The sequence below is a fragment of the Ambystoma mexicanum genome, chromosome 3p (assembly GCF_040938575.1).
Source record: "Ambystoma mexicanum isolate Mex_15411 chromosome 3p, UKY_AmexF1_1, whole genome shotgun sequence".
Taxonomy (NCBI): Eukaryota; Metazoa; Chordata; class Amphibia; order Caudata; family Ambystomatidae; genus Ambystoma; species Ambystoma mexicanum.
Genome location: NC_090925.1, coordinates 502,820,819 through 503,974,251, shown reverse-complemented (window position 1 = coordinate 503,974,251; position 1,153,433 = coordinate 502,820,819). Strand labels below are relative to the sequence as shown.

Here is a 1,153,433-nt window from a genome sequence, read left to right as displayed (position 1 = left end):
TCAAGGCCTAGCTTCTCAGGAGGTGATGCAGGCTGTTTCTTAAGTACAGTGTAGTCCCCAAGCCCCCACAAAGGAATGTCCACACACTGTATTGGTTAGAACACAGTCTTTATATAATCAATATTCAAGGTTATGTACACTTATCATAATAACTCACTTTGTACTTAGGAAAATCAACAATGGCAAATATATACAATTCTAAAGTGGTACCACCCTTTGTATGAGATCTCATTAAAGTGCATCAACAATACTGTAACAATGTCACACAGATCAATAGAGTGAAACCAGCAATAGAGAGAGGAGAGAAAATAAGATGGTTGAGCAATAGGCAGAATACTGGCCCCTACCACTAGACACAGTTCTGTGTGGAGATCCCCCCACCTGGGCAACCTGTAAAATAAAGATATAGCACAAGCCCAGTCCATATATTGTTCTGCAAGTCTTATTCCCTCCTATAATGTTTTTACCCCCCCAATGTTCCTGGTGGAGTCGAGTTCTTCGAAGAGGCGTCGACAGATCCTTCTTGAGCGACCCCCTTTCAAGCGGGAGTCACGGATCGTCGAGAGGCGTCGAGAAGCGTCGAGGAACTCGGCGTTCGGCGGCGGGGAATCGACGGCCCTTCTTGAATGCCCTCCCTTTCAAGCGGGAGACACGGGGCGTCGAACGTCCGTCGACAAACAGGGTAGAACGGCGTTGATGAGGCAGCAGCTTCGTCCGAGCGGTGCTCGTCGGCGTCGGAGCGTCGGCGTCCTGCAAGGCAGAGGCGTGCGGGGCACCTCGGTGACAATAGTTCTGGACCGCAAAGATTGTGGAGACGGAGGCCCAGCAAGGGCGTCGAGTCGTTCGAGTCTTTGTGGTCTTCGGGTGGCGGGAAACCCACCGGCAGGTTTCTCCGCTGCGCGTTGGTCGTCCTCGATTTTCTCCGGCAGGATAAAGCGGTCGACGGTGCGGACGAGGGAGTCCTTCGATTCAAATGTTCTTAGGCAAAGGAGCGGGCGGCTCCGGTCGTCAGCGGCACGGCGTCAAGTGGTTCCCACGGCTGGGCAACACAACTTCGACGGGCCTCCAGCGGTTACACAAACCTGCGAACCCTGGTCGACGGCAATGGACTTCAACGGCGGCGATGTCCGGGTGCTTCACTTCGATCTCCTCGGCGGTCCTGTCTCGGGTCGGCAGCCTTTCGAGGGTCTGTCTTCCAGGGCGCTTCATCGAAGATGGAGCGGTGCTCGATGGTCCCTCGGAGCACGGGAAGAGGGCGCCTTACCAGGTCCTCTCTCGGGTCAGTCTTCGACGATTTCGGCAGCCTTCGGATCGGTCGAAGCAAATGCAACAGCAAGTCTTCTTCTTCCAGCTGGACGTCGAGGATCAGCAGTTCCTGTTACTCTTAGAGGGGAGACTCAACTCCAGAATGCTTCTGAGCAACTACCAGTGATGAGAGGTCCCCAGATATACTATTTTGTCTCTCATCCACACTGCTGGCACACACTCAGCAGCCAATCATACCGAAGGGTATTCATGCAGTCAGTCAGCCAATCAGGCACACAGTGCATTCAGGCCACACTCCTCCCTTTCAGACACTCACAACAAGGAATGTGGATTGGGACAAGTACCCAGCCATTCAACACTACACACTGCATTCAGGCCAGTTTCGGGCAGGGCTGTCTCAGTCTTTGTCTCTCATGCCAGAAACCAGACAACCACAACAAGGAGTGTATATTGGTCACACACTCCATTCACCCAGGTCCCACCCACAGGAGGTACCCACAACATACAGTCACTGGGAAGGCTCCAGTCAGTCTAGCTGGGCCTTCACAACAACACCATATATGGAACTTCCACCCAACAGCCAGTCAGGGGGAAGGGACAGAGTCAGGGCTTCTCAGGACTTTGGGAAAACAAGGTAACAGGCAATAGAAGGCAAGAGGCCACAGGGGCCATCTTGTTTCCTATCAGGAATCAACTGATCCCAATGGCAGGGCCTGGGTATCCCAAAATGGAGGACACCCAGAGCACCTGTCAAATTCAGCATGGAGCTGCCACCAGCCCATACCCTGCTCTGTGGGCCACCCACAGGTGCCCAAAAACATACACTAGGGGCACAGGGTTGTACCCCTACCCATGGGTGCCATAAGGGTATCCCATGGGGCTGTTCACCAAACCAAAAGAGAGAGCTGCACTGCCAGGAGTCCCACATGGACAACTGGGCAGAAAACATGATAGAACACACAATAAAAAAGCAGTAAAGGACAAGGATTCAGAGGCCCTGTCCCTCTGATGCATTTCCAGCATCACATCCATAACAAAGGGGCGTTCAGGATCTGTTCACTTATCAACCACCTGAAAAGTGACCCTCCCATGCACAAAGATACCAACCCCACACCACACCCACGCTTGTGAGGACACCAACATATATGGGAAACCTCTACCTCCCAATTGAAAAGACACTGCATCTTTTCTGTGGATGTTAGAATCCAGGACAGATAGGTGCTGCATCAGCGACATCACCTTTGGGAAGTTTAGACTTTGAAAATTGAAGCAAAACTATATACCGTCCTGCGACCCACAAGGCTTGGGATCATGTCATATACTCTCCTGGGAACTTGCCACCTAACAACTGGAAAAACCCTGATGCCTGATCTCCCACACAAGCCCATCTGTCCATCTCCAGACCATTCTTACTGTGAAGTTCCATGAATAAATTCATTATAGCAATTTTCAACCATATCCCTCCCATACCCCCCAAGAATTTGTTCAATGACCCCTCGCCCTACCATTATATTTTGGTGATCAAGGTTGAGAGAAAAGAAAAGAAAATTGGGGCCCGTTCCCAGGCACCCCACACAGGGACCAAATCTCCTGCACACTGCACTCTGAAAACAAAACAAGAATGTAAATCCATCAAAGCAAACAACAGTAATTCTTTCCAGGGAATCACGCACAATAACAACTTCAATAACAATGAATCTGAGAACTGATGCTACAAAAACATAGTATGGCCCAGACCAATAACAGGAAAGTGAGGAATCAATAATCAACTAAATCACAAGCACAGTTCAGTGGCATGTGCCACAATGTATGGCAATGTATGGCAGGGCAAAATAGTTGGCCACACAGGGTTGACTCTACACAACCCAGTCCAACCTTGCAATCCTCTTATACATTCTTTGCAGAATAGTCAGCATGATGTTTCCTCAGGAATGTTTTCCATCCTCTGAATGAAGTGGTGGACCGGGCAGGCTTCCTGCACTTATAATCTGGCCACCCAGCTGCCCTCTATATGGCCTGATAACCATCCACTCCCAGTATTTCTAGGACACCTACGCTGTAGAAACTGCCTTAGGAGCCCCTCTAGATCCAACAGGAGCCTTCTGGGGAAACACCAGCTGTATTGTATGTGCTTTCAATGAAGTCACTGCTTGTCCAACGTTCTTCCACTTCTTTAGAGTAGATCTGGAAGGATCCTAAAAAATGTGAAGGAGACTTCTTTCTGTGCCCCGAGCTTTAGCAGGATTTTCTCCTTGGGTTTAAGAAAGTGAATCCTGGTCAGGACATCGAGAGCAGGCCAACCTCACATGGAATTGAGAGTAGGTGTTACGCTCACCTGGTCTCTGCGGGGTCGTTGGGGCACGGTTGCAGCCCTCCTGGAACTTGAATCCCCCCTTAAGGCCTCTCCCTCAGTAGAAAAGCTGTGAGCGGTGGTATGTAGTGATACTGCTCCTGCATAGAGATAAGAGCGTGTGAGTGCGTCAATCTGTGATTGTTGTACCTCTCGAACCCTTCACCCCAAAGGACGGTTTCTGTGAGCATACGCCGGCCCATAAAGCTCACCTGTGAATTATGGAATATAAGCTCTCCGTCCTGCTACTTCTGGCAGGGGCGCGTCGAATGGGATCTAGTTCCTTCACTGATCCCTGATAAGGATTAGTCCAGTCCAGCTGCGACTATGCTTCTCCTTATGATTGGTAAGTCTTTCTTGAGCTCTTGTGATGCTGTTTGTTCTGTTTAATGTCTTTATATGTTGCTCCTATTTATGCCCGCAATAATGTCTCTCTTCTGTTTTCTTCCCTTAGATGGAAATGCGGCCTCAATGCAGCTGTGAGACGCGAGCCGCGGCCGGATGCAAGATGGATGCTACCGCAATGTTCGCAGCAGGTAACTGATGGTTTAAGGAAAGCGCAAAGTATGGCGAAGCGCAACCTTAAACTGACTGTTTTTCCCATGTCTAACTTTGTCTTCTGTTTTTCCTTGCAGGTGCTGCTGTCGATGATGGAGCGTGTCGTGCTGTGGTGTCAAGATGAAGATTTCGGCATTCCAGGAAGTGTAAAGATGAATACTTGGTTGGGCGAAGAAATGTACAGGTAAGAACAGCTTCCTCCAGTTGGTAAGTATGTTGGCAGGAAGCAGGATGTCCAGGAACCGGGATCTTCAAAGGTAACAGGTGACAGAGAGCGTTATACTGCCTGCAAGTGCAGAATAACGCGAAGCGTCTGTCTTGAGGATTGGGCAGCTTGTATAGCTGAGATCGTGGGCACGCCCATTAGGGCCGGCTTACCAGCCACACCCTGCCACTCCTAGAGAGTGAGCACGTGCAAAGGCAATCCATTAGCAGCCACACCCAAGAATACACTTGGGGCTGCTTAATGGATGGAATATTCAAGGTTAATGCATCCTGCTTAATGGATGGAATGTTCAAGGTTAATGCATCTGAAGTGCTATGTCCATAATAAAAGCTTTTTGGTGTTAAATGGATGTTATTGTTTACTTTTGTTCATGAGCCTGGTGCCAAAGGCGCCAGGACAGTGTCCACCCAGGTCTCCTGTGCATGCGACCCCTGCATACCTGTGCCCCTGACTTCATGACCATGACAGTGGGCCACATGAGTACTGTTCAGTGTCTGGCCTGAATCGGTGCTTAAGTGAACTATATCTTAAAACAGGTCTTGCATGTATAGCTGAAAGTCCTTGTTGTAAACTTAATCTTGGAGCCCACTGGCATGTATCTCATTTTGTCCTGTATCATATTTGGCCTGTACATGTTTGGCCAGACTGAACTGGGATTGAGTTTTATAGATAGCCGTCCCTGTTCACCAGTTCTCATTGTTCATATACATGTTTGTATTGCACCATCTCCAGGTCCTCTACCTATTTTTCAGTGGCTAAAATATTCTTGTTGAGCTTGGCAATGGACTTTCTAACTTCATCCTTGGAAAAGGCAATGTATGCTGTAGCCGGAGATCAGAGTTAGTAGTATGCTGTGCTTCAGGCAATTGGGTTACCTGCCATGACTTAGTGTGTAATCAGTCATTGCCTGGCGCTTTAAGGATTCCTGTGCCTGGAGCATATCTTTTATGTTGCCATGCTTCACTTTTCTGGCTTAGTGGAAGCCATCACCTCTGCTTTACAGCCAAGGATCACCACATAATGATCTAGCAGGACCAAGAATGTGTAGAAACTGGCACTCCACTTTGCAACTCTGGCCTTGCGAATGAATGATGAGGTCAATGAAGTGCAAATAGTGTAATTTCATGCAGTGCTATTCTGGGAACTGTGAGAAACAAAAGGGTGTCTCACCAGCTAGTCCCTGGGGATCTCTCTCTCAGGTGGCCAGGGCACGGCCATCGCCTTTGGATCCAAACCCTGGGGGTGGGGGCCAGTGCGGGAGGATCATCTCAGTGAGGGGCCCTCGGGGGGTGGCGCGATCGAATGTGAGATGTGGTATTCCCTCCTTTCCCATACACATGACCCATCCGATTTGATGTGATTCGTCAATGTCCCAACTCCTCCCCCCCCTTTTCACACAAACACTGGGCTGAGGAAGAGGGTGACTGAGAGTAAAGAGGCTGACCCTTACATATCTCATTCGACATGTCCTGCTAATCGGGTCAGGCAAAGTCAGGGACTTGACTTTAAGTGCATATATCTGATACCAATTAGCTCTCCCCACACGGATAAAAGGTGGAACATCTCTATGTTGTGGAGCACTAGTAAGAGCAGATCTTCTGGGGTGAAAGCGAACCTAATGGAGCAAAGCGACAGACAGAGGGACGAGAGCAAAGGGTCGAGGACCCCAGAAGTTCCCTGCAGGAGGTTGTTGCCTCCAAAAGGCTGTGAAAGGCACCTGCAGAAGGCTGTATCCCAGGCAAGAAGACTGCATTGTGTTTCAAGGACGCCAGCGACCCTGCCGGGTGAAAGGCAGAGTTGGTGTCACGCTCACCTGGTCTCCACGGGGGCGTGCTCGTGTGCGTAGGGTGTTGTCTGTCCTGATGATGCTCTGCTTGGCTGGTGATGCTAGCTTACGTCTCTCCTTAGTCCTTGCTTCAGGAGATGTTAGCCTGCAAGTCGAAATAAGATATTAGCTACCGAAGGGAGCTGGTCAGTGGTTTCACCTCCTTCCGGTCTATCCTTCACTTCTTCTGGCTCACCTCTGTTTTTTAATGGGCGAGTTCTCCCTCCTGCACACTCTGGCAGGGTCGCGGTTCACAGTCTTTCCTGGATCGAGTTACGTCACTGATCCGAAGGAAGTTGCTGAAGTAGAAGGCCCGGGAGTAAGCAGGTAAGTCTCTATTCCAATAACTGCTTGGAATGACTGCCTTTAAGTCTTTCTGTTCAAGATAACTAATGTCCGTTATTGTCTTACAGGTGCGGTGTTAAGCGACCTTCGGATGATGGATGACCCTCCTGACAATGATGCTCAGGATTCCTGCCGGTAAGTATATCGCTGTGCTGGGCGCGTGAATGTTTGCCTCTGTAGCTTTCCTTTGCTACGTGCGACTAACCTGTTTGTCCTTTTCTGTTCAGCAGGTACGGCGCGAGTCCAGGAAAAAGAATAGAAGATCTGTGTGGCGGTGTCGAGCTACGGCGCGCTGCTGAGTGAAGAACTGTCCGATGAAGTTCCTGGAGCGGGCCGATCAGGTGAGTAGGTACCCGAGAGGGTGCTTTTCGTTCTGTTCTGCAGATGCGGCGGTCCGTGGGAAAGCAGGAGATGAGATCTGGATGTACTGCAGGTAAGGCCTTCGATGCTTAAATAACTCCTGTTATTCTCTGTTCGCAGGTGCCAATGGATGGAAGACTCTGGACGGGCGTGGCAGAAGGAAGCAAGAACTGATCTGACACAGTGAGCGTTACGCTACAGGAGTGCAGAATAACGCAGATTGTTGGGTGCGGTTTAAATAGCCTTGCAAGTAGTTCCAAGAAAATAGCCCTCTTCTCCGTATCCCTTCTTTCAGGTAAAGTAGTTCCAGGCCACACCCTGAACTGAATGGCTCAGCCTCTCAGAGCCAAGTTAATGGACCATGTAACTAACACCTCCATGAGTCCAGGGGAGCCTGGCTGGGGCCTGATAAGCCCCCCAAGGGGGCCAAAGTCCAGGATGTCCCCACCAGTTTCAGGGTTTTGAGTGCCTGCACCATGACAGCTGGGGAGGTGAGGCCAAGCCTGTGGTATTAACTTTGACTCGTGAATTTGAACTAGAAAGACAAGAAAGGAATGCACACAGCAGGTGAGTTGGCGAGCGACATGAAAGGCAGGTGTGTATTAAGCAAAGATTGAAGTTGCAACAGTGTATCGCACAATTGAAGGATGCACGCATGTGGATGAGACGCGAAGGAAAGCAGACCTGCAGTGAACTATGAATTACCAATAGCTGTGAAACCAGCGATACTGAGTAGTGGAGTGGTCCAGCAAAAGGAGTAGCCCATTCGAAAGTCTGTCTGAAAAGTGAAATGTTTCTCTTATGAAGAGGTAAAGGTCCGAGCCCGACTGAGGGAGAAAGGCATGAACTTTTTATTAAACTGTGCTTTGAAAGCTGGAAAGAGGAACTTTAACGTGGAAGGCCAAGCCACGTTTTTTTTAATTACCTTTGTTTGAGAACCTGAGCCAGAGTGTGCCATCCTGCCTACAGGGACCGCCTTACTCCATGTTATCTAACGTGGGGAGGAGAGCTGATTCAGTCACATTTATTCTTTATATTCTAACACTGATTTTCCTTTGCATACATACCTTCATTTAAACACTTTTTTGTACAAGAGATAGGGCAGGCGTTACGTTTTGTTAGTGTAGGCCATTGTGATTTGACAGACTCAACTAGGACTGTGTTATTTATTATTTGATGGCTGAGACTACTTCCATCCTAGCTATAGGGCAAAATAGGAGTCTTTCCAAACTCAGAAAATTTAGTAAATTTGTGTCAGTGTCATACTTGTGATGCCTTGCCTCCCTTACAGAACCGTGGGGCGATGATGTTTCTGGGCTGCAATAGTCAGTGCTGTGAGTCAGGACCCACATACCTAAATAGTTGCCATAGCACTACTTTTTGTATCATAGGTGCTGTACGACAAACATGAAAACCGATTTGTATTTATTTATTTATTTTATTTGTAAAGCGCCTAAGCCCGTGGTTATCAGGTCGCTGTTGCGAAACCACTTACACACAAAGATGAAACTTACGATAATGCATTACAGTGTTAATTAAAGTACAAGCATGCGCTCTACCACTGGCGGCATGAGAGGGCTGGGGTGTAGTAAGATCGACAAATAACATTTTAGGCGAAAAGCCAAGTGTATCAGGACTTTCGGAAGGATCAGTATGATTCCTCTGCTCTTAGATCAGGCGGGAGGGAGTTCCACAGGTTTTCGGCCACAGTTGGGAAGCTAGAGCCTCCTCCTCTGGCTCTTCTGAATTTCAGTGGTGCTAGGCAGAGCGTGTGGACGGATCTTACCGGTCTGCTGCCATTGGTTCTCACAATTTTTTGCAATAGATATTCTGGGGCTGTGTTACAGAGACATTTGTAGGTGGTATAGAGCTTTTTTTAAAAAATTCTTTTTATTAGATTTTTTAACAGCAAACAATGCAATTCCAACCCCCCCCCTCTCTATATACTCCTCCCCTCGGTGCCCCCTTAGGTGTTTCCTCATTAATTTTTGGTTTGCCTTGAGTCCAAGAGTTCAACATAGATCCAAAAGTTTAAGGCGGTGCGGCCGCCAACCAATCCTGAAGTCGTCCCTTAGAAAGGTCAAAACCTCCCCCCACTCCCTCGCAAAGTTCTGCAGAGCATTGTTCATATTGTACAAGGCCCATTCCAGCGCGATTCATTCCCAGACTTTGCGCAGCCAGTCTTGGGACGTTGGAATATTCGTGCTTTTCCATCTTTGGACGATACGTATCATACCTGCTATAGTTAGCAGAACTTGGGCTTTTTCTCTTGCTCTTAGGTCCCCTCGCTCACACCTGCCCCTGATACCCAATAATATTCATTCCAGGGACCTGCTTCCCCCCTTTTCAAAATGCCTGTTCCTGCGCCAGTCGGATTTCTTTCCAAAAGGGTTCTATTTTTGGGCACCTCCAGCATATGTGCTCCGCACTGCCCTCCTTCCCACAACCCTTCCAACATGCTTTAAACATGAGCCTTTTGAAAACTGGAAGCCAGTGGACCCCTCTTCTTGCTGCTGAAATCTAGACTTGTTTCAAAATGTTGAGTGCTGAGCGTACTGCATTGTTTTGGATTACCTGCAATTTGCTAATGTTCTGTTTAGGAGTCCCAGCAAAAAGGGCATTGCAGTAATCGAGTCTTGCAACGGTGACTGTTCGGGCGATGGTAAAGCAGCTGGTGGGTGTGAGGAATTGTCTGGCTAAATGAATACGTTTGGCAGTGTAGGTGGCTGAGGCGGCGATCCCGTTCACTTGTTTGGTCAGAGAGATGGATGCATCCAGATGGACGTCAAGCGTTTTCATTGTGGCTAAAACAGGAATCTGAATCTCATCAATTGTGAACAAAGTAAATTGGGTGTTCAGCTTCTTCAGTGTCGCTGATGATCCCAACAACAGGATCCCTGTCATATTGTTATTGATGCAAAGGTGGGTCATAGCCATCCTGGCCTGGATAGTCAAGTACATTTTATTAATGTTAAGGGAGTCATCATCATAGATACATGATAGGGGGAGGATGATTTGGGTTTCATCAGCATAGTTGGTGTAGGATATGCCGATGTCGTCCAGGAGTCTGAAGAGGGGTTTTGTAAATATGGAGGAGGAGACAGAAGAACCTTGTGGGAAGCCGCAGGGGATGGGGATTGGTGGGGCGCTAGAGGTGTTGGAGAAGACTCTCATGGACCTTCCTTCTGGGAAAGATGCCACCCATGTCACAGCTTCCTGGGAGAAGTTGGCAGCAGCTGCGAGGTGGTGGCATACTGTTTTATGGTCCACAAGGTCAACAGCAGCTGATAGGCAGAGTTTAGAGCAGAGTTATTGCAGTCTGTGCAGTCTGACAGTCTGCTTTCCCTTTCCTTCGCAATAAGGAGGAGCCAGAAGTAAAAAACCCATTCAGACCGCAGAACAGAGTTTGGAGCAGAGGTTTTGCAGTCTTTGCAGTCTGACAGTCTGCTTTCCCTTTCATTGGTGCATTCAGGATGAGCCAGAAGTGAAAAACCCATCCAGACCGCGGGGCGGAGTTAGGAGCAGAGTTTTTGCAGTCTGTGCAGTCCGTGCTGTGTTGCTGTGACAGTGACTGTGGCTACTCTATGCTGCCTCGACCCGTGAAACAAACCAAGGCTCCTCCCACAATCCAGTTGACAAAGTGGAGCTGCCTGACAAAGGGGGTAAGCTCTCCATTAACTGTGCTCAAGTTGCTTGCAGATGGAAAAGTGGACACAGGCGTGTGGGTCAGTCACGTAATAATAGCTTTGCATTCCCATAGCCTGCCCCGGCTGCCGAGAACTGTTTTGGGCACAAGTGCCTTGTCATCATGAAATTAACTAGTGTAGGAGGAAAATGCTTCTTTGCTCTACTTGTGCAAATACTAATAAAAAATAAAAAAAAAAGGGGAAGGATCTCTCCCCCGCATCCGTGTCTTGGAAACTTGTTTGCTGGCAAACCTGCTGCTGAAGTACAGCACCCACAAAAAACACCCTTTAAGGAGATCACTCCACCAAGAGATGGCATATAATGCACTCTGGACGAGCACACGCAGCAGGGTGAAGTTTTTGCCAAATTCAGCCTCGAAATTGCTACTGGTTCTCCCATTTACCAGGAATTATGTGCTCTCCCCAAACTTGCCTAATTCGGGCCTAAGGTCCTTATTTCGAATGAACAGGACTTGGTATCTGATGTATCCATTCTAGCTCCTGCCATATCTCATGACCGGGGGAAACGAGTAAGACTCTCGCTTGATTTTAAATCAAGCCAACAGATTTTCCCTGGCCCTATTGATGAGGAGGCCGAAATGACAGAGGTCATGTTGCACTACCCAGGACTGTTCAGTGTCCAACTCAATGAGAACACTGGGATTTAGCCAGGCAGCAAGACCAATTTGGATTTGTCACCTGAGGGAAGGGGGTCTTTGTGAAAAAAAGACCACAAAATTTACATAGTCCCTCTCCGAAAGCCCCCAATCCCAAATCTAACTTATGGCTTGCTGCCCCCCCGTACCTGGGGCTATCCCTGTAATTGGCAGTATCCCTAAAAATCTGTGTATCCCAGCAATCCGCGGTGATAAAATACTGCAAATACCACACTGTCCTTCCCCGAAAGCCCACAACTCAGACTCTAATATATAGCATGCTGCTCCCCTAGCTGGAGATATCTCTGTAGTTGAGCCTCAGTCCCCTAATAGGAAAACAGGTTTTGTGGAATCAACCCCTGACATGGAGACTTGTCTTACTGTTTCCATTCTGGACCACAACTCCCTGGACTCACGGGGGCAAGAATGCGGCCCTCGCAATAATAGTGAGTCCGTTGAAACCCCATAGATTATCCCCCATAAGGCATCTTGTAGGGGTAAAAATAAGCACAACAATCAAAACAAACATCCTAAAACCAAACATTGCAAACACCAGGTGAAACTTTCTAATAACGGTTCAGGGCAATGTTTTGTATTTTAAGGTTGAAGGTGGATGATCTCACTGCAGCTGCGGGGAAGGAATCAAAAGGGATACAGAGTGGCAAGGCGGGGGGCATAAAGGGGGTGGAAGGAAAAGGAAATGAGCCCTGACCAACTAAGGCTTTGTCGATAAACGCCCAGGGCCCCATTACTTGATACATGGTCCCGGTAGCTACAAATAGTGAATCCTTCAACTTAAGTGAGATCTCGATGTACTCTGATAGCGAAGGTTTGGAACAAGACGGGGTCCAAGTACATTCAACCTCTCCTAGGGGGCTGAAGAAAGTTGTATAAAAACTGGGACTGGAAAATGTCACCATCCGACAGAATCGGCATTGAGGGACCGGAGGGAAGATTTTAACCAAACTTCACTGATATCTTAGGGAGTGAACAAAGAATCCCTTCATCTAAAGAAGGAGGTTTTCCCAATTTGTAAGACTTTGGAAAAAAAAAGAAAGGAAATGCTGACAAGATAACCGAAGGCTTAATGCAAACCTCAAGAAGTACCAGGTCCCTGAGGTTTGCCCCAAAAATGGGGACTGATCCTGGTACAGAAGCAAAAGAGTCTAGGTTATAGGACCAATACTAGAAATCAGAAGGTGAAAGTCCCAAGTCTAAGGTTCAGTAATTCTAAATATATGAAACAGGTGGACTTTGTCTATGAAGATAGTTTAAATATTGTCAAAATGTGCCTTGGATCAAACATAGTCAAGAATGTAATTCTTGCAGGGGGGGATAGCCCTACTCTCAATGGGGTACGAGATCTTTGAGAATTTAGTGGACCCATTATCTGTCTCTGGCAGGGCTACGAGGGGTGATAATTGGACTGTACGAGATCACACTGAACGTTTAACAATGAATCTCTGTAACAAGCAACCACAGGGGTTACAGAACCTACATTGCAATAAGGGGGACAGTGAAAGAGTAGCTAAATACGATTGGGTTAGGATTGTGAATTCATTGCATCGGAACTAACAGGACCAGATTCTGAGGCGTTATTGCCTCTAACAGCAATGATGTCTTGGAACTTCAGGGGCTTCTCCAACATAGTTAGAAATAAAGCTGAACTGAGGGCTTTTCCTGTGGTGTGTCTTCAGGAAACCCTTATGTGCGAATCACCGATAATGGATGGTTATGAGGTATTTTCAAACAAGGCGGCAGAAAGGGGTGAAAAAGGCTGCCCATATGGTGGGCTGCTGACAACCCTCAAACATAACCAAGGTATTAAGGGTACCCTAATCAATTTGTCAAGAAAGGACATCCTAATTACATTACTGTCCCAGAAACCGATGGAACCCAATAGGTTCTCAAAGTGCTTTATAGTTAACGTTTACTTTAACCCAGAACGTGAAAATTTTGAGGACTTCTTATCGTATTTGTCATATTCTAGGCTGATTTGTCAGGAAATGCAGACATTAGACTTGGTCCCTCTGAACGGAGTGCTGCAGCCTGATATTCCCCCCAAATGTACGTGGCATAACCCTCCTTGGCGTTCTACTATAGACTATGTCACATTATTTGTTCTAGATTGGTATGATCGAGAGCCAAGGGGCCATATTTTGTGGGGGTGGGCTTAAACTATGATTGCTTGAATGGTCAGGGCTGTATCAATCTGGGGCCTAATGTACGGCCAGATGTGGGATACTTCGCTCTCGAGCCTGGAATTGACAGTTGTGAATGGTACAATTAGGGGTCCATCCTCCCATGTGTCATCTGGACCAAAGGAGTGACTAGGTCAATCTTAGACTATGTATATGTAAACAAGGGGCTGCATGTTCTCTGTAGTGAGTTCACAATGAAACTAACCACCCTGAATTATCACGCTCTAATATCAGCACACTTTGACACAGAGAGTTGGTTCACTGTGCCAGTGGTAGGCAGCACTGCAAGAAAGTCCCTAGTACTGAATCCTCAGGGCAGTTGCATAGCGTGAACCACCAATCTCGCAAGGTTGGTGAGCAATTTCTGCGTAGATCTCTTGGTGGATAACCCACTGGCTCGTAGATTGGACCTATTAGCCTCTGACAATTTTGATTGTTTTCTAAAAGATGCTATTATCGTTGCTTTCCCCAGTGTAGACAACTTGAACTTAATGCCCAAGATTTACAGACATGCGTACAATCTCCAGCTCATTGTCCGGAGGAAAAGCCTGAGAACCCTAGTTAGCAGCATAAAGGGTGACCCTAATACCTCGCTATCCAAGGAGACTATCTTGGAAAAAAAAGCTCAGCTAAAAATTCTAGGGCATTAGGGCTTTAATCAATGGGCAGACGGATGCTCAATCAGGGAGAATGCTTAATGCAGTGGGAGAAGCGGACTAGGTGTCTCACATGGAAATATTTTATGCCGGGGCTCCTTCCACTTGGTCAGGTCCTAGTATTGATAAAAGTCCCTCCAAGGAGGAAGGGGCAATAGAATTTAGTTGTGAAATTATCGAAAAAGTTATTTTTAGCTTCAGTGCCTCCTGGGCTCCTGAGCCCAACAAATTGTTGAACTTCCTTTTTAGATCTAATCCAAGGCTTTGGTCAGAGGTACTCAGAGCCCGGTTTCAGGACATAACCTCGACAGAAAGATTTCCAGTAACTTGGAGTCAGGCCCATGTCATTCCTATAGATAAAAAAGGCGCCAGATCGTCTCCTAGCAATAACCGCGCAATAATGTTGATGGACACAGATTCTAAAGTATTTGCATCCGTACTGTTAGGGCACTTGGAGCAGTGGGCTACATCTACAGGGATCCTCAGCAAGTGGCAAACAGGATTTCGTCCAGGGATTGTAACTTCCCTTAAAGGGCAAGTTCGCTCAAAACTTTCCTTGTCCCGATCGTTCAGGCATGTATTTTTAAGCATACTGGAATCGATCTTAAACAAATTTCCTATGCATCTTACCTTAGTTTTCCTCACTTTTACACATGCGAAAACAACGGGTTGGGCAGAGCCATCTTGTGCTAATCTTATCCATTGATGCATCGCCCTAAGTTCAAGTGCCCTTGCGGCAAGAATACAGATCGCTCACCCATCAAACTGACATCACTAAACGCTTATGCCTTTTTTCACAATGCCAATGGACGTCTCGTGTCAACATTCTCTGTGCACAAGTGTAACGCTTACCTGGATTCCTCTGGAGCGTAATACCTTCCCCACCTATGGACCTGATACCTTGGAGCCTTTAGGATTATTTTTCTGTTTGAACAAACAAATGACAACAATAGAAATGCTATAACATCTATTAACTGAGATAATAATATATGTGTTGTCTATACCCCTTAAATCACTCCCTTCTACCTCTAGGGCTGAATTCCCTTCTCACCTGTGTTTTATTATTGTGGAGCTCTCCATCCTGCTTTTCTACAGGGGCGCGTTGAGATGGAGAAACAATGGTAACTTAGGTTGCTGATAAACTCTATAACTTCTTGCCTTGAAATGTCTATTATTTTAAGAATGAGTCTTTGGGTAAGTAAGCAGATGAAAATACTGTAATCTTTAAGGGCTTGAATTGATTCATACGTTGAAGAGATCTCTGTTTCTAATTACTTTTGTCTTTTTTCTCTTTTTCGCAGGCTCTAGGAATTTGGGAAAAGAATTATGGCTGCGGATGGCTGCAGAGTTACTCAGGATGAGAAAACGTTTTTAACGTAAGTTCGCCAATACAGAGTAGCTTTAGCCTTGAAGATGGAGCGTGGTAACAACTGTGAGGTGAAAACTTGAAGAACCTTCAGGTACGTAAATGCTTATAAAACGTATTCTCTGGTAAACTGTTAAGTTCATTTTTTAATTAAATACCTCTTGTGTTGTCTGCAGGTTTTCGGAAAGGTGAGGAAAAAAACTTCGTAAAATGCGGTGGCTGCAGATGAAACTTCTGACTGAAGAAGCTGCAATTATGAACAAACACTTCTGACTGAAGATGCTGCGTCTGTGAGTGAAATTTCTGACTGAAGATGCTGCGGCTGTGAGTGAAACTTCTGACTGAAGATGCTGCGAGTGAATATATGTTCTTAACTGAATATAACAGCATCAGAGATAACTTCTTTCGGGTAAGTCTCTTTTGCGAACTATGGTACTCTGTAGCTTTTCGTAAAACTAATGTCTCTATTATTTCCTTTTTCTCAGGTTCTGTGAGGAGAAATGCTGGATGCGTTACCCGCTGTCAGCGAAGCAGACGCGAAGCGTGTGTTCCAGCAGAGGCGGGGCTTAAGTGGCTCCTTCTGCAAATAAGAATAGAACCGTGCTGCTACTTGTAAATGGGTTTTGCGGCAGCCATCCTAAGTGTATGAAATTACTGTTGAACAACGCAGGAGTCTATGTTACACTCACCTGGTCTCTGCGGAGGCGTTGGGGCATGGTTGCAGCCCTGCCGGGGGAGAGGTCCTCGAGTCCGACTTCGCCCTCTGCGCTTATGTGGTGACTGGTGGTAATAGGTGATGCTGCTCGGGACTGCTCCTGTGTGGAGAATAGGGGGTGTGAGTATGCCAGCTTGTGTTCCAGACCCCTTCTCCCAAACTGTGGTAACCGTGGGATGCGCTGCCCCTGGAAAGCTCACCTGTTGATTCGTTTTGGGGAGCACTCCGTCCTGCTGCTTCTGGCAGGGGTGCTTATATGATCTGCACTGAGTTCCTTCGCTGGTCCCTTGCACGTGGTAGTCCAATCCTGCCGCGACTAAACCACTATACTTCAGGTAAGTGTTCCTGTTTGCCTTTGTCTATCCTTGTCTGGTTTTGTTTTATTGTAAAGTTAGTTTTCTTGTATTGCTGTCCGTTCCAATTTTGATGTTTGCTCTTTTGCTTTCTTCCCTTGCAGGTGATGTTGCCGGCCCGGCAGAAGCTGCAGAGCTCGAGGTGGCAGCCGGAGGGAATGAGGAATGAAGCTGCAGTGGTACAGTAGCTGGTAAGTTGTTAACTAGGGGGCGCGTGGGGTTCAATGCGGTGCGGCCCTAGGACGGATGTTCTAACCTTGTCTTTCTTCTTCCTCAAAGGGTCCGAGTTTGTGGATGCAGAGTGCAGTGCTGCGGCGTCGGGTTCAAGATCACTGGATGTCAGGAGATGAGTCTGCAGATGAAGCAATGAAGCACCGGTTTCCTGGAGGTGAGTATGCAGGAGAACACCTGGTTTCAAAGGTAAGCATAGAGGTCCAAGCGGTGGTGAGCATCACGTTGCACGCAAGTGCTCAGTAACGCGAAGCATCGGCCTTAAGGATGGAGCAGCTTATATAGTTGAGCTTCTGAAGCCACAGCCACCAGGTTCAGCCTGCCTGCCACACCCTGCCACACCCGATGAGTCAGAACATGAAGACCAGGCCTAGGGAGCCACACCTGATGAGTCAGCACATGAGGATGTTCTCTGGAATAAAGGCTTTCAGCTCCTGTAAAGTCCTTGTAAAATAAAAGCACTCCTGCACTGAAATAAAGTGTTCCTGCTCACATCTCTATATGAGCCTGATGCCAAAGGCACCAGGACTGAGTCCAGCCAGGGCCCCTGTGTTTATGGCTCCCAAAGGGACATAAATGAGTCAAGTGACCCATTGCCCACATCACTAGATGGTGTGGTTTTTGTATTCTGGGGCCTGTGGCCATGACAGCACTCCCCCTCAAGGCCGCTCTCATGGGTGGTTCCCCCCCTGGCCCTGGTTTAGTGGGGTTATTGCTGTGGAACTGTCTGATTAATTGTGGAGCGTGGACCTGCTCACTGGGTTCCCAGGTCTGATCTTGGGGTCCATAACCTTTCCAGTCTATAAGGTAGTATAACTTGGACCAGACCATCTTAGAGTCTAGGATCCTTTTAACTTCGTATTCTGGTTCTCCTTCAACTATTTTGGGATCCGGTGGAGTATCAATCTGCATACCTGGTCTCAATGGTTTTGGGAGGGAGACATGAAACACTGGATGGATCCGCATGTGGGACGGTAATTCTAATTTCATGGCCGCGGGGTTCATCATCATAGTGTAGAGTCCCAGATATCTGTGACGGAATGCCCATGGTCCTTTCAGGGGGATGTTTTTGGATGCTAACCAAACCTTGTCTCCGACTTGGAAGTTCGGAGCTTCCCTTCGGTATCGATCCGCAAAATGTTTCTGTTTCTCTTTGGCTCTGGCAAGATGCTCTGCTGCTTCCTTAAAAACCTGAGTGATGGTTTTGTGTAAGGTCGTTACAGCGGGCATTTGTAATGATTCGAGTGGGTCGAAAACGGATGTCCGTGGATGTTGACCGTACACCATGTAGAATGGGCTTTGTCTCGTACTGGTGTGAATGGAGTTGTGATATATGTATTCTGCTAACCAAAGTATGTCCTTCCAGGTATGTTCGGTTTGTTGCAGCATACACCTTATGTATTGCTCGAGGGTCTGGTTAGTCCGCTCGGTCTGGCTGTCGGTTTGAGGGTGATGGCTTGTAGATAATCGCAGGTCAATTTTGGCAATTTTACAACACCTTTTCTAGAATGCAGAGACAAACTGAGGCCCTCGGTCTGATATCAATATTGATGCGAACCAGTGTAGCCATACAATCTGTTCCAAAAACACAGTAGCCAGAGTAGAAGCAGTTGGGAGACCTTTCAGGGGAAAAAAGTGGGCCATTTTGGAAAGCAGATCTATGACGACTAAGATGGTATTGTATCCATTACAGGAGGGAAGATCTGTAATAAAATCCATTGATAGCGTATGCCAACATGCTGGGGGTACTTCTAAAGGATGTAGCAGACATGCGGGACTTTGTTTTTGTGAGTTGTGTTGTGCACAGGTCCACAGGTTGCGATGAACTGGACAATGTCCTTTCGCCAAGTTGGGCACCATTAATTTTTCATTATTTTAGCTTGCGTTTTGGCTATTCCCAGATGCTCTTCTACAAATGAATCGTGATAGTTTGCGATGGTTTGATTCTGTAATTTCTTATCCGGTATGTACAATCGTCCTTGCGAGTATGGTAGGCTGTCCACGATCATATACCGGTCTCCCTTCCCTAGCCATTCCTGTTGCGCTGGTGGACTCAACTGTTGCAGGTCAGATTTTAAATTGTCTAGTGTGGTGGTTGCGGCAATCATGCCTTAGATTCGTCCTTCAGGGATGATGGCAATGGGGTCTGGTGTAGTGAATGCATCTTCTCTCTCACTCATGTGAGACACAGGGTGTCCGCTTTTCCATTGCGTACTCTGGGTCCATAGGTGATGACAAAGTCGTATTCCGCAAAGAAGAGAGCCCAGTGGAGTTGGCGTGATGATTGCACTTTAGCGGTCTTCAGATATTGTAGATTGCAATGATCCATGATGACGGTGACTGTATGTCTAGCTCCAAGAAGATAATGTCTCCAGGCTTTGAACGCTGCCTTAATTGCTAGCAGTTCTTTATCAGTGATTGCATAATTCAATTCAGGGGCTGGAAACTTGTGAGACCAGAATGCCATGGGATGCAACTGACCTGTTTCAGGGTCTCGTTGTGACAGGACTGCTCCCATTGCTATGTTGGAAGCATCAGTTTCGACCACGTATGGTAGTTCTGGTCGAGGATGCTGTAGAATTGGTGCTGTGGTGAATGCTTGTTTTAGCTCCTGGAAGGCTTTCTCTGCCTCGGCGGACCAATTCAATTGTTTATTTTTCCGTAGTAAAGAGGTGATTGGGTGGACGATCTGGGAGAACCCGGCAATGAACCGGCGATAAAAGTTGGCGAACCCGAGTACCCTCTGTACTCTGTTTATGGATGTCAGTGAGGGCCAGTTAAGGATAGCGTCTACCTTGCGCCTGTCCATGTGTACGCCCCGTGGTGTGAGAATAAAGCCAAGGAATTCTGCCTCTGTCCCATGAAAGAAGCATCTCTCCAATTTGGTGTATAGCCAGTGTTGTCGCAGTTTCTCCAAAACTCCTTGGTGGTCGAATAGATAAGAATGTCATCAATATAGAGAAGAGCCCAGACGTCCAACAGTTCGCGGAGCATGTCATTCATGAAAAATTGGAACGCCGCCGGGGCATTACATAGTCCAAAGGGCATAACCTGATATTCATAAAGGCCATATTTCGTGCAAAAGTGTTACGCTCACCTGGTATCCACAGGCACGCCACCCAGTCATAGGGACTCTGGTATCCTTCTCTGCGGTTCCCAGGTGTGACCAGTGGGGAAGTTCTGCCTGGAATACAGGTGGGCAATGTTCAAGACTGGGCAACTGGGGTAAGCAACCCCCCACCATCCCGTATGCCCGCAGCCCCTCTGGACCTCTCCTCACCTTGTTGTTAATTCAGGTGTTGTGCTCTCCATCCTGCCTTCTTGGCAGGGGCGCATTGTCCTTTGTGGGCGAATGCGATCTAGTTACTTCACTGATGCCGGCCCGTTTTGAGTCTTTCAGGTAGGTCTTATTGCTGTTGTATATTGTTGTTATTCTTGCATGCCTTTCTTGGTTTAAATAATGTCTTTTTCTCTTCTTCAGGTGCGCGGAAGTCCAATGTGATGCATTGGCTGAATTGGGTCTCACCGGTAAATGATGGCGTATTAAGAGCGCCTTAATGCGCTAAGATACCTTGCCTTTGCTAACCTGTTGTCTTTTGTTTCCCATAGATTGCGGTGCTCACCCGGTGTATGAAATCCCGAGGCGATGCCGGTCAAGGGGCGACTTGCGAGGTAAGCTTTTCGACACAATTCGTTATGTTGTAAAAGTGTCTAATGTCTTGTTTCTTCCTTATTTGCAGATCCGCCGGTCCGGGTGACGCGCTGATCCTAGGATGCTGTTCACAGGAGCTGTGGGCAGCTAACGATGAAATTACAGGTAAGCTGCTGCTGTTAACAATGTCCTTTTGTCTCTTTACAGATGCTGTTCTTCCGAGGTTCGCGGGTACAGCTGAACATGATGAGCGTCACGTTGCAGGATTGCAAAGTAACGTGAAGCGTGTTATCTAAGTCAGGTGTGGTTTAAATAGCTTCAAGAAAGTAGTCCAGGTAAAGTAGTTCCTAGGCTACCACACCCAAAACACTATACCGCATAGCTTGGTTCCAAGGAGCCAAGCTATGTGGATGCCTCCATGTTGGCTGGCACTTGAAATAAAGTAGTTCCCTAAACACAAGTCTTTGTTAAGTATGAGCCTGGCGCCAAAGGCGCAGGACTGGCCCCAAGAGGGCCTAGGCAAAGGATGCCTAAGTTTGTTGGAGACCCGAGTCTAGACCCCTCCTGGCCCATGGGCTTGCCAGGGGGGTTTCTTGATGTGGGTCGTGACAGAAAGGCCGTCTTCCACTCGTCTCCTTTTTTGACTCTTACTAGATGGTAGGCCCCTCGTAAGTCTAGTTTTGTACATATTTGAGCGTTTTTGACTTGATCCAAGAGCTTGGAGATAAGCGGTAATGGGTACTGTTTTTTTATGACGATCTGGTTAAGTACTCTGTAGTCAGTGCAAGTTCTCAGGTCTCCCTCCTTTTTAGGCACACAAAAGAGGGGGGAGGATGCAGGGGACTTGGACGGATGAATGAAGCCATTTGCCAGATATTGATCCAGGTAGGTTTTCAGATGCTGGTTTTCCTCTTCTGTTAGGGCGTAAATCCGGCTGCAGGGTACCTGAGCTCCAGGTACCAGATCAATTTGTCAGTCATAAGGTCTGTGTGGAGGTAGGGTGTTTGCATGCTCTTTTTGAAAGACATCTTGGTAATCCAGGTATTCAGGTGGTAGTGAACTTGTGAGGCCCAGTATGGTTTCTTTCTTCAATTAACCTGGGTTGGTAAGACCTTTTAATGAGAATCCCTTGCCATAACAGGTGTCGACACAGTCTTGGGGAAAGGTCAGAACTCGTTTACGCCAGTCAATCCTGGGATTGTGGTTCTCCAGCCAGAGCATTCCCAATATCATCTGGAACTGAGGAGCGCTGATGAGATCAAAGGTGATGTCCTCTTGGTGACCGTCTTGACACAGAAGCGTGACCTTCTCGGTGTAATGCGTCACTGGGCCGGATGATAACTGAGATCCATCAACTGCTGTGATGTTTTCCAAAACCTGCTTATGTCGGAGAGGAAGGCCTATCCGGGTAGCCAGATCTTGGTCCATGTAATTTCCCACAGCCCCACTGTCAATGTATGCCTCCAAGGCATGTATTTTCGATGGTTGCTTGTGCTTTACCAGGAGAACAGGGATGACTAGATTTGAGGTCTGTATAGGTTCCTTTTCACTGCTCGACAAGTGGACCCCTACGCTTGCCGGGCGTTGGAGTTTCCTGAGTCCTGTTCTTCTTCACCCTTGTCAGTTGCTCCAACTGCTTTCCTGGGTGGTTTCACCGGGCATTCTCGGAGATAGTGACCTGCCTTACTACAGTACAAACAAACCTGCTGCTGTCTCCTTTTCTCCCTTTCTGCCTTGGTGAGTGGGCTCCGCAAGCCTCCGATTTGCATTAGCTCAGACTGATCATGTGATTTGGTTTAATTCTCAAGGGGTCGCACGTAGACCGACCGCCCCTCAGCCTTGGCCCGAGCCATCTTCCGATCCTGCAATCTGTGTTCGAGCTGCACTGTCAGGGCGAGGTATTCAGCACATATTTCCGGGGGATTTACTACTTGGGCTAATACGTCCTTAAGTTCCCCTCGCAAGCCTCGGTAAAAGAGCGTAGTTATTTTCTCCTCTGGTCATTTAGTTTGTGCTATCAGACGATTGACGGAAGTGATATATTTTAATAAGTCTTGATTACCCTGCCGTAGTGATAACAGTTCATTGTCTAGATTCCGCCCTTGAGTATGCCGTGCAAATAGTTTCTCCATTTCACGCTGGAAACCTCCAAAGTCTCGAAGCAAAGGATCATCCTGGTTTACCAAGGGTATTGACCAGTTTGCTGCACTACCTCCCAAATATGAGAGTACAAATGCCACTCTCGCTTGATCGTTGGGGAATTCCCTAGGTCTGCACAAGAAATGTAGGTGACATTGATTCATAAAGATGGCATACTTATTCAGATCGCCTGTGAAGCATTTTGGTGGGGCCATGGGAACCCCCCCTGGAAGAACCACCTGTACTGGCGTGGGCTGTGGAGGCGCGGCAGGATGGGCATACCCGGCAGTGGGACCTGGCCTGCCTGTGCCTGGAGCATTTGCCTTGCTAGTTCATCTGTCCGCTCCCGGTTCACAATTAGATCCCGCCTTAGGGCATTGGTTTCCTGTCTTGAGGCATGAACTTCAGCTTGTAACACTCCCAGTAATCGGGCCAACTGGTCCGTTTCAGAAGTTTCCATAATGCCCAGGCAGAGATTCGAAGAGGCTTTGCGTTCTGTTATGCTCACCTGTTCTCTGCGGAGGCATTGGGGCACGGTTGCAGCCCTCCCGGGGTTGAGGTCGCTTGGGTATGACTTCGCCCTCTGCGCTTATGGGGTGACTGGTGGTAATAGGTGATGCTGCTCGGGACTGCTCCTGCGTGGGGAATAGGGGGAGTGAGTATGCCTAATCCCCTTCCAGATCCCTATTCCCAAACCTGGTACCCATGGGATGGGCTGCCCTTGGAAAGTTCACCTGTTGATTCGTTTTGGCGAGCACTCCATCCTGCTGCTTCTGGCAGGGGCGCTTGTATGATCTGGACCGAGTTCCTTCACTGGTTCCTTGCACGTGGTAGTCGAGTCCTGCTGTGACTAAGCCACTATACTTCAGGTAAGTGTTCCTGTTTGCCTTTGTCTTTCCTCGTCTGTTTTTGTTGTATTGTAAAGTTTGTTTTCTTGTATTGCTGTCTGTTCCACTTTTGATGTTTGCTCTTTTGCTTTCTTCCCTTGCAGGGGATGTTGCCGGCCCGGCAGAAGCTGCGGAGCTCGAGGCGGCAGCCAGAGGGAATGAAGAACGAAGCTGCAGCGGTACAGTAGCTGGTAAATTGTTAACTAGGAGGCACGCGGGGTTCAAAAGCGGCGCAGCACTAGGACGGGTGTTCTAACCTTGTCTTTCTTCTTCACGTCCGAGTTCGTGGATGCCAAGTGCGGTGGTGCGGCATCGGGATCAAGAGCACTGGCTGTCAAGAGATGAGTCTACAGATTAAGCGATGAAGCACCGGTTTCCTGGAGGTGAGTATGCAGGAGAACGCCTGGTTTCAAAGGTAAGTAAACTGGCCCAAGCAGCGGTGAGCGTCACGTTGCACGTGAGTGCACAGTAACGTGAAGCACTGGCCTTAACGATGGAGCAGCTTATATAGCTGAGCTTTTGAAGCCACACCCACCAGGTTCAGCCTGCATGCCACACCCTGCCACACCCGATGAGTCAGCACATGAAGACCAGGCCTAGGGAGCCACACCCGATGAGTCAGCACATGAGGATGTTCTCTGGAATAAAGGCTGTCAGCTCCTGGAAAGTTCTTCTAAAATAAAAGCACTCCTGAACTGAAATAAAGTAAAAGCGCTCCTGCACTGAAATAAAGTGTTCCTGCTCACATCTCTATATGAGCCTGGCACCAAAGCCGCTAGGACTGAGTCCAGCCAGGGCCCCTGTGTTTATGGGTCACAAAGGGACATAAGTGAGTCAAGTGACCCATTGCCTCATCACTAGATGGTGTGGTTTTTGTGTTCCAGGGCCTGTGGACATGACAGTCTATGGAAGTAGATGCTGTGAAGGGTGTAAATGCCATATGTGCCAGGCCAACACCCACCTTTGACCTGCTGATTGATATAATATGCTTTGCCTATCCTGAATGCCTGAATGAGGACTATGCTCACTGACTGGGATCACGACAGTTTTTCCACCCAAGACCACTCCCAAGGATGGAGCCTCCAACCCTGGCTTAGTGGGGTGATTCTGATGAAACCTCTGAAGTAATTTGGGAGCATGAATATTGAAACTAGGTTCCCAAGTTCTGTCCTGTGGCCCAAACCCTTTCCAATCCACTAAGTAGAACAATTTCTTTTTGACAATCTTGGAATCTAAGACTTCTTTCACTAAGAATTCTGGTTCACCTTCTATAATCATGGGTTTGGGTGATGGTTGTAGTCTGGTCCCCGGATTCATTGGTTTTAACAAGGAAACATGGAATACAGGATGAATTTGCATGCAAGATGGTAGGTTTCACCTTACCGCTACAGGGTTGACAATAGCTTCCACAGAGAATGGGCCCAGAAGCCTAGGCTGGCATTTATGTGGGCCCTTAAGTGCAACGCGTTTAGAAGACAATCATAGTTTGTCTCCCACTTTATAATCAGGAGGTTTTCTTCAAAGTTTATCTGCAAATTTCTTTTGACTTTCCTTGGCTATCGTTAAATGTCTCAGGACCTCTTTCTGTACCTGGGTAATGCGCTCATGAAGATTCTGTACTGCTGGCAACTCTATGGAACCTGTTGGATCGAAGGAAGAGGTCCGAGGATGTGAACCGTTAAGGATGTAAAAAGGGGTATAACTTGTGGAGGTGTGTTCAGAGTTATTGTAAGCATACTGTGCTACCCAGAGGACATCCACCCAAGAACAATCTATTTGGTAGAGAAGACATCAAAGGTATGGTTCTAAGGTTTGATTGGTTCTCTCAGTTTGTCCATCAGTTTGTGGGTGGTGGCTGGTAGATAAACGTACTTCAACTTTGACCTACTCACACCATTTGGGAGACAAATTGACTCCCTCTATCAGAGATCATTGCTGATGGAAATCCATGAAGACGTACAATTTGTTCTAGAAACACCTTTGCCAAAACTGATGACTTGGGAAGTCCCTTAAGGGCAATGAAATGAGCCAATTTGGAGAACAAGTCCACCACTATAAGGATTGTATTATAACCCGAACAAGGGGGTAACATAAAGTGCATAGAAATGGTATGCCATGGAGCTGGTGGAACAGGTAACGGTTGAAGAAGTCCTGCTGGTCTCTGCTTTAAGATTTTGTTTTAAGCACAAATATCACAAGTTTGGATGAACTCTATGATATCCTTGCACCAGGTTAGCACCAGAAACGTCTTGTGATTTTGGCCGTTGTCTTGGTGATTCCAGGATGGCCTTCTAGTGTTGCTCCATGGTAATCTGCCATGACCTTCCTTTGTAGCTCCTGATTTGGTAGGTATAGATCACTCTGGAAATAAGGTAAACCTTCTTGAACGCAACACTTTGGTCCTTTTGACTTCCAGGTCTCTGACTCTGAAGTGGTCATGCTGAGTAGAATCTGTGACGTTAAGTCTTCTTCTGAAAATCCAGTGACTCCCTGCACACTTTTCCTTCTGGAATTATGCTTACTAGATCCGAAGTACCTTGGACCGCTTCTTTCTCTCCAATACGCGACAAGGCATCCGCTTCACCATTACGTACCCCTGGGCGGTAAGTTATAAAAAAATCGTATTCCACAAAAAACAATGCCCAGCGGAGTTGTCAAGATGATTGAGCTTTTGCATTGCGTAAATATTGCAGGTTTTGGTGGTCTGTGAGAATGGTGACGGTATGCCGGGCCCCCAATAAAAGGTTTCCCAATTCCTTGAAAGCGTGTTTTATTACTAGTCATTCCTTACCTATGATACTGTAATTAAATCCTGCTGTTGAAAACTTCTTTGACAAGAAGGCCACTGGGTGCAGTTGTCCAGTTTCTGTTTCTTTTTGAGATAAAACAGCTCCCATTGCGGCACTGGACGTGTCAGCTTCTATTACAAACAGTAGCTCAGGTTGTGGGTGCCTCAAAATGGGGGCAGTGGTAAAATGTTTTTTCAAGGTCTGGAAACCCTCTTCTACTTCCTTGGTCCAGGAGAATGCCTTGTCCTTTCTCAATAACGAAGTTATTGGATGGACTAGTTGGGAAAATCCTGCAACAAAGCGTCCATACAAATTGGCATATCCCGAAAAACTTTGGACTCCTTTCACTGACATAGGGGAATGCCACTTCAAAACTGCTTCAACTTTTCGATTATCCATTTGAATTCCCAATGGTGACAGGATGAATCCCAAAATTTCCACTGAGGTCACATGAAATGAGAATTTCTCCAGCTTGACAAATAACTTGTGTTGCCGTAGTTTCATAAGTACTGCCCTCACATGAGTTATGTGCTCTTGGGCCGAGCTTGAATAAATTAGAATGTCATTGAGGTACACTACGGCACAGACATCTAGCAATTCACGCAAAACATCATTCATAAAGTTCTGAAAAGCCGCTGGAGCATTGCATAAGCCGAAAGGCATAACTTGATACTCAGATAAACTGTATTTTGTGCAGAAGGCAGTTTTCCATTCATCCCCTTCTTTGATTCTCACTAAGTGGTAAGGTCCTCGAAGGTCCAGTTTGGTAAAAACGTTGGCATCGTTAGCTTGGTCCATTAACACTGGAATGAGTGGAAGGGGGTACCTGTCCTTAACTGTGATCTGGTTTAAGGCATGATAGTCTATGCAAGTACGAAGGTCCCCTTTCTTCTTGGGCACGAAGAATGGAAGAGAAGCCATAGGGGACTTAGAAGGCTGAATGAAACCATTGGCTAGGTAGTTATCCAAATATGCCTTCAAATTAATATTTGATTGTTCGTTTAAAGCATAAATTCTATTACATGGGGTTTTGGAACCAGGGATTAAATCGATTTGACAATCATATGGCTGGTGTAGAGGCAACACGTTGGCCTGTTCTTCTTCAAAAACTTCTTGAAAATCTTGATACTCTGGTGGAAGGGTTCCAATTAATCCTAAGGTGGGTTCTTCTCTTGAAATCGCTTGAACTTCTTTTCCAAAGGTTACGCCTTGAACATAGCAGAGTGTTTGCATTCCTCGGTAAATACTAAGGTTCTGGCACACCAATCAATCTGTGGATTATGTTTCTCTAACCATGGAATACATAAGATTACTTTAAACTGTGGAGCACTGATTAGGTCAAACGAGATCTATTCTCGATGTCCCTCCTGGCAAAGCAAGGTACAAACTTCAGTACACTTCATCACTGGTCCGGATATCAGTTGAGTACCATCCACTACGGTGACATTTTCCACCACAGCCTTTGGGTGTATACCAATACCCATCTTGTCTGCTGGTTTGTAATCCATGTAGTTTCCAATCGCACCACTGTCCGCATATGCTTCAAGAGCATATATCTTGGAAAGTTGAAGGTCACTACTTAAGGTAGCAGGAACAACAAAATGAGAAATCTGAATTTCCTTCTTCTGGCTCGACAAGTCGACCTCTACACTTGTCGGGTGTTGGAGTTTTATGTAAGTACATTTTTTATTATATTGCTGTCCGCCTTGTCTACGGCTCCCACTGGTTTCCATGGCGGTTTGAGTGGACTATTACGAAGGTGATGACCGGTTGAACCACAATACAGGCATACATTCTGTTGTCTTCTTTTGTCTCTTCTTTAGAAATTGGTCCCCGAACACATCCTAACTGCATTGGCTCAGAGTGACTTTCAGTCGCTTGACGAGTTCCACTGTCTTTTGAATGACCATAGAGTGATCTAGTCTCTGATCTGGCCCAATCAGTGCGCCGGTCCTGCAACCAGTGATCCAATTGTATAGTTAGGTCTATGAATTTGGCAAAACCTGTAGGAGGGTTCACTACTTGTGCCAATGTGTCCTTGATTTCTGCTTGTAATCCTCGATAAAAGAGTGTTGTTCTCTTCTCCTCAGGCCAATTAGTCTCTGCTACTAGTCGATTAAAGGAAGCTATGTATGCTAACAATTCTTGGTTACCTTGGCGTAAAGAGAGCTGCTCATTATCTAAGGCCTGTCCCTGAGAATGATAGGCAAAGAGTTTCTCTAACTCCTGCCGAAAAACAATGAAGTTTCTTAATAATGGGTCATCTCGATTGGCAAAGGGAATGGACCAGTCAGCAGCATGTCCACCCAAATATGATGACACAAACGCCACCCTAGACTGATCTGAAGGAAAGACCCCGGGTCTACACAGGAAGTGTAAACTACATTGGTTCATGAAGACTGCAAAACACTTCGGATCCCCCATAAACCTTTCTGGGGCTGCTTGTAGAATGTTCCCTGGTAAAACCACCTGTAGAGGAGGACTCGAGCAGGAAATTGACCCTGTGGGATACCACCTGGAAGTGGTGATTGTCCTGCTTGGGACTGTAATAATTGGTGATCCATTTCATTGTGAATTGTCTGTTAACCAACAACTCCCTCCTGAGAGAATTGGTTTCTGAGCTAGCTGCATGGACTTCTGCCGTTAACTCCCCAAAATCTGGAATAAATTGTCTATTTCTGTGTTTTCCATTACCCTCAGGTGGAGTATTTTATGTACGACTTTGCGTTCTGTAACGCTTCCCTGGACTCCTCAGGAGCTTAATACCTTCCCGGCCTGTGGACCTGATAGCTTGGAGCCTTTAGGATTCTTTTTCTGTTTGAACAAACAAATGACAACAACAGAAATGCTATAACTTCTATTAACTGAGATAATACTATCTGTGGTGTGTGTATACCCCTTAAATCACTCCCTTCTAACTCTACAGCTGAATTTCCTTCTCACCTGTGTTTTATTATTGTTGAGCTCTCCATCCTGCTTTTCTACAGGAGCACGTTCAGATGGAGAAACAATGGTAACTTGGGTTTCTGATGAACTCTATAGCTTCTATCCTTGAAATGTCTATTCTTTTAAGAATGAGTCTTTGGGTAAGTAAGCAGATGAAAATACTGTAATCTTTAAGGGCTTGAATTGATTCCTACGTTGGAGAGATCTCTCTAATTACCTTTGTCTTATTTCTCTTTTTCACAGGTTCTAGGAATTTGGGAAAAGAATTATGGCTGCAGAGTTACTCAGGATGAGAAAACGTTTTTAACGTAAGTTCGCCAATGCAGAGTAACTGCAGCCTTCTAGATGGAGCGCGATAACAACTGTGAGGTAAAAAGCTGAAGAACCTTCAGGTATGTAAATGCTTATAAAACGTCTTTTCTGATTAACTGTTAAGTTTGTTTTTTAATTAAATACCTCTTGTGTTCTCTGCAGGTTTTCGGAAAGCTGAGGAAAAAACCTTCGGCAGCTGCAGTGGCTGCGGATGAAACATCTGACTGAAGATGCTGCGGCTACGAGCGAAAACTTCTGACTGAAGATGCTGCGGCTGTGAGTGAAGTGTATGAAGTTACTGTTGAACAACACTGGAGTCTATGGAAGTAGATGCTGTGAATGGTGTAAATGCTATGTGCCAGGCTAACACCCACCTTTGACGTGCTGATTGATATGATGTGCTCTGCTTATCTGAATGCCTGACTGAGGACACTGTTCACTGACTGGATCATGACTGCAAGCTATTGACGTGTCTCCATGGAAATGCCACGACGCCTATTTCCTTGACAAGTATAAAAAGACCCTTTCTGAGCAGACAACATTGCAGTTGCTTTTTCAATGATCTCACTGTATTTAGTTTCGATCGCCCGTGACTCATTTCTGCTCTGTTCAACTATCTTCCTAGTACAACGCCCCGCGAACAGGTACTTAGACTAGCAGAACTGATTTAACCCGGTACTTGTATTTTATTTAAATATTTGTCATATTATGTACCAATGTCTTCACCAAACCTTATTTAATTTTGAAATATCATAGTTTGTGCTGATTGTACATTTATTTGTTCTATGGGTATCTTTAACATTACAATGTATTTTCTTCTTCTTTACCAGTAGTTGCTATATACAAACAAAAAGTTATAATTTTTTTGACTGTGGATTTTGTACTTATTCAATTTTTAGGAACTATGGCAACAATACAGAGCTACCAGTAGAATCCTGAATATTCTGAAGAGGAACTAATTGAAAGAGAAAGAAGCGGAAACAATAGTAGGGAAGATGAATCACCGGAGCCTGAGCATAGTCGCACGGAAGACGTTTCAAACTGGTGTACCTGCAATCCTACAAGGTGGAGAACTGCTGCTGCTAAGAAAACTTTGGATGCTTGGCCTACATAGCCAAAGAAGCCACACCACCGCTACGCATCACTGAGCTGGATGACTTCAGGGCAGCCTGCCTCACAAGGTCCGTGTTGCGGATTATGATGGTGCTTATGCACGAACTTCGTGCAACAGTTCACCCTCGGAATCCAAGTAACCAGTAAGTATACTCCAGATGTGATGTCATTTTGACCACTGAAACGATTAACATTTATTTTTGTTCTCCTACATTTGTCGTAACTTCGATCAATCACTGACAAATGAATTTAGTCTGTAAATTGAATACATTTCTCGCACTTATTGCAAATCAGAGTGTTGATCGCTTACGTGTCTTTCACTTTCAACTAAAAAACAATATTTCGGTATGGCCTGAACCATTCTGGCTTGAATGGGTGTTCACTTTTGTAATGTGTTGATACTTCAAAGCTCAAGTACTTTTTTTTCAGAAAGCTACTTTTCTAAGGGCAACTATGCTAACGAATTTAGGATGCATTTTCAAGTAAATTGGTACTCTTATCTGGTTCATTCAATTAAAATATTTATGTTTCTCTTTCACAGGTGGTACAGGCTGGTGGCCTACTGTTTGTTTACATGGTGGCTTCATGAGAGGCTTGGATTCTGCGTTCGATCAGTAATACCCGCCTGTGTCATTCAAGCCATGCAGGCCAAATTCCCCAGTGACAGCGGACAGTACAGGGGATTTATAAACACTGTGCCGCAACCTCATGTGTACAATTTGTAGTTTGTTTGTGCTATCAACATCACAAACTTAAATAAAATACAAATGAGCACTTACAAATAGTTGTTTGAATTTTTCAGTGAGTCAAGAACATGCCCAATTGTCTATGAGGGTCATGAAAGAATGGTTTGCGCCCTTTTGCACTCGCCTCGTCCCCATCCATCCCCCCTCCAGTATCAGTGGCAGTTCACACCTATGTGCGCTACAGAGGGGGCTCGGTGGGTGGGAACGATCAAGGTGCCAAACACCATGTACACTTCAAAGGGATCTTCCGCACAGTGACCATTGTCCACATGCCTCCCCAGACCCAAAGTCTCCAGACTCCCCTCTTCAAGCCCCCATCCCTGCAAGCAGTGTTCCGGGCCTTTTGCGGTTGCCTCATGCCCATCCATTCCCCGCTCTAGTATCAATGGCAGTTTGCACCTATGATCGTGCGCTACCGAGGGGGCTGGGTGCAAGGGAACGCTCAAGGTGCCAAACACCATGTACAACTCAAAGGGATCTTCTGCACCGTGACCATTGTTCACATGGCCCCCCCAGACCTGGTGTCTCCACACTCCCCTTTCAAGACCTGCCCTAGCAATCAACATAGGTTTGTGTCCCTTTAACATTGTTCCCAGCCTTTTGCGCTCGTCTCATTCCCATCCATCCCCCTCCAGTATCAATGGCAGTTCACACCTATGACCGTGTGCTACCAAGGGGGCTCAGTGGGAGGGAATGCTGAAGTTGCCAAACACCATGTACACTTCAAAGGGATCTTCCGCATGGTGACCATTGTCCACATGGGCTCCCCAGAACCAGTGTCTCCCGACTCCCCTCTTCAAGACACCATCCCTGCAACATAAGTGTGTGTCCCTTGAACATTGTTCCGGGCCTTTTGCGCTCCCCTCATCCACATCCATCCCACTACGTACTATCAATGGCAGTTGGCACCTATGAACAGTGTCGTATTGGGGCATAAGATTGTAGTGGGGAACCAAAGAAAACATGGCCCACATTTGGACATCACTATTCATCCCTTGTCGGACACTGTTTGAATAGTGCCTGAGGGCAGAATTTTGAATAAACAGTGATGCAAATTGTGCATTAAAAAAATAGATTTATTCAGCAACAGTGTTTACTGATACTAGCCGCATATTGAAGTAGCTCATCAAACTAGCCCACATTGCCCAAAAAAGTGGGGCACTTTTAAAAAAAGAAAATGGCGCATAAAAGCATTTTGTGTTTGTGGTTCAGCCGTAGCCCTATTGCCCTATAGGCAGTATGAGCAAACCTATGCCTGTGCGCTTGCAAAGGGGGCTAGGTGGGTGGGTATGGCAGATGTGAAACATTGGCATTGAGGCTGAGTGGGTGCACATACACACCCACTTTTCAAAGCCTTTTTAAACACCTTGGGGGTCATTCCGAGTCTGGAGGTAAGGTACAAACCATGCCGGTATTGATTTACCGGCATGGTTTTCCGCTCCATGCCATTCCGACCCCTCAGACCGTAAATTACGGCACCGTAAACTACAATGCCGTAATTTACGGTCTTGGGTCGCGCGCGCGCACCACCATGGCGAAATTAACGCCATGGCGTAAACCGGAGCTGATTCCAAGTAAGGACCACACGTAAATTACATCCTCCTCAAGGCCGTAAAGTACCTTACCGGCATGGAGTACATACAGGCATCTCAGAGAAGGAGTAAAGAACCCTGAGCAGCGGGACCCAGAGCCACAGGTGCACACATGCAACACAGACAGAGACCAGGAGTCTGGCATAGTAGAAAAGGAACACACCCACACACCACCACCCTCCCACACCAAGATGACACCAATTGAACAATCAAGTCCACAACCACACAAACCCCTGCAACAACACCAGGCCCCCCCACTGAGGAGACACAGGGGTAGAAGGAGGGGGGAGACAGGCCCTGCATGCAGCACCAGTGCATCCTCCGTTACCACCCCTGCAGCCCCCATGCACACGTAGCATGACTTGACGCTCTAGGAGAAGGCCTACCAGATAGACACCCCTGACCACCTAGACTGTGACACCGTCACCACCATATTGCGGCACAGACACAAGACAAGCGAGCACCATACAAATGTACAGTGCCAACCCGGCACAAGTGATGGTGTTGCCTGTGCCCCACACCCATGCCAAAGGCACCCACCAGCACACAGTGGCATGTCACAATCGTCCATTATGCGGCCACATATCCAAGTGCCCTTACACCACCCCAAACACATCCCCAAACACACAAGGGTCCACCGATCCCCAACATGGACCACCCATAAGACACACAACAGTAAAGCTTGACCAAAAGCAAATGGAGGCATGCCAAATGACAATGGTGCCCCTGACAGCACCCACAGGTCGTATGTGGACCAGCTTGGCATGCACGTTGCGGACATCAACTGCAAACAATACCACTCCCCCTACGTGCAGATGGAATGCAACACTACCAAGAACCGCACACATGGGTGGGCCCGACACCAAACAACTACACATGACTCAAAGGGCCTGCTGATATGACATGATATGATATGATATGGCATTTGGAACGCGCCTATACACAAGTGTTCCAAGGCGCGACGAGGCAGGGAGGGGGGAACAAGGGGAAGACAGACAACGATCCTACCAGGCCAGGTATCACACAGACTGCGCAAGTGCAGGGGTAGTGAGAAGGGAAAAAGTGCAAGTGCAAGGGGAGGGGGGAAGTGCAGTACAAAGTAAGTCGAATATCCAAAAATAAATTAATAGGGCCAGCTGGTGGCAAGTGCAAGGTAAGTGCAGACAAGTGCTGGGAAGGGGGGGCTGTAGGGATACAGAGACAGTCCCGCAGTGCAGGGGTTGCCAGGGAGGCAGTGCAAGTGGAGAGTGGCTGGGCCCAGGACCGAGGTCGGCGAGAGTGGGCCAGATGCAGATCCTGTGCAGTTTCAGTGAAGAATTCAGCAGGGGAGAGGGAGAGAGAAAGCAGAAGCAAAGAGGAAGGTCATGAGGTGCTTCCGGAACCAGAGATGGTTCTCCTCAAATATCAGGGATGCTGGAAGGCTGTTCCAGAGGGAGGCCCCTGCCGCGGAGAGAGATCTACCCCCAGCTCGTTGCTCCGAGAAGCGGCTGACCCTGAGTGAGTCGGAGACGGATGAGCAAAGGTCTTGGGAAGGAAGACATTCAGGAAGAGAGAGTAGAAGGTATTCATGCCCCTGGCCCTAGAAGGCCTTGTGGACAATGCATAGTGTTTTGAACTTAAGGGAAGGAGGGAGTGGGTGTGCCGATGAGGAGAATCTCAGTCTTACTAGCATTAAGGCAGTGTTCATTGGCTGCACACCATTCCTGGATATCAGACAGACAGTCAGAGATGAGGGAAGGAGAGGAGGATGCCGAGGGTAGCCTGAAAATTCGCCGGGTATCGTCCGCATAGCGCTGAAAGTTTGGGCAGAGGGTGGCGATGCGGTGGCCAAGGAGTGCCAAATACTGGTTGAACAGCCAGGGAGGGAGATTAGATCCCTGGGGAACACCACAGGTGGAGGAAAAGATGTCAGAGAGGAGGGCCCCAAGTTGGACCTGGGAGGGTCGATTGAAAAGGAAAGAGGTCAGCACGCTACCACGCCATATGGCCCAACATGCAGGATGACCTGTCTGGCTGGCTGTTGAGTCGTCTGACTGTGTCATGCAAGTGCACTGGTGCCACAGGGTGGGTGCCTGCATGAACCAACTGCGTAGAAACGATGGAGCCATTGTACGTTGTTCACCCTTACAACAAACCTGCCAAAGAACCAGGGCAACGGCACATATGAACATATTTTCACTTTGCCAGAATAAGGCACCCACATCACACTACATCTACACCAACTGACAAGGGATATGCACACTACACCAGCACCACTCATTGGCGGACACCACAACCGCAAGTGCATATCCGAGGGCACACTGCACATTCACACTGTGGCATCCCCCAGCCTGGCACCACATTGGAGACCCACCCCTGGAAGTGGAATTCACGGAGGACAGCAGGGGTACGATATCATGTCACCGGCATGGCACCCCCATAGGAGTGTTGGGAATCACCATAGAATGGATCAGAGCTGGATGATGGACATGATCCACAGCCAAATGAGAATGTACACAGTACACAGCACCAGAATGATCTGACATCAGAACAGCAGCATGCGACAAAGGAACATGTACCCCAAGATGTCCACACCACCGTTCACGGACTATCATGTAGACACGACACCCCAGAGCATTACATTGCATCGGACACATATTTGTGTCCCTGATCGTGCCGAATATATCTATGTACATGTACATATGGCCATCATCGAAAGCCTGCCATGACAGCCAAGTACTGTTCACCACCATGACAGTCCACACACCCACCTCATTTTGCGACACATGCAGCTGTTAGTGGATGTCCCCTAACAGCAAGCCACATGACCCCTGTCATGAACCCTCTGAACAGACCCATGGGGCAACCAGACTATGGCCATACCCGTGCATGCGTGTAGATGCAGCAGTCACCAGGTTTGCGTGATGCACATATGTGCCGGCGAACCAGGACTGGTGGCTGACCCCTCCACTGATATCTGGTGTCGAATGGGCCCATGCCATATGTGCAGATGGACAAAAAGTGCAATGAAGAATGTCCACAACGGTTCAACTTTGCAACACCAATTGTGTATTGAGATAACACAAAATGAAAAAACAGTGCTTACATCAGCAAATGCCCATGCCCCCTCCCCCCTCCCCCCAACTCCAGAACACAACATCACCCCCCTCCCCCAACTCCAGAACACAACATCACCCCCCTCCCCCCAACTCCAGAACACAACATCACCCCCCTCCCCCCAACTCCAGGACACAACATCACCCCCCTCCACCCTCCCTCCAACTCCCGAGCAGTCATCCCATGTAGGATCTGGGGACCACATGTGGCAGGAATGGCTAATGTCCCTTGGAGCCCTTGTCTGGGGGAGGCAAATCCCGTTTGCGCAAGGAACGCCGGAGGCGTCTCTCCGGGCTGCCTTGCGTGGCCTCACTTGTCGCGGACGTGTCCTCCTGCTGTGGCTCCGTATTTTGACTCCCTGCCTCAAGGGCATTTGCTATGCGGTTGAGGACATGGCATAGCCGGGTTGTATTGTCCATCAGGGAGTCGCACAATCTGGTGGTGCAGTCGTTGAGGGACTGGCGCATTTGATCGAGTTCCTCATGCAGTCCAGCCCTGGTCTGGTGATTATCCTCAATATAGTTCTCTATGAGATCGCTCAATTGCTGAACTCTGAACTGGTCAGGTGAAGGGAGGCCATCGGATGATCTACTTGCACGAGCATGCTGTGCAGGGGGTTGTATGGGTGGACTGGGGGGAACGACGTCACACCCCAGCGGGTCAAGTTCAAGGCTGTGCACTGGTGATGGTGCATCCCCGGAGTCACTGCATGACGCCAGTGTCACGAGGCATGGTTCCAGCATTTGCATGCTCTCCTGGTCGTCCTCCGACATGGGCCCCTGGATGGGTGGCGGGCTGGGCTCCCACTCATCTGGTGCGGTAGCGGCAGCCTCCCCTGAGATGCTCGTTTGTGCTGAGGTAGGGGTTTGCTCAGCTGCTGCCGCGGATGTTGTGTGGTTTGCTGGTCTGCCAGCTTCAAGTGGCCTTTCCGTAGGCTGAGGGATGGTTTTTTTGGCTGCTGGCTTCGGCCTGGCCCTGCCAGTACCCGCGGAGGTGCTTGGCCGGCTGTGCTATGTCCTATTTGCATACATGGTTGCATGGACATTTCAGTCATTCACGGGTTGTTCAGTTTGGGGGGTAGCTATGGCAGTGGTACATGTGCATGGTGATGACATATAGACATGTTTGGGAGAGATTCGTTGTGCCCTGTTCATCCATAGCTACCCCCCAAACTGAACAACCCGTGAATGACTGAAATGTCCATGCAACCATGTATGCAAATAGGACATAGCACATACACTAATGTTGTCCCTCTCTCCTACCCCCACAGGCACAGACCATGACAGCACAGAGCCCCAAGGAAGCCGGCCAAGCACCTCTGCGGGTACTGGCAGGCCCAGGCCGAAGCCAGCAGCCAAAAAAACCACCCCTCAGCCTACGGAAAGGCCACTTGAAGCTGGCAGACCAGCAAACCACACAACATCCGCGGCAGCAGCTGAGCAAACCCCTACCTCAGCACAATCGAGCATCTCAGGGGAGGCTGCCGCTACCGCACCAGATGAGTGGGAGCCCAGCCCGCCACCCATCCAGGGGCCCATGTCGGAGGACGACCAGGAGAGCATGCAAATGCTGGAACCATGCCTCGTGACACTGGCGTCATGCAGTGACTCCGGGGATGCACCATCACCAGTGCACAGCCTTGAACTTGACCCGCTGGGGTGTGACGTTGTTCCCCCCAGTCCACCCATACAACCCCCTGCACAGCATGCTGGTGCAAGTAGATCATCCGATGGCCTCCCTTCACCTGACCAGTTCAGAGTTCAGCAATTGAGCGATCTCATAGAGAACTATATTGAGGATAATCGCCAGACCAGGGCTGGACTGCATGAGGAACTCGATCAAATGCGCCAGTCCCTCAACGACTGCACCACCAGATTGTGCGACTCCCTGACGGAGAATACAACCCGGCTATGCCATGTCCTCAACCGCATAGCAAATGCCCTTGAGGCAGGGAGTCAAAATACGGAGCCACAGCAGGAGGACACGTCCGCGACAAGTGAGGCCACGCAAGGCAGCCCGGAGAGACGCCTCCGGCGTTCCTTGCGCAAACAGGATTTGCCTCCCCCAGACAAGGGCTCCAAGGGACATTAGCCATTCCTGCCACATGTGGTCCCCAGATCCTACATGGGACGACTGCTCGGGAGTTGGGGAGAGGAGAGGGGGGTGATGTTGTGTCCTGGAGTTGGGGGGAGGGGGGTGATGTTGTGTTCTGGAGTTGGGGGGAGGGGGGTGATGTTGTGTTCTGGAGTTGGGGGGAGGGGGGTGATGTTGTGTTCTGGAGTTGGGGGGAGGGGGCATGGGCATTTGCTGATGTAAGCACTGTTTTTTCATTTCTTGTTATCTCAATACACAATTGGTGTTGCAAAGTTGAACCGTTGTGGACATTCTTCATTGCGCTTTTTGTCCATCTGCACATATGGCATGGGCCCATTCGACACCAGATATCAGTGCAGGGGTCAGCCACCAGTCCTGGTTCGCCGGCACATATGTGCATCACGCAAACCTGGTGACTGCTGCATCTACACGCATGCACGGGTATGGCCATAGTCTGGTTGCCCCATGGGTCTGTTCAGGGGGTTCATGACAGGGGTCATGTGGCTTGCTGTTAGGGGACATCCACCAACAGCTGCATGTGTCGCAAAATGAGGTCGGTGTGTGGACTGTCATGGTGGTGAACAGTACTTGGCTGTCATGGCAGGCTTTCGATGATGGCCATATGTACATGTACATAGATATATTCGGCACGATCAGGGACACAAATATGTGTCCGATGCAATGTAATGCTCTGGGGTGTCGTGTCTACATGATGGTCCGTGAACGGTGGTGTGGACATCTTGGGGTACATGTTCCTTTGTCGCATGCTGCTGTTCTGATGTCGGATCATTCTGGTGCTGTGTACTGCGTACATTCTCATTTGGCTGTGGATCATGTCCATCATCCAGCTCTGATCCATTCTATGGTGATTCCGAACACTCCTATGGGGGTGCCATGCCGGTGAAGTGATATTGTACCCCTGCTGTCCTCCGTGAATTCCACTTCCAGGGGTGGGTCTCCGATGTGGTGCCAGGCTGGGGGATGCCACAGTGTGAATGTGCAGTGTGCTCTCGGATATGCACTTGCGGTTGTGGTGTCCGCCAATGAGTGGTGCTGGTGTAGTGTGCCTATCCCTTGTCAGTTGGTGTAGATGTAGTGTGATGTGGGTGCCTTATTCTGGCAAAGTGAAAATATGTTCATATGTGCCGTTGCCCTGGTTCTTTGGCAGGTTTGTTGTCAGGTGAACAACGTACCATGGCTCCATCGTTTCTACGCAGTTGGTTCATGCAGGCACCCACCCTGTGGCACCAGTGCACTTGCATGACACAGTCAGACGGCTCAACAGCCAGCCAGACAGGTCATCCTGCATGTTGGGCCATGTGGCGCGGTAGCGTGCTGACCTCTTTCCTTTTCAATCGACCCTCCCAGGTCCAACTTGGGGCCCTCCTCTCTGACATCTTTTCCTCTACATGTGGTGTTCCCCAGGGATCTAATCTCCCTCCCTGGCTGTTCAACCAGTATTTGGCACTCCTTGGCCACCGCATCGCCACCCTCTGCCCAAACTTTCAGCGCTATGCGGACGATACCCGGCGAATTTTCAGGCTACCCTCGGCATCCTCCTCTCCTTCCCTCATCTCTGACTGTCTGTGTGATATCCAGGAATGGTGTGCAGCCAATGAACACTGCCTTAATGCTAGTAAGACTGAGATTCTCCTCATCGGCACACCCACTCCCTCCTTCCCTTAAGTTCAAAACACTATGCATTGTCCACAAGGCCTTCTGGGGCCTGGGGCATGAATACCTCTACTCTCTCTTCCTGAATGTCTTCCTTCCCAAGACCTTTGCTCATCCGTCTCCGACTCACTCAGGGTCAGCCGCTTCTCGGAGCAACGAACTGGGGGTAGATCTCTCTCCGCGGCAGGGGCCTCCCTCTGGAACAGCCTTCCTGCATCCCTGATATTTGAGGAGAACCATCTCTGGTTCCGGAAGCACCTCATGACCTTCCTCTTTGCTTCTGCTTTCTCTCTCCCTCTCTCCTGCTGAATTCTTCACTGAAACTGCACAGGACCTGCATCTGGCCCACTCTCGCCGACCTCGGTCCTAGGCCCAGCCACTCTCCACTTGCACTGCCTCCCTGGCTACCCCTGCACTGTGAGACTGTTTCTGTATCCCTACAGCCCCCCCTTCCCAGCACTTGTCTGCACTTACCTTGCACTTGCCACCAGCTGGCCCTATTAATTTATTTTTGGATATTCGACTTACTTTGTACTGCACTTCCCCCCTCCCCTTGCACTTGCACTTTTTCCCTTCTCACTACCCCTGCACTTGCGCAGTCTGTGTGACACCTGGCCTGGTAGGATCGTTGTCTGTCTTCCCCTTGTTCCCCCCTCCCTGCCTCGTCGCGCCTTGGAACACTTGTGTATAGGCGCGTTCCAAATGCCATATCATATCATATCATGTCATATCAGCAGGCCCTTTGAGTCATGTGTAGTTGTTTGGTGTCGGGCCCACCCATGTGTGCGGTTCTTGGTAGTGTTGCATTCCATCTGCACGTAGGGGGAGTGGTATTGTTTGCAGTTGATGTCCGCAACGTGCATGCCAAGCTGGTCCACATACGACCTGTGGGTGCTGTCAGGGGCACCATTGTCATTTGGCATGCCTCCATTTGCTTTTGGTCAAGCTTTACTGTTGTGTGTCTCATGGGTGGTCCATGTTGGGGATCGGTGGACCCTTGTGTTTTTGGGGATGTGTTTGGGGGGGTGTAAGGGCACTTGGATATGTGGCCGCATAATGGACGATTGTGACATGCCACTGTGGGCTGGTGGGTGCCTTTGGCATGGGTGTGGGGCACAGTCAACACCATCACTTGTGCCGGGTTGGCACTGTACATTTGTATGGTGCTCGCTTGTCTTGTGTCTGTGCCGCAATATGGTGGTGACGGTGTCACAGTCTAGGTGGTCAGGGGTGTCTATCTGGTAGGCCTTCTCCTAGAGCGTCAAGTCATGCTACGTGTGCATGGGGGCTGCAGGGGTGGTAACGGAGGATGCACTGGTGCTGCATGCAGGGCCTGTCTCCCCCCTCCTTCTGCCCCTGTGTCTCCTCAGTGGGGGGGCCTGGTGTTGTTGCAGGGGTTTGTGTGGTTGTGGACTTGATTGTTCAATTGGTGTCATCTTGGTGTGGGAGGGTGGTGGTGTGTGGGTGTGTTCCTTTTCTACTATGCCAGACTCCTGGCCTCTGTCTGTGTTGCATGTGTGCACCTGTGGCTCTGGGTCCCACTGCTCAGGGTTCTTTACTCCTTCTCTGAGATGCCTGTATGTACTCCATGCCGGTAAGGTACTTTACGGCCTTGAGGAGGACGTAATTTACGTGTGGTCCTTACTTGGAATCAGCTCCGGTTTACGCCATGGCGTTAATTTCGCCATGGTGGTGCGCGCGCGCGACCCAAGACCGTAAATTACGGCATTGTAGTTTACGGTGCCGTAATTTACGGTCTGAGGGGTCGGAATGGCATGGAGCGGAAAACCATGCCGGTAAATCAATACCAGCATGGTTTGTACCTTACCTCCAGACTCGGAATGACCACCATTGTCATCGAGCTACCTGTTCCCCGGCTACCTGTTACACGGCTACTTGTTCCCCGGCTTGCTGAATCGGCTAATTTTTTCTTCTAAGTAATGATGGGTCACCTATTTGGTTATGTATGTTCATCGATCGCTGCTCTGAAAATTTCAATCGATTTCCACCTAATGGTCACAGTATTCTAATTTGCATTTATCTCAAAGACCTCACCATTATCGATTGTCTGGTGTATTTTGTTATTGGAAAATAGCATATTACATCACTGTGCATTGTAACAGAATGGAATGTTTCCTGGTCCATGTTTGAAAGCATGTTTTCTTTTGGTGCTTGAAAGTTTCTTCAATGGACCAGTAATACGTTACAATTTGCGTTATAACAATCAGTTCTGGCAAAAGTGATTGCGGTGTTAATTAGACTAGGTTGCACAGGTTTCCTTTATTTATTTAAAACAAACTTTACAGACTAAGCTGTGTAACAGTTGCTTTATTCACATTCATAAATCATTATTTGTAATAATTACATTTTTTCTACAGATCTTACAGACTTTTCAAGAATGCCTTCATGTAGCATTTTCGGTTGCACTTCTGTGAGCCATGTCAAAACTCCAGGCTGTCTTGGCAAACGTGAGGGCCATTCGAATCTGCGTCTGTAGCTCGCACTTTACCGACAATATGTATGAACAATCAAAGTACAGAAAAAAGCGCTGAGCCAGAATTCTTCGTAAAATGCTTCCAAATGCAATTCCGACTCATTTTCAGCACACGCTGGCTCATGTGAGCAATGGGCGATACATTTGTTATGTTTGTTCGTATGTAGGACAGTGGTCTGTATAAATATGTCTTCTCAGTGCTATATCAATTAATTTAAAATAGTTTATTGAAAAGGTAACTTCATGAACAGTTTAGAGTTTTTCGCTGTTTATTTCCATCAATGTTGTATTACTCAAGTTTCCCTAATTACCAGAATTATCCAACTTTTAAAATGTTTCACTTCAGAATACTTTCTCTATCCCTGCTTCCGGGACACTCTAACAAATCAGTGAAATGTGACCCTTAGTAAACGTCCATAGTGCCCTTTAAAAGTCTCCTAAGGTTTTCGAAATGTGTTGGTTGACATGTCCTTCTTTACACAGCGCTCACTGATGGAAGCACAGATCCTCACCAGTGACGAAAACACTAACAAGTCTAGTATTCGAATGGTGAGCCCAACCGACATGTACAAAGTGGTATCTTAGAGCATTGGATGTTGCCACATTTTTAATATTAATGTACCTTTTCCATTGTACTCTTTTATGACAATGGGCCTCATTACGGGTCCAGTGGTAACCCTGCCGGTAAAACTGGTGGGTTGCCGCCGGACCTGAAACAAATTACCGCCACCTGACTTCCCGGTGCCACCAGACTATTCTGAGTCCGGTAACCAGAAAGTCAGGGGCCAGTAATTTTGTACGTCCCCATTCCCATGGAGTCCAATGGGACTCCATGGGAATGGGGACAATGGAGCACCGGCACTATTAACAACGGTGCCGATGCTTCTGTGAGAACTCTGCGAGCGGGTAACGTCCCGCTCGGCAGGTCTGACCCTGGCGGGCGGGATGGCACCCCCCCACAGAGTTGCAGTGTGCCGGTCTGGAAACAACAGTGCCGGTAGTCTTACCGGCACCGTTGTTTCCGGACTGGCACTATTGCAATGAGGCCCAATGTACTGAAAATGAAGGAGCAAGATTCTTCATCAATTACTTTTCCGGAGTGAACTTCAACCTCACTCGCCTATCAAGTAATTAGATTATACTAGTCCTTTATATGCGAATGAACAATACATGCATGTGGTACGCTTGGAACTTAAAAATATTGAAAATGATTATGTATAGTAGTGGTTATTTACGGAAAGTGGCATGTATGGGTGTCTCTCAGTATGTACCATCATCTGCATCTCCTGTTTTCAGTTTAATTTTGCTTTTACATATTAAAACAAGTACTATGTTATAGAGGGATGCTGGAACTTTGACTAAAATCACTTCCTTGTTTGCAACATGTCCAGACTATGAGGTATGCGTACTTACAGTTTCCTTGCTACAATGAAAATAAATCCTACAAAATAAATACTTTGAGACTGATTCAAACTTTTCTGATTTTGGTTCTAATATTACACTTCCTCCCTAATGCAGAATAGATTCGAAAGGAAACATTACAAAGCAAAGTACTTTTGAAGGAAACATTATAATCACTATGTTTTGAGGCTGATCTCACATGAAGTCCATATGTCATCTCGGAAGGTTATCAGGTGAAATCTGAAATGTATATTATGACCAAATCACGTACACAGTTTTCAACGGTATGTTCATGTAAATGTTCTATTTGTGTTGCAACAACAAACCTTATAGTTTAAGGTTCACAATCATTTTAAACTACCTTATGAGGAATGCTCTGTGCTCTGTGCGATGAAAGATTTTGCATTTATGTATGATTGGCATTTAACCTTTTACAAGGAATGTACTGAAGATGTCGAATTTGAAGAGGCACGTGGACCAGAGGTATACATAACTTAATATTAAATACAATTGAGCATCACATTGGATTGGGGTTACATTTTTATAATGGTGTAATGTTTTAAAGTCCGTCAAGTTGGTTATGTTTTTATATGTACATATGTCTGTTTGAGTAAAAAAAAAGTGCTTAATTTAAACCATATAAAAATGCTCTTTTTTTCAGCTTGATGCTGCGGTCCACGGGTTCGAAGCAAATTAAGAAAACAAGGGTAAAGAACAAAACAGTTTGTTTTGAAGAGGTTTTTAAGCAGATGTTTTAGTCATATTGTGTTTTTAGTTGGAAAATCGTAAATTCTGTATGTGTGCTATGTACATTGAGCATGTTTTTCTATAAATCTGCTAGAGGCCCAGAAGGAAGAGGAGTATAAAGACTCACACAACAACTGAAACCAAAGATGTTGCTTGCAAATCGGATTTCACAAAGGAGTAATAACCATTTGAGGCTGAGCATGGTCCAGCTAATATTCAGATTTGTGATGCATATGTCCAGTGGCCGGAAAAAGAATGGGATCTCACCTGAGAACCATACAAAGTTACCATGAACCATTGCTACTTTGTGTAAAATCGCCCAGATGAAACTGAAGACAATGAAGATGCATTGCAATTGCGCAGACCCTTTGACACAATCTACACCCTCTAAACATGTTCCACCCACCAAACATTCAATGTTACCTGCTTCTCCAATTAATGCAGAAGTATCACAGCCTGAACTAACAGAGGCTGAAGCATCAATGCAATTGACTGACAAATTTGATCAAGATCTCGACTTCAGTATGCCTAGTTTGGGGGAATTATCCACCACTGTTGAGTCCCAAACCACAGTACTGCAGGACGATTGGCTATAAAAGGAGCAAAAATACATTCCAACTGCTGCCTGCTAGAGATTGTAAAAATTATTAAATGTGATCATAAATTAAGAGGGAGCATATTGGTGAATTTCTCTCATGTATTACAAGGAACCAGCCTGAAAGTCCATGTCAGCTGTGTCCATCTCCATAACACATTTTCATGGTCTGCTCAATCGATGCTTGGCAAAGTGCCTGCTGGAAGTGTACTTTTTTCAGCAACTTTACTGTTCACTGGATCAACTTCCAGTAAGATTTCCAGTTTCTGTCAATTTGTGGGACTTGAGATCCTTGCTAAAACCCAGTACTACACATATCAGAGGTAATTCTTATTCCCTGCTATTAGTCATGGCTGGAAACTCAAACAAATGTCAATGGACAATACATTCTCTGGCAAAAGTGTCAGTCTAGCTGGCGACGGACAGTGTGACAGTCCAGGATTTTCCACTTACTACTGCACTTAACGCTTTCAAGACATAGAAAGTAAAAAAAATGGTGAGTTCAGTCATCATGCAGGTGTCTGAATCTACATTGTCTGCGGCCATGGAGAAACATTGTTTCATTAAATCCATGGAACATCTGGAATCCAGGGGAATGCAAATAGACCTGATAGCCACTGACAGGCACTATGGAATTGCATAGGACATGCAAGAGCATTTTCCGCACCTTCAGCATCAATTTGATATATGGCACATTGCCAAATCAATCAATAAAAGAAGTACAGCTGCTGGTAAAAAAAAATAGTTCAGAAAACCTTTAAGGTGGTCTAAGTCTCTCAGCAACCATCTTTGGTGGAGCTCCAAAACTTGTGATGGATCTGTAGAAATTCTACTTGAAAAATGGGGTTCATTGATGCACCATTGTTCCAGCATACACTCATGGAGATAAAACGAAAATTTCTCCTAATGTACACATGGACCTTTATCGAAGGGGCAGGAACACAACAAGAAGTGGGAGTTGCCATGTCCACCTCACACACAGCATTTGAGAAGATTATGTACAATTAAACGCTTTCAAGAGACCTGAAGGGACTCACCGATTTCTGCCATGCTGGAGATTTGGAGGTGTTCCATAATATATGCCTAAAGTGCAGGCTCAAAAGGTTGTATTTTGGCATAGACAGTATGGCGACCAGAACAAGACTAGCTGTACTTGCACACAATGGCCCTCATTACAACACCGGCGCTAAAACATGGCGCTATTAGCACCATGGTTGGTGCCGGTGTTGTAACGGGTCCGCCATGGTTCAATGGGGAATTACCACCCCATTCCGAAGTTGGTGGGGCGGTAATTCCCCATTGAACCATGGCCCTTCCCCATTCCCATTTTCGCCCCATAGGGCTCTATGGGAATGGGGAAGGCACTAAGTACGGTACTGCAAATTGCAGTACCGTACTTAGCACCAAGGTCCCTTTGCGGGTCCCTACTTTAACGGCTGGTGTAGACCAGGGAAAGGGACCTCGTAGTAAGGCGCTAAGTGTTTAACGCCAGGGTCGTAATGAGGCCCAATGAGACCATTGGGAGGGAGCAAGCGAAAACTGCAGGAACTTTCCGAATGCTCCTTTACCTCATGGCCTTTACAAAACAAAGCAAACAATGGGTGGCCAAGCCAAAATACCAGAAAATGGATTTTGAATTTATGAAGGATCTGACATTGACTGTGTTGGCCATGCATGCTTATGAAATGGCCCCTGATTTTGTTCCCAGGACACATACAATGCCACAGAACATTGCAAATGAGCCTTGTCCTTCAAACTTGTTGAAAGGTTGACTTCCAGATTTAATTGAGTTGTATCTGTCTTCAAAATCTGCTCACAAACACATTTCAATATGTGTCCCAATGTTAGGACATTGTACAGAAACAATCTAATGGTATTACACTAGCAATTTAAATGCTAGATAATGTATTAAAAAGAATTTATTTATGCTGATATATTTGGGATTATGATGCATTAATGTATTTCTTTTACCTTTCCTTCATTTATATTGCTTATCCTTTGTCTAGAAGACACGTGTCTGGGGTTACTGTTGGTACTCTTGTTCAGAAGAGAATTACCCTAGCATTTTGGTGCTGGACTTCCCATGTGGGTGGGAGAAAGGCTAATATGCAAATGGCTATTTCCCATCTGTGACAGGTACACTGAGGCGTGGTGTCTGTCAAACCCTCTGCTAGACCCAAACCCCAGGCACACATGCAATTCATGGCACTTGCGCTGATGGCCTCCCCCTTGCAGACGCAATAGGTTGTTCCAATAAGGGATATGTTTTTTATATGGATGAAGTGGAGGTGCGTCCCGTCAACACCATAAGTTTGCTGAAAGGGCAATGGAAAGGGGTAAAAAGGCTGTCATCTCAGACATCGAATCTATCCTATGACTCCAGTTGGATACAAGGATCAAATTCAAGCCCCTCAGCAACAGTCACAAACCGTTCTGGGTCCTGAGACCACACAATCTCCTACTTTCCTTCCCTAACTAGTACCCTCATACAGCCATACACTCCTCTAATTCCAACTACATGACAGTAAAATACTTCTCTAATCTGAGAGTGGGTGGCAGGTCTCTCTCTCCTGCAGGTTTCTGCCTTCCCAACAGGATCCATGTCCCTGTCAGATTTCTGGAACACCCTCTACAGTTCCACAAACTGGTAAAAATGGTACCCTTCTACACCGCTTTCCATTCACCGGGAATTACCCAACTGCCACAGTTACCACTGGTCTGATCCTCATGATTCCCACAGGTACCCTGGTCCATCCTCCAAGTCAATACTCCTCAGACCTACTAGTGACCTCGACTAAGCTGGCAAAGTTTGGTCCGGACTGTGCTGAGGGTCAGTGAGTACTTGCATTACTTGCCAGTTTCCCCCTGGCACAATCAATCCCTCATACGTACAAATATCCCCTAAAGGTATTCGATCTTGGCTGGGTTGGCCTGTGCTCCCTAGCTATTCTCACCTTTTGAAAACTGTTCTGCCACCAAGGGCAGACCCTACTCGAATAGTGGCAACCAATTCTTCGTCGCCTCAAGTCCCTTCCTGACTTGCTACAGCCTTCCCAAGAAGACCCGCTTTTTTGCTTCACCTGCTAAATCGTGCGGTTTTCCAGGGCTCAGCTCTACTTACATAGCAAGCTTCTGTTTAAGGTTCAGAAAAATCCCAGCTGCATCTCAGAACACTCTGGAAAGATAGGGCAAGGGTCTAGGCACTCCACTCTCAAAGATAACCTCCCGCTCTCCACCATAGGACCCAGTCAGCTTTGAGAGCTTCCTAGGGATAGACAGCTCCACCCAGATGCACTCTCAGCAATCTTCTCGGGTGTCTCCTTACAGTTGTCATCTGCTACATTTCAACAGCCATCCTGATGGTCGGTCTCTTCTCTGTCTTCCTGTCTTTCCCCTTTTTCTGTCTCTGTCCTCTCCTAGTGCAGTCCCCCTTACATAGCAGCGATGACACCACCAATTTTACAATCTTGGGGAAGTGCCCTGCATTAATCCCTGCCACTAGGATTGGACAGTTACCCTTCTCTCTCCTCGCAAACCCAGCCTCCAAGTCAATATTGGTTTAGGGGTCGGGAGCAACATCTGGCAATTCCCATTTGTCATCATCCTTTGTTCTCCTTTCAACTTTTTGGCAAAACCTAGTTCTGTATGACAACTTGATAATTTTACTAGCAACTGCGAGACTAAACATATGTTCTGTTTCCTCTAATCATGGGGAATTAGATTAGCTGACCACCAAATCTGTATCATGTAGCACGGCCATGTGGCACCTTTCTGCTGTTTCCATAAAAAAGCACAACAGTTATAAATATGTACGTTATTAAGGATATGCCTAATTTCAATTTCCACCTGTTCACCGACTCTCACATTTGGAACATGTTCAGATCAGCAATAATGTCATGATCCCTGCCCCTAGCCCCCCCTAGACAACACATTGGAGCCAGACCACCATCTCCCACATGGACCTTGAGGGCCTCCCCGTCTCCTCAGAGACTCACTTGGAGCTAGACTTGGAGCCTGTGGCGCCAGGCTCATACATAAAGCAGAAAACTGATGAGGAACTGGATTTGGCATTGTACTTGGGGCAATATGGATTCCCCCACATAACTCAGTTCCATGAACCAAGTTATGCGGTCTATCCTTTTGGGTGTGGTCCAACCTAGGGATGCCTGGGATACCTGGAGGCTATAAAATTCATGCCCGGCAGAGAAACACACCTTGCATTACTCTGCGCCTGCATCGTTCGGAATCGGTCTCCTGTAGGCCTTCGCCTTTCCTCTGCATCCCGCGCACCTGCAAGAACAAGGACAGCATTAATATTATACCTACCATACCGAGAAGAACCTGCTTCCATCCAACCGTCTACCAATCCAGCGGACAGCATTATGATGGCGTCACATTCATTCTGGAACACCGCAGCCTGCAAAGAAAAGGAACGAGAGAGAAAGAACATTAGTAAGCATTCTCGTATTCGTATTCCTTAAAAACAGCAAGAATAGTCAAACGCTTACCTAAACCTGAGCACTCTTGGTAACTTCAGCTGCGGAGCATGCCATCGACCTACAAGGGAAAACACAACTCAGGTTAGCACATAAAGGACAATAAGGCGCCTGTCATGAGCGCTACTCCCGAGGAGCCAAGACTGGCCCAGCGTCCCCGGAAGCAGGCTCAACATCCACACCCCGGTTCCAGCAGACCCCTACAGGGGCCCTTTGGACCATGTCCTGGCGCCTCTGGCACCAGGCTCATAAGGAACAACAGTCCAGGCGCCATGGGCGCCGGGCTCATATTCTTAAAGTGTGCAGTAGTGATTTGGTGGACTTACCTGTGGCGGACCATGCTGCATACTCACCTAGAACAATCCAAGCTGGGTGAAGTCCCAGCCACTGGCTGGGAGGGACCAATCCTCTGTTACAGGAACTCTTTTCTTACCTGGGTGGGGCTGATGCTAATCCTCTGACACTGGAACTCTTTTCTTACCTGGGTGAGGCTGGAGGAAGAATACGCACCAAAGCACTTCTCCACTATTTAAACCACGCCCGATAGAATTCACGTGCTTCGCGTTATTCTGCAACAGCAGCAGGACGCTCACCGAGTCGGCTCCTGCATTCCAGGTCCAGACACACCCTCAGCTTCTCGAGTAGCAACCTGTGGATGAAGAAAAGGCACAGGAACATCTACTCACCAGAATTCAGCCACAAGAGTCCAGTCTCCGACAACCTGCAAATAAAGACATAAGGTAAGAAAACGGGCAACACGCTCGCAGCTGCGCTCGCTTACCTTATCCATCCGTGATCACACTGGAGTTCACCGCGGCCTTTGCCTCGGCAGCATCCCAGCACCTGGAAGACAAAATACATTGTTAGTGGTGTCCGAGCCGAAGGGTTCGCAACTCAGTTATACTTGCGCGCTTCTTCACGCGCAGCAGCGGCAGCATCGCCCTCAGCATTTCGGCACCTGAAAGGAAGGAAAAGACATTATCAGAGGCGCCCATTTGGAAACGGCCACAATTCAGTTATACTTACGTGCCACCGCACGTGCAACAGCGTCGGCATCGCCCACAGCATCTCGGCACCTGAAAGACAGAAAAGGACATTATAAAAGGGTGCTCCTTCAGAAGCGGCCTCAGATCTTCTATACTCACGAGCCTCTTCTTGCACAGCAGTGGTGGTGTCGCCAACAGCTCCTCGGCACCTGAAGGACTATTACAAGCCACAAAAGGACACTGAGCCTAAACACTGAAATCATCCAGTGACGTAACTGGATTCCACGCGCCCCTGCACCAGAAGCAGGATGGAAAGCTCGGCTTTACTAAACCAAAGGTGAGAGTTCGTGGAGACCAGTCGAGAACCAAGAAGTGGGAAAAGCAGAAGATTGGTGGGAGAACTTATCCAACCAGCTTGTAATTATCCCGTTTTCTTCCACCTGCAGAAAACTCACCTTACAAGCCAGACAGTCAATATTCGGAGGTCCTGCCCAGAGCGTCTTCCGAGTTCTACGCCTCATCATAGTCATAGAAGCAACTGTAGCAGTCCAGTTTGGGTCAGCGCCTCCGTGGGAATCAGGTGAGCGTTACAGAACGCGAAGCCTACCCATAATTTCCTACCCAGGCGCTATGGAAACTTCCGACGCAGACCAATTGGCCCAGTTGTTGGGGGAATTATGAGCTGAAGTCCATGCTGCTCGCCAGGAAACGAACGCCCTTAAGAGGGAATTGATCATGTCAAAAGAACGAACTGACGATCTCGCCAGACAGTTATTACAGAGTCAAGCGGGGCAAACTCCTCTACCTAACTCAGGGGGGAATTATACCCCAGTTACTTCAACCAATCCCGTTCAAATCAACCTACCTGGAAATGTGCCATTGGCACCACCTGAACGCTTTTCTGGTGACCCTAAAAGATTTGCAGTGTTTCTAAATCAATGCCGACTGCACTTTCTTTGTAGACCCGCAGCCTTTCCAACTGACCAGACCAAGGTAGCCTTTGTACTTTCGTATCTTAGCGGCAGCGCCGCTGATTGGTCGATCCCTCTGGTTACACAGGATGACCCAATTCTTTGGAACTTCTCAGCCTTCCAGGCGAGTATGGAGAGACTTTTTGCAAGACATTCCCAAGGGCAGGCCCTGGACAACGAACTCCTCTCCCTGCGACAGGGCAACCAGGACCTCTTAGCCTACATTACATTTTTTAATAGGTTAATCGTGGAAACTAGATGGCCCGAGGATAAAAGGATCACGCTATTTCACAGAGGTCTGCGTGGTGAACTTAAAGACGTCCTTGCCCAGGTCGTGAATCCTCCTCAGGACTGTTCGGAATATATTGATTTGGTGGTCCAATTGGTTCATAGGCTCCAAAACAGAAAGGCGGACCGATCCAGGTTTGAAACCCGAGTATTCACGAAAACACAAAGCAATGCCAAAGCGATCGACACCGTTGAACCTATGCAGATTGGGGCCGTAAAGGGTCCCTGAACCCAGAAAGAGCGTGACAGAAGACGACAAATGCAATTGTGCCTCTATTGTGGAAACTCTGGACATTTTCTTCGAGATTGCCCGGTAAAACCACCTAAGAAGACAGTAGGAGCTTCTGACAAGAACTCTGAAAAGCCTGAGCAGGGAAACGACCTCGCCCGACAAGTGTAGAGGTCCACTTGCCGAACTTAAAAACCAGTTCTTTGACCTTGCACTTCATAATGCCTATGGTCCTCGTAAACCCAAAGCAACCAGAATGTTTGCATGCTATTAAGGCATACATTGATAGTGGAGCAATAGGGAATTACGTGGACCGCGAATTGGCTTCCAGGATGAACCTACCTCTTTGTCCAAAGGCGGTTAAAGACGTTACTACCACGGTGGATGGGACTGAAATCGCCTCCGGACCGGTAACCCATACCACTGCTGAAGTGACGTTACTAGGCCAAGACGGGCATCGGGAGGTAATTGTGTTCGACGTGATCAAGGCTCCTCAATTTCAAGTAATCCTAGGAATCCCTTGGTTGGAGAAACACAACCCTCAGATTGATTGGCGAGCAAAGACGATAATGTTCCCTGAGTGTGCACCAACCTGCTATCCAAGACCCAGCATTGGCCTAGCGTCAGCAACGACTGACGGTCCACAATTACCTCAAGAGTATCGAGAGTTCCAAGATGTTTTTCAAAAGGAACAGGCTAACACCTTGCCACCTCACAGATCATACGATTGTCAGATAGACCTGCTACCCGGTGCAATTCCCCCTTGCAGTAGGATTTACGCCCTCACCGAGCCTGAGAACCTTCATCTGCGACAGTATTTAGACCAGTATCTGGCCAATGGCTTTATCCGTCCGTCAAAGTCTCCTGCATCCTCGGCTCTGTTCTTCGTACCAAAAAAAGAAGGTGACCTCAGAACCTGTATTGATTACCGTGCTCTGAATCAGAAAACAGTAAAAAACAGATACCCCTTACCTCTGATCCTGGAACTCCTCGACCAGGTGAAAAACGCCTGTATTTATACCAAGCTTGATCTCCGGGGAGCTTATCATTTGGTACGGATCAAGGAAGGTGATGAATGGAAGACGGCATTTCGCACTAAGTATGGGCTATTTGAATACCAAGTGATGCCCTTCGGACTATGCAATGCGCCGGCCGCCTTCCAATATTTCATGAATGACGTCCTCAGAGAGCTCATTGATGTCTGTGTTGTCGTCTACATAGACGACATTCTTTTGTACTCATCTTCGGAAGCTGATCATCGAAATCATGTTAGGGCGGTCCTTGAAAACTTCGCCAACATAAACTCTTTGCCAAGCTCGAGAAATGTGCCTTTCATGTCACCGAGGTCGAATTTCTGGGATTTATTCTGACACCCAAAGGAGTCCACATGGACTCAAGAAAAGTTGACGCAATCCTCAAATGGCCATCTCCTACTTCCGTGAAAGGCGTTCAAAGCATGCTAGGCTTTGCCAATTTTTACCGCAGATTTATTCCAGAGTTTTCACAAGTGGTACAACCCATCACATCCCTCTTAAGAAAAAATAAGCGCTTTGAATGGTCTGCAGAAGCTGAACAAGCCTTCCAAGAGCTAAAGGCCAAGTTCACCTCGGCGCCAATACTGAAACACCCACGCCCGGATCTCCCTTACATCGTTGAAACCGACGCTTCCAGCTTAGCAATGGGAGCAGTTCTATCACAAAGGGATCCAGAGACTAACCAACTGCACCCTGTGGCGTTTTGGTCTCGAAAGTTCTCGGCGCCTGAGATTAATTACACCACCACGGACAAAGAGCTTTTAGCTATTAAATCCGCCTTTAAGCCCTGGCGGCATTATCTCCTCGGGGCCAAACACACCGTTACGGTGATCACCGATCATCGAAATCTACAGTATCTGAAAACCGCCAAAACTCAATCCTCCAGACAGCTTCGCTGGGCTCTATTCTTTGCTGAATTTGACTTTGTGATCACTTACCGCCCGGGCAACAAGAACGGCAAAGCGGATGCTCTTTCCCGAATTGGAATGGGAGATAACGTTGCCAATCCCGAACCCGTACCAATAATTCCTGAACAAAGGATATTGGGTCTGATTTCTTCGCAATCCATCGAGGATATTGAGGCAAAAACTAAACAACTTGTGACCCCATCAGACTTACAGAGCTGGTTACAAAGAGGAGAGAACTTCACCGTAAACAATGACTTGCCTTATTTCCAAGGACGATTATTCCTACCACACGCCGATTTACAAAAACAGGTAATCTCCTGTTATCATGATTCATTAATGGAGGGTCACCCTGGCATCGCCAAAACCACAGAAAAAGTGAAGAGACACTTCTGGTGGCCTTCATGGAGAAAAGACATAAAAGAATTTGTCATGTCCTGTGGTGTGTGCACTCAAAACAAGGGTCAAAAGAAAAGGCCGGCTGGTCTTCTGCAACCATTAGACATTCCACTGTGTCCCTGGCATACCCTTTCCATGGACTTCATCACAGACTTACCCTCTTGTTCCGGGTACAACACTATTCTCGTTATTGTGGATTTGTTTTCTAAAATGGCCCACTTCATTCCGCTAAAAGGCTTACCTTCAGCTTCAGTACTAGCCAGAGAATTCCTTGAAAACATTGTGCGGTTACACGGCTTTCTGTCGGTACTAATCTCTGATAGAGAAAGCCAGTTTATTTCTCACTTTTGGCGTAGTTGTTGTCGGTCAGCTCAAATCGATGTAAGACTTTCAACCAGCCATCACCCCCAGACCGACAGGCAAACCGAGAGAACAAACCAGACTCTCGAACAATATTTACGATGCATGCTACAACCGTCTGAAAGCAACTGGAAGGACATCCTTTGGATAGCTGAGTATGCATACAACAATTCGGTTCATTCGGGAACCGGGAAGAGTCCCTTCTACATCTTGTATGGAATTCATCCTCGAACCTCCAACCTCGACCCACCTCAAGATCTTGGAACACCCGCCGTAGATCAGTTGCACTCTGTTATTACCCAAGCTTTCAAGGAAGCGACTGCACATCTACAACAAGCTAAAGAAAGGTACAAAAAAGGAGCAGATCAACACCGAAGCAATGCCCCTCAATACCAGGTTGGGGATCAAGTCTGGTTGTCCACCAAACATTTATCGCTAAAAGGACCTCGCACCTTCAACCCCAAATACCTGGGACCATATTAAATTACGGCCATAATTAATCCAGTGGCCGTTAAATTAGATTTGCCAACCCATATGAGAATACATCCTGTGTTTCACGTATCTCTTTTGAAACCCATGCAACCTGGAACCAGACTGACCAGACCTCCAGAACCCATTCAGGTGAATGGAGAGCCCGAATTTGAAGTTAAAAACATTTTGGACTCCAAGATCATCAAATCAAAACTATTCTACCTAATCGACTGGAAAGGCTACGGACCCCAGGAAAGATCCTGGGAACCCTATGACTACGTCCATGCTCCTCGCCTAGTCAGGAAATTCCACCGAACCTTTCCCGATAAACCAAAACCCCCGGGGAGGACAAGTTTGGGAGGGGCCTTGAGGGGGGGTGCTGTCATGAGCGCTACTCCCGAGGAGCCAAGACTGGCCCAGCGTCCCCGGAAGCAGGCTCATCATCCACACCCCCGGTTCCAGCAGACCCCTACAGGGGCCCTTTGGACCATGTCCTGGCGCCTTTGGCGCCAGGCTCATAAGGAACCACAGTCCTGGCGCCATGGGCGCCGGGCTCATATTCTTAAAGTGTGCAGTAGTGATTGGGTGGACTTACCTGTGGCAGACCATGCTGCATACTCACCTAGAACAATCCAAGCTGGGTGAAGTACCAGGGAGGGACCAATCCTCTGTTACAGGAACTCTTTTCTTACCTGGGTGGGGCTGATGCTAATCCTCTGACATTGGAACTCTTTTCTTACCTGGGTGAGGCTGAAGGAAGAATACGCACCAAAGCACTTCTCCACTATTTAAACCACGCCCGATAGAATTCACGTGCTTCGCGTTATTCTGCAACAGCAGCAGGGCGCTCACCGAGTCGGCTCCTGCATTCCAGGTCCAGACACACCCTCAGCTTCTCGAGCAGCAACCTGTGGATGAAGAAAAGGCACAGGAACATCTACTCACCAGAATTCAGCCACAAGAGTCCAGTCTCCGACAACCTGCAAATAAAGAAATAAGGTTAGAAAACGGGCAACACGCTCGCAGCTGCGCTCGCTTACCTTATCCATCCGTGATCACACCGGAGTTCACCGCGGCCTTCGCTTTGGCAGCATCCCAGCACCTGGAAGACAAAAGACATTGTTAGTGGTGTCCGAGCCGAAGGGTTCGCAACTCAGTTATACTTACGCGCTTCTTCACGCGCAGCAGCGGCAGCATCGCCCTCAGCATTTCGGCACCTGAAAGGAAGGAAAAGACATTAACAGAGGCGCCCATTTGGAAACGGCCACAATTCAGTTATACTTACGTGCCACCGCACGTGCAACAGCGGCGGCATCGCCCACAGCATCTCGGCACCTGAAAGACAGAAAAGGACATTATAAAAGGGTGCTCCTTCAGAAGCGGCCTCAGATCTTCTATACTCACGAGCCTCTTCTTGCACAGCAGTGGTGGTGTCGCCAACAGCTCCTCGGCACCTGAAGGACTATTACAAGCCACAAAAGGACAATGAGCCTAAACACTGAAATCATCCAGTGACGTAACTGGATTCCACGCGCCCCTGCACCAGAAGCAGGATGGAGAGCTCGGCTTTACTAAACCAAAGGGTAGAGTTCGTGGAGACCAGTCGAGAACCAAGAAGTGGGAAAAGCAGAAGATTGGTGGGAGAACTTATCCAACCAGCTTGTAATTATCCCTTTTTCTTCCACCTGCAGAAAACTCACCTTACAAGCCAGACAGTCAATATTCGGAGGTCCTGCCCAGAGTGTCTTCCGAGTTCTACGCCTCATCATAGTCATAGAAGCAACTGTAGCAGTCCAGTTTGGGTCAGCGCCTCCGTGGGAATCAGGTGAGCGTTACAGCGCCGCACTTCGCGCTTTACTTACCGCAACTTATTCTCTCACAGGCAGCCATGTTGGGACATTGCAGCAGCCTGTTGGGCACAAGAGAGACATAGGTCAGCATAAAGACAAGCGAACAGCACCGCACATCGTGTATTCACTCACCATTCAGCGCTCAACTTCCTTAGCACAACACCATCCCGATCCCCTTACCAACACCTAGGGAAGAAGGGGAGACATCATTAAGGAGAGCAAGAGACTAGAAAAGGACAATTCCACAAGAACCAACAACCTACCTTATCGGGCTGGAGTTACAGCAAGCCCAAACTCATTGGAGGGACCGCACCAGTGGAGCAACTAGGTCGCACAGCGCCCACCTCAACCAACGCACCCCTGCGCCGAAGAGCAGGATGGAGAGCACCCTATACAAGAATACAAGGTGAGGAGAGGACTTAGGGGAAGGTTTGATCCTCAAGGGGAGTGGGAGTCAAACGACTTGAGACTATTAAGTTAAATCTAGATATCCTGTATTCCAGAACCAGGCCCCCAGTTGAACGGATTCCAGGGAAGGGTTTGAGATTGTGGTTGGTCCGAGCAGGCTGAGTGGCGTCCCCGTGGATACCAGGTGAGCGTTACAGAGCGCAAAGCCTTATACCACAATCCACCTGGACGTTATGGAAATGTCAGAAACCGACCAGTTAGCCCAAATGATGGGACAATTACGTGCTGAAGTACATGCGGCTAGGCAGGAAGCCAATACCCTGAGGAGAGAGTTGATAGTCGCTAAAGAACGCACTGATGACTTAGGCCGGCAACTTCTCCAGTCACAGGCAGGACATGCACCGTTACCCGGTAACGTGTCAGCAACGCCAGTACCATCAGCCAACCCTGTCCAGATAACTCTTCCTGGTGCAGTCCCTTTGGCCCCACCTGAGCGATTCATGGGAGACCCCAAGAAGTATGCAACATTTATGAACCAATGCCGTCTACACTTCCTCTCTAGGACTGGGGCCTTTCCAAATGACCAGTAACGGTCGCTTCCGTGCTATCATATCTGAGCGGCAGTGCTGCAGATTGGTCTATACCCTTTGTCAGTCAGGATGACCCTTTGCTACATGACTTCAGGGGATTTCAACAGGAGATGGAGAAACTCTTCGCTCGTCGTACCCATGGACAGGCATTAGACAACAAACTTTTGTCTCTTCGTCAAGGAAACCAAGACCTATTAACATATATAGCAACCTTCAATAGGCTCGTGGTCGAGGCCGGATGGCCGGAGGAGAAAAGAACCACGTTATTTTATCGGGGCCTGCGAGGGGAGCTAAAAGATGTTCTTGCACAAGTGGTGGATCCCCGGAAAGACTGTGCAGGGTTCATTAACCTGGTGGTTCAAGTAGATCATAGGTTGCAAGACCGAAGAGCCGATCAAATCAGACTGGACACTCGCCCTATGTATGTGCGAACAAAGGACAATGCTCTACGAACAACAGAAAGTCCAGGGGAACCAATGCAGATCGGAGGGGTCAGGGCCCCCTTGACTAAGGCTCAAAGGGACAAGAGAAGGCAGCAGCAGTTATGTTTGTACTGTGGAAAGTCATGCCATTTCCTTAAAGAGTGCCCAGTGAAACCACCAAGGAGAACCGTAGGGGCCACGGACAAAGAAGATACCAACAAAGAGTCGGAAAACTACCAAGCCCAGCAAGCGTAGGGGTGCACTTGTCGAGCGAAGAAAGTGATTTACAGACATCCCATTTTGCATTGTCTGTGATCTTGATCAACCACCAACAACCATTGTGGATGCATGCCGTAAAAGCGTACAATGACAGTGGAGCAGTTGGGAACTACATAGACCAAGATCTCATAGCAAAGATGGGGCTTGCTCTATGCCCTAAGTCAACCACTGACACTGCCACCACTGTTGATGGTACGGAAATAGCTTCTGGTCCAGTATCCCAACGCACCGCAGTGTTAACTCTTCTGTGCCAGGATGGACACCGGGAATCTATTGCTTTCGACCTCATCAAGGCACACCAGTTCCAGTTGATTTTAGGAATGCTGTGGTTGGTAACTCACAATCCTCAAATAGATTGGCGTGCAAAAGAGTTGGCCTTTTCTGAAAGTTGTGCTCAAACTTGTTACCAAGGGAAGAACCCAACTGATACTAGAACCCCTGCTCATAGAACAGCGGCAACAACTCTGGGGGTAACCGGTACCCTACCAAGTGAATACCAGGACTTTCAAGATGTGTTTCAGAAAGAACAAGCCAATACCTTACCACCACACAGACCACACGATTGCCAGATCGACCTGATACCCGGCCCACAGATCCCTTGTGGGCGAATCTACGCACTCACAGGACCAGAAAACCAGCATTTAAAGTCCTGTTTAGACCAATACCTAGCAAACGGATTAATTCCCCCCTCAAAGTCACCAGCAGCCTCTCCTCTATTCTTCGTGCCGAAGAAAGAAGGGGACCTGAGGACGTGCATCGACTACCGTGCATTAAACCAAATCACTGTAAAAAAACGCTACCCACTACTACTTATTCCAGAACTACTAGATCAGGTTAAAGACGCCCAAATCTACATAAGGTTGGACCTTAGAGGAGCGTACCTGTAACGCTCACCTGATTCCCACGGAGGCGCTGATCCCGGCTGGGCTGCTATCGTTTCTTCAATTGAGAAGCGTAGAGCTCGGACGACTCTCAGGACTGGGCTTCCTCTTATCGAATGTCTGACTTGCAGGGTAAGTTTTCTGCAGGTGGAAGAAAAAGGGTTAATCACCGTTTGATGGGATTCCTTCTCCCACCAATCGCCAGTTTCTCCCACAGCCTAGCTTTCTACTTGTCTCGGCGAGCTCTCACCTTAGGCGTATAAATTCTGAGCTCTCCATCCTGCGTCTGGTGCAGGGGTGCGTGGATTCCAGTTACGTCACTGGATGAGTTCAGTGTTGAGGCTCAAGTCTTTTGCGGCCTTAGTTGTGGCACTGGTGCTGGGATGCCGAAGAGCGATGCCGCCGTTACTGCACGAGCGGATGCCTGTAAGTATACTGTAGTCTTTAGGCCTTAAAAGATGGGCACCTCAATAATGTCCCTTTTCCTTTGTTTCAGGCCTCGGGATGCTGTGGGCGTAGTTTTCCGTTGCCGCTGCACGTGCCGATGCACGTAAGTATAATGTTCGTTGGCCGCTTTTAATTGCACCTCTAATAATGTCCTTTTTCTAGTTTTCAGGTGCCGGGATGCTGCGGGCTTTATATTGTTGCCACTGCACGTGCCGATGCACGTAAGTATAATGATCGTTGGCCGCTTTTAATGGCACCTCTAATAATGTCCTTTTTCTAGTTTTCAGGTGCCGGGATGCTGCGGTTGATGCGGCCGCTTCTGCGCGTGCAAAAACTGGTAAGTTAAGATGAATGCGACTGCCTTCACCCAAACCCCTTTTTTAATTATGTCCTTTGCCTTTCAGGTGCAGAGAAGCTGCCGAAGAGAAGGCCGCGGTTAGCTCGGTTGCAATCACGGATGGATCAGGTAAGCGGGCGCAGCTGCGAGCGAGTTGCACTTTTCTAACCTTATGTTTATTCTTTGCAGGTTTTGCCGGTGCCTGGATTCCGGGATCTGGTAAGTATTGTTCTGTGTCTTTCTTCATCCACAGGTTGCTGCGCGGAAGCTGAAGATGACTCTGGACCTGGAATGCAGGAGCTGACTCGGTGAGCGTCCTGCTGCTGCTGCAGAATAACGCGAAGCACGTGTTTTCCATCGGGCGTGGTTTAAATAGCAGAGAAGTGCTTCCAGTGTGTGTTCTTCCACCGGTTCCACCCAGGTAAGAAAAGAGTTCCTGAATGGAGGGAATAGTTCCTCCCAGCCCTGATGGCTGGGGACTTCAACCAGACTGGATTGTTCTGGGTAAATATGCAGCATGGTCTGCCTCAGGTAAGTCCACCCAAGCATTATTACACTGTTTATCAATATGAGCCCGGCGCCTATGGCGCCGGGACTGAAACCCTTCATAAGCCTGGCGCCAAAGGCGCCAGGACACGGTCCAAAGGGCCCCTGTAGGGGTCTGCTGGGTTCGGAGTAGTGGAAGACGGGTCTGCTTCCGAGGGTGCTGGGCCAGTCCTGGCCCCTCGTGAGTAGCGCCCATGACAGCACCCCCCCTCAAGGCCCCTCCCAAACTTGTCCTCCCCGGGGGTTTTGGTTTATCGGGAAAGGTTCGGTGAAATTTCTGGACTAGACGAGGAGCATGGACGTGGTCATAGGGTTCCCATGACCTTTCCTGAGGTCTGTAGCCTTTCCAGTCGATTAGGTAGAATAGCTTCGATCTGATGATTTTAGAGTCCAAAATGTCTTTTACTTCAAATTCGGGCTCCCCATTCACTTGAATGGGCTCTGGAGGATTGGTCAATCTGGTTCCAGGTTGCATGGGTTTCAAAAGAGATACGTGAAATACAGGATGTATTCTCATATGGGTTGGCAATTCTAATTTAACGGCCACTGGATTAATTATGGCCGTAATTGGATATGGTCCCAGGTATTTGGGGTTGAAGGTGCGAGGCCCTTTAAGCGATAAATGTTTGGTGGACAGCCAGACTTGATCCCCAACCTGGTATTGAGGGGCATTGCTTTGGTGTTGATCTGCTCCTTTTTTGTACCTCTCTTTAGCTTGTTGTAGATGTGCAGTCGCTTCCTTAAAAGCTTGGGTAATAACGGTGTGCAATTGATCAACGGCGGGTGTTCCAAGATCTTGAGGTGGATCAAGGTTGGAGGTTCGAGGATGAATCCCATACAAGATGTAGAAGGGACTCTTCCCGGTACCCGAATGAACTGAATTGTTGTAAGCATATTCAGCTATACAAAGGATGTCCTTCCAGTTACTCTCCGACTGTTGTAGCATGCATCGTAAATATTGCTCGAGAGTCTGGTTTGTTCTCTTGGTTTGCCCGTCGGTCTGGGGATGATGGCTGGTCGAAAGTCTTACATCGATTTGAGCTAATCGACAACAGCTATGCCAAAAGTGGGAAATAAACTGGCTCCCCCTATCTGAGATTAGTACTGACGGGAAGCCGTGTAGCCGGACGATGTTTTCAAGAAATACTTTGGCTAGGACTGATGCTGAAGGTAAGCCTTTTATCGGAATGAAGTGGGCCATTTTAGAAAACAGGTCCACAATAACAAGAATGGTGTTGTACCCGGAACAGGAGGGTAGGTCTGTGATGAAGTCCATGGAAAGGGTATGCCAGGGACACGGTGGGATGTCTAATGGTTGCAGAAGACCAGCCGGCCTCTTCTTCTGACCCTTGTTTTGAGTGCACACACCGCAGGACATCACAAATTCCTTTATGACTTTTCTCCACGAAGGCCACCAGAAGTGTCTCTTCACCTTTTCTGTGGTTTTGGCAATGCCAGGGTGACCCTCAATTAATGAATCATGATAGCAGGAGATTACCTGTTTTTGTAAATCGGCGTGTGGTAGGAACAATCGTCCTTGGAAATAAGGCAAGTCATTGCTTACGGTGAAATCTTTTCCTTTTTGTAACCAGTTCAGTAAGTCTGGTGAGGTTACAAGTTGTTTCGTTTTTTCTTCAATATCCTCAATGGATTGTGAAGAAATCAGACCCACGATCCTTTGTTCAGGAATTATTGGTACAGGTTCTGGATTGGCAATGTTATCTCCCATTCCAATTCGGGAAAGAGCATCCGCTTTGCCGTTCTTGTTGCCGGGGCGATAAGTGATCACAAAGTCAAATTCAGCAAAGAATAGAGCCCAGCGAAGCTGTCTGGAGGATTGAGCCTTCGACGTTTTCAGATACTGCAGATTTCGATGATCGGTGATCACTGTGACGGTGTGTCTGGCCCAGAGGAGATAATGCTGCCATGCCTTAAAGGCTGATTTAATCGCTAGAAGCTCTTTGTCTGTGATGGTGTAGTTGATCTCAGGTGCCGAGAACTTCCGAGACCAGAATGCCACAGGATGCAGTTGGTTAGTCTCTGGATCTCTTTGTGATAGGACTGCTCCCATTGCTAAGCTGGAGGCGTCGGTTTCAACGATGTAAGGGAGGTCCGGGCGTGGGTGTTTCAGTATTGGCGCCGAGGTGAATTTAGCCTTTAGCTCTTGGAAGGCTTGTTCTGCTTCTGCGGACCATTCAAAGAGTTTATTTTTTCTTAAGAGGGCGGTGATGGGTTTTACCACTTGTGAAAACTCTGGAATAAATCTACGGTAAAAATTGGCAAAGCCTAGCATGCTTTGAACGCCTTTCACGGAAGTAGGAGACGGCCATTTGAGGATAGCATCTACTTTTCTCGAGTCCATGTGGACTCCTTTGGGTGTCAGAATAAATCCCAAAAATTCGACCTCAGTGACATGAAAAACACATTTTTTTCGAGCTTGGCAAAAAGTTTATGTTGGCAAAGCTTTTCAAGGACCGCCATATCATGATTTCGATGGTCAGCTTCTGAAGATGAGTACACAAGAATGTCATCTATGTAGACGACAACGCAGACATCAATGAGCTCTCTGAGGACATCATTCATAAAATATTGGAAGGCGGCCGGTGCATTGCATAGTCCAAAGGGCATCACTTGGTATTCAAATAGCCCATACTTAGTGCGAAAGGCCGTCTTCCATTCATCTCCTTCCTTGACCCGTACCAAGTGATAAGCTCCCCGCAGATCAAGCTTAATATAAATACAGGCATTTTTTACCTGATCAAGGAGTTCCGGGATCAGAGGTAAGGGGTACCGGTTTTTTACTGTTATCTGGTTCAGAGCACGATAATCTATACAGGTTCTGAGGTCACCTTCTTTTTTTGGTACGAAGAACAGAGCTGAGGATGCAGGGGACTTCGACGGACGGATAAAGCCATTGGCCAGGTACTGGTCTAAATACTGTCGCAGATGAAGGTTCTCAGGCTCGGTAAGGGCGTAAATCCTACTGCAAGGGGGAGTTGCACCGGGTAGCAAATCTATCTGACAATCGTATGATCTGTGGGGTGGCAAGGTGTTAGCCTGTTCCTTTTGAAAAACATCTTGGAACTCTCGATACTCTAGAGGTAATTGTGGACCGTCAGCCGTTACTGACGCTAGGCCAATGTTGGGTCGTGGATAACAAGTTGGTGTGCACTCTGGGAACTTTATCGTCTTTGCTCGCCAATCAATCTGAGGATTGTGTTTCTCCAACCAAGGAATCCCTAGAATTACTTGGAAATGAGGAGCCTTGATCACGTCTAACACAATTACCTCCTGATGCCCGTCTTGGCCTAGTATCGTCACTTCAGTAGTGGTATAGGTCACTGGTCCGGAGGCGATTTCCGTCTCACCCACCATGGTAATGACGTCTTTAACCACCTTTGGACAAAGAGGTAAGTTCATCCTGGAAGCCAATTCGCGGTCCACATAATTTCCAACTGCTCTGCTATCAATGTATGCCTTAATTGCATGCAAACGATCCGGTTGCTCTGGGTTTACGAGGACCATTGGCATTATGAAGTGCGAGGTCAAAGAACTGGTTTTTACGCTCGGCAAGCGGACCTCTACACTTGTCGGGCGAGGTCGTTTCCCGGCTCAGGCTTTTCAGACCTCTTATCAGAAGCTCCCACTGTCTTCTTAGGTGGTTTCACCGGGCAATCTCGAAGAAAATGTTCTGAATTTCCACAATAGAGACATAGTTGCATTTGTCGTCTCCTGTCGCGTTCTTTCTGGGTTAGGGGACCCTTTACAACCCCAATTTGCATAGGTTCGACGGCTTCAACTCCTTTGGTGTGACTTTGAGGCTTAGGGAACACTCGTGTTTCAAAGCTGGATCGATCCGCCTTTCTGTTATGTAGTCTGTGATCCAATTGGACCACCAAATCAATGTACTCTGAACAATCCTGAGGAGGATTCACTACCTGGCCAAGGACGTCTTTGAGTTCGCCACGCAAACCCCTGTGAAAAAGCGTGATTCTTTTGTCCTCAGGCCATCTGGTTTCCACGATTAGCCTGTTGAATGATGCAATGTAGGCCAAAAGATCTTGATTGCCCTGTCGTAGGGAAAGGAGTTTGTTGTCCAGGGCCTGCCCCTGGGAATGCCTTGCAAAAAGTCTTTCCATATTTGCCTGGAAGGTCGGGAAATCACAAAGGATCGGGTTATCCTGTGTAACCAGAGGGATCGACCAATCAGCGGCACTACCGCTAAGATACGAAAGCACAAAGGCTACCTTAGTCTGGTCAGTTGGAAAGGCTGCAGGTCTACAAAGAAAGTGCAATCGGCATTGATTTATAAACACCGCAAATCTTTTAGGGTCACCAGAGAAGCGTTCAGGCGGTGCCAATGGCACATTTCCGGGTAGGTTGATTTGAACAGGATTGGCTGAAGCCGCTGGGATATAGCTCCCTCCTGAATTAGGTAGCAGGGTTTGCCCCGCTTGTGTCTGTAATAACTGTCTGGCGAGATCATCAGTTTGTTCTTTTGATATTATCAATTCCCTCCTAAGGGCATTCGTTTCCTGGCGGGCAGCATCAACTTCAGCTCTTAATTCCCCGAATAACTGGGCCAGTTGGTCTGTGTCGGAAGTTTCCATAGCGCCTGAGTAGGAGGTTATTGGTGGGCTTCGCGTTCTGTAACGCTCACCTGATTCCCACAGAGGCGCTGATCCCGGCTGGGCTGCTATCGTTTCTTCAATTGAGAAGCGTAGAGCTCGGACGACTCTCAGGACTGGGCTTCCTCTTATCGAATGTCTGACTTGCAGGGTAAGTTTTCTGCAGGTGGAAGAAAAAGGGTTAATCACTGTTTGATGGGATTCCTTCTCCCACCAATCGCCAGTTTCTCCCACAGCCTAGCTTTCTACTTGTCTCGGTAAGCTCTCCATCCTGCGTCTGGTGCAGGGGTGCGTGGATTCCAGTTACGTCACTGGATGAGTTCAGTGTTGAGGCTCAAGTCTTTTGCGGCCTTAGTTGTGGCACTGGTGCTGGGATGCCGAAGAGCGATGCCGCCGTTACTGCACGAGCGGATGCCTGTAAGTATACTGTAGTCTTTAGGCTTTAAAAGATGGGCACCTCAATAATGTCCCTTTTCCTTTGTTTTAGGCCTCGGGATGCTGTGGGCGTATTTTTCCGTTGCCGCTGCACGTGCCGATGCACGTAAGTATAATGTTCGTTGGCCGCTTTTAATGGCACCTCTAATAATGTCCTTTTTCTAGTTTTCAGGTGCCGGGATGCTGCGGGCTTTATATCCGTTGCCACTGCACGTGCCGATGCACGTAAGTATAATGATCGTTGGCCGCTTTTAATGGCACCTCTAATAATGTCCTTTTTCTAGTTTTCAGGTGCCGGGATGCTGCGGTTGATGCGGCCGCTTCTGCGCGTGCAAAAACTGGTAAGTTAAGATGAATGCAACTGCCTTCACCCGAACCCCTTTTTAATTATGTCCTTTGCCTTTCAGGTGCAGAGAAGCTGCCGAAGAGAAGGCCGCGGTTAGCTCTGTTGCAATCACGGATGGATCAGGTAAGGGGGCGCGGCTGCAAGCGAGTTGCACTTTTCTAACCTTATGTTTATTATTTGCACGTTTTGCCGGTAACTGGATTCCGGGATCTGGTAAGTATTGTTCTGTGTCTTTCTTCATCCACAGGTTGCTGCGCGGAAGCTGAAGATGACTCTGGACCTGGAATGCAGGAGCCGACTCAGTGAGCGTCCTGCTGCTGCTGCAGAATAACGCGAAGCACGTGTTTTCCATCGGGCGTGGTTTAAATAGCAGAGAAGTTCTTCCAGTGTGTGTTCTTCCACCGGTTCCACCCAGGTAAGAAAAGAGTTCCTGAATGGAGGGAATAGTTCCTCCCTGCCCTGATGGCTGGGGACTTCAACCAGACTGGATGGTTCTGGGTAAATATGCAGCATGGTCTGCCTCAGGTAAGTCCACCCAAGCATTATTACACTGTTTATCAATATGAGCCCGGCGCCTATGGCGCCGGGACTGAAACCCTTCACGAGTCCTGGTCCCTCGAGAGTAGCGCCCATGACAGCACCATCTTGTTTGAGTGAAAAAGGGTGACGAATGGAAAACCGCCTTTTGTACCAAGTATGGCCTGTACGAATATTAGGTCATGTCCTTTGGCCTTTTCAACGCTCCCGCTGCATTTCAATACTTCATGAACAATGTCTTAAGGGAGTTAATGAACGTCTCTGCTCTGGTCTATACAGACGATATCCTGGTATACTTCGCCTCAAAACAAGACCACGTCAGACATGCTCAATCCGTCCTGGCAAAACTCCTCCAACATCAACTCTATGCCAAGCTCGAAAAATTCTCATTTTATGTCTCTGAAGTGGAGTTTCTTGGTTTCGTCCTCATACCAAAAGGAATTCGCATGGATGTACAGAAGGTTGATGCTATCCTAAACTGGCTATCGCCAAGTTCGCCCAAAGGAGTCCAGAGAATGTTAGGTTTCGCAAACTTTTATCGTCGACTAATCCTGGGATTTTCACAGATAGTGCATCCAATCACATCATTGCTAAGGAAATGTAACAAGAAATTCCAGTGGACAGAAGAAGCAGAAAAGGCCTTCTGGGAACTCAAGGTGAGATTCACTTCTGCCCCGATCCTGCACCATCCTCGCCCAGACCTCCCATATGTGGTGGAAATGGACACCTCAAGTATGGCAATGGGAGCAGTTCTCTCGCGGAAAGACCCAGAAACAGGTCAATTACACCCTGCCGCCTTCTGTTCATGTAAATTCACACTGCCCGAGGGCAACTACGCTATCACGGACAAAGAACTCCTACCCATCAAGTCAGCCTTTAAGGCCTGACAACACTATCTCCTTGGCGCCAGACACACAATCACCGTACTAACTGACCACCGAACTTTACAGTACCTAAGAACAGCAAAGGCTCAATCTTCACGGCAACTACGCTGGATTCTCTTCTTCGCTGAATATGATTACGTGATCACGTTTCGACCAGGAGTCAAAAACAGAAAGGCCGATGCTCTTTCCCTCATGGGTATTGATGAGCAGGTATACAACAATCTCGATCCGATAGCCATCATTCCAAACGACAAACTCCTGGGAATTACAACAGTCATGACTCAAGATGAGCTACATGAAGGAGTTCGAAGCGTGATGGGTCCTGAGCAATTACAAGAGTGGAGTACACAAGTGGGAGATCACGCAATAAAAACCCAACTACCCTATTTCAAGGATCGATTATTCCTGCCGAATTTAGAACTACAAGAACAACTCATGTCCGGTTATCACGATTCCTTAATCGAGGGCCATCCGGGAATTGCGAAGTCTCTAGCCAAGGTAAAACGAAGTTACTGGTGGCCCACGTGATGATTGGACATGATCCAATTCGTCCTGTCCTGTGGTGTGTGTGCACAAAATAAATCATCTAAGCAAAAGCCAGTGGGACTCCTTCACCCATTTGAAATTCCCCCAGCGCCCTGGCATGCAATATCCCTCGACTTTATTACCGATTTACCACCCAATCAAGGATTTAATACCATTCTAGTGGTTGTGGATCTGTTCTCAAATTGGCACACTTCATTCCTCTTAAGGGTCTCCCAAACGCATCCACCTTGGCAAAAGTGTTTCTTGAACGCATTGTATGCCTCCATGGGTTTCCTTCGGTGCTGGTCTCAGATCAAGGCACTCAATTTGTGTCCAACCTCTGGAGGAAGTGTTTTCTATATCCCAAATTGACATCCGAATGTCCACCAGTCACCACCCTCAAACGGATGGTCAAACGGAGAGGACGAACCAAACGCTCAAGCAGTACCTACTCTGTATGCTACACCAAATAGAAGGAAGTTGGACAGATCTGTTATGGATAGCTGAATATGCCTATAATAATTCTGTACATAACAGTACTGGACAGACTCCTTTTTATACCATCTATGGCAGGCATCCACGGACTTCCGAACTAGATGCCCCTACTGCTCTGGAAATGCCAGCAATTAAAACCTTGCACGCAAACATCTCTCAAAACTTAAAAAGGACTGTCGAAACATTTACTCGAAGCAAAAGACCGTCAAAAGAAATTTGCTGACCAGCATCGAGTAAAGGCCCCCAATTATCAGGTGGGAGACAAAATCTGGTTGGCATCGAAACATGTGCCCATAAAAGGAACCCGGACATTCCACCCACGTTACCTAGGTCCTTTCACCATCACCTCTGTGATAAATACAGTGGCTGTCAAATTAGCCTTACCTCCTAACATGCAAATTCATCCTGTGTTCCACGTATCTCTCTTGAAACCTGTTCAGCCTGGAACCCTTGTTACAACTCCACCCAAACCAGTAATGGTCAAAGGCGAGCCAAAATTTGAGGTCAAAGATATTCTGGACTCCAAGCATGTCAGATCCAAACTATACTATCTAGTGTATTGGAAAGGGTATGGCCCGCAAGACAGAAGATGGGAACCTTGCGAATATATTCATGCACCTCGTTTGCTCAAAAGATTCCATTAAAACCACCCAACCAAACCGGGGCCAGACAGGAGAGCCCCCATGAGAGGGGCCTTAGGGGCAGTGCTGTCATGATCCCTGTCTCTAGCCCCCCTAGACAATGCACTGGAACCAGACCACCATCCCCCACATGGTTCTTGAGGGCCTCCCCGTCTCCTCAGAGACTCACTTGGAGCCAGACCTGGCCAGGCTCATACATAAAGCAGAAGACTGATGAGGAACTGGACTTGGCATTGTACTTGGGGCAATATGGATGCCCCCACATAACTCTGTTCCATGAACCGAGTTATGCGGTCTAGCCTTTTGGGTGTGGTCCAACCTAGGGATGCCTGGGATACCTGGAGGCTATAAAAACCATGCCCGGGCAGAGAAACATGCTTTGCTTTACTCCGCACCTGCAGCGTGACACTCACCGTGTTCGGATCGGTCTCCTGTAGGCCTTCGCCTTTCCTCCGCACCTGCAAGAACAAGGACAGCATTAATATTATACTCACCGTACCGAGAAGAACCTGCTTCCATCCAACGTTCTTCCGATCAAGCGGACAGCATTTCAGTGGCGTCACCTTCATTCCTGAACGCTGCAGCCTGCAACGAAAAAGAACGAGAGAGAACGAACATTAGTAAGCATTCTCGTATTTGGATTCCTTAAAAACAGCAAGAATAGTCAAACGCTTACCTGAACCTGAGTCGCTCTTGGTAACTTCAGCTCCAGAGCATGCCATCGACCTACAAGGGAAAACACAACTCAGGTTAACACATAAAGGACAATAAGGCTCCACACTTCACGCTTTACTTACCGCAACTTATTCTCTCACCGGCAGCCGTGTTGGGACATTGCAGCAGCCTGTTGGGCACAAGAGAGACATAGGTCAGCATAAAGACAAGCGAACAGCACCGCACATTGCGTATTCACTCACCATTCAGTGCTCAACATCCTTAAGCAGCACGACACCATCCCGATCCCCTAACCAACACTTAAGGAAGAAGGGGAGACATCATTAAGGAGCGCAAGAGACTAGAAAAGGACAATTTCACAAGAACAAACAACCTACCTTATCGGGCTGGAGTTACAGCAAGCCCAAACTCATTGGAAGGGCCTCACCAGTGGAGCAACTAGGTCGCACAGCGCTCACCTCAACCAACGCACCCCTGAGCTGAAGAGCAGGACAGAGAGCACCCTATACAAGAAAACAAGATGAGGAGAGGACTTAGGGGAAGGTTTGATCCTCAAGGGGAGTGGGAGTCAAATGACTTGAGACTATTAAGCTAAATCCAGATATACTGTATTCCAGACCCAGGCCCCCAGTTGAACGGATTCCAGGGAAGGGTTTGAGATCGTGGTTGGTCCAAGCAGGCTGAGTGGCATCCCCGTGGATACCAGATTAACTTTACACATAGACCTAGTTTAACTGGCCCTTACAGATCCCAGAGTCACAGGAAGATGAATTTCATATCCCCAAAATCACCTGGAAATGATATAAAAGATGGTACATAGATGAAATCCATCTGCCTTATGATGGCTGTGAAAAATGCCTAAATTATAATAGTCCTTTTAAATAAATTGTGAATCTTCATGTGGGACAAATGGGCCTGCTCCTGCTACCAGCCATTTGTTTTCACTGGGTCAGCCTGTGCCTTTATCAGTTTCCATTGTGCTGGAAGTTTGCACTTTGAAGTGGGGGCCCCCATTTTCACACATATTAGTCGTGATCCAGCCAAGCATGACGTTTCTTGAATTCCATGATTTCAGAGCCAGAAGGTCTGGAGAACACTGAATTTCAATGCCTTTAGCAGGACATTTTTATTGCAGTTGGTCATTACATGGGAGATGAGGCATACAAGCTGGAAGTGGGAGATGTCTTTGTGAAGGTTTGCTCACAGCCAGCAAAAGGGTCTGCATTGGGCTGACATATTTTTCATGAAAACAAAGTGGCTCTTCAAACGTCAATGGATTTCTTTGGGTGAAACATAATATACATTGCTCTTTGTCAACCCACACATCATGTTCTGTTTTCCTAACATTGTTCTGTGAGCAGTGATATTTTTTTCAAGTTTACTTTTTCAAACCATTTTTATTTGCACACACATGTGCAGACCATTTTTGCTTTCAATGTTTAAAAATCTTGTTTTCCATGTGACAGGGATCTTTGATTCATCCTTCTTTTGTAAATTAAAATGCTGCTTGTCCATTGGTAATGACAGGTGGTTCTTTAACTTGAAAAACAAAACCAAATGCCATTTTTGTTTCAGTGTTTAAAAGCTTGCTACTCATGTGAAAGGGACTTCTGTTTGGAGCCTTTAAATGTACCCAACATGCCCCCTGGTTCTTTCATGACTCTTTGTTAGCAGGGCAAAGTGCGGTTTCATTAGGCGTAATTTCCTTCATCACGGAGTGGACAATCCAGTCTCCCCTTCCATCTCTGGTTTGTCGGGTATGTCATGGCACCCCCTTTTCTTCCTTCTTTTGGGAGGGGGCACTCCAGCCTCCCCTTCTATCTTTGGGTTGGAGGGCACCCTACAGAGAAGATGCTGTGGTAACACCATTGTTCATCCGGTCATGAGCTCAAATCGAGACATCTTTGTTGTAGAAAATGGTGTAGACCTAATAGCCATCAGGACAAGCGGCAATCGGATGTCCCAACTGGGTCCAGAGTCTGCCACAAACTTCTTTAAGATGCTCACAATTGTTTTGTTGCATCTCTCTACCACGACCCCCACTTCAGGCCAGGTGGTAGGCAATGTGGAGTTTTTTTCTTTTTACCCCTAGAATCTCCCACATCTTTGCCATCACCTAACTGGTAAAATGGCTTCCTCGGTCTGAATCAATCCTTTGCAGGAGGCCGAAATGAGAGAAGATATGGTTGATCATTAGTGCAGCAGCTGTCTCTGCCTTACAGTTCGGGACTGGAAGACATTCTACCCACTTCATGAATAAGCATGTCACAGTCAACATGTACTAGTTTCCTCTAGCGGAGCAAATCACTGGTCCAATGAACTCAACTTGCAAATCAAAGGCAGTGTCATTCCCCTTTTTTGTAGGGGAGCTCTGTGTGTGAGTGAACTGGGTTGGAATTAAGCACACACAAGATACTCCTTTATGTAAGTGTCAAGGTCCTAGCCCATGTGTGGCCAGTAGGCAACCTCACGCAAGATTTCCAATGTCATATGAAACCCCCCCGACCGCCAGTGGCCGTGTCATGGGCGTGGTTCAACCTCAGGCTTTGGAAAGAGATAGGTATCACCCACTGGTCACAGATAGGACTCTCCTTACCAACAAACCATCTTGGATCCGGAACATCTTGGAAAACTTCATCAACACCCGGAGATCCTCTTCGCCGACATAATCAGATTCTATTAGAGAAAAGCTTCCGGCGTCTTCAATGTGTTGATAACATTTTCCAATGATCAGGTCCTCTTTCTGTGCAGTAATTAAATCTGCATATGGGGTATCTTTACTCCACTGGGCTGTTGAGAGTTCGCTGTTAGCCCGGGTTTGTGACCTGGTGACAGCTGCCATTTGGATTTCACCCAGCAAGGATTCTGTTCTTTGAAATTCCTCTGCAGAGCTCTGGTTTTAGCCAGCTGGTCAGCCAGGTCATTCCCATTCTTATCTGGCCCCCTCTATCTTTGAATGACCTCTTATCTTCTTCCAATAGATGTTCATCTCATTGGAGGTCACCAGATCGTCAATTGACTGTTTCAGTTTGGCATGCTTTAGGGGTTTGTGGTTGGCATACAGCATGCCTCAATTCTTCCAGTTGTTCAGGTGCTCCACAAATCCATTCCTGACATAATCAAAGTCAGTGATTATGACCAGTTCATTGAGTTGGTGGTGCACTGCTGTGAGGATGGCTTGATAAACGGCCATCAACTCTGCAACCTGACTACTTCGGGGTCCTATTTTATAACAAGCAGAAGGTTCTGGGGTATCATTCACCCATGCATTCCCACTGCCAGCCACCAGGTCTTTTTCCCCGTTGTTATAAACATGGTAGGAGCACCCATCCACATAAACTGTGGGTATACTCTGACACGTGCCTTCTTCATAGACCTTGTGTGGGGAAGTTAAATATGCCTCCATGTTGTTGTTGGTCATTAGACTTTCATCCTCGAGACAGTTTTCTTGAGCACAATCATGCAAGTCTGCCAACACTTGTGCTGGTGGAATCTTCTTGTTTTGGCCATATCTGACCTCAACAGGAAAGCCTTGCATGGGCAGAATCCAGGAAGTAATTCTGGAATTACTAATGTTCCCAGCCCGGATACTGTCACTTTGTAGGTACTGCAAGGGTTGGCGAAGAGTCTCGACAATATTGTGCTCCCCCTGAATGAACGGGCAGTCATTTCTCAGTGCCCATACCGTTGCCATGTGTGCCCTCTCGCAATCATTACATTTTTCATCCACAGAGGACAAAGTCTTGCTTGCGTATGAGATGACTTTGTTGACCTTGTCATGCTCTTGGTACAATACCTCTGTTAGGCAAGTATCTGAGAACCCTGTCCCCAAGAAGAACTCTGTGTTCTTTATGGGGTAAGCCAAGCAAGGAGCCTGGGAAAGTCTTCTTTTCAGTTGTTTAACTGCCTTGGATTGCTCTGGACCCCACTCCCACTTGACTCCGGCCTTTAATAAATGGACCACGGTTGAGTGACCTCTGCGTAGTCTTCAATGAACTTTGGACTATAATTAGTAAGTCCATGAAGGCTTCTTAATTCTTGCAGAGTGGTAGGGTCTTTTAATTTCAATAAGGCTTCCACCTTCTTCGCCTGGGGATTAAGACCCTCAGGTGTGATCTTGTGCCCTAAGAAGTTCACTCTGTTCTTACACCACTGTGCCTTCTGAAAGGATAGTTTTGCGCCGGCCTTCTAGAACTTGGTAAGAACATAGCAGATTTCTGCTATATGTTCCTCCACAGTTGAGCTCTTTATCAAAACATCATCCACATAGGCCAGGGTTCCCCTTTTGGCTCAAATCGGGCATTGCCTTACATAGGAAGATGTTAAACTCATTGCCGCAGTTTATGTATCCAAAGGGGGTCCGGGTCCACGTATACTGCTGCCCCCCAAAGGTAAAGGCAAGTTTGTACTGGTCTTCCCTACTCACGGGTACTGTCCAGTAACCATTGGTCAGGTCAATGGCGATGTACACCTTTGACCCTTAGATCTGGGCCATTCCCTGATCGATGCAGAGAAGGGGCCATCTTGACATGTGGACCCATTTGTTCAACTCCCTCAGGTCTGCACATAGTCTCCATTGGCCGTTTGGTTTGAGGATCCCGACTACCGGGTTGTTGAAGGTACTGTGGTGTCATGATCACTTCCAGGATTTCTGGTTTGGGTTCAGGAGTCCGGGCCAGGAGGAATTCTTTGTACAGATCTGTAGTCTGGCAAACATGGCATGCTCACATTCCCAAGCATCAAGGTGACAATGGGCTCCCATAGACATTGGGCATAGAGGACTATAAAAGCCCTGCCTCTGCAGTAACACGCGCTTCGCATTAGTTCCGCTGGCAGCGGTGTAACGCTACCGGCGCTCACCTCACAGACCTGCAGAATAAAAGAAAAAAGTCATGTTAAGAACTTGAATCGCTCACAGAAAATTCAGAGACCATAGACCTAAAATTACCTGAGCAAAGTTTCCATACCCTCAGTCCACCGATAGGTGATTTCTATCTCCATAGTCCGCAGTTCAGTCAACAGTCTTCATCCATGGTCGCAGCTGCATTCTGAGATCTTCCGACCTCCGAAAACCTGCAAAGATAAAGGTACCATAGTTAATTAACGAACATTACAGACTAAGAGTGAAAGAAAATAACTATACGCCTATACGTACCTGAAGCTGTGACAAGCTTTTTCCTCACATTCCAACACCACACTTCACAGAAGAAAGCCATAGCTTCATAACGAAGACAGGCTGTGCCGCGCGCCTTACCCTAATTACGCGCGCATACTTACCTCAAGAGAAAACCCATAGCTGGGTACCGAAGGCACTCCGTTCTGCATGCTTTTACTAATGTAAGCGCGCATACATACCTCAAGAGAATGCAAACAAAGGGGGGTCTGGGAATCTCTCTACCAGCACGAACACAGCCCAATGACCTGTTCTTGGGTGAGTAACCCCTGGGAGAGACTCTACCAAGTCTTTAGCTCACTGTCCTTTTCACAGAGAAGAAATTTCCTCGCACATCAGCCTTTGTCCTGCCCAGGGGCAGTCCAGCGCCGAAATGCTAGGCAATTCTCCTCTGAACAAGAGTACCATCAGTAACCCCATACACGTGTTTCAGCCTTGTTGGGCATCATCAGTGAGGTGAAACTGTTGCCTCTCTAAGAACAGTGAACAAGGGGTCCACGTCTGGATTGCCCTGTTAACTTAGGGTGAAACCCAAAGTTAATGTATGCAAACAAAGGGGGGTCTGGGAATCTCTCTACCAGCACAAACACAGCCCAATGACCTGTTCTTGGGTGAGTAACCCCTGGGAGAGACTCTACCAAGTCTTTAGCACACTGTCCTTTTCACAGAGAAGAAATTTCCCCGCACATCAGCCTTTGTCCTGCCCAGGGGCAGTCCAGCGCCGAAATGCTAGGCAATTCTCTTCTGAACAAGAGTACCATCAGTAACCCCATACACGTGTTTCAGCTTTGTTGGGCATCATCAGTGAGGTGAAACTGTTGCCTCTCTAAGAACAGTGAACAAGGGGTCCACTTCTGGATTGCCCTGTTAACTTAGGGTGAAACCCAAAGTTAATGTATGCAAACAAAGGGGGGTCTGGAAAACTCTCTACCAGCACGAACACAGCCCAATGACCTGTTCTTGGGTGAGTAACCCCTGGGAGAGACTCTACCAAGTCTTTAGCTCACTGTCCTTTTCACAGAGAAGAAATTTCCCCGCACATCAGCCTTTGTCCTGCCCAGGGGCAGTCCAGCGCCGAAATGCTAGGCAATTCTCCTCTGAACAAGAGTACCATCAGTAACCCCATACACGTGTTTCAGCCTTGTTGGGCATCATCAGTGAGGTGAAACTGTTGCCTCTCTAAGAACAGTGAACAAGGGGTCCACATCTGGATTGCCCTGTTAACTTAGGGTGAAACCCAAAGTTAATGTATGCAAACAAAGGGGGGTCTGGGAATCTCTCTACCAGCACGAACACAGCCCAATGACCTGTTCTTGGGTGAGTAACCCCTGGGAGAGACTCTACCAAGTCTTTAGCTCACTGTCCTTTTCACAGAGAAGACATTTCCCCGCACATCAGCCTTTGTCCTGCCCAGAGGCAGTCCAGCTCCGAAATGCTAGGCAATTCTCCTCTGAACAAGAGTACCATCAGTAACCCCATACACGTGTTTCAGCCTTGTTGGGCATCATCAGAGAATACTTAATGTTTTTTCTTTCGACAACACCCAAGCTCCTCGGTGAAAGTTCTTTCTTCTGAAAACCTGCAAAAGAAAAAGAGAATTATCAAAGTCAACAAGAGAGATCTCGTCATCCCGAGAACGTTTTTTCTCTCAGACACATCAGTGCCTTTTTCTGACTAAAGACTTCTTTCAACTATAAAAACACTTACCTTCAGAGGCTTTTTCTTGTTCAACAGAATCATTGTCTTCTGAGCCTCAGCACCTATGCCCCCCTGGGTGAAAGCAGGATGGTGAGTTCCCTACAAACAAAACACAGGGGAAAATCCTAAAATAACCAATATAGCAGATCAACAAGGGTTTTGCATAATTTTACGCTTGTGCGGAGACAAGGTATGCGTTACATGTGGATCGCACAAATTATCCAACGAGATTCTAAATTCATAATAATCTCCAAGAGTGACTCCATGGATGCGAGAGGTAAACGGTATTGTTTCACAAATACTGGAGCTATCTCAGAGTACGTGGAAATGGTGGTTGAATGAATGGATGTGCGTCCACAGTCACATGAGTCCACTGAAAAGACATCTTGGAATTCCAAGAAGACCTGTTTTAACTTTTGTCTTTGCTCCTCAGTCTCACAGGCATCCAGAAGATTGATCCTTTCCTCAACCACCTGCTTGAAACCTGGAAAGACTTCAGCCTTGGCAATTTCAGTGGTATCCTCAAGTAGGGTGGAGAGATCTCTTTTGATGGGGTTGACCTGGACAGGGGAGTCGAGGTAGTGGTCCTTGATTCTGAACACTACCTCCCCCCTCCTAATGTCAGAAGTCACCTCTTCCACACCATAGGGGCAGGAAAAGTACACCAGGAAATTTCCCCCATGCCTAGTAAAAATCTTTTCTGGAAGAATACCATTCTTGATCTTGAAATAGTCGTTTGGGATTGGTGCCATGATTTCATTACCTAAATCAACAGAATAATGTTGAGCATCAACCGCCATTCCAATAAAGGTGTCTGTGCCCAAAGTGATACTTTGAGGGTCGCTGTTATCCACCAATATTCAAATGGTTTTGTGTTCTAGGTCTAGTAGAGGTGTCGGATTTAAATACAAACCTTGTTGTTGGAGATGGGAATTTAGATTTATATATGCGCCTTGATGTTTGAGGGTCTGTCCTCGCTTAATTATGAGGGGAAGAGTAAATTGTCAGACCTATCCGCATAAGGCATCAATTGAGCTGACCGGAATGATTTTTCAATGTTGTCAAAGGCCATGTGGTTACTCCTCAGTCTGGGCCAGGCTTTATTATTAACTAGGTCCAAATTGTTGTCAATGGACATTTTTTGCATACACCTGCTAGGCAGGAGATGTTTGGAATTTGGGGTTTCCAGACCTACTTCCATTTTGTCAATCAATTTAAATTTCTTTGCTGATCAAGCTCCTTGCATTATTCAGGCATACTCCAGCGAGCACTGGTTCATCCCCCACATTCAACTGAATGGGGAAAAACAACTGCTCGCCCTTTTTCTGATTGTCCATCAGACTTTGAGCAGATTCTTCCTTGTCTGGTTTCACAGGAATCCAGGTTTCTTCTGATCTTGGACTGGTGTAACATTTTAGGGTGTTCCCTTCCAGTGTGGATTGTCACTTAAAACTGGGAGGAAGGTTGATTTTCAAGAATTGAGAAGGGTTCCCATCACCAGTTTGTTCTCCTACAGAGATGACAGTGATGTCTGGGACTTGGTTATTTTTAAAATGGAACTCTACATTCCCAGAGCGTTGATCAATTACGAGACAGGTACCATTCAGGCTTACATAATTGGTACTAATTTTTAATTTGATAAGCGTTCATAGTGACTTGTTTGAGGGGTGGGCTAGTAGTCCCACCTGATGTTAAGGAGCCTATCACTTTCTTAGACTAGTATGGAACGTAAAGTTAGATGTTCCCCTTAAGCCTATCACATTTGCCACTAGGTTTTTGTAGTTGGCCACGCAGGATGACGTCAGCAAATATGTAGTTTAACGTCATCAATGATGAGTTTTTATTATAAAAAGAATGTTTTTTATTAAATGCATTGAGAGACCATGCTATGAGCCGTCCGTTGATGTCCGTTGTACTCCCTGTTTTAGATCATTTATATTAAATCAGTCAACATTGCCAACTTCCTGAGTCGTTTTTGATTATTGATGTTTGAGTACCTTCTGCGTCCCCATTCATCTCAAGGTATTGCTACCTCATCTTAAAGGGGTGGGTCGGCTGTCCCGGTTCACGTGGTAGCAGAGATGATGGCTAAAGAACCGTTGACCTAGTAAGCTTTGGGGTCCCGCAATATTGGATGTCCTCTGCCATACGGCTGAAAGGACGTGGAGCTCCCTGTAGATAGCGGGTATTAGTTTAAAATAAGGCTTGCAAGCATAGGTGAGATGGGTCCCTTGTTTTCAGGCAAAATCCCTCTCCCGATTTCTACAGGAAGCTGAGCGGAATGAAGGTTGAAGAGACTGATTGAAGAGGCATCGATCTCGAGAGTCGAAAGTTGAAAAAGCGAATGGTGAGTAAAACTGAGTGAGGTGGCAAAGTTGTGACTGGGCAGTGAGTGGAGAAAGTGAAAAGGGGAAACGAGTAACGAAGGGAGGTTGGGGTAAACAACTTGATGAGCATTGAGTTATTAAGTATTTGACTTGAGGAGAGGAGCCAAGCAATTAAGAAACTGTGAGGAACGTCACACTAGAGTAAGTCCAGTGTCCTGCGTCATAGCACGTAACAGAAGGAGTTGTATCTAGAGTACCATTAGCGGACGACGTAGGCTATGGACTCATTTAAAGACGGTCCAAAGAGAACGATTCACATCCCAATTGGGGTATTTTTTAGGCACAAGGATAAGTCTCGAGGGTCGCAGACTGAGATATGTGTGGCTGGTCAATTATGTCAGTTTGTTTGTTTTATGTATTGTATATATGTGGTGAAGAAATAATAGATGAATTAAGAGACGTGAAAAGGACAACAAAAGATTTAAGAGTTAATTATTTATTTGTTGAAATTGAATTGATGGTGTTTAGTGGATAAGTAGATTGGAGTAAAAAATGTGATACAAAGGGTTTGGAGCTGCGACGATTGGTGCACGCTCATATTGTATTGTTTTTCTGGAAATATATTTTTGAAACAGTGCAAAGTGTAAAGGTGAGTATTGACAGTCAAGTGTGATGAGTCAAAATGGAGGATTTTACTCTGCTTATACATTTATGCAAGCAGTTACCAAAGCACACACCAAAGCTTAAACAGTACAGTGCGGAATGGGTTAAGGGCACGGCAGACAAGATGTTCATGCCATGGCCACAAGGGGAATCACTTTCAAAAGCAGTTTTGCAACACATGACGACATATTTGCAGGCAACATATTTGCAGGCAGCATACACGGGAAAAAAGTTAAGTAAAAGGCTAGCGAGCTTAGAGCTCTGGAAATTGTACCAGGAGGAAAGAGATGAGCTGCCTCCCGAAGACTGGATACTTAACATATGCAAAGAGTGGGGTGAGGAGCCTTCTGCTCCCCCGCTGTGCCTGAAGTAAACAGCGATAGTAAGAAAGATGAAGGAGTGTAACCATTAAGAGAACTTAAGGCAGCAGTAGGGTACAGCAATCCAGCATGTGAGTCACCTGCGCATAGCAGCAACAAAGATACTGAGAAGATTCCTGAAAGAGAGGTGATCTCTAAAGTGCAGAGGGACAAGGAGAGACGGGACAAGGAGAGAAGTGACCGATCAAGTACATCCTTAGATATAGGGAGGGAAATAAAGAGATGGAAGGAAGAAAAAGATAAGGCTGATGAGGTAGCTCTCATACAGAACGAATGGATGGGTGGTCAGATTTTTCTCAAACTTGATGGGAAGAGCATTGAGGAAGTAAGGCAAAAGAAAGATCGAGACAAACAAGATAAAAAGATATAGAAAGAGAGGAGTGATTGAAAGAAGATGGGGCAAAAAGGAAGGATAGACAAAAACGGGAACAATTGTATCAAGATGAACAACTGAAAAAAAAAATATGGCAACAGACAGAGTAATTGAAGAAAGAGAAACACTAGAAAGAAAAAGAGAGGAAGAGGAAGAACAGAAATGAAGGGAAAAAAGAATCCAAAGATGTCGAGATGAAGAAATACTTAGGGCAAATGAGAGAAGATAAATGAAAAAAAGGAAGAAGAAAGGGTAAGAGAAGAAGCAAGAAAGCGAAGAGAGCTTGATGATGAAATAGAATGTAAGAGAAGGTAGAGAGCACGCAACGTTGATCTCATAGAAAAATAATTAATGGAGCCTAATCCAGTAGTAGCATGGGAGGATATAGAAGAATTCTTCCCAACACATGAACTGATGCCAGGTCCATCTAGTGCAAATCTAGAGGATGAGTTTGACTCTAGAAGCATTGGGGGCACAATCGATAAAGTCTATCATGATATGAGGACTAGGAAAGAACTGAAAGGAAAGGGTAAAAACCATTGATTTGAGAGTACACAGTTGTATGACAGAGATGGAGGCTCATGTAGTTTCGAGCCTAAAGAGTTGGGAAGCCACACAAGTTGTGGACAGGAAATGTCAGACGAAGACAGAGAAACCTTCCGTGGGGCGGAGGTATATAATGAATGTGGTCCTGAAGGTTATTCTCCGATGAACAAAGAAGTGAGATGGTCAGATCTAGATCTACCCAAATTGCGGGCGTCAAAGTCTCTGGCGTGACTAGATCAACCAAGAGGGAGATCCCATAGTGAGAGGAGGGACTCGCCACCTTATGTGAGCAGGTTAAGATCGCTACCAGGAAGAAGGCGGTGCGGAACCATTGTCTTCCTATGGACAGACAGACAATGGGGGACGAATGTGAGTTTGGAAACTCACAGTTTCCCTTGTTAAAGAAAGGAGGAGCCAGACCGCAGTATATACCATGGCCACAAATGGATAAGGATAATTTAAGGTGCAAACTTCTGAGTTTAACTTCCGGTGCTGGGAAATGGATACATGAGTTAGAGAAAATGACAGGAGGAAATGCATTAGCTATATGAGACATTAAGTGCATTCGAGCTGCTATTCTTGGGGACAGAGCAGACGACATTTGGTGGAGAACGGGATACTCGAATGTCACTATGCAGAATACTACTCATGATGTGAGTGGTAGGTCTGGAAAGCACTGCGAGTGTAGTACCCAGACACGTCAGATGTGGGAGCTATAATGGCAAGAAAGATGCAGGAAGGGGAGGATCATCTTGTTTTCATTCAAAATTTCCAAGAGCAGTGGTCTTTGGAAACTTGTGAGCTGTGGGGAAAATCTATACCTGTATTTTATCAGATACTATGCCAAGGGCTGCTGGACCCAGTACAGAAGCAGCTCAGGAAACTAGTGGGTATGGAATCAAAACTATGGTCGGAGATACAGCTGACCATTGCACACCATTGCAGATTATTGCAGGAGAATAATCGAAAGAAAGATGATGCTAGGAAAGGTGAGGAAGAAAAATTAGTGCAGAACATTCTTTCAAAGTACGTCATAGAAGGGGCGATGTTGACTAGCAGAGAAGGGTCAGGATTGCAGCAAGCAACAGGCATGCCACAGGTGAATAACCAAAGGCAGTTTGATCAAGATAACAATGGATTCATACCAAGAGGTAGGGGAGGCTTCCGAGGAAGGGGCTTCCAGAATAATCAAGAACATTTTCAGAATAATCATAGTGGGCTTCAAAACATGAAGAACGATAATCAAGGCATGCAGGGAGTACAAATTAGGAGACCTCCTGTATGTTGGCCATGTGGAATGACAGCACACATTGCACGCATGTGTGGAAGTCGAGGGTTCATGCAAAAAGGGCAATTCTCAAGAGGGGGACCACATACCCACCTGCATACACTCAACAAAGTGGAGAGGGGTTGGCCCAAAATTAGACAGTGCAGCAAACAAAAGCGCAGAGAATGCAGCAAGGTTTACAGACACAGCAGACAACAATGAATCAGCAGCAAGGGCAGTCACAGCATTCACCCATGCAGATACAGCAGGGCACAAGCACAGGACAGTTGATGACTCCTAGGATAGGGGGTGTCACTGTCCAGGGAGGCAATCCTTTCACAGGTACAGGGATGAGCATGTACCCACAATAGGACAGCTCACTGGAAGATTTGATGTGTTCAGTTCTATCAGTGACTCCCAATCCTCAAGAGGAAATGAGGGTTGATGTCACTATAGGGGGCAACTCTTTTTCTTTTTTAATAGACACAAGGGCAACACGCTCATGTATATGAGAGGGGAAATTTACATTATCTGGAAATGCCATGAATGCTCAAGGTTTCACAGGAGCTACAAGTAGAGTTCCTTTTATGGCACAAACATGTCACATTCTCTATGGGAGAATGTGACATGTCTGTGCCATTATTATATTCAAGACAAACACCTGTTAATATATTAGGTCGAGATTTAATGACGAAATTAAACATGACGATTTCGTTCACTGATGAAGGCATAGTGTGTTCGATTCCAGGAATGCATTATTTAAACGTAAGTGAATTTATTATGGCATTTACAGGACAAATGGCCATAGGAGGAGTACCATTAAAACAGAGGTCTTCCACTATGTGGTACGTATTTTGTTAACATGGCTACCAGGTTTAGTGGGTACAACTATGAGAATACCTGATGAGTTTTTATTCAGGAAAAAGGATACCTATGGATGAAGGGGGAGGACAAGTTTTTCCCTTCAAATTACAAGCAGCTATAGTACGAGGGGAGTTAGCTATGCTTGATGGAGTTGATTATTAAGGCAGACAATGGAGCACAGTGATTGCCATTGGGGAGGGTTACAGATTTACTGACATAACTGATGAGGATCTGTTTAGAGACCATCCGTCAGATGATGAAGTAATATTTGAAATTATTATTACTTATTAAGTAACATCAATAAGACCTGAGGTTCATCAGAAGATGATGTTAGCACTGAAGCATCCCGAGTTTTTTGATGAAAACATGGCAAAAGTGCCAGTTTCATTATGGACAAAAGGCCCCTATGACATAGGCCTACTGAAGGGGGCTGGAGAAGTTAAGATTAAACTGAAACCAGAAGCAATTTTACCTCGCGCATGACAGTATTGCATGTCTCGAGAGGCAGACAAAGGTATTTTTAAGATGATATCCGCCATGATGGAACAAGGTATCTAGGTGACGTCAGAGTCACCGTGTAATACATCAGTGTATTCTATCAAGAAATCTAAGGTGGGGTCATGGCGTTTAATTTAGGATTTATGCATGATTAATCAGATTGTAGAGGCCGAGTTCCTTTTAGTACCTAATCCAGCAACATTCTTATGTAGTATCACTGTTGAGGCGTGATATTTTACGGTGATTGATTTAAAGAATACCTTTTTCTCAATCCCATTGCATAACGATTCTCAAGATCTGACGTCATTTACGTTCAGACAGACTAAGTTAAAAAGCACAAGATTACTGCAGCGGTGCTGTGAGTCTCCTTCGATTTTCAATAGAGTTCTGCAGATGGATTTAAGCATTATTGATTTGCAGAGTGTTGTGTTGCAATAAGTAGATGAGATATTGGTCTGTAGCACCACAGAGGAATAGTGCAGATGTGATTCAGTTCAGTTAATGATTATTCTTACAAGAAAAGGATATAAAGTGGACAAGAAGAAATTTAAATATTGTCAAAAGGAGGTGTTGTACATAGGACAGTTAGTTTTGCATGAAGGTAAGAAAGTTACTCCTAAAAACAACAAAGCCACACACGATAAAGCACATGCAAAAAATGTTGGGACTATGCAATATGTTAGAGCATGCATCTTCGATTATAATTCTTATATAAGGCCCATGTTGCAGGCTCAGAAAAAAGCACATGCAACTCAAGAAAAAATTGTCTGGACTGAGGACATGGTGGAAGGGTTTGATTGGTTGAAAGGGGCAATTTGCACAGCTCCAGTCCTAGGGATTTCCAATTATGCTGAGGAATTCGTCTTATTTTTGCATACGAAAGGCACAGTTATGACAGCCGTACTCACACAGAGAACTACGTTGGGGTACAAGCCTCTAGCATATTACAGTGGGATTCTGAACCCAGTAATGAGGGGTCACTTTCCCTGTGAAAAATCTTTGCAGCCACTGCGTTCGCTATTGAGAAGACAGCCAGCATAGTAATGGGGTGCTCTATGAAGTTATTTGTTGAACATGCTTTGTTTGCCATTTTAGAAAAACCTAAGCGGCACGTTGACTTCTCAAAGGGCTTCTGCCTACAAGGTTGTCATATCGAATCCCGCGATTAAAATAGTCTGTTACAGAATAGTAAACCCTGCCATGTTTATAGCAGAACCACTGGACTGGCAGAAGACGAGCATGCACATGATTGCTCGAACTATGAGGAATGCTATGATGAGATCCCGAGGGTGAAAGAAAATGATTTGGCAGCTGGGGAGATGCTTTTTATTGATGGTTTATCTAGAATCGATCAAAATGATGGACAGAGATATAGAAGTGCCGCTCTGATAAAGCACAGAGCCAATGGACAATTAGAAATATTGATAAGTGCACGACTACCATCTCACTTTTCAGCACAGGCTGAAAAATTAGTGGCGTTGATTGTCACGTACGAGAAAAATGCAGACCAGGGAGTAACCGTGTACAGTGATTCCGCCTATGTGACTATGTGACGTTGATGGTACACGCAGGGCTAGCACATTACAAAAGGAGGGGCTACGACCGAGCAGACGGCACTCCCGTGCAACACGCCGCTTTATTCGACAGACTCATTTGAGCACCACAACTCCCAGTAGCCATCGCAGTCGTTAAATGCGCAGCACACACAAAGAGAGCAGACTTTATCGCATACAGAAATCAAGCCGCAGACGAGGAAGAGAAACAGATTGCGTGTTCAGAAATCATTGTGGAATTTGATACGCTTGATGTGAATGAAAGTATGGTGGTGATGATGACTGTGTATGAAAGCTTTAATGACTTGTCCAATACTCAGTTGATGGAAATTCAAGGGGAAGCACCACAGGATGAGAAAGACCTCTGGACATGGATGGGGTGTTCTTTATCCCCTTCCGAAGTATTGTGGTGACAGGGAAGCACTGGAAAACCAGTGATGCCTGTAGCCTTATTAAGGGTGGCGTTGGAATAGCTGCACTACCCTGCGCATGTCACTAGAGAAAGCCTTGCAGCAACTATTGCGGAGGACTGGTTCATTCCGAACTTACTATAACAGGTTACATTTTATGTAGTAAACTGCGTCATATGTCAAAGGTTTAATGATGCGTACAGTTAGAGGAGTTATCCTGCAATAATGGTCCTTTTCAGCATTTACACATCGACTGTGTCGATATGCTGCAAGTCTGTAATGGTTACAGATATATGATTGTAGTGGTATGTCCCTTTTCAAGGTGGATTGAAGCTGGTCCGTGTACACACCCAAATTCCACCTGCGCAGCAAAATTCTTAGTATGAGAAGTGTTTCCTAGATGAGGAATATATGAAGTATTAAGATCTGATAATGCCCCTCATTTTGTTAATGAAGTATTTGAACAGATTGGCTTGTTGCTCAGTATAAAGCACGTTTTCATCGGCTTATCACCTGCAAGTGAACAGAATATCTGAGAAACACAATGGCTTCCTTAAAGAAAGGATAGCCAAATTGAAGCTTACGTTGAAAAAAAGGATGTTTGCATTGCCTACCACTAGCATTGTATGCATTGAGAAATCAACCAGGTTCCAATCACCATCTTACGCCCCATGAAATAGTGACAGGTAGGCAGATGAGGACACCCCTCACACCTCCATCTAGAACTAGAAGTGATTCACAGACGACAGCAGAATTGTTAGGAAAGGATTTATAGGCTTATTTAACATGCATGACTACATGTATCTCTGTAATTTCAGATCAGCACAAGCGGAAGGGGTGCGAGGCTCAGAACACAGATGAAGACCATGCAACATATTTTTTTCAATTAAACATTATATTAGAATATTCTGAAACAAATACACATTGACAACAGCATATAATTTTGCAACAATACGATCACTATTACTTGGCCAGAGGCAGAAGTTCATGATATAAGTCACTGTCCCTCCTTCCTCCCCTCAACCTTCAATGTAGCTCAACCTTATAGCCAAGGGGTTGATGGAGGTCTTCTTGTGAGGCCTGGGAATTGTTCTGAATAGTCCATAAAGGGTGCCCAGGTATTCAGGAAGTAGTTCAGGGTTCCTGTGCGAATGGCTGTTACTTTTTCAGCCACCACGATTTCCCAATATTTAGATCACCACGGAGGGGCCGTCAGCGTGTTTCCAAAGCTGAGCCATTGCTACTTTTGCCACTAATAGTCAATGTGTGCGGAGCCAAGAAGCCTGCCCGTTAGTGTGAATTTCCCTTCCCCTGTTACCCCCAAGAGCATAATTCCGGGATCCCACGGGAATGCAAGTCCGGTGATTGCCTTTATGTGGTTTGTCACCTCCCTCCAGTATATCTCTGCTTTGGGACAGGACCACACCAAATGGAATAGAGTGCCCTTGGATGAACACCCTCTCCAGCAATTTGGGGGAATTTCAGGGTTGGATTTATTCAGTTGGGCTGGGGTGACATAGTACCTGTAACAGAGATTACATCTTCCTTCCCTGTTTGTGATACATTGCGTGCTCTTATGTAGACTCTCCCAAATCTTTCCCCAATCCTCCACCTCAATCTCCTGGCCCAGGTCCCTCTCCCAGTCAAGAATGTACTTTTCTTTTTTCCACGGGTTCATTCTGTCCAGGAGGCGATAGAGAGTCAAGATCCTGCCCCAAGGTGTTGCTGATGTTAAGGATATTTCCAGTGCAGTTAGGCCTCTAACCTCGCTCTCCCTAACCATTTTATGGGAGACCCAGTGTCGGAGCTGGACGTAATGGAACTGCTCTGTCTCCCCCAACCCGAATCTCTCCTTGCATCTTTCAAATGTTATGGGTGAACCCCCTTCTAAAAAGTCTGACAGCTTTTCCAGACCACCCTCATTCCATGGCATGAAGCTGTGTGGGGTATTCCCTGGGGTAAATTCTAAATTATACCAAATAGGAGTAAGTGGACCCCTAGAACCTCTACAGCCCCATTTGCGCGCTGCAGTCTTCCAGCAGCTAACAGTAACTGTTGTGGCCGTGAGGGGGCCCTGGTTTGTCTGGGTTCGGATAGATGGCAGGTGGGCTAGCCCTGATGGGGGGGCACCAGGCTTCTTCCAGCTGCTTCCATAGTGGCTAGTTGGTGGATTGAGTCCAAGTATAGGCATGGGATGATCAAGCGTGTATCTAGTCACATCTGGGACCCCCAGCCCTCCCGTGACCCCCCCTCGAAGCATAATCTTCCTTGATATTCCGGGTTTCTCCCCCACCAAACAAATGTTAGTATATTTCTCTGTAGGATGCACAGTTCGTTCACTGGGATGTTTACCGGGAGTGCCATTCATTGGTATAGCAATCTAGGGAGCAGGTGCATTTTTACAGCGGCAATTCGCCCAAACCAGGAGATCTCTTGGGTCTCCCAATGCTTTAGATCTCTCCAGAATTCGTCCCATAGCTAAGGGAAGTTGCATCTGTGCAGAAGGGAGATGTCATTAGCAATCTGCACCCCGCGATATTCGATCTCAGACTCTGCCCAGGGGACTGGTAAACAGGGGCCAAGCTCTGTCTTTTGCATTTTGGTGAGATTAATTGCCAGCGCCGATGATTTGCCCAGATTAATCTGAAACCCAGAGACCCGCCCGTAGGGGACCCAGGGATGAATTTGGTGCAGTCAAGGTTAATAATACATCTTAAATTCGTGCTTCCCCACTGTGAGCCCCTTTATCTTCGGGTTGCGATGGATCCTATTCGCAAAGGGCTCCATTGATAAGGCAAAAACCATTGGTAATAGGGGGCAGCCCTGCCTCGTTCCCCTGGTTATTCTGATTGTCTCGGATCTGACGCCATTAACCCGTAGTTGTGTAGTGGGGTACTGGTAGTTAGCTATTGTCCACTTAGTAAAGTTTGGCCTAAACCCAAAATGTGAAAGCACTGCACCGGTATAACCCCAAACCAGATCAAAAGCCTTGTGTGCATCCAAAGACAGACCCACCATGACTCTCCCCCATCCTATGGGCACTCTCTATAATATCTATGGTCCGTCTGATATTGTCTTGTGTCCCGCTCCCTTGGATGAAACACGTCTGATCGCAGGCTATAATGTCCAGGAGATACGCTTTCAGTCTGGTCGCAAGGACTTTTGAAAATATTTTCCCATCGTTGTTAATGAGGGTAATTGGTCTGTAGGAGGAAGCCTGCTCGGGATCTTTCCCTGGTTTGTGGACAAGAATCATTAACGATTCCGACATTGACTTGGTGATTGAGCCTGTCGATAGGAAGAATTAAACAGGATAGAAAGTTCTGGGGCCAAGTTTTGCGCATAGGTTTTATAGAATTCTGCGGGGAGCCCGTCAAGCCCCGGTGCAGTACTCTTTAGGGACTTAATAGCCTCGACTATTTCCTCTTCTGTGATTGGATTTTCCAGGGGTGACAGATGGGATACAGTTCGGGGGCCGCAGGAGAGTAAGTATGAGGGCAATTTCTTAGGGGCTGTGGGCGGTCCGGCCATTACAGCTTTGTGGTGATCCACCAGCTCTGCAAGCTTGTCTGCCTCTGTATATAGGGCTCTACCATCAGCACCTATGAGGTGCAATATGTTATTCCTGCTATGTACTTTTTAAGCTTATATACAAGCATTCAGTTCGCTTTGTTGCCTTTATTATAGTAAAATTGATTTGTGAAAGCTAGTGATTTGCCAGAGCAATCAGCCCAGTGCATTTCGAGTGCAGTTTTGGCTTTCACTAAGTCCCTCTCTATTTTCGTTGTCCTACGGGATTGTAACTCCTTTTCCAAGACTGTCACTTCTTCCTCTAATTTTGCAGCCTCCATTCTCGACATCCGGCTCTGTTCCACTCCTGCACTGATGAGTGCACCTCTCACTACCGCCTTCAAGGCGTCCCAGAGGTGTTTTCAGCAAAATAGTGACCGCCTCACGGATTTCTCTTCTGACGCTATCATCCAATAAGATGGGGTCATATAAGGGTTGCAGATACTGGGGCATGGTCTGAAATAGTTCGGGTGACAATCTCCACATTGTCCAGGCATGGGTAGATATTGCATGAGGCAAGTAGAAGGTCTATATGTGAGAAACCCCAGATTTAAAGAACTACGTCTTCCCAAAATGTTCCCCGGTGATCAGATCTTGATCAGGAATTTCACAAGGAAGTGGCATGAGCTGAGATTCAACGGCCCGTGTGTTGTGAAGGACGTAACGCCATCAGCAGTGAAATTGTTAGGCAGACGTGCGTGGATATTTCTTGGAGACATTAAGATCTATGCTGGAGAACCCCCTTGGCACCCACTCCAGTCGGAAGCAATCATCAGGGAAGAACCTCAGCAAATGCAGGCTAGGTCCATGACGAGGAAGAAGGATGCAGAGGCTGTTCAATAAGACAGACAGAGTACATTGGACTATGGTTCTTTGTGGGACACTCTTTTAATTGCTAAAAAAGGAGTGAAAGAAGGTTATTTGTTCTTGAGCCACAGGAGCTTTTAATCATTGGACTGAGACACCTTTATGTCTTGATCAAGAAGGGAAAGATGCCGGATCCGGAGTTCCTTTTTTACGAATGGAGGAGGGAACAGTTCCCCAATTCCTTTCTCACTGAGTTTCTTTTTGGAGGCACCCATGGTGGTGCTTGATGGCCATGCTCACAGGATCGTTTTTACAGTTTTCCTCTTCATTCTTCGTGCATATGCTGCATTTGTGGAGAGAGCTACTAGCACTCATCTGTTCCTGCAAGATCCTAAGAATGGTCCAATCGTGAGGAGATTGCTTGCAGTTATAACAGAGCAAATTCTCCAGCATCCTGAGTACAGTGGGGAAAACACAAATGCCCCTATCTGATGACAACGCTCGAGTCTGGTTGGAATGGTCTTCTACTATTTGACTGAGGAATGCCCACATCTTATTGAGACACAAACTGACGTTTGCACTTTCTTGAGAGATCCGAGCAATACAGTGGCTCTTAATGAATTGCTACGTGACATAATCGAACAGGTCAATCTATATTCTGAGAAAACACTTAGAACGTCCTGAACAAGACTTTTGGAGGAAGAGATCCAGAGGCTACGGTCTATAGTCTTCTGCTTCTTGCTGGAGACACACCCAGATTTTGTTTGGCGAAAGGATGACTCCTTTCTATACAGCAGGAACCCTGTTAATCGTCCTGCAATCAGCCAGATGTTTGAAGAACTTGTTGAGAAGATCAAGTTTTTGCCAGAGTATTGCATGATATTACCCGAATCAATTTTGATTTTTTCTTCCTTAAAAAAGAATGGGTAATATAGACAGCAACAATAAGGTTGCTAACAATGAGAGGCCACCACAACGAGCCAGAAACTACTGCTGCAACTATATGTTATCTATATATGCATCTTGTTTATTGTGATCCTTCTCTCACACACAGTATGTGCAGCTTACTATTTTGATCCAAATAAAGCAAGGTTCCCTGTGTATCTTCCTATGCAGAAGGAGGGTAAGGATGTGGCAACTACAAGGCAGCCGAGACCTTATGTAATTGTCCCCACTCCAGTAGACAGTGTAAAAGTTCTTGGTTCTGTGACAAATGTCACTAGACATATTTCCTTAGAAAAAGGTGTTGTAGAGATTTTTCTTGAGCATCAGAAACAGGCTCATAAGGAAAGGCAAAGGAAAAGATCTTTTAGGAGCAAACTTACACAAATAGTGCATTTAAAAGCACCAAGTTTACTGACAAGTGTTCCTATGATTGGTCCAATAAGAATGAATTATGCTGACATACTTCATGAGATGATTATAGAAGCTCACAAGAAAAGAATGAGACCTAAAAGAAGTGCTAGGGAGGATGATCATGAGTTGAATGATTACCTGGGCAGTACAGCACACGTGGGGAATAGCATATGGTATCAGCATATGAAAGAATTGGGAAGGGGGACCTCGAAGGAGGAATGCTTTGTATGTGTACTCCTGCCTTATGGCATAGGGAAGTCCATGCTCATGACTTGGAACAAGGATGAGCATGTGAAATTGGCTGGATGCCTGAAAGGAGTCATAAAGCTATGGGTCCCAAAGAAGCATTTTTTCAGAAAAGGATGTCTAGATGTGAAGAATGATAGGAGAGATGTTGATGAATCACCCAGATGGGGGAGTGTAGAGAAAGAGCTAAGTACCTCCACCTCAAGCATCTCGCCCATATTGCCTATATGTTGGTAGCCAGAGTGTGTAAAACGTGCCGTACCAGTGAAAATACCAATACCGAGGAGAATCCTAGAGACAAGGTTCCCATTAAGAAAGCCATACCTGCATACATGACAGTATGATGGCCATTTGAATGAAATCCCAGAAGAAACAGGACAAATGAACGAAAGGGCAGATTGATAACATCACACAAAGTAAAACTGATGCACCTAGAAGAGATGCAGAAACAAAGAGAATGTAGATATTCTAGAAGGCATCAAGAAGGTATCAAAGATAAGCAACATTTCAGGCTCGAAATGAAGAGGCTTATACTACAGAAACGATGAAGATATCAAGTTATTTTACACATGTACAGATGCAAAGAAACGCAAGCAGACGAAGTATTCTTGAGGCTAGCTATGTAGTGAATAGATTGCGGCATGCGCCAACATATACATATATAGGAGTAAGTAGAGAATGAATGATTCCACAACGTATTAGAGCAGACCTGGACCAAGGAAGGAAGGCCTTTTCCAGTGTGTCACAGTTGAAAAGCAATTGAATTACAGAACTGAATCTCCGAAGGGCGAGGCTGGACCAGCCACAAGAAGCCAAGGTCTTATCGGACTGCGATGAGCAGACATTAGTTACAATCGTGTGAAAGAATGAAACATCTTTTCAGAAGACATGGACGAAAACAAGAAAGACGTCAGAGGTTCATTAAATAATAGTATTTTAAAATGCACCAGAGTTCAAATTTGTGGTTTTTAGTCACGTGGAGGGATGAAGTTGGACAAACATGATGAACCACACCTACGCAGAGAGGCAGAGCGGGCCTCTACTCCTCTGAATTCTCTGGGGCAAGGAACATTTCCAAGGCCAGTTTCAAAACCTTAATTGACGTTCAGACCACTGAGATGATGATAGATGATATACTAATTGGTGGGAAGCCATGGTTATGAGCAGCTCACCAGCACCAGGAAGTCCAGCCTGCGTGCTGCTAAAGTGGGTGGAAAAGTACTGACGGATGTAAGAGTGCCAACCAATTGCAGGGGGCTGCATAATTAAGGGCCCTATAGTTTGTGTAACCAATGGGACGTTGTGTATTTAATGACATTCATAGTGACCTGTTTGAAGGGTGGGTTTAGTAGTACCACCTGATGTTAAAGAGCCTATCACTTTCTTAGACTAGTATGGAACGTATACTTAGATGTTCCCCTTAAGCCTGTCACATTTGCCACTAGGTTTTTTTTAGTTTGCCACGTAGGATGACTTTGGCAACCACGTAGGTTAACGTCAGCCATAACGAGTTTTTACTATAAAGATTATGTTTTTATAACTTGTTTTGAGATCATGCTGTGAGACGTCCGTTGATGTCCGTTGTACTCCCTGTTTTACATAATTGACATTAAAACAGTCAACTTTGCCAACTTCCTGAGTCGTTTTGATTATTGATGTGTGAGTATCTTCTGCAACCCCATTCATCTCAAAGTATTGCTACCTCGTCTTAAAGGGCTGGGTCGGCTGTCCCGGTTCACTTCCCTACCCATTCAAGTGGTTATTTGACAAACTGTTTTACAGATTCTTTTTTAGCCCTATCTCAAACACATATCATGCCCCTTGTATCTCTCTCCCCTGAGCTAACAATGAGCCAAGAACCAGGCCGGTGTACAGGAAATATATTGATATTTATTTAAATTAACAGTAATAGAAGTTATCATATTAAAAACACCACTTTATCCATGGCACAACACAATCAACTTCTCTCAGCATAAATAAATCACAAAAGTGAGTTAAAAAGAACACAGATCCAATTCTTCCCTTTCTGTAAATTGCACTTCACTAACTAATTATAAGATCAGTTATATAATATAATTTCGCCCAAAACACCATTTCAGACCCCCCCCCCTTGCTTTGGTCTATGTTGGGAAGTCAGACAACAAAATTGGAATGCTTTGGGGAATTTTGGATGTCAGACCCCCATTACTGAAAGGCCTGAAAGGCCTGTGTTGGGGAACCTGGATAAAAAGGTTGGACTGATTTAAGAACAAAGACACCCCTCTTCCTTTAAGAAGTCGGGGTCAGCTGGACACTAAGGATTACCCAATGAAATGATAGGCTATAGTTTTCAGTGCACACTGGGAAGTGAGCTTTGTTAATTTCGAATTTTAACAAAATTCACCCTGTAGTGTTCTGACAAATGGGGAATTAATGAAATTAATATTTTTGGTTACATAAACTAAGGATCTACACACTTGTGCCCCCCCACCCACTATAAATGGAAAGGATTCAAGGCAAGCAGACTCCCCGCCCTTTTGGTTTTCCAGGCTTAGTTCTACTTACATAGCAAGCCTCTATTTAAGGTTCAGGAAAGCCAACTGCATCTCATGACACTCTGGAAAGATAGGGCAGGGGTTTGGTTACTCCACTCTCAAAGATGGCCTCCCACTCTCCACCACAGAACCCAGTCAGCTTTGATGCCTTCCTAGAAATAGACAGTTCCACCCAGATGTACTCTCAGCAATCAGCTCTGGTGTCTCCTTACAGCTGTCAGGCGGTACGTTCAGAAGCCTTCCTGATGGTCTGTCTCTTCTCTCTGTCCTCCTGTCTCTCTCCCTTTTCTGTCTCCTCGGTTTTTGTGTCCCCCTTGTATAGCAGAAATAACATCACCAATTTTACAATCTTGGGGAAGTACCTACAATAATCCCTGCCACTAGGATTGGACAGTTGCCCCTCTCTTTCCTCCCAACCACGCCTCCAAGTCAGGATTGGTTTAGGGGACTGGAGCAACATATGGCAATTCCAATTTGTAATCGCCCCTTTGTTCTCCTTTCAACTTTGTGTCAAAAACTAGCTATGTATCTGTCACATATCGCCCATGGAAGGTATGGAGCAGATGGGCGATATGGAAAAAGGACTAGACTCAGAGTCATTGCAAGGTGCAGTCTAGTCTTTCTGCTGCAGTACCTACAATTACCTGGGAGTGGAGAGCACCTGTGCGTTGCAACTTTCTAGATGCTTACGTGAGTTCCCAATGCTCGTTTCTGCCTCCCGTTACTCCCCTGTGTTTTGTTTCTTTCCTTCCTTGTTTGTCGGCCCGTGTCTTTCCATTACCGCTGTTCGCAGTTTCCGTTCTCCCGCTCTGTGTACTATTCCGCCTGTGACAGCCTCCCGCTGTTGTGCAGCACCTCGCGCTGCTTTCTTGTACATGTTCCATCCACGACATCTTCCCTGCCATCAGACGCTCTGTGCTGGGCGTGTACTTTGCTTGTGTGCATCGTGGACATCATTACCGGCTCAGTCTGGTAAGAGTGGAGTAAGGAACTGTTTGTTTCATTGTGCGGCTTCGCACTGGATTGTTATTCTTCACTCTGCTACGCATACTTACCAGTGCATGCTGGTTATTGTAGTCCGTAACTCTTAGAACCTGAGTACGCCTGAACCAGACATTGCGGCCCTACTTACCAGTGCATGCTGGGTATTGTAGTCCATATACCAGGACATTCTTACCACCAACAGCAACAACCACTCTGGATAACACCCCTCACTACGACCTCCTACAGCAACAAGATCTACCAAGGTTTTTCAGCAAAGCTTTTCCCTGGTTTGGAGCGGGCTCCCAGCAGTCCCCGCTGCCAGGCTAATAGCTTTATAGGCAAAGTGGCCTCTGGGGGAGCTAGCCCCAATCTCTTCAAACAGAAGAACAAGACCATCAGGACACAGACAAGGACAGCCTGGAGGGAAAAGAAGGTGGAAAGCTCATCCGACGAATCCGTGGAGACACACACAGAATCATCAGGTGAGGAGTGGGCTAGTGGTAAGGAAAGTGTGAGTGATAAACCTGCTGAATCTGAGAGATTGCAACGCCTAGAAAGAATGGCTAGTCTCGAGCAATACCAGGAGATGGTTAACGCCATACACGCCCTTAGGGTTGAAGTACAAACCCTAAAGACGGATAATACCGCATTGAGACAAGTACAACAGAGAGACGATTCCAGAGGAGAACTGCCTCCTATATGCCTACCTTGTGGTAAATTTGATGGAAACCCCAGGAAAGTAAAATAGTTTCTCGATGCCTGCATGATATACTATACTTTCCGCCCCAAGACATATGAGTTGGATCGAACAAAGGTGGGCTTTCTAATCTCCAACTTAGCCGGTAACGCCCTGGCTTGGGCCACCCCATTGGTAAACAACTTAGAACCGACTCTGAATGACTATGGTTCTTTTGTAGCACGTTTCAGAGAGAGATTCGAGAGACCAGAAGTCTTCTACTCCACCTTTGAGAACCTACTAGACATACGTCTAGTTTTCAGAAGGTAGCAACTGAAGCAGGTTGGTCTGAGACAGCACAGCAGGCTATTTTCCGTCAGGGTCTGCATAAAGACATAAAGGATGAACTGGCCAGGGTAGCCTGACCTGCTTCTTTTCAGGAGCTTGTGTGTTTGATATTACAGATAGAATTCCGCATGTCGGAGAGGAAAGCTTAGAAGAAGAAGCCTCTGTCCTTCGTACCTTTCACTAGCCTACCCTCAATCCCTGAAAAGTTTCAACACAAAGAACCAATGCAGATAGGAACTGCTAGAGGACCACTTACAGCCAATGAACGGAAGAGACGCAAAGATCATGGACTTTGCATGTATTGTGGGTCCAACACACATTTGTTGCACGACTGTCCAGAAGTCCCACCCAGGAGACATGGAAACGAAAGACCCCGACCTTGAAAAGGGAAAAGGAAGGGGAGACATATATGCATCCCTGTGCTAATGCTCAACCAGCTTTGATCAGCAATAACACTCTGATGGTAGTTAAGATTACGTTACACTGGAACACTACCAAATTCATTGAATGTCTGGCTATGTTGGACTGTGGGGCAGCCGGCAACTTTGTTGACGATAGATGGGCCGAAGAACACTACCTACCCCGACGCCCCAAGATCAGACCGATTCCTGTAGAAGGCGTCGATGGCGCACCTTTGACATCCGGACCCATCTGTCAGGAAACCCAGGAACTACGGGTCAGAGTGTCAAATCATTCTGAGTACTTCTCTTTTGATCTTATACGGGCTGCTCATTTTCCGGTCATATTGGGCATACCATGGCTCAGAAAACATAACCCAGCAATCGACTGGCAACTTAACACAGTAGAATTCAAATCCATATATTGCTCTCAACGTTGTTTGACAACCGAACCCGCCTTATCTTGTGTCCTTCCAACAATACAAAATACAGTCCTCAGTGTCAATACAATTCCTATCCAGTACCAGGACTACGTGGACGTGTTCCTAGACACCCAACTGAGGAATCTCCCACCTCATTGGAAGGAAGACTGCAGAATCAAACTGATTCCAGATGCCGAAGTACCCTTTGGAAAGATCTTCCCTTTATCACTACCTGAAAAGGAGTCACTAAGGGAATACTTGTCAACTAACTTACAAAATGGTCTCATACAGGAATCCTCATCATCAGCAGGGGCACCTCTTTTCTTTATCTCCAAAAAAGGGACAACTGAACTAAGACCATGCATAGATTACCAAGGTCTTAACAGTTTGACAATACAAAACAGGTACCCTATGCCCTTAATGAAGGACATTATTGAGGCAGTCCAAGGAGCACATCTCTTTACCAAACTAGACCTTCGAGGGGCCTACCACTTGCTTCGAATTCGTGAAGGGGACGAGTGGAAGATGGCTTTCAGGACCCCCCTGAGACACTACGAATACAGGGTTATGCCCTTTCGTTTGGTAAATGCACCGTCCCAATTTCAACGATTCATGGACAAGATATTTGCAGATATGTTGTATTCCTCAGTGGTAGTTTATTTGGACGACATTCTCATATTCTCAACCACCATGACTGAACACTGTCAACACGTCAAAGAAGTCCTCCACAGGTTAAGACTCAATAGTCTGTTGGCCAAACCTGAAAAGTATGTTTTAGAGGCTACTATGGTGCCCTACTTAGGATATATCCTCTCTGCAGATCGGGAACAAATGGATCCAGCCAAGACACAGGCTATAACTCAGTGGCCCGTACCCAATTCAGTAAAGGACATACAAAGGTTCTTGGGACTTGCAAACTTTTACCGTAAGTTTATACCAAACTTTTCAGACATCATTCTACCAATTACAAACCTCCTTAAAAAAGGAGTCAAGTTTATCTGGGACCAGAAGACGGAGCAAGCCTTTCAAAGGCTTAAGGAAGCATTTGTGACAGCTCCCATCCTGAGACAACCAGATCAATCCTTACCATTTATCGTGGAGACCGATGCCTCAGGAGGTGCGTTCGGAGCAGCTTTGTTGCAAAAAAAGAGGACGGATTGGAACACCCTATAGCCTACTATTCCAGAACACTTAGTCCAAGAGAACAAAATTACTCAGTGTTGGAAAGAGAACTCCTGGACATAAGACAGGCTTGTGAGGAGTGGAGACATTTATTACAAGGTGTGGTTTGTCCTTTCCAGGTCCGTACAGATCACCAAAATTTAAAGGTGCTACAGAAAATGGAGTGCCGAAATTCCAGACATGCCAGATGGGCCTATTTTTTTCCTCAATTTGATTTCATATTCACCTACTTACCAGGAAAGGATAACCCACTAGCAGATGCTTTTTCCCGCAGTCAAGGGGGTGATGGTGGAGGATATCAAGGCCAAGAAATTCTTCTAGCAGGGAAGAAATTCATCAATATGGTTAGTTACTTCATTTCTTCAACAAGTACAAGACGCCCAAAAGAATAACAAAAAACAGTCGACAATGGTATGACCAAAATAGGAGACCTGATGTTTATGAAAGAGGCTTTGTTCCTACCCACTCAAGAATTACAAGAACAGGCCATGGCCTGGTGCCATGATGTACCTTCAGCTGGACACAAGGGTCAACTTGCCACCATGAAACTGGTGTCTAGTCAGTTTTGGTGGCCTACTATGAAAAAAGATGTCAAAGAATATGTGGCTTCATGTCCCATATGTGCTCAGAACAAATATGCTTATTGCAAACCATTAGGCTTACTACAACAGGACACTCTACCAAATGGGCCATGGCAACACATTTCTACTGATTTTATTGTGGATTTACCTATTTCCAATGGACATACCGCCATAATGGTCACTGTTGACTCGTTCAGTAAATTAGCGCATTTCTCACCATTGAAATGTCTTCCAACAGCAAGTATCACTGCAGAGGTGTTTTTGAAAGATGTGGTTAGGTTACATGGACTTCCGCAAACCATAGTCTCGGACAGGGGCTCACAGTTCACCTCTAAGTTCTGGATGGCTTTGTGCAAGGCTTTGGGTATAAAAAGATCACTGTGCTCAGGGTTACACCCTGAGAGCAATGGGCAAATCGAACACCTTAATGCAACCTTGGAACAATATGTTAGGTGCTTCTGTAACCGGGAGCAAAATGATTGGTATCACCTGCTTTCTATGGCAGAGTTTTCATATAATAATACAAGACATTCCTCGACTGGCATGAGTCCCTTTTCATGCACCTACGGGTTTCATCCCAGAAACATCCCTCTGTTTGGTCCGGTGTCTACTAACATTCCCTCTGTCGACCAACTTTTGGACACCCTTCAAACCCTTCATAAAAGAACAAGAACAAATCTTGAAACCTCCCGTCTAGAGACCAAGAGGTGGGCTGATCTCAAGCGAAGACCCAATCTGTTATGGGACATTGGTACCAAGGTATGGTTATCCACCAAGTTCTTGCCCAGATGGATACACCAAGGAAAGTTCTCTGCCCTTCCTACAAGGTTACAAAGGATTCATCCGGTGTTTCACACCTCCTTGCTAAAAGAATACGTGGAAGATCCACGCAACAGAAGGAAGAGAGGAACCGGTAACCGGCCCATTGAAACATCAGAGGAATATGAAGTATCCAGATTACTTGACTCAAGGTATAAGAGAGGTACTTTGCAGTATCTTGTGTTATGGAAGGGATTACCAATGTCTGAAAGCTCAGGGGAACCAGTCAGTCACATCTCTGCTACCCAACTCATCCAGAGATTTCATCGCCTACACCCGGTTAAGCCGGGAGGAGGACTGCTGAGAAGGGGTCATTCTGTCATACATCACCCATGGAAGGTATGGAGCAGATGGGCGATATGGAAAAAGGACTAGTCTCAGAGTCATTGCAAGGTGTGGTCTAGTCTTTCTGCTGCAGTACCTACAATGACCTGGGAGTGGAGAGCACCTGTGTGTTGCAACTTTCTAGCTGCTTACGTGAGTTCTCAATGCTCGTTTCTGCCTCCCGTTACTCCCCTGTGTTTCATTTCTTTCCTTCCTTGTTCATCTGCCCGTGTCTTTCCGTTACCGCTGTTCCCGGTTTCCCTTCTCCCGCTCTGTGTGCTATTCCGCCTGTTACAGCCTTCCGCTGTTGTGCAGCACCTCACGCTGCTTTCTTGTGCGGATTCCATCCACGATGTCTTCCCTGCCATCAGACGCTCTGTGCTGGGCGTGTACTTTGCTTGTGTGCATCATGGTCATCATTACCGGTTCAGTCTGGTAAGAGTGGAGTACGGAACTGTTGCTTCATTGTGCGGCTTCGCACTGGATTGTTATTCTTCACTCTGCTATGCATACTTACCAGTGCATGCTGGTTATTGTAGTCTGTAACTCTAAGAACCTGAGTAGGCCTGAACCGGACATTGCGGCCCTACTTACCAGTGCACGCTGGGTATTGTAGTCCATATACCAGGGCATGCTTACCACCAACAGCAACAACCACTCTGGATAATACCCCTCACTACGACCTCCTACAGCAACAAGATCTACCAGGGTTTCTCTGCAAGCTTTTATCTGGTTTGGAGCGGGCTCCCCAGCAATTTATATACTCTTCAATTTTTTGTGTGTTTCCATATTCATCCTTGAAGATACATGCATTATCCAATGCATATTGGCACATTGTGCATGTGCCACACTTATGAAAGCCTTTAGGAAACGTGGGTAGCCATGTTCCTGTGTTGTCCATTCTAACCTCTGGAAGGAGTGATGGGCTCAAAAAGTTTTTAATCGTTCTGGCTCGTTTGTATACAGTATATAAATTGCAAGACAAAATTTGTAATATACGCCATTATCTGCAAATGTGGAAAAATATATATTGGTAGTACCATTCGAGAACTCAGGATCAGAATAAGAGAACACTTATCGACTATGGGGAGTCAAGAATCAAACCTACCACTGGCCCAACACTGGCAGAAGAAACACCAGATGGATGACAAAAGGGCACTGAGATTTGTGGGACTCAAGAAAGTGACCCTTGACCCCAGAGGCGGGGACCAAGAATTAAAACTGAGACAAGAAGAAGCAAAACTTATATGCAAATTTCGAGCTGTGGAAAAAGGCCTCAACACTGATAACGAGATGGCCTCTTTCCTATAAATAATGTAGAATACCTATACTGGACACATTAACTGCTTTATGTGAATAAGGAATAGTGATTTGTGGAAACTTAGCTGGTGTGCACACCAATGATTGGTTGATTAACTAATGCATAATATACAAGATTGGTTAATATATCACAGCAAATAACATTGGCCTAAAACATTGACTGACATTAATTAATTAGGAGATAGAACGTGGTAAAATATATATGACAAAACACGAGCAGAAAACAGGAATGGTGGAAACTAAAAAGAGACTTCAATCCACGCGTTAAGGCTTCACAATCACATATATAATTGCATTTGTGTCCTACTGGAACTTCTAATTTCAAGTTCCATTTATAACTTACAGAGAGAGGATGCCTGAATACCTTGACATTCAAATTGATATTTTTCTAATAACCTTATTCACCTTGGATTCACATACATTACAGCAAAATGGATTAGCGATCCACCAATCCAATATGGCCGCCGGCAACAACATCGAAGTTGACCGAGGTTGCTTGGCAACCTTTGAATAGTACAACAATGGCTAGGAGGGGACGCGACACACACTAGGACGGATTAGTACGGGACGAGCAGCTTTCCAGGTAAGCACGCACGGGGGGCTCCAGACGGACAGGGTTTATCCCTTCGAGCCCACGTGATGACGCGCGAAGCATTTTAACAGGACTCTTTTGATTGTAATACACGAAAAATATTAGAACGGTAACATGCACTTCGCACATTGTTGCCGTAGTAACCAACAGGCACAGAATAATTATTTTTTTCACAGGACTATTTTGATTAAAATACATGCAAAGCATTAGAACGGTAACATACAATATGCACCGAGAGAGTCGATTAAACGGACACCAGGGAACATAGGAACTAAGAGTCGGAGCGTTTTACGAATTTCATAATTATTAACAAAGTAAAGGTAGCCTGGGAGAAACGTAATAATGACAAATACATACATTAGGCGCGAATACATGCATGTTTTTCAAGTGCCATTCTTGATAGACATTAGGTTAATTTATATAAGCAGAACTATATAATATACTACATGATTTGTGCTGATTAATTTACTAACGCATTTTCACTTTCTCTTTGTTGATTTCTCTTTCTCTCTAACCCTCAACACTCCTACCCTTTGCCCTCCCTTCAAAATGGCCGACTTTTTAACTGTTTATCTGCTTATGACAACTGTTTTTGCCTTTTACATGTTCAAATGTGAATGTTTATCCATCAATTCTCATATGGTGTTAATATGGGGAAATATATTGATGTGCTACAGTACAATTAGCCCTGATTTGAGAAAGATGAGATAGTCATCGAAACACGTGTAATCACATAGGGCATATGAGAAGAAAATAAGAATTCCTTTGTAATAAACCACAACAAGTGGAGTCCTTTTTTGAACACTGAAAAGATGGGTCATTTGTCATCCTTTTTCAGTATGTTGTGAGCGCATGGGACTATGTTTATGTAGCAATTCAACAAGTACTATTGGATATGCATACAGTGCTCAAGCACATATTGGTATAACAATTGTGATAAGCCAGTATTTCTTTTGGCGTTGAACCTTTTAAAAGCAAGAACAAATCAGATAAATATATATTCGGGGGGCAAAACAATGAGGGTAGAGGGTAAGACCTTGCGATTGTTTCATCATATGGGAATGCATCTTAAGTAGGAAGTAAGTCAGTGGCCTGAAAAACACTTAGTTGTGAAGAAGATATGGTGCAGAGAGGTCATGGGAAGTTGGTTTTAGTCATGGGACGAGTGGTTGGAGAGGACAATGAAGCTGATTGGGTGGTTAACCTAACTGAATAGTGGTATGTATGCAGGAGTGAATTGAAATGAATGAATGTTTCCAATGGGGCCTATACAATGTTGATTTGTGAGGTAGGACCCATGTTGGCAAAGATCTTTTGTCACCTCATGCCATAACAAATGTCCATCGACAATTCGGGCACAGTTTGGTTGGAGGACATTTTTCTAGTGTGAGGTGCCTGCTTTGATTGCTTAAGACATCAGAAAATCTAGTTATTTCTAATTTCTTTGATCTACAACACCAGGGAGGCATGCAGAGCTGAAGATGACAATAGAATTGGTAAGGTGGTATGAGATGCCCACAATCTGTTGGATGAGGGTTCATACCTTGATCAACAACGCAGTGATGGAGGAGCATTGATAGATTAGGAGTACACAGGTGCCTGTGTGTGCAGAGCAGTGCAAAGTAAAGAAACTTGTTTGTGCGAGAGATGCCAAGACAAAGGTCTTGGTAGCATTAGTCCAGATCTTTTGCCACTAAACGTCAGAGAATGTTTAACCAGTTATACATGCCAATCCTCTTGATTTAGAAAGAGACTTCTGATTTTGCTATTACAAATGCTAATATTCTTTTATTTTCTCCCTCCTAAAATAATCCAAAACCCAATGCAATTCACTGGGAAAATTCAGTTCTCCCACATTCTGTGACAAAATCGCCCTCCCAAGTGCTTCAAAATGTTTGCATTTGTGAACCAGTGTCACCCTCTTGGTGTGACTATGGTAAGACTTCATTTTCTTACACCAATTTTATATTTGTCAAGCTGGTGTGGAGATATGGGGAGGGTATGCTGGAAAGTTAAAATACCTATGGCAGACAAAGTTACAAGGTGTACACAGATTAAATCCATCAAGGATTTCAAACAAGTTATTTCGGAAGTGTTCAGTCCCCGGGGAATAAAGATTACCCACCTTAGAATAGCACAGGGTGTCTTGATTCTATCAATCACACAGAAACAAGCGTTATGCCTCAGCTTCCTTTACTTGCTCTCACAGCAGCAAAGCAAACAAAATATTTTGAGAACTACAAAGAACAAGAAAACTTCAAGCAACTGAGGTTCTCCAGTTATTCATTGAAAATGTCCTTGTAAGACCACTGTAGACCTGCTCTTCCAATCCTCATATTCCCCTGCCCCTACGGAGTGCTTCCTCTTTCTTTGTTGATCAATGCCAACTTCCTTTCTTTAAGCCGACCACAGCCTCTTCTTTGTCCATGACACCTCCTTAACCCTGTGGCGCCTTTGGAGCCGTTGGTCTTTCCGCCATTGAATTGGTCAACACGTTTATCGGTCAATATGGTTTGGCGGTCTAGTGGTTCCCAACATGGCTGCTGCCAGCCGCTACTTCTCCTCTGCATAGGAACAATATGGTTCATTGCAGCTCATTTCTGCTAGGGGTGATACGCTGTCACTAGGCTCTTCGCTGTGTGTTTTTGGTTCTAGTTTTTTTCCCCGCTCTTCTGTCCCTCGTGACTCAAAGTGTGTTTCCGCTCTGTGTTTCTCTCTTGCTCTCCCGGCTTTGGGCTCTCTCTGGTTCCCTGGCTTCCCGTTCTCCTGCTTGCTTTGGTCTCTCCCTGGACTCATGGTATCTTTTTAATTTCCTGTTTTCCGTTCCCTACCTTTCTTCCTGGGAGGTGCATGCCTCGCTGGGTTACCTGACTATTGGTATCCTTTTCAGTTTCCTCCCAGCGCTCTACCCCATTGGGGCCGTTTAGACTGCTTCTCTGTCAGAGATTCAGTCATCCTCTTTTCTCCGCTTCTTGAAGGCAAGTCCTGGGACACACGTGCACTTCGGAAGGGATCTTATTACCTTGCTGTCCATGGTCCACTTAGTCTGCTATCCCACCTACCACTACTTATGGCTGTTGCCTTTTGGCAAGGATTTTGTGGCTTGGTCTCTGCTTCAAGTGATACCTGTCATCCTCAGGTTTTTTTTTGCCTGTCCACCTTTTCCCCTGTTTGCCATTTTCGGGAAGGAGGCCACTAGTCCATCCATTGGGTAGGCAGACATAGTGGATTCCCCTCGAGCCGCCCTACCTCTTTAAAGAACAGAGGACAACTCGAAAGAAGAAGAAATGAAAGGGAAGTTGGACTTCTGAAGCCCTTAGTACCAGTCCAGAAGAGTCAGGTGCGGAAGTGAGACTCTCTCCGATTTTGGAAGTGTTGACAAGTTTGACAGTCCAACCATGGAACTAACTTGAAATGGCTAACCGTGCCGAACTCTGCGCCCCACAAAAATTCCTCTTCGCTATGCAACTTCATGTGTTCTGCTTCTTCTCCACACCTGCTATCAATTGAACAGGTCATTAAATCGGGTTAGGGTGGGAAAGCAAATTACAAAGACAACATCTTCAACTTTGACTAATTTGCTCATACTGAAGGGATAATGCTTGCCTTTGTGTCTTTAATAGAATCAATACTCCCTGTGCTATTCTAGGTGGTCCATTTTTATTCTATGGCAAAAACAGAGGCACACATTATGCTAGTCTAAAGCTTATTTAGCACTGCAGTCGCTACTCCCTTGATTTGTTGAAAATAAAACATCTTAAAAGTCACATCGCTAGACCAATCTGCTGTTCTGAGTATCTCCTCCAGGCTTACCCCCATTGAAAAAGCCTTTGATGCTATCACCCCCCCTGACCTAATGTGTTCCAAAGCTTGCGATATCCTTGCCAGCGTCCGCCATAATCCCCTTAACCCACCTTGCTACAGTGGCTGTGGAGGCTGGCTAAAATGGGGCTTGCTGTGTTATTAGCAACTGCATGTCATTCGATGGCCTAATGGCTGGGGTCTCTCACACTCCCTCAAACAACTCTCAACTCACAGCTTGGTTTTTTCTGGGAAAGAAGGGTAAGAGATGGTCCTGCAGTTCGTCTTTGTGTGCCTGGTCACTGTGAAGGTGATACCTTCCTCGCTATGCCTAATGCTCTCACATCTGATACCCTTTTGCATGTTACTAGGCAAAGAAGGATGGCTGGCTTAGCTGACATACATTTCAGGTCTAATTCTTCATTGTCCAGCCATTCCTACAGTTTTGTGAACATTAAATTCACATTCCACATAAACAAATATTTAGGCTCTGGTGGTCTGTTTAGTTTTGCTCCCTTCTGTAATCTGCAAACTGTTGGGTGCTCCCCAACTGGGCTACCACCACACAAGTTATGCCCTGCGGAGATTGCCGATCTGTAGACTCCTGGGGTCCAGAATGCTTTGCTTTCCTGAAACAGTCTGGCTAGAAAATTCTGGATTTCTACAATAGGTGCTGAAACGGAACAAAGGTCCCGCCCCACGAACCATCTACTCCATATGTTCCATGCCGCTCTATAACTCTTTGATAACCTAGGTGCCCACAATTCCTCGATGAGCTCTGAAGCCTTCTGCAAAAGTCCTCAGAGTCTCCATCTCAATCTGAAATCTTGCATGCCATTAGTCTTAGGGTCCCCCCTGCCACCAGTGGGTGCATCTCGCTGTTCAGTGCTTATAGTAACCCTGGAACCAAAGGTAATATCAAGGGTATGTTGACCAAGAACTCCATCAGTACCGCCAATCAGGCTTGGGAACTCCAACACAGTGTTACTAACATTGGCAAAATGTTCTCCTTCTGAGCTTTGGCTAGGATTCTAGCCACCATCGCGAATCAAGAGAACACTGTCATGGTCACTAGGCAAGAGCCTAGTCCTCCACTACATACAAGGTCCCAATGGACCCAGTCTTGGCGCCTATGGCACCAAGCTCATTTCAAAGTGTGCTCTGCACACAGAATATCAGGGGCACGTGCAGCAAGGCCGGGCGGGGCCTGGCTATCACTGAGAAGGCACGTGCCGAAGGCAGAAGGAGGAGCTAGGTGGGGCCCACAAGGTGTAGCCTACAGGCAGTGGCTGGGGCCAGGCAATATAAGCCGGCCCCACCCGAACACTGGCGCTTCGCGTTAGTTTGCTTTCAGCAACGTAACGCTCACCACGGACCAGAAGAATCTTACCTGATCCAGCACGTGCGCTCCCAGTCTCTGGAACCCTTCGCCACCTACCTGACTCAACGCGCGCACTTCCAGCCACCTCGACCATTTTACCTGGAAAGCATCATCGTCGGAGGCCTTGTCACTCACTTCCTCTCTACAATCGCTTCGCACGCCTTACCTGAGATCGCACCATCGTCGGAAGCACAGCCATCTGCCTTCACTCAGCAGTCGCAGCGCAAGCCTTACCTGTGATCGCCTCATCGCTGGAAGCCTCGCTATCAGCTCCCGACTCAGCCGCAGTCATACTCACCTTCCCGGAGTCCTCGACAGGTACAACCCAACAACCTTACCTCTTCCGCATTCCATCGATTTAGGACCTTCTTTGGGTGCTGCCTCCATCCGAATCTACGTCTCCAAACACCATTAGGAGCCAGATACCGGCCTCCAGCCATCGCCAACCTGCCGCACATGCAAAGAGAGTAAAAGACACAAGATGAGCCATAGCACAGATTTTAACCTGTTAAAGTGGCATAATTTGCAAACTTGGTGCAGTCTCAGAAATTATTATCTTACCTACCAGTGGTGGAAACTCCCGGAGCTGCTTTCTTTTGCCATCACGCACTCCTGGGTCATCTTCATTGCTACAGGGAGAAGAAAGAACAACATACCCTTACGAACAATAAGTGTCATTACAAGGACACGGAAAGTATGAAAGTCATAAGAACACATACGGAACGGTTGCAGCCAGTCTGGACCTCCGCAATCAGGACCAGTGTCGTAAGTAGGTCCATCCACAGCACCTCTGCTGAAGGAAAGCAGGACAGATAGCTCGCCCTTACATACTATCAGGTGAGCCTGCATGGGTAAACTTCTGCGCACCACATTCTGGCACGAAAGGGCGGAAGGGACCCACGACTCCACCACGCTAGCCTCATTGTCTCTCACCCTCTCGCTGGAACAGGTCCAGCCTTCCAGGCCCACGAAGAAGCAGCTGTTGGGGGAGAGAAGCGGTCTGAGGGAGTCAACTCCAGGGAGGGCTCCAACCGTGCCCCAACGCCCCCGTAGAGACCAGGTGAGCATAACAAATGCTTATGCTCCTGTCTCTTCCAAAGTCTGCAAGAAAGCGACTGTTGCTTCCGCTCCTGGATCCAGCTTCCAACTGAAGTACTGTGAAAGTTGATTGTTCACCCTGGACGCAAACAGATCCAGCCAAAGTAGCCCCCACTTCTTCTCGATCGCCATGAAAATCCCTGTATCCAGCTTCCAGTTGCTGTAATCTGTCAGGAACTAGGCGTTCCAGTTTGCCACCTCATTGTCCGTACCCGGAACAGAAACAGCTTTGACCCTCCCTGAGAGTGTTTGGTCTATTTTAGAGGGTATATTTTGGCGGTCAGTCTTGCAACTTCCATCTTCTCTCCCAATTCAAGCAATAAGGAGAGAGCTTGCATTGACCTCCCTAAAAGCCGTAGTGAATTGGAAGATCATCTCACTATATGGAAAATGTTACAATGTACGATTGACAGGAGGGTTCCAATCGCTTAACAAGGCCCTGAGTGACACCCATGAACATCAGCTTCAAAAATGGAAAACGTTGTGTGAAGTGATTCTAGAAGACCTGAATGAGACAAAGGAGGATTTTGTATTTTGTATTTGTATTTGTTTTATTTGTAACACGCACCTTCTGGCCCGGAGGCATCAGGGCGCAAAATTTAGACAAGGTTACATAAGCAGACAGTTACATATATTCAAAACAATAAACATTAGACAGTGCACAGTATTCAGGGCATACAACAATATACATATTTACAGAATGGGGCAGGCTCCTAGGAATATAAGAGGTCCAAAACGCAAGGCTGGTTGAAGAGCCAGGATTTGGTTTTGGATTTGAAGTCACTAAAGCATTCTTCAGATCTGATGGTGAGGGGGAGGGCGTTCCAAAGCTTGGATGCTAGGACAGGGAAGCTAGATCCACCCGCTTTTTGTAGTTTGAACCTAGGAATGGTTAGACAGTGGGTTTGGGCCGTTCTCTGCGGGCAGGTGGGTGCGTGGCGAGATAACCGGCTGCAGAGGTACGGTGGGGCTTGGTTGGCTAGGCATTTGTGGGTAAGGCCTAAAACTTTCAGTGAAATTCTCTGTTTGACTGGTAGCCAGTGTAGGTTGGATCTAGATTCCGAGATGTGGTGGTTTCGCGGGATGTTTAGGGCTGCTCTAATGGCGTTATTCTGGGTGATTTGCAGTTTGTTTAGATTCTCTTGGCTAGTTCCAAGGTAGAGGGCGCTCCCATAGTACATTTTGGCCATGATGAGAGTTCTGGCCAGTGTGACTGTGTTAGGGGTGGTCAGAAATGGTCTGCAAGCTTCAATAAGTTTACAGGTGTATGCTGAGGAGGATCTGACTGCATTTGTTTGTCGAGATAGGGATAGGGTGGCGTCAAGATAGACGCCTAGAGTTTTGGTGTCTTTTGAAACTTGGATGGTGTTGCCATCGATGATAAACGATTGGTAGGATGGCTCAAGTTTACTGAGGCGTTGCGTAGTGCCCAAGATGAGGAGCTCAGTCTTGTCATCGTTAAGGCATAACTGGTGTTGTGCCATCCAAGCTTGGATGACCAGGTAGACATCGTTCAGGGCCTTAGTGTCAGACAGGTAGTCACTGGTGATGGGAATGATTATTTGGATGTTGTCAGCGTAATTTGTATAGGAGACACCTAGGTAGTCAAGTACATCAAAGAGTGGCTTTGTAAAAACATTATAGAGGGTTGGCGACACACAAGAGCCCTCGAGGACGCCGCAGTGAATAGGGGAAGGATCTGCAGCTGCAGATTGAGAGAAAACCTGCATAGATCTATTGCTCAAGAATGATTTGATCCAGGCCGTAGCTGATGGTGAGAAATGGGCGGCCGAGTGAAAATGCTTGCATAAGATTTGGTGATTGACCAAATCGAAGGCCGCAGAAAGGTTGAGTAGTAGTAGCAAGGCAAGTTTGCCGTTGTCCTTTAGCACTTCAATTTGGGTTTTTAAGTCTAGTAGAGCTGTCTCTGTTCCGTGTCTAGGGCGGAAACCAGATTGTCTAAGACCTAGAAGATTATTAGTTTCCAAGTGTTCTTGGATTTGCGGGTATGCTGCATGGTCTAGGATTTTTAACAGGAACGGGACAGTAGTAATGGGTCGGTAGTTAGTAGGTATGCTAGGGTCGAGGGAGGGTTTTTTCAGCAAGGGGATCACCCATGCATCCTTAAGGTTGTCGGGGACGGATCCTGTTTTAAAGGAGGCGTTAATGAAGGATGTGATAAATGGGGCCAGATCGTGTGCAGATTCCTTAATAATTAGGGCAGGGCAGGGATCACCCTGGCAGTTGGATGGTTTGATCCTCAGAATAATGTTTTCTACCTCCGCAGTAGTGAGCTGTGAAAAGGCAAATCGTTTGCAGTTGGGCAAGTCAGGGGAGAGGGCCCCTACCAAGGTAGGGTGGCGATTGTCCAGTTTTAGGCTATCTTGTTTGGCTGTGATTTTAGATTGAAGCATGGAGATTTTATTCAGTAACGCTGCCTGAATGTTAGCACACCATTTGCTATCTTTAATGCAGGTGTCAGGAGGAGTAACGGGGGTTTCAAGCTCTTTTAAGATCTTAAATAGTTCCTTAGAGTTGGAGTCAGCATGTAGGATGCGATTATTAAGGGAATCTTTTTTCGCCTCTATAATGGCTGCTTTATAGGTGAGCGAAGCCAGGAAAAAGCCATCTTTATGCGCGTCAGAAGGGTGGCTTTTCCAACGGTTTTCGGCACAGCGTTTGGTTTTGCGGAGTACTCTTAGCTGTGGGGTGAACCAAGAGTTCAAGTGTGTTCGTGGCTAGCCTTCCTCAATTTGATGGGGGCTATAGAATCTATGGCTGTCAGCATGCTGCAGTTATAGATGTCAGCTAAGGCGGTAGGGTCGTTACAAGAGTTAGTGGCCGCTTTAAGTGTAGGGAGTAGTAAAGGGAGGAGTTTCTCTTTGGTTATGTCCTTTTTGTTTCTGGTCGGGAGAGCGGGCGCTATCACGGTTGGGATACGGGGGGCGGCTTCAATATTAAAGGTGATAATGTGGTGGTCAGACCAGAGGCAGGGGGTAATGGCCAGGACATTGATATTGCAATTAGAGCTGGCCAGCCAGTCCAGGGTCCTGCCTTTAGAATGGGTGGGCTCTTGGATGTGCAAGGTCAAGCCAGAGTTAGAAATGGCGTTTTCCAGATCGAGTGCAATAGGATCTTTAGGGTCGCCGAGTCCCAAGTTGAGGTCTCCAAGGATGCACTTACCTTGCACTTGCCACCAATTGGCCCTATTTATTTATTACTTTACGCCACTTACCTTTACTGCACTTCCCCCCCCTCCCCTTCCCCTTGCACTTTTCCCCCTCCCCCACCCTTGCACTTGCGCGATCTGAATGACACCTGGCCTAGTAGGATCGTTGTCTGTTTCCCCTTGTTTCCTCCCCTCCCTGCCTCGTCGCGCCTTGAAACACCTGTGTATAGGCGCGTTACAAATGCCACATCATATCATATCATATCATGATGATTTGTGAGTTTGTTTTGGCGTTGTCAAATAGGAGGGTGGATATGTCACCAACAAAGGAGGGTGCAGGTCCTGGGGGTCGGTAAATTAGGTGGAGGGTGGCTGTTTAGTTAGGTGTTAGTGTGAGTTTGACTGATAATAGGTCAGCTGACTCAAGTTTGGTGTTGGTTATTACTCTTATGTCCAGAGTGATTTTATGGATGATGGCTAGGCCGCCACCTCTAGAGTGGGAAGCAGAGGTGCAGTCACATCTCAATATGCTAAAGCCAGGTGGTATGGCAAGGGACAGTGAAGGGCCGGATGCGTCGTGTAGCCAGGTTTCGGCTATGGCAATGAAATCAAGATCTGACGATGTTATAAGGTCAGCTATGTCTAAGGCGTGCGCTGGGAGGGATCTAGCGTTGATAAGGGCGCCTTTGATGACAGGCAGTATCACCTCTGTAGAGGGGGGTTTGCTGTTGTTAAGTGCAGTGGGTGGGCGAGGGGGTGAGTGTCGTGTTTGCTAAGGAAGGTTATTGCGGGAAGGGCGTATGCGGAATCTGGTGCCTAATCTTTTATTTCTAAGAGATAAGGGGCACAGTTGGTTCGGAGTAGGTTTGCTAGCGAAGTGTTCCAAACAGAGGGCTGGGTGTTAAGGTAGGGGTTGATGTCGGTATTGAGGTGTTGGAGGCCTATGGTGGGTGTCATAGGGTCCATTGTGGAGGTCGCCATATGCAAAGTTTGTGGGAACGGACTAGGGATTGACAAGGTGTCAGATGGCTGAGAGTGAGTCGGCCGTATCCGATGCGTGCGTGGCTGAATGAAGATTGTTGCTTCAGAGGGCAGAGAATGGAGCAGTATAAGGAAGATCGCCCTACGGAGCATGGTGGATGGACACCTACGGGATATGCTTCGTAGCTATGGGCAGGTTCAAATTTTAGCTAGGGCAATGCAAAATCGACAATAGGCAGGTTCGATTTTAGCTACGGCAATGCAAAATCAACAATTGGCAGGTTCGATTTTAGCTAGGGCAATCCAAAATCAACAATAGGCAGGTTCGATTTTAGCTAGGGCAATGCACAATCAACAGTAGGGTATATGTGGACTAAGGTGTGTGGATTTGGTGCAGGTGGCAGTAAGCAGTGGCAGATGGCGAACAGTGAGAGAGTTTAATCCGTATTAAGAGTCTAAAACTTATTACGTCCTATGGCATGGATTACAGATAGACATGCGGGTAGCAGTGTGGTCATAACATTATAAACTCGATATGTGACCAAATAATAAGATCGTTAAGCGAGGTAAATAGGCATAGTAGCGAATAATCACCAGGTGAGCAACAGTAAGGCAATGCAGTTGGCTAGTCAAATACAGTTACGAAGTCAGAATAGGACTATAGGGTGAGCATTTAGTGGGGTATGATAGCGCAGGCGACACAGGGGGATTTGATGCTGGCTAAAAGTAAAGTCAAGCGATTATAGTGATGGCGCTAAGGGGAGTTGCGAGTCTTACTTGCAATGCGCATCAGTCCAGGATCTTCTTAACAACCCTTCAAAAACCAAGAAAAAACTTTACACAAATTATTGGATGCAGACTCAAGATGACTTGGTGAAATACAAAAGCTATAATGAATTTTGGGCAGTTCCGAGAAAACTAAACAGGATTCCAGTCTACTTGAGGATCTTTCCAAACTGGTATGAGAGATCAGAACTCATGCTTTTCCGATGAAACATTTTGCCTACAAACAAAATTAATTACAAAAGAACAAAGACAGTTGGAACAAACAAGTGTAGATTATGTTCAAACCAAGACCCAATTGAATCACTGAAACACTTGATACTTGAGTGTAATGGTCTAACTGAAGAACGGAATCATTGCTTGGAAAGAGTCGCAAAAACATTACGACCAGAGAAATATATGTTAAAAATGTTTATGATTCTGTTTCTCACCAGGCATAGTTCTTATCAATTTTATTTATATGAATGTGATTTTTAAGAAATGGCTTAAGATTTTCGTTATTGTAAAACCATATGATGCCTAATAAAAAAATTAAAAAAATAATAATGATATCAACAGATCATTGACATGTCTTTGAGCTCCACCAAAAATGGCTGCTTACAGACTGTGACCAATTTAGAATTGTTCTGCTGTTGTTTTTTTCCAGCAGCTGTCATTTTTTGAGAAATGTATTTTGCGACGTACCATAGATCATATTGATGCTTTATGTCTGGGAACTGTTCTTGCATGGCCTAGGCAAGTGAAACATGACTGTCAGTGCCTATCAGGTCTATGTGCATTCCTCTCAATTGCAGAAGTTGAATGGATTTGCTGAAACCATATTTTTCCATGGCAACAGAAGATGTACACTCAGTTACTTGCACAACCACCAAACTCACAATTTTTCTGGTTTCCATGTCTTGGAAGTGGTAAGTGGAGTATTTAGCAGAAAAACCAGGACTGTTGCACTGTCCATCACCAACCAGCCAGAGCCTTTTGCCAGCGAGAGCATTGTCCATTGACAACTGTTCGAGTGTCCATGCCTGACTAAGAGGGGGGAACAAGAAATCCTTCTGATATTTGTAGTATTGGGTTTTCTAAAGAACTGGAGTCCCACAAAGTTGGAAAAACATGAAAGTTTACTGAACGTTGATCTGCTAAAAAACAATGCAGATGAACAAAGTACATTTCCAGCAGGCACCTTTCCAAGTATAGGTTGAGCAGACCATGAAAATGAGTTATGGTGGTGTACACATCTACGCTTGATCTGCATGTTGGTGCCTTTAAATACATGAGTAGACTCCATCAATGGCTCCCTACAAATCCTCCCATGCAATTTCTGGTTACATTTACCATTTTCATAATCTCAGTCAGGCAGCTGTTGGATACAAAGGGCCTCATTCCGAGTATGGAGGTAGCCATGCCGCTTTTAGCGGCATGGCTATCCCCATACCGGGTACCGGGTCCGGGTTCCGGGAATGGGGAAATACTGGGCCATTCCGATCTTGGAGGGCCCGGTATTTCCCCATTCCAGGAACCTAGACCCGGTATATCCCCATTCCCATTTGAGCTTCCATAGGGATCAGTGGGAATAGGGAGGATGCTAACAACGGGCCCGTTAATGATGGGCCTGTTGTTAGCATCCTAGTCTGATAGCGGGTCCCACTAAGAACGCCTGGTTTTACCAGACATCCTTAGCGGGACCCGCAAGCAGACCTTGTAATGAGGTGGTAGAGGGTTAACGGGGCCGGCAGTTCTACCGGCACCCTTAAACCTCTACCGCCAGGGTCGTAATGACCCCCAATGTATTTTGGTTCCTTTGGTAGCCAATCGTCCAGAGGTACAGTGGATTGCGATTCTATTGAGGTGGGTAAGTCCTCAAGACTAGGAAGAGTGAATTCCTCATCACGAGCAAAATCATCAATTAGTGGCAAAGATGCTTCAGATATTTTTGTGTGTGATACTTCCGATATGTACACATGTATTGGGGAAATGAACACTAGAAAGAATTTGTTTATAGGGTGTTGATTGTGTGGATGGTTCTGCAAGCAATTCAGAAACATCTGCTGTGTTGTCTGTCTCTTTTGGGTGACGTTGGGTGGTGTAACAATGATCCATGCATGCTTTCCATGGGTCACTGCTGACATTTATTTCAAATTCTGGCCACTGGGCCGCTGCATTATGACACTGAATCTTGTGAGAACCATGGTCAGCCTCAACATGTAGCTGCTCCCAAGTCCAAAGAACATTGAATACATTTTAAAAAAATGTAATGTTAAAAGATTTTGATCGCACAAAGCACATCTTGAGAAAGTGGTTTTAACGATTGGCAACCTTGCAATATGAGCTAAACTATATAGAAAATGAAATTTCATCCCCGATTAACATGTTTAAATTCTTAATAACTTTGGCCCTGATTCATGGATTATTTGCGCTGGAAAAAAAGGGATTTGTGCACCATTCTGCCCGCAAATCCCTGTTTAACAAATGGGGATTTTCGGGCAGAATGGAGCACAAATCCCGTTTTTTTCGGTGCAAATAATCCATTAATCGGGGCCATAGAGTCGAACAATGTGTCTATGTGTAACATTTTAAAAAGACATATATGAAAACTGTACCTCATAATCTTCAGAGATGTTGCAGGGAGTTGGTTCCACTTCACCCTGGAAAACATATTGATTGAATTGTATCCCCTTTAATGCGTTGTAATATTATTTTCTTTCACCTATTCCATTTTTCGCTAAGCAGCTATGTTTATGAACTAAAACAAACACAATTAATATGGTGAAAGGGTCATTGTTATTCAGTGACAAAGTAAATGATTCTGAAGGTTTACTTTCATCGTTGCACGTGTTTCTGCGATAAATACACCAAGGTTGTTGATGTAATACTTTGCAATTTGCTGACAGTATTGCACATCACCCCAAAAAATGGCAAATGAAATGTACAAAACATGTACAAAACATGTTGTTATCTATAACCATTAGTATAAATTAGTTTCATTTTTGGTAAAACATGCCACAAAATGGTCAATATTATCAATGTATTGAAAAACAACAAAATATTTCAAGTAAACCAAATATGGCAATATTTATTTCAATTTTAACGGTATCAATGCGCCTGTTCCCACTACATTTATATTTTCTTTCAAAGTTGACCTAAGGGGCGGTCCACACAGGCACGGATTTCCCGATACGTCAATAGGGATCTGTCCCCAGCTCTCTGCTTGGAGAAACATTTGCCCAGCAGAGATTTAGAGCGAGAGAATCGAAGGTATTGTGAAGGAAAATAGTGTGTGAGAGAGAGCTGCAGTTAGTGTGTTCACATGCCCCAGAGAGCCTTGTGGATGATGAAAAGGGTCTTGAATTAGATCCTTGAAGCAACTACAAAGGCATCAGAGTTTGTCCGGCATAATGGCTGGTGCCTGAAGGGATAATAGTGAGGGAGTGCGAGGTACAGGGATCACAGAACAGTGTAGAGGCATGAACAGTGGAGTAGAGACTTACTAGCTTCTGTGTACATCTGTCAGAATCGTCTTGGTTGTCACTCAGCTCAGATAAAACCCCCTCCTCCTCACCTGATTCTTCTGAACTGCTCTGGGTTTTCCTGCCTTTCTTCTTGCTGGTATTCCTTCTTTTTTTGTAGACATACGGCCTCCCTCGCGTCGAAGCCACTATGCCGTCTTGGTACACAAATCTGGCAAGAGGCCCCTTCCCGAGGAAGCCAAGCAGAGGAAAAAGCCAGTCGGCTGAAAAAACCTCTGTATAGTGGTAGTCCTTAGATTGTACAATCTGATGAAAAAGGCACTGGGAAGAGTGATGGTAATGCCCAGGAAGAATAATGAAGGACTGCGAAATGGATAAAGCAGAGCGTATCTTGTCAGGAAGCGGGATGCAGTAGATAGGTAGGACTGGAAAAGTTGATGAGTCCAATACCCTTCCTAACCAGGAGAAAGGATCTTTGAGGAGACACAAAGCAGCAGCTGAGGCGTCTGGAGAGAAACAGTATCAGCTGCATCAGAGAGTGAGGAAGCCAAGGGGAGAGCTATGCAAAAAGAAGAGCGCTGAGAAGTGGAGAAGCAGGAATAACCAAAAGGAGAGAAAGGTAAGGATGGCTCGGAAGGCCCAGAGCAGGACGAGCCAAAAACAAGAAAGGTGGAATCTAGAGAGAAACGCGAGCACCCAAATGAAGGCAGCATGCGAACGCTGCTAAAAAGGGTGAGAACAACAGAGCGGGAGCGAGATCCGGAGGGACAAAAGTAGGAAAAGGCACGAGACATCAGAAACAAACAAACAAGCTAAAAAGGCAGGAAATCAAGGGCGAGAAAGAATGCTAACAAGGGGAGCACGGACAAAAAAAACTATCGTTAGACCCGAAGTAGCCATAACACAGGCTGGGTTGTAACGCAAGGATTGGGCTAAAGTGAAACTGTTATATTGCATTGGGAGGTGGCCATGACAGAAGAAACACTAGACCACTAAGGCAGCATAGCCCAGAGCGTGATGTGCTCATTCAGTGGTGGTGAAAATGTAGTGGAGTCCACAAGTGCCATGTTGGCAGGCACGTGACAACATCTATTCCCGCAATCATATTTATTTCTGCATTGATGCAGGCGCACCTTGTTGTCTTCCACATATGGGCGTCCACAGTAAGATGTAAATGTGCAAAGGCCACAAGTGCATGTTCATAATGCACATTGGCAATACATATTCTTTCACCCATTATTTCAATGATAGCTAACAATGTAGTGCATAAACCTTTGGTCTTTTGCAATCTGCAGCCACTTATAATGGTTCCTAATTTCCAGTGTGTTCAGACTTAATTTACTTTATTGATTTATTTATTGGTTATTTGTGAAGCACCTACACCAAAAAATTGTATTTCAAGTCACCAAAAGACCAAAAAAGGGTGGGGGGCCAGGGAAGAAAACAACAAAGATATGATATGATAAGTCATTTATGATGCGCTTGTACACAAGTGTTACGAGGCGTGACAAGACAAGGAAGGAGAACACAAAGGGGAACAGAACAATCTTACTAGGCCTCGTGTCATTCATATTGTGCAAGTGAAGGGGAAGGGAGAGGAGAAGTGCCAGGCAGTGGAATGACAGACAAAATAAGCAAGCACGAGTAAGTGCTGCCAGGGTGGCTGGCTCTAAGTAAGTGCAAGTAGGCAGGGGACTGTAGGGTTGCAGATACAGTCCATAGTGCGTGGTAGGCCCGGAGACAGTGCATGGGGATACTGGTCATGAGGGAGCTTGGTCCCCATGAGGTTCAGAGGGTGGCCAGGTAACCAGTTAGCACAGATGAATGAGAACATCAGCAGGGGAGAGAGAGAGAGAGAAAGCAGAAGCTTAAATGAAGGTCTTCAGATGCGTCCGGAACCTGAGGTGTTTCTGCTCAAGTCTGAGAGAAGCAGGGAGGCTGTTCCAGAGGAAGGCACCAGATGAAGAGAGAGATCTACTCCTTCACCCCCACTCTCTGCCTGGAGAAGTGTCTGACCCTCAGAGAGTTGGAGATGGATAAGGGGAGGGCGTGAGAAGGAAGCTGCCTAGGCAGAGAGAGTTGGATGTAGTGTGGTCCCCAGCCCCAGAAAGTATTGTAGACAATACACAGGTTCTTGAACTTGATCTTTGCAGCTACCGGGAGCCAGTTGAGAGATTTCAGGGCTGAAGAGATACCATCCCTTGGCTTGAGGCCAAGGACATGTCTTGCAGTCTTCTTCTGTATAAGTTGCAGAGAGCGAAGAGTAGGGTCAGGAAGATTTAGAAAGGGGCTGTTGCAATAGTCCAGCCTAGAGAAAATTAGGGCACATGAGACAGTGAGCTTCTAGGACAAAGTGAGAAAAGAGAGAATACCTCTGAGGAGGTGCAGCTGGTAGTGGGACTTCTTAGAGACGTCCGTTATGTGAGGAGATAAGGAGAGGGTGGAGTCCAAGGTAACACCAAGGTTTTTTGCTTCGCCAGAATGCGCAGGTAGAGGGCCCAAGGAGGGTGGCTGGAGTGAAAGAGCATGTGTCCCAATAAGAAGGATCTCGGTCCTACGGGCATTACGACAGATATCGTTGGAGGCACACCATTCCTGAATGGCAGAAAGCCAGTCAGGAATAAGTGAGAGAGGAGAGGAGGCCGCACAGAGCTTGAAGGTCAGCTGAGTGTCATCCGCATAACACTAAAGGTTAGGAGACAATGTAGAGATGAGGTGGGCCAGAGGTGCCAAGTAAAGGTTGAAGAGTCTTGGTGAGATATGCAGTCCCTAGTCTTGAGGCCAAGGATAAGTCTTTCAGCCCTATTTCGGGTTAGCTGGAGGGGGCCAAGAGAGGAAGTGGGTAGATTAAGGAAGAGGCTGTTGCTATAGTACAGTTTAGAGAGTACCAGAGGTCTAGAAACATTGAGCTTCTGGGTAAAAGTGAGGAAAGGGAGGATTATGTCATGATCTCTGCTTCCAAAAGGTCAGGGTTTTCCCAACTCCCTTGGAAGCAGATTCATAACCCAGGTTCCGAGTGCCAACCAGTCCCAATTGGAACTTTTGGACCCAGTCCTGGTGCCAGTGGCACCAGGCTCATAAATATGCCCAGTCCCAGCGCTGGAAGCGCCGGGCTCATAATGCTTGGGTGGACTTACCTGCAGCAGACCATGCTGCTTACTTGCCTGCCAGTTGAGCCTCTGATCCTCTTCTGTTTGGAACTACTTTTCCTGTTGGGTGGGGCAGGAGCCACTCCCTAGGTTCAGAACACTGGAACTCTTCTGGAAAGCAGGAACTCTTTTCTTACCTAGGCGTGGCTGTGGAAGGAGACACCTAAGCACTACAGGAGGCTATTTAAACCACACCCGATGGATGAATCTTGCTTTGCGTTATTCTGCATCCTCTGCAGCAGAACGCTCATCGTGTCTTCTGCATCTGATCCTGGGCCTAAGGAAAAAGGCTTACCATCCTGAATCCAGTCTTCAGCAACACCTATAAAGACAAGAAAGAACAGGTTAGCATTACGGTCTTCAGTGACAGCTCTTCACTTACCTGGGCCATCGGCTGTCACCAACGCCTCGCGCTGCATTCTGAAAGACAAAGGCTTACCTACTCTTCGTTCGCTCTGGAGGTCTTCACACTGCATTCCGGCATCTGAAAGACAAAAGCTTACCAACTCTTCGCACGCTCCGGAGGCCTTCGGCGCTGCATCCCGCATCTGAAAGACAAAACAAGGTGCGTTTAAAGACATTGGGGAACTTTAATACTCACGTGCCATTACTCCTTTCCACATCTAACCCAGTGGGTATTCCGGCACCCTGCAGCCGCTCCGAACCTGTACCTGCAAAATAAAAAGACAGTTAGAGCGCATCGTGAAGCAGGCAACAAGCGCTTACTTACGTGCTTCCAGGCGCTTCTATTCATCACACGGGCTCCATCTTCAACTCACTTCAGCCCGTCATCCACCATCGCCGGAACCCTGCAAAACAAGAGACATCATTACTAAAGACTTTAAAGACATTAGAATTACTCGAAACTTACCGTTCGTGCAGTAAACGACGGACAGCAGTCCTCTGAAGTCAAGAGGCCTGCTCCCCTTATCCAGTGAAGAAACTGGTTACAGCACCCTGCCCCGAGGCAGATGGAGAGCACGGCGTTCACTTACCTAAGGTGAGAGCGTTAACCTTCGGGGTTCTACAGGAGAAGAGAAAGGGAAGAAGAGAGAGACATTCAATAACCCAGTTCATTAATCCCATATTTTCTATCTGCAGACATCTTACCCTTCGAGTCAAACATACAGTGCACAGAGGTCCAGCCCAAAGAGCCAGCCGTGTGTTACACATCACCTTTGAAGATACGGTATACGCCCAGTCAAGACCGGCGCCTCTACGGGAATCAGGTGAGCGTTACAGAACGCAAAGCCTACCACAAAACTCCCGTCCAGGCGCTATGGAAACCTCGGATACCGACCAACTAGCCCAGTTACTTGGGAAACTAAGGGCAGAAGTGCATGCAGCCCGTCAGGAAACGAACGCTCTAAGAAGGGAACTGATTATTTCCAAGAAGCGAACAGATGATCTCGCTAGACAATTGCTACAGTCACAAGCCGGACAGACCCCGTTACCCGCATCTGGGGGAAATCTTCCTTCTACATCCTCTATGAATCCAGTTCAGATCAACCTACCTGGGAATGTACCTCTGGCTCCGCCCGAACGATTTTCTGGTGACCCAAAGAGGTTTGCAGTATTAATCAATCAGTGCCGGTTGCATTTCTTATGCCGGCCAGCAGCCTTTCCAACTGATCAAGCTAAAGTAGCTTTCGTGCTTTCGTACCTTAGTGGCAATGCGGCAGACTGGTCGATCCCTCTAGTAAATCAAGATGATCCGGTCCTCCATGATTTTCAAGCTTTTCAGCTCAGTATGAAAAAACTGTTGGCAAGACATTCACAGGGGCAGGCCTTGGACAATGAGCTTCTTTCGTTGCGACAAGGTAATCAAGACCTTTTGGCTTATATTGCGTCTTTCAACAGACTGATAGTGGAAACTCAATGGCCTGAGGACAAAAGGATTACGCTGTTTTATAGAGGTCTACATGGAGAGCTCAAAGATGTGTTAGCCCAAGTAGTGAATCCCCCACAAGATTGTTCGGGCTATATAGACTTAGTTGTTCAAATAGATCACAGACTGCAGAACAGGAAGGCCGATCGTTCCAAGTTTGATGCTCGAGTATTTTCCAAACCGCCAACTCCTTCCAAAGGAGTAGACTCCGGGGAACCCATGCAAATAGGGGGTCTGAAAGGTCCTCTAACACAAAAGGAGCGGGAAAGGAGAAAACAGTTGCAATTATGCCTCTATTGCGGAAACTCAGGGCACTTTCTTCGAGACTGTCCGGTGAAACCTGCTAAGAAGGCAGTAGGAGCTGCAGTTACCAAAGTTACAAACTCTGAGCAGGGAAACAACCTCGCCCGACAAGAATAGAGGTCCTCTTGCCGAGCGTGAAAACCAGTTCCGTGACCTCGCATTTCGTGATACCTATGGTCCTCATTAGCCCTGATAATCCGGATCGATTACATGCAATTGAAGCTTACGTCGACAGCGGTGCCATCGGCAATTATGTGGATCATGAAATGGTTTTGAGGATGAATCTAACTTTTTGTCCCAAGGCTGTAAAGGACGTCATTACTACGGTGGATGGTACGGAGATAGCCTCCGGGCCAGTAACGCATACCACTCAAGAAGTGACGCTAATAAGTCAAGATGGACACCAGGAGAAGATCGTGTTCGATGTGATCAAGGCCCCTCAGTTTCAGATTATTGTAGGAATACCTTGGTTAGAGAAACACAATCCTCTGATCGATTGGCGAGCAAGAACGGTCCAGTTTCCAGAATGTGTCTCTACTTGTCACCCTCCACCTGGTGTTGCACTGGCAGCAATTTCTTCAGAGACTCCCCAGTTACCTCCCGAATACCTAGAATACCAAGATGTTTTCCGGAAGGATCAGGCTAACTCTCTACCTCCTCATAGGTCTTATGACTGCCAGATAGACCTGATACCTGGATCTACTCCTCCTTGTAGTAGAATTTATGCCCTCACCGAGCCTGAGAACCTTCACCTTCGACAATACCTGGATCAATACCTGGCAAATGGGTTTATTCGTCCTTCCAAGTCCCCTGCTTCTTCAGCTTTGTTCTTCGTTCCAAAAAAGGAAGGAGACCTTAGAACTTGTATAGATTATCGCTCCCTGAACCAGATCACCGTTAAGAATAGATATCCGTTACCTTTGATCCCTGAACTCCTGGACCAAGTCAGAAAAGCATGCATATATACAAAGCTGGATCTTAGAGGAGCTTACCACTTGGTACGAGTAAAAGAGGGCGATGAATGGAAGACGGCCTTCCGCACCAAGTATGGGCTATTTGAATATCAGGTCATGCCCTTCGGACTTTGCAATGCCCCGGCCGCCTTTCAATATTTTATAAACGATGTCCTCAGAGAGCTCATAGATGTGTGTGTTGTTGTTTACATTGACGACATCCTCGTGTATTCTTCATCCGAATCTGAACATCGGAAACACGTGAAAATGGTCCTCGAAAGATTGCGTCAACACAAACTTTTCGCTAAGTTGGAAAAATGTGTTTTCAACGTGACTGAAGTTGAATTCTTGGGATTCATATTATCACCTGGCGGAGTGCGTATGGATTCAAAGAAGGTCGATGCAGTTCTCAAATGGCCATCACCATCCTCCGTAAAAGGTGTGCAAAGCATGTTAGGCTTCACTAACTTTTACCGCAGGTTTATCCCCGAATTCTCTCGAATAGTCCAGCCCATCACTGCCTTGTTAAAGAAAAACAAACGTTTTGAATGGTCTACCGAGGCGGAACAAGCTTTTCAGGATTTGAAGACTAAATTTATCTCTGCACCAATCTTAAAACACCCTCGCCCCGAAATCCCCTACATCGTGGAAACTGATGCTTCAAGCCTTGCCATGGGGGCAGTTCTATCACAAAAGGACCCGGTAACCAATCAGTTGCATCCCGTGGCATTTTGGTCCCGCAAATTCTCGCCTCCTGAAATCAATTACACAATTACTGACAAGGAACTTCTGGCTATCAAGTCTGCCTTTAAGGCTTGGCGGCATTATCTGCTGGGGGCCCGACACACTGTTACTGTGATTACGGATCACCGAAACCTGCAATATTTGAAAACCGCAAAAGCCCAATCCTCTAGACAACTCCGTTGGGCATTATTCTTTGCCGAGTTTGACTTCATAATTACCTATCGACCTGGTACAAAAAACGGTAAAGCTGATGCCCTTTCTCGGATGGGAGTGGAAGAACACTTGATCAACCCTAAACCTGTACCAATCATTCCCGAACAAAGAATTCTGGGTGTAATCGCCACACAATCCATAGAGGAAGTTAAGGATAAAGTCAGGCAACTTGTAACTCCAGCAGACATACAGAATTGGCATCTGCAAGGAAAGGACTTTGCAGTAAAGGACAACTTATTGTATTTCCAAGAACGATTATACCTACCCAGCACAGATTTACAGAAAGAAATAATCTCTTGTTATCACGATTCTTTAATGGAAGGACATCCCGGTATAGCCAAGACCTCAAAAAAGATCAAGCGCTACTTCTGGTGGCCGTCTTGGAAAAAAGATATCAGAGACTTTATAATGTCCTGTGGAGTATGCGCCCAAAACAAGAGTCAAAAGGAAAGACCAGCAGGCCTCTTACGCCCTATTGACATCCCACCTCGCCCTTGGCATACGCTTTCTATGGACTTCATCACCGATCTACCTCCATGCTCCGGATACAATATGATTCTAGTAATCGTGGACTTATTCTCCAAGATGGCGCATTTCATTCCGCTCAAAGGCTTGCCAACAGCAGCAACTCTGGCCCGAGAATTTCTCGAAAACATCGTCCGACTGCACGGTTTTCCTTCGGTTCTAATTTCGGATCGAGGTAGTCAATTTATTTCTCATTTTTGGCGAAGTTGCTGTCGGTCGGCTCAAATTGATGTGAGACTATCGACCAGTCACCACCCTCAGACCGACGGACAAACCGAGAGGACCAATCAAACTCTGGAACAGTATTTACTCTGCATGCTGCAACAAACTGAAAAAACTTGGAAAGATATCCTTTGGATAGCCGAGTATGCCTACAATAACTCTGTCCATTCGGGAACTGGGAAAACCCCGTTTTTTCTTTTGTACGACAGTCACCCTCGAACCTCAGAGTTGGATCCCCTCCAAGATCTTGAAACACCAGCAGTAGACTACCTGCATTCTACAATCACCCAAGCCTTTAAGGAAGCTGTTTCTCACCTTCAAAGGGGTAAAGAACAATACAAGAAAGGAGCAGATCAACATCGGAAGGAAGCCCCTCAATATCGAGTAGGGGATCAAGTCTGGTTATCCACCAAATATCTACCTCTAAAAGGGCCACGCACATTCAACCCAAGATACCTTGGTCCCTATTCCATGTAACGCTCACCTGATTCTCGCAGAGGCGCCGGTCTTGACTGGGCGACTACCGTATCTTCAAAGGTGATGTGTAGCACCCGGTTGGCTCTTTGGGCTGGACCTCTGTGCACTGTATGCCTGACGTGTAGAGTAAGATGTCTGCAGATAGAAAATATGGGGTTAATGAACTGGGGTTATTGGGGTGTCCCTATCTCTTTCCTCTTCTCCTCTCCTGTAGACCCCCAAAGGTTAACGCTCTCACCTTAGGTAAGTGAATGCCGAGCTCTCCATCTGCCTCGGGGCAGGGTGCTGTAGCCAGTTTCTTCACTGGATAGGTAGCGCAGGCCTCTTGACTTCAGAGGACTGCTGTCCGTCGTTTACTGCACGAACGGTAAGTTTCGAGTCATTCAAATGTCTTTTTAAAGTCTTTAGTAATGGTGTCTCTTGTTTTGCAGGGTTCCGGCGATGGCGGATGACGGGCTGAAGTGAGTTGAAGATGGAGCCCGTGTGATGAATAGAAGCGCCTGGAAGCACGTGAGTAAGCGCTTGTTGCCTGCTTCACGATGCGCTCTAACTGTCTTTTTATTTTGCAGGTACGAGTTCGGAGCGGCTGCAGGGTGCCGGAATACCCACTGGATTAGATGTGGAAAGGAGTAATGGCACGTGAGTATTAAAGTTCCCCAATGTCTTTAAACGCACCTTGTTTTGTCTTTCAGATGCGGATGCAGCGCCGAAGACCTCCGGAGCGTGCGAAGAGTTGGTAAGCTTTTGTCTTTCAGATGCCGGAATGCAGTATGAAGACCTCCGGAGCGCACAAAGAGTAGGTAAGCCTTTGCCTTTCAGATGCCGGAATGCAGTGTGAAGACCTCCGGAGCGCACGAAGAGTAGGTAAGCCTTTGCCTTTCAGATGCCGGAATGCTAACCTGTTCTTTCTTGTCTTTATAGGTGTTGCTGAAGACTGGATTCAGGATGGTAAGCCTTTTTCCTTAGGCCTAGGACTGGATGCAGAAGACACGATGAGCGTCCTGCTGCAGAGGGTGCAGAATAACGCAAAGCAAGATTCATCCACCGGGTGTGGTTTAAATAGCCTCCTATAGTGCTTAGGTGTCTCCTTCCACAGCCACGCCTAAGTAAGAAAAGAGTTCCTGGTAAGAAATGAGTTCCTGCCTTCCAGAAGAGTTCCAGTGTTCTAAATCTAGGGAGTGGCTCCAGCCCCACCCAACAGGAAAAGTAGTTCCAAACAGAAGAGGATCAGAGGCTCAACTGGCAGGCAAGTAAGCAGCATGGTCTGCTGCAGGTAAGTCCACCCAAGCATTATGAGCCCGGCGCTTCCAGCGCTGGGACTGGGCATATTTATGAGCCTGGTGCCACTGGCGCCAGAACTGGGTCCAAAAGGTCCCAATTGGGACTGGTTGGCACTCGGAACCTGGGTTATGGATCTGCTTCCAAGGGAGTTGGGAAAACCCTGACCTTTTGGAAGCAGAGATCATGACAGTACCCCCCCTCAAGGCCCCTCCCAAACCGGGCTTCTCCGGGGGTTTTGGCTTGTCAGGAAATGTTCGGTGAAATCTTTTGATTAGACGAGGAGCGTGGACATATTCAGCAGGTTCCCAGGATCTCTCTTGGGGGCCGTAGCCTTTCCAGTCAATTAGGTAGAATAGTTTAGATTTGGAGATCTTGGAGTCCAGAATGCTTTTGACTTCAAACTCGAGTTCTCCATCCACTAGGATAGGTTTTGGAGATTTGGTTAGTCGGGTTTGAGGTTGCACGGGTTTTAATAGAGAGACGTGGAAGACCGGATGTATCTTCATGTGCGGGGGCAAGTCCAACTTGACCGCTACTGGGTTTACTATGGTAGTGATGGAATAGGGACCAAGGTATCTTGGGTTGAATGTGCGTGGCCCTTTTAGAGATAGATATTTGGTGGATAACCAGACTTGATCCCCTACTTGATAGTGAGGGGCTTCCTTCCGATGTTGATCTGCTCCTTTCTTGTTTTGTTCTTTAGCCCTTTGAAGGTGAGAAACAGCTTCCTTAAAGGCTTGGGTGATTGTAGAATGCAGGTAGTCTACTGCTGGTGTTTCAAGATCTTGGAGGGGATCCAACTCCGAGGTTCGAGGGTGACTGCCGTACAAAAGAAAAAACGGGGTTTTCCCAGTTCCCGAATGGACAGAGTTATTGTAGGCATACTCTGCTATCCAAAGGATATCTTTCCAAGTTTTTTCAGTTTGTTGCAGCATGCAGAGTAAATACTGTTCCAGAGTTTGATTGGTCCTCTCGGTTTGTCCGTCGGTCTGAGGGTGGTGACTGGTCGATAGTCTCACATCAATTTGAGCCGACCGACAGCAACTTCGCCAAAAATTAGAAATAAATTGACTACCTCGATCCGAAATTAGAACCGAAGGAAAACCGTGCAGTCGGACGATGTTTTCGAGAAATTCTCGGGCCAGAGTTGCTGCTGTTGGCAAGCCTTTGAGTGGAATGAAATGCGCCATCTTGGAGAATAAGTCCACGATTACTAGAATCGTATTGTATCCGGAGCATGGAGGTAGATCGGTGATGAAGTCCATAGAAAGCGTATGCCAAGGGCGAGGTGGGATGTCAATAGGGCGTAAGAGGCCTGCTGGTCTTTCCTTTTGACTCTTATTTTGGGCGCATACTCCACAGGACATTATAAAGTCTCTGATATCTTTTTTCCAAGACGGCCACCAGAAGTAGCTTGATCTTTTCTGAGGTCTTGGCTATACCGGGATGACCTTCCATTAAAGAGTCGTGATAACAAGAGATTACTTTTTTCTGTAAATCTGTGCTGGGTAGGTATAATCGTTCTTGGAAATACAATAAGTTGTCCTTTACTGCAAAGTCCTTTCCCTGCAGATGCCAATTCTGTATATCTGCTGGAGTTACAAGTTGCCTGGCTTTATCCTTAACTTCCTCTATGGATTCTGTGGCGATTACACCCAGAATTCTTTGTTCGGGAATGATTGGTACAGGTTTAGGGTTGATCAAGTGTTCTTCCACTCCCATCCGAGAAAGGGCATCGGCTTTACCGTTCTTTGTACCAGGTTGATAGGTAATTATGAAGTCAAACTCGGCAAAGAATAATGCCCAACGGAGTTGTCTAGAGGATTGGGCTTTTGCGGTTTTCAAATATTGCAGGTTTCGGTGATCCGTAATCACAGTAACGGTGTGTCGGGCCCCCAGCAGATAATGCCGCCAAGCGTTAAAGGCAGACTTGATAGCCAGAAGTTCCTTGTCAGTAATCGTGTAATTGACTTCAGGAGGCGAGAATTTGCGGGACCAAAATGCCACGGGATGCAACTGATTGGTTACCGGGTCCTTTTGTGACAGAACTGCCCCCATGGCAAGGCTTGAAGCATCAGTTTCCACGATGTAGGGGAGTTCGGGGCGAGGGTGTTTTAAGATTGGTGCAGAGATAAATTTAGTCTTCAAATCCTGGAAAGCTTGTTCCGCCTCGGTAGACCATTCAAAACGTTTGTTTTTCTTTAACAAGGCAGTGATGGGCTGGACTATTCGAGAGAACTCGGGGATAAACCTGCGGTAAAAGTTAGCGAAGCCTAACATGCTTTGCACACCTTTTACGGAGGATGGTGATGGCCATTTGAGAACTGCATCGACCTTCTTTGAATCCATACGCACTCCGCCAGGTGGTAATATGAATCCCAAGAATTCGACTTCAGTCACGTTGAAAACACATTTTTCCAACTTAGCGAAAAGTTTGTGTTGACGCAATCTTTCGAGGACCATTTTCACGTGTTTCCGATGTTCAGATTCCGATGAAGAATAAACGAGGATGTCGTCAATGTAAACAACAACACATACATCTATGAGCTCTCTGAGGACATCGTTCATAAAATATTGAAAGGCGGCCGGGGCATTGCAAAGTCCGAAGGGCATGACCTGATATTCAAATAGCCCATACTTGGTGCGGAAGGCCGTCTTCCATTCATCGCCCTCTTTTACTCCTACCAAGTGGTAAGCTCCTCTAAGATCCAGCTTTGTATATATGCATGCTTTTCTGACTTGGTCCAGGAGTTCAGGGATCAAAGGTAACGGATATCTATTCTTAACGGTGATCTGGTTCAGGGAGCGATAATCGATACAAGTTCTAAGGTCTCCTTCCTTTTTTGGAACGAAGAACAAAGCTGAAGAAGCAGGGGACTTGGAAGGACGAATAAACCCATTTGCCAGGTATTGATCCAGGTATTGTCGAAGGTGAAGGTTCTCAGGCTCGGTGAGGGCATAAATTCTACTACAAGGAGGAGTAGATCCAGGTATCAGGTCTATCTGGCAGTCATAAGACCTATGAGGAGGTAGAGAGTTAGCCTGATCCTTCCGGAAAACATCTTGGTATTCTAGGTATTCGGGAGGTAACTGGGGAGTCTCTGAAGAAATTGCGGCCAGTGCAACACCAGGTGGAGGGTGACAAGTAGAGACACATTCTGGAAACTGGACCGTTCTTGCTCGCCAATCGATCAGAGGATTGTGTTTCTCTAACCAAGGTATTCCTAGAATAATCTGAAACTGAGGGGCCTTGATCACATCGAACACGGTCTTCTCATGGTGTCCATCTTGACTTACTAGCGTCACTTCTTGAGTGGTATGCGTTACTGGCCCGGAGGCTATCTTCGTACCATCCACCGTAGTAATGACGTCCTTTACAGCCTTGGGACAAAGAGTTAGATTCATCCTCAAAACCATTTCATGATCCACATAATTGCCGATGGCACCGCTGTCGACGTAAGCTTCAATTGCATGTAATCGATCCGGATTATCAGGGCTAATGAGGACCATAGGTATCACGAAATGCGAGGTCACGGAACTGGTTTTTACGCCCGGCAAGAGGACCTCTATTCTTGTCGGGCGAGGTCGTTTCCCTGCTCAGAGTTTGTAACTTTGGTAACTGCAGCTCCTACTGCCTTCTTGGCAGGTTTCACCGGACAGTCTCGAAGAAAGTGCCCTGAGTTTCCGCAATATAGGCATAATTGCAACTGTTTCCTCCTTTCCCGCTCCCGTTGTGTTAGAGGACCTTTCAGACCCCCTATTTGCATGGGTTCCCCGGAGTCTACTCCTTTGGAAGGAGTTGGCGGTTTGGAAAATACTCGAGCATCAAACTTGGAACGATCGGCCTTCCTGTTCTGCAGCCTGTGATCTATTTGAACGACCAAGTCTATGTAATCCGAACAGTCTTGTGGGGGATTCACTACTTGGGCTAAAACGTCTTTGAGCTCTCCACGTAGACCTCTATAAAACAGCGTAATCCTTTTGTCCTCAGGCCATTGAGTTTCCACTATTAGTTTGTTTAGAACGCAAAGCCTACCGCAAAACTCTCGCCCAGGCGCTATGGAAACCTCGGATACTGACCCCCTAGCCCGGTTACTTGGGGAACTAAGGGCAGAAGTGCATGCAACTCGTCAGGAAACGAATGCTCTAAGAAGGGAACTAATTATTTCCAAGGAGAGAACAGACAATCTTGCTAGACAAGTGCTACAGTCACAAGCCGGACAGACCCCGTTACCCGCATCAGGGGCAAATCTTCCTTCAACATCCTCTATGAATCCAGTGCAGATCAACCTACCTGGGAATGTACCTCTGGCTCCGCCCGAGCGATTTTCTGGTGACCCAAAGAGGTTTGCAGTATTTATCAATCAGTGCCGGTTGCACTTCTTATGCCGGCCAGCAGCCTTTCCAACTGATCAAGCTAAAGTAGCTTTTGTACTTTCGTACCTTAGTGGCAATGCGGCAGACTGGTCGATCCCTCTGGTTCATCAAGATGATCCGGTTCTCCATGATTTTCAAGCCTTTCAGCTTAGTATGGAAAAACTGTTCGCAAGACATTCACAGGGGCAGGCCTTGGACAATGAGCGTATTTTGTTGCGACAGGGTAATCAAGACTTTTGGCTTATATTTTCTTACCTAGGCGTGGCTGTGGAAGGAGACACCTAAGCACTACAGGAGGCTATTTAAACCACACCCGATGGATGAATCTTGCTTTGCGTTATTCTGCATCCTCTGCAGCAGAACGCTCATCGTGTCTTCTGCATCTGATCCTGGGCCTAAGGAAAAAGGCTTACCATCCTGAATCCAGTCTTCAGCAACACCTATAAAGACAAGAAAGAACAGGTTAGCATTACGGTCTTCAGTGACAGCTCTTCACTTACCTGGGCCATCGGCTGTCACCAACGCCTCGCGCTGCATTCTGAAAGACAAAGGCTTACCTACTCTTCGTGCGCTCCGGAGGTCTTCACACTGCATTCCGGCATCTGAAAGACAAAAGCTTACCAACTCTTCGCACGCTCCGGAGGCCTTCGGCGCTGCATCCCGCATCTGAAAGACAAAACAAGGTGCGTTTAAAGACATTGGGGAACTTTAATACTCACGTGCCATTACTCCTTTCCACATCTAACCCAGTGGGTATTCCGGCACCCTGCAGCCGCTCCGAACTTGTACCTGCAAAATAAAAAGACAGTTAGAGCGCATCGTGAAGCAGGCAACAAGCACTTACTTACGTGCTTCCAGGCGCTTCTATTCATCACACGGGCTCCATCTTCAACTCACTTCAGCCCGTCATCCACCATTGCCGGAACCCTGCAAAACAAGAGACATCATTACTAAAGACTTTAAAGACATTAGAATTACTCGAAATTTACAGTTCGTGCAGTAAACGACGGACAGCAGTCCTCTGAAGTCAAGAGGCCTGCTCCCCTTATCCAGTGAAGAAACTGGTTACAGCACCCTGCCCCGAGGCAGATGGAGAGCACGGCGTTCACTTACCTAAGGTGAGAGCGTTAACCTTCGGGGTTCTACAGGAGAAGAGAAAGGGAAGAAGAGAGAGACATTCAATAACCCAGTTCATTAATCCCATATTTTCTATCTGCAGACATCTTACCCTTCGAGTCAAACATACAGTGCACAGAGGTCCAGCCCAAAGAGCCAGCCGTGTGTTACACATCACCTTTGAAGATACGGTATACGCCCAGTCAAGACCGGCGCCTCTACAGGAATCAGGTGAGCGTTACAGGTTACCTCTAATGAGGTGAAGTTGGAAAATGGCCTTCCTGGCAAGGTCCAGGATGTGATGAAGGAAAGAGAGAGAGAAGAGCCGAAGATGACTCCAAGGTTTCTGGCTTGAGAGGTAGGGGAGGGGGGAGAGCACAGGGAGGGTGGCCAGAGTGAATTGAAAAAAGAACGAACAGCAGTCCTAATAGAAAGGATCTCACTCTTCCTGGCATTGAGACAGCGATGATTCGAGTGAAATACTTGAAGTATTCAGACTGGCATTTATTGTTGAAAAATAAATCATTTATTTTGATGGTTAAAAATAGAAAAATGAACGAAAAGTAGAAATTTTTATGTCAAGGGCCATTACTTCACAAACAGTAATTCATTACAAAGCACATTTTATATCAATTACATCTCAAGTCACATATTATTTCATTTGTTGTACAGTGAAAACAGCTTGCAGGCACTGTGCGAAAGCTTGAAACAGCCGTTGTTAAACATTGCAAAGAAAGCCACACATCATTTAAATCTCGAAGGCAACCTTTCCACAAGTTCAGGTTTTGGAGGGAAAACCTCTTTTGCAATGTTATGCAGCACAGTCTGGGCCCTATAAACTAAATCTGTATCAATTCCATGCGTTTGCATGGCCAGCACATTCAATGTCAGATCTTTCACGAATTCAAAATCCATCTGCTGGCAGATTGGCTTTGCCACCCAATGTTTGCTTCTTTTAGTAAACTCCCTGTTGTAAAGAGGCATCCCAAACCTTCCTGCAGTTCTTGCTTGTTCCCTTCCAATGTTCTCATTGTGTACAAGCACACCCAGTCTTGTTCTCGCCCTCATACCGTCCAAGTGAAAATGTAACCTTTTAGGCCTGTGCTTTAGGCACATATTTTGGAACATCTCCAAATCTCCGGTGTGGCAGAATTTGGTGAGTCCCAGCATGTCTCTTGAAAGCGTTTTGTTGAAAACAATCTTCTCAAGTGCTGTGTGAGCAGGGGAGCCATTAAACAACCACCTTTTCTTATGCTCCTGCTCCTTGCTCAATGGTCCATGTGCACATTCATGGAAATCTTCGTTTTCCGTTTACTTGCCACACAGTGTACATTAGAACAATGGTGCATCACTGAAAGCTATTTTTCAAGCATAATATCAACAGAGCAAATGTGGTAAAATTACTACACCGCATCCCAGCACTGAGACTAATAACCTCCAAAGATATAGCGATAGTTGAATTCCTTGAAGATGAGCGGACTGACAAAGTATTATTACATACAGTTTCAAGGTTGGTAAAACAGCTACTTCCTTCTGGAAGAAGCCCATCAATTAAGTCCTATGGGTTTTGATCTATGTGAATACAAGCAGGTACAGGTATTTAAACAGGTGGAAAGTAGAGAAAATGAACAGCGAAACCCTAATAAAAAGGGCACACTTAAGACTACAACTGGCCCGTCAAGTAGAAAAAGGAATAATAAAACTTCGGGCCATCTGCAAACGACAGACAGCACAAACAAAGAGCCTGAAGGGGAAAGTGCAAAATTGAAGTGGTTGGCAAACCTGGCAGTAGAACAAATGCAAAACCAATAATGTCTGAATAAATCTGCAGAGGACCAATGGACGTTGGTGAGTTGGAATACAAGAGGATTTGACCATATATTTAGAAAAGGTGACCTTCAGGAAATGAAGATAAATATTTTGTGCCTCCAGGAAACATGGCTACAAGAAACCCCTATCCTGGAGAGATATAAAGTTTTACGCAATAGGAGGAAAGGGAAGACCAAAATCGGGTCTGTTGATGGCGATAAAAACGACCTCAGATGGTCTGTGGTACAGACCCAATATCCAACTCCATATATCCAGTTGGTAACATTAAAACTGGACCAACTGCCAGAAACGGTTCAACAAGTTCTGATAATTCTAAATGTCTATTGGAACCCAATAATATCAGTAAATACAACACTACCAGAAGACATGGGGCTCATTAGGACTCCGGCGCCAAACCATGGTGCTATTAGCACCATGGTCCATGCCGGAGTCCGCCAATGGCGGAATGGGGAATTACCACCCCATTCCGAGGTTGGTGGGGCGGTAATTCCCCATGCCGCCATGGCCCTTCCCCATTTTTGCCCCATAGGGCTCAATGGGAATGGGGAAGGTGCTAATTACGGTACCGCAAATTGCGGTAACGTAATTAGCACCAAGGTCCCTTTGCGGGTCCCTACTTTAAATGCTGGTAAAACCAGCCATTAAGGTCGGGTCCCGCAAAGGGACCTCGTAATTAGGCGCTAGGTGTTTAACGGCGCCACAGCCTTTTACGGCGCCGTTAAACACTAAGCGCCTGGGTCATAATGAGGCCCATAATAGCTCTGATAGACAAATACAGGGAAAAATGGCTTGACCCGATGTTCATAACAGCAGGAGATTTACACTGCTCCTGTTTCAACTCGACAAACCAGCCCGCAGATCAAGATCTGGTAGATATAACAAAAACATCAAAACGAGGAACTTGTTGGAGGAACGCAATCCAATCAAGAGACTGTATAATTCTGAATGGAATTATACAGGGGGACATTCTGGCCAGATCTTCATGGAAAGGGCCCTACTCTACAGACATTTTGGACTATGGGCCTCATTACGAGTTTGGGGGTAGCCATGGTGCTATTAGCACCATAGTCGCCTCCAAACCGGGCTCCAATATCGGGTTCCTGCAATGGGGACTTACTGGGTCATTCCGACATAGGAGGACCTGGTAATTCCTCCTTGCAGGAACCATTCCCCATTCCTATTTGAGCCCCCACAGGGCTCAATGGGAATGGGGAGGGAGGTAATAACGGGCACATTACAAGTGGCCCATTATTTCCTCCATCTTCCCCTCGCGGGACCCGGAAAAGACGTCTGGTTTTACCAGACGTCTGATCTGGGTCCCCCAAAGGGAACCTCGTAATCGCCGCTCCCGTAATGAAGAGGGCCAGTCCTGTACCAGCTCCCTTCATTACGGGAGCGCCAGGGTTATAATGAGGCCCTATATATTTATTTCATCTAATATGTCACACATAGTAGAGAGGTTTGAGGTGATTGAAACAACGGCAAGTGATCATAACATCCTAAAAATGACTTGTAAAAGTATCAGCAACAACAAAAAAAAGTGTTCATGGAGATCTGATATCGCTGGCAGTAAATGCAGGTAGAATAACCTTAAGAATAAAATCGGAATGTCTTCCCAGGTTGAATGTTAAACTAGAAAACTTGATCACGCAGACGCAAAAGCAAACAAATTTTGACATGTTAATGTTAATGTTAAAAGACATTTGTATCGCGCACTATCACCACCGAAGTGGTCCCCTGGTGCTCTGGCGGCTCTGAAAAGGGAAAGGAGGGGGGTGTTAGTGGGAAGGAGCTGGAAAAGTGCAAGAGAGCAGTGATGTGCTGTTGGCATCCTCAGCCCGGTGGTCCATTGGCTGGGCCTGGGGTGTTTTGCGGCCGGGAGTCTTTGTGTACTGTTGTGCGAGTCTATGGGCCTCATTACAACCCTGGGTTAACAGCGCCGTAAAAGGCTGCAGCGCCGTTAAACCCTTAACGCCAGATTCACACTTTAACGCCTGCTTTTTGCAGGCGTTAAAGTCCAAGGCGCTAAGCGACATTGGTGCTAATTACGGCACCGTAGTTTACGGTGCCATAATTAGCGCCTTCCCCATCCTCATTGAGCCCTATGGCGCAAAAATGGGAATGGGGAAGGGGCAATGGTGAATGGGGATTTAATGCCCCGCCAACCTTGGAATGGGGCGGTAAATCTGCCATCCACCATGGCGGAATCCGGCATGGACCATGGTGCTAATATCACCATGGTCCTACGCCAGGGTTGTAATGAGGCCCTATGTGTGTTTTTTGTTTTGTTGTTGCCATGTAGTGAAGTTTGTGCGGTTTGTTGTGCTGTAGGTTTGTGGTTGTGTTTGGTTTGGAGTTTGAGAGATGTATGCAGAGGGGGAAATTGTTAGTGCAGTTGATTAGTTGGCATCTCTATCCTGACTTGAGGCAGTGGGTTTCTGTATTCTCCCCAGATGGGTTTCGGTACACCCCTATGCCTCTGTCATGATCTGGGTCCATCCAGCCTTCAAGTTCCCTTTCACATCTAACCCCCTCCCCCCCAGCCTGCCTTGCAGCGCTACCTATCTTCCCTTCCCACTCATATAGCTAGTGCACCTGCCTACGTCCACAGTTCAGTTAGTGTGGTGATTGCCAATATCCCGACAATTCCAAAACACTGTGGTACCTGGTGGTAACTAAGGGGCGAGTGCGTATGTTGGGTGGGATTAGGGTATGGTTGTTGATTCCGTCTCCATGGGTGTCATCGGTGTTGCTCTCTACCCAGTGAGACTCGTCCAGGTGCCATGGGAGTTTCCCAGTGGCTTCTGGGAGCTGTCCGTGTATAGTTTAGTCTAGTCATCCCTTTTCCTTGCTGTTTCCGTTTTCCGTTTTCAGTCTGTGGTGTTGAATAGCCAGGTTTTTAGTAATTTCCTAAATTTTAGGTGATCTTTGGTGTAAAACTAAATATCTGTTATCTGCCAAAAGTGCTAAAATACCTCTATGGGGGTGAAATTGTACTCAGCATACACCTGTTATATGCCATGCCTGTTTACCCTCTCACTAACCTTCAATGCATCCAGAACACCTCAGCAAGTCTATGGGCCTCATTACACGGCAGGAGGTAACCATGCCGCTGTTAGAGGCATGGCTACTCCCTTACCGCATACCGGGTCCGGGTAGGCGGTATGGGGACTTACAAGGTCATTCTGACCCTGGAGGACCCGGTAAGTCCCCATGTCAAATATCATTCCCATTCGAGCCCCCATAGGGCTCAATAGGAATGGGGAAGGAGCTAATAACGGTACCGCAATCTGCGGTACCGTTATTAGCTCTAAAGTCCCTTAGCAGGTCCCGACCTTAACACCTGGTCAGACCAGGCGTTAAGGACGGGACCCGCTAAGGGACCTCATACTAGGGCGCTAAGGGATTACCGGCACCGATGCCCTTACCGGGAATCCCTTAGCACCTGCCATTTAATGTGGCCCTATGACTCAGATTTGACAGGTGGGAATCTATAACACCAACACTATCGGTCAGAAAAAGGTCCAAAGCCCTCTGCATCTCCCATTGTGCCCACGCGTGCAGTCGAGCCAAATTCATCCAAAATAACCATGTGTATCACTAGATTGATTTGTGAAAATTAACAGTGCGATACATTAGATAGAGATACATTAGATAGCTATGTGAAGATTAGCCATCTAGAATAACTTTGGGAGTATCCAATGTAGTAACCACCCAGCTCCTGCTGCCCTCTAGCACACTTCCCAAGTACTATACACGCCCTATTGGACTAGCCAAACTACACCCAAATGCATACCCCAACATAAGTAATACTCACATACTTCAAACAATCCCAGGCACTGGACCTTACCCCTATGGAAACAAAAAGCCAATGTGCACAACCACAACCTTAAATACCAGCCAATCTACAGACAGACACAAACCCAACATAACAAACATGCACATACCACAAAACAATCCCAGGCACTGGACCTCACACCTACGGATACAACAAGCCAATGCACACAACCACAACCTTAAATACCAGACAATCTACACACAGACACAAACCCAACATAACAATCATGCACATTCCACAAAACAATCCCATGCATTGGGCCTCACACTTACGGATGCAACACGCCAGTGCCTGCAATCAACCCATCTGCAACCCAACACACACAGACACCAGTTTCTCCTGGTTCTGAACCTATCCTATCACTCTTCCCTCACTAACCAACCCCGTCCTCTTTCTTGCAGAACTACGTGAGCGCCTGGAAACCACCGCTGGGTGGTAGAGGTGCGCAGTAAAAGTCAACATAACACTACAAAGAGGTACACCACGAATTATGGTATCGCGTTTCTGAAATCCAAGGCCAAATCAACAAAGCCGGCTGACCCAGTGAAAGAAAACATAATATTGTTAACCACTGCACTTGGGATTTCAGACTAAACACCAAACAATCTACGCAACATTGGCATAAGGATCTCCCATTCCAACCATTACCCCACTCTAAAGCTCTTCACATTCCTGCAAACATAGCTATCAACACCCACAAAGCTAACAACACCCACACATGACTATCACAACACCAACCTTAAAATCATACAGTGAAATGCACACCTCCTCCAAGCACTCACACAATCACAACATGCTCAGCTCAAACCCCATGCAACAGGCACACATAATAACCAATACAGACTCACACACCCGAAGGCCCAACAACCCATACCACCTAGAAGCAGACCCAATACACAGTGACTGTTTTTTTCCGAACTGAAACTACCAACAGCACAGCAAAAGCTCTCTTACACGCTCCCTCTCCTCCCACTAGCAAACCCGACCCTCCTCTTTCTTTTCAGATCAGCCAGAGCCTCTGCAGACTGTGCAAATGATGTCATTGATTACTTGCCTTTATTGAAAGATTTTAAAACAGTTCAGAAAATAGGTAGTAATAAGCCAAGCAGCTCAAAGGACATGTCTACGACAAACAGTTAGTAGACAGAAGAAGAGATCACAACAAAAACATCAGGAGATTAAACAAGAACATGAACCCAGAAAACCGGACTGAAATACATAAATTAAAACAAAAATACCACAATTGGCTTCTTAGACATAAAAAAGATATGGTAAATCAAGACTCAATAAATATGCTGAGAAAATTCAAAAACAAGAACACAGCGGAAATGTGGGCAATTATCAATGAAATATATGCTCCCCAGGAAGCTCTGATGGCCAATCCTATCCCAGCAGATACAATGATTGAATTGTACACCCAATTACAATCTGGAAGGCCCTCCAAGACTTCTCCAAATGTAGATACTGAGGCAGTGGATGTTTAATCTGGGTCCCAACGTCTTTACAAACATTATACTGAAAGAAAATCCACAAGAATGGGCAATATTCCTATACCATTTAATCAATCATATAACAGCAGTAGGAAAGGTACCTATTTCTTGGAGAGACGCAATAATCGTGCCCATTTTCAAGAAGGGGCTGAGGGCTCATCCTAACAACTATCAGCCTATAGCCCATCTTGATGTGTTGGGCAAGATATACGCGACTATTCTTCTGAAAGCTTTGTCCACATGGAGTGCAGCAGTAGGAAGAAGGGATCCCTGCCAGTCGGGGTTTATGAAGAGGAGAGGGACTTCTCTCAACATATTCTTGATCAACCTGCTAAAGGCAAGAACCAGAAGTTCTAAAGATAAGAAAGTAGTTGTCGCTGTTGTAGACTTATCAAAGGCATTTGATACGTTGAGTTGAGGAAGACCCTGGGATAAGTTGTTTCAATGGCAATGTCCGAGAACGATTCTAGAGGGAATTAAAGATCTACACACCAACACGACCCTTCAAGTTAGACTGGATAAAACAGGCTTAACATCTAATCAGATTCTGACTAGTATGGGTCTGAAACAGGGGTGTCCTCTAGATCCAGAACTACATAACATGTATGTCTCTGACATTGACGAGGCATTCAAACTAACTTGTGCATTTCCGCCTAAATTAGCTGGTTCATATATTGGAAGGTTTTTATATGCGGACGACATTGTCCTTAAGGACCAGATCGAAAACAAAGTAAGTTCCTAGTAGAGGAACTCCCGTCCCCTGCACACTTTCACTAGCTCAAATAGAGCCCAATTATTAATATGACTTATGTGTGTACATACTTTGCAATACTTATTATTTAGTTTAAAGCACAAAAAACATTTTAGTATTCAATGAAGAACCTCCACACATAAATTGTAGGTATTTCCAGTTTCTTTAATTTTCAATAATTCATAGTTGGCCCAACGCGTTTCGAGAAGTTAATCTCTTCTTCGGGGGCATATTGAACAAAATGTATCACATCTAAAGGGAAATTTCAACAAAACATGTAATTATCTATATGATAATATATATTCAAAGTCAATCATAATTCAATATATTGTATTCACATGCATTCTCATCAGGAAAGAACCCAATGTACTGCTGGCTTAGGTAAATATCATTAAAGTAAACATATTCACTCAGTTATTCAACTATAAAGTTGTTCGGTCTATTCTATCCTAGACAATCAGGTGTGTCCAACAATCAATATACCAAATTCAAAGTTTCAAGTGGTAGATATTATATATATATTTTTTAAAAAGGCATTCAAGGGTCTGACCGCCAAATGGTGGTGTAATAGAGGCATTCAAGTAGGAGATATCATTGTCATTGTCGGTAGTTGAAAAGAGAAAGAGTGGTTCATTCATAAATGGAGGGCTATTAATCAATGATTATTCATGTTGAGAGATATGAGGCGGGCTGTATCTTTACAAAAGAATATTAGTCTCAAAAGGTTTTTGTGCTTACCCTTATGGTAAGGAAAGTAGTCACCGTGAAGGTAGAATGGCAACAATCTCAACCCGGAGGATTCGACAGAACACGAGATGCTGTGACTTCTCAGTCGTCTGGGTCGTACTCTAATGTTTAAAATGTGTACAAAAAGGCGTTAGAGCCCGATCGTGTAGTTTAAGGAAGCAAGGTAGTGCAGAGGAGGATCTGCTTACCTTCTCAGTCCGGCAAGAAAGGAAAAATGGCGTGTCCGTTCCCGTGCTCGTAGTAAGAGTACCGGGCAGCACACTGAAGTAATGGCGGTTGACTATGACGTCACCGCGCAGTGGCGTCAGGTGACGTCACTATTGTAAACAAAAAATCGGGAAGAGTAGTGTACGTTAGTGGCGAGTGCAACAAAACATACGAAGGTAGAAAATGTATTAAGAATGTATGGAAGTGATCAAGGTCTGAAAGGTAGGTAAGACGTCAGGGCAGACGGACGTCTTGGGATAGAAAGATCCCTTAGACACATAAGAGCAGAGTTGGAATAGTTCTCGAGTGGTAATAGTGTTCATGGGTGTTCCTAAGAGTAGGTCTCAAATGGCATTACAGTAAGGTAGATGTCAAACAACAGTAAAAAAACATACTAGTGGTTCTGGGAAATGTGGTTGTGTAGGTACAAATGTTTCACCTGTACAAAAGTTTAGAAAAAACATACTTGTAGTACTTTGCGACGGTACTGCTTAAAGCAGGTGTATTCCTTTAAAAGTCCATTCGGGCTCACACTTTCTGATTCAACTCGCCTGTTGTTTTGAGGCTTACAGTCTACATCACCCTGATATTTCATGGAAACCTTTGTATGTATGTACAATATGCATGGGTACATATATCATTACATACAATGTTCTACATTGAAAGTCTCTCTCAATGATGGGAGACTTACACTCTAATGAGTAACCAGTTCACCTTTGTTACATTGGAAACTTTGTATCATTTGTTTTTTTTTAAGTAACTTACATAAGTGTATATTGGACTAAATTTGGTTAGTACATTGGGTATTTCACAAGAATGGACCTAAGTAAAAGTCTTCGTTTAAGCCTAATGGAGTCATGGCATCCAATTTATGGATCCGGAATAATTCTCTTTGTGCCAATGGTTTGGCTAAGTCTCCCCCTCTTGGGGCTGTTCGAAGCACCTCTAGTACAACCAGTCTCAATTGAGATATATTATGTCCATTTTCTTTGAAGTGTCTGGCAACTGGGGATTTAATGTTGCCCGTTCGTATATTGGATTTATGTTCCGTCCATCTCTCACGTGCTTTGCGGGTGGTCTTGCCCACGTAATATTTTCCACATGGACACTTTAATCCGTAGATTACATTTTTACTTTCACAAGTGGCAAAGTCCTTTAGCATTATTTTTTTACCGCTATTAGGGTGTCTTATGTGGTCCCCCTTGATGAGGTTGGAGCAGTGTTGGCAGTTGAGGCAGGCATGTGTTCCCATCTTCTGTTTTCTGAATGTGGTTTGGGTTGGTTTCTTCATTCTTTCTGCCCTAATTAGACTATCTTTAAAGTTTTTGCCCCTCTTATAGGCTAACATGGGTGGGTCGGGGAATAATCTGATCAGATTTGGATCTGATTTTATCAGATCCCAGTTTTTGTTGATTATTCTCTTGATTTGGAAACTTTGGCTGGAGTATTTTAAGGTGTGAATGAGTCTCGTTGTGTTTATCTTGGGTTTGTCCTGAAGTAAATCTTCTCTGGTTATAGTGTTAGTTCGTACTAATGCTTTGTCAATTATTTCCGTTGGAAATCCTCTTTTCTTGAATCTGTCTTTCATGATTTTTTGTTCTGTTAGTAATTCTGTAGGATCTGATGTGATTTTTTTCAACCAAAGAAATTGAGAAAAGTGTAGATTGTCTTTCAGATGGAGTGGGTGAAAGCTACCAAAGTGTAGGACACTATTGACGTCTGTTGGTTTTCTGTAAATTCTTGTGTAAAATTCTGTGTCTCTTCTTTCAACTTGTACGTCTAGAAAGTGTACTCCAGCTGTTCCAATGTCTAATGTAAAGTTGATGTTCTCATGGCTGTTGTTTATGTAAGAGAGGAACTCTTTTAATTCATCGGCGGTCCCTTGCCAGATGCCGAAGATGTTGTCTATGAAACGTTTCCAGAATTTGATTTTGCTTTTCCAAAGTTCTTTGTTCAAAATGTGATGGTGTTCAAAATGAAACATGAAGATATTTGCATAGGATGGGGCTACCGAAGAACCCATTGATGTACCGGATATTTGAAGATAATATTTGCTGTCAAATCTGAAGTAATTGTTATACAGGATGATCCTAATCAGTTCTATTGCAAAGACCTTGTTGATGAGTGTAGTATTATGCCTGAGGAGAAACCATTCCAGGGCCTCTATTCCTGCTTGGTGGGGTATTGATGTATATAAGCTATTCACATCCAGTGTGAATAGTATTAGATCTGTTTCATCACTTCTTATTTCCCTTAGTAACCGTAAGAAATGTGCAGTATCTTTTAAGTAGGTAGTGGTTTTTTGTACCAATGGTTGAAGAGCCTTATCTAAATAGATGGCAAGTGGATGAAAAATACTTTCGGTACCAGCTACTATTGGTCGAAAGGGCGGCTGTCTGAGATTTTTATGCACCTTAGGAAGTGCGTAGAAAACCGGCGTAATAGGAAATCTTTTAATGAGAAAATCTCTTGTGGACTCAGTAATCCAATCTGCGTTGTGAGCTTTGTCTATTGTTTCTTTAATCATGGTGCTGATAGACATGATGGGGTCATTATCCAGGACGATGTAGGTATGCTGATCTTGTAGAAGTCTGAGGCAGCCATCTTTGTAAAAGTTTGTGTCCATCAGGACTAAAGCTCCACCTTTGTCCGCTGGTTTAAGTGTGACCGTGATATCCTCTGATAATTCCTTAATGAGTGCAGGGGACGGGAGTTCCTCTATTAGGAACTTACTTTGTTTTTGTATATTTTACAACCCACATGCCAGGGTTGACTGTTATCTCCCCTGCACCTTAAATTGTCCTAAAAGCGCTATTGTGCTATTTAACATTTATCCAAATACACAAACATCATCAATAGGAGTGCATGGTGAACACAATTGTGGTTTTCATATACTTACCCTTCGGTGGGGTGGCGTATAGATTTCACAAGCACCGATTTATCCTTTAGATAAGGCTCTTCAACCATTGGTACAAAAACCCACTACCTACTGCACATTTCTTACGGTTACTAAGGGAAATAAGAACTGATGAAACGGATCTAATACTATTCACACTGGAACTGAATAGCTTATATACATCAATACCCCACCAAGCAGGAATAGAGGCCCTGGAATGGTTTCTCCTCAGGCATAATACTACACTCATCAACCAGGTCTTTGCAATAGAACTGATTAGGATCATCCTGTATAACAATTACTTCAGATTTGACAGCAAATATTATCTTCAAATATCCGGTACATCAATGGGTTCTTCGGTAGCCCCATCCTATGCAAATATCTTCATGTTTCATTTTGAACACCATCACATTTTGAACAAAGAACCTTGGAAAAGCAAAATCAAATTCTGGAAACGTTTCATAGACGACATCTTCGGCATCTGGCAAGGGACCGCCGATGAATTAAAAGAGTTCCTCTCTTACATAAACAACTGCCATGAGAACATCACCTTTACATTAGAAATTGGAACACCTGGAGTACATTTTCTAGACGTACAAGTTGAAAGAAGAGACACAGAATTTTACACGAGAATTTACAGAAAACCAACAGACGTCAATAGTGTCCTACACTTTGATAGCTTTCACCCACTCCATCTGAAAGACAATCTACACTTTTCTCAATTTCTTTGGTTGAAAAAAATCACATCAGATCCTACAGAATTACTAACAGAACAAAAAATCATGAAAGACAGATTAAAGAAAAGAGGATTTCCAACGGAAATAATTGACAAAGCATTAGTACGAACTAACACTATAACCAGAGAAGATTTACTTCAGGACAAACCCAAGAAAAACACAACGAGACTCATTCACACCTTAAAATACTCCAGCCAAAGTTTTCAAATCAAGAGAATAATCAACAAAAACTGGGATCTGATAAAATCAGATCCAAATCTGAACAGATTATTCCCCCATCTGCCCATGTTAGCCTATAAGAGGGGCAAAAACTTTAAAGATAGTCTAATTAGGGCAGAAAGAATGAAGAAACCAACGCAAACCACATTCAGAAAACAGAAGATGGGAACACATGCCTGCCTCAACTGCCAACACTGCTCCAACCTCATCAAGGGAGACCACATAAGACACCCTAATAGCGGTAATAAAATAATGCTAAAGGACTTTGCCACTTGTGAAAATAAAAATGTGATCTACTGATTAAAGTGTCCATGTGGAAAATATTACGTGGGAAAGACCACCCGCAAAGCACGTGAGAGATGGACGGAACATAAATCCAATATACGAACGGGCAACATTAAATTCCCTGTTGCCAGACACTTCAAAGTAAATGGACATAATATATCTCAATTGTGAATGGTTGTACTAGAGGTGCTTCGAACAGCCCCAAGAGGGGGAGACTTAGCCAAACGATTGGCACAAAGAGAATTATTCCGGATCCATAAATTGGATGCCATGACTCCATTAGGCTTAAACGAAGACTTTTACTTAGGTCCATTCTTGTGAAATACCCAATGTACTAACCAAATTTAGTCCAATATACACTTATGTAAGTTACTTCAAAAAAAACAAATGATACAAAGTTTCCAATGTAACAAACGTGAACTGGTTACTCATTAGAGTGTAAGTCTCCCATCATTGAGACAGACGTTCAATGTAGAACATTGTATGTAATGATATATGTACCCATGCATATTGTACATATATACAAAGGTTTCCATGAAATATCAGGGTGATGTAACCTGTAAGCCTCAAAACAACAGGCGAGTTGAATCAGAAAGTGTGAGCCCGAATGGACTTTTAAAGGAATACACCTGCTTTAAGCAGTACCGTCGCAAAGGACTACAAGTATGTTTTTTCTAAACTTTTGTACAGGTGAAACATTTGTACCTAAAGAACCACATTTCCCAGAACCACTAGTATGTTTTTTTACTGTTGTTTGACATCTACCTTACTGTAATGCCATTTGAGACCTACTCTTAGGAACATCCATGAACACTATTACCACTCGAGAACTATTCCAACTCTGCTCTTATGTGTCTAAGGGATCTTTCTATCCCAAGACGTCCGTCCGCTCTGGCGTCTTACCTACCTTTCAGAACTTGATCACTTCCATACATTCTTAATACATTTTCTACCTTCGTATGTTTTGTTGCACTCGCCACTAACGTACACTACTCTTCCCGATTTTTTGTTTACAATAGTGACGTCACCTGATGCCACTGCGCGGTGACGTCATAGTCAAGCACCATTACTTCAGTGTGCCGCCCGGTACTCTTACTACGAGCACGGGAACAGACACGGCATTTTTCCTTTCTTGCCGGACTGAGAAGGTAAGCAGATCCTCCTCTGCACTACCTTGCTTCCTTAAACTACATGATTGGGCTCTAACGCCTTTTTCTACACATTTTAAACATTAGAGGACGACCCAGACGACTGAGAAGTCACAGCATCTCGTGTTCTGCCGGATCCTTCGGGTTGAGATTGTTGCCATTCTACCTTCACGGTGACTACTTTCCTTACCATAAGGGTAAGCACAAAAACCTTTTGAGACTAATATTCTTTTGTAAAGATACAGCCCGCCTCATATCTCTCAACATGAATAATCATTGATTAATAGCCCTCCATTTATGAATGAACCACACTTTCTCTTGTCAACTACCGACAATGACAATGATATCTCCTACTTGCATGCCTCTATTACACCGCCATTTGGCGGTCAGACCCTTGAATGCCTTTTTAAAAAAAATATATAGAATATCTACTACTTGAAAATTTGAATTTGGTATATTGATTGTTGGACACACCTGATTGTCTAGGATAGAATAGACCGAACAACTTTATAGTTGAATAACTCAGTGAATATGTTTACCTTAGTGATATTTACCTAAGCCAGCCCTACATTGGGTTCTTTCCTGATGAGAGTGCATGTGAATACAATATATTGAATTATGATTGACTTTGAATATATATTATCAAATAGATAATTACATGTTTTGTTGAAATTTCCCTTTAGATGTGATACATTTTGATCAATATGCCCCTGAAGAAGAGATGAACTTCTCGAAACGCGTTGGGCCAACTATGAATTATTTAAAATTAAAGAAACTGGAAATACCTACAATTTATGTGTGGAGGTCCTTCATTGAATACTAAAATGTTTTTTTGTGCTTTAAACTAAATAATAAGTATTGCAAAGTATGTACACACATATTTGGTGTATCTAAGTCATATTAATGATTGGGCTCTATTTGAGCTAGTGAAAGTGTGCAGGGGATGGGAGTTCCTCTATTAGGAACTTACTTTGTTTTCGTATATTTTACAACCCATATGCCAGGGTTGACTGTTATCTCCCCTGCACCTTAAATTGTCCTAAAAGCACTATTGTGCTATTTAACATTTATCCAAGTACACAAACATCATCAATAGGAGTGCATGGTGAACACAATTGTGGTTTTCCTTATGGACCAGATGCAAGTAGGATTGCAACGTCAGTTGGAAGCCTTGCAGGTATACGTTGACGCAAACGACCTTTCAATAAATCCGGATAAGTCGCGTATACTTTGTTTATCAAAATCCCAAAATAACAAAAAGAAAAAGTTCAACTGGAGCTGGAAAGGCAAAAAAATCCTGGAAGTTAAATCTATTATTTACCTAGGAGTTTGCATTAACAATAGAAACAATGAGACCCCCAGAGTAGACCTAATGAAAACGAAAACACTGAACCTGGCAGCACAGGGAAAGATTCTACTATGAAGATACTGTAGATTCTCGTTACTGCCTTTAATATCTTTCTACAGAACTAAAGTAATACCAATATGGGCCTACGGAGCAGAAACAGCTTTTACCCTCCCTGAGAGTATTTGGTCTATTTTAGAGGGTATATTTTGGCGGTCCGTCTTGCAACTTCCATCTTCTCTCCCAATTCAAGCAATAAGGAGAGAGCTTGCATTGACCTCCCTAAAAGCCAAAGTGAATTGGAAGATCCTCTCACTATACAGAAAATGTTACAATGTACCATTGACAGGAGGGTTTGAAGTGCTTAACAAGGCCCTGAGTGACACTCATGAACATCAGCTTCAAAAATGGAAAACGTTGTGTGCAGTGATTCTAGAAGACCTGAATGGGACAAAGGAGGATCTTCTTAACAACCCTTCACAAACCAAGAAAAAACTTTACACAAAAGATTGTATCCAGACTCAAGATGACTTTGTGAAATACAAAAGCTAAAATGAATTTTGGGCAGTTCAGAGAAAACTAAAGAAGATTCCAGTCTACTTGAGGATCTTTCCAAACTGGTATGAGAGATCACAATTTATGCGGTTCCGATGGTACATTTTGCCTACAAACTAGATTAATTACAGAAGAACACAGACAGTTGGAACAAACAAGTGTGGATTATGTTCAAACCAAGACCCAATTGAATCACTGAAACACTTGATACTTGAGTGTAATGGTCTAACTGATGAACGGAATCATTGCTTGGAAAGAGTCGCAAAAAACATTACGACCAGAGAAATTGCAGTGTGGTGGAACATCTTCATCGAAGGAGATAAAACAAACATTAACTTGGCATTGGTAAGATTGGTAACAATGATTTTCAAGAAAATTGAACTGTTGAAACAAGGAAAAAAAATTGTAAAAGGAAGGATACCAGAACTAAGCGATTAGACCGTGAGGGTGAAAACTGAAAGCAATAATAATATGTTTAAAAATGTTTATGATTCTGTTTCTTACCAGGCATAGTTCTTATCAATTTTTATTTATATGAATGTGATTTTTAGGAAATGGCTTAAGGTTTTCGTTGTTGTAAAACCATATGATGCCTAATAAAAAATAAAAAAAATAAAAATAATAATATCAACAGATCCTTGACAAGTCTAAATGGTTGCTTACAGACTGTGACCAATTTAGAATTGTTCTGCCGCCTTTTTTTCCAGCAGCTGTCATTTTTTTAGAAATGGATTTTGCGACGTACCATAGATCATATTGATGCTTTATGTCTGGGAACTGCTCTCGCATAGCCGTGGCAAGTGAAAAATGACTGTCAGTGCCTAACAGGTCTATGTGCATTCCTCTCAATTGCAGAAGTTGAATGGATTTGATGAAGCCATATTTTTCCATGGCAACAGAAGATGTACATTCAGTTACTTGCACAACCACCAAACTCACAATTTTTATGGTTTCCATGTCTTGGAAGTGGTAAGTGCAGTATTTAGCAGAAAAACCAGGACTGTTGCACTGTCCATCACCAACAAGCCAGAGCCTTTTGCCAGCTAGAGCATTGTCCATTGACAACTGTTCGAGTTTCCATGCCTGGCTAATAGCGGGGAAAGCATTTGGTTTTCTAAAGAAATGGAGTCCCACAAAGTTGGAAAAACATGAAAGTTTCCTGAACGTTGATCTGCTAAAAAACAATGCAGATGAACAAAGTACATTTCCAGCAGGCACTTTTCCAAGCATAGGTTGAGCAGACCATGAAAATGAGTTATGGTGGTGTACACATCTATTCTTGATCTGCACGTTGGTGCCTTTAACTACATGATTAGACTCCACCAATGGCTCCCCAAAAATCCTCCCATGCAATTTCTGGTTACATTTACCATTTCCATAATCTCGATCAGGCAGCAGTTGAATACAATGGCCTGATTCCGAGTATGGAGGTAGCCATTTCGCTTTTAGCAGCATGGCTACCCTCATACCGGGTACTGGGTCCGGGTTCCAGGAATGGGGAAATTTCGGGCCATTCCGACGTTGGAGGGCCCGATATATCCCCATTCCAGGAACCCGGACCCAGTACATCCGCATTCCCATTTGAGCCTCCATAGGGCTCGATGGGAATGGGGAGGATGCTAACAATGGGCCCGTTAATGATGTTCCCGTTGTTAGCATCCTGGTCTGCTAGTGGGACCCGCTAAGGACGCCTGGTTTTACCAGACGTCCTTAGCGGGACCCGAGAGCAGGCCTCGTAATGAGGTGGTAGAGGGTTAATGGGGCCGACAGCTCTACCGGCGCCGTTAAACCTCTATCGCCAGGGTCGTAATGACCCCCAATGTATTTTGGTTCCTTTGGTAGCCAATCGTCCAGAGGTACAGTGGATTGCGATTCCATTGAGGTGGATAAGTCCTCAAGACTAGGGAGAGTGAAGTCATCATCACGAGCAAAATCGTCAATTAGTGGCAAAGATGCTTCAGATATTTCTATGTGTGATACTTCCGATATGTCCACAAGTACTGGGGAAATTAACATTTTCAGGTTCCTAGAAAGAATGTGTTTATAGGGTGTTGATTGTGTGGGTGGTTCTGCAAGCAATTCAGAAACATCTGCTGTGTTATCTGTCTCTTCTGGGTAATGTTTTGTGGTGTAACAATGATCCATGCATACTTTACACGGGTCACTGCTGACATTTATTTCAAATTCTGGCCACTGGACTGCTGCATCACGACACTGAATATTGTGAGAACTATGCTCAGCCTCAACATGTACCTGCTCCCAAGTCACGTCTGTTTGACAACCGACATCATTGGTTAGTGTACTTGTCTGAGTCTTTTTGCTCCTCTTCGTTCTAGGCCTCTAATTTTAGAGAAAAAGAGCATGCTTGATTTTAGAACAAACACAGAATAGATCAATTACAACTTGAAAATGTAATATCAAAGGAGTAAGTCCTAAATGAATTATTTTTTGTAAAAACCTTTATGTTATGTGCCCTTGTTTTGCGGATTTTCCGTGAAACTGTCAAATTGGATTTACCGACCACCAGACCAAGCTGAAAAACAACATTTTTAAATTGTATAAACCTTGAAATGTGCTCTTCCATGTAAAGAATCATATATCCCTCTACCCAAATATAACAAAATGTCACTACTGAAGCAACTAAAACATATTAAATATTACATTACTGTTAAAATTGATCATAATTGATATTTTTCAATATGTTACATATTATTACATGTTACTAGAAGACATAGGCATAACAGACACAGCACTACTCTGGACCAAATCATTCCTAACAGACAGAACAGAAACCGTATAGATAAAACCTTTCAAATCCACTCCACGAGTTAAAGACTCTGGAGTGCCACAAGGATCCTCACTATCTCCACTATATTTCAACATCTACCAGACTCCGGTCATCAGAATCTTCAAAAAATACAACATTACATGTTACAACTACGCAGATGACACTCAGATCATCTACAAAATCAAAGACACCGATGCCGACCAATCAGCCCTAACCGACTGTCTAAAGCAAGTCTTCAAGTGGATGGATGCCAACAACCTGAAAATCAACCCAGGAAAGACCGAAATCCTGATCGTATTCAAAGACCAGGAGAACGAAACCACCATCCCATGGCCTACGGAAATGGGAAAAGCACCAACGCCATCGAAGGTAGTAAAAAATCTGGGAGTCCTAATGGACAACACCCTAACCCTGGAACCACAAATAAATGCAACAGTGAAGAAATGCTTTTTCCTCCTCCGCACAGCAAGAAGAATTCTACCTTTCCTCTCCTTCACACACAAAACACTCACTATCGTCGCCCTAACCATGTCAAAAATTGACTACGCAAACAGCCTCTACCTCGGAATACCAGAATAGCTCCTGAAGAAACTGCAACTGATCCAAAATGCAGCAGCAAGACTACTCCTCAAACTATCCAGAAGAGACCACATCACTCCAGCTCTAAAAACACTACACTGGCTCCCAGTAAAACACTGTATCACCTTCAAAACAATGTGCATAACGCACAGAGCAATCAGTGGACAAGGATCAGAATTCCTACAAAAGAAAATAACAGTCTACAAACCAACGAGACCCCTCCGATCAAGCAACGAAATCCACCTGGAACTCAAACCATACCTTAAGAAAAAACTTGGAGGCACCTCCTTCTACCACTTAGCCGCAAAAACCTGGAACAACATCCCAAAAGAAATAAGAAACACTGAAGATCACCTAAAATTCAGGAAATCACTCAAAACCTGGCTCTTCGACACCGCAGACTAAATCTGGAAACCAAAACTGAAAAAAGGATGACTAAACCAGAAAGGACACGGACATCCCCGACCCGAGAGGGTAACTCCCACGGCACCTAGACGGGTGACACCGGATAGACTGGAACACAGGCGGCATGCACGGAAACTGAGTCAACTACCACAGTAAATCCCACCATCACTTCGCCCGCCCCTTAGTTACCGCCAGGCACCACAGTGATGTGGAATTGTCGAGATATTGGCAATCACCACATGACCTTAGAGGTTGACATTGGCAATTGTACTGGCCACAGCAGTATGAAGGGAGGATAAGGGAAGCTATTAGAGAGCATGTTAGAGGTGGGGGCCAGAGGAGTAAGGAACGTTATATACCAGTCGGACCCAGATCAGGACAAAGCCGCATCAGGGGAAGCCGTGCAAGCCGAGCGCCTCAATTCAGGATAGAGACGCAAATTAACCAACCCTACTAACAACTTCCCTCTCTGCATACACCTCTCAAACTCCAACCCAAACACAACCAAAACCTACAGCACAACAAACCGCACAAACTTCACTACATCGCAACAACAAAACAAAAACACACATAGTCTTGCACAACAGTACACAACGACTACTGGCCGCAAACACCCCAGGCCCAGCCAACAGACCCTCCGGGCTGAGGCCGCCAACATCACTGCTCCCTTGCACTTTTCCTGCTTCCTCCCACTAACTCAACCTCCCCTCCTCTTTCAGAGTCGCCAGAGCGCCAGGCGACCACTCCGGTGGTGATAGCGCGTGGTACAAATGTCCTTTAACATTAACATTAACATTAACATGTCTCTTGGCTGTGTCTCTTCAATTTCGGCCACTTCAGTAGCGCAGTCCTTATACATAATAAATTCAAAGAACATTGAATACATTTTTAAACAATGTAATGTTAAAAGATTTCGATCTCACAAAGCACATCTTGAGAAAGTGGTTTTAATGATTGTCGACCTTGCAATATGAGCTAAACTATATACAAAATTAAATTTCATCCTCCGATTAAAATGTTTAAATTCATAATAACATAGAGTCGAACAATGTGTCTATGTGTAACATTTTAAAAAGACATATATGAAAACTGTACCTCATAATCTTCAGAGATGTCGCAGGGAGTTGGTTCGAATTCACCCTGGAAAATATATTGATTGAATTGTATCCCCTTTAATGTGTTGTAATGTTATTTTGTTTCACCTATTCCATTTTTCGCTAAGCAGCTAAAGTTTATGAACTAAAACAAACACAATTAATATGGTGAAGGGGTCATTGTTATTCAGTGACAAAGTAAATGATTCTGAATGTTTACTTTCATTGTTGCATGTGTTTCTGCGAATAATGCACCAAGGTTGTTGATGTAATATTTTACAATTTGCTGACTGTATTGCACATCACCCCATAAAATGGCAAATTAAATGTACAAAACATGTTGTTATCTATAACCATTAGTATAAATTAATAAATTTTCACTTCTCTTACCACATCCTCCGAACCGGTTGGAGTAGATGAATAGTATGTTGTTGAAGTTTCAGGCTCTGCCTATTTAATGGTAATTGAAATAAGAAAGTTGTAAAGCAAAAATCAAACAAAATGACATTAAAAAAGGTTGGTATTGACAAAGAAGCCTAAAAGGTAAGATTATACATAACAATAATCAATATGCTTTAGGTGGAAATTGAACAAATACATATTTGAAGGATTATTCTAAAAAATGTACTTGAAGGGTGAGTGAGGTCGTTGATGACTCCGGAATAGTGGTCGATGGAGCATCCTGGCCCATTAATCCATGTAAATAGTCAGACCATTGTTCGTTAGTGTAAAGACTGGAGGGGGGTGTCTGTAGTTCTGCTCTCTATATGGCAGAGGAGAAGCACAAAGGACCCCAGCCAAGATTCTGTATTGTTGGTAGCAATAGACGAGCAATCAAGGCCTAGCTCCTCAGGAGGTGATGCAGGCTGGTTCTTAAGTACAATGTAGTTCCCAAGCACCCACAAAGGATTATCTGCACACTGTATTAGTTAAAAAACAGTATTTATATAATTAAGGTTCAAGGTTATATACACAATCACAATAACTCACTTTGTGCTCAGTTAATCTACAATGGAAAATATATACAGTTCTAAGTGGTACCACAATTATTATCAGATTTCATTAAAGTGCATCAACTGTACTCTTGTCAAATGTCACACAAATCAATTAATAAAGGTAACCAACAATAGACATAGGAGGAAAGCATTTGGTTAGAACAATTGGCAGAATACTGGCCCTGTTACCTAGACAAAGCTCTGTGTCGAGATACCCCCACCTGGGTAACCTGTAAAATAAAGTTACACTACAAGCCCAGTCCATATATTGTTCAATGAGTCTTATTTCCTTCTACAATGTTTCTACCACCCCAATGTACCTGGAATAGCAGAGTTTGACAACGGGTTGTCGATCGTTCCTTCTTGAGCGGCTCCCTTTAAAGCAGGAGCCACAGATCGTCGAGATCCCTTGAAGAAAGTGAACTCGGCATCGAGGCGGCAGCTTCGGTCCCAGCGGTGCTCGTCGACAACGAGTCGAAGACGTCCTGCAAGGAAGAGGTGTACGGGGCACCTTGATGTTGATAGCTCAGGACCGCAAGGAGTTTGTGAAGAATTGTGGCCCAGCAAAGGCGTCGAGTCATCCGGCATCTCTACGGTCTTTGGGTGGCTGGAAACTCACTGACGGATGCTCCTCTGCACGTCAGCGGCCTGGCCTTCTCCGGCTGGATAAGGTGGTCGGCGGTGCAGACGAGAGCGTCCGGTAAACAAAAATGTCTTAATCAATGGAGCGTTGCAGTGCCGGTCGCCGATGGCACGTCAAGCGGTCCCCGCTTCTGGGCAACACGGCTTCGACAGGCCTCCAGCGGTTATAGCAAACCTGCAAACCCTGGTCAACGACGGTGGATGGAATGTCTGGTGCTTATCTTCGTTCTCCTCGGCGGTCCCCATCTCCGGTCGGCAGCCTGTCGAGGGTCTGACTTCCAGGGAGCTTCGGCGAAGGTTAGCGGTGGTCGATGGTCCCTCGGAGATCAGGAAAAGGGCGCCTAACCAGGTCCTCTCTTGGATCAGTCTCGACGTCACAGCAGTTTTCAGATTGCGGTGAAGGTAACAACAGTCAACCTTCTTCGTGATCGGCTTCGAGGTCAACCATCAGTTTCGACTTCAGCTTCTGAACAGCGTCAGTTTCGATCTCAGTTTCTACTTCAGCTTCTGAATGCTTTCTAACAGTGAGAGGCCCCCAGATATACTGTTGATCTCCCATTCATTCTGCTGGGTCACACTCAGACAACCAATCACTCAGAAGGGCATTCAGCAGTCAGTCAGCCAATCAGGCATACAGTGCATTCAGGCCATTCTCCTCCCTCTCAGGCACTCACAACAAGGAATGTGTATTGGGACAAATACCCAGCCATTCAGCACTACACACTGCATTCATTACATTACATTACTTTACATTACAGGATATTTATATAGCGCACTATAGACCCACAGGCATGAAAGCGCGGACAACAAAAATGAGAGGGTAGGCGAAACAGGCCAAATGGTATGAGCGTCCTAGACCAAAGAAAAAGAGACTACGCAGAAATAGCTAAGTCCTAAAACCTCAGAAACAGCGAGAAGAAGAAATAGAGGAGCATAGCTTGTACTCTCAATCAAAAAGGAAGGTTTTAAGAGCCCTCTTAAATTTTACGAGGCAACCGAGGTTGCGCAGATAATCTGGCAGATTATTCCACAAACTTGGCGTCTTAAATGCGAAGGCCCCATTTTCTGCCTTAGATGTCCTTGCTCTAGGTTGCTCCAAGAGATTTTTAGAGTCCGACCTTAAGGGTCTCCTAAATACTTTGTCGGTGATGTAACATTGAAGATACGGAGGCATCATCAACATTCTGCATTTAAAGGTTATCACCAATGTTCTAAATTTAATTCTAGATTCCACGGGCAACCAGTGGAGTCCTCGCCTGGCCTGTGTGAGGTGCTCACACCTTGAGACGCCAACTACCACTCTCACAGCCCAATTCTGGACCACTTGTAGTCTCTGAATGACCCCCTTACTGGATCTCAGCAAAATACTCCAACAATAGTCCATCTTGGCCCCTATTATTTCCCTAGCGATGGTTTCTGCACTTTTTTAGGAAATAAGAGGCCTCAAGTGTGACAACAGTTTAACAGTTGAAGATACGACGGAAGACACAGATCCAAAGTGACTCCCATTATTTTGGTTTTAGGGAGAGGATTAATGATGTTGTCCCCTAACTTAAAGGCACTGTACGAGGATTTTAATGCCTTCAGAGCATGTGGGCTCCCTACCATCCTTAGTTCAGTTTTACTCCTACTGAGTGTGAGGTAGTTGTCTAACATCCACTTTTCGATTAGGCTGAACACTCTGTTTACTTCTAGCTCATCCTGTCTGTGATTGCCTGTCAATGGAACTATGCATTGTGTGTCGTCGGCATAGTTTGAAAAGACAAGACCCTCCTGCTCAAGCATGAATAAAAAGGGAGCCATGAAAAGACTGTAAATACATGGCAAAGTACTGCCCCCCTGTGGGACTCCATAGAGGACCGCGATAGGATCTGCTTCCACCATGTCCGAACACACCCTACTCAGGCGGTATTCAAGGAAAGAGGCGATCCAGGACACTGCTCGCTCCGAGAAGTTGGCTACTTCCATTAGCCTTGTATTTAATATCATATGATCAATTAAATCAAAGGCAGCTGATTGGTCCAATGATATGATCAGAGAAAGCTTACTTTTTGTCCATTTGTGATAATAGCCTAGACTTAAGCTCTAGGAGCGAGGTCTCAGTACCATCAGGTTTTCTGAAGCTCGACTGGTAAGAGTGTAGGATGGTATGCTGATTAAGGTGTTCTGAAATTTGTTGATAAGCTACCATATCCAATATTTTCAGGAGAACGGGGGTGTTTGAGATGGGTTGGAAATTCAAAGGATTGTCCCTTGATAGACCTAGCTTCTTAATAATTGGGGTAAACATGGTATGTTTCAATTTGTTAGGTAACAAACCCTCTGATAATGAGGCATTAACAAAGGAACAGACTGCTCCAATGATGGAGGGGAAACAAGTCTTTATTATCATAGATGCACATGCATCTCCTCTGCAGTGCAATAATTTAATCTGTTCAATGACCTCTTTTAATTCCGGTTCACGTACTGGATGAAAATTAAAGGTAGGAATATCTGAATATCTGAACTCCTAATAAAAAACCTTAGGGTTACCAGAGTCCAGGCATGCCTGATTCTGTGCCTTTTTTCAAGCATTACAGATCAGATATTGAGTAGCTTGTTTTGGAGCCCATCTTGAATACGTTGACACCAATCCTTATCATTTAGTTCCACTAAGCCTGACGGAGCCAGGGTATTTTCCTGTTCCTTAAGAATTGTAAACAATTTTTTAGTATCGGATTCGGCATTGCTTATACATTTGTTGTGATAATTTATTTTCGCCAGAAAAATGGCATTTTTATACTCTCCTACGGATTTCTTATATTTTTCTAATGAGCCTGGAGTAGGCTCCCGTTTCTATATCTGAAAAGTCTTAGAGGAGACGGATTTTAGTCTTCTCAGATCTTCAGAGAACTAGCTCCTTTTATTACTAGCTTCTATGTGTGACTTTCTTGACTTTAGTGGTGCTAGTTTATCAGATATAGTGATTAAACTTTTTGTGAGTGCTGTGGCCATATTTTGCGCTGATAGTCCTTTATAAGAGGAGAAATCAAGAGAGTTTCCAATCAACGGCTCTATATTGGCTTCTGTTAGTTGCTTTGGATTCCTAAACAATCTTCCTAACAGTTTACGATTCTTGCTCCTTGCGAATGGCACCATTATAGAGAAGTTAATAAAGAAGTGGTCAGACCAGGGACATATACTAGTATGCACCTCACTGCAACAGGTATTAAGTGCACAAAGCCAGTCCAAGGTGTGGCCCTCACCAGGTTCCATGTCATTTCATCACGGGATGTTTTTTCGCTGGCTTTTTTACCGTCGATTTTTTAATGAAAAAAAATCATCACATTTTTTTTTTGGGGGGTACCCTCAACCCCCATCCCATTTATTTTTTATATATATCCCCGAACACCCACACCCAATATATATATTTTTCCAACCCCCGCCCAAAAAAAATTCAATGAGTTTTGTTTGACAAAAAAATCGCGAAAAAACATCCTGCGATGAAAGGACGTCATACCCCTGAACATGTGTGGGTGACATCATATGTTGGACAAAACCTAGGTTACTCAGTGACTGCTGTAAAGCAGCGGCCCCCTGATCTGAAACTTATCCTAACCAGTGATTAAAATCACCCAGAATTATATATTTTGAGGTGATTTTCAGCTGAGGTAGTAAATAATTGCTAATTGCCTCTGATAGATCTGTTTTTGAAGTAGAAGGACGAAATATCAGAACGAAGTTAGTAGTGGCTTCCGAGTTCATGCCTATTTTAATGTGTAAGGATTCAACCCCATCAATAACTAGACCTGTCGATTCCCAGACTGTTAAGGCACCTTTAACAAGAAACGCTACCCCGCCTCCTCTACCTTCCAAACTATCTTTCCTAATCATATTATATCCATCCGTGATAGCTAGGTTCAAGGATGGAGCTGCAGCTTTGGATCCCCAGGTTTCCGTTAATGCACAAAGATCCAAGTTTTGTTCCTCAAGTAACTTTTCTATTTTAATAGCATGTTTCACTAGGGATCTTGTGTTTAAAAGTAAGCAGCGTAGTTTTGAAACCGGATTGATTACCTTAGTATGCGGTGTATCACTTCCCTCAGTTGCCAATACCGTGTATTCATACTAGTTTCGGGCAAGGCTGTCTCAGTCATTGTGTATCATACTAGAAACCAGACATCCACAACAAGAAGTGCATATTGGTCAAACACTCCATTCACCCAGGTCCCACCCACAAGGTGTACCCACAACATACAGTCACTGGGAAGGCTCCAGCGAGTCTAGCCTGGACCTCACCACAATATATGGAACTTCCCCCCTACAGCCAGTCGATATTGACAGAGAGGCCTAAAAGTTAACATTATACATAACAATAATCAATATGCTGACAGAGTCAAGGCTTCCCAGGACTTTGTGAAAACAAGGTAACAGGCAATAGAAAGCAAGAGGCCAAAAGGGGCCATCTTGTTTCCTATCAGGAATCCACTGATTCCAATGCCATGACCTGGGTATCCCAGAATGGAGGATACTCAGAGCACCTGTCAAATTCAGCATGGAGCTGCCACCAGCCCATACCCTGCTCTGTGAGCCACACACAGGTGCCCAGAAACATACACTATAGGCACAGGGTTGTACCCCCACCCATGGGTGCCATAAGGGTATCCCATGGGTCTGTACACCAAACCAGAAATAGGAAGAGCTGCACTGCCAGGAGTCCCACATAGACTCCTGGGCAGAAAACAATACAGAACACAAATGAAAAAGGACTGCAGGACAAGGACAGGGACGCTCTGTCCCTCCAATGCAGTTCCAGCATCATAGTCGCCCCCGCCAGACTGAGGTTAAGGTGCCTAATCTCCCACGAGATAGACACCCTCATCCAGACGGTCAACATACTTTCTGGAAAGGCCATCTGCATTATCGTGAATCTTCCCTGGTCTATGCTCTATGGTGAAGTCTAGCCCTTGCAGGTTAATGAACCACCTGAGCAGTTTCAGGTCCTCGCCCTTCATCTGCATTAGCCACGTCAGGGGCTTATGATCTGTTTGGACCTTGAAGGTAGACCCTGTAAGGTAGTGCCTAAAATGCCTCAGTCTCCAAACTATGCTAAAACATTCCTTTTCAACAGTAGCCCACCTAAGTTCCCTACCCTTGAGTTGTCTACTGATGAATATGATCAGAGGTTCCCTCCCTTTGTCATCAAACTGGGACAAGACAACTCCAATTCTGGTGTTGCAGGTATCCGTCTGGACGATAAAGGGTTTACTGTAGTCAGGTGCACACAACACAGGTGCCCTACACAGACTTTCTTTCAAGCCATCAAAGGCCCTCTGAAAGTCTTCAGTCGAATTAACCTTCCTAGGTTGTTTGGGTGAAGTCAGAGCTGTCAGCGGTGCAGCTATGGTCCCATAGTCCGCCAGGAAATTGCGATAATACCCAGTAAGGCCCAAAAAGGCTGTCACCTGGGTTTGAGTAAGGGGAGACTCCCAGTCATGTACATCCTGTACTTTACTGGGGAGAGGTTGGATTTGACTCCCTCCTACCTCATGACCAAGATACGTGGCTTTCCCCTGAGGTATCTGGCACTTGGTGTCTTGATAGAGCGGTTAGCCCTTTTCAAGGATTGCAACCCCTTATCCAGATGTGTCAAATGCTCTTCCCAGATGGAACTGTAAATGACAATGTCATCTAAGTAAGCCACACAGAAGGCCTCTAGCCAACTGAACGCATGATTGACCAATCTCTGGAAGGTGGCAGGGGCATTCTTCAACCCAAAAGGCATGACCCTAACTGTGTAGAGTCCCTCAGGTGTTGAGAACGCTGTCTTTTCCTTGGCATGGTCCGTCAGAGCTATTTGCCAATAGCCAGAGGTAAGGTCAAAGGTGCTCACAAATTTGGCAGCACTTGTGGTGTCCACGAGCTCATCAGCCCTGGGCAATGGGTGCGTGTTAGTTTTGGTGATGGCATTGACTCCTCGGTAGTCCACACAGAATCTCCAATCCTTGGTACCTGTCTAGGAACTTGCCTTGGGGACAAAGTCCACGGGACTGGACCAACGACTGGTTGAGGATTCAATAACACCCAGATCCAACATCTTGGTGACCTCAGCCTGCATGTGGTTCTTAACGGTATCTGATATACGGATACGGTAGCACCTGCTTTTGACAGGCACATTGTCACCAGTGTCAATTTCGTGCCTATACCACGGTGTCACGCCAGGTGTCAGTGAAAAAAGAGAGGCATACTGCCGGAGCAAAGCCCTGAAGGCCCTCTGCTGCTCTGTCATCAGATCTGGAGAGAGATGTACTCCCTCCACTGAGCCATCCTGAGGGTTGCTATGCAGCAAATCAGGAAGGCGCTCATTCTCATACTCTTCTTGCTCTGAAGCTATCAAGAGACATGAGACCTCCGCTCACTTATGGAAAGTCTTGAGCCTGTTGACGTGGAATATTTGAGGGGCTACCCCAAAGACTCCCATGTCAACCAGATAATTGACTTTGCCAATCTTGGAGATTATCCTGAAGGGTCCAGTCCATTTGTCTGCCAAAGTTCAAGGCTTGGTAGGCTCCATCACAAGGATCTCCTGTCCTGGAGTCCAATCCACTTGCGAGGCTTTAAGGTCATGTCAATACTTATTCAATTGCTGGCTGGCCTTGAGATTCGCTGTCGCATGACCCATCATCTGTGTCATCCTCCGTCTGAGGCCTAACACATAGTCCGCCACTTGCCTGGCAGGACCTGGAGGAGTGGTTCCAAACTTTCTCTGATCAAGGCGAGGGGCCCCCTCATGGGATGTCCAAAGAGAACTCAAAGGGGCTGAAACCAACACCCTCTTGAGGTACCTCTCTGTAAGCGAACAGCAGGCATGGCAGGAGGAGATCCTATTTCCAAAGCAACTAGCATGCCCATGAGAGTTTTATTAAATCTCTCAACCAGACCATTGGTCTGAGGATGGTAAGAGGTGGAGAACTTGTTGGTTACCCCGCACTATTTCCACATGGTTTTCATGTAACTGGACATGAAGTTGGATCCTCTGTCAGAGACAAACTACTTAGGGAATCCAACATGGGTGAAAATGCCCAGGAGAGCCTGGTCAACCACCTTGGCAGTAACAGTCCGAAAGGGTATAGCTTCAGGGTACCTGGTGGCATGATCAACCAAGACCAGGATGAACCGATGTCCACCCTAAGTGGGAGGGTCAAGGGGACTGAGAATGTCGATGCCCACCCTCTGAAATGGTGTGCCAACCACTGGCAATGGCTGCAGTGGGGCAATGACACTGCCTCTAGTCTTGCCAGACAATTGACAAGTTGGGCAGGTCCTGCAGTGGGACTCCACTTCTACTCCCATCCGGGGCTAGTCCAAATGGGCAGAGAGCCTCTGCTTAGCCTTCTTGGTCCCAAGATGACCAGCTAAGGGCACCTCATGCGCCAACTGCAGCAGGAAGGGCCTGTAAACCTCGGTTACCACCAACCTCTTGAGGGCACCAGGTTCTGGCTTAGTGGGCTCACTAACAAAGAGCTCACCCTCCCAATAGATCCGGAATGTGCTAGGCACTTCTCCTTGTGCCTTTGACAGGGCCTGTTTCCTCAGACCCTCAAAAGAGTGACACTCTCTCTGTCCCTTACAGATGTCCACCCGGGAGGGTCCCCCTTCAGCCAACAGGCATTGAAGGTCGGGGTGGTCCTCTGGGTTGGGCACCTCTCCCGCAGGAGGGTCTTATGCATCTTCTCCCTCAGGAGTTGAGTTTGGGGTTTCCACTGGACCCAGCCCGTCCGGAGCATGGATACCAAGGGGTGCTGTAGGAACAGCAGGAAGAGAAGGAGCCCCCTTCACAAAGACGGCCTTCTTGTTCTTCCGTCTTCTTGCCTTAGACCTCGCCTTTGGCTTGGGTACCTGTCTCACAGTCAGACCCTGTGTCACCTGTGACGTAGTGACTGCAGCAGCAGTCATGGGTAGATCATCCGAGATCAACCCCAACTCTACTAGATCATTTCCTAAGACAATGTTGGCAGGGACATTGTCCTGAACCAGGACAGGAAGCTTTGCTGTCTTGTCTCCAATCATGAGTGTGACTTAGGCTACAGGCGATAATTTGGGATGCCCACCAGCTAACCTGGTGGTTCTCAGAAAGGGCATCTACATAGTCCTCTGGCTTGAGCAAGGTCCTGTTCACCACTGTCATGCCTGCCCCAGTGTCTCTCAAACCAGTAGAAGGCTGGCCATTCAAGAGGACACTTCTCAAAAACCTAGGGATGTTCTGTGGGATTGTCACCAGTACTTCTGCGTACTGGTCCCAGGCCCCAAGGGACACTAGGGAAATCTCTACTGGAGCACCGAATGTGATCCCTGTAGAGGAGGGGAGGGCAGTGGCCTCCACCTCAGACATGGGGTAAGGGTAGGTCAGGATGACAGCCTGGACTCCAAGTGCCTTACCTTTATACTTGGGGTCACCCTTCTTGTAATCCAGAGCCCCGCAGCCCCAACAATTGCAGGAATGCAGGGTACGGTACTGGAACCACTGGGAGCCTGCTTTGCAGCAGGTGGACCACTACTCTTATTCCCACCCACAGATGACTTATCCCCACTAGATTTTTCATTCTTAGGAGAGGAAGATTTTGGTTTACCCGACTGCAATTGCATTTGGGTCTCCACAGCTTTCTGAGAGGTCCCCTTTTCTTTGTCCTTGTCCTTCCCAGTGGAGTCCTTAGGGGACACCCGGTGGGAGACCCACAGGTCAGCCAGCATGGCCAGCTTAAAGGGATCCAAAATGTTCTGGTCAGCAAAATACTGACGCAGCTCTAGTGAACAGGCTTCAATAAAATGCTAAAAAAACAACAGGTGGGACAATTCAACAAAGGTTTTCACCTTGTATCCATCAATCCACCACATCATGTTCATATGTGCAGCACTCACCCAGTCAACCCAAGACACATTCTCTCTTTTCTTAAAATCCCTGAACCTCTTAAGGTATTGGGTAGGTGTCTTGCCACACTAGGCAATCAAAGCAGAGTTTGTGCACTCCTACTGACCCCATTCTTCCCCACTCAGTTTCAGAATACAGTTATATCCAGTCTGAGGCACTCTGCTTAACAAACAGTTAGACAAATCTCTCTTATCAACATTATGAATTGCACATGCCCTTTCAAACGCTTCAATCCACTGGAGGATATCAGAACCCTCCACATACACACAACCAAATCTTTCATAAACTTGGTGGCTGGGGACCTGACACTCTTGACTGGTTTAGCTGAAGTCTCCGCTCTAGCTTTCTCTAGCTGGATTTTCTGACAGTGAGGGCCTCATTACGAGGTATGCCGGTAGCCATGCCGCTATTTGCAGCATGGCTGCCGGCAAAACCGTATCCGTGTCCGTGTCCTCGGAATGAGGACTTACCAGACCATTCCGAGGTCGGATGGCCCGGTAATTCCTCACTCGAGGACACGGACACGGTTCATCCCCATTCCCATTTCAGCCCCCATAAGGCTGAATGGGAATGGGAGAGGGAGCAAACAACGGGCCATAACGAGATGGCCTGTTGTTTGCTCCCTCTTCCCCTCGCGGGACCCGGTATGCACACCTGGTTTTCCCAGGCATGCTTAACGTGTCCCGCGAGGGGACCTCGTAATGTGGCGGAACGGGTTGAACGGCGCCGCAGCCGTTTACGGCGCCGTTTAACCCGTTCCGCCAGGGTCGTAATGAGGCCCTGAGTGTCCTTGTTCTTGAGTTCAAGGTCCTTATCTTTTAGTTCAAGATCCCTATTCTTGAGATCCACTTGCTGTGCCAACTCCTCTTTCTTAAGCTCAGATTCTATTTCCAACTTGCGGTATTCAAAGGCCAATTTCATCCTTAATAACTCAAGTTCCACAGAATTGCTGGGTGTTGGAACAGAGGCAGCAGGAATGGTGGAATTCCCAAAAACAGATTCAGCAATAGCCCCAGGGGCAGAGTCCTCATTGGTTACATCCCCCCCTTCAAGAGCTTCATAATCAATCTGGTAGTCCACCAGGGCAGCTATCAGCCCAGCCCTAGACTTATCCACAAAGTCTAACTCCCTGGCTTCACAAGCACTCTGGAGAGCCTCTAAGCTCATCCTAGTCAATTTACCATTTGCAACAGATTCCATTGCTTGTAATGCAGTTATCTAGCACACAACTAAACCTCAATTTAACTAAGTGCAGATATTTTGTAAGTGGCACGGGTATACAAGGATTCTTAAAACCATAAGCATCCCACCGCTGCCACCAGTGTAAAGACTGGAGGGGGTTGTCTGTACTCCTGCTCTCTATATGGCAGAGGAGAGGCACAGAGGACCCCAGCCAAGATTCTCTATTGTTGGTAGCAATAGACGAGCAATCAAGGCCTAGCTTCTCAGGAGGTGATGCAGGCTGGTTCTTAAGTACAATGTAGTCCCCAAGCACCCACAAAGGAATGTCCGCACACTGTATTAGTTAAAACACAGTCTTTATATAATTAAGGTTCAAGGTTATATACACAATCACAATAACTCACTTTGTGCTCAGTTAATCTACAATGGCAAAAATATACAGTTCTAAGTGGTACCACAATTATTATCAGATTTCATTAAAGTGCATCAACTGTGCTCTGGTAAAATGTCACACAAATCAATTAATAAAGGTAACCAACAATAGACATAGGAGGAACGCAGTTGGTTAGAACAATTGGCAGAATACTGGCCCTGTTACCTAGACACAGCTGTGTGTGGAGAACCCCCACCTGGGCAGCCTGTAAAATAAAGTTACACTACAAGCCCAGCCCATATATTGTTCAATGAGTTTTATTTCCTTCCACCATGTTTCTACCACCCCAATGTACCTGGAATAGCAGAGTTCGACGACGGGTCATCGCCGGATCCTTCTTGAGCGGCTCCATTCAAAGCAGGAGCCACAGATCGCCGAGATCTCTCAACTAAAGTGAACTTGGCATCGAGGCGGCAGCTTCAGTCCCAGCGGTGCTCGTCGATGACGAGCGAAGACGTCCTGCAAGGGCACATTGATGTCGATAGTTCAGGACCGCAAAGAGTTTGTGAAGAACTGTGTCCCAGCAAGGGCGTTGAGTCGTCCGGTGTCTCTACGGTCTTTGGGTGGTGGGAAACACACCAGCGGATGCTCCTCGGTGCGTCAGTGGCCTGGTCGGCGGTGCGGACCAGTGCGTCCGGGAATCAAAAATGTCTTAATCAATGAAGCGTTGAGGCTCCGGTCATCGATTGCACGGTGTCAAGCGGTCCCCGCTTCTGGGCAACACAGCTTCGACGGGCCTCCAGCGGTTATAGCAAACCTGCGAACCCTGGTCAACGACGGTGGATGGAATGTCCGGTGCTTATCTTCGTTCTCCTCGGAGGTTCCTGTCTCTGGTCGGCAGCCTGTCGAGTGTCTGACTTCCAGGGAGCTTCGGCGAAAGTTAGCGGTACTCGATGGTCCCTCGGAGCTCAGGAAGAGGGTGCCTAACCAGGTCCTCTCTTGGATCAGTCTCGATGTCACAGTGGCTTTCAGTTTGCAGTGAAGGTAACAGCAGTCAACCTTCTTCATGAGGCTCGGCTTCGAGGTCAAGCATCAGTCTCGACTTCAGTTTATGAACGGTGTCAGTTTCGATGTCAGTTTCTACTTCAGCTTCTGAATGATTTCTAACAGTGAGACACCCCCAGATACACTGTTGATCTCCCATTTATTCTGCTGGGTCATGCTCAGGCAACCAATCACTCAGAGGGGCGTTCAGTCGTCAGTCAGCCAGTCAGGCATACAGTGCATTCAGGCCATTCTCCTCCCTCTCAAACACTCACAACAAGGAATGTATATTCGGACAAGTACCCAGCCATTCAACACTACACATTGCCTTCATACCAGTTTCAGACAGGGCTGTCTCAGTCATTGGGTCTCATTACGACCCTGGCGATAGGGGGTTAATGGGCCGGTAGAGCTGCCGGCCCCATTAACCCCCTACTGCCTCATTACGAGGTTTGCTTGCGGGACCCGGTAAGGATGCCTGGTAAAACCAGCCGTCCTTAGCGGATCCCGCGAGCAGAACAGGATGCAAACAACGGGCCCGTTGTTTGCATCGTCCCCATTCCCACTGAGCCCTATGGGAGCTCGAATGGGAATGGGGATGTACCAGGTCAGGGTTCCCTGAATGGGGAAATACCGGGCCCTCCGAGGTCGGAATGGCCCGGTATTTCCCCATTCAAGGAACCCAGACCCGGTACCCGGAATGGGGGTAGCCATGCCGCAAATAGCAGCATGGCTACCTCCAATGTCGGAATGAGGCCCATTATGTTCCAGACATCCACAACAAGAAGTGCATATTGGTCACACACTCCATTCACCCAGGTCCCACCCACAGGCTGTACCCACAACATACAGTCACTGGGAAGGCTCCAGCCAGTCTGGCCCTGACCTCACCACAATACTATATATGGAACTTCCCCCAACAGCCTTTCAGGGTGAAGGGGCAGAGTCAGGGCTTCCCAGGGCTTTGGGATAACAAGGTAACAGGCAATAGAAAGCAAAGGCAATTTTTCCAGTCCCTGTTGCCACAGTTAGATACACACCAACTCCTGCTAGATTGCACTCACAGACTAGGCCCCCATAAGGGAGTGGACTCGGACGCTCCCCCGGATGTTATAACACACGTCCACTTCTTTACCTCGAAGGAAGCTATCTCTGCAATTGGACGATCTTGGGATGAGCTTACTTTCCAGGGCTCCCCCTCCAAATATTTCAGGACCTTTCCCTCCACACCTTGCAGAGGAGAAGAGCCCTCCGCCCACTGACCCTCTTCTTGCAGGACCACCAGATCCGCTACAGATGGCTCTTCCTCACAGCATTGCAATTTTCTTATAAAGGCACTACCCAGAGAATTAGCCACCTTGAAGATGCAGAAAAGATCTTGCGCCTGGGCTCCCCTGAAGACTCCCCGAGTCCGACTCCCAGGGGCGCGGAGGGAGAAACAGTTTCCATACTACCAAAGCCAAGACAGGCCGCTTGGGCTAAGGTACATAAGGACAAGAGGGGGAGATGATCCATAGAGTCACATCCAGTAAACCTACACCATGGCAATCAAGACCGCAGTGAAGCCGACACATGAAACATGAAAGGCTGCATCAGGCCTCCACTTCCAGGATACACTCCATCATGAAGCCCTTGTAAAGATATACAGCCACCCGGCCCGTTGGCGGTGGGTGGACGTTTGGCCCTGTTGGCCAGGGGGTCTGCCGACACCAAAATATCAGCTTCCCGAACAGTTACAGTTTTGGTCACCTGTTGATGGCCGAAGAAAAAAAAACTCCCACATGCAAGGTGCCTTCCAGCTAGCTTTCCCCCGAACAGATGCTTGATCTACCCGCAACTCAACACCCCCCAATCCACGCTCCTCGGGGGCCTCGGATCCCACTGTACGCACCCTGAAGTTCTCCTCTCACAACACCAATGGCTGAACTCCCCCGCCAAGCGCAAATCTATACTACAAAGGCTATTGGACAATGATATCGATGTGGCATTCCTAAAGGAGACACACCTCCTACCGGCAGACTTTGGGCGGCTGCGCAACAAACACTTCCCACACCAATTCTTAATATCCAACAGCACCAAAAAAGGGGGAACCGCAATCTTCTTTGTGAAAGCTCTGCACCACCAAATCTTGGAAAAGAGACTATGCCCAGAGGGCCGTTATGTGGCACTTAAGTACCTTTTACTGGGTCAGCTATATTAATTAGTTTTGGTGTACGCGCCGAACGAAGGGCAGGCTGAATTCTATGAGACCCTGGCCGAAGTGTTGGCCGCTTTTGTCGAGGGTCAGGTTTTAATTGGCGGGGACTTTAATGGAGTTCCGGAACCCTCCAGGGACAGATCACATCCACCCTCTTCCAGGGACTTCAAACAGGCCCTCAGCCTCCTTCACCTCTTCAGGGCCCTAGATGCGGTGTCCGCATGGCGCGTGCTTCACCCCACTGAGAAGGACTGTTCCTTCTACTCCTATGTCCACCGAACTTTTTCACGGATTGATCTCCTTCTGACATCGCCGCAAGTACTGTCCTACGTTGATGAGGTTGCCATGGGCTCTAGGACACTGTCCGACAATGCCCCAGTCTCCATGACACTCAGAGCGCATGATGCCATTGCGAACCCCCGACGTAGCTGGTCATTATACGATCCCATGCTCAATGACATGGCAGTTCAAAGCATGGATCGAAGCCCGCCTGGCCTTTCACGTTAAGGTCAGTTACTTCAGCTTTCCCAAAGGTTATTTCACAGTTCAACAAAATGTTCATGTAGGTGTCCACCCGTTGGGCTCGGACCTCTCAAAGCTTTAACAGTTCACACAGGTCTCCCTCAGCCGAGCAATGACCTCTCAAACAATAAAGGTTCAAAGCAAAAAGTTCACGCAGGTCTCCCTAGGTCGTGCTCGGACCTTTCAACCAAAAAGTACCTGATTCAATGTAGATCTCCCTCAGTCGGGCTCTGACCTCGCAATCACAGCTCTTGCAGTGGTTCCCTTCCCCTAATTTATCACACTTCAGGTCTGCCTCAGTCTGGCTCAGACCTTTTCTGGATGTTGAAGATTTTTGAATGTGCGAATCTTTTACTATAGACCTCTGCAGGACCACTTTAACTTTCCCTTCAGCTCACACTCTTGTGTTATTTGACCCAGTGCCTCTTGGTGTGGGTAATTCAGTATCATAAGCACAACATTTCAACATCCACCTTTCACTTCCCCTTTTGCCGGGGTTAATCTTGAGAATTACACATTTTAAAGTTCATTCACTTGGTCGCTTTATAACAAAAACATATCACCTTTCACAGAGACTTTCGAATGGGCTACTTCTTTTCGCCGGACCAATCCGCTACTCTGTATCACTGGCGTCACAGTTATCAGTAATTTGAAGTTCACCACAGGTCTGTCTACCTTCGCATCTCATCCACACATGTGCAGCCTTCAATTGTGAGATATATTGTTGCAACTTCAATCTCTCCTTAGCGCAAACCAGCCCTTCATGTCGCTCGCGAACTCAGCTGCTGTGTGCATGCCTTTCTTGTCTTTACGGTTTTAATTCAAGAGTCAATGGGCCTCATTACGACCCAGGCGGTAAGTTACCGCCTGGGCCGTGACTTTACCACCATGGCGTAAACTACATTTACACCATGGTGGTTGGCGGACTTACCGCCCCATTCCGACCTTGGCGGGGCGGTAAGTCCCCAATCCCCATTTACCCTTCCCCATTCCCATTTTTGCCCCATAGGGCATAATGGGAGTGGAGAAGGCGTTAATTACGCCACCGTAAATTACGGTGGCGTAATTAACTCCATGGTCCCTTAGCGCCATGGATTTTAACACCCGCTAAAAGCAGGTGTTAAAAGCACCATGGCGCTAGGGGACCTCGTAATTGGCGGTAAGGGGTCGGCGCAGCTAACGCTGGCGTTAACCCCTTACCGCCAGGGTCGTAATGAGGCCCAATGTTAATACCACAGGCTTGGCCTTACAAAGACTGGAGGGGGTATCTCTACTCCTGCTCTCTATATGGCACAGAAGACCCCAGCCAAGATTCGCTATGCGGTAGCGAAGGACGAGTAATCAAGGCTTAAACTCCCAGGAGGTGATGCAGGCTGGTTCTTAAGTACAGTGTAGTCCCCAAGCACCCACAAAGGAATGTCCACACACTACGGGCCTCATTACACGGAATGCGGTAAACCATGGTGCTATTAGCACCATGGTTGCCGCCGGTACCATATCGGTACCACCATGGAGAAAAGGAGAATTACCACCCCATTCCAAGGTTGGCGGGGCGGTAATTCCCCCTTTCTCCATGGCCCTTCCCCATTCCCATTTTTGCCCCATGGGAATGGGGAAGGAGCTAATTACGGTACCGCAAATTGCGGTACCGTAATTAGCACCAAGGTCCCTTTGCGGATCCCAACTTTAACGGCTGGTCTACACCAGCCATTAAGGTCGGGTCCCGCAAAGGGACCTCGTAGTCAGGCGGTAAGGGTTTACCGGTACCAGTGCCCTTACCGGTACCCGTAAACCCTTACCGCCTACCGTGTAATGAGGCCCTATGTTAGTGAAAACACAGTTCTTTATATAAATAGGCTCAAGTTATGTACACAATCACAATAACACACTTTGTGCTTAAGTTAATCTAAAATGGCAAATATATGCAGTTTCTATGTGGTACCATAATTACTCTTTATATTCCATTAAAATGCATTAACTGTACTCAGTTCAAAAGTCATACAAATCAGTTAATAATGTGACCAACAATAGACATAGGAGGAAAGCAGGCTGGTTAAAACAATAGGCAGAATACTGGCCCCTACAAATAGACACAACTCTGTGTGAGGATCATCCCACCTGGGCAACCTGTAAATAAAGATATAATACAAGCACAGTCCATATATTGTTCATCTGAGTCTTATTTCCTTCTAAAATAGTTCTACCACCCCAATGTGCCTGGAATAGCAGAGTTTGACGTCCGGTTGTCGACGGATCCTTCTTGAGAGGCTCCCTTAAGGCTGGAGCCACAGATCGACGATATCCCTCGAAGAAATGGTGAACAACGGCGTTGAGGCATCAGCTTCGGTCCTGGCAGTACTTGTTGATGATCGGTCATGGACGTCCTGCGAAGATGAGGCGTGCAGTGCACCTCGACGACGATAGTTCATTGCCACAAAGAGTCTATGAAGAACTTTGGTCCAGCAAATGCGTTGAGTCGTCAGATGTCTCTGCGGTCTTGGTGTGGCGGGAAACCCACCAGCGGATGCTCCTCTGTGCATTGGCAGCCTTGACTTTCTCTGGCGGGACAAAGCGGTCGGCAGTGCTGGTGAGAGCTTCCTTGAATTCAAAGTGTCTTAATCGAGGGAGAGCGTTGTGGCTCCGATCATCGGCGGCTCAGCTTCAAGTGGTTCCCTCTTCTGGGCAACCCAGCTTCAACATGGCCTCCAGCGTTTATAGCAAACCTTCAAACCCTGGTCGAAGACAGTGGATGGGTGTCCGGTGCTTCTGTTTGTTCTCCTTGGCAGTCCCCGTCTCCGGTTGACAGTCTTTTGATGGCTGACTTCCAGGGCGCTTTGGCAAAGGTTAGCGGTGCGCGATTGTCCCTCGTAGAAGAGGTCTCTTAGCCAGATCATTTTTTGGATCAGTTCTTGAAGGGACAGCAGCTTTCAGATTGCGTCGAAGGGAACGGTGGTTCACCTACTTCTTCGGGCTCGGCTTCGAGATTAAGCATCCGTTTCGACTTCAGCTTCTGAACAATTTCTATCAGTGAGAGGTCCCCAAATATACTGTTTGGTCTCTCATTAACTCTAGGCAACCAATCATTCAGAAGGGCATTCATGCAGGCAGGCAGCCGATCAGGCTCACAGTGCATTCAGGCCATTCTCCTCCCTCAAGACACTCACAACAAGGAATGTGTATTGGGACAAGTACTCAGCCATTTAGCGCTCCACACTGCATTCATACCAGTTTCGGGCCGGGCTGTCTTGGTCTTTGTGTCACATACCAGAACCCAGACACCAATAACAAGATGTGCATATTGGTCACACACTCCATTCACCGAGGTCCCACTCCAAGGGCGTACCCACAACATACAGTCACTGGGAAGGCTCCAGCCAGTCTGGCCTGTACTTCCCCACAATACCATATATGGAACTTCCACCCAACAGCCAGTCAGGGGAAGGGACAGAGGTGGGGCTTCCCAGGACTTTGGGATAACAAGGTAACAGGCAATAGAAGGCAAGCGGGCACAGGAGCCATCTTGTCTCCTATCAGAAATCCACTGATTCCAATGGCAGGGCCTGGGTATCCCAAAATGGAGGATACTCAGAGCACCTGTCAAATTCAGCATGGAGCTGCCACCAGCGCACACCCTGCTCTGTGGGCCACATACAGGTGTCCAAAAACATACAATAGGGGTACAGGGTTGTACCCCCACCCATGGGTGCCATATGGTTATCCCAAGGGTCTGTACACCAAACCAAAAAGAGGAATAGCTGGACTGCCAGAAGTCCCACAGACTTCTGGGCCGAAAACAATACAGAGCACACATGAAAAAGGACTACAGGAGGACAGGGAGTCCCTGTCCCTCCAATCCATTTCCAGCATCACAGGCCTTACCTCCCCAACTCTGTCGTGCACCCAGGAGGGTCGCTGGCATCCTTGAAACACAATGCAGTCTTTTTCTTGTGTGTGATTTGGCTTTCTCTGTGTCTTCTTCACGGCTTGCCCGGAGGCAACGACCTCCTGCAGGGAACCTCAGGTTTTCTTTACCCTTTGCTCTAGTCCCTCGAATGGTCGCTCAACTCCAGTATGTTCACCTTCGCCCATGAAGTTCTTCTCCTTCTTGTGTTCCACCTTGCTCAGAGTGTGTATCTTTGTTCCGCCTTTCATCCCTGTGGGGAGAGCTAATGGGTATCAGATGCATGTGATTAAATTCAGGTACCTGACTTTGCCTGAACCGATTAGCGGGACATGTCCAAGGAGATGAAACATTCTCACGTTAGTGATCCGTCAAACTTATATTGATGTAGGGGAAAACCATATTATGTGACCCATCAAGATTGAAAAGTCAAATCTTGCTGGTTTTGCTTTGTTCTAAAAAGTCAAATCTTGCTGTTTTTGCTGTGTTCTAAAAAGTCAAATCTTGCTGTTTTTGCCTTGTTCTAAAAAGTCAAATCTTGCTGTTTTTGCTTTGTGCTAAAAAGTCAAATCTTGCTGCCCATTGCGAAATTCTCTGTATTTTGCTTGTATACTGTTTCTTCTCTGTAACTTGCCAGCCCAGTGACCCCACCACTCTCTTTTGTCCCACACCTACCTGCCTTAGCCCCCGCAGTATCTCCATCCTCTCCTTGCCTCCACCCCAATGGCGCTTTCTGTTTCTCTAATCTTTTCCAACTGCTTCTCCATTGACTATCCTTCCCTTCTCACTAAGTCTTGTAGGAAGAAGTTAAAAAAGGATATCTTGGCCTCTAACCCTGACCTTCCTATTGCCGACACCTACCCCAATACTTCCACCAGACAGACCCTCACCGACATCCTCTTTGTCGTTCCTTCGCCAGATCTATGTACTCCTCATATGGTCTCTGTGCTCTGCCCTATCTCCTTCTCTCCCATTAATGGTGGCACTCACTGGGAAGTTCTCATGGCTTCCTTCGACTCCTCTAAAGTCATCATTAATGTCTACCTAAATGGCAATGTCATGGTCCAAGGCCCTCAGGCCAATCTCCCCCTCTTTGATAGGCGCTTCCCTCGCCTCATCAATTTCCTCTCATCTCCTGCTGTCCCCTCCTCTCCCCTCTTGGCTACCTTGCCCTCTCTCTCCTCCTCTGCCCCTACTAGGGCCCTTTCTCCTACGCAGGGCGTACCCCTCCCCGGAAGGTCTTTAAGGCTGGCAACCTTCTTCATATTGCCACTCTCAACTCTCACTCTGCTCTCCAACACTCCTCTGACATCTGCCACCTCCTTGAAGAGCTAGACCTTGATGTCCTTGGTCTTACTGAGACATGGTTTACGGCCAGCTCTGTCACGAGCTTTGACACTCTCCTCCCTGATGGCAATAAGATCCTCTCAGCACCCAGATCCTCCCGGTCCGGTGGGGGGGTAGCCCTGATCTTTCCTCAGTGGATTGCTGCCTCTATCATTCCCAATCAGAGCTACACCTCTTTTGAATGCCTTATCTGTAGGCTTTCTCTGTCGCCTACCCATTCTCTTACTGTGGTTACCATCTACCGGCCTCCGGGTCAAATCACCTCATTTCTCTCTTAGTGGGCGGACCTCTCCTCCTCTCTCCTGGCCTCTACCACTCAACTCCTCCTCCTCAGTGACCTCAATATACATTTAGACACTCCTTGCTCCTCCTCCGTACTCTTCCGTGACCTCTACGACTCCCTCTCCCTGTCCATCCTCCCCTCTTGCCCGACTCACTCTGCAAGGCACAGGCTTGATGTCTTGATCTCCTCCTGGAGCAATCACCCCCTCCTCTCCTCTCATCTCTCCCTCTCTTCCCCCCAAGCCAAGCTTACCCCAACACTGCCACCTACCTTCCCGGACAACCGGCCCATGAATTGTGTGCCAGTTGAGGCTTTTGCTGCCACTTTCTCCCCCCCCCCACACCTTTTGCTGTCTCACATCCTGACACAGCCCTGTCTCTGCTCTACTCTTCAATTTCTGATACGCTTGGTGCTCTTGCCCCTGTCATGAGGATCCGTTTGAAGTCCAAAGCCAAGTACAATTCCTGGTATTACTCTGACCTAGCTACACTTAAACATAAGTGTAGGGCGGCTGAGAGGACATGGAGGACTTCCTGTTCATCTTCTGACAAACTGGCATGTCGCCTGCTACAAAGGCAATACCAACTCTCTGTCCTCACCAAGAAGAGAGTGCACATTCAAGCTCATGTCTCTGCGGCATCTAACAACTCAGCCAAACTCTTTAAAATCTGCAAGGAGCTGGCCAACCCTGCTGCAGTCTCTACACCTCCTGTTGCCTCCCATGCTCTTTGCAATGCCCTTGCCTCTCACTTCATTTAAAAAACCCAGGATATCCTGCCCACCCTCTCTGCCCACAGCCCTCCTCTCCCCTCTCCATCTGTGCTTGCTGACCCTCCTTTAGCCATCCCCCCACCATCCTTCTCGTGCTTTCCTCTTTTCTCCCCTGACGAGGTCGCTAGACAAGTCCGATCTATGAAAGCCTCCTCAAAACAGGTTCATCCCTGATCCTCTAAAACCATCAAGGACCACATTGACACCCTTGCTCTGGCCTTTGCTGATTTTTGAAACCCCTCCTTTGCCTCAGGATCCTTCCCCTCTCCTCTGAAGCACTCCTTTGTGCATCCTCTTCTCAAGAAACCCACAGCTGATCCTTCTTGTCCAGCTAACTATCACCCAATTTCCATTAGTCCCTTTCTGGGCAAACTCCTGGAAAGGTTGACCATCTCTCAGCTTAACCTTCATTCCAATTCTGTTGGCTGTCTCCATGACCGGTTTATAGTGATAAATTCGAATAACATGTCGAAATTCATAATGTTGAAAAATAAAGTTGAAAATAAAAAGTCGAATGTCTATTTTTAATTGTTTTTTGTTCGAAATGGGAGGGTTCCCCCCCCAATGACCCCCCCCTTTTTTTGTTTTACCCCTTTTTTTTACTCGCGGAACCCAAAACAAACATGTAAATAAAAAAATAAAACATTCACATTTTTTTTCCGCATTTAATTTTCGACATTATGTCTTTCAACATAATGTTTTTCGACTTTTTCACTGCCTACCTCCATGACCACCAGTCTGGCTTCAGAGCTGCCAGAAGCATGGAAACTGCTCTCCTGAACATCTGTGAAGATCTGCTCTCCAACCTTGACTCTAACATTCCCTCTGTCCTCATCCTCCTTGATCTCTCTTCTGCCTTTGACACGGTCAACCATACCATCCTGCTCAACGATCTGATGAAAACCTGGGTATCCCTGATCAGGCTCTGGCCTGGCTGACCTCTTTCCTCTCAGATCGACCCTCCCAGTTCCAACTTGGGTCCTTTCCTTTCATCTATCTTCCTCTCTACCTGTGGTGTTCACCAGGGGTCTAACCTCTCGCCCTGGTTTTTCAACCAATACCTGGCAACTCTCGCCCACTGCATTGCCACTTTCTGCTCAAATTTCCAGTGCTATGCTGATGACACTCAACTCATTTTCAGGCTGCCCTCTGCCACCTCTTCTCCCTCTCTCATCTCTGATTGCCTAACTGCCATTCAAGATTTGTGTGCCGCCAATGATCTTTGTCTGAATGCCAGCAAGACGGAGATCCTCCTCATCGGCACAACTTCACCGTCCTTTCCCCTCACTCTCTGGTCGGCCTCCTTTGGCCCTCCTCCTACCCCCACCTGCGAGGCTAAGAACCTCTGGGTCATTGTTGACTCCACCCTTTCCTTCTCCGCCCACATCTCTGAGGTCTCTAAAAGGTCACATTTCCTACTGCACCTCCTCAGAGGTACTCTGCCTTTCCTATCCTTCCCCCAGAAGCTCATGCTATCCCAAGCTCTGGTTCTCTCTAGGTTGGACTATTGTAACAGCCTCTTTCTAAATCTACCTGAATCTACTCTCCACCCTCTGCAACTAATCCAGAACAGGACTGTGAGACTTGTCCTTGGCCTCGAGCGCGGGGATCGTATCTCTCCAGCCCTGAAATCTCTCCATTGGCTCCCAGTGGATGCAAGGATTAAATTCAAAACCCTCTGCATTGTCCACAAGGCTTTCTGGGGCCTGGGTCCAAAATACCTTCAGCTATCCCTCCGCAAATACCTCCCCTCTTGAGCTCTTCGCTCCTCTACCTCAGGGTCAGTCTTTTTTCAAAGAAACAAGCTGGGGGTAGATCTCTGTCTTCGGCTGGGGCCTCCCTCTGGAACAGCCTCCCTGCCACTCTAAAACTTGAGGGGAACCATCTACGGTTCCGGAAGCACCTCAAGACCTTCCTCTTTTCTTCTGCCTTCGCTCCCCCTCTCCCCTGCTGATCTGTTCTCTCTTGGCACCGTGCACCTGGCCACCCTCTGTCCTCCAGGCCCAGGAACCTGCTCACCCTGCCACCCTCCCGCACTGCCTCCAGGCCACCCCTTGCACTGGGGTCTGTATTTGCACCCATACAGGCCCCCCCTTTTCCTTCCTGCACTTATCAGACCTACCCTGTCTGCTGCCTTAAACCTAGCACTTGCAAAATGCTGGCTGCACTACCACTGTTTGTTGCCTTTATTATTAATTTATTGTTATTTATCTGTGTCTCCTCTGCTTTGCACTTTCCACTTATGCCCCTTCCATGCACTTTTCCCCTCCCCCTCTCCCATGCACTTGCACGTTCTCAATGTCACTGGGCCTAGTAAGATCGCTGTTTTGTTCTCCCCTGTTCCCCTCCCTTGCCTTGTCGTGCTCTGAAACACTTGTGTACGAGCGCCATAGTAATAAAATATCAATATCAATATCTATGGGCCTCATTACACGGATGGCAGTAAGGGAATAACGGTAACGGTAAGCGATTACCAGTACCGCTAAATTCCCTATTTAATTACGACCCAGACTTGCCGCTATTAGCGCAACCGGTAAGTACGGTGCCACTAATAGCGGCAAGTCCGTGGGCGCGCGACCCCCAGGTCGGAAATAGCGGCATGGCGCTAATAGCATCCCATCACAAGCTAGGCGGACATGGCAATAGCGGCATGGGAAAGACCCAAAAACCCCTTACCGGCATGGCGCAAATACCAGCATCGCGAACCACCCGTTAAGAGACCTGAGCAGTATTTCCACCTGCCACAGGTGGACACATCCAGCACATGTGGAGGCGATGGAGACTGTGGCAGCACAAAAGAGCACACCACACCCCTTCCCACACCCCTTCCCACACAAAAATGCTTCCAATACTGCCAGCATTACATGGGCTGGAGGACATGATTGCAGTGCGGCAGCACCAAAGCACCAACAACAGGCAGCACAGAGGAGACGCAGGAGGAGGAGGAGGAGTAGGGCACGACAGGCGCAGCAAGCACCACCAGGGCACCCAGAAATACCACAGAGCCAGCCACCAATCTCCAGGATCCAAGCCAGTCCATTGAACCAGACACCTGAGCACATACAAACCCTGTACCGTCTGCACTGGGATACCATCACCATCATCGTGGATAAGATACATGACGACAGCGTGAGACTCATAGACATCAGAACCCCAATCCCCCCTCTAGTGCAGGTGTTGACTGCGCTCCACTCCCTGGCCACAGGCTCACAGCAGCATAATGTGTGGCAGATGCATGGCATCTCACAACCAGTATTCCCATGCACGCCGAACCAGGTACACAATGCCCTCCTGAAGCTTGGACATGAACACATATTCCTGCCACGGACTGCCTAGGAGATTGCAAACACCAAATTATGCATCTATTCACTTGCAACCATCCCAAGTAGCATCGGGGCCAGCAACTGTACCCATGTGGAATTGGTGGTCCCACATCACAATGAAGTAGTCCACAGAAACAGAAAATATTTTCCCTCAATCATTTTCCAAATGGCATGTGATGCAAACAAGACAATCACACATTGTTGCGCCAGACATCCCGGATCAACGCATGATTCAATGGTCCTGCAGAACTCAACCATACCAAGCAACATGGAGCGACAAGCTGGCCAACGATCGTGGAAACTTGGTGAGTAGCAGGCCATGCACAGGGCGGTGCGATTGGGGGGGAGAGAACGATACACCAATTGTGAATTGTCTGGCGTGCGTGGGACAAATGGTCATACAGATGTACTTCAATGTCCATTGGGGGACTTCACAATGTACTTGATAAGACCCCACATGAAATGCGAAGATGCACAACATTGCATACATTCCAACATTTCAAAGATGACACATCCATCCACAACCACATTTCACATCATGCCACACCACATAATACATAAATCATCATCTTGCCCTCAGGACAGTCATACAGAATTTGGGCAGCACAACATCATTACCGCAATGTGCCCTAGAATGCATGCAAAGGAATCACCCCTAGCCATGGCACATGACCACAAACCCATAGCACCACTGAAGTGATGCCCCGCAGCACAGCAACATGGATGTAGGGATGGCTGCACACTGGCATAGCGGTACAAAATTTGCCTGGGCCCAAGGACACCTGAGGCCTGGCCTCAGCCAGGGCATTTCCATTACTTGCGGAGGCATGTTTCAGGCATGTCGACTTGCATGGTTGAGCCCAGCTTTGTACATTGCAGTCACGCAGATTGTCTGCATGCATGCTGTCAGTTGTGACTTCCAATCACAATGCAAAGAAGACATGTGTGACATGTACAGTCCACAGCAGGGTGGCCGGTAACAGGTACCCATTCTTTACCCCATACAGACAAAGCCGGCTATCCCCTGAAGAGGTAGCACCTAACCCCTATATGGAACCCACAGAACCAGCAGGAAGAGGACAACAATATTGCACATACCCGTACCTGCGTCGTGATGGAGCAGGCATTCAGCCTCTCCAACACACAGCTCCGGTGCCTAAGCGTGCCGGGTGAGGCTCTCCTGTACCGCCATGACAAAGTGCCGAAGATAACCATGGCATGTGTGATGCCGGACTAAATTTTCATCAGACGGAATGTGCCTATGCCACCTGACATGCAAGCGCCAGATGAGGAGGATGTGGATGGTGATGAGGATGGGTCAAAAGGCCCGCAAGGACATGCAAGTGGCAATGTCCAGGAGGGACACGATGTGCGTCAGCATCTGATGTATCAGATTCCATGACATCCAAGGTATAACTATTATGGGTGCAGATGGGTATTACTGCCTTGATGCATGTGGTCAGTCCCACAAAGAACCATCTCCCCAATACAGTACACACACACAATGATGAATACCAAGTCTGTGTTTCAACTTTTCAACAGTGTATTGTGAACAAAAGACAATAATTAAGTGCATGGCCCCAACTGTGCAAACGACTTTACCCCCCTCCCCCCACAACACTCCCAAGAACACCCTTTCCCCCCTCCCCCCACAACACTTCCAAGAACACCCTTACCCCCCTCCCCCCACAACACCCCCATGTGAGCCTCATGGTGTGAACGTGTCCTTCTCCACATGTGCCACCTAGTCCTTGCTGGCCCTAATTGTCAGTGCCTCCTCCGCCATTTGGTGGTTGGGATGTGGTGCGCCTCAGGTTGCGCAGAGACCGGTGTAGGGGGCTAGTTTGCCGGGAACTCCCAGAGGAGGTGGTGCCTGGTTCATCCTGTGTTGTGAGTGGGCATCGGCGCTCAATCGCGTCTGCTATACGGATCATGACCTGCCTGAGTTGGGCCATTTCATTGCAGATCCTGTTGGTGCATGTCTCCATGCCCTCCCTTGTCTGCCGTGCATACATACTGAGGTCCTCCCTCAGACAGCCTGCCTCAGCCACATGCTGCCCTACTAGCCCAGTGATCTCTGCCTGCCTCTGGATGAAGGATGAGAGGTCATGTTGCATGCTAGGTGCTGGTGGGATGACTGCTGCGCCTTGATCCATGGCACTGGCATCAGGTGAGAATACCTGGGGGCTCCATGCCCCTTCCAGGGTGGGGGTGGGGGATCCTCCATGGCTACCCGGACCTGATGACAACCTTGGGCTTGCCAGAATGGAGCGTGTTGGTCTGGGGGTCTGGCTTTGATCCACAATGCCACGTGCTTCCTCCTCGTCCGAAAGTGGGGCAGTGGCTGCTGCCTCACCAGTTGAACTGGTGGCAGGAGAGTGCGTGCCCTCCATGCTGGTTTCACTTGCAAGTAGACACACCACCGTGGGTGCTACGATGGCAGCACGCATGGCCTCAGGCTGCGTGGAACTGGTGCTCCTGCTGCCTTTGTCCCTCTGGTCATGGTCACTCCTCCCGGTTCCCCTTGAGGCTGTGGCGGTGTCCCCTGTGGCATCTCTCCTGGGTTTTTTGGTGGATGGGGGAGCAGGTGTCGCAGTGCGTGGCTCCTCAGTTTCTGTGTGTGGTCCTGTAGGGGTGAGAAATGGGGATATTCATCATTTATGGTTCAACCTGCCTTATGCTGAATGATTATGTCATGCCGCTCTATGCATTTGGGCCTCTTTATTGTGGATTCAGGTAATGGGGATGTTGGGTGGGTCATGCATGAATGGGTCTGTGTTGCACATGTATGTGGTGATGCATGCATGTATGTTTGTGGCTGGATCCACGGCATTAATATGGACACATAATTGGGGGGCCCCTCACACTTCACTGTGCATTTTTTGATACATACACTCACCTCCATCGGACGAAGTGGTCACGCCATGCTCCATTTCTCCAACACCCTCTATGGATTCCACTCCAATTGTGGATGCACAGGTCTCCTCCCACTCACGGAGTTTAATAGCCGATTCGCTGCCTCCTCCTGTGCCCATAGCCAGGTTGCGGTTCGCTGCCAGTATGTTCCTGACACGGAGCCGGAGGTCGTCCCACCTCTTACGACAGTCTTTAACTGTGCGGGTGGTGGTGCCCACCGCGCTGACCTTGTTGGCAACCTCTGCCCAGATGGCCTTCTTCTTAAGGATGGTCTCCCGCTGCATGTCGTTGCTGAAGACCACATGTGCATTTGCCGCTAGTGTCTCGGTCAGCATTATGAGCTCCTCATTGCAGAATTTTTCCTCACGTTGCCGCTCTGTAGATTTTTTTACGGCCTTGGGCATCTTTAGGCTGTCCTGGAAGGATTTTTGTCCGAGTTTCCTGGAAAGGTGTCCTGGATGCGGAGGAAGGCAATGGATTGTGTTTTTAAAGATGGCCGCCGTGCTCTTTCCCGTTCCTGTGCGATGACGCTATTTCCGCTTCCGCATTTTTACGGTGACCGCTAATAGCGGTGACCGCAATTTGCATGCAGTAAGAAGGCAGAGGTGCTATTAGCACTTTGGTCGAATCCGTTAATGGACTTTTTGGGGGCTTTTACGACATGGCGGTAGGAGGATTACCGGCGGTAGGAGGATTACCGGCATGGCGCTATGCTCGTGTCCGCGTACTCGCAATAGTCCGCAATTTGCGGGCTCTTGCGAGGGCGGAGACGCAAATAACGCCATGCCGGTAAATGCCTGTTTCTACCGCACAACGTGTAATGAGGCCCAATGTCTCTATTGTCAAACAAGTAACATACATAGAGGGAACTTACTTGTTACTTGGATTACGAGGGCGAACTGTAGATCGATGTTCGTGCATAAGGACCATCATCATTCGCAGCTCGGATCTTGTAAGGCAGGCGGCCCTATCGTCATGCGGCTCGGTAATGCATAGCGGCAGTGTGTCTCCTTCAGGATTGTAGGGCAAGCAGCCAGAGTTTTCTCCGCAACAGCAGTTCTCCACCAGAGTAGGCAAAAGCTCACAATGATGGCAGGTACACCAGGCAGAAACGTCTTATCTTCCATGCGATGGGGTTCAGGCTCTGGCGATTGACCCTCATGACTTTCATCTGATCACATGTAGGGCTGAATTGTTGCCATAGTTCATGAATAGAGAAGAAGCACAGAATCAACAGAGAGGCAAATAAAACCCTTTTTGTTTGTGTAAAGCAATGAAAAGAGGTTTCTCATTAACATTGAATGTTAAAGAAATGCAAGCAAAGAAACAGCCCATGTCACAAAGGCACATTGTAAAAAGGCAAGATTATTAGTCTCAAACTGTAAAAATCGCCATGGACACATGTTTAAATATGGTTTGGTAAAGACCTCTGTACATAATATAAGAAATTAAAAGTGACTACTGGGTTAATTGATTTTAGGAAGTATAAGTACCTGTTCTCAGTGTGTCATACTTGGCAGAGAGCTGAACAGAGCAGAAACAAGTCAGGGAAACTGGAAATGAAATACACTGACACAAAAGAGAAACTCCAACATTGTGTGCTCAGAAAGGGCTTGTTTACACTTTAAGAAATGAGGCGTCCTGCCATTTCCATGGAGATACGTCAAAAGATTGCGCACAGACGACGTTCACATGAATCGTGCATTGGTGTTGTGAAATGGGGAGTGAGCGTCTAGTGATATTAGCGTTAGGGGTGGGCGAACCTAATCAGTGCCGCAGGGGCCTTTGAACTTAGGGCGATAGATTGACGGATAAGAATAGCACAAGATGGCGGTGCCAAAGCTGTCATTTTCACATGTGTTACAGTGAGAAAAACTCAGGTAAGTTGCATTGGAAATGTATTTAAGAACGATCGATGTATGCTCTGAAATACATGCCAATCCATTGGGCCAATAACATTTCTGATCAAACTACCCCTTTAACTCCTTTATGATTCCTCTACTTTCATTGCTGGCAGCTCGAGCATGCTTTTCTGAATGTCCACTATGAAACCCAGGAACTCTAATCTCTGTAACGGAACAAGGTGGGATTTCTCCCAGTTGACCTGGAATCCTATTCTCTCTATCAGCCATTTAACCATCTCTGTCTGTTCCCACAGTCTCCCTTTGTCTTGGCACATGGGAATCATGTTGTCTAGATATACGATTAGTCTTAGGTCCTCCTCTCGCAGGGCTGTCACTACTGGCTTTATTAATTTGGTGATAGCCCAAAAAGGCAGACAGGTGAACTCCCATACTTCTCTGTCCCAGATGAAATGTAGATACTCCCTGTATTTCTGCTCTATGCGAACCGTCAAGTACGAGTCCTTTAGATCTAGCCTTGTGAGCGAGTCCCCTTCTCAGAGAATGTCCCTCAACAGATGTATTCTCTCCATCTTCAAATGCCAGTTCACGACCCACTTGCTCAGTTCTCATAGGCTGATGACCGGCCCCACTTTTCCTTTCCTGTGTACTCGAAAAAGGTTGCTTATGAAACCACCTTGTTCCCCTCCTTCTGGTGATTATCGCACCCTTCCTGTGGAGGTCTCTGACTTCTGCTGTCAGTAATTGCCTGTCCAATTTTGATACGATTATAGGAATTGGTTTCTTTCACTGTACGGGCTCTGCCCAGAATTCTAGTTGGGAACCCTGCACTGTCTGTAGTACCCATGCATCTCCTGACAATGTTTGCCAGTTCTCTAGAAACAAAGCTGTTCTTCCCCCAACAGGGTATGCCTTTGAGGCCCTTACCTGAGTTGATAGCCGGTTGTCGGCTGCTGGGTATGCGCCTTCTCCTTCTGTCCTTCTGCCACATCTTCCCCTGGTAGGGAAGAGAGAATCTGTCCTGCCAGACTCACAGTATTGGGCAGCGCCTCATCCTTGAGGGCTTCTGTTGTAGAAGCAACCGGTCAAGTGACCTAAACTTTGACCGGCCTCTCCGAAAACCTTAGTGGGGAAAATATTTCAGTTCAATGTCTGCCCTTTGTTCTGAGAAAGTGCTAACAAAGCAACTTAACTCTTTGGAAGAATCTCCAAACAACAGTCCTTGAGAGGCCTGCCCTGCCCAGGAGGCACGATCACCCAGTTTTTGGCCAATTGTAATCAACAGACCCTCCTTCTTTCTAACGCTATTGCGCAAATGGCATTTCCAAGCAGGCACACAGCCCGTTTTGCACAGTTTGTCAGGGCTGTAGGATCCACAGGCTCTCCCGTATCCTTATCCCATTATCTTGGCCAGGGGCCCGTCATATCCAGCAATTTATCTTGGCATGTGCAACATGCCTGGTCGATCCCTTTCTTGGATCTTTGTGGTTCTTAGCCACAAAGGCTAGAAGCTTTGGGTCCAACTCAGGAGTCTTTACCACCTTGCCTGTAAGCATTGATCTTGGGCATTCTGCCTGCAGCTTCTGCCTAACTTCTCTATCCAATGGCTTGAGCATGTGACCACTCATGTAAGCTGATACCTTAGAAGAACATGTCCACACTGTCCATCTCAGTTGTGTGATAAATTCAGGGTCAAACACATCATCTGGCTTGGGTGTCTCTACCCGTGCCTTTCTCTCCTTCCTACGGCACTTAGGACGCTTATCCTCCTCTTCCGAGGAAGTGGAGCTCCCTGTTGATGAGGTGTCCAGGTCCACCATGCCCATAGATGGTGCTGGGTAGCCCTCTGTTCCCATATTTTTCTCCCCTGGGTTGGGGGTCATGAGGCTGGGAACCTCACGTATTGCCAAAGCAGTTCTCAGTTGTGCAAGCACGTTTTCTTCCTCCAGATCTTATGGTATTGGTGATCTGCAGGAGTCTGAGAGGTGCACCTCTCATGGATCTTTGTCTTTCCCTTGGCCCCCCCACCGCCGCAAGCAGAGGGTTCCTTGTTAGATGATCCTGCCTCCAGGTCTTGATGGTCTCCTTCAGTGCCTCTTCCACTCTTTAAATCAATTCCTACCGACTCCAGATAATCCAACCTTCTCTGGATTGGGTGGAATACTTATTTTATGGTGTCCCTCAGAGTTTGAGTCATTGCACTCTGTAATTTTAGGGAAGATGGTACGGCCTGGCAACTAAAATATTCTATCTGGTCCTCCCCTTTCCACTCCTGCTCTCACCATTCAGAGCTCATGCTTGCTCCTTTTTTTTTTAACTACTGTAATGATGCCCTGGAATACTCTCTGTAGAGGGCCTAGGGTGCAGGGGATCTGGGTTGTTCGAACATTATAGTCAGAACCTTTACAGCCTTTCTGCTCACTGTTGCTCTGGCATATCACGACTTCTGCATGAACTGTAATCTGTGTACTGATCTCTAAATTTAGGACGTCCTTTCAGTTGAATTCGAAATCTGCTCTTGCTGCCGCAACGGGACCGTTTCCTGGCTAGATTGGAAATGGTGGTCCCGTCGGGTGTGGCTGATGTCAATTGTACTACGGATCCGGTCCTAGCCCGTCCGCCAACCGTCCAATGTGCGCAGAGACCTCCGCGATGTAGGCACAGGGCGCCCTGCGTTCGACTCTGCTGCGCAATCGCTGCCTAATCCGGAGCGCACCAGGCTTTCCTTGTTTCCTGGCTAGACTCATTTAATACCGTCAACAGTGTGCCTCACCGGAGAGGGCTTCGTGCACTACGTCGCCACATGACCCAGCGCAACTAAAATGCCTCACTGTGTGCCACCAAGAGAATACATGCAAACCCAACAATACAAAACACTATATAACAGAATCATTTCACAATCCTGATAAATTAACGTCCATGCATTTCAAGTAATACTTATCTCTGCGAGAGTAGCAAATCAAGAAAAATGACTCGGTAGGGACGGGACTTATAAGGCTTGGAGGAGCAGGTCTCTGGTGGCCTCAGAACGCCATTTTCAATTAATAACTACAGAACCTCAGTTGTTTGAAGCTTTTCTGTTTGTTGTAGCTCACAATATATTGTGTCTGCTTTGCTGCTTTGAGAGCAAGTAAGGAAATTGAAGCATAATGCTCACCTCCATTCTTGCCACAGAATTTAGGTCTGAGTATCCAATGGGGCTATCACCTGTGAATAGGTCAGATACTTAATTGATATTGTTACGTGGGAACTGTAAGCTAGACATGCCCTTTAAGGGGACGTCATGTCAGGACAAAGAGGAGGAGCCCAGAGACAGGAATAGTTAGTTGAATAAAGTATTTGAAACCATGAACACGTCGTTGTGTCTCCTTCATGTTTCACATATACAAGTCCTCCAACAACTGCCAACGAGAGGGTAACGAGCAGGTTCCCATGAGCAGCACTGTCTGCTACATCCTCCAGAAAGCTCTTCGGAGCGCTGTCCATCTATGCGTCCTGTCAGCACCTCTCGTCTGTTGACGCGTCCTCCACACCGAATGGAGCGCCATCTCTGCTGCAGCCAGAATATTGCGTCCTGCTTCCATTTGCAGTGAACACGGCTGGGGTCCCTGTTGGGATCCAGCCCTAACCTCAGGCAGAGCGGCTCAACATCGGCTTGCCCCTCCTTCATGTTGGCGCTGCTGGCACGTTCCAAACGCTCTGTGAGCGCATGCCAAAAGGCCTGGAGGCCTCGCTTCTACTGTTGGAGCCCGTAATATGGTCTGGAGGCCCCCACCCCCAAGCACGGCGGCCCTGAGCAGTGGTCCCACGCTGCTCATGTTCACATTGTAGTGCCTGTAGTCCACGGATTACAACCTGATGTGGACAACTGGTGAAGGAGCTGAAAACGAGCAGGGAAAAAACATGTTCCTTCAAGGAAGAATTAAAGTGACACTAAACCACGACAGGGGCAGGGGCAGATCAACACCTGACACCAGCATAGCCATCAGGACACTAAAGGAGGGTGACTGTGGATCCCTGTCTTTTGCACTACTGACCCTTGGTGAATGGCAATGGAAATCTGACTACAGCATACCACGGGTGCTCAGATGCACAGAAGTGTGGCTGATCACACCAGCACATGTGTACGGGGGTGGCAGGAGGTGAAAAGTGCTGCCCACTGAGTTGCGGACCAATTTACCCTGCGAGAGAGAGTGGAGTGTAGGCTCCAGGCATGCAGAGTGATCGGCAAGTTGCTATTATAGTAGACCAGGCAGAGGACACAGGCCTGGTGCTGCAAGGCACGCCAAAGGTGGCTTTTCTCAGAAAACTGTGCCTGTTCGCCACCCTACCACAACATGACAAGGGGCCATGGTGGACCGAATGCATTGAGGACTTTCATGACTTCATTAGAGCCGCGGGGATAAATTGCCATTCCTGAAAGACATCTTCATGAACCTTGCTAGTAAGGAGATAAAGAGCATCATCAAGGCGATCCTAGCTGAGGAAAGGACCACCTATACCGAACTTGTAGCGGCGCTGAACAAGAAGCTGCTGATACAGCCCAATAGGGACTATGAGAGATACATATTCAATCAATGTCAACAGTTCTCCCACAAGACTGTGGAGGAGTTCATCATCCGTCTTCGGCAGAAGTTGATCCACTGCAAATTTTCAGAGTTCTCCGATGATGAGGCGATCCGACTTTGCCTCATAGAGGGCGGTGTGTCATCTGCCCTGTGGAAGCAACTCCTGCAGAAGCTGCTAACTATTGATGAAGTCATAGAGATGGTGAGGATCCAGGAAAGAGTTGAAATCCAGGTGACCGCCATGCAAATGCCAAAGAAGTGAAATGAAAAGGAGGAGACAGTGTCAGTGTTCTCGATATTGAGGGACGTGGAAAAAAGGTCTTGCGTCAGCACATCAATGTTCAGAGGCCCACAGAGAGATGGTTAGATGCAGGGGCGGACAGGGCCTCGCCCACAGGGACTATGTTATTGATGTGGCCAGTCGTTCCCACACTCAGGGATGTGCCCGGCCGTCAGCCAACGGTTCTCGAATTGAAGCCAGGAAGGCAGACCATTCCCACCGGGACGGCAGCTGCAAGCGATGCCCACTGCGTGGCACCTGCCAGCCAGATCAAACCCACAACAGTGGAGACCAAACCATTTTATCCATAGCTGCCAAGGAGGATTATTAGGGCGATAGACGAGAGTCAAGATTACGGAGAAGCCCCGAGCAAAGATTAGCTGCCGCAAGCAGGATTTGGCCCTGATCAGTATGAGTTCCCAGGAGACTGCTACAGTGAATATGACGAATATGCGCAGGGCCCATACCCCGAATACACTGACTAGTTTGTCAATCTGATGCAGGGTGAGCAAGAGGGACCAGTATCCCCGAAAGTAATGGTCAAGATGGGGGAAACAACACACTGCTTCTTGATAGACACAGGTGCCACTGTCAACATCATGGGGGAGCAGGAGTTCCTACAAACAGGGGACAGGAGAGATCTAACATAGTCCAAAGTATGCGTTTTTCAGTGGGGGGCCAACCCGCCGCTACCATCACTTGGCCAGTTTCAAAAAACGCTATCACCCAATGACAACATGACCAACGCCAACATTCATTTTCTGAGACGCCCAGTGAGCAGGAAGTGTTTGATCAGCTACCAGACAGCGAAGGAGCTTGGTCTGATAGATATTCACTTCCAAGACAATGATATTGCAGATGCAATGCAGAGCCAGTGTGTAATCAGAACATAGCTAAAATGTCTGGGGTGCTGATGGGGAAAGAGGCGATCAAACAAACGTTCCCGTAGCTGTTTTGAGGACTTGGAAAGCTGAAAGCAGCACCCCAGAGGAGTAGGTTTCCAGCTATAAGAGGCAGTGTCCAGAGAATTGCAACAGCTGATGGACAATGATATTATTGAGAGAGCAACCGGCCCCACACCATGGATCTCACCCCTGGTCATAGTGCCAAAGGAATGAAATAAACTAAGACTGTGGGCCTCATTACACAGATGGCGGTAAGGATTTACCGGTACTGGTAAAATACCGGTACCGGTAAATCCTTACCGCCTTACTACGAGGTCCCTTTGCAGGTTGGGGGATTTAATGCCTGCTTTTTGCAGGCGTTAAAAACCAACCCGCAAAGGAACCCAGGGAGCTAATTACGTACCGCAATTTGCGGTACCGTAATTAGCGCCTTCCCCATTCCCATTGAGCCCTATGGGCCAAAAATGGGAATGGGGAAGGGCAATGGTGGAAGGGGGAATTACCGCCCCGCCAACCTTGGAATGGGGCGGTAATTCCCCTTTCCGCCAAGGCGGTGCCGGTATTTTACCGGCATGAACCATGGCGCTAACAGCGCCATGGTTCTCCGCCATCCGTGTAATGAGGCCCTGTGTATTGACATGAGAGTAGCCAACACCGCAATAGAGAGGGAGAGACATCCAGGCATAAAAATAGAGTACATGATTGTCCAGCTGAACTGTGCTACGAAATTATCCAAACTGGACCTCAAACAGGGGTATCACCAGTTGGAATTGTATCTGGAATCCAGGGTGATCACCACACTCACTATCCATGATGGGTGGTTTCGCTATGAATGCCTACATTTTGTAATATCATCAGTGGTAGAAATGTTCCAGGAGGCCATCAGGCAGCTGTTGATCCCTGTGATGTTGGCTTTTAACTACTACAATGAACTTTTGTACACAGGAGGGCCCAAGAAGAGCATGATAAAGCCCTGATAGCAGTGTGTGACATCCTGAGTAAGGCTGGGCTTACATTGAACTATGAAAAATGCAACATCAGCAAGGACAGGCTATGATTTTACAGCCACATATTTGCCAGCCATAGTATGCAACTGGACCCGGAGAAGGCATGCACCATTAGAGACCTCTGGGCACCTGCAGAAGTGGTGGATGTGAGGTCATTTTTAGGGATGACAGGGTAATGTGCCCAGTATGTTTCGAGATATTCCATAACCACTGAACCTTTACGGAGGTTGCTGCGGAAATATGAGATGTTCCACTGGTGAAAGGAATGTCTGAGGGTGTTTGAGACCGTCAAGACAGAGCTGTCAAGTGCAACACATCCAGCCTACTTCAACCCGGCATTGGAACACCGAGGTTGAGGTTGACTATGCCAGCCCCGTTGGGCTGGGGGCCATACTCGCCCAACGTAAACAGCCCAAGCCACTGGTGAGCTGTGCAGTGGCCTACAGCAGCCGTGCTTTATCACAAACGGAAAGTGCATACTCGCAGGCAGAGAAAGAAGGTTTAGCTGCGGTTTGGGCATGCAAGTAGTTTCACCATTTTGTGATTGGAAAGAGGGTCACGCTTGTAACTGACTGTTAGGAAAGATTTCCATTTATGGGTAATTTTCCGTCCAGTTGTGAAACCCCCAACTTTTTGCTTTTGTCTGACCATCCTAGCCTGACTTTTACCAGTGAAGTCCAGCCTTCTGCTGTACTCCGCTGGGCTTTTGCTCATCTTGTTATGGGGAAACTGAAATGCCCTTCAGACTGTCAGTACTGGGAGACTTTGTTTCCCTTAGTCTTTCACTTTGTTGCCATTTGTTGGTAACATTTTATCAGAGCACAATGTACCTTCTAGTACAGTGCGCTGGGGTCTCTTTTTCATTTTTTAGGCCCTTGAGACCCTCTAGGATTTTTGGTGAATGTACAAGTGTGCCCAGGATAGAGCTGTTGGCAGCAGTTACTTTTAAAGCATTTTTGACTCGTTTCTATGGTCCAAACTGCATTTATCGTGTTTGGCTCAGGACAGTGGCCAGTGCCTAAAATGGCCATGCCATGAGGTCCTTTGTTCTGTCTTTTGGCCATTTTGTCCCTTTGCTTCCCCAGGTCGAGCAGACCCAGGAAATTCCTTATTTGGTCATGCAGACCCCCACGCATACCAAAGCTTTTGCAGGCTTCTGTATGCCTTGTGTGTGTGCGCCCAGGATGTGGGATGGTGCTGTCTAGAACCAATATACATCCTGGGTTCCAGGATGTCTGGTGTGCTGGGATGACTGGGACCACTATGGTCCGTGATTGGTCCACGTATGGAATGGTTGAATGTGAGCAGATCTCTTATCGGTTTATCTTCGTTTTAGTGCGAAGGAGATTCTGGATAAGAGAAGGCACTATAAACCTATTGAAGGTCAATCTTCTGAGTCTACACCGAACTTAGTAAAGGAGCCAAGTATCCTGAACCGAAGAAGCAGATCTGTGGGTTTGGCTCCCTGACCCTGCTGTTGTCACGTCGGAGCCCCTGTTTCTCATTGATCATAAAAGGCCTGCAAGGGCGCTTCAACCCATTGGGGTAGTGGGACTAACTACTCTCTGAACCTTCTGCTTAACCTGCGAACGAGCCTTTTCGCAAGTGTTCCTGGACCGCCCAGTGTACTGACCAGCTTTTTCTGGACCTTTGCCTTGGAACCACCACCATCTCGAGTTTCGACTTGAGACTTTGGGAACCGTAAGATCTTGGTAGAAGGCACTCTCCTGCGAGTTTCGTACACCTAGCATTCCTAGGTCTGGAATTAGGAGAGTCTGCCTGAACCCGAGCATATGCAGTACCCGTGTCGCCCCGCTGTGGTGATGAGCTTCATGGGTGCCTTGCTGCTGTGCCCCCTGTGCCCTAAGACGAGCTGCAGTGGAACTGGCCCGATCCCTTCACCAGAAGCAGAGAAATTGACACTGCCCCGCCACGGAATGAGGTCAGAACGCAACCCCTGAAAGCCGGAGAGACTCGCAACTGCTAGACTCGAACCTGCAAGCAAACTGGACTTGAGTGGCGAAGTTTGGTCCAAAGTGCGTAGAGGGTTGGTGAGTAGTTGCATCACTTACCGGTGGCCCCTGGCACATCCATAGATGTATACGCACGAGTGTCCCCCAAGGGCCACTCTCCTTTGTCAGGGCAGGCTGTGCTACCATCCTATTCCCGATTCCTGGAAATAGCTTTGCGCCCTTGTGGAGACCCTGCTTGAATATAATGCGCAATTGGGTGCTGCCACTGCCTATTACTTAGGGTGGAGACTCTTGAAAAATTGCCTAAATTGCCTAAAGTATATTTGCACTTTCTGACCCTCTTTTGTTACAGTTTGTGGATCTTTCCCTGTTGAATATTCATTAATGCAAATTGTTACTGTTTATATGTTTCCTAGTATAGTGTTCAGTTAGTATTGTTAATATTGCTGTGGTTTCACCTTGTGTTTGATTTAAAAGGCCTTTAATAAATGTATATGTATTTTTGATATATACACCTGACTGGTGTTGTTTACTGTGTGTGCTCATTGTGGACTTTGGATCACCCTCACCCCTCCGAAGACCTAGGGCCTCATTAGGAGTGTGACGGTACCGGTACACTCCGAGTCTGCTGGCGGCAGCCGTCCCGCCTGCCAGGTCTTACCTGGCGGACGGGACAGCAGCCACCTGCAGCCCTTTCACAGAAGCACAAGCACTGTTGTTAACGGTGCCGGTGCTTCCATCATCCCCATTCATATCGAGTCTTATAGGACTCGATGGGAATGGGGAATAAGGATTTTCCGGCGCCTGACTTTCAGGAACACCAGGGTCATAATCCACCAGTGTTTCCGTGAAGCCAGACACCGGTCGGTTTGGCCGGCACGGCTACTGCCGGACTTGTAATGAGGCCCCTAGTCTTTACCACCGACAGTGCCACCTTGATTGGTCTGGCTTCTCCAGAGGTTTACCCTGTTCCAAGAAACTAGGCTGGCCTTCTGAACCTCTGTCCACCAGGTCAGAGTTCAGAAATTCATCTTAACACTAACCACCAAGCCCTCCTGTCGTTGTTTGGCAACCCGAGGATTAGGATGCCACCGAGGATAGAGAGGAGGGGCATGCTCCTCCAAGAATAGGATTATGTCATTGTCCACAGGCCAGGAGGGGACAACAACCCAGCCAACTACATCTCGCGGAACCCGAACACCAGGCCACAGCCACCAAGGGAAGGGGACGCAGACTATCTCTGCTACATTACAGACTACGCCATGCTGCTGGCACCGACCATAGAAGAACTGACCCAAGTGTTGCAGGCGGACCCATCTATCAGTATGACCAGAGAACTGACGAGTATTAACAAGTGGAGGGACGTCAAGCGACTGCTTCCATAGCACAGAGGTGCCAACAGGCAGGAAATAGAATTGATGGCAAAAGTATGTACAGAGCTAGCCGTATCTGAACAGGGGATACTACTGAGAGGGTGTCACCTTGTGATTTCATCCTCCCTCAGACAAGGCCTGGTGATGCTGGCGCATGAAGGACCCCAGTGGGTCGAGGCGACCAAGAAGATGCTCAGACAGACTGGGTGGTTCCTATTCATGCATGCCATGCCAGAGGAGGCGGTCAGGTGCTTCCCATGCCAGTGTGCGGCCAAGAATGATCCGCTGCTCCCGCTACAAGTGACAGCAATCCCTGACAAGGTTTTTACAAGACTTTTACAGACTGTTAGAGATTACCTATTGGTGATGAGGGATGCGTTTTTAAGGTTTCCATTCATGAAAAGGACCGCTTTCACAGCGTTCAAACAGGTGGTGGGGGTAATCAACAAGGTGTTCAGTGAGTGGGGCAGTCCCCACACTGTGAAAATTGACTATGTTTGTTTGTTTATTTTACTTGTATAGTGTACCTGACCCAGGAGTATCTGGGTGCTCATGAGTAAGAAGACGGTTACAGATTACAGTGAAAAACACTCAAATTACAAGCAAGTTTTCAGTCATAATCAAGGAGCAGAGACATGCAAGCATTGAAGGATAACACATTTGCAGAATAGTAATTGCATACATAATTGAGAAACTGATTATTTCTTGTTAAGTAGCCAAGAGATAACACTACTCCTGAAGTTGCAAATACTTGGATGGATTTAATGTCTGATGGGAGTGTGTTCCAGAGTTGGGAGGCCAAGACCAAAAAGCTGGAGCCACCTGCTCTTTTTAAGTTGTATCTATGTACTACTAGGCAAGAGGTGTTGGAGGATCTTGTGGAGGAACTTAGTGTGAATTTGTGAGATATGGAGGGGCTAGTGCTTTATATGTGAGGCAAAGAGTTTTTAGTTCGATCTTTTCTTGTATGGATAGCCATTTGCAGAGTTTTCTGGTCACTGAGATGTGCTCTCTTCTAGGTATGTTTGGGGCCGCTCTGAGCGCGTTGTTCTGCATTATATGGAGTTTGTTGTGTATGGTCTTGTTGGCACCTAGGTAGAGACCATTGCAGTAGTCCAATTTGGACTGTATAAGTGCTCTGGCTAGTATGAGGAAGCTGTCAGATGACAGCAGAGCAGAGTACAGACCCTAATCAGCTTGCCTGTGTAGGCGGTGGCTGAAACAGTCTTGTTCACCTGTTTAGTTAGGTTGGAGGTGGCGTCGAGGTAAAAACCTAACTTATTTACGTCTTTGGCGATGCTGTTCCCATCTATGTTGATGCTGCTGTACTTTGACCTTAATTTATTTAAGTTAGTAGACGAACCAACCAGGAGGATTTCTGTCTTATCATCATTCAGACAAAGGCCATGGAGGGCCAGTCATGCCTGAATGATGGTGTAGATTTACTTTATCCGTGATATATCCGTGCAATAGGTGCCCGTGGTGGGAAGGAGTATCTGGGTGTCATCTGTGTAGTCGGTGTAGGTGACAGCCAGATGGTCCAGTTTATCAAATAGTGGCTTAGTAAAAATATTATACAAAGTGGGCGAAACACATGAGTCTTGGGGCACGTCACAAGTGATGGGTGTGGGGTCAGCCGCTGCTGAAGGTGAAAAGACCTGCATGGTTCTGTTGTTGAGGAATGACTGAATCCAGGTGATGGCGGTACTCGAGAAGTGAGCTGCCGTGGCAAGGTGAGCGCACAGTACCTTGTGGTCGACTAGATCGAATGCCGCTAACAGGTCAAGGAGGAGTAGGATGGCCATGCTTCCTTTGTCTTTTAGTTTGTCAATCTGGCTTTTGAGGTCAACAAGAACGGTTTCTGTCCCATGTTGAGGTCTAAAGCCAGATTTTCGAGTTCCCAATAATTTGTTTGCCTCTAGGTAGTCTTGGATTTGCAAATATGCAACCTTATCTAGGATATTTAATAGGAAGGGGACCGTGGTAATCGGTCTGTAATTCGTAGGTTTTGAAGGGTCTAGTGTTTGTTTCTTGGGTAGGGGGAGTACCCACGATTCCTTCAGGTTGCTGGGTACAGAACTGCTAGAGAAAGATGAGTTAATTAACTTAGTGATGAATGTGGCCAGTTCTCTGGATGCATCTTTTATGATCTGTGCTGGGCAGCTGTCACCCTGGCAATTACAAGGTTTCATGGAGGCTATCATTGTATGAACATCTGTAACTGATATATTAGTACATTTAAAGCCTGAGAGTTGATGGGGAGAGATAGTGTGTGGCGGTGTAGTAGGGTGAGAGCATTTAGTTGATGCCCTTTGTCAGATATTTTGGACGGAAGGCAGGGAATTTTGTTTGTGAGAGCGTTTTGGATGATGGTGCACCAAGGTTTGTCTTTTAGGCAGGTGTCCGAGGGTGGGTTGGGATTTTCCAACTCTCTCAGTATGTTGAACAATTCTTTAGTACTGGAGCCTGCTTGGTTTATTTTGTTGTTGTAGGTCTCCCTCTTAGTACGGACAGAGGCGTAGCCAGGATTGTCTAACAAGTGGGGCCTGAAGCAAATGTAGTTGGGCCCACTGCAGCGACATCAGCATCTGAGCATCTGCAAATTCCCACACAACACTGCTGAGTGGGCATTGATAGATTTTGGGTGGGCCCTGCTTGCTCAGGCCCTACCCTGTCTACGCCTCTGAGTATGGATGATCTCGCTTTTGTATTTAGCAGTGATATTTGCTAGGTTAGATTTGTTCTCTAAGGATGGGGTGCTTTTCCAGAGTGTTTCAAGTTTCCTCTTTTCAATTTGTAGTGATTTTAGTTCAGTGGTGAACCAAGTGTTCAGGTGTGCTCTTGGCTTCTCTCTACGCATTTTAAGCAGAGCGACTGTATCTATGGCTTTGGCCATTGATTTGTTATATACGTCTAGTGGTGTCATTTGTGAAGGTATTGCAGGTATTACCAGAGGTATAATGCCTTCGGCAGTAATGTTACGTTTGTTTCTGGTGAGACACGGTGGTGCTACCGGGCATGTTTTCTTCTCTAGGTTATTAATGCTAAGCTCAAAGGAGAGAAAGTAATGGTCGGTCCAGTATTGGGGTGAAGTCTCGTTCATTGTGATGTTACAATTAAGGTCTGCTACTCAGTCGAGAATCCTTCCTTTCTCGTGGGTAGGTTGAGTGATTTTTTTAGTGAATCCATGTTCAGACAGGGCATTGGCTAAGGTTAAGGCTGGTAGATCATTGGGGTTGTTGTAGCCCAAGTTGAAGTCACCTAAGATTACATTTTGCGACGTGGGTTTGGTGTTGTCGACAAGTAGTGTCATGACATCTTCCTCAAAAGATCCTATGGGAACCGGAGGCCTGTATATTAGATGGATGGTGATGGTACTTTTAAGCAAGGTTTGGAATTTAACTTATAAAAGCTTGCATGATGTGAAAGGAGTTGAGGGAGCTATTCTTATGTCTAGTGTAGATCTAAAGATAATGGTGGTGCCTCCTCCTCTAGCATTGGGTCTGTCAGCTCTGAGGATAGAATAATTATCAAGGACAGCCAGTGCTAAAGATGGGCCTGCTGCCGCATGCAGCCAGGATTCTGTCACTGCGAGGAAATCAAGGTTATTGGACAGAATGATGGCTGCAATCTCAGTAGCGTGGGCCACAAGGGACCTGGCGTTCATTAGCGCTCCTTTGATGGGCTACTTTTTATTGCTGACGGGGGTGATGTTAGCTATGGTTAGATTCTGATAAAGTTTAGGTCTTTTTTTGACACAGATTAAGGTCAGTATGTCCCTTAGGGGTTTATTATTTCAATTGGTTGGGTTATATTTGACCATCTGGCTATGGCATGTAGGAAACCTGGAACGAAGTCTGAAGTTTCTAATCTTGGAATTCGGGCAGGTGGTTGGTATACCTGTGGTAAGGTGAGTTATATTTTTGGTGGCCGATGGAAGAGCGGGGTTGCCTTTCCTATTCCAAGAAGAGATAGGGCATAGATTGGGTAGAAATAAGGTCGGTTTAGGTGTGGTCTCCAGACTGAGAGTGTTCAGTGCAGGTAGGAAGGGGGTAGCTTTGATCCATGGGCTTAGGGCCATGGCAGCGTTCACGTTAGGGTGCCAATGTTGCTCCATCTGATCAAGGTTAGGATGTTGCCTAGTTTCATACGTGGCAATAGAGAGTATCAGGGGGATAGCACAGAATGTACTAAGCATGGTGTGGTTGCTTACTGGCGGATACATTGTGGGAGTGGGCATAGTGAGAGCATTGCATGGGCGTGCCAGCGAGTGCAGGGATGAATAGCCCTGTATTGGCAGTACATATGCTTGAGTACACAATATAGGCAATAGTCTGATTACGTGTACAGTATAATGTATCAGGTTTGGTGGTATCAATTCATATAGTATAATGATTTAATCCGCTGCTTTGCAGTAAGAGTGTTTGAATACACAATATAGGCAATAGGCTGATTGACTGTGCAGTATAAGGTAAAAGGTAAGGTGGAATCAATACATATGGTACAGAGCCGTAATTCGCTGCTTAGCAGTACAGTAAAAGTAGCAGTACAGACGTTTGAATATGCATTAAAGGCAATAGGCTGATTCAATGTACAATAGTGCACAATTACAGAGCCGTAATCCGCTGCTAGAAGTATGGTACAAGTAGCAGTACAGATGTTTGAATGTGCAGTACAGGCAATAGGCTGATTCAATGTAGAATAATGCACAATTCCAATGGTTCAAGAATACGTGGTGTGATATATTGCCGCGTAACTGATGTACTGTTGCGAGGGCGGGGCGGACTCTAGCAATGCACAGTGTTAGATCGGGGAATTAAGCTTCGACATGCACTGGTATCTGGAGCTAACAATTGCACATAGAAGACTATTCGGCATGCGACGTGCAGTGTGAGGTTATCCCATGCACAGTGGCATGAGGCCGATGTATAAAATTGTAAAATGCAATGGTAGTTTGGATCACAGAGTAAATAAAGTGAGGTTGTTTATCTAACGACATCTTGGGGAATATGGTAGATACACAAGAATGAGCAATGTTACAGATGCAGAGAAAGGGAATTGAACCGGTCCATTGAAAGATCTTGGTGGAGGACTATGGTTGGAGCTTTACGGCACGGGTGGACAGTGTCGAAAGATCTTTGGAAATTCGTGCACAGTGGAGGGCTGGAGTTGGCGCAGTAGATATGCATAGGCAATGGGAAGGTCAAAAGAGACAGTGTCTCACTGTGTGATTCTCGTAGGCACGTCAGGAAGATCTGCGAGGGGCGATAGCAGTCAGCAGTATGGGAGAGTAGAGTGGCACGTAAAGGACAGGCTTCGGGACCTGGAGCAGCCTGCAGCGTGGCACGCTCGGTCAGCTCTGTCAGGGGTGCCTTATTTCTGTGCCTTGCTTCTGGGCCGGCGCTCGCCAGCTGGCGACAAATGATAGGTTTTGCAGCCAATCGGGAAGCGGCATCAGTGGATGAACAATGGACCGCCGTTCAATGGCCAGGAGTTTCACAAGTTCGCAAAACACCTAGGGTTTGCACACCAGAGGGTACACCCACTGTGGCCTCAGGCCAACAGAATGGCTGAACGATTCATGTCAACCATAAAGAGGACAATCCAGAAGGCTACAATCGAAAGAATGCCAGTACAGCAGGCTCTGTGCAGAACGTTGTGTCAATACAGGAACAGGCTACACACCATGACGGGTGTCCTGCCTGCCGACCTGATGAGGGCCAACACAGCAAGAACACGACTACCCCGAGCTGAAGGCATGAATCGGGCCCAGTCAGGAGAGGTGGAGTTCACAGAAAGTGGCATACGAGAGAAAGATGGCCATGAGAAGGAATTGGCCAATGAACAAACCGACTGGGCTAGGAAGGCGATGAGGGCCAGGTGAAGCAAAGGGTACAGATGAAAACGGACTGCAGATACTGTTTGCACACCAGAAGATACCCCCACTGTGGTCTCAGGCCAACGGCATGGCAGAACGATTCATGTCATCCATAAAGAGGACAATCCAGATGGGTACAATCGAAGGAATTCCAGTACAGCAGGCTCTGTGTGTGTCAGGATTCCGGGGTCCTGCTCCGGTTTTCGGTTCTCTTGTCCCAATGTGAATGTGCCCACTCCCAGGCGCATGCAACGCCTTGCTGCCCCCTTCTACTGATGCTGGCGTTTGCCTTGGAGACGGGCAGTGGCAGCTCTCCTCTCCGCAAAGCGGAGTTCGAGGAAAACACACTACACGTCTCTGGGCGATCATGTCAACTGACCGGTGTGGTAGGCCCCGCCTACTACGTTTGCTTAAGAGGCTTTCTAACACAGCACTCGCTGCTTCTGATTGATGTTAGCACTCTCCGGTTGGCTCTTATTTCCTGGATTCATTGCTTTCAGGCTCTTGACTCACACCTGCTTTTCACGGACTGCCTTTGCCTGCCGCTTTGATCCTTGGTTTGCCTCGCTGTTATTAATCCATGCCTGCATACACGGACTGCCTTTTGCCTGCTGCTTTGATCCTTGGTAGCCTCGCTGTTATTGACCCACGCCTGCCTATACAGGCTGCATTGCCTGCCGCCTTGACACTTGGTTGCTTTGCTGATGCTCACCCGCGCTCACGGTAAGGACCTTCTTTTTTTCCTCTGCTCAAAAAAACATCACTGCCGGACTCCAACCACTTTCTGTGGGGAACGTCTAGAGACTGGTGACTCTGCCTCCAGAATCCAGAATCCTTAGTGAACTTCTCCCGGACACTCTGCAGCTTACACGGGTGCACCACCTCAGAACTAGTGCATCCCTTGTGCCGCCCGGGAACTAAGTTCCCACCTGACCTTCCCTTTATTTATTTTGTACTCTCCTCATTTACTTCAAGTGGAATCCGTTTCTAGCAACAACTGCAACACCCTTTCGTTGTGCACAGGTAGGACAACCTCTCTATTAGTGTCCATAAAGCTACCTTGTAGTATACCCTACACCTACAGTAATTCCCTCTTTATTGCCACTAGGTACTTGGGTCCTGGAAGAGGGTTATCTCCCTGTTTGTCCTTGAACATCCAAGTTACACAAACAGGTTAATTACCTGTGCTACAGGGATACTTAGTTACCTTTCTCACTGACCACCATTAACTTGTTTTTCTCTTACAGCTTGGTACAGCGGCAGTGTGGTCTCCTTGCTCTTTTATTTGATCTGCTCCTCTGTCTGGCCTCATTTGAACACAGCAGAGGGGTACATCAAGGGAAAAAGTTCCTACGAGTGAGGAGGCCTGGATTAAGGACTAACCCATTGTCAAACTCCACCTGATCATCACTTAATTCAGATAACTTCCCCTCCTCTTCACCTGATTCATCTGAGATGTTTGGAAGATACTTGCCTGCTTTCTTTCTCTGGGCGTTCCGTTTTTTCTTGAAGAGATAAGGTCCCCCTCGAAGAGAAGCCACTATGCCTGCCTTCTGAAAAGAGGCTGGCTAGAGACCCCTTCCTGAGGAAGCCAGTAAGAGGAAAAAGCCTTTCGGCAGAAAAGTCCTCTTTAATTGGTGAATCCAGTAGCCTTTTGCAATGTTGGAGACGCAAAGTGTAGATACAAGGCACAAGAAGGATGAATGACACTCCAGTGTCAGAAGCGGAAACCCAATAACAAGGAACAATTCAATCCGATGAAAGTAGTGGAAAGGTCTGTTGGATGGCCATTCAGAAACAGCCTGGTCAGGACTTGTGATCTCCTGAGAGGCAAGAAACACAGAGAGGGATCACCCTGATCGAAAACAGGTAGGACTGCTACAGTTGTGAGGAAGGCTCACAAGCGGTTGTTCCAGAGTAAAATCTTAGCCACTAGGAAAGGCTAAAGAAAGCAGACAAAGTATCTGTCGCAGGAATGGGAAGAGAAAAAAAGACAGGAAGCGGACAAGCCGTGATGGAGACAAAAGGAAGGAGAGCTGGCGCCCCACAACGGCAGACCGGGAGCCAAGCGAAGCAGAGCTCAGAGAGGCAGCTGAAAAATAAGGAAATAAGAGCGGGCACGGAGGAGCGGCCCTAAAGAAAGAGAGAGCGCAGCGAGCCGTGGGAAGGAAAAAATCAGAGGAGACACGAGCAAAGGGAAAGAAAAGAGTGGAAAGCTGGCCGAGCTCTGAGACAGCACAGGAAAACAGCATCGGTACCCAAAAGAGTAGGAGCACTAGGTAGGGTTGCAACGCACCAGGCTCTGGTTGTGAAGAGGCTAAGAGCTGGCAGGCAGTGGCCATGACAGCTGAAGACTAGAAGGATGAGGCACATTGATACAGAATGTGGTGTGCAGTTTCAATAGCGCCTGAACCACCAGGTTTTCCACAAGCGCCAGGATGGCAGGCGCGTGACACCCATGCTCTTCAATCAAATAGAACAGTCAGGGTCGGACTGGGACAAGAAATAGGCCCGGACAACAAAAAAAAAGTGGCCCACCCCTCGCCTCAAAAAAGTAGCCCACCCCTCGCCTCACAAATGTGGCCCACCCCTCGCTTCAAAAAAAGTGGCCCACCCCTCGTCTAAAAAAAAGTGGCCCTCAAACCATCATCCGTGAATCGCGTCAATTCATGACTTTTACAGAAAATGAAACATATGGAGGGTTCTTGTGTCTGTTACATTACAACACAACTCATAAAATAACATTACTTTGTATACAGTTCTGTGACAGGGTCCGTCCACAGCTCCGAGGCGCAGGAGTGGCATGAACCAACCACCCCCACTGCGGTTTTGGGATCTGCTGCAAGTCAATGCTTATACAGGGCTCCGCAACCCCAGCAGGGAAGGAGGGTTAGGGTGACGATGGTTGGATAGGAGGGGAGGGGGGTAGGGAAACCGGAATGAGGTTTAGGGAGAGGTTATGGATAGGTTGGGGATGTTAGGGTAAGGCTTTGATCACTTCGCAATGCAAGCATTTGGAGGTCGCTGGATATTCTGTCACTCGAGGCCCCACTTTCAACCTGCTTTTTAAAATTGTCCAACAGCCCCCAACCCTAAAACTTCTGAGGCCGGCTACGCCCCTGCTCCTGCGTGATTCGTGTACCCTGCCACTGGCAACTTCAGAGCTGTAGGAAATGGGTGCAGGGGGGCGCCTGCAGCAGGGGAGCTATGGGAAATGGGTGCACTTGGTACCCCTCATAGATCCCGGATACATGCTGATGTCCTGATCCACAAAGTAGCTTACGTACATGGTGTGCTGGGGCTGCCTTCAGAGTCTACACCTCCTCCTAGGACATACTGGGGGTGGAGGGGATGCCGCATCCTCTGTTGGAAATGGGAGTGGCTCCTTCTAGGACATACTGGGGGGCAGGGATGCCGCTTCCTCTGTTGGAAATGGGAGCTTCTGGGCGATACAGTATCATCTACAGGCCAGCTGGTTTGCCAATGGTAATGGTTTACCAAGTTCTTGTCTGATGTCAGCTTAATTGCCTGCCCAAAATGACATTTGCATTCAAAAGAACTACCGATCTTCTAGGTAGCCGCACCTTGCACATCTATTTCTCTTAAGAAAAAAGCCTGTTCTAGTTACTTTAACAACCATTGTGTTGGCAGCTCTCTAATGTAGATGTGCTGAAAAGATGAAATTAATTTAAACAAGCATACAAGCATACACGTGAATTATTTGTAAACATATTCATGGAAAACAATGCAAAAGCCATTTGCCTTCTCGGGCCTTTGAAGTTTGAAAACAAAAGAGAGGTTTCAAAGAATGCTCATATATACCGTTTAAAAAGACACACGTATTAAGAAATATGAGCTTAACTAATATACTTTTTAAAAGTCTGCGTTTATAACAATACAACAGTGTCTAGTATTTTCTAGGGTATTGAAATCATGTACTTTTTCGAAATGAATCATGCCCTATTATTTTGGTTTAGAAATTGTCATCTATTTTTCAATCATGTAATATTATCAAGCCCCCGCCCACCCGGCTCTTTCTTGCATGCAATTTAGTTTGGTTTCTGACTCATGTCAAAAATGTGTGCGTGTTCTATATGTTTCAACATAAAAAAAAACAATAGGTTTGCCTTTCCTTTGGAAAAAAACTGTGACGCGTACTATGCACAACACGCAAACGGTCACGTTTAGTGAAAGTGAAAGTGACAGTTCAAGAAAAAGAAAATGCCCCAGTGGGTATGGGCCATTTTGAAGCCACACACACTGTTCGTGGGGGGAACACCCAGTGCTTGCCTTGGCATGCCGCTGAGCAGCATGATTTAAGCAGTGGGCAATTTGTAGAGGGATGTGCCTGCAAAAGAGGTGCGAATTGTAATGAGAGCGTTTATGAGGTGTGCTCGCTCATTCCAGGCACCGTGCACTTTGGCACCGTCTCTGTCACACGTTCCCTCTACTTCCAGGCAATCAACACACTTGGTTGTTTACTCTGGGAATAGGTCATGGGGGCAAACTGAACAAAGAGCACAAGCGACCCAACCCCAATTACGCGGGAAGCCTTGGAGAAAAATAGTGCCAGTTCGTTTGAAGGCGAAGGTTTCCAGTTCACTCTTAACTGCAAAAAACGATGTATAATAAATAAGATCCGAACTCAAAAGGGCAACACTGTGTGTAGTAAAGAGCTCGATTGTTGGAACGCCCTATTGTGTGTGCTTCGTTTCTTTCGAGAATCTGGCCTTAAGAGTTGTCATTCTAGACATCACTACTCAGACTCTGCAAGTTTAAAACGACGAGGTTCCAGCATGGGTGGGCTGGGAAACACAAGTAGCCCTGGAAATGTTTTTCAAAATGGCAATATTACATTGTGTGATGTCATTACAGTAAAGCATAGGCCAGCATAAGTGAGTGTAGGAGAGAACAACCACTGGCCCTGCATCTAGTTACATATTTCTCACAGGTCTCACCCATTCAACTTCTAGAACCTCCCTGTTGATGACAACCTGAGCTCCATTACAATTTGGCGACTACCGACTAGGTAAACTTGTGCTACTGTGTGTGGAAGCCAAACTGGCAGACACCACCCCAGAAGACCACCCAAACACCCTGTTGTTCAATTAAAATGTTGCCAAGTAAAATGTGGTCTCTGAGAAAATTGGGATGAAAATACCTTTGCTGTGAAAATGTTGCCAACAAAAAGGGTAGTAAAAAAATGCAGACGAAAAATAGCTAAAATGCAGTGCTGTTAGGGTATGCGACTGCGTGAGGGTTAAGGAGGATGTGGGGGCATTGTGATTGCCTGGTATAGTGTCAGGATGGGGACACTGGTAAGCCACTGCGAGGGCAGGGCACCTGGCAGGACACTGTACTCCAGGGGCACCGCTGGTCATCAGTGCAGGGCATTATGGTTGGATGGGGGCATGTTCTTAGGTCTGTAATGGGCTTTTAACCAGGTGAACCATGCATTTCCCGTTAGAATTCCCTGCGCTGCAAACCACGGGCGTGCACGGTGCACCATGTGCACTGCCATGTTGGAACGCCCATATTCGGGAAATGTGCAAGGGGGAGGTTATAGCCGAGAACAGGATACTGGACACAATGATCACGTCTTTCGCGTCCTGGAATCCTAATTCAATAAGGGCAGAAGCAGCCTTTGTCCTCTTGGATTCCCACAAGAGCAAGGCTATCCCAGAAGATAGAATAATTCGATTACTCCAGCTGTCATCCCAGGGTCCCTTTTATGTCACCATTCAGAAATGCTCTTATCCAAGATTGGACTTCCAAAGATGAAAGGAGGAAAGAGTAATGAGCTTTGTCTAGAAATGCATGGAATGGGATTCTAATGTATTCAATTAAAAACAAGCCATGGTAAAATATGGACTCAAATATTGACGAGGAGCCGGCCTGGTGGCATCATTAACCTCCAGAGTAAAGGTTTCAAGCAGTTTCAAATGTCAGAGCTCTGCTGTGACATTCCATTTCACATATTTTATTTTACATAAGTGGTGAGTAGAAATACCATGTTTCTGACACCTCTGACATACTGCAGTGATTGCCGTCAGCTCGGAAAGAAGTTCCTGGACGCTTGAGGCTAAGTCCCAAAATATATATTTCTGTTTAAAAGGGCCTCTGAGTTTAAATGGCAAGAGGGAAAAAAATGTACACATCAAAAGGAAAATCCGTTAACAAATCAACAAAGTAACACAACTATGTGCTTCTCATCTGTGCTGGACATGTTACTTGAATTACCACACACATTCTCTGAGGCATCAAACAAAGGACCGTTAGCCCAAAAATGTATGTTGCTTAAAAAGACATGAGTTTTTCCAAATGTCAACGAAACAATCAAAAAGTAATAGATGGAAAGTTTTAAATCAACTGAAAGCAGTCAAATGGCCTTAAGGGGTGGGCAGGTCCATGCATGTGAAACAAAAGTCATGACTATCCCGTTTAAACAGTTTGACTTCTTCTAATACAGGCCACTCTGTCACACATGGGAGATCCCGGCGATTTGTTGACATGTACATGTGCAAAACATCCACAGAGGACAGGTCATAGACGCTCCATGCACGCAAGGGAGCGCATGCATGTACACACGGGATACGGGCTAAGTAGAGCAAGGGTTTTGGTTAAAAAGAGATAGGGAGGTTGGGATAAACTTAGGGGTTACGGAAGGGGACGCCTGCAGCAGGGGAGCTATAGGAAAAGGGTACAGGGTGCGCCTGCATTTGAACCCACTATACGAGTATACTAGTCTGAGTCCTTACCTGATTGATGGCTGCTGTGGCCTGGGTGGGCAGGCACTGTCTGTCTGGCGGCCGCTCTGCCTCCGTCCGACTCGTCGCCGGCCTCGCCTGCTGCCTGGCTGGGTGGTGGTCCACTGGTCCTCCTCAGTCAGTGTGGCTGTGTGTTGGCAGTGCCAGTGCACTGCCACTGGGCCCTGGGATGGCACCTGGCGGCCTCCAAGTTGTGGTGAGGACGGTCCACTGGTGTGCTTGCACTCTGTGGTGGGGCTCAGCTGGTGCCTGGTGGCTCTCTGTCTCTCTGCCCCACTGCGATGTCACATCATGTGCTGCCTGCTGCTCTGTGTGGTGTGAGCGGCCGGCGTGCCCATAAATCATGCACAGGGTCAGGGTGGGTCAGAGGCCCAAGGCAATTAGCATGGCGGCACAGAGTCTATTGGGCGGGCGGGCAGGTGCAGCCTGCCCTCCTCCTGCAGCCGAATTTACATTGGCTTGTTCCGTGGCGGTCCCCCCAGGAGGCACAAGTTAACTTCAATTTTGCAAAGAAGTGCCAACAACTGTTGTTACTTCCTGCAAACTAATTGAAGCAACTGTGTGAAATGTTGCTGCCGGGACCCAGCTCAGCCCTGCAGGCACGCTGCCCCCAGGGTCAGGACTCGGAGGGAGGCAGGTGTTCACTTGCTTTAGTGTTTGCAATTGCTTCATCCTGCCTCCCTCCACAGATCAAAGTAACTTTACTCAGGCCGCCGCCGCCCGAGCAGAACGTGAGCCGAGCACACCACACGGCACCGGCCCCCTGCAGTGGCGGCACGGCCGCCGGTGACCCACCGCCGTGATGATGCACGTCCATCTGCATCTGCATGCATCATAAATTATGATGCATGCCTGATGCAGATGCAATCTACAAAGCAAGGTAACAACATCTAGTGTTACCTTGCTATGATGAATTGTGTGCAGTCTGCAGACAGGGCCGCTGGCGCGCGCCTCTCTCCTGGCTCCTGCCCTGCCCAGCCCAGCGCAGCGGCCGAGCCCCCCCCCCCCCATTTTACTTCCCGGCCGCGGGCGGCCTGCTGATGAGTGACTGTGAGTGTGAGCCTAGCGAGCTGGAGCTGCTCGTGCGGGCCGCGGCGCCGCACACACACAGACAGTGACACTGTTACTGTGGTGGGCAGGCCGGGCCTGCCAATAAAAAAAAAAATGACATTGTAATTTTTTTTTAAAAAACGTGACTTTTTTTTTTTTTTTTAAAAACGGCCCAGAGGTGGCTGCCGAAAAACCGGCCCCCTGGGACCTCAAAGTTGTTCGGCCACGGGCCGAAAGACCGAAAGGGCCAGTCCGACCCTGAGAACAGTCCTGAACTCCAGTACTCGCCTGTCCTTGTCTCGCATACTATCCTTGCTGGTGAGTAACAGTGCAGAATGCTGAGTCACTACAGGAACACACAGCACAACGTGATGGGGGTACTGCCTGCCGACCAGATGAGGGCCTGCACAGCAAGAACATGACTACGCCAAGTAGAAGGAATATATCAGGACCAGTGAGGAGAGGTCGTGTCCACAGAAACCAGCATACGAGAGTGAGAGATGCCTGTGAGAAGGAAGTGGCCAAGGAACTAACCGACTTGGCGAGGTAGGTGAAAATTAAGTTCTTTGATGAAGGAGATGAGGTCCTGGTGAAGCAAAGGGTAAAGAGGAAGACAGACTTGCGATACAAGTGAATGCCATTGCGGGTGACAGGAGTGGAAGGGACAATGGTCACTGCCGCCAATGAGAAGAAGGAAGTGACCTGGAAAGAGTCATTCTTTAAGCACTTCATAACTGAGTGTGAGAGCACATCAGGCCAAGAACGGACAGAGATGCAGACTACACAAGAAACGACAAGGGATGAAGGTGGAACCATACAGTAGGAAGGTACAGTGTCCCCGGAAGTTGTAACCGAGAGGGACGACCAGCCGAGACAAATTATCAAAAGGCCCAGCAGACTCATTGAAGATATATGAGATGGACGTAAGGAGATAAGCGAAGGGGAGGTGTTAGGAGGGAACTGTAAGCTATACGTGCCATTTAAGGCGACATCATGTCAGAAGGAAGATGAGGAGCCCGGCAACGGGAAGAGTAAGTTGAATAAAGTATTTGAAACTATGAACACGTCTCTGTGTCTCCTTCATGTATGGCGTATACAAGTCCTTTAACAGATAACTTCTTAAGAAAAGGAGAGAGACCTGCACTGCATTTGAACAGTCACAATCATTATAAACTTCCCCTCAGACAAATGTGCCGGCCATCGTTAAAATGGTAGTACTTTCAAAATGTGTTTGGAAATTCGTAAGAAAACTAGGAACTTTTGGTTGCTGTGCCTTACTCCTTATTTAATATTGGGATACATTGTACCTGCAGCCGATTGCAGGTACCAAAGGGCCTGTGCTCTGGTGCCCCAAGTTTGGGTTAGGTAGGTTTGTGTTGGGTTTCTACATGGATGGCACCAGCTCAAATCCTTCTAAGCGTTTACTATGCTCACTGTAAGTCATGGTAGGTATGGAACACGCGTTCAGTTGTGATATCAAAGTGGGTTTTTATTTATCATCAAGAGTGCTAACATGTGTTTCGACCATCGAAAGATCTTTATCAAGGCTAGAAAAATTTGGTGTCTCATACGTAATGATTCTCAGAGAGCAAGTGGCCCATGGTCAGTATTGTGACCTGCTTCAGTGTATTTCAATAAGAAGGTGCTTGTTAACATGTGAAAAAGTCTGCCAGAAGATCGGTCCTTATCTACCTGCAGACTTTTTCGCGTGTTAACAAGCACCTTCTTATTGCATGCATGCCAACATTCTGCAGCAGCTGGGAGGGAGATTCTCTCCAAGCAATCGGGAGAACTGAATTTTCCCATTAGAATGCATTCGGGTTAGAATTATTTTAGGAAGGAGGCAGTAAAAAACAGCAACATTTTTGCTAATAAAATTGGGAGTCTCCTGCCTAAATCGGGAGGGTTGGCATGTATGTTATTGAGATGCACCGAAGCAGGTCACAATACTGACCCAGGGCCACTTGCCCTCTGAGAATCATTACACGAGACACCCATTTTTACTAGCCTTGATTAAGACCTTTTGATGGTTGAAACACTTGTCTGCACTCTTGATTGATTAATAAAAGACCACTTTGATATCACAGCTGAACACTTGTTCCATACCTACCATGACTTACAGTGAGCATAGTAAACGCTTATAAGGATTTGTACTGGCACCATCCATGTAGGAACCCAACACAAACCTACCTAACTTTCAAAATGTATTTGGGGGCAACATGTTTCTGATTTCTTTCTTATGTACCCAGCATCTGTTTTAAGAAAGTGTGTTTACAAGTGAGAACTTACATGCTTAAGAGAAAGCAGAAGAAATATTTTCAATGTTTTGAATGATGAAAAAAAACAAAAAAACAATGATTGCATAGCGATAAGAAAATATAGAGAACGTGTTATAAGACCTTTTAAGAGCCTTTGTAACTAGCTCAAGGACTAACGTTTCGCATCTATACCAAAGCAGCCGCCTTCTTCTGACAGTTCTCCCTGCCAGTTCAATCCGAGCAAGCCATCTTAGTCCGTTTCCCATGTCCACGTCCACTCAGAAGCAGAGCCTCCACACCGGCCGGATGTCCCGCCGCCGGCTGTCAGTCATGCTGCGTGTTTCCGGTTGGCAGATGACATGTCGAGCGGAGCAGTGTAGCTGTGGCTGCAGTAGCAGCAGCAGTAGCAGTAATCGGAGCAGGAGGGCGAGCGAGAGGAGACAAACTATACCACACGGGAGCTCCGCGCGCAGCCGGCGCTATGGACATGGAGAAGGACTTCCTCGAGATCGACAGGGCCGGGAAATGGTCGGCGGTGTACCAGGTGAGGATGAGCTCAGAGCAGAGTATTGCACGGCAGTCGGGTACAAGGGAGGAAGTGCAGGCCCCGGAGCGATGGGTGAAGAAGGTGCTTACTCCGATATTGACCGCACACGCTTTAGTGACCATTACCCAATGAGCAGCGGGAACATTGAAGTTACTGACAGCCCTTCTAACCTCTGTTGACCTGCGAGAGAGGGAGGCTCTGGACCTCAAATACTACTGACCGGCTAGCGTGCGACTATAGTTTTGCCTCCGGGGATGAAGTGCACATCCCTGGCTTCATACCCCCGCAGCCAGATGTGCTGCTGAACCCAAGTCGGCACCTTAGCACTGACGACCCTGATACCCCGCCCCCCCTTGACGCCCCCATTTCTGACCAGCGAGGAATGGCTATACTGACCCGCTCCAGCAGAGCCACTCGTTTTTTTTTGTGTTTTTACCAGTGTGGAGAGCAGGGGACTTTATTGCATTGGGGACGGAGAAGCCCAAGTTGAGGTTCCTGCCATTCTTCTCGTCATTGACTTACAAGTGATGGCCCCCAATCATTTTAATTTCTCCCCGCCTGTGGATGTTCTGCGCCCCCCCCAACTGTATTATCCTATCCACAGGGTAGAATGTAATTCCCAGAGCCCCCCCCTTTTGAAATCCTCAATAAACACAACTGACTTAGACAAGACTTTGAGGTTCCATGTAATAATATCCCTGCAAAATTGTCTCCTGACAAAAGTCGCAGTTTTTTGCAGAGACATTACATTGAACATGCGGGGGACACCCCCACAACCACAGAATTTTTTTTTTTTTTACAAGGGGAGCAGGCGACATCCTTGCAGCCTGTCCCCATTCATAAGGTCACCATATAAAATGTGCCATTGTTTTTTTCTGGGGACATTACTACCTGATATTGACTTTGATACCTTGTTCCCAAAAACAATGCATTCATTACACTTCTCTAAGACAAGGCTTTGTGTGTGTGTCTCTCTCTCCCCCCCCCCATTGCACTATCACTTCTGCTTCTCCCCCACCCCATCCTTCAGAAATTCCAAACTTTGACAGGATTTTGAATCTCTCTAAAAAAAAAAAACACCACTTCAAATTTAACACTGTGAACAACGCTGGCTATGAGCCTCAGCTCTGTCAACTGCCACACTGCTGCTTGTAGTACAGTGAATTAAGGATATTCGTCCGATTCCTGAAGCACAGTGGAATTGCATTAGTGTGGCGCTTATATTTTAGCCACTCCCTGCCCCCAAATACACACTACTAGCAGCTGCAAATCTACAAAAGAGATGTTTGTGCCCTCTCCTTTATGCTATTGGTCAACTCTGCCCTTCGTCACTTAACCTCCTCCCAGGCATCCAAACACATAGTGCTGGCAAGAGAACTCTGCCTACGAAATTACTTAATGGGATGGCGAGGGTGAGGAGACCAGGCTGGGCAGAATGGAAGGCTCATAAAAATACACTCATGTAGGAGAGTGGGAAGATGTGGCCAGTAGGAGAAGGGAAATTGATCACCCGTGAATTGAGTGCTTAAGATACAACAATACATTTAGTGATTGGAAAACTTGTTACAACAGGTGCAATATCCCCATCCTCCTGAGCTTCCACCTCCAAACACAGACCTGCAACATCAGCTCGCTGGGTGATTAGAAACAACTTGAAATTGAATATAAAAACATCCCTTGTTAACCTCAGACTAAAATCCTCGAGAAAGAAGGAACTGATGGTGTGATACTCGCCACTGGGAGTCCATTGGAATTTACGTTTTTTTTGACGATTGTGTTAAGGCGCTGACCTTTTCATAAAAACGTTTGATTTGGGATCACAGTATTCTTACTGTAGTAAAAATGAAGGCACACGTTTACATATCCAATTAAAAATAAATATTGTGTTTCTTCCCGTAATTCCAATATATTTTCGTACATTTTGTTCCGAGGCCATGTTCGTTTTCGGATTGTGTTGCTTTTTGTTTAAGGCTCGAACAATGTTGTTCATAGTCTGTGGATAGCTACATAGTCTCGGGCAAGGTTTTTCTCAACATAATGCACAAGCAGTTCTTGCAGGTTCTGAGTTGTCTACTGCTGGAAATCAAAGCGTTCAGAAGTAGCTTGCCCTGTTTAGGTTTTTGAATGTTTTTAAGTATTGACTCTTTTATTGTTTTTGTAAATAAGATTCTTGGCAGCACCTCGATGTAGGTTCAGTGTATTATTTTTAGATCCAGTTTTAGGTTAAAAGCACTTGGAAAGTTCTCCCGTGCATGTTGTTTAATGCTGTGATCCATGACCCTGGGAATCGTATCTTCCCTCTGTGTAGTCGAAGGGTTCAGTGTCACAGCAAATATGATGGCTAAGTGCAGTACCCCTATGGAAGCACGGTTTTGTAATTTCAGTAACAATATTATATTGCATCAAAGTACTATAAAATCGCTCTTTGTCTATTCTTAAATTATTCACTTATCTGTATTGCTGTCCAAGTACAAATAGGTGTTGGCATTCTGCCCTTGGCATACCTTGAACTAATTTTGACATGTACTTATGTGTGTTCGTGCACCTAAAGTGCTTGATAATGGTTTTCTGTGTGTGTTTGTGTGTACATATGTATGAAAGGTAGACTGGAAACCCAGTCTGAAATGTAGCGGGACTTCAGCAAATGCATTAAGAGTGTAGATGGAAAGAATATAATCCAAAACCCCAGCCACAATTGCTGTGCAAAAAAAAGTCCTTTATTATTCCATGGTCGTGGACAAACAAGAAAGGCAGCAGCAAAACTCACAAGAACGTGTTTCACCCTACACAGGCTTCGTCTGGTTTAAAAGTAAAAGAGAGAGGACTGTGTACTTATGGATGCCACTTGACTTAATATGTCCATCATCTGTTCTTGAAACAAACACGCTAGCATGCTGTTTGAGAGGGTTCTTGATGTTTGCGAATGCTACCATTTTGAAAAGGGCAGACTAATGTTACATTAAAAGCGCAATGGTATATTACATATTTCCATTGTTGCTAATCTCCACTTTTATGAGTAAATCTTGTGCAAATAATTTTTGACCATCAATCTCAGCAACATTATTGCATGACATTTAGCACTAGATACACTCATATCGGTGTCTTGTGATTTACAATTTTTCACTTTGCACTTTATCTGCTTTGTTGTTATCATAGTGCTAATGTTAATTAAAATATATAAAATGCTTGACATATACATTACACAGAAAATAGGCACTATTTACCCCTTGCGGGCGCCATAAATCAAATGCATTCATATTTGTAAATAAATTACCATTAAAATGCATAGTGCCATTATGGTCTATCTGATTGTCTAGGAATCGTCCCATATGGGTGATTGATGACTAAAGTGCAGTGCAGTGTGCAAATACAGGGTTATACTGACCATTTATATATTGTACTCTGATTTTATGACGGTCAATGGTCAACATGTGGGCTATTGAATACATTTGGAATTTAAAATGCATAGGGCCAAGACGGCCTCATTGACTATTTAGAAATCAACCCAAGTGGGTGATTCATAAGTGCTGTGCAATGTGCAAAAATAGAGGTCATGGTGACCAATAATAGGCAATTAAATACCCTTGCGGGCGCCTATGTTTTTTCTATCTATAGTAGACATACTGGCATTGAAACCTTGCGGGCGCCAGAGTCTAAAGTTTAGTACATACTTAAAAATCGACCTCTATAGGTGATTTAAAAATAAGGTGCAATACATTTCTATTGTTCAAGATATATATATATATATATATATATATATATATATATATATATATATATATATATATATATATATATATATATATATATATATATATATATATATATATATATATATATATATTTAGAAATTCATCATGCTCTATAAACTATTCAGACCTTGGATATTAGATTTTCGTTATGCATTAATGCGCAATCTATTTCTTCAATAAGTCTAATGCCTACTGAGTGCCAGTTATCTATTAAGGTGCAATATTATTTTTTGTTAAATTCATAATTTGGCTGGTCAATGTTGACATGTCTCAGTCCAGTATGTGTGACAAATCTGGCCATCCATTATACTAAATCCTCTAATATTGTAAAAAGGGTTATTGTGCATGTGATGAATTCTAAATATTATTGACAAGTGCAAAAACAAAAAATGTCTTAAAATCAATTCTGAGGTTACTAATAAAATTGAAATCTAAACCGGAAATTCATGAAACAAGATTAAAAGTTAAGAAAGTTTTATACTAATAATCCCAAAACCACATAAATTGTCAAAACTGGGCTTTAGTCCTGAGGTTTTTCATGAGAAGCTTTGCAGGCTTTGAAACTCCCTTCAGTCACATTAGTCCCCCACAAACTCCCTTCAGTCACATTAGTCCCCCACAAACTCCCTTCAGTCACATTATTCCCCCACAAATACATAAAGTTCTGCTTCTTGGTTATGACCTCCAGGAAACTTTGTATTGAAATCTACTATATATCTACATTCTGTTTGTCTAAGTTTCCGAAGTCTGTCACCTCCTCTAGGATGTGCTGGCACAGTGTCAATTACTAAGTATTTCAATGAGCTGATGTTACCTTGATGTAGATCTTCAAAATGTTTAGCAAGTTGATAGGACATATCCCGATTTTAATTGCCCGTAAGTGTTGTAAAATGCGTAGCCTGGCTTCCAATTTTCTGCTACACACATCCCACAGGTCACAGGCACATGTGAAGACATAAATTGCATACTGAGTGGAACACTTAAGATCCTTTTTGACTACCACTTCAGTTTTTGTCCTGGGATGGATGTATTTCCGAGTATTAATGCCAAATCGGCATGCCTTATATTTGGCGCATGTGGAAAACCTGGGTGCACATTTCGTCAACCAATGTGTTGTTTATTTGTAGATAAAAACATGCTAGGTGACAATCTTTGTATCAAAGAAGGCTTTCTGTAGGTAACTGTGGCATTTATCTGTAAATTATGACTAATGTCCTTGTGCCTTTTGAGCAAGTGCCAATGTTTATTTAAAATTTGCTTTGTTTCTTTTGCTCCTGAGTTATGCTTTGTAATGAATCGAATGACATCATCTTCTTTCAATTGTGTAAGTTTCTCTGGTGCATTTCCTTTTGACCAGTATCATTTCCCTGGTTTTTGTACTGCTACAGTCATATGCTTTGCTTATAATATCCTTTCGATATCCTCTTGCTAAGAATCTTGTTGCTGATCTTTTGGCATTCATTTCTCAAACTGTCTTCTCGCTGCAGTTTCTTTTAATTTGCAGGAACTCCCCATAGGGGATACTGTTTTTCAGGCAAGCAGGATGCGCACTGGTTGCATGTAAGAGAATGTTAGTGCTGGTATCTTTTTGGTGTAATTCTGTAGTTATAGCACCTTTTTATTATTTTCACTTTGATGTCCAAATAAACTACCTCCTGAACGATGATGGCATTCAGTGATTTTGAGATGAACATGTACTCTATTCAGACTGTCAAAGAAACCCATCCCGTCAGTTTCCGTTCCTAGCCCTATATATCACCAAGAAAGCTATGGTGTGGTGGGTTTGAAAAACAACTTTCACCTGAAATATGAAAGTAGGAAAGTCCATTTGAGCCAAGTCGCACATTCCACAACGCCATCAAGTAGCCATCACTGGAAGTTCACCTCCAGTTCTGAGCCATTAACCACTAAGCAGGAGCTACCTGTGGGGAACGTAAGATGCAAACCTCACTTCTTGTCCATTATTAATGACCCCTTATGCGTTATGACCTATAGATGTTTCCTAATGCTTATTTATTTATTGAATGTCACGTAGGTATGTTTGTTCAGCATCAGTTGGCCTGAGGAGCTAAACATAACTGTTAATCAGGCTAAAAGTAGTAGCTAAATAGCTCCCAGGTCCCCTCAATTTCGAACCCTGAATTGTATGCAGTGGGGAGATATAGCAAAGCTAGCCAGTTTTGAGCACTGAGGAAATTAAGGGAATAATCCTTTGGCTTTTGAACGTTATCTTTCCCACAAATGTATGTACAGACTTCAAGATTAGGAACAACCTCACCCCTCACCAGATGTTTTCTGTTCTAGAAAGATAATGAGGTATCCTTTGAGAACATTCTGACTATCTTCCTGAAGCTCAGTTCTCTTCCCCAAATCGTCCCATTTCCCAGAGGCTTCTCGCTGAACTCTTATCTTGTAATCCAGTCCTTCATTACAGTTTTCAGCACCAATTGGTCCTACACACATTTCCCAAAAATGATAGAACCTCTTCTTCAGCTTGCCTCCCACTGGTTGACTCGTTGGTATTATCTGCACCAATGTGTTTTTTTTTTTTTAAAAGGTGACTGTCTGCCTTCCAAAGCCTTCCGAGCACTGATCTCCTCTTCACCAGCATTGGCTGTGTATGTATTCTTTGATGTTGTTGGGCTCTTGATTGCACTTTCTCTTTTAACTGGTCCCCGAATTGGGGCAGAAAGGGGAGGTGTAAGGCCTCTGATTTTTGTGAATAATCTGGTAGCTTATACCTTGTCAAAAGCCACGTCTGACAAACTCTTTTTGCTGCATTCCTCTGATGTACTTTTTAGCCTACCGGTCTGTGCAGGAAAATCTCATGCTGCAGATTAGTACATTTTATGACAAACTTCATAAATCCATCATTGTCGTAAGGTGTTCCATCTGATTTGAAACTCTCCACAGTATCTCCTCTTCTGGAGAAAAAAAACATAACCTTGACTTCAGTGACCTTCTAACCTATCGTCCAGTTGCAGGCACAGAAACCATGGGTCCAACCGAGCAATAAACCAATACTCTTTAGAGGAATTGTGCATCTCACGACTGCAAGAGTACCCATTAATGTTAATCAGTATGCCTGTGCGGGCTGTAGTGAAAACACTATGGGCATAAGGTAAATGTTTGGAAACAAATAAATGGCATTGTTTTCTTGTCTGGAAACAATGTAACTATTTGTTTTCGCACATCAGCATCGGCTAAAGCGGACATGCACACTGTGCTGATAGCTGTGCTTAATATGGATCAAGTCAAAATTGCAGTTTTCTCTTCCATAACTTACAGGGTAATTCATAGAATTCAGCGCACAAGTGGTGCACGCGGCTGGCGCACAGTGTGCGTGTGCAACTTTCTGCACAAGCCGCGTGCGCTAAATTCCATTTCCGCGCACAGCGTATTCATGGATTTTAGCCTCCAAAACCAGCTGTGGCGCAGCGACCCTGCAGCAGCGCCAGTTACGCCCCCAACCCCTACCCGTGCGCAATGCACAGCGTACAAATCCTGTACATGGCGCTCAGGCCCCGAACCACGAAAACGCCAGTAAAACTTCCCGCGCACCCCTCCGAATACATGTACACCCCGGCGCGGGGAGTTTCCCAAGCGATTGGCCCTGTGCGAGCGGGGTACGTGTTACTGGGGTGCGTGGGAACTTTCACACGCAAATTTGCTGTCAGAGCGGATTACGTGTATCCAGTGTGGTGCGCGGGGAGTCCTACACATGAATTGGCAGTGTGGGTCCTCCCAGATGTCCCCTCTACCCCCTCCACGGCCCCTGCAGGCAGCCCACACTACAGGGGACTACCCTGCACCCCTGGACATGTCCCGCAGGCAGCCCGTCCACCATGGCCATGCCCCCCAGCCAGGCCATGCGTCACGTTGCACTAGGGATCACCAACTCATGTCCCCCAGCACCTCCACCCCCCAGCAGTGAGGGGCACCTGCCAGCAGGCCCCCACTCATGTCCCCCAGCACCCCAACCCACAGCAGTGAGAGGCACCTGCCAGCAGGCCCCCACTCACCCCCCGCCCCCCAACATGTCAACATGACCCACAATCATGGCCCTCATGGCCACCAAAATCCCACGGAACGCCACCCCTGCCCAAATAACCAACCAAGCATAACATATACCCCACATTGAAATGCCCATTACATGAAACAACCCAAATGGCATGTATGTACATCAACACATGTCCGTCACACACACACACACACACAATGGGTGCCAGTGAATTTGAAAACCCACATCGTGACATGCATGAAACTAATGAGAGAATACCACACATTGAAGTACGGGAACAAATGTATTGAACAAAAAATGTGGTGAAAGAAAATCAAATACGAAACAATGGACATAAAGAAAACAATGCAGAATGTCACATAATGATAAAAAAGGAAATCATAATCCAAAATGTATGAAATCAAAAATGTCTCGAGTCTCCTTCCAACAAAGCAAATCCAAACAGAAGGGGGAAAAAGGAAAATTCATTGCTCCATGGAAAAATCAAAAAAGAAAATGCTGACAAATCCACACTATTTACAAGGCTGAAATCCTGGGTCCATGAGCCCAACTGTCCAAATAAAACCTACAAATATACACTAACTAATGAAGAACTATATACAAAAATGTGGGGTATTGTCCAAGCGCCCCAAAAAAAAGAAAACCAAAATGAAACCTAACACTAACTAACTATTTACAATGGCAGCGGGCTAGTCCGACGGCTCACTTTGGGATGTCCCGGGCTGGCTCACTTTTGGATGTCCCGGGCCAGGGCATCATCGAACTCCCGCTCAATGTCCTGGAGGCGGTCCTCTTCCATGGCCCGACGGTTCGCAGGGAATATGACATGTTGGCCTCCAACTCCCTGCGAATTGCCTCGAGGCACTTGGCCCGCCTCAGTGCCCTCCGCATGGAGTTCTCCGCCCTGACCATTGTGAGCCGTGCCTCTTCTGCCCGCTCCGCATCTATGGCGTGGCCCAACCGCTGCCATACGGAAGACACTTCCAATCCTGGGTCCTTCTGCCCTCTGGCCGATGCCTGCCCCTCCGATGTTGAAGGCCCCGAGCCATCATTGCTCCCACGATGTTGCTGCTGCTGTGCCTGTGCCTGCGCCCTGGCTCTTGCTGCCTGCACATCCTCCTCCAGCTGGGGTGCAGTTTTTGTGGTGGCCACCCCTGCTGGATGTCCGACTCCCGACTCTGGCAGGGATGTGTCCTCCACCAGCCTGGCCGCTGGGTCAGAGGCGGCTCCACAGGGTACCCAGGTGATGCATGGGTGGGAAGATGGCATGGAGGACGACTGGTGCGTAGGGGGTTCAGGTGAGGAGGGGGTCGCAAGAAGGTCCAGCACATGGAGGAATCCAGCACTGGTGACCCGTCCCAGTAGGTCAACACGGTCAAAGTGTCATCCGAGATGACGTGCAGTGTCTTCACGAAAACTCTGCAGGTCAACTCGCATGCCCCGTTGACGCAACACTATCCCAGCCAGGACAGGCTCAACACGGTCCTGGATAGCCATGTCAACAGGGAGAGAAAGGCCAGTTGTTGTGCGCCCATCCCCTCCCTGAAAACGGGTCTGGACGTAGGCATCCCTGCTGGTGCCGGATGATGCAGTCACAGGATTACACACAGGCACCTCTGCGGCAGCCTGTGCTGCCTCCTGTCCCTGGCCCTGCACTGCACCACTGGCACCAGTGGAATCTCCACCTCCAGACCCTGTGTGTGTCCCTTCCACGGCCTCCTCCTAACCCCCCACCAACCTGGATGACTCCATGCCATCTTCCTCCGTCGGACCCTGTGGGGTCTTAGCTGCCCCTTCTGCTGCCGAGGAGTCCATCTCCAACCTCTGCCTTTTGGACCTACCCTAGGCAGCTGCGGCCTGGGACGCGGCACCAGACTCCTCACTGCCCGAAGAGATGACAATCTGGGAGGGGAGCCGGGCCTTGCGTCTCCGGCTGATGGTGCGATCCCTGCCGCTTTGCTCCACAGCACCCTCTCCGCCCTCTTCATCAGTTGACGCTGCAGACGGGGAGAGATAGAACGCAGGTATCAGGGCACTGTACAATGGACTGATAAACACATGACAGTTGTACATGAGTGGCAGTGTTAAACTTCAGACATGGCATCACCCTCCCTGACACATGTCATTTCTACTCACACACATGAGCTATTCCACAGCAATATTGCACCAGGCAGCACCATCCATACACAACAACTGCATCAGCATCCGAAGGTGAGCCTGACGTCACATGAAACACGGGGAGTACGCAACAAATGCACACACACCAACACACTCAAATGCATGTGTGCATGTCCACCAACTGTCGAGTGATGAGATCGCCATATGTCACATCTGGCATTCAGCCTTCTACATGTGAGTGCCACATGCATCCATGTTGCATCACAGTTGCATACTTGTCAAATACACACACATGCAGATGTACACAGTGCAGATACATGCAGCTGGAACAAACATCCATGTGTGACACCACAACCATGCCAACGTACATGCACAGTAATTCAAATGTGTGCTCCCACATCTGCATTTGGCCTGCATGCTTACCCACACATACACCATCCATGTGTTTCTCACATGACAGGGCTCGCATGTGTCAGCCTCACGCCCCTGTACATACACATCCATACATGGCCCTACAAAAACACATGTGCAACCTGCACACTACTGGCACACCACGACATGCACAGCGTCCAATCAGTATGCATGTACACTTACGGCTCGACTCCAGATGGGTCTGCCTCTCAAGAACCTGGATGTGGAGCGCTGGGCATATGCGTTCCAGGACCCTCATTTGGTGGTCGGACAGGTGGCCCCGGCGCCCCTTGGCATCCACTGCCTTCAAGAGGCGCCGGGCCTTGTCGAGGGTCCTGGACCTGAAGTCCTCCCAGCGCTTCTTGACATGTTTGAAGTCTTGGACTGCCACCCCCTCCTCGTGGATGGCAGTCACAATGTCCATCCAGATCCTGGTCCGTCCTTCATAGTCGGCGCGAGAACTTCCAAAGAGGGCATCATACTACCCCAGGACTTGTTCCACCAGGACACCAACTTCCCTGGCACTGAAGCTGGTGGCCCTCTGCCTCTCTGGCTGGGGGTTGCCAGTGGTGCCAGATGGTGGTGTGCCCGACATGGCAACCCCAGAGGCAGGTGTGGGTGGGCAACTGGGTCCTGGGGCTGGGCTGTGGAGCAATGGTATCCCAGTCGGGAGTCTTCAGTTCCAGCAGGGGTGGTCACAACAACTGCACCCCTGAATATGGAGGATGTGCAGGCAACAAATAGCATTGCACGTAGGCAGCAGGAGATGGCAGGTGGGAGCGTGCTCGGGGCTCTGGGGGGGGCAGTAATTTGGCGATCTGGGCAGGAGCGTGGTCTTCCGTTTGTTGTTGCGTGGCCAGCTTAATATGGAGTGATTTGGCACGTGAAAATTCGAGGAAAGGCCCTTAGCACGTAAACACTCGTACACGGTTTCATTGGACCAAAGGCCCTTAGCGCGTAAGCACTTCTGTGACATGACGTGGGCATAGTGGTTCAGCGCGCGTGAAAAAAAATGCATGTCTGCGTGTGAATGCGTGTAATCCGAGGAAAGGGCCTACGCGCGGAAGTGGAGTGATGCGCACGGGCGTTTCCATCAACACGGGTGCATGTTCATCGTACACGTCCAAAAACTGCACGTCCGAGTGTCAGCTCGTGTAATTGGAGGAAAGGGCCTTGGCGCGTACACGCATAAGTGGCGCTGTACGTGTGGGCCGCTTTAAAAGGTACGTGTAGGACCCCATTCCCTTGTACATGCTTTTCGTGGAGAGCGAGTGAGTGAATTCTGTACTTCTTGTCGGTTCACACATGATTACTTCACAGCGTTTGAAGTTCGTACTCCCTGTTACCTCTGACAGCGCTCTTTTTTAAAAAAAATGTTTTGTATTTTTTTTTTTTTTTTTTTTTTTGGGGCCTGTTTCCTCAAACAGCATTCACTTCTTCTTTTGTACTGTCTCCTCAGACGGCGTACAAATCTTCTTTTGGCGGGGGTGTTGCCTACGTGCACATGTGTGTTTTTTATTTCACGTTATTTTTCCAGGCAGCCGGTGAGTCGCGCACGCATTTACCAACTGTGCTTGCCCCGTGTGTCGCGTACCCCTTCAGAGGTCATTGTAGGCTGCGTGTAACACGCTTACGCTTATTTTTGTGTTTCTGGGTGCCACAGCGTAGTGCGGTTTCATTTTTCCACGCACGTGGTCTACGAGGGGATGCGTGCACATTACATTTTGTTTTCAGGGTGCCTGTGCATTGCGTGACCCGTCATCTTCCCCCAGGGGTCACAGGCAGCCTTGCTAGATCACTAGGGTACGAATTCCATCTAGTACCCTACCCCTTTCACCCCCAATTGCCCAGGATAATTGTTTACTGCAACTCCCATACGCACAGCATCATCAGTGCCATGGTTGGGAGGGACCATCCCAGCTCAGCCCTTGTTGGACCAGCCCATTGTGGCACCTGACCCGGCACAGGATGACTCCCAGGCTGACTTCCAGGTCAGCAAGTCTAAGCCACGTGTGCCGGTGCAAGTTGGTGTTACCAGGCCACATGGATCTGGGACAGCAATGTCATCTGCTGCCCCAAGTGGGCAGGGTGGGGAGGCTGCAGGGGCAGCTGCCGCTCTAGCCACCCCAGCTCTGAGTCTCCCAGCCGGGACAGTGTCGGTCCTGGTCCATCAAACTGACGTTGCCCCTGCCAACATCACACTTCAGACAATGCATGCACCAAGACCTATGGTCATTGTGCATTCGCACACTCCTAGTACCCAGTCCACCGGTGCTTCTGCCCCTACTGACCAGAGCGGCGCAAGCCACTCAGGCTCTGCTCCACCTTTGAAGAAGAGGAAGAAGGGTGCTCTGCCACTACAGGCTGAGACTCCAGACACGGCTACACAGTCCGGCACGTCAAGGAAGCCTAGCTTTAATGACCCCGAACTTGATGCACTTGTGACTTATGTGTCAGCACATAGCCGCAAAATGGTGGTGACTGCAGGGTGCAAGACCACACCTGGTCAACGTAGGCCACACTGGCAGACCATTGCGGACTGCATAAGTGCCCTTGGATTTGTGAGGCGCACAGCTGATGATTGCTACAAGCGGTGGAATGACCTGAAACGCAGAGCAAAGAACAAGCTGGCCTCAAATCATGCCGCTACTCTGGTGACTGGCGGTGGGTCTCCTCCAGAGGACAACAAACTCGTTGAACATGAGTCTGTTGCTGGGACCTTCTTCACAGAGGAACAGATCCAAGGCGTGGGAGAGCTACCTGATTACGAGGCATTGTCCGGTGAGTGCCCATGCATGTGTGTGTAATCCATGTGTATGTTGTTTGGGTGACAGGTTTTGATTGAGTGCCAGGTGAGGGTGTGTACTCCTGAGTGTTATGGGTCACCCATGTGCTTCCTCCAATACATTCACGTGCCTTTGATTTGGGTATGACAGTATCCCTGCTGCCCACAGTAGCCAATTAGCCCCCACATTACTGCTGTTGCACTTGAACTATCATCTTGCAACAACATTGTTCTGTTTTTTTCTGTGTTCATTCAGGCTGATTGTTTAGATTATCCAATTTTTCATATGCTTTTTGCATCCCTAATGCCACATATGCGACATGCTTCTGTCATTGTTTACACCCCACATTGTGCCTCTTTAGTCAACTGGTTATGTGAATGATTAAACCATTCAGGGCGAGGGAGTATTGGCCTGCTGAAATTTATTTTTAGGGCCTGTTTGCATGTGGAACATGATGGTTGTTTCCTGTCATATTGAAATGACCAACCATTGATGTGTACATCTGCCTAAACTCACTGTCTAATTGTACACTGGATGTGTTGCAGTGTGCGGCACATGCATATTTTGCAACACTATTCTGCATTAATCTTCTCATCATGTCCATGTGACATGGATGTGTGACAGTACTCATTCACTGACATATCGCTGTAGTTGTCTAATTTACCATGGCTATGCTACATGACATCTGTGTGCTGGCATGTGTCATGTATGTGTATTGGACATGCCACTCACAGGCCTATGTGTGATGCCAGTGTTACACGACATGCTGCAAATGTGTTGCTTTTCCATCTTGGTGTCCTCATTGTCTGCCTTTTTGACTCCCCTTCAAAATCATTGACAGTGGCTGCATGCCAGGGTTATAGTCATGTGGGACATGTGTAAACCATGTGCAGGATCTCTGTCTTGTCAGGCCTATGTGTGTGCTATGGTGCTCATGCCTGTTTCCATTTCTTGTGTTTCATGTTTTTGCAGGCGACGACGCACTTGATGCTGGTGAGGTTCAGGAGATGGTGCAGACCCAGGAGGATTCTCAGCCACGACCAGGCATCAGTGGGGGACGTGGTGTGGTGGTGGGTGAAAACACTTTGGTACTGCAGACCATACTGTCGAGGGGTCTCTCTGGGTGCAGCTCCCCAGACCTCTATTCAGGTGTTGAGTCGGATGATGAGACTTATGTGCTGTCGCAGGTCAGTGCTTCTGGCAGGGATTCTGTTCTGTCCAACCCACCTGCACCAGGGTTAGAACCCTCTATGGGGATGTCAGTGTTGGTAGGTCCGCCTTTGGCGGTTACGGATGCAGGGTCACACTCCACAGCATCTGATCCTGTTCCTGGGCCAGCAGATCAGAGGGGGAATGCAGTCCTGCAGCCTCAGGCAGTGCCAGCACAGCAAGGTGCAGATCGCCTTGCCCCGAACCGGTGTGGTGCCCGCCGCCACGGTGGCAGTGCGCCACCAGGCAATACTGTATGGGAAAATTCAATGTACGGTATGGCAACCCAACAGGCAGCATCAGTAGAAATGATGGCTCAGGCAATGGAGAGGGTGGCCACTTCCATTATCCCCCCTGAAAGGCAGATGGAGCAAAAACAGCAGGCAACAGACTCCATTTGCCAATCACACAGGGAAGACATGTTGGCGTCCAACAGGGACCGACGGGCGGCACTGGAAACTCTGCGCGAATCCATATCAATAGTCACAGGGCCACAGGGAAGCCCTGAGGGTGGAACTCCATAACCTCAGGCAGAGTCTGCTTGAACATGAGGCTTCCCGAAATGTTGGGGCAGAACAGCAGCTGGAGCAGCTCACACGTTCGCTCTCAGCTGAGCTGCAGGCAACACGTGAGGAGATCCGGGCATCCCGCGAGGCCATGCGTGCAGAAGTGCAGGCAACCTGTGACGTGCTGCATGGGGATCTCCACACTTTAATCCTCCAGAATCAGACCTTCTAGACCCGCATGCTTGCTGCCATGGAGGACCATACCAGGGCTTTGCGTGGGCTGCCTCCCAAAGTGCCACCACCTCCTGATGCAGCAGCAGAGGTTGAAGAGAGCGACAGCACTTCTCCCACAATGGCATAGCCGTGCAGGCCATGAGCCCATGGAGGTATATTTTTTTTTTCCCGCAACATCCACGCAGGTGGGTGTTGGTGTGCACCCTGCCCTGGAAACTCCTGGGTGCCCCCCCCCGGCCCCCCCATGGCCATTTTTGATTTTTTTTTTTGTGTGTGTTGCCTTGTGTGGCTCCCGTGGGCATCCACTGTATTCCGGCTGGGCAGATGCATGCTTGTCCTGAGTTTGGGTTAGATGCTTGGGTTCGACACACACACACACACACACACACACACACACACACACACACACACACACACACACACACACACACACACACACACACACACACACACACACACACACACACACACACACACACACACACCCCCCCCCCCCCCACCCCCCCCCCCCCCCTCCTGCTTCCCGTTTCCATGGGCTTGCAGAGGGTGTGACCAAGTGACAGTGACTTACACAGTCACATTGGGCTCCCATGAGATGTGTGGGCAGTCTGTAGTAAATACTGTGTGTACATCCCTAGTGGGTATTGTTGTTGTATTGTACAATGCATGGTGTTTTGATATGAGCTTGTGCATCCATGTCTTCCTCCTAATTTGCAGGTTCCTTCCTCATGTCTTCACAAGGCCGTCTCCTTTGCAGATGGAATTCATGTTGTATGCAGTACACTGACACATTTGCGTGGCAGCAACACTCTACAGTTGGAAGGGGTCGATGTGCTGCCTTGCATTCAGGTTGTAAGACTACCACTACTTTCACTTAGTACTGTCATGTTTTTGCAATGTTTCATGGTGTGTTGCTGTATTGTTTTGGTGGTAAGTATTTGTTCATGTGTGCTGTTTGTTATTGATTACTGGGAGCATATTGTCTGTTGGTAGTTTGCATTTGTGACAGTGCACTTTGTGACACATGTGTCAGGTCTTGTGCATTGCTTTGTTTGCTTTCACATTGCATGACATGCCATGGTGTGTTGGGTGGCGGAGCTGGGGAGGGGTTAGGTGACATGGCGCTATTTTCATGTTGTATTTTCCAAGGAGGTAGTCATTCATGCAGCATAAATGTGTTTTTTTTTTGTGACACAGCATTGGTTGTCTTTCGGCAGGTAGGGATGCACACAATGTAACAATTCCAGGTGACCAATCTCAGGCTGGTATGGTTGGGACAGTTGACTGTCCCTTATGTCATCATCATTGATTGTCAGCTTGTATGTGCCAGGGCTGTGTGCACTCCACAGGGGTGTGATTTTAGGTGAAGTAATTAGCCACCAGCTGCATACGGGCTGCCTCACCACATGCCCTTTCCCCTCCCATGCGCAGCGGCCGTGCTTGTGGTTGGGGATGTGGGGGCACCACCGTGTCCACGGGCAGGCCCCGGCGTGTTGCAACGTTGTGCAGGACACATGCTGCCACTATGATCCTGCACAGTACTGAGGGTGCGTATGGCAGCTGCCCACCAGAGTGGTCAAGGGAGCGAATGCGTGACTTGAGCACTCTGAATGTGCGCTCCACTATGCCCCGGGTTGCAATATGGGCTGTGTTGTATCTTACCTCGGGTGGTGTGGTGGGGTTCCGAATTGGCGTCATCATGTGGGTGCTCGGTGGGTAGGCACTGTCCACTGGGGAGGTGATGATGGGTATCATTAGTGGAGTTGTGACATTACTCAGAATCTGACATGCATGCATGTGCAGGGGCTTTTATACTCCCCAAGCAGCCATGTATCGCCATGCCGCCCAGCTTCTAGGTCCCGGTTTAGGGTTGACCTTCTATAAATGAAACTGTCATGGTTGGACCCTGGATAGTTGGCATAAACTGAGGTGATGATTCCCATGGCATCACATACTACCGGCACGTTGATGGAATGCCAGTGCTTGCGGTTTCTGTAGATGTGCTCAGTTGCCCTGGGAGTACGTAGAGCCACATGGGTGCAGTCAATGGCACCTAGCACTTTGGGGAAGTGCGCCACCCCATAAAAATCCTGGACGACAGCCTGCCTTTCTGCAGGTGTTCTGGGCAGGTATATGTGCCTGCGGACTGATGGGCATGCAGTCATGATGGCCAACACCTGGTGCAGGCAGCGTGACTGCGTGGCCTGTGATTACCCCCCCCCCCTCCCCACTATGGCAGTAGTCTGCTGAAATTAACCAGTGGCCAAGAAGTGCAGTATATTGAGCACCTTTACCAAGGGGCTCAGTGCTTGGGAGCACAGGGTGGGTGATGTGAGGTCATCCTCCCACTCACTCACCAGGTCGAGTATTATGTGAGGTTGAAACCTGTACCTCCCATACACCTGGTCATCGGGCATCCCAAAAAGGCTGGTTCTGGGTGTAAAGATTCTGGGCCTGACTATCCTCCTCCTGCGGTATCCCACGACCACTGCTGCGAGGAACGGTATATTCATCTTGGCGTCTGAGCTTGTTTGTTGTTTGCACGCTCTTTTATGCTGCGCGGGTCCACATACGCCTGCTTCCTGCTGGCGTACGTGTTTCCAGATTAGCGCGTCTATTTTGGCGCACGTGTTAGCCCTGTTCGATTCCATGAATACGTGTTGTAGGCGCGCGCGTGTGGGCGTTCTGCGCATTTGCCTCCTGTACTACCCCCCCGTGACGACCACATTTTCACGTGTTGTTCCCCATTCCACGTGTTACGCCCCGTGTTACGCCTACTTTTGTTGTGTGCGCTTCGCTATGTGCGCTTTCGCTGTGCGCGTAGTGCACGCTGTTTGAAGACGTGTGCGCCAGCGTGCGCGATGTGCGCAGGATTTTAGCGCACATCTATGGATTTACACGCGCAGGGACTTCCATGAATCGCTGTGCGCAGGTTTCACTGCGATTTTCGCACTTGCGCTGCAATTCGCACGTTTGCGCGGGAATTTTCAGTGCACATTAATTCCATGAATCGGCCTATTATTCTTCCAAATATAAACGCTACGTAAACAATGCTTTTTATAGTTGAATGCGCACGTTTTCTGTAACTCTCCCAAACACTTAATAAACATTATTAGTTCTCGCACAAGTCTGCCAATCTGTGTGTCTGAAACATTCTGAAGTATTTGGCCATACTCCTTTGTACACGAGTACTACAATAGTTTGGGCTGTCATTTTGCCACCAAATGCTTTATGGCACTAATTTCCTAGGGTAGTTCAGATGACTACATTATTGTATTGTGCTCCGAATATGATTTTTTAAATTTTTTTTTTAAGCAAAATGTTTACACCAATACTCTACTTACTATTTTCACACACACTCCAGCAGATGACTTTATTTTATGGTTCCTGGAACTCTGGATATTTCTTGAGCAAATTTGTGGGTAGCTGCTGCTGTGGTGAAACAGGAGTTAGAACCCTTGCCTTGGAAATGCCCCAGGATCTTTCTGCGTTCCTTGATCAAGGTGACATTCTATTTTGTACAACTGAGCACTGCCTGAGAAGTTGAAAAGCAGCTCACACGCCTGCTCACTAGTTTCAGAGTTGAGTAATCAATCCTTACACTATCAATGGTGTGGTTATGAAGCATAGATAAGTCAAAGTTTTTTAGTGTCATTTACTGTGTCTGCCACATTTTTGATGAATGGTTGTAGGGCACTGGAAGTTGAACATCTGGCATGGCTATTTTGCGAGAAAATGAACTGGCGTAGTGATACTTTTTGAGTCCTCACTTTATTAATTATCAGCAGATTATTGCATGATATGATTTTTTTTTTTTGTTCATTCTGTGGGGATCCTTGCGAGAAAACCCAAAAGGTGTGTATGATCGAAATGAAAAATACTGGGATTTAACTAGTCGGGTGCACGTTTAAAAAAAAAAAAAAAAAAAAAAAAAATCCTGTGTATAGCGATTTGATACTCTTAAAATGCCCGACACACACTCAGGCAGGGTGTCAGTAATCAAGGGAAACTGCTGGTGAACTGGGCACTAGTCATACCGTTTGCAAATTCATGATTTCAAAGTCATGCACCCCACCCACCACTTACAACCAAGGGACTTTTGCTTTGATTTTGAGCAACTCCGCCTCTGTTCCCAATATTTAAATTATTTTTTGTTTGAGACATGTTTCAACTGGCACCTTTTACAGTAAATCCACCATACTCTTATTTGCCTTTATCCTTTCGACCTGCTCGCCAGAGCTCCCCCACTCCTCTGCAGTAGCCATCAAGAGTACCTACAGCTTGCATATCCTCTCAAATGTTACGCTATGGCTGTCCTGGAAGGTCTTAATCCATGCTATATAAGGCAATTCCCCAACTTCCGCCAAACACCATGCAATAGCAAACTGCCACTGGATGGGCCTCCTATGCAAATCACTGTAAGACAGTGCTTTCAGTTAATTTGCTACTCCCATAGCTCTCCTCACATCCTCTGTTCCTTAGTTAAGATGGTAAATGACAGAAATCCTCGAAATGCTAAATAAGGAGATGTTTGCTTCTGACACTCTTACGTTGCAGGATTGGAGAAGGAAAACATGCACCCTGTTGGAAGAGACTGGATGCTCATTAATGGGTCTAATTCACAGAAGCAATTTATAATAAACTCCATTGGAAAACGCTCTGTGAATCCGGGCCTAGAGGTTCTCCTTACTGACCACATGCTGATCAAGCTGTGTGAGTTAGACTAGATCCACACCTTAGACTCTGCAGCAAGATACACATGGACGGCTCATATTCCTCCAGAATCAAGGAAACTTGATGTAGTGTGCGAATACTTAAAACAGTCACCGGATTACAAATTGCGAGACCAATTTCTCTGTAGTCGTCTCATTTTACTTGCTACAAATGAGATTCTAGCAATTCGGGGGCATCTGACTCAAACAAATGTCGGTTTTGTAAAGAGGCGTTAGTTGTGGAATCAATCAAGCATCTTGTTACCGCCTGCCCAGCTTTAGTGTAGACACGTACCAATCATTTCAGACATTTACTTTCAGAGCTCGAGAGTGAAGATCGGAGATTTGGTGGTCAAATTGACAGCAGGAAATAAACCGTGTTATAAGATTGCCCTAACTATCATCAATGTGAAGGACTGTAAACACGTGTTTTATTTCTGATAATTGGGAAAGGATTTTTCCTCCTTTATTTTGTCATATTGATCATTGATGTAATACAGAGCTTTGGCTCTGTTCTGTTTTTGGTGCCATTTCTCCTGTTATTGCTATGCATTTGTGTTTTTTTTTTTTTACTTTTATTGTAGACTATTGATGGAGTATAATAGTTCCTATTTAAAAACGAAGAGCACCAACTGAAAGCCTGAGAACTTTGAACCCAGCTCACAGGGCTGCTGCTTTTTTCAAAGCAGAGTGTTTGATCTTGAATATTAAACATGCTTTCATTATGAAACGTGTACAAGCATATGCACGCTTAAGCCTACTACTGAACGTCACTATGGCAGCGCTCCTGTAGATGGATCCTGTTACAATCTCTTTTGATTGTTTCCTTAATAGTTGGTGGGGCAGAAGGTAGCATCTTGACATGCAGCTGCAAGGGGGCGCTGGGGAGTACCCAAAACCTGGCATGCCTAATCAGGTAGGGCTCAGTTTTCCTAGAAGAACTAGTTCAGACCAGAGAAAGTCATCATTAGATTGAATTCAAAGAGGTGTACTCATTTCATCTACCCAATACTCTTGTAACCCCTGTTCATGCTGTGGTAGAGATCGGCTGACTGTATTATTATACAGTTGTCAGTTTAATCTGTATTTAAAAAAAAAAATAGGACCCTATTATTTTATAGAAGGTCATTGGTGAAAAACACCTGAAAACGCCCATAGCATACCATTGCCTCAAAGAAATTACATGATTGAAATGTCATCTTCTTTAGTTCAGACATTTTATGATGTCTAGAGATTTCATTGCCTTTAATGCCCCCATCACCCATATAAACTGTATGTATTCTGTAATGTCCTTAAAACAGACTGCCTGATGTAAACAGATGCATAGACTTGGAGTTCTGGGTGAGACTTAACTTGAACACTTGCCCGGTAACCATGTTGTAGCCTTTTTGTAGGATACAGTGTCTTTGGAGAACTGGCAAACTCTGAGCCTAGTCACGTATTATGTCAGTCAGGTTTTCATAGTTATTCTCCATTACATGACCTATGCTCTCTTCCTTTTATTTCTGTGCAACTCTCTCTCTACTGGTTAAAAATCCTATGTGTATGGAGCATTATTTCATTTAGATTAGATGGGACTCTGTCCAGTCACTCCAACAATCTTTTGGTTTACTTTGCCTTTTTCCTGACCACCAGCAGTAGGCTTCAAGTGTACGTTGCACTTGCTTGGTATCCCAAATAAAAAGTAATTGTTGCTTGCTTGCCGTTGTTGATCCACAACTCAAAGGTCATCCAGCCACTCAGCCCCCCCACCACCTCATAGCAAGCCACTGCTGGACAGGGCATCTTGCACACTTGCACCTTAACACCACTTAAAGTGAAGATTTGCAATTTGCAGCCCACTTGGAACTCCCCTCTCCACCTCCCTTATACCTTCTTTCTTCTCAATTCAAGATGAGTTTAACCCAGCTCCCAATGGGTGGGTAAGGGGTACAGTGATAATTTGTACAGCTGTTCATGTTCTTAGTTTTGGCTTTTAGGTTGTGCTGAAAGCGCTACCTTTAAGCCAAAGCTATTGTAATTAAAATAAGAGCTTTAACATAAGAGCTTTGAATGAGGGTCTGTTGTGCTTTTTTCAATGAAGATGACATTTGAGAAGGGATACACAGTTGTTAGGTTACTCAATTCCTCCCATTCCCTGTCCCTTGCCATGCTAATACCGATGGCAAATCGCACCCATTCCTACCCATCTCAGAACATTTTGAGCTCTGTGCTCTTCCATGGAGGCAGCCATCTTGGATGACTGTCTCTAAGGAAGCCTTCTGGAAACAAACTGGCTACCTTTGAATGGTAAATATACCATGCATCTTCTAAATAAAAATGATATATTTACAGGCGATTACTGCATTTTATATATTCTATTTCTCCAGCATGGGGTCTGGCATGGATTCACATGCTCATCAATATTCCCCGTCGTCAGGCTGGGAATCCTCGGTAAAGAAAAAATCAGTATCAGTTTCGTTTCAGATCTGTCTTTCTTAGTAACCAATCACTGATCTCTGGGTCATACTGCCCCCAGCCAATGACTGCCCTCTCCCTAAGCCCCGCCTCTGGCAACCATCCTCAGATTTTTACCGCACTCTCAGGTGTTGGGAGTCCTCGTGTTTAGCTCTTGAGTTTTTTTTTTTTTACTGCGTTTTCACGTTTTTTCAGGAGAATTTCTCATTTTTTCGGTTTAATCGAGACTCCAGCTCCACCGTTTCTACTTCCGATAACGGGGACCCGTTTCGGAATTCTTCTACGCCCCTCAAGGGAGAAGTTTTCATCGAGTTTACACTTCTCGGAGGATTGCGGAAGATCTGCGGCCTACCTCAAGGACATGGCCCAGGACAAAGGGAGCTTGATGCCCGGATCCAAGCTGTTCAGGAACTGCCCTGGATGCGGATTATATAACGTTTTCAAGGAGGACCAGCATTCGCGATGTCTCTACTGCCTCCATGGGGACAAGACGCACGTGGAGAAGGACTGTGCGTTCTGCAAGAACCTTTCTGAACGGACCAAACAAGATCGCCGTTTCCGCCTCGCCACCTGGCTGGAGAAGGGCACAGCAAGTGAGAAGGCGAAGAAGAAGTCTGAGCGGGCTTCTAAGTCCTTTGAGGGCGCTCCGGCGACGGGGGCCCAACAGAAGGCCAAGCACCGCGAGTCCGCGAGCACCGAAAGGTCGGGCTCTTCGGTTACCAAGCAGGGCTCTATTTCCCCGGCACGTTCGACCACGAGCCAGCACTCTGGATCGGGGAAGAGGAAGTCCGAGAACCCAGGTAGGCCGCTGGAGCGGACCCGATCGATCTCAAAGGGGGAGCGAGGCGTTGACCCTCCTCCCAAGGTGAAGGCCCAGGACGCACCTAAGGTGGTGAGGGCCTTGATCCACCCGGCTAAGGCCTCTACCGAAGTGGTCTCTGCGACCCTGCCGGAGCCGGCTGTGACTACGCCAATGGAAACGGCCTCTGGGCCCAGAGTATCGCTGCCGCTGCGGAGGTAATCCTCTTTGCAGCCCATCGCTAAGACCCCCATGAAGCCCCTGGCCGAAAAAGAGGGGGGTGGTGGTGGCCGTTACAGACTCTGAATCAGCCTCTGAGGAGGAACTGATGGAGACTGAGAGGGGCCTCAACGAAAGGTCCATAGGCCTCAACGAAAGGTCCATAGGCCTCAACGAAAGGTCCATAGGCCTCAACGAAAGGTCCATAGGCCTCAACGAGAGGTTCGAGAAGGTTCGATCCCAGGGGCCGGTCCCTGCTGACATGATCTAGGATAGCGACAAGGACGACGAACAGGGCCCACTGGAGCGGCCATCCCGTCCGTCGCAGCCATTGCCTAAGCCCCAGGATAGCTCGGTGGCCATTTTGTTGGCAATCCAATCCTCATGTACCGAGATAAGGACGAGATTACCACGCACCCCGAGGGAGGAGCCAGAACCAGGCCCGTCGGGAAGCCCTCCGAACAAGCGGAGGAGAGTCCACCCCGCTCTGCCCTTCGTGCCTGCGAGACCGGTGGACCCCCATCATCCCCCTCGCCGGGAGAGGATACGGCGGCGGATACGGGGATAGACGATGATGGCGGCGATGACACAGTAGACATCCCGTCGTCGCCCCCCCCCCCCTCGGGCGTCCCCAGCCGACGAGGTTGGCTCTTTCCACGCCATGATAACCGGGGCATCTGAGCTCTTCCAGCTCTGCCCTGAAGAACAGAAAAAGGAGCGGTTTCTGTACCAACGAGAGGCTAAGAGGAAGACGGATCTCGCGGTGCCTTTACTCGATGACATCTGGGACGAGGGGCTTGCTGTCCTCAAGAACCCTGCCACGACACCCGCCAAGAGGGACAGGTACGAGAAGAAGTACCGAGTCCCCGATGCCGCCCCCTTGTGCCTCAGGGCCCAGCCCACGCCAGACTCGGTCGTCTCGGCAGCGGCTAAGAAGGCGGCAGCGGGCGCGGCTGCCTCAACTTCCACTTCCCCACCGGACAGCGAGGGTAAGAAGTTAGACTCTATGGGACGATGAGTCATCTCGGCGGCGACGACTATTAAGGCGGCCAATGCCTTAGCGATCGTGGCCCGCTACGACAGGGAGCTCTGGTTTAGGATACCTCCCCTGCTAGATTTCCTGCCTGATGACAAACGGGCAGAAGCCCTAGAAATTCTGCAGGAAGGCGAGGTGGCGTCAGATCACGCCCTTATGGTGGCAACGGACATTGCCGATACCGGATTTCGCCAACTGGGCAACAGTTTGCCTCCAACGACGAGGATGGCTCAAGGCGACAGACTTTAGCCAGGACGTCCAGACCAGGGTGTTTGACATGCCGTTCGACGGCAGCAACCTCTTTGGTAAGGCGGTGGATGAGTCTCTACAGGCCATCAAGACCGACTCGGAGACGGCCTGGGCCCTTGGGGTGCTTCAGCAGCGACAGCCCTTTCGGAGCTATGGAGGCAGACAGGGTGCCTCCAAAGGATCCAGCGGTGGCTCCTCCACCTATTGCCAGGCGGCCCGCTCCTCTTCCCAGGAGGCCTACAGAGGTCGCGGCAATCAAGGGGGTTCCCGCCGTCGTCGCCAAGGAGGCCAAAGCGGCAAGGCTGCTTCCAAGCAAGACTGACCCGGCCGGGGGGTCGGGCCCCCACCGAAGCACCCCAGTGCGAGGCCGACTGACGAAGTTCGTCAAGGTCCGGGAGTCCATCTCCACGGATCGTTGGGTGTTGGACACCCTGGCCAACGGGCACTCGCTGGAGTTCCTAAAGAAGTGCCCTTGCATTCCTCCCGTGGCCAGGAAGGAGAATCCTGTCCCTCAACTGCTGTTGGAGGTAAAGGCGATGCTCAAGAAAGGTGCCATCGAGCTCGTCCCCAGGAGGCTCCGGGGCTCCGGAGTATACTCGTACTTCCTCGTCAGGAAGAAGACAGGCGGTTGGCGCCCCATCCTAGACCTGCGTTGGTTAAACAAATACATCAAGGCGCAGAAATTCAGGATGGTCACCCTCCAGCATGTACTGGGACAGCTGGAGGAAGGCGACTTCCTATCGTCGCTGGACCTGGAGGATGCTTACTTCCACATCCCCATTCTAAAAAGGCACAGGAAGTTCCTCAGGTTCGTGGTTCAAGGACGCCACTACCAATTCAGAGCCCTACCATTCGGATTAAAGTCGGCACCCAGGGTTTTCACCAAGTGCCTGGCACCAGTGGCGGCGCGGCTGTTCCTACAGGGGATCCACGTCTACCTCTACCTGGACGACTGGCTAATCCGGGCAAGGTCAAAGGAACTCGCCATCTATCATACGGCGAGGACCGTCCGGTTGCTCACGGAGCTGGGGTTCTCCATCAACTACCCCAAATCCCAATTGGTTCCTTCGTAAGTAGAACTGTTGTTTGTGGGGGCGAAGCTCGATACAGTGGATCAATTGGACTCCCCTTCAGAAGAGAGGACCAAAACCATCCTGGGCAAGGTACGGCAGCTGTTAGCCACGGACGTGGCCAGGGTGAAGTCCATCAAGTCCCTTCTCGGGATGATGTCCTCATGCATCTACCTTGTGCCCCTTTGCAGACTTCAGATGCGTCCGCCACAGGAGTTCCTCGACGCCCGTTGGTTTCAGGCGGGGGGCGGCTTCGAGGACAGGACCCCCTCGACGAGGAGTTCCGTCGGGCGATCCTATGGTGGGGCATCCGGGCTCACCTCACGACGGGCACGGACTTTCAAACCCCGGCGTTTCAGGAGACGGTGACTACGGACGCCTCTCTGGAGGGTTGGGGGGGCCCACACCGGAGATCTCCACGCAAGAGGCCTTTGGCTCCCGGAGGAGAGGTTGGCTCCCGGAGGAGAGGTCTCTTTACATCAACATCTTGGAGCTCCGTGCAGTGTTCTGGTGCTCAAGTCGTTCCTCCCGTCCCTCAAAGACAAAGTGGTGAGGATCTTCACCGACAACACCACCACGATGTTCTACATACGGAAGCAGGGGGGCACCAGATCCCCAGCCCTATCCAAGGAGGCCCAGGATCTGTGGCACTGGGCCGTCGCCCAGAGGATGTTTCTGGTTCCCTTCCACCTGGCAGGAATAAAAAACACCATTGCCGACTCACTCAGCAGGGAGCTAAGCTCGTGCCACGAGTGGGAACTGCGCCAGGACCAAGTGGATTGACTCTTCCAACGATGGGGCAAACCCCAGATCGACCTGTTCGCGATGGCGACAAACTCCCAAGTGCCAGAGGTTCGCCAGCAGGTTCCCACAGCCGAGGAGCAAGTCCGATGTTTTCTCGTTCCCTTGGGATGGCCTGTTTCTATACGCCTTCCCTCCATTGCCGTTGCTGCTCCGCCTCATCAGCCAGCTCAAGAAGTCCAGGTGCAGGATGATCCTAGTCGCACCGGCGTGACCGAGGCAGGTCTGGTTCCCGGACCTTCTGGACTTGTCAACGTCCCCGCCAGTCAGGCTGCCGGCGGACGCAGATCTTCTCTCCAGAGAAGGAGGCGCCATTCTACACCACGACCCACAGTCGCTGAACTTGCAGGCCTGGCTCCTGCAGCACTAGAGTTTGCAGGGTACGATATCCCGGCTGATTGCGGAGAGGTTCTTGCAAAAGCCAGAGCGTCCTCAACTCTCGTGTTACGGTCATAAATGGAAGAGGTTCTCTGTCTGGTGCCGTGCACAGAAGATTAACTCTCTGTGGATTACGGCCCCTCAAGTGCTGCCGTACTTACTGTCGCTGGCCAAAGCTGGACTGGCTCACGCCTCCAAAAAAATATATCTGGCTGCCATCTCCCGACATACCAGGACTACGGGACGGGCGTCCTTGTGGTCTCATCGCCTGGTAAAGGAATTTATGAAGGGACTATTACGATCATTCCCGCCGGTGAAGGCCCCTGCCCCGGCGTGGGAACTTAATGTGGTGCTGACCAGGCTCATGGGAACCATTCGAGCCTATGCTTTCGGCGCCTTTGAAGTTCCTGTCATGGAAGACAGCGTTCCTCGTGGCCATCACCTCTGCACGACGAGTGGGAGAGATTCAGGCCCTATCTTGCAAGCCTCCATACTTGACTTTTCATGACACAAGGGTAGTGCTTAAGACGCACCCCTCCTTCAGGCCCAAGGTGCCGTCGGACTTCCGCCTCAACGAGCCCTTGGTGCTACCAGTTTTCTTCCCGTCGCCTTCGACGCCAGCAGAGAGGACTTTGCACTCGCTGGATGTAGCTAGAGCGCTGAAGTTCTACATGGCCCGCAATAAAGAGTTTTCGGAAGACGTCACAGCTATTAGTGAACTTTGGGTCTGTTAATCAAGGGAAGGCTCTCTCGAAGACTTCATTTCCAGATGGCTCTCTGGCTGCATCATGCATTGTCACCGGTTGGCAAACGACCGCTGCCCGGCTGTCCGAGAGCCCATTCGACCAAAGCGATCGCTGCTACCACAGCGTTCCCGTCTGGTGTGCCCCCTGCTGGACATCCGCAGGGCTGCTACGTGGAGGTTGACGCACACCTTCACAAGATTCTACTGCGTCGATCGGGACTCCAGGGAGGAGTCCAGGGTCGGCCAAGCAGTGCTGCGCAACCTGTTCGCTTAAGGTGAGCCTGGAGAGGAGGTAAGAGATGCTTAATGTTGAGTTGTTGTATTGCTTAATGTTGAGCTTGTTGCCACCTCCCGTGGTTGTGCATGTGTATACTGCTATGTATTTTATTCATGAGCATGTGAATCCATGCCAGACCCCATGCTGGAGAAGGAACAAGTTACTTACCTGTAACTGTTGTTCTCCAGCATGGGTCTGGCATGGATTCACATGCGAACCCTCCCACCTACCCCTCTGCGGCTCTTCACTTGGTCATACTGCCACTTGGCGTGCTACCAAATCTGAGGATGGCTGCCAGAGGCGAGGCTTAGGGAGAGGGCAGTCATTGGCTGGGGGCAGTATGACCCAGAGATCAGTGATTGGTTACTACTAAGAAAGACAGATCAGAAACGAAACTGATACTGATTTTTTTCTTTACTGAGGATTCCCAGCCTGACGGGGAATATTCATGAGCATGTGAATCCATGCCAGACCCATGCTGGAGAACAACAGTTACAGGTAAGTATCTTGTTCCTTATGTGTAGAGCGCATTTCAAATATATCTTAAGATATGATTCCACAAAAACACTAATGTACAATTTCAAATATATGTAAGATACAATATCACAAGAACACAAATGTTCAAAAATGGATTAACCCTCTTTTTAACTTATAAATATATTTCTTGCTTTTTCTTCTTTCTACATGCATACTTCCTGATTTTAAAACTGCACATTTATTTTCAACTGGCAAGTCATGGAGGAGCAGGGGGAGGCTTTTAGTGCTGCTTGATGTCCATGGAAGGAGCCTACAGCCCTTCCGCAGGGCTCGCAGCAGGATCCCTTCCTGTTTTCAGTCCCTCCACTCCCGGGTTTCTACCATGTGAGGGCAGTGCACTATAGAGTGAAGAATGTGGGAGGACCTTATGCTTTCAAAAAGTCACCTTGGAATTAAACTGTTTGGATTTGCTGCGATGGTAGCATATCCTCTTTGGTCTCACTAAGGGTGATATTGCAAGTCATCTGCAGAGGTTGGCGGTGGTTGGGTTGACAATCTCACAAAATTTGAATCGAGACGGTGCCCTCTCCTTGCTCCCACCACGACCCACTTTTTCTTTTTTACTTCCCGCTCTAGTGCATGCTGTGGCATTCGAACCCGCAGGAAACTGAATAAACAATACAGTTTCACGATTGACAACATTCCAATCCGTATCGCAAGCTGTTAAGATCTACCTGGGCCCCGACCTCTCTATGATCAGGCAGGTCAATGCCATTGCATCTACCTCAGCCTTCCATTTTAAATTGTTCAGCGCAGCTAGACCCTTACTGTCAGAACAGAACTGTCTCACTAGTGCCAAAGCAATAGCATTCGGCTGGATTATTGCAGTACCCTCTTTGTAGGTACGTCTGCAAAAAAACATCACCAAACTGACCAGAATAATGCCCCCAGGGCTGCCACCAGCATTTCCAAGAGGGAACATATGTCTGAAACCAGGGAGCAAGTTCACTGGCTCCCCATTAAAAAGCGGATAGTCTTTAAAACTCTCACCTTGATTTGGCACCGCTTTACCTTTCTCAAAGAATAGTCCAGCCTATATCAGCCAGACCCACAAGAATCTCCATTCCTAAAACCCAGAGAATTTGCGCAGGAGGTTCCAGTTTCCCAGTCATGGCAGCGACCCATTGGAACACAATACCCCCTCCACCCCCCTACATTAGAAGTATTGAGTCGCATTTAGCTTTCAAGAAAGCAACAACATCTATGCTGTTTAAGTATCTCTGGTGCCATTGTCCCATGTAGACTGCACATTCCATTCTATCCTTTCATTGTAACTGTATATGATATGTTATATCATTTGTACCGCGCTCGTACACAAGCGTTTCAGAGCGCGACTAGGCAAGGGAGGGGAACAGGGGACAACCAAACACCACAACGATCTTACTAGGCCCAGTGACATTGAAAACATGCATGGAAAAGGGGAAAGGGAGGGGGGTGAAGGGAAGGGAAGGGGAGAGTGGAAAGTGCAGAGGAGAGCAGATAAATAATGAATATAAATAGAAAATGGAGACCATAAACAGTGTTATAAACAGTGTAATGCAGCCAGCAAGTGCTGTGTTTAAGGCAGCAGACTGGGTAAGACTGATAAGTGCAAAAAAAGAAGAAAATGGGGGTGCTGTATGGGTACAGATAAGTCCCCAGTGCAAGGGGTGGCCACGAGGCAGTGCAGGAGGGTGGCAGTGTGAGCAGGTACCAGGGCCCAGGGGACAGGGGGTGGACAGGTGCACAGTGCCAAGAGAGCAGATCAGCACGGGATAGGGGGAGCAAAGGCAGAAGCAAAGAGGAAGGTCTTGAGGTGCTTCCGGAACCGGAGATGGTTCTCCTCATGACAACTAAAACTGTAACCACCTATGTATGTTCCCTGATGTAGTATCATTGTTAGGTTACACGCTCACTGTAACCATGAGCTAAGTAATCCTCCTCTAACTAAGACAATTTTATGCAGCAGCGCCTCGATGCCCTTGGGCTGCTAGTGTGCTTTTACAAATGCAAATAAATAAAATAAATGAGGCAGTGTTACATCCACTGTGCTATGTGATCGCTGCTGGATTTCATTTGTTTCGTTCAATAGACGGCTTGACACACAATACTATGTTAAACAGTCTATTGAATAAAAGAAAAGAAATCCACCTACGAAATAGCTTGCTAATAAATGCCTTTTTAAAAAATATAATTACTTTTTATACCCGAACTATGCATGAAGATGATAAAAGGCAAGACACCTTTCTAATTAATACGGGGGAAATGATCTGTGCTTGTATCATCACAACTGCCACTTGAGTGAGTTTGTGATGCCAATGGTTCGAATTGCGTACTTGATACAGTGACCGGTCAGAATGGGTAGAAGGAGCAGTATTCAGTGCAGGAAGTTTGATGGCAGCAGTAACGTCGAAGATAATCTGTTGCATTTCATTACCCTACTTTCGTTTTTGAAATGATGTGCATACAGGACAGTGCCTGTTGTTGGATAAGTTTGTATATATCCTCAGGCTGATTCACGATGTAGTTACCATGAACAATTACTTCCGACTTACCCCTATGTCGTTATAAATCAGAGTAACTGCTTTGTGAATAACTTTGAAGCCAGCAGATACTGTGTGTAATAGATTTAGAACGTTTGTTAGGAAGGAGGCTGGCTAGAAACGCACTTGTTATTTCAAAAGAAGCATTCTGGTAAGGGTTGTCGCGTGTTTTCCTCCCACTAATTTTCTGCGAACTGTAATATAGTCACTATCTAAGAACGTTCAGGACGTAATGACCCAGCTGTTCAATGAAAAGTTTTAATGCATTATGTGTTGAAAGTCTACTGAGCTAAATGAGAAGCGTGGCGCAGTGTCACTGAAAGAGCAGCGCATCTCTTTTGTAACTTGAAGCTGCCATTTGCACACTGGGTAATGTCCTTCGATTTACAAAAGTTATTTTCCAGCCTATTTTTAATAGCTCTACTTTATGTTGATTTTATTTAGTTTATTTCTTAAGCGCTGGAGACATAGGCCCTAAGGCATAAGAGCGATGGACAAGACACACAACAGAGAAAACATGGAAAAGCCAGAAGTGGACCGAGCAGGCCAGGGTTAGTAAAGGGCAGTTTTCAGGTTTCGTTTAAGGAGGGGGAGGCTGGGCAGAGTCTGCGGTCCGGTGGAAAAGCATTCCACAGATGAGGAATAGAAAAAGGGAAACTGCCTCTCTTCACCAGCACCAATTTCGCCTTTGGTGCCCAGAGCAGCCCTGAGTTGTTAGACCTCGGGCAGCACCTGTCGGGGAGCCATACCAGCTGTGTGGCCATATAGCATGGACTGTTGCCATAGAGGCACGAGAGCGCGATGCAGAGGGTTCGTCATTGGACTCTCATTGCGATGGGAAACCAATGCAGTGTTTGCCGAGCGGAAGATACATGATCTGTTTTGCGTAGTCCCATTACAGCCCTTACTGTGTTATTCTGTACTACTTTCAGACGGAATTGTACAAAAATGTCGACCTGGAAATTGCAACGGCTGAAAATGTTTTTTTATCCCCCCCCCCTTACTCCACATATATATATGTGAAGGGTTTAGAGTATAATATTAATATGGAGGGGCTGCGGGGGGTCTCCCCCGCATATATCTGTAGTATAAAGGGTTAAAAAAAGGCGGCATTTTCGGCCGTCGCAAATAATCACATAGATCCCTTGCAGACGGCTGAGTTCACCTTTGCCCACACCTAGCAGACTGCTGGCGCAGTAATCCAGTCGGCTACCAATGATAGCCCTGGCTATCGTAGCACAACTCTGCAAATCCAGGTAAGGCCTGATTTGTGTCAAGAGTTTGATGTAATAGGAGGCATTAGATACCAGACAACCAATGTGGTGCTTCATTGAGAGCGCTTGGTCGATGGTAACCCCTAATGTTTTTACTTTTTTCAGGGTGGGAAAGAGACAGCCTGACATTTGGACATGTGCGTAAGCCTAGTCTAAAAAGTGCAGTTTGGGGCCTGTGTCCAGAATTATATTTTCGGTTTTGGAGTTCTTCACGGCTAGTCCATTTAATGCCATCCAGTGAAGGATTAGGCTGTAGGTGGCGTTGATGACTATTGTGTCCCTCTTATAGTCGTTTCTGCACTCTAGCTGAGGCGCATATGGATTCTTGCATGTCCCTATCACAATGCCTATTGTCCTCTTGGAGCTATGAGCACTATTGTGCAAGTGGATTAGATCTTGTCCTGGCCCTGTCCAGATCTTTGCTCATATATATTGCATGTATCCTTCAGTGCCTGATCATTTGAACTGCTCAACTCTGTGAAGGGTGTATATACAGCTCATTGCCTTCATCTGCACTGTTGAAGTGATTTTATAAATAACCACAAAAAGCACAAATAATTCAGCAGCCGCAATGTACTGCAATTATAGCTTTCATCACAATTTGCTAATGTCAAGGTACCTCCACCAGGTGCAGATACATACACATAGGACATTTTCTCCCTCGATAATACAACCTGAGAAGGTTTGTACCCCATGTGAATATACTATTAGCCAACGCTCATAACACCTCACTAGAATAATGCTAATAGCATGTTGTTGGATAGTACTCAATTTATTGGCCTCAGCAGAGTGAAAAGCTTATTTAACTTCCTGAATCCTGTGTCTTTCAAGATAAACCTATATTTAGTTTGGCCTGTTAGGTGTTGCTTACAATACCTATAATAGCCCAAACTATTGGATTCAAGTGTGTACATATGGAGAATGACTTCTAATAAGGGACACAACATGATTGACATTTGAGGAGAGACAGTTAAGTATTAAGTGTTTGGTAACAAACAGCCCCGTTCCCTGCAACCAGCCATACTAATCCCTAGGGCTAATTCCTCTGCTTCCTGCCTATCTCTGCCCAAAAGGAACTCTCGAAAGCTCCTGTGGTGGCTGCAATGTTATGAGCAGCGTGCTGACGTAAGGTGCAGGCAGACGCGGGTTACATAGAAGGCCCACGACAGGGGGACGCTGCAGAAATGTGCATTGCAATGACTCCTAGAGTCTGAGGCAAAAGCGATAGTAAGGACTGCTTCCTGCAGTGTTTTCAGTAAGGGTGTAGTGATAACCAATAGCCACTGGAAACTGTGTGAAGATTGCACTGTAAACTCCAGCAACCCTGTTTTTCTCCGAACACATTGCCTGCTGCATAGACTCCCGCGTAGTCTTCTCCAGAAGCACTGGGCTGGCAGTTATTCTGACCCCTGGTGCTGGTAGAACTCGGCTACTACTGGGAGCCCCTCCACCCCCGACAGGTCACAGAGGTATAGCTGAAACCTTAGCAGAGTCATGGGAGGGATGGCAGCATCTCCAGCCCAGAGGCTGAGCCGCAGCCGCTCTGCATGGTGATGGGTGGGGTACGGTGCCCGCTGCTATCTCCACCCCTCCCGCTGGATGATGCTGATTAAAGTGTACGGCCGAGGTTCTCCATGCAACCCTTCAATTATTCACACTGCTCCGAGTTGCTCTCCCCTTAAGTACGCCATGCATAAACCATACAAATATGCTATCTGCAGGGTCAATGTAACATGTGCCTGTGAATTCTAGTAATATGGAATATAGATAAGGCCTCCATGGGCAGACTTCTATATCTATTATCTTAAGTAAGATTGATTTTCTTTTTGTCTAAACACTACTAGACCATGACCTATGAGTATGTACTAATATTTTGTTGTTTACCTTTTTGCTTTCTGTTTTCTTACCATGAACCTCCTGCCCCTTCACCCCCCTCCCTTTCTCTCTGACTATTTTGAATGTAATTTAATTTAATCTTTTGTTTTTACGGTTTACTTCTACATGTGTTTGATTATGCATTATGATCTCTGATATATGTTTTTCACTGCGAATTCGGCTACACATTTACTAGTTTTTTATCACCAGCCCTGATTTGAAAAAGACATTCGAAACACGTGTTATCCAAAAGGGCATTATAATCAATAAATTTCAGTTTCCACAAATATACACTGTGGCGCAGTTCTTCGAGTGTGGAGCATTTTTTCGTCAACTTTTTCCACTTTCTTCAACTTTTTCCTCAAGGGGTAGGGGTCAAAAGCCCCTTTGTTGCCCCACATCAACTGCAACACATTTTTTAAAATTGTAATACTTAACCAGGAGCATGGAAACGTTTTCGTAGTTGGTACAAAATAAAACCCCACCAGGGTGGCATAGCATACATCATGGGCGTGGCCTCGAGGGCCCCCAGTCCTTGACAATAAAAAAGAAAGGTTGTTTGAATCCCCAGCGCGAGACAAAAGTAACCAATCGAGTCCTGCTGGTGTCGCCTGTGTGTAATTGCACTGTGCTGTTTCATTGGTGCTCAGTTCAACTTTGTGTCATTCAATAGACTGTCAAGCAGTCAATTGAACTTTATTCTGCTCCTGTTTAACTACAAACTACTTACCGATATAAAGTTATGAAAAAGGGTAGCTTTATCAGTGTTGCAACTTGTTAGTAGTTTGCTGGTCAGCAAGACCTGGCTTTTGCGCTCTCCTCACTTGTTCACTATGGTACTTGTAGTCAAACATTTATTGCAATTGGAATCCAAAATGTCCTTCTCTGCAGTTACTTTCCATGTAGTCTGTGGCTGCAGGGCAAATGTTTTATGGCCATAGAGTTATCTAACCCCAGGTGCCCGGTACATGGTCATATCCTATACAGGCTGGTGCAACTTGAAATCTGGAACCACACACGTCATCAAAGTAAAGTAGAAACATGCTCCCTTGAATAAAGGAGGTTGGTGAATCTGCAGCTTGAGAGAGGTGTGGAGCCGTAGGTGTTTTGGTAAAGGACTGCCTTTTTGTATCATATGCTAAATGTGGCTACGTCACTGCAAATAGTGATGACCATGGAGAACTCTGCACCACAGCGTACAGGAATCATTGCCTCTGAGAAAAGCCACACATACATGGTTAACACATTACACTTCAACGGCAGGCTCGCCCAGGATCGTCACCAGAATGACTGGTGCCTTTTGATGTGTACACAGCCAAGTGCAGGACTGGTGGTGCTCGGTTCTGTTTTCATATATTAACGATCAGACTCGGCAGGTAAACCTACCCCAAAGCGAAGTCCGCAGATTGGCGATACGCAGTGCTTTGAGGAATCTTGAAAGGGGGGTGGTGGGGAGTCATGCCACCTGCTAACATTATTAATGTATACTAACATTTACAGAAGTGTTTACTGCGTGCAGCATGCGCTATGGCACGTGGGAGGGAGTGCGTTGGAGGAACATGGACGAAAGGAAGCAAAGTTGCTGGAGTGCATTCCTGCATACAGAGTCTGTGGTTTGATGGGTAATGTAGTTAAAGCAAAATATAAGCCACAGAAATGCTTCCAATTATAGAATTAAATGCCTCAGTATAAGTGGCTGAGACGCATGTTGTGGAATTGGTTAGTTGGTTACAGAGCATACCACGCAGGACTAGGGTGATGCAACAAAGGAACATTATGATGATTATCGTGAAGACATGTTCTTTCTGCACAAATGAGGATGCATTGTGACCTTCAATTGGACAGCACATAGTGCTGTGAAGTCATCAGTTGAGAGATGGAGCCAACACAAAACAAACATTCTTCACGCTAGCATGTTATGTTTTACCTATCCTGGGTTGATGATGGTTTCCCAAGTATGTGTGAGCCTGTGTCTGGAATGTTTGGATTAGTGTTCCAACCAGAATGTTGTGGTGTGAGTGCCAAGGTTCTCTGTCAGTTGGAAACTAAACTGGGCACAGGGGGACGGTGGATTTTTCTCTCCCTCTTGTACTTGTCCTATTTGTAACCTTATTTACCTGTTGTATATTCCGAACCCACTAAACTCAAGTAACACACAACAAAGGCTCTTGTGTCATCATTCCAAGACTACAAACTTGCATTTTTACACTGGCAACGAGGGTGTTGGTTACCCAGGAACTAAGAACAGGAAAAGTGAAAGGAGCACACAGGACAACAAAGGACGTGACCTGAAGACAAGGGTGGCAAAGCTGTTGCACACCAAGAAGAAGCAGGGACACCAAAGCATCCACCGGCCCCCAAGGTAAGCGCGCCCTGTGCCGGCATTGATGGTGGCAGGCTCAACCTTGAGTTCAGATGGGACAGAGCGGCGCACATTAATGAAGCTGCCATAGTGCCGTGACTAACGCTCTTCGCAATAGTGCTCTTTTAAGGATTTATAGTGGAGAGAGTGTTATAAAAGCGTTCGACAGCTGGCTCAGTTACTAATAGACAGTGAGCGCAGGGGCCGGGGAACATTAGAGAAGTGTGGTTTGGACATTCATATTTAAAAGCAGAGCACAATCAAGGTGTGCATTACTACGGGGAATAGAATTTCATTTCACCGGACTGCTGGAGGGTTCACAGTGTGTCTTTTTTGTTGTCCCGTGCGAGTGCTTGGCTGTGACAGTGTCGCCTCAGCAGGTGACGGTTGGCCCGCAGAGCACTTCACTCCATGGTCGCTCTGTGGATAATGGTGATGTCATCGTCCTGAAAGGGATATTGGCGATCGTTCGCTGTCTAGAACGTTAGATTAACGTTCCTGTAGTAATCAGTGGACAGCATCATGTCATGTGATCTGCGTTTATTAGATTAAAGGACCTCCACGACGTGTCTCAACATGCTGTACACGTCCTTTAGAATGTGGACGTTTTGCAAAAAGCACCCTCCAACGTACCAGTAGCGCAATCAACAACCGGATCTAAGGGATAGATGCAACAGCGTTTATGAGGAATCCCATGTCTTAAAAGGTTGGACGGAAAGTGTTTGTCTGTCAAGACGTGTACTTCTAGACTTTTCAAGAAGCGGATCATTGGAGCAGCAGATCAATTAGTGTTTGTTCCGCCTTCTAATTAGAAGGGAAATTACATGAAGCGCATCAACGGAGCAGGCTGACAATGTGGACATGTTGTTTTCCAGTGCGGCTAATGCCGTTTTGGAGACGTGAGGTACTCAACGTTTATCTTTCAGGAGCTGGAACTGATTTTGCGGTGGGATGGCCACTACATCCTAATTAACTTTTAATATATTGTGGCATTGGGCCTCATTACGACCCAGGCGGTAAGTTACCGCCTGGGCCGTGACTTTACCACCATGGCGTAAACTACGTTTACGCCATGGTGGTTGGCGGACTTACTGCCCCATTCCGACCTGGGCGGTAAGTCCCCAATCCCCATTTACCCTTCCCCATTTTTGCCCCATAGGGCATAATGGGAGTGGGGAAGGCGTTAATTACGCCACCGTAAATTACGGTGGCGTAATTAACTCCATGGTCCCTTAGCGCCATGGATTTTAACACCTGCTAAAAGCAGGTGTTAAAAGCACCATGGCGCTAGGGGACCTCGTAATCAGGCGGTAAGGGGCGGCGCTGTTAACGCTGCCGTTAACCCCTTACCGCCTGAGTCGTAATGAGGCCCATTGTGATATTGTGTTGTTACACGTTGGCGTAGCGGGCAACCGGCTGAGCACAGACCAACGGAATAGTAATTATTTTAAGTGTGACAAGCATTATTTACAATTTAACATGCATAAAGTTATGTTTGGAATTTTCAAAGTAGTAGCTAGGGACATGCTGCTTGTGGGATGGTGTTTCACGTTATGATAGGATGCGCGTCTCCCTTCCATTTGGACGTGGTACAGATGACCGGAGCTAACAGCGAACTCTGGGTCCCGCTCGAGTAGCGGGGATGCACTCCGTGGGATGCTCTCTGCAGATTGGAGCCCATTTCTAGCCATCTGCCTTGCAGGATCGTCTATCAGAACATTGCCAATTCGTATGACAGTGATTCTGTTTCGCACAAAATTCACTGAATGGATTGACTCCTATCACAGTTGACAAGACAACTACCCTTAATCTCCTGATGAAGACGTATTAAACCATCTTTTACACGTCGAAACCGGTCGAGAAAAACCTAGGATAAGGCCGCTTATGAAGATTCTGTTTGGCCTATCCTGATTGCTGACCACTGCTTTCAAAATCTACTATGGTCATGCATTAAGTGTTGTTGCTGCTGACCACTTAAAAATGTATTGTGGCCTTGCACTATGCGTTGTTTTGCACAAAAGTTGATTGTATAATTATGAAATTGTGGATGAATTGTTATATTTGCTATATGTTTTTACCTTGTATTTGTTGATGAGGTGTATGAGCTTTTGGATGGATGCTGTATGAATGCGGGTAAATGTTTGTATGATTTAATAGGATGAATTTTATCAAACTGATGTTTTTTTTTAAATATTCCTGCTATGTAAAATAAAAATCGCTACAGTGCAGATTAATTTGTGACTAAACTCAAAGAAAAAATGTATTGGGTATAATATCCTTAATACGCCTTTTTTGAGAATTGTTTCCTCTGGATTTTCTTTCCGAGATGAATTATTACGGTAATACCCTAATCTAGAGTGTGGGGTCTCCTGTGCCTTTCAGTGACAGATCACGTTATGATAGAGCCAATTAAGTTGGCGTGGTTTCAAACATTTGCATATTGTTGTTTGTGGGTGCAACCACATGTTGGGTGGTATTTTGCCAATATGTTTTTGGCAAGTGGTATTTGCAGTGGACCTAAAGTTATGGTGCAAATGTGGTTTTGGCAAGTTTTTATTGGAAATGGTATGGTCCAGTGTTATGGTGCCAATGTGTTGGTGTTTGGCAAGTTCTTTTTTGTTAGGAATTTGTATGGAATTTTATGCAACCAAAAGAAATGCCAGTTAATGTAATGCACAGTGTTTTTGCACTAACCCAAACTTGTATCCACAGGCATCTCAACAATGACTCAGCAGGCATAAATATTGAGGACTTTCATTGTGGCGCACCTAAATTTCAGATTAACAAAATATTGTGCTGACTTCGTTTTGTTTTTGCGTGGATATTGTGTTTGTTTGTGAAACCTACTGCATTTCTTTGATATGTTCACTTGTGCAATGTTTTTCATCAACCTAACAATTTTCCACAGGTACATTTCAAAACTGAACTCTGCCAGCTTGACTTCTGGGACTCTCTCCATTGGTGTTACTTTAAAATGTTTTATTCTCAAAATTCAAACTGAATTTGTTCAATAGTTTTGCTTAAGGGAAACTGTGTGGGTTGTTAACCACAATCACACAGCTGAATTAATTATGTGAACGTCTGGTTGCAAGTGTGAGATACATACCGTATACAAAGAAACCGGGTCAACAAGACACTGACCAACAGCAGTCCTTCAGCATCAAAGTTACTCACAAAAACATATACATTTTATTCAATATTCATAAAACATGATAAAATCACACAGTTAAAAAAAGCAAAATGCTAGTGACAAAAGTATAGTAGACCAACAATAGTCGCAATTTTCTGAGTCTGTTCAATGGATCAGTTTAGAATACCCCTAAGCTTATTAAATACAGCAAATAGAAGTAAACTCTTTTTTTATTTTTATTTTTTTATTTTTTTTTAACAGATATTATTTCATAAGCAAACCAAGTCTTTAAACAATCCTGGCCTTTTGCCTCGACATGTTTCAGTTCCTTCACATTAGTTTAGAACTTTCTTCAGGAGGATTTCGAGATACGTCACTTCAAATTGCAACACAACATCGTGCCTCACGGCATATAAGTCTGTGTGGATTATACAGGAAAACTGTTGGTAGATAAACACATAAAACCACAAATAAGAAACTTCAATGCTTATTTGGAGACAGTATAGTCTGTGCAAACATGGGTAAATGCTTATGTCATTACCTCAGTTTGTAGTAGTGGGCGTCCGAACAACAGAGGTGGGGAGCGGTATCACTAAATTCAACCACTCTTAGATAGTTCCAATTCGAACATGGTCTTGTCTAGAAGAGATGCATATCGAAAAATCAGACAATTGTCAAGGGGCCAAGGCTCTGTAGGTCCAATTCACATAACAGTAGAAATAAAAAGCCAATAATTGTGGCAACTGGGTGGGCGAATACATTCACTACCACCACTTCATAATGGAATTACTTTTAATAAAAAAAGACATCTCAAAAGAGCAGACATTTTTCTGGAGGCACGATGTTGTGTTGCAATTTGAAGTGACATATCTCGAAATCCTCCTGAAGAAAGTTCTAAACTAACGTGAAGGAACTGAAACATGTCGAGGCAAAAGGACAGGATTGTTTAAAGACTTGGTTTTCTTATGAAATAATATCTGTTAAAAAAAATAAAACTGAATTTACCTTTATTTGCTGTATTTAATAAGCTTAGGGGTATTCTAAACTGATCCATTGATCGGCACTCAGAAAATTGTGACTATTGTTGGTCTACTATGCGTTTTTTGTCACTAGCATTTTGCTTTTTTTAACTGTGATTTTTATCATGTTTTATGAATATTGAATAAAATATGTTTTTTGTGAGTACGTTTGATGCTGAAGGACTGCTGTTGGTCGGTGTCTTGTTGACCCGGTTTCTTTGTATACGGTATGTATCTTACCCCCAACTGACAGGGTGTTTTGAACACTCCTCCTGTGTTTTGGTGAGAGTGTTCACTTGGAGTTTCCCTCATTTAGAGTGATGCTAGTGTAAGAGTATGGTTTGCTCCGTGGCTAATATTGAGTTAGGTATTGAACCTTCAAGGGTGCTAATGTTGATGTGCTCAGTTGTGGCGAGCAATTTAGTTGTTCAGGTAGTGAACCTTCAGTGGTTCCAATGTTAATGTGCTCAGTGGTAAGCATTGGTTTTTCCAAGGTTAGTGGCTAGGTTACAGACCTGGTATTATGTTGGCACACTACGTGTGTCAATGTTTTGGTAAGTTAATATTGGTCATTTGGTTGGGTATCCACATTGGAGCTATATGTCACCGATATTGTGGTTGGTGCTCTGTAGGGTGTTATGTGGAGGCCCATTGTGTCTGAATGTGTATATGCATTAGGCAGATAGAGGGAATTGACCCTGTGGTTTCTTTCAGGAAGCCTTGATGTTGGTGGATGTTGTTACAGGGTTAATGGTGTGATGTAGGTGGTTAGGATTGTTGACGAGTTTGTGGGTTGGTCCCCTGTAGCGGAGTTCCATGATTGCCCATTATGGTTCTGTTGTAAGTTTTTTGTAGTGGATTAGCTATTTTTAGTTATTTTATAGAATTGGTAGGGAATAGCATTTTGCTTCTAGTTATGCCGGATGGGTTATGGAAGGATAGTTCTTTAGATGTATATTGTCCATAAATGACTTTTCCTTCTGTTTCCTTCATTGTATTGTTATGTAAGGGGGAGATGTATTATGTTTTCCCTATCCTGGGTTGATAGCTGTTTCCTAAGTATGTGTGAGCCTGTGTCTGGAATATTTGGATTAGTGTTCCACCCAGAATGTTAAGGCGTGAGTGCCAAGGTTCTCTGTGTCAGTTGGAAACTAAACTTGGCACACGGGGGCCGGTGGATGTTTCTCTCCCTCATTTACTTGTCCTATTTGTAACCTTTTTTACCTGTTGTTTAGGCTCTTGTGTCATCATTCCAAGACTACAAACCTGCATTTTAACATTGCATCATTGAGTTAAGTAATAGAGGCATTGACATTTGTCCTACCCCAATGAGCTGTAAAAGTGATAGATACACCATTTAAAGAAAAAGTGAATGTGCTAACCAGCATAGGTTGGGTTCTGACAAGAGATGCCCATTGACAACATAATGTAATATCTCCACCGAGGAGACCACTGACCTTAAGTGTCGGCGCATCTCGCTTCTCCGGCTTGCATTGTCTAATTGCTGCCAGCAGTATGGCATTCAACGTTGTGCCGGGCCCAGAGGCAGTGTTGGCTTTCAAAGCCTCTCTGAGTGTGTCTGGCGGTCTTGGCTGGCATGGCCGTTGCATCAAGGGGAGTTCTGCTCTTGATGGTGGTCTTTCTCTTTGATGAAGTCAGCAAAAGGAAAAAGGGGTATGGCGATAACAGTCCAGGGAAAGCGGTGGCATTTGGAACGTTGCGAGGCTGCCTGTTAGCATTCACGGGACACATCTGACTAAATCACCCTTTGTAATGCTTCTACGTTGCCATTGTACATAGACCCGATTGTCTGGTATTCCGTTGCAACTCGGAGGGTCTGAGGAAAGAGACATGCTCTGCGTGGGCGTCTTTTCGTTTAGTTTCAAAGTAATGCTGAGTGTCAGGAAGATTCACAGCTCCGGACGCATCTTCAGACGTGAGAAAACTAGGTTTAATCAGTATGCAGCTATGGAAAAAAAAATAAGACATCTATAATTAATCACTAAATGAAACATTACGGCTTTATTCAAGAGGCGGGTGAAATGACGAATAATCACTAAGAGAAGAAAGGCACAGTTGAAGGTGTCAACCATGTCGCATGTTGGAATATTAAGGATGAATTTCGTTTTGATGCAGTTTGCTCGCAATATTTGAATGTGTGTTGGTTCTGATCACGCCAGCATATTTAATTGAATAACGTTTTACGTTGCCGGACCATTTAAATTAAGACACGAACATATGATTTAAGCATGGAAATTAATGTTTACCTAAGGAAGTTATTACGAATTACTAATATTCATATATGCAAGATATTGTAGGAAATAATTTTATGTGAAGTTGTTTGGATTGAATCATATCCCACCATTTAAATGAAGAGACATGAAGTATAAAAAGTGGAAAGGTTTTAATACAGGTTAACAAATATATGTTGATTTATTGTGGTGATGTTTTATTTTAAAATGCTCGGAGATCATTCAAGGCGGATGATGTGAGATTAAAAAGTTTTTTTCTGTTTATGTGAATCAAAAAATTGGATGCGGTGAGTTCAATTGATACTCTGTTATTGACAGGTTGACTTTGGGCTGTTCATGTGACGTGTTGCTTGAGTGTTGTGGCCCCAAATGATTAGTCATAATGTGTCCTTGCCGACCATACCCCCTGGTTTTGATGGTGTTTGGCCTATGTACTAGGGAATATCAAAACGATAAATATGCTAGACCAATGTGTTTTAGAAGGGAGTTCTACTTGTAGTGTGCATACTGTTTTACAGTGTATGTTGCATTTAGGTAAAAAAAAGTTTTACCTGATTGCCAGATGGAGTTGTGCAATCAGTGGTGCAAAATGGTAAGTTGGAAACAATTAAAGGTTTCTATGGTTTCTTAGGATGATGGTTGTGCACAGGCAAAAGTTTTTATTGGGAAATTGTACATGGATTTGGCACATATTGCCAAGATAAAAGGTATTTGGAGAAATGCACTAAGAAGAGTTGAAAAATGTTTAAATGTGAAAGTTAAATATGCATGTACCAAAAAAGTTGTAATGCGTCAAATGTGAAAGTTTAAAAATAATCTCTGGATTTGAGGAGTAAAGCGTCCATGAGGGTAAAATGAAATGTTGGAGTGTACCCAGCTGAGTATATAGTTAATGATTTTGCGCAAGTATAGAAATATCTAATTGGAGTGTAAAAATGATGGCCAAGTTTTTCTCTTACAGTTTCTTATTGGTGTTTAAAGAAAAAATGGAGATAGTTGCAAGTGGTTACTAGTGCTGCCAGGAGCACCTTATTTGTTGAATTTGTTATGTTGTATGAGGGTGTATGCAGTTTGTATGGTGTACGTATACAAGTGTGTTTACTTGGATGTACATGGCGTGGGTGAGTACGGATGAGGAACATGTGAGAACATGGTTTGCTTCCAGGGGTCGTGTTGGATGTGGCATGACACCACATATTGCGAGAGGTGTGCATTCATGTGTTGCTTGCTGCCTCGTTCCACCATCCCTCTGGTATGATTGAGTGTGAGTGCATGCATTGCTTTTGAGGTGTTAGTGTCTGGGTTGTGGTGATATGGTGAACTTTCGATTGGAAGTTTGACTAGTACAATTTCGGCTGATCTTCTGGTGGGATGTTTGAAACTTGGCGATAAGTGGGAGCGGATTGAAGGTTTTAGTGTTGTGAATGTGGAAGTTGGTGGACGATGTGCCTCTCCTGTGTGTGGTGTTCCTGGCGTGGACACCACTCTCCCGGTTTGTTTGTGGACTCATGCGACTATGCTTCGTTTGGCTCTGTATCAATGTTTCGTCATGCATCTGGGTTCGGTCCGGTGTGGGGTGTGGATGTTTGTGCCGCAGTGTGGCACACTGTATTTTGGGTGTGGCAGAACCGGAAGCAAGGTTGCAGGTTGTGGCCAAGATTGGGGGTGGGGGGTGGTTTTGTATGGAAGGAAGATGCTGTAATGTAAGTCAGTCTTGTAATGCATCACTGGCCAGGAGTGCATGCTGATGGAATGTTGATCAATGCATAATGGACAGCTCAGGAGAATGTTGAGTAAATGTTATGTGGGAGTGTTCTATGGATGTCAGTTGGGGGCCTGAGCTGGGAGTGAAAGGATGGCTGGTGGGTCTGTTCCTGTCTCTCTCTACCTGTAATTTCCATTTGTGACTCCCTGAACTGGGATTGTACATACCGAGAGTAACTGGATCTTATACCTATGTATTTATGTACAATAAAGCCTTCCTGGACTAAACTAAGTGGCTCCGCAGCAGGTCTGTCACATGTTTGGTTTTTTTTTGCTGTACTTTTTGCTTCCCAGAATCTACTCATGTGGGGGCAAGAAGCGACAAGTGGTGCTACCAGACCACTACAACTTAATTGAATGAACATTTTGGAAATTAATAAAATGTGATGTTTTAGAGCGAGCATTTCTCTGCTTGAAAACAAGACCATCTATACGAAATGTATATAGTGGCACTTCGAGGATTGATTGATACATGCAATGTCACTGGAACAGATGAGTGTTTGATGCACCAACTACTGGTGTGCTCGGCAGAGCACAACATCCAATAAAAACAGACGATGAAAACTACCTACCCTGAGAGAAGCCATTGATGTCACCAGATCCATTGAAATGGGATCTGGTACGTGAATAGGCCTCAAAATTGTCACTCGTTAGTAGCCCTTGGTGAAAGATAATTCAGTTACAGCGAGTAAGAAATTGTGAGCTTTGTGTACGTAAAGAATTCTGGTTGTGCGTCCATTTTTATGTATAGGTAGTAGCTTGCAACTTAAAATGTTTACCTGTGGTGTAAGAATTGGTCTCAAGAAAATTGGACAACAGTGTTGTTTTAAGTGCTAACAGACTATCTTGAATTGGTCTTGTCCACTGGGTCAAAAGAACAAGTAGTGGCACGGATACTGAGAATCAGATTTGGGTGATTAGAAAATTGACACGAGGGAGTGTCCATTTGGGACCAACTAGAAACGCAAGAAAGGAAGACTAGGAGTAAACTCATGTATGGGTCCTGTGCAGTCACTTGCTAATGAGGCTTGAGAGTGCCCCGTGCTTAAAACTGTCTCAAATGCAGATTGAAAGGTAATTTTGCTTACATGTGCTTTAGAGGTTAATGACTGAAGGTCATAGTATATAGGAGCATAGCAGCACAGACTATAATTTTGTACTGACAGTGCTGGATTCCAATAGAAGTTGCACATATGATCAAGTAGTGTTTGATGGCAAACAGGTTAGTGAGATTGTTGCTAGACTCTGGGTTGTTTTGTTCCTTAATTGACTGGGAACAGTTTTGAGAGACTTTGACAGGCACGCGTTTAGACTTGAGGAAACTCCTATCAAATCAGCTGTATAGGGAATGGGATTAATCTATCAAATAGTTTTATTTCGGATCACTGAGCTGTAAAAAGCACATTGATTGATATTTTAAAACTGGAACACTGCATACATAAGTGTATATGCAACACAGACAGAACAAGTTTAGAACTTGTGGGAATTACCTGTAGTTTAAATAAATAAAATTATACTTGACACAGTAGCGTAGATCAGCAACTGCAATGAAATATCACAAGGAAGAACAGAGCGATTATGCATTTTTCCCTTTTATACAGCAATCCCTTATTTAGGTGATGATGGCAATACATGTCTTTGCCCATCTCGAATAACTAGCAAAGACAAAAACAACCTTCACGTTCAAACACACCAATACAAATGTAAAAGCTTGTTTATAGTGTCTTAAAACACTTTCTCTCAAGATCGCCAGTAATGACACTTTCCTGATGCCGTCATACAGAGGGCAAAAGATAACCAAATGCACCAATGTCTCCCTTTCCACATATAGGCAAGTGAAGGTGTCAGTCTCCATCTGTACATCCTCTCCTTCAACAGTAATACATTGATCCTTGCCTTGGTAAGGAGAATCCTATGCTTTGAAGTTAAATTTGAATGGTAGCACACATTATAGTATTACTTGAGGACACACCTAATCACCTGAAGTAGTTTCCCTGAGGTGTCCCAAGACAGTATTACAATGATTCAAGCACAGGATAGTTTCCTTGTAGGAGTCTGGGTGGAATAGGAGCTGGAGTTTTATAACCGTGAAAGGATTTAACCGATTGAGTCATCGGAATGGCTTTCTCCCATATTCCTGGTTCGTAAACCCAGTAACCTGATAAGAATGTGTATGAACTTTACAGGGTTTGACACTTTCATATGGGTGCACAGACACTCCTTGACAAATATCAGTGAGAGGCTTCCCACCACGGAACCTGCAGCATTTTCAACACTCAAGCTGTCACCCTCCCATCACCCCATTGAGCTCTGAGGATTTTGTGCACCTCACATTTTTCGCCACTCCATTAGGAGCTGATACCATGCCATTTGGGTTAGCGTCCCCTGCTGAAGTATTGCAACAACTCCTGCAATAATTGTTTGCGGCATCAACTGAGTTTTCTTCTTTCAGGATATCTTCATCATTGGAAGGGACATGAAGAAACATGGTGTGGGGCAGCTAGGAGTCCTGAGCATGACATGAGAAAGGGACACCTTTTTTGAGGTTTGAAAAATATAATTTCTGGGTGAATGATGTTCACCTATTTGTGGTCATTATTAAGTTCATGTCAAACTGGGAGATTATGCACAACCTGGGTACAGCGTTTGAAATTGTTGGGAGCTATTTAGTTCTGCTTCTAGCTTAGGAGAGCCTGGTTGGCATGAAACCGACTGTTACCAGAAGCTACATTTGGCTCCCCAGCCCAACTGGTATCTTACATAAATGTGATTAACATTTGAGTATTTGAGAATGTCAACAAAGAAGAATTAGGACAGCTCATAGGAAACATGTTAACACCATAGATCTTACATAATGTGCAAAAGGTTAAAGTTGGCCTTGCCTGTAGAAGTTAGATTTGCAGTGTACTCGCTCCTTGTTCCCTAGCAGTAGCTCCTTGCCCAACAACTAGGAGTTGTTTTTAGCTCCTGCTCATTGAATCTTGCATTTTGAACACTGCAGGTATGTGGCTAAGAAGTTCTCCAAATGTTGCCCCCTGCAACTTATTGCCCATAAAGGGAGCAGGAGCATGCTGTTGCTAGAAAACGAAGAGCAGTGATATCAACTGTAACTTAGAAGGTTGACGCCAGCCCTACAGATAGGGTGTATTGGCCATTTGTAATCCCTAAAATTGGCAAATACTCCTTAAAAATAGGGAGTAAAATTACTCCCAACAAAAAATAGGAAAAATACATGTAGAATCTGGCTCCCCTGCATTCACCCTCACTGCTACATGGATATGTGTGGATCAGTAGTGCAGGTAGTCCACAGGACAAAACTACGATTTGAACTGCCTGATTGGAAGAAGTAAACCTGTATCTTTTAATCTGCATGAATAACTAAGTGCAAAGAAATAAATATAACAAACATGTCCGTTCATTTTTACTCGCTTATGAAATACTCTCATTGGGAGTTGGACTTACCTTTTTGCTCTAATTTCTACTCTCTAAAAAATCAACTTTAAAAAATAGGGAGTAAAATACTCCCTTCCAAATCTTAAATTAAGCACTGGATGATGCTGTCCATACACAGACAGCGAGTGGTCTGAGGTGAAGCATCTGGCAGAGGAAGATTGATTTGCTATGCTAAAAACATTTCCTCCTCTCCCCAGTCTTTACCACACCAGCCTTTCCCAGTCATATTGCTCCCCCCCCATCCACCTACCCCTTCCTTTTCTATTCCTTTGTTCGTTTTTAGGCAAGCTGGTGGAACCTACAATCTAGAGTATATTGGAGCGGCTACAATAAGCATCTCTTGTATAAGGGCTGTTAGTGAATCGGCAGCTTGTGTGCAGCACTCTGGTCTCGGGACTGTTGGGTGTTTTGGTAATAAAACTGACTGCACGTCCTCTGTCACTTACTATGGTGCTCTGCATTACATAGGCTAATTGAACCCCGATTATTGTTTGAGCACTCTTATGAAAAGTTGTTCTTATACTGCACCAATCACTATAGTGGTCTTGCAGTATAGAGACTTGTCCCGAGAGTGGTGTAACGTAACCCCACCAGTGGTATGAGACTTTGGGTGGTGCATGAATTGAAAAGTGCAACAGAGGAGGGTAAAAGGGTGAGTAAGAAGGGTCTAAACCATGGGTGAACAACTTCTGGGCAAGTTGCGGCCCGCCATGCTGTTTTGTCCGGCCCGCCAGCAACAAAGACTTTCCTAATGGAGGGCGGCCCGCAAGCGGCATCGGCGTCCCTCCATTAGGAAAAGACTTTGTTGTCTTCCAGGCCGGACAAAACACTAACCTCATTGACTCAGGGCACACGCACCAATTAGCTCTTACGAGCCACGTAGTGCGTGTGTGTTGCACCAATGGAGTGCCAGCACTACGGCTGGCGTGGTCAAAAGGCTTGATGTATGTTGAGATGCGGGTGTGGGGTGTGTGTCGGGCCTGCCAGAATGTGTTTGTGTGCAAGTGTAGTGTATGTTGAGATGCAGGGGTGGGTGTGTCTGATCTGCCTGAATGTTTGTTTTTGTGTGCAAGTGCAGTGTATGTTGAGATGTGGGGTGTGTGTGGGGTCTGCCTGAATGTGTTTGTGTGCAAGTGGCAGTGTATGTTGAGATGCGGTGGTGGGCTGTCTGGGTCTGTATGGGTGCATGCTTGTGAGCGTGAGTTGGGGAGTGGGGGGGGTTCGGGTCTGTATGGGTGCATGGTGTATGCTAGTGAGTTTGTATGGTGAGTTGGGGGTCTGTATGGGTGCATAGTCTATGCTTGTGAGTTTGTGTGCTGAGTTGGGGGTGGTGGTTCGGGTCTGTATGGGGTATTGCTGTATGCTTGTAAGTTTGTGTGCTGAGTTGGGGGTGAGGGAGGTTTGGGTCTGTATGGTTACATGGTGTATGCTTGTTAGTCTGTATCCAGGGGTGGGGGTCTGTATGAGTATGTATGCATGGTGCATGCTTGGTGGCATGGGGCATAGTGTTTGGTTGGGTGGTGGGTGTCATGGGGCATAGTGTTTGCTTGAAAGGTGGGTGTCATGGGGCATAGTGTTTGGATGGGGTGGGTGTCATGGGGCATATTTCTGGTTTGGAGTGGGGGCAATGGGGCAGAGTGTTTGGTTGAGCGGTTTGGATGGGGTGGGTGTCATGGGGCATAGTGTTTCACTCCAAGAGTGAAACCAATAATAAAGCTAAACAGGCGCAGTTAGTTAGGAGATGTACATCCTTTGCTTTTTATGGAAACCTGACTCAACGAAGGCCATACTCCTCTTGGCCAACCCAAACGCCAAGGTATAGCAGTCCACAATAACGGAATGTCCAATCAAGGATCAATAAAATATATATAATTTAAACGGGTGATATGCAATAACTAAATAGAAATAAATGATAACAATAGAACATGTGTAGTGTAAAATGTAAGTTTGAAATACAAATATAAAAATCGTTACACCTCAAAAACGTATTCTTTTTCCACGTGTTTAATAAAATTGGGGGTTGAAAAAGCCTCCTGCCACGCCCCACCGTGCCTACCGCCCCACCCACATTTACTTTTTGGCCCACTATAGCCATCATGTAAGGTACTTGCGGCCCTCTGTCAAAATCAGTTGTGCACCCCTGGTCTTAACTTATATGCAATATGAGTTTGTGATTGCTTGCATACCTGTCACTGCAGAATGATCAAACCATAGTATACAGGCAGAAAAAGGCCAAATGCCTAATGCTCCTGTCAACAAGCATGCACCTGTCAAATGGGAGGCCAAGAGAAGTACTGTAAATAGTTACTTGTTGCTTGATGACCTCAAGCCTACCCTTGAAAAATGGAGCTTGTTTGTCTGTTCAGGTTTACCATAACCTAGTAGTCCCCATGTAGGGCCTAAAACTGTGTGCGTGGCTAATGTGATACACAGGGAAAGGGAAATCGGGTGTGTTGGCCGCTTATTATTATTATTAGGGTTATGTAGAATGTCAGTGAGCGTGACTAGTACTCTACTGTGGCATATGCTGCTGAAAGATAAAGGAGAACTAGAAGGCAAGGTTGGCCATCGTCGAGAGTGAAGGGCATCGTTTTCCTTGATGGTAGCAGTTTTCGTGCTGTATCTGGGTCTGAAGCCAGATTGGTCAGGCTGTAAGAGGTTGCTGGCATTTGTGTTGGAGTTGTGTGACTACTGCTTTCCGAAGGATCCTGCCTATGAAAGAAACAGAGGTGATGGATCGGTAGTTGTTACGGTCGACGGGGGAGCAGTGCTGGCTTCTTCAGAAGCAGGAGGACTTGTCTTGTCTTGAGCATCAAGGGAAAGGTGCCTTCAGTTGGGGAGCTGTTGATGATTGCCGGTAAGGGCAGAGTGCTTCGTTAGGAAGGAAGATGTCATCTGCGCACAATATAGTCTTGAGGGATGCTAGAATGGCAGTGAGGGCTTCCAGGTTAAGTGTTTTGAGATTTGTTCAGGTATTGGTGGTTTTGCGATGTGGGATGTGTGGTATGCTGTAAGTTGTGGTTGTGGTGTTGGTGTCTGTGTGCTGGTGGAGCATGCTGATCTTGTTAAGAGTTGATGGCTGCGGTTTTTGTTTGATGGAGGGCAGTACCGATGGGTTAAGCAGAGGGTTGTTTCAGTGCTTGATGGCTTTGAAGAGGGTTATGCTTCCAGTGTTGGCCTTGGCTATTGTGTTCTGGTAATATTTGTATTTTATGAGATTTCTACAGCGTGTTACACCAAAGTGCTGCACAAGCAAACAATGGTACAATAAATGCATGTCAGTCTAGAAAGGCTAATCTGGATCCAAGATGCTCCTTGAGACGAGATTTAAAGTGAGGAAGGGTAGGAATGGAACAGGTAGGAGGAGAGCATTACAAAATGTTGGCACTAGCAAAGGAAACGGAATCTGGAGGGTGCACATGGGTGGCGCAGGACTGACGGAATAAACTAATACTGAGATCTAAGTGTAGGAGTATAGTTAGAAATTAATGAAGAAAGCTAAGGAGGCGCAAGATCATTGAGTCATTCAAAAACTCAAAAGAAATGGCACCGTAGAGTAGAGCCAGTGGAAAGGAAGCAAGGTGGGACACACGAAATCCCACTGAGAAAGAGAAGAGAAGGCAGATAGAATTATAGATGTAGCGAAGGGAGCAAGTCTTGGTGCAGGAAGGTCAAAGAAAATAGACTAACAATAAAAAGGCGAGAAACGACCAGAGAAGAAAGCAAGATCTTAGTTACATGGGTTGTGAGAAAAGGGCAAGACCTGCATATTTTGTGTATCTAATAGAGAGAGATACAGCAGGATTGTGCAGAGAAACTGATCAGGAATAGTAAAAAATGGCACTCAAATTCTGGGTAGAAGGAGAAAGCTATAGCAGGGGGGAGGAGCGGGAAAACATGGAGGGAGCAGACAGTGGAGGGGTTTGGTAGTAGAGGCAAAAAAGAATATAACCTCGGTTTTAGAAGGATTTAGATGAAGATGATTGGATGAAAAGACCACCAGCTGAAAGATCAGACTGCAGTTCTGAGGAAAAAATTATTTGAGAATCGTCCAAATTGAGGGGATGGGAGACCCCATAGGAGGAAATAACAGAAGCAAGAGGATTTGTATATAGGTAAAAAAAGTGAAGGAACCCATGGTAACTCTATATGCAAGTAGAAAGGCAGACGAAAATGGATTGAAAGAATAAACAGAGAAGATACTTGCAAAAAGATAAGAAGCAAGCCATTTTTTAGACAGAACCGCAAAAGCCAAGATTGTGCAGAGAGGAAAGAAGAATGGAGTGATCGCAAAGGACGAGAAGAGAATTTGGAGTATCGAGCAGTGAGGAGAGACAGACAACAAGGAGAGCTGTTTCCATGGACTGAAGCGGGTGGAAACCTGATTTGGGGGGGGGGGGTAGAAGTGCCTTGGAAATTACATGAGGAGAGATATGGGAATTAACTAAATGTTCTAGGAGTTTGGCAAGAAAAGACAGAAGAAAAACTAAGACTAAGTTAGCTGGAGAACAAGTATCCAGGGAGGGTTTTTTGGGGATAGGTAGGATAGATGCATTTTTAAAGAAGGAATTGAAAAGAGCTGTGATAAAACTGAATGAGAAGGGGTATATACTGAAGGGAGAGGATCACAGAGGCAAAGGTAGGATTGGTCCTAACAAGGAGGGAGAAGGGAAGAAACCATGACCTTAATGAAGGAGGTGGAGGGAAGAAGCGGTGAGTAGTTGGTCTTTTAAGTGGTGATCAAACATCTGCATGTAGCACAGACTTTCTTGAGCAGGGCAGGGTTTGATGTACAACAGAATTGTCGCTAAGTCTTTTCTTATTTTCTAATCGTTCTTTTAAGTTGAGTGTGCCAAGGTGTGTAAGATTTTTTTTTTTCATGAGGGTGTTTTTTTAACCAGGGCATACGTGCATTTTGGCTGTGAGCTTGTTGCTAAATTCTTAGAGAAGCGAGCCAGTCCTGGTCCATCTGAGGTAGATAAGCTGATGCGACGTGGAGGTTGGCAAGCTCTTAAAGTGCTTCCATTGGGGAAATTCTTGAATGATCTGAAGTCTTGTTTGCTGTTTTGCCGACTGGTGCGTTTGAATGTCTGACTGTCAAAGGTGTTTGCCAGATGGTCCAATCAGTCGAGTGGAATTGGAGAGCAGTGATGGGGGTGGGCTGGGTGGCGATTATGGGGTCAATGATATTACCTTTCCTGTGTGCTGTATTTTTCTTGTGCTGTGTGAGCTTCTGTCGTGAGATGGCAGTGGAGATCTTCCTTCATAGACTTGGTTACTGGGTTGCCAGGGATGTTAAAGGGGGTTGAGGAAGATGGTCATGTGTGATGGGGACATAGTGGTGACCAAATCTGGGAAGTCTCTGATGAAGGTGACTGTGTCCGTTGGAGAGAGCAGCGAGTGGCAGGATAGATTTTTGAAAGAGGCGATGGTGGTGACATTTACTTGGGTGCATGGCATGATGTCTTGTGAGTGATGGTGAGACCTCCGCCCGTCTTGTTTGGACTGTCACTTTGTAAAATGCTGTAGAGGTTGTGAATGAGGCCATCTAGGGATGGGGGTGGATGTCATCCAGATCTTGGTAATCAAGATGGCATCCTAGTTGTACCTAGTAATGTCTGCTGCATGGTTGATTGGGCGGATGATGTTGGCGAGCATCAGCTTTCGTGTAGTGGTGGATGCTGGAGTGCTGATGGATTCTATGGTGATGCGGGAGAGGTTTCTGTTATGGTTTGAAATTAAGATCTGTAGAGCAGGAGCTAAAACCATCTCCTAGGTGTCAGACATCACCCAGAGAACCAGGAGCGAGTATCCAGCGCACCGCAAATCTAACTTCCATATGATATGAACACTTCTACTTTTTTCCATTTGTGAATGATTTAATTGCGTTAAAATGTGTACTAGATGTGTCCCGATTCATTAGCATTTTCAAATACTCAAAGGAACTGTCATGTGTACATGTTTGTAAGGCACCAATTGCTTGGGGAGCCAAATACAATTCCTGGTTTCAAGCTAACCAGGCTCTCCTAGTCTGGAAGCAAGAGCTAAATCGCTTCCAACTCTTGTCAATTTCTAACCCTGTGTGATGGGTGTCCATGATGTTGCTGGTGAGTGGTGTGGTAGGTGATGGTGGATATGTGCTGTTGAGAAACTGGGGTGAAGCACATATTAGCGGCAGTTTACCTGGTGCCTCAGGAGCAGAGGTTCTGGTCCTGGGTCCTTTTGGTCCAAACAGGAATTGCCTATTAATCTTCTTCCCTTTAGAAGCCTAGGTGAGAGAAACCCTGTGATCTAACAGTTCGGAAAGGACAGGGCTGGCAAGGTGGGTGTGTATTGGGTCACGTGACTTGGATGCACTTGCTTCAACTTACCAACTGCAAAAGATGAAGCTGGAAGGCTTCTTAAGTAAGCAAAAAGAGCAGCAAAACAATAAGGCACCAAAACATTAGCAGTGATTGACTGGTGGGTGGTGCTTGGGTCAAGTGACCTAGGCCCACTTGCATCAGCTCACCCATTCTATGCAAGTGTGACAGACGTCAGTCTCTTCTGCACGTCAGACTTGTATGGCCGTTTACTGACGGACAGATGCAGTGGGAGCGAATCATGTAATATGTGAGTGCATTTCGTGTACTTCTCGAGGGTCCTTTACAAGGGGGTGCGTGTGTCACCTGTCGCCACATAGTTTGACATACTTTATGCTCTTACAGAGCTTTATACCACAGAAGGGCCACTGCAGAGTACTCTTGAATGAGCATCAGGGTAGTGTTGTGAGACTAAATTGTAAGCACCAGTGCGCCCAAAGGTCTGTACTGAAGGGCTACCTCGGTCCCGAACGTCCATTTGAATAACTGCAAACATGCCCAGGAAATGTTTTTGTACAATACTTTTTTCAGGAGCAAAATACAGCACGGATGACAAAATGCCCGATATTTTCATACGTTACAAGACCGACTCGTTCTAAGTTCTTCGCTGAGCTTCTGGAGATGATTTTCCTTTAGAAATATTTATCACGTGTAGATTTCTGAATGGTTTACCAACAGTATCCAACGCTTGGTGACTTTTTTTTGCGTGGTCAAAGTAATGTCATGGTTCATTTATAAGGCTAAAAGCAAGTTTACTAATTGCAGGGCTACAGCTATGGTTCTGACATGGGATGTTTTAAGTAATCAACTTTCTAACGGTTTGGAAAATCTAGCGTAGTTTACTCCATCTACGTTACGTTTTTAATATTTGCTTTTTAAGAAGACCCAGGTTGATGAATGTCATCTGAGGTCACGGAGTTATACGTGTTCTAGTTGAGCGAGATCAAAAGGATTTAACAGCAGCCATTTTATGCCTTGTGGTTTGTCACTTACGCGAAACGTGCATAGCGAAAAACCTTCTTTTTTTTTTCTCTCGTGAGCTAAATTTCTGTGGAAGTACAACATCGGGGGCGGCTGTACTTCTAGCAGCTAACGGGGAATGCAGCTCTTATGCATTTCTCCATTTCAACAGCAGATCAAGTGTTGACTGTATATATCATTTTAGCCATTTTACGGGATCCGATGGGAACCTCTATTAAGAGACTGGTAAAGAAAACATTCGAGTTAGCAAGGAGAGCAGCGTGTCAGTGTTCTGTCCGAGAGACGACGCTCAAATTCGTTCTGTTGCTGGTCCATTTGCTTTGCCCTTTGCTCAGCAGATTACAAGTACACGCTTTCCTGGTATTCAAGGGAGCCAAAGGACACGCGCTGCCGCCAAAAATAGGCAGAATAACAGAGTGCATCCTTGTGGTGGGAATTGAAGAGATGCCTGGTCACTTCACTGGTATTCCGGATAGGAATAATCTCTGGGCTACTCGCTGATGTGGAAGACGAGATTGTACTGCTTTACTGACCCCCCCCTCCCCAACTCCACTGCTTAATGTGTTCACCAAACAACTGACCTCACACTCGAGAGATAAGATGCTACATTCATAAGACTGTCTACTGCATCATGTATGCTTGCCGTCTTTCTGTTGAAGTGCCGCATCATAAATGCAGTGATTATTGTCGAAATGAAAAACTCATGGCAGTTTAAATGGACTATCTGCCATTCCAGAACTCCCCCATTACAGAGGGGTATTCATTAAACTTTCTTCAGAGATGAACACAAATGTGATTTTAATGTTTTTTTAAATGGATTTATTTTGCTTATTCCTCAAAAAATGAAATTACCCAAACGAATGCATTGGAGTACAGCCAGGGCGAGATGGTTTGCAAGGAGGTGCGCAGTGCTTATATGCGTTTGGTTACTTACCTAGCCATTGACTGCCCATGGCCATTCCACTTCATGCCCAAACCGCACCCGCCTTGGATCTCTTTGAGCTAAATTTATCAAGCCTTAAACTCAAACTTTGCGTTTAAGTGCCTGCTAGTTTTTTTTTCCAAAGCAGTCTTCTGAGGGCTGTTTTAATACGTGTTGTAAACGTGCTACTGGTGTAAATAAAAACATCTTAACAAGTTCTGCCTTTATCCACTTAATTTATAAGTAGTATGTGTGTCCTTCTCTGAACTGCTGTTAAAAACCAGCATTAGCAGAACCAACAGTTTTGGCTTTTGTTTAGGTTTTAGATAGACATTTGCCAGGTACTGCCATCAGATGCCCAGGCACATGCACCATTTTGAAGCTGCTCCCGTTAATGACCAGTTAGTACCATTACTGTAATGCCTGGCAAATACCTTGCCTGTTGCCAATATTTCAATATGCCTTGTGAACGCAAAATAAATGTAAATGAGTGTAATTTTCGATCATGAACCATGGTCCATAATACTTTCATTGCCATTTTGCAAACATTTTTGATACATAATTTCGTTGCGATTGTTTCACCCACTGATTTGCAGATAGTGAAGTACTGCCAATAGTTAGAATGCATACACTGAAAAACCGACCAAATTGTGTTCTTTTGGTAACGCCCTATTTCTGCAAAACAATTCTAACACACTGTACATCTGTCTAGCATGTTTACTTGATATGTAAGACCAGTCAACTGCCTTATGTATCGTCTCTGTAACTACTGTTTTTCTTGTTCAAGAGAAAAGCACCCACATACCTAGGGGTTCGGTGCGCTCCACAAGTAATAAAGTAAACACTCTTGTTTGTGGGCACAATGGCATAACTTCTGTGCTACTGGCCAGAGATGATGCGCCAATCGCTTTTATTTACTTTTACTTGAAATTTGAGCATTAGGTGAAACTTCCATTGGTATGGCCTCTAAATTAGCTCCCATAATGTAAGTTGTCATTTATATAGCACCTTTCCCCATTGGTATGGCCTCAAAGCGCTGTAGGTGAACACCCGCTGGGGACTTAAGTCCAAGGTATGGGAGATTCGTCAGATCTATTTAGATTGTGTGTGCATGCATGTTAGCCAATACGAAGGTAGGTAGGCCTGGTCAAGTCCCTGCTAGCGACCCATGTCGAGCTAGCTTGGGGTGCGTGCTGCGATGATGTTGGGCGAGTATGCGAGTGCAGGAGACCGATTACAGCTGCACCACATTTCTGTCATGGGCCTTAGCTGCATTTTAATGGCAGAGGTGTTGTGCAGTGTGCCATTCAAGTAGTGTATGATGGATGGCAGATGCGGGTGGGTGACCGTGCCTGCTGCAATCTTCCATCAACATGGAGTGCAATACGTACCTGTTTGTCCTAGCTGGTTTCTTGCTTTCGTAAACGTGGTGTGGATTCTGTACTGCGACTGATGGGAGTTTCTCTCCGTAGCTCAGTATGTTCTATGAAGTTGGCCTATCTGTGTCTTCAATGGCCTGAGTTGCGGAATGGGTATGTACTGATTTTGACAGAGGGCCGAAAGTACCTTACATGATGGCTATAGTGGGCCGAAAAGTAAATGTGAGCGGGGCGGTAGGCGCAGCAGGCGTGGCGTGCCAGGAGGCTTTTTCAACCCCCAATTTTTATTAAACACATGGAAAAAGACGTTTTTGAGGTATAACGATTTTTTGTGTTTCAAACTTACATTTTTGTACTACACATTTTCCATTATCGTGTATTTCTATTTAGCTGTTGCATATTGTCTGTTTAATTTAATTATATATATTTTATTGACCCTTGTTTGGACATTCCGTTATTTTGGTCTGCTATACTTTGCTGTTTGGGATGCCCAAGAGGAGTATGGCCTTTGTTGAGTCAGGTTTCCACAAAGAGAGCCGGTTTTAGCTTTATTATTGGGTTCACTCTTGGAGTGCGACACTATGCCCCAGGGCCCCCACCCCCAACCAAACACTAGGCCCCATGGCCCGCACCCCTCAACCAAACACTATGCCCCATGGTCCGCACCCCTCAAACACTATGCCCCATGGCCCCCACACCTCAACCAAACACTATGCCCCATGGCGCATTACACCCACCCACCAACCAAACACTATGCCCCATGGCGCCCACCCCTCAAACACTATGCCCCATGGCGCCCACCCCTCAAACACACACTATGCCCCATGGCCCCCTCACTCCCAACCAAACACTATACCCCATGGCCCCCACCCCAACCAAACACTATGCCCCATGGCCCACACCCCTCAACCAAACACTATGCCCCATGCCCCTGTCATCCCCAACCAAACACTATGCCCCATGGCCCTCATAACCCCCAACCAAACACTATGCCCCATGGCCCTCATAACCCCCAACCAAACACTATGCCCCATGGCCCCCATAACCCCCAACCAAACACTATGCCCCATGGCGCCCACCCCTCAACCAAACACTATGCCCCATGGCGCCCACCCCTCAACCAAACACTATGCCCATGGCTCCCACCCCTCAACCAAACACCATGGCCCCCAACCAAACACCATGGCCCCCACCCCCCAACCAAACCAAATGCCCCATGCCACCAAGCATGCACACATGCTCATACATACCTGAACCCCCACCTCAACTCAACACACACGCCACCGGTGCAACACACACACACACACACACACACCCGCACGCACGCACGCACGCACGCACGCACGCTCGTAGGAGGTGCGTGTGCCCTGAGCCAATGAGGGCCAGTGTTTTGTCCGGCCCAGAAGACAACAAAGACTTTTCCTAATGGAGGGCGGCCGATGCTGCTTGCAGGCCGCCCTCCATTAGGAACGTCTTTGTTGCTGGTGGGCCGGTCAAAACGCCATGGCGGGCCGCAACTGGCCCGTGGGCCCTATGTTGTGCATCCATGCTCTAAGCGGAAGATGCTGATGGTAATTTTGTTCCATATTTTGAGATCTTGGATGGCGAAGGATGATCTCAATATTCTTGTTTATTTGAAGGGGTGGAAGTGCAGTGCCTGATAGCAGGTTTATATTGGGTTAGTAAGGGGTGAGCTTGTGTTGAAGGTATTATGGGCCTCTCTTGTGCAGGGCACAGTAAGTGATACACATGGCTTTGAAAGGTGCCAGTCGCCCGACAGGGAGCCAGTGGAGGACACCAATGGCGGTTTGATGCGCATTCTGGGGCCAAGGGCTAGGAGGACCATAGTTGCAGTGTTTTGGACCTGTTGCAGCTTTCCAAGTTGACCTGCAGGGGCGCCCAGGTAAAGAGAGTTGGCATAGTCTAGGTGGGAAAGGACGATGGTCGTGATTGCTGTGACTCTTTGAGGGTAGGAGAGGTAATGGAAGACGTGCCTGAGAACGTGGAGGTAACGACACACAGCGGATGGTGGTGTGAAGTGCCTAATAGGTGTCCATGGTAAATCCCAGGTTCTTTACTGAGTTGAATGTGGTGGGAGGACAGCCAGGGGGCGGGTTTGGGTAAGAGTGCAGTCTTCCCGCAGGTCATGATTTCATTTTTTTCTCCAATTGAGGAGCTGGTTAGCCATCATCAAGTGGTCGATTTCTATGAGGGGAGGTTGGGATGGGGGAATGGAAGAGGTCTTAAAGTTAATCTGGGTGTCATCTGCAAAATTGTAGCGGGTTGGATCATGTGAGCGAATAAGGGAAGGGAGGGGGCTTGGGTAGCAGTTGAAGAGCAGGGGAGATATGGAGGGGCCCTGTGGTAACCTGTTGGTGACCTGGTGGGGGGGTCGAGAAGAAAGGAGGAACAAGGGCGATTTGGGATCAGTTGGAGACGAAGGAGGAAATCCACCTTAATGCTGTGTTCTTCATGCACAGCGAGTGTCGTCTGTCCATGAGGATGCAGTGATTGATTTGATAGTGTGAAAGGCCACAGAGAGGCCGTAGCTCATAAATTCTGCACAACCTTCTGAGTCTGCAGTTAGATGGAGACTAGGGATGATTCAGTTCCGGGTCGAGGAGGAGGTTGGATTTGGTGAAGGAACTAAGCTGGGAGTAGGCTGTTCAGTAAAAACAAGTTTGGCTATGAAGCAGTTGTTAGAGATTGGTCTGTAGGTGGCCCGAACAAGGGGGAATCACGGGAGGCTTTTTGCGAAGGGGTTGTTGTGCAATATCTTGAAAGCTGCTGGGAACATGCCTGAGGTGAGAGTAGAGTTAATGTTGGATCTCGCGATGCTGCTTGCACAGGTTGAGGCAAGTATATATTTAAGCAGGACTGGAGGGCATGGATCTCCCGGGGATCCAGACGGGTGACTGCTGACTAGTAGCTTCAGGAATTTGGTTCACCAGATGAGGGGAAAATGGGGTGGGGGGTGGGTGGAGGAGGTGGAGAAGATAGAGCAGGCGGTAGGAGGGTTTGTGAGGTCGGATGGGGGTGCAGGTGATCAGGGCGTCAGTGTTGCTAGTTTAGTGCTGATTCTTTCCACAGGACTGTCGAAGTGGTCCGAGAGGGCATCACAGAGTGCTTGGGAGTTGAGAGAATGGGGGTGGGGGAGTGCAGTGAGGGCCTTGCATTCTGAGATGATATTGGGGAGTTCCCAGCTGGTGTTACAGGTGTTAAGAGATCCTTTCTAGTAGGTTTTTTTTTTTTTTTTTTTTTTTTTTTGGCTGGTGGGTTTCTGCCTTGTAGGCTTTGATCTGCCTGGCGTAGGCAGATCTCTTCTGGGGAGAAGGCACGCCATCTGTGTTCCAGGTCTTGGTTAAGCGTTTTGATAGAAGGGGTGAACCATCTAGGGGAAGTCCCTTTTCTGTGGGCGGGGGGATCTGGTGGGGGTGAGTGGTCCAAGGGCATTGGAGACCCATAGGCCGAAATGGCTGATGGAGGGCAGACCTCCCTGGAGAGGGAGATTGAGGAGGCAGGGAGTCGGCCAAGTCCAGAGTTACTATGACCTTGTTCCACAGCGGGAAGCGGGTGAACAGTCCGGTGTTAGCCGAGTGTGGTGGAGGGATTGCAGTTGATGGCGAGAAGGAGATGGCTGCAAGGTCCTGCCAGATAAATGTTCCGGTCGGGTGGGGGTGGGGGTGGGGGAGGGTTTTGAAGCATGGAGATCAGATTGTTGGATCCGAATATTGCATCTAGCGTAGGTCCTGCAGTGTGCATGGCACCCGCTATCTGAGTCATGTTGAGGGCTTCTAGGTTGTCCAGGAGTGGTCTTGTCATGGGGTTATCGAGCCCTATCTTTAGATCTCCCATTAGGGAGTCACTTGGAGCATCAGCAAAGTTTCTGTTGTAGCAGAAGGTCTGTACATGAGTAAGAAGCTGTGGGTGAAAGGGATTGATGAGAATTAACAGTAGGAGGGATTGGCAATCTGCGTTGCCAATTAATATTGAAAGAGACAGTGGTAAGGTGCGTAAAATAAAAAATGGTGGCGCACACGCTTTAAGAAATGAGCACATTCAGGGCTGTATGGGATGGCACACGTTTTAAAAGAAATAATATTCCATCAGGTTGTCTATATTTCTTCCAATGAACTGATGATTAAATGTTATTATGGTCCAAAAGTGTTTTACTAATTACCCTGTGTTTTTGAAAGTCCTTTTGAGTCTCATCTACAGGTGATTGCGTTAAGAAATGTGTTTTAAACTCCTGCATATAGACTACAGAATGTAAATTATGTATTTTTAAAACATTTGTACAAATCTGAAACCATGAACAGTTCATTTTTTTTTTGGTAAGATTATTTTGATATGTCAAGCTGCGGGAGGGGATAGTTCTACTTTCGACTGGGCGATCTGTTAGCAGGCAAGGCCGCTATAAATAAATGTGCGGACACCAGCGTGGAACGTTGTCAACCTTTATTGGTACAACGTAGTAACTGCCGAAAACCCCCGCGGCACTTCCCTTCCCAGAACGTCACTTCCTTCAGTGACGTTTCGTGTTGGAGAGGCAGCCTTAAAGGGCCAGCCTACCGTAACGCCCCCGGACAAATGTCCTTACAACATCTTTAACTTAACTGTCTGATGTGCTGCCAACATTCCTCCACTAATCTTGGCGGTCTCTTGATGCTCCTCTGGGGTCGTCCTTGCGGCTCTTGGTGTCAGCCGCCATCAGCGTCTTCATCAAGGCTTGGCTGACGTTGAACCTGTGGTCCGAGGGGGACCCAGGCTTCATCGTGAATGTCAACATAGTCTGGGTCTGGATCACCAGTTGGCGTCCTCTCTTCTCCTTTCGAGATATATTTGAACCGAGAGCTATTCCGAGTTACTTCCCTTTCTCCGTTTGCGGCCGTTATCATGGTTCCTTTCACAGCAACAACCTGTATTGGCTCAGGTAAGAACTGGGAGTCTGTTTTTTTTTTGTTACGACCTGTTGTAAACACACTTCATCTCCTATCTGGAACTCCTTTGTTTGCGCCCTCCTTTTGTCTGTCTGTCCCCGTGCTTTCTCTTTTAATTCTTCATCTCTTCTGATGACTTCCTGGTCTGCTTCAGGTCGTGATGTCGGGTTGTTGACCAGTCTGGTTCTGACTTGGTATTTCACCATGAGTTCAGCTGGAGTTTTGTTGGTGGCCTCATGAGGCATATTTCAATAGTCTCTCAGCATTCTGCAGAGTGCTTGATGTTGGTCAGCACCTTCTATGCGTGCCCTTTGTATGGTCTTGTTGATGGATGCCATAAATCTTTCTGCCATACCCTTGGCCTGAGGCCACCTTGGTGTGACTCTTTGGTGTCATAATCCCAGATGTTTTGCAATTACCCCAAACTCATGTCCACTGAAGGGTGCACCATTGTCTGATTTTTATTGTCCAGTATTCCCCACTCGCTGAAAACTTCATCGAACGTGGCAGTTATGTGGGCAAACGCTGTGGACTTGACACGTTTTACAATGGGGAACCTGGAATTTTCGTCAATGAATAGTAGTAGTCTCCTTCCTCAAGTGGGCCATAGAAGTCAACCGCGACTCTTTCCCATGGGTGGTCTGGAATTGTGGTGACTCTGAGCGGCACTGGGGGTTCTGGTTTCGCAGTGCGTTGGCATGCTGTGCAGTTATTGACGCATCGGTCGACCATGTCGTCCATGAAGGGGAACCAGACATTGCACCTTAATTGTCTTTTTTCGTGTTTTCCGCCCCCATTTGGCCTTCGTGGGCAGTTTCGATGATATTTGATCGCAGTGTAGTGGGAATGACTATCTTGCAACCCCTTAGCAGAACGGACATGTCCTGGACCGCTAGTTCGGTATGTACCCTGGCCAGTCTCTCTCTCTCATCTCTGCAGGCCACCGGGTGCCATTGGACTTCTCCGTGGAAGTCTTTGCATTTGGTGTTTTCCGTCAGGCTAATTGCTAGAGCCATGGAGGGGTCTGCTGCTGAAGCTGCCGCAATGGCTTTGATGGAGATGGCAGGTGGTAGCGCGTTGACAGTGACGTAGCTGATATATTCTGAGTCACCTGGCCTTGGAGTTGGACTCCCAAACTGGTGTCTTGAGAGGTAATCTGCAGGATTTTTCTCGCCCCCGGTCTGTAGATGTCAAAATCGTGTTCTTGCAAGCGGATTCCCCACCGTTCAATCCTGGGGGGCATCTTTGTTCGTGGGTTGCTGAAAAGAGATAGAAAAGCTTGATGATCTGTGATCAAGGTGAATTTTTTCCAATAATGAAATTATGAAAGTGTTCACACGCCCAGACGGCCACCAGACTTTATCTGCGTGGGAATATGCTGATTCTGGGGGAGCTAAGGCTCTGCTGGCATAGGCAAACAGGTGCCTTGGATGAGTGTCTTGTCCACTGGTCTGGGCAAGGATGGCACCCAGACCCACCGGGCTGGCATATACAACTATTTCGGTGTGCCACACAGGGTCAAAATATGCAAGTTTCCTGGCTTCAGCGAGGGATTGCTTGATGGTGTCGAAAGCAGATTGGCACTCTCTGGTCCAGTTGAATGCGACGTCTTGCTGTAGCGGGTGTCTGAGGGGTTCAGTTATGGTTGCAAAATGTGGTATGTATCGGGCGCAGTATCCGGCCATTCCTAGGAATGACCTTACATCAGCCACTCGAGTAGGTTTTCCCAGATGAGATTGTTGAGACTTTGTCAAGGTCAGGGGTCATCCCGTCTGCCGACAAGATGTGGCCAAAGAACTTGAGTTTTGCTTTACTGAAGCAACACTTCTCGATGTTAAGGTTTAGTCCTGCTTCCTGCACCGCCTTGCACGCGGCTTGGAGGGCCGCATCATGTTCACTGCGTGACTTTCCGAACACAAGAATGTCATCCCTGTAATTTAGGGTCCCTTTGTTTGGGTCGTATTATCTGCCGAATGGTTTCGTGAAAGATTCGGCAGCTGAGGAGATCCCCGAAGTTTAACCGCTTGTAGCGGAATAGCCCATCATGTAATGCAGAAGTGGTAATGGGTCGTGACTCGGGGTGGAGTACGAGCTGGTGGTACCCTTGGTTTAGACCTAGCTTGGAAAAGAGTATGGCTTTGTTTAGTTGGACGATCATGTCCTCAATTTTCAGTCCTGGGTGACGCTCTCGTTGTATGGTAGTGTTAGCTATTCTCATGTCTACGCACAACCGTAGACGGCCACCCTCTTTTGGGACGATTACGAGAGGGGAGACCCATGGCGTTGGACCAGTGGCTGGTTCAATTATGTAATCGCGTAGAAGTTGGTTGAGTTCTTTGGAGACCGCTTTTTGTAGGTGGAACCCAACTCTACGCGGGTGTTGTGGGACTGGGTGGATCGCTGGGTCAATGTGCAATTTGATTGGTGGGCCTTTCATTCTGCCTAGGCCTTGACACAGTTGTAGAAATTCTTTCAAATGTCTTCCTTTGTAATGATAGCGGTGATAGGAGATTCCAGATCCATGTTGCAGACGTGTCCATGTTTCCTGGTTTGGGGAGCTGACGAATTGATGTCACCGTCCTGGACGGGTATGTTGATTAGCCCTAGACAGGCAGTTCTGTAGCTCAGCAGACATCGCCCTTTGGTGGGGCTCCTGATGATATGAATTACGGTGGTGACGGACTTGTCACCGAACATGAGCCGTCTTGTGAATGACCCCACACTGTCTAAGGGAGTATCTGCACCCCTTTGATATATCTTAGAGGTTGTTGGGATTAGTATGGGTTTGTTTTGAAGTAATTGGAATTCTTTCTCACCCATTATGTTCACTGTCGCTCCAGAGTCGATCAGAAAACAAAATTGTTTGTTGCAGATGTCCATACGTATTCGGGGTGCCTCCTGTGCCGCCTCCTCGTCCATAATGAGGTTCACAAACTCATCTTGGACATGCAAGTCATAGTGGTCCCCTTCATAGCCCGGGTTTCCTTGTGCTCCGTCCTTGTCGCAGCGGCGGTATGCCGTCATACTCGTCACATAGTTGCGTGATCTGTTCCTGTGTCTCACATTCTTGTCTGTCATTCTCAGGATATATCTCTTCTCCAGCATGGTGTCTGGCATGGATTCACATGCTCATGAATACTCCCCGTCTTCAGGCTGGGAATCCTCGATAAAGAAAAAATCAGTATGTTTCGTTTCTGAACTGTCCTTCTTAGTAGTAACCAATCACTGGTCTCTGGGTCATACTGCCCCCAGCCAATGACTGCCCTCTCCCTAAGCCCCTCCCCTAGCAGCCATCCTCAGATTTCTACCGCACGTTCAAGTGTTGGGAGTCCTCGTGCTATAGCTCTCGAGCTTTTACAGTGTTTTCGCGCTTTTTTTCAAAGATTTTCTCATTTTTCGGTTAAATCGAGTCTAAGCTCCACCGTTCTTCCGATCAACGGGGACCCGTTTAGGAATTTTCTACGCTCCTCAAGGGTGACGTTTTCGTCGAGTTACGCTTCTTGGAGGATTCCAGAAGATCTGAGGCCTACCATGGACATGGCCCAGGACAAGGGAAGCTTGACGCCCGGATCCAAGATGTTCAGGAACTGCCCTGGATGCGGGTTACAGAATGTTTTCAAGGAGGACGAGCATTCGAGATGTCTCTACTGCCTTCATGAGGACAAGACTCACGTGGAGAAGGACTGTGCGTTCTGAACGGACCATGAGGGATCGTCGTACCTGCCTCGCCAGCTGGCTCGAGAAGGGCCCAGTAGGTGAGAAGAAGAAAAGGTCCGAGCGGTCTTCTAAATCCTGTGAGGGCGCCCCGGCGACGGGGGTCCAACAGAAGGCTAAGCACTGTGGGCACGGGGAGCGCCGAACGGTCAGTCTCTTCGGCTGCCAGGCAGGGTGCGCCTTCAACCACGAGCCAACGCTCTGGTTCGGGGAAGAGGAAATCCGAGAATCCAGGTAAGCTTCTGGAGAGGCCCCGGTCGATCTCGAAGGATTCAGCTGAGGGGGAGCGAGGCGGTGACCCCCCCCCCCCAAAGATGAAGGCCTCAAGCGCGCCCAAGGTGGTGAAGGCCTTGATTCTCCCGGCTAAGGCCTCTATCGAGGCAGTCGCTGCGACCCTGGCAAAGCCTGTGGAGGCTACACCAGTGGAGGCGACCTCAGGGCCCAGAGTTTCCCTGCCACCGCGGAGGGAATCCTCTTTCCAGCCCATCGACGAGACCCCCGTGAAGACCCCGGTGGAAAAAGAGGAGGGGTGGGCGGGCAGTGGTCATTACGGACACGGATTCAGTCTCTGAGGAGGAGCTGGTGGAAACCGTGAAGAACCTCAACGAGAGGTTTGAGAAGGTACAATCCCATGGGAGGGATCCCAAAGAGGTGGTTGAAGAAAGTGACGGTGGTGCCGACGAGGCCCCAGTGGAGGAGCAGCCTTCCCTCTCGTCGCAGTCATTGCCCGAGCCTCAGGACAACTCGGTGGCCATTTTGATGGCAATCAAAACCTTATGCACAGAGATAAGGATGAGATTACCACGAACCCCGGCGGACGATCCAGAACCGGGCCCGTCGAGCAGCCCTCCAAACAAGCGGAGGAGAGTTCATCCCTCCCCGCCCTTCATGCCCCCACGACCGGTGGAGCCCTCATCCCACTCACTGGACCCCAGGGATGACAAGGCGACGGATACGACGACGGGGACGGATGATGACGACGGTGGTGACGACGAGACGGACCTTCCATCACCACTCCCTCGGGCTTTTCCGCCCGACGAAATTGGCTCCTTTCACGCCATGATAGCCAGGGCATCCGAGCTCTTCCAGCTCTGCCCCGTGGAACAGAAGGAGGGTTTCCTCTATCAACGGCGAGCGGCCAAGAGAAAGACGGTCCTCGCGGTACCGTTACTCGACAATATCTGGGACGAGGGACTTGCGATCCTGAAGAACCCGTCCACAACGCCTGCCAAGAGGGACAGGTACGAGAAGAAGTACCGGGTCCCCGACGCCGCCCATTTGTGCCTCAGGGCTCGATTCAGGTCATCTCAGCGGCAGCCAAGTAGAAGGCGGCGGGGGCGACAGCCCCAACCTCTACTTCCCCACCTGACGGCGAATGTAAGAAATTGGACGTCATGGGGCCGCGGGTCCTCTCGTCAGCGACGACAATAAAGGCGGCCAACGCCTTAGCGATTGTGGCCCGTTACGACAGGGAGCTGTGGTACAAGATAGCTCCCCTACTGGACTTCCTACCAGAGGACAAGAGGGCAGAGGCCCTGGAGATTCTGCAGGAAGGTGAGGTGGCATCGGACCACGCCATAACGGTGGCAACGGACATTGCCGATACCGGTTTTCGCCAGTTAGGCAACGGTGTTTGCCTTCGACGTGGCTGGCTCAAGGTGACAGACTTCCGTCAGGACGCGCAGACCAGGGTTTTGGACATGCCGTTCGACGGCAACAACCTGTTTGGGAAAATGGTGGATGAGTCGCTGTGGCCATCAAGGCCGACAGACGGCCTGAGCCCTGGGAGTCCTTCAGCAACGACGGCCCTTTCGGAGCGCCGGAGGCAGACAGGGGGCCTCCAAGGGATCAGGCGGTGGCTCCTTTACGGATCGCCAGGTGGCCCGCTCCTCGTCCCAGGAGGCTTACAGGGGTCGCAGCAAGCAAGGAGGATCTCGGCGTCGTCGCCAAGAAGGCCAAGGCGGCAAGGCCACCTCCAAGCAAGATTGAACCGGCCGTAGCGTTGGGCCCCCACCAAAGCACCCAGGTGGGAGGCTTGGGGGAAGTTAGTCAGCGTGTGGGAGTCAATATCCACTGACCGTTGGGTGCTGGATGCCCTGGCCCACAGGCACACTCTTGAATTCCAAAAGAAGTGTCCCTGCATTACTCCCGTGGCCAGGAAGGAAAATCACGTCCCTCAACTGCTGTTGGAGGTAAAGGCGATGCTCAAGAATGGTGCCATCGAGCTCGTCCCCAAGAGGCTCCGGGGCTCCGGAGTATACTCAAGATACTTCCTCGTCAGAAAGACCCATCCTGGACCTACGTCAGTTGAACAAATAAATCAAGGCACAGAAGTTCAGGATGGTCACCCTCCAGCACGTGCTCGGACAGCTGGAGGAGGGTGACTTCCTATCGTCGTTGGACTTGGAGGATGCTTACTTCCACATCCCCATCCTAAAAGGACACCAAAAGTTCCTCAGATTCATAGTCCAAGGACGCCACTACCAATTCAGAGCTCTGCCATTCGGATTGAAGTCGGCACCCAGGGTGTTCAAGTTCCTAGCGCCAGTGGCGGCGCGGCTGCGCCTGCAGGGGATCCATGTCTACCCCTACCTGGACGACTGGCTCATCCGTGCAAGGACAAGAGAACTCGCCGTCGAGCACATATCGGGGACCGTCCGCTTACTCACAGAGCTGGGGTTCTCCATCAACTACCCGAAATCCCATTTGGATCCGTCGCAGGTGGCACTGTTTCTGGGAGCGGAGCTCGATACAGTGGAATGATTGGCGTCTCTGTCGGAGGAAAGGACGAAGGCCATTTTAGGCAAGGTGCAGCACCTGCTAGTGACGGACGTGGCCAGGGTGAGATCCATCAAGTCCCTCCTTGGTATGATGTCCTCATGCATCTATCTAGTGCGCCTGTGCAGGCTACGGATGCGTCCTCTACAGGAGTTCCTCTACGCCCGCTGGATGCAAGCCCCGGGCAGCTTCGAAGACGAGATCCCGCTCAGCAAGGTTTTCTGTCGGGCGATCCAGTGGTGGGGCACACCTCACGGCGGGCACGGACTTCCAGACCCCGGCACATGAGGACACGGTGACGACGGACGCCTCCCTGGAGGGATGGGGTGCACACACCGGAGATCTCCACGCAAGAGGCCTTTGGCTCATGGAGAAGAGGTCTCTCCACATCAACATCTTGGAGCTCTGCGCCGTGTTCTGGGTGCTCAAGTCGTTCCTCCCGTCCCACAAGGACAAGGTTGTGAGGATCTTCACCGACAACACCGCCACGATGTTCTACATCCAGAAGCAGGGAGGCACCAGATCCTCAGCCCTATCCAAGGAGGCCCAGGATCTGTGGCACTGGGCTGTCGCCCAGGGGATGTTTCTGGTTCCCTTCCATCTGGCAGGAATAAAAAACACCATCGCCGACTCACTCAGCAGCGAACTCTGCTTGTGCCACGAGTGGGGAACTATACCAGGATCAAGTGGATCGGCTGTCAACGATGGGGCGAACCCCAAATAGACCTGTTCGCAACGGCGACAAACTCCCAAGTGCCAGAGGTTCGCCAGCAGGTTCCCTCAGCCAACGAGCATGGGCGATGCCTTCTCGTTCCCCAGGGACGGCCTGTTTCTGTATGCGTTGCCACCGCTGCTGCTTTGACTCATCAGCCAGCTCAAGAGGTCCCAGTGCAGGATGATCCTCGTTGCACGGCGTGGCCGAGACAGATCTGGTTCCCGGACCTTCTGGACCTCTCAGCGTCCCCTCCAGTCAAGCTGTCGACGGACGCAGATCTTCTCTCCATTCTTCATCATGCCCCGGAGTCGCTGAACTTGCAGGCCTGACTCCTGCAGCACTAGAGTTTGGAGGGTACGATATCCCGGCTGACTGCAGAGAGGTTCTTGCAAAGGCCAGGACGTTCTCAACTATCAAGTGCTACGGACATAAGTGGAAGAGGTTCTCTGTCTGGTGTCGTGCACAGAAGATCAACCCTCTACGGATAACGGTACCTCAAGTGTTGCCATACCTACTGTCGCTGGCCAAAGCTAGACTAGCTCACGCTTCCATCAAGATACATCTGGCAGCGATCTCCCGATACACCAGAACTGCAGGACGGCTGTCCTTGTGGTCTCATCGACTGGTGAAGGAATTTTATGAAGGGACTGTTCCGATCGTTCCCGTCGGTGAAGGCTCCAGCCCCGGCGTGGGCGCTCAACGTGGTGCTGACCAGGCTCATGGGACCACCATTCGAGCCTTTGCATTTGTCTCCGTTGAAGTTCCCGTCGCGGAAGACAGCGTTCCTTGTAGCCATCACATCCGCACGACGCGTGGGAGAGATTCAGGGCCTATCCTGAAAGCCTCCATACTTGACTTTTCACAATACGAGGGTGGTGCTGAGGATGCACCCCTCTTTCATGCCCAAGGTGCCGTCGGACTTCCATCTTAACGAGCCCTTGGTGTTGCCAGTTTTCTTTCCGTCTCCTTCGTCGCCGGCCGAGAGGACTTTGCACTCGCTGGATGTAGCTAGAGCGCTTAAGTTCTACCTGGACCGAACAAAGAGTTTTCGGAAGACGTCACAGCTGTTTGTGAACTTTGGACCTGTGAACCAAGGGAAGGTGCTCTCAAAGGCTTCCATTTCCAGATGGCTCTCCGGCTGCATCATGCACTGTCATCGGTTGGCCAACCGACCCTTGCCCGGCCGTCCGAGAGCCCATTCAACCAGAGCGATCGCTGCTACTACAGCGTTCTTGTCTAGTGTGCCCCTGCTGGACATCTGCAGGGCTGCTTATGTGGAGGTTGACTCACACCTTCACGAGATTCTACTGCGTCGACCGGGATTCCAGGGAGGAGTCCAGAGTCAGCCAAGCAGTGGTGCGCAACCTGTCCGCCTGAAGGTGGGCCTGGTGAGGAGGTAAGAGTTGCTTAATGTTGAGCCTTTTGCCACCTCCCATGGTTGTGCATGTGTGTACTGCTATGTAGTCTTATATTCATGAGCATGTGAATCCATGCCAGACCCCATGCTGGAGAAGGAACAAGTTACTTACCTGTAACTGTTGTTCTCCAGCATGGGTCTGGCATGGATTCACATGCAAACCCTCCCTCCTTCCCCTCTGCGGCTCTTCACTTGGTCATACTGCCACTTTACGTGCTACCAAATCTGAGGATGGCTGCCAGGGGAGGGGCTTAGGGAGAGGGCAGTCATTGGCTGGGGGCAGTATGACCCAGAGACCAGTGTTTGGTTACTACTAAGAAAGACAGTTCAGAAACAAAACTGATACTTATTTTTCTTCTTTACCGAGGATTCCCAGCCTGACGGGGAATATTCATGAGCATGTGAATTAATGCCAGACCCATGCTGGAGAACAACACTTATAGGTAAGTATCTTGTTCCTTCCACCACTCACACATCTCATTGGCCCCTGCTGGTATGGGCATGACTGGTGAGATTGATTTGGAAATAGCCTTTGGAATGTCCTATATTGCGGAACTGCACCCATGCCTGGTGTGGGAAACGGTTTCCCTTCTCTGCATACAGACTGAAAGTGTCCTTCTCTGCCGCAATTACTACATTTTTGGGAGAGCGCGGGGAATGATCCGGCATGTGAGAATGACATCCCGCACCTGTAGCATTGTCTTTGCATGCGTGGGGTCGATGTGCTGCTCGGGCTGCTACTTTCGTTTCCCTTGGTGTTGGTTGCTTGGAGTGCTGCTATGTCACTTCTGTCTTGCTTGTTGACTGCATTGCTTGTCATGTGTGTGGCTTGTTTCTCCACCCTCTCTAGTATTCGTGCTATCTCACTCACCTCTTCAATGGTGACAGGTTTTTTGAGAAGTTGTTTCTGTAATGCTGGCGAAACACACCCTTCAATTACTCTCAAGCGAATTGCTTCAAGTGAAAATGCGTCGCATTGACAATGTGCGCCTTTGACTCAGAGCCTTGTTATGAATTCATCCACTGTTTCTTCGCTGCGCTGCGTGCACTGGTTGAAGATATATCTTTCATAATCCCTGTCGGAGGCGATGACAAGAAGTTTGTTTAAAGCTGTTATCAGGCTTGCAAAGTCAGTGAGTTCTGCTGGTGGAATAGTTTTGATAAGTGTCTTAATTTTGGCGCCCACCGTGTTTATGAAAATGCTGCGCAGCCTGTGGGGTCATGGAGAAAGGAGGAGGCATACGTCATGCTGTCGCTGTGGATCTCGTGACCGTTGGAGTTGGTTGTGAGCTCGAGCTCACTTGGTCAGCTGATGTGCTAATTGCTTTTAGGCTGGTGCCTGGCGAGGCGCTGCGTTGTTGTGCATCTGGATAGCACTTTTCCCCACAATGTCACTGTGGTAGATTGGGCCCAGCCCTCTTTTGTTTGTAGTTGCTGGCGACCATTTATATGGGTAGGTGGTACCTGGATCTTGAGGCCCCTTCACCTGCTTCGGGTCAGGCACTCCTGGCCACGTGGACTGGATTTTCCCTTGCTGTCCACTGCTGGTCCGGGCCTGGGTATGTGGAGCCACTGTCTGGTGAGTGCTGGTGGCGGGATCACCCCAGTTAATCTTTGTGGAGAATATGGAACAAACAGATGAAGTGAAAAAAAAAATCTTTTTTTTTTTCTCTAACGTTGCAGGCGGGCCCGGTGGGATTGTGTGTGTGGGCTCCTGGAGATGAGCGCTGTTGACTGCAGCAGCAGCAGCCATGACATGGAGGGATCGCATGTGTCTCTGGAGTGGAGGAGTACTGGATATGCCTCAGGCGCTCTGATGGCTGGAAGGAGGACTACAGGCTAGTGGGATCACTGGCACATGCAGGCAGACGCGTGGTGGGATCACTGGCGTGTGCAAGGACCACCGCTGGTGGGGACATACCTCGTTGCCAAATGTTAGCGGGCAAGGCCTCTATAAAAAAAATGCGCGAACATCAGCGTGGAATGTTGTCCACCTTCTTTATTGGTACAACGTAGTAACTGCCGAAAACCCCTGCGGCACTTCACTTCCCAGAACGTCACTTCCTTCAGTGACGTTTCGCATTGCAGAGGCAGCCTTAAAGGGCGAGCCTATCGTAACACGATCTATCGAGTTTTGGAGTTATATCGATATATGTTCAAAAGTGATACAGCATTAGACAATATCGTTAACATCGAGATATATGTTTACATATATATCAGTCACCCATTTAAATTAAGATGGCGACAAATCAATGACATTGCCACTTAAGGCCTACTTCAGTGCATATAGAAATGTGTATCCTACTTGCCTTTTTTGTTAGTATGGACATTGTTGAGATGTTAATTTGAATTTTAGGGTGAGGTTAACTGATGTTAGTTTTGCATGTACTGATCAGTATTACTACTCCTTGCATCTCGGATGTAGTTGTCTTACAACTGAGCATTTAAACCACATACAATATCGAGATATGACTTCTTCCTGTGGTGGTACTTGCACTGCTGGTCCAAAACATATTCATGGAGCTATGTGAGTGAAAGCGGGGCACTTGGTCATGTGTGCCTGATTCCCATTTTGCCTCCCTATTTTTATTTGTTTGGGAGTATTTGCCAATTTTTAGGGATTGAAAGTGGCTGATGCACCCCTTATCTGTAGGGCTGTTGGGGAAAGGGGCGATAAACTGTACTGGCAAGGCAGATGCAGTACTTGTTTTCTGGCCCTAACCCAGGCAAAGGAGTGCTCATTCCTTGGCCAGGCTTAGTCCCCATGATAACCACCAGCCCCAGGCCAGCTGGATAGGGAGGAAGCCTACACCTGAAAAGAAAATTGCTGTTAACAGTAGGTGAGTTCTTATCTTTTTAAATGGAAAGACACCATGATTGATGATATAGGTGTCCTAATGGAGATCCCTCTATATTTATAAAAGGCGTAGACTTTAACCCCTTCCTAAAATTCCCTAGACATGAGTTTCCTCTAAATGGGGATCTATTCCGTCAGCCTGCCCTTCCTTGGAGGGGTCTCGGGGACCCTGAGGGTGAGTCCAATGCAACAGACCCTTGCCCTAACTTCAAGTACCACCTACATAGTGTGAGGCCATAGGATGGCCTCAGATAGGCCGCGCCAAGTCCTTTTGCTAGGTCACATCCAGGAACCATATATATATGAGGCTTGTGAGATCTGCATAGATCACATGTTGTGCATAGGCCGACATCTAGTGGAAGCTGCGAGTATTGCAGCTCGAGTTTTTTGACACTTGAAAATGGGCGTCGACCTAGGGCGTGCCAGTAATATTATCCCAAGTGTGACATCCACTGAACCCATGATCCCTCACGCATGTAGGACCCTCAGATTGTTTTTTTCTGTCTGCTTTCGGTACTGTATATGACATGATGTAGCTTACGTATATTTTCGGTGATGGATCTACCAGGCACGTACCCAGTTTGGTCGTTGTGGTTTAGGAGTGGGATGGCTTTCCGCAGACTCATTGCCAATAGTGCCGTCAGAATCTTGTTATCCACATTTAGCAAGGATAAGGGTCTGTATGAGCCGCACTCCATGCTATCTTTATTGGGTTTTAACAATGGCACGATGACGGCTTCCCTCATGGTATCTGGGAGGTGACCTAATTCATATGCCTCATTAACCACTTGGGACAGTAGTGGAGCAAGTATGTCCTCGTAGGTCTTATAGAACTCTCCCGGGAGTCCATCTGGTCCTGGTGCTTTCCCGGAGGTAGTGATCTGATGACGGCCATGACCTCCTCGGGGGTGACAGGACCTTCTAGGGACTCTATTTGTTCCTCTAGGTGTGGTAGCCTGATGATGTCTAGCACGTCATCAATCTCTGTGTCGGTTGGTGGTGAGGGATCGGTGTAAAGGGCCTGATGGTTCTCTGTGAATGCTAGGTTTATTCCTGCTTGCGAATGTGCGTCTGGGCCGTCTGCACCCCGGATTAGGCTGATGGTTTTTCTGGTGGTTTCTCATTTGTAAAGCCACGCTAGTAGCTTCCCGGGTTTTATCACCTAGGGCATGACGACATTCAGTGTATTTCGCGTAGCTAAGTTTCCCTAGTGACTCCCAATGTGTCAGGCAAGCCTGCTTTAGTTCTACTGTTCTGCGTATGTGGCTTGGGTCTGAAGAGGCTATGGTTTCCAATTCTTTCAGCTCTTCAGTGCGCGCTAACAATGACATGATTGATTTCTGGGCTCCCCCATTGGCAGCAATCATTTCCCCTCTGATAACCACTTTATATTCCTCCCATGCCGTGCTGATGTATTGGCCACTGTCTATATTTGTCTGCCAATAGTCGGTTGTGCCTTGCCTGATTTGCTTGCAAAATGCTTTGTCCAACAGCGCCTCACTTCTGAGCCTCCATGTGGGTATAGGGGGTCTGGGCGCCATTATTGTCCATGTGGATGTCAGGAGGGAGTGGTCCGACAGCACTCTGGCCAGATATTGTGTGTCTTCAAACGCTTCTAAGTGTTCCTCGCTCACAAATATACTATCATTTCTAGAGTGTACTGCGTGTGGGGGTGAGTAAAAGGAGTACGTTCTTTTTTCTGGGTGCTGAGTACGCCAGAGATCTTTCAGGGCGTATTGTTGTGTGAGGGCGTTTAATATTTTAGCGTGAGGGGAAGGACGGACGTGTTTGCTGTCCGATCTGTCCAAACGTGGATCTAGGGTGCAGTTGTGGTCACCCCCCCCCACCCCCATATTAATATGCCGTTTCTGCATGGACTCAGCCGGGTGTACAACGACCAGAAGACGACTGTGGCGTTGTGGTTAGGGGCGTAAGTGTTCACCAGGCAAAGTTCCCTGCTTTCGATGGTGCCTTGAATCAAGACCATACTACCTTCATTATCTGTTTTGGTGTGGATCAGATTGATGGGGATGGATGGGGCAATCCATATTAGCACACCTCGGGCATAATTGGAGTACGTGGTGCCTATTAGGGTTCCCCTCCAGACTTTGGCCATCGCCGATAGCTTTTCTGCATTTAGGTGGGTCTCTTGCAGTAGGGCGATTCCTACTTTATGGTGTTTAATGAAGGTGTGGACTTGGTGTTGCTTGACATAGCTGTTCAAACCTTTAACGTTCCATGACAAGATTTTAATTTTATTAGCCATGGGCATGGTGTGGGTATGGATTCGTGGGTGGCCTACGTGGTGGCTCAATCTTCTGGTCTAGTAGTTTACGGTGCAGTGGGTGGTCTTGGTATCCCCTTCCTACTAAATGGGATCCTAACATGTGGGTTTCCTTCCCCCATAAACTTTAAACTCACCAAAACCAGTCTAGTGGGGTTGCCCCCAATCTGACTATCCCGTTTCCACTCCATTCGACCTAGGTCTCTTGGTGCCCTACGGGTGGGTGATTTACCCAAACTAATTTGGGGGTATGAGAAAGGCTGCGCCAGTAGGTGACGTTATCAGAGCAGGTCGTATTCAGTTTGGCTCCTGTTAACTCAATGTTGCCGCATTTTGTACATGGTGCGGTTTCACTCTGGTACTCTGGTTGGGGGCGTTGTGGGTTGCCCGCTAGGATGCTGCCTGCCGCGGACCGCGTTCTCGCCTCAACGTCGGGGATCTGTTCCCTGTCCATCCACTCAGACTTCAGTAGGTGTGTCAAATAAGTGTGCTTTGTTGCTGCGAAGGACTTTCACCCTAGCTGGGTATAGAAGCATGTACCGCAGGCCCGCATTTTTCAATCTGACTTTGGTGTGGGTGAATTGGGCTCTACTCCTTTGAACCTGGAGGGTATAGTCTGGGTAGATGGCAATTCTCGCAGTGTCTCTTTGTATGCGGCCGCCCGATCTTGAAAAGGCTAGGATCGTTTCTCTGTCTCTGTAATTAAGCACCTTGGTTATTATCGGTCTGGGCGGGTTACCCGGGAGCGGTCGCTTGGTGAGGGATCAGTGGGCCCTTTCGATAGTGAAGCCTTGCTATAGTTTAGCGGCTCCGATTTCTTTGAGTAGGAGGTCTTCAACGTAGTTGGTGGGGTAATTTCCCTCGATTCCTTCTGGTAAGCCTATGATTCTGATGTTTCGGCACGCACGCCCTTCTGCCTAATCTGCCCTGTCCTCGAGGTTTTTTACCTTCTGTCCTAGGATGTGCACTTCCTTCAGGAGTTGCGTTTTTGCTTCCGAGTTTTCCTTCACTTGGGTCTCCAGCGCTTCTGTCCTGCTTGCTATGGATCGGATGTCTTGTCGGAGCAAATTTAAATCGATAGCGACAATCTTGCTTTCCATTGTCTTTTGTAGTGTCATGGTGGCCTCTAGAAGCTGTGAGTTGGCTGGTTCGGGAGGCCCGGCACTCGAAGTACCCGTGGAAGCAGAGGCACTCTTTGACGTAGTGGCGCTTGTGGCCGTGTAGGTCTCCATGGTCGTTTGCTTGTTTATTTCTGGTCCCCTTTGCGGATATCACTTCACTTGCTGGCGGGCTTGCAGGGTCCTCGCGCTGGCTGCCCATGTAGTGGTTGTGGCGGCAAGCTTAGAGGTGGTGTTGGTTCTACTCTTCTTTCTTCTGCTCCTCAGCTCCGGCGTTTCTACCCCACTTATTCAAAGGAGCGCGGTGTGTGACACCTGGGCAGCGATGGCACTACCACTTCTGATCACTGATCCGGCTCAGGGCGTGTGGGGGAACCTGGGGGGGGGTACTGCTGGGTCCTCCAGGTAGCGCACCTAAGTTTGTGTGCTGCAGTGCGCATTCTGGGCCCAGTGAGCCTGCTGTTTTGTGGCGTACTTGTACTGGGGTTTAATCTGCAGGAAGTGCCGGGCTGTGGGCGTTGCGGCCGCCCTTCAGAGTCCGGGTCGCGATGGCCAGCAAGGGAGTGTTGCACTATTCGTATGCTGTGCAAGGGAGTCAAGGGTGGCGGGCAGGGGGAGACGCCTGAACGCCAAGCCGGAGTGTTGTGGCAACCCGGTCGTTCCTCCACGCGCCCAGGCCAGCTACGCCGGTCCGCGTGGGGCTAATATGTGCAGCTGCAGGCAGAGCCCTGCGTATGGCCTCGGAGCCGGGGATCACCGTCCGATCACCGCCCGAAGATTGTTGGGGGAGCGGGGGGGGGGGCGCTGGCGCAGCATTATAATATCCAAGGCGCCCTGGTCCCTAAGCCCCCCGCACCTTACCTCTCTTCCCAGGTTCTCGCAGCCGATATCCTGGTGTGTTGCTGTCGGCTTGTGGCAGCGCTCCTGTCTTCGGTGTGCCTGTTCTGGTGCTTCGAGTGCATCTCGGACGCAGATCCACTCTTGCCGCTGGTCTCTGAGGCTGGGGTCACTGCTTCTCTGCCTCTGCTGGGTCTGCGGCACTCGGCCCCTTCCCTTGCTTCTCGTCTACAAATCCTCGCCCGTGGAGAGTTCCGGGGCACAGGTCCGGGTGCCACTCCGCAGGTCTTCAGGTCCTTCTCCTCCCTGTTAGTAATGCACCGCCTTAACACTCAGCCCTGCTGCAACGGCCCTCAAACCTTGGCGGGTACAGCAGGTCTCGTGCCTCTGAGAATTCCGGGCGCTAGCCTCGGCTAGCAGTATGCTTATAAGTCGGGCGCCATTTTCTCGGGCTCCCGTTCTTCGGTTCTCGGCGTGCGGCCCGAGACTTCAGGCGAAGGTGCTGCAAGCTTCCCTCTACACCTTGGGTGATTACCAGGAGTGATTAGCAGAGCAAAGGTTTACATTTATGGCAGAATGTTGGGCGCATTGACGGAGCTCTCTGAAACACGTCTTCCTCACATGGCGGTTGGCCATGATCCCCGTGTATATCCTATTTATGCTTGGGCGTTATCATGCATTTAATTAAGATTGGATTTATTGTAATGAAATGCTTTTCTTTCATATGCAGTTTGTATATGTGATACCTATGACCCATTGTTTTTTTTTCTTCCCTTTTTTTATGTGATTGTACCTAAAGACAAAATGTCAAAGGCGAATGAATTATTTCACAATAGGGGCGACTGCTGCAGGAAGGCAACACCTTTCAGTACCTCCTAGGGTTGTCTCTGCTGGTTGTGGCGATGTGGCCTGGCCCCACTGATGCTCTTTCTTGTGGGTGGGGCCAGGCTACCCACAATCACTGTTGAATCCCAGGCACAATCTTTGATTTAAGCGGGTCTCCATGGTAATGGCTGCACCCACAGCCTTCCTCTCTTCTTGCCCCTCCGCCTCTGCATTGTGTGGCAGACATAGTGAGTACATGCCACCAGAGCTTCACCCGAGCTTCCTTGCCATAGCACCCTGGGGGCTTCTCGTTTCCCTGGGCTGCCACAATGAGGTAGCCAGGACTGTCTTGCTCTTCACCCCGGCTGCCTTGTGAGGGAGCATCGCTCCCGCTGAGTGAATTCTCCCCCCCCCCAAACCAACTGCTGTTTTCTTTCTTCCCCCCTCCTGTTGCTTTTGTCCTTCACAACAGTTTCTCCACTGCCCTTGCTTTTCAAATCCTCTTTGGGTTCTTTTCTCCCCTGCCCAGCCAATTCTTGGGCAGGGGAGCCCTTTGTCTTTGTGCTGCCTTTCTCTCCTCCATAGTCCAACCAGCCCAGTGGTGGGTTGGATTCATTCGTCCAAAACAGACTTGCAAATAATATACACACACAATACATTTAATGAAACTTTGTACTGAACCTTGGTGTCCGCCTTTATTTGGAGGTTTTCCCTTGGGGGACAAGCATGCAGCCCTTACTACTTGGGCCCTTTTTGGGCCGTGGGCTGCAGGAGGCTAAAGGTATGAGGAGTTACCAGAGTATTTCTGTTGTGCGGCTGTAGTCCACACCAGACAGTTTAAAGCGGGGGCTGTCAAATGCTTGAATATGACCTATTCGAAGCAGAAGCCTATCCAATTGACCCATCCTCTAGAGTGGTGGCATTAGGGGCAAATGTATGCAGGGAAAGGTGGCTTCACACCACAAAGCTCACAAACTGGTCATGGTAAGGTGCTTGGCCTCCCATTTCACGGTGTGGATCTTTTTCACAGCTCCACTGAGGAGCTAAGAAGTCTGGAGAGAGGCCAGTGACACTAGGCAGGCCTGCTCGCCATACAAGCTCTTTAGTGTTTCAACATTCACTTGCTAAGAAAAGTTTGAGATTGATCACACCTGCCCTCCATTAGGGGAATACTGGATCTGTGCAGTCAACCCGAAGGATGCTTACTTGCATGGTTCCATTTGGTACCAGAGCACAGGCACTTCCTGCGTTTATCAATGGGAACTTAACACTTCCAGTACAGGTTCCTTCCCTTCGACCGAAACTTGACAATGCGAGTGTTCACCAAGTTGATGGTGGTCGCTAGTTTCCTTCTCCAGGGGCGCAATGTGTCGCAACCTTGACGCTTGGCTTTTGTGGGCTCGATTGCAGCAGAGGGGTGCAATATATTTGCATATATTCCTGGATCTCCTGTTCGACCTAGACCTTTCAGTGAATTTGGGGGAAGTTCTCCTTGATGACCACCCAAGACTGACCTTTGTCTGTTTCTTCTAGAGCACTGCTTGTGCCCAGGTCTTTCCATCAGAGAGAGTAAGAGACATCAGTGCCACATTCGAATGGATTGTGTCCTCCTCAACGTATTCCACATCTTTGACATGTAATGTCTACAGCTGTGCACTTTGGAAACTTTTTCGGCAGAGGGCGTCCTGCGTCGATGACGTCAGGTTGATGTCCATCGGAGGCCTCCGTCGAAGGCGACGTCACCGGATGCTATACACAGGACGCACGGCCCCGTAGCGTCAGTTCCGTTTTTTTCCACAAACGTGTTTGCTTTGAGAAATTGGTGCGCCTCGTGTATTGTTCGTGAAGATGTCTTCCTCTTCGACTACCCATCCCCCCCCCCTCTCCAACTCCACGGTCTGGCTTCAAGATATGCTGGGACTGCAAGTCTAAAATGTTGATCACCGACCCGATCACATTTTTTTGTCGTGCTTGGGCGAGAGTCACAACACCGACGACTGTTCCAAATGCCAGCCGCTGACTGCTAAGGCCTTGCGGGAACGTAAGGGGAAGCTTCAGGTAGGCAGGGGTTCAAAACCCAGTAAGGCTCGAAAGTCCATGTTGAAGGGTATGTCCACCGATTCAAGGCGTGACTCTCCACGTCGGAAGGAGTCCCGAAGTGGTTCCCGCCATTCTTCGTCCTCGTCTTGGCGTTCTAGGAAGCGCAGTCACTGGTTGCCTTCCCCATCATCCTCCTCCTCCTCCTCCTCCTCGGATGGCGCCGCGAGAAAAGTGGCTTGCCTGACTAAGTTCTCGACCCCGGAGGAATGGGCTGCTTTCTGGAGCAGATGTTGGCGATTTTCCAGTCGCAAGGTACAGTCCCGTCCGCGCCTTCTGACGAAGCCGGCAAGGATCGTCTCGGCCCGTGGCTCGCACGCCTTCGGGCTTGGGTCCTCATCGGGAAACTTCACGGTCCCTTTCGGACAAGGCTCAGGATGGTCGCAAGAGACATGCTTCCAGGTCTCGGTCCTCATCCCCAGCGAGACCGCAGAAACCTGCTAAGGGCTCGGCGTCTACTCTGTCGGCACCGTGTCTGTCGGATACCGACATCGAAGCTTTGCCTTTTCATCAGCCCACGGCGCAATCTGCACCAGTTTCAACCTCGACACCGAAACCATCAGCGCCCTCGACGACTTGGAGGCCTTTTGGCCGAAATTTACCATCGGAGATCCCTACTACTGTGGATCCTCCTAGGAAGGCTAATGCAAAGTCTGTAAGGCATATTATGGGCTCCAGGCCCTCGGCTGTTCCGAGACGGGGCTTTTTCCTCCCTATGGATGACATCTTTGAGGCGGAGAGGCCAGATTTTGAGCTCGAGTCTGATGGGGCTCCTGTCATTTCAGGGGATAGCCACTGGAAGAGTTGAGACAGACTCTTCATGACTCTAGTGGCCTGGACACTTCTCCGGAAGTGGAATTTGGCAGGCCTTAGCCTGGGGCTCATGCTGAGTTGTCCTACAGGAGACTCATGGTTAGGGTCTCTGAGTATCTGGGCTGGACCAGTCCTCCTGAAGATTTTGTGCAAGAGCAAGATGATCTCACTGACCTTTTAGATCAAGGTACGTCCTCTGACCCGGTGTTAATCTTTTCATCTTACCTTACAGAAAAGGGTGGTGGCTGCTTGGCAGTCACCGGAATCTCTTCCGGCTGTTAACAAATCGAGAAATACTGCTCTTCCGCTAGCGACCCCCGCTACTTGTCCACTCCCAAGAGTTTGGTGTTTCAGGTGGCTACGGCCACCTCGAGGCAGGCGGCGTACCCTACCATCCCTCCTGATGGAGACAATCGCTTCGACGGTTGGGCACGCAAAGTGTTTTCTGCGGGGAGTATGCCGCTGAAATCGGCCAACTCCACTTGTTCCTTGGCAAGATTTTCACACACTCTGTGGAACTGTTTCTCTTGCGCTGAGCATATTCCTGAGGGGGAAGAAGGGGGTGGGTTCCTGGATCTCATGCAAGATGGCAAGGATGCCACGTGTGAATCCCTTCAGTTGGGTTTGGACACGGCCAACAGTGTTAGCCGGTCCATGGCTGCGAGCACCGTTATACGCAGATTTGCGTGGTTGCGTAAGTTGGGTTTTGCTCAGGATGTGCAAGCCCGTCTTTTGAACATGCCCTTTGACGGCACGCATTTGTTTGGCAGCAAGGCTGACGAAAGCCTTGAGAGGTTGCAGACCTCAAAAGCTGCTGTGAAATCTGATGTTTGCTGCTGGCGACTCGCACTTTGTCTCGTGTCTTGCCATTCGGATTGACCTCCACCCCAAGGGTCTTCACCAAGCTAATGGTGGTGGTGGCAGCGTATCTTGGGCAAGGTGAGGGGATTCACGTCTACCTATTCCTGGACGACTGGCTGATTTGTGCGCGCTCTCGTGAGCAAGCATTGGCTCACCTCAGTCTCACCTGCCGCTTCCTCCACAGGCTGAGCTTCTCCCACAATTTCAAGAAGTCACCTCTGACACCTTCCCAACAGCTCCAGTACATCGGGGCTGTGTTGGACACGTCCTTGGTGAAGTGCTCGCCTCCCAAGGTGAGGGCTCAACAAGTTGTGCAGATGGTGGACGAGTTTCAATGTGCCCAGAGTCTCCCGGCTTTCCAATTCTTAAGGTTTCTCGGCCTCTTCACATCCTGCATTTTTCTGGTGCCAGAGGCCAGGCTGAAGGTTAAGATCCCTGCAATGGGTCCTCGAGATGCAGTGGTCGCAGTGCTCGGGGAAGATGTCGGATCCCGTTCAGATTCCACTCTCGGTCTCCCAGGATCTTCTGTGGTGGGCCAACGAAGGGAACCTGATGAAGGGGGAGTCTTTTTGGCAACCATGGCCGAAGTGACTGTAGCGACGGATGCTTCTCTCACAGGATGGGGCGCTCATGCCAACACCTTGAGCGCCAGCGGTCGTTGGTCTCCGTCGGAGTCCAAACTCCACATCAACCTGTTAGAGCTGAGGACCATCAGGCTAGTCCTGAAGGCTTTTCTGCCGTCTGTGTCTGGGAGGAGTGTCCTGATCATGATGGACAACACGGTGGCCATGCATTACCTCAACAAAAAAGGATGGGGTAGGGTCACTCCCGTTGTGCAGAGAGGCAATGCAGCTCTGGTTCTGGGCCATCCAGCAGGGAATTTCGCTCTTGGCAGTTCATCTGGCCGTAGATGAAAATGCGGTGGCGGACGCTCTGAGCGGGCAGAGCTCGATCGCTCACGAGTGGGAGTTGGCTCAGGAAGTCCTTCTGGAGTTCTTCGCCCTTTGGGGAACCCCACAAGTGTGTCTCTTCACCACCAGTGCCAACCGGAAGTGCAAGAGATTCTGCTCAAGGGGATTTCCTCCAAGGAGTTTTAGGAGACGCATTCGTAGTGGATTGGTCATTCCCACTGCTGTAAGAGTTTCCTCCAGTCCCTGTTATTCCTCAAGGGTTACGGAGGTTCGGATCCCTCATGATCCTCATTGCTCCGGATTGAGACAGGAAAGCATGGTACCTGGACCTTCTAGAAATGTCCATCTGCACTCCTTGCCGTCTTCTCTACCGAGAGGGTCTGCTCCTGCAAGGGGTTGGGGGTTGAGTTCTCCATCCAGAGATCAGGACTCTCAACCTTCACGCTTGGTATCTATAAAAGGTTGAGATATAAGTATTGGGTTTTCCCGGTTGTTGTGATGGTGGTGTTGCTTTCGGCCAGAAGGCCAGCAACATAATCCCTGTACCGTTGCTGTTGGCGCAAGTTTTGCGACTGGTGCAGAGGACAAAATGTTGATCCTTTTCAGTGTTCCATTCCTATGGTTTTGTCTTTCTTAATTTCTTTGGCCCACAGGGGCCTTCGTGTTGATACCATTAAAGGTTGCCTGGTGGCGCTGTCTAGATTTAAGCGCTAGTCTGAATAATGTTCTTACTTTAAGATTGCTTTGATTTCTCGATTTCTTAAAGGACTGACTGTGTTCCCGCCGTCCCCTTTCCAGGTGCCGGTTTGGGATTTTAATTTGGTTTTGAAATTTCTAATGGGTGCTTCATTTGAACCTTTGCACTCTTGTCCTTTGAGATTATTGTGCTTTAAGACACTGTTCTCGGTTGCGGTTACTTCCGCTCGCAGATTGAGCGAATTGCAGGCACTTTCATCTAAGCTGCCCTTTACTGTATTCCACAAGGACAGGGTTGTACTAGGAGTACATCCTTCCTTTCTACCTAAGGTAGTATCTGAATTTCATTTGAGCCAGAAAGTGGTTCTTCCTTCTTTTTATCCTCCTCCTGGTCCTGGTAAGGAAGAGTAGCGACTCCATATGTTGGATCCTAGGAGAGCTCTGAGCTTTTATATTTCTAGGATGTCCAGGGTCAGAGTGGACTATAAACTCTTCATGGGATATGCTGCACACCGATTGGGCCAGGCTGTTACCAAACGGACCTTGTCCAGGTGGAGTATCCTCCCCATTACTGAGTGTTACCGATTGGCTGGTGAGGACCCTCCTGAAGGGTTGCAAGCTCATTCCATTATGGGAGTGCCTATTAGGAATATTTGTGATGCAGCCACCTGGGCTTTGAGCCACACCTTTTGTTAAACATTACTCCACGGATACGATCCATGGTCAAGATATGGACTTTGGGAAGGTGGTTCTTTTATTCCGCCATCTGATTGGATATTCTAAATGCTTTTCCCTCCTCCATTTTTTCTGGTACTGCTTTGGGAGTCTGTCAGTGATGTGGAATATGTTGGAGGACGCAATCCATTCGAAGAACAAGTTCCTTACCAACCGGTAACGTTCTTTTGATTGGATGGTCCTCCAACGTATTCCAAAGCGCCCTCCCAGCCTGCCCCTCTGGAGAATTTCCTATGCAATTGCAGCTTACGTTTCTGCAAGGCTATGTGCAGTCCTGCAGACATTGGATTGGTGCCACACATTAAAAACACAAACTCAGTCTACGGGCGCCGAGCGTCCTATTTATAACATCCGGTTACGTTGCCCTTGACAGAGGCCTTTGAGGGACATCGACCCGATGTCATCGACGCAGGACACCGTCTGCAGAAAAAGTTTCCGAAGTGCACAGCTGTGGACATTACATGTCAAAGATGTGGAATACGTTGGAGGAACGTCCAATCGAAAGAACGTTACCAGTTGGTAAGTAACTTGTTCATCTCAACTCTTCCTTACCTGGACTATCCTTTCAGCTAGAAGAGCTTTGGCAGGCACCAGAATCCTCAAATGGGAGAAATGTGGTAGATTTGCTGAGCCCCCCCCCCCCGGCCCCCAACCCGTCCCACAACCCTCATATTTTGCATATAACGTCGTTTTAATCGGGGGTTGACCATTCAGCAAATTCGCATACAAAAATTAATGAATAGTAGCGCAGCCATGAAAATTGCTTTGTGTGAGAAGGCTTGCTTGCCTTTCTGCCATGTCTTTCCACTAGGATATACAGGACAAAAGGACTTGGTGTTCCCGTTTGAAGGTAAGACCCCCTTAGATCTGTCAACAAAAGCATTTTTTTTTATCAACTGTTTTTTTTATTTTTCAGCAGAATGAATTGCAAATGATCATATATCAAGAGAAATGAAAAAGGTGCAGATTAGATGATAATGCCGCTAGAGTCCTTCTTGCCAAATACCTTGTCTGGGGTGCGATTACTGCTGAAATTTAACTAGTACAACAAAAACAACCCCCCACCCCCTTCCCAATCCCCCCCGCGCTTCAATAACTATTGAACATTTGTGTGGAATATAGCATCTGTAGTCAACCTCCTAGGAGAACCCTCCACCCCTCCAACCATCTCGTTGCTCAGATGTCCCCGGTTATAGGATAGAAACATTGCGAAGCAACCTGGGTTTAAAATACATTTGATCCCTATCGTCCATGAAGGCATGTAATGGTGCCCAAGAATTGATGTATTTCGAGTAGGAGCCATTGGCAATAGCTGTCACTTTCTCCATGGCCATCACCCCCCACGCAGCCACCACAGGCCCTTGTTTGTTCTTCCATGCCTGCGCTATGGTGATTCTTGCTGCACTCAGCATGTGAGTGATGAGGCCAGCCCTGCATCCTGAGCTGGCGTAGCTCCCCTCCACCACATCACCTAGCAGGGCGACCACCGGGTTTAATGGGGAATTGGGTCTCGGTTATATCCTTTATATGACTTGGGACCTCCTTCCAATAGGTCTCCACCACCGGGCACCTCCATCACATATGAATTAAATCCCTGGGTTGCCCACAGCCCCTCCAACAAAGGATGGAATAGTCCGCATTGATGGAATGCATTTGTTGTGGTGTCATGTACCAACAAAGGCAAAGCTTGTAAGCCCCCTCTTTAATTGATGTGCATTTAGAACCCTTAGCAACGCGATGCCATATATGGCCCCATGACTCCCCCGAAATAGGTCTAGCCACGTCCTCAGCCCATCTTGGCATGTATGGAAGGATCTCCTCCGGGTCCACTCCCCCCCCCCCCCCCCCAATCAGCCGATATAGTCTTTGCACCCCTTTCTCATCCTTTCCCTCTTGCATTGTAAGCTCCAATCCTGTGGGAGCCCTTACAGCTCTCTCTCGTACCTTCCCATTGGTGATCCAGTGCCGGAGCTGGGCGTAATGAGAGTGTTCCGTCTCCGGTATCTGGAATTTAGCTTTACAACCTTCAAAGGCCAACGGCTCACCCTCCGAGTACAGATCCCCCAATACTAGAGCCCGTTCCTTCCCTCCCCAATGCTTCCAGAAATTTTTCCCCAAACCTGGTGTAAAATCTGGATTATGAGCTACCGGGGTAAGCGGACCTCCTCCCACCTTCACCGAATTCCCCCGTAGTGCTTTGTCCCAGTACCACAGAGTGGCCTTGGAAGACTCCAATAATGTGCCCCCTTTATTTCTATGTCTACTTGCGAGGAAGCCCAAACATTCCAGAGGTATCTTCGAAGCTGCTTTCTCCAGAATCACCCACCTATTTTGATTGTCCCTAGGTGACCATTGCAACATGAGGGCCACCTGTGCTGCCCATAAATACCTACGGAGATCCGGAACCCCCAAGCCCCCCAGAATTTGCAGCCTAAATAGGACTTTCTTGGGAACCCTTGGTTTCTTCCCCTTCCAGATGAAGGACATCACCTCTGCCTGCAGCTTTTTAATTGCTGGGTTTCGTATATGTATCGGCAGGGCACCAGTCACGTATAAAAACCTAGGAAGCAGGTTCATCTTGACAGCCGCTATATGTGCCTGCCATGATAGCACCTGCGAATCCCAACGTTTGAGATCTTGCGACAAGGTGTTTAAAAGGTCCGGGATATTAGCCCCATATAGCCTACTGTAGGTGGGGGTCAAATGGACACCTAGGTATTTTATAGCTTTCTGTTCCCACTTCAAGGGATATCTGTTCTCCCACGCTGATACCTGTTCGACCGCCTCTGTAATATTTAGTGCCTTGGATTTGGGGTAATTGATGTGAAACCCCGAGATTTCAGCGAAACTATCCAGCAATTCTATAGTATTCGGGAGGGAGTTTGTCATGTCTTTCATGAACAAAAGGATATCATCTGAATAGAGGGCTACCTTCTGAGGACCACCCATCCCAACCTCTACCCCTGGGATACCCTGGTCTGCCCGGATTCGTTGTGCCAGAGGCTCCATGGCCATGGCAAAGATCAATGGGGAGAATGGGCAGCCCTGCCTCGTGCCCCTACAGACAGGAATGCTGTCTGTGAGACGTCCATTAATCATCAGCTGTGTTGATGGGTTCGCAAAATTGGCCATTACCATGCATATAAATGCCGGGCCGCAACCAAACTTCTCAAGGACAAGCTGCAGCTATCCCCAGTGCAAGCTGTCAAAAGCCTTGGAGGCATCCAATGCCAACACTGAGAACCCCTGCCCCGTCCTCCGCCCCCACTCTATTGTATCCATGGCCCTGCGTATATTATCATACGTATGCCGTCCTTTTACAAAGCCCGCCTGGTCCGGGTGTATTATTTTGGGGAGGATTCTTGCTAACCTACGGGCCAATACAGTAGAGTATATTTTTGAATCCCCATTCAATAATGAAAAGGGGCGGTAGCTGGCACAGTCTAAGGGGTCTCTATCCGGCTTCAGCAGGAGGACCGTGGTGGCTGGGCCCATATCCCCTGAGATTCGCCCCGAGTCCCTGATGTAATTGAACAAATTCGTTAAAGGGCCTACCAAGACTGAACTGATCTATAGTACGCGTTACTTAATCCGTCCGGGCCTGGAAATTTATGACCCTTTTAATGCCCCTATTGCTTCCCCCACTTCTTCTGCTGAAATGGGTTCCTCCAACATTAATCTATCTGCCTCACTAAGTTGCGGCAGAGTCACCCGGTCCAAAAAGGCCGCCTGTGCACCCTCTTCTAGGTTCTCCCCCTCTAGGATGTTGGTATAGTAAGAAAGCATGACCTCTACCAATTCCCTCTCTCCCCCCCCCCCCCCTCACCGGGTCCCCATCTTGGCCCCATGAGTTGTACAATACGATTTTGGGCTCTCTGCCACCTCAGTTTAGCCACTAGAAAACGATTGGCTTTGTCCCCGTGTATATAATAAGATTGCTTACTCCGTAAGAGGAGTTGTGCGGATTCATCAGCGAGTAATGTTTCTAGGGCAGCTCTGGCCTTTTCCAAGTCCCTACAGGTCCTTTGTGAGCCTTTGTTCTTATACTCCCTCTGCTTCCCTAATCTTGGTTTTCAACTCCCGTCTCACGCCCTCTTTTCTTTTAACATATCCCGCTGTATGCGCTATGAACTCGCCCCGTACTACAGCTTTACTTGCGTCCCAGATTGTGGCCCAGTCCACCTCCTGTGTGACATTGTCTTGAAAGTAGTCCCTCAGGGCGCGCTCGATATCTACTCTCAGGGCTAAATCTTTTAAGATCACCTCATTTAGGCGCCAAGGCCTACGAGTTGGCGGTTGTGGGGTGAGAGGCTCCATCTTCAGGGAAACCGGTGCATGATCTGAGACACCGCACCCCAATATCTAGGCCTGTGACCTGCAGAACTAGGGAATCTGAGATCAAGACCATATCTATTATAGAATGCCCTCTGTGTACGGCCAAGTAGTGGGTGTACACTCTTTCAAAGGGCCGAAAGAATCGTCACGTTTCTATCAAGTGCAAATCTCTAAGAAATTTAGCTAGGGCCTGTCTAAACACTGAGTCACTGGAGGTGGCAGGGAGAGTTTTGTCCAATGTCTCGTCCATTACTCCATTAAAATCGCCCGCAATCATGAGCTGTCCCACTCCCACCTTTGCGATTTTGGGTAACATCTCTGATAGAAAGCGATCTTGCCTTTCATTGGGAGCATAGACCGCCACCAGCGTGACCTGTTGGCCCATCAGTAATCCCCCTAGCATCAGATAACGGCCTTCTGGATCCCTCCTTACAAACTGTTTCTCAAAATGGATCCCTTTAGCCAAGAGGATGCCCACACCCCTTCTTTTTGTACCACTAGAAGCAAAAAATTGCACCGGGAAGGCCCTGCACCGCAACCTGTGTTCATCCTCTGGGCGCAAATGTGTCTCCTGTAGCCAAACCACCGAGGCCTGCATGTCTCTAAGCCTAGTCAAGATCAATTTCCTTTTAACCAGAGAATTGAGCCCCTGGACAATTTAATGTGACGAAGGTTAGTTCAGCCATTCATATGCCATAATAACATGCCCAAAGCAACATTCTCCAGTTGAATCAATCTCCTTGGCCTCAGTCTTCCCATATGGAAATTCCACCACAAAAGGGTACCCAACCGTCCTCCCCTCAACAGCCCAACATGGTTTAACCCCTCGAACATTAACAAACCCAAACCCCATAATTGTACCTTGAAATGTCACCGGGTGCATCACCTCTCCCCCCCCACCCCCCCCGGAAAAGGTAGGGTTCTGGTCTCCTGCCCCGACCTCCCCCCCCCCCCCCCCCCCTTTTTTTGCAGGCTTATACAACCATTGCACCAATATTCAATACCTTCTAGAATAGGGATGTAACGGTATAACGGTATACCGTTAAAGATACTGTGAACCACTTAATTGAACAATAATAACGGTATGAACGGTACAACGGTATAAACAATGTGACGGTTAAGTGTGCTTTTCAACCTGATTTGGAAAGGCTGCAGTAAGCAATTGCTGCGCAGTCTTGGTTTTGCACTGTTGGATGTGCCGTCTGCCAAGTAGTTTCAGTTGGAGCAGTTTTTAATGCCATTCCATAAACCACACGTGCCTTACACAAAATCAATATGTTAGCAATAGGAAGAATAGATACAGTGCCAAGAAGGAAAAGGGTTTACTTTGGGGTGGCGGCTTTGGGGTTTATATATTTACAATGGATAATGTTCTCTAAACATATGGCAATGGGGGATTTCGCTGGTTCTATCATTGAATTTACATATAATAAGTCACACTGCGAAATTCACTCCTCTCTGTGGGTATTCCCTGCTGCCATACCAAAGGGTAACATGTCAGTGATTACTGAACACCTTTTGGCCTGCAAGTAAACTACAGGCTGTAACGTAAAGAGAGAGTGCGTGTGCGTGTGTGTATGCGCACAAGCGTATACTACCATCACCCTCCATTGATCTGTGGCATGCAGGTTATCAAGATGGCAACATGTTCATCTTCACCAGTAGCCAGTGGGGGAGCAAAAAGCCTAAATGACCACTTAAGAAAAGCTATTCAGTTTGGTTTGCCAGGTGCAGCAGGCCTCCACCCCACCCACTCCTCTCCACACGTGTGTTTGTGTTTGGTGGAAGCAAGGCATTTCAGTGGAAAGTATGTTGAAAAGCCCAATTCTGGCCCTGGGTGCCTGGTTTGTGATACATCTGTCAATTTATGACCTTTTAGAAAATATTTATGATTAGTTAACTCCACCTGCTGTACTGCAATAACCATGATATACCGTCATTTGGCAAGAAGGTTATCGTACCGTCATAAAACGAATACCGTGACACCCCTATTCTAGAACCATATAACGTCAAAACAAGGCTCTACCAGGGCTCAATCTAAAATGACCCAGTCAGCCTGCGGGGCAGCAATGCCCTTCCCCCTCAGACCGGGTCCCTGACCTTAGGATCCCTCTTGTGACCTCTTTGGCGGGAGCGCACTGATTTCCATTGTTCCTTTGCTATAGGATCTTCTCTGTCCCCACTCCTTTGCGGGGAACTTGCTTGGTCTGTGCCCTCGCTGCTTTCTGTCCCACCCATAAGCTCATCCATCTCCTCCTCCTCCTCCTTCGTGATTGTATGTCTTTGTCCCTTCCACTCAAAGCGCAGACCGGTCGGAAATACCCAATGATAACGAACCTTCCTTGTTCGCAGCCAGTCCATGACAACCTGCAGCCGTTTCCGCTTGTTTAAGGTGGCTTGGGAGAGATCTTGAAACAGAAGAATAGGCGTAGAGTGGAAGCTTATAGGTTCTTTCTCCCTTGCGGTTCGCATGATGAGCTCTTTCAGCTGAAACATATGCACTCGGGTTAAAACATCTGGGACCAAATTCTTCTTCAATTGAAGCGTTGAATAGACCCTATGAGTCCGATCCAGGACAATATCCCTCTCGGTATCCGGGCCCAGGATGTGACGGAACAACTCCGTCACATATTGGTGCAGGTCTCCATCGGGAACAGATTTCGGAATCCCCCGAACACGTATATCCCGCCGAGATCCGCTCCATTTGCTGTTCGAGGATCCGGACCCCTTGTGCTAGCTCCTCATGCTCATGACTGTGCTCAGATACTGTTGTCTCCATCTCGTCTACCCTCCTTTTGACCGCCACAATTTCCTTGTTAAGATCAGCGATCGACTTGGCTAAATCAGTGGCACTGTCCTTGATGTCCTTCTTCAACTCTTGTAACATTGCTAATAAGTCCGATCTGCGAAGCTGTGGATCAACGTCATCCTCCAGGGCTCCCGCGGGGGGGGGGGGGGGGCGAGTGGATCTGAGCCTGCGCCTGCAGTTGATTGCGCTTCTGTGCTTCCACAGATTGCATCGTGGATTTAATATCTCCGGATCCCAAGCCTTTGGGCTTTCCCGCCTGCCTAGACATTCTGCCACCAGTAGTATATAGGGTAGGTTGCCAGAGATCCGTGCTGCCCCTACGTGTAAGGGAGGCGCTCCACCGCTACAGTGCCGAGTTGGGCCCTATGATGCCCATCATCACAGCCATATGGGATCCTCAAGTTGTGCTCCTCCACTCCACCTCCCCGCTCCAGTGCAAACGAGTGCTATTTCTGGAATCAAGTCTCCCGCACCTCGGGGACCTCCAGATGTGTCCCCCTTTGTGGGCCACCGAGCGTCGTAGCGGGGAGGGGAAAGGGGCGCCACCCGCACAAGACAACCCCAGACTTTCTCTTCAGGGTGTCTCCACCCCAGCACCTGCAGCACCAGTCCAAGGGGAGATCCTCCGTGTGCCTTGGTGGGGGGGGGGGGGGTCTCCTCACTCCAGCTCCAGCACCACACAGTCAGCGCCAGCGCCTCCGCCTCCCAGCTCCACAACGTACAAATCCAGGGCACTCTCCGCTCACCCCCCGACTCCGCCGCCGTTGCTCTCTTCCGGCTGCTCAGGCCCCAACTGAAATGGAAGGGCAGAGACCAGGGCGTCGCTCGCTTCGCCCCTCCACCAGCACACGCACTCCAGGCCGTGCAGCGCCGAACCGGCAGCATATTCCGGTCAGCGGGCCCCCGCGCCCCGCCACTCCTCACCCGCGGATCCACAGAAGCAGGGGGAGTGGGGGGGGGGGGATGGGAAGCAGCCCAGAAACGCGAGCCCGCGCAAGATCCGCGGCAGACAACTCGCCGCCTCCTCCGGCGAATGATCACCGGAGCGCTATGTTCACGCTCACCTCCTCTGGGCACCCCGCGGAATGGTCTCCCGTCCCGCGTCGCTCCTCCAACGCGGCGGCCCCAGCCAGGCCCGGCTACTGAAGAGGGGCAGAGGCATCCAGCCCGCCGACACTCATCTCCGGACCCCAACACCCCGCGGCGAGGCTCCTCGTTGTTTTCATTGCTCTAGGAGCGGGCCGACGAGCCCCCAGGCCTCTCCACATATTGCGCCTGCCATCTTGGGGATTCCCGGGACCTCGCGTCGTCCGCAATTCCTCCTCGTTAGGTGGTTCTTCAAGCTCACCTGCTGTACCAGGTACACCCAACACTTACGGGGACCCGAAGAGCCGTTTGCATGGGTTCTCCACGTAGTTTAGGGGCTTCTAGGGCATTAGGACGGGGAAGGGAGTCCCAGAGCTCCCCAAGGAGACATCCTTCGGTGTCCTCGGCTGGCCACGCCCCCCAACAAAAGCATTTTTGCAGCAATGCATGACAGTGCTATTGCATTGAAACCCTTGAGTACTATTTTTCTTCTGACTAAATCGGTTCATCAGCCCAATCCATACAAACCCTATGAGTAGCGCTAGTCCTCTGCTGCGCCCAAGCTTTACTACTCTTCTAACAACAAGCCTAGCTGCAGACCAAACCTGAAATCTGACCGTTTAGACTTTTATCTGCTCAATACCCTTAAAGGTCTGTTTGACTTTAGACATTGGATGCATTCTTGCCTTGTTCCGATCTCCATCTAGGAATAGGCTTCCCTGATGGCAGGAAGACTTGCTCATTTCCCCCCCAGTGTGAAAAGATTAACCCACTACCACTGGATTTTGACGAATATTTAACAAGCCTACTCCCTTGTAGTAACTCCTGTCAATTTCGATTTAAAGTCAAAAGATGTAAATGAAATCTCTACAGATTCAGGAGGCTCACAAGACTTATGGAATGTTCGTTTTCAAGTTTTTCTTTCATTTTTTTGTGTCCATGTCCTGCTTTCCCAGAGGACCTGTGTGCGACCGAGGGTTGGATCCTGCCTGCAAATTAAAGCTCCCAGGGCCATCGGGAGCACTATAATTTGCTCCCAGAGCATCATGTGATGCACTCCCTCCTTATTGAGCATCCCCTAGGCATCCAGCCATGGGCCAAAAACAGGAAGGTGTAACTGCTGCTAGCAGGCATGGAAGGGCCTAAGCCCAGAACTTGCGCTCAAGACAGGACGTCAAGCTTATCCTTTGCCTGATGCTTGCTTCCATGCATAAGGGATTCTTCTTCTCCAATGACCTTTACATTGACCCCGCTTCTCTTCCCCCTTCTCGCTCTTCCCCCGTCTCCTCCCTTCACACCTCTCCCCCTTCCTCCTCAACCCCCCTTCCTCTTCCCATCTCTTCCCTTCTCCCCCCCCTCTTCCCTTCTCCCTCCCTTCTCCCCTCGCACGCTCTTCCCTTCTCCCCTCGCACGCTCTTCCCTTCTCCCCTCGCTCGCTCTTCCCTTCTCCCCTCGCTCACTCTTCCCTTCTCCCCTCGCTCGCTCTTCCCTTCTCCCCTCGCTCGCTCTTCCCTTCTCCCCCTCTCTCTCCTGTGTATTTATTCAGTTGAAAGCGCAAGGGTTGGCGGAGGGCTATTGCTGCAAATTAAACTATGGTGCATTTGCCCATTTCGATGTGAGGTTTAAGGCAAACCAAAATGGTGGGCAGACTATTCGAAGAAAGCGCCAGTTGGTTTAAAGTCCAAGTGCTCTAGTGTACAACACTTAATAGTTATGGTTGTTTGCCTCTGAGTAATGCAAAGTTGCTCACGTTTGGTCTGGGACTCTTCCTTAGTTGTTGATGGTGAACATTGGCCCTCCTCTGCTTTTATCACCTGGCAACCAGAAGACAGTGGTTTTTTTTGTGATTCACCCCCCCGCACCCCCTTTTCAGGTGGATTTTCAGGATGCAATCCTTATTGCACTCTCCAACCAAAGCCCAGTGTATTGGGTCTGAAGGTCTGCTGCCGGCTTTGTTCGTTCATGAGCTCACCATAGGCTCTATTCTTTCAAGAGCTCATCATAGGCTGACTTCTCAGTGAGCTGTCTTGGCTCTGTTTCTCAGTAAGGCCTCCTGGCTTGGATTCTCACCGAGCCCTCCTGGCTTGGATTCTCATTCTGCAAATGTTCCTTATTTTCCAGGGTATGCGTACCGTTTCTACCAGAGTTTGGGCTATGGCTCCCGTCTTTTCTCTCTTCCTTTTCTGGGTATTTAGGCTTCTTTTTCTCCAACCAGTCAGTGGCCAGGTCTACAAGCTTCTTCCAAGGCATTCATTCAGCTGCATTGCATCAAAACTTGTGATGCAATATCATAGGTTGGCTAATTGCTTTACTTTCCCACTTTGTTTGGCACTCTGTGGTATTCAAGTCCCCACTTTCAAGGAAATACAATGCTCATTGCTTGCTCCGTTGGAGTGTCACTGTCCAGTTCTCTCCTTCTCTCACTGTATTTTCAAAGAGGGCTGTGAAGCACGACTCGGCAATTATCTACCCCTTTAGTGCTTTTGTTAAAATGTGTTTAGACGGTAGTTCTAGTATATAATGCTAACAAAATTAAGAAAGCGAAACTTAGTAATGTGCTAGCTTTCATTGCAATATCCTTAACCCTGTTTCATTTGCTTTGGCATTTTTAGGTGAACAATTAATGATTTCTATGAAGTAGAAACATAATCAGTTTGAAAACGTACAAGGTTTTTATACCGGCACGTTTTATTTTAGAGCCCAGGCGTGTTCGTTTCCCCACCTTTCACCATGTGTGCGATTTGTAGTGTAAAGAAAGGGCATTCAAATGGACAGGTACTACAGGGACATTTGAAAGAAAGTATCACCCCGTTTGTCATGTCACTTGCAGGTTATATATTGTTACAGCTGCTACCCTATCCAATTTGCTATTTTACTGATCTTTAATTTTGGAGAAAAAAATGGTTTCTGTCGTGTCCTACGGGTTGCAAAGATTTTACAATAAGTATTTAACGTAATGAGTTAGTTAACTGTGATCGAACTGGTGCCTTGTAGATCTACTGCAAAATCCAGCTGAGTGATCTATGTCTTGACACTGTCCCATTCCTCTTCCTTTTATTCAGCACATCACTTGGCATAAGTGCCTTATAAATAAGCATACAAATCACTAATGGACATTGTCAAACTGTCATAAAGGCATATCCTCACTCTGCTGATCCCTGCCTGCTTCTACACCAACGTAGTTCCAGCTCCGTTTTGCTCTTACTTCACGACTACAGGGTTTGAATTTGCCCACGACCGAGCCCTTATCTGTAGCCTAGTGAACTGTTAGCTTGAGACCAGAAGCTACTAGGAGCACCTTTTTCATCCACAGGCCAACTAGTGCCATACCTATGTGATATTTACCCCATATTTGTGGTAATGTGTATATTGGGAAATAAAAACACATCTAATGGGCATTTAAAGAACAATTGAACATATATAATGGACACAAATGTAGAGTTTTCGTCTCATGCAGGAGTACGATTACTGGTGCGTTATATACCAGCTCCTGCGTAGTGCATGATGCTGATACCAAGTGGCTGCTTTTAGCTCCTGCACTCCAATCTTAATTTTAGATTGTGCTACTGTTAGTTGCAAAACAGAATGTCCAAGTTATCTAGTTGGTCTTTAAAAATAATAAAAACAGAACTAAGTTAGCTACTCACTTATTGTTGTACTTGTGGTAGTTTATCTATTGGAAAAAAGACGAGGTTAAGGACTGAGATTAGAGAAGAGTGGAGAAGCTCCTAACACTTGAAAAGGGAGTACAAGAGAGCTTTGGGAAATAAGTTATGGATGGCAGGCAAGGAAATTTCTTTCCCATGTTGAAGCAAAACCTTTCTCCCCCTCTGAAAGGCAAAACACTATCTGGGCAACAGCTCCAACTTAGGCATGGGCATGATCTATACTGGGAGACAATTGAGTACGTCACTACACAGCAGTGAGCCCAAAAACTGTTTATGCTGCATTTTATGTTCTAGTTCTATTTCCCTTTTGGTGGCAGGGGGCGTTTTGGGGGCGGGGGCGGGGTAGTGGGAGTGAGGGGGAGGTAGTGGCTTTCTAAATTGTGTTCTTTCATGCGTATAACCTTTTCATCTCAGCTGCCCTATGATCCTTCTTGTTGTGCATGCTTCTTTTGGAATTACACAAGCATGCTGTACGCAGGACCTACGTTTTAAGTTGCTAGTAACTGGCTAGGAATAATTATTCTTGCCCCATCAGTTATCCACATACACACAGCACACCACTTGTTACTTGCTGGGAGTCAATATCCCCTAACCATTTTGAGCCCTGCTGCATGCTTATTTCATGTGTTCTGGTACTAGTAGCTTTCTGTGACACTGACAATGATAGTAAAATTGCTAAACTAATAAGTTGACTTGCCAATCAAAAAATGCAGTCCGGTGTTTTTTTTTTTTTTTAGACGAATTTGCCCCTATTCTCCCCTTTTTCTAGCGCTTGTACAATGCCCTTTCTCGTGCTTGAGTTTCACTGACTTCTCCATCTGCCTGTTGGCACCCGCTAGGCCCTCTTAGCGTGACAATACTGTTTTTTTTCTTATTTGGAACAGTGCTTTCTTTTGCCGCCTCCAATCTCTCCCTGACTCCAAAGTAGTCATTCCTCCTCTCCCTGTATCTCTTCTCAAACCTCTGACTAAAAATCCCTTACCGCCCTCCTTCCCGATGCTCAGTTGCCACCACCATCTTAGCTCACTTCATTCCCCTTTTCTATCATTGTCCTTCCAGACTCCCTGTTTGTAGTTCTGCCCCGTCTCCTTTGATATCTGATCATGAGGGTATTGACAGTGAGAGTTTTAGTGGGCACAGCCTATCCCTGTTGGTGGTTGAAGCACTGGATTAGATGAGCATTACACCCCACCATACCATACCATATGCGCCTAATGGCATTCAAATTACTCATTGCGGCTTCATTGGCAGAGGTGATTGGGGGGGGGCTGCCATCTTGGAACCAAGTGGCCCTGACATTGCAGCCACCTGATCTTGCCATGGTGGGGCATTTCAGTCTGTTTCCTGCCTTTGCTTTCCTAGTCTACACGCAGCTCCAACCTTGCTTCAGAAATTGCCCTCATTAGGGATCACAGAGTTCTATGTTCTATTGTACAGGATCCTAAGGATTTTTGTCTCCTTTGGTCTAGCTGATATTTTCCATCAGACTTTTCATAATTATTATTGTTCTTGAACCATGTTTTTTAACCCCCTTTATAGAAGCCTCCCTCACTGCTTTCAGTTAGGGGGCAGCTCCTTTTGAGACGGTTGTGGATCGTTGTTAGACAACTGAGTATGCTGCCTCCATGCTGCTTCATTCTTTAGTCTTTCTAAGACTGAACAGACTTCACACTCCTATTTAGAATGTGTGAGTCGTTCGACCACCTTGCACAGTAAGTAATTCAAATGATGCCTCACTCTTTCAGTCCTTCTTTCACCGTCTTTGAAATATGAGGTTCTCATTTTCTAACATTGATTTCAAATTACTTTTCACTCTTAGTTTGTCTATGGGTTTTAGGATAATCTTTCCCATTCTGTATTTCAAGAGATTCTTTTGTCTTTGTCCTTATTGGATGGTATTTTAGGACCACGTTTCAAAACATTGAATGCAAATGCCTTGCCTTTTAACATTTGGCTAGGCCTTGAGGCCACATGCCCAGCACACAATTCGGATGAGTTCAACTATACAGGGTTTTTGTACAGCACTCTGTTTAAATTGTCACTCTTTTAGTATATCGCTTTGCTTTTGGACCATATTTCACTGAATGTAACACCACTGATGCTTGCTAGTCACATATTCCCTGGGACCCTTGATTCCCTTCTGGCATCTTGGTCCGGTACCCTTATTGGTATCACTAACCACCTCATCTGCCAACCTGAACTTTTGCTCTTCTCAGCCCACCTCACTAGCCAATATTGTGTCTGCAACTGTTAGGAACTTCAGTCACCAGCTCATCTTCTAGTCTTAATGGGCCCCGTGGCTGCTCCAGTCATGTGATTACATTTAAAAAAAAAATATAATCCTGTTTTGATGATCTGTTTTCCACTACAGTTCATTCCAATATGCACCTTGATTATTTGCTGTTGTGCTGGCGCTGTTCTCTTGTGTTGTGTTCCTGATCGAGGGATGGGATATATCTTTTTAAAGATATCACTAACAGATTTTGATTGCTTGTTTTGGATAATAGTCAGTTGTTAAATGTTACGTTTGTATTCTTTACAAAGGAGGAATATCTTGCTAGATACTGCATGTAATCCGTGTTTGGAAACCGATGGGCCATTCATGTAATGTTGGGGACAGAGTAGCAGTTGGGTATGAACAAGTGGTTGCCTACACTTCCAGTGGGATACACAGTTACTTGAATCAAGTGGAAACCCTCATTTGCAACCATCATTGGACTCGCCCATCTGACCTTTCAGTTACCTACAAATGTATTGCTATTGTGTCCCTAATGTTAACTTGAGGACGAGGGTAGAGATGGTTCCTGGGAAATACTCTTCTCCCGGATGGTGGGTGGATGTAGGTCCGGGGAGGTGAGTGGTGGATGTGCTAGTATCTAGTAGTCAAATTCCCTTGTGGATTTAAAGTAGAAATGGTATATAGCCATGCCGAATATCTCTGCACCCCTGGGCCGAAGCTCAAAAGTAAAGCTTTAAATGTTCCAGATGTGCAGGTGACGCCAAGGCCTCTAAAATATCCAAGCCACTTCACTAAGTGGTGATGAGGTCTAAATCCTGTGTGCCTTGCTGGAGGTAGGTAGCAAGGCTTTTGACCATCCTTTTCAAAGTGCAGTAGGATACAATGAAAGCCACAGGTCACCCACCTATGTAGAATGAATTGGACTAAGAAGACATACTCTTCTGCCTATGCCGGAGGTGAGCTTACAGAGTACTTGGATGGCTTGCTCAACACCAGCGAATCCCCAATGCATACTGCACACACAAATCCATCATGCAGGCAACTGTAATGCTTGGCCTGCCTTGCGCAGCTGATAAGGTTATCTATGCACTTCTTCCACTCAACCTTTTTTTACTTGCAGGCCCATAAGTAACGAGATGCCATTTCACTGGCAAAAACAGAGTTATTTCTAGAAGAACCTAAACTGCAGTCAGTCATTGAACAGGCAGTAGCATCATGTTTCGTCAGTGTGTGTACAAGTGAGGTCACAGGTGAGGAGTTATGCATTTAAGTAAAACATAAACCGCAACAAATGAGGATTGTAGAAGGATTTTTAAAGTAACCTAGGAGGGCATGACCTGATTTGTAAGTACCATATGATATAAACGTGTGTGTACATATATATTTGAAATACGAAAACCATCATACAGCATCATTTTTTTTTATTATTATTTTTTTTAAAGGAAATCTGCAATTCAATAGCCATTTTGGATTCGTTTACTGGCTGTGCTTATCGTTTGTTCTAGTCTATCTTGGAAAACTGTTCCATAAAGAGTTTCCATTCACTCATCCTTTACCCTGTGGTGATTTAACCGCAGAATAAAAAACACTCTATGCATTGTTAACGAGTAAGGCTGTTGCAGAGCCGAACGATGTTTAAATATGATCACACCTGCTCCCTAAACACTTCCCTGGCATAGTGAAGTGAGACATGAAGCCTGCTTGGTTCTTACTCCCTCGTTCACTCGAATTGTTTTAAATCTTGGTGGCTACAAACATTTGACAGTACGCTGCCAAACTCATTCACTCCCTGGCAACTATAAAACGATTCGTAGAAAACCTCATGAGCGCAATTCCTGATCCACGAATGACCTGGCTTTGCCATGAAATTATTTGAATGGCTTTTCAGACCTATCTTTGGCTAAACTTTCTTTGTGGTGCAAATGTTTTAAACGCATTTTACTACATGCGAGTGGGGCCAGCATCTGCAAACATACTTACTGCTTGCTAAACACTCTGCAGCAGGAACAAATCAGAACCTCACCATGACAACTTAAAAGGATGTCATAGGTGAGCTTGTGTATACAGGGCCCAGACAACCTTTCCTATTCCCTCATTTACTCATGCATTGGCAAAATGCTGTGCAGTCTTGGTTTTCATCCTGATGCCCTGTTGGCATCTCCCTGGTTGTCGTTCATTCCATTTTTCTCCTTCTGCTCTGTGCACCTTGCTTTGCCCCGCAACTGCCAGTACTACGCCTTGGCACAAATCCTCGAGCTCGTCTTCCGGGGCTTAACGCATCCCCATGCGTTGCTGTGATGATGCTTGCCCTTCAGTGAGAACATCCGTTTTGTCTTTGTTGCTATTCTCCCCTTTGTGATTATTTTTCTTGCTATTAGCATCACTTAGTAATGCAACTCTGCTGGGTTTTATTTTGTTGGTTACTCTTCCCCAAGCTGCTTGTTTATTGACCATTCGTTCCTCATACCCTCTGGGAAAAGGCAAACGCCAAAGTAAAGGGGAATATAGCACAGGGGTGGAAGTGAGGGCAGCTTAAAGGTGTGCTTAGTTCACGAGTCCTGTTGTAGAGGTGTGGCTTAGGCCTCACTTGCCAATGGCTTAAAACCTGTGCCCCCTGCCGCCGAGTTGCTAGTTAGGTTAGGGGAGGTGCCCTTTGCCTTTTGTGTTTGTTTCCTTGATAGCTAGGGCTACAGTCTGATCATTGTTGTGACTGGCCTGCCGGATGCCCTGTTAGATGTGCATGATCCACCACTCACAAGCGAAGAAGACCAATTAAGTTTGAGTTGCTCCTCTGACTTTGCCTCGGACAGGGAGGCAGTCACCTGCCCTCTCAAAGGCCTCTGGTCACCCTACTACAGGGACGATGGAACATTTTAGGCAAATGGTGTACGCGAGGAAAACGAAAAATCCTGTCTTACCAGAATGGAGGCCTGCTCTCCATGTGAAGCAACTCCTTGTCACCTGCATGCATCACTAAATGGCCAAACCACCCTTCTAAAATGTTCAGCCCAGACCAGAACCCCAAGTTGCTTTCTTCCTCTTCACTGTCGCAAGGACGTTTTGAGAAGAAGTTAAAGGCCTAAATGCATGCCATTACTATCTTCTTGGCATATCTAGATCTCTCATGAAGGTCTGTGAATTGACTGAGAAATCCTATGTTTAAGTAATATCTTTGAATCTGATGCCTATGAAGGGATGGCGTTCCTTGCCTACTGGGAAATGCAAATGAGGCTCTGATGTCATGGCGGGCGGGCCTTAAAATACACTTTCAAGATGGCGAAACTGGCCCCTTGTGCTCCGTCGTGAAGGAGATGGTGAGTTTCATGGGGGTATTCAACACTTTTTTTTTTTTTGTAAATTGAATTTTATTATTTTCAAAAAACATAAACCAGCATTCAGTGTCATAGTTAAATCAGAAGGACATAAATTCCCCCCCCCCCCCCACACCCTCCCCAGAAGACTGCTTATCATGTCCAGGTTCCATAAACACAAAACTGTGTCCGAGTGCTTTAGAGAGCAGCAACACCCAATGTGGCATCCTCCAAATTATGACTTATTAGCACCAAAGTCTGGCCGGGCCGGGTCGTACAACTTGCACCTTTCCATTAGCCCTTCACCCAAACATATTACAAAACTGTTGCCACTCCAGTTCTACATTAGCACTGCCCCCCTCCCCCCCATGGATGGCTGCCATGATCTTTTCCATCAAGTAAATGTCCTTTGCTGTGCTTGACCACTCCTTCTGTGAATGGAGTGTGGCCTTCTTCCAGTCCCTGGCGCGACAGACACAGCTGTGCTGCCAGGAGTAGAAAGTGTACCAATGGGTTGAGGGGGGGTACCATCTATCCTCCCACCCTTCAAACCAAAAAGCACAAACATGGGAACAAATACTGAATCCCACCACTCGACGCCCAGCCCCTCCCCTGCATCTTTAATCCAACCCAGAACCTCCCTCCAGAACACCTGCACTCTGGGGCAGACCCACCACATATGCCAGTAATCTGCCAACATACTGCAGCGCTGTGCCAACATTGGGGGTTCACCACGCGAAACATTTTGGAGAGATATGTCGGATCAGACTGCTAGCGATGTAGTAGTTTGACGCCATGAAGTTTATATTGGCAGGATATCGATGTCTTGAATGCTCTCCGACATATCTGTTGCCAGAGGTTCTCGTCCAGCTCCCTACCCAAATCCCTTTCCCATCTCCGGCGGAGTCCCTGAACTGCCCCCCCCCCTTTCGTTTCTAAGAGAGCCCCATATAGTCATGAGATAAGACCCTTCATGTCTGCGTGCCCGTCCAATACCTTCTCCACCGGTGTGAGATCCCTCTGAATCATAGCCTTCCACTTTTCAACAGTAAATATACCCTTCAATCTAAGGTAGAGTAATACTGGTAGCTTACCTATACCTAGGGCTTCTGCCAACTCTTGAATACTGACAAATTTCCCTCCCTTCTAAAGTTGGCCCACACGCGCAAGTCTGCCCTCAAACAATGCCTGATATCTCCCCACCTCTGGAATGGCCTCCCTCACAGGGGGAGCCCAAATACGAGTTGGAGTGGGCCATGTGGTAATCCCGCCCTCCCTACCACCCATCCTCAACACTTCCCAGTGGACCACTAGAATTGGATGTTCCTGGCTTCTCCTCGGAAGCTTCCCCTTAGGAACCCATAGCCATTCACCCAGTGGTGCTGGAAGCAAGTGTTGGTTTTCCAAGTACACCCGCTGTTTCCCGGGATCCTCCCTGAGATGTGGGACTGTTGCCACCCTAAAGTAAGCCTCAGCGGCCTGTACTGGTAACATCCCCAAAAAATATAGTACTCTAGGGAGCAGGTTCATTTTTACGGCGTTAAGCCTACCCATCCATGACATCTGGGCCCTGCTCAAAGTCTCCATCTCGGCAAACAACGTTTCATAGAGAGGGGGATAGTTAGCACCCCAGATCCTCCCCAGGTTTCACAATGGTGACCCTAGGTATCGAAAACTGTCAGTCTGTATCTGCAACCCCAGGGGCCTAAACGCCTCAACATCCCTTAAGTTCTCCGCAGCGAAGGGGGAGGATGACCGACTTATATTGACCTGGAACCCAGAGAACCACCCGTACTCTTCGATTGCCATCGCAACAGGGATAGAACTGGATTGGTTCACCAGATGCAGCAGCACATAGTCTGCGTAGAGTCATAACTTGAAATCCCTCTCGCCCACCGTGATGCCTTCCACCCATGGGGCTTGAACTCCCTCACCCACCGTGATGGCTTTCATCCGTGGGGCTCCCTGTAATTGCTCCGCCAATGGCTGCATCGTTAAAGCAAAGTGGAGAGGCGAAAGCGGGCAACCCTGTCTCGTCCCCCTCCGCAAATCAAATGACCTGGACAGCCGACCGCTCAGTCACTTGTGCCACCAGGGCTACAAAAAAGAGCCTGTATCCCGCAAGACCCCATCAAGAATGCCCCAATCCACCCAATGAAAAGCCGCCTCAGCATCAAGTGCCACCAGCACCAGGTTCCCTTCCCTCCCTGCTGAGGACTCCATCAGGTGCAGAGTCTTGCGCAAGGTGTCTGCCCCCTGCCTACTCCGGATGAACCCCACATGATCTGTGTGAATTAGTTTCGGCATGATTCCCTACGTTCATGTGGCTAGCACTCTGATGAAGATTTTCGCATCAACGTTAAGTCGGGAAATGGGATGATAGGACTTGCAACACTCTTTGTCTGTAACTGATTTTGGTGTTGCGGTTATCAATGCTCTCCCGAAGGACAGGGGGGGCCCTCCCTGTTGTAAGAATGTGATTAAATAGTTTTGCCAGGTATTGGGCAAGGGATCCTGCGAAGGTCTTCTAAAATCCAGCGGTATATCCGTCTTCTCCAGGAGCCTTCCCCAGTTTGACCCCTGCTATTGCCTTTAACTTTTCTTCGTGGGTGACGTGCCTTTCCGACTCAGCTTTCTCCCTACTTTGAAGACATGGTAGGGGAACCTCTCCCGCCCGCCCTTCTCCCAAGTATCTGCCCAGTTGCTCGTCCTCTATTTCTCCCCCCCCCTTCCCTGCTGTAGAGCTGTTCATAGAATGAGGCGAATTCCTTCTGCCACTTCCCTGCGAGGGACTATGACTGTCCCTCTGAATCCCGGATCCCGGCCACCCTACTCTCAGCCCGTTGCCCTTGGAGCCTAGCTGCTAGTAAAGAGTCTGCCTTATCCCCCTTTCAAAGTACCTTTGCCTCAAAAATTGTAGGCCAGCGATCACACTCCCCATTTCCAGATCCCTCAACTCCTGGCGCTTTTCCCTCGCAAGTCCCAGGTCCACATCCTTCTCCCTTTCCCTGTTGCCTTAATCCACCTCCAACTTACGAATCTCACCTCTGAGCTTCTCAGCCCGCAGGGTCCCAATTCTCTTTTTTTGCCGTGCCTTCTCGAATAATGAGATCTCGCCATGTTGCCTTGGCAGCGTCCCACGTCATGCCCATTTCCACCTCCTCGTGTTATTCAACTGGAAGATCTCCCCATTAGCCTCCTGCATCTCCTTCGCAAAAACCCTGTCGTTAAACAGGACTTAATTGCACCGCCACAGTGATTCACAGGGCCTCAACCCTGACAGTGCTATATCCAGTACCACCATATCGTGGTCTGACCAGCTAATGGGTGAATGATCACTAGCAATGACCCTGATAATGTGTCGCTGGAGCACAAACCAGTAGTTAATCCTTTTTCGGGAACCATGAACATAGGAGAAGGTGTAGCCCCTTTCTGTGGGGTGGCTGTCCCTCCATTCATCCACCAATCCCATGTCCAACATATACCTCACAAGTCCCTCTCCCCCAGCCATACTGCCTGTTGCGGACTGCTCCCCACTGTGATCCATGGCCGGGTCTGCCCACATCTTGAAGTCTCTCCCTACTAGTGGCAAACCCACTGATCGGGCAAGTATCTCTCCCATAGCCTCCTACAAGAACTGCATCTCCCCTGTATTCGGGCGTTCCACTGCTGCAATGCTTAACTGAACGCCCTCCATGGAGCCCGAAATCAATAGCGCCCTCCCATCCGTCCTCTTCCAAACCAGTAGAGTTACTATCCATAATCTCCTATTGAGGATGATGCCTACTCCCCTTTTTTCTGGTAGGCCCAGAAGGCCTGCCCAATGTGTGCCCTGGAATGCACCTCTCATCACATTGGATTAACTGTTTCCTGTACTAATAGTACGTCTAGATTCCTATTCTGAATCTCCCTCCCGAGCAGGTGGGCGAATTCAAGACTTTGACGTTGAGTCCCCATTTCAAGGGTCTCGGCCCGGCCCCCTTTCTCAGCCCAAGACATCTGGATGCATACTCTCATGCCCCAACATTTCCAGTTGGTGCGGTAGAGAAACCTTCAACCATATATCCCGCAATATTCCCATACCCATGACCAACCCCACCCCCCTTCGTCCCTTCCTGACCCCAAAGTGATTCCCCGACCACCGTGACGCCCACCTTGTGATGGGCCACCAAGGGCAGATATACACCATGCCCATCATTCAAATTACCCCCCCCCCCCTCCACCACCGACCCCCTTCTCACAGTACTACAGTCTTAGTCTGCTAGTCTGCCATAGCCATGTGGGCCCCTTCCCTTCCTCGTGATTCTCTGTGGTTCTTCTGCAGAGGGATATTAAGCTTCTTGAGCTTCCTGGCATCTTCACGCTGTGCGGACCCCCAGTCCACACTGCTCGTCTGAGGGGACTGACGCCCCCTGCAAACCATCGTTCTGATCTTCTTTTAGAACCTGGAGGACCTGCTGAGCCTCTCCCTTCTCGAAGGACAATGCGAATGGAAAGGACCAGCGAAATCTCGTACCTCTTTCATTCAACCATTGTGTGAGGGGACCGTAATCTCCAACGAGTCAAGGTAAGTCCTGACAGATCCTGGAACACCCTGATTGTGTCGTCCTCGTATTGGAAGCTCCCCAAACGCTTCGCCTTTTCCAGGACCTCCATCTTCTCTCTGTATCTCGGGAAGCGTACCACTACAGATCTCGGGCCCCTTCCTCTTCCACCGCCCCTCTGTGAGCTCTTTCCAGCTCCACCTCCTTTCCACCTTCCAGGGCAAAAAGCTGATTGATCAGTCCTTCCACCTTCCTTCCCACCTCCACAGCCGATTCTCCTGTCTGCTCTCTGATCCCAAGAATACGAAGGTTGTTCCGACGTTACCTGTTTTCCAGGACATCCAACTTTAAAAGGGTTTCTTCCTCTCACTTCCAGATCCGTCTATCAGGCCTCTTATTCAATGGCCAGGAGATCCACCTGCAGATTGTTTTCCATCCGCTCCATTTTATCTTGTAGTTTGTCAACCAGCCGTTTGAGGTCACAAATTGAAGCCTGGATGTTGGTTCTAATTGCTTTGATTTCTTGGAGTATATCGTTTAAATCGTCTCTAGTCATGGCCGGTGCTACTGTGCTTCTTCCCGCAGCCATCTTATCCTGGGATTGATGTCTCCCCCCTACCCCCCCCACCCCGGACCACAATCTAGCTCCTCCGGAAGCGCTGGAGTGAGAAGATCCCGGTCTGTGGAGTATCTCTATGCCCCGGTGGACCCTGTGATTCCTCCAGTGTGGCTCTTGTTGGTGGTCTGCTAGATCCAGTGCACCTGTTGCTTAACACCAAATTCTGTGCCTTGCACTCCTTTAGTTCAATATCGCCCCATGTCTCATTGAAGTGCCCACCAGCCCCAGGCCCGAACAACAGTGTTCACGTGAGTTCCTGTTAACCAAGGCGTTACTGTGGGAGTCTATGTCCCTCTGCTGCTTAAACTTTCTCTGGTCCTACTCGGATCTGGAGGGGCTCACCTTTATGGACCCTTGTCTCCTCTCAAACACCAATATTCCAGTGGTGTTCCAAGCCACCAGGTCTGTTGTTCAGTTGGGCTCTGATGTCTTCCCCGCCCCCATTGGAGCCCGGTAGGGGTGTTCTTTCCTTTTTTGGCACGGCCAGCATGCAATCCGCTTGAAATTTAGTATTCAAAGTCCCTTTTAAGCTTTGGATCGTACTTTCACCTCCTCGCCCTGGGCTGATAACCAAACCCCCGTTAATGGTCTGGTTCCTCTGTTGGTTTCGTCACCTTGGGCCCGGGTTGTGTCCACGGTCCCTTAATACTCCGGGTCCCCCCCCCCCCCCCTTGTGTTCTGGTAATGATGTCCCCACCTCGGGCCTGTGCTGAGTCCAGAATCCCTTTTGTGCACAGGGTCCGGCGTCTATGTGCCAGTTTCACCACTTTGGCCCGGGGTTGAGTCAAGCGTCCTTTAAATGCTCCAGGTCTAATTGTTTTATTACAATTTGGTCCCCCTGGGCTGTCCGCAAAATTTCCTCTGCCCCCGATCCCGCCAGTCTGCCCCCTGCATGCTCCAACAGGGCTGCAGCATCCCGGGAGAGCGCACTGGCAGGGAAGGGTGGGGCAAGGGGAAGGGGGCGAGGGGGAGGGGAAAGGGCGAAGGGAGAGGAGGGGGCAAGCGTGAGCTCACAAGATTCTGGGCTGTACACCGCGTCGGGTCGCAGGAGTCACTGTTCCTGTGCGGCAAAAGCTCTCAAGCACCCTTACTACTGCCCCTCTCACCTGTCCCGTGGGGCCCATCCTTCACACTGTGGCCACAGCAGGAGGCATGCCAAAAGGCCCAGTCCCCTCCAGCGTCTGTCTCCCACCTCGAATCACCACTTCGGATTACGCACTAGATGGCGTAGGACAGCTCTGCTGGCCAGGGGCACCGCTCCACCCGTGTGCAACGCTCTTCTTTTCTTCTCACACAGGGGTGTGGGCAATGGCCCAGCAGGCCTACCAATAAGGGCAGCAACTCGTGCCTCTATGGGTCACGGAAGACCCACCCCCAATCCCCCAGCGCTCCTCTCCCTCACGGTCTCACTGGTAGCACCAGCACCCCCTCTTCTGGCCCTGGGGGGCCAGATGGCGGTACTACCAGACTGTCCCTGCAATGGGGGGAGCCAGGCAATCTCAGGTGTGATGGGCTATGGTGGAGCTGCTGCTTCACACGTCCGTGTTCTGCACCCCCCCCCCCATATCCCCCACTGGTGGTCTCATTGAACACTATTGAAAAGGCCACTACAAAGTGTTCAGGGACCACTGCTTTTTTGCAGATGCTGTGAACTAGAACGTGCACTTTGCTGGCTGTGCCCAGTCCAGTGGAACACAACCCCCAAGGGCCAGCCCCTGCCTGCACTTCGGACGTGCAGCACACTCAGTCTTTCAGGAGTGAACTACCGCTCCTCCTGGTGCGCTTGACATAAATGTTCTCTACAGTCTGTGCATGACCTGCAAATCCTCCCATGCTAAATCTATGTCAGCGTCTCAGCAGGATATTGCCACCTAGCTGGCTTGCAAGTGGATCAAGACCTGTTGATGCCTAGGCTCCTGAGAAGCCTTTGCATCTCAAGACGATCTATGCCTTGCTACTTCTTACTGTGATAGATGCATGTGGTTCTACATTGGCTTTGATAATGGCCAGATAGCACAGCCCTCTTTCTCTGGGACCTTCCTTCTAAACTCACTGTTCTGCCGTGCTTAGTCGTCCCCTATAAGTAAACTGCTGAGGTTACAGCTCTAGATGTTTCCCTCAGGGCGTGCCAGCTAGAGCCAGTGTGCCTTCTTCTGGTCATATCAAGACGTTAACTATGCCAATCTCTGATCTTGCATTTCCAAAGCCAATCATAGTACCTGCTTGTGCAAACAAGTGCAAGATGACCTTTTATGCCCTCAATTGCGATCTGCTTCTGATGGCCCTTTGGGCTGATTTTGGCGCCCGTCCTTGCAAGTTTGCTACTACATGTCCTGGAAGAAGGGGGACATGGACAAGCCCCTTTTTTGGGGTGTCATTTCTCTAGGGATGCTGAAGCTTCAAAATCGTGCCTGCTGGGGTAATTTTCCTGAAAACTATGGAAGCTTCAGACTGAGTGTCAGTTGAAGCGCTTCTACGATCTACCTGTACAACGCACTGCATCTTTAGTGGTTGCACAGCTTCAAACTTGTATAATGCTAGGCTGTGCCATTCTGTGACATATAGATGTTGCCTTTACTGTTCTAGAATAGTTTTATTAAGGACACAGAGGCAAGCGTAACCCCACCTGTTACAATGCCTCACCCTTTAAAAATCTTTCATTCTTCCTCAGCCTTGTGATCTACTGGATGGGGATTGTTGTCATGCACTCTTGTTGGGCATCTACCTGTCTACTGTGGTGGACGACTGACCAGCTACGGCAAGGTTCCACTTCAGTGCTCGCTCGTCAGGATGCTGACATGGTACAGTGGACTTCTATAACTGATGCAGTTCTGTGACGTCAGTTTGATGCTTTTCCTTTGTGTTTTTTAGACGGTGATGAGGTTTGAGTAGCTTGAAAAAGACAAACCTTTTTCCTTGCGCCTCAATTGGTCGCTTTGCCCCTTTTAGCTGGTGCCTGGTGAAGCCACCAATTCACATCCAGCTGGTGGACATAAATTGGTGGATGTGTTCAAACAGATCTGATAGATGCTTCAGCCCTACTCCAGTACACCATTTTGGCTTGGTCTCCTGCTCTTCTGGAGGGTGTGTGAAGGCAACCTCTCCTGGGTGCTGATTGGCCCCATTGTGAAGCTACTACCTATGCCAGCTCAATTCTACACATACACAGCAACACACAATTTCATACTCACCAATGGTCCATTATCACTAGCCAATGGCTAATATTGGGTGCAAATTAACACCCTGCAGTTAGCATTCAAAATGTATGCCCATGTGCTAGTTTTTAGCATTTGTCCTGTGAGAATGTTTGTTTCTCCAGGCTCTGGGGTGGCAACCTCCAATTGCAGGCAGAACTGATGTTGTACTGCAGGTTAAATCATCTAAAATAGGATAAGCAGGACTCTGCTCCTTCCTTGGCACATCTGTTTTTTTTTCTCACTGTTTTTTTTATTGAAGATTTCACATAGAGGCTGGACTATCTGAAGCATACCCTGACACGATACATACCTCACCCTGCGATCAGGCTCGGCACACCTCCTTACCATACCACACGCCAAACGGGTCAGAGGAAAAGGTAGATCTTTCCCTCTCAGAGCAGCTTGTGCATGAAATAATCTTTCTATGTCCATGCTCTCTGAAGAAAATTACACCACTTTTTGAAAAAATCTAAAAACGACTCTTAGAATAAATTGGTGTCTACTGTGTCTTGTTCTAATCATATGTTGTCTATCTGTATGCACTGGTGCCTGCGGGCTATGGCGCATTAGAAATGAACAATAAATAGACTGAACAAAAACCAATTCATAAAGAGTATTCAGGAACTCGTATTAATGTTAAAAAGTATGTTATGTCGCCTAACTGCAATGATCTACATGTCTTATAACTGTTAAATTTCCTTGCATCTAAACTGAAAGTAACATGTTTTCCATTGTACATTGAAAGTGTTTCTATACAATTCATTTTTCTATAACTTGGTACACCTAATGGGTGTATAAATGAATAGATAGATGGAGGGGGTCGGGTAAGGGTGTGTCTCAGCCAAGTTGAATTGATTTTAGATCGTAGAACACTCAACAGATATAGACCTTAAATGTAAAGCTCATTGAAAGATTCCCATACCAGCTGATAATCTAACATGTGTTTAGTAGTGTGTTTCACATTGAGATAAAGGCAAGTTATTGATAGGTCAAATTGCTGAGAGGTAAACTAATAATCCATCAGCCTATCATACATTTTTTTTAATATAGAGCAATTAAACTTAAAACCTACAATTATAACGATCACAATGTGCTGGTAGTACCCTAGTCTAAGTGCAACCATTTGTAAAGGTGAAATAAATAGTAGAATATAAACTCATATGGACACACAGTTGTTGTTTTCTCAAAAAATAGTACATGTCCCCTATATGGGTGTAGGTAGTCAGGTTAGTGTTTTATACTCTATTCAGTTGTAGCCTGTATACTGGTCCACAAGTTAGTCTCACATGTTTCTGTTATTTCATGATAAATAATCAACACTCTTCACGAGATTTCACCAAGTTAGCTTCCTATAGCTGCAGTCGTTATAATTGCCCGACTGTAGTCTCTCTTAAAAGGATGCGGTCGAACCAACCGCATCCAAAAGTTTGCATGGACTAAAAGTCCGAAAAATGCTACCACCAAAGGTTCGAACCACCAAAAGTTCAAACCTTTGGTGGTAGCATTATAGGCAGGTATAAAAAAAGACTGGGGTCTGCGGGGGTGTCTGTGTGGTATAGTAAGGGGGGTGTTGCGGGGGACACCCCCTTAGCACACCCACGAAAAAAAACCCCCAAAAAACTGGGTGCGGGGTTGTCCCCGCAACACCTCGCTCACTATACTGTGTGGTATAGTGAGCGGTGGTTGCGGGGGGGGGGGGTGTAACGCCTGCAGCCCCTGGTAAAATAAAAAGACCCTGCAGCTCCAGTTCCTGATCACGGAAGGGAACTGGCATCACAGGAAACCAGCGTGAAGAAAGTAAGTATGGTATGTTTATGTTGGGTGTGGGGGTGTGCTGAGGGTGTTGGTGGGGGGGTTTGTTGTGGGTGTGCGAGTTCGCATGAGAAAGGTGTGAACTTTTGGTAGTTCGCACCTTTCTCATGGGAAAGTTCCGGCCGCGGTATATTCAGCCGCGGCCATATCACTTAGAATCTCTTAAAATAAACTTGACCTGGGCTGGTTCCGTGGGGGCGTACAACTCTGCAATAAATTGTAGAAGGACTTCTTTGTGATCCAATGGTGCCTGTATTGGGGATGTGGGGCTTGCACATCCGGGTGGATTCTCCTGGTGGTTTATTATCTTCTGCCTTGCGATGCAGACCAGGACTAGTAGGCTGTAGTCCTGTCAATTAATTGCAAATATTCTTTGTACATATTTGGGCGGCACTGATGTCTTTTGATAAATATTTGCCTGCTTGTGGGCCTTCAGCGTATTGTCTGCACGATCACCCGTCTAGAATCGGTGCTTCGGTAAACTTGATCCTCTTGTGAAACTCAGCAGCTTGTTTGCGATATGCTGTTTAAGTTCTGCTGTCTCGAGGATTGATGTCTCCATGGGTTGCTGAAGTTACTCTTAGTGTAAGACACCTTTTGTTTAGCAGACAGTATCATTCTGCTCTGAATCCAATTCTCCCACCTCAGTCCCTCACTGCTCTTTTTCTTTTGTATATATTTATTCCGCAAATAATGTTTTTGTATATCCCATTATTAACACTTAACAGGTAAACCCAGATTTGATAGCAAAAGGCACAATATACAAAACAGTTGAGAACCAGGGTAAAGTAGAATGAGATTTCCTATCTATTTGATGAAGGACCTCATCCCTATATTGGGCTATCTGATCACATTACCAGAACATGTGCACATGGGTGCCAATTTTCCGGTTACATGACCAACATAAATCTGATGACCGCAGTTTGCATTTACTCATCCTCTGCGGTGACAAGTATAAACTATGACCAGTTCTCGGAGTACAGCATAGGTCCATAACTACTTTAAATTGCACAACTTTCTACAGGCCTTCATCCAATACTGGTCTATAATCGCTTGTCTTATCTCAACATCCCAAACTTTTTGTTCTGGCTTGATTGTGTCCGACAGGATCGCAGGAAGCCACCAATATATTGACACTGAATGTGGTTGCATCTGTAGGTTAGTATATAGTTTAGTGGCATGATGAATACTTGAATTAAGAGAAGGGTTAGAGGTAATCACTCCTAATGGTGTATATCTTGTCAACTCAGTTATACAATTTGTATTTGAAGTACAGGAATCCAAATTCCACTTGTGCGTTTCCATTTAGAATTTGATTACGTTTCCAGATGCCAGCAGCTTGTGTTTGATATTAAAGGTAATGTCAGGGTTCATCCATAATCGTACATTTTCGGATAGGATATTGTCTGCATAAGACCTGGTTAGCATATCTCCATTCTAAAAGAACATGTTGTACTGGAGATGCAATTGCAATGATCTGGAGGTGTTTGTCCATTGATCAAGCACAATCCAAAAGGATGTGCGGTATTGAGATATTATTCAATGGATTCCCTGGAAGGCATACTTTCTGTGGCTGGGTTGTGTTGATTTTAATAATGAATATTGGGAAACGAAAAAGCTGTGTGATATTTCCATATATTAAAATTCTTTTTTTTATTTAACTGACCTTAAAGGATTGGCATTGGAATCCCAGGGTTTGGAACCAATTCCACATAGAAAATCACTAAAGATGTTTTGTATATCCTTTAACCCTTTCGTGGGTAAAGGCTGCGGGGATCATATTGAATTAATTTAGTATTTTAGGTAATAAGGTCCTTTTAATGGTCCCGATTGTCCATCCCCTGTCCACCCCCAAAAGAGTGAGATGGAGCTTAAACAATCTTTTACAATTCAAGTGTATGCAGCAGGAAGCAGAAGCATAAGAAGCTGGAGCCCTGAGAAGGAGGCCGGAGGGTCCGAATAAGTAGTTGTATGTATCCTGCTTTGCCGACAAAGCACTGCTAGGTGTGCGTGAGCCACAAGAAGACGCGAGCGACCGCACAGAGAAACGAACGCATGGCGGCAGACGACCTCGCAAGGAGCCATGAGATCGATCAGTGAGTGAAACCAGAAATGGGGAGCACTGGGCTGGCAGGCAGTGATACTGAAAGAAATAAAAGCATGTTAAAGCACATTTTAAATATCGAATTAAATGAAATCAAGGCATTTTGAATACAGAACGACTTGAAAGCAATTTGGAAACACTCTGGCATCCTGAGAGGAGTGAAAGAAAGGTTGTGAACTTTACCAACATTAATGTTTTGAACTGCATTGGACCAATGAACTGCATTAACTGAAACCAGGCTAGCAAACCCAGGAAAGCATGAAGGGTTGTATGCAGGATATAAGAAATCCAACACTGGTCAGTCAAGAAGGAACGGTATATTATAAGGAAACGAGTATTGGTAAGAGCCAAGTAAACCTAAGAAGGTGGAATAAACACAAGGTGGTTAAACCAAATAGTGTCAGGAAAGGGCGACATCTGTGGCTGAGGTAAACCTTAATGCTGAAGACCAGCAATGGACTGGTGTCAAAGCAAAAGCAGTCAAGGAAGGGTACCGTTTGCATGACCTGTAATGGTTGGACAACTGTGCCTAGACCGGTTGCCTCTGAATGGAAAAGCCACTGAGAACACCTATAAAGAAGCTTGTGTTGTGTAAAGACCTTGTTGTGAAAGTCCAGTGTTTTGAAAGCCGGAAGATTTGAACATGTGGGGAAAGAAACCCCTGTATTTCATGAATGACTTTGAACTTGGGAAATTGAACCCCTGTATTTCAGGAACTACTTACAAGCCGAAGAGCTAGAAGAAGCTTGGAACTTTACTTTGAACACTATTTGTGATGCTGACATCCCTTGCAGTTAGTTGTGAGAGCAAGTATAGGTTTTGGACGGTTGTTTTACTTTGGACTTACTGACGTAGACTATCCTTCGTTTTCTTTAGGTAGGGAAATCCCACCCTAGCATAGGGCAAGTTAGGCATCCATCCAACCTGTCTTTTAAGTTAAGTAAAACTTTGTTGAGAAAGCTTGAACCTGTTGTCTGATTTATGATGCCTTCACAATATAAACCAACAAGTAACTTAACCCACACAGGGATCGAAATTAAGATTTGATGAGTGGGCGCTTAGTAGCTCGTGGGTATCCAGCTTTATCAGTGACCAGGAGTTTCCATTTGGGCACTAGGAGCTAATACATAGTGTTCTGAAAAATCTAACTTCCGCATACGATGCACTTGTTCATTATTTATGACCCCATTATGCTTTAGATGTTGTATAGAGGTGTCCTAATGCCTATTTCAATGGATTGCCTTTCTCCCACAGATTCCTCATCTGATGGATATTCCCTCCAGCTTCGCTGTTTCGGAGCAGTTTTGACAGGGCGTAGTGGACCTCGACCCGGCCGCCGACCATCGATCCGTCTTGCTCGGCTCTGACGTGACGTCAGGTGTCGTATAAATACCACGTCACTACGCCCTCAACCTTAGTTCCTTTTTTCTGTGCGCTAACACGCTGCTTGGGAACGCAGAGCTTTGACTCACTCAATGTTTTCGTCAGAAAACGTATTTTGTTTCAAATTCAACAGTGTTCTGATTGTGACTCCAAGATGTCCATCACTGACCCACACAAGTTGTCTCTGGTCCCTCGGCATGGGTCACGGGACTGACAGTTGTCTGTCTAGCGCCAAAATACAACCCAAATCCCTACGCGATTGAGCTGCAAAACTCTCTCTGGGTCAACCGCCTTGAAAATAATAGGTGCGGTCGATGGTTCGGTCTTCGGAGGCCGAAACTTAGCGGCACGCCCCGAGAAAGAACACAGGCGGAAGAAGACTGTGCGACTCGAGGAGCCACTCTTCCTTGTCCTGAAAGAAGAAAAGGTGTCACTGGGTGAGGATGATAAGGTGGAAGAACTTACTTACCCACAGCGGTGCTGGTTTTTCAGGGCAGCAAATTCAGCCAAGAAAATAGTTTTGAGGAAATGGAAATGTGATGAGAGACCAACCTTTTCAGAGTGGATTGAGGACTTAAGACAGGTTTCCAGAATTGAGAAGGTTATTCTCTGCAGAAACAAAAAAATGAAATTGTTTGACATGTGGGGTAGATTTTTGGATGAGTTGTAATGATATTTTAGATTGATTTATGTTACGTAGGGGATGGTGGTATGTGGAAAGATAACTTGTGGTGAATTCTATATAGCGTTGAGGATTCTAATGCTCTGTATGTTTTTATGTAAATTTCAATAAACTTAATAATGAAAAAAAAAGAAAAGGCGTCACTGCCACTGTCGGGTCTCCGAGTCGTCAACGGATAAAGGTAAGCAGTCGGCTGGGCCTACCACCCGCCAAAAGTGGGAGGATTTCAAATCCTCGATGCTGAACATGTTCAAAAAGCATTCTGCAGTTGGCATGGCAAATCCCCACATGCAGCAGGCTTCAGAGACCAGAGCGGCGCTCGGTATACCTGACCCATCTAGTGCCCCGGTACTGACAATGTCGGCGCCGATAAATCTTCGACACCAAAAGATATTGAATGGAACCCGGATCAACCCTGCACATCCAATGATGTCGACGCTGTGGCGTCTTGGCCCCAATTCACACCGGCATCCACCATATCCGCGATCAGAGACAAAACCTCAATGGTTGTCGAGAAAACCTTAACCCCCTCAACCACTTTTTCGATACTATGGCAGGTATCTTCAGCAGTCATGATGCTGATGACCAGGGGGATGATGACCCGATTTACTTGGGTTCAGTAGAGGTCCATTATTTTGACGACCAGAATCTGCTTTTGCAAATGGCTCGAGGCCTCCAGGATGCCTTCGTTCTGGACACCTCTCCAGACCTCGAGTTTCAGCAATCCAGCTCTATCTTCATAATGCTTCTAAATTCAGGGCTTTGGTAGAAAGGTTTATTGACACCCTGAGAGTGCATTCACCAGTGGCACCCCTACAAGATTAGGACCTTACTGACATAATAGATGAAGGCCTCACCACAGAACGTAAAATGTGTTTAAACCCTGCCATTGCCGACCCTTTAGCAATTATGTGGCAAAATCCTTGTTTCATCCTGCCGTCAGCTCCACTATTTCTGGGAAATACAGGCCAGTTAGAGGAGACCCTTCATACTGCTCCTCTTGCCCTTCCTTGGAGGGGCTTGTTATGCATGCTGCTACAGCCTCTTCTAGACCTGCATCTTCTATGTCCACTCTGCCTCCCGACAGGGAAGCGAAAAAAAAAATGCCTTAGCAAATAAAGCATTAACTTCAGGTAGCATTGCCCTAAAAGCTACAAATGTGGTAAACAGTTTTGCCAAGTACTGCTTCGGTCTATGTACAGCAAATGCTGCTCAGTATGTCCCAGAAGGAGGAATGCACGACGGCTTCCTACAGCAAGTGGAGGATGGGAAGGGGGCAGCCAGACAGTCGCTGCGACAGGCCTGGACATCGCCGACTGTGTGGGCTGATCTACGGCGTCAACCATAACATTAAGAAGGCAGGCCTAAATAAAAAAAATCTTGTTTTTCGACCAAATGTCCAAGTCATGCTTCTGGACATGATCTTCGAGGGAGATCTTCTATTTGGCCAGAAAGCCGACGATTCCTTAGAAAATTGGGCACTAGGGCACGAAGCTACTGGAGATATGCTCCTTATGGCAGGAGGGTGCAGCTCCCATCGGCCAGGCAAGGGCAAAAGCGTTTCTTGCTCCCCAGAAGGGGCTTCTAGAGGTCAACAGGCAGCGTCTGCGACGGGGGTGACCCAGCCTCCAAAGCCGCTTTGATTTTCTCCTCTCACAGCTGAACGGTTGGAGGGTGGTTGACTGAGATTTTGCTCTTCATTCAGTGGGTTATTTGGCATTTGTACGAAAACCACCGGACACTGCCCCGACCCTCCAGGCCAACTGGGACAGGAGCTCTAGGAGGAACCCAAAGCCCTATTTTTGAAGGATGCCATGGAAGAGGTACCTCCCAAGCAGAGTATTGGGTTGGTATTCCTGGTACCCAAGAAGGGAGGAGGACCTCGGTGCCTTGAACAAGTTGAGGAAAGACGAATTCAGAATGGTGACGCTGCAAGTGATTCTCCATGCTCTTGAACTACAGGACTGGCTGGTGTTGATGCTTATTTCCATGTGCCAATCCATCAACAGCACAGGAAGTTCCTAAGGTTCACCAGTTCAAGGTGCTTTCCTTTGGTCTAATCTCCAACCCAAGGGTCTTCAACAAGCTTGTGGCAGTAGTTGCGGCTCACCTAAGGAGATCCGGGGTTCACGTATTTCCATATCTGGACTGGCTGATCTGAGGGAAGTCTGAAGTGCAGGTCTTGTCCCATTTAGAGGATACCTGTTTGCCTCTGCAAAAGCTGAGCTTCTCCCTAAATTTAAAGAAGTCCGACATGACATCAGTCCAGCGGCTCCAGTTTATCGGAGCAGTCCTAGACACTGGGGTGGGGAACGCCTTCACTCACTAAGAGAGAGTAGTCCGCTTGACACACATGGTCGACTTGTTCCGTAATCCTGCCAATCTACCAGTGGCTTCCTTCCACCGCCTCCTAGGCCTCATGGCCGCCTGCATTTTTATGGTGCCAGAGGCCAGGTTGCGCATGAGATCCCTGCAATGGCTCCTAAGGGATCAGTGGTCTCAGTACCTCGGCTCTCTCTCAGATCTCCTCAGGGTGTCCGCATCAGTGGTCAATGATCTGTCCTGGAGGGCGGACTGCAACAATCTGTTGGCGGGGGAACCCTTCTGGCCTCATTGGCCTCAGTACCGAGTGGTCACGGATGCGTCTGACGGGTTGGGACACTCGCTGCGAGGATTTGCAGGTGAGTGGCCTCTGGTCAGCAACAGCAGCCAGGTGGCACATCAACAGGCTGTATTCGCGAGCTATCAGGCTAGCGCTGAAAGCATTCACCCTGTCTATGTAGGGGAAACATGTCCTCGTTCCAAAGGGCAGCACAGTGGCAATGCAACAGCACGGAGGCGATGATGCTTTGGTTCTAGTTGCTGGAGAACAGGATATCAGTCTCTGCAGTTCAGCTTGGCGGATGCTCTGAGCAGGCAGAACAGTCTTGCACGAGTGGGAACTGTGCCAGGAAGTCCTAGAGGAGGTATTCGCTCTCTGGGGTACCCCAGCAGTCGATCTGTTTGCAACGAAGCCCAACAGGAATTGCAAACATTTTGTCTCGAGGGAATTCCCAGCAAACGGTGCATTGGAGGATGAGGTTCTGGTGGATTGGACCGTCCCTCGCCTTTACGTATTCACTCCGATTACCGTCATTCCATGGGTTCTCCGGAGTTTGAAGAGGTTTCGAGCGACCATGATCTTGATCGCCCTGGACCGGAGGTGGAGAACGGGGTACTCTGACATCTTGGATCTGTCCAGCTCACCAGTTGCCTCGGCGTCCGGATCTCCTAACCCATTCGGAAGGTTGGATACTCCATCCAACACCAGAATCCCTCAACCTACATGTGTGGCTCTTGAGAGGACGAGATATGAAGACTGAGACCTCTCTGAGGAAGTAGTTAAGGTGTTGCTGGCTGTACGTATGCAGATGGAGAAGATTTGAGACGTGGTGCAGGGAACGCAAGATTGACCCCATCTCTTGCCCCACTACTACAGTGAGTACCTTCAGTCAATGGCCTCTGCAGGCCTTCAGTTCACCACAGTAAAAGGATATTTGACTGCCTTGTCTGTTTTAAAAGAACCCCGGATCAAGGTTCTTTTTTTACGATCCCGGTAATGGCACAATTCCTGCAAGGCCTTGTAAGAAAATTTACGCCAACTCACTTTCTTACGGATTGGGACCTTAATCTGGTTCTGACATTACTGATGGCGGCTCCCTTTGAGCGTATGCGCTCTTGTCCCTTACAGCTTCTCTTTTGAAAACAGCTTTTTTGTTGGCTATTACCTCCGCTAGGCGAGTTAGTGAAATGCAGGCCTTATGCTGTAAGCCACCCTTTCTGCCTTTTTTTTGGGAGAAATTTCACTCTGGGTAAGGCCTGGCTTCCTCCCCAAGCTTGTTTCAGAATTTTACCTGTCTCAATCCATTCTACCCTTCTAAGCAGGAGGAATGCTTACATCGCCTAGATCCGAAGAGGGCAGCTGATTTAAGGAGAACTGACAAGAGAACTGACAAGCTCTTGGTGGCGTTTTCCTTAGCCCGTAAGGGCCTAACCATAACCAAGCAGACTTTATCCTGATGGATAATTTTCTGCATAGATGAATGCTACCAGTCCACTGTGAAGGAATTGCCAGCAGGCATCGGGCCCCATTCGACAAGGGGAGTCGCAGCATCAACAGCATTGCAAAGGGGAGTCCCTGTATGGGTGATTAGTCGCGCTGCAACATGGTCATCCCTTCATATCTTAGCGAAGCACTAAAGTCTGGGTGTGGCTCGTACAACTGATGTGCATTTTGGTAGGGCAGTGCTGCAAAATCTCTTGGTATAAATTTCTGCCCGCCTCCTTGATTTACTGCTTTTGGAGTGTTAACAGATGAGGCAGCTGCGGAAGAAAGGCAATCCATTGAAGGAGAAATGACTTACTGTAATGCTCTTTCTATGGATTTTTCTCCCACAGATTCCTCATCTCACCTCCCATCCATCTTTTTCTGCTCAGAAAGTTGCTTGTGGTAGTACCGGTTCTGTCGAGGGGGCAAAGAGGGTGGTCGCTAACCATTACTCCTCCACTACCAGCTTTGCTGAGGTTCCTCCACAAGAGGCTAAATTTGTGGCGGTGTCTAGGATGTCCAGTAAACATCTGAGACCACCCAGTACTGGCTCTGCTGAGGATCCTTCTGTCAAGGCTAAGGTGTTGTTGAAGTCCACTGACCCCCCCCCCCAACAAAATGGCCACCCAACTAAGGCGGCCGTTTTGGATACTTCCCTTACGCCGACATTCACGCCGTCTGGTGCTGGGAGCATTCCTTTTGGGGCTTAGCAGCCTTTTCCATGTTAAGTGGACCACAGAAATCTGTTCCGCCCGTCACTTGACTGGAGTGTTCGCACACCGCTGCCATATACAGTCTCCATACCTCCTTCAGCTCCACTGGTTTACGTGGACCCGGACGGTGGTGGGCCTTCATGGCAACAACCCTTGCATTCATGGGGGTATGCCCCTCACGAGCGGCCTATGCCTGTACCTCCACCAAAGCCTTCGGCTGAGTATGAGTTCTTTGGGAAATTTCTGGCTCATGCACTCTGACCCTATGAAGGCATACTTCAAGCGTCTTTTCAGGGAAGTGTACCCTGAGCCTCCTGGCCCTCCTTCCGGCCCAGCCGTTCCGTTGCAGGTTGCGGTGGTGCCACTCCCTCCACCTCTTCCTTCTGTACCTCCTCTGCTTCTTCCTCCCTTACGCCTGTTGTCTCCTATAGAGAAGACACTGACGGACCAGGACAGTACTTTAATACCTGAGGCGGTATGTGTGCTGGACCAGTCTTCTGCTCCTGCCTCATTGGAGAAGCTGCAAGCGGATCAGGACCGCGATGAGCAGCCCCGCTCGGTGAGAGCATTTCATGATTGCGTCCTGGATATGATGGCTCTCCTTGACATTCCAGTACCTGAAGCCCCCACTCTGCAGGAGGGGGTGCATTTCAGGAGCCCTTACCTTGTCACCTCAAGAGCGCGCCAGCCTGTTCCTCCAGAAGCATGTCTTGGCAGAGGCCTGTAAAGTCTGGGATAAACCCCCACACTGGGCTCCACATCAACAAGAGAATTGACGCTCAATACAAGTTTCACACCTCTGAGGAAATGGCCTTATCGGTTTGTCCGCTCCCATCCTCGACTGTGTTGGCTGTGGCCACCCTCCAGTCCAAGCCAGCAGCTGCATCTTCAACGGCAGCAGCTCAAATCTTATCCAGGGAGGATAAACTATTGGACTCATTGAGCAAGAAGGTTTTTGCCAATTGGGCGCTCCAGCCTTGTGAAGCGAACACCGGGCTCATCTCAATCGGAGGCTGTGGAAAGAGTTGGCCGATCTCCAGGAGTGCATTTCCTGCAGATAGGCTAGATGACTTTAAAGCCAGGTTGTTGGACGCCAGAGTACAGGCACAGGATCTACTGGAAGCTGCGGTACACCACGTGGATACCTCATATCGAGGCTTTATGATAGGAGTGGACCCCTTTCGCCAGGCGTGGCTTCACACGACAACGTTTTCTAAGGAAGCGCAGGATAAAGTTCTGGACCTTCCTTTTTGAAGGCAAGGAATTGTTTCATTCTTCTACCAATGAGCTCACAAAGATCTTTATCGGTATTGGAGAAAGCTCCAGCGAAGGCCCCTTATACTCAGAGGTCAGGGTCGCAGATTCGGTCCTTTTCTGGGGTTTCAGGATTGTCAAGCGCCAGACTGATGCACCTGCTGGCGGTACTAGTTGGAAGCAGCAACGGCAGGGTGGTTGGTTTTTCTCTCGGCCATCAGCCTCTTCTCCAGGGACGGGTCTCCCTGCTGACAAATCGGCAAAATACTTGTCGTTCGCACGAGACTCCGTTGGGAGGACAAATCTTGTCTCATCTGGAGGCGTGGCAGACCATCACTGAAGACCGGTGGGTTTTGTCCATCGCTCGGGTGGGCTTTCGCTTGCCCCTCCCACCCATCAACCCTCCCAACAGTTTGCGACACCCCCCCCTCAGAGCCGAGGTACAGAAACTTCTGGACCTCCAGAGCGATGGAACCTGTTCCCCTTGGGGAGCAAGGGGAGGTCTTCTACTGTCATCTGTTCAGTGCCCAAACCCAACCAGGCTGGCCTGTGCACTATCCTAGATCTTTCCCAGTTCAATATTTCTCTTCCCCAAGGGAAATTCAAGATGATCACGCCCTGCCAAATAAAGTCCTCTCTGCGGAAGGGCAACTGGCTCATTGTAGTGGACCTTCAGGACCCTTATATGCACATCCTGATATGGAAACCGCATCGGAAATATCTGCAGTTCTCCCTGGGAGTAGAACATTTCCAGTTCCGTGTGCTCCTGTTTGGTCTCTGCTCGGCGCCGAGTGTCTTTACGAAGATTATGTTGGTCATCGCAGCTTTCCTTTGGCTGCAGGGCGATCATGTATATCCGTATTTGGACGACTGGCTCCGACGCAGTCCTTGTCCACAGACCACATTGAACAATCTCCAGTCTCTCCTTCAGCTCCTGTTCCGCCTTGGGGTGTCCGTGAACTGACGGAAATCTTCCATGACGGTCTCCCAAGACCTGATTTTCTTATGATCGATTCCAGGGTGTACCTAACGGTGGACACGATTGCGGATCTATCCGGCACGTTTCAGCTTTTTCTCCAGTCAGTGCACATGACAGCTTGGTGTTTTCAAAGACATCTGGGCCTCATGGCTTTGTGCGTACTTGCTCTTCCTCTCGCACGTTTGAAGATGAGTCCTCAACTGGCTCTTCGGAGCTCTTGGTGTCAGGCTTTGGACTCCAGATTCCAAGATGATTCCAGTTCCATCCTGCATGACCGGTCTGCTTTGGTGGTCTTCGACCAACAATCATTCTGTGGGGCCTTCTTTCAGGAGCCCTGCCCACAAGTGACAATTACCATGGACTCCTCCCTTCTGGGGTGGGGCGCGACACTGGATCATCTCCAGATTTTCGATCTATGGACACTGCAGGACAGGAAGTTTCATATAAATTTGGAACTCCTGGCTGTATTTCTGGCACTTAAAGCTTTTCAACAGTCCATCACGAACAGGGTGGTCCGCATCCGCACGGACAACTCGGTGGCAAGGTTTTATATGAACAAGCAGGGTGGCACCAAGTTACCTCTTGACATTCAGATATGGGAATGGGCCATCCAGCACGCAATTTCGCTACTGGTGGTACATATTCCGGGGTCACTTCAATGTGACTGCAGACTGCGGCCAGCTACGAGTGGGAAATGAACACGGAGGTCCTCTCAGCCATTTTCGCCAATGGGGCACTCCAGAAGTGGACCTTTCTGCGAGTTTTACAAGCAGGAAACCTCTTTTTGCATACAGGAACGGTCTCCGGGTCTCCTCCTTAGGGGACACTCTCAAGATTCTGTAGTGCAACATGAAGGCCTATGCCTTTCCACCACTTCTGATTAATCGGTCACCCTTTAAGCTCAGGAATACATTGAATTGCACTCTCCTGTTCATAGCTCCTTGGTGGCCAGCCAGATTCTGGTTCTCGGAATTCAGCATCTATTTCTTTCTCCGATCAGACTGCCATTGATGTGCGATCAGCATATATGGCACCCCTCCCCACCGGCGGCCAGGTGCCTGAATTCAAATCCTTAGCGCAGTTTAACTTGTTCCAGGACAACATGCGCATTATCCAAGTGGCTAGGAAACATTCTACAAGGTCTCAGTATAGGAGCAAGTGGCTCTGGTTTTGCCACTGGTATTTAGCTAAACCCCTGGACCCCAGAGACGCTACGATTGACACTGTCCTTTCGTTCAGATCTCATCTGGCGGCTTCAGGCATCCATGTCTTGTCTTGCAGGACTTACTTGTCGGCTATTGCCGCATACTTGTCCACTGACAGCTGCTCTTTTTCATTGACTAATCCAATCATTTAAAGGTGTGTTGCAGGTCTATTGCATTGTAACGCTCACCTGACTCCCACGGGGGTGCTGGCCTGGTTCGCGCTGCTGTGACCTCGTCTAAGGTGATGCGCAGGGTTCGGAAGACGGACTGGACTGGGCCCCAGATCTGGCTTGTCTGACTCGCAGAAGTATCCTTCTGTAGGTGAGAATAGGGGGTTAACTGTTGGCGGGGTAATGCAATCGGCCTCCCACTTACCCCTCTCACCCTCCCCGTAGCGTCTGACCTTAGGGTCTGGAAGGACCAGCTCTCCATCCTGCTTCTGATGCAGGGGCGCGTTGGTATCCAGTTAAGTCACTGGATTTTCGGATGGGTGAGAACCAAACTTGCTTGGCTTCCAGGTAAGTTTTTCTATAAGTGGTTCCCCTTGTGTCCATGCATTAATGTTCTAATGCTAATGTCTTTTTCCCCATAGGGGCCGGGGTACGGAATGCCGGGGAACAGGCACCGACCCGAGGTGAGCGGTGAAATCCTTGTGGAAATCAGGTAAGTCTTTAATGAGTGTTTTGGTAATGTCTTTTCATTCACTCATTAACGCTGATGTCTTTTTTCCCCTTAGGGGCCGTGGTCCGAAAATGCCTGGATGCGGCGCGGACCCGAAATGAAAAGGGAATGACCCAACAGGTAAGTCTTGACATGGAGTTTTAGCTTCCCTTTTCCCTTCTTTCTCTCACCTTTGTTCTTGTCTTTTTCTCCCTAGGCGCGGGGGCGCGACTGCGAATCCGGATGGTCGCTGCGGAACATGGAGGCGCCCTGTAAAGGTGAGTAGAATGCGGCGCTGCAGCGATCGATGCGATGTGCTTTTAAAAATAAAGATTGTCGGCGAAATGTCTCTGGGATGCAGATTTAGCAGGTGAGGCCTTTTCCTTCTTCTGTTCTCTTGTTCCCTTCCTTTGCAGGTGATTCAGGATGCAAGCAGGTGTGGCAGAAGTCAAGATGCAGGAGCAGACACGGTGAGCGTCCAGCTGCTAGATGCAGAACAACGCGAAGCACGTGTGGCTGATCGGGTGTGGTTTAAATAGCCTTGGAAGAAGTTCCTAGAATGTGTCCTTCCTCCAATCAGGTATGTATCCTTCCCCGACCACACCGGGTTGGTAAATGAGTCCCACAGGTAAAGTAGTTCCTTTCAGGCCTCAAGGAGGCCGGGGTTCTGCAGCATGGTCTGCATCAGGTAAGTGCACCCAAACACTTTCATAATGAGCCTGGCGCCTATGGCGCCAGGACTGACGTTTTCTATGAGCCTGGCGCCATAGGCGCCAGGACGCTGTCCAAAGGTCCCCTATAAGGGGTTGCTGGGACCTTCCCCGGGGACTTGATGTCCGCTTTCGGGGACGCAGGGCCTGAGCCGGCTCCCCGGGAGCGGGCATCGTGACATGCATCTTTTTCCACTGGTACGCAATCCTCATCCCAAATGGGATTTGAATGTGGTCCTCAACACCTTATGCCATAAACCATTTGAACCCATGGCCACTACTGATCTCATATCTTTCTTGGAAGGTTGCATTTTTCATTGCAGTGACATCGACGAGGCGAGTAAGCGAGCTTCAAGCTTTGTCTGTGAAACATCCGTTCCTCACCTTCCATAGGGATAAGGTTATGCTCCGCACTCATCCTCCTTTCCAGCCTAAAGTGGTTACTGATTTTCATTTCAATCAATCTTTCATTACCTGGCTTTTTTCCGAATCCGGCCTCTGATGCCGAGAGAGTCCTACACAACTTGGATATCAGGCAAGCCCTGAAGTTCTACCTCGACATAACAAGTGATGTCGGGGGCTCCTCACAACTCTGTTACATTCAGAGACCCGAAAGGGAAACCTGCTTCAAAAGCTACTATCTCCCGATGGATTTCCTCTTGCAATGCTGAAGCGTATACCGTTCAGGGCCTTCAACCTCTGAAGGGCATTCATGTCCATCTTGTATGCAGCAAAGCGGCTGCTGTTGCCTTCCAAAAGTATGTCTCTTGGGAAACCATTTCCAAGGCAGCTACGCAGGCTTTCTAATCAGCTTTTTGTAAACATTACTGCTTGGACCTGAGCTCCAGGGACGATGCCCAATTCAGCCAGGCTGTTATAAGAACCTTATTCAGTAAGGAGTTACCATCCACCCGTACTACCTGTGAGGAGTGCTTGGGAATCTCCCACAAATATTTTGATTTTGAGCAATTGCATTCGGGCGCAGATGTGAACTATGTTATATGTTTAGCTGTGGAGGCTTAGGTTCACCATGGTTACTTAAGTTTATTTGAATAGGAATGTTTTTAATTCCTTTCTGAACGTTACCAGTGTAGTGCATGAACGAATGCCAAAAGGCAGCTGATTCCACAGCTTGGGGCCGAACACGGAGAACCTCCTGTCTCCTTCAGAGGTGTATTTTGTCCAAGGGACACACAGCAGGAGTTTGTCTCCTGAACGGAGGTCTCTGGTAGGGTAATATTGGTGGATTCTCGCGTTCCGGTATCTGGGTGCGAATTTGTGGTAACATTTATAAACCAGACACGCCACCTTGAATTTAATACGGTCCTCCACCATCAGCCAATGGAATGCTTTCCGAGATGTAGAAACGTGATCTCTTTTGCCCAGGTGGGCAGTTAACCTCACTGCCGCATTCTGGGCCTTTTGTAGTCTTGACATTTGTTTCATAGGAATCCCTGTCATGAGACTGTTAAAAATAGTCAAGATGGGCATTTACCAAGGCTCCCACCACCACTGGCTGATCTTGGGGTGTTAAAGGAAGTACGTTCCTAAGCAAGCGTAGGGTGTAATATACTGCTTTTATTTTTGCCCCAACTTGTGCTTCACTGGCCAAGATTTCTTGCCAGATGCAAACAAGATTTTTTACTTTCCTAGAGAACGGGATGTTTTCACCTAAGATCTGTGGAGTTATGTGAGTTCCTTCCCCTCCGTTTTTGTTCTCTGATCTGAACAGGATTACCTCAGTTTTGGCTGCATTGAGCTGTAACTGGTTGCAAGCCATCCATTTTTTGACATCTTGCATACACCGGTCTATCCTTTCAAATGCCTCAGGCAGATTATCTGCCTCCACATAGATCTGCGTATCGACGGCATAAGAGTGGAAACATAGACCGTGTTTCCGCAGGATGTCAAACAGTGGTCGAATGAATATATATATATATATAATGAAAATCAGAGGTGAAGGCGCTGAGCCTTGGGGGACTCCACATCTCAGTTGTATTAACTCTGAGAGGAAGGCTCCCAGGGCCACCTGTTGAGTTCTGTCTTGTAGGAAGGAATCAAACCAATCCACCACAACTTTAGCTGCTCTGCCTATACTTCCAATCCGTTGGAGTATAATTTTGTGGTTGATTGTGTCGAATGCTGCCGACAGATCGAGCATCAACAGTATTGTGTTGGTTCCTCTGTCCGCGGCTTCTAGTAGGTCATCCTGGACTGCCAGTAAGGCAGTCTGTCCCATGATTAGGGCGAAATCCTGATTGGTGTTCGTCCAAGTATGGAGTAAAGGGGACGGGACGTGGAGTATAACTAAGTTACTCACTGTAGTGACTACCTTTCTCCTAGTCCATAGTCCCCTTTCCTTCATACGCCCGCCCGCCATTCCCTCTAATAAGTATCCTCTATTCTTGCTTAAATGGTCGCAGACCTGGCGATAGAAATGAACTGAAGGGCGATGCATGGGCGGAGCTCACAAGGGTGAGGTTACGGCCATGTGCGGTACCCCGCGTAAAAATAGGAGACCCATTTTCATTTTTGATGCTTTTTCACAAAAGTGCACTGGTCCCGTCCTGAAGGACAGAATGTCCCACAAGTATGGAGGAAAGGGGAACTATGGACTAGGTGTAAGGTAGTCACTACGGTGAGTAACTTTGTTGAAAGTGAGCATGGTAGGAATCGGAAGAGGTTTTCGCTCCTCCCCGGACCATCCCCCCCCTGTGAGGCCCATCGGCGAGGGGGCTTGAGGAAAGAATGGGAGCTCAGCTTCCCCGTCATGAACAGCACTCTTTCAGCCCAGGATCTCCTGTGAGGGCAGACGGATCGAAGACCTTTTCGGTTGGAGGAGCTTTGGCCGAAAAATTAAATGGAGTTGGTTGGAAATGGGGGGGGAAGCAAGGAATTTGTGATTTAGTCGGCTGGTCGCTGCACAAGGATACATTTTTTTTGCCAAGTGTGTGTTTTGCAGTGATGACAAGCATGTAGTAGATTTGAATTAACAGATTGCTGTGTAAATGTAATAAACCTGCGGCATTGTAAGCCACAAAGAATCAACTAACTGACCATTCTGTATAGCGCTATAAGGAAAGTGCAGGTATGGGGTGCATGTAAATTATTGGCTAGGGCAGTTTTGGGGCTTATCTGAGCTCCGGCTTGCTGGATCGATGCCCTCAACACTAGCTCACCACTGGAGGAGTTGGCATCTCCCCAGGGATACTTATAACCAGTTTCGAAAACCTGGAATTGCCACATACCGGGGCTTTAAGAGGGCCCGGTGCTAGCGTGGGCGGAGTGCTGGCAGACTTCAAAAAGTGCCCCTGAGCCACGGTTTTGCTGGGCTCCCCATCTAGCCGTAGAGGTGCTAAACACTTCAGGCAGTCCTGTGCTGCATGGTTAAAGGACTGCCTGCGAGGTCAGGGCTTCTAATTTGAAAACATAGAGAGGCCCTGCCCTCGGAGGCAGCCCTTTTACCACAATGCAATGTTTAGTTTAGGGCTGCCTGGGAGGTTTGGCGCCTCTCACAAAGAGACAAAAGGAGAGGCGCCACAAGTCTTTTGATGCACCTTCTCCTTTTGTTTCTTAATCACTAGCTCAGACCCTGTTCAAGACTGTGATTAACAAGGGCGCATCAAGCGTCCTGCCCTCCAAATGCCCCCTCTTCCTTTCGCCTCCCCCTGCACTTAAGCCACGCCGCCTCGTTTCATTCCCTCCAGCCCCTTAAAACCTCGCCCCACTTAAAGCACTGCACATACTGTAGCTAGTATCGCAGAGTAACCTTTTGTGTCGTGGGAGACACGACGAGTGGTGCTTAAAATGTCTTCTGCATTTTGTTTTCCAAACAATGCCCTTTAAACGCCTTTGAAAAGTGCGCCGTGACTCTGAGGGCTATGTCCTCTGGATTAGTTAATTTCCTACTGAGACCACAGGTAATACTCGGGTTGCCAGTTACATTGTTCTTGGACTGCCTTTCTTTGGAGAAATTGTTTTATCTGAAGGGATGACTTTTTCAGTTGGATTTTGATGCTCAGATGTGCCTTTCCCAAAGTAAAGGGTATATGCGCTTTGCAGCTGTATTATGACTTGCCCATGTGTGTGGATTTTTTACTTTACTGAAGTTCCTGTTTAGAAAAAAAAATCGAATTTCACTCCGATTTTGTATTTTTTTGGCACTCTGGGCCTCATATGGGATGTTTAACGTTATGAGTGACTATAAACCTAGTAAAGTATACTGTATCTCTTTGCCTGCCCTTATTTTATAGTGAAACGCAGAATAGTACTGTTCTGAGAATACCTTTTTTTCAACAAAATACATTTCTCTTACATCTGCGTTTATTTGGCACTGGAGGAGAAAGTGGGAAAAGCCTGGATTCAGCAGCACTTGAGGAATGTTCATTCGTGTTCAGTCTTGAAAATTAGGGCACGACTGTAAATACCTTTTTTAATGTGGTTTGGAGGGAAAAAAAATGTTCTGGCTGAATTCTTTGTGGAAGCTTGTATGTGGAGGAGGTGGTTGTCTGAAGGGAAATGCTCCGATTTCCTTCTTCTATAAAGAAAGTTCTAAGATTATGATGCACATCTTCAAAACAACCCAGAGGAAACGCATCTGTTGGCAAGTACAGGCTCCTGCAAGACTCGTCAGAAAAAGCGTACTTTCAATCGATTCTTTTTTTTCATTTTCCTTTCCCATAGTATGCATTATTCATTGTGGTGGGAATATGCTCAATCAATGGTGTTGCTATGACAAATGTCTGAAAACATAGCTGTCAAGTAGCCCTTTGTCATGCATGACATCTCAAGCCAGCACTGATTTGCCCCTTTGCAAGCTTGTATTCGTAGGTCCATACTTGGAATGTGAATACAAGCCCCAGCATGCAATGGGGAAACAATACTGGTTTGATGTCACATAGGACGCTGGGAAACTTGGTAACTATGTGAAATGCTGTAGGAGGCACTCTGCTGGCGACTTTGCACTCTGCATGCCATTGTCACTGCTTTATTGCCCAGATATGTAATGGCAGTCCATCTTTATTCATTTGTCCAGGACATGGACACCCACGTTCTAATTACTGGGTCTGAAGTTCAGGCAAAAAGTTCTGTGCCGTTCCAGAAAGCACACGGGCTTGAAGGGCACCAACCTGAGTTGTACCAGACTATCCAAAGATCATAAGAAATTGATGGGTATTAACCCAAATAGCCAATCTTTGTGGAATAGGGAGAGACATGTTGAGCGATTCGCAGTTTGGCTGTGGTCATTGTCTGGCATCTGAAGGCCAATAAAGGGGTACTAGGCAGCATTCAGAAATACAATTGTAATTTCTAGCTTCACAAAAAAGTCTGAATAAGGAAATTGCCCAATAGTGTTGGTAAACTTTGGCTGAACAGGGGTAGAGTGCCATATTGTATTCTTTAGTGTAACTTTTTTTTTATCTAAAGGTATTTGACAAACTATTAATACACAAGGCAACTGTTATGATACTTTATGCATATTGTATTATAGATGGCTACACGTATGCATGTCACCAGATGATTTGTATTGATTTTATCTAGAAGGCATTCTTTTTCCCGGGGCAACTGCTCTTAGCATGAGGACTGGGGTTTGCACAAAAAAGCAGCAATGTTGACTTGTATCGTTCTCCTTTGCCTATTGTGTTAAACGTTTTTCTTGCTAGGGCTCTGTGGTGAAGGATCAATATAAGAGCACCATGGACATAAATGTAAAGTTAAAAATCATAATGCGTGTATAGGCAGTGCTTTAAATGCTTTAACAGGAGACACAAGAAGTGCAGGTACTCGCCAAGCTATGAAGCTGCACATTCCGGTGCAGCGCTTTCGGTGTCGGCCGTTTCGTTACGGCACCTTAGGCACAGGTTCCTTTTAAGCACACCACGTTTGCAGGCAATGCTCAGTGAGTTTACATAATGTGCCATAGAGCACACACTTTGTTAAAACAGTGTATATACTTTTATAACGCGCTTAATACCAGAGATTGGTTTCTAAGCACGGGATCGGGATTCGGACCTGCGTTGTGCTGCGTTGTCTTGCTCCCAACACAGGTTCCTTGCACACACCCTTACAGTTTGTCGTTGTGCATTGTGGTAAGAAATTTCGAATTTCTATATTAAAATAACTTTTTTTTTTTGCGTATCAAGGGGATATCCCAGCTCTAAGCCAAGCTTTAGAATTGGTGTTTTATTATTGTTAGCTTTCATTCCATAATGAGGAATTCGGCAAGCAGCTCGGGCTGTGAGTTTTCAGCCGCAAACTTTCCATCACAACTCCAATTAATTAAACATTTACATATTACAATACGCACTGAGAATAACAATTGAAAGGAAAGCTTTCATTTTCACCTCCCAACGTGTGACCCTTAACAGCCAATGTGATGCATGCCGCCCTTCCAAGTAGCTGTAGTCCCTACACCACTTCCTCTTTCGGCGCTGCGAACTATGATGACTCTATAACCAGGTTTTTGTGTGGTACGGCTTGGTAAAACTGCATAAAAACACTCTCCTGCCCTGTTGACTAATCTCATGATGTCTTCTAAACGGACTCCCACTTGAAAGGCTTTGGACGGCATAGCGCCTCTCACCGAATGGGCAACAAACTGAGTGGTATCGATCCAGGCTTGCGCAAGGGCCCAGCATACCCAGCGAGCTAAAGTAAGAGCGGAAACAGCTTTGTGTGGTTTGCGGAATGTTATCGGTAGCTGACCTCTATCATTGGCCCTGAGGGAGGTAGTTGCTTCCTCGTAAGCCTTTAGACATTTCACAAGGCATAGTTTTGGTTGTTCGTTAAAGGCCGGATATGAAATCGCTCTTGAGTGGCATTTAGTCCTTCTGGGCATGTGAAAGACTATTTCATCAGGGGAGAAGGTCCTGCCCGCTGAGTCAAGAGCTCTGATCTCAGAAACTCCTCTGCTGGATGATGGGCATAGAAGGGTAGTCGGCTTGCCTGAGAGAGCTGTGCGGGATAGTTCCTTGTTATGTGACCAGAAAAGAAAAAGGGTGAGTATGGTATTTAGTAACAGAGCCTGTTGTATCGGGCCGGAGGTGGTTCTGTTAAACGCACTCCTTTTAAGCATTGTGCCTCGCCGGCTGGGGACACTTCCACAAGGTCGTGCCCGGCCACAATTGTTGAGTGGTAGGCGTTGACCGTTCTGTAAGCTAGGTCGAGCTCTACCAGACTAGCAAGAATATTTAAAATGTGTTCCACAGGGGCTGAAACTGGATGGAGGTCCCAGTCCAAGCACCAGCGTCCCCATGCACACCAAGAGTTTAAGTATCCTTAATGATGCTGACAGCCTTGTGTGAAATGCCCGGGACCCTCCATCTCGCCCTGAAATCCTTCATGTTGCCAGTGTCAAAAACCCGCAAAGGAGAAGGGGTGAGGCTCCCCGCTCGGACCTGCCAGGAGATCCTGAGATCAGGGTAGTAGGATTGGAAAATCTGAAGAAAGTTCCAGAAGAATTGGATACCAGGTCTGAGAGGTCCACGCTGGGGCTACCAGGACTAGCTTGGTTTGCTTCTGATGGGCCTTCGCCAGGGTCCACTCTATCCTATTGAAGGGGGGAAAGAAGAGACCCCCCCCACCCTCCCCGAACTGTCAACTGAGCATTGAGACGAGGGGCAAATAGGTCCCTGGATAGTGTGCCCCCATATTTGCTGAAGGCGAAGGAAAACCTCTGGCCAGTCTTCAGTCGCCGAAGTCTGACAAGTGGCGAGAGTGCCAATACGCTATTTCGTTTCTCAGCCTGGGAAGATACTACGCCATCACGGATATCTGATGGTTCAGACCTAAATGCCAAAAGTTCTTAGCTGTTCTGCTAGAGGCGTCGATTTGATGCCACCTAGATGATTGATATACCTCATGACAGAGATGTTGTCCATCTTGAGAAGTATGCACCAACTGGCGAAGGACCGCACAGCGAAGGAGCCTGCGAGAAGCTCCAGGCAATTGATGTGCATCTCTAGTTCCTGGGCTGACCACCACTCGACACCCCCCCCCCCAACATCCCTCCCTTGATGGCTACGGGTCCACATCTCGCTCACCACCCTGAAAGATTTGTGTCTGATTCTATCGCTATGTCGGGAGTCAATCCGAAAATAGCTCTGCCATTCCAGGCTTCCATATGCGTGAGCCACCAGTCGAGCTCCGTTCTTGCCTCGGGTAAGAGAGCTAGACGTTGTGAATATGAAGGGTTGCATTTTAGATGCTGTCCTTTTATCCTCTGCAGCTCACTGTAATGGAGTGGTCCGGGAAAGAAGGCCTGTATGGAGGATGACAGCAGACCGATCACTCGCCCAGCTCTGGCAGTGAGATGGTGTCTCTGCAGGAGCCTGCGAATCTCGCAATGAGTAGAATGTACCTTGGATGCGGGTAGACAGAGCTGACCACTCTGGGTGTCCACTATGAATCCCAAGAACCGACTTCTCCCAATTGATGAGAAATCCCAGGTTGTGAAACAGATCTATGGTGATTTGGACCTGTTGTTTAGCCAGGTCCTCGGTCTGTGCCATGAGAATGTTATCAAGGTATACAATGAGTCTTACGCTTTTCCTGAGATGGGCAACCACCGGCCGCAAGAGCATTATGAAGGCCCACGGTGCCGAGGAGAGCCGAAGGGCAGGCTCGTTTATTCCCAGTCCTGGCCCTTCCATGTGAACCTCGGGTATCTTGCATGCCGCTGATCGTCCACTGCTAGGTAGGCGTCCTTTAGGTCTAGGTGAATCAGCCAGTCGCCCGGTCTCGGGATATCCTTGAGCATGTGTATTCCCTCCATTTTGAAGTAGCAGTAAAGGATAGTTCAATGCCCTGAGATGTATTACTGGACGGACCTTGTTTCCTGCGCACCAAGAATCTGCTGTGGTCTGTGCATGGACATGCTACTTTGAGGTGTAAGCTGCGGACCTCGTTGTCCAGCGCTAGCACATCTGCTTCTGGCATTACTATCTGTGCGGTGCGTCACATTTGAAAAGGCTGGGAAAGGAATCGGTGAAAGCCCCTTGCGGTGTCCCTGACCCAGGGATCTCCTGATAAGGAGTCTCACGCTTGCGTGAATAGTACTTACCTGCCTCCTATGGGCAGCTGCGGCGCTGGCGCTGCATATTTGACGCTCACCTGTGGACTGTTGTGCGGGCTGCCTTGCTGCCCTTCTCCAGCCGCGGCCCTTGCTGAATAATGTGTCCGCACTGTCCTGACACTAGGCATGGCGGTCTCTTGATTGCTGGGACCTTCTGTCCAGGTAATAATGGCTGGAGGAGGGGCCTGGCCTTGTCCGGGCCGTAAAAAAACCTTTGCGGAGAAAACCCTCTTTGAAGCTTGCGCCTTGTCGAGTGTGGTAAATGTGCCCACAAATTTTGACATTTCCCTAATGAAGGGGTTGCCAAAACGCATTCCCTGGGTGATGGGGTCTGATTCCATAGTGGCAAGCTCTCCCAGTTTGGGATCTATTTTAATCAAGGTGCTCTTCCTGCGCTCAGTTGAAATAGCGCAATTACCGTTACCGAGCAAACAATTGGCTTGTTGTGACAGCGTAACTGGATCAATGGGTTTCCCCGTGTCCAGGGCCTCTTCTGAGAGGTCCATAATTTTTGCTAAAGGACCGGTAATGTCAAGGACCCTGTCTTGGTAGGACTTCCAGGCCCTGTCGATCCCTTTTTTAGGATCCTTACTGTTTTTGCCAAGGAAGGTGATCATTTTGGCATCGAGCTCTGGCGTGACCACCACTTTCCTCGGAATGTGTGAATGGGGACAATCCGCTCTTAGTTTGGCTCGCACTTCTTTATGTAGGGGTCGGCAGAGCCTATCCTTATGTAGTACATGGCTCTGGATGACTGGACCCATTCAGACGATCTGGGGTGAATCAAGTCCTCTGGGACAAACATTCCTTCGACAGCGGGTTGCTCGCTAGGGTCGTTTTGAAATGGGGACAGCCACAATCCCAGATATGCTAGGCTTTGACCATGTATCATGGTCATCCACAGATGACTGAGGGGTGTGATCATCATCATCATCCGTACCCTGTTTATTCTCCTCCGGGCTTGAGGGTCTGTCACCCATTTTCTCTTCCTCTGGGTCAGAGGTTCTTATTGCGGAAGGGCTCACCTTCATATTCAAGAAAGCCTTCTTGAGCCTTGAGCAGGCGCCCATAATGGCAGCTGAGGTTGTGGCTATGATTGTGACTGGCTCTGTCTGGCTCGGTGCGCCTCCATGTCATCAAGGCACAACTGAATCGGGGCTAGCAGGTCAGCCACTGCTTTCTATATGGTGGTTTCCACTGAAGAGCCCAGAGCTTTTTTTTCTTTTTTTTTTCAAATGTTTTTATTGTGATTTTATATTGGGGATACAATGCAAACATTAAAACAAAGGGACTGAACTGCAGTCCTAAAAAGATTCACCTCCCACCGGATTGCGGAAATTGGGCCTCATTACGACCCAGGCGGTAAGTTACCGCCTGGGTCGTACCTTTACCACCATGGCGTAAACTACGTTTACGCCATGGTGGTTGGCGGACTTACCGCCCCATTCCGAGGTTGGCGGGGCGGTAATTCCCCAAGCCCCATTTACCCTTCCCCATTCCCATTTTTGCCCCATAGGGCATAATGGGAGCGGGGAAGGCGTTAATTACGCCACCGTAAATTACGGTGGCGTAATTAACAACAAGGTCCCTTAGCGCCATGGATTTTAACACCTGCTAAAAGCAGGTGTTAAATCCTCCATGGCGCTAAGGGACCTCGGAATCAGGCGGTAAGGGTTGGCGCTGTTTACGCCGCCGTAAACCCCTTACCGCCTGGGTCCTAATGAGGCCCATTGTCTCTGATCCCGATTCAAGACCTTTAATGTTGTAGTTTATGTAAATAGGTCCAAGATACGGAGTGTTTGGGGGCACCATTGTAGCATATAGTCACTCTGTAAATGTTTCAGTTCTGTTCACCAGTTTGATACATTTTTGGATTTCTCCCTGGATGTTGTACGCAATTCTTTCCATGGCGATATGGGACCAGATTCTTCTGAGCCAGTGCAGGTTGGTCGGTGGAGATTGTTGTTTCCATTTGTGTGCTATTTCTAGCCAGGCCGCTGTTAGGAGACCCATGAAGTTTTTTTGGGAGATCGTCAATGTCCTATCTTTGGGGTTCCACAGCCCACAAATCCACACCTCTTCTTGCAGATTTTCGGCCCCATTGAACATGGCTTGCTTGTGGGTTTTTACAGCTGACCAGAATTGTGATAATTTCGGGCAGTCCCACCAGATGTGTCTCCAGTTCCCTGCAGAGTTGCATCCCCTCCAACATTTGTTTTGGGTAGTATGGTACATTTTATGCAGTCTTTCTGGGGTGTAATGCCATTGGATCATGATTTTTATCCACGCTTCCCTTACTTGGATTGCTTTAGACCATGTTGGGATGATGTACCATAGATGGTCCAATTGTTCTTTTGTTGTCTCTCTCTCAAGTGTTGTGTCCCATCGTTTAATGTATAGCCACTTGACATCTTCCGTTGGTGTATTGAGGAATCTATATGTGGCCAATACAAATTGTTTGGTCCCGGTGTGTGTCAGTATGTATTTCTCAAATGGGGTCAGGTCTCTGCCCACAGCTTGTTTTATCCGGGGGGTGGAAAACCAATGGCAGAGTTGGCCATATTTGAATTTGTCCTTTTGCGACAGGCCCAATAGCTCTCTGCATTCAGAGAATGGTCTAATTTGTTGCCCGTTAAACATGTCTCCGACTTTCGTGCAATCTGCCTCCTCCCATTTCTGGTATGCTCCCTTCGCCATGCCTGGTTGGAATTCCAGGTTGTCTTGTATGGCCATAAAGGGGGCCGGGTCGATTGTTAGGATTTCTTTTCTAGTTGATTTGTTCCATATGTCTAGTGGGGTTCTCAACACTTCACTGATGCGGACATTCTGATGTCTGTGCTCTGGTTTAGTCCATAAAAGTTTACAAAGTCGATTCCTGGCCAACTCTCTGTTTTGTGCCTCCCATATCTTTTGGGAGTTGTCGGGGATCCATTCTTTGAGGACCCACAGTGTGGCCGCCTCATAGTATCTTCTAAAATGTGGAAGCGCCATTCCCCCCCCCCCGTTCTCTTGGTGCCGTTAGTGTCTGGTTCGATAGTCTGTGTTTTCCCCTGCCATGTGTACGTCGATGTTGCCTTTTGGGGGAATTCAGATTGGGAGCACCTGGAAGGTGTACAAGAGCCTTGGTAAAACCGTCATCTTTATCACGGTCATTCGGCCCCACCATGAGATGGAGAGTGGATTTTACTATGCCAGATCCCCTTTGGTCTTTTCTAGGAGGTTCGGAAGGTTTTCTGAGTAGAGGTTTGCAATTCTGTTCGTGAGTTATTCCCAGGTATTTGATCCCTTTCTTTGCTATCTTTAGTTGTAGTTCCGCCGCTAGGTTGAGGATTTCTTCGCTGTTGCCTGCTAGGATCAAAATTTCAGATTTATGTCTGTTGATTTTTAGACCTGATTTTGTGCCATAGGTCTCTATTTCCCTCATCAGTGTTGGAAGGGATTCCTTCGGATTCGATAGAGCCAGCAGCATGACGTCCGCGTATGCCATTGCTTTGTGTGTTATTCCTCCCATGTGGATACCTTGAATTTCTGGGATTTCTCTGATCCTCTGCAGAAGCGGTTCCAGGAAGATGGCGTTTAGTAGTGGGGAGAGTGGGCATCCCCGTTTGGTGCCTCTTTGTATTTTGAACGAGTTTTAGAGTTCCCCATTTACCGCTACCCGGGCTGATGGAGTGTTGTAGTTTGCGCGTATCATCTTTATATAGTCTTTTCCCATTTCCATTTTATCTAGAATGCGAAATAGTAGAGACCATTCCACTCGGTCGAGCGCTTTTTCTGCGTCAAGCGCTAGGAGCATGGCCGCTGTTCTTGTGTGTTCCGTTTTTTCAATCAGGTGAGTGATTCGTCTGATGTTATCATGAGTCATTCTGTTTGGGATGAATCCCGCCTGGCCCTGCTGGATCAGCTTGGGCAGCACTTCCGAGAGTCTTTTGGCCAAGATTTTGGTATGAAGTTTTGCATCTGTTTATTAGTGCAATAGGGTGATATGCACTTGGGGTTTCCGGACTTTTCCCTTGTTTATGGAAGACTAGGATCTTTGCCTCATTCATGGATGGGGTGATGTTCGATCTGTCTTTAAAGGTAGTAAATAATTCTGTTAGGCATGGGGTCAGTTCTCTTATGCTTTATAGAATTGTGCTGTAAATCCGTCCGGCCCCGGTGCTTTATTTTTTGGTAGGGCCCGAATCGCTGCCACCACCTCTTCTGTGATGAGCTGGTCAACTCTTTTCTTCTCCTCCTGCGTCGCCATCTGGAGTGTCACGTTTTTCAGGTATGCGGTCTGGTCTTCTTTTGGGTTCTCAGTGGCATACGGCTTCTGGTAGTATTGTTGGAAGATCTTCCCAATCTCAGTTGTCAATGTGCACTTTTGGCCGTGGTCGTCCATCAGGGCTTTTATCGATTGGGCCTGTCGTTTGCCCCGTAGCTGTCTGGCGAGTAATTTGTCTGCGTTGTTCGATTTCACATAGTACCATTGCTTCAAATATAGGAGACGTCTTTCCGCTCGCTTAGTTCGTAGGGCCTCCAGCTGGTCCTGGATATGTCTATATGCTCTTTTTACTTTTGATGAGTTGTGCGCCATTTCTGCTCTCAGTTCCGTGCTCTTTGCTTCTAATTCCGCCTCCCATTTGTTATTTAATTTGGCTCTTCATGTTGTGATCACGATGTGACCGCGTATCACTGCCTTAAAGGCCTCCCATAAGGTTGACTTGGATATGTCCTGCGTGTTGTTCTCTTTGAAGTATTCTTCAATTCGTTCTCTGATGGTCTCTTTCATGACTGAGTCATGCAAGATTTCCGCCGGTAATGTCATCTCCAAAGGCGTGTTTGTTTGCGTATGGTGGGGAGGCGGATCCAAAGGGGGGCATGGTCCAATAGAGATGTCACTCCCCTCGGTCTCCCTGATCTTCCCCAGCAGGCTTGAGGACGCCCATATATAATAGATCCTGGCACTTGTACCGTGTATGTGCGAGAAGTGGGTGTATCCTGGTGTCGAGCCTCTTAATTTTCTCAATTTGTCTTCCAAAGCTAGTTTTGTCATCTCCTTCTGCATGGGTCCCATGCGATGTTGAAGTCTCCTGTTAGGATGATCTCTGCCTTCGCGAAGGATTCCAGTTTGTCTATGCAGTTTCTTATGAAGCCGTCTTGGCCCACGTTGGGGGGTGTATATCGTTGCTATTGTCAATGGGACGTCTATGCATATATTTGCAAACAGGTATCTACCTTGCTTGTCTGGTAGCGTTTCTTGGATGTGTACGTTTAGGGTGTTGGCAAATGCTATTAGTACTCCTCTTTTCTTCTCAGAGTCATTAGCTTGTGTATATCCTTTGATTCGGGTTTTCCCCTTGTCTTGTTTTTTGATTTGTGTTTCCTGAAGATCAGGATATCAAACTTCTCTTTACATAGGTAGTGTTCCACCTTTTTCCTTTTTACCGGGGAGTTTAGCCCACGTATATTGTACGTAAGGATTTTTAGGCCCATTTTTTTGTATATACTCTTGTTTTATATGTCTCACCGAGATCTTTTTGTTTTCGCCTTCTGCCATCCGGTGCGTTTCCCCTCCTCCCCTTCCCAACTTTCCCCTCAACAGTTCCCTTAACCCCCCCCACCTCCATAACAACCCTAAGGAGGGCCCTGGGCCCTATGATCGCTCGGGCGTGTCGCCTCTCGCGCCATGCCCTCTTTAACTCGGGTAACCTGGTCGTGGGGAGTCCTAAACCCCACTTAGGAATTTCTCAGTAGTTCTGTTCTTCCCGGTTCTGGCAGGCCATATTGGTTGCTAGCGGTCCCAGCTTTTCTGCCTTCTCCTGATGGGTGGTTTTAAGTGGTTTCTCCTTGGTTCGATGGGGATGATGGCTTCTTGTGTTCCTGGTTCTTAGTAGTTTGCTCCCCTTTGGATGCCATGGTTTGCCAGCCTCTTGGGGCTCTCTGCCCCCTCTTGGAATCTCTGTCATCCGTTTCTCTCCGGGTCTTCCTGAATATTCATAATTCTCAGGCCTTCCTCGCACGTGGTTATTCGTTGTTGGGCTCCCTCCCATGTGAACAGGAGGCCGAATGGGAAGGTCCATTTGTATCTGATTTGTCTTGTAGTAAGTTCTTTTTTGACTGGGGCCATTTCTCTGCGCTTTTGGAGAGTTGATTGAGCCAAGTCTTGGTACAGTTGTATGTTGGTTCCATTCATTCTTATCAGCGTCCTAGCCTTTCGTAGGATTTGCTCCTCCTGTGTGTGAGGTCATCGCTACCAACACATCTCTGGGGTGGATTGCGGGTTCCCCTTCTCGCCGCGGGCCCACTCTGTGGACTCTGAGAATCGCTGATTCTTCTTCCTCGTCTATTATGTCTTTGAACACTTGTTGCACTGCGGTTTCTAGGTCTTTATCTCCTATCGACGCTACCATGTTCTTAATTCGTATATTTGATCCCCGAGACCTATTTTCTAAGTCTTTGCATTGTATCTCCAAGTTGTGAGAGTCTGGCCAGATGCTCTTGCGTTTATGCATATTGCTGGGTTTCTTCGTCCAGATTCTGAAGCGTCCTCTCGTATATCGGTTCTCTTCTGGTTTGGTTATGTTTAGTTTCAGCTCTTGAACTGTTCGTTTCTGTTCGCCCCTCATGGTTTCGAATTCTGGGTGTGTGTGTGTTGAGGCCATAAATTGTTCCTTGAATTCTTTAAACCAGTCTCATGTCTTCCTTCATGGCCATGTCGGTTCTTTCCTCTTCGGCGATTGGGGGCTTTGTTTTGTCCTTGTGGGCGGACACTTTCGGTAGACCTAATGTGTCTGTCCCCCAGAGTAGGGCCAGATTCTGGTCCTGTTTCCCTTTTGCTGCTGTTGCGTTTGATTGTCTAGGAGTAGACTTTGACATGTGTGCTATCTTGGCTTCACACGTGTGTCGGGTCGCGTTTTGCGTACTCTCCTTTGTTGGGGCTGCTTTGTGTATATTGTGCTGGCGTTATGGCCTAGAAGTTCCTTGAGTCTCCTCTGCTTGTCTTCTTGTGGCTTCAATTGTCAATTGTAGTTGTGTTGACTTTTGGTCCCAATCGGGGCCCGCATATAGAGGCCCAGGTCCATGGGGAAAAGGATTGTGTGTCCTGATTGTCATAGTCCCTGTCCTTTTTTCTGGGCGGGGGGGGGTCCCCTACCTACACCACCTCACCTCTTGTCTCGGGGATGTCCCCATCTGTGTGCCTCTGCCCGCTGTCCCTTTGATGTCTGGAGGAGGCAGGGGTGGCTCCCGCCGGGTGCCCTCTCTCACGGGGGGCCGGAGCCTGCTGGGGAAGCTCTTTCTCTGCGCCGGCTCCTCTGTCTTCTGCTGTTCCCGGCACGCATTGCGGCGGTCTGCGTTGCCGACTCCGGTCGGGGGAGGGGCTGCGCTGTTCCCAGCCTCCCCTCGTCTCTTCTCCGACACCCTCTTTCCTTAGTTCTCCGCTGATTGGCACTAGTTGGGGCTGACTGGCGTCCAGTTCCACTTCATCCGGCGTCCCCCTCCTGGGCTGCCCGGCGCTTCTCTCCTTTACTGGACTTTGCTGGTCGAGGTGAGCGCCCACCCCTCTGGACGTGGGGGGGGGGGGGACTCTGCCTCGTGTCCATGGGTTGATTTGCTTCCTCCATTCTGTGGGCTCGCCGATACGCCCACAGCTCCAGCTTTCCTACGCGTCTGGTGTCCGGGTGCGGTGGACGCTGTAGCTTTGTCCTGTGTGGTGGCGTAGCTTTGGGGAGGCAATTCGGGGCTGCGCACTCACCACTTCTTCTGGTTGCTCCTTATTGCTTATGGTCCCTCCCAGCAGTGCTATCTGCTATCCTGGGGACCGCGGCTGCTTGAATTATTAGGCTTTACTGTGTCGGCCCCGGGCCGGGAGAAGGAGCGCCGCTCATGCGCGTCTTCCCTGCTCGGCGGCCATCTTGGAATCTCCCAGAGCTCCTTTGAAGCTATCTGCCAGGGCCACATCTTGCTCACGATAGTCCCACTCATCTTCCGACCATTCTTGGTCAGTCTGGGGTGTGCATTTGTCTGCCATTTTTTTAAATTGATAGTCCTTTAGTAGTCTAATCAAAAAACGTACATTTATTTTTTCTTTTTTTAGTGAATGGAGCAGTACCCCTGCATACCAGTAGAGGCAGCGTGTGTCAGCCCAATCTCCCTTCAATGACTCCCCTTTTTTTTTTTTTTTTTTTTTTTGCAAGCGACTCCTTCCCTACATTGCCTCTGACGCTCGGCGATGGTTTATCTCCTGGAAAGGAAGGGAACACGTCAGCGACTGCCGGTGGGTGAGCAGGGACAGAGAAAAGGGCCATGCATGTGAGGCGCTCCACCTGCTAAGGTCGCAGCGCGCCGTGAGGCAACTTTGAATATATATTGATCAAACGGTAGTGGGTGTGTCTCAGACTCTGACACTAGAGGAGCCAGCAACGTCTGAGGAAGCGGGAAGCCTGTCTTTTTGTTTTTGTTTGATTATGTGAGGAAACCCAGTGCTGTGTGTGGAAAAACACGGCCCATATGCAGGACCCCATGACTCCGGCGCACAGGGGTGCCAGAGGGGCGGGTGCAAGGCCACGGCTATGCTGGCGCTGGCGGCTGCCCTAAAGTAAACCATTAAGGAACGAAGTCCGCTGCAAGCGGATTGCAAGCGTGGCGAGACGCGATCGGTAAGAAATAATACTAGAGGGAAACGCTCCCCATTAACAATACATAGTCCATATAGAAAGCCAACAAATCAATGAAAAAAATACTTCTCTTGCTGTGAGCAGCAAAGAAAGAGGGAGTGGTCTAAGGATTACGGCTATTTGGAAAGGCTGCATGCATCACATTGGCTTTTAAGGGTCACATGTTAGGTGACCAATTACTGACCGTCTCAAGGACTCTTGGGAAATCGAGTTTTTCACTGTTATTGGGCCAATGTTACAAACGTTTTTATTGGATTTTAGCACTCGAGCATGTTTTGTCTGTTATATATTTTCATGTGCTACAATCCTGCTGCCGAGCTTCTGCAGTAATTTTGAATTAAAAGAGCATAATGGGAGCCTCCGGTCTTGACATTGAATTTGTACTCCCCGTTCTTAATTAGTGAGTAGTAATTAGATTTGGACGGGCCAAGGATTGTGTTCATGTGGAGAGCGAACATGTGTGTGTACCCCAAATTAATTACACTAGGTGGCCTTGAGATGACTATAGGACATTCAGCGGCTTACAGCAGGGCCTTCAAGTGGAGGAACTAATACAGGCGCCATCATTCATGCGTGATGGGGCACAAGTCAATCCCAACAACCTAGGGAAACCTCAATTGATTCTAAATGCCCTGAGCCTTGCATACCGGTGTGGCTGGCGCAGGCTGTCTGCAACTGCTGCCCATGAAGGGGAACCAACTAGAGATCCAAGCAGGCGGTCAGAACCCCAGGTTGCTGTTTCCCCATGTGTAATTCCCAAGTGACTGCACCTCTGCTCCCTGTTCTAATGGTTGGTGTTGTAGGTTGGGGAGGTAATGAAGTCACAAATGAAGGTTACAAATTCTCCATGCTACTGTGTGTACATGTATGGAGGATGGTGAACTGCGTCACCAAGTCAGTCCAATCAACTGTGGATGGCAACACTCTGCCCGCCAATCCCAGGATGCACAATTTCATGTTTTACACCCTAGTCTCTGAAAGCTAGTGAGAGCAGCAGCTGATGTTCAGCAGTGCCGCTGGCTCCAGCATGACTCGCGCAGTGTTAAATCCTTGGGCCAGGGGAGTTCCCAGCATGGCAGGAGGGCTAGGGTGAATTATAGGACGTCCTTTCCATTTTTCTTATTGGACAAATGTGTGGTCAGAGAAGGTAGTAAGACCTACCTAGTCATCTTTGTAGGCTTTCATGCCCCACTCTGACAATACTACTATAGTCTAGCGCAGCATAGACTAATTAACCAATTATTCCACATACAAAGAATATGCTAAATTTTCTCGTAAAAGCGATGGATGTTCTATTTAGCACTTTTTCTTTGCAACATCTCACGCATGCGATTAAAGTTGAATCAATTACATACGCTGCAAAGAACCATACATTGGGGGGAAATTAAGGGACACTTAAAAGGCTGTGACATGCAGATTCCCAAATGGTCACGAACCAGTAGAAACTTTAAAGCATTTAACTCTGGAGTGTCCTTATTTTACAGTTGCCAGAACAACCTTGCTGATGCGATTTGTGAATATTGATTATGTTGACTGTATGGAATCCCTATGGAATCGGATACAGGGCAGAGCCCTAATTTTTGCTTTAGTTGCATTTTTAAAGTTGATAGAAAACAAATTATAAATATTGCAAACTTTAGTGTGAAATTGGAAGTAGGATTGATACGTTTTAGTATCTATTGGTTCATTTTGTAATTATTTGTTGTCGATGTATCCAATTTGTCTTAATTTGCCATTGTATACACTTGAATATTGTATTGTAAAGATTGGCTTTGTTTGAAATTATAAATGTTATTTTTTTTTTTATTCTATGTATTTTTTTGTAAAGGTTTGTAATAACCATAAATAGTTTTTAAAAAAAGTCTAGTGCAGTTGCATCCAGTGAATTTGTTAAATGAAGAGGAGTTAACTTCGACATTTCTTTTTCACATATTGGGTTGAAATACACCCTTCCAGCAACAATTTCTGAAAATGTGGGCACCAAAGTAGAATGTACACTCCGCTCTACAGGGCACACATGAAACCCTTCAATAGATGTAATGTCGCCAACAGTGCACAGGATTATTTTATAACGTTTATTGATGCTTGCTATAAGCAAAGAAAAATGGGAAGGCCTGGCTCAACAATATATACACACACTATCCACCGTTCAAGTTGGCATTGCTCAAATCAAATCCTGCAGACTCTCAGTGCATGCTCGCGCTAACCCAGTTCTGCATCATTTCGTGCTCGGTGCCTATAAACTGCACCTTTCCAAAGAGACACACAGAGACACACAGAGACACACAGAGACACACAGAGACAGACACACACACACACACGTTTTAAATGTACCCTTTTTATGTTTGTAAACCCAGAAACTGTTAATTATTTTACACCTACTCTTGGAAAACTTTAACTCTCCTTAAACTGTCCAATGTGCCATAATAAGGTCCGTACTTGGATGCTTCCAGAAGAACCTTTTGTCATCCATCTGCTTAAAATTGTCGTTTGACAAAGGTATGCATCATGTACACAATACTTGCACACCAACAATCATCTGTAACATTTAAGAGGAGGTGAGACTTTTGAGAAGAGGGGCTACACCTGCATTGTTTGGCATATATTCTGTCCAGGGTGCAACAACACCAAAATCTCATTGGTGGGGTTAGACAAATGCTTCAAACTGGTTTTGTCCATTGCAAATTCATTGTCTATCTGCATTTTACCATAATCCCATGTAAGAATGAGTGACACTGCCCAAGGGGGTAAGGACAACAGGTTCTTGGCCGCTAGGTTGAGGAAGTGTCCTAAAAAACATAGTGCGGCTTAAAAGGCATAGTGGGGAGTTGTGTGTTCTAGAGAAAGAAACTGGAGATAATGGTAAAGTACCATCGAGACCTCCTACAAAGGGAGGCCTTCCCCCTACAAACTCAAATTAAATACATGAGGAGATTCACCCTCCCACAAATGTCAAACGGATAATCTTATGTTGCATGCCCCCATAACTGGACGCCATAACAAACCTACCCCTAAACAAGTCCCCGGGGGCCAGATGGCATGGGGAACAGCTATTATAAGACGTTCAGGAATCATCTGGTGGGGCCATTTACCAGACTCTTTACCACATTCGGGAGAGTGGAACAGTCTCCCCATATATGGCGACGTTGACTACGATCCTAGCGCTAAAACCAGGCAAGGACCCTACGGAGTGTGCAAGCTACCGTCCGATTGCCACTGATGAAAGTATTGCCCAAAATTATCCACGGGGATCAGGCAGGCTTTATAGTGGGAAGCCACACCCAGGATAATGTCAGGAGGGTGGTCGACATAATTGACTTGGGCAACAGAACGGGGCAAAAGTTTTCCATAGCGGCGCTAGACGCGCCTTCGACAGCCTAGACTGGACATACCTGTCGTTGGTTCAGAAGAAATTTGGTTGCAACCCCACCTTTAGTAGGATGGTCCTAGCTAATTTTCATCTCCCCTGCACAACCTTTAAACCTAAGGGTACCACTGCTAAAATTGAAATACGAAGCGGCACACGGCAGGGTTGCCCATTGCCAGCCCTTATTTTCACAATGGCAATGGAACCAATGGCGGAAATCATTAGGCAAGACCCAGAGGTGACTGGGGTGATCTGGGGGCACACATTGCATAAAATAGCACTATATGCTAATGTTATCTTATTGTTCCTCAGTGATGGTAGTAGATCACTCCCCAAGGCGCACTGCATGCGTTTGCAGAGGTTTCCCGCTTTGCGATAAATTTGCTAAATCCAAGGCTCTAAGCATCTCAGAAGACGCCGGGGAGATGGAAACGCTGAGTACCTGGTATCCCCTAGACTGGGAGCCTGACACAATAGAATATTTGGGTATCCAACTAACAACCTACACGACTCTTTAAGGGGCAAACATAAGCCCCCTATGGAACTAACTCAAGGAAGACCGCCATAGCTGGGATACACAGGAACTATCATGGTTTGCCTGCATCGCTGCGGTTAATATGACGTTACTGCCCCGTCTCTATATCTGGTAAACTCCCTCCCGGTGGAGATCCCTCCCGAAATGTCTAGCTCTTTACAGAGGGAGATTGTGAACTTTATATGGCATGGGGAAAAAACCCAGGTTGCCAAAAAAAGGACCTTAAACAGACCACCACTTCAGGGAGGGCTGGGAGTGCCTGAGATCGGGAGATGCATATTAGCAGTCCAAGTGGCGCCCATGTTGGAATGGAGAGGGGGGAAACAAGCTACAGGGTTGGGCGGGCATTGAGCAAAGTGCAACTGGCATCCCCTTGCGCACACTACATGCTCTACACGCACGGGCCAGAGTCCGAGGGTCAGGTCCTAGAGGCCACCCGTGTGGCACTGAGAGGCTGGGTCAAAGCAATAAATTACCCTGGGACTGGGCCCGTTTACCCCGATGGCACACAACCAAGTCTTTGCCCCGGGGGAAAGAAAATAGATTCTGGGGTAATTGGGGATACCAGTGACTCTCCACCTGAAGGATTTTTATTGCGCTGGTAACCCGCTCTCGTTTGAGGAATGAAAACAGACATTCAAGGTGAGTGAGAAAGACTGTTACACATACATACGTATCAGACATTGTGTATCGCAGAAGGAAGTAAAGAGAGCCGCCCCCAGAAGCCCGGTGGTGCTGGAACTGACCCTGCAGGAGGGGGAAATGGCGATAGCACTCTCCAAAATATATAGGCTATTAGACAATGTGCAAATGGAGGACCACCTAGCATACAAGGGTAATTGGGACTGGGACTTAAGGACGCCCATTACAGGGATAGAGTGGGGGCAAATATGGAGGAGAGCGCAGAAGACATCAGTGTGTACCACGCTCAAAGAAACTGCCTACAAATTATGCTACAGGTGCTATTTGTTCCCCTATAGGTCACATATATTGAACTCCTCCTACCCCCACCTGTTGGAGGCAATGCAGGTACAGAGGGGATTTATACCATATGTGGTGGGAATGCCCCAAGGCAAAGATATATTGGAAGGAGGCTCTGGGGCACATAAAAGAAATAACGGGGCGACAACTCACATACAACCCAAAACTGATTCTATTAAGAGTGGTGGTAGAATGGGTGTATCAGGCGTCTGGAAATACGGCCGCCCTCATCATGCAATTACTAATGGCGGTAAGATTGACTCTAGCCCACAGTTGGAAAAACGATGAAGGTCCCATACCCGCATGCTGGTGGGTCAAGATATGGAACGTACTGGCTATGGAGAAAGTGGGCGCATTAAAGGAAGAGAAATACCAGAAATTTCTGGCAATACGGGACCCCTTTATAGAGTTCATCCAGGACAGGGAAGCCCAGCACTTCAGACCAAGACTATTAAGAGCACTCCTGAGCTAGAACTCTGGGCCCAGGACGACGGGCGAAGAGGAAGCTTGGGAAAAAACAGGCAGCCCGACATAGCAATACCCCACAAGAACCAAGGGGCGGACAATGTGGAACTGGACCAAATTGTTTTTGGGTTGAGGGTGGGTCCAGAGGAGGTGGGGGGGATGGTAAAGTTAGGGGTTGTGTGCTTATGTTGAAAACAAGTCATACAAGCATTGAGGGGGTTTTGGAATCTCGATTGGGGGCTGCTTTTGTTGGTAACTACAGCTGGTCCGAAATGTTAATGCTACCATGAATCTAATGTGCAGTTATGTATCACCCTTATGAAAATGTAAAAGTTTTGAAAAAAAAAAGAGTGACACTAGAGTGTGAGTCTGAGGTTTCAGTGGGCAGTCTAAATGGAGGTCCTGGGCTGCTAAATAGAACTTTGATCCCTCTGTTTCAGTATTGCAAACAAAGAAGGGACATCTGCTTAATTCTTCTGTTTCTAAAAGCCTTGGAACACTATTTTCTCTCAAGAAATGCTACCCTTAACGTATTGATAGTAACTTTTCCTAGAAATCCATGGTGTGTAATCTATATAAAGGGGATAGAGCGACATATTCCTGAATAATTCTCGATTGTTAATTTTGGTCTTTGATTTTTTAATTTTTTTTTTTTTTACACCATATTAGTTTTCCCCAGTCTGACCCAACGCTGGAGTGTCAATTTGTTTTAAAAAAGGCATTGAAGGAAAAGGCATTCAAATATGGATTTCTCCTTTTACTATACCCTCGTCTGAATCTGTATCTTCACTAGAAGCGATAGCTTAGCTGGACAATCACTTTTTACAAATGGGGTAACTTAAAACAACTAGAGGATACTACCCCCAATGGAAAAGTCGACCTATTTCTGCAACTAATTCTACTAACGTTGCCTTCCTCAGGACCTTAAAACGTCTTCATTTTTGGGTCGGGTGCCAATGCTCCTCTGCATCTTTTAATCTTATTTCTTTATTACTCAAATTGGATTGAATTTGCTCAATATGCGAGCACGAGATGGGTAGCCTTTGATTTAGTGGTATTTATCTCTGCTGGAGAACAATGTCAAAACATTCTTGCTTTTTGTATTTAGTGTTGCATAAATTTCCATTCTTACTGAAATAAAAAAATACTATAAGTAACACCGCCAGTTTGGGGCATGACCACACGGGATAAGAAGTTTCATAATATACATACTGTTCACATACTAATAGAGCAAATGTGTTCTCTCATGCCGCTGAAGAATCTGCTTTCCATTAGATAATGTGCTGGCTGCCATCTTGGGCGTGGTTTACACTCAAGCGTGCCAAAACGCATGCCTTATCGCACGTGGGAACACGCAACACACACATCGTGGTGACGACAGTGCATGGCAGATTGTTAAGGCGACATCTTGGAATGGAGTGGCCTTGTCTCGAAGTTTGGTCTCTGGTACGTGATTTGAGCAGAAACAAAAGGGAATCTTTAAACGTGTGGATGTGAAACAATAGAGAATTTATTGGAGAGATTTTTTTTTTTTTACTACAAAACTGAAGAATTTGTAAGTGAAATGAAAATAAAGGATTTAGTTTATTGCTTTCATGCCCACTATTCAGTGTATCTGGTTGCCAGACAGTGTCACTGGGGTTCCTCGTTCTAGGGTCCGTCTGAACAGTTTTTAATCTGAAAATCCTGCTCACCCTGGCACCTCCTTTTTAATTGGTCTCTTCAGTTGTTCCACTATTGTCCAATGCAGATTATCTGCTAAGTGGTTGAGTTTGACAAAATCATCTACTGTAGGTGCAGTGAGTTTCTTTGTTCTAATGCAAGATTTGTGCTCAATCCTCATTTTATTTGTTTGTTGGTCATGCCGACATATTGTAAATTGCAGGGGCACATAATGATAAATGGCATGAATTTTAATTGGTAAATTCTTTTTGTACCCAAGGCGAGCAGCAACCAGTCTTTATTCTTTTGTGTGCATATTCAGGGCAAGATCCACAGGGCGAGTGGCACATTGGTCATGTATACCTGGCCTCCCCTACTTAACTTCGCTTTGGCTAAAATGCACCCATGCTTTCTATACTCCTGATACATTTTCCCATACCTGGACTCTGGTACCCCAAGAGCGTTCAACCTGCAGTGCGCTGGGACCATACCAATGGTGCAAAGGGCTATACAACTAATGATGATGATGACCTTTTGCAGACAAGATTAGTCGAGTTCTGTGCCGGGCTAATATCCTGTAGCTTACAAAAATTGACCAAAGGGAAGGTTGTCACTCAATGCCCTTGTATGATGGCTATTATACATCGGTAAAACATTGCAGTCAGTAGGTTTTTGGTAAACAGAAGTAGTCAATTGGTCTTTCTTGGCTCTAAATATCAAATCCCAAAAATTTATTTATTCTTTATACGAACTATATATGAAGTTTAAGATTTTGATCATTAAGCCATCTGATAAAGGCTTCCAGGTCTGTTTTGTTGCCTTTGAAGATTACAAACACATCATCAATATAGCTCATCCATATATGGAGATAATTCAAAAAAGAGTCGAGTCCCCATAGAGATGTGAAGTTGCTTCCATTGGCGGCCTAGATATTTTTTTCACAGAAAATTCCTTTGTACATAAAAAACTTAATTGGCAATGCTATCTCATCTAGTTGTAAAATGAAACATGTGGGAACGTCCAGATTATCTTCACGCTCCCGCAGTATTTTCTAGATCACTAATGATAATAATGCCTGTTGAGAGATCTTGATATATAGAGTGATTCAGTATCTAAGTTTAGCAAGATTTGATGTTCATTTTCAAAAGACAATGTTTTGAACAGGTTGAGCGTTGCAGTGAAGTCTGTTATATAAGTCTGCATCAGCGGTACTTGGTCTCTCAAAAAGAAATCCACATTGGGACAGGGATTCAAGAATGGAGCCGAAGCCCATGACTATCTGGCGACTGGGTGCAATTTTTCTCTTTCTCTCCTTCTCTTTTCTCTCCTTCTCTTTTCTCTCCTTCTCTTTTCTCTCCTTCTCCTTCTCCTTCTCCCTCGCCCCTGATCAGTCTCACCCTGTTTGCAGACACAGATTTGGTTGGTAATTTGTGTTGTGATGAAGGAGATCTTTTGTTTGGCAATCAGTTTTATTTGTATTTAAGGCGCACACCTAGCTCGAGAGTAATAGAGCACTGAACAAGGTGTGGATAGCCAACAATTGTGCTGGCATCTTTTAATAGTAGCTCAATGCTATGGGTTTGTTCTGTGCATCCATTGGGATTACTCCTTGTCTGGTGGTTTTGAAAAAGCCATGTTTTAAGAGATATGTGAAATTGAGGAATTCCAAGCTGACACGGAGTGCCAGAAGGTGGGTGTGTGCCAAGAGGAAGATTGTTTGCAGGCCCTTTCTGTGTTGTGATTCGAACCTGTTGGTCTACTTGCTACATGAGGTATGCCAGCTTAGCCACCTGGTGCACTGGTGTGCCACTCGTGTCTGCTCTGCTTTGTAGATGATGCATGCAGTCTTGAACAGTATCCTGGCTTGTGGAGGACCTGCTCAGTTTGCTGCTCTTTTTCCAATGTACTTTGCAGAGGATGTGGTGATTAGGTAACATTTTTCATGCACCGGTAATAAGATGTGCTACAGCGTGGTGGACTGCAAGACCATAAGGCCTGCACTACAGGACGCAAATACTGAAGCTGGGTGAAGGATTTGAGTTTGCGATGATTGCAAATTTGGAACCAGGCTGTTTGGCCTTCTTGACTATGTGGTTCAAATGGATTGTGTCCTCCAACGCATTCCATATCTTTGACATGTAATGTCCACAGCTGTGCACTTCGGAAACTTTTTCGGCAGAGAGCGTCCTGCATCGATGGTGTCGGGTCCATGTCCCTCGAGGGCCTCCGTCGAGAACGACATCACAGGATGTTCTAAATAGAACTTACGGCATCCGTAGCCTCAGTTCCGTTTTTCTGTGAACGTGTTAACTTCTTGAGACTCGGCGCGCCTCTTGTGTTTTCTTCATTGAAGATGTCTTTCTCTTCGACCCCTCTGACTCTGCGGTCTGGTTTCAAGACCTGCCGGGACTGCAAGTCTAACATGTCGCTCACTTACCCCTCACGACGACTGCTCGAAATGCCAGTCGCTGACTGCTAAGGTCTTGCGGAAGGGGAAGCTCCAGGTAGGTAGGGGCTCGAAGCCTGTTTGGTCCCGGTCTTCCAAGTCCAAGGGGGTTTCCACTGATGACTCGAGGGGCGACTCTCAGCGTCAGAAGGAATCCCGGGGATCTTGGTCCCAGAGTAGTTTCCGCCATTAGTCTTCCTCATTCCAGCACTCGCCGAAGCGCAGTCACCGGTCGCCTTCCCTGTCCTCGGAGGATGGTGTCTCGAGGAAGGTTACGTACCCTACGAAGTCCTTGACTCCGGAGGAATGGCCAGCGTTCAAGAAATCTATGACGGTGATTTTTCAATCGCAGGACACGGGTCCGGTCACGCCTTCTGACGAAGCCGGCCTAGATTGGTCTTGTTGCGTGGATTGCACACCTTCTGGCTCGGGTTTGCAACGCTCATCGGGGGCCTTCGAGGCCCCGTACGGAAAAGGAATCAAAAGGTAGCAAAAGACGTGTCTCTAGGTCTTGGTCCTCGCCCCCAGCGAGACCGCAGCAACCTATTGAGGGCTCGGGGCCGGCGTTGACTTGTTTGGCGCTGCGTCGGTCCAATTCAGACATCAACACCTTGCCGTCATATCAGCCCACGGCACCGCGCCAAAGCCTTTGGCGATTCCGACGTTGAGGTTGTCGACACTCTCGACATCGAAGCCTTTGCCGCTATCGGTGCCTTTGAGGATTTTTTCTCAATTTGCTGTTGGAGTACTCAGACATCGTGGATCCTCCAAGAAAGGCTACATCGAAGTCAGTGAGGCCGGTTTTAGTGTTCAGACCCTCTTCTGTCCCCAGGCCTGGGTTTCAACCCCCTCTGGATGATATTTTTGAAGAGGAGGAAAGGTTGGAGGTTGAGGAACCTGGTGACCTTGATAATGATCCAATTCTTTTTTTTTTCTGGGGACAGTCAGTTGGAGGAGTTGAGGCAGACCCTCCATGATGCAAGTGGACTGGACACTTCCCGGAAGTGGAGTTTTGTAGACCTGAGCCTCGGGCTCATGCAGAATCTTCTTATAGGCGACTCCTGGCACGAGTCTGAGTATCTAGGCTGGTCTAGTCCTCCAGAAGACTTTGTGCAAGATGATCTGACGGACATCTTGGATCAAGGTCCGTCCTCTGACCCTGTTTTGCCATTTCATTCTACCTTGCAGAAAAGGGTGGCAGCTGCTTGGCAGTCCCCAGAATCTCTTCCCGCTGTGAATAAAAATCTAACTAAGAAATACCACCCTTCCGTTAGCGACCCCAGCTAGTTGTCTGCTGGGATTTTCTGCTAGGAGCATGGCCTTGAAATCTGCCAACTCCATGTGTGCCTTGGCAAGGTTTTCACACTCTGTGGAATTGTTACCTTGGTGGCTGAGCATATTCCTGAGGGGGAAGAAAGGGATGGTTTCCTTGCTCTCGTGCAAGACTGCAAGGATGCGATGTGTGAATCCCTTCAGTCGGGGTTGGATATGGCTGACAGTGTTAGCCAATCCATGGCTGCGATCACCGTGATATGCAGATTTGCGTGGTTGTGGGAGTTGGGGTGTGCAGGCCCGTCTTCTCAACATGCCCTTTGGTGGCACACATTTATTTGGCAGCAAAGCTGACGAGAGCCTTGAGAGGTTGCAGACCTCAAAAGCTGCGGCGAAGTCTTTGAGCGCCACGGTGCATCAACCTCCACCTTTTCATCCTAGGGGACAGCAGTGGAGGGGAGGTTCCTTTCAGTACTGCTCCTCCTTTGGTGGCACGAGAGGGGCCGCCAGTCAGAGGGGCAAGTGGAAAGGTACCCGTGGTTGACGGGGAAATTGTGGTGCCAGAGCCGCTCAGGCAGCTGCCTCTTTGCCTTCAGGCACAGCCGCAGCCGCTTCCAAACAGGCCATGTCCCATTGTTCGCCGGTTGGGGGCAGACTGTCTCAGCATCTCGAAGAATGGCGGGGCCATTACTTCAGAGGCGTGGGTGTTGGATACCATAGCCCACGGCTACTGTCTTCCCTTCCTTCAGCAGTCTCACGACAATCCACCGGGGAAAGTCTCTTTGAAGTGTCCAGATCTGCTCCTTGCGCAGGAAATCTTGTCCCTGCTGAAGAAAGGCGCCAGAGAACTGGTGCCTGTAGCATAGAGGAACAAGGGATGGTATTCCCCTTATTTTTTTATCCCAAAGAAAGACAGGGGATTGAGACCCATCATGGACTTACATTGGTTGAACAAACTTCTCAGGAAGGACAAGTTCAAGATGATCACTCTTTCTCAAGTCCTCTAGGCCCTTCAGCTTCAGGATTGGTTGCTGTCCCAGGACCTCAAGGATGCTTACTTCCATGTGCCGATTAATCCAGCGCACAAGAAGTACCTGAGGTTTGCGGCCGACGACTCGCACTTTCAGTTTTGGGTCCTGCCGTTCGGATTGACCTCCGCCCGAGGGTCTTCACTAAGCTCATGGTGATGGTGGCATTGTACCTCAGGCGAGGGGGGGGGGGGTGGATTCCCATCTACCCCTACCTGGACGACTGGCTGATCCGGGTGCGCTCTCCCGAGCTAGCTTTGGATCATCTGTGTCACCTGCCGCACCCTCCACAGGCTGGGCTTCTCCCTGAATTTCAAGAAGTCGCACCTGACAACTTCCCAACAGATCCAGTACATCGGGGCTGTGTTGGATACATCCTTGGGAAGTGTTCGCCTCACAAGGTAAGGGCTCATCACATTGTGCAGATGGTGGACAAGTTTCAACATGCCCAGAGTCTCCCGGCTTTCGAATTCTTAAGGTTGCTCAGCCTCATGGCTTCCTGCATTTTTCTGGTGCCATTGGCCAGGCTGTGGATGAGATTCCTGCAATGGGTCCTCAAGATGCAGTTGTCACTTCTCCGGCAAGATGACGGATCCTGTTCAGATTCCACGCTCGGTCTCCCAGGACCTTCTGTGGTGGGTTAATGACGGGAACCTGATGAAGGGGGAACCGTTTTGGCAACCGTGGCCAGAGGTGACTGTAGTGACAGACGCTTCCCTCACAGGATGGGGCGCTTATGCCAACAACTTGACCGCCAGCGGTCGTTGATCTCCGTCGGAGTCCAGACTCGACATCAGTCTTAGATCTGAGAGCCATTAGGCTCACCCTGAAGGCTTTTCTGCCCTTGGTACGGGGGAAGAGTGTCCTGGTCATGACGGACAACACAGTGGCCATGCATTACCTCAACAGAAAAAGGCGGGGGAGGGTCACTATGGTTGTGCAGAGAGGCAATGCAGCTCTGGTTCTGGGTCATCCAGCAGGAAATTTCGATCTCGGCAGTTCATCTGGCTGGCGACGGAAATGCGGCGGCGGACGCCCTGAGCAGGCAGAGCACAGTCTCTCACGAGTGGGAGGTCGATCAGGAAGTCCTTCAGGAGATCTTCGCCCTTTGGGGAACCCCGCAAGTGGATCTCTTCGCCACCAGTGTCAACCGGAAGTGCGAGATATTCTGCTCTAGGGAATTTCCTCTAAGAGGAGTCTTGGGAGACGCGTTCATGGTGGATTGGTAATTTCCACTGCTGTATGTTTCCTCCAGTCTGCGTCATTCCTCAAGTGTTGCGGAGGTTAGAGGTTTGGTTCCCACATGATCCTCATTGCTCCAGATTGGGCCAGGAGAGTGTGGTACCCGGACCTTCTGAAAATGTCCATCTGCTCTCCACGCCGTCTTCCCCACCGAAAGAATCTGCTCTTGCGCGGTCTGGGGGTGGGGTAGGGTGGATGGGGGTGGTCACGGGGTGGGGGGGGGTCAGATCCTCCATCCAGAGGTCAAGACTCTCATCCTTCAAGCTTGGTATCTGAAAGGTTGACGTATAAGGATTGGGACCTCCTGGATGACGTGATGGAGGTGTTGCTTTCTGCTAGGCGGCCAGCAACAAAATCCCTGTACCTTTTGGCGCAAGTTCTGCGACTGGTGCAGGGATCACAATGTTGATTCTTTTCAATGCTCCATTCCTATGGTTTTGTCTTTCTTGCTTTCTTTGGCCCACAGGGGCCTTCAAGTGGTTACCATTAAAGGTTAACTGGCAGCACTTTAAGCGCTCGTCTGAAGAATGTTCTTACTTTCATATTCCTTTGATTTCTCAGTTTCTTAAAGGACTGACTAATGTATTCCTTTCGTCCCCTTTCCAGGTGCCGGTTTGGGATCTGAATTTGGTTTTGAGATTTCTCATGGGTGCTCCGTTTGAACCTTTGCACTCTTTTCCTTTGAGATTACTGTCCTTCAAAACTGTTCTTGGTTGTGGTTACTTCCGCTCGCAGAGTGAGTGAATTGCAGGCACTTTCAGCTAAGCCACCCTTTACCGTGTTTCACAAGGACAGGGTTGTACTGGGAGTACGTCCTTCTTTTCTACCTAAGGTAGTCTCTGAATATCATTCGAGTCAAAAGGTGGTTCTTCCATCTTTCTACCCACCTCCTTATCCTGGTAAGGAAGAGGAGCGTCTCCATCGGTTAGATCCTAGGAGAGCTCTTAGCTTTCACATTTCTAGGATGACCAGGGTCCGAGTGGACGATTAACTCTTTGTAGGATATGCTGGACACCGATTGGGCCAGACTGTTACCAAACAGACCTTGTCCAGGCAGATTATCCTTACCATTACAGTGCGTTACCAGTTTGTGGGTAAAGACCCGCCTGATGGGTTGAGAGCTCATTCCACTAGGGGCGTGGCTACTTCCACCGCCCTCCAGCGTGGTGTTCCTATTAGGAATATTTGTGATGCCGCTACTTGGGCTTCAATCGTACATTTGTAAAATATTATTCCCCGGATACAATATCCATGGTCAGGTAGGGGCCTTCGGGCAGGCGGTTCTTTATTCCGCAATCTAATTGGGTACTCTATTCTTTTCCCTCCTCCATTTACTGGTACTGCTTTGGGAGTCTGTCAAAGATGTGGAATGCATTGGAGGATGCAGTCCATTCGAAAACAAGTTACTTAGCAACTGGTAACTTTCTTTCGACTGGATCTTCCAACGCATTGTACATCGGCATCCCAGCCTGCCCCTCAGGAGAATTTCCTATGCGATTGCAGCTTCCGTGCCCGCAAGGCTAAGTGCAGTCCAGCAGGCATCAGACTGGTGTCACACGTTCTGGGGGGAAAAAACTTAAACTGAGGCTACGGGTGCCGTGCGTCCTGTTTATAACATCCTGCGACAGCCTCGACTGATGGACCCGACGCCATCGACGCAGGACTCCCTCTGTTGAAAAAGTTTCCGACATGCACAGCTGTGGACATTACATGTCAAAGATGTGGAATGTGTTGGAGGAACATCCAGTCGAAAGAACGTTACCAGTTGGTAAATAACTTGTTCTTCTGGAAGGATAGACTGCCTTCAATGGTAAAGCCAATTGACTAAATGTTCATAAGGCGTTGCAAACAAAGGAAATGTTCAACAGTAATTGAAAGGACTTCCTTAAGCTGCATTTTCGTATTTTCATTTCTTCCTGCTCAAGGCATGGGTCCCTTAAACGAAGGTCTATAATGGGAAGGGGGAGGTTGTAGCCATTAAACCAAGGCAGCAGCTGGAAAAGTTTCCTGGAATGCCCCACCCGACGATCTGTGCACTACTGCCCTGGACTATGTAAAATTTGCCTGGCTACTTTAATAGGCAGAACTCGGTGCACTCTGCTGCTGTAGGGCAGCAACATCTGACAGTGAAACTGCATTCTGCCCACATTTCCACACTGCCCCTCTGCACAAAAGCCTTGAAGTGATCCGATGTGAAGTGATCCTCTTCCCTCTCTTAATTACCCCTCTTCGCAAGAACCTTGGGGAAAGCCCTTTTTCAAAAATGACAGAAAACCAGCAAAATGTGTCCCCACAGGTAATGATCAAAGGATAATGCTCCAAGTATAAATTACCTACACCACCAACGTTTTGGCTGAACGTAAAAAGCACAAAAATGGACGGTGAAGGTCCATTCCTCTCAGGATGTACTAGTCAAAGATACCAGAAACTGTCCCAATATTCTCTATGTTCAAGCTAACATCACATATGCATGGGGGCCCAACATTTTTACAATTATCTGAGCCATTTTTGTCAGTTTTATCAACTGAACATGAGATCTAACAGAGAACTCAACGGTACTTTTCATCATTTATTCCAAAACATATGTTAATTCTTTGTACAAAAACTCACAAGCATATTACAAAACATATAACCATATTGTTTAAAACAAATTAAGTTTAAAACATATTACAAAATGTAAATGGAAACGAATTATCTGAATTGAAACAAACAGAAACGTCAATAATAAGTAGATATCAAGCAAAGCAGAAAATGAAAAAAAGGAATGAAGAGCTTTCCAGTAAGCATGAAATTGCACTAAATAACACAAATATTTTTATTAATGTCCTACAATACAGAGTACTGTAAAAGAACTATATTTCCGCTCAACTACAATTTTAAGAGTCGAAAAAACGTCCCACTGTATCAAAAAAATAATTCCATTGTTTTAGTTGTAGAACTTGGGATTCTGGCTAGTAGAGATTGGTACATGTATGAACGCTAGTTCTGCTATTGGTCAAAAATGAGCATGTGATGGAAGGAAATCAACCAGAATGTGACAATGTTTACCTCTTAAGTCGGCTGTAGGGCTGAAGATCACCCTTAAAGCTCTTCCCCTGCTTATGGGTGGGGGTATTGTGGTATGACAACAGGCTGGGGGGGGGTGTAATGGCATCAGAGATGAAGGGGGAAAAAAAACTTCCAGCCATAGATTCGGAGGGCAAGCAGTTCATTGCACTCAGAAAGCAGCATGTCTGCAAGCACATTATCAAGAAAGAAAGTACCCCCTTGCTCATGGGCCTTCTACTATTCCCTCAGCCTGGACTTTATGAAGAGATTCAGCAGCATCTGAATGGATGCTTTCAGCAGTAGGAGCTTCTTGCTACTGATCAAACTCTTGCCATCACTTAATCCAACAGGAGGACTGCTAGGGTGCTTAACCCATGATCTCCTATCAAGTGCAGTACCTTGTCCATTGCCACCCCACTAATTGATCTGCATTGGGTGTAATTGCACTTCCATCAGTTCCAGTGCCCCCTGAGGCACAGGATTGGCCCCACCCTCAAATCATATGTTTTTCTATCCTGTACAGTAACTGAATCAGTATTTCCCTGTTTAAAGCATCAGACACAATCCCCCTCCCCTCACTTCCTCAGGTGGGAGTGTTCACACAGTACCCTGATCAGTTACATGTAGAAGACAGCACAAGGAGTTTTGTGGAATGTACTACCTCTGTCCATCAGTCAGCATCCACTGACATAATATGTAGTCCACTCCCCCTTTAATATAGGTAACCACAGCACCTTCAAGCAGCAGGACCATTGAATAAACAAACACTTCAAAGATGCATTTAAGAGATGAGAAACTAAGAGCAAGAAGGACAAGAGCAAGAATAAGAAAAAAGGAGGAAAGATTGAGGAGTAACAGTAAAGTAGGCATGAGCGTGAAATGGGCCAGACAGTCATGAGAGACAGACCACCATAGAAGACGGTCAGAATGACTCGATGAGAACCAGTGCAAGAGTTGGAGGTGGAGACTGTGAGGGGTCAGCAATAAGAGGCAGATAACTGTTTGTTCAAAACATGCCATTTTATTGAAGTGAAATTGATATCAAAATGCCTTGCTATTCCTACTCTAACAAGGATATCCCTGCCTAACCAGATTAAAGGGAAACACTCTAACACAAGATGTCTGGCCCTCACACTAAACATCAAATACAAAAGAAAATATATGGCAAGTCAGTTAACATCAAAAATGATAATCAGTTTCTTGATGACCTTTTTAGTAACCTCAGTGATCTCCATTCCCCTTTCAAGGTGCATTTGTCTTCAATGTTCATCAACAGAAATAAGGAAATCTACAATGGCAGAAAAGTCTCAATTCTGTTCTTGAAAGTTTTAATTCAAGGTAAAGTATTGCAGACCAGAGTTCCAACAACAAAAAATGTGGTCTTCTTGGTGATATAAATACCTTCCACTTCCTCAAAATAGCACAAATGGTTTCCCCAGCCCCAATGCTTTACCACCACTTCCAGCTATCCAAGAAAACTTTACACATTTCAGAAGTAATGCAACTTCTAGAAATGTTAGTGGAACACTAATCCTGGTTAATAGTTGGGTATATTTGTCAGGATGACTTAGCAGTGCTGCTACTTTTACTGCAATTCTATTAGCGTTTACCATGAGGACATCCTTCTTTGCATCATAGCATTCAACTTAATTTGTACTATTGAAGTCTTGCATATACTGACAACCAAATAGACCACCACAGCTTCAGCACTTTGTAGTTCAAGACAGGTCCTGACAAGATTCACTTTAATGCGCTGCAGCACCCTCAAATAATCACTCTTCCTCTGACTATCTCTCTTCGAAAAGGGCAGCCTCTTTTCCTCCCATGTCTGTCTGCAACCACAACCACTTCAGTATTTTGTATAAGCAATATGTTTTCCTTTCCCCAACTTTGCCTTCACCTCTTTGCCAACTGTTAGCCAAATGATTACCCAGAAGCCCTGGTGATACTCTCCTGGCTTCAGGTAAGGCTTGCACACTTGCAACATATGCAATGTTGAACTTCTATTGGGCTCGCCGTATTGTTCCGGTTGTTTTCTGACTCTGAGAAGCTGCTTTCAATCTTAATAAGGGAATACTCTGAGCTTGGGCAATGCTTGCGCTCTCTCCAACTGCGGATACAATGTTTAAAGATCCGACTTCTTTTAAGCTCTATGGTTGTTCTTGTGCATTTAGGGGTAAAGTTCATTCTTCACTTAGAAATTGAAATTAGGCACACACGAGCACTTCTCAAGTTTTAAATGTTCAACAATGCTTTCTGCAACTTTCATTCTGCTTGATGGGAGAAATCCAACCACTTAATAGTTTAAGGGTTTAACAATGGCCTTCAACAGCATTTGCTTTTATGTGAGTAAAAGGAATACTTCTGATCACACACAAGTCCTACTTTCCATTGTCCCCTTGTTAAAAACTTCATCAAACAACTTCAACTCACTTCTTCTACGTGAGTGAACAATTAAGCTGGATACTGTTGCTGGCATTGCTTGTGCAAGGAATCGGAACGCCAGGTTTGACTCACCAGCTTCTGTGATCCTCTTTCAACGTGTTGCACAGCTTCTACTTATTCTGGTTCACTTGGGACTCACACCCTTCCTCCCTTAAGCAGGAGTCTCCTGCCCAGCCACTTCATTAAGGAGTCCCTTTCTCTCACTCCTGAGACCCATTGCTTGACAACTGCTTTTCGCCTCCTTCTCCGACCCATCACCTGCACAGCAACCACTGCAATCAGGCTAACATGGGGAAAGGCAGACTTCCACCACACCTTCTGCTGCGCAGCCTCTGCACTTCAGAGTTTGGGGGAATGGGAACCTCTTGGAACAAGCCAGTGAAATCTGCTGCATCCATGTTCTGGCGTCCCTCTGGTTCTCTGCTGGGCTTGCCAATGCTGTGCCACCTTCTTTCCAATTCTACTGCTACTTCACACATTCCGTTCACAGTTCCAGGTCCTTTTAATTGCCTGCACCTGAGGGGGCCTTTTATGACTCGCAGGTTCCATCAGGTGTGGGCTGTTAGGCTTGATTGCTTGACTACTACTACAGCACAACTCTTCAGTTCTCTTCATCGTTCCGGTACTTGTGGGATTATGGGACCTGTAGACCTTTACAACAAAATCGGCTTTTTAAGCAACTTCTTGATATTAAGGAGAGTTTTATTTCCCTTCAAATCTTTTAGAGATGAACCTTTAGAATTTGTTATTACAGAGGAAGACAGTTTACTTAAGGCAATATTTTTAAATTTCTGTATAGACTGCTTTTGGGAGTAAGGGGGATTGCTATACCAAAATACCTCGAATGGTTTTTCTGTTGGCAAGGCTTGTTCAGTTTGTATGGCATTTATTCCCAGAGCCATGATTCTTATAAGCGCCTCAGATAAGTTACAACAATAAGCAATTAAATGCTTTGGCAACTTAAAAAGGTTCTCCCTTTTTGAAGGACAAATACCACATCTCATCACATGGGATCTCTGCACCATCCCGGGCCTCCCAGGTGATCCTCCCGTAGTACGCCACTCTTTTTGCATCGATGAGTGGGTGGATGAGCTGCTTACGATCTCCACCTATTGAAAGGAGAGACTGAAAAGTTTATGGACATACGGGGGATCTTTCTCAGTGTGTATGGTTAAAGTCTCATTGTGACTCAATATGCTGGTGTGTTTTGTCCAAATTTATCTGAGTTAAATTTCCATTTGGGGTCATACCACATAAATGTCGCGAGGTGATATTTGAGAGCTATTGCCACTCTTTTGTACATAATCTTTTCTCTACACATTTTTCACTACTTAAACTCAGCCCCCTTTCCGTCTATATCATGAATTTTAATCTTTAACATTAGCAGACTCCTCAGTAGGTCAGGCAACTACACAGTGGCACAACCTCAGTAACATCATTACACATTCTCGCCAAGTGTGGCATGATAGACTTTTGGTGATTTACTTTCTCTCTCTTTTAAAAAAAAAAAATGTTCTCTACTAAGTCAAAATCTTTTTTTGATATTGCATTAACCGCAATGAGTGATCAATGATAAGGTTTTGGTCACGATTATATATTTTTACATTTTGATGAATTGTCAATACAGAATGAGTTTGCCAATGAAGCTTCCATTTTCCACTCTGTATAGATTTTGTCTCGTCACGACATTAAGAAACATTGCCACAGTCAGCCTGTTATTATGTGAGATGATTGGTGTAGTAGAATCATAAGATGTGTAATTACAGTTTATTGTGAAAGGGCACCCGCTCCACAGCAATCAAGAACATTAATCTGACGTTCATATTATAGATCACCATTTACTTTACAGTTCCTCCTCCAGTATAGAACCCATTATAGTCATCCATAACATTTAGTCCGCTGTTAGTATCCATGACCCCTTGAGCACTTATTTTTCCAATCTAACATGGCCTCCATCACCTCGGGATAGACCAAGTAGAATCACCGTGGCAACCGCCACGCTAGCCACAGTTCAAGCTGCATCAGGCACAGCGTACGCCGCTTTGAGACAGGTAGATGATCCGCTTACATGTATTTTTTAGAAACTTTCGTTTTGTGATCGGCACAGCATCTGAAATCCCTCGTTCTCGCGTTTCCCCGTTTTTCCTTATAGAAAGCTATGAAGGATTACGGCAAGAGTGATTTAGCTACACACGAGAATGCAATCTACATTTTAACTACTTTAAGACGCCTTCTGTAATCGTACATGCAGCAACCAGCACGTTCTGTGCCACTACCCTCGCTGAGTCTGAATCAACTTATATCAGGTACTGTTATGGACATATAGACATTATTCTCTCCATATTTCCATTTGCCTGATTGTGAGGCTATGACATACATTTGTTCTTCTTTTCTCTTAGAATACGACTGGTACAGATTTATATGAACATATAGGAACACTGGGTCACGTCGCCCAAAAACCATTCTCAGCTACGTACTCTTTCCACATTCGAGTACCCATGGGGTGATGTACACAAGTGAGTTTCATTTCTTAAATTTAGTTGAACCGGCATCTCGTATAAAAAATATTTTGTACACTAATCAGTTACTGGATAAAATGTAAGTTTCCCTTTACCTATATTTCCACAGATGTAGTTAGGTTTTCCTAACACAGTTGAATATACTGAAACTACAATCCTTCGGTTCTGAAGGATTTTTTTACTTGACGACCAGAGGACACTGTTGTTGTACTCCAGTGACTTGAGTGATGGAACCTATATTTTATGAATTATCACCAGCCTGTCATCAGCATTAACTAGATATCCAGACCCTCTTATTCACCATGGCTTCTAGCTTTTTTGATTGATCGCTCACTTAAGATAATGCATTAATGTAGCTATATCTTTATTACCCCTTCGATTAATGTTCTTTCAAATTGGTGCTCACCGGGTCCCCTTATAACATTACAACTTCCAGCAACAGCATGAAGCTGGGCATCACTATGAATTTTGTATTGAATACACAGTATGTCGAATAACAAGTACTCAAACACTATGCATTGTTACTATTTAACAACCACTGGTGTTTAACACTTACTGAGCATACGCTTTATAATGTTTGCCATACCTGACTATGCAAAATGTAAATTTCATCAGTTATTCTCTCCCCACCCCCTTTTTTTCTTTTCTCCCTTGCCTCTTACTCTTTCAACTATTTTGTGTCCTAGTGCTATTAGGCTCTAGAAGAAGAGGAAAGTACCTCGAAACGAGTCAGCCAAGCATATGTTAACGTATGGATATTATTCTTTTGTTGTTTCTTTCTTTTGTATATGTTCATTAATAACTGTCCTATAATTTAGTGCAACTATTGTAATAGTTGCCCTGCCTCTTTGAATTAAATAAATTCTACTTTTTCTTAATCAAAACTATAATGAACTTCAATTGAATGTGCTCGACATGTGATATTACATGCAAATCTTTTGAATGTCTTTATTGACAACATTATATAGTGTGCAGGGGACGGGAGGGCTCCTAACTTTGGATCCTCTGACGACTTCTACTTTTTGCTATATTGGTCTTGTGCCAAGACCATTTTTCTCCCCCGCACCTTAAATTTACATAACTCATTTTATAAATTATCAATTGATAAACGACCTCAAACTACTAGTGTGCACCGACAACCACAAATATTCTCTTGTGTTTTGTCCAAATTCACTATTACCCTGAAATGTATTCTGGTTTGCTCTTATGCTAGCCAAGACCACACCATGTTATGTGGGGATGTGTTTTGTGATTATTTATAAATTATGATGGTTAGATATTCTTCTGTTTCTTTCTCTTCTCCTTTTCTGGTCTCTTTTCGATTTCTTTCTTCTACTTTTTCTTTATTTATGTTGTGTTATACATTATAAGATTTTTTTTTTCTTTTTTCTTCTCTTTTGGACTCAATCTTGTGACCAGGTTTGTAATTCTATGAAGCTTGTTTATTTCTGATTTGTATTACAAACTTTATTGGTGAAAATAAAAAATGATAATCTAGTTCACCACCCCAAAGGTCAGGATCCGGAAGCCTCTGCCTTTCCCAGGCAACCTCAGAGGAGACTTTAGGCCGGGGTTCAGTGAGGGATCTGCAGGATTCTACACAAAACACATTCTTAGTAGGGAGTGGTAGAATCAAACGTGATGCATTCTGTATTGGAAATAAGGAGCCAACCGGAAGGAGGCCAGCAATAGCTCCTGTGCTGCTGAACAGTTAAGGTGTGGCAGACAGACTTTTTTTCTGGGAGCTGCAAGAAGTCCTCCTCCAGCATCTGGAGGTAAAAGCCACCTCTCTTCTCCTGAGATTATTAAACTCTGGTTATTAAAAGTAATGGGGATGAGGCACTGAGAGTGACAGATGCCAGCTCCTTGCTGTGCACTTGGGCTGAGTCAGCAGTGAATACTGCAGTCTGCATATCCTACCTGATTTTCACAGCTGCATTGTGTATGAGTTTTTATTAGTTTGGACTAATAGGTGTTGCAAAGCCTAAACTATTGCAATAGAGTACAGATGGGGAGCAATGATCTGAGGACGGACACCGTCTATAGGTGTTTGGTTATGTGCACACCCATTCATTGCCCATGGCCATGCTAATCCTTATGGGCATTCCCACACATTCTTGCCTCTCCACACCCAAAACTACTCATGGAAATTTTGAGATTGCTTTAATGAAGCCTTCGCATCAGACTTTGCACTCTAAAGTGCCTGCCAAGGTTTTTTCAAAGCGATCTTCTGAGAGTTAATGACTTGATTGGAGTTGTGAACACGCTGCTGGTGTAATAAGTCTTACCATGCCTGTCATCAGTCACACTATTTATAAGCGCTTTGTGCATCCTTCACTGAAATCCTGTTAAAAAGCCCAACCAACCAGGGCTGGACAAGCATCGGCTGTATGGAATGGAAGTTCCAGAGGGACGCTCGGCCTCCATCTTCCACCACCATTTTTCTGGACATTCTTACACATTGTGCAGGAGGGGAGGAGTGGGGCATCCGTAAACGAAGGCTGTGGCCCCTCTTAACTACAGCTGTGAAAACCTGCTTGTATTTATTCCTAATAAAGAAGGAATTGATCTGGTGTAGTCTTAAGATTTAAAATGCAAAAGGGCATTTGAAAAATAGTAAAATAATTCAGGCACAAGCAGTTTCTTCAGTTCATGTCATATGTGCATACCTTCCGCTCCACCCTGTGACTTCCCCCTGTGGCAAATCCTAGATGTAGCAACAGAGCATGGTCATGTTATAACTACAGATTATCTGGCCTCTGCATAGCAAAACAAAGAAAGGCAGCCAACAGGTAAGCTTTAACCCCCAAATGACAGCTTAAGAAAAGCTATTAAGGTTTCTTGTCAAAATGGAACGGGGGGGGCACAAAGATTTGAGTCCCCTTCTAACTGAATAGCTTGAAAGGCCTTGACACCAGGCCGGATTCTGAATCCCCTTATTATCCCATTTTATAATCTTCAGATTTTGATTTCCAGAGTCTGGCAATTCATGATGCATGCACCCAGAATCTCTAGTCTGCTTCTGGGTCAGAGACAAACCCCATTATCACCATGTGAGTAACCTCACCAGGGTGTTTGCTTGGGAACAGAGCATTACTGGCTTCTGGGTGTATTTCTAGTTTTTGTGTACAGCAGTGGCTGTTGCTGGTGCAGTGGAGTCTCTAGTAAGGGCTGGGCAGACCCCTTCCATAAAGCCTGACCTAACCCCCTTACCCTTCTGTGCATTGAGCAACAGGTGGCCTGGCGCTTGGGACGTGCAGCATACAGTAACTGTTACAGATTCTAGTCAGGTGAAATGTGTTCACGTTGCATTTATCGCAGGCTGCGGTTGACATTTGCATTGGTCAAAGTGGGCGTGAGCAGTTGTGAGCGGTGCAACTGTACGTTTTTAAATTAATTTGACTGATGCCATACTTTTTTTAAAAAAAAATGTAACCGTTCCCGAATGGTTTTCTTTTGAAATAAATGTAGGAAGAAGTTGAAACTTGCGCTGCACTGAATGTTCCCATAAACGCAAGGCTCATTTGTTTAGGGGTTTGCATGGTGTGTGGCAATGGAGTTTGTGGGGAGCGGAGACAGGCCAGCAGGGAACGTACTTCCACTACTTCTTTTCGTACACTTCGACCACTGGACCTTTGCACCACAATTCCCCCTGTGAGGAACCACCTTCATTTCACACAAGCATTGGCTTTCTTTCAATGTGCTTTTTTTCGTGGGGGTTCATGTAGACAGCAGGGTTTGTCTATTTAGGACAGGCAGACTGGATGCTCCACTTCAAGAACTTCTTATGTTGAATTGTTATGTGTTTTATGTATCGTGCTTCATGCTTTAGCCCTCCCACTTTTAAGTGCTGTAGAAATGGTGGAATTACCACCAAATGTAATGGTACCCAATTTATCAACCTCAGAAGGATGAAGGGCTTATAAGGCACTACAAAGATTTGAACTTTGAAAATGCAGGCGGGCACATGTCGCAGTTGAGCATTTAACTCACTTAGCTATAGACTAAGTGCAAATAAACATTTATTATATTTTCCCCACACCCTCTCCTGACCCCTTGTTCCCTCCATTCCTTTTTCACTGCAGCAAAATACAACCTTAATATTATTGCATTCATAAGAAGTGTGCCATGACACATTCGTCCTGCTTCCAAGCACTGTAATAAAATGAAATGGGTGTTATATTAATAGGAAATGTAGTCCTCACATTCCAAGCATTACCAAGTGTAAGTATGCACAAGGATAAATGTCTAAATGTTGGCATCTATATTTCCATACAAAGGCTCAGAATGATGTCAGTGTTAAATCAGTGCTGTCAGTGTTGATTTAAGTGTAACTGCTGTGATTCGTGCCCCTACAAAAATTATATCCCAAGCCGTTTCTTTGCTCCCATGAGATGTGTATCAATCTAGTTTAGGCTATTAGGTGGCACTTGCGCCACCTCTAAGCTGAAGCTATTGCATTAGAGTACAGATGGGGAGAAATGAATCTGAGCAGGGACACAACTTGAAGGTGTTTTATGTGCCCACCCATTGACTGTCCATGGCCAAGCTAATCCCTCTGGCCATTACCATGCAGTTCCTGCTCCTTCCCACCCAAAACGCCACTTTGTGGGAACTCTTTCTGCTCGCTTTATTCAAGACTTACCATCAAACTTTGCATTCTAAGGGCCTAATTCACAGAAGTGTTTAATAATGATTTAATCCCATAGGAAAATGCTCTGTGGATCTGGCCCTAGGTGCCTGCAAGTGTTTTTCCAAAGCAGTCTTCTTAGAGTTAATGACTTAATTGAGGCTGTAAATGTGCTAATGGTGTAATAATCATGTCCTAACCAGATCTGCCTTTAGCCACTCGATTTATAATCCGTATACGTGGCCTTCACTGAAGTCATGTTAAAAACGAGCATTGGCAAAGCCAACAGTTTTGGCTTGTGTAAGTATTATGCATATGCCAGGCACAGCTATTAAATGCCCACATACATGCACCATTTTGCACCTGCTACCTTTAATGGCCAGTTAATACCACTATGGCAGTGCCTGGCAAGTTCCTTTCCTATGCCTGCACAAAAGCCCAAACTATTGGTATTGCCACTGCTTGTTTCTCGTGTGTTGCTCCTTTTCACCTCACCCCTTCTCCAGCATGGGGTCTGGCATCACATGCTCCTGAAGATTCCTCGTCAGGCTGGGAATCCTCGGTAAAAAAGTTTCACTTTCACTTACAAACTGTATTTCTCCTATAAACGAAGCCCTGTCCTCTGGGTCATACTGCGAGCATCCAATGACCGCCCCCAAGTCCCTCCTCTGGCAGCCATCTTCAGATTTTTACTGCACGCTTTAGTGTTGGGAGTCCCTGAGGTTGCTCTGCAAGCTACTTCTATGTTTTTTCATAGAAAAGGGTTCTATTTCTGTTCCAAAAGACCCTGTGTGCTAGTCTCCATCTACTGACAACAGGGATGCTTTGGTGGTGAAGTTCAGCACCCCTCAAGGGTCAAAGATCGTCTTGGAGATCCTGCAGAGTTAGCAATCGCGGGTCTCTCTTGGCCTGCAAAAATTCTTAAAGGTGGTCACTGGCCAGTTACAGGATTTTGTAGAGCGACCATCGCTACTGGATAAGATCCAATCGGGTTTTAGTCCAAGATTTTGAACTGAGTGCGCAGGATTACCTGTTGAGGGCTGCAGACCGGGGTGAGCTCTCCCTTTTGGTGATACTGGACCAGTCGGTGGCTTTTGCTACGGTTAATCACCATACTCTACTAGATCGACTGCAAGAGATAGGAGTATCTGAGCATGCCATATCAGCAGGTGAGATTGGGTGAGTTTCTGTCGGATTTCATCAGGCAGACCTGTGGAGTCCACAGATAATTACAGACCCCTTTTTAAAAAATAAAAAAAAGGAAAATAAAGAACCTTTTGTATATTAATCCAATAGTTTTGGTGTAGAAATCCTTTCAAAAATTACAATAAAAAATGTGACCATTACCAGCGTTATGGCCATTTCTCCTCACAACAGAATTTTCCCATAGCCATATTTGCTGATCACTTCCCGTCATTAAATGTATTCTCTGTTGCTCAACTGCTGGACAGTCCATTACAAAATGCTTTAAAGTTTCTGTGAATCCCCTTCCAAGACAGAATCTGCATGCCAACAAATCTCCTTTAGAGTTCCTCCGCCTACAGGTTTCCTTAGCGGTGAATAGATTTAGACGAAATTTAAAAATTGATTTCTGTAAAACCCATTTGGAAAAGATTTCAGATATTTCGTGATGGTGTTTAAACTACGGATTTCTTCAAACGGTCTCCGATAGGATTTGTATTTCTGTCTTGCTTCTTGTGTACAAATCCAGTCCCAGATGTACAATTTGAGGCAGTGTCTGTCTTTCTGGCCGGAATCCTAATCCCCTTCCACAGCTGAGCCGACTCGCAGGAGCTGACACATGTGAGAGATCAAGTTGGATGTGACTGTAATGATGCATTGCCATGCACCATGCCTTAACGTAGGCTTAGCTTATATTTAGGGTTTACCTGGCCACCAGCACGGACTACTTATAGTTTTGGTGCAGGGGTGCATATCTTAAATTCAGCCACCTGTGTTGCAGAAACTTTGCTGTCACTTCCTCTGTCCAGTGTGCAACTGTGACCTCTGAACCTGCTCTGTGCCACTGGTAGACTATGTGCTGCAGGTCAGGATACTGATGCAGCAAGGCACAGATGCTCACTATGCTTTTGGCATGGAGCTTCTGAAAGGGGAAGCTGATGAGCAGATTATCCTTTAGGAGATGGAATTGATCCCATCATCTTATTAATAACTTTAAAAAACAGGGCTTTCATAACCCTTCCAGATGGCAATTCTTCACAGTATGCATCCTTCAGCAATACTACAGATAGGCTTCAAATATGAGTATCAATTTCTTCAATTTAGGACAAATAAAAAGCTTGTGATCTATTGCACCATTGTGATGTCGCAACATGTGTATTCCATCGGAGGTCCATCTATTACCCCATCATCACAATGTCTCGGATGGCCTCAAGAACACCACAACTTGCAGAGACTCTGTGAGGCTATTTATTGAATGTTTTTGAGGAGTCGTGCTCTGTGTCCCTAGCCCAGTAGTCCGGAAATCCTGGGATTGCCCCTACAGATCAGTAACCCCAACTAACTTACTGGCTGGTTGCGGTTGCCTAAGGATGCACATAAGAATGCTCCAATTCAGTCCACGCAAATGGGAATTTCCTCCAGTATGGAGGAAGGGGGACTTGGAATATAGTAGTTACTACAGTGAGTAGTTTATACTGAGTATCATAAGATTCTACCCACCTGCTATCCTCTCTCTGTTCCTGCTTAGTTGGGTGTCCTTTTCCTAGAGCCTCTCGTACCATTGTGGTTTGACATGGGGCTACTTGACAAAATCTGACTTGCATCCCAATGTCGCTTTATGCCAATGTCTGTTCCTGACGCTCCAGAGAGACTAGACAAGGTAGGAAAGCCCTGTGTGGGTTTGTTCTGATTACCCTAGAGTTGAATATGAATACCTAGTTCATGGAATGGCTCCTATGTGGTTCTTCCCAAGACAACAGTCATGTCGTTTGGTGTAGTCATCTAGGTGCTATAGGATTTTGGTTTAGTTGCTCTGGTCTAGGATGTTCTTCCAACATTGGGCAACAAATTAGCTGCAGTCCTAAATGCATCAATCTCCAAGGAAAAGATTATAGAGTATTTTAGCAAGCGATTACCATCCTGTTTCCGAAGAAACCCCAACATTTTAAGCAATTGAAGACCAATATCAAAACCGTATCTTCCTAAGCCCACTCCTGGAGCAATTAAGTGATGAGGCAAATGCAGACCACATTGTAAGGGATTTCAATCTGGCACACACCCAAGTCAAAGCCCATCATGTAGTGCACAACTGAAATCCTTATTTATTTTTGTCTAAAAGTTCAATATTCTGAACGATATACCACTCGTATCACGCCCTTCTACTGGACCCCCCCCCCCGCCCCAGGTCCCACTGAACCAGGAATCGGGCTGGTTTGCAAAGGTAAATATTTATGTATTTAAAATGTAATCACATTATGTTTTAATAGATATACAACAATCACCAATGAGGTGACAGAACACTGAATAGTATCTTTAGTACACTAAGAATAGGTAATGAGCAAAACAAATACAGCACAGAAAATAATACTTTTGTGTTGGTTCAGATCAGATAGCACTGTGGTTATGTTACCCCTGCAACACCCGTCAACCCCCAATAGGCAATGCAAAGAGATAGGAGGAGAGAGCAGGTATTCAGGAATAGCACAAATCAAACAATATCAGTCCCACTTCCCCCCAGCAAACATAAGAGAAAAAACGGAATTGACTTTTCAGCTGTCAGACTGGCTTCCAGAATTGACTTTACAATTGACTGGGCAAAAACACCAAATCTTGTCAAAATTGCTGACATTGTTATAAATTCTTATGGGAGCTGCTTTGGATAGTTGCTCACAAGCAAGGATTTGGTCAACAGAAAACAATTGAAATCTTAAGGTCCAAGTCATAAGCAGTTAAACTATTTTACACGTGTAAATGTTTCAGATTTTTAAAATCGTGGCAAACTTTTCATTGCGTGATATTCGCGATAACGGGAGAATTACTCTGAGTTGCTATGGATGTTAAAATTTCAACTCCTACTTGTAGCTATCACAAAAACTGAGGGAGTTATGGAGGCTTTAGTCAAGGTCGTTTTTGTAAAATAGGCGTGAGAATGAAAAACAGAAATGCACTTTTAAAAATGACAAATGAGTTTGCTTAGACTAGGGGTTGACTATGAAGAAGCGAATACCACCCAGGTATTACGGTCACGGGCTCAGGGTGACCACCTGATAAGGAAACCCGACTTCTTCAGATGAGAAAATGGGCAGCGCAAACATAGTTCTAACAATACTGGGTCTGAAGGAAAGATATGATGGGTTGGAGCTAGGGATAAGACTAGGCAAAGATGCTCATAACAATACTTGTTATGACTGAAGGATAGGATGGGTTGGTAATAGGGACAAGGCTATGCAAAGTAAATCTGCTATGGGACACAGTTCTTCCTATTTATACTCACTGGATATGTTTTAAAATGGGACCGTCAGTTCTGGCCATGGATTGGGTCTGGTTTAAGAAAACATCACATCAGGCACGGGACTGGATCATCTAGGCCGGTCGCCGGATTGGCGCAGGATCTGCTCTCCTAGTCTGTGGGTATTTGGATCAGCTGGATGGCGAGTTCCTCAGGCAAGCCTAGTGGTGGCAAGCCAGAGAATTTCTGGATACTGGTTCAAAATGGCCGCCTCACACCACACAGCGCTTTACTGAGTGGAGAGAACAGATTTGAGGATTTGGGGCCTTGCTGGAAATCAATAGTCTCTATTGCTGGCAAGAGATTGGCATCTGGATCTCGAAGAATATTTAGAACTGGATGTAGAAAGCTGGATCAGAGTGCTTCACCAGAATCGGGAAGGTGGCTGGATCAGTGAGTCCCTATCTGCTCTCTGCTGTCTCTATTTATGCCTTAAAAATGACATCACAAAGGGGGGTGTATGGGCCGGCTTAGCTAAGCTTGCCCCTGTGAAAGGTCATTGGGTCAGAGTCTACTCTCTGCCTTGATAGGAGGAGAGAAACAGAGTCTCATCTTTATGGTGTAATTTTATGATGCTGAGAATCCACCCTTAGTCACTGGAACACAGTCTAATTTTGGCAAAATACAGATTTGCAACCTCTATAAAAATCACATATACAGATTGCATATTTTACATAGCAGCTATTCCTCAAAACCCTGTAGCTGTGGGATCATGATTGCCCTTTCTACAGAATTTTGCCCTTTTCGCTATGAACACACTTCAATTTTTATGCAAGTTCCACAAATGTTCGTGTTTAACATGGGAAATAAGTGTATATAGTTTCACAATTCTAGCGGAAATACAGACCCCATAAACCCACATTTGCCATTCCTGTTCAGAATAAGCTACACGGTTGTGCTAAATTTACAAAGGTAGTGCTAAAAATTAGGTTAGTCTGCCATTTTCAGATTTTGCACCCCATTTGATAATATGTTATACCCCTTCTAAAAATGTCAATGACCTATCCTTTTAACACCAAATGGTCAGTCTTTGTCACTCCTTGAAGCATGTGGTGCCCCTCCTTTGGAATTTGCTTCTGTCAGCCAGGAGTTTCCTGTGCTGCAGCAGTTTTACGGCCTTTCACACCTTCAATGTCCTGGGTTGGAGGATGGTCATTGGTCCTTTGCCCTTTGTAGACCAGATTCTGTTCAAACCCCGCAATTAACACCTACCCGTGGGTTTCTGCTGAGGGAAGGCCTTCCTTCTGTGAGAAAAACCTGCTTTTCCAGTTTTGCAGCTTCAGCCAAACTAACTTTAAAATTTAGCAAAAACCACATGTGTTGCATCACATACAAATACATTTCTTTCTTGGCCTTAAAATATGTGGAATCAAAAACACAACTAAAATCTGTATTTTTTTTGGCAACAATCCTGTGTATGTTTGCTAGTTTAGCAGACTTTTAGTTTTAGGTCAAATTGAAGCTTCGTCAGTTCTCCTCTGACAGCCGTCATTCAGGCGGCCCAGGGTACTGCACCCAGATTTTGGCATGACTGTCAGTTTTCAGACAATCCAGTTTTCTGATGAATGTTTTGCTCTTCATATCAGGACTTTGTATGTTTACAATGCTTCATTAGATACATGACTTTTAGCACCAGGCAAGATTTTAAATGTTGAAAAGTGTTGTGTTAATAGGCATTTTGGAGTTTTTGGGAACAAAACAAATGTCATTTTTAGGCACATTTTTGGGTTTAATTTGCAAAGTGTTGCTTTTCTCTGTGTACTCGGTTTGCTGGTCATGGGACCCACTGGCACATTTCTGCAGGTTGTGCTCTATTCCACTGCACATGCACCATGGTTGGCAGGTTGTGCATCCCTCTTTTTGTGTGCTGAGGCACACAATTTTTGTAGGTTTTTGGCGCGCACAAAGGTTTTGCTGCCATTGTTGCTGTTTCTATCCCCATAACTGGCAGGGTGATGCCGCATAGCATAGCGGAGTGGGTCAATACATCCCACAACATGCAACACCACATACTCATTTACTGCCAATTGGTCTTCAGGCCAATAAGAGGAACGAAAGTGACAGCAAACATTTGCAAAAAGTATTTTAAATCAGTTGACAAAGGCAATTAGTCAGCAATTATTATTTTATACTGCGCCAGCACATCACTATAGTATGCTCAAAGTGTGTAAACCGTATCCTGTTATTGGCCTATAGTGTGATGGACCTAGGTTCTGCAACCTTATACTCTCCAGATGTTTTTAACTACAAATCATGTCTGGTGTAGCCAACAGTTATTGGGGAAGGATCATGGGATTTGTAGCGCAAAACATCTGGGGAGCTGCAATAGACAGACATTCTGATAAAACAAATCAAGACTTGTGAAGAATGGCTGGCTCAGTCCTAGAAAGAATCAAATCTGTCAAAAGCTATGCAGAAGATTATATTCGGGAGCACACAATCTTTTGGGAAGGAGGATCCACATGAAGTCTTGAAAGGTTAAACCCCCATACCCCCACCCATACCCCAATGTTTGCATGCACCCATTTCCCCCCCCCCCGTCGTAATCGAGATGCATCAGCTGGAGTTAGAGGTAGGCTGATGACTCAAATCCATGTTTGGTTGCACATAGTGGCAGGGTCGGACTGGGGCATAAAATTGTCTCGGGCACCAGTGTTAAAAGTGGCACACAATTGAAAATGGCAATTCATTCCTTTTGTGACAGACTGTTTGAATAGTACCCAAGGGGTGAGTTTTTTTGATAAAATGTGATGCAAATTATTAATTTTTAAATAACATGTATTCTGCAACACTGGACAAAACTATTATCCTCCCAGTAAAGTAACTTCTCAAAGTGGCCCACATTGGCCACAAAAGCGGGCCACTGTGACCCAAAAAACTGGCCCAACCAACATTTTGCGTTTTTGGTTCGGGCATTGCCCTATAGGCCAGTCTGTGCCTGCCTAGGGTAGTTGAATTCAGACAACCTTTCTAACTGCTTGGATCACATCTGTTTCTGTACGAGCGAACACTACCTTACCTTGGCCTTATGGGTTCCAAAATGGAGATCCTTGTGGTGGTTAAACCAAATGGAAATGCATTACATTTCAAATGATCCACTTCACTAGGGGCAGCACTTGCAACGATATTGAAAGTCAGAAATATGAAAGTGTGATCTTGGATTCATACATTCACTTTACTTAGAAGTGCGGTTGACAAAGGAGCACCTTTCCAGCTATAAATGCTCAGAAGTATCCTACCTCCCCTTCAAACACACCATTTTGTAGAGCTAACCAGGTTTGGTATTGGCAAAACTATGATATGGCTGATTCCTGCTAAAGAACGGTTACAAACCTAGAACTATCCTGCAATGCTGGGGCTGAAACTGAGGAAACATGACTGCCTCAAGTCTGAACTTTAAGCACTACGTTTGATTCCAATAAACTCAAAGTAAGGGCCAAATATACCTCCAGAAACCTGCCTCCCACTATGTCCTGCCCATGAACCTATGTGCATTCAAGCAGCAAGTCTACTAACAGAATTTCAAATGCCAAAAATGAGATCAGGGTCTTGTTCCCCCAGGGATTTAAACTAGAACATCCACAACCCAGCTTTGAGAAGTAACCTCACTTTTATCGTTCAGTTATCCTCTTCTCCCTGCTCTACCATTTCTCCTGCTCCCACCTTAACTTCTCTTGTTCGTCCCCACTTGGCCCGCCATTCGTCCTCTGCTCCTTCGGCATGGGCTCCTAAGGAATTCAATCTGGGTCATTTTCCTTATCATACACATCAGTAGTTATCACTTTCTTGCACCCCTCTCTTCTTGCATCTCATCTCTTACCTCCTACTTCACCCCTGTGATGCTTCAAAGTTTTCCTTCTCCCACCCAACTCCCTCCTTAACTGATCATTCTTCCTGATGAGTCTTCCTGCAACTCCCCATCACTTGACTGTTGCTCCTCCCATTGCCTCTGAGCCTTCTCCTACTCGCCTCCCTCCAGGTCCTACTAATGAATCGCCACTCTTTAATTCCCGCTCTAACAAACACACGGTTAACATACATGCTTTAGTGGAAGATCATGAGGTCACCCTTCTGACTATCTCAGAGACTTGGATGTCTAATGGCTACAAAACCCTGGCTGATACTGTTGCAAACTTTGTACAAAATAAAGGTCTATACTTGAGACAACAAATGCACTTGTTTTCCCCGACTCCCCCCCTCCTCTATTAGTCTACACATTCTTAATTAACCCCACCTCTATTAGTGTACACATTCTTAATTAACCTGAACACTAGCCTCAGCATTGTCTTAATCTACTGGAGCCAGGTGTTTCCTCTTCATTTCAGGACGAACAGATGGACATTGTTGCCAATATACATCTGACTCACTGTTTTAGGGTATTTAAATATTTGGCTGGATGTTTATCTAAATTTAATGCAAGTGATTCTATGGTGTAGAAGATCTAGGTGTCTCACTCTACTGAGTAGGCCACATATTGGTTGTGATTGTGTCCTCTCTTCCTATACTTCTATCTAATAGCTTAACTAACTATACCTCTTCCTTGGTCTGATATCACCTTCTCTTTCAGTCGTAGCTTCTGAGAACAGCTAAACCTAGGTATGCTGTTTAACAAGATGTGGGATCATTCTGGCTGAGACCAGTGGAAAGAGTAACAATGGTCTTGTTTGCTGAAACCTTAGTCTGTCTAAATCCTAGCTCGCCTTAATCCAACCTTGTTCCTATTAGTCAGGAACTCTGAATGACGGGACATTCTTCCAGCTGTGATACTTGGAAAACCCAAGCTCTTCCACTAAGCTAACTTTCGGTTTGACTCGAAAGATGCCATTCACCAAAGAAAGAGCAGGGCCCTGGAATGTTGCTGGGGGGAAAAAAAATGAAGTTCCAGACAACAGGAAAAACTGCCTTCATCAGAAAAAGGGCTATGTTATCTTGTAAGCAAAGAAATCCCTACTCCATGATTGCATTGCTTTAACCTCAAGCCCCCGAACTGAGCTAATTTGCATATGTAATGAGCCACAGGTTGCCTGCAGAATGTGTAATTGGATTGCTTTGCAAACACTGGCAGTCACGTTTTCATATTTTGTTTTGTAGAAAAAAATGGTAATGGAAGGTTGCAACTCGGCAGCTAATTGGGCACACTAAGGAGCGTGACTTCCTGTGTGATCATCATTCTGGTTGCTGTGCGATCATCATTCTGGCTTCTGGCCAACCAGAGGGAGGAAATCCTGAAGTCATTGGAGACCACCAATTCTCACCCCATTAATCTTCCAGCAACATGAAAAACTGTTAATCAATGCCACACTCTTTTTTACCTCCTTGGGGATTCTTTTGGAATCGATGTGCTGCTCTTTAGCTGATATGATAGTTTCTGTCAGTGAGGTCCGAGTCCACTCAGGCCCTTTTTTTCTTTTAAATCCCACCCTAAATGTGAGATCCCTCATGGATCCATCCTCTCACCAGAACTTGGTTGATCTAAAACTTCTTGCAGCTTCCATCACACCAAACACTGCCACCTTCAAACTTATGCAGATGATGCACAAATTGTTTTTAATCTTAAATTCTTCAGATTTACCTTACATTCCAGACTGTCGGTTATCAATCATCCAGTCCTGGATTTGAAGCAATCTCGGGCTCAAGGCCATGAAGGCTGAAATCTTCTATCTTGGTAACATCATCACTTCCTCTTCTCCTTGTTCCTATCTCTGACTCTTTGATCCCCTCCGACCCTTGCCTGCAAAGGACATTGGAGTTTAGAGCTCTCACCAAGTCTCATTGTAATCTTTCATCTTTGTGCTAATTCAAATTCTCCCCCGGATTTGCACGCCAAGAATCAAACCGATATCACAATGTTTCTGTTGCGCTTGTTTTATTTGAATAGCCTCCTGTTGGGCTTCCATAAACATCTCATCAAATGTTTCAAAATGGTTTCAAATGACTCTACATCATTCACAGAGCCGTTTGAAATAAAGGCCTGGTTTACCTCGGACAGAATAATTAAAAATAACTCCCCTCCAAACGCCTGTGATTAGCTTGCTCAATGTGTACGATGGACCCCTCCTTCTGAAGGAAAAATGAGTGATAGAGTTTTTGACGCAGTGGGCTCCACCCTCTGGAATTAACTACCATGCCCCATCAAAGATGTGATGGACCACCTGTTTGCACTTATTCCTGTATCGTTTTATTGCACTTCTTCATCTACACCTGTGCTTCGAATCTTATTTGTACTATGCCAATATGCTCTCCCCCACCGTCCCCCCCAGACCTTTCCCTTAACGTATCTGAATTTCTTCAGCCTTTGAAGATCCGATTTCCCTACCCCTAACTTCGCTTTGAAGGTGCTACACATAATGTATATTTGTGGCTGGTGCCATACTATTTACTGGGGCTTTTATGCCCACTCATGTGTTATCTTTGTACAAGAGTGCTTTGAGGCGGCCACTGAAATGCTTTGTACAAGTTTCAAATGAATACGTTTCTTTCCCCGTATTCTATGCTTTCAGATGAATCATCAAGAATGAGTTTTTACGCAACATGCACTGTCCCCATCTATGGAGCACTCCAAATGTTATCCACTGTAATGTTTTTTTTTTTTAAATTTACTTTTCCATTTTTCTAGCAATTGGCTCATTACTGTTTGCACCTCCTAGGATAGGAATTCATAACTATATTCTCTGCCTGCTGCAGTGATAGACTGTGAACACTATACACCTCTACCACTTTAACCATGCTACAGGCTGCCGCTGGTCGACCAATCTCAGTGCACAACATTGGGTGTAGGCAGGCCATGTGTGGCCATTTGTGATGTCTGTGGTGCCATTTCTAGTGCTACTGCTGATAGTGGTGGGGCTGAAAATGTATTGTAATCCTGCTTCTGGTTATTACTTGCTTTGGTGTAAGTTGTAGGGTTCTGATGGAGCCCATTGCCTCAGGATCCTCTGCCACATGTTGGGCCTTCATGCTTGAAACCTGTGAAGGAATGAGGTGTGTCCATACACCTTTCTGGAAGAAAGCCCACCTGTTGTGTAAATGGTGATATAACCATAGGTGTCTCTGCTTTCTGCTCCTCGCACTAATACTGTGTTGACCTTTCCATCCGATAATGTGCATAGTGACTAAGCCACGCACACAAAGCAATTGATCCTCCCCTCCTAACCTACATGAAAACATTAGAGTTCTATCTCGTCCAATATTTGCAGCCAACGTGCCCTTGCACTATAGGCATGCTAGACTGCCTTCTGGATACAAGTGCTCTGCCGCAACTTGACCAACACGTAGTACCCAGGTGCTTCCGAACTCTGCGCACATGCATAACGGCCGTCTTGCATTTTCCTACTCGTCAAACCCATCCCCTCCCCTCTTCAGATCTTGTAGCACCTAGATAGATGCCAAATATGAATGTACCGTGGTGTAAAACCCCAATACTCTCCTTTTGCATGCCCCAACTCACTATGCAGTGTCTGCTGCTTGGTACGATGTGTACAGTGAAACTAGCGCATTGTAAAATGTCCTGATGGACACTGTGGTACTGTAGCTAACTGCAGTGATTACTCTATCGTGCTCATGGACAAGCTGTCGTGCTCCTATAACTCTACAGATTCATCGTGCATAATTATTTTATTCCATACAGTCAGTAGCTCTGGTATCGGTTTGCGGCTTTCCCATCAAACTGCTTCCATGGATTGTGCAGTCTGCATTGGTGTGCAGGGCTGGTCATAGCTATTGGGCGGTCTGTGCCCTCGTCCAGTCCCCTATTTCATTGAGGCCCAACATGCACCAGCTGCCACGAGTATAATAACTAATTCAGGTTGTTTGCAGGAGGGTTTGGGCTTTCCGATCCCAAGGCTCTTTTAGGGTTGGCTATTAGGTGGTGCAAAAGTGCTACCTATTAGCTGAATTGAATTGGAGTATAGCTATGTAGGAGATGAGCTATGGGGAGGGACGCAAAGCTTGAGGTTTTTGGATATTTACCCACCCATTGACTGCCTATGGACTTGATAATCCCCATGTCCATTCCGCCCCCCTTAGTGCCCCTCCCAAAACGCATCCTCTTGAGATCTCTTTGATCTAGCTTTATCAAGAAATGACATTAAACTGTGCTGGCTTTGCCCTCAAAACAGTTTTCTGCAATTTATTGGCTTAATTGGAGCTTTTAAATTCTCTACTGTTGTAATACAAATGTTTTACTTAATTTGTATATCGTGCCACAGGCCTCAGGGCACACACCAAAATATCAAACAAGGCAAACAAAACCAAGCAGACAAAGACGGATATGAGGGCAATCACCAATCAGAAATGTCATCAATATAGCGTTCAGAACCCTTAGCCTGGAAAGTCTTACCAATCAATGCTGACATTTCAATCAGAACTGAAAAGGTAAGCCTTCATGGCTCGTTTAAACGGGAATAGCTGCGGGATCTTAGCCAGATGTGCCTTCAGTCACTTGATTTGTAAGCAGGATGGGTTTGCTTCAGTGAAGCCCTGTTGAAAGCAAGCACTGCCAAAGCCAACCGATGTGACTTGGAATAGGTATTAAATAGGCATTTGCTACGCACTGGTATGCTATGCCCTGGTACTTTCATTGTTGTGCCGCTTCTACCAGTAATGCCATTTAGTACTATTACGGCAGAGCCTGGACAAGGACTCTCCTGTGCCTACAAAAAAAAGCTGAAGCTGTTGGAATTGTCAAAGCTTGTTTTCTGTCCATCTCATGGAGGCTGTGCTGTTGCTGCTGGACCCTGTGTGAAGCGCTAGAGAACCAATCTCCCCAGAGGCTCATCGGATGCTGTGGAGCCACCTATATTTATTATCAGTTTGTTTTAGTAGAGCATTTAAACATGCGCTTGTTGATCCCAGATGTTTATATTCCATGCTGCGTTTGTGTAGATTTACCATCTACCTGTGCGAACTAGCCATGCATTGTGGCAGTATGAATTCAAATTCTGCACTGAGGAGCTACCACACAAGCATTTATACTGAAGCAAATCTGAGGCATATACCTGCTACCTTATGCTTGATTCATTAAGACTAAAAGTGTAACACATTTCGATGCCTGGAGCAACTACGAGATGCTCTTAACCAAATCTTTGTGAATCTCAACGATGCTCCAAGTATCTTCAGATTTGCTGTTTTTAGAATTTGTGTAGTTGGTATAAGCTTAACAGATGCAAATTGGGGATGTCCATCTTATTTGATGCAGACCAAATCTCACCCTTCTTGGTGTGTAAAACTTTGAAAAGGTGCAACGCTTAATTTTTCAGTGATTAGTAGATGAGCACTGCTCTGAACAGAAAATGAGACTAAGGTCTCACTCGCTTGCATACTTATGGTATTTGATATTTGTAGGTTGCTGTGTACATGGCCTTATAATATTAGATTGGTGACTCCTGATGAGATTTAATTGTCAGGAGCTAAAACTAGCACCTGCCCAAGGGGATCACCCGGTAGGAAGGAGCTCCCTCTGGGGTGCTAAGTGCTAGTACATAGAGTGGCTCAAATCTAATTAACATGAGATGCAAATGTAAATTTGTTAGCCCTTATGTTTTGACATATTGTGCTTTAAATCCCATACGTGCTAAGGGCACATATGTTCATCTAGAATTCCCATAAGGAATCATTGAAGGCTCAACCCGCTCTGTGTTCAATTTGGTTTTGTCACATCTCCCCAGCTGGCCTGGGGAGCCAAAAGTAGTTCCTTGTAGCTGTTGGTATCAAAGTAACCATCATATCCAAGGCTAGAAGCAGGAGCTAAATGGCTACTAGCTCCCATCAATTTTGAACCCTAAAATGGAGTGACTGACCATGGGGATCTCAAGGCTCCAATTGCGAAGATTCTCCCAGCCACCATCAATTTGTAAATAAAGTTGTTTCATATCTTTTCTGTGTACTACTTTTTTCCATGGTTAATTCAGGGCCTGTTTTTTTTTCTTTTTCTTTCTTATTTTTTTTTCTTTTTGTATTTGATGTGGATTTGTTTCACACATGGCTGCCATTTGCATGGTTTCCAGCACTCTAGCAGATTTTGAACAGAGCGGTTGCGTTTAGTTATTTGGGAGGTGAGGGAAAGGCAATATTGCACTGCTTTGCGTTGATGCAGATCGGAAGTACCCAGGGCTCTGCATGCCTTGCTAGCTTTGTAGATGTGTAGGAGGCATTGAAGATTCTGTCCTGAAGGGCTTCCTAGTATCTATAGTGTGGGCGTGTGTTCGCCAGGGACTGAGTATGTCAGTTGTAGTAAGTTTGTTTGAAGTCTGGGGAGAGTGTCCTTTTTAAAAAAAAGTGTTTAATTTATTAAGCAGTGTGGAAGTATCTGGTTTTTTGTGTGGTGAGTAAGGTGGAGAGAATTTGAGGGCTTTTGAAAAGGTGGGGAGTGTTTTATGGGCTTACCTATGGCTTTAAAATGAATTGCTTCATGGTAAAAGGGGTTTGGCTTTAGTGGTTGATTTGTGATCCTTTGTTGCAGATTAATTAGTCTGGAAAACAGCAAAGGACCTCTCGTGGGGTTTTTGCAGTGCCTTGATGTGTTGTCTTCAAATAGTTTGAGTGCTGTGCAATGTGTTGTAGCTCAAAGGGTAGGGGCAGGTATTCAGTACTGTTAGGTTTGGTCTGCGCCTGAAAGTCAAACATTTGTGAAGGGTCGTTTTTGCTGCTTGGTTGATGTACGTTAAACATTTGTTCTGTAAAGCATTGAAGAGTCAAGTGTGTGAGAGCCCTGCTGCCTTTTTAAAAATATTTGTATTACATAATAAAATGTGGGTAATTCCATCTCTGAAAGGGAATATGCTAATCCGATTTCACTTTCATAAGCTTCATGCCGAAACCCTAGTGTGTACTTGTGCCTTGCTGCATCAATATCCTAATTTGCAGCACTTGCTCTACCAGTGGCACAGACCAGGATCAGAGGCCACAGGTGCCCCCCACGTCTCTGCAGTGCAGGGACTGCATTTCAAATCTGCACTCCTGTTTCAAAAAATACATAACTCTGAAGATATTGTCCTGGTGGCACATAAAACCCGTAATTATAAGTCATACCGGAGTTAAGGTATGGTGGCCAGCATCTTTCAGCTATCCCAGCCACATTAAAATGATCTTGCACATTTCAGCCCTGTGGGACCAGTTCAGCTGTGAAAGGGTTGTGTATTCCCCCAGACAGGCTGAACCCTGCCCTACTGGTACAGTAACTGAATCAGTATTTCCCTGTTTAAAGCATCAGACACAATCCCCCTCCCCTCACTTCCTCAGGTGGGAGTGTTCACACAGTACCCTGATCAGTTACATGTAGAAGACAGCACAAGGAGTTTTGTGGAATGTACTACCTCTGTCCATCAGTCAGCATCCACTGACATAATATGTAGTCCACTCCCCCTTTAATATAGGTAACCACAGCACCTTCAAGCAGCAGGACCATTGAATAAACAAACACTTCAAAGATGCATTTAAGAGATGAGAAACTAAGAGCAAGAAGGACAAGAGCAAGAATAAGAAAAAAGGAGGAAAGATTGAGGAGTAACAGTAAAGTAGGCATGAGCGTGAAATGGGCCAGACAGTCATGAGAGACAGACCACCATAGAAGACGGTCAGAATGACTCGATGAGAACCAGTGCAAGAGTTGGAGGTGGAGACTGTGAGGGGTCAGCAATAAGAGGCAGATAACTGTTTGTTCAAAACATGCCATTTTATTGAAGTGAAATTGATATCAAAATGCCTTGCTATTCCTACTCTAACAAGGATATCCCTGCCTAACCAGATTAAAGGGAAACACTCTAACACAAGATGTCTGGCCCTCACACTAAACATCAAATACAAAAGAAAATATATGGCAAGTCAGTTAACATCAAAAATGATAATCAGTTTCTTGATGACCTTTTTAGTAACCTCAGTGATCTCCATTCCCCTTTCAAGGTGCATTTGTCTTCAATGTTCATCAACAGAAATAAGGAAATCTACAATGGCAGAAAAGTCTCAATTCTGTTCTTGAAAGTTTTAATTCAAGGTAAAGTATTGCAGACCAGAGTTCCAACAACAAAAAATGTGGTCTTCTTGGTGATATAAATACCTTCCACTTCCTCAAAATAGCACAAATGGTTTCCCCAGCCCCAATGCTTTACCACCACTTCCAGCTATCCAAGAAAACTTTACACATTTCAGAAGTAATGCAACTTCTAGAAATGTTAGTGGAACACTAATCCTGGTTAATAGTTGGGTATATTTGTCAGGATGACTTAGCAGTGCTGCTACTTTTACTGCAATTCTATTAGCGTTTACCATGAGGACATCCTTCTTTGCATCATAGCATTCAACTTAATTTGTACTATTGAAGTCTTGCATATACTGACAACCAAATAGACCACCACAGCTTCAGCACTTTGTAGTTCAAGACAGGTCCTGACAAGATTCACTTTAATGCGCTGCAGCACCCTCAAATAATCACTCTTCCTCTGACTATCTCTCTTCGAAAAGGGCAGCCTCTTTTCCTCCCATGTCTGTCTGCAACCACAACCACTTCAGTATTTTGTATAAGCAATATGTTTTCCTTTCCCCAACTTTGCCTTCACCTCTTTGCCAACTGTTAGCCAAATGATTACCCAGAAGCCCTGGTGATACTCTCCTGGCTTCAGGTAAGGCTTGCACACTTGCAACATATGCAATGTTGAACTTCTATTGGGCTCGCCGTATTGTTCCGGTTGTTTTCTGACTCTGAGAAGCTGCTTTCAATCTTAATAAGGGAATACTCTGAGCTTGGGCAATGCTTGCGCTCTCTCCAACTGCGGATACAATGTTTAAAGATCCGACTTCTTTTAAGCTCTATGGTTGTTCTTGTGCATTTAGGGGTAAAGTTCATTCTTCACTTAGAAATTGAAATTAGGCACACACGAGCACTTCTCAAGTTTTAAATGTTCAACAATGCTTTCTGCAACTTTCATTCTGCTTGATGGGAGAAATCCAACCACTTAATAGTTTAAGGGTTTAACAATGGCCTTCAACAGCATTTGCTTTTATGTGAGTAAAAGGAATACTTCTGATCACACACAAGTCCTACTTTCCATTGTCCCCTTGTTAAAAACTTCATCAAACAACTTCAACTCACTTCTTCTACGTGAGTGAACAATTAAGCTGGATACTGTTGCTGGCATTGCTTGTGCAAGGAATCGGAACGCCAGGTTTGACTCACCAGCTTCTGTGATCCTCTTTCAACGTGTTGCACAGCTTCTACTTATTCTGGTTCACTTGGGACTCACACCCTTCCTCCCTTAAGCAGGAGTCTCCTGCCCAGCCACTTCATTAAGGAGTCCCTTTCTCTCACTCCTGAGACCCATTGCTTGACAACTGCTTTTCGCCTCCTTCTCCGACCCATCACCTGCACAGCAACCACTGCAATCAGGCTAACATGGGGAAAGGCAGACTTCCACCACACCTTCTGCTGCGCAGCCTCTGCACTTCAGAGTTTGGGGGAATGGGAACCTCTTGGAACAAGCCAGTGAAATCTGCTGCATCCATGTTCTGGCGTCCCTCTGGTTCTCTGCTGGGCTTGCCAATGCTGTGCCACCTTCTTTCCAATTCTACTGCTACTTCACACATTCCGTTCACAGTTCCAGGTCCTTTTAATTGCCTGCACCTGAGGGGGCCTTTTATGACTCGCAGGTTCCATCAGGTGTGGGCTGTTAGGCTTGATTGCTTGACTACTACTACAGCACAACTCTTCAGTTCTCTTCATCGTTCCGGTACTTGTGGGATTATGGGACCTGTAGACCTTTACAACAAAATCGGCTTTTTAAGCAACTTCTTGATATTAAGGAGAGTTTTATTTCCCTTCAAATCTTTTAGAGATGAACCTTTAGAATTTGTTATTACAGAGGAAGACAGTTTACTTAAGGCAATATTTTTAAATTTCTGTATAGACTGCTTTTGGGAGTAAGGGGGATTGCTATACCAAAATACCTCGAATGGTTTTTCTGTTGGCAAGGCTTGTTCAGTTTGTATGGCATTTATTCCCAGAGCCATGATTCTTATAAGCGCCTCAGATAAGTTACAACAATAAGCAATTAAATGCTTTGGCAACTTAAAAAGGTTCTCCCTTTTTGAAGGACAAATACCACATCTCATCACATGGGATCTCTGCACCATCCCGGGCCTCCCAGGTGATCCTCCCGTAGTACGCCACTCTTTTTGCATCGATGAGTGGGTGGATGAGCTGCTTACGATCTCCACCTATTGAAAGGAGAGACTGAAAAGTTTATGGACATACGGGGGATCTTTCTCAGTGTGTATGGTTAAAGTCTCATTGTGACTCAATATGCTGGTGTGTTTTGTCCAAATTTATCTGAGTTAAATTTCCATTTGGGGTCATACCACATAAATGTCGCGAGGTGATATTTGAGAGCTATTGCCACTCTTTTGTACATAATCTTTTCTCTACACATTTTTCACTACTTAAACTCAGCCCCCTTTCCGTCTATATCATGAATTTTAATCTTTAACATTAGCAGACTCCTCAGTAGGTCAGGCAACTACACAGTGGCACAACCTCAGTAACATCATTACACATTCTCGCCAAGTGTGGCATGATAGACTTTTGGTGATTTACTTTCTCTCTCTTTTAAAAAAAAAAAATGTTCTCTACTAAGTCAAAATCTTTTTTTGATATTGCATTAACCGCAATGAGTGATCAATGATAAGGTTTTGGTCACGATTATATATTTTTACATTTTGATGAATTGTCAATACAGAATGAGTTTGCCAATGAAGCTTCCATTTTCCACTCTGTATAGATTTTGTCTCGTCACGACATTAAGAAACATTGCCACAGTCAGCCTGTTATTATGTGAGATGATTGGTGTAGTAGAATCATAAGATGTGTAATTACAGTTTATTGTGAAAGGGCACCCGCTCCACAGCAATCAAGAACATTAATCTGACGTTCATATTATAGATCACCATTTACTTTACAGTTCCTCCTCCAGTATAGAACCCATTATAGTCATCCATAACATTTAGTCCGCTGTTAGTATCCATGACCCCTTGAGCACTTATTTTTCCAATCTAACATGGCCTCCATCACCTCGGGATAGACCAAGTAGAATCACCGTGGCAACCGCCACGCTAGCCACAGTTCAAGCTGCATCAGGCACAGCGTACGCCGCTTTGAGACAGGTAGATGATCCGCTTACATGTATTTTTTAGAAACTTTCGTTTTGTGATCGGCACAGCATCTGAAATCCCTCGTTCTCGCGTTTCCCCGTTTTTCCTTATAGAAAGCTATGAAGGATTACGGCAAGAGTGATTTAGCTACACACGAGAATGCAATCTACATTTTAACTACTTTAAGACGCCTTCTGTAATCGTACATGCAGCAACCAGCACGTTCTGTGCCACTACCCTCGCTGAGTCTGAATCAACTTATATCAGGTACTGTTATGGACATATAGACATTATTCTCTCCATATTTCCATTTGCCTGATTGTGAGGCTATGACATACATTTGTTCTTCTTTTCTCTTAGAATACGACTGGTACAGATTTATATGAACATATAGGAACACTGGGTCACGTCGCCCAAAAACCATTCTCAGCTACGTACTCTTTCCACATTCGAGTACCCATGGGGTGATGTACACAAGTGAGTTTCATTTCTTAAATTTAGTTGAACCGGCATCTCGTATAAAAAATATTTTGTACACTAATCAGTTACTGGATAAAATGTAAGTTTCCCTTTACCTATATTTCCACAGATGTAGTTAGGTTTTCCTAACACAGTTGAATATACTGAAACTACAATCCTTCGGTTCTGAAGGATTTTTTTACTTGACGACCAGAGGACACTGTTGTTGTACTCCAGTGACTTGAGTGATGGAACCTATATTTTATGAATTATCACCAGCCTGTCATCAGCATTAACTAGATATCCAGACCCTCTTATTCACCATGGCTTCTAGCTTTTTTGATTGATCGCTCACTTAAGATAATGCATTAATGTAGCTATATCTTTATTACCCCTTCGATTAATGTTCTTTCAAATTGGTGCTCACCGGGTCCCCTTATAACATTACAACTTCCAGCAACAGCATGAAGCTGGGCATCACTATGAATTTTGTATTGAATACACAGTATGTCGAATAACAAGTACTCAAACACTATGCATTGTTACTATTTAACAACCACTGGTGTTTAACACTTACTGAGCATACGCTTTATAATGTTTGCCATACCTGACTATGCAAAATGTAAATTTCATCAGTTATTCTCTCCCCACCCCCTTTTTTTCTTTTCTCCCTTGCCTCTTACTCTTTCAACTATTTTGTGTCCTAGTGCTATTAGGCTCTAGAAGAAGAGGAAAGTACCTCGAAACGAGTCAGCCAAGCATATGTTAACGTATGGATATTATTCTTTTGTTGTTTCTTTCTTTTGTATATGTTCATTAATAACTGTCCTATAATTTAGTGCAACTATTGTAATAGTTGCCCTGCCTCTTTGAATTAAATAAATTCTACTTTTTCTTAATCAAAACTATAATGAACTTCAATTGAATGTGCTCGACATGTGATATTACATGCAAATCTTTTGAATGTCTTTATTGACAACATTATATAGTGTGCAGGGGACGGGAGGGCTCCTAACTTTGGATCCTCTGACGACTTCTACTTTTTGCTATATTGGTCTTGTGCCAAGACCATTTTTCTCCCCCGCACCTTAAATTTACATAACTCATTTTATAAATTATCAATTGATAAACGACCTCAAACTACTAGTGTGCACCGACAACCACAAATATTCTCTTGTGTTTTGTCCAAATTCACTATTACCCTGAAATGTATTCTGGTTTGCTCTTATGCTAGCCAAGACCACACCATGTTATGTGGGGATGTGTTTTGTGATTATTTATAAATTATGATGGTTAGATATTCTTCTGTTTCTTTCTCTTCTCCTTTTCTGGTCTCTTTTCGATTTCTTTCTTCTACTTTTTCTTTATTTATGTTGTGTTATACATTATAAGATTTTTTTTTTCTTTTTTCTTCTCTTTTGGACTCAATCTTGTGACCAGGTTTGTAATTCTATGAAGCTTGTTTATTTCTGATTTGTATTACAAACTTTATTGGTGAAAATAAAAAATGATAATCTAGTTCACCACCCCAAAGGTCAGGATCCGGAAGCCTCTGCCTTTCCCAGGCAACCTCAGAGGAGACTTTAGGCCGGGGTTCAGTGAGGGATCTGCAGGATTCTACACAAAACACATTCTTAGTAGGGAGTGGTAGAATCAAACGTGATGCATTCTGTATTGGAAATAAGGAGCCAACCGGAAGGAGGCCAGCAATAGCTCCTGTGCTGCTGAACAGTTAAGGTGTGGCAGACAGACTTTTTTTCTGGGAGCTGCAAGAAGTCCTCCTCCAGCATCTGGAGGTAAAAGCCACCTCTCTTCTCCTGAGATTATTAAACTCTGGTTATTAAAAGTAATGGGGATGAGGCACTGAGAGTGACAGATGCCAGCTCCTTGCTGTGCACTTGGGCTGAGTCAGCAGTGAATACTGCAGTCTGCATATCCTACCTGATTTTCACAGCTGCATTGTGTATGAGTTTTTATTAGTTTGGACTAATAGGTGTTGCAAAGCCTAAACTATTGCAATAGAGTACAGATGGGGAGCAATGATCTGAGGACGGACACCGTCTATAGGTGTTTGGTTATGTGCACACCCATTCATTGCCCATGGCCATGCTAATCCTTATGGGCATTCCCACACATTCTTGCCTCTCCACACCCAAAACTACTCATGGAAATTTTGAGATTGCTTTAATGAAGCCTTCGCATCAGACTTTGCACTCTAAAGTGCCTGCCAAGGTTTTTTCAAAGCGATCTTCTGAGAGTTAATGACTTGATTGGAGTTGTGAACACGCTGCTGGTGTAATAAGTCTTACCATGCCTGTCATCAGTCACACTATTTATAAGCGCTTTGTGCATCCTTCACTGAAATCCTGTTAAAAAGCCCAACCAACCAGGGCTGGACAAGCATCGGCTGTATGGAATGGAAGTTCCAGAGGGACGCTCGGCCTCCATCTTCCACCACCATTTTTCTGGACATTCTTACACATTGTGCAGGAGGGGAGGAGTGGGGCATCCGTAAACGAAGGCTGTGGCCCCTCTTAACTACAGCTGTGAAAACCTGCTTGTATTTATTCCTAATAAAGAAGGAATTGATCTGGTGTAGTCTTAAGATTTAAAATGCAAAAGGGCATTTGAAAAATAGTAAAATAATTCAGGCACAAGCAGTTTCTTCAGTTCATGTCATATGTGCATACCTTCCGCTCCACCCTGTGACTTCCCCCTGTGGCAAATCCTAGATGTAGCAACAGAGCATGGTCATGTTATAACTACAGATTATCTGGCCTCTGCATAGCAAAACAAAGAAAGGCAGCCAACAGGTAAGCTTTAACCCCCAAATGACAGCTTAAGAAAAGCTATTAAGGTTTCTTGTCAAAATGGAACGGGGGGGGCACAAAGATTTGAGTCCCCTTCTAACTGAATAGCTTGAAAGGCCTTGACACCAGGCCGGATTCTGAATCCCCTTATTATCCCATTTTATAATCTTCAGATTTTGATTTCCAGAGTCTGGCAATTCATGATGCATGCACCCAGAATCTCTAGTCTGCTTCTGGGTCAGAGACAAACCCCATTATCACCATGTGAGTAACCTCACCAGGGTGTTTGCTTGGGAACAGAGCATTACTGGCTTCTGGGTGTATTTCTAGTTTTTGTGTACAGCAGTGGCTGTTGCTGGTGCAGTGGAGTCTCTAGTAAGGGCTGGGCAGACCCCTTCCATAAAGCCTGACCTAACCCCCTTACCCTTCTGTGCATTGAGCAACAGGTGGCCTGGCGCTTGGGACGTGCAGCATACAGTAACTGTTACAGATTCTAGTCAGGTGAAATGTGTTCACGTTGCATTTATCGCAGGCTGCGGTTGACATTTGCATTGGTCAAAGTGGGCGTGAGCAGTTGTGAGCGGTGCAACTGTACGTTTTTAAATTAATTTGACTGATGCCATACTTTTTTTAAAAAAAAATGTAACCGTTCCCGAATGGTTTTCTTTTGAAATAAATGTAGGAAGAAGTTGAAACTTGCGCTGCACTGAATGTTCCCATAAACGCAAGGCTCATTTGTTTAGGGGTTTGCATGGTGTGTGGCAATGGAGTTTGTGGGGAGCGGAGACAGGCCAGCAGGGAACGTACTTCCACTACTTCTTTTCGTACACTTCGACCACTGGACCTTTGCACCACAATTCCCCCTGTGAGGAACCACCTTCATTTCACACAAGCATTGGCTTTCTTTCAATGTGCTTTTTTTCGTGGGGGTTCATGTAGACAGCAGGGTTTGTCTATTTAGGACAGGCAGACTGGATGCTCCACTTCAAGAACTTCTTATGTTGAATTGTTATGTGTTTTATGTATCGTGCTTCATGCTTTAGCCCTCCCACTTTTAAGTGCTGTAGAAATGGTGGAATTACCACCAAATGTAATGGTACCCAATTTATCAACCTCAGAAGGATGAAGGGCTTATAAGGCACTACAAAGATTTGAACTTTGAAAATGCAGGCGGGCACATGTCGCAGTTGAGCATTTAACTCACTTAGCTATAGACTAAGTGCAAATAAACATTTATTATATTTTCCCCACACCCTCTCCTGACCCCTTGTTCCCTCCATTCCTTTTTCACTGCAGCAAAATACAACCTTAATATTATTGCATTCATAAGAAGTGTGCCATGACACATTCGTCCTGCTTCCAAGCACTGTAATAAAATGAAATGGGTGTTATATTAATAGGAAATGTAGTCCTCACATTCCAAGCATTACCAAGTGTAAGTATGCACAAGGATAAATGTCTAAATGTTGGCATCTATATTTCCATACAAAGGCTCAGAATGATGTCAGTGTTAAATCAGTGCTGTCAGTGTTGATTTAAGTGTAACTGCTGTGATTCGTGCCCCTACAAAAATTATATCCCAAGCCGTTTCTTTGCTCCCATGAGATGTGTATCAATCTAGTTTAGGCTATTAGGTGGCACTTGCGCCACCTCTAAGCTGAAGCTATTGCATTAGAGTACAGATGGGGAGAAATGAATCTGAGCAGGGACACAACTTGAAGGTGTTTTATGTGCCCACCCATTGACTGTCCATGGCCAAGCTAATCCCTCTGGCCATTACCATGCAGTTCCTGCTCCTTCCCACCCAAAACGCCACTTTGTGGGAACTCTTTCTGCTCGCTTTATTCAAGACTTACCATCAAACTTTGCATTCTAAGGGCCTAATTCACAGAAGTGTTTAATAATGATTTAATCCCATAGGAAAATGCTCTGTGGATCTGGCCCTAGGTGCCTGCAAGTGTTTTTCCAAAGCAGTCTTCTTAGAGTTAATGACTTAATTGAGGCTGTAAATGTGCTAATGGTGTAATAATCATGTCCTAACCAGATCTGCCTTTAGCCACTCGATTTATAATCCGTATACGTGGCCTTCACTGAAGTCATGTTAAAAACGAGCATTGGCAAAGCCAACAGTTTTGGCTTGTGTAAGTATTATGCATATGCCAGGCACAGCTATTAAATGCCCACATACATGCACCATTTTGCACCTGCTACCTTTAATGGCCAGTTAATACCACTATGGCAGTGCCTGGCAAGTTCCTTTCCTATGCCTGCACAAAAGCCCAAACTATTGGTATTGCCACTGCTTGTTTCTCGTGTGTTGCTCCTTTTCACCTCACCCCTTCTCCAGCATGGGGTCTGGCATCACATGCTCCTGAAGATTCCTCGTCAGGCTGGGAATCCTCGGTAAAAAAGTTTCACTTTCACTTACAAACTGTATTTCTCCTATAAACGAAGCCCTGTCCTCTGGGTCATACTGCGAGCATCCAATGACCGCCCCCAAGTCCCTCCTCTGGCAGCCATCTTCAGATTTTTACTGCACGCTTTAGTGTTGGGAGTCCCTGAGGTTGCTCTGCAAGCTACTTCTATGTTTTTTCATAGAAAAGGGTTCTATTTCTGTTCCAAAAGACCCTGTGTGCTAGTCTCCATCTACTGACAACAGGGATGCTTTGGTGGTGAAGTTCAGCACCCCTCAAGGGTCAAAGATCGTCTTGGAGATCCTGCAGAGTTAGCAATCGCGGGTCTCTCTTGGCCTGCAAAAATTCTTAAAGGTGGTCACTGGCCAGTTACAGGATTTTGTAGAGCGACCATCGCTACTGGATAAGATCCAATCGGGTTTTAGTCCAAGATTTTGAACTGAGTGCGCAGGATTACCTGTTGAGGGCTGCAGACCGGGGTGAGCTCTCCCTTTTGGTGATACTGGACCAGTCGGTGGCTTTTGCTACGGTTAATCACCATACTCTACTAGATCGACTGCAAGAGATAGGAGTATCTGAGCATGCCATATCAGCAGGTGAGATTGGGTGAGTTTCTGTCGGATTTCATCAGGCAGACCTGTGGAGTCCACAGATAATTACAGACCCCTTTTTAAAAAATAAAAAAAAGGAAAATAAAGAACCTTTTGTATATTAATCCAATAGTTTTGGTGTAGAAATCCTTTCAAAAATTACAATAAAAAATGTGACCATTACCAGCGTTATGGCCATTTCTCCTCACAACAGAATTTTCCCATAGCCATATTTGCTGATCACTTCCCGTCATTAAATGTATTCTCTGTTGCTCAACTGCTGGACAGTCCATTACAAAATGCTTTAAAGTTTCTGTGAATCCCCTTCCAAGACAGAATCTGCATGCCAACAAATCTCCTTTAGAGTTCCTCCGCCTACAGGTTTCCTTAGCGGTGAATAGATTTAGACGAAATTTAAAAATTGATTTCTGTAAAACCCATTTGGAAAAGATTTCAGATATTTCGTGATGGTGTTTAAACTACGGATTTCTTCAAACGGTCTCCGATAGGATTTGTATTTCTGTCTTGCTTCTTGTGTACAAATCCAGTCCCAGATGTACAATTTGAGGCAGTGTCTGTCTTTCTGGCCGGAATCCTAATCCCCTTCCACAGCTGAGCCGACTCGCAGGAGCTGACACATGTGAGAGATCAAGTTGGATGTGACTGTAATGATGCATTGCCATGCACCATGCCTTAACGTAGGCTTAGCTTATATTTAGGGTTTACCTGGCCACCAGCACGGACTACTTATAGTTTTGGTGCAGGGGTGCATATCTTAAATTCAGCCACCTGTGTTGCAGAAACTTTGCTGTCACTTCCTCTGTCCAGTGTGCAACTGTGACCTCTGAACCTGCTCTGTGCCACTGGTAGACTATGTGCTGCAGGTCAGGATACTGATGCAGCAAGGCACAGATGCTCACTATGCTTTTGGCATGGAGCTTCTGAAAGGGGAAGCTGATGAGCAGATTATCCTTTAGGAGATGGAATTGATCCCATCATCTTATTAATAACTTTAAAAAACAGGGCTTTCATAACCCTTCCAGATGGCAATTCTTCACAGTATGCATCCTTCAGCAATACTACAGATAGGCTTCAAATATGAGTATCAATTTCTTCAATTTAGGACAAATAAAAAGCTTGTGATCTATTGCACCATTGTGATGTCGCAACATGTGTATTCCATCGGAGGTCCATCTATTACCCCATCATCACAATGTCTCGGATGGCCTCAAGAACACCACAACTTGCAGAGACTCTGTGAGGCTATTTATTGAATGTTTTTGAGGAGTCGTGCTCTGTGTCCCTAGCCCAGTAGTCCGGAAATCCTGGGATTGCCCCTACAGATCAGTAACCCCAACTAACTTACTGGCTGGTTGCGGTTGCCTAAGGATGCACATAAGAATGCTCCAATTCAGTCCACGCAAATGGGAATTTCCTCCAGTATGGAGGAAGGGGGACTTGGAATATAGTAGTTACTACAGTGAGTAGTTTATACTGAGTATCATAAGATTCTACCCACCTGCTATCCTCTCTCTGTTCCTGCTTAGTTGGGTGTCCTTTTCCTAGAGCCTCTCGTACCATTGTGGTTTGACATGGGGCTACTTGACAAAATCTGACTTGCATCCCAATGTCGCTTTATGCCAATGTCTGTTCCTGACGCTCCAGAGAGACTAGACAAGGTAGGAAAGCCCTGTGTGGGTTTGTTCTGATTACCCTAGAGTTGAATATGAATACCTAGTTCATGGAATGGCTCCTATGTGGTTCTTCCCAAGACAACAGTCATGTCGTTTGGTGTAGTCATCTAGGTGCTATAGGATTTTGGTTTAGTTGCTCTGGTCTAGGATGTTCTTCCAACATTGGGCAACAAATTAGCTGCAGTCCTAAATGCATCAATCTCCAAGGAAAAGATTATAGAGTATTTTAGCAAGCGATTACCATCCTGTTTCCGAAGAAACCCCAACATTTTAAGCAATTGAAGACCAATATCAAAACCGTATCTTCCTAAGCCCACTCCTGGAGCAATTAAGTGATGAGGCAAATGCAGACCACATTGTAAGGGATTTCAATCTGGCACACACCCAAGTCAAAGCCCATCATGTAGTGCACAACTGAAATCCTTATTTATTTTTGTCTAAAAGTTCAATATTCTGAACGATATACCACTCGTATCACGCCCTTCTACTGGACCCCCCCCCCCGCCCCAGGTCCCACTGAACCAGGAATCGGGCTGGTTTGCAAAGGTAAATATTTATGTATTTAAAATGTAATCACATTATGTTTTAATAGATATACAACAATCACCAATGAGGTGACAGAACACTGAATAGTATCTTTAGTACACTAAGAATAGGTAATGAGCAAAACAAATACAGCACAGAAAATAATACTTTTGTGTTGGTTCAGATCAGATAGCACTGTGGTTATGTTACCCCTGCAACACCCGTCAACCCCCAATAGGCAATGCAAAGAGATAGGAGGAGAGAGCAGGTATTCAGGAATAGCACAAATCAAACAATATCAGTCCCACTTCCCCCCAGCAAACATAAGAGAAAAAACGGAATTGACTTTTCAGCTGTCAGACTGGCTTCCAGAATTGACTTTACAATTGACTGGGCAAAAACACCAAATCTTGTCAAAATTGCTGACATTGTTATAAATTCTTATGGGAGCTGCTTTGGATAGTTGCTCACAAGCAAGGATTTGGTCAACAGAAAACAATTGAAATCTTAAGGTCCAAGTCATAAGCAGTTAAACTATTTTACACGTGTAAATGTTTCAGATTTTTAAAATCGTGGCAAACTTTTCATTGCGTGATATTCGCGATAACGGGAGAATTACTCTGAGTTGCTATGGATGTTAAAATTTCAACTCCTACTTGTAGCTATCACAAAAACTGAGGGAGTTATGGAGGCTTTAGTCAAGGTCGTTTTTGTAAAATAGGCGTGAGAATGAAAAACAGAAATGCACTTTTAAAAATGACAAATGAGTTTGCTTAGACTAGGGGTTGACTATGAAGAAGCGAATACCACCCAGGTATTACGGTCACGGGCTCAGGGTGACCACCTGATAAGGAAACCCGACTTCTTCAGATGAGAAAATGGGCAGCGCAAACATAGTTCTAACAATACTGGGTCTGAAGGAAAGATATGATGGGTTGGAGCTAGGGATAAGACTAGGCAAAGATGCTCATAACAATACTTGTTATGACTGAAGGATAGGATGGGTTGGTAATAGGGACAAGGCTATGCAAAGTAAATCTGCTATGGGACACAGTTCTTCCTATTTATACTCACTGGATATGTTTTAAAATGGGACCGTCAGTTCTGGCCATGGATTGGGTCTGGTTTAAGAAAACATCACATCAGGCACGGGACTGGATCATCTAGGCCGGTCGCCGGATTGGCGCAGGATCTGCTCTCCTAGTCTGTGGGTATTTGGATCAGCTGGATGGCGAGTTCCTCAGGCAAGCCTAGTGGTGGCAAGCCAGAGAATTTCTGGATACTGGTTCAAAATGGCCGCCTCACACCACACAGCGCTTTACTGAGTGGAGAGAACAGATTTGAGGATTTGGGGCCTTGCTGGAAATCAATAGTCTCTATTGCTGGCAAGAGATTGGCATCTGGATCTCGAAGAATATTTAGAACTGGATGTAGAAAGCTGGATCAGAGTGCTTCACCAGAATCGGGAAGGTGGCTGGATCAGTGAGTCCCTATCTGCTCTCTGCTGTCTCTATTTATGCCTTAAAAATGACATCACAAAGGGGGGTGTATGGGCCGGCTTAGCTAAGCTTGCCCCTGTGAAAGGTCATTGGGTCAGAGTCTACTCTCTGCCTTGATAGGAGGAGAGAAACAGAGTCTCATCTTTATGGTGTAATTTTATGATGCTGAGAATCCACCCTTAGTCACTGGAACACAGTCTAATTTTGGCAAAATACAGATTTGCAACCTCTATAAAAATCACATATACAGATTGCATATTTTACATAGCAGCTATTCCTCAAAACCCTGTAGCTGTGGGATCATGATTGCCCTTTCTACAGAATTTTGCCCTTTTCGCTATGAACACACTTCAATTTTTATGCAAGTTCCACAAATGTTCGTGTTTAACATGGGAAATAAGTGTATATAGTTTCACAATTCTAGCGGAAATACAGACCCCATAAACCCACATTTGCCATTCCTGTTCAGAATAAGCTACACGGTTGTGCTAAATTTACAAAGGTAGTGCTAAAAATTAGGTTAGTCTGCCATTTTCAGATTTTGCACCCCATTTGATAATATGTTATACCCCTTCTAAAAATGTCAATGACCTATCCTTTTAACACCAAATGGTCAGTCTTTGTCACTCCTTGAAGCATGTGGTGCCCCTCCTTTGGAATTTGCTTCTGTCAGCCAGGAGTTTCCTGTGCTGCAGCAGTTTTACGGCCTTTCACACCTTCAATGTCCTGGGTTGGAGGATGGTCATTGGTCCTTTGCCCTTTGTAGACCAGATTCTGTTCAAACCCCGCAATTAACACCTACCCGTGGGTTTCTGCTGAGGGAAGGCCTTCCTTCTGTGAGAAAAACCTGCTTTTCCAGTTTTGCAGCTTCAGCCAAACTAACTTTAAAATTTAGCAAAAACCACATGTGTTGCATCACATACAAATACATTTCTTTCTTGGCCTTAAAATATGTGGAATCAAAAACACAACTAAAATCTGTATTTTTTTTGGCAACAATCCTGTGTATGTTTGCTAGTTTAGCAGACTTTTAGTTTTAGGTCAAATTGAAGCTTCGTCAGTTCTCCTCTGACAGCCGTCATTCAGGCGGCCCAGGGTACTGCACCCAGATTTTGGCATGACTGTCAGTTTTCAGACAATCCAGTTTTCTGATGAATGTTTTGCTCTTCATATCAGGACTTTGTATGTTTACAATGCTTCATTAGATACATGACTTTTAGCACCAGGCAAGATTTTAAATGTTGAAAAGTGTTGTGTTAATAGGCATTTTGGAGTTTTTGGGAACAAAACAAATGTCATTTTTAGGCACATTTTTGGGTTTAATTTGCAAAGTGTTGCTTTTCTCTGTGTACTCGGTTTGCTGGTCATGGGACCCACTGGCACATTTCTGCAGGTTGTGCTCTATTCCACTGCACATGCACCATGGTTGGCAGGTTGTGCATCCCTCTTTTTGTGTGCTGAGGCACACAATTTTTGTAGGTTTTTGGCGCGCACAAAGGTTTTGCTGCCATTGTTGCTGTTTCTATCCCCATAACTGGCAGGGTGATGCCGCATAGCATAGCGGAGTGGGTCAATACATCCCACAACATGCAACACCACATACTCATTTACTGCCAATTGGTCTTCAGGCCAATAAGAGGAACGAAAGTGACAGCAAACATTTGCAAAAAGTATTTTAAATCAGTTGACAAAGGCAATTAGTCAGCAATTATTATTTTATACTGCGCCAGCACATCACTATAGTATGCTCAAAGTGTGTAAACCGTATCCTGTTATTGGCCTATAGTGTGATGGACCTAGGTTCTGCAACCTTATACTCTCCAGATGTTTTTAACTACAAATCATGTCTGGTGTAGCCAACAGTTATTGGGGAAGGATCATGGGATTTGTAGCGCAAAACATCTGGGGAGCTGCAATAGACAGACATTCTGATAAAACAAATCAAGACTTGTGAAGAATGGCTGGCTCAGTCCTAGAAAGAATCAAATCTGTCAAAAGCTATGCAGAAGATTATATTCGGGAGCACACAATCTTTTGGGAAGGAGGATCCACATGAAGTCTTGAAAGGTTAAACCCCCATACCCCCACCCATACCCCAATGTTTGCATGCACCCATTTCCCCCCCCCCCGTCGTAATCGAGATGCATCAGCTGGAGTTAGAGGTAGGCTGATGACTCAAATCCATGTTTGGTTGCACATAGTGGCAGGGTCGGACTGGGGCATAAAATTGTCTCGGGCACCAGTGTTAAAAGTGGCACACAATTGAAAATGGCAATTCATTCCTTTTGTGACAGACTGTTTGAATAGTACCCAAGGGGTGAGTTTTTTTGATAAAATGTGATGCAAATTATTAATTTTTAAATAACATGTATTCTGCAACACTGGACAAAACTATTATCCTCCCAGTAAAGTAACTTCTCAAAGTGGCCCACATTGGCCACAAAAGCGGGCCACTGTGACCCAAAAAACTGGCCCAACCAACATTTTGCGTTTTTGGTTCGGGCATTGCCCTATAGGCCAGTCTGTGCCTGCCTAGGGTAGTTGAATTCAGACAACCTTTCTAACTGCTTGGATCACATCTGTTTCTGTACGAGCGAACACTACCTTACCTTGGCCTTATGGGTTCCAAAATGGAGATCCTTGTGGTGGTTAAACCAAATGGAAATGCATTACATTTCAAATGATCCACTTCACTAGGGGCAGCACTTGCAACGATATTGAAAGTCAGAAATATGAAAGTGTGATCTTGGATTCATACATTCACTTTACTTAGAAGTGCGGTTGACAAAGGAGCACCTTTCCAGCTATAAATGCTCAGAAGTATCCTACCTCCCCTTCAAACACACCATTTTGTAGAGCTAACCAGGTTTGGTATTGGCAAAACTATGATATGGCTGATTCCTGCTAAAGAACGGTTACAAACCTAGAACTATCCTGCAATGCTGGGGCTGAAACTGAGGAAACATGACTGCCTCAAGTCTGAACTTTAAGCACTACGTTTGATTCCAATAAACTCAAAGTAAGGGCCAAATATACCTCCAGAAACCTGCCTCCCACTATGTCCTGCCCATGAACCTATGTGCATTCAAGCAGCAAGTCTACTAACAGAATTTCAAATGCCAAAAATGAGATCAGGGTCTTGTTCCCCCAGGGATTTAAACTAGAACATCCACAACCCAGCTTTGAGAAGTAACCTCACTTTTATCGTTCAGTTATCCTCTTCTCCCTGCTCTACCATTTCTCCTGCTCCCACCTTAACTTCTCTTGTTCGTCCCCACTTGGCCCGCCATTCGTCCTCTGCTCCTTCGGCATGGGCTCCTAAGGAATTCAATCTGGGTCATTTTCCTTATCATACACATCAGTAGTTATCACTTTCTTGCACCCCTCTCTTCTTGCATCTCATCTCTTACCTCCTACTTCACCCCTGTGATGCTTCAAAGTTTTCCTTCTCCCACCCAACTCCCTCCTTAACTGATCATTCTTCCTGATGAGTCTTCCTGCAACTCCCCATCACTTGACTGTTGCTCCTCCCATTGCCTCTGAGCCTTCTCCTACTCGCCTCCCTCCAGGTCCTACTAATGAATCGCCACTCTTTAATTCCCGCTCTAACAAACACACGGTTAACATACATGCTTTAGTGGAAGATCATGAGGTCACCCTTCTGACTATCTCAGAGACTTGGATGTCTAATGGCTACAAAACCCTGGCTGATACTGTTGCAAACTTTGTACAAAATAAAGGTCTATACTTGAGACAACAAATGCACTTGTTTTCCCCGACTCCCCCCCTCCTCTATTAGTCTACACATTCTTAATTAACCCCACCTCTATTAGTGTACACATTCTTAATTAACCTGAACACTAGCCTCAGCATTGTCTTAATCTACTGGAGCCAGGTGTTTCCTCTTCATTTCAGGACGAACAGATGGACATTGTTGCCAATATACATCTGACTCACTGTTTTAGGGTATTTAAATATTTGGCTGGATGTTTATCTAAATTTAATGCAAGTGATTCTATGGTGTAGAAGATCTAGGTGTCTCACTCTACTGAGTAGGCCACATATTGGTTGTGATTGTGTCCTCTCTTCCTATACTTCTATCTAATAGCTTAACTAACTATACCTCTTCCTTGGTCTGATATCACCTTCTCTTTCAGTCGTAGCTTCTGAGAACAGCTAAACCTAGGTATGCTGTTTAACAAGATGTGGGATCATTCTGGCTGAGACCAGTGGAAAGAGTAACAATGGTCTTGTTTGCTGAAACCTTAGTCTGTCTAAATCCTAGCTCGCCTTAATCCAACCTTGTTCCTATTAGTCAGGAACTCTGAATGACGGGACATTCTTCCAGCTGTGATACTTGGAAAACCCAAGCTCTTCCACTAAGCTAACTTTCGGTTTGACTCGAAAGATGCCATTCACCAAAGAAAGAGCAGGGCCCTGGAATGTTGCTGGGGGGAAAAAAAATGAAGTTCCAGACAACAGGAAAAACTGCCTTCATCAGAAAAAGGGCTATGTTATCTTGTAAGCAAAGAAATCCCTACTCCATGATTGCATTGCTTTAACCTCAAGCCCCCGAACTGAGCTAATTTGCATATGTAATGAGCCACAGGTTGCCTGCAGAATGTGTAATTGGATTGCTTTGCAAACACTGGCAGTCACGTTTTCATATTTTGTTTTGTAGAAAAAAATGGTAATGGAAGGTTGCAACTCGGCAGCTAATTGGGCACACTAAGGAGCGTGACTTCCTGTGTGATCATCATTCTGGTTGCTGTGCGATCATCATTCTGGCTTCTGGCCAACCAGAGGGAGGAAATCCTGAAGTCATTGGAGACCACCAATTCTCACCCCATTAATCTTCCAGCAACATGAAAAACTGTTAATCAATGCCACACTCTTTTTTACCTCCTTGGGGATTCTTTTGGAATCGATGTGCTGCTCTTTAGCTGATATGATAGTTTCTGTCAGTGAGGTCCGAGTCCACTCAGGCCCTTTTTTTCTTTTAAATCCCACCCTAAATGTGAGATCCCTCATGGATCCATCCTCTCACCAGAACTTGGTTGATCTAAAACTTCTTGCAGCTTCCATCACACCAAACACTGCCACCTTCAAACTTATGCAGATGATGCACAAATTGTTTTTAATCTTAAATTCTTCAGATTTACCTTACATTCCAGACTGTCGGTTATCAATCATCCAGTCCTGGATTTGAAGCAATCTCGGGCTCAAGGCCATGAAGGCTGAAATCTTCTATCTTGGTAACATCATCACTTCCTCTTCTCCTTGTTCCTATCTCTGACTCTTTGATCCCCTCCGACCCTTGCCTGCAAAGGACATTGGAGTTTAGAGCTCTCACCAAGTCTCATTGTAATCTTTCATCTTTGTGCTAATTCAAATTCTCCCCCGGATTTGCACGCCAAGAATCAAACCGATATCACAATGTTTCTGTTGCGCTTGTTTTATTTGAATAGCCTCCTGTTGGGCTTCCATAAACATCTCATCAAATGTTTCAAAATGGTTTCAAATGACTCTACATCATTCACAGAGCCGTTTGAAATAAAGGCCTGGTTTACCTCGGACAGAATAATTAAAAATAACTCCCCTCCAAACGCCTGTGATTAGCTTGCTCAATGTGTACGATGGACCCCTCCTTCTGAAGGAAAAATGAGTGATAGAGTTTTTGACGCAGTGGGCTCCACCCTCTGGAATTAACTACCATGCCCCATCAAAGATGTGATGGACCACCTGTTTGCACTTATTCCTGTATCGTTTTATTGCACTTCTTCATCTACACCTGTGCTTCGAATCTTATTTGTACTATGCCAATATGCTCTCCCCCACCGTCCCCCCCAGACCTTTCCCTTAACGTATCTGAATTTCTTCAGCCTTTGAAGATCCGATTTCCCTACCCCTAACTTCGCTTTGAAGGTGCTACACATAATGTATATTTGTGGCTGGTGCCATACTATTTACTGGGGCTTTTATGCCCACTCATGTGTTATCTTTGTACAAGAGTGCTTTGAGGCGGCCACTGAAATGCTTTGTACAAGTTTCAAATGAATACGTTTCTTTCCCCGTATTCTATGCTTTCAGATGAATCATCAAGAATGAGTTTTTACGCAACATGCACTGTCCCCATCTATGGAGCACTCCAAATGTTATCCACTGTAATGTTTTTTTTTTTTAAATTTACTTTTCCATTTTTCTAGCAATTGGCTCATTACTGTTTGCACCTCCTAGGATAGGAATTCATAACTATATTCTCTGCCTGCTGCAGTGATAGACTGTGAACACTATACACCTCTACCACTTTAACCATGCTACAGGCTGCCGCTGGTCGACCAATCTCAGTGCACAACATTGGGTGTAGGCAGGCCATGTGTGGCCATTTGTGATGTCTGTGGTGCCATTTCTAGTGCTACTGCTGATAGTGGTGGGGCTGAAAATGTATTGTAATCCTGCTTCTGGTTATTACTTGCTTTGGTGTAAGTTGTAGGGTTCTGATGGAGCCCATTGCCTCAGGATCCTCTGCCACATGTTGGGCCTTCATGCTTGAAACCTGTGAAGGAATGAGGTGTGTCCATACACCTTTCTGGAAGAAAGCCCACCTGTTGTGTAAATGGTGATATAACCATAGGTGTCTCTGCTTTCTGCTCCTCGCACTAATACTGTGTTGACCTTTCCATCCGATAATGTGCATAGTGACTAAGCCACGCACACAAAGCAATTGATCCTCCCCTCCTAACCTACATGAAAACATTAGAGTTCTATCTCGTCCAATATTTGCAGCCAACGTGCCCTTGCACTATAGGCATGCTAGACTGCCTTCTGGATACAAGTGCTCTGCCGCAACTTGACCAACACGTAGTACCCAGGTGCTTCCGAACTCTGCGCACATGCATAACGGCCGTCTTGCATTTTCCTACTCGTCAAACCCATCCCCTCCCCTCTTCAGATCTTGTAGCACCTAGATAGATGCCAAATATGAATGTACCGTGGTGTAAAACCCCAATACTCTCCTTTTGCATGCCCCAACTCACTATGCAGTGTCTGCTGCTTGGTACGATGTGTACAGTGAAACTAGCGCATTGTAAAATGTCCTGATGGACACTGTGGTACTGTAGCTAACTGCAGTGATTACTCTATCGTGCTCATGGACAAGCTGTCGTGCTCCTATAACTCTACAGATTCATCGTGCATAATTATTTTATTCCATACAGTCAGTAGCTCTGGTATCGGTTTGCGGCTTTCCCATCAAACTGCTTCCATGGATTGTGCAGTCTGCATTGGTGTGCAGGGCTGGTCATAGCTATTGGGCGGTCTGTGCCCTCGTCCAGTCCCCTATTTCATTGAGGCCCAACATGCACCAGCTGCCACGAGTATAATAACTAATTCAGGTTGTTTGCAGGAGGGTTTGGGCTTTCCGATCCCAAGGCTCTTTTAGGGTTGGCTATTAGGTGGTGCAAAAGTGCTACCTATTAGCTGAATTGAATTGGAGTATAGCTATGTAGGAGATGAGCTATGGGGAGGGACGCAAAGCTTGAGGTTTTTGGATATTTACCCACCCATTGACTGCCTATGGACTTGATAATCCCCATGTCCATTCCGCCCCCCTTAGTGCCCCTCCCAAAACGCATCCTCTTGAGATCTCTTTGATCTAGCTTTATCAAGAAATGACATTAAACTGTGCTGGCTTTGCCCTCAAAACAGTTTTCTGCAATTTATTGGCTTAATTGGAGCTTTTAAATTCTCTACTGTTGTAATACAAATGTTTTACTTAATTTGTATATCGTGCCACAGGCCTCAGGGCACACACCAAAATATCAAACAAGGCAAACAAAACCAAGCAGACAAAGACGGATATGAGGGCAATCACCAATCAGAAATGTCATCAATATAGCGTTCAGAACCCTTAGCCTGGAAAGTCTTACCAATCAATGCTGACATTTCAATCAGAACTGAAAAGGTAAGCCTTCATGGCTCGTTTAAACGGGAATAGCTGCGGGATCTTAGCCAGATGTGCCTTCAGTCACTTGATTTGTAAGCAGGATGGGTTTGCTTCAGTGAAGCCCTGTTGAAAGCAAGCACTGCCAAAGCCAACCGATGTGACTTGGAATAGGTATTAAATAGGCATTTGCTACGCACTGGTATGCTATGCCCTGGTACTTTCATTGTTGTGCCGCTTCTACCAGTAATGCCATTTAGTACTATTACGGCAGAGCCTGGACAAGGACTCTCCTGTGCCTACAAAAAAAAGCTGAAGCTGTTGGAATTGTCAAAGCTTGTTTTCTGTCCATCTCATGGAGGCTGTGCTGTTGCTGCTGGACCCTGTGTGAAGCGCTAGAGAACCAATCTCCCCAGAGGCTCATCGGATGCTGTGGAGCCACCTATATTTATTATCAGTTTGTTTTAGTAGAGCATTTAAACATGCGCTTGTTGATCCCAGATGTTTATATTCCATGCTGCGTTTGTGTAGATTTACCATCTACCTGTGCGAACTAGCCATGCATTGTGGCAGTATGAATTCAAATTCTGCACTGAGGAGCTACCACACAAGCATTTATACTGAAGCAAATCTGAGGCATATACCTGCTACCTTATGCTTGATTCATTAAGACTAAAAGTGTAACACATTTCGATGCCTGGAGCAACTACGAGATGCTCTTAACCAAATCTTTGTGAATCTCAACGATGCTCCAAGTATCTTCAGATTTGCTGTTTTTAGAATTTGTGTAGTTGGTATAAGCTTAACAGATGCAAATTGGGGATGTCCATCTTATTTGATGCAGACCAAATCTCACCCTTCTTGGTGTGTAAAACTTTGAAAAGGTGCAACGCTTAATTTTTCAGTGATTAGTAGATGAGCACTGCTCTGAACAGAAAATGAGACTAAGGTCTCACTCGCTTGCATACTTATGGTATTTGATATTTGTAGGTTGCTGTGTACATGGCCTTATAATATTAGATTGGTGACTCCTGATGAGATTTAATTGTCAGGAGCTAAAACTAGCACCTGCCCAAGGGGATCACCCGGTAGGAAGGAGCTCCCTCTGGGGTGCTAAGTGCTAGTACATAGAGTGGCTCAAATCTAATTAACATGAGATGCAAATGTAAATTTGTTAGCCCTTATGTTTTGACATATTGTGCTTTAAATCCCATACGTGCTAAGGGCACATATGTTCATCTAGAATTCCCATAAGGAATCATTGAAGGCTCAACCCGCTCTGTGTTCAATTTGGTTTTGTCACATCTCCCCAGCTGGCCTGGGGAGCCAAAAGTAGTTCCTTGTAGCTGTTGGTATCAAAGTAACCATCATATCCAAGGCTAGAAGCAGGAGCTAAATGGCTACTAGCTCCCATCAATTTTGAACCCTAAAATGGAGTGACTGACCATGGGGATCTCAAGGCTCCAATTGCGAAGATTCTCCCAGCCACCATCAATTTGTAAATAAAGTTGTTTCATATCTTTTCTGTGTACTACTTTTTTCCATGGTTAATTCAGGGCCTGTTTTTTTTTCTTTTTCTTTCTTATTTTTTTTTCTTTTTGTATTTGATGTGGATTTGTTTCACACATGGCTGCCATTTGCATGGTTTCCAGCACTCTAGCAGATTTTGAACAGAGCGGTTGCGTTTAGTTATTTGGGAGGTGAGGGAAAGGCAATATTGCACTGCTTTGCGTTGATGCAGATCGGAAGTACCCAGGGCTCTGCATGCCTTGCTAGCTTTGTAGATGTGTAGGAGGCATTGAAGATTCTGTCCTGAAGGGCTTCCTAGTATCTATAGTGTGGGCGTGTGTTCGCCAGGGACTGAGTATGTCAGTTGTAGTAAGTTTGTTTGAAGTCTGGGGAGAGTGTCCTTTTTAAAAAAAAGTGTTTAATTTATTAAGCAGTGTGGAAGTATCTGGTTTTTTGTGTGGTGAGTAAGGTGGAGAGAATTTGAGGGCTTTTGAAAAGGTGGGGAGTGTTTTATGGGCTTACCTATGGCTTTAAAATGAATTGCTTCATGGTAAAAGGGGTTTGGCTTTAGTGGTTGATTTGTGATCCTTTGTTGCAGATTAATTAGTCTGGAAAACAGCAAAGGACCTCTCGTGGGGTTTTTGCAGTGCCTTGATGTGTTGTCTTCAAATAGTTTGAGTGCTGTGCAATGTGTTGTAGCTCAAAGGGTAGGGGCAGGTATTCAGTACTGTTAGGTTTGGTCTGCGCCTGAAAGTCAAACATTTGTGAAGGGTCGTTTTTGCTGCTTGGTTGATGTACGTTAAACATTTGTTCTGTAAAGCATTGAAGAGTCAAGTGTGTGAGAGCCCTGCTGCCTTTTTAAAAATATTTGTATTACATAATAAAATGTGGGTAATTCCATCTCTGAAAGGGAATATGCTAATCCGATTTCACTTTCATAAGCTTCATGCCGAAACCCTAGTGTGTACTTGTGCCTTGCTGCATCAATATCCTAATTTGCAGCACTTGCTCTACCAGTGGCACAGACCAGGATCAGAGGCCACAGGTGCCCCCCACGTCTCTGCAGTGCAGGGACTGCATTTCAAATCTGCACTCCTGTTTCAAAAAATACATAACTCTGAAGATATTGTCCTGGTGGCACATAAAACCCGTAATTATAAGTCATACCGGAGTTAAGGTATGGTGGCCAGCATCTTTCAGCTATCCCAGCCACATTAAAATGATCTTGCACATTTCAGCCCTGTGGGACCAGTTCAGCTGTGAAAGGGTTGTGTATTCCCCCAGACAGGCTGAACCCTGCCCTACTGGTAGGAAGATAGCCTGGTGGGGTGCCGTTCTTTTGTAAGGTCAGGTAACACCCTTCTCCCTGGGGCAGCCACTCCACTGGATGCTGGCCTGGGAACCGGAACATCACACCAGGGGGGTGCATTTCTAAAGTCCTTTGTCTCTATTGGGAAGGGGGCAGAGTTGAGAGTAGTCTGGGGCAACTCCATCCAAGGGTAGGAAACTTGCATCATTTTGAATCGTTCTGCCTCTTTCTCTTTCCTGTCCCCTCCACTTTGTGTAGCACAAAACACTTTGGGTGTGTTGTTAGGAGGGAAAAGTCCACTCGTGTCAAGAGAAGGGATTGGACTCATAGAGCATGCTAGCTGTAGTCCAATCACCTGTGGACTTTTGTCTATAAGAGAATGGATCTCCCACCACTTCTTTGAATCATCTTGGACCATCTTTCGTTGGACCTTGTTGGGTGAGCAGTCCTCTCTAAAGTCCTCCAGTTGTGAAGTGGAGGCAGGCAGTCCAAAGGCAGAAGCAAGCTCTGTCCCTATAATTAGGAAATGGATGATGCACTATAGTTAAATCAAATTGTAGTTCAAAAACTAAGAATATATGATTTCAAGGTGGTGCTTGATGTTATGGCAGGGTATAATCCCAAAACCCTCAAGGCAACATAAGCGTACAAATGTCTGGACAAACGCAGCCCAGAACGCTGCTAGCACTCGCCAACTATGTGTGAACCGAAGATTCTATAACGCTTAGAAACATTTTTGAGAAAAATAATCAAAATCTTAATTGAAACACATTTGTTTATGAATAAATAGGGAGAGAAACACCCTTAATGTCGCAATTTAAACTCAAGTTAATAAGTCATCCAGTGATATACCTCATTCACAAACCTCCATCTGATTTAGGGGGTGTGGCCAGCATGCAAACAAGGACGTGAGGCCTGTGAGCTCCGGTGGCCGCTGCCATTATCCTGTCGAATATCCTGTCTGGCGGAGCATATCTGGCCGAGAATCACATCTGCAGGGAGCAGACTGTTTGGTGGACCCCGGCGAGAAACTAGAACCCCGGGAATTAAATACTGAGAGAGCTGCGCCGTGAGAGATCTGGCCTTTTTGACGCGGGAGGGAGATCCATAAAATGGCCGCCCCGGATTGAAGTGTCTGATCGAAACGTTTGCTGGAACTGCGGCAGCGACGGACAGTCAAAATCCTGCCCATCCCCAGTAGGCTGCTGAGAAGACGACCAAAGCGGCGTAGGCGGCCAGCTAATCTGCGATAACACAGCTGGGCTTGGAGGACTGCTGCCTCCTGACATGGCGTGCGAGCGGAAGTGACCCACAGCCGTGGGCGGAGAGGACGGCATTGATAGACGAGGTCCGACTATGTGACAGTGAAGGAACGAAACAGAGCTGACGGAAAGGAGACGGCAAGGAGCAGAGGCGGATTGTCCTGAAACTGCTGTACATATTGCTGTCAGGGTCTGCGAGAAAGGACATTTTTTTGAGGCGTTTTGCTGGGTGTTGAGGCTTCCCCCAGCAGCAGGAGGTGAGGAGGAACCTGCTGTCCCTGTGGCACACCGCCGGGACGCAGAGGGTGGCACTGACAAGAACCGCAATCCAGGCAGCACACAGCAGCTGCTCCCCCAGCCGTACAAACAAGAGTTAAGAATTTAAACCACGCCGAACAGAGCTTTGGAACACCTGGGAAACCAGTAATCTGCTCCACTGGAGAGACTATCTGCGACTCAGAGGTGAGAGGGACCACAGAGGCTAAGTGCATGTGTTGAAGGGCATAAGGGGGCAGGTGGTCCATCCTCTCCTCCCCCTTGCTCGGGATACCACCGGGGCACGGCGTGTGTTGACTGAGCCCTACACAGCCATGTTGAGAGGGTGTGAGTGGGCGAGCAACCCCTATAGCAGGGACCAGGTTAACCCCACCCCCATTTTAGGGACGCGTGGTCAGTACCTCTCCTTGCTCATGACTATCCTTGATAGGGGAGCCAAATCCGGTTCAGCAGGGAAACTGTCTCCTGTGGCAAAAAAGAACCCGGCTGCTGCGTAACTCTGGCAGTTGCGCTACGAACTAAATCAAGACCGCTACCCGGCACCACAGCACGTAATGAACCTTGCAGACCTGGTGAGTGCATGTAGAGAGCATATAAACCTGCACACAGCTATTAGAGATCCAGTGCTGACCCTGTGGGGGAGATGCAGTCTCCACATTCCCTACACACTCCAGGGGGTGGTCTACCCCTGCAAGGGCCACCCGGGCTACCCCTTGCGGTTAAACATAGCACTTCTATGAGTTGCCCCTATGAGGGTGTCTTTGCTCCGCTGGATACATGCAATGCCCCGGCTATAAACCCCCTGAGAAAGGCCAATTCTCTTAGCGTCTTGAAGCACTGGTTGTGTCCGTGACAGCCCTACATCAAGAGAACAATCCTGTGATAAAGCTCTGCACTGGCTTTGGACCCCTACCCATTCGGGGGGGGGGCACCAAATTGCACAAATGGGTAAAGCTAAAAAAGCGACCACGCAGGGTACCATGTAACAATACGCAACTAGGACCGCCAGTCACAAGTGGCCTCCCCCTCCAAAGTTGAGCCTCTAACGCTGAAGGACGTGATGGCCGCCATTGCAAACGCTCGCTCCTCAATGGAGAAGATGGATGGCATCACTACAGAGGTTCCCTTCCTCCGCCATGATCTCCAAAAATTATCCTCTCGAACAGGGGATGTGGAACATAGGGTATCGGGAGTGGAGGACGACCTGGGTGGAGTACGCCAACAACTCTCACAAGCACTGTCATGCTTCAAAACCTTGGCGGCACAGGTGGACGAAGGGGAAGGGCGATCACGCTTCAACAATATTCACATCCTGGGGCTTCCAGAGAACACTGAAGGCCAATGTATGGAGCTCTTCCTCGAACAATGGCTGGCTGAACGATGTGCGCCAAAATCGTCTTCTAACTTTTTTTCGATAGAGCCCATCGATTGCCATCCGGCAAACCGATTCCAGGTGCGTCTCCAAAAACAGTCATTGCGAAGCTCCTAAATTAGAGATGGAGACGCAATTCTACAAATGGTTCGAACCAAAGGGACAATCGCGTATAATGCCTCCAAGATCGCCTTCTTCCCAGACTACACCCGAGAGGTCCAGAAGGCCAGGCAGTCCTTTGAACATCTAAAGAGAAAGCTCCATGCGATGAACATAAAATATATAAAATACGGGTTGCTCTTCCCAGCTCAACTGAAAATCCAGCAGAAAGGCACCACGGTGCATTTTACCGACCCGCAAGAAGCATGGAGATGGGTGGAGACTTCTATTGAGGGAAACTGGGAAAGAGAAGACACGTCCTCGATCCCGACCAAACCGGGAGCGACTTGCCGGAAACCCCCCACAAGCAAAGACCTGAAATGATACTCCAGGGTCGACTGCAAGAGAATCTCAAATACAGAATTAAGAAACTACTGCTATGAAGGTGAAACGATGCGTTGATTTGGGAGGTATAATAAATGTGCCCTGCCCTGCTAAGAAATACTGATATCGGCGGCCACCCTGGCCACCACTCAAGATCTTAGACCCCTAATAGGTGTTGTAAGTGTTTTGGTTGAAATCGGGATCTGGTTTCAGTTGTCTCTTGGCTAATGTTCGGGCGACAGATACTTTGAGTTGGGACAGAGTATGGGGTCGGGGGGGGAGGAGAGGGAAAATGTTCATCTTGGTGATTGTTCGGAAGGGTTAGATGCTTGGTGGAATACAGAAAGGGAACTATTGCATACGGTTATGCGCAGATCCAAATGTCTCTTCACACATAGACATATGCACATGCAATATACCATGGAGCTGTCCCGGCAATACCCTCCTCCGAAGCACAGCGCTGCACTTACTGTTATACACCCTACCCATGTCTGCCTTGCCTAGAAATTAGGTCAGAACCCTAAAGTTCTTGACATCAAATGTTAATGGGTTTGGCAACTGGGTTAAGAGGAGATTGGTCACGCAGTTCCTGAATAGACACAGGCCGAATTTAATATTTCTTACCAAGATCCACCTAGCAGGTACAACCTGTAATTTTTTTAAGTGCTCCAATTATCGATTCACACTGGTTACACCATGGGCTCGCGAGGAGTGCTCATATTAATCCATAAGAAGCTCCCCTTTATTCTCTCCAATATGCTACAAGATACAGGGGGTAGATATGTTTACATTACACGTATGCTATGGAATCATACCATGGCTATGTTGGCAGTCTACTCACCGGCTGCACAAATGTCAGGGCTGGTAAATGCTATTACGCCCATACTCACCAGTGACACAACAGACATGATTCTAGGTGGAGACTTTAATGACGTTATGAACGTGGAACTAGACTGGTCACATATAAGTGGGTGGAACCCTAACACTCACACCAAACTGGCCACCTTCACAACATCATTGGGACTTGGGGACGTGTGGCGAGACTTACATCCTGCCACACGAGAGTACTCATTCCACTCTGGGGCCCACGCCTCACTCTCGAGGCTATACTATTTCTTTCTCCCAACGACAGATATACACAATGCGACTACAGCAGCCCTGCTCCCAAGGGGTATCTCGAATCACTCCACCCCTACTAATGGATCTGAGGATGGCGAGACCACTACCCCCCCCCCGCCCCTTCCAACCTGACGTCTCAATGGTTACTACCTGGGCTTCCCGGGATTCATAGAACATATAGAAACGGCTTCAAAACTATATTTTGAACTGAATACAGGATCGGTAGATGATCCTGAGAAACTTTGGGAAGCATACAAACCAGTGCTCTGGGGAGAAATCGTCTCCTGGACCACCGCGCACAAAAAGAAACACACAGAATCACTGGAAAGGGCGGAAGACGAGGTACAGAGAGCGGAAGAAGCTCATCTGACTCTTGACCGACCTGACGCACACAGGGCATTTCTAGCCCAAAAACGTTTACAAAATAGAGCCCTAGATTGCGCCAAACAAGCACACAGAGCAATGCATGCTAGAATATATGAAACAAGGGATAAGGCAAGCAAGATACTGGCATGGCTAGAGCGTAGGGAGGAAGCACACAACCAGGTTAGAAGGATTAGTCGCGAGAATGCAGACCCATTACTAACGGACCAGGAGATAGCAGAGGGTTTTGCCGACTATTATGCTGAACTGTAGAGAACTCCAACTGCTCCCATAGATGTTTCAACACTAGATGAGATCAATCTCCCCTGCCTTCGTGTTGACCAAAAAAGTTTACTAGAAAAAGATATCATGGAAGAGGAACTGACATTGGCAATGTCGTGGCTCCAATCGGGGAAAACCCCAGGGCCGAATGGAGACCTGGGAAAAAAAATAGGGACGCACAAAGTGGCTTCACACCTACTAAATATGTACCTACACTTGACGCAGCAAGGACGCCTGTCTGCAGATATTAGAAAGGCAACCATAATTGTGATACCCAAAGCAGATAAACCTCCAGACAAATATAGTTCGTACAGACCAATTTCTCTTATAAACCACGAAAGTAAGCTGTTGCCAAAGATACTCGCCAACCAGTTACAGCAAGTCATAGCATCACTAATTCATCTGGACCAATGTGGTTTCATGCCGCAGAGGTCCACTCGTAGGAATATTCATAGACTGCATTCTGCATTGGAAAGGGCACCGGCCTTCCAGGACTCCATAGCCCTTTTAGCAATATACTTTGAAAAAAACATTTGATTCAATATACTGAGAAGCACTCTGGGAGATAATGTGCCATACGGGTTTCGGTTACCAGTATATGGTTTGGGGTTGAGCTCCTCTACAGCTCTCCAGAGGCCGAAACCAGGGTGAACGGATGGTCATCGAAGCCTTTCAAACTAGGGAAAGGGACAAGACGGGGATGTCCCCTATCCGCAATGCTTTTCGCCTTAGCAATAGAACCCCTAGCCGAACTACTGAGAGACACATGAACTTGAGTGGCTTCCGGTGGACGGACGAATGGGAAGACAAGGTCTCCCTGTATGCAGATTACCTGTTAATCTACCTGCAATACCCAGTTAACTCTTGTCCCGTAGTGACACATCTGCTAGAACGATATGGTTTACGAGTAAATTGGTCCAAGTCAATACTATTCCTGATAAGTGGCGTAGAGGACGTCATCCCCGATAACTGCCCATACAGAGTCGAAACAAGCCACTTTCGTTATTTAGGCATCCAGATCTCCAAAGATCGGAATAAATGTGTGACCAGAAACTTCTGCCCGATTGTGGATAGATTCACAGAGGATGTACGACACTGGGTTTCCCTACCACTAACACTACTGGGGAGAGCAGCATTGTTCAAAATGATGGCCCTGCCTCGCTTTGTTTAAATTCTTGAGAATGCCCCCAGCATATCCCAACATCTGAATTCCACAAGGTTGAAAGCATACTTAGGACGTTACTCTGGGGAGGTGGGCACCCGTGAATATCGTACACACACTGCAGCGGTCTGTATGGGAGGGAGGTGTTTGGCTGTCCCGTCTGCAAACATGCTACTGGGCAAGCTAGATGGTGGTAGTTAATGACTTGTTACATGGTGATACAATATTACCACATATCAGAGCTGGAAATGCTGATAGGCCAGATAGCACCCCGTTGGAACTCTTATACCAGGCAGTACACGCTGCATCCCCACGGGAAATGCGAAAACACATGGCACTGGTATGGACCGAAAAGCATAAATACATTGGTTGGGACAAGAAAATCACTCCAGTACAGCCCATGTGGGGAAATAGGAACCGCCCTGAAGTAAACAAGCTCCCAAAATGGCCAAATTAGGTATGGTTGGGCATAACAAAAATAGGTGACTTAATTGCAGATGGTAAGCTGTTACCCTTCGAAACCCTAGCTACTCGATTCAACCTTCCTGCTACAGAGCGGTTCCGATACACACAGATACAACACACATTGCAAGGTCACCTCGTGGCCCTAACCGACCTGCCAGATTGTACCCCATAGAGAGGAACATAGTCCTGGAACGCGTCGATACAAAAATCACATCTGTGATGTATAGTGCAATATCCTATTTTACAACACCTGTATTGCTAAGCCTGAGAACTAAGTGGGAGAGGGATGTTGGCGCCATCTTACCTGAAGAATGTGTCATGGTGTTGATGTACCCCAGGGAAACTGCCATTTCATTCAGACTCCGACTTATACAACTTAAGATACTACACGGGATATATTCCCCGAGGGTAGCATTACACCGGTGGGGCAAAATAGCAGATCCAAATTGCCTGCGCTGCAAACAGGAGGAGGGCACTTTACATATTATGGGAATGTCCACATATTCAACTGTACTGGCAGAAATGTTGTAACTAACTCTTGAGAGTGTTGGGACATGTGGTCCCCAGAGATCCCAAATTACTGTTGAGGGTAGAAGAAGGGATGATGACACGATACTAAACTTTTTTCTCAACCACCACCGCATTGATTAAAATAAACATGGCGAAAATGTGGGATCCGATACACCTCCATGTTATCAACAATGGGTCACAGATGTAAATGTGTGCATATCAATGGAACAACAAGTATATAATGCTAGAGGATGCCCGGGGAAAACTCAAAAGATATGGCAGAGATGGGAGGATCTACAATAGACTATGGATTATTGAATGCTACACAGTCCGAGAGAACAATGTTACAATACTGATAATATTGTATGATACTACATGTATGTGACTATTTTGGATCTAAGCACCAGTGCAATTTGTTGTTCGACTCTTCTTGATTCTGAATGTTGTGTTTATGTAATGTCTAAGGTGGAAACTAAATAAAAAGAATTATATATTAAAAAAATCTGATTTAAACATAAATACCTATACAACAAATCCAACAATACATTTTGTACATCTGTTGATCCCAAGGCAAATCATTAACAGCCTCAGTATAAGTCACATTGAGGTACTACAAGAAGCTAATTTCACACAAGGTGGTATAGCAAATCCTGTGTGTTTTGGGACAGTATGTCCCATAATCGGGGAAATACCCTCAAATACCTGAAAGAAAACATGATAAAATTATTGTAATGCAACACGTGTTAAATTCAGTATTAAACATAACACACCTAAGAGAACCACAACACGTATCTTACTTGAATCACCAGTAAGACAGCCAGTCACTGATGGTCATCACCCAGACTGGAAGGCAGATAATCAAAAGAACTCCCCTAGTCTTCAGTAGACTGGGCACAGGGGATAATCTCTGTGTATAATGGACACAAATTGCCCAACAAAAACACCAAACTGAGAAAGAAAAAATAAAGCTCAAAATATAACTGTCATCACAGATGAACAATTAGAAAAAATATAACCTTATCTAACAAAAACACACCATCCAATGGTGGTGACTTACCCATCACCTCATGCCACCGTTGCCAGATTGTGAACAAACTGCACTAATCACCATCTCAATCAAAATTCATCAAACACTGTGAATACACATGTAAACATAGGTTTTTCATAAGGACTTCCTGATCAGATCACCCTAAATCACTATGCGAATGCAAAAAAGATATCAACCTGTCAACTTATAAGAAATTAGCATGAAGTGAGCCTAGCCCCCATCAGCCCAGGTAAACTCCTCTGGATAAGGTCCAACCACTCAGGAACAACAGCCTCTTTGTCAAGGTGTGGTAGACTCATGTGCAGAAGTAACGAGTGAGCCACTCACTGGCCATGCAATAAGTCTCCTACACGCTAATATAACTGTGTGCCTTCAATCTCTACCTGACAAACAGAAAAGAAGCTTCCTTGCATTCAAAATCCTCCAGATTCAATGGAAGTAGAATTGCTCACCGTACCATACACCTCTGCCCAAGATAACCTGGAAGTGAAACCCTGGCTCATAGAACAGCTTTTAAAAAGGATGCGTCTAAATGGAACTCTTCCTGCGGTACCCCAGAGGTAATTCCACCTCTAATGCAATCCTTATCCATGATAAGTTCTGTCCCCTAACCATCCACAGGGCCCATTGGGTGTGATCTGTTGGCGGAACAGGACCTGCACCTCTGCCAGCCACAGCGGTACCCAGGACCTTGACATGTTGGAGGACCCCTGCAGTTGTGTGCCACCTCCTATGTTTGGGAGCATGAGAAAAGTACCCATTTTGTCCTGGAGTCCCAAGACAACTAGGATTGTAGTGTTTCGCCGTTGAACTATGTGGAGCATGTTTCATGAACTTTTCAACACATTTGAACCCGCAGGACCCACTGTTGCTGCCTTTTGCTCATTCTTTCTTGTTCTTCGCACAGCGCCAAGAAATCTGGTTCAGCATTGCCGATCCTTCAAGAATTGCAAAGAAGGTACCTCTGACTTGCCCCTTGGTCCATAAAGGGTGTATTTTTATAGAACCTTGATTGGACATTTCTTTATTTTGGACTGTTTTACTTTGGTTTGCTACTGAACCACATCCATACTCCTCTTAAGAGTATAGCCTTTCCTCGGCCCACGTTACCACTAAAGGCGAAGGAGGTCTATCTCTGGACTCTGCCTTTTTTACCTTTGATTGGTTTGGCTCTTGGTTTGTAGAAGTGCGAGGGCTGAGTGGGCATTTTACCCTCTACTTATCCGTGTACTCCAGGGCAGAAGTTAATTTGTCACAACTTGGTAGTATGTTCCAGTGGCTTGGCAAACCTAGTGGAAAATGGGGAGCCTCTCTGTCTTTCTGTTAAATCTTCTGATTTCTAAAACTATTCTCGATCTTAGATCTCTGGTTGTTCGAGTAAGATTTTGCTTTTGAGTAATTCTGCTGCTTGACGTTCAAGTCCTCTATGGGAATGCAGAGGCCTTAAATTGAATGGCTTTTTTGATTGGTAGCCAGTGGAATGTTCTGATAACCGGTGTTGTGTACGCTCCTGTTCAGTGGGAGTACAAGTCTGGATTCTGGGTTGTGGATCTATTGAATTTTTTGGTGAAATAGTCCAACATACCCAGGTAAATGCTGTTTGCATAATCTTTCCTTGAAAGAATCAGGGAGATGTTGGCCAGACCCTGTGTGCGAAAGAAAGTTGGGACATAATCGACCGGGTAAAGGGGAGCACTCTTTGAATGTTGCCTTGACTTTGGCTTCAAGCTTGATCCGTTTTGCGAAAATATGCACGTCCATTTTGAAAGGCCATAGAGGGATTTCATTTCCAGTGTGAGGTGAGATTATCATTATTTCGGTTTAGTCATGGTTGGGTTTTAGGAAGTTGGCCATCCTCCATTCATTTATTCACATGAAGCAGTTGCTGAGGGTGGTGCTGGTCTTTCCATCTGTCATTTTGTATATGATTTGTATGTTTTGCGCCTAGTCGTAATGGGTCAGTCCATAAGATGTTATGATCTTCATCAAATAGGCCATACAGATGTTGCAAAGGAGCTGCGAGAGGGTTGATCCCTGAGGGAATTTGCAATTAATTGGTTGCAGGCTTGAGCTGAAAGGTGAAAGACAGGTGATTAGGAACAATCCCATCAATTTTAGAGTTGAGTCTGGTATCTTCCAGCCTTTTAATTGGTATACTTTAGTTTACACATTTGAAGGCTGCTGTGTTTGTTCCCAAATGGCGACTGGTGCAGATTCTGTGCCTCTTGGTCTAAAACCGACTTGTGAGCCATCAAGATTTGGCTGTATATAAAGCTCTCCAGTTTCTTTCTGTGTATGGTAGGTTTTTACTTAGGACAAAAGTTAGAAGGATCTGCTGGGTCTAAGTTGCATTTTTCTGGAAGTGTTTTGACATGGGCAGTGCAGTCTTGGTGACTTTTGGTACAGTTCCTGTTTCATGCGAGCAGCTCATTAATTTGTGAAAGTGGAAAGCACAAGATTCCTTGCGTTTTTGTAGATGTTCCGGGGTCAGAAGTCCATTGGAGCGCTACCTTGGCTTGGTTGCGAGTTTTACCAATTTTTAGAAGTCTGGTTTAGAGATTGGTTTAAAGCTGTTGATCTGTAGTGTTAAGGGCTGAATGAAATTGACCGTGGTTTGAATGCTGCTTCCAATTCCGTTACTTGTTGCTGCGTTGATGGCTTGCTGTATGTTAAACACTTTGCTTCTGAGGTGATTGGTGATAGCGTATAGTGTTTTGGGGAGTGTCTTATCTCCAGATGAGTTACATTGTTGATTCAGAATAAAGATTTGTCTTTGCTTTAAGGATTTCTGGTTTGTGGTGGCAGATCTTTTTTGGAAGGGTGACCTTGTCTTGTGGGTTGTAGTGGTTCCTCTGTTTAAAGTATTTTTTTACTTTTTTGAATGCTCGTAGATGGTATGTGATCTTGCTGAAGTCTTCCACCCCCTGCAAGGTTAATGCACTTTAGTTAGGTGAGGGTGTCTAAAGCACTAGTGTCGCAAAAATGCATTCCAATAGTAAGAGTCCTGCATTGTTAGGAGTGAGCTGGGTCTCTTCCACGAGATGTTGTGTTTTCCAGCTTCTCTTGGCGGTTGTTTTCATTTTTAAGTTGGTAGTTGATGTATTGTTAGTAAAAGTGAATTTTAGATCTCACCAGTGTACCTGAATGGCTGGGGAGGAGATTTAGGCCTGCTTCACTAAATATTGCATAGTGTGTGGCCTCCGTTTTGTGTTTGAAGAGCAAGCTGGCCATGTAGGAACTCAAGGTTTTTGGTGCTTATTCTGTTTGCTCCCTGAGCTTGATGTTGATGCCTTCGATAAAAGTTGAAGCCTGCGAGCACTGTTAGATGTTTGTATTGTATTGGTAGGTTAGTAATTACATCTGAAAAGTATGGGTTGTATGATGGTGGTGTAATAAGTATCGCAGGGACGTTAGTTTGGTTTTTGTGCGCTGGATTAGGAGTCTTTCAGTTTGGGAAGTCATCATGGTGTGACGTCGATATTTTGAGGTGTTCCACAGAGGAATAATCTTAATTTGCCGCGGTTAACGTGGACTTGTTTGAAATTGGCAGGAATGGATTTCTTGCTATTAACTTGTCAACCAGCTTTCTGTTATAAAGAGCATGTCCGTTCCTAATGCCCTAAGACATTTCCTCTATTTTCTGTTAGTGGGCATTGATCAGGCAGGCTGCAGTGTCATGTCTCCTGCCTTTGTTTTTTTTTCGAGTCGTTGGTATTGAATGTCCTCTATTGCTTCCATGTTAGCTAGCAAACCGGAATTAAAGTTGCCAGATGGTTGATTTTGATTTTTTTTTTATTTGCAAATTAGTTTAGACAAACTTTTAGCAAAACGTGTACATTTCCAGACCAAGTGTCGTTTCCAGGAGCCTTTAAGCCTTAACGTTTGGCTCTTTGTGCAAAGTCAGACATCCAGAATCTTGGATGCATGTTACTGTAGTGTGGTGTCCAAACATTTCCTACATTTTTTTACCATTGCTATTATCAAGAGGGTTGGGCCACTCTGATGCCACCAATCTTCCAGAGACATAACTATGTATTTTTCCAGGTATTTCCCCAAACTGTGTCCTTTCCTGAGTTAAGGCCGTACAGGTGATGTATCGATAGAATAAAGTTTCCAAGGCATCTTCATCTCGACGGAATCTACAATTTTTCCTAGGCGATCTAGGGATGTTCAGAGATTTCTTCCAAAAAACGCCTTCCAGAATTGCCCAGTGCTTTGGTGACTTGTGAGTAGGGCATCCACATCGTGAGTGAGTGTTAGAACTACTTGGACTTCATATAACTCGATGAGCAGGAGCAACAAGTATTTATAAAATGTACTTGGTGGGGTGCCAAAACCTTGTTTGATGTGGGTGCTGGCAGGATCGAGGGTCCAATATTTGCAAGTTGTGCTAGTTGTTAAAAGCTAGTGATAGTCCAGCCTTCAGTTGTTTTTGCATGGTGTTTTATTCGTGTTCAAATATAGCATGACCAATGTGGCATTTTATGCCAGGAGTGGTGAAACAAAAAGCTGACGCGTGCTTTTGCAGTAGTCTTTATCAAGGCAGAGGTGTAGTGGCAGCTAGTGGTGGAGCTGGTGGGCAATTGACCCTGATTAGGGTGCAAGGTGGAGGCTTAGTAGCCTCATATGGAGCGGCGTTTGTCAGTGTTGTGTTCAGTCAGGAAGTGAGGGTTAACGGCCGTAGTAAGCCGAACACTTGAACACAAATAAAACGCCATGCAAAAACAACTCAAGACTGCACTATCACTAGCTTGTAACAACTAGCACAACTTGCAAATATTGGACCCTCAATCCTGCCAGTGCTCACATCAAACAAGGTTTCGTCACCCCACCAAGTACCAAATCACTCGGGAACCTTGGAGTTGTTTCCCAGACAAACCATGTGCCAGGCTGCAGGCAAAACCACAACCATCAATAGAAGGTGCGCAGGGGACCGGCTGTCCCGACAAACCTTCTTGAAACCTTATTTACAAAAAGTACTCCTCAGGATCGTAGCTTGATTGGCTAGCGCCATGGCATTTCCTCTTAAGACGTCAATTGAATGAGATTCTGGTACACTTTTCGAGACCTGGATCCCCAGGTATTTGGATGACTCAACTGATTTGATTTCCATTTGGTTTAATCGCCATTTAAATTTCTTCTTTCTGGGAATTGGGCCCCTTTTAAGGGTAAGAACCTTTGTGTTATTGGTGTTGATTTCCAGGCTGTTCATCGCTGTGTAGTCTGCCAACCTGTTCAGTTGCCTTTGAAGGCTGATTGCGGTGATATCCATTAAAACCAGGTCATCTGCGTACAGCAAGTGAGTGATCTTAATTTTGCCAATTTTCAGTTTTCAATATATTTTCCAAGGTCCAAGATGTAGAGATTGAACAGGGCAGGGGTGAGAGAGCAGCCCTGTTTTACGCCCCGACTTTTCGGATCTTCTCAATCAGTAGCCCTCCTGCATTAAGGCGGATTCTGATTGAGGGGTTTGTGTACAGCTCATGCAGTTGTTGAATCATATCTTGGGGCAGTTCCAGTCCTTAGCTTCTTCCATAGGCAATGTTTATTGATGCTGTCGAAAGCTTTAGAAAAATCGACGAAAAAAAAATGGATCTTAGACTTTGCTTTCAAGATGTTTGCTTTTAATAAGGCTAATAAAAGTGCAGATGGAGAGGTTACTAACCCCTTTACAAAGCTTGCCTGGAATGTGTCTATATGGCCTTTCGCTGAAGACCATTCATTCAGTCTTTTAATAAGCAGAGATGCATAGAATTGTCCCATTACGTCCAATAGAGCAATTGGACAATAGCCTTTAGGGTCACTCCTGTTTCCGTTTTTAAAGATTGGATTTACGTGCGCTGTTTTCCACGACAGTGATATAGATTTGTAGTTTAAATAATACTTTAATACCTAATCCAGTAAGGTTGCCCATTGCTCTAGTTTTTCCTTCCGAGACACATTGGAAAGCCCATGCAGACCCGGTGCATATGATGGGTTTAAACGCTTAATTTTGTTCAATAGGTCCGTACGGTCGTATGAGAATGCCCATGTTGTGTTATTACTTTTTGGAGGACTCCAAGTCGGGGCATGTTCTTTAAATGGGGATCCAAAAAAGGAGACCCGTTTTGCCTCGGTCACCCCGTTTAGTTGATGGTTCTGTTGGGGCTGGTTCTGATCTAATCCTAGCCAATATTTCCAGTTGTGTGTTTTTTTTTTTTTTTTTTTTTTTTTTTTGCCCAATGCTTTTAGCATCCTTTCCACATCCTGTTCAGTCAGGGCATGCTTATTAGTGAGCCACTGTCTATATTTGTTTTTGGCTCTTTTGATCGCGTTCCTTGAACTTCCTTATTTTTTATTTATTTATTTTTTAAACGGCTTGGATAGCTTGCCTTATCTCCAGTCTTTTTTGACCAGCAGTTGGTCAAAGGTATGCTGATGAAATATTTGGTTGGGAGGCTTGCATTTTGTACGAAATAGGGCAATGATGGGGGCGTAATCCATGATATTTGAGGGCCCCTCTATTTTAGCCTTTTCCAGTCTACCAGAATAGATAGCAATGGTGCGTTCTGTTGCTGATTTATTTATCCTCAGCCTGCCACCATTATTTATCACTTTATCCTCCAGCTCCTGTTTCAAGATGGCTGCAAGTCTCGAATCATGTCAATTTCAGCCAGTTGTGGTTGCTTTCTTTGGCTTTGAGAACCTCAAAGGAGACTATGGCCCTCATTACGGGTCCGGCGGTAATCCTGCCATTGATACTGTCAGGTTGCCGCTGGACCTGAAAAATAATTACTGGCACCCGACTTTGCCGGTCCGGGAAGTCCAGCGTCGGTAATTAGTAAGTCCCCATTCCTAGAGTCCTATTGGTCTCTATGGGAATGGGGACCACGGAGGTGCCGGCACTGTTAACGATTCCGGCGCTTCCGTGATGGCTTGCCTACTGTGGCCGATGTGCCTGGCACAGCGGTTCCGGCAGGCAAACCTGTAGTGTGCCGGTCTGGAAACAAGTGTGCCAATAGGCTTACCGGCCCAGTTGTTTCCGCACCGCCACACTTCTAATGAGGCCTTATGTCCGCTATTAAGTTCCTTGTTAGAAAAATATAGTCACTTTGTCCCCCGTTTGCCAGATTGGATGCCAATCATTATTCTTTTCAAAATATCAGTTCATCACATGGAGGGCACAGCATTTTCAGTTCTTCACACTCAAGACCTTTATGGGTACGCTGCTTTTTTAAATTTCAAATTTCCTTTCTCCATGTGTCTATTCCAAGGCGTGTATGGTAATTTGAATTCTCTGCATACAATAATAGATGGCTTTTCCATGGATTAGGTTTCATCAATTGCTTCGGCCATTGGGTCTAGTAAATCTTTGTTGTTTGTAATAGTCGGGCTCCAATGGATGTTGATTAGGGTCAGATGATAATCCGAGGGCTGTCTTGTATAGGACTCTGTGTTTTTTTTCGCAGAGTGGTCTGCTGTAAATAGGGTCCTCTGTCCTTAGAGTTAATTATTTTGGAGCTGGCTTCAGTGTTAATCATTGTCAGGAGGCCTGCCCTTGGTCCCCACAGCTGCCCGCACGATTGCCGGGTTATACAGGATAGTGAATCCGTCTAAGGGAGGCTTTGATCTTAACCATGTTTCTTGGAGACAGACTAAATCGAGGTCACCCCAATGAAGATCTCTGATCCTCAGTAGGTGTGAAAAACCTCTGGTGTTCGAAGTGGTGAGTCGCAGATGTTTGTTTGGTTATCCTGCTAAGGTCACTGCTATGGGGAATGTTGGAACGACAGGGCAGCTGGCAGCCAAGCCCAGTAGTCTCCTTGAACTTTGACACTGTTGGGGCGTTGTTTGTATTCACTTTTCCTTGTCTGCCCATTTCCTGATTCACAATTGATAGTCAGTGTTAATTTCTGTTTCCGCTCTTCAAATGGCCAGAGCGCTTAATCTTCAAGATCCTTTCTGCCCTCTATATGTTTTTTGTACTTGTGTTCTTGGTAGAGTGTCTGCCCTTTTTCATCAGCTAGTTGGTATCTTGCGGTCTTGTATGTTTGCTCCTGGGTTTTGGGGTGTGGGTGTTCCTCTGCGCCTTTTGACCACCAGTTTTGTTGCCAAGTCTGTGAAGTCAAAGCCCAGCATCAAAAAATGTGGTGCTGAGGAGAGCATCAGATTTTTCACTATGGAACCTAGATGTAAATCAATCAAATCTGCTCTGTCCTCCCGTCTAAATTCAATTATATAGAAATCCTCTGTTTATCTGTCTAAGTTGGGGGCTGCAGGGACAGTCTGACCACATAGTCTATTTAGTGTGAAGCCATCCCCTTCATCCACCACTCTTTCCAGCCATAGACGTCTGTCATAATTCTTATGTGATCGTTTGTGAATGGGCCACGGCCGCTGTTCACTCTTCACCACCTGCCTCACTTTGAGTGTTGGGTCTGAGTGTTTGCTATATGCAGCAACGCGGCTTCTCACTCCTTTTAGATCAGAGCTCATACTTCTATCTCCCACCAATGGGCGATTTAGGTGAGTTAAGTTCCTGTAGGCTTTATTGCAGGGATTTAAGAGGCTTTGTGAAGCGTTTCTTGTCATAGGCGAGGATCCTGGTTCACTCATGCTTGGAGCTGCTTCCCATGCCTTTAGAATTTTCAATTGCAAGGACTCGTTTCTTGCCAGCATGAGGAAGGCGGGTATCGGTCCAGGTCACCATCATGTATTGAGTATGATGTTGCGTTGTTAAACAGATCCAGTAGCTTACCTGTTGGATTGTTTTTCCTCCGATTATATGGAGAAAGTGGTTGTACGCAAGATTACATTATTGAATAGCACTGCAAGAAGTGGTGGGGAGTTGAGTAGGGGTTTGGAGGATAGCCCTCTTCTGTAAGTAATTGAAGTTTAAGCAGAGTTTGAAGAGATTCACAATCTGTCTGACTTTGATTGTGATGGGCAGCAGGTTCTAATGGAGCTGTCTGATGATGGATAAAGAGCAGAAGCGAGGAGGCAGATGGCGGGGGCTTGGGACACTGAGTGTAAATGAGGAGGCGGCTTCACCGAGGGAGCGAGATGTGACTAGACTGGGATACAGTTACTGAGGAGCAAGGCCTTTTAAGACTAGGTGAAGAAACTTGAAAAGGTAGCAGTTGTGCATGGAGTGCCAAACATGGTGTCCATTGGTCGATGTGGAGGGAGGATATGGGTATGTTGTAGAGCGTGCATGAGGCAAAGTTGGGTACTTTGTTTAGAGGGAAGGTGGATTAGATAAGATGGACATTGAGTAGGCAGAAGCAGTAGTGTAGTTTGCTGAGCACAAGGGTAGAGATTAGAGTTTTTGTGGAGTGCTGAGTAAGAAATACTCTATTTCTGAATGTTAAGGTTTACACCAGGAGTAGAGGTGGGGGGGTGAATTTTTATGGTCTGAGGTCGCTATCAAAGAGAACTACAGGTTTGTGAGCCTTCGGCAAGGGACAAGGTCAGGCTGAAAGGAAATAGAAGAGCGAAGGGTAGGGATGGCATTGAACGTCAGCAGAACAAGCACTACCATTTTTTGAAGAGTTCAGCATAATGCCATGGAGTGCTACTGGTGGATTGCAGTGACCGTTTGTAATCTGATCTGAGATGGCTGGTGTGAAAGAGGGATAGGAGAAAGATATCATCTGCAAAAGGGTGATGCAAAGAGTCTTTCTAGGGCAGAGGTATAGCGGGTGAATAGCTGAGGTCCAAGGACTGATCCTTGGGGAAGCTGATGTGGAGACTGGTGGGTAAGAGGATTTAGAGTTTCAGAAGCTAATTAAAGGAGCAAATTTAAGGTAAAAGGCAATTCAGGGGAGAACAGATATGTGAAAACCCAAGGTCCTGGAGAGTGGCTTGGTGAACAGTGTGGAAAGCTGCAAAGAGGTCTAAAATAGTATGAAAGAATTTGGAGTGCAGAGCATCAGAGAGAAATGGAGATATGCATGAGTGAAGTCTTGGGCGAGTGTTTACTATTGAAGTCGTAATGAAGTGGGTCGCCAAGGCCATTACCCTCAAGTTAGTTAGTAATCTGGTTGTAGATCCCTGTGCAAGGACTTTTTTAATAATGGGCAAGGAGGCAAAGGGGGTGATGCTTGCTGGGATGTTTGGGTCAGCAGACGGTTTCTTCAAAAGGGGTAGGCCAGTTGCATGTGACTTATGCTTTAAAGAGCTCAGATGAGGGCATGTGATTGAGGTCAAGTCTTTGACCATTTGGGTAGCAAATGGGTAGATGGCAGTCCCAGATGGTTTGGCATTGTGAAGGATGGGTTTTCATTCGGTCGCAGTTAGAGGGCAATAGTTAAGTAAAAGTTATCAGGAAGAGAGGTGGTGGACAGGAGGGTGGGGAAGGATTGTAGGAAAATTGTCACAGGTTTCAGAAGTAAAATAGCCGGCAAAGTCCCTAGCAGAGGAAGGAGACGATGAATATTTGCTTGAGAGGTCTGAGCAAAGCATGGAGCAAATCCTGGAGGGTAGATGAACGTTTCCAGGGGTTAATTTGAAGGAAGGAGATTAGCTTTGTGAAGTAGGAGGATTTGGCAGAATCCAGTGCAGTGGTGAGGGAAGCAAAATAATGTTTGTAGGTTTGGGGCAATAAGGGGGATCCATAATGTGTGCCAGTATCTTTGATCCCAACGCATGTTTGTTTTGCAGGTCTGTTATCCAGGGCAGAGGATGGGAAGGTGTAGATGTGCTTGCAGGGTAGTGTTGGCAAACCGAGTCCTAGTCTATATTGAAAGTCTGAAACTGAACTCTCCCTGGAAGAGGACCTCACATCAAGTGTAAGGAGCAAGCATTCTGCTTGATTTTACTCTTGGTCATTGAAGTGCAAGAACCGCAATGAAATGTAATGAGCTGAAGGAAAGGAGTCCATGGATAGGTCAGAGGTGGAGAGCGAAGTAGAGGAGAAAAGCTCAAGAGCCCCCACCAAAGTGGGCAGGCTGGGCTTGGATGGAGTAGAGGGGAGTGGTCAGAAAGGCGGGAGTTGATTTCAAGGCGGGCAGCTGGCACAGGCTTGGGAAGGGTGAAGTCCCCTAGCGTGACAATGGGGATGTTGCTGGGAAAAGACTCTGGTCAGGGAAGAGGTAGAGGACCAGGGGTTCAATAGAGAGGCAGAATTGTGACGAAGGATGAGAGCGGAGCAGTGGCTTATTTAAAAGTGGAGGTTGATGTCCTAATGGCTCCAGGGGCAGTGGTGAAGGCCTTATTGGTAAGGAACCCCACTCCACCACAATTTCAAAATGCATGGGTAGAGTGGGAAAAGGTAGCAGTGTAGTAATCCGGAGGGAAGATGCAGGTTCCTGAGATAGTATGAAGTTAATGTTGAGGATGCGAAGAGTCGAACTATTTGATGATGTAGGAAGACATGTTGTAGAAGGATGGTGTATTCCAGGGGCTAAGCAAGAGCTATTTGGTGGTGGGGCAGGGGAGCAGGTTTTGTGCTGTAGGTGAGGGAGGTAGTTGAGGTTTGAGATCCTAATAGAATGATTGTCTGGTTTGAGGGGTGCAGGTGCAGTAGGAAAGAAGGGGGAGGAGGAGGGTGGAGAATGAGATAGAAGAGAGACTGAGTTGTTTTGAAGTCTGAGAGAAGTGGAGGAGTTGGAGTATATAGAAGAATGGAGCAAAGTCCAAATACATGAATGGCATGGAAGCAAGGAAGGAAGGGAAAGATGCACCTCCAGGGGGAGAGGAGAGGATGGGTAGAATGAGCGAGTATAAGCTCTGTGTTGGGCTAGAATGGGGCTGCAGTGAATGGGGTCATTGGGCTGAAGCTAGTGTTGGGCTTTAGGGCAAGCTGATCAGTCTGATCTGTCCCTAGGCACCTTCCTGTTCCAGCAGGCCCAAACAGGGAGTTGCTCCTTGCTAGTTTTTGTTCTCCTATACAAATAATGCTTCACAAGCCTCATGATCCTACATTTACCCCTGCTCAAGGGGTTTCTTGTCAGTTTATTAAACCCAGTGCCCCCCCCCCCACCCCGCACAAGATCAGACTCGAGCTCTGGCAGGTGCTGTCAACACATGGTTTTGTATCACAGGAGGAAAGTTGTGCAACATTGAAACTTTATTTTCGACTGTTCAGCTGGCACAATGGTTTGGGATGCACCAGCAACCATTGGTCTTTACTGCTTAAACAAGCAGTCTGTTTTTCATAGATCTGCAATGGTGGAACTGAAGCTTAGAAATAATGGAGGCTGTTAATCTTAGCAGGCACACACTGGATGGAGCTTAGGTCATCACAACCCACGTTGTTGGATTGAATTGTAACTAAATGGGAATTTTCACAAGTTGACTTCTTTGTCAATCAACAAAACTACAAATACACGGAGTGCATTGGGGGACCAGTGGAGCGTTGGGGCTTTGTAGGGGATATTCTTCTCAAAAGCTAAGGGGAAGCCTATTCCTCAATACCAGAACAGTTCCTCCCCAAATTTCAGGCAGAGCAGCCTTTAATAGATGTTGAGGTGGGCAGAGCAAATTTGCCTTTCTGTCCTTAAATATAGGAGTGGCCCTGCCTTCATCCCTCTCCTTGACACACACACCCTTTTCCACCCCTTCACGCAATTACTCTGTCCAAAAACAACCATCCAAATCATATGGGTAGCTGCATGTGTTCCTGGCTTCAGATCGATTACTGGGTGCTGGAGGGGTAACAAGTCCTGCATACAGAAATTTGAATGGACTGACTAGTGCCGCCACTTTGGGCAGCTCAATGTATTTGTTGGGCTAAGCAGAAGTGCTTTGACAGAAAGATCTCGACTAATGTGTGTATGGCTGACTAAACAATCCCATGCATGAGTCGTGCCCTATATATTTTCATTTGTAAATCACGTAAACCCTGAGGCACTGGGTCGCTGTTGCGAACCAGTTAAATGACACATAAACTTACATAGGCAATGTACATGCAAAGAGTTCTTTGAGACAGAAGAGGGAAAGGGGCCCTTGGGCAAATAGCCAAGTTTTCAGGGCTTTGAGGAAGGACCAGTAGGAGTTTTCAGCTCTTAGATCTGAGGGTGGGCGTTCCACTGATTCGCAGATACCGTCTGGAAGCTCACTTCTCCTTTTGGCTCTTCTAACCTTTGGTAGAGTGAGTCGATGGGCATAGATGGATCTGACTGGTCTGCTGGACTTGGCTCTTACGATTTTCTGGGATAGGTATTGCGGGTGGTGTTACTTAGATATTTGCGGGTAATGCATAACGTTTTAAAGATAATCCTTTCCCGGATAGACAGCCAATGCACCTTTTTTCCTGGCGGCTGAGATGTGGTCCCTTTTTGGCGATGTTTACCGCTGCCCTGAGGGCATTGTTTCGGATGATCTGTAGTTTGTTGAAGCTCTGTTTGGATGTCCCGGCAAAGAGGACATTAAAATAATCCAGCTTCGCCCCAGTGCTTGCTCTGACCATGGTGTGGCAGCTTTCTGGAATAAGGAACTGTCTTGCTGCATTGATCAATTTCCCGGTGTGGGCTGCTGAAGAGGCCACTGAACTCACTTGTTTGGTGAGTGGCATCAAGGTGGAAGCCCAGTGTCTTTATTGCGGCTGAGATGGAGATCTGGAGGCCATCTCTCTTGAAGGATGTGTTTTGGGGGTCCAGTTTCTGCAGCATTGCAGGTGAACCTTCTAGCAAGATCTGTATTGTCAGTCAGAGGTAGTTTGTGCCCATCCAAGTTTGGATAGTGGTGTAGATTTTGTTGAGCGTGTGGGAGTAGTCTTCGCAGGATCCTGATTGGGGAGGAGGATTTGGGTGTCTTCGGCATAATTAGTACAAGCAATGCCAATGTCAACCTGAAGGTCGAAGAGGTGTTTAGTGAAGATATTGTATAGGGATGGGGAGACGCAGGATCCTTGGGGGACACCACATGGAATGGTAATATGGGGGTGGGCTCTTGCTGTGTCTGAGAACTCTTAGATCACCCTTCTAGGATGGAGGCATTCCAAGAGGTGCCTTCGGGGGAGAAGTTGGCAGAGGTGGCTAGATGATGACATAGTGTGTTGTGCTTGACTAGGAAGAAGGCTACCAATAGGTCCAATAGGAGCAGGATGGCTGGTTTGCCTTCGTCTCTGAAGGAGACAAGTATGATTTTGAAATCTGAGTGCTGATTCGGTGCTGTGGCCTGGACTGAAGCCTGATTGATGCCACCCTAGGATGTGATTAAATTCAAGGTATGATTGGATCTGGTTGTAGGCTGCTCTATCCAGGATCTTTAGTAAAAAGGGTACTGTTGTGATGGGGGTCTTGTCTTTAGGCTGCGGCACCAGGATTCCTTAAGGCTAGATTGGAGGGGGAAGGAGGCACTAATACATTTGCTGATGAAGGGGATTAGGGCTACGGAACATTCTTTAATGATGGGCGCTTTGAAGAAGTTTCCTTTGCAGTTGAATGGTTTGAGGTTTTTATGTCATGATCCCTGCTTCCAAGGGGTCAGGACTTGCCCCACGACCTTGGAAGCAGGCCCATAACTCTGATCCCAGGAACCAGCCAGTCCCTATTGGGACCTTTTGGACCTTGTCCTGGCGCCAGTGGCGCCAGGCTCATGAAGGTGACTGGTCCCGGCACAGGAAGCGCCGGGCTCATATTAGATAAGAGTGCTTGGTGGACCTACCTGTAGCAGACCATGCTGCTTACTTACCAGCTAGCTGGTCTCCTGATCCTTCTCTGCCTGGGACTACTTTTTCTGTCCGGGTGGAGCAGGAGCCACTCCCTGGAAGCAGAACACAGGAACTCTTCTAGAAATCTGGAACTCTTTTTCTTACCTGGGTGAGGCCGTGGAAGAAGACGCCTAAGCACTACAGAAGGCTATTTAAACCACACCCGATTGTTTTCACGTGCTTCGCGTTATTCTGCATCTGCAGCAGGACGCTCACCGTGTCGGCTCCAGGAAACCTCCAGCTCCAGATCCTGTGAACACGAAATCACCTGCTGGGATCCAACCTTCGGTCTTCAGCAGCTCCTGCAAAACAAAGGCACAGGTTAGGCAAAAGCAAAGGCAGCGCATCTACTTACCTAATCCAACGGCAGCATCCAAGGCGCCTTTTTCAGCCTTTCTCTTCCGGCATCCGACATCTGCAAAGAGAAAGAACATCGGTCAGTAATATTTAACTACAAAGTCTGCTTACCTGTGTTACGCCCGTTCCAACTCCGCTTGCGCTGCATTCCGGCACCTGCAAGACAAGATACATCGGTTAGCAACGCTTAGTTACAAGACTGCTTACCTGTGTTACGTTCGCTTCCAATCTGTTCGCGCTGCACCTCGGCACCTGCAAAGACAAAAGAGACATTACGGTGCATTCTACAGCGCTAGTGCAGTCTTTCTACTTACGTGCCATTAGAAGAATAATCTTCACCGCCACAGCATCTGAAAAGGAAAAGACATAGACTTTAAAGACTTAAAACTTTTGAAAGAGAAGAGAACAATCTAAAAGGAACTTAAATACTTACAAGGCACGCATGTGCAATAACGGCGTCTTCGCTCTCAGCTAACCCTCTGCTATCAAGAGGCAGAGCTCGCATCCAGTGAAGCAACTGGACCCAGCGCCCCTGCACAAGACGCAGGATGGAGAGCCCGGCATTTACCTATCTAAGGTAAGCGCAATTATCAACCCAGTTCCACAGGGAAAGAAAGGGCGAGAGGGGCTAGGAACTTTCCCAACCTTCCAATCACTAATACCTTGGTTTACCCTTGAGGACACCTCACTCTTCAGCTTAAACTTTCGGTGAAAAGGGGGCCCTGTCCGGGAGCAAAACGAACCCTGCGCCTAACACTGAAGACGGTATCCTCACCAGATCAAGGCCTGCGCCTCCGAGGGAACCAGGTGAGCGTTACATTTTAAGGATGTTTGCTGTTTCAAGGTCTGAGATTTCTTTGACTTGAAAGGCAGGTTTGTGGTGTGTTCTGGAGGAGAGTGGTAGGAGGGAGGGGGTAGTCGAGGCTTATTTCAACTCAGTTTTCTTGTAGCAGGAGTATTTTGTCTCATGGTGTTCTGGATGATGTGCACCATGTTTCATCTTTGTTAATGCAACTTGGTGGTGCGACTGTAGTCTCAAGCTCCTTGTGGATTTTGAACAGTTCCCTGGAATTGCCTTTCTCAATTCTAGAGTTGTAGGTTTCAGCTTTGGCTGTGATAATGGGATGTTTGTATTCCTTAGCAATTCTGTTAAAAGCTGTTTAGGGGCGCTCCGCAGGAACTTTTTTGCCAGACCACTTCTGCTTGTCTTTTCTTAGTGCATAGGGCTTGGAGGTCTGGGGTGAACCAGGAATGAAGGTGGTGTGTAGGTTTTTCTTTTCTAGGGAGGACAGGGTGCAACCATGTTAACTGATTTGGTTAGGGTGGCTGCGCACAGATCAGCTAGGGTTTGGGGGTCCATTTCATCTGGGGCTTCTGTGCTTGGGGGCAAGATGAAGAGGGAGATGGCATCTTTGGTGATTTTTCTGGGAACTCCGGTTAAGGGTGGGTGGTAGCGCGGACTGGGGTAATGGGCTATTTTTGGAGGGGGAGTGAGGGGCTGAGGATATGATGGTCTGGGCAGGGGGTGTTGGAGGTGATTGTGATATGGCTATTGAGATCAACTGTCTAGTTAAGGGTTCTTCCTTTGTTGTGGTTGGGGAGGAGACACAGTGCTTGAAGACGAGGTCTGAAAGGGCTTTGGATATGGCAGTGGCTGACTAGTCAGAAGGGTCATGGAGGCCTAGGTTGGTGTTCCCAGTAGAATGATTCTGGACGAAGGCTTTAAGGTGGTCTTTGAACAGATCTGTGGGTCCTGGCTAGCGGTAGAGAATATGTAGTGTTATGGAGTCTGTGGGGGCCGTTTTAAGTTTGATGGTAAGGTGTTTTTAGTGACCTTCTGTAGAGTTGGCATAGGATCTGATTTGTATGGACTCTATATGGATGATCACAACGCCTCCCCCACGGGAGTCCAGTCGATCGCATCCGAGGATGGTGAAACCATCCGGGAGGGCTAGGGATAGAGCGGGCCTGAAGATTGGTGGGGACATGTCTCTGTGATGACAAGTAGGTCTAGATTCTGAATGTTCAAGTCCTTGATGTCAAGGGTATGGGTAGGGAGAGACCTAGCATTGATGAGGGCTCCCTGGATGACTGGGTGGTGTAGGGGTGCTTGTAGGGGTATTTGCGGGGGTGCTGTCTTCGTGCTCTTGGGCTTTCTGCGAGTGTGTGCACTGATGGATTGGTGGGTACTGGTGTAGGTATGTTAAGGAGTTTGTCTGTGGATAGTGGGCGGGATGAGTGTAGGTGGGAGATGGGAGGGCTTTTTGACAGTGCTCTAGAGCGATGGGTGTTTTTTTTAGAGTTGCCCGTTACAGGCATTGGTGGTCTGTTAGTTTGGGGTGGTTTTCACGACTGGATCTGGAGTTGAGGTGAGTGTTTCTCATTTGGCGGGAGGCTGGGCGGTGCACGGGGGGGGGCTACTGCTTGTTCTGGAGCATAATCTGTGGTCAAACGTGTGCACTTTAAATCTGTCTTTTATAAAGGGCCTTCCATTCTGTTGGGCCTGAGTGTTTGCAGCTTAAATTCTGGCCTTATGTTCCTGGCTGACTGCTGCGTTCAAAGTATCAATCTCTCATTGGTGTGCCTAGATTTTGCTTTGTCCGAATTGGAACCGCTCATTCTTGGTGAGGGCTCCCAAGCTGGGGAATGTTGCGGACAGAGCTGGTGTACAAAACACTTCCCAATTTTGTACATAGATGTGCATTTACCCCTAGGATATGTGTATAAAATGTTATATTTGCAACATTAATACTTCCGCACAATCGGTCATTCTTTATAACTTCTGTTCCTTATGCAGTATGATATGATATTGCATTTGTAACGCGCCTATACACAAGTGATTCAGTACTGAGTCCTACCAAGTCTTCAAATAAACAGCATACAATTGGATCCAGATTTTTCCTCATTCTTGTGGCAAAGGTAAATATCTTGAAAGTTCAGTTTCAAAATAGGCATTTTAAACACCAAATGTCACTTGTCAGTTTTTTTTTCTTTTTCCCGAAGTGTAAGGAAATGTCAATCCCTTAAAAGTAGAATGAGGGGCCTCTCCCTTGTGAGTGAAGCTTTCTGCTCCTCCCACTGGAATGGTGAGAATCTTTGCCCCAGGCTAAGACAATAGCAGGCTAAGACGAATGTCTAATGTGACTTGAAAGGTCCCATTGTCCTGGGGATTCAAAGCCTCCAATCTAGCAATTAGCCTTTTTCTGTTCCAGCAGTTGAGATGTCAACCTTTCTCAGGGCCAGCAACTGGCAGAGCAGGTTTTCCCTCTTTTAAATATAGTTTACAGCAAAGTGATCCTGCTTCTTTCCTTTACTCCATGTAAAATGTTGCAGAGCACACTGGCATACTCCTGCAGTGAGTACTCTGTTCCACCCCACCTGAAATGTGCCTTGGCACAGCGGTGCAGCCATTTTTTGGTTATTAAAAATTTCAGTTCAAAGATTTTGGCCCACACAAGAGTCGGTGCATCCAATTTGGGCGGTTTCTGGCCTCAAAGAAGCAAAGTGGTGTAACATAGCACATCTGAGTGGGTCAAAATATCCCACAGGAAGCAAAGGAAGTGGGAGCAAAATCAGCCAAGTGCTTCTGGGACTAGAAGTCCCAGCACCATTTTTGTAAAAATTGTGACTTTTGCAAGCAGGGTCTGTCCCGGAAGAGGGAGACCTCTAAACCTAGGACCCTGGGAGAACCTTGAGCATTAAGAAGGTTCTGAGCCCGACCAAGTGAGACCAGTGGTGAAGCTATAAAACACTTCTTTCTTTTCCTGAAAATTATCCCACACCCTTTTTGTATTAGTTGTGAGGTTTGGCAGTAGGTTTCTTGATTATAGGTCATTTGATACACCACCAGGATTTCCTTATTTTTCATTCGATGGTCAACATATGCTCCCATCTTAGTTTTAGGTTTAGAATAGGTGTTTTTCCAACCTGCATACAGTATTAATTGCTCAATAAACACCCTTGAATTGTGTGTCTTATTGTTGCCACCATGAGTTCCTCATTGTTCGTTATCAACAGTGAGTTAGTGTTTGAAACTTACTTTTTGATTAATTGATATTTCAATACACACTGGATTTGGTATTTTGTAGATTTCTGTATGCTTAAATACTATTAGTAACCATAAACCCAACCTTTTTATTTTTTATAACAAGTCATGATGTATTTGTGACTCCATATGCAAAGATTTAATTGAATAATTCCTTATCTGGAAAAAGGTAGACTTCAACCAGGTGATGCATTGAACTGGGAACCATCCTTGAGACGGTGTAACAAAATGATAACATATATTTGTAGTTTAATAGATATATATACTTCTCCTAAAATGTAGTTGAGCCCAATTCCTTTTTGTTGATGTTGATGGAAAAACTAAAGGGCTACATTGCGTGACTTGTTCCTCTTAGGACAATAAGTGCTTCAGATAAAATTTTACAGTGCAAGTATTTTACTTTTCTTTTTTTTTTTTTTAAGTCATCAGTAACATTATTTTTTAGTGAGTAAACCAAATCTTTACTCTTAAATGTGATCCAGTATTGTTTGCATCATGTAATTCATGCACATTTCAAGATGCATGTCTGCTTTTAAAGGTCTTCACATCAGACAGCCTACCTTGGAGCCAAACCTATATAGTGATGTATGTGTGTGTGTGTGTGTGTGTGTGTGTGTGTGTGTGTGTGGAAGCAGAGGTTGGTCATCTTTCAGTATATTTGTTGGTTCTTATTTTTCTTTTAGGAGTATTTCTACTTATTTTTGGGTCAAGTGGCCTATTTTTATGGAGTAAAAACTGTCGCTACTGCTTATTTGTGGGGCTGGAATGTGGACGCCTTCCAAATAACTACTTGTACCTCCAGAGTACATACTAGTTTCCTATTTAAATCTTCTGGGTTTTCTATTTATTTCTAAACGTTGTCTGGATAAAGTGCCTGTGCCATTAACTTGCTGTTCATTTCACATTAGATACTGAACAAAATATAATATGCCATTAATAATTTAAAATACATTTAATGATATCATGTTGGGAGATGAAGACAATAATTGCACAATCAGGCTCTCGACCCGTGTAGCTGTTTCAAGTATGTGCAGCATAGAAAAAAAAGTACAAAAGCATGGTATATATGCATTAAGCATTCAATTCAATCACCAGAACGTGAATCCCGAGAGAGAGCGAGCACAGTAGATGCCATAACAATAAAGTGCATTAAATTGACCATGTATATCATGGCTAAATCTGGTATAAAAACATTTAACAAATTGTACAGTAAATAAACACAGTATCCATGTAAGAGATGGTTGTATATTCCATACAATGAGCAAGAGGGAAGAGAAAGAGAAAATACGTTAATCTCTTGTTACAAAAATATTGTACAATGGTACCTGCAAAGGTATCAGTAATGCTGTAGCCAAAGCCCCCTGTCCCTGGAAGATGTCTTGCCAATAAGAATATTGAGTCTAATGACGAAATTGTACCATCAAATTACAGGACTTCTGAACACCAGAAGAATAAAAAAAGTAACATATATGTTAATAGAGGGAAACTTAGAAGAACTCACGAAGATCGTCTGGTAGATAATGTCAAAATGGGTGTCCGAATTGACGTATTAAGAGCGCATGGCCCAACAATCTGCAGAGCTCCTTAAAGTACGGAAACTACAATAATTCCGATTTGATTATATGCCTCTAACTGCCATATTGGAGATTGAGTGCTGAAATATCCAAAAAAAGTCTTAACTATGGGTTATGCAATTAATTGAAAGTATTCATTATTGTTGTGTTCGTGCAAATGTAGTTTTCGTAGGTGTGGCAAATGAGTGGTGGTCATAGCCCTCCCACCTCCCTTCAGGAGCCAGCCCCTAGCTTCTTCTTTTGCCCTGTATCCCATTATACTGCCCTGAAGATCATCCAGGCCCTCAAACCCACCAACTGCAAAGGAGATACCTGCCCTGCTAACATGATTAAGCTCTTTGCCCCTAGCCTCTCCCCAATCATAGCTGAATTCATCAACTCCTCATTCAATTCCTGCGAAATACCCACTACTATCAAAGCAGCCTGAGTCACCCCCGCCTACTAAATAAAACCTCACTGGACCCGACTATACCAACTAATTATAGACCTATCGCTACAGTACCAGTCCTGCTCAAAATCTTAGACTGCTTTGCCTATTTACAATGCCAGCAATTCCTCGAAGTACTCTCTCTTCGGCATCAGACAATCGGCCCTTATTGATCTCAAAAGGCAACTTGACAGTATAAAGACACTGGTGATGCTGCCATCCTCCATTTTTCTTGATTTTTTTTCCATTTTTCAATCTCAGCTGCGTTTTGATCTTGTGGACCATGACCTACTCTGCCATAAAAACGCCCTCCCTGAGACCTTCTGCTTCTCGCCAAAGGCAGTTCGCGTGATCAAATCCTTCCTAATTGATCGCACTTGAAGAGTCTTCATTGATAACCATTCCGCTGACCCCATCCCTGTTCCTTTTGGTATCCCGCAAGGCTCCTGCCCGTCCCCGACCCTCTATAATACCTACAGCAAACCCCTCTCCAATATTCTCAATACTCTGCGTATCACACCAACTTTTCCGGATGACATGCAAATTTTCATCCCCCTTTCCAGCAACTAAACCAATTACTCTTATACCATCAATTAAGTCTTCTGTACCATCCAATCCTGGATGACGACCCACAATATCTGCCTGAATAATAAGATGGAGTTTCTCATTGTAGGCTCACCCGCTCGCCTAATATCCCTCAACCCTTCCTACACTGCTTTCGCTATTGACGGTTCCACTATCCCCATCCTCAAGCATGCCAAAACGTTAGCGGTCTACTGTGACGCAGAACTAACCATGACAAGACATGTCAATGCTCTGGCATCCTCTACCTCTCACACTGCCAAACTCATCTAAGAAGCAGAAAATTCTTGAGCCCAAACAATTGCCTTATGCTAGCCTGAGCCATCATCCTGGGGAAACTAGACTATTGCAATGCACTTTTTGTAGGGGCACTTCCACCGCTAACCTTAGCAAGATACAGCTGCTTCAGAATAAAACCTTGAGTGGCACTGGGCATCCGTAAATCGGACCATATCTCCGACACCCGCCAAGAAGTCAATTGGCTACCAATAAAAGCTCGGATTGGCTTCTAAACACTGACAACAGCACACTGCTGCATCTACAATGAAGCCCCCACCTGTCTTAACCACAGCATTACAAAGAAACAACACCATCGCTGACTCCGCTCCTCCAACCAGCATTCCCTAGCTGTGTCTCGCTACAAACTTGCCAGAGGAGGGAGATTGGGGGGTGAGTTTCAGCTCCCTGGCCCCCGCCCTGTGGAATTCCCTACCGCCTCATTTAGGAAATGAGCCCTCCTACTCAGCATTCAAGAAATCGTTGAAAACATGGTTATTCAATAAGTATCACACCATAACAAGGAACGGTCTCCTACTTTGCCCTGACATTCTGATGCTATGATCTGTTAAGCTTTATCATGTTACTATTCTGTACAAATGCTGTGATACAGGTCTGGGCGTTCTACAAATGTTAAAAATAAATAAGGACCTTTCTAGCCTGAACAGAGGCTATTGTCAGTCTGCACTTTGCTCCAGACACTTGGGTGAAACAGCTATGACTTTAAGAGGGGGAAGTGAAAAGGCTGGGGAAAAGGAAGAAACTGACCAGCAACATTTGGATGATGGGCAGGGCAGGAATCTACAAAAGAGTGAAATTATTTGTTTTTAATTAAAATACATAGAGCTTTGCAAAGCACTCTGACTAGTGTAATTTCTCCTCATAAATTTTCTTAATTTTACATTCAATAAGTTAGACATCCAAAATTGCAATGCAATATTAACAACTGCCTTAATACATGTGAGAACTTGCTTAAGCCAGTTATCTGTTCACTCTCATGAATTTGCTTATCTGTATTTCTATGCTCTTCTAAAAAAGTGCTCAGGTAAAAAGTACACTCTGCTGGACTAAATCAGACAAAAGATTATATAAAATGACAGGCAAGTATAGACCTATATAGACCCACATTAAGGCTTTAGAGATGTCAGAGGAACTGGGGAAAATAGAAAAGCTATTGGCATTGCATGCAAAACTACACTTTCAATCTATAGCCTCACTTCCTTCGTTGCATGCCACTCTTGTTTTTCCCCTTTCCATGCAAAACCTCATAGATGCCCTTTGGATTCAATAACCTATATCCTGTATCCTGGCTGGTTACTTCCCCTGTTAAATTTGATGTTCAGTTATCAACGATGTGCAGTGATATTTTTAGAGTAACATGTTTATTTTTAGATGACAGGTGCCTCTGTTTTGTGGTTAAGGAAATTTAGTTTTGATACAGTCAAAAAAGCAAACTACTATGACCCCACCTTACGAGTGTTGGCCAGACCAAGGACAGGACCGTTTTATCTCAAGTGGTGTAGACTGGGAGATCGAGGGACGGAATGTGTTTGCCATTTGGACAGCCCTTTGCTTTTTGTTTCAATGGCCAACATATATTCCTAGCCAAATGTATAAACATTTATGAAGAAAAATAGAAAATGGCTACTTTCTCTCACGATCCAACCGGCTGGTATAAAATGGGAACTTTCTTTTCTCTTTTTGTCACCTATGCGGATTGGGATTGCAGACATGTACTGGTGTAGCCAAAGTGCTTGTGAAAACAGGTCTGTCAACTTATTGCATAGTTGTGTTCAAAGTGGCCTGTGTATCTGCAGTTGGCCATACACCTTTGCCAAGTGCTATCCATGCTTTTCCTACCTCCCGTGAAGATTAATAGTTTAATAAAACTAAACTATTACGTTTCATTTTTGTTAGATGCCCATATGTGATGCCTACATCTGCAATGAAAGTATTGTTTGTGAAGATTTTTCGTTTTCATTTCAAATGTGGATTTAAAATGTGGCCTATGCCTACACTAGCTGCTTCCGGTGGCCAAATATGTTTGGTACTCGCTACTGCACATCAGAAGAATATTGCAAGTCACTGAAGTTCCGCTACCAAATGGAGAAACGAGTCCGAAAGCAGAGCTCCTTTTAAAAGTACACTGTACTCCAAGTTGACTTGCAACCATCTTCTTACATACAGTAGGTTGTATTGCTTATAATGCATGGCCATATATGGTCTTGATCTTTTAATACCTGGCCTCTTGCTTAATCTAATGTAAGACCTTCCATTGTTGATATTTAATCAGTCTAGTATTGGTTTGGATTAAAAACACTAATGGGCAGCATGTAATGTGTTGCGGAAAAGATGATTGAAGCAGTTTAATAAAATCCATCTAATACTAATATTTTTGGGTTTCAAATAAGCAATGCCGTACAGGTAAATATATATTTTTTTCTTCTTCTGTGTTAAAAATAAACCTACTGCCATCAACCCTTCCTTATCAATGAATGGCTGTAAAATATCGTTCAAGTTGTTTCGGAAGAAATGTACTTTAAAAGTGTGCTGCAGGGGCCTTCAGAGCCCCAGTGACAACAGATATTATGCTTTTGCATTGTGGCGTCACAAATGTAATAACTTTGTCCTAGTGATGTCATTTTCTTATTGCTGTTCAGTAGTGATGTCAAAACTAGCCTGTAATAAAAAGTGCATATTGTTAGTTATTGCAGGCTGCCATTTAATACATTTTATAGTTTACCATTCTGTCTTCTTTTGGAACATCTGTGGATTAGGGAGAACATTGTCGAATCAGGAATGGCATGGGTGTGAGGGCAGCCAGGTCATTTGTTATATGTATTTTTTATTTTAAACCTGGCTAGGTAAGCCAATGTGTCAAATGTGTTGTTGTACTTTCCTATGCCCTGCCACTAAAGCTCCCAAAGGTTGCCCCAAGGTTGACTGCCTTATAAGGATCCTCATAAGCTTTAGAAGCCACCAGCCAAAATATTCGGGATAGCCTCCCCTGATCTCTTGCATGATTCTCTAAGCTTCAGTGGGGTCCAACAAAGGTCCTAATGAATACCTATTTGAGACCTAACCATCCGTTACTTGATTGGCCTGACCAACCAAAAGATATACAGCCCTCTTGTGAAGCTGGATGATCTGAATTGTCAACCAGTTCCTCAATCAGATGATGCAACTTGAACTATGAGGTATACTGGACCGTCAAGCAAATGATCCCCACGCACATAAGCTTAAGCAAAAGCAGTAGCTGCAGCCATTTCCGTCTGTCGTCTCAGGCATCTAATGGGTGCTTAGTGGAGAATTATCCAATACCACCTACTTACAGAACTTTGACAAGACAGAGCCTGATTGATTGTTTTAGGTGATTTGGAGTCCTGGAACTTAGAAATCAGTTAAATTGAGTCCCTGAAGAGTGACCATGACATCCAAGACATCGGAGCTGCATCTGGGGAAGCGGCTCTGCCAGAAGCGTCTCCCTCGCTCGTCTAGAGGCGTTCTCTAAGATCTTCCATCGACAGCAATCTGAAAGTAGGCCCACTGGGGCTGACATATGTTTGAGCTGCGCACATGCTGAATTTCGCCATTATCTGAATTTACTTTTATGGGCAATCCATTTGAATTTATTGCAATTGCAAATTGACTGCCAACTTGTACATTTGGGGCATTTGATTGCATTATCAAAACTCTCAATGGGTGTTCTGTGAGCGATCTAACATGTCCACCACCACTTGAGCAATGGAGTGCTTTGGTGGGTTTGACTCCTTGAGGACCTATGATTGGCCGTGGCCCAACACATCAGGGCCAATCGGGATCGCCGGTAGGCAAACGCCGGCTCCAGTTGAAAGACCAACTCATGAGGCCCTTGTCTGGGATTGGAGGGCCTCCTTACCCCTCCTCAAACTATGACTTGGCCTCCAGACTAATTACTGCTTCCCCATGTTATTGGATCCTTGCACGTGTATTCTCCCTACAGACCTGCAAGTGTGTTTGGCTGAGCCCCTCCACTAAACTCTTCTGAACCTTCTACTGTGCCTTTGCACTCAGCCTGCCTCTTCTCTAATTGCATTTATGCCTCCTTTTAAAAAAAAAAAACAAATCTAGGTGTATTTTTTTGCATCTGTGAACCTCTTGCCTGTTGAATTTCTATTACTTTCTGTGTGCATTCTACATTTGTGACTGCTTCTTCTATGCCGCCTAGTGAGTTTAGCTAGAACTGTGCTGTGCAGCCACTCTTCCTTCATTCCTCGACTAACCTCTGCCGCCCCTATCGCTCTCTCCATCGCTCCTATTTTCTCTAACTGCTACACTATCACCTATCCTGCCCTCTCAGTCTGGCATAAAAAAGCACAAAAAAGGTCTCTTGAGTACAAACCCTGGACTTCCCAACTCAGACACCTGTGTCAGCGCTTCCTTTAGAGAGATTTTCACTGATATCCTTTTCTGTCCGTTTCAGATCTATGGACTTTTCTTTCTTTCTTTCTTTCTTTCTTTCTTTCTTTCTTTCTTTCTTTCTTTCTTTCTTTCTTTCTTTCTTTCTTTCTTTCTTTCTTTCTTTCTTTCTTTCTTTCTTTCTTTCTTTCTTTCTTTCTTTCTTTCTTTCTTTCTTTCTATTAACGTTTGCATGAAGTGGGAAGTCCTCTTAGCCAGCTTTTCATCCTCCCGTTAATTCGTTAATGTCTACCACACAGGGACTCTCCTGGTTCAGGGTCCACAACCTTACTTCCTTCTCTTTGAACGGATGCTGCCTTCTTTCATTAACTTCCTTCCTTCTCCTGCATCTCCTCCTTGTACTCTCCCTCTCCCTCCTGACTAGTGTACCACACCACCTCACATAATATTCAAAGGCACAGGCATCCTCTACCTGGCGACTCAACCCAACACACACTCTGCTGACATCTGCCTCCTTCTTGAAGACATTGACCTTGACATTCTTGCTCTTACAGAGACATGGTTCAATGCCGGCTTAGTCACTGCTTTTGACTCCCTCATCCCGGGTTGGCTTCAAGATGATCTCCAAGCCTCAACCTCACTGCAGTGGCGGGGGTGTTGCCTTAATCTTCCCTGAGTGGGTTCTTGCTTCCATCTTACCTACCCAACTCTTCCTTTTGAAATCATGGTTTGCAAGTTGGTCATCTCTCCCATCTCTACCTTGACCATTGCTATAATCTACCAGCCTCCAGGTGCCACCACCCTGTTCCTCCTTCAATGGGCTAATTTCTGCTCTTCCCTACTTTCATCCAACTCAACCTCCTCCTCCTGGGTGATTTCAACATCCAACTGGACTCCCCTGCCTCTGCATCCATTCTCCTCACTGACCTCTGCACTTGCTTTCCCTCTCCATTCTCCCCTCTGGGCCAACCCACTCAGCTGGACCCACTCTGGACTCCCTCATGCACTCTGACCTCTCTCTCTCGCCACACCCACTAGTCACCCCTCTCTCCTGATCAGACCATTGTCTCTTCCCACCTTGGTCCCTTCGTCCCTCTGACCGCCTCCAAAAGCCCTGCAAACCTCACTAGCTAACATCGCCCAATGAAACGAGTGTCCGCTTCTGCCTTGGCTTCCACCTTAATCTCCCCTCAGCCCCCTAACTCTGATTCTACCTCCGACAATGCTCTCAGCAACCACCACCTTTCCATCACCAACACTCTTTACATTCTTGCCCCTGTTACGAGGATCCGCCTGAAGCCTGACTCTTAAGCGGAACAGCTGGTATGACTACAAACTTGCGGCCCTGAAACGAAAGTGCAGGGCAGCGGAACAGAAGTGGCAAACCCCTGGCTCATCCTCTGACAAACCAGCCTGCCGCCTGCTCCAAAGTCAATAGACTCCATCCATTTCAAGAAAAGAGCCCACATACAGGCACAGGTTTCCGCTGCATCCAACAACACAGCAGAACTTTTCAAGATCTGCAGGCAACTAGCCAAACCTTCCAGTCTCCTCCCCTTTTCATTTCCAGGCCCTCTGCAACGCACTGGCCACACACTTCGCCACAAACTCGGACATCCTGATCATCCTTGCTACACACCCTCCTAACATATCCGACACCCCCTTGCCTCCCTTGGTCCCCATCTTCATCCCCTTCTCTGCCATCACACCTGAAGAAGTTACCAGAGATGTCCGCTGCATGAAGGTCTCTTCTTAACAGGTGTCCCTCAGCTCATCCAGGACCATCAAGGGTAACATTGACGCTCTTGCCCCTGTACTCGCTGATTTTTGCAATCGTTTTGTCACAGGATCTTTCCCTTCCTCCCTGAAGCACTCCCTTATGCTTCCACTCCAGAAAAAAAACTCATCAGACCCTACCTGTTCTACCAACTACTGCCCTATTAACATCATCCCCTTCCTGGGGAAGCTGCTGGAGAATCTGGCATTGCCTCAAGTCAACTCACACACCAAACTTGTTCGTCTCCATGACCATCAAAATAGATTCCGAGCATCCAGAGGCACGGAAACCGCTCTTCTGAACACTGTGAAGAACTCCTAGCAAGACAAACTCCTCTAATCTCTGGACTCAAACTACCCAGCTGTCCTCATCATCCTTCTGGATCGCTCCTCTACCTGTGACAGTCAACCATTCCATCCTCGTACAAAGGCTCCACGATACCCTTGGTATCTCTGAACGGGCACTGGGGCCGGCTGACCTACTTCCTTACTAAACCTCAAGTCATCCTGGGTACCTTCTCTCATACTTCTTCCGCACGTGTGGTGTCCCCCAGGGTTCTATCCTCTCCCCTCGGCTCTTTAACATCTACTTTGCTCTGTTTGCATGCTTCATCTCCTTCTCATCCAACTTCCAGTGTTATGCAAAACGTGTTTTCAAACGTTCTACTGACCCTCTTGCACCCTCATCGTCCCTGACTGCCTATCTGCTAATCTAGTCCTGGTGCACCTCCAATGATCTCTGCCTCAACGACTGTAAAACTGAGATCATTCCCATTGGGACCGCTGCTCCCTCCTTCCCTTCATTCTGACCTTTCTCCTTGGGCTCTCCCCCGGCTCCTTCTTATGCAGTCAGAAATCGTGGAGTCATCTTCAACTCCTCTCCTTCCTCCCTCACACTCGGGACATTGCCAAGAAGTACCGCTTTCAGCTCTTCCTTCTCAAAGGAATTCTCAATTTTCTCACCTTCCCCCAGAGGCTTAATGTTACCGGAGCCCTGGTTCTCCCCAGGCTTGACTATTGCAGTAGCCGCCTCCTGAATCTACCATCTTCCACTTTGCGTCCCCATCCGCTAATTCAGAATAGGGCAGCAAGACTTATCCTTGGCCTTAAGCACAGGGGCTGCATCTCTCCTGCCCTAAAGTCTTCACTGGCTCCTGGTTGCTACACGAAGAACATTCTTATCCTTCTGCATCATCCAGAAGGTTGTCTGGGCCTGGGGACCACACTATCTTCAACTCTCTTACTAAATACTGTCCCTCCTAGACCACTACGTTCATCTGGCACCAACTCTTTGTGTGTAAAGCGTTTTGCTAAACAGAGGGTCGGTGGTCGATAGCTTTCCTATGCTGGCTCTGTCCTATTGAACAACCCCCCCCCCCCCCCTGCCTCTGCACTTTGAGCAGGACTTTCTTAAATTCTGGAAACTTCTCAAGACTTTATTCTTTACCTCCTCCTTCCCTTCTTCTCTCCTCTGCTAATACCAGTTGCTGTGATTGGTGTCTGGGACCCTTGACCTCCCACACCCAATTGGCCCAGCTCCTGTCTAACCTCAGCACTTGCCTTGGCACAGGCTCCGCCCCAGAGATTTACACGTACTTGTAACGCGACCCCAGGCTGTGTAGCACTCAATAACCCAAGCACTTAATCTGTGGCTCACTCATGAGCTCAGACTCCCCAGCACTTACTCCTTCTGCCCTCTTCCTTGCTGCACTTGCATGTTCTGAATACTCAAAAGGCATAGTAGGTTTGTCACTTCCTTTTCCCGTCACTGCTTTTAATAAATACTGTGTTTTGTAATGTATCTCAATCCCGTGTTCCCTCCCCTCACCCTGTGTGCGCTTTCAAACAGTATTTTACTTGCTGTATAAGTGTCTAACAAGCAAACAATATATACAAAATAAATTACCCTTTAATAGCTACAAGAAGCATCCAGAATCGATCTAGGGGCTGCCCGAGTAACCTCCGACCCCAAAACACCATATTTGAAAAGTCTTTCCACCTCCGGCAACAACTCCTGCTCAGTTTCCCATGGACCTGCCTCCATTCTAACCACCAGTTGGGGGCACTGGTCTCTGTTCTCCTGCCCGGGAACCTGGAGCCGAAAGTGGCGGTCATTTTAAGGTGACTTTGCCCTGTCACATAGTTGTGTAGCTCCATATGGGCGTCTACAGTTCAGGGTGTTGAAGTAAAGTGCAATCGCCCAGCCGTCTTCCCTCAGCCTCTTGCCTATGAGCCTTTGATTTGCTTTGCCCTGCTACTTGTCTGTAAGTACCCATTATTGCTTCTTCTCAGCCTCTATCCTCTCTGCTAATCTCATGCTATCTCTTTCACTTTTTTTAAAAAGTTGATTTGATTGTAGATCTTCTTTATTACAAGCTTTATACAAAATTGGAATCAGTACCACAAAAATTAAAACTACATTAAATTACAATTTCATTATGTAGGAGTGGGCCCCTAATCACCCTATCCCAAAGCAGACCCATCACTTGAGGAGCGAGTGCATGTTTTGTACGTAAAGCAATTTTATTGTACAATTGTGCAGGCAGCGGCTAGATGACTATTCAGCAAAACTAACCCCAAGTCTCACAGAACCACAAATGTTGACACATTATATATATTTTTGCAACAGTTGGCACTCCCATTATATTTTATTACAATCCACCTCACACAAGTGATTGGACAAAACCTCTTCAAAGAAATTCCATCTTACTCCTACGTCCTGTCCCCTTCCCTCCATCCTGATTGGGAGTCCCTCGCTAGGGACGGGACAGAACCTTTTTCATCAGAAAAAATTCTTTCCCTTTCAATTTAGTTGTGCAGCCCCGGGAGCATGCGCTCCCGTGACCCTGTCCACTGGTGCCAAGCCCCAGTCCTCTTTTCTGCATCGAGTGGAGCCAACCAACTTCACCAGAGCTCGTGTTTGAGTACTCGTGACCGATAATGCCACATGTTTTCCTGCTTCATTAACAAATTGAAAGGTACCTAACCTTAATCCTTACAGGTCGCGACCATGGGTGCCCTGCCCGTTCCTAGGGCATGTCAACCGCTGCAGGCTTCAGCAGGTGCCTGTCTTGCCACTGTTCATTTCCCACATCAGGCCCGCACGCCCTTTGCCTCTGGTGCCTCAGGGAAGAACACGGATGGAAAGGCTGCTCGGCCTGCGACACACTTACTCCCCGGTCCCTCAAGAATCCGCAAGCTAGTTGGAGGGAACTGTTTGCCAGGACTCCACCAGAACACTTAAAGGAGTATGTGAGAAAAAAGCCAAGTGTCCTATTTTCTAAAGCACACCGCAGGAGTGACGCCTTCCCAGGGAAGTCTGCCAGCGCGAGGGGGCCAATCCAGCTCTGTTACCGGCGAGAAGGGTACTGAGACTTGGGTAGTTACCGGCCAAGGGATCTAAAGATCCTCCTGGTCCCGTCGCCGAGGAGCCAAGCTGCTTAAGCACTGGGACACGTCCTGAGGGGCACTGCTGTTATCAGGTCTAGGCCTGAGGGGGCGTCTTGACTCACAAGCAGCACTACCAGCATTCTGGCCGACAGCCTACCAGGACAGAATCTGGGGTGCAAGGAGGGGCAGAGCCTGTGCATACAAGCAAGCAGGCTGAACCCAGGCCCTGTGCAGCCACGGAAGCACGTTGAGCAGGAGGGGACATAATGGTGGCCAGACCAGTAGCATGCCAATCCAGCGAGGCGCAAAGGCGGGAAACCACTGCCAGCACACAATGGTCCCAGGTTCCTATGCCACAGGTCCGCCACGTGATGCACCACCTATCCGACCAAAGCAGCTCAACTGCGCTAGAGTTCTTGTACACACATTACAGGCACATGGGGATAGACGGCAACTGTAAATGTCTACAATGACTCAGGGTCTGGTTCAGGAGTGCGTTCAACCAGCCTGTGAGGAGCACTTTTTTGATAGTTTCCTGACCCTCATGCGGTTCCCCACAAATGAGGCTTTCTAAAGGGTATCGTTCAGGACATGATCCCTCCCATGCTTCTACCGCGCACAGTACACCCACAGGTGACACAGCAGGAGATCCTGCAGGCACTCCAAATAATGGGGATCAACAAGACAGTGTTGAAGAGGAGCAAGGTCAGCCCTCCTTATCAAGGGCATTTACGACAGAATCACAGAGTACCTGGGCATAGAAGGAGCAGCCAGAAGCAGGGGTTTTGGCAGAGGTCCTCACCATCCAAGCAGATGGTATACCACTGCAAAAAAAGTGGAGACCCTGGCTAGAAAGCAGTGGGCCAAGCCTCATTCTACGCAGCTAGTCAGCAAAACGCTGGATGCTAAGTATAGACAGTTGGAGGGCGACCGGTTACTCCTGTCCGTGCACCCTCATCCTCTCATCGCGACGGCATCCATGAATGCCAAACCACAAGCATCCTCGGCCAGCACATCCACCTCGGCCCTGCTGGGCTAGAAATAGAAGGTCCGAGAGGTCTATGGTAAAAAGGTGTTCTTGAATGTGGGACTACACCTCAGACAGGCCAATGCCGTCCTGGCCGCGTCAAATCGGAGACTGTGGTGAGTAATCGCTGACTTCTTCCTGGACCTACCGGCCCAAAAGCAAGCATTGTTCAAGGCTGGCTTGGCAGAGGCCAATGTAGTTGCTCAAGACCTCCATGGAAGCCACAGTTGCACACATTGATACGGCAGGTAGAGCCATATGTATATTGACAGATGAGATGGACGGCCTGGCTTAAAGCAACCAGGTTCAATCCTGTTGTCCAGGAAAGAATCCTTGATCTCCCATTTGAGGGGGGTGACTTATTTCACTCCACCACAGATGAGCTGGGAAAAAAGCAGCAGCTCACTGATCGCCTAGTTACTGCCCATTCTTACAAAGCCAGCAGCCAAAAGCTTTGGGCATTCTCGGTCAGACTGGGATCGACCATTTGGGGGCTTCTGGGGTTTCCAGGACCAATCAGTCAGCCAGACTGATCGCCCACTCAGCATTGGCAGAAGCAGCCGAAATCATCCTACAGAGTATTCTTCCAGTCCCCATCCTCCCCTCCCCAGCCCCAGCCTCGGAGGCAAAGAAACAATGAAGTGGTGTTTCAGGTACACAGCACTCCAGTGGATGGCAGACTTAGCCCTCCACAGTTAGTTCTGGCAGACTTTTGGACCCATGGGTGGTTATGGTAGTCTATCACAGCTTCCAGATTCCCGTTCCGTCCACTCTCCCCCGCCCCATTCTCCTCCCCTTCCCCAGATCGGGATACCATCACTCCTAGCAGACATACGCTCTCTAACCGCTAGCGGCGTAGTGGAAGAGGTCCCACTCAAAAGAAGAACCAGGCAGGCCTGGGAGGGTCCTAGAACTATCCTTATTAAACTTGTACCTGCCCTAGCAGAAGTTACGCTAGCTCTGATAGCAGAGTCTCTGTGTAGGGGAGACTGGACGTGCTCCCTGGATCTGAAGGATGCATAACTACACGTCCCGATCTTGCAACCTCTTTGATCCTTCCTCCAATTTCAGGTCATGGGACAGCACTTGCAATACAGGGTGCTGCTCTTTGGGCTCAACACAGAACCAAGAGTCTTCACAAGGCTCATGAACGTGGTGGCCACCCTGCTCAGATCAGAGGGCCACCATTTATATCCGTACCTCGACGACTGGCATGTACTACTTCAACAAACGGGGGCAACAGATTTCCTTGTCTGTGAATGCTTGCGATCACCATATGGGAGTGGGCCATTGCACAGAATATATGGATCTCGGCAGTCCATCTCTCGGGGGAATCCAACCTGGAGGCGGTCATACTCAGCAGGCTGGGTAATGACTATTTCGAGTGGCAGTTGAACAAGAGGGTCGGTCCTTTGGGTCATGTTCAACAGGTGGGGGCCGCTGCATGTAGACCTATGTGCAACAGCACAGCACGACATGCCAGCAGGTCGTGGTCTGGGGGCAGGGCCTAGGCTCTCTGGGCGATGCACTGCTGATGCAGTTGGACAGAATGTGGACTTATGCATTCCCCCTTGCTCCCCTTCTCAGGGTCATAGGTAAAATCAGAGCATCTTGTCAACTGCGTCTGATCCCAATAGCGGCACAGTGGCTGACCAGGCCCTGGTACTTGGACCTCATGCAGATGTCCGATCAGCCGCCGGTTCCCCTTCCTCTAGTGATGGACCCTCTCCTGGTCCAGCAAGGGGGGGGGGGGGTGTTTCACCCCTCCCCAGAGAGGCTAGCCCTAGCAGCCTGGTCCCTGAAAAGATTACTCTACAGCAGCTCAATCTGTCCCAAGACAATCTAAAACTCATACAAGGAGCCAGGAGCCGTGCACCATGCTACGCGCAGGCAATACAAAAGCAAACGGACCATATTTTGCTTCTGGGCCAGAGAGTCTGGAGTGGATCCCCCAACCTGCTCTCTAGACCAATTTGTTACCTTTCAGCACATCTGGCTAGGTAAGGGGTCCAGGTAGACACATTACGACATACCTAACAGCCATTGGCGCCTACAGGAACACGGACATGAACTTTCTCTATGTCCAACCCTGAGGTGAGAAGACAACTGGTGGGACTTGCAAGGCTGTTACGGCCCATCGGGTATCCGGACCCATACCATACAAATATATATGACACATCAGTGGAGATTACATTCCTGGTTTCTTTTGGGAGACTCCATGCTGGGTATTGTCGCGCCTTGAAACACCTGTGTATAGGCGCGTTACAAATACCATATCATATCATTATTACAGTTAACAACTATATTAGACCTGGTGTTTTGCAAATACCAAAAACCATTGGGCTGTATTCAAAATGGGTACCACGTGAAAGAATGTAATTGGCCCCTGACTCGCCTTAGGGACCATTGGGAAACGCCTGGCCGAGCTACGTGCTTTTTCAGACTCAATGGAGGCGTTAGTTGCAGCAGAGGAGCCTTCCGTGTTTATGGACGGAACTGGCCCTTTAATTTAACTTTACTTCTCTCCATGGGAATATGCAACACGGAAATTTGTCCGGACGTTGTTTTGGATCCCGCCCCTGTAATCGGAGGCATAGTCTACATAGGTGGGCTTGTTCATTTTTGAACACGTACAAATGGCGCAATAGACGCCGACTCTTAGTAATCAAAATTTGGAAAATCTCGGGGAGAGCTCCCCATGCGTGGCGGGTGTGTAGCCTGTATCAAGAACACGAGGTAAGACGAGTTTAGCGGGACTCTGGATAATGTTGGACATAGTTTAACAATTTGGGAGAGTTCTGAGCCCTCAGCGTTGTGAGTAAACGCTCTGGGTGTGTGGGCTGTGTGAGACACTGACTCCTGACTGTGTGCCGCAACCGCCACGTGGATGGGCTTTCCCCGGAGGTCAGAAATCGGTTTGCTGGCCTCCTGGTAGGTGCTCTCCCGCTGCGGTTTGGTGGCCGGCGGGAGGCAAGGGTCGACACCGGTCCCTCACTATAGAACGGGTAGTGTGACTTTGACAGTTTACATAACTCTTCCTCTCTGTCCCCTTCCCCCTCACCCCTCCTTTCTATTTTTTAGTGTCTGTGGACACATACAGTAAGGACCAGCTAACTGGAGGGAAAGACCATTTGGAGAAACACAGGGAATGGGAATAGCATCCCTTTGAGCTGTTTCTGGGCCTAATGAGGGACCGTGGCGAGGTGACATCCACACAGAATTAATGGGTCACAGTTACAAGGTAAAGGATGATGGAAAATGCACTTAGATGTGCACATTGGAATAGACTGCTGTGTAGGGACGTAACATCGGTAATAGAAACAATGGGAATGGCTATAGGACCGCATCAATGCGAAGGACACCTACAAATGAAGCATAACATAGTGTTCATGTATTTACACTAACGGACAGACAGAGCACTGTCCAGTAAGGAAGTCCCACTCCGTTTTCGCAGCCAGGATAGAACTACCACATGGAGTATATCCAATTGAAGACAGCACTATAACTTTTGGACTTAAGTGTGCACAGGCTTCCCGCAGCCATTTTTGGGTAAGACGATGTTTCCCCCATGTCTGTTTTGGCTTTCTTTGCAGAGTGGGTATTCTACCATGACTCCCTCGGCTATGACAAGCTTTGGGGCCATTCATTGAATTGCTTTTTGGTGGGAGTGATAGACAAGAGGGGGCCTTTTTCCTTCCAGGACACCTTGTACTCCTACATTTTGTGTGTACTGCCCCTCTGGGGTGGGGAGGATGGTATTCAGCACTAGTCTGCAGCATCACCTGTCCATGAATCCAAGGAGAGGACATAGCCTTCCTTGTTCAAATAAGGGTATTACCACCAAGACTCAATCATGCCCATAACTATGGAGGGGTGTGGACAGGACAAATTGAGGCGGTATGTTTTTAGACATAAAGTATCTAATAAGCCATGACTAGATGCTGAAAATGGTGTGCAGTTATGTCGACTGCAAAAAGTCGAAAACAAAAATGTAGAAAAAAGAAATGTCGAAAAGAAATTAAATGTTTTTTTTATTTGTATGTTTTTTTGGTTTTATCTATAAAAAATAAATAGGGGGTTGGGGGGGAACCCCCCATTACAATTACAAAAAAAAATCGACTTTTTTTTCGACATTCTTTTTTTCGACATTTTTGTTTTCAACATTTTCACTATAAACCGCTGAAAAATATGGAGGATATGGTAGAGAGTGATTTTAATTAAATGTTTTTGCTTTTTTTCTTGTTTCCATTGCTTCGGTTTTTCCTCGTTGTTGGCTGAAGTGGCTTCCACAGCAACACAGTTTGACCTATAGAAGCATGAAACTTTGTAAATGGGAAGAAGTTATATATTGAACATCTGGACGACACTCATTACATATAAGCTGAACTATGCTAATATGAATTGGTTTTTTGTATCTAAAAATGTATATATCCTGAAGAGGTGCACCAGATAGAAATGGCATATGTCTGTCGTGGTGCCCGAAACTTGAGTAGACCACACCATAGAGCCCACTCTTTCTAGTTGTGCTGACTTGAGTTTAACATTTTTTTTAGAAATATGGTAATTGACACATGTTCATTAAGTTCTCTTGAACAATTGCCTTGTTTAACTTTGAGAAGAAAAAATTAATGTCAAGTATGTTTTTGTAAGTATACAGTAGGATTCTAGCCCTAATAGATGGTGGTTCTGCTTTTAGAACAGAATCATTAAAATTGTGTTTTTTGCACAGTACGAATGGTTGTTGGTGTGAATGGGGATGAAAGTGGATGTGAGCAATGATGGGTGAGATGTGATCACTGGTTTTGATATGATATGTCTCTTTCTAGATGTGATATGTGTTTCTTCAATTTTGGCTTTTAATATATGAAATGTTAATGTGTTACATGTGGTTTTTCTTACAAATGATTGTTTTACAATGAGATTTGATTAATAAATGTAATAAATGAACTCTAAACATATACACCGTTATTTGTCTACAATACATGTCCTTTGAGTAGGGCTATCCTTGTGGAAGGGATTTTTGTCAGCGTTTTCACGCATGAATTGTATTCTGAATGAATGGAGGGTCTGCACTTGTCTACAGATAATTGCAGTTTTGTACGCGGTATCCACACCCAGTCTGGGATTTCAACATAGTCCTCAGCGCCCATACTATAGACCTCAAATTAGTCGCAATCAAAACAGCGCTCTTGGTGGGCCACACGTGGGCATGCAGAATTAGCTAAATTCAGGCTCTAGTGGCTACAGAGCCTTATACCACATTCCATCGAGACAAGGTGGTGCTCCGCACTAGTCACCTTTGGTGCATTGAAACCGGGCAGGCAAGGCTTCAATAGCCAGATGGATGGTCTCGGCCATTCACAAAGCATACAAGATGCAACGTAAAGGGCCTCCAAAGAACATACACGCTCACAGGGTCAGGGCCAAGGCAACAGCAGTCGCTTTCCAAAGACATGCACCATGGCAAGCAATTGGCAGGGCCACCCCATCAGCCTTCTGCAAGCATTACTGCCTGGATGCCAGTGCACGGTCTCATGTGGCCTTTGGCCAGGCGGTGCTGCAAAATGTTAGCCTGGCTTGGCAACAACACTCCTACTCCAGGTTTCAATCCGTAGTAATCGCCCATACAGGATGGAGGAAAGGGGAAGGGACGTAGGTGTGATTACAAGTTACTCACCGGTGGGACTAACGTGCTCCTAGTCCATAGTCCCTCTTCCACCATATGCCCCCAACCCATAAAAATAGCAGCGCCGTAGGCGGATTAATACAGAAGACGCCTGAAAGGGGACTGAGGTGTGGCGCCAGTGGGTGCTGTCAAGGGAGCTCAGGCTCTTGGGGCTACGCACCCGTGCGCAACTAAATTTAAAGGGAAGACCATTTTATTTCTGGTGAAAAAGGTTCTCGTCCCTAGCGAGGGACACCCATGGAGGAACGGGGACTATGGACTAGCAGTACCTTACCCACTCTGGTGAGTAACTTGTAATTTCTCCAATTCCTGCATTCTCATTGGTAGCCATTATCTTAACTACCATCTTCAGCTCATGTGTAAAATACACATACTTTTAGGATTTGTCCGTGGTAGATCATGACATCTCACAATTAAACATTCACCTACAAGCATAATTCATTGCAAGTCTCAGCTGGTCTGAGATCTCTTAATCTTAAATGTAATTTGCACATGGTTTGCATAAATACTTAAAAAATGCAGAATAAACAGGTTCCCATTGAACGATTGATAACAATCTCATCCACCCCAACTTTACTGGCGTCCCAGAACATTCTAAACTAAACTGCCATTTCATCACGCACAGCACATCTGAGAATACAATCAAAACTCCTGGGTTTTGCCTACTTTTGCCTTGTGGATTGCTTCACCCCACGTTTGTTGCTGGTCAAAAAGAAATCGCCAAAACCCTCTGTCAAGCTCCCATGAGATTTCATCTGCTTTTTTGAGATATCGTGCCATAAAAACTGTGGCCTTCTCCTTTTGCTAAACTGGCAATCGCTAAGGTTGTAGTTACTTATTTGCACCTCCTCTGGCATCAGACTCTGCAGAACCCGTTTCTCAGTCAAACCCTGACTGCTGTGTTTTAATCTGTAACAGAGCCCACTACATGTAGATTTATAAATGCCCTGTCTGTATCAGTGTACAGGCATGTTTAATAAATATGATCTCTCCTTTACAGTGGTTTCTTCAGGACAGGGCCCGTTTCTTGCATGCACATTATGAAAACTCATTGCCTGCTTCTGTGCAATCCATAGCACAGTGCCAAAATCGTATTTATATTTCGTTTTGTGGTTTCAGCATTTTATCATTTCTACATGCATGGAATCTTAATATTTATCAACATTAACCAAAAAGAAACACTAAAGTAACATATCCCATTCATAATCAACTACACTGGATACGTATGATATTGCAACATTGCACCCATTTCGCTGCAGCCCCACTCACAAATATGGTACCGCAACATAAAACCCTCTTGACTCTGGGGACCTTTCCTGACCACCCCAACAATGAACCAGTTAAGAAAATCTCAATATCCTTTGAGAAATATATGAATAAAATGCTATACAAAATTTGAAAAAAAAGTTTAGTCTTTCAGAACTTAATTTGGATTTTCCTGGTTTTCCACTTCCCAAAAGGCCAGCTTTCTTCCCACGCATAGATGTCCTTAATAAAGTGCATTGGTTATCCTGGATTGATTGCCCACCAACGACTGCATGTCGCCAGATTGACTGGCTAGCTATGAAAGAAAGAGCGAAGTATAAACTTATAATCCTCTTCAAAACTAGTCATGGACTTGCCCTACCTTACCCATCTGCTCATCTCACTCCCTAGCCCCCTCGCTCTTTTTGATTATCCTCTTCTCACCTCCTAGCCGTTAGCCCCTGTGTGCTCCCTCTCGTTTCCGCTCTCACCCTCTCCTAGTTCCCCTACTCTTGAATACACTTCCTCTCCTTACTCTACTCTAACACTATTTAAATCCGACCTCAAAGTCGACCTCTTTTCTGTAGAACCTGCTTCCTTGCACTCTACGTTACTCCATCGCCCTGTTTCCCCTCTCTCCCTACCTTCAAGGACAACCTTACAACACGTTTCCGTCACCCCTCCATCCTTAATTTAGCACTTCCGCCACCATCCCATTCCTATGTTCTGTCCTCGTCCCCGATTGGTTTTCACCTTCCCCTGAAACATCTGGTCTACAAGTCACATTCTCTCATCCCATTGTCAATGACCTATGTCCTCCACTCTGTTATCAATGTTGAATTTGTACACGTTTTTGTCCCAAAAATGTATTGCTTTCTTGTGATTTCTCTAAATAAATTGCACATTTTATATTAAACAAATAATTGATAATATAGATGGACATTGCAATATTTAGGTTTCAAGTAAACTAAGGGTTGGTAGATGGCTCTTAATTAACAAACCACATATTTTGCCAGCAATATATGGAAACCTAGTACAATTACTAGACGATTATGCCTGAGCCCATCTAATGAGTAAGCTGGTATGCATGAGTGTTTCATTTGCAGAAAAATGTTACCTGCGGTAAACAATATGGTGCCTCATGAAGTAGAGTGCACAGCAACTGTGGATGAGCTGAACAATCGCTCATCGAGGGATCAATATCAGTGTAAAAGGTAATAAAATGAAGTTAAAGTATTTGGTTTCTAGAAAGAACATAAATAGCCCTCTGGGAATTTTTTTAAATAACGCTGTTCTAAAAAAACTCCAGGGACTTCTGGTATATTGGGAGAAAAGCAAGTTACCCAGGTGGGGATACACCGGAAAATAACAGTGGATTGTCACAGGTTGTACATTTTCAGACATTATACTCCTTTTTCGGATGATGGAAGTTGGCATGGGAGGATCCGCTTTTAATGTTAAATGCTTGCCCAAACGAGAATGTCCAAGGAGCTTTGTTATCACAACATAGCAATAAAGTTCCTGACCGGGAGAAGTTCCTTGTAGACTTATTCAACACTTATTTCGCTTGCTTTTTTGACCGTTTTTTAAACCAAAATCGAAATTTATTCTGTACCGTCTGGAAGATGGGTTGCGGAACAAAACATAACAGAAGCTGAAGACGGTTTTAGAAAATGTATGTAATCTATTGATGCGTTTTTTACCTATATTCTTAATTCTACAGAAATCTGTTCCGTTAAAACATCGATTTTCTTAGCCTTTCTTGATCTTCAAACAACGTGCAATACTGTCCTGCGTCTAAACCTATGACATTCTTTATCACAGTGGCCATACCCTACCACCTATTAAATGCAATGTGGTGTTTGTCAGAGCAGCGATGCCTTGATCCTTTCGGGTACCAAAGGTGAGTGCATGGAACTGATTAACCTCAACAAGGGTGCCCCACAAGGTTGCATCCTGGCACGCTTGCTCCTTTTCGTATATTAATGATTTGGCTGTCGCAATCAACCAAGTGGGTACTGACGCACTCTCCTTGGGTGTTGAAAAATGGGGCGGGGGCCTACTGCTTTTCTCAGACAATACTGTATTCCTTTCTAAAGGCCTGCAGCACTAAAGGAACGTCTTTGCAATAATAAGAGGAAAGGCTTAGTTATAAATCTCTCTAAAACCAAAACTTATGTCGTACGCCCCTTTATTCACAACCTGCCGCCTTTAACTTTGCTATACATATTATAACATTGCAAAAGATTGAGATGTGATTATCTTGGGTTGCGCCTACAGATCGGATAGAGATGTAAATGGTTACTGCAAATGGAGAAACGCGACTTTGCCCTAGCAAGGGGAGGAGGTGCAGTTGCTAACATGCTGCAATATTGGCAAGACCTTATTCCATGCATTGGAAGTTTACAAGGCTCAAGCAATTTTAGCAGCAACTTTTGTAGCTGAGATTTGGAGCCATTGTGATAGTTCTATCCTCCAAACTGGGGAAAATAAGTTGTTGAAATGCCTCATTAGCCTCGGACATAGTCCCCCATCAGCCCCACTTAATCTTTAACTAGGCCTTAGTGATGTCAAAATACAAAATCATATTGGTTGTGAAATGCATCTGAATTGCGAAGCTACCGTGTAGGCTTCTGTGATGTACTGGAAACACCAGGTGGCGAAAGGCCCTTTTTATGGTTTACATTTGTAAAAAAACATTTTAAAGGCCTGCCCTCCTTCTGTTATGACTCCTGCAACCATTGTAAAACACCCAAAACAATCTTAATTCCCTTTTTTAATGACTGGGTTTTAAAAGCACTGGACTCGTGCACTTGTCAGTCAGTTTTATCACAAATATATAAATCAATAAAATATTCGATTGGTCCTGAGAAATAAGATTTCCCATTTGAGAAAGCTCGGAAGACACCTACAAGGTTTTGATTGGGTATCGCTGTCGTTTGTTTATTAGCCACTGTGGCATTCGGTTGTCTCCTAAATGTTGTTATAGTAAACTTTGGGTACCGATGCCTTGGGGCTGCTTTGTGCACTTTATAAATGTAAAAATAAATACATTTCTTGTTTACTTGTCTGCTTTATGACACCCGCAGAATCAAGCGGCTTGAAACAACACTGAATTCACTTGGAATTAAGTGTAGAAGAGATGCTACTATTTTATTTTAAAACAATGAATTTGTTTTTGATGTTGTTGCTTTTTTAATCAAAAGCAAAGCCTTGTTTAAAGGAAATTTTAAAAAATGCAAGTGATTGAGACGAAATTTGTGTGTATTTAAAAGTGAAATACTTTGCTAAATTCTGTATTAATTGGAATAGTTGACCATTTAAGAATTATTCTTTCCAAAAAGGATGTTTTGAGGTTTTATGAAGATTTCTTCTTAATGACTGTTTGTTTTTAAATGTATATTATTATTTTAGCCCGCTTTTGTAGCATCTGCCCAAATAAAATTATTTATGATCATATTGCTTGCAATGTAAGGTTTGTGTTCGTACCAATATACTATAGAGGGGGAAACCCAATCTTTACTACCTTGGTTAGTAGCTCTACCTTTTATCGGGAAAACGGTAATATTGAACATAGGAGGTAGTTGGCTCTTAACAACTTAGAGTCGACATTCATTAAATTTGCGCTGTAAAAATAGTTCAGTCATTTTTTAATCATTTCTATGAAGAAACACACAATAGCTTAAAGCGATGGGCACATCCCTTTTGCTTTACATAAAACAATCATAAGTTGTTTAAAAAAACAGACAGCTTTGTTGTGACACTTTGACTTTAACACAATCTAGTGGCATCGGTCTAGTTGATGGATAGTTGGTTCCGTTATCAGCGCAGGGAGCAATTGCTGTCTTGCACTGTTCATAGCACCCACGTTAAGGTTGCTAAATCGTCAATCTAGTGTTTAATCTAGATGGAGGAACTCTACATGTTTCAGTTCTTTCAGCAATTTACAGAACTTTCTTCAGGAGTAGTGTCATATTCTAAAAAAACAACAACTTTGACAACAACATTAGAGCGTGCTATCATTGCGCATCTCTTGAGTAGATAGTTCCTTTCGCCAGTGTTTAGTATCGAACTTGGATGTTCTTGCTGTAGCTGTTGGTAACAAGAAGATATAAAAAAGATATAGGCTTTAAGTGCTAATTTGAATCTTGTTGATGAATATAATTTATCGGACATGGCTAGGTTAGATAATTACCTAGTCTTGTCGGGGCGAGTGGTTCTTTGAGAGGAATGTTCCTGTGTAAGACAGGTAATAGTCCTCTTAGTCCGTAGTGGGCTATTCAATGAGGCTACTAGGACCTGCAAATTTAACTTGCATTTATTAATGTATAGTGTCAGTGTGGACTGGCTTGATCTCTCATTACGCATGTAGTCAAATCGGTAGTGACTTACCTCTTATAAGAGAGATGTTCTCTAGGACTTTGGTATTAGTTAGACAGAGGTTCTGTAGTAATCAGTCCTTCAGTGTTTTCCAAGCAGTCTCTATAGAAGAGAGCGCTCGGAAGGGTCTAAAAAGATATATATGCTGAGATTACTATTTGTTGATCACTCTATATTAGATTCTCATAAGCATGTAGCTGTTGTCATAGTATTAGGGCTCACCTTATTGATTTCATGTAGTAGCCCGAGCGGCAGGAGAGCGTTAGTTGCTTTTCTTAAGTCTTCTTTAATGAAAACTAATTTGGAAGCCGTAAAGGGGTTCTGGAAGAAACAGTCAAAGAACACAAGTGATGACTGTTAGTTCTAAGGTAATTCAGGGTCAGAAGCCTTGTTAGTCGATATCCCGTGACACGATATAGCTCTAATTACTATAGAGAGACCTAAAATCTAGAAAGGGAGGTAAATTTACCTTATTTTGTTAGTCTCCGTGCCTTCGACTCTGCTCGCTCGATCATACGAACCTCGAGACGCCATTTCGGTGTATGTAGCGGTCGCCATCTTGAGTGAGGGCTGCTATATAGGATCGTTAGTCCCTTTTCAGTGTCTATTGAAGTAGTCTATTCTAGTCGCGGTTAACAGCCGCAAAACTGACTGCGTGGCATCAAATTGATGTTCAGAAGGGTATAAACATCAGAGGAAATTTCTTCTGATTAAAGATGTTCAATACTTACATCACCACACCTAAAACAGTAGTTGATGATGAAGTCTGACCGCGAGGGTAGAGCCTTATTGTTTCTATATACCCAGGTAGATTCAATTGTCTCTAGTAGGGCAGATTATTATTCCTTTGTGTATCTTAAAGGACTTTTAGGTGGCTATATTTTTAGGTATAGATTCTGAGGAAGGCTAATCCGCGGCATATGAGTTGGACTGAAAGCCTTAATTCTTGGGTAGAGTCAATACAGTGTATACCTAGTAGGTGAGTATGATTTGTTGGTACCTATTTAGGAAGGCAGAGTAATCCAATTACATTTTGTGCCATTCTATTGCTTCGTTGAGCCCTCTTTGATCACTTTGCGTCTGGAAAATGAGCCTGTGCTCTTTTTCTAGTAATATTTTTTTTCTTTTTAAGAGGGTCCATTCCTTTGATCGTTAACGATCCATTTAAGGTCTTCACTTGAGTGACTGTGTTCTAAATAATGTTTGACCATAGGTGCCATTAAAGTTTTATTTCTGATGCAGCTTCTGTGTTCTATATTTCGGGTTTTTACTTTCTGGATTGTTTTACCTATATAGTTTAGGCCACATGGACATGTTATCATGTATACGACGTAGTCAGAAATGTAATTGGTCAGTTGTCTGTTTCCAGGGTGTGGTGAGACCTATCTCTACTTCTTTAGATTTTTTGGTAGATTTACATACTGATCATTGTCCACATGGGAAGTGACCAACAGTTGGGCTCATCCCCCATGTCTTGGTTAGATTTTCTAGCTCTGGTGGTTTACCTCTGAATTTGCTACTGCTTACCCTGTTTCAATGGTGGTGGATTTTCTGTAAGCGAAATGTGGACAAGGGAGTTTGTTAATGGATTGATCAAAAATCTTCCATTGTTTATGTACTATATTTGTTATAGATAAACTCAGATTAGTAAATGTATTTACACTAACTGTTCTATCATCTAGAGGTTTTGCCACTTTGTCTTCTAGTAGGGATTCCCGATTATTATTGTAGGCTCTTTTTGCTGCTTTTCTTATAAGTTTCTTAGGGTACTCTCGGTCTCTCAATTTTTTTAGAGAGAGTGCCTGCTTCTTGTTCATAAGATTCTTTCGTACTGCCGTTTCTTTTCAATCGCTGGAATTGACCATATGGAAGATTATTTTTCAGATGTTTGACATGATGACTTTGGTAATGGAGGAGAGAGTTCTTGTCAGTGATTTTATGATAGGGTCATACTAATAGAGTACCTAGTTGGTGGAAGATAGTTAAGTCTAGGAAGTTAATTTCCTCTCTTTCGATCATCGTAAATTGTAAATGGCGATTGCGTTGATTAAGCCATGTTACAAAATTTTCGACCTCTTTTAGTTCCTTTCCAAATGACTAGAATATCATCTATGTACCTCGCCCATGATTGTAAATGACTTTTGAACGGGTTGTTGGAGTAGATCTTTTTTCTTGAAAAATTCTACACATAGATTTGCCACGCTTGGGGCCATGGTGGCTCCCATGGCAGTCCCTTCTATCTGCTCGTAAAACTGGCCTTGGAATTCGAAGTTTTTAGTTAATGCAACTTCTATGCACCAAAGAATGAAAGGCGTAGGAACAGGGTCCTCGTCTAGCCCTGTTAGTAATATTTCCTCTAGTGTTTTCGATGGTTTCTTGTTGAGGAATATTAGTATACAACGAGACGATATCCAAAGTAATTAGATATTGTGTATTGATATCGTATAAATGGTTTTCATAACATCTTTAGTATCTTTTAGGTATGATTACATTTTGGTGACACAATTTTTCAAATAGTGGTCAGCGAATTTAGAGAGTGGTTCGAAGATGGAATTTATACCAGCTACGATGGGTCGTCCAGGAGGTTTAATTAAGGTCTTATGGCTCTTGGGTAGACAATAGAAGGTGGGTGTAGAGGGTTCAGCGTTGGTAAGGAATTTGCATTCCTGGCGACTTGTCCATCCTCTGTTTTTAGCTTTTTCTGCTTTTAACTCAATCCTTTTTAGTAGTTCTGGATTTTCAGGTAGTTTCTTTACAGTATTTTATGTTGTTAAACTGACTAAGACACTCATTCACATAGCCTTTTTTTTTTTTTTTAATTTTTTTTTTTTTTTGGTCGAGGACTATTATACCTCCTCCTTTATCAGCTCTTTTTATTATAATATAATTCTTAGAGAGGCTGGTTAGTGCATTCATTTCTAGATGGCAAAGATTCTGAAAGGTCGGATGGTTTTTCTTTTCCAGTTTCTCTATCTCTCTAAGAACTTGTTTTTTGAAGATCATAGATTCCGGGGAGTTAAAGTGGCTAGGTTTGTGTTCGTTCCATGAAGACCGTAAAAGTAACAATCCACTTACATTGAAGTATCATGGTTATTCTGCATGTGTTAAATCCTGATGCTTTACCTGATCAAGCCCAGCCAAGCACGTTTTTCATTCCAACCAATGTGTTTGTGTGAGTTGGACTCCTGCAATAGGATCGAAATATGTCCATTCACTGTTTTAAAAGAAAAAAAAACATGCTGAGATTTAATTGATGTATGCAGAGGACCATTTTGCTTCGTTGACATCGAAGGGCACCACTCCCAGTGTAGCAAGGCCACAGATTAAAAACAGAACAGAGTTGCATGAGAGTCGGACCAGCTAGGCAACTCCTGGGCAAGAACAGTTGATATTTCCACATTTGCAAAACTGTAGTATGATTGTGGCATCATCCTGACCAGTTAATATACTCACTTATTTTGGGACTCTTTCCATTTTCTTCAGGCCACATGACCGTTCATTCTGGAACATAATCTTTCTGTGTTAATTGAATAGAACTCGTAAACAATACGAATATCTGTAAAAGGCGATTCATTTTTCTTCCAAGCTTGAATTCATTGTGAAAGTGGGACTTGTTCAATCATGGAATCTTTTGGATTTTATAAATGGTACTACTAATAGAACTATGTTTTGTAAACATGTTTTATTTAGGTGACAGTCAATCCTTCGCTGGAACTTCCTTTTGTCTAGGGTAAAACAATCGACATAGCTGCAGGCAGTATTGGGCCTTTACTATCGCATGAATAGGATAAACCTTGTTGTGCATGCTACCAGCTTCTGTATTGCCTCCAGGATTTTGATTTTGCCGGCGTTTGTGGCTAGTGGTGCTTAAGGATATTTTAGCCACACTTCCATAGCTAAATGCATGTTGACTACCTCCATGCCCAAGGCATCCCACGCTACATGGTGAACTCCCATCACCCTCTACTCTCCCAACTCATACCCTTCTCTATAGCACCCTACGTCCCTTGCCCTCCTGCACCATCCTTAACTTTTAACTTTTTGTCTCCAACAACTGGAACTTTATCCCACCTGACATAATTGCTACTATTCCTGCATTCAAAGCTGCCCTTAAATTCCACCTCTCCATTAAAGGTTCCACCACCCTTAACCAGCACATCATCCCTCTCCCTTGATCCCTGCGTCGTCCCCCCTCCCACAGTGCACATAATCTATATTTGACCCGATTAACGTTTTATTTGTTTAGTTGTACAAACAATTTATTTCATGCCTGTGCCGACCTCTACATTTTACAACTATGATCTCCCCTCACTGCTTGCTTAACATCCACCTACCTTTTTGTAATGCACCCTGAAAAGGGACTGCTTAACAGTTCATGTGCTTGTATACAGGTTTCTGGTCGAAAATGCTCCACTTTAACTACATAATTATAAATGCAAAAATTACAAATCCTTCTGTGCCTGCCACCATATTTGCCTTCTCAGTCAGTTTACTAGGTCTCGAACCTCCTTTTCACGCACTTTGATTCTACAGCTTCTCCATCTTCCCCTTTCTTCTTCTCTGCATCTTCCTATATCTCTGTACCTTCTTCCAGACCTGCCACTTTCGTACTCTCCATCTCCACTTGAATTCTTTTCTCACCTTCTTATGTCTCAACTTTCTCTACGTATTCTTGCTAAATCTCGCTTTCAATCCACCGCCTTCCATTTCACAACCATTCCACCTATCCTCTTTCTCCTTATCACCTTTTGATTCTCTACCTTTTTTGTCCCTTTCATCCCTATACTTGTGATTAACACACTTTTATCAGGGTCTTCTACTTCTCACAGGCTATGCCCAGTCTTGTAATACTGAGGGCTAAAATGCCCAATTGCTTCTTTGAAGAGTTTTCATTTTCCCTCATGATAAAATGTACAGCAAAGATCCACTGTTCTTTGTCCTCAGGGCTTGAGATAAGATTTGAAAATGGGAGCCTTTTACTACACCGTTTTTAAATTGGGAGTAACATTATTTTTAAGGAGTAAACAAAAAACAATTTCCATTGCCAATGGGGATAATTCTTTCAGCAAGTAAATTGATATTTGAACTTCTTGTTAGCATTGCTTAGTTAGTTTGACAATTATTTGTGTGTTCACAGTACATACAGCATGACACTAGGTTCCTGGGTTTTAACTAAAGGCTGAGCAATTCCATGAGATGCAATGGACTGAAAATGTGGACTTTGCCCTAAAACAGACATCTACTTTCAAAGCTTTCAAAGACCAAACATATTTCTAAATACCCTAGACAAAGCAAGAGCCAGGAATATCTAAATAGGTGAAGATGGCTTTGCTGATAAAAACATTCCTGGAAGTTTGCATTTTATAGGGTATATCTAGCCATGTAATACTGTGAAGTCCTCACACACGTCTATATACAGAGACACTTTGAGAGCGGAGTTTCCGTGTTCTTGGCTTTGGAGACAGCATATTGAACAGAGAAGATGGATGGATTCTGTTTTACTTCATTTTTAGTTTTGAACATTTGTTTTCTTGGTTTTTCAATTGGATATTTTTTTATTTATTTTTTACCAGCACATTTTTTAAATTCTTTTCTGGACTTTGACCGGTAGGATAACTTGACTATTTTTGTAATTTTGAAGACACCTATTGGATTTTCCAAGTAGATGTTTTAAGTGGATTGTTTCTGAAGCATGTTATATTTCTAATTACACTTTCGGATTGACTATTGAAGTTGCTTACAAAGATTAGCGAGACTAGAGATGGTATTCATGCATACTCTTAATTGATATTGATATTTTATTTCTATCGTGCTCATACACAAGTGTTTCAGAGCGTGACGAGGCAAGGGAAGGGCAACAGGGAGAACAAAAACAACGATCTTGCAACGATAATACAACTGGGTGTTTAATGTTTTATTTTAATTTCTAGTTGCATATGTTCTCTTTGCGAGATTACATATACATTACATTTGAGAGCATTTTATACTCCTACATTTTAAGAGTTCTTATTCTTTAAACTCTTTGTCATTTTGAATTTTTAGGCTTGGTACAGTTGTGTTAAAACCTAGACCAACCAGTAAAATTTCCTACTCAACACAGATGTAAACAGTTTTAACTCAATATCATGAAGGCATATTACAGAATCAACTATAACTAACCCATTACAATATACACACAGAACGAACAATAACAAACTTAACACATACGACTTCTAAAGATATTTTAGCGCATATATAAGTTCTTGTTGCTCTAGTGAAAACTGTATAGGGACATTCTTTGGTCTTTCAGGCACAAAAGGGTATGATCTGCTGAGTACGAAGGGTAGCTCCATAATGATGATGATATCTAATAGTAAACACCCCACGGCTCGCTCAAGGTCAGAAGATTGCCTGAAGTGCAGAGAACATTATCCACTTTCTCTGACTAATTCGGTCAAGAAAAAGCACTATTTCATGCTGCAAATCCTGCCACAGCTCTAGACTGTTTTCTCAAATATTCAGTGGACAGAAGGGACTGGGTTAACCTGTGTTGCCATATTTATTTTAACTAGTAATCTTAACTTAAACATACTCTTCAGATCAAGCAGTAATAAAATTGCAGTTCCTTCTTGTGGGACTACTTTGCCAGTCAGAACTGCAAATCTGAGCATAGCCTTTCAGGTTTGGGTTGAAGCAAGGGCAGGCTCCTATGAGGCCTTGCTTCTTTTTTTTGTTGGGAGTATTTGGTACCTATATTTTTGTCTGGAGTATTTCCCTGTTTTTTTAAATGTATTTATTTTGCAGAAAAAGTGCCTTCTATGCTGTTCATCTGTAGGGCTATGTGCACATAAAACTCTAGCAGTCCCATGAGATAGGTTTCTCATCCTTTTCAGTTTCTTTTTTGCTTTATGGTACATGTAATTTGTTTTTCTGCTTATGAATGCAAGATTCCGTCCTACAAATACGTGCCCTTCCTCCCACATATACTTACTGAAGAGACAAATACTCTACAAAAATAGGAAACGCACATAGTAGATGCCCTCCTTGCTTCTGGGTCCAAAGCTTTCTGTACGTTTATGATTATGGGTACCAGCAGAGCAATACCATATGAAGTAGTTGGAATGTTAGAACTGCCTCATAATCGGGGAAGGGCATAAATTCAAGTTTCCAAATGCTAGCCAGCCCGAAAAGTCACTTGCCACTGCATTTATATGCATACTGTGATGAATCATGGGTATTTGTCCCTTCTTCCCAAGGTAGAGCCTCTGCCTTAAGTCTAGGGAGGTGAGCCTGCTCCGCAAGACCCTCCCTAGGTGTCTGGGCAAATGGGACCTCACAGGAAGAGACTCCCCTTCAGCGACAAGGACTCCTGTTCCTGTGAGAAACACCCTAGACCATCCACCATAATAGCATATATGGGACTATCAAATATAAAAAAACATAAGAGCCATAGATGTGGCTGAAGACAAAACTAAAATACCTAATTTTGTACAAGGAAAAAGGTCTGTCACTTTAAAGAGAGACGTACATATAACTGACAAATAGACTGAAGGGGGAGATCTGAGGAGAGTCGAAGGACCGAGAAGAGCGTAAGCGCGTGAATCGCACTGACCATGCCAGGAGGCGGCAGAGCCATGGAGCCTGAAACTTTCAGAGAAGTCTTGAACGCCAGAAGGAAACACAGGAGGCCTGGTGTTTATGGGCTGAGAACAGAACCTTAATCCCGGTGGTGGCGTGACCATGATGGCTTCTTGGTGGGCCGTGTGTCTGTCGAACTGTGACAAAATCCCCCAGCTGGGCAGTCAATGAGACACCCTGATACCCGCACCGATAGTCTGTCGCATCGAGAGAGGGCCTAGGGCGGGACACAGACGAGAGAAACCCGAGAACCAGAGCGGAAGATGAGAACCTGAGCAAGCGCTGGGCACCCTAGCATTTCCCTGCAGATGTAAATGGGGGAGGGAGACAGGAGAACCGGGCGGGCCGCCAGGGCCTCGTTGAGGAGCGGGAGAAACTTGTCCCGGTGAAATTGACAACATACTGAATATAAAGCACTTTAAGTGGAAATGTGTTCATGCAATAGAGTAACGAATAAGCCTGAAGGAGAAACCATTAGGGACTGGGCACAAATAACCTTAAATAACATTAACCTTACCACCTGCCACAATATACACAGGATGCAATTTTTTACTGGCCAAGAGTCCAATATCACTAGCAAGTGGCATGTGAAATTTTGTGACCTGTTCATATGAAAAATAAGTAAATGTTTTCCTTTTGCTCAATGGATTGCAAAGGCATAGCTGTTTTATAGTTATATATTTTTGCTGGCTAAGAAATTGCCCAATGCAAACTGCTTTTTTTACTATGTAAAAATAACTACCCCCAAATTAAAAAAGGATAGTGTGAAGTACTAATTTCAAAAGCTTATCTAGCCACTGATCCTCCGCAACCTCTCCTACCCAGACTGGCTGTATCCGTATCCGTTTGTTCTTTTACCTGATCTCTTCTACTGAGGACCCCCATTATCAGGGTAGCATACATTGTGGACCCTTTTGCACCACAGGTGATGACCAGGCCTTGCACCCACCTGCTCACACTCCTCGTGTTATCTCTTTTTCTAAAGTATCACATAGCTTGAAAGCATTGCATCACTGTCCACACGTGAATGTACAACTGGATATTCATAAATAAAAGCACAGGGCGCAGAACACAACTGTATGTGGACTAAAAATAGAATTATTAAATAATGAACCCATTAGATTGAAAAAGCATCGGAACTCAAATGTGGGCATACACATAGACAAAGAATCAACTGTTCCATTTTCCGAAATCCCTTTGCGGATGCTAACAGCTCTGCCAACTATCAACCGTTCACCCCCGATCCCACAACCCCCCCTTCCCTAGCCCCGATTAGATGTACCCGGTTCTGTCCTGGAGTGACACTTTTCACGCTTTACACCTCCTCACTCAGCATACTTCACTTTATTTTTTTCGTACCTATTTTATGACACCCAAATCATAATCTCCTTTCTCCCTTATACCAGGAACTATTGTCCCGCCTATCTGTCTTTTTGCCATCTACCATTGAATGATTCTACGGTGTCTAATGCCAAATTCCTCCAAATCAGAAGCAATTTAGCTCCCTTCAAATGCCTCATCACTTCTTCCAACAGTCTGCTTTCACCTTCATCTTGTTGCATCCCCATTCTATATAATGCATCTCAACGTCTTGGTCCTTTGAACCTTCTAAACCTCCGTCTTAGCAATACCTTGCTCTGTTCCCTTGTTTTCATTGATTTCGAATACTGCTATAGCCTCAACTTGGGCATTGTACCCTTGTACTCCTTTGCACCTTTGAGCAAATAATGAAACTTTCCCTTTTGCACCTTGTATAAACTTCCATGTTCCTGTCTCACCTCCTCCCTGCTGGATGTACTATTAATCCAACTTCAAATGTCTCCTCCTGTTCTTTGAAACTATTTATGGACTGCCTCCATGTGGCTTTCTGGCCAACTGCAACTCCTGCCACACTCCCCATCTCACATGATTTGATCCCAAGAGCTATTTGACCTGTGACCGATCCCCTCCCCTCCTCCAGCCCCCCCCCACCACTCCATCCACCTAGTGTTGCCTTCAGTTTCTGGTGCACTCCCTGAAACTTGAGGAGAACCATCTCTGGTTCCGGAAGCACCTCAAAACCTTTGTCTTTGCTTCTGCTTTCTCTCTCCCTCTCCCCTGCTAATTTTTCACTGAAACTGAAAATGGGCCACTCTCACCGACCCCGGTCCTGGGCCCAGCCACTCTCCACTTGCACTGCCTCCCTGGCAACCCCTGCACTGCGGGACTGTCTCTGTATCCCTACAGCCCCCCCTTCCCAGCACTTGTCTGCACTAACCTTGCATTTGCCACCAGCTGGCCCCCTTCCTTATTTATTTTATTCTATTCTACTTACCTTGTACTGCACTCCCCCCCCCCCTTCCCCTTGCACTTTCTCCCTTCCCCCTACCCCTGCACTTGCGCGATCTGAATGATACCTGGCCTAGTAGGATCGTTGTCTGTCTTCCCCTTGTTCCCCCCTTCCTGCCTCGTCGCGCCTTGAAACACTTGTGTATAGGCGCGTTACAAATGCCATATCATATCACTGTTGCCTTTAACCAACCTCCTCACCCCCCAGATTCTGTTTCCACAGTACCTCTGATATAGTGTGCATTATTTGAAATATTTGCTCACCTGCTAGCCTGTATCATCCCAATGTTATGTACACATGTGCCTTCTCTCTCAAATGGTGCTCTTGACACTCTGACTTTACTCTTTACAACGTGAATCCCACTTTTACAAGAATGCCCCTTTCTGTACTTTAATAAATCATTTGTGGTAGCAGCACTCTGCCGCAACTCTTAAATACAAATGCAAAATTAGAAAAAGCCATAGTGACTTCTATTGTAGGATCTTGGGTTTACCAAATTGTCCTAATAGAGGTCATAAGCTTAGATTTGGGCCTGTGTTCAATGGGACCAATGGTCCTCATGAGACGTGGTCTGCTATACTTAAAAGCTCTATGCAATCCCCAGTGCCCTTTACTTGATAAGGGCAGATATGAAGTTTGGGAAATGTACCAAATATGTAGAATCTGCTCTGGACCTATTCAGGACAATCAATTGATCGCCAAAGTGGGAGCTGGGATACTGGGGTCTGTCCAAAGAATTTAAGATCAAAATACTGGATTTGGACTGAATAAAAAATCACACGCACTTTCAGGGTCTCAAATTATATCAGTATACATCATATATGTTCTACAACGCAAGTGTCCCACAGCGCTATCTTATGCTCTGTACATCTGAAAATTTGCACAGGTTTTTACTGCTGCTCTGGTTAAATAGAATATCGGACCAGCAATGAAAATGAAGCGAAGGTAAAGGTTCTGTCGTGTGTGTAAAGGCAAAGGCTGCATGGAAACAGAGAAACATGTACTCGCGGAGTGTTCTTGTATTGTGAAAGCCATCCAGTTAAATGTGTCCAATTGTACTCATGACCTGGTTAGTCGGAGAGAGTACCTTCTGGCTCTGCTGCCTGAATAAAGGTGGTAATTGTTTACATTTGGGCTTATACTGTTTATGGAGGGCTTTTGAGTAACAGTTTTCAACCATAGGGATGTGCTTGTAACCCCTTTTGTTAATTTTCCTGCACACAATGATGAGAATGTGTATGTCGATGATGCATCTATGCATTTTATTTTTTACTTCTATTTTCATGTATTATACGCTATTTCTTTGTTCTTATTTTTCACATTACTGTATTTTGTTTGATTATTTTACGTGTATAGACTTATTTGGCTAAAACACATTAAAGTATAAATAAAGAAATTGTGACTTTACATAATAATGTTCCTGATTCTTTCCGCTGAAATTTCACGATAGTGAGTGTGGCTCAGTGAGACAATGTACAAGTTGGCTTGATAACTGACCCAATGGCAAAGGTTTCAGAGAGAAATTTGCAAAGTTTATGCATGTATGTTTTTGTTCTATCCTTGCATTACGTTTTTTTGGTGATTTTGCTTGAGACTTCACTATTTTCCGTCATGTTTTTTTTCTAGGATATCCGACATGAAGCAAGTGACTTTCCATGCAAATTTGCTAGGCTTCCCGAAAACAAAAATCGGAATCGGTATAGGGATGTGAGCCCGTGTAAGTATTTTTCTTTTTAAGAGGTGGCTTATGTTACGAATATTACACATTGTGGGGTAATTCACCAGGGCTGTGCTTTGGAGCATGCTCTTTCTTTCGTATGTTAAATAAGAAACCATAGCAAACTAAACAGAGGTGTTTTTTGTTTGACTCTACCCTTAAAAGCTTGCGTCAGATGTCTGCGTGATTGCCATAGTTCAGATGACGGTGACACAACTGTCCAACTGCACTTAAACTTCCTCTTTCCTCTTTGTGGTTCTTTGGAGTGTTGTTTGTCTGCAATCGTGATGCAGTGGTAACAGAACTAGTTTCACAGTTACCTTTGACAAGCTGTTTCTTGCCGGTTACGCTTAGAAATTCCAGATGAAGTCTCAAGAGTAGTTTTATGTTAATTTTAATGCTATAAAACAATGTATACGTATCTTAACTGAAGAATAAGCCAGTTTTGCACACAAAGGAGATTGCAGATTGAAAATGGAGGTTAGCCTTTTGAAAGTTATTGATCAAAACAATTTAGACATCTGTTGCCTAATTAATAAAAATGCAGGTATTGAATTTTAAAGATATAGGCCTTCATATGTTCCTTATGGGTTCCATTTATTGGGGTGGCAGCAACAATCAAGGTAATAAGTGAAAACACAGCCAGTTAGAAAAATGCCCCTTGCAACATTGTAGTACAACACTGCTGTGATACTTGTCAAAAAAGAGTATTCATTTTCTGAAACTAAATCCATCATCTTTGAAAACCACAGGGTGTTTGGCCTACAAAAAGATATTTGTAGTTTACCCTTTATCTACAGTAGGACTACTTGTATGCTCTTGTTGGAGCAATATATCTAACCACCTTCTGTAACTGGGCTTGTTGTATACAGCATCTTTTTCAGTGTCTACCCCGTTTTGATAAACTATGCTAGCGAAATGGCAGTGTTGCATTTGTGCATATAATCAAATAGACTACATTGGTAATTGAGAAGCTGGCTAATCTAGATTTTGAAGTCTAGCTTTATAGTATGTTCATTTTATCTGTAATGATTTTTCAAGGGGATTGGGTCCTCCGATGTATTCCATATCTATGACAGGTAATCACCACAGCTATGCTGCTTCGGAAACTTTTTTCGGCGTCTGCGTCCTGCGTCGATGCGCCGTCGTGATTGAGAAACTTGCTAATCTAGATTTTGAAGTCTAGCTTTATAGTATGTTTTTTTATCTGTAATGATTTGTTTCTTTTTGTCATGGTGGTGTCCCATTTTCTGTCTCATTTGGCTTTTGACAGTTCTTTGTTAGGTGCCAACATCAAAGCTGTTGCACCCTATTTGATGATCCGCACTCTTCAACCGACAGATGTGGAAAAGCTTGTAGCCTTTGGATGTAATTGTTAAATAAAAAATGGGTGGTGGGATTTGTGATAATGCAGTTTACCAGAGGTGCTGTGTCCTTGACCTGCAGGCATGCATGCATGCAGGCATGCATGCATGCATGCAGGCATTCAGAGGTTAGTGAATGTCACTTACTCTGCACTTGCCACATGCTGACCATACTTATCTGTTCCCACGTACTGCACTGTCCCTGCCCCCTTCCCATGCACTTGCGCGATCTGAATGACACCTGGCCTAGTAGGATCGTTCTGTCCTCCCTTGTTCCTCTCCCTTGCCTCGTCACGCCTTGAAACACTTGTGTATAGGCAAATTATAAATGGCATATATCATATAATTAATGGCTGAGGCGTAAGGGGGGGGACTGGTAGAAGTTTGAGCATTATCCCATTAAGCACACATGATATAAAGACTAGTGTTCATCAGAGATGACTAGTTTACTTTTTCAGTGCTCTATATAATACTGTGCACCCCCTGTCTTGTACATGGTTTTTACGCGTTCAGAAGTGTTTACTTGGTACAGGAGCGCATTATTGAAGTACTTTTGAAATTAAAGATGTTTTGAGATAACACCTTCTTAAAATGCACTGCAGCTTATCAAGTACTTAAATACAGTGCACAGGGGCAAATGCTGTTATTTTGCGGTAACACACAAATTTGTGCCCTTGCAGGGGCAAATGCTAACACTATTTGGGAAAAGCCATCAAGAGTATGTTCATACAGCAAGATATACATTAGTTTAAAAAGAAATTGGCTGAGTTTGCTAATTAAAATGCTCTTGATTTGCAAACGTATTTAGCAGTTTTGTACTAATATTTTAAGTCACCAGAAGTTACTTGCACCCAAGACATAAAATGAGCAGCAATCCAGCTTTTTTGTGTACCATTTGAAGCAAGTTATTGGTAAGGTGAGTGCTTGTAAAATGTAAAGGTTTGTTGCATGAAAGGACTAAAATAGATATGATGAAATGGCCCTGATAAGTTTTCAATGCGCTGTGAGCTGGTTGGAGTCACTGTTGCACAGGGCAGTGCCCTGTATATTGTATGCTTGCCCCATTGTTTTCTGTGTGAGGAAAAGTTTCATAAATCAGAAAATTGTGTTCAAGCAAAGTCATAGCTCAGGACTAAGTGCATAGTACTGCGTTACAGCATGCCAGGTAATTGTCATGTTCAGTTGGACGATGGCCTTTGCTTGTCATTGATATCACCTGTTTTCAATCTAGAGTTAAATACCACTTTTTCGCGGAGGGCAGAACTGGTAATGGCTCTTGCGCCAGGTAGGTCCAAGCACATCATTACAGCCCTGTGCGCTCACAAAAGCAGTATCTATTGATATTAGCACTCTTGTTGCCATATCAGGCGTTGATACTTAAAAATTGTGTTTAATGGAACCAGGATTTGCACTGCAGTGGCGATTCGCCTGGGGCACCGCCTCAAAGGACAAGGTGCTTGCTAGGCAGAGTCCTCCGGGCTGGTATGAAATGCGGCAGGTACTTGTGGATTCCACTTGCGTTGACAGCCTCCTGAAGGTGCTAATATATAATACATTCTCCAGTATGCGGTCTGGCATGGATTCACATGCTCATGAATATTCCCCGTCGTCAAGCTGGGAATCCTCAGTAAAAGAAACAACTGTTTCAGTTTCGTTTCTGAACTGTCTTTCTCCTCTTAACCAATCACTGAGCTCTGGGTCATACTGCCCCCAACCCTATTACTGCCCTCTACCTATGCGCCTCCTCAGGTAGCCATCTTCAGATTTTTACCGCACGTTCAAGTGTTCGGAGTCCTTGCTTTTCACTCTTCAAGCTTTTTGTGCGGTTTTTCACTTTTTTTGATAGGCAAACTCTATTTTTTGGTCAATCGAGCCTGTGTGCTCCATAGATTCTTTCTGATTAACGGGGATCCGTTGGTCGGCTATTTTTTCATGCCCCCAAAGGTTGATTTCATTGCATGTTCTTCTTGGAAGCTTCCAGAAGTTTCTTCAGGCCTACAGCCCATGGATAATGTCGGATGAGAAGGACGGCGCTTCCCTCTTCAGACTTTGTTTCGGCAGCGGGTTGTGGAATGTGTTCTCAGAGGACAAGCATTCCCAGTGCCTGTATTGTCTCCACCCAACACATAAGGAGGAAGATTGTGAGATTTGCTGTGGCTTCACTAAGCACACAATGAAGGATCAACACCAACAGTTGGAGATGTGGCTGTATGCCAGGGTCTCTACCCCAGGTGGTTCCCAGAGGCATGCTTCTTTCTGGATCCAGCCAACCTGAGCGAGCTTCTAAGTCCTTTGAGGGCGCCTCACAATTGGGGGCCAGATACAAGGCCAAGTACTGTGAGTCCGCTTCCGTCTGGGTCGTCGCTGCTGCGGGTCCCGTGACGGTCCGGGTGCAATCGTCATCTACTTCTGCATCGGTCTCCAGCTACTGCTTTAGTTCTTCGTCCAAGAGGCAGTCAGCTACCCCATAGAAGCTGCAGGAGACTCTGGAGAAGGACAAGCAGGAGAAGACCAAGCAGGGTACAGAGTCCAACCTACTCCCGAAAGAGAAGGCCAAGCAGGACAAGGGAACCAGCCTTACTGTGAAGGCCCAGGTGCACCAGACCAAGTCACACTCCTCCATCGAGTCAGTGGTGGCGTCACTCTCAAAGGCGATGGGGGCTGACCCGGGCCAGGGTACCCAGATGATGGCCAGGGTCACTTTCTCCCAGGAGGGAGGATTCGCTCAAGCCAGTTGAGAAGACTCCAGAAAAGAGGATGCCAGACCTCAGCCCGAGACCGACCCCACATGACCTGAAGAAAGGGTGGGGGGGGGTTGTTGAAGAATTCCAAGGAATGGGCATTTCTTCGTCCGACAAGATCCTTTACGTCCACACCGTCCAAGGGGGTGATGACGATGAAGGACATCCTATCGACCCTTCACACACTGCTGTCAGATACAGAGGATGATGCGGACGGCTCCACCCCCGGCCCTGCCCGTGGCACCCGCGCCAGCAACCCTGTTGACGCTAGGTGAACCGTCGGCGAAGAAGAGACATCCCCCACCTCCATGCCAGCCATCGCAGGAGGCCAACAGGGGCTGTTCAAGGCTTTCAAGGGTGGCCGCCATCGTCGTCAAGGAACACAGGCCAGCGCCTCGACCTCCAAGCAAGAATGAACCGGCCAGGATGTCAGGCTCGCACCTGTGCACCCTGGTTGGAGGCCGGCTGGCGAACTTCGTCTGTGGTTGCGAGACCATCTCCACCGACAGATGTGTGCTGGACGCTCTCGCCCACGGAGACACCTTGGAATTTCAACGAAATTGTCTGTGAATACCACAGATGACCCGCCAGGAAAATCGCATCTCTCGGCTGCTGCTGGAGGTTCGGGCCATGTTACAACAAGGGGAGATAGAGCTGCTTCCACTGCACCTCTGGGGCTCTAGAGTCTACTAAAGATACTTTCTCATACGAAAGAAGACCGGGGGCTGGAGGCCCATTCTCGACCTACAACGGCTAAACAAGTACATAAAGTCCCAGAAGTTCAGGGTGGTCACGCTGCAGCACATGCTCGCCCAGCTGGAGGCGGGGGACTTTGTCATTGTTGGATCTAGATGACGCGTATTTCCATGTCCCCCTATACAATGGACACCGCAAGTTTCTGCACTTAGTCGTTCAAGGGAAGCATCATCGGTTCTAGGCTCTTCCTTTCAGACTGAAGTCAGCGCCCAGAGTCTTCAATTGCTTGGTGCTGGTGGCGGTTCATCTACAACTGCAAGGGATCCACGTTTACCCTTAACTGGATGACTGGCTCATCCTAGGCCAGGTCAAAGGACATTGCCGTCGACCACACAGTACGGACCGTCCGGCTGCTGACGGAACTGGGGTTCTTGGTAAATTATGTGAAGTCCTGCTCGACTGCATCGCAGGACGTGTTGTTCCTGGGATCCAGGCTCAACACGGTGTCATGCCTGGCGTCACCATCGGAGGAAAGGATATTGGCCATCTTGTGCAAAGTGCAACGGCTGTTGGCATTGAAGGTTGCCACAGTAAGGACCATCAAGTCTCTACTCGGCATGATGTCGTTCTGCATATACCAGATTGGGCTCTGCAGGCTGAGGATGTGCCCGCTGCAGGAGTTCCTGGACACCCGCTGGGCCCAGGTGTCCAGAGGCTTCCAGGACAGGATCAGGCTGGTCAAGGAGTTCCATCACGCGATAAGATGGTGGGGTGTGAGCTCCAATATCCCCCGATTCTCCCCACCCCATACCAAGAGATGGTCACAACACTCTTTCCTGGAAGGATGGGGCACCCACACTGGACGTCTTCATGCAAGAGGCCTGTGGCTGTCGGAGCAGAAGACGTTATACATCAAGGTACTGGAACTACGGGGGTGTTTTGGGCCCTCGGGTCGCTTCTGCTGTCCCTCAAGGGCAAAGTGGTGAGAGTCTTCGCAGGCAATACCACCTCCATGTTTTACATTTGGAAACCGAGATGCACCCGCTCACCAGCGCTGTGCAAGGAGGCACAGGACCCATCACACAGGGGGTGTTCCTCATTCCGTTTCACCTGGCAAGGGTAAAGAACACTGTCGCCGACTCCCTGCGTAGGGAGCTGCGCTCTTGCCACGTTTGGGAGCTTCGGAAGGATCAAGTGGACAGACTTTTCCTCAATTCGGGCACTCCCCAGATTGATCTGTTTGCGACAGCGATGAACACCAAGTGCCAGAGGTTTGCCAGCAGATTCCCCCAACTGGGGAGCATGGGGGACGCATATTCAATCCCTTGGGAATGCCTGTTTTGAAGGGATTGTCCGCCAATGTATTCCACATCTTTGACATGTAATGTCAACATCTGTGCTGCTTCGGAAATTTTTCGGCAGAGGGCGTCCTGAGTCAATGGCGTTGGGTCGATGTCCCTGGAAGGTCTCCATCGAGGGTGACGTCATCGGATGTTATAAGTAGCACGCACAGCGCCCGTAGCCTTAGTTCTGTTTTTTCTGCAAACGTGTTTGCTTCGAGAACTCGGTGCGCCTTGTGTCATCTACTTCGATAATGTCTTCATAATCTACCCCATGGTCTGGCTTCAAAAAGTGCCGGGACTGTAAGTCTAAGATGTCCATCACAGACCTGCACCGTATCGGCTCTTGGTGTCTGGGCGAGAGCCATGACATGGACTGTTCGAAGTGTCAGTCCTTGACTGCTAAGGCCTTGCAGGAGTGTAAGGGGAAGTTGCAGGTAGGTCTGGTATCCAAACCCTGTAAATCAAAAAAAATGACTGGTCTTTCCACTGACGACTCGAGGGGTGACTCTCCCCATCGGAGGGAGTCCAGGGGATCTCGGTCCCAGAGTGGTTCTCGCGACTCGTCGTCCTCGTCAAGGCACTCCCGGAAGCGGCGTCTGCCTTCCCCCGTCCTTGTCGGATGATGGCTCCACGAGGAAAGTGGCTTGCCCCACTGTAAAGACTGGTAGGGGGTGTCTGTACTTATGCTCTCTATATGGTAGAGGAGAGGCACAGAAGACCCCAGCCAAGATTCTCTATAAGGTAGCAATGGATGAGCAATCCAGGCCTAGCTTCTCAGGAGGTGATGCGGGCTGGTTCTTAAGTACAGTGTAGTCCCCGAACTGCCACAAAGGAATGTCCACACACTGTATTACTGAAAACAGTCTTTATATAATTAATATTCAAAGGTATGTACACGATCACAATAACGCACTTTGTACTCCAAGTCAATAATGATACATATATACAATTCTAAAGTGGTACCACCAATGTTACCAAATGTCATTAAAGTGCATCAACTGTACGGTTAAAATGTCACACAGATCAATAACGAGGAAATCAGCAATAGAGATAGGAAGGAACGCAAGATGGTTGAAACAATAGGCAGACTGCTGACCCCTACCGCTAGGCACAGTTCTGTGTGGAGATCCCCCCACCTGGGCAACCTGTAAATGAAGATATATAGCACAAGCCCAGTCCATATATTGTTCAATAGTCTTACTTCCTCCTTTTAAGGTTTCACCTCCCCCCCCCCCCCCCAATGTACCTGATGGAGTAGAGTTCTCCGAAGAAGCGTCGACCGATCCTTCTTGAGTGACTCCCTTTAAAGCAGGAGCCACAGATCGTCGAGAGGCGTCGAGGAACTCGGCGTTCGATGTCAGGAAATCGACGGCCCTTCTTGCGTGCCCTCCCTTTAAGGCAGGAGTCACGGGTCGTCGAACGTCCGACAGAACGGGTTGAACTACGGCCGTGAAGTGGCAGCTTCGTTCCTAGTGGTGCTCGTCGACGACAGAGCGTTGGCATCCTGCAAGGAAGAGGCGTGCGGGCCACCTCGGTGACGATAGTTCTGGACCGCAAAGAGATGAAGAACTGTGGCCCAGCAAGCGCGTCGAGTCGTCGACGTCTCTGTGGTCCTTAGGTGGCGGGAAACCCACCGGAGGAGGCTCCTCGGCGCGTCAACGGTCGGGCTTTCTCCAGCGGGATAAAGAAGGCGACGATGCAGACGAGAGCGTCCGATGATCAATTGAAGTTCTTAGTCAAACGGGAGCACGGTGGCTCCGGTCGGCGATGGCGGTCGTCGACAGTGGCGGACAACAGTTTGGGTGCTTCTCTTTGAGATTCCGCGGCAGACCCCGTCTCGGGTCGGCAGCCTGTCGAAGGTCTGTCTACCAGGAAGCTTTGGCAAAGATCAGCTGTGCACGATGGTCCCTCGTAGCTCGGGAAGAGGGCGCCTTACCAGGTCCTCTCTGGGTCAGTCCTTGGAGGCACAGCAGCTTTCAGATTGTGAAGGAGAGCAACAGCAATTCTTCTCGTCCAGCAGGGCTTCAAGGTCAAGCTTCAGTTACTCCAGTTACTCGTCGTAGTGGACTTCAGCTTCTGAACATGATTCCTAGCAGTGAGAGGTCCCCAGATATACTGTTGATCTCCCATTCATTCCGCTGGGTCACACTCAAGCATCCAATCACGACTAAGGGCATTCATGCAGGCAGGCATCCAATCAGGCACATGAGGTATTTAGGCCATTCACTTCTCTCCAGACACTCACAACAAGTTATGTGTATTGGGACAAGTACCGAGCCATTCAACACACCAAGCTGCATTCATAACGGTTTCGGGCAGGGCTGTCTCATTGTGTCAACCACCAGATACTAGGCATCCACAACACAGAATGCATATTCGCCACAACATACATCACCGGGAAGGTTCCAGCTAGTCTGGCCGGGCCTTCACAACACCACCATATATGGCACTTCCATCCAACAGCCATTCAGGGCGAAGGGACAGTGTCAGGGCTTCCCAGGACTTTGGGAAAACAAGGTAATAGGGAATAGAAAGCAAGAGGCCACCGGGGCCATTTTGTTTCCCATCAGGAATCCACTGATCCCAAACGCAGGGCCGGGGTATCCCAAAATGGAGGATACTCCGCGCACCTGTCAATTTCACCATGGAGCTGCCACCAGCCCATACTCTGCTCTGCGGGCCACCAACAGGTGCCCAAAAACATACACTAGGGGCACAGGGTTGTACCCCCCACCCATGGATGCCATAAGGGTATCCCACGGGTCCGTTCACCAAACCACAAGAGAGCTGCACCGCCAGGAGTCCCACATAAACTCCTGCGCGGAAAACACGACAGAACACACGATAAAAAGCAGTCCAGGACAAGGATACGGAGGCCCTGTCCCTCCGATGCATTTTCAGCATCACACCCACTAAATCCTCTACTCTGGAAGAGTCGGAGGCATTCTGGGAGAAAATGCTGGAGATTTTTCAATCTCGGGGCACTATTCCATCTGCGCCTTTGGTTGAAGCCGGCAGGGAACGGTCTCGGTCCGACGCTGGTGTGCCTTCGGGCCCTGGCAGTCGGCGCGATAAGCATCGGGAACTGTCAAGGTCCTGTTCGGACAAGGCTCGGGTAGATCGCCAGAGACGTGCCAGATCCAGGTCGCGGTCTTAGTCCCCGACGAAACAGTCAAGTCTGGGAAGGTGTCGAGGATGGCGTCTGCGCCGTGTCCATAGAGTGCTGTCGGGGGGGGGGGGGGGGGCTTGTCCTCGGTCAGGCCCTCAGCGCCCTTGTCTATGCCATCGGGGCCTACAGGCCTGAATTTGCCGGTGTAGGCTCTTAGAACTGTGAATCCTCTGAGAAAGGCTCTTTCTAAGAATGTGAGGCCTGTTCTTGACTCCAGGTCTGCTACTGTACCTAGGAAGGAGTTCTTTCATTCTCTACTAAACATATGAGGAGAGGTCTGATATGGAGTTGGCGCCTTTTGATGCTCCTGGTGACACTCCTGAAGCTCCTGACATGGTATTTTCGGAAGACAGTCAGATGGAGTATCTGCATCAATCTTAACATGATGCCAATGGCCTGGACACATCTCCTGAAATGGAGTTTGGTAGGCCAGAGCCTGAGGCTCATGCTGAATCCTCTTATGGGAGGTTGATGTCGAGGTTTGCAGCGTTCCTGGGGTCGGGCGGCCCTCCAGTGGCATTTGTTCAGGATGACCAGATTGACATTTTAGATCAGGGTCCGTCCACTGACCCAGTGTTGCCTTTTCACATGGTGTTACAGAAAAGGGTGGCTGCTACTTGGAACACCCCAGAGTCTCTTCCGTTGACTAAAAAATACTGCCCATCCAGTAACGACCCCAGCTACCTATCCACACACCCCACTCATGAGAGTTTGGTAGTACGGGCGGCCACGGCGATCTCAAGGCAGGCAGCGTACCCTATCCCTCCAGATAGGGACAAGCGATTCGATTGGATGGGCATGCAAGGTATTTTCGGCTGGGAGTATAGCACTTAAATCGGCCAACTTCACCTGTGCGTTAGCCACATTTTCGCACACTCTGTGGAATTCTCTCTGGCGGCTGCGCGCATTCCCGAAGGGGAAGAAAGGGATGGGTTCCTTGCTACTGTGCAGGATGCCAAGGATGCCATGTGTGAATCCCTTCAGTCTGGGTTGGACACGGCTGATAGTTTCAGCCGGTCCGTGGCTGCGAGCATCGTGGTATGCAGGTTTGTGCGGTTGCGGAAGTCGGGATTTGCACCGGATGTGCAGGCCCGTCTTCTCAACATGCCCTTTGATGGTTCTCATTTGTTTGTCAGCAAGGCTGACAAGAGCCTTGAGAGGTGCAGAGCTCCAAAGCAACTGCTAAATCTTTGGGCGCAGCTGTGCGCCAGCCTCCGTCTCTTCGTCCTATGGGACAGCAGTGTAGGGGTTCCTTTCATTACTACTCCTCTTTTGGTAGAGCGAGAGGAGTGGCCAGTCAAAAGGGCCACCATAAAGGTCGTCGTGGTGGAGGGGGAAGAGGGGCCAAAGCCGCTCCAGCAGCTGCCTCTTTGCCTTCAGGCACTGCCACAGCCACTCAAAGAGCTATGAGGCCAGGTCTCATTGTTCGCTGGTTGGGGGGGCAGACTGTCTCAGCATCTCGAAGAGTGGCAAGCTATTACTTCAGATGCCTGGGTTCTGGAGACAATAACCCACGGCTACTGCCTAACGTTCCTAAATCGTCCTCGCAACAATCCACCGGGGAAGCTCTCTTTTGAAGATTCCGGATCCGCTCCTTGTGCAGGGAATTCGACCCTGTTGGCGAAAGGCACTATAGAACTATTGCTTGTGGTGGAGAGGAACAAGGGCTGGTATTGCTCTTATTTTTCATTCCCGAGAAAGACTGAGGACTGAGACCCATCTTGGACTTGCGTCACTTGAACAAGTTCCTCTGGAAGGACAAGTTCAAGATGGTCACTCTTTCTCAGGTCCTTCGACTTCAGGATTGGTTGGTGTCATTGGACCTACAGCATGCTTATTTTCATGTGCTGATCCATCCGAAGCACAGAAAATACCAGAGGTTCGCGGTTGGCAGCTTGCACATTCAGTTTCGGGTCCTGTTGTTCTGGTTGACCTCTGCCCCGAGAGTCTTCACCAAGCTCATGGCGGTGGTAGCGTATCTCAGGAGACCGGGGGGGGGAGAGAGGTATTGGTTCACGTTGACCCCTACCTGGTCGACTGTCTGATCTGAGCACATTCTCCCCAACAGGCTTTGGAGCATCTCAGCCTCACCCGCCACTCGTTTCACAAGCTGGGCTTCTCCCTCAATTTCAAGAATTCGCATATGACACCTTCCCAACAGCTCCAGTAGATCCGGGTTGTGTTGGACACATCTTTGGGGAAGTGCTTGCCACCTAAGGTGAGGGCTCATCACTTTGTCCAGATGGTCAACAAATTTCTATATGCCCAGAGTCTCCCGGCTTTTGAATTCTTAAGGTTGATTGGCCTCATGGCATCCTGCATTTTTCAGACTGAGGATGAGATCCCTTAAATGGGCTCTCAGGACGCAGGGGGGTCACAATTCTCATGCAAAATGTTGGATCTCCTTCAGATTCCGCACACGGTCTCACAGGACCTTCTGTGGTGGGCCAGCAAAGGGAATCTGATTATGGGAGAGCCTTTTTGTCAACCATGGCCGGAGGTGACAGTAGTGACTGATGCTTCCCTCACAGGATGGGGTGCGCACGCCAACGAGCTGACCACCAGCAGTCGTTGGTCTCCGTTGTAGTCCAAAGTCCACATAAATCTTTTGGAGCTGAAGGCCATCAGGCTAGCCCTGAAGGCTTTTCTTCTATTTGTGTGCGGGAAAAGTGTCCTGATCATAATAGACAACATAGTGGCCATGCATTACCCCAACAAAAAGGGGGGGGGGGTATAGGGTCTCTCCTGCAGGGAGGCGATGCAGCTCTGGTTCTGGGCAATACAGCAAAGAATGTTACACTCAGCGGTTCATCTGGCCGTAGAGCAGAATGCGGCGGCGGACTCTCTGAGCAGGCAGAGCATGATCTCCGATGACTGGGAGTTGGCTCAGGAAGTCCTTCAGGAGATCCACTTGAGGGGTTCCCCAAAGGGCGAATCTTTGGGGAACCCCTCAAGTGGATCTGTTTGTGACCGGTGCCAACGGAAGTGCGAAACATTGCTCAAGGGAATTTCGTCCAAGAGGAGCTTTAGGGGACACGTTCGTCGTGGATTGGTCATTCCCACTTCTTTACGAGTTTCCTCCGGTCCCCGTCATTCCTCAAGTTCTAAGGAGGTTGCAGAGCTTCGGGTCCCACATGATTCTAATTGCTCTGGATTGGGCGGAGGAGACTGTGGTACCCGAACCTTCTATAAATGTCATCTGTCCTCCACGCCGTCTTCTCCCACAGAGAGGGGAGGTGGGGAGCACCCCAGGGGTGGGGTGGGGGGGGATTCAGGTTCTCCATCCAGAGGTCAAGACTCTAAACCATCACGCTTCATTTCTGAAAGGTTGAGATATAAGGATTGGGATCTCCCGGATGATGTGATGGAGGTGTTGCTTTTGGCCAGGCGTTCGGCAACCAAATCCCTGTACCTTTGCCGTAAGTTTGGAAACTGGTGCAGGGAACACAGTCGATCCTTTTTAGTGCTCCATTCCAATGGTTCTTTCTTTGGCCCACAAAAGTCTTCAGGTGGGTACCATTAAGGGTTATCTGGCGGCGCAGTCTATTTTTAAGCGCTCGTCTGAAAAATCTTATTTTAAAATTCCATTGATTGCCCAGTTTCTAAAAGGGCTCACACGTGTTCCTGCCGTCCCCTTTTCAGGTGCCTGTTTGGGATCGGAATATAGTCTTGAAATTTTTGATGGGGTGCTTCGTTGGAGCCTTTGTACTCTTGTCCTTTGAGACTGTTGACCTTCAAGACGGTTTTCTTGATTGCAGTTACATCTGCTCGCAGAGTGAGCGAGTTGCAGGCACAGTCATCTAAGCCACCCTTTACTTTGTTCCACAAGGATAGGGTACGTCCATCCTTCCTACCTAAGGTAGTGTCCGATTTTCATTTGAGCCAGAAGATGGTACTTCCTGCTTTCTATCCGCCTCCTCATCCTGGCAAGGAAGAGGAGAGACTCTTTAGGTTGGACCCTAGGAGAGCTTTGAGCTTTTATATTTCTAGGATGTCGAGGGTCAGAGTGGACAACCAACTTTTTGTGGGGTACACTGGACACAGATTGGGCCAGGCTGTTAACAGATGTTGTGGGGGGAAATAATATGAACTGAGGCTACGGGTGCCGTGCATGCTACTTAACAACCCATGACATCACCCTCGACGGAGGCCTTACAGGAACATCGAACTGACCCAGGACGCCCTCTGCAAAAAAAATCTCCGAAGCAGCACAGCTGTGGACATTACATGTCAAAGATGTGGAATACGTTGGAGGAACATTCAGTCGAAAGAAAGTTACCAGTTGGTAAGTAACTTGTTCTTCTGTATGCATTCCCTCTGTTGCTGCTGCTCCTTAGTCATCGGTCAACTCAGACGGTACCGCTGCAGGAAGATCCTCATCGCACCAGCGTGGCCGAGGCAGATCCGGTACCCGGACCTTCTCAACATGTCGCCCGCCCCCCAAACCCCCCCACCCAAGCTGTTTCTGGAAAACTGCTCAGCTTTTTGTGAACTTTGGTCCTGTAAACCATGGGAAGGCCCTGGCCAAGGCTTCCATTTCCAGGTGGCTCTCTGGCTGTATCACTTACTGTCACCGGTCGGCAAACCAACCGCTGCGCGGCCTTCCGAGAGCCTATTCTACCAGAGCGTTTGCTGCTACAACGGCGTTCCTGTCTGGTGTGCCCCTGCTGGACATTTGCAGGGCTGCAACATGGAGCTCAACGCACACCTTCACGAAATTCTACTGCGTCAACAGGGATTCCAGGGAGGAGTCAAGAGTCAGCCAAGCAGTGCTGCGCAACCAGTTCGCTTGGAGGTGAGCCTGGTGAGGAGGTAAGAGATCGCTTCTGTTGAGCCTTGCCAACTCCCGCGGTTGTGCATGTGTGTACTGCTATGTATTCTTTATTCATGAGCATGTGAATCCATGTCAGACCCATGCTGGCGAACCACAGTTAGGTAAGTAACTTGTTCCTTTATAATCCTATGGCAAAGCAAGCACTGGAGACTAACTACATTGTATGATAATGCAGTAGGTCTAGATGCCCCTTCCTAGGAGCAGATATCAGCCCCCAGGGAGGGTTGCATGAGGTGGGGCCCTCCATTTGGGGTGGGGGGGGTTGAGCCCCCCCCCCCCCGTTGCAGTACATCATTTGCTGCCAATTTAGGGTGCCCCTCAGCCCCCCCTAAAAAGCAGCCTGTGAATTTGTATTTATTTTTGTTTACCCAACTTCGCTTAGTGCAGATGGCCACATTAGTGTGGCCATCTGCCCCCAGGGTGCCCAAACCCTACTGCCCCATCTATTGGGGGCCTGCCCCACCTTTTGTGGTGGCCCTCTCCCCCCACCCCAAATGGCTGGGGGGGGGGGGGCACCTCATGCTGCCCTCACAGAGCCTCCTAGGAAGGGCTGCATGATGTCCCCCCCCCCTCCGTTCGGTGTGGGTGAGGAGAGGGCCGCCACAAATGGTGGGACAGGCCCCCCAGTGGGTGGGGCAGTAAGGTTTGGGCACCCCGGGCCAGATTGGCACACCAATGTGCCCCTCTGCACCAGGGCAAGTTTCGTAAACAAAGAAAAAATGGAAAATGGTGGAACGCTTTTTAGGGTGGTGCTGTGGGGCACCCCAAAGGGTCTGGGAATTTTCTAATCGGATGGGGCATAGAACCCCTCTTCCAAGGCAATGCCGAATCAGAGCCCATTCTCACAACTTGTGGTGTTCCTCATGGTGCCTGTAATTCTCTCTGCTTTTATAATATATTCACAGCTCCGCTGTTTGCAATGCTAGACCATGAGAATATTATATTTACCAACTATGCGGATGACACCATGTGTCATCCCGCTTCTTGGGTCTCACAGACTGGATGATATTGCCATTAATAAAGTCTTTGCTATATTGGAAACCTGGATGGTTCATAAGCTAACACTGAACAAGTCCAAAACTGAACTATTGGTAGTTGGCTCACCGCACACCATTTCTAAACTTGGCCCACAGTATGATAATTTCCAACTGGGTGAAGAATCCATCATACCTTTAAAAAAAGTAAAAACTTTAGGAGTGACTTTTGACCAACATCTGTCTATGAAACAGCATGTTAGTAGTATTGTCTCTTCATGTGCATACTACATTAAACTTTTAACACATCTAAGGCCTCTTATCTCACAGGACAATGCAGAAACTATCGCGAGAGCAATAGTAGGCTCTAAAATAGACTACTGCTCGAGTCTTCGTATGGGGAATTAACAAATCTGAAAGCAACAGGCTGCAAATCTGTCAAAATGGGGCTATTAGAGCCGTTATGAAACTCAAACACAGAGATCATGTCACACCAGCAAGACGTGAGCTGCACTGGCTGCCTCTGTCCGCTAGAGCTCTATTCCGTACCTTGACTATTGTTCATAAGTGCAGCACTGGGAAGATGCCTGATTACTTACAACAGTTACTACCTTTTAAGAACTGGCACAAGAGCTCTTGGGTCAAACGATCTGTCCCTTCTATCTGAACCTAAGTGCCACACCGTCAGAGCAACAGAGGCAGCTTTCTTTTCTGCTGGACCCAGAGCGTGGAACGCTCTTCCGCTGGAGATAAGATCTATTGAATCTTTAGAATTCTTTAAAAAAAGACTAAAGACCTATCTGTTACATTAAACAATTTATCTGCCTGTGATATAACCCCGCTCAGCCATATCTCATTATGTCTGATGTTTTCTGTTATTTGTGTTTTGTAGTGCCCTCACGCCTTCGGGTTCATGGATGCGCTATACAAGTGTATTAAAGTAAAGTAAAGATATCTGCTCCTAGGAACGGACGCCTGAGCCCAGGGAGGAGTGCAGGACAGCCCCCCCCTCCCCATTATCTGCCCCTGGGGAGGGCTACATGAGATGGGCCGCCCCTCCAATTTGGCCATGTGTGGGTTCCCACAGGTGTCCTCTTTTGGAAAATGCATGGGGCTCTCTGTTTTCCCTGCTGGCTTCGACACCCTAGGCCCAAATCTGTAGGTTGCCCACATGAACAAAATGGGCAGCGGCGAAAGGCTTGGGGTGACCAGTGGGTTACCCTTTTCCTTTTGCGCCCCCGGTAGGTGCACCCACACATGTGAGGTACCGTTTGCATCGGGACACCTGTGGGAACGCGGGACGGTAGGCCATGTGCTGTTGGCGGTGTGTTTCGGTGAGTGGCCAGAGGGAAATGTCTGAGAATTGTCTGCATTTCCAGCCAATTTCAGACACATTTCCCTGTGTCCAGGGTGTCCTCTTTTCGGAAATGCATGGGGTTTCCTGTTTTCCTTGGTGGCTTGGACACCCGAGGCCCATATCTGTATGTTGTGCTGGTCGGCAGAATGTCTGAGATTCCGCTCTGAAAACAGACTTGGGGTTACTTGTGTTTTAGGCTTTCCCCTTGGTGGCCAGGTAGGTGCACCCACACATGTGAGGTACCGTTTTCATCGGGACACCTGTGGGAACGCGGGACGGTAGGCCATGTGTTGTGTTTGTGTGGTTTTCATAACGTTTTGACCCATTTGCTGATGCCCTTTGTCTCACAACCCTTTAATTTCCCAAATGTGACCTACATTTAGTCGCTGCTTTAGCCACCATACACTTTTGTAACCTGCACAAGTCACCTACCCTTGAAAAGGTCAGCCTGTGCTCTTTCAAAAAATGTATGCTTGCCGTTCCTCACCACATTGGTTTTCCCGATTTACACATGCTAAGTGCGTCTGGTCAGGCAGTGAGCGTAAAACTCCTGTGTACCATGGCTCAGTGTTTGGCTTGTGGTATTGCTTGTTTTGTAAAACACTACAAAAAATGTGTGCTCTCCTAACTGCAAGAGTCGGGGGAATGTAGCGGAACATTGCTTTTCTCAAAATTCATAGAAGCCATTGCCGTACCAAGCCAACCATGTCCAAAACATACCTTTTTTTTTCGGTCATTTTCCCTCTTTTCCCCCCAATCGATGGCAGTTTCCCCTACCTAGTTGTTGCCTGACCTATGCAAATCACCCCTTCCTAAACTTGGAATTTTGTCTACTTTTCAGAAATATATGCCCTTCTGTCCTCCAATTTGGCTTTCCTGCCCTTTTCTTCCATTCCGTCCATGCATGTCCAATTGGCAAAAATGGCCAAAATCGCCTACCTCTCACAAAACGGTTGATTAACCACATCAAAATAATTTTTTTCCATTTCCACTCAACCTGTTCTTGAAAGCCAGGAAATTGGGGAACTCGGCACAACAAACCATTTGTTCCTAGCTCTTACAAGGAAAAAACCACAGGCTTCTTTGTACATCATTGTATTGGCATTTTTTGAAAAAACCCAAAATGTTTGCCCTTTTTGCTTATTTTCGCTCACCCCCCTACAGCAACCTGGGATTCCTGGGTGGCGTTACAACCGCTTACATGTGGGAAAAAGAGGAGCCACATTTGGCCGAGATATCTTGTGTAACAAAAAAGTTACAATGGCCACATACCGAAATCACCAAAAAAGGCCCTGGCACTGGGGAGAAATACCCATGGCACTTAAAGGGTTAAATAATTCAGGCGGCTTCTAGCAGCCTTTGCAATTTCAATTGGCAGGCAGTCTGCATGGATAAAGGTCCGTTATGTATTAGTTTACAGCCATGTTTTTGTGGGGTTTTTTGTTGTGTGCTTTTTACAGAATGTTAACATCTACCTCGTGAGGAATGAGGAAGACATTGTGTAAACCAACACTACATGTCGAAACCGGTCGAGATAAACCCTACAGGGATGTGATCTTTGTATTTCCTTTTCCTGATCCACCCTTACAATAGATTGTCTGAGAACTGTTGTCTGAGAACTGTTTCTATTGCTTGTGAACACAATAATAATGTTTGTCATTGTGGGGAAAAACTATGAATTCCTTATCCCCATATGTTTTAGTATGGTCCTTTTGTCTTTCAATATTGTGGATGTATGTCACGGTATGATGAGTTGTGTTTGAATGTTGCACCATGAATGGCAAGTATGTGTGATGATGTTTTAGCCAATTTTAGGTATATTGTTGCTACTGTTTTGCAATGTTGAAGTGATTAGTGTTTAATAATTTGATTTATTCACCAGTTTCCAATTTTTGGAATCACCTTAAATTTTGATACATTATTAGAAATATTTTCTTCTCTGGACATTTTTTTTTGTTTCTCAAATCGAGGGTAGACTGCTGTCTTTGTCACTCCCCTGCACAATTCCTGCACAATTGGGAGCTGAATCTGCATGTAATTTTAAAATGTGTGTTGCTGCAAGGTCATAGCAGGTAGTGTCCATGATTTAACTCCTATTGGGAAAGGATGGAATTTCTCATGTTAGGCCTTTCTAGTAGATTGGTTGGGCACGTACTGTGTGCCTGCTCTACAGTTCCGTTCTTTGACGAGGTTCATCAGTGGACTGGGTACAATATGCCCTCGACAATGATTGATTGTTCTGAACTGACCATACCATTTTTAGTGTTCCTACCTGCTTCATTTGCCACAATGATTCTTGCTGCATCTTTTGTGTAAAGATAGTCGATTTATATGGATTGGCAGTGTGACGAATCGCAGGATACGGTCACTTCTCCCCATTGGGGGGGACCCTTTCCCTGTGAGGCTAGGGAGGGGAAGCCTTCTACGCGATGCCCTCTTTAAGGGTAGAGGCAAACAGGACCTCACCATGAGAAACTCCCGCCTTGGAGACTAAGACTCACGTTCCGAATAGGAACTCCCTGAATCACTCACCTACAAGCCACCACTAGCAGCTCCGACCAGAAGAAGACATGAAGAACACGCTAATGTTCATTACTGCAGTGTAGAAACATTAAATCGGTATGAGAGAATATTTGTCATACTGAGAAGATCGTGTGAGTAATCCAGAGTTCTCGGGGAAACCGCAAAGGAGGACTTTCACATTCTGCTGGTGAATACACAGCAATGTGTTATAAATCTAAGAGTCCACTTTGAGTAGAGAGCAGCGCAGGAGTTTCGAATCAGCTGTGGAAGGAGAGCTGAGAGAGACCGGCACATGAAGCTTACAAGGTTGGAAGGAACCTGGCATACAAAGCCGACATGAGAGAAGCCTGAATTGAGAGAAGCTGAGGGAAGGAAGACTCAGGCCAGCAACCGAAGCCTAGGTGGTGCCGTGACCGTGAGGTGGTGGACTGTTGCCAACAACGAGGCCGAGACCACAGGCCCGTTCACAGCACAGAGCAGGTATATCGAGAGTGTGAGAAAATGAGAGCCAGGAGGCCAACTTGACCAGCAAAGGAAAGGATCCCATCTTGAAGACAGGCCTGTGATGCTAACCCCAAGAGAAAAAGGTAGCTGGGAAGGCGGGAGACCTCGGAGGGATACCGAATGTGCAGGGTTTGAAATTGACAGGAGCTGGCAGCTCTTCAGCTCCTGGTTATAGCCACGGGGAGCCTACACTTGTCACCTCGGTTAAGTGGTACCAAACGCACTTAGAGATATTAACTGTGCAGTTTTGAGACTCCTGTCAATTCCGAACACTGCATATTTGGTATCCCTCCGTGGTTTGAGAATATGAACACTCCGAAGGGACATTTAAAGAATATTGTATAATATGCAAATGGACAACAAATTAAAATTACAAATTACACGTTAAAATTAAATCCTGACGAATGGACGAATTTCTGTTTTACCTTATTTGAAAGAATAACAAGGAAGCGGGAAACACCGAAATCATGGAAAAAATGCCATTATTGTACCCATCTTTAAAAAGGGATCGCTGCGGCATCACAGTACTCCAAGCCTTCCTCGTCTTTGTCATCTACGGCGCTGTTAGGCAAGGAGGAGAAAACCTTGGAGGCATATGGTAAGAAGCTGTATTCCAATGCTTCCTCGCATCTGCGACAGGCCAACGCAGACTCCATACTGGCAGCCGCCAACCGGAGATTATGGTGGGAATTTGCCGACCTCCTCCAGGAACTCCCCGCCCACATCCAATCACTGTTTAAGGCGGGGCTAGCCGAAGCCAAGCTCGTGGCTCAGGATATTATGGAGTCCACTCTGGCACACAATGATACCTCTGGATGTGCCATCTTTATTGCCACGGACATGAGAAGGAAGGCCTGGCTCCGGGTAACCAAATCCAACCCAGATGTCCAGGAACACATTCTAGATCTGCCCTTTGAGAGCAGTGACCTTGTTCACTCCAGCACAGATGAGGAGCTGGACAAAGGAAGAATAGTTCTCAGACGGCTAAATCTTTATCCATTCTGACAAAGACTACGCCCAAACCGTACTCCCAGTCTCGGCAATGCTCGGATAAAGGTTGCTCATCTGGAGGCTTCCGCCGCTTCCAGGAACGGAGGTCTATGCAGCCAGAACGCTTGCCGAACCCAACTCGGCGCAAGCAACAAAGGAGGGTGGGGGGCGGCGAGGGCTTTTTCCAGCTCCTCCTGCTCTGCCTTCGAGGGTAAGAAGTCATGACAGACCCCGACTGGTCCATGTGTCGCCAGTGTGGGGCAGGCTTGTTCTTCATGCACTGATGAACATGCTACTTGACCTGAGCTTTTCACTCAATCTCATGAAGTCACAGCTGCAACCCACGCAGTCTTTGGGCCTCATCTGGGACACGTGCTCCGAAAGGGTCTTCCACTCCAAGGACAAAATTGCGGCAATCAGGAGGGCCACGTCCCACTTTCTCAGCCGAAGCGCTACTTCGGTTTTTGTGGTACCAGCATCTACTGGGCCTTTTTGCAGCGGTACTGTTGGCCGTCCCCCCACAAGACTCATGATGAGGAGAATTTAGCTCCACTTCACAGCGTCGTGGAAACAGGAGAGGGGCTCTCAGGCCGAAATATCTCTCTCTCTCTCTCTCTCTCACTCACTCACTCACTCACTCACTCACTCACTCACTCACTCACTCACTCACTCACTCACTCACTCACACGGTGGTACAGGGACTGTAACCTGCGGACAGGCAAGCCCTTCAGGCCCCCCGGCCCACAGGTGACGATAACCACAGACTCCTCCCTAGAGGGCTGGGGAGCCACCCTGGAGGACCTCTCGGTCCACGGCAGGTGGACCAGTTAAGAACAAGAATACCACATCAATTGGCTGGAACTGAACGCCATCTGGTTAGCGCTCAGAGCCTTCTTCCCACGTCTGAAGCGAAGGGCTGTCCTCATCCGGACAGACAACTCGACCAGTATGTACTACATCAACAAGCAAGGGGGGGGGGGACCAGGTCCCCTTCCCTGTGCAGACTGGTGATCAGCATGTGGGAATGGTTCTTGGAGAACGGGATTTTCCTCAAGGCAGTACACCTTCTGGGGGAAGCCAACCTGGAAGCGGACAGACGGGTTGGGAGCAGACGACTATGAGTGGCAGCTGAACAATCTCGTTGCACAGGAGATCTTACACAGTTGGGGCCTCCCCCAGGTGGATCTCTTTGCCACCAGGCACAACAAGAAGTGCTCCCAGTTCACCTCCTGGCAGGGGCTGGGCCTAGGCTCCCTGGGCGATGCCTTATGGATCCAGTGGAACGGCATGTCAGCTTACGCCTTCCCACCCACTCCACTGATTCACAGATTGCTTTGCAAATTCAAGGAGTCTCACCAGCTCAACCTCATTCTAAAAGCTCTGTGGTGGCCAGCCAGGCCATGGCTCTCAGAGCTCCCCAGCCTCTCGGCGGTCCCTCCAATCCACCTCCCTATGGGCCCAGCACATCTTCTGACAGCAGGGGGGCAGGGTCGTCCACTCCGCCCCTCAGAAGCTGGCCCCCACAGCATGGTTCCTGACCAAGTGACCCTCTGCCACCTCAAGCCAATCTGTAAACCATTCAGGGGGCTAGGAGCAAGGCTACCAGAGCCCAGTATAAAAGTAAATGGACCAGGTTCTGCCACTGGGCGCACTCCAAGGATATTGACCCGCTGGCTTGTTCATTGGATGACGTACTGTCATTCTCAGCGCACCTCGCCGACTCTGGCGTGCAGGTGGACACCTGCCACACATACCTCTGAGCCATTGGGGCCTACAGAAATTAGGATAAGGGGGTCTTCACCTCCTCCAACCCGATTGTCGGGAGACATTTGGCCAGACTTGCTAGATTATAGCCTCCCATCAGGAAGCCACACCCTGTGTGAGATTTGAACCTAGTCTTGGGCGATCTTGAGCACAAGCCATTTGAGCCTATGGCGTCCGCAGACATCAGGATGTTCATCATCAAGACGGCTCTGCTAGTCGACCTCACTTTGCCGCGCAGGGTCAGCGAGATCCAGGCCCTAGCTGCCTCCGAGCCGTACCCCACCTTTCACAAGGATAATGTGGTCATGCGGACCCATCCGGCATTTCTACCTAAAGTACCATCAGCCTTTCACTTAAACGAGGAGATCGTCCTTCTTACATTCTGTGCAGACCTGAAGGACGAGCCTCAGAGTTCTGCACTGCCTGGATGTCAGTCGTGCCCTGAAATTCTACCTGGACAGGACAAAGGGCTTCCGCAAGTCAGATGCTCTATTCATCCCTTTTGGAGGCGCCAGGCCCGGCTATCAGACCTCCAAAGCCTCCAACTCCCGCTGGATGGTCTCGGCCATCAAGGAAGCGTACGAGGGCCAGCATAGACCCCTTCCGGCGAACATGCATGCCCACGCGGTCAGGGCCAAGGCAACGGCCATCGCCTTTCAGTGCCATGTCCCCTGGCAGGTCATAAGCAGGGCGGCCACATGGGCCACTCCATCGTCTTTCTGAAAGCATTACTGTTTGGATACCGGCTCCAGACCGAATGTGGCTTTCGGACAGGCGGTTCTCTGGAACCTGTTTACTTAAGGAGGGTCTCCTCTCCACCCTGGGGGCTACATTCAGTTGTAATCACCCATGCAGTATGGAGGAAAGGGGACGGGACGTAAGAGTAATTAGAAGTTACTCACCGTAGTGACTAACGTACTTAGTCCATAGTCCCCCTTTCCTCCATACGTCCCACCATCCTCCCCACCCCCCTCCCCCCCTAATAATCTGGTGTCATTAGGCAATGGCAAATCTATTGTCGACGTGTCTTTGGGATCGAGGTGTGGCGCCGGAGGGTGGAGTCAGGGCAGCACATGCTCCCAGCGCCACGCCTCTGCATGGCTAAATTTAGAGGGGAAGAGGATGTTTTTGGTCAAAAAGGTTTGTCGCCCATCCCTCGCGAGGGACGCCCATGCAGTATGGAGGAAAGGGGATTATGAACTAAGAGTACATTAGTCACTACGGTGAGTAACTTTTCACTAATTAATGAAACAATGGATACACGCGTGCCTAGCTGAACCAGTAGCTGGTCTGTAGCACCTGCTCTTCAATGGCACAGACCAGGTTCACAGGTGTCCCCTGGAGCCGCTGCTGTGACAGTCATATCTGCACCCAAACCAAAACTCTTCCAGTTACTATCATGGTGGCAGTTGTAAACTTAAAGGTAATTCATATTGGAGTTTAAGGTATGAAGGCTTATTTCTTGGATATTTTGAAGTCTCATCAAATTGATATCATACAGGTGTCGTACTGTGAGCCCAGCTTGGCTGTGGAAGGGTTGTGGGCATTCGGGTAACGCAGTGTGGTTTTGCTAACTTCCAGAACACAATACTCCATTTATTTGCCTCTCATGGGATCCATTGTGAGGCCTGTTAATGCCTCACTCCAGCAGGGAACCCACCCCACAGTGGCTGTCCTGTGAAACTGCATCGAAGGTCACACCCATCCCAAAAGGTCTAGCCTCACACCGGGATTCTGCATACCAAAGGGACTTTGATGCTATTGACAAGTGAGGGGTTAGTTTAGTGCACATGCAGGCAACTCTGCATAGCTGCAGGACTCCGATTTCCCAAGTTTCTTTTCCTTCCCGACTCCTCTACTTCCACATAGTACTCTGGGTATAATGTCAGAAGGCAAAGACCACTTGTCTCAAGAACATGGATTGGACCCCTGAAAGCAGGCTTGCTTCAGACTAGTCATTCTGGACTTTGGCCGTCAAAAGAAGGGGGGTCTCGCACTCCTTTGCTGATTCATCATTGGACTTGAGCCCTTGAAGAAAAATTGGGAGAGAAGTTCTTTCCAAAGCCCTCCAGTTGTGAGGTGGGGACAAGTAGTCCAAGGCAGAGGCAAGCTCTGCTCCCTAAACCTCTCCAGGGCACTTTGGGGGTGACATGCTGCTTTAACAAGACCTGCCTCTCTGCCAGCCAAACTGGTACCCATGTCCCCGCTGTGCTGAGGGACCACTGCAGTTGTGTGCTAGCCTCCTCGGGAGCCCGAGAACAAGGACGATATTTGCCATTGGGACTACCGGCACCTGAGAGGCAAGACAACCTTGATCCCTGTGTTTGTGTAGGGTTGACTTCCTTGTGAGCTGATTCTATGGTCTCATGAGCCCTGCAAGAGCAGAGGTTTGTGCGGATGGAACACAGAGGGTGAGAGAGACAGTTGGAAGCGACAGCAGGGCTGGTGCCAGTAGGGCTCCCGTTAGATTCCCAGCTATGTAAATATAGAAGTAAACTATTTAATAAACATAAGTTTGTTCCTCTGGCGTGGGCCGTGTCTGCTCGGTCATTATAATTTACACTGTCAACCTACTGCAAATGGTGATGCCAATCCGTTCAATCCAACAGGACTCTCCGGAGCTGTCTTTGGCGCTCGTCGACTTTTGAACCACTGTAATGCACGTTTGAACCAAATTGCTGCTGCACCACGCCATCTGAGCACGTAGTTGTCTCAGATTGAAAAAAGCATCACTGCACCTACAACGCTTGAACTGCTGTTCGAAACTCCAGTCTTTGCCACCAATCCAGCCGACGGTCGAATCGACCCTGGTGTTCACCACAAACCCCATCCTTTTGCGCACTGCATGGATCACACACCTTGCGCATACAACTGCCATCAAACCTCGACTGCTGAACCGAACATGGTGATCCTCGTCTTTTGGAACCATAACTTTCAGTTCGACCCCTGACTCATCTGCTTGATGCCTGGACTACCACGACTGTGGCTTCAAACCCAAATCGAACTGTCCGCTCAGCACTAAGGATCCTGGTTGACAGTTGTTGAGCGCAACCAATGTATTAGTGACTTATTTGTACCCCATGTCCAGTTTTGGGCTCTACAAATTAGCTACGTTACTATGATCACATTTGGCATTCAAGAACCTAGCCTTTTTAAAGACCATTGTGTTTTATTGCCTCTGTCCCATTACCCAGAGTGCTGTCTGGCACTTCTCGCCCACCGCATCGCTGCTCTCTTCCCCAACTTTCAGTGCTATGCGGATGATACCCAGCTCATTTTCAGGCTACCCTCGGCCTCCTCTTCTCCTTCCCTCATCTGACTGTCTTTCTGCTATCCAGGAATGGTGTGCCACCAACGACCTCTGCCTTAATGCCAGTAAGACCGAGATGCTACTCATCGGCACACCCACTCCCTCCTTCCCTGCAGCTCTCTGGCCGGCCTCTCTTGGCCCTCTTCCTGCTCCTACCTGCAAGGCAAAAAACCTTGGGGTCATCTTCGACTCCACACTCTCCTTCTCTCCTCACATTTCTGACGTTTCTAAGAAGTCACACTACCAGCTTCACCTCCTCAGCGGTATCCTTCATTTCCTCTCCTTCCCCCAGAAGCTCACTGTCTCCAGAGCCCTGGTTCTCTCGAAGCTGACTACTGTAACAGCCTCTATCTAAATCTGCCTGCCTCTACTCTCCGCCCTCTGCAACTCATCCAGAACAGGACTGCAAGACTTGTCCTTGGCCTCAAGCACAGGGACCATATCTCTCCAGGACTGAAATCGCTACACTGGCTCCCTGTGGCTGCGGGGATTAAGTTCAAAACCCTCTGCATTGTCCACAAGGCCTTCTGGGGCCTGGGGCCAAATTACCTTCAACTCTCCCTTCCCAAATATCTTCCTTCTCGAGCACTTCGCTCTTCCGCCTCCAACTCCCTCAGGGTCAGCCGCTTCTCCAAGCAACGAGTTGGGGGGAGATCTCTCTCCGCAGCAGGGGCCTCCCTCTGGAACAGCCTTCCTGCCTCCCTGAAACTTGAGGAGAACCATCTTCCGGTTCCGGAAGCACCTAAAAACCTTCCTCTTTGCTTCTGCTTTCTCTCTCCCCTGCTAAATCACTGAAACTGTACTGAATCAGCAACTGGGCCACTCACCAATCTCCGTCCTTGGCCCAGCCACTCTCCCCTGCACTGCCTTCCTGGCAACCCCTGCACTGCGGGACAGTCTCTGTATCCCTACAGCCCCCCTTCCCAGCACTTGTCTGCACTTATCTTGCACTTGCCACCAGCTGGCCCTTATTATTTATCTTGTTCATTACTAACTCTGTCCTGCACTTTCCCCTCTCCCTTTCCCCCTTGCACTTTTCCCGTCCCCCCCTACCCATGCACTTGCGCGATCTGAATGACACCTGGCCTAGCTGAATTAAAGTATATGTATTTTTATAGAGCCTTGATTGGACATTCCTTTATTTTGGACTCTTGGACTTGTCTGTTTGGATTTTTACTGTTTCACACCTCTACCCATGTTACAAAAGGCGAAGGGGATATTTTTGCACCATGCTTGTTCAATCTTTGATTGGATTCACTCTTTGTCGAAGTGTGAGGGCTGAGTAGGTGGTTTAGGCTGTACTCCTCCTTTTAATCCTACGGGCAGTAGTGAATTCGTCACAGTGGCTTTCACAGGTTCTCACACGACTCACTCGTATCCCACATATACATGTTGGCTATTGTCTAAAATACTACACAAATGTTCTATTAATCTGAAAAAAGTATTTCAGGCGTGGTGACGAAGCCGCTCAACGCTTTGTTCCTGGGGAAAAGTCACCCAAAATAGGGTGGCTAGGCTATAGCTATAAGTGAAGTATTTTGTTTATTACTTGACTTTATTTTGCACCATGTTTTCCCAGCCTGATGGTAAGTATTCAAGAGTTTAAATTCATGAACAATACTAATGCTGGAGAACTAGTTTCAGGTAAATAGGTTTTCTGAACTTATATTTTTAGCATCGTGCAAGTAACTCTTTGACTAACTTAAAAGGTTGACACTATTACCTGTAGTGTTAACTGTTCACCATCTCTTCTCTTCTCATTTATTTAGGAACTTTGTTAAATGCAAACAAAATTGTTCAGTGGTCTCTGTGCTAAAAAAGGGAATGACTACCAAAATTAGAAACTGATAATAAGCAGTAGGCTTACTGCGTTTAAACAATCCCTTTCTTATATATGAATAATACATCTTGCAGTGTTATACAGTGATACGTGTGAAATATCTTTGCACAATGGTATAGGTTATTATAGATGTGCATGTGGTAGGCTGTGCATATTAAACATTTACGTGTCATTCTAAATGAGGACAAGATGTTTTAATCCGACTTTGATAATGCATCTCCCAATTGATTGTGTGCTTGATAGCCTTAATGTTACTCCATATAAATGTTTTGGGATGTTTTTATATTACGTTTCACCAATTCATCAGATATATGTTCTTTCCATTGCATGTCTGTTTTTCTTATGTGAATTACGTTGTTGTGTGTATTAATAATCTTCACAATTTCTTGCTTATACTGCAGTTGACCACAGTAGAATTAAGCTGCACCAGGGTGAAAACGACTACATCAATGCTAGTTTGATCACAATGGAAGAGGCTCAAAGGAGTTACATCCTTACCCAGGTAAACGAGTGATAACTGTAATAACATCACTATTTTGATTCTGCTTCTAAGGTGCAGTGAGCAGCAAGGAGTATCACTGACTACAAAGGTATTTGGACAGGACAATTAACTGAGTGGATTGCTGTGGCTACAAGCAGTATCAATGTTTGATGCGTTAAAAAAAGGAAGTGCTGCTGCCTCAACAGATGCCATGCTTTAAGAGACATTACCATATACTTGTGTGTGTATATGTATCGACCTGCTGTTTTATTTTGTTTTAGTTGCACCGATAAGCATTAAGCATGACATTTATTGGATTGATGGAACTCGCACTGGAGGTCTTTAGTTATTATGTTATCAAGATATGTACAGCGCCCATCACCACTGTAGTGGTCCTGCAGCACCTTACCTGATTATTTAGCATATTTTGACCCCACATGGTGGTTGCCAGTTCTAGGTCTGTGTAAAAGGAAGGGGTAAGGTTAGGAAAATTGGAGATTGGCGACTGAGGTTGGCGTGGGAGAGGATCGTGAAGAGGGAGACTATAAAAGTTGATATATTCTGAGGGCACAGACACAATGGAGTGAGCGTGATGGGATATGGTTGCTGTTTTAAGGATGCATGCATGCATGCATGATAACTGAAGATAGTTATTGGTATACATGAGAAGGAATCAACTGTGTGCAGCTTGGTTTTAGTTTGATGGCAAAATCTAAACCAGCCTAATGCAAGTACTAGATGGTATTGCTGATTGAATGCATGATAGACTTGAGATGTGCTCAAGCAGTCCTTAGTATTCTGGAGGCTTTTAGCAGGTTGGTTTGTAAGAAAAAAATATAGAAGGCTTAATAGATGAGACTACACGTTAGTGATGCAGTTATCCACACCTGGAATATATATTCCACTTCAAGCATATCCGCACCATATTTACACGGCCTCTGAACCCATTTGCCATAGTGACCAAGCTCTTGTCTTCCAAAAATGTCACTTTCTTGTTCGCCATTTCCTCGCCCACAACCAAAGGGCTACTACCAGCACTGAAAATCATTCCAAAATGGCAATGCTGGGTCACCTCACTGCTATCTGTTGGACCAGTGTTGCGCACACCACTTTCCATTGAAGTAAATCCCCCAGCCCTGCTGACACAGCAGTGACTGAAAATATATCCATTGCCCAGAAAATATATCCATTGTCCAGAAAATATATCCATTGCCCAGAGCATGGGATCCATCAGGATGCATACAGATTGTTGCAGTCTTTCAGGAACTTGTAAAACATCCAGGTCCCCTTATATGCACGCCATCTGTCTACAGAATACTCTTCCCGTGGTCATCCCACTGCAGCAAAGTTAATGAACCGAAGAGATGCTGCACTTTCCACATGTTGCACTTCTTCCAGCCATCCAGTTTCTCCAACAGGCACGTAATTCCATTCCAACTTGTCCTTCAGACCTTTGATAACATTGCAATTGAATTCAGCTAGATTGGCAAGGAAAGCAAATATCCTTGCTAGACGCTCTGTCAAATCTGGAACCAGGGTACGCCCAAGTAACCTGCCAGTCCCTGAAGGCTCCAGCAGCCTAGCACATTCCCTCGCACAGTACAGATGCTCCACTTCAGGTTATCACATGGACTGAATTCTCGGTCGATCCTGCAGAATTCATAAATGCCCACTGCAGAAACATGATAAAAGCCGCAGAGCACACCATTGTCAGGGCATTTTTCACATAGTGATGTCCATTGTATACCCAGCAACCAGAAGTCGTTCTCAGTCACTTTTTTTCTACACCCAGTGTAGCAGGAGTATTCATGCTTGGACTGCCTCCTACAGAATCGTGTTACTCTGCCAGCCACGACCCTGTTGAGCCTCCACATGCACTGGCTCTTGCCACTGGCCTCACCATTCCCACAGCAATGCACTTTCCCTGTCTCTGCCAAACCTCCCTTGCCATAGAACCTAACTTCATTGTCCCTCGAACTCTTAACCCCTTTGGGCTGCTCGGAGGATACGTAGGCAAACGCTGACACCTGTACCCCAGCAGACTCCCTTTTTGCCAGCCTTTCCTCGCAAAACAGATGCGATTCTTTCCCATTTTTCAGTTATATGTAATCTTACAAAATATTTAAAATGTGCATTGTTTTCATTTTTCTCCAACTGTGAAATTCATTTTAAAAACCAGTTTGGAAATCTACGATCTTTTTTTGTTGCAAGAGCAATGTCGCCGTGTCCTCCACTTGTCCCTTTCATGTAGGATGTGGATGCTAATAGGTGGCCTTGGCATATCTCTTAACACGTCTTTTAGATTTGGCACAGCCAAAAACCTTTTTCTCGGGGATCTGAAAATGAACTGCAAGCACAGAAACAGCTGACTTCCCACTTCTTCGCTTGCTATTCAAGTCATTGGTTGTTTCTCTGATGTAGTGTCCATCCGTCCAAATTGTTTCTTCCTATAGCATGCCGAAATGACTTAAGCAGAAAAGGGTAAAATGTGCCTCCAAATAGAGCAAATATGGTTGAGATAATTTTACATAATTAGTTTGTACACCTTTATTCACATTAACTGCACTACTATATAACTATGAGAAGTACATTAATACATACACTGTACATGATTTTTGTTGTAAAATAAATGTACAATCCCTAACATTGTTTTCAGACATCACTCCTTAACCCTTTAAGTGCCATGGGTTTTTCCTCCCAGTGCCAAGGCCTTTTATGGTGATTTCGGTGTGTCGCCATTCAATGCCTTGTAACTTTTTTGTTACATGAGTATCTTGGTTGTGTGACAAAGGGCACCAGCAAATGGGTGAAAAGGTTATGAAAACCACACAAACCCAACAAATGTCATAACTTCCTGCATTCCCACACGTGTCCCGATGAAACGGTACCTCACATGTGAGGCTGCACCTACCTGGGCGCCAAGGGGAAAGCCAAATGCATCCCTAACCCCAAGTCTTTTCCAACATCTGAATTTCACGATTTTTCCAGATGGGCACACCATACAGATATGGACCTCGGGTGTCCAACCCACCAAGGAAAACAGGGAACCCCATGCATTTCCGAAAAGAGGACACCTGTGGGAATCCTTAGAGGTCTGACTTGTGCAAATCGGCCGAGAATTTATTACCCAGAACCCCCGGCAAAGACCCACATGGGAGAAGGGTGCCCAAGGCCAGGGATATTAGCACTGACTTTGCTGGAGCCCTGGCTGCCCTGCGTTAGTTTCTCCCCACCAGCAAGGTATTGGCACACTGTCGGGACTCCCTGGTGGGGAGAAGCTGTAATGCAGGGCAGCCAGGGCTCCAGCAAAGTCGGCGGTAATATCCCTGGCCTTGGGCACCCTTCTCCCATGTGGGTCTTTGCCAGGAAAAGCTGTAATGCAGCCCAGCCACAACTCCAAGACGGTTGCAGGTGATGGCCCCCGCCTTGGACATCCATGTACCATGTGGGTGTACCGTTCTTTAAGCACAGCAGCAGCTCCAGGGAGCCCCGGCAGGATCCCCATTCCTCCCCAGAGGTGACATCTGTAATGTAGCACAGCCAGAGGTGGAGCCTGGGCTTGCAGACGGAAAACCCACATGGGAGGGATCCGCTCCCAGGAAAACACCAATGTTCTGCTGGCATGGGGGGCAATTTGTGGCCTGCCCCTGCAATTGTGTCCCAGCCCACCAACATATCTGCCCAGACGGCCCATTCCCACCCACACCACCAACAATCCAGCCTCAGTCTCCCCCACCCCACTGACAGTGGGCTCTAACTATAGAATAATAAAAAAACAGTACTCATAACGTTGCAGCTGCTCGCGTAGAAAAAGCTGTAAACAAAACAAAAAACATGTTACCTACGGTCACACCAGCAAAAACAAATCAATAATTTTCAAGCATGCCCCCCCCCACCTTGCAAGCCATCCCTGGTGGTCTACTGAACCTCACCCTACCCCCTCCCCCTGAAAACACATTTGCCCCGTCCTACAGGCAGATATCTGCCTCCAGGGAGGCCTGCACGAGGTACCCCTGCCTCCCAGGGCCTCTTATAAACGGCTGCGTGAGGTACACCCCCCCTCCATTTGGGGTTGGGGGAGGGGAAGAGTACCTCAAAAAGTGTGGGACAGGCCCCCCAGTGGGTGGGGCAGTAAGGTTTGGCCACCCTGGGGCCAGATTGGCACACCAATGTGCCCCTCTGCGCCAAGGGGAGTTGGGTTACCAAAGGAAAAAAGTGCAAATGGTGGAATGCATTTTAGGGGGGCTGTGGGGCACCCCAAAGCGACGGGGAATTTTCTAATGGGACAGGGTGGTGACCCCCTGCCCCTCCAACCGAAATGGAGTGGGTGCCATGTCATGCAGCCCTCCCTGGCCCCAAATATCTGCTCCTAGGAAGGGACACCTGAGCCAGGGAGGAGTGCAGGACCGCACCCCCCCATATCTGCCCCCAGGGAGGGCTACATGAGATGCACCACCCCTCCAATTGGGGTGGGGGTAGAGAGGTGCACTCCCCTCACATTAGAAAATTCCCCGGCGTTGTAGGGTGCCCTCAGCCCCCCCCCCCCAAAGGGCAGCCTGCCATTTTCTTTCACTGTTTTTGTCTACCAAACTTGCCTTGGCGCAGAGGAGCACACTGGCACACTAATCTGGCCCCGGGGTGCCCCAACCTTATTACCCCACCCACTGGGGGGGCCTGTCCCACAATTTTTGGGGGGCCTGTCCCACAATTTTTGGGGGCCCTCTCCCCCTCACTCCAAATGGGTGGTGGGGGCATGTCATGCAGGCCTCCCAGGACCTCCTATAAACGGCTGCGTGAGGTACACTCCCCCTCCATTTGGGATGGAGGGCCCCCAAAAATTGTGGGACAGGACCCCCATTGGGTGGGGCAGTAAGGTTTGGGCACCCTGGGGCCAGATTGGCACACCAGTGTGCCCCTCTGCGCCAGGGCAAGTTTAGTAAACAAAGAAAATTCAAAATGACAGGATGCCCTTTAGCGGGGGTTGAAGGGCACCCTACACCGCCAGGTAATTTTCTAATGTGAAGGGGGTTGACCCTCTCCCCCCCACACCAAATGCAGGAGGGAGGCATCTCATTCAGACCTCCCCAGGGTTACATGCCCCTTCCTAAGAGCAGATAACTGCCCCCAGGGAGGGCTGCATGACATGACCCCAGGTCCATTTTGGGTGGAGTAGGGCAACCCCTTTCCATAAAAAAAAATTTCCTGGTGGTCCAGTGGGTACGGGGGGCACCCCCCCCCCAACACCAGCCATGTTATCTATTTTTTTTTTGCCCCACCCCTGGGGGCAGATTGTCACCCATCCGCCCCCAGGGGTCTCCATACATGTGGTCCATGCTTTGGGGCCGCAGGAGGGAGAGAGGGGCGCTTACCTAGTAAGCTGCCCCCTCCACTCCCCCCTCTGTAACAGATCCCTGGTGTCGAGTGGGCATTACTGCCCCCGGATCAAGCGCCCTGTGCCCGATCCGGGAGCAGCAATGCTGTCACTGTTAGGCAGAAACCTGTGCAGTTCCCTTAGGGACCACTGCAAAAGATTTAAGACTACAGGTGTTTGGCAGTAAACCCACTTGGTAGCAGTCTGTACCACACAGATTCACTGGTAGCTGGGCTGAGCAGTCCGACTTCCTTCAAGAAGAGTTAGGCAGTATACAAAATAGGTACAGAAATTCAGTAGCACAAGCAAACACTGACCAGAGCTTGGGTGTAAAAGTATATAATTATTTATTTAACACACACTTATGAAACACACTGGCACAAAATTGGTAAGATAAGTTCAAAGCACAATCACTATTATCATATGTACATCCCTGATTACTTGTTGAACAAGTCTTAGTTAACACCACTTATTTCCAGACAGAGGTGAGCGCTTAACGTTCGATGGCACTCCAACAAGTTAAATAAAAAGGGAAGGGAAAAGCAGAATTATGGAAGCCTACACACTAAACACTTTTTAAAGAACCACAGCAAGTTAGGAAGGCACAGTTTACTGGTGAGCAAGGAAGTTTAGGTACCAGGCCCACTTTCAAGGGAGCCAGGCGGAAGATGCCCAAGATCAGACAGTTACACAGAGTCTTCAAAGTTTGTGGAGGTATTTCTAAAAAAGGTTTAGTTCAGTGCAGGAAAGTTAGCTAAGGTGTCCCAGGCTAACCCAGGTTCGAGAGACGAGGATTTAATACACCCCTTTCAAACGGTTGCAAGGGAAGCCAGTCGGAACACGGTACCTTAAATGGAGAGGATCCTCCAGCGGGGGCAGTTGTTCCTGGCAGCGGGTGCAAGTCGCAGCGTCGTCCAGAGGAGGAGAAGATCTCGTCGTGGAGGAAGGATGAAGGCCGTTGCACTGCCAGGGAAGAACCCAGCCGCGGAGTTCTCCGGTACAAAGGTACTACCCTTTTGGTTCGCGGTAGTGGGGAAAACGTGGTATCCCGGTTGCCGGGGTGCTTGGCACAGGCAAGGCGGCCACGAGATGCTCCAGGATGGCGAAAAGAAGGTAGACTTGTTATCTCCACCAGTCGAAGGAAGAAGACTCTCCGGACTGGAGATCTCCTCTCGTTGGGGAAAAGTGGTGAGACGGTTCAGCAGGGCTTCACCGGTGGTGTCGTTGCAGGCCGGCTCAGCTTCTCCCTCCTCGGATTCTTAGGTCCTGTGGCGACTTCTGAAGTTCCAGTCCCCAAAGCCCTGCTTTTATGCAGCATACCCCCATTCACTCAGACTAGCTGTCAATCAAACATGCTAAGTGGTGAGCCGGCCGGCTCACCACTTGGGCCATTCACACAAGAGTGCGACTTGAGTTACCAAGGTAACTCAGTCCAGGGTGCCTAAACCCTCTCCCACACCCCCTGTGGTACCCAGACAGAGTGGCACCACTTTTGGAGGCTTCTGTGGAGAAGCCCGCCAAAAAGTGGAATTAAGGGCTCGACTTGGAGTCACAGAAGAGAACACCAACGCCATTTTAGAATCGAGTTCTGGCAAAAAATACCAACCGGCGAATTAATATTAAATAAATAAACCGGCGGTATGTTCGAGGCTATAAGAATTAAATAATTAAAGTTGGTAGCCTCGAACAATGGGAAAATCACATAGAGATATATTCGTGGTCGAATATAAAAAGTAGTATCCACTGCCACCAGCCAAAACTCGATCAGGGGGGACAGAGACGTGCCCCCTCGAACAACAGACGCCGGGGCAATCTAATTGCCCCGACCAGTACGTCCACAATGATGGTTTGTACTGGTTTCTGTTCATAATTTGGGACTAGCAAAGCCAATGGTGCCTTTACACGCCCTGGGAGCCAGTAGTCAGTCCCAGGGTATGGAGTCTATGTTGGGGGGTCGCTACGACACCCCTGGGTTATGGCACGGAGGGTGCTGTGTAACCCACATCAAAAAAACACATCACACCCTATGGAGTAAAAGACCCCATAGCCCATAAAACACATGGCAAGTTAAAGGAACACCTCAAATCATGTCCAAGAGTGGGAGCAAAAGAATCTCACTCTTAGCAGGAGAGAAAAAAATAAACCCCAAAAAATCCAGCAAAGCTGCTGGGGGACTCGCTAGGTTTGGGGAAATTAGCCTTACAGAGAATTCTCCCGAACGGTCACAAAAGGTATCGTTGGAAAGGGGAGACTCTCTCCTTTCCAACGATACCTGCCTCGATCTCCGGCTTGAAATACAGCTGGGGATCGAGGGGGAACAAGGTGGAGACTCACCTTGCAGCCTGAAATTGCTGCTGCGGTGAAAATTACTTTCACTTTCATGTCTGCGTGCTTAACGCATGCTGACTTGAAACTGAAGGTAATCCAGCCCCCTGGCAGTGAGGGTGGACTTCCTCCTCACATAGCCCAGAGTTTGGATTACAGTTTTGTGTGATGCCTGCTTTGCAGGGATCACACAAAACAAGGTGCCAAAAAGGATGAGCTATCCTTTATCTTAAAGACTATATTGACAAACCGGTTTCTCCAGGCTGGCCCGCTCCATGGAAGCGCAGGGACTGTTGCTGGGCCGACGGGCAACCCATGTTCCTTGTTCCCCTTCACTTAGCGTGAGACAAGAACACCATTTATTTTAAACTGTTTTTATTAGCATTTGTGATGTACATTTTCTATTATACGGGCATTTTCCAGCATGAATCCGTGTGTACATAAAGTTGTGGTTAACAGTAACTCAAACAACAATAACTTGTCTTTGCTTACAGGACGCTCCTGGCGGGGCTCCTTCCCCACTTGCAAATCAGTCTGTGCACCGGCCATTTGGATGGTATGCTGATTAGCGTAGCCAAGCCTGGATGACTAGTAGTTGGGATGTAGGTGATGTCGGTTAGCTACTATATTGTCAGTGAGCTAGCAGGGTCTCATGGGGGTTTATCGTCTGACGGGTGGAACATGTCCCAGATCAGGGCTTTCCAGTCCTCATATGCCGGGCTAGCCTCTCCTCCCGCTTTGGCCACCCCTTCTCCCCAGACCTTGGTTTCCGCCTTTGTCCAGTGCTCCAGCTCCATTTGCCATTTCTCGAACTGTGGGCCCTTCTTCGATTTCCATGCCATAGCTATTGCTCTTTTAGCCAGCACGCATGCCATGTCCATACGTTTCACTACATGTCTCACTTTGCTTATCCTTGGGAAGGCGCCCAGGAGCATCTTTCGGGGGATCAGTCATACCTCACCACCCCCACCCCTCTGCAGGCTTCCTCAATTTTGGACCAGAAAGTCAGACACCCCCAGAACATGTGCAGCATTCCAGCCCCTTCTGCATTACACCAGGGGCATGTGGGTTGTGTGCTCCTATTGAATTTATCAAACCTGTCTGGTGTCCTGTATATGATTGGCAATTGAATCAGCCTTAACCGGGCAATACTTGACACTTTCCGGGGAAATGCTAATATCCGCTCCCATTCCTTCTGTTATATTGTTCCCCAGGTCTGCCTCCCATCTTTGTTTCAGTGTGTCGCTTTTTGGGTTGGGCCTGTTTGCTAGGTGCTCATAGTCTGGACACTGGTTTCCACCCATCCCCCAAATTGTACAGCAGTGTCATCAGTGGGTCTGGCCACTCTTTCCATTTCACTCTGGCCCACTTCCTAACCCTGCCGTACCATAGGAATTGACCTTTTGGACAGGCCTTCTTTCTCCACCATTGACGCAAATTCTTTGAATATCCCGTCATCGTATGTGTCTCCCCAGGTGTAGATACCGTGCCCTTCCCATTTTCTCACCTGGGTCAAGTCTGTTTTGTATAGGGGTGCTTTCCTCCAGACAATTTTAGGGCCCCATCCCAGATCTCCCTACCCAGTGACACTATCATTGGGGTCTCCCCCAAACACTCTAGTGGGGACCCATAGTGCCTCCTTCAGGTCCGCCGGTGCTACCAGCTGTCCTAAGTAGTCTAGTTTCAGGGGTGACCTCATCTGCTAGCCATCTGGTCACGTGGCCCTGTTGGGCCGCCCGATAGTACTTCTCCAGGTCTGGTAGTTGTATTCCACCAGCTCTGTACGGTAGTGTCAGCGTGGTGAGGGCTAATTTGTGCCTAGTGTTGCCCCAAAATAATTCTCTTAGTAGCTTTTCGAGTAGTGAAAAGATGGAGACCGGGATAAGGTAATGTACATTTTGGAAGAAATATAGGAACCTTGGCAGCACTATCATTTTGATTACTGCCGCCCTCCCCATCACAGATAGCGGCAGTCTGGACCAGAATTTTGATTTCCGTAGCTCCTGGACTGCGATTAAGAGTGTTGCCACCGTGCATCTGTTCAGGCGTATGCCGAATGTCAACCCCCAGGTTTCAAAAACGTGCGTGGCTTCCGTTGGATTCCCACCTCTCGGAGCGCTGCCTCTGCACACCCAGCCAGCCTCGCCAGTAGGAACACTCGACTTTTCCTTATTGAAGGCCATCCCCGACACTCGGGCAAAATTTTCCACAACCTCCAATATTTTTGGTATGTTGAGGTGGGGGTCTCTCAGGTAGAGCAGCACATCGTCCGCGTACAAGGAGACTATGCTATTCTCCTCCCACTCTGATGCCTGCATCGAAAAACTGTTTCCTCATGTATATTGCGAATGGTTCAAGGCCCAGAACGTAAAGCATTGGGGATAATCGGCTACCCTGCCTGGTACCTCTCTGGATTTCCCATAGCCCGGACACTGTCCTCCCAGGTTTTTACTCTGTTCACTGGTGATTTGTATAGGATTTTTATCCATCGGATAAAGCATTCCCCCAACCCAAATTGCCTCAGGACCTCAAACGACCACTCCCAGTATAGAGTAAAACGCTTTTATGGCATCCAGGGATGCAACTGCGTATGATTCATGTGAGTCTTTCGTTTGTGCCACTATGTGTTGTAATCTGCGTAGGTTCGCTGATGTATTCCGACCAGGTACAAACCCATTCTGGTCTTCGTGCACTAGTGTTCCTATCACCCCTGCTAGCCTCCTGGCCAATATGGCCGTTAATATTGTAATGTCCTAGGTAAGCATGGCCAGTGGTCTATATGAGCCATAGTCATCGTTTGGTTTCCCTGGTTTGGGTGTCGGCACCACTAGTGTCCCTCTCCTGCTTCTCGGCAGTATCCCTTTTTCATACGATTCTTGGAATACTTCTAGAAGGGTGGGGGTCAGTTCCGCATCATAAGCTTTGTAGAATTTAGGAGGTAGTCTGTCACTACCTGGGGTCTTACACGTGGACAGTGATGTGATTGCCTCAGTTATGTACTCGGCAGTCAGGTCCCCATTCAGGGTGGCTCGCTGGGGTTCACTCAGTGTTGGCAAGCCTATCTCGTCTAGGGTATCTAGGATGTCTCCCCGTGGCACTGTCTCTGCATGGCCGTACAGGTGGGAGTAAAACTGCTTAAACGTGTCGTTAATGTCTGACTGTGTTGTAAAGAGCTTGCTCGTAGTGTCTTTGATTTCGGTAATTGGGTGCTTTGGGTGTTCCCTCCTGCACAGCCATGATAGGAGCCTGCCTGCCTTGTCACCCTGCACGTGTGCCTTAGTGGTTTTGGCCCCATAGTTGAATTTCGCACATGCAGTCAACTTGTCCAAAAAACGGGACGGCTATAAGAAACTTTATCCAACACTAGAGGATAGCTCAAACAAGGGAATCCCAAGACATCTTCAACTAGCACAATTGTATGTCACAAATCCCTCCTGAAGATCCTTGTCAACCAAAGCAGGGTGAAACACGTGTAGAGGGTGAACCTTACTTAGAAGATAGAGGGTGAACCATATAACCCTCATAACAATTGAAGATCGATACAATCTTACCAAACCACTTACCTATAGAAAAGAGGAGCCATTAAAAATTGAACAGCAAAGAGGAATTTGCAATTACAATCAAAAGCACCTTTTGTCAAAAGTGGAAACTATGATTTATTCTTTTCTAATATTTTTTCTTGTCATGTACGTTCAAAGAATCCACATGAAATAATGTATTGAACAATTTGTGCAACATATAAAATGTATTTTTGGAGCGCAGAAGTGGAAGACTTGTGATTATTTTCAGGGAGTCTATTCTTCACATTGGGCATCCACAATGTCCCAAGCTCCACATGCAGCAAACAAATACCACAGTACCAGTGCAGCCATTTCTTACAAAAAAGCACCAAGGTAGCTCGCAACAGCTCTTCAGGCTGAAGGCACTCTCAGAATTCAGGAGGTAGTCTGTCACTACCTGGGGTCTTACACGTGGACAGTGATGTGATTGCCTCAGTTATGTCCTCGGCAGTCAGGTCCCCATTCAGGGTGGCTCACTCAGTGTTGGCAAGTCTATCTCGTCTAGGGTATCTAGGATGTCTCCCCGTGGCACCGTCTCTGCATGGCCGTACAGGTGGGAGTAAAACTGCTTAAACGTGTCGTTAATGTCTGACTGTGTTGTAAAGAGCTTGCTCGTAGTGTCTTTGATTTCGGTAATTGGGTGCTTTGGGTGTTCCCTCCTGCACAGCCATGACAGGAGCCTGCCTGCCTTGTCACCCTCCACGTGTGCCTTAGTGATTTTGGCCCCATAGTTGAATTTCGCCAATCTAGCCCATACTTCTTGACAGGCCCTCTAACTATGGAGAGTTCCATCTCAGCCTCCCTTGACCTTGGGGCGGTTGCTTCCAGTTGTGTAATCCGCTTTCTCCTTCCTGTAGCTCCCTCCTCAGTTTTCTTCTGATCCCACCTGAATTAGCGATGATTTCCCCCCTGACCACTACTTTTAATGCTTCCCAGGTTGTGTCCCATGTCTTCACTCTTCCCACATTAATGTCTAAGTACTCCTTTATTTTGTCCCGAAGATCCTCTTTAGAGGCGCGGCCAGTCAGGGCTTCTGTTGGCATTCTCCACATTGGTATGGGTGGCTTAGAGCCTTGTATTTTCCATTCCATGAGGAGCAGGGAGTGGTCAGATATTGATCTTTCCAGGTAGGAGACTGCCTCCACCAGGGGTAGTTGTAGTCCATCTATTAATAAGTAATGTATTCTGGTATAGAGTGTGTGGGGAGATGAGTAGAAAGAGTATTCTGTGTGTCGGGTGTAATTCTCTCCATACCTCTGCTACGTCTAGGTTCTCTATGACCTTATTTAGTACGGCGGGGTTCAAGTTGGTCGGCAATGTCGGAGGGTTTGATCTGTCCAGTGTGTTGTCGCATATGCAATTAAAATCACCCCCTCATATGAAAAAGTAATCTTGGTATGGTGTGAGCTTAGCTCGCAGCTTGGTCAGGTATGCCGAAATTCCATTGTTGGGGAGATGGGAGTTCAGTATACAAATATCTAGTTATTCAATGCTGCCCCTCAGTATCAAGTACCTCGCCTCTGTGTCTACCTCCTTTGACAGGAGTTGAAATGGTATTGCCCCGTCTATCCACGTGTATACCCCTCGTGCGTATTGAGAGTACAGAGCGCCAAAACCCTGTTCCCCCCACCCCGATATTTTTGTAGGGTTTTCACCGTTAAGATGTTTTTCTTGCAGGAGTACAATGGAGATGCGTTTACTCGTTAGATGGGATCTAATCCTATTCCTGCGTGTGTATGAGCCCATCCTCTGGACATTTCATGTCAATACTTTAATGTCAGCTGCCATCCTTGTTGCAGTGCCCCCTCTTCAGTTCCAGTGTCCACAGTGCACCTGTGTCCTTTATATTGAAGACTAAAAAACATTTCAAACAGTAACTTGTCCAACTCAACCAACTGCACCGTGTGGGCAATGCTCAGGTGCCCCTACCGGATTTGCATTTGGGCCTATACAGGTAATCTCAGGCAGGTAATGGTGCAGCAGCAACAGGCTGGCACCAGTCCTTTCGCGGGGTCGAGCTGTTCTGCTCGTGTTGGGCGCTTTGAAGGGTCTCCTGCCATTTAGCGAGAAATAAGCTGGCATAGGCTTTCTCTTTTAGTTCGTCAACTGTTCTTATCCATGCGTTCCTTCCTTTGTCAGTCTGTAGTTCTCGCGTCCGTCTCCTCTTCTCCTGCCATGTTGTTGTGCTCAAGCCACATGTTGGCCGCTGCTGGTGTCTCTAAGAAGATGGCTCTCCCTTTGTGTATCACCCTAAGTCTGGACGGGTACATCAGCGTGTACTTAAGGTTCAACTCGCGCAGCCTAGCTTTAATTGGGACAAAAGAGTTTCTCGCCCTCTGTCGGCATGTAGTCGGGTATATGGTGATTTTGGCATTGTCTCTGTTTATTACTCCCCCCCCCGCCCCCCTCACGTGAATGACGCAGTATGACCTACCGGTCTTTAAAGTTAAGGATTCTTGCTATTATCGGGCGTGGGTATGATCCTGGTGGTGACTTTTTCTGGAGGCCCCTGCGAGAGCCATCCAGCTCCTATTTCTTGTTGCAGTAGGGTATGAATGAAGTTCGTTGGGTTGGGGCCTTCTGATCCCTCTGGGATACCTAGTAGGCAGACATTATTGCGTCTGGACCGTCCTTCTGCATCTTCGGCCCTTTCTTCCAGTATCCTGTTGCGGCTTTCCAACTCCATTCTTTTCTGTACATCGTCCAGTGTTGTGTGGACATTTCACGTTGCTCCGTTTCTGTGGTTGTTACTCGTTCTGTGAGGTTGCATATGTCTTGGCGCATTAGCTGCATGTCCGATTTCACCTCCTATTTTAGTGTCAATGAAGAAGCGCAGCCCAGATATAGCTTCTAGTATCTGCCTTTCGAGGGGATTGGGTCCTCAGTATTCCATATCTGACAGTAATCGCCACAGCTGTGCTGCTTCGGAAAATCTTTCTGCGGCGGTGACATCGATACGCTGTCCTCGAGGGCCTCTTTTGAGCCGAAGTCACCAGATGTTATAAGTAGGACGCACAACGCCTGTAGCCTCAGTTCCATTTTTTTCCTCAAACGTGTTCACTTAGGAGATCTCGGTGCGCATCAGTTCTTCTGAACTGTTCATTTTGAAGTTTCCATGATGTCTTCTTCCACCCCGCTGCCGGGTTTGAAGAAGTGTCGGGACTGCAGGTCCAAGATGTCGTTGACGTACTCGCATGACGCCTGCCTCTGGTGCCTCGGTGAGGACCACGACATGGATGACCGTGTGGAGTGCCAGTTGCTTACATCGAAGGCCTTGCGGGAGCGTAAGAAGAAGCTCTCTGTAGGTAAGGTGGTCAAGCCCCGGAAGTAGAGATCCACCGGGCTTTCGACTGACGATTCGACGGGTGACTCTCCGCATCGTCGGTGTAAGTCTGGGGGGGTCTTGGTCCAGGAGTAGGTCCTGCCATTCCTCTGCCTCTTCGAGGTACTCGCGGAAGTGCCAGCAATCGGTCGCCTTCCCTGTCCTCGTTCGAGGTGTCATGATGCCTACCTCCAAGGAGCCAGGTCCGACCCAGCAACCTCAGAGGCAGGCATCATTTCCCCCAGGGGAGTTCGAGCGGGCCCAAGCTGGGGCCCTTTGGGCGCAGTCCTGGCGCCTTAGGCGCCAGGCTCATAAAGCTAGACATGTGTTCAAGTGTTTTAATGTGCACTTACCTGATGCAGACCATGCTGCCACATCCAGGCCCTCTTGAGGCCTGAATGGAACTACTTTACCTGTAGGACTACTTTCCACCTGGGTGGGGTCGGGGAAGGATACATACCTGATCGGAGGAAGGATACACACTTGGGACTTCTTCCAAAGCTATTTAAACCACACCCGATCAGCAACTCACGCTTCGCGTTGTTCTGCTCCTCGCAGCTGGACGCTCACCGTGTCAGCTCCTGCATCTGGACTTCAGCCACGCCTGTCAGCATCCTGGGTCACCTGCAAAGGGAGACAAGATACCTTACCAGCTAAATCTGCACCACGGAGACATCACCGACGATCCTGAAAGGGAAGACATTATTTTTAAAAGCATTTTGTTACGATCGCTGCAGCGCTGCATTTCACTCACCTTTCCTGGGTTCCTCCATCTTCAGCAGCGATCATCCGGATACACAGCCACTTCCCAGAGCCTAGAGAAAAAGACAGGAATAAGAGGTGAGAGAAGGAAGGGAATAAGACTTACCTGTTGGGTCATTCCCATTTCATTTCGGGTCTTGCCTCTTCCAGGCATTTTCCGGACCCCAGCCCCTATGGGGAAAAAAGACAAAGACATTGAATGAGCGTATGCAAAGATAGTTCCCGAGCGCTCATCCAGAACTAACCTGCCATTTACTGGAACTAGAAATTCACGTTTCACTTCGGGTCGGCGCCATATCTCCGGCATTCCGAACCCCGGCCCCTAAGGGGAAAAAGACATAAAGCATTAGCGCTTGCTGCAAAAAGACAATGAACATTATTATTAAGCTTGGACTTTTGAACTTGCAACAGAACTTTTACAGAACCTTACCTGAATAGTCAAGCTTACCTGAACTCCCATCAATCCTCAATCCAGTGAAGTAACTGGGTTTCAACGCGCCCCTGCATCAGAAACAGGATGGAGAGCTCATCCTTCCTGACCCTAAGGTGAGACTTCACGGGGAATCGTGGAAGGGTATCGTGGAGGGTTGGAAGAGAATGGGAGGCTTGAGCATAACTCAGTCAGTAGGTAATACTCCCTTTTCACGCACAGGGGAATATTCCTGCGAGCCGGAGAAGCCAGAGTAGAGGGCCCTTCCTGTCCATCTTCAGAGTCCTGCGCTTCACCATTGAAGAAGCATCAGCACTCGAAGCCAGATCTGCGCCTCCGTGGGAATCAGGTGAGCGTTACACGAGGACTCCGCCCGTCGGCGGGTATCTTGTCCCAAAAAGCATTCCACTCCTGTGGAATAGGATTAATTTCAGCAGGAGATGATGGAGATTTTTCAGTCGCAGGGCTCCGGTCCGTCGTGCCGTCGAAAGACGCCAGCCGTGACTGTGCTAGAGACGTCTCTCCCACGCCTTCGGGCTCGGGTGGTCATTGCAAACACTGGGCGCCTTCGAGGTCCCGGTCGGACAAAGATGGTCGCTCTAGACATGCCCGTTCCAGGTCCCGGTCCTCAACGCCCTCGAGACCGTCGGAGCCTGTGAGGTATTCGAAGAAGACATCGACACCTTCGGCGCCGAGGTTGTCGAGGGACGCTCTCAAGGCTCCGCCTCCGAGGACACCATCGGCACCCAGGCTGTCGAAGGACACGCTCGGGGCTCTGCCCTCGAAGACTGTGTCGAAGCCGTCTGTGCCGCGCTCGACGTAGACGCCGATACCATCCATGCCTTTCGAGGCTGCTTTGTCAGAGGTACCCCGTGGCGCGGTGGATCCCCCTAGAAAGGCTCTGGCCAAGGTTAAAAATGTCTTTGTCCCTTTTGCTGTGCACTCATTCCAGCCTTTGGAGTATATTTGAGGTGGATGGAAGAGTCTGAGGAAGGCATGGTGCCTGAGGAGGTGCCTGACGAGATTTTGTCTGGTCATAGCCAGATTGAAGACCTGCGTCAGTCGTTGCACGATGCCAGTGGTCTGGACACTTCTCCAGAGGTGGAGTTCTGTAGGCCTGTGTTAGGCAGAAACCTGTGCAGTTCCCTTTGGGAACACTGCAAAAGATTTAGGACTACAGGTGTTAGCAGTAAACCCACTTGGTAGCAGTCTGTACCACCCAGATTTACCTGGTAGCTGTGGCTGAGCAGTCAGACTTCCCTCAAGAAGAGTTAGGCAGTATGCAAAGTATACACAATAGGCACTCTGATACAATAATACAAGCAAACACTGACCAGAGCTTTGGTATCAAAGTATATAATTATTTATTTAAAAACACACGGTTTGAAACACTCCAGCACTCTTATTGTAAAACACACTAAACACAGTTACTATTATAATATATACAACCCTTATTCCTTATCAGATAAGTTTAGTTTTTTGTTTTTTTTTATTAAATTGTTTTTTATTTTCCAAAAGCCATTGTTTACATACACATAAACAAAACAATAATGTTTAACACCCAACCCCCCTCCACCCCTCCCTCCCTCCTAGACCATTCTGTTCTGTGTGCTGGACTATTGCAGGCTGTCCGAGTCCTCCTCAGAAGAGCTCTCCCCTTTCCCATATAATAGGGTTGTTGTGATGGCCATCCATTGCAATAAGTCTGCAGAGGAGTCTACCTTTTGTTGTCGATATGCCAGTTCCCACGCCCCCGTTTCGGCTGCTGTCCATCTGCAGAGATCTTCCCACCATGTCACAACACTGGGGGCTCTAGGGCTCTTCCAAGCCATAGCAATACGGCGTTTTGCTAAAATGTACATTAAGTCCTTTAGTCTGTTTAGAGGCTTATTCTTTTTACCCCTGGGATAAGAGCCCAGGATACTCGCCATGGGTGTTTGCACATCCAGAGTAATGTCTGCCTCCGCCACTTTTGCCTCGATTTGCTTCCAGAAAGCTTGGATTGCCGGGCATCCCCAAAACATGTCAACCCCACACTGGGTTCCAGGCATTTGGGGCACACCGCGGCGCCCGTCCGGCTAAATTTTGTGATGATGTCCGGGGCAAGGTATGCTCTGTCAAGTACATAAAATTGTATAAGCTGCAAGCGGCCGTTCCTGGAGACTCTTTTATGATGGCCTGTTATGGTATCCCATGCCTTATCCTCAAACTGTGTGCTGAGTTCAAGCTCCCATTTACTCTTGCTGCTAAGGTCTTGTTGCGCTGTGCAGGTGAGCAAAGTTTCATAGAGCCTTGAGGTTTCGTGCCCTCCCTCTGCCGCATTTAACAGATTTTCTATGTTCGCCTGACCAGTGTCCAGGGACTCCATCTCCGGCCAACGTTTTGCAAGACTTTTCACCACGGCACTGTGCGGGAGGAATTGTCCGGTTGGTAACCCTGTGGCCTCCTGGAGCTCAGTGAACGTGAGGATGCCTCGCTCGTCCACCAGGTCCCCCAGGGTGGCGACGCCGCAGGCCTCACATGTGTTCCTAATTACTTTCTGGTCATCAGGCCTGGATGACATGATCACATTGATCGGGATCTATGGGGAATAAGGGTCGACCACCCCAGTGGTTTTGCAGGCTCGCTTCCAGATCAGGATTCCAAGGCGAATCAAGTATGCCTCTGGGTGTTTGGGACCTGACTCGATCCAGAGCATATCTGTAAGTAGTTTGTGGGGGTTTGAGGGTTGCAGAAGGCGGGTGGCGTCGTCTGCCATCCACTGGCTCACATGCTCAGATAAGTCTTAGTTAACACCACTTATTTCCAGACAGAGGTGAGCGCTTAACTATAGATGGCACTCCAATAAGTTAATGAAGAAGGGAGGAAAAAAGATAGAATATGGAAAGATCCACCACTCTAAGATTTAGGAACACTTTAAGCAAGGCAGAAGAGCAAAAGTCACTTGTGAGCCAAAGTCCATAGGCTGGGCCCACTCTTAGAGAGAGCAGAGCACAAATGCGCCCACGATCACACAGTTACACTAGGCGTTAAAAGTCTTGCAGAGAGTTCGAAAAGAGTTTAGAGAGGCTCAGAAAAGTTTAGCCAGGGTGTCCCAGGCTAACCCAGGTTCGAAAGCCGGGGGCTAAATTTACCCCGTACTGTCGGTGGCAAAGGAAGCCAGGCGGAACACGGTACCTTAAGTGGGATGGATCCTCCAGCAGTGGCAGTTGTCCATGGCAGCGGGTGTAAGAGAAGATCTCGACTTGGAGGAAAGCTGAAGGTCGTTGCACTGCCAGGGAAGAAACCAGCCGCAGAGTTTTCCGGTTAAAGGTATTGCCCTTTATTTCGCGGTCGTGGTAAAACATGCTGTTCCGGTTGCCAGGGTGCTTGGCCACAGGCAAGGCGGCCACGAGATGTGTCGGGAAGGCGAAAAGACGGTGAAACTGGTTATCCCCACCGGTCAAAGGAAGAAGACTCTCCGGCGGGAGATCTCCTCTGTCGTTGGGAAAAGTGGTGCGACGGTCCAGCAGGGCTCCACCGGTGATGTCGTCGTGGCAGGTCGGCTCAGCTTCTCCCTCGTCGGATTCTTAGGTCCTGTGGCGACTTCTGAAGTTCTAGTCCCCAAAGCCCTGCTTTTATGCAGAAAACCCCCATTCACTCAGCCTAGCTGTCACTCAAACATGCTAAGTGGTGAGCCGGCCGGCTCCAGTGTCCCGTGTCGGATTCTTCTACGCCCCTCAAGGGTGAAGATTTCATCGAGCCACGCTTTTGGAGGACTCCAGAAGTTTCTCAAGCTGTTCAGGGTCTGCCCTGGATGCCAGCTTCAGAATGTCTTCAAGGAGGACGAACACTCCCTTTGCCTCTACTGCCTGCATGAGGACAAGACGCACGTGGAGAAGGACTGTGCGTTTTGCGGGAACATGTCGGAGCGGACCATGAAGGACCGCATCTGCGTCTCGCCAACTGGCTGGAAGGGAAGAGCCCGTCAGGCGAGAAAAAAGTCCGAGCGGTCTTCTAAGACCTTTGAGGGCGCCCTGGCGACGGGGGCCCAACAGAAGACCAAGCACCGTGAGTCCGCTGGCACCGTGAGCGCCGAATGGTCAGGCTCTTCGGTTGCCAGGCAGGGCGCAACCTCCCCGGCGCCATCAACCACGAGCCAATGCTCTGGCTCGGGTAAGAGGAAGTCCGAGCACCCGGAGAAGCTTCTGAAGAGGCCCCGGTCGAGCTTGAAGGCCCCATCGGAGGGGGAGCGAGGCGGTGACCCTCCCCCAAGGAAAGGAGAAGGCGGTGAGCGCACCTAAGGTGGTGAAAGCCTTGATCCACCCTGCCAAGGCCTCTATCGAGACAGTCGCGGCGGCCCTGGCTCAGCCTGTGGTGGTTACACCAGTGGAGGCGACCTCGGGGCCCAGAGTCTCCCTGCCACCGCGGAGGGAGTCCTCTTTCAAGCCCATCGACACGACCCCCGTGAAACCTCCAAAGGAGAAGGAAAAGGGGGGGCAGGAGGCCATCGTGGATTCGGCCTCAACCTCTGAAGAGGAGCTGATCGAAGTCTTAAGCCACGGCATTGGCGTGGGAGAAGACTAGCCCGTCGGGAGGGACCTCGATGAAGGAGACGACGAGAACGTCGAGGGTGCCGACGAGGTTCCTGACCGCCCGTCGGAATCCCCTCAACCAGTGCTGCAAGACAACTCGGCGGCCGTTTTGTTGGCTATACAGTCCTTTTGCTCGGAGATAAGGATGAGATTGCCGTTACCACCAACGGAGGAACCGCTCCCGACGGGGGACCCGGAGCCAGGCCCTTCTGGGAGCCCTCGTCCTAAGAGAAGAAGGATTCATCCTCCATCTCATTTTTCAACCATCACGCCCTGCTCAGCCCTCCTCTCCGTCCACGACCCGTGGGGATGATACAGGGACGGACACGGCCGCGACTGGTATAGACGACGAAGTTTACGACGAGGATCTTCCGTCGTCGCCTCCTCCCCGGGCTTCCCCGCCCGACGAGATTGGATCGTTTCATGCCATGATCGCCAGGGCATCCAAGCTTTTCCAGCTCTGCCCGGAAGAGAAGGAAGGTTTCCTTTATCAACGGTGCAAGACCAAGAGGAAGACGGTCCTCGCTGTACCTCTACTGGACGATATCTGGGATGAGGGTCTCGCCCTCCTCAAGAACCCATCCACAACGCCTGCGAGAAGGGATCGGTACGAGAAGAAGTACCGGGTCACGGACGTGGTCCCCTTGTGCCTTCGGGCACAGCCGACCATGGATTCGGTCATCTCCGCGGCGGCCAGGAAGAAAGCAGGGAGGCATCGGCCTCTACGTCAACCACCACCCCCCGGACGGCGAGGGAAAGAAATTGGACACGATGGGACGCAGAGTCATCTCATCGGTAGCGACGATGATTAAGGCTGCCAACGCCTTGGCTATCGTAGGCCGTTACGACAGGGAGTTGTGGTACAAGATCGCCCCCGCTGCTGGACTTCCTACAGGACGACAAAAGGGCAGAGGCCCTAGAGATCTTGCAGGAAGGAGAAGTGGCGTCAGACCACGCCATTACGATAGCGACGGACATCGCTGACACTGGGTTTCGCCAGTTGGGCAACGGCGTGTGCCTTAGACGGCGTGGATGGCTCAAGGCAACGGACTTCCGGCAGGACGTGCAGACCAGAGTTTTGGACATGCCGTTCGACGGGAGCAACCTGTTTGGGAAAACAGTGGACGATTCCCTGAAAGCCATCAAGACGGACACGGAGACGGCCCGGGCTCTTGGTGTTCTCCAGCAACGTCGGCCGCCCTTTCAGAGCACCGGAGGCAAGCAGGGTACCTCCAAAGGTTCTGGCGGCGGATAGTCCACCTACCGTCAAGCAGCCCGTTCGTCGTCACAGGAAGCCTACAGGGGACGAGGCAAGTCGGGCGGACCCCGCCGTCGTCGCCAGGGAGGACAAGGCGGCAAAGCCTCGTCAAAGCAGGACTGAACCGGCCGTGGGGTCGGGCCCCCACCGAAGCATCCCGGTGGGAGGCCGGCTGGCGAACTTCGTCAGCGTGTGGGAGTCCATCTCCACCGACCGTTGGGTGCTGGACGCCCTGGCCCAGGGTCACGCGCTCGAGTTTCTAAAGAAGTGCCTGCACGTCCCACCCGTGGCCAGGAAGGAACATCACGTCCCTCAACTTCTCTTGGAGGTAAAGGCGATGCTCAAGAAAGGTGCCATCAAGCTTGTACCAAAGAGGCTTCGGGGCTCCGGAGTTTACTCAAGATACTTCCTTGTGAAGAAGACGGGAGGATGGCGTCCCATCCTGGACCTACGACGACTGAAAAAATTCATCAAGGCACAGAAGTTCTGGATGGTCACCCTCCAGCACGTCCTGGGTCAGCTGGAGGAGGGCGATTTCCTGTCGTCGTTGGATTTGGAGGATGCTTACTTCCATATCCCCATCCTAAAGGGACACCGAAAGTTTCTCAGATTCTTGGTCCAAGGGCGTCACTACCAGTTCACAGCCCTTCCCTTCGGATTGAGGTCGGCACCCAGGGTGTTCACCAAGTGCCTCGCACCGGTGGCGGCGCAGCTGCGCCTGGAGGGGATCCACGTCTACCCCTACCTGGACGACTGGCTCATCCGAGCAAAGACAAGGGAGCTCGCCGCGGAGCACACGGCGAGGACAGTCCAACTACTCACGGATGGGGATTTTCCATAAACTACGCCAAGTCCCACCTGGTGCCCGCGCAAGACGCACTGTTTCTGGGAGCGAAACTCGACAAAGTGGCGCTTCTGGCCTCCATCAGAGGAAAGGACGAGGGCCATCTTGGGCAAGGTGCAGCGGATGCTGGTTGCAGACGCGGCCAGGTTGAGGTCCATCAAATCCCTCCTCGGAATGATGTCTTCTTGCATTTATCTCATCCGCCTGTGCAGGCTTCGGATGCGCCCGTTACAGGAGTTCCTGGACGCTCGCTGGATCCAGACGGGCAGCTTCGATGACAGGATCACACTCGACGAGAGTTTCCGATGAGCGATCCGGTGGTGGGGCACCCGCGCGCATCTGACGGCGGGCATGGACTTCCAGACCCCGGGCCACCAGAAAACAGTGACCACGGATGCCTCCCTGGAAGGGTGGGGAGCGCACACCGAAAATCTGCACGCGAGAGGCCTTTGGCTTCCGACGGAGAAGTCCCTCCATATCAATGCCCTGGAGCTCTGTGCAGTGTTTTGGGCCCTCGGGTCCTTTCTTCCGTCCCTCAAGGGCAGGGTGGTGAGGATCTTCACCGACAACACCACCACCATGTTCTACATCAGGAAACAGGGTGGTACCAGATCCCCCTGCCCTGTCCAAGGAGGCGCAGGATCTGTGGCATTGGGCCGTTGCCCAAGGGATGTTTCTGGTACTGTTTCATCTGGCAGGAATAAAAAACACCATCGCCGACTCGCTCAGCAGAGAGCTGCGCTCATGCCACGAGTGGGAACTACGACAGGATCTAGTGGACCGCCTCTTCCGACAGTGGGGCACACCCCAGATCGATCTGTTCGCGACGGCGTCGAACTCCAAGTGCCAGAGGTTCGCCAGCAGGTTTCCCCAGCCGAGGAGCATGGGCAATGCTTTCTCATTCCCCTGGGAGGGCCTGTGTCTATACGCGTTCCCTCCATTGCCGTTGCTGATCCAGCTCATCAACCAGCTCAAGAGGTCACGGTGCAGGATGATCCTCGTCGCACCTGCGTGGCCGAGGCATATATGGTTCCCGGACCTTCTGGACTTGTCAGCGTCCCCGTCAATCAACCCGACCTCAAGTCGCTGAACTTGCAGGCCTGGCTCCTGCAGCGTTAGAGTTTGGAGGTTACGACATACCGGCCGACTGCAGAGAGGTTCTTGCAAAGGCCAGGGCGTCCTCAACTCTTAAATGCTACGGACACAAATGGAAGAGGTTCTCTGTCTGGTGCCACGCACAGAAGATTAACCCTCTACGGATTACGGCTCCTCAAGTACTGCCATACCTACTGACGCTGGCCAAGGCTGGACTGGCTCACGCTTCCATCAAGATTCATCTTGCTGTGATCTCCCGATACACCAGAACCACGGGACGGACGTCTTTGTGGTCTCATCGTCTGGTGAAAGAATTCATGAAGGGGCTGTTCAGATCGTTCCCGCCGGTGAAGGCTCCGGCCCCTGCATGGGAGCTCAACGTGGTGCCGACCAAGCTCATGGGACCTCCGTTCGAGCCTCTGCACTCGGCTCCGTTGAAGTTCTTGTCGTGGAAAACAGCGTATCTTTTGGCCATCACCTCCGCACAACGGGTGGGAGAGATCCAGGCCCTTTCCTGCAAGCCCCCGTACTTGACTTTTCACGACACGAGGGTAGGCTCAGGACGCACCCCTCCTTCATGCCCAAGGTGCCGTCGGACTTCCACCTCAACAAACCCTTGGTGTTGCCTGTTTTCTTCCTGTCGCCTTCGTCGCCGGCTGAGAGGACTTTGCACTCGCTCGATGTGGCTAGAGCGCTGATGTTCTACGTGGACCGCACAAAGAGTTTTCGGAAGACGTCACAACTTTTTGTGAACTTTGGACCTGTCAATCAGGGGAAGGCTCTCTCAAAGGCTTCCATTTCCAGATGGCTCTCCGGCTGTATCATGTACTGTCATCGGTTGGCAAACCGACCACTGCCCGGCCGTCCGAGAGCCCATTCCACCAGAGCGATCGCACCTACCACGGCGTTCCTATCTGGTGTGCCCCTGCTGGATATCTGCAGGGCTGCTACGTGGAGGTCGACGCACACCTTCACGAAATTCTACTGCGTCGACCGGGATTCCAGGGAGGTAAGAGATGCTTAATGTTGAGTTGTTTTATTGCTTAATGTTGAGCCTGTTGCCACCTCCCGTGGTTGTGCATGTGTGTACTGCTAGGTATTCTTTTATTCATGAGCATGTGAATCCATGCCAGACTCCATGCTGGAGAAGGAACAAGTTACTTACCTGTAACTGTTGTTCTCTGGCATGGGTCTGGCATGGATTCACATGCGAACCCTCCCACCTATCCCTCTGCGGCTCTTCACTTGGTCATACTGCCACTTCATGTGCTACCAAATCTGAGGATGGCTGCCAGAGACGGGGCTTAGGGAGATGGCAGTCATTGGCTGTGGTCAGTATGACGCAGAGATCAGTGATTGGTTACTACTACGAAAGACAGATCAGAAACAAAACTGATACTGATTTTTCTTTACCGAGGATTCCCAGCCTGACGACGGGGAATATTCATGAGCATGTGAATCCATGCCAGACCCATGCTGGAGAACAGTTACAGGTAAGTAACTTGTTCCATTCACGTCTACCCCTACCTGGACGATTGGCTGATCAGGGCGCGCTCTCCCGAGCAAGTCCTGGAGCATCTGTCTGTCACCTGCCACTCCCTTCACAAGCTGGGCTTCTCCCTCAACTTGAAGTCCCACTTGACGCAAACTCAGCGGCTCCAGTACATCAGAGCAGTGCTCGATATGTCCCTGGGGCAGTGTTTTCCTCCCCAGGTGAGAGCTTATCACATTCAGCAGATGGTGCACAAGTTTCAACACGCCCATTGTCTCCCGGCGTTCGAGTTCTTGAGGTTGCTCGGCCTCATGGCATCCTGCATTCTTCTGGTGCCAGAGGCCAGGCTGCGGATGAGATCTCAATGGGCCCTCAAGATGCAGTGGTCACAGTCCTCCGGCAGGATGTCGGACCCCGTTCAGGTGCCGTCCTCGGTTGCCCAGGTTCTTCTGTGGTGGCCCGTCGAAGGCAATCGGATGAAGGGGGCTCCTTTTTGGCTACCCTGGCCAGAGATGACGATCGTGATGGACGCATCCCTCACAGGATGGGGAGCTCATGCCAACGAGTTGAGTCAGCCGTCGTTAGTCTCTGTCGGAGTCCAGACTCCATATCAATCGGTTGGAGCTGAGGGCCGTCAGGCTTGCCCTGAAGGCTTTTCTGCCGACTGTGCGAGGGAAGACTGTCCTGATTGACAGACAACACAGTGGTCATGCACTACCTCAACAAAAAGGGGGGGCAGGGTCACTTCCTCTGTGCAGGGAGGCGATGCAGCTCTGGTTCTGGGCCATCCAGCAGGAAACTTCGATCTCGGCAGTGCATCCGGCCGGAGACGAAAACGAGACAGCGGAAACTCTGAGCAGGCCTAGCGCGATCTCTCACGAGTGGGAGCTGGCTCAGGAGATTCTCCTGGAGATCTTTGCCTGTTGGGGGACCCCACAAGTGGATCTCTTCGCCTCCAGTTGCAACTGGAAGTACGAAAAGTTATGCTTGCGGGAATTTCCTCCAAGAGGAGCCTTCGGGGACGCGTTTGTGGTGGAGTGGTCCTTCCCACTGCTGTACGCGTTTCCTCCAGTCCCAGTCATCCCGCAAGTGCTACAGAGTTTACGGAGGTTCGGTTCCTGGATCATCCTCATTGCTCCGGCATGGGCCCGAATAACGTGGTACCCGGACCTTCTCGACTTGTCCATCTGCCCTCCACGTCGTCTTCCCTATCGAGACGATCTGCTCTCACGGGGGGAGTGGGGGTCTTCTCCATCCAGAGGTTAGATCCCTCAACCTCCACGCTTGGTTTTTGAAAGGTTGAGGTATAAGGATTGGGACCTCCCTGAAGACATGATGGAGGTGTTGCTTTTGGCCAGACGGCCTGCAACCAAGTCCCTGTACCGTCGGCCATTGGAGAAAATTCTACGAGTGGTGCAGGGTTAAGAATGTGGATCCTTTTTCATGTGACATTCCTGTGGTTCTGTCTTTTTTGCTTTCGTTGGCCCACAAGGGCCTGCAAGTGGGTACCATTAAAGGTTTCCTGGCGGCGCTGTCCCTATTTAAGCGCTCGTCTGAGGAGTGTTCTTATTTCAAGATTCCTTTAATTTCTCAGTTTCTCAAAGGGCTCACTAATGTGTTTCCGCCGTCACCTTTCCAGGTGCCCGGTTGGGATTGGAACCTTGTTCTAAAATTCCTAATGGGTGCTCCAATTGAGCCTTTATATTCTTGTCATTTGAGACTGTTAACCCGTAAAAATGTGTTTTTAGTCGCGGTCACTTCCGCTCGCAGAGTGAGTTGCAGGCACTATCTGTTAAGCCACCCATCACAGTGTTTCATAAGGACAGGGTTGTCCTTAGTCAGTCCTTCCTTTCTTCCAAAGGTTGTCTCGGAATTTCATTTAATCCAGAAGGTCGTTCTTCCGGCATTTTATTCTCCTCTGCATCCTGGTAAGGAAGAGGAGAGGCTCCATAGGTTGGATCCTAGGAGAGCTTTAAGTTTCTACATTTCATGCATGTCCCGGGTTAGAGTGGACAATCGGCTCTTTAAAGGTTACGCTGGAAGGTGTTTGGGACAAGCTGTTACTAAGCAGACTTTTTCTAGATGGATTATCTTGGCTATTTCTGAATGTTACCGCTTGGCGGGTAAGGACTCTCCGGTAGGCTTACGGGCCCATTCTACTAGGGGTATGGCTGCCTCTACTGCCCTGCAGAGGGGTGTTCCTATTAGTAACATCTGTGAAGCAGGCACATGGGCTTTGGTCCATACTTTTGTAAGACACTACTCCCTAGATTCTATCCATGGGCAGGATCTGGCCTTTGGCAAGGCGGTCCTTTACTCTGCAATTTAATTGGGCATTCTAAATTTCTATATTCTAAATTCTTTTCCCTCCTCCATACGTTGGTACTGCTTTGGGAGACTGTCATAGATATGGAATACGTTGGAGGACCCAATCCCCTCGAAGAACAAGTTACTTTCTTACCTGGTAACGTTCTTTCGATGGCATGGTCCATCAACGTATTCCATATCGCTCCCTCCCTACCCGCCCCACTACAGAATTTCTCATGCGATTGCAGCTTAAGTTTCCGCAAGGCTTTCTGTGGTCATACTGGCAGAAGGATTAGTGCCACACGTTCTGGGGGGAAAAACTACAACTGAGGCTACGGGTGTTGTGCGTCCTACTTATAACATCCGGTGACTTTGGCTCGACGGAGGCCCTCGAGGACAGTGTATCGACATCGCCGCAGGACGCCAAAAGATTTTCCGAAGCAGCACAGCTGTGGTGATTACTGTCATAGATATGGAATAGGTCGTCGGACCATCCCATCCAAAGAATGTTACCAGGTAAGAAAGTAACTTTTTCGTCTTTGCTTTGTTCCTCAGGAGGCTGGTGAGTCTGGGCAGACTCTTTGGGTTCTCGTCTGTTCTTTTGGTCTGACTGCAACAAAGGATTCCATGGTATTGACCTTATTTTTCCCTTTCGAGGAAGGCATTTCCATGTATCGTGGGCCGGGGCTGCCAAATCTAGCTGCCGGTCTTATGGGCTGGGTATCTGCACGTGTGTGTGCTTCTGTGGCCTTCTTCTCATGCTTTCTTGGTCCTGGGCTCTGTTATTCCCAGTTTGTTAGCCTTGGGGGGAGTCCCCCCGCCTTGTAGTGGGACAGAGGCAAAGGTGGGCCACCACTGTTGCCCTGCTTGCTATTCGATGATGTGCTCTGGGGGAGGTAGTGCAGAGACAATGTACCATCGAGCCCTGAGGAATGTCCTCCACTGGTTACTCTCTTAGCCCCGTTCGCGGTGTTTTGCCTCTTTATGCAGCGTGTCACTCTTAGTGTCACCTGGTTTCTGCTTAGGTAGATTGCTGCGTGATTTGTGAGGGCTGGATAATGTTCTGGGTTCTTGTTTAGTGCGGGCTCTAGGTCCCTTGTGCGGTGTCCTTCACAGCCTTGGTATGTGCCCAAGATACTGCTAAATGTCCCAGATGAGGGGTGGGGGGGGGGCGAGTCTCACTGCAGTGATCAGTGTTTTTTGCTTTTATTTTTCCCCTTTTTATAGTGGTTGGTGGTGTTTTGTATCTGAGCGTCCCGGGAGCATACCACGGTCGTCCTCCCCTGTCTCCTAGTGGCTGCCTCCCCACGCTATGTTCTTCGTGGAGAATGATGTGCTTGGGTTTCCTCGAATTAGCCCCAAGAAGTGTGTGTCAGTTAAATATTTAATGTGGCCACTTCTCGTGAAGTCTGCAGGCGCCCCTCGTGTAATGCCTGTATTAGTGGGAGATATACCCCTGCGGGGTCGCTGCACAATGCCGCCAGGCCTACCTTTCACTTGTTCCACCGCTCTTCTCAGTACTTCTGTGGTGCAATGTTCTTGCTCAATTGCCTTGCTTATAATCTTGTCATAGTGGCTGTGGCAGCCATTCCTCCTTCTGTTCGGTGATCCACCACCAAGTGGTTTGTGTCCACTCCCCTGCCGGCCTCTCAACCCCCCCCCCCCCCCCCGGGGCATAACGCTATTCTCTTGCTGGTCCTCGAGCTGCGTACGTTCCTTCTCTTTGCACTGGGGGATGTCACCCCACACCGATGCCTACTTCTCTGGATCACTCGACTTGCTGCTGTCCTTGGGGCTCCTTGCATTCCGCCATCGCTTCCTTTGGGCTCGGGCCCTTTCCTCTTCAGAGGCCCTTCACTGCCTTCCATGCACGTGTCCCTCCTCCGTGGCGGCTTCTCCCTCGGCACCACTCGTGTTCTTTGGCGTCCGCAGCAATCTCGTATGCAGCTCTTCTCCTCAACACCGCCTCCAGACCCTGGGCTCAGGTCCGCTGTCGTCTTTCATTCACCTCCGGGAAGCGTAGCAGCTTCCCAGGGTCCCGTTGCCCAGGAGTAGAGCCGGGCTTTCAGGCCGCTACCTACCGATTTGGCTTGGCTGTCTCGCTCTCCCTCGGCTTCCGGGGGCTCTTTTTCCCCGCAGTGCGGCTTGGGCTGAGGGCAGCACTCGTCTTCGAGTCTCTGATTAGTTGCAGCGTCTCAGCCCCCGTCTCCTCCTTCCTTGCGCTTTCAGGCCTGTGTGCTGCCTGACATTTTGCCCACCCAGGGGCGTGTGTTTACAAACTCGGTTTGGCTGGTTCCCAGCTCCGATTTTTGCCGGCTCTTCTGCGGTTGGGTAGAGAATTGCTTGCCGCTTAGTGTCTCTCACTCCCCATGTTTTCTTCAATATTTGCTATGTTTCAAGGATCTTTTGTAGGATCTAGGCGGGAGCTCCTTGCCAGCATGTCCTACTCCATGAGCTCAGGCCACGCCCCCATGAGACAACACCATTGCAGACTCTCAGCAGGGAGTTGCGCTCCTGCCACTTGTGGGAACTTCGACAGGACTAAGTGGACTATATCTTCACCAAGAGGGTCAGGCCCCAGATGGACCTGTTTGGGAAGGCGGCAAACTGCAAATGCCAGAAGTTCGTCAGCAGATTCCATAAGCCGAGGAGCCTAGGGGACGCATTCTCCTTTCCATGGTTAGGAATGTTCCTGTACGAGTTTCCTCCGTTGCCTCTCCTATGAGTCAACACACTTGGACAGTGTCACTGAAGGATGATAGTCCTCGCCCTGTCGTGGCAGAGGCAGATTTGGTACCCAGACCTTCTCAGCACTGCTGCCGATCAAGCTACTGGCGGTCCCGGATCTTCTCTCCAGAGAGAGGCGCAATCCTGCATCACGAGCCAGGATCACTCAACCTCAGTGCTTGGCTCCTTCAGTGCTACAGTTTGGAGGATGAGAGTTGCCGGCGGACTGCAGGAAGGTCCTTGTCTAGGCCAAGGCATCATTGATTCTGAAGTGCTACGGTCACAAGTGGAAGCGTTTTGCTACATGATGCCGGTCACAGATGATTACCCTCTCTGAAGGTCACTGCCACGCAGATTCTTCGTATTTGCTATCCTGTCTGGCGCATGCCTCTCAAGATACATCTGACGGCTATATCCCGCTACACCAGGTCTCCAGTAAGATCTTCACTTTGGTCTCATCAACTAGTCAAGGCGATCTTTCTTGCCGGTGAAGGCTCCTGCCCTTGCTTGTGAACTCAACGTGATGCTGACGAGGCTCGTGAGTGGTGTGGGGAGGGCCCTCTTTGAGCCTATGCATCAGGCCCCTCTCAAGTTCCTCTTGTGGAAAACGGCCTTCTGCCAGGAGGGCAGGTGAGATACAGGCCCTGTCCTGCATACAGCCATACCGGACTTTCACGAATCAATGGTGGTGCTGCAGACGCACCCCTCCTCCATGCTGAAGGTTCCGTCGGAATGCCACCTCAACAAACCTTTACCTGTTTTTTTCCCCAAAACTTTTGTCTCTGGCTGAGAAAGCTTTTAACTCGCTGGACGTTTCTTGTGCCCTGAAGTTCTATGTGGCATGCGTGAAGAGTTTTCAAAAGACTTCAAAGCTGTTTGTGAACTTTGGTCCTGTGAACCATGGGAAGGCTCCTTCTAAGGCTTCCATCTGAAGGTGGCTCTCCGGCTGAGAGACCATTCCACCAGAGCGATCACTGCGACGACTGCGTTCCTGGCCGGTCTGCCCCTGCTGGACATGTTCAGGGCTGCTACATGGAGGTTCACGCACACCTTCACAAAGTTCTAATGCGTCAGCAGGGATTCCATGGTGGAGTCCGTAGTCCGCCAAGCAGTGCTATGCAACCTGTTCTCTTGAGGTGTCTGTTCCAGAAGTGACTGTGAATTGCTTCTGTTGAGCCTTGCCACCTCCTGTGGTTGTGTAGTGTTGTACTGCTGTGTATTCATTATTCATGAGCATGTGAATCCATGCCAGTCCCCATGCTGGAGAAGGAACAAGTTACTTAGCTGTAACTATTGTTCTCCAGCATGGGTCTGGCATGAATTCACATGCAAACCCTCCCTCCTTCACCTCTGCGGCTGCTCTTGTTCATACTGTCACTTTACGTGCCTACCAAATCTGAAGATGGCTGCCAGAGGAGGGGTTTAGGGAGAGGGCTGTCATTGGCTGGTGGCAGTATGACCCAGACAGAGATTGGTTTATGGGAGAAATACAGTTTTGTAAGTGAAAGTGAAACTGTTTTTCTTTTACTGAGGATTCCCAGCCTGACGGCGGGGAATATTCATGAGCATGTGAATCCATGCCAGACCCATGTTGGAGAACAATAGTTGCAGGTAAGTAGCGTTTTCCTTACCTGCTTCTCCCTGATCCCACTTTCCCCCTGTTTTCTTTTTCTCTTCCATCGACTATGCTCTCTTGTCCCAAGACTGGGCGCAATACACACTTTTTTTCCACAGGATATTTAAGTTGCAAGGCAACTGTGCTGGTGCTTGGTACACTATGAAAGCTATACTGGTGCTTGGTACTATGTTGAAGCCCAGCATAGGTATCCTGGTGCCAGCACCACTATAAACTCGCACATTGTCGCACAGGCCCTGTTCTTCCATGTCCAGCTGCCCGATTATGGGGTTTGCCCTGAAGTTCAGAGGAGTACGTTTGCTGAAGATGTATGTTTGTGTGAAGGATGGGGGTGGGCTGGAAATAATAGCTGATGTAAAGTTTTGAATCGGGGAAAATGGTGCAGATTGAAGGAAGTGGTTGGGGCAGAAGAGGGGGGCAATCCCGCAGGAAATATTAGAATAAAGTGTGTTCCTGGTCAAGGTGCCAGATGTTATATCAGACCTCCAATGATCTTTAGCATAATGAGATAACTTGGTGGATGCAGCACATGTCATTAGCATGCAAGTACATTCATGTTCTTAAACCCCCAACTGAGAGATGACGTGGCAGTGGTGTTCAATGTGAGGGGCGGGCACTGGTGGACATGATGTTGCTGACAATGGATTTAGCATGTCCTAACATTTCTTCATAAAGCACATAGAAGCAAACCACAATTACATTGAAAACAGTTAAAATGATCACACCACATACACAAAAAACTGCAATTTCGTTGCACTCTAAAGTTGTAAGAATACTTAATTGTTACAGAAAATATGTAAATGGCAACTGTCAGAAGCACACGTAGCACATGGTGCCATGCTGAGATGAGTATACTTGACTAGCATGTGATAAGGGGTCCATGGATAGCAAAGCTCCGTGGCTTGGCTTTAACTCTGTCTCAGACTTCACTCAATCTACAGCAAAGGTCCTGCAGCGAAGCAAACTATCTGGGGTCCAGCCTCCAATTGCCACTGTCCTGTAGATGGTTGGAATTCCAGTCTGCAACAGTATTGACTTGGGGTAGGGGGGGGGGAGTGGAGGGAGAGGGAGATTACTGTCCAGCCAGAAATGCCAACATTCCCTCACCAGATCTACCGGGCGCTTGGATTTTGTACCTCCCAGGGAGGTGATATAACAGGCCACTGAAACTGTGTCAATACGTAAGAGGACACAACAGTTTATCTTATCCCTTGCAAGGCTTTTCAATGTGAAGGTGCCTGCCAAAAGTTCCAGGCAGTTGATATGGAGAGTTCTCTCTTCCTGTGACAATTTTCACAACTTTTTAACAAGGACCCCTTTCATGCTCCCCAGCCCAAATTGCTGGCACCTGTCTAGAACACTGCTGAGAGGGGGACTAAACCTTGCCCTCCCATGTAAGGATTCCATGTACTTCAGCTACCAAATAGGTTATTTGGCATCTAAAGAGAGTTGTATAACTGGGAGTAAATGTCTCCCGTGTAGGTGTCTGGCTTTGAGCCGCTGTAGATCTCTAGTGAGGGTGGCTGAGAAGATTGCCTGAATGGCAATTCAAGTTGTTAAGGCAATGTTAATTGCCTTAACAACTTCTGCAATCTGTTTCTCATGCAGGTGGGGCATCCAATGAATGTATATCGAAGTCCAGAAACTATAAGGCTGTCAAAGATGGAGACCAGTGTCTTAATGATGTCCCATTCGTCACTGTCCATAGTTTCCTGTACAGCTCTGGCATAGATGTAGAGTTCAATAAAAGAGGACCAGCTGACCCTGCTCCGAGAGAAGCCATTGCAATAGTAGATTGTTTGGAACCCCTAGCACATCCATTGCTAGCATCAGGCATACTGCAATTCCAAGACGCTAGTGGGTGACAGCAGTTTGCGAATGCCGTATACAGGTAGCGAGAAGCTGCATGTAGGGCAATCCTCTGTGTTACACAAATGAGCGGGCTTGCACTGCGACTCCAGGTACCATGGTGCTGCGATGAAGCACAATTACAAAAAATACTTGTATGAGCAACAGTTTAACCGTGTTACCCGAAAAGACTGTAAAAAGCTGAATGCACATTTTGTGCACATTCGGCATAGTATAAAACTTTAAATCCCAAAATGCAGAATGAGGGGAGCAGGGGTATCCCCCACTCACCTAGTAGGGCATTGTGTTTCGGGGGGGTTGCAGGGGTGTCCCCCGCTTACATTACATCAAAAGCGGGGGACAATTGGTAAAAATAAATTTTAACATTTTTAAAATGCGAACATTTTAGTTTTGCAGTATTCAGCCTTGTTCTTTTCGGCTGCGTTTAACGTCGATCCAGTTTAAGCAATAGTTTAGCAGCATTCCTTTGTGAATTTGGTGCAAGCAAAGGATGATTCTTAATTTGATGGCGTCGGCAGTAAAGAAATGAAGTTGTAGGACTCCTAAGTTAGCTCACATGTAACTTCATTGGGTGATATGGGGGCATGACCTAGTCCTCCATGTTGGATTGGGATATGGAATCATATATATTTGTTTAAAAAATAAATATAAATGTCTTGTTTACATTTGGAATTGTTTATTCGAATGGATTGTCTCCTCCAACGTATTCCACATCTTTGACATGTAATGTCCACAGATGTGCACTTCAGAAACTTTTACAGCAGAGGGCGTCCTGCGTCGATGACGTCGGGTCGAAGTCCTCAAAGGCATCCATTGAGGGCAATGTCACTGGATGTTATAAATAGGATGCATGGTGCCCGCAGCCTCAGTTCCATTTTTTCCACGAAAGTGTTTGCTTCGTAGAACTCGGAGCACCTTGTGTGTTTATCGCCAAGATGTCTTTTTCTTCCACCCCTCCGACTCTGGCGTCTGGCTTCAAAACCTGCCGCGACTGCAAGTCGAAAATATCGATCACCGACCTGCACCGCTTATGTTTGTGGTGCCTGGGCGAGTTGCATGACACCGACTGCTTGAAATGCCAGTCGCTGACTGCCAAGGCCTTGCGGAAGGGGAAGATCCAGGTAGGTAGGGGCTCTAAGCCTGTTAAGTCCCGAAAATCCAAATCGTCCAAGGGGGTTTCCACCGACGACTCAAGCGGCGACTCTCCTCGTCGGAAGGAGTCCCGGGAATCTCGGTCCCAGAGTGGTTCCCGCCATTCTTCTTTCTCGTCCCGGCACTCTAGGAAGCGCTGGCAACGGTGCCTTCCCCGTCGTCCTCAGAGGATGGTGCCTCGAGGAAGGTTGCATGCCCGACAAAGTCCTCGACTCAGGAGGAATGGGCTGCATTTAAAGAGCAAATGTTAGCGATGTTTCAATCGCAGGGCACGGGTCCGGCCGCGCATTCTACCGAAGCATACGGACAAGGATTCGAAAAGTCACAAGAGACGTGCTTCTAGGTCTCGGTCCTCATCCCCAGCGAGACTGCAGCACCCTACTTAAGGACTCGAGGCCAGCGTCGACTCGATCGGCGCTGTGTCCGTACGACTCGGACGTCGCTTTGCCGTCGTATCAGGCCACGGCGCCGTTGCCACCTGTCTTGACGTTGATGCCGAAGTCTTTTGCATGCACGATGCCTAGGTTGACGCTCTTGACGTCCAAGCCTTTGGTGCCTTCGGGGATATTTTCTTAGACTATGATTTTGAGTACCCCGATGTGGTGGATCCTCCTAGGAAGGACACAGCGAAGACTGTCAGGCCAGTTTTGATCTCTAGGCCTTCTTCTGTCACCAGGCCTGGGTTTCAACTCCCTCTGGCTGACATATATGAAGAGGAAGGAAAGGTCTGAATTTGAGGACCCTGGTGAACTTCATGAAGCTCTGTTGTTTTCTGGAGACAGTCAGTTGGAGGAGTTGAGGCAGACACTCCCTGATGCCAGTGGGTTGGACACTTCTCCGTAAGTGTAATTTGGTAGGCCTGAGCCTGGGGCTCATGCTTAGGCTTCGTACTGGAGGCTCATGGCTAGGGTCTTGGACTATCGGGGCTGGTTCAGTCCTCCTGAAAACTTTGTGCGGGATGATCTAACAGACCTCTTAGATCAAGGTCTGTCCTCTGACCCATTTTTACCATTTCATCTCACCTTGCAGAAAAGGGTGGCAGCTGCTTGGCAGTCCCCGGAATCTCTTCTAGCTGTTAATCTTTGACAAAGAAATACCACCCTTCCGTTAGCACCCCCGGCTATTTATCTACTCACCCCACTCCCGAGAGTTTTGTGATTCAGGCGGCTACAGCCACCGTACCCTACCATAGCTTCGGATAGGGACAACAAGCGCTTCGATGGTTGGGCCCGGAAGGTATTTTCTGCTGGGAGCATGGCCTTGAAATCGACCAACTCTACTTGCCCCATGGCAAGGTTTTCACACACTCTGTGGAACTGTTTCTTTAGCGGCTTAGCGTATTCCGAAGGGGGAAGAAAGGGATGGGTTCCTTGCTCTCGGGCAAGACGGCAAGGATGCCATGTGCGAATCCCTTCAGTCGGGTTTGGATACGGCCAACAGTGTTAGCCGATCCATGGCTGTGAGGCTGACGGGAGCCTTGAGAGGTTGCAGACTTCGAAAGCTGCAGCTAAATCTTTAAGCACAGCTGGCGTTAACCTCCGACTTTTCGTCCGAGGGGACAGCAATGGAGGGGAGGTTCTTTTCATTACCACTCCTCCTCCTTTGATAGAACAAGTGGAGCCGCCAGTCAAAGGGGCCAGCGAGAAAGTACCCATGGTGGTCGGGGAAATCGTGGAGCAAAAGCTGCTCAGGCAGCTGCCTCTTTGTCTTCAGGCACTGCCGTAGCTGCTTCCAAACAGTCATGAGGCCATATACCATTGTTCGCTGGTTGGGGGCAGACTGTCTCCGGATCTCGAAGAATGGCAAGCCATTACTTAAGATGCGTGGGTTCTGGATACCATATCCCACGGCTACTGCCTTCCCTTCCGTCAGCGGCCTTACGACAATCCACCAGGGGAAACTCTCTTTGAAGCCTCCGGATCCGCTCCTTGCGCAGGAAATCCTAACCCTACTGGAGAAAGGTGCTATAGAACTGGTGCCTGTAGCGGAGAGGAACAAGGGATGGTATTCCCCTATTTTTTGTTTCTGAAGAAAGACTGGGTGGGGGGATTGAGACCCATCATGGACTTGTGTGGTTGAACAAACTTCTCAGGATGGACAAGTTCAAGAAGGTTACTCTTAAGTCTTCCAGGCCCTTCAACTTCAGGATTTGTTGGTGTCTCTGGACTACAGGATGCTTACCTTCATATGCTGATTCATCCCAAGCACAGAGTACCTGAGGTTTGCGGCTGTTGTCTAGCACTTTCAGTTTCGGGTCCTGCTATTCAGATTGACCTCCATCGAGGGTTTCACCACGGTGGTGGTGGCAGCGTACCTCAGGCGAGGGGGGGGGGGGATTCACGTCTACCCATACCTGGACTGGCTGATCTGGGCACGCTCTCCCGAGCAAGTGTTGGATCACCTCGGTCTCACCTGCCGCACCCTCCACAAGCTCGGCTTCTCCCTGAATTTCAAGAAGTCTCATCTGACACCTTCCCAACAGCTCCAGTACATCGGGGCTGTGTTAGACAAGTTCTTGGGGGTGCTCACCTCCCAAGTTGAGGGCTAATCACATTGTGCAGATGGTGGACAAGCTTCAACATGCCCAGAGTCTCCCGGCTTTCGAATTCTTAAGGTTGCTCGGTCTCATTGCATCCTGCATTTTTCTGGTGCCAGAGGCCAGGCTGCGGATGAAATCCCTGCAATGGGTCCTCAAGATGCAGTGGTCACAGTTCTCTGGCAAGATGTCGGATCCCATTCAGATTCCACTCTCGGCCTCTTAGGATCTTCTGTGGTGGGCCAATGAAGGGAACCTGATGATGGGGGTGTGGAGGGGGGCAGTTTTGGCAACCGTGGCCGGAGGGGACTGTAGTGATGGACGCTTCCCTCACAGGATGGGGGGCTCATGCCAACGACTTGACGGACAGCGGTTGTTGGTCTCCGCCGGAGTCCAGACTCCACATCAATCTGTTAGAGTTGAGGGCCATCAGACTAGCTCTGAAGGCTTTTCTGCCTTCTGTATGGGGGAAGAGTTTCCTGATTATGATGGACAACAGTGGCCATGCATTACCTCAACAAAAAAGAGGGGAGATAGGGTCACTCAGGTTGTGCAGAGAGGCAATGCAGCTCTGGTTCTGGGCCATCCAGCAGGGAATTTCGATCATGGCAGTTCATCTCTCCGGAGACGGAAATGCAGCGGCGGACGCTCCAAGCAGGCAGAGCATGATCGCTCACGAGTGGCACTTGGCCAGGATGTCCTTCAGGAGATCTTTGCCCTTTGGGGAACCCTGCAAGTGGGTCTCTTTGCCACCAGTGTCAACCGGAAGTGGAAGAGATTCTGCTCAAGGGAATTTCCTCCAGGAGGAGCCTTAGGAGACGCGTTAGTGGTGGATGGTCATTCCTGCTGCTGTACGAGTTTCCTCCAGTCCCCGTCATTCCTCAAGTGTTGTGGCGTTTCGGTTCCCACATGATCCTCGTTGCTCCAGATTGGGCAGGAGAGCGTGGTATCCCGACCTTCGAGAAATGTCCATCTGCCCTCCACGCCGGCTTCCCTACTGAGAGGGAGGGTGGGGGTCAGATTCTCTATCTAGAGGTCAAGACTCTCAACCTGCACGCTTGGTATCTGAAAGGTTGAGGTATAAGGATTGGGACATCCCGGATGACGTGATGGAGGTGTTGCTTTCGGAATCTACAGGAATATGTATGCACCCTCTATGCTGTGTAATTCATGGTACTGTAATCGTCCTCCTAATCCGTAACTGAATACTGCTGACCTTGCCTATGGTCAAAATAATTATGCTTTTGCTCATTCTCTTCTGATGTCTCAGTATTTGTTATTATACTGTTCCCAGCCTCGGGTCTTAAAAAGGTTCCCCTTGTCATGCCTCGCCAATAAGAACGTCCGCACCCTCTCTGGCGCAAAAGGACACTCCCTTATCCAGTGATCTTCTGCCTTACAAAAATGACAAATACCTGCTCCATATTTGGCAGGGCAATGCCTCTTCTCCAGCACTGGATCGTTCATGCATTCACATGCTGTGAATATTGCCCGTTGGGTTGGGAAAGCCCCGCTTACTTTGACTTGGTGATTTTCCTATGGAAAAACTTGACACCCTTAGTGTTCCATTGACTTTGTGGGTGCTTTTGGTACCAGTCAATGGGACGTCGAGTGTGTAGCTCCGCCCCAGCAGCTTCCCCCTCAGATTTCAACCGTCTTCCAAGCTGTTGGGATTCCTCGTGTTTCTCTCCTGAGAGAAAATTGCATTTCTTTGAAAATTAACATTTCTTCAAATTTCACCTACCGGTACAACTGATGTCGAAAGAAATGTTTCCAGTTCCAACCATGGAAGCTTCAGGACCTAAGAAGTCCTTATTTAGGCCGTACAACACCTGCGACCTAATAAATGTTTGAGGTGGACAGACACACGGAATGTCTTTACTGCCTCTACTTGAAGCATTCCGCTTACAGCTGTGACATCTGCCAGGGTTTCTCGCGAAAGACCCTAAGGAGAGGAACAGACGCCTAATCTGCTTGCTCAATGAAGGAGTCTATTCGGCATCTGAGGTTGACTTGTTACGGAGTGGAAGAGCAACCACTCCCTCTGACAAAAGGTCACTGTCAAGATGGAGGTCCAGCTATGAGGAGCTGGGGGCAATGAAACAAAAGACAGGTGAAGCAAAATCGTTCTTGGGGCCCGATAAAGCCAAACACTCTTTAGCTGTAAAGAAACCACTACCTCGTCGCGAAAAGTCCCATTCTGGGTCCAAACACTCTTCCAAGTGTCTGTTGTCGAATTCACCATCGTACAAACCAAGGGAGAAGGGCTCGCACCCATCGCCAAAATCCAGATGTCCAGGAAATCTCCTCTGTTGAAAAAACAGAGCCAAATCGGCTCGACATCCTCATCGGTCTCGTTGTTGAAAGTGTACCTCGACAAGTGGCAAGAAACACTACTACTCATCGGAATCTCGAAGATCCTCCTCCAGCCATGAGTCATCGAGACATCTGTCAATGGCCAAATCATCTTCGAAGTCTCTTCTGACGACAGCACCATCGGCGGCGGCATTGACCAGATCTTCGTCAGGGTCTACGGCTTGTCTCTTGTCAATGATGACTTTGACGATCACCTCGTCGTTAGCCAAAAAGAAGTCTGCTGAAAAGCTAGTGCCCATACACTACCATGTCGGAGATTTTGGAAAATATTGTCCCCTACGGTATTTTAAAAACCCCAACTGGGACCACGATGCAGCACGACCAGGCTCCCCTGGGAATGTCTCTTATGGACTACCCAGTTATCATGCCAGAAGACATTTTGCCGCATCAGATTAAATCTGATTTCGACCCTCCACCATACGAATGTCAAGGTGTCTTTGAATCCGATCCTGAAGAAGGAACATCTGATCCTCTTATCCAGAGACCATCTACAGAGGAAAACGTACGTCTAAGGTCTCAAACACCCACTCTGCCACCAACATCTTCAGGAATAGGCGGTATGCAGACACAATAGCCCCTTATAAATCAAGTCACTGCTTTCCCTGCAGGTCCTTACACCACTGCAGGCTCTGTTAGGTCCGCTTGACGCCAGGCTTCCGCTTCCTCAAGCAATTCAGCCTTATGGAGAACATCAGGTTAACCCTCAACGAAGGGATCCAATCTATCCCTGTAGAAAGCTGGGTATACTCACTAAGATTGAAACACCTCCTAGACCTCCATACAGTCCATGTAGGAGAGAACAAGAAGGGGAATTGATTGAAACAACCAGGACACTGGTCCGAGGGATAGAAGTTCCACCGCCTCATCCTCTCCACAGAGGAACGACATGTGGGACACAGATCCTTACCAAGATGCACCGGGTGGCCCGGCTCAACCTGCGGCTCCGGACGACATCAGGCATTTCACTCCATGATGTATAAGGCATGCTAGGAATTTGATCTAATTCCAGATGAGAAGAAAGATAGTTTTCTCTTCGACCATATGGGTAAACAAAGGAAGGCAGTCTTTTCCATACCCATTCTGGATCATGTGTGGCAGGAGGGCTTCTGCACTATGAAGCATCCTTTTAGGGAGCCAGCAGTTAAAGGAAGGCTGGAGAAGAAGTTTAAGGCTCCAGATACACCGAAATGCCTCACTTCGCAACCTGCTCCAGAGTCGGTTGTCTCGGCAGCAACAAGCCGCAAAGGCTCGAACACAGCATAAGTGTGCCACGCCCCCAGACAATGCAAACAGGAAAAAAATGGATGCCTTTGGAAAGAAGGTTCTCACCATTGGGGCAACAACTGTTAAAGCAGCCAATGCCCTGGCACTAGTCACTCGATATGATCGAGAGATGTGGCACCGTTTGGCTCCTTTATTGGAACACTTTCCGGAACTGCAGAGAAAAGAGGCCATGATGCTGGTGTTCAAATCACAGCATCAACATTACTGTAGAACTTGCTGAAGCAGGGTTCAAGCAGATCGGCAATGGCGTAGTCCTTAGACGCCAAGCATGGCTACATTGCAAAGATTTTCACCAAAAAGTACAGCTAAAGGTCATTGATATGCCATTTAAAGGGGAAAATCTGTTTGGAGACAACATTGATGAGGCCCTTAAAGCAGACTCTGACATGGCTAGATCTCACAGCCCTTCAGGGCAGGAGATCCTTTCGCTCCTTTCGAGGTGCCTCTAGTAATGCAAGATTCTCACCCTCCAGAGACAATAAGAACTATGGTAGGCCCGGATATTACTCTCAGGGCTACAAGCGGAATTATCACTCCTCCCAGTGCAACAGCGAATACCAAGGGCAACTGATCTGCCACCTCCCAGTGAGGTAGGCAAAATAAGGCGCAACAATGACTGCTGCAGGGGCAGTCAGGTGGGGGGGAAATGTGGCGTTCTACCTTGATTAGCAAACCATAACGAACGATAGGTGGGTGCTTGATGCAATCCAGTACGTCCACTTGTTGGATTTCAAGCGCCCACAAATCCTGATACCCCCTACAAAGATATCTCGCCTGCATCATCAGGTTTTACAGCACGAGATATTGCAAATGCTAAGAAAACGAGCCATCGAAAGAGTTCCTCCCTCAACAAGCGGAAAGTGTCATGCGCAGTAGGAAGATCAGACACACAGCTTTACAGAACACTCATACCCCCGGGGACTCCCTGACACATAACACAGCGAGACTCCCCAAGTCACAGTCAGCCCTTCAGATGGTCACGCTACCTGTGGTGCGAGGGAAGCGTCACCAGCTTCCAGGCTCTGTCAGAGGGCGATATTATTTGTTCCCTCGTTTCCAGTGGCAACTGCCATGGAGATTGCGAGAGGGCTGGAGCAGGAGTAGTCGGCGGCAACTACTTCCCGGTTCCGGGCTGAATTCCTGGTCACGTGCCCTGAGCTCCGCTCACGTGATCAGGAGGCGGCAGGGATAAAAGCGGCGCACTTTCAACCACTCGCCGCTTCACAGCTGTTTCACAACACTGTTTGGCGTTTTTCGATTCATGTTGGATTCATTTGGATACAGACCTCAAGCCTACGGATTACGGACTGGTTATTCTTGTTCCTTGGATTTGGTGTTTGGTTTCTGCTCGGATTTACGGACTTTTGGACTTTAGCTAACGTTTAACCGATTGTTTGGATTACCCTTCTCTGCTTTGTCAAGTGTTCTACGATCTTCAGGGTTCCTTGAACTGCTACGGTACCACAGTGTTAAAAATACATCCAAGAATCATCAGGTGGTAGCCAGCACTGAGTTTTCTGGCGCCTGGCTTTAAGGATTGCTGACGCTTCCCTGCACCACAGCCTCAGAGTTCCTGGCAATTGCAGAATCACCCTTGGGTAAGCCCTTTTTCAATAACTGTTACATTGTTGACAGTACCGTGCTTGTTTGTACTAATACCTAATTCATTCCACAGCTCTGGGGTCCTCGGCGGCGTCTGGGCCTGCGAAACAACCACCTGTGGCCTCAAGGCTCGCACAGGGAGTAGTTTTCTTTCTCTCTGTGTGGAACTTGGGGACAGAGGCCCATATATTCTTTACGATGAGTTAAGTTAAGACAGACTGTGAAGCCGCGGGTTGTGTTGAATATGGAGGCCGCAGCCAACGACCCCGTGGCTGCACCGGTACAGGCAATCAGTGTTGAGGGCAGATATGACCGCCGCCAATACCACTATACATCAGCGGTTAGATCTCATCCAATGTGCTCACAATCCCTTGCCCACTGATGCAGAGTTTGCTGATTTGGTGGCCCAACCACCAGTGGCGCCACCTGATGATCCCACGGCAGCACCTCAAGTTACCGTACTGGTGCCCACGCCCTTTCCTTTGGCTGCTCCAGAAAGATTTCATGGGGATCCCCAAATGAATTTTCTCTGTAGACCTCAGGCTTTTCCTGATTCCACCACAAAGGCAGCATTTACCTTATCCCATCTAGCTGGTACAGCTGCCGCTTGGGCAAACCCGTTACTGGAAAACAACAGTCCCGTTCTTTATGATTTTGACTTACTAGTCACAGAAATGTCTCAGGTATTTGACACACGCCACAAGGCACAGTCCCGGGATCTCGAGTTATTGGATTTATCTCAAGGAAAGGGTTCACTCATAGAATATATTGCCTGATTCAATCAATTGGCCGCTGAGACCTCTTCGCCCGAAACAAAGAAGGCAGTGGTGTTTTATAGAGGACTCAGTAATTCCATGAAGGACGCTATGGCGTCATACCCTCTCTGTCCACACATGTTGAACTAGTTGACCTCGCCCTACAGATAGACGCACGGCGTTCTGAATGTAAATCTGAAGCAGGGTTTCCTAATACAGTTCAGACCTCCCCTTCCACAGATACAGGTGGTGAACCCATGCAAATAGGCTGAATCCGCAGTCTGATTTCCCAAATCGAGCGAGAACACAGTAGAACTGAAAACGCCTGTTATTATTGTGGCCTAAACGGTCATTTTGTAAAGACCTATCCTTGGCGTCCCAAGACTAAAAATTCGGTTTTTCGGACTGCTCGACCCTAGATTCAAGGCCCGGATCGAGCAGTTCATCCACTTCCTCGGAAATGATACCTGTTTTTGGGAGGGTTAGGCCAGTGGTGGTACAGGCTACTTTGAAAACCACATCAGATGTCATTCACACAGTTTCTATTGTTATTGATTCAGGTGCCACAGGCAATTATGTTGATATAATGTTGGCCAAGTCATTGAATCTATCCCTGGTTACCAAACAACACCCAGAACCTGTACATGCAGTTGACGGCACGGCATTGATTTCCGGTCCGATCAGACACCAAACTGCCCCAATCACCATGAATATACAGATCACCCATCAGGAAGTGATTTCTTTTGATTTAATCTCGATGCCACAGTTCGGGTTGATAGTGGGTATCCCGTGGTTGAAACAACATAATCCACTGATTGACTGGAAGTCTGGGCGTGTTCATTTTGAGTCGGAAATATGTCAAAATGATTGCCTCACCGCACCCGAAGGCATTGATTCACCCCCACGTGCTTTAGGGGCCATCGCACAGCTCACATTGAACGATGACGTTCTTTCTTCATCATCAGAGCCACACTTGGTGGGGGCGGTTGCAACTGGCATTCCTTCAGAATACCAAGATTTTCAGGAGGTTTTCGATAAGGGCTCTTCTGAAATTCTTCCTCCACATCGCCCTTATGATTGTCCTATTGACATAATTCCTGATTCCATCATCCCTTCGGGACGCATTTATTCACTGTCTCCCTCAGAGGAACAAGCTCGAAAGGATTATATCCAAAAGCCCCTAAAAATTGGTCACATACGCCCTTCTACCTCTCCGGCGGCCAGCCTTATTTTTTTTGTTCCCAAAAAGGAGGGCGACTTACGTCCCTGTGTGGATTATCGCCGCTTGAATCCCATCACCATAAAAAATCGGTATCCTATCCCTTTGAGCACCCCATTGTTGGATAGATTAAGTCACGCCACTGTCTTTACGAAACTCGACCTCCGCGGAGCATATAACTTGTTTAGGATCCGCCCCGGAGACGAGTGGAAAACTGCTTTTTGTACTCGGTATGGGCTGTTCGAATGTGGTTATGCCCTTTGGACTCTGTAACGTCCCAGCCACATTTCAACATTTCATGAACGAGATATTCCATGACTTGCTGGATGTATGTGTAGCGGTATATCTTGATGATATTCTCATTTTTTCACAAAACCTAAAAACATGTGACACACGTCCACAAGGTTTTGTCCCATCTTCGCCAAAATTCACTCTTCGGTAAACCTGAGATGTGTCAGTTTCATACTGACAGTGTGGAATTCCTGCGATTCCATATTACTCCCGGGGGTCTATCCATGAATCATTCCAAAGTTCGTGCTGTGTTGGATTGGCCCAAGCCCAGTAACCTTAAGGCATTACAATCCTTTCTGGGCTTCTCAAATTACTACAGGCATGTTATTCATGAGTTTTCCTCCATTATAACACCCCTTACTGCATTAACCAGTCCCAAGGTGCCTTTTGTGTGGCTAGAAGAACACCAGACAGCTTTTGACGCATTAAAGAAAGCGTTTACCACTGCCCCCGTTTTGAAACATCCCGATCCGGAACTCCCTTTCATAGTGGAAGCAGACGCATCCTCATTTGCACTTGGCGCAGTGTTATACCGGCATTGCCCCTATTTAGGTCAATTATTTCTAGTGGCAATTCATTCCCGAAAGTTTTCCCCTACCGAAAGCCATTACACTGTTACGGAAAAAGAATTATTAGCCATCAAGGATGCCTTTCAAGTTTGACGACATCATCTATTGGGGGCAAAACATCCAATTACGGTATTCACAGATCACCGTAATATCCAAGACTTAGCCTCACTCAAGTGTATCAATAGCCGGCAGGTGCGGTGGCATTTATTCTTTGCGGCCTTCGACTTCCAGATCAAAAATAGATCGGGCCTGTCCCATGGAAAGGCAGATGCATTATCTCGTTCCCCTGGCGGAGTCTCCCTACCTGTTTTTCCGGAAACCCTATTAGATCAACATGCCATTTGTCTATGTACACCTCCTTTACCACTACTGAAATCGATTCGAACATGGGTTTCACTACATCCTGAACAAGTCTCAGAGTGGAATCCGGTGTTTCATGATGGGTTACCTTTCATCCAGAATAAATTATGGTTCCCAACAGCAGAGACCCGCAACCTTGCTCTAGAATGGTCCCATGACAGTGCCATTAATGGACATCCTGGACAGAAGAGGACGTTGGACCTCCTCAAACGTTGGTGTTGGTGGCCATCCATGAAACACGATGTTGAGGGCTATGTGAACACGTGTGCAATATGTGCCCAGCGTAAACATCGTCGGGTGCGTCCAGTGGTCCTTTTACATCCTTTGCCTGTACCTCCTCGACCCTGGCACACAGTTTCAATGGATTTTGTGACGGACTTACCCCGAACCAAGGTCTTCGACACAGTTTGGGCGGTGGTGGATTCTTTTTCTAAGCTTGCTTGATTCATTCCCTGTTCTGGCATACCGTCCGCCCTAGCCCTGGCCAACCTTTTCTTTAAATCTGTCTTCTGTCTTTTTGGACTACCCACGGTTATCGTCTCGAACAGGGGGCCGCAATTCACGTCTCGGTTCTGGCGCTCACAGGTCTCCTTGGCATTAATTCCCGTTTCTCATCCGCCTATCATCCGGAAACGGATGGCCAGACTGAGAGGGTGAACCAGGCCATGGAACAGTATTTACGCTGTCTCATCTTACAGCACCAACAATCATGGTTAAATGTCCTACACCTTGCTGAATTCGCTTACAATAACTCTTTGCACGCTTCTACTGGTTCTTCTCCCTTTTATGTTCTGTATGGTCAGAATCCCCGTACCTTGCCTGTTCCTGATTTCACACTTTCTGTTAATCCTGCTGCGGTTGCATGTGCTCGTGACCTATCGGCTATTCATGCCCAGACGCTCACTCATCTTCGCGAGCCTCAGGCGCCGGCGAAGTCTGCGGCTGATAGACGGAGGGCTGTGGCACCTTCCTATTCTGTGGGGGACAGGGTTTGGCTTTCTTCACGTCCCCTCCGACTGCCAGGTTGTCGCAAATTACTTCCCCGTTTTGTAGGACCCTATTGGATTTCTGCAGTCATCAACCCGGTGGCCTATCGCCTCTCTGTTCCCACTTCCTGGCGCATCCATCCCGTGTTTCATACCTCCTTATTGAAACCTTGTCCCGCTCCTACTCTTCTTCGCTCTGCCCCGGGACCCGTTTCTGTGGGTAGTTCTGAGGAGTATGAGGTATCGAACATTCTGGGGTCCCGTGTGGTTAGGGTTGGTCTCCAGTATCTTGTGGACTGGGCGGGTTTTGGCCCGGAGGAACGATGTTGGATTCCTGCGGCAGATGTCCTTGCCCCGCGGTTGGTTTCTTGTTTTCACCTGGACCATCCCGCATACCCACGTGGTCGTGGGCCATTGGGGGGGGAGGAGGACTCTGTCATGCGCAGTAGGAAGGTCAGGCACACTGCTTTACAGAACACTCATACCCCCGGGAACTCCCTGACACAACACAGCGAGACTCCCCAAGTCACAGTCAGCCCTTCACATGGTCACGCTACCTGTGGTGCGAGGGAAGCGTCACCAGCTTCCAGGCTCTGTCAGAGGGCGATATTATTTGTTCCCTCGTTTCCAGTGGCAACTGCCATGGAGATTGCGAGAGGGCTGGAGCAGGAGCCGTCGGCGGCAACTACTTCACGGTTCCGGCCCGAATTCCCGGTCACGTGCCCTGAGCTCTGCTCACGTAAACAGGAGTCGGCAGGGACAAAAGCGGCGCACTTTGAACCACTCACCGCTTCACAGCTGTTTCACGACACTGTTTGGCGTTTTTCGATTCACGTTGGATTCATTTGGATACAGACCTCAAGCCTACGGATTACGGACTGGTTATTCTTGTTCCTTGGATTTGGTGTTTGGTTTCTGCTCGGATTTACGGACTTTTGGACTTTAGCTAACGTTTAACGGATTGTTTGGATTAACCTTCTCTGCTTTGTCAAGTGGTCTACGATCTTCAGGGTTCCTTGAACTGCTACGGTACCACAGTGTTAAGAATTCATCCAAGAATCATCAGGTGGTAGCCAGCGCTGAGTTTTCTTGGGCCTTTCTTTAAGGATTGCTGACGCTTCCCTGCACCACAGCCTCAGAGTTCCTGGCAATTGCAAAATCACCCTTGGGTAAGCTCTTTTTCAATAAGTTACATTTACAGTACTGTGCTTGTTTGTACTAATACCAAATTCATTCCACAGCTCTGGGGTCCTTGGAAGCGTCTGGTCCTGCGAAACAACAACCACCTGTGGCCTCAAGGCTCGCACTAGGGAGTAGTTTTCTTTCTCTCTGTGTGGAACTTTGGGACAGAGGCCCATATATTCTTCACGACGAGTCAAGTTAAGACAGAAAGGGAGTATACTCCAGGTACATTGTCGTCAAAAAACCTGACAGAAATTGGAACCCTATTCTGGAGCTACGAAGACTACATAATAACATAACAAAATCAAAATGATAATGTTCCAGGAGGTCCTAAAAGTCGTTCAGCCCCAGGAATACCTTGTGGCCTAGCATCTCAAGGATGCATACTCCCATGTGCCAATACATCCAAGGTACCGAAAGTACCTCAGATTTGTAGTCTGCGAAAGCCATTATCAATTTCGGGTACTGCCTTTCACCTTGAAATCGGCACCCAGAACATTTACAAAGTGCCTGCCAGAGGTAGCTGCTTCTTCCGGGAACAGGCCCACCACGTCTACCCATTCTTGTACGATTGGCTAGTTCGAGGTTCAACGTATCAACAAGTCTAATCTTCTCTCAACCAAACCGAGACGCTGCTCCAACAATTGGGCTTTACAATCAATTATACAAAATCCTGCATAAATTCCCTCAAGGAGTTTGGTTTTCCTGGGCGCTCAATTCCTTACAGGCTGCAGCCTGGTCAGACCTTGTGCGGAAAGAATCAAAAGATTGATAACACTAGCAAACTCATTCACGCCAAACAAGCTAGTCACAGTGTGCCATACATGGCTCTTCTTGGGACCATGTCTTTTTGTATTCCTCGTATTCCCCATTGCTGGCTGCATATGTGGCCAGTGCAAACATTTCTGGCTACCAGATGATCCCAAAGACAAAGAAACCATCTCCCGGGCTCTGTCAAACACACTGAAATGGTGGACATACCCATGCAACATTGCAAAAGGAATGCCACTGTTGGAGGCAAATTACAATTTTACCATTGTAACCAATGCACTACTGCTTACACCAGCAACACTCTGAGAATGTGCAGATGGGACGGGCCGTTTTAACGGCTGTTCCAGTAAGGTAAGCCGTGCAGCTTTCGGGGTTGTTTCTTTTCTCTACTTGAGTGTGTATTCTTCTCGTATTAACACAATTTTAAAGACTTGTCTTTGCCTAGTTTTCCACCTCCTAACATTTATACGGCTACAAAATCTATTCGCAGCATGTGAATCCATGAAAGATCCAATGCTGGAGAAGGCACTAGTTTCTTACCTGTAACTCAATTTTTCTGGCGTTTGTCACATGCGGCCTACACCCTACAGGCAAACATCCTCTTATGGGGGATATCCTCCAGCTGGATTGGTTAAAATCTGAGGGGAAGCTGCTGGGGCGGAGCTATACACTTGACGTCCCATTGGTGGGTACCAAAAGCACCCACAACGACATCGAAAGTAACCAGCTTTTCCCAGCCTGATGACGGGGGAATATTCACAGCATGTGAATCCATGAAAGATACCAATGGTGGAGAAATGGAGTTAAACGACTCCCTTCTTCCTCCTCTATACATTGTTTATCCCCTTTTGTATGCGCATAATGACTCTTTAGGAAAAAGCATGTTGAAATAGCTCCCGTGCTTTTAATTCCTTCATTTCTTTCTCTCCTTTATCTTTGCCGATTTGTATAATATCTAGCCATAGTCAAAATCTGGGCCGCAGTTTGAGTTGGCCATGTAGACTCCTAGGTTTGTATATCATTCTTTAAAGAAGGCAACAATCCTTCTACAAAGTGTGAACAAAAGGCTTTCTGTCCCTCTGGCATAGCCATGTCCATTTCACTAAATGAAGTAAAAGCTTCTTCCTTTCGTGCTAAATATTTTTCAACTGACTCACCACATTCATGCCTGCTAGCAGTCAGTTTATCCCAATGTATTTGCTTGCGGGGAACCACTTGCTGGATGTGTTAATAGCGTTGGAAGAGCTATTATTTCTTTTCCCAATTCCCGAGTCTTCCCCCTTTTCCCTACTGACTCTATCACCTCTTCTCACTTTGACAGAATCTAAACTGTCTTGCACGTTGCATTGGCGCCATATATATGCTGTATAATGCATGAAAACAACTGATCTATATCTCCCAGTGTGAGCTGGCCTATTTTAAGTACCCGGACTGTCTAGGAGTACCACTGTCCTGGATTTTCTTATATCTGGATAATCTTTAGTAAAGGACAGTCATTCAAATGGTTCCGAGGGACATGAACCTGGTGTCAGATTATCAGTGTCAAACCCAGGCACTTCTCTCATCGGGAACACTTGTTACCATAGACTTTGATGCAGCATGTATGATCCAAAATGAAAATGTTGACACTATTGCAGAACAGAACTTTGCATCAAGTGTATACTCCTTCACTCCTCGGTCTATGTTCTCATAATCTTCTGGCAGGGGATATATTTCATCCTTTAATGTTTTTTTCTTTTTATGAAATTCACACATTTGTTTGCACAGCCTCTATATTATTGCAAATGCAAGCGTATCTTGTCCCTGGAGCACATATACTTTAGGTTGCTCCACTCCTTGTACCCCATTTTTAATCCATACCACTACTATCTTTTCTGCAGTTTCCATGTTGTGGGCTGTAATCCTGCGAGCATGAGGTGACTAAGAGACCACCTTGTCACTAGGTACTTGATAGGGGGTGGGGAAGTCTTTTAACCATTAAACATTTAACAATGGATCAGTCTCATCCTCTAAAGTCACTTTTGATTTGGGTTCCCAGCCTGAGGGGTAGGACGTGGCTACATACCACCCTTTATACTGGTATATTCACGACCTCCATCTCCATCTTTTCTCGTCTTTCTGATTATATGCGCACGCTTTCTCTTTCACTTTGTGGCTTACGTTTCTTAATCTGTGCTTCTCTCATAGTTTTTAGTCTTGAAAAATCTTCCCATTGATTTTTATTTCCCATTGCAGGGGTCTAATGGCCTGATTACCCTTAGCAGCTAGCACTTCCCTTAAATATCCCATCTTTTCCAGGTCAAAAGATCCATGCACTAGAAATTGCAGATCAGAGTTGTTGGCAGCATATTCATGTAATTTATTCAGAAACATTGCTACGCCCAAGCCTCTTTTAAGCATTAATTTCAGAGCCTTGCGTTCCCTCCAGTGGGGTATACCCATGTTTGTCCAACTCCTGTTAGAACATTTTAATCTTGTTTCTTTATCTACTTACTTTGTGATCAGAGTTGCCTTGATAATGTCTCACTTAAATGCAATGTCCCCACAATCCATGCAGTCTACAACATCATTTCTTGCCATGGTTTCTAACTTTTTATGCACCAGTTATATTTCTCTTATAATTCATTACCAGTATGCTGCCTATAGAAACATTGCATATCCAAGTGTTTCCCTATGGCTCATTAACAATATGCTTTCACAGGGAACACAGCACTACATGTTTAAGTGTATTTCTCTATAGTTCGTTTAACAGTATGTTCCCTATAACATTTCATTCTTATAATATCAGATCATACAATATTATTGTGGAACGGTCTTGCCCCTTTTTCTGCAGTCTTCTATTCCATTGCTTCACCAGGAATGTAAATCCTCTTTTCACACAGACTGGTTATCCTCATTTGCAGATATCAACGTGTCGAACAGGTAAGGTGGTGAGAGAAAGCGTGGCTGCTAGGAAAGCTTCTTGTCCCGATAGCAGCAGTGCACCCCACTCCCGCCTTTGCCTGCTATCCGGCCGTGGCAGCTTAGTCTAACTGGATCTTTCTGCAATGAGGTCTCATCTGGTGTTGCTAAATTGTTAGATAATAAAATAATACTCCTACGATTTTCCTTTGAGTCTAGCAAATAATCCCAAGACACCATGAGGCATCAGGACAGTGTATTCATTTTTAAATGGTCTGAGAGACTCATTTGTTAACCGCTTCAGCTTTACTCTGCATGGTGTGAAGACCCCATCGCGCCCCCACCCCCATCCCCTGTCTCTCTCTCCATCTCCTTCCCCTCTTCTATTCATAAAGAGAGTATTTATACAATTTACAACATGTATCACATTGCAATAGCCATTGACTTGGTGCTAAAATTGAACTGCAGCCCTAGTTTCACATTTCCTCCTACATCGGCTCTTGGCTAATTTAGCACTCTTCGTACGTGCCCTCGACGCAGGCTCAACAGCTGTGACCTAGCAAGGACATTCTGTGTTTTTGAAGGCTAAGGCTTCTTTGAAACATTTTCACAGTTAACTGTTCTTGGAGAATTTGTTAAACACTTGCAAATCTACAATTTTAATACATATTGCCAACATCGAGGGTCTCAATGTCCTTTTCTGAACCATCAAAGGTTTACAAACCACCCGCCAAAAGAGACTTTTTAATGTCTAAGGCCTCAGTTTGAGGATGAGGTGGAGGAGGAGGAATGCCCTAATTATGGTTTTGGACAGGAGTATGGGACTCTTGGTGTTCCAGAGGAGCTGATCTCCCACAAAGAATGAGTGACCTTGTGGACACCCTAAAGGATGCCAGTGGTCTGGATGCCAGTGGTCTGGATACTTCCCCAGCGGTTGACTTTGGCACCCCTGAAGGATCAGGACATGCTGATGCTTCTTATAAATCAGTAATGGCAAAGTTTAAAGAATACGTGGGCTGGGGTAGATCTGTTGAGTATGAACAAGATGACTTGACTGATATTTTGGATAAGGGGCCACGTGTAAGGGTCCAGTCCTTTGTTTTCATACTGCAGTCAATAAAAGGGTCTTGGGGAACTGGAAAAGTCTGGGCACCGTTCCCGCAGTCCACAATGACTTCACTTAGAAATACAGACCATCAGTAGATCCAGAGTTTCGAAACATCCAGGTCCTCAAGCCTTGTTGTTCAAGCAGACACTGCTGCTTATAAGGGAGCAGCTTATTCCACAATTCCTACAGACAGGGAGGATAAAAGGCTTAATGCTATTGGAAATAAGCTTTTTTTCTTCGAGTATGGCACTGAAGGCAACCAGTGCAACTTGTATGCTGGCATCGTTTACCTACACTTTGTGGTAGGTAATTGCTGTGGCATCGGAGCACCTCCCGGATGGTTTTATGAGTATTATTCAGGACGGGAAGGATGCTATGTGTCAGTCCTTGCAGTCAGGTCTGGACACTGCACTGTATTAGCCCTTCTATGGCTGCTGGTACAGTGCTTATACGTTTTGCGTGGCTAAGAAAATCAGGGTTTGCTTCTGATGTGCAATCCAGACTGTTGGATATGCCATTTGAAGGGTCTTATTGGTTTGTAACAAAAGCAGACGAAAGCCTTCAGAAAATGCAGACGTCTAAGGCAGCAGCAACATTTCTGAATCTGTCCATGAGGCAACCCTAACAGTCGGTCAACTCCGTCTTCTAATCTAGGATGGAGACATTGTTCATTTCAATATTACTACTCTGTTGGGAGGGCAAGAGGTCAGTTTACGCAAAGGGGACAGAGAAGACCACGATGGGGCGGCTGAGATCATTCAGAGGAGCTTCTACAGCATGTGCTTCCTTGCCATCCGCAACAACCATTGCCCCAAAACCGATTTGAAGACTTAAAGCATTTGTCTGCACTGGGAGGCAGGTTAGCCCAGCATCTGAAGGAATGGCAAAGCATTCTAACATATACTTGGGCTCTACAAACTGTCACCCATGGCTACAGCCTTCCCTTTCTGAAGAAACCACCAAACTGTCCCAGGAGTTCAGTCCTTGAAAGTACCAGATCCTCTCCTCCTACAGGAAGTTCAGACACTGTGTAGAAGGGTGCAGTCGAACAGGTACCTGTAACAGAAAGAAATGAAGGCTGGTACTCTCCTTATTTTCTAATCCTGTAAAAGGATGGAGGGTTGCGACCCATCTTGGACTTCAGATACTTGAACAAGTTCCTCAGGAAGGACAAGTTCAAGATGGTCACTCTTTCGCAGATCCTCCAGGCCCTTCAGCTGCAGGATTGGATGGTGCCATTGGATCTTGACGATGCTTATTTTCATGTGCCAATTCTTCTCAAGCACAGACCATATCTGAGATTTGCCATTGGCAGTTCTCCCTATTTGGGTACTGCCATTCGGGCTGACCTCTACACAAGGGTATTCAAGCTGATGGCGGTGGTGGCAGCAAATCTACAGAGGGGGATTCCCATCTACCCCTACCTGGACAATGTGCTGATCGGAGCCCGTTCACCTGAGCAGGCTCTGGAACATCTGGACAGCACCCGTCGCTCTCTCCACAGATGGGGCTTCCCCCTCAACTTCAAGAAGTCCCACATGACCTCAAAAACTACAGTTCATTGCAGCAGTCCTGGACTCTTCCTTGGGGAAAGCCTTGCCACCCGAGGTAAGGGCTATCCATATATCGAAGATGGTAAGCAAATTTTATTTTTCCCCTAAATCTTCTGTCCTTCAATTTTCTGAGGTTGCTCGGTCTCATGGCATACTGCCTCTTTCTGGTGCCAGAGGCCTAACTGAGGATGAGGTTACTTCAGTGGGCCCTCAGTGTTCACAATTCTCCAGCAGGATGACGGATGTGGTACAGATCCCTAGTGGAGTAGCACAGGATCTCCTGTGGTGGGCCATCAAGGAGTATGTGTTAAAGGGGGAACCCTTTTGGCAACCATGGCCAGAGATTATAGTGGTGACAGACGCCTCCCTCCCAGGTTGGGGGTACAGGGGGCACACCAACGGCCTCACGATCAGCAGACACTGGTCTTCGCATACCAAACTGCATATCAACCTTTTTGGAGGTAAGGGTAATCAAGCTAGCGCTGATGGCCTTCTTGCCCTCTGTACGGGTTAAGTGTCCTGATAATGACGGACAACAGGAGTAGCCATGCATTACCTCAACCATACAGGGGGTGTAGTGTCGCTGCCCTGTGCAGGGCTGCAATGCAGCTCTGGTTTTGGGCACTGCAAGAAGGAATCTGTCAGCATTTCATCTGACCGTAGAGGGAAATACAGCGGCAGACACTCTGAGCAGGCAGAGCACATTCTCCCACGAGTGGGAGTTGGCTCAGGAAGTGCTTCAAAAGATCTTTGCCCTCAAGTAGATCTGTTTGCATCCAATGTCAACAGGAAGTGTGACCTGTGGAGCTCTAGGGGATGTGTTCGTAGTGGACTGGAAATTTCCACTTTTTGTACATGTTTCCATCGATCCAGTTATTCCTAATGTACACAGGAGGTTGAGGACGTTTCGGAAATGCATGATCCCGACGACTGGGCCAGGAGTATGTCGTACTCTGATCTTCAGGAAATGTCCATCTGCCCTCCAATTCTTCTTCCCCAAAGGGAGGATCTCCTCTTGCAAGAGGGAGGTTGCATTATTAATCCAGCGATCCGAACCCTCAACCTCCACACATGGTTTCTGAGAGGTTGAAGTAAAAATATTGGGACCTTCTACATGATGTCATGGAGGTTTTGCTTTGGGCCAGAAGTCCAGCAACTAAATCTCTATACTGCTGCTGCCGGAAGACATTTTGCATCTGGTGTAGAGATAAAAAAATTGACCCATTGTCTTGCGACACATCATCGATTTTTTGTCTTTTCTGCTACATCTAACCCATATGGGGGCAACAGGTTGCTACGGCCAAGGGCTGCGCTGTCCGTTTTTAAGCACTCTCCAGAACAAGGTTCCTATTGTCATTCAGTTTTTAAAGCGTTTGACCTACATCTTGCCGCTGGTTCATTCATTGTTCCGGTATGGGATAGCAACCTGGTTTTGAGCTTCCTGATGGGTTCTCCATTCAAACCATTACTTTCTTTTCCACTTCGGATGTTATTTCTGAAAACAGTATTCTTGACGACCATCACCTCTGCTCTCAGAGTGAGCAAGCTTAAGGCTTTATCTTCAAAACCACCAGTCAGTCTTCCGTAAAGACAAGGTAGTTTTGAGGGTTCGGCCTTCTTTTCTACCAAAAATAGTGTCAGAATGTCTTTTGACGCAAAAGATTGTTTTACTAGCTTTCTACGCTCCTCCCCATCCATCCAAGGAGGAGGAGAGGTTACACAGACTGGACCCTAGAAGAGCCTTGAGATTCTACATTAACAGGGTTTTTAAGTTAAGACTGGACAACCAACCTTTTGTTGGTTACACAGTCCACAGAATGGGACAAGTGGTTACTAAGCAAACGCTATCTCAGTGGATCATACTGTGTGTATCTGAATGTTACAATGTGGGGTCACGTGGAGGGGAGGAAAGGTTCCCAAAGGTTTAAGGGCCCACTCAACTAGAGGTGGAGCCACTTCTTCCGCCCTCCAGAGAGGGGTACTGCTGCAGGACCTCTGCAATGCTGCTACCTGGTCTTCTGTGCACGCGTTTGCTGAGCACTACTTTTTAGATTCCATTTCGGGCCGATAATCCAGATTTGGAATGCCTGTTTTACTCGGCGTTAATCAAAATTGAACTCTACTTTCCCACCTCCTGCAAAACACTGCTATGGGAGAATATCAACGATGAGGAATACGTGAGAGGACACAATCCACTCGCAGAACAAATTACTTACCCCTGGTAATGACCTTTCGAGAGGATTTTCCTTCCACGTGTTCCTAAACGCCCCTCCCATCCAACCCCTCTGTCAAGGAGTTTCTGTGAATTACACCTTCCGCTCTGTTAACGCTCAAGTATTTCTCATCTTCGAGACTGCAGTGCTGGTGAGAAGAAAAACCTGAACTGAGGCAATGGGTGCGACTAGTGCCTTTTTATACCAGCATCGACGTCATACTTGAGAAGGATGGAGGCTTTGAAAGGGCATAAGTGTGATGATGCGCAGTGCCCTCTGCTGAGAAAAACTTCCGACCTGCAAGCAGGATATCCGAGTATATCAAAGATGAGGAATAATTGGGAGGAACATCCAGTTGAAAGAACATTGCCATGGGCAAGTTATTTGTTCTTCTGCACCAGCCTCAGACACCATTTGTTCCATCACCTCAATTGACCTATGAAACCACTTGGCTTTTTTTAAGGGCATGCATGATCGCCTTAAGATGTTCAGTTGATAGGGTAACCATATCTTAACTGCCAAGAGACTGTCTTCTGGGTCAGTGCTTGGTTTGGTCTTTCGTCCAGGTGTCATCTGCTGTTGCTGTCAGAGGTAATTGAATCTTGAATATCGAATCTTTCAGAGTTGGCTGCAAGGGAGCGTGGGTCACAAGTAATATTTCTGCAGCAGCATTTAAGAGGGCAGGTGAGCATTTGTTATGGCTCCAGGTTCTAGAGTAGGACATGGGTTTTCGGTACTGGTCAGCAACAAGTGATTGAAATTTCATGGGTTAACCCTGGAAAACCTAAAGCATCAATAGACCATAACAGATCTAATTGTGGAGTATATTTATTGGAGCAATTATGCTAAATTTAGGTTTCTTTGACCCAACTCTGTTCTTAGGCCCTGTTTGTCTTGTGCTTGTTGATTTTCTGTGACTTTGCTGGTCTGTGCTTTCCCAAAATTATAATTGATCATAACTTTTTGTTCTGTGAATTTCTACTTTTGCATCAAGAATTTTCTCACGGTCAAGTCTTGTGTTTTTATCTGTACATTTCCACTCTGGATACTGGACTGTGTACTTTTTGCACTTGTTTCATGGCAAGTAGTATGATTCGACCTCCCTCTGTACTGCTGCCTTCTAGTTCCTTTTTTCTATTGTTTGCATTATGCAGAAAACCATGCTTACACAATATTTGCACTGTTCCTTTTTGCCTTAGTGATTTTTCTTTCTTACGTTAGCAATCTGCACTGCCCCTGCTGTATCTATACGTATCTTGAAAATAGATTGCACTGCCTTGTTAGAAAAAGAAAACTGCAAAATATGAATCCAAGTTTACATGTTTATTAACAAAAGTAATGGCATTTTTATTTTATAAATGAGCGTTCAATTGATAGACGCACAATTCCAATTTTCTGCGCAACTGGTACCACTTCTTGGAAAACCTCTTCCAAACATGTTGACTATACTTGAAATTTTGATCTACTTGATTTTTACAGGGCCCTCTGCCAAATACTAGATCTCATCCAATGTGCTCACAATCCCTTGCCCACTGATGCAGAGTTTGCTGATTTGGTGGCCCAACCACCAGTGGCGCCACCTGATGATCCCACGGCAGCACCTCAAGTTACCGTACTGGTGCCCACGCCCTTTCCTTTGGCTGCTCCAGAAAGATTTCATGGGGATCCCCAAATGAATTTTCTCTGTAGACCTCAGGCTTTTCCTGATTCCACCACAAAGGCAGCATTTACCTTATCCCATCTAGCTGGTACAGCTGCCGCTTGGGCAAACCCGTTACTGGAAAACAACAGTCCCGTTCTTTATGATTTTGACTTACTAGTCACAGAAATGTCTCAGGTATTTGACACACGCCACAAGGCACAGTCCCGGGATCTCGAGTTATTGGATTTATCTCAAGGAAAGGGTTCACTCATAGAATATATTGCCTGATTCAATCAATTGGCCGCTGAGACCTCTTCGCCCGAAACAAAGAAGGCAGTGGTGTTTTATAGAGGACTCAGTAATTCCATGAAGGACGCTATGGCGTCATACCCTCTCTGTCCACACATGTTGAACTAGTTGACCTCGCCCTACAGATAGACGCACGGCGTTCTGAATGTAAATCTGAAGCAGGGTTTCCTAATACAGTTCAGACCTCCCCTTCCACAGATACAGGTGGTGAACCCATGCAAATAGGCTGAATCCGCAGTCTGATTTCCCAAATCGAGCGAGAACACAGTAGAACTGAAAACGCCTGTTATTATTGTGGCCTAAACGGTCATTTTGTAAAGACCTATCCTTGGCGTCCCAAGACTAAAAATTCGGTTTTTCGGACTGCTCGACCCTAGATTCAAGGGCCGGATCGAGCAGTTCATCCACTTCCTCGGAAATGATACCTGTTTTTGGGAGGGTTAGGCCAGTGGTGGTACAGGCTACTTTGAAAACCACATCAGATGTCATTCACACAGTTTCTATTGTTATTGATTCAGGTGCCACAGGCAATTATGTTGATATAATGTTGGCCAAGTCATTGAATCTATCCCTGGTTACCAAACAACACCCAGAACCTGTACATGCAGTTGACGGCACGGCATTGATTTCCGGTCCGATCAGACACCAAACTGCCCCAATCACCATGAATATACAGATCACCCATCAGGAAGTGATTTCTTTTGATTTAATCTCGATGCCACAGTTCGGGTTGATACTGGGTATCCCGTGGTTGAAACAACATAATCCACTGATTGACTGGAAGTCTGGGCGTGTTCATTTTGAGTCGGAAATATGTCAAAATGATTGCCTCACCGCACCCGAAGGCATTGATTCACCCCCACGTGCTTTAGGGGCCATCGCACAGCTCACATTGAACGATGACGTTCTTTCTTCATCATCAGAGCCACACTTGGTGGGGGCGGTTGCAACTGGCATTCCTTCAGAATACCAAGATTTTCAGGAGGTTTTCGATAAGGGCTCTTCTGAAATTCTTCCTCCACATCGCCCTTATGATTGTCCTATTGACATAATTCCTGATTCCATCATCCCTTCGGGACGCATTTATTCACTGTCTCCCTCAGAGGAACAAGCTCGAAAGGATTATATCCAAAAGCCCCTAAAAATTGGTCACATACGCCCTTCTACCTCTCCGGCGGCCAGCCTTATTTTTTTTGTTCCCAAAAAGGAGGGCGACTTACGTCCCTGTGTGGATTATCGCCGCTTGAATCCCATCACCATAAAAAATCGGTATCCTATCCCTTTGAGCACCCCATTGTTGGATAGATTAAGTCACGCCACTGTCTTTACGAAACTCGACCTCCGCGGAGCATATAACTTGTTTAGGATCCGCCCCAGAGACGAGTGGAAAACTGCTTTTTGTACTCGGTATGGGCTGTTCGAATGTGGTTATGCCCTTTGGACTCTGTAACGTCCCAGCCACATTTCAACATTTCATGAACGAGATATTCCATGACTTGCTGGATGTATGTGTAGCGGTATATCTTGATGATATTCTCGTTTTTTCACAAAACCTAAAAGAACATGTGACACACGTCCACAAGGTTTTGTCCCATCTTCGCCAAAATTCACTCTTCGGTAAACCTGAGATGTGTCAGTTTCATACTGACAGTGTGGAATTCCTGCGATTCCATATTACTCCCGGGGGTCTATCCATGAATCATTCCAAAGTTCGTGCTGTGTTGGATTGGCCCAAGCCCAGTAACCTTAAGGCATTACAATCCTTTCTGGGCTTCTCAAATTACTACAGGCATGTTATTCATGATTTTTCCTCCATTATAACACCCCTTACTGCATTAACCAGTCCCAAGGTGCCTTTTGTGTGGCTAGAAGAACACCAGACAGCTTTTGACGCATTAAAGAAAGCGTTTACCACTGCCCCCGTTTTGAAACATCCCGATCCGGAACTCCCTTTCATAGTGGAAGCAGACGCATCCTCATTTGCACTTGGCGCAGTGTTATACCGGCATTGCCCCTATTTAGGTCAATTATTTCTAGTGGCAATTCATTCCCGAAAGTTTTCCCCTACCGAAAGCCATTACACTGTTACGGAAAAAGAATTATTAGCCATCAAGGATGCCTTTCAAGTTTGACGACATCATCTATTGGGGGCAAAACATCCAATTACGGTATTCACAGATCACCGTAATATCCAAGACTTAGCCTCACTCAAGTGTATCAATAGCCGGCAGGTGCGGTGGCATTTATTCTTTGCGGCCTTCGACTTCCAGATCAAAAATAGATCGGGCCTGTCCCATGGAAAGGCAGATGCATTATCTCGTTCCCCTGGTGGAGTCTCCCTACCTGTTTTTCCGGAAACCCTATTAGATCAACATGCCATTTGTCTATGTACACCTCCTTTACCACTACTGAAATCGATTCGAACATGGGTTTCACTACATCCTGAACAAGTCTCAGAGTGGAATCCGGTGTTTCATGATGGGTTACCTTTCATCCAGAATAAATTATGGTTCCCAACAGCAGAGACCCGCAACCTTGCTCTAGAATGGTCCCATGACAGTGCCATTAATGGACATCCTGGACAGAAGAGGACGTTGGACCTCCTCAAACGTTGGTGTTGGTGGCCATCCATGAAACACGATGTTGAGGGCTATGTGAACACGTGTGCAATATGTGCCCAGCGTAAACATCGTCGGGTGCGTCCAGTGGTCCTTTTACATCCTTTGCCTGTACCTCCTCGACCCTGGCACACAGTTTCAATGGATTTTGTGACGGACTTACCCCGAACCAAGGTCTTCGACACAGTTTGGGCGGTGGTGGATTCTTTTTCTAAGCTTGCTTGATTCATTCCCTGTTCTGGCATACCGTCCGCCCTAGCCCTGGCCAACCTTTTCTTTAAATCTGTCTTCTGTCTTTTTGGACTACCCACGGTTATCGTCTCGAACAGGGGGCCGCAATTCACGTCTCGGTTCTGGCGCTCACAGGTCTCCTTGGCATTAATTCCCGTTTCTCATCCGCCTATCATCCGGAAACGGATGGCCAGACTGAGAGGGTGAACCAGGCCATGGAACAGTATTTACGCTGTCTCATCTTACAGCACCAACAATCATGGTTAAATGTCCTACACCTTGCTGAATTCGCTTACAATAACTCTTTGCACGCTTCTACTGGTTCTTCTCCCTTTTATGTTCTGTATGGTCAGAATCCCCGTACCTTGCCTGTTCCTGATTTCACACTTTCTGTTAATCCTGCTGCGGTTGCATGTGCTCGTGACCTATCGGCTATTCATGCCCAGACGCTCACTCATCTTCGCGAGCCTCAGGCGCCGGCGAAGTCTGCGGCTGATAGACGGAGGGCTGTGGCACCTTCCTATTCTGTGGGGGACAGGGTTTGGCTTTCTTCACGTCCCCTCCGACTGCCAGGTTGTCGCAAATTACTTCCCCGTTTTGTAGGACCCTATTGGATTTCTGCAGTCATCAACCCGGTGGCCTATCGCCTCTCTGTTCCCACTTCCTGGCGCATCCATCCCGTGTTTCATACCTCCTTATTGAAACCTTGTCCCGCTCCTACTCTTCTTCGCTCTGCCCCGGGACCCGTTTCTGTGGGTAGTTCTGAGGAGTATGAGGTATCGAACATTCTGGGGTCCCGTGTGGTTAGGGTTGGTCTCCAGTATCTTGTGGACTGGGCGGGTTTTGGCCCGGAGGAACGATGTTGGATTCCTGCGGCAGATGTCCTTGCCCCGCGGTTGGTTTCTTGTTTTCACCTGGACCATCCCGCATACCCACGTGGTCGTGGGCCATTGGGGGGGGAGGAGGACTCTGTCATGCGCAGTAGGAAGGTCAGGCACACTGCTTTACAGAACACTCATACCCCCGGGAACTCCCTGACACAACACAGCGAGACTCCCCAAGTCACAGTCAGCCCTTCACATGGTCACGCTACCTGTGGTGCGAGGGAAGCGTCACCAGCTTCCAGGCTCTGTCAGAGGGCGATATTATTTGTTCCCTCGTTTCCAGTGGCAACTGCCATGGAGATTGCGAGAGGGCTGGAGCAGGAGCCGTCGGCGGCAACTACTTCACGGTTCCGGCCCGAATTCCCGGTCACGTGCCCTGAGCTCTGCTCACGTAAACAGGAGTCGGCAGGGACAAAAGCGGCGCACTTTGAACCACTCACCGCTTCACAGCTGTTTCACGACACTGTTTGGCGTTTTTCGATTCACGTTGGATTCATTTGGATACAGACCTCAAGCCTACGGATTACGGACTGGTTATTCTTGTTCCTTGGATTTGGTGTTTGGTTTCTGCTCGGATTTACGGACTTTTGGACTTTAGCTAACGTTTAACGGATTGTTTGGATTAACCTTCTCTGCTTTGTCAAGTGTTCTACGATCTTCAGGGTTCCTTGAACTGCTACGGTACCACAGTGTTAAGAATTCATCCAAGAATCATCAGGTGGTAGCCAGCGCTGAGTTTTCTTGGGCCTTTCTTTAAGGATTGCTGACGCTTCCCTGCACCACAGCCTCAGAGTTCCTGGCAATTGCAAAATCACCCTTGGGTAAGCTCTTTTTCAATAAGTTACATTTACAGTACTGTGCTTGTTTGTACTAATACCAAATTCATTCCACAGCTCTGGGGTCCTTGGAAGCGTCTGGTCCTGCGAAACAACAACCACCTGTGGCCTCAAGGCTCGCACTAGGGAGTAGTTTTCTTTCTCTCTGTGTGGAACTTTGGGACAGAGGCCCATATATTCTTCACGACGAGTCAAGTTAAGACAGAAAGGGAGTATACTCCAGGTACATTGTCGTCAAAAAACCTGACAGAAATTGGAACCCTATTCTGGAGCTACGAAGACTACATAATAACATAACAAAATCAAAATGATAATGTTCCAGGAGGTCCTAAAAGTCGTTCAGCCCCAGGAATACCTTGTGGCCTTGCATCTCAAGGATGCATACTCCCATGTGCCAATACATCCAAGGTACCGAAAGTACCTCAGATTTGTAGTCTGCGAAAGCCATTATCAATTTCGGGTACTGCCTTTCACCTTGAAATCGGCACCCAGAACATTTACAAAGTGCCTGCCAGAGGTAGCTGCTTCTTCCGGGAACAGGCCCACCACGTCTACCCATTCTTGTACGATTGGCTAGTTCGAGGTTCAACGTATCAACAAGTCTAATCTTCTCTCAACCAAACCGAGACGCTGCTCCAACAATTGGGCTTTACAATCAATTATACAAAATCCTGCATAAATTCCCTCAAGGAGTTTGGTTTTCCTGGGCGCTCAATTCCTTACAGGCTGCAGCCTGGTCAGACCTTGTGCGGAAAGAATCAAAAGATTGATAACACTAGCAAACTCATTCACGCCAAACAAGCTAGTCACAGTGTGCCATACATGGCTCTTCTTGGGACCATGTCTTTTTGTATTCCTCGTATTCCCCATTGCTGGCTGCATATGTGGCCAGTGCAAACATTTCTGGCTACCAGATGATCCCAAAGACAAAGAAACCATCTCCCGGGCTCTGTCAAACACACTGAAATGGTGGACATACCCATGCAACATTGCAAAAGGAATGCCACTGTTGGAGGCAAATTACAATTTTACCATTGTAACCAATGCACTACTGCTTACACCAGCAACACTCTGAGAATGTGCAGATGGGACGGGCCGTTTTAACGGCTGTTCCAGTAAGGTAAGCCGTGCAGCTTTCGGGGTTGTTTCTTTTCTCTACTTGAGTGTGTATTCTTCTCGTATTAACACAATTTTAAAGACTTGTCTTTGCCTAGTTTTCCACCTCCTAACATTTATACGGCTACAAAATCTATTCGCAGCATGTGAATCCATGAAAGATCCAATGCTGGAGAAGGCACTAGTTTCTTACCTGTAACTCAATTTTTCTGGCGTTTGTCACATGCGGCCTACACCCTACAGGCAAACATCCTCTTATGGGGGATATCCTCCAGCTGGATTGGTTAAAATCTGAGGGGAAGCTGCTGGGGCGGAGCTATACACTTGACGTCCCATTGGTGGGTACCAAAAGCACCCACAACGACATCGAAAGTAACCAGCTTTTCCCAGCCTGATGACGGGGGAATATTCACAGCATGTGAATCCATGAAAGATACCAATGGTGGAGAAATGGAGTTAAACGACTCCCTTCTTCCTCCTCTATACATTGTTTATCCCCTTTTGTATGCGCATAATGACTCTTTAGGAAAAAGCATGTTGAAATAGCTCCCGTGCTTTTAATTCCTTCATTTCTTTCTCTCCTTTATCTTTGCCGATTTGTATAATATCTAGCCATAGTCAAAATCTGGGCCGCAGTTTGAGTTGGCCATGTAGACTCCTAGGTTTGTATATCATTCTTTAAAGAAGGCAACAATCCTTCTACAAAGTGTGAACAAAAGGCTTTCTGTCCCTCTGGCATAGCCATGTCCATTTCACTAAATGAAGTAAAAGCTTCTTCCTTTCGTGCTAAATATTTTTCAACTGACTCACCACATTCATGCCTGCTAGCAGTCAGTTTATCCCAATGTATTTGCTTGCGGGGAACCACTTGCTGGATGTGTTAATAGCGTTGGAAGAGCTATTATTTCTTTTCCCAATTCCCGAGTCTTCCCCCTTTTCCCTACTGACTCTATCACCTCTTCTCACTTTGACAGAATCTAAACTGTCTTGCACGTTGCATTGGCGCCATATATATGCTGTATAATGCATGAAAACAACTGATCTATATCTCCCAGTGTGAGCTGGCCTATTTTAAGTACCCGGACTGTCTAGGAGTACCACTGTCCTGGATTTTCTTATATCTGGATAATCTTTAGTAAAGGACAGTCATTCAAATGGTTCCGAGGGACATGAACCTGGTGTCAGATTATCAGTGTCAAACCCAGGCACTTCTCTCATCGGGAACACTTGTTACCATAGACTTTGATGCAGCATGTATGATCCAAAATGAAAATGTTGACACTATTGCAGAACAGAACTTTGCATCAAGTGTATACTCCTTCACTCCTCGGTCTATGTTCTCATAATCTTCTGGCAGGGGATATATTTCATCCTTTAATGTTTTTTTCTTTTTATGAAATTCACACATTTGTTTGCACAGCCTCTATATTATTGCAAATGCAAGCGTATCTTGTCCCTGGAGCACATATACTTTAGGTTGCTCCACTCCTTGTACCCCATTTTTAATCCATACCACTACTATCTTTTCTGCAGTTTCCATGTTGTGGGCTGTAATCCTGCGAGCATGAGGTGACTAAGAGACCACCTTGTCACTAGGTACTTGATAGGGGGTGGGGAAGTCTTTTAACCATTAAACATTTAACAATGGATCAGTCTCATCCTCTAAAGTCACTTTTGATTTGGGTTCCCAGCCTGAGGGGTAGGACGTGGCTACATACCACCCTTTATACTGGTATATTCACGACCTCCATCTCCATCTTTTCTCGTCTTTCTGATTATATGCGCACGCTTTCTCTTTCACTTTGTGGCTTACGTTTCTTAATCTGTGCTTCTCTCATAGTTTTTAGTCTTGAAAAATCTTCCCATTGATTTTTATTTCCCATTGCAGGGGTCTAATGGCCTGATTACCCTTAGCAGCTAGCACTTCCCTTAAATATCCCATCTTTTCCAGGTCAAAAGATCCATGCACTAGAAATTGCAGATCAGAGTTGTTGGCAGCATATTCATGTAATTTATTCAGAAACATTGCTACGCCCAAGCCTCTTTTAAGCATTAATTTCAGAGCCTTGCGTTCCCTCCAGTGGGGTATACCCATGTTTGTCCAACTCCTGTTAGAACATTTTAATCTTGTTTCTTTATCTACTTACTTTGTGATCAGAGTTGCCTTGATAATGTCTCACTTAAATGCAATGTCCCCACAATCCATGCAGTCTACAACATCATTTCTTGCCATGGTTTCTAACTTTTTATGCACCAGTTATATTTCTCTTATAATTCATTACCAGTATGCTGCCTATAGAAACATTGCATATCCAAGTGTTTCCCTATGGCTCATTAACAATATGCTTTCACAGGGAACACAGCACTACATGTTTAAGTGTATTTCTCTATAGTTCGTTTAACAGTATGTTCCCTATAACATTTCATTCTTATAATATCAGATCATACAATATTATTGTGGAACGGTCTTGCCCCTTTTTCTGCAGTCTTCTATTCCATTGCTTCACCAGGAATGTAAATCCTCTTTTCACACAGACTGGTTATAATCATTTGCAGATATCAACGTGTCGAACAGGTAAGGTGGTGAGAGAAAGCGTGGCTGCTAGGAAAGCTTCTTGTCCCGATAGCAGCAGTGCACCCCACTCCCGCCTTTGCCTGCTATCCGGCCGTGGCAGCTTAGTCTAACTGGATCTTTCTGCAATGAGGTCTCATCTGGTGTTGCTAAATTGTTAGATAATAAAATAATACTCCTACGATTTTCCTTTGAGTCTAGCAAATAATCCCAAGACACCATGAGGCATCAGGACAGTGTATTCATTTTTAAATGGTCTGAGAGACTCATTTGTTAACCGCTTCAGCTTTACTCTGCATGGTGTGAAGACCCCATCGCGCCCCCACCCCCATCCCCTGTCTCTCTCTCCATCTCCTTCCCCTCTTCTATTCATAAAGAGAGTATTTATACAATTTACAACATGTATCACATTGCAATAGCCATTGACTTGGTGCTAAAATTGAACTGCAGCCCTAGTTTCACATTTCCTCCTACATCGGCTCTTGGCTAATTTAGCACTCTTCGTACGTGCCCTCGACGCAGGCTCAACAGCTGTGACCTAGCAAGGACATTCTGTGTTTTTGAAGGCTAAGGCTTCTTTGAAACATTTTCACAGTTAACTGTTCTTGGAGAATTTGTTAAACACTTGCAAATCTACAATTTTAATACATATTGCCAACATCGAGGGTCTCAATGTCCTTTTCTGAACCATCAAAGGTTTACAAACCACCCGCCAAAAGAGACTTTTTAATGTCTAAGGCCTCAGTTTGAGGATGAGGTGGAGGAGGAGGAATGCCCTAATTATGGTTTTGGACAGGAGTATGGGACTCTTGGTGTTCCAGAGGAGCTGATCTCCCACAAACAAAGAATGAGTGACCTTGTGGACACCCTAAAGGATGCCAGTGGTCTGGATGCCAGTGGTCTGGATACTTCCCCAGCGGTTGACTTTGGCACCCCTGAAGGATCAGGACATGCTGATGCTTCTTATAAATCAGTAATGGCAAAGTTTAAAGAATACGTGGGCTGGGGTAGATCTGTTGAGTATGAACAAGATGACTTGACTGATATTTTGGATAAGGGGCCACGTGTAAGGGTCCAGTCCTTTGTTTTCATACTGCAGTCAATAAAAGGGTCTTGGGGAACTGGAAAAGTCTGGGCACCGTTCCCGCAGTCCACAATGACTTCACTTAGAAATACAGACCATCAGTAGATCCAGAGTTTCGAAACATCCAGGTCCTCAAGCCTTGTTGTTCAAGCAGACACTGCTGCTTATAAGGGAGCAGCTTATTCCACAATTCCTACAGACAGGGAGGATAAAAGGCTTAATGCTATTGGAAATAAGCTTTTTTTCTTCGAGTATGGCACTGAAGGCAACCAGTGCAACTTGTATGCTGGCATCGTTTACCTACACTTTGTGGTAGGTAATTGCTGTGGCATCGGAGCACATCCCGGATGGTTTTATGAGTATTATTCAGGACGGGAAGGATGCTATGTGTCAGTCCTTGCAGTCAGGTCTGGACACTGCACTGTATTAGCCCTTCTATGGCTGCTGGTACAGTGCTTATACGTTTTGCGTGGCTAAGAAAATCAGGGTTTGCTTCTGATGTGCAATCCAGACTGTTGGATATGCCATTTGAAGGGTCTTATTGGTTTGTAACAAAAGCAGACGAAAGCCTTCAGAAAATGCAGACGTCTAAGGCAGCAGCAACATTTCTGAATCTGTCCATGAGGCAACCCTAACAGTCGGTCAACTCCGTCTTCTAATCTAGGATGGAGACATTGTTCATTTCAATATTACTACTCTGTTGGGAGGGCAAGAGGTCAGTTTACGCAAAGGGGACAGAGAAGACCACGATGGGGCGGCTGAGATCATTCAGAGGAGCTTCTACAGCATGTGCTTCCTTGCCATCCGCAACAACCATTGCCCCAAAACCGATTTGAAGACTTAAAGCATTTGTCTGCACTGGGAGGCAGGTTAGCCCAGCATCTGAAGGAATGGCAAAGCATTCTAACATATACTTGGGCTCTACAAACTGTCACCCATGGCTACAGCCTTCCCTTTCTGAAGAAACCACCAAACTGTCCCAGGAGTTCAGTCCTTGAAAGTACCAGATCCTCTCCTCCTACAGGAAGTTCAGACACTGTGTAGAAGGGTGCAGTCGAACAGGTACCTGTAACAGAAAGAAATGAAGGCTGGTACTCTCCTTATTTTCTAATCCTGTAAAAGGATGGAGGGTTGCGACCCATCTTGGACTTCAGATACTTGAACAAGTTCCTCAGGAAGGACAAGTTCAAGATGGTCACTCTTTCGCAGATCCTCCAGGCCCTTCAGCTGCAGGATTGGATGGTGCCATTGGATCTTGACGATGCTTATTTTCATGTGCCAATTCTTCTCAAGCACAGACCATATCTGAGATTTGCCATTGGCAGTTCTCCCTATTTGGGTACTGCCATTCGGGCTGACCTCTACACAAGGGTATTCAAGCTGATGGCGGTGGTGGCAGCAAATCTACAGAGGGGGATTCCCATCTACCCCTACCTGGACAATGTGCTGATCGGAGCCCGTTCACCTGAGCAGGCTCTGGAACATCTGGACAGCACCCGTCGCTCTCTCCACAGATGGGGCTTCCCCCTCAACTTCAAGAAGTCCCACATGACCTCAAAAACTACAGTTCATTGCAGCAGTCCTGGGCTCTTCCTTTGGGAAATCCTTGCCACCCGAGGTAAGGGCTATCCATATATCGAAGATGGTAAGCAAATTTTATTTTTCCCCTAAATCTTCTGTCCTTCAATTTTCTGAGGTTGCTCGGTCTCATGGCATACTGCCTCTTTCTGGTGCCAGAGGCCTAACTGAGGATGAGGTTACTTCAGTGGGCCCTCAGTGTTCACAATTCTCCAGCAGGATGACGGATGTGGTACAGATCCCTAGTGGAGTAGCACAGGATCTCCTGTGGTGGGCCATCAAGGAGTATGTGTTAAAGGGGGAACCCTTTTGGCAACCATGGCCAGAGATTATAGTGGTGACAGACGCCTCCCTCCCAGGTTGGGGGTACAGGGGGCACACCAACGGCCTCACGATCAGCAAACACTGGTCTTCGCATACCAAACTGCATATCAACCTTTTTGGAGGTAAGGGTAATCAAGCTAGCGCTGATGGCCTTCTTGCCCTCTGTACGGGTTAAGTGTCCTGATAATGACGGACAACAGGAGTAGCCATGCATTACCTCAACCATACAGGGGGTGTAGTGTCGCTGCCCTGTGCAGGGCTGCAATGCAGCTCTGGTTTTGGGCACTGCAAGAAGGAATCTGTCAGCATTTCATCTGACCGTAGAGGGAAATACAGCGGCAGACACTCTGAGCAGGCAGAGCACATTCTCCCACGAGTGGGAGTTGGCTCAGGAAGTGCTTCAAAAGATCTTTGCCCTCAAGTAGATCTGTTTGCATCCAATGTCAACAGGAAGTGTGACCTGTGGAGCTCTAGGGGATGTGTTCGTAGTGGACTGGAAATTTCCACTTTTTGTACATGTTTCCATCGATCCAGTTATTCCTAATGTACACAGGAGGTTGAGGACGTTTCGGAAATGCATGATCCCGACGACTGGGCCAGGAGTATGTCGTACTCTGATCTTCAGGAAATGTCCATCTGCCCTCCAATTCTTCTTCCCCAAAGGGAGGATCTCCTCTTGCAAGAGGGAGGTTGCATTATTAATCCAGCGATCCGAACCCTCAACCTCCACACATGGTTTCTGAGAGGTTGAAGTAAAAATATTGGGACCTTCTACATGATGTCATGGAGGTTTTGCTTTGGGCCAGAAGTCCAGCAACTAAATCTCTATACTGCTGCTGCCGGAAGACATTTTGCATCTGGTGTAGAGATAAAAAAATTGACCCATTGTCTTGCGACACATCATCGATTTTTTGTCTTTTCTGCTACATCTAACCCATATGGGGGCAACAGGTTGCTACGGCCAAGGGCTGCGCTGTCCATTTTTAAGCACTCTCCAGAACAAGGTTCCTATTGTCATTCAGTTTTTAAAGCGTTTGACCTACATCTTGCCGCTGGTTCATTCATTGTTCCGGTATGGGATAGCAACCTGGTTTTGAGCTTCCTGATGGGTTCTCCATTCAAACCATTACTTTCTTTTCCACTTCGGATGTTATTTCTGAAAACAGTATTCTTGACGACCATCACCTCTGCTCTCAGAGTGAGCAAGCTTAAGGCTTTATCTTCAAAACCACCAGTCAGTCTTCCGTAAAGACAAGGTAGTTTTGAGGGTTCGGCCTTCTTTTCTACCAAAAATAGTGTCAGAATGTCTTTTGACGCAAAAGATTGTTTTACTAGCTTTCTACGCTCCTCCCCATCCATCCAAGGAGGAGGAGAGGTTACACAGACTGGACCCTAGAAGAGCCTTGAGATTCTACATTAACAGGGTTTTTAAGTTAAGACTGGACAACCAACCTTTTGTTGGTTACACAGTCCACAGAATGGGACAAGTGGTTACTAAGCAAACGCTATCTCAGTGGATCATACTGTGTGTATCTGAATGTTACAATGTGGGGTCACGTGGAGGGGAGGAAAGGTTCCCAAAGGTTTAAGGGCCCACTCAACTAGAGGTGGAGCCACTTCTTCCGCCCTCCAGAGAGGGGTACTGCTGCAGGACCTCTGCAATGCTGCTACCTGGTCTTCTGTGCACGCGTTTGCTGAGCACTACTTTTTAGATTCCATTTCGGGCCGATAATCCAGATTTGGAATGCCTGTTTTACTCGGCGTTAATCAAAATTGAACTCTACTTTCCCACCTCCTGCAAAACACTGCTATGGGAGAATATCAACGATGAGGAATACGTGAGAGGACACAATCCACTCGCAGAACAAATTACTTACCCCTGGTAATGACCTTTCGAGAGGATTTTCCTTCCACGTGTTCCTAAACGCCCCTCCCATCCAACCCCTCTGTCAAGGAGTTTCTGTGAATTACACCTTCCGCTCTGTTAACAGCTCAAGTATTTCTCATCTTCGAGACTGCCGTGCTGGTGAGAAGAAAAACCTGAACTGAGGCAATGGGTGCGACTAGTGCCTTTTTATACCAGCATCGACGTCATACTTGAGAAGGATGGAGGCTTTGAAAGGGCATAAGTGTGATGATGCGCAGTGCCCTCTGCTGAGAAAAACTTCCGACCTGCAAGCAGGATATCCGAGTATATCAAAGATGAGGAATAATTGGGAGGAACATCCAGTTGAAAGAACATTGCCATGGGCAAGTTATTTGTTCTTCTGCACCAGCCTCAGACACCATTTGTTCCATCACCTCAATTGACCTATGAAACCACTTGGCTTTTTTTAAGGGCATGCATGATCGCCTTAAGATGTTCAGTTGATAGGGTAACCATATCTTAACTGCCAAGAGACTGTCTTCTGGGTCAGTGCTTGGTTTGGTCTTTCGTCCAGGTGTCATCTGCTGTTGCTGTCAGAGGTAATTGAATCTTGAATATCGAATCTTTCAGAGTTGGCTGCAAGGGAGCGTGGGTCACAAGTAATATTTCTGCAGCAGCATTTAAGAGGGCAGGTGAGCATTTGTTATGGCTCCAGGTTCTAGAGTAGGACATGGGTTTTCGGTACTGGTCAGCAACAAGTGATTGAAATTTCATGGGTTAACCCTGGAAAACCTAAAGCATCAATAGACCATAACAGATCTAATTGTGGAGTATATTTATTGGAGCAATTATGCTAAATTTAGGTTTCTTTGACCCAACTCTGTTCTTAGGCCCCGTTTGTCTTGTGCTTGTTGATTTTCTGTGACTTTGCTGGTCTGTGCTTTCCCAAAATTATAATTGATCATAACTTTTTGTTCTGTGAATTTCTACTTTTGCATCAAGAATTTTCTCACGGTCAAGTCTTGTGTTTTTATCTGTACATTTCCACTCTGGATACTGGACTGTGTACTTTTTGCACTTGTTTCATGGCAAGTAGTATGATTCGACCTCCCTCTGTACTGCTGCCTTCTAGTTCCTTTTTTCTATTGTTTGCATTATGCAGAAAACCATGCTTACACAATATTTGCACTGTTCCTTTTTGCCTTAGTGATTTTTCTTTCTTACGTTAGCAATCTGCACTGCCCCTGCTGTATCTATACGTATCTTGAAAATAGATTGCACTGCCTTGTTAGAAAAAGAAAACTGCAAAATATGAATCCAAGTTTACATTTTTATTAACAAAAGTAATGGCATTTTTATTTTATAAATGAGCGTTCAATTGATAGACGCACAATTCCAATTTTCTGCGCAACTGGTACCACTTCTTGGAAAACCTCTTCCAAACATGTTGACTATACTTGAAATTTTGATCTACTTGATTTTTACAGGGCCCTCTGCCAAATACTTGCGGTCATTTCTGGGAAATGGTATGGGAACAGAAGAGCAGGGGTGTTGTCATGCTTAATAGAGTGATTGAAAAGGGATCAGTAAGTACTTTACATTAACTACTCTTAAACAGCGTTTTTATATTTGTCAAACTATCTCTTGACATGCTTTTACTTGTTTCTTGTTTCATAATACATTCAGATAGTGGTCCGCCTCAGTTATTTGCCATTTTACTTGCCATGTGCTTCATTACTACCTTTCATGTGCATGCGAGATTGGAGTGTTTGTAAATTGCATGACTGTTGATGTCATTTAGAATGTTTGTTTATGTAAAACAGTGTGCTGTGTGTGCTCAGTTGAATTCTGGAGCAGCTGGGATGTGGATGTACTGGTTATAGTCTCCTTCAATTACATTTACTCAAACAACTTTGTAACATGACACTTAGAATAAATATAACTAGCTTTACTTTTGGACAGTGTCTCCTGGAGCTTTATCTGACGCCTATGCCCAATTGCAAAATCATGCAAACAAATACCTGGAGTCACTGACCACTGCCTCTAAACATTGCTTTGAAATTAACTTTACCCAAGGAGGAGAGTCTCAGCTACTCCTAAAATTGCACACGTCTTATTTTGTCCTGTTGCATCCATCATACATTTGCCTAACCGCCACATGTGGGCTGATCAGGCTGTTGCCAAATCCACCCACTGAAATCATTTTATACCTTAAATACTAGTTGATTGCTAGGTCAAGAGTCATCTCTGCCAGTTCACTTCCTCTTCCATAGTACTGCATTCTGTATGGAACCTTAACTCTGCAAACGTCTAAGGCCTTCCTCTCCTTCTCCCTAACATAGCAACATATAGCGTGAAAGCAAAACATTCAGGCATGGTTTATTTTGTCTGTTGTAAATGTCCCACTAGTTTTGTCCTGCCACAGGGTACATCAACCCATAGGAGAAACTCGGTGAGCTCTAGCACATTAGTGGAAGCGTGTGGTATTTGCACTGCTCTCATTTGATGGTCTTCCAAACATTCTTTTTGTGTGACCCAGAAATGCCTGTCTGTCAACGTTTGATTCAGGGGCTGCTTGAGTTCTCCTCTATGCACATATATTCACAGAGAAGGTAAGTGCGTCTTGTTAGAGATTTTGACTGATTACGTGCATGGCGCTCACAAGGTATAGCGTGCCAGTCATTGAATGGACAGTACCATTTGAGCTGCAAGTTATCATCCAGACCTGTCCACTACAACACGATAGTTTGCTCTTGATTTTTGAGGATGAAGTCCTCTGTACACACAGCATCGTTGGTAGTTGTGTACAAGACCAGTGAGGTGGCGATATATGGTGTTTAAGATGCCAGGGAAAATATCAGGACAATGAAGCAGATCGGTCCACTGAGTAACATGATGGTTCTTTTATTACGTCAAAACAAAATGTCTAATTTTTGCACTTTTTTCCATGCAACACCGAGAACGGCAAGCTATCACCTGGTACTCGGGTCTGCCCATTGATTAGTTGTCGGAAACAATTAGAGGAAGAGATGCAATTTGGAATGTTCTCTTTTTTACATTACACACCTGTACATCATTTCCACAGACAGTTCTCCTGCAAGGCCATTTCAGAGCATTGCCAGCAATGGGCCATATGTTTTTTCGGGTAGTTCCCCATTGCTTGCGTTACATGATGGGTGCTTTTGGCCCAAGGCCGAGTCTGGCACTGCGGGACACCGCTGTGCTAACCTATTGACATGTACTGCCTGCAAAGCTTTGTATATCCCACAGTGCCATTAGAAATTAAGCTCTCAGACTTGAGGCTCTTTGGACCCCAAAGATGAAATCCAGAGTAGGTCTCACTCCATCTCTACCCAGTCTTTTTAAAACGGTGCTTTTTGGCCCACTAGTAACATGGGTCCTCCAGGAATACCATGTTCTAGTATCTTCTGCTTCTCCAACCTGCTCTTAGACTGATGGGACAGAGTGCCAGCACATGCCCACCTTTTATGTGGGTTTGTTGCTTTTCCCCTTGTTCCTTTTGTCTCACCACAGATCGATTATAGGACTTCAGACATAATTGTATGTTTATAGCACACATTGACACCAATTTACAAACTATTGTCTTGAGTTATTTTTAGCAGCTCTTATAGACGTTTTAGTTGACAAACTGGAGACTAAAGTCGCTAAGCATAAGTTGCATCATCAGCCCCTTGTTTAGTTCCATGTCTTGCAGGTGGTGGATTGTTGGGTGCTCTAGATGGCAACCCCAATCTTTTCCCTTCCTGTTAAAACCCAAACGTGTAGATTCTTAGAAGCGTTGCACTTCTTTTCTTATATGAAGCCTAACAGAGTTGGACTCCCACCCAGTGCAACATTTGGTTTTGTCTTATCACCACAGGGAATGGGGAGGGAACAAAGGTTTGCCGTAGGATTTGTTTTTGTGCTTTTTTATAAAACCTTATTTGTTCAATGAGTTTGCTATGTATCCCAGACCTAGTCCATGTATTTTGTTTGATGCTACATCTTCGGCATCTACAAAGAAGCATTTCACAACAGGGTTTGGTCTATTAGTCTACTGTGGCGGGCCGCAAGGAGGAGTCTGACACGTTAAGGACATTCTGACTTGCTTTTAATAAACTTATAACAAAAGGCCGATCTTTCCATACTTCTAGGGGGTGGGGGGTTGGGGGTTCCCTGCCTATCTAAAGGAATTAAAGGTGCTTGTCTGTTGTCGGGAAATCCCGAATAAAATAATGTGCTTGGTACAAACATAATTCTACCTGACCCTACCACTAATACAACCAATTTAAAAGAGGCCAGGAGAATGGCTTAATACCCCTGGTATTCCATTATCTTCTGTTAGTCTTTTTAGATCAACGTCTCTGTTTGTTTTCTACCATGATCTTCTATAATAATCTCTTGATGTCTCCTGGATTAATTCTTGTAGCTCTTCCGCAATATTCTTGGGTTTTGTACTCTCTATGATGTGTCTGTGACTCCTTTCCTTGTGATACTGTCTCACACTTTTGGTTGAACTTGCAGACCTCTGTTAATCCAGGCATTTTCCCTCCTATGTTCTCTCTCTGTAACCATCTTGTTCACTTGATAGTCTTATCTCCTCTTTTATTACAGCACTTTCTTCTATAATTTATCAATTGTTCACCTTTATACATCTAGGGTGTTTCCCTTATTTCATTAGTCTCTGTTTCTAGTCTTTATCTACTTCCCACACTGGATTATTCATTCTTCTGTTGATCTGTATTTCATAGTTCCAGTTCAACAACGTTATATTTACTATGCGAGGGGTCAGAAATGAAAGCTGGACACAGTTTTCATTGTTTTCAGTAAAAGATATTAATTAAATAAGAATGGTTTGGGAAACTGCCTCGATTCAAAAGAGGAACTTCCTGCACTAAAACTAAACTGTTATAATTCGCTCCAACGAAAATATTCAAGGTGGAATCCCTTGGATCCAGAGGGTGGACTCCCTTCCCCCGTTTTCTTCAGTAGGATGGCAATTGTCTTTTATTAACAGTTCCTTTTGTGTTTCTCCTCGATTCACAAGGTTCCTGATTAGGCAGCAAGTTCTGGAACAGTCTTTCATTAACACACATTTCTTCTTGATTTCGAAAACACGGTCTTTCGCGAGCATTTCTGAAAGCATTGCAAATTGCCTGGTATATCTCCTGCCAGGACTTCTCATGCGTTTCAATTGCCTGGCGCCTTGTCTTGCCGGGACTTATGTATTTCGCAGTCTCTGTTTCACCAATACCTTATGTATTGCTCTTGGCTTGGTGTATATGTTTGCAGTAAGGTTTGTTTAGGTTGTTTTCCCACACTTGCATTTCATGCAGCCATAGCTCATTGGTTGGTGGCTGTGCTTTGCCTTTTCTGCATTCAATCAATGTTCTTGTAGTTTTAACAATGGTATCACATTCAAATTGTCACGGTCTCCAAAAGGCCCCAGGGTCCTCACTGGCTTCTGGTAGAGACTCACTGGTTTTCTCCAGCGTCTCCGGTCTGGTTTGCGCTTCTCTGGCATGCTTTCACCCACTTTCTATACTGGAGTGTGCAGATGTCCTTTCGGCTTCCTTATAGCTCAGTGGTCACACGTCTGCTTCCCTTCAGGTCCCGGAGTGGAGAATGCTTCCTCTTTGAGCTGCCGAGCACCCAGGACCTCTCTTGTGGCTCCCAGCATCTCCATGGCATTTTGGTCTCCCGCACAGCATTTCTCATTCTGGCTTGGCGGCCTTATCTGCTCCGCCACACGATCTTCAGGTTTGTGAGCTTCTATAAAAGTGCAATGTCTTCTCCTGCACTGCCACACTCCGTGCGGTTGCCGTGTTTAAATGTCAAAGGTGTGATTTGGAGGAACAGCTAGACTGCATGTTGTGCTTCAAACTCTTGCTACCTTGTACTGTGAGAAACCAGAAGGTGTCTCACCCGCTAGTCCCTGGGGATCTGTCATCCAGGTGGCCAGGACACAGCCATTGCTTTTGGGTGGCCAGGACACAGCCATTGCTTTTGGATCCAGCTCCTGGGGGTGGACCAGTGTGGGAGGATCACATGGATGGGGGTCTTCGGGGAGTGGCAGTGGGACACTGTATGGCGAGACGCGGTATCCCCTTCCCGGTTGCACCTTTTCCCGATCCTACCGGGTAGGATACTTAGGAACTCAAGCCGCCCCCAGCCCCACTTTCCTGACACGTTCTCATGGACAGCTCACTGGGAGAGAACACACTAAAACACGAGGCGTATATCTGACAAGTCCCAACAAAAGGGCTAGACAGTCGGGCATTTACTGATAATTACACACACCTCACTTCCCAACACGGATAAGTCGGAGCACAAAAGCACACTCTGAGCAAGGCAAAACACACAAGGAGGAAGCAGCAGTTCCGAGATGGCAGTTTAATATGAGGAGAAAGACGGCAAGACCAGAGAGGGTTGCAAGGAGGGAAGCACCCTTGACCTTTTTCAGAGAAAGACCACTACTTTCAAGAGTCCTTTAGAATAAGAAACCTAAAACCTGGAATTAAAGTGCAAGCAAGGTGCGGTGTGTGTGTGTGTGTAGGAGGTACCAAACACTCCCGCGTTGATAGCCCAGGAGGAGCGATTGCTGCTGTGGTACTGTCCTTGGCTCCTACAACAAAGCAGCTCCAGTAAAGTCAGTACAGCTGGTGAGTTGGAGAGACTGATACGAGACCGTTCTGTGGTAGCGCCAAGGTTGCAAGCAGCAACATTGTTTGAAGGAATTTGCAGAGAATAATTGTCATGGCCACAGGCCTCAGAGCACAAAAACCACACCATCTAGTGATGGGGGCAATGGGTCACCTGACTCACTTAGGTCCCTTTGGGACATATAAACACAGGGGACCTGGCTGGACTCTGTCCTGGCACATTTGGCACCAGGCTCATAGAGATGTGAGCAGGAACACTTTATTTCAGTGCAGGAGTGCTTTTACTTTATTTCAGTGCAGGAATGCTTTTATTTTACAAGAACTTTCCAGGAGCTGAAAGCCTTTAATTCCAGAGAACATCCTCATGTGCTGACTCGTCGGGTGTGGCAGGCAGGCTGAAACTGGTGTGGTCTGGCTTCAGAAGCTCAGCTATATAAGCTGCTCCATCTTTAAGGCCGGTGCTTCGCGTTACTGTGCACTCGCGTGCAACGTCACGCTCACCACTGCTTCGAACCAGTTTACTTACCTTTGAAACCAGGCGTTCTCCTGCATACTCACCTTCAGGAAACCGGTGCTTCATTGCTTCATCTGCAGACTCATCCCCTGACCAGTGATCTTGATCCCGACACCACAGCACCGCACTCCGCATCCAAAAACTCCTACCCTGTGAAATAGGAAGACAAGGTTAGAACATCTGCCCTAGGGCCGCGCCGCATTTGAACCCTAACGGACCCTTTAATTAACTTACGAGCTACTGGACCTCTGCAGCTTCGTTCCTCATTCCCTCCGGCTTCCGCCTTGAGCTCCGCAGCTTCTGCTGGGCCCGCAACATCACCTGCAAGGGAAGAAAGCAAAAGAGCAAACATCAAAAGTGGAACGGACAGCAATACAAGACAGCAAACTTTACAATACAACAAAAACAGACGAGGAAAGACAAAGGCAAACAGGAACACTTAACTGAAGTATAGTGGCTTAGTCGCAGCAGGACTGGACTACCACGTGTAAAGGACCAGTGAAGGAACTCGGTCCAGATCATACAAGCACCCCTGCCAGAAGCAGCAGGACGGAGTGCTCGTCAAAACTACAACAGGTGAGCTTTCCAGGGACAATGCATCCCACGGGTACTACGGTTTGGGAGAAGGAGTCTGGAAGGGGATCAGGCGCACAAGCTGGCATACTCGCGCCCCCTATTCTCCACGCAGGAGCAGCCCCGAGCAGAGTTTGTGGTGAGCGATGCAAATAAATGTGACTGAACTTTTTTGAAGCCAAGATAGATACCATATACAGAGTGGTCCGGCACCACGTGGGTGCTCATTTGAAGCTCACTGTTGGGTATCGAGCTGAGAGGTGGCAAATGTGCATGGTGAAATCGAAGTGGTCCTGCAAAGGGTCAAGCTAAATCCTGTGCACATTCGATAGTCTTTGATAGTTAATATGAACTGCAATTGGTCGGAGCCTGACTGAGGGAGACTGGTTGTATAAAAGAAAGGATCTGAGCCCAGCTCAGGGGAATCTGGGGTGAACCGTGCGTCATCTGAGAGAGAATATTCTCAGAAAATTGAAAAGGGGGATCTGAGCCCAGAAGAGGGGATCCAAAGTAACAAGCATTGTAAAAAGGGATCTGAGCCCGGCTGAGGGGGATCCAGAGTGAAGAGTGAATCATCCTTGTGAGAGGAAAATAACTTTGCCTTTTGTTTTGACACATCAGGCCCTCTGAATCAAGAGACTTTGATAAGTAAAGAGACGTGGGCATAGAAGGCCTTGATGCCGGTGATGGAACTGTATCCTCGTGTTGAAGAAGCCCAAGTGTACGATTTGCTCGAGTGAACTGGCCTGTCCCGTGCTGAAAACCTGGGGAAGGGAGGCCAACGGCCTGAACATCCTGACCTATAATTTTGTGAACACTCCTTTCTTTTTTATGAATACTACTCCACGCTGTTTGTATTTAGTGGTAAGGGCTGGCAATAGGTTTTTTAGTATACGCCCTTTTATTTTGACGAGACTCCACTAGGACTGCTTTATTTGCTGGTCGCAGCCTGCTCCGATCTGTAGATTTAGGATTATGTAGGCATTTATCACACCCTTGTTAAAGTTCAATAAACTCCCTTGAACTGTGGGTACTTGTCTGTCTTGCTATTGATGTCATGCCTTTCTTGCAGTACAAACCGCTTCATCCTCCTCATCTCAGTACTTGGGTGATTCTGGAAGTTAACGTCGATGGGTGTTCTGGGATGCATGGTTTTTAAAGTAATTTTACATAAAGGTATCTCAGAAGCAAAATGGTTTGTTGGAGCTTTGTGTATTTAGGTCTGACCAGAAAAATATAACTATGGTTACTTTACTTCTTCTTTAAGGGCAACAAGAAGCTGACAATAGGCGTTAAAGTTCTTGAGTTTTAGAGGGTCTTCCTCATGGGAAAGGGGGAGATACCTCGTCTCGTCCACTGACGTCCTGACATCTCCCAGGTAGTTGTCTCCTCCTATATGATCCTCTCGCATACAGCTGCCCCCAGGTTTAGGATCAGCTGGCGGCTGCCCGTCCCCTGGACACTTTGGAGGAGGTCACTGCCGGGGAGTCTGTGATGACTCCATTAGATTCATCACATACCCTTCCCCTAATATCTTCGGTTCTCGCAGCACCTTTTGGGAAACAGAAAAGGAAGTCCACATTGCCCTCTTCACTTCTGTTCCAAGGTAAAACTATAGGGCTGTAAGAACCAGCCAATGAATCTTGCATTAGTGTCTTTGCGGAGGCTCATCCATGTTAATGGGGCATGGCCGCTGACTTGCCTGGATTTTCTGCCTGCCATATAGTATTTGAGGTAGATTATAGCCCACTTCATCTCCAAAGCCTCCAACTCAAGAATTGTGTAATATTTCTCCATTGGGAACAATTTTCTACTTAGATGGGATGCTATATGCTATCATGATCTTGTGAAAGAACCGCCCCCAGACTAGTATGCAAAGCATCTGTTTGTAGGATGAATTCCCGATTGAAATCTGCCACCTTCAACACAGGCTTGCTACACATGTTTGAGTTTATCAAAACAACTGATCTTCCCCCTCGCCATTTAACTTTCTGGGGTTCAGCATTTTTTAATTTGTCAGTAAGATTGGACGTGATGGATGAGAAATAAGGGATAAAAAGTCTCTAATATTCTACTAAACCCAAAAAAGCTTTCAGATTTTTTTATTGGCTGTAAACCCAGTTTTTCTTAGTGCCCTGGTGACTAAATACAGGCGATGAAACATGCTCTCTCCACGATTTGCTGTGGATATAGTCGTCGTATGCTCCACAGGAAGCATAGGGAGGGAGGATTTGGTCCATTAACCTTTGAAAGTTAGCCGGTGCCCATGCAATCCAAAAGATGGCACCTGCAACTGCAAGGCCAATGGGAGTAGAGAAAGCGGTCTTACCTATCTGCTAGATTAACAGGGACCTGCCAGTACCCTTTTGTCAGATCAATTGTGGAGAGGAAAGCGGTGGACCTCAATCTATCAATAAGATCATCAGTTCTGGGAATGGGGTACGGTCAAATTGGTAGACCCCATTTACCTTGCTGAAATCAATGCAGAGTCTCCATGATTGAGCTGGCTTGGTGACTAACACAATTGGGGATGACCAGGGGCTCTGAGAGGGCTCGATAATATCAGCCCTAAACATATTTTCTATTTCTTCATCAATAATCGTCTTTCTAGCTTCAGGTTTCCGACATGGTTCTAAATGGACCACCTTGCCTGAGGTTGTACAGATATAATGGTATATTCCTTTTACCCAACCAGGTTCAACTTTGAAAACTTCAGGGGCCTGTTCCAAGAGGTCCATCACGTCCTCCTTCCGATTTTGAGCTAAATCAGAAGGAATCAGTGTATTTGTATTGGCTTCATCAGACAACAAGCTGGTTAACACCACATTGGTGTCTTCTATGGGTTTGTCCCCTGATGCGAGTCTTGATCTTTGTCTGTTTATGAAACCTAGAAATCATAAGGCCAGGTCTGCTCTATTATTTCGTAGGGACCATGTCATTTAGAAAGCATTTTATTTTCAGATTAAGGGGGAACTAGAACCTTTTGCCAGATAGAAAAGCTGTATTAAGATCCTTTTCTATCATAACCTTTTTGATGTTCTTGTGTTTGTCATATTGGCTTGTACTATGGATCTAACTGCCGCCGTATATTTTAGTCTCTGGGCAGTTTGGAGTAGCAGTAAAGTAGCTTCCTCAAGTTTCACGCACATATAAAGGACCTCTTGCCATTCCGTCCTATATAAAAGTTGAAACAGGGAGCGCCCTTTTGAGGATTGTGATGTTTTCCGATTATAAAAGGGCCATTGTGTCATAACATTCTAATGGTTTGCATCAGCTTCATACTAAACAATCAGTTTGAGGGTGATGCATAGAAGTACGCAATGTTTTCATCTGGTGAATGTCCTTTACTTCTGATATGCATTTACTCATAATGGTAGATCTTTGGTCTGTTAAGTTCGGAAAACCACCTCTTGAAAAAAATGTAATTTAAATGCTTGGCTATTTGTTATTCCATAAAAGAAAGGCTTCAGGGTAATGTGTTGCATAGTCCAATATCACCAGTATGTATCGGTTTTCCAATTATTAAAAAGTATATCAATGATGGGCAGCTGCTATTGGCATTTGGATAATGGTCTGCTGTCATAGGGAGCAAGTGTGCACACAGTTCTTTACATCTGCTTAGATCCCAGGTGAATAAAACAGGTTCAGTACCTGTGCTTTAGTTTGTTGCCCCTAGATGTCCACTGGTGAGTTTTCAATTTTCTTGTGACCTTTAGGTACTATAAATTGCGATCTAGGGGTAGCATCTGGTTCATTATCTCCCCTCTAGAACAACCTGATCTTTAGGAAAAAAATGTCTACCTTTCTTCCTCGTCTCATGGGGTAAGACCTCAAGAAAAGGTTCAGCAAGCAAAGGATTGTTCCTTTGGGCAAACGCTAAATCAGGGATGACTTCAGGCTCTTCAGTCATTTGAGGTATAGCTGTCTCTGGTGTAAAGTGAGATTCTGTCTGTCTGCCTCCTCAAAACCCTTGCTTCCTCATTCGGTTTTATCAGAGGACTTAACTTCTCCACCACGGGGGTCTGGCATGGATTCACATGCTCATGAATATTCCCCGGGAATCCTCGGTAAAAAGAAAGCAGTCTTGCTTTAAAGCTTGAGAAGACTGCCTTTCTCCCTTTAGCCAATTACTGTTGTCGGGGGTCATACTGCAGCCACCCAATGACAACCATCTCCCTGGGCCCCACCCCGGTGGCCATATACAGCTTTTTACTGCACGCTTCAGTGCTGGGAGTCCTCTCGAGTTGCTCTTCGAGCTATTTATTTCCTGTTTGAAAGTTGTTCTACTGATAAATCATTTCATTTTTGGTCAAATCTCTTGTTCGCTGACCGCTGGTCAGTGCTGCTACATCGTCGGATATTCGTTTTCCAGTTCAGAAGGCCTAGTTAAGGCCGACTTTGCACCTCGTCATATCAGAAGAAGGCAAGAGCAGCCAGTTCAAGCTCTGCACTGGATGTGGCTTAAGGAACATCTACGTTGAAGATTGGTATGCAAGGTGGCTCTATTGTCTGCATCCTGACTATAACGGGTGCAAGATCTGCTGAGGTTTCCCTGCCAAGACGAAGCAGGACCATTCTTGCAGGTTGGTGGCATGGCTGAAGGAAGAAAAGGCGCTGCCTCTGGGCACTTCCAGCCCATCCAGGTTCTCGCTCAGGGAAGAGATCTAGAGCTGCCAAGGATGTCCCTTCCCAGGATGTCAATAAAAAGGCTAAGCATCATGCCGCTGATCCGACACTGGCTGCCGTTGCTGTGGTCCAGTTCAGAGCACACGTGCTTCCCTTTGCCTTCACCGTCCACGGTAAGCCTGCTGGTGGGTGCTGTCATTAGAGCGACCGACCCTCTCGTCCAAGCATGGCCATTCGTCGAAGGATAGACCAAGGAAGGACACTCACACAGAGGGTGCTCCAAGGTCCTTGGCAACAGTGTGCCGTCAGGTTCTCACAAGCAAAGGTCCTAGTCAGCGTAACCAGTCTACTGCAACAGCTTCCACGTCCATGACCTCATCAACGGATACCCTGTTGATCATTGTTGCTACAGACCCCGTTGGCGATTCCCCTTGATGACCATGACTACATAGACTACGTCTATGCAGAAGGTTCCACTGCCTTCCTGTTCCACGGCTATTACCGCCGCAGCCATGACTACCCAAGCTGTGAAGACCCAACTCGTCTCTTCTTTCCCAAAGATCTGTTTGGTCTAAAGGAGGTAGCAAAGGATCCTGCCATGGTAATCTATAAACGTTCTGATGAGTGGGTCATTGCAAGAAGGCTAATTCTCTGACCAGGAAGGGGACAACCCGATGGGTGAAGAGGACCCCCCGCTCCCCAATGGAAGAGGACCAGCCGTTGCTCCCGGCAAGGCGCACAAGCCCTCAATCGTTGCAGCCCCAGTGCCCCCTCCAGATGGTCCTAGAGACATGTCTCTGGATATCCTGACCACACTGCGTAGTTTAGTGTCTGAGATACAGCGGCTCCTGGCTCCAGCAGGGAGCCCCCCCAGTCACAGCCTACCAAGACCACGGCACAGAGCCCGCCCTGCTGGTCCAAAACATCACCCTACACCGAGGCAGCCAATGCCACTCTCCACTCCGGCTGTACCTGTGTGGATCCACTCCATACTGACACTGGAATGGATACAGGCACTACAGAGACTGATGAGTTTGATGACTTTGTACTTCCAGATGGAGAAAAGCTGGGTGCTGACAACACCCTGCACGATCCCCCCGCAGGGCATCACCACCGAATGAGGTGGGTTCCTTCCACTCCATGCTCTCAAGGGCATCTACCCTTTTCAACCTAGTGCCTGAGGAAAAGGAGGGATTCCCTTACCAGAGACATGCGTCATCCAGGAAGACTATTGTCCATTCCTTTGCTGGACGATGTTTGGGAAGAAGGCCTAGCTCTCATGAAGACCCCAAGCTCTACACCAGCGAAGAGGGACAGACTTGAGAAAAAGTAGAGGGTGCCTGACTCTGGACCCTTCGTACTTCAGATCACTGCTGTCTCCGGACTCTGTGGTTTCGGCCACCACACTGCAAGCTACTAAATTAGACACTGAAATAGCTAGATTGCTAGAGACCCTGCAACAATGATGGTCTTCAACCTTTTGATCCTCTAGAGCAACGTTCGGCAGATCCTGTAAAGGCTACGCATCCACTTCGTACCGTCAACCCTCACTCCACTTCCCAGGAGACATACAGGGGCCAGTCACAGGCCTTTGGCAGAGGGGCACAGCACTGGCATCGTCGGCAAGCCAGGGCCCAAGCAAGTCTGACCTGGCCCAGGGCCCGGACCATGTGGGAAAATACTTTTCTATTTCCTCCTGTGTTCAGAAACATCGGAACAAAATGTTGATTTAATTTATTTTTAAATGTTTTTATTGGCATTTATAAGTGTGCATACATAAGAAGAAGAAAGCTGTTAAGCAACTCCTCTGGGTTGTATCATCTGATGCATACATTGTGTGCCAATTAGTCTTATAAAAATGCAACAACAAATAAACAAACAGAATAACAACAGTGACTGTCCCACCGTGTACTAGGGCCTTGTATTCCTTGTTTCTAGGTTAGGGGCGTGGGTCCGGAGCCAGTTCTCTGCATTTGTCGATTTAAAAGCTCAGACATAGGTTTTTATTTCCACTGCAGAAAACTCCACATGGTCATACAATCTACCATGTGAACCACCTGGCCTCTCTCATGATCTGTCTGCCCTCCTCCATTCAGAAGGAGAGCATTTATACATTTTACAGTTAGTGTAGTGTTAGAAAGGTTTTTGACCCTGAACTAAATCTGAACTCCAGCGAGGACATCAACTTACCCTCTCATAGCTGTTCCTTGGCTATATAACACACTAAGCTTGCTTTGTAAGCACAAGTGAGTAGCTGAATCCATACATTCTGTGTTGCAAGCTCAGGATTTCTAAAGCAAGACATGTTCACAGATTTCTTGGTTTGTAGAACTTCATCAGCGGTACACCCAGGAATGCGAACACAGGTGCCCTTGCTTTCCCCCTGTGGCAAGGAAGGAACTGCACATGGCCCAGCTGCTACAAGACATGCAGGCCATGTTGAGAAAAGATCTAACCCTTGCCCTAACCCTAATGTAACGCTTAATCGAACCCTAGCCCCAACCCTATCCCTAACCCCAACCCTAACCCTAATGTTGACCAGATATCCCTGCTCCCACATCCCCATACATTCAAATCATCATACGGTCTTGCCCTTTTTGGTTCTGGGGCATCCCTATCTGTTCAGGGCCTTCCCTTTTGCCTGAAATTGGCCCAAAGGGTATTCACAAAGTGCCTGGCACTGGTTGCAGCGCACCTGCGTCTGTACCTGGACGACTGGCTCATCCGGTCTCCCAGTCTCCCTCCCTCCCAGGCCCTGGTGGTGCTGCACACCAGAGAGATCATACGCCTTCTGACTGAGCTCAGATTCTCCATCAACTATCTGAAGTCCTTTGTGGTGCCTAGCAGAACATTCTGTTTCTGGGCACCCGCCTCAACACAGTGACATATCTGACTTTTCCCTCGGAGGTGAGAGTGGCATCTATGTTGGGGAAGGTACATGGTCTAGCTGCAGCACAATCCACTGCGGTTTGATCCATGAAGTCACTGCTGGGCATGATGTCCTGTATTCACCTGATTCTGTTTTGCAGGCTACAGATGAGACCTCTGCAGGAGTTTCTGGACACCAGGTGGCACCAGATCACGGGCAAGTGGACAGGCAATTGCCCTCGACCAAGACTTCACTCAACTAAGACTTCAGACAAGCCATTAAGCATGCAAAGAAAGGCTCACACGCTTGAATATATGAAATGGTTCATTTAATTGAGCTCCCGAGTAACGACCCCCAGCCAGGAAACCAGCATACAACTGACTCCACCTGGAATGCGGAGCGAAGTTGAAGATCCACATTCCACAACCTGAACCTTAACATAAATGTTTTTAGCAACAGTTACTATGGTACCGAAGAACATTCCTATCAACTATGTACATGTTAATTCTCCACACAAGTTCTTCACACTAACTTAAGTAGACACCTCTAACACCTCCCTTCCTTCATATTCCACACTGGCTTCTGACAACATCACGCACAACATGTTGTGCATAAAACTTCTCCTCACCTTCCCTTCCTCATGTCCTTGACGCCAATTAAAGTGTATTGGTCTCAGAACTGCCACCCTTTCTTTATTCCACACACCTCCACCTTTTACCAAAATGGAGGATCTCAAATCCTTGACGACCTCCTTAGGTTCAGAATACAAGGATGAACCTTTATGTACTTTGGTTGATCATTTTACCCTTATCCAATCACCCTTTCTCACTTCGAAGCTCCTATAATTCGTGTCCTCCTAGCATTCCTTAGCCCTGTCACCACTCGCGTAACCTCTCTCTCCAGTTCTCAACATCCACCATCCACCACCACATATCTTGATCTCTCCACCCCAGGCATAGATGCGAATTTGGCTTTCTCCCACGTAAAATCTCAAAAGTTGACATCCCTTTAACACTGCGAGGGGCTAATGTATACTGAAACTTTCTTTATATTACGGTGCGTATCCAATCGCCTCCAGTAGCCACCGCTATCCTGATAGCCTCCATGAGTGTCCTGTTAAAGTGTTCCACGCAACCATTACTTTGTGGGTGATATAGAGACGTAGTGACTTGCTCCACCCCATATTTGTCCAAAAAATCCTTGAGTTCCTTTGACACCAATTGGGAGCCATTATCCGAGAGGCACTTCTTGGGAAAGCCTTCCTTCTAATACAGATGTTCCAAAAAACAAATTGTACTGCCACTCGAAATGTCTTTTATAAACACACATACCTCGGGCCATTTTAACAAGTCTACCACAACCAACAGATGGGACCCAATCCCCCCGAAAGGCATCTCTGGCACCTCTAATGTTGAACTGCCCCACCATATCTAAAGCCACTTCGTTCCACAGTACTCTGGGGCACTTTCTCACAACCATCGGGACCTTCTGCACTGTGCGAGTCCCTTATCACCCTCCACACATTCCGTACACATCTTCACCTGCTCTTCCATGTTTCTGTCTACACCAGGCCACCAAAAATCGGACCTCACTAGTCCCTTCGTCCTGGCCACTCCTAAATGGCTAACACGTGCTAAATCTACTACTGCCTTCCTCCTCTTGCATGGCACCACCAACTGATGTCCTCTAAATAAATAACTCCCTTGCACACAGAGTTCATCTCTCACCCTGCCATATTCTTCTATTGCAACACCATTTTTCTTGATATCATTCCTAGTGATCATCGCCAACAAATTTTGATATAAGGCATCTTCCAAACATGCTGCATCCCAATCATCTCTTTAAACTGCTGGGAATCTGAAATATCTCTCCTACCTCATCCTTTTCTTGTGCAGACTGCTCTGTATTTACTTCCTTCTGCTCCACCGATCTAGACAACGCATCCGCTACATTACTTTTACCTTGCACATGTATTATGGAAAATTGTAATCCTTGCAACACACTCACCCACTTCATGGTTCACCTGGAGACACCTTCCAATCCTCCCATAGAAAAAATACTAACTAAAGGTTTGTGGTTCGTGCAAATAATGAATTCTCTTCCCCACAGATACATTTTAAATTTGTCCACACCCCGCACACATGCCAGAGCCTCCTTTTCAACTACAGAATATCTACATTCTCCAGCATGGGGTCTGGCATGGATTCACATGCTCATGAATATTCCCCGTCAGGCCGGGAATCCTCGGTATAGAAAAAAATCAATATCAGTTTCATTTCTGATCTGTCTTTCTTAGTAACCAATCACTGGTCTCTGGGTCATACTGCCCTCTCCCTAAGCCCTGCCTCTGGCAGCCATCCTCTGATTTTTAGCGCACGTTCAAGTGTTGGGAGTCCTTGTGCTTTTGCTGCGTTTTTGCGCTTTTTCAGGAGATTTTTCTCATTTTTCGGTTAAATAGAGCCTCAAGCTCCACCGTTTCTACATCCGATCAACGGGGATCCGTTTCGGAGTTTTCTACGCCCCCCAATGGTGAAGATTTCGTCGAGTTGCGCTTTTGGAGGATTCCAGAAGTTCCGAGGCCTACCCCGGACATGGCCCAGGAGAAAGGAAGCTCGACGCCCGGGAAGCTGTTCAGGACCTGCCCTGGATGCCAGCTTCAGAATGTTCTCAAGGAGGACGAGCATTCGTTATGCCTCTACTGTCTCCATGAGGACAAGCCGCACACAGAGAAGGACTGTGCGTTTTGTGGGAACATGTCGGAGCGGACCATTAAGGATCGCCACCTCCGTCTCGCCAACTGGCTGGAAGGGAAGAGCCCGTCGGGTGAGAAGAAGAAAAAAGTCAGAGCGGTCTTCTAAGTCCTGTGAGGGCGCCCCAGCGACAGGGGCCCAACAAAAGGCCAAGCACTGCGAGTCCGCGGGCACCGGGAGCGCCGAACGGTCGGGCTCCTTGGCTGCCAGGCAGGGGCATCCTCCCCGGCGCCATCAACCACGAGCCCAGCCCTCTGGCTCGGGTAAGAGGAAGTCTGAGAACCCGGTGAAGCTTCTGGAGAGGCCCCGGTCGATCTCGAAGATTCCGGCAGAGGGGGAGCGAAGCTTGGACCCTCCCCCCAAGGTGAAGGCCTCAGGCGTACACAAGGGGACGATGGCCTTAATTCACCATGCTAAGACCTCGATTGAGGATGTCGCAGCAGCCCTGGCTCAGCCTGTGGAGGCTACGCCAGTGGAGACGACCTCAGGACCCAGAGTCTCCCTGCCACCGCGGAGGGAGTCATCTTTCAGGCCCATTGAGAAGACCCCCTCGAAGTCCTCGTTGGAAAAGGTGGTGTAGGGGCAGGTGGTCATCGTGGATACGGACACAACCTCTGAAGAAGAGCTTATCGAAGTCGTGGAAGAGGCCCAGCCCACCGGGAGGGATCCCGACGAGGGCGGCGACGAGAGCGACGGTGTCGTCGACGAGGTACCTCAAGAGCCCTCGCGCCCGTCGTTTCTGGTGCCGCAGGACACTTCGGCGGCCATTTTGTAAGCGATTCAGTCCTTCTGCTCGGAGAAAAGGACACGGTTGCCCCTCCCCCCGACGGAGGTACCTGAGCCAGACCCGACGGGGGAACCGGAGCCGGGACCTTCGCAAAGTCCATCGCATGAGGATGCATCCTACGCCACCTCTCCCACCTCTGCGGCCTGCTCTGCCTTCCCCCCGGTCTACTACCCATGGGGATGATACAGGCACGGACACGCTACGACAGGTACAGATGACGACGGAGGTGACGATGGGACGTGTCCCCCGTCGCCCCCTGCTTGGGCGTCCCCGCCCGATGAGATTGGATCCTTCCATGCCATAATTTCCAGGGCATCCGAGCTCTTCCCGCTCTGCCCAGAAGAGAAGGAGGGGTTCCTTTACCAACGGCGCGAGGCTAAAAGGAAGACGGTCCTCGCCGTACCACTTCTTGATGACATCTGGGATGAGGGGCTCACCCTCCTCAAGAACCCTGCCACGGCGCCGGCAAAGAGGAACCGGTACGAGAAGAAGTACCGGGTCCCCGACGCTGCCCCCTTGTGCCTTCGGGCGCAACCTACCCCGGATTCAGCCGTCTCGGCGGCAGCAAAGAAGAAAGCTGGGGGGCATCGGCCTCGACATCAACTTCCCCGCCGGACGGCGACGGCAGGAAGCTGAACACGATGGGAAGACGGGTCATCTCATCCGCAGCGATGACTATCAAGGCGGCCAAGGCCCTGGCTATCGTAGCCCGCTATGACAGGGAGTTGTGGGTCAAAATCGCCCCTCCTTTGGACTTCCTTCCGGACGCCAAAAGGGCTGAGGCCCTTGAAATCTTACAGGAAGGTGAGATTGCCTCAGACCACGCCATCACGGTGGAAACGGACATCGCCGACACCGGTTTCCATCAGTTGGGCAACAGTGTTTGCCTGAGACGACGAGGATGGCTCAAGGCGACGGATTTCCACCAGGACGTACAAACCAAGGTTTTGGACATGTCCTTCGATGGGAACAACCTGTTTGGGAAGGTGGTTGATGTGTCAGGCCATCAAGACAGACACAGAGACTGCCCGGGTACTGGGAGTGCTCCAACAACGACGGCCGTCCTTTTCGGAGCTCAGGAGGCAGACAAGGTGCCTCCAAGGAATCCGGCAGTGGCTCCTCCACGTACCGCCAAGCGGCAAGATCTTCGTCCCAGGAAGCCTACAGGGGACGCGGCAAGTCAGGTGGTGCCCGTCGATGTGGAGGTCAAGGAGGCAAGGTGGCCTCAAAACAAGATTGAACCGACCGTGGGGTCGGGCCCCCGCCGAAGCACCCCGGTGGGAGGCCGGCTGGCGAGGTTCGTCAGCATGTGGGAGTCCATCTCCACCGACCGTTGGGTGCTGGACGCCCTGGCACAAGGGCATGCCCTCGAGTTCCAGAAGAAGTGCCCTCGCGCTCCACCCGTGGCCAGGAAGGAAAAATCACGTCCCTCAACTACTGTTGGAAGTAAGGGCGATGCTCAAAGGTGCCATTGAGCTTGTCCCAAAGAGGCTTCGGGGCTCCGGAGTTTACTCAAGGTACTTCCTCGTAAAAAAAGAAGACAGGAGGATGGCGCCCCATCCTGGACCTGCGACGACTGAACAAGTACATCAAGGCACAGAAGTTCCGGATGGTCACCCTCCAGTACATGCTGGGACAGCTGGACGAGGGTGATTTCCTGTCCTCGTTGGACTTGGTGGATGCGTACTTCCACATCCCCATCCTAAAAAGACACCGAAAGTTCCTCAGGTTCGTGGTCCAAGGGCGGCACTACCAGTTTAAGGCTCTCCCGTTCGAATTGAAGTCGGCACCCAAGGTGTTCACCAAGTGCCTTGCACCGGTGGCGGCGCGGCTGCGCCTACAGGGGATCCACGTCTACCCCTACCTGGACGACTGGCTCATCCGGGCAAGGACAAGGGAGCTCGCCGTGGAGCACACTGCGAAGACCATCCAGCTGCTCACGGACCTGGGGTTCTCCATCAACTTTCCAAAATCCCACCTGGTTCCGTCGCAAGTCGCCCTGATTCTGGGAGCCAAGCTCGACACAGTGGCGCGGCTGGCCTCGCCATCGGAGGAAAGGACCAGGTCCATTCTGGGCAAGGTGCAGCGTCTGCTGGCCACGGACATGGCCAGGGTAAGATCTATCAAGTCCCTCCTCGGGATGATGTCCTCCTGCATTTATCTGGTGCGCCTTTGCAGGCTTCGGATGCGCCCCTTACAAGAGTTCCTCAACGGCCGCTGGGTCAAGTCGACAGGCAGCTTCGAGGACAGGATCCCTCTCACCGAGACGTTCCGTCAGGCGATCCGGTGGTGGGGTACCCACTCATCTGTCGACGGGCACAGACTTTCAGACCCCAGCTCACAAGGTGACTGTGACGATGGATGCCTCCCTGGAAGGTTGGGGAGCGCACTCCGGAGATCTTCACGCGAGAGGCCTTTGGCTCCCGCAGGAGAAGTCACTCCACATCAAAACCTTGGAGCTCCGCGCAGTGTTCTGGGCCCTCACGTCTTTTCTTCCGTCCCTCAAGGGCAAGGTGGTGAGGATCTTCACCAACAACACCGCCACGATGTTCTACATCCGGAAGCAGGGCGGAACCAGATCCCCTGCCCTATCCAAGGAAGCCCAGGATCTGTGGCATTGGGCCGTCGCCCAAGGGATGTTTCTGGTGCCTTTTCATCTGGCAGGAATAAAAAACACCATTGCCGACTCACTCAGCAAAGAGCTGCGCTCATGCCACGAGTGGGAACTACGCCAGGATCAAGTGGATCGACTCTTCCGACGATGGGGCGAACCCCAGATCGATCTCTTCGCGACGGCGACGAACTCCAAGTGCCAGAGGTTAGCCAGCAGGTTCCCCCAGCCGAGGAGCATGGGCAATGCTTTCTCGTTCCCCTGGGACGGCTTCCCTCCGCTGCCGTTGCTGCTCCGGCTCATCAACCAGCTCAAGAGGTCCCAGGATGATCCTCATCGCACCGACGTGGCTGAGACAGATCTAGTTCCCGGACCTTCTGGACTTGTCAACGTCCACACCAGTCAAGCTGCCGACGGACGCAGATCTTCTCTCCAGAGAAGGAGGCGCCATTCTTCACCACAACCCAGAGCCGCTGAACTTGCAGGCCTGGCTCCTGCAGCACTAGAGTTTGGAGGGTACGACATCCCGGCCGATTGCAGATTCACTGTGGGAGCTGTGTGGTGCAGACTGCTACCAAGTGGGTTTACTGCCAACACCTGTAGTCTTAAATCTTTTGCAGTGGTCCCAGAGGGAACTGCACAGGTTTCTGCCTAACACTGGTGTACAGCGGTGGGATTTGTATTGAGTATACACTTTAGAGTACTTTTGAGATACCTTAGTGCAACTAACCACAAAGCTTAAGCACAAGAAAGAAAGAGTCATTTTTAACCTGTCTACTATGGAAAGTTATAGTCAAGAGTCCCTTGCTACAAAAACTGCTGATTGTCTAAGACTTCTCTGTAAGCATAAGAATCTCATGACTAAAGGAAAGAAAATGGAGCTAATAGAAAGGTTGTTAGAAAACCAAAGTCTGGATGATGGTTCAGAGGAACCTATCACTCCAGCAAATGTAGAGAACAGCAATGAAATTGATATTGAACAAAATATTGATGATCTTGGGTCAGAACCAGAAGAGGAGGATGAAACTGTTGTAGATAGTCCCTCTAGGCCTCTGTCTGCTCTACCAGCTGTACCTACTGGACCTTTGCCAGGTCCCACATTTAGTCCTCAATACTTTGAACTAGAGAAAATGAAACTTGAATTAGAGTACAAGAAACTTAATGCTCAAACTGACAAAGAACTAAGGCTAAGGGAAATGGAGCTCAAGTATGAGCTAGAAATGAAGAAATTGTCTGTTGAGAATGCTTCTCTCTCTGGCTCCTCTAGAAGTTCCAGTCCTAAAAGACCCCGGATGCCTAAGGAATTTATTGGTATGTATGAGCCTAAGTTGGATGTGTTGGATTGGTTGTCTCAGTTTGAATATAATCATGGGCTCCAGAATATCACAGGAAATGCTTTACTTACCTGGTTGTTCTCTAGGCTTCCCCCTGTTGCGACTGAGGTGGTAATGGAGTTGGGGGAGGAGGATAGGCAAGAGTATGAAAGTGTGAAACTAGCTTTAATAGCTAGGTTTGGGAAGACCCCTTCCCAGTATCTTAGGAGGTTTAGAAGTCTCAAAAAGCATGATGGTACCCCTTGGGCTACCTGGGTGTGTGAAGGGTTGAAAAACTTAGAGGGATGGATTAAGGGTTACAAAGTGAACACTTATGAAGGAATGAGGAATCTTGTAATGTTGGAGTCAATCTATGATGCCTGCTCTCCTGAGCTCAGACAGCACTTGGCTGATTCACAGGAATTAGATCCTAGGAAACTAGCTAAGGCTGCTGACTTGTGGGTTGCCAACAGGGCTACTCACAAGGATTCTGGGGCAACTCAGAAGAAGGATGAGGGAAGACAGCCTAGGAAAGACTCCAAAGAGAATTCTAATAATTCTAATTCCAAAGAGGGCCCCAAACCAAACCATAAGGGTAAGCCACCTGGAAAACCACAGCAGAGTAGTATACCTTCTGGTGCTAAACCAGAAGGAGGTCAGAACAAGCCTCCATTCCAAAGGACCTTTGGGGCCTGTTATGTTTGTAAGGCTACTGACCATGATGTAAGGGTGTACACCTTCAGGGGTCCAGCTTGTCTCCTTAGCCTTCGCTCCAGAGGAGGAAGTCACTATGGCAAGTGGAAACTTTCTACTACTGGCTGATGAACCCACTGGAATCTCAGCCAGTGTTTCTTTAGTCTCTCTGGGGTTGTGGGAACAACAGAATTTAGATGTGTATAATTCTATCCCAGATAATACTAAAGAGTATTATAAGGACAGTGTCCATGTGAATGGTCAGGAGACTCCTGCCATCAGGGACACTGGGGCCAGCATAACTGTGGTGGATGAATCATTTTTCAAGGCAGAGGATGTTGCTAAGGCACCCAAATGCCTCACCAAGTTAGCTGGAGGGCCTGTGCAGATGTGTCCCCAGTTACCAGTTCTCATCCAGTGTAATGATATGGCTGTAAAAATACCTGTCAGTATACAATGTGAGGTGCCAGGAAGGGTTCTGTTGAGGAATGACCTGAAAGCTCTTGGAGTTGTCACATACCCCCAGACCTCCTAGTAAAAGGTTACAGGAGCTCACCAAACCTGCAAGAGAGAAGACCCTGCGAGGTTTATCGCAGGAGATGACAGAAATCACTCCTCTCCCACTGGAGCAACTTACTGCAGTAACTACCAGATCAGGAGCAAAGGGGCAACCCAAGACTCCTAGAAGAAAACCTACAGCAAGCACTCCAGTGCTTCCAACAAGGACTTCCCCGAGGTTGTCCAAAGTTACACCTGTAACTCCACCTCCAGCTGAGGCTGAGAGGGAGGTACAACCCTGTGTGGTTGAACTAGACTCTGAAGAAGAGCTAGTAGGAGGCCCAGAACTTATTGGAGACCTGGACCCGGCTGACCATCCTGAGCTGCAGTCTTTACTGGCAGAAGGTGGACCCAGCAGGACAGCTTTCCGTAAGGGACAAAGAGAATGTCCAACTCTGGAGGGTCTCCGCCAGCAGGCAGCTTCTCAGGCTGATGGGCAAGAGCCTGGGAAGTATAGGTTACACTGGGAAGATGGCCTCTTCTACAGTGAACCAACTGAATCTGAACCTGGAGCCTACCCAAGAGAACAGACAACAGTTCTTGCAACTAGCCCACGAGATTCCTTTGGCTGGTCACTTGAGTTTCAAGAAGACCAAGGAAAGGCTCTCCCTCTACTTTTATTGGCCAAAGATGGGGGCTGAAGTAGATAGATATTGTAGGAGCTGCCATACCTGCCAGACTTCTGGTAAGGTTGGTTCCAAGAATGTGGCACCTTTAGTGCCCCTCCCAGTTGTGGGAGACCCATTTGAGAGGGTAGAGATTGACATTGTTGGTCCCCTTGATCCCCCAACCTCCTCAGGCAACAGGTTTATCCTTGTTGTAGTAGACCATGCTACTAGGTACCCTGAGGCAATTCCTATGAGGACTGTTACAGCTCAGGCTGTGGCTAAGGCTCTCCTTGGTATCTTTACCAGGGTTGGGTTTCCTAAGGAGGTGATCTCTGACAGGGGATCAAACTTTGTCCAACTACATGAAAGCCATGTGGAAAACCTGCGGAGTCACCTACAATTTCTCAACCGCCTACCACCCTCAGACAAACGGGTTGGTAGAAAGGTTTAACAGAACCATGAAGAGCATGATAGGTGCTTTAGAGGAACCCCTTAAGAAGAAGTGGGAGCTTCTACTGCCATGCCTTCTCTTTGCTTATAGAGAAGTCCCTCAGGAGGGAGTAGGTTATTCTCCCTTTGAACTTCTCTATGGCCATCCAGTCAGAGGCCCCTTGGCCCTGATTAAGGAGGGGCTGGAGAGTGCTCCTTCCCCCAAGCCAGTCAGAGTGACTGACTATGTGATAGGTCTCCATAGGAGAATGTCACAAATGATGGCAGAAGCAAGTGACAACTTGAAAGCTGGCCAAGCTCTGATCAAACATTGGCATGATCAGAAGGCTAACCTGGTTGAGTTCACTCAAGACCAGCTAGTTCTAGTTATGCTTCCAACAAGGCAGAGGGCCTTGCAAGACAAAACTTGGCGAGGTCAACTATCTGGTGGATCTGGGCAACCCCAGGGAAGCTCCCAGAGTCTTCCACACCAACCGCCTCAAAGCCTATGTCTCTAGACCAGAAGTAGGAGCATTGCTTCTAGCTTCATCAGAAGAGGAGGAGGAGAGTGAAGCTCGACCTGACCTCCTGAGAGGCTTACCTTGGACGAAAAGGTTGAAGGAGTTAATCTCTCTTCAGATCGGACCCCTGAGCAACAGGAAGAGTGCAAAGCTATGTTAAATCAGTTTGCCACCCTGTTCTCACTTTCACCAGGCTTGACCCCTTGGGGACAGCATGAGATACTCACTGGTAACTGTCTGCCAGTCAAAAGCAGAGGGTATAGAATGTCAAAACATGTCAGAACCCACATCAAAGGTGAGGTCAAGAAGATGCTTGATCTCGGGGTAATAGAGCCCTCTACTAGTCCATGGTCTAGCCCAGTGGTGTTAGTACCAAAGGCAGGATCCAAAGAGTTGAGATTCTGTGTGGACTATAGAGCTCTTAATGCAGTCACCAAGACTGATGCCCACCCTTTGCCAAGGACAGATGAGTTGGTGGATAAACTTGGTGCAGCCAAGTACCTCAGCACACTGGACCTTACGTCAGGCTATTGGCAAATAGCCCTGACCGACCATGCCAAGGAGAAAACTGCATTTTCTACCCCAGTTGGCCTATACCAATTCAAGGTTATGCCTTTTGGACTGAAAAATGCACCTGCAACATTCCAAAGGATGGTGAACCAAGTTCTAGCTGGGATGGAGGACTTCTGCATGGCATACTTGGATGACATTGCAGTCTTCAGCCACTCCTGGGAGGAACATGTGACCCACTTAGGACATGTTTTGCAGGCTCTTGAGCAGGCCAATCTAACCATAAAGGCAAGCAAATGCCAAATTGGTCAGAGTAAAGTGGTCTACCTTGGGCATGAGGTAGGAGGTGGAGAAATAAGGCCTTTGCTCAGCAAGATTGAAGCTGTGCAAAATTGGACAACACCTACTACTCAGACCCAGGTGAGAGCCTTCTTAGGCCTCACTGGGTACTACAGGAATTTCATTGAGAACTATGGGACCATAGCTTCTCCCCTGAATGTGATCTCCTCTCCAAAATTCCCTAAGAAGGTCAAATGGAATGAGGAATGCAATCAGGCCTTTGAAAACCTGAAGAAAGCTCTCTGCCAAGCTCCAGTACTCAGAGCTCCTGACTACCACCAAACTTTCATTGTACAAACTGATGCTTCCAATGTCGGTATAGGTGCAGTTCTTAGCCAACTGGATGAGAAGGGTAGGGAACACCCCATTTGCTTCATCAGTAGAAAACTGAAGGATCCTGAAACAAGGTGGGCAACAATCGAAAGAGAATGCTTTGCTATTGTGTGGGCACTGAAGAAGTTTAGACCATACTTGTATGGATCTACTTTTGTCATTCAGACTGACCACCAACCCTTGAGATGGTTAATGCAAATGAAAGGGGAAAATCCAAGGGTTTGATTTCACCATTGAGCACAGGTCAGGGTGTCACCATCAAAATGCTGATGGACTCTCTAGGATGTATGTCATCGACTAGAGGTATGAGGTTCATCCAGGAGTGGATTAAATCCTCCTGTCCCTTAGTCTGGGGGGGGCGAGTGTTAGGGAGAATTCTCTGTTCAGGCTGAATTTCCTAACCTAGTGAGTCCCCCAGCAGCTTTGCTGGATTTTTTGGGGTTTATTTTTTCTCCTGCCAGGAGTGAGACTCTTTTACCCTCACTCCTGGACATGATTTGAGAGTGTTTTCTGTGACTTGTTATGTGCTTATGGGCTAGGGGGTAATTTTCCCCATAGGCCATCATTGGTTTTTGGAATGTGTTACACAGCACCCTCAGTGCAGTAACACAGGGGTGTCATAGAGACCCCCAAACATAGACTCCACACCCTGGGACTGACTACTGTCTCCCTGGGTCAGTAAAGTTACCATTAACTTTACTAGTCTAAACTTAGGAACTTAACCAGTACAAACCATCTTACTGTGGAAGTACTGGTAGGGGCAATTAGATTGCCCCTGGGTCTGTTGTCGAGGGGGTACTGTCCCGTCCCCCCTCGCCGAGTTCTGGCTGGTGGCAGTGGATACCACGGAAATATTCCACCGGAATATTTCCCAATGGGATTTCCCATTGTGAAATATTCCACCGGAATATTTCCCAATGGGATTTCCCATTGTTTTTAATGCACCACTTTTTGGTGCAATGTTAAAGATACCGCCGGGTTATTTAATTAATATAAATTCACCGGTTGGGATTTTTCGCCAGAACTCGCCACCAAAATGGCGTCTAGGTTCACTTCAGTAACCCTGAACCTGAGTCGAGCCTTTGTTCCACTTTTGGCGGGCTTCTGCACAGAAGCCCTCCAAAGTGGTGCCATTCTGTCTGGGTACCACAGGGGGTGTGGGAGGGGGTTTAGGCACCCTGGACTGAGTTGCCTTGCCAACTCATGTCGCACTCTAGTGTGATTGGCCCAAGTGGTGAGCCACCCCGCTCACCACTTAGCATGTTTGAGTGACAGCTAGGCTGCATGAAATGGGGGTTTGCTGCATAAAAGCAGGGTTTTTGGGACTGGTTCTTCAGAAGTCGCCACAGGACCTAAGAAGCCGAAGAGGGAGAAGCTGAGCCGACCTGCCAAGACGACACCACCGGTGGAGCCCTGCGGAACCGTCTCACCACTTTTCCCGACGACAGAGGAGATCTCCCGCCAGAGAGTCTTCTTCCCTTAACTGGTGGGGACAACCAGTTGCTGCCTTCTTCTCGCCGTCCCGAAGCATCTTGTGGCCGCCTTGCCTGTGCCAAGCACTCCGGCAATCGGGATACTACTTTTTACCTCAACCGCGAAAGAGGGGTAAAATCCTTTGTGTGCGGAAAACTCCACGGCTGGCCTCATCCCTGGTAGTGCAACGACCTTCAGCTTTCCTCCACGTCGAGATCACCTCTTCCTCTGGACGACTTGCACCCACTACCAGGAACGACTACCACCGCTGGAGGATCCTTTCCACTTTTAAAGGTACTGTGTTCCGCCTGGCCTCCCTTGCCACCGATTGTACGGGGTAGATTTAGTCCTCGGCTCTCGACCCTGGGTAGGCCTGGGACACCCTAACTAAACTTTTCGGAAACGTAGTAAAACCTTTTCTACTCACCTGTAAAGACTTGACAGTGTGTGATCTTGGGCATATTTTCGCCTGGCTCCCTCTAAAGCGGCCCGAACTAATTTTCCTTGTTCCACCATTGTCTGCCTTTGCTAACCTTATGTGAAAAGTGTTTTATCTTACTGCTCTCTTTATTTCTGCCTTTTCCCTCCCTTTTTTAATAACTTGTTGGAGTACCGTCTAACGTTAAGCGCTCACCTCTGGTTGGAAATAAGTGGTAACTTAGAACTGTCCAACAAATGATTAGGGATGTACATATGAGTAATAGTAACTGTGTTTTGACTTTCTTACCTTTTCTCTGTGCTAGTGTAATTTATGAGTGTGTCTTTAATAAATAAGTTTATACTTTTACACCTAGCTCTGGTCAGTGTTTGTTTGTACTACTGTGCCTCTGTACCTATTGCATATCCTCTGTATACTGCCTAACTCTTCTTGAGGGAAGTCTGACTGCTCAGCCACAGCTACCACAGTGAATCTGTGTGGTGCAGACTGCTACCAAGTGGGTTTACTGCCAACACCTGTAGTCTTAAATCTTTTGCAGTGGTCCCAGAGGGAACTGCACAGGTTTCTGCCTAACAGTCCTCAACTCTCAAGTGCTACGGACATAAATGGAAGAGGTTCTCTGTCTGGTGCCGTGCACAGAAGATTAACCCTCTGCGGATTACAGCCCCTCAAGTATTGAGTTTTGGATGTAATGCTTAATGTTGAGCCTTTGCCACCTCCCGTGGTTGTGCATGTGTTTACTGCTATGTATTCTTTTATTCATGAGCATGTGAATCCATGCCAGACCCCATGCTGGAGAAGGAACAAGTTATTTACCTGTAACTGTTGTTCTCCAGCATGGGTCTGGCATGGATTCACATGCGAACCCTCCCGCCTACCCCTCTGCGGCTCTTCACTTGGTCATACTGCCACTTTACGTGCTACCAAATCTGAGGATGGCTGCCAGAGGCGGGGCTCAGGGAGAGGGCAGTCATTGGCTGGGGGCAGTATGACCCAGATCCCAGTGATTGGTTACTACTAAGAAAGACAGATCAGAAATGAAACTGATACTGATTTTTTTCTATACCGAGAATTCCCGGCCTGATGGGGGAATATTCATGAGCATGTGAATCCATGCCAGACCCATGCTGGAGAACAACAGTTACAGGTAAGTAACTTGTTCCCTCTGCATCTTTCAATGTCCTAGATGCAAATACCACAGTGTGCAGCCCCAAACTATCCTCTTGCATCAGCACCGCTCCCAAACCATAATCACTTGCATCCACAAATGGCAGTCTTTTTGTCCTCCTCAAATGTCTTTAGTATTGGCACAATGTATATTGCTCTTTTGACCTCACGTTCTCTGCTAAAACTCTCATTCCAATTGAAAGCCACCCCTTTACAGGTGAGTCTTCTTATACTTCTTATACTTCTCATACTTCTTATGACATTTCCATAAAACTCTACCAACCCTAAGAACGAAAGCACATCACCATTACATTTGGTTACTTCCATACCTCCTATTGCCTCAATGGCATCTTCTTTTGGTTTACACCCTCTCACGATATTTCGTGACTGAGATGCACAACCTTGGAGGCCCTGAATATACATTTCTCCGTAGCTATTGTCAAACCTGCTTCTCCCAGAATGGTCATCACTCTTTTCAGTCGCTGATCATGTTCAGCTTCATTACATCCAGGCACTAACACATCAGCCTGATAGCACATAATTCCACTCTCACCTCCCAAAAACTTGTACATAATACTTTGGAAGACACTTGCTGCTGACACCAACCCAAAGGGCATTCTTCTGCATCTGAATAATCCTATTGGTGTGATAAAAGCTGTAAGATCCCTTGATTCCTCATCTAGTTCGATTTGGTGATATGCTGATTTAAGATCTAATATTAAACACTTTCGCACCAGCCTCACCTACCAACACCTCATCAATCCTTGGTAATGGGAACTTGTCTGCAATGACCATACTATTCAAGTTTCTAAGATCAATACATAATCTGTCATGATGCCCGCTCCCGGGGAGCCGGTTCAAGCCCTGCGTCCCCGAAAGCGGACATCCAGTCCCTAAGGAAGGACCCAGCAACCCCATATAGGGGCCCTCTGGACAGTGTCCTGGCGCCTATGGCGCCAGGCTCATAAAAGACATCAGTCCTGGCGCCATAGGCGCCAGGCTCATTATGGGAGTGCTTGGGTGCACTTACCTGATGCAGACCATGCTGCAGGATCCCGGCCTCCTTGAGGCCTGAAAGGAACTACTTTACCTGTGGGACTAATTTATCATCCGGGCGTGGTCGGGAAAGGATACATACCTGGAACTTCTTCCAAGGCTATTTAAACCCCACCCGAACAGCCACACGTGCTTCGCATTGTTATGCATCTAGCAGCTGGACGCTCACCGTGTCTGCTCCTGCATCCTGACTTCTGCCACGCCTGCCAGCATCCTGGATCACCTGCAAAGGAAGAGAAGAAGAGAACAGAAGAAGAAAAAGTCCTTACCTGCTAAATCCGCATCCCGGAGACATCTCGCCGACAATCCTGAAAAAGAAGACTTTAATTTAAAAGCTCATTGCGTCGATCGCTGCAGCGTCGCATTCCACTCACCTTTACAGGGCGCCTCCATGTTCAGCAGCGATCATCCGGATTCGCAGTCACGCCCCAGCGCCTAGGGAGAAAAAGACCAGAACAAAAGGTGAGAGAGAGAAGGGAATAAGGAAAGCTAAATCTCCATGTTAAGACTTACCTGTTGATTCATTCCCTCTTCATTTCGGGTCCGCACTGCATCCTGGCATTTCCGGACCCCGGCCCCTAAGGGGAAAAAGAGACATCAGCGTTAATGAGCGAATGAGAAGACATTACCAAAAAACGCTCATTAAAGACTTACCTGATTTCTACAAGGATTTCACCTCTCATCTCGGGTCGGTGCATGTTCCCTGGCATTCCGTACCCCGGCCCCTATGGGGAAAAAGACACTAGCATTAGTACATTAATGCATGGACACAAGGGGAACCTCTTATCAAAAATCAAAAAAACTTACCTGGAAGCCAAGCAAGTTTGGTTCTCACCAATCCGAAAATCCAGTGAAGTAACTGGATACCAATGCGCCCCTGCATCAGAAGCAGGATGGAGAGCTCATCCTTCCAGACCCTAAGGTGAGCCGCTATGAGAAATCACAGAAGGGTTTCGAGGAGGGTGAGAGGGGAAAGTGGGAGGCCGATTGCATTACCCCGCAGACAGTTAATCCCCTATTTTCGCCCACAGAAGGATACTTCTGCGAGCCAGACAAGCCAGATTTGGGGGCCCGGTCCAGTCCGTCTTCCGAACCCTGCGCATCACCTTAGAAGTGGTCACAGCAGCGCGAACCAGGCCAGCGCCTCCGTGGGAGTCAGGTGAGCGTAACACTGATCAGACCATTAGATTTCCTTACAATGACAATGGGACTGACCCATTCAGATGCCTGTATCCTCTCAATAACTCAATCTTTCTAATTTTTTTCCAATTCATTCTCCACTTCCTGCCGTAATGCCAATGGTATTGTGCGCAACTTCGGTACCTTTTGGTTCTGCTCCTTTCTTCAAATGTATTCTGTGCACAAAACCCTTCAAGTATCCAAGTTCATTAACACTTCGTTCACCACCACACTTCACACTGTCCTGCTGTATTCCCACCTACGTTAGTCAACACCTGATCTGGATGACTTGCATCCAATCTAATTTTCAGTTCTGTCTGATCTCTCCAAGAAAGGAGTTCACCACCTCTATTTGCTACATTTATGGTACCAATGAACGTTCTTCCCTTGAACTGTAACTCTCCTTGAAAATTCCTTATGAACTCTATTGGCACATCACCATAAGCATTTGCTCTTACTCTATCCTCCCATAACTTGCAGCATTGACATTTTTCTTTCCACACTTGCACACTGATCAAAGTGTAGTCTGCACCACTATCAACATAGTCACGGGAACACCTCTAATCGTTATCACCGCGTAAGGCTTACTCTTTACTTGTCCAGCAGCAGCATACACACAATTCACCACCTCTCTCCCCAAATCACCATAATTATCATTTTCATAACTAGCACTAATCTCATGAGCCTGACCACCTCCAAAGATGAAATTTCTACAACATTGAGCAGGATGCTCCTTTCTGCCACATTTGCGACATACAATATGAATGGCCAGACACTCTTTATCAAATGCTAGATGTGACACACACCCACACCTATAACATCGCCCAGATCTGCTAGCACTTGAAGACACAAAATCTCTTGGAGGGCCCCTCATATCCTTTGACAGAAACCATTGTTGACTTGTGACCCAGTTGCTGTTAGCCTTGCTCTCATTGTAGGCATCTGCCCTCCTATCAATCTTCTCATGCCTTCCCAACACCACCCCACTTGTTGGTTGTTTTTGTTATGGTCTGGAAACTTTGTGTACAACGCCGTACTTCACCTTTTTGTCAGCACCATGGGCACTGCTCCTATCTAGTTGAAGTGCTTTAATGCACCTTTCCGTGTGCTCCATAGTCTTCACTATTTCTATCACCCTATCCAACGTGGGATTACATTCTTTCCACAACTCTTTCCTGATATAGTCCTTGCAACACTTTATCATTAGCTGATCTCTTAAATGTTCATCACAACAATGGGTGAATCTGCATTTCACTGCTAAACCTCTGAGGGCTTTAATGAATTCCTCTATACTCTGACCCACTTTCTGCTCTGTGGTGGCAAACTTGTATCTTTCGAGAATGATGTTCTCTTCTACCTGAAAATGTTTGTCGAGCTTTGCAAGTGTTGTTTCATTTGGACCAGCATCATCCATATCGGTAGAGTCTGGTAACTTCCTCAGGACATACTGGCCTGCTGGCCCCAAACATTGGAACAATAACGCTTCCTTCCTCCCATTGAAGTAATTAACCCTGAACATGGCCAGAGTGTATTTTTTGAACCCCCTCCCTCCAATCCTGCCACTTTATCCTGGGTTCACCTGTACCAGCCATAAAAACACTCTCTCTGGCACGTTTGCCATGTTTCAATGTTATTTGAATTAAACCAGAGACCTGCAGCCTTCTGCGCCGCTCCGCAGGAAGTTAAACAACAATGTCAACTTGGTTCTTTTCTTATCATCAAATCCCAGTGACATGTTCTTGTTTTCTCTGCAATAGGCCCACCCCTGCAGGGATCCACTAGGTGCCTTAAATTGCCACTCACCGCAATCATGGAAGTCTGTCACTGTTGAGTGCTGCCATCGGTCTGCAAACTGAAAAACATTGAAGATCTGCAATTGTAGCGCTCGGGGAGTGGGTTGTCACCGTGGCAACCAGAAGCAAGATGGTCATCACGCAACCCACATCGTCGGGTGCCTTCCTCTGATTGTGTACAAGAGAGGTACGACACGCAACCGTATCCTGCGTAACCACAGCAACAGGTCGCTTACACCGCTCGTGTTACCGTTCCTTTCTCTCTGTCTCATGACCGCGTATCATGTTGCTCCGGCAACCCGATGCATCAACAAATCCACTCGCCAACCCAACTCTTCTTGTCCTCCAACGCAGGGGATTCTGTGATTGTGTCCCCAAATGTGGTAGTTTCCGCAGTTGCCGACGGACCTTTTCACTGACCCTGTCTGTCCATCTGCTGCATTCCGATCTGCGATGGGTTGGCGGTCCAAGGGGCAGTGAGCAATTCCCTCGCACAAGAACACTCGCTTTCAGCTCCCGGATGAAGCCGCTGGGGTATTCACATGAGCTAGCCCAGGTTCCTTGTCACCAATTTGTTAAGCATGCAAAGAAAGGCTCACACGCTTGAATATAGGAATAGGTTAATTTAATTGAGCTCAGAGTAACCACGACCCCCAGCCAGGAAACAAGCATACAACTTACTCCACTTGTAATGTGGAGCGAAGTTGAAGATCCACATTCCACAACTTGAACCTTCGCATGTATTTAGCAACAGTTAGGAATGTTCTTGTATCCACTATGTACATGTTTATTCTCCACACAAGTTCTGGGGGGGGCATATGGAAGCACCTTACTGAGGGAGCCCCATTTCCAGGCTCCCTCATTCCAGGCTATGGTAGTCTCTCTCTGCATGGATGGGTGGCTCACCACCTGTCAGTCCCACGCCCGATGCCTCTGGCTTTCCGGAGGAGGTGGCTCTGCCCATCAATGTTCTGGAGCTGCGGGTCGTGTTTTGGGCCCTCAAGTCTTTCCTACCTTTTCTTCCAGGGCGGTCGGCGAGGATTTTTACAGACCACACCATCACTGTTTTACATTCAGAAGCAGGGCGGGACCTGCTTCCCTGCTCTTCTCTGGAGGCTCAGGCCCTGTGGCACTGGGTGATACTTCAGGACATGGTCATCGTCCCATTTCATCTGGCGGGCATCAAAAACACCATTGCGGACTCCCCTTAAGCAGGGAACTGCGGTCCTGTCACAAATGGGAGCTCCTGCCGGTATATGGGGCCGACCCCGGAACAACCCCTTTCCAGCAGCAGCAAACTCGAAGTGCCAGGCTTTCGCCAGCAGGTTTCCACTGCCTGGGAGATGCTTTCTCGTTTACACACGAGGGCCTCTTCCTGTAATTGTTCCCTCCAATTCCTCTGCTCCTATGTGTGATCAACACACTCGCACTCAAACGCTGTCACGGCAAGATGATATTCATCGCCCCAACGTGGCCTCTGGTACCCGGTACTTCTGTGCATGGCATTAGCTCTGACCATCCAGCTGCCTTCTCTTCCCGACTTCCTCTTCAGAGAAGACGGACCGATACTGCACCACGACACAGCTTCGCTCAACCTCATGGTTTGCCCCCTGCAGGCCTAGCTTACCTGTTTTTGCCAGGGCCAGATTGGCCCAAGCCTCCATCAAGGTGCATCTGGCGGCCATTTCCCAGTACACAGTCACTGGGCAGGCCATTGCTGTGGTCTCACAGGCTCGTCAAGGAGTGTCTGAAAGACCGCTTTAGGACTTTTCCGCCAGTGAAGGCTCCTGCCCCAGCTTAGGTGCTCAATGTCATTCCTACTATACACATGGGGCCTCTATTCGAATCATTGCATCAGTCCCCTCTGAAGCTTCTCTCATGTCAGACTGCTTTCCTAATAGCAATAACCTCGGCCAGGTGGATCGGTGAGATTCATGCTCTTTCCTGCAAGCGCCCATACATGTCCTCCCATGCTACGAGGGTGGTGCTTTGGACCCACCCCACCTTTATGCTGAAGGTTTTCTGAATTCCATCTCAATAAACCATTGGTGCTTCAATCTTCTTTCTGAATCCTTCTTCGCCTGCTAAAAGGTTGCTGCATGCGTTATACATTGCTCGTGCCTTGAAGTTCTATGTGGCACATACAAAGGATTTTCAGAAGACATCTCAACTCTATAAATTTTGGACCTGTGAATCGTGGGAAGGCTTCCATATTCAGGTGGCTCTCTGGCTGGCTGCAGCATGCACTGTCATGATCTGGCCAACAGACCTTCGAGGCCGGCCGAGAGCCCATTCCACCAGAGCCATTGCATCAACGACTGCGTTTCTCTCTCTGGTGTTCGCCTGCAGGATATTTTCTACGGTGCTAGATGGAGGTCTACGCCCACCTTCACGAAATTCTACTGCGTCACAGGGATTCCAGGAGTCGTCCAGAGTCGGCCAGGTGGTGCTACGCAACCTGCTTGAGTTGTCTGTTCCAGGGGTAAATGGTTGTACTTCTGTTGAGCCTTGCCACCTCCCATGGTTCTTACGTACTGCTGTGTATTTGTATTCATGAGCATGTGAATCCATGCTAAGCCCCATGCTGGAGAAGGAACAAGTTATTTTCCTGTAACTGTTCTCCAGCATGGGTCTGCATGGATTTGCATGCAAACCCACCCTCCTTCCGCGCTATGGCTTGTCATGGTTCATACTGTCACTTTGCATGCTTTTAAATCAGAAGATGGCAACTGGTGGTGGGGGCTTAGGGAGACTGTCGTGATTGGATGGGTGCAGTATGACCCAGACATCAGTGATTGGTTTTAGGGAGAAAGGCAGTCTTTTCAAGCTTTAAAGCAAGACTGCTTTCGTTTTACCAAGGATTCCCAGCCTGATGACTGGTAATATTCATGAGCATGTTAATCCATGCCAGCCCCATGCTGGAGAACAGTTACAGCTAAGTAACTTGTTCCTTCTTGGGGTTTAGGAAACGGAGCCTTTTCTATAATCCCTTGGGCTATTCTCTCACTGCCTTCACTTCATATGCCGCTTTGCCATTTTTTTGCATTACGATTTTTATGTCCTCTCTATAGTTGTGGTCTATGATGCCTGCTAACACGTCCAGGCCATGCTGCTAGGCTAAACCTGACTTTGAGGCAAGTCTAATGTAGGATCCAGGAGGGGGGATGGAGGGGATATGAGGACTAAGTCAGTAATGACGAAAAACCTCAGTCCCCAAGTTGAATCAGTTCCCCCCGCTAGTGCAGAAGTCAACTCTGATGGTGTTCTGTGGCAATAGATGGATCATAAGCTCGGTTACTGAGTTCCTCAAATCTAAGTGTCCCCCACTTTGTCAACAGAGACAATCTCACTTTGACACCAAATGAGAGGGGTCGGAAATAAAAGACGGACACAGTTTTCATGTTTTCAGTTAAAGGTATCTATTAAATAATAATGGGTTGGGAAAATGTCTCTCTAACCTTGTTCTAAAGAAGCACTTCCCTACCCAAAGCAAGAATCAGGATGCCAATTACTGAAAAGCCACCCTTACGTTTGTATCGAAAACATCCTATCCTGACCCTCACACTATAAACAAAAACAATAAAATGTCTTCAACTTGATATTGTAAATAAGTGTTCACAACTCAAAATAAGAATAGTTGCAATGAAAATGTTCTCCAAGGAGGGAAGCCCTTGGATCCAGATGGAGGACCCTTTCCCCTGGATTCGTCAGTAAGAGGGAAATTGTCTCTTAGTAACAGTTCCTCTGTGTCTCTCCTTGATTCACAAGGTTTCCGTTGAGGCAACCAGTTCTGTAAGTCTTCTTTATCACAACTGTCTCCTTGATTTAGAAAAGTCTTTCTTGCTTTAGCATTTCTGGAAGCTTTGCAAATTGCCTGGTATGTTCCCCTGCCAGGACTCTTAATTCAATTCCAATTGCATGGTGTACTCTTGCCAGGACTCCACTTGTGGTTTTCACTTGCATGGTTTCCTTCCCTTGCCAGGACTCCTCATGCATTTCAGTTTCTCTGTATCACCAATACTGTATATGTTTGTTTTATTTATTTGTAATGCGCACCAGACCCAAGGGTATAAGGGCGCAGAGGATACATGAATACTTGCAGCTTAGGGTTACAGTTATATAAAAGCAGAGACAAACCTATGCAGAAAGGATAAGGTCAGTGTTTATTTGAATGGTATATACATACAATAGGCATAAACAATACATCATTACATAATTTAAAATAGGGTTCAGCATCAACTAGGCATTGTGATAATGATTTACAGTGCAAGATAAAGAGTTGAGCCAAGAAGACGACAAAAGTGCATTAGTGGTAAGTTTCTTTGGTCCGTCCTCAGGGAGGGGGGAGTAGGGAGTTTCAAAGCTGTGCAGCTTTGACTGGGAAACTAATCCCCAGCTTTAGTCAATTTGAACCTTTGTACAATCAGGCAGTTTGTGTTGGCAGTTCTAGTGGGCCGGCTGGAGGATTTTCTATTGAATCTCTCTGAGATAGCAGGGTGCAGACTTGTTTAGGCACTTGTGGGTTAGCGAGGCAGTTTTCAGCAGGATTTTGTCACTGGTAGAAAGCCAGTTATTCTGTCTCCTTGCCTCTGAGATGTGCTCTTTTCCTGCTAAACCCAAAGCTGCTCTTAGGGCATTATTCTGGAGAATCTGAATTTTGCTGACAATGTACTTATTGGCGCCAAGGCATAGGGAGTTGCAATAGTCCAATTTAGACAGATTAGAGCTCTGGCCAGAATGTTACAGCTGTTCTTGGGTAAGAATGGTTTACCGGCTCTAATTAGCTTGCATGTGTATGCAGAGGCCATGGAATTAACCGGTTTAGCAAAGGTGAGGGTGGAGTCTAGGTGAAAGCCTAAAGTTTTTACCTCTTTGGCAACTTTTTAATAGTGTTGCCATCGATATTAAAGGAGGTGTATTTGTGGCCAAGTTTGAGGTTGGAAGTAGTTCCCAAAATGATGAGCTCAGTTTTGTCATCATTCAGGCATAGACCATGGACTGCCATCCATGCCTGGATGATGAGGTAGATTTGATTTACCAAGGCCAAATCCTTGTCATAATCCCCAGTAAGTGGTGTGAGAATGTGGGTATCATCTGCATAGTTGGTGTAGGTGATACCAAGAAAGTCCAGATCATCGAAAAGGGGCTTAGTAAATATATTGTACATTGTGGGTGAGGCACAGGAGCCCTGTGGCACTCCACAAGTAATAGGGTTAGGGTCTGCCGCTGCTGATGGTGAGAAGAGACTGATAGTCCTATTGCTTAGAAAGGATTGGTTCCAGGCTATGGCCTCCTGAGAGAAGTGGGCTGCTGAGTCAAGGTGATTGCATAGCACCTTGTGGTCCACCAAGTAGAACGCAGCCAAGAGATGTAGTGGTAAGGCTGATTTCCCCTTGTCCCGAAGGTTGTCTATTTGGGCCTTAAGATCAATCAGCTCTGTTTTGGTGCCATGTTGAGGCCTGAAGCCTGATTGGCGGACTCCTAAGAGCTGGTTGAGATCTAAGAACTCCTGTATTTGGAGATAAGCCACCCTGTGGCACTGTTGTAATAGGCCTGTAGTTGGTGGGTATGCTTGGATCTAATTACTGTTTTTTTAAGGAGAGGGAGTACCCAAGACTCATTTAGGTTGCTAGGGATAGTGCCGGTAGAGAATGATTCATTGAGCTTCGATATGAAGGGTGCCATGTCTCTAGCAGCATTTTTAATGATTTGGGCTGGGCATTTATCTCCCTGGCAGTTTCAGGGTTTGAGAGATAGGATGACGTTTTCAACCTCGAGAATTGACACTTTTAAAAAACTAAAGCGATGTGATGGTTTATGAGGAACCGTGGGAGTACTGGCCGGTGAGACCATGCTGGGTAGGTTGGCTATTTTTTGGCAATCTTATCCTGAAGGGTGGTTACTTTGTTAGGTAGGGCTTTCTGTATATTGGAGCACCAAATATTGTCCTTCACACAGTTGTCTGGCACAGGGACCGGGCTTTCAAGTACTTTTAGGATTACAAAAAGTTCCTTTGTACTAGAGTTTGCTTGCAGGATCCTATTGTTGTACATTTCCTGTTTGGTAAGAAGTATTTCAAATGGATTGTGTCCTCCAACGTATTCCTCATCTTAGATGTATTCCGTCCAGATTTAGCTGCTTTGGAAAAGTTTTCTCGGCAGAGGGCGCTGTGCGTCGATGTCGAGTCGAAGTCCCTTGAAGGCCTCCATCGAGGGTGACGTCATTGGGTATACAAGTAGCACGCCCGGCACCCGTTGTCCTCGGTTCCATTTTTCCGCAGTATGTGTTGCTTCGGAGACTCTGTGCGCCTCCAATAGTTCTGTGACGCAGTTGCTGTAGAGCGATATTCGAGAATGTCCTTGTCATCGACCCAGACTACCCCGTGTTCGCGGTTCAAAAAGTGTAAATCCTGCGCTTCGAAAATGTCCATCACGGACCCACATCGAGAATGTCTGTGGTGCTTTGGTGAAGGCCATGACATGGAGGCCTGTACGAAGTGTCAGGTTATGACGGGGGAAGGCCTTGCGAGAGAGGAAGAGAAAACTGCAGGTAGGTCGAAAAGCCTCTAGCGTTGAGTCGAGGTCCCGTGAGGAGAAATCTCCTCGACGCGAAAGGCAAAAACATATATCTAGGTCCCGAAGTGGGTCACACCATTCTTTGACGAAAAAGTCCAAGGAAAGATGCCACCGGTCCCCTTCCACCTCGTCCTCGGACGAATCCCCATAAAGAATGAAATGCCCCACAAAACATTCTTCCTCCGAAGAGTGAGAAGCATTCAGAATAAAAATGATGGAGGTGTTTGACTAAGCCTCGGTCCACGCCTTCTTCGGACGCTGGCCAGGAGCGTTACCGTTCCAACACTTGTGCACCCTCAAACCCGGGTTATCGAAGGAGAAAGGATTGGGAACCCTCCAGAACGCCGAGCGAAAAAGATCGCTCAAGTCGACCGTTCGAGGTCACTGACGCCATCCGGAACCCGGCACACCTCGAAGGGTGAGCCTTCGAAGAGCACCTCAATGCCCTCGAAGCCAGCTCCATCGACGACCACTTTTTCGTCTGCGCCATCAACGCCTTTGTTGATGTCGACTCCAAAGCCCTCTGTGACAAATGTTTCAAAGGCTCCAATTCACCCAGAAGCTGTCAAAATTACAGCAAAAGAAAAGGCTGTAAAGCCTTCAGTCTCCACTTATACACCTCTCCCATAAAAGATTTTTAAACCTCTTCCGAGGAAGGAATATTTCAAATCCCTAACTTCTATTTTTGAAGAACAGAAGAAGTCTGAGGATGTTCCTTTTGGACTGGAATATGGCACCCCAAATGTCTCAGAATCTCTGATTTCTGAGGAAAGCAGGATGAGGAATCTGGTATTGACACTTTCGCCTGAAACAGAATTTGGCAGACCAGAACCAGGGGAACATGCCTGTCCCTCATTCAGGCAGCTAATGACAAGTTGGTAGATTATTTAGAATGGTCTAGACCACCTGCTCAATTTATCCAGGATGATTTGACTGATAGATTGGATCAGGGTCCCACCAAAGATCCGATTTTACCCTTCCATGTTGCCTTGCAAATAGGGTGGCCAAAAATTGGGAGACCCTGACTCTATTCCTCCGGTGAATAAGTCCCTCACCTCAAAATGCCACCCTTCCAGTAGCAACCCCGGCTAGCTGTCCAAACACCCTACTCCCGAGAGTCTGGTGCTTCAGGCAGCCACAGCTTCAAATAAGGTACCCTTCCATCCCTCCGGATAGGGACGACAAGAGTGTGGATGGTTTGGTGCGCAAAGTATTTTCAGCTGGGAGTATGGCGTTAAAATCAGCCTACTCCACATGTACCTTGGCAAAATTTTCATACACTCTGTGGGAGTACATTGCAATGGAGGCAGAGCACATACCAGAAAAGGAAGGATTCCTAGCCATTGTTAGAGATGGAGAGGAAGCCATGCAGGAATCCCTTCAGTCTGGGTTGGACACTGCAGATGGTGTGAGCAGGTCCATGGCCACTAGCACAGTGATGCACAGATTTGCGTGGTTGCGAAAGTCTGGTTTTGCACCGGACGTGCAAAACAGTCTTTTAAACATGCCTTTTGATGGGTCTCACCTTTTTGGTGACAAGGCTGACGAGAGCCTTGAGAGGTTGCAGACTTCAAAAGCGACTGCCAAATCTTTAGGAGTTGCTATTAAGCAACCTCAGCCTTTTCGTGCATTAGGACAATCTTGGCGGGGACGATACTATCGTTATTACTCCTCATATGGAAAGGCGAGAGGAATGGCCAGTCAAAGTAGGACAGAAAAAAGCCACTCGTGGTGGACGAGGAAAACGTGCAGAACCAGCCCCAGCTGCAGCCTCTTTACCATCAGCTGCCGCAGCAACTGCCACAAAACCACTTTGAGGATTTGCAACACAAGACACCTGTGGGAGGCAGGCTGTCACAGCATCTGCAAGAATGGCGAGCCATTACTTCAGATGTTTGGGCTCTAGAAATAATAGCCCAAGGTTACTGCCTTCCTTTTATAACACAACCTCAAAGCAATCCACCAGGGAGACACTCTGAAGTTTCCAGATCCGCTCCTAGAGCAGGAAGTCTTAACCCTGCTGGAGAAAGGTGCTATAGAGCCAGTACCTGTAGCGGAAAAGAACAAGGGATGGTACTCCCCATATTTTTTGATTCACAAAAAGGACGGAGGACTGAGACTCATCTTGGACTTAAGAGGCTTGAACAAGTTCCTCAGGAAGGACAAGTTCAAGATGGTCCCTCTTTCTAAGATCCTTCAGGCCCTTCAACTTTAGGATTGGTTGATATCATTGGACCTCCAGGATGCTTTTTTTCATGTGCCAATCCATCTCAAGCACAGAAAATATCTGAGGTTCGTAGTTGGGAAAGAGCTTGCCACCCAAGTCGAGGACTCATGACATTCTTCAGATGGTCTCCAAACTCCAAGGCCTACGACTTCTTAAGGTTGCTCAGTCTCATGGTATCCTGCATTTTCCTGGTTCCAGAAGCACGCCTGTGGATGAGATCCCTTCAGTGGGCTCTAAAGACTCGATGGTCCCAGTTCTCCGGTCAAATGACTGATCTCCTTTAGATTCCGAACAAGGTTCGGCAGGATCTTCTGTGGTGGCCTTGCACAGAGAACATCCTAAAAGTAGAACATTTTTGGCAACCGCGGCCGGAGATTACAGTAGTGACGGACGCTTCACTCATGAGGTGGGGAGCCCATGCCAATGATCTGACAATCAGCGGTCGTTGGTCTCCATCGGAGTCCAAACTACACCTCTCTCTTTTAGAGCTGAGAGTAATCAGACTAGCGCTGGAAGCTTTTCTGCCATCTGTCAGAGGGGAAAAATGTCCCGATAATGACGGACAACACAGTGGCCATGCATTATCTAAACAAAACAGGTGTGGGATCACTACCTCTGTGCAGGGAGGCATTGCGGCTCTGGTATTGGGCAATTCCAGAAGGAATCTCCTTAACGGCAGTTCATCTAGCCGGGGAGGAGAATATGACGGCGGACACTCTGAGCAGGCAGAGTAGTGTCCCACGAGTGGGAACTTGCTCAGCAAGTCCTTCAGGAGATCTTCATCCTTTGGGGAACCCCTCAAGTAGACTTGTTTGCGGAATCAACCGAAAGTTCGAAAAGTACTGCTCAAGGGAATTTCTCCCGAGAGGAGCCCGGGGGGACCAGTTTGTATTGCAGTGGAACTTCCCACTACTATACACGTTCCCTCCGATTCCCGTCATTCCTCAGGTCATCAGGAGATTGAGACGGGTTGGAAACCGCATGATCCTAATTGCCCCGGATTGGGCCAGGAGAACATGGTACCCAGACTTTCTAGACATGTCCATCTGCCCTCCGTTATGTCTTCCTCAGAGAGAGGACCTCATGTCACAAATGGAGGGCCAGGTTCTCCATCCAGAGGTTAAGACTCTCAACCTTCATGATTGGTATCTGAAAGGCTGAGATACAAGGATTGGGACCTTACAGATGACGTCATGGAGGTGTTGCTTTCGGCAAGAAGGCCAGCAATGAAATCTCTTTACCGTTGCCGTTGGAAAAAGTTTTGCAACTGGTGCAGAGAAAAGAATGTTGATCCTTCTATATGTTCTATCCTGGAAGTTTTGTCCTGCCTCTTGTCCCTGGCACATATAGGCCTAAATGTTGGAATCATCAAAGGTTATCTTGCGGCGCTTTCCATTTTCAAGCGCTCTTTGGAAAAATTTTCCCATTTCAAAATTCCTTTGATAATACAATTCTTAAAGGGACTCGCCAATGTGTTTCCTCCTTACTCTTTCCAAGTTCCAGTTTGGGACCTTAATCTGTTTTTAAAGTTTTTAATGTGTGCCCCTTTTGTACCGTTGCACACTTGTCCATTAAGATTACTAACATTGAAAACAGTTTTCCTGGTTGCTTTAACATCTACAAGAGTGAGCGAATTGCAGGCACTGTCTTCTGGGCCTCCCTATACTGTGTTCCATAGGGACAAAGTGGTATTGTGGGTTAGACCCTAATTTTTACCTAAAGTTGTCTGATTTCCATTTAAATCAGAAAATCATTCTGCCCTCGTTCTACCCTCCACCTTATCCTAGTAAGGATGAAAGGTTGCACAGGTCGGACCCGAGAAGAGCTCTAAACTTTTACATTTCTAGGCTTTCCAAACTCAGTGGACAATCAACTTTTCATTGGCTACACTGGAAGGAAATTTCAGTCAATTGGTATCAAAACAAACCATATCATGTTGGATTGTGCTTTGCATTTCAGAATGTTACAAATTGGCGTGAAAAGACCCACCAGAGGGCTTAAGGGTTCATTCCACCAGAGGCATGGCCTCTTCGACAACCCTTCAAAGAGGTGTTCCCATAAAATCTATTTGTGAGGCAGCAACCTGGTCATCGCTGCACACTTTTTCTTAATTCTATAGTCTGGATGCTTCCCAGTCTAAAGAGCTTGCTTTAGGTAAAGCAGTGCTATATTCGGCAATATAATGGTATTAAAAATCTACTCCCTCCTCCAGAGTTTTCTACACTGTTTACGGTTGTCCAACGTATTCCTCATCTACCTATCTAAGATGAGGAATACGTTGGACAACCGTAAACTGTTTATCACTGCATCTGTTGTAACTGCCTTAACCATGTACACACTGTAACTATTGTACAGCAATGTAACCAAGCTAAGAATAACCATGCTGCTCCTGCGCCCTCATACCTTCAGGTCTGGCACGCAATATAAATAAATAATCCATTTGAAGAACAAGTTACTTACCAACTGGTAACTTTCTTTCGATTGGATGTTCCTCCAACGTATTCCTCATCGCCCTCCCATCCTACCCCTCTGTAGATTTTCCGGGTTATTGCCACTTCAACTCTCGCAAGGCTGACACCTGGCTACCTACACTATCTATACAGCAAAGCAAGAGGGGAAAAACAGAACTGAGGCCAACGTGCGCCACACGTGCTACTTGTATACCCGATGACATCACCCTCGACGGAGGACTTTGAGGGTCTTCGACTCGACAAAATAGACGCACGGTGCCCTCTGCCGAGAAGAAATTTCCGAAGCAGCTAAAGCTGGATGGAATACATCCAAGATGAGGAATACATTGGAGGAACATCCAATCGAAAAAGAACGTTACCAGTTGGTAAGTAACTTGTTCTTCTTTCTTAGAGAGATGAGATATTGATGAGGTTGGTTCTGTTTTCATCAGAGTAGTGGTCTCCAAATGACTTTGGATTTTATTTTTTTATTCTCAGGGTTTTGAGATGTGGGGTGAACCAAAAGTTCAGATGAGCTTTAGGTTTACTTTTGTCATTTTTAGAGGGGCAATGGTGTCTAAGGCTTCAGTCATAGTTTTATTGTATTTAACTAAAGTAGTTGGATCAGTAGTATCTGGCAGTGAGTTAAGGATCGGTAGTAATAGGAGTAAGCGTTTATCTGCTGTGATGCCAGTAATACTATCCCTAGTGTGACGTCCACTGTACCCATGATCCCTCACGCGTGTAGGACCCTCAGATTGTTTTTTTCCGCCATACTGGTCAGAAGCATTTTGCGGAGTTCCCTGGCCTTAGCCATCATTTTGCAAAATATCGTTATATTTTCCCTATTCTCCACCCCAACGTCGAGTCACCGAACTTCCACACTCGACGCCAGCCCGGAGAAGAAATCAACTGTCGACAGCTGCACAATGGATTTGGGTCTCGGAAGGCCTCTGGCCTCGGCCCTGCAAGTAGGGAGAGTGGGGGGTTCACATCTACTCTCTTTTGGTATATAGGTACATTCTTAAATATTCCTACACTTAACAGCCCACTGCCACAAGGTGCGTATGGAGGGTACCCCTTTCCAATTCTGCCCCAAGTGCAACCGCAAGTACCCTTGGGTTGACACACGCCACGTGCAATCTCTGCTTGCCGAGGGACCACCCCGAGGCGAACTGCAGAGCGTGTAGTAGGTTTGAACCGAAAACACTTAAGGACCGTTCGAACAAGCGTTGGGCCCACCACGCCAGGCGTCAGGAGGCCATGGCAGCGGAGGGCGCCTTCAGCGATGGCAGCAACGCCGTGCTTTCAGACAGCGAGGGCAACATGGCGTCGAGACAGCCGAGCGCAAGTCCCCGACCTCGGAAGGTCGTCCAGCAGAGCGGCTATGGGGAAGACCCCCGGCGACACAAGCGCTACCCACAGCACTTCCACAAAGCACATGAAGTCCAACCGAGACTCGACGCGCACGTTGAGTTCTCGGAAAGAGGCACATAGAGAAAGGTCCGAATCGGTGTCCTCTGGCCGTTCTCGATCTAGATCACAGCATGACTCCAGGCAATCATCCACTGTTGCCAAGAGTGCCTCGCTCCCCAAGGTAACGGAAGTTCGATCGTCAGAAGACGAAGCTGACTTCCATCCCCAGACTGCACTCCATGAGTCGCGCCCGCAGACCGCGTAACGGCGGCTCCCGAGTCCCTACCTTCACGTTCTAAAGATGGGGACACTATCCCCGAACCTCGACGCCAGGCGTCGAAAGGCTCCGAAGGAGTGAAAAGGCAGGGAAAACACTCTTCCGCCCACGGGGTGGGGGGAAAACAACAAAGGAAGCAGTCTCGGCCTCCTTACACACCTCTAAAACTTTCCACTCCACATAAACAGACAGACAAGTCCCAGTCTTCTGTTATCACAAGGACCTCTGCTAAAACCAGCAAGTCTAGTCAGGATGGTCTAGTGATGACATAGAAAGGGTTATGTGAAGGATGTCATCATTGGCAGATTTTTACGCAAAAAACCCTCAACACTTTCTCTCCTATACTCCCGACAGGTCAGCACCCTCAGGCACTAAGGATCCAATACCTCCAAGTAAGAAGTCCCGGTTTGAAGCCCCGACAGTCTTCGGACCCCTTCTATATACAGCCCTACTCTCAATATCAAGGGGATACATCCTTTTGTGAGGATCCAGATTTGGGCATTTTGGAAGAGCAAACTGGTATGGGCTACTATGGGGATGAGGACCAGGAAGAGGAAGACCCTGAGCCCTACAGAGTAGATTCCCCGGTAGAGAAAGAACCACCGATTACCGACTCCCCTGTCGACAATCAACCTCTCCTAAATTAAGTTTTGTCCCGAGCGGCAGAACACGTCCACATTGACACCCAGGGTGCTCAGGAAGAGAGACTTCGCTGAGGAGTTAGTAGGAGAAAGGAGACCTGTTGCACAGGCCATCCCTATCCTTAAGTCTATTCAGAGAAGAATAGACCCTTCACTCGTAAATTCCAAACTCACCAGGGCAGTGAACTCAAGGATTGAAAAACTTTTCAGGGCAGCCCAATCAGACCCACTATACATAAGGGGGCATCTGAAGCCGGACTCCCTGGTAGTTCCAAACACCCATAAGAGGGCGGGAACACCCTTGTCATCGTCCGAAGCTCCTCCCGACAAGGAGAGCAAAAAACTAAATGGGTTGGGCAGGAAGGTAGCCTCCACTTCCGCCTACCAGGCAAGGATTGCCAACTCCACCACCCTGTTGGCCAGTTACAACTGCCACCAGTGGGAAGAAGTTGCGGCACTCATACACTCTGCCCCAGAACCCTTAAAGAGCCAATTGGCACGAGTTTCTGCAGAGGGAAGAGCCGTGTCCGGTTGCATTTTAAAGGCAACCTTTGATGCCGCGGATAACGCCGGCAGATTGATAGCAGAAGGGACTGTTATCAAGGGACACGCTTGGTTACGGCAGTCTGGATTCAAGGCTGAAACCTAAGCATCATTGTTAGATAAACCGGTGGAGCCGGATCTGTTTGGTAAGGCGGTCGAGGATGCGCTGAAAAATGCCAAGGATGAGTATGAGACACTCAAATCCCTAGGCCAACTAACCAATAAACCCCCTAATCAAAGAGAGAATGGCAATTTCCGTCGCCCACGCGGACAAAATTCCCAGAGGATCCAACTATTCCCAGGGGCAGGGTACACCATGGAACAATAACAACCAGTAGTCTACCCAGGTTTATGGCAGTGGTAATAAAAGAGGACATGGTAAAGGTAGAGGCAGCCCCAGTAGAGGCGGCGGCATGCCTCCACCAAAACAGTGACGCTCTGTTCAGGATACCTTCTCACGCAACCCCAGTAGGGGGACGCATTTCCAACTTCACCCAAGCTTGGGAAGGGATCACATCAGACAGATGGGTGCTGTCCACAGTATCTGCAGGGTACTGCATAGAACTGTTAGAGCGTCCCCGGAACCATCCTCCACGACAAAAAATACATTCTTTGGACCACCAGAAGATCCTCCTCGAGGAGATCGTCAATCTGCTAGCAAAGGACGTGATAGAACTCGTCCCGGGACACCAGGTAAACAAGGGTATTTATTCAACTTACTTCCTTGTGCCAAAAAAAAAAGATTTGACAGTGCGCCGAGTATTGGACTTACGGCCTGCAAACAAGTATGTCAAGCCCCAAAAACTTCGCATTACTACTCTCCAAGAGGTAATCCCCCTCCTAAAAAAGGGGATTACATGGCAACATTGGACATGAAAGATGCCTATTTTCAGTTTTCCATGTTCCCAATGCACAGAAAGTACTTGCGCTTCAAGGTGGACAGTCGGCACTACCAGTTCAAGGTACTGCCCTTCGGGATAGCTTCGGCTCCAAGGGTATTCACCAAGGTACTGGCGGTGGCAGCAGCACACCTACGTAGGGAGGCAATCCCGGTGTACCCTTACCTGGACGACTGGCTCATCACGGGAGAGACCCCAGTAATTTGCAGAACAAACATTAAAAGGACGATCGACCTCCTCTTCGAATTGGTTTCTCATTAAACGAGAAGAAGTCAAGTCTGGTGCCAAGCACCTCCAAACCATTCTTAGGAGTTATCCTAGACACCCAAGAGGGGTTGACCTTTCCATCCGAGGAAAGAATTCGGAATATACTCCTGCAAATTCTGCATTATCAGACCGGTCGCCAGATAACGGTACACAAAGCAATGCGTTTGCTGGGCATGATGGCGTCATGCATTTACCTGGTCCCACACGCGCGCCTGCGCGTGCGTCCCATGCAGGAATGGTTGGCGAAACAGTGGTCTCAGGCAAGTGGTCAGTGGAACGATCTAGTGGTTGTTTCGGCAACACTTGTTCAAAACCTTCACTGGTGGACAAGAGAAAATCTGTTCAAGGGGAAACCCTTTTACGATACCGAGATACAGGAGGTAGTCACAACCGATGCATGCCTGACAGGGTGGGGAGCTCACTATCTCCACCGCACAGCTCAGGGTCTCTGGCCTCACTCAGTGGCCAGGAATCATATCAACTTACTAGAGCTTCTGGCGGTATTCAGAGCGCTTCAAGCGTTTGAGCCCTACCTGCAGAATCTGTCAGTGCAGATCCGGACGGACAGCACTACAGCTATGTTCTACCTGAACAAGCAAGGGGGGGACTTGTTCGCCAAATGTGTCCAAGCTTGCCCAGAAAATTTGGATATGGGCACTCAGACGAAACATCTTCCTGTCATCTGAACATGTTCCAGGGGACCTCAATTCTCTGGTGGATGCTTTGAGCAGAGACTCCCTTCCAGAGGAACACGAATGGTGTCTACACAGACAAATCGTAGAAGATATCTTCTCTCAGTGGGGTTCCCCCACTATAGACCTATTCGCCACAAGCAAAAACAGACAATGCCCAGGATTTGCATCCAGGTTCCCCCAACCAGACTCCCAGGGGGAACACCCTGTGAATGAACTGGTCAGGGATGTTTGCGTACGCTTTTCCACCAACTCCCCTCATCAGGAAGGTGGTCAACAAGATGAACAGAGAATCAATGACGCTCGGCCTAGTTGCTCCCATGTGGGCCAGACAACCGTGGTTCCCACACCTACGCAGACTAGCAGTGTGCGAACCCATCAGGCTCCCAGGCTGGTACAACATACTGTCCCAGCACCAAGGGCACAAGGTGCATCCTCAACCCAACTCATTGAACCTGGCAGCATGGCTCCTGAGGTCATAGTTTGGACATCTCAATTTACCACAGAGATGTATGGGCATCCTAAAAGAATCTAGGAAGCCAAACACGAGGCACTGCTAGTTTGAAAAAATGGAAAAGATTTGTTATCTGGTGCCAAAATAAGCAAATCAACCCAGTTGATTGCACTCCTTCAACTATTGTCACATACATGCTCCACCTGCTGGATGCAGGACTGGTTTTTGACTCACTAAAGGTACACCTGGCAGCTCTGTCAGCATACACCACCTCCCATAACAAGGTGTCGTGGTGGAAAGTACTAGTAGTTAAAGTCTTCATGGAAGGAGTAAAGAGACTTCACCCTCCTATTTCAAACCCGCCACCAGGATGGGACCTTAATGTGGTGCTATCTAAGCTCATGGGCCCCCCTTTCGAGCCCATGCATAAAAGCAGTCTCAAACACCTGACTTATAAAACGGCCTTCTTAGTAGCTATTCATCTATAAGAAGGGTCAGTGAAATTCAGGCTCTGTCAGTGCAAGATCCTTTCTTTACAGTTCATAAAGATAGTCTGGTTTTACGCGCACACCCTATGTTCTCACCTAGTCATTACATGTTCCAGGGGATCTCAATTCTCTAGCGGATGCTCTAAGCAGAGACCCCCTCCCAAAAGAACATGAATGGTGTCTACACAGAGAAGTCATAGAAGATATCTTCTCTCAGTGGGGTTTCCCCACTGTAGACCTATTCGCCACAAGCGTAAACAGACAATGCCCAGGATTTGCATCCAGGTTCCCCCAACCAGACTCCCAGGGGAACACCCTGTGGATGAACTAGTTAGGAATGTTTGCGTATGCTTTTCCACCAACTCCTCATCAGGAAGGTGGTCAACAAGATGAACAGAGAGTCGATGACGCTCGTCCTGGTTGCTCCCATGTGGGCTAGACAACCGTGGTTCCCACACTTAAGCAGATTAGCCATGTGCGAACCGATCAAACTTGCGGCCTGGTCCAACCTACTGTCCCAGCACCAAGGTCAAACAGTGCATCCTCAACCCAACTCAATGAACCTGGCAGCATGGCTCCTGAGGTCATAGAGTTCGGACATCTCAATTTACCACAGAGGTGTATGGACATCCTAAAAGAATCTAGGAAGCCAAACACGAGGCACTGCTACTTTGACAAATGGAAGAGATTTGTTATCGGGTGCCAGAATAAACAAATCAACTCAGTTGATTGCACGCCTTCCACTATTGTTACATACATGCTCCACCTGCTGGATGCAGGACTGGTTTTTAACTCACTGAAGATACACCTGGCAGCTCTGTCGGCATACACCACTTCCCATAACAAGGTGTCGTGGTGGAAAGTACCAGTAGTTAACTCCTTCATGGAAGGAGTAAAGAGACTTCATCCTCCTATTTCAAACCCACCACCAGGATGGGACCTTAACGTGGTGCTATCTAAGCTCATGGGCCCCCCATTCGAGCCCATGCACAAAGCAGTCTCAAACACCTGACTCACAAAACGGCATTCTTAGTAGCAATTACATCTATAAGAAGAGTCAGTGAAATTCAGGCTCTGTCAGTGCAAGATCCCTTCTTTACTGTCCATAAAGATAAACTGGTTTTACGCACACACCCTAGGTTCTCACCTAAGTTTATTTCAAAATTCCACGTGAACCAGTCCATCGAGCTTCCGGCTTTCTTCCAATACCCACAAAGCTCGGCTGAGGTGAAACTACACACACTAGATGTGCGTAGGGCGGTCCTCTACTATGTAAACAAGACCAGACCGCTAAGGAAAACAGATCAGCTGTTTGTCTCCGTAGCTACAGGCTCTAAAGGTGCCATCTCTAAGCGGATTTTTAACTGTAGCCAGCTGCGTTACTCACTTTCTGAAAAAACTCTGCCTTTCACGCCTAGGGCCCACTCTACAAGAGGCATTGGGGCCACTCTGGCTTTCATTGCAAATGTCCCCCTTGACACCATTTGCAAAGCAGCTACCTGGAGCTCTATTCACACTTTTACTCAGCACTACTGCATTGACACTCATTCCAAGACAGATACACAAGTGGGACAAGCGGTTCTAAGACATTTATTTGCTCATTACCCTCCTCACATCCCACCTCCTTCAGGTACTGCTCACTAATCTATGCACAGCATGTGATCTAAGCAGATTCCACAAGCCTCAGAAGGGATACATTATTCACCGTAATCGTATTTCTGATGCTTGTATCTGCTTAGATTCACATGCGACCCACCCTTCCTCCCCCCTGAGAGAAGGCGCATGGATGGTTGTAGTATTACCTTTGTATCTATCTGCTTGGATTATCTGTACTCGCGCTACTCCCCATGCTGCCTCATGTCAGAAAAAATACAATCTGAGGGTCCTAGACGCGTGAGGGATCATGGGTACAGTGGAAGTCACACAAGGGATAGTATTACTGGCACGCCCTGTGTCGACGCCCTTTTCGAGTTTCGAAAAACAAACTGTAATACTCTGCAGCTTCCACTAGATGTCGGCCTATGCACAGCATGTGAATCTAAGCAGATACAAGCATCAGAAATACGATTACGGTGGGTAATGTATCCCATATTTATTTTACACACTTCTAGTTCAAAACATAAATCACAGGTTAAAGTCAGTCAAAAAATATTCATAACTCCCTAGTTAAATTGTAGACAAGTTTGAGCAAGAGTGAAAACTGAGCAAAACGCCACAGTGAAAACCAAACACAAATGGCACTCTTATCAATTTCTCACAAGGGAGGGGAAGAACAAGTTATGCAGGAATATACTCTTAGGCACCCTAGTAACACTTCCCAATAAGATTGTGAACAAGTTTAGGCATGGCAGTACTGTAAAAACTGAGAAAAATGGCACTTCACAAGTTTAAAAAGTGGGCAGGAAAGGTGGTTATAAGAGTTAGGTGCCCCAATACAATTCTAGGTGAGAAGCAATCTAGAGAAGGCAGTTGTAACAGATTTAGCCAGAGTCAATAGGCCTTTGACCGAGTCAGTGGTACAGGGCAAAGAGCCCAGGAGCAAAATGTTCTTGTAGCTGCATCAAGTCTTTGTAAAACGATTCGAAATGTTGGTTGCAGGAGGCGAAAGACAAAGTTAGAGGATAGGGGCGGCCAACCCAACAGGTAGGTAAAGGATTTAAAACACCTTTAGCGCTACCAAACAAAAAGGGAGTCCTGGCGGAACAAAGTACCTTAAAATGTAGAAGAGGTTCCTGCATTGCCGGTTGTTCCTGGCAGTTCCTGGCAGTTCCTGCAGTTAGGGGGATCCAGCAGAGGAAGAGCGGCTCTCGTTGTGGAGGAAGGTTCAAATTACTGCACTGCCCAGGGATGAAACCAGCCGCGGTGCTGCCAAACAAAATAAAAGGCACACTCCTTTCAATCGCGGTCCAGGTGGATGGGTGCCCGGCTATCCGGTCTCCGAGTGCAGGACACTGGCGATTCGACCAAGGCAGGTCCAGGAAGGCGATTGGCAAACTGGTTGGCCCCACCAGCTCAAGGTAAGAAGGCTCTTGCAGATGAAGATCTTCTCTCGTCATGTGGAGAAAAGTGGTGAAACGCTGCAGCAGGGCTTCACTGGTGGTTCAGTGGATGCAGATGTCTTTGGCTTCTCTCCTCTTCGGCTTCTCAGTTCCAGTGGCGACATCTTTCTCTTCCAGTCCTCAGGACCCTGCTTTTATGCAAAAAGATCCCCATTCATACAGCCTAGCTGTCACTCGCACAGTGGAGTGGTCATCCTGGCGGGAGACCCTCCAGCCTATGAGGGCAGAGTGTGACATGGGTTGCTGAGGCCACCCTGTCCAGGGGTCCTACTCCCCCCATCCCCCGCAATGGGTGCACCACAGACTCAATGGCGCCAAAAGGAGGGCCGCCAAAAGGACGAACAAAGGATCCCCGACCTGGGTTAGGATCTTAGAGAGAGACCCGAGAAAGAATACGTTCTGGCAGATAAAATCTACCGGAGTAAAGTTAATATAAAAATAAACCGGCGGTATGTTAGAGGCTGTCAGTAAACGTGGTAGCCTCGAACAATGGGAAAATCCCATCGGGAAATATTTGCGGTCGAATATTTTTGGTAGTAGCCACTGCCACCAGCCAGAAACTTTTGAGAGGGGGACTGTACAGTACCCTCTCAAAAATGAACATAAGGGAAACATCATTAACCCTTGCCAGTACCTCCATAGTAAGATGGGTTGTACTGGTTTTGTTCATAAAGGTTGACTAGCAGTCAATGGGGACTTTACATGCCCTGGGAGACGGTCAGTCCCACGGTATGGAGTCTATGTTTAGGGGTCGCTACGACACCCCTGTGTTGCTGCACGGAGGGTGCTGTGTAACACTTGTGTATAAAGATGGTTCCCATGAGGGTGAGAAAACCCCCATAGACATTAAACACAAAAAATAGCCTAGAACACCACATAGCAAACATGTCTAAGAGTGGGAGAAAGGGTCTCACTCTTAGCAGGAGAAAAAAACAAACACTTCAAATCCAGCAAAGCTGCTGGGGGACTCTATAGGTAAGGGAAATTAGCCATAGAATGAGAACTCTCCCTAATGGGTACAGTGGACGTCACACTAGGGATAGTATTACTGGCACGCCCTGTGGACGACCCACTTTGAGTTTCGAAAACAACTGTGATGCTCTGCAGCTTCCACTAGATGTCAGCCTATGCACAGCATGTGAGTCTAAGCAAATACAAGCATCAGAAATACGATTACAGTGATTAATGTAATGTGTATTTGATATATATATCTAACTATCTCTTGGATTAGTATTTGTTTGCAGTAAGTTTTGTTCAAGTTTTGCCCCACACTTGCATTTCATGCATCCATAGCTCATTGGGGATTGTACTTTGCCTTTTCTGCATTATCACAATCTTCTTGTAGTTTTATTAATTGTATCACATTCAAATTGTTGACACGGTCGCCGGAACGGCCTGATGTTCCCACTGGCTTTGCGTAGGCACCGGTTTTCTCTAGCGTCTGGTCTGCGCTTCTGTGACGTGATGCTTTCACCCGCTTTCCACAATGTAGTGTGCACACGTCCTTCTGGCTTCCTTTGTGGCTCCGCGTTCAGAAGCTGCCTTTCCTTCAGGTCCTTGAATGAAGAACGCTGCTTCTTTGAGCTGTCGAGCACCCAGGACCTCTCTCGTGGTTCCCAGCGTCTCCACTGAACTTCTGTCACTCGCACAAGGGTTCTTGTTCTGACTTGGCTGCCTTCTCTGCTCCATCAGACTGGTATGTGATCTTTACCTTCGTGAGCTTCTGTATAGGTGCCAACATCTTCTCTTGCACTGCCAAACTCAGTAGTGGAGTTGCCATGTTTAAATGTTTTGCGTACAGGTAATTTGGAAAATCTGGACTGCATGTTGCGCTTCAAACTCTTACCTTGTACAATCTCCTTCATCCTCTTTGTCTCAGTACTTGGGTGATTCTTAGAGTTGAGGTCCATGGGTGTTATTGGACGTATGACGTTGAAATAGTTCTCAGTAATTTTACATTAAGGTATCTCAGAGGCAAAAGGTGTGTTGTGTTGGAGCTTTGTGTATTTAGGTCATAGGTGGTTGTTTGACCAGACAGATATGAAGAAGAGGTTTCTTAACTTCTGCAAGGGGGAACAAGTAGCTGAAAATAGGCCATTAAGGTCTGGGGAAAGAGGGCTATACCGAGTCTTGTCCAATAAAGCCATGATATCTCCACGGTAGTTGCCGCCTCCCATGTCGTCCTCCCTCATAAAGCCGCCCACAGGCTCAGGATCGGGTAGCGGCTGCTGTCCCTGGGCTATATGGCAGGAGGTCACCACTGGAGAATCTGTGATGGCTCCATAGGAGCCATCACAAGTATGTTATTACTGGGACAGGTTTTTCTCTCCATATAATGCTGCCCCGGCGGCCTCCTGCTGTTCCTATTCTCCCTGTTATCTTTGTATGCTGGGAAACGTTGCAGTTCATGGCATTCGCTCTGTTCCTCTTCGATGTTTGCCTTCTCGTTCCTCGGTTTCTCCGGTCTCCTATTCTCGGCTTCACTTCTGTTGTATGCTAGTGCTGGCCTTAGAAAGCGGTTTGCTTTCCCTTCTCTGATGGTCTCGACGTGGTTAGTTGGACATCCTGCCCTCCACTATATGGACGTGGTCCCGCCACCAGCTACTACAGAATTCTCCTCTCTAGCTTTAAAGCAGTTTCTTCGTTGCCGGATGTGCTGGACCTCTGGTGTCTCAGACTGGCGGTTTCTTTCTCGAATGTTGCAAGCTGCGTGGCTGGTCTCGGGATCCGCTTTTCCAAGGCCTGACACGTCAGGGGGCTTCCTCTGTGTACAATGCTCTCTACTTCTCCTTGGTACTCCACTCCTCTCAGTTAAGTACATGTCTCTTCTTAAAGAGCCACCTTCTTTTTCTTTTTGAGGCTGGTTTGTTTCAGCATTGCCTTCAGCCAAATATGCAGAGCTCAAAATATTCTTTTTTTTTTTTTTTTTTAAATGTATTTATTGGTTTTACCAGAATAACAAAAACAAGTATACATCAATTGAATATCAGGCAAATAATCAAAAAGTAACGTAACCCTCCCACCCCCACCCCCCCAACTCAAGACCAAGTAAACATTATTGTCCCATTACGATCGGCCAGATTGATGGCTAGGGAAGTCCGATCCATCCGAGGCATCGTCAGAGTTATTAGGATGCAGAAGTGGCTCAGTCAAGGCCACCCAGCGTTGTAGTTCTCCGCTGGAGTCTAGCCTTTGTTCAAGGATTGCCGTTTCCCACGCGCCAGTCTCTGCCGTTATCCATTTAGTCAGGTCCCCCCACCACAATGCTTCATGCGGGGCCCTAGGGCTCTTCCATCCCATGGCTATGCGCCTCTTCGCAGTTATGTAGATCAAGTCTTTGAGCTTGTTCAGAGGTTTGTTTTTGTGGTTGCGTTTGCATCTGCCCAGGATGCATACAGCGGGGGAGTTCACCTCTAGCTCGATGTCTGCGTCCGCCACCCTCCCCTGAACCTGTGTCCAGAAGTGGCGTATCTCCGGGCAGCCCCAGAACATATGCGTCATACCCGCCTTCGGCTCCCTACATTTGGGGCACAGCTGGACCTCGGCTCCCCTGAAATTAGATATAGCCTCTGGAGTTAGGTAGGATCTATTAGTGATGTACAGTTGGATGAGCTGCAAACGGGCATTCCTGGAGACTTTTTTATGGTAGTGGGTTATTTTCTCCCATACGGCATCCGTAAAGTCTAAGCCGAATTCGATTTCCCATTTTGCTCTACATTTAAGCTCGGTGTTGGTCGTGCCCAGGAGCAGGGTTTCGTACAATCGCGAGGTTTCATGGCCGCCCTCGGCTGTGTTCAATAATGCTTCTATGACCGTATTTTCCGTCATGGGGGTGGTGGCCTCCGGCCATCTGACCCTAATGGCGTGTGTCACTGCCCCGTGGAGCAAAAATTGGCCAGCGGGTAATCCCGTAGTTTCAGTAAGATCAGGAAAGGGCATGATCTCTTCGTCCCGCATTAGATCTCCCAGGGTGGCCACTCCGTGAGGCTCCCATTGGGTGCGTGATTCGTGAAAGCCCCATGGCTGATGAGCCATAATTGCTGCTATAGGGATTTGGGGTGAGAAAGGATCAGCTGGCCCCACAGTTTTGCACGCTCTGTTCCAGAGCTTTATTCCAAGTCTAATTAAGTATGGAAGGGGCTGCGTGAATCTGCCCTGTGCCCACAATAGGTCCCTCAGGAGGAGGTCGGGTAATGCAGGTTGGAGGAGCCTAGTGTCCGAGGTGGTCTCATCGGCCATCCATCGCATCACATGCCTCAGCTGGCTCGCCAGATAGTACAATTCGAAATTAGGGACCTTAATTCCTCCCCTCTCGTAAGGTCTTTGGAGTGTGTCCAGCGCCACCCTGTGTCTGCCCTCCTGCCAAAGGAACCGTCTGCATAGTTTGTTTATGTTTTTAAAGAAGGAGGGGGGGATATTGTAGGGAACGTTTGTAAAGTTATACAGTAGGCGGGGGAGAGCAACCATTTTAAGTAGACCGGCCCTACCGGCCATCGAAAGCGGAAGCTTACCCCAGAATTCCATGGATTTTTCTAGAGCGTCTTTGGCTCTCACCGTGTTAAGTGTATGTTCCGTGAATGGGTCCCGGTGTATGGTGATTCCCAGGTATTTAAAGGAGGTCGCCTGCCACTCCAGATCCAGGGCGGGGAGGGAAGGGCCATTTTTGTATAGGGCGGCTAGAGGGTAGAGACAGGACTTCTCTTTGTTAATACGAATACCCGTGTATCTACTGAATCCGTCCAGTGTTTCTAGGATGTAGGGCAGGAGGTGTTCGGGGTTATGTAAGAACAACAGCGTATCGTCCGCATACATAGAGACGAAGTGGGTCTCTCCGTCAATTACAATACCCCCATCTCCGTATTCCTGCCTGAGGTACGTGGCTACGGGTTCGGTGGCGATTATGTATAGCATCGGGGAGAGTGGGCAGCCCTGGCGAGTGCCTCTATGTAACGCCCATTTGTTTGAGAAGGTCCTGTTCGTGCGCACCCTAGCGGTGGGGTTGGTGTAGACAAGCCGGGTCCATCTCAGGAAAACAGGTCCTATCCCCATTTTAGCCATAGTGGCATAAAGCCATTCCCAACGCACTGAATCAAAGGCCTTGGTGGCGTCTAGTGACGCCACCGCGTATTTCTGAGGCCTCTGCTCCGTGCTGTATATAATATGGTGCAACCTACGCAGGTTCTCTGTTATGGAGCGACCGGGCACGTAACCCGTTTGGTCCTGGTGGATCAGGTGTGGAATTACCCTTCGCAGTCTACTAGCTAGCAGGGAGGTTAGGATCTTGCAATCAACATTTAACATGGAGAGGGGTCTATATGAGCCGCAGTGCGATCCGTCTTTCCCGGGTTTCAGGAGAGGGACAATCACCGCCTCCCTCAAGGAGTCGGGGAGGGCACCCCGCTCGTAGGCTTCATTGAACACCTGTGCCAAAAATGGGGCCAAGGTCTCCTCATACAATTTATAAAATTCCCCGGGGAGGCCATCAGTGCCTGGGGACTTACCGGTCGGGAGTGATCTAATGATTGCCTTGACCTCATCTGGGGTGATGGGTTCGTCCAAGGCTTCCGTCATATGGGGCTCTAGCCTGGGGAGATCTATGTCGTCCAGGATGTCCTCTATGTCGGAGACGTCCACGGGTGGGGGTTCGGCGTATAAATTGCTGTAAAAATCAGAGAACACCGAATTGATTTCGGTCTGGGTGTGCACTAAGGAGCCATCTGGTTTGAGTACTTGGCAAATGGGGGTTCTGGGGGCTTCTCTCTTGTACAGCCAAGCTAGGAGTTTACCAGGTTTATCACCTAGAGCGTGGGTACGTTCAGTGTGTTTGGCATAGCTCAGCCTACCCAGGGACTCCCAATGTGTGAGACAGGTTTGTTTGAGGTCAATAACCTTCTGTAAATGTTCTGGGGATGGATCTAGTCTGCCCTCGAGCTCCCCCAACTCGCTCTCTGCATGTTCTAAGGAGGAAGTAATCGACCTCAGTGCTCCACCCATGGTTGCAATCATCTCCCCTCTCAGGACCACTTTGTATGCCTCCCAGGCGGTGCCTATGTGTTTCACACTGTTGAGGTTCCTTTCCCAGTAGTCTTCAGTCCTATCAGCGATGTGTTCGCGGAGGGCTATGTCTAGGAGAGCTTCAGCCCTAAGTCTCCAGGTGGGGACCGGGGTCTAGGCGGGTAGATCTCCCAGGTGGCTACTAGTGGGGAATGATCGGACAGTACTCTGGGCTGGTACTGAGCACCGCCGAACGTTGCCTGTTGTTCTAGGCTCACGAAGAGGTAGTCTATCCTGGTGTGGACTGCGTGAGGAGGGGAGTAAAAGGAGAACACACGTGCATCTGGGTGCTGTTCTCTCCACAAATCTTGGAGTTGTAGCTGCTGTATCAACCTTGACAGGATTTTGGCAGGCGGGGAAGGGCGTGTATGCTTATCGTCCGACCTGTCTTTCAGGGGGTCTAAGGTGCAGTTATGGTCGCCCCCCCATATCATGGTTTGGTCCCTGTAAGGGCCGAGGCGTGGATACAGGGAGTGGAAGAAGGTGGTTGCATCATGGTTTGGTGCATAAGTGCTGACTAGACAAACCTCTCTCCCTTCAATGGTGCCACATGCAATTGCCATCCTGCCCTCATTGTCTGCTTTGGAGCCGACCAGCCGGAAGGGGACAGAGGGGTCCACCCAGATCAGGACACCCCTGGCGTAGGAGGAGTAGGAGGAACCTATCAGGGTGCCACGCCAGGCCTTTGCCAATGCTTTCAGTTTGTCCGACGTAAGGTGTGTTTCTTGTAGCAGGGCTATTTTGGTTTTGCTTCTTTTAATATAGGAGAGTATGCGCCGTTGTTTCACGAAGCTGTTCATGCCTCTGACGTTCCACGTCAGGATTTTCAACGTATCGGCCATGTGGGATTTGGGATTCTAGTGGCCATATCCAACGCCACCGGGAGCACCACGAGTGGCCGGAGGATCGTGGGGGTCTTGTGGTTTCCAGGAGATTCGTGCATGCGGGTCTCAGCCGGGTTACTTGCGTCCCCGAACCTCTGCTTCGGTGGCTGCCAGCCTGTCCAGCGGAGGGTAGGTGCCTCGTCCGTGCCGACTGAAATGGATGTAGATGGTCTTGGTTGTCCCTGATTCGGGCACTTAACAACTGTGCCAACTTCCCCTGTCCCGCCCCCCCGTAACTGTGAACTTCCCCAACATAAACCAGGTCGAGTGAGGAGCTCCTCACTATGACAGACCCGTTTCCGCTCCTTTAGACCGCAGGACGGTCGCATGGTGCCCTACGGGCGGGTAATGAATACCCTTAACAAGAAAGAACTTCCAGGGGTAGGAGAGTGTTCGTCCGGGCGCCTCGTGTTATGAAATCTAGTCAGCTGCGGCGTAAGTGGCCGTTGCATGGTGGGGCCTCCGAAAGGCACCGGGGCCCTGGGAGATGGGGCTCAGCGGGGTTGTCGTTTCTTGACTTCGACATCTGGGATCTGCTCCCTGTCCATCCAGTCTCGGGCCTCTGCCGGGGTATCGAAGAGGTGAGTTCTGTTGTTTCGTATCACCTTCAATCTGGAGGGGTAGAGGAGCATATAGCGTAGGCCAGCAGCCTTCAGTCTTGCTTTGGTGTGTATGAACTGTGCCCTCTTCATTTGCACCTGAAAGGTAAAGTCAGGGTAGATGGATATCTTGGCTGAACCCCTGCAGATCTGGCCGCCTGACCGCGAGAAGGTGAGGATGGTTTCCCGGTCTCTGTAGTTAAGTACTTTTGCGATCACGGGCCTGGGTGGGTTGCCAGGAGGGGGTTTCGATGTGAGGGATCGGTGAGCCCTTTCGATTACAAAGCCCTGAGAGAGTTTTTCTGCTCCAATCTCCTGTATCAGGAGATTCTCTACGAAGTTCGTGGGGTCCGATCCCTCGATGCCCTCCGGAAGCCCCAGGAGGCGAATGTTGTTGCGGCGTGCGCGCCCCTCTGCCTCCTCGGCCCTGTCTTCCAGGTTTTTAACTTTTTGTTGAAGTACATCGACATCTTTGAGGAGCACTGTCTTGGCTTCAGTGTTCTCGCGGACCTGGGCCTCCAGCACCTCTGTTCTGCCGGCCAGGGATCGAAAGTCCTGGCGCAGGAGGTTTAAGTCTATGGCGACAGCGTCTATTTTATGCTCCACGGCAGCCTGGGAAAGTTTGATAGCTTCAAGGATCTGTGTGTTACTAGGTTCCGCTGAAGGCCCCAAGGGGTCGGGCAGGTCTGCAGCAAGAGTCTCGCTCATGTTATCTGGCGCTGTGGGCCCCGCCGCCGTGAACGTGTCAATGGTGGTCTGGCGTTGCTTAGCCCTTGCTCCTTTGGTAGACATGTCAACTGAGCCTCAGGGCTTCACTGCTGACGAGGCGGCCGAGGTGAGCCGCTATGGAGTGGCCGAGGAAGCCGTATCGGGTGGGCCGCGATGGCGGATCGCTGTATGCTGTGGGCGGCTCCGTAGGCGCAGGGGGGACGGGTAGTGTGCCGTTTCTTCGGATTACCAGGCCGGGCACGCCTGTGTGTGTCGGTTGCGTTAGTCCCCCCCGCTCACCTCGAAGGGCCTCCGAGGCCCGGCTCCCGGTTCTGTGGCTGGCAGCGCCCTCGTCCGGGACGTTCCAGGCTGGTCGTCCCGTTGGCTCCTTCCGTCGTTCGCGCTCCAAGCTTCGCGGGTGCCCCGCAGGACCCCCTCATCAGTCCAGCTGGGCGTTCGTGTGTCCTCGACCCTCAGCTGAGTGTTACGGCGCGAGCGGCTTCAGGGCGCGGGCCGCCGCGTCTTGCAGGGCTCGAGAGCCGCCATCTTGGCCCTGGTCCGCGGGATCGTGTCGCACGGTCTATTGGGCGAGACCGGTCCTCCAGGGTCACAGGAATCGACTCGCAGGTGCAGCAGGATGTCGGCCCTCGGTGAGGCGGTTCGTGGGGTTCGGGGCCCCCGAAAAAAAGTAGTTAAAAGCAGCTTATGATGGTCGCATCAAGCGGAGCGCAAGGAGCGAACGTCCTCTTCACATGGCGGTTAGCCACGCCCCTCAGCTCAAAATATTCTTTGTAGCAAATAGGCCCATGTATGCTACTATGGTGTGTGGATTAGGGAGTTCCTTGCATGAATGGGAGGTCTTGTTCCCTAAGTTGGAGTCTATCCCAGTGAGGTCCCACTTGTCCAGACCCCTAGGGGGAAGGTCTTGCTGAGCGGGCTCACCTGCCTAGCCTCAAAGGGGTAGCTTCCCCCTCATACCCTACCAGACAGGAGGGATGAATACCGACAATTTTTCACACTACTCACTATATTTCAATGCACGATTGTTCACTCTGGATATCCTGAAACCTAACTTGATTTTTCTATTCAATTAAACAAGCCTGGCCAACTTACGGTATGCTAGGTGGCCTCTTCACTCAACCTGATAGTCTACGCCATATTAATTGACCTCCAATTCCACAGTATTGATCCTTTTTTCAATTCACTTTGTTTACTAACTTTGGCTGTTCGAATCCACCACAGATGCTTTAAACAATTTTCAAAGTGATCGCTGCATATTTGTTTTATGTTAAAAGCAGATATGCTTTTGGTAATAACTTCATTCTATGGAAAAATCCTTTTCAGTTGATTATCCTTTCCACCCTTAATATCACTTACACTAAGTGGGCAACCACCTCACTGGGTGTGGGACATGCCTTAGGGCCTCATTCTTACAATGGATTTGGATGTGTTTGGCCATTACCCTTGGTAATGGTCGTGACAAAATGGGAATTTTTTACTTACTCTATTTTAATAACCAGACACACTATTCTTTGTTTACATTCCTAGGCATATGCAACTTCTCATATAAAAAGATTCATTGTACCATCACATAGGGGACAACATAGGGCAGATTTTCTTGGGAGCATTGACTTTGTGTGTTGACTTCAGCTGTGCACTTCCATTTTCTTATGGACACAGCAGTTTCACCTGGCCTAAACTCTGGCAACAAAAATCCATATTTGGTATGTGAGCAGCTTAACTCTAAATAAAAGCTTAGTGGTGCATTTGCAATACCTCTCCAACCTTAAAAAAGCAAAATGCAATACACCAGTTATTCTTTACACCTGGCACCCACCTCACTCTTGCTCTTTGACTAATGTTTCACATTTCGAGATTGTTTTTTTTTGCTTGCATTATTTGTAGGAATGTTAAGGGTTAATACCCATTCTTCATATTCCTGTTTGTTCAGGGATGCAATCATTAATGCAGAAGATTAATATACCTCCACTGGCTTTAAATGTTTGGTCATCCAGTGTGTTGTCTGCTTCCTTTTAATAATTGCAGGTGAAAGATCTACTTGAGGAACTTGACCACTAATAACAGGTTAGGGATGTCTAATGGTGTTAAATGGCACCTTAGGAATACGTTCAATACGCAAGGCGGGAAGTTAATCTTATTTGGATGTTGAAAACCAGCCATGAAGTAGTGGACATTTTCATTCTGAACGGGGCATTCCGACCCCCCCCCCCCCCCAAGCCATTTAAAATCGAGGTCTTAACATATAATAGTCCTGTGCACTTGCTCTCTTGTCTGTCTGATCCATAACCTTCTGATAAACAAAACTGGAAGTTCAGTTATTTCACAAGTCCAGTAAGTGTTTGCTGGCAGTACAAATTCATTTTATCCCTACTTTTCCAAAGATTGAAATCTTAGGCATGTTTCTATTGCTGTGCATATAATTCAAATCAGAATTTCGAGGGGATTGTGTCCTCCGACATATTCCACATCTTCGACAGTAATTACCACAGCTGTGCTGCTTCCGAATTTTTTTTGGCGTAGGCGTCCTGCGGTCGACGTCACCGGATGTTATATCTAGGACGCACGACGCCCGTAGCGTCAGTTCTGTTTTTTCCGCGAACGTGTTCACTTCGCAATCTCGGTGCGCTTGATTCTTCTACTTCGTTGGTGAAAGTTGAGATCATGTCTTTGTCGTCTTCTTCCCCTAAGTCGGGCTTCAAAAAGTGTAGGGGCTGCGGTACCAAAATGTCCATTACGGACCTGCACAACGACTCCCTCTGGTGCCTCGGCGAAAGCCACAACACAGACGACTTCGATGACTGCCAGTCCCTGACTTTGAAGGCCTTGCGGGAGCGGAAGAAGTTAACAGTAGGTAGGGTATCTAAAACCCATAAGCTGAAATCTGCTGGATTTTCGACTGACAACTCAAGGGGTGACTCTCTGCGTCAGCGTAAGTCCACGGTGTCTCGGAGTGGGTCCTGCCATTCCTCTGCCTCTTCTTGGAATTCTCGGAAGCACCGTCACCGGTCGCCTTCCCCGTCCTCGTCAGAGGACTCTGCCAAACGGCAGGTAGCTTGTCCCACCAAGCATTCATCGCCGGCGGAATGGGATGCATTCCGCAAGGAGATGATGGTGATTTTAGAATCGCAGGGCACTGTTCCATCCGTGCCTTTGAGAGAAGCTGGCAAGGAGCGAGCTAGAGCCACCACTCGCACACCTTCAGGCTTGGGCGGTCGGCGCGATCATCGGGAGCCGTCGAGGTCCCGATCGGATAAGGTTGATCGCCATAGCTGTGCCAGGTCCCGGTCCTCGATGACGTTGAGACCGTCGGAGCCTGTGAGGCCTTCTTAGAAGGCATCAATGCCGTTGACGCCATGTCCGTCGTGGGACTCTCTTGCGGCTCCGGCTCAGAGGAAGTCGTCGACGCCATCAGCGCCGAGGCCATCGAAGGACATGCTCAGGGCTCCGGCCTCAAAGCCATTGTCGAAGTCGGCGGCGCCTCGACACATTTTTGAGGAGGATTTACCAGAGGTGCCCCGGAGTGCTGTGGAAACTGAGGAAGGCCCTCATTAAGTCAATGAGGCCTGTCTTTGAGCCCTTCTCTTGTCATTCCCCCAGGCTTGATTTATTCCAGCATTTGGACTATATTTCAGAGGTGGAAGAAGGGTCGGATGAGGAGTAGGTTGTGCCTCCTGAGGTTCCCGATGACCTGTTGTCTGGTCACAGCCAAATGGAAGACCTACGTCGGGCTTTACATGACGCCAGTGGTCTGGACACCTCTTCGGAGGTTGAGTTTGGCAGGCCTGAGCCTGGTACACAGGCCGAGTCCTCCTACAGGCATCTCGTGTCGAGGGTGACTGAGTACTTGGGGTGGTGTGCTCCACCTGTGGATTTTCTGCAGGATGACCTGACAGATGTATTGGACCAAGGTCCACCCACTGACTCGTTGCTGCCTTTTCATATGGCCTTACAAAGCGGGTGGCGGTGGCTTGGATTGCTCCGGAGAGTCTCCCGGCAGTGAATAAGTCACTTCTGAAGAAATACCGTCTAGCCAGTGTTGACCCCTGCTACTTGTCTACGCACCCCACTCCGGAGAGTTTGGTGGTGCAGGTGGCTACGGCCCCAGCGAAGCAGGCTGCGTACCCTACCATCCCTCCTGATAGTGACGACAAGCGCTTTGATGGTTGGGCGAAGAAAGTATTTTCATCTGGGGGGGTATGGCTTTAAAGGCAGCCAACTCCGTTTGTGCCTTGGCAAGATTCACTCACACTCTGTGGAATTGTGTATCTTTGGTGGCTGAACATATTCCCGAAGGGGAGGAACGGGATGGTTTTCTAGCCCTTGAATCAGGATGGCAAGGATGCCAAGTGTGAATCCGTTCAGTCGGGTTGCGGAAGTCTGGGTTTGCTCCTGATGTACAGTCCCGGCTTCTCAACGTGCCCTTTGATGGTGTCCATATTTTTGGCAGCAAGGCTGACGAGAGCCTTTAGAGGTTGCAGACCTCCAAAGCTGCGACGAAGTCCTTGAGCGCTGCAGTAAGTCCACCTCCGCATTTTCATCCTAGGGGACAGCAATGGAAGGGGAGGTTCCTTTCGATATTACTCTTTCTTTGGTAGATCAAGAGGGGCTGCCAGTCAAAGGGGCCAACGTAGGAGTACCAGAGGTGGAAAACGAGGTACTCGAGGTGCCAAAGCCGCTCGGGCAGTTGCCTCTTGGCGCTCGGGCACTGCCCCAGCCGCTTCCGCGCAGTCATGAGGCCATGCCCCATGGTTCGCCGGTTGGGGGAAGGCTGGCACAGCATCTTGTAGAATGGCGTGCCATTACTTCAGATGTGTGGGTTCTGGAGATCATAGCCCACGGCTACTGTCTTCCTTTCCGGCAGAGGCCTCACGAAAGTGCACCGGGGAAGCTCTTTGAAGCGTCCGGATCCGCTCCTTGCGCAGGAAATCCTATCCCTGCTGGAGAAAGGCGCCATAGAACTTGTGTCTGTAGCGGAGAGGAACAAGGGCTGGTATTCCCCATATTTTTTGATTCCGAAAAAGATGGAGGATTGAGACCCATCATGGACTTGCGTGGTTTGAACAAGCTCCTCAGGAAGGACAAGTTCAAGGTGGTTACTCTTTCTGAAGACCTCCAGGCCCTTCAACTTCAGGATTGGTTGGGGTGTCTCGACCTCAAGCATGGTTACTTTCATGTGTCGATTCATCCCAAGCACAGGAAGTACCTGAGGTTCGTGGTTGGTGACTCGCATTTTCAGTTTCGGGTCCTGCCGTTCTGATTGACCTCCGCCCAAGGGTCTTCACCAAGCTGATGGTGGTGGTGGCAGCGCATCTCAGGAAAGGGGGGGGGATTCACGTCTACCCCTACCTGGACGATTGGTTATCAGGGCGCGCTCTCCTGAGCAAGTCCTGGATCATCTGTACATCACCTGCCACTCCCTTCACAAGCTGGGCTTCTCCCTCAACTTAAAGAAGTCTCATGTGACACCTACCCACGGCTCCAGTACATCGGAGCAGTGCTCGACACATCCCTGGGGCAGTGTTCGCCTCCCAAGGTGAGGGCTCATCACATTCCGCAGATGGTGGACAAGTTTCAACGTGCCCAGAGTCTCCCAGCGTTCGAGTTGTTAATGAGATTGCTCAGCCTCATGGCATCCTGCATTTTACTGGTGCCAGAGGCCAGGCTGCGGATGAGATCTCTGCAGTTGGCGCTCAGGATGCAGTTGTCAGTTCTCCGGCAGGATGTCGGATCCCGTTCAGATTCCGCCCTGGGTCGCCCAAGACCTTCTGTAGTGGGCCGTCAAAGGAAATCTGTTGAAAGGGGCTCCATTTTGGCAAACGTGGCCAGAGGTGACGATTGTGACGGACGCATCCCTCACGGGTTGGGGAGCTCATGCCAACGAGCTGACAGCCAGCGGTCGTTGGTCTCCGCCGGAGTCCAGACTCCACATCAATCTGTTAGAGCTGCAGGCTGTCAGGCTAGCCGTGAAGGCTTTTCTGCCGTCTGTGTGGGGGAAGAATGTCCTGATTATGACAGACAATACAGTGGCTATGCACTACCTCAACAAAAAGTGGGGGGCAGGGTCACTCCCACTGTGCAGGGAGGCGATGCAGCTCTGGTTCTGGGCTGTGCAACAGGAAATTTCGATTTCTGCAGTTCATCTGGCCGGAGACGAAAAGGCGGTGGCGGACGCTCTGAGCAGGCAGAGCACGATCTCTCACGAGTGGGAGCTGGCTCAGGAAGTTCTGTTGGAGATCTTCGCCCTTTGAGGAACCCCTCAAGTGGATCTCTTCGCCACCAGTGTCAACCGGAAGTGTGAGAGATTCTGCTCACGGGAATTTCCTCCAAGAGGAGCTTTAGGGGACGCGTTCGTAGTAGAGTGGTTCTTCCCACTGCTGTACACGTTCCCTCCAGTCCCCGTCATTGCACAAGTGTTGCAGAGGTTACGGAGGTTCGGTTCCTGGATGATCCTCATTGCTCCGGCATGGGCCAGGATATCTGGGTACCCGGACCTCCTAGACATGTCCATCTGCCCTCCACGTAGTCTTCCCTACCGAGATGCTCTGCTCTCACGGGAGGGGGGGTCAAGTTCTCCATCCAGAGGTCAAGTCGCTCAGCCTTCATGCTTGGTATCTGAAAGGCTGAGGTATAAGGATTGGGACCTCCCTGACGACGTGATGGAGGGGTTGCTTTCGGCCAGAAGGCCAGCAACGAAATCCCTGTACCGTTGCCGTTGGAGAAAGTTCTGAGACTGGTGCAGAGTACAGAATGTGGATCCTTTTCAATGTTCCATTCCTTTGGTTTTTGTCTTTTTTGCTTTCTTTAGCCCACAAGGGCCTGCAAGTAGGTACCATTAAGGGATACCTGGCAGCGCTGTCCATTTTTAAGCGATCGTCTGAGGAATGTTCTTATTTTAAGATCACTTTGATTTCTCAGTTTTTAAAAGGGCTAACTAATGTGTTTCCACCGTAGCCTTTCCAGGTGCCGGGATGGGATTTGAATTTGGTTTTAAAGTTCCTAATGGGAGCTCTGTTTGAGCCCTTAAATTCTTGCCCGCTGAGTGTTGTCCTTTAAGACTGTATTTTTAGTTGCGGTTACTTCCGCACGCAGAGTGAGTGAGTTGCAGGCACTCTCCGCCAAGCCACCTTTCACGGTGTTCCATAAGGACAGGGTTGTCCTTAGGGTTCGTCGTCCTTTTCTTCCAAAGGTTGTGTTGGAATTTCATTTGAGCCAGAAGGTAATTCTTCTGGCGTTTTATCCTCCTCCGCATCCTGGTAAGCAAGAGGAGAGGCTCCATAGGTTGGATCCTAGTGTCAAATGAGAAATATCGTGCCTCCTATCGCAATAAAAATATGTATATTGGCCTACGCCAAGCTGCTTATAAGTCGCTTGCGAAGAAATCCATGTTGCAAGGTCCTGACCTTAAAATCAATGTAAACCGCCATTTTAGGTCAATCCGCCAATTTAGGTTCGCTTTGTAAAGTCACCCTGTGAGTTAAAATGGTGGACGATGTCATTCCGAAATACAACATGGCTGTCTTGACCTCTGTAAGTAGCTAATATGCAACTTGCCTGCAGGCCACTTGTTGAGGTCGTGAACTGAGACCTTGTCCTTCATAGAACTGTGTGTAAAGGATTACTCGTGCAATGAAACTAATCCACAATGTATTCAAATACTGAACGTAGAACACTTTAACTACATTGTATTAATGTTTGAGAAGACCTGCATGGGAAATCCCAGAATACACAGTTGCCGTATAGGGTTGTTGATATATGTATTAAAAGCAAACCAGTTACATGTGGATGTGTGAAACTCGGCATGAACCCTAGATCGGTGATGTATTAGCGAATATTAACCCGAAGTAGGGCTGCACATCGTGCTCACGAAGAGTATAAAAGACCAATGCATTCTAATGTACAGCTTCTCTCATTGAACTCACTGAACCACGCTGGAGTTCGTTGTGTTGCACTGAGGGCCGATAGCTATCTGATTTTTCTCTGTTCTTCATAACTGGATTCAGTATAAAATAAAGTACTTTGTGTGTTCCTTTGTAACCCGTGTTCGGTGTATTTCCTTTTGGGGTACACAGCCTCGATATTTGAATTTTTTTTTTCACAGTTGGTGCCCGAATAGGGACCCTCAAGATTGATGCCGGATTGTTGAAGGTTGACGCAGGCTATCGAACCGGGATCGGACGGTGTCAAAAAGGGGCCCCACTGAACGAGACGCGACACCTCCGCAGCGCTTCACGACCCGATCCCTGGACGATTAGCTTGTGGTCCGAGACGGCATCTTGACCAGGGTCCACTTATCGAGGTGGGCAGATTTGCCGAAATCGCCATACACGAGGTAAGATTAGTTGGGTAAGATTCTTTGAAATCCGATCGGACCTCCTTAGGTTTGTTCAGGTGAGTCGTGACCTGACTCTTAATTCAATCCTGATAATTTGATTTTGGTGTATTGTATCTGCAGACACAATTATTGACCAGGTAACACCAATAATTCGATATGCCTGGGAAATTGTCTACCTGCTTCAGGGTGTTGTTCCGCAGCAATAGACAATCTTTGGAACTTAGCCGTCCCGCACCACAGGAGGGGTCGCCGGCATGTACTATGCTCTGTAAGCATGGCATTAGAAGTATACTATTTAATGACATTTGGCACAGACAAACCAGACATGCCTCCGAACTTCAGTGGCCAATCAATGGTAGTTTTGAAATCCCTCATATTGAGTATTTAGAGTCAATTCTATTAAAGAAGAAGGCTAGACCTGCAGCATTTGATGATTTGCAGAATTGTAAAAAAGCGTTGCAGCAACTTAAAAGTAGAGAAAAACATGCACGCCGTCATAAGACGAACGCCGAAAAAGCATTATTGTATGACCAAGATAAACATTCTGAATCGACTAGGAATATGTATAGGGCTTTTTCACTTGGAATTCAGAAAATCTATCCTTCCAAAGACCTCCATGCTTCCAAAGCATTCATAGACAAATTGTTAAATGAACGAAGGCCTGGTGCCTCTGCGCCACCTCCGTATGTTCCTCTTCCTCCTGCTATTCCTGCTCTACCTGCTGTTCCCGTTGTTCCTGCTCCTCCTAATGTTACCCTTCCTCCAGCTCCTCCACCTTTTATCACACCAGTTACAGTACCTCCATTGAATTTGCCTGCTCCCTCTCTTCCAAGTGGCCCTGAGCCGCTTGTAGTCGATCGAGGTGCAGGGTCGAAGGTTGTCACTCGCAATACTGTACCACAATAGAAGAAACGTGATTTGATCGCATGGGCTAAGCATTGTATCGAGAGGGATGATCAAGCTAATGTTTTAGCCGCACTCTATAATATGGATAATTTTCCTGAGAAAAATGTTTTTATTGAAGGTTTAGGGATTCATTTATGTGTAATGTGGGGAAAATGAAATACAGATCTCCCGCAAGGGTTAAGGGATCTAAATACTTTAGCGTTTTCTAGAGATACTGTGGAGAAAGTAAATGAGCATGTCAAGAGGTTATTTGGGTATAGAAAAGAGTTAGAAAAGTTGCAGAATGAGGATGACGAGGGGGAAAGTATGTATGTACAGAAACGGTTCCTTCCTTGTCGTAAATCTATATCTGAGGAAGCACGAATTTGTACGAAGGACGCGCTTGGATGGATTTCAGATATGTCGATAACTCCAGTTGAAGTATATGACACATATAGTCAGTATACGCCAGAAATGCAGAGGAAAGTGATACAGGTAATGATAGAGAACCTACAGGATGATTGTGTAAAAAGAAAGATTAGTTGTCCCACAGAGTTATTGAGTATTTATAAGAGAGCTTTTTCACTTGACACTTCGACAGCTTTAGCGCTCGACCTGGCTCTGTTGCTTAGTAAGCGTTCAGAGTCACCTACTTCTCAGTTGCCTATGAGAGAGGTTCCTTCGACATTTGTCCCAAAGTTTGAGATTGCGGCTAATCCTGCAACAAATGTAGTCGCTGTGAACATTCCTGCACATTATGTATCGCAGTTCGTTCACGTCCCGTTCTCAAGACAGGAAGTGAATACTATTAGGCAATCCATTCCTGATATTAGGAAAAATCTGACCGGATTCTATAAAGAAATGGAGTCCGTCTTGCAGTCCTCAGTGTTCACCTTAGGCGATATCGATTTGTTATTCCCTGTACTCTTGCCCGTAGATTTATGGAAACAAGTTAGAACTATAGACGACGTGCCAGGGTTGGTAGATACATGGGTGAATATAACTAGACTCGATGGAGAAAGGCCAGCTGGTGAAAGACCGCCTCAGGTGATACTGACTTTGCCTGATAGAATCATTGCAAAATTGAACTATAATTCCAGAGAAAATAATTATTTGGGACAAACTTACGGCCTGTGTCCAAGGGAAGTCTGAGGGTGCTACCAAGTTTTTTTAATCGGTTCGAACGGGTATTCTCGGATTTCAGCAGACAAGACCTAGGCACAGAGTCTGGAAAAAGGTTATTTGTGGACACATTTGTGCATGGATTGCTGCCTGACATCCAGTCACAAATTATGTCTTCTGAGACAGAAGTCAGAAGTACTGCACATGGCTCAGTACTACAAGAATCCTGTCAATAATGAAAAAGATAGAGTTGAAAAACGAAAAGGTGATTTGAAGACTAAAGTGCTATTACAACAAATTGTTAGAGGCCCCAGAGGGGGTAGTTCTCAGATTAGAGGTCAGTATGTCCCGCAAGGGAATGTGCCCTTGGGTCCTGTGAACATTAACCAGTGCGCCTATTGTCGTCAAGAGGGTCATTGGCGTGCACAATGCCCCGTCCTTCGACAAAGGTCGAACAACACATTTGGGAATATGGGTAGACGATCCAGAGGTCGCCCGGGTGTAGGGGCCCTGGTAGAGGTCAGTTTGCACACGATCCTCAGCAACCTTTTTCACGGGATAATCAGACTCCCGAGTGTGGATACGAGGAACATATTTGATCATCCTTCTGCTGCATATTTATCTGAAGAGCTTCCTTTTGATGACATTCTGTTTCGTTAGGATTGCCCGAAGCAGGGTTTGGAACCTACACCTATTCCCGTCAATCAGAAAGGTCCCTAAGTTGAAATGGTGGTGGGAAATAGGAAACATCAGTTTTTGATAGATACTGGAGCACAGAAGTATTCCATTAATCATTCACGGGTTCCAAACATTCCACTGTCAGGGCAAACCAATGTTTCTGTAGGGTTTTCTGGCACACCAGTTGTTTGTCCGGTTTCTTCACCGGTACCCATTTCTTTGGGTCCCGCTACGGACCACTGTCCATTTCTGTTGACTTCGAATTGTGGAGAGAACTTGCTGGGGTTGAATCTGTTAAAAGAATTTAATGCAGTGATTTATTGTTCTTCTGATGTAGTGTGCTTGACGATTTCACCACAGCAATTTTCTGTCTCGCAATTCTTGACTAGACCTTTGCCGCCAGAATTCATTAATGTACCAGAGAGCTTATGGGCTGTTGACGACAATGATGTCGGCTTTATACAGATTGAACCGGTTAAGATAGTTTTGGAACATGGAATTGAGCTGCCACACATTCCCCAGTATAAGATTTCAGTTGAGGGCGAGCGAGCTTTGAAATGCATTGTTTCCGATTTTGTGCATCGCTGGTTGATTGAAGAAATTTCAGGAAGTTTGTGCAATAGTCCGATTTTGCCCGTGTGCAAAAAAGGCAATAATGCAATTCCATTCCATTATTGATTTACGTGCCATTAATAAGGTCGTGGCTCCGCAATTTCCAATTGTGCCTGATATGATGACAATATTAACCATGATTCCAGCTACAGCTACTTACTTTAGTGTTGTGGATCTAAAGAATACTTTCTTTAGTATTCCTATACACAAGGATAGTAGATACTTGTTCGCGTTCACCTTGGGGGGACGTTTGTTCACATTTACTCGTGCACCTCAAGGGTACACAGAGTCCTAGCATCTATAGTAGGGCTTTGAAAGAACAACTTGATATCCTTGAATTGCCCTCTACTTGTACATTGCTTCAGTACGTTGATGACTTGCTTTTAGCTGCTGGCTCTGAGAGCGCCTGTAAGGAGGGCACTGTTGTTATTTTTTTTATTTTTTATTAAAATGTTTTGTTTGGTTTTACAAACTTTTCATTTATGATTCTCTCATTTTATTTATACATTTCATTTATTTTAGTCCATTAAGTCTCTTTTGTAATCTCCATCCAGAATTTCATTACTGTAATGATGAGCCATTGATCCTTTCCTTGTAGCAAGTTTGCCCAGCTTTCTTCTGTCGTCATTGATTTTTTTTTGAGATCTTAAAAAAATCTCTGAACAGTTCTCTTTTTTCTTTCAACGCTGGACAGACCATAATCAGGTGAAATAAGGTTTCTATTGCTTTCACTTCTTTGCAGAATCTACAATTCAGGGATACAAGGGCTGTTTTATCTATCATTGCTAAATAGTCTCGAGTTCGTAAAATATTCAATCGAAATCGTTAAAATAGATCATGAATCATTCTGTCCGGAAATTGAATTAGATAGTGGGGTAGTTCATTGAGAGCTCTTACCTCGTTTTCACATTTAAAATAGCGTTAGTACTTGTTTGGATCTCTATAGTTTTTATCCAATCGTTGGTTTTAAGTTTTCGTTTTGCCTGCTGAGGTCTTTTGATCAACATTTCTTCTGTTATTTCATCTAGTTGCATTTTTCTTTTAATGTCTGTTGTCCATTTCAAAAGAGCTGAAGTTTGCAGGACTTGTTCTTTTTCTTTTAGTATTTCCAATGACGGAATCTTGTCATCCGAGATTATTTTTCTGTAAAGATCCATCTGCCTCCATGAAACTATGGATTGGATGGACTGGAGTCCCAATTCGAATCGAATTCTTGCTATTGGGAAAGATTTTGGGAGAGCTAACATCTTCCGCCAATTTAGCCCTTCTAGACTAGACCAATGAATAACCTTTTGATTAAGGTTTCGCTGGCGTAGGATATTATTAGAATTACCTTTTGCTTGTATAACAGGATTGTTGCCTTTGCTGAAAATGTTCCGTACTTGAGGTGAAAAAACCTCCCTTGTCTTGCCAAGGATCTTGCTTTCCCCTCAATGTGATCATTCCATTCTTTTTCATTTTTTGAGGGATTAATCAAAGCACCCAAGTATTTTATTGTCTTTGTTGTAGAGATTTCTTGGCTTTCTAGCAGAATTTTTGTGGGATGTTGGATTTTCTGGTTCTGCGTAAAAAGTTTAATAACCTTTGTTTTGGCCGTGTTAATTTGCAGATCGTTTTCTAACATGTACACTTGTGCTTTGTCCAGAGTTTCTTGTAAGCCTTTCTTAGTTTTATCCAGTATATTGTCAGCATAGATTGTTTGAATCTCTGTTAATCTTAGGTGGATTTGCTTTCAGATTTTCTATTTGTTCCTCGAAATCGTTGGTATACAAGTTGTATAAACAAGCGGCTAGAGGACATCCGTGATTCAACCCATTCCAAGTAGGAATGGGTTCCGTGACCATACCATTTTTTGATAAGCGTACTCGAACAGATGTATTTGAATATAGTTGTTTTATTGGATTTAGGATGCGAGAAGGGCAACCCCATGATGTTAATTTCGTCCAAAGTTCACACCGGTTACGGAGTCAAACGCTTTTTTCAGGTCTATGAAAAGGGCATAAACTTGTTAGTTTCTTTGAATTGCTTCTGCTTTTACCATATTCAATAGCAATAGGTTTACGTTAGTTCCAATCTTGGTAACAAAGCCCGTTTGTCTTTTCGCTTGTTTTTCGTTCATTGCTGCCCAGTTAAGTTGTTTTTGAAGATAATTTGCAAAAAGTTTTCCCAGTGGGTCTAATAGGGCTATTGATCTATAATTGCCCGGATTCTTTCGATCTCCTGCCTTGTAGATCAGAATCAGAATAGCCACTGTCCAGGTATAAGGGATCGCCTTTCTTTTTTCTATGAGTTGAAGCAGATGAGAAAAGAATTTTGCACATTCTTCTGGGGCTGCTTTAAGAATTGCATTAGACAGGCCATCCGGGCCTGGTGCTCGGGATGGATTTAGGGCTTTGATTGTGTGTTATGTCGTCTACATCCCAATGGAGGTTCGAAGTACACATGTCGTTTTCTGTCTTTTGTCGGGTTCGGCGTTTTGATGTTCGACACTTCTAAGAAATGCTTAACCCATATGTGAGTCTCCACTTCTTGGATCATAGTTTGTGGTTTTGAGGCATCATTTATCATTGACCATAAGAATCTCTTGTTTTTCCTTTGCAAGGCCCCCAAAATTACTTCAGCATCGTTTTGTTTCATCATAGCCCTATTTGCCTTTAGAAAGTTAGAATATTTTTGTTTTTATTTTTTTATTTGGTTTTCGAAATCAGGTTCTTTCTTTTTTTTCAGTTGCCGTAGTCTCTTTTGATCTTGTTTCTTTTGTTTGATTTCTAAATTGTATTGATGGCCATGAGGAAATTTAGCATTATTTTTGGATCTTGATTGAGCATGTTTGTATTTTTCTAAAATCCATCCATAGTTCAGTTTTGCATGGTCTTTCAGGGGGGCTTCTTCAAAGGTAGAAAGTATTTCAGGTACTTGATGTCTTCGAATTCGTAGCTTGTTCAGCCCATTAGACACTTCAAGTTCTGGTAAATTTATTTGATGAGTATTAATTTTTTGGGTGATCCATGAGATTGAAATTTGGCGATGGTCGCTTGCACTGTGCGGTATATTGTTGTTTGCTATTAGTTTCTGTAAAGTTTCTGAGGTAAATATATAGTCAATTATTGAAGTGGAGGTTTCACATGTCCAGGTCGGATGTGGTAATCCTTGATCATTCGTAGGCTGGTCAGTTAGAACGATATTACGAATTGTCCTTTCTTTAATCCATTTTCTTGCATGAGTCGATAATTCTTGGGTGGTACATTAATGGCCTTCTTTATTGAATAGATGGATGTTAAAATCTCCTACTATGATGAATTCACTTCCGCTGTTAGAGAGTGCAATGGAATCGATTTCCTCACATATCGAGTCTATTAGTTTATTGTCACTAATAGCAGTAGGGTTCCAATAAATGTTGAATATTGAAATAAATAAGCCAAACGCTTTGTCGCACTCTTATCATTGTAAGTAGGCATACGGATGGTAATGTATTGGGCCCATGGATTGATGTTCTTTCTTGCGACCAGGTAGCCCTGATTTTCATTAGAATCAACATTCCTGAAGCCGGTCTACCTGTGTTATTGCTTATCCATCTAGCTAAGAATGGTCACAAAGCTTAGTTTAAAAAGTTTCAATATTGTTGCCAGGAAGTCGCCTATTTAGCTATCTCCTGTCAAAGGAGGGAAGAAGATTGACACCTGAAAGGATAAAACATATTTCTGGCATGTCTGTCCCAAATACACAGAAGGAAGTTAGAGCCTTGATAGGTATGGCTTCTTACTGTAGGTTGTGTATCCCAAATTTTTCTCTAGTGATCAAACCGATGTTGGCTTTGACAAAGAAGGGCATTTCTTCGCCATTGCCGTGGAACGCGGAACACCAGCAATCGTTTGACTTGCTTAAGACTGCATTATGCTCTGCACCAGTTTTGGGCACACCAAACTATGAAAAGGCCTTTGTGTTGTTTGTGCATGAATGTGATGGATGTGCTTTGGCTGTATTAACGCAGGAACATGGAGGGAAGAATAGGCCCTGCGGTTACTTTTGTTCCGCCCTTGATCCTGTAGCATGCACTTTGCCAAGATGTTTGCGAGCTGTTGTTGCTGCTGCTGGGTCTGTAAAACGGAGTGAGGGAATGGTCCTAGGCCATGATCTAACCCTGATGGTGCCTCACTCTGTAGATGTTCTACTGAACCAAACGCAACACCTCACTTCTTCACGGTTGACGAGATATGAATTGATCTCGTTTGCTCCTCACATTCAAATTAAGAGGTGTTGTGTTCTTAATCCGGCTGAACTCCTACCTTTCTCGCAAGATACTACTTACGGCGATGAAGAGTCACATGATTGTTTGTATACTACCGAACAAGAAACAAAGTGTAGAATTGATTTGAAAGACACTCCTTTGGATAATCCGCAAGGAGAGCTGTTTTGTGATGGCTCCTGCTTAAAACTTTCGGATGGTACATCCACAGCTGCTTATGCGATCACCACATTAAGCACGGTCGTGGAAACCAAGAGAATCACGCATAACTCTGCGCAGGCCGCAGAGATTATAGCATTGACCTGAGCTTGTGAACTTTCCGAAGGGCTTGCAGTAAACATATATACTGATAGTCGGTATGCCTTTGGGGTGGTTCACAACTTGGGAGACTTTGGTCAGAGAGAGGGTTCCTAACTTCACATTGCACTAAAATCCAACATGGCTCCCTAATAGTACAAATACTCTCAGCGCTTGCGCTCCCTACTCAGTTAGCTGTTTTGAAATGTGCAGCACATCGAAAGATTACAGATGACATAGGGAAAGGGAATGCTTTCGCTGATCAGGTAGCTAGACAAACTGCTACCGATCCCCTTACGGAGATGTATGTTTCAAGGGAGACTGTAAATGCTTATGCAATGGATGAGGGTGTTGGGTCTGTACGGGATATCCAAGCTGATGCCACGTTAGAAAAATCCAAGAGGTGGGCTGAAGGCTTGGGGAAACTTGATGACGACGGTTGTTGGGTGGACATAGTAGAAGGGGAATGGCTACTCCCGGACGCGTATATAATGATGGTCATCATGGCCCATGTTCCTACGCATGTATGTGCCCAGAAAATGACAAAAATGTTAGAGAAAGTTTGGGCAAATGACAAAATTTCAAATATTTCCCAGCGCTACGTCCAGGATTGCATGATTTGCCTACAACACAATGTGGGAAAGGGGACAGTAACTCCAAGGGGAAGTTTTTGGCCACCCTCTGTCCCCTTTGAAGTTATCCACTTTGATTTTATTGAAATGGAGCGGTGCAACAATAAAAAATATGTGCTGGTGGTCATCTGTGCTTTTAGTAAATGGGTTGAGGCTTTCCCCATCAAAGATGCTACAGCCATGAGTACTGCGAAAACCATGTTAAGGGAATATTTTCCACTGTTCGGGCTAGCAAGAGTCATCTGGTTGGACAATGGTCCACATTTTGTCGCTGCTGTAATTCTGCAGATATGTGCGGCATTACAGATCGACAAACGGTGCCGGAACTAAATTAAAATGGCCGGACGCCTTACCGATCGTGTTATTATCCATGCGTACAACCACTCAAACTAAGACTGGGCTCTCTCCATTTGAGGTGGTAATGGGGAGACCTGCCGATATCTGGAACCTTCATAAATGTAATTCGTAAAGAAACGTTGAAAATGTATTACTTTCAGATTATTGCAGCCAGTTGACTAAAAACCTGTATTTGATTTATCACCAGGTACGAGAGGCTTTACCTGTGCGATACGAGTGCCCGGGTCACAGTATACGGCCTGGAAGTTGGGTGCTCACCAAGGCATTTGAGCGCTCTTCCTGCCTTGCACCTCGCTGGCGTGGCCCGTTTCAGGTCCTGTTGGTCACCCAAACGGCATTGCGGGTCTCTGGAAGAAAGAACTGGATCCACGCGTCCCATGTCAAGTAACTTCCTCACCCAGTGCCACACGTTACAGAAGAAACAGAACCCCGCCCTAATGCTGCAACCAACGATCCCAAAGCAGTAAATGGCGCAGAGTGTGTGTCGGAGAATTTTTCTGAGCCTGTGAGGCTTGGGGAAATAGCTATTTTGTCTCCACACTCTGCAAAAGTTTTGCATCTAGAAACTGCTGTTCCAAATTCGGCATCTTCACTTGTCTCTGATACGCTGCTTCCAACGGGAAGTGACGACAGTTTCCGGATCAATCAGTACCAGGGAAAGCAAGGTACAATCTGCGTCCAAGAAAATAGAATCACCGCACGGTTTTGCTGTGCATCTGATAGACTTACGGGACCGTTTCGGCTGTGCATTCGAAGAAGGAAAGGATCATCGAGGGCTTGTTTTAACCTAAATTTGAGAAAGGGGATTCTGTTGGCTAGGGTTGTGGAAGGACAAAGGTCGCGCGACCGGGAGGTCGCCAGCAATGAACATTGGTGTTTCTGTTTGAAGTCTACAATGCCTGCCACCGCTACCGCTCGTATGGGACTTGTAAATAAGGGGGGGACCAACCGGGACAATGGACAATATGCCTGGTCCCCGAAAACGTATTGCTGTGTTTTTATGATATTTGGGTTTTTAATAGTCGCTGTTTTAGGATTGTGGTACCTTGAGAAAATGCATCCTTTAGAATCCTTGTTGCCCACTGAAAATGTACCTGCTGTTCCTACTCCCTTTGTGCATTTGCATACTGTCCCCTAGCGACTCTCAGCATAGACAAAGGTGCCACAATAATACTCTGCTACTTATCATGAATGCTACGTATGCCATTTTTAATAAGTTTAACTGTTGGGTCTGCTCACATTTACCGCAACACGGAGCTAAGGGGTTAGGTTGGTATATTCATCCTTTACCTTTGACAACTGCTTGTTCTTCTCTTAGAGCACTATTATTTGGACGTTGGAATGATAGCATCTCAGGGAATTTTGACGCACCAATTTGAATAGTTTTGAGAAACGTGTTTTGACTCCCCTGGGATGCTCGCTTTTCGCAAACAGGAGTAAACCTAACGTTGCTTCTGTTAGGCCTTCTGATAGACTGTCTCGTCCTTTTCAATCTTTGATTTCCTTTAAGATGGCTCTGATAGGCAATAAGGATGTCATGCCTCCTTCTTACACTTTTAATCATAGCCCCGATTCAGTTTCTTTTTGCATACAGAGGAATGGAACTCTGTCAATGGGAGATTTTCTAGGTTGTGCCAATGTTGCAAATTTGACTGGGGAAAACAGACCTTTGTATGTAGGCGAAACTGTCTACTTTGTCTGCGGTAATGTAGCTTCTCCAGCATGGGGTCTGGCATGGATTCACATGCTCATGAATATTCCCCGTCGTCAGGCCGGGAATCCTCGGTATAGAAAAAATCAGTATCAGTTTTGTTTCTGATCTGTCTTTCTCAGTAGTAACCAATCACTGGTCTCTGGGTCATACTGCCCTCAGCCAATGACTGCCCTCTCCCTAAGCCCCGCCCCTGGCAGCCATCCTCAGATTTTTACCGCATGTTCAAGTGTTGGGAGTCCTCGTGCTTAGCTCTCGAGCTTTTGCTGCGTTTTCGCGCTTTTTTTCAGATTTTCTCATTTTTTCGGTTAAATAGAGCCTCAAGCTCCACTGTTTCTACTTCTGATCACCGGGGATCCGTTTCGGAGTTTCTACGCCCCTCAAGGGTGAAGATTTCGTCGAGTTACGCTTTTGGAGGATTTCACAAGTTCCGAGGCCTACCCCGGACATGGCCCAGGAGAAATGGAGCTCGACGCCCGGGAAGCTGTTCAGGACCTGCCCTGGATGCCAGCTTCAGAACGTTTTCAAGGAGGACGAGCATTCGTTATGCCTCTGTCTCCATGAGGACAAGACGCACAAGGAAAACGACTGCGTTTTTTGTTGGAACATGTCGGAGCGGACCATGAAGGATCGGCCCTCCGTCTCACCAACTGGCTGAAGGTAAGAGCCCGCCAGGCGAGAAGAAGAACAAGAAGTCCGAGCGGTCTTCTAAGTCCTGTGAGGGTGCTCTGGCGACAGGTGCCCAACAAAAGGCTAAGCACCGCGAGTCCGCGGGCACCGGGAGCGCCGAACGGTCGGGCTCCTTGGCTGCCAGGCAGGGCGCATCCTCCCCGGCGCCATCGACCACGAGCCAATGCTCTGGCTCGGGTAAGAGGAAGTCCGAGAACCCGGCGAAGCTTCCGGAGAGGCCCCGGTCGATCTTGAAGATTCCGGCAGAGGGGGAGCGAGGCTCAGACCCTCTCCCCAAGGTGAAGGCCCCAGGTGTACAGAAGGTGACGTTGGCCTTAATTCACCATGCTAAGACCTCGATTGAGGATGTTGTCGTGGCCCTGGCTCAGCCTGTGGAGGCTACACCAGTGGAGGCGCCCTCAGGTACCAGAGTCTCCCTGCCATCGCGGAGGGAGTAGTCTTTCAGGCCCATCGAGAAGACCCCCACAAGGTCATCGTTGGAAAGGGTGGGGGAGGGGTTGGTGGCCGTCGTGGATATGGACACGACCTCTGAAGAGCTCATCCAAGTCGTGGAGGAGGCCCAGCCCATCGGGAAGGATCCCGACGAGGGCGACGACGAGGGCAAAGGTGACGCAGACGAAGCTCCTCAAGAGCCCTCGCTCCCATCGTTTCCGGTGCCGCAGGACACCTCGGCGGCCATTTTGTCAGCCATCCAGTCCTTATGCTCGGAGATAAGGACTAGGTTGTCCCTTCCCCCGACGGAGGTACCTGAGCCAGACCCGACGGGGGAACCGGAGCCAGGACCTTCAGAGAGCCCACCACTTAAGAGGAGGACGCATTCTAGGCCTCCTCTCCCGCCTCTGCGGCCTTCTCTGCCTTCCCCCGGTCCACTACCCACGGGGATGATACAGGCCTGGATACGACTAAGACGGGTACGGATGACGACGGAGGCGACGACGGGACGTGTCCCCCATCGCCCCCTGCCCGGGCGTCACCGCCCGACGAGATTGGATCCTTCCATGCTATGATTTCCAGGCATCCGAGCTCTTCCAGCTCTGCCCCGAAGAAAAGAAGAAAGTGTTCCTTTACCAACGGCACAAGGCTAAAAGGAAGATGGTCCTCGCCGTACCGCTTCTTGATGACATCTGAGATGAGGGGCTCGCCCTCCTCAAGAACCCTGCCACGGCTCCTGCGAAGAGGGGAAGAGGGACCGGTATGAGAAGAAGTACCGGGTCCCTGACGCTGCCCCCTTGTGCCTTAGGGCGCAACCTACCCCGGATTCAGTCGTTTCGGCAGCGGCCAAGAAGAAAGCGGGGGGGCGTTGGCCTCGACTTCAACCTCCCCGCCGGACGGCGAGGGTAGGAAGCTGGATGCGATGGGACGACGGGTCATCTCATCTGCAGCGACGACCATCAAGGCGGCCAACGCCCTGGCCATCGTAGCCAGCTACGACAAAGTTATGGTCCAAGTTCGCCCCTCTGTTGGATTTCCTTCCGGACGCCAAGAGGACCGAGGCCCTGGAAATCTTACAGGAAGGTGAGATTGCCTCAGACCTCACCATTACAGTGGCTACGGACATCGCCGACACCGGTTTCCGTCAGTTGGGCAACGGCGTTTGCCTGAGACGGTGAGGATGGCTCAAGGCGACGGATTTCCGCCAGGACGTACAGACCAAGGTTTTGGACATGCCCTTCGATGGGAACAACCTTTTTGGCAAGGCGGTTGATGAGTCCCTTCAGGCGATCAAGACGGACACGGAGACAGCCCGTGCACTGGGTGTGCTCCAACAGTGACAGCCGTCCTTTCGGAGCTCCGGAGGCAGACAGGGTGCCTCCAAGGGAGCCGGCAGCAGCTCCTCTACGTACCGTCAAGCAGCAAGATCTTCGTCGCAGGAGGCCTACAGGGGACGCGGCAAGTCAGGTGGATCCCGCCGTCATTGCCAAGGTGGTCAAGGAGGCAAAGCGGCCTCCAAGCAAGATTGAACCGACCGTCGGGTTGGGCCCATGCCGAAGCACCCCGGTGGGAGGCCGGCTGACGAAGTTCGTCGGCGTGTGGGAGTCCATCTCAACCGACCGTTGGGTGCTGGACGCCCTGGCGCTGGGGCACGCCCTCGAGTTCCACAAGAGGTGCCCCCGCATTCCTCCCATGGTCAGGAAGGAAAATCACGTCCCTCAACTGCTCTTGGAATTAAGGGCGATGCTCAGGAAAGGTGCTATCGAGCTCGTTCCAAAGAGGCTTCGGAGCTTCAGAGTTTACTCCAGATACTTCCTCGTAAAGAAGACAGGAGGATGGCGTCCCATCCTGGACCTGCAACGACTGAACAAACACATCAAGGCACACAAGTTCCGGATGGTCACCCTCCAGCACGTGCTGGGACAGCTGGAGGAGGGCGATTTCCTGTCGTCGTTGGACTTGGAGGATGCATACTTCCACATCCCTAGTCTAAAGAGACACCGAAAGTTCCTCAGGTTCGTGGTCAAAGGGCAGCACTACCAGTTGAAGGCCCTCCCGTTCGGATTAAAATCGGCACCCAGGGTGTTCACCAAGTGCCTAGCACCGGTGGCGGCGCGGCTGCGCCTGCAGGGGATCCACGTCTACCCCTACCTGGACGACTGGCTCATACGGGCAAGGACAAGGGAGCTCGCCGTGGAACACACTGCGAAGACCGTCCAGCTGCTCACGGACCTGGGGTTCCCCATCAACTTTCCAAAATCCCACCTGGTCCCGTCGCAAGTCGCCCTGTTTCTGGGAGCACAGCTCGACACAGTAGCGCGGCGGGCCTCACCGTCGGAGGAAAGGATAAGGACCATCCTGGGAAAGGTGCAACGTCTGCTGGCCACCAACGTGGCCAGAGTGAGGTCTATCAAGTCCCTCCTCGGAATTATGTCCCCCTGCATTTATCTGGTGCGCCACTGCAGACTTCGGATGCGGCCCTTGCAAGAATTCTTCGACACCCACAGGATCCCGCTCGACGAAGCGTTCCGTCAGGCGATACGATGGTGGGGTGTCCGCTCTCATCTGACGGCGGGAACAGGTTTCCTAGCCCCGGCCCACCAGGTGACGGTGACGATGGATGCCTCCCTGGAAGGTTGGGGAGCGCATACCGGGGGTCTCCACGCGAGAGGCCTTTGGCTCCCGGAGGAGAAGACTCTCCACATCAACATCTTGGAGCTCCGTGCAGTGTTCTGGGCCCTCAGGTCCTTCCTTACGTCCCTTAAGGGCAAGGTGGTGAGGATCTTCACCGACAACACCACCACAATGTTTTACATTCGGAAGCAGGGCTGAGCCAGATTCCCTGCCCTATCCAAGGAAGCCCAGGATCTGTGGCATTGGGCCGTCGCCCAAGGGATGTTTCTGGTACCCTTTCATCTGGCAGGGATAAAAAACACCATCGCCGACTCACTCAGCAGGGAGCTGCGCTCGTGCCACCAGTGGGAACTGCACCAGGATCAAGTGGACCGACTCTTCCGACGATGGGGCGAACCCCAGATCGATCTCTTCGCGACGGCGGCGAACTCCAAGTGCCAGAGGTTCGCCAGCAGGTTTCCCCAACCGAGGAGCATGGGTGATACTTTCTCGTTCCCTTGGGACGGCCTGTTCCTTTATGCGTTCCCGCCATTGCCGTTGCTATTCTGGCTCGTCAACCAGCTCAAGAGGTCCCGGTGCAGGATGATCCTCGTCGCACTGGCGTGGCCGAGGCAGATCTGGTTCCCGGACCTTCTGGACTTGTCAGCGTCCACACCAGTCAAGCTGCCGAAGGACGCGGATCTTCTCTCCAGAGAAGGAGGCGCCATTCTTCATCACGAACCAGAGTCGCTGAACTTGCAGGCCTGGCTCCTGCAACACTAGAGTTTGGAGGATACGACATCCCGGCCGACTGCAGAGAGGTTCTTGGGAAGGCCAGGGCATCCTCAACTCTCAAGTGCTACGGACACAAATGGAAGAGGTTCTCTGTCTGGTGCCGTGCACAGAAGATTAACCCTCTGCGGATTACGGCCCTTCAAGTATTGCCGTACCTATTGTCCTTGGTCAAGGCTGGCCTGTCTCACGCTTCCATCAAGGTACATCTTGCTGCTGTCTCGCGTTACACCAGAACTACAGGACGGGCATCCTTGTGGTCTCATCGACTGGTGAAGGAATTTATGAAAGGACTGTTCCGATCATTCCCGCCGGTGAAGGCCCCTGCCCCGGCGTGGGAGCTAAATGTGGTGCTGACCAGGCTCATGGGGGGCCCCATTCGAGCCTATGCATTCAGTGCCGTTGAAATTTCTGTCGTGGAAGACAGCATTCCTTGTGGCCATCACCTCTGCATGACGAGTCGGAGAGATCCAGGCCCTGTCTTGCAAGCCTCCATACTTGACTTTTCACGACACGAGGGTGTTGCTAAGGACACACCCCTCCTTCATGCCCAAGGTGCCGTCGGGCTTCCACCTCAACCAGCCCTTGGTGTTGGCAGTTTTCTTCCCGTCGCCTTCGTCGCCGGCTGAGAGGACTTTGCACTCGCTGGATGTAGCTAGAGCGCTGAAGTTCTATGTGGACCGCACGAAGAGTTTTCGGAAGACATCACAGCTGTTTGTGAACTTTGGACCTGTGAATAAAGGGAAGGCTCTCTCGAAGACTTCCATTTCCAGATGGCTCTCTGGCTGCATCATGCACTGTCACTGGTTGGCAAACCAACCGTTACCAGGCCTTCCGAGGGCCCATTCGACCAGAACGATCGCTGCTACTACGGTGTTCCTGTCTGGTGTGCCCCTGCTCGACATCTGCAGGGCTGCTATGTGGAGGTCGACACACACCTTCACGAGATTCTACTGCGTCGACCGGGATTCCAGGGAGGAGTCCAGAGTTGGCCAGGCAGTGCTGCGCAATCTGTTCGCCTAAGGTGAGCCTGATGAGGAGGTAAGAGTTGCTTAATGTTGAGTTGTTGTATTGCTTGATATTGAGCCTTTTGCCACCTCCCGTGGTTGTGCATGTTTATACTGCTATGTATTCTTATATTCATGAGCATGTGAATCCATGCCAGACCCCATGCTGGAAAAGAACAAGTTACTTACCTGTAACTGTTGTTCTCCAGCATGGGTCTGGCATGGATTCACATGCGAACCCTCCCGCCTACCCCTCTGCGGCTCTTCACTTGGTCATATTGCCACTTCACGTGCTACCAAATCTGAGGATGGCTGCCAGGGGCGGGGCTTAGGGAGAGGGCAGTCATTAGCTAGGGGCAGTATGACCCAGAGACCAGTTACTACTGAGAAAGACAGATCAGAAACAAAACTGATACTGATTTTTTCTATACCGAGGATTCCCGGCCTGACGGGGAATATTCATAAGCATGTGAATCCATGCTGGAGAACAACAGTTACAGGTAAGTAACTAGTTCCATTCCCATGGTTGCCCAGGGATTGGCAGGGAACCTGTTATTTAGGGATCCTGTTACCTGCGGTGTTTATAGCTAGTACAAAAGAAGTTTCAAAGGCTCGTCCACGGCGTGACGAGAATGGTGACACTCCAGCACAAATCTTGGGAGATATAGCAAAATCAGTTGTGCCATTTTGGGGGCAGATAGCGAATTCCGAAGATATTGGCTAACTAGCGAGAGTACTGGAGAGAACCATCAACCGGACCATGGACATACTCTATAATATGACATTAGAACAGAAGGCGATAAGACTAGTACCACTTCAAAACCGGATGGCATTAGATGTCATTCTGGCTGAACGTGGTGGAGTGTGTAAATTAGTGGGGTCCGCTTGCTGTGTTTTCGTGCCCGATTCCTCCCCAACTATCTTCAAGGCAATACAGAATCTGCACATCCTTAGTTCAGAAGTGCATGTTCCCGAGGGAAACTGGGATCTTAGCGCTTGGTCCTGGGACTTCTTGCGGTCTTGGGGTTGGAAAGTACTTTCGGCCTTGATGATTATTTTGGGAATCCTGTTTCTTTGTTCCTGTATTCAGTGACTACCTAGTATATGCTCGATGCTAGGGGGATGTTGCGCACAAGCGATAGGTACGATAGGATGTGAAGTGTATGCCCCAGATAAAACTTCCAAAGAATATGTGTTGAAAGAAATTTTAGCAAATGACCTAATGGCAATAGATATTTCCGACAGTGATTCAGGGTGCATGGACGATGATGCATGGAGTTATTTGCAAGGAGATCCAAAGTAGTTTTAGCACTTGGCATAGGCCAAAAGGAGGGTTTGTCAAATGAGAAATTATATTGTGCCTCCTATCGCAATAAATATATGTATATTGGCCTACGCCAAGCTGCTTCCAAGTCGCTTGCGAAGAAATCCGTGTTGCAAGGTCATGACCTTAAAATCAATGTAAACCACCATTTTAGCTCAATCCACCATTTTAGGTTCGCTTTGTAAAGTCACCCTGTGAGTTAAAATGGTGGAAGATGTCATTCCGAAATACAAAATGGCTGTCTTGACCTCTGTATGTAGCTAATATGTAACTTGCCTGCAGGCCACTTGTTGAGGTCATGAACTGAGACCTTGTCCTTTGTTGACCTGTGTGTAAAGGTTTACTCGTGCAATGAAACTAATCCATGAGCATATGTTAAGAACAATGTATTCAAATACTGAACGTAGAACACTTGTTTAACTACATTTTATTAATGTTTGAGAAGACCTGCATGGGAAATCCCAGAATACACAGTTGCTGTATAGGCTTGTTGATATATGTATTAAAAGCAAACCAGTTACATGTGCGAAACTTGGCATGAACCCTAGATCGGTGATGTATTAGCGGAATATTAACCCGAAGTAGGGCTGGACATCGTGCTCACGAAGAGTATAAAAGACCAATGCATTCTAATGTACAGCGTCTCTCACTGAACACACTGAACCACGCTGGAGTTTGTTGTGTTGCACTGAGGGCCGATAGCTATCTGATTTTGCTCTGTTCTTCGTAACTGGATTCCATATAAAATAAAGTACTTTGTATGTTCCTTTGTAACCCCTTTTGGGGTACTCAGCCTCAATATTTTGATTTTGTTTTTCACACTAGGAGAGCTTTGAGTTTCTCTTTCTCACGGATGTCCTGGGTCAGAGTGGACGATCAGCTCTTTGTTGGTTACGCTGGAAGGCATTTAGGTCAGGCTGTTTCCAAACAGACCTTCTCCAGATGGATCATTTTGACGATCTCTGAATGTTACCGGTTGGCGGGTAAGGACCCTCCAGTAGGTTTACGGGCTCATTCTACTAGGGGTGGGGCTGCCTCCACGGCTCTACAGAGGGGCATTCTGATTTGCGGTATTTGCGAAGCAGCCACGTGGGCTTCTGGCCATACCTTTGTGAGACATTATTCCCTGGACTATATTCATGGGCAAGATTTGGCCTGTGGTAAGGCAGTCCTATATTCAGCAATTTGATTGGGCATTCTAAAATTCTAAATTATTTTCCCACCTCCATATGTTGGTGCTGCTTTGGGAGTCTGTCAAAGATGTGGAATAAGTTGGAGGACACAATCACCTCGAAAAACAAGTTACCTTCTTACCTGGTAAGGTTCTTTCGATGGGATGTTCCTCCGACGTATTCCACATCGTACCCTCCCAGCCTGCCCCTCTAAAGAATTTCTTATGCGATTGTAGCTTACGTTTCTGCAAGGCTTTCTGCAGTCAAACTGGCAGGTGGTTGGTGCCACACGTTCTGGGAAAAAACTACAACTGAGGCTATGGGTGTCGTGCGTCTTAGATATAACATCCGGTGATGTTGACGGAGGTCCTCGAGGGAGTGTATCGATGCAAGACGCCTACGCCAAAAAAGTGGTAATTACTGTCAAAGATGTGGAGGGCAAGGTAGACAAGTAGGAGACAGCAGGGGGAGGCAAAGAAGCCATGGAGACGAGAGGGGGGACTGCAGGAGAAGGAAGGAAATTGATGAGGCATGGGAAGTGTCTATCAAAGAGAAGATTGGCCTGATGGCCTTGGACCAAGACATTGCCATTCAGGTAAACATTTATGATGACCTTAGGAGTCAAAGGAGGCCATGAAGTCCTCCCACCGGTTGCCACCATTAATGGGAGAAGAAGAGAGGAGAAAGCACATAGACCATATGAAGAGTCCATAGGTCTGACGAGGGAACGACGAAGAGGGTGTCATTGAAAATTTGCCTGGACGAGGCACTGGTATAGGTGTCAGCAATAGGGAGGCCTGGGTTGGAGACCAGAATGTCCTTTTTAAACCTCTTCCTACCAGATTTAGTGAGGAGAGGAGGATAGTCGATAGAGAAGCAGTTAGAAAAGGTAGGAGAGACAGAGAGCACCATAGACTAGGTAGGAGGAGGATGGGGAGGGGAGAACACCAGGGAAAGACGCAGATAGTGACACCAGCAGACGAGACAAAGTAGACAATTGGACAAGACGATAGGTGCTCAGGCAATGGTAGAAAGTTTGCTAGATGAATGCTTTGCTAAGAAGTCAAAACCACAGAATGGCACCATTTTCACAATGTTGTTTTGATACTGGAGAAAACGCACCAAAGTCTGAGAGTCCGGTATAAGGGGAGCAAGGCCTAGGTATCACAATGCAATTTTATATACTTTTGCAATGCAATTTTTTAAATACCTGAGAAAACACACTGAAGTCTGAGAGTCCTGTATATAAGGGGGGAAAAGGCCTAGGTTTCACAATGCAATTTATTTCCCCACATTCTGCTGACATCACTGGCCAGCTGCCTGCTCGTCTCTCACTCATCTGTAGCACCTCCCTGTTTTGCTACATTTCCCCACTGGTTCCTCAGCCAGGCTGTACATCAATGCAAAGTCTGCCACGAGTTTACACCCAGCAGTCTGCTGCTTCTCTGCACCCCAGACGCTGTAGTTTCTGGGAAGGCATATTCGTTGTCTGTTCTTTGTGCTGCTATTCCCTAGCAACGCTCTGCACCTTTGGTCTCTTCCAACATGCTCCCACTCCTCCCTATTTGTATTCCTGGATCCCTGGATCAATGCTGGTTGTCTCGGGGGTCCACATAATTAGAACTTTCCATGGGAAGCTATACCAAGTGGGAATAGCTCAGGGGACCTTGTGACACAGAGTGCGTTCGGGACCCGATGGTTTCCCACCTGCTAGCCCCCGATTCCATCAGACAGGCCGATGGTTCTGCTACGGAGACGACACCTGGCAGCTCAACCACCCACACGGCACGCCACACAAAGCACACCCTTACGTGGGCAGTTAACACCATATTGAAAAGATTTTCAGGCCAGCACCCCCGATCCATATACATCCGGGGTCAATTAAAGCCTGACTCTCCTCTTAACTACCACAAGAATAAGGGCAGGCATGCCCTTACCCTCTGCTGAAGCCCCTCCTGAAGCTCTGCTATTTCCGATCAAAGAAAACCCTACCTTTTCACACCAAGAACTCACTCTACCAGAGATACAGGAGCTGCTTTGGCATTTATTGCAAACATCCCTCTAGATGCCATTTGCAAAACAGCTGCATGGAGTTCCATACATACCTTTACTCGGCATTACTGCATTGACGCACATTCTAGGCATTACTGCATTGACACACATTCTAAAGTAGATTCACAGGTGGGACACGCATTGCTAAAACATCCATTTGCTGCCCTACCTTCTCACAACCCTCCTCCTTCTCCAGCTAATGCTAGCTAGTCATGCCGATCCACAAGCCTCAGAAGGATACATTACTCACCGTAATCGTATTTCTAATGCTTGTATCTGCTTAGATTCACCTGCAGCCACCGTTCCTCCCCTCTTGGAGTAGAGGGTGCATAGATGTTTTTCTAGCTTTTTTGCTTCTTATTTGTTTTATTAAATCTGTACTCGCGCTACGCTTCATGCTACCTCATGTCAGAAACAAAACAATCTGAGGGAACTCGATGCTTGAACTACCATGGGAATATGCACGTCACACTAGGGATAGTATTATTGGCACGACCTGTCGACGTCCCTATTCTAGTTTCCAAAACAAATAATGAAATGCTCTGTTGGCCTAAACATAGCATTTGACTTTAAGCAGGTACAAGTATCAGGAATCTAAATTGTGTACACGCATTTCTTTCTTTGCACCTGTCATCAAGTGACTTAACTTGACTGCTAGCCTGTGTCTTGGCTGTTGTAATTGTAGGCCTGCTGCAGAAGTAAGTGGAGAATACTGGCTGTGATTAGATGAGCCATATGGGTACGAGTCACATGGGAACAGCTTTTCCAGCTGTGGCAATATTCGCCTGAACAAGGGCTCCAGTACACCCACCTTCATCCAAGAGATTTCCAAGAACCTTGAAAACTACCATCTCAATATGCAACCCACCAAATATTACAATGCATTGATCTTCGCCATGAGTTGTTAACCAGTTCCACTGGATTGTTATGCCAATGCATAGAGTGGCTGGTCAAACGTAATGCTTGGAATCTGCCCAGGATTAAGGCCGTTAACTGCTGTCTCACAATATCCATTCAGTGGTGAATCATGGCCACTGACATAGCAAGGTATGTAAATGGAGGAAGCAGGGATGAAAGTGTTACTTCACCATCTTGTTGACTTGCGTGCTATGCTGCCCAGGTGATTATTAGAACCTGTTACATGCTTCAGCCAGGTGTTTTCTTTCACCATAGTAACTTGGTAGTCAATTAAGTTCTCTTCTACTGTTTCCATAGGACAATCAGTCTCGTAGGAGGAGCAGGGGGCACGCTGGTTTAGCATTCAGGTAGATATTTAGTCACCTTCTCTGCACAAGGATCTTTAGTCCGATCTGTCCCCTAAAATTATCATCTGGATGTGGAAATAATAATCTTGTACCATGGAAAGAGTCCTGAGCGGTGGTAGAGCTTGGGTTGTGGTCTATATTGTCGAATGTATTAGTTGTGCAGAGCCCTCCTAACTGAAGAGGAACGACTGCATCTTCTATGTGTGATGACTGTGAGGATGGCATGGTTATCAGAAGTCAGAATGCAATACAAGTGGTTCAAGTTCAAGGGTGTTTATTCATCAGTTTAAGGGAAATGCAATTTCTTAAAATATAAATGAGTTAGTGTTCTCCAAGAAAGGATTGTGTTCAGTATTTCAAAGGATAAGTGGAAGAAGTAATATGTATCACTGCATCTGGCACAAAATGGCTGGATGTAGCAATGACAACTCCCTTCCCACGTTAATGGCATGGAGTCCGGCAGTGCTTGTTGGTAGTGCGGCACACCTAAGCAGGTAAACACTGGGATCCAGCTTTCCAGTTTTGCAGGCTTTCCCCAGCTCTGCAACACTAAGCCCAATGACGGATCACGGAGAAAGAAGAGTGAGTAGTGGTGTACACAACAATTACAAAACCTCTCTAAACTTTGACTTGTACTCGGCACAGTAAATACTAAAAATCAGTGCATAATCAGTTTTGCAAGAGGCTACCCTCCTTTTGACTCCTGTACAACACCTATACAACACCCAAATGAACTGTGGTGAGTCCTGCCCACCCGTGCAAACCCTCATAGACCGAAGAAAACAGCAAAAGCCTCCATCTACTTCAATACTATCAGCACTATCATGGGGAAAGACTGGGCAAAGAGTGCATTGACGCAAAGCAAAATCGAATATGCGACCCCTGCCCAAGCTCCCCCATAAGAACATAACAAATCTGATGAAACGATGGAATCAGAAGCTGACCAACTGTCTCTAAAGGATGCAATAATGCCATCGCCAGTTGGAGAACTTCCATGGATGGAATAGGCACCGAGGTATCACTCCTGCGTCATGACCTACAGAAACTCACAGCTCGAACGGTGGAAGCAGAGGGACACATATCCGAAGCAGAGGACGGGCTGAGAAACGTAAACCATCAATTGACCGGGGCGCTGACACGTCTCAAGGCACTCGAGGAACGAGTGGGAGAGGGCAGGGCAAGACCCAACAATATCCGCATACTTGGACTGCCCGAAAAAGCGGAGGGCCCAAGCATGGAATTGTTCCTCGAGCAATGGCTCGCGGATCTGTTTGCTGAAAATTCTTTTCAGTAGAAAGAGCACATTGTGTCCCAACAGGCGGGCAGATCCCTGGTGCCTCACCGCGCACAGATGGGGGCATCACTAGACCGCCCACCACAGGAACCGGAAGCATTACCGGAAGATAATGACTGATATGTGGATCTTAGGGGGCGATTTTAACGATGTCATGTGTAATATTAAGGATCGCACCCACATCAGAGACCGTAACAGGTAAACCCCCAAACCCACTAAATTTGAATCAGCCCAGGGCCTCCGAGATGTGTGGCGGCACCTTCACCCTGGTGTCGAGGCTTACTCGTTCCACTCGGGAGCACATTGCTCTTTGTCCAGATTGGACTATCTCTTCCTCCCAAGCACCGATATACATAGGGAAACCACTGCGGATTTACTCTCCCGTGGCATCTCAGACCACTCACCTTTGATGATGGTATTGTGTATACAAGGTGTAACTCCCCCCAAGTCATGGAGATAGAATAGCTATTATCTGGGCTTCCCTGATCTTGTCGATCTCACGGAAGCAACCAATGAATATTTCGAAATTAATACCACTACGGTCGATAATACTGTCACGCTATGGGAAGTTTACAAAACAGTGCTGTGGGGGGAGATAATCTCCTGGACGGCGAATTTAAAAAAAAAAAGGAACGGCTTCGGAAATTATCAGAAGCGGAAGCAGAAATGACCGATTGAGAGGCCAAATACGTTCTGGATCCAGCCCCCGAGATCCTTAGATCCCTGAAGGGTGCTAGAGAGCATCTTAGGAACATTGAGCTAGATAACGCTAGACATGCCCACTGAGAATCCAGAGCAAGGGTCTATGAATATGTGGACAAAGCCGGGAAAATGCTGGCCTAGCTTGAGACGAGGGGCAACGCCATGTTAGGGAGATCATAACCCCGCAGGATGGGGAAATACCACTCATATCGTGAGATAACAAAAGCTTTTGCTGACTTCTATGCTACTCTGTATTGCACCTCAGTATCCCCACTGAATCCCTCCCTCCTAGATAACGTCACTCTGCCACACATCGGAACAACAGAAAACACAACTGGACTCGGCACTTACCGAAACGGAGATTGCTGAGGCCATAGTCCAATTACAGTCCGGGAAAACGCTGGGCTCCAACGGTTTTCCGGTTGAGACCTGGAAGAAACTGGGTGGGTAGAAATTAGCACCACACCTCCACAAATGTTCCTTGAGTCCTGGGAACGGTGCGCTCTCCAACCAGATTTGTGCAGAGCCACGATTGTCGTTATTCCCAAACTATGCAAACCACCCGAGCGATGTGCTTCCTATAGGCCTATCTCATTAATTAACAGTGAAGCCCTTGCCAAACTCCTAGCCAACCGGCTGCAGTCGGTCATTACCTCCTTGGTCCACCCAGACCAATGTGGTTTTATGCCACACAAATCAACACGTATGAATATACAACACCTCCACCTATTATTGGAAAACACCCCTATTATAGACAAGCCTCTTGCATTACTGGCCATAAACTTCGAGAAGGCGTTTGACTCGGTTCGATGGGACAGCCTCTGGGGAAACTAGGCGACGAATGGGTTTCGGAAACAATTTTCTGGGATGAGTACAACTCCTCTACACAGATACACAGGCAGAGTTGAAGGTGAATGGGTGGCCCTCTGAGCCTTTCCCCCCTTGGCAAAGGCACACTGCAGGGATGCCCCCTGCCCCTCTCCTCTTCGCTCTTGCGATAGAGACACTCGCTTTGTGGCTTCGTCGGAGCCAGGATTGGATGGGATTTAGATGGCTGGACGGACATGAAGATAGGGTGTCCTTGTACGCTGATGATCTCTTGGTGTATCTGGGCGACCCGATACAAACCTGCCCCGTGGTGACGCAGATGCTTGTGCGCTTTGGTGAATTCAGTGGGCTGAAAATCAACTGGGCCAAATCTATCCTTTTCCTGGTAAAGGGCGGTACACAGGCCATCCCCCAGGAATGCCCATATAAAGTGGAGCGAAATGGCTTTCGCTATCCCTCCATCCAAATGGGAAAAAGATGTGGGCACCATAGACCCAGAGGACTGGATCCAGATCCTAATGCACCCCAGGGAGATCGCCATCTCTTCCATACTCCGTCTGGTACAATTAAAAATCCTGCACAGAATATACTATCCCAGAACTATGATGCACAATTGGAAGAGAGCCCTAAACCCGAACTGCCTCCGATGTGGTGAAGAGGCTGGAACATTCATACATATTCTGTGGGAGAACATTGCTAATAAATGGGAAGGGTTGCTCCTGTCCACTGCTCCAGGGCTGATGAAACGAAATATCACACAGAAATGGGGAGCCCCAGACCCTCCGACACTGGATCAATGGGCAGACGATATGGACACATGTGCAATGCTAGAACATAGTCTACAAAGCAAGAGGTTGCCCCAATAAAGCCTCTAGCATATGGGGAAAATGGGAGGAACGCGAACCTTAGTAACTTTTGATAACCAAAAGAACAAGATCAAATAACACATGGAGGTGGCTACATGTGGAAACCGATTGACTCTATGCTTAAATTACTGATCCATCCTTGAATGCGTATGTTTTGACTTTGTTTTTCTTTTTGTTGATTGTGACTGTTGTTTAAATCAATAAAATGCATTATAAAAAAAGGGCTTCAAAAGCAGCTTTGGAAAAGTTCAGACTCCAGATGTTGGAGGTTTTTGGTGGCAGCACAGACCCCTTGAAGTTGAAAAACATCCGACCGCATTGTGCGGAAGGCCGACAGGGTGTAGTTGAAAGCTGCTGCTTGTGGGCCAAAGAGCCTGGACAGAAAGGCCCCATAGGCCTCTCGACCACCACTTGTGGTCTTGACGCCTCTAGGAAAGAGTCAACCCTCCACTCCAACCGGCGGTATCGAAGTAGAATCAAAGTCGACAGTGTCTAAGCCTTTGATGTCTTCTTCAGGCTCATCAAAGGTTTTCAATCCACAAGCTAAAAACGACTTCAAGTCCATGCGTTTGATTCATGAGGAGGGGGTGGAGGAATAAAGCCCTGTTTTTGGTTTTGGACTGGATTATGGCACTCCTGATACGCAGAGGAGCTTATATTTTAAGAATCCAAGATGAGACCTAGTGGACACTCTTAAAGAAACAAGTGGTTTTGCTGCTTCCACAGAAGTGGAATTTGGCACTTCTGATAGGTCTGGACATGACATGCAGATGCTTCGTACAGATAATTTATTTATGTATTTATAAAGCGCCTAAAGCCTGCAGGCATCGGGACAAAAACAGAGGACAATCCATATAACACAGTACAAGGGATGTCAGTGGTTTAGGAAGGGAGACGTGTCAATGTCAGAGTATGGAACGGTATCGTTATCTGAAAAGGCGAGTGTTTAGCTCTTTCTGAAAGGTTTTCAGATTACTGTCTTCCGTCAGCGATGTGGGCAGGATATTCCATGATTTGGCCGCCATGACGGTAAAAGATTTTCCAAAGCCTTTTTCCTGTTTTTATCTGGGGCATCTGATCAGCTTTTTCTCAGCCGATGGCAGTGCCCTGCTCGGCTCGTATTGTGGGATAGGTGTTTTGTTTAGATACCGTGGGGCAGTGCCATGTATGCACAGCCAGCCAAGGTACGTTTTTTCTGTGCTGTTTAACATGTTCATGTTTCGGGAGTTGATTCACAGTGCGCACAGCATGATTTTCTGTCGCATGGCATTTGTTTAAATTAGTTTCTGAGGCTCCCACCAGCAGGGAGTTGCAATAGTCCAATTTAGATAGTACAGTGGCGCGGGCAGTAGTTGCTGCGTTCTTCTGTGACATGTACGGTCGAATGTGGGTCTGAGATATTACCTTGCGTCGTATTGGCCATCAGTACCGCATTCATTTTAGGCACGATTGGTGATTTTCTCGTTAAAGGCAGCTTGAACTTTGATTGTGTCTTTCGTGGTGGGTATAAATGGTATCTGGAGAGCATTGGGTTTCTCAAGAGATTTGACATTTTCAAAAAGCTTTCTGTAGCTGCTTGAGGCTTTTTCAATGTCTTCATTGTAGAAATGTCTTATCTGTCGCCCTATTTTTGTAGTTCTGGTCTGCTTGTTTCCAGGCATCCTTAGTAGGCTCAGATTGGTTTTTGATCCAGATGGATTAAAGTCTGCGTTTCTCCTTTTTGTTTTTTTGTTTTAGCTCTTTCAGTTCTTCATTAAACAATTTCTGGTGTTGGATTTTCTCGTACCCTTCTGCTTCTCAAGAGTGCCATATGGTTAACCGCCATCGAGACGTGTTCTCTGCAAAAAATATCAAGATCTTCTGAGTCATCATCTGAAGTATCCTTCATGATGGTATTGCAGTATATTGTGAGCTCAGTTGGGTCTTATTTTTTATAATTCCTGCTGCTGACGGTTTAGGCTGGTTTTGGGAGTTTTTCAAGTGCACAAGGTAGCTGTAGGGTCCATTCTATGGAATTGTGATTGGACCATATGCAAGGAAGGGTCAGGTCTTCTTGAATGGTTAATTTATTGGTGCAAATCCAATCGAGGATATGATTTTTATCATTAGTGGGGGCGTTGTTTTTGACTATGTATTGAATGTTGTTGAGGTCCCTTTCAAGTTGGATAGCCTCTTTATCGGTCTTATCGCCTTTCCATCTGTCAGTCGCTGAGAGGTGTGGCCCTATTGGTGCCTTCTGGGGTGCTTAGGATGTCTAAGGTTATAGACTATATGGTCTGAGGGAGATCCAACAGTTGAGTATGAGCAGGATGATTTGACTGATATTCTGGATAAGGGACAGCTGAAGGACCCTATTTTTCCATTCCATACGACAGTCAAAAATAGAGTTTTGGACAATTGGGGAAAGCCAGACTCCACTCTTGCGGTACATAAGGATTTTATCAAAAAATATAGCCAATCCTACCTAGACCTAGAGTTCCTTTCAAAACACCCAAGCCCAGAAAGCCTAGTGGTAAAAGCAGCCACTTCAGCTACTATGGGTGCAGCATACCCCACAATTCCACCAGACAGGGAAGATAAGTGGGTGGATACCCTGGGGAATAGTCTTCTCTACTGGGAGTATGGCTTTAAAGGCAGTCAATGCCACCCGTGCCCTTGCCAAGTTTACACAAACCTTATGGGAGGTGGCTGCTATGGCAGCTCAGCATTTCCCAGAGGGTGAAGCGAGAGAAGGCTTTTTGAGTGTCAAGATGGTAAAGATGCAATGTGTTAATCTCTGCAGTCCAGTTTGGGCACAGCTGACTGTGTAAGTTGCGCTATGGCCGTCGGTGCAATTCTCAGGTGTTTTGCTTGGCTAAAAGTCAGGGTTTGCTCCGGACGTGCAGTCCAGGCTTTTGGATATGCCATTTGAGGGATCAGTTATTTGTATCCAAAGTGGGTGAAAGCCTGGAGAAGCTGCAATCCTCTAAGGCAGCCGCTAAATCTTAGTGTAGTGATTAGGCAATCTGAGTAGAGTCAGTCTGTTCCATCTTTTTGAGGATAGAACTACTGTCCATTTCGGTCATACTCCTCCGTTGGAAGAACGAGGTGCCAGTTTTCCCAGAGAGGACCGAGGAGACCGCCTTGTGGCTCCCGAGGACGTAGATGCAGAGCTGCTGCTGCACCCTCCGCCTCTTTGCCTCTCGCACCTTCCAGTGCTTCAAAGACCTAAACCACATGTCAGTGTTGGGAGGCAGATTAACCCAGCTTCTGGAAGAGTGGTGAAATATTACTACAGGTGCCTGAGCTCTACAAACCGTTGCTCACTGGTTCTGCCTTCATTTTCTGAAAAGACCTCTGAGCTGTCCCCAAGAGGCCAATCCTTGAAAGTACCAGATCTGCTCCTTTTACAGGTAGTTCTAGCCCTGTTGGAGAAAGTTGCAATCAAACAGGTACCTGAAGCGGAAAGGAATAAATTATTTTCTGAACCCGAAAAAGGACGGATGGTAGCGACCCATCTTGAACACGTTCTCCAGAAAGGATCTGTGGTTACTCTCTGGCAGATCCTCCAGGCCCTTCAGTTCAAGGATTGGATTGGGTCATTGGATCTCCAGGATGCTTACTTTCATGTGCCTATCTATCACAAGCACAGGAAGTACCTGAGATTTGCAGTTGACGGCTCTCCTCAGTTTCGAGTACTGCCTTTCAGGCTGACCTCCACCCAAGGGTCTTAAAGTTGATGGTTCTGGTGGCGGAAATCTAAGGGAGGGTTTCACATCTACCCCTACCTGGACGATTGGCTGATCAGAGCTCGTTCACCTGAACAGGCTCTGGAACATCTAGACCGCACCTGCCACTCTCTCCACAAACTGATCTCCCTCAATTTCAAGAAGTCCCACATGACCCCTTACCAGACGCTGCAGTTCATTGGAGCGATCCTGGACACTTGTCTGGAAAGCTTTGCCATCCGAGGTAAGGGCTCTTAACATATCGCCGATGGTAAACAAATTTCAGGGTGCCCAAAGTCTTCCAGACTTCACATTTCTGGGGTTGCTTGGTCTCATGACATCCTGCATTTTTCTGGTGCCAGAAGCACGGCTGAGGATGAGATCCCTTCAGTGGGTCCTCGGAGCCCAGTGGTTGCAGTTCTCTAGCAGAATGCTCGGGACCTGGACCAGTTCTCGAGCAAGGTGTTGCAGGATCTCCTATCATGGGGCCTGCAAGGAGAATGTGTTGAAAGGGCTACATGTTTGGCAACCATTGCCAAAGATTATGGTGATTAAAGATGCCTCTCTCTCAGGTTCGAGGGGTCGGGGGGGGGGGCACAACGACGGTCTGACGATCAGCAGCCGCTGGTCTCCATCGGAATCCAGACTGCACATAAACCTTTTGGAGCTGAAGGCAATCAGACTAGCACTGATGTCCTTTCTGCCCTCTGTACGGGGAAAGAATGTCCTGATGATGGCGGACAAGACAGTTGTCATGCATTACCTCAACAAGGGAGGAGGTATAGGGTCACTGCCACTGTGCAGAGAGGCAGTGCAGTTCTGGTTTTGGGCACTGCAGTAAGGGATCTCTCTTGAAACTTAGCCGCAGCAGAGAATATAGTGGTGGACGATTTGAGCAGGCAGAGCACAGTCTCCCACTAGTGGGAACTAGCTCAGGAAGTCCAAGTGACCGTCCTTTGGGGGGAACCCCTCAAGTGGATCTGTTCACGCCTGGTGTCAACAGGAAGTAAACCTATTCTGCTCCAAGGAATTTCGTCAGGGGATCTCTAAAGGACGCGTTTGTGGTGGAATGGGAATTTCCACTTCTGTACTTGTGTCCACCTATCCCTGTCATTCTTCATGTTCTCAGTAGGTTGAGAAAGTTGGGGAAATCCATGCTCCCCATGATTAATCTCACTCCCCTCAGAACCAGTATGGTTCAAGAAACAACTGGTCCTCAGTACAAGGATCTAGCACCACCTCCATGTATCAACCTAGAGGACAACGCTGTGGAAGGGTAGGGGCTGGAATTCCACCCCCAGAGAGACTTCCCGGCCTCAGGTCAGAAATTACCCTCATATCTGGGTCTGTTCCCATGCCTTCCCCGGTCAGGGGACGTTTAACATCATAAATAACCTATCATATCATTCCTTCATCCATGGGAGGGGATAACGGCCCAGTGAGTGCTCAAGACTGGCGCCCACGGGTACTGCATAGAATTTTGCCGACCACCTCAATTCAGACTGCCAAAAACAAGACACCTGACGCTGGAACACCTACGCAAGAGGTCGAGATCCTGCAGGAAAAGGGCGCTATAGAAGCCGTACCTCTTCTACAGGTAAACAAGGGTATTTATTCAATATACTTCCTTGTACCCAAAAAGGATCTCGCCATGCGTCCTGTGCTACACTTGTGCCCAGAGACCAAGTTTGTCAAACTCAAACGTTTTGTATGGTCACTTTGCAATAGGTAATTCCTCTGCTGACGCAGGGAATTACATGGCAATATTGGATATGAAAGATGCATACTTTCAGATTTCAATTTTATACCCAAGGTTCATGATAGAGGACAAGCACTATTAGTTGAAATTTCTCCCTTTCGGGATTGCCCCTATTGTCCCTATCTCCTCCAATGAAACCGCCTTGCCCATACAACATGCTATCTCAGGACAAGGGGGAAACTCTGCACCCATGCCCGTAGACTCTGAACTTAGCGGCCTGGCTAGGGCATCTCCAACTTCCTCAGAGCTGCATGGACATACTAAGGGAGGCCAGAAAACTGAAGACTCGATATTGCTACTCCAGTAAATGGAAACGCTTTATCTGGTGTAAGTCCAAGGGCGTCAATCCAATTGACTGCTCTCCTACACACATTGTATTGTACCTGACTCACTTACTAGATTCAGGCCTGGTTTTTAATTCACTGAAGGTTCACTTAGCTGCTCTCTCAGCCTACACTACGTCGCAGCAGAAGGTCTCATGGTGGAAAATACTAGTTATTAAGGCTTTCATGGAAGGGGTTAATAGGATTCACCCCCCTTCTAACCCGGTTCCTGGATGGGACCTTAATGTGGTATTGACTAGACTTATGGGGTCTCCGTTTGAGCCTATGCACACGGCAGGCCTCAAGGATCTTGCCTATAAAACAGCCTTCCTGATGGCTATCACTTATATTAGAAGAGTGAGTGAACTACAGGCCCTTTCAGTTCCAGACCCTTTCATTACAGTTCACAGAGATGAGGTGGATCTGCACCTAAATTTATTTCCATGTTCCACGTGAACCAATCCCTAACGATAGTCATTAGGCTCTCTCATGGCAGAAAAAATACAATCTGAGGGACCTCGACACGTGAGGGTTCTTGGGTACACTACACGTCACGTTGGGGCTAGTGTTACAGGCACGCCCATGTCGACGTCCCCTTTCGATCCTTGAAAGACGAGATGCAATACTCTGCGGTTACCACAGGATGTTGGACTATATGCACAGCATGTGAATCTAAGCAGATACAATCATCAGAAATGCTTTTACGGTAAGTAATACATATTGTCTCTTCATGAGCTATCCGTCCCCCCCCCCCTCCACCAACCACCAAAACCTGCCTCTGCCACTGGCTAGTAGGTCTGCTGCTCACTACACTGAGGCAATCAATACACTTGTGGCTGTGCGTGCTGCATGAGTGAGGAGAGGAGAAGAGGGCAAGCACAGGTTTGAGTCCTTTCATATGCAACAGCCAGAGCTTGTTGAAACAGACTTCCCAGGACTTGTAGTCCTGCACTCCTTTTATTGTGATTTCGGATAGGCTTTAATGGATAGGGATTCTTTAAAAACAGGATTGTATCCCACATAGAGGTTGTAATTTTTACATTAATGAATGCTTTGGTAATTCCCAATATGTATTATGCACACAATTTACACCATTTACATGGCACGCAAACATGATATACACATGATCCTGTTTGTGTTGAATTTACAGTACACATCAACAGACATTTTATGTCAAAACCCGAGGCGAGCATTATGTTTTAACTTCTTTAATACCACTCTCCAGCAGCCCTTCAAATGTTAAACTTTTGTGTACAAAACTTTTAAACATTTTTTCACAAAACCCATGTTGGTTTTTCATTGGACAGTTTTCCATCTCCCATGAGTCCTTTCCTGGTAGTTTTCCTTCTTAAAATACACGAATCGGGAATTCTGTGTCTCCATGTCTGTCCTGATTAGTTCCTTTCCTCTTCTTTTTGCTGCTCTCAAGCAGACAAGTACCATAATTTCAGCTCTGTGAGGAAATGTTGTAATAAGCACTTTGGCATTGTGATGGATGTTTGACTGGTAGATTTGAATGTTATTCCATGTATAGTTAAGCGTGCCTTCACCCTGTTCTTTTCGGCGGCTCCCGCGGGCTGTCAGGCTTCGCGGCGGTGCTTCTGCATACAGTCGGTACTCTAGCTCACTTTTGTGTGCCTCGGGTGAGTTGCAGTGCGGTGTCCGGGAGCGACGACTGCTCCGTTGATCTTTCCGCTGCTGCACCCATCTGCCACGCACTGTTTTGAAATCCCTTCTCAGCTCTGCTGCTTCTTAGAACCCTGCCTTCCACTGCAAGTGCTCTGCAGTTCTTGTTTTCACCCCTCGGGGTGACTCCTGCAAGCAGGCTTATCTCCGTGGTTGCCTCTGCACCGCGGATGATTGTAGCTTCCTTAGCTACATCTCCTGCATGGCGGCAATTAACTGTTCCTCGACCACCTTCCTCTGTTTCACCTTCATAACACAGCTGGGTCTCATCTGGGGTTTTAAATCTCCCACTCAGGTGCTTCAATTGGCATAGACCAGACCGCACCTTTAGAATAAACCACCATTCTGAGTCCTCGCTGCCTCTAAGCTCCTTCTTCGTCTCAGTACTTTTAACATTATGGGAACTGATGTCCATAGAGTGTGTAATATTAAGTTCTTCCTTTTTACAGTAAGCCATTGTCAATTCAGAAACGATAGGGGAATTGAGGTAAGGAGATCCCCACTGTCCCATGGCATGATTCCCCTCCCTGTGATCCCCCCACATGAAACCACCCCCATGGTCAGGATCAGGTAGCCACTTCATTTCCCTGGCCAAAGGGGAGGAAGGCCATACCAGGTTCCCAGTGATCTCACAGGAGGTGGTAGTAATAGCGCTTGACTGGGAAATTGCAAGCTTGGTTTCCAGATATGATGGAACTTTCCTCCGTTTTCCTGAGGATGATTCCGCCCCAGGAGAATTTGTTCACCAATCCATCAGGGCAACCTCAATCTGATTCATGCGCCGATCCTTCGGCTGCATCTTGCAGAGTTTCAGGCGATGGTGGAATATGAAATTAATTTCGGAACGGGCTGCTCTTTATTAGTGTCGTGGACCCCTTCCATCTTCAGGAGCTATGGCGCCACATGGCAGCGGTGGGAGGCCTAGTGCACGTAGCAGTGTGTTCATCCCTTTTGAGCCCCTGTAGTTCAGATTCTTAATTTCTTGGCTTTGCTGTCGCAAGAGGGAAAAGTGTTCCGGACGATGGGGGTGTATAGGTCGGCCATCTCAGCCGGACATGAGCACGTGGATGGCGCCACCGTAGCTGAACACCCGGCTGTGGTGAGGCTGCTCAAGGGTTTCCAGATGGTTAGACCGCCAGCCCCAGAGTATACCACATTGTAGGACGTCAGCAAAGAATTTGATTTATTCTTGCAGTGGCCGGATAATGACCAGTTATTGGCACAGAAACTGTCAACGTTTCGTACCTTTTATTGTAATCCTGTATCTACATTGGTAATGACGGTAGTAAGGAGTTTTGAACAAGCATAATGCTCGCCTCCAGTCCTGACCTAGAATGAGTATTATCAAGGCTTCCAGCTCAGGGAATCATCATTCTATTAAAGACAGACGAGCATTAGCCCACCCAAAGAAATATGCAAGGAGGCAGGGTTGATTGTGTTAACGGCTTCGGAGTTAATCGAATGTGCATTATTTACTGGTGTATTTTCCTCCCAATTATTTGTTCTCTATCGCAGGGGGTGACCAGAAGACACTGTGAGGCTATGTTCGGTGAGGATGCTGCAGCGAGGCAAGGTTTTCTGGAGTGGCATAGGGTCTTTTGGAAGCAATGGAACAAGGTTTCAGTTGTCCCGACTCAGGCGTTTGCTCTATTCTGGCGGATCTGTTGACTGTTGGATGTTATGTTCATCAAAAAGAAGAAAGAACCTAGTCTGGACTTGGCATGTAGGAGGAAGAGAGGACCTGATTGGTTAATTTTGGGAAGGAAAACTACTGGAGCAGGAAAGGACTCATGGGAGTTTGAGTTTTTCCATGGACAGTTTTCCAACTTGGTTTTTGTGAAAAAGAAAAAATAGTTAAGATTTGAAGGCCTGCTGGAGAGGGGTATTAAAGAGGTTAAAGTATATTGCTTGCATTTGTGTCTTTAATAGTATTGCCTCTCTGAGCTGTAAGCCTGGGTAATCATCATTGTGGGTCCCATGAGAGTGGTGATAATGTTACTGTTAGTGTGAAGAGTGATGTGTCTTACACACGTCACTGGTCTTGTGGTGCCACTACAGAGCTCTCCGATCTGAAGATCATGGTCCGGTGTTTGTCATCTGGCGCATGATAGATTTGACTCCAGCAATATTGTGGGTGTTGTCTAGTTATTGGTCTCTCATGCTGGAGCTTACGTTTCCATCTGAGGTTTCGGTTGATCCTCCCACAGGACCTTACATTACAAATACATTTCTCTTCATTTTAGCTTTTGCGCATGCAGGCCTCTGCTTAGCAACGCACATGATATGATCTGACACTTATAACGCGCCTGTGCCCAAGTGTTTCTAGGCGCGACAAGACAAGGAGGGAAACAAAGGGAAGACAAAAACAACGTTCTCCAGCATGGGATCTGGCATGGATTCACATGCTCATGAATATTCCCCGTCGTCAGCCTGGGAATCCTCGGTAAAGAAAAAATCAGTATCAGTTTTGTTTCTGATCTGTCTTTCTTAGCAGTAACCAATCAATGGTCTCTGGGTCATACTGCCCCCAGCCAATGACTGCCCTCTCCCTAAGCCTCGCCCCTGGCAGCCATCCTCAGATTGTTACTGCACGCTCAAGTGTTGGGAGTCCTCGTGCTATAGCTCTCAAGCTTTTACTGCGTTTTGCGCTTTTTCAAAGAGATTTCTCATTTTTTCGGTTTAATCGAGCCTCAAGCTCCACCATTTCTACTTCCGATCAATGGGGACCCGTTTCGGATTTATCTATGCCCCTCAAGGGTGAAATTTACGTCGAGTTACGCTTCTTGGAGGATTCCAGAAGTTTGAGGCCTACCTCGTAAACGAGAAGAACATGGCCCAGGAGAAGGGAAGCTCGACTCCCGGCAAACTGTTCAGGATCTGCCCTGGATGCAACCTACAAAATGTGTTCAAGGATGAGAATTCGAAATGCCTTTACTGCCTCCACGAGGACAAAACGCACGTGGAGAAGGACTGTGCGTTTTGCTTTAACATGTCGGATCGGACGATGAGGGATCGCCAGACCCGTCTCTCCAACTGGCTGGAATGTAAGAACCCAGCGGGTGAGAAGTAGTCCGAGCCGTCTTCTAAGTCCTGTGAGGGCGCCCCGGCGACGGGGGCCCAACAGAAGGCAATGCACCGCGAGTTCGCGGCCACCGGGAGCGCCGAATGGTCGGGCTCCTCGGCTGCCAGGCAGGGCACACCTTCACCGACGCCATCAACCGCGAGCCAACACTCTGGCTTGGGGAAGAGGAAATCCGGGAACCCGGCTAAGCTTCTGGAGAAGCCCCGGTCGATCCCAGAGGAACCGGCCGAGGGGGAACTAGGCGGTGACCCTCCCCTTAAGGTGAAGGCCTCAAGCGCGCCCAAGGTGGTGAAGGCCTTGATTCACCCGGCTAAGGCCTCTATCGAGGAAGTCGCTGCGGCCCTGGCGAAGCCTGTGGAGGCTATCCCAGTGGAGGCAACCTGGGGGCCCAGCGTTTCCCTGCCTCCGCAGAGGGAATCCTCTTTTAAGCCCATCGAGAAGACCCCCGTGGAAAAAGAGGGGGGGCGGTGGCTGGTACGGACACTGACACAACCTCCGAGGAGGAACTGACCGAGAATTTGGAAGAGGCCCAGCCCCACAGGAGGAATCCCAAGGAGGGGGACGACGAGAGCGAGGGTGGCAACGACTACGAGGTTCCCTTGGAGGAACAACCATCGCTCGCGGCACGCCCGTCGCAACCCGAGCCTCAGGTCAACTCGGCGGCCATTTTGACGGCAATCCAAGCCTTATGCACGGAGATGAGGACGAGACTGCCCCTACCCCTGACGGACGACCCAGCTGTACCGGGTCCATCGGGAAGCTCCTGAACAAGAGCCGAATTTATCCAGTACCCCTTCAGCCCTTACGGCCTTCTCAGCCTTTTGACGCCTTCCCCGATCCCGAGGGACGACACAGGAACGGACATGGCCACGACGGGGACAGATGACGGCGGTGACGACGGGACTGGCCTCCCGTCTGATTCCTCGGGCGTCCTCACCCAACGAGATTGGCTCCTTCCATGCCATGATTGCCAGGGCATCCAAGCTTTTTCAACTCTGCCCTGAGGAGAAGGAAGGCTTCCTCTACCAACGACGCGAGGCCAAAAGGAAGACGGTCCTCTCGGTGCCGTTGCTGAATGACATCTGGGACGAGGGACTTGCCCTCCTCAAGAACCCGTCCACAGCACCAGCCAGGAGTGAATGGTACGAGAAGTACCAGGTCCCCGGCGCCACCCCATTGTGCCTTAGGGCACAGCCGATCCCGGATTGGGTCGTCTCTGCGGCGGCCAAGAAGAAAGCAGGGGGGTGCATCGGCTTCATCCTCTACTTCCCCACCGGATGGCAAGTGAAAGAAGCTGAACGCCGTGGGACGAGTCATCTCGTCGGCGGCGGCGACGACGATTAAGGGGGCCAACGCCTTAGCGATTGTGGCCCGCTACGACAGGGAATTGTGGTACAAGATCGCCCCCCTGTTGGACTTCCTCCCGGACGACAAGAGGGAAGAGGCCCTGGCGATCCTGCAGGAGGGTGAGGTGGCGTTGGACCACGCCATAACTGTGGCCACGGACATTGCCGGCACCGGCTTCCGCCTGTTGGGCAATGGTGTTTGCCTTCGATGACGGGGGTGGCTCAAGGCGACGGATTTCCACCAGGACGTGCAAGCCAAGGTTTCGGACATGCCCTTCGACGGGAACAATCTGTTTGAAAAGACTGTGGATGAGTCGCTGCAGGCCATCAAGACAGACACGGAGACGGCTAGGCCTTGGGAGTTCTGCATCAACGGCGGCCACCCTTTCGGAACGCCGGAGGCAAGCAAGGTGCCTCCAAAGCATGCGGCGGCGGCTCCTCGGCCTACCGTCAAGCGGCCCGCTCCTCGTTGCAAGGAGCCTACAGGGGACGAGGCAAGTCTGGTGGATCTCGCCATTGTCGCCAGGGAGGCCAGGGCGGCAAGAACGTTTCCAAGCAAGACTGAACCGGCTTGCGTCGGGCCCCCACCGAAGCACCCCGGTGGGAGGCCGGCTGACAAGGTTCGTCAGCGTGTGGAAGTCAATCGCCACCGACCGCTGGGTGCTGGATGCCCTGGAAAACCACGTCCCTCAACTGCTGTTGGAGGTAAGGACGATGTTCAAGAAGGAGCCATCGTGCTCGTCCCAAAGAGGCTCCGCAGTATACTCAAGATACTTCCTCGTCAGAAAGAAGACAGGAGGTTGGCGTCCTATCTTGGACTTGCGTCGGCTAAACAAATACATCAAGGCACAGAAGTTTTGGATGGTCACCCTCCAGCACGTGCTGGGCCAGCTGGAGGAAGGCGACTTCCTATCGCCGTTGGATCTGGAGGATGCGTACTTTCACATCCCCATCCTAAAAGGACACAAAGTTTCTCAGGTTCGTAGTCCAAGGGCGGCACTGCCAGTTCCAGGCCCTCCCATTCGGATTGAAGTTGACGCCCAGGGTGTTCACCAAGTGCCTAGCACCAGTGGCGGCGGGCTGCCCCTGCAGGGGATCCACGTCTACCCTTACCTGGACGACTGGCTCATCGGAGCAGGGACAAGGGAACTCGCCGTCGAACACACAGCAAAGACCGTCCGGCTGCTCACGGACCTGGGATTCTCCATCAACTTCCCCAAATCCCACCTGGTTCCGTCGCAGGTCAAGCTGTTTCTGGGAGCCAAGCTCGATACAGTAGCGCAGTTGTCCTCGCCGTCGTAGGAAAGAACGCAGGCTATACTGGGCAAGGTACAGCGTCTGCTGGCCGCGGACGTGGCCAGAGTAATGTCCATCAAGTCCCTTCTCGGGATGATGTCCTCTTGCATCTATCTGGTGCACCTGTGCAGGCTTCAGATGAGTCCTCTGCAGGAGTTCCTCGACGCCCGTTGGACTCAAGCGACGGGCAGCTTCGAGGACAAGATCTCGCTCAACGAAGTATTCCGCCAAGCAGTTGGATGGTGGGGCACCCGTGCGCATCTCACCCCAGCATACCAGGTGACGGTGACGACGGATGCCTCCCTGCAGGGGTGGGGAGTGCACACCGGAGATCTTCACGTGAGAGGCCTGTGGCTCCCGGAGGAGAAGCCACTCCACATCAACATACTGGAGCTCCGAGCAGTGTTCTGGGCCCTCAAATCATTCCTCCGTCCCTCAAGGGCAAGGTGGTGAGGATCTTGACCGACGACACCACCACGATGTTCTACATCCGGAAGCAGGGAGGAACCAGATCCCCAGCCCTGTCCAAGGAAGCCCAGGATCTGTGGCACTGGGCCGTTGCCCAGTGGATGTTTCTGGTGCCTTTTCATCTAGCAGGGATAAAAAACACCATCGCCGGCTCACTCAGCAGGGAGCTGCGCTCGTGCCACGAGTGGGAACTACTCCAGGATCAAGTGGATTAACTCTTCCAGCGGTGGGGCAAGCCCCAAATCGACCTGTTTGCGACGGCGACGAACTCCAAGTGCCAGAGGTTCCCCAGCCGAGGAGCATGGGCGATGCTTTCTCGTTCCCCTGGGACGGCCTGTTCCTGTATGCGTTCCCGCCGTTGCTTCTCAGGCTCATCAACCAACTCAAGAGGTCCCGGTGCAGGATGATCCTCGTCGCACTGAGGTGGCCGAGACAGATAAGGTTCCTGGACCTTCTGGACTTGTCAGGGTCCCCACCAGTCAAACTATCGACGGACTCAGATCTTCTCTCCAGAGAAGGAGGCGCCATTCTTCATCACGACCCGGAGTCGCTGAACTTGCAGGCCTGGCTCCTGCAGTAGTAGAGTTTGGAGGGTACGATATCCCGGCTGACTGCAGAGAGGCTCTTGCAAAGGCCAGTGCGTCCAACTCTCGAGTGCTACGGACACATGTGGAAGAGGTTTTCTCTCTGGTGCCGTGCACAGAAGATTAACCCTATACGGATTACAGCCCCTTAAGTGCTACCGTATTTACTGTCGCTGGACGAGCTCACGCTTCCATCAAGATACAGCTGGCAGCGATTTCCCGATACACCAGAACTGCAGGACGGTCGTCCCTGTGGTCTTACTGCCTGGTGAAGGAGTTTATGAAAGGACTGTTCCAATCGTTCAAGCCGGTGATGGCTCCAGCCCCGTCTTGGGAGCTCAACGTGGTGCTGACCAGGCTCATGGGCCCGCCATTTGAGCCTTTGCATTCAGCTCCGTTGAAGTTCCTGTCGTGGAAGACAGCGTTCCTTGTGGCCATCACCCCTGCACGACGCATGGGAGAGATTCAGGCCCTTTCCTGCAAGCCTCCATACTTAACTTTCCACGAGACTAGGGTGGTGCTGAGGACGCACCCCTCCTTCATGCCCAAGGTGCCGTTGGACTTCCATCTCAACGGGCCCTTGGTGTTACCAGTCTTCTTCCCGTCGCCTTTGTCGCCGGCCGAGAGGACTTTGCACTCGCTGGATGTAGCTAGAGCGCTGAAGTTCTAGTTTTCGGAAGACATCACAGCTGTTTGTGAACTTTGGACCTGTGAACCAAGGGAAGGCTCTCTCGAAGGCTTCCATTTCCAGATGGCTCTCCGGCTGCATCATGCACTGTCCTCTGTTGGCAAACCGACCGTTGCCCGGCCGTCCGAGAGCCCATTCGACCAGAGCGATCGCTGCTACCACGGTGTTCTTGTCTGGTCTACCCCTGCAAGATATCTGCAGGGCTGCTACGTGGAGGTCGACGCACACCTTCACGAGATTCTACTGCGTCGACCGGGATTCCAGGGAGGAGTCCAGAATCGGCCAGGCAGTGCTGCGCAACCTGTTCGCTTAAGGTGAGCCTGGTGAGGAGGTAAGAAATGCTTAATTTTGAGTTTTATGTAATGCTTAATGTTGAGCCTTGCCACCTCCTGTGGTTGTGCATGTGTGTACTGCTATGTATTCTTATATTCATGAGCATGTGAATCCATGCCAGACCCCATCATGGAGAAGGAACATGTTACTAACCTGTAACTGTTGTTCTCCAGCATGGGTCTGGCATGGATTCACATGCAAACCCTCCCTCCTTCCCCTCTGTGGCTCTTCACTTGGTCATACTGCCACTTTACGTGCTACCAAATCTGAGGATGGCTGCCAGGGGCGGGGCTTAGGGAGAGGGCAGTCATTGGCTGGGGGCAGTATGACCCAGAGACCAGTGATTGGTTACTGCTAAGAAAGTCGGGTCGGAAACAAAACTGATACTGATTTATTCTTTACCGAGTATTCCCAGCCTGACGGGGAATATTTATGAGCATGTGAATCCATGCCAGGACCATGCTGGAGAACAACAGTTACAGGTAAATAACTTGATCCTTACTAGGCTTTGTGTCATTCAGATCACGGAAGAGGGAGGGGAGAAATGCAGATAACTCAATAAGTGTAGCCAGCAGGTGGCTCATAAGCGCAGTGAGAAGGGACTGTAGGGCTGCAAGTACAGACCCTTAAGTGCAGGGGGAGCCCAGAGGCTGTGCAAGGGTAACTGGACATGCAGGAGCCTGGACCCAAGTTCATAGGGTAGCCAGGTGACCAGCGCGCGGAGCAGTCTTGGACATTAGCAGGGGAGAGGAAGAGAGAAAGTGGAAGCGAAAAATACGGTCTTGAGTTGCTTCCATAACAGGAGGTGTTTCTGATCACGTTTGAGAGAGGTGGGAGGCTGTCCAGAGGGAGGCCCCATCCGAGGAGAGGGATCTGCCCCCCCACTCTGCTTGGAGAAGCAGCGGACAGAGTTGGAGGTCGAGGAGCGCAGAGCTCGAGAAGAAAGATGCTTAGGAAGAGAAAGTTGGAGGTAGTGCCTTGTGGACGATGCAAAGGTTCTTGAATCTGATCCTTGCAGCCACAGGGAGTCAGTGGAGAGATTTGATGCGAAGGACAAGTCTCTCAGTCCTGTTTTAGTGAAGTTGTAATGGTCGAAGAGTAGAGGCAGACAGATTTAGAAAGAGGCTGTAGCAGTAGTCCAACCTAGAAAAGACCAGTCTCTGAAGACGGTAGTTTGTCGGAGCTGTGAGGAGAGGTCGGAGTCGAACATGATGCCAAGGTTCTTAGCCTCTCAGGAGGGAGCAGGAAGAGGGCCCAGAGTGCGCGGCCAGAACGAAAGAGGAAAGGAAGGAGCTGGTGTACCAATGAGGAGGATCTGTCTTACTGGCATTGAGGCAGAGATCACTGGCAGCACACCATTCCTAAATTGCGGCCAGACTGTCTGGATGAGAGAAGGAGCAGAGGTGGCTGAGGGGAGCCTGAAAGAGAGCTGGTTGTCATCCGCATAACAGTGAAAATTGAAGCTGAAAGTAGTGATGCAGTGGGCAAGAGGTGCCAAGTAGTGGTTGAAAAGCCAGGGAGAAAGGTTAGGCTCTTGGGGAACTGCACAAGTGGATCGAGAGGGATAGAATCCCAGAGTGGGTGTAGGGGGGAGGGGAGGGGAAGAGGAGAGGGAGAAAAGCAGGTGTACATGAACCTTGCATACATTTAACACTAGCCTTACTAAATATGTTTATGGTGCTTTGTTCTAAACCATATGCTCCCGTAAATCGCACGTAAATAAAAGAACCGATTTGTACAGTGTTGTACGTTAGGCCACACCAGGCAAAGCCTACTTTTTCACTGGTAATGGTAGACTATTTCCAAAAAATGCTTGTTATTTTGGTTACGTGCTCGTGTTTAAATGATTTTACAGAGCCATGAAATGTAGTTTTAACCAGGTCCACAGGGAAAAAACACTTTTGGGTGGAGCCATATTTTATTGGCATGCAGTTCTGTTCTCCTTTTGTGATGTGGAAAGCGCACCTTCCCTGATCTATTGCGTGCAGTTCTGAATTCACATTATAAGCACCCTTTCTTAGATACACCCTCCCCCATGTGCATTGATGTTGATGACCAGCTTGGAGGCTCGAGATAGCCTTCCTTATGCAGCTAACGGCAGTGATATCTGTTTTTAATGTGCACATTCCCTTGAAAAGCTTCAGAATGAGACTTTATCAACTATAGCATATCAAATATCCGCTAGCGCACCATCAAGAAATTGAGAAAAGGTTTATATGTGTATCTAAACTCCTCCTTTGATCTTATTACAAATGGGATGAATATCACGCTAACGTACGTATAAGGTTATTGCATGCCACCAAAATGTTGTGACCAAATAGTGGTCAGGGTGAAGGCAGAGTTCCTTTAAAAGGTCATGTAACTAAAGATTACTTGCTTTTTACATATGTAAGGGTGTATTTTATTCCTTTTAATACATGGTCACACACTCATCCCTTTCAATACTTTGCCTCTTAATGTAGTATATTTTCTGTTTGATGCAAATAAATGTAGAATCTAGATTAAAAATAGAATATGCAGCCAGCTTCTAATGCTGTGCAAAAAATAATGTAAGTAGTTTAATCAAATTAAATCCTTTTCATAAGTGCTTTAAAATTAGTAATAAGCCAATTCTTCTTCTCATGTGTTAAACTCTAGAAGTGCACAAAGTAAACATACTGCTATAAGGAGTTTCTTATACGAGGATAGCTGTAAGGTGTTTGAGAAAACCGATTTCACATTACTGGAGTTTGAAAAGCTTGTCACAGCTTTAAGTAGTGAAGGGAGAGCTGCAATTCTAGACCGAGTGCCATATTGGGAGTTATGCACCCTGAACACAGATACATGCCCCTGAACACAGCTAGAGTGTTCAACAAGGTTTATGGGCCTTTAACTCCGGGTAAAGGTAGAGGGTGTGATCTATAAAGCTATTAACGCGCATTAAGGTGAAGGAGTTTTTTTTTTTTTTTTTTAAATAGAAAAAGCAATCAGCGTGATCAGGGGCATAGCTAAATTGAAGCCAGGCCTAGTCTGCTCGGTGCAGCCCATCAAGGTGAGTGTGTGGCAAGGCTGGAGAAGCCGAGCTGCTCATGCCAGTTGAAGCCCGGCAGAAGATTTGTTAAGGTTGCAGAGGCTATGCCCTCCACTTTAAGGTGAGGAGGAGGAGGGGGTGGGGGAACGATGATTCACTTTGCTGCTTCTGTCCGTTTTGGCCCAGGTGAGATGCAAGTCTCACAAAACGGCATTCCCCATGATGGAGTGCCGCACTGGGAGGCCCTGCCTGTGGTGGGTCTCTCTGCACAGTGCTCACTCATCCCAGGGGCATTCCGGTGTTGACTGGGAGCACCGTGCTTAGATCCCGGCTTTTAGCGGGGCTGTCAGGATGGAGCTCCCTCTAACCTTATGATCGGCACCCTGACAGCCCTTTGGGATGACACGGCTTCCTTCATTTGCCTCATGTGTCGTAAACGTTTTTCCAAGCCATACCAGCTCGAATATCCTGGTAATTATACAGTGGGGTAGTGCGGATTCCTCTCCCCGCGTCAACATTTCACACTTCTGATAATCTTGCTGTTCTCAGGCGACTAAATCAGAAGATATGCATAGTCCTATATTTTGAAGATCCAAGGAAAATATGATTATGGTATTTGAGTAGCACTGCAATCTTAGATTTAGTTACTGGGGTAAATGTATATGCACACTCCACTTAATCTTAATCTATAGCATTGAAATGTACACTGTGTGGCTGTCGAGATAATAATCTGCTTCATTCTACTTTCACCAAATGTTTTAATGTGTGTCCATAACTAAGATCGCTAAATTACACTGTCTTATACAACTTTCAGGACGCTTCCATTTTAATGATTTTTATGGGAAAAAATTGCTGTAAAACGTCCCTTTTGCATTCCGCTTATTGCTTCTGTTTGATTGTTTAACCAGTTATACATGCAGTTTGGAAATACAATTATGTGCCTAACGTTGTGCCTACATATTGTCTTCTTTAGATAAAATGTGCCCAGTATTGGCCAGTGAAAGAAGAAAAAGAAATGGTATTTGATGATACAAACCTTAAATTAACCTTGATTTCCGAAGATATTAAATCCTATTATACAGTTCGATTGTTAAAATTGGAAAGCCTTACTGTGAGTATCTAATAAGTACAAAATGTGCAATCCCAAAATAAAAACTTCATGCTCATACAAGGGAATACACAGACATGAATGTTTATCTTTCTTTTGTGGTGCCTGTGATGGTAAACATGTGACCCTGGTGATGTCGTAGAGGGGGAGCTTATTGTAGGGTGCAAGTGGCAGGAGTGTCATTGTTGCAGACTCTGATAAAGTATCCGGTTTTCTCTTGTGCTTCCTGCAAGATTTTGCCCAGGTTATAATAATTTCCACTGCAATTATAAAAATAATTGTTGCCCAACTTAATGTATAGGCAAGAGGAAGAGTGGATAGCTTCCCAGATATGGGTGAAAGAGAGACTAAAGGTGGAGTGTTTGGGGTGGGGTGATGTGTGTCTTGAGGGTGAATTTTAAGTACAATATTGAAGGGAGGGATAGAATTTCAGAAGGATGGATTGTTCAACTGCCAAGAGTATTGGAGAGAAAGGTCTGTCCTCCTGTCCATTGCACTATATCCATGGGACCTTCAAGATGTTGGCATGAGGCAAGAGTCGGGTGCACCTGTGGTTGTACTGTTATATTCAGTCTCGAGGTATTTGGGTGCAGTGCCCGTCTAGCATTCTTGCATTGTGTTATAGACTGAAATGGGAATCTGAAGTTACACTACAAGGAAGCTGAGATGTTTTGGAAAACAGCCCGTGTTACTGCACCATTGCCACTTTGGCGAGGGCTAGTGGGAGTTGTAATCCAAAACATCTGGATAGGCAAAGGTTTAAAAGCCCTACTTTAGACCTAGGGAAAGTGAACACTTTCTCTTGTATCCTTATGTATGATCTCACCAGTTCTGCTAGGGGCACACATTCTGGTCCGGCTATTATCCTTGACCTTCCTCTTGATTCTTTCCAGGCCCTGCGTTAGCTCTGTGCATATATTTTTCTGCTGCTTCTGTGGTTTTTGTGATGTGCCCATGGACACAAGTTTGGGCGAGGATCTGATTACTGTCTGGTTTTCCCCTTTTCTCTGAGAGAAGGGTAAACAGCTGCACCAGCACTGCTGGTTCTGTACATTTTTCCATTCACAGGGGCTCCCCATCTTAACTTTCGGGCTTTTATCTGAAATTGTCAGTGGGCTTTGTCTCTTTCCATTAAATAGTGCATGTACATAAAAGCAAGTTTTTCGTTTGAGTCATTGTGTTTAAAGTGGTTTGCCCATTGACAACTTTGTGGTTGTCCTATTAGAGACAAATGGAATGGTTGGTTGTGCAGGTGACTTGTAGATAAATCTTCATTCGGTAGATGTGCCTGTCGATCTGTTGGGAAAGGAAACAAAAACGCTTTTGCCATTGGATAATTCTGGGAGACTTTATGCAAGTTACGATGAACAGCAGGGATCTTAAATTTTGCAGTTGACTGCTCTTGTTACAAAGGTGGAGCTTTCCATTCATATTTACTCTTTAATGCACTGAGAGATGCTTGATGATCCAGGTGCTTGCAGTGCATTGGCCCCTTTTGCAAGAGTAGAAAAGCCTGAGTGAATGGGTCTGTTGATGCTGGAGCTGCATGGCAATGGTTGTTCTGGTGAGTTTTTCTACAAGTGTTCCCTTTTTAGTTGACCAGTTTCCTGTTACAAATATGAAATCATACTCATCTGTCAATTTGAGTTGGCCTTGAACTTATTCTGCAATATGTGTACTCTGTTAGTTTTATTTTTTTGATGAAGGATTAGAGCAAACAGTGGGAGCGCTTGGGCGCTCTGGTCACTTTTCAGACTCCATAGATCACTTGTGATGAGTGTCCCTATGGGTGAGTAAATCCAGCAAAGAAAGGAAGCACATAACTGCTAGTTTAGCACGTCATACCAGAGCGTCCAGTGACATTTTGTGTTGTGAAGGGTGTGGTGTCATGTAGCTATTTTTTTAGGATTGAGTGTTCCACTATGCCGTAGTCGGGTGGTGATTCGTTTTTAAAACTTAGGAGTATGGGTGGGTGGCGGGGATTCGGGATGGGCTCTGGATGCTAAACAAAGCTCTTTAGAATAAATATAGTGGGTTGCCAAAGTTTTTTGTTTTTCATGGACGTTTCAAGAAATAAAATGAGCAGTGTTGCATAGCAATTTACCATCCAATCCTGTTGGTTTGCTACTTAACTTGGCACTTGCGAAGCACAGTCAGTGATTTAAATTACCCTGTTCAATGAAATCACAGCTCTTCTGTTGCCCCCACAGCTCAGCTTACCCCCTTACTATGTCCCGTCCCCTTTCCTCCATAATTGTGGAACATTTCGTCCTTCAGGGCAGAACCGGAGCACTTTAAAGCATCAAATTACCTTTCCTGTCCTTTTATTTGTATGCATGCTTCTAATGCGATCCCCTGTCTGTCCGGGCACTCCAGCGTCGGCTTGTCAGGTTGGAGGAGGTGTTTCATTGCGTTCCTCCACCACATTTACAGCAGTTCATTGAAGAAAAAAGGAAACGGTCAGGAAGTTTGTTCCTTTTTTAGGGCACCCTGCCGGGGGGGGAATCCTTCCAAGGGTCTTCTGTGTCCTGGAGGGGCTCAAGAATCTCTATTACCAGGGATCTCCCTGAGGTGTCCTTAAAGGGGTCTAATTGGCGCTCCAGAGTTTCCTCCAAAGACTCCTGCAAAGGGGCTGCCAAAACCAGAATCATCCGAGGTTCCTCCTTTGGGGGCTAAAGTTAGGCCAGGTACTTCTGGGGCTGTTGTCAGCGGGGTCAGCCCTGAGGTTTTCACATCTGGAAATAAGTGTACTGAGCCTCCGCTCGAGGTCCCTGTCAAGGTGACTAAACATACTTGGGTTATCGCTGAGGTTCCCCTTCTTGGGGCTATATATAAGACCAGCAAGATTGAGGGCCCCCTTTGAGGCTTCTGGCTTCAGGGGGTGACTCTAAGCCTTCCCACACTGAGACCTGTGGTTGAACTGATCCAGCTGACTGGGCAAAGAAGACGGCTAAATAGAATAATTCTTCAAGTACTGGCTGTGCCGAGGTTCCCTCACTTGGGGCTAATTCATCAGCAGTCTCTAAGGTGTCTCAAACACACTCATCTGCTATTACCGGCACTTCAGAGGTTCCTTGCCACTTACACCTGTGATGCAGTTTGCCTCAGGCGTTGAGTCGAACCCTTGTGGTCCACGGCATCCATTTTGACTACCTCTTACACCAACGTTCACCATGGTTGGTACCGAGGAGCCTGTTTTTGGGGCAGAGCAGCCGTTTCCACCTTTTGTGAATAACAAGAACCTGTTCCGCCCTCCAATGGATTGGTGTGCTCGGACTCGTACAGTCTCGCTCCCTCCTACGTCCGTGCCTTTCATTTACGTGGATCCAGTTGGTGGAGGATTATCCCCTTTGCGATCCTGAGAGTATGCATCTTCCGAGCGGCCTCTACCCACTCCAGCGCCTAGACCTTCGTCTGAGGATGCATTTTTGGCAGGTTTCAGACGCTTTTGCATTCTGATCCCATGAAGGCGTACTTTAGGATTTATTTAAGGAAATGTATCATAAACCGCCTGAACCGGCCCCTGCTCCGGCAGTGCCTACGTAGGTCCCAGTAGTGCCACCTCCTCCCCAACTTTCTGTGGGGCCTACTCCTCCACTGCCTTCACTTTCCCCTGTGGAAAAGACTCCTGTTGCACAGTCAACCGTGCCTTCGGGCCTGAGGCGCCATGTGCTGCGGTTCAGACTTCTGCTCCAGCCTCATTGGATGAGGACCAGGTGGACCAAGACATTGATGACCTGCCCGCTCTATTAGAGCCTTTCACGGCCGTGTTGTTACGATGGCATTGCTAGACTTTCCAATATCCGAGCCCCCGACAAGAATGGGTACTTTCTGGATCCTTTACTATGTCGACACAGTAGTGCACTGGCCTGTTCCTTCATAAGGACGTCCTAGCCAAAGCCCATAAGGTCTGGGAAAGACCTAATTCCGGGCAAAATCTAAACAAGAAAATAGACGCTTGCTACAAGCTACATGCGCCTTGCCTCCTTGCCTGCGTGTCCACTCCCCTCATCGACAGTGGTGGTAGCCGCTATGCTCCACTTGAAGCCGGTCTCTACATCCTCCACTGCAGCATCTCATATCCTTTCCAAGGAGGATACGCTTCTTAACACCATTGGGGAAAAAGTTATTTTCTAATTCGGCTCTTCAGCTGCATCAGGCTAATACCGAGCTTATCCTGGCGGCTGCGAATGGAGCTCGCCGAGTTTCAGGATTGTGCTCCTCCTGATAAGACTCGAAGACTTTAAGGGCGGCTTATCTGATGCCAGAGTTCTGGCGCAGGATCTTCTGGATCCTGCAGCCCATCATATTGACACCTCCACTCAGGGCCTTATGGTCGGAGTAGACCTCTCCCGCTAATTGTGGCTGCATGCTACAAAGTTTTCGAAGGAAGTTCAGGACAAGGTGCTTGATCTCCCTTTCGAGGGTAAGGAACTGTTCCACTGCACTGACTTGTAACTTAACAAAACCAATGCAAGCACCCAAACTGCCAAATCATTTTCGGTCCTTGCCAAAACACCAGCAAAGGCCCCCTATACTCAGAGGTTGGGGTCTCAAACCAGGTCCTTCTCTGGTTTCAGAGGCTTTCAGGACTGCCGTGCGCACCGGGCAGAGGCTCCCACTGGTTGCCCTCGCCTTAAGCAGCAAAGGCAAGGTGGCCGGTTTCTCTCTCGGTCAACAGCCTCTTCAGCAACAGGTAGTCTCCCTGCCGATAAAATATCTAAATTATGTTTTCCTTTGGTCGGACAAGACTCCAGTGGGAGGATGAATTTCGTCTCATCTAGAGGTGTGGCAGACCATCGCAAAAGACGGATGGGGTTTGTCTGTCGCTCGAGCTGGCTTCTGCTTGGCCCTACCCCACCCTCTCACCCTCCTCTCCAGCAGACTGGGTTGCTCTCCCTCAGAGCCGAGGTACAGTAACTTCTAGATCTCAGAACAGTGGAACCTGTTCCCTTGTGGGAGTAAGGGTAGGGCTACTACTCCCTTCTGTTTACAGTGCCCAAAGCCAACCAGGCGGGCCTGCACACTATTCTCAAACTCTGAAAGTTCAATCTCTTTCTGCCCCAGGAAAAATTCAAGATGATTACACCCAGCCAGATAAGGTCCTCTCTCCGCAAGTGCGATTGTCTCAGCGTAGTAGACCTTCAGGATGCCTACATGCATATTCTGATCTGGTGCCCACATCGAAAATATCTGCGGTTCTCTGTGAGAATGGAACAGTATTGTGTGCTTCCGTTTGGTCTCAGCTCGTCACTGTGTGTCTTTGTGAAGATGTCAGTCATCGCAGCATTCCTCAGACTGCAGGGAGCTCATGTATATCCGTACTTGGACAATTGGCTCCTACGCACTCCTTGCCCACAAATCGCTATGGCCAATCTTCAGTCATTCTTTCATCTCCTGTTCCATCTTGGGCTGTTGGTGAACTAGCGGAAATCGTCAATGATGGTCTTTCTGCGTTTCCGTTGACATACGTCCGTACCAGAGAGATGCTGACAGAGGACAAGATTGCGGACCTTTCAACCACGTGCCAACTCTTCCCTCATGGCCTCTTGCATGTTAGCTCTACCTCTAGTATGCCTGAAAATGAGGCGCCCTCGGCTTGCTCTTCAGAGCTGCTGGTCACAGGCTACGGATCTAAACTCCAAGATGATTCCAGTCACATCCAGTATGACGGCAGATCTCCAATGGTGGTCTTCCGCCAACAAACTTTCAGTGGGGACCTCCTTCGAGGGGCCATGCCTACAAGCAACGGTTATGACGGACTTCTCCCTTCTGGGGTGGGAGCTACACTGCATCACCTTGCGGTGTATGATTTGTGGACGCTTGACGACATGCGGTGCCATATCAATTACCTAGAGCTCCTGGTGTTTTTTCTGGCGCTCAAGGCTTTTCAACACTCTATCGCCTAGAGTGCGGTTCAAATTCACACAGACAATTCCGTAGCGATGTTCTACATCAATAAACGGGGGGGGAAGTGGGGGTAGGCACCAAGTCTCCTCTGGTGGACCTTGCTATCCAAATTTGGAATTGGGCTATCCAACACAATGTCTGGCTTGAAGCTGTGCACATTCCAGGTCACATCAATGTGGCCGCAGACTCCCTCAGTTGCCAATCCGCTGCGAGTTACTAGTGGGAGGTGAACAACGATGTTCTCACCAAGATCTTCCAGCAAGGGTGTTCTCCAGCGGTGGACCTTTTTGCGACCTCATCAAACCACAACCTTCCGCTTTATGCTTCCAGGGGTGGGCTCGGAGTGTCTTCCTCGGGGGTGCTCTTGAGATCCCATGGGACAACATGAAAGCCTATGCCTTTCCTCATTTGGCACTGATTCATCGGTCGCTTTGGAAACTCGGGAGTGCCTCCAATTGCACTCTCCACTTCATAGCTCCTTGATGGCTAGCCAGGTTCTGGTTTTCGGAACTGCAGCACCTCTCGGTGTGCTATCTGATCGGGTTGCCACAGATTTATGACCACCTTCACCAGAGCAATCACCAGTTGTGGCACCCCTCCCCACAATACTTCAGCTTGGCGACCTGGTACCCGAGTACCGATCATTAGAGCAGTTCAACCTCTCTGAGGATAACATGCGTATAATTAAAGAGGCACGTAAGCCCTCTACGAGCCCGCTATACTCGCTCCGGTTCAGTCATTGGTGTCTAGCCAAGGAGCTTGACCCCACACAGGCTTCTATTGACAGGGTCTTGTCTTTTGTATCTGACCTTGCAGCCTCTGGCATCCATGTCTTATCATGCTGAACATATTTATCCGCCATTGAGGCTTACCTGTCTACCGACAGTTGCTCTTTTTCACTGGCTTTGAAGGAACTTAAGTGGAAGTTGAAGGTAGCTCGAATCCCTAAATCTCCTACCCCGACCAAGAAACCTTCGACCGAGTCGAGAGGTGCCTCTCCTCGGAGGAAGAGGCCAAGCGGTCGAGATCGAGGAGTGGCTCCCATCACTCTTCTTCATCCTCAAAGTCGAAGAGAAGGCATCATAGGTCGACTTCGTCAACGCTTCCCCAGAGAGGGTTTCTTGCCCAACCAAAAAGTCCACTCCGGCTGAGTGGGAGGCCTTCAGAGCAGAGATGCTTAAAATATTTGAAAAACAAAAGCCTCCAAGTCATGCTCCTACCGAGCCTTCGAAAGAAGCTGGGAAGGAAATGGCTTGACCTAAATCCTGCACACCTTAGAGCCTTGGACGAAGGCCCGATCTGCATCGAGAGCCGCCAGGCCTCGATGCGATGAAGTCTCATCGAAGGATCAGTCGAGCGAGAAGCATAAATTGAGGTCGTCAACGCCATCGACACCTTCGACGACAGCCATACCCTCGACGTTGACGTCGGCGTTAGCTGCACCATCGATGCAGTAAAATCTATGGCGCCAATTAAGAAAGTTTCAGCCACTCTTCCACTGTCTAACCCATTATTTGCAAAATCCCTCATTCCTGAGAAAACATATGTACCACTACCCAGGAAAGAATATTTTAAGTCCTTCCATTTATGAAGAGAATGAGCAGTCAGATGAGGAGGCTCCATTTGGCCTCTAAATTAGTGCACCTAATGTACCTGAGTTTTATTGCAGAGGAGTTGAGGTTGAGGGACATTTATGATAACCTGCAGTCTGCAAGTAGGGTGGATACCTCACCTGAGTTTGAGCTTGGGAGACCAGAGACTGGGGAGCATGCCGATGCATCCTACAGACAAGTCATGTCTAAGCTAGCGGACTACATGGGTGGAGTAGAGCTCCATTGCCATTCGAACAAGATGATCTAACGGACATCTTGGATAAAGGTCCTCAGTCAGATCCCATATTACAATTTCATGTTGCTTTGCAGAAAAGGTTGGCGACAAACTTGGGATCACCGGAAACCAATCTGGCTGTTAAGAACTTGACCAAGTAGTACCGCCCTTCCAGTAGTGACCCAGACTACCGGTCGAAACATCCCACTCCAGAGAGTCTGGTGGTGCAGGCAGCTGCTGCAACGTCTAAGCAAGAGGCTTGCCCTACCATCCCTCCAGATAGGGATGACAAACGAGTAGATGGATGATATGGGCAAGGAAGGTATTTTCCGCAGGAATATGGCATTCGAATCTGCCAACTCCACATGTGCCTTCCATGGTGGCAGAGCATATTCCCGAGGGGGATGAAAGAGACTGGTTCTTAGCCATAGTTAGAGACGGCAAAGAAGCCATGTGCGAGTCTCTACAGTCAGGTTTGAATTCTGCTTATGGCATCAGCAGAGCCATGGCTACCAGCACCATTATGCGCAGGTTTGCGTGTTTGCTGAAGTCAGGGTTTGCACCGGATGTGCAGTCCAGACTTCTCAACATGATCTCCGACAGGTCTTGCCTTTTTGGCAACAATTTGCAGACCTCGAAGGTGGCAGCCAAATCTTTAGGTGCCACTATTAGGTAACGTCTGCCTTTTCGACCTAGTGGACAATATTTGGGGGCAGGAGGGTAGTTCTTTTTGCTACTACTACTCAGTTTGAAGGGCCGGAGGAATGGCCAGTCAAGGGGGCAAAAGATTACCTTGTGGTGGACGAGGAAGGGGTGCTAAGCCAGCTCAAGCAGGGGCTTTGTTACTATCTGCCGCTGCATCAGCTGCCTCAAAACCTCTCTGAGGTCTTGAGTTACACTTCACCAGTGGGGGGCAGATTGTCTCAGCATCTATAAGAATGGCGAGACATTACTTCAGATGCTTGGGCCTTGTAAACCATAGCCCACTGTTACTGCCTTACTTTATACAGAGACCTCGGAACAATCCACCGGGGAACCACTCTTTGAGGATTCCAGATCTGATACTTGTGAAGGAATTCTTTTTATTTTTTATTTGGTTTTATTAGTTTTGACACAAACTAAAAGAAATAACAGTAACAAAAAGATAAGGTGCACATCATACAATATACTATTAGCAACCTTCAGTTGTATGTCAATTGCGAAGCACATTATACCATGAGAAGGTTAGAATCATTTGTCTCCGGTCATAATTTGAGGTGTCCTTACCATAACTAAAAGAATTTAACCCTCCCCCATCCCCCCTCCCTTCCTTGTTCTAGCACACATCCGGTATTTGCTGTTGAAGCATAGGAACATCCAAAGAACAATAGTCATATCTCCGGTGTCTGGGCGTGCAATGAGCACTCGTTTCAGGAACTCGTCCAGTGTTGCTGACTGGGTTCTGCACGATCATCAGGGTCCTTCAGGGTCCTCTGACTGGGAATCGTGATCCATTGTTAGGTGCTTATTTTTAAAGTCCATCCATAGGGTTTCACATTGAGCGGCTTTGCCGTGTAGGGAAGCAGCTATGGTTTCCAATAAGTAAATATTTGTGTCTAGGGCGATCCATTTGTTCTTTTCGGGCACCACGGCGGATTTCCATTTGATCACCAAAACCGCCCTTGCCGCTAGTAGCAGATGAGGGGTCAAGCCCTTTACTCTGGTCAATCGTCTTCATCCCTTTCCAAGCCGAAAAGTATTAAGTAGGGGTCAGCGTCTCTTTGGATGCATTTCCTTGATCCATCCCAGGACTTCGCTCCAGAACACTTTAATACATGGGCAGCCCCACCACATATGCCAATAATTGGCTGTGTGACCACACTTCCTCCAAAATGCTGGGTTTATTGTTTGGGACATTTTGGTTAGCCCGAGGGGATCATAATGCCATCTATGCAGGAGTTTGATGGCGTGAAGCTTATATTGGCAGGATATTGATGTTTTGGATGCCGCTCTGTACATTCTATCCCATTGTTCAGGTTGTATTTCTTCCCAAAGTCTTTTCCCCATCTTGACCTCAGAGATTCCGTGGATCCATTTCCCTATGCTATGAATTCCTGATACATTACAGATATGAGACCTTTCATTTCTGATTTAGAGTCTAGGATCTTCTCGAAAGGAGTCAATTCTCTGTTCAATTTGTCTTTCCATTCCGCTTTCGTTAGGACTCCTTTGAGTTGAATATACTGGAAAGTGGATAGGGGGCCTATACCCAATGCTTCGGTCAATTCCGGCAAAGTGATAAATGAATCTTTCCTCTGAAGCTGTCCCACTCTCTCCAAGCCTGCTTCATACCATGATTGGTATCTGCCCACGTCGGGTATATGGTTATTTATGTCGGGTGACCATAAGTGACTGAGTGGAGACGGCGAGGTGGTGGTGATGCGCATTTCTTTGCCTGCACGCCATATACTCCATATGGTGCTCAGTATTGGATGACCTTTAATTTTCCTTAGCACCCTTTTGTGCGGGGTCCATAGCCATTCTGATACTGTGGCCGGGGCAGGTAGTAATTATCCATTTGCACCCATTGAAGGTCATGATGATCTCTCAAATGTGGGATTAAGACGCGCAACTGGGCTGCTTTGTAATAAGTTCTCAAGTCGGGTGGCCCAACCCCCCCCTCCCCCCCCCTTATCCTTGGGGAGCGTCAATTTAGTATATGAAATTCTCGGTTTCTTCCCCTGCCATATGAATCTCATCATATTTTTCGCTTCAGTAAAGAACTCTTTTGGTATCTCAATTGGCAGCATTTGGAAGGGATACAGGAAGCGGGGAAGGCATACCATCTTGACCGCGTTAATTCGGCAAGCCAGGAGATAGTGAGTTTACTCCATTTCTTGAGGTCATTTGCGAATCGATGGCGGAGTGGAGGGAAGTTTGCTTCGAACAGTTCGTTTAGGGTTTTAGTAATTTGTATGCCTAGATATTGGAGTGCGAGATGCTCCCTCTTAAGGTCTAGCGGGAGGAACCTAGCGTCATTCTCTTCTGGAGTTCCCTGAAGGGGAACAGGATGGACTTTGCCTTATTTACTTTGAAGCCTGAGAATTGGCAATGTTCATCCATTTATCTAAGAGCGTGAGGAATGGACTTGGAGGGGTTGGTTAAATGGAGAAGAATGTCATCAGCATATAGTGCTATTTTATATTCTTCCGGGCCTAGCCTGATCCCCTCTATCGCAGGGTCGGCTCTCATTTTTTGTGCCAGGGGTTCCAACGAGAGTGCAAATAGAATTGCAGAAAGGGGGCATCCCTGTCTAGTCCCACGCTTCAGTTTGAACCATCGGGAGTATTCCTCATTTACAAATATCGATGCCAAAGGGGACGTGTATATCGCTTGTATGCCCTTTCTGGCTTTGGGGCCTATTCCAACCTTTTGGGGGACTGCACCCAGGAATTCCCACTCTACCCTATCAAAGGCTTTTTCTGCGCAAATTGACACTAGAACTGGGTCATTAGGGAGATTGTGAGACACATGGACAAAGTGTAGAGTTTTGCGCATGGAGTCAGCCCCCTGCTTCCCAAGTATAAACCCAACTTGATCTGAGTGGATCAGACGAGGTACCAGCATCTCTAGTCTGGCTGCCAGTACCCTTGCATAGATTTTAGTGTCACGGTTACGAAGGGAAATAGGACGGTATGATCCATAATTTCTGGGGTCCCTCCCCTCTTTGGGAATCACTGTTATCAAAGCCCTTTTAAAGGAGTCTGGGGCCACACCGGTATCTAGAAGTTCGTTAAATAATTCCGATAGGAAGGGTGTCAATTGCCTAGCAAATGTTTTATAGAAACAGGCAGTGTAGCCATCCTCCCCCCGGGGATTTGCCCAGTGTTAGCCTTTTGATTGCGTCCTGTATCTCAAGTTCAGTGATTGGGGAATCGAGTAGCTCAGTCTCTGTGTCCATTATTGTGGGCATAGTGATTGATGATAGGTACGAGGTTCTATCCAGTTATGTCGGAGGTGTAAAGCTTTTCATAGAAATTAGCGAAGGATTCAGGGATGGGGAGGGGAAGAGTCAATTATTGGTTTCACCTTGCGTTCCGCTCTTTGTTCCCTAAGTCTGGCAGCCAATAGGGCGTCGGCTTTATCTCCTTTCTCATAGAATTTCTGTTTTAGGAACTGCAATTTACGTACAATTTGGTTGTGTTCTAGGAGTCGTAGTTCATCCCTTTTTTTTGTTGGGCTGTTTTCATTTTTCCAGGGTCTACCATAGGGTCCTTCCTCATTTCTTACTCTATATGCCCTATTTCGGTCCGTAACCTTTGCTCTATGATCTTCCGCGCTCTCTTCTTGGAGGATCCTTCTTGTATTAAGACACCTCGCTTCCCAGACCATTTGTTTGGAAACCTCTCTGTCGTTTATTTTAAAATATTCATCAATTTTGGTCTCCATAGCCAACTTAAAGACCCGGTCCTTCCAGAGGGTCTCGTTACATCTCCACTTCCCTCCCACAACAGGTAGGTCAGCCCAGGAGATATCTACTATTACCATGTCGTGGTCTGACCAGGTTATCGGTATGATATTAGAGTGTTGGGCAGTGGATGCGAGATCGCTTGTGAGGTATATGTAGTCAATACGTGTTAGTGTGTGATGGGTGTTCGAGTAGAAGGTATATCCAGTTGCTCTAGGATGCATGATTCTCCACACATCCTTCATGTCATAAAGGTCCATCATCTCAGCGAGTTCGGTGCGTCCACTTTTATTTTGAGTTCTTGTTTCGGGGTTGCCTGGTTTCCAATCCATATCTGGATCAGCCCACTGGTTGAAGTCTCCTCCCAGTATTACATGTCCCGTGGCCTCTAGCATTATTTTGGGGATCGTTTTCTGGAGGAATGCATTCTGACCAGTGTTTGGTGCGTATAGAGTGGCGATAGTCACTTTTACTTTAGCTATTTTCCCCGTTATCAGGAGTGTACGAACCGCAACATCAGACCATATCTTCTCCACTTCGAATTGAATTCCCTTCCTGAGTAGAATGCCGACTCCTCCCTTCCTGAGCGGGCCCGAACCCCAGGCCTCCCCGCTTCCCCAAGATGCTCCGTTCCTCTCCTTTAGCGAACATAGTCTCTTGTAGTAGAAGTATGTCAATATTGGACTGCGAAACTCCCTGAGGACCAATGACCTCTTAGTTGGGGAGTTCAGGCCTTTCACATTAATGGACCCAACTCTGAGCGAGTCTCTCACTTTGGGTTCATCATTTGATGCAATCGTTGGGTCCTTTTAAGGTATCACTCATTACCGGTGCCCAGACAGTTGTGTGGTCTCTCAATTCCACCGTGGAGTTGATATTGTGGATTTGTTCGGATGGTGCTGCTAATGTTCCCAAATTACTCTTCTCCCTTCCCTCCCAATTCCCCCCTTCCTGAGTCCCTGGGATTCAGATGAATCCAGGAGCTGAACGTCTGCCAATCTTGGCATGACGGCGTCCGTCTCGACCATGATGGAAATATTGAGTCTAGTATCGGACCACCGGTGGGGCCGTTTCCTCACGGTCCCATTCAAGTATATTATCATAATATATCTTTGATCCCCCTTCTCCCCCTCCCTCCCCAACGTCATATATTTCAACAATAACATCAAAAAAGTGATCAAGAATATAACGATACGTGTCCCCTCTGGCGTGGTATTCGGGTGTTCAATCATTTCCCCCCTTACTTCAGGGAGGAGTGCCGCTGCCGGGCGCTGTCTTCTCTGCAGCTATTATGTCAGTCTGTGCCAATAAGTGCTTGGCTTCGATGAGTTCGTTCATGGAATTCAGTCCATTGATTCACCAAATTTACGAGGCTCCTCATTTTCCGTTATCAGGGGTGTTATTCGGGCGTCTGTATTTTCTTGAATCTTTTACTCTTTCTTCTAGGGCCTTGGAGTTCCCAATGCATTCCAGGGCGGTCAGTCTCACCTCTGTTGCCTTCTCCCGATGCCGTCCCGAGGATATCCGCGATACAGTCCTTGATCTCCTCCTCGGACCGCAAAAACAATTTTCGTGCCACCGTGTTCAAATGTGAGGGAGAAAGGATAACCCCACCTATATCTTGTGCCCTTCTCCTTGAGCCATTTCGTCAGGGGGCTACAGAGGCGCCTTAACGCCAGCGTGAGTGACGACAGGTCCTGAAAGATGGTAATGCGGGTACCACACATCGTGATTGAGTCCCCGGACCTGGCCTTCATCAGGATCCTGTTCCTGATATCGATGGAATTTTGCAAGAACGGAACGCGGGCCACCAGGAGGTCCCCCAGCCCTGTGGATCCGTTCGGTTTTGGGTTCGTCTATCTCTTCATCCGCCATTAGGATTTTTATGATGTGTGTATTGTGGTCTTGAGTGAGTTTTCAGTTTCTCTCTCGGACTCCGGTATACCAAAAAATCGACATTATTCCTTCTTTCCCCGTTTTCCAAATCGTCAATTTTCAGACGGATCTTCTCTTCCTTGTCCTCAATGTTGCGTAACCTCATATCCATTTGGGTTTCAAGGGTGACAATGGACGCTTGATTGCTCTCAACACCTTTCAGTCTCATCAAAATTGTCCATTCTCTGGGTAATCTTGTCAATCTTTCCTCCCAAGTTGACACCAGAGTCTTTATCTCAGACAGTAATGCTGCAATGTCCCCCTTGGTGGCAGCAGCCTCAGGTCCATTGAGATCTGACGCCATCGGTGTTTGCCGATCAGAGGCCAGCGGGGGCGAGGTGTATGCGTATTTGGCAAGCCTGTTTCGTGCGTGCATAGAATAGTTCTTGCGATAGAGGAGGCACACGCCCTTGAGTCGGGGGCACTACCCTCTATGCGGTAGTGTAGGTTCGTAGAGGCAAGGTAAGCCGAGTAGTCTGGTCTCTGTGGGGCTCTCGGAGAGGTTGAGGAGACGCCCGGGTGAAACCACAGCCCAGAGAGCGGTAACAATTCAGATGTGCGAGTTTGTGTCCAATTGATCAGCCGGATGGCTCTCGAAGAATATGTCAAAACCTTATTTCCAGTGCTTTAGCAAGTCATTTAGCAGCAGCTTGTCATAAGTGTCCTTTTCAAATGCTTCCAGAATGATTCCAGGAGTTCATTCCAATTAAGTGCACATTCATGCACCAAAAGCTGTCCCTCCGTGATTGCTGGGCACCTTTGGAAGTGTTTGTTAACACGTTTGAGGTCTGGGCCCCCAGATTGGTTCCAGGGGTGCATTCTGAGCCTACCGTAGACGTTCTTGAACCCCTAAATAGATCACAGGTGTCTCCCCAATTCCCTGAGCGGGAGATTCTGCCTGGCTCCCGGGGGGCTTCCACTGGGTTTTTGCCTAGAGTGTCAGTCTGCTCCCTGGTTCCACGTGATGGAGCTAGGTTAGGCGCGTGGGTAATTCTTTAGGGTGAGGGGTGGCATAAGAGGGGCTGCGTGGGTGATGCCTGGGGCCCAATCCATGATACAGGTAGTCCGGAGTGGCTTGGTGTATTTCCCTTAAACAGTAGCCCTTGATGCCCGTGGGAGCTAGAGGCGAGCGTAATGTTTCTCGGGTAACCCAAATAGCATACAATAAGGCATATATATGCCGACGCCGAGCAAACGACGTGGCCACACAGAGCGAGTGACAGGATTCACACTAACAGGAGCTGGTGGAGTACGCGCGTGGCTTACTTGCGTGAAGTAGGCCGTATCACTGCCGGGCCGGGAGTTCCACAGCATGGAAGCCTCACGCGGACTCGTGGATGCAGTTAAGGATATATCGCTTTGCAGATGCTCTCCGGGGGCCCGGGCCAATGTCTGCAGTGTTTCCGGGGGGGAGGGGCTGTCTGGTAATCAAGTTCAAGACCGGACAGCGAAGAGGGTCCCAATCCTCGGGGCCGGGGTGTCCGCACAAGGCCGGGGCCAGACACGGCCGCAGGAGTCTTCCGCTCTTAAACAGTGCACTGTTTCAACTCCAGCACCGAGAGAGGCGCGGGTGACGAGAAGCAGTCGCTGTGTGTACCCGCTAAATCCAGCGAGAGTCTCTGCCCAACGGTTTGTTCGGTCGCGCGCACTCTTCACCGAGTGTTCTTCACGTAGGACCGCCGATGCTGTAAGTCGTCTGGAGGCTATCCCTCCCCTCGCAATGCACCCTCCAGGCAGGGGTCTCCCAGCTCAGCACAGAGTGGAATCGCCGTTGTCCTCCCCTCAGACTGCGTGGTGCTTTCCTCTAGGTGTGCGACCTCGATGCAGCTCTCAATTCCGGAGGCAGCAGGCCGCAGTCGAGGGGGCGGAACTTGTGCAGCAAAGTTCTCGGGGGTTCCTTGCCCCGATTTCTTCCGCGTTTGCGATCACTTGGAGGGGGGTCGGTTCCTACTGCAGATTCTCCACGTTATACCGGGAGGGAGGCTCAAGTTCAAGTCACTTATGGGACCAGGGAGCACAGAGCTCACTCGGAGGTTAGCCTCATCCGTGCGCCCCCTGGTGGACGCGGTGAAGGGAATTTTAACCCCGTTTAGATAAAGGCGCTATAGAACCAGTGCCTGTAGCAGAGAAGAACAAGGGTTAGTATTCCCCTTATTTTCGAATACCCAAGAAGGATGGAGCATTGAGACCCATCTTGGAATTTGAGATACCTGAACAAGTTTCTCTGGAAGGACAAGTTCAAGATGGTCACACTTGCTCAAATCCTTCAGGCCCTCCAACTCCAGTATGCAGTTGGCGGTTCTCATTATCAATTTCGAGTTCTGCCATTCGGACTGACCTCCGCCCCAAGGGTTTTCACTAAACTGATGCCTGTGGTGGTTGCAAGTCTTGAGAGGGAGGGGGATTCATGTCTACCCCTTTCGAAGGGATTGTGTCCTCCGACGTATTCCTTATCTTAGATATCTCCTTCCAGCTTTGCTGGCCTCGGAAAAATTTTCTCTAGAGGGCGCTGCGCGTCGACGTCCTCCGAGTCGATGTCCCTCGACAGCCACCGTATCGACGTCATCCTGCCTATAAAGGCCACGCGCAGCGTCCGCTGCTCAGTTCCGTTTTTCCACGCTTACTCTGTGCCTCGGAATATCGTTGCTCAGTTTCGTAGAGAATTTATCCTATTTACCTCGAGATATTTGATCCATACTCGATGGCTTCCTCGTCGGAACCGACAACCCCTCGGTCCGGCTTCAAAAAATGCCGAGACTGTGGGAAAAAGATGTCGCTGACTGACTCTCACAGAGTTTGTCTGTGGTGTTTGGGAGCTGAACACCATTGTTCGGACTGCGAGGATTGTATGTCCATGACAGCTAAGGCCCTGAAGGAGCATAGGGGGAAGCTGGAGAAAGGTAAGACTTCAAAAGCTTCTTCTTCCTCGACGAAGTCGAGACATTCGTCTCCTCGTCACCACTCGCACTCCAGGTCTGGGAGTGGGTCCCATCACTCCTCGAGATCGAAGCACTTGAAGAGGAGACGTCGAAGATCCCCATTTTCGTCGTCCTCTTCCTCTGTTTCTCCTAAGAGAATCCCTTGCCCCACGAAACCTAGTTCCCGGGCTGAATGGGAGGAATTCCACAAAAATATGATGAGCGTCTACGAGAAAGCGGCCTTTGACCCCCTCGAAGACTGCCGAGAGAGATGCTCTGGTCGAAAGACCCGAAGGTCAAAAACGCTGCGAGTCGCAGTACCCGGCGAAGGAAGCTTCTGGGGCGCGTCACGAACCCTCGAGTAAAGCTATGACCTCGAAACCTTCTTCGAAGGTTCCGTCGACGCCGAGGTCGGTGTCTTCGACGCCGTTGTCGAAGGGACCTTCGACACACGGGTCTGTCGACTCTACGCCATCTTCGACACCGGAGTCGACGCCAAGGAAAGTCACGGTTGCGACGCACCCAGTGGCTATCCCCAGGTCCTCGATGACGATGGCGTCGAGATTGTGGACTTCCTCGAGCAGAATCCCAATTCTATCGAGGTCCTCGAGGCCTCCGCCTTTGTTTTCGACGCCACACCCGAAGCCTTCGGCGTCGACGACATCGACGTTTTCGAGGCCAATTACAAGTTTGGCACCCTCTGCCTTGGAGATGGGTTTCACACCCTTTGTGAGTTCAGAACAATTGAGAACTATGTCCTCAATTATGGAAGAGGGAGAACTATCTGAACAGGAAGACACATTGGAGTTGCAAGGACCTGCAACTCCAGTTCAAGAGGAGTTATCCTCAGAAGAACGCAGCTTAAAGGATCTCCATGATTCCTTACATGAGGCAAGTGGGTTAGACACTTCCCCCTGAGGTGGAGTTCGCTAGGCCAGACCCGGGGGAGCATGCTGAAACCCCCTATAGAGCCTTAGTGGCCAGGATCACAGAATTTATGGGGTGGTCAACACCTTCACAGGCTTTCTAACAAGATGACCTCACGGATATTCTTGGTAAAGGTCCACAGGAGGATCCTGTAGTGCCCTTTCATAAAGATCTTCAGAGGAAAATCATGACGAACTGGGAAACCCCAGATGTCGTCCCGGCAGTAAATAAACTGTCTACTAAATACAGGGTATCTTCTGCAGACCCGGAGTTTTTGTCAAAACACCCATCCCCAGAAAGTCTGGTGGTACAGGCAGCATCTTCTACTGATGTCAAGACTGCTTACCCTACCGTCCCACAGGACAGGGACGATAAGAAATATGATGCTATGGCAAAGAAAGTTTTTTTCGGCATGTAGCATGGTGTTAAAATCTGTTAATGCTACTTGCACCCTTGCTAGATTCAGCCATACACTTTGGGAGTGTGCTTCTATAGCGGCTGACTGCATCCCGGAGGGAGAAGAAAGGGAGGCGTTCCTAAATATCATACAGGACGGTAAAGACGCCATGTGCGAATCCCTCCAGACGGGCATTGATTCGGCTGCCAGTATCAGCAGAGCAATGGCGGCAAGTACAACAACCAGGAGATTCGCTTGGTTGAGAAAGTCTGGTTTTGCCCCAGATGTGCAAGCCAGGCTCTTGAACATGCCATTCGATGGCTCTTCTTTGTTTGGGAAAAAGGCGGATGACAGTTTAGAAAAACTGCAAACATCAAAGGCAGCAGCAAAATCCCTAGGCGCTACAATCCGTCAGACACCTTTTGGTCCCACAGGAACCTCTCTGAGGGGCAAGTCCTTTCGCTTCTACTCCGCATTCGGAAGAGGTAGAGGACGACCGGCTCAAAGAGGACAAAGAAGAACTACCCGAGGTGGACGGGGTAGATATTCAAAAGCCGCAGCAACAGCAGGTGCCTCTTTACCATCGGCATCTGCATCAGCCGCCCCAAAACCACTCTGAGGACTTCCCTCACAAGACACCTGTAGGAGGCAGGTTAACTCAACATCTGGCGCAATGGCAGGCTATCACGTCAGATGCTTGGGCATTGGAAATAGTTGCCCAAGGTTACTGCCTGCCTCTCCTACGCATACCTCAGTCATCCACCGGGGATCAGCTCTCAGAAAGCTCCAGATCTGCTCCTCTTGCAGGAAATTTTAGACCTGCTAGAGAAAGGTGCCATAGAACCGGTACCTGTAACGGAGAGGAACAAGGGATGGTACTCCCCTTATTTTCTCATTCCAAAGAAAGACGGAGGACTGAGACCCATCTTGGACTTACGAGAATTGAACAAATTCCTCAGGAAAGACAAATTCAAGATGGTAACTCTTTCTCATATCCTTCAGGCCCTTCAGTTCCAGGACTGGTTGGTATCTCTGGACCTTCAGGACGCTTATTTCCATGTGCCTATCCATCTCAAGTACAGGAAATACCTGAGGTTCGCAATTGGCAACTCTCATTATCAATTTCGAGTGCTGCCATTTGGGCTGACCTCCGCCCCGAGGGTCTTCACCAAGTTAATGTCGGTAGTGGCTGCAAGTCTAAGGAGGGAAGGGATTCACGTCTACCCCTACCTGGACGATTGGTTGATCAGGGCTGTATCTTCGGAACAAGCTCAGATCCAGCTAAATCACGTTTGCCACTTCCTTCACAGACTGGGCTTCTCCCTCAATTTAAAGAAGTCACAAATGATACCATCGTAGAGACTCCAGTTCATCGGAGCGATCCTGGACACTTCCCTGGGAAAAGCCTCGCCACCAGAGGTGAGGGCTCAAGATATTCTACAGATGGTTACCAAGTTCCAAAATGCCCAACGTCTCCCAGCCTTCGACTTTTTGAGGTTGCTAGGCCTCATGGCATCCTGCATTTTCCTAGTGCCAGAGGCTCGCCTGAGAATGAGATCCCTCCAGTGGGCACTGAGGACTCAGTGGTCACAATTCTCAGGAAGAATGACAGATCTTCTTCAGGTTCCCGACAGTGTGGCTCGAGACCTTCAGTGGTGGGCCTGTCAGGAGAAAATTCTGAAAGGAGAACAGTTTTGGCAACCTTGGCCGGAGATAACAGTAGTCACGGATGCCTCACTCACGGGGTGGGGAGCCCACACCAACGACTTGACCATCAGCGGTCGTTGGTCTCCATCGGAGTCCAGACTACATATCAACCTGTTAGAGCTGAGGGCCATCAGACTTGCGCTGAAGGCGTTCCTGCCAGCTGTACAAGGGAAGAATGTCCTGATAATGACGGACAACACAGTGGCCATGCATTACCTCAACAAAAGAGGAGGCGTAGGATCACTACCCCTGTGCTGAGAGGCGATGCAGCTCTGGTTTTGGGCAATCAAAGAAGGGATCTCTCTATCGGCAGTTCACCTAGCCGGAGAGGAGAACTTGACAGCGGACGCTCTGAGCAGGCAGAGCACATTATCCCACGAGTGGGAACTAGCTCAGGAAGTCCTTCAAGAGATCTTCGCCCTTTGGGGAACCCCTCGGGTGGATCTGTTCGCCACCAGTGTCAACAGGAAGTGCGATCTGTTCTGTTCAAGGGAATTTCCCCCGAGAGGAGGTCTGGGAGACGCGTTCATAGTGGACTGGGAGTTTCCGCTTCTGTACGCGTTCCCACCGGTCCCTGTCATTCCTCAAATGATCAGGAGGTTGAGAAGATTCCGGAAAACCATGATCCTAATTGCCCCGGATTGGGCCAGGAGAACGTGGTACCCGGACCTTCTAGACTTGTCCATCTGCCCTCCAATTCGACTCAGAGAGAATCTACTCTCACAGAAGGGAGGTCAGGTTCTCCATCCAGACATCAAAACCCTCAACCTTCACGCTTGGCTTCTGAAAGGCTGAGGTACAAGAATTGGGACCTCCTTGATGATGATATGGAGGTGTTGCTTTCGGCAAGGAGGCCAGCAACAAAGTCTTTATACCGCTGCCGTTGGAACAGATTTTGCAGCTGTTGTAGAGAAAAGAATATCGACCCCTTTTCATGTGGTACACCAATGGTTTTGTCCTTCCTACTCTATTTGGCGAATTCAGGCCTTCAAGTTGGCACCATTAAGGGCTATCTCGCAGCGCTATCCATCTTTAAGCGCACTGCGGAAGAACCATCCTATTTCAAGTTACCCTTGGTAATACAGTTTCTAAAGGGGTTAACTAACGTTTATCCCCCAAGACCATTCCAGGTCCCCCTATGGGATTTAAACTTAGTCCTAACTTTCCTGATGGGCACACCTTTCGAACCACTCCATTCTTGTTCGTTAAGATTTCTTACCCTTAAAACTGTTTTATTAATAGCACTTACATCTGCTAGAAGGGTGAGCGAGTTACAAGCTCTTTCTTGTAAACCCCCTCATACAATCTTTCACAAAGACAAAGTTGTCCTGCAAGTGAAGCCTAATTTCCTCCCAAAGGTGGTTTCTGAATTCCATATCACTCAGAAGATTACCCTGCCATCTTTCTATCCTCCTCCTCATCCGGGAAAAGAGGAAGAGAGGTTACACAGGCTAGACCCTAGAAGGGCTTTAAGTTTTTACATCAGTAGACTGACTAGGATAAGACAGACAGAACAGCTGTTTGTAGGCTACGCAGGTCACAAGCTGGGGTTACCGATAACTAAGCAGACCATTTCCAGATGGATCATTCTAGCCATTTGGAATGTTATAAACTGGCAGGAAAAGAGCCCCCTCAAAATCTTAGGGCTCATTCGACCAGAGGTATTGCACCTTCATCGGCCCTCAAAAGAGGAGTGCCGGTTAAAGACATCTGTGCGGCTGCCACATGGTCCTCCGTCCATACCTTTACACGATTTTACAACTTGGATTCCTCCTCCAGTCAAGAGACTAGGTTTGGAAGGGCAGTATTGCACTCTATTCATCAGTAAAAGGAAGCATGAAGTCAGTACTCCCACCTCCAATAACAATATTGCTATGGGAGCCTATCTAAGATAAGGAATACGTCGGAGGACACAATCCCTTCGAAGAACAAGTTACTTCTTACCTTGTAACGTTCTTTCGATGGGATGTTCCTCCGACATATTCCTTATCGACCCTCCCATCCATCCCCGCAGTACTACTTCCCTTGTTGTTGCAGCTTACGCTCCTTCAGGGTGATTAGTCTAGTCCAGACAGAAAAACTGTGGGCTACAAAACAGAATGAGCAACGGACGCTGCGCGCGGCCTTTATAGGCAGGATGACGTCAACGTCGATACGGCGGCTGTCGAGGGACATCGACTCGGAGGACGTCGACGCGCAGCGCCCTCTAGAGAAAAATTTTCCGAGGCCAGCAAAGCTGGAAGGAGACATCTAAGATAAGGAATACGTCAGAGGAACATCCCATCGAAAGAACGTTACAAGGTAAGAAGTAACTTGTTCATCTGGGCTATTGGCTGATCTGGGCACGTTCTACCGAACAAGTCCTGGATCATCTCAACGTCACCTGCCACTCCCTTCACAGACTGGGCTTCTCCCTCAATTACAAGAAGTCCCATATGACAACTTCTCAAAAACGCCAATTCATCTGAGCTGTTCTGGATACATCATTGGGAAAGAGCTCCCCACCTGAGGTTGAGGGCTCAAGACATTCTTCGGATGGTCACCAAATGCCCAGTCTCTCCTGGCCTTTGATTTTCTTTTTTTTTTTTTTTAAGGTTGCTCATGCTCATGGCATCCAGCATTTTTCTGGTGCCAGATGCCCGGTTTAGAGTGAGATGCCTTCAATGGGCTCTAAGAACGAAATTTCATGTTGTACTAAATTCTACTCTGTTGGGCACAATTCTCAATATGTGCTAATTTCCCTTACCTTTTGAGACCCACAGCAACTTTGCTGGATTTCTAGGATTTGATTTTTTACCTCGGGAGTGTGAGCCTTTTTATTCCCACTCTCTCATGTATTTTGATGTATGTTTTACTTTTGTGTTCTTTGGATATGGTGTTTTAAACAAACTCCCACCATTTGACCCACCCTTTATCCTGGCTATGACAGACCTGCCCAAGGTCTTCCATCTAGAGTAATGACAAAACTTACGCTCTATCTGGTTGGTAAAACCATGATATATTATTAGGACAACCAACATGTATTAGAAGAATTTTTTTCATGTATGAGCTTCCATGTTCTTTTTTATTTTACTATTAAGTATATCCTTGTATTAATTTGCTTAACTTGGTTTATGCTTGTAGCACAGTGGACAATTGCCTTTCTTGTACCTATTGTCCACGAATGTTGTGTATAATAATTGCACTTCTGCACAGATTGAAATAACTGTCATTCCATGAATATGTCAAAAGAGCAATTAGGTCAGCAATATATTTAAAGCTGCACCTAATCTCACAAAAAAGAAAGCGCATGTTGTGTTTTTTGATGTACACCTATCCATGAATAGGCAAAAAGTAGTGCTACCAATGGATGGTTATTGCACAGTAGACTGAACTTGCTTTGAAATAAGTTGCATATTTGTTTACTACTACAGCCAGACAAACTCCCTTTCTAGTATATACTCAAACTCCATGGCATCATCTTTTTCTGTGTCTCACACAGCACCTTCAGTGCAGTGGCAAAGGGGTGTGCCTTTCAGACTCCCCAAGGTTTAAATACCTTCTCTGGGACTGACTACCGTCTCCCAGAGCATGTAAAGTTAAATTGACTTTACTAGTCTCTTTAAATTCACTGACTCAGCGCACACTATCTTCCTCTAGAGTGCTGGAGGGGTTGCTTAGCTTACCCTGAGTCAAAACCCTCCTGTAACAGTAAAATGCTTCCCTTTCCTACTTTAAATGGCTTGTGTCAGTGGTTTAGATTAACTACCGTGATTTTTCCTGACCGCTAACAACGGTAGCTAAAAATCGGGTCAGCCATGTTTTTCAATATGGCACCCAAGACAGATCTGTAAAAATAGACTCTGGTCATCTTTTTTCGCCATTTCTTTTAGGAAAGGCCCTTGTCTCTGCACGCCAAACCAGGTTTGGTCCCTTTGTTCTTTGTCCTTTGGCGGGCTTCAGTTCTGAAGCCCTCCTCTGGCGCCTGAGTCTGGGGTGGACAGGATGTGAGGGAGGTGCCCGAACTCCCTGTGCTTGGTCTCCTAGGAGACCCGAATGCATGCTGGCATGATTGGCCGGCTGGCTGTCCGGCAAGGAGAGCCACCCTGCTGTGTCAGTGACAGCCAGGCTGGAATTAATGGTGGAAAACTGTTTAAAATCAGGTCTCTGGGACTTGGAAAGCAGGGTCGACCACTGGAACGAAAGAACCGAAGAGAAGAAGGAAGAGGACTGCTGCAACTCCTGGACGACCGGTGAAGCCCTGCTGGAGGTCGGAATTGCCTGAAACTCACAGGTTAACTTCTTCCCTTGAGTTTGGTGGGAACAACCAACTCGCAAGCCACCTGGACAACATCCTATTCTGGTAGAATTTTCATCAGAGTGCTGTTGAAAACCGGATAGCCAGAGGGAAGGAAACCAGCTTGTGGACTTTAAGGCACTCGCACCATAAACCAACGTCTAGCTACAGCTTTTGGCCTCTTCCTTGGGCAGTGCAGAAACCTCCCAACATCCTTCATGTCCCCACGACTGAAGCTCAGGAACAACTGCCTCAGCTACAGCTTTCTTCATTGACAAGGTACTGTGCAAACGCGGTCCGGAATTATTTTCAGCTATCGAGAAAGTGCGTGAAACTTTCTTCAACTACGAAGGCTAGTACTTCCCTTAACATTCGTCAAACTTTTCACCTAGCCAAATCCTTTAAAAATCTGTGACAGACTTAACCATTACTTAACTGTGCTATCCTATGCAAAAGACTCTGAACCATTGACTTTGGCCTAGGCCTATTGAGAAGAATTGCTGGTTGTATTTAACTGAAACCCTTTGCCCTGCCTATGAATGTATTTGGGCTGTCTATTCTTATAACCTTGTCTTTTCCCTCATTTATTAAGTATCTGAAGTGCCATTTTGCTCCCACTTAATTTTGGAGCTAAACTTGTTCATTTAACTACCGGTTGGATTTTTGTGGTGCATTATTGTGCGATATTGAGCTGCTTGTGCTAGTGTAATGTTTTCCAACTGACTGAGTAAATAAATGTAGATATGTTATCTGAGCTCCGAGACTATTTTGAAGTTTCTTTGGTTTAACCGTGATGAGCTTAAAAATCAAGGACTGAATCTTATCAACTTTTGAATTGGAATCAACAGCCAACGATTTCTTAGCTTACATTGATCCTGCTGTTGATGTGAAAGCGGCGAGTGGCAAACTTGCTCAAAAAATCAACTCTAGTGCTGGTGGTGACTTACATGCGGTACTAACTCATGTAGCTATCACAAAAGGTATTCCATGGCTTGAACCAATGATTACTGCCATCTTGGGGTCAAAAATTCCACCTACTACCTCATAGCATTCTGAAAATACACTTTTTAAAGTTCTCTCATGGAACACATGTCGCTATGCTAATTTCATGGGTTGGCACTCATCACTATTGCTTGAGAACCAACCAACGATCCTAATACTATAGGAAACAATGAAATTGGGTTCCTTTTCTATACCAGGGTTTTCTACGTATTGTATGCTTGCAAAGAGGTCTCTTCAAGGCCGACCAAGTGGTAGCCTTGTAATAGCCATCAATAACTCGGTCAATCTACAGTCAAAGTGGGTATGGGAATCAGCAAGCTTATTGGGTGTACTAGTGGAGATTAACTCGTCAAAATACCCTCCAATACTAATCTCTCTATACTGGAATCCTGCCGGCATCTCAATCGATGCAATGCTGGATGAACTTGATGACTGTTTAGAAAATATATCCAGTAAGTATTAATCCTTAGAAATCATCATCAGTGGGGATTTCAATTGCGATTGCAGGGACCTGAGTGAGTGCGGATCACTAAATTGGCCCACCTATCAAGTGGAAGGGGCGCTAAATTCCGAGAGCTATTAGGTGATTGGGATATGGACATGGTTGTAAGTGACGATATGAAGTAGTCAATTACATGGTCTCGAGGATCCATATCATCGACGATTGACTTCATATTCGTTACTCGAACCCTTTCTGCTCCCATATCGCCTTTGAAATGCAGTCCCATACTATCTAGTGACCACGTACGTATTTCCTGTAATCTGAAACTGGAATGTGAACTATTAGTCATTGAGCCAGCCTTGGCTCTAGTAGAGATTGATCGCCCTCAAATTTTCATTAGATGGAGTCAGGGCTTGTGCCAGCAATTTTTTAAGCATGTTTCGCACAAAATACGATCAATCGGTCCTTCTAATACCAAAACTGAAACCTAGTTGATTAATTGTTATTCCGATGTGATCAATAATGCTCTTACCCTTTTTTGTAAGAGGTATATTAGGAGACCATCACCCATTTGACTCTACTTGCAAGCTTCTAAAAAGAGAGAAAAATAAGGCACTTGCACAACTCAAAACCTCAGGTTTAGGAGTATTGCATTGTCTGATTATGCGGCTACAAATCCTGAAAGTATTTAAGCGGAATCTCAAACGTGCTCGCATCCTTAAATATAGTAGAGAGAATTGTGACCTTTATAAGAGCCATATCATCATACGATACACAAATAATATGGCGTACTATCAAAAACGATGATAAAAGCATTGCACTGGCCACATCTTTCTGTATATCTGACCGAGTATGGTATGACTATATCACAGCAAAATTTCACATTCCAGCGAAATTTGAGTCTGTGCCAAATGTACAGCGGTGTTACAGCAGGATCGCCCGTTTGGAATGGTCACTGGAAGATCTTAAATGGGCAATCTGGAAAATATCTTGTTCTAAACCTGCTGGCCCCGATGGCCTTCCACCTTGCCTTTATAAAGCTGATCCTGAGTTTTGGGTGAGAATTTTGAAAACTATTTGGTTCCATCATTAGTACTGGTTATATTCCCCCCCCCCCTCATGGACTTCAGCGAATATTGTTCCAATATTCAAAAAGGGCGATTTTTCTCTTCCACAGAATTACAGGCCGATCTCTCTGATTGATACGGATGCAAAACTTTTCAATTCTTCTCTTACATGATCTTGAAAAATTAATCGAGGAAAACGAGCTTTACTCGAAATACCAAACGGGTTTTAGGAAGGATATGAGCACCTCACTCAATGCTGCTATTATGTCTCATATGATCGCTGGCACTAAGGTAAAGAATTCTTACTCGGCTATATAGCCATGATCGATATGTCATCAGCTTTTGATAACGTGGTACGTAATCTTTTATGGAATAAAATGAGGTCCATGGGAATCCCTAAAGTATTACTCTATTGGTTCATTAAACTCCATACTAACACCTCCTACAAAATAAAAATGTCAGCAGACGGCAGAACTACTGAACCAATTAGTACATTCATTGGTCTTAAGCAAGGCTGCAATCTAGCAGCAACTTTCTTTAATTTAGATCTTTCTGACCTTGACAAAGGATGGGAACACAGCAGTCTGTTCTCTGTTAAAATTGGCTCTTTACGGATGAAATGGATGGAGTTTGCTGATGATGTCATTGTCTTTGACCCCACGCCGGCCGGGTTGCAAAGAAAGCTATTACTACTTGAGGAATTTGCAGTTGCACACAATTTAACCCCAAATCCTGCAAAACGGCTATTTTGAAATTTGGCACTAAACAAAATAGTAAGGGATACCTATGGGAGATTATGAAAACTCAAATCCCAAGCACTTCCAGTGCGATTTATTTGGGGTACAATCTCACTGCCGAACACACAATTAAAGCATGGACAGATTTGATTAAAAATAAGTCACGCCCCTTACTATACCAACTAAAAAGGATTTATTCAAAATATTGCAAATTCTCATTAACACCTATGATTGATTTTTTGACGTTAAAAATTGAAAGTGTTATTTTGTATTCCTTGGATATGTGCCTATGCGATGTGAGTGCAATTTTAGACTCCATACAGGGTTCATTGATAAAATCTGATATGCACCTCCCAATGTCCATACCCAATGCAGTAATACGTCACAGGTTTGGGTTGGTCGCATTATCTGGACGCTGGAAATGGCATCAACTTTCTGGCTATGTAAAAATCCATTTCCCTCGAAATAATTCATTATATGAAGACCTGAAAAGTATGTTGGACTCTTCAACTTCAGCTTCCTTTACCAAATACCATCTTAATATGCAACATCTTTTGAATTCTTTATGCATTACTATCTAAGATGTCCATCAGCGTCCAGGTTTTGCCAAAAAGAAGCTCTTTGAACAGGATTGGCTGCTTACAATAGAAAGAATATCCACATATAAAATGTACAAAGAGTATGGTGCATTTCTTAAACGGCACATTCCTAGATTCAATCATGTTGTCTTATTTCCATGTAACCATACCAGACAAGCGTACATATGGTACAGACTGAATTTATATCACACTAGGGAAAGAATTGTCAACTGGATCAACAAAGGGGAATCTAATGAAATTAAATGTCATTTTCCCTCATGTAACGAGCCTATTGAGACAATGAAACACCTTATTCTTGAGTGTCCACACTTTAAACCAATGAGGACCAACAGACTCTTGAAATTTGTAAACATTGACTGAGGACTGTCTGCAATTTCTTTGGGTACGAATGATGCAAGGCACGCATAAACTCCTGGTATTTGAATTGGTTAGTCTGTGCAAGCATATTGAAAAAGAGCTTCTCAGTTTTAAGAATTAGGGGATATAAAGTGTTAGATGTGAAATCCTCTATCTCGTTGTGTTATAATAGGATATAAAGTTTATCCCTTGTAAATGTAAATATCTTATTCTTTTAAATTTCATTTTGTAAAGGTTCTACATTTTGTATTTGAACCATAAACAAATAAAAAAAAATGTATATTCTTTTACCAAAAAACCTTGAGTAAGTGTTTACTTGAATCACTGTATTGGTTGGTCCTTTGTGTAACTTGTTCTACTGCTCACTTAAATTCTTGAGATAAGTCTGGGTGCTCAGCCATCGCTACCACTTTATTGTGTAGTACAGGCTTGTACCAAAGGTGAAAGTGTGCTTACACTTGTAGTCCTAATTGCCTGTAGTGTTCCCGAAGGGTACTACAGGTGATTCTGCCTAACCCACTCGCATCTCCAAATTAGTTAAACAGCTTTTGGAGTGTATCAAAGACAAGGAATTCGTGGGAGGACACAATACATTCGAAGAACAAGTTACTTACGTCTGGTAACTTTGTTTTGACTGGATGTTCCTCCCACGTATTCCTTACTGCCACTCCCAACCTGCGACGCAGTACAATTTCCCTTGCGGTTACAGTCTACGCTCTCTCAGAAGGAGTAACCATCAGACACAATATAATGGTTCACTCGTAAAAACAGAACTGAGGCCAATGGGCCCTGCACGTGATGCATATGCATTTTGTGACGTCTCAATCGAGACGGAGGCCTCAGACATTGAGTCGACAAGCATCGATGCACAGCACCACCTGCTGACATTTATTTTCCAAAGCAGCAAAGCTGGATATTGGAAATATCAAAGATGAGGAATACGTGGGAGGAACATCCAGTCGAAAGAACTCTACTATGGGTAAGTAACTTGTTCTTCTCTCGCGAGAGGCGGTCGGGTTCTCCATCCAGAGGTGAAGACACTCAACGTTCGCGCTTGGTTTCTGAAAGGTCGAGGTACAAGGATTGGGACCTCCCAGATGACGTACTGGAGATTTTGCTTTTCGGCCAGAAGGCCTGCAACAAAGTCTTTGTACCATTGCCTTTGGAAAAAATTCTGAAACTGGTGCAAAGAAAAGAATGTAGATCCTTTTCTATGTAAAACACAAGATGTTTTATAATTTCTGCTAGCTTTAACCAATCTGGGGCTCCAGATTTGAACTATTAAAGGCTATTTGGCAGCGCTGTCTATATTTAAGAACTCGTCAGAGGAATGTTCATACTTGAAAATTCCACTGGTGACACAATTTCTAAAGGGGCTTACTAACGTGTCCCCCCCCATCTCCGTTCCAGGTGCCAATTTGGGATCTTAATCTGGTTCTAAAATTTCTAATGTGTGCACTTTTTGAACCTTTACTTTCATGTCCCTTAAGGTTGTTAACCTTTCAGACCATTCTATTGGTAGCTTTAACATCAGGCCGTAGAGTGTGCGAGTCGCAGGCACTTTCGTCCAAGCCACCCTTTACTTCCACATGGATAGGGTTGTACTGAGGGTTAAACCTTAATTTTTGGAATTCCAAGATGGCTGCGTTCCGTTGCACTGCCGAGCTCCCGGCCCTGGAGGCCCCATATCCCTCATCTACGCAGCATAGCCCTCCCAGCCGGCCACGGAGAAAGGGAGAGCACCCAATGCATGGCGGGGGACCGGAGAGGACCAGATTGTGGGTGCGCTTAGAGCTGTTTGCGGTCCTCCCCAGGAGCGCCGGAGGAGCCGCAGTGGGGCTGAGGTGAGCGCTGCGGACCAGGACAGGCCGATCCCGCCAGGGGCATAGACCAGCCCCTTTGCGGCGAGCTCCAGCGGCAGCGTCACACTTTTTCTGCTGCCTGGGCGAGCGAGAGGAGCTTGCCACATTCAGCATTGGGCCTGTGTTTGTGGAGGGACTGGTGGGGACTGTGTCCTGGTGGTGTACACGGAAGCCGCAGGGCTGAACATTGAGCGGACCGGGTGAGTGCCCGGGAGGAGCAGACTGCAGCGCCCTGCGGTCCACCCACAGTGGAGGTCTTGGATGTGTAGCGTTTCGGCACTGACTCCAGCTGCAAACAGACGCGGGCAGGAACAGCGTATCATCAGGTGATCGGCGCGGATCAGCTGGGAGGTCATCTCGCGCCGGGGTGGCTCCTACCCATAGGGGCTGTCAGGCCCGGACCGTTCTCCCAGCCTCCACATCACCGGACGGCCTAGGCGGGAGGGAGCAAACGGATAAGCGCACAGTGCTCTGGAACCTGGCCCTAGCAGCAAGGGCCCAGTAAACCAAGTAGTGAAGCAACTGGCCAGTGGTCTGAACCATCTGATCCCAGTGCAACCGGGCCAGACCTCTCTGCACTCAAGACGCGCTGCACCGGTGCGGGATCACCGCGTCTAGCCATCCCTTGGAGAGCTGTGCACCCCCACCTTTTTCAGCCCTATATCTGCCCAAGGAAGGGGGGCCCATCTCGGAACTTGCACCTTCACCCTAAGGGGGGAGTGGAGGGCTCTTTGGTGATCCTGCTGCCTGCGGCGCATCTATCCAATTACAATTGGGGATCCTCTCCCTCACTCCCTGCGTCCACTCGGTGTGCGCACTACTGGGGGCCAAGACGGAGAGGCACTCATCACAAGAAGACTGGGAAGTAATACCAAGAGATACAAGATCTAGTTGGGTGTGCTGCTCACCGGATACCCAGTAGGCGAAGGCAGACCACTAACGGAAGCATGTCGAAAAACAAGTCTAGGGACTCGCACCCACCTCAAAGATTGCTCAGGAAGGCACGCTGGCCAAAATATGAGCCACTGTCCAGGACCAGGAGGAGACAGGAGACCCGACACAACGAATGGCATACTTGAGAGCTCAAAGCAGATTAAGGAGTTAGTGACCAGCCAGTCACGCAGGACGCCTTGAAACATCTCTTGGCAGATATTGTCGACAAAATTACTACAGTAGGCCAAAAGCAGATGGATGCGCTCATAGAAGACTTGGCGGAGGGCATACAGGAAATCAAGAGGGATGTCAACAAGATAGAGGAATACTAAGAAAAATAAGAACTGGCTACCCCTCTCTATGTGGTACCAAAAACAGGCTGAGCAACTTACAGCATATCCATATGTAAATTAAGTCATTTTTCAATTCATGTATATAATGTGAATTGCATAAAGGACCAGAGTGCCAGAACAGGAAACCATCTTATGTCAGAGCTCAAAAATGTTCACACATTATCATATTTAATATTAATTTATTCACAAAGACAAGATCTAATAATAAAAACACACTATCATACGCGTATATTACAATCAATAGTGCACATTTTGGGATTCTTCTCACTTGTAAAAAAATAGAACAAGTACAATTCATTTCAAAAGGGGTTCAATAAGTTAATCATGGCCACTCTTATTTAAGGTGGTTTTGCAGATAGTAGACTGTCAATTTAGGTTAGTCTAGCGTCATGTGTCGACATGTTTCGGCCATCTACATATATGGGACACTATCCCTAGTGTCCCTATACACAATCAAATCAAGGCCTTCTTCAGGACAGACCAATTTCTTTTTAGAAGATGAAATGTCTTTCCCAAATCCCTGTTTGCCAGACAAATACGATCTAAAAACAAACAAAAACATTTATCACATATTAAAAAAGAATGGTTCCGTTCTTAAAACATCAACATCTCCGGATCCTTGCATCCACTTGTTTTGATCAATAGTGGATCTTTAAATTTCATGCATTCATATTTCATCATATTATTTTCACAATTCAATTGTAATCTGTAACCAAACTGTAAGTTGCGAAAGCCTTTACTTACATATTTGGTGGCACTAGAGCTTTTTAACAGTCCCTCTTCATGAAGACGGATTATGATTTCCAGTGTTCACAACAAACACCATTAAGCCTGACCCATTCGTGGCTTGGAAGAGTTCTGTGGAAAAAAAAGGGGGGCGCCCCACCATCTGTTTAATACATACTATTAGATACACTAGATAGACTTGAGGGGTTCACTAGACTACCGATTATTCTCATTGGTGATTTTCAATATCGTTTGGGACCCGACTAAGGATAAGAGGTCCAGTGCGGCTTCTCCCCACAGTGGCCCATCTAACGAACTGAGGGACAAAATCAGTATACTCCTATGTCCCGTCCCCTTTCCTCCATACTTATGGGACATCTCTCCGTCCTGTGGACGGAACCGGAGCACTTTGTAAAAAGCATCCAAAAAGGTTTCCAAAAATGTGTCCTTCCTCTCTTTCTTGCACGGGGACCGGCACGCGGCTGTAACCCTCCCACCTTGGCTCCACATCACCCATCAGTCCTTTTCTCTGATGGTTCGGGACTGGAAGCACTTGCATGCTCGGAAGAGTTTCTTCCCTTTTTTCCTTTCTGGCTCTCGCTAGCGATCGTGTGCTGGTCTTTCTGTCGTTCAAACTAGATTTTCCAGATTGTTCGTGTCACCGTCGTTTCGCGAGGGCGGATCCCCATCCTCTTTGTTTAGAGTGCTTGGGCCCGCATCACCGTTGGGACTCCTGTTTTTACTGTGACTCCCTTTCGGTCCGGACACTTCGTTGGTTGGAGCGGTGGGAGGAGGTGTTCCGACAAACTCCTCCTTCGCATTTTCAGGCGTTCATCTACGAGAAGAAGAAACGCCCGGTAAGTTCTTTACTTTACTTTTCAGAGCACCCCGGCCGGGGTATACTTTTCTGCATCCCTCTCGGAGCGGGAGGGGCGTTGATCGCTCTGCCACTGCGGTTCGCCCTGACGTGCCTGTTGGGCCTAATTGTACCAGAGTTTTCTCTGAGGGTCTCTGTAAGGGGCCTGTAGATACCGGAGTGCGCTCCGAGGCCCCTCCTGTGGGGGCTGTTTGTAAACCCAGTTCTACTGAGTCGTGGGGTACCGGAGCTCGCTCTCAGGCCGTTCTGTCGGCTTCCCTCAAAAATAAGACCCCGGGGTGCGCCCCGAGGCCTTGGGTGGGCTTGCTGTTACCAAGCGGATGTTCGAGGCCCGTTCAGATAAGGCTGTTACCGCACCTGGGTCCGAGGTCCCTCCTTCAGAGGCTAAAGCTACCAGCAGTTCTGAAAGGCCTGACAAGGTCTTGTCGGTGAAAACTGTTTCTCACTGTTCCCGCTCTTGTGGTGACACCAGACCTGTTGAGGGGGCAAAGAAGCAAAGTTCTTCTTTCACCGGCAGTGCCGAGGTCCTTCCTTCGAAGGCTAATTTGGCGGTTGGTATGTCACAAAAACATTCCAGGCCTCACAGTACCGGCTCTGCCTAGGTCCCTTATGTTAAGGCTAAAGTTAAGGCCCCTGATCCATCGACAGGGACCCCTGCCTCACTTCCTCACGTGCCGCAGTTCCCCTCAGATGACAAAATGGTGCCCGTTCCTGCCACGACCGCGGTGGCCATTTTGGGTGCTACCCCTACAACTACGCCATCGCCCTCGGGTGTAGGGCTTGGACCCTTGGGTGAACATAGTCCCTTGTGCGCATCCTTATCGGCCAGTTTGACGAACGCTCGGATGCCTCTTCCGCACAATGTTTCGCTGCCTGCAGGATCGGCACCGTTGATTTACGTGGATACGTCGGTGGAGGGGCCTGTGTGGCACCCTTCCCCGTTACGTCCCTGGATTTGTCCACCTCATGAGAGGCCTCCTCGGGTTCCGAAGTATACCCCGGAGGAAGCCTTTTTCGGTAAATTTCAAACGCTTAAGCGTACCGACCCCAGGAGGGCTATTTAGGGAGATATGCCCTCCCACGCCTCCGGCTCCACCTGTTCCTCCGGTGGTTCCGCCGGCACCTCCCTTGCCTACGGTGCCTCCCCAAACTCATCCGCCTTTGCCCCCATTGTCCCCTGTGGACAAGGCAGCGCCCGTCACGGTTCAGCAGGACCCTGATCTGTCGGATGACTCACAAGGCGATCAGGACAGCGAGGACCTTCCCTGCTCTATCAGAGCTTTTCATGACCGGGTACTGGACATGATGAACTTCTTAGATTTTCCAGTGCCCGAGGCACTAGCTCCGCAGGAGGGCATGCTTTCTGGGGCGTTCACCCCGTCTCCTTTGCAGCGTACTGGCCTGTTCTTGCAGAAGGACGTTCTGACCGAGGACCGCAGAGTCCGGGAAAAGCCACATTCTGGCCTTTTTGTCAATAAGAAAATTGACGCTAGATACAGGCTGCATTCTTCGGAAGAGGTGGCCCTGTCATCTTGTCCGCCCACCTCCTCCACAGTGGTGGCTGCGGCCACTTTGCAGTCCAGGCCTGCAGCATCCTCTTGCACGATGGCTACTCAGGTTCTGGGAAAGGAGGACAAGCTCCTCCACTCCCTCGGGAGGAAAATCTTCGCCAACTCGGCCTTGCAGCTCAGGCAGGCCAACGCTGAATTGATATTAGCGGGAGCTAACATGCGGATGTGGAAAGGTCTGTTGGAGTTTGAGGAGTTTATCCCGGTCGAGAAGCTGGAAGACTTTAGAGGAGGCATTTCCGACGTCAGGGTCCTGGCCCAGGATCTCCTGGAGGCTGCGGCTCATCACGTAGACACCTCGGCTCAGAGCCTTATGCTGTGGGGGTTGATACCTCACGGCAGGCGTGGCTGCATGCAACTAAATTTTCGAAAGAAGTGCAGGACAAGGTGCTGGACCTTCCGTTCGATGGGAAGGAGCTCTTTCATGCTACAACAGATGTAGAGCTCACCAAGACGAAGGATAGCACTCAGACAGCTAAGTCCTTGTCTGTCCTGGTTAAGGCTCCTTTCAAAACCCAGAGACCGTTGTCGCAAAGTCGACCTTTCTCTGGCTTTAGGGGCTTCATCGACCGCAAGTCTCGCAAAGTGGATACCGCTGCGGGGAATTACCGCCGTAGGCAACAACGGACGCGTTTTTTCTCCCATTCCTCAGCCTCCTCCTCGGGTTCAGGTGGCACCGCCACTGATAAACCTGCTAAATGAGGGTTTTCCACGCTCGCACGAGACCCCGGAGAGTGGACGCATTGTGTCTCATTGGGAGGCGTGGCAGGCTAACACAGAAGACAGATGGGTCTTGTCAGTTGCTCGAGCGGGCTTCCGCTTACCTCTACCACCTACCCCAGCCCACCCCTCAACCCTCTTTTTCAGCCGTCGGGCTCGCCCTCCCTCAAAGCCGAGGTTCAGAAACTTCTGGACCTCAGAGCTGTGGATCCCGTTCCCCTTGGGGAGCGAGTGGAGGGCTTTTACTCCCGGCTGTTTACAGTGCCCAAACCCAACCAGGCTGGCCTGCGCACCATCCTAGACCTTTCCCAGTTCAATCTTTTCCTACCCTAAGAGAAATTCAAGATGATCACGCCCGGCCAGATACGGTCCTCCTTGCAGATGGGCGTTTGGCTCAGCGTCGTGGATCTTCAGGATGCGTACATGCATATCCTGATTTGGAACCCACACAGGAGATATCTCTGCTTCTCTTTGGGAGAGGAGCACTTCCAGTTTAGAGTGCTTCCTTTTGGCCTCAGCTCGGCGCCGCGTGTCTTCACAAAGATGTCAGTGATTGCGGCCTATCTTCGTCTCCAGGGTATCCATGTGTATCCATATTTGGACGATTTGCTCTTAAGCAGCCCTTGTCCACTGACAGCAGCGGGCAATATCCAGTCTCTCCTTCAGCTCCTGTTCCATCTTGGGCTGTCGGCGATCTGGTGGAAATCTTACATGACGGTCTCACAGGACCTGATTTTCCTGGGTTTTCGCTGGAACACGATTGACTTAGAGTGTACTTGACCGGGGTCAGAATGGCAGATCTGTTAGCCATGTGTCAGATGTTTGCGTAGTCGGAGAGCATGTCGGCCTGGTGGTTCCAGAGGCTTCTGGGCCTCATGGCCTCGTGCGTGCTGGCTCTTCCTCTTGCTTGTCTCAAGATGAGAAGTTCCTGGCGTCAGGCTATGGACCCGGATTCCAAGCTGATAATGATTCCGGATTCCATGAGAGTGGACCTGGATTGGGGGTCCTCTCTCAGCAACCTGTCGGTGGGTGCAGGGTTTCAGGACCCAGCCCCCACGGTGACGATCACGACGGACTCCTCCCTTCTGGGGTGGGGTGCGACGTTAGATCTTCTTCGGGTCTCGGACCTCTGGTCGCCTCAGGACAAGCTCCTGCACATAAATCATTTGGAGCTTCTGGCGATCTTCCTAGCGCTCAGGGCATTCAGACCGCTCATTGCCAACAAGGTGGTCCGCATACGCACGGACATTGTGGTGTCAATGTATTACATCAATAAGCAAGAGGGAACGAAGTCTCAATCCCCCCCCCCCCTCGTGGACCTGTCCATCCAGATATGGGAGTGGGCTGTGTTTCATGATGTCTGGCTGCTTGCAGTACACATCCCGGGCCAGCTTAATGTCACAGCGGATGCCCTCAGCCGGCGGACAGTGGTCAGCTACGAGTGGGAGTTGAAGGCGGAGGTCCTCTCTTGGTTTTTCCTGCATTGGGGCACACCGGAGGTGGACCTCTTTGCTACGGCGGTAAACAAGAAGCTTCCTCAGTATGCCTCCAGAGGGGGGCTGGGAGCCTCCTCTCTGGGGGATGCTCTCTAGATTCCATGGCACAACATGAGAGCTTACGCCTTCCTGCCTCTGCCTCTAGTTCATCGAGCAATTTGGAAGCTGAAGAACTCGGTAAACTGTTCCCTTCCACTCATAGCCCTGTTGTGGCCGGCCAGGTTTTGGTTCTCAGAACTTAAACACCTGTCAATGTATCCGCCAATCAGGTTACCAGTGACCCCCGATCTTCTCCACCGTGGGGAATGGCAGATGTGGCACCCTTCCCCACAATCGCTCAGCTTGGTGGCATGATGCCCGAGTTCAAGTCTTTAGTGCATCTTAACTTGTCTTCGGATAACCTGCGTATTATCCAGGCAGCCAGGAAACCCTCGACCAGGTCCCAATACAGGAGTAAATGGCTCAGGTTCTGTCATTGGTGTTTAGAAAAGCAGTTGGATCCAAGGGTGGCTACGATTGACACAGTGCTGTCCTTTGTGTCCTCCCTAGCAGAGTCGGGTGTTCACGTTCTGTAATGCCTTTCAGCGGTTTCCGCTCATCTTTCTATGGAACAATGCTCTTATTCTCTAAGTAACACAGTGGTTAAGAGGCATTTTGCAGGCTTGACACGCCTCTACCCTCCGGTTCGTGGTCCGCACCCGCCTTGGAACCTAAATGTAGTCCTGACGGCGCTGTGCCATAAACCTTTTGAACCAATGGCCATGGTGGACCTCAAGTACCTATAATGGAAAGTGTCCTTTCTGGTCACTGTTACGTCAGCGAGGAGAGTGAGTGAGCTCCAGGCCTTGTCGGTGGAGCATCCATTCTTGGTCTTTCACAAGGTCAAGGTAGTACTACGTACAAACCCGGCCTTCCTACCGAAGGTGGTAACTGAATTCCATCTGAATCAGTCGATCTCCCTACTGGTCTTTTTTCCGAACCCTGCCCTCAGAGGCTGAAGGGGTTCTGCACTGTCTTGATGTCAGAAGGGCTCTTAAGTTCTACCTTCACAGGACTTCCGAGCTTAGGAGTTCTCAACTTTTTGTGACCTTTTTTCGGTAACCCTCAGGGTAAGCAGGCGTCTAAAGCGACTATTTCTCGGTGGCTCGCCGCCTGCATCAGAGTCTTTCACCGTCCAAGGGCTGAAACCTCCTAAGGGTATTCATGCACACCTGGTGCGGAGCAAGGCAGCCGCGGTTGCTTTTCAGAAATATGTCCCCTGGGAGTCCATCGCTAGGGCAGCTACTTGGGCCTCCTCATCTACTTTTTGTAAGCATTATTGTCTTGACATGAGCTCAAGAGCTGATGTTCAGTTTGGTCAGGCTGTGCTGAAGAACCTTTCTCAGTAAGGGGTGTTTCCATCCACCTGTAGTTCCTGTTAGGAGTACTTGGGAATCTCCTATAAGTATGGAGGAAAGGGGATGGGACGTAGGAGTATAACCAGGTTACTCACCGTAGTGACCACCTTACTCCTAGTCCATATTCCCCTTTCCTCCATACGCCCGCCTGCCGCCCTCTAGTCCCCTCTAATAAGGTTCCTCTGTTATTGCTAATAAGTCTCTGACCTGGCGATAGAAAAGGACTGATGGGCGATGCACGGGGCGGAGCCAAGGTGGGCGGGGTTACGGCCGCGTGCCGGGCCCCGCGCAAGAAAGAGAGGAAGGACACATTTTTGGAACCATTTTTGGGTGCTTTTTACAAAGTGCTCCGGTCCCGTCCCACAGGACGGAGAGATGTCCCATAAGGATGAAGACAAGGGGACTATGGTCTAGGAGTAAGGTGGTCACTATAGTGAGTAACCTGGTTAACCTGGCACTGGTGGACGTATGGAGGGGTATTCGAGGGGACATGGAGGGATTCACATTTTACTCGCATGCTCATCTCTCCCATTCCAGAATAGATTAAATTTGGCTCTCGACAACCCTACTGGGAGAGGTGAATGATATCTCTATTGGCACTCCAATACTCTCTGACCACACCCCAATAACCCTAATTATTAAGGGGAATAGGAGGCCCTCCGGGTCTTTGGAGATGGCGCTACCCGACACCTCTCTTCAAAGACCAGATCCTTACCTGGGAGGTTGAGGAAGAAATGGACCGCCGCTTCTCGACCAATAAAGCAGGGCACTCCTCCCTTCAGGTGAGATGGGATGCCTTTAAGGCTGAAAAAACAAAGTGGTGATGGCTGGAAGGTTTTTAATTAATCTTAACCACTGGCAATGCTCTGGGCAACTCTCCAGACCACCCTTCTTCGCCTGCCAAGCCATTACAGAAGGGGAAAGACCATATGCAAATCAGGCTTGGCCCCACCCCAAAAGGGGCAGTCCAGCCCGAACTGCTAGGCCACATCCCTTCTGCACGAGACCACAAGCATCCCCAAACATGTTTCACCCTTGTTGGGGCTCATCATTGAAGAGTAGCTTGTCTAAACCTTCCAGCCATCACCTCTTTGTTTTTGCTATGTCACCCCGAGTGGGACGGGTATGCCCAGACGTGGGTCCCGTGCCTGCTGGGCCTAGAGACCCAAGCTACTCCTCACTGATGAGCCCCAACAAGGGCGAAACATGTTTGGGGATGCTTGAGGTCTCGTGCAGAAGGGATGTGGCCTAGCAGTTCGGGCTGGACTGCCCCTTTTGGGGTGGAGCCAAGCCTGATTTGCATATGGTCTTTCCCTTCTGTAATGGCTTGGCAGGCGAAGAACGGTGGTCTGGAGGGTTGCCCGGAGCATTGCCAGTGGTTAAGATTAAGTCTAAACCTTCCAGCCATCACCTCTTTGTTTTTGCTATGTCACCCCGAGTGGGACGGGTATGCCCAGACGTGGGTCCCGTGCCTGCTGGGCCTAGAGACCCAAGCTACTCCTCACTGATGAGCCCCAACAAGGGCGAAACATGTTTGGGGATGCTTGTGGTCTCGTGCAGAAGGGATGTGGCCTAGCAGTTCGGGCTGGACTGCCCCTTTTGGGGTGGAGCCAAGCCTGATTTGCATATGGTCTTTCCCTTCTGTAATGGCTTGGCAGGCGAAGAACGGTGGTCTGGAGGGTTGCCCGGAGCATTGCCAGTGGTTAAGATTAAGTCTAAACCTTCCAGCCAACACCTCTTTGTTTTTGCTATGCCTTTAAGGCTACCTTGAGGGGCACTATTATTGCAATCAAGGCAAGAAGGGACCGAGAATTAAGATTGGAGGAGGCCAGGCTGGAGGAGGAGCTAAAGGGGATATTGGCCAAAATGGGCACTAACCAGACCGCGGCCTTTAAAAGAGCGTACAGAGCTGTCCGAGGTCAGATGTACTTAATTCAGACAAGAAAAGCCGAACGCAGTCTCCTACACCCTAGGCAAAAATACTATATCAAAGCCAATAAGGCAGACCGACTGCTGGCGAGAATGCTCAGAAAGGAACGGAAAGACAAAACAATAATGGGAATTACAATTGCTGAGGGGGGTCTAAGTGCCAACAATGAGGACATCAAAAGGGAATTCGCCAGATTTTATTCATCCGTATACGCATCTGACACCCCAGCACACACAACCCAACTACAATACTTAAATAGTTTGCCTAACCTGCCTATTGGAAGAGAAGGAATCCTTAGAGAGGGATATCACGGCGGACGAAGTGAGGGCGACAATTGAGTCCTTACCTCCCCATGAATCTCCGGGGCCGGATGGCTTTGTAGCTGAATTTTATAAAGCCCACAAGGAAGGGTTAATACCAATTTTAACCCCCCTTTATAAACAAATGGGTAGGGACGGCCTCGTTACGAGATCAATGGAGGAGGCGAAAGTAGTCCTTATCCATTAAAAAGGGGAAAGATCCTTCAGAATGCTCCTCCTACCGTCCCATAGCATTGATTAATGGGGACGCCAAGATCTATGCGAAGATTCTGGCAACAAGGTTAGAACATATATAATCCCCAAACTGGTCCACCCGGACCAATCAGGATTTGTGAAGGGTCGGTAGACAGGGGATAATGTCAGAAGACTGGTCCATCTGATAGAGAAGGTCAATAAAAGGCGAATCCCTGGCCTCCTTATGGAGGTCGATGCCAAGAAGGCATTTGACTGCGTGGAATGGGGATTCCTATTCGCAACTATGCAAAAAATGGGATTTGTCCCCAAATTCCTGGATGGAGTCAATGCTAACTATAGAAACCCAACTCTCCGACTAGTGTCAATGGGCACCTGACGGAACCAGTGACTGTCGAGAGGGGGACCAAACGGGGATTCCTGCTACCCCGATACTATATACGCTCTACCTCAAGCCTTTCCTGTAGGTGGTAAAATGTAACCCGAACATAAAGGGGGTCTTGTTCGCTGGGGCTTCTCATAAAATAGCAGCGTTCGCGGACGATATCATTTTGTCCCTGACGCAGCCAGATATAGCCTTGTCGGCGGTAGAAAGAGCTTCTGCAATTTGGAGCCGTTGCAGGCCTTAAAATGAATGCCTCTAAAACAGAAATCCTCAACCTTACTATTTCGAAGGAACCTGCTGAGGCCTTAAAGGCAACTTCCCCATACAGATGGGTCGGGAACGCAATCAATTATCTGAGCATAAAGCGGACTAAAACGATTGAACAAATGTATCAAGCCAACTATCCTCCCTTGCTTGAGAAAATCAAGTCCAAATTGGTGGACTGGGGGCCCCTAGCTATTTCATGGTTGGGCTGCATCAATACACTAAAAATGGTTGTGCTCCCACAGCTGTTGTACTGTTTTTCAGTGCTGCCGGTATATGTCCCGCCAGCCTTCTTTAGGGCACTGAATAGAATGAAAAGCAGATTTGTATGGGTCAATTGTCATGATGCCTACCTCCAAGGAGCCAGGTCCGACCCAGCAACCCCAGAGGCAGGCATCATTTCCCCCAGGGGGAGTGCCAGCGGGCCCAAGCGGGGGCCCTTTGGACGCAGTCCTGGCGCCTTAGGCGCCAGGCTCATGTTGGACCTCTGTCCTGGCGCCTTAGGCGCCAGGCTCATAAAGCTAGACATGTGTTCAAGTGTTTTAATGTGCACTTACCTGATGCAGACCATGCTGCCACATCCAGGCCCTCTTGAGGCCTGAATAGGAACTACTTTACCTGTGGGACTACTTTCCACCCGGGTGTGGTCGGGGAAGGATACATACCTGATCGGAGGAAGGATACACACTTGGAAGTTCTTCCAAAGCTGTTTAAACCACACCCGATCAACAACTCACCCTTCGCGTTGTTCTGCTCCTCGCAGCTGGACGCTCACTGTGTCAGCTCCTGCATCTGGACTTCAGCCACGCCTGTCAGCATCCTGGGTCACCTGCAAAGGGAGACAAGAGACCTACCAGCTAATCTGCACCACGGAGACATCACCGACGATCCTGAAAGGGAAGACATCATTTTTAAAAGCATTTCGTTACGATCGCTGCAGCACTGCATTTCACTCACCTTTCCTGGGTTCCTCCATCTTCAGCCACGATCATCCGGATACACAGCCACTTCCCAGAGCCTAGAGAAAAAGACAAGAATAAGAGGTGAGAGAAGGAAGGGAATAGGAAAAGCTCAGTTTCCTTCTAAGACTTACCTGTTGGGTCATTCCCATTTCATTTCGGGTCTTGCTGCTTCCAAGCAGGACCCCGGCCCCTATGGGGAAAAAAGACAAAGACATTAGATGAGCGAATGCAAAAACATTACCTGAGCGCTCATCTAGGACTTACCAGATCTTTACTGGAACTGCACGTTTCACTTCGGGTCGGCGCCATATCTCCGGCATTCCGAACCCCGGCCCCTATGGGGAAAAGACATCAACATCAGCGCTTTGTTGCAAGAAGTCTCCAAAGGAATCTTCATTCATCACCTGAAAAAAGACAATGAACATTATTATTTAAAGCTTGAACTTTTGAACTTGCAACAGAACTTTTACAGCGCCTTACCAGGATAATCAAGCTTACCTGAACTCCCATCCAACCTCAATCCAGTGAAGTAACTGGGTTCAACGCGCCCCTGCGTCAGAAGCAGGATGGAGAGCTCGTCCTTTCAGACCCTAAGGTGAGACTTCACGGGGAATCGTGGAAGGGTATCGTGGAGGGTTGGAAGAGAGTGGGAGGCTTGAGCATAACTCAGTCAGTAGGTAATACTCCCTTTTCACGCACAGGGGAATATACCTGCGAGCCGGAGAAGCCAGAGTAGAGGGCCCTTCCTGTCCATCTTCAGAGTCCTGCGCTTCACCATTGAAGAAGCATCAGCACTCGAAGCCAGACCTGCGCCTCCGTGGGAATCAGGTGAGCGTTACATCAATAAACACTCGAGGATGGCAGCTAGGATGAGAACCCCTATGGACCAGGGAAGCATGGGGAGCCCTGACTTTAGGGCTTTCTACAGGGAAGCTCAACTCAAAGTGATTCGGGACTGGCAAAAAGATGATCGGGAAAAGGTGTGGAGGTCAATGGACAGGGCAGTTCTGGGAGAAGATCTAGAATTTGTTATATGAAAGCCGAAACAGGACAGGCCCAAACGTATGCATAGTAGTGCCCTCTTAGACCTAGTGGGACTAAGGAGTGCGGGAGGCCTGCCTTATGACCTTCCCTTCACCCTACACCCCTCTATTCGGAAACCCACAATTCTCTCCGGGGTACAATAAAGCAGCGTTCGATACTTGGCACCAGGCGGGCTCTAGGACGATAAGGGATATGTTCAGTAACGAGAAGATGAAAAATTTGAGCAATGCAAGACAGACTTTGCGGTAGGCGAAAGGGAAAGGTTTCAGAATCTCCAACTGAGGCACTGGCTGCACCACCCTACCATGCAACAGGCGGCAAGTCGCCAACTGACCCTGTTTGAAAGGTATCTCAGCAGGGAGACTGGGGAAAGGCACCTGATCAGGTAATTTATAAACATTTGAAGACAGGAGAGCAACCCCCAGTGAGGCCATACATGAGGTGATGGGAGGCAGCTGTGGGGGGGCGGCGGGGGAAAAAGAATGGACGGGCCTGTGGTCACAGATTCCAAAGTTAACAAGCTCTCTACAGAGAAGGGAGATCTGGATGAAATTGATAACCCGGTGGCACCTGACCCCCTCAAGACTTCATAGTATGTACTTGGGGTGGGGGGGGGAGGAAATCGCCCTTCTGTTGGAGGGACTGTGGGGAAGAGGGAACCTGGGAGCACATATGGTGCACCTACCCAAAGATTGCGCCTTATTGGGAAATGGTTTTGGAGGCAGATAGGTCTGGGGGACCACTTGAAGCAATCAAAACAAGTACGGGGCATAAGCTCCATGTGATAATGATGATGGCGTCGGCCCTGTTGTTGGCTCGCAAATGTAAGGCAAGCGACCCTTCTCAGGACCACGAATGGGTCGCAAAACTATGGGTCATGTTAGCAATGGAGTGACTTACGTATTCCATCCAGGGGGATCACGCCAAATTCTCCAGACTGGGCTCCCTAATTCTGTATTTGATGGAAGGAGTAAGGGTGCGATGGTGCCCTTGTTCTATGCGACTCTTGGGGATAGCGGAGAGCCCTGGAGAGGAGGAGCCAGGAGGGAACAAGGGGGCAGGTGGGTCTCATGCTCACGCTGGCGTACCTACCGAACACTGCCCATAATGCAAAGATGGTCTGGTAAATTCTTGGGTCTACTCTCGAACCAGAGGGGGGAGGTGGGGTTACTATTATGTCTGACATTGTTAATGTTTAAAAATGGCAATCAAAACTTAATTTAAAAAAAAACTTTCATTTTTACCCAAAATGATTTATGATTTCCACATACGACAAAAAAAAGTTTTGCCTCGTTTCTATCTCCCACCCCCCCTCCACCCGAGCAAGGAGTACAGGCTACATAGGTTGGACCCTCATACAGTTTTAAGCTTTTATATATCTGGAATGTCTAAACTCTGTATTGATGATCAGCTGTTAATTGGCTATATGGGCCACAAACTGGGTCAGGCTGTCTCTAAGCAGACCTTGTCCAGATGGATCATTCTGGCCATTTCAGAATGCTTCAGGATGGCAGGGAAGGATCTTGGGAAGTGTGCACCAGGACCCCAAACCGGCCCATAAAGCTGGGGGTTGCCCAATAGCGCTTGGTAGCAGCACACGTGAGATGAATGGGGGATGCAGATTCGTACTCTTGCATCGAATCAATAATGACAATTCAATGGTTTGGCAAAGGGAATCCATTTAATGACAAGTACAAAAAACGGGGCGTTCATGAACATCAGCTGTTGCTTGATCTTCCTTCTTGCTTCAACTCCAACGAACTTCATAGAAAACACATTTTCGAGTGGATTGTGTCCTAGAACGTATTCCTCATCTTAGATGTATTCCATCCAGCTTTGCTGCTCTTTGGACATTTTTTCGGCAGAGGGCGCCGTGCGTCGATGTCGATGGTCCCTTGAAGGCATCCATCGAGGGTGACGTCATCGGGTGTATAAGTGGCACGCATGGCGCCCATTGGCCTCATTTCTGTTTTTCCGCAGTTACGTTGCTTCGGACATTCGGCGCGCCTCGAGTTCTGTGAAGAAATATAATAAGAAATATGTCCTCGTCATCGACGCCGACCACGACCCCGAGATCTGGTTTCAAGAAATGCAAGTCGTGCGGCTCAAAAATGTCGATCACGGACCCGCACCGCAAATGTTTGTGGTGCCTCGGAGAAGGCCACAACATGGAGGCCTGTTCGAAGTGTTAGGCAATGACGGGGAAGCCTTGCGAGAAAGGAGAGGAAAGCTACAGGTAGGTCGGAAGGATCGAAAAGCCTCTAGCGTCGAGTCGAGACCCCATGAGGAGAAATCTCCTCGATGCGAAAGGCATCGATCTAGATCCCGAAGCGATTCTCATCGCTCGTCGTCTTCGTAAAAAGAAATCGAAGAAACGACGCCACAGGTCTCCCTCCACCTCGTCAGACGAGTCTCTGAAAAGGATGAAATGCCCCACGAAACATTCGTCTTCCGAAGAGTGGGAAGCATTCGGGGTCAAAATGATGGAGGTGTTTGAGAAGGCGAAGCCTCGGTCCGCTCCGACACTCACGCACCCTCGAGCCCGGGTGATCGTAAAAGGAAGGATAGGGAACCTTCCAGGACGCTGAGCGAAAAACGCTCGAGTCGACCGCTCGAGGTCACTGACGCTGTCCGAGACCTATCACACCTCAAAGGGAAAATCGTCAAAGACTGCCTCGACGCCCTCGAAGCAGACCCTGTCGACGACCACTGTCGTTGACGCCGTCAACGTCTTTATCGACGTCGACGCTGAAACCCTCGGCGCCAAAGGCTCGAGCCAAGCCAGGGAAACCAGAAAAAGAGAAGGAGAAAGTTACAAAACATGTAATTTCTTCAGAGTCTGGTACTACACCTCTTCCTCCTCCTCTCCCAGAGAAGGTTTTCAAGCCTCTCCCTAGGAAGGAGTTTTTCAAATCCTTGACCTCAATTTTTGAGGAACAGGATCGATCTGATGAGGAAAATGTACCTTCTGGATTGGAATATGGCACCCCAAATGCTTGTTCTCAGAGGAAAGCAGAATGAGGGATTTGACGGAATCTTTACATAATGCAAGTGGCATTGACACTTCTCCTGAGAATGACTTTGGTAGACCAGATCCAGGAGAGCATACCAGTCCATCTTACCGTCAGTTAATGACCAAGGTGGTAGATTACTTGGGATGGGCTAGACCACCAGCCCAATTCATCCAAGACGATTTAACACACATATTGGACCATGGTCCCACTGAAGACCCAGTACTACCTTTTCATGTAGCCTTACAAAACAGGGTGGCCAAGAATTGGGAAACTCCGGATTCTATTTCTCTGGTAAATAAGTCCCTTGCATCAAAATACCGCCCAGCCAGTAGTGACCCCGGCTATCTGTCAAAACATCCAAATCCCGAGAGTCTGGTCATACAGGCAGCCACAGCTTCCAACAAACTTGCGTACCTGTCTATCCCTCCAGACAGGGACGATAAGCATGTGGATGGTTGGGCACGGAAGGTATTGTCCGCCGGGAGCATGGCATTAAAATCTGCCAACTCCACATGTGCCTTGGCAAAATTTTCGTACACTCTGTGGGAGTGCATTGCAATGGCGGCAGAGCACATACCAGAAGGGGAAGAAAGGGAAGGTTTTCTAGCCATCGTTAGAGATGGAAAGGCAGGCATGCAGGAATCCCTTCAATCTGGGTTTGACACTGCGGATAGTGTAATCAGGTCCTTGGGCACTAGCACGGTAATGCGCAGGTTTGCGTGGTTACGGAAGTCTGGTTTTGCACCGGACGTACAGAACCGTCTTCTGAACATGCCTTTTGACGGGTCTCACCTTTTTGGAAACAAGGCTGACGAGAGCCTTGAGAGGTTGCAGACCTCAAAAGCAGCGGCCAAATCTTTAGGAGCTGCTATTAGGCAACCTCAGCCTTTTCGTGCACAAGGGCATTCATGGAGGGGACGATCCTACGTTATTACACCTCAGATGGAAAGGTGAGAGGAATGGCCAGTCAAAGGGGCCAAAGAAAGGCCACTCGCGGTGGACGAGGAAAATGTACTAAGCCAGCTCCAGCTGCAGCCTCTCTGCCAGCAGCGGCTGCAACATCCGCCACAAAACCACTTTGAGGACTTGCACCACAAAACACCTGTAAGAGGCAGGCTGTCACAGCATCTGCAAGAATGGCGAGCCATTACTTCAGATGTTTGGGCTCTAGAAATAATAGCCCAAGGCTACTGCCTTCCTTTTCTAAAGCAACCTCAAAGCAATCCACCAGGGAGACACTCGTTGAAGTCTTCAAACCCGCTCCTACAGCAGGAAGTTCTAACCCTGCTGGAGAAAGGTGCCATAGAACCAGTACCTGCAGCGGAGAGGAACAACGGATGGTACTACCCGTATTTTTTGATCCCCAAAAAGGACAGAGGACTGAGACCCATCTTGGATTTAAGGAACTTGTTCAAGTTCCTCAGGAAGGACAACTCAAATTCAAGATGGTTACCCTTTCTCAGATCCTTCAGGCCCTTCAACTTCAGGACTGATTGGTGTCATTGGACCTCCAGGATGCTTATTTTTATGTGTGGATTCATCTCAAACACAGAAAATTCCTGAGGTTCGTAGTTGGCGACTCACACTATCAGTTTCGAGTCCTGCCATTCGGATTGACCTCCGCCCGAGGGTTTTCACCAAGCTCATGGTAGTGGTGGCAGCGCACCTCAGGAGAGGGGGGATTCACATCTACCCCTACCTGGACGATTGGTGGATCAGAGCGCGTTCTGCCGAACAAGCACTGGATCATCTGAAAGTCACCTGCCACTTCCTCCACAAACTGGGCTTCTCCCTCAATTTCAAGAAGTCACAAATGACACCTTCCCAACAGCTTCAGTACATAGGAGCTGTACTAGACAAATCCTTGGGAAAGAGCTCGCCTCCCAAGACGAGGGCTCAAGACATTGTTCAGATGGTTTCCAAATTCCAAAATGCCCAAAATCTACAGGCTTACGACTTTTTAAGGTTGCTCGGCCTCATGGCATCCTGCATCTTCCTGGTGCCAGAGGCACGCTTGAGGATGAGATCCCTTCAATGGGCTCTAAAGACTCAGTGGTCCCAGTTCTCGGGTCAAATGACGGATCTTCAGATTCTGAACAACGTCGGACAAGACCTTCTATGGTGGACCTGTACAGAGAACATCTTAAACGGAGAACCTTTTTGGCAACCATGGCCGGAGATCACGGTAGTGACGGACGCCTCACTCCTGGGGTGGGGAGCTCATGCCAACGATTTGACAATCAACGGTCGTTGGTCTCCATCGGAGTCCAAACTACATATCAACCTTTTAGAGCTGAGGGCAATCAGACTAGCGCTGAAGGCCTTCCTGCCATCTGTCGGGGGAAAGAATGTCCTGATCATGACGGACAACACAGTGGCCATGGACTACCTAAACAAAAGAGGTGGTGTGGGGTCACTACCCCTGTGCAGAGAGGCAATGCAGCTCTGGTATTGGGCGATTCAGGAAGGAATCTCTTTAACAGCAATTCATCTAGCCGGGGAAGAGCATATGATGGCAGATGCTCTGTGCAGGCAGACCACGGTGTCCCACGAAGGGGAACTGGCTCAGGAAGTCATTCAAGAGATCTTCGCCCTTTGGGGAACCCTCCAGGTAGCCCTATTTGCAACCAGTACCAACCGAAAATGCGAAAGGTATTGCTCAAGGGAATTTCCCCCGAGAGGAGCCCTGGGAGACGCGTTCGTGGTGGAGTGGAATTTACCACTATTGTACGCGTTCCCTCCGATTCCCGCCATTCCTCAGGTCATCAGGAGGCTGAGATCCTTCAGGAACCGCATGATCCTAATTGCCCCCGATTGGGCCAGGAGAACGTGGTATCCGGACCTTCTAGATATGTCCATCTGTCCTCCAGTACGTCTTCCTCCGAGAGAGAACCTTCTCTCTCAAATGTAAATGGAAGGTCAGGTTCTCCACCCAGAGGTCAGAACACTCAACCTTCATGCTTGTTATCTGAAAGGCTGAGATACAAGGATTGGAACCTTCCAGATGATGTTATGGAGGTGTTGCTTTCGGCAAGATGCCAGCAACAAAGTCTCTATACCGTTGGAAAAAGTTTTGCAACTGGTGCAGGGAAAAGAATGTCAATCCTTTTCTATGTTCTATTCCGGAAGTACTATGTTTCCTTCTGACCCTAGCACATAGAGGTCTGAATATCGGAACAATAAAAGGTTACCTTGCAGCGCTTTCCATTTTCAAGAGCTCATCGGAAGAATGCTCCTACTTCAAAATTCCTTTGATAACACAATTCTTAAAAGGTCTCACTAATGTGTTTCCTCCTCACCCATTTCAAGTACCGATTTGGGATCTAAATTTAGTCCTAAAATTCTTAATGTGTGCCCCTTTTGAGCCTATGCACACATGTCCGTTAAGATTACTAACGTGGAAAACTCCCTTTTTAGTTGCTCTAACATCAGCAAGAAGAGTGAGCGAATTGCAGGCACTGTCTTCTGGGCCACCCTATACTGTGTTCCATAAGGACAGAGTTGTATTGAGGGTTAAACCATCATTTTTACCAAAAATAATATCTGATTTTCACTTAAGTCAGCAAATTGTTTTACCCTCATTCTATCCTCCGCCTCATCCTTCTAAGGAGGAAGAAAGATTACACAGACTGGAATCAAAAAGAGCTTTAAGCTTTTACATCTCTAGACTTTCTAGGCTTAGAGTGGACAACCAGTTGTTTATAGGCTACACAGGAAGGAAACTGGGTCAGTCGGTAACAAAACATACAATTTCACGCTGGATCGTACTTTGCATTTCAGAATGCTACAGACTAGCACAAAAAGACCCACCAGAAGGGTTAAGGGCTCATTCCACCAGAGGCATCGCCTCTTCCACGGCCCTTCAAAGAGGTGTTCCAATAAGGTCCATATGCGAAGCAGCAACTTGGTCTTCACTTCACAACTTCTCAAGATTCTGTAGCCTGGATGCTTCCCAGTCTAGGGAGCTGACTTTTGGAAAAGCAGTGCTTTATTCCGCCATCTAAAAGCATTTGTGGGGGAAAAAATCTGACTCCTCCTTTTGGGAGTCTATCTAAGATGAGGAATACATTGGAGGACACATTCCACTCGAAGAAGTTACTTGCCAACTGGTAATGTTCTTTCGATTGGATGTTACTCCAACGTTACCAGTTGGTAAGTAACTTGTTCTTTTATACTAAAAACTCGTCATCGCTAATGTGTAACGCTTAAAATGTTGCATGCAATTCTATTGGTTATAGGAAGGTAACTTTACTATAGGTACTATATCTGTATATGGTAACCGGGTGACAGGATTGGGTAATCAGTGTCAGATGGGGCATGTAAGCCCTTCCTTCAGAATAGCTATTGTGGACGTCACTAAAAGTACGACGTCCCATTGGTTCTACAAACTATAGGATCCTAGATTACTTGGCTCATTGTGATTGTGTTGGCACCAAGCCTCCTTGTACTTTTCCACTGGCTTAGCAGCGTGCAGAATGGTCAGCCATGTGCAGGTTTTGTCTGTCAGCCGATGCGACCTTGGCTTCTTGGTACGGGTTGCATGCGTCTGAATTTCGTTTCTGGTCTTTTAGCTTTATATTCTCGTGTTGAGGGGCTCCTCTCCTGCTGCCTTTTAGTAACATTTGGTTGATTCTGCTCATGTGAACAGTGGAAGGTATACTTATATAAAATACTCCTTTGTGAGGTAGATATCTGTAGGTGGTGCTTGCTGCAATCTATTGTACTGCTAAGCATAGCAAGCCCACGATTTCCTCAGCTTTCTTGCGGTTTCAAGCATATTTACACGTGTAAACTGGCTGCAGATCTTCATCACGCTTATGGCATAAGCTTCATACCTTTGACATTGTTATTTCACTTTAGATTCATGATGTCCCTTATCCATGGTGTTTTGTCTCTTTTCGTCATTCGCAGGATTTTATATCTTCTATATGTGAGTCAGTCCGGGTTATTCTGATGTCACCATTCGTCTTCCTTTAGGACTTTCTGGGCTTCTTCAGGCATTATGTTTTGGCAATAGTCAGATGGTCTCGCTTGTCGATATGGTTTTCTCAATGGGTACCTTACTGTCAAAGGTTACTTAAGTGCAGGTACTTCAATATGTGCTGTCTGTCTGATAGGTACCGGGCAGAGCCCAACTGTGGCTCTCTGCTGGTTTATTTGCTCATCATACGTCCCATACTTCGGCATGAAAGTTCCTGGCACTTCAAAATGGGTGATTGGAGTGCGGGTCGTGCTTGGGACCTCCTCTACACCCCCCCCCCCCCCCCCCCTCTGGGCGATTCATCGACCACTTTCATTTTTTCCTTGGTGTCCATCTTTTCTGCATCCTCTGCATTCACTTCTCCTTCATCTTCTGGGTTCACGCACAATAGTCTGTTGAAATGTCTCTTTGGGGTCCGTATTTTTATGACTCCCTTCAAGGTTCCTGTTGCTCTCACATGTTCATCTTTGTTCCATGTCATCAGTTGACATTGTCCATTTGGGCTACAGTAGCTCCATCTTCCCACAGAATTTGTTTTCCTTGGATACCGAAACTTGGTTCCTTCTGGTGCATAAATGCTAGTTTTTACAAAGTTTCTTATTCCTTCATCAGTTAGGTCTTTGGGCTTCTATCTGGGTTCGACATCAATCATAATCTTCATCCCTATGGCTTTTTTAGCAGTTTTCTGGCACTTGGAGATTATTATTTCGAGGGGATTGGGTCCTCCGACGTATTCCATATCTATGTCAGTAATCACCACAGCTGTGCTGTTTTGGAAAATCTTTCGAAGTCTGCGTCCTGCGTCGATGACGTCGATACGCCGTCCTCGAGGACCTCCTCCGACGGCCGACGTCACCAGATGTTATAAGTAGGAAGCACGACGGCCGTAGCCTCAGTTCCGTTTTCTCCGCGAACGTGTTCGCTTCGGAGATCTCGGCGCGCCTCGACTCTTTGGAGTTGCTGTTATTTCGGTTCTTCGAACCTGTTAGTTTTGTGTAAAGTATTATGTCTTCTTCTTCTTCCACCCCGCGTCAGGGCTTCAAGAAGTGTGGGGACTGTGGGTCCAAAATGTCGGTGACGGACTCGCACGAAGCCTGCCTCTGGTGCCTCGGGGAGGCCCACGACATGGATGATTGTGTCGACTGCCTGTCGCTTACGTCCAAGGCCCTGTGGGAACCTAAGAAGCTGCTGTCGGTCGGTAAGGTGTCCAAGCCCCGGAAGGCGAGGTCCACTAGGCTTTCGACAGACGATTCGAGGGGCGACTCTCTGCATCGTAGTCGTATGTCTAGGGGGTCTCGGTCCCGGAGTGGGTCCCGCCACTCCTCTGCCTCTTCGATGACGGCGCTTCTGGGAGTGCCTCGGTCGCCTTCCCCGTCCTCATCCGAGGACTCCGCCCATTGGCAGGTTTCTTATCCCACCAAGCGTTCCTCTTCGGAGGAGTGGGTTTCCTTCGGGAAGAAAATGTTGGCGATTCTTGAATCGCAGGGATCCGGTCCGTCCGCGCCTCCGAGAGGGGTCGGTCGTGACCGTACTGGAGACACCGCTCGTATGCCTTCGGGCTCGTGTGGTCAGCACGATCCCACTCGGACAAGGGTAATCGTTCCAGTCATGCCCTTCCAGGTCCAGGTCCTCGACGCGCTCGAGCCCTGTGTGCACCTGTGCAGTCTTCGAAGAAGACGTTGACGCCGGTGGCGCTGAGGTCGTCGAAAGTCTCTCTCGAGGGTCCGCCTCCGAGGAAGTCATTGATGCCATCGGCGCCCAGGATGTCGAAGGACCTGCTCAGGGCTCCGCCCTCGAGGCCTGTGTCGAAGCTATCGATGTTGTCGGCGCCACACTAGACGTCGAATCCGATTCATTCGACGTCGATGCTGTTTCACTCGATGCCTTTCGAGGCTGTGGTGTCGGAGGTACCCGGTGGCACGGGGGAACCCCCTAGAAAGGCTCTGGCCAAGGCAAAACATGTCTTTCTCCCCTATTCAATGCCCACTTTCCAGCCTATGGATTATATTTCCGAGGTGGAAGAGGGTTCTGAAGATGGGTTGGTTCTGGACACGGTACCAGATGAGATTCTTTCTGGTTATAGCCAGATAGAGGACTTGCGTCAGTCACTGCATGACGCCAGTGGTCTAGACACCTCTCCGGAGGTGGAGTTCTGTAGGCCTGAGCCTGGCACCCATGCTGAGTCATCGTACCGGCGCCTTATGTCGAGGGTCACAGACTACTTGGGGTGGTCGGCGCTCCCAGTTGATTTTGTGCAGGATGACCTTACGGATATCCTCGATCAAGGTCCACCCACTGACCCGGTACTGTCATTCCATATGGCTCTGCAAAGAAGGGTGGCAGCGGCTTGGACTGCTCCGGAGAGTCTCCCAGCAGTGGGCAAGTCTTTGCCGCGAAAATATTGCCCAACCAGTAGTGACCCCTGCTAATTGACCATGCACCCCACTCCGGAGAGTTTGGTGGTGCAGGCGGCTACGGCCCCAGCTAAGCAGGCGTTGTATTATACCATCCCTCCTGATAGGGACGACAAGCGTTTTGATGGCTGGGCGAAGAAAGTGTTTTCTTCAGGGGGTATGGCTTTACAGGCAGCCAACTCTGTGTGTGCCTTAGCACGTGTCACTCACACTCTGTGTCTCTTTGGTGGCTGAACATATTCCTGAAGGGGAGGAAAGGGATGGTTTTCTTGCCCTCGTTCAGGATGGCAAGGATGCCATGTGTGAATCCATTCAGTCGGGTCTGGACATGGCAGACTGTGTCAGCTGGTCCATGGTGGCGAGCACGGTGATGCGCAGATTTGCGTGCCATTACTTAAGATGTGTGGGTTCTGGAGATCATAGCACAGGGCTACTGTATTCCTTTCCGGCAGAGGCCTCACGACAGTCTACCAGGGAATCTCTCTTTGAAGAGTCCAGATCCGCTCCTTGCGCAGGAAATCAAATCCCTGCTGGAGAAAGGCGCCATAGAACTGGTGTCTGTAGCGGAGAGGAACAAGGGATGGTATTCCCCATATTTCTGATCCCGAAAAAAGACTGGGGGATTGAGACCCCTCATGGACTTGTGTGGTTTGACCAAGCTCCTCAGGAAGGACAAGTTCAAGATGGTTACTCTCTCTCAAGTCCTCCAGGCCCTTAAACTTCAGGACTGGTTGGTGTCCCTCGACCTCAAGGACGCTTACTTTCATGTGCCGATCCATCCCAAGCACAAGAAGTACCTGTGGTTCGCAGGTGGCAACTCGCACTTTCAGTTTCGTGTCCTACCGTTCAGATTGACCCCCGCCCGAGGGTCTTCACCAAGCTCATGGTGGTGGTGGCGGCATCGTACTTCAGGAAAAGGGGGAATTCACGTCTACCCCTACCTGGACAATTGGTTGATCGGGGCGCATTCTGCCAGACACCTGCCACTCTGTTCACAAGCTGGGCTTCTCCCTAAACTTAAAGAAGTCCCACTTGACATCTACCCAGTGGCACAAGTACATCGGAGCAGTGCTCGACATATCCCTGGGGCTGTGTTTTCCTCCCCAGGGGAGGGCTCTTCACATTCTGCAGATGGTGAACAAGTTTCAACATGCCCAGAGTCTCCCGGCGTTCGAGTTCTTGAGGTTGCTCGGCCTCATAGCATCCTGCATTCTCCTGGTGCCAGAGGCCAGGCTGTGGATGAGATCTCTGCAGTGGGCTCTCAAGATGCAGTGGTCAGTCCTCCAGCAGGATGTTGGATCCCATTCAGGTGCCGCCCTCGGTCGCCCAGGATCTTCTGTGATGGGCCGTCGAAGGCAATCTGATGAAGGGTGCTCCATTTTGGCTACCCTGGCCGGAGATGGCGATCATGACGGACGCTCACGCCAACAATTTGACAGTCAACAGTCATTGGTCTCCGTCTGAGTCCAGACTCCATATCAATCTGTCAGAGCTGAGGGCCGTCAGGCTAGTCCTGAATGCTTTTCTGCCGTCTGTGCGGGTGGAACAATGTCCTGATTCTGACGGATAATACAGTGGTCATGCACTACCTCAACAAAAAGTGGGGGGCAGGGTCTCTCCCTCTGTGCAGAGAGGCGATGCAGCTCTGGTTCTGGGCCATCCAGCATGAAATTTCGATCCCGGCAGTTAATCTGGCCGGAGATGAAAATGCGGCAGCGGACGGTCTGAGGAGGCAGTGCACGGTCTCTCACGACTGGGAGCTGGCTCAGGAGATCCTCCTGGAGATCTTCGCCCTTTGGGGGACCCCACAAGTGGATCTCTTCACCACCAGTGTCAACTGGAAGTGCGAAAAGATTCTGCTCGCGGGAATTTCCTCCAAGGGGCGCCTTAGGGGACGTGTTTGTAGTGGAGTGGTCCTTCCCACTGTTGTACGCGTTTCCTCCAGTCGCTGTCATTCCGCAAGTGCTGCGCAGGTTACAGAGGTTCGGTTCACGAATGATCCTCATTGCTCTGGCATGGGCCAGGAGAACGTGGTTCCCGGACCTTCTCGACATGGCCATCTGCTCTCCACGCCGTCTTCCCTGCCGAGACGATCTGCTCTCACGGGAGCGGGGTCAGGTTCTCCATCCAGAGGTCAAGTCCCTCAACCTTCTTGCTTGGCTTCTGAAACGTTCAGGGACGTGATGGAGGTGTTGCTTTTGGCCAGATGGCCTGCAACGAAGTCCCTGTACTGTTGCCATTGGAGAAAGTTCTGCGACTGGTGCAAATTTAAGAATGTGGATCCTTGTTCATGTGCCATTCCTGTGGTTCTGCCTTTTTTTGCTTTCGTTAGCCCACAAGGGCCTGCAAGTGGGTACCATTAAAGGTTACCTGGCAGCGCTGTCCATATTTAAGTGCTCGTCTGAGGAGTGTTCTTATTTTTAAAATTCCTTTTTATTTCTGTTTCTGAAAGGGCTCACTAATGTGTTCCCACCGTCACCTTTCCAGGTGCCTGGTTGGGATTTTAACCTGGTTCTAAAATTCCTAATGGGAGCTCCATTTGAGCCTTTACATTCTAGTCCTTTGAGACTGTTGACCTTGAAAACTGTATTTTCCGTTCGCAGAGTGAGTGGGTTGCATGCACTTTCCGTTAAGCCACCCTTCAGTGTTCCACAAGGACAGGGTTGTCCTTAGGGTTCGTCCTTCTTTTCTTCTGAAAGTTGTGTCGGAATTTCATTTAAGCCACAAGGTCATTCTTCTGGCGTTCTATCTTCCTCCGCATCCTGGTAAGGAAGAGGAGAGGCTCCATAGGTTGGATCCTAGGAGAGTTTCTACATCTCACACATGTCCCGGGTCCGAGTGCACGATCAGCTCTTTGCTGGAATGCATTTGGGACAAGCTGTTACTAAACAGACTTTGTCTAGATGGATTATCTTGACAATTTCTGAATGTTACCGCTTGGTGGGTAACGACCCTCCAGTAGGCTTACAGGCCCATTCTACTAGTGGTGTGGCTGCCTCTACTGCCCTGTAGAGGGGTGTTCCCATTCGTAACATTTGTGAAGCAGCCACATAGGCCTCTGTCCATACTTTTGTCAAACACTACTCCTTGGATTCTATCCATGGGCAAGATTTGGCCTTTAGCAAGGCAGTTCTCTATTCTGCAATTTAATTGGGCATTCTAAGATTCTAAATTCTTTTCCCACCTCCTTACATTGGTATTGCTTTGGGAGTCTGTCATAGATGTGGAATACGTCGGGGGAACCAATCCCTTCGAAGAACAAGTTACTTTCTTACCTGGTAACGCTCTTTCGATGGGATGTTCCGACGATGTATTCCACAACGAACCCTCCCAACCTGCCCCTCTGCAGAATTTCTTATGCGATTGCTGCTTCCGTTTCCGCAAGGCTTTCTGTAGTCAGACTGGCAGAAGATTGGTGCCACACGTTCTGGGGGGAAAAAACTACAACTTAGGCTACGGACATTGTGCGTCCTGCTTATAACATCCGGTGACGAAGGCTCGACGGAGGCCCTCGAGGAAAGCGTATCAACGTCGTCAACGCAGGATGCAGACGCCGAAAATTTTCCAAAGCAGCATTGCTGTGGTGATTACCTGTCATAGATGTGGAATACGTCGTCGGAACATCCCATCGAAAGAACGTTACCAGGTAAGAAAGTAACTTGTTCTACTCCCTCCACCAAATCAAAAACTGTTTTGGGAGTCGTTCAAGGATGAGGAATACGTGGGAGGACACAATCCATTCGAAGATAGTTACTTTCTCCCTGGTAACTTTCTTTTGACTGGATGTTCTTCCCACGTATTCATCGCCCTCCAATCCTACACCACAATAGAATTTCGCATGCTATTACAGCTTTCGTTCCTTCCAAGGTGGAGTACGGTCATTCCCGTAGTTAATCAGTATTTCTGCTGTAAAGAAAAAAACAGAACTGAAGCCAACGGGCGCTGCACGTGCTATATATGCCTTCAATGACATCATCCTTGAGCAAGTGCTATGGAGAAGTGCCATCCTGGCGACAGGGACACTCGCGCACCACAAATTCTCCTCCTTGGAGGAATCTCATCAGGACCCCCAAGTGGATGTCTTTGGGGGTGACCAGATGATCCTAGCCAGGATTTTTCTATCTCCAAGACCATGGCCAGGACGGCCCGGATCCCACCTACCAGGACCCAGACTGTGTAACCCTGTGGATGACCAGGGCACTTGGCTGCACCTCCCAGCCTAGAGACTGGTCTATAGACAACCAAATGATCAACAACCTTCTGAAGAAAGCTGCTGACCATTTTGAGATTACCGCACACAAAGCTGCCCCTGATTCGGAATTTGTGGAAAATATCCTTAAGGAAAAGACACGTTCAGCCAAGCCATTCCTTTGCTGAATTCAGTCAAGAACCACATGGCTCCCTCATTGCTCACACCATTACTCACACGTGCAGTGAATCCCCATGTGGAAAGAATGTTCTGCCGGGCTCCTTCAGACCCGCTCTACATCAGCAGCAACGCTTTCCTGGACTCCCTGGTTATCACCATTACTCCCAAGAGGGCAGGGGTACTGCTGTCCTTGTCAGAATACCCTCCTGACAAAGACTGCAAAAAGGTGTACACCCTTGTCAAGCATGTTACCACCTCTGCAGCGTTTACCACCAGTATTGCCAACCACACCATGCCGCTAGCAAGCTATAGTGACGTTCAGTGGGGCTTAGTCCAGGACAGACTTCAGGATGTCCTGGAACCTACTCTCACCCACCTGTTTGGCTACAGTTGCAGAGGGCTGACAAGTCACCCCGAATATCCACAAACACCTTGGACTCTGCTGAGACTGCAGGGTGTGTCCTTGCCTAGGAACCCTGCTGAAACGCCACACCTGGTTGAAGAATTTGGGGATCACACCAGAGAATTGGGGTTCTTTGATCAACAAGCCAGTGGAGGAAGCTAACCTTTTCGAAAAATCATTTGATGATGCTCTGGAGATGGCTAAAAGGGTCCACAAGACCCTAAAATCGCTCAACCAAATCTTGTCTCAACACTTTGTCCAGCACGGGCACTCCAACTCCCGCTGGTCCTTTCAAGGGCAGATCTTCTCCCGCTCTTCCCATGCACAGTATGGCTCGGGAGGCTCAAACTGGACCTCAGGACCGGGCTCCTCTGGTAATTTCCAATCGCATCAGAAAGGTTTTCATCAGGGGAATGAACGTGGTAGAAAATCTGCTTCTAGAGGCTCCCCTGTCTCCGCCTCAAAGTGGCTCGACGGTGCGGCTCCCCTGTGACACTTCCCCCGGTCGAGGGACGTCGAACGTAGTTTGCCGACGCAGGGGAGGGGATTCCATCAGATGGGTACTCAAGACCGTCGGCCATGACTACTACATAGAGTTCCTCCGGCCACCCTGCTGCCATCCACCCAGAAGCAGATGGCTGTCTCCAGACCATCTGTGCATCCGATCGGACATGGTCCTGCTGGAAAAGGGCACCATCAAAGTCATCCCTCATCTCCAGGTAAACAATGGTATTTATTCTTTGTAATTCCTTGTACCCAAAAAGGATCTAACCATGCGCCCTGTTTTAGATCTGCATCCTGTGAACATGTCAAGCCACAAAAGTTCAGGATGACAACTTTTCAGGAGGTAATCCCACTGCCGCTCTAGGGGAGACTGCGTGGCCACATTGGACATGAAAGATGCATGCTTTCATATTTCAATGTTGCCAGTCACAGACAATACCTCAGGTTCATGATAGAGGACACGCACTATCAGTTGAAAGTTCTCCACTTTGCCATTGGCTCAGCCCTGAGGGTGTTTACAAAGGTACTGGCGGTAGCGGCGGCTCATCTGTGCAGGCAGTCCAGTCCATCCGTGTGTATCCCTACCTAGACGACTGGCTCATAACAGGGGACTCGTACACAACGTGCCTACCAAATACCCAGGCGACAGTAGATCTCCTATTCTGCCTGGGATTCTGCAGCCAAGTCTGGTCCCCAGCCAAGTCAAACAGTTTGTGGGGGCCCTGATTCGGACAGAAGATGGGCTCGTTTTCTCCTTCAATGAGAGGGTTCAAAACATGCTGTTCCAAATCTCTCACTATGTAGCCAGTCACCGGGTAACTGTTCAAGGCCATGCGACTGCTTGGGATGATGGTTTCCGGCGTCTTATTTCCTTACGCTAGTCTGCGCCCCATGCAGGAGTGGCTCTCAAGTCAATGGTGTTAGGCCAGTGACCAGTGGGACGATCTAGTGGCTGTCTCGACAGCCTTCGTTCAGTATCTGCAGTGGCGTTCAAGGGAAAACCTTCTGCACGGGAACACCTTCACCACCCCCTCTTTAGAAGCGACTCCCCACAGACTCATCTGTCGGGGTGGGTGGCTCACCTGCTTCAACAGACAGCACACAGCGTGTTGTCCCCATCAGCAGCGTCCAATCACATCAATCTGTTAGAACTGCTTGCAGTGTTCAAAGCTCTCAAAGCCTACCAAGCACAACTTCAGTGGAAGACAGTGCTGGTCCTTACAGACGGTACCACAGGATGTACAACCTGAACAAACAGGGGGTCACTCACTCTCCAGGGCTATCCAGATTCGAACACATGTTCCTCCTCTCACAACATGTTCTAGGGGATAACAATCTTTTGAGACATGCTCAGCAGAGACTTCCCCCTACCTGTAGAGCACAATTGGCACTTGTAAGAGCACATTTCGCTCAACGTCTTTACAGGATGGGGTTTCCCGGAGATCAACTAGTTTGCAACTCTGGAGAATATCCAATGCCCATATTACGCCTCCAATTAACCTCTAACAACCCAAAGGGAACGGTCTCTGGATAACATGGTCTGGGAGTTTTGCCTATGCTCACCACCGCAACCTCCCCCGCCCCCCAGATTCCCCTTATCAACAGGATAGTGCACAAGATGCACCAGGAACAAGTCACAGTGATCCTGATGGCGCCAATTTGGGCCCAACTGTCTTGGTTCTCCCATCTCATGGAAATGTCAGTCTCCCCTCCCAGGAAGCTGCCATGCCCATACAACATGCTGTCTCAAGGCTGTGCCGCCAAACACTCAATTTAGCAGTTTGGCTCCTGGTGTCATAGTGTGGGCACCTTCAACTCCCGCAGATGCATGGACATCCTCAGGGAAGCTCGAAAACTAAACACCAGACATTGCTACTCCAACCAGTGGAAGCGCTTTATCTGATGCTTTACTAAGAACGTCAATCCAATTGACTGCTCCGCTAAAGATAATGTCTGTTATCTAACACACCTATTGGACTCTGGACTTGTTTTCAATTCCTGACTGCGCTCTCTGCAAATACCATGTCATAGAGCAAGGTTTCATGGTGGAAAATTCCTGTCATTAAGTCGTTCATGGAAGGAGCGGAGAGACTTAATCTGCCTATTTCCAACCCAACTCCCGGATGGGACTTGAATGTTGTCCCTACCAGACTGATCGGGCCCCCTATTTGAGCCCCTGCACAAGGCTAGCCTTAAGGCCTTCACCAATAAGACTGCCTTTCTAGTAGCCACTACTTCAATAAGGAGGGGTTAGTGAACTGCTGGCCCTTTCAGTTCAAGAAATCTTTCTAACTATTCAAAAAGACAAGTGGTTTTGCGCACATAGCCACGTTTTGCGCCTAAATACATCTCGAAGTTCCATGTAAATCAATCGAACTTCCCACTTTCTTCCAAAACCCAACTAACCAGGCAGAAAGAAGCCTCCCTACACTAGATGTGAGGAGGGCAGTAATCTACTGAGAAAGACAACTCAATTCTTTGTCTCTGTGGCAGCTGGTGGAGAAGGCGACCCTCTGTCCAAATCAGCTATTTCAAAATGGATTGTAAATTACATCACACTGTTACTCTCTCAGCAAGAGAAATTTACCCTTTACGCCTACAGCTCACTCTACTCTGGTCATAGGGACTGCCATAGCAGTCATTGAAAATGTTCCTCTAGATTCAATTTGCAAAGCAGCAACCTGGAGTTCTTTTCATACTTTCACCCAACACTACTGCTTAGACACACACTCAAAGTCTGATTCTCAGGTGGGTGCAGCAGTAGTAAGACATCTCTTTGCTACTGTTCCTTTACAAATCCCACCACCATCTCTGGGTACTGCACGCTAGTCTATGCACAGCATGTGTTTGATTGTAAGCAGATTCACAAGCATCAGAAGACATACATTACTCACTGTAATAGGATTTCTGATTGTTTCTGCCTATATTCACATGCGCCCACCCTTCCTCTGCTCTTAGAGTACAGGGAACACAGACATCTTACACCCTCTCTTCTGTACTCACGCATTCTGCAAGACTCCCTCACGGCAGAAGAAAAACAACCGTTTTGACCTCTATGCGTGAGGAATTTTGGGTACACTACACTTCATGTTACAGTCACGCCCATGTCGAAGTCCTTTTTCGACCTTTGAAACTGCAGATGCTATACTCGGCGGTTACCACTAGATGTCGGACTATATGCACAGCATGTGAATCTGAGCAGATACATTCAGAAATATTATTACAGTGAGTAATGTATGTCATACAAGACTAATTTACATTACTTTACATTGTGAACTTTTTGATTTCTAAAACTTCTGAACTTTTCTTTACACAGTAAATGATGGGGCAAACATAGTATACGGGACACTGCTCTATGCAGCACCAACCACACCCAGCTGCACAGAGCTTTGCATCAAAAACTGTTTTCATAGCCTTTTTCATAATATCTATTTATTTGTGTACATTTATGCAGCTAACATCTTCATTTTACAGATCCACCCCCATTGCTAATGTGTTATTTCGAAGGGATTGTGTCCTCCGACGTATTCCTTATCTTTGATAATACGTTTCCAGCTTGCTGGCCTCGGAAATATTTTCTGCAGAGGGCGCTGCGCGTCGATGTCCCTCGACGGCCACCGTATCGGCACCGACATCACCATGCCCATAAATAGCCACGCGCGGCGTCCGTTGCTCAGTTCCGTTTTTCCGCGCTTCGTGGGGCCTCGGAACATCGTTGCTCAGTTCAGTCAGATAATCTAATCTACATCTACTCGATATATAACCAACTCGTTCTCGATGGCATCTTCATCGGAACCGACTACGCCGCGATCTGGCTTCAAAAAATGTCAAGACTGCGGTAAAAAAATGTTGATAATGGATCCACACAGGATCTGCTTGTGGTGCTTGGGAGCCGAGCACCATTGCTCAGAGTGTGAGGACTGCATGTCCATGACGGCGAAAGCCTTGAAGGAGCGCAAGGTGAAGCTCGAGAGAGGTAAGTCAGTCAAAACCTCCTCGAAAGTTTCTTCGGCCGAGGCATTCGTCTCCTCGCCGTCAAACATTCCCAATCTAGATCTCGAAGTAGCTCCCACCATTCGTCGAGATCACGACACTCAAAGAGACGTCGAAGATCCCCTTCCTCGTCTTCTGTTTCCCCAGAAAGGGTCTCCTGTCCCACAAAACACAGCTCTCAGGCTGAGTGGGAGGAATTCAGGAAGAAAATGTTAAGCGTCTTCGAGAAAGCGGCCTTGACCCCCTCGAAGACAGCTGAGGGTGATACCTCAGGTGAAAAACCCAAAAAATCAAAACGCTGCGAGTCGCAGCACCCGGCGAAACATTCCACCCGAGAGCGCCACGGGCCATCGGGTAAGAAGGCACCGTCTTCGACGCCGTTGTGGAAGGGTTCTTCGACGCATCGGTCGGTCGATCGACTCGACGACATCGTCGACATCGACGAAAGAGAAGACCACGGCTACTCCACAGCCAACGGTGATTCCAAGAGCCTCCGGCGGGGCGCCAAGACCGTCGTCGATGTTCGCGAGTAGGATCCCGATCCTCTCGAGTTCTTCGAGGCCTCTTCCGGTTTTCTCGACGCCGTTTTCGGCGCCTTCGAAGCCTGTCACATCGGCATCAACGGCATCGACGGTTTCTCGCCCAATAATGACGAGTTTGGCTCCTTCTGCCTTAGAAATGGGTTTTATACCATTTCAGAGGTCAGAGTACCCTGGATTATCTTCAATTTATGAAGAAGGGGAAGATTCTGACCAGGAAACCTTCGGGTTGCAGAGGACCACACTACCTGTTTCAGAGGATTTCACCTCTGAGGAAAGAAGGTTAAAAGACCTACAGGAGTCATTACATGAGGCAAGTGGGCTGGACACTTCCCCAGAAGTGGATTTTGTTAAGCCAGACCCAGGGGAACATGCTGAAACACCCTATAGAACCCTGATGGCAAGAATTATTGAATTCATGGGTTGGTCTGCGCATTCGCCTGTTTTTCAACAGGATGACCCGACAGACATATTAGACAAAAGGTCCACAGGAGGAACCTGTGGTCCCCTTCCATACAGCCTTACAAAGAAAGATTGCATCTAACTGGGAAACTCCTGAAGTTATTCCTGCTGTCAATAAAAGATTATCAGCCAAGTATAGGGTAGCTGCTGCTGACCCTGAATACTTATCGAAACACCCGACTCCAGAGAGCCTGGTGGTCCAAGCGGCAACTTCATCAAGCAGCAGGACCGCTTACCCTACTGTCCCACAGGATAGAGATGACAAGAGGTACGATTCTATGGCAAAGAAAGTCTTCTCTGCTTGTAGTATGGCGTTGAAGTCCATCAATGCCACCTGTATGCTCACCAGGTTCAGTCACACACTGTGGGAGTGTGCTTCATCAGCGGCTGACTGCATACCCGAAGGAGAGGAAAAGGAAGCCTTCCTTAACATTATTAAAGATGGCAAAGATGCCATGTGCGAGTCACTTCAAACTGGCATCGATTCCGCTGACAGTATCAGCAGGGCCATGGCGGCAAGTACAACAATCCGCAGACATGCGTGGTTGCGAAAGTCTGGCTTTGCTCCAGATGTACAGGCCAGACTTTTGAATATGCCCTTTGACGGCTCTTCATTTTTCGGAAAAAAGGCTGATGACAGTCTGGAAAAGTTGCAGACATCTAAAGCAGCAGCAAAATCTTTAGGAGCTGCTATCCGCCAAACTCCTTTTCGCCCCTCACGAACCTCTGGGAGAGGAAAGTCCTTTCGCTATTATTCCGCATTCGGGAAAGGCAGAGGACAGCCGGCTCAAAGAGGCCAAAGGAGATCCACCTGAGGTGGACGGGTCAAAAGTACTAAGACCGCAGCAGGTGCCTCTTTATCCTCGGCATCTGCATCAGCCGCCCCCAAACCACTCTGAGGTCTTTCCACACAAGACACCTGTAGGGGGCAGGTTAACTCAACATCTGACGGAATGGCAGCTATGACGTCAGATGCTTGGGCATTGGAGACAGTTGCCCAGGGTTACTGCCTACCCTTTCTACACATACCTCAGTCATCCACCGGGGAACAGCTCTCGAAAAGTTCCAGATCCGCTCCTCTTGCAGGAAATTATAGACCTGCTAGAGAAAGGTGCCATAGAACCGGTACCTGTAGCGGACAGGAACAAGGGCTGGTACTCCCCTCCCCCCCCCCCCCCCCTACTTTCTCATACCAAAGAAGGACGGAAGACTGAGACCCATCCTGGACTTACGAGAATTGAACATGTGCCTCAGGAAGGACATGTTCAAGATAGTAACTCTCTCTCAGATCCTTCAGGCCCTCCAGCTCCAGGACTGGCTGGTATCTCTGTACCTTCAGGATACTTATTTCCATGTGCCAATCCATCTCAAACACAGGAAATACCTGAGGTTCGCAATTGGCAACTGTCATTATCAATTTCAAGTTCTGCCATTTGGGCTGACCTCTGCCCCAAGGGTCTTCACCAAGCTAATGTCGATAGTGGCGGCGAGCCTAAGGAGGGAAGGCATCCACGTCTACCCCTACCTGGACGATTGGCTGATCAGGGCTGTATTTTCGGAACAAGCTCAGACCCAGCTAGATTATGTCTGCCACTTCCTTCACAAACTGGGCTTCTCCCTAAATTTAAAGAAGTCGCAGATGATACCATCACAGAGACTCCAGTTCATTGGAGCGGTGCTGGACACTTCCCTGGGAAAAGCCTCGACACCAGAGGTGAGGGCTCAAGATATTCTACAGATGGTCAACAAGTTTCAAAATGCCCAACGCCTCCCAACTTTCGACTTTTTGAGGTTGCTAGGCCTCATGGCATCCTGCATCTTCCTTGTGCCAGAGGCTCGCCTGAGAATGAGATCTCTTCAGTCGGCACTGAGAAGTCAGTGGTCGCAATTCTCAGGGAGAATGACAGATCTCCTCCGGATTCTGGACAAGGTAGCCTGCGACCTTTAATGGTGGGCCTATCCAGAGAACATCTTGAAAGGAGAACTGTTTTGGCAACCATGGCCGGAGATAACAGTAGTCACAGACGCCTCACTCACGGGGTGGGGAGCCCATGCCGACGAATTGACCATCAGCGGTCGTTGGTCTCCATCGGAGTCCAGACTACACATCAACCTATTGGAGCGGAGAGCGATCAGACTAGCGCTAAAAGCTTTCCTGCCATCAGTACAGGGGAGACATGTCCTAATAATGACGGACAACACGGTGGCCATGCACTACCTCAACAAAAGAGGAGGCGTAGGGTCACTGCCACTGTGCAGAGAGGCAATGCAGCTCTGGTTTTGGGCAATTCAAGAAGGAATGTCTCTATCGGCAGTCCACCTAGCCGGAGAGAAGAACTTGACAGCGGACGCTCTGAGCAGGCAGAGCACAGTCTCCCACGAGTGGGAGCTAGCTCAGGAAGTCCTTCAAGAGATCTTCGCCCTTTGGGGAAACCCTCAGGTGGATCTGTTCGCCACAAGCACCAACAGGAAGTGCGATCTGTTCAGTTCAAGGGAATTTGCCCCGAGAGGAGCTCTAGGAGACGCGTTCGTAGTGGACTGGGAGTTTCCACTCCTTTACGCGTTTCCACCAGTGCCTGTTATTCCTCAAATGATCAGGAGGTTGAGAAGATTCCGGAAAACCATGATCCTAATTGCCCCGGACTGGGCCAGGAGAACTTGTTACCCTGACCTTCTAGATATGTCCATCTGCCCTCCAATCCGTCTTCCACTCAGAGACTCTTCTCTCGCAGAAGGGAGGTCAGGTTCTCCATCCAGATATCAGAACCCTCAACCTTCACGCTTGGCTTCTGAAAGGGTGAGTTACAAGGATTGGGATCTCCCTGATGACGTCATGGAGGTGTTGCTTACAGCCAGAAGGCCAGTAACAAAGTCTTTATACCGCTGCCGTTGGAACAAATTTTGTAGCTCGTGTAGAGAAGAGAATATCAACCCTTTTTCATGTGGTACACCAACGGTGTTATCGTTTCTACTGTACTTGGCAAACTCAGGCCTTCAAGTTGGCACTGTAAAAGACAATCTCGCAGCACATTCAATCTTCAAGCGTTCTGCGGAGGAACCAACGTATTTCAAACTACCTCTAGTGATACAATTTCTCAAGGGATTAACTAATATTTATCCTCCAAAACTATTCCAAGTTCCCTTATGGGACTTAAATTTAGTCTTAAACTTCCTAATGGGCACTCCATTCGAACCACTTCACTCTTGTTCGCTGAGATTTCTCGCGCTTAAAACTGTTCTATTGGTAGCACGAACATCTGCTAGGAGGGTGGGCGAGCTACAAGCTCTCTCCTGTAAACCCCCACATACAATTTTCCACCAGGACAAAGTTTTCCTACAGGTGAAGCCTAATTTCCTCCCAAAGGTGGTTTCTGAATTTCATATTACTCAGAAAATTACCTTACCTTCGTTCTACCCTCCTCCCCACCCGGGGAAAGAGGAAGAAAGACTACATAGGCTGGACCCAAGGCGAGCCCTAAGCTTTTACATCAGCAGAATGGCTAGGATCAGGCAAGCAGACCAACTGTTTGTAGAATACTCAGGTCACAAGTTGGGATTACCCATAACAAAACAAACCATTTCCAGGTAGATTATTTTGGCCATTCTGGAATGTTACAAACTGGCAGGGAAAGAGCCACCCCAAAATCTTAGGGCTCATTCAACCACGGGTATCGCAGCCTCTTCGGCCCTCCAAAGAGGGGTACAGGGGTCAGGGACATATGTGCGGCTCCCACATGGTTGTCCGCAGATACATTCACAAAATTTTACAATCTGGATTCCTCCACTAGTTAAGAGACCAGATTTGGCAAAGCCGTATTACATTCGGTCCATCCTTAAAGGGATACATGACATTCTTACTCCCACCTCCAATTACATGCCACTGCTATGGGAATCTATCAAAGATAAGGAATATGTCGGAGGACACAATCCCTTCGAAGAACAAGTTACTTCTTACCTTGTAACATTCTTTCGATGCAATGTTCCTCCGACGTATTCCTTATCGCCCCTCCCAGCAGTAATACTTCCCTTGTGGTTGCAGCTTACGCTCCTTCAAGGTCAATAACCAATTCAGGCATTACTTTTCTTATGCTACAAAACGGAAATGAGCAATGGACGCCGCGCGTGGCTATTTATGGGCATGGTGACGTCGGTGCCGATACTGTGGCCGTCGAGGGACATCGACTCGGCGGACGTCGACGCGCAGCGCCCTCTACAGAAAGTTTCCGAGGCCAGCAAGCTGGAAACGTATTATCAAAGATAAGGAATACGTCGGAGGAACATCCCATCGAAAGAACGTTACAAGGTAAGAAGTAACTTGTTCTTCTCTGGTATACAGAAATGCTCTATTGTTGCTCATCCTATTTCTTACGCACAAATAACTTCTGGTGACATTAAATTAGTACAACATTGCTAATCAAATGTTTGTTTGCTAATCAATGCAATTTTAATTGCCAAACTCTGATAGTCAATTTTTTTAAAAATGTATGCCTTTTCCTTTCCAATAAAAGCAAGTCAAGGGGTTTTGTAGCAGTATATTGGTTGGTGGGGTTGTCTAAAGTCATGTCGGATCTTCATTGCACAGTTGTTTCATTTGAGGTATAAGGCAGTTGGGGAAATCAGTATTAATTAATTGCTGTGCTACTTGGAACATATCTCAAGGCTGTGACTGGCTTCCTGAGCATTAATCTGCAAAGTATTAATGTTTTATCACGGTGGCTTTCAGTTAGTAGTCCTGTTCTAGACATTTCTGCAGGCGGGTGAGGGTAGTTTTCTCTATTTCTAATGGGACCCAGTGTAAAAGGTCCCTATTTGCATGGTCCCTATTTCTCCTTAACAGGTGCAGCACATGTATTCCTTGCTTAGGAGGGGGATTTCATTAGTGTATTGTAAATAGTTTCAGGTGGGTGCATTGATGGGGAATGTTGGCAAAGTTCTTTAGAAATACATTTTTGGTAGCACTTGAGAAGTGCCAGTATTTGGCAAATGGGGGTATATGTTGCTTGATAGTTCGATGTTAAATAATTTGTTTAAAATGCAGTCCAACCTATATGGGTAGAGTTGAGGGAGTTATAAATATCTAGTGTTTTGTTGAGTTTCATGATATCCTCAACCTTGCATACTGTTACGAAATTGGAGCCTTTGTCCAAGGGTACGCACTGGAAGGAACTACGAGAAAATGAAGCGGTAAACAGAACATTTACTGGAAATAACTAAGTTAAAAATAAAGCCAAAAATTGCCAACTGTATATAATATTTAATAAATTATCAAATGGACCAAAACAAAAAGATAAACATTCACCGGTGATATTAATTTGGGGGGGGGGGGGCAGTTTAAGGAAGATGAGGCTTGGAATAGGGTTTGGTGTGCCCCCACCACCCTCTAATGGTGTACTGGGTAGATGGTAATAGTGACAGCTTTGGTTAGTGGTGAGGTTTCCCTGGTACTGCTAAATAAGTAAGAAACTCAATGTATTTTAAAACAAATGGATAGGTTGCAATTTAGTAAAGTATGGTTATTTTAGTTTACTGCTTCATTTAACATACAACCTTGTTCGTTCACCTTTATCAAATGCTGTGACAGATTTGCCCCTGTATAAGTAGTTGTAGTTTATGACAAAGTGCCTTTATCCTATTTCTATGGGCTAAATGCGCATGTGGGAGGGGGCAGTGGCCCTTGGAGGACTGAAGTCCAAGGTATGAAAAATTGCCAGAAGGGTTAGATGCATATGTGTATTTGGGCAAATAGGAAATTGGGAGGGATGGCCAACTGCCTGTAAGCTAACCATGATGGTCAGGCATGTGGCAGGAGAGTGCAGGAGACTCGTTGTGTCCAGCTAGACTGAATGTTTTGCTGTGGGACTTGGCTGCATTCTGACGGCAGAGATGTTGTGCTTTTTGTTTTTATTTGGTGTATGGAGGTGGATGTGTGTGGGTGTCCCTGCGGCTAGATTCCACCCACGTGGTGCGTATCTACGTACCTTGAGCCTCGATTGCTTTTGATGTGGACGTGGAATCATTTGGTCTGGTCTGCTCCAAAATGTATACTTTACCTTGCACCGGACAAGATACTGGAGAGGCACAGACAGTGTCATAATCTAGATGTCCTGACAGTAAGCATGACAGGGGTTGGGGGAGGTTTGTCAGGTTGCTGGATGGAAGAGCCAGATTCTGAGGGCCTTCCTGAAGGCGAGGTGGTCCACTTTGCAGCAGATGCTGAGTGAAAGGGAGCTCAAGGGTGGGAGCTTGGACAAAGATCGAGGATCCGCCAACTCTGGTGGAGTTTAAAGGGGGGGGGGTAACAAAGATCAGGGCCTGGACATAGACCAAGAAGAACCGAATGGACTGGGGGAGGGAATGGGAAGGGAGGGTCAGGGAATGGATAAAGATGAATGGGAGAAGGGCGAGGGAAGCAGTGAGAGAAGGCTGCCAAGACAAAAGAAAAGGGATACCGGACTGACTTAGCCAATTGCTAAGGGGTCGGGTGGGGGAAGGAGGAAAGCCAGAAACAAGGCAGAAACAAAGCCATACCCCATAAAAACATGGTGGGGTGCCCAAGCTGCAAACCAGCTCAAAAAACAGATGGGAATTCAAAGTAATAACACAGATGAATCCCTACTGAAAGCACCAACCAGTCCAAAAAAACGGATTGGAAATCAAACCATTACCATAAATAAATGAGATCTGATGGATTTGTGGACAAGGACTACACTGGCTCCTTCTATTTTCCTCGCATTCTTCTCGATTAGACTATCTTGCACCATACACCTTGCTTGGATCTATTGTTGGGCCATTTTCCCAACACCAAAGCACTCACTTTTACAAGGAGCCCCTATGCCAGCATGTGACAAACTAATCACTTTCATGTTAAACTCCATTCCTGCCCAAAACTGTGTGGGACATTTGACTCCTTTTGGGAGAATGATACAACTATTTTAGGTCTTTTCGCTTTTAAACTGGAAATTGGGGCCAAGACATTTAGTGTGTCTGCCCTGAAGAGAAGGCGTAATGTTCTGCTTCAATCTATCGAGGCAAAAGGTAAAGAACTCGGACCAAAACATCAAAGTTGCCAGGAAGTTTTTATGCAACTGAAAGTGACGAGTACTGAACTTGCCTCCCTTGAAGCTGATGGCATATAGCACATTTTTTTTTTTTTTTTTATTTGTGTCTGTTCATTTAGAACTTTACAAAAGACGAGAAGTTTTTCTAGCGCTGAGAGACGAAAAACAAAGACCCGTGGCTGCACAAGGGTGGGACCGTCAGCCCTCAAATCTCTGCAGAGTGTGTTGCAGTATTTTGATTGATGCTAATAACCAGGAGATTCGATCCCCTCCTATCAGTCTGTTCCAGCAGGTGTCTTCATCCCTCCCAAAAAAAAAAAAAAAAAAAAAATATAGCACATTGCCTCTTCAAGACTAGGCCATTTTACTCTGTCTAATTTTAATTTTTACATGTTTTTATTGGCATTTGTATAGTTAGTCGTGCAATTCAACATTCAAATTTTCATGGCTACATTTAGATTAATAACAACAAATAACTAACACACATCTTCCTACACGTGCCATGTGTTGATTTATAACAGCAGTTGGGGGCAAACGCCTCAGTGTCTGGGGCTCAACTCTTTTGGTACTCTTCATGTCCTCTGGTTGGCCATTGTCAATTGGGTGCAGCGGAATGATTAACTGGGTACATAATGGGTGACTCCTGCCTTAATTGGTGCACTCATGGGGGTTTGTCGTCAGACGGGTGAAACATGTCCCATATCAAACCTTTCCATGCTGCACACTTATTACCATCAGGTTCCGATCTGCTCGTTCCCTTCACCCACACTTTGGTCTCCACCTCTGCCCACTTTTCAAATTCCTTACGCCATTTTCCATATTGTGGCCCCGCAGCAGTTTTCCAGGGCATGGCGATAGTTCTCTTGGCTAACATGCATGCCAGATCCATAAACCACATGCTTGTGTTTGCTGATTCTGGGGTAGGCACCAAGCAGGCATTCTTTCAGTGACCACTTATACCTCTTTACTCCAGCCTCCCTGCAAGCTCGCTCTGTGTGCCCAGAAACCTCTCACACGCACACCCCCTGAACATGTGTAGCAGGTCGGCATCCTCACCTTTACACCACGTGCATCGTCAACTTGCTTCTTTGATAAACGTAGCTATCCTATGCGGGATCATGTATGTATGATACAGCAAATTCAGTTGTATTAGTTTGAAGCGCTGGTTCCTTGACACTGCTTTAGGGAAGCTCAGTATTCTCTCCCATTCTTTCTCGTTTATGTCTGCGCCCAGGCTTTCTCTCATTGCTGCTCTTTCAGTGCTGTACCCTTAGGGTTATGTGCATAGCCGAGAAATCGGCCTACAGCCGTCATTTAAACTGTACATCAGTGTCGGCAGCGGGTCCGCCTGTGGTTCCTCCGGCCAGCCCTCCCACCTTTCTTTGGCCACTTCCCGGACTCTGTGATACCAGAGAAATTGCCCGCTCAGCAGCTCCTCTTTTCTTGCATTGAGTCAAATTCCCTGAAGACCCCGTCTTCGTATACATCTCCCCATGTGTATATACCTTTTCCCTCCCATTTTCTCACCACTGCCATGTCTGTGCTGTCTCTACATGTGTCTTCCGCTATCGGCACCTCCAGTGAGTAGGGGTTTACTCGTTTCAGCAAGGTTTCTGCTCTCCTCCATACCTTCTTACCTAGTGTCACCATCAGTGGGATGTGTTTCGGGCTCTCTTGCGTTACCCCCAATATTTATTTTAGTTTGATTGGAGCCACCAAGCATTGCAATAAGTCTGTTTCTGAGGTAGATTCATCTGCTGGCCATTTAATTATGTGGCTGAGCTGGGCTGCCAGGTAGTACCTCTCGAGGTTTGGCAATTTCACCCCTCCTTTGTACGGTATACCATATGGTAGATATAATGTTGCTAGTGAGAGTTTATGGTGGTTAGCACCCCATAAATTCTCGGAGCAGCACCTCCAAGGAACGGAAAAAGGACGCCCTAACATAGCAGTGCACGTTGTTGAAGTGCAAGAATCTCGGGAGAATAATCATTTTGGTGATGGCTACCCTACCTAACAGGGATTGAGGCAGCTTAGACCAGAATTTCATGGAAATCCTCAAGCCCTGCACCAACTTTGCAGTGTTCTGTTCATGCATTTTTTCCAGTGTATGTCTAATGCTCGCCCCCAGGTATTTGAACAAGTCCACCTCCTAGTTGAGTCCCACCGCTGGCAGTTTGATACTCCTCCCTCTTAGCGCCTCTTTCGGGAATATGCAGGATTTGGTCTTACTGAAATGGATCCCGGACACTTTGGCATAGTTATCAAGTATGTCCAGGATCACCGGGACATTCAGGTGCAGATCTCACGTACAGCAGCACGTCGTCCGCATAGAGCCATAGCAGGTGTCCTATTCCTCCAACCCAAATGCCAGCATCTAGGGGTTGCTTCCTGAGATATACTGCTATTGGTTTAAGGCCTAGCACATATAGCATTGGGAATAATGGGCATCCTTGTGTAACGCCCACCTGGTTCCCACGGGGGCGCTGATCTAGTCTGGATTACTGCGGCCTCTTCTAGCGTGATGCGCAGGACCCGGAACACCGATTGGACAGGACCTCCAAATCGTGCTTCCTTGGCCCGTAGGAATATCCTTCTTATGGTTTGGAAGGTTGAACTCTCCATCCTGCTTCTGGTGCAGGGGCGCGCGTTCGTCCAGTTACTTCACTGGTTTTCAGAATGGCGCTGGCAAAATCCACTTGACTTTCCTGAGCGATGCGCCGTAAGTATGAAGGTTCAAAGTTCAAGTGAGGCCCCCTTTATGCTGTCTTTCTCACCTGTGATCTGTCCTTTACTTCAGGTGCAGAATGAAGGCGATGCGTCGAGGGGTTAACCTGCCGAGGTGAGTAGTAATGAGGGCGATCCCTCTAGATGTCCTTATCATTCCTCTGAAATGTCTCTAGTCCTTTCCCCATAGGGGCCGGGGTACGGTACCTGCCAACGGGGCGGCGCCGACCCGAAATGTGGAAGAAAAGCCAGTAAGTATTATGGCTGTTAATCAGGCTTTCCTTCTGTGAGTCCTTTTGCTCACCTTTTGTTTCTTCCTCTCTCCCCTAGGTGCAGAGATGTGGCGTCCGATGCTGACAGCCGCGATGGACCCAGGAGATGTCTCGTGGACAGGACAGGTGAGTGAAGCGTGGCGCTGCAGCGAGCAACGCAATGCTTTTAAATTGAAGTCTTCCTTCAGGGATGCTGGCGAGAAGATTCTGGATGCAGGTAAGAAGCTTGAAATAATCCTTGGTTTTCACCTTTCTCTTCTCTTCCTTCCTTGCAGGTCTTCCAGGTTCAAGACGGGCGTGGCTGTAGTCCAGGAGCAGGAGCAGACACGGTGAGCGTTAAGCTGCAGGAAGCAGAACAACGCGAAGCATGAGCTGCTGTTTGGGCGTGGCTTAAATAGCCTCCAAAGAAGTCCCAGGTATGTATCCTTCCCCAACTAGGTATGTATCCTTCCCTGGCCACACCCGAGTGAAAAAATAGTCCCTATGAAAAAATAGTCCCTTTCAGGTCTCAGGGAGGCCTGAAGTGCAGCATGGTCTACATCAGGTAAGTGCACAAAACACCTCCCTTTATGAGCCTGACGCCTATGGCGCCAGGACTGATGTCCAAAGAGTCCCTATAAGGGGCCGCTGGGCTTTTACCCGAGGGCATGATGGCCGCTTCCAGGGGTGCTGGGCCTGGCCTGATGCTCCGGGGGTAGGCATCATGACACCTTGTCTCGTCCCTCTCTTTATATCCCAGATTGCTGACACTAACCTCCCTGTTTTGACCCTAGCCTTTGGGTTTGTGTATAGTATTCGCACCCATCGGATGAATCCCTCCCCAAATCCAAATTCCCTTAATGTCGCCACCAGCCATTCCCAATATATTGAGTCGAATGCCTTTGTGGCGTCCAGGGGAGAGTATGGCTTATTCTTGGGATTCTGCTGTTCGCTCAAGAATGTCTTGTAATCTGCGTAAGCCCCCCCATTATCCTAGTTGGGTGCATGGCCAGTATCGTGGTCAGAATATTAACGTCATAGTTCAGCATTGTTAGCGGGTTGTAAGAGTCGCATTCGTCCATTGGTTTTCCGGGTTTGGGTATTGGTATAACTAGGGTTTCCCTCATGGATTCCGGCAGCTCCCCTTTAGTGTATGCCTCCCGGAAAACTTGAAGCAACACCGGTGTCAGGGTTGCTTCGTATGTTTTATAGAACTCCGGAGGGAGTCAGTCGCTTCCTGGTGTTTTACTAGAAGCTAGTGACCTTATTGCCTCCTGTGATGCTGGAAATGCATTGGAGGGACAGGCCCCCCCTGTCCTTGTCCTGTAGTCCTTTTTCATCCGTGTTCTGTATTGTTTTCTGCCCATGAGTCCATGTCAGACTCCTGGCAGTGCAGCTCTTCCTGTTTTTGGTTTGGTGTACAAACTAATGGGATAACCTTATGGCACCCAGGGGTGTGGGTGCAACCCTGTGGCCCCTAGTGTATGTTTTTGGGCACCTGTGTGTGGCCCACAGAGCAGGGTATGGGCTGGTGGCAGCTCCATGCTGAATTTGACAGGTGCTCGGAGTATCCTCCATTTTGGGATACCCAGGCCCTACCATTGGAATCAGTTGATTCCAGATAGGAAACGAGATGGCCCCTGTGGCCTCTTGCTTTCTATTGCCTGTTACCTTGTTTTGCCAAATTCCTGGGAAGCCCTGGCTCTGTCCCTTCCCCCAACTGACTGTTGGGTGGAAGTTCCATATATGGTGTTGTTGGGAAGTCAAGCCAGACTGGCTGGAGCCTTCCGAGTGACTGTATGTTGTGGGTATACCCTCTGGGTGGGACCTGGGTGAATGGAGTGTGACCAATATGCACTTCTTGTTGTGGGTGTCTGTTTTCTGGTATGAGAGACAAAGACTGAGACAGCCCTGCCCAGAACTGGCATGAATACAGTGTGTAGTGTTGAATGGCTGGGTACTTGTCCCAATAGACATTCCTTGTTGTGAGTGTCTGAGAGGGAGGAGTATGGCCTGAATGCACTGTATGCCTGATTGGCTGACTACCTGAATGCCCTTCTGTATGATTGGCTGCTGAGTGTGACCCAGCAGTGTGGATGAGAGGCAGAATAGTATATCTGCGGACCTCTCACCGCTGGAAATTGTTCAGAAGCTGAGGCAACACTTGAAGAGTAACTGGAACTGCTTATCCTCGACGCCCAGCTGAAGAACTGCTGCTGCATTTGCTTCGACCTGATCCGAAAGCTGTCGAGTGCGTCGAGGACTGATCCGAGAGAGGACCTGGCTAGGTGCCCACTTCCTGTGCTCCGAGGGACCATCGGGCACCGCCGACCTTCGCCGAAGCTCCCTGGAAGTCAGACCCTCGAAAGGCTGCCGACCGGAGACTGGGTCCGCCGAGGAGAACGAAGTGAAGCACCTGGCCTCGACATCGTCAAACTCCATTGCCGTCGACCAGGATTCGGAGTATCGCCGTAACCACTGGAGGCCCGTCGAAGCAGTGTTGCCCAGAAGAGGGGATCGCTTCACGCCCTGCTGCCCGGAGCCACCCGCTCCTTTGCATAAGACTGTTGAATCGAAGGACTCCCTTGTCCGCACTGTCAACCGCTTTATCCTGCCGGAGAAAGCCGAGGACGCCGACGCGCCGAGGAGAATCCGCTGCTGGCTTTCCTCCACCTAAAGGCCACAAAGACTTCAACTCAACACCCTTGTCGGGCCACCATTCTTCAGAAACTCTGTGATCCTGAACTACCCAGCGCCAAGGTGCCCTGCACACCTCATCCTTGCAGGATGTCGCCGACGAGCACCTCCTGGATCAAAGCCGTGGTCTCGGCCCCTCGAACTTTGTTTCAACGCCAATTTCACCTTCTTCGACGCCTCTCGACTATCCGTTGCTCCTGCATTAAAGGGAGTCACTCAAGAGGGATCCATCAACGCCTCTTCGAAGAACTCTGCTCCACCAGGTACATTGGGGGGTAGAAACATTATAGAAGGCAATAAGACTTGTCGAACAATATAAGGATATAAGGACTGGGCTTGTTATAGCTCTTTATTTTACAGGTTGCCCGGGTTGGGGGGGGAATCTCTACACAGAACTGTGTTTAACGGTAGAGGCCAGTATTCTGTCAGTTGTTCCAACTGCTTTCTTCCTATGTCTATTGTTTACCTTTTATTGATTTGTGTGACATTCAACCAGAGTACAGTTGATGCACTTTAAAGAAACCTGATAATTGCGGTACTACTTAGAACTGTATATATTTGCCATTGTAGATTTTCTGAGCACAAAGTGAGTTATTGTGATAATGTACATAACCTTGAATATTATATAAAGAAAGTGTGCGACATTCCTTTGTGGGGGCTTGGGGACTACACTGTACTTAAGAACCAGCCTGCATCACCTCCTGAGAAGCTACGCCTTGATTGCTCGTCCATTGCTACCTTATAGAGAATCTTGGCTGGGGTCCTCTGTGCCTCTCCTCTACCATATAGAGAGGAGTACAGACACCCCCCTCCAGTCTTTACACCTCCGCAATATCGTCCCATTATTTCTGCCTCCAAGGTTTCCCATTGTGACAAGTCTATTTTGGGAAGACCTATTTTGTCCAGTGTGTTTAGTATGTCGGTTTGTGGCACCTAGTGGTCATGGCTGTAGAGATGGGAGTAGAAGTCTCGGAATGATTTGTTGATTTCCTGCTGTCTTATGTGTTGTGCCTGTTGTCTTTTATGTCCGTAATTTGAGATCATGGGTGTTCTCTCCTACATAGCCAGGCTAACATTTTTCCTGGCTTATCGCCCTCAGCATGTCCTTTTGCGGTTTTCACTGAGTAATTAAACTTGGAGAGTTTGGCAGTTCCCACGCAACCGTGCAAGCTCCATCTCCTCTTCCCTTGTCCCCCGTGTGTCTGACTCTTTGCGTTTTATCTCCTCTTCCAATTTCTCCAGTTTAGCTCTGTTTTCCGTATGCCCCCCGCTCCTGCGATAGCCTCGCCCCTCACCACTACCTTCATTGCCATCCAAACTGTGCCCCATCTTTCAACGCTACCTATGTTCTTTTCCACGCTCTTCCGTAAAGACCTGATCTGTTAGGCCATCTGATGCCATGCGCCACAGCAGTATGTTCGGTCTAGGCTCCTGTGCTTTCCAAGCCATCAGCAGTGGTGAGTGGTCAGTAGCTCCCTCCACACATCTACCAGGTCCAGGGCTTCTACTAGTGCATTTAGTGCCCCTGTCGCGTTGTCGTTTCTGGTTGCTGTCGGTTTAGACCTGTCCAGCTCCCAATCCCTAACACAATTGAGATCACCTCCCCATCTGAAAAAGCTGTCTCGACATTGGGCTAGTATGGCCCCCAGTGTACCTAGGTGTTTCGGGATCCCATGGTTGGGGAAATATGAGTTTATTATGCAGACTTCCACCAGCGCAATGCATCCTTTAACAATTAGGTACCGGCCTTCCGGATCTGCCTCCTAACTCAGTAGTTTGAATAGAATTGGCAGACTTATCCAGATAAGCACCCCCAGGCATATTTTCAGTAGGGGCCCATAGCATTGCCCATCCCAGTGTTCCGTTACCGCGGCCATAGTCTGCTGGGTCAGGTGGGTCTCCTGCAGCAGCGCAATAGCCACCTTTTTCCTGTTGAGAAAGGATTTCACCCGATTTCTGCGCATATATGTTCCCAGGCCTCGAACATTCCATGTTAATACTCTAATTTCGTTGCCCATTTCAATATGTGCCCCCCCCTGCCAGCCCTCCCGCACCCATGGTCTCCAGTTTTTTTTTAGGCCTTATCAATTGCTTTACTCCCCAGGTAGCCTCCGCTCCCGCCCAATTGTGCAGTACCACATTCATACATTTCCTGGCACATAACTCGCTTCGCGTAGGATTCAAACCATTACAAACTCCGAACCAAACCAGAACTAAAATACTGCACTCAGCTGCCACTTTCCAACCGTGGCGCTCAAGCACCCCGGTATCTGCTTGGCCCATCCGGGCTTCAGCGTGTGGCCTATGATGCACCAGCAACTGGCCAACGCCTACCAGTTTGTGGGGGTTTGTCTGTTTAAGGTTTCCCACCTCGCTCCTGCCTTTTTGACAATACAAAGTACTCCATTGTTCTGTGTCGCTCACCCACAGGTTTGCTGTTGATGTGTCCCTCCCGCACCCCATTCCTTTCCTGGGCCGGCTGCACTTCATGCCTTCGCCTCCTGTCTGTCATCCAAATTATCATGCTCCAACAACGTTTTGGCCACCGCCGGCGTTTCCAAGAAAACAGCTCGTCCATTGTAGAGTACCCTGAGCCTGGACGGATACATCAGCATATATTTGAGGTTCAGTTTCCTGAGTTTAAGCTTAATTGGCACAAATTAGTTCCTTGCCCTTTGCACTGCAGGTGTGTAGTCCTGGTATATAGCTATGTTGGCATTATCTCGACGGATGTCCCCTCCTTCTCTGTAGAATTTCAAGGTGGTCGCCCTGTCGCAAAAGTTCAGTATCTTTGCTATGATGAGGCGAGGGTGCGAGCCTGGCGCAGTCCTTCTTGCAAGGATCTGTGTGCCCTTTCTACCACAAACCCCTGCGACTGTGTTTCTACCCCAAAGTCTGTCTGGTTAGATCCTTCCATCCCTTCCGGGACTCCCAGCAGGCGCATGTTGTTGCCAGGCGCACCCTTATGCATCCTCTGCCCGGGCTTTTAGTGCCTCATTCTTCCTTTCTAGCTCTATCAGCTGCTTTTCTAGTTCTATGGTGGTTTCTGTCTCTTTTAGCTCGGGTTTTAGCCATTGTGACCCTTTCTGTAAAGTTGCAGACATCTTGCCTCATCATATGCAAATCGGATTTAACCTCCTCTATCTTTGTGTCTGTGAAGGATCTTAGAGCTGCAATTGCTTCCAGTACTGGGTCCCTTTTAGTGGTGGCGTCTTTGTTTGGCTGTGCTGTTTGTTCTTCTGGGGCATTGTGCGGTTGCCGCTTCTGTTTTGCGGCATTAAAGGAATCCATGATCGTTGGGTCCTTTCTGTTTTTTGTTGAAAGCATATCTTCACTAGTGCCTGGTTATACAGTGAGTGCAGTACTGTATTGTATTGTATTTATTTATAGGGTTACAGGTACATGAATATGTTACAATTCTTAGGTTACAGTATCATATATTACAGGCTCATATGTCGAGCATTACTTACAAGGCATTTTTACTTACAAGAGAGATGTTACATTTTATCAGAATCTTTTATGTAGCACTGTCGGATGACTTACGGTATAGATAAGTAAGATGTTTGCAATGAATATATATAGTATTTGGTATAGTTGGGGCATTTAGCGGTTGTTATTTTTAAGCCAGAGTTTAGCGTTGGCTTTGAACACATGGAAGGAGGTGGTGGCTCTAAGTGCATCTTGGATGGAGTTCCAGAGCTGCGCTGCTCGAACCGGGAAGCTAGACCCACCAGTTCATTTCAGTTTAAAGTTAGGGACTTTGATGCTATTTGAGAGGGCCTTTCTGATGGGACGTTCAGAAGTATGCTTTGTGAATTTTTCTGACAGGTATGCAGGAGCTTTGTTGTTCAGACAGTTATGTGTAATGTTCAGGGTTTTGAGTTTGATAGTCATTGATGGCCAGCCAGTTGGTGGCTCTTCTGTGGGTAGAAATGTGTTGTCCTTTGGGTATGCCTAGGGCTGTTCTGAGAGCATTGTTCTGCAGGGTTTGGAGTTTTAGTGTTATGTTTACTGGTGCCTAGGTACAGTGCATTGCAGTAATCTAATTTGGAATGGATGAGGGCTCGCGCGATGGTGGTGCAGTATCTGTGGAAAGGTATGGTTTGCAGGCATGATTTTGCAAGTGTAGCTGGTTGCTGAGGCTGTAGCATTTGCTTGCTTGTCGAGGGTGAGAGCTGAGTCTAGGTAGAAGCCTAGGTTTTTACTTCTTTAGCTACCTTTATTTTGATGTCATCGATCGTGATGGAATTGTAACGCTGGGGTAGTTTGTTCAATTTATTGGTAGAACCAATGATTAAGAGCTCGGTCTGATCGTCGTTAAGACATATGGCCATCCAGGTTTGGATGATTTGGTAAATTTTGTTTGAGTCTGGTGTCTTTTTCGTAGTCACCTTGGATTGGGATAAGGATTTGGGTGTCATCGGCGTAATTGGTATATGAGACCCCTAGCTTGTCCAATATATCAGAGGCTTTGTAAAAATATTGTATAGCTTGGGGGAAACACATGACCCTTGAGGGACTCTGCAGGTGATGGGGATTGGATCTGCTGCTGATGGAGAGAAGACTCTTATGGTTCTCTGGTCCAGGAATGAATTTATCCATGCCGTGGCTTTTGTAGAGAAGTTGGCTGCCGATTTGAGGTGATTGCACAGTACCTTGTGATCTACCAGGTCGAAAGCAGCTGATGGGTCTAGGAGTAGGAGAATAGACACATCTCCTCTGTCTTTACGCTCGTCTAGCTGGTTCCTAAGATCAAGGAGAGCCGTTTCGGTTCCATGTCTTGGCCTAAATCCAGATTGTCTTGACCCTAGTAGATTGTTGCTCTCCAGATAATCTTGGATCTGAAGGTATGCAGCTTTATCTAAGATTTTAAGGAGGAACGGGACAGTTGTTATTGGCCTGTAGTTTGTTGGGACGTTGGGGTCCAGGTTAACTTTTTTTAGTAGAGGTAGTATCCATGCGTCTTTAAGGTTTTTTGGCACAAAGCATGATTTAAATGAGGAGTTAATGAATGATGTGACGAAAGGGGCTAGTTCATGTTCAGCCTCTTTAATAATTGGGGCTGGACACGTATCCCGGAGGCATCGGGACAGTGTTAAGGACCAGATGATGTTCTTAGTTTCTGCAGTAGAGATGGCTCTAAAGCTAAATTGGTTAGGGGGTTTAGTTTGGTTAGTGGCAAGTTCCTGGAGGATAGTTTCCTGCGTAGAGAGGGCGATGTTGTGGAGGGCAGATTTTTTAGCTCGTATTTTGTCTTGTAGCATTGTGATTTTGTTGCATAGGGCTTTTTGAATGTTAGTGCACCAGACTTTGTCTTTGTTGCAAGAGTTTATGGGTGCAATTGGGCATTCTAATTCTCTCAGAATGGAGAAGATTTCCCTAGTGTTTGAATTGGCTTTTTTGATTCTGTCATTGAAGGTCTCTTTTTTAGCCTGAATGATTTGTTTTTTGTAGCTGTTTGAGAGGGCAGTGAGAAGGTCTTAGTTGTGTGGAGGAGGGTTTTTTCTCCAGCAGGCTTCTGCATGTCGTTTCTCTTTGCGTAAGGCTTTTAGCGCAGGGGTGAACCAAGAGTTCAGATGGGCAATAGGTTTTGATTTAGTGGGTTTCATCGGCGCAATGGCGTCGATCGCCGAGTTGATGGTGTTATTGTACAGGTTGACTAGATTGTTAGGGTTAGATAACTTGCTGGAGTGATTAGTTATGGGTTGGAGCAGGGGGAGAAGATTAGCGAGTGTTATATTTTTTTTGCAACGGGTGAGGGCAGGTGGAGCATGAAGTTTGGTAGATTTAGGTTGTGGGAGGTCCGAGATAGTCAGAGATCAGATGGTGATCCGTCCAGATACAGGGTTCAATTGCCGTTATGAGGGAGGTGCAATTGATGTCTGCGACCCAGTCCAGTGTGCAGCCTTTAGAATGAGTAGGGCCGTTATTTCGAATTGTGAGGAATACTGGCGGTGGGCGCGCTTCTGATTCTGTGTTGTCCCTCCCGTGTGGGATTTCCGTCTGATCTATTTAGCGCCTTGCTGCCAGGTTACTTGTTTGAGCGTCCTTGTGTCCGTTTATTTGTTTCTGGCCGCAAATGATGTGGTCTCAGCTCTTTTGTGTTTGGCCACAGCGTGTTTTGTCGGTGCTGTGTCCCGTGCAGCACTGTACTGTTCCGTTGCAGGTGCCGCAGCGCTGTGGGCCTTGTTTTCCCTTCTCCAGCTCCAATCAGTGTCACTGTGAGCACCCAACTCGTCACAGGTCCAGGCTATGTCTTTGCAGTGTGCCTCTGATCTTGTATTGTCCCTCCCGTGTGGGGGTCCCTCAGATCTATTTAGTTCTTTGCTACCAGGTTCCTTAATTGAGTGTCCTTGGGTCTGTGTTCCCTTGTTTCTGGCCGCAAGGTATGGGGGTGGGGGGTCTCAGCTCTTCTTTGTGTGGTCACAGCACGTTTTGTCAGCTGTGTATGTCCCGTTCAGCACTGTTATTGCATTACAGGTGCTGCAGCGCTGTGGTTCCCCTTCCCCGGCCGCAGTCAGCGCCGCTGTAAGAGCCCAGCTCTTCACCTGTCCAGGCTGTGCCTTTGCAGTGGGGACCCAGTCTCAGTATACTGATGTTGCTGCCTCTAGCATTCACCACTGTGATCTGCATTCCAATCTTGTTGTCCCAGCCCCCGCTGTACCTGTATCTGCCGCTGTGCTGCTGCTGTCCTACGAGTCTTGGCTGGGTTGCAGCTCTCTTGGTGGTGTGGCCCGGCTTTGTCTCGAGGCCTGGCGCATACCGTGGGTATCTCCCTGTGCCGCTCGCCTGCTTGTGTCCCTTCGGTGCCTCCTCTGGCGCAGTTTGTTGCAGCCAATGTGTAGCCTCCTCTGTTAGCTCACTGACTCGTGCTCTTTCTCTGTGTCACGTTATGCCTTCTATGAATTCCGGGCCGCCCTATGGTTCCTTGCCGTGGTGGTCGCATGTTTCAGGCTTGCGCTTACAGCACCCTGCTTGTCTTGGTCTCCTTGCTTCCCTGACGGTCCCGCTCCTCTTGTTCGTTCCCCACCGGGCACTTATTTCTTGCGGTATCGCTTTGTAGCCGTCACTTCTCTGCTCCTAAGAGCTTGCCACTCGTTCGGGCTGCCCGGTTACCTGTGCCGCTTCCCTCACCTTCCAATCTTCCTGGTTAGACCGCACACGGCTCTGGTTCTGCGCGTCTGTCCACCCGCTTCACCGCCACTGCTCCTTCTGGATTGGGTCCACCTTCGTGTATGGGGTGACCCGACAGCTGCAACAATGGGCCCGGTTCGCTAGGTGTGTTGCTGCCGTGTCCGACTCGTTTTCAGAGCCTTGCCTCCAGCCGCCGTTGGACCACTGTCAGGGCTCCCCACCTTATCTCGCGTCTCCTCCTGGCCTCAACTTCTTCCTTCTCACTGCTGGGGCGCCACGTCCGCCATCTTGGATTTGCAGGAGGTCCACTTCACCGTCAACTCAGCTCGTTGCCGCTTTCTGATTTTTCCTGCTTCTTCGCTCCGGGGTCACGGAATCAGTTGCTACGTCCGCCGGTGTGCTTGTTTCTGCTCAGGAAGTCTTTTTTTGATAGTAATGAGGATCTGTGAAGGATCTCGGCACAAGCTCAGGACGTACGCAGCCTCACGCCATTAGCTCAGGCCACGCCCCCTACTCTGCCTAAATGAGATTGAAATTAAGATGTGTTGAGCAGGAGTCAAAATAAGCTGGATATTGGGCATCACACCATAACAGGAGATACCTCCTGGGAAAGGTCCACTGGGGTGGCAAAAACCTGCAGCAATGTTATCAGCAGGAGGCTAACGAAAAGACCTCCTGGGAAAACCAGATTGAAGTCCGTCCTTGGCAGAAAGATGAACACTCTGAAGTCCAAACCCTTCACCCAGAGGAGGAAACCCTCATTTCAAGGAGACGACCAACAGAAAGAGGAGTGGATCAATTCATACAATCTTGGTAGTTCCTATCCGAAAGCTTTGAGTGAGTTGGTGCCTCTGAAAGTGGAACAGTTCAGCCTTGTTACTGGATGTGGGGGTCTAGACAGGACCATGATTCTCCTCCACAAAGACACAATACAACGATGGTGCATCCAGCAAGAGGAAAGCTGCAATATGTCATCCCAAAAGGCATAAATGTACGGACATGCCAGCCGATGTTTGAAATCCCCCTAACAAGACAAAATCTGTAGCCACAACAAAGGTGTAGCGAGAATCAATATAAATATGAACACACCAGAATGTATACTCTAATAAGGGCAACTAGCTCGGCCATGTGACCCCTCAACCATATCATAAACAGTACAAATCTCGCAACCAGCACAAAAAAACCTCCATTCCGAAAACCAGATCCTACTACCAAATACTCAAAATCAGCATGTTGAAAGGGGTATATCAAGTCTGGTAAGCTTTAGTAAGGGAGTCCAACGACGCACTTCCGTGGGTAAGGGAAACAGAGTGGAAGGATTTAAAACACTGCAGCGAAAGACAGTAATGTCGGATACGTTTCTCATATTTTGAGCGGCAATAATTGGAAATAATGCTGTTTTTCCTATTAACATAAATTCAGTAACTCACAGGAAGTGAACAGTTTAAAAGAATGGCCTTAATGCAAATGGTGCACTATGGTCCAGAAGGAGAGTAGATAACTGCTCGCAGGCATGGGGCATGGGGGATGCTGCCATGTGATCGAAGTAAATGCTATAGTAAGCCACTGAGCGCATGGAGGCACCATGTTTTTCTCAACACTCCTAAAACATAGGCCTGTTGCTCTTAGCAATACAGAAGAACTCTTGTTGGTATTCAAAATTACCTTGAATCCTTAAAGGTGTGCTTACTTGAGGGAGCAAAGGGTCCTGAGAAGATCCTGGCTATTGGGTTCGAGGGGGAAGGAGCGTATCCAGAGGCAGACGCCCTTTATTAGAAAGTGATGTCCCATTAAGTTGACCAAAAACTCCCCAGTCCTATCCTCTTTGCCCTCATTTTCCCTTGTGTCAACTGACCAATTTGCATTGTGATTAATTGAACCATAACGTGGATTAGTTTGTAAAATCTTAGCAATCTGCTTGGTTTGCCAAGCCACATCTTTCTTCATTTCCATCTCTACCGTTATGTTCAGTCCAATAACAATGCTACCAGCATCCCTGCTCCAGCGTCAAGGGGGTCTTCATACATCCCTGAGTGGTAAACAAAACATTCTTTAATCCTTTCAAAGTAGCCTTCAACAGGTTGCTTAGGCCTTTGATTACATTGCTGTATTTTTGCCAACTCTGCTAATCTAAGGCATAATGCAACCAAGCCATTCAATATAGCCTGATTTGCATTGGGTTAAGCATCTGCTGTACTCTCTATTCTAAAGATTAAGGTTAACATGGACATTTAAAAAAACTGCTGGAGTTTTCTAAGAACATGACTATCCACAGGTTGGTCTTGTTGACCTTCCATATAATGCAAATGCATTAAAAGGGGCATCTGAAAGGAATGGGTGGAGTTTTTGAAAGGCGGAACTCCCTCACTCCTGCGCACTTCTGGTTAGTTTAATTCCTTTGTCAAACCTGCAGCCTGAGTCCTGGTTTGTCAAGGAAACAACTCCAGGGTTCCTGGTTCTGAAGACAAGTTGTGGGGTTTGACAAACTGTGGACCTGTAGGCGCTGGTGGGATTGGATGGTCTGGTATTTGTTAGTATGGCAGCTTTGTCAGGTAATGGATGAGTCAGGTTTGTTTAGTGTTAAACAAGTGGTTAGTTTTATTTCTTTAGTTATTCAGCACTAATGAAATACAATCTTGGATGTAGAGGTGCTAGTTGTAACATATTGACACTTTATACAGCCAACGCTCGTTTCAACCTTAGTCTTTTTCAAGGCTGTGATTTTGTGAGTTGGTGTGGTAGTGATATGGTGTACCCAGTTTGGTGATATTCAAGAACAATTTGATATCAATTTCCATACATTTTTGTATACATTGAAAGGAGTTAAACAAAAACAAAACCAGTTAGGGTAAAAACCAATGCGAATTTCAAACAAAGTATGTTGTGACACCCAGGAAAGGTGATTTACCATGTTTGGTGATGGTAGTGATAGTGACACACTAGTATTTAGACAACATAGCATGTCATTTGGTTACAGATCAAAACGTCAATTGGCAATATGATTTATAGTAGAATAGGAGACAAAGTACCAAGGGAGAAGAGGAGAAAGGAAGAGTTGCTAGTTAGGGGAGGGCTACAGAAGTTTGCATTTGCGCCTGAGGGAAGAAAATTCTAAAGCCTTACCCAATTGAGTTTTTGAGCTTCAAGAAAGGTGAACAGATCCTACCCAGTAAGGTGCCAGTGGGCTGGATAGCCGTTTCTGAAAGGGAAAATGTATGAGGTTGAGGAAAGGGATGTACCAAATGAAAGGATTGGTGATGGTCATAAGAACAGTGAGGCGCTAGTGTGTTCTGCCAAGGGGTCTGGCTACCAAGTGCGTGTAGGCATGTTATAAGGTGTTGCTGGTTAGCCTGTAATTAACCGGGTCGGGCATAACTGATGAAAGGGGTGACTGGTATTGGGCAATTGGTGCCTTCGGCATGTACAGTATCATGAGTGCACTCTTGTTGGTTACCGAATGCTGGTAGCCGTGATAATAGGTGTTGCTTGTTGGCCTGTATTTAACTGGGTCTGGCATGACTGGTGCAAAGGGTGATTAAGGTTTGGGCAATTGGTGCCTTAGGCATCGTTTGAGGCAAGTGTGCCTGAATTATGAGCTAAGAAGATCAGATGAGCATGTCCCTGCTCAATCTCATGGGTGCACGCTTGTAGGTTCAGATAACCCTGTTGGAGATACATGTGTTCCATATGTGGGCTGATGCCTGGTTGCAATTTAATGGCTGGCATGTGTGCACAGCGTCGCCCGTATTGGGAAGTGCCTGGTGTTTAAAGTTGGCGGGGTGAGGGTGGATATGTCAGCGTAATGCTGGTAGCGTGTTGTGTGGGTTGGTGCCTACTCCCAAGAAGGTGGGCTGTGGTAGTGTGCAGCCGCGCCCGATGGGGTGGATCTATTGTGAGGCAAGAGTTAATGAGGCATAATGCGCGTGGTCAGACACGTAGAGTGTCATTTGCGAGCCGCGTGCTTACAATGACTGCGGGTGTTTTATGGGTACTATATAACCAGAATCATGTTTGGGGTGTCTCTAAATCAACTGGTTTAAAAGGTGTTTCGTTGTGTCAAGACTCCAGGCTGTTCTTCGCAGAAGCAGGATGCACCAATACCAACCACCCCACTGTATGTGCCCTAGCCACACAGAAGTAACACTGTTTGGCCAATGAACCTGTGGGCTAGGGGAGTGTTAGGGCGGGTTTGTGGATGGATAGCAAGATACTGGGTAAAGCTGCCCTGGTATTGCTGTAATTTCCTAGTATCTCACTTGTCACACTTGCCCTTACAAACCTTGCCACTCACTCCAGATTCCTAGTGGGCACTAGCTACACCGCTATCACCCTCAAAGGTTAGTTATATCCGTTAACCCACTGACGATTTTTACCCAGGATCAAGTTACTGCCCCGGCACTGCAGTGTTCACACTGCAAATGGGTTATATTGCATTGGACCACATATATTAAGACATGATTATATGCCACTTGAATAAAACTGTGGATAGTGGCTTTAGTTCAAATGTGCTTATCTGTCATTATTGCACCGTGGAGTGGTGTTCAGCTGCGCAGAGATCGGTACACGTTCTTGTTTTCTTGCCCCACTAAGAAAAGATATGCACACGACCAGGCAATACACAACACAATAGCAGCATCTATGTATACGTTTGGGACAGCACACGAATGGCATATCAGATCACCCAAGGCGATCTAGTGTAAGGGTTGCATTATTTAAGAAGTCTCACCGAGCATAAGTGCTAGAAAAACATACCTGTCGGGTGCTGCAGGGCGAGATAGGTGGGCGTGGCCCGCTGGTATCTCAACCCAGAGCTTATGGTTTTAATGTGCCAGGCTTGCAGGCACAAAGGTGCCGATTTATCGGTAGTCTTCTGCGGGGTGGTGGATGCGGTTGTGCCGTTCTGGAGTCTCCCTGCGGTGGCTTGTGCAGTCACTGTCAGTTCTCTGCTAAAGTCGGAACAAGCGACGTGTCTTGGGCCCGGCTGAGGTTTATGTAGTTCAGCTATGCATCACGATGGCCGCCACACCGGCTCCGTGCACTTGTAGTCCTTGTCTTTTAGGAGCTCTTGAGGTCTTGCCCAAAGGCACCAACGGGTGCACCCTGTTATTGCCCTTTCCCTGACCAGGGTAGGAGCACTCGGGGGGCCTGCAAGTGCCGCAGTGCCTTCTGTGTGCTGCTTCCTGGGTGAGCTATGGTATAGCCATTGTCACTTTTTGTAGTACATTATACCTTTGTGGGTCAATGGATTGGGAGGAAGGCAAGCAGGTGAGCATTCTCTAGTACTGACGGAGGTGGGTCAGGGTTGTGTTGGAAACTACTGAGGTTACAAGACTGGGTCTTTGAAGGGTATAATCGTGAGAACAGTGGAGAATGCATTTCTAAAATATGCACCTGTTGTTTTTTTTAGCCTGTACTGCACGGGACTGTTAAGCAGTCGCCACAACCTTGTCATAATTTTTTTCCGATCAACTTTATTCTGTCATTTTTACATGCCGTTGTTTTAGATCATTACTCGAACTTTTTCTCTTAACTGATTCAACATTTCTATTCTGAGCTTCATTCTGCCACACCATGAATGCCTCCTGTTGGCAGGAGATTTGACACAAACCCTCTTAAACTCGATCTTCTTGTAAATGCATCAATTCATCACAATTCAAACGTGCCATCCTGCAGGAATCTACCTTTCAAAGGGATTGTGTCCTCAGATGTATTCCTTATCTTTGATCTAATCCATCCCAGCTTGCTGGCCTTGGAAATCTTCTCCCATTAGAGGGCGCTGCGTGTCGACGTCCCTCCAGTCGGTGTCCCTCGACAGCCTCCGTATCGGCGCAGACGCCATCATGAGTATAAATAGTCTTGTGCAGCGTCCGTTGCTCAGTTCCGTTTGTCTGCGCTTCGTGAGCCTCGGAAATGTAACACTCGGTTCCATTCTTCATTAAAATCTTCTTATTCTTCGAAAATCTAAATTTATAACAATGGCCTTTCCATCTGAACCATCGACTCCGCGGTCCGGTTTTAAAAAATGTTGCGACTGTGGAATGAAATGTCTTTAACGGACCCTCATAAGATCTGTTTGTGGTGCATGTGATCGGAGCATCACTGTTCGGAGTGTGAGGACTGTATGTCCATGACGGCAAAAGCCTTGAAGGAGTGTAAGGGGAAATTAGAAAGAGGTAAGGCTTTTAAAAATTCTACCTTTTCAAAAGTTTCTTCGGCTTAGTCGAGGCATTCGTCTCTTCGTCAAAAGAAACATTCCTGATCGAGATCTTGAAGCGGTTCCCATCATTCTTCGAGATCGAGACATTCTAAGAGGCGCCATAGAGCTTCCTCCTCTTCTTCTTCATCTAGTTCTCGGAAAGGGTCACCTGCCCCACGAAACACAGCTCTCCGGCTAAGTGGGAGGAATTCCATAAAAAAAATGCTTAGCGTTTTCGAGAAAGCGACCTCGACCCCCTCAGAGACGTCTAAAGGTGATACCCTGGATTTTGCCTAAATGAATCTGTTAAACAGGGGACAATGAGTGGAGCAGCTCTTTTGAAATAAAAGAAAACATTGTATGCAAACAAACTTTGGGACGTGATGGAAGAGGCTGTTTTGAATAAAGACATTAAAAAATGTGGTTAATTGGTGACCAATGTGTTTGGTGAATCAGGAGGAGGCCGCGTGAGGGGTGCGGGGGGGGGTGGTTATCTCTCCGGAAGACTGGCTTAAGCATTATCAAAGTATTTGCTTTGAACTAGGGCTAGTTGATGATGGTAGGATAAGCCCTCATGGGGTTGAGGATATAGTCTTCTCCGAAGGGGAAGTCTCTCTCTCAATCAAAACCTTGGCATTGGGGAACGCCACTGGCCAGATGGTTTTGGCTCCAGATGTTTATGTGATTTTGGGAATGGTGATCCAATTTACTCATGAGGCTTTTTAATGTAGTTTCAAAAGAGGGAGTTGCACCTAAATCCCGAGTTGGAGTTTAATTATCCCGATTTAAAAAAAAAGGCTGTACTGCCGACCCAAATTGCTACCTACCTATCGCAATATTGTATACAACTATTAAACATTTTTGTAAATGTTTGATGCAGAGGTTTGAAGAATGGGCTGAGACTAAATATGTTGAGTGCCACTCAAGTAGGGTTTAGGAAAGGGTTTTTCAACTCTTGACCATTATTTTATCATGAATATTTTAATGGAGAAGTACTGGATGGTTAGAGGGAGCAAGTTGTACGTAGCGTTTTTGATTCCATAGATGGGAGCATCCTTTGGAAGAAACTGGAGTCATTTAGGGTTCCAAGTGCACTGTCGAATGTGATGAATCCTATCGAGTCATCACTGAACCTCAGTCTAAAATCTCCTCCAATGTGGCCAGGGAAGGGCAGCCACTACCTGACGCTGATCCTGGGGATGGTGGTATAAGGGTGGATCACATGGCAGGAGATGGCTGTCGGGGAGATGTGGTGATTCTATCATGGGGGGACGCAGTATTCTTCCCATTTATGTGAAGAAGACCCTATAATTCCAGAGTTCCTGATGGAATGTTGTCATTATTCAAAACCCTCCAGTTGTAAAACCCTGAAACCCCTTCTTGTCAAAAATCCTAGACCATATACCATTAACTCTGCATATGTACATAACACCAATTTAACATCTCCTGTTGTGATGGTTATTTAAACAATGATGTAAAGCAATGTAACTTAAAATGGTTTAAAACTCCTTTGGACTCCAAGTCCCATAGATCCTCAAGTACTGAGATGACGAAGAGGAGTAAGGAGTCAATGTGGAATGAAAGTAACATCAAGTCAAACATGCGTACCAGTTGTCATCCTAACCATCAGCTGTGCGGGGCCTTTAAACCTGAGGAACACCTGCATTTAAGTAGATGAGAGCTGCAGAGCAAGCAAAGAGGGAAGCATACCCAACAGCAGAAGCAGACACACAGACGAGCCGTGCTGGAAGAGCCAGACGCTTGCGGGCAACTGCCTGGTGGCATACGTTTATTAGAGTAACGGGAGTCCTGTAAAAGAGCAGCGGGTGCCTTGGAGGGACCTCTGGAAAGCAGACAGACCCCTAGAGGCTGTAGGAGGCATGGTCCTGTTGGGGTTGACTTGGTTTCATCAGTGAGTGGTTGTGAAGCCAACACAGGAACCGAACGAGAGTCTGCATGATGTGGGAAGAGTGCCCAGAGGTAAAACTTTGCTGCAGCTACATGTTACACCGGCGAGTCAACCCAGAGAAGTTAGGGGTCCTGGGGCGTGTCTGCAAACTTACAATTGAATAACTATTTTGAAAACCGACCAAATAAATTTAAAAGACTAAAGTTGTACAAATCTCCTTATTGGAAATGTCAATTTGGGGAAACTTGGAACAAGCATTGCCAAAAGCCAAGAAACACTAATGAAGAAGTTGACAGACAGAACTTGAACAAATCTCCATATATGGAATGTCAGAATAGGGTAAGTTGGAACAAGTAGTACCTGAAGTCAGAGATATAAACAGTGAAGGAGTGCAACTGTGTTCTACTTGGAAGGAAAGTGTACAGTGTAGGATGACTTGGTGAAAGAAACACATCATGCAGTGAACCCCTTTTTGGAGCGAGAAACCAGGCAGGGGAGTACACCAGGGGATCTGCAAGATCCAGAAGGGGGAAATCTTGGCAGGGGAGTATACCAGGCAATCCATAACGCATACAAAAGAAAGGGACATAGTGAAAGATAACTGGCAGGAGAGTACACCAGGAAATCTAAAGTATCTATTGAATAATTCCTGGCTGGAAAATACTACTCGGAACAGTTGTGTGAAAGAGAAATGTCATCCGAAGTAGTTGTCAAAAATTGAAATGTTGCCATCCTGTAAAGTAGAAAGACTTTTTTGCTATCCTCCAAACAGTGGTGTGTGAAAAGACAGATCTACTATTCCTGTGGTTTCATTGTTTGGAAAAAGACACTTTTTGCCATCCTTAGTGTTTTTAAGAAAGGGACATTGCAACTACTCTTACAGAATCAGGATTTAAGGAGGACACTCTCCTTATTCTACCTGAAAGAATCCAGGGGAAGGGAAACCCCTCCTGGATCCAAGAATTATTTGTTGAATGTTCATACTTGAGTTGCATATACTTGCTATTAAGTAAAAATGAGAAACGTTTATGTTGTACCTTTTTGATTAAGTGTGAGGTTCAGACCTCTTTTGAACACAAGGACTGTTTGCATAGTTTCAACGACAAGACAAAGACTGATCTTTAGCTTTGGTTTCCTAGGTAAGGAAACTCTCTTTAGGATAGGGACAGAAAGGCTTTTATCCAAAACCTTTAATGTAATAAAATGTCCAAGGCTGAAAATGTTACAACTTTGTGTCCGCCTCACATTTCTAACCCCTGGCATGAGGCAGAAACAAGTCTGCTACTGTGACTCACACACCAGTATTAAGCCCATTCAAGGGAAGTTTTGCCCAGAATTCGAATACTAAAAGAGGGTAAACCAGGGATGTTCGCTGGCCCCGCTTTTATTTATTCTTTTCCTCTCAGATTTTAGCCCTGAGGAGAGAATTGTCCCACTGTCATTACAAAATGTCTCATACGGCTTGCTTCTATTTGCTGATGAAATGGCACAATTGGACCTTACTCCAGAGGGGTTACAAAGGAGCTTGTAGTATGTAGAAAATGATTTATGTTCTAATGGCCTACAGCTTAATATGGGGAAAAGTAAAATATTGGTCTATGCAAAAGGTAAAAATAATTATACGTGGCATTAACTGGGCCGACAAATCAACGTAATGAGACATTTTTGTTACCCTGGGCTCACCCTGAATAAGACCGAAAACTGGTTCTGCATATTAATGTTGTAACCGCAAACTTATGGTCAAGGATGGGTGGCCTGATTAGATTTTATTTTAAATACGGGGCCAAGGTCCTACATAAATACCTGGAAGCTTATAGAGCCAAAGTAGGGACAGTGATTATATATGGGAGTGAAATCAGGGGGTTTGGAAAATGTGATTTAACTGGAAGTAGCCCAGATAAAAGGCTAAAAACAAAATAAAAATACTGCACCTTCCCCCCCGGGGCACAAAACAGTGTAAATAGGCTAGAGTTGGGCATCCAAAAGTATTGCTAAACTGGCAAATCTGAGGATGGCAGCAGCTTTTTTAAAGCTGCATGTGTTGGTTTTTGAGAAAACCCAATATTCAGAATGCTCTGGCTGAGCTGGTCTGCTCAGAATCTGGTGTGGGAGATATAAATGTAACGAAGAGGGCTGTGCCATTTTGATTAAATGGGGACACAAGGGTGTGAAGGAGTTGTCTGCCTTTTGCATTTTTTTTTAATTAAAAAGGAACCGAAGAGCAAAGTGTTAGCCTTATCTGATGCTTTATCGAATCCCAGGGTGAGCAGTCTACCGTCTCTTGCATTATATAAGGCTACCTCGCTGCTTTCAGGTATGGGAGAAGATATCGTTAAGATTAAGTCCCCTGAATGTAGGAAATGTGTCCTGACGATTAGACGTAATTCTCCAGCATGGGGTCTGGCATGGATTCACATGCTCATGAATATTCCCCGTCGTCAGGCTGGGAATCCTTGGTAAAGAGAAAATCAGTATCAGTTTTGTTTCTGATCTGTCTTTCTTAGTAGTAACCAATCACTGATCTTTGGGTCATACTGCCCCCAGCCAATGACTGCCCTCTCCCTAAGCCCCGCCTCTTGCAACCATCCTCAGATTTTTACCGCACGTTCAAGTGTTGGGAGTCCTCGTGCTTAGCTCTCGAGTTTTTTGCTGCGTTTTCGTGCTTTTTCAGGAGATTTTCTCATTTTTCGGTTTAATCGAGCCTCAAGCTCCACCGTTTCTACTTCCGATAACGGGGACCCGCTTCGGAATTCTTCTACGCCCCTCAAGGGTGAAGTTTTCATCGAGTTTACGCTTCTTGGAGGATTCCGGAAGATCGATCTGCGGCCTACCTCTACGGACATGGCCCAGGACAAGGGAAGCTTGACGCCCGGATCCAAGCTGTTCAGGTGCTGCCCTGGATGCGGATTACAAAATGTTTTCAAGGAGGACGAGCATTCGAGATGTCTTTACTGCCTTCATGAGGACAGGACGCACGTGGAGAAGGACTGTGCGTTCTGCAAGAACCTTTCGGAACGGACCAAACAAGATCATCACTCCCGCCTCGCCGTCTGGCTGGAGAAGGGCACAGCAGGTGAGAAGGCGATGAAAAGGTCTGAGCGGGCTTCTAAGTCCTGTGAGGGCGCCCCGGCGACGGGGGCCCAACAGAAGGCCAAGCACTGCGAGTCCGCGGGCACCGGGAGCACCGAAAGGTCGGGCTCTTAGGCTGCCAGGCAGGGCGCGACTTCCCTGGCACGTTCAACCACAGCCAGCACTCTGGTTCGGGGAAGAGGAAGTCCGAGAACCCGGGTAAGCTGCTGGAGCGGCCCTGGTCGATCTCGAAGGGACCCGAGAGGGAGCGAGGCGCTGACCCTCCCCCCAAGGTGAAGGCCCAAGACGCACCTAAGGTGGTGAGGGCTTTGATCCAGCCGGCAAAGGCCTCTATTGAAGTGGTCACTGCGACCCTGGCGAGGCCGGCTGAGACTACGCCAGTGGAAACGGCCTCTGGGCCCAGAGTATCCCTGCCACCGCGGAGGGAATCCTCTTTCCAGCCCATCGTTAAGACCCCCGGGAGACCCCGGTGGAAAAAAGGGGGGGGGCGGTGGCCATTACAGACTCAGAATGAGCCTCTGAGGAGGATCTAATGGAAACCGGGAAGAGCCTCAACGAGAGGTTTCGATCCCAGGGTACGGTTCCCGCTGATGTGATCGAAGATAGCGACGAAGAGGGCCCAGTGGAGCAGCCATCCCATCAGTCGCAGCCATTACCCGAGCCCCAGGATAGCTTGGCGGCCATTTTGTTGGCAATCCAATGCTTATGTACTGAGATAAGGACGAGGTTACCACAGACCCCGACGGAGGATCCAGAACAGGCCCTTCGGGAAGCCCTCCGAACAAGCGGAGGAGAGTCCACCCCGCTCCTCCCTTCGTGCCTGCGAGGCCTGTGGTCCCCTCAACCCCCTCGTGGGGCCCTAGATACGGCGACGGATACAGCGACGGGGACCGACAACGACGGTTGCGATGACGCAACGGACATCCGTCAAAGACCCCCGTCCCCCCTCGGGCTTCTCCACCCGACGAAATTGGCTCCTTTCACACCATGATAACCAGGGCATCCGAGCTCTTCCAGCTCTGCCCTGAGGAAAAGAAAAAGGAAGGGTTTCTTTACCAACGATGAGAGGCCAAGAGGAAGAGGTCCTCGCAGTGCCATAGCTTGACGACATCTGGGACCAGGGGCTGGCTATCCTCAAGAACCCTTCCACGACACCCGCTAATAGGGACAGGTACGAGAAGAAGTACCGAGTCCCTGATGCTGCCCCCTTGTGCCTCAGGGCCCAAGAAGAAAGCAGCGGGTGCGGCGGCTTCAACTTCCACTTCCCCGCCGGACAGCGAGGGCAAGAAGTTGGACTCCATGGGACGACGAGTCATCTCGTCGGCGGCGACGACCATTAAGGCGGCCAATGCCTTAGCGATGGCCCGCTACGACAGGGAGCTTTGGTTCAAGAAAGCTCCCCTGCTAGACTTCCTACCGGACAACAAGAGGATGGAGGCCCTACAAATTCTGCAGGAAGGAGAGGTGGCATCGGATCACACCATAACGGTGCCAACGGACATTGCCGATGCTGCGTTTCCCCAACATGGCAACAGGGTTTGCCTCTGACAACGAGGATGGCTCAAGGAGATGGACTTTCGCCAGGACGTCCAGACCAGAGTGTTGGATATGCCGTTCGACGGCAACAACCTTTTTGGGAAGAAGGTGGACGAGTCGCTCCAGGCCATCAAGACCGACTCAGAGACGGCAAGGGCCCTAGGGGTACTTCAACAACGACGGCCGTTTCGGAGCACCGGAGGCTGACAGGGTGCCTCCAAGGGATCCAGCGGTGGCTCTTCTACATACCGCCAGGCGGCCCCACCTCGTCCCAGGAGGTCTACAGAGGTTGCGGCAAACAAGGGGGATCCCGCCGTCTTCGTCAAGGAGGCCTAGGCAGCAAGGCCTCCTGCAAGCAAGACTGAACCGGCCGTGGCGTCTGGCCCCCACCGAAGCACCCCGGTGGGAGGCCGGCTGACGAAGTTCGTCAGCGTGTGGGAGTCCATCTCCACCGACCGTTGGGTGCTGGACACCCTGGCCAACGGGCAGTCGCTGGAATTCCAAAAGAAGTGTCCTTGCATTCCTCCCGTGGTCAGGAAGGAGAATCACGTCCCTCAACTGCTGTTGGAGGAAAGGGCGATGCTCAAGAAAGGTGCCATTAAGCTCTTCCCCAGGAGGCTCGGGGGCTCCGGAGTGTACTCAAGGTACTTTCTCGTCAGAAAGACAGGCGGTTGGCGCCCCATTCTGGACCTGCGTCGGTTAAACAAGTACATCAAGGCGCAGAAATTCAGGATGGTCACTCTCCAGCACCTGCTGGGGCAGCTGGAGGAGGGCGACTTCCTATTGTCGTTGGACCTGGAGGATGCTTACTTCCACATCCCCATTCCAAAAGGACACAAAGTTTCTCAGGTTTGTGGTTCAGGGACGCCACTATCAATTCAGAGCCCTGCCGTTCAGATTAAAGTCGGCACCCAGGGTATTCACCAAGTGCCTGGCACAAGTGGCGGTGTGGCTGCGCCTGCAGGGGATCCACGTCTACCCCTACCTGGAAGACTGGCTAATCCGGGCAAGGACAAGAGAACTCTCCATTGAACACACAGCGAGGACCGTCCGGCTGCTCACGGAACTGGGATTCGCCATCAACTACCGCAAATCCCACCTGGTTCCATTGCAAGTGGCACTGTTTCTGGTAGCGAAGCTCGATACAGTGGGGCAATTGGCCTGCCCGTCGGAGGAGAGGACGAAGGCCATTCTGGGCAAGGTGCAGCGCCTGCTAGCCACGGACGTGGCCAGGGTGAGGTCCATCAAGTCCCTCCTCGGGATGATGTCCTCATGCATCTACCTTGTTCCCCTTTGCAGACTTTGGATGTGTCCGCTAGAGGAGGCGACGGGCTGCTTCGAAGACAGGATCCCTCTCGAAGAGGAGTTCCATCGGGCGATCCTATGGTGGGGTACCCGTGCGTACCTCACTACAGGCACGGACTTTCAGACCCTGGCGTTTCAGGAGACTGACGACAGACGCCTCTCTGGAGGGTTGGGGGGCCCACATCGGAGATCTCCACGCAAGAGGCCTTTGGCTCCCGGAGGAGAGATCTCTCCACATCAACATTCTGGAGCTTCGAGCAGTGTTCTGGGCACTCAAGTCGTTCCTTCCGGCCCTCAAGGACAAAGTGGTGAGGATCTTCACCGACAACACCACCACGATGTTCTACATACGGAAGCAGGGAGGCACCAGATCCCCAGCCCTATCCAAGGAGGCCCAGGATCTGTGGCACTGGGCCGTCGTCCAGGGGGATGTTTCTGGTTCCCTTCGACTTGGCAGGAATAAAAAACACCATCGCCGGCTCACTCAGCAGGGAGCTGCGCTTGTGCCACGAGTGGGAACTACTTCAGGACCAGGTGGATCGGCTCTTTCGACGATGGGGCAAACCCCGCATCGACCTTTTCGCGACGGCGACGAACTCCAAGTGCCAGAGGTTCGCCAGCAGGTTCCCGCAGCCGAGGAGCATGGGCGTTGCTTTCTCGTTCCCTTGGGATGGCCTGTTTCTATACTCGTTCCCGCCGTTGCTGCTCCGTTTCATCAACCAGCTCAAGAAGTCCAGGTGCAGAATGATCCTCGTCGCACCGGCGTGGCCGAGGCAGATCTGGTTCCCGGACCTTCTGGACTTGTCAACGTCCACACCAGTCAAGCTGCCGGCAGACGCGGATCTTCTCTCCAGAGAAGGAGGCGCCATTCTTCATCACGACCCAGAGTCGCTGAACTTGCAGGCCTGGCTCCTGCAGCACTGGTTTGGAGGGTACGATATCCCGGCTGACTGCAGAGAGGTTCTTGCAAAAGCCAGGGCGTCCTCAACTCTCAAGTGTTACGGACATAAGTGGAGGAGGTTCTCTGTCTGGTGCCGTGCACAGATTAACCCTCTGCAGATTACGGCCCCTCAAGTACTGCCGTACCTACTGTCGCTGGCCAAAGCTGGGCTGGCTCACGCCTCCATCAAAATACATCTGGCTGCCATCTCCCGATATACCAGGACTACGGGACGGGCGTCCTTGTGGTCTCATCGCCTGGTGAAGGAATTTATGAAGGGACTATTCCGATCGTTTCTGCCGGTGAAGGCTCCTGCCCCGGAGTGGGAGCTTAATATGGTGCTGACCAGGCTCATGGGGGGGCCCCATTCGAGCCTATGCATTCGGCGCCTTTGAAGTTCCTGTTTTGGAGACTGCTCGCCTATGATGGAAGTAGAAGAGGGGGGGGGTTCGGGAGGTACAGGCGAGTTATTAATACTCAGGAGTTCATGTGAATTTATATTAAAGAAGCAACAAGGAGTAAGCCACGAGACGTACACTTTTGGCCAAATTCACAGAAACCTTTTATAATGGCAACACCCCATTGGAAAACGCTCAATGAATTAGGCCCTTTGTCATGTGCATTATATAAATGGTCACTACTGTTAATGGTACAGTTCAGACAGTAGAAAGGGGGGGAGTCAGTCAGGCTTTTTTGAGTAGTAACTAGTTGGCAATAAATCACTTGTTATAGACCCTTCTCTGTTTTTGCTAAAAAGGCACAGTGGCAAAATTAATTGCCCAGGATCACACACTTTAGTGTTGAAGCAGGGATTTGGGACCAGTCTGCAACTTATGCACTTGTTTGCATTTCTTCCCAACTGTAATTGCCAGAATCATGTTTTTGGTTTTGTACACAATGTGGGGATTCACATGAATTTCCTGCAGCAGACAGCAGGGAAGGTAGTTTAGCAGGTTGTGACTGTTGCTGAGATTGTGTGCAAGTTCCTGTAAGTAAATCATATGCTGACACCTGCTTACTCACACTCCCTCTGCAAGCAATACATTGGTCTCTATCTATATTAGTTCTTAACAGAGTTTCTAGGGTCCAGAATTTTGAAAATGAAGCTGTGTGTGTAGCACGTACTTACAAGTTATTTTATGGCAGAATATTTTCCATAAGTGTAATAAAATGGTTAAAGGCAAGCCAGACAACTTTGATCTACAACTCTTTTGGTCTACGGGTCTGATTTTACATATGCATTGGGTCTAGTATGTTGGATAAGTTTTACTCTCTTGCAGAGGAGAAAACTCATTTTTACTCTCTTGAAATTGCATTTACTCTCTAATTTGAAAAATCATGCTTAAAATCCTCCCACCTTAAAATCTTATCTGGAGCACTGCGTGTCATGATTCCCCCAGTTGGCAGTATTGGTGGCATCTGGTCTAGGAGGGTGGCTGAATGGTGCAGGAACAGATTGCTGCCAGTGTTTCCAGGCAGCTGCCCCTTAAAAAATGGCCCCAGAGTTTTGGAACATCTAGCAGGATCCAACATGGCCCATAATGGGCCTGCAATACAAGAATCCTTGGTGGTCTAGTGGTGTTGGGTGGGTCCCAGGGTATATAAACCCCATCCTGGGTCACACCCAGCGCTTAGCGTTTTCTCCGGCTGGGAAGCAGCGTGATGCACCCGGCACTCTCTGCAAGTATCCAGCGTTTCATCTAAGCTCATGAATCCAGCGCTTATCTAAGCTTCAAGAGTCCAGCGCTTTCCTAGCAGACTTACCTGATACTCACTGCGACTCCTCTGGAATAGCTCTGCCATCACAGGATCAGTAACTGATATCGCTCGTCGGCTCTGCCTGCACCACGGGATCCAGCGCTCGATTCTGTTCGTCTGCATCCCCGTACACCTGCAGCTCCTGCAAAGACAAAACACGGGGGTAAGCCAAAGACAATCCACACCTCCCTCCCATACCCCCCATCATAGTGCTTACTTCGGTCCGCTCCTCCCACCTAGCGGCCCCCGCGGCTATCTTGCGTGTACTACAGCTGCAGGCCTCCAGTCTACAGGCATTTAGCAGAGCAGACCTGAAAGAAGAATAAGATAGATGAATTAGACATTCCTTTGGACAACAGCAGAAGCGTGCCCCTGCCTATAAGACGGCACATGGGCCTACCGCTTTCAACATCATTACTGGTGCCAAGAGACACTTACCAGCGCGGATTCACGCCCAGTAATAAAAAGACATTCTAAAGGCGGACCGGTGTGCCGCAGCTGGCCTGGGCCCCCGTGACCCAGTGAAGGAACTGGGTTAAGACTGCAGAGCCGTCGTGACCCAGTGAAGGAACTGGGATAGACTATTCCTGCAACATATCCAGAGGTTCCCAAGGGATCGCACAACATAGAGTGCCCCGGAACCTTACCCATCAATCCAGACCACTCCCAACTATCTGTCCACTGGGTGACTACACCTGCAGTGAGCAGAGTGGACAGAGGGTTTTGGGCAGCTACAAGGACCAGTGTTCGCTGACAGACCGGACTAGTGTTCGCCGACAGACTGGACCAGGCACTCCTGCAGGGCCCCAGAGGTAAGCGTTACAAGACGGCTCTGCATGCAGCAATGCTGCTTGCTTTAGTGCAGTGCTGCAGAGCGCCGGAGAGTCATGTCTCCATCGGGCTCATGCCAGGCCACACTCCCAATTTAAGCAATCTTAATTTGGCAACTGGGCGATGGTTGATGTATGGCAAGAACAGCACAGACCAGACCTCAATTGCTTATTACTTACCCATCCATGATATTAACACACTATCTTTTCATTAATGGTGTCCATTTTGATAGACTTACGGAAGTCTAATTTCGGATAATTTGCTGATTTGAGGATCAAACAAATGGTTCATGCATAGAGCAGTAATTCCACAATGGAGTTGAAGCGATGGAGGCCGTGGACGACATAGAGCAATATTTTCAAGATAAAATACGTTTGTTTGGTTTTATGGGATCATGTCAGATTGCTTCAAAAGTTGGGAGGTGGGAGAATTGCAGATCTTTGAGTACACTAACGTAAACGTCCCTGCAGAACTAGCTTCAAAGAAAATGTACTATATTTTAAATGTATTCCTACCTAACTAGGAACAATGCACTACATTGGTTTGACTCCTGTAGATAACATGCATGCTACCCACTTTTCCTGCAAGCCATTTCTCTACAGACTACTTCGTCCAATAATTGCTCCATGCAGGTTTCCTGCATTGAGAGGAAGACTCTGAAAAGGTTGGGCTGAAAGGCAGAGCACTACAGAGTAAGGAGTTGGGTGGGGCTAGGGAAGATGAGGTTTGCACGATGGGAACAGTGAACCGGGAAGAGGAGGGTGTTACTGGTGACCACAGGGGTGTTCCCCACCCCCCCCCGCACAAGGAAAGTGTACTATGGGTGTCGAGGGGACAACAAGACTGGGTTGCTAGGATGCCCCCTCACCACATGAGGGCCATGGAGGGGAGCGGGAGAATGGAAGTGTTTTGCTGCAGTATCAAAACCAAACCCATGAAACAAAGTCTCAGCAAAAGTGGCCTGCAGGCAAACATCATAGAACCAGCACATGTACGCTGCAATGTTTTAAATGCTATGCTTCCTGAAGTGCGCTACACAATCATGGGGGGCAAATCTGACAACTTACTGAACTGATGAGAACCCCTGAGGTCATTCTATCACACATCTCCATATCCTTTTAGACGGTTGATGACACCTTATTACACAAAATGTATAGTATAGTGATCTCATTGAATTTGCAGTATTGACAAATGTTACATTATAAAAGATGCATTAACGGTTGCGTCTAAAACGCATGGAGTCACCAATATAAGCCTGCGCCATGTCACGTGATGTGATATAAACACAGCCATTTTGAAATCAGAAATGGCATCCTCGTGGAGACGCTGAGAAGTTCTGTTCATTGACAGAAGACATCCTTCAGAATCTGGTAATTAAATTTGATACATTTATTGGTCTAATAACCTGATTTAGAATAACCATGATTCATTTACACCAGTACTCTTGAAAAACTTAAGCCAACTTTTGATGGCTAGATTTCAAATACCGGACTAAAAAAATGTTTAAACCTTTTTTATGCAGACGGCCCGGTCTACTATTTCCATGTTAGAGATGAACAGTCCTTGAATTCCTTCACTTCATTAAGTAATCATCGTAATGTAGGCGAGTCCTGCACTAAACCCACTTTTAAAATAAACAGAATTAATCCAGAAACTGTTGCTTATCCCTCCTCTCATATGCTCTCCAAAGGTGGGACATGGATACAACCCTCAAATCATAGTTGACTTAATTAGATGATCTATTAGACATCATCATATTTGATCCTCACATGAATAAGTAAGCACAATTTAGTCACCAAGATAAAATTCATAATTTTTGGGAATTATTGGAGAATATTTATTAGCCCTTTTTCCTTTTTTCATCACTACAGACTGTAAGAAAAAAAACCATTCGACATTAATAAATTAAGAAAAATGTTTTAAATGTGTTGAGAGAAGGTGCATGACACGAGCTAGCCAGCTGATTAACACTTTGATGTCATGTGAGATTTTAAATAAATGATTTAACATCCTCAAAGAAAGTGAAACCGATTGTATTTAACTCCTTCTTTAGATAAGATTTAAAATTTTGAAGACTGACAAATTAGACTGTTCCTGAAGAAGTAATCGTCCCGAAACATGTAGTGCAATTTTGTTTTTGTTTGTTACTACCTTATTCGTAAAAACGCATTTGATATTGGATATTGAAAATTGATAAACTGAATGTTTAGATCTGAAGATTTACTTGAAAACTGATTGTGAAATTGAACGTTCAAATATTGACTGCCCCAGGGACAGTAATTAAGGTGTTCAGGTTACGGGAGTGGCCATCACTATAGGACATTGTATTTTCTATGCTTCACTCAATGCCATTGGGGATTTCAAGCCAACAGTCGTTGGGCAAGAGGATACAAATTGTGTTCAAGTTGATATTGCTATTTCTTTATATTCCCAACCTCTGCTAGTTAATCGGGAGCAGATGGTGGATGTCATTCGTCTATTCCTTGGCGCATTAACTGAAGAGCAGCAATTAACCAAAGATGTTCATATCATAATGAAGCGTTACCGTTGTGCTCACAAATTTGTTCCATGGAGGAATCTGTTTTAACTTCTCAAACCCAGGAAGGATCTGCTTAATTGTGCCTCTTATGTGCCACTCATTAAATTAATATTCTAAGAAAATGTGCAGAATGCCTGCACTGGGAAACAACCGTCTTTATCGCAGTTACTACACATGTTTGTCAGATTCTGTACCTAGTCCAAACACCCTCTCAAATCTTAAGCAGGTAGCACATGTCATCATGGAGTTGTGGGGCTGTGGATGAGTTGGCCATTACCTCACTCGATGCAGTGAAAGCTTTTGATTGTGTGAGCTGTGAGCTCATGCTCATTGTCCTGGAATGTATCTATGTATATTACGGCCGAGTATTCATATATGGTTACACTACTCTGTAATCATCCACAAGATACGAATCCTAGTAGTGCTGGAGAGGTGAATGATACTGCTGCCCCTCTGCATTTTGCATTAGTAGTAGCACATTAGCAAATGAACTACGACAAGATTTTGAGGATAGAGGCCTATTTCTTTCTGGGATTGTCTGGCGGCAAGGCTTAAGATGTGGTTAGTGGAAAGGAATAAATTACCTGCTTATCAAGCAGACTTTAGAAAAGGCTGCACGACAATTGATCATGCATTTGCACTCGCACCTATTATAGACAAATATGTGCGGTTAAGAGGGGGTGTAGTATATGCAGGCTTTTTAGTCAAGGCCTTCGACTGTCTGGATTGATCTCTCCTGTGAAGCAAACTCCAAAAACTGGGTGTGCTAACTCCTCTTTTGCAGATACTTATTTGTATTTTTTCTACTACTAGGGCCCATGTCATTGGCCAATCTAGACATGGGACTACCAAGGTGTTTGCCAGGGCTGTCCATTAGCCCCCTTGCTTTTTATCATTTTTCTTTCTGATTTTGTTGGGCTCGCTGCAGACACTCTTGAGCGGAGTTATGTATCCCAACCTTCTCTATGAGATGATGCTGTTACTTGATTTGATACCAAAAGGCCTAGGGCATAGTCTGAGATATGCAGCTGGTTACTTTTGAAGCCAATGATTTAAGTCTGAATCTAAATAAAACGGAAATAGTGGCTTTTGGCAACAATAAAAGGAAATCTATCTGGTCCATAAATAACAGCAATATGAATGTAGCGGACTTGTATTGTTACTTAGGGGTGCTATTTTCTAGTAACTGCATGCGGTCTGCGCGTTTAGTCGCTTGAAAATCTGATACGCTCAGGCCTGGGTGGCTTGATGAAATGTCATAAGTATGGAGGTTACCACCTTGATCAATGCATTCATGCTCTTGAAGCCAAGGCACACTCGTCTGTTTTAGCAGCGACATCTGGGCAGCATGAATTGCTCCGTCCTGAATCGCATTTTGCATGTCTGAGGAAGCTGATGGGCTTGGGCCAGAGTTCGCCAGATCTAGCCCTAAGCCTTGAAGTTGGAGTATCACGGTATGGAGCAAATTTAGATTTTTGGGAAATTACATTCAAGCCCCTCCGAAAAAAGAATATTTGGAATGTAATGGACAAATTGGCCATTAATGCCACTTATGACATTTGTCTTTCTCATCTTCAACCCCGCGTCCGGGCTTCAAGAACTGCGAAGACTGTGGGTCAAAGATGTCGGTCACAGACTCGCACGACGCCTGCCTCTGGTGCCTCGGGGAGGCCCACGATACGGACTACTGTGTCGACTGCCAGTCGCTCACGGCAAAGGCCTTGCGGGAACGCAAGAAGAAGCTGTCGGTAGGCCGGGTGTCTAAGCCCCGGAAGTCGAGGTCTGCGGGGATTTCGACGGATGACTCGAGGGGCGACTCTCCGCGTCATCGTCGGAAGTCCAGTGGGTCTCCTTCCAGGAGTCAGTCTCGCCACTCCTCCGCCTCTTCGAGGCATTCCAGGAAGCGCCGGCATAGGTCGCCTTCCCCGTCCTCTTCCGAGGACTCCGCCCGTCGGCGGGTCGCTTATCCCTCCATGCAAGCGACACCGGAGGAATGGGCTTCCTTCGGGAAGCAGATGCTAGCGATTCTGAAATCGCAGGGCACCGGTTCATCTGCGCCTCCGAGTGGGGTCGGTCGGCACCGGTCGAGAGACACCGCTCGTACGCCTTCGGGCTCGAGTGGTCGGCACGGCTCGCGGGAGAGGTCCCGGTCGGACAAGGGTAGCCGTTCTCGCCATGCCCGTGCCAGGTCCCGGTCCTCGACGCGCTCGAGACCGTGTGATCCTGTGCCGTCTTCAAAGAAGACGTCGACGGCTGTGGCGCCGAGGTCGTCGACGATTTCTCTCGAGGCTCTGCCTCCAAGGGGGTTGTCGACGCCGTCGGCACCTAGGTTGTCGAGAGACACGCTCGGAGCTCCGGCTTCGAGGACTGTGTCGACGCCGCCGATGTTGGCGGCGCTGCAGCTGACGTCGACGCCGATTCGCTCGACGTCAACGCCTTTTCTGTCGATGCCAGCGCCGATCCGTTCGGCGTCCTCGACGCCTTTCGAGGTGGTGGTGTCGGAGGGGCCCTGTGGCACGGGGTTTGCCCCTAGAAAGGCTATGGCTAAGTTCCGGCACTGCTTTGGTCCACAGAGGTCTTCCTCTCCCTGCCTGGAGTACATTTCAGAGAGTGATGAAGGCTCTGAGGGCGGCCTGGTTCCGGTTACGGTTCCAGATGACCTTATCTCGGGCCATAGCCAGTTTGATGACCTGAGGCAGTCGCTGCATGATGCCAGTGGACTGGACTCCTCTCCGGAGGTGGAGTTTTGTCAGCCGGAGCCTGGCACTCATGCCGATTCTTCATATCGGCGCCTTATGTCTCGGGTTATCGAGTACTTGGGTTGGTCAGCTCCCCCAGGGGAGTTCGTTCAGGATGATCTCACGGACATCCTTGATCTCGGTCCACCCACTGACGTGGTTTTGCCTTTTCATATGGCTCTGCAGAGAAGGGTGGTGGCGGCTTGGACTGCTCCGGAGAGTCTCCCGGCAGTGGGCAAGTCTTTGTCGCGAAAATACCGTCCAGCCAGTAGCGACCCCTGCTACTTGTCTAGGCACCCCACCCCAGAGAGTTTGGTGGTGCAGGCGGCTACGGCCCCGGCAAAGCAGGCGGCGTATCCTACCATCCCTCCGGATAGGGACGACAAACGTTTTGACGGCTGGGTGAAGAAAGTGTTTTCTTCAGGGGGGGGTATGGCGCTTCAGGCGGCCAACTCCATATGTGCCTTGTCTCGTTTCACACACACTCTGTGGAACTGTGTTGCATTAGCGGCTGATCATATTCCCGAAGGGACGAACGGGATGGTTTCCTTGCTATGGTTCAGGATGGCAAGGATGCTATGTGTGAGGCCGTTCAGTCGGGTTTGGACTTGGCGGATTGTGTCAGCCGGTCCATGGCGGCGAGCACCGTAATGCGCAGGTTTGCGTGGTTGCGGAAGTCTGGGTTCGCTCCTGATGTGCAGTCCCGGCTCCTCAACATGCCTTTTGACGGTCAACACCTTTTTGGAAGCAAGGCTGATGAGAGCCTTGAGGTTGCAGACCTCGAAAGCTGCAGCGAAGTCGTTGGGCGCTGCAGTTCGCCAACTTCCGCCTTTTCGTCCTAGGGGACAGCAATGGAGGGGAGGTTCCTTTCGCTATTACTCGTCCTTCAGTAAAGCGAGGGGAGCTAGCAGTCAGAGGCCATCGTAAGACTGCCAGAGGTGGAAACAAAGGTACTCGAGGTACCAAGGCCGCTCGGGCAGTTGCCTCTTTGTCCTCCGGCAACGCCGCAGCCGCTACCACTCAGTCATGAGGCCAGGTCCCATGGTTCGCCGGTTGGGGGAAGGCTGGCGTAGCATCTTGTAGAGTGGCAAGCCATTACTTCGGATGTGTGGGTTCTGGAGATCATAACCCACGGCTACTGTCTTCCTTTTCGGCAGAGGCCTCACGACAATCAACCAGGGAACCTCTTTGAAAAGTCCAGATCCGCTCCTTGCGCAGGAAATTCAAGCCCTGCTGGAGAAAGGTGCCATAGAACTGGTGCCTGTAGCGGAGAGGAACAAGGGATGGTATTCCCCTTATTGTTTGATTTCGAAGAAAGACGGGGGATTGAGACCCATCATGGACTTGCGCGGTTTGAACAAGCTCCTCAGGAAGGACAAATTCAAGATGGTAACTCTTTCTCAAGTCCTCCAGGCCCTTCAACTTCAGGACTGGTTGGTGTCTCTCGACCTCAAGGATGATTACTTTCATGTGCCGATCCATCCGAAGCACAAGAAGTACCTGAGGTTCGCGGTTGGCGACTCGCACTTTCAGTTTCGGGTCCTGCCGTTCGGATTGACCTCCGCCCCAAGGGTTTTCACCAAGCTCATGGTGGTGGTGGCAGCGCATCTCAGGAAAGGGGGGATTCACGTCTACCCCTACCTGGACGATTGGTTGATCAGGGGGAGCTCTCCCGAGCAAGTCCTGGATCATCTGTCCGTCACCTGCCACTCCCTTCACAGGCTGGGCTTCTCCCTCAATTTAAAGAAGTCCCATTTGACACCAACACAGTGGCTCCAGTACATCGGAGCAGTGCTCGACACCTCCCTGGGGCAGTGTTTTCCTCCTCAGGTGAGGGCTCTTCACATTCAGCAGATGGTGCACAAGTTTCAGTTTGCCCAGAATCTCCCAGCGTCCGAGTTCTTGAGACTGCTCGGCCTCATGGCATCCTGCATTCTTCTGGTGCCAGAGGCTCGTCTGCGGATGAGATCTTTGCAGTGGGCACTCAAGCTCCAGTGGTCTCAGTCCACCAGCAGGCTGTCGGACCCTGTTCAGGTGCCGCCCTCTGTAGCCCGGGATCTTCTGTGGTGGGCCGTCGAGGGCAATCTAATGAAGGGGGGCCCCATTTTGGCTGCCCTGGCCGGAGGTGACGGACGTATCCCTCAAGGGATGGGGGAGCTCATGCCAACGAGTTGACAGTCAGCGGTCGTTGGTCTCCGTCAGAGTCCAGACTCCATATCAATCTGTTGGAGCTGAGGGCCGTCAGGCTAGCCCTGAAGGCTTTTCTGCCGACTGTGCGCGGAAAGAGTGTCCTGATTCTAACGGACAACACAGTGGCCATGCACTACCTCAACAAAAAGGGGGGGCAGGGTCACTTCCGCTGTGCAGGGAGGCGATGCAGCTCGAGTTCTGGGCCATCCAGCAGGAAGTTTCGATCTCGGCGGTTCATCTGGCCGGAGACGACAACGAGACGTCATCGGACGCTCTGAGCAGGCAGAGCACGATCTCTCACGAGTAGGAGCTGGCTCAGGAGATTCTCCTGGAGATCTTCGCCCTTTGGGGGACCCCTCAGGTGGATCTCTTCGCCTCCAGTGTCAACCGGAAGTGCGAAAGGTTTTGCTCGCGGGAATTTCCTCCAAAATGAGCCTTAGGAGACGCGTTCATGGTGGAGTGGTCATTACCACTGCTGTACGCGTTTCCTCCAGTCCCCGTCATCCCGCAAGTTCTACGGAGGTTACGGAGTTTCGGTTCCCGGATGATCCTCATTGCTCCAGCGTGGGCCCGGAGGACGTGGTACCCGGACCTTCTAGACTTGTCCATCTGCCCTCCACGTCGTCTTCCCTACCGAGACGATCTGCTCTCATGGGAGGGGGGTCAAGTTCTCCATCCAGAGGTCAGATCCCTCAATCTTCACGCTTAGCTTCTGAAAGGTTGAGGTATAAGGATTGGGACCTCCCTGAAGACGTGATGGAGGTGTTGCTCTCGGCCAGGCGGCCGGCAACTAAGTCTCTGTACCGTTGCCGTTGGAGAAAGTTCTGCGACTGGTGCAAAGTTCAGAATGTGGATCCTTTTGATTGTGACATTCCCATGGTTCTGTCTCTTTTGCTTTCTTTGGCCCACAGGGGCTTGCAAGTGGGGATTATTAAAGGTTACCTGGCGGCGCTGTCCATATTTAAGCGCTCGTCTGAAGAGTGTTCCTATTTCAAAATTCCTTTAATTTCGCAGTTTTTGAAAGGGCTCACTAATGTGTTCCCTCAGTCACCTTTTCTAGTGCCAGGCTGGGATTTGAACCTTGTTCTTAAGTTTCTTATGGGTGCTCCGTTTGAGCCTTTACATTCTTGCCCCTTGAGGCTGTTAACTCTGAAAACTGTGTTTTTGGTTGCGGTTACTTCCGCTCGCAGAGTGAGTGAGTTACAGGCACTTTCAGTTAAGCCACCCTTCACTGTGTTTCACAAGGACAGGGTTGTCCTTAGAGTTCGTCCTTCTTTTCTTCCGAAGGTGGTTTCGGAATTTCATTTGAGCCAGAAGGTTGTTCTTCCGGCGTTCTATCCTCCTCCACATCCTGGTAAGGAAGATGAGAGGCTCCATAGGCGTGATCCTCGGAGAGTGTTGAGCTTTTATATTTCGCGTATGTCCCTGGTCAGAGTGGATGATCAACTTTTCATTGGTTACGCTGGAAAGCGTTTGGGACAAGCTGTGACGAAACTGACTTTGTCTCGTTGGATTATTTTAGCTATCTCCGAGTGTTACCGCTTGGCGGGTAAAGACCCTCCGGCTGGCTTGCGGGCCCATTCTACCAGAGGAGTGGCTGCGTCTACTGCCCTGCAGAGGGGAGTTCCTATTCGTCACATCTGTGATGCAGCCACCTTGGCTTCAGTACATACTTTTGTACGTCACTATTCCCTTGATTCCATCAGAGGGCAAGATCTGGCCTTTGGCAAGACAGTTCTCTATTCCGCAATTTGATTGGGCATGCTAAATTTGTATTCTTAATTCTTTCCCACCTCCTTGCTTGGTACTGCTTTGGGAGTATGTCATAGATATGGAATACGTCAGAGGCCCAATCCCCTCTAAGAACAAGGTACTTTCTTACCTGGTAACGTTCTTTCGATGGGATGGCCAGACGACGTATTCCATATCGCTCCCTCCCTGCCTTCCCCGCTGCTGAATTTCTTTTGCGATTGCAGCTTGCGTTCCGCAAGGCCTTGTGTGTCTGATTGGCAGAAAACTGGTGGCACACGTTCTGGGAAAAAAATTATAACTGAGGCTATGGGCATCGTGCGTCCTACTTATCACATCGGATGATGTCGGCTGTCGGAGGAGGTCCTCGGGCAAGGCGCATCGACGTCATCGACGCAGGACGCAGACGCCAAATATTTTCCAAAGCAGCACAGCTGTGGACATTACCTGTCATAGATATGGAATACGTCGTCGGACCATCCCATCGAAAGAACGTTACCAGGTAAGAAAGTAACTTGTTCTTCTTGATGTACAAATAACGAATAACAACATTAGCTACAGCACCACTCTTTTTCGGAAGCCCACCGACCGCAACAACTTGTTACACTGCCTGAGCTTCCATCAACCGAGTTTACGGAGGAACCTCCCATTTAGCCAACTTCTACAGGTAAAGAGGATCGTTAGTGATCCGGAAGATTGTATCTCGCAACAACTTGTAATGAAAGAAAAACTCCTGAAACGAGGCTATCACCAAGAAGAATTGGACTTGGCAGTTCAAAGAGTCAACAGTCTCGACCAGATACTCTATTATCCGCTTCGAAAAAAAAACTAGTTGGGGAGCTAAAATCATCAGTATATGTATCGAAATTCTCCATCCAAAGCAACAAAATCAAGAAGACAATCAAAAAACATTGGAGTATTTTCAAAAATGACAGAGTACAGAATTTATTCAATGAACCACCGGTGTTTGCGTTCCAGAGAAGCAAGAACCTCGGATGAACTGGTATAGACAAGGCCACCCTCTAAGAAATTGATCACACAACGGACTGGTACATTCCCCTGTTTGCACTGCGTCAATTGCAACTCTGTAATTAAAGGGAATGTTATTTTCCATCCACGAACAGGCAAGATTTTTCTCAGGACATTTGGAACTTGTGACAGCACCAACACCATATATCGCATCAAATGCCCATGTGGTAAATACTACGTGGGCCAATCTACCAGGGCAGCCAAGATACGTTGGAACGAACACCGTTCCTGCATCCGCAATTCTAACCCAAACTCGGCTGTGGTCCGTCATTGGGCCAGTAATAACCACAATCTTTCACAAATTAAGTTTTTGGTTCTGGAGGTTTTTACTAGAAATAACCTCCACGAGGATTTAGGCCTACGCCTCAATCGTAGGGAGACATTTTGGATCGATAAACTCTGTAGTCTGGTTCCGAATGGTCTGAAAGAAGAAATTAATTACCACTGTTACATCTAAACTTTATTTGAAATACTAGGACAATTCTGTCCATCTTGATGTCCTGATGTACTTGATGCGTGATGTTTGTTGTTGACATGACTGTCTTTATTGTAATTGACTACATGTTTCCTATATCTTGTACCACCTTTGTTCCTATGTTACCTTACAAGCAACCTTGTCGCAAGTCCTGGACCTTGGTCTAGGAACCAAGGTGCCGCCTGTGGGCGTCACCACCCGTGACGAGGTTGTGCCTAACCATCATGTTTTGATCACGTGTAATATCATTATTCCATGGTCCTTTTATACCAAATGTACACTAACAAGCGCACTGCCTACAGATATGTAGCGCTTGGATGGAGTGATATATACTTCAAACTTGTTGCATGTTTTTCTTTTTTTATGTTTATTGAGTTACTCTCATCCTAAGGAGAGATATAATCACAGATGTTGTTCCTCAGTCTACAACTGTCTATTTCGGTCCCTCTGTGGTCCCGATCACATTTGAGTATTTTTTTCTATTTCTATTTGACTTTTTTCTTTTTGGATATTAATACATGGTAATTAAGGACATAATGTAGGTATGCCCGTAAATTGTTCACTTTTACCATCTATGCAGGTTATCACCTGCTATTCACTTCGGTCCGTGACCCCGGCCTCCAAATGGCACGTGGTGGTCACGTGTAGTACAAGAGAGCCGTTGTCTCGGCAACCGCCTAACACGGCAGGCCGAGTTTCTGCCTGGCAGCTGCACGCAGGAGTTTTCATTCGCTCTGTGTGCATTAAGGTACGAGATTCAAGTGCAGCATATGTGAGTTATCCTTTTTAGATACTTGTGCTAGTCAAGTTACCATACTTACCTCGATCCTTTCCCTTAATTAGATTCTATTGTAAACACAACCGTGATTTACAATACAGCCGCTGTACCAACGGCATAGCGTTGTGTCCCATTTCACTGTGGGTATGAACAACGAACGTTTCCATCTGTGCCATTTCATCAAGGTAACGCAAGTCTTTCACTCTTTTTACTGTCCCTGATAAGACAACTTATTATTTCTTTTTCTTTTTATGTATTTATTCCCCTTGATTTTCTTTGGAATCTCTGCTGACCGGTATGTTTCTATTATTATTTCATATATGTGCTATGTGTTTGATTTGTTATGTTGATATTGATGCATTATGTTATTGATTTGGAACTGACTAGACTTGCCCTGAAGAAGGAAATGTTTTCCGAGATGCATTGGCATTAAGACTGTATTACATATGAGTTGCGGCAACTGCTCCCTCAGTAAGAAGATATTAGTGACAGTTTTGTTTTGATTTACTTTGGATAAATTATTACTTGGATAAACCAACAGTCTCTTTTCATTTGAAACGAGCATATCACTTTTGATACCGGAACAAAACCATTCTTTTGAACTTCGAAAGATTTGCCCGTGTTGGGCCCCATTGAGAGCTGTTGTGTGACCTGGTATTTTTACTTGGTCTCTAGCTTTTGTTGCAACTTTGAGTCAGGGTGTCTCCAGACTTGTCACAGCCTGCTCCTTCTGAACTCCAGTTTGAACATTCAGCCTTTACTTTCACATTGACTTTAAAATTTAAAGATTTCTAACCTGTGGTGCCCACTCACTTCCCTGCTTACAAGCTCATCAGCCCTGGGCAATGGGTGAGTCTCAAATATGGTGACAGCATTGACTCCTATGTAGTCCACACAGAACCTCCAATCTTTGGTACCGGCCTGGGAACTTGCCTTGGGGACAAGGACTACGAGGCTAGATTAGGAGCTGGTTGAGGGTTCAATTACACCCAGATCCAACTTCTTGGTGACCTCAGCCTGGATGTGGTTCTTAACAGTATCTGACCGTATCTGCTTTTGACAGGTACACTGTCACAAGTGTCAATTTCGTGCCTGCACCACAGGGTGAGGCCTGTGTCGGTGAGAACAAAGCGCCATACTGCCGGACCAAAGCCCTGCAGGCCCTCTGCTTCTCTGGTGTCAGATCTGGAGAGCGATGTACTCCGTCCACTGAGCCATCCCGAGGGTTGCTATGGAGCAAATCAGGAAGGGGCTCACTCTCATCTTACTCTTGCTCTGAAGCTAGGAGAAAGTATGAGACTTCCTCTCTTCTGTGGAAAAGCTTTACCCTGTTAACATGGAATACCTGAGGGGCTACCCGAGGGTCTCCCATACCAACCAGATAGTTGACTTCGCCCATCTTTGAGATTATCCTGAAGTGTCCTGTCCACTTATCTGCCAGAGCCGAGGATGTCCTGGCCTGGAGTCCAATCCACTTGTGAGGCCTTAAGGTCATGCCAGTACTTGTTTAATTCTTGGCTTGCCTTCAGATTTGCTGATGCCTGGCCCATCATCTGTGCCATCCTCCTTCTGAGGCCTAACACATAGTGCCCCACTTTCATGGCAGGACTTGGAGGGGTGGCTTCCAAACATTCTCTGATTAATGCAATGGGCCCCATCACAGAAGTCCAAAGAGAATGTCAAAGGGGCTGAAACAAACACTCTTGAGGGGCTTCTTTATAGGTATACAGCAGGCATTGTAGGAGGACATCCCATTTCCTCCTTAGGTGCTCTTCTAAAGCACCCAGCATGCCCTTTAGTCTTAATAAATCTCCCAACCAGACCATTGGTCTGGGGATGGTAGTAGATGGAGAACTTGTAGGTTACCCCACATTCATTCCATAACACTTGCATGTAACTAGACACAAAGTTGGATCCTCTGTCAGAGACCCCCTCTTTAGGGAAACAAACTGGTAAAAATGCCCACGAGAGCCCTGCAACCACCTTGACCGTAATGGTCCAAAGGGGAAGCCTCAGGGTACCTGCTGGCATGATCAACCAGTAACAGTATGAACCTGTGTTCACCTGATGTGGGAGGGTCCCAGGGACCGACGATGTCGATATCTACCCTCTGAAATGGTGTGACTACCGCTGGCAAAGGCTGCAGTAGGGCAGTGATGCTGCCTCCAGTCTTTCCAGACAACTGACAAGTGGGACAGGTCTTGCAGTAGTACTCCCTTTTTACTTCCATCCTGGGCCAGTAGAAATGTGCAGAGAGCTTTTACTTAGTTTTCTTAGTACCAAGATGACCAGCGAAGGGCACCTCATGCGCCAACTGCAGCAGGAAGGGCCTGTAAACCTTGGGTACCACCACCCTCTTGAGGGCACCAGATTCCAGCTTGGTGGGCTCTGTACAAAGGAGCTCATCCTCCCAATGCATCTTAAAAGACCTAGGCATTTCACCTTGGCCCTGGGCTGTTTTAGTAGACCTGAGAGAGAGTGGCACTCTCTCTGACCCTTGCAGAAGGCTCCCCTAGAGGGCCCACCTTCAGCCAGCAGGTGTTGATGGTCAGAGTGATCCTCTGGGTTGAGCACCTATCCCCGAGGAGGGTCTTCTGGCTCTTCTCCGTCAGGAGTTGAGTCTTGGGTTACCACTGGGCCTAGCCCGTCCAGAGCTTGGAACCCAGTGGGTGCTGCTGAAACAGCAGGAAGAGATGGAGCCCCCTTTACGGAGGTAGTCCTCTTGCTCTTCTGTTTTGCCTTGGGTCTCCCTTTTGGCGTGGGTAGCTGACTAGCAGTCAGATCCTGAGCGACCTGATGACTGCAGGAGCAGTCGGGGGTAGTCGCTCAGCTGTCAACCCCAACTCTACTAGATAATTCCCCAACAATATGTGGGATTCCCCAACTCTACTAGATAATTCCCCAACAATATGTGGGATAATTCCCCAACAACATTGTCCTGTACTAGGACTGGAAGATTTGCTGTCTTGTCCTCAATCGTGATGGTGACTAGGGCTATTGGAGATAATTTTTGGAGGCCAACCAGTTAACCTGGTAGTTCTCAAAGGAGCACCTACATAGTTCTCTGGCATGAGCAGGATCTTGTCGACCACTGTCATACGTGCGCACTGTCAAACCAGTGGAAGGCTGGCCATTCAGGAGGACACTTCTAAAAAAATCTGCGGGTATTCTGTGGGATTGTAGATAGTACTTCTGCGTACTGGTTCCAGGCCCCAAGGGACACTAGGGAAATCTCTGCAGGAGCACCAAAGTTGATTCCTGTAGAGGACAGGACAGTGAACTCCACCTGAGGAATGATGCAACGGTAAGTCAGGCTGGCTGCCTGACTCCGAGTGCCTTACCTTTACACTTGAAGTCACCCGCCTTGTGGTTCAGAGCCCCACAGTCCCAACAAGTGCCAGGAATGCGAGGTACTGCACTGGATCCACTGGGAGCCTGCTTTGCAGCAGGAGAACCGCTACTCTTGCTCCCACTCCATGAGACTTATCCCCACTAGATTTGTGGGTCTTAGGAGAGGAATGTTTGCATTTACTCGACTGTGATTGCGTATGGGTCTCCTCAGCCATCTGAGAGATCCCTTTCTCGTTGTCCTTGTCCTTCCCACTGCAATTCTTGGGGGAGACCCAGTGGGTGGTTTACTTGTCAGTCAGCCTGGCCAGCTTCAAGGGATCCAAAATGTACTGGTCAGCAACTTGTTAATGCACCTCTGGTGAACAGACTTCAGAAAAATGCTCAAAAATGAAAAGGTGGGACAGATCAAGAAATGTTTTCATTTTGTATCCATCAATTCATCCCATGTGCATATGCTCAGCACTCTCCCAGTCAACCCAAGGCACATTCTCACATTTTATATTCCCTGAACCTTTTAAGGTATTGGGTAGCTGTCTTGCCAAACTTTGCAATCAAAGCATCTTTCATGCACTCATAGTGACCCATTTCTTCCATACTCAGTTTCAGAATACAGTTATAACCAGTATGAGGCACTCTACTCAACAAACACTTTGCCCAATCTCTTATCAACATCATGAATTCCACAAGCCATTTCAAATGATATCCGAACCCTCCACATACACACCAACCACATCTTTCATACACTTGGTGGCAGGGGACCTGACACTCTCAACTGGTTTGGCTTAAGTCTCCACTCTAGTTTTCTCTAGCTGGATTCTCTTGACGTTCAATGGCTTTGGTTTTGAGTTCAAGATCCCAATCTTTGAATATAACTTGCTATGCAAACTCCTCTTCAATTCAGCTTTAGTTTCCAACTTTTTATATTCGAATGCCAATTGCATCTTTAATAACTGAAGTTCCAATGTATCCCCTGAAGAAACAATGCTGGGTTTTGGAATATAAGTGACAGGAGAGGTTGCAATACCAGAAACAGGTTCAGTAATAACCCCAGGGATAGGGTCCTCGTTGGTTCCAACCCCCCCCCCCTTTCATCAAGGCATCACAATTAGTCTGGTAGTCCGCCAGGACAGCTTTAGCTCTGCCCTAGACGTATCCTCAAAATCTCACTCCCTGGCTTCGCAAGCACTCTGGAGAGCCTCTGAGCTCATTTGTGTCAATTTGCCATTTGCAAAAGATTCCATTGCTTGTAATGTAGTTATTCTAGTATACACAACTAAACCTTAAATTAACAGTGTGGATATTTTGTAGGTGGCACGGTTACACACAGAGTCTTAAAACCATTAACATCCCACCTCTGCCACCAGTGTAAAGACTGGAGGGCGGATCTACTTCTACCCTTGATATGGCAGAGCAGAGGCACAGAGCACCCAATTCAAGGTTCTCCATATGATAGCATATGGATGAGCAACCAAGGCTGAAGCTCTCAGGAGGTGGTGTGGGCTTGTTCTTAATTGCAGTGAGTCCCCAAGCCCACCACAAAGGAACGTCCACGCACTGTTATGTGCTAACACAGTTCTTAATATAAAAATAAGTTTCAGAGGGGTGTATACACAATCAATAACACACTTTGTACTCTTTTAATTCTAATATTTGTAATTGTATTTATTTGTAAAGCACAGCCAAGCCCTGAGGCAACTGTGCGCTAAGTCTTACAGTTTACACAGATATAGGATATACAGGGAATATTAAAAAACAAATAGACACAGGCTATGCATATATATATATATATATATATATATATATATATATATATATATATATATATATATATATATATATTTCTGAGGCTTGTGGAATCTGCTTAGATCACATGCTGTGCATAGGCCGACATCTAGTGGAAGCTGCGGAGTATTAGTTGTTTTTCGAAACTCGAAAATGGGCGTCGACACAGGGCGTGCCAGTAATACTATCCCTAGTGTGACGTCCACTGTACCTAAGATCCCTCACGCGTCTAGGATCCTCAGATTGTTTTTTTCCGCCATACTGGTCGGAAGCATTTTGCGGAGTCCCCTGGCCTTAGCCATACTTTTGCTAAAATACAAAATAATCTATTGACATCCTTCCCCACCCCAACGTCGAACTTCAACACTCGACGCCGGCTGGAGAAGAAATCGACTGTCGGCTGCTGCACGACAGATTTGGGCCTCGGAAGGCCGCTGGCCTCGGCCTGGGCCTGGTAGGCCGCTGGCCTCGGCCCTGCAAGTATGGAGAGTGGGGGGTGGTACATACTCTACACTCTTGGTATATAGGTACACCTTATACATTTCCTACACTTAACAGCCCACTGCCTCAAGGTGCGTATGGAGGGTACCCCTTTTCAATTCTCCCCCAAGTGCAATCGCAAATACCCTTGGGTCGACAGGCACGCCACGTGCAATCTCTGCTTGCCGAGGGACCACCCCAAAGCGAACTGCAGAGCGTGTAGTAGGTTTAAACCTAAGACACTTAAGGACCGTTCGACGAAGCGTTGGGCACACCACGCCAGGCAGGCGGCCATGGCAGCGGAGGGCGCCTTCAGCGATGGCAGCGACGCCGTACTTTCGGACGGCGAGGGCATTACGGCGTCGAAAGACAGCCGAGTGCAGGTCCCCGACCTCGGAAGGTCGTCCGGCAGGGCGGCTATGGGGAAGACCCCCGGCGACACAAGCGCTTCACATACTACACACACTAAACACACTAAGTCCAACCGAGACTCAACGACGTCGAGTTCTCAGAAAGAGGCACAGACAGAACGGTCCGATTCGGTGTCCTCTGGGCGCTCTCGATCAAGATCGCCGCGTGACTCCAGGCAATCATCCACTCTTGCCAAGAGTGCCTTGCTCCCTAGGCTAACAGAAGTTCGATCGTCGGAAGACGAAGACGACTTCCACCCCCAGCCCGCGCTCCAGGAGTCGGAGCCAGCAATTAAAGCCAGCGAGGCCCCACGCTCGAAGGACAGGGACACCTCTCCCGATCCTAGACGCCAGGCGTCGAAAAACTCAGGAGCCACTAAGGGACAGGGAAAACATTTTTCTATGCACGGGAAGGAGGAAAAACAGCAGAAGAAACTACCTGTACATTCTTCCACACCTGGGAAACACTCCACCCCCTCTAAACAGACAGACAAACCCAGGTCTGCTGATAGGTCCACAACCAGCAAAGCTACTCAAGATAGATCCCATAGACTTGCTGAGAGAGTCATTCCCAGTTCCAAAAAATGGTCCAGTGAAGACATAGATAGGGTCATGTCAAGAATGTCTTCTTTAGCTGATTTTTATGATAAAAATCCAGAACATTTCCTCTCGTATGATCCACAAGGGGCCACACCCTCAGGCTCTACTGATCCTATCCCCCCGAGTAAGAAGGCCCGGTTTGAGACCCCAATGAGGTCTGAACCCTTCGAGGTGCAACCCTACGCAACTCCATACTCACAGTATCAAGGAGAGGCTTCCTTTTGTGAAGACCAAGAATTTGGTATGATACAAGAGCAAACCGGGACGGGCTACTATGGGGACGATGAGGACCAGGAAGAAGAAGAGGATGACCCAGAAACATACAGAGTAGATTCCCCGGTAGAGAACGAAGCCCCGGTTACCGACTCCCCGGTCGATAACCAACCCCTCCTAAATGAGGTTCTCGCTCGCGCAGCAGAACATTTCCACATTGACACCCACGGTGTACAGGAGGAAAGGGACTTTGCGGAAGAGTTAGTGGGAGAAAGGAGGCCTGTTGCCAAGACCATCCCTATCCTTAAATCCATTCAGCGGAGAATAGATCCGTCCCTGGTGAACCCAAACCTCACCAGAGCAGTCAATCCCAGGGTTGAAAAACTTTTCAGGGCAGCACAGTCTGACCCTCTCTATATAAGAGGACATCTGATGCCAGACTCCCTAGTTGTCACCAACACTCGTAAGAGGGCTGGGACACCCTTGTCTTCGTCAGAAGCTCCTCCCGACAAGGAGAGCAAAAAACTATATGGTTTCGGCAGGAAGGTAGCCTCAACGTCTGCCTATCAAGCAAGGATTGCTAACTCCACCACCCCGTTGGCCAGCTACAATTGCCATCAGTGGGAAGAAGTCGCGGCTCTCATAGCCTCTGCTACTGAACCGTTAAAGGGCCAATTAGCTCGGATTTCCGCAGAGGGTAGAGCCGTGTCTGGTTGCATTTTGAAAGCAACCTTCGACGCCGCGGACAACGCAGGCAGATTGATAGCAGAAGGTACTGTTATCAAGAGACATGCGTGGTTACGGCAGTCTGGTTTTAAGGCAGAAAAACAGGCATCTGCTCTTTCTCACTAGTCTGAGAGCTCCTCCCATATTATTTTGATCAGTCTCCCCTCCCCGCATGTCGTTTGTAATTCTGTTTTTGAATCATTTAATGTGCAATCTCCGTATGACTGTATCATGATTTGTACTGTCAGTCTGTACCTGCTGGGCGCTGTTCGCCTGTTGTTTTGCTGCCACGCTGCCTAATAAAAAAAGAATTTAAAAAAAAAAGAAACACAGGCATCATTGTTGGACAAACCGGTGGAAGCCAATCTGTTTGGTAAGGCGGTCGAAGACGCACTGAAAAATGCCAAGGACGAATACGAGACACTCAAGTCCCTTGGCCAGTTAACCAAAAAACCCCCTAACCAGAGAGGGAATAGTAATTTTCGTCACCCACGCGGCCAAAATTCCCAGAGAGGATCTAACTATTCCCAGGGGCAGGGTACACAGTGGAACAACAACCAACAGTCTACCCAGGGTTACGGCAGAGGTAATAGGAGAGGTTGTGGTAAAGGCAGAGGCAGCCCCAGCAAAGGAGGCGGCACGCCTCCACCAAAGCAGTGACGCTCAGTTCAGGGTCCCTTCCCATGCAACCCCAGTAGGGGGACGAATATCCAGCTTCACCCAGGCATGGGAAGGGATCACATCCGACAGATGGGTGCTGTCAACGGTATCCAATGGGTACTGTATAGAACTACTGCAACGTCCCCTAAACCATCCTCCACGACAAAGAGTACACTCCTTAGAACATCAGAAGATTCTCCTCGAGGAGATCGCCATTCTTCTACAAAAGGACGCGATAGAACTCGTCCCGGGACACCAGGTAAACAAGGGTATTTATTCAACTTACTTCCTTGTGCCAACGAAAGACTTGACAATGCGCCCAGTGTTGGATTTACGGCCTGCCAACAAGTATGTCAAGCCCCAAAAATTTCGTATGACCACGCTACAAGAGGTAATCCCCCTCCTAAAAAAGGGGGATTACATGGCAACTTTGGTTATGAAAGATGCCTATTTTCATATTTCCATGCTCCCAGCGCACAGAAAGTACCTACGCTTCAAGGTGGACAGTCAACACTATCAGTTCAAAGTGCTGCCCTTCGGGATAGCTTCGGCACCAAGGGTATTCACCAAGGTACTGGCGGTGGCGGCTGCACACTTACGCAGGAAAGCTATCCCAGTATACCCTTATCTGGACGACTGGCTCATAACGGGGGAAACCCCAGTAACTTGCAGGACAAACATTCAAAGGACTATCGACCTCCTTCACGAATTAGGCTTCTCAATCAACGAGAAGAAATCAAGCCTAGTGCCAAGCACCTCCAAACAGTTCCTAGGAGCTATCCTGGATACTCAGAGGTTTAACGTTTCCCTCAAGGGAAAGAATTCGGAATATACTACTGCAAATTCCGCAATATCAGGCCGGTCGCCAAATAACGGTACGCAAGGCAATGCGTTTGCTGGGCATGTTGGCTTCATGCATTTACCTGGTCCCCCACGCGCGCCTGCGCATGCGTCCCATGCAGGAATGGTTGGCGAAACAGTGGTCTCAGGCAAGCGGTCAGTGGGACGATCTAGTGGTCGTTTCGCCAACATTGGTACAAAGCCTTCACTGGTGGACAAGAGTAAATCTTGCTCAGGGGAAACCTTTTCACGATCCCGAGGTACAGGCAATAGTCACTACCGATGCATGCCTCACTGGGTGGGGAGCTCACCTTCTCCACCACACAGCCCAAGGTCTCTGGTCTCCCTCAGTAGCCAGGAACCACATCAACCTGCTAGAACTTCTGGCAGTATTCAAAGCACTTCTAGCATTCGAGCCCTACCTGCTCAACCTGTCAGTGCAAATCCGGACGGACAGCACAACAGCCATGTTCTACCTGAACAAGCAAGGAGGGACTCGTTCACCAAATCTGTCCAAGCTTGCCCAGAAAATCTGGAGATGGGCACTCAGACGGAACATTTTCCTGTCATCACAACATGTTCCAGGGGAGCTCAATTCCCTAGCGGATGCTTTAAGCAGAGACTCCCTCCCAGAGGAACACGAATGGGTTCTACACAAAGAGGTCGTAGAAGACATCTTCTCTCAGTGGGGTTGCCCCACTATAGACTTATTCGCCACAAGCGAAAACAGACAATGCCCAGGATTTGCATCCAGGTTCCCCCAACCAGACTCCCAGGGGAACGCCCTGTGGATGAACTGGTCAGGGATGTTTGCGTACGCTTTTCCACCAACTCCTCATCAGGAAGGTGGTCAACAAAATGAACAGAGAGTCAATGACGCTCGTCCTAATTGCTCCCATGTGGGCAAGACAACCTTGGTTCCCACACTTACGCAGGATGGCGGTGTGCGAACCCATCAGACTTCCAACCTGGTACAACCTTCTGTCCCAGCACCAGGGTCAAACAGTGCATCCTCAACCCAACTCAATGAACCTGGCAGCATGGCTCCTGAGGTCATAGAGTTTGGACATCTCAATCTACCACAAAGATGTATGGACATCCTAAAAGAAGCTAGGAAACCAAACACAAGGCACTGCTACTTTGACAAATGGAGAAGATTTGTTATTTGGTGCCAGAATAAACCAATCAACCCAATTGAATGCACTCCTTCCACTATTGTTACATACATGCTCCACCTGCTAGATGCAGGTCTAGTTTTTAACTCACTAAAGGTGCACCTGGCAGCTCTATCAGCCTACACCACCTCCCATAACAAGGTATCGTGGTGGAAAATACCAGTGGTTAAAGCTTTCATGGAAGGAGTAAAGAGACTTCATCCTCCAATTTCCAACCCACCACCAGGATGGGACCTGAACGTGGTGCTATCTAAACTCATGGGCCCGCCCTTCGAGCCCATGCATAAAAGTAGTCTCAAACATCTGACTTATAAAACTGCCTTCTTGATAGCCATTACTTCTATAAGAAGGGTCAGTGAAATCCAAGCTCTGTCAGTGCAGGATCCCTTCTTTACTGTCCACAAGGACAAACTGGTTTTACGCACACACCCTAGGTTCTCACCTAAGTTTATCTCTAAATTCCACGTAAACCAGTCCATCGAGCTTCCGGCTTTCTTCCAAAACCCACAAAGCTCAGCTGAGGTGAAACTACACACACTAGATGTGCGTAGGGCGGTCCTCTACTATGTAAACAAGACCAGACCGTTACGAAAAACAGATCAGCTGTTTGTCTCCGTAGCTACAGGCAGAGAGGGGGATCGCGTCTCTAAAGGTGCCATCTCTAAGTGGATTGTTAACTGTATCCAGCTGTGTTAGTCACTCGCTGAAAAAACTGCCTTTCACGCCTAGGGCCACTCTACAAGAGGTATTGGGGCCACTCTGGCTTTCATTGCAAATGTATCCCTTGACACCATTTGCAAAGCAGCTACTTGGAGCTCTATTCACACTTTTACTCAGCACTACTGCATTGACACTCATTCCAAGACAGATACATAAGTGGGACAAGCGGTTCTAAGACATTTATTTGCTCATGACCCTTCTCACACCCCACCTCCTTCTTCAGGTACTGCTCGCTAATCTATGCACAGCATGTGATCTAAGCAGATTCCTCAAGCCTCAGAAGAGATACATTACTCACCGTAATCGTATTTCTGATGCTTGTATCTGCTTAGATTCACATGCGACCCACCCTTCCTCCCCTCTGAGAGAAGGTGCATGGTTGCTTGTAGTCTTACCTTTCTACCTATCTGCTTGGATTATCTGTACTCACGCTACTCCTCATGCTACCTCATGTCAGGAAAAACACAATCTGGGGATCCTAGACGCGTGAGGGATCATGGGTACAGTGGACGTCACACTAGGGATAGTATTACTGGCACGCCCTGTGTCGACGCCCATTTTCGACTTTCGAAAAACCAACTGTAATACTCCGCAGCTTTCACTAGATGTCGGCCTATGCACAGCATGTGAATCTAAGCAGATACAAGCATCAGAAATACGATTACGGTGAGTAATGTATCTCATATCAGACTGCTTGGACATGGAAGTACCAGAGGTCACGGACAAAGGTGCATTGTTAATGTTGATTACAGTCAGAGTATTACATTTTAAGTCTACATGGATAGGTGTACATGAGTAAGCAGTCAATGCAGTGGAGCAATCATTACCTATGACTGGGTTGTTTGGTCGGTTAATTTGGCAGAAGAGACTGGTTAATGCCTTGTTCAAGGAACCAGCTTTTTACCATTAAGCAAAATTGTGAGAATGAAGGTTCTTCTCTGATATGGTTGGGGAGATTATTCCATTTCTTAGCCGCAAGGACTGGGAAGCTGACTCCACCTGCTCGTTGTTGGTTAAAGCGTGGGATGACGATACTATGTGCTTGTGCAGTTCTGGTAGGTCGCGTAAAAGTGAGAATGTGTCCACTAGGTAGGTTGGTGCCTGGTTGTAGAGGCACTTGTGAGTGACTTCAAGTCTATCCTTTGCTTATTAGTAAGCCACTTTATGGCTGATCTAGAAGATGTGATGGTTTCTGGGAATGTTACAAGCTGCTCTGACAACATTATTTTGCATGACTTGCATTTTGTTGATTTTCTGTGTAGATGTGCCCAAGTATAATGCGTTGCAGTCGGCAAGTTTTGATAGGACTAAAGCTCTTGCTACGGAGGTGCAGTTTCAGAGTCCGGTAGGGTCGGCAAGCTGTGATGAGCTTGCAGGTTAGTGCTGTGGAGGAGGCTAAGGCATTGGTTTGTCTTGTAAATTTGAGGGTGGAATTGATGTAGATTCCTAGCGTTTTTACATCTTTTGCTACTTTTATGAGGTTTCCGTCAATGTTAAAAGATGAAAACAAGGGCCCTAATTTGTTCAATCTGGCAGGAGAGCCAAGAAGAAGCAGCTCAGTCTTTTTTCGTCGTTTAGACAGACAATGCTTCGCCATACAGATTTGTATAATACTGTAGATATCATGGAGTGTCTTGCTGTCTGCAATGCGATCACCAGAGTTAGGTATGAGTATCTGGGTATCGTCCGCATAATTAGTGTAAATGACACCCAAATGGTCAAGTAGATCGAAAAGAGGCTTGGTGAAAACATTGTAGAGAGTTGGGGAGAAGCACGATCCTTGTGGTGCCCCACAGGTCACAGGGGAAGCTGATGAGGAGGCTCACGGAGAAAAAACTCTCATGGACCTATTAATAAGGAAAGATTGAATCCACGCGTTAGCTTGATCTGAAAAGTATGCAGCAGAAGACAGGTGTTTACATAGATTTTTATGTTTCACCAGGTCAAAAGCTGCAGAGAGGTCAAGTAGTAGAAGTAATGCTGGTTTGGCCTGGTCTTTTAGGATCTGAATTTGAGATTTCAAGTCAGTGCTGTCTCATGTCTAGGTCTGAAGCCCGACTGTCTTATATACAGTTTCTATGTGGTACTACACTTATCTTTAGATTCCTTTTAAAATGCATCAACTGCTGACAGTTAATATGTAGCATACAAATCATGCAGCAAGGTGCATCAATATCGGTCATAAGGAAGGCAGGTTAAGTTAAACAATGGCAGAAGGCTTTCTTTGGCTATAGACACAATTCTGAGTGAGGCCCCCCTGCCCACATGCACATCCTGTAATAAAAGTATTAACAATTCCAGTCCATTCATGTTTAATAAGTCTCGTCTTCTAGCCAAAAATTCAACCAGCCCAATATACCTGAAATGGAAAGAGTTTCTTCTGTTAGTCCACTGATCCCTCGAGGGTTGACTCTTTTTATATTAGGAGCCACAGGGTGTCGAGTCTCTGAGAAAAGTGGAAAACTGGCATTGAGACAGCAGCTTCGACCTTGCAGGGGTTCTTTGACTATCGTTCGTGGAAGTCCTGGTAAAATGAGGCATGCAGTCCACCTCGATGCAAAATGTTCAGAGCCCCAAAGAAGACTCTGTGATGGATGTAGTCCCAGCAGCGGCAGTCGCTTCGCCTGTCCTCTGGCCCGTTAGTGTTGCAGCCGCAGCATGTACCTTGGGATAGCTTCAGCGATCGGGGACTTGAGCACGGGCTGCACCATCTTCACTCAGTGTCCTCGGGGATGTCTTTGTCGGCTTCGGGTGGCTGGAAACCCACCGGCAGACTTTCCTCGGTAGCCAGCGAGCTAGACTCTCTCCGGTGGGACAAAGTGGTTGACGGTAATGGCAAGGGAGCCCTCTGTCAAATGTTCTTAGGCAAAGGTGGAGCTTTCCTGGCTCTGGCCATCGAGCAGTCTGGCGTCAAGGTGTCCCTGCTCCTGGGCGACACGCTTCAACTGGCTTCCAGCGGTCACGGAAATCCTCTGAACCCTGGTTGACGGCAATGGACTTCGATGGTCTCTATGTCCCAGCGCTTCTCTTTGGGATTCTCAGCAGACCCCTTCTCTGGTCGACATCCTTTCGGGAATGGTTTCCAGGATGCCTCGATTAGAATAGCAGGTTTTGCACAATGGTCCCTCGTAGCTCGGGAGCGGTCTCCTAGCCAGTTCTTCTCTCGGATCAGTCCTCGCCGAACTCAACAGCCTTTAGATGTCGAAGGGAATGCAGCAGCAATTCTTCATCTTCCAGCTGGGCATCAAGTTTCAACTTCATCTTCTGAACAAATTGGTAGGCAAGAGGTCCTCAGATATACACACCTGTGCCTCAATCACTCTGGCTGAGCCAGGCTCAGTCAGCCAATCACAAAGAAGGGCATTCCTGCAGGCAGGCAGCCAATCAGGCTCACATGCATTCAGGCTATTCATTGCCACCCAGACACCCGTAACAAGGAATTTGGATTGGGGCAAGTACCCAGCCTTTCAACACACCACACTGCATTCATGTCTGTTTCAGGCAGGGCTGTCTCATTCATTGTGTCACACACAGAAACAGACACCCACAACCTTGAATGCATATTGGTCACACACTCAGTTCACACCGGTCCTACCCCATGTGTGTACCCACAACATACAATTACTGGGAAGGCTCCAATCGATTTGGCCTGGACTTCCCCCACAATACCATATATGGTTCTTCCACCAACCAGTCAAGGAAAGGGACAGAGTCAGGGCTTTCCAGGACTTTGGGGAAAACAAAGTAAGGGGCAATAGAAACCAAGAGGCCCCATCTTGCTTTCTATCATGAATCCACTGATTCCTTTGACAGGGCCTGTATATACCAAAATGGAGGATACTCTGAGCTCCTGTCACATTTAGCATGGAGCTGCCACCAACCCATACCCTGCTCTGTGGGCAACACACAGGTGCCCAAAAACACACACTAGGGGTACAGGGTTGTACACCCACCCATTGGTGTCATAAGGGTATCCCAAGGGTCTCTGTTCACCATGCCCAAAAAGAGGAAGAGCTGCACTGCTAGGGGTCCCAACTTGACTCCGGTGCAGAATACATCACAAAACACACATATGGGAGTACAGGACAAGGACATGTCCCTCCATTGCATTTCCAGCATCACATATAATAAATATACATGCCCTGAACATGCGCATTCAGGTTTTTTTTAGGTGACTTTAAATTAGCATTGACACTACATCTGGATTTGGTCTACGACGCCGCACCAGAATATACTACCCAAAGCAGCGACTACATGGCTCGACATTACCGAATTCCACAGGCTGTATGACGTCTGGAGGGTGCTCCACCCCACGGCCAGAGAATATACCTTCTTTTTCAGGGTTCATGGCTGCTCAAGGATTGATTATGTATGGTCACATTAAACTCTCTACGTGCTGCCACTGAGGCCCAGATCCTGCCCCGCTCCCTGTCAGACCACTCCCCAGTGAAGGTCCTATTCACTTGTCCTCCTCAACCCCAGAAGTTCATGCGCTGGTGCTTCAGGGCCCAGGCTCTTAAGGAACGCTATTTGGAGGATATTGGAGAGGTAGAATTCTCTGGTGGGTCCTCAAGTTAGGGACCCCTTGCAAATTGAGACATTCACAAGCTATTACAAACTACTATACTCACCAAAACTACAAGTAGAACATGACTCTATAACTCGTTATTTGGACCAGGTTGCCCTGGGGGGGATAGATCCTGCAAAGGCGGAAAAGCTCTACACACCTCCTTCGTAGATGGAAATTCGCAAAGCTATCCTTGCTCTCCCCAACGGGAAAGCCGCTGGAACACACGGGATCACTTTAGAGTTATACAACGAGTACACAGAATTACTAATCCCACACTTATAGTGCATGTACGACGAAGCATTCTCCGAGGGAGTTCTACCCAAATCCACCAGAATGGCACTTGTGACGGACGGTATTATTGAAACAGGGCAGGGACCCAATAAAGTGCTCCTCATACAGTGCCCTATTCTTAGTCAATACGGATAATGAAACTTTAGCCAAAAGCCTAGCTGACCGGCTCCTCCCATTCATGTCCGAACTGCTACTTCCTGATCAGGCAGGATTCATCCCAGGCAGGTCCACACAAAATAACCTAAGGCGGCTATTCACGCCAATGCAGAACCTGAACCCGGAAATTCCTATAGTGGTGGCCGCCCTGGTTGCCGAAAAGGCTTTCGACTCAGTGGAGTGGCCCTTCCTATTCGAAGTCCTGAGACGTTCTGGCTTGGCCCTGCACTCTCTGGTCGGTGCGTCTACTATATGAGGTGCCCCAAGCAGCGATATATACAGACAAAATTCTTTCAGACTATATTACCCCATCCCGGGGCACGAGACAGGGCTGCCCCCTGTCACCTATCCTTTTTGCCCTTGCCATTGAACCTCTTGCATGTTTTCTTAGGGAATACCATATCACTGCGGAGTCAGGATTCACTCTAATGTCTCCATCATATCGCTGTACGCGGATGACATGTTGTACATAAAACATCCTAGGGAAAACCTTGCTCCAGTCGTTCGTGCCATCCAACAATGCGGGGACGCCTCTGGTCTGAAGATAAACTGGTCCAAGTCAGAGGTGTTGCCCCTGACCCTGTGGTTTGCCAAGGCGATGTAGGAATAGATTTTAGATGGTGCCCGCATTGTATTCGATTTTTGGCTCTACACATTACCACATCCCCACTAGATCTGTTCGATAATAACTATGTGATGGTTTTAACAAAGCTTGAATGTTGAGTCTAATCATGGATCCTCCTCCTCATGTCACAAACCTCCCGGATGTCCCTGGCTAAAATGATTATCCTCCCGAAGTTCTACATTTTTAATAATACCCTACTGTGGCCCGCATCCAAATTTTGGTCCATGGTGTGTAAATTGATGATACGTCTAAAATTCTGATATGGGCGGGGAAACAGGCAAGAATTTCCTACAAAGTGTTGACAGCACCGTATGAGTTGGGTGGTGGGGGCCTTGGGGGGGGGGGGGGGGGGGGGGCTGGAATACCCAGATTTGTATTTGTATGTTCTGACTTCACAACTTCAGTATTCATTCTGGTGGTGGTCCCCCTCTGCTGACCACCCTCATGTCTACCTGGAAAAGACAATTATGTTCCCGGAGGACCTGAGAGGTCTGCTGTGGCAAGGCCCAATTGCTGGCGATCAGCAGGAGATACAGCCCATATAGGTAATATGCAGGGCGTGGCAAAAACTGGCAGCCATTCTTGCCAACATAAGTCTGTACACCCCGTATTTCACCATATACAGGGTCCGAGGAATACCACTGACACACAAAGATATTTCGTAAACATTTCAAGGCCGTAGGGTATCCAGTCTCTGGAGGACCACGTGGTTGACGGCTCCTTGGTCTCCTGGGAGGCCCTGAAGACTAGAGAAAACTGGAATATGGTGACTGTTCTTTTGCCTTTGGGGAGGTACTTAAAACTCTGACCTCATTACCCGCATGTCCATACGATCCCATCTCTGTTACAGCCCATTACAACATCCCCCAATGCTAAAGCATTGGTATCAGCATTATACATATAGTCTTGGGAGTATAGCTCGGGGCAACGTACTCGCCTTGGAAGCAAGACGACACGGATCACCACAGGTTCGATACCTGGGTCCACGCTTGGGGACCTCTGGGTATTAAGCACATTATAAATAACCTATCATATTTACAAAGACATAAGACTACATATGATGTGATATATGATAGGTTATTTATTTATTACGCACTTAATACCCAGAGGTTTCTAAGCGCTGACCCGAACCTGTGTTGCTCCGTGTCCTCTTGCTCCCACGTTGCCGGTGAGCTATCCTCCCGAGCTATAGGCCCCTGTTAGTTAACAGGTCAGAATCAAGTGGGAGATGGCACTGAGGAAGGTGCCCAATTGAAAGGGATTTGCAAACAGACATAATCTGTGTCCCTGAATAATCAATCATCTGTGCTTAGTTCATTACAAGTTTATTCACCAGGTATATTATTCTCCAGCACGGCTGCACAGATTTTACTCCGAAAGTCTACCTGAGTGTAATAGATGTGCTCAAGATACGGCAGACTTTTTGCACGCTGCTTGGTCTTGCCCCTGAGTGTGGCCCTTCTGGTCTGCGGTTGAAACGGCTGCGGCTGCCACTCTGGGGGTTTCATGGCAATACTCCTCAGAATTATGGCTGCTGACGGCCATGGACTGAGAGGCGGCTGGCTGGCCTGGCCTCCGCCATTTGTGCTAGGTACATTATAGCTAAGACGTGGGGGGGGGGGGGGAAGTCCTCATCTCCCAAATTCTGTGAATGGCCATCCTTCGTGGCTATGTGTGAACATAGAGAGACACAATATGTATCTACCCTCCCAGCTGGCAGCAGACCACTGGACTATTGGTCCCCATTTCGGAATTATATGTCTGGCGCTGTCCTGCGTCAGGCCGCCCTGCCTTGAGAAGTTGAAATTGGAAATACTTCCTTAATTGCAAGATATGATGTACTGTTCTGTTCATGTACCAGTGTGAAAATCCCTATGTACAGTTTCTTTTATGCTTTTATGATGCACTCTACTGCCACAGTTCCTGGGGAGGAGGGTGAGAGGTGTGGAGGGTGTGAGTTTACTGCTTTTACGTTTAATTTACTGAAACTCAATAAAAAGATGGTTAAAAACAAAAAATAACGTCCCTTTAATCGGTTTTTCATTGTATTTCTGCAAATCTAATTTCCATGTAAGATGCAGAGATATAATGTCCATTATGTATGACCCCTTATGCTTTAAATGCCATACATATGTGCTTGAAGGTTTATTTATAGATTGTCCCAAATGCAGAGAGTAAAATTCACGTAAGTTTGTTGAGTATCTGATGACCTGGGGAGCCAAAAGTAGCTCCTGGTAGCTGTTGGTGTCGAGCTAACTAGGCTTTTCTATGCCCTTTCCAGGAGCTAAGTAGTTCCCAGCTCCCATCAATTTCGAACCCTGTAAAGGTGCAGAAGGAAGAGACTGACACACAGTGGAATGGTGATTGCTATAGACTTTTTATTCAAGAAAATAAAGAGCCTAACTTTCCACATCTCTAAGCGTGGGTTCCCTGCCTCAACTAAAACACTAAGGTCGCCCTAGAGATGAGGGGAGTATCAGCCACTTGTACTCCCTAGAAATTGGCGAATACTCTCCGAAAATAAAAATAGGGAGTAAAAATGCTCCCAACAAAAAATAGGAAAAAGACGTGTAGAATCTTACGCCCCTGCTTTCACCTTCACAGGTCAATGGATACATTTAGACCGGTAGTACACATATTACCACAGGAAGAATCTATTATTTTAACTGCTTGATTGTATGTGACTTTAATGTGCATGAATAACAAAGTGCAAAAAAATGTAATATTACAAAAACACTTCTGTTTTTCAGTTAAGACATATTTTTACTTGCTTATAAAATTCTCTCATTGGGAATCAGACTTACATTTTGACCTGCTGAAACATCATTTTACTCCCAATTTTAAAAAATAGGGAGTAAATACTCCGATTTTCAAATCCTATCTGGGGCACTATGGGTTCTGTCAGAATGTCAGTGTACATCAATAGTCTACCGTCCCTTGTCAAAAAATCCTACTTCTGGCCCTTACACTTAAAACTAAAGGTAAAGTCGACCTTCTTGGTCCAGGAGAATGACTCCCTTCTTCTGGACTGGGGATAAAAGTTGACTTCTGGTATTGGCTTCTTCTTAGGGGAATGGCTGCCATGACCCAGGTCAAAATTGTCTTCAACACAAAAGACAAAGTTCCAGAACTTTTCTTTGGCAGATACACTGCTTATCCTTTAACATTATGTATCGGAAAGTCTTTTCTTCTTTGGTTTACGGGAGAATGACTCCCTTCTCTGGTATCTGGATTTCATACTTCAACATAAGCAGGGGGAATGCCTCCCTTTCCCTTGCATTGGTTACCAGGAGAATGACTCCCTTATCTTGGCATCTTTGCTTTGGAGTATGATAAAACAGAGGGAATGACTTCCTTCCCCTAGTCTTTCACTTTCATTTCACAATTCAACACTTTCAGTCTTTCCTTTTGAGAGTTCCAGACCCAGGCTTCCCTGTCTCCAGACTGGGGGCATGTTTGGTTGACTCCCCTGCCAAGTATTGCCACAAGGAAGATGGTTTGTACTCTTCTTTTCTTGTGGCTGTGGGTCACAGACCCGTATTTCTCTACTGCTTAGATTTGGAAGAATTGGGCCACTCTCCTGCCAAGTACTGCCATGAAGATGATTTGTATGGATCTTCTTTTTTGTGGGTGCGGCTCTCAGACCAACCTCTTCTCGTTATGTTTTTTTGGCATTCTTAAGGCTTTCTTCGAATGGATTGTGTCCTCCAACGTATTCCACATCTTTGACATGTAATGTCCACAGCTGTGCACTTCGGAAACTTTTTCGGCAGAGGGCGTCCTGTGTCGATGGTGTTGGGTCAATGTTTCTCGAAGTCCTCTGTCGAGGGCGACGTCACAGGATGTTATAAATAATACGCATGGCACCCGTATCCTCAGTTCAGTTTCTTCTGCTAACGTGTTAACTTTGAAAGACTCTGCACGCCTTGTGTGTTCATCCTTCCGATGTCTTTCTCTTCGACCCCTCTGACTCTGCGGTCTGGCTTCAAGACCTGCCGGGACTGGAAATCGAATGTCACTCACCGACCCCCCCACTGCATTTTTGTGGTGCCTGGGTGAGTCGCACAACACGGATGACTGCTCGAAAAGCCAGTCGCTGACTGCCAAGGCCTTGCGGAAGGGGAAGCTCCAGGTAGGTTGGGGCTCTAAGCCTGTTAAGTCCCGGACTTCCAAGCCCAAAGGGGTTTCCACCGACGACTCGAGGGGCGACTCTCGGCGTCAGAAGGAGTCCCGTGGCTCTCAGTCCGGGAGTGGTTCTTGCCACTCTAGGAAGCACCGTCACTGGTCGCCTTCCCCGTCGTCCTCGAAGGATGGTGCCTCGAGGAAGGTTACGTGCCCTAGGAAGTCCTCCACTCCAGAGGAATGGGCGGCGTTTAAACAATCCATGTTGGCTATTTATTTTTTTTTCAATCGCAGGGCACTGGTCCAGTCACGCCTTCTGACGAAGGTGGCCAGGATCTGACTCGTACCGTGACTCGCAAGCCTTCAGGCTCGGGTACACAACGCGACTCATCGGGAGCCGTCGAGGTCCCGTTGGGACAAGGATTCAAAGAGTCGGAAGAGACGTGTCTCTAGGTCTCGGTCCTCGTCTCCAGCGAGACCGCAGCATCCTATTGAGGACTTGAGGCCAGCGTCGACTGGTTCGCCGCGTTGTCCAGCCGATTCGGACATAGATGCCTTGCCGTCCTATCAGCCCACGGCGCCGTCTACGCCAAAGCCTTCGGCGCTATCGACGCCTTCAGGGATTTTTTTCTCAAAATTTGCCATTGGAGTACCTGGATATCATGGATCCTCCAAGGAAGGCTACGTCGAAGTCTGTGAGGCCGGTGGTGTCCTCCAAGCCCTCTTCTGTCCCCAGACCTGGGTTTTAACTCTCTCTGGATGATATTTATGAAGAGGAGGAAAGGTCTGAGGTTGAGGAAGCTGGTGACCTTGATGATGCTACACTTTTTTCTGGAGACAGTCAGTTGGAGGAGTTGCGGCAGACCCTCCATGATGCCAGTGGGTTGGACACGTCTCCGGACGTGGAATTCAGTAGGCCTGAGCCTGGGGCTCATGCAGACTCTTCGTACAGGAGGCTCATGGCGAGGGTCTCGGAGTATCTGGGCAGGTCCAGTGCTCCTGAAGACTTTGTGCAGGATGTTCTGACAGACATTTTAGATCAAGGTCTGGCCTCTGACCCTGTTTTGCCATTTCATCTTACCTTGCAGAAAAGGGTGGCAGCTGCTTGGCAGTCCCCGGAATCTCTTCCGGCTGTTAAGTCTTTGACCAAGAAATACCGCCCTTCTGTTAGCGACCCCAGCTATTTATCTACTCACCCCACTCCAAAGAGTATGGTGGTTCATGTGGCTACGGCCATCTCGAGGCAGGCGGCATACCCTACCATCCCTCTGGATAGGGACGACAAGCGCTTCGACAGTTGAACCCAGAAGGTATTTTCTGCTGGGAGCATGGCCCTGAAATCAGCCAACTCCACATGTGCCTTGCAAGGTTTTCACACACTCTGTGGAATTGTTTCTTTGGCGGCTGAGCATATTCCCGAGGGGGGAAGAAAGGGACGGGTTCCTTGTTCTCGTGCAGGACGGCAAGGATGCCATGTGTGAATCCTTTCAGTAGGGTTTGGCTACGGCTGACCATATTAGCCGATCCATGGCTGCGAGCACCGTTATACACAGATTTGCGTGGTTGCAGAAGTCGGGATTTGCTCCGTATGTGCAGGCCAGTTTTCTCAACATGCCCTTTGATGGTACACATTTGTTTGTTTGCAAGGCTGACGAGAGCCTTGAGAGGTTGCAGACCTCAAAAGCTGCAGCGAAATCTTTAAGCGCTGCGGTGCATCAACCTCTGCATTTTCATCCTAGGGGACAGCAGTGGAGCGGAGGTTCCTTTCGTTACTGCTCCTAGTTTGGTAGAACGAGAGGGGCTGCCAGTCAAAGGGGCCAGTGAAAAAGTACCCGTGGTGGTCGGGGAAATCGTGGTGCTAAAGCCACTCAGACAGCTGCCTCTTTGGAAGCGGCTGCGGCAGTGCCTAAAGGCAAACAGTCATGAGGCCATGTCCCATGGTTCGCCGGTTGGGGGCAGACTGTCTCAGCATCTCGAAGAATGGCGTGCCGTAACTTCAGATGCCTGGGTTCTGGATACCATTGCCCATGGCTACTGCCTTCCCTTCCTTCAGTGGCCTCACGACAATCCACCGGGGAAACTCTCTTTGAAGCTTCCAGATCCGCTCCTTGCGCAAGAAATCTTGAGCCTTCTGGAGAAAGGCGCTATAGAACTGGTGCCTGTGGCGGAGAAGAACAAGGGATGGTATTCCCCTTATTTTTTTATCTCAAAGAAAGCCAGGGGATCGAGACCCATCATGGACTTGCGTTGGTTGAACAAACTTCTCAGGAAGCACAAGTTCAATCCAGGCCCTTCAACTTCAGGAATGGTTGGTGTCTCTAGACCTCAAGGATGCTTACTTTCATGTGCCGATTCATCCCGTGCACAGAAAGTACCTAAGGTTTGCGACTGGTAACACGCACTTTCAGTTTCGGGCCCTGCCCTTCGTATTGACCTCTGCCCGAGGGTCTTCTTCAAGCTAATGGTAGTGGTGGTGGCGCACCTCAGGCAAGGGGGATTCACGTCTACCCCTACCTGGACTGGCTGATCCGGGCACGCTCTCTCAAGCTGGCGTTGGATCATCTGTCTCACCTGATGCACCCTCCACAGGCTGGCCTTCTCCATGAATTTCAAGAAGTCGCATCTGACGCCTTCCCAACAGCTCCAGCACATTGGACACGTCCTTGGCGAAGTGTTCGCCTCCTATGTTAAGTCATCACATTGGGCATGTTGAAACTTGTCCACCACCTGCACAGTGTCCCGGCTTTCAAGTTCTTAAGGTTGCTCGGCCTCATGGCCTCCTGCATTTTTCTTGTGCCAGAGGCCCGGCTGTGCGTGAGATCCCTGAAGTGGGCTCTCAAGATGCAGTGGTCACAGTTCTCTGGCAAGATGTCGGATCCCGTTCAGATTCCACTCTCGGTCTCCCAGGATCTTCGGTGGTGGGCCAATGAAGGGAACCTGATGAAGGGGGGCATCAGTTTTGGCAACCATGGCCGGAGGCGACGATAGTGACGGATGCTTCCCTCACAGGATGGGGAGATAATGCAAACGACTTGACTGCCAGTGGTAGTCCTGACTCCACATCAATCTGTTAGAGCTGAGGGCCGTCAGGCTAGCCCTGAAGGCTTTTCTGCCCTCTGTATGGGGGAAGAGGGTCCTGATCATGACGGACAACACAGTGGCCATGCATTACCTCAACAAAAAGGGGTGCGGGGGGGTAGGGTCACTTCCGTTGTGCAGAGAGGCAATGTAGCTCTGGTTCTGGGCCATCCAGCAGGAAATTTCGATCTCAGCAGTTCATTCTCGTCTGAAGAATGTTCTTATTTTAAGATTCCTTTTGATTTCTCAGTTTTTTAAAGTACTGACTAACATATTCCCGCCGTCCCCTTTCCAGGTGCCGGTTTGGGATTTGAATTTGGTTTTGAAATTTCTCATGGGTGCTCAGTTTGAACCTTTGCACTCTTGTCCTTTGAGATTACTGTCGTTCAAGACTCTGTTCTTGCTTGTGGTTACTTCTGCTCGCAGAGTGAGTGAATTGCAGGCACTTTCATCTAAGCCGCCCTTTACTGTGTTTCGCAAGGGCAGGGTTGTACTGCAAGTACGTCCCTACTTTCTACCAAAGGTAGTTTATGAATACCATTTGAGTCAAAAGGTGGTTCTTCCATTCTTCTACCCTCCTCCTCATCCTGGTAAGTAAGAGGAGCGACTCCATCAGTTGGATTCTAGGAGAGCTCTTAGCTTTTACATTTCTAGGATGTCCAGGGTCAGCGTGGACGATCAACTCTTTGTAGGATATGCCGGAAACACCGTTTGGGCCAGGCTGTTTCCAAACAGACCTTGTCCAGGTGGATTATCCTTACCATTAGAGTGTTACCGATTGGCGGCTAAGGACCCTCCTGAAGGGTTGAGAGCTCATTCCACTAGGGGCGTGGCTACTTCCACCCCCCTCCAGCACGGTGGTCCTGTTAGGAATATTTGTGATGCCGCTACATGGCCTTCCATCCACACCTTTGTAAAACATTATTCCCTGGATACAATCCGTGGTCAGGGTATGGCCTTTGGGAAGGCAGTTCTTTATTCCACAATCTAATTGGGTACTCTAAATACTTTTCCCTCCTCCATTTACTGGTACTGCTTTGGGAGTCTGTCAAAGATGTGGAATATGTTGGAGGACACAATCCGTTTGAAGAACAAGTTACTTACCAACTGGTTACATTCTTTCGACTGGATGTTCCTCCAACGTATTCCACTTCGCCCTCCAAGCCTGCCCCTCAGGAGAATTTCCTATGCGATTGCAGCTTCCGTTTCCGCAAGGCTAAGTGCAGTCAAGCAGGCATGAGACTGGTGCCACACATTCTGAGTGAAAGAACTTAAACTGAGGCTACGGGTGCCATGCGTCCCATTTATAACGTCCTGTGACGTCGCCCTCGACGGAGGCCTTCGTGGGACATTGACCCGACGCCATCAACACAGGACGCCCTCTGCCGAAAAAATTTCTGAAGTGCACAGCTGTGGCTATTACACGTCAAAGATGTGGAATACATTGGAGGAACATCCAGTCGAAAGAAAGTTACCAGTTGGTAAGTAACTTGTTCTTCTCCCCCAGCGGCTTCACCCCCTTTTTGTGGGTTAAGAGTCTCCCAAGTCTGTGCTTTGCCCCCACCAACTGTCCCTGCAACCCCTGTACCTTTTAGGGTTGTTACTCGTGTGCTCAGGTTGTTCTCGGGCTCTTGCTTGGTTTCGGGTTTCTTGTGGCTTCTCCTGTTCTTTGTTGTGCTGGGGTAGCTCCACAGCATCTGGTTCCTTACAGCATGTGGGACTGTATGGTCCCAGTGCATGGTACGCCTGGAGCTCTAATTCACCTGCTTTTCGGTTGGTCGGTCCATGACGGACCGGGTATGTGTGCTTTTGCCTGCCCGTTAGCTTCTCGGTCCACAGCCTCTTCTATTCTATGCATCGGTCGACTCCCACGCTCACAGGTTCTCCAGGGAGAGCTTGACAACATGCTTAGTCCTTCTTAATGTTTATCGTAAGCAGACATAGACTAAGACTGTTCATTGGAGTTGTCATCATTACTCTTCCTTGTGCTTATCAAATAGGTTTCCCTAAGGTAGTCCCTGCTCTTCATAGGACTTACAAACATGCATGGAAATGTGAGATGTGGAGTTTTTTATTTATTTTGCATTTGTAAAGCGAGCCACACCCTCGGTCATCTGGGCGCTGGAAACCGTACATACATGACGAAGGAAGGAATGAGCAAACCGGCAACAGTGGCAATCAGAACACAGGTCGGATGCATTGTGGTCTATGGGCCTTGTGTGAAGAACCAAGTTTTGTTTTTTGAAGGACCAGACGGAGAGGTCAGATCTAAGGGACAAGGGGAGGGCATTCCATTGTTTGGCAGCCACGACTGGGAAGCTGCTTCCCCCTGCCTTGGCTCTTTTGGGCGTGGTGAGAAGGTGCGAGGGGTCTGTTCGAATGGGCGATAGGAAGGCGTGCAGGTTGTGAATTGAGGGTTGGTGCACCACGTTCTCCCTAGATGTACTCTTGCGTCCCGTCCCCTTTCCTCCATACTGTATGGGCGTCCCTTCCAAGGGACGGGAGACAGAACCTTTTTCACCAGAAAAAACCTTCTTCCTCTTTAAAATTAGAGGCGCGTGGGCGTGTGGCCCAGGGAGCATGCGCTGCCCTCCGGCGCCACACCTCAGTCCCCTTTTCTGCATCGACGGGAACGGTCCGAATTCACCAGCGCTCCTGGGTTTGGCTTTGGCCACGTAATTCCATGTGCGGATGCTTCTTCTTTGTCGTTTCTATCATTCAGGTACTCGGTCCTCGGGCGTCACTCTCCTACTCGACGCATGTCGACTTCTACAGGGTTCAGCATGTGTCCATCCTGCAACGGGCTCTTCCCAACTTCAGACCCCCACGCCCTCTGCCTATGTTGCCTTGGCCCAGACCACAGTTGGCAATCATGTTCGGCGCGTGACTCGCTGTCCGCGAAGGTGCTGAATAACAGACTAGCCAGTTGGAGGGAGCTTTTCCAGATGCCGCCTCCAGAGGATCTCAAGAACTTTGTGAAGCATTGAACCAGGCCCATAGTAGGGCCGATATTTTCCAGCGCACCCCGCAAGGGAGACTCCTTCCCAGGGAATCTTCCGCGCGGGAGGGACCGGCAAGGTCATTCTACCGGCACGTTCACCAAGGCTGCTACAGCTACCAGCCTTCGGATTGAGGGGTCCTCTGATCCTCCCGGGCGCAGACGCCCTAATACCGGCAATACGTCCGAGGGGCTGCACCCTAATACCAGCAATACGTCTGAGGGGCTGCACCCTAATACCAGCAATACGTCCGAGGGGCTGCACCCTAATACCAGCAATACGTCTGAGGGGGCGCCTAAACACAGCTCTACCGACCCCCCGGGTCGAGGGTGTCACACCTATCGGGCCGAGACCCGAGGAGGATAGGCCTTGTGATCCACACGCAAGAGTCTTGGACGAGGCTGGGCCCAGCGGGCTGGGCAACACGTCGCAGGCATGTGGCAGGCAACTTGACAAAATGGCCACCTTGCCAGAAAGGGGCACCCATCTAACGCCATTCCACAAATTCGGCGAAGAACGAGTGTCCAGGTGGTACTGGTCTCAACTGGGTATATGGCCTACAGTCTTCCCTTCATTTGCGCAGGGCAACTTTCCCGTGCGTTGATAAGGACAGGGTACGCAGCGGCTCCAGAAGACCGCCGCTACCTCGTCAGTTCCCCCTGCCACCTCTTAGGCCAGCGAGGAGGTGCTCTTCGAAAAGTTTCTCGGCCTCATGAGGTCTCCTCAGATGGGGGTTATCATCAAGGACGCAGTCAGGGATGTCCTCGGTGCCATGCTAGAGGCACCACAGACTCCTTCATCAGGCCCCCAGGGCCCGGTGCAGCTGCCTCCTCCGGCTCCACAGCCAAATCCGCTGCCGCCTCAGCTGCCGGCTGCGGTCCCTGTACCCCAGCCTCTGGCGCCATCTACCCCTCCTCCGGAGGAGGAGGAGGAGGAGGAGGAGGAGGAGGAGGAGGAGGAGGAGGAGACGACGCCATCCTCAGCCAGGGCCTTCCTTGTACGTCTTGCTGGCCTGGCGGAGTACCTGGGCCTCCCCCAACCTAAGGTCTAACAGCCGGCTGAGGGGGTTCTGGCTGAAGTCCTCACAAGACGCCCCTCTGCCAACATGGTGATTCCACTGCAAACCAATGTAATCTACCTGGCCAAGAAGGGCTGGCTAAAGCCCCACTCAGTCCAGTTGGTCAACCGACGCCTGGACACCAAGTGCAGGCAGATGGAGGGGATACACCCTTGCTCCCTACCCATCCTCAGCCACACTCCTCAGTGATCGCTGCGGCATCACTTTACTCCAAGCCTCAGTTGTCCTCCGCCCCCTCTGCGGCGCTGCTAGGCAAGGAAGAGAAGATTTTGGAGGCCTACGGCAAGATGATCTATCCAACTCCTCCTTGCACCTGCGTCAGGCCAACGCAGATAACGTGCTAGCTGGTGCCAACCAACGGTTATGGCGGGAAATTGGAGACTTCCTCCTGGAACTCCCCACCCAAAGCCAATTGCGCTTGAATGCGGGCCTAGCGGAGGCCAAGCTCGTGGTGCATGACCTCATGGAATCCACAGTGGCGCATATTGATGCTTCAGGCCGTGCCATCTGCATTGCCACGGACATGAGAACAGCCTGGCTCCGGGCAAAGAAATTCAACCCAGATGTTCAGGAGCGCATTTTAGATTTACCGTTTGCTGGGAGGGGGGCCCTCTTGCACCCCTCTATGGACGAAGAGCTGGACAAAATGAATAGCTCACAAACGGCAAAGTCTTTATCCAGTCTTACAAAGACCACGCCCAAATCATACACCCAATCTCAGCAGCGCTCGGAGATGGGTCGTTCATATGGAGGTTTCCGCAGCTTCCAGGAACGCAGATCCATGCAGCCAGACAGCTCGCCGTATCAGAACCGGCGCACATGACAAAAAGGGTGGGGGGGGGTATAAGGGCTTTTTCCAGTCCCCCTCCTCACCCTCTGAGGGAAAGAAGGCATGACATGCCTCTTCGGGTCCACGTGTCTCCGGTGGGGGGGGAGACTTGCTCTCTATGCACAATTCTGCCATCACAATTTCGCAGACCCCTGGATCCTCTCCGTAGTATCCATGGGGTACTGCCCTCCCATCCCAGCCTTTCCTCCCTCCTCCCCTCCACAGGTTGAGACAGCAACTCTTTTGGCAGAGATCCGGTCGCTCGTAGAGAGCCAGGCAGTGGAGGAAGTTCCAGCCTCCCAGAGAGGCTTTGGCTTCTACTCCAGGACTTTTGCCATTCGGAAGAACCAGGCGGGCCTGAGAGTTGTGCTGGACCTTTCCGCCCGCAGCCTCTCCTTACACCTGCAAACATTTTAAGATGGTTACACCAGCTTTTATAGTGGAGACATTGGACAAGGGAGACTGGATATGCTCCCTGGACCTGAAGGACACATACCTACACGTCCTGATTTGGCAGCACCATCGTTCTTTCCTACGGTTCAGGATCATGGACTATCATTTCCAATACAAGGTACTCCCGCTTGGCCTCAACTCGGCCCCCAGGGTCTTTACCAGTCTCATGAACGCTGTGGCGGCCCTCCTCAGAATGCAGGGCCTCTACATCTACCCATACCTCAACGACTGGCTCGCCGGGGCTACATCTCCGGAAGTGGTTCACCACTCTTCCCATGCTCTTATGAACACAGTGCACAACCTGGGCTTCTCGCTCAACTTCAAGTCACAGCTGCTCCTTACGCAGACTGAAATTTCTGGGACTCATTTGGGACACATGCTCCAAAAGGGTTTTTCTGTCAGAAGACAAGATCTCGGCCATCAAGAGGGCCCACGCCCACTTCCTCAGCAGAGAGGTGACCTCGGCATGTAGGTACCAACAACTTCTGGGTCTACTAGTGGCGGTTCTGTTAGCCGTGCCGCACACAAGACTAAGGATGAGAAGGATTCTGCTGCACTTCGTGGCCTCATGGAGTCAGGAGCGCGGCTCGCAATTCGAGAGGATCAACGTCCCTTCATCTCTCCACCCGGTCCTAACTTGGTGGTCCAAGGACTGCAACCTATGGACGGGCAAGCCCTCCCAGCCGCCCTCTCCTCAGGCCACCATCACCAGACTCCTCGCTCAAGGGCTGGGGAGCCACCCTGGACAATCGCTCTGTCCACGGCACCTGGACTCGACAGGAGCAGGAATACCACATAAATTGGTTGGATCTGAAACCATCTGGCTATCCCTCGGAGCATTCCTACCACTTCACAAGGGCAAGGTTGTCCTCATCCAGACAGACAACTCAACCAGCATGTACTATGTCAACAAGCAGCGAGGCTCCAGATCCCCTCCTCTTTGCAGACTGGTGATCAGCATGTGGGAATGGGCCTTGGAAAATAAAATGTTCCTCTCTGCAGTCCATCTCCCTGGGGAATCCAACCTGGAGGCGGACAGGCTCAGCAGGCTGGGAGCAGACAATTAAGAGTGGCAGCTAAACAACATCGTTATTCAGGAGATTTTCAACAAATGGGCTCATCCCCAAGTGGATCTCTTTGTCACCTGGCACAAGAAGTGCCCCCAGTTCGCATCCTGGCAGGGTCAAGGCACCGGCTCTCTGGGTGACGCATTTCACCTCCAGTGGACCGGAATTGAGGCCTATGCCTTTCTGGCCACTCCCATGATCCACAGGATAATTTGCAAGATCAAGGAGTCGCACAGACGCCATCATTCTGATCGGTCCATGGTGGCTGGCCAGACCATGGTTTTCGGAGCTCCTCTGCCTTTCTGAGGTGCCCCTGATGCACCTCCTGTCAGGCCCAGCACATCCCCTGGCACAGCAAGGGGGCAGGATCATCCACCCCGCGCCAGGGAAACAAGCCCTCACAGCGTGGTACCTGAGCAGGTAATGCTTTGGCACCATAGCCTCTTACAGGCCAATCTGGAGATCATACAGGGTGCGTTGAGCAAAGCCACCAGGGCCCAGTACAAGAGCAAATGGACCAGGTTCTGCGACTGGGCAGACTCCAAGGGAATTGACCCTTTGGCCTTCAATTTGGACGACGTGCTCTCATTTTCTGCGCAGTTGGCTCATTCAGGCGTACAGGTTGACACCTGCCGTACATACCTTGCAGCCATTGGGGCTTATAGGAACCCGGAGGAAGGCATTTTTCATCCAACCCTATCATCAAACACCTGACGGGTCTCGCTAGGCTCTACCCGCCCGTCAAGAGACCGCACCCTATGTGGGACCTTAATATAGTCTTGGGCGCCCTGGCGCACAAACTGTTTGAACCAATGGCCTCAGTGGCCATTCGGCTGGTCACCATCAAGACGGCCTTACTAGTCGGTCTTACATTGGCTAGCAGAGTCAGCGAGATTCAGGCGCTGGTCGCCTCTGAACCATATACCACCTTCCACAGGGACAATGTAGTCATGTGGACGCACCCGGCATTTGTGCCCAAGGGTCCATCTGCATTTCACTTGAACAAGGAAATAGTCCTTCCTATGTTTTCCGATCCCAAGGACGAAGCACAGAGAGGGCTACACTGCGTGGATGTCAGGCGTGCCCTAAAATTCTACTTGGATAGGACCAAGGGCTTCCGCAAGTCGGACGCCCTGTTTGTCACATTCAGCGCTCGAGGCCAGGCTATCTGGCCTCTAAGGGATCCATATCCCGCTGGATGGTCTCGGCCATCAAAGAAGCATATGAGGGCCAACACAAGCCGCTCCCGGCCAACATGCGTGCCCACGCAGTCAGGGCCAAGGCAACGGCCATCGCATTCCAACGCCATGTCCCTTGGCAAGTCATAAGCAGGGCGGCCACTTGGGCCTCTCCCTCGGCTTTCAGCAAGTATTACTGTTTGGATGCCGGCTCTAGATCTGATGCAGCTTTCCGACAGGCAATTCCCAGGAACCTATTTGCTTAAGGAGGGTCCCCTCTCCACCATGGGGCTACAATCAGTTGTAATCGTCCATACAGTATGGAGGAAAGGGGACGGGACATAAGAGTAATTAAGTTACTCAACATAGTGACTAACGTACTTTTAGTCCATAGTCCCCTTTCCTCCACACGTCCCACTAACCTCCCCCTAATAATACTGTTGTCATTAGGCAATGTTAAATCTATTGTCGACGCGTCAATGGGGACTGAGGTGTGGCGCCTGAGGGCGGAGTCAGGGCTACGCATGCTCCCTGGGCTGCACCCCCGCCGCCTCAAACTTTAAAGGGGAAGGTGTTCTTTTTCTGGTGAAAAAGGTTTCGTCTCCCGTCCCTTGGAAGGGACGCCCATACAGTATGGAGTAAAGGGGACTATGGACTAAGAGTACGGTAGTTGCTACTGTGAATAACTTATAATTTCTCCATGATCCCCAGAGTGTAAGTATCTCCCCATGAGATCTTCCTGCTGAGTACCACCCCCAGACGGACTATCGGGCAGCGGCCGGACCTCATTAGATTGCCCCCCCAAACCCCTTTGGAGAGAAGTGACATCTGTGTGTGTGTGTGTGTGTGTGTGTATATATATGTGTATATGTATATATATGTATATATATATATATGTATGTATATGTGTGTATATATATTATACTGAGGCTTGTGAAATCTGATTAGATCACATGCTGTGCATAGGCTGACATGAAGTGGAAGCTGCAGAGTATTACAGTTGTTGTTTTCGAAACTCAAAAAAGGATGTCGACAGGGCGTGCCAGTAATACTATCCCTAGTGTGATGTCCACTGTACCCATGATCCTTCACGCGTTGAGGTCCCTCGGATTTTTTTTTCCGTCTTTCTAGACGGACGCTCATAGCGGAGTTCCCCTTTCAGCTGATCGACTGTTATGATCAATTAATAATAGTTTATTCTTAGTGTCCTTTATATTTACCGACTTCGAGAACCATCCGAAGCCGGTGAAGAACAAGGAACGACCGTCTGAAGACAACCGGCGAAGGATCCGTTCTGGCCTTGGACGGCTGCTAAGGGCTTCGGCCCACGCAGTAGGGAGAGGGGGGGGGGAGGACTATGATGCTGGAAATGCATCGAAGGGACAGTGCCTGATTATCCTTGTCTTTTATTGATTTTTATCATATGTTCTGTTGTGTTTTCTGCGCAGGAGTTAATGTGGGACTCCTGGCGGTGCAGCTCTTTTGGTTTGGTGAACAAACCCTTGGGATACCCTTATGGCACCCATGGGTGGGAGTACGACCCTGTACTCCTAATGTGTTTTTGGGCACCTGTGGGTGGCCGACAGAGCAGTGTACAGGCTGGTGGCAGCTCTGTGCTGAAATGACAGGTGCCCTGAGCATCCTCCATTTTGGGATGCCCAGTCCCGGTCATTTGGAATCAGCAGATTCCTGATGGAGACAAGATGGCTCCCATGACCTCTTACCTTCCATCACCTATTACCTTGGTTTTCCTGAAGTCCCGGGAAGCCCTGACTCTGTCCCTTCCCCCCGACTGGCTGTTGGGTGGAAGTTCCATATATGGTAGTGTGGGGAAGTGCCGACCAGAATGGCTGGAGCCTTCCCAACGACCGTATGTTGTGGGTGCGCCCATGGGGTGGGACCTGGGTGAATGGAGTGTGACGAATACGCATTTCTTGTTATGGTGTCTAGTATCTGGTGTTTGACACAATGACTGAGACAGCCCTGCCCGAAACTGGTATGAATGCAGTGTGTAGTGCTGAATGGTACAGTACTTGTCCGAATCCACATTCTGTGTTGAGTGTCTGGATGGAGAAGAATGGCCTGAATGCACTGTGCACCTGATTGGCTGGCTGACTGCCTGAATGTCCTTCTGAGTGATTGGTTGCCTGAGTGTGACCCAGCAGAAGGATATATAGTATATATATAGAACGAGTATATCTGGGAACCTCTCACTGCTAGAAATCGTTCAGAAGCTGAAGCTGATACTTGAGGCTTACTCTCGAAGCCGAGCCGAAAGAAGGTGAACCGATGTTCTCTTCTGTGTAATCTGAAAGAGGATGGGTCTTCAAGAACTGATCCAAGAGAGGACCTGGTAAGAAGACCTCTCCCCGAGCTACGAGGGACCAATGTGCACCAGCTGATCTTTGTCAAAGCTCCCTGATAGATCTACAAAAGGCTGCCGACCGGAGAAGGGGACCACCGAGGAGAACAAAGAGAAGCACCAGACTGCCGACCAATGTCGACGACCACCGTCGCCGACCGAAGCCGTGTGCTCCCGTTTGCCTAAGAACATTTGATCCAAGGACTCCCTTGCTCCTCATCGTCGACTGCTTTTGTTCTGCCGGAGAAAGTCGAGGCCGCCGAGGAGAATCCACAGGGTTTCCCGCCACCTGAAGGCCTCAGGCGAAGCTACTGAAGCCAGGCATGGTCATGTCCCGCTTGTCGACGTCAGACGCTGCCGACTTGATGCCCTTGCTGGGCCAAAGTTCTTCACTAACTCTTTGCGGCAACAAACCATCGTCGTCTAGGTGCACCGCACGCCTCCCCTGTTGCAGGATGTTTTCGATCACTCGTCTACAAGCACCGCAAGGACCGAAGCTGCTGCCTCAGACAACGTTCAGCCTTTCTTCATCTCGGAAGTTCGACGACCCTGAGACAAGACAGCGAAGCTTCCTGTCCTGTTTCAGGGCAAACGTCCCTCCTAACATTTTGTTAGGCAACAATCTAGTAGAGTTGGGGTTGATCTCTGACAGTCTCCCCATGACTGCTGCTGCAGTCACTAGGTCGCAGGTGACAGCAGGTCCGGCTGCGAGTCCGGTACCCCCGCTGATGGGGAAACCCAAGGCACAAGGATGAGTAAGAAGGTCCCTCTGCGCCTATCATCTGCCATATAGAGAGCAGGAGTACAGACACCTTCCTCCGTTTGCTTTACAAGGACATTTTAGAATGTGTATACCCTTGTACATACACTATATTCGCCTAGCTGCCAGTACATTCTGTTTACGGAAAGTACCCCCTTTAAATTGTGCCCTAAGTGCAATAAAAAGTTCCAGTGGGTTGATAAACACCTTGTGTGCAATCTGTGTCTCCCGCGAGACCATGTCGAGAGTTCTTGTCGAGCGTGTAGGGTCTTCAAGCCCAAGACCTTGAAGGACCGCTTTACTAAACGCTGGGCCCACCACGCCGGGTAGCTTAAGATCATGGAAGTGGAGGGTGCCTCCAGCGACAGCAGCAACGCTGCGGTATCCGATGGCGAAGGCGATGGTTACTCTGGTTTTTCGAGCGCAGGTCCCCGACAGATAGGCCGGCAGCCTTGTTATGAGGACAACACCCAGCGGCAAAGGCGCTATCACTACATCCTCCACTGAACACACAACCCACGGCCGAGACTCGACACATGTGCCGAGCAGACTGCCGCGCACGACATCTAGGGAGAGGTCCACTGAATCGCTGTCCTGGGCGTTCCAGATCAACATTGTCACACGACGGGCCCCAACCGGCGAAGGACGGTATAGGCATCGCCTGTAAAACCACTACCGGTAGTCTATCGTCCGCTGTTGCCGCTTTACTTTTTTACTTTACTTTATGCTTGATACGCGCTGAAAGCCCGCAGGAATCAGGGCGCGGCGGAGCGCAAAGAGAAACCACTTACAGTTTGTAATTTACAGTAATTTGCTGGGAGTAGGACTACGCAGGGTGAGAAAACCAGGCTACACTAATTATTGGAAAAGTCTGGTTTTCAGGGCTTTTCTGAAAGTGGAATAGTTTTCTTGTCTTAAGTTAGCTGGGAGCTCGTTCCAATATTTGGATGCCTTGAAAGGGAAAGATTTGCCCCTTCCCGTTACCCGTTTGGCTTCTGGGATATTTAGAAGGCCTGTATCTGCTGATCTTAAACCTCTACCGGGGGCATACCAGGAGATGTGCTTTTTAAAGTAGGCTGGCGCCTTTCCGAAGAGGCATCTGTGGACAATCGTCAGTGCTTTAAACCTGACTCTCTCCTCTATTATGAGCCAGTGTAGTTCCCTCCTACTATCTGATATATGGTCCCTTTGTTTTTTCTTTTTAATGATGCGAAGTGCATCGTTTTGCATGACTTGGCATTTAGCTAGCTCCTTTTTTGAGGCCCCCATTTGCAAGGCATTTCCGTAGTCCAGGCGTGATAACAGGATCGCTCTGGCTACAGAGGCTGCATTGGTCTCATTGATATATGGTCTAATAGCTCTTAGGAGGCGCAGGTAGTACAAGTTGTTTTTATATAGATAGCTGACCTGTGCTCCTGATCCCAGTGAGGCTTCAACCATCATACCCAAGGTTTCTACCTTGGGTACCACTGGTATGACAGCATCTTTGATAAGAAATGTCTTATATTGGGGCTCCAGCTTAGACCTGGCTTGGTTTGATCCGAAAATCATTAGTTCTGTCTTAGTGTTGTTTAGGCACATCCAGTTGTCAATGATATTGTATACTTTCTCGATCTTGGCGCTGTCCACTGCATGGTCGCCTGTTAATCCAAAAATTAGCTGCGTATAATCATCGTAATTGGTGAAAATCACGCCAATGTTTTCTAACAGCGAGCAGAGACTTCTTATGTAAAGGTTGAAAAGGAGAGGGGACAAACTAGCACCTTGGGGAACTCCAAACAATATCGGGGTTGCTTCGGAGAAATGTTCGCCCCAGTGTATTCTTGCCATTCTGTCCTTCAAGAAAGAGGCCAACCAGGCTAGTGCTTTTGCTGAACACCCTACACGTTTATCCAGTGCTGATTGTAGCAGTTGGTGGTCTACTAAATCGAAAGCAGCGCTGAGGTCCAGCAGCATGAGTAACCCAGTCTTGGCTTTCTCTGTCAATTCTAACGTGTGTCTGTAGGTCTAGCATGGCAGACTCTGTGCTGTGAGCCGCTCTAAAGCCAGATTGTTGGTCATGTAACACGTCTGCAGTTTCCACATGTTTCTGCAGCTGGTTAGTGGCAATTTTGTCAAGAATTTTTAGGATAAAATTGGAGTTGGTAATCGGGCGGAGGTTGTTGGGGTCCTTGGGATCCAATCCTGCCTTTTTAACAAGCGGTGTGATAGTCACTTTTTTTAAGTCCTTAGGGACTACACCTTCTAGGAAGGAGGCATTGACTAGTCTTGTCAGTACCGGGGCAAAGAGTTCTTTGTTGTCCAGGATGATCTTAGTAGGGAGTATGTTTTCAGCGCAGGAGGTGGGTTTCATGCCGGACATTACCCTACATAGTTCTTCCTCTGAGACCTCTACAAAACTGAAACTTTCCCTTTCTACGGATAGAGGTTTTTCCCAAACGGGGGGCTCTATGCTGGTGGTATCTCTGGTCAGGATTATGTTGTTCCTGGCTTTAGTTATTTTGGCGGCAAAACCCTCTTGGACCCTTTCACAGTCCTCTTTAGTGGGGATATGAGGGGGGGAAAGGATTTTGGGCTTTTCCATGTCTTTAAGAATATGAAAGTTTTTTTAGTCGAATTTGGGGCTGCCTCGATTTCCTTATTGTAGTAATTGGACTTTGCCTCTCTGATTGCCTTCCGATACGCTTGATCGGCGCATTTCCAATTCTCTCTGTCCGCCTGAGTATGGGTCTTATGCCGTATACGTTCTTTGGCGAGTTTAAGCTGTTTCAGGGAGTTTTTGTGTTCATTATACCATTTCGCTTTGCAGCTGTTTTCCCTTACCAGCTTGTTTTTAAGAGGTGCACTCTTGCATAGATTTGGTATATTTAGCTAAAATGTGTTCACAGTCATCATCTACTGAAAAAGATTCCCGAATCTGGAGCAGGCACGGTTTTCTGTTTGCAACTTTCACATGTGGGTTCTCTAAGAACTTGATTGGGGAGATTAAAGTTATTTCCAAAGTCACCAAACTCTGGTCCGACCAAATACATTATTGGTACAGACCCAGTCTAACTGGCTCCGCTGTGGTGTGGCGGGTTCCTTATTTACTATTTGAAAGGCCAGATTATGCAAGGCATTTTCCAGGGCAATGGCCTCTTTGTCCTCAGGGTTTCCTCTCCATCTGTTCATGTCCCCTACTAACAGGGAGGATGAGTTATCAGAGACCAGCTTACTTAGCTGCGAACCTAATTCACTCTCAAAATCGGAGATCAGGGAGGGGGGGTCTGTAAACCACAATAATGTTCAAGCAGTAGTAGGGTGTGTGGGTCATGGTATCACATCCAATGCAGTCAAAAGTGGCTTTGAAGAGATGCAACGCATCTTTTGCTATAACTGCTACACCTCCGCCTAGCCCCAACTCTCTATTTTTGTTATATAGGATATATCCTTCTGGCGTGGCATTGATGCCAGTTGGAGCAATGGGGTCTTTGAGCCATGTTTCCGTGATGCACATAATGTCCAAGTCCCTTTCTAGAATGAGATCATGGACACTGTGTGCATGCTTGTTCAACGAGTGTGTGTTAAGTAGCCCAATTTTCAACATGGAAACCTCCCGAGAGTGGATTACTTTCGATTTCAAACCACTGTCCGGCATAGTACTTTCCAAAATTACCAAGGTGGCCGAGTGCTGGATGTTACAGTGTAGGGTTATCAAGTTCCACTATTCTGACATGGAACAGAGCAAAAGGCACTTGTCTCTAGGCACGCTCCGGTTTAGCCCGCAACAGAGGTTCGATATTCTACGTTGAAACAGGTACAAGGCCCTGTACAAGTAGGACTATCCCACTTAGTCAAAAAACATGCTCCAGAGGGCCTGGTTAAAGACTGGAAATCCAAGAATTCCTCTAAGACCCCTCATAAGGATATGTCACAAGAGGTTAGGCCCACTCATAAGAGTAGGGATCCTCAACCACAAGATTAATTATCTTCTGCCCTCAAAAAGAAGGCTCCTCCTTCTACCTTACTCCCTCCCACACCTGAAGATCTGGGACTACCTTCTCACCCATTGGTCATTCCCAATGGTCAGCTGAAGATATTGACAGGGTCATAAGGAGGATGTCCTTCATGACCAACTTTTGTGAAAAGGACCCTGCCTATTTCACAAGCTTCCACCCCACCCAATACAGCTGGGTCCCAAACTCTTGCTCAAGCCCCTGCTAGAAGGACTCGCCAGGAGGATCCAGCGCAAGACAGTCATTGATCTCTATGACCTGGAATCCGATAATGAAGACCTCTCTATCCAAGAGGCGGCAGACCCTTATTACGGGGATAATGAGGGTGACCCCAAAGGATATGTATATCATGGACTCTCCTTTTGATCAGGACCCTCCGGTAACAAACTCACCCGTAGACAATCAACCTCTGCTAAATGAAGTGCTTGTCAAGGCGGCAGAGCACTTTCATATAGCCATGCCAGAAGACCAACAAGATACGAATTTTGTGGATGAAATCTTAGGAGAAAAGGAAGCGATTACTCAGTTTATCCCCCTCCTCAAATCTCACCGAAAGATGCAGCCCTCCTAATTTTACGTGGGCAGTGAACCCCCACATAGAGAAGCTGTTTAAACCTGCCCCTTCTGACACGCTATACATCAGACATCAATTGAAGCCTGTCTCATTAGTTGTCACTACAACAAGGAAAAGGGCTGGAACTCCCCTTGCTTCCTCTGAGGCTCCACCTGACCAGGAAACTAAGAGGCTTTACACAATGGGCAGAAAGGTGGCCTCTTCCGCAGTGTTCCAAACGAGAATAGCTAACAATTCAACCTTGTTATCTAGCTACAACTGCCATAAATGGGACGAGGTCTCGGCCTTAAGGTCATCGGCCCCCGAACCACTTAAGTCTCAACTAGCCCAGGTGACCGCAGAGGGCAGGGCCATTTTGAGCTGCTTATTAAAAACGCCAATCAGGGTTTAAACCAGAGACGTAAGCCACACTAATCAACTTGCCCAATGTGCTCTTTGGTAAAGCTGTTGAGGAAGCCTTCAAGACAGCGAAAGAGGAGTATGAAACTCAAGTCATTGGGCCAACTGACCAATAAACCTACTGGCCAAAGTGGAACTGCAATTTTCGTCGCTCACGCGGCCAGAATTCTCAAAGGGGTTCCAACTAGAACTATAACCAGAATACTTCTTGGGGAAACAATCCGGACCAATCCTCCCAAGAGGACCGCACAGATCCGGTGGTCGCGGTAGGGGCTCCTCCTCTCGAGGGGGTACCCCAGCTCAGCAGTGACTATCTGCTCCAGGTGCCCCCCATGCCTCTCCAAGTAGGAGGGCGTATTTCCAGCTTCACCCACGCATGGAAGGGAATCACATCAGACAGATGGGTGATGTCCACCTCAGCGGTCGGATATTGTATAGAGCTCCTCAAACAACCCAGGAACCATCCTCCACGCCAGAAAACCCACTCCAAAGAAGACCAACAAATCCTCCTCGAGGAAATCGCCACGCTGCTCCAAAAGGACGCGATAGTCATCCAGGCCAATTAGGTAAACAAGGGTATTTATTCAACTTACTTCCTTGTGCCAAAGAAAAATCTAACAATGTGCCCAGTATTAGATTTGCACCCTGCAAACAAATATGTCAAACCACAAAAGTTCTGCATGACTACGCTACAAGAGGTAATCCCTCTACTAAAAAAGGATTACATGGCAGCACTAAATATGAAAGATGCCTATTTTCATATTTCAATGTTCCCAGCACACAGAAGATTCTTGCGTTTCAAGATGGTGAACCAGCACTGCCAATTCAAGGTGCTGCCCTTCGGAATAGCATCTGCTCCAACGGTATTCACGAAGGTACTGGCGGTGGTGGCACCACTCCTGTGCAGGGAGACAATCCCAGTGTACCCTTACTTGGATGACTGGCTGATTACAGGGGAGTCTCCCCTTATTTGCAGGCAAAACATTCAAAGAACTATCAACCTTCTCTTTCATTTGGGCTTCTCCATCAACAAAAGAAATTGAAGCCTAGTGCCAAGCACAACCAAACAGCTCCTAGGGGCTGTCATAAACACACAAGAGGGGTTGGTCTTTCCGTCGGAGGAAAGAGTCCAAAACATTACTGCAAATACTGCATTATTAGGCTGGGCACCAGAAATGGGAGCACAAAGCTATGCGTTTGCTAGGCATGATGGCATCTTGTATTTACCTGGTACCTCACGCGCGCCTGCGACTCATGCAAGAGTGGTTGGCAAAACAATGGTCTCGGGCAAGTGGTCAGTGGGACGATCTAGTGGTTGTTTCGCCAACATTGGTACAAAATCTTTGCTGGTGGACAAGAGAAAATCTGTTGAAGGGGAAACCCTTCTACGATCCGGAAGTATAGGCAATATTTACAACAGTCGCCTCACCCACGGGGTGGGGGTGGGGGCTCATTACCTTCACCACACAGCTCAAGGTCTGTGGTCTCGTGCAGCGGCACATAGCACGTTCCAGGGGAACTCAGCTCTCTGGCAGACTCATTGAGCAGAGATCCCCTACCAGAAGAGTACGAGTGGCAACTACACGCAGGGATCGTAGAACACCTCTTCTCACAATGGGGTTTCCCCACAATAGACTTGTTCACTACAAGCGAAAACAGTCAATGCAGAGACTTCACATCCAGGTTCTCCCAGCCAGGCTCCAAGGGGAACGCTCTATGGATGAACTGGTCAGGGAAATTTGCTTATGCTCCCCCTCCCCAAACACCTCATGAGGAAGGTGGTGAACAAGATACAGAAGGAACAGGTGACGCTCATCCTAGTTGCTCCTATGTGGGCAAGACAACCCTGGTATCCACATCTGCGCAGACTGGTGATGTGTGATCCCATCAAACTCCCATACCCACACAATCTGCTCACTCAGCACGGGGGGGACTGAGTTAAAACTCCACCCTCAACCTCACTCAATGAACCTGGCAGCATGGGTCCTGAAGTTATAGAGTTTGGATATCTTAATCTACCACAGAGGTGTATGGATATCATGAAGGAGGCAAGAAAACCTAAAACTAGGCACTGTTATTTCGGCAAGTGGAGGAAATTTGTAATTTGGTGCCAGCCTAAACAAATGAACCCCATAGAATGTACTCCATCTCACATTCTAACTTGTATGCTCCACTTGCTAGATTCAGGGTTGGTATTCAACTCTTTACAGGTCCACCTGGAGGCCTTGTCAACCTGAACCACCTCACACAGTAAGGTCTTGTGGTGGAACATGCCTGTCATCAAAGCATTCATGGAAGGGGTAAAGAGACTTCACCCTCCAATTTCTAATCTGCCGCCATGATGGAACCTCAACTTTGTAGCAGATGCATAAGTCTAGTCTGAAACACCTAACTTACAAGATTGCCTTCTTAGTGGCTATCACTTCCATAAGAAGAGTTGGTGAAATACAAGCATTGCCAGTGCAGGATCCTTTTTTTGTGGTACACAAGGACAAGCTGGTTTTACTTACTCACCCTAGGTTCTCCCCCAAGTTCATCTCTAAATTTCACTTAAACCATTTTATTGAGCTACCGGCTTTCTTTCAGGAACCTACCAGCTCCGCTGAGTTGAAACTCCACACTCTAGATGTGAGGAGGGTGTTCCTCTACTATGTAGATAGGCCAGACCGCTAAGAAAAACTGATGAACCGTTTGTCTCCGCAGCACCAGGCAGAGAAGGAGATCACATTTCAAAGAAAGCCATCTCCAGGTGGATAGTCAGATGCATACAATTGTGCTATTCCCTTTCAAACAACACACTGCCTTTTACGCCCAGAGCTCACTCCACAAGGAGCACAGTAGCCACTCTGCTTTCATTGCAAATGTCCCTCTAGACAGCATTTGCAAAGCAGCTACATGGCGCTGCGTACACACTTTCACTCAGCATTACGCCATTGACATTCATTCCAAGACAGATACACAGGTGGGACAAGCGGTTCTAAGACATCTGTTCACCCATGAACCTTCTCACATCCCACCACCTTCTTCTAACACTGCTCACTAATCTATGCACAGCATGTGATCTAAGCAGATTCCACAAGCCTCAGGAGGGATACATTACTCACTGTTTTTATTATTTCTGATGCTTGTATCTGCTTAGATTCACGTGCGCCCACCCTTCCTCCCCTCAGAGAGAAGGAGCATGGATGCTTTTGAGCTTGTGATGTGTCAGTAGGTATAGTACGCACGCCCTCTCGACGTCCCTTTTCACTCCACAGCTTCCACTAGATGTCAGCCTATGCACAGCATGTGAATCTAAGCAGATACAAGCATCAGAAATACGATTACTGTGAGCAATGTGTATATGTATATGTGTGTATGTGTATGTATATGTATGTATATATATATATGTATATATATATATATTTCTGAGGCTTGTGGAATCTGCTTAGATCACATGCTGTGCATAGGCAGACATCTAGTGGAAGCTGCAGAGTATTGGTTTGTTTTTCGAAACTCGAAAATGGGCATCGACACAGGGCGTGCCAGTAATACTATCCCTAGAGTGACGTCCACTGTACCCATGATCCCTCACGCGTCTAGGACCCTCAGATTGTTTTTTCCACCATACTGGTCGGAAGCATCCCGCAGAGTTCCCTGGCCATAGCCATAATTCTTACAAAAATCTTAATTTTTCACCATTTCTCCACCCTAACGTCGAGACACCTAACTTCGACACTCGACGCCGGAAACGGAGAGGAAAATCAACCGTCGACAGCTGCAGGACGGATTGGGGCCTCGGAAGGCCTCTGGCCTCGGCCCGGGCCTTAGAAGGCCTCTGGCCTCGGCCCTACAAGTAGCGAGTGAGGGGGGGTGGTACATACTCTTCACTCACATATATTTTCATATATATTCCTACACACTAGCCACTGCCACAAGGTGCGTATGGAGGGTACCCCTTTCCAATTTTGCCCCAAGTGCATCCGCAAGTACCCTTGGGTTGACACACGCCATGTGCAACCTCTGCTTGCCGAGGGACCAGCCAGAGGCGAACTGCAGAGCGTGTAGTAGGTTTAAACCTAAAACACTAAAGGACCGTTCGATCAAGCGTTGGGCCCACCACGCCAGGCGTCAAGAGGCCATGGCAGCGGAGGGCGCCTTCAGCGATGGCAGCGACACCATGCTTTCGGACGACGAGGGCAACGTGGCGTCAAGAGACAGCCAAGCGCAAGTCCCCGACCTCGGAAGATCGTCCGGCAGGGCGGCTATCGGGAAAACCCCCGGCGACACGAGCACTACCCACAGCACTTCCACCAAACACACAAAGTTCCATCGAGACTCGACGCGCACGTAGGGTTCTCGGAAAGAGGCACACAGAGAATGGTCCACTGAATCTGTGTCCTCTGGGCGTTCTCGGTCTAGATCGCTGCATGACTTCAGGCAGCCATCCACTGTTGCCAAAAGTGCCTCGCTTCTTAAGGTAACGGTGGTTCGATCGTCAGAAGACGAAGCCGACCTCTATCCCCAGACCACACTCCAGGAGTCTGTGTCAGCAGACTGCTCGACGGCTGTTCCCGAGTCCCAACCTCCACACTTTAGAGATAGGGACACTACCCCCAAAGCTCGACGCCAGACGTCTCAAAGCGCCAAAGGTGCTAAAAAGCAGGGCAAACACTCTTCCGCCTACGGGCAGGGGGAAAACAACAAAGAAGCATTCTTTACCTTCTTCCACACCTCAGAAGCAGTCAGACAGATCTCAGTCTTCCACTCCACAGAAACATACAGACAAGTCTGTCTTCTGTCATTTTAAAGACTCCTGCACAAACCCGTATGTCCAGTCAGGATAAAACAGGGAAACTCTTCAAGGAAAGAGTTATTCCCAGCTCGGTCTAGTGACGACATACAGTCATGTCTAGGATGTCTTCCTTGGCAGACTTCTATGCCAAGAATCCTGAGTACTTCCTCTCATATACCCCTGACAGGGCATCACCCTCAGGCTCTAGGGACCCGATACACCCAAGTAAGAAGTCCCGGGTTGAAGCTCCAACACGGTCTTCGGACCCTTTCTGTTTACAAACATACTCTCAATATGATGATCCACCCTTTATTGAGGATCCAGATTTGGGCACGTTGGGAGACCAAACTGGGACGGGCTACTATGGGGATGACGAGGACCAAGAGAAGGAAGAGGACGACCCAGAAACCTACAGGGTAGATTACCCAGTAGACAAAGATCCCCCGGTTACCGACTCCCCGGTCGACAACCAACCTCTCCTGAATGAAGTTCTGTCCAAAGCGGCAGAACACTTCCACTTTGACACCCAGGGAGCACAGGAAGATAGGGACTTTGCCGAATAATTACTGGGAGAAAGGAGACCTGTTGCCCAGGCCATCCCTATCCTTAAATCGATACAAAGGAGGATAGACCATTCCCTTGTAAATCCTAACCTCACCAGGGCGGTAAACCCCAGGATAGAGAAACTTTTCAGGGCAGCCCAATCAGACCCGCTGTACATAAGGGGGCAACTGAAACTGGACTCCCTGGTAGTTATGGACACACGAAAGACGGCAGGAACACCCCTGTCATCGTCCGAAGCTCCTCCCGACAAGGAGAGCAAGATGATTTATGGCTTGGGTAGGGAAGAGCCGTGTCCAGTTGCATCTTAAAAGCAACCTTTGATGCAGCGGATAACGCCGGCAGATTGATAGCAGAGAGCACTGTTATCAAAAGACATGCTTGGTTACGCCAATCTGGGTTCAAACCCGAAACACAAGCATCATTAATAGACAAGCCGGTGGAGACAGATCCACTGTTTGGGAAGGCGGTAGAGGACGCCCTGAAAAATGCCAAGGATGAGTACGAGACTCTCAAATCCCTAGGCCAGTTAATCAACAAACCCGCGAATCAAAGAGGGAATGGCAATTTTCGTCGGCCACGCGGACAAAATTCCCAGAGAGGAAAAAACTATTCCCAGGGGCAGGGTACACCATGGGACAACCAGCAGTCTACCCAGGGTTATGGCAGGGGTAATAAGAGGACGTGGTAAAGGTAGAGGCAGGACCAGTAGAGGCGGCGGCACGCCTCCACCAAAACAGTGACGTTCCGTTCAGGGTCCCTTCTCACGCATCCCCAGTAGGGGGACGCATTACCAACTTCACCCAAGCTTGGGAAGGGATCACATCAGACAGATGGGTGCTGTCCGCAGGATACTGCATAGAACTGTTAGAGCGTCCCCGAAAACCACCCGCCACGTCAAAAAGTAGTCATTAGACCACCAGAAGATCCTCCTCGAAGAGATCGCCAATCTTCCAGCAAAGGACGTGATAGAACTCGTCCTGGGACACCAGGTAAACAAGGGTATTTATTCAACTTCCTTGTGTCAAAAAAAGATTTGACAATGCGCCCAGTATTGGACTTAAGGCCTGCAAACAAGTATGTCAAGCCCCAAAAATTTCACATGACTACTCTCCAAGAGGTAATCCCCCTCCTAAAAAAAAAAAAGGGATTACATGGCAACATTGGACATGAAAGATGCTTATTTGCATATTTCCATGTTCCCAGCGCACAAAAGATACTTGCGCTTCAAGGTGGACAGTCAGCACTACCAGTTCAAGGTACTGCCCTTCGGGATAGCCTCGGCTCCAAGGGTATTCACCAAGGTACTGGCGGTGGCGGCGGCACACCTACGCAGGGAGGCAATCCCAGTGTACCCTTATCTGAACGACTGGCTCATCACGGGGGAGACCCCAGTAATTTGCAGAACAAACATTCAAACAACGATCGACCTCCTCTTCAAATTAGGTTTCTCCATAAACGAGAAAAAGTCAAGTCTGGTGCCAAGCACCTCCAAACTGTTCCTAGGAGCTGTCCTAAACACACAAGAGGGGTTGGCCTTTCCATCAAAGGAAAGAATTCGGAATATACTGCTGCAAATTCCGCAATATCAGGCCCGTCGCCAGATAACGGTACACAAAGCAATGCGTTTGCTGGGCATGATCGCGTCATGTATTTACCTGGTCCCCCACGCGCGCCTGCGCATGCGTCCCTTGCAGGAATGGTTGGCGAAACAGTGGTCTAAGGCAAGTGGTCAGTGGAACGATCTAGTGGTCATTTCGCCAACACTTGTACAAAGCCTTCACTGGTGGACAAGAGAATCTGTCCAAGAGGAAAACCTTTTATGATCCCGAGATACAGGCGGTAGTCACAACAGACGCATGCCTGACAGGGTGGGGAGCACACCAGCTCGACCACACAGCTCAAGGTCTTTGGTCTCACTCAGTGGCCAAGAATCATATCAACCTGCTAGAGCTTCTGGCAGTATTCAGAGCGTTTCAAGCGTTCAAGCCCTACCTGTTGAACCTGTCAGTGCAGATCCTGACAGACAGTACTACAGCCATGTTTTACCTGAACAAACAAGGAGGGACTCGTTCGCCAAATCTGTCCAAGCTTGCCCAGAAAATTTGGATATGGGCACTCAGACGGAACATCTTCCTGTCATCTCAACATGTTTCAGGGGATCTCAATTCTCTGGCGGATGCTTTGAGCAGAGATCCCCTCCCAGAGGAACACGAATGGTGTCTACACAGAGAAGTCGTAGAAAATATCTTCGAAGGGATTGTGTCCTTATCTTTGATAATACGTTTCCAGCTTGCTGGCCTCGGAATTTTTTTCTGTAGAGGGCACTGCGTGTCGTCGCCCGCCAAGTCAATGTCCCTCGACAGCCACCGTATCGGCGCCGACGTCACCATGCCCATAAATAGCCACGCGCTGCGTCTGTTGCTCAGTTCCGTTTTTCCACGCTTCGTGGGGCCTCGGAACATCGTTGCTCAGTTCAGTCAGGATAACCCTATATCTATTCGAATAAATACCTACTCGTTCTCGATGGCATCTTCATCGGAACCGACGACACCGCAATCCGGCTTCAAGAAATGTCGAGACTGCGGTAAAAAAATGTCAAAGGATCCACACAGGATATGCTTGTGGTGCTTGGGAGCCGAGCACCATTGTTCGGAGTGTGAGGACTGCATGTCCATGACGGCGAAAGTCTTGAAGGAGCGCAAGGGGAAGCTCGAGAGAGGCAAGTCAGTCAAAACCTCCTCGAAGGTTTCTTCGGCTGAGTCGAGGCATTCGTCTCCTCGCCGTCAAACATTCCCATTCTAGATCTCAAAGCAGCTCCCACCATTCGTTGAGATGAAGACACTCAAAAAAGAGACGTCGAAGATCCCCTTCCTCGTCGTCTTCCGTTTCCCCTGAAAGGGTCTCCTGTCCCACAAAACATCTCAGGCTGAGTGGGAGGAATTCAGAAAGAAAATGTTCAGCGTCTTTGAGAAAGCGGCCTCGACCCCCTCGAAGACAGCGGAGGGTGATACCTCGGGTGAAAAACCCAAAAAATCAAAACGCTGCGAGTCGCAGCACCCGGCAAAACATTCTACCCGAGAGCGCCACGAGCCATCGGGTAAGAAGGCACCATCTTCGCCGTCGTCGAAGATTCCTTCGACGCATGGATCAGTGCCATCGACGCCGTTGTCGAAGGGTTCCTCGACGCATCGGTCGATCGACTCGACGCCATCGTCGACGCCGATGAAAGAGAAGACCAAGGCTACTCCACAGCCATCGGTGATTCCAAGGGCCTCCGGCACGACGCCGAGACCGTTGTCGATGTCCTCGGGTAGGATCCCGATCCTCTCGAGTTCTCCGAGACCTCTTCCAGTTTTCTCGATGCCGTTCTCGGCGCCTTCGAAGCCAGTCACATCGACGTTTTCTCGCCCAATAATGACGAGTTTGGCTCCTTCTGCCTTAGAGATGGGTTTTACACCATTTCAGAGGTCAGAGTACCCTGGACTATCTTCAATTTATGAAGAGGGGGAAGATTCTGACCAGGAAACATTTGGGTTACAGAGGACCACACTGCCTATTTCAGAGGATTTCACCTCTGAGGAAACAAGGTTGAAGAACCTACAGGAGTCACTACATGTGGAGAGTGGGCTGGACACTTCCCCAGAAGTGGAATTTGTTAAGCCAGACCCAGGGCAACATGCCGAAACACCCTATAGAACCCTTCTGGCAAGAATTATTGAATTTATGGGTTGGTCTGCGCCTTCGCCTTTTTTCCAACAGGATGACCTAACAGACATATTAGACAAAGGTCCACAGGCGGACCCTGTGGTCCCCTTCCATGCAGCCTTACAAAGGAAAATTACATCTAATTGGGAAACTCCTGAAGTTATCCCTGCGGTCAATAAAAGATTGTCAGCCAAGTATAGGGTAGCGGCTGCTGACCCTGAATACTTATCAAAACACCCGACTCCAGAGAGCCTGGTGGTTCAAGCAGCAACTTCATCTAGCAGTAGGACCGCTTACCCTACTGTCCCACAGGATGGAGATGACAAGAGGTATGATTCTATGGCGAAGAAAGTCTTCTCTGCTTGTAGTCCATCAATGCCACCTGTACGCTCGCCAGGTTCAGTCACACAGTGTGGGAGTGTGCTTCATCAGCGGCTGACTGCATACCCGAAGGAGAGGAAAAGGAAGCCTTCCTTAACATTAATTAAGATAGCAAAGATGCCATGTGCGAATCACTTCAAACTGGCATCGATTCAGCTGACAGTATCAGCAGGGCCATGGCGGTAAGTACAACAATCCGCAGGCATGCGTGGTTGCGAAAGTCTGGCTTTGCTCCAGATGTACAGGCCAGACTTTTGAATATGCCCTTTGACGGCTCTTCACTATTCGGAAAAAAGGCTGATGACAGACTGGAAAAGTTGCAGACTTCTAAAGCAGCAGCAAAATCTTTAGGAACTGCTATCCGCCAAACTCCTTTTCACCCCTCAGGAACCTCTGGGAGAGGAAAGTCCTTTTGCTATTATTCCGCATTCGGGAAAGGCAGAGCACAGCCGGCTTAAAGAGGCCAAAGGAGATCCACCCGAGGTGGACGGGTCAAAGGTACTAAGGCCGCAGGAGAAGCAGGTGCCTCTTTACCCTCTGTATCAGCCGCCCCCAAACCACTCTGAGGCCTTTCCACACAATACACCTGTAGGGGGCAGGTTAACTCACCATCTGACGGAATGGCAGGCTATAACGTCAGATGCTTGGGCTTTGGAGACAGTTGCCCAAGGTTACTGCCTACCCTTTCTACACATCCCTCAGAGTCATCCACCGGGGAACAGCTCTCTAAAAGTTCCAGATCCGCTCCTCTTGCAGGAAATTATAGACCTGCTAGAGAAAGGTGCCATGGAACTGGTACCTGTAGCAGACGGGAACAAGGGCTGGTACTCCCCCTTACTTTCTCATACCAAAGAAGGACGGAGGACTGAGACCCATCCTGGATTTAGGAGAATTGAACAAGTTCCTCAGGAAGGACAAGTTCAAGATGGTAACTCTCTCTCAGATCCTTCAGGCCCTCCAGCTCCAGGACTGGCTGGTATCTCTGGACCTTCAGGATGCTTATTTCCATATTCCAATCCATCTCAAACACAGGAAATACCTGAGGTTCGCAATTGGCGACTCTAATTATCAATTTCGAGTTCTGCCATTTGGGCTGATCTCCGCCCCGAGGGTCTTCACCAAACTGATGTCGGTAGTGGCAGCGAGTCTAAGGAGGGAAGGGATCCAAGTCTACCCCTACCTGGACGATTGGCTGATCAGGGCTGTATCTTTGAAACAAGCCCAGGCCCAGCTAGATTATGTCTGCCACTTCCTTCACAAACTGGGCTTCTCCCTCAATTTAAAGAAGTCACAGATGATACCATCACAGAGACTCCAGTTCATTGGAGCGGTGCTGGACACTTCCCTGGGAAAAGCCTCGCCACCAGAGGTGAGGGCTCAAGATATTCTACAGATGGTCACCAAGTTTCAAAATGCCCAACGTCTCCCAGCCTTCGACTTTTTGAGGTTGCTAGGCCTCATGGCATCCTGCATCTTCCTTGTGCCAGAGGCTCGCCTGAGAATGAGATCTCTTCAGTGGGCACTGAGAAGTCAGTGGTCGCAATTCTCAGGGAGAATGACAGATCTCCTCCGGATTCCCGACAAGGTAGCCCGCAACCTTCAATGGTGGGCCTATCCAGAGAACATCTTGAAAGGAGAACTGTTTTAGCAACCATGGCCGGAGATAACAGTAATCACAGACGCCTCACTCACGGGTTGGGGAGCCCATGCCAACGAATTGACCATCAGCGGTCGTTGGTCTCCATCGGAGTCCAGACTACACATCAACCTATTGGAGCTGAGAGCGATCAGACTAGCGCTGAATGCTTTCCTGCCATCAGTACAGGGGAGAAATGTCCTGATAATGACGGACAACAAGGTGTCCATGCACTACCTCAACAAAAGAGGAGGCGTAGGATCACTACCACTGTGCAGAGAGGCGATGCAGCTGTGGTGTTGGGCAATCCAAGAAGGAATCTCTCTATCGGCAGTCCACCTAGCAGGAGAGAAGAACTTGACAGCGGATGCTCTGAGCAGGCAGAACAGTCTCCCACGAGTGGGAGCTAGCTCAGGAAGTCCTTCAAGAGATCTTCGCCCTTTGAGGAACCCCTCAGGTGGATCTGTTCGCCACAAGCACCAACAGGAAGTGCGATCTGTTCTGTTCAAGGGAATTTCCCCCGAGAGGAGCTCTAGGAGACGCGTTTGTAGTGGACTGGGAGTTTCCACTCCTTTACGCGTTCCCACCAGTCCCTGTTATTCCTCAAATGATCAGGAGGTTGAGAAGATTCCGGAAAACCATGATCCTAATTGCCCCGGATTGGGCCAGGAGCAATCCGTGGAAGACGGATTGGGCCAATCCGTCTTCCACTCGAAGAGAATCTTCTCTCGCAGAAGGGAGGTTAGGTTCTCCATCCAGACACCAGAACCCTCAACCTTCACGCTTGGCTTCTTAAAGGGTGAGGTACAAGGATTGGGATCTCCCTGATGACGTCATGGAGGTGTTGCTTTCGACCAGAAGGCCAGCAACAAATTTTTTATACCGCTGCCGTTGGAACAAATTTTGCAGCTGGTGTAGGGAAGAGAATATCAACCCTTTTTCATGTGGTACACCAACAGTGTTATCGTTTCTACTCTACTTGGCAAACTCAGGCCTTCAAGTTGGCACTGTAAAAGGCTATCTCGCAGCGCTTTCTATCTTCAAGCGCACTGTGAAGGAATCATCGTATTTCAAACTTCCTCTAGTGATACAATTTCGAAAAAGGGATTAACTAATATTTATCATCCAAAACCATTCCAGGTTCCCTTATGGGACTTAAATTTAGTCTTAAACTTCCTAATGGGCACTCCATTCGAACCACTTCACTCTTGTTCGCTGAGATTTCTCACACTTAAAACTGTCCTATTGGTAGCACTAACATCTGCTAGGAGGGTGAGTGAGCTACAAGCTCTCTCCTATAAACCCCCACAGACAATTTTCCACAAGGACAAAGTTGTCCTACAGGTGAAGCCTAATTTCCTCCCAAAGGTGGTTTCTGAATTTCATATTACTCAGAAAATTACCTTACCTTCGTTCTACCCTCCTCCCCATCCGGGGAAAGAGGAAGAAAGGCTACATAGGCTGGACCCAAGGCGAGCTCTCAGCTTTTACATCAGCAGAATGGCTAGGATCAGGCAAACCAACTGTTTGTAGGATACTACGGTCACAAGTTGGGACTACCCATAACAAAACAAACCATCTCAAGGTGGATTATTTGGGCCATTCTGGAATGTTACAAACTGGCAGGGAAAGAGCCACCCCAAAATCTCAGGGCTCATTCAACCAGGGGTATCGCAGCTTCTTCGGCTCTCCAAAGAGGGGTACCGGTCCGAGACATGTGCGGCTGCCACCTGGTCGTCCGCACATACATTCACAAAATTTTACATTCTGGATTCCTCCACTAGTCAAGAGACCAGATTTGGCAAGGCCGTATTACATTCGGTCCATCCCTAAAGGGATACATAACATTCTCACTCCAACCTCCAATTACATGCCACTGCTATGGGAGTCTATCAAAGATAAGGTATACGTCGGAGGACACAATCCCTTCGAAGAACAAGTTACTTCTTACCTTGCCCCTCCCATCCATCCCCGCAGTGATACTTCCCTTGTGGTTGCAGTTTACGCTCCTTCAAGGTCAATAACCAATTCAGGCATGACTTTTCTTATGCTACAAAACGGAACTGAGCAACGGACGCAGCGCGTGGCTAATTATGTGCATGATGACGTCGGCGCCGATACGGTGGCCCTCGAGGGACATCGACTCGGCGGACGTCGACTTGCAGCGCCCTCTACAGAAAAAATTTCCGAGGCCAGCAAGCTGGAAACGTATCATCAAAGATCAGGAATACGTCGGAGGAACATCCCGCCGAAAGAACGTTACAAGGTGAGAAGTAACTTGTTCTTCTCTCAGTGGGGTTTCCCCACTATAGACCTCTTCGCCACAAGCGAAAACACAGTGCCCAGGATTCGCATCCAGGTTCCCCCAAACAGACTCCCAGGGGAACGCCCTTTGGATGAACTGGTCAGGGATGTTTGAGTACGCTTTTCCACCAACACCTCATCAGGAAGGTGGTCAACAAGATGAACAGAGAATCAATGTTGCTTGTCCTAGTTGCTCCCATGTGGGCGAGACAACCGTGGTTCCCACGCTTACGCAGACTAGCGGTATGCAAAGCCATCAAACTCCCGGGCTGGTACAACCTACTGTCCCAGCACCAGGGTCAGAAAGTGCATCCTCAACCCAACTCAATGAACCTGGCAGCATGGCTCCTGAGGTCATGGAGTTTGGACATCTCAAATTGCTGCAGAGATGTATGGACATCCTAAGAGAGTCTATGAAGCCAAACACGAGGCACTGCTACTTTGACAAATGGAGAAGATTCATTATCTGGTGCCAGAATAAGCAAATCAACACTGTTGATTGCACTCCTTCCCCAATTGTCACATACATGCTCCACCTGCTGGACGCAGGGTTGGTTTTTAACTCACTAAAGGTACACCTGGCAGCTCTGTCAGCATACACCACCTCCCATACCAAGGTGTCGTGGTGGAAAGTACCAGTGGTTAAAGCCTTCATGGAAGGAGTAAAGAGACTTCACCCTCCAATTTCAAACCCACCACCAGGATGGGACCTTAACGTGGTGCTAGCTAAATTCATGGGCCCCCCATTCAAGCCCATGCATAAAAGCAGTCTCAAACACCTGACTTATAAGACAGCCTTCTTAGTAGCAATTACATCGATAAGAAGGGTCAGTGCAATTCAGGCTCTGTCAGTGCAGGATCCTTTCTTTACAGTTCATAAAGATAAACTGGTTTTACGTACACATCGTAGATTCTCACCTAAGTTTATTTTTAAATTCCATGTGAACCAGTCCATCGCGCTTACGGCTTTCTTCCAAGACCCACAAAGCTCGGCTGAGGTGAAACTACACTCTAGATGTGCGTAGGGCGGTCCTATACTATGTAAACAAAACCAGACCGCTAAGGAAAACAGACCAACTGTTTGTCTCCGTAGCTACAGGCAAAGAAGGAGATCGGGTCTCTGAAGGTGCCATCTCTAAGTGGATTGTTAACTGTATCCAGCTGTGTTACTCCCTTTCTGAAAAAACTCTGCCTTTCACGCCAAGAGCCCACTCTACAAGAGGCACTGGGGCCACTCTGGCTTTCATTGCAAATGTACCCCTTGACACCATTTGCAAAGCAGCTACTTGGAGCTCTATTCACACCTTTACTCAGCACTAGTGCATTGACACCCATTCCAAGACAGATACTTAAGTGGGACAAGCGGTTCTAAGACATTTATTTGCTCATGACCAATGTTCCCTCTAATTATTTTTCTCTAAGTGCGGAACTGGTTGCCTTTCGTGCACACTTTATTTTCCACGTGCGCAATGGACTAACGAGGTAAGCCACTCTGTGAGCATTTGAAGTTAGTGAGCTACCATGTCCAAAGAGAATTTGGAAAGGAATTTCCCCTTCCCAACCCCTGCAATGCTTTACACATCTGTGTAAAAGGCACACCGTACAACAATTTTTCCAAATACATAGGCTAAAAAAACAAATATTTTATATGTAATTATAAAGAGAACTCAACCCGTTCAATATCTCAAGATCTGCCACAGTAGCTAACAAAAGTACTTGTGTGCTGAGAAAAATGTGTGCTTTATGCCACTGGAAAAACACTAATGTGTATTACAAAAAATAATTATCGCTTTTCATAAATGATGTGGCTGTGAAGAAATCAGATGGGATACAATATTTGCAGATGGAATAATGGCAACTAAAAGGAATGTGTCAGAAAACAAGCCAATAGGTATTCATGTGTCACTTTAAGTAATTTAGGGGCTAGGAGAACATACCTCTCATAATTTGTGCAAGGATGATAATTGCATCCAAATAAATGCACCACAGAATATGATACAAATCCCCTAGCTTCTGCTTACTATCCACATTACATTGTCCTCTGAGTTGTGACAGCACTTACTCAAACCCAGCCGTACAGCTAAGAGACATATCTCTAAAAATGGGCCCATCAAAAACAAGAAACAATGAACACATAGGAGCCAACCCCTGGTTCCTGTCCACAAAGCTCCACTGATATTTTTTGAACCAGTGCCCAGCACAGCAGGGGTATAGGAAGGAATTCTAATAATATGTCTGCCGAATCTCATGGTGCATTTTAAGGGGAAAGAACATTTTTCAATAAGCATAAACTATCCCTGTTGGCAAAGCTAATTATGTTTGTACTCCCTGAAAAATAATTTCACTTCAAGTAGGAAATCAATTCTTATCACAGCTTTGCTTGTAACCCTGTAATAAGAAGTAAAATTACTGGGCACATAATATAGCCTATACTTTTGCCCACCCTTCCTCACCACAACCTAGACAAAATTCAACAAGTGCCTTACTGAGTCTTGTTATGGAGCCCGGTGGAAGAAACTCTGAGGTTAATAGCATCAATGCTTAGAGGTACAAAAGCTTGAGTGCAATCTTCTGTAACTGGGGATCCCTCTGTAATTCATTGTTATCAGTTAAACAAGATGCAGGGTGATGTTAGAGTTAATAGAACACATGTTTATATTGAAATGCTCTTAGCAGCTGACTATAGAAAGAAATGGAAGGTGCAGTTCTCTAGACTGTTACTAGAGTGTCTTTACCCGTTAGGAAACAAACAACACATTTCCTTCACTGTAATGTACTGTCAACACAACTCACTTGGTTTTTGAAAGTTACTAATTTGTTTATAACCCACAAGGAGTGTTTTCCTGAGCCCTTCCACCCGTACCCCTCCCCCGCACCCCATGCTACTGTGATAGCCTCAAAAAAACTAGTTGGCAGGGCGCTGTAACAAGTGAGGGATAGTAGCTGCAAAATACTCACTGGGATATTTGCATCCCCCTTGCAAGCAAAACAAATGTAGTGCCTCACCATGATGATATGTGCATTTTAAGAAAATTGAATTAATCTGCATGTACACAATGATTTCCCAGTGAATACAAGAATGTTTGCAACTTACCCTACCCTTATAGCATTTGGTAGGATTATACAACTGATAATTGAAACAGTTTTGTATAGCAGCAAGTTACAGAATAATGTGATAAGGCCTAGGCCCAATGCAACTATGAACACTTGGAAAGAATGCAGATTGTGTGAAAAGTATTCTATTGTCCGAATACCTGTTGGCCTAATATTATAGACTAGTAGTACCAGCCATATCCCATACCCATTATCCTTGCACGCCAAGTAAATGAAATTGCAATAGTTCTCTCCACGTATAGGGTAATGTTTGCAATGCTAAAGTAGCAGACACTGAGCATGGCATGTGTCTACTCAAAATCCTTAGAGAGCAAATTCATATTTGAGTTATATAATGCGTTTACTTGCAATAGGACCACTTCAAAGCACTTGTGTGCCATATGTACTATGAATAGGAAGAATAAGAAGCATGGGATGAGGTTACACATCCAAGTAGCCTGCTTACATACAGTCAGTATCAGATATTTGAGATAATAGTTGGGTTACATAGTATGGGTGATGCTTTTATTATTATTAGGGTATTTATTGAGCGCAAACCTTGCTTTGGGAGCAACAGAGCACTTTACAATCATAGGGTGGAGAACACGGGGAGGGAATCAGAGAACAAGTGAGTGGGAACTAATAGGAGAGGGCAATTTGCAGCAAGGGATCTACAAGCAACCATGGGAGGAGACAGTGGGGACCGAATGACACAGTCTCGGGTACGTTGGGGAGTGGAGGGAATGTGGACCTATGTTTTACAGAGGAGCCATTACTTGAAGAGTACGTTCTCAAGCTCTTTCCTGAAATGTAGCCACGGTGGTGTGGGTCTGATGTTGACCGGAGAGGGTTCCAGAGTCATGAAGCATAAACAGAGAAGGCTGGTCTTCTCGTTCTTTCCCTCCTGCACTGCGGAGTTCAAGTCTGAACATTTCCTTAATTCTATTGGACCGCAATCCTCTGGAGATGCTGAGTTTCTCAGACAGGTAGCTTGGGGACTTCAGGGCGACAGCCTAGTTGATGATACAACAGGATTTGAAGATGAAGTGGGCTTGCAGCGGGAGCCAGTGCAGTTAGAGGAGGGTTGGGGTGATGTGGTTGAATTTCCGGAGTCATTTGATGAGTCATGCTGCCAGGGCAGTTGCTGGACAGCCTTCCAAAAGGGCACTTTTGATAAGGCACCATGGGTGACCGAGGTTCTGGTGCTTGAAGGATAATCAAATTACAGCAAACATAAAACATGTGGATGTAGGTACAAGTCCGGTAACCTTTCACAGAGCCAAGAGAGGAAGACTCAAGGTTGTCTGGTAATATCTAAATATGTTCTGGGGAAGAGGTTAGAGTAAACGCGTGGTAGAGTTGAGGCATAGGAGCCATGGGTGGGGAGTGAATAGTATTTGGTTGATGTGTGCAGACATATCCTAGCTTTTTCTGTTCATGAGGCCAATTTTTCATATTAGTTTTTACCTCTTGTGACTATTCTTTTTTTGAGAGGGGTTATGTTTTTAAGGTCATGTTTGCATAATAGTGTAATGTAAATGAGCTTAGAATATCATGACTAGTTAGTTATTTTAAGAGATGGAAAATATCAGGTAATTGCTGTGGCTTGTGCCTTATTAAATCTTGAGTTGAGAATTGCCTGTGTGCGCTGCTAAAATTCTTCTGAGCGGCACCCAGAAGGAAGCTGGGCATGCGCACAGCTTAGAGGGAACATTGCTCATGACCCTTCTCACATCCCACCTTCTTCCAACACTGCTCGCTAATCTATGCACAGCATGTGATCTAAGCAGATTCCACAAGCCTCAGAAGGGATACATTACTCACCGTAATCGTATTTCTGATGTTTGTATCTGTTTAAATTCACATGCGACCCACCCTTCCTCCCCTCTGAGAGAAGGCGCATGGATGTTTGTAGTCTTATCTATCTGCTTGGATTATCTGTACTCTCGCTACTCCTCATGCTACCTCATGTCAGAATAAATACAATCTGAGGGTCCTAGACGCGTGAGGGATCATGGGTACAGTGGACGTCACACTAGGGATAGTATTACTGGCATGCCCTGTGTCGACGCCCATTTTCGAGTTTCGAAAAACTGTAATACTCTGCAGCTTCCAATAGATGTCGGCCTATGCACAGCATGTGAATCTAAGCAGATACAAGCATCAGAAATAGGATTACGGTGGGTAATCTATTTTGTATGTGTATGTGTGTGTGTGTGTGTGTGTATGTATTTATTTTTTGGGGAATTAAGAAGATCACAGGTAAGATGTGCTTCTGCTAAGCCCACAAACCTTCTATTTGTATGGAACACCATTACTACTTGAAGAGTTGAAGCCTGAAATAATGTAAATTAGTTAAAGGGTTATTTAGTTCCTACTGTCATTTCCTTATCTCACACGGGTTAATGCATGCTGGAGAAAACCAGGTTCAGTCAAAATTGGTTATGTTTATACTCTGACTCAGAGCAAAAAGTTTTTTGTACCCACATTTTCATCAACAAAATATGAACCGAAACACAAACGGATCTCTAGCAGGAAACCTGTTTTATTCAATGAAATAAAGACCAAAAGGTTGCTGCTGCAACCTCACATTATAAAACATGTGCAGTATTTTATTACCCATCTCATCTGTGTGGAGTTCTTGCAGACATACAAATGTAAAGGGTGAAAATAAACATAAACTCCATTCATCTTCTTGTTTGAAGGAAAATATTATACAAGGTTTAATTGTCCACGAAATAAAGAGCACTTGGAAGTATCAGACATACGTTGTAGCTTCATTATTCAGATGCTAAAAATATGCATTTCAATGTAGAATGTCTGTCAATGTACTAAAAAACAAGCAAATAATTACTGTTGATAGTGTTTCACATTTTGGCGCCTACTTCAACCTGCAATTATTTCAAATAATTTAAAGAGGAGGATGGACTTTTTTAATAGCATAAGGCATCTTTCTCAGAGTTGCAAAAAACATTGTTTGGTAGATTTTGTGCGAACAGCATTTTATTAGAAAATGTGTACTTTTCATGGCAAAATAGTCAACCAATACACTGTCTCCTATTGTGGCTATTGGGTAATGTAAAATCTAGTGTGATTTGCTGCTCTAAAATATTAAGTCGTTTATTATTTATTTTTTTCTCCTTCCCTTATCAGTCCCATGAAACCAGAGAAATTCTCCACTTTCACTATACGACATGGCCTGATTTTGGAGTGCCAGAGTCACCTGCGTCGTTCCTTAACTTCCTCTTCAAAGTACGAGAGTCTGGTTCGCTTAACCCAGAACATGGACCTATTGTAGTACATTGCAGTGCAGGGATTGGCAGATCTGGAACCTTTTGTTTAGCGGATACCTGTCTATTGTTGGTAAGGACCAATTGTTCAATGAGTTATTATGAAATGTGACAATGTGCTATGTTATGAAATGTTCATATTACATTTTGAAATATCCACCTAGCTTAGTGTTTCAACAAGGATTTCCTTGGATTGCATTTTCCCACAGATTCCTTATCTTGATAGCTTGCTATGCAGTGTCAGCTGCTAAGAAAGGTTTTTGACAGGAGGCGTAGTACCGCTCGATGTAATTGACTCCATTGTGTACAGCTGTGCTAGCCCTCAATCGGACGGGATGTTGGGCATCCTATGAAAGGATGTACTATGCCCCCACGCTTCAGTTTCTTTTTACCGCACAATCCGCATGCTATTTGAGCACGCTTGATTCTAAGATTCAATATTGTCAGGGTGTCGGTACCTAAACCATCCAGGTTTAGACGCGGCTAGGACTGCAATTCCAAAATGTCCTTAACGGACCCAGACACTGTGTGTGGTGGTGTTGGGCACGACACGGAGCAATGTGGTTCCTGCTTGGCGATGATCCCAAAAGCAGTAAAGTAAAGCTTGGCAGACTGCTGTCTAAGTCCCTGGCGAAATAGCCTCCAAGGTCATTGGAGCACGAAACTGAGAGGCCGACTCCTGAGTAACGTCGAGAGGTACGTCGCCATAAGAAATCGAAACATGCTTACGCTCCTGTAGCGCATTTCAAAATGCCTCATTGTCGCACAAGCAAAATCGCAGACGTTATTCAGTCTCATCGGACAAAAGGGATAAACTTCCGTGCAAAGGGTGTGTGTAGGGAGAAAGTGGGAGGATTTTAAAACCCAGATGCTCAAAGTATTTGAGAAGGCCTTGTTTAGTACAGTGCTGTAGGTTGATATGGCTTTGTGCCCGTTTTCCATCCTGCACAAAGGACGCCAAGGTGGGTCGAACACTGTAGAGACCGACCCTTAAGGAGATTACCTCCTCCTGCGCCAAAACAATTGGATGCACCCTCAGGCCAAAACGCCCCTTGGCCAGCCCCATGAGACCAAAGTTTTGTGCCGGATACACAGTCTTTGATTCACTGCGGTTTTCGATGAGTAGGGCGACCCAATAATATTTGGTTTGAGCCAATGGGAGGGGCAGCCTTGGATCCAGTGCCTGATTGTATGGCGGACCAAACAGGGTTGCTTCAACTGGTGGAGGGCCTCTGGGATGCCAGTAGTTTGGGCACATGCCAGGATGTGGAATGCCAACAGTTGAACCCTTACTCGCCTGAATGTGCAATACCACAAGGTGGTCAGGAAAGTTGTTGTGGCCTTGGCCAGTGTTCCATTATGACCTCACCGACATCCTCAAACATGGACTGCATACAGAATGTCCTTTGATGTTCAATGCGGCTATAGCAGACCCAGTCATTAGCTTGTGGCAGTGCAGCGCTCAACACTGGCTGCCGACACAGCTTACTAAAAAGTATAAACTGGCAAGAGGCTACCTCCTGTTGCTGATGTCCCACCTAAATCCAGAGGGATTAGTGATGCAGGCCACAATGGTTAAATCTAGGCCATCGAAATGTCTTCGCTCTGGGAGCATGGCCCTTAAGGCTACAAATGCCTCTTGTGTCTTCTCCGAATTTTCCCACATCTCTGGAGCACAATTTCGGAGGCTGCTGACCACCTCCCAGAAGGGGACGTTAAAGGTTGGCCCCCTCAATATAGTGGCTGATGGCAAGGAAATGGCCCGTCAGGCACTCCAAAAAGGGTTGGATGCTGCCGACTGTATGGGTAGGTCTAAGGGCACTTCTACAGTCTTATGCAGGTTGGCGTATTTGAGTGGCTGTTTTCCATGAATGTCCAAGTGAAATAGCTCGACCTAGCCTTCGATGGCTAGCATCTTTTTGACCCCAACACTGACAAGTCTCTAAAAAAGGTTTAAGGACTCACAGCAAAGTCTCTGGGACTAGGGGTGCAGAAACCGCCACCATGGCAGAATTTTGTGTTGGGTCCATTGGATGGGGGTTACAGGAATAAATGCACCTTCCCCAAAAGGGTACATGCACCCCATGCCACACAGGGACAGCACAGGCTCCCACAGCCTTTAGAGGTAGAAGAGGGGTGAACTATCTACAGTTGTGGTAGTGTCAACTTCCACGATGCCTCAACTCTGAGGTCTCCTATTTCATCAGTTGGAGTGAGAGTCTCCGTATTCTTTGGCAAATGGAAGGAATTCATTGCAAGCATCTGGAGGACACCTGCACACTACTGCATGACTTCGGTTTCTCCCTGAACTTGAAGAAATAACATTTCACCAGCGCAAAAGCTGAATTCATCGGGGCAGTCTTGGACACCCAGAAAGGCAAGACCTTTCCCCCCGAGGGGGGTGTTGCCAATGTAGCACACATGGTCTGTCTTTATCAGATTTCCAGCAGTTTCCCGGTATCGGCTTTCTGCACCTGCTCGGCCTCATGGCATCCTGTATTTTCTTGGTGCCTCAGGGTAGTCTCTGCATGAGATCCCTTCAGTGGCTTCTCAGGAACCACTGGATGCATTACTCCGGCAAGATGTTGCATGTGCTCCTGGTGTCAAGGTGTGTGGCGAGCGAGCTAGCCAGGTGGAGCAACAGGATGAACATGTTTGTGGGAGAAACCTTCTGGGCACCATGGCCTTAAATACAGGTGGTCATGGATGCCCGCTAAAGGGCTTGGGGGTGGGGGGTGGCACTCATTACGGCTCTCTCCAGATGATCTGTCATTGGTCTCAAAAGGAGAAAGGTTGCCACATCAATCTGCTGAAGCTGGGGGCAGTCAGTCTGGAGCTGGTGTTTTTTTAACCCACCCTGCAGGGAAAACATGTCCTGTTGTTTACGGGCACCGCAGTGACTATGCAGTACCTCAACAAGCAGGGAGGCATGAGAGCTCTACCCCTGTGTAGGGAGGGCATGCAGCCGGATGCTGGACAATAACATCTCAGCCTCTGTAGTTCATCTGGCATGGGTGGAGAATGGGTTGGCAGATGCTCTGAGCAGGCAGAGCTCAGTCTCCCACGAGTGAGTGCTATGCCCAGAGGTCACTGCAACCATCTTCGCCCGGTGAGGCATCCAGACAGTGGATCTGTTTGCGACAGTGGCCAACACAAAGTGCAAGTAATTCTGTTTGAGGGAATTTCCCGCAACAAGGGAGCATTGGGTGACATGTTTGTGGTGGAGTGGGTCTTCAACCTCCATTATGTGTTCCCGTCGATACCAGCCATCCCTTGGGTTCTCCTTGAACTGGCCGTGTGTCCACCAGTCTGGCTTCTTCAGAGGCCGGACCTCTATTCACATTCAGGGGTGAAGGGCGGGGGGGTGGCAATGTGCTCTGCACTGAACCTCTCAACCTGCATGCTTGGATCTTGAGAGGTTGAGGAACGGAGACTGGGAATTTGACGAAGTGGTGCTGTTGGCTGCACATAGGCCATCCACCAGGCTTCCTTACGTGTGCAGATGGAGAAAGTTTGTGGCTTGGTGAATGGGGTGCATCCCCATGTCCACAGGAAGGGTCAGTGAGTTGCAGGCGTTCTTTTGTTAATGTTCTTAAAGAAAAGGTCTCCGTGAAAGTGCGCCCTAAATTCTAGCTAAAGGTGGTGTCACAATTTCCTGAGAGCCATGCATCGAACTGCCAGCATTTTAGCATCGCCCCATTCTTTTAAGGACTTCGAGATGCTCCACAGATTGGATCCCAAGAAGGCACAGATGTTTTACCTGGCCCGAACTGCCCCTTTCAGGAAAGATGACCAGTTTGTTGCTTTCTCGCAATCCAGATTGGGGCGACTAGTTACCAAGAAATCCATCTCTCGGTGGATAGTTCTGTGCATATCTGAATGCTACCAGACTGTGATTAAGGAGCTCCAGCAGGGCTTCTGGCCCTCCTTCCAGTGGCGTTGCTGCCTCTTCAGCGTTCCAGAGGGGAATGCCAGTTAGAGACATTTGTCACACAGCAACATGTTCTTCTCTTCACACCTTTGCCAAGCTTTACAGCTTGATCTTGGTGCGTGGGGCAGATGCGCACTTTAGTAGGGTGGACCGGCAGAGTTCTTTGGTATAACTTTCAACCCTCCTCCAGCATGGTATTACCCAAATTGTTCGTTTACAATTGTTCGAATGAACAATTGATCGAATTTAAAGGGTCACAATTGACCATATATATATATATATATATCACATATATGGTACAATTGACCTTCACAATTCGGTAAATTGTGAAAAGGTCAATTGTCATTCGAACAGTTGTAAAACGAACAATTCGTATACAACTTCCAGCATAGCTACTGCTTTGGGAGTCCTCAAGATGAGGAATCTCTAGGAGAATGCAATCCATTGAAGGAGAAATTACTTAACAGTAATGTTCTTTGTATGGATTCTTCTCCCACAGACTCATCGCCCTCACAGCCGACTCCGCTTGGACTCCTAAACGCATTCTGTGGTCACGTTTCTGTGGGGAATGACAATGACATGTTTTGGGCACCAGCAGTCGGCTGCCAAGACTGCCGTGCGTCTTCTGGATTTGTCTCAAGTCTGAGATCTGGAAGAACAAGGTAAGCAAACCACTGTTTGCTTCTGTTATGTGTCTTTGCCTTTCCTATTATTGCAATTTTTCCTCTCGCAGGCTGAGCCCAGGGGGAGAAAGGTGGGAAACTGAGGTATGGGGGCATAGTAAATACCTTTATACATCACGTCCGATTGAGTAATGCCGCAGCAGTATACGATGAGTAGTCTTATGCTGGTCGGTACTGAAGCATCCCCCCCTACACCCAATGTGAAAAATGTCTGAGCAGCTAACACTGAATAGCCATCTATCAAGATGATGAATCTGTGGGAGAAGAATCCATAGAAAGAACATTACTGCCAAGTAATTTCTCCAGCATGGGGTCTGCCATGAATTCACATGCTGATGAATATTCCCCGTCGTCGGGCTTGAAATCCTCTGTAAAAGAAAAAAGTTTCACTTTCACCTACAAACTGTCTTTCTCCTATAAACCAATCACAGCCCTGGCTCATACTGCCCTTAGCCAATGACTGCACTCTCTCTAAGCCCCTCCTCTGGCAGCCAACTTCAGATTTTTACAGCACGTTCAAGTGTTGGGAGTCCTCGTGTTTTGCTCCAAGAGCTTATCTACATTTTTGCGCTTTTTTTTGTTTAAAAAGTTCCTATTTTTGTCAAACGGAGTCCGGGGTGCTCTTTTGTTTCTTCGACCGGCAAGCAGGGATTCGTTTGTCAACGTTTTTAATCTCCCCTTAAGGGCAAGAATCGTTGAGTTTCATCAAGGATTCCAGAAGGCCATCGGACCTACACCGCACGCCAGACCATGTAGGAGGAAAAGAAGGATCGAGGTTCCCTCTTCAAGCTGTGCTCCAGCTGCAGATTGAGGAATGTGTTTGTGGAGGACAAACACTCCCAGTGCCTCTACTCTCTCCATCTGGATCACAAGGAAACAAATTGTGAGATCTGCCTTGGTTTCTCCAAGCGCACCATCAAGGATCTTCACAGTAGGTTGGCGGTGTGGCTCAACGCCAAGGCCTCTCTACCCTGTGTGGCAAACATGGGCATGCCTGACCCAGGACCGGCCGGTCCGAGGAGCGGTCTTCTAAATCCTTTAAGGGCACTCCATCCGTGGGGGCCCAAGACAAGGCCAAGCACTGAAGTCCATTTCCATCAGGGTCACCACGCAAGCGTGTCCCGCGACGAGCAGGGCACGCTCATCTTCAGTCTGCCTCCATCTCAAGTCATTGCTCCAGCTCCTCCTCGAAGAGGAAGTCGGCTGGCCCGGGGAAACTGCGTGAGAAGCTGGAGAAGGCCAAGGCAAAGGGTAAGGAGCCTGTCCTGCTTTTGAAGGCCCAGGTGGTTCAGGCGAAGTCCTCTTCGACAATCGAGTTGGTGGCAGCCACCCTCTCGAAGGCATGAGGCATGGATATTTCTTCTTCAGACGAAGAAAACATGGTTTCCAGTCGCACTGTGCCGGAGGATGTGGGGAACGAGAATGGCGGCGGAAACACTGAGGGGGACGACGGAATGTCTGTGGGCGCTGGGCCCAGCAAGCCTACCCCAGACTCCTCCCAGGGATGTATTGCTGGACATCCTTTCATCTCTCTGGTGTTGGAGATCCAGAAGAGGATGCTAACGGCACCCTATGCCGCCTCCTCATCAACTGCCGCGCATGCCCTTCCCCCCTCCCCCCAGGGACACGGCAATGACGGACATGGACGATGACGGCAGCGTTTCCCTGCCACTGAAGGCTTCCCCTCCACCCCCCCAGACAAAGTGGGTTTGTTTCATGCCATTTTCACCTGCGCAGCCAGATACGATGGGGAGCTGTGGTATAAGATGGCCCTTTTTCTGGAATTTCTACCTGACAACAAACTGGTCGAGGCGATGGAGGCCGAGGTGGCATCGGACCATGCCATCACTGTGGCCCTGGACCTCCTGGACACAGGATTCCAACAGATGGGGAACAATATCTGCCTCCTTCATTGTGTCTGGTTGAGAGCCACCAACTTTCGGCAGAAAGTTCAAATGAGGTTCCTGGATATGCCTTTCTACAGGGACAATCTCTTTGGGAAGGTCGTCGACGAATCATTGCAAGCCATCAAGACCGAAACATGCCCTTGGCATGTTTCAGCAACTTAATCCTTCCTTACATGCCTCAGGAGGGAAATCTGGCAGGGCGTCAATGGGTTTCGACGGGGGATCATTCTCGTACCGCCAGCCCTACTGTTCCATGACCCAGGAGTCCTACAGGGGTCATTCCAAGGCTTTCAGAGGTGGCTGCCTTTGTTGCTCCCAAGGCGGCATGCAGGCACCGAAGCAGGATTGAACTGGCCAGGATGTCCTGGGCCCCCACCAATGCACCCCGGTGGGAGGCTGGCTGGCTCCGTCAGCGAGTGGGAAAAGATCTCCACTGACCGATGGGTGGTGGACACCCACGGACACTCGAATTCCTGCAGAAGTGTCTGTGGATACCATCGGTGGCCCAGCAGGAGCAGCACATCCCTCAGCTCCTGTAGGAAGTACGGGCCATGTTAAGAAAAGAGGCGATCGAGCTGGTTACAAAGCGACTCCGGGGTGCAAGAGTCTACTCCAGATACTTCTCGGTAAAAAAAAGTCACAAAAATTCAGGATGGTCACATTGCAGCACATGCTCGGCCAACTGGAGGAGGTAGACTTTCTGTCGTTGCTGGATCTGAAGAACACGTACTTTCATGTCCCCATTCACGAGAAGCATCCGTAGTTCCTGCGCTTTGTCGTACATGGAAAGCACTGCCAGGCCCTTCCCTTCGGACTGAAGTCTGCATCCAGGGTATTTACGAAGTGCCTGGCACCAGTGGCGGCCCATCTGTGTCTAAAAGGGATACATGTGTACCCCTACGTCAACTGGTTCATCTGTGCCAGGTGAAGGGAAGTTTCTGTGAATCGCACGGAAAGGACTCTCCGGCTGCTGACTGATCTGGAGTTCTCTGTGAACTATCCAAAGTCCTACTTGATTCCATCGCAGAACGCGCTGTTCATGAGGTCCAGGCTCAACACGGTCTCCTGCCTGGCGGCCCCCTCGGATGAGAAAAAAGAGGCCGTACTGGGCAAGGTGCAGCGGGTGTTGGTACTGAAGACCGCCATAGTAGGGACCATTAATACGCTGCTCGGCATGATGTTCTGTATTTACCTGATCAGACTCTGCAGGTTGCGGGTGCAACCCCCTTCAAGAATTCCTGGATGCTCGGCGGATCCAGGTGTCCGGAAGCTCCGCAGACCAGATTGTTCTCGACAAGGAGTTCCGTTGAGCAATAAGGTGCTGGCGCATGCACTCCATCTTCGGGGGCAGCGATTTCCAGAGCTACCCATGACAGGAGAGGGTGCCCACGGACGCTTCCCTGGAGGGCTGGGGAGCCCACACCGGACGTCTCCATGCCAGAGGCCTGTAGCTAATAAAGGAGAGGATCACCACATACATTTCCTGGAACTGCGAGCAGTGTTCTGGACCCTCAAGTCGTTCCTTCTGTACCTCAAGGACAAGGTGGTGAGGGTCTTCACAGACAATACCACCACAATGTTCTACATCAGGAAGCTGGGGGTGGGGGGCACCAGAGCACCAGCGCTCTCCAGAGAGGCGCAGGACTTTGGCTTTGTGCCGTCAACCAGGGGATGTTGCTCATTCAGTTTCACCTTGCAGGAGTCGAGAACACCGTCGCTGACTCCCTCAGCAGGGAGCTGCTCTCTTGCCACGATTGGGAACTTTGGCATGAGCAAGTGAACAGACTCTTCCTCAAGTGGGGCAGACCCCAGATCGATCTGTCTGCGACGGCTGTGACCTCCAAATGCCGTAGACTCGCCAGCAAGTTCGACCAGCCAAAGAGCACGGGGGATGCATTTTCCTTCCCATGGGAAGGCCTGTTCCTGTGTACACTCCCCCACATTTCCTCTCCTGTTGCGAGTCATCAACTCAAACGGTGCTGATACTTGTCACACTGGCGTGGCTGAGGCAGATTTGGTACCCGGATCTTCTTAGTCTGTCAACGTCACCTCCAGTCAAGCTGCCAGTGGTCACGGATCTGCTCACCAGAGAAGGAGGCGCAATCCTGCATCACAACCCAGGATCACTGAATCTGAAGGCCTCGCTCATGTAGCCTTAGAGTTCGGTGGGTATGAGCTACTAGCGAATTGCAGGGAGGTCCTTGCCAGCACCAGAGCATCATCGACTCTTAGGTGCTACGAGCACAAGTGGAAGCATTTAACAACGTGGTGCCGGATGCAGAAGATAAACTCTGAGGGTCATGGCACAGCAGATTCTTCCGTACTTGTTGTTTGCCAAGGCGGGGCTGGCACACGCCACCATCAAGATGCATCTGGCAGCCATCTCCCGCTACACCAGGTCTCCGGGACGGTCTTCTCTTTGGTCTTACTGTCTAGTCCAGAGTTCCTCAAAGGACTGTTTCGAACTTTCCCTCCAGTGAAGGCGCCTGCCCCGGCATGGGAACTCAACGTGGTATTGACGAGGCTCATGTAGTCCCCCTTCGAGCCTATGCATCAAGCCCCTCTCAAGTTCCTTTTCGTGGAAAACTGCTTTTCTCGTCGCCATCACCTCTGCCAGGAAGGGTAGGTGAGACCCAGGCCCTGTCCTGCAAGCAGCTTTATCCGCCTTTCCAAGACATGAGGGTGGTGCTGCGGACGCACCCCTCCTTCTGCCAAAGCTTCCATCGGCATGCCATCTCAATGAGCCTTTGGTGTTGCCTGTGTTTTTTTTCCGACACCTTTGTCACCGGCTGAAAAGACTTTGCACTCACTAGATGTGGCATGCACGCATGAAGAGTTTCTGGAAGAGATCTCAACTTTTCGTGAACTTTGGTCCTGTGAACCATGGGAAGGCCTTGTCCAAGGCTTCCGTCTCCAGGTCGCTCTCAGGCTGTATCACTTACTGTCACCGGTTGGCAAACGGACTGCTGCAAGACCCTCCGAGAGCCCATTCCATCAGAGCAATCGCCACAATGACAGCGTTCCTGTCTGGTGTGCTCCTGCTGGACATCTGCAGGGCTGCTACATGGAGGTCTACACACACCTTCACGAGATTCTCCTGCGTCGACAGGGATTCCAGGGAGGAGTCCGGTGTCGGCCGAGCAGTGCTACGCAACCTGTTCGCTTGAAGGTTAGCCTGTTCCGGAGGTCATTTTAATTGCTTCTGTTGAGCCTTGCCACCTCCCGTGGTTGTGTAATGATGTACTGCTATGTACTCTTTATTCATGAACATGTGAATCTATGCCAGACCCCATGCTGGAGAAGGAACAAGTTACTTACCTGTAACTATTGTTCTCCATAATGGGTCTGGCATGGATTCACATACAAACCCTCCCTCCTGCCTCTCTGCGGCTAATAGGAACTTTTAAATGAAAAAGCATGAGAACGTAGAGAAGGTCTCAGAGCAAAACACAAGGACTCCCAACACTAGAACGTGTGGTAAAAATCTGAAGAGGGCTTGGGGAGAGGGCATTCATTGGCTGCGGGCAGTATGACCCAGAGCTCAGTGATTGCCTTATAGGAGAAAGACAGTTTGTAAGTGAAAGTGAAACTGTTTTTTTCTTTTACTGAGGATTCCCGGCCTTACGACCGAATATTCATGAACATGTGAATCCATGCCAGACCCATGCTGGAGAATAATAGTTACAGGTAAGTAACTTGTTCCTTCTCCTTTTCAATTTTACTCCTCACTTTACAACTCTCAATTAAGATCATGTTGGTGTTTAGTAGGACCATAACCACCTGTTTGTTTTTTTTTTAATTCCAAGTTGTTTGAGAGTCAGCCCTTCTTAGAGCGTGTACCTGCCGCAATGGGCCACTAAGCATCCCTGCTCCAGAGCCCTAGGAGGCAAAAAAACCTCTCGTTGCAGCCGTGGGCTTGTGAGAGATGGAACCTCCCTCTATTTAGGCCCAGTCTAAAGGTTTGAGGAAACCCGGTTCACTTTAAGGGCACAAAGGTAAATCATTGCAGCAACCCAGAGAATGGCTTTGTTTTCCCCAGCAGCTCTGTCGATGACCAATTACTTTGAAATCCTGCACAACCCTCAGAACTTCTTAGTAGCAGTTCCTCTTTCTGCTGAGCAAAGGTAAACCAAACGCATGGAAAGTTAAAATATATCTAGCAGTATACTCCAGCAAGTATAATGTAAGATAACATTTTGAAATTTCTAAGTTATAAACACTCAACTGGTGAGACAAATTTTGCAGGAAAACAGTTTTTTGAAAATTGCAATGACTCCCTTGAACACTGTGGCTTGCTATAATAATGCTAACTGCTAAGTATAGCAAGTGCCTTATTGATAGTGCTGTGTGAGCCCCATGTTTGAATGTCCATGTCATACCTTTTTAGGGTTTATCGTCTAGTACCTAGAGGTGCTCACTTCCACAGTTCTCATCCGTTTCCCTTTTGGTATATGGATGACTCCTGCTTTCCTAGGCAAGGAGGCATTAGCAGACAGAAGTGGTCACACAGTAAGTACGCTCAGATGCCCTGAGCTAGGTGTGAATCGTAGAAGTAGCTTGCCCAGCAAGCCCCAAAATGTATCACTGTTTGTTTTCCATCTTGATAATGCTTTGCTGAGCGTGAGAATGCAGCCTCTGTCGAAGACATGTATGCTATGTCTGAAACCTCCCTCTTCATTGAAATGCATGTGTGCTCTCCAGTATAAAGACCAGTGTCTGGAGGGGAAGGGGTAGCTGCGTCGAGTTTTGTTTGTTGTTGGGTTACTGTTTGTCCTGTGTATGCTGGCTTTGTTGATTGCCATTAAAGGATTTTCATCAATCCACTGGAAGAGTCGGTGGTTATTTTTCCACAACAAGATTGGTGCCTGCAATGTCAGAATACTGCTGCACTGAGGCCAAAATATGGGGTCGGCGGACACGATTCCCAGTGATCCCTGCGGGTCCTGGTAAGACTATTTTGTCAGTGGGGAAAGAGGCAGATGCGATTGGGGATTCGGTGGCATAGACAGAGCAAACGCGTAAGAGGAGCAGATGGAAAGTCTTGTATTGGTGAGTGCAGTTCATTTCTTTGCCATTGGTCATGTTTTATGTACTGTTGTCCAACAGGTTGGGGTAAATGTTTCTCTCGTTAAAGAACCTTGAAATCCCCAAGCTTACTAGAGGATGTCTTTAGAATGAAAATACCTACTGGATGCACAGAGGAGCAGGCAGCCCCAGGAGAGTTTCAAGGGGACGGGGGTATGAAAGCACATGCAGCACAAGCATAGGTAAAATCTAAAATAACTGTTGACTCTTGTAACTTTACGAGCAACCATCTGACTAGAAGCACACAGCCCAATCTGGGAACAGCACCCACCTCATCCTATTGGGTGCGGGCAATCACTCTGTCCATCCTGGGAGGAGCTTGGAGGAAGCCCGATCCCTGTAAACCCCAGTCAGCGAGAGGAAGACAGACCTTGAGCAAATTGGTCAGAATGGAGCAGCAGACCCCGGGAAACATGGAGCACAGATGCTCCACAAGAAAAAGCACAGCAGTGAAGTGTTGCAGGGAGGAATCCTGGTTGTGTTAGGAGAAGCATGGAACATTATAGATAGTGGGATTGTTAGCGTTATCAGCTGGGTGAGGGAAGCTAGAGTTGTCACCTGAGAAGACTAAAGGAATGTGGAACAGAAGCTCAGTTTGAAAGAATGGGAGAAAAAGATTCTGTGAAGTGAGGTTAAACCGTACAGATTGTTGGAAAGGTTACCGAGGAGGATAGTGAGTTTGAAGGAGAGGCAGAGACCGACAAGGGTACCACTTGGGAGAAGGAAGCAAGGGGTACCTGGTTGGAAGTGAGAAGCAAAGATTTTAAAGAGAGGAGGTTTCATTGGATAGCGACATTATAAGAAAGGTGACAGAGGATAGCAAGAGGTTTAAGGAAAAACCGGAAGAGAGACTGTTGGAAAGACTTGTACTGAAGGAGACCTTAAAGCGAAAGTGATTGATCATCAAGGGAAAGTACTTGGGATGAAGAAAACGGATATTGTCATGCAGGACCAGGAAACCAAAGAGTAGGAGTGGGTGATATACCATTTTCAATCCAGGTAAAGGAGAGACTAATTCACGAAATGGCAAGCATAGGGAGTCTCCAGCTGATCACATTCATCACACTGGAAGGCGTTTTTGAGATAGCGAAGTTATACCCCGGAGCAGAAAGTAGAGAATAGAAAGAGCCAGGAGAAGGCCTGTAGGAAATAACTTACGAAGATGGCAGTTGGCGGTAGGGGCATTCTTCTGCAGCAAGACCTCCTGTCAAGTGAAGTCATGTGCGAACATCTGAGAGAACATCTAGAAAGCAAAGGGCTGGCAAACCCTTGAAGAACCTATTTGCCAAAGTGCCATGCAACAGCCGCCAAGTATTGGCAAACCACCCTGTTTACAGGTACAATAGGAGACGAGAGTGCCTATTTGAAAGACATTTGTAAGATACATTTGCGCGAGCTGGGAGATGCTTTATTGCACTAGGGGATTTTTTTGTCACAAACTGTGAGGACTTTATGTTGGATTCTTTAAAGTCTTGACATTGCATCGAGGGACCCCTTTTACGGAAGAAGGGAAGTCTGTATTAGTTTGAGCTGTTGATTAGAAAACACTTAAACCTGATCCTAATTTTATACATGGTCTTTGATGGAATGTTGTCCAGTACTTTACCTTTGGCCATGATTATCATCACATTCTTAGTTAAATGTGAACAACATCCTAATGCTTTATGTATAGATGTTGATAAAACACTTCAGTGTGATCCACATTCCCCATCTCTATTTCTGACAAATTGGCAAGACCTTACTACAGTCCCAGATTCCAGGGAATTCATCTCTTCTCACCAAGGCAGCATCCCGCCCCCCCTTTGGGGACTATGCTTAACATCCCCTAGGGTACAGGTCAAGCAGGATTCCATTTTGGGTGACTTACGCCCACCCCCTTTCTGGACAAGGAATCCCAGAAATGGATTGTATTAATCTTGCCTCATGTGAAAGTCCTATATTTGTTGGCTATATGGGGGTTCACAAGTATAATTGTATGTATGACCCTTGAAAAATGGTTTGCGTTGTTTTGGACCCTTTTATCAGATGTTTATTACAAGAAACGCAGATCATCCAATCTCGTTTCATCGTGAAACAAAGACTCAGCAACAGCAGCATTAAAGGAGAAGGAAAGGGGAGAGAAAGTCCTGCGGAATCCTCCTGGAGAGTTGAGTCAAGCAGCTACTCGATATAGAAGGGATCTTGCGCAGAAGAGACCATGGAACGCTGTGCTCTCTAACAGTCTGGTGCCAGACTGGCTTGATCGAACAAGGGGATAGCACTGTCCAATCCAGAACCGGTTAACCGGCACAGACAAACCAGCGAGCATCCAGATGAAGAGGGCACGACCCATGCAGAGAACCCTAAACGGAGCCGTGCCATGGTTCCATGACTACAGCAGAGGAACGCTGCCACAACAAAGAATGTTTGCCGCTCGGTCTGGGAGGAGGGCAGATAACCAGTAAAGAAACCCCATGGTGGGCTGAAAGCCAAAGGACACCACGCTGGGGTAAGAGATGCATTCCCATGGTCAGGTAAAAAAAGAACAGAGCAGAGGGAGACAAAAGAGCCATATACGGACTGAAAGTGTAAGGACCCCAGGCTGGGGTGAGAAATCTACAGATCCAAGATTGGATGAAGAAACCTCACGGCGGGTTGAAAGACCAGAGAACCCCAGGCAGAGTGAAAGCCAAATGACCCCATGAAGGGTTTATAGAGACAACCCATGGTGGGCGAGAGCGTCTGAACCCCAAGAGAAGTTGACAGTAATAAAAACCCCAACAAGGGGTGGAAAAAGCAATACAACAAGGTGGAGAGAGAGCTATATACAAACCCATGGTCAATTGAGCAACGCCACACTCAATTTGATTGTTGGCAAATAATATTAAATGATAAAAAAACAAAGACTTAAAATACCTTCTTATTTGAAGTCCGAATTATCCAATGAAGCAGGGGGCAAGGAGACCTTAAGAGAGATACTGGTGTGTAGGACAGAAGCCAGCCACCATTTCAGCTATTAAGAAGTAAACCCTTTATAGTTCTGGTCAACTTTGTTAGTCTTTTTCTTTTATTCATGGCATGGTAAGACTTGCTGACGAGTGCCCAGATACACTTTAGAGATAGGGGACGAATAAGCCTCTTCTCTTCTTTCAAATAAAGTACATATTCTTGCCATGACCCCTTTTCATCCTCCTCAGTCTATCTTCCCACACAGTGCAGTTATAAGCAACTTGGTCAAAATATAGTCTGCACTTCGAATGGATTGTGTCCTCCAACGTATTCCACATCTTTGACATGTAATGTCCACAGCTGTGCTACTTCAGACATTTTTCAGCAGAGGGCGTCCTGCGTCGATGGCGTCGGCTCAATGTCCCTCGAAGGCCTCCGAGGAGGGCAACGTCACCGGATGTTGTAAATGGGATGCACAGCGCCCGTAGCCTCGGTTCCGTTTTTTCCACAAACATGTTTGCTTCGAGAACTCGGTGCGCCTGGTGTATTCTTCGTGAATGTCTTCATCTACCCCTCCGACTCCGCAGTCTTGCTTTAAGACTTGCCGGGACTGTAAGTCTAAGATGTCGATTACGAACCTGCACTGCATTTGTTTGTGGTGTCTGGGCGAGAGTCAGGACATGACGACTGTTCGAAATGCCAGTCACTGACTGCTAAGGCTTTGATGGGAGAGTAAGGGGAAGTTACAGGTGGGTCGGGGTACTAAACCCAGTAAGTCCCGAAAAGCTACGAAAGGGATGTCCACCGACGATTCGAGGGTTGACTCTCCTCGTCGGAAGGAGTCCCGGGGATCTCTATCCCGGAGTGGGTCCCCGCCACTCGTTGTTCTCGTCTCGGCACTCCTGGAATGCAGTGTCACCGGTCGCCTTCCCCGTCCTCATCGGATGATGGCGCCGCGAGGAAGGTTGTTTGTTCCACTAAATCCTCGACTCCTGAGGAATGGAGGGCCTACTGGAGCAGATGCTGGCTATTTTTCAATCCCAGTGCACAGTTCCGGCCACGCCTTCGGAATAAGCCAGTAGGGAATGGTCTCGTTCCGATGCTCGCGCGCTTTCGGGCCCGGGTCCTCGGCGCGATAAACATTGGGAACTGTAAGTCCCGTTCGGACAAGGTTCAGGCTGATCGCCAGAGGCGTGCTATGTCCAGGTCCTGGTTTTATCCCCTGGCAAAACCGCAGAAGTCTGGTAAGAGGTCGGAGTCAAATACATCGGCTCCATGTCCATCGGATACGGAGGTCGGTGCTTCGTCTTCACTCCAGCCCTTGGCGCCGTTTTCACAGCGACGCTGAAACTGTCGACGCCGAAACAGTTGGCGCCCTCAACGGCTTTGGGGCCATTTGGCTGGAATTTGCCGATGGAGGTCCTTGCTATTGTGGATCCTCCAAGGAAGGCTAAATCCAAGTCGATGAAGCCTGCTGGGGATTCCAGACCCACTTCTCTTCCTAGGCAGGAGTTCTTTATTCCTCTGGATGATATCTATGAGGATGGAGAGGTCAGATTTGGAGTTTGACCCTGTTGAGCCGGATGTGGCTCCTGTCTTTTCCAGGGAGAGTCAGTTGGAGTTACGTCAGTCATTGCATGATGCCAGTGGCCTGGATACTTCTCCGGAGGTGGCATTTGGCAGGCCTGAGCCTGGGGCTCGTGCGGAATCCTCCTATAGGAGATTGATGGCTAGAGTTACTGAGCATCTTGGTTGCTTCAGTCCTCCAGTGGCATTTGTTCAGGATGACCTCACTGATATTTTGCCTCAAGGTCCGTCCACTGACCCAGTGTTGCTGTTTCATTTGACTTTGCAAAAAAGTGTGGCGGCTACTTGGCAGACCCCAGAGTCTCTTCCGGCGGTTAACAAAAATATTGCCCTTCCAGTAGGGACCCCCGCTACCTATCTTCTCACCCCACTCCCGAGAGTTTGGTGGTCCATGCGGCTACGGCCACCTCGAGGCAGGCGGCGTACCCTATCATTCCTCCTGATGGGGACGACAAGCGCTTCGATGGTTGGGCACACAAGGCGTTTTCTGCGGGGAGTATGGCGCTGAAGTCCGCCAACTCCACTTGTGTCTTGGCAATATTTTCACACACTGTGGAATTGTCTCTCTAGCGGCTGAGCATATTCCCGAGGGGGAAGAAAGGAATGGGTTCCTTGCTCTCGTGCAAGATGGCAAGGATGCCATGTGTGAGTCCCTTCAGTCTGGGTTGGACATGGCCAAGAGTGTTAGCTGGGCCATGGCTGCAAGCACCATTATATGCAGGTTTGCGTGGCTGCGGAAGTCTGGTTTTGCTCTGGATGTACAGGCCTGTCTTCTGAACATGCCCTTTGATGGATCTCATTTGTTTAGCAGCAAGGCTGATGATAGCCTTGAGAGGTTGCAGACCTCAAAAGCTGCTGCTAAATCTTTCAGCGCAGCTGTACGTCAACCTCTGCCTTTTTGTCCTAGGGGACAGCAGTGGAGTGGAGGTTCCTTTCGTTACTATTCCTCTTTTGGTAGGATGAGGGGAGCCGCCAATCAGAGGGGTCAACGTAAAAGAACCCGTGGTGGGCGGGGAAATGGAGGTGCCAAAGCCGCTCAAGCAGCTGCCTCTTTGCCTTCAGGCATTGCAGCAGCTGTTCCAAAACAGCTATGAGGCCATGTTACATTGTTCACTGGTTGGGGGCAGACTGTCTCAGCATCTCGAAGAATGGCGAGCTATTACTTTGGATGCGTGGGTTCTGGATACAATAGCCCGCGGCTAGTGGCTTCCCTTCCTAAAGCGGCATCACAACAATCCACGGGGCCTCTCTCGTTGAAGCTTCCAGATCTGCTCCTTGTGTGGGAAATCTTGACCCTGCTGGAGAAAGGCGCTATAGAACTGCTGCCTGTAGTGGAGAGGAACAAGGAATGGTATCCCCCATATTTTTGATTCCGAAGAAAGAAGGGAGATTGAGACATCTTGGACTTACGTTGGTTGAACAAACTCCTCTGGAAGGACACGTTCAAGATGGTCACTCTTTCTCAGGTCCTTCGACTTCAGGATTGGTTGGTGTCTCTATATTTACAGGATGCTTACTTTCATGTGCCGAGTCACCCAAAGCAGAGTACCTGAGGTTTGCGTCTGGCAGCTCGCACTTTGAGTTTCATTCCTGCCATTCAGATTGACCTCTGCCCCGAGGGTCTTCAAGCTAATGGTGGCGGTGGTTGGTAGCGTATCTCAGGCGAGGGGGGGGCGGAGGGGGGTATTCACGTCTACCCCTACCTGGATGACTGGCTGCTCCGTGCAAGTTCTCCCGAACAAGCAATGGATCATCTCAGCCTCACCTGCCGCACCCTTCACAAGCTGGGCTTCTCCCTCAATTTCAAGAAGTCGCATCTGACACCATCCAGTACATTGGGGCTGTGTTGGACACGTCCTTGGGAAAGTGCTCGCCTCCCAAGGTGAGGGCTCATATTGTACGGATGGTGGACAAATTTCAACTTGCCCAGTCTCTTCCGGCTTTCGAATTCTTAAGGTTGCACGGCCTCATGGCATCCTGCCTTTTTCTGGTCCCAGAGGCTAGACTGCGGATGAGATCCCTGCAATGGGTTCTCAAGATGCAGTGGTCCCAATTCTCAGGCAAGATGTCGGATCCCGTTCAGGTTCCACTCTTGGTCTTGCAGGATCTTCTGTGGTGGGCCAACGATGGGGAGCTGTTTTGGCAACCATGGCTGGAGGTGACAGTAGTGACAGACGCTTCCCTCACAGGATGGGCCACACTTGCCGACGATCTGACCGCCAGTGGTCATTGGTCTCCGTCGGAGTCCAAACTCCACATCCACCGGTTAGAGCTGAGGGCCATTAGGCTGGCCCTGAAGGCTTTTCTGCCGTCTGTGCGGGGGAAGAGTGTCCTGATCATGACAGACAATACAGTGGCCATGCATTACCTCAACAAAAAAGGGCGGGTAGGATCACTCCCGTTTTGCAGAGATGCGATTGCAGCTCTGCTTCTGGGCAATACAGCAAGGAATATCACTCTTGGCAGTACATCTGGCCGGAGAGGAGAATGCACCCCCGGACACTCTGAGCAGGCAGAGCACGGTCTCTCATGAGTGGGAGTTGGCTCAGGAAGTCCTTCTGAAGATCTTCGCCCTTATGGGAACCCAACAAGTGGATCTATTTGCGACCAGTGCCAACTGGATGTGCGAGAGATTACACTCAAGGGAATTTCCTCCGAGAGGAGCCTTAGGAGATGCATTCGTCGTGGGTTGGTGATTCCCACTTCTGTATGCGTTTCCTCCGGTCCCCGTCATTCCTCAGGTGTTAAGGAGGTTGCGGAGGTTCAGATCCCACATGATCCTCATTCCTCCAGATTGGGCCAGGAGTGCGTGGTACCCGGACCTTCTAGAATTGTCCATCTGCCCTCCACGCCGTCTTCCCCTCAGAGGGTCTTCTCTCGCATGAGGGAGTGTTGGGTTCTCCATCCAGAGGTCAAGACTCTCAACCTTGACACTTGGTTTCTGACAGGTTGAAGTATAAGGATTGGGACCTCCCGGATGACGTGATGGAGGTGTTGCTTTCGGCTGGGCGGCCAGCAACCAAATCCTTGTACCGTTGGTGTACGTTTTGCAACTGGTGCAGGGGACAGTGTCGATCCTCTGCAGTGTTCCATTCCAATGGTTCTGTCTTTCTTGCTTTATTTTGCCCACAGGGGTCTTCAAGTAGGTACCATTAAGTTTGGAAATATATTTTAACCAATCCGCCCTTGAGAAACCACCTAAATATCACTTCACGGGTGTCTTTGTTAACATTTGCATTGGTCATGAGTACCCAAAACATGGCGCTTGTTTATTCTTTGCCTGACTTCCTAGATGAGGCTCAATGGAAATAGCAGTAGGACTTTGGGTTACCATGACAACCTATGTAAACTGTGTCAGTGCAGCGTTCTGCACAATCCAGACGGCAGCAGACTTCAGCGGACTAGGAGGTAGGCTGCAGCGTTTCACTATCTATCAGATATAATCATATCATGTCACAAGCGCTACCGCGTTTGGGTGCAGTACGACCCAGATTTTCTGCCGCCTCACGGCGCGTTCGCTGATGCTTTACTCGAACTTCTCTATTGTTCAGTAACATGATTTAATTAGTGCTCGGTAACTTATAGATTTACATTCATGCATATTACGGTGATTTAAACCGGTGATGTCAGACACACTCCAATTTTCTTGGCGCATATTTTGGTTTGAGTAAATCATATTACATCAACACAAATCCTTATTATTTAGAAGCTATGGCTTTTCAAACCACACATACGGACTAAGGGGTTATTTTTTATGCCATTTTTGATATTTCTCATAGGGGGATTTAACCCATGACTGTGTGTTACACCCAATTGAAACCTTTTGACTTGAGATTTAGGTAAGGCCGACAAGGGCAAAAATCTCTAAGTATCAATCATTTAAGTAATTGTCCTTTTCACTTGATCATTCACTTGCTAATAACATTTTTTGTGTTTTTTGTTATTTGTTTTTGTTTTATATTCTCTCTCAACATGGCTTACCCTCGACTCCCTTACCCATCACCCCTCCTTCTCTGTGACTATACAACATGATTTGTGTTTTCTCGCTATGATTTTTGTGCAATTGGATTTATCATGACATATGATTGTAATGTATAACTGTCACATTTTGCTTTATGTTCATTTTCTGTTATTTATCAGCTTTGCCACTAGCCCTGATTTGAAAAAGACACTGGTGTGTCGAAACATGTGTCATCTGTAAAGGGCATTTTTCGATTTAATACAATAAATCAACCTACCCAAATACTCAGTGTGGCGCTCATTTGAGGTGTGGAGAAGCCTTTTTAAACTAGGTACCATTAAAGTTTACCTGGCGGCGCTGTCGATGTTCAAGCGCTCGTCTGAAGAATGTTCTCATTTTAAGATTCCTTTGATTTCCCAATTTCTAAAAGGGCTCACTAATATGTTCCCGCCGTCCCCGTTTCAGGTGCCGGTATGGGATCTGAATTTGGTCTTGAAATTCCTAATGGGTGCTCCGTTTGAACCTTTGCACTTTTGTCCTTTGAGACTGTTTTTCAAGGCGGTTTTCTTGGTTACGGTTACATCCGCTCGCAGAGTGAGTGAATTGCAGGTACTTTCATCTAAGCCACCCTTTACTGTGTTCCACAAGGATAGGGTTCTACTGAGGGTACGTCCATCCTTTCTACCTAAGGTAGTGTTTGAGTTTCATTCAATCCAGAAAGTGCTTTCTATCCTCCTCATCCTGGTAAGGAAAAGGAACGACTCCAAAGGTTGGACCCCAGAAGAGCTCTGAGCTTTTATATTTCTAGGTCTAGGATGTCCAGGGTCAGAGTAGACCATGAACTCTCTGTGGGGTATGCTGGACACCGATTGGGCCAGGCTGTTACCAAACAGACCTTGTCCAGGTGGATTATCCTCCCCATTACTGAATGTTACAGATTGGCGGGCAAGGACCTTCCTGAGGGTTTGCAAGCTCGCTCCACTAGGGGTGTGGTGATTTCCACAGCTCTGTATCGGAGAGTTCCTATTAGGGATATTTGTGACGCAGCGTCATGGGCTTTTATCCACACCTTTGTCAAACAATACTACCTGGATACGCTCCATGGTCAAGATATGGCCTTTGGTAAAGCAGTTCTTTATTCTGCCATTTCATTGGGTATTCTAAATTCTTCTCCCTCCTCCATTCACTGATACTGCTTTGGGAGTCGGTCAAAGATGTGGAATACGTTGGAGGACACAATCCATTCGAAGAACAAGTTACTTACCAACTGGTAACGTTCTTTCGACTGGATGTTCCTCCAACATATTCCACATCGCCCTCCTAGCCTGTTTCTCTGGAGAATTTCCTATGCTATTGCAGCTTGCGTTCCCTCAAGGCTATGTGCAGTCGGGCAGGCATTGTGTACGAGCAGGTAACACGTTATGGAGGAAAAAACATAAACTGGGGCTATGGGCATCGTGCGTCCCATTTATAACATCTGGTGACCTAGCCCTCAACGGAAGCCTTCGAGGGACATCGACCCGACGCCATCGATGCAGGACGCCCTCTGCCAAAAAACTTCTGAAGTAGCACAGCTGTGGACATTACATGTCAATGATGTGGAATATGTTAGATGAACATCCAGTCGAAAGTACGTTACCAGTTGGTAAGTAACTTCTTCTGTGCCTTTTTGAATCTATTCCACAGTGCTTGGTTTGTTGTGTATTGGTATGCTGGTTTTAGAATGATTTTCTGCGCAACCTATTGTGCATGGGGCTATTTTGTCATTATCGTGCATGATATAGTATTAATGGTAAGTTTTAATGCATTTGGAATAGTTTCTAGCCAGAATATATCGTTCTACCTGGATCTACGAAAATACATAGTCGTTTTGCAAACTGTTATCCATATGATATAACCAAATTAATACTACTTGCGCTCTAATATAACTTGTTGAAGTACACAACAAATAGAATGGATATCCCCAGTTTATCTAAAAAAAAACCCACATCTTTATTAAATTAATCTAAAGTTCATATTAATGTAAAAATCCATTTAATACATAAAACCATCAGTACAAAGAAGATGATTAATGGATTCCTTAATCAAATTCATACATGTGGTTACACGCTTGAACAAATGTCACAAGATGCTGAATTACATTATTCCTAATCTTGGATTCTATACAGAATTTTTTATTTTTACAATTTCCTGTATTTGAATACCCTACATGTTTGTGTTCCTCAAAATGCTAAATAGTGCTGGGCATTCCCCATGGGTAAGAAACATTAAATGGGTGATAATTCAATTTCCCATTTTGTGATTAGCTCTTGTGGAAAATGTAAATTCTCATCACTTGGCAGATATCACACAATTCATTTTATGTGGAAACCCTAAAGGAGACAAAACGGAGGAAAACCAGATAAATAAAGCCTTAATAATTATATTCATATTGAGCGACTACAGTCCCCTAAACCAGAAGAATAAAGTACCTGGAGTTATTCCATGGTTACTAATCCTTTGCACTCCTTATTTCGTCATCAAATCGCATTGAATGTGTATTTCATTAAAGAAGCCATTGCAGCTAATCAGCAATTAATCACAAAAAAAGAGAGGGCGGGGGTTTGAAATATTTGTCATCGCACCCCCAGACATACTATCCTGAAAAGAAGTGTATCAAGATATATATATATACATATATATATATATATATATATATATCTATCTCATGGCCTGCGGTTTCGGCTGTGTAGTTATGGTTAAGTTGCTTAACTCCTAGGAAGAGCACTTTTTGGGTGGTTTATAACTTTGCTCCCCTGTGGACGAATCTTCACTAAACTTTGCAAAAAAAAGTATATGGGCCGCTCTGAATTTATTTTGGTCAGTTTGGTGAGGTTTCGTCAAGTGGGTGGGGGGGGCAGAGTTATAGGGGGTCCCTAAATTTCTTATTTTGTTCCATAGACGCAATGGAAATTGTTTGGTCATGCCTGCAGCCTAAAAAGCTGGATGGATTTTCACCAAATTTGCAGCAGGAACGGCTGCTTTGTCCCGAAAGCTTGCTTTTGTAAATTTGGTGGAAATCCGCCAATTCGTTTTTTTTTTTTTTAAAACAGGCAAAACGTAGGTCCAAAAAAATGTGATATCTGGGGAGAGTTTGGGGGAGCTGCACAGTGATAAATGCCCCACTCAGGAGAGCCCCACTGCGGGTTTTCCATCCCTACCCACAATGTGAGCTTACACTGTGTAATTGGAGGGAGGGTTGGTTCCTGGCTGCCTGCATTCACTAAAGTTACCAGAATCCCTTGAGGCTACAATTGGGATTAACCAGCAACACCTGAATAGACTGCCTCCCTGAAGATTGCAAGAGGCATGAAAGCACACTTGCAGGAGAACACCATCTGGACTGTGGAAGGTACACTAAGCTGGGAACCAGAGTGCAACCCTCGATGGCCGCCCCCCAGTGTGAGAATATATATATTACACAGCCTGCGGTAGCGGCTGTGTTGTTCTGGTTAAGTTGCTAAACCCATAGGAAGAGCAAAGAGCACTTTTTGGGGGCTTATAACTTCAGTTCCCATGGACGAATCCTCACCAAACTTGGCAAAAAAAGTATATGGCCCGCTCTGAATTATTTTGCCAAGCTTGGTGAGGTTTTGTCAAGGGGGGGGCAAAGTTGTATGGGGGGGGTCCCCAGATTTGTTTTTTTTTTCTATAGAGATAATGGGAAAAACAGCCCAAACCGCTGGATGGATTTTCACCAAATTTGCGGCAGGAGCTGCTGCTTGGTCACAAGAGTGTGCTTCTGTAAGTTTCTTTAGAACGGGCTAAATGTAAGTAAAAGAAAATGTGTGATATCTGTGTCTGCTCCGCGGACAGGGCTCCGATTCGTTCAGCGAGGTGCGTCATGTCGGCGGACACCCGACGCATCTGCCGATTGGCTGGAGGGAAGTGTGATGAGCGCCATAATTTTAGAAACACCCGCCATCTTGTATCTGTGGACAGCACAGCGGTGAAAGGGCCTCAAACATGTTTTGGGGTATCTGATGGTGGCAAGCAGAACTGTAAAGGGTGGGGGAGTGAAATATGGGTCATATGATGCATTTGTTTAGGTGCAAGACAGTGTTGTGTCTGCGGTGTTCACGGACACCGCAGCAGTTGGCGGACAGGTTCCTGGGCACCCAGTTCTTCTGGTGACTGCAAGCAGGCTTTATTAGGGTATCTCGTTTCTTTTTGGGTGCGTGACCAAAGACCATGCACCCAAAAGTTTATATACGGTTTAAAGATCTGTCATAGTATGTGTACTACAGTGCAAAGGGCTTGTAGAGTGTGTTGACTGCTTCTATGTATTGGAGTACTATGTGTACAGAAGTTGATAGGGTTTGAAGTGTGACTTTTATGCTTGTGTTTTGTTAAGTGGGTAGATGTTTGCCTGCAAGGCTTTATGATGCTGTGGTAGTTGTAGCCAGGGCTTGGAGTCTTGGCTGTATGGCCGGAGGTAAGTAGGTTGTGGTAAGTGGACAGATGTTTGCCTGCATGGCTGTATTATGCTGCAGTGGTTGTGGTCCGGGCCTAGAGTCTTGGGTGCATGGCCGGCCATGCACCCAAGACTCTAGTCCCTGGCCACAACCACTGCAGCATAATACAGCCATGCAAGCAAACATTCTTATACTGGTATAAGGATTGGAGAAATTTGTACAGAATGTATATTTGCAAATTAGAAATAAGTCGGACACCAATAATTGTGTACTGTTGTGTTGTTGAGGGGTGCTTCTGTTTTGTTTGCATGGTGTGTGCAAATGTAGGTTACATTTTTCTTTCATTCTATGTGATAAAAGAAAACATAACATGTTAGGGTACATACTTTGCAATGATGTACTGCAGTACATTGCAGACATTTGTACTCTTTGTGGACCCTCATAGTTAGTACTTCACAAGTACTATGCTTTAAACAAATGTGCGGTGCTATGTGCTCAGTTGCTGTGTTTTTTTCGCATAATCATTGGGTCGGTGGGAAAAAAAGTCCATGCAGGATTAAACAGAAACCCTTCTAGGTTTATTTGTTGTTGTATTGCATAGTTTGGTTTAGTGACATGACCACTATTTATAGCAATAGTTGAGATGATTCTGGCGTGTTCTAAGTGTTTATCTGTTAGTTGGTGGTGTTTTGTAAGTACTGTGGTATTGCAGAGTAATTTGTAGAATTGTGGGGGCAGTTAGATGCATGTTGGTGTGTTCCAACTGTTGATAGTTTGGAAGTTGTTGGGTGTTTGTAGCACTGTGGTTGCTGAAGGTTGCTTTTGGCAGATTGATCACTGGAAGTAATATTGAAGTACTGTGGTTGCAGTTAGATACTGGTTGGCGTATTCTAACAGTTTACAGTTTTACAGCATATGTTTTCAAGCACGTTTTGTAGATTAGTGAGTACATTTTGGTTTCAAGAATATTAAGTAGGCATTTGCAAGATTTGCAGGTAATCTTTGCTTCAGATTAATGGAAGTATCATTCCATTCAAACCATCCACATTTCTTTTCAATGTATGCAGTATAGTGACCTGCACTAGTTGTGGTGTCTGTGTGGTAGATTATGCCTACTGGTGTGAAGGTTTTCTTGCCAAGTGATACTTGCCCATGTGTGAAGCTAGTAGGTTTTCAATTGTTTTTGGTACCATCTGCTTTGTATCGTAAAAGCATTATTACGTATTGGCTATGCGATTGTATTTGTAAGGTGGAACAATTATCTGAATTGCAAGTAGTACATAATATTTCATGGTTTGCATTTTGTACCAGCTGATGAAATGGATTCACAGTTTGGTATAGATACATACACAAAGCGCTTCTTAGGGACTTGTTCCTGCACAACATGTCTTCCGAGAGTGCATGTATGTTTCCACATGTATGAAATCTGGAGGATTTCATTAACAGGTACGTTTTTGGTTTCCAGTACTTGCAGTAAGTACATTGGAAATGCTTGTGCATCCTCTTGTGTGTTTAGAGTGAATGTCACCATTCCAGCACATAAGTCCAATTCATGCCTTATTCCTGAGACACTAAGTGTTGTCAGGATTGTTTGTTGCATTTCTGTGAAGGAGTAGCATTTGTAAACACAACTGGTCTGAGCCGTTTAAGTAAATGTTTTCAACAATTTTGTACAATTTGAATAGAACATTGATTGCTGCATTTGCATAGCAATTTACACTAGTTGTATTGGAAAATTTGAATGGACCTGACAGTTCTGTGTCTGAGTGATTTGATGGAAGTCCACATGTTTTCTTTGCAGTGTTAGTTGTCTTTGTTTGAGGAGTTGGGTATGCATTTGACTTTTCAGTACATCCTTTTGTGGTATTGGTAGTTGATGGACTATGAGCTGATTTCAGTTTCTTTAGTGGTACTATTGGGAGATCGTGTGTAATTTCTGATTCCATGAGTTGTCTTTTACAAAGTTTGTTTTTGTGGAACAGGGTACATTTTCAGATGGGGTGTGTAGAGTACACGTAGTCTATTGTACTCTACGATGCAGGGAATGTCAGCGTTGACTTTACTTGCATCAAAATGTACTAGAAATTGTCCTTAAAGTGTACGTAGGTGTGACAGTCCTATGTAACTCATGCCGCCTTTAAAAACTGTGCTTCCAATATCAATCAATGCTTGATCTAGGGTTAGACCTTGTAATTTATGAATAGTGACTGTGTATGATAGTGACAGAGAAAAATCTTCTCTGCGTACATACATGTCTTAGAAAAGAAGGAATCTGGCTGTTGAGCGTCCTATCCTTTTAACTTCTGAAAGTTTGTCAAAGTGAATATTGACAAACTGAATGCTGTTGTCACGTGGGTATGTCTGGGAGCCAACAACTGTACCAAGTGCTCCATTAACTAAACCTTGCTCCACGTTAAGGTTACGCTTCAGAATCACTCTACAGTTTAAACACATTGACATTTTCTCTAAATCGGCTGTGTTAGAGATAGTTTTCTAAGGTATTTATTTGTGCTGTGGCTTGTTGACATATAGGTAGTGTCCTACCGTGCAAGTCCAGTGTGTGTATGGGGTAAATTTGCACTAGTGGTTGCATTTCTTTCTTCAGCATTGTTTCATTGAATTGTGCGCAGCTTGCAAAAATTGGCATAAAAGACATACCGTTTACATTTTTGTGTGCCAATTGTTCCATGACATCAGTAGCACATGTGTTATGGCCGTATAGCGCATGGATGCATCTGGTATTTAAGATAGACTGTGCTTCCTTAGATAATACACCAATCCGAATACTTTTCAAAATGTTGCCATAGGTGAGGTCTGCAGACTGACACATGTTTTCAGTTAGTTCTCTGTATTAGAAATGCTGCCAGAGATTTAAAGTTCCTATGCTGCCAAGAGTTTTACAGCACAGTTTGTGTCTTAAGATTTTTAAAATAGGTTCAGCTTTCACTGGTGTTAATTGAAGATCTCCAAAAACAATAACATGTTTTCCACCAAAGAGTTTTTCATAGTTTGTTTTAAGGACCTCTTGCAATCTGAGGTGACTCAAAGCCAACATTAGTTTAGAGATCATGCCGCCTCATCTATTAGGAGCATTTTCATTTGTTTTAAAACTCTGCGTAACTCCATAGCATATTCCGCTGAAAGTTTGTAGTAGTCTAATTTGTTTTGGTGTTATACTGGAGGGAGTAGAAATCAGTGTAAATTCACACCACCTATGCTGTAGGCAGCTAAACTTGTGAGGGCACTTGCAATAGCTGAAAGATTGTTTGTCAATTGTTGGAGAAACTTGCTGATGATTTTTATGAAGAATGTTTTGCCTGAACCAGCTTGACCACTTACTTAGAGCAGTATAGGTTTATAGTCTTGACAGGTACAAGTTTTAGTTTTGTGTTGTACACCATGTCCTATTGCTTTAGTTACGTGTAGGAAAATGCTATGCTGCACATTGTTTAACTGTGATTTTAGTAGAGCAACGTCTTCTTTGGTTTGCTCATACTGATGCATGGTGTTTTCTACTTCTGTCATGGCTAATTCTGCCTCATTTGGTATGTGTGGTTGTCCAAGCCGTTCTTGGCTTCCTGTTAGAGATGCTTGACTACTCTCAGACGTGTCTATATTTAGTTGTGCTTGAAATTCCTCTTGTTGGTGTTCATTGTCCAATATATTTTTGCCCTTGGTAAAATGTATATCTGTTATAGTGCTTTCACTTGCATTGAAAGTACCTTCATAGGAGGCATGGGTGTCCAATAAATCTTCCTTTCTACGTGGTTTAAAAAGTTGCAGTAGGGCCATGTAGTAGAGTTCTTTATGTTGAGGAGTTTTTAATGATAGCTTCATAGGATTAATCAGGCCTGCATTTGGTCAGTTTAACCAGGCTGCCCTCACAACCTTTCACTATGTATTTACCTTTTTTTTCATCTGGTTTAATATTATTTTTGTATGAGGAGTGTTGGGCTATGTGGTATAGGCACATGGTTTCCAAAGCAGTACTCCTGTTTGGGTAGTATGTGTCCAATAAATTGTTTTTCAAAATGTCCTGGCTGTTGGGATTGTTTTTGGCTATTATTTCTGTCTTGGTTTGATTTGAGAACTTTTTCTGCATGCAGGAGGACCAAGGCTTAGCCAGACTGTTTTCAGATTTTTCATACAAGGCGGTGCTGGTTAAACAGTCTGCGGCTTCATAGCAGCCACATTCTCTATGGTAGAGCATTTTTATACCGAAGCTGTACAATTTCTGTGACAGCGTTTTGTCAGATGATATGTCATCCGAGAGTTCTTTCAGCTAGTTTTTTCTGCTTTGGTTAAGTAAGCTGTGACATTGTGCGACTGCAGTTGAATTGTATGCAATATACGGCACATCTATATTTGTATTACATAGCAAGGCAAGGATTGCATTGTAATCATTGATGTACTTTGATATTTCTGTTCTTTATATGCAGTATGCGTTCTTAAGTGATTTGCCTTTCACACTGTGTCTAACTGAAGACATGAAGCTGTTCACTTGTCCTGCTGCTGAAACTGGTCTAGGGAAACCAAAGCCGCATTTGGTGTAGTATTTGCCTTTGTTTTTATATTTGTGCCGACAATACTTGCCACACTTGTCCTACAAACTGCAAAATGTGTGCATATAGCTCGCTATGTGTACTTTCTGAAGGTATTTCGCAAGTGACATATTTGTGAATGAATGGCATCACTGTCCTGACCAAATTTAGGAGCATCTTTAATCCACAAAAGCATGTGAATGTGTGGTGCTCCTCTGGCTTGATATTCTTTTCTCCAAAAGAAGTGTTCCACTTCTGAGGGGAGGAACTGTTTTATTACAAAAAGTACAGCATGGCTACAAAGCGATGATGGAAATACCTCTGTACATTTACACGGTCAAGTGAGCAGAGTTCACCTGGTGTTTTTATGTCTATGCCTGCTTTCCTTTTGTTTGCTATGCGTAAGAAGTTGTGTAGTCTTCCCATGCATACTCTGCACAACTTAAAGGGACAAACCATGTGGGTGGGCCAAGGTTGCATAGCATACACCGTACATCTGCGTGACGTCGGATACCTGTACTCTTTTGTACCACACGTTTGCCAAAAGATTTGTAATACTGGACTGTGAAACTTCATCTTTCTCTTGCACCTTTTGAAGTAGTTGTGGAGCAGACATGTTTAGAAAATTGGAACCTGTTTTCATTATGTGTGCAACTCCGTAATATAGAGTTGCTAGTTCACTTTCAAACAGGAGGTGGAATATGTATTCAGGGCTTCTCTAACTTTGTCTACTAGTTGCCAAATTGTTTTCTTTTGTAGGTTCACCATTCACTAGGATAATCGAAGATTGATCTAGTGGCCATTGTACCCCTAGAGTGTCTACATTTTCTTTGAGATCTAAGGGCAAATATACTACTTTGCCATGAATGCCTTTCAGTAATTCAGAGGGAGGCAAGTGTTTTTGGTTGAAGGCGTATTCTCGCTTGTACTGTTTGGATTATAATGCTCTCATATATGTTAAGCTGTTCAAGTGGTTTTGGCAGTGGGCGTATTTCGAAGTTATTACTGATTGCCTGTGAAGGCATTTCGTCATTGTCCAGTTTTGCAGTGCAGTATGTGCACAGTATTGAGAGGTTTGTCATTTCGTATTTGCTTTCTGCTAGAAGGTAGAGCGCTAATTGGAACCATTGGGATTTCTCATTGTCTTCTATTTTGTGCATTATATCTACAGTTTTGGTGCTCTTTGTATAAAATGTTCTGCAGCAACACACACAGACTTTGTTTGGTACTTCAGCAGATGTGCGGTTAAACTTTGCTATTTCTTTTTTGTATGTGTGTAATAGAAGGTTGTAATTGGCAATGGTGTCGCTATTCTCTTCTAAAGTTACTGGATTTTCAAAGTGGTCTTCAGTTCCAAAATATTTGCTTTAAATGTGGTCTATTTCTTCGAGCAGTTATTTGGCTGTACCATGTAGTAGAATGCCATTTAAATGGTCCAGGGCTAAAGCAGGACTTTTTGCATAGTATATTTTGAACGAGATTTCTTACAGCAGAATGGTGCTTTGCTAACATTTTGATATGGTGGAAGGTGCTTTTGCAAGCAGGTCCAGAAATGCAGGCTAATGAATGTCCTCATATTCCTGTGTATTTACGCACTGGACAGGAGTCCATAGTTTGCAATATTTTCATTTTTATTTTGTCTTTGGCTTTTACATATTGATTGAGGAACTGCTGTAAAGATTTGAGTTTGTTTGTGCACTTTACACATTGATGTGCACGGCCATTTGTAGACGGCCGTATTGGTTCAGTGGATTGGTGAGTTGATTCTAAGTTTGTTGGGGTTATTCTTAAAATCAGCGTTTCTTTATCCATAATGATATGGTCTACCTTTTCATACCATCGCCCACTGATATGTATAGCAAAATGGTTTGTTTGCTTTTGTTGTATGGTTCTTCATTGAAATATGGTTCTGTGCTGGTGGTGTGACTCCACTCACCTACACAGATTTTTCCAAAGGTATTTCTGCTGATATTGGGTTTGTTGCGAAGTAATTGTTTTAGTTTACTAATTAATTTTGTTTGTGGTTTCGTTCTGTTTAAAGTTAATAGAAAGATTTTCCTTTTGAGGAGCGTTTCACTGTCTACGAGAGCTTCCAGGATTCGTTTTCTGCAGGAAGTTTTAAGGGTTGAGCGTGACTCTCGCCCGTTTTTAAAAGGTTCTGAAGGACTCTGTTTTGGAAAAAATGTTGTAAAAGACATTTTTTGCAATACTTCCTTGTGGCTACATTAACATTGGTAGGTGCACTGTTAGCTGTTGAAAGCTTCTTAAAAAAATATTTTTATTTTTACATTTTGAAAGAGGATTCAGTTTCTTTCCTATTAGCTGCTTCAGTTTCGCTTAGCGACTGTATTGGCCTTTTTTTTACTTTTTGTATAACTTCTGCTAAAGGTGGATGTCTATTTTGTATGCTTTTAGATTGATCTACTCTATTTTTGCTTTGCTTTCTACTGAGTTGCTTTTTGGTAGGCATTCTTTGGTGTGGGTTGGGAAGTTGTGCAATGTATATGTGTGCACTGTGCATGAGTGTCTGAGTGGGAGTAGACATCGTACAATGGGCTGTTACTTCAGGTTGGGAAGGCTATACTCCTATCGGTGTTACTGTAGTGGTGCTGAGATGACAATACAAAGTGTGTACCAGCTGAGGTGTTATCAGTAATAGTGAATCAAATACTGTTGGGTTGATACAATAGTCTACAATAGAAGAATACTACACTGTCTGAGTAACAAGCACAACACTGCAACAGTGTTGCACTTTGTTGAATGCCATGTGTAAGTTTCATCTGAGTTCTGTTGTGCACTTCAGATGCCACTGGCTTTTAGGAGTGTGGTATTCACTGCAATTGCGAAAGAAGGAAGTTAGTACACACGTGTGTTAATGGCACAGTGATTGCACTTGAACAGAATACATTCGTAGAAGGATTTCTTGCTAGGTAGAGGTACTGTATGTTAAATTTCACAGCTGTGTGTATGAATGGGGACTTTGGAGCATCAGCATCATTGCTAAGGGGGTTAGTGTTTGTTTTTTTTTTTAAATAAGAGATTGGAAAGGAGAATGTTTGTTTGTGGAATTCCATTAATTTTTCTGCACCCATATGCTTGCTTCAAGAGTGGAGGAAGTCATTTTATTTATGCATATTTCAAATGCCACTGTTCTCCATGTACACCTGCATTTGTTGATTTTTGCAGCAATTGTGTGTTCTGTTAATTGTGCAAAGGATGTACTTGCCATGGTTTGCCAACAGAAAGGAAACTGCATATCTGTGTGCATTCTGGCCATTTTACATAGGACCTGCCACTTCAAATTGCTTTAGAAAGGATTCCAATATGGTTTTCTTTTTGCATGTATAAATACATCAGAGTGTTTATGAATTGGAAATATGACGTTTGAAACAATTATGCAAGTGGGCATTTGTAAGTAAGTGCCATTTGATGTTAGGAGATGGGACAAAGGACATTATGATTTATTTACTTTCTGATGCTTGTTAATCTGCTTCGAATCGCATGCTGTGCATATAGTCCGACATCCAATGGTCACCGCAGAGTATTGCATCTTGTCTTTCGAGAATCGAAAGGGGACGTCGACATGGGCGTGCCTGTAACACTATCCCTACGTGACGTGTAGTGTACCCAAAATCCCTCATACGTCTACGTCTGTTTTTTTCTGCCCAGCATACTGGTCGCCTTTTGCGGAGCTTGTCCAGAGAAATTGTTGTTATCCTGGATCTTTGGTCGTATATTATTAAAGTTATTTAATATTATCCTATCGTCCCTTTCAACAGCGGCTGTTTCCGAATCTCTGCCAAAGACGGTTCCATGGAGCTTCGACGGACAATGTTCTGATCGGCACTCCCGACCACGTGGCCAGGCCTTCTGGCCATACTACACAGTAGGGAGAGTGGGGTCGGCGTGGACATTTCTCATTCTGAGAATGCCTTTCCCTTTCCTCTTTGTTCCCTGGGTCTTTTAGTCACTATTTATTTCCTCGGCTGTTGAGAGGACTCCGTTTAGGTTTTGTCCTTCTTGTAAGGCCAAATTCCCTTGGAAGGATAAACACCTTAAGTTTAATCAGTGTTTGCCCCTTGATCACGACGAGACTGTTTGTGCAGCCTGCAAGCTCATGCGTCCGAAAACTCTGAAGATCGCAGTGTTAAGCCGTGGACGGCCTACGGAATGTCGCAAGCTGAGTCTAGTTCTCCCACTGCCACAACCGCAGATTGTGACGAGAAGCTGAGTGACGAACAAGCCTCTGATTTGAAGGCGATTGTCTCGGCTGAACATTCTCGCTCCACGTCATCTGTCCCCACTAGACAAGACTTGGGCCCTGCTATGGGGACTTTACACCCCGGCAACAGACGCACACATTTCACACACTAAGAACACAACCCCAGGGATGTCTTTGACGAAACAGTTGAGGTGGTCCATAGCGCCAATGTGCACACCGAAAACCTTGGGCTTGTCCGCCGATCGTCGGAATCGACAGCCCTCATCCCAACCACAGGTGCGCCTTGCGACTGGGCCCTCTAAATCCAGGGACGCTTCCCCAATCTTCCAGAATCCGTCGAGACGCATCGGAAGAAAGCGTCCATGGCCGAGAAAGCCCCTGGTTCTGCCTAATCCGCGCAACCACAGGCCCAGACTTTACAACTTCCCGATTCTGAAGTGATTACCGAAAGCATCGCTAGGATCATTTCGGCAGATGTCAGAAGCAATGGTCCAAGCATTCATCGAAACGCAACGATCCGTCAAAATCCAGGGGTAGGCCCAAAGATTCATCATATGACATCACTGAGGAGGACGTTCAAGATGGAAGATCCATTTGATGACACCAAGGATGTTCATTTGGACCCCACAGAGGGGGTTGGTGAGACTACCCTGACCCCCGTTGATACTCGCCCTTGGCAGTAACCTACTGCGGAACCTGATGCCTTGTGCTTGGACTCCCCCACCAAAACTCCCCGGTCGACGACCAAATAGCATTCAATGCCATATTGAGTAAAGCCGCAGAACATTTCCATATTACTACCCAGGAAGCTGTTCCAGAAGCCCATTTTGTGGAGGACATTTTAAAAGAGAAACCACAGGCCAGCCAAGCTATTCCTCTGTTAAATTCAATCAAGAAGCGGCTGGCCTCTTCTTTGACACCTGCCCTTACTAGAGCAATGAATCATAGGGGAAAAAAAACTGTTTCAACCCTCCCCCTCTTCAACCTTTACATCAGGGGTCATGCTGCTCCAGATTTACTGGTACTAAGAACAATCAGGAAGAGAGCAGTGGGGGTTCCCCTATCAACTGCGGAGGCACCCCCTGACAAGGAGTGTAAGAGGCTTTATGCTCTGGGAAAGAGTGTCACGGCGGCTTATCCACTTGCATCGCAAATAATACAACCTTGTTGGCCAGATATGCTGATGCACAATGGGCCTTGCTACAGGAGGGCCTTCAAGAAGTCCCTGAACCACTGCGAGCCGTATGCTCTCCACAGTAGCAGAAGGCAGACAAGTTAACCAGAGTATCCTAAAAAATACTTTAGTTGCAGCAGAGACAGCCGGCAGGTCCCTGGCTCAGGGTACCCTCCTGAAGAGGCACTCATGGTTAAGGAATTCTGGTAAGCCCGTGGAAGACGCACATTTATTTGGAAAGGCAGTTGATGAAGCCCTCGAAACTGCAAGAAAGGAGCAGGACACCCTTAAGACTCTGGATCAAATCACACAGAGACCTTCTCAAAGGAGGGAGAGCGCGAATAGACTTTAATTTCATGGCCAACGTTTCCCTTAAAATCAATACGGTTCGGGAAATAATTGGTCCTCTCCCCAAGGAACCAGCAGCTACACCATCCCGTATCCCACAAGAGGCCAATGACGTGGTAAAGCAAGGGGTTGGAATTCTACCTCTCGAAGCTCCCCGGCCTCAGGCCAAAAATGACCCGCAGATCCAGGTCCCCTCCCATGCATCTCCGGCAGGGGCCGGCTAACATCATTTCTTCAAGCATGGGAGGGAATAACTAACTACAGACCAGTGGGTACTCAAGAGTACTTTATAGAATTCTGCCGGCCCCCCCCAATTCAGACCTCCGCGATCAAGACGCCCGATGCCAGAATTTCTGCGCATCCTGCTACAAGAAGTCGAGAACCTGCAGGAAAAGGGTGCCATAGAAGTCGTACCTCTTCTACAGGTAAACAAGGGTATTTATGATTTGTTCTTCCTTGTTCCCAAAAAGGATCTCACCATGCGCCCTGTACTATATTTGCACCCAGGGAACAAATTTGTCAAACCACAAGTTTCGTATGGTCACTCTGCAGAAAGTAATTCCCCTGCTCACACAGGGGGATTACATGGCAACATTGGACATGAAAGATGCATACTTTCATATTTCATTGTTGCCGGCACACAGAAAATACCTCGGATTCATGATACAAGACGAGCACTATCAGTTCAGGGCACTACCCTTCGGTATAGCCTCAGCCCCAAGGGTATTCACAAAGGTACTGGCAGTGGCAGCAGCACACCTGCGCAGGCTATCCATCCTGGTTTATCCTTACCTCGATGACTGACTCATAACAGGGGACTCCTACGAGACATATCTGTCAAATAACAAAAAGACAAATGGACCTTTTATTCAGTCTGGGATTCTCCATCAACGAGAAGGAATCTAGCCCATACCCCAGTGATGTCAAGCAATTCCTAGGGGCTCTAATTCGAACAAAGGACGGTCTCTTCCCCACCAATGAGAGGGTCCAAAACATGTTTTAAATCTCTCAATATGTAGCCAGTCGAGAGGTGACGGTACGCAAGGCTATGCGACTGTTAGGAATGATGGAGTCATGTGTTTATTTGGTTCCTCACACGCGCTTGTGTCCAATGCAGGAGTGGCTCAACAGCCAGTGGTGTCAGGCCGGCGACAATGGAGCGATCTAATAGTTGTTTCGCCAGCCCTCGTTCTCTCACTGCGGTGGTGATCGGGGGGAAAACCTCTTAAAAGGAAAATCCTTCACCACTCCCGCAGTGGAAGCCTCTCTCTCTACAGATGCATCTCTCACAGGGTGGGGGCTCACCTGCTTCAACAAACAGCGCACAGAGTTTGGTCATCAGACATAGCGTCCAACTACATCAACCTGTTGGAACTGTTAGCAGTGTTCAAAGCACTGAAAGGCTTTCAGACACAACTTCAAAGGAAGATGGTCCTGATTCTCACTGACTGCACCGCGGACATGTACTATGTGAACAAGCAAGGGGGCATTCACTCTCCAGGCCTGTCCAAACTGTCCCAGAACATTTGGAAATGGGCTCTCAAACACATGTTCCTGTTGTCACATGTTCCAGGGAACTCAATCTTCTGGCAGACATACTCAGCAGAGAGTTCCCTCTACCCATTGAGTATGAATGGCGATTATATGATATTGTCTCCAATGTTTTTGCAGAATGGGGCTTCGTGGAGATCGACCTGTTTGCATTTCTGGAGAACGCTCAATGCCAAGATTACGCCTCCAGGTACCCCCAGAACCGTTCCACGGGGAACAGACTCTGGATCACATGGTCAGGGAAATGTGTTTATGCTTTTCCACCAACTCCCCTACTCAACAAGATGGAACCAGTCACTGATATTGGTGGCCCCCATGTGGGCCCGCCAACCCTGGTTTGCCCATCTGATGGAGGTGTCTCTTGTCTCCCCAAGTGAAACTCTGTTGCCTGTACAACATGTTGTCTCAGGACAATGGGAAGACCCTTCTCCCAGACCCACAAACTCTGAACTTGGCGGCCTGGCTCCTGAGGTCATAGTTTGGACACCTCCGACTCCCTCAGAGAAGCAAGAAAACCCAACACCAGATACTGCTATTCCAGTAAATTGAAACGCTTTTTCTGGTGTGATGCCAGGGGCATCAATCCCATTGACTGCTCTCCTACTCACATTGTATTGTACCTGACCCACCTACTGGATTCACAACTGGTTTTTAATTCACTAAAGGTGCACTTAGCTGCCCTCTCAGCCTACACTACATCACAGCAGAAGGTGTCATGGTGGAAGATTCCAGTTATTAAGGCTTTCATGGAAGGGGTTAAAAGGATTCATCCCCCAATTTCTAACCCAGCTCCCCGAAGGGACTTTAATGTGGCTCTAACTAGACTTATGGGATCCGTCTTTGAGCCTATGCACAATGCTAGTCTAACAGACCTTACCTTTAAGACAGCCTTCCTAGTGGCTATCACTTCTATAAGAAGGGTAAGTGAACTAGAGGCCCTTTCAGTACTATAGCCTTTTGTTGCTATCCACAGAGACAAGGTGGTTCTGCGCACTCATCCTAGATTTGCGCCCACATTTATCTCCAAGTTCCATGTGAACCAATCAATTCAACTGCCTACTTTCTTACAGAACCCTACTAACATGGCAGAAAGAAGCTTAAACACACTACATGTGCGTAGAGCAGTCATGTTTTACTTGGACAGCACTAAACCACTGAGGAAAACAAACCAGTTTTTCGTTTCAGTGGCAGCTGGTAGAGAAGGGGATCCTGTCTCTAAATCAGCAATCTCTAGGTGGATTGTTAAATGCATCGCACTCTGTTTCTCTCTTGCTAAGAGAGAACTTCCCTTGAAGCCTAGAGCACATTCTACTCAAGGCACTGGGGCTTCCATAGCATTCATTGCAAACGTTCCCCTAGAGTCCATTTGGAAAGAGGCAACCTGGAGTTCTGTACACCTTTACAAAAAACTATTGTCTAGACACTCATTCTAGGTCTGATTCTCAGGTAGGACAAGCAGTACTAAGCCATCTTTTCACTACTGTTCCTTCTCACAACCCACCTCCAACTCCGGGTATTGCTTTCTAGTCTATGCACAGCATGTGATTCTATGCAGATTAACAAGCATCGGAAGACCTGCATTACTTACCATAAAAGCATTTGTGATGATTGTATCGGATTAGATTCACATGTGCCCACCCTTCCTCCCCGCTCCGATGGAAGAAACATAGAAGTCTTACTACTTTCTCCCTTTTCTGTACTCACTCACGGTAGTCTTAGGCTCCCTCATGTCAGAAAAAATACAATCGGAGGCACCACGACGCATGAGGGATTTTGGGTACACTACACGTCACGTAGGGATAGTGTTACAGGCACCCCCATGTCCACGTCCACTTTCGATTCTCGAAAGACAAAATGCAATACTCCACGGTAATCACTGGATGTCGGACTATGTGCACAGCATGTGAATCTAAGCAGATACAATCATCAGAAATGCTTTTACGGTAAGTAATGCATGTCATATTATGGAAAGTAAGTGGCAGGAACCCTGTTCAAATGCATGTAATGTACATACTTGCAATGCTTTGATAAGATATATGCTGGTTTCCTTTTCTGTGTGTATTCTAGGAATTTCATAACGGGTGTCTTATGGGGGAAGTGGTTGTAAAAATGACAGAAGGAAAGAAGAAAATATCAGTTTGCACATTACAATGAGTGATATGGATAAATGAAAACTTGGAAAGCATACAGCATTGCAAGTGACCCTTGATCATAGCAGATGGACAAATTACAGTATGCTTTTTTTGCAGGTTATACAGGGTAAGTAGCAGGTACCCTGTTCATATGCATTCATAAGAGTTGCAAATGTACTGTACACAGAATATTCTTACCTGTACTTTGTTGATGAATGCAGATCTGGATTAATCTGCAAGTAGAAATCTTGGAGAGTTTTATAGTACTTTTTGGTGTAGGTAGTTTCCAATCACAGGAGACTTGTACTCGGAGTGTTCAACAGTACATCTGAAGTGCTGAACTGTGATGACAGTTAGATGTACAGTTCCTGGATGTGATTAGTGGATTGCTAAACAGTAGCCAATGAGAAAGTGGTGCATAGAGTTAAGTGGAAAGGGTTGTCCCTGTGTTACGGGGTCCGCAGACACCGCAGTAGTCCGCGGACAAGGAGTGCCACATCCGGGACTTCTAAGCATGCCTGGCATAGAAATGGGACTCTGCAGGCCAGGGGAATTGGTCAATAAGGTTTCCTGGGTGTGGTGTCTAAGGAGAGATTGTGGCAGAAGATCTGTTTGCTGAGATGAGGTGGCTATGACTATGGCTGTCTTTTTGGAGGCAGAATGTCTGGATTTTGGGAGACTCTTGGATACATTGTTTGGAGGTGCATGTACAGAAATATGGAGTGGCTGCAGATCTTGGGTTCCAGCATATGGATGTGCCACTGGAATGGAGTGCACGGAATGAAGTGGCTGGATTTGGTTCCTCTTTGTGCCACTTTGCTGACACACCGTCATCCAAACATTATTATTAATTGTGGAGGTAACAGTCTAGGACATGTTACTGGAATCTCGTTTCTGTTTGCAATGAAAGAGGGACTTGGGAAAGTCATGGACATGTTTCCAAACTGCTAAGTAATTCTTTCTCTTACTGCGCAGAGACAAATGTGGCTATACTGTTTTTCAGTTGGTCCGCAAATGGAGAAAGCAAGGCGCAATGTCAATAAGGCTGTGTGCTTTTTGGAGAGATGTTGGCATGTACTCGTTCCACAATTAAAATGTTTCGTAACACAAATATTTTTCGCAGAGATGGAGTCCATCTTAATGATGCTGCCAATCCGCTTTTTCTGCAAAATATTCCAAATGCATTGCAGTCCTTTTTGCAAGTATAGCTACCATTTTTCCAGTAGGTGTTGGCCACTTCAACTTTTCCAAAAACCAACACGCCACAAAAAGGCTCTTTTCAGAGCAACCACTTTCCCCTGGTAAAGACTGAAATGTGTTTGATGGCTTCACCGCCCAACATTATTTTGAAAGTCTGCGGACTGTCGGCAGACTTCTCAGAATGCCCAGGGCCCTGCACCATTCATTGGTACATCTATTTTTAAACTGTGAAAGGTGGCTCTGAAAGATTTTTTTTTTTTGGTTTTGTTTTGTATTTTTTTGTTTTTTAGACATGACGCATAAGGAAACGAAGGAACGGGAGGGGCACCAACCACAGGGATAAGAAAGGGCAAGTGGAGAGAGGCAGATGTTGTGTGGGCCTCACTTGGGTAGGTGGCACTCTCTCATGATCTCAGACCGAAGCCTCGAAAGTACTCTGAAATTGTTCCCCCTTGCACAGTACCGTGTTGCAGTACTGGCACAATACAGTGACCATCGAAAGGTACGGGTTTACTGCGTTGTGTAAGTCCAGCGAGGCAGCTTCAGGGATGTGCTGCCCCACCGGAGTGTCTCTTGTGGTGGCAGGAGCAGATACGGAAGATGTTGTAGAGGAACTCGACCTACTACTTTGTTCAAAGGGGACAACCCTCCGAACTGCCGCCTTGTAAAACAACCTTAGGTGTCATCACATGGTAGTGGTCCCATAGATGTACAGACCCCGTCTACCACGACTAAGCACGATTTCGCACTCTGTTCAGTGCACCTTGTCTTTACGTGCCTTGGGTGCCCTTCCAATGGTGGTAAAGCGCCTCCACACCCAGGACGAACACTGGCCGGCAGTAGTGGGGACTTCCACTACCTCATCCTTGTCGTCCTCCTCATCCCTCTCTACATCTCCAGGCCTGTTCCCCTCTCCAGGCTCTAGGGAAAGTGGTGGAGGGCGTGGGGGTGGTGCTGAGGCAGAAGTAGCACCAGCAGCAGGAGCAGCCATGAGTGCCACCTTCAAAGATGTAAGTTTCCACCAGAATGTCAGCAAACTGCAGACAGGAAACAGCAATCCAGCAATGAGGAGCAGTGTCTGTCCTGGAAGTCCAAAAATAGAATGAGGATTAGCTCTGGGGTGTGGCCTTCCTTTTATAGGAGTGCTGGGGAGCGCTTTGTGGACCGCCGCACTGTCCGCAGACACTTCGAACAGCAAAAGGGCTCAAAACATTCCAAAAGGTATCCACATCACCAGGTACATGGTATTGTACTTGTGCAAGGGTGAAGTTTCACAGTAAAACACCTTGGATTGCTCAGAAAAGCACTTTTTTGGTGTCCAGGGGCTCACACGGTCTGCGGTCAAGGGCCTACACTCAGTGTGGGTGCAGTCACATGATGTCGTGGACATGTTCGCGAATGGGACTGCTGTCCCTAGGAAACCTATTGTGCGGGATTGGTTGTATGCATGCGTATAGGTGTTATATGGACAGGGTTTGGGCCCTTGTACTAATTAAAAGTGTGACACATGTGCGTCCGACATTTTCAGACAGCCGTGCGAAATTCGTAGGATATTGAGGGTGGAATGAGTATTCGCACAGGTGTTCACCGGACAGGGCAAGGGTCCTCGAACTAATTAAAGGTGCGTCACAACTTTCCGGACATGCGGACTGGCTTGGTGTTTTACGGACACATCCATTTTCATTGTGGACAGCCCGGACAGGTTGTGTTCTTAGGACACCCCTTATTTTGATTAATTACGGACCCTTCGGACAGTCGCGCTGTCAGCGGACTCCTAACCGGGCTTTTTAAAAATAAAACGCAGAAACATACAGCAACAGTACACATATATCTTTATTTGCACACAAAAATATACAAATTACAAAAGAGAGGGGGAAGCAGAAATAGAAACATATACAGTGTAATTGGTGTTTCCTAGAGGTAGGGTGTTAGGGGAGGAAGGGATGGAGGTCTTCTCATACAATTTTTGGTCATGGGGAATTTGTGGGGATGGTTGGCTGGGACAGGGAGAAGAGGCGCAGGTGGGACAGTGATATTTAATATTTTTCATAATATGTCTTTGTACAAAGTCTTTCAAATCAACAAAATAGTTCAATAATTGATCCATTTTCTCTTCCAAGTGCCATACATGATTTTCCACATTGTCACTTTGTTGTTTCCTATGCTCTTGCATTTGTACATGATTTACTGTTTCTGGGGCATTGCTGTTCTCTATATGTACTGTTAAAGAAAAAAAAAAACAATGGTGTCCGGTACATGTGAAACAATGTGTATTAATTGGCTTACTTTGGAAACTGCACTGTGTACCAATAGTATCACTGTCTTCACTCATTTCATCCCGAGAATTTTTCTTTCAGCCATTCCAGGGTGCCAGCCATTTCTGTGTGTATAAAAAGAGACATTATTTACTGTGGTATACTGAACAAAGTGTGTTGCTGTAGAAATAAATGTAGTGTACTTACCAGTTTGTTGTTAAGTTGTGCTGTTAGTGGTTTGCCAGGTATGCTGTTGACAGTTGGTTTGCAGTTTCTGTATGAAGCAGCAGTGAGGTAATTTTGGTTGAGGCATAGGTAATTTTAGATTTTTGGTGTGTTCCATTATGTTGTATATCCTAAGGAATTTCACTGTTGATTTTCGAAGAGTACAGTTTGTACATCTAGTATAATTTTCTTTGTAATTTAATTATGTGCTGCTCTTCCAATTTGTTCAGCCTGTTTGATGTATGCTACAACAATTTGACATACCCCCTGAGCTTTTGGGCAATGTCTGTTACAGGATGTCCGCGGACAGTCACATAGTCCGCTGACCCTGCGGCCACCAACATGGGACCATGGAGGTTCTGTATATTGGTACATCTATACGAACTAAGGTTATCCTGGTAAAAACCTATGAAATTTATTGGAGAAACTTTGTTAAAGGGAAGTTATGGGTAAATTGTGCTAGTAAAAACCTATCACATTCAGTGAAAAAATGTTGTTAAGGGGACGTCAGTTGCTTTGGACTAATAACAATGTATCTATATTATGGTTTACAAGTAAAACCGAAAAACTTCAGAAATTCACCAGTTAGGGTAAACTAAGCAACCATAACTCGCACCACCACCATGCACTGCCAAGACTAACACCCAGGACATCAAAGATGACATCACAAATTGCTGGACGTTTAAAAATGTTTGTTTTTAGGAGCTTTTCAGGAAAGCTAAGAAATGTGTATGCGCATTTATAGAAGCTCTTTGTGTAACGTTTTGTAAAAGAGAAGAACAAAAGATTTGTAGTACACTTTTAAATGGCAGTTGGTGTGTGGAAGTTTAATATGTTAGGAGTGTATGCATACTTGGCAACATGATGCATTCTAATCTGTAGGTGTTTATGTAGTCATAGCTTTTTTTGTTGGTGTTCTGGGCATTGTACTCCAACTTTAATGGGAAAAGAGTAACTACAAGTCCCAGATTGTAGACAAAATATTAGGACTGCATAAGCAGCTAAAAATTGAATGGGTTATGTTAGGAAGTACTGATTAACTGTCAATATATTGAACTGGCACACACTGATTGCCAATTAAAATGGTCTACAAATCTATCTGCTTTTACTTTCTTTTATGCAAAAGTGACAAACTGGTGCTATAAAAATGCACATATGCATTTTTTAACTCATCAAAATGTTTAAAAAAGAAATTTAGAATTGTGCAGTATTTTGTTTATTTGATATACATGTCGGACAGCCCTGATTTTTTCTTTGCATTCTGGGATTTGTAGTTTGTTTTATAATGGGAAAAGTGGAATTCGAAGTTACAGAATGCAAAGGAAAAAAATAAACATTGTAATTATTTGCTGCTTCATGTGAGCAGGTGCTGAATGCTGTAATGCATGGCATTTGCTAAAGTGGTTAAAGAGAATATTCTTATTGAGAAGCTTATAACGGGGTAGGCAGCAGGAAATCTTGCGCTCTCTCTTGCGCTCTGTTGCGCGCTCGCTCTGTTGCGCGCTCTCGCGCTCTCTCTCGCAGAGCCGACAGGGCGTGCCAGTAATACTGTCCCTAGTGTGACATCCACTGCACCCATGGTCCTTCACGCGTCGAGGTCTCGCAGATTGTTTTTTTTCACCATCATAGTCGGACGCATATCACAGAGTTCCTTCTTTTGGCTGATGCCATTACTTATAAAAAGTTTAAAGTTAGACTTTCTTTCTGTCCTTTGGACAACCGTACACCGCAAGATCTCCAGCGATGACCTTCTAGGACAAGACCATTCATCGGACGACTCCTGTCTCGATGTACTTTGTCTGTGGCCTACATAGGCCCCAGGGAGAGTGGGCGGGAGGTCCTATTCCATCTCACTTAGAGAATGCATATTCCCCTGTACTTCCTTGTATTCTGCCAGACAGTCTTCTTTCCACACTATGGAAAATACTCCTTTTAAATGATGTCCTCTTGTAACAGGACATTTCCCTGGAAGGATTGGCACTGAGTGTGTATGTTTATATACTTGTAACGTGCCGAAAGCCTGCAGGCATCAGGGTGCGTAAAACACAAAACGGCCTAAAACAAAACAACATGTAATTACTGTTAGTGCTGATCAGGTACATTCGCTATGTAGACGAAATGTCCTTTGCCTCCCTAGGGACCAGGCCGAAAAACATTGCAAGTCCTGCAAACTGTTTGGGCCACAAACTTTAAAGGACCAGCAAACTAAATGCTGGTACCACCGCGCAGTGGAGCCGAGGCTGCCATGGACGTCAAGGGAGCCTCCAGCGATGTCGGCATTCTAAGTGATGCAGAGGGCGATCGATACCCGATGCATTCCCGCTTGCGAGGCCCAGACTCCAACAGTCAGGCCGGCGGTTCTGCTATGGAGATGACACCCAGAGGCTCAAGCACCTCCATGACAAGCCACACTGAACCCATCCCCCACTGCTGACAGCCGACCACGTAGTCGACAGATAAGCTGCATGTGGTGTCGAAAGGAAGGTAAAAAAACGCCTGTCCTCTGGGCCGTCGCAATCGCCACACGACAGGCCCCCAAAACGGATGACAAACTCTGTTTCCGGCACCGCGACCAACTCTGGAAAGTCCTCTGGTTCGGGGGACCATGCAACGAAAGAGGAATCGACAGCCCCTGCAAAAAATTCAAGGATGAGTGATTGATTTAAATAAAGAAAAACACGCCTGACACCCTGCTCAGGGCAAATAAGTCAAACGCAAAATCCTAGACCCCCGAGCCTCGAAATCACAGTTCAAACAGTAGGGATTATTCTGCCCCTAAAGACACCCTTTCAGGGGCAATGCATCACAAACGACCCCCTGCTCCACACCCTCTGCCTGCACCTGTTACCTCAGTGTTGCCAAGCTCATCCCAATGGACCCCGAAACCATTTGATAGGGTCATGAGTAGAATGTCTAGTTTTGTTAATTTCTTTGATCAACACCCAGATCAACTTTCCAACCTTCAGAGGCCCCCCTCAAGTTGGAACTGCTAACGAGCAGGTTGCATGGACGCAACACAAACCTAAACCTATACCTCCAAGACACATTTGTTGATCTATACTATTACAACACTCAAGGCTCCTAACAGCCTGGCTCATTAGAAGTCCCAGAAGACCAAGGGGAGATAGTGGACATAGATCAATACTATGACGATGTATAGATCATCCAATCCCCACACCATACCAACCAACCAATGGCAGATTTCCCAGTGGACAACCAGCTGCAGTACAATGACCTGCTCTTAAAGGCTGCAGAACACTTTAAGATCGATATCCAGGAAGTTCAAGTTGATAGACTTCCTAGAGGACATCCTTGGGGATTAGCGATCTGCAGTACAGTTCATCCCACTGCTTCAATCTGTCCAGATGCCTGTTCAGCTTTCTCTACTTACCTCCAACGTGACAAGGGCGTTCAACACACGCATTGACATTTCTTTAGGTCAGCCCCATCAGACCCATTGTGCATTAGGGGGCAGCTAAAGCCAGACTCTTTAGTAGTCACCACCACAACGAAGAGAGCAGGAAAACCTTTAGCCTCTGCTGTAGCCCCTCCTGACAAGGAGAGCAAGAAGATTTACACCCTAGGCAGGAATGTAGCTTCCTCGACTACCTATCAAGTGAGGATACGTAACACTACGCTATTGTCCAGCTATAATTGACACAAGTGGGACGAGATTGCACAACAAATAGATTCGGTCCCAGAACCCCTGAAGACCCAGATCTTACAAACTATTGCTGTAGGGGGACAAGTAGCAAGCTGCATTCTTAATAACAACTTAGACTCAGCAGACAATGCGGGGAGAATTGTGGCAGAAGGGACCCTCATTAAATACCATGCATGGCCATGTCAATCGGGTTTCAAATTGATACCCATCGTGCCCAACTAATTATTCGGCAAAGCGGTAGAGGACGCAATGAAGAGTGCTAAGAAGGGATATGATACCCTCAAATCCCTGGGACAACTTACAAACAAACCCTTTGTGCCGGGAGGAGGTTCAAATACACATTGCTTTAGAAGACAAAACTCTCAGCGGTCCTCCAACTATAACCACGGTGGGCAGAGTTCGTCCTGGGGTTCCTCTCGAGGGCAGTTCTCCCAACAAAACCTTCAAAGGGGCCACAGATTCCAGAAGTAGTGGCAGATCCTCCTCAAGAGGGGGCTCCACCCCCTCCTAAGCAATAACCACCCGCTACAGGTTCTCTCCAGTAGGTCATATTTTTCACTTTAGCCACGCATGGGAGGGGATCATGTCGGACTAGTGGGTACTTTCCACCATGGCGGGGTGGGCTATTGCATAGAGCTGATACAAACACCAACCACCACCAAGACAAACTCACTCCAAGGGAGGAACAACGCATCCTGTTAGAAGAAGTCAAGGCACTGCTTCTAGAAGACGCCATAGAAATCGTCCCGGCAAACCAGGTAAACAAGGTTATTTATTCAATGTACTTCCTTGTGGCAAAGAAAGACCTAACAATGCGCCCTGTCCTAGACCTGTGCTCTGCAAACACCTATGTCAAGCCACATTAATTCTGCATGACAGCGCTACAGGAGGTAATCCCACTGCTAAAACAGGGGGACTACATGGCAACCTTGGACATGAAAGATGCATACTTTCATATTTCAATGTTCCCAGTGTACTGACGGTTCAGACGCTTCAAAATAGCGAATCAGCACTAACAATTCAAGGTGCTACTCTTCAGCATAGGCTCCGCTCCAAGGGTGTTCAACAAGGTACTAGCGTTAGTGGCAGTGCACCTATGCAGAGAATCAATCCCAGTGTACCCTTATCTGGACGACCAGCTGATAACAGGGCAGTCCCCTCAAATTTGCAAGCAAAATACCCAAAGAACAATCGATCTTGTGTTCCAATTGGGATTCTCCATCAACGAGAAAGTCATTTACCTGGATCTGTACGCACGGTTGCCTACGCACCCAATGCAAGAATGGTTAGCGAAACAGTGGTCTCAGGCAACCGGTCAGTGGGACAATCCAGTGTTTGTTTTGCTAACCCTAGTTCAAGTGCTACGCTGGTGGAAAAAGGAAATTCTGTTGAAGGGAAAACCTTTTCACAACCCTACAGTGCAAGCGGTTGTCACAAGACGCATCTCTCACCGGGTGGGGAGCCCATTAGATTCACCACACAGCGCATGGCCTGTGGACCCATATCACAGCCCAAAATCACATAAACCTCAAAGCCCTAGAAGCTTTTCAAATGCATATGTCAGGCCAAAAAGGACAAATCCTCACAGACCGCACCACTGCCATGTTTTACATAAACCAGTAGGGAGGTACACTCTCCAATGACAATTTGGAATTGGCCACTCAAGCAGAACATTTTCCTAGTGTCGCAACATGTTCCAGGGGAGCTCAATTCTCGAGCGGACTCACTAAGCAGAGATCCTCTACCCGAAGAGCACGATTGTCAGTTCAGCATAAACATTTCAGACTGTTTTCCTTCTGGGGATATCCTCCATTAGACTTGTTTGCCACAAGCCTAAACACACGATGCCTAGACTTCGCATCCAGGTTTCCCCAAACCGGATCCATGGGGACTGCCCTGAGGATGAGTTGGTCAGGGAAATTTTCGTACACTTTTCCCCCAACACTGCTACTGAGCAGGATAGTAAACAAAATGCACCAGGAACAAGTAACTCTAATCCTGGTTGCTCCTATGTAGGCGAGACAACCTTGGTTTCTGCATCTGCGCAAACTGGTGATGTGCAATCCAATCAAACTCCTGTGCCTCTCCATGATGCTCATCCAACTCAGGGGACAACGTTACACCCACATCCTCAATCTATGAACTTGGCAGCTTGGCTCCAGAAATTATTGAGTTTGGTCATTTAAAACTACCTCAAAGGTGTATGGAAATCCTCACGGAGGCACGTAAACCAAACACCAGACACTGTTACTTTAACAAATGGAAAAGATTTGTAATATAGTGCCAATCAAAAAATGTAAACCCTATCGAATGTACTCCATCTCACATTCTTCATTACATGCTCCACTTACTAGATTCAACTCCATCAAAGTTCAACTAGCGGCTCTATCCACGTACACCACTTCTCAAAGCAAGGTGTCCTGGTGGAAAATCCCAGTCATCAAGACATTCATGGAAGGCATAAAAAGGCTCTACCCATCCCCCCCCCCGCCTCCATGGTGTGATCTAAATGTGGTACTCGCAAAGCTCATAGGTCCACCCTTTAAGCCTATACACAAATCAAGCCTTAGTCACTTAACATATAAAACAGCTTTTCGGGTGGCCATCGCCTCCATAAGAAGAGTCGGTGAACTACGAGCTTTGTCAGTGCAAGACCCTTTCTTTGTCATCCGCAAAGACAAGTTGGTACTAAGAATACACCCTAGGTTTTCACCTAAGTTCATATCCAAGTTCCATGTCAACCAGTCCATTGAACTACCCGCTTTCTTTCAAAACCCTTCAAGCTCAGCTGCGAAAAACTTCCATACACTAGATGTAAGGAGGGTGGCTCTTTACTATGTAAACAAACAAACCTCTACGAAAAACAGACCAACTGTTTGTCTCCATAGCACCTGGCAGGGGAGGTGATCAAATTTAAAAAAACACCATCTCCAGATGGATAGTGAAATACATACAGCTCTGCTACTGGGTCAAACAAAGCTCTGCCTTTCACACAAGAGCTCATTCTACCAGCGGTACAGGAGCAACTTTGGCCTTTATTGCAAACATCCCGCTGGACGCTATTTGCAAAGCAGCTACATGGAGTACATACTTTTACTCCGCACTACTGCATTGACACACATTCTAAAGCAGATTCACAGGTGGGACAAGCGGTGCTAAAACATCTATTTTCCGCTGTACCTTCTCGCAACCTACCACCTTCTCCAGACACTGCTCGCTAATCAATGCATAGCATGTGTTCAAAGTAGATCCACAAACCTCAGTAGGGATACATTACTCACTGTAATGGTATTTCTGATGCTTGTATCTGCCGGGATTCACATGCACCCACCCTTCCTCCCCTTTGGAGTAGAAGGTGCACAGATGTTTTCTGGCTTTATCTACTCTTATGTGCTTTATTACATCTGTACTCAAGCTACATTTCATGCTACCTCATGTCGGAAACAAAACAGTCTGAGGAACCTCGACGCGTGAAGGACCGTGGGTACCATGGATGTCACACTAGGGATAGTCTTACTGGCACCTCCTATGTCCCTTTTCAAGTTTCAGAAACAAATGTAATACTCTGCGGCTACAACTAGATGTTGGCCTATGCATAGCATGTGAATCTAAGCAGGTACAAGCATCACAAATATGATTACAGTGAGTAATGTATGATATATATGTATATATATAATTTTTGTGAATGATTTTAATATTTTTTTAAATATAAGCTTACTTCCACTATATCTTGTTAGGTGTAGAGCTTGTAAATCTGTAAATGGACATCTTGGACAGTTTCACAGTAGTTTTTGATGCAGATGCCTTTGCTTAACAGGAGACGTATTCTCAGAGTTCAAGTGTACATCTGAAGTGTTGAACTGAGATGGCAGGGTTAGGTGTAGAGCTTTTGGATGTTATTGGTGAATGGGTGTGTGACTCTTTGAAAGTAGCCAATGAGGGAGTGTTGAGAACATGTAATTGGAAAGGGTAGGGCTGCCCCTGTGTTACGGGGACCGTGGACACTGCGGTAGTCCGCGGACAGCACATTACCACCTCCGGGTCTTTGGAGGAGCCTGACATAGAAAGGGGACTGTGGGGATCGGCCCATTAGGTTTGCTGGGTGTGGTGTACAGGAAGAGAGGGTAGCAGGAGTTTTGTTTGCAGGAGTTGAGAGCACTCAAAATGGCTACGGCTATGTTTTGAGAAGGCAGAGTGTGTGGATTTTGTGGGAACTCTTCAATGCAGTCATTGAATGTGCATGCTGAAAATCATAGCATCTTTGGAAGTATTGGATTGGCAGGAGTGGAAGTTTTGTGGCATGTAGTTTGTGGCTTGAACTGGGTGGGCTTGTTTTCATTTGATGAGAGTATGTCTTACTTTAAATGTCCAGATGTGATTGATTGTGCATTGGGGTGTGAGGGGGACCGTTCTGGATTTGTGACTCCAGTGTATTTGCAGGTTACCCTGAACAATTTCTTTAAAAGAATGATGGAACAGTTTTCTGCACCAAGATTATTTTTTTTAAATCCGAGGCCAACATAGAAATGTACAACAAACCTTTTCAGTTCACAAATGGAAGAATCAAGACAGCTTGTCAATGAAGCTGTATCTGCTTTCTTTATATGCTACAGGAATGTCCTCTTTTGAGAATGACAATATAAGGTCTGATGTGAACTTTTTTGTGGAGACAGAGCTCATTTCGCAGATGTCGAAAATGCAATTTTCCTTTACGATGTAAGTAATGCATTGAAAAAGTTCCTGTAAGAAAAATGTAAGTGAATATGTAGTATACAGTAATACTGTAAATGCAAAAATGGAAACAAAGGTTCTTTTCAGAGCCACCACTAAATAAATAATAAATAACTGAAATTTGAGTTTATACTCGCACCCACCCCTTTGATTGGCCGTGACACCCGCTGACACCGTGGTAGTCCGCAGACGGCACGCGCTACCTCTGGATCTTTTGAGGATGAGGTTTCCTGAGTGTGCTGTACAGGAAAAGAGGGTAACAGACATTTTGTTAGCAGGAGATGAGAGCACTGACAATGGCTTTGGCTATATGTATGAGAAGGCAGACTGTGTTGATTCTAGTGGACCCTTGGGTCCAATTGGTTGAAGGTGCATGCACAGCAGTGTGGATTAGTGGATAATCTTAGATTCCATGAATTGAAATTTCATGTATGGAGTCTGAGGGATGAAGTGGGGGGAGTTTCAACCATTTTGTACAAATATGGTTCAATTGAGGAGGTTCTTGTGGAGGAAACAGTTCGGGGTAATGTGACTTGAATTTCATTGCCGTTTTCAATGATGGAGACATTGGGAAAGTTGAACAAATCCCCCAAAAAAAAATTTGTATTGCTCAGAGACCGATGTGGTTCCAGTTTATTTTGTCCGCAAAATGAAAGAAGCGAGGTGCAACGTCAATAAAGCTGTGTGTGCTTTTCTGCAAGATGTTGGCATGACATCTTTTCAGAATGAGAACATTAAATTTGATATTGCCAACATTTTCCTTAAAGATGGAGTCCTTCTTCTAACTGATGGGGGTAGTCACATTTTTCTGGTAAACATTCAAAATGTTTTGAAGCAGTTTCTGTGAAATTGAGAAGAAATAATTAAAATCAGTAAAACGTTTTAGTTCAGTTTATAAAATGAAAAATTAAAAAAATAAATAAAAGCCAGAAAAGTTATTTGGAGAAAACAAATCAAATGATTTAAATTCTCCTACCTCATGCAGAATTTTCCGGTTGTCCGTGGACTATGCAGGCTGTGCAGGGGCCTGTGACTTTTTTTCCTCACTTCTATTTTTTTTGTGGCTCCTAAAGGAGCCTTTATTTTTAGTTTTTTTGTTTTTGTTTTATATTTTTTTATATTTCTTTTGACTTTTTGACTTTTTTTTTCTTTTCCTCCAGGAGTGGCAAGGTAAGGTGGTTTAGGGATGGGTGAGGCAAGGGGCACCAACCACAGAGATGGAGCAGGTGGACAGAGGAAGATGTTGGGTGGTGGGGCCTTACATTTAAGGTGGGGGCTGTGTTCATCATGTTCCGTGGCTGCAGCCTCGAAAGCACTCCAAAACTGCCTCCACCTACAGATTAGTGCTTCACAGTACAAACATAGCACTGTAACCCTCGAAAGTTAACGGTCAACAGCGTTCTGTCTGGCCTGTGCAGCTGCCACTGGGATCCTCTACCCCCAAGGAGTATGCTTTGTGGTAACGGGAGCAGTTGAATATGATGGGGTGGAGGATGTCAACCTACTCTTACCTGAGAAAGACATTGCCTTCCTCAGAGCAGTCTGGTAGGAACCGTCCATGGACAGTCATTATGGCTGCGCACAACAGAGTCGCAAATAGGCCTTGAAAAGTTTTAAACATTTCCCAGATCATCGAAGAATGGGTCAGGGAGCTGTCTAAGGGTAAAGTTACAGCTTCAAACAGACTAGATTGGTGGAAAAAATGTACTTTTAAAATGATCTCAGCAACGGACACTGTTCGCGGACACACCCGGACACACCCGTCAACCTGCCTGGGTGCAGTCACATGATGAGGTGGCACGAGTTATGGTTGCTTAACTTGCCATAACTGGCGAATTTCAAGGGTTTTCTGGTTTTACTTGTAAACATAATGTCTCTTTATCAACATTTTATCATGGACTGTCATGGGTTTTTGTTAGTGCAACTTCTCCAGCCTTGGGGTCTGGCATGGATTCACATGCCCATGAATATTCCCTGTCGTCCGGCTGGGAATCCTCGGTAAAGATAAAAATCAGTTTGTTTTGTTTCTGAACTGTCTTTCTACTAATAACCAATCACTGGTCTCTAGGTCATACTGCTCCCAGCCAAGGACTGCCCTCTACCTAAGCCCCTCCTCTGGCAGCCATCTTCAGATTATTACTGCACGTTGAAGTGTTGGGAGTCCTTGTGCTTAGCGCTCGAGCTTTTACTGCATTTTGCGCTTTTTGAAAGAGTTTACTCTATTTTTTGTCAATTGAGCCTCAAGCTCCATCAATCTACTTTCCGATTAACGGGGACCCGTTTTTCGGATTTCTTCAGTGCCCTTCAAGGGCGAATTTCGTCGAGTTTCTTCATGGAGGATTCCAGAAGTTTCTTTAAGGCCTACACCGCATGGACATGTAGGAGGAAAAGGAGGATTCGGACAAGCATTCCAAGTGTCTCTACTGCCTGTACCCGGACCCAACACGACTGCGTTTTGTCAGGAGATGGTGCCCTGCACGCTGAAGAATTGGCATCAGTGGCTCAAGGAATGGCTACAGGCCAACGCCCTTGCTCTGGGTGGGTCCCAGCAGCATGCCTCCTCTATTACCAAGAAAACCAAGCGGTCTTCTAAGACCTTTGATGGCACCCCTCCCACGGTGGTCCAACAAAAGGCCAAGAACTGCAAATCCACTGTCACTGGGAGCGCCGTTGCAGCGGGCTCCTCAGCGGCCAGGCAAATAGAGCATCTCCAGCGCCTTCGGTCACCAGCCAACGCTCGGGATCTGGCCCACCGGAGAAGGCTAAGAGGGAGCGGGCCCGACCAAGGCCGTGAAGGGCCAGGTGCATACAACGAAGGCCCATTCTGTCTCTAGCACAGGCCGCCTTGGCAGAGCTGCAGGATGCACCCCAGAAGGCTAGAGTATCCATGTCTGCCAGGATGGAGTCCTCTTGTCAGCCCATTGAGAAGACACTGGAGAAGATGCCAGTCATTTCACCGAAACAGTCCCCCCCGCCCCATGTCAGAGAAAGGGGGGAAGGCCAGGTAGTCCTCCAGGTCACGGATACCTCCTCAGAGGAGGAGCTTACCGGCCTCAGGACCATCCAGGAGGGATGCATCAAAGGCAAGTCCTACGGCCAGGATTCCGACAAGGGTAACTATGAGGATGCCGAGGAGACAGACGAGGAACAGCAGGGCGTTGGGGGGGGGGGGGGGCTATCTGGGCGACCAGCCAACGCCACTGTCCCTGGCTCCGCATTTGCCTCTGTCGCCACAGCCACCTCAGCGGCCATCTGGAGATCTCAGAGGACATTATCTGTCTTGCTCACTATGGTTTTGGAGATCAAGACAAGGATGCCTGTTGCACCCGCAGGCCCTTCCGCGGCACCCTGACCAACCACCTAGCAAGAAGAGGAAAGTTCACCCGCCACCTCCTTTGCCACCCTTCGCCCCTCCCACCCCCCACGAGGGATCAGACGGATCCTGACACGACGACAACTGGCACGGACGACGGCGGGTTGGGAGATCTCCCGTCTCCAACTCCCGGATGGTTACTCTTCAGCACATGCTTGGACAGCTGGAAGAGAGGGACTTCCTGTCGTCGTTGGACTTGGAGGATGCAGACTTCCACATCCCCATTCATAAAGGACAACACAAGTTCCTGTGTTTCATGGTGCAAGGGAAGCACTACCAATTCAAGGCCCTTTCCTTCGGATTGAATTCGGCACCAAGGGTCTTCACCAAGTGGTGGCTCAGCTGCGAATACGGGGAGATTCACATCTACCCTTATCTGGACGCTGGCTCATCCGGGCCAGCTCGAAGGAGATTCCTGTCGACCAAACAGTGAAGACCAAGGGCCTGCTGACGGAGCTGGGGTTCTCGGTGAACTTTACAAAGTCATGCTTGATTCCATCGCAGGATGTGCTGTTTCTGGGATCCCAGCTCAACACAGTATCGTGCCTGGCGTCTGTCGGATGAGAGGATAGTGGCCATCTTGGGCAAGGTACAACGGCTGTTGGCCCTGAAGATCGCAAGGATGAGGTCCATCAAGTCCCTTCTCGGCATGATGTTGTGCATATTCCTCATTCGGCTCTGCAGGCTATGGATGCGTCCACTGCAGGAGTTCCTCGACGCCCGTTGGATACAAGTGTTGGGAAGCTTCGAGGACAAGATCAGACTCAACGAGAGTTTTGTCGAGCGATAGTGGTGGGGAGTGCGCGCCCATCTGTCAACAGGTGCAGATTTCCAGACTCCCCTTCATCAGGAGACGGTCACAATGGACGCCTCCCTGCAAGGATGGGGAGTGCACACGAGAAGTCTTCACGCAAGAGGCCTGTGCCTACCAGAGGAGAAGACATTGCACATCAACGTGTTGGAGCTGCGGGCAGTGTTTTGTGCCCTCGGGTCCTTCATTCCATCCCTCAAGGGCAAGGTGGTAAGGGTCTTCACGGACAACACCACCACAATGTTCTACATCAGGAAGCAGGGGGGCACAAGATCCCCGGCGCTCTCTCCAAAGAGGCGCAGGACCTATGGCACTGGGTCGTAGCCCAGGGGATGTTGCTCATCCCGTTTCACCTGCAGGAGTGAAGAACATCATCGCTGACTCTCTCAGCAGGGAGCTGCGCTCTTGCCACGAGTGCAATCTTCGGCAAGTCTAAGTGGATCACCTGTTCCGCAGATGGGGCAATCCCCAGATCGATCTGCTTGCAACGACGAACACCACCAAGTGCCCGACGTTCGCCAGCAGGTTTCCCCAGCCGGGAAGCATGGGCGACACATTCTCATTCCCCTGGGACGGCCTGTTTCTGTATGGCTTCCCTTCACTGCCGTTGCTTCTTCGACTCATCAATCAACTCAAACGGTCCCGGTGCAGGATGATACATTTTGCACTGGCGTGGCTGAGGCAGATCTGGTACTTTGATCTTCTCAGCATGTCAGCGTACCCTCCAGTCAAGCTTCCAGTGGTCGCAGATCTTCTCACCAGGGAAGGAGGCGCAATTCTGCACCACATCCCAGGATGGCTGAACCTGAAGTCCTGGCTCCTGCAGCGTTGGAGTTCGGGGGCTATGATCTCCCAGCGGACTGCAAGGAGGTGCTTGCCAAGGCCAGAGCAGTGTCTACTCTTAAATGCTATGGACACACATGCAAGAGGTTCTCCGTGTGGTGTCGTGCACAGACGATCGACCCTCTACAAGTCAAGGCTTCGCAGGTGCTGCCATCTCTGCTGTCATTGGCCAAGGCTGGACTGGTGCATGCCTCCATTAAAGTTCGTCTGGTGGCTATCTCCCACTACACCAGATCTCCGGGATGATTGTTGTTATGGTCACACCGTCTGGTTAAAGAGTTTGTCAAAGGACTGTTCTGTTCATTCCTGCTGGTGACGGCTAAAGCCCCGGCGTGGGAACTCAGTGTGATGCTGACTAGGCTCATTGGTGCTCTGTTCGAACCTATGCATTCAGCGCCATTGATATTTTTTTGTCGTGGAAAAACGCTTTTCTTTTGGGCATCACCTCCGCATGACGAGTGGGAGAGATCCAGGCCCTCTCCTTACTTACATTCTACGAGATGAGGGTATTGTTGCGGATGCACCCCTCATTCATGCCCAAGGTGCCGTCGGACTTTAATCTAAACAAGCCCTTAGTGTTACCTGTATTCTTCCCGACACCTTCGTCGCCGGCTGAGAGGACTTTGCACTCGATAGATGTGGCTAGAGCGCTTAAGTTCTATGTGGACCGCACAAAGATTTTCCGGAAGACGTCCCAACTTTCTGTGAACTCTGGCCCTGTGAACCATGGAAAGGCCCTCTCCAAGGCTTCCATTTCCAGGTGGCTCTCTGGCTGCATCACCCATTGTCACCGGTTGGCAAACCGACCGTTGCCTGGCCGTCCGAGCACATTCGACCAGAGCGATCGCTGCAACTACGGCATTCCTGTCTGGTGTGCCCCTGCTGGACATCTGCAGGGCGGCTACGTGGAGGTTGATGCACCCATTCATGAAATTATACTGTGTGGACCCAGATTGCAGGAAGGTGTCCAGAGTTGGCCAAGCAGTGCTGCGCAACCTGTTTGCTTGAAGGTGAGCCTGATGAGGAGATAAGAGATGCTTTTGTTGTGCCTTTGTCAACTCCCATGGTTGTGCATGTGTGTACTGCTATGTATTCTTTATTCATGAGCATGATCTCCAGCATGGATTCACATGCAAAGATTCCCGCCTAGCCCTCTGTGGCTCTTTTCTTGGGCCTACTGTCACTTTACATGCTACCAAATTTGAAGATGGCTACCAGAGGCTTAGGTAGAGAGCAGTCATTGGCTGGGGGCAGTATGACCCAGAGACCAGTGATTGGTTGTTACGAGAAAGACAGTTCAGAACTGAAACTGATTTTTTCTTTACCAAGGATTCCCAACCTGACGGGGAATATTCATGAGCATGTGAATCCATGCCATACCCAGGCTGGAGAACAATAGTTACAGGTAAGTAACTTGTTGCTTAACAATAGCATCCCTTTAACAATGTTTTTTTAGTGTGTGTATATATATATATATATATATATATATATATATATATATATATATATTTATATATATATATCTGAAGCTTGTGGAATCTGCTTAGATCACATGCTGTGCATAGGCCACCATCTAGTGGAAGCTGCGGAGTATTTGTTTGTTTTTCGAAACTCGAAAATGGGTGTCGAGCTAGGGCGTGCCAGTAATACTATCCCTAGTGTGACGTCCACTGTACCCATGATCCCTCATGTGTGTAGGACCCTCACATTGTTTTTTTCTGCCATACTTGTCGGAAGCATACTCGCGGAGTTCCCTGGCTTTCAGCCATTTGGTCATCATTTATCAAAATGTCCCTGTTCTTTGACTTCTACGTCAAGATCTGAAGATCGACGCCGATCCGAAGAACGAAGAGCTGTCGAGACTGCACGTTGGATTTGGGCCTCGAAATGCCTCCGGCCTCGGCCCAGGCCTCGGAAGGCCTCTGACCTGGGCCCTACAAGTAGGGAGAGTGGGGGGTGTACGCACACTCACACTCGTTATTTCCTATACATACACGCCCGCTGCCATAGAATACCATATGGAGAGTACTCATTTTAAATTCTGCCCTAAGTGCAACCACAAGTTTCCTTGGGTGGATAAACACAACACGTGTAACCTCTGTTTGCCTAGGGATCACCCCGAAGCTACTTGCAGAGCGTGTAAGCTCTTTAAAGCTAAAACTCTAAAGGACCACTCCACTAAACATTGGGCCCACTACGCCAGGCAGCTCAAGGCCATGGAGGCGGTGGGTTCCTTCAGTGATGGCAGCAACGCCAACGTTTCGGATGGCGAGGGCACAGGGACATCGAAGATACCCAAGCGCAAGTCCCCGGCCTCGGAGGACTGTCCGGCGGAGCAGTTATGGGGGCTACACCCAGCGACGCTAGCGCACCCACAATACTACACCTAAGCACACCAAACCCAGCTGGGACTCGACACACGTGTCAAGTCACCAAAAAAAGGAGGCACGAAGAGTGGTCCACAGAATCTGTGTCCTCTGGGCGCTCGAGGTCTAGATTGCCGCATGACACCAGGCAACCGACCACGATTGCCAAGAGTGCCTCACTCCCCAAAGTTACAGAGGTAGGCTCGTCGGGAGACGAATCCGACCTCTATCCCCAAGCAGCTCGCCTACAGTCGACTCTGGTAGGCATTTCCTAGTCTACCTCTGAGTCTCGACGCACACACGCTAAAGCTTCAGAAACTAGCCATACCACCTCCGAATCTCGCCGCCAGGCGTCAAAAGATTCCGAGTCGGCCCCAAAATCAGGAAAACATACCAGGAAAACAAACGTCCCAGGAGGATAGATCAGTGGCAGCGTGCTCGACTTGGAAACAAGACGACACGGAGCAGCACAGGTTCGATCCCTCCGTCCGCGCTTAGAAACCTCTGGGTATTAAGCGCGTTATAAATAACCTATCACATCATATCATACCCAAGGGGAGGGGGGGAACAGAAAAAATCATCAGATAAAACATCTGCAGCCCAAGGCCAGAAGCATAAATCCTCAGATAAAGACCAATCTAAAACCCCTGACCCTGTCACCAGGCCCAAGATTGTCCCTCCCACTCTACAGGAGATGGCAATAGAGGAGGAGCCCCAGCAGGAGGTCCTCATTCCCAGTTCCAGAGAGTGGAGTTCTGAGGACATCGACAGGGTGATGTGTAGAATGTCATTTATGGCTAATTTCTACGAGAAAAACCCAGACTATTTTCAGAGTTATCAGAATACCCGTCACTTCTACTCCTTCAGGATCCAAAGACCCTCAGCCTCCCAGTAAGAGACCTCGGAAAGAAACTCCAGTTCAACCCTACCATCAGTATGCTGAAGATCCAGACATACAAGTACTGGACGACCAGACCGGGGTCGATTATTACGGAGACGATGAGGACCAAGATGAGGTAGAGGAGGATGAGGCAGAGGCTTATAACCCAGACTCACCTATCCACACAAATCCACCTGTCAATGACTCTCCTGTGGATAATCAGCCACTTTTAAATGAGGTCTTAGCGAGGGCAGCAGAGCACTTTCGCATAGACACTCAAAGGGCTCAGGAAGAGAGATTTTGCAAAAGAGATCATGGGGGACAAAAAGTCAGTTGTGCAAGCCATCCTAATTCTCAAGTCAATACAATGCAGAATTGACCCCTCCCTTCTCACCCCTAATCTCACCCGGGCAGTCAACCCCAGAATTGAAAAACCATTCAGGGCCGCCCCCTCCAACCCTCTTTACATAAGAGGTCAGCTTAAGCCCAACTCTTTGGTAGTTACTACCACCAGAAAGAGAGCTGGGACTCCTTTAGCATCATCTGAAGCTCCCCCAGACAAGGAGAGCAAAATGATATACAGTCTAGGAAGGAAAATGGCTTCCACTTCCGCTTACCAAGCAAGAATTGCAAATTCCACCACTCTGCTGGCAAGTTATAATTGACACCAATGGGAGCAAGTAGCCGCCCTCATTGCCTCTGCACTAGAACCACTAAAGGGGCAATTAGCCCAGATTGCGTCGGAGGGTAGGTCAGTATTCTTGTGCATTCTGAAAGCGACTTTTGACGCTGCAGACCACGCAGGGCGGCTCATTGCAGAGAGCACTGTCCTAAAGAGACGCGCTTGACTGAGACAGACAGGGTTCAAACCTGAGTCCAGGCTACTCTTATCGACATGCCGGTTGAACCGAATGTCTTGTTTGACAAAGCGGTGGAGGAGGCACTCAAAACTGCCAAGGAGGAATACGATACCCTAAAGTTCCTGGGACAATTGACTAACAAACCCACGAACCAAAGAGGGAATAATTTTCGTCACTCATGTGGACAAAATTTCCAGAGGGGTTCCAATTACTCACACGGGCAAGGCACATCGTGGGGTGGCAACCAACAAGGTACCCAAAGTTACAGTAGAGGTAACAAAAGGGGCCGCGGTAGAGGCAGCGGCAGCCCAGGCAGAGGCGGTACGCCTCCCCAAAACAGTGACGCTCCACTCAGGCTCCCTTCCCATGCATCCCCAGTAGGGGGGCGCATTTCCAACTTCACCCAAGCAGGGGAAGGGATCACCGCAGACAGATGGGTGCTGTCCACAGTGCCCGCGGGATACTGCATCGAACTGCTGGAGCGCCCTCGCAATCACCCTCCAAGACAAAAAATACACTCCCTCGACCACCAAAGGATCCTTCTCGAGGAAATCGTCGATCTTCTTGCAAAGGACGCGATGGAACTCGTCCCAATGCACCCAGTATTAGACTTGCGCCCTGCAAACAAGTATGTCAAGCCCCAAAAATTTCGCATGACTACACTCCGAGGTAATCCCCTCTTAAAAAAGGGAAATTACATGGCAACATTGGACATGAAAGATGCCTATTTTCATATTTCCATGTTCCCAGCGCACAGAAGATTCTTGCACTTCAAGGTGGATAGTCAGCACTACCAGTTCAAGGTGCTGCCCTTGGGTATAGCCTCAGCTCCAAGGGTATTCACCAAGGTACTGGCGGTGGTGGCTGCACACCTACGCAGGGAGGCAATCCCAGTGTACCCCTACCTGGACGACTGGCACATCACGGAGAAACCCCAGTAATTTGCACTTCCAACATCCAAAGAACGATCGATCGACCTCTTCGAATTGGGTTTCTCAATCAACGAGAAAAAATCAAGCCTGGTGCCAAGCACCTCCAAGCCGTTCCTGGGAGCTGTCCTAAACACTCAAGAGGGGTTGGCCTTTCCATCAGAGGAAAGAATTCGGAATCTACTACTGGAAATTCCTCAAGATCAGCCAGGTCGCCAGATAGGGGTGCGCAAGGTGATGTTTGCTAGGCATGATGGCGTCATGTATTTGCCTGGTTCCCCACGCGCGCATGCGATCCATGCAGGAATGGTTGGTGAAACGTCGGTCTCAGGCAAGTGGTCAGTGGGACGATCTAGTGGTTGTTTCTCTGGTGGACAAGAGAAAATCTCTCAAAGGGGAAACCCTTTTATGATCCGGAGATACAGGCAGTAGTCACTACAGAGGAGTCCCTCTCAGGATGGGGAGCACACCTCCATCACACAGCGTATAGTCTCTGGTCTCGCACAGTGGCCAAGAATCACATGAACCTGCTAGAACTCCTTCAGAGCGCTTCGAGCGTTCGAACCCCACCTATCAAACCTGTCAGTACAGATCCTAAGGACAGCACGACAGCAATGTTTTACATAAACAAACAGGGGGGCCCTCGGTCCAAGCTTGCCCAAAAAATCTGGATATGGTGTTTAGGCTGAATTTCCTAACCTAGTGAGTCCCCCAGCAGCTTTGCTGGATTTTTGGGGTTTATTTTTTTCTTCTGCCAAGAGTGAGACTTTTTTACCCTCACTCTTGGGCATGATTATAGTGTGTTTCTTTGACTCTAGATGTGTTTAATGGGCTATGGGGTCTTTTACTCCATAGGGCTTCATGTGTTTTTGTGATGTGTGTTACACAGCACCCTCAGTGCAGTAACACAGGGGTGTCATAGTGACTCCCCAGTATAGACTCCATACCCTGGGACTGACTACTGTCTCCCAGGGTCTGTAAAGTCACCATTGACTTTACTAGTCTTAAATTCTGAACAGAACCAGTACACACCATCATATTGTGGACGTACTGGCTGGGGCAATTCGATTGCCCCGGGGTCTGTTAGTCGAGGGGGCACGTCTCAGTCCCCCCTGATCGAGTTTTGGCTGGTGGCAGTGGATACTACTTTTTATATTCAACCGCAAATATTTCTCTGTGGGATTTTACCATTGTTTGCAGCTACGATCTTTATTTAATTATGTTAGCCTCGAACATACCGCCGGTTTATTTAATTAATATTAATTCTCCAGTTGGTATTTTTTGCCAAAAATCGGTTCTAAAATGGCGTTTGTGTTCTCTTCTGTGACTCCAACCCAAGTCGAGCCCTTTGTTCCACTTTTTGGCGGGCTTCTCCACAGAAGCCCTCCAAAGTGGTGCCACTCTGTCTGGGGTACTTAGAAGGGGTGGAGGGGGATTTAGGCACCCTGGACTGAGTTGCCTAGGCAACTCAAGTCGCACTCCGTCCTGATTGGCCCAAGTGTTGAGCCGGCTGGCTCACCACTTAGCATGTTTGAGTGACAGCTAGGCTGAGTGAATGGGGGTTTTCTGCATAAAAGCAGGGCTTTGGGGACTGGAACTTCAGAAGTCGCCACAGGACCTACGAATCCGACGAGGGAGAAGCTTAGCCGACCTGCCACGACGACACCACCGGTGGAGCCCTGCTGGACCGTCTCACCACTTTTCCCAACGACAGAGGAGATCTCCCGCCGGAGAGTCTTCTTCCTTTGACTGGTGGGGATAACCAGTTTCACTGTCTTTTCGCCTTCCCGATGCATCTCGTGGCCGCCTTGCCTGTGCCAAGCACCCCGGCAACCGGAATACCATGTTTTTCAACGACCACGAAATAAAAGGTAATACCTTTAACTGGAGAACTCCGCGGCTGGTTTCTTCCCTGGCAGTGTAACGACCTTCATCTTTCCTCTAAGTCAAGATCTTCTCTTCCCCTGGACGACGACGAGACTTGCACCCGCTGCCAGGAACAACTGCCACCGCTGGAGGATCCTTCCCACTTACGGTACCGTGTCCCGCCTGGCTTCCCTTGCCACTGACTGTACGGGGTAGATTTAGCCCCCGGCTTTCGAACCTGGGTTAGCCTGGGACACCCTGGCTAAACTTTTCTGAGCCTCTCTAAACTCTTTTCGAACTCTCTGCAAGACTTTTTAAGCCTAGTGTAACTGTGTGATCTTGGGCGCATTTGTGCTCTGCTCTCTCTAAGAGTGGGCCCAGCCTATGGACTTTGGCTCACAAGTGACTTTTGCTCTTCTGCCTTGCTAATAGTGTTCCTAAATCTTAGAGTGGTGTACCTTTCCATAATCTGTCTTTTTCCCCTCCCTTCTTCACGAACTTATTGGAGTGCCATCTGTAGTTAAGCGCTCACCTCTGTCTGAAAATAAGTGGTGTTAACTAAGACTTAACTGATCAGGAATAAGGGTTGTATATATTATAATAGTAACTGTGTTTAGAGTGTTTTACAATAAGAGTGCTGGAGTGTTTCAAACAGTGTGTTTTTAAATAAATAATTATATACTTTGATACCAAAGTTCTGATCAGTGTTTGGTGGTATTATTGTGTCTGAGTACCTATTGTGTATACTTTGCATACTGCCTAACTCTTCTTGAGGGAAGTCTGACTGCTCAGCCACAGCTACCAGGTAAATCTGAGTGGTACAGAGTGCTACCAAGTGGGTTTACTGCTAACACCTGTAGTCCTAAATCTTTTGCAGTGTTCCCAAAGGGAACTGCACAGGTTTCTGCCTAACATATGGGCACTCAGACGGAACATTTTCCTGTCATCTCCACATGTTCCAATTCACTAGCAGATGCTTTGAGCAGAGACCAACTACTGGAAGAACACAAATGGTGTCTACACGAAGAGGTCGTAGAAGACCTCTTCTCATGGTGGGAGTCCCCCACTATACACTTGTTCACCACAAGCGACAACAGACAATGCCAGACTTCGTGTCCAGGTTCCCCCAGCCAGGCTCCAAGGGGAACACTCTATGGATGAACTGGTCAGGGATGTTTGCCTACGCTTTTCCACCAACTCCCCTGATGAGGAAGGTGTTCAACAAGATACACAGTCGATGATGCTCATCCTAGTTGCTCCCATGTGGGAGAGACAACCGTGGTTCCCGCACCTGCACAAACTGGCCATGTGCGAACCCATCAAACTCCCGTGCTGGTACAACCTACTGTCCCAGCACCAAGGTCAAACAGTGCATCCTCAACCCAACTCAATGAACTTGGCAGCATAGCTCCTGAAGTCATAGTTTGGCCATCTCAATCTACCACAGAGATGCATGGATATCCTGAAAGAATCAAGGAAACCCAACACAAGACACTGTTATTTTGATAAATGGAAAAGATTTGTTATTTGGTGCCAGAATAAACAAATCAACCCAGTTGATTGTACTCCTTCCAATATTGTCACCTACATGCTAAACCTGCTTGACGCAGGGTTGGTTGGTATTTAACTTACTCAAGGTACACCTGGTGGCGCGGTCAGCCTACACCACCTCCCATAACAAGGTGTTGTGGTGGAAAGTACCAGTGGTTAAGGCTTTTATGGAAGGGGTAAAGAGACTCCACCCTCCAATTTCAAACCCTCCACCAGGTTGGGACCTCAATGTGCTGCTTGCTAAACTCATGGGGCCCCCCTTTGAACCCATGCAAAAAGCTAGTCTCAAACACCTGACCTATAAAACTGCCTTCTTAGTAGCCATTACATCCATAAGAAGGGTCAGTGAAATTCAGGCTCTGTCAGTGCAGGATCCATTCTTTACTGTTCATAAGGATAAACTGGTTTTACGAACTCCCCTAGGTTCTCACCTAAGTTCATTTCTAGATTCCATGTTAACCAGTCCATTGGGCTACCGGCCGCCTTCAAAGAACCCAAAAGCTCTGCTGAGGTAAAACTACACACTTTAGATGTGCGAAGTACGGTCCTCTACTACGTAGACAAGACCAGGCCGCTAAGAAAGACAGATCAACTGTTCGTCTCCGTAGCTACAGGCATCTCTAAAGGTGCCATCTCAAAATGGATAGTCAAATGTATCCAACTGTGCTAATCCCTTTCAAGTAAAACTCTGCCTTTTACGCCAAGGGCCCACTCTACAAGAGGCACCGGGGCCATTCTGGCTTTCATTGCAAATGTACCCCTTGACACCATTTGCAAAGCAGCTACATGGAGCTCTATTCAGACCTTTACTCAGCACTACTGCATTGACACTCATTCCAAGACAGATACTCAAGTGGGACAAGCGGTTCTAAGACATTTGTTCGCTCATGACCCTTCTCACATCCCACCTCTTAACACTGCTCACTAATCTATGCACAGCATGTGATCTAAGCAGATTCCACAAGCCTCAGAAGGGATACATTACTCACCGTAATCGTATTTCTGATGCTTGTATCTGAATAGATTCACATGCGCCCGCCCTTCCTCCCCTCTGAGATGCTTGTAGTCTTATCTATCTGCTTGGATACTACGTACTCGCACTACTCCTCATGCTACCTCATGTCAGAAAAAATACAATCTGAGGGTCCTACAAGCGTGAGGGATCATGGGTACAGTGGACGTCACACTAGGGATAGTATTACTGACACGCCCTAGCTCGACACCCATTTTCGAGTTTTGAAAAACAAACTGTAATACTCTGCAGCTTCCACTCTCTAGATCTCGGCCTATGCACAGCATGTGAATCTAAGCAGATACAAGCATCAGAAATAAGATTACGGTGAGTAATGTATCCCACATGTCCATTTGAGCCAAGTCTCACATGCCACAACAGCATGGCATTGTGAGCATGCAAATTAGCTCAAATGCAAAACTTTTTCTCCAGGAAAGAGGGCAGTGCTACTTTATACATACCTTAATCGATCATCAGTACAGTATAGTCCTAACAGCTTTGTGGTTGGAGCATTTGGTCACGTCACAACACCAAGAAAATTATGGTGGGTTTAAAAAAAAAAAACTTTCACCTGAAATATGAAAGTAGGAAAGTCAATTTGAGCCAAGTCACGCATGCCACAACGGCACCGAATAGCCATCGCAGGAAGTTCACATCCTGTTCTGAGCCACAACAGCAATACATTGTTGGTATGCAAATAAGCTCAAATGGCTCAGAACTGTAGGTGAACTTACGGCGATGGCTACTTGATAGCGTTGTGGAACGTGCGACTAGGCTCAAATGGACTTTACTACTTTAACATTTCAGGTGAAAGGTTTTTTTTCTCCAACCTTTTTAAACCCACCAGAACTTTCTTGGTGTATGTATATATATTTGAGGCTTGTAGAATCTGCTTAGATCACACGCTATGCATAGGCTGACATCTAGTGGAAGCTACAGAGTATTGCAGTTGGTGTTTTTGAAACTCGAAAAGGGATGTTGACAGGGCGGGCCAGTAATACTATCCCTAGTCTGACATCAACTGTAGCCATGGTCCTTCATGCGTTGAGGTCCCTCAGATTGTTTTTTTCGACCATCATTGTCGGACACTAAAACACAGACTTCCTTTCCGGCTAATGCCATTGATTAATAATGCAGTTAGAGCTAGTTAGACTTGCTATCCTTTATATTGTCGTTATTCGACGATCATCTTCGGCAGTGGTTTCAAGGACAAACGTCTGATGCAGAACTTAACTTGGCGCCACTCCTACGGCCTTGAAAGGCCGCTCCGGGCCTCGGCCCAGACAGTGGGGAGAGTGGACGGTGGTCATTTTAGACTACTAAGAGAATGCATATTTCCCTTCTCCCCCTTTATAATCGCCAAGCAGCCTTTCCAACCAATCATGGAAAATAAACCTTTTAAATGTTGGCCCAATTGAAAAAAGAAATTTCCCTGGAAGGGCAAGCACCAGGTGTACAACCTCTATCTTCCGAGGGATCATGACGAGGGCCACTGTAAAGCTTGTCAGCTTTTTAAATCCAAGACCCTAAAGGACCGAAAAACAAAACATTGGGCCATGCAGGCCCAGGGCGCGATGGACATGGAGGGTGCTTCCAGCAAGGACAGCATTGCCGTCTTTTCAGACAACAAAGGCAGTAGGGAACCTTCAGATTCCCACGTGATAGCCCCCGACCCCATCAGTCAGGACCATGGCGCTGATACAGGGACGTCACCCGGCGGCATTAGCAAACACAAATCATCCCCGACAAAACACACAAGCCAAGGCCAGAAGTCGACGATAACACCATTGACACGACTGCACAATGCGTCGAGGGGAAGGTCCACTAGCTTCCTGTCCTCTGGGCATTCAAGGTCACGTTCACCTCATGACAGGCCCCAAAAATCTCAAAATAAATCTGACTCGAATGCCGTGTCCAATACAGAAGCTGTAGACCGAACGTCAAAAGATGCCGCTCCGGCTATCCCTTCCGCCAAAATTCGACAATCTTCATTAACGTCGAAATCAGCAAAACACCTGCAGACTTCAAAAATGTCTTGGCTGGTTCAAAAACATGTCCCTCAAACACTTCTTAAGGAGAGAACTTTGAAAAAAACAGTTCGAAGAGCCACCATTCCCATTGGGAGAAACAGAATGCATCACATATAAAGAGTTTTCCAGCGGGAGAGTACTATGAAACACAAGAGGCAGCCTTCTCCAGAATTACCTCACACTTCTGTAACTATCCCAAGCTCCTCTCAGTGGACTGCTGAGGATATGGATAGTGATGAGACGCATGTCCTTTATGGCATTTTTTTTTGTTGATTTTTGTTTGAGAGAAATCCCCAAGCAATAGAAACCTTACAAAACACATCACCAACTAGTGGTGCCACGTCTTCACAAACCCCAGCAAAAAGGGCACGGCCAAACACCCTTCAAGTCACCCCTCAACAAGTCCCAGACCAATTTGATCTCTATAATCCCAATACAGACTCTGAGGAGCAAGAAACCCTAGGGGAGGTAGATCATTACTACGATGAAGATGATGACGTTTACATCATACCATCTCCAGTTCACGTAGACCCGCCGGTGGCAGACTCACCGGTAGATAACCAACTACAATTTAATGACCTGCTCATAAAGTCAGCAGATCAATTACAGATTCAACCTCGGGAAACACAATTCACCAAGGATTTTGTCAGACATATTGGCTGACAAAAAGGCTGTAACCCAATTTATAACCATTCTGCAATCAGTACAAAGAAGCATTCAACCCTCTCTAGAAACCCCCAATCAAACGCGGGCAGTAAACCTTTGCGTTGAGAATCTTCCGCCCAGCGCCCACAGACCCCCTTTACATCGGGGGTCAATTGAAGCCAGACTCCCAGGTAGTTACCACAACAAGGAAAAGGGCAGGAATAACTCTAGCATCATCAGAAGAGAGTCTTTGTCTCTTTGTCTCTCTGACAAAGAGAGCAAGAAGATTTACACTCTCGGAAAAAAGTGGCCACATATCAAACAAGAATTGCCAACAACACCACTTTGCTGCCAAGTTACAACTGCCACAAGTGGGAGGAGATTGCAACATTAATGGCCTCAGCCCCAGAGCCTCTAAAGTCCTAACGGTCCCTCGCAGTAGCGGAACGAAAGACAGTGTGTAACTGCATGAAAAACATAATTTAGAGGCGGCAGATAATGCTGGTAAAATCCTCGCAGAAGGTACACTTATAACGCGCCATGCATGGCTATGCCAGTCAGGTTTTAAATTGGAGACACAAGCCACCCTCCTCAATATGCCCATCAAACCGAATGTTCTGTTCCGCAAGGTGGTTGAGGATGCGCATGAGCGCTAAGGAAGAGTGACACTCTTAAGTCTCTAGGCAAGTTCACTAACAAATGAACAGGCCAAAGAGGCGGAAACAAGTTTTGTCACTTCAGTGGACAAAATTCTCAGAGAGGTTCCGGATATAGCCAAAATCAGGGGTCATCTGGGGTTCCAGTCAAGGACAAGCCTCTCAAGTCTTACAAAGGGGCCAGCAAAGATCTCACTGCTGGGGAGATCCTCCTCATCAAGAGGTGGAGCAACACCTCGAAAGCAATGACCACCCGCTTCAGGTCCCCTCCCATGCCACTCTAGGAGAACATATAACGCACTTCACCCACGCATGGGAGGGAATCACCTCGGACAAATGGGTGCTTTGAACTTTGCCGGGCGGTTATTGCATAGTTACTGCAGTGACCCTCCAACCATCCCCCACGTCAAAGGACCACCACAAAGGAGGAGCAGCGCATCCTTCTGGAAGAGGTCTCATCACTGCTGTTAAAGGATGCCATTGAAATCGTCCCGGCGAACCAGATAAACTAGAGTATCTATTCAAGGTACTTCCTTGTGCCAAAAAAAGATCTAACAATGCACCTAGTATTAGATCTGCACCTTGCAAACACCTATATCAAGCAACAAAAATTCTCTACGACAATGCTACTGGAAGTAATCTCACTGCTAAAGCAGGGGGACTACATGGTAACCTTGGATATGAAATATGCCTATTTTCATATTTCAATGTTCCCAGCACACACACAATTCTTGCATTTCAAAATAGCAAACCAGCACTACCAATTCAAAGTGCTAGACTTCAGAAAAGCATCTGCTCCAAGGGTATTCACCAAGGTACTGGCATTGGTGGCAGTGCACCTGCGCAGGGAGGCAATCCCAGTGTTACCCCTACCTGGACGACTGGCTGATCACAGGGGAGTCACCCCAAATATGCAAGCAAAATAGACCAAGAACAATAAACCTTCTTTTCCAATTGGGTTTCTCAATAAACGAGAAAAAAAATCAAGCCTTGTACCAAACAAGACCAAACAGTTACTAGGGGCTGTCATAAGACAGAAGAAGGGCTAGTCTTTCCATCAAAGGAAAGAATCCAAAACATACTGCTGCAAATACATCCGCATCAAGCTGGTCACCAGATGAGCATAAAGCTATGTATTTGCTTGGCATGATGGCATCTTGCATTCACCTGGTCCTACAAGCACGTTTGCCTATGCAACCGATGCAGGATTGGTTGGCGAAACAGTGGTCTCAAGCAAGCGGTCAGTAGGACTATCTAGTGTTCCTCACAGACAGCACCACTGCAATGTTCTATTTCAACAAGTAGGGGGGCACACATTCTCCAAATCTGTCCAAGCTAGCACAGAACGTATGGAAATGGGCACTCAAACGGGAAATGTTCCTGACTTCCCAACATGTTCCAGGGGTACTCAACACGCTAGCGGACTCACTAAGCAGAGATCCACTACCAGAAGATCAAGAGTAGCGACTCAACACATGCGTCGTAGGTAGCATTTTCTCGCAGCAGGGTTACCCCACGCTAGACTTGTTCGCTACAAGAGAAAACTAGCCATGCCCACACTTTGCGTCCAGGTTTCCCCAGCCAGACCCCAAGGGGAACGCCCTATGAATGAGTTGCTCAGGTAAATTTGCTTATGCTTTTCCCCCCAACTCCACTAATGAACAGGGTGGTGAAAAAGATTCACAGAGAACAGCTGACGCTTATCCTAGTTACTCCCATGTGGGCGAGTCAGCCCTGGTATCCACATCTGCGCAAACTGGCGATGTGCGATCCCATCAAGCTCCCCTGCCAGACCGATATGCTATCCCAGCATGAAGGAACAACCTTACACCCTCAACCTCACCCAATGAACTTGGCAGCTTGGCTTCTGAGGTCATAGAGTTTGGACATCTTAATTTAACAAAAAGGTGTATAGATATCCTCAAGGAGGCACGTAAACCATACGCCAGACACTATTACTTCAACAAGTGGAGGAGATTTGTAATCTTGCGCCAATCTAAACAAATAAACCCCATAGAATGTACTCCATCCCACATTCTTCATTACATACTCCACTTGCTAGACTCGGGGTTAGTCTTTAACTCTATAAAGGTTCACCTGGCGGCTTTATCAGCTTACATCACCTCACAATAAAGTATCATGGTGGAAAGTTCCCGTCATTAAGGAATTTATGGAGGGAGTGAAAGACTCCACCCTCATATTTCAAACCCACCGCTAGGCTGGGATCTCAATGTAGGCAAAGCTCATGGGGACCCCCGCCCTTTGAGCCAATGCATAAGTCAAGTCTTGAACACTTCACATACAAGACATACAAGACTGCTTTCTTGGTGTCTATAACCTCCATATGAAGAGTCGGTGAACTTCAAGCATGGTCAGCACAAGAACCATTCTTTGTCATCCACAAGGACAAATTGGTTTTGACAACTCACCCTAGGTGTTCACTTTGGGTTACGTGAAATTTGGAAATAAACTTACCTATTGAGGTACCGGCCTTCTTTCAGAACCCAACTAGCTCAGCTGAGAAAAAACTCCATACACTAGATGTAAAGAGGGCGGTCCTTTACTATGTAAACAATACCGCTCAGAAAAACAGACCAACTGTGGTTAGAAAAGTACTGTAGCCGCTTGGGTTGCGCTTAATAAATATCTTCCTCCTGCACTTACTGGAGCTGCGTTTCTCCTCGTTATAAGGATTGTTGTATTTCACAATTCATTCATCTCCGTGCATGCTAGTCCTACGGCTAATGGCGTACTATGAACTCTTCATACCACATGTGACGATAACAGCAATGCAAGCATAAGGGACCAGTTGGCAGGGTACTACCCTGCCAAAAATGCAGCAGGGTAATTTCATGTAAAGCGTTCTGCACATAGACTGGGGCTACAACAGGGGCACTTCTGTACGGCACCAGGGCGTTAAAAAGACCCTTGTACACCATATGCTGCATTAATGACCCTTGCCTGTCAAAGGGAATTGTAGTGCGCATGTACTGCAACCTGGTACTCTACAGAGGAAAGCTACTTTGAAGTGCTTGGGAAGAGTCTGTCCAGGAGCATGACAATGAGTGGCGGCTATTTAAGTGAAGGCCACCCAACATTACCCTCTCTTTGCATGTCCCCTACAATATCCCTGTAGGTGGTGGCCCTTCCGTTCCAGCCCTTGCCTTTTGTTCCTTCGGTGGAGTGTTACAAGACCAAAAGAAATAGTAATGAACTGGAAAGCTAAGTAAAGAAAGCTCCTTTCAGAGTGCAACAATGTAAGTGGCAATGAAGGGAGGCAGGGCACCGCGCATAGTTTACCCTCCACAGATTGTGTGCTAAATAGAAGGAAGCGTGGTACTGTGGAAAACGCTGCAGTCGAAACAGGTAGAAATGGATGGCTGTTGAAAGAGATGGTTTTACGTGATGCAGTGCTTTTTCAAGAGCGCAAGTGCGCAACATCTAGCACAAACATTATTCTGTAGGCAATTTCTGTAGGCCGTGCAGAAAACAAACGCAGTAATATTAAGAGGAACGCTATTTGTGGGGAACACTCTTTGTGCTGTGAAACGTCAGAATCCCATTTGTAAAGTACGACATTGGCACAAGTCGTAAAAAGGCACAAATACACTTCTTCACAATGTGCCGCGCTTTCTCCATTTCCGGACCAAATTAAAAATAACGCACCGACATGGGTGTCTGGGTAATGGGATAAAATATTATGCTTGAGATCGGAAACCGACGCATGACCTGGCCACGTGCCTCCTTCAGCGCAAACGACACTGAAAATCGTGTTGCATGTTGTGCAGTTTTCCCTCCACAATGAACAATAATATTGTTGTGATCGCGCCACCAAAGTCACACACAGACTAACCAAAATCAATCACTTCATTGTAGGTACTCCATAAGCGTACAAATCCACATGTTACAATCCACAATGAGCTCCCACTGGACTGTTTTCCATTCACTGTGAAGTAATTAATGTAGAACTCCCCCACAAAGCATACGCTATGGCTCATTCAACAACAGCCATAAGCGCACCCTCTGCATTTTGTTCAACAAATATACTTTTTACCACAGTCTGTAATTTTTTTGGGAGTTTTTAGAAGTGTTTTTGTTGTACTTCGCCTCACATTCTTACAATAGCATCTTTAGTGCAGCCTGTAGATTGGAAAAAAAAATGTCATTGCCACCGGGTGACCATGAAATGCCATTTCCATTGAGAAGGTGCATATATCGATAACCAATGTTGTCATTTTCACAGGAGTACATCCCAACAGCACGCAAGACATTAAACGTGCTCTGTTGATAAGATTCCTTCCGACCTCTGGCTGCCAACAACATTCATTGGAATAGTTATATACTGGACTTGGTGGTATACATGAGAAAAGCACCTTTACAGTGGGAAAAATGTGCTTCACTGCTTTCATCATCTTTTGGAGTTGACAGTACACACTTGAAAAAGCTATGGAACCCAAAAGCAATGCTCCATAGTGCACCACCACATCGTGTACAGTAGCAAAAGTGGCCACTCGTCGACATTCTGCAAGCAAATGGTTGAAAGTACGGACACCGACACTGCACCACAAAGCCTCCACGTCCTCCAAATTCAAATTGCCATTAAAGCCTCTTTCCACGGCATACTGGAGCAGATCTAGCACAAAGGGATCACCCACTATGAAAACTGTGTCTTGCCATGTCTGCCAGCCTCACTACACAGAGTAATGAAACAAAATATGGCCGCCCTTTCCTATGACTCACACTCTGACCACCTGATTGGACAATTTCCAAAGTCGCATTTCCATTGGCCAGCATGGTGAGAAACGCATATTGTCGCGTGCGTTCTCCATGTAACACTAGCAGTTCTGTATAATGGTCCCCTGCGTACACACCACACCCAGAAATGTTGTTCAATACCTCAGCTGCCTCAGCTCCATTTCTATGGCCACCGGCCTGAAAAATCCCTGCTTTTTGTGCTGTGTGCGAAGAAATGTCAACCATTGTTGGTAAGGGCTTTCGTTTGTAGGGGTGGCTCTGAAAAGAGCCGTTGGTTTTTTTTTTTTTTTTTTAATCTGCTTCCACACAGAGTTTCATACAACTGTGTTTGATTTTCATCCTCAGAATCTGACAGGAGCAGTTTGAGTGTATCTTGGAGATGAGCGCACAAAACAGCATCACCAATCTACAACGAAATGCCATTTGATTGGAAGAACTCAGCATTTGCAGAACTAATGATGTCAGTTACAGAAAAACATGTCCCAAGCGGACATGAAATCAGACATGCTTCTGTTAATCAGACACTTTCCAGCTTCTGGCTGGGTACAACAGCCACTATGAGTGGTCCATACGGTTGTTGGTGGTATGGTGGACAAAACCACCTGGGCAGTGGGAAAAAGCCTCTTCACTACATTCAACAGCCTCTTAAGTCGACGAAGCAAATGTAAACAAGACCTGTCACCCAATTGCAACCTGCCACAATGCATGATGACAACAAATCACAGTACCGGAACTGGCCAGTTCTCTGCAAAGTGCATGCATATCAGCTAAACTGAGGTTATCAACAGCGCACCACAATGCATCCTCTGCTTACAAACCGAAATTGCCATGAAAGTTTCTTTCCTAGCCATACTTGTGCAGATCTATCACAAAGACATCACCCAAAGTCAACACAATGCCTTTCTCCATGTCAGCCAGCCTCACTACGCAGAGTAATGAATACCAGTATTATAGCCCCTTCCTGTGACCCACACCCTCAGTACCTGATTAGATAATCTCTACAGTGCCATTTCCATTGGTCAGCCTGATGAGAAGCGCAGAATGTGGCATGTGCCCTTCCCAAAGTATCGTGAGGGCCGCACCCGAGTAAAGCACGAACACTCCTTCCCTTTCCACTATCCTCTTCCCACCATGCCCTTATTGGGTATTGTTAAGTAGTTAGACATGCATCCACCAATGCCATCCAAGACATCAGCATCTAACACTGTCAATTCTCCACAAGACGTCATATGTACCGTTACAAAATCAGCCTGCAAGTGTGCTGTTATTGAAAAGCACGTCCAGTGGAAAGTTCAGTCAAACATTGCACAATTTGTGCATGCACATTCATTCACTCGAGCACCCATCACCACAAAAAGGATGAAAAATGTTTTGCCAGTATGTTTACACCTCTGTTATAAGTGCCTCTGCGCATGATATCTGCCTCTAAGCGTCCATTACGTGTTCGAAAAGCATGCTGGTTTTCCTCCCATCTCCTACCATGAAGGAGCAATTTAATGGTATTTGCTTGCAACGTTTGAATTTACTCACCATACAGTGTATTAGAGAAACAGGAACACTCTTCTTTCCTTCCGAAAATGCTAGGAAATGGGTCCCCCCACCCCCCACTAACCCACCTCCTACATAAATTGTAAAAAGCTGGCACCAAATCCACCACTCAATGTATTTTACCAACCTGAAGTCAGTTCCCAAAAGGTCAGTGTGTGCATGGCTGTGGTTCTTTGTACGCTACTAGACTATTGCCACAGCCTTTTTAAATCTGCCAGCTTCCACTGTGCGCCCTCAGCAACTCCTCCATAAGAGGACTGCACAACTTGTCCTTGGCCTGAATGCCAGAGATTGTATCTCTGCTGGGCTAAAATGTCTGCAATAGCTCCCAGTGGCTGCGAAGAATAAAATGAAAGCCCTGTGCATTATGCAGAAGGCCTTCTGGTCCCTGGGACCCCAATACCTTGCACACTCACTTCCTAAATATCTACTTGATCCAGCTCTTCCCTCATCTGCCTCCTACTCCCTCAGGGTCAGTTGCTTCTGCACGCAACTAGTTGGTGGTAGAGGTCTTTCTTCTGCTGGGGCCACTCTCTCGAACAGGCTCTCTGCCTCCCTGGAACTTGAGGAGAACCATCTTGGGGTCTGGAAGCACCTCAAAACCTTTCCATGTGCTGCTTCTTTTTCCCCTCCTCTCCCCTACTCACTTCCTGCCTAAAAGTGATTGTGCACTGGTTTCCTACCCACCCTGTAATCTGTGCCCCAGGCCACCCCCCTCCCAACAGTTCCACGTCTGCACTGGCTTTCTGCCAACCCTTGCACTTGGGGACTGTTTTCTGCAACCTTAACAGCCCAGCCACCACTTGATGTCTACATTTAACCTTCCACTTGCCAGCACCAGCCCTAGTTGCACATATTGCTATTTTGTTGTTGCTCCCATGTGCTCCACTTTGCCCTTCCCATTCACTTGTGCACTCTGTCACCTGGCCTAGTGGGATCAATGTCTCTGTGTGGCCTCTGTTCCGCTTCACTTTCCTCGTCACGCCTTCACACACTTGTTCGTGGGTGCCGTACAAATGCCACAGAATATCATATGATACACACACTGCATTCATAAAAGGATGCCTGCCACGTACCTTGTAGACTTCACAAAATGGTCTTTCCACTGTATTGCATGTACTACAAATGTCGAAAGTGATCCCACAAAAGCAGCACGGAATGTATGTTGGCAATGCTAAGCAAGTCCATGGAATGCATGCATGCTAACAGGATGCCTGCCCCTTACCTTGCGCACTTTCACCTTAGCCTCCTACATTTCTCTGTACAAACAGACCTTCTTCCACAGTGTTTGTGTACACACCACAACCAGCAACCACATTACGCGATGGCTTAGCCTCCACAGTGCCAATGCTATAGCTGCCATCCTGAAAAGAGCCAGATGTGGCACGTCTAATCCTCAAAGTATTGCGGAATCTGCAGTCTTTCCGTGCTAGGAGGGGGTGGTGGTGGTGGGGGGGGGGGGATGTAAAACCGGGTAGGGGATTGTCTTTAGTACTGTCTCTAAAAACACTTATATTTGGGGGGGGGGGGGTTGTCGTGTTTTGTTACATACGTGCATGCATATATTTATTTTTGTGTTCTCTCTTTTGCTGACAGTCTGTTTGCTTCTCCTGACAGTTCTCTCGACTGAAGATAAATGCTTCTCTTACATTTCTACAGGATTCTCTGCAGCGCTTCGTGCAGAGTGGCAAACAAAACACCATTGCTAATTGAGGTCAAAAAAATACAATTTCCTTGGAACCACTGGAAATCTTGCTGGTTATTAATGCTTTCATAGTCTGTGCAGAACATCCCAGCACTGCACATAAAGTCACACATGCTTCTGTTTATCCAACATCTCCAGACCTCTGGCTGTGAACAAATTACACCGGCATGATCCTATGCTCCTCTTGGTGTTATCGATGAGAAAATCGCCTTGGCAGTGGGAAACATCTGCATCACTGCTGTAATCAACTTCTTAAGGTGCACAAGCAAACGTGAGCACGACATGTACCCCAAGTGTGCTCCAAAATGCACCACCACCACCACATCAACAATACCGACAGGGGCCACACGTTTGCAAAGGAAATCCATGTACCTGAAACCCCACTCGTATACTGTGCCCCAAAAAGCCTGCACTCCTTCCTACTGAATGTCAGCATCAAAGCCTCTTTCCACGGCATACCTGGCAGATTGCGCACAAAGATATCACCCACTATCAGCACTCTGCGTCTGTCCATCTCTGCCTACCTCACTGCATTGAAGTTTGGATAAATATGTCACTGCCCCTTCCTGTGAACCACACCCTCGACACCTCATTGGATAATCCCCACAGTTCCATTTGCGAAGACTCCATGCTCAGAAGGGCTGGATGTGGCACGTGCGCTTTCCCAGCTACAGCGAGGGCCACGCTCCAACAAAGCAGACACAATACTTCTTCCCTTTGCACTGGCATTTTTCCAACACTCCCTCATTGTCTGCTGTGACATTTTCAAACACGCATGTACCAATCACATACTGAACCTCTGCATTGCACACTAACATTTCTGTACACCACTCCATATGTACTGTTAAACAATCTCGGTGCACGGTCCCTTCCAAAGCCCCTCCACCAGAAACTTCTGCTAAAGGATGCACTATTTCAGCATCCACAAAGATCCTGAGGCGCACCCAGCACACCTTTGGCCATCCACACAACAGTCCACCCTTGCCCACACCCCGCACAATAGTATGGATCCATGCATACGCCCATGTGGGCAGCTAACATTATACACAAACGTAACATACGTAGGTAGCAGCACTACACCCCAACTCCCACACACCATAAAACACCCATTCGCGAAAACAGATCGCAATTAGCAGAATCCACAAACATACCACCGCCCCTACCCATAGCCATTCACAAAGTATTGTCACTGCCAACCTAACCACAACATTTTCACAACATTGCACCTACTTCAACAAATCTGCACACAGCATAGTAACCAAGCACATATAAGCTGCACTATAACCATACCCTCTTCATAGACGTATGCAAACAGTATGCAAACACTGCACCCAGTGTCCCCACTGCATGACTTTTCACTGCACCATCTCCAACCCCACATCAAAACCTTTACCATGTTGTAACAGTGACCTCACCTGTGAAACCAAACATCTACGCATGGCAGTTCACTTCCGCTGCTCTATGGTGTCTGAAATGGGCTCCACAACCATTCCTTAAAGGTCACCACCCTCTATCTGATGCAGTCAAAAATGCATTACGTTGCTGTGGGTGTCCTGAAGTCATAGGCTCTTGAGTGCATGGCCTAAGGCCAAACACCCAATAGTCTAGGACTTGAACATACCCACTGCAACGTAATGCCACCATGCACCCCACTGCTACCAGCACTTCTACCCAATCTGCGCTCTGCCATGGAGCTATGCAGCAACAAACTGCAACAGTTACCATAATGCATAAAGAAAACGCTCTTTCCTGTACCCCTGTGCACTTCATTCACATGCTATGGGTGTACCCACTTCCATTCACAAATTGTGTTACTGCCAACCTACCCATATTCTGTTCGCAACACTGGCCCTACTCCAACCAATCTGCACACACCACACTATGCAAGCACCTCCCTCTACTGGATGCATAGTACGACATGTGGTGCTGCGGTGGGTACGCTGAAGCCCTACAATCTTGAGTGCATGCCCTATGGCCTTCGGCAACACCCAATAGTCTAATCCTTCCACAGACCCACTGCTACTTCATTCACACATGCATGCCACCATGTGCCCAACTACCGCATTTCATCCGCAGAGCACAGCCATCCACGCTCCCACCCAACCTATGTCATGTGCAATTCACTCCCCTTCTGAAATTCACTTGCCACCACTCACCACGAAAAGAGGTCGCCGCAAACAGGTCGCGGCAGAAGCTATCGGGCCGTTACGACAGCTGCCTCCAATCACCACACAAAGTACTCGCCTGTCTAGGTACCCTCGAATTGGCGCAATACAACTGAATACTGCAGGCACTCCTCTGTCGTCTTCCACCTATGTAGATATGTCACAAGAACCACTTCTCGCTCCCCCACCCGTTCCCTCCCTTCTTACCGCCAACACATGGCGTGCAGTACATTTTGCAGACCCTTCTGCTGCTGCACTGTCCTCCGATGCACCATGGCGGCGTTTCCCAAAAAATGTTGACGCACGGCACACTTCCCTCCAGTCAACCACCGGCCACGCCCAAAGTTCTCCGACAGCACACGGTACAAGCCAATGACACTTCTGTCTGTGGAGCGAACAGGGAAATGGGTCTGCGCAGCGGACCCAGATATCACCATTTTTGGGACGTGCATTGCAGTTCTTTGCAACAAAAGTACTTGTCGGATTTCCACCAAACACACAAAAGCATACTTTCTGACCAAAGGCCCCTCTCCTGCCGCAAATTTGGTGAAAATCCATCCAGCTGTTCGGCCTGTATCTTTGCACAAAGTTTTTCCCCATTCAGTCTATGGAAAAAATAAAAATGTTGAGCCCCCCTAAACTTTGCCCCCCATGCACGAAACTTCACCCACCTTGGTGAAAAAATTCAGAACCGGCCATATTCTCTTTTTGCAGAGTCTGGTGACAATTCCTCCTGTGGGTGCGGGGGGGGGGCAAAGTTATAAACCACAGAAAAATTGGTCTTCCTATGAGCTATCGCGGCTGTGTAATTGTACAGCCAGGGGTAGCGGCCGTCAAGTTATGGTTAAGTTGCTGAACTCATAGGAAGAGCCAGTTTTGGGCAGCTTATAACTTCGCTCCCTCTGGGCGAATCCTTACCAGACTTTGCAAAAATAGTATATGGCCTACTCTGAATTAGTTTGGTGAGGTTTCGTCAAGGGGGCAAAGTTCTATAGACTAAAAGGAAAAAAAACTTTGCTTACGCGTTCAGCCCAAACTGCTGGATGGATTTTCACCAAATTTGCAGCAGGAGCGGCAGCGTGGTCCCAAAAGCGTGCTTTTGTACATTTGGTGTAATTCCGTCCCGTCTTTTTATTTTTTTTAAACGGGCTAAATGTAGGTGTAAAAAAAAATTGATATCTGGGTCCACTTTGCGGACCCATTGCCTGTTCGCTTTGCAAACAGGACTCTGATTGATTGGTCCAGCGGTATGTGCGATGTCGGCAGTCATCCAGCGCACCCGCTTGGTGTCCGCGGACATCCAGCGCGTGCACCGATTGGCTGGACGGAAGAGTGATATGCATTACATTTTCCCGAAACGCCTTCCATGTTGTATCCGTGGCTATCCGCGGGTAGGTTGGTGGCGAACAGGGCTGGAATACATGTTTTGGAGCGTTTGGTGTTGGGAAGAGGGGCTGGAAAGGGTGGGGAAGTGAAAGATGGTTCATGATGTATTTGTTTAGTTGGAAGAAGACTGTGTTGTGTGCGCGGTCACCGCAGCAGTTTGCGGGTAGGGGAGTGGAATATAGATGAAATGATGTTTGTATCGGCTGTATTATGCCGTGGTGGTTGTGGCAGGCCCTTTGACTCTTCGGTGCATGGCCAGAGGCCATGCACTCAAGTCTGCCGACTCGTTAGTACTGTAATAGTATGTGTACAGAAGTGGACAGGGCCTTAGGCGGCTGGCTTATGTGTGGGTTGTGGCCACTGGGCATATTCTTGGGTGCATGGCTGTATTATGCTTTGGTGGTTGTGGCCAGCTACTAGACTCATGGGTGCATCATGCACCCAAGATTCTGCCCACTGGCTGAAAGTGCTGTAATAGTATGTGCACAGAAGTGGACAGCGTGTGTGACAGCTGCCTTATTGGGCTGCCCCGAGATTCTTGGGTGTATGATAGTCTGTGCAAGCACTGTAATAGTGCTTGTGGGTGCAAGCACTGTAATAGTATGTGAACTGAAGTAGACAGGGCCTCAGGTAGCTGCCTCATGTGTATGGGTTGTGGCCACTGGGCAGATTCTTTGGTGCATGGCTGTGTTATGCTGTGGTGGCTGTGTCCAGTCACTAGAGGTCACCCAAGAGTCTGCCTACTGGTTGGAAGTACTGCAATAGAATGTGTAGAGAAGTGGACAGGGCATGTGGCAGCTGCCTTATTGGACTGCCCCGAGATTCGTGGGTGTATGAGTTTGCCCTCTGGGTGCAAGAATTGTAATAGTATGTGTACAGAGCTGGACAGGCTCTCGGCCGCCTGCCTTGTGTGTGAGTTGTGGCCACTGGCCAGATTCTTGGGTTTATGCCTGTATTATGCTGTGGTGGTTGTGGCCTGCCCCTTGACTGCTTGGTGCATTAGAGTGTGCTCATTGGGTTCACGCACTGTAGTAGTGTGTAGACAGGGCCTTGGGCGCCTGTATTGTGTGTGTGTGTGTGTGTGTGTGGGGAGGGGGGCAGTGGCTAGATTCTTGGGTGCATTATGCTGCAATGGTTTTGGTCTGCCCCTAGTGTCTTGGGTGCATGACAGTATGCCCACTGGTTGCAAGAAGAGTTATATTTGTAGAGAAGTGGCTAGGGGCTCAGTGTCTGGATTATGCGTGTGGGTTTTAGGCTGTGGACAGATTCTTGGGTGCACGGCCTTATGATGCAGTGGTTGTGGCCAAGCTCTAGACTCTTCGTGCATGGCCGGAGGCCATAGGACATACACCTAAGAGACTAGGGGCTGGCCATAACCACCGCAGCATAATACGGCCATGCACCCAAGAATATGCACACTGCCACAAGCAGTGCTCCAGATAGGATTTTGAGGTGGGAGTATTTTACGCACGATTTTTCAAATTAGAGAGTAAATGCAATTTCAAGAGAGTAAAAATTTGCTCTGCAAGAGAGTAAATCCTATCCAACATAGACACAATGCGTACGTAAAATCAGACCCGTAGACCAAAAGAGTTGTAGATCAAAGTTGTCTAGCTTGCCTTTAACCATTTTATTACACTTGTGGAAATTATTCTGCCATAAAATAACGTGTAAGCACATGCTACATTTACAGCTACATTTTCAAAATTCTGGAGCCTAGAAACTATAGATTGAGACTAATGTATTGCCTGCAGAGAGAGTGTGAGTAAGCAAGTGTTCGCAGTAGAGAACTTGCTTACATTACTGCTCACCTAGGAATACCAAGTGAGCAGTCTTGATTGCCCAATAGGTTTCTTCCTAGGCAGTCAAGAATCTGCATCTCTGGCATAACACGCATCACAGCCAATTCAGCCCATGATCGCTAATCACATCAGGGGGGTGAAAGCGGTGGTGGAAGTGGAAAAAAGGAACTAGTGGTACTCTGGCTGCATCCAGAAAGGTGGAAGTGGGATTGCTGGACAGATGGGGAGGTGGGAGGGAGTGTGGGGGGAGGGGACCAGGATCACAAACCTTTGCTGAACAGTGAAGCTGGGATTTTAAACCACTTTGCAAATTTGACCACATACCTTCCAAGATTTACTCAGTACAAATAGATTGGATTTCGGATTTCAAGGCCTACAGACAGAAATGCCATTTTATAGAGTTTACTTACAAAAAACATAAATTGCATAATAACGCAACATGACTACATGTAAATTATTACAGCAACACGTTAAGCCAAAAGAATATAATTGTGGCTTTAATTTTCACTTCCTGAATGGTAAACTACAAGTCCCAAAAATCGAGTTAACCCCACTGTAATTTCAGTGAGGGTACTTTCAGTGATATACAGAGAAAACATTTGGTTAGTGACTTAAAGCAACTTTATTTTATCGCATGTCAAGCTAGTAGATGACTTGGATATAAAGCACCCATTTAATGATGTGTTTATAATGTAAACACATCATTAAATGGGTGCTTTGTGTTGCTCACTGTAACTATCCCAGATGTGCAAGGTAACTGGTGCTTTGCGAGCTCTTCCTGTTAGAAATGTACCATCATGCATATAAAAGGCTCTGGCACTGATAAAAGAAATGTGTTTGGAACTTGAGCACTTAACGACCTGCAGAGCCAATTGTGTCTGCCTGAGACCTGGGAAACTGGCAGTGCTGATGTCGGCCTGGGCTGATTCTTTAACTGGCTTGGGAGAAAGAAAAAGCACCCAAACACGTTTCTTGAGCCCTGTAGAAAGCAAATGAACTAGTGGTAGGGCCGGCATACCAATTATTTATATTACACTTCCAGCATCGAGGCTTCCTTTCAAAATCAAACACGGGAGAGGTGGGCTGTTGTATTAGATATAGTACTTCAGTGCCCTGGGAACTTGACGCCGTATCTCTTATTAAACCATTATAAGTTCCAACATATACCAGCACGTTGACTAGGCGCCTCTAAACAACTGAACACCCACTCCCAATATAAGAAAATCAGTAATCTACACAAAACTCATCAACTTTTATAAACTGGTCAGCCCACGCACCCTAACACTACTTACACTACACGGGCACCCAGCACAGCAGCATCTGAATACAAATAGCTGAAGACCATTTCCAAATCACCTTCAGAGAACCTGGGTACTTTTCACACATGGCATAACGGCACACTCGGTTGCATTTTCCCTGTCCCTGCTCACCAAACTAATTTCTTAGGAATCCTATAGCGCCAAGAGATTATGCAATAGCAATGCACGATATAAATAAAGCATTTAACAGCATAGCTATATAGTAATGATTAACAGCTCTGACTGCCGTTATCAATTAAGCGCTTGTAACAGGCAGCATAGCAACAAATCAAACAAACCAATCTACAAACATCGATTTCCTGAGAAATTATCATGTAATGAGGCTGATGCAGTGCTGTGCGTGCTGCCTCTACCAAGGATCAACAATGAAGCTAGGTTAAAAGGTAGGTGTACCGCACACTTTCAGGTCAAGGGTCTCCACACGGACACAGTGGCGGACAGCCTGCAATTTCAATTCAAACCAGGACCGTACCCACGCCTGTGGCACCTCAGAGACTGTTAGGCAGAATCCTGTACAGGACCCTTAAGGACCACTACACACGATTAAGACTACAGGTGGCAATACAAGTTTTACCTTTGGTACAAGCCTGTACTACTATGTCAGAGTGGTAGCAGTGGCGGAGCAGCCAGGCTCATCTCAAGAGTATATGAGCAGTAGCAGAGATTACACAATCAATTACTGTGACCCAAGCAAACACTGACTCAAGGTTTCAGGTATAAAAATAGAAGTACATTTATTTTTAAACCATTCATTATAAGCACAACACTTCTATGAAACTTCAATAAAAACCACATGTTACATATACTCAACTAACCAATTCACTTTGTACAGTAACTCTCAAGGTAAATACCCTGTGTTGGAATGAACCGGTGTTAGGCACAAAAACACGTTACCGCGAATCCGATTGCGATCACTTTTTGACAGTTCGGTCTACTAAACAAACGCGTATCCGTGACATGAAATGCTACCGGGGCAAAAACACACTTGGCGCTTGAGATACCCAAAGGGAGTTGGAGGCAAAAATCACAGGCAATATTTTGGTGAGGCAGGCAGAATCAAGAAACACTCAGACAGGAGTTCAAAAGTCAAAGGGCCGGAGCCAGAGTCGAAAGACACCGGGGCCAGTTGCTGAAGATCACACGGTCAGACAGTTCACGATTCAACGTAGCCAAAAGTACTTGGATATTGTCAATGTTCGGGAGCAAAAGTTATAAGAAGGAGGGAAGACAAGGGCAAGCCTTGGAAATGAAGAAAAAGGAATTTACCCAGTTTCCTCAACAGAACACGGTACCTTGTTCCAGTGGTGCAGCTGGTGCACTGGCAGTTGTTCCTGTTGGTTTTCCCGCAGACCCACGATTCCTGGAGCTTCATTGTGTTTGAGGACGTCTGAAGGGGGTCTGCACCACGCAGAGATGAAACCGGCAGCAGCGACAAGGAATAAAAGGTAGGCTCCTTAAACAGGAGAGGCTCTTCAGGTGTCTATTTGGACCACTACAGCAGCGTGCAGCGATTTCGACCAAGGAAGAGGATCCCTTGGCTGTAGAAGATGAGCTGGTTATCCCCACCAAGTTCAAGGGAAGAAGACTCCGGACTGGATCTTCTCTAAATCGTTGAAGAGAACATAGCTCGGGACTGCAGCAGGACTTCATCGGGATGGGGTAGTTGCAGCAGCCGTCGCTCTCTCCGCTTCTCTTCGGTTCGTTGTAGTTCCAGAGGCGACTCTGACTTCTAGCCCAAGAGACCTGCCTTTTATGCGAAAAACCCCCACTCACACAGCCTGGCTGTCAATCACCCAGCAGGGGGGTTGTCCAGCCCGGACAACTACCCTGGCCAATCATGACAAAGTGCGACTTGGGTTTCCTAGGATACCCTGTGCAGGGGGTGACTACACCCCTACCTCACATTCAGCCCACCTAGACACCCAGGAGCCTGGTGGAGGGCTTCTGAACAGAAAGCCTGCCAAAAGACGGTGAACAAAGAAGGCGAATCTAGTTTGCTGCGCAAAGTAAAACACAAGAAGGACTTTATCAAAAAGAAATGGCAAATAAATCCAACAGACGATTTGGTCAAGCGGGTTTATGTTCGAGGCTAATATAATAGCCAAGAACAGTACCACGTTTATCTAATATAATCGCGGTAGAAAAGTTAGGGTAGGAACTACTGCCACCAGCCAAGTCTAAATGTTAAGAGAAACCATGCTGTAGGAGGTACAGATAAAAAGGGATACGAGTTAACCCTTTCCAGTACTCCATGGAAGATGGGGTGTACTGGATCTGTGTTAGATTTACTAAGTAAAATTAATGGTAACTTTAACCTTCTTCTGGGGGACAGTAGTCGCCTCAGAAATGGATTTAAGGGAAGTCTTAAAGACAACCCTCTGCCACTGCACTGAAGGTGCTGGGTAACGCACAAAGAAGGGGGCTACTGAAGTGGTGTGCTTAAGAGTCCACAATCACAAAAACAGATAGAAACACATAGCAAAACACAGGTAAGAGTGGGGGAAAAGCTCTCACTCTTACCAAGTGGAAAAAAATAAACTCCAGAAGTCCAGCAAAGCTGCTTGGGGACTCACTATGTGAGGGAAATCAGCAATAGATGAGAATTCTCCCTAACAGAGACCACAAAGAGGATCCTGGGCAAAAACCCCAAGGAGGAGTCTGCAGACTGGAAACTCCTCCACTGTACAAGGGTAAGCAAAAGAGGGAATGGTCAAGGCCACCTGACACATCTTTGCCCTCGGGATCCCCACGGTGTTGGCCATTCTTCATCCCAACTAGGAGACACAGTGCTGGGGATAATTTATGAAAACATCCAAGGGTTGCAAGTTCCTCAGATTTTCGAGGTATCATTGCAAGTCGGTAAAAAAGTGAAAATAACACCCAAAATCTTAGTCAGCATTCATAACACAAACACGCAGCTTCCTCTAGCAGTCCTTCTGGAGAAACAATGAACACTGCTCCGAAAAATGGCAAACAGATTCTCAGCTTACTTGAGTTTGGCAAATCTTAAGTGTTGAGGGTTAAAAGATTCAGATGCTTGCACTACAGTGCCATCTAGTGGAGGAAAGTATGTATTTTTATGAAAATAAAGACAGCGTAAACAGTATGCAGTAGAAAATGAAATGCTCCGCAAGGGCTAGAATTACATGCATAAAAAGGCACAATACGCACCTTATCTGTAGTGCTGGCCACAAGCATTGCATAAGCATGTGTATAGAAATGCAATTTGCCCATCACAAAGAAACATGACACCAATAAGCGTATACTCGCTGTGCATATTGTTGAGGGATTGTATACCTTTTTGGAACACAGTGACAGAGAAACCATTGAATTGGCAATAGTGTATATGAATATTATGGCACTGCATTTTTTTTGTTGCATGTGCAAATGCAGGAGAAATCTTTGTTTCATTCTGATAAAAAAAGTGTTGGGGACAGTACTGCATAATGTCTTATTGTACACAATTTCAGACATTGATGTACTTTGTGTACCCTTGTACTTAGTACATTACAAGTACTATGCTTCAACCAAGTGTACTGTGCAATGTGCTCAGTTCCTGTGTGTGTTTGCATAATCATTGGGTCTGGGATTAAAAAAAAAAGAAACATTACATTAATTGGATGTTATGTAGCACACTCTGTTTCATTGAAGTGTGCCGTAGTTACGGGAATGTTTAAGGTGCACATCTTTGGTCTTGCTGTTATAAGCACTATTTGTAGTAGGAGGAATTGAAATGGTGTATGTTTTGCTTTTTGCAAGTGGTGGTGCTATGGTTGCAGTTAGATACCAGTTGATGTATTCTAACGGTTTATCGGTTTTCTTTTTTTAACAGAATACCTTTATGCTGTTTGATTGCTGTTGGTGTTTTCTAAGTACTGTACTATTGAGAAGTAATATTACAGTATTGTGGGGTAAGTTAGATACCTGTTGGCGTATTCTAACTGTTGGTAGTTTGACAGTTGATGGTATGTGTTGTAGCAGTTTGATTGTTGAAGGTAGATTTTAGCAGTTTGACCGCTGGAAGTAACATTGTAGTAATGTGGGTGTACTAAGATACCAGTTGGAATATTCTGGTTGTTGATACTTAATACGTTTTGAAGGGCTTCCTCAGAAGAACATTTATTTTTGCTGGTGGATTTTAAATTGTGTAATAATGGCAAGTAATATTGCAGTATTATGGTTGCAGTTAGATACCAGTTGGCATATTCTGACTGTTTACAGTTGCACAGTTTTGCAGGGTATGTTTTCAAGCACCTTCATTCATGTTTGCGGATATCCATTTTCCACTATCGCCACGTGCCATTGCATATTATGGGTGCAGTTAGATGCAGTTGCGTATTTATTGCTGTGGAATGGGCTTAGACAGCCGTTGCCTTTTTCTAACAGTTGGTAGTTTTACAGGTCCGTGAGGACAGTTTGTAGGCCCTCATACTCTGTACTTTTATTTTTAAGTTCTATGAGTGAAACAATATTAGGCGCACCTGCAGAGAAAGTACCTTCAGTCAAGTACTGCTTAACCCGCTTTGCCCGGCGTGTCTGGGTGCCAGTGGGGCAACATTTGTTTGCAAATTTATGAGAGAAAAAAGTGCTGAAAGTGTGGAAGATATATTTTATTTATATCGACTTCTCACGTGGAAATAATGTATTCCTTGACAACATGCATGCCTGCCAACTCGGCGTAAAATTTCAACATGGCCTCGGTGGGCGGTTCTACAAACGCTAAAAACGCTACAAATGCTTGTATATCACACATCTATTACTTTGACCCCCCCTCAGGCAGACCAAATTGGGATCTGCAGTCACGACGCCACACTCTTTAACAAATCTGTCCCTGAAAACATTCCAGTAGGGGGGGCAAGGGCTTCTCTGATATTTCCAAATGTGTTCCTATTTTGCTCCATGTCCCACACGAACTGGTGCGACAAAGGCGCCATTTGGTCTAACAAAAATTTGTTTGGCTGCGGTTTTACTGATGCCTCAACTTCTCTGCCATAACAGTGCTGTACACTGAAGAAGGTGCAGCAAATACGCATGCGAATAAAAACACTGGCAGTGTCAGACATTTCAAAGATTAGTCATCAAGAAGGTGACATCTCGCTTTATGCAAGTCAATGTGAGTCACCCATAACCATTTGTAGCGAATTTACACACCAGGTGGATAGCTCTATGGATGAGGCTCAAGCTCATAGACTCGTCGGTATACGTTCATCCTACGCCCTGCCAATGTAGTAAAGATCCTCCTTCAAATGCTAGCATTCCCCATACATCTATGTTAGAATTAACTTTGTCGGCAATAAACACCACGATAATGAGTTTATTCACATTGCCAGATAATCTTAATCAAAAGCTCTCGACTCAAGCACAACAAGTGGAAGAAATCTTTAAGTGGATGCTTTTGAACCAAGCCTCTGGAACCGCAGCTCTTCCTGCGACAATAGTCGGATTCTAAATTTTATTCTGTGCCAATGTTCCCAGAGATTATTCGACCGGTGGAGATTAAGGCTAATCCTCCGATTCATTCTTTGCCGGAGAATTCATGGGTGAGCATAAATCATGAGGATGAAAGCCTATTGCCTGCAAAACCCCAGGGTGTAGGTGCTACGATTGATAAACCGGTATGAAAACAAAAAAAGTTGAGCAGACATCATTTGATAAAAAAATCTTAACATGCCTGCCCCGAAGTTTTGTAAAAATGTTGCCTCTTTTTTAAAATAGTTTCTGTGGAGACCAAAACTACAAAAGGGGACATGTCTTTACATTCAGACCTCCTGTCCGCTGCCATACCCTTGAATAAACACACTAAAGCCGCTGACACAAATAGATCCTCCCAGGCCATTGGCAGTTGTGGGGTGCCAAGTCTGAGCCCTGGCCTGAGTGTCCCTCTGAAATATTCCCCATTGAACAAACTAGCTCAGGCTATTGCAATTGATAATTCAATTTCCAACTTAATGGCACCGGTGAATGGTACAAGATCTATTGATCCCCCCTCCCCCCAAGCAGTGAGACGTCTTGCTTCATTGAAGAGATGAAAAAAATGGTGGATAAGTATTTGGAATCAAGATTATTCTCAAAAACGGTCAAAGAGATTAGCGTAAAGATTCCCATGCAAATCCATCCTCTTGACATATCAATACAGGCATCTAATTCTCCAAACGACTCCAGCCAGTTTGACAAAATGCCGTTTGACGATTGCAGTACCAACGAGGTCACAATCAAGCAACGTGGCGGATATTCATTTCTTGGGCCATGAGTCCAATAGAAAACGAAACATCTCATACTATCGCTATTGGGCATAACAATCAGGAGCAGGTACAACCTCCTGTAATGTTAAGCTCAGGAGTGAAAAGTCAACAAGTAGCAAATTGCTATAAACCAGCGTCTCTAAACGCCATTCCTCATAGTGAAGTGGGAAATAACCAAAATGCAATTTTACCATCGCTTACACAAAGTACCAAACATAATCTGAGACCAATCTGTCATTCTTTGATAATGAAATGTCATGGGTGCCAATTTAACTCTTATGACCTCAATCGGAAAAGCGTCCTCAACATCTTTAATGATGATATCGAACTAGAGAACATTACTTCCAGTGACATAGAGCTAATTGAGTTTATTGCAGGGAGGAATCGAACCGTAGTAAGGCTAAGGATCCCTTCGGGTGTGGTGCTAAATGCCATCTGGAGAGCCAAAATGCACCTCTTCGAGATGGTCTTCTTAATTGCACAAGACCTGGTCCGCTCTCAAAACCAAAGTAGTCACCTAACGTACACCTCGATGAGTTGAGGGGCTAATTCAGTCCAACATCATGCAGCACAACTCATTAAACCATCATCAAGAGCATAACTGTCTCGAACAGAGTCGTTCAAGATGCTTTCGTTATGCTGCTGGAATACAAGAGGGCATGGCCATCTAGAGTCCTCCATACGCAACTTCACTACTCCATTTGACGTTCTAGTATTCCAGGAAACATGGTCACTAGAAGTACTTGTTTGGGACAAGTATGCAATTGCTTTGGTGCCAGCCTCAAGAGGGGTTAAGGGCAGACCGTCTTCGGGGTTACTAGTAGCTGTAAGAATAACCTCAGAATTTGTGATAAAACCATGATTTACTTATAGTATAGCGTATTTCTACAATTAGTTAAATTGGTGAGCTCTACTGGCTCAATTGCTTTAATAAACATCTATCGCAACCCTGAGAGAATTTCGGATGACCCATTCTATCTAGAACTTGCAAACATGCTAGAAGTTGGTGCAATGTCCTGCAGTACTACATCTACCATAATAGCAGGTGATATTAACATAGATTGCTTTAAAAACAAACAATATTGCGCCATCCAGGAGGCTCCAAGATGGTCTGACTTTGTCTGAAAGAAAGTTTACAATGCTAAATGGGGCGGTGAAAGGAGATTTACCAGTTCAATCCACATGGCACTGACAAAACTGGTCTAGTAATAACGACTTTGTATTTGTGGACACATTTCTTTTCACAGATTATTTCGTTAAATGTAATGCCACAAACTTTCAGTGATCACAATTTGTTGGCTATTGTATTTGAGTGGAAAAAAACTGTACTTCCAGCAGTCCGCCAATTCCTCTCACAATCGCTTGTTGTCAACAATGCTAGATCCCGTTTTTCATGGTCATCACAAAAGCGCTGGTTATTTACTAACACAACTGAATGGCATGCTGTACATAATCCAACAAGGCAATATACCCAGATTTTAGAGCAATCGAAGGACATCTTAATTAGGAAAAATCACTCTGTGAAACAGTCATACTTTTCACCCTGAGGTATGAGAAAGAAGAGCCGCTTATCGCAAAAAACGCAAAATATTAAGTTCATCAAATTCATTATCACAAATTGCCCTGAGATCAGCCAAATGTCGTTATACAAATTGGGTGCGAGCCCGCCGAGCAAGGCTATTTCAACATGACAGTGAAATCTTTAAGTCCATTGCTTCTAAAAATTCAGCAGAGACCTGGCTAGTTCTTAAAAATCGTAGCCAATATTGTCAAATCGACGCTCAAGCTAATGGTGTACAAGAACATCACTGGAGCCAACATTTTAAAGACCTCTATTTGGACACTGCTTTTGCAAACTTCAAATATTCTATTCAAACTAAAACGGATTATATATTGGAGTGCTGAATGGACACCATCATGGACTTCATCAAAAAGACAAGCAACTCTAGGGCAGCTGGTCTACATAACATGCTAAAGGCCAATCCAAAGCCTTTGGCAACAATCTTGCATACCATGTTTCAGCAAATTCTAAAAAATAAATCTCGAACTGGGTCGTGGCAAACCTCTCTAATAGTACCGATATTCATGAAGGGCGATTATTCCTTACCAATGAACTATAGACCTTCTTTATATCCCTGGGAAGATTTTTGCGAAATGTGCGTTAAGAGATTCCAATGCATGGACACACTTGCATAATCTTCGTGACACACAACAGTCAGGTTTTGTTGCTGGGATGGGCACCGGTATAAACGTATTGTGCCTAAACGCAGTAAAAGCTCAATGTCACCAGGTCAAACGGCTGTTCTTTGCGTTTGTTGATTTACACACTGCATATGACTTTGTGTCTAGAGCCTTATTGATATCTAAACGTATGCGAGATTAATGCCTGACAACTCTGTGGGACATCATATACAGCTTCCATTCTAAAACATCTATTCGTATTCGTCTTAACCTGGATGGATTACTCTCTACTTCCATACCTACATCACATGGTCTAAAGCAGGGATGTCTGTTAGCATCAACTGTATTCAATTATTTCATTCATGATGTGAAATACACATTTGACACAGTATGCTCAGACTCACCAGAAATGAAGGGTATAGCTATCAAGGCCCTAATGTACAGAGATGATTTGGTACTAATAGCAAAAACCCCAATTGGTCTTCAAAACCTCCTAACTGCGTTTTAACAATATATCAATCTTAATGAATTGAAAATGAACACATCTAAAAGGCAGATAGTTGTATACAGTCCATCAAATTCTGGACATAAGTTGAGACCTTGGATCATCAATGAAAATAGACTAGAGATTGTTCCAAACTACACTTATTTGGGCATGTCCTTTGAAGGTTCGACTAAAGCCATGGAACAGGTAACATGCATTGAGCGAAAATGGTCTACAGCCATATCCCAAACTAAAATCATATTACATCGATACGGCAAATGTACTCTTATCCCCGCTTTGATGTACTGGAAAGCCAAAATAATTCCTACCATTTTATATGGCTTAGAAACACACGCCAATTGCCTCTCACACAATTGATAGATGGGAAAAAAATACTGGCAACAAATATTACAACTTCCCCAATGCATCCCTATATCATGGATTCGATATGAGCTGGCATAGTATTGCTACATGCAATTTACCATTGGAAACTGTGCATGTTACTTTGCAAATGTTTAATATCCACCGTAATGCCTGTGATGCTAAAGTCTCTATCTGAATATCTTTTCAGAAGTAAACGTGTTTGTTCAGCGATGGTTCTTAGGGTGTTATAGAGTACTTGCTCATGCTGACATCACAATTGACATGCTAATTTGCAACCCGGATAAGGCTAAAAGTAAGATATACAACATGGACTGGATTGACAATTGCCAGTCATGTTTACAATATAAACTGGTGTCTCCAGAGATATTCTGTCCTAAATCAATGAGTATTATGGAAAAACATCTGGTGAAATCCCCTTCTGTCTTATATAGACCTGCCATACTACATTTTAACTTCAATTTATGGTCTACCAGTGAGCTACTCTTTAAACGGAAAATGCTAACTAAGGCACAGAATATCTGCCGATTTTGTCAATCATTAGATACACCATAAACAACTGAGCATCTGATTTTAAGCTTCCCTGCAGTAATTAAACAAAGAATAACTAATTTTAAAAAAATCATATCCATGTAGGCGATTTGGATGAACAATCATGTTGGTCTTGTATTACAGGTGCAATACACCTTTTGTTGCAAATTGTGACCGAATTTTCTGAATTCTTAAATCTTGATGCATGTAATTAATTGTGTTCTGTTTTGCTACTGTATGTACATATGAAACCGAAATATTTTGTAGGATGGTTAATATCAAATATTTTTACAAAGGTAGCGGGCGCCCCTCTCTCGCAAGAACAGACATGATAACCTGTTCAGTGGTTATTAACCACTTGAGAGTTCGCAGCCACTGCTTTTACTCACTGTGCCTTTCACAGATGGGAAATATCCATTTGCATATCAGTCTTTGTCCTGCCCAGGGGCAGTCCAGCACCGAAATACAATGGCAATTCCAATCTGAACGAGAGTACCACCAGCAACCCCATACACGTGTTTCACCCTTGTTGGGGATCATCAGTGAGGTGAAGCTGATGCCTCTCTAAGCACAGTGAGAGGGAGACCACGTCTGGTTGCCCCCAGGAAACCTAGGGTTACCAATCCCAGGTTCCTTAAAAAATAGTTTTACAAAGGTAGCGGGCGCCCCTCTCTCGCAAGAACAGACATAACCTGTTCAGTGGTTATTAACCACTTGAGAGTTCGCAACTATTAATATCAAATATGTTTAGCTGTTTTTATATAAATGAAATTGTAAAGGTGATTAATTTCAGCTGATTCAATAAAAAAAAGAGTGCGTTTTCCACAGTTGTTGCTTCTGTGACTGCAGTCATTGGGGGGGAAAAATGTATAGCTGCACAACTAATGTACTCACAGGGCAGTTGGTGTATGCTAAGTAGTTCCAGTTTCACAGGGCAGAAGGTTATTTTTCATTTGCAGTTACACACCTGTTGGTGGCTATTGGGTAGTACGGTATGCTACTTTTGTAGGTCAGTGAGTACATTTTGGTTTCAGGAATATTAAGTTGGCATTTGCAGGATTTGCTGGTAATCTCTGCTTCATAGTAATGGAAGTATCATTGCATTCTAACCACCCACATTTCTTTTTCATGTATGCAGTATAGTGACCTGCAATTGTTGTGGTACCCGTGTGGTAGATTATGCCTAATGTTGTAAAGATTTTCTTGCCAAGTGATACTTGCCCATGTGAGAAGCTAGTAAGCTTGCAGTTGTTTTTGGTACCATCTGTGTTGTATTGTTAAAACATTATTATGTATTTGCTATGCAAGTTTATCTGTAAGGTGGAACAATTGTCTGAATTGCAAGTAGAACATAATATGCTATGATTTGCATTTTGCACCAACTGCTGGAATGGAATGGATTCACAGATAGGTATAGATGTATACACAAAGCGCTCATTCTGGACTTTTAACCTGCGACACATGGCTGCAGAGAGTGCATGTATGTATCCACATGTATGAAATCTGGAAGATGTCATTTATAGATATGTTTTTGCTCTCCAACACTTGCAGTAAGTCCATTAGAAATTCTTGTGGATCTTCATTTGTGTTTAAAGTGAATCTCACCATTCCCGCACAGTAGTCCAATTCCTGCCTTATTCCTGGGACACTGTTTTGTCAGGATTGTTGCATTTCTATGAAGGAATAGCATTCACAAACACAACTGGTCTGTGCCGTTCAAGTAAATGTTTTGAACAGTTGGCGGGAATTGGAATAGAACATTGCTATATTTGCATAGCAATTTACACCCGTTGTGTTGGAAAATCTGAAAGTACTGAGCGATTTGATGTAACGTCACTTGCCTTTTTTGAAGAGATACTTCTCTTTCTTTGTGCAGTTGGATATGCATATGCCTTTTCACTGCATCCTTCTGTGGTTGTGCTAATTGATGAAGTAGCAGCTGCTTTCAATTTCTTCAGTTGTATTGTTGGGCGATCACGTATAAGTTGTGTTTGCTCTAGTTTTCTTTGGCCAAGTTTTCCTTTTTGAGGAACAGGGTACATTTTGAGATGGGGTGTGTAGAGTGCACATAGTCTGTTGTATTCTACAATGCAAGGAATGTCAGCCTTGACTTTTAGTATAAAAATTGACTAGACATAGTGTAACGCTCACCTGATTCCTGTAGAGGCGCCGGTCTTGACTGGGCGTATACCGTATCTGCAATGGTGATGTGTAACACACGGCTGGCTCTTTGGGCTGGACCTCTGTGCACTGTATGTCTGACTCGAAGGGTAAGATGTCTGCAGATAGAAAATATGGGATTAAGGAACTGGGTTATTGAATGTCTCTCTCTTGTTCCCTTTCTCTTCTCCTGTAGAACCCCAAAGGTTAACGCTCTCACCTTAGGTAAGTGAACGCCGTGCTCTCCATCTGCCTCGGGGCAGGGTACTGTAACCAGTTTCTTCACTGGATAAGGGGAGCAGGCCTCTTGACTTCAGTGGACTGCTGTACGTCGTTTACTACACGAACGGTAAGTTTCGAGTAATTCTAATGTCTTTAAAGTCTTTAGTAATGATGTTTCTTGTTTTGCAGGGTTCCGGCGATGGCGGATGACGGGCTGAAGTGAGTTGAAGATGGAGCCCGTGTGATGAATAGAAGCGCCTGGAAGCATGTAAGTAAGCGCTTGTTGCCTGCTTCACGATGCGCTCTAACTGTCTTTTTATTTTGCAGGTACAATTTCGGAGCGGCTGCAGGGTGCCGGAATACCCACTGGGTTAGATGTGGAAAGGAGTAATGGCACGTGAGTATTAAAGTTCCCCAATGTCTTTAAACGCACCTTGTTTTGTCTTTCAGATGTGGGATGCAGCGCCGAAGGCCTCCGGAGCGTGCAAAGAGTTGGTAAGCTTTTGTCTTTCAGATGCCGGAATGCAGTGTGAAGACCTCCGGAGCGCACAAAGAGTAGGTAAGCCTTTGTCTTTCAGATGCCGGAATGCAGCGCGAGGCGTTGGTGACAGCCGATGGACCAGGTAAGTGAAGAGCTGTCACTGAAGACCGTAATGCTAACCTGTTCTTTCTTGTCTTTATAGGTGTTGCTGAAGACTGGATTCAGGATGGTAAGCCTTTTTCCTTAGGCCCAGGATCAGATGCAGAAGACACGATGAGCGTTCTGCTGCAGAGGATGCAGAATAACGCAAAGCAAGATTCATCCATCGGGTGTGGTTTAAATAGCCTCCTGTAGTGCTTAGGTGTCTCCTTCCACAGCCATGCCTAGGTAAGAAAAGAGTTCCTGCTTTCCAGAAGAGTTCCAGTGTTCTGAATCTAGGGAGTGGCTCCTGCCCCACCCAACAGGAAAAGTAGTTCCAAACAGAAGAGGATCAGAGGCTCAACTGGCAGGCAAGTAAGCAGCATGGTCTGCTGCAGGTAAGTCCACCCAAGCATTATGAGCCTGGCGCTTCCAGCGCTGGGACTGGGCATATTTATGAGCCTTGTGCCACTGGCGCCAGGAACTGGGTCCAAAAGGTCCCAATTGGGACGGGTTGGCACTCGGAACCTGGGTTATGGATCTGCTTCCAAGGGAGTTGGGAAAACCCTGACCTTTTGGAAGCAGAGATCATGACACATAGTCCTTTAGGTGTACGTAGGCATGACAGTGCTACGTAACTCATGCCTTCTTTAAAAACTGTGCTGCCAATGTAAATCAATGCCTGGTCTAGCGTTGGACCTTGTGATTTATGAATAGTGATTGCATATGCAAGAGACAGAGAAAACTGTTCTCTGTGTACATACATGTCTTTGAAAAGAAGGAATCAGGCTGTTGATCATACTATCCTTTTAACTTGGGTATGTCTGGAAGCCAACAACTGTACCAAGTGCTCAATTAACTAAACCTTGCTCCACGTCAAGGTTACGCTTTAGCATTACTCTGCAGTTTAAACACAATGTTAACATTTCTCCAAACCAGCTGTGTTGGAGATAGTTTTTCAAGCCATTTAGTCATGCTGTGGCTTGTTGACACATTGGCACTTTCATACCGTGCACATCCAGTTTGTCTGTGGAGTTAATTTGCAGTATTGGTTGCATTTATTTTTTCAACATTGTTCCATTGAATTGTGCACCTCTTGCTACGTTTGGCATTAAGAACAAACATTTTACATTTTTGTGTGCTAATTGTTCCATGACTTCAGTAGATGTTATTCCCGTATAGCTCATGGATGAGCCTGCTATTTAAGATAGATTCTGCATCCTTAGAAAGCACCCCAATCCGAATGCTTTTCAAAATGTTCGCATAGGTGAGGTCTGCAGACTGATGCATGTTTTGAGTTAGTTCACTGTATTGGAAATGTTGCCAGAGATTTAAATTTCCTATGCTGCCAAGTGTGTTACGACACAGTTTGTGTCCTAAGGTTTTAAAAATAGGTTCACCTTTCACTGGTATCAATTGAAGATCATCTCCAAAACAATAACTTGTTTTCCTCCAAATAGTTCTTCGTAGTTTGTTTAAAGGACCTCTTGCAATCTGATGTGGATTAAAGCCAACATTAGGTTGGAGACCATGCTCCCCTCATCTATTAGTAGCATTTTCATTTGTTTTAGAATTCTGTGTAGCTCCATAGCCGCTTTTGCTGTAAGTTTGAATGTAGTAGTCTAATTTGTTTTGGTGTTCTACTGGAAGGAGTAGCAATCAGTGTAAAGTAACACCACTTATGTTATAGGCAGCTAACCATGTGGGGGCAGTTACAACAGCTGAAAGCTTGTTTGTCAATTGCTGGAGGAACTTGCTGCTGATTTTTATTAAGAATATTTTGCCTGAACCAGCTTCACCACTTCCATTCAGGAGTACAGGTTTTTTAGTTTTGACAAGTACATGTTTTAGTTTTGTGCTGCACACCATGTTCAATTTCTTTAGTTACTTCCAGGAAAATGCTACTCTGTTCATCATTCATTTGTGATTTCAGTAGAGCAAAGTTTTCTTCAGATTCTTCATACTGACACATGGTGTTTTCTACTTCAGTCATGGCTAATTATGCCTCATTTGCTATGAGTAGCACTCCAAGTGGTTCTTGGCTTCCTGTAAGAGAAGGTTGATTGCTCTCAGGAGTGTCTACCTTTAGTTGTGCTTAAAGTTCTTTCTCTTGTTGTTCATTGTGCAACATTTCTTTGTACTGCTTGAAATGTATATCTGTTCTATTGCTTTCACTTGCATTGAAAGTATCTTCATGGGAGGCCTGGGTGTCCAGTGAATCGTTTCTCCATGGTCTAAAAAGTTGCAGTAGGGACATGTAGTAAAGATCTCTATGTTGAGGAGGTTTAAATGATAGCTTCATATGATTAATCAGGCTGCATTTGGTAAGTTTAACCAGGCTGCCCTCACAACTTTTGACTATGCATTTACCTTTTTTTCTTAATATTAGTGTATGAGAAATTGTGGGCTATGTGGTATAGACACGTGGTTTCCAAAGCAGTACTCCTGTTTGGGTACTGTGTGTCAAATACATTGTTTTTCAAAATGTCCTGGCTGTTGGGATCATTTTTGGCTATTGTTTCTATGTCTTGGTATGATTTGGGAACGTTTTGGATGCAGCAGGACCAAGGCTTAGCCAGACTCTGTTCAGATTTCCCATAAAAGGCTGTGGCAGTTTAATCGTCTGCGACTTCGTAGCAACCACATTCTCCATGGGAGAGCATTTTTATGCCAAAGGTGTATCATTTTTGTGACCGTGTTTCCTCAGATGATATATCATCCCAGAGGTCTTTCAGCTGTTTTCTTTGCCTTGGTTAAGTAGGCTGTGACATATTTAGCAATTACAGTGGAAGTGTCTGCAATGTACTGCACATCTATGTTTACTATGCAATCATTGAGCTCCTGTGGAAGGCAATCATTGATATACTTTGATGCTTTGCTTCTTTTAATGCAGTATGTGTTCTTAAGCAATGTGTCTTTCACACTGTGTCCAACAGAAGACATGAAGCTGTTTACTTGATCTTTTGCTGAAACTAGTCTAGGGAAACCAAAGCAGCATTTGGTATAGTATTTGCCTTTGTTTTTATATCTGCGTCGACAATACTTGCCACCATTATACCTTTAAAACCGAAACATTTGTGCATGTAGCTCACTATGCGCTTTCTGAAGTGAATTCACATGTGACATATTTGTGAATGAACTGCAAAACAGTGACATCCCTGTCCTGACCAAATTTAGGGGCATCTTTAATCCACAAAAGCATGTGGATGTGTGGTGCTCCTCTGAATTGATATTCTTTTTTTTAAACACTCTTTATTGGCATTTTTAAACAGCTCCAGAAACTAACCCAAAGATCACCCCCCTCAGCACACCCATGCCCCCCTCACCCCTGCCCACCCTTCCCCGCTCTCCTCTCAACACTTTATTCCCAGCAACGACAACAATGTTCTACTCCCGACCTCCCCCACCTCAGTACCCTTCCTTGTCCAACGTCCAAAATCACCTTCCCAGCTTCCATTCAGTCCGTTGGTCACAGCATGCAGTCCTACTCCAACCATGATTCCTTTTGTAGGTTAGACCGGCCTACCATCCATCTCCAAGTTCATATCTTCCCTGTTCCTCCCATCTTCCTGTCCCTTCTCTTCTGCCCACCCCCCCTTCACGGCGGCTGTAGATCATTGTCCTTCGATAGATCATTTAACAATTGGGACCTTTGAATAGTCACATCCTCCCTGTCCGTCTCAGGCTCCATGGTTTGCAGAACCGTTAATTCCACCAACCCCCACCTCCGCACATCATTCCGTGACAGATGAATCGCCGGACCTTGTGGGGCTTTCTATGCTATCACCATTCGCCGTTTAGCCAATATAAGTAAGAACCGGCCCATCCTATTCCGTACTTTGTACCTCTTCCCCCCGAGAATGCTTGCCCCACAGGCAGGTTTCCAGATGGTGTTCCAAATGAATCCCCAACAACTCATGCACTCCCTTGATAACCTCATTCCAGTACTCCACCATCACCCCACACTCCCATACCATATGCCAAAACCCTGCCTGCGCCGCGCCACATCTGGGACACTCATCTGATAGGTCCCCGTTCATTGCCCGAAGTACAACGGGGGTCACATATGACCTATGTAAAATATTAACTTGAACCAGTTGAAAATGGGCATTCCTTGATGTCTTCCGGACCAATTCCCAGACCTGCGCCCATTCTTCCTCCGGTATTTTGCGCCCCATGTCCCTTTCCCATTTCTCCTTAACCTTCAACTCGCCCCCTGAGTTTCCCATCCGCAGGCCCTATAAATCTGCGAAATACGCACTCTACTCCCTCCCAATCCAGCAATACTCGAAGCACTGGTCACGAGTCCGGCTCCTCCGGAATTCCCGCCCATACTTCCGCTAACCTACGATTCATCGCCCCATATGCTAGGAAAAACCCCTGTGGTAGTGCAAATTTTCAGCACCATTCCTTACAGGTAAGCAGCATCCCTTCTTCAAAAAGGTCCCCCACCTTCTCACATCCCTTCCCCCGAAGACTCTTTATTCCAATCCTCCCAATGGCCTGGCAAAGCTTCTGATCCACACCCCATGGGAGCCGAGCTACGTAAAGCCCTCCAATCTCCTTTCCACCCATATATTTCCATCACTGCCTCAAACACTACTGTTCTATCCCTATCACCCAGTGGGTGCCAGAGCAATTCCACCGGTCTGCAGTGCAATGGCAGATCTATCAATCCCCTGAAGTTCTCCCCCCTGCTGGTCCCAGCCCACCTTCCTCTCTAGGTCTCTGCAATATATCTAGGGACACCCTCCGTCTCCCCGTATCCGAGTAGCTCCCTAATCTTGACGTCCAACATCTTGAACACTTTTTTGGCCACAACAACCGTGGTAAAATCACCATTTTGCATAGTGCCACCCTACCCATCAAAGGGAGGGGAAGAATCTTCCAAAACTGAACAGATTATTCTATCCTAGCCAGAGCCCTCCCCTTGTTATGTATAAACGTGTTCTCCATCTCATGGAATACCCAGATCCCCAGATAATGAAATGACTCAATATCCCATCGTATGCCCAGCCCCGGTAACTCCCCCGGGCGGTTTCTTAATTCCCCTAGCGGAAATAGCACTGACTTTTCCGAATTAATACGGAAACCCGATATAAATCGGAAGTTTCGCAATATCTCCAAAAACTCTGGGAGCTACACCTCTGGATCCACCATATATAACAAGTCATCCGCATAAAGGGACACTGTTTCTGACCCCCCACATCAATACCAGCCTCCAGCATTTCCTGCCTTAAGAACACCACCAGGGGCTCTAGGGCCAGGGCGAATAATATCGGGGAGGCCGCACACCCTTGCCGCGTCCCCCTCCCCAACTCCCATGTTGCCGACACCCAGTCTTTCGTCCTCACCATTGCCAGCAGTTTCTTGTAGAGGAGCGCCAACCACCTACATATGTTCTCCCCAAACCCGAACTCCTGCAACACCCAGAACAGCCACCTCCACTCCAGGGGGTCCGCCAGGTCCATAATCTGGTGTAGATGGGAAGCATTGCCTGATGTGTTCCTTCCCCCAACAAACCCACACTGATCAGGATGGATCAAGCTCAGCGCCACCCCAGCCAGTCTGGCCGCTAGGATCTTTCCCAAGATTTTACCATCAACATTCAGCAGGGAAATGGGATGGTACGCCGCGCACTCCCTCTGGTCCTTGCCCTCCTTCAGGATCACCGTAATGACTGCCTCCCTCATTGACTCCGGGAGTAGTAGAATGCCACAAAAGTGTTGTTAATCTCTTTATGGGTCCTGAATACCTCCCCCGCACTCGTCTTAAGGGGAGTTATAACCCGGTTCTGGTGTTCCCTATCAACCAACCAAGCCAACAGCTTACCTACCCGCCTTATCCCCTTCCCCATGCAATCTAACATCCCGCCGACTATTATCAAAACTCAACAATTCTACCATGGTTCTCTGATAATGCTCCAGCTTCCGCACCAGTACTCTCTCCAGCCACCCCCCCCCCGGTGCTTCCCCCTCTAATTCTGCCACCTGGGCCACTAAACGGTGTAGCGTATCTTGGAGGCACTTACGCATCCCTACCATCATAGACAGGCACTTCCCTCTTATGGTCGCCTTAAAGCTTCCCACAACACTCCCTTAGAATCCACCGAACCCTCTTTCAATTCGAAGTACCCCCTAACCTTCCCTAAGTTCGCCAACAAAGGCCCCATCCCGAAGTGCCTCCCGATGAGGGCGCCATAGCTGCCGCGGGGGCCTCCCATGAGCCCCAAATAACATAGCCACCAGGGGGGAGTGGTCCAACAAGACTCGGCCCAAGTATGTCACCTCACCAAAATGTCGACAATACTCCCTTCTGGTTGCAATGTAATTCAGCCGTAAATATGAGCCATATACCCTGGAATAATAATAGCCCCGCTTCTCCCTCCAGACCTCCACAAGATCCATCTCCTGCATTATCCTGTGAACCGACCCCACCATGTGCGTTTTAGGCACCCCACCTACCCCTAGACCCATCTAGCCGTTCATCCAGATGACAATTAGTCTCTGCCCCATATTATCATTTCTCCCCTGTATGCCCCCATCATGCGAAGCACCGAGGGGAAATAGTCCTTATGATCTACATTAGGCGTGTCTGAATTAACCAAACAAATGATCTTGCCCTCCCAGGAAGCCTGCACTAGCACCGTTCTGCCTACCTCCTCTTTTAGTACTGTGTCCACCTTCAAAGGTGTCCCCCTCGCCACATAGATGAGCATGAATTGATATTCTTTTCTCCAAAAGAAGTGTTCCACTTCTCCAAGAGGATGAATTTTTTTATTATTTATTACAGATGATGTGCAGCATGACAATAAAGCGGTGATGGAAGTACCTTGACACATTTACATGGTCAAGAGAGCAGAGTTCTCTTGGTGTTTTCCCATGCATAATCTGCACAATTTAGTGACAAACCATGTGGGTGGGGCAAGGTTGCGTAGCATATACCATGGATCTTCGTGACATCGGACCCAGTATTTTTGTACTACGCATGTTTGCCAAGAGATTTGTAATACTTGACTGTAAAACGTCATCTTTCTCTTGCACCTTTTGAAGAAGCTTCGTAGCAGACATGTTTAAAAAATTGGAACCTGTTTTCAATGTGTGTGCAACTCCATAACAGAGTTGCTAGTTCACTTGCAAGCAGGAGGTGGAATGTGTATTCAATGTTTTGTCTGAATCTGGGGTCTTTAGAATGCATTTGTAAAGAGCTGTACTCTGATGCTGTTATTTGCGTGCATCTTACATCAAAACTTCCATTTACGGTAGGAAAGAGTAGAGGAAAGGCTTGTTCTACACTTTTTTCTGGTATGCAGATTGGCGATCCTTTGGCTTGCCGCATTTGATATGTTTCTAGTGCATCGTCTATGCTGTCTTTGGAGTGCAGTGGGTGACTTGCATACTGGTCTGAAATATTGGATGCGGTAGTAGCATCTAGAAGTTCAAATTGGCCAGTTGATAAGGAATTCTGAATGACTTTGGTGGTTTCTTTTAGGTGTTCTTCAATTTGTATTTGTTGTAGTTGTCATTGTTCTCTTTAAGATATTGTAGGGCTTCTCTAACTTAATGGCAAATAAACGGTATGCAGTGATAAAATTGCGGCAAAAATGTTGCCTTTACAAAAAAAGCTGCATAAATGCTGTGGTTTGACCCATTAAAGGTGTACCCCATTACACCATTTAATGGGTCTGTAGGTTGCGGGGGTGTCCCCCGCATCCTTAACATGGATTGCAGTGGCAAAACCCACAGCCTTTTTGCTGCAATATTTTGCGTCCGCAGCCATTTTTGCTGTGATTTTAACACATGGAACCAAATAAACGACTTTGCCACAAAGGCCTTTCAGTAATTCAGAAGGATGCAACTTGGCTGTTTTCAGTTGAAGGCGTATTATTGCTTGAAATGGGTGTACTGTTTGGATTATAATGCTCTCATACAAATTAAGCTGAAGTCCCGCTTTGCCCGCTTCTCTTTGCAACTGACGTTTGAACGAAGACGCTTTCTGCATTTGTTCACCGTTCTTTACTATGGACTCGAAAATCCACAAGGTGAAGCACTCTGAAGACCCATCTCCTACTCTTTAAGACATTATATGTTTACACATATATATTAATTTTGTGTTTACTTGCTCATAGGCTTTGTGCTTCCTTGTGTGGGCATTCCTATTTAAGAGGACTCGCGCGCGCACCGGCGAAGTCCCGTGAAGTCCCGCTTTGCTGCGGCGTCACGAGCAAAGCGAGTCTCTGGGATAATTCTCTAGTTGTTTGCCCCCGCTCGCTCACTTTTTGTTTGGAGGCCCCAAGCTTTCTTTTTTGGAGGCACCATGAAGCGTAACTTATATTCTTTACGCACGGGAATACCCCCTTTGGCTACTATGAATACGAACTTAAGCAGTATGCAAGTGAGCGCAGTTCCCTGTGTTTCAACTCCCCGTGCTGTAGGTTCAGGAGCAAAATCTCTCACCACCTCGAAATTAAAAAAGCGAGTTACATCTCACGCTATTAACTCTTAGAAACAATCCGTTTGCACACAGGATATTCGCTTTTTTTACCCGGATTGTGTAACTCAAAATCCTACTTTGCAGACTCCCAAAGACAGCCCTCAGGTTGTTTTGAATACAGCTACAAACAACCAGGCGGAGTGTTGTTCAACCATGCTTGTCTCATTATCTGACAGCACAGTTCTAAGAGGGGATTCAATGGCTCCAAACTCAGAGCCCAAACACAGCTCATCGGCAGCAAAAATTCCTGAAGATGTAGCTGTGATTGACCTGCCTTCCCCTGACTCCGAGTTTGTTACAACAAACCTTTGGTAATCTATCGTTTTCGCCAAAGCTGTTTTCAAATGGAGGCTGTACACAATCAAACATCACATCTTCTTTTTTTACACCCTACTCTGTGGAAATGCTCTCCTGTAGAAAAACATCAGTTACCACAAAATGTGTCAAAGGTGGTTGAATTATCTTTGGGAGCTATGAATTTAACTATGCAAACCATATCCACACTGTTTAACACGTTGAATACCAAACTGGACGTACAAAGCGCTCAATTATTATCTGTTTTAGCCTGGCAGGCTAAACAAGAAATACTCTGGGCTCAGCAGCGACCCCTTACAAATGAAATTTCCATGCCCCCAAAGACAACAGTTGACCAGTGCTTATCACCTATCATATCTGTTCCTGTTGTCGATTTAACCTCGGCTCCTAATTCTTCCCCTTCCAATGTACCGCCAAACTCGTTGGTTAATTCAACCTTGCATCAATATGCTGGAAGCCCTTTGTCTCCAGTTACTGTAGACAATTCAGGCATCTTGTGCTCCCTTCCCTATATTGGCCAAGTCATCAGAGAAGTGACTCCTGACAATAACAAGAGTGCGGCTGGTACGAATAACAATGTTCCTCCACAAGAGCCTTATACAATTTTTTGTAAAAATCCCCCTTTGTCAGAAACAAAATCTGTCTCTTTTGGGAAATCCAATCAAAAAAAGGCACCTGCTGTCTGCAAAAAATCTAAAAATGTTAAGAAATCTGAAGTAATTGCGCCAGCAAGCTCCAAACCTTTCTTTAACAAACTTACTCTTCCCAAAAGCATAGCCAGATAGCTTCATGTGCAATCACAAAAAAGTACATGCAATTGAATCAAATGCGTAAATGGAAGCTTGACTGTTCTAACAAAACCCTTGTTTCAGCTGTTCCTTTATGCTCCTTTGGACAATTTAGTCCAAGCAGTCCAAAATTATGAAACTCTTGAAAAACAGAAAACCTGTTCAGAGATACAGCCCTCCCTGCAGGCGGCTGGTCCCAATTCTAAGAAGACTGCTCTGAGGGGAACCGATAATAGATCTACTAAGAGTCCAAAAGCTAGACGAGCGTCGCCTTCCCAACCCAACACGCTCTGTCTACGAACAAGAGGTGCTGGCGACCCGCAGATTAGAAATTAGAAAGGAAGTTGACTCCTACATGAGTGACTTTGTATCTCTACCGTTACTTAAAGCTCCAACGCTGGAGCCAGTCAGGTGTAAAACTCCAACAACCCAGTCTCCTGTGCCTAGACGCTCGGTCTCCTTTAAGTGTGGCTATGACAAAGTGGTAGTTTCCTCACCTTCCTCGCAAAATCACAATGCAGAAATTGCCACTTTGTTAAACTCTTTATGTCCAGTGCCAATTAACTCTGACTCTCCTAAGGCCTCGGCTCCTCCCAAGACTCCTGTTACAAAGTCCATCTTGAAAACAAAAGTGGGAAAAGAGCACCATATTGCTTTAGTGTTGAGCTGTCGGCCAGCGCTGCATCCTCAATATGTGTTAAATCACCATAGCATTTTAGAGGTGTTCTTTGATATCCCACTTTTACAGGATATAGGTTCAGCAGACATAGCTCAGGTGGAGTTATTTAATGATAACCTAGTGAGTATGGCATGTATATGGCTGACGTCTCGAGTTGTCAGAAATCTGATATGGGAAGCCAAAGATCAACTACTAGCTTTAGAGTTCATACTCTTACTGGGTCCCACAAACTCTCCAAATGGTCCCCACAGAGCAGAAGCCTGGATTGAATCTGCTTCTAAGGAGCTTATGAACTCTATAGGTTCAACTGAAGCTAATACAGTTGTTGATGCACCCTTCAAATGCTGTTGTAATTGCGACTCCAAAAGTTAACTTCCGTACAAGGTTAAAAAGGAACGGGTTGTATCTCTTGCTTCATGGAACATGCGTGGATTTCGCCATCTGCTCAACAACACGCAAGATACTTTCATTAACCATGATGTGATCCTTTTTCAAGAAACCTGGCTTACGACCATCCCCTCTTGGGATATGTCTGGTCTCCTGACAGGCTCCAAATTGACTTCTAATATCAGCATAATATTCACTCATGCTCCAAATTCCTTTGCTCAATTAACGGTTATGTCAATTGAGAAAATCTTGTACGTGATAGTAAACCTTTACTGGAATCCCAAAGGCATTGAAAATCAGAGGTTTCTGGTTGATCTGTCTACTATGTTGGACTTTATTGTACTAGTCCCCAATATCCAACATACTATTATTGCCGGTGATCTCAATCTGCACTGCCTCCATGAAAAGTATGTGATGGATAATTCAAGACAAAGAATGTGGAAACAACTTATGTCAAACAGAGGCTTTTGTATGCTGAATGGGAGTAGATTTGACACTGGTGATTCTGCTCACACTTGGCAACATGGTTCCTTAAAAGCTACAATTGATTATATTTATGCAGATGACAGGTTATTTTCCAAAATAAAAGTTTTCAATATTGAGTCAAATGCAAACAGTGACCATCGTATTCTCCATCAAATGGTTGGTAAATGTTACCCATACCAAATGCAGCACCATGGCGGTGTCAAGTCAACTGTCTGTCTCCAATCAGCTTAATCACATACTCTGGAACGAAACCAGTCTCGGCAATTTTGACAACTCTTTGCGAGCAGCCTTCCGCCACTCGCGGGATGGTCCATCATCCATTGATACTCCTTATCATGATCTCATGCAATACTTTCCAGACAATAGGGCTCGTAAAACTTTGGCCCCTAGGCGTACTCATATATTTAACTTGGAAGCTAAAAACAAAAAAACAGAATTTCGACTCCAAAAAAGAGAGGCTTTGAAGCTCCCATTGTGCACTAGATTCGAAGCACTAACTAAAATTAAAATCTCATATCGAAATTGGCGGCGACATCACCGCAGTAAACTACTCCAGCAAGATGGTCAGTTAATGCTAACAATCGCTCGTGACCGGAATACGGCACAAATCTGGAAAGTCTTAACTGATGCCCTATCGCCGATGCAAACAATACCCCAAATTCAGAGTGTTCCAGAAGCGAGTTGGATTAGTTACTTTTCTAAAATCTATGCTCCCCCGCCTAATTCAGTGCAAATTTCTAGTACATCCTCTTACAAACAATTTCATATTAATATCTCTAAATCCGATATATTATACTGCATTAATCAAATAAGTCAGTTCAGAGCCCCGGGTCCTGATGGTTTGTCTAACAAAATCTTCAAACAGCATCCTGTACTATGGTCATCGATTCTGTATCAAATTTTTGAGCACATTCATGATACGCAAGAGATGCCTGCCTCGTGGAAACACTCCTTAATTGTTCCAATTCACAAAAAAGGTGATCAGTGTCTGCCTGAGAACTAAAGACTGATTGCCTTATTAGATGCTCCCGGGAAATTATATAGTCGCATCTTATTACAAGAACTGAATAGATGGACCTTAGCCGATCTCAAACGAGACCCTTTTTCAAACTGGTTTTGTGGCGGGTCTAGGAACCTCAGTGAATTTAATCACGCTAAATATGCTGAAGTCGAAATATGCCGAGATCAACCAACCATTATATATGGCATTTGTAGACTTTCACTTAGCGTTTGATTCGGTTGACGGAATGTTGCTCTTTCAGAAGTTGTAAAATTATGGCTGTCCTCCCTCAGTCCTAACCATAATTGAAAAACTGCACACCAATACAACTATGCAAGTTAGACTATCTCTTGAGGGACTACTATCTGCGAAGATTGAGACATTGCGAGGTCTAAAACAAGAGTGCATTTTAGCATCAACATTATTTAATCTTTTCTTATTGGATATAGGAATTTTGTTTGAAGAAGCAATCTCTGATGCACCAAAGTTAGGGTCCCAAAAGATCATATGGCTTCTTTATGCCGATGATCTAGTTTTAATTTCGCAAACCCCAACAGGATTGCAAGAACTCCTAAATAAACTAGACGCGTATGTTGGTAATAACAATTTGACCATCAATGTGAGCAAAACGCAGATAGTGATCTGTCAAAGAAAAAAGAACACAAAAATGTCTAATTTTCAGTGGTTTCTGCAGAAATCACCTCTAAAAATTGTTCCCAATTATAAATATCTAGGACTTCCCTTTTCAGGCTCAGTGAAAAATCAAATTCATGAAGACACATTAGGGGCAAAAACAATGACTTTAATATCTCAAGCTAAGATAATTTTGCATAAGTACGGTAAATTCACATCAACTCATGCCGCCACCTTCTTCAACCAGAAAGTTGTCCATATTCTGTCGTACGGAGCTGACACTTTCATACCTCGTCCGAGAACCTTTTGGGATCACCTGGAAGGCAAATTTTGGAAAACAGTCTTTGGCTTACCAATGTGTACCCCGATTTGTTTATTAAGGTGCGAACTGGGCTTGATTTCGCTGTTCGCGTTGGTCTTTTGGAAGTTGTGTAACTTTTTCCGTAAATGTTTGCTGGGAATTAACACCAGGAATATTTTGGGGTCACTGGCAATGTACATTTGTTCTTCTCACGATGTGTTTCCAAAACCAGTGGGTCAAATTTATTTTGAGGTTCTTGGCTGATGCTGACATATCAATTGTTTTGTTAATTACTAATCCTGACAAAGCCAAGAAGAAAATCTATTGGCATGATTGGCATGATTGGGCTTTGACGCAGCAACTGTGTACAAATTATGTGGACTTTGATTCTAATCTCTTCCCTCCGAAAAAGTTTAAACAAATGGCCCCATACCTCATAAAGTGCCCATCACATTACGTCCGTGTGGAAATGCTAAGATTACGTCTGAATCTTCTTCCGACTAATCAAATCAAATTCTAGCGAGATGCGGATTAATTCCCAAAAAATCAACAATTTTGCCATTTTTGTAAAAATTGTAAACAAGTGGAAACACTATCTCACTTAGTTGATTGCCCTGCACTCTGGTTTACGAGAACTTTACTTTCGCAATTTATTACAACTATTTTGCGATCGTCCCTCATTTGAAATCTGGACTATACTAATCACGAGCAATCGAACTGCTATTCACATTGCACTTGCGCAGTTTATAAAAACAATTCTGCCCCGTGAGTCGTTCTCATAAGACTATTTCACAATTTCTTGCTTCAAGTTCCTTTTATGTATGACTTGTTAAATGCTATATGTTTTGCTATCTATTTTATGAATTTTAGGTATATTGGCATAGTTTTGGTTTTAAAAACCTCTTTTGTATAACAATGATGTTTTGTAGACACCTGATTTAATTTGTGTAGAGAATCTGTTATTTTTCTTTTGTTAGTCTGTTTGTTATTGCTCAAAATATGATGTAACAAAGTTTCCTTTTGAAAGGTTGAATTCTTCAGCCAATCAAATAAAAAAAAAAGAAAGAAATTAAGCTGAGTGGTTTTGGAAGTGGGAATATTTCCAAGTTATTAGTGATAGCCCCTGAAGGCATTTGGTTATCAAGCTTTGCAGTGCAGTGTATGCAAAGTATTTAGGGGTTAGTAATTTCGTATCCGTTTTCTGCTACAAGGTAGAGATCTAATTGGAACCATTGGGATTCCTCATAGTCTTATATTTTGTATGCTATATCTACAGTGTTGGTGCTCTTTGTATAAAAAGTTCTGCAACAACATAGACATACTTGGTTTGGTACTTCAGCAGATGTGCGCTTTTAAACTTTGCTATTTTTTGTACGTGTGTAATAGAAGGTTGGCATATGCAGGATTGCGCTACTCTTTTCTAAAGTTACTGGATTTTGTAAGTGTTCTTCACTTCCAAAATATTTGCTTTGGATGTGGTCTATTCCGGGAATTCTTTGGCTGTATCATGTAGGATAATGTGATTTAAATGCTCCTGTGCTAAGGCATAACCTTTTGCATAGTATGGTCTCTGAACAAGATTTCTTATATTTGTATGGTTTGTTGCTAACATTTTGATGTGGTGGAAGGTGCTTTTTCAAGCAGGCCCAAAAAATGCAAGCTAATGAAGGTTTTCACAGTCCTGTGTATTTGCACAATGGGCAGGAGTCCATGGTTTGTAATATTTTCATTTTTAATTTGTCTTTGGCTTTCACATATTGAATGAGGAATTGCATAAAGATTTGAAGGCTTGTTTTCATATGTTATACATTGCTTTTGTTTGTATGCCTCTTCATTTAAATATGTCTCTGTGCTGGTTGTGTAATCCACTCACCTGCACAGAAGTTTGCTAAGGTATCTATGTTGATATTGCATATGTTGCAAAGTACTTTTTGTAGTTTACTAATTAAATTTGTTAGTGGTTTCATTTAAAAAAAATAATAATTTAAACAATGTCCTTGTTAGGAGCATTGCATTGTCTGAAAGCTTCCAGGATCAGTTTTCTGCGGTTTGTTTTAAGGGTTGAGCGTGATTTCTCCCCTGTTTTTATAAGGTTCTGAAGGACTCTAAGGTGGAAGATTTTTTGTAAAATTAATTTTTTGGAATGCTTGCCTGTGGCTACGTTAACATTGGTAGATGCAGTGTTAGCACTACTGGTAGTTGCATTCTTCTTAATACATTTCTTTTTAGTGTTACATTTTGGAAGAGGGGTCACTGTTTTTCCTGCTGCCTGGTTCCATTTTGCTCAGTGACTATTTGTTTTGTTTGAATTTTTCGTACAAAGTCTGTTAGAGGTGGGTTGCTATTGTGCGTGCTTGAGTTTTATCTGCATTATTTCTGCGTTGTTTTCTACAGAGTTGCTTTTTGGTAGGCGTTCTCTTGTCTGTTGGAGAAAAAAGGAAAGTGTGGGTTTGGAAGTTTTGCAATGTATTTGTGTGCACTGAGCATGAGTGTCTGAATATGAGGGTAGGCATCAGTGCTCCAGATAAGATTTTGAGGTGTGAGTATTTTACGCATGATTTTTCAAATTAGAGCGTAAATGCAATTTCAAGAGTAAAAATTAGTTTTCTCCTCTGCAAGAGAGTAAAACTAATCCAACACATACGTTATGGGTATGAGCACATTTTAAAAGGGTGTGTGCTTTATTGTGTTGCTAGCTTAGCTGTCACAGATTGGTCTTTCAGTTGGAAATTCACCATCATGCATAAGAAGGCTATGCTGCTCACAAAGGAAATGCTACATTGCCATCTAGTGGTGGAAAGTATGTTTTTTTTAATGAATAAATCAAAGCGTACACGGTACGCAGTACAAAATTAAATGGTCCGTATTTGCCATATTTACATGCGTAAAAGGGCAAGATACGCACGTTAACTGGTAGGCTGGTAGGCATACATCGAGGAGTGTGCGATTGTGAAAAGGGCTGTTACTTTTGGTTGGTAAGATTGTACTGGTATGTATGTATGTGTGTGTTCTGTGTGAAAGGTTTGCTTCAGTGTGTATGACGGTGTACTGTGCTTGAAGAAGTAAGGACATTACAATGGTATTACAAAACCAGTGGGCGTTACCATACTGGCGTCCAGACAGCCATACAAAGAGTGGACTTGCTAAGTTGCAATGAGCAAGAGATAAGCAACTGTTGTGAGGTTGGATAGAATTGTCAAGGCTACAATACAACATTGCACTGTCTAACAGGCAGAACTCTACTACAGTACTGCACTTTGTTGGATGTGAAGAGTCGGTTTCTTCTGGGTTTTATCTTCCAGCAGAGGCGTCACTGGCTTCTAGGAGGCGGTTCTTCACTGCAATTGCAAAAAAAGGAAGTCCTAGTAGGGTGAGAAAAAGGGCAGAAAGATGTACAGATTGGAAAGGAGAATGTTACCATGTGTGAAATTTCTTTAACTTTCTAACACATAGATGCTTCCTACATGAGTCCAGAAATCATTTCCTGTTCTTGCATTTATTTATTAAAATGTTCATATAGCACTGTTCCCAATGTACACATGCATTTTTGTGCTTTCCTTGCAATGATGCATTGTGGTAATTTTGCAATGTACGTACTTGCCATGCTTTGCTAAGATGCATGCAGTTTCCCTTTTCTGTGGGCATTTAACATAGGATCTGCCACTTAAAGTTGCTGTGCAAATGGTCCTGGTGTGGTTTTCTTTTTTTGTTGTACTACAACAGCAGAGAGAGTGCTCATACAATTGACATATGTGGTTTGGAGCTGTTCTGCAAGTGGGCATTAAAAGAAAAATGTTAAAGCACACAGCATTGTAAGTAACTGCCACTTGGTGTGAGGAGATGGGACAAATGAGGGTATGACTATTGATTTGATTCGGTTATGCAGGGTAATTGGCAGGAACCCTGTTAAAATGCATGCAATCTATGTACTTAATATGCTTTGGAAATATACATGCAGGTTTCGTTTTCTGTGTGTAATCTGGGCATTTTACAGCAAGTGTTAGTCTGCGAAGTGGTTATAAAAATAACAGAAGGAAAGAAGAAAATAACAGTTTGCATATTACAACGGGCAAGCATGCATGTCATGGTAATATATTGAAGTTTCACATAGGATCTAGCACTTGAACCTTCTGTGCAAATGTTTCCAATGTGGTTTTTTACAAATAAAATCGGAGTGCTGCTAAAATTGAAATATGTGGTTTGCAACGGTTATGCAAGTGGGCATTAAAAGAAAACTTTGAAAGCACACAGCATTGTAAGTAACTGCCACTTGATGTCAGGAGATGGGACAAATGAGAGTATGATTGAGCAGGTTATGCAGGGTAAGTGGCATGCACCCAGTTCAAATACATGCAATATATGTACTTGCTATGTTTTAGTTAGTTTTCGGTTTCTGTGCGCATTACAAAATATATGCATACCTGTAGTTTGTGTTGATGGATGTAGATGTGGATGAATCCGGAAGTAGAAATCTTGGAGAGTTTTACGGTACTTTTGGATACAGGTGCTTGGGAATCACAAGAGACCTGCACTCTGAGTATTGAACAGTATATCTGCAATGCTGTACTGAGATTATAGATGTAGAGATCTTGGATGTGATTGGTGGATGGGTGTGTGACTGCTTAACTTAACTGCTTAACAGTAGCCAATGAGGGATTGCTGCAAAGAGTGAAGTGGAAAGGGAAGAAGGGCTGCCCCTGTGATATGGGTTCCACGGACAGTGCAGTAGTTCGCGGATAGGATGCCACATCCAGGGCTTCTCAGCATGCCTGGCATGGAAATGGGCCTGTGAGGATTAGACAATCGGGTGTTCAGGTTGTGCTTTACAGGAAGGGAGGGCAATACCTTTTTCATTGCTGTGTTGATTGTGTAGTGAAGATGGCTGGTGTTACTGTATGGATAGTGAGTGATTCCTTTGTATGTGATCTGGAGATGTATGCAAAGGCAAGAGGTGTTTCTGCTGATCTTGGTTTTCCAAGGCTGCAGGCTTTGTTGTACAGTTTGGCTGGCCGCAATTTGCAGGCACTGCTTGCTCTTTGCAGAGGCATGGGTACTTTTGGTAGTCCTGATGTTTTGGTGGTGCACTGTGGAGGAGAGCATTTGGGCTGCATCAGTGCTCCAAGTTTGGTTCCTTTACTGAAGTTGTTGGAAGAATTGATGCTGCTTTTCCCTACTGCAAAAGAGTTTTGTTTCTGAAATACCACCTAGAGCACAATGGAACAACCCCAATGTCTTTATTCCCCAGAAAAATGTTAGAAGGCGTCTCGTTAATAGAGGCATGGGTATAGTTTTTTTTTTTAAATTTTTTTTGTCTTCGGTTTATTTAAGAATAAAAACCTTTACAGTTATTTCTTTCAGATACAAAAGAATGCATTATAAAATTAATGGAAAAAAAAGAAAGGAAACTAAAAGAATACGATAAAAACAGCATAAAATAGTGGAACATTTACATTCACATATATATATTGTATATATTATACAGCATAAAATTGGTACTTGATGCAACATCATACTGGTGGACCAAATAGTTTCTAGACTATTTTTTGTAAATTCAGTTTGCATAATGATTACAAGATAGAGAAAACACAATGTATGTGATCATTAGCATGACTATCTAGGCTCACTTTCAAAAGAATGTAATACACAAAAAAAAGCAAATTGTACAGATAGTATTCACTAGGAAATTAATGGAAATAATCATTAGCCAATACATAGATTCTAGACCGGTTCCCGGTACTCATTCACTCAGTTGTCAATTCCTCTGTCAATTTAGCCTCAATAATTACAAGCAAGTTTATCAATTTAAGAGTCAAACTTTGACTATATCCTTCCATGCAATGTCTCCAGAGAGATTCCCTTGAAATGACTGAACAAGACAAGGAACACTGAAACATTTGGATATGCCGTACCTCAAAGTAAGAACAATAAATCACCAGATGTTTTAACGTTTCGGGTGTATCAGCGTTTCCACAGAAGCGGCAATATGTCGCATCAGGACTCCTTAAACTAGCAACCCAATTTTTGTCCGTTGACGTGTCAGAAATTGATTGAGTCTGAAACGCATGTAAATTTTCCTTGCGAATGCAGAGGGAAACTGGATCAAGTATTTTAATCCGCTTTCCCATTTGCCTCGAAATTGATTGTATTCCTCATACGATGGAGAAGTCCCCATGTCATCCATCATAGTACTCCAAAAGAATCTTTGATATTTTTTCTTTTGACTCAGCAGCCACATACTAATAGAATCAGGAGTTTCGTGAATCTGTGCGAGAATGGCAGTAATTTTCATAGTTAGAAGATGTAAAGATCTTATATGCGACTCACCCAGTATTTTGTTCAGTTCAGAGTATAGAGTGTTCTTAGGCGGATGTAACATTTTAGAATAGTTTGTGATACATTTCCAATTGTGTTTTACTGACAAAGGTAATAGATTCAGTTCATGACATATCATAACATTTGGAATCGATAATGCCATGCCTAGTACAGTTTTCCACAGCTTTCCCTGCAATAAATTTAGGAAATCATCAATATCGTAGCTGCAAATATCTAGAGAGTACAAAATGATGGGTTCTACTTTCTGAAGATAGAATTGAATTAATGGGAGTAAGGAAAACATGCAATATTTATGAAAAATAATTTTCATTTGCGAAGCAAGAGTTTTAACTTTTTGGGTTAAAAAGTGTTTCCACATTGTTAAAGAATAGGAATCAGTAAGTGGATAACCCAAATAACGAATCATAGCAGCGTATTCTACTTTTGTACCATTTAGGGACCAGGTAAAGCGATGTTTTAATTTTCCATCGGAAAAAATAAGTATGGAGGTTTTCGCGGGATTGGGAGAAAGATTGTTTATGGGCAAAGTTTGCAAATAGATCTAATTTGCTCTGAAGCCCGAAAGGGGTTCGATCAAAGAATAACAAATCGTCCGCAGAAACCCATCCAGTCTAGCTTGATAGTGCTGAGATTAGCTGGAAAACACTCTCCCGTCACCCATGTTGCATCCAGACCCATAAGGTATAAATTGAAAAGCACCGCTGCCATGATCCAACCCTGTTTAACCCCCATTTCCGTGGAAATGGGGTCAGAGAGAGCCCCTTCTTTATTAAGCCGGATGCGGTAAGATGTATTTTTATGCAGCAGAGCTATCAATGCAACCAGATGGTGCGGAATCCCCATAGCCAGCATTTTCTTACACAAAATCTCACGGACAACGCAGTCAAAGGCTGCGGTAAGGTCCACACTAGCCATATAAACAGGGCCTTGTTTGGACGAGGATGTAAATGCCTGGAGATGACATAAAATGGTGGCGTTAAGGAGACGGCCTATATGTTTCCTGAAGCCTACTTGATATGTTGACAAATTAAAATCGTTAATGTACATTTGTAATTTCTGTAACAAAAGTAAGGAGAACATTTTTGATGAAGCGTCTGTTAACGCTATCGGACAATAAATGGCAGGCAGTTCCGGAGGCCCTTTTTTATAGATGGGAATAACAAGGGCAGAGGTCCAAGAAGGAGGGAGGATACCAGTAAACAAAATAGAATCAAATTTAATTTTAAGAATACCAGCCAGAAAGTAGGATTGGCCTTATATACGCATGGCGGTAAGCCATCTGGACCAGGGGCCCTGGAGGGTTTTAGTTTCCCTATAGCCTCAACAATGTCCCCTATCGACCACCTAGGTAATGTTTCGAGAGGAAGCTTGGGCTGTCCTCCTTTTAGAATATTGAAGCGCTCGGGCAATTGAAATTTGAGTTTGATGTAAGCAACCCAAGTTTCAGCAGAAATCACAGAATCAACCGTCGAGGCAGGGACAGAGGTAATAGTACGCAGAGTATTCCAAACTTGTCTGGTGTCATGTTTTAGCAAATGGTAGATAATTTTTTGGTTATCTTCATAATGCAAGTGACCATTCAACCATTTCAGCTTATTTCTGTAGCATTGTCTCACAGTTTTAAAGAGTTCTGAACAGATTATAAGGGAGTTGTTACCTTTTCTGAGCCTTCTAATCTCTGAATTTTTCTGGGCTTTCAAGTGAGCCACTTGAAGGTTAAATTTATGGGCGTGATTAGATAAAACTTGAGTATTCTTTTTCAGAGTCTCTTTTAATTTTAACGGATGGAATTTTATTCTGTTAGTGTTTGCATTTTCTATTTGTAGGAGGGGGGTACCTCCTAGGCAGGAATGATGGATAATATCAGGATCCCACTCTAGACAGTTGGTAAAGGCGAGACAAACTTTGTGATTCCATTTCATGGTTAGGTTAGAGCATGACGATCGGTTTCTACTAGAGCAAATAACAAGTCATCAACATAGCGTGCAATTGGAATATTCAAGGACAAGGCAACTATCATATGGTCTCCTATTGTTGGATCTAATATCGTCAGGGAATCAACGCATATATATAACCTGGATGAGAGAAAGAAGTAGTCAATTAAAGACTTGTAATCAGCTCTCGCCCAGGTGTAATTAAAGGGTTCTAACTGAAATAGCGGGGTCTGCATATCCCACTCAAGCAATAAAGAATTCCACATTTGCCCAGATCTCTTTAGAGACCAGCGAGTGTTTGGTCCTCATGGCACTAGGATGAGAACTTTCATCATAACAATAATAGTTCAGGTCACCCCCTGCAATTATTCTGGCTGTAGGGAACAATATAAAGCCCTTTTCTAACACAGCATTCAGTTTGTCTAGTATGGCATCAATTGGCGTACTTAATTTATTCCAGTAAATGCAAAGCAAAATGAGAATAATGGAAGGATCCACATCAATCAATACACAAGCTAAAATAGAAGCCGAACAGCTAATCAATTCCGTAGAGCACCTATAGGCAGAATTAATTAAAATCGCAAGACCACCAGACGGTCTTCCACATGGGCCCCGCCTTGCTACCTGAACGAAGGCATAATAGCCCTCTATTGCAAAATTAGTTTGGCACATGGTTTCTTGCAGTAAAATAATGTCTGGTCTTTGATGGTAGTTAAGGGAATACCATTTTTTAAAGTTGCTTAGACCACACAGATTCCATGAAAAGATAAGAAATGTTACCAGGCTAAGAGTCTCTCATTCCATTTGAAGGGTTTGATACTTGAGCGATTTTTGGGTCGTTCCTTGACATCTCCTTTATCGCTGACACAAAGACCATAAATTGTTTCATGGTATAGCATCAAAGTTGATTGGATCACCAGATGTAGAACATGGCAATGTACTTTCAGCAGAGGGAGGCATCGTTTCCAAAAAAAGTGTGGCTTCCTCAATCGAGGTAAAGATGGTGGTTACTAAACCAACAGATGCTAAGTCATCTTTATGTTCCCATAACAATTTTAGAATGAATGGAGACATGAATTTGCAGATCATTCTATTGTTGTTCACAGCCGCCAATTTCACTCAATCAATATCATTTGAACGGATTATACAAAGACCAGGAATATCTTGGATGGCAGTCATCATAAACGTACGATTCAGACGCGCCTTTCCATAGCGTTCAGGCTCGCTTTCCCACCCCGTTACAGAGGCCGATTTTATATCTGTTGGGTCGGCCTTTGCTAGACTGTTTTGCGGCACTGAGCTCCAGTGGTCAGGATTAGACGTGGTCTGCCCTATTTCTTGTATTCCGTCATAAGCGGGTAAAGCATACAAACTAGTACCAGCTACTGACGTTTGCGCCTCGGCAGTGTGGGTATTGCTGCCGTTAGAAGTGGGCTTAGTGATGTTGCCTTTTGTTTTTTCACATTTGACAATTAAGGGAGTGCTTGACCCATTGTCTAAACCAATTATCACTTTTTCTGTCTTTTTTGGATCTAGCAAGGGATAAAAGTTTGAAAGAGCAGATTGTTTCTGAAACGGAATAGGAGCTTGAAGATCAAGTTCCATATTCTCGTTTACCTTTCCTTCATCCAAACACACAGCCCCTTGCTTATCTTTAGAAACATTCCTTTTTGTCTCTTTGGACACTATAAACGCATCAGTCACCCCCATTTTGGTTTTCAAGACTTTTTTCTTTTCAATAGCCTTTTTTTTTTTAAAGGGCCATCTGATTGGGTTCCGGAAGGTTCAGCATTGCTTTGGATTCATCGTTCAATTGGTTCAGATCAATAATGGTCTCACCCCCAGATAGATTACAAATGTCTCTTATATGTGTGTTGTGCTTATCTATTTTGTCACATGCTTGATTTTTTTTGTTTTTTTTCTAGTTTTCCTTTTATTTTTTTGTTAAGGATGTTTTGTTTTTCTGCACGTCCCTGGACTCTTCTTTGTTTTTTGTTTGGGGAAATAGAGGAGTCGCTACATCTTGTAGGTCAGCAGTGATTTTTTTCTCCTGTGGGGTTTAAATCAAGACCCTCCCCACTTAGATCGATAGTCAATCAGCGCGGAGGGGCTATCCAAGCAAGCATCATTTTTCTCATTAACTTCTGGACTATCCACTGTTACCACTGGAGTTGATAAAATTTTAACGGCAGTTGCCATTACCGTTACTAAGACTGTCAAAGCAGCAATATTTGAGGCATTTACGTCCTCTAATTTCTTTGAGGGCAGACGAGTAGTGTTTGAGGCGGCAGGTCTAGAAGAAAAGCCCCCAGACACTGCCTCAGCAAAGGACTTAGTTTGTGTAGCGATGTGATGAGAATTAGAGGTGTCCATCTTTTTGTGACTCAGAGACGAAAACATATTGCATGAAAGCAGCATACCCTCCTTTTTGCTTTGTTTGCTTATAAGATCAATCATTTGAGTCTGTAGAATTTTTAATTCTTCATGGGTTTGCTCATGTCCCTTGTCCAACAGATTTAAGATCCGAGTTAGGACAGGGAAGGTTTCAAAGCATTGTTGATCATCATCGCATTTTTTCAGAACTTCCGGGACATAATTGGGCCGTGATAAATTTCTAGGGTTCAGGGACTCATTAAATTCATGCTGAGAAACACCAGAAGTTTCCGGACCAAGAGTAAGATGAGAATCTTGAGGCAAAGATTTTTCTGAGTTTGGAGAGCTCATGGACTGGATATTTGGGCCGCCTACATTATGTTTTCTGGATGCAAGAGTACCCCCCAAAGAACATGCTTCCTTTTGGGCACTAAGGTGAGAAGGAACAGAGTAAGCGTATGTTGAGGGGTTGTTGAATTGAAAAACATTTTCAATTCCATATTTGCTTTTATTCACAGGGGTTGAAGGTTCATGAGATAATCTAATATGCTTTCCCAGTTCCATCTCTATCGCAGGTGCCAACATAGAGAAATCAGCAGGATGGACTCCAAAACTCTCTATCCTCATTTCTTTTTTAATTGCCTTTCTATCGAGGGTAAGATCTAGATTGGGCCCTTCAATGCCCCATCCCCTGGGGGGATATTTCGTTGGCTTCTTTGACAGAGATAAACCCCTGTATTTTTTTGGGAACCGTTATGTTTTGGTTCATAATGGGAGGGTTAAGCTCCTGAGCGTGGCTCATGGATGTGTTCATCTGTAAATATTTAGCCTTTAAGGGCTCATATTCAATCTCTACATGAACCTCCATTTTGGGAGCTAGGGGCTCTTGGTTTTCACTGTCAGCTGGAAAAATAGAAGGCATTAAATGAGAAGGTTCTTTAGATATGCAAGGAATTTTTATCTCTTTAGATACTTTCTTTGGAGGATGTTTTAATGCCATGACCAACAGAGGTGTTGGTAACCATGTCCAACCCCCCATTTCCAGATTCCAACAACCCTGTCACTGTGCCAAGAGAGGCTATTTTTTCTAGGGAAATATCAGGGAAAGCATTAATGTTGCCCTCGAGGTCCTCTTCTATGATCACAGTGGACGGAGCTATATTTAGGAGTGCAGAGACAACATCAGAATCCACCTTTTTTTTGATTGTGCATGTTGGATTTTTTTCCACTTCGAAGGCCCTCGGCCATAATTATAGGGATTAAAGGCAGAACTGCTCGGCAAAAAAAAAAATCAAAAAAAAAAATACCCTAGAATCAATGTCCCTAAGTCGAGTGAGCTGTCAGCAATCTCATCCAAACAATATAAACAGTGCTAATCTGTTCTGTTAAACAATGAGCTGCGTTATCCTCAGTTGCGAAGCCAGAGATATTCAGACCTCATTTCTATCTGCATAGGATTTTACAATAACGTTTGACCACTAGTAAATCCTATATAGCGCCTTAGCACATTATTGTGCCAATGGACCCTCCTCAATGTTGAGAATGTCACTTATTAAATCACCTGTAAATACTCAGTAGACAATTCAAAGAGCACAATCAATAGTAATGAGCAGCATCTATGACGATTACCTCTAATAAGGACACAGATAGAACCCTAAATGTGTCAGCCAAAGTACTCTATGCCTCCCCACCTCAGACGCCGAACAGCCAAACAGCCACTTGTTCCCACTTGGGTGCGCACGCGGGTGCGCAGGGCTATGCCGTAATGAAGGCTTGTTGGCGTCAGGAGGGGGCGGGGCCAAACGCCGCAATGCGAGCGCTACAAGAAGAAACAAAAGGTAAGTTGCAGGAAAGTGAGAGGACCAAAATAGAGCCCATAAACACTAAGTCCACATAAGTCCATAAACACTAAGTCCACATAAGTCTGTAACTCAAAAAAAGAATGTTAATTACTAGGGAGGCAGGGGGTTTCAGCCGGCACAGGCTTCCTCTTGGGGATGGCGCTGCAGGCGCTGACAGCTAGCGAAGGCAGCAGAAACAATCAGTCCCACGAGACGATTCCAGCGATCCCAGCCAAACAGCCACTTGTTCCCACTTGGGTGCGCGCGCGGGTGCGCAGGGCTATGCCGTAATGAAGGCTTGTCGGCGTAAGGAGGGGGCGGGGCCAAATGCCGCAATGCGAGCGTAGGGAGGCAGGGGGTTTCAGCCGGCACAGGCTTCCTCTTGGGGACGGCGCTGCAGGCGCTGACGGCTAGCGAAGGCAGCAGAAACAATCAGTCCCACGAGGCGATTCCAGCGATCCCAGCCAAACAGCCACTTGTTCCCACTTGGGTATAGTTTTCCAACATGCTGAGATGTATTTTTTCTCCATTGACAACATTGACTCACTTAGTGTGCACCATTTTACCCTGGAAATGCTAGTTTTTTTGGCAATCCAAGGGATGCTTTGCAGAGGTTATTGTAAGGCAGTAAGGCGGAAAAGAGAAACCCCCCTCCAAAAAAATAGAAAACAAAAGGTGTTTTTTTAGTAGCACCTAAAAGATAAATTAAAAAAGGCTCTTTCTAGACCCACCACAATAGTGGAAATCTCCACTGGGTTAAATTTTTCTCCCCACCCCCTTGAATTGGCCAATTTATCTGCAAACACTGCAGTAGTTCACAGAACGCACATGCTAAATCCGGGACTTTTAAGGATGGCATGCATGGAAATGGAACTGTGGAGGTCAGGGGATTGGTCAATAATGTTCCCTTGGTGTAGTGTACCCAGGCAGAAGCTCTGTTTTGCTGAGAGGAGAGCAGGTGGCTATGGCTGTATTTTTTTAGGAGGCAGTGAGTCTGGATTTTGGGGGACTCTTGGATACATTGGTTGCAGGTATATGCAGAGCACTGTGGAGTGGCTGCATATCTTGGATTCCCTCATGTGGATGGTCACTGTTATGGAGTGCGTGGCATGAAGTGGCTGGATTTGCTTCCCTTTTGTGCCACCTTGGTGATGCAGCATCATCCAGCCACTATTATTGTTCATTGTGGAGGGAACAGTTTAGGTCACGTTACTGGGATCTCTCTGCAGTTTGCGATGAAGGAGGCACTTGGGGAAAGTTATGGACATGTTTCCAAACTCTCGAGTAATATTTTCGCACATTGCCCAGATACAGATGTGGCTGCGCTCTTGTTCATTTGGTCCGTAAATAGAGAAAACTAGGTGCAATGTCAACAAGACTGCGCATTTTTGCGAGATGTTGGTATGTCTGCCTTCCGCAATGAAAACATAACATTTCGTAGTACCAACATTTTCTGCAGCGATGGCGTCCATCTTGGAGATGCTGGCAATCACCTTTTTTTGCGAAATATCCGAAATGCTTTGCAGCCATTTTTGTAAATATAGCAATCATTTGTGCAGTAGGTGTTAACTACTTCAAACCTTCAAAAAACAAACAGGCTCTTTTCAGAGCCACCACTTTCTCCCGGCAAAGAATGCAATGGTTTACATGCTGCCACCACCTGCATGCTTTGGAAGTCCAGGGACTACTGCGCTGTCCGGACTTCGTGGACTGCGCAGGAGCCTGCACCATTTCATTGGCACTTCTATTTTTAAACTGCGAAAGATGGTGCTGAAAAGAGCCTTTTTTGTGTTTTCTTGTTTTATATTTTTTTGGGTATTTTTTAACGGGACACACAAGATAGGGATGGGGGGGTAGGGAAGGGGCGCCAACCACAGGGACAAAAGGGCAGGCGGAGAGAGGAAGATGTTGGGTGGGCCTCATTGAGGTATGGGGCACTTTCCATCGTGCTCTGAGACTGCAGCCTTGAAAGCACTGCTGAATTGCTCACCCCTGCAGAGTACTGAGTCGCAGTACACAAACGCACACACAACTGTGACCTTTGAAAGGTAAGGGTCTACTGCGTTGCGTATGGCCTGCGAGGCTGAGTCGGGAATTCGGTGCCCCACTGGAGTGTCTCTTGTGGTGACAGGAGCAGATGCTGTGGATGCTGCAGAGGAAGTCATTGTACTACCCTGTTTGAAGGGTATGACTATCTGAACTGCTGCCTTGTGGCTCGACCTTGGGTGTTGCTGCATGGCGGTGGTGCCATAATTGTACAGCCCAGGTTTGCCGTGACTGAGTACCATTGCAGTGAACCTTGGCTGCATGAGCCTTGGGTACTCCACCAATGGTGGTAAAAAGCCTCCACACCCAAGACTCATGTTGGCAGCTGATAGTGGGGACTTCCACTACCTCATCCTATTCTTGTTCCCCCTCTGCATCACCACGCCTGTTGTCCTCCCCAGGCCCTCCAGAAGATGGTGGTGGTGGTGATGGTGGTGGTGGTTGAGGAGGAAGCCGAGGTAGCACTGTAGGCCATCCTTCAGCAAATTAGTAAACAGGAAATTAAGAAGCAGCAAGGTGCAAGCAGTAATCTGGCACTCTGCTCTGTCCAGGAAATCCAAAAACAGAATGAGGCGCAGCCTTTTATATGGGTGCTGGGGAGCGCTCTGCGGACAGTGGCGCTCCGCAGACACTTCGAACACCAAGCTGCGCTCAAAAAGTTCCAAGAAGTCTCTAGATCACCAGGGGCATGGTCTGGGACCTCTGCAAGGGTGAAGTTTCACAGTAAGACACCTTGGATTGCTCATAAAAGCATTTTTTCGGTGTCCGGGGGCCCAGACGGTGTTTGCGAATAAGGACCGATGCTCCGCATGGATGCATTTACCTGGTGATGTCACTAATGTTCGTGAATGGTACGACTGTCCATCGGATCCCGCACAATAAGTGTCCTATGTGCGCATGTGTCTACGTGTCCTACGGACTGGTTTGGGCTCCCTGAACTAATTAAAAGTACGCCACAACTTTACCGACATGCCGGACACTGTGTCTGTAGGACACAGGGAATGTGATGTGCCCAGGTGGTCGCAGGACAGGGGTGGGCTCCTCAAACTAATTAGAGGTACGTCACAACTTTGCGGACATGTCCGGTGTACCCTGGAACCCTTTATTGTGATTGCAGACAGCCTCGACAGTGTTGCACTCCTTGGACTTCTAAAGGGGCTTTTAAAAAAGAAAACACACACACACACACAGCAACAGTATACACATAGAACTTTATTTACACATACAAATGCACACAATTAGGAAAGGGAAGGAGTAGTGGAAACAGAAACAGATACAGGGGAATTGAGGTTTTCCACAGGTTGGTAATCAGGGGAGGAAGGGATTGAGGTCTCGGCATAGCGCCTTTTCCTACAGGCTATTTGTGGGGACGGTTGGCTGGGACAGGGGGAAGAGGTACAGGTGGAGCAGTGGTACTTTATATTTCCCATTATGTCTTTGTGCAAATTCTTTTAAGTTGCCAAAACTGTTGACCAATTGGTTAATTTTTGCCCCCAGACTCACTATTTCATTTTCCACACTTAGTTTGGTTTTGTATGGGCCCATGCACTTGTGGAGCAGCTGGTGCTTCCGGCCATTCTCTTTATTTCCAGTTTGTAGTTACCAAAAAAAAATCATGTTTCAGTTTCATGTGAAGCAATGTGCATTAATGTTACTACTTTTCAAATTGTACTGTGTACCTTTGAAATTACTATCTTCACTAATTTCACCAAGAGGGAAATTCTCCTCAAGCCAATCAAGGGTGCTTGCCATTTCTGTGTAAAAAAGAAAAAAAATACTTTTTACTAGTCATGTACACAGAACAAACTGATCATTCTGAAGAACTTAAGAAAATTACTCTATGAACACTGTATAAGTGTTTGCTTTTGCTCCCGAGGAAGGAACTTGAGTCCCGAAACGCATTGAGCTTATGTATGTGTACTGAAAGCTAGAACATGCAGAGAGATTGATTTCTGTATAATACAATATGCATGTAATATTGTTACTGGTGTGGAATAGTGTAGCATAACGCTATTAAAGAAGTAAATGTTGAGTCCAGCATTAAGAAGCATGTACAAATAAATTGTATATATGTTGAAAACTGTAGAAATTATTTCATTAGAATAATTTTTTAAGGAACAGAACTAATTGGCAACAATAACGCGAAAGACGAGTGTGGGGTTCGCTCTCACAAATATTGGGAAACCAAAATATAGGTGTAAAATTACCAGTGAAATACTAAGTAATTACTGTTTGTTTTATGACCATATCTTGAGTGTGCAGGGGACGTGAGTAATCCACAGCCCATGGACACCCTTTGTGTTTTGCTCTTGTGACCATCACAACCTAGTGTCAGGGTTGTGTCTTTCTCCTCTGCATATCACTACTTGCCTTAACTTTGTATAATTCCTATCAATATAGGTGTGCAGCAGTGTTTGTTCTTTTTCCACAGAAGTAACTATACAGTTATAGGAAAAATATAGTGTACTTACCACTTTCTAGTACGGTTCTGCGGTCACTACGTTGCACTTCTCCCGCTGACAGTTGCTTCTCAGTTTGTATGTAAAACATCACATAAGTAATACTGTTGGAAGCACACATTCTTGTCCTGCTTGGTGCATTCCATTATGTTGCACACCATATGACCATGTACTGCTGATTTTAGAAGTACACAGTTTGCAGACCTACTTTCCTTACAATACACTTGTGTTGCCCTTTAAAAATCTTCACTTTCTTTGCTGCACCCTAAAATAATGTAAGACAGCCCCTGAGCTTTTGGGCGGTGTGGATGATGCCCGACGTTGGGCCAGAGGGTGGTCAGTATGTTGAATAGGACATGTACACAAATTAAGGGTATCGTGGTAAAAAACGGTGAAATTCAGTGAAAAAGAACTGTGTTAAAGTGATATGGTTAAGTTGCACTAATAAAGACCTATCAAATTCAGTGCAAAAACATTCTTAAAGGGACGGTATGGTTAGTTTGCACTGTGCAGTGGAGAAAGTATGTTGAAAGGATAATATGGTTACAAGTAAAATCGCGCCACCACTGTGCACTGCTAAGACTAACATCCATGACACATCAAAGATGACATCACAAATGCCATTGATGACATCACTGATGACAGCACATGTGCAGTTACTTTTCATGAAAAGTCCCTACAAGGGGTTGTGATTATTATGTTGGGAAAAAAACTGTCAGGGGTGATTGAGAGACGTATCATGAACTACGTACTTTATTAAACAATGTACTTCTCTAAATAAACAACATTCCAATGCAGTGTTCTTTCTAGAACAGGGACCTACTAATACAGAAACATGGGCATTGGCTGCAGCATGCACTATAGAGGTGCAATATTTATAATCTTGCCATGTTGGATTGTGAAATGAATACTTCCATAGCAGACTTTACTGTACTGTGAAATCTGCAATAACTAGCTCTTAAATAATCACTTACTACACACTTGTATTACTGCAAACAAAACATTAAAAAAACACTGCATACAAATCTGAGGCATATACAGGGAAAGTAAAGCAAGCAAACGGGAAGCTGTATCAGAAACTGTTCATAACTTAAACGGTTATCTTCATGTACAGAATTGATTGCTGTTTTTCCAGCGTGCTTCTTCCCCCAAGTATATGCACTACACGCTCCGACTGAACCCTAAGGAAAGTACTGTAAGAACATATGAGAAGGGCAACGTCTCCAAATATAGTACCTTCTGAATGTTCAGTTTCTAACTGTCAGTGAACAAAACCACCTGGCCAAGATATTTCGATGAAGGTAAACAAGGGGCCAGACATGTGATGTCATCAATGACATTTGTGATGTTATCTTTAATGTTATGGGTGTTAGTCTTAGCAGTGCACAGTGGTGGCGCGAGTTATGGTTGCTTAGCTTACCATCACTGGATAGCAAATCTTGTAAATGTTTACTTAATATTCTTAAAACCAAAATGTACTAACTAATCTGTGTATGAACTTAAACAAAACTTGACCTTCAAAACTATGACCCGTTAGAAAACGTCAACAGGTACCTAACTGACCCAAGATTCTGCAACATGCTCACAAATAAATGAATACCATTAAAATGAAACAGGAAATAGTTATAATACGCCAACAGGTCTGTAACTGCCGCAAAAATCTGCAACAAACCAACAGATAGATGAATACCACTAAAATGGGAAAAGAAATAAATATACCAACTGCTATCTAATTGCAACAATACAACCACTGCTTCCAAATCAAAAACCATACACATATTCAATTCTTCCTACTGAACGCAATGAACGAAATGTATTGTACCACAACGTAGAACATTTTTTTTTAATCCAGCATGAATTTTTTTTCCCCACACACCCAATAATTTAATCAACAAACACAGTAACTTAGCAAATTGCACAGTACACTGGTTTGAAATATACTACTTCTAAAGTGCTAACTGTGAGGGTCTACAAAATACAGAAATATCTACTATGCAATGCAATACTCATTATAAACTACCTACACCAACTTGTTTTTTTCTTTTATCACAGTGATTGAAAAAAATTTCTGCTCCAACTATCCATGTCATGAAAAAACTGCAAAAAACAAGGGGGTTCCTGGGAGTCTCTCTGCCAGACATTAGACCTGTGTGCAAGAGACTTACCCAGATTCTTTAGCTCACTACCTTTCATTCAGGAGAAATATCCCACTCATCAGTATTTTTCCTGCCCTGGGGCAGTCCAGCACCGAAATGCTTGGCAATTCTCCTCTCAACAAGAGTACCAACAGCAACCCCAGACACGTGTTTCGGTTGGACCTCATCAGTAGGGTGGAGCTGTACCTCTCTAAGAATAGTGACCGAGGGGTCCACGTCTGGATTCCCCTAGTAACTTGGGGTGAGACCCAAAGTTACTTGAATATGCAAAAAACAAGGGGTGTCCTGTGATTGCTATTGGTACTCTTCAGAGGAGAATTGCCTAATATTTCGGTGCTGGGCTGCCCCAGGGCAGGACAAAGACTGATATGTTTGGGATATTTCTTCTCTGTGGAAGATAATGAGATGAAGACTCTGGTTAAATCTCTCTTAGAACTAATGTCTAGCAGAGGGACTCCCAGGACCCCTCTTGGTAATTTGCATGAAAAATCTGCATACAACCACAAAACGTCAAACAGTAAGTATATAATGATTGGACTCAGAAACACCACAGCATAACACACCCATTCAAGCAAACACCTCACCATACTCCACAATCCAAAATGTTTGCTTCCATGGGTATCTTATGCTGCAGCGCTTGTTGACGAACACTACAATCTTGACTGCATGGCCTGGCCAAAACTCTTCATACATACAGCTTCACCTAAAAAAACAACTAAGTATATAATAATTAAACTCCCCACCACACAAAATAACACAGCCATGCAAACGAACACCCCACCAATAAATACAACACAAAATGCTTAGTCTTCAATACCAACATTCTGAACACAATCCAACAAACAAACTGTCACTGTCCTATAAACACTATTACACTACTACCAATCAGTACATGCATTTATAAAAACATATCCCCTAAGCAGCCCACATACCACAGTCAAAATCTTTGGTAACGTGTGTTATGCTGCAGTGGTTGGGGCCAGGGCCTAGAGTCTTGGGGTGCATGGCCGAAGCCAGGCCTACGGCACTTCGGCCGTGTACCCAAGACTCTAGGCCCTAGCCACAACCACCGCAGCATAACACACCCATCGAAACAAACACCTACTACATAATCACAACCCAGAAACATAATACATCCACCTCAAACCTACCCACTTCAATTAACATTCTAAAAAATAATTACAACCAACGTAGAAACTCTTCAATACATACCCTCTTCACCCAATGCTCTTCTAACAACCCAAAACCAACATCATACTAAACTAGCAAGTAGTGAGCCCAGTGTTTATGTTCGCGGACACCGCAAACACATCACAACCTTCTCCCACCTAAACAAATACAGCATTTGACCCATCTCTTACCCCCCACCCTCTCCAAGCACTCATTCACACCAACACACTCCCCAAAATTGGATTTATGCTCACTTCCATGCCGCACTGTCCACGGACGTCTATGGATCCAATATGGTGGGGCATCAAAACAATGCACGCACCTCATGCCTCAACCCAGCCAATCGGAACACGTTGCATGTCCGCGGACATGACGCAAGCAGATTATCCAATCAGTGTCCTGTCCGCGAAGCGAACGGGGAAGTGTGTCCGCAGAGCGGACATAGATATCACTATTATTTTTTTAGACCTACTTTTTAAAAAAAACTACTGGTTGGATTTTCACCAAATTTACAAAGGCACGATTTTGTTACCAAGCCGGTGCTACTGCTGCAAATTTGGTGAAAATCCGTCCAGCGATTTGGGCTGAAGGCGCAACAGAATTTTTTTTTTTCTCCATTCAGTCTATGGGGGGGAAAAAGAAATTTTGGGACCCCCCCCTATAACTTTGCACTTTCTATAAATGTAATTCTCCAGCGTGGGGTCTGGCATGGATTCACCTGCTCGTGAATATTCCCAGTCGTCAGGCTGGGAATCCTCGGTAAAAGAAAAACAGTTTCATTTACACTTATAAGCTGTATTTCACCTTTTAAACCAATCACTGTTCTTTGGGTCATACTGCCCCATCCAATGATGGCCCTCTCCCTAAGCTCCTCCTCTGGCAGCCATATTCAGATTTTTACTGCACGCTTCAGTGTTGGGAGTCCTCGAGTTTGCTCTACAAGTTTCTTCTATGTTTTTTGTTTGTTCGACGGAAAAAGCTTCTATTTTTGTTTCAAAAGAGCTTGTGTGCTCTTATCCATCTGCTGACAGCGGAGATCCGTTGTTGGTGAATTTTATCGCCCATAAAAGGCAAAGATCGTTTAAGTTTCATGACTGTGGAGAAGTAGGGGAAGACTGCAAGATATGCCTCTGCTTCTCCATGTAGAAGACGAAAGACAGGCACAGTGGACTGGCGGTGTGGCTGAACGCTAAGGCCTCTGCCCAGAGCAGGGTCATGCCTCACCCAGAACCAGCCGGTCCAAGGAACTGTCTTATAAGTCCTGTGAGGGCACATCATCCGTGGGGGCCCAAGACAAGGCCAAGAACTGCAAGTCTGAGTCCACGGGGTTGGTACCTGTTTATTTAATCTAAAACATTACCATTGAATGCCATTCCATCGACAAAAAATACATAGAAAAAATATGCATTGAATGCATGTTTTTTCAAGATAAAGGGTTTAGTGTTATTTATAATGGGCTTTAAAGAGTAAAAAACAGGGGGTTGGAGGGGCCCCACCATTTAAAATAAAAAAAAAAACATGCATTCAATGGTAATTTTTTCGATGCATTTTTTTAGCTGGAATGGTCATTCGATGATAAAAATTAGATGGAATTACCGTAAACCCACTGGGGTCGCCGTGGAAGCGGGTCCCAAAGTGGATATTGCACGATAGACATCACCCTCCGCCTCCATTGCCAACCAAAATTGAGCTCCTCCTCAAAGAGGAAATCTACCCTGGCTAAACTGACGGAGAAGACAGAGATGCCCAAGTAGGCCCAATTAGCAGAAGACTTTTGTCGACAATCTAGTTGGTGGCAGCTGCTCTCTCGACATCTAAGGGGGCTGACTCTGTGAAGGTAGCCCCTGTAGCACAGAAAGTACCCTTGTCCCCTTGGCACAAGACCGCTGCAGTGACTTTGGCAAAGTCTGCAGGCGCGCCAGAAGGTGGGAAAATTGCTCGGACCCCAGTTCCAGCCCCACAAGGGGGAAGAAGGGGTGAGGAAACAGCCCTCCCAGGCTGAGGCTCAAGCCACAGAGGTCTCGTCCACATTTGATGAGGGCCAGGAGTCCTTGCAGGAGGACATGGAAGAAGAGGACAATGGGGACGACGGCGATGGGCCTAGTTTTCTGATTCCGCCAGCTCAACCGAGGGATGTGTCTCTGGACATTCTGACAACCCTTCATACCTTGGTGTCTGATATCCAAAAAAGGATGTCACCGGGCCTGGTTCCAGTGGTCCCCCCAGGCCTCCGTTCAGCCCCCAACTAAGAAGAGGAAGCGCCATCAGACACCCCCATTTCAGCCTCCACAGCCAAGTCGGTCCCCATCTCCCTCAGTAGACACACACGGATACAGCCATGACTACAGACAATCACTATATCATAGCAGTGGGTCTCCACATTTGCCTAGAGCGTCCCCACCGGATGAGATGGGGTTGTTTTCACTCCATGATGGCCAGATCCTCTGAGCTTTTTCAGCTTGTGCCCAAAGAAACCAGGAAAGAGGGTTTCTTGTACCAGAGGTGCGAGACCAGGAGGAAGACGATCATGGTGGTTCCCCTGGCCCTCATGAAGAACCATTGCACGGCTCCAGCTAAATGAGATAGACTGGAGAAGTAGTATTGGGTGCTGGACTCCGCACCAAAGAGCCTAAGGTCACAACCATTGCCGGATGTGGTGGTATCAGTGGATGCGAGGCAGCAGTCTTCTAACCTGTCCTTGCTGTGTTCGGTCCCTCTGGACAGCGAGGGGGAAGAAGTTGAACGCCATGGGAAGTAAGTGGATTTCCAGCCCAGCATCTACTATCAAGGTGCCCAATGCACTGGCAATCCTGACCAGGTACAACAGGGAACTGTTACAAGGTGGGCCCTATATTCTGGAGTTCTTCCCAGATGGGAGGATGGAGGCAGTCGCTCTTTTCCTAGCGGGGGAAGTTGCGTCTGACCACGCCATTACTGTGGCCTTGGACGTCGCCGACACAGGGCTACGGCAGATGGGGAACAGTGTCTTTCACCATCGACAAAGTTGAATGAAGGCCACAAATTTCCAGCAGGAAGCACAGGTGAAGGAGTTAGACATGCCTTTCCACAGCGAGTGCTTGTTTGGGAATGTCTTCGAGTCTCACCAAGCCATCAAGGCGGATACGGAGACGGCCCATTTGTTGGGCACCCTTCCAGATCCACGACCCAGAAAGCCTACAGAGGCTGTTCCCAGGCCTACATTAGCGGAGGCCAGTCGCCATTGCCCACAGGGCAGGATGCCGTCTCCGAAACAGGCCTGAACCGGCCAGGATGTCGGGCCTGCACATGTGCACCCCGCTAGGTGGCCGGCTGATGAGGTTCGTCAGCGAAGGGAAGAGCATCACCACTGACAGATGGGTACTGGACGCTCTTGCCCAACGACGCACTCTGGAGTTTCAACGCAGGTGTCCACAGATCCCTCCGGTGTCTTGTCAGGAGCAGCACATTCCTCAGCTCCAGGAAGAAGTACGGGCCATCCTGTGAAAAGGGGCGATGGAGTTAGTTCCCCAACGACTCTGGGGCTCTGGAGTCTATTCCAGATACTTTCTGGTCAGGGTCAGAAAAGACTGGGGCCTGGAGGCCCATCTTAGACCTACGACATCCCAAAAGTTCAGGATGCTCACGTTGCCGCATGTGCTCTGCCAGCTGAAGGAAGGAGACTGCTTGATATCGCTGGACCTGGAGGATGCCTATTTCCACATACCAATTCACAAGAAACATTGAATGTTTCGTAGTGCAGGGTCAGGGAAGTTGGCCCCCAGAGTGTTCATTACATGCCCGGCACTGGTGGCGTCCCACCTATGTCTATGCAGCATACACGTATACCGTACCTCGACGACTGGCTCATTCAGGCCCGTAGAACACACGGAGGCGACCGTCCAGCTACTGACGGACCGGGGATTCTCCATCAACTTTCCAAGGTCCTGCTTAACACTATCGCTGACCGTGCTGTTCCTAGGAGCCAGACTCAATACAGTGTTCTGTCTGGCGTCGCCCTGTGAGGAGAGGGTAGCAGCCATTCAGGGGACGGTGCAGAGGCTGTTGTCGATGAGGACAGCCGCGTTGCAGACCAAGTCGTTGCTCAGCATGTCATCCTGCATCTACCTCATATGGTTCTGCAGGTTGTAGATGCAACCTCTTCAGGAGTTCCTGGGCGCTCACTGGATACTGGTGTCCAGAAGCTTCATGGACAAGATCATGCTCAATGAGGAGTTCCAATGGGAGATTGTGGTGGGACGTCTGCGCCAACATCGCCCGGGGCACAGGGTTTCACACCGCTCCATACCAGGAAACAGTCACCACAGATGCTTCTCTGGAGATTCCACCAACCGAGGAGCCTTGGGGACGTGTTCTCCTTCCCATGGGAAGGGATGTCTCGGTACACGTTTCCCCCGTTGCCTCTCCTGCTACGAGTCAACACACCCAAACAGTGCCAGTGCAGGATGAAACTCATCGCCCCAGCGTGACCGAGGCAGATTTGGCATCAGCCTGTGGACTGCAGAGAGGTCCTCGCCAAGGCCAGGGCGTCGTCTACTTTGAAGTGCTACGGTCACAAGTGGAAGCGTTTCGCTTCATGGTGCCGGTCTCGGACGATTACCCCTTTGAGGCTCACGGCCCCGCAGATCTTTCCGTACTTGTTATCCTTGGCCAAGGCTGGACTGGAGCACGCCTCTATCAAGGTGCATCTGACGGCGATATCCTGCTGCACCAGTTCTCCAGGAAGATCTTCACTTTGGTCCCACTGACTCATCGAATTTCTCAAGGGACTGTTTCGATCCTTCCCACCGGTGAAGGCCCCGGCGTGGGAACTCAATGTGGTTCTGATGAGGCTCATGGGAGCTCCCTTCGAGCCTATGCATTAGGCCCCTCACAAGTTCCTCTTGTGGAAAATGGCTTTCCTTGTGGCCATCACCTCTGCCAGGAGGGTAGGGGAGATCCAGGCTCCTAGAAACCATACCTGACTTTCCACGATTCGAGGGTGGTGCTGCAAAATTAACCCTCTTTTATGCTGAAGGTTCCATTGGAGTTCCACCTCAACAAGCCTTTTTTCCAAAGCCTTAGTCACCGGCTGAAATGGACTTGCACTCACTGGGCGTTGCCAGTGCCCTGAAGTTCTACGTGGCACGCACAGAGTGTTTTCGGAAGACTTCACAACTGTTTATGAACTTTCGTCCCGTGAACCATGGGAAGGCCTTGTCCAAGGCTTCCATCTCAAGGCGGTTCTCCGGCTGCATCATGCACCGTCATCGGTTGGCGAACCGACCGATGCCCGGCCGTCCAACAGCCCACTCCACCAGAGTGATCAGTGTGACAGCGTTCCTGTCTGGCGAGCCCCTGCTGGACATCTGCAGGGCTGCTACGTGGAGGTACACGCACACCTTCACAAAGTTCTACTGCGTAAACGGGGATTACAGGGAGGAGTCCAGTGTCGACCAAGCAGTGCTACGCAACCTGTTTGCTTGAGGTCAGTCTGTTCCAGAGGTAAGAGATGCTTGCTTCTGTTGAGCCTTGCCACCTCCCATGGTTGTGTAATGTTGTACTGCTGTGTATTCATTATTCATGAGCATGTGAATGCATGCCAGACCCCATGCTGGAGAAGGAACAAGTTACTTACCTGCAACTATTGTACCCCAGCATGGGTCTGGCATGGATTCACATGCAAACCCTCCCTACGACTACTCTGCGGCTCTTCTTGGTCATACTACCACTTTACGTGCTTACCAAATCTGAAGATGGCTGCCAGAGGAGGGGCTTGCAGAGAGGGCTGTCATTGGATGAGTGCAGTATATGACAGAGGACAGTAATTGGTCTAAAGGAGAAATACAGTTTCTAAATGAAAGCAAAACTTTTTATTTTATTGTGGATTCCCATCCTGACGACTGGGAATATTCATGAGCATGTGAATCCATGCTGGAGAATAATTTTTACAGATAAGTAACTTGTTCGAATTCTTAGTTTCTATATGATCACAATTCACATGGGCACATACTTTCTTTTGTATGCAATTTTATTTAATTTTTTCAAATGAAACCTGCAAAGGTATTTTCCCTGCAATGACGTATTGTAGTGGTTTACTAATACATGAAATTCAAACAATTTGTATAACGCTAAATATTTTTTTCAACTTTTTAAGTTGAGTAGTACTACAAATGAATGCTCCAAATGTAATTGTATCATACTTCATCAGTGTATTATTCCATGTCATGTTGTATTAAGTGTAATGTCATGTATGATGTATTTATTTAATTTATTTCCATTTATAAAGCACGCAGCTGCCCTAGGGCATCGTGGCGCTGTTACAGTATATTCACTTGGGTGCAGGCAAAAACAGTGTACAGTTCTCAGTACAGGGTAATACACATTAGTCAATAGTCAAGCTCCTTGGTTACAGTGGAACAAACAGTTATTTGAATAGTATAGTTTTCAGAGCCTTTCTAAAGGCTAGGAGTGATGTTTCTTTCCTGAGTTTGGGAGGTAGTAAGTTCCAAGATTTTGGTGCCAATACTTCAAAGCGGGTACCGCCGGCTTTGGCTCTGTTAAAGACAGGGACCGCGAATTGGTCAGAGTAGAGTTCTCGATTGGGTTTGAATTTGTGATGTCACCAGTGATGTTGTCATTGTGATCATACGCTGCACAATAGGGGGTGCATAGTTAGTGTGGATTTGTTCGAAATGTGATTGTGGAATGAGTATTTTTTTCCGTTAAATGTTATAACCTTAATACTCTCTTAACCAAGGTTTTTTTCACTTAATTTGAAAGGTTGTATGTATTTTTCACTTGAGATCTGATCACTTCTCCGCTCTCCTAACGGTTTTTCACAGAATTTTAAGGGTTTTGTTATACTATAGTTTATTCGGGGCCCACTAGCCATGGCCTTCGGCCGTGGCACATGTTGCAGCAATAGGTTTCTTTGGGGCCCACTGGCCATGCTCTGGGCACAGATATCCATTACCCCTTGTCTAGGAGATGTGATCACTAGAGGTGTAAAATAAAAAAAATGTTTTCACTCTTCCCCAGTCCCACGTGATTCCCCAGATATTCCACCGATAATGGCAACAAACTACAAATACAGCGGCATATCCATGCCTGCGTGATTAACCTGGTATTCCTCTGATAATGCTGGAAAATCCCCAATTCTTCCCTGTCCTCGCAGGCACTCACCAAGTGCCACGCTCTTTCCATCGCCCCTCCACTCACTCAATTGTTTTTTTTCCTCCCTGGCCCCTGCCACTGTTTGGTTTGTGTGACACATTTTTGTTCTTTGAGCTGGACTTGATTGAGATGCAAGTGCTGAATTACAGGGTGGGTGTTGCCTTAAATATTATCACCTTAACTCTCTCTTAAATGGTTTTTCACTGAATTTCAAGGGTTTTGCTATACCTTGGTTTTCTCACAGCCCACTAGCTATGCCCTTCAGCCATGGCCAGTCACCACGACTGAACATGTTGCAGAGTTTCTTGATGGCCATGTCGGTACGACTTCCTTTTATCGCCAGGCATTTCAAAGCCTGCATTTTAAACGTGTATAATATAATGAGAGAGTTAATCGAATTTTTGGGGTGTGAGGGTGGGAAAGGGCAGGTAAGGGGTTGGAGGGGTCAGGTATAGTTGACAATAGGTGGGGGAGGATGGGTTGGGGGTTCTATATTATACACGTTTAAAATACAGGCTTTGAAATGTCTGCCGATGACATGAAATAGAACCCCTGTCATACCACTACTTTGTTACCAAACACCCATTGCCCCCCAGCCCAGGAGATCTAAGCACTGCAAATTGTTGAACCTTTTTTTTCTAACTTTCTTACTGCAATAATTTCACATTAATAATTTCCAATAACAGAAATTCCTCCGGTAGAGTAGCAGGAACAATTACTCAGTCTTCCACGTCCTCACAGGCCCTCAACACGTGCCCCCCTTTTCTCCAGGTCCCCTCATTCCACTCAATTGCTTTGTCCCTTCCCTATCCCTCTGCCATTACCCCCCCATTACTCATCGCTTTGTGTAATGCAAATTTTATTCTGAGTGCATCTTGCAGCAGTGTCACTTTTTTCTCGGGCGATTCACATGGTCTTCCCCTAATAAACTGAACATTTTCTATCCATATCTGGTTCCCCAACCTACCCCTTAATCCCCAACTTCACATGGTATTGATGTTGAACTAATTCTCCTTTCTTCTCTGTTCATGTGTTTAATAATTGCGACAATGTTCTTTGATGTATTTTCTATATTTACAACATTGCATGTGAATACCGTTTTTGAAACTAATTGACCTTATCCGCCCTTTGCACTGTCCATCATTGTTACACTTTCATTTTGTTTTTTTGTAAAATGTTGTGTTCAGCACATGTTAAATTGCTAAGAAAGAAATAATTAGCACCACAATGTCTGACTATATGTAATTAGTAAAAACGCAAACAAAAATGATACAGCCAATTAATGAGGGCTGCCTTGATATATACATGTTGTAGCTTCACTTACTTGCATAATGACTATGAACCTAGAAGTAGGCAGTGGATGGGTTCAAAGGGCAGATTATCTCTAGCCAACATTTTTGACTAATCGGTACATACACTTACCATGGTATGTTCAAACCAATAAGTGGCAGGACTCCTTTCTGTTTCATATTGATATTTATGTAGTGCCCACGCCATCTAAGCACTTTGGTTTAAAACAATCGGTGTTCCCATATGAGTGACTACAAAAACTGAAGAACGTTATTAGACTCTAAGGTTGTGGAGGAGTTCATGCCAAAGTTCCATGGCATGCTTTTTCCTTCCTACTTTTTCCTCCTCCAAGTAGCGTTGTCATTTTACATTTGCTGCTTCCCCCGATAATATTGGAGGAATCGCTTACATCGATCAAAAAATAAAAATAAGGTGGCTTTCCATTTCTGAAAAGGCTCTCTGCATGAAGGCCGATATATGTAAAGGTTTTAAGGAACAAGGGGGCAGCCAAATGTCTGTCTAATATTTTACAAACTAAAACTACTGGATGGATTAACCCCAAACCAGTAAAGGAAATGAAGTCACTGTGTTGTCCTCAAATTGTTTATCTGGTCCAAAACTGCCCACCGTTTTACGTGCTACAACTGTTCAAAAAAATGCACTTTTTCTCTGTGGCAAAATGAATGGTCTGAATACTGGTGTTTTCTTTACTTATTAACCTTTTAATTGTATAAAGTTCTGTTCCCAAAATATGCTGTTTAGCGGTGGGGTGTTTGACATACTTTTTGTTTTGAAAATGTTAACCAAATTATCCAGCAAGTCAAAAGTTATTAGCAAGAGGATTTTGATGAAAAAGGTCTGCCTTTTCGTTAGTGAAATGCCTCTCAGCTGCAAAGCACCGTAGCAGATATCCCTATTTTTTCTTTTTTGAGAAGGGGGACTTTCTTAATAACATTGTTTCTTTTTTTTAAAGCATCTTTCCCAAAATGTCAAGTCTGGGGCACCTCGGAGTACAATTTTTATTTGCAAAATATCAGCCAAATCAGTCATGCAAGACAAAAGTTATTAGCCATTCAATTTTCATGTTTCCTCTGGAACTTGATTCTCACCTTAAATATAGTGTGGGGGCCACCTCACTATAATATATATATATTATTAATTCCAAAATGAACATATGCTGAAAAAAATATTTCGGGTATTGCTGTGTATTTGCCCTCCTCCTCACTTTTGATAACTACATTTTAATCTAAAATAGAGATGCTATATTGTTTTTTGTTCTGCAATTAATATAGGATGGAAGATTGTGTGAATTACAAAGTTTTGTTTCAAATTAATCTTGGTGGTTTTTGAAAATCGCACTTTTGTTCATTTGTTTTTAGATGGCCAAGAGGAAAGATCCCTCATTAGTAGATATCAAAAAGGTACTGTTGGATATGAGGAATTACAGAATGGGATTGATACAGACAGCAGATCAACTTCGTTTTTCTTACCTCGCAGTTATTGAAGGAGCAAAATTCATTATGGGAGACTCTTCAGTTCAGGTGGGTGTTGCTTCGATGCAAATAAAGTTAATTATTCAAAACGGCGTACAATACTGCACATAGTTTATTAACTGCAGCATGAAGCAGTGCAGGCCCTCAATTATATCTGTTAACATGGATGCCCATGCCCACTGGGAATGCATGCATTGTGTGGAGGATGTGGCAGGCCAAGTTCTTTGCAGTTAAGCTATCAAATGTAAATAATGAATCGGAAGAGACGGCTCCTACAGTCAAAAGTACTTTTACAAAATGTAGTGTTACTCACTGGCACATTATATCAGAAATGCTTGCATCCATCATGACACTTTTGCTAGCAGTCCTTCACATACTGGTACTTAAATGCCCATAAGCAATGATGGAAAAACTTGGGTACAAGCTTGCTTCATGATATTGCCTACATAATCTTGATAAGACGGCGGTAGCTGTGTGCAATAAAACACAAATGTAACATTTCAAATGAAGATTAAAATTGCATCATCCATGGTGGGTCCTTTCTAGCACATCCTACGAAATCAGATAAGCACGCCTTTAACTCAAATGTCTAGCGTAGATCAGTACACTAATTTTGCATTTGTGACTGTTCAGTTTTTCGGGGCCTGAGATGTTGATATTTATACTGTAAGGCGTCCTCATAAGAATGTGCCTAATTCATTTCTGTAAAGCAGGCGAAGAGCCACTTCCCAGAAGGAATAAGCACTTCAACATCCATTTTGGACCTTTCCAATCCATTAGACCAATTCTCCTAAAGGCCTATTAGTCTATATTAATATCTACTCTTTGAGAACAGTCACAATTATGGTCGTTTGCTTTTTTCTGCCTTGCAATAACTGTCTTATTGTGTGATCTTACTCCAGTCTCTTCACCATTTTCTCCTTTGCTTTCAATAAGAACATTCTTTTCTTTGGTGTTTTTGTTATAAGACATTCCTCATCAAACCAAGATGACATAGCCCTGACGTTTTCCTCATCACCCTGCCAGGTCTTGTAACGTATGTGAAAATAATATCTCATTGATTTGTATATCTATTTCCTATCTGATTCCAATCATAATTATAGTGAGGAAGAAAAGCTCTCCCTTTCATTCCAAAATGCAGGTTTGCAGTTCATCACAACAATTCTATACTTGCATCAGTGGAAAGAGAACCCAATGAGAATAGTCTAGACCTTTTTGAAAAGCCTAAATGTTTACACTTTGCAGAGTCATGTAATGCAGCATGTCTGTGGAAACACTGCCCTAATGAAAAATGAAAGTGATCACTGGTATTTGCACCACCCTTCACAATTCTTCTGATGACCTTTTTTGGACATCAATGCCCTTACAGCAGTGCTGCTGCAGAAGTCAAAGCCTGAGACTGAACACCCTGCATCCTCTTCCAACTGAGGCTGATTCCCAACCACTAAAGACCAATGGTCTCCTCAGGATAACCCACTGCACTCTGCAGAAATTCTGCCATAATGAGAGTATGGTCTAACTATAGCATTACACAAATCCTGTGTCCTGAGAGGCCACCACTGCTTTCAAGGGCTTTATGAAACCTCAGAGTCCAGACCAGACCCGATAGAGCAGTGAAGCTGTAGCCCTTTCACAAACTCCTGAGCTCCAAAAATGTTGAGCCATCTCATAAGAATGATGTAGGTTCGGCCGCACAAGCATGCCTCCCGGTCTTAACACATTTCTCAGCAAGGCAATCCTCCCCATCTTAAAATGCCAGTAGACTTTGAACTTCCTGAGATCCCTTTGGTTGATCATTGGCCACAACCCCTTGTCCTTATTACATACAAGAGAAATATTGCTGATGTCTGAGGATGAAAACGTGAACACTATTGGCCCTTCGGCCCACAGGGATTCCATCTCCTGGGATATCTGCAAGCAACCTTCCTTGGAGAACTTGATTTCCCCGTGGGAAATTAACTAATGCAAGGTTTCTGTGAAAACCGACCTGAAACCCCTCACTGTATGGAGAACCTAAGGATCTTGAGAAAATGGAGCAATTTCCTATAAAATTGTGACCCAGCCCCCCCAGTTCACTTGTTAATACAAATAAAATGGGACTGACCCCTCTTGGGACAGAAAGTTGTATGTGAAGATTGAAGTCCCTGCAGCGATTGCTGTTTCGTAAATAAAGTACTCAAGGTTCTAGAGGCTTTGCCTTATGATTAGGCCACTAGTGTCTGGCCCTGCGCCCTGTACCGAACTTTAAGAGAAAATGTAGGTTTGAGTAAGGCCTATGCCTTATTAGAAATAATTGGAGATAATGAAATCGACTTAATTCTTTGACAAATTCTTCCCCACACAGATGCCGAGCCGTGGAAACTGATCCAAGTCCATCAGTGCCCCTTAGTTTGGGACTTATCTTAATTTGTATGCCCTTGCAATGGTCATTGGAGACTGTTTAATTTGCATCTACAAAAAAGCAGATGGGCCCATGCAAAGGGTAGATCCTTTTCAGTCCTGGCAGCTTCTTTTTGGAGTGCCTTGCCTTTGAAGATACGACGAGAGACAAACTTGCAGTCCTTTTGTAAACTTCAGACAATTTCACTGTTTTATTAACTGTCCATTGGATGACCCGGCCCTGTCTTGTTTTTTTATTAACCTGGAGCATCATTGGTGGAGGGCAACGCACTAGAGGCAAAATCATCCTGCCCATGCTGCTGCTTAATGGTTAGGTCTTTCCTAACGAAGGTTCTATTTTTGTTCCGAAAGAGCCTGTGTGCTCTTCTCTGCATCTGCCGACAGCAGGGATCTGTTGTCGGTGAAGTTCAGCACCCCCCTCAAGGGCGAAGATTGTCATCGGACCTACTTCGCGCCCTCCGACCATGACGGAGGAGAAGGAAGAAAGGAAGGTCCCTCTTCAAGTCCTGCACCAAGAGCGGGCTTCGCAATGTGTTTGTGGAGGACAAGCACCTGCATTGCCTCTACTCCCTGCATCCAGACCACAAGGATGAAGATTGTGAAATATGCAGCAGCTTCTTCAAGACGTCAAAGGAACGGCACAGTAGACTGGCGGTGTGGCTGAACGCCAAGGCATCTGCCCCGAGCTGGGGCATGCGTCAGCCAAAGCCAGACGGTCGAGAAGCGGGTTTAAGTCCTGTGAGGGCGCCTCATCCGTGGGGGCCCAAGATAGTGCCAAGCACCGCAAGTCTGATTCTACCGGGGTCGCCACACAAGCAAGTCCCACGGCATACAGGGCTTGATCAACATCACCTTCCACCTCCTCGCCTGCCGGCAATCAAGCTCCTCCTCGAAGAGAAAGTCGTCCAACCCGGCTAAACTGTGGGAGAGGCCAGATAAGCCGCAGACAGTGGAAAAGATGGCAGAGCTGCCCAAAAAGGCCCAAGCGGCATGGGAAGAGTCTTTGTCGACGATGGAGCAGGTGGTGGCCTTTCTCTCGAAAGCTAAAGGGGCTGACCCTGAGAAGATGGCCCCTACAGCTCAGAAGGTATCCCTCCCTTTGCGGTGCAAGGCATCAGTGGTGACTTTACAGAGGTCTGCCAGCACGTCGGAGAAGGGGGACACCAACCCAGAACCTGATTCTAGCCCCTTGGGGTGAAAAGGGGGGGGCGAAGCAAGGAGGCCCCGGATCAATCCCCCAGGCCGTCGGCCACGCCATGGAAAGTTCATCCACAGATGACTACGATCTGGAGTCCCTACACACGGTCCACAAGGACGTTGAAGGGGACTGTGATGACTGCGTTGGGCCTAGTGTTCCAATCACGTGAATTCCGCTGAGGGATGTGTCTCTGAACATCCTATCAACCCTGCACACCTTGGTGTCGAAGATCCAGAAGAGGATACCACAATGGCCTGTTCCAACAGTCCCCAGACCCCTGACCAACCGCCGGCAAAGAGGAAGCGCCATCAGAAGCCCCCATTTCAGCCTTTGCATCCATGTCAGGCCTCCCCTTCCCCAGCAGACCCAGAAACTGGTACGGGACGGATACGGCCATGACGAGCGACGACATTGTCGGAGCGGGCAGCGGGCCCCGGCAGCCTAGGGTGTCCCCACCGGACGAGGTGGGGTTGTTCCCTTCAATGACGCCAGAGCCTCCGAGCTGTTCCAGTGTGTGCCAGAAGAAACCGGGAAGGAGGGTTTCCTGTACCAGAGGCAACAGGCCAAGAGGAAGACAATCGTGGCGCTGCCCCTCCCAGATGATGTGTGTGATGATGGCCTGGCCCTTTTGAATAACCCTTGCACATCTCCAGCCAAGCGGGATATCATGGAGAAGTACTGGGTATCGGATCCCACACCCATGTACCTGGGGTTGCAACCATTGCCAGACTCTCTGGTTTTGGCAGCCACGAGCAAACGGTCATTTAACATGTCATTGTCGTCTTTGGTCCCTCTAGGCAGTGAGGGTAAGAAGATGGACGCCATGGGGAGGAAAGTGATCTACAATGCAGCGTCCACCATCAAGGCCATCTTGGCGATCCTAGCCACGTACGACAGGGAGCTGTGGTACAAGCGAGGTCCAATTTTAGAGTTCTTCCTGGATGATACGAGGATGGAGGCGATAGCCCTCTTCCAGATAGGAGAGGTAGCGTTGTTCATGCCATCACAGTGGCGCTGGACGTTGCCGACACAGGGTTCCGGCAGATGGGGGAACAGTATCTGCCTTTATCACCAAGGCTTGTTGAAGGCCACAACTTTCCTTCAATAGGTCCAAACGAAGGTAATGGACATGCCGGTTGACAGAGATAACCTACCTTCGAGGGGATTGGGTCCGACGTCATATTCCATATCTGACAGGTAATCGCCACAGCTGTGCTGCTTTGGAACATTTTCGGCATCTGCGTCGATGACGTAGTCACGCTGTCCTCGAGGGGCCTCCGTCGAGCCGACGTCACCGGATGTTATAAGTAGGACGCACGACGCCCCTAGCCTCAGTTACGTTTTTTCTGTGAATGTGTTCGCTTCGGAGATCTCGGCGCGCCTCGGTTCTTCTGAGTTGTTCTTTCGGTTCTTTGAACCAGTTTGTTTGTGAAGATTTCCATGATGATTTTGTCGTCTTCTACCCCGCGGCCGGGTTTCAAGAAGTGTCAGGACTGCCGTTCCAAAATGTCACTGACGGACCCGCACAACGCCTGCCTCTGGTACCTCGGTGAGGACCACGCCACAGACGATTGTGACAATTGCGAGGCCTTTGCGGGAGCATAAGAAAAAGCTTTGTTGGTAAGGTGTCAAAGCCCCGGAAGTCAAAAGCCACTGGGATTTCGACTGACGATTCGAGGAGGAACTCTCTGCATCGTCGGCATAAGTCCAGGGGGGGGTCTCGGTCCCGGAGCGGGTCCCGCCATTGCTCTGCCTCTTCGAGGCACCCACGGAAGCACCGTCATCGGTCGCCTTCCTCGTCCGAGGACTCCGCCCGTCGGCGGGTTGCTTGTCCCACCAAGCATTCCCCTCCTGTGGAATGGAATTCATTCCGTAAGGAGATGATGGCGATTTTTCAGTTGCAGGGCTCCGTTCCGTCCACGCCATTGAAAGACACCGGCAGGGAACGTGCTAGAGACACTGTTTGCACGCCTTTGGGCTTGTCATGATCCCTGCTTCCAAGGGGTCAGGACTTGCCCCACGACCTTGGAAGCAGGCCCATAACTCTGATCCCAGGAACCAGCCAGTCCCGATTGGGACCTCTTGGTCCTTGTCCTGGCGTCAGTGGCGCCAGGCTCATGATGGTGACCGGTCCCGGCACTGGAAGCGCCGGGCTCATATCTCATATTAGGTAAGAGTGCTTGGTGGACCTACCTGTAGCAGACCATGCTGCTTACTTACCAGCTAACTGGTCTCCTGATCCTTCTCTGCCTGGGACTACTTTTCTGTCTGGGTGGAGCAGGAGCCACTCCCTGGAAGCAGAACACAGGAACTCTTCTAGAAATCTGGAACTCTTTTCTTACCTGGGTGGGGCCGTGGAAGAAGACGCCTAAGCACTACAGAAGGCTATTTAAATCACACCCGATTGGTTTCACGTGCTTCGCGTTATTCTGCATCTGCAGCAGGACGCTCACCGTGTCAGCTCCAGGAAACCTCCAGCTCCAGATCCTGTGAATACGAAATAACCTGCTGGGATCCAACCTTCAGTCTTCTTCAGTCTTCTGCAGCTCCTGCAAGACAAGGGCACAGGTTAGGCTAAAGCAAAGGCAGCGAATCTACTTACCTAATCCAACGGCAGCATCCGAAGCGCCTTTTTCTGCCTTTCTCTTCCGGCATCCGACATCTGCAAAGAGAAAGAACATCGGTCAGTAATATTTAACTACAGAGCCTGCTTACCTGTGTTACGCCCATACCAACTCAGCTTGCGCTGCATTCCGGCACCTGCAAGGCAAGATACTTCGGTTAGTAACGCTTAGTTACAAGACTGCTCACCTGTGTTACGTTTGCTTCCAATCTGTTCGCGCGGCTCCTCGGCACCTGCAAAGACAAAAGAGACATTACGGTGCATTCTACAGCGCTAGAACAGTCTTTCTACTTACGTGCCATTAGAAGGATAATCTTCATCGCCACAGCATCTGAAAAGGGAAAAGACATAGACTTTAAAGACTTAAGACTTTTGAAAGAGAAGAGAACAATCTAAAAGGAACTTTATTACTTACAAGGCACGCTCGTGCATTAACGGCGTCTTCGCTCTCAGCAAATCCTCTGCTATCAAGAGGCAGAGCTCGCATCCAGTGAAGCAACTGGACCCAGCGCCCCTGCACAAGACGCAGGATGGAGAGCCCGGCATTTACCTATATAAGACATCTCACTCTCCAGCTTAAACTGTCGGTGGGAAGGGGGCCCAGTCCGGGAGCAAAACGAACCCTGCGCCTAACACTGAAGACAGTATCCTCGCCAGATCATGACCTGCGCCTCCGGGGGAACCAGGTGAGCGTTACAGAATGCGAAGCCTTACCACATAATTCCCGCCCAGGCGCAATGGAAACCTCAGACACAGACCAGTTGGCCCAATTACTCGGGGAGTTGAGGGCGGAAGTACACGCTGCACGTCAGGAAACAAATGCCCTAAGGAGGGAGTTAGTGGTCTCCAAAGAGCGAACAGACGATTTGGCTAGACAATTGCTGCAAGCCCAAGCTGGACAAACTCCTCTACCAACCCCAAGTGGGGGCCACGCTCCTCCAGCTTCCTCGAATCCGGTGCAAATCAATCTACCAGGAAATATACCTTTGGCTCCGCCCGAACGCTTTTCAGGTGATCCGAAAAGGTTTGCTGTGTTCTTCAATCAATGTCGCTTGCACTTTTTGTGCAGACCCGCCGCTTTTCCAATGGACCAGGCTAAAGTGGCCTTCGTGCTCTCTTATCTCAGTGGCAGTGCCGCAGATTGGTCTGTTCCTTTAGTGTCTCAAGATGACCTCATTCTCCATAACTTCCAGGACTTGCAAGCCAGTATGGAGAAACTGTTCGCAAGGCACTATCAGGGACAGGCCTTGGACAATGAACTTCTTTCACTACGACAGGGCAATCAAGATCTTCTGACTTATACTGCATCATTTAACAGACTAGTGGTGGAAACCGGATGGCCGGAGGATAAGAGGATCACACTGTTTTACAGAGGTCTGCGTGGGGAATTAAAAGACGTTCTGGCTCAAGTGGTAAATCCTCCACAAGACTGTTCCGAATATATCGATCTGGTAGTGCAATTGGATCGTCTACAGAATCGGAAAGCCGATCGATCCAGATTTGAAACCCGACTTTTTTCAAGGCCACAAAGTTCTACGAAAGGAACTGATTCTGTGGAACCCATGCAAATAGGGGGTGTAAAAGGACCTTTAACCCAAAAGGAGAGAGAAAGGAGGAGACAACTGCAATTATGCCTCTATTGCGGAAACTCAGGGCACTTTCTTCGAGATTGTCCAGTGAAGCCCAAGAAGAAGATAGTAGGGGCGTCGGATAAAGGTACCGAGAATTCTGAGCCGGGAAACGACCTCGCCCGGCAAGTGTAGAGGTCCGCTTGCCGAGCGTTAAAACCAGTTCTTTGACCTCGCATTTCATCATGCCCATGGTCCTCGTGAGTCCTGAACAACCTAATCGTATGCGTGCCATTAAAGCATACATTGATAGTGGCGCAATCGGGAATTACTTGGACTGTGAACTGGCCGCCAGGATGAATCTATCTCTTTGTCCAAAGACGGTGAAAGACGTCATTACCACCGTGGATGGGACGGAAATAGCTTCCGGACCCGTAACTCACACCACCATGGAAGTAACGTTAGTAAGCCAAGATGGGCATCAAGAGAAGATTGTGTTTGATGTGATCAAGGCCCCGCAGTTTCAAGTCATCTTGGGAGTTCCTTGGTTGGAGAAACACAATCCTCAAATTGATTGGCGAGCAAAGACAATCCGGTTTCCAGAATGCGCTTCTTCCTGCTACCCTCAGCCCTCCACCAAACTAGCTGCAACTGTTTCTGAGAGTCCACAACTGCCTCCTGAATACCAGGAATTCCAAGATGTCTTTCGGAAAGACCAAGCTAATTCTTTGCCTCCCCACAGATCATACGACTGTCAGATAGACCTGATTCCCGGATCCACTCCTCCGTGCAGTCGGATTTATGCCCTTACTGAACCTGAAAATCTCCACCTAAGGCAATATTTGGACCAGTACCTGGCTAATGGGTTCATCCGTCCTTCGAAGTCCCCGGCCTCCTCAGCTCTGTTCTTCGTACCAAAAAAGGAGGGAGACTTAAGAACGTGTATAGACTACCGTGCCCTGAACCAGATTACAATTAACAACAGGTATCCATTGCCATTGATCCCAGAACTACTTGACCAAGTCAAAAACGCCTGCATATATACTAAGTTGGACCTCAGAGGAGCCTACCATTTGGTGCGAATAAAGGAGGGCGATGAATGGAAGACGGCCTTTCGTACCAAGTATGGACTGTTCGAGTATCAAGTGATGCCTTTCGGGTTGTGTAACGCACCGGCCGCATTCCAGTTCTTTATGAATGACGTGCTCCGTGAACTCATTGATGTGTGTGTAGTTGTATATATTGACGACATTCTGGTTTATTCGTCCTCTGAGGCAGAACACCAAAAACATGTCACCGCAGTACTGGAGAGGCTACGCAAACACAAACTTTTTGCAAAATTAGAGAAGTGCGTCTTTCATGTCACTGAGGTCGAATTTTTGGGATTTATTTTGTCACCTAACGGAGTTCACATGGACTCGAGGAAAGTAGACGCAATCATCAAGTGGCCCTCACCAACATCTGTAAAAGGGGTTCAAAGTATGTTGGGCTTCGCCAACTTCTATCGCAGGTTTATTCCAGACTTCTCTCGGGTAGTCCAACCCATTACAGCTCTCCTCAGAAAAAACAAACGTTTTGAATGGTCTACCGAGGCAGAACAAGCCTTTCAGGAGCTAAAGACTAAATTTACCTCAGCCCCGATTTTAAAACATCCCCGCCCGGAACTACCTTACATCGTCGAGACCGATGCCTCCAGCCTTGCTATGGGAGCAGTGCTTTCACAAAGAGATCCAGAAACCAACCAGTTGCACCCCGTGGCGTTTTGGTCTCGCAAATTATCAGCCCCAGAAATCAATTACACCATTACCGATAAGGAACTGTTGGCTATTAAGTCCGCCTTTAAGGCCTGGCGGCATTATCTCCTAGGAGCCCGACACACAGTCACTGTCATTACTGACCATCGTAATCTACAGTATCTTAAATCAGCCAAAGCTCAATCCTCCAGACAACTTCGCTGGGCATTATTTTTTGCCGAATTTGATTTTATAATCACCTACCGACCAGGCAATAAGAATGGTAAAGCGGATGCCCTCTCTCGAATTGGAGTAGATGAACACATGGTTAACCCTGAGCTCGTACCTATTATTCCTGAACAAAGAATCCTGGGTCTGATCGGCATGCAATCCATTGAAGAAATTGAAGCCCAGGTTAAACAACTTGTAACTCCAACAGACATACAAAAATGGCAGCTTCAGGGGGAAGACTTCACAGTAAAGAACGACTTATTATACTTCAAGGAACGACTTTATCTACCCTGTACCAGCTTACAAAATCAAGTCATCTCTTGTTATCACGACTCCTTAATGGAAGGACATCCCGGTATGGCCAAGACCTCGGAAAAGGTCAAGCGTCACTTTTGGTGGCCATCTTGGAGAAAAGACATCAGAAACTTTGTCATGTCCTGTGGAGTGTGCGCCCAGAACAAGAGTCCTAAGGAAAAACCAGCAGGCCTCTTACAACCAATTGAAATCCCACCTCATCCCTGGCATACCCTTTCCATGGACTTTATCACCGACTTACCTCCCTGTTCCGGATACAATACATCCTGGTAATCGTAGACTTATTTTCAAAAATGGCACATTTCATCCCACTAAAGGGGTTACCGTCAGCAGCAATCCTGGCTCGAGAATTTCTTGAAAACATCGTTCGGTTGCATGGCTTTCCTTCAGTTTTAATCTCAGACAGAGGAAGTCAATTCATCTCCCACTTCTGGCGGAGTTGCTGTCGGTTGGCTCAAATTGATGTGAGGCTTTCCACCAGTCACCACCCACAAACCAATGGTCAGACCGAAAGGACCAATCAGACTTTGGAACAGCACCTACGCTGCATGCTGCAACAGACAGGAGGAACTTGGAAGGACATCCTTTTGGATAGCCAAGTACGCTTACAATAACTCAGTCCACTCTGGAACCGGAAAGACCCCGTTTTTTCTTTTGTATGGTAATCATCCTCGAACCTCTAACCTGGATCCACCTCAGGATCTTGGAACACCAGCAGTTGACCACCTACATTCAACCATCACCCAAGCCTTCAAGGAAGCTACTACCCACCTTCAAAGGGCCAAGGAACAATACAAGAAAGGAGCAGATCAACATCGAAAGGAAGCCCCTCAATACCAAATAGGAGATCAAGTCTGGTTATCCACCAAATATTTACCCCTAAAGGGACCACGCACCTTTAACCCAAGATACCTAGTTCCCTACTCTGTCACTGCTATAATAAATCCAGTAGCGGTCAAGTTGGATTTACCCCCTCGCATGAAAATGCACCCAGTCTTCCATGTTTCACTACTAAAACCTGTTCAACCAGAAACCCGATTGACTAAATCTCCTGAACCTATCCTAGTCGACGGAGAACTTGAGTTTGAAATCAAAAATATCCTGGATTCCAAGATCTCCAAATCAAAACTACACTACCTGATTGACTGGAAAGGCTACGGCCCCCAAGAAAGATCTTGGGAACCTGCAGAACATGTACATGCACCCCGACTAATCAAGAAATTTCATCGGACATGTCCTAACAAACCAAGACCTCCGGAGAAGTCAACCTTGGGAGGGGCCTTGAGGGGGGGTGCTGTCATGATCCCTGCTTCCAAGGGGTCAGGACTTGCCCCACGACCTTGGAAGCAGGCCCATAACTCTGATCCCAGGAACCAGCCAGTCCCGATTGGGACCTTTTGGACCTTGTCCTGGCGTCAGTGGCGCCAGGCTCATGATGGTGACCGGTCCCGGCACTGGAAGCGCCAGGCTCATATCTCATATTAGGTAAGAGTGTTTGGTGGACCTACCTGTAGCAGACCATGCTGCTTACTTACCAGCTAACTGGTCTCCTGATCCTTCTCTGCCTGGGACTACTTTTCTGTCTGGGTGGAGCAGGAGCCACTCCCTGGAAGCAGAACACAGGAACTCTTCTAGAAATCTGGAACTCTTTTCTTACCTGGGTGGGGCCGTGGAAGAAGACGCCTAAGCACTACAGAAGGCTATTTAAATCACACCCGATTGGTTTCACGTGCTTCGCGTTATTCTGCATCTGCAGCAGGACGCTCACCGTGTCAGCTCCAGGAAACCCCCAGCTCCAGATCCTGTGAATACGAAATAACCTGCTGGGATCCAACCTTCAGTCTTCTTCAGTCTTCTGCAGCTCCTGCAAGACAAGGGCACAGGTTAGGCTAAAGCAAAGGCAGCGAATCTACTTACCTAATCCAACGGCAGCATCCGAAGCGCCTTTTTCTGCCTTTCTCTTCCGGCATCCGACATCTGCAAAGAGAAAGAACATCGGTCAGTAATATTTAACTACAGAGCCTGCTTACCTGTGTTACGCCCATACCAACTCAGCTCGCGCTGCATTCCGGCACCTGCAAGGCAAGATACTTCGGTTAGTAACGCTTAGTTACAAGACTGCTCACCTGTGTTACGTTTGCTTCCAATCTGTTTGCGCGGCTCCTAGGCACCTGCAAAGACAAGAGAGACATTACGGTGCATTCTACAGCACTAGAACAGTCTTTCTACTTACGTGCCATTAGAAGGATAATCTTCATCGCCACAGCATCTGAAAAGGGAAAAGACATAAACTTTAAAGACTTAAGACTTTTGAAAGAGAAGAGAACAATCTAAAAGGAACTTTATTACTTACAAGGCACGCTCGTGCATTAACGGCGTCTTCGCTCTCAGCAAATCCTCTATCATCAAGAGGCAGAGCTCGCATCCAGTGAAGCAACTGGACCCAGCGCCCCTGCACAAGACGCAGGATGGAGAGCCCGGCAATTACCTATATAAGACATCTCACTCTCCAGCTTAAACTGTCGGTGGGAAGGGGGCCCAGTCCGGGAGCAAAACGAACCCTGCGCCTAACACTGAAGACAGTATCCTCGCCAGATCAAGACCTGCGCCTCCGGGGGAACCAGGTGAGCGTTACAGGGCTCGAGCGGTCGTCTCGATCACTGGGAACCTTCGAGGTCCCGGTCGGGCAAGGTGGATCGCTCTAGCCATGCCCGCTCCAGGTCCCGGTCCTCGATGCCATCGAGACCGTCAGAGCCTGTGAGGTCTTTGAAGAAGACGTTGACGCCTTCGGCGCCAAGGCCGTCGAAGGGCTCTCTCGAGGCTCCGCCTCTGAGGAAGCAATCTGCGCCGAGGCTGTCTAAGGGACACGTTCAGGGCTCCACCCTCGAGGCCTGTGTCGGAGCCATCGGCACCACGCTCTTTGTTGACGCCTTTCAAGGAGGTTTTCTCGGAGGTGCCCCGGAGACCGGTGGAAACCCCGAGGAAGGTGCTGGCCAAGTCCAAACACGTGCCCTCATCCAGGGATTTATTCCAGCCTCTTGACTATATTTCTGAGGTGGATGAAGGGTCTGATGATGGTATGGTTCCTGAGGAGGTTCCTGATGACCTATTATCTGGTCATAGCCAGTTAGAAGACCTGCGTCAGTCTTTGCACGACGCCAGTGGTCTGGTCACCTCCCCAGAGGTTGAGTTTGGCAGGCCTGAGCTGGGTGCTCATGCTGAATCCTCGTACCGGCGCCTCATGTCGAGAGTCACGGAATACTTGGGGTGGTCTGCGCCACCAGGAGATTTTCTGCAGGATGACCTGACAGACATCTTGGACCAAGGTCCACCAATTGACCCGGTACTGCCATTCCATATGGCCTTGCAAAGAAGGGTGGCTGCAGCTTGGACTGCTCCGGAGAGTCTCCCGGCAGTGGGCAAGACTTTGCCGAAAAAATACTGTCCTGCCAGTAGCAACCCCAGCTACTTCACTACGCAGCCCACTCCAGAAAGTTTGGTGGTGCAGGCGGCTATGGCCCCGGCAAAACAGTCGTCGTACCCTACCATCCCTCCTGATGGGGACAACAAACGTTTCGATGGCTAGACAAAGAAAGTGTTTTCTTCAGGGGGTATGGCTTTACAGGCAGCCAACTCCGTGTGTGCCTTAGCACGTTTCACTCGTACTCTGTGGAATTGTCTTTGGCGGCTGAAAATATTCCCGAAGGGGAGGAACGGGATGGCTTTCTTGCTCTTGTCCAGGATGGCAAGGTTGCCATGTGTGAATCCATTCAGTCGGGTCTGGACGTGGCAGATTGTGTCAGCCAGTCCATGGCAGCGAGCACCGTAATGCGCAGATTTGCCTGGTTGCGAAAGTCGGGGTTTGCTCCTGATGTGCAAGCCCGGCTTCTCAACATTACCTTTGATGGTGAACATCTTTTTAGCAGCAAGGCTGACGAGAGCCTTGAGAGGTTGCAGACCTCCAAAACTGCAGTGAAGTCGTTGAGCGATGCAATTCGCCAACCTCCGCCTTTTCGTCCTAGGGGACAGCAATGGAGGGGAGGTTCCTTTCGGTACTACTCTTCCTTTGGTAGATCGAGAGGGGCTGCAAGTCAAAGGGGCCACCGTAGGAGTGCCAGAGGTGGAAAACAAGGTACTCGAGGTGCCAGAACCACCCGGGCAGTTGCCTCTTTACCCTTGGGCACTGCCACGGCCATTCAGCTCAGTCATGAGGCCATGTCCCATGGTTCGCCGGTTGGGGGAAGGCTGGCGCAGCATCTTGTAGAATGGCGTGCCATTACTTCAGATGTGTAGGTTCTGGAGATCATAGCCCACGGCTACTGTCTTCCTTTCCGGCAGAGGCCTTAGGAATCTCTCTTTGAAGAGTCCGGATCCGCTCCTTGCGCACAAAATCAAATCCCTGCTGGAGAAAGGCACCATAGAACTGGTGCCTGTAGTGGAGAGGAACAAGGCATGGTATTCCCCTTATTTTTTTATTTCGAAGAAAGACTGGGGATTGAGACCCCTCATAGACTTGCGTGGTTTGAACAAGATCCTCAGGAAGGACAAGTTCAAGATGGTTACTCTCTCTCAAGTCCTCCAGGCCCTTCAACTTCTGGACTGGTTGGTGTCTCTCGACCTCAAAGAGGCTTACTTTCATGTGCCGATCCATCCCAAGCACAAGAAGTACCTGAGGTTCGCGCTTGGCATCTCGCACTTTCAGTTTTGGGTCCTGCCGTTCGTTTTGACCTCCGCCCAAGGGTTTTCACCAAGCTCATGGTGGTGGTGGTGGCAGCGTATCTCATGAAAGGGGGGATTCACATCTACCCCTACCTGGAAGATTGGTTGATCAATGCGCGCTCTCCCGAGCAAGTCCTGGATAATCTGTCCATCACCTGCCACTCCCTTCACAAGCTGGGCTTCTCCCTCTACTTAAAGAAGTCCCACTTGACGCCAACTCAGCGGCTGCAGTACATCGGAGCAGTGCTAGACACGTCCCTGGGGCAGTTTTGTCCCCTCCCCAGGTGAGGGCTCATCACATTCTGCAGATGGTGCACAAGTTTCAACATGCCCAGAGTCTCCTGGCGTTTGAGTTCTTGAGGTTGCTCGGCCTCATGGCATCCTGCATTCTTCTGGTGCCATAGGCCAGGTTGCGGATGAGCTCTCTGCAATGGGCCCTCAAGATGCAGTGGTCGCAGTCCTCCGGCAGGATGTCGGACCCGTTCAGGTGCCCCCCTCGGTCGCCCAGGACCTTCTGTGGTGGGCCGTAGAAGGCAATCTGATGAAGGGGGCTCCATTTTGGCTATCCTGGCTGGCGATGACGATTGTGACGGACGCATCCCTCACGGGATGGGGAGCTCATGCCAACGAGTTGACAGTCAGCGGTCGTTGGTCTCCGTCGGAGTCCCGACTCCATATCAATCAGTTGGAGCTGAGGGCCGTCAGGCTTGCCTTGAAGGCTTTTCTGCCGACTGTGCGAGGGAAGAATGTCCTGATTCTGACGGACAACACAGTGGCCATGCACTACCTCAACAAAAGGGGGGGGGCAGAGTCACTTCCTCTGTGCAGGGAGGCGATGCAGCTCTGGTTCTGGGCCATCCAGCGGGAAATTTCGATCTCGGCAGTTCATCTGGCCGGAGACAAAAATTAGACGCTGGATGCTCTGAGCAGGCCTAGCGCGATCTCTCGCGAGTGGGAGCTGGCTCAGGAGATTCTCCTGGAGATCTTCGCCCTTTGGGGGACCCCACAAGTGGATCTCTTCGCCTCCAGTGTCAATCGGAAGTGCGAAAGGTTTTGCTTGCGGGAATTTCCTGCAAGGGGAGCCTTGGGGGACGTGTTCGTGGTGGAGTGGACCTTCCCACTGCTGTACATGTTTCCTCCAGTCCCTGTCATCCCGCAAGTGCTGCGGAGGTTAAGGAGGTTCAGTTCCCGGATGATCCTCATTGCTCCAGCCTGGGCCCGGAGAACATGGCACCAGGACCTTCTCGACTTGTCCATTTGCCCCCCACGCCGTCTTCCCTACCGAGACGATCTGCTCTCATGGGAGCGGGGGGGGTCTGGTTCTCCATCCTCAACCTTCACGCTTGGCTTCTGAAAGGTTGAGGTATAAGGATTGGGACCTCCCTGAAGACGTGATGGAGGTGTTGCTTTCGGCCAGACGGCCTGTAACAAAGTCCCTGTGCCGTTGCCAAAGGTTCTGCGATTGGTGCAGGGTTAAGAATGTGGATACTCTTTAATGTGACATTCCTGTGGATCTTTCTTTTTTGCTTTCTTTAGCCCACAAGGGCCTGCAAGTGGGTACCATTAAAGGTTACCTCGCGGCGCTGTCTATATTTAAGCGCTCGTCTGAGGAGTGTTCTTATTTCAAAATTCCTTTGATTTCTCAGTTTCTGAAAGGGCTCACTAATGTGTTTCCACCGTCACCTATCTAGGTGCCCGGTTCGGATTTGAACCTTGTTCTAAAATTCCTAATGGGTGCTCCATTTGAGCCCTTACATTCTTGTCCTTTGAGACTGTTAACCCTTAAAACTGTATTTTTAGTTGCGGTTACTTCCGCTCACAGAGTGAGTTAGTTGAGGGCACTTTGTTAAGCCACCCTTCACTGTGTTTCATAAGTACAGGGTTGTCCTTAGGGTTCGTCTTTCCTTTCTTCCGAATGTGATGTCGGAATTTCATTTAAGCCAGAAGGTCATTCTTGCGGCATTTTATCCTCCTCCGCATCCTGGTAAGGAAGAGGAGAGGCTCCATAGGTTGGATCCTAGGAGAGCTTTAAGTTTCTACATTTCACGCATGTTCCGGGTCAGAGTGGACAATCAGCTCTTTATAGGTTACGCTGGAAGGCGTTTGGGACAAGCTGTTACTAAGCAGACTTTGTCGAGATGGATTATCTTGGCAATTTCTGTATGTTACCGCTTGGCCGGTAAGGACCCTCGGTAGGCTTACGGGCCCATTCTACTAGGGGTATGGCTGCCTCTACTGCCCTGCAGAGGGGTGTTCCTATTTGTAACATCTGTGAAGCAGCCACATGGGCTTCGGTCCATACTTTTGTAAGACACTACTCCCTAGATTCTATCCATGGGCAGGATCTGGCCTTTGGCAAGGCGGTCCTTTACTCTGCAATTTAATTGGGCATTCTAAATATCTATATTCTAAATTCTTTTCCCTCCTCCATACATTGGTACTGCTTTGGGAGTCTGTCATAGATATGGAATACGTTGAAGGACTCAATCCCCTCGAAGAACAAGTTGCGTTCTTACGTGGTAACGTTCTTTCAATGGGATGGTCCGACGACTTATTCCATATCGCACCCTTCCTACCTGCCCCGCTACAGATTTTCTTATGCGATTGCAGCTTACATTTCCGCAAGGCTTTCTGTGGTCATACTGGCAGAAGATTGGTGCCACACATTCTGGGATAAACTATAACTGAGGCTACGGTTGTCGTGCGTCCTACTTATAACATCCGGTGACATCGGCTCGACGGAGGCCCTCGAGGACAGCGTATCCACATCGACACCGAAAATTTCCAAAAGCAGCACAGCTGTGGTGATTACCTGTCATAGATATGGAATACGTCGTCGGACCATCCCATCGCAGAGCGTTACCAGGTAAGAAAGAAACTTGTTCTTTCGGGAAGGTTGTCGACTAGTCCCTACACGCCATCATGGTGGATACGGTGACAGCACATTTCGTGGGCAACCTCCAGCAGCACTGCTCTTCCTTTAGCTCTTCCAGAGGAAAGCCGGGCAGGTCTTCGAAAGGTTTCTCCTGCACGTATCATCAGCCTTCCAGATCTATGTCCCAGGAAGCCTACAAGGGCCACTCCTAAGCCTATGGTGGAGAAGTACAGCTTCACCATTCCTAGCAGTGCAGGTCGCTGATGCCGAAGAAAGCCTAAACCGGCCAGGATGTCAGGCCCCCACTCGTGCACCCTAGTGGGAGGCCAGCTGACGCGGTTCGTCGGCGAGTGGGAAAAGATCACCACTAACAGATGGTTGCTGGTTGCTCTTGCTCAAAAACATACCCTGGTATTTCAGCACAGGTGTCCGTGGATCCCTCTGGTGGCCCATCAGAAGCAGCACATCCCTCAGCTCTTGGAGGAGGTACGGGCCATGCTGCGAAAAGGGGCGACAGAGCTAGTTCCCCAGTGACTCCAGTCGTCCGGAGTCTATTCCAGATATAACTTGGTAAGAAAGAAGACTGGGGGCTGGAGGCCCATTCTAGACCTGAGACGTCTGAACAAGTACCTCAAGTCTCAAAAATTCAGGATGGTCACGTTGCAGCACATGCTCTGCCAACTGAAAAGAGGGGATTTCTTGATGTCGCTCGACCTGGAGGACGCCTACTTCCATGGCCCCATTCACAGGAAACACTGCATGTTTCTGCTCTTTGTAGTGCAGGGACAGCACTAACTGTTCAAGGCCCTACCCTTGGGCTTGAAGTCGACCCCCCGAGTGTACATGAAGTGCCTGGCACCGGTGGTGGCCCATCTATGTCTACAAGGTGTTCACGTATACCCGTACCTCGACGACTGGCTCATCAGGGTCCGCTCGCAAGAGTTGGCCATCAGGCACACAGACTGCCGTCAAGCTGCTGATGCATCTGGGATTCTCCATCAATTATCCAAAGTCCTGCTTGACACCCTTGCATAACGTGCTGTTCCTGGGGGCCAGACTCAATACAGTGTCCTGCCTAGCATCGCCCTTGGAGGAGAGGGTAGTGGCCATTCAGGGCAAGACGCAACGGCTGTTCTCGATGAAGGCGGCCACAGTGCAGACCAAGTCATTGCTCGACATGTCGTCCTGCATTTACCATGTCTGGTTCTGCAGTTTGCAGATGCAACCTCTTCTGGAGTTCCTAGACGCTCACTGGGTACAGGTGTCCGTAAACCTTCACAGACAAGATCACTCTGGACCACTAGTTCCATTGGGCGTTAAGGTGGTGGGGCGTCCGCTCCAACATCTCCGGAGCATAGGATTCCATAACCCTCAGTTCCATGCAAGTCATGACGGATGCTTCCCTGGAAGGCTGGGGGGCCCACACCGGATGTCTGCCTGCCAGAATCCTGTGGCTACCGAAGGAGGAAAATCTCCATATCAACATCCTGGATCTACGGGCAGTGTTCTGGGCCCTCATGTCATTCTTTCTGTCGCTGAAGGGCAAGGTAGTGAGGATCGTCACACACAACACCACAATGTTCTACATCCGGAAACAAGGGGGCACTCAATCCCCGGCACTCCAAGGAAGCGCAGGAATAATGGCGCTGGGCCATTGGACAAGAAATGTTCCTTGTCCCCCGTCACCTGGCACGTGTTAAGGACATTGTTGCGGATTCAGAAGGGAATTGCTCTCCTGCCATGTGTGGGAACTGCAGCAGGACCAGGTGGACCATATCTTCGCCAAGTTGGGCAGGCCCCAGATCGATCTGTTTGCGACAGCGGCAAACTCCAAATGCCAGAGGTTTGCCAGCAGATTCTACCAACTGAGGAGCCTGGGAGACAAGTTCTCCTTCCCGTGGGAGGGGATGTTTCTGTACACGTTTCCTCAGTTGCCTCTCCTACTACGAGTCATCAATACACTCAGTGTCAGTGCAGGATGATACTCATCACCCTGGCGTGGCTGAGGCAGATTTAGTATCCGGACCTTCTCAGCCTATCAGCATCAACTCCGATCAAGCTCCCAACGGTCCCGAATCTTCTCGCCAGAGAAGGTGGAATCCTGCATCACGACCCAGGATCGCTCAACCTGAGGGTTTGGATCCTGCAGCCCTCGAGTTTGGGGGATAGGAGTTACCTGCGGATTGCAGGGTGGTCCTCGCCAAGGCATCATCAACTTTTAAGTGCTACAGTCAAAAGTAGAAGCGTTTTGCTACGTGGTGCTGGTCGCAGAAGATTAGCCCTCTGAGGGTCACGGGTTCTCGCAGATTCTTCCATATTTGCTATCCTTGGCCAAGTCCGGACTGGCGCATGCCTCGATCAAGGTACATCTGGCGGCTACCTCCTGCTACACCAAGTCTCCAGGAAGGTCTTCACTGTGGTCTCATCGACTCGTCAAGGAATTTCTCAAAGGACTTTTTCATTCTTTACTGCCGGTGAAGGCTCCTGCCTGGTGTGGGAACTCAACGTAGTTCTGACGAGGCTCATATGGCCCCCTTTAAGCCTATGCATCAGGCCACTCTCAAGTTCCTCTTGGGGAAAACGGCTTTCCTGGTGGCCATCACCTCTGCCAGGTGGGTGAGTGAGATACAGGATCTATCCTGCAAACAGCCATACCTGACTTTCTACGAATCAAGGGTAGTGCTGTGGATGCACCCCTCTTTTCATGCCGAAGGTCCTGTCGGAATTCCACCTCAAAAAGCCTTTGATGTTACCTGTTTTTTTTTTTCCAGAAACCTTTGCCACTGGCTGAAAGGGCCTTGCACTTGCTGGACTTTGCTCGTGCCCTGAAGTTCTGTGCGGCACGCACGAAGAGTTTTTGAAAGACTTCACAGCTGTTTGTGAACTTTGGTCCTGTTAACCATGGGAAGGCCTTGTCCAAGGCTTCCATCTCAAGGTGGCTCTCCGGCTGCATCATGCACTGTCATAGGTTGGCGAACAGAGCGCTGCTCGGCCGTCCGAGAGCCCACTCCACCAGACCAGTGGCTGCGATGACGACGTTCCTAGCTGGTGTGCCGCTGCTGGACATCTGCAGGGCTGCTATGTGGAGGTCTGCGCACACCTTCACAAAGTTATACTGCGTCGACAGGGATTCCAGGGAGGAGTCCAGAGTTGACCAAGTAGTTCTATGCAACCTGTTCGCTTGAGGTCAGACTGTTCCAGAGGTAAGAGTTGATTGCTTCTGTTGAACCTGGCCAGCTCCCATGGTTGTGTAATGTTGTACTGCTGTGTATTTGTTATTCATGAGCATGTGAATCCATGCCAGACCCCATGCTGGAGAAGGAACAAGTTACTTATCTGTAACTATTGTACTCCAGCATGGGTCTGGCATGAATTCACATGCAAACTCTCCCTCCGTCCCCTCTGCGCCTCTTCTTGGTCATACTGCCACTTCATGTGCTTACCAAATTTGAAGATGCTGCCAGAGCAGGGGCTTACGGAGAGGGCTGTCATTGGATGGGGGCAGTATGACCCTGAGGACAGTGGTTGGTTTAGAGGAGAAATACAGTTTGTAAGTGAAAGTGAATCTGTTTTTCTTTTTACAGAGGATTCCCAGCCTGACAGGAATATTCATGAGCATGTGAATCCATGCCAGACCCATGCTGGAGAACAATAGTTACAGCTAAGTAACTTGTTGCTTTTTCTCTAACTGCTCGTCTGTGCCTTAATGCTGCAAATTTAAAACTTGAGGTAAGCCAAACACTGAACTGTCCACAGCACTAGTCATTAAAGAGGAAGTGCTTTGGCTGAATGGAGTTTTTGTGTACAGGGCCTGTTCAGGTACGTGAAGAGGTGTGACGCACTAGGGTCAGTGATAAGACATAAGTCATGTCATGTATAACATTCCTTAACAAGTGTTTCTAGGCGTGACAAGACCATGGAGGGAGGACAGAGGCAAGACAAGACAAACTATCCTACTATGCCTCGTCATTCAGATCATGCAAGTTCGAGGGAGGATAGAAGGCAAAGTTCCAGTGGGATGGAAAGCGGAGGTGCAGCCAGGGAAGCACAACTTTGGTTAAGTGCAAGGAGGCGGGGGACTGTAGGGTTAAAGTTTCAGGCCCTGAGTGCGCGGTAGGGCCGTAGGCAGTGCATGGGCAGACAGGGCATGGAGGAGCCTGGTACCCAGTGAGACTTTTGAGGGTAGCCAAGCAATCAGTCGTTGCAGCAGACCGATAGTTGAACAAGGCAGAGAGAGAAGGAAAGCAGAACAGTAAAGGAAGGTTCTGGAATTTCAAGGTGGTCCAGCTCAAGTCTGAGAGGGGCAGGGAGGCCATTCCAGAGGGGAGGCACCTGCAGAGGAGAGCGATCTACCCCCCACTCTCTGCCTGGAGAAGCGTCTGACCATCCAAGAGCTTGAGTTACCCAAGTAAAGGGCTCGAGAGGGAAGGTATTTAGGAAGAGAAAGATTTGGATGTAATGCGGGCCCCAACCCCAAAAAGCATTGTGGACGATGCAGAGGGTCTTGAACTTGATCCTTGCAGCCACCGGGAGCCAATGGAGAGATTTCAGGGCTGCCAAAATACGGTCCCTGGGCTTGAGGCCAAGGACAAGTCTCGCAGTCCTGTTCTGGATTAGTTGCAGAGAGAAGAGGAGGGTAGGTTAAGAAAGTGGCTGTTGCAGTAGTCCAGCCTAGAGAGAACCAGGGCTCTGGAGACAGCGAGCTTCTGGGGGAAAGTGAGAAAAGGCAGAATACCTATGAGGAGGTGCAGCTGGTAGTGGGTCTTCTTGGACAGGTCTGTGATGCGAGAAGAGGAGGGATAACTGGGAATCTTATGTTTCTGAAAAGTTTACTTGATGCTGAAATACAATTTAAGAAAAGAGATGAATATTTGAATTCTCTTTGCCATTCGATCGAAAAACGTAAGGCATAAAAAGCATACATTGTAAGAAAGACACTGCTGTTTTAAGGCATCCGTGCTGTTCATGACCCCTCGGTGCACTATAGCATCATTTTGCTTCCTTAGTTACTTTTTCAGCTCTTTTGAGCAAGGATTGTCTGAAGGCTGAGCTGTTCCCTAGTCCAGTTTCAACTCAGTTTTCTCTTCACGCAATGTTATTTGGGTTGTTGCATTTTTTAAAAATAACATTTTTGTGGCCCTTCTGTGCTAAGCTGTTTCTCAGGCTGGAACATTTTAAGTAATTCCCCCTTTTCAGTAACTAAAATGAGCATGCTTCATTTCTTTCAGCCTGCCAGACCATATCTGAGGGCTTGAATGTTTAGAAAATATCAAACAATACAGTTAGTGAGACAGAATAAATGTGCTTGTGGTCTAATCTATTCATTGTAAAGTGCACCAGCTCACCTTACAAAATAGAAATAAAAATGTGCGACGTTACTGACTTGCTACATGGTGGATAAAATGTCCTGCAGCTCTCAGGTTAAAAGATGTTGAGTTTTGGAATGCTGCCTTGACATGAACAGTGATTATTGATTTGGTGGGATAGTTGACCTCTAGACTGTGCTTCAGAACCTCCTGCAGTGACCAGCTTGCAGCCCACAGGCCCTAGACCACATTGAGCACACCTTTGCTCACTGAATGAGAATGTCAGCTCTGGCACAATTCTGAGGCTACTGGAGTTGCACGGCTTGCAGAGTTGTTCTTGGGATATTAAGTCCTCAGCGGTGAGTGATTGATTGTTGGACCAGCACTCCTCTTTTCCACACCCCTTTTCCCAGGCGGATTATTACTATCGGAAGAAATGGATGGGACTGCTCACATTTGAAGCTGGTGGTTGAGGCTAGTGGTTGAAGGGGGGGGTAGTGGGCCTTCAGCTTGGGGGCAGGGGAGTAACTCTCCTGCTGCTGTGGGGGCTGCCTGTGTGTTTTGTGCCTGTCTAATGTTTGAGTCACTTCTTGCGCTGAGGTGTCCGCAAAATCTTGGACTGTGCCGCTTCATTTGATCGGATCATACAAATGATCCAGCAGCACAATACTTTCTGAATAGGGCATTTATTTGTGTTTAATGCAAATCAATACATTTTTTGAAACTCCTATTGTGTGAGCGGAAAGACAGTGAATCTCTATACGAAACATATTCACAGGCCAGTGTGGAAGGCTTCACATACGTGCTCTGCATTGGGGAGTTGGACACACTCTTGCTCGCTGCCAGATAAAAATTCTTCAAATTGTAGGAAGGAAGATGGCATCTGGATTGTATTGGCATTCTATGGGTTGCACACTCATGTAATCTATATGACAATGGAAACGTGGATAAATGGGAGAAGGGAAAAACCTGCTAGATCACATTTTCTTGCACCATGTTGTTCAGAAAATGGGCAACCTATCCCGGAGACATCTAGCCCTTCCTCTCCTTCAAAGGACCCGTTATTGGCTGCAATGGGTTGCATTGCAAAATACATATTAAGTTGTGAGGATTAATTGAATGAGAAAGCATAACTGGAGTCCAGCCTCCCCCTCTAATCTTACTCCCCCCCCCCCCCTGGCCCTCTCAGGAGCAGTGAACCATTGAGTTGGACCAACAATGCACCCAAAAAATTCAAACAGTGAAAGAAATGGGCAAAACATGGATCCAGTAGTCAGAGGAGTGGAAGAAGGCAGAATAGCACCATGGAAAGAAACAGACCGGAATATCTGGAAAATGTAGTGTGTATGAAAGAGATCAGCTTCATTACCATCCCTTCTGAGGTAGAAGGTGTTGACTCAATTACTTTGTGTCCAGCTGCCTGCCGGAAATGCTTAGCCTGGGAGTTTAAGATGACCCTTGTATTTGGATAAGTGCTCTAGGATTAAAATGGGCTCTAAAAGCCAATGTCTGGCATCCAAAGTGAGTGACAAACTAATTATCAGATTCTCGATTTGAAAGCAATTAATACAAAAGAGAATTTTGAATACCAGTGTACGATTTGTCCATGGTGAATATTCCTGTAAGTGCGCAACAAGTAAAGTGTCATTCATTTTTCATGTCCCCTACAACCTTGCTCAGTCACAACCTCACATACCACTATAAACAATAATGGGCGTGTTTATGACCTGTTTCATCAAAGCCTCACAAGCCAAGACCAGCAATAAAAGTATAGACTTCTGAAGCGTAATCCAGATAGGTTAAATAGTCAGTCACGTCTGCCAAGTGCAAACGCACAAGTGCTTCTGGGAATATTTGCTAGATCTCTATGGAAGGTCAACCCAGCAACCCTTGGACAGATGTCCAAGCATAAAAAGGCAAGACCTCAAGCAGATTGTGAAAGATGGCAAGACCTCATGGAGATTGTGAAAGATTACCTAATTTCAAAGTATAGCAACAGACTTCTGTTTCTCTGGATAAAATACCTGCCATGCTGTTTGTGTGTCTATCATCTTGGCTTCTGATCCCGGTCCTCTGAGTGGATGCTCATCAAATGTTCTTGTCTGATCGTTGTTTAACTCCTCCATTTCTGGTTCCACATTGCCTTTCTGAAGGATAGATCGAAAAGCCACTATACATCATAACAAGTGGGTAATGGTCTGTATCGTTCTATTTAATCGTATTTCAGCCTGCAACTTTACAGAACGTGAACAACCATTTTCAAATCATGTGTGGTACCTCCCCAAAAGCAACAGTTTAGGCTTCTGGGTTATCTCCCTTCTGGACGAGAGCACAAGTACACCAACGTTGTTTCGGCCTCATTGGGCATCTGTGAGATGTAGCATGGGCCTCTAGGTACAGCAAGCTAGCTGCACCTCAATAATGAGCTGTACCACGCCAAACTAAGTCTGAGGTTGCTTGTGTTCCCACACACAGGTGATGTTGTCCAGCAGGTTGGGCTAGACTGCTTCCTTTAATGTCATAACAGAAAATCCCCTTTTGTAGTGATGCAGCTATCTTAAACTTTATGGTATGGACGGTTGCCTAGAGCCATGGAAATTATGTTTAATTATCAACCTTCTATTGATCATTCCGGATCACACCCAGCTAACCAGGTTAACACGATAAAACCCTTGGCAGAGACCCACAAAACAGTACTGCTGTGAATAGAGTACTTCGGATCGCATTATAAAGGATCCTCAGGAAAGCAGTTTTTGGCAACAGCAGCCAGGGAGGTGGCATACCAACAGTGAAAGCATTTCAGACAGAGGCAGAATAGCCAATACATCCTTCTATGGTGCCTGGAAAGCCTCCTTGATTTCACGCAATGATTCCCAGTCTTCAACACGTTGAAGCTCCCAGGCTGTAGGAAGCATTAGCTTTCAAACATTACAAGGCATCGCTAAAGACAAATTGACTTGCTCTATACTTCAAAAGTGCTCCTCTGAGCATTCTGTTCACAAGGCCTTATAGATCTCGCTGCCTTCAAGAATGGTTAGTTTTTAACTACACAAAAAAGCATTCACAGCCTATCCTAGTTTCAGAACAAAATGATTTTAATAACGTTCGCTATTACTGTGAATGCAAGATGAGCAGAGGGTCCATGGAGCATAGCAGAGTAGTCAAACCACGCTATCGTCCCATCTTTTTTAGTTGCTAAATAGCTTTCTTTTATGCCTCAGGGTTTAGCAAGTTATCAAAATCTGTCTGTAGGTAGCCTGCTAAAAGCAGATATTCTCTCATGGACATAGAGCATAGGGCAGAATGATGTAGAAAGTTTTGATTTTAATGGTAGGTCTTTAATTATTTTGTATGAGACACTTGAATAACATCTTTTTTTTATAGTCTGTGGAATATCAAAGTCAGAGGTTTCATTTGTACAAAATATTAGTTTGAATGATTATTTGCCTTCTCTCTGTTGCTTTTTTATGCTACCCCATATTCATATCATTACTACTTCTTCCTCAACCACATAATCTATTTAGTGTACAGATCTCCATTTTTTTCTCTACTGCATTAACATCATTTGTATTATTTAGATGCTTTGTTTGGGCTACCATCAGCACTCTTGGCAGTTGTCACCCTTCTTCCTGTGTCACGTTGCTTTGCTTAACTTGCTTAACAATGCGTTGATGCCACAATTCTAAGATGTTGCAAAATGAAACTGTTTCAAATTGTTGGTTTATGTTCTTAAATAATTTCCACAACAATGCATTGTCTATCTGAATCTGCAATATAGAACAGGTTTGAAGTACTGTTGGTTTGGGCCAGCTGCAAACATCCCAGCATGTTACATTACAAACAAGGTAGTCCCAGGGTTTTGTGTCTGCACTCATTTCAATGTGCCCAAAATCTGCATGCCCGCTTTCACTCTACCCTATTGCCTTAGAATGGAGCCTTCCGACCTGCAAGAACAAAATACTAATCCATATTTTGGTTTGTTATGAAGGAACAATGGAAAGAGCAGTCAAATGAGGATTCAGACCCACCGCCAGAACATTCGCCCCCTCCCCCTAGACCACCAAAGCGCAACTTGGAAACGCACAATGGAAAAATGCATGAACAGTCGGGAAGTCTCCCTAAACAAATGGTTGTTGAAGAAATTGTTACGTGCGTTGACAGTGCTGTACAGAAGACTTTACCTGATGACAGAGCTTCCATAACTTCACAGCTAAACACAGAAAGGTAATTTACTAGTACATTGGTTTCCGGACCATCACTTGGTTTGTATAGACCCAAAAGCATAATAAAGCAAATATCTGATTTATAACTGACATTACTTTGTTTAGAAATGTTCATTTGAGAACATTGTTTTTTGTGTGTGAAATTGGAACAGAAGATTGAACATTTTGTAACTGTTCTACTTTGAGAGGGCATTTTCATAAAGTGCCTTTTCTTATTTGATGAGGCCAAAACAAAGATAGTGGTAAATGCTGAACATTGAGTGGCTTTTATAGTGCTAAACTCACTGAAATAAAATAAATTGGCTTAGAAGAGCAATATCTAGCAGCAAGTTAGCATGGTCTTTTCTTAAGTGTTTAGCATGTTATAAGACAAATGAAAATTCCTTGGATCAAAAGACATTCTGGAAACGACTACGCTGGTGGGGGAGGGGGATCCACTCATACTTGCTTACAATCAAACACTCTTGTTAAAAATCCATGTTAGTACACAACGCTAAATGAATTCACAAAATTGTTTCATTGTGTTGACGAAAACCAATAGGAGTAGAACTAGCCATAGATGTCCCCCAAGGTAAAGCCTCATGGCCTCCACTACATCATTGGAAGAAGGTGTTTCCCTGTGTTTAGAGAAGTGTGCTGCTATGTGTTTTTTCAAAAATGGCACTAAATGAGGTGGTGATTCTTTTTTTTTTCTTTTTTTTCATTTTAGTCAATGCTCCAGGTAAGATTTTGAAGTGGGAGTATTTTACTATCTATTTTTTAAATTTGGGAGTAAAGTGATTTTTTTAGGGAGTGATAAAGTAAATCCCATTCAAAATGAGAGTATTTTATAAGCAAGTAAAAATGTTTGAACTAAAACAAAAAGGTTATTTTAATAAACATGTCTTTGCACCTAGTTATTCACGCACATTAAAGGATGCATTTTAAATTTTTCATTTTTTTCCTTTGGGTTGTACCAGCGGTGCTCCCAATCTTGTAATAAATAATTACCATATAAGTCCAAAAAGAAGCGCACAACGTGCAAGAAGTAACACTGTTTATTACAGCTGGGCAAGCACAAATCAAACAGTGAATCAGAACTGTTAGATCACTACTGACAAGCTGGCACACAGTGAACAGCATTTGTATACCGGTAATACTATGTTAGCAACTGTTGCACTTCAAACTTTCTGTTTTTGGACAAACACTACTGGTTATGATAGCTCATTCCTTTATAGCTAAACATACATTAGCCTAATGTGATTGGAGCAAACAGATCTGCCCTCTTTGTTCATTTCCTCCCCATGTGGCACTACATTGCTTTCCCAGTTCTTACACAAACAGTTTGCAATTAGTAAAAACATTTGTGCTGTGGTTATTTATCAGCCTGCCATTGGTGAGCACCACAGCAGACGGAACACAAGACACCCTGAACTAGTGTGAAGGGAGACATTGGCCCTCATCATAAGGTTGGCGGAATGGGTTTACCGGCACCGGTAAACCCATTCCGTCACTACCACGAGGTCTCCTCGTGGGACCCGCAATGGGCGCCTGCAAAAACCAGGCGTCCATACCGGGTCCCGCGAGGACACCAGGCAGCTAACAACGGGCCCGTCATTAACAGGCCCGTTGTTAGCTCCATCCCCATTCCCATTGAGCCCTATGGGGACTCGAATGGGGATGGACCGGGTCCGGGTTCCTCGGACCGGGAATTACCGGGTCTGCCAGTGTTGCGATAGCCCGGTAAGTCCTCATTTGAGGGACATGGATAAAAGCGGCATGGTTACCTCCAACCTCCTGATGAGGGCCATTGACTTAGCACCTGCAAGTTAGCGACCTTCAGAAGCTTTGTGATGTACTCTGTGAGGGCTAGTTACTTCTCAGGGATGTCAGAATTTACCATCTGATTGGTTCCCTGAGGTATGCGACTCAGTCCACCTCCCTGTTCCCATGCCCACTAGCCAATGTGAAACAATCATGGTGTTGTGTGTATGAATTGGGCCAACTTCCCCAGCTCAAGTTAGCAACCATGAGACTGGTTTGCCGGCCTTGATCACGTCCCCTTATGCAGCTCAGCGATTCTGGTCTGCTGTAGATGAACAACTTGGGTCTAGCTTCCCCCCGCTCCCTTGCCTGTACTGCACGAGACATATGTATGGTGCAGGCTGTAAGGAGGAAGTCCAACCTGGAGTCCTCCCTAATGTATTTACCTTCCCCTATGCCGGTACCTAAGGGTGCTGTCATGCTGTTTTTGTACACAAAGTGCTCCTCTCAAAAAGCCCTCGCAGGACAAGGCCTCAGTGTTGAGCGACTCAGGTGTTTGGTGGCGATGGGGTAGCAGCGCAGATTGTGAGTTCCAACGACCTCACCCTCCTGTCTGCGGCCGCAAGGTAAGAAGGTGCTGCAATAATTGGCTTTGCTACATTCCACGCATTCCCCTGACCTTGTGCCCCCTCTCCCTATTGCATACGCGTTGCTCCCCCTTCAACTGATCCACCGCCCCTCAAAACACCCACACTCTTGCTTCCGCACGCCCCCCCCCCTCCTTGTGCACTCCATCTGCAATTCAGGCAGTGTGAGCTGCCTTGCAACTTGGCCACATGCTCTCCCCCGCTTCTCTAGCACTGTGCGCACCCTTGCATTGTAGGTCCCTGCATCCTGTTTGCGTGAGTGCAGTCCCTCGCAACTTGGCCATGTGCGCTCCCCTGCTTCTCTACATGCGTGCGTTCCCTCGCATGTCCCTGGATCCTATTCGCGTGCTTGCCCTCCCTCCCAACTTAGTCGCATGCGTTCCCTTGCTTCTCTAGCCGGGTGCGCTCCTTTGCATTGTTAGTCCTCTCCTGTTGTCCTGGCCCCCCGCCTTGTGTTTCCCTTCCTTCCTCTCGCATCTCAGCTCTTCGATCTTTTGTGTACTATTTCTGAAGCTGTTCTCCACGGTTCTGGCATTACATCGCATTGCCTGCATTCTTTCTTCTAGGTTCCTGTTATGTTTTGTGCCTTGTCGATAGTATTGACTTTGTGTTTGCTCTATAGTTTTCAATATTGTGGTGTGCTCCATGGTTTGTGGTATCACATTGCAATTTTCTGCGTTCTTCACTTCTGAGTTTCCCGGTTGACCTCTGTCTTTTACTTTTGGTGCTGTATTGCATCTGCAGTCTTTACTTCTTGGTTCCCGGTTATGCTCTGTGCGCTGCTGATTGTTCTGCATTGCATCCTATTAGTAGGTCTGTTCTTCTTTGTTATGCTTCCCCACTTTCGTGTCACCACCATTCCTCCCTCCTGCTTCCCCAAGTTATCCCCCCCCCTCCCCTGTGTAGATCTCCCTCCTCCCCTGCTTGGGGTCCCCTTTCCCTCACCCCCCCCCCACCCCGTTTCCTCACCGCACCCCCTATGGTGCTCGGTCTCACCCATCTGTTGTAACTGCTTTTCTATCGACTATCCTATCCCTCTCACTAAGTCTGGCAGGACAAAGCTCAAAAGGGGCTTCCTGGTCTCCCACCGAGGCCTCCCTATCGCTCATAACTAGATTAGTGCTTACTCCTGACAGACCCTTACCGACATACTCTTAGTTGTTCCCTCTCCAGGCCTATGGACCCCCATATGGTCTCTGATATCTCCTTTTTCCTCTTCTCCCGTTAATGGTGGAACCCGGTGGGAGGCCCTCCTGGCCCCCTTTCTCTCCTCTAAGACCATCAATAATGTCTACTTAAATGGCACCGTCTTGGTCCAGGGCCCTGAGGACAATCTCCTCCTTTTTGATGGACGCTTCCCATGTCTTATCAAATTCCTTTCCTCTCCTGCTATCCTTTCTGACGCCTCCCTTGCTCCTCTGCCGCCTCCTTCCTCTGTCACCTATTCGGCACCCCTTGCTTCTCTGGCCACTCTGTTGCCTCCCTCCTTCACCACCCTCTGACACTCTATTCTCCCTCTTGGACTACCCTGCCTTCTCTCCTGCCTTCTCTCCTGCCTCCTCTGCCCATCTTTGGGCACCTCCAACACTTCTGCATGGCATACCTCTGGCCTGTATCCCTCTCCGGAAGTACCTTTGGCCTGTACCCCTCCCCGGAAGTCCTTCAAATGTGGCAAGCTGCTCCACATCGTTACATTCAACGCTTGTTCATCTTAAAACACTCCTCTGTCATCTACTGGAAGAGCTTGATTTGGATATACTGTGTCTCATCGAGACTAGGTTCACGGCCAGTTCTGTCACAGGTTTTGACACACTCCTTCCCTATGGCAACAAGATCCTCTCCGAACCCAGAGCCAACTGTCCCGGTGGGTGTGTAGCCTTGTTTTTCCCAGAGGGGATCCCTGCTTCTATTATTCTTATACAGGACTACTACTCCTTTCTATCTCGCCTCGCCTCTCTCTCACTGTGGCCACTATCTACAGGCCACCTGCCCAGGTCGCCCTCTTACTCCGAGTGGGCTGCCCTCTCCTCCCTCCTTTCCTCTACCTCTCTACTTCTCCTCCTCAGAGACTTGAACATCCATCTGGATGCTACCAGCCCTTCTTCGGAACTCTTTAGCAACCTCTGCGATTTGTCTCTCTATTCTTCCCTCTGGCCTGACTCACTCTGCAGGGTATGGGATATCCTGATCTCCTCAGACATTCCCTTCTCTAACCCTCTCACCACTCCTCTCTTGGAGTGATCACTTTCTCCTTTCCTCCCACCTCTCTACTCCTCTCGTCAAGCCAACTCCAGTACTGCCACCTGCCTTCTCAGTCATCCGACCCATGAAGCGTTTGTCATTTGAGGCTTTCGATGCTACTTTCTCTTCTCCTCCTGCACCCCTGGCTGACTCGCACTCTGACACAGCCCTCTCTAACCTTCATCTCTCTATCTCCAACGCTCTGGATATCCTTACCACTGTCATAAGGATCTGTTTGAAGCCCAAATCCAAGTGCAACTCTTGGTATGATTCCAACCTCTCTACCCTTACAGGCAAGTGTAGGGCGGCGTAGAGGATGGGGAGGGTATCGGGCGCGCCTCTTGAAAAACTGGCCTGCTGCCTGCTCCAAAGGCAGTACAAACTCGGTCCTCTCCAAGAAGAGATCCTACATCCAAACCTTCATCTCTGCGGCATCGAACAACTTGGCCAAACTTTTCAAAATCTACAAGGAGCTGGCCAATCCTGCTGCAGTCTCTACCTCTTCTGTTCCGTCCCAGGCCCTCTTGCACAGTCTTGGCTTCTCATTTCACCACTAAAACTCGGGACATTCGGTCAACCCTCTCTTCCTCTACCTCCCCTTCCATTCCTGGCCTTTCTGTGACCGTCTCTCCTCCTCCTTTCTCCTGTTACCCCCAGATAATGTTTCTAGACAAGTGCGATCTATGAAAGTCTCGTAAAAGCAGGTACTCCCCTGCTCATCCAGAATCATCAAGGAACACATTGACACCCTTTCTCCAGCCATGGGCAATTTCTGCAATCACTCCTTTGCCACTGGACCTTTCCCCTCCCCGTTAAGCACTCCCTTGCGCACCCCCTTCTAAAGAAGCCCTCGGCCGATCCTTCCTCTCCGCCTAACTATCGCCCGATCTCATCACTCTCCTGGGTAAACTCTTGGAAAAGCTGGCCGCCTCCTAGCTTAATCTACACTTTGAATCTGTTGGTTGTCTCCATGACCAGCAGTCTGGCTTCAGAGCCGCCAGTAGCACGCACGGAAACTGCTCTCCTGAACACCTGTCAAGACTTTTTCTGCAATCTTGACTCTAATCTCCCCTATGTCCTCATCCTCCTCGATCTATCCTCTGATTTTGACATGGTCAACAATGCCATCCTGCTCAATCACCTCCGTGACAACATTGGTATCACTGATCAGGCCCTGGCATGGTTGACCTCCTTTCTCACCGACTGGCCCTCCATGGTCCAACTGAGGTCTTTCCTCTGTTCTATCTCTCTCTACTTGTGGTGTTCCCAGGGGTTTAACTTCTCTTCTTGGCTTTTCAACCACTACCTGGCACCTCTTGCCCGCCATATCGCTACTTTATACTCCAATTTTCAATGTTATGCGGATGCCACCCAGCACTCTTATCAGGCTCCCCTCAGAGACATCTGCGCCATCTCTCGTACCAGACTGTCTCACTGCAATTCAGGAATGGTGTGCCACCAATGATCTCTGCCTTAATGCTAGTAAGTCTGAGATCCTCCGCATTGGGTCTCTCCCTCTCGCTCACCCCCACCCCCCACTCTGGGCCCTTTTCTGTGAGGCTAAGAACCTTGGTTTGATTTCTCCATCTAGCAGAAGCTACTCAAGAACTTTTATAATTTTTGCTTTCTCGCTCCTTCTCCCTCGCTGATGTACCTGACTGCTCTGCACACTGGTGACCTGTTTGCCCTCTGAACTCTGGCCTAGGCTCCTGCATGTCCAGTTGCCCTTGCACTGCCTCTGAGCTCCCCAACACTTAAGGGTCTGTATCTGAAACCCTATAGTCCATTCTCTCTGCACTTATGAGTCACACACTGGCCGCACTTATTGTGTTACCTGTACTTCTCCCTCCCCCTGGCGCTTCTCCCCTTTCGTCTTCCCCACACATGCACGATCTGAATGACACAAGGCCTAGTAAGATCGTTGTTTTGTCCTCCCTTCGTTTCCTCCTCCTTGTCTTGTCGTGCTTAGAAGCACTTGTGTACAGACGTGTTATAAATGCCACATCATATATCATATCTCAGAGAGAGAGAGACTAAGTTCCCTTGTTATCTCCCCCCATGAGGTGTCTGCCCACCTCAGTTATTCCCTCAGTTTGTAGGTGCACCCATGATGTCTGGTGCTGAATCAGCACCTTCATTACATTCCCCCCTTAGATCGATCTTTTGATCGACACCTCCTTTCTCCTCAGTCCACAACAGGGTTCCTTGGGCATCCATAACTTAGTTACCCTGGTCATGCCTCCCCCTTCCTCTTCATATCCTTAGTGTGTCTCCAATTATCTTACAATTCCCCCCATATGAGGTGGAACTTAACTAAAAGGCATAATCTTCTCAATTTGATGGGGCTGCTACAAAAACCACATTCAGTCCATCCTCCCCCTCACTCATCCTGGGATGCTGGTTTTACAGTTCATTTTTTTCATCGTCCATTTTATTAACTGACATTATATACTGATCCAATGTCTGACGCTGATCGCAACAACCATCACGAGCATTGAGAAAGCGATTTTGAATACAGCAGCCAGCCACCCCAGTACCCAGGTAAATAACTAATTGAGCCAATCTTTTGCTGTGGTGTCATGTGTTTCCTTCACCATTTTTCATGCAGGGAGAGTATATCGTTGACGGCTTCTGTCAGTGTTCCATTGGTGGCATCATTAGCGGGAATTGCGGTACAACATTACTTCTCCAGCATGGGGTCTGGCATGGATTCACATGCTCATGAATATTCCCCGTCGTCCGGCTGGGAATCCTCGGTACAGAAAAAAATCCGTATCAGTTTCGTTTCTGATCTGTCTTTCCTAGTAGTAACCAATCACTGATCTCTGGGTCATACTGCCCACAGCCAATGACTGCCCTCTCCCTAAGCCCTGCCTTCCGGCAGCCATACTCAGATTTTTACCACACGTTCAAGTGTTGGGAGTCCTCGTGCTGTAGCTCTCGAGCTTTTGCTGCATTTTCACGCTTTTTCAAAGAGAATTTCTAATTTTTTGGTTAAATTGAGCCTCAAGCTCCACCGTCTTTACATCCAATCAACGGGGACCCGTTTCTGAAGTTTCTACGCCCCTCAAGGTGGAAGATTTTGTCGAACAACGCTTTTGGAGTATTCCAGAAGTTTGAGGCCTACCCCGGACATGGCCCAGGAGAAAGGGAGCTCGACGCCCGGGAAGCTGATCAGGGCCTGCCCTGGATGCCAGCTGCAGAACGTGTTCAAGGAAGACGAGCATTCCTTATGCCTCTACTGTCGTCACAAGGACAAAACACACGTGGAGGAGGAGTGTGCGTTTTGCGGGAACATGTCGGAGCGGACCATGAGTCCTGTGAGGGCACCCCAGCGACGGGGGCCCAACAGAAGGCTAAGCACTGCAAGTCCGCGAGCACCGGGAGCGCCGAACGGTCGGGCTCCTCGGGTGCCAGGCAGGGCGCATCCTCCCCGGCGCCATCGACCACGAGCCAACGCTCTGGCTCGGGTAAGAGGAAATCCGAGAACCCGGCCAAGCTTCTGGAGAGGCCCCGGTCGATCTTGAAGATTTCGGCTGAGGGGAGCGAGGCGGGGATCCCTCCCCCAAGGTGAAGGCCACAAGCACGCAGTCGGTGACTAAGGCCTTGATTCACCCAGCCAAGGCCTCTATCGAGGAGGTCGCGGCAACCCTGGCGCAGCCTGTGCAGGTTACACCTGTGGTAGCGGCCTCAGGGCCCAGAGTCTGCCTGCTACCTCGGAGGGAGGCATCTTTCAAGCCCATCGAAAGAACCCCCACGAAAGCCCGGGCGGAGAAAGAGGGGGGGGGCCAGTGGCCGTCGTGGATTCAGACAAAACCTCCGAGGAGGAACTTGTCGAAGCCCCTGAGAGCCATGACGCGGGCATGGAGGAGGACCATCCCGTCGAGAGGCATCCCGAAGAGGGGGACGATGGAAGTGACGGCGGCGCCGACGGGACCCCAGAACAACCGTCGCGCCCTTCGCAGCCAGTGCCGCAGGACAACTCGGCGGCCATTTTGATGGCAATTCAATCCTTATGCTCTGAAATAAGGACTAGATTGCCTTTACTCCCGACGGGGGAGCCGGAACCAGGCCCGACGGAGGAGCCAGGGGCAGGGCCATCAGGAAGTCCACCACCCAAGAGGAGAAGAACACATCCTCCTGCACCCTTCCAGCCCTCGAGGCCTGCTCAACCCCCCTCCCCGTCCACGGTCCGCGGGGATGACACAGGCACGACGGGCACGGACGAGGGCGGCGACGGCAGGGTGGACCTATCGTCGCTCCCCCCCGTCCCCGGGCTTCCCCGCCAAATGAGATTGGTTCCTTCTGTGCAATGATCTCCAGGGCATCTGAGCTTTTCCAGTTCTGCCCCGAAGAAAAGAAGGGGTTCCTCTATCAACGTCGAGAGACCAAGAGGAAGACGGTCCTCGAGGTACCTCTACTGGATGAAATCTGGGACGAGGGGCTCTCCCTCCTCAAGAACCTGTCCACAATGCCGGCAAAAAGGGACCGATACGAAAAGAAGTACCGGGTCCCCGACGCAGCCCCTCTATGCCTTAGAGCACAGCCCACCCCGGATTCAGTCTTCTCGGTGGCCAAGAAGAAGGCGGGCGGAGCATCAGCATCGACATAAACTTCACCACCGGACGGCGAGGGAAAGAAGCTCGACGCGATGGGACGACAAGTCATCACGTCGGCGGCGATGACGATTAAGGCAGCCAACACCCTGGCTATCGTTGCCCGTTACGACAGGGAACTTTGATATACAATCGCTCCCTTGTTGGACTTCCTGCCGGATGACAAGAGGGAAGAAGCCCTGGAAATCCTGCAATAATGGTGGCGACGGACATCGCTGACCCCGGTTTCCACCAGTTGGGCAACGGTGTTTGCCTCAGACAGCGTGGATGGCTGAAGGTGACGGATTTCCGCCAGGACGTACAAGCCAAAGTGTTGGACATGCCCTTCGACAGGAACAACCTGTTTGGGAAGACAGTCGATAAGTCCCTGCAAGCCATCAAAACGGACACGGAGACAGCCCGGGCCCTGGGAGTTCTCCAGCAACGACGCCCGTCCTTTCGGAGCACCGGAGGCAAGCAAGGGGCCTCTAAAGGTTCCGGCAGCGGCTCCTCTACCTGCCGTCAAGCGGCTTGTTCCTCGTCGCAGGAGGCCTATAGAGGACGGGGCAAGTCTGGAGGTTCCGGCCGTCGTCGCCAGGGAGGGCAAGGCGGCCTCGAAACAGGACTGAACCGACCGTGGTGTTGGGCCCCCACAGAAGCACCCCGGTGGGAGGCCGGCTGACGAAGTTCGTCAGCGTGTGGGAGTCCATCTCCACCGACCGTTGGGTGCTGGATACCCTGGCCCAGCGGCACGCCCTCGAGTTTCTAAAGAAGTGCCCTCGCGTGCCACCCGTGGCCAGGAAGGAAAACTACATACCCCAGCTACTGCTGGAGGTAAGGGCGATGCTCAAGAAAGGTGCCATCAAGCTCGTCCCAGAGATACTTCGGGGCTCCAGGGTCTACTCAAGATACTTTCTCGTAAAGAAGACAGGAGGTTGGCGCCCCATCCTCGACCTGCGGCGACTGAACAAGTACATCAAGGCTCAGTAGTTCTGGATGGTCACCCTCCAGCACGTGCTGGGACAGCTGGAGGAGGACGATTTCCTGTCGTCGTTGGACTTGGAGGATGCCTACTTCCACATCCCCCATTCTAAAAGGACACCGACAGTTCCTCAGGTTTGTGGTCCAAGGACGGCACTACCAGTTCAAGGCCCTCCCGTTCTGATTAAAGTCGGCACCCAGGGTATTCACCAAGTGCCTAGCACCGGTGGCGGCGTGGCTACGCCTGCAAGGGATCCACGTCTATCCCTACCTGGACGACTGGCTCATCCGAGCAAGGACAAGGGAGCTCGCCATAGAACACACAGCGAAGACCGTCCAGCTACTCACGGACCTGGGGTTCTCCATCAACTTCCCCAAATCCCACCTGGTCCCTTCGCAGGTCGCCCTGTTTCTGGGAGCCAAGCTCGACACAGTGGCATGGCTGGCCTCGCCGTCCGACGAAAGGACGAAAGCCATCCTGGGCAAGGTGCAACGCCTGCTAGCTACAGACGCCAGGGTAAGATCCATCAAATCCCTTCTCGGGATGATGTCCTCCTGCATCTATCTGGTACGCCTGTGCAAACTTCGATTGCGTCCACTGCAAGAGTTCCTCGACGCACCCTGGATCCAGGCGACGGGCAGCTTCGAGGACAGGATACCGCTCAACGAGACCTCCCGACGAGTGATCCGGTGGTGGGGCACCTGCACTCATCTGTCGGCGGGCGCAGATTTCAGACCCCAGCTCACCAGGTAACGGTGACGACGGATGCCTCCCTGGAAGGGTGGGGAGCGCATACCAGAAATCTCCACGCGAGAGGCTTTTGGCTCCCGGAGGAAAAACGGCTTCAGATCAACATTTTGGAGCTCCGCGCAGTGTTTTGGGTCCTTTCTTCCGTCCCTCAAGGGCAAGGTGGTGAGGATCTTCACTGACAACACCACCACGATGTTCTACATCAGGAAGCAGGGTGGAACCAGATCCCCAGCCCTGTCCAAGGAATCCCAGGATCTGTGGCACTGGGCTGTTGACCAGGCGATGTTTCTGGTACCTTTTCATCTGGCAGGGATAAAGAACAATATCGCCGACTCACTCAGCAGGGAGCTGCGCTCGTGCCACGAGTGGGAGCTACGCCAGGATCAAGTGGATGGACTCTTCAGGCTGTGGGGCAGACCCCAGGTCGATCTCTTCGCGATGGCAACAAACTCCAAGTGCCAGAGGTCCGCCAGCAGGTTCCCCCAACCGAGGAGCATGGGCGATGCTTTCCCGTTCCCCTGGGACAACCTGTTCCTCTATGCTTTCCCGCTGTTGCCACTGCTACTCCGGCTCGTCAACCAGCTCAAGAGGTCCTGGTGCAGGATGATCCTCGTCACACCGGCGTGGCCAAGACCAATCTAGTTCCCGGACCTTCTGGACTTATCGGCGTCCCCACCAGTCAAACTGCCCGTGGATGCGGATCTTCTCTCCAGAGAAGGAGGCGCCATTCTTCATCACGACCCGGAGTCGCTGAACTTGCAGGCCTGGCTCCTGCAGCAATAGAGTTTGGGGGATACAATATACCGGCCGACTGCAGAGAGGTTATTGCAAAGGCCAGGGCATCCTCAACTCTCAAGAGTTACTAACACAAATGGAAGAGGTTCTCTGTCTGGTGCCAGGCACAGAAGATTAACTCTCTACCGATTACGGCCCCTCAAGTACTGCCGTACCTACTGTCGTTGGCCAAGGCTGGACTAGCTCACGCCTCCATCAAGATACATCTGTCTGCCATCTCCAGATACACCAGGACAACAGGACGGGTGTCCTTGTGGTCTCATCGCCTGATGAAAGAATTTGTGAAGGGACTATTCTGCTTGTTTCCCCGGTGAAGGCTCCAGCCCCGGCGTGGGAGCTCAACGTGGTGCTGACTAGGCTCATGGGGACCCCGTTCAAGCCTATGCATACGGCACCGTTGAAGTTCCTATTGTGGAAAACAGCTTTTCTTGTGGCCATCACCTCCGCACGGCGCGTGGGAGAGATTCAGGCCCCATCTTCCAAGCCTCCATACTTGACTTTTCACGACACGAGGCTGGTGCTCAGGACGCACCCCTCCTTCATGCCCAAGGTGCCGTCGGAATTCCACCTCAACGAGCCCTTGGTGTTACCAGTTTTCTTCCCGTCGCCTTCGTCGCCGGCCAAGAGGACTTTGCACTCGCTGGATGTAGCTAAAGCGCTGAAGTTCTAGGTGGACCGCACGAAGAGTTTTCGGAAGACATCACAGCTTTTTGTGAACTTTGGACCTTTGAATCAAGGAAAGGCTCTCTCGAAGGCTTCCATTTCCAGATGGCTCTCCGGCTGTATCATGCACTGTCACCGGTTGGCAAACCGACCGCTGCCCGGCCGTCCGAGAGCCCATTCGACCAGAGTGATCGCTGCTACCACGGCGTTCTTGTCTGGTGTGCCCCTGCTGGACATCTGCAGGGCTGCTACATGGAGGTCGACGCACACCTTCACGAAACTCTACTGCGTCGATCGGGATTCCAGGGAGGAGTCCAGGGTCGGCCAAGCAGTGCTGCGCAACCTGTTCGCCTGAAGAGCCTGATGAGGAGGTAAGAGTTGCTTAATGTTGAGTTTATGTATTTCTTAATGTTGAGCCTTTTGCCACCTCCCGTGGTTGTGCATGTGTGTACTGCTATGTAATCTTATATTCATGAGCATGTGAATCCATGCCAGACCCCATGCTGGAGAAGGAACAAGTTACTTACCTGTAACTGTTGTTCTCCAGCATGGGTCTGGCATGGATTCACATGCAAACCCTCCCGCCTACCCCTCTGCGGCTCTTCACTTGGTCACACTGCCACTTTACGTGCCACCAAATCTGAGGATGGCTGCCGGAGGCGGAGCTTAGGGAGAGGGCAGTCATTGGCTGTGGGCAGTATGACCCAGAGATCAGTGATTGGTTACTACCAGGAAAGACAGATCAGAAACAAAACTGATACTGATTTTTTTCTGTACAGAGGATTCCCAGCCTGACTGGGAATATTCATGAGCATGTGAATCCATGCCAGACCCATGCTGGAGAACAACAGTTACAGGTAAGTAATTTGTTCCTTCCTATCTTGAGGAAAACACCACCTTCCATTGCAATCATGAGGTATACTACATATCGATTTTGCAGAGCCATCAGGCACAGTGCGCAGAGCTCTTCTTGCACAGTGTTCAGTCCTTTTTCAGTTGAGTTAGTCAACTGGAGCACCTCGCACCTCATACCATGTGATGTGAATCCATTTAACGTTGGCACCAGCTTGCATCCAAGGAGCAGGAGAGATGCAAAGAAAACAGATGCCTTACTGAAGAGCCGTTAATGCTGCGGGATTGCATTCAAGCTTTCTTTTGATTCATCTGAAATGTAGTTGCTTTCCCTTTTTCTCCTTATTTGTCTTGGCTGGTCTTTTTCCTCTTTTTATTTCTTTCCCTTACTCTTCTCTCTCAGGGTTTAACATTTGCTGAAAGGCAGCAAGTCCTGCCGGGGCACAAATACCTCTCCAGTCTGGTGGCAACAGGGCATATGCTTGGGACCTGCAGGCCAATCAAATATCCATTACTGCCATCATCCCGTTCTGCAACGCCAAGATGCTCATTGTCCTCTCACAGCCATTGTTCACCCCCAGCGCACTCGTCTTCGTCACTCTGAAACATCTAGGATGTTGTGTCGGTGGTTTTATATATACTGGGCTGCATTTTTCATCTATCCATGTCAAGGCATGCACATTACCATCCTATATCCCTTTGCATTCACTATTTACTTTCCTTACCCCTGCCCCTTTCTTCATATCCCACCAGCCCCTCTGCCTGGCTCTCCATCACTCCCCTCATTTCCCATTGTGATACATAACCTCCCATTCGCATCATGGGGTCTGGTGTGGCACAGTATATTGTGTATTCTCTTGTGGGTAGTAGACAACTGCTTTCCCTTTTGAGCCCCCTCATTATGATATTCCAGTACCATATGCTTAGAGACTTCTTCCCGAGTCATGCTCTCAAGCTGAGTGCATGTATCCGTATACATTTTTTCCTTATCTATCCATTGCACTTCCACTGTGTGCTCCTGAAAGAGCCCTCTAGTTCTACACAGATCTTAGTGCATCAGGCACCCCCCTCCTCCACTGTTACTTCTTGGGCCAGGTATTGTTTCAGCATCCCTGCGATGTGTGGGATTAGGGAGCACACATAGCAAATGCCATTGGTGCTCCCTTGCCCCACCCTTTTCATCTCGATGTACCATATATTTTCAGATGCCGTGTCCGCTCCCTCCCCAATGGGCTCGTATAACATTTCAAATATAGGGATGCTTCTCTTGACGCGTGTCTCCCCAGTAAAGACAAAACAATCATACCCCCTTACCCATGTTATTTTCACATTAATCTTATTTTTTTTTCCCTTTCCCCCCACTATTCTATTGCCCACTATCTTCTTCACCTGTGGCCTTTGATACATCCGTATAGCTGAAAAGAATGTCAGTGATAGTTGTAATACTGGAGCAAGCTATGTTTCTTCGATTGTGCTGTTGACCTTGCAAACGTCTGTGACATGTCCATGCCCTTCTTCCCTTTATTTTCACTGCTTTGTGCATTGCATTGATTACCTCAAATGGACAAGAAAACTAAGGTTCTTTCTGCTTCCACACAGCGTTGCGGATCAGTACCTTGTTGCCAGGATAGAGGCTGTACTTGTGGAAATTCCTCTTCCCTGTTAGCATTTGTTTGTTCCTCAATGTTGGTTGGCCGACATGCTGATCGTTGGACCTGGCAAGAAACGTATTTGGTCACAGTGGTCATTTCAGTTAGTTAAACTTTCATTTCCTCTCCTAGAATCCCTTCTTTAGGGTTAGCATCCGAAATAGAACATGCAGGAGGGAAGGCGCATGCATCCTCCTACCAGATACAATTTTGTGCAGTCAAGTGATGATCCACATCAGGTGAGTTGAGAAGGGCAAAAAGCGACAGTGGGAGGCAATAAAGCCAATTGTGCCAGAATGACAATGTTAGTTTTGCTAAGCATGCCTTAAGCAAGCAGTTTAGTTTCTCGACAATCCGGTTTGCCTGCAGCCATATACTGTGCAAAGTTTGTTTGTCCCCAGGAGGCGCATTACCTCTGCAAATAGGTAATTGGCAAAATGTTGGCCATTATGTGACCTAATTTCATCACACACCTCATCTTGGAAACGCCTCTCTCACCAGAAATGTGGCCGACTTTGCGTGTTTTTTTTGCACAGGGCCCACACTCAAGCCAATGTGAAAATGGGCAGAAAACCGTAAGCATGTACCTATGAGTCACATCTGTCTTGCATATCGACATAATCAATATACAAGTGGTTGAAGAGCCCTTCCGGTCACAGTATCTTTCTTTAATAGTTTTTAGGGTATGACCAGACAGACATTTTTCACCGGTTACACAATACCCCATGAATTCTGCTACCCTCTCAAATTTGGCACATACCATACTTCTTTCAGCTGCTATACTTTATTTAGATGTAAGGGCTGGGAAGTGCAACTGTTCTAGTGCCACAAGTAAGTTTCTTGGGAATTGCAGGCTTTCCTGTGCTTTTCTGTTACCAAATCAGGTCATTTGGGGAAAATGAGAGTAGCTATAATCTTAAGTCTTTCTCTTCCTTTGGCGCCTTCCCTTACAGCTCTATTAGTTGGGCAATTGGTACTGTGTTAAAACTCTCCTGTCTTCCTCCTTATCCATCCCCATTTCTGCTACCATAAGTTGGGTTCTTTCTTTTGCCCCTGGGTACCATCTTTTGCTTCCTTCTGGTAAATTGGCTGCTTCTTTTGCTGCTCTGTTGGCCATTTCACTACCCATTGAAATTTGGTCTTGTTTTCCTGTATAGGCAGCACATTTTATTATGGCCACCTCCACTGGCACTTTCAGTGCCTCCATCAAGTTCCCTAGTAGCTCCGCATGTTGCACTGGTGACTAGTCACTTCTCCTAAACTCCCTTCTTTCCCACTGTGCCAGTCCTGAATATTTTGTTTAGGTTACATAGGCTGAATCAGAAAATATGTTGGCTGTGTACCCTTCCATCATATTCACTGCACTGATCATAGCTACCAACTCTGCTGCTTGTGCCGAGTAGGGTTCTATGTTCTTTATCGCCAGTATATACAACGCCTGGCATTTAAACGTAGAAAGAATTACAAAAAAACATTTTTTTCCCCTGCCTACATATCCCTTCCCCTATTTTTACTTCTTCCCTAGCCCTCAGGATGTTGCAAAATATTGCAGCCGGGAATCCGTACTGAGGGAAATTCTACCTCTGCAACAACATTTAGAGGGTGCATATCCTGTATGAATCTCTGAGCCACCCTTTGATTTCTTTATCGGGTATATAGCTGTGTTGCATGGCGATGTGAATGTCTGTTTGATGCCCTGCTGCCATAATGCATGTAGAATCAAGTATATCACCTCATCTGCTTCTCTGGAAAAAGGGTATTGTTTCGCACAGGGCTATAGTACCCCTTCTTTTTGTTTTATTATCACTGCCCCCACTCCTTTCATTACACCTAAAGCATGGAGTCCCTGGGTCCATAATTTCTCTGGCACCTTTTTAGATCTTCCTCTGTGTTTACTCCCTTTTTTCACTGACTGCGTTAGGATTGGTACCAGTTTTTCCTTTACTTGAATTGGACAAGTTAACTGTAGCTGGAATACCAGCTCTCCCTCCTACTCAATAAAGAACAATTGTTCATCCAATACTCCTGTTACTGTTAGTGTTGGGTCGTTGCATAACACTGTGCACCATTCTATGTTGTCATAGACTGTCCCACATAGAATAACCATGTCCTTGTGTATCACCAACTCCTCTAGCTGTAATACTGGTGTGGTTCCCATCATATCATCCTTCTGGCACTTGGTATAAACAGAAATTCTATTGCCAGTTGGAACACCGTCCTATGTATTCCCGGCACCCTTCCCAATAGAATCCCCCCGCCCCCCTAATAGGAACATGCTCGGGTACAGGAGCTGCACTCTCAGGGTGCTCTGAGCATGCGCAACCAAAGGGAGTGCGGCCACTCGTGTGTAGTAAATGCCTGGTGTTGTGCACACCATCCCTTTCTCTGTGTATTAGATTATTGTGTTTAATTCGCTGAGCAATTCTCTTCCCAGTATAGGTGTCTCTTTGGAATAAAGTAGTTGTGCTACGATGTGTTGCGTGCCTATGGTTAGTGGTAAATCTTTTGTTACTGGAACCGTGACCACCGCCCCAGAGAAGCCCTGCATATCCATCACCTTGTTTGATAACGGGAATCCCCTCCTCCCCCCCTACTCCCTAATGCAGGATTTGGTGGCTCTTGTGTTAATAAGAAAGGAGAATTCTCTTGGTTCTATTTTCACTGCTACGTCGGGCGCCTCTTCTGAGCCAACAGTTAAAGCTAGTACTCGACACATTCAGGCTTTCTGTGGGCCCCTCTATTGCTGAGTGTTACCCTGTGGGAAAGGATTTCCTCCAACACTGTCCCTGGTGTTGTGGTGTAGCCCCAACACCACAGCATTTCCTGCCACTGGGGGTTGTCGTGGTTGGGGTTACTATCGTGTCATCCGTTGTCCCCCCCTTGTGTCTGTGTTTGTCCTTGATGCACAAGCATCTGTCCTTGCTTTGTATGTGCTGGGATGAGCTGCATCTGCTGCCATTGTGGCTGTAATGTGCCAAAACCCTGGTGTGCCACTTGGATCGCTTGTGCCTTTGCTTGCTGCATGAAAGGGCAGCTGCATGAAAGATGCCCCATGTTCTGGCATATGTAACCGGGTCTGAAAACCCTGTAACCTGAGCCTCTATATCCTCCTCCTCTTTGCTGGTATCCTCTCCCGAGGGAAAAAAAATCCCCCATGCATATAATTGCCCTGTTGTGGGAGTCACCATTGTGGCATATATTACGGCTGCATGTAACTCCCTTGCTGCGGTATGTTCCCCTGTGGAAAAACCTTCCTGTTCAGCATTTGCTACTGCGGCAGCATCGGGAACGAGAATCACCCCTTCCATTGTGTATTTTGCCAGTTTCTTTTGCACCAGTTTGTTTTCAGCTTTGGCTACATTTTCTGCCACCTGTGTCTCACTCTCCTGTTTCTGTTTGCAGTAATGTACTAACGTTGCCTGTATTTCTGGCCATCCCTTTGCTTCTAGTCCCAAACTCTTATCTAGTGCTGCCTGAACCTCTGCGGGCAGCCCCTTAACCAATATGTGGTAAAATAGGGGTATGCATTCATCCCAGGACCTTCACGTCTCCTGTTTCCAGAGATCCTGCACCTGTTTTATGTAATTTGCACAATAGTCAGGCTTCAGTTTGTGTGCCATTACTGTCCGTAGATCGTAGCTATCGCGGTACATGCTCCTCAGCACTTCACACATGTGCTCGGTAGTTGTTCAATGGAGCCCCACCGCGGGCATTTGTTTAATTGTATCCCCTTCTATCCTGCCTGCTCCCATATTTTGTCTCCTTGTTCCTCTATTATGATTGCAAATAAGCTCTTCGTCACCTACTACCAGTGTCACCCCGGCTGTCTTTTTCTCAAGCGCATGTATCCATTTGCTGGCCCCTGCTACAAGGATGGCAGGCTACATATTAAATTATCTCTGTCCATAGTCTGCCAAGGGATGTAATGTGCATCACCTTTTCCCTTTTGTAATAGCGGCATTTGCCTTATTCTTGCCCCCACTCCCCCTGCCCTTTTTGTGGCCTCGACCACACCTACTTTCATCTTCCCTTTTCTACTGCGGAGGGAAGTTGGGCAGTCCCTTCCACTCCCCCCACTGTCCAGTCGTCATTGCTTTTGTGCCCTTCTCCTGTCTTTGTCCGGGGTCCATTTGTTGCCATCTTAGTCACTCTGTTGTCCCCCTATTCCTCCCTTGTCTGAGACTGCACTATCCTCACCGCCCTTCCTGTATTTCCTCTTCCTCCTCCGCCATCTAATTAGAATTTGATTCCATTGGAAAGCCATTCCCCTTGTCCCCTTTTGCTTTTATCTGCACCGCCTCCTCTATTACCCTCTCTGCTTCGTTAAAAGGAGCATACACCTGTAGTTGTGTTCATTTCAATGTCCGCTAGATACTTTTTCTCCCTCGTCCTATAGGCTTCCTTCCATTGTGTGGCTCTGTCCCTTTATCTCCTGTCTTTTCCTGCTGTTGTTATGTATATCCCGCTGCAGGTCGTAATGTTGGATAGACTGCGCAGGGTGGGGGCGGAGCACTGGCCCCTTCCTTAGTTCCTGCTCCATCTTTTTTTAGTTCACCTTTTGTTTCTTTGTATAACTTCCAGAGCCCCAATATATTCTGTCTGCTTTTTAATTTGGAGCCCTTGTATTTTGTTAACAAGTATGAGAACATGTTTTCCATTTTACTCTCAAACGTTCCTTCCCTGGGCCACTCATGGAAGCACTGACCCAGAGTCTCCTGGACACATTGAAAAGTATATTTCAATATTTTATCTTGATATTGAGGCCATTTTCTGCACATATGATCGAGGGAGCAGTCTAAATAAGAAATGTTTCCCCTGCTGTCTTATTCTCATTGCCCTTCTGTCCCAATTACCCTAGAACCACTTCCTGCATTTTGCTTTTTGCCGACCTTTTCCCACAATATTCTTACCTCCCCTCACTCCTCTCATTCCTCCTCTCCCTTTTCCCCTTTCTCTCACACTGGCCTTCTCCTCAGGCCCACCTACTCGCGCTCACTCAACACACCAGCCTTCTCCCAGGCCCAACTATTCACTCTAGGTTAGTAAGCAACAGCCCTCTCCACGGGCTCACCTTTTCCTGATGTTAGTGAACAAACAGAAAATTGAATACCATGTGCACTAATGTACAAGGAGTACCCTTCAAAGTTCATCCCTCCACCATGAATCAACACCTCATCAATGAGACTAGCTACCACATGCGCGTCCCTCCTTTTTGCCTCCAGGACAACAATATAAAAAAAACACCCGTCTACCCCTAATAACCCAACTATACAATAGCCGGCGTTACGCACAACTCCTGTCTAATGGAGTCTGCCACTTACTACACACCTCTCCTGTTCTACTACATACATGCTCACTCCCATGTCCACTCCCTACAGGGTGGTATGTGCTAGAAACTACTACTACTACGGCTGATCATCCTCCCACCTTGACGATGCGTCCTGTACACCATAAAAATGTATCCCTCCCCCCACTGCAGGCATGCAACCGTGAACCAGTGCTTTCGTGCAGGGTTACACTCAAGACCTTGGGTCCTCAAATCCCCTCTGCAGATTTATTATTTGACTGTTTGTTTTACAGGTCCCCCTGCTGCTCCTTGCTAGATGGATCTCTTTCACTGCATGCTCTGCGCACTCCACCTTCCACAGTTCCCGTTGCTTCAACTGCATTGCCAGATGGATTATCTTTGTTTTTCTCCATGCGCTCTGTGCTCAGATGGATCGAATCTGGATTACTGCTCTGTCATCCTGATTGGAGTCCTTTCTCTGCAACCAGGACTGCCTTATTCAGACTGTCTTCTACTCTATGGTTTTTTCCCCTTCTGAGGGTTTTTCCCCGATCCTGCACAACTTCCTGTTTACCATACAGGGTCAGCGATTTCCTTCCATTTCATCCTTTAAACAATTGTGAAAGATGGCAATGCCAGCTTCTCAAATTATGCAACAGCTGAAATAGCTAGTTGCTGCAGTACAAACACTGACAGTTAAGGTTCAGACCCTGAAAGATGAAAATGTCGCCTTTTGCCAAATGGAGACTCTTCCTGATGCCATCCCCGACATCCCAACCAGCTCTGTACCTGGTGGTATATGACAGTAATCCAAAAAAGCTAAAGGAATGTTTGGATGCATGTACTGTTCAATTTACCTTCAAAGGAGCCTCCCCCCCTCCTCTGATACAGCCAAAGTAGGCTTTATGATTTCTAACCTGGCTGGGGGTGCCTTGACCTGGGCAACTCCTTTCGTAACTTCGAATAATCGTATAATGGATTCCTGCACAGGCTTTGTGAACAGCTTGAGGGGTATGTTTGGATGTCAAGAAATAACTGCATCTGCTCAAGAACAATTTGTGGATTTCCATCAAGGTTACCTCAATATCCTGGCCTACACAACACAATTCAAACAGCTAGCCACTGATACTTCCTGGCCAGGCGGCACCTTATTGACAATATTCCGACTTCTTCATGAAGACTTGAAAGACGAATTGGCTAGAGTTACCAGACCAGGAAATTTACTGGACATGATTACGCTTGTCATGCATATTGATTACAGGCTTCAAGAACGGCTTGCCGAAAGAAAGAAGAACCGGAGTCTGTTGCTCCCTTTAGACGTTCCAAAGAGTAACCCTAGGCAGGTTGCAGAGAAGGAACCCATGCAAGTTGATGCAGCCCTTGGTCCATTGACTTCCAACAAAAGCAATCGCTGTTGATGTCAGACTTTGTACGTACTGTGCAGCCAAGGAACATATGGTGCAAGCGTGCCCTCTGGCTCCTTTAAGGCGTTCGGGAAACAGCATCTCCCAGTCCTACAGGAAACTATGATGCATGGGAACCCTGAGTTCCCACTTGCATACAAGTCTCACCCACAATACTTCCATGGTGGTGATGATAGTGTCTCTACCGATTTTGGACTTACTCATTGAATTAATCCCGGTATTAATAAATTGCAGAGCAGCAGGGATCTTTATGGACGATCATTTGTCTCATTTACATCGCATTCCCAGAAAGGAATATCCTATTTCTATTCCTGTAGAGCATGGACGAGTCTCCTCTGGTTTCTGTCCCATCAATTAACAAACAGAAGTACTACTTAAGTCTATTTCGTCTCAGGTGGAACAAGTGCAATTTGAAAGCAGCCTACTACTCCATCGTTCTGGGGTTATCCTGCTTAAGGCAGCATAACCCATCCATCAACTGGGCAGCAGGGCCTATATTTTTAAGTTTTGAACATTGTGCAAACCATTGTCATACTCAAGTATCCATTGGTGTTTTTACCCTTACAGAACTTCATCACCTGGTTACATTCTAGCCTGTTCAGTGGATTATTATTTTTTGGTTACCAGAACAGTTCACCCCATTCCTAGACATATTCTTAGACCACTAATTCAAAGCATTGCCCCCTCATAAACTGGACGATTGTTGCCTTGACTTACAAACTGACAAGCCACTTCCCTTCTGAAGAATGTATACATTATCAAATCCACAGAAGGAAGCCTATTGAAACTACCTACAGACCAATCTCCACCATGGACTTATAGCTGAATCCAAATTCCCTGCAGGTGCCTCTTTTTATTTAACCTGAAAAAAGAATACTAAAGAATTGAGGTCTTGCATCGATTACAGGGGTTTAAACAAAATCACCATACCAGACAAGTCTCCCATGCCTTTAATATCAGACATCCTGAGGCAGTCAAAGGTGTCTCTTACTTCACTAAATTAGATCTGAGAGGAGCCCATCTCCTAATCCGAGTCTGACAAGGAGACGAATGGAAGACCACCTTCAGAACACCATTTGGGCTTTGAGTATCATGTTGCGGCCTTTGGCCTCTAAAATGCCCCGGCATTCTTTCAACGTTTCATGGATCACGCATTGGCAAATCTGATGTTACATTCAGTGATAGTGTACCTGGATGACATTTTAGTATTTTCCAAGACACTCACAGATCATGTTCAACATGTCAACAAAATCTCTTTGCTAAACTGAATACATTTTCATTTCAGCAAACTAGGAATTCCCACTTGGTCTTCCTTCTTTCTGCAGAAGTAACCATGATGGACCCCGACAAAGTACAAGCTGTTCTTGATTGGAAACCACCTTTTTCAATATGAGGTATGCAACGATTCTTGGGCTTTGCCAATTTTTATAGGAAGTTCATCTCAAATTTATCATTGTGGTCTTCCCATTACCTCGTTATTAAAGAAAATAAGGAGATTCCTATGGAATGACTAAGCCCAGGCCTCCTTTCAGGATCTGAAAAAAGCCCTTTCCAATACCCCTGTACTACTAAAGCAAGAAGGTTATCTCCTCTTTCACGAGCAACAGCTGTTCGTTTCCACTGCATCCTTGAGAAAAGAGGCTCCTCCAAAGTGTCCTGATTCCATGATGAAGGACATCGAGGCATTTCAGTTACTTTGGATTCCATTCGACCATGGCAACGCATAAGCTGATTTCATAGTTTAACTTCTGTAATCAGCAGGAAATAGCTATGTTATGGTGACAATGGATACTGTTAGGCAGAATCCTGTGCAGTGCCCTCAGGGACCACTACCCACAATTAAGACTACAGGTGGCAATACAAGTTTACCTTTGGTACAAGCCTGTACTACTAAGTTATAGTGGTAGCAGTAGCAGAGCAGTCAGGCTTATCTCAAGAGTATATGAACAGTAGCCGAGATTACACAAAGGGACCACAATTACTGTGACTCAAGCAAACACTGACTCAAGGTTTCAGGTAAAAAAATATAAGTACATTTATTTTTAAACCATCAGTTATAAAGACAACACCTCTATCAAACTTTAAACAAAACCACACGTTCAATATACTACAACTAACCAATTCACTTTGAACAGTATGTCTCAAGGTAAGTACCCTGTGTTTGAATGAAGCGGTGTTATGAACAAAACACGATACCGTGGATACGGTTGCGATCACTTTTTGACAGTTCGGTCTACTCAATAAACGCGTATCCGTGGCATGAAATGCTACCGGGGCAAAAGCACACTTAGCACCTGAGATACCCAGAGGGAGTTGGAGGCAAAAATCACAGGCAATATTTAGGTTAGGCAGACCGTATCGAGAAACATTCAGAAACAAAAGTCAAAGGGTCAGAGCCAGGTTTAAGTGACACCGGAGACCTGTGCCAAAGATCACACCGTTAGTTCACGATTCAGCGTAGCTCAAAAGTACTTGGATATTGTCAATGTTCGGAAGCAAAAGTTATAAGAAGGAGGGAAGACAAGGACGAGCCTTGAGGATGAAGAAAAGGGATTCACCCAGTTTCCTCGAGTAGAACACAGTGCCTTGTTTCCACGATGCAGCTGGTGCCCTGGCAGTTGTTCCTGTTGGTTTCCCGTAGACCCACGATTCCTGGAGCTTCATTGTGAAGGAGGACATCTGAAGGGGGTCTGCACCACGCAGGGATGAAGTCGGCAGTAGCGACAACGAAAAAGGTGTGCTCCTTAATAACAGGAGAGGCTCAGCATGTGGCTTTCCGGACCACTACAGCAGTGTGCAGCAATTTCGACCACGGTGGAGATCTCTGGCTGAAGAAGATGAGCTGGTTATCCCCACCATGCTCAAGGGAAGAAGACTCCGGACTGGATCTCCTTAGTCGTCGTAGGGTAGATGGCTCAGGACTGCAGCAGGGCTTCACCGGGACGGGGTAGTTGCAGCAGCTGTCGTTCCCTCCGCTTCTGTTCGGTTCCATGTAGTTCCAGAGGCGACTCTGACTTCTAGCCCAAGAGACATTCCTTTTATGCGCAAAACCCCCATTCACACAGCCTGGCTGTCAATCACGCAGCAGGGGGGTTGTCCAGCCGGGACAACCACCTCAGCCAATCATGGCAAAGTGCGACTTGGGTTTCCTAGGATACCCTGTGCAGGGGGTGACTACACCCCTTCCCCACATTCAGTCTACCTAGACAGCCAAGCGCCAAGAGGAGGGCTTCTCTGTAGAAGCCCGCCAAAAGACGGTGAACAAAGAAGGCGAACCTAGTTTACCGCGCAAAGTAAAACACAAGAAGGACTTTAACAAAAAGAAATGGTGAATAAACCCAACCGGAGCCAAAAGAAAGACGATTTGGTCAAGCGGGTTTATGTTCGAGGCTAATATAATAGCCAAGAACAGTACCACGTTTATCTAATATAATCGCGGTACAAAAGTTAGGGTAGATACCACTGCCACCAGCCAAGTCTAAATGTTAAAAGAGCGAAACAATGCTCGGGGAGGTACAGACAGAAAAAGGGTACAGATCAGCCCTTTTCAGTACTCCCATGTAAGATGGGGTGTACTGGACCTGTGGTAAAAATGACTAAAGTAAATGGCAACTTTACCTTTCTCTGGGGGACAGTAGTCCGCCCCAGCGAAATGGAGGCAGAGGGAAGTCTTAAAGACAACCCTGGGTTACTACACTAAAGGTGCTGTGTAACCCGTGCAAGAACAGGGGCACCTGGAGTGGTGTGCTCCAGTGCCCAAGATCACACAATGAGTAAAAACACATAGGCCAAAACACATGTAAGAGTGTAAAAAGGATGTACATTGTTACCAGGTGGAAAAAATAAACTCCAGAAATCCAGCAAAGCTGCTGGGAGACTCACTAGGTGAGGGAAATTAGCCCTAGAAGGAGAATTCTCCCTAACAGATACCATGACAAATATTGTGCATTTCATCATCTTGCCTCACATTCTTTCATCAATACCAATGGCCTATCAATTTTTGGCCAACATTTTTTGTCTTCTTGGTTTACCTGAAAAGAGCATATCGGATATAGGACCTCAGTACACCTCAATATTCTGGAGCGAAGTGTACCACATATGGGTATACAATGTGAACTTTCTGCTGAATTCAACCCACAGATCAATGGTCAAACTGAATCCTTAAACCAAACTCAAACAGTATCTGAGATGTTTTCTTTCATCCTCAAAAGGTAATTGGAGTCTTATTACCCTTGACCAAATAATTACGTGCATACAGCCACCGGTACAAGTCCCTTTCATTGCACATATGTATTTCACCCATCTAGTATAGCTATGACACTACACCACCCTGGGCATATGCCTTCAGTTACAGCCCTGCTATCGGATATCAAGGAAGGAGATTCGAAGCCCTTAACAGCAGTCGGTTGTACTTAAACAGAATGCTGATCTATAACTTTCAAAAGAACCATCTCTCTACTTCAGGGATGACGTATGGATCGCCTCCACATTCCTACCTAGTCGACTAGTACTTTCTAAATGGTGTGCTCGTTTCTTTGGTACATTTAAGATCTTGGCCCCAATAGGGCCAGTTTCCTTTAGTCTTTCGCGATCGGCATCATGGTCCAGGATACAGCCAGTATTCCACCTTTCAATTGATTGTTTTTCTCCCGCAGATTCCTCATCATGATAGATATCCATCCTGATGAGGAATCTGCAGGAGAAGAACACATAGAAAGAACATTGCGGTAAGGTAATTTCTTCTCCTCTACTGAAGCCTCATGTACAAGACAGTTTTCACAGAATGCAGCAAAATAAACCCTGTCAGATCGACAGAGTATGGATCCGAATGAGTTATCAGGGATATGTGACCCCAGGTATTTCCGCGGAAGGCTGAAATACCTTATCGATTCGAAAGGATATGGCCCGCTGTTCGCTTCTAAGAACCAGCTTAATCGGTTCATGCTCCTGGATTTCTCAGGCGATTCCATTCCTCAAATCCTTGGAAACCAGGCCGTCATCTACCATGACTGGGGCATACGGTCAGGAATTGTAGATCCTGTAAGGTATGGCACAGATGGAAACACAGCACCATTAATTTCTGACGAGCCTCCACCTAAAATGGCTACCGCATCCTGGCTGAAACCAAAGTTTCACTTAACAGTCTAGTCTTCCACCAAGATGGCACGGATTCCTTCTCGCGTCCCATTCAGCTATATGAGACATTGGCACGGGTAAGACCTTGCATTGCTACTTTCTAGCTGTGCGCCCCATAGTACTCCCATTAAGTTTCCATTTTTACTCCTGTTGCTGGCCTTTCTAGCCCTTGCCCGCCTTTGGCTTGCCTTCCTGGATTCTCTGTTGCTTCCCCTCTTTCATTCTATCGCTCGCTGCAGACTAGGCCTCGCAGACTAGGCCTCTCAATGCACGTCCTGCGCATGATCCATTGCATTATCACCAGCTCCCTCTGCTGCAGCTCCTTGCCAGATGGATTTCTTTCACCATGTGCTGCGTGCACCCTAATTTCACCCCCACTGGCTACTGTTGCTTCGACTTCGCTGCCAGGCGGATTAAGTTTTTCTCCACTTGCTCTGACTGGTCTTACCTGGATTACTGCTCTACTGCCATCCTGATTGGAGTCCTTTCTCTGCAGCCAGGACTGCCTTATCCAGGCTGTCTTCTACTTCAGGGTTTCCTTCTGAGGATTGTTCCCTAATCCTGTACGAGCTCCTCTGTACCATTCAGGGGTCTGACATGGTTGGGATTCCCTTCCATTTTTTCAAAAAAGCTGACCACAGGTTAGTTGGTTCCATCCTTTCAACAATTGTGACCAGTCTAAAATTTGAAAAAGATCAATAGTAATTTCAGAAGTTAGTTTCCCTGAATAAGGATCACCTTTAAGAATAGCCAGTCAACATTCCAAGACTGGTTCCACAGACAAACCCAATTCTTGCAACCTTGTGTTCATTCAATTAACTCGGGCAGACCTCTTGCTTTAGCAGTGATCCAGCCAAGCACAGCATCTGATATACCCGATGACTTTGGCAACTATGACCCATCTTCACTTCCTATGTAAGATCCTTGAGAAAGTAGCCATGAAACTCCTCCAACACATCGATGCAAACCACCTCCTTCAGTCCAACAAATCTGTCTTTAAACCCAGATAAACAACAGAAGCGGCTAGCATCAAGATCATCGACTAAGCCCTTAACATCCTAGACGATGGCCATTCTTGCCTCTTAGTTCCTCATAAACTTTCTGCAGCATTTGACACAGTAGACCACCAGACACTCACTGATATTCTACATTGCTTGATGGGGATCAGCGAGACCACCCTCAGCTGGTTCAAATTCTCCCTTGCTTACAGCACCAGTTCGGCTGAAAGGATTCCTCTGGATCGCCAACACTACCTCTGTCAACTTCAGTATCTCAGCAAGCTACTTCTCTGTCAAGTTATGTATCACAGGTGGTCTAAGAAACACGAGAAGGACGGACGTGCAGCCTTTTTTTCCCCGCTGATGGAGGAACCAGAAGACAGCTGTTCAGACTCTCGAACTCCTCGAACCTCCTCCCTGTTAACATGACATGTCCCCTCGTTTCTCCATTTAAGGAAGGAGCTAAATAGCCTCTTCAAGGAGCGACTCCTCTCTCTCTCTCTCTCTCTCTCTCTCTCTCTCTCTCTCTCTCTCTCTCTCTCTCTCTCTCTCTCTCTCTCTCTCTCTCTCTCTCTCTCTCTCTCACACTCACACTCACACTCACACTCACACTCACACTCACACACACCCCGCCCCCCCCCCCCGCTTGTAGAACCACTGGTGCCAAATTGCAAAGCCACCCCCAGTTAGCTCCCTACTCAATTATATTTTTGATTCGCTCACTGTATGCTTCCCGAAGGTAGGTCTGCAATCAAAACATAAGAATACATTTCCTTAACAAAGTCCTTGTGCTAATATTGTACCTATAAAGCATTTTGGGCAAAATCATATTATATTTTAGCTCATAGATTGACCATGCCAACAACTCAGTAGATAGTAAGGACCCATGCCCGATCTTGGCCACTCTCCACATCACGCATGCAATCGAAGGTACAAACTTAGATGTGCAACCAAGAACTTTTGTACCCACCGTTACCTGAGAATTCTAGATCTTGAATTACTATCCACACTCCCATGAAAAGCCACTGCTACATTTCAGATGGCTACAAAAAGCAAAACTACCTTCAGCATGGCCCCCATTTTACCACAAAATGAAATGCACAAAGAAAATAACAATCTGTCAGATTTAGGCACAGTACCTGTGGGGGTGGGGGGGGGGGGGAGTACAGAAATGAATCTGTGAATGGATGTGTGGCAGGAGTGTGATGTGCTCAAGCATACAATTTGAAGCTTGTAGGTTTGTCTAGTTTGGTATTAATGTAACTCCAGAAAGCCCCAGAGAAATAAGTCTGAACCAGGGGCAAATCTAGGCTAAGTTATCTACGGGAAGAGACATTGGGTGGGCAGGCTGTCCCTCAGAGTTCTATTTTGCTGCCAGAGGGCTTTTGGAAGGAAGTGTGCTATGCGGTGTGATAACGAGGGTATGACCTGTTGAAGGTTCCATCAGTGATTATTTAGCCGAGAGCCATTGTCTTTGGTAATGGAGACCACTACCAAAGAACAATATGTAGCGATATGTTGTGTCTAGCACATAGGAAGATGTGGGTTGTATAAATGACGGCATGAATATAGAGCCAACTTTCATAAATGAATAGTTTATGTAGGTGATCTACACCCTAACACAGGGAACCATCTGTCAGAATGCCATATTGACATTGGTCTTAGACCTCCGATAGGCAAACCTAACTTGGGCAGCAGTAAGAATGGAGTCAGCAAGAAACTACGGTATTACTTTGCACATGATGTTAAAAGATTAGCCTGTGTAAGCGCAAAGTAGGTGGAAAATCAAGCTTCGGCATACCTGAATTGTCAAAGGGGACCAACCCAGTAGTTAAATCGGTGATGTCAGTGTTGACTACCACTGACTGCGACACCTTCTTTGAGGCTAGCGTCACAAAGGGTTCTTTCACGTTTTTATGTTGCTCGACTAGCTTCCCCCGGTGACCCAAACTTTTCCACATGCCGCCTTATTCATTTCATTGGTTTGCAGCGCCCAGACCTGTAGGTATTGCAGCGCTAGCACATGGCAGGTAACATAGTAAATGTTATTGTCATAGTCAAGGTACTGTAGGTATCAGGTGGACAGGTAGTAGTCTTAGTCATATTTATCCAACTCATTTACACCCACCCCCCCCCCATACACCACTTTCCTGCCCACTTCCCATGGAAATATGCTGTTGAGGGTTATGCTCCTGCTTGTTTCCACCTACCTACGTGCCTAATCCTTCCAGTTTCACAACCCCCACAGGTTCTGTTTTTACCGGTCCCTGATATAATGGTGCTCTGCCGCTCCAGTTTTTGGAAAACTTTCCTGACCCACACCCATTCATCTGTGAGGGGGTCTCCCTCTAATCTTCCTTCCCTACTTCCCTCGCCATCAGTGACTCCTTACCATTACATTGCTCGGCTGCAGATTGCTCCCTAGCCCTTCCGGCTCCTTCGTCTACCACACTATACCTACCCACATCAGCCCACGGTGCCCAAGCCCGCTCTATCCTCCTAACATGGCACCTGTCCATGAATGTCCGTGGGGCAAAACCTTTGACTTCATCGGAAAGCTGAAATAGCAGGGGGGGGGGGCATTATTGGAATAAGATCATAAAGGGACACAGCCTTGGAATATAATCCCATTGGGGGCCCAGCCTAGTGTGCGATCACAGTGGGACACAGTTTAGGTAGGAATAAAGTCACAATGAGAAGTAGAAATACAGTGGTGCACAACCTGAACGTACCATCAAAATGGGACCATCATGCAATCCGTGGTGCACAACCTATGCAAATGATCACAGTAGGGCAGTGGTAGGGAGATGTGTTTAAGTGCTTTCTGGTGAGTGTTTAAGAAAAACCAGCCTGTAAGTGTTCACTAAGGGTTTTCACCAAGGTCCTCCTGATTCTAGTTTTGGCCCACTTGCCACAGTAGTTGTACCTCACTCTCAGGAAGGCACAGGGGTTGTCATTTTATCAACTGACAAACGCAGGATGTATGTCTATCCATCCCCCACTTTGCTACCCCAGGTTCAACTCTCAACAATAATGTTCCCATGGCATGCTGGTCAACAATGAGTACCACGATAAATGTCCATATGCTGGTCACTATCTGGTGGACAGTTTATAGGAGGTAATCGGACAATGCTATTCTAAAGCCTCATCGTATACACTAAGGGAAAAAATGCATTTGTTTTTATCAGAGGGGTCACTCCCGATCTCTGCATACTGCACCCCTCCATCCAACACCCTTGCTCTCGTTCTAGCCAAATACCTCCCATCTGCCAAGCATGACACCCTGCCTAGTATCTTCAGTTGAGGAGGGTTCTGCTCTTTTGTTAACTTCCCTGCAATCCCCCACCTACGTACATACCCCATCCCTTACTCGCTTTTTTGATTGGTCATGTCAGGCTTCAAAATAATTGAGAGGAGCTGAGAGCTATTAAGCTCCTGCTTGTAGCCTAGGAGACCCCAGGTTAGCTTGAAAGTAACATCTACCAGGAGCTACTTTTGGCTCCGCAGGCCAACTGATGCCTTACAAACATGTATACATGCCATTACATTTGAGTATTTGAGAATGATAATAAAGAAGTAGTATACATTTAAACGTGATGAATCCTACTCCTACGTCCCACCTGCTTTCCTCCATACTGTATGGGTGTCCCTCATGAGGGACGGGAAACAGAACTTTTTCACCAGAATAAATTTGTTGCCCTTTAAATTGAGGCACGCAGGGGCATGCACTCCCCTGACTCCGCACACTGGCACTACTCCCCAGTCTCTTCGTGTCGACAGGAACGGACCACTTTCACCAGCACTCCTGGGTTAGGCCTCCAGCCTTGTAATTCCATGCACTTTTCACTGGAAGCCTTAATTTTTTTCTTCTTTTTTTCTCATAGCAATTGTCGGAGATAATGCTCAGTCCTCTGGAGCCATGCTCTTCCCCGGTGCATGTCGACCACAGCAGATTTCAGCAGGTATCTGGCCTGCAAGGGTTCCTTCCCCCCGTCAGATCCCCACACACTCTGCCTCCGGTGCCTAGGCCCTGACCACAGCTGGGACGGCTTTTCTGCGTGCAGTGCATTGACCCTGCATACTCTGAATGTTTTTGCAAGGTGGAGGGAGCTGTTCGAGAGATCACCTCCAGAGGTCGACAAGACATACATGAGAAGGAAGAACTGGCCCAAGGTAGATGCCCTGTTCTCCGCTCCCGGCAAGGGTGACTCCTTCCCTGTGAAGCGCCCAAGTGAAAGGGGCCTTCCATGTCCTAAAACCAGCAAAGGGACTGAGGCTCCTAGAGCTACCGGCCAATAGGCCGGGGTGGAGGGGTCCCAAGATTCTCCCAGTCCCACTGCTGAGGGGCCGCACGGCTCTAGTACCGGGGACCACCCAGAGGGGCTTTACTCTAATACCGGGCTTGTGCCCGAGGAGGTGCCTATACACAGCAGTTGCACTACGGGTGTCATGGCCGAGCAATGCCAGAGGTTAAGATTTATTCCAAACCTTCCAACCATCAGCCCTTTTGTTTGGCTTTTGTCACCCCGAGTGGGACGGTTATGCCCCGACGTGGGTCCCGTGCCTCCTGGGCATAGAGACTCAAGCTACTCCTCACCGATGCCCAACAAGGCTGAAACATGTCTGGGGATGCTTGTGGTCTCGTGCAGAAGGGATGTGACCTAGCAGTTCAGGCTGGACTACCCCTTTGGGGGTGGGACCAAGCCTGATTTGCATATGGTCTTCCCCTTTTGAAATGACTTGTCGAAGAACAATGGTCTGTAGGGTTGCCCAGAGCAATGCCAGAGGTTAAGATTTATTCTAAACCTTCCAACCATCACCCCTTTTTGTTTTGCTTTTGTCACCCTGAGGGCACTCCGCCTACCAGGTCTCTACCTGAGATGCAGGGAAGGTCTGAGCCTTTGCTTTTAAGCTGGGCCCAGCTCATCCGGCACTATGTAGCAGGCATGTGGCGCTAGGCATCACAATGGCTGACATGCCAGGAAAAATGGCAGCGCACCCAGAGCCACCTCCTTCTGGAGAGCAGGCATGTGAACGCACGTCCAGATGGGACTGGACCACACCAGTTACCAGGTCTACGATATACCCGACCACATAGTCTTGGGCGGTAGACAGTCTCCAGCTTAATGCAACAAGGACCGGCTAGACTTCAGCAGCCACAAGGTCCTGCCCCTACGCCCCCAAACCCTTCACATGCATGCAAAGACAGGTTCTTCGAATGGTTACTTACCTTCGTGAGATCACCTCAGATGGGCATCATCCTCGGGGGGGGGGGGGAGGGGGGCAGGGGGGAGTGGGTTGGGGGGTTCACCAAGGACATGTTCCCCCCCGGTTCCAACTCAAGCTCTGACCATGGTCCAGACCTCGGTTTCAGCTCAGCCCTTGGTCTATGCGCTCACACCAGTCATGGCAGCTCTGCCCCTCAGCAGCCCCTGGGACTGCCAGTCAGAACGCCACAGCTGCCCGCACCCAGCACCCCTCCAGCAGCTCCCCACCTGCAAGATACTGCGGGTGGAAGGGACCAGGATCAAGATACTCGCTCATCGGCAAGTCTTTCCATGAGAGGCTGGCGGGTGTGGCTGAGTTGAACAACCTGAAGCGGGGCTCTTAGCCGAGGTGCTGACCATCCGTCCTGCCACAAGAACTGGCATCCCTCTACAAAAGAATGAAGATTCCTTGGTCAAAGCGGGCTGGGTGAAGCCACACTCCACGCAGCCTACTAATAAGCGCCTTGATGCTAAGTATAGGCAGGCGGAGGGGGACTCAGTCATACTGTCAGTGCACCCCCAACCGCAGTCCTCTGTTGTAGCTGTGGTCTCCCTTTATTCCAAACCGCAGTCTTCATCTGCTCCCACATCAGCGCTCCTAGGGAAGGAGGAAAAGCTCTTGGAGTTGTGCAGCAAAAAGATATACTCTGCCACGCTCCACCTGCGTCAGGCCAACGCTGATGCCATGTTGGCAGCAGTGAATCAAAAGCTTTGGCAGGAGATGGAAGACTTCCTCCCAAAGCTCCCTGTGCGGTTCAAGGCAGGGTTTGCAAAGGTGAAAACTGGGGGCCAGGGTATCATGGAGTCTACAGTGGCTCACAGCGACACCGCATCCAGAGCCTTCTGTGTCGCTACCGACATGACGACAGTTTGGCTTAGGGCAACCAAGTCCAACCCAGATGTGCAAGAGCGCATTCTTGACTTGCCATTTGAGGGGAACGGCTTTGTTTCACTCGACCACGGAAAAGGAACTTGACAAGAAGAAAGATAGCTCACAAACAGCTAAGCCCTTGTCAATCTTGACATAATCTGCACCTGTGGCCTACAGCCAAGCTCACCAACACTCTGACAACACTCTGATAGAGGTTGTGCCTTCAGCAGCTTCAGGGGCTTTCAGGAGAGATGTTTGAGAAAACCTGACAGGTCTCCTAGCCAGCACAGGTGCAAGCAGCACAAATACTGCTCACAAAGGTTTTGTCCAGTCCCCCTCCCAGGCACCAGCCTCTGAGGCCAAAAAACTGTGACTGCACCATTCAGATCCACAAGTTTCCGGTGGGGGACAGGCTTGCCCTTCACATCCACTCGTGACGGGCAAGATTCACGTACCTATGGATCGTCTTTGTAGTTTACAGGGGCTTACGTCTGACAATCCCCCCCCCCCCCACCCCCCATTTCCTCTTTCCTCGTCAGGTGGTGAAGGAGGTTTCAGCTTCACAGCAAGGCATGGGCTTCTATTCCCAGATATTCGCCATACAGAAAAAAGAACCAGGCTGGCCTGAGAGTTGTTTTGTACATCTTTCCTTGAGCGTTTCCCTTTCCCTTCAAAAGTTCAATATAGTTACTCCAGCACTCATTACGGAGACTATGTCGGGGAAACTGGATGTGCTCCCTGGATCTGAAGGATGCTTACCTATACGTCTCGATTTGGGAACCCCATCGTTCGTTCATAAGGTTCAGGATCATGGGCTTTTACTTTCAATACAGTGTCCTACCCTTGACCTCAAATCGGCTCTGTGGGTCTTTACAAGATAGATGAATGTGGTAGCAGCCCTGCTCAGGGCGGAAGGGCTGCCACCTTTATCCATACCGCGACGACTGAGCGGAGTCGCCAGAGGCAGAATGTTGCACAGTTTCAGCACTCATGCACATGCCATACGATCTGGGGTTCTCTTTCAACCTCAAGGAGAAAGTTACTCCCCACTCAGTCCTTAAAATTCCTTGGTCTAATTTTGAATGCTAGGGCAGAGAGGATCTTCTCCTCAGACAAGATCACGGAAATCAGGAAGGTCACAAGGCATTTTCTCAGCAGGGCAGTGACCTCAGCATGGTGGCACCAGCACCTGCTTGGAATAATGGCAGCTGGTCTCCTCGCTTTGCCACACACAAGACGTGAAAGGAAGAGGCTGCAGCTACATTTCACAGCCTCCTGGAGTCAGGAGACAGGTTCCCAGGCAGCTGTAGTCAGCATACCACAGCAAATCCACCAGGACATGGTCTGGTGGAGTGCGGAGACCAAACTGGTGGCAGGCCGTTCAGGCAGCCTTTACCTGAGATCTCCATTACCACAGACCTGTCGCTAGAGGATGGGGAAGCTACACTGACCAACCAGTGTCCATGGAGTATGGTCCCGGCAGGAACAGCTGGAACACATCAACTGGCTAGAGATGATTGCCATCTGGCTGGCTCTCAAAACGTTCCTCCCCATTGTTAGCAACACATCGGTCTGCATCCCACCAGACGGCTCCACTTGCAGGTAATTCATCAACAAGCAGGCAGGTACCAGGTCCCCTCAGCGCTGCAGGCGGTCCATCGACATTTGGAAGTGGGCACTGTCGAACAACATGTACTTATCAGCATTACACCTTCTGGGGGAATCCAACTTGGAGTTGGACAAGCTCAGCATGCTGGGGATCGAAAACTAGGAGTGGCAGTTGAACAAGGAGGTCCTAATGGGGATCTTAGACAGATGGGGCCATCTCAGGTAGACCTCTTCGCCACCACGAGCAATAGGAAATGCCACCAGTTTGCTTCCTGTCAGGGGATTTCTGGGCGACGCTTTGCAAATCCTGTGGAACGGCATGGATGCCTACCTCACCGCCCCACTCTGCTGCACGCAGGGTCATCTGCAAGGTCAGGGTGTTGGTCTTCGGCTCATCTTGATAGCGCCATGGTGGCTGGCAAGACCCTGGTTCTCAGTAAACTCCTACGGCTGGTGCATCAGCCCCCGGTACATCCTCCCATTGGGTCCAGCCCACTTACTCACCCAGCAGGGGGGCACAGTGTTTCACCCCGCTCCACAGAAGTTGGCCCTGACAGCTTGGTTCCTGAACAGGTCTCTCTGAAGCACCTCCACTTGTCGCAGGACACCCTGGCTATCATACAGGGTGCAAGAAGCGAATCCACCAGGGGTCAATACAGGAGTACGTTTACAAGGTTCTGTCACTGGACCAGGACAAACAAGATTGATCTGCTAACATGCTCACTGGGCGATGTTATCCTTCTCTGCATATCTGGCTCACTCAGGTGTGCAGGTAGACACCTGGCGGACATAGGGGCCTACAAGATCTAGGCAGGAGATATCTCCTCCTCCAGTCTGGTGGTGGTTAAAAGGCACTTGGTTGGTCTGACCAAATAGTATCAAGTTCTGGGACCTTAACGTAGTGCTGGGCGCAAAGGCACACAAGCCATTTGAACTCATGGCGTCCCAGATATCCGGCTGGTTACCGTAAAACCACCTTACTGGTTGGCCTTACTTCAGCTAGCCGGATCAGCGAAATTCAGGCCTTGGTGGCTTCGAAGCCATATGTCACATTTCACAGGGACAAGGAGGTGCTGAGGACGCATCCTGCTTTTCTCCCTAAGGTAGTTTCCTCATTTCACATTTACGAGGAGATGGTTCTCCCAACTTTCTTTGCGGATCCAAAGAATGAGGCTCAGAAGGTATTGCACTGTCTGGATGTCAGGCGTGCTCTTAGATTTTACCTGGACAGGACAAAAAGCTTCTGTAAATCCAGTGCCTTGTTTATCAAGCCTCTATAGGTAGGTGGATGGTTATGGCCATCAAGGTGGGGTTTGAGGGACAGCACATAGGGCTTTGCCAGCAAACATGCATGCCCATGCCATCAGAGCGAAGGCCACGGCTGTGGCTTTCCAAAGACCCGTCCCATGGCAGACTAGCAGCAAGGCGGCTACGTGGGCTTCCCCCTCGGCCTTTTGCAAACACTACTGCTTGGATGCCAGCGCCAGATCAGACGCAGCATTTGGCCAGGCAGTGTTGAAGAATCTGTTTTCTTAGAGAGGCAACTCTCCTCCCCAGGGCTGCATTCAGTTGTAATCACCCATACAGTCTGGAGGAAAGGGGACGGGGACGTAGGAGTAAGTTACTCACTGCAGTGACTACTGTAGTCCTAGTCCACTTTCCTCCATATGTCCCAGAGCGCCCCCCCTGTAACATATCAGTGTCATTAGGTAATCATAATATTGTCAAATCGTCAAAGGGGACTGAAGAGTGAGTCAGGGGAGCGCATGCTCCCAGGGCCACCCCCCTGCGCGCCTCTAAATTTAATGGGAAAGGCCATTCTTTCTGGTGGATAGGGTTCCGTTTCCCATTCCTAGTGAGGGACGCCCATACAGTATCGAGGAAAGGGGACTATGGACTCGGAGTACGTCAATCTCTACAGTGATTAATTTATAATTTTTAATGTACAAAAAGTTAAAGTGAGCACCTCGTATGGAAGTTAGATTTGCGGTGAGTTCAGTACTCGCTCCTGGTTCCCCAGCGGTAGCTCGCGCCTACTGGGTGATGACTGACACCCTGGAGCTGTCTTTAGCGCCTGCTCAGCTGATGTTAATTTTGAACACTGCATATGTTTAAGCCGCCAGGGGAGAGGTGTCCGCTGCCAGCTGTGATGACTCACAGGTAGTACAGACTGCAATCTCTGTGTATTGGCCAGGGTCAGAGCAACAAGCAATGAAGTACGACAATGCAAGGGACATGTTGAGACATTTAGCAGATGTACCGGTTGATGGGCAAAGAAACGTTTCACTGCGTCTGCGATGCAAAAGGGACAGCATACCAAACACATGATAAAGAAAGGTCCACACTGTATATACTGAAAATATACTCTTTACTTTAAGCAGTGAACAATTTACAGACTTACAGGTAGGTACTTTTTAAAATTGTCAAACACATTATAAAACAGGGAAAGGTCTGTAGAAGACCCAAAACACATTTAAAACCAGTGCATTAATAGCAGAGGTTAGTGATTTAGACACCTTCAAAGGGCCTAAAAAGTGTTGAACAGTTGATTATTGTAAACGCATGTATAAACAGTTGTGGCAATAATCAACAGTATCACAAGACCTCCTCAAGCTGAATAGGTATTGGTTGCAGTTTTAAAGGTGAAAACAATCTTCAAGCACTTAGTATTAGTTTAAGAGTTATAGGGACATTTACCTGTAGGAATGAATGAGACATAAACAATGCTCAGCTTCTGGTTATAGGCAAAATACAGGTACGTTTTACCAGAGTTCCAAGGGAGCTGTAGAAGGAGAATTTCAGGCTCGCAAAATGGATGACCCCACCAGACTTGTTCCATGCCCAGGCTTGAAAACCAGTGGCCCAGAGTTGATTGCAAAGCTGACCAACAGGATGAGTAGCAGACGGTAGCATTGGCAATACCGAGGATGAGGGTCTGCACATAATGCCACGAAGTCCTGAATTCTCCCATCAGTGACCGGTTTGGGGCCTAAGACCCGGGGGATATGGAGGACACTGCTGAGTCATAGGAAATGTTCCATGCTTCTAGGGTACAGTGTGGAGAAGATGCATCTGGCTTGTACATAGAATCGAACATGGCTTAATGATCTGTTCTATGGGAAGGTGCCCACATTTAGCTCCCTGTACCTATCGCAACGGAGAAATATCCATTTGCATATCAGTCTGTCCCGCCCACATGAGCAGTCTAGCACTGAAATGCCAGGCAATCCTCCCTTGAACAAGAGTACCAACAGCAACCCCAGACACGTGTTTCGGCCTAGTCGGGCCTCATCAGTGAGGTGGAGCTTTGCCTCTCTGAGCATAGTGAGCAAGGGGTCTACCTCTGGATAACACTAGGTAACTTAGGGTGACCAACCCTAAGTTCCTTAAACAAAAGAAAAGAGGCGCCCCTCTGCGAGAACGAGCACAGTTAATTACCTGTTGTATGGGAAGGTACCCACTCGAGAGTCTGCAGCCACATTTTAGCTCACTGTACAGGTTGCAATTCAGATTCCTATTCCAGAGACTGCAGACCAAGCCCCTTAAACATAAGGATGGTTCGATAAATGCAGACATGAACTTCAGGGGTTCACGCTTATTTTATAGTCCAAGACAAAGGAAGCAGAAGCTCAATACGACTCGCACAAGGCTGCAATGAAGGAGAAATATCCACTTGTTCCCGCTGGATCAGAGGGATGAAAAGCTGGAGACCGGGTTTCTCTAGATGAGAAGCAGGGATTCACATTAAGGAAGAAATTGGATCAGCACCACAGGCTTGCAAAAAGAATTCTTAGGCATAGCATCTTCTACATGTGTTTGGGTGTGGTTTCAGGTGGGTTGTGAGGACTGTCTCAGGAGAACCCCCACACATACACTCGCCTCCCCCATCCACCACCCTACTTGCAACATCCACCTCCTCACCCACAATGCTTTAATTCCACCTCCCCCTGCAAGTGTCTATTACAAGAAAAAGTCAAGAGGATTAACAGGAATAGCAAAAGGAGTAAAATAATGCACAGAATAGGAGCTAAGCACGGTGGGGCAAACCCTAGGAATACATTTGTAGTTCGGGCACAACGTAGAATAAAATAATTCGACAGAGCGAAATGCGTTGACACAAAATCTAGGACTTTAATCCTGATGGGGCACATTCTCTGTAAGGTCAGTGAGTTACTGTCTATTGGTTTACGCTTGATAAATCCCCTATGTACATAACTAAGAGATGGGAGTTGCTTACATGGAGGGATCGTTTACTTACTCTTATGTCCCGTCCCCTTTCCTCCATACTGCATGGGCGTCCCTTCCAAGGGACGGGAGACGGAACCTTTTTCACCAGAAAAAACCTTCTTCCCCTTTAAATTTAGAGGCGCGCGGCCAAGGTAGCATGCGCTGCCCTGACTCCGCCCTCGGGCACCACACCTCAGTCCCCTTTTCTGTGCTGACGAGAACGGGCCGAATTCACCAGCGCTCCTGAGTTTGGCTTCGGCCATGTAATTCCATGTGCGGATACTTTTTAGCTTGGTCTTTTTTTGTCTTTTTATCATTCAGGTACTCTGTCCTCAGGCACCACGCTCCTCCCCGGCGCATGTCGACTTCCACAGGGTTCAGCAGGTGTCCATCCTGCAACAGGTTTTTCCCAACTTCAGACCCCCCATACCCTCTGCCTACGTTGCCTTGGCCCAGACCACGGTTGGCAAACTTGTTCAGCGTGTGGCTCGCTGTCATCGAAAGCGCTGAAGAACAGACTAGCCAGGTGGAGGGAGCTCTTCCAGAAGTCACCTCCAGAGGACAGATGGAGGGGGATAGACCCTTGCTCTCGGCCCATCATCAACCACACTCCTCGGTGATCGCTGTGGATTCACTATACTCCAAGCCTCAGTTGTACTCAGCCTCCTCAGTGCTGCTAGGCAAGCGGGAGAAGATCATGACGGCGTTCGGCAAGAAACTCTATTCCAACGCGTCCCTGCATCTTCCTCAGGCCAACGCTTATGCCATGCTGGCTGCCGCTAACCAGAGGTTATGGCGGGAAATTGCGGACTTCCTCCCGGAACTCCCTACACAGAGCCAATCAAGTATAAGGCGGGGCTGGCGGAGGCCAAGCTGGTGGCGCATGACCTCATGGAATCCACTGTGGGCTATGCCATGCTGGCTGCCGCTAACCAGAGGTTATGGCGGGAAATTGCGGACTTCCTCCCGGAACTCCCTACACAGAGCCAATCACGTATAAGGCGGGGCTGGCAGAGGCCAAGCTGGTGGCGCATGACCTCATGGAATCCACTGTGGGCTATATCGACACCTTTGGCCGTGCCATCTGTATCGCCACAGACATGAGAAGGACAGCCTGGCTCCGGGCCACGAAATTCAACCCGAATGTCCAGGAACGCACATTAGATCTACTGTTCGAGAGGGGGTGGGGGGCCCTCTTCCACTCCTCCACGGACGAAGAGCTGGACAAGAAGAAAAACAGCTCACAAACGGCCAAGTCTTTATCCATCTTGACAAAAACCATGCCCAAGTCGTACACCCAGTCACAGCAGCACTCCGACGGGGGGCGTACATATGGAGGGTGCCGCGACTTCCAGGAACGGAGTTCCAGGCAGCCACACCACTCGCCGTCTCTGAACCGGCGCAAGCAACAGAAAAGGGGTGCGGGGTAAGACCTTTTTCCAGTCCCCCCTCCTCGGTGACAGCCTCCGAGGGAAAGAAGGCATGACATGCCCCTTCGGGTCCACGTGTCTCCAGTGGGGGGCAGGCTTGCTCTCCATGCACATTTCTGACAGCAGAATTTTGCTGACCGCTGGATCCTCTCCGTACTATCCACAAGGTACCGCCTACCTATGCCAGACTCTCCTCCCTTCTCCCCTCTCCTCCACTCCCTCAGGCTGGGACAGCAACTCTTCTGGCGGCGATCCGGTCGCTCGTAGAGAGCCAAGCAGTGGAGAAAGTCCCAGCCTCCCAGTGAGGCTTGGGCTTTTACTCCAGGATTATCGCCATTCAAAAGAACAACCAGGCGGGCCTGAGAGTTGTGCTGGACCTTTCCTCCCTCAACCTCTCCTTGCCCCTTCAGAAATTGAAGATGGTTACGCCAGCTTTTATAGTGGAAACCTTGTGCAAGGGACACTGGACATGCTCCCTGGATCTTAAGGATGCGTACCTACACATCCTTATTTGGCAGCCCCATCGTTCTTTCCTATGGTTCAGGATCATGGGCTAATTTTCAATACAAGGTCCGTCCTTTTGGCCTCAATTCGTCCCCCAGGGTCTTTACCAGGCTCATGAATACTGTGGCTGCCCTCCTCGGAGTGCAGGGCCTCCACATCTACCTATATCTCGACTGGCTCGTCAGGGCTACATCTCCAGAAGCGGTTCACCACTCTTCCCGAGCCCTTATGTACACACTGCACGATCTGGGCTTCTCGCTCCATCTCAAGAAGTCGCAGCTGCAGGCCACGCAGACTGGTATTCTTGGGTCTTATCTGGGATACTGAAATAAAGAGGCACAAAGTATGGGAGAAGAGAAGAGCTTTATTTGAGGCCCCCAGGTAGCTGCAGTGGAAGCATCAACTGGCGAGGCACTCTCAAATATGAATCTACATGCACAAGGTTCTAAGGAGACCTGTGCATGTATTACCATAACATCTCCCCCACGTGAGGCAAAAGAAAAAGGAAAAACAGGTGGGGGAAAGCGGGAAAGTGAAAGGGAAAAAAAAAGGTGTCAAGTGGGAGAGGCAGAGGGAAGATGGGTAAACTGGGGTACATTAGTAATAAACATAGTCATTGTTGAAGTTTTGGATGATTTTGCGGTTCTTTCTGGACATTCTTCCAGTGGGGGACTCCTTGATGCATGGAGTGAGGTCTGTCATTGTCCACATGTTCACAGAGGGATTCTCTTGGGGAATGTGAGGTGTGTTGTGATGGTTTGTCAGGACTGTTGGCCTTAGATATGCTGGTCTCTTGGATGTCTTTTGTTACTTTTATGAGATAATCTCCAGACCATCTCTTTCCATCATCGAGGATGACAGACTTCCCATGACAACTCACAACTCTCTGTGGAGGTCTGAAGATGGATTCACCCTTGAGTTTTCTTCGGTTCTTTGACACATACCCAGTCTCCTTCATGAACCATCATCTCTTTTACTCCATGTCTGGAGTCGTATTGTCTTTTGTACTTTGCTTGTTTTTCTCTTACTGTCTTTTGAAGTAGATCCATGTTCACCCTTGCTTCTCCCTTGTATAAGAACATCCACGCCGGTCTAAATCGGTTAGTTGCATCCCTACCTCGCATGAGGGTGAAGGGCTCTATGTTCGTGGTGGTGTGTGGGGTAGTTCTATACGCATGCAAAGCTTCTTTGAGGGTTTCTCTCCACGGGAGGTTGTTGGCCGTGGCCAGTTGGACTACGCTCTTCACGAGCCTGTTCATGCGTTCCACAAGATCGTTGGAAATTGGATGGTACAAAGATGTGGTTATGTGGCTGATGGACCTTTTCTTGAGGAAATCAGCAAATTCCATAGATATGAACTGAGACCCGTTGTCCGAAACCAATTCCTTTGGGTCTCCCTCCCTGCTGAAGATCTCTGTCAGGAAATCTGACTTTCTTTGAGGTCACATTGTCCTCAGCTATTCCCCATTCTGTCCATTTAGAGGTGTAATCGACAAGTACTATGATATATACTTTGACTGTTTTGAGGTTCTCGAATGGACCCATGATGTCGATTGCCAGTAAGGGGGTCTTTCTTAAGATCTTGGACTTGTCACTCATGGCACACGTGGAGCAATTTTTGACCAGTTCTTCTGCTTCTTTTGACATTCCTGGCCACCAATAGTTGTTTCTCAACTTGTTTTTCGTCAAGCTTCTTCCTACGTGACCTTCGTGTGCCAGTTGGAGTACTTTTTTTCTGAGTTGGGTGGGTGGGATTACTCGATCGCCTCTGAGGATATGCTCATCGTCCATGGATAATTCTTCCTTGAAGGGAATGAAGGTTGTTAAAGCCTCTCCCGTTTCCACCCAGTCATTAGCTATCGCTTCCCTGATTTCTCGCTGTTCCGGATCAGTATTGGCATTAATTTTCCATTCATCTCTCGAGATGGCAGGGTTTACGACGGCTATGATGTCCTCATCTGGAGATGCAATCTCAGTGTCGATGTTGGTCGATAATCTGGAAAGACAATCTGCTACTTGGTTTTGTGGACCAGGAGTATAGCATAGTTGGAGGTTGTATTGCATGATGTCGAGGAACCAACGTCTTATTCTCGGTGATATAAGGTGAGGAGTTTTGGACTGAAGGACATTTACTAGAGGTTTATGGTCTGTTTTCAGTATGACGGGTAAGCCCCAAATTAGGTTCCAGAAATGCTGAAGAATCCACCTCAGACCCAGAGCTTCTCTCTCAATGGTGGAATAGTTTAGTTCGGCTCCCCTCAGTACTCTCGATGCGAATGCGATCGTCACAATGTCCTTATCTTGTTGCTGTTCTGGGACACCACCCAGTCCGGTTTTACTTGCATCTACGGATATGATGGTTTTAGCTTTACAATCGAACATTCCTAAGGCTGGGACTTGGTTAATTTGAAATTTGATTTCTTCGAATGCGTTCTTGCATTCAGTGGACCATATGAATTTGGTTGCCTTCTTCAAGATGTTTCTCATGTTTTTGGTCTTATCAGCATAGTTGCTTATAAACTTGGAGTAGTATTCTGTCATCCCGAGGAAACTCCTTAATTGGTCTTTATTTTGAGGCTCGGCGATATTCATTATGGTGTCCATGAGTTTCCTCTTGGGGCTGATGCCGTTGGCGTCAATGGAATGGCCCAGGTATGAAACTTGGTCGCACTTTATGTTGCATTTCTCTAATTTGAGTGTGAGCCCACTTTTTTGTATGACCTGTAGGACACCCACAAGTTTTGCGCTGTGCTCTTCTTCTGTACTGGCTGATATGAGGATATCATCTTGGAAGCAGTGTATGCCATCAAGTCCTCCAAATAGATGTGACATGAGTCTCTGAAAGACTGCTGCGGCTGAAGCGAGTCCGAATGGCATTCTGTTAAACATGAATGCACCGAGAGGTGTGACAAAAGATGTTAGGTTCTTTGAGCTCTCTTCCAAAGCAATCTGGTGATAGGCTTAGGAGAGGTCCAGAGTTGTAAAGTATTTTGCAGGTTTCATGGTCGATCGGAGTTCAGATATATTGGGAAGTGGGTGTCTGTCAACCCATATGTTTTTGTTTAGGTCTCTCAAGTCGACGCACATTCTTATGGAATCGTCCGGTTTTTTTACTAAGACAATTGGGGCAAGCCATTCTGAACTTTCGATGGGCTGTATGATATTTTCATCGCAGAGGCGCTTAAGTTCTTTCTTCAACGCCTCTTTAGTTCCAAATGGAATACTGCGGACTCGGTGGGCCACTGGGACAGCACCTCTTTTGAGGATTATTCTGTGTTGGAAACCTTTTAGGAGTCCAATCTTGTCGCAGAACACCTTGGGGAATTGTTTTGCTAGATTAGATTTGATGTCCATATCATTATTGAGCACACTCAGCACGGGGATTTCTTCTCCAGGGTATATTCTTACTCGAAGAGCGGCTTGTTCTTCCCACCCCACAACGGAGGAGCCATCTTTGGCTACAAAGAGTTTGCAATATGTTTCTCTGTCATGGAACTTGAGATTCACCCATACATATCCCATTATCTCGATGGGCGTTTTTCCATAACCGGTAGCTCTTACACAAGTGCTTCGCAGGTCATGTATCTTGCCAGAGAGTACACTCAAAAAGGTCTTGAGATCCACGATGGTGTAGGGGGAGCCAGTGTCTACCATTACAGGTAATGATATGCCGTTGATTTGCATTTTGACCCAGGGACCGTTGCTCTGTTGTTGGGATGTTACAGTGAGTATTTGTACCTTTTGTTGCATTGGACTGATTGATAACATGTCATTGTGCTCTTGGTTGCTTTCGATTACTCTCACAGAGGACGGTCTGATGAAAGGTCGCCTGGTGAGATTGCCATATCTGGTTGTCTTTCCCCGTGTGTTCTTGCAGACTTTGGCAAAGTGTCCAATCTGGCTGCACTTATAACACTCCACAGCGATGGCGGGGCATTCTTTGTCAGGATTTGCATGCTTGTATCATCCGCACCTCTGGCAGCGCGTTGGATTCTGGGAGTTGTATGGCCTCGCTCTGCTTGAGCCAAATTTCGAACCCCTTGATGGCAGAGCCTTTCTTACTGCTGCTACTAGAGGCTCGTAAGGCTCGGACTCAGGGCTGACACATTTGATTTCCACGCTGGTCGTGTGGTCACTCCTTCCCTCATGCATCGATCTCCCAATTCCATGCTCCTTGCTATCTCCGTGGCTTGGTCCAGGGTGGGATTTTTGGTTTGCCACAATTTTTGTTGGATGCGTGGATCAGCCACATTCAGCACAATTTGGTCTCTCAAATACTCATCGCAGACACCTGTGAAACTGCAGGTTGACATAAGCGCCCTGAGGGACGCTATGTATGAATCAATAGACTCGCCTTTGAGCTGCTTTCTGGAAAAGAACCTGTATCTTTCCAGTACTACGTTGGTCTTGTTGCCAAAATGACTGGTGAGTTTGGCCAATGCTATGTCAAACTTGCGGTTGCCATCTCCTCCTATGTTGCCGGGTTCGGGAAGGGTCCTGAAAAGTCTGTGCTTCTGCCCCTATACAGTTCAAGAGGGTCGCCTCTTTGAGGTCATCATTGAATTTGCTGCCCCCAATGGCTCTGAGGTAGACGTGGAATCCATCGATCCATTGTTCCCATGGGCAGGTTGGGCTCCCAGGGCATGGAAGAAACTTGGTGGGAGGCGGAACGCCCTGCATGGTGGTGTGCCTGATTCTAGGTTGTAAGTGGTGAGGAATGGCGTTGAGTGGCACCAGTTGCTGTAGTGTAGGCAGAGGTTTTCAGTACTGTTGGCACTTAGCAAGGAGGCGCTGAGATACAGTCTTTATAAAATTGCTTGCATGGCAGGGTGGGACCCGATTCAGAGAATGCCCAGGTGTATCTGTACTGCAGAGTCTTTAGGCTTCAGTGTATGGATGGTCCTTAGTACAGATTGTGACCTCACAATGGGCTGGGAGCACAGGTTGGCTGGTTCAGGGAAGACCTGATGGAATGTTCAGTTGTGATGTCACAATGGACCAAGATAGTGAGTGATTAGTCCCGGAAAGTCAGAGTAGCCATTGAGCGAATGAAGACTGCTAATGCTGTGTGTGTTTTGCTGGGCAACAGCTAGCAGCTTTTGAAAATGATGCAGGGTTCTGCTCTGGGCAGCAGTGAGGGTTTTACACAAAAAAATGCCACTAAAAGGAAAGCGTGCGTTTCATTTTGTCCGTTTTACACATAAAATGCCAAAGGAAAGTGTAAGTTTCACTTCGTCCTCCCCCCTCCTCTGACCTGATAGATGGACAGCTCCTGCTGTCTAAAGCACTTTTGGAGTAATCTAATCTCCCAGCGGGGAGGAGCGGCACCCTTTACAGTGGAGAACTGAAAGGTGATGTCGAGGCCTCTCTTGGCTGTACCTCTTGGCTGTCCACAGCTGACAGGCAGGCCGCTGCAGGCGCTGGCAGCAGAAGTCGGCGGCAGCGAAAAAAGGGTGGGCTGCGCCCAATCAGGTGACCTAATACGCTCCCGGGGGCCTCGAGGTACAGTGCCTCGTCGCCATATGAAATAAAGAGGCACAAAGTATGGGAGAAGAGAAGAGCTTTATTTGAGGCCCCCAGGTAGCTGCAGTGGAAGCATCAACTGGCGAGGCACTCTCAAATGGAATCTACATGCACAAGGTTCTAAGGAGACCTGTGCATGTATTACCATAACAGACACGTGCTCCAAGAAAGTATTTCCGTCGGAGGACAAGATCCGGCCATCAAGAGGGCCACCACCCACTTCCTCAGCAGAGAGGTGACCTTGGCATGGTGGTACCAGCACCTCCTGGGTTATTTGTTCTTATTATCTTGGCGTTGTTCTTATTAGCCGCCAAACACACAAGATTGAGGAGGATTCAGCTGCACTTCGCGGCCACATGGAACCAGGAGCAGGGCTCTCAATCCGAGATGATCAACGTTACTCCATCCATCCCTAACATGGTGGTCCAGGGACTGCAAGCTATGGATGGGCAAGCCCTTTCGGCTGCCCGCCGCGCAGGCCACCATCACCACAGACTCCTCGCTCGAGGGCTGCAGAGCCACCCTGGACGACCTCTCGGTACACCACGGCACCTGGGCCCGACAGGAGCAGGAATACCACATCAATTTGTTAGAGCTGAACGGCATTTGGCTAGCGCTCACAGCATTCCTACCACTTCTCAGGGGCAAGGTGGTCCTCATCCAGACAGAAAACTTGACCAGCATGTACTATGTCAACAAACAGGGAGGCACCAGATCCCCCCCTCCTGTGCAGACTGGAAATCGGCATGTGGGAGTGGGCCCTGGAAAATGACATTTACCTCATGGCAGTCCACCTCCTGGGGAATCCAACTTGGAGGCGGACAGGCTCAGCAGGTTGGGAGCAGACAATTGCGAGTGGCAGCTAAACGACCTTGTTATTCAGGAGATCTTCAACAGGTAGTGTCATCCTCTGGTGGATCTCTTTGCCACCTGGCGCAACAAGAAGTGCCCTCAGTTCACCTCGTGGCAGGGACGGGGCCCCGGTTCCCTGGGCGACACATTTCGCCATCAGTGGAATGGCATGAGGGTTTACGCCTTTCTGACCCACTCCGCTAGTTAAGTGATTTGCAAGATCAAGGAGTCTCGCCAACTCTATATCATTCTAATAGCTCCATGGTGGCCGGCCAGGCCATGGTTTTCGAAGTTGCTCAGCCTCTCGGAGATGCCTCTGATTCACCTGCCGACGGGCCCAGCACATCTTCTGGCACAGCAGGGGGGCAGGGTCAACCACCCCGCACCACAGAAAATATCCCTCACAGCATGGTACCTGACCAGGTAACGCTGCAGCACCTCAGCCCTCTCCCAGGCTAATCTGGAAATCATACAGGGCACAATGAGTAAAAGGCTACCAGGGCTCAGTATAAAAGTAAATGGACCAGATTTTGCCACTGGGCAGACTCAAAGGAAATCGACCCTCTGGCGTGTACCTTGGACGACGTGCTCTCCTTCTCGGCGCACCTCGCCCACTCTGGTGTGCAAGTGGACACCTGCCGTACATACCTTGCAGCCATCGGAGCTTACAGGAACTCAGAGGAGGGGACTGTCTCCTCCTCCAATCCTATCGTAAAGAAGCATTTGACTGGGCTCGCAAGGGTCTAGCCGCCCGTCAAGATGCTGCACCCCGTGTGGGACCTCAACATTGTCTTGGGCGCCCTGGTGCACAAACCGTTTGAGCCAATGGCGTCCGCGGGCATCAGGCTGGTCACCATCAAGACGGCCTTACTAGTCAGCGAAACCCAGGCGCTGGTCACCTTGGAACCGTATACTACCTTCCACAAGGACAAAGTAGTCCTGCAGACACTCCCACCATTTCTGCCCAAGGTGCCGTCTGCTTGCGACTTGAACGAGGAAATAGTCCTTTCTATGGTCTTTGGCAATCCTAAGGACGATGCACAGAGTACGCTGCACTGCCTGGACGTCGGGCGTGCCCTCAAATTCTACTTGGACAGGACCAAGGGCTGTTTTGTCACTTTTGGAGGCTCAAGATCAGGCTATCAGGCCTCCAATGTCTCCATATCCCGCTGGATGGTCTCGTCCATCAAGGAAGCGTAGGAAGGCCAGCACAAGCCGCTTCCGGCCAGCATGCATGCCCATGCAGTAGGGGCCAAGGTAACAGCCATTGCATTCCAGCGCCATGTCCCTTGGCAAGTCATAAGCAGGGCGGCCACTTAGGCTTCTCCCTCAGCATTACTGTTTGGATGCCGGCTCTAGATCAGATGCAGCATTCAGACAGGCGGTTCTCAGGAACCTATTTGCTTAAGGCTCTCCTCTGAACCCTTGGGCTACATTCAGTTGTAATCGCTCATGCAGTATGGAGGAAAGGGGACGAGACGTAACAGTAATTATAAGTTACTCACCGTAGTGACTAGCGTTCATAGTCCTACGTCCCCTTTCCTCCATACATGCCACCATCCTCCCCCGTAATAATACTGGTGTCATTAGGCAATGTTAAATCTATTGTCGACGCGTCAACGGGGACTGAGCTGTGGCGCCGGAGGGCGGAGTCAAGGCAGCGCATGCTCCCTGGGGCACACCCCCGCGCGCCTCTAAATTTAATGGGGAAGAAGGTTTTTTCTGGTGTAAAAGGTTTTGTCTCCCATCCCTTGGAAGGGATGCCCATACAGCATGGAGGAGTGAGTAACTTATAATTTATCAGTGAGAACAGGGATGGGATTTGGAGAGGAAATGTAGAAAGGGCGTTTTGAATAAAACATATCAAGCAAGTTTTTGGTTTGAGTATGAGGCTTGAGTCATTCTGTTGCTGAAATTGTTAGGAAGGGGGCGTCTGTAGAAAACCCTAGTGAGCGACATTAAGACACAGCCTCAATGTTGCAAGGAGTTAGTCCAAGCTAAGGAGGGGCGTAGGAAGCAAACAAAGGTAGGACAAAAATGGCAAGTATCCTGTTACATGGGAAGGAGCAGAGTACAGATGCTGCAATGTGAGTGTTTCCTGGGCTCCGAACTGAGTACAATGGCATATTTTCACTGATGGTAATTAAGAGGGATGGTCAGGGTAAAAGACAAACAACCGAATTAAGCCTGCGCCCGTTAAGAGAAAAGGGTGGGCAAGGTACTAGAAGGACGCGGGTCAAAGCCTCAGAGCAGATCCCTGGAAAACTATGGTATGGAAAGATCTAAGGGTGGAGAAGTTAGCAGGTATCTGATATGCAGTCATCCGAAGACCTTTCTCTCTTCCATATGTGACCAACTGGCACAACATTGAATCTCCATGCACCCATTATTCTGAAAAGTGCAATCCACGTGCCTAGATCAGTTTTCAGGTTCGAGACTGACCTGGCTCTACAAAAAAGAAAACACATTTTTAAGCCTCTGTGGGAAAGGTTAGGGCCCTGAGGGTAAGACATCACGGGAGGACTGGCAACGTTTGGCTTCGGGGGCGGGAAGCACAGTTTGGTGGCCCCCATGGTGCAGTCCAGCAGCAGCCCATAGCCACCCCTCTATGGACACTTGTTCTCTATAGTTTTATGCACCACTTTTCTTTTTAGAAAAAATCGCCATTTTCTTTCACATCATTTGACCGATTCTGATGTGTACAAAATAGCCTCACCATTAGGACATATGTAAATGTGTTCTAGCAAACAAATGGTACTCTAAAAGCCAGCTTCACTTTACTGCAATTCTGACGAGGCCTTTCTCCTTTTTAAGCACCTTCCACTGCGCCCATATTTGCCAAAGTAATCAAACTTCAGGGCCTCCAAGACCCAGCCAATCCGGTAGCGCCATTCCCCATCCGATAAGACAATCATCACAGGATATTTTATTAAAGTTTTTCTTGCCAGGATAAGATTTCTTGCTTGCAAGAGCCCTTTAACTAAGCTTTCTGGTTGGCATCAGGGCTGTGTGTTAATAACTATTAAATGGCACAGCAGTCCGAGGCTCAGACATGTTCGCAGGGAAGACATGTTGGTACTGGGGTACCTGGGTACCTGGGTACCTGGGAAGTACAGCCAGGGCCATCACCATGGGTGGGCAAGGTGGAAAGACTGCCCGATGCCTCGCTCTCTGCACGGGCCTTGCAGGGGGCCTATTGTCACCCAATGGCTGGCAGAGTGCACTCGTTTACACATACCTCTGAATATATCTATGCTTTCACTCCAATATATTGAAAGGTAGGTGTTAAATGGCTGGTGCCACCAGGCTCCTCCTTAACACCTCATACCCACCATCCAAGACATGACAGGGTGGCATCAAAAGGAGGGTTCTGCCCTTTTCTCCTGTTATGCATAGAGATTACCTCCCGGCCTCCTGGACTCTGTCTGTATCTTACATTAATGACTAGGACAGTCCTCTTCCAGAGGATCTCTATCCTTATTCCTGTCTGTGTCATCCCTCCACCTGAACTGCCTTATCTAGATTTCAGGAGACTGTGTGCCCAGAGGAGTTATTTTGTAGGTATTACGCATGTATTTCATGGCCACCAGATGGGTTGGGATGGCAGAGCAGTGTTTTGTCCAGGAGCTATATTTGGGGGCCACTTAGTTTCTCATAACATTAACAAAGTCTGATATATACTTGTATATCTAAAGATTGGTATCGGCCTGATTTCTGTTCCCATCAAGCGAAGTGAAGGTGTCATCATCTCACTTCCACTGCATTTATAACCCTGTTTCATTTACCTTCAGACATGCAAGCAGTGGAGACTGATGAATATTTTTATTGGTGGGGTAAAGCGAGAGACAGTTTGCAATTGATTTTAGGGTGCCTTATTCAAAAATCACCAACAGTGCACAAGATCATTTCGCTTGCCCACAATATATGCCAGTAAAAAAACACATTATACTGGCTGTGCCCATACAGTTACATGCTGACAGCACCAATATATGCCAGTATTCACATATAGGAACATACTCATGTTTGCTTTGCTCATAATGCCAGTAATACTATAAGAAAACATGTCCATGCTGCTTCTACCCATGTATGGCAGTACTACCAGGTAAGAACATTCTCAGTTGACTTTGCCATTAAAAATCCCAATCCACAATATGAAAGCCTGTCCAAAAATGCCAGTCTAGCCTTATAATACCACTTATCACGCTTGCATTATCAACGATGCCCAATACAAATTTTCTGCAGGGATGAAAATTAGGATTTGTTGACGAGGAGCAAAAAGCAGCTCCTGTGTATCGGACATAATCCGTTAACCAGGAGCTACCTCTGGGGAGTCAGCCGCTTGTATATAGGGTTTATCAAATCTAACTTGTGCGCAAGATGCAAACAAAACATGTTTCCATTATGTTATGGAATATACTTTAAATACCTCTTAGGTGAGACCCTTCATTCTTTTTTGTGCACTTTTCCAAAGACTTAAAGTTAATATCCCGTAGCTATGTTTGTATAGCACAACTTGCCTGGTGAGCTAAAACTAGCGCCTGATAGCTATTGGTTTCAAGCTAACCAGACTCCCCTTGGCTATAGCCAGAAGCTAAATATCTTCAAGCGATTTCGAACCCTGATATAGCTAGACTGGCAGCACCTTACTGATGAGGCCCAACGCGGTCGAAACATGTCTGGGGTTGCTTGTGTCTCTGTGCAGAGGGGGCCTGGCCTAGCAGTTTGGGCTGATCTGCTCCAATTGGTGGCAGTAGCTGACTGATATGCGAATGGCTGGACCCCTTTTACAATGGCACAGACAGGCTATTAAATGGTGCTGTGGAAGATTTCCGAGAGCAGTGTCAGTGGTTCAGATGTTTTCCAAACCTTCCACCCATCGCTTTTTTCGTTACAATAAAAAGTGATGCAATCACGGCATCATTTTTTTCTTGGCATCATTGCTTTTGGTGACTCGCCCATAACTCCCAACCACCCCGAATCAACAGATCGGGACCAACACAACCACATGTGCACACGACCACACACAATCGCGCAACATTATCACGTTCAATCACTCTCGTTCACAGAGCATTCTCGCCTGCACCCATACACTGGCTCATACATGCACCAACTCATTCACACACGCCTACACCCATACCCAATGCATTCTTCTTACCTTCTGCCCCAGTCTGCACCCTGATATACTTGCTCATCCATATGCGCACCCACATGCATCATACACTTTCATGCATACCTAATGCGCCAGTCCGGACTCTGCTCCTCTCCAGGCACGGCCTCCCTGGAAACGCAGAAGCCTGCCAACTCCTGCACCACACATACAGGAACCAGGAAGCAAAGAGCACTTCCTAGTTCCTGCATGTGCGTGTAGATACGCTGTCATGACGCTGCCCCAAACTATTTGAATGCGTGAAGAGGCGTAGGAGCGCCCGCAAACGCATTCAGAGGTGCAGTTCCCCAGCCTTAATCCCCAACGGGCCGCACAACGCTGGGAAAGCAAGACTCCACCGACCTCGCATGGTCCAATGGACATAGGTGCTGGGGAACAAACTATGAAAAGAAACCCAAGTTTCCCTTTGACAATTTAAGCCCACCAAGCAGTGTTCCCCTGCTGCAGAAAGCTGTGTTTTTACACTGGGATAGGTTGGTTCCTCCATTATGGGCAAGGGTACTGGTGGGTCGTTGCCTGTTATGGACGAGCCACCTCTGCATTCTATTTAAAATAAGATTTCCATCTATCTCAAGGAGGCAAAGAAACGCTAGGATAGTATTTCTATACAGGCATGTATGACGTTGAATAAGAGTCACAGAAGTCACACTTAAAGTGACAATATTCTGAGCCTGTGTTTAGCTTAATTGATGCCAACATTTAGACATTTATAATATTCCATTACTTAATTAGCACTTTTGCCAAACCACTAAAACACTCATAAAAAATGATTACCCTTCAACCACAATTTATATGTTTAGGCGACATCAGAAGGATACATGGTTGAGTAGACCTTCCTAGGATTGAAACCTGTGACTTCTAAATCATACATAGATTTCAGCAGTGAGCACTTAACCCTCTTAGCTATCCTAACAACATTTTCTCCTTCATTTGTGCATACTTCATACTACAGCATTTGGTAATGAATTGGCCCTGTGAGATGCAATTCTTATTAATAGAACCATTATTACGGTGCTTAAAAGCCATAGGAATATGTCATGATCCACTAGTAAACGTCGATAATGGTAGTTTCATATATTTTTTTTATTTTTTTTTAAGTACTGGAAGGGACAGTAGAGGGTAGTGATCCTGATGTGTTTTTTTTTTTAACTGCAAAGTTCATTAAACAGCATACTTGTGTCGCAGTTCGGTAGCTCAGATAGTTAAAAGCAGTGCTCCGACACGTACCAGCCTGCACTTTCCAGGTTCATGTTTCAGTAGGGCTGAAACGGCCTTTCATCCTTTGGAAGTTGGTACAATCAGTACTGTTGCATACTGGTTCAAAAGGCAGGCAGACTTCATAGGGGACTACAGCATTTGCACTGGCATGGAAACTACATGCCGGCGCATGTGCTGGCGTTTTTGTATGGCGGAGAAGAAGGTAGTAGCAGAAATACAAGTTGCGTTCTGCCCCTTCTCTCCACCATACACATGATTGAAAATGCTGGGTAACGCTAATGGAAAGCCTTACTCAAGGCTTACACGCTTTCTATGAACGTTACACCCAGATGGAACATGGGCCCCTCTGTATTTAGTTCTTGTGATCAGTGCCCCCTTTTCCTTTGCTGTTATGTGCACAGCAGCACAGGCTGCTAAGATTGCTTTTCACATTATCCCCTCGCAGTGCCTCTGTGCTAAGCAAGCCCCCTTTATCTGATGCCGTCTCGGACACTTATTAGGAACTAAATGGATTCCTTGGCCTAGCTTTTCCCTAGTGCGATTTATACACGTCCAGCAAATACACACCCTAGTTATTATCTGTGACTGTTAGTGCTCCCATGCCATAAATCCAAAAGCATTTTTTTTAACTTAACTTAAAAATCCAGCTCCTTTCGAGGACGGCTGTCTGCCATTCGTGATTGATGGATGAAGCTGAGCCCGGCTACAGAGAATTTGAAGGGGCTGCGCACTGTCTGCAACAGGAAAGGCAGGCTCATCTTAGTTTTTCAACAATGTTGAACTACACTACTTAACGCACCTCTTGCTGCTGTCGGCTACCACACATACAGACCCAGCCTGTCGCCTATACACAGAGGATGAATTCATAAAAAAGGAAGCAGAAAACTATTTCAAACTGGAAGGCCTCGCCAGTGGAACATCTGCCCTTCAGGCCCTCAGCCCATTCCGCCTCTGTATGACATCGGGCCTCTCACGCCTAAAAGGTAACCATGCAGTGTTCCTTCACAAAAAAAACTGTCTTGTATGATTTCACATTCCAGGGCAATAACCCAGCTGCTGAGGGTTTCGGGATTTACAATAAAAGTAGATCTCCACTACAGTGCAACTCTCCTTCCCTCAGTATCTAGCCGACTACTTGTCACTTAAAAGCATGCACGTATCTGTTGCAAACCTGACCCTGTCCACCTCTCCCACTGAACACAAGACTGATGCATTTTTCCTGCAATACGTGTCCATTTCACCTTAATAAAAGGTTGCTTCCGATCTTCTCTCAAGGTGTCCCGAATTATTCTACGATTCAAAAACCGAACAATGACCTTAGCAACAGAGCTAACTGCTTCTGTGTCACCAACACACCCATCGTATGCAAGATCATGGAAAAAGCCACACTTCAACTGATGAAAAACACCAACAACCGCTCACTCCTCCATGACCACCAGTCTGGCTTCTGCTCCTTGAGAGGCACTCAAGATGCACTTTTATTCGTGAGGGAAGAACTTCTGAAGGCTGTTGATACCAACACTCCAGCCTCCTCATCCTCCTCGCTCTGTTGAGAGCATTCGACACAGTGAGCTATGCAACTCTTATTAATTGCTCAAAACACCTTTGGCATTGCTGGGGTATCCCTCAACTGTATGACCTCATTCATTCCTAACAGTCTAGGGTCTGTATTGTTCCTCTTCTCTCTGAGACCACAACTCTTAATGTTGCAGTGTTGCAAGGATCAAGTCTCTCACCTTGGCTTTTCAACTTGTATCAGAAACTACTTGCAACATATCTCCCTTCTCTACCACCTTTCAAACAAGGCTGATGACACTCAAATTGCCTTCAACCCTTCTTCGTGACTCCGTGTAGTAAGCTCCAGCTGTCTACTGAAGAAACCAAGACTGGATGATTAATACCCTACATTTCAATCCCTCTGTATCGGAAATCATCCTCTGTTGGCTTGTCAATCGCTACTGCTCTTCCTTTTGCCTGGCCCACCCACTTTCTATCTAGACATGGAAAATATCGTGGTGTACTTTTTGACCGTCTCCGGTCTGTCTCTCGGCAGATGCATAGAATCACACATCACACATCACATAATCCAGAGGCGCAAACTCCCTCCTCTTAACATGACCCAAAGAGTGCATGTCACTCCAGCCATGATCATGTCCCACTTGGAGTACTTCAAAAGCTGGTACTGGTCTCCTGCAACATTTCATCCATAAACTACAGGTGTTTAAAAAAAATAAGGCTGCGATTATGGTCCTTTGCCTGAGACCTTGAAACCACATGACCCTGGCTCTCATCACATTGCACTCGCTCCCAGCAACTGCTTGCATTGAATTCAGAAACCTTTGCATTTTTCAAAGGGGTATGGGCCTAGAGTAGATAATTTCAAAGGCCAAGAAACCTGCTCCCTTAAGGCGTCAGATGATCGCCTTCTGGCCTTATGATTGTTACTCTCTTCATAACAAAAGCCATGGAGAGAAAACCTGGAGCATAGTGGGTTTGCATGGCTTGCCCTCCATCCGGAACTAATATTGGAGGAGAGTCACCATTACTTCCAGAAAAAAACTGCAAACCTTTTTCTTTAAAATAAAAAAGTACTCAGCCCTGTTTTCTGATATACTTTGGGTGCCCATCGATATCAGGTGCCCCTTTCTATGCTCGCCCTCCATTCTTTCCCACCTTTTGCTTCGCCTACCCTTTTGCTTAAACCCTGCACTTACCCGAATACTAACTCTAACAATGTAGTATGTTTTTCACACGTGTACTGGCGTATATATTTGTAGGGGTTTTTACTCGTACCTCCCGTCCCCTTTCCTCCATCCTTGTAGGCATCCCCCGGAACATGGGGACGATACCAGAACCTTTGGCAGTGAAATATGAGCTACCCCATTGAAGTTAACATAGCATTCAGGAGTACCGCCCGGGCGTGGGAAAGTCCCTGAGGCCCTGTCTTCCAGCGCCTCACCTCAGTCCCTTCTTCCGCACGGACAGAGTCGGACCTGGCAGCTAGGCATACAAACTTTTACTACTTTCTGCATGCTCCCCATTCTTTTTAAAAATTCTTCAGCCCCCTCTCTCTGCTGCAGGAGGCTTCATGAGATGCACATCCTGTGATTGGTCATTCCCGCCGGACCCCCATGTGCTCTGCCTTAAATGCCTTCGGCACAACCACCACTGGGAAGCGTGCGTGGCTTGCAGCGCTCTTGGTCACCGAGCCTTGAAGAATCTGCTTTCCCGCTGGAGCGAGATCTTCCATTCTTCTCCTCCCGGTCATCTAAAGGATTTTGTTCCCAGGACCTTGCGTTAGGAAAAGCTAGGTCCTCTGTTCATCAAGGCCTCCAGCATGGGGACTCCTTCCCGGGTCCCCCAACATGAAGGGTGACCTTTGACTATGCATCTGGCAAACCCAAGACCATTAAGGGCTACCAGCTCTGAACCTGAGGGACCGAGGGGCTCTTCCAGGTGATCCGCTGAGGGGCGCTCCTTCTCATCTTCTGCACTGGAGTGCAAGGGGCTGTCTAGTTCTGCTTCCAGGAGCCAGCTTGAAGCACTATCGCAGACTACCACCAGCTCCATCGCTGAGGTCTTGCAGCCTACCGGAGCCACCTCCGAGATAGTCACACAGGGAGATTCGACTACCAGAGTCCTCTACGAGGTTGGTGTTTCTGCGTCGGGGTCGGGGAGCAAAGAGCTTCGTCCATGTCAGAACCAGCACAAGGTGCAAGTCCTATGCGCACTCCCTCCCATGGAAAGCATGCAGCAGAGCCTGCGAGGCTGACAGCCATCTTGGATTCTGACTCTGGGCCTACACCAGCCCCTTCTCCTTCAGACTGGATCACTCAAGAGGGTTCTAGTCCTCTTCCTTTGGGAAAGTTGTCAGACCCGACAGCACAGGGTTACTTTTATCCCCTCAGCCTTTTGGTTACCTGCCCCAGGCTCCTCAACGCTTTGATCAGGAACAGAAGGCCCAGCGCGACGGAGGGTTGTGCCCCCTGTGATCCACGGCCTGCAAGGATCGCTTGTTTGAGCCCTTCCTTTTCATGCACTCCCCCCAGATATCGGGGCTCTTCAAGGCCCTCATCAAGTAGGTGGTTCTGCAGGTCGTACCTCCTAGGGCTCCTCATCTGGGTCCTTCTAAGGTCCCCCTTGGAATCCCATTACTGCAGCCCATTCTGCCTCTGGTCCATGACCTGGCGGTGCTTCCGAGCACCCCGCCTCCAGTACCACCAATGACTCCCCCCATCGCCCCCCCCCTTCTCTGCAGTCGCATGTCGATATCCAGCTGCCTTCGGGATCAGACCGGGGAGACCCCTCAGACTGCTCTTCTGCTGGACCCGGACTCCCCTCTGGCAAAAAAAGGGGGGTGATGATGATGCACAGGAGGAAGAGCCTTCGGCATTGGTGAAGGCCTTTCATGACAGCCTTCAGGGCCTTTCAGAGTTTTTGGGGGTCCCCCAGCCAGAGCAGGCCCCCAGGAATCGGGGGTGTTGGCGGAAGTCCTGGCCTGCTGCGCCACAAGCCGCTCGGGCATTCCTCTTCAGAAAGATGTCCCTTCAGTGGCTAGAAAGGTCTGGGAGAAGGCCACGGGCCAATGCCAAGATGAACAAGAAATTAGACTTCCGTTTTAGGCTATTGGATGGGGAAACAGTCCTCCTAGCCTTGCACCCGCAACCACGCTCTTCAGTCGTGGCAGCGTCCTCCTTGTATTCCAAGCCATCCTCGTCGTCAACAGCAGGTACTGCCTGCAGCTGTCTCACCAAGGATGACTAGGCCCTCAAGTCTTTCAGCAGGAGATGCCATCTCATGCCATGCTGCATCTGCGACAGGCTAACGCTGACACGCTCCTAGCTGCGGCAAACCAAAAGCTGTGGTAAGAGATCAGGGATTTCTTCCCTGAGCTCCCTCTGGAGAGCCAGGCCTCCTTCAAAGCCGGTTTGGCAGAGGCCTGCGCAGTTGCGCAGGACCTCATGGATTACTCTGTATCTTACAATGACGCAGCCAACAGAGGCCTCTGTCTGGTGGGTCGAGATGAGGCGGATGGTGTGGATTCACGAGCTGACAAAAAAGACAACCTCAACTCCGACTGCAAAGTCCTTGGCCATCCTGACCAAACCGGCACAAATGTCCTTCCCTAATGGCATTCTACATTCTCTCACTGCGGCACGCCCACCACAAGGTGAGAAGAGTCCAGCTCCACCTGGCGGCCAACTGGGACCAGGAAACAGGGTTGCAATCGGAATGTCTCCCTATGCCTCGTCCCTCCTTCCAGATCTTCATTGGTTGTTTTTGGACTGCAATTTGGCAGTGGGAGCCCTGTTCATTCAGCCGAAACGCACTCCGATAGTGACAACGGATTCCTCCCTCTCAGGTTGTGGGGGGCTACTCTGGTTGGCTATTCAATTCATGGCGCATGGCCTAGGATGGAGGCCCTCCTGCATATCAATCTGCTAAAACCCAGGGCGGTGGGCCTGGCTCTCAGAGCTTTTCTGCGATCATCAGGGACAATGTGGTTCTGGTCTGGACTGACAATTCCACAACAAAGTTCTACTTGAACAAGCAGGGCGGCACCTACATAGGGGATGTGGATCTCTGTGGCCATCTCTTGGGGGACAACAATGCAGAAGCAGACCAACTCATCCGCCTGGGGTTCAGCACCTACGAATGGGAGTTATACCAACTGTTTTTGCCCCTATTCCAGCGGTGAGAGGTTGGGAGTGTTTCCAGGTCTGTACTTATTTGCATCTTCTTTGAATTCTAAGCGCCTCTTCGCTTAATGGGCAGGGTCAGGGGTCTCTGAGGGACACGTTCCAACTCTGCTGGCACGGCTGCAGGTGCTGTGCGTTTCCTCCTCCGTTTCTCCAGCAGACCCTCTGCAAATTTCGAGCATCTGTGGGGCTGCAGCTGCATCTTGATTGCCCCCACTGGCCGTAAAGAGCTTGGTTCTTGGACCTGCTGCAGTTGCGCTCCCAGGGTCCTGGCAATTTCCCGATGCCCAGCAGGGGCTTTCTGATGCAGCAGGGCTTGGCTGCGGATCATCCAGATCTGGCCAGGCTGGCCCTCTTGGCATGGCTCCTGATCAGCTGAGACTGCACCATTCTCAGTTTTCAGACGTGAACTGGGAAATCATCCGGAAGGCTAGGTGGCCCTCCACGTTTTCTCAGTACCAGAGTAAGCAGACCAGGTTCTGCCACTGGGCTCCCGACAAGGGGTTGGACCCCCACCTGCTCTCTGGACAATGTGATGCCTTTTTCTGCACATCTGGCATCCAGGTCGATACCTGTCACACCTATTTGGCAGCCCTTGGGGTCTACAAGAATTCCCCAGAGCATATTTCTTCAGCGGCCAACACAGTGGTTAAGGCTCACCTTAAGGGGTTGTCCAGCTATTTTATCTCAAGTTCATAAGCTGCACCCGGTCTGGGACCTCAACAGGGATATAGCAGCTTTACAACGTAAACCCTTTGAACCGATTACCTCGGCGGACGACATGCTGGTGACGCTCAAGTTGGTGCTGTTGGTCGTGCTCACTTCTGCACGCAGTCAGTGAGCTGCAGGCTGTCGTCGTGCAAGCCCTCCAACTTCCACAAGGACAAGGTCAACTTGCGCACGCATCCACACTTCTTGCCCAAGGTGGTCTCTCCATTCCATTTGAACCAGGAAATCTGTCTGCCGTTGTGCTTTCTGCCGTCTGAGGCTGAATGGGTGTTGCATTCCTTAGATCTGAGGCGAGTACTTAAGTTCCATCTCTTGTGGACAAGGTCTTTCTGGAAGTCTGAGGCATTGTTAATCACCTTCAGGGGCTCGGACCCAAGCTTCCAAGGCTTCTATTTCCCGTTGGATGGGCCAGGCCCTTTTAGAGCCTTACATGGTCATGGCTAAGGCTGTTCCCGCAGGGATTCATGACCACGCGGTCAGCGGGACCAAGGCTATGGCTGTCATCTTTCAGAGGCACGCTTCCTGGGAAGTCATTTGCAGCGGCCACGTGGGGCACTCCGTCCGCGTTCTGTAAGCACTATTCCCTGCATACTAGCTTCAGGTGCGATGCAGAGTCTGGTCAGGTGGTCTTTGAATAAACTGTTGCTTCTTCTTAAGCATGAGGCAGGTTGTCACAGCGCCAACCAATTGTCTTTTTCCGTGGAATCGCCCACAAGGATAGAGGAAAGGGGGCGTGATATATAAGTGATTAAAGTTACTCACTGTAATGACTGGATTACTCCTAGTCCTTAGTCCACTTCGTTCCCTACGTCCCACCCACCTTCCCCTGCTTGTGTGCCAGGTACTAAAATGATCAGCACAACCAGATATTAAAGCGTCCGATATGTAAAAAGGGGACTGAGGTGAGGCGCCAGACGGCAGGGTCTCTGGGGCGTTGCTGCGCCCGGGGTAGCACCCCGGCGCAATGCTAAATTTAAAGGGGTAGCTCATTTTTTTTTGCTGCCAAAGGTTCCGGTACACTGTGAGTTATTTTAATGTCTTTTTTATTTTTTGTTGGGTAAATTAATTTGTTTTCCTTCTCCAACCCTGTTGACAGTTACCACTGTGTTTCTAAAACCAATGCAAATGTTGTGACGCCTTGTAACTTTATGTTCTGTTATTTGAAGTAGATTTGTATTTGCACGCTAAGTAAAAGTCTGCTAAAAATTGTTTTGCAATATTGGGATGCCGCCATGTCTGAACTGGCATTTCCCAAACTTGGTATTCTGGTCTTTCCAGCATTTGTCAATGTTTAAACTGTTCATCATCGGTGGCATGTTTTGCGAACTGTAACAAATGCAGCAGAAACACTAAAAAGGAGAGGACCAGAAGCATGGTTACCTTGGAATGTAAATAACATCTTATATTAAAGGAAATGTACAAAATACACGTGGCTGGCAGATATATGTAAAAGATAAATCTTAAAACTAGAGGCCCACAAGAGACCATAGGCCGGAACCGAAGGGGTGTGAGAAACGGTAAACTAATTTGAAAAGGCTTCAAGCAGACAGACCAGTGGTGCCCAGCAGGGAAACCGGGTGAAGGGAAACCTGGTGAAAGGGATTCATGGTCTGTTTTTCAGAGCAAGCACAAATATTTTTGGTGGATGTGCCTTGCGAGCCTTGCCTGCTTACAAATTGTACATCTGCAACTAGCAATACAAATGTGCTATCATTGAGTATGTTCCATGTAAAGTTTGTATAGCAAAGATGAAATCTTAACTAACAGTATTGTATTTTCTAGCACTTGTCAAGACACTGATGTCAGGAGGAGAACTGTTGGGTCAAATAGCAATGCTTCACCCCAAAGAAACGAGCTTTTGACGTCTGAAAATTTGGAAGAGGACGAAGAAAGCCTACGGTCAAATTGGAAGCCTTTTATAGCTAATATCTGCTTATTCACGGTTTTCACCGCTGGAGCCTACCTCTGCTACAGGGTTTGTTTTCATTAGTGGACATGTCAGAGATTTGAGTGTACAGTGGATCTTGCAATTTCACCAGTTTGTAATAAAGTGCTTTGATGGCTGACCAGGAAGGTGGAAAAGCATTGAAGACTGAGCAGTGACTCGGGGGAAGCAGACCCAAGGTTGAACAGCTGGAACTTTAATAGGATTAAAAAGAGAAATGAATGCACTAGGGTTTAAATTGGCCCTGTGTTCCCAAGAACGTACTATTATCTCAGGGCCTTAAAATATTCAGGAGTAAGCAGAGAAAATGCCAAATAACTTGTTTTTTTAAATGCTAATTACAGCACATTGTTGTTTTTAACCTTTTCAAACAAAAGAAGCTTGTTCATTTGTGTTACATTTCAGAAAATAATTTGGGCTCAGAAGTAAATTGGTGCTTTCCAGGTTTTGTAACCAAATATAATTTTATGATTTATTCAGCCCCCCAGTCTGCCTACGGACTTAATTTCCATGCCACAGATCACATAAAAATGTCTTCTGAAGGTACAGGACATGACTGAAGAGGAGAAGACGTGAGAGGGGCCATTTTTATTTCATGTTTTTCATAGACTCAACGTCTGAGCTGTAGGCAGTACCTGTGGTGGTCATGTTTAATTCTGCCCAAGAGAGAACACTTTTTTTGTTTGGCGAATGTCTTTTCCTGAACATCTATAACCTGTGGGAGCAGGTGTCTGAATGTACTCTTTACAGCCCAAGAATTATTTTCAGGATGTCTGTAGATGATTTTCTTACACTATACTTGCACATTCACCTGCATACATTGTACTGTCTGATGATAATCATGGGTGCAGGAAAAAATATGGAACAAATATCTATCCACCAGCATTTTACATGTTTTGTTTAATGTTCTCAAAACTAACACAGGATGGCAGTGGTTGGATTTATTTTTGGGGGTGAGGGGCTGCTTGGAGTATTGTCAATGTCTATACAATTCTGTGTGTATATGTATGGTATGTGTGTGTATTTATATCCTGGTGAGTTTCGGCTTTCACTCTTACTGCTAAATGTGGGCACTTAAAGTTGAAGCCTCGTGTGTGTGTAATAACACCCATGCCTTTAGTTGACCGTTGTGAATGATTGACCTATTCCACTAATCACCTTATTAACGCATTACAAACATTGATACTGCTATTTCTCTATGCTACATGCCACCGTCCTCTGCACACAAATCCCTCCCTTCTCTGTAATGGTCTCGCCTCTTCTCTAGTGATGCAACCAATGCTTGAACCCTGGAGCTTCCCGTAACATCGCAGAAAATGTTGAAAGGTGGCTATAGTCTTGTGACTTAACTCCCGCTGTTCTCTCCTTATTTTGATTTTAGTTTTGTGCTTCCGTCACTCTAAAGAGGTTAGAGCTCATTGGAGCACTGGAACAAACTGGCCGTTGCAAATCCGTAGTTCATCCCTATATTGAGGAGGAGTGGAGGACCAAGCACCATCCACAGAAATATCCGCTTTTCCCATTTTTTTTTCAGTGTACATTGAAGAGCACTGCTGTATTATGTCACCTTCTTCTGTACATACAACAGGTAGCAATGAAAAGGGTGGGGCACGTAGACATGTTACTTACATTATGTGTTTTGGGTACCAACAGATTCATAGAGACCAATGAATACATAGAATATTGCTCATCAAAACTGAAACTGGACACTCACTTGAGACGTTGCAGAACCGCTAATCAGATCATCCTACTCACAATATTCTAATGCAATATATTTTTCACATTAAAAAAACGTGGTATGAAACGTCAATTAATATTATTTCCTCAATTGTGGGCAGCAAATTTGTCAATACAATAGGTAAAAGAATAGCAATCGAGTCATGAATTGAGCAAATTAAACTTACCACCCCAAATCATCTTGAGTGAGACACTACATTTAGAACCATTTCTCTTGCCATTACATCTTTGCAGTACTATCAGCTGTAGTAAAAAAGGGATATATAGCACATAGATGAGACGCAAACTTGCACCAGCACTGAATATTTACATATAACAATTACCAGGCTGCTTGTTTCTGCTTTTGTAAACTCTTTTGTGTACTCTGCTTTCTTCCGGATTCTAGGAGTTTTGGAATTGGTGTCTGTTTCTACTGTGGCTACTAAGTCCTTGGAGACAATCGACGAGTCCTTCATTTTTCATTGAACAACCAAATGTGGCTTAATCACTTAACCTTTGAAGAAAAAAGTGGAGATACTAGTAACTAATGGATCAAAATTATGAACGATCGCAAAATATAAAAGCCACCCTGTGGTGTACTCATTTGTTCAGCTCTGACGCATTTCGTTTGTCTTGCTTAAGTTCAGTAGATGCATATTTAAAGACCTAGTTGCAAGAGGTCTCACAATTTAATTTCTTTTATTAGTTCTTTAAACAGTGCCTGGCAGATTTGTTTCCATTTTTAATACTAAATAATTGAATACACCATTGTATAGGATTGAGGAAATAAATGTTATACTGCCTTTTGCAAACATTTTTTCTTGTTGGCATATAAAGGCTATTTTATTTCAATATTGGAAATGTGTGTTCATATGAAACACGTGCTTGTGTAGTGTCTCCAAGGGAATTTTCCTTGCGTGCAGTGATGGTGATCCCGTTGTTGGCCGTATTCCAATTGCACATAAATAGAATAATACAGCATGGGAAGACAGGTGCAGTGGCTTTAAACCAGAATGTTAATCTAAAATGCTGTTGAAATCTTGAATAATTTATCTAATAATTTTGAGTCTTGACCTACAAGCTTGAAATTGAATCATGCGAATTCATGTGTCATCGGCGGGCGACATGCAATTTTGTTGGCATTTTTGTTTATATATTTATATGTGCCATTTTGCACATTGTATGGTATCTCTGCTAAAATGCATTTGTCTGACAGTGTCATATAAATCTGCCCCTAGACTGGAAATGTGTTCATACTGCTCGTGGGGTGGTCCCTCATCGCAGAAAGCCCACTAAGGTGAATTGTGGAGTCAGTCCCCCTCTTTATGTGGAGGTGGGATATGCTTCTGGGAGTCGGGTCTGAGGGATCCATGTAGACACGTTACATCAAAATGTCTGGACATGGTTAGTCTAAAAAGTAGGGTTTATTTAGGCATGCAGAGTTTTAGAGATGCCTAATGAACCAGTGTTTTTAATTGGGAGATAAAGTGGAACAAGCCAACGGAGCAAGTGTAGAGAATGGATAGTCCTAGTACAAGTAAAGGTGTCAGAAGGCAGAATATGGCACATAAGGACCAATAATTCCTCATAGCGGTTGTTTGAATGCATTGTACACAAATGCCTGAATCGGTTTAACACCTGTGGCAGTGAAACGTCAGCTGCAAACAGTGTTCATAGGCAGAATCACTTTAGAATATAGTTTGACATAGGCCATGTTCATTGTGTTGTGCTGTATTAAAAGAAACTATATAACACAATTAAGCCTGCCTCTTTGTCTACAGTACGTGCCCTCCAATTTGATATTCACACTGCTTGACTGAAGTGCCTGAGAATCTGCATGGTTTCTAAATTTCTACTCTCAAATTCACGTTTTCTAAAAAAAAAAAAAAAAATCGCTCACTCATTGTAGTACTTGCAATAGGATCTCTACTCCTATTGCAGAACCTGTTCCAAAACATTATTTTGGCTGTTTTAATCTTGACTGTTCTAGATGTTTTTAACACGCTCCCCTTTAGAATGTGTTCCGCATTTGAGCAGCATAGTAAATAATGTATGTTACAGGTTTCTCAAGAGCGATTTAATGATACATGCATTTCCTCTTTTAATGATTATACGAAGCCTATCATGACCACATTCAAAATAAATACCCAAACAAATGTTTGAAGAAAATGTTTTTTTTGTGGTCCGACATGCAACCCGAAGGAATTCACTCCTGGTTGTACACTTTCCAGATGCCAGGTAGCACTCTTAAAAAATACATTGTGAAACTACTAGTGGGGTGCTCTTGCTAGCTTTTTGGTTGATATTTAAATTTGGCTTGGTTTAGGTTACAGGCAGATGGATTTCTTTATTTTTTGTGACAGTAGCTCCAGTTTAGTTTTCTTGTGTTGTGAATTGGTTGAGCCTTGCCTCAAAGAACCCATTTCCTTTACTGTAAACGCATGGAGATTGTAGTGTTTTGAAAGATGTAGCAGCGAGCAGAGACGTTTTCAGTAATCAGTCTGAGTAATTGCTTTCATCGCTGCTAAACACGTATATACCAACTGAAAATATTCAGGGCATTGTAGCTCACTCAACATGGAGACAATTGGGCATGATTGATTGCTCGGTAGTCTTCTACATTTAAACAGTGCAACTAGACCAAGTGGTGCCGTGGTAGCGCTCCTACTCATACCTGTGCTTAGCCTCAAAGAGCTTACATATCACTTTACTTGTGTGACAAATGCTATCATTAAAATTCCCCATTCTGTTAATCCTCATATAATCATTGAGATCACACACTGTTACCATGTTCAAACTGGCTTTGTGTTGCTGCCAAGTATGATATCGAGTGAGAATGATTATCCATTTGTAAGCCTCATTCTTTCCGTACTAAGCTGAGAAATAAATGTGATATTGCACTGAGATATGCTTTTTGTATTTAATATTATGTTTTTTTCACTGCTTACTTGGAGTACTAGCTTTAAGCATACTGAGGGCACATTTGAAACTGTCGCAACAAGTAAAAGAATGTGGTGGTCCGATTTTATTACAGTACTATCCTAGGTGTATCATTTATGTAATCAATGCATTTGTATTTATTTTTTTGATATCGTATTTTGCTGAGCCCGTTTCCTCCATGCGGTCTACTCTGCAGAACACCACCCTATGGACATTCCTTGTGGATGCAGACCAAGTATAATGGCAATAATGGGGATAGACCATTATTCTGCAATGGACAACAATAATTTCACACCCATTGTATACAAGAGGACATCTACACTATTTGGAAATTCATTTCCTTTGATTTATTTTTGTTGTTGTAATAAGTCCCATATCTGGGGTTGTTTCGAAATATCTTTGGTTAAGGAAACTTTTTTTCTTGGAGTGTGATTTGCAAGTATGCAAATTACTTATCTATTGTTCAGTGATGGTACGTGTTTGTTCGTTTAGGAAGTTGAATTGTCCTCCCGAGGCTAAAAGTGCTTATAATATGGATTTTCTTTCACTTCACTTAAATTAAATCAGAATGACAAAACCTGTTGTGAAAGATTTGCCATGGCAGTTCTACTTCATGGCAAACATGTATTTCCTGTAATATAATTATATTTGCAGACCGTCTCTCATATTTATTCCTTATCGTCATTAAATTTGTTTGAAATGAAGACAATTTAGAAGGCAATATGATGGTTCATTATTTTGTTTTAATGTGTAGCTGTCTAATTATGAGATGCAAGTAACCTGAGCATAACCTCATTGAGATGGAGAATTGTGGCACAGTTCTGTGTGCATTTTTTTTTATAGGTGCAAAATAAGGTTGGTTGATCTAGAATGTCATTCTTCGAAGAATTTTAAAATGACCAACATTGGCCATAATCATATCTGTTATTTAAAATGCTACAAAACTGAAATACTTTAAAAACTAGACTACAATTGAATAAGTACATTACTTAACAGTTTGCAAGATCCAGAATGGTATCGAGTAGTCGCTCAAATGTTATACTGTCCAAAATCAATCAAATACTGCTTCTTTCCTAGACCTAGAAGAATGTTTAAAGGAGCTCTGTCTCTGTGTGTTTTGCGAGTCATTGTCTAGTTGCTTTCCAGGTAGAAAACCAAGGATTGGAAAGTGCACTGTGGCAATCTCTGCCCTCGCCGTTGACTGGATTAGGTATATATGCCTCTTGAGCCCAATCCACCATCTTCATTGAATTGTAGATTGCTACCTTGCCATTGGTGCAATATTCTTTGCACTCGTCCATATCTGCTTCAATATGTTCCCTCCTTTGTTAGTCCTTATGCAGATACATTTGTACTCTTTGAAGTCAATTTTACTTTTTCAGTTGATTCAAAATGTACTTGCTCACCTTTAGGTGGCTAAGAAACGATGGGAATCCAGATCTCCTTCCATTCTGTGAAATACATTTGCTGCATTCTGTGAATTGATCATAGTTTTCTGTGATTCTCTTATGCACATTAAAGTTGCAGATAGCTGTGTAACGTTGAGTGCTTGAATCCTCTTTTGCTGCTGTACTAACAATGAGTTCAGAGTCCCGGGAAGATGACGGGGATCTGTCCGGGGAACACCTTCTGGCTGAGTATACGTTCACTTCGTTCATTTCATGTAACAGCATGTTTGACTCTCTGGAGCTTTAACGTTGGATACGAGAGCCATTGTGAATTCACCATGTTTAAGAAAGCTGGTGAAGGAGAACATGGGAACTGTTTCTACTAGAATATGGAGGTAGTCTTCGATGTAATGGTGTTAAAATGATTGCTCTCAGTGACTGATAAAAGATTTTATTATTCCATGTTAAGTCTACTTATATGCCTCAACTCAAAACAATAAGTCGGCACTCTACAATTGGAATGTAATCTTATGCTACACACATGATGCGGCGCAAGGTTCATTACTCCCATGCGCTAGTTTATTCAAGTGATCCCTAATTGAAAAGCAAGTTAAGCAAATTCCATCACGGAATGCGCATGCCCTTTCTCTTAGTGCATGTTCCATGAAGCCCCTTTTCACAGAAAGGTGTAGTTTTTGGCCATCACACCCATAACCTGAGCAGTTGTTGGTTGTAGTGCAACTTCGGTACGTGGCTAATAGCAGACTTTGAAGTTCCTACAAGTAAAGTCCCCAACCCATCTTATCTTCTATTGATGATCTGTAAAGGTGGACCACTAGCTCAGTTCTCTGAGTTTAAAAAAAAAAAGGTGCTGCTTGACTCTGAAGCAGTATAGCTTCATATCATTATCTGGAAGTCTTTAATCTTTCTTTGCACTCTAGTACTGAACCATAAAATATCCCTTTAATTTCTGAAGTTTAAGCAAAGATCATCCAAGGATAGGCATTAATTTGCTTTTTACTGAAGCTGCAAAGTGGAATGGCCTCACTTCCCCTTCAATGAGTGATCATTTCTCTTTATATTGCACCCGTTCACCACAAAGTGGTTTCTTCACAATATTGCGAAGGACGAGATGTGTTCCGCTGTACATGCCTATGCAATTTCTTTGTGGGCAAAATTAGCATGTTTTCCTAATCTGACGATGCATTGTCAAGAAAATAGTAACAAAAAATATGACCCTATCCAAGAGGAATGTTGCTCAACCACTAAAGGGAAGGCACCTGTTTTTGCAACGCCTTTCACATAGTTCTGAATCATAAGGGATGAAACATTATTTGGGCAGTGCTCACAAACCAAGCCTACGTCACACAACTATGCCCCACAAAGCTTTATTTCCACACTTTTATACTCAAACCTTTACAACAGAATAAATATTAGTATATAATCACATTATATCCCAATTCATCAACCTGACCACTTCAGACATATATTTATACTCTTTTGATATTATAAAGGCACTCCATCAATATGTATATGTAAGGTCAAAACGAAAAAAATATCAAGTAGTAAATATATAAAAACGTATACAAATCCAAGGAATCTATAAATATACCTCTGATAACATTCACAGTCAAAGAAACATATGGCCCAATGCTTAAATGAATGGTGGACCTCCCACTGAGGTTATGATGTTTATCCTTTACTAATTTGAGAAACCTATTTCTAGAGAGTTGGGTGCACAGTTCATGCAACCCCAATAGTCTATCCATCTCACGGTCTTGCTCAGGAATGAAGATGTGCGATATATTTCACTGCTTTGACAATAGACCCAAAATAGTACATATCTTGCCATATAATACCTCATCCATACACCATATGCGAGTTCTCCCATTTGTATGGGCGGCCCTTAATGGGTTTAATGGCTGTAAATGAATAACTGATGCCCCATACCTTACTTCACATAATGAAATCAACCATTTATGCAAATTACTTACACCAAAAATGCAAACCACCACCGCTGGACTGTGAGCAAAACACACTACCATAACAGGGGTTTCGCCTCCCGTTTTATGGTGATACTCACTTAGACGATATCGCAGTGCTTCAGCAATTGCTGCTTCCTAAAACAATAAACCGGTGTTTAAATGCACATGCTACATAGCCAGAAATGATCAGGAAAATATTTTGAGACTATGCTTGGAACTCTTATTTTAGGTGTCAAAAGGTTTCTTATAGAGTACATTCTATTCCGCTAGGGTGGTGCATTGCAACTTAATCCTGAGAAACTACTCCCCATATGGCAGATTAGCTTGAAAACTGTGAGAAAGCTGTCCAAATGAAAACCTGGTTTTATCAGGTTTTAATTAGAAATCCGCATACAGCTAACTATCCTTAGCTTTAATAAATAATAAACTGTGAAAAATCATCAAAGGAAAAGGCAGCTTGCTGGGTGTTTCCTTCCAGTCTCTTATCGTATTCATGTTAGAGTGGTACATACAATTATTGAGAAAGCATCAGGGTGACAAAGATGTTCGGGAAAGAAAAGATTAGATGGCCATTTCTTGAATGTCTGCATATGACACAAAACCATAATACGTATTGTGAAGCAAGACCAAGCTTACCTGCCTTGGACCGTGGACGTACGGTGTGATATTTACCTGAAGTATCTGAATTTGCCATTTTTGTTTTTTCTGGAGGGTACCGATTACAGCTGTGCGACATTTAATTAGCTTGCATTGAGAGTAAAAGTGGAACATTTCCACCTCTGCCCTTTTTGCAGTAGTAACTCTATACTAAACACAATTCTGCTTTATAAAGCGCCTTACAAATGCTCAATTAAATGAAATACGTTACCAGGCTTTTTATTGGCTAAAAAAAACTCAACAAAATGGGGGGGGTGGATGAGATAAAGGGAAATAAGGGATGGGGCAATAGGGAGTAGATAACAGGGAAGGTGGTTTTTGGGGTAACCTCAAATACAAATAAACATTCGATTCGTTTTTTTGGCCAAAAATACTCTGCAAAAAAACTGTTTGGAAAAAACGTGGCTATCTAAAAACATAGAACCAGTAACAATATTGGGTGTCCTCCAGATGCTCTCCTTCCTGTTGCGTTGATGCCCTAGCCTCAGGTTTATGATATAACATTGTAGTGATGTCCACGCCAACACTGTCTGCCATTCAGTCCGGCATCTCGCAGTCTGTGTGACATCTCACTACCTATTGTGGCAAGCATTCGGTAATGCTCGATTTACTTTTGCAAATTGTAAAAATAACCTGTACAAAAGATTAGACTTCTATCTCACAAGTCCATTTTCGGAGCAACTGAAAACGAACCCTCTTAATGTTGTCAAGACCATCCGAAATTGGTGACTAGATTTCAGAGCTCTGAAAAGGCATTAATCACATTGGTATGAAACCTCTTCATCGGTTTCCGCTTCTTCAACTCCACATGAATTGCATGAGATTTTCGAAGCAAGTTCGTTTGTTTGCTCCTACACATCCGCTAGTCACCCACAAATATATAAACTAAACACCACTCTATTTCCTCTGTAAAGGTCAGTTCTGCGATGGTTGCTTTCATACTGTCTGCCTACTTTGCATATCTGCCGTCTGTATAGCTGATTAGGTATTACCTTGAGGCATATTCTGCAGCCGTCGTTCAGTGTGGTTGGAACAGGCTTCCTGACCTGTTTGCCGAGTTCGTAGAACCTTTTGGCCTCCAGCCTGTGTAGGCATTCCTAGCTGAGGTAGGGAATCTGCAGAGAACCCTACAGATGGAAATTTCCTACACGGTTACCATGTAGTTCGCAGCTGACCATGCATATGCATCTGTAGCTTGTTCCACATTTTCTTTTAAGGATGGCATATTCCAAGCATGAAAGCGAATACAAAATGTGACTTATCCATTTTGCCTAAGTAAACAATCCAAAAAGACCACTTTACCTTTTGTCTACAATATTTGTTCTGCGTGCTTTCCCAAAGTGTTTGCAGTAGGTGACCTTTTGCTGAAATGATAAATGCTGGTTCCATTTACCAAAACCAGAAACTATCCTCATCTTGAGGACTTGTTCTTCACTGGATAATGAGTCGCCTCCTCCCCTTTCTTGTACGTGTTGTGGTAGATTTTGTAATTGGGGCTTTTTGACGTTTGCCTATTAATAGCAATGTAAAGTACCAGTTTAAAGTAATGTAGGAGTAGTACAAATATGTAAAACAAAGTCATTTTCAGGACTGGACTTGTAATATCCCGAATATATGAAAAAAATACAATATGCTTGTTCACATCTTATATATACTTCGTATGCAACATTAGGTCCGGCCGTCTCCTCGGCTGTTTGCTGGCCTGCACATAGAGTTTTGTATAGTTTGTGTTAAACCAGAAATTGTTATCAAACAAATGTCTACATCACACTTTGGTGGAGGCTAAATGAAATTCCATGTGCTTACAGTGATTGGTAAGATATTTAAATCTGCAGTCGGGGTGTTGAAACATTAGCTATTTTAATTCTAGGCAGAATGATTGATCTTGCAATATTTTAGTATTTTCTTATTTTGTGTTATTACACAGGTTTTCTATAATGTTTCCTCATTATGGTTAACAAAGCTAAATAAGCAAAATATAAAATGTTTGATCCATCTGTACAGATTTTTACCTCGATTGTTTTCATGGTTTGCAGTTAGAAGCTTTTCAAATTCCTTGCTTGTTAAATAGTTTTTCGTAACACTTTACAGTAAATACTTACCAAGGAACTGTTTATGCTAGGATGTTTAATTGGTGCACTGCTTACGTTTCACATGTGAGCAAGAAGATGCATGTTAATATCTTAACTAGTACAAAATGAAAAAGTTTAGATGCATTTATTAAAATATTTACACTATTTTTCTGTGACACATTCATGCTGCATATTAGCTTTTTTTAAAAATCCAAACAGGTTCTACATTGATTATATGGATCAGCAAATGGAAAACCTCTTATGTTTGATTACGCAAGAGTCTAGGTATGAGCAGAATGGCATTATGTGGCCATGTATTAGAAGTAATAAAATACCCCCTGACATATGTAAAAAGGACATTTGAAGTCACCTCTGAGTTCCGTGATCTTAAAAATGAACTGTGCCTTCAGCCTCGTTCCTCTATTTGATCACGGAACTCCTCGGTGACTTACAATATCCTTATAACGTTCTACAGGGGGGTACTTCATTCCATATAAACACTTTTGCATCTTCCTATGTAGGCTGTCCTGTCTGTGTGTGTTATACAAACTACATTTGATTGTCTACCTTTCACCATATACTTAATCCACTCCTATATACTCTCCTCACTTCTGTCATTGCAACCAAATGAATAATAAATTATAGTAGGAAGGCATATTACCAATGCCAATTTGGTTGGCCTCCACTATATCATGTTAAAAACCCTTATGCAATGATAGCAGGCTTTGCTAATAGGTAACTCTGGGATGGGGTTAAACAAAGAAAATAGGAATACAGTAATAGGTGGGGTAGACAATGTGCATAATAAGTTGCTGGAAGTTTTTCATGTTTTACCAGTCTCAAGTAAAATACAAGGATTTATTTTGCTAACTACCATCACTGTTAAACCATGCGAACAAAAGTGAGTACTATATCGGCTTGACAAACATTTGTAATGACCCAGTTCACTGTATGTATTCTATGAAACTATCTGGTCTAAAACATCTATTATACTGCTTAGCTATACGCATTTCCTGACTGAAAAAGGAATGTTTCCTCTTGGCAGTTTGTGCCTTCCCGTTGTTTTGCATTGAAATAAAGACATTGGGACTCATTAAAATAGTGGTGGTCCGAAAACAACGGACTGGCACACTACAACTCTGCGGGCGGGTGCTGTCCAGCCCACCAGGGTCAGACTTGCCGGTAGGATTGGCACCCGCTCGCAGAGTTCTTATAGGAGCACCGGCACAGTGTCCCCATTCCCATGGAGTCCTATGGGAGTGGGGACTAATAAAATTACCGGCGCCTGACTTCCTGGCCACCAGACTCGGAATAGCAAGGTGACACCGGGAAGTCAGGCAGCGGTAATTTTCTGTGGGACCCGTAATGAGGCCCATTGTCTGCCATTGTAAACACATTTACACCTGTACATATATATCACAAAATAAGGGATACTCTAAAACGTTACTCATTTTGATAGTTTGGCTGTAACATAACCTACACCTATTTTACACTTAAGGGACTGCACACTTTCATAGTAGTTTTATTCAATCTGAATGTTGGTTTGTTTTTAATCTAAGCCTACTTCAGAAATTGCTGTGAAGAGTGTCAAAGAAAACGGAAATGTAAATCAAAGCCCAGGGCGTCCAGATTCTTTCTGATGTCCGTTTATATATTGCTACTGTGCAGTGAACCGGGATCGAGTGCACAGTAACTTATTGGAGCATGCACAGAAAAAACATCAGCTGGTTTTTACATATGAACCATTAGTATGCCATTTTGTGATTGTAAAAGTCTGCTAACACAGTTTTAACTCAATCCCTCACAGGAATATGCTTTCTTATGTTGTAAATGCTTTGAAGCAGTAATTAAAAAAAGATAGATTTGAAAGCTTTATTTTCAAAATACATTTTTTCCCGAAAAAGTAGTTATGACGAAGATTTGTTTTTTAACAAACTTGCTAGATTTTTGCAAAATCCTAAAATCTCAGTTTGAGTCAAAAGGCAAATGTAATACATTGTTTCATTAATTTTTGTGATTCACTAAAAAGTGGGGAAATGAGCACTGCTATTTTGTAGTCTGTTCAGGAGAGTTGGTGTTGACATCCAAACTTGTGTCTCCCACGTACTGACATCATACTTCACCTAAGAAGTTATACATATTTCTATTTGACATGTTTTTATTGGGATTCCCTGATGTTAGTGTGAGGGAGTAATTGACATGTAGTAATGAAACACATGGAAGTAACTCAAAGTAATGTGCTCCGTATTGTGTACAAATGCATCACCTTGGAACAGACTCGCAAATCAGAGATCAGTTTTGTACACGTTAAGTGCACAGCTGTTGCCATGTTATATACCTCTGTAGCATGTTTTGTAACTTGTCTTCCCATCCCATATGTATTTGCAATGAAAAATATAATTGTATTGATTTTGTATTCTGACGGTGTGTTTTTGTATATATTATTAAATGTTTAGTTCCTAGAAATAATTACATTTGCTTTTCTTTGACACATTTTGTTGGCTCAACAAAGAAAACACTAAGATTGTATTGTCTGTTTGCTTTAACTGTATCACTTGATGCCCATGCATAGAAGCAATCCGTGTACAATATATTCTTAGTATATTTAGTGTTGGCTCATATAAAAGCATCTCGGACTGCAACATTAAATGTGTTAACATTATTTACTTTTACTGAGATCTGTTTATTAGAACAGTGGACAGCCTCTGGGTTGTACTGGGAATACACAACTTTTCTGTAGTCTTTGAAATGGGACATGTATGCAGCCAGTGTTGAGCAACATTGTTGAAAATGACAAAACGTGTCCTTTTTAGAACAGTATTGTATATAGAACAGTAGCCAATATTTTAGATAATGTGCGATTGCTTTGTCTGAAGGAGTCTGCCAATTAATAGGTCCCTTATTAGTACAAAGGCAGTACTAAGTTTGTGCCCGTTTTGTATTACAATGCATGTGAAACCTTCTGGTGTCCTCACTAAATACTATGTGCTTGAAAAGAAAATAACTTGTATTGCTGCTTACTAATGTCTGCAAATGTGCAAATCAAATTAAATTAGCATGATCTCTTCATTTCCAGTGACTGTGGTTCCCAATGTTATTACTGGAGATTTATTCTTTCAGAAGTAGATTGATGTTGTATCAGATAATGTATACCTGCTTCTGTTTGAAATTACTTTCTGTTGAATTTATTCTCAAAATGTAACCCAGATGTTTATAATTTTTCATCCCATTGGCGTACTGTTGTACAGAATTTCCAAAATGTGGTATAAGCCATATTCAGACTGCTTCAGTTTTCACTAGATGTAAATATTAATTGCCTTTCTACAAAATTAAAACAAGGTGTGTAGACATCAGGAAATGGCCACACACAAAATGGTGTAAACTGCAATTAAAAATGTTCTACTGAAAGTAGCAAGAATGGGGGTCTTATAATGCTGGTTTAGTTGACGAGTGGTCTGTTTGGGAGAACTCCCCATATCACCATTTGAGGTTCTCACATGGGCAGTTGTAATAACTGGGTAATACCCAACTGTCAGTATTTGTATTTCCTACTAGCTAGCAAGCCTCTAACCTAACAATTGCATAAATGGTTTCATTATCTAGAATTTCCTGTTATAAATATTGAACTTGGCTTAACGATGACCTCTGTCCTTTTGGAATACATTGCATTAATTCAAGACCTTTGCGATAAAACTGTAAACTAAATTGGTGCTATTTATCATTCAGGCAAATATAGTGACATTATATTACACATTTACAAATGTAATTTGCAAGGTACAGCTTTTATTTTCTTCTTTCTTTGTATGTATTTTAGCACATTCATGTAATATAACTTGTGCCCCTAAACAACTGCGAGGTGTGAATAATGCTCATTTCAAACTCTCAAATGTTTTACTTCGAAGCTCCAGTATGTGTATGTAGATGTTTGGGTGTATATAGAGTAGAATTCCAAATTGGATGTATATGTTAACCTCTTGGAAAATGGACAATTCTCCATACTGTTAAGCATATGTTAGAAAGATAGTGGGCTGCTATGATAAATGCCTTAAGCAAATATACGTAATCAGGTTTTTTATTTTATTTTTTACAGATGGCCTTAGTATACATTTTTATTTTGTAAAAAGAAAACAGCAAGATTTGGCTACAATAAATTTCTGTGTATTTTGTGTGTAAAGTTGTTCAGTATCCTTCCAGATATAAAAACATTTTGTACAGTTTTTTGAAATGCCCATACTGATTTTCAGTTCCTTTATTAGTTGAAACAATAAACTTTTGTAAAGAATATATATTGTTCTCGTGTTGACAAGAGTTATATTTTCTTTTAGTGTACTGTATTATGATGTTAAAAGTAGCGAACCAACAGCCAGTTGCATGTTTGTCAAATGTTATCCATTTCTACTTGATGATGCCCTGTTTTTGCATTCTGGTTCATTGAAACAATCAGCTAGCATATGAAAAGCTGAGTCACTAATTGAAGTTTGAATATGAATTAGAAGTTGAGCAATCAATTAAAAGTGGATTTAACATATGGGAATCAATGCTTGCACTCTGGCCTGTGTGCAGAAGGGCATAAATGGGTTTTGCCTAAAGGTAAACACACACTTGCACTATGAAGTCTCCTGTGACACACTGGCGCTCAGCACGCGAACCACTCTCTGAGCATTTCGCAGGTCCGGAACACACATGAAAATGGAAAGCAAAATAGGAGAAACAGTTAATTCTTGCTAACTCAACAATGTAGAAGCAGTTGAAAGGAAGTACAATTAGACCGTCAATAAACACTGAGGAACTTGTCAGCAGCCCCATACACATCAATTATTTTAAATTCATAATAAATGTGCAACCTTAAAAGAAACTCCCCTGCACATACGCTGCCATGTAGAAAATACTCCTTACCAGACTGTGAAGTCCCTATGTGGATGTCTCTGATCATGCAAGTTTGACAAGGACTTTCAATCCGTCCATTGTGGACACTCAGTAACACAAATGAGAAATGGGAAGAGGAGACCAGAGAGTCCAGACAGAATAGAAGTGTACCGGCAAATGAAAATGAACTAGCCAGTCAACATCAGGTAAAGGCAAGATTGAGCTGGAACAAGACATCCTTAAAAAAGAAAAATGAGCTTACCGTTGTTAGATCACACCATCAAGTTAAAATCTTTAAAGCAATTGAGAGCTGCTTTAAAAATAAGCTTAAGTGTTATTTGATTAACCACAGATGTCTGTGAAAAGCTGTGCTAGTATTAATAGTGAAGCTGGGATGTACAACTGAAACCAGCTATGCATTGTTTTTCCCGGTCTGCTTCAAAGTAGTGTTCCTCTCCTACACCTATTTCTGAGATTCACAGTTACACTTATGGTTGTTTTATGGGATTGTTACAGTAAAAAAAAAATCCTGATTGGTTATTCTTTGTTCTCAGTGTGCAAGCGGGGCCACACCATAAAAGCGAGTATATGGTGTGCAGAGTTGGTTGACCAACATGGAGTTCTGACTTGTTCTGCAGTTTTACACAGATACGGACAAACAATAGTTAAGCAGAGATGGGGTTATTGGAGATATAGCAAATGTTTCTTCTAAATGATATCTTGCCCTTGATTCTCATTGCCCACTACTGTTCTGGAATATTCAGCATCAGGTTTTCGATTAACAGGGATTTAGAGACATAAGTAATTTTAGAGATGTGTAAGCTTTACCCTTATTTAAAAAGGCTCCAATTTATTCCATCCAGGTCTTTGCTAGTGTTGGGAATAATGGTGACTTGGTTCACAAAGATTTCCATACTTCATTAAAGAAGAAGGGAACTGAACTAACAAACATGTTTTTTCTTTTTTTTTTAAACATCTTGTTGTTACCTTAGCAGCTTAAATCCTTTGATGCTTTATGAGCCTTAAACACAGCCCCTTTGGCTCCTACCAAAAAACCTCAGTCAAGCATTTTCACTTGTACCTAATGTGTGCTAATACAGAAACTCCTATTCTCTTGCACTTCACTTGGATCAGGGATCTACCCCTACAATTATAATTATTTTATATTGTGCTTAATGCCAGCAAGTGGTTTCTAAGCGTGGGATTGGGATTCAAACCTGTGTTATGTTGCGCTGTGTTATCCTGCTTCCAAGACAAACACATTGCTCCTTCCTCCCCTATGAAAGGTAATCTGCTTGTTACGTAATGAGCAAGTATTACTGTGATTACTCCTTGAGTACGAATGTACGAGTTTGAGACAATCTACTAAATGGATGTAGCAAAAGCAAACTAGGAGATTGACACTGGTGATAGTGGGAAAGACCTAAAGTTTAGACAACTAGTAATGGAAAAGCAGTCTGAGAATCAGAAAAATAATGAAATCGCACTGCACCTCCAAGGAGGCTCAGGAAAGTAATGGTACATATGTAAGTTACACACTCCACAACACCAACTAGTAGCCATTTTGGATATGCAAATTATCCCAAATGCAAACCTTTTTCTCCAGGAAATTCTTTCGTAGAGGGCAGTGCTACTTTATGCATAGCTTAATCCACCCAAGACAGACATTTTGCAAGTCTGTCAGGACAACTACGTACCTGGTTTCACTTATTACATGACATCACTGATGCATCACAATGACATCAGACATGAGATCACTCATGTATGTTAAGAGAAGTTGGGGTTACTCTCTTTGTACATATGTTATTTCTGTATACTTAACAAGAACATGCCAGAGCAATTGACTGGTAGACGTCTGATATGAGTACTTGTGTAGCATTCATTTGTGGTATCAAAGGATGACATTTAGAATAGAAGTATGTAATATTTTAGAAATACCATTCATTTCATTAAATAGCAAGCAATTAAAACAGTCCATTGCATCGAATGTACCGGATATGTGTAAGATAATAGAACATATATATACAGTGGTAAAAAGTGAACATAGGAATAGCTGGAAATAGAAACATGTTGAATTGTGATTGTTATGAAAATGCTAAATTTACAGATTTAAATGGTTTATTGTGCGTGTTCTAAAAATAGTATATAGACTTATTGTTTCCTAGATGAGAAGTGTTACAAACACATGTAAAACAAAGTACACACATTTATGTATTGGGATATATTATAAGAATTCAAAGTATAGCTTTTCTAAGAAATATTGTAATACTACATAAGTACATATATATATATTTATTGAAAGAAAACACATTAGTTGCAGGGACGTTAAAATGAGAGCTTCACACAACAAAACCCCTGAAATTCAGCTAAAGCCACCTTAACTTCATACCACCTGTTGCACAGCATATGACCACAATGATGACCTCACTGATGACATTTGTAACATACACACAGGTCAATGTATTAAAATAGGATTCTATTTAGAGATTACTTTTACATAATAGTAATAACAATAATAATAATTTGGCATTTATATAGCGCTACGAACCCTCAGGTTTCTGAGCGCTGCTTATTATTACCCACAATGTGTGGTGCTCATTTATCGACCTCGGAAGGATGAAAGGCTGAGTTTGGCCCAGCTGGGATTCGAACCTGCGTTAGCAGGATCTGCACGGATGTCAAAGCGAGCGCTCTACTCGCTGTGCCTCTTGACCGGCTACTTTGTACAGTATGCATTTTATTTCAATTTAACATGTTAATCGCTTAAACGACACAAAGAAATATACATCTCTGTACATGTATTCAAGCAAATGTTGGATTTTAAAACTTTTTTCTATAGATATATACATTTTATAGTGATCACTTTTTTCAGTCACCCATGTATGAACATTCATAAAATATATCCTAATACTTAGTTCCTTGTTTTAAAGCAATTCTCATGTCATTTAGAAAATGATACATGTACACATTTTTACAAAAATTAAGTATTTACATGTTTGTTTTAAAATGGCGTAAATAATTGGTGTTCAACATGTCGCATTCTATTTATTTCCATTTCTTTTTTAAAAATATATACAGATTACATTATAGTGAGCATGTCTTTGATATATTTTGAACAAATAGGAACATTCTAAGCAGTGTACTATGCAGAGATCTTTTTCCAACGTACTACAATGGAAAGGGGCACAAGTAGTGATATGATTCATGTGTAGCTGTTTACTGTTTTAAACAACATACTCATTATGATCTATTCTAAAAAGCAAATTACACATTTGCAGAAACATTAAGGTGGTCTAAATATGGGCAAATACATAGTGATCTTATGTCTGATGCCATTAGTTACACAATCATTGTCATTTATGCTATTAGCAATGTCATCAGTGATGTCATTTTGGTCATAGAATGTGCAACCGAGGGCACAAAGTTAAGGTAGCTTTAGCTGAATTTCAGGGGTTTTGGTGCGTTTAGTTCTCACCTTAAAATCCCTGCAACTTATGTTTTTTTCTTTAAGAATTTCAAGGGTTTTGTTATTCCATAGATTTTGAGAAAACTACCAGATCACTAGCCACAGCCTTCGCCGTGCCCACTGGCAATTTTAAAACAATACCAGACCACTAGCCATGGCTGATAAGCATGGCTAAACACTACCAAACCAATAGCCATGTCCAATGGGCACGGCCACTCTATTTTAAAACACTTGCAATCCATCGCTCAAAAACATTCATCAATCACAAACTGATTTGAACTGTTTTGACAGTGGTATTGTTACGTATAAAGCAACACGGAAAAGGGAAAACCTGACGGGCTGCAAGAATAACATATGCCCAGGTACATTTGCGCCTCTCTCCCCCAAGTGAAAATCAAAAGCTAGCACTCGTGAATATACGCATAGTAGGTGAACATATATCTTAAAGTGAAATATACAATTTTAGTTCATTTGACCTTACCCTTACAAGTAAGTTTGCAAGACAAAATAGCATTGGACTATTTTTAAAAAATAATGAACACCAGAAACATAACCTGAGAGGAACTGTTCCAACAAATATGCTGGCAAAGTATAAAAGGTACTCACCTTTCAAACCCAGCAATCTGTAGTGAAATATTCCTTGGAAAAGAAAATCCTAATACGAAAAAACTGCTTGTGGTCTTGTGGGTAAGCGTCTGCACTGGCAACATGACAACCTGAGTAAAATCCTGGTAGCCAAATACTTGAGCAAGCTTGCCAACCTAAAAAAAAAAAGGTTGCCTCCACCCTCTGAAAAAATCTTATGCTGGCCATCCACATGTGTACTTTAATTGTGCCTTGAAAATCATCCACAATCAAGGGCAAATAACTGCACCAGTGTCCAGGATTGCAAACTCTCTTGCCACATTATGGGCAAATACTCATGACTTACTTGCCCTCTCATCATTTCCCCTCCCCACCCACATGTCTGGCTTTCATCAATATTAATTCATTCATAACAAGAACTTGAAAAGTACACATACCATATTGTCATTCAAATATATAAATCATTATCGAACTGTTAGGGAAAAAAGTGTACAATTGTGGCATTATTCCCACCATCTTGACTGGGAAACTACAAATACCAAAATGCAGTTCAGAAAAAGGCATACAAATTGTTTAAGTGCAGTACTTTCAAGGACTGACATTAGCATGTTTAAACAAAATAAATGAATGATGCGGATGCCGTGTGTTTTCTTATTGTGTTAGGAGATATAATTAACTTTCCTGATATGTGGAGTCAATTGAAGCAGAAGACATAGGTCTGCGATAGGGCACATATCTCCTATCTACATGGTTAAAAAAATAAGTATTTCGAATATAGTCAGCAGGGTTTTAGCATTTATATATCTTGTTCCTATCTCAGACTTTGCAAAAAAGATCTTAGGAGATTTATAAACTATCAATGATTAGGTATTTTACCAACTCGTGAGTATATGGGTGGGTGGTCTAATATCCCCTACACTGAAAGGTGAGCTTATGGCCCTTTAGTAACGTGCACGCAATGGATGGGATTGCACAGTAACTCTGAGTCCAAATAAACCAACACAGGAACATGGCAAAGATATTGTTTTATTAACAATGATCTAAAACAGGTTACAAGGGACATCAACGGATGTTCGCTCAGGCTCTTGCCGATTTTCTCATTAAAACATGCTTATATGCAAAAAATACATTGGAAGTGTTGTCATACTACGTAGCAAATAGAAAAACTATTGAGCATTGGGATTAGCATAAGTGAAACATCTAAATATACTTCCTATAGGGACTAGGATTTCCCCCCCTCTGTTCGAGTCCTTGACCACCTCCTCAATTGTCTCCACATCTTGATATTTTTTCTTGAAGTGCTTCTTCGGAGTCCAGATCTTTATCAACCCACTCAGGGTGCTCGCTGATTTAACATGTTCATCTACACTCCAGGTCATCTAGTTGCATTGTCCATTCGGATTACAATAAACCCATTGACCCGGGTACTTATTATTCTTTGGCTACAGGAACTTCATTCCTACGGGTGTCACCATGCTGTCCTCTATATTTTCTGACATCTTTATCCATCAATTCTTTGAGTCCAAACCCAGATTTCACATTTATCATGATCTTCATTCCTACCGCCTTCTTTGCTGTTTTCTTGCATTGAGCAATCGTTATCCTGATTACACAGAATCCAAACATCACCAATATTGCTCCAAGAATCTTGAATATGTTTGCCAACAACTGCGGAATCCATGAGAATATGGAGGCAAACAAACTCATCCTCAATATCCTCTCTTGTCTTCCATCCTATTATGCAGGTTTGTTAACGGCATTCTGGCCTCTGTCAAGGTCCCATTCTCGTCATTGTGAGAAGGTATGAGCATGCAACATGAAGGTCTGATTTTGGCACAAACTTCCATCGATGTGATCATGTCAAGGACATATCTGTTCTGCAGGGTCATTAGTCGTATTGCCCTCAGCTTTTCCTTGATAGCATTGAATCCTTTTATGGTGGTATTGATTGTCCGCAGAAGCTCCCCTCTCGTAATCTTCAGCCACTTGGTATTGGCCATCGTTTGCATCCGAGGCATGAATATAGTCATAAATATTGAGGCAGTCTTGCGGAACAATCTGTGTTCATAAGGAAGGGAGTCGTATGCTTAAATTGATTTGGCTGAGAAGTAATTCTCTCTTCTGATTAAGAAGTCAAGTGATCTTCTTTTTCTCAAATGGGCAGCTGCTTTTGCAAAGTCTACAATGTTCAGGTCACTCTGAGGAATCACTATTGCTGGAACATGGATGAGCACCAAGGAGCATGCTCCACACCAATCCCTGAGCAACCTGATGTAGGCTGTAGACCCACAATTCCAAAATTGATCTAGGACGACGGCTGTCCCTTTTTCCCATCCTAGAAACGTCACATGTAGTTCTGCACCCCTTGTTTTCTCCCACAAGATTCTTTGTCTCTTCGGGAAGCAAAAAGTCGCATTGGCCAATGGGATTACAACCATTGGACGTGATTATCCTACCCATGTCAGTAGCTTGACAGGTTTAGCCCATGACATCAAACATCCATCGTTCACCTTTCTGACTTCAGTAGATGAGCTGCACAGGACATCAATCTTTCTTTCCATCCCTTCTTGGACTTCACTCGTCCATAGACTAACTTTAGTTTGCTCCCAACATTCAGTTGATCCAGCTATTTGTCACATCAGGGCAGTACATTTTCTTCATCACTTCAATGACCACCTCATTCTGTCTTGCTGCAGGATACACAGGCATTTTGCTTTTCCATACAAGTAACTTTTCAATCTGTGTGGTCTTCTTGGTATGGAAATAACCATTTTGATAACCATTGGAAAGTGGCCCAACTTCCCTGAAATGGTCCTCTAGTCATACATGCTGCAAGATGACTGAGGCACCTTGCATTGTGTTTTGGACTTCTCTGGTGATGAAAGTTTGCACTGTATTCATGGCATAGGGGATGAGAGAGCAGACGTAGCAACTCTACAAAGATGTTCTCTCCCACTTTTCTCATGTGATGGTATCACATGTTCTTCCCCCAGTGTGCTGTGTTATCTAGATATGTATTTATTCCCTCAGTAGCTTCCTAAGCATCTTTCTTGTGTCTTTTAGAGGCAATATACCATTAATGGAAGTATATCAAAAGAAGTTCCCATAGTAGGAAGACCCATGGGTACCTCTTCTCCAGTGGAACTGCTAACATGATGAAAACTGTGAAAGATGAGGAACAGAAAGAAAGAGAACAATCATGCAAGGATATATTATGCATACAAATATAGGCATCCATCTGTCGCGCCATCCTACTACTTCTTGCACTTGTTTTTCGCCTAGAACTGTGCCATTTTCTTTAATCATTTCTAATACAATCACATTTCTTTATACTTGCAACTGTAAAAACTGCTCGATAATTGCAATAAGAAGCCTTATCACTGGCCCAATTTTTTAGGATTCTGTAAGAAAGTGTGATTTTAATGTCTCTTCTCACAAGACCATGGTAAGCTCCAAGTAAAAACACAAAGATGGCAAGCACAAGTCGGTGAAAGTCACAATTGGTATGTACCATATGTTTAACTGCTTAGCACAGGCATTCTCCAAGAAATGAATCTGTATACTGATCTAGTTTCCAATTTCTAATCCATAACTGACGTTTAGGCATAACTCTGATGCTTCAATATATTTCTAAAAAGTTCATTTCAAAATTCCTGGAATTCTCTGCAAGTCTTTGCACTCCTGCTAAAATATCTATAAGGAGTGTCCACTGAATTCCAGTTCAAAACAAATCCATATCAACTGCTGGTTTCTTTATTGTCCTTCTTTGTCATCGATCGAGTCTGCACATGTTGAAATTCTTCTCGTCTTGCTTCTGGATCAGCAACAGTGGGAGGGCGGGTCTCACCTTTTATAGGCCTTTACGTCACTCAGGTGAAGCCAAGCTCGTCTCCCTTGGACCTTCACAGCTGAAGGGGTTATATTCTCAGCACAAAAAGGACCAATGAAACGTGCCTCATGCCACCTTCTAGTAAACTTCTTGAGTACTATGTCTCCAACAAATAACTTGGGTGCCGATTATAGTTCGATTGGGTTGGTTGTTGGATTGTCTTCTGTGTTCTGAGACCAACCCCCTTTGCACTTGATTTGAAATGAAGGAAATGCTAAATGTCGTACATGTCAAATAACCGTGCATTTCATCACCTAAAGTTTTAGCTACACTCTGGGCATCACTTATACACCTAGATTGAGGTCTGAGGGGCGTTCTCATTCAATGACCCCTCACTAGCTCGTGTGGGGTGAGGTGGTGGACCGATTTTACCTGATTCTGAAGGGCATATAATGCTAGGGGGTAGGCAATATAGCCATCCCTTCTTCAGAGTCAGTCTAATGTTGGCAATCCTTTCTTTAATGAGCCCGCTGAGTCTCTCACATATCCTGTTAGCTTGCTGGTGATAAGCAGAACACCACCTATGCTTAATACTCAGTAGAGAAGCCCTTTCTGTTCGAATAGCTCATTAACAAAATGGGGCCCATTATCAGATCTCAGCACTTCACACACACCCCACCTCGAGAAAACTTCCCACACTAAAAACTTTGCTGTTCAAGTGGCTTCAGGGTGTGTACACTGACCTGCCTCAATCCACCTAGTTAAGGGATACACCACCACTAATAAATACCTATATCCATTGCATACTCTTACGTCCCGTCCCCTTTCCCCCATACTGCATGGGCGTCCCATCCAAGGGACGGGAAGTGGAACCTTTTTCACCAGAAAAAACCTTCTTCCCCTTTGAATTTAGAGGGACGCAAGGGTGCAGCCCTGGGAGCATGTGCTTCCCTAACTCTGCCCTCTGGCGCCACACCTCAGTCCCCTTTTCTGCATCAACGGGAACGGGCCGAATTCACCAACGCTCCTGGGTCTGGCTTCGGCCATGTAATTCCACGCACGGATAATTCTTCTCTTCTGTCTTTTTATCATTACGGTACTCGGTCCTCAGGCGTTAGGCTCATCCCTGGCGCATGTCGACTTCTACTTGGTACAGCAGGTGCCCATCCTGCAACAGGCTCTTTCCAACTAAAGACCCCCACACCCTCTGCCTACGTTGCCTTGACCCAGACCACGGCTGGCAAGCTTGTACCACGTGCGACGCGCTCTCCGCAAAGTCTCTGAAGTACAGACTAGCCAGGTGGTGGGAGCTTTTACAGAGATCGCCTCCAAAGAGCATAAAGCACTCTGTCTATCATGGATCCAAGTCCAAGGTAGGGCTGCTCTTTTTCAGCGCACCCAGCAAGGTAGACTCCTTCACAAGCACTCGCCCACGTGGAAGGGAGCGCTCTGGTCCTCATTCAAGCACGAGTACCAAAAATATATCGGCTGCCGGCAGGCCGAGGGGTCAGTTGAACCTCCCGGCAACAGTGTTGAGGGACCGGAAGTTTCTTTTACCGTGTCGTTATCCAAGGGGCTATGGCCTAGTTCCGGCAACATGTCTGAGTGAGTGCTTTTACGCAGCTCTACCGGCACATCCGCCAAGGGCAAAACGCCTACCAGACCTCGGCCTGAGGAACAGTGTAGGCCTCATGATCCACGCTCAAGAGTCCTGGACGGTGCTGGGCCCAGTCAGCCAAGCAACACCATGGAGGCATGTGGAAGGCAGCTCGACAAAATGGCCACCGTGCCAGACATTTCTGACATCCGCCCAATACCGCACCAAGACCTTGAGCAGGTGGAGGAACGTGTGTTAAGGTGGTACGTGTGTCAACCAGGTACATGGCCTACAGCCTACCCTTCCTTTGCGCAGGGCAGGTTTCCGCTGCATCAATATTGGCAGGGTACGCAACGCAACGGCACCAGCAGCCACCCACTACCCCGTCAGTATCGCCTACCACCCCTCCAGCCTGTTAGGACAGATTCCTCAAAAGGTTCCTCAGGCTCATGAAATCTTCTTGGATGGGGGTCATCCTCAGGAGCACCATCAGGGACATGCTCCTGTCAATGGCTCCAGTGCTGCAGCCCGAGTACAGGCCCCCTTGGCCCCTGTTCAGCCTCTGCCACCCGCTCCGGCCCACCAACCGATTGTACAGGCGGTTCCGTACCAGCCTCCACTGCAGCCTCTGGCTCCGGTCTCCACACCCCAGCCTTTGGCTCCCAGTACCCCTCCACCGTTACCGCAGATGAGGACGACCCCAACACACCGTCGTCGGCCAAGGCCTTCCACAAACGTCTTGCAGGGCTGGAAGAGTACTCGGGCCTGCCTCAAACCGAGGTCGAGCAACTATCAGAGGAGGTCCTCGCCGAAGTCCTCACACTACATCTTGCAGCAAGAACGGGGATCCTGATTCAGAAGGACGTTGTTGCATTGGCCAAGAAGGGCTGGCTGAAGCCCCACTCGGTTCAGCCAGTCAATCGGCGCCTGGACGCTAAGTACAGGCAGATGGTGGGGATTACACTCTTGCTATTGGCCCACCCTCAGCCGCACTCTTCTGTGATTTTCTGCGGCATCACTATACTCCAAGCCTCAGTCATCCTCGCCCTCTTCCTCCACAGTGCTGCTAGGGAAGGAGAAGTTCTTGGAGGCCTCTGGGAAGAAGCAAAGCGTCCCTGCATATTCGTCAACCCAACACAGATGCCATGCTGGCAGATGTTAACCAGAGGCTTTGGCGGGAAATTGCCTGTTTCCTCCCAGAGCTTACGGCGCAGAGTCAATCAGGATTCAAGGCGGGACTGGCAGAGGCCAAGATAGTGGCACAAGACATCATGAAGTCTACTGTGGCCCACATTGACACACCTGGCCCGGCCATCAGCATTGCCATGGACATGAGAAGAAAAGCCTGGCTCTGTGCTATGAAATTCACCCGGATGTCCAGGAGCGCATATTGGACCCTACGTTCAATGGGGTGACCTCTTCTACTCCACGGACTAGGAGCTGGACAAAAAGAAAAAACGCTCTCAAATGGCCAAGTCTTTATCCATTCTTACAAAGACCACGCCCAAAATGTACACCCAGTCACAGCAGTGCTCCAAGAAGGGGCGTACATACGGAGGGGTCCAAGCAGCCTGACCTATTCACTGACCCAACATCGGCTCAAACCACTAAAAGGGGGAGGGGGAATAAGGGCTTTTTCCAATCCCCCACCTCCGCAACAGCCTCAGGGGGAAAGAAGGCATGACACAACCCTCCGGGTCCACTTGTCTCCAGTGGGGGGAAGGCTTGCTCTCCATGCACAGTTCTGGTGCCAGAATTTTGCGGACCCCTGGTTCCTCTCTGTACTATTCACGGGGTACTGCCTACCCATACCAGCCTCTCCTCCCTCTTCCCCTCCACTCCCACAGGTTGGGACAGCAACTCTTTTGGCAGAGATCCAGTCGCTCGTTGGGAGCCAGGCAGTGGAGGAAGTCCCAGCCTCCGAGCAAGACTTGGGCTTTTACTTCTGGATTTTCACCATTCAGAAAATGATCCAGGCTGGCCTGAGAGTTGTGCTGGACCTTTCCACCCTCAACCTCTACAGAAATTGAAGATGGTTATGCCAGCTTTGATAGCGGAGACATCATGCAAGGGAGACTGGATGTGCTCCCCGGATCTAGAGCACGCATACTTGCACGATCCGATTTGGCAGTCTATCGTTCTTTTCTATGTTTTAGGCTCATGGGCTACCATTTCCAATACAAGTTGCGTCCCTTTGGCCTTAGTCCGCCCCCCAGGGTCTTCATCAGGCTTATGAATACAGTGGCGACTCTCGTCGGGGTCTCAGGGACACATCTATGCGTACCTTGATGACTGGCTCTTTAGGGCTTCATCTCTGGAAGCGGTGCACTGCACCTCTCACGGCCTCATGAACAGACTTCACGATCTGGGCTTTTCACTCCGTCTCAAGAAGTTGCATCTGCAGCCTACACAGACTCTGACCTTCTTGGTCGTCATATGGGACACAGGCTCAGAGTTTTTCCCATGGAAAACAAGATCACAGCCATCAATAGGGGGACTGCACACTTCCTCAGCAGAGAAGTGACATTGGCCTGATGGTACCAACACCTTCTGGGTCTCATGGCAGTAGTCCTATTGGCCATCCCCCACACGAGACTCAGGATGAGGAGGATACAGCTGCACTTCGTGGCTTCATGGAACCAGGAACGGGGCTCTCGGGCAGAGATGATCATCATTCCTCCTTCTCTTCGCACAATCCTCGCATGATGGCCCAGGGACTGCAACCTACGGATGAGCAAGCCCTAGCGGCAACCTACCCCGCAGGTCACCATCACTACAGACTCCTATTTCGAGGAATGGGGAGCCACCCTGGACAACCATTGCGTCCATGACACCTGGACCCGGCAGGAGTACCACATCAATTGGCTGGAAATGAAGGCTATCTCGCTAGTACTTGGATTATCGAGCGGAAGGTCATCCTCATTCAAACGGACAACTCAACCAGCATGTTCTATGTCAACAAGCAGGGTGGAACCAGGTCCCCTCCACTGCCAGTTAGTATGTGGGAATGGGCCCTGGAGAACAAAATCTACCCCCGGGGCCTCCACCTTCTGGGGGAATCCAACCTGGAGGCAGACAGGCTCAGCAGACTGGGAGCACACAATTGCGAGTGGCAGCTAAACAACCTCGTTCTGCATGAGATCTTCAGTAGATGGGGCCACCACCGGGTGGACCTCTTTGCCTCCTGGCACAACAAAAAGTGCCAACAGTTTGCCTCCTGGCAGGGTCAGGGCCCTGGCTCTCTGGGCAAAGCCTTTCAGATTCAGAGGAACGGCATGACCGCATATGCCTTCCCTGTCGAGCTGGTGTTCCAGCGCAGAAACAGCACAAACTCCTGCCTCCCCCTGGCGGTCTTGGCACCTGGGTTGTCTAAAACACAGGCCACCGTGACCCCTACGGGCAAAGAGGGTTAGGGTCCACGGATTGGATGGGTAGGGGGAAATAGGAAAACCGATAGAGAGTTAGGGTGAAGGAATGGATAGGGAATGGGGGATCTAAGGAAAGGCATCCTCCTTGGCTCTTGTCCTGTGAGCCTTGCTGCTGTCTTGCTGTGCTGGTGTGCTACTTTGTTTGAGCACCACACCGCTCTATCTTGCACACACCTTCACACTACACACTTGCTTGCACCAGCTTCTACTGCTGGGGCGATGCACTGTTATACCCAGCACTGAGTTGTGCCCTATTCAGCGGCTGGAATGTAGGGCTGATCCCAACCCAACTCTCAAACCTGCTTCTGATCACACCTGGACTTGCACCTGAGGTGCTCTAAAACAAATCATGAAGAAGTACTTAAATTTGTTGTGCTAAAACATACTTGCATGGTTGTGCAAGTTACATAACAAAACATACTTGCACTGCTGTGTGTGAGTGCTAACATAAACAAGTAAAAGAAGCACTTAGCCATGGCTTCCTCTGTGCTTGTGAGGCTACGTGGAGGCTCAGAGTTCAAAGCCCAGTGATCGCGGGGCACCGGAGCCTACCAAAAGGGAAAATAATTAGTGTGCGCTCTTCCACCTGCTGGCGCTCCTTTAGTCATTAGGATGTTGTGTGTGTTCGTTATGGGGTCAAGAGCATGCTTGTGGTATAAGCTAGTGCTGAGCCGCATGCAATTAGTTTCCGGATTCATTCAGTCTTAACTTTTGTTATGGTAGCCCCCATGCGTGGTCTCCCTAAGATTTCTCCGTTGTCACTGCAGGAAAAACTGGGGCCCCTCCCAGACTGGTATCAAGCGTTCAGGAGTTTACTGCACTCCCCAAACAAATGCATTCACTTATCTTTTTGTTCCGCGGGGCCAAAGGAATTACTTCAGGCGAGGGTGGGCCCCGCGTAAGGCTTAGAGGCTGGAGCTCGTCTGCTGTGTATGACGCTCTGGAGGATTGACGAGCGTGAACATAGCTTCTGGGCTCGTGCATGCGCAGTTGTGTCTTTGCGTTGGCTTGGGCGTCGGCCCGCAAGTTTGCAGGCTCTCTGTGCCTGATATTTCCTTCAGGCAGTTCCCGGGCTGCTAGGGCTGTAGTTCCTGGGGAGCATTAGCTTCTGGGGGTGGAGGGTGGTCTTCTCCATTTGGGTCCCTAATTCCTCCTTCCTGCAGATGTCATCCTGCCACACCAAACACACCTGCAGTAAGGGCAGAGATGACATCTGCTGCATGAAATAGCCCCCACCACACCTGCCACTCCCTTGTGCCCTTGCTTTTGGCCACGCTTTGACATTCCCGCCCACGCCACTGATACACAGGGTGATGGAGTCTCGCCAGTGCAGCGTAATTCTGATAGCTCCATGGTAGCCAGCCAGGCCATGGTTCTCGGAGCTACTCAGCCTCTCGGAGAGACCTCCCATTCACCTTCCAACGGGCCCAGCACATCTTCTGGTGCATCAGGGGGGCAGGTTCATTCACCCCGGTCCACACAAACTAGCCCTCACAGAGTGGTTCCTGAGCAGGTCATGCTAGGACACCTCAGCCTGTCTCAGGCTAATCTAGAGATAATACAGGGCACCAGGAGCAAAACTACAAGGGCCCAGTATAAGAGCAAGTGTACCAGATTTTGCCACTTGGCAGACTCTAAGGATATCAACCCGCTTGCATGTACATGGGATGACGTGATCTCCTTCTCGGTGCACCTCGCCCACTCGGGCGTGCAGGTAGACACTTGCCGCACTTACTTGGCAGCCATTGGGGCCTACAGAAACTCGGAGGAAAAGGACTTCACCTTTTACAACCCAATTATCAAGAAGCATCTAATGGGGCTTGCCAGACTCTACCCGCCCATCGAGAGTCCACACCCTGTTTGGTACCTCAGTATAGTGTTGGGTGCCTTGGCGCACAAACCATTTGAGCCAATGGCATCCGCAGACATCAGGCTGGTCACCATTAAGATGGCCTTGCTAGTCGGCCTCAACTTGGCTCGCAGGATAAGGGAAACCCAGGTGCTAGTCGCCTCAGAGCCCTATACTACATTTCACAGAGATGAGGTTGTCCTGCGGATGCACCCAGCATTCCTACCTAAGGTGCCATCCGCGTTACATCTGAACGAAGAGATAGTGCTGCCTATGTTTTTTGCTGAGCCCAAAGACGAGGCACTGAGAGTTCTGCACTTTCTGGATGTCGGGCGTGCCCTGAAATTCTACTTGGACAGGACCAAGGGCTTCCACAAGTCGGGCGCACTTTTCATCATCTTCGGCGGATCAAGAGTGGGGTGCCGGGCCTCCATAGCCTGTTGGATGGTCTTGGCTATCAAAGAAGCTTACGAGGGGCAGCATAAACAACTTCCGGCCAACATGCATGCACACGCGGTCAAAGCCAAGGCAACGGCCATCGCATTCCAGCGGCATGTCCCCTGGCCAGTCATAAGCAGGGCAGCCACATGGGCCACCCCTTCGGTTTTCTGCAAGCGCTACTGTTTGGATGGCGGCTCTCGATCAGACGCGGCTTTCGAACAGGCGGTTCTTAGAAACTAATTTGCTTAAGGAGGGTGTGCTCTCCACCCTGGGGCTACACTCCGTTGTAATCGCACATGCAGTATGGAGGAAAGGGGAAGGGACGTAAGAGTAATTATAAGTTACCATAGAGACTAGTCCCCTTTCCTCTATACGTCCTCCCATCCTCCCCCCCTGATAAAACTGGTGTCATTAGGCAATGTTAATTATTGTTAACGTGTCTGTGTGGACTGAGATGTGGTGCCGGAGTCAGGGCAGCGCATACTCCCAGAGCTGCACCCCTCTAAATATAAAGGGAAGGTTTTTTTCTGGTGAAAAAGGCTCCATCTCTCTTCCCTTGGAAGAGACTCCCATGCAGTATGGAGGAAAGGGGACGAAGAGTATGTTAGTCACTATGGTGAGTAACATATAATTACTGGCAGCATATCGACATGGTTGTTATGTAAATGCTGAAACCGACCATTTGGTCGTGGTATTACCCCACTAATCGTCCTGTGTATGTCCAGCAGTAAACATTTGACACACAATGCAGTTTACCATAAATAGTGCAACATGCTCCAACATATTAGAAATGAACCAGTCTTCTGCAATTGTAGCAGCAAGACTCTCCCTAGTGACATGCTCTATGTAATGCAGCTGTTAAAGCACAACATTTAATATTGCTACTGGCATCACCTGTTTTCCAGCGCTGTCTTGTTGGCATAATGCTTCTGTTTCCACAATTCCTGCTCTTCCTGTGGTGCACTATCTTAAATCTCCATTAGTTGGATTATCGACCAGTTATTAAACCCTTCTTGCACTAACATGGATGTAACTATTTTTTCCTTTAATACTCTCAGTATGAAAACTCGATGTCTGGGAAATATGCAACCCTTTTGGTTTCTTTGTCTGCGGATTTGTTCCCGCAAGAGAGAAAATCTGTTTGTTTACTATGCACTTTGCATTTAATGACCGCTATGGCCACTGGGAGTTGTTGTGCCTTAAGCCTATCCAGTAAGGATGCAGGCTGCACTGGAGTGCTGTCTGTGCAGTGGTAGCCCCTCCTCTTCCGACATGCTAACCCTGTGTGTACAGTTGACGTCACGTAGCAGAGTCACTGTACACCGTTACTTCTTGCCCTTCATGTTTCTTGAGTGCGACAATGAGTGCTACTAATTCTGCTTGCGCTGAAAAGTAAGAGGGTAGCCTTGCACTTGCTACAGCTTCAAATTCTCCATTTACCTATGCCTCACTACTGCAGCGCCTGAATGCCTTTCTCCACTAGTCTGATCCATTTTTGAAGAACCATTGTTAAAGAGAATTTCCCCTCCTGATAAAGCATTTTCCTACACGCAGGGTATATCATAAAATTCAACATAATTAGCACAGTCATGCACATGATCGCCGTCTTCTATTGGCTCAGCTGTAAACGTGGCAGGATTCACTAGTTTACTACTTACAATCTTAATTGTTGGATTAGAAATCATTACCTCATAAACTGAAGCTCTTTGTGATGTTAATGTGCCCTTGAGTTTCTTTAAAATGGCAAATAGAGCATGCTCCATGAGAAGTCATGGAGCAGCCCATAACAATACTTGTAGACTTCTCAATCGCGAACGCGGCAGCAGCCACAGATTGTTTGCAAGGGAAGTGTCCTCATAACTGGGTCTAAAATCCCACTGTAATATGCTAAAGGTTTGTACCTCAATGTAGTTCTCTGCGTAAGCACTGCTATCATGACTGTTCCATTTATGTGTGAAAACAAATGCAGTTCCTCAGCATAATTGGGAATTTCTAAAACAGCGGGTGTGCAAATTGCTTTTCAGCTCCTCAAACCCTTCCTCCATCTCTTCAGTCCATTCAATTTTTTGTTTCCCCACTTGTGCGGTCTTTAAAGCTTGCAGAAGTGGTCTTGTGTACGTACTGTAATCAAACACCCAGGCTCTAACATAGTTGCATAACCCCAAAAACTGTTGCATCTTTTTCACTTTATTTGGATTTGAGGTTTTCATAATCGCCTTGGCTCTTTCAGGTCTCGCTTTCTTTCCTTCATGTGAAATCAACTGACCTATGTATAACGCCTCTTCTTGCCAATATTGTAACTTCTCCTTGTGTACCTTATTTCTTATGTCTGTTAGAATGGTAATCAACTGAACAGAATTGTGTCTGCACTCATCTTCTATGGTGCTACAAATTAAAATGTCATCTACGTACTGTATCACCACACTTTTGAGATCAATATTGCCTAAATCCATCTGTAAAACTATTCAATATCGATGGGCACTGACAGTACCCTTGGGGCAGCCTAGTATGTTTTTCCGTCAAGTTTGGCGTAACATAAAAGAAGTGAAGTCTTGTGTGTCCTTGTACAACGGTATTGGGAAAAATGCATTCTTCAAATCGATCACTGTGAAATATCGAGCTTCCACCGGGATATTGCGCAGTATCGTAGCCGGTTTAGGAACTAAAGGAAACTCTGCATCTACAATCTAGTTAATTGGTCTCATATCTTTTATAAATCTTCACGACCCTCCTTTAGACTCTGTAATAGGATGCACTGTGGTATTGCACAATGATTTTGATGGCACCAGAAACCCTTGTTTCATCAGTGCTAAAATGGTCTGCAATATACCTTCAGCTTCTCAAGGAATGGGGTACTCTTTTGCTCGAGGTACAATCTCTCCTGGCTTAAGCTTTATTTTAACCTCCCCTATTCACTCTAATAAACTAAATCGTAGGGGCCTGTGGTCCAGAGGATGCGTAGCACCTTTTCCAAGTCTTCCTGAAGAAATGATGGACGTTGCCGCATTATCGCCATTCGCTGTGGAACTTCCCTCTTTTCTATCCTTATCCAGTATGTGTTGCTCATGAACACCACGTCATCATCTGTTCGGTCTTCCCTGAACATGTCATCATCAGTTATGTCAGTCAATCTGTACCCTTCCTCGAGAGCTACTGCTGTGCTCCAGGGTCTACCCTCATCTACTTTTTCGAGCATAGAGATATTCTGTCCTGCCCTCTTTGCCCATAGGTATTTGTGGTCTCAACAATAACTCATTAGGTATCCTCACAATTATTCCCACCAAGCCAGGTAGCCATGTCGTTAAAATGCTCAGTCTATATAGAAACCTCTCTGGATCTACTGGAACACCTTGCAGAGCCACTTGCCCCGTTAACGCCAGTATACAGTAACCCACTTTTAAATAGTGTATTCCTGGAGTGGAGCACACGATTCATTGATCAGTAAATCAAATTGTCATGTTTAGTTTTGTCATTACATCTCATCACAAAATGTTAACCGATGTCTGTCGTGAATATAACAAAGGAACAGACATGTCATATTCTCCTATAAAAACTGGTAATTGATTGGTGAAAGGATCTCGACTCGTAGCTCCAGGGAACCCTTCCTGACATTGGATATTTCCCTTTCTGTATACACGACAAGTTGCTCCAGTGTCTACAAGGAAAAAAAAGGATTTGCCTCCTACGTCACATTGACCCTTGGTTCCTCTTGGGGGTATGGTGTCACAGATGGTACTGAGCACCAGGTCACCCTGTGACCGGTCCTATTGTGGGCACAGGCTCATCCCCATCCCTGTAAAAGGATTTCCTCCTACTGTGAAACCTCCTATTCTTGATGACAGTACTTGTCCTGTGTTTGCATACAGCTGTGTCTGCATAGAGCCTTTTTGCGATTGCCCTTGTAGTGGATTCATTTGCACTCATTCTTGTTGCTGTACTCGCGGCGCTTGTGTCTGAAAAAATGTGTGATCCCGGGTAAAGCCCTCTCTAGTCTGTGTGCTATGTGGTGAAGGATAAAATCTCCCCCTCTTGAAAATGTACCATTTTGTACATTCTGTTGGCTTCCACGTACGCCTGCAATGTGCGCTGTCATCCCACAAGTCCAACATACTGGTGGTGCCTGTCTGATAAGCCATCCTTGGTTATGTCCTCCGTGTGTACTCCGGTTCTCAAGTTGCGTACTATGAAACTCAACTTGATTATTTTGGAAACCACCTCTTCCTCTATAACCTGTACCTCGGCCTCGTGGCACAAACCCATATCCACCTTGAACCATCGGGCTCAAATTACTCGCCTGCTATGCACCCATTGTTTCCTGCATTCACAATCCTTTTCCCTTGTCAATACTGCCCTTTTTATGGCAAATTTTCAAATTTTGGCCATTTTTTCTGCACTAACTTGGCTTCCTCATTTTTTTTTTTTATTTACTTCCCCTATTCTCCTCTTTATTATTTTTCTCTTGTAATAACCGAAAATGAGGTACTATAGTCAGCTGTATCTCAGCCCATGGCTTTGTGTCCATCCCTACTTGTTTTTTCATCTGCCTCTGTACTGGCTCAGGCAACCCCGGACATAAAATGTGGTAAAATAATGCCACTGTCTTTTCCCACAGCTCGCAAGATTCAAGCTTCCATTTCTCCTGAATATCCTGAATGTAAACAATAGGGTCTTCATCTTCCTTCATCTTTCATCTCATAATTGCACCCATATATGATGCATCTGAGTATTGTACACTGAGAGCCCTCCAAACGTCTGCTCTACAATTAAACAGTGCTCCATCTTGCGTTGTGTTTTGTGCTGTCACACATAAATATCCTGCTCTTCTCCATATGTCATCAGCCCTCTCCCCAATAATAGCTGACAGGAGACCTTTTATGTCCCCTATGGCCAACATGTTTCCACCTGTCATTTTTTCTAATCTGTATACCAATTTCCCAGTGGCCGAAGTCAAACTCAGGAGCTTACACCTTAAATTATCCATGTCCATCTGTGGCCATGGGATATACTGCGGTCTTGCTCCCCATTTTTACAATAAGGAAAACTGAGTGAACCCCCTCCCAGAATCAGATCCCATCATTGGTCTGTCCATGGCAGGGATGATCATCCCTGTCTCTCCTTGTGGGTAATGACCTTAACCTGCTCACATATGGCAGAGACTCTCCCTTCTCATTATATAATCGTCCTTGTGGCCGCTCTGGATATGCTATAGGATCTGGTGTCCTATCTTTAGGCTTTTCCAGATCTGACCATCTCACTTCTTTATCCATTTGCAGACTTTCTTCAGGGGCGCACATGCTCCCTCCTTCTACCCCAACACTGGACTCTTTTCTCGTCCAACTTGTCTATTCCCCAACTAGTGACGATCATCCCCTTCACCGGTATCCAGGCTCAGTCTGCTTAAAGACAATGCTCTACGTCCGTGACTGAAGAGATTTTCTTCTTTGCTTCGTAACTGACTGCTAGGTATTGATAACTCTTCCCTTGAATACCATACTTGCTACATTCCTTTAACTGTTTAGATATCTTGTCGATCCTTTCTTCAATGCTTGCCGCATCAAATCGTTGTTCTTCCGATGCTACTCTAGATGCCGCTGGCATTGCTTCCTTTATCGGAAAGGAACTCTTCTATTCTATCCCATTATATTTCTGGGCTTGGCCCTACTGGTTCCTTACAAATGAGACTGGTATCAAGACCGTGTCTCCTTTTTCGTTCCATTTATTTCTTTATTTCTCTTTTCTTTCTCGCATCCCGTCTAGTTATTTCTTCCTCTAGTCTTCGTTCTTCTTCTCTCCTTATTCCTTCCCTTCTTTCCTCCTCCCTTCATCTCTGTAATCTTTTGTCCCTTAATCTTTGCTCTTCCTCCTCTTTTCTCTTCCTTTCCCTGCTATGCCTTCTATCGCTCTTTCTATTATTTCTTTGTTCTGCCTGTTCTTTTTTCTCTTGCTCCTCCTGATATCTGTTCTCATCACTCACTGCTCGTCTTTCAATCTCCTCTCGTTCCTTCTTTTCTTTCTAGTTCGTCCTCCTCTTCCCTTTGCCTAACTTCCTCGATACTTTTCCCATCTATTTTAAGTAATATGTATTCCCCATTCATTTGTTCTGCACAAGCGCTATCTCGTCAGCTTTGTCCTTCTTTCCTTTCCATCTCTTAATCTCCCTGTGTATTTCTATCGACCGATTTGACCGCTCCCTCCTTTCTTCTTTCTCTTGTATGATCTTATAGATCTCTTATTCTCCACTGGGCTATCGTCACTACTGTAAGCTTGTTTTTTTTTTATATCTGATTACTATACCCCATTGCCGCGTTCAACTCCTTTAAAGGTTAACCTATTTCTTCCGTACTAGCACCTTTTTGCTTCAGATGAGGTAAGGGGAGCTGAAGTCTCAACACCTTCCTCCTTCGGCTAACTAAGCATCCACTCTTCGGTGGGGGGGTCTTATCTTTCTTCTTGGTACATATTCCAGGGCGCTAGTATTGCTAATCTTTTATCTAATTTCGACCCAGTGTACGCAGCGTGCAAGCATGTGGTCATGTGTTGGAATACCGCTTTTGACAATTATCCCCCTTGTGGCCATGACATGAACATTTTATCTGCCGTGTCTTTCACCCATTCTGCACTGTACTGTTTGAGCTTGGGCATGTGCTTTAATTTTTTGCATATGTGCACAAGAGGAGTGTCTCCCATAATGACTAGTCTCGCTTGACTGTCTATACGTACCAGACTGTTAAATAACTTTTATACTTTTGCTTAAATCACTTTTCAACAACAAATATGAGCACACACCATCAATTGCTGCTCAAGCCTTTTATTTCAACAATTTACCTATTTTCTTATTCAATATATCTATTTCCTTGATCAGGGCCAATCACTTCGCTGCACTTAATCACTGTTGCTCCTCAACCTTTTCAATTTTTTCATACCTATTGTTCTTCGATATTTGTACTCCACAAACATTCAGATTAATCAACATTACACATTTGTAAACACTGTGATCACCTTATCTCTCTCGCCTTTATTTCATACCCTATACAGTGTTTGAGGCGTCACCTTATGTAATCCTGATTATGCGTTATGTTTCTGCTCTACCCCGGTTGGGATTTGAGGTGTCTCCTTCTGAAACTCCCTTGAGTCAGGACTCCTAGGTGCTACATTTTCTCTTAACAATATTTCCTCTTACTCAAAAATGATCAGTCTCATCCCCTTTATTTGCCGTTCCCCTTAGTCTACTCACCATTCGTTAATCGGTATCAACTCCTCCCTCAATCCGACCACTTCGCCCTCTGTCCACAGAGCGCCAGTGGAAACCAGGCAGGGATTTCATCAAAGGGGGACCTGCCCAGGGTCTCGGTTCTTCAAATGTATTTCTATTGTCCGCTCTCCGTAGGAAACCCTGCGATCTTCCGGCTAATGGCGGAGGATGCCCGATTGTCCGAAACACTGGAGCTGAACTAGTTTGGATCTTTTTCAACCATCTGCACTGTTACCACGTGAGCTTATGGCCCTTTATTAACGTGCATGCAATGGATGGGATTGCAGAGTAATTCTGAGTCCAAATAATCAAACCAACTCAGGAAGATGGCAAAGATACTGTTTATTAATAATTATCTAAAATGGAGGTTAAAATGGACATCAACAGATGCTCGCTCAGGCTGTCGACGATTCTCTCATAAAAACATCCTTATATGCAAAAAAATACATCCAAAGTGATAACATACTACATGGCAAATAATAGAAAACCCATCAAGGGTTGGTATTGGCTTAAGGGGAACATCTAAATATACTTTTCTGTAGGGACTTGGATTGTGATTGGCTACCCACTGTCAGGTGGACAACTTATGCCTACCTCTAAAACATGCCATCGTTAACACTATTAAGTACACAGTTTATCATTGGTCTTCACACAACCAGACCCTTCGTTATACGGCCCTCTACAATTGGTTGGCACGCTCTTGCCATGTCTGGAATATTTGGTTCACTTAGCAATGCGTAAGCTCAAAGAGGTGAACTTGACTTTACCTCCCCCCCCCCAATTAGCCCAACATTTCATCATCCATGCCTTCTGCCATGAAAATTGTCTTTGAACTTGGCCTTGCAAAGTATCTTTGTCTGTGGGAATATAGCTCAGGTCTATTTCCATCCTTGGCACACGTGACGGGAGACCACGATTAGGTCTATTTTGCAGCATTTAAATGTCTTAAATGAATAAAACTTGGCACGCTTAGTGTTCTTTCTTTGCACCTTAACAAGGTACGATTCATCCTTTGCACATTCACTGCTTTCAAGAATAGATAGCCGACCTTGGCTGCTTCAGTTTTGATAGCAGGCCAGGCAGCCTCGCCATGCGCTCCCACGATCTCATCTTATCCTTGCTGTGACACATTTCTCAGCCTTTCCTCACCATGGGTCCGGGCTTACTAAATTCATGACCCTGATGTCCAGCTCCTATACAATGGCAGCTTCGGCTGCAGCCTATTCACTGCATATAGACAGCTTCTCTGATGGCTTGGTCACTTGCGTTTCAGCATCTGTACAATTATTGAACGGTTGATTTTCTGTAGCACTTCGCACACGTGCAGTCTTCTTCTCACATATGAACGTTTTCTCTATTCTTAACTTCGTCATCGGTTTCTGTATGGTCCATGCATTCTCTCCAGCCAGTATTCCCGGTGCGTCATGCATGTTTTTTGTGATGTCACTAGCTTCATCCGTCTCTCCTTTTCATATTCCTTCAGGGCGTTCCTCAGATTGTTGTCTCTTCGGGTATACATTCAAAAGTGTTTTATTCAGTGGGTACCTGCTTTCAAATATCTGCTGAGTTATTGGCACAACTGCTGGTGTCAAACATGGTAGTATCCCAGGCTTACAACATATAAGAGGTGGGGGTGCAGGATTTCTTGCAAAGGCATGTAACTGCTCCTCTACAAAGGTCATGTCAATTAGGCTAAAACTCGATTGAGACATCACGCCACATATTGACTACATGCTCTAACCTTAAAATGCAATATCAAAAAGTTTATCGATCCTCTGTTTCACGTGTAGCAGAGGTGAGCGAAGACCAATTTTGTAACACATTGAGAGGGGCCATTTCACTGGTGATTACCAGTGCTGCATACCTTATTTGTAAGGAAGCATGAAGCCTGGAAACTGATAGAAGATGGTTTTAATGTTTAGTTCTAATTGGCTAAAGAATTGATTTCAGTCTTCGTCCACTCCGCCCACCCCTGAGCTTAGTGCAATATCATAGGCCATTCAGTATTAATTGGCTTTAATTAATTTTATGCTGATCTTATGGTCAATACGTTTGACAGAGTATATGGTGAACATGTATAGTGACTCTTGTACTCCACTATGGTGTGATGTGATTGCTTTACTTTTGCAAAGATCAATAAACTTGTTGCAATATGTTTTATTGTTTTATTATATTTATGAAAGGTGATTGAAATATGTATGTCTTTTTAATGGTGCTTAAGGTTTGTTAACCAAATGCACAATAAAAAACGATATATTTAAGAAACGCACGGGATCCAGGACCCTGGACTGTCCTCCATCCATGCAGTAACTGAGACTGCTTAGCTTCAACGTAAAAGGTACCTGCCCCCTAAGGCCACATTGATCTAACTTGTTCTCATTTATTAGGCAACATGGCCTCAGGTATCCAGCTGCTAACTTGCTTTGAAGCTAGGCAGGGTCAGTCCTAGTTACTGCATGGATAGGAGTGTTGGATGCTTATTGTGTCACTAGCAGTGGCCTTTGTCCAATGATTTTTCACCCCCTGGTGGCACTATAGCAGTGAGGCTTTAGAATAAAAAAGCCTATAGCCGCTGGTAAAGAACTACTGATAACCTTGGCTATCTGCAGTCATTTTATATGTGAACTACAGATAGCAGCGGTTATCTGTAGTTTACTATAGCAAATACTGCCACGCTCTTTATTTGGCTCAGCCCATTGGCTTGATTCGCAGTCTTCAGTTATTGCAGAATCTTGTGGCTCAGGTGTCTGCTACCACCTCTAATTCTGCCTTTGTAGGATTGTAGTATTGGGGTGTCTGGACCCTGGCACACGCAGCAGAGATGACTATTGAGGCTGGTATGTATAGAAGGAAATTGCTGTAAGTTTCAGGGTAAGTTGGGAAGAAAGCAGCAGGAACTAGATATTATGCGTCCTCTCTAGTTAGATCTCCCATCCTGAATCCCAACTGACAGTTCTGGAACCTTGATGACCCATAAGGTTCCAGCTTGCCTCATAACATTCTACCGCCTGCATTGATGCACACATACAAGCAGATACTACATGGAAGGACTTTTTCTGTGGCTGCTAGCAAACTTTGTAATGGTCCCCCAGGTAGGTTGATGCATATCAAAAATCATCTGCCGGTCTGTCGTCACCTTAAACTTGGTAGGTGTTGGATATCCTGTGTGCTGTCCTCGTGTCAAGATGCCTGTGGGTGTATGTGTGCTCTTTAAATGTGCCTAACATAAGATAATCAGAAAAACTTCTGATAAGAATGCTTTCTTGTCCCCTAAGCCCTCAAGAGCCCCAACTACTAGCTCTCCTCACCCCCATATGACCTCACCTGTCCAGCCCTCTCCCTACCCACCCCCACACACACTGTTCCTGTGACAGTTTGCTTTGAGATGTCTATTTGCTGTTATAGCATAGGTTCCATAAAAGCTTTGTGTAGCAAACTCGTCCCTAGACTCACTCCAACTCCCAAATGTCACCTGATGTCCCCTAGCCACCCCCTCACTCCCACCTCCAGACTGATGGTATTTTTTTTTTACCTTCATATAGCTTTTTCCCTACATTTTCTGATGATCTCGGCTATAGCCACGGCTATCTCTCGCATTGAGAAAAAACAAGATGGCGGTAGTTTCATTTCTAAAAAACCACAGTTTTGGCAATTTACCCAAGATATAGCTATCTATTTTTGATAAGTTGGCACACCCTTCTCTGTCAAATATTTTTCAAAACTACTACACGGAATAACCCCAAAACACAAAAAGCCTCTTTTAAACACTTCATGCCTAAGTTGTGTCGAACCTGGTCCAAATCCGTCCAAGGGTTTAGGCTGTGCGGTCCGGTACAAATTGACCTACTCTGTCTTTGGCAAAATGCATGGGAAGTAGGCTGCAACTGTTTTTTTGTGTTTTTTCTTGACTTTAATTTTTTTAACAAATCTTTACAAAACTTTGCAGGCTGGAGGGTCCTATGCATCCCTAATCAACTTCAGAATTTCGGCCAAATACGTCACACAAGTCAAAAGTTATAAACAATAGAATTGTTTGATGTTACTATCGGATTCCGACTCACTTGATGATAGGGTTGCGATTGCCGTGTGTGTAATTGGATTTTTATTATTTTCAAATATTTCTTTCAAGGGGATTGGGTCCTCCAACGTATTCCATATCTATGACAGTAATCACCACAGCTGTGCTGCTTCGGAAGATCTTTCTGCTCCTGCGTCGATACGCCGTCCTCGAGGACCTCCTCCGACGGCACCAGATGTTATAAGTAGGACGCACGACGCCTGCAGCCTCAGTTCCGTTTTTTCCGCGAACGTGTTCGCTTCGGAGATCTCGGCTCGCCTCGACTCTTTGGAGTTTCTGTTCTTTTGGTTCTTCGAACCGGTTTGTTTTGTGAAGTATTCTCGGGATGTCTTCCTCTTCTTCCACCCCGCGTCCGGGTTTCAAGAAGTGTGGGGACTGCGGGTCCAAGATGTCGGTGACTGACTCGCACGACGCCTGCCTCTGGTGCCTTGCGGAGGCCCACAACATGGATGGTTGTGTCGACTGCCAGTCGCTTACGTCCAAGGCCTTGCGGGAACGTAAGAAGAAGCTGTCGGTCGTTAAGGTGTCCAAGCCCCGGAAGGCGAAGTCCACTGGGCTTTCGACAGACGATTTGCGGGGCGATTCTCCGCATCTTAGTCGTAAATCTAGGGGGTCTCGGTCCCGGAGTGGGTCCCGCCACTCCTCTGCCTCTTCGAGGCACTCCCAGAAGCGCAGTCATCGGTCACCTTTCCCGTCCTCATCCAAGGACTCCGCTCGTTGGCGGGTTTCTTATCCCACCAAGTGTTCCTCTCCAGAGGAATGGGCTTCCTTCGGGAAGAAAATGTTGGCGATTCTTGAATCGCAGGGCTCCGGTCCTTCCGCGCCTTCGAGAGGGGTCGTCCGTGACCGTACTGGAGACACAGCTCATACGCCTTCGGGCTCGGGTGGTCGGCACGATTCGCGGGAGAGGTCCCGCTCGGACAAGGGGAATCGTTCCAGTCATGCCCGTTCCCGTTCCAGGTCCTGGTCCTCGATGCGCTCGAGCGCACCTGTGAAGTCTTTGAAGAAGACGTCGACGGCGCTGAGGTCGTCAACGGACTCTCTCGAGGCTCCGCCTCCAAGGAAGTCGTCAATGCCATTGGCGCCCAGGCTGTCGAAGGACACGCTCGGGGTTCAGCCCTCGAGGCCTGTGTCGAAGCTGTCGGCACCGCGCTTGACACCAATTCACTCGACGTCATTTTACTCGATGCCTTTCGAGGCTGTGGTGTCGGAGGTACCCCGTAGCACGGGGGAAACTCCTAGAAAGGCTCTGGCCAAGGCAAAACATGTCTTTCTCCCTTATTCATTGCCCACTTTCCAGCCTATGGAGTATATTTCTGAGGTGGAAGAGGGTTCTGAAGATGGGTTGGTTCCGGAAACGGTGCCAGATGAGATTCTTTCTGGTCATAGCCAGATTGAGGACTTGCATCAGTCGCTACATGACGCCAGTGGTCTGGACACCTCTCCAGAGATGGAGTTCTGTAGGGCTAAGCCTGGCACCCATGCCGAGTCATCGTACCGGCACCTTATGTCGAGGGTCACGGACTACTTGGGGTAGTCGGCGCCCCCCATTGATTTTGTGCAGGATGACTTGACGGATATCCTCGACCAAGGTCCACCCACTGACCCGGTACTGCCATTCCATATGGCTCTGCAAAGAAGGTTGGCAGCGGCTTGGACTGCTCCGGAGAGGCTCCCTGCAGTGGGCAAGTCTTTGCTGCGAAAATACCGCCCAGCCAGTAGTGACCCCTGCTACTTGACCACGCACCCCACTCCGGAGAGTTTGGTGGTGCAGGCGGCTACGGCCCCAGCAAAGCAGGCGTCGTATCCTACCATCCCTCCTGATAGGGACGACAAGCGTTTTGATGGCTGGGCGAAGAAAGTGTTTTCTTCAGGGGGTATGACTCTTCAGGCGGCCAACTCGTATGTGCCTTATCACATTTCACACACACTCTGTGAGCCTTTGCATTCTTGTCCTTTGAGACTGTTAACCCTTAAAACTGTGTTTTTAGTTGCGGCCACTTCCGCTTGCAGAGTAAGTGAGTTTCAGGCACTTTCAGTTAAGCCACCCTTCACTGAGTTTCATAAGGACAGGGTTGTCCTTAGAGTTCGTCCTTCCTTTCTTCCCAAGATGGTGTCGGAATTCCATTTAAGCCAGAAGGTTATTCTTCCGGCATTATATCCTCCTCCACATCCTGGTAAGGAAGAGGAGAGGCTCCATAGGCTGGATCCTAGGAGAGCTTTAAGCTTCTACATTTCATGCATGTCCCGGGTCAGAGTGGACGATCAACTCTTTACTGGTTACGCTGGAAGCCGTTTAGGACAAGCTGTTATTAAGCAGACTTTGTCTCGATGGATCATCTTGGCAATTGCAGAATGTTACCGCTTGGCGGGTATCGACCCTCTGGTAGGCTTATGGGCCCATTCTACCAGGGGTATGGCTGCCTCTACTGCCCTGCAGAGGGGTGTTCCTATTAGTAACATCTGTGATGCAGCCACCTGGGCTTCAGTCCATACTTTTGTACGTCACTACTCCCTCAATTCTATCCGGAGGCAGGATCTGGCCTTTGGCAAGACGGTCCTTTACTCTGCAATTTGATTGGGCATTCTAAATTTGTATATTCTAAATTCTTTTCCCACCTCCTTACGTTGGTACTGCTTTGGAAGTCTGTCATAGATCTGGAATACGTCGGAGGCCCCAAGCCCCCTCGAAGAACAAGTTACTCTCTTACCTGGTAACGTTCTGTCGATGGGATGGTCCGACGACATATTCCATATTGCTCCCTCCCTGCCTACCCCGCTACAGGATTTCTTATGTGATTGCAGCTTACGTTTCCGCAAGGCTTTCTGTGGTCATACTGGCAGAAGATTGGTGCCACACGTCCCGGGAGGAAAAATCCTATAACTGAGGCTACGACGTTGTGCGTCCTACTTATAACATCTGGTGATGTCGGAGGAGGTCCTCGAGGAAGGCGCATCGACGCAGGATGCAGACGGCGAAAGATTTTTTCGAAGCAGCACAGCTGTGGTGATAGCTGTCATAGATATGGAATACGTCGTCGGACCATCCCATCGAAAGAACGTTACCAGGTATGAGAGTAACTTGTTCTTTCCAAATGAATTCTGACTTTTCATTCCAATCTAACAGATAACCTGCCGAAGGAAATTAATCTTTACATACTGTACTATTTTTTGTTGTACTCATTTTTGTATGTACTTTAAATTGTCAAACATACACTAAATTTAAAGCGGAATAAAATGTACTTTACAAAAACACATTTGGGTCGTCCAATAGTATCTTCAACGGGACATTTGTTGGAAAAGACATTGGTGTTTCTGGACAAATTCTTGAAATCTTTTGTAAAGAGTCTCAATTCATACATCAGAGACACGTTGGACCGCCTCCAGAAAGTGAAGAGCATTAAGTGGAAGCGAGATTACATCATTTCATCACTTGATGTTGTGTCACTTTATTCAAGTATTTTGCACAGGTCTGTCTTCATGCACATTTTATCTAGATACCAGATCTGTGAGTTATAAGCAGCAAAATGAAATGCTCCCAACTATGTTGGAGTTCTGCATGAGACATAATGTTTTCCTGTTTGTAACTTAATATGTTAAACAATTGGTTGAGACTGCACATGAGCTCATGCATTGCACTGATGTATGCAAACCTCTCCATGGGTTGGAGGGAGACAACTATTGCTTGCGAAGAACAATATGACTTGTTTGTTACTCATGTAGTACATTGATAACGTTTCATAGATGACATATTTTTCATCTGGATGGTCCAAATTAACACACTATCCATTTTATTATGACAGCAAGTGATATGGATCTGGTTTTCCTAGATTTGGAATTTACGTTAATTGACAAAGCCTTGGTGGCAGAACTGTACAGGAAACCCACGTTGAATTCTCTGCTTCTTGCACAAAGTCCTCATCCCCAAATGTTGATTTAAATTACACCCTATGGGGAATTACTAAGGGCAAAAAGGAATTCCTCTGACTAGTATAATTCAGTGGCTAGATCTATTGGTAATCTCTTTCTAAAGAGAAGCTATACAGATCAAACCATTGAAAAAGCCCATCAAAAAAACAAATACAAAACCAGATCAGATCTACTGAAACCTAAGGCCCATATGGTCGGAGATTGAGATGATTAGATACATTACTTAATATAATATGCAATCTTCCCAAATTGGACATATTTCTAAAGCGCACTGGTCTGCACTAAAAAGTGACAAAGATCTCACAAAAGTTTTGGCCACCAATGCTCAAGTAACATATTCTAAGGCTCCCACACTCAAGGATAAATTGACATCCCGGTGTGCTAAGAGAAGAGTTTATCCAACCCTGCACTCCATGCCATAAGCACTTTAAAAGTAGCAATGGTTTTCAACCATGCTGCAAATGTAAAGTTTGCAGCTTAGCCATAAAGGGTACTAGTGTACCATATTGAGAACACAATTTATGGTACATTGAACAACCGATTACTTGTTGGACCAATTTTGTAGTATACCACATAGATTGCCAGTCCAAAATGATATATTGCAACACTATAGGGCTATTAAAAAATGGTTTAGGTGTATTTGATTGAAAATATTTGACCTTTTCTAAATAGACCTAATTTATTTTGGTGGTCTTTTGGTTGAAAAAGAGACCCCTGCAACCCTTTCACTCCCCCTCACCCTAATTCCTCCCCATACATTTATTTTGATTGAAAAAAACAATCAAATACATTTGGTCAAATTGAAAAGGTCCAATGTTTTTTGATCAAGTATGCTAATACCATTAAAATGAAGATGACAATTATCCTTCAGATGTGCATTTCCAAAGCATGCATGAGCGGTAGCTCCATCATGAGATTTAATGCATTGGCACATGTGAAGGCACACATACGGAAAGGAGATAGAGAGAAGCAATTGAGATGCCTAGAGGCGAGGCTCATTATTAAGATGGAGACACTCAAGCCTACGGGCCACAGCTTAGACGAAGAGTTATGTTTTTCTTAAATTAATATTTGCTAGATTCCGTAACGGTCCCTTGTGTGTGTGGACCAACTGGAGTTTTGGTCTATATACTGTTCATAGATTGATCTCATTAGTCTACTTGTCATGCCAGCTCTGTGAATTGTTTGGCACACCATCCACAGGAGTTGGTACGATTGTCTGGCTGTTTGGTTATCCTCATACCATACAGTGTACTGTAGACTACTAGTATAGCCACTGAGAGGTACCCATTTATATATATCTGTTTAGACCATGTTAATGTCATGATATTACTAAGGGATTGGCCATCACTGTTATGAGTTAAGTTACGTCTCTGTCAAAGTGAGCCTCTGATAACAACTGGGCAGTCGATATAGAAATCTTAGGTGCTTAATTTGAGCTAGTGACCTCTGTCACCGAACTGTTTGAGATGTCTTGCCTCATGAATGAGTAGGTACGTTTAGGTTGTGATTTTACATCATATGCACAACTATAGCATCATTGCACCGATACATCTTTTGCACAACTGCAATTTGATTTTAATGTGAATTTGATTAAATTGCATTGTTTATAATACATTTGTAGCACTATTGCCCTTTATCAGAGCATCTTTGCACAAGCCTGAGCAGCTTTACGTAATTGCATGTGAATTACCAGTAAATGTTGATCGTAAAATGTAGGAAGAGCACTATGCTCTCATTATAAATGTTTAATAGTATTAGTACTTTAGCCCGGTAATAAGCAATAATGATCATTAAGGGCCAGTTGTGATGCAGTATTGCAATGCCTAAAAGAATTGTAATTTACAGTTCATTTTAACAGTCCTTCACTCGTAGCAGCTGTGTATTGGTAATATCAATTGGTCACCATGGCCCTCATTACGAGTTAGCTGGTCCAGATTTGACGGTGCTGGTAAAACCGTACCAGCACTGTTTTTTGGACGGCTAACTCTGCATTATGTGGCCGTGTGGTGTTAGACCCGCCAGGTCTGACCTGGCGGGTGTAATGCCACTGGCTGCACATAGAAACACTGGCACCATTACCGCATGGTGCAGGCGTTTCCACTGCCCCCATTCCCATGGAGTCCCAGAGTATTTGAATGCCGGCTCTGGAATTACTGGACCACTGGGGCTGTAATGCTCCGGTGATTCCAGCAAGTCTGGAGCCAGTAAATTCCCACGAGTCTGGCAGCTCCCTCCCTGCCTACCCCGCTACAGGATTTCTTATGTGATTGCAGCTTACGTTTCCGCAAGGCTTTCTGTGGTCATACTGGCAGAAGATTGGTGCCACACGTCCCGGGAGGAAAAATCCTATAACTGAGGCTACGACGTTGTGCGTCCTACTTATAACATCTGGTGATGTCGGAGGAGGTCCTCGAGGAAGGCGCATCGACGCAGGATGCAGACGGCGAAAGATTTTTTCGAAGCAGCACAGCTGTGGTGATAGCTGTCATAGATATGGAATACGTCGTCGGACCATCCCATCGAAAGAACGTTACCAGGTATGAGAGTAACTTGTTCTTTCCAAATGAATTCTGACTTTTCATTCCAATCTAACAGATAACCTGCCGAAGGAAATTAATCTTTACATACTGTACTATTTTTTGTTGTACTCATTTTTGTATGTACTTCAAATTGTCAAACATACACTAAATTTAAAGCGGAATAAAATGTACTTTACAAAAACACATTTGGGTCGTCCAATAGTATCTTCAACGGGACATTTGTTGGAAAAGACATTGGTGTTTCTGGACAAATTCTTGAAATCTTTTGTAAAGAGTCTCAATTCATACATCAGAGACACGTTGGACCGCCTCCAGAAAGTGAAGAGCATTAAGTGGAAGCGAGATTACATCATTTCATCACTTGATGTTGTGTCACTTTATTCAAGTATTTTGCACAGGTCTGTCTTCATGCACATTTTATCTAGATACCAGATCTGTGAGTTATAAGCAGCAAAATGAAATGCTCCCAACTATGTTGGAGTTCTGCATGAGACATAATGTTTTCCTGTTTGAAACTTAATATGTTAAACAATTGGTTGAGACTGCACATGAGCTCATGCATTGCACTGATGTATGCAAACCTCTCCATGGGTTGGAGGGAGACAACTATTGCTTGCGAAGAACAATATGACTTGTTTGTTACTCATGTAGTACATTGATAACGTTTCATAGATGACATATTTTTCATCTGGATGGTCCAAATTAACACACTATCCATTTTATTATGACAGCAAGTGATATGGATCTGGTTTTCCTAGATTTGGAATTTACGTTAATTGACAAAGCCTTGGTGGCAGAACTGTACAGGAAACCCACGTTGAATTCTCTGCTTCTTGCACAAAGTCCTCATCCCCAAATGTTGATTTAAATTACACCCTATGGGGAATTACTAAGGGCAAAAAGGAATTCCTCTGACTAGTATAATTCAGTGGCTAGATCTATTGGTAATCTCTTTCTAAAGAGAAGCTATACAGATCAAACCATTGAAAAAGCCCATCAAAAAAACAAATACAAAACCAGATCAGATCTACTGAAACCTAAGGCCCATATGGTCGGAGATTGAGATGATTAGATACATTACTTAATATAATATGCAATCTTCCCAAATTGGACATATTTCTAAAGCGCACTGGTCTGCACTAAAAAGTGACAAAGATCTCACAAAAGTTTTGGCCACCAATGCTCAAGTAACATATTCTAAGGCTCCCACACTCAAGGATAAATTGACATCCCGGTGTGCTAAGAGAAGAGTTTATCCAACCCTGCACTCCATGCCATAAGCACTTTAAAAGTAGCAATGGTTTTCAACCATGCTGCAAATGTAAAGTTTGCAGCTTAGCCATAAAGGGTACTAGTGTACCATATTGAGAACACAATTTATGGTACATTGAACAACCGATTACTTGTTGGACCAATTTTGTAGTATACCACATAGATTGCCAGTCCAAAATGATATATTGCAACACTATAGGGCTATTAAAAAATGGTTTAGGTGTATTTGATTGAAAATATTTGACCTTTTCTAAATAGACCTAATTTATTTTGGTGGTCTTTTGGTTGAAAAAGAGACCCCTGCAACCCTTTCACTCCCCCTCACCCTAATTCCTCCCCATACATTTATTTTGATTGAAAAAAACAATCAAATACATTTGGTCAAATTGAAAAGGTCCAATGTTTTTTGATCAAGTATGCGAATACCATTAAAATGAAGATGACAATTATCCTTCAGATGTGCATTTCCAAAGCATGCATGAGCGGTAGCTCCATCATGAGATTTAATGCATTGGCACATGTGAAGGCACACATACGGAAAGGAGATAGAGAGAAGCAATTGAGATGCCTAGAGGCGAGGCTCATTATTAAGATGGAGACACTCAAGCCTACGGGCCACAGCTTAGACGAAGAGTTATGTTTTTCTTAAATTAATATTTGCTTGATTCCGTAACGGTCCCTTGTGTGTGTGGACCAACTGGAGTTTTGGTCTATATACTGTTCATAGATTGATCTCATTAGTCTACTTGTCATGCCAGCTCTGTGAATTGTTTGGCACACCATCCACAGGAGTTGGTACGATTGTCTGGCTGTTTGGTTATCCTCATACCATACAGTGTACTGTAGACTACTAGTATAGCCACTGAGAGGTACCCATTTATATATATCTGTTTAGACCATGTTAATGTCATGATATTACTAAGGGATTGGCCATCACTGTTATGAGTTAAGTTACGTCTCTGTCAAAGTGAGCCTCTGATAACAACTGGGCAGTCGATATAGAAATCTTAGGTGCTTAATTTGAGCTAGTGACCTCTGTCACCGAACTGTTTGAGATGTCTTGCCTCATGAATGAGTAGGTACGTTTAGGTTGTGATTTTACATCATATGCACAACTATAGCATCATTGCACCGATACATCTTTTGCACAACTGCAATTTGATTTTAATGTGAATTTGATTAAATTGCATTGTTTATAATACATTTGTAGCACTATTGCCCTTTATCAGAGCATCTTTGCACAAGCCTGAGCAGCTTTACGTAATTGCATGTGAATTACCAGTAAATGTTGATCGTAAAATGTAGGAAGAGCACTATGCTCTCATTATAAATGTTTAATAGTATTAGTACTTTAGCCCGGTAATAAGCAATAATGATCATTAAGGGCCAGTTGTGATGCAGTATTGCAATGCCTAAAAGAATTGTAATTTACAGTTCATTTTAACAGTCCTTCACTCGTAGCAGCTGTGTATTGGTAATATCAATTGGTCACCATGGCCCTCATTACGAGTTAGCTGGTCCAGATTTGACGGTGCTGGTAAAACCGTACCAGCACTGTTTTTTGGACGGCTAACTCTGCATTATGTGGCCGTGTGGTGTTAGACCCGCCAGGTCTGACCTGGCGGGTGTAATGCCACTGGCTGCACATAGAAACACTGGCACCATTACCGCATGGTGCAGGCGTTTCCACTGCCCCCATTCCCATGGAGTCCCAGAGTATTTGAATGCCGGCTCTGGAATTACTGGACCACTGGGGCTGTAATGCTCCGGTGATTCCAGCAAGTCTGGAGCCAGTAAATTCCCACGAGTCTGGCAGCTGTCTGCTGGTTTTACCGGTATGGCGACCGCTGGGCTCGTAATGAGGCCCCATGTCTGTAAAGCTATATTAAGTAAGCACAACATGGCTGCTGAAAACCACGTGCGAGTTCCATAGTCTTCCGTTTACAGGATACATTACGTTACGCACACATGAACTGGCTTGCAGCGTTAATGATGAAACCGGGCGGTTTTGAATTCTAAATAGCCTGAGGAAGTCTGCAGAAGGATGGAATGTGTGACATTTTTTAGCTTTTTTTTATGGGTGTTTCACATTGGTTCTGACTATGATGTTACTAACCTTTTTAACATTGGTATGAGTACCATTGGATAAAAAACAATTTTTTGCACTTTACTTGGAAACCGATTGCTGGGGGTAACTTAGCCATGGAGTGGCTGTCGTTCTGACTGGACGTATTGTTTCTAATATATTTGAAGGAAAGGAGCACCTTGGAGGAACTGCAAGGTCTCTTACTGTTTCATCAAGGCCTCTGAGAAGGGTACCAACATTGTTATCCAAAACCAAACAGACTATATTGATGGAGCCATCAGACAACTCTGAGACCCAATGTTACATGAGATTAGAGACTGATCCATCAATAGAAATACGCACCAAGCTTAACACTCCATAAAAAATAGGCTGATTATGGCATCTTGGATAATGTAGTTTCCTTGAAAAGAAGTTTCCAATTATGCCAGCTATCCATTTTCTTCCCAAGCGTCACAAAAGCTTGACCAAACCTCTGGGCAGACCCATTGTGACCCTTATTGGAGCCTCTTTGGAGAATGTCTCAAAGTACGTGGACAGAACTCTAGTTCTCACTCTCCCCTCTTTTCTTCAAGACACCAAGGACTTTTTGGGTAAAATCAACGGCATATCATGGGAAGCTACTTTCATGCTAGCCATGCAGGATGTGGTGTTTTTATACACTTCGATCCAACACACTGATAGAAAAAGAGCTTGCAAATATTTTCTTAATACCAGGTCTTTGAATTACATGTCCCACTGTAAAATAATCATTGAGATGATCGCTATATGTCTCACGAACAATGTCTTTCTTTTCAACAGCGATTTCTATATTCAACTCCTAGGAACCGAAATGGGCACGACATTCGACCCTTCGTATGCTACCCTTACCATGGGCTGGTGGGACAAATGTATCCTGTGAACAGACAAATTCAGAAAATATTTGGAGAAAGACATATTATGGTTGCACTATACTGATGATCTGTGTCCTTAAATTTACAGAAATGCACAGCAAGGAATCCATCATCTTGTATGTGTTGGCGAAACTGGAACCAGGTGAAAATATCACAGAATTATATCACAAACCAACCAGTTCCAATACACCACGTTTTGCAAGTAGCAATCACCCGCTCATGCTCAAGTGGAGTATACCGTATGATGAGTCTGTAAAAATAAGGAGGAATTGTAATAAA

At 47.0% G+C, this 1,153,433-nt stretch overlaps 1 protein-coding gene across 2 annotated transcripts; it reads left to right on the top strand.

Moving 5' to 3' along the window:
* The first annotated feature begins 209,537 nt into the window (after positions 1-209,537).
* PTPN1 (protein tyrosine phosphatase non-receptor type 1) lies at positions 209,538-1,103,757 on the top strand. 2 transcript variants are annotated; one of them, XM_069651172.1, is made up of 9 exons: positions 209,538-209,755; positions 483,808-483,898; positions 511,709-511,809; positions 584,767-584,865; positions 698,501-698,638; positions 870,925-871,134; positions 1,010,178-1,010,339; positions 1,037,248-1,037,483; positions 1,100,122-1,103,757. In XM_069651172.1, the coding sequence occupies exons 1-9, from the start codon at positions 209,693-209,695 to the stop codon at positions 1,100,327-1,100,329; spliced, it is 1,308 nt and encodes a 435-aa protein (XP_069507273.1). In that variant the 5' UTR covers positions 209,538-209,692; the 3' UTR covers positions 1,100,330-1,103,757. The 2 variants fall into 2 exon arrangements, with proteins under 2 accessions (XP_069507273.1, XP_069507274.1); XM_069651173.1 differs by lacking the exon at positions 584,767-584,865 and having other exon boundaries at positions 209,564-209,755.
* Positions 1,103,758-1,153,433: the final 49,676 nt, after the last annotated feature.

Excerpts from the sequence above, each read along its gene's own strand:
- PTPN1 (XM_069651172.1), top strand. The coding sequence starts at position 209,693 with ATGGACATGGAGAAGGACTTCCTCGAGATCGACAGGGCCGGGAAATGG. Across the intron at positions 209,756-483,807 it reads AATGGTCGGCGGTGTACCAG|GATATCCGACATGAAGCAAG; the intron begins GTGAGGATGAGC and ends TTTTTTTTCTAG. Across the intron at positions 584,866-698,500 it reads GAGTGATTGAAAAGGGATCA|ATAAAATGTGCCCAGTATTG; the intron begins GTAAGTACTTTA and ends TGTCTTCTTTAG.